General features: G+C 47.3%; 2 protein-coding genes, 1 long non-coding RNA gene and 3 pseudogenes across 3 annotated transcripts; 3 read left to right on the forward strand and 3 right to left on the reverse strand.

The window, feature by feature from the left end:
- Positions 1–169,896: 169,896 nt before the first annotated feature.
- Positions 169,897–973,243, reverse strand: LOC143973417 (uncharacterized). Its single transcript, XM_077474404.1, has 8 exons — positions 973,115–973,243; positions 939,295–939,621; positions 930,332–930,658; positions 918,520–918,846; positions 887,637–887,963; positions 563,640–563,969; positions 174,067–174,393; positions 169,897–170,237 (listed from the first exon to the last, which is right to left on the reverse strand). The coding sequence occupies exons 1-8, from the start codon at positions 973,188–973,190 to the stop codon at positions 169,897–169,899; spliced, it is 2,382 nt and encodes a 793-aa protein (XP_077330530.1). The 5' UTR covers positions 973,191–973,243.
- On the reverse strand, positions 206,869–206,987 carry LOC143973420 (5S ribosomal RNA; annotated as a pseudogene).
- On the forward strand, positions 395,235–410,630 carry LOC143973419 (uncharacterized). The gene is made up of 3 exons (XR_013272028.1): positions 395,235–395,503; positions 408,490–408,753; positions 410,247–410,630. It is a non-coding gene; the product is annotated as an uncharacterized LOC143973419 (long non-coding RNA).
- On the forward strand, positions 697,222–763,661 carry LOC143973416 (uncharacterized). Its single transcript, XM_077474403.1, has 5 exons — positions 697,222–697,374; positions 697,967–698,067; positions 701,159–701,304; positions 759,133–759,459; positions 763,321–763,661. The coding sequence occupies exons 1-5, from the start codon at positions 697,222–697,224 to the stop codon at positions 763,659–763,661; spliced, it is 1,068 nt and encodes a 355-aa protein (XP_077330529.1).
- LOC143973421 (5S ribosomal RNA) lies at positions 725,307–725,425 on the forward strand (annotated as a pseudogene).
- Positions 960,068–960,186, reverse strand: LOC143973422 (5S ribosomal RNA; annotated as a pseudogene).
- Positions 973,244–1,028,305: the final 55,062 nt, after the last annotated feature.

Here is a 1,028,305-nt window from a genome sequence, read left to right on the forward strand (position 1 = left end):
TACCTCACCGCTGCAAGGTAAGCAGCGAAAGACAGGGCAACTAGATGGCAGGAAATGATCAAGGGGATGGCTGCACAGCAAGCTCCTGGAGATACCACAGACTCCTCCAATTTCCTCGTAAGTAATAAATGGCAGGCAAGCTCAAAGGGATAAGTCAGAAAGATCCACCATGGTGTAGTATTTCAAACACACACTTTTATTTAAAAAAACGTATCTACTCACAGGAGAAGTGGAACAGTACACAGTAAAAACATTAGACCGGCGAGTGCCTTGCTCGGGTGTAAACGTCACTTCCGGTTTCCTACGCGTTACGTCATCAAAAGACTTCAACTGGGATGTTTCTAAGGTGACCGGAAGTGGCTTTTGAGAGTACTGGGCGGGTAAGTTCCACCCTCTATTTGCATACTTTCGCTGCATACAGAGAGTATCATGGGCGAGAGCGGACCAATCAGGACGAGCGGGTGTGGTGGGGGAACATCGCCGCTTGATAAAAAAGGGCTGCGTCAATCATAGTATTCCGCGTCACTTTCGCCAATTTCATAACAGAGACTTAAAAAAAATTGAGGTTTTTGCGATTGAGGCCATCCCGAAGGGGACCCCAACGGATAACGAAAGGTTTTCCCTCCTTTGCCAGAGGGAAACCTTTTGGATATACCTGATGGGTTCCCTTTCACCGGGTGGCCTCAACGAAGAAATCGATGTTCTTAATATAACCAATTGAGATCTGTCATTCAGTCACAATGCGATCAATCTGAGCCGATTTCAATTTTAACCTAATGGATTACTTTTCTTACTAGTAATATGGGATTTCTAGTTAGATGGTTGTTATTGAGATTTATATCAATCTATCATGGTATCATCTTGTTTCAAATCTTCTCTTTATTATTTTTTTATAATAATCATAAAACATACAAGTCCATTTACAACACCATCATACAACATCATACATAAAACACAAACATTTTACTCCTCATTTAATATCACCCCAAAAAAATAAATAAATAAAATGACCCCCCTTTTCTCCTTCCCTCCCCCCCTCCTCTCCCTCCCCCCCCTTTCTTTAAATTGTAAATATTCTACCATTCCATTTGAGGACCGAAACTCTTCCCATTTTTTCCACACCATTGGTATCTGGCTTTTTACATAACCTTCTTCTCTTATTTGTTTTTCCATGAAACACATCTCATTCATTTCGCATATCCATTCTGATATTGTTGGACTAGTTGTTTCTTTCCATTTACGTGCTATTATTGTTCTAGCTGCTGTTGTCATATATTGAATTATCCAATTTTTCATGCTATCCAATGTATCTGTTGTAAGGGAAAATAATGCTACCTTTACATCTGGAGTTAATTCTTTTCCAGTCACTTTTTGGTAAATTTTTATCCAAAAGTTTCTCACTTTCTTACATCCATACCAAATATGTTCCAATGTTCCTTTTTCTATCCCACACCTCCAGCATTTCTCTGTATTTCCTTTATTAACTATTTTTAATGCCACTGGACTCCAATACCATCTCAGTGTAACTTTATAATTTCTTTCTTGATGTTTTAACGCCGTTGAGGTTTTATGTATTATTCCTAAAAAAAAATTCCAATCTTTCTCTGTAATTATCTCTCCCAATTCTTCTTCCCATTTTCCGATTCCTATTAAATCTCTAATGTCCCCCGTGGGTAGCAGCAATTCATATATTTTAGATAGCTTATTCTTATGGTTTTGCTCCTTCAATATTATCTGTTCAAACGTAGTTAATGGTCTATTTATTGAATTTTTATTTATCTCAATACATTTTTCTAGTTTATAATGTTGTAACCAGTATTTTTTAACTTCCAATCCCAAGTCAAGTAAACTTGGCATATTTCCATCCACCAGGATCTGTACTAGTCTTATATTCTCCATCTTGTTCCATTTTAGATAACTTAAACCTTCCAAAGCTGGCTTAAATTCTGGGTTGGACATCAATGGGGTCAAAGGTCCAGTCCTGGAGGATAGCTTACCTTTTTTCAGCATCACGTCCCAAATTTTTAAAGTAGCTCTCTCGAAAATTGGCAATTCCTTTTTCTTTATTCTTAATTCAGGTTTTATCCAAGGTAAAAATTTAAGCTGTTCTCCCGTAATTGCCTCTTCCAACGTTACCCATTGTTTATTTTTCTTATCATGTTGCCAATTTATAATTCTAACCAGTGATGCTGCTTGCATATATTTTACAAAATCAGGAAATGCCAACCCTCCATTTTCTTTTGTTCTGGTTAGTGTTTTTCTTTTTATTTGGCAGTTTTTTTTTTTGCCCATACTAAACTACTTATAGCTTTCCTTAGATCTATCATTATCTTCCTGGATGGAACAATAGGTAACGTTTGGAATACGTATAGTATCTTTGGCAGTATCTCCATTTTTACTATATTTACCTACCTAACCATGAATATGTTATTTTTTCGTATTTTTGCATTTGTTTTATTGTTTTGCGTATAATCGTATTATGATTTAATTTTTGTAACTGCTTCAAATCCTTCGGAATCATAACTCCCAAATACTTGATTGCCTCTTTCTGCCATCTAAACGGAAAATCTTTTTGCAAGAGTATCTGCATTTCTTCTTTTATTGTAATATTCATCATTTCTGATTTATCATAGTTTACCTTAAAATTACTTAATTCCCCGAATCGATCTAATTCTTTTATTATATTAGGAATTGTTATAATTGGGTTTGTTATATACAATAATAAATTGTCCGCATATACTGCCAATTTATATTCCTTATCCTTAATTTTGATCCCTTGTATATCTTTATTTTTCCTAATTGCGTTAATTAAGTGTTCCATCACTATTATATATAGGGGATAGGGGGCAACCTTGGCGGGTCCCATTTGATACCTTTATGTATTCTGAAAGTATTCCGTTTATTCTTACCTTGGCTCTTGAATTGGCATATAATGCCATAATCCTACGTAACATTTTTGGGCCCAATCCTAACTGTATTAGTGCCTCCTCTAAGAACCGCCATCCCACCCTATCAAAAGCTTTCTCAGCGTCTATAGTTAAGAGACAGGCCGGGATGGCGGCCCTCTGGGTATATTCCAACAACATACAGATCTTTATTATATTATCCCTAGTTTCTCGCCCCTTTGTAAAACCCGTTTGGTCCAGTTTTATATGTTCCGGCAAAACAGGGGTTAATCTATTAGAAATAATTTTTGAATATAATCTAATATCTATATTTGTTAGTGAAATAGGGCGGAAGTTTTTGCTTAATGTATGGTCTTTTTCTGGTTTTGGGATAAGTATAATGTGGGCTTCCGTACTCTGTGGTGCGAAAGTCTGCGTTTTCGTTATGGAATTATATGATTTTTTTAAGTATAGGTATGATTAGATCTTGGAACCGTTTATAAAACCTTGCTGTATATCCGTCTGGTCCTGGGCTCTTCCCCAGGGCCAGTTCGGCAATTGCCTGTTGAATCTCCTCTGTTGTAATTTCTTCTTCCATTTCCTCAATTATTTCTCTAGGGAATCTGGGTAACGCTGTTTCATTAACATATTTTCTAGTTTTTTCCGCCCTTTCCTCTTTTTTATTTTCCTGTTGTAATTCTATATTATATCATTTATTATAGTATTTTTGGAATGTTTTTACAATTTCGGTTGGATCATATATTATTTCCCCGTTTGCTTTTAAAATCTTTACTATAGATGTCGTGGATTGTTGTCTTCTCAGTGTTCTTGCAAGTAGTTTCCCCGTTTTATTTCCATAATAGTACCATTGTGTTCTATTCTTGTCCCTTATACGAAGGGACTCCTCATCAAGCACGGCCTGCAGCTCAATTCTTTTGTCTTTTAAAAGAATGTATCATCTGACTTCAAGCTCTGTTTATGTTTTCCTTCCAATATCCCAATTTCCAACAACAATTGAGCTTTTTTTGTTCTTTTTCCCTTTTTACCCTACATCCGTGCTTGATGAGCAGTCCCCTCAATACGCATTTTAATGTTTCCCATTGCATAGGAGATGAGGTGTTATCTTTATCATGAATTAGCTGGAATTCCTTTATCGCTCGCTGTATATCCTCCTCGCACTTTTTATCTTTAAGTAAATTATCGTTCAGACTCCACATCCCTCTTGTTTTTTTATATTCCATTATTTTTAATTCCAGATATATTGGTGCATGATCTGACCATAAAAATCCTTCTATATCTGTTGTTGGAGTCATCAATAATCCCGATTGATTCAGGAAAAAGTAGTCTATTCTATGATAAGAATCATGAATATTTGAATAATATGTGTAGTTCTTCTCCTTTTGATGTTGTACTCTCCATATATCAATCAGTTGATATTCATCTAGTAATTCCTTAAATTCTTTTAGTTGTTTATTTCTCCTCTGAGGGTGGGTATTAGTAGTGTCTATTTTCATATCCATTATAAAGTTCAGATCTCCGCCAATTATTATTGTTCCTTCTGCACTATCCATTGCATTCCTTAGAATTTTTATCCCTGTCTCAATTTGTTCATAGTTTGGTAAGTAGATATTAATGATTGTAAACATCCTACCAAATACTTTAACCTTTACAGCTAAAGATCCGTCATCTTTCCCTTTATACTCCTGAGCTATTTGATATAACGTATCTCTATGGAACGCTATTGATACCCCTCTTGACTTAGAATATGGGAATGTATCGTGAATCCAATTAGCGTAGTTCTTATTAGTTAATTTCGGAATGTGCTCTGAACGAAAATGTGTTTCCTGGAAAAGGACTATATTTACCTTTTGTTTATGGAAGAAGTTTAAAATTTGACTTCTTTTTGAGGGAGAGTTAAGGCCTCTTGCGTTGAAAGAACAGATTTTTAACCCCTCCATGTTAGACTTCCAGGAGGGGATGAATTATTCCTTAATCTACGGGGATCTCACAAGGTAACAGAAGAAGAGGGAAGAGAAGAAAAAAAAAAAAACCCAAAGAACTACAAATTTAATTAATCCTTCCTAACACAATTCTTACCTAATATTTCATATCCCCAATCTTACCCCCCTTATTCCTAGTTTTCCTCTCACCCCCCCAAAAAAATAAAAAATAAATAAATACTTGTTACTTACACTCGATCCTAACACCTTAAACTAATCAACTCACCACCCACTCCACTCTTTCCTTCACTTACACTACCCTATATCTAATGACTTCAAAAAGTCTAACTTAACCAGTAAGGTCCCTATTAAGAGGAAGGAAGTCGGAACCGCTGGTCTAGATTGGCTATCTGTCAGTTTTTCCAATGCCGCCTATCTTTTCATGTCTACGTCTACTATTATGGCTTCTAGTGCTGAAAGCTCGTCCCTTATTTCATATCGTTAGGCTTCTTCATTTTTTCCCTTTTTATCCATGACCCCAAAAAAAAAAAGGGGGAGCCACAGTCATAATCGGGAAGAGGAGGGCATAAGGATGGGTCATGGGGAGAGAGGGAAAGGGAAGAGAAAAAAAAACAAAACAAAAAAAAAACCCACAAACCTAACCCCCCCTCCCCAAAAAACACTTAATCGCTTAATCCCTTATTTATTTATTTTTCCCCTTTCCCCCACTTCCCTTCACCATACTCATGTGAAGAAAAGAAAAGAAAAAAAAGAAAACAAACAATTTATTACATTTATTTATTAATAGTGTTGTATCTAATTTTACTTGTTATTTAAATCTATCCCCCCTCCCCTCATTAATCGCATAATTGTGAAGAAGAAAGAAAGAAGAAGAGAAAGAGAGAGAGAGAGAAAAAAAAAAAAACCCTCCCCCATATCCTCCTTCGGACATTTATTCTTTCTTTTTTTTTATTTTGTATTGTGCTCACATATAAAAAAAAAAAAAAAAAAACGAAAAAAAAAACCAAAACACCCCACCCACTTTGAGACCTCCTACGGTCACTTATTTCATTTAGCTACTATGCTCGTGTATGGAAAAAAAAGAAAAAAAAAAGAGAAAAAACCCCCATTCTCCCTTATTCACTCATTTGTATTTTACTGTGCTTGTATACCTAATTTCGTGACATAAAAAAAAATAAAAAATACATATATATATATATATATAAACTTTTCTCCTTCCCTTCCTCCCTCCCCCTCCCCTTTTCTCTTCTCTTTCCTTCCCTCCTCTCCTCCTCCCTCCCCTCCCTCCTCCCGTTTCATTCCCCTTTTCACTTTGTGTGTAATTCCGTGAGAGAAAAAAAAAAAAAAGAAAAAAGGATCCCATCTTAAATCCCAATCAATCCCCCCATCCCCATCCCCCCCTTCTCCTCACTCCTCCTGTCCAATTCCTCAAGTCCTTATATTCTTGTTGCTGGTTTTCTGTATAGTTTTAGCCAGTCTGGTAATTCTACTAGCGGGAGACCAAGAATTTTTACAAATTCCGGTAGATCTTCTAGGTTCCTATAGGCTGCTATCGAACCTTCATAGTGAACCTGCAATTGGAATGGATATTTCCATCTATATTGCAAGTTCCTTTTTCTAAGTTGTTCCAACAGGGGTTTTAATGCTCTTCTTCTGTCCAAGGTATGCTTGGAAATATCCTGAAAAAATATCAATTGTTTTCCTTCGTATTCTATATTTTTTTTTTGTCTTGCCGCCATCATTATTTTATCTTTTATTTGTGCATAGTGCATCCTACAGATAACATCTCTAGCCTCACCAGGCTCTGTCCTTCTTGCTCCAGCTATTCTATGGACCCGATTGATCAGCAGATCGTCTAAGGACAAGTCCCCACCCACACTTTGGAAGACCCCTTGTATCACCGAAATCAAGTCCTTTGAGCTCACATTTTCACTCAGACCTCTAATTCTCATATTGTTTCTTCTGCTTCTGTTTTCCTGTTCATCTATAGCAGTTCTAGCTTGTATTAAATCTTTTTCCTGTTCTCTCTTTTAATTGAAACACTTCTTGCTCCATATTAGACACTCTTGCATCCAGTTTCCCTATTATTTCCTGTGTTTTTTGAGTGGATACTTTAATCTCATGGATTTCGGTTTTATGGGAATCCTCCAGTCTGTGTATGTATTGATCCATATCCGACCTGGTAGGGAGGGAGCGGATATATGTTCTTATGTCCCAACTTTCATTATCTCCCTCCCTTTGTTCTGTTGATAACCCTGTTATCTCAATCGGTGAGCTATTCCTGGGTTGACTTGTAGTTTCCTCTCCTAATATCCCCAAAGATGTTGATGTTGATGTTTCTGCCATTTCTATTAATTCCTGCGATATTTGTAATGTATGTGATGTATGCGATGTTTGTGATACTTGTTGGGGGGATTGAGATTGATCCTGTACCTCTATCTGTGGGTACATTTGCTGAAAAAATTCCTTGATATCCTTTGTTTGGGTAGCTTGTGGCCCCTGTAGAACCTTTGTTTCCACCTTCTTTTTTATCCCTTTTATTTTTTTGGCTTTGGGATGTCTTATTACCCCTCTTTGGTGCCATAACTTTAGCTTTCCTGGGATTTTCAGCCTTTTTCTAAGAACCGTTAATGTCCCTTTAAGGAGATTGCTGTACTTTTCAGCAATAGCTTTGCATTAGCCTTTGATAGTCTTTCAGAAAGCCAGTATACCTCAATAGCATTTAAATACCATCCTTATATATGTATACATAATAAAACAGTCCATGACATTCCATAATTATATTAATCAAAGCCTTTTTCTTTTGTTTGTTTAAATTTTAAATTCATTAATTAAATCGCCATAACTTAAATCATTAATTTCTTAACATCGAACCAGCAGTCCTAAATTATGTTTGCTTTAGCTTTTAGTTTTTTAAATTTGAGTACAGTTCCTCTCTTCCCTTTCTTTCTATGTCTCTTCCAGGACCTTTTCTCTTTTTTCTTACTTCACTTAACCACTTCAGCTCCGGACCAATAAACACCAGAGGTCTTTTTCCAATTTCGCACTGCGCTGCTTTAACTGGTAATTGCGCAGTCATGCAATATTGCACCCAAACGAAATTTGCGTCCTTTTCTTCCCACAAATAGAGCTTTCTTTTGATGGTATTTGATTGCCTCTGCGATTTTTTTTTTTTGCGATATAAATGGAAAAAGAGCGAAAATTTAGAAAAAAAAAGATATTTTCTTCTTTTTGTTATAAGAAATAATAGAAAAGAAAAGAATAAAACGGAAAATTGTATACTCACCTTTCCGTAATTTTCCTTTCCTGACGCATCCCATGGCAGCACACACAATGGGTTGTGACTCCGCCTCCACAACCTGATAGGACTGGTTAGCTATAAGATTTGAAGAGGAGTCCACCGTTGCATTCTCAGTAACTATCACCTTAGAGGGGTGGGATCCTGTGTGCTGCCATGGGATGCGTCAGGAAAGGAAAATTACGGAAAGGTGAGTATACAATTTTCCGTTTTCCTGACGCATCATGGCAGCACACACAATGGGAAATAACTCGCTAAATGGGAGGGTGCCTTTCAGAAGTTTTTATTTACTCAAGTACAAGGTATGGATGAATTTGATTGAATAATTGATCTCCCGAACTCAACCGTAGTTAGTTGAGTCGGGTCTATTCTGTAGTGCGACATGAATGTGGTTTTTGACGCCCAAGTTGCTGCCTTGCATATAGTCTCTGATGATACTCTACAGTACGCTGCCCATGAGGCCATCGCCCTCGTTGAATGCGCTTTCAGGTTTTCCGGTATTGAAAGATGTTGAACTAGATATGCTTTCTTGATAATTTTAATTAACCATGAAGCTATTGTCCTTGAAGAAGCCGCTTGACCTTTTTTGGCGCCATGCGGAATGACCAGGAGGTTTTCTGACTCTCTAAATGGAGCGGTGACTTCCAGATAGGTAGAGATTGCAGACTTCACGTCCAGAGGATGCGGATTTCCGTCTGTGTTGAGAAAAACAGGAAGATTGATCTCCGGATTGAAGTGGAAGCTAGATGCTACCTTCGGCACGAACCGGTCCGAAGGTTTGAGTGCGACCCTGTCTGGGTAAAAAAACTAGGTGTGGTTCTTTGATTAACGGAGCTTGCAGCTCGGAGACCCTCTTGGCCGGTGTGATTGCAACTAGAAATGATAGTTTTAGTGTCAAGTCCCATAGGGATATTGATCCCGCCAGTGTGAAAGGTTCTTTTATTAAAGCTTCCAGAACGATCGATAGATCCCAGGTCGGTAAAGTTGGTTTTCTGGGAGGCCTTATTTTTAGGCATTCCTTCTGAAACTGAATGATGAGGGGATTTAAAGCCTATTTGATTCCTGTCATTGCAGGTATGGCAGAGACGTGAACTTTTAAGGTGCTTGGCCTTAATCCTTTCTCTAGGCCTAGTTGTAGGAATTCTAACATCTGAGAGACTGATGGAGAAGGAAGGGTTCCAGGACTGCTGTTGGGCTATTGCGGAAAAATTCTCCCCAAATCTTATTGTATATGTTGTTTGTCGATTTCTTCCTTGCTTGTTGTAAGGTAGATACTACTCTTAATGAACAACCCTGTTCTCGCAACCTTTCCCTTTCAGTTTCCAAGCTGTCAGGTGTAATCGCTCTGGTGACGGGTGTAGGAATTGCCCTCGCGAGAGCAGGTCTGGGAACAGCGGAAGTGGGAGAGGCTCCTCTGTGTTCAATTGCAGGATGGTCGGAAACCACGGTTTTCTGGACTCGAAGGGCAACACTGCTATTACTGTGGAAGACAAACTCCTCAGTCTGGCCAGAAATCTGGCTAAACCGGGGCACCGGAGGGAATATGTAACCTAGGCGAAATACCCAATGATGGTGAAGACAGTCGATTTCCGTTGCTGGATAGGCTGTCCTTGCTAAGAAGCGAGTGCATTTGCGGTTCGCTGCCAGATCTATATCGGGAACGCCCCATTTGCGTGTCAGAAGAGTAAAGGCCTTGTGACTGAAAGACCACTCGTTGTTTGATATAAACATTCGACTTAGGTCGTCCGCGAGTTGGTTGTGAATCGCGGGTACATATACTGTCCTCAAAACCGTCAGGTGAACTTGAGCCCATTCGATTATAGGTCGAACTTCCCGCATTAGGACTTTGCTTCTGGTGCCCCCTTGCCTGTGGACATAATTCACAGCCGCTGTATTGTCCATACGTAGTAGGACACTCTTCCCTGAAAGAAGGGGACTGAAAGTTAGGAGTGCTTGCCATGCGGCTCTGAGCTCCAGAACGTTTGAGACTATCCCTTGTGGACAGAAGGGCCAGCGGCCCTGTGCTCCCCGGTCTAGATGATACGCTCCCCACCCAAGATGACTGGCGTCTGACGTTACTATTTCTGGGAGTGGGTGAACGATAGGACGACGGCGTGCTAAATTGCTGGTTTGAGTCCACCATCGTACTGATTCCTTGACTGCCCTGATGATCGATATTTGTTGTGACATTGATACCCCATTCCATTGTTTTAGGAACGAATTCTGGAGTATCCTCGAATTCCATTGGGACCACTGAACCATTAGAAAGGTTAATGACATTGAGCCCAGAACGCTTAAGCACTTTCTTGCAGACAGGTAGTCTGCTGACAGTAGCCTTTTTACTTTGCGGATGAGTGGATAAAGTTTTCCCTGGGGAAGTCCTACTGTGTTGGATCTGGTGTCTAATTCGGCTCCTACGAAGACCATTTTCTGTACTGGGACCAGGCTGCCCTTCCTCCAATTCACTATCCACCCGAATTGCTGGAGTGTGGAAATCAGGATTGAACGATGTTGTAGAAGTGTTTCTCGACTGTCTGCTAGAAGAAGAATATCGTCGAGATAGTGTAGGACCCTTAGTCCCCTCTCTCTCAATAGTGCTATGACTGGAAGTAAAACCTTTGTGAAGGTCCTGGGTGCCGTCGATATCCCGAATGGGAGGCTTTGAATTGAAAGTGTTGCTTGTCTATCGCGAAGCGCAGGTATTTTTGAAAGGTTTGATGCACTGGAATGTGTAGATAAGCGTCAGACAAATCGACTGAGAGCATCCAGTCTTGCTCTCCTACTGTTAGTAATATTGATTGGAGACTCTCCATCCTGAATGATTCGACTAGAAGCATTTGGTTCAACCTTTTCAAGTCCAACACAGGCCTCAGGTCTCCTGTTTTAAGAAAAAAGGGGGGAGTAAAGACCTTCTCCTCTCTGCTCCTGTGGAACTTCTATGATTGCCTGTTTTTGGAGCAACTGCATGATGTATTTGACTAAAAGCTTCCTTTTCCGACGCGAAAAAAGGTAGTTTGGTAGGCCTGTAGTGTTTTTTTTTTTTTGGTGGTTTTTGCTTGAACTTCCACCTGTGACCTTGCTGAATGGTGGATATCGTCCAGGGATCTTTTATTCTGTCTATCCATACTTGGGCAAATAACCTCAGCCTCGCACCTACTATTGCGGGCTGGGCATGCATGGCATCAAAAAGATTTTTGTTGGTCTCCCGGAATGGTTGTCTTTGATTTTTGGACTCTCACAAAAGAGAGTTGTGTGTTTCGCCAATACCGTTTGAATTCTTTCCCGGGTCTATAAGATCTTACGTCCCGGTACCTTTCGGGCAAGTGTCGTCTGAAGGACGGAGTTATCTGTTGTTTGGGTCTTCTGTCCGACGGTTTTAGACCCGATTTTCCTCCCGTGACGTTTGATATTACGGGATCTAATTTTAAACCGAAAAGGTTAGTGCCATCGTAAGGGATCTTACACCAGCTGGATTTGGAAGTTGCATCAGCAACCCAAGGTTTCAGGCAGAGCGCCCTCCTGGAAGTTACTGAGGCTAGCATCGCTCTTGCTGAAGATCGTATAACGTCCACCACCGCCTCTGCTACAAAATCGCCCGCTAGGCTGAGTTCCTGCAGCGCTGAAATAATCTTGTCTTCTATTGGTAGGGTTACATGGCGTGCTAAACGCATCAGTAAGGAGTTTACCACAGGAGCGGAGATAAGAGGGTTCACTGCTGGCTCTTTTAGGGGATAGAGCTTTGCTAATCTGTTATTCAAACCGGATTTTTTTATTTATTTTTTTTGGCCTTTGCCATTCATCTTTTATGAGCTCCTCTAGCTCTTCAATAAAGGGAAGGACCTCCGGGTCCTTTTTCAGATTAGGGAAATATTTTCCCAACTTAGGGGGGGTGTCTTTCTCTTCTTCCCAACCGATCGCCTCCTTAACTGTTTTCGCAATGGGTTTATCCATGCAAAATCGAAAATTGTAGGGGCCAAGGGTTCCTCTTCCTCCGAGGAGTCGTCTGGATCCTGAGGGGTGTGTGAAGTTGAGGCTGAGTTAGATGATCTGATTGGATCGTATGCTGTCACCTGCAAAATCGTTTTTTTTTTTTTAACCGAGTCTCTTATGATATTGGAAGCTTCTCTTGCGTCAGCTTCTTTGTCTCGAGTTGCTTCCTCCAGACAGATTTGGCAAACAAGCTTACTAGGTAATGCTTGCGCTCCACAGACCCAGCAGGTATTAACCGCAGGACGGGTATGGTGCTATGACTGGAAGTAAAACCTTGACCGACTACGCCGACGGTGCGAGTGTCTTGAGGGGAAACGTTCCTTTCGTTTAGAATAGGATGACCCCGATGACCTGCCAGAGCTACCAAAATGAAAGGTATTAATGGCAGTGCTCTCTTTTTCTCCTCTTCACTACTTACCAATCCATACGTCCCCTTACCTTGTAGTTCTTGGATGGTCTACTAAGGCAGCGGTCTCCATAGGGAAGGATAGAGTACACCTTCAGTGTAAAAAGCTCATGCAGAGTATAGGCAGAAGGTGCTGACACAGAAATTAATGGTACGCAACATAAAGATGATAGAAAAACACTTACCAGAGATCAAGGAGGACTTGTCTTGCAAGGTAGCAGGCTGTGTGCAGAGACCAGGATGACAGGTGGTGTAGAAACACAAGCAGCACATCAAAAATGAAAAAAGGCAGTTTTTAAATAGACCGCCGTCGCCGGAGGAGTGACGTCACCGCTGCGCATGCGCACTGGCCGCCCGCGCCGCCCCGCGCCATCTTGGATGCTGGCAAATGCAGAGGGCAGGGGGAAATGTCACTTCCTGAGCGCCGAGCGTCCAAACACGGCCGCCATGTTGGAAAGGGTATACCGCTGTGGAACTACAGGGCTCAGCATGCCCAGAGAAAGTAAAGAAGGAAAAGAAAAGGGAAAAAAGAGAAAAACGAAAATGAGACAAAGGATAAAGGTATGCCTGGGGAAGTAAGAGGGAGAGCAGTAGCTAGAACAAAATAGGTAGAGGGAGACCGCTGCATAACATTAAAAACCTCTTTAAGGTTTTTTTTTTTTTTTTTTTTTTTTTTTGCTTACTTGATTTTTTGCCCCTGAGACCACCAGAGTGGGGCCCCCTGCGTTATAGCTCATTTAGAGACCGTACGGACAGGAGCTTCCAGGTAGGAGAGGCTGAACCTAGCTGGGGTAGTGCGGTAAGGGGCTCCATTGCTAACTGATCGAATAGATGATGTCCCATTCAGGTGAGGAAAAAAAGGAGAATGCAACGGTGGACTCCTCTTCAAATCTTATAGCTAACCAGTCCTATCAGGTTGTGGAGGCGGAGTCACAACCCATTGTGTGTGCTGCCATGATGCGTCAGGAAACTAAATTTTAGTCATACATTGAGGGCAAAATTTATTCAGCCACATGTCTTTAGTAAAAAAAAATGTCAATAAGCGTATATTTTTTGGTTTGCGCAAAAGTTATAGCGTCTACAAACTAGAGTACATTTTCTGGAATTTACACAGCTTTTAATTTATGACTGCCTATCTCATTTCTTGAGGTGCTAAAATGGCAGGGCAGTACAAACCCCCCCAAATGACCCCATTTTGGAAAGTAGACACCCCAAGGAAATTGCTGATGGGTATGTTGAGCCCATTGAATATTTATTTTTTTTGTCCTAAGGGATTGAATAATGACAAAAAAAATTAAAAATAAAATGTTTTACAAAAAGTTGTCACTAAATGATATATTGCTCACACATGCCATGGTTATATGTGGAATTGCACCCCAAAATATATTCCGCTACTTCTCCCGAGTATGGGGATACCACATGTGTGGGACTTTTTGGGAGTCTAGTCGCACACGGCACCCCGAAAACCAATCACCACCTTCAGGATTTCTAAGGGTGCAAATTTTTGATTTAACTCCTCACTACCTATCACAGTTTCGAAGGCCATAAAATGCCAAAATAGCACAAAACCCCCCAAAATGACCCCATTTTGGAAAGAAGACACCCCAAGCTATTTACTGAGAGGCATGTTGAGTCCATGGAATATTTTATATTTTGCCACAAGTTGCGGGAATATTACAAACTTTTTTTTTTTTTGCACAAAGTTGTCACTAAATGATATATTGCTCACACATGCTATGGGCATATGTGAAATGACACCCCAAAATACATTCTGCTGCTTCTCCTGAGTACGTGGATACCACATGTGTGGGACTTTTTGGGAGCCTAGCTGCGTACGGGACCCCGAAATCCAAGCACCGCCTTCAGGATTTCTAAGGGCATACATTTTTTATTTTACTCCTCACTACCTATCACTACCTATCACAGTTTTGAAGGCCATAAAATGCCAAGATGGCACAAAACCCCCCCAAATGACCCCATTTTGGAAAGAAGACACCCCAAGCTATTTGCTGAGGGCCATGTTGAGACCATTGAATATTTTTTTTTTGTCCCAAGGGATTGAATAATGACAAAAAAAAAAAAAAAATTTTACAAAAAGTTGTCACTAAATGATATATTGCTCACACATGCCATGGTTATATGTGGAATTGCACCCCAAAATATATTCCGCTACTTCTCCCGAGTATGGGGATACCACATGTGTGGGACTTTTTGGGAGTCTAGTCGCGCACGGCACCCCGAAAACCAATCACCACCTTCAGGATTTCTAAGGGTGCAAATTTTTGATTTAACTCTTCACTACCTATCACAGTTTCGAAGGCCATAAAATGCCAAAATAGCACAAAACCCCCCAAAATGACCCCATTTTGGAAAGTAGACACCCCAAGCTATTTACTGAGAGGCATGTTGCGTCCATGGAATATTTTATATTTTGCCAAAAGTTGCGGGAATATTACAAACTTTTTTTTTTTTGCACAAAGTTGTCACTAAATGATATATTGCTCACACATGCTAGGGGCATAAGTCAAATTACACCCCAAAATAAATTCTGCTGCTTCTCCCGAGTACGGGGATACCACATGTGGGGGACTTTTTGGGAGCCTAGCCACGTACGGGACCCCGAAAACCAAGCACTGCCTTCCGGATTTAAATATAAAATGCTACCAAAAAACCTGTTAGCGATGGCAGGGATCAGGCCTGACTCTGCGATCGCTGCAGTTATGTGTTTAGTGTTTTGTAAGTGACAGTGATCGATCGATACTGCACTTGGGTGGGCTGGGCAGAGGGGCAAAACACAGGTGCTAGCAGGTATCTGGGCTGATCCCGCTAACAATGCGTTTTTTGGAACCCTGAACTGCTGGGGACGCTAGTATAGATCTGATCAGATCAGATATTGATCTGTTCAGATTCTATACCACTACGGGAGGTGTATGCTTTGCGCGTGGGTGTTAGCGGTACTGGCACTAACCTAGCGCTGCCTGGGGTGACGCAGACCCTGACCCTAAAACCTAATTGATATCACCCGCCGGGTGATCAGGGGGTTAAACCTTTATTGGGTAATAAATGGTGGGTGCCCTGATGCTATAAAAAGCAAACTAACCAGAGTCACCCGTAACACTTATACGGTGATCAGTGGTGAAAGGGTTAACTAGGGGCAATCAGGGGGTTCAAATTTTTATTAGGTAGTATATGGGGGTCCCTGGCGCTATATAAAAACCTGACGGGGAACCTAAATAACTAACTGGCTAACCAGCGTCACCAGTGACACTTATATTGTGATCGCTGGTGAAAGGGTTAACTAGGGGCAATCAGGCGGTTAAAACCATTATTGGGTAGTATATCAGGGTACCTAGCGCTATAAAAACCTGGCGGTGAACCTAAAAAAATAACTAGCTACCTAGCGACAGTAGCGACACTGATGCAGCGATCAGAAAAATGATCGCTTAGTGACACTGGCAAAAGGGGGTGAAAGGGTTAACTAGGGGCAATCAGGATGTTAAAACCATTATTGGGTAGTATATCGGGGTACCTAGCGATATAAAAACCTGGCGGTGAACCTAAAAAAATAACTAGCTACCTAGCGACTGTAGCGACACTAATGCAGCGATCAGAAAAATTATCGCTTAGTGACACTGGCAAAAGGGGGTGAAAGGGTTAACTCTAGGGGCAATCAGGGGGTTAAATCTTTATTGGGGGGTGATAGGGGGCTACCCTGGACCTAACACTAACTGCCCTGACAGTTTTTACTTTTACAACTGACACTGAATGCATTGATCAGTAAAGAAATGATCAATGCAATCAGTGACACTGTGACTGGGGGGGGGGGAGGGGGGGCGGGGGCGATCGGGGGGGGGGTTTGTGTACCTGTGTGTACCTACATGTCAGTGTAGTGTTGGTGCACACTTACTATTAGTCTTCTCCTCGTAGTCCGGTCAAAAAGACCGCCCCGAGGAGAATGACATCACTTCCTCCTTCCTGTGTAAACAATACACAGTGGGAGGAAGTTCGTCATTGGCCAGGGGCGATCCAGAGGGGGTGGCCGAAAACCAACGGCCATCCCCTCATCACGGATCGCTGCTGGAGGGAAACGGACCGCCGTATCCAACGGGAGGGGGTCCGATCGGACCCCCCACCCGCTGGAAGGCAGGCACGTAGATCTACGTGATTGTGCCTGCCTGTGCCATTCTGATCACGTATAATGGCAATACGGCGGTCCTTAAGTGGTTAATATGTATACAATCCTTTAACCTTTTACCTCGGAAATTTTTATTATTTTTTTTTTCTTTTATACACACAGTCCTTAATTAAATTTACTTCTTATTCATTATTATTGTTAAATGTTACGAGCATCTCTGGTTCTTCACTGCAGCTTTCTCCTATTCTTTTCCTTGCTTCTGCTGTCACTCAGACACAAAAAGGTCCTCTGGGTCTCTAGTCAGCCTTGGGGTTCCCCGAGACACCCCAAGGTTTCCAGCTCTCTTTCTCTTGGCAGGGCTCTCCGTAGCTCTCCGTAGCTCCCCCCGAGATTTTTCCTGATCTCCGCCTGGATCCTCCGAGACCGCCGCCGTGTGGACGGTCAAACAGCTGATGGCACAGTGGCAGCATTTGATGGGCACAGCGGTGACATTTGGTGGCACAGTGGTGGCGTTTGATGGTACAGTGGCTGCAATTGATGGGCACATTTGTGCCTACCTCGCCCGGTACATCCCCAATCCTTGGGTGGAAATGGCACAAGCATTCACCAAACTTTCTCAACTAATTAAGCTAAAACTAATAAAACTACACCCCTACCTGAATGTTTTTGCCCCCTTATTTTGGTATACCGACCATCAGACTAGACCAGATCACTTTTCAGAGGCATTTGACAGCCGGTAGAGAGGCAATATGTTGCCTACTGACCACCTGTTTTAACCCCTTAAATGCATCATCACTATGGTGCAACTTCATGCGATGCACACAGTTGCAGGGGGGTTGCAGTGCAGCCCCATTCACCTAGAGATGTACTTCAAGGGGGTCCTGACTGGAAAAAGATTGTGAAACACCGACACAGAGGAACCCGTCTCTCCATTTTCCTCCTGCAGCCGCCGAATGCCTGTGAGTGGGAGAGGAGGAGAAGCGGCCACCCACTTGGGACCGGCCCCGGTGTTCTGCCATTGCGCTCAGAGAAAAGAGCCCTGTCCGGAGGTCGGGGGTGGGGGGCCCTCCATGGTTTCTTGCATCGGGCCCTGAAGGTTCTAGTTACGCCACTGAAGTCTGTTATGGCCAATTATACTCCATAAGCAATGTGTGGATCCCGGTTATTTTAGTAAGAGTGTTAGGGGGATGGGAGTATTAAGGACATAACAGTATAATAGAGGGGCCATTTGGCCAACAGGGGTCAAGACACAACATACTATGAGATGAATACTTCCATATGTAGTCTGGTAATGGGCAGCTTCTCTCCTCCCCTCTGTCCTGCTGTCCCCAGCTCCTACTCCATGTAGCCCCTCCCTCTGCCCGCCCACACACTCACAGCTCCTCCCTCTGCCCACCCACACACTCACAGCTCCTCCCTCTGCCCACCCACACACTCACAGCTCCTCCCTCTGCCCACCCACACACTCACAGCTCCTTCCTCTGCCCACCCACACACTCACAGCTCCTCCCTCTGCCCACCCACACACTCACAGCTCCTCCCTCTGCCCACCCACACACTCACAGCTCCTTCCTCTGCCCACCCACACACTCACAGCTCCTCCCTTTGCCCGCCCACACACTCACAGCTCCTCCCTCTGCCCAGCCACACACTCACAGCTCCTCCCTCTGCCCACCCACACACTCACAGCTCCTCCCTCTGCCCACCCACACACTCACAGCTCCTTCCTCTACCCACACACTCACAGCTCCTCCCTCTGCCCACCCACACACTCACAGCTCCTCCCTCTGCCCACCCACACACTCACAGCTCCTCCCTCTGCCCACCCACACACTCACAGCTCCTCCCTCTGCCCACCCACACACTCACAGCTCCTCCCTCTGCCCACCCACACACTCCCAGCTCCTTCCTCTGCCCACCCACACACTCACAGCTTCTCCCTCTGCCCACCCACACACTCACAGCTCCTCCCTCTGCCCACCCACACACTCACAGCTCCTCCCTCTGCCCAGCCACACACTCACAGCTCCTCCCTCTGCCCACCCACAAACTCACAGCTCCTCCCTCTGCCCACCCACACACTCACAGCTCCTCCCTCTGCCGACCCACACACTCACAGCTCCTTCCTCTGCCCACCCACACACTCACAGCTCCTCCCTTTGCCCACCCACACACTCACAGCTCCTCCCTCTGCCCAGCCACACACTCACAGCTCCTCCCTCTGCCCACCCACACACTCACAGCTCCTCCCTCTGCCCACCCACACACTCACAGCTCCTCCCTCTGCCCACCCACACACTCACAGCTCCTTCCTCTGCCCACCCACACACTTACAGCTCCTCCCTTTGCCCACCCACACACTCACAGCTCTTCCCTCTGCCCAGCCACACACTCACAGCTCCTCCCTCTGCCCACGCACACACTCACAGCTCCTCCCTCTGCCCACCCACACACTCACAGCTCCTTCCTCTGCCCACCCACACACTCACAGCTCCTTTCTCTGCCCACCCACACACTCACAGCTCCTCCCTCTGCCCACCCACACACTCACAGCTCCTCCCTCTGCCCGCCCACACACTCACAGCTCCTTCCTCTGTCCACCCACACACTCACAGCTCCTTCCTCTGTCCACCCACACACTCACAGCTCCTTCCTCTGCCCAGCCACACACTCACAGCTCCTCCCTCTGCCCACCCACACACTCACAGCTCCTCCCTCTGCCCACCCACACACTCACAGCTCCTCCCTCTGCCCACCCACACACTCACAGCTCCTCCCTCTGCCCACCCACACACTCACAGCTCCTCCCTCTGCCCACCCACACACTCACAGCTCCTCCCTCTGCCCACCTACACACTCACAGCTTCTCCCTCTGCCCACCCACACACTCACAGCTCCTCCCTCTGCCCACCCACACACCCACAGCTCCTCTCTCTGCCCACCCACACACTCACAGCTCCTTCCTCTGCCCACCCACACACTCACAGCTCCTCCCTTTGCCCACCCACACACTCACAGCTCCTCCCTCTGCCCAGCCACACACTCACAGCTCCTCCCTCTGCCCACCCACAAACTCACAGCTCCTCCCTCTGCCCACCCACACACTCACAGCTCCTCCCTCTGCCGACCCACACACTCACAGCTCCTTCCTCTTCCCACCCACACACTCACAGCTCCTCCCTTTGCCCACCCACACACTCACAGCTCCTCCCTCTGCCCAGCCACACACTCACAGCTCCTCCCTCTGCCCACCCACACACTCACAGCTCCTCCCTCTGCCCACCCACACACTCACAGCTCCTCCCTCTGCCCACCCACACACTCACAGCTCCTTCCTCTGCCCACCCACACACTTACAGCTCCTCCCTTTGCCCACCCACACACTCACAGCTCTTCCCTCTGCCCAGCCACACACTCACAGCTCCTCCCTCTTCCCACCCACACACTCACAGCTCCTCCCTCTGCCCACCCACACACTCACAGCTCCTTCCTCTGCCCACCCACACACTCACAGCTCCTTTCTCTGCCCACCCACACACTCACAGCTCCTTCCTCTGTCCACCCACACACTCACAGCTCCTTCCTCTGTCCACCCACACACTCACAGCTCCTTCCTCTGTCCACACACTCACAGCTCCTCCCTCTGCCCACCCACACACTCACAGCTCCTCCCTCTGCCCACCCACACACTCACAGCTCCTCCCTCTGCCCACCCACACACTCACAGCTCCTTCCTCTGCCCACCCACACACTCACAGCTCCTTCCTCTGCCCACCCACACACTCACAGCTCCTCCCTCTGCCCAGCCACACACTCACAGCTCCTCCCTCTGCCCACCCACACACTCACAGCTCCTCCCTCTGCCCACACACCCACAGGTCTGTCCACTAGATCAGTCTGTGAACAGTGAACAGTCTGGGCAGGGCTCCAGTAGCCGGGACTAGAAGCAGAGCATCGGGAAATGCGGTCAGGAGGTTCTGTATCCCTCCACAGAGAGAAACAAGTCCCTTGTAATTAGGGCTGTTTCCATCCAGACAGTTACATTATTATTATTATTATTATTATTATTCAGGATTTATATAGCGCCAACAGTTTGCGCAGCGCTTTACAATATGAGGGCAGACAGTACACTTACAATACAAATCAATACAGGAGGGATCAGAGGGCCCGGCTCGTTAGAGCTTACAATCTAGAAACATATATGTATAGATATGTGACATTCTAATACATGTTATGGATCCTAAATTCTGATTAAGATTTTATGGGGGTGTTATAAGTATTTTTGAGGATGCCCTGGTGGCTGGACTGTCTGGGTGAATCCCGGACAGGTGGCAACCCTAGCTGGGGTGACATTTGGTAAGGGATACCTCGTGATTCCAGTCCTGATCAGGTGAGGAAAAAAAGGAGAATGCTGTGAGCCGGGTCTGTCTTTGATTTATAGTTAACCAGACCTATCAGGTTGTGGGGGCGGAGTCACAACCCATATGTATGATGTCATAATGCACCAGGAAAGTACATTTTATATACAACTCTATAGATCAGACCAAAATGAGGAGGAAAGAGGGACAGAGGGACATTGCTCCAAATCAGGGACAGTCCCTCAAAATCCGGAACGGTTGGGAGCGATGATAGAAGAGAAAAAAAATCCTCCAATCCCATCTACACAATCCTATACCTACAGAGGATCCAGAGGAAGGCCAAATAAAGGACGCTCCAATTTACTCCAGCAGGGGAAATGGGGGGAGGAATATTGTCTATTCATTGATGATTTATTGGTAGAATAATGGAGAGTATAGGGGTGTCAGAGGAGATTCCTCAATGATCTGAGATGGGAAGAAAACAGAGGAATCCCAGGAAGACCCGGAGGACTCTGATAGATGGAATCTGAATATTTCTGGGATCCTCATAGAGGGATATATGTTATATGAGGGGGGAGGGGAGTACACTGTGACCTGACTGGGATCTGTATTCTGTCTGTGCAGGAAATGTCCAGGAAATATTCACCCGGCCGGGATCTGACCTTCTCATCCCCATCAGAATCCATCTCACCCTCAACCGTCCAGATACAGGGGAATGTGACTGGATTATCTGGTACTATGAGAAATTTCCTGGAGACTGGGAGGAAATAGCTCATCACAGGAATTGTGATCCATATGATTTCAGATATTTCCCCAATACAAGGATATCAGAGAATGGAAGTCTGATCATATCCAATGTGACTCCGGAGAATGACGGGAGATACAATGTGGATATATACACCTCTACAGGATTACAGATAGATAATTACACCGTCCATGTAGAAGGTAAGTCCAGAAGATTGTAGAGCGCTGTGTATGGGGGTCACATGACTGAAGAGAATGGGTGTCATATTAGTGGGGGGATTTAGTGTTGGGGGAGGGGTGCACACAGACACAATCTATCTCCTCCAGTCTCATACTTGCCAACATTGTAAAAAAAAAATCGGGACACTTTTTTGGCAGTGGGCGGAGTTGTGGTATAATTAGGGGGCGGGGCATGCGTTTATAGGTGTGGCATAGGAAAAGGTAAAAATGCGTCACGCAGCGAAAAATGGGCATGGTTTACGTAAAATAGTGGGCATGGCTTACATGGGGCGTGGCTCAAAGGGGTGTTGTTAGAGTCTGAGATGAATGCGGGATGGATAGAGGGAAAGGAGGGGGGAGAGGGAAAGGGGGGACAGCAGCCCCCCGATCCCACACCACAATAGCAATATGTGTTTTTCAGAGTTTGACAATTAGCAGATAAAGATACTCCAAACACCTGGTGTTGGCGCTTCAATCATCCCGGCGCCATGATTGTTATGGTGTCAGGATGATTGAAGCGCATTATTTCTATTATTATATTGTAATATGAAATGAAATCATTCAACTCACCATAATGCCGAATCAGTGGTAGCCATGCGCGCGTCACTAGCCACGTCGCCTGCCACCAGATGCCATCAGGTGTCCCAAGCGGAGTCTGTCCTTACATCAGGTGCCCCATCAGAGGTACCTTCCTCACATCTGTGTCCATCAGTGGAGCACCTCCTTACATCTGGTGCCCCTCTGACATCCACAGACCGCCCCCCCCACATCCACAGACCACCCCCCCCACATCCTGCACAGACCTGCCCACACATACTCCACAGACCGGCCCCCACATCTCCAGACTGGCCCCCGACATACCACTGGCCCCCAACATCCACAGACTGGCCCCGACATACAACTGGCCCCCGACATCCACAGACTGGCCCCCGACATCCACAGACTGGCTCCCGACATCCACAGACTGGCCCCCGACATCCACAAACTGGCCCCCGACATCCACAGACTGGCCCCCGACATACCACTGGCCCCCACATTCACAGACTGGCCCCCCACATTCACAGACTGGCCCCCAACATCCTCAGACTGGCCCCCACATTGGCAGACTGGCCCCCGACATCCACATACCATGACTGTCACTGGCCCTCGACATCCGACTGGCCCCCGCCCCGACATCCACATTGACAGACTGGCCCCCGACATGCCGCCATTGCCACGCGCAGACATTTAACTGTGGCGCCGCCCACCGCCCTTTACACTGACACAAACACACACTAGCAGCGGGGGTGGGCGGCACCACAGGTGTAGACCAACTTCTGGTCTTCTTAAAAATGGCGGACAGCGAAGACATTGTCTCCGCCGGCCGCCGACCTCTAGCGGCCGGCGGCAAAAAAACGGGAAATTCAATTTCCCGGGACAAACCGAATTCCGCGGGACATTTCCCGGGACAAAATTAATTTGGGACAAATGTCCTAATTAGGGATGAGCTTCGTGTTCGAGTCGAACATACGTTCATCTCGAACATCGGCTGTTCGCCCGTTCGGCGAATTCCGAACGTTATGGGCCGTTCGCGCCAAATTCGTGTGGCGCTCACGGCCCACAATGCACTGCGTCATCGCAGTGCATTGCTGGCTCATGATTGGCCAAGCATGCACTGTGACCCCGCATGCTTGGCCAATCACAGCGCCAGCAGCGAGGAGAGCCATGATTGGCCACAGGCAGGATGCCTGTGGCCAATCATAGCTCAGGCTGTTTAGTACACACCCCACACTATATAAGTCCGCCAGCGCGGCGGCCTTGTGTAGTGTGTTGGCGTCTGAAGCAGTTAGTGGGTGTTCTGTGTACCTTCAACACAGTACACACCGATCGTTATCGGACGATTTTCGATCTTGCTGTTGTGTAGTGGTTGTTGTCTGCGTTCCCTGACCACAGTGTACACCGCTATATTCACCTCACCTATATAGCTAGTGATCTATCTTTAATAATAGAGCTTGCAGTCAGTAGTGTTAGGAGATAGTGCGTGCTGTCTGCGTGCTCTGTACCCAGTACATACCGCTATATCCACCTACATAGCTGTTCTCTATTTGAGCCCAATTGCCATCTGCAGGAGTTATTGGAAGTTGTGTGTGCCTCCAGCACAGCACAGTATACATCTGTATATACCCCTTTATCTCTGGTGTTCTATAATAAAGGCATCTGCAGGAGTTAGTGGGTGTTGTGTGCCTCCAGCACAATATACACTACCCAACTGCTGTTTTACCCAACTCCCTTCAGGCCATTACCATGTCTGGAAGGCCAGCAAGGAGAGGGAGACAGGCGCGAGCTGATAAAAGAGGGCAAGCAGGCTCTGTGTCTAGAGACAACAGTGCTGGTCGTGGACGCGGTGCATTGTCATCAGCATGTGGCCATGGGACACTCTTGTCCTTCTTTTCGGCAGCTGGACATGTTTAACCGCAACATGCCAACGACTTGGTAGAGTGGATGACCAAGCCCTCTTCATCCTCCTCATCCTCTCTCACCCAGTCTCAGGGTACTAGCAAAGCAGCTGCCAATGCATCGTCTTCCCTCCTCTCAATGTCATCATCAGTGACTCCTTCCCTAGACCCACCACATCCTCCTGAACTCTTTGAGCACAGTGTTGGGTACATGCTCCAGGAGGATGCCCTGTGTTTTGTGGGCTCTGATGATGACACTCAGCTAGAGGAAGGCAGTAGCGTGAGCGCTGAGAGAGAGGATGCTCAAGAAGGACAGCAATCTGGCAGTCATACTGCCAGGTTTGCTACAGCGATAAAGAGGGAAGGGATGATGAGGGCACTGACTCCACGTGGGTGCCTGGTAGGAGAGAGGAGGAGGAGGAGGAGGAGGCACATGTCCAACGAGGCAGGATGCCCTCCGGGGGCCAGCTTAGGGGCAGCACACCGACTGAATCACACCGCAGAGCTCCGCCTGTGCAGGGCGCTGCCTCTGCGCGTTATTCGAAAAGTTCTTTGGTGTGGGTCTTTTTTGAGACGAGTGCATCAGATCGCACCGCTGCTATTTGCAACATATGTCTCAAGCGTATCTCGCGTGGCCAAAACATCATCCGCTTGGGCACCACATGCTTGACCAGACATATGTTGACCTGCCATGCAGCTCATTTGCAAGCGTACCTCAAAGACCCACACCAAAGAACAAAGCGGACCTCTCCTTGCTCCTCATCAGCTAGCATCTCCAACCCCACTAGACCTTCAGTCCTCTCTGAAACCTGCTCTGAGAGGAATGAAGGTGTAGAATTAGGTGTGTCACAGCCAAGTGCTTCCGGGAACTCTGCTAGCGGTACACCCACGTCCGATTATAGCAGGCAAATATCCCTGCCCCAGCTGCTGGACCGGCGAAAGAAGTTCACTCCCAGCCATCCACATGCCCAGCGGTTGAATGCTAGCTTGGCTAAATTGCTAGCACTTCAACTGCTGCCTTTTCAGTTGATAGACTCGGCCCCCTTCCGTGAGTTTGTACAATGTGCGGTTCCTCAGTGGCAGGTCCCCAAATGCCACTTTTTCTCACGGAAGGCGATTCCGGCTCTCTACCCGCATGTGGAAGGCAATGTCCTTGCCTCGCTGGACAGGGCGGTCAGCGGTAAGGTGCATATTACCGCTGACTCATGGTCCAGCAGGCGTGGACAGAGACGTTACCTGTCTTTCACGGCCCATTGGGTCACTCTTCTGGCTGCTGGGAAGGATGCAGGACAAGGTGCAGTAGTGTTGGAGGTTGTTCCGCCACCACGCCTCCTAAATGCTACTATTGGTTGTAACACACCTCTCTCCTCCACCCCCTCCTCTTCTTCTTCCTCCATGGCCTCTTCCAGTGCTCTGTCCTCAGAACCAGCGGTGCTCCGTAGGCGTTCCAGGGGCTACGCAAGTACGCAGGCAAAACGATGCCATGCCGTGCTTGCGCTGGTGTGTTTGGGGGACAGGAGCCACACTGGGGTGGATGTTTTGTCACCTCTGCAGGGGCAGGCCAAGAGGTGGTTGACGCCACGCCAGCTTAAGCCAGGATTGGTGGTTTGCGACAATGGCACCAACCTCCTCTCCGCCCTCCGACAGGGACAACTGACCCATGTGCCCTGTGTAGCTCACGACCTTAACCTGGTGGTGCAGCGGTTCTTGGGCAGGTACCCCGGCCTACAGGATGTACTGAAGCAGGCCAGGAAAGTCTGTGTGCATTTCCGCCGATCATTTAATGCCTGTGCTCGGCTGGCTGAGCTCCAAAAGGAGTTGAACCTGCCCAAGAACCGCCTTATATGTGACATGCCCACCAGGTGGAACTCAACGTTGGCCATGCTGCAGTGGCTGCACACGCAGCAGAGGGCCATCAATGAGTACCTGTGCGACTACGGCACCAGGACAGGGTCAGGGGAGCTCGCCAGTGGGGCATGATCAGGGATGCATGCACTGTCCTGTCACCGTTTGAGGAGGCCACAAGGATGGTGAGCAGTGACAGTGCATGCATCAGTGACACTGTACCTCTTGTCCACCTCTTGGAGCATACGCTGCGTGGAATAATGGACAGGGCACTTGAGGCAGAACAGAGGCAGGAAGAGGAGGACTTCCTTGCCTCTCAAGGCCCCCTTTGTCCAGACAGTGTTCCTGCTGTGCCACCCATCACACAGAAAGAGGATGAGGAGGAGGAAGAGGAGGAGGAGGATGATTGTGTCAGCATGGAGGTGGAGGATGGCACTCAGCATCAGCAGCAGCAGCAGCAGCAGCAGCAGTCTTGTAGGGATGATTTACAGTCCCAAGAAACACGTGGACTTGTACGTGGCTGGGAGGAGGTAGCTGCGGATCATGTTGTCCTTAGTGACCCAGAGGACTCCGGACCGAATGCCTCAGCTAACCTACGCTGCATGGCCTCCCTGATCCTGCAAAGCCTGCGGAAGGATCCTCGTATTCTTTGGATCAAGGAGAGGGACCATTACTGGCTGGCCACTCTCCTTGATCCACCATACAAGGGTAAGGTTGCCGACCTTATCTTGCCATCGCAGAGGGAGCAGAGGATGAGACATCTCCGGGAGGCCTTGCAGAAAGCTCTGTGCAATGCGTTCCCAGAGACTGGGAGGTTACAAACTCCTGGTCCTGGACAACGTGTTGCTGAGGCATTGGTCAGAAGGAGTGGTGGAGAAGGTGGCCATCTGACTGATGCTTTCAGACAATTTTTTAGTCCGCAGCCCCAAGGTATGATCGGTTCCAGCAACCATCGCCAGCGTCTGATTTACATGGTGCAGGAATACCTAGGGGCAAGGTCAGACTTGGACACCTTTCCCACCGAAAATCCTCTGGCTTACTGGGTCTTGAGGATGGATCACTGGCCAGAGCTTGCACAGTATGCAATTGAGCTACTGGCCTGTCCTGCATCCAGCGTTCTTTCGGAACGCACCTTCAGTGCTGCTGGTGGCTTTGTTACCGATCACAGGGTGCGCCTGTCCACCGAATCAGTTGATCGACTGACCTTCATCAAGATGAATCAGTCTTGGATCACCCACAGCTACCAAGCACCTGAAGCTGATGTAACCGAATAATTTTTTTTGAAATACCACATCCCTTCAAGACTGCCTATGCTGATGCTGAGTGACTGTCCTGTTATGTTGAATGTCTATCCTCTTCCTCCTCCGCTGATATGTTGGAAGAACATTTCTGGTTCTGGGTGATGCCATTAGCCCAATTTTTCTGCCCCTGTTTAACAGGGGAGTTTAAGTACAATTTTTGATGCAATGCTTTGCAGAAGGGCTAATTCCTGCAATACAACTAGAGTATATGGGAGAGGTTGCAGTGTGGTGGCACCAGTGCCTAAGGCCCAATTTTTCTGCCCCTGTTTAACAGGGACATGTAATTACATTTCTTGATATAATATTTCACAGGAGGGCCTGTTCCTGTGCCCACCCAGAGTAACTGTGAGGACTTATAGTGTTGTGGCACCAGCACCACAACCACCAAAGGTCAATTTTTCTACCACTGTTCAACAATGGCATGTAATTACAATTCTTGATATAATCGTTCACAGCAGGGCGCTCCAGCGCCCACCAAGAGTCACTTTGAGGGCTTACAATGTTGTGGCAAAACCAACACTTTGTTCCGCCATTTCTGCAGAGCATATAGGGCAGGCCCCTACTTTCAAACATCCAACTTACAAACATCTCCTACTTGCAAACGGAAGGAGACAACAGCAAGTGAGATGAAAAAAGATGGACGACAAAACAAATTATACAGGGGTGATAACCCTTCCCTATGTTTTCCAAAAAGCTTAAAAATAGTTTTTTTGACTGGAGCTACACTTTAAAAATGTACCAGTTGAAAATTACAAACAGATTCAACTTAACACAACAAACCTACACAGTCCCTGTCTTGTTTGCACCACCTGTATACTGCTGTTCTGAGTATATAGGGCCTGGGGGCCACACGCATTTTCTTTTTTTAATATGGGTACGGGGTTCCCCTTAATATACGTACAAGAACCAAATAGGCTGGTAATGGGCAGGGAGGGCTACCCATGCCATTTTTCTGAATGATTTTCAACCATATTGCAGGAACCAGATATTACATTAAAACCACAAGCAGTTTTAAATGGTGTTATTTCCGTTTAATGTCATTTTGTGCAGGGACTGTTCTAAACACGGGAAACACGTGGCACTTCACAGGCATACTACAGACACCCCCCAGGCACCATATTTAATGGAATATTTCACTTTTTTTCACTTTAATCGTCATTAAAATCAGTGCTCCCGCCAAAACGGCCATTTTTTTGCATTGACCCATGTCCCCTGGGGCAGGAGCCAGGTCCCCAAACCCTTTTTAGGACAGTATCTTGCATATCAGCCGTTAAAATTAGCACTTTTAATTTCGAACGTTCGAGTCCCATAGACTTCAATGGGGTTCTAACGTTCGTACGAATTTGGGGTCCGTTCGAAAGTTCTGGTGTGAACCGAACCGGGGGGTGTTCGGCTCATCCCTAGTCCTAATCCCGGGAATGTCCCGCGAAATTTGGGACAGTTGGCAACTATGCAGTCTCCAGGAAGATGTCTGCACACCTGATTATAGGTAAGGATGGGGGAGGGGCATGCTGTGTATATATTGGATCTGATCAATGGAAATGATTGTCTCTCTCAGTTCCGCTCCTCCATGTCTCATGTCTCCGGAATGGCAGCGCTGAGATCTCCTGCAGGGTGGAGGAGGGGACTAAGTCAAATATCCGTCTATCTGTGATTGGAGGATCCCAGCGGAATTATTCCAATAACATTACAGCCATTGTGGGGTCCCCGGGGCCCTGGAACATCACCTGTACTGTGTAGAATGGGGTCAGCCAATCAGAGGAGAGCAGAGGTGGGGGGTCACCTATCCAGGGGAGAAGGGATTGGGGGATGGGCACAGAACATTTAAACAGAGCAGATGGGAGGGGCAGAAAACAAATAAGCTCCGCCCACTGACTGAATAGAGAATATGAAATGTATACAGAAATGATAGATTTACATTACAGGTTTTATTTTTTAGTCCTGATCATAATAAAATAAAAACACAATATTTCCCCTTCACGGTGTTTGTTCTCAGAGGACAGGAAATGATTTCCAATCATAGATGGCGGATAATATTCCTGTCTATATAATCCGCAGTCTAGAGCGGGTAACCACTTGCTTACCGGGCACTAAACCCCTCCTGCCCAGACCAATTTTCATCTTTCATTGCTGACGCACTTTGAATGACAATTACGGAGTCATATAACACTGCACCCAAATGACATTTTTATCAGTTTTTCCCCACAAATAGAGATTTCTTTTGGTGGTATTTAATCACCGCTGGGTTTTTCTTTTTTGCTAAACAAGCAAAAAAGATGGAAAATTTTGAAAAAAAAATCATGTTTAATAGTTTCTTATAAAACTTTGCAAACAGGAAATATTTCTGCTTCATTGATATGCGCTGATGAGGCGGCACTGATGGACACTGATAAGATTGCACTGATTGTGGGCACTGTGTTATAGGATCTGAAGAACACACACATTTGGGGTAGCTTCAGGTGTACACTGTGCAGGAGGCACAATACACCGACTGTAACTGCACTAGGTTCAATCACAAGAAAAGAAGACGCTGTCCCTGCATATCCTTCTCTCTATGAACGCTGCAGCACACTACACAAGGCCATCGTGCAGGTGGCATTATATAGTGTGGGGGGTGTACTTAACCCCCTGAGCTATAATTGGCCACAGACATCCTGCCTGTGGCCAATTATGGCTCTGCTCGCTACCGGCGCTGTGATTGGCCAAGCATGTGGGTCACAGTGCATGCTTGGCTAATCATCAGCCAGCAATGCACTGTGATGGCGCAGTGCCTTGTGGGCCGTGAGAACCACACGAATATAGTGCGAATGGCCCATAAAGTTCTGGCTTCACCAAACAGCCGGTGTTCGAGTTGAACGCATTTATTCAACTCAAATACCAAGCTCATCCCTAGTCTTCATCAAGATCTCTGCGAGTCTCAGCAGGAGCCAATCAGTGGGTCCGACAGAAGTGGTGAGTCTATAGCAAGAGCCCCACAAGTCCCCACAAGTCTATAGCACGGGTCTTGTAATGTGGATTCCCTACAATTGTACAACAAACTTGTGAAGTCCGGCAAGTCTGGCAATAGCTTGTCAAGTCATCTTCAAACTTGCAGCTGATTGGCTATCTGGGCCCCTTCCTACACCTTGTGATAGGGGGCGCCCCTCTTTCTTATCTCAGAAGGTTGTTGGGTTTCCATTTTCTGATGTGACTGTTGTGTCTTCTCTTCTTATGATAATGATAATTGTATGAGAGGTCAGGACCCCACATATAGGATACAGGATTGTCTGCATGCCAGTTTGAAATTCAAGCCATCCAAGGGCAGACTGATTGTACTGAAGTTGGTCCATCGGCTGACTTCAGAACAACCAGCCCGTCGTGTTCTTTTCTTGTACAATCACTGCCGGTGGCTATAGCCTCCAGCACTGATCATTGTATTCTGATGGCGGGGAAACCTTCCACTCTCAGAACACAATGACTCCACAAGAGGGATTCTTCCCATCAACACTGACTGTGCTGATGGGGAATCAAGCGATTTTCTTTCCTTCAATCTGTGGAAGAAGAACCGAAAATTGAAAATGTATGTCTAGCCTTAGACCAAATAATACAAAATATCCAGAGAAGACATTTATTGTCCTCCACATGTCCATTGTCCTTGTCCATGTATGGATGGACGCCCACCATCATCTACTGGAAGGTCAGGGATTATCTTACCTGACTGCATTATATATGTAATACATTCTCTATTTATCATCTCTTCATAAAGTCCATCCAGTTCCACCAATAAAAGAGAAGAAATCCTCCAATCCCATCTACACAATCCTATACCTACAGAGGATCCAGAGGAAGGCCAAATAAAGGACGCTCCAATTTACTCCAGCAGGGGAAATGGGGGGAGGAATGTTTGTCTATTCATTGATGATTTATTGGTAGAATAATGGAGAGTATAGGGGTGTCAGAGGAGATTCCTCAATGATCTGAGATGGGAAGAAAACAGAGGAATCCCAGGAAGACCCGGAGGACTCTGATAGATGGGATCTGAATATTTCTGGGATCCTCATAGAGGGATATATGTTATATGAGGGGGGAGGGGAGTACACTGTGACCTGACTGCGATCTGTATTCTGTCTGTACAGGAAAAGTCCAGGAAATATTCACCCGGCCGGGATCTGACCTTATCATCCCCATCAGAATCCATCTCACCCTCTACCATCCAGATCCAGATATATGGGAATGTGACGAGATTGGCTGGATATATGAGGAATCTCCTGAATACTGGAAAATAATAGCTCTACACAAGTATTGTAATCCATCTGATCTCAGATATTTCCCCAATACAAGGATATCAGAGAATGGAAGTCTGATCATATCCAATGTGACTCCGGAGAATGACGGGATGTACCGTGTGTATATATACAACTCTACCATTCACCGTTTACAGAGAGATGATTACTTCATCCATGTAGAAGGTAAGTCCATCCAACCCCCCACCCCCAGTCCTAGCAGTGTCCTCCCCGCTCCGTGTCTTTATATACAACGTCCATGTAGAAGGTAACTCCACCCAACCCCCACCCCCAGTCCTAGCAGTGTCCTCCCCGCTCCGTGTCTTTATATACACCGTCCATGTAGAAGGTAAGTCCACCACCCAACCCCCACCCCCAGTCCTAGCAGTGTCCTCCCCGCTCCGTGTCTTTATATACAACGTCCATGTAGAAGGTAACTCCACCCAACCCCCACCCCCAGTCCTAGCAGTGTCCTCCCCGCTCCGTGTCTTTATATACACCGTCCATGTAGAAGGTAAGTCCACCCAACCCCCACCCCCAGTCCTAGCAGTGTCCTCCCCGCTCCGTGTCTTTATATACACCGTCCATGTAGAAGGTAAGTCCACCCAACCCCCACCCCCAGTCCTAGCAGTGTCCCCCCCGCTCCGTGTCTTTATATACACCATCCATGTAGAAGGTAAGTCCATCCAACCCCCACCCCCAGTCCTAGCAGTGTCCTCCCCGCTTTCCGTGTCTTTATATACAACGTCCATGTAGAAGGTAACTCCACCCAACCCCCACCCCCAGTCCTAGCAGTGTCCCCCCGCTCCGTGTCTTTATATACACCGTCCATGTAGAAGGGAAGTTCAGTTTATTGGGATGGAGCTGATTCTTCAACAGGGTGGAGCTTCTTCCAACAGCAGCCAATCAGTTTTCACATCTCAGGAAAAAAGGAGTTGAGAATTCTGATTGGTCGCTGTGGGCAGCCCCTCCCCCGTGCTCATTTTCCTCTCTCACTATGAGGATTCCATGATCTGGATGGTGGGAATTCTGCTGATGGGTGACAATGGTGGATCTCCAGCTGGAAACACAGATGGGGTGTGAAGATCTCATCCTTCACCTGAGCGGGGAAATCTTCACCCCTCCCCCCTGCACAGATGTTGGGGGATTCCCAGCATGGGGGGGCATTTACATCTCCGGAGACTCTTCATCCCAGAAGACTCCACCAAGAACCACTGGGTGGAGGTCTCCTTTAGAGGGAACTCCTCACATCCTGTTTTGTATCATCCACTTTGTATTACAATGTACAGAATATCTCTCACACAGCAGTAGCCATGTACAATGTTCTTAGAGCCGATCATCCAGATGAGATTGTACAGCGCTGTGTATGGGGGTCACATGACTGAAGAAAATGGGTGTGATGTTAGTGGGGGGATTTAGTGTTGGGGGAGGGGTGCACACAGACACAATCTATCTCCTCCAGTCTCCAGGAAGATGTCTGCACACCTGATTATAGGTAAGGATGGGGGAGGGGCATGCTGTGTATATATTGGACCTGATCAATGGAAATGATTGTCTCTCTCAGTTCCAGTATCGGTTCCGCTCCTCCATGTCTCATGTCCCCGGAATGGCAGCGCTGAGATCTTCTGCAGGGTGGAGGAGGGGACTAAGCCGAATATCAGTCTATCTGTGATTGGAGGATCCCAGGAGAGATATTCCACATCTGCCAATAACATTACAGCCATTGTGGGGTCCCCGGGGCCCTGGAACATCACCTGTACTGTGGAGAATGAGGTCAGCCAATCAGAGGAGAGCAGAGTCGGGGTCACCTGTCCAGGGGAGGAGAGATCGGGGGATGGGCACAGAGCAGGTGGGAGGGGCCAGAAGCAGATAAACACAGAGCTCCGCCTACTAACTGAATAGAGAATATGAAATATATACAGTAATTATAGATTGATCTTACATGTTTTATTTTTAGTCCTGACCATAATAAAAATACATTATAACATTATTTACAATCATAGCGGCACATAAAATTCCTCTCCCTACAGTCCAAAGTTTTACATTTTTGTATGAATTTCCATTCCCATTCCAGTCTTTTGGAATGATTAGGGATCAGCTTCAGGTTCGGGTCAAACATGAGACTCCCCCAAATCCAGTCTATGGGATGTTCAGTGAAGGACAGGAGAACAAAGTGGGCAGATTTCTCCACTTCTCCCCCCAATCCTCCGCCCGGCATTTAGCGGTGATATCACTAATGTCAGTAAATGACAGATCCCTGCCGGCTCCATTCTGTGTGTAACAATCCAGCGAGGACTCCGAGTGACATCACTGACACAATGAGATCATCACCCCTACATGGTCTATGACATCACTGACACAAGGAGGTCATCACCCCTACATGGTCTATGACATCACTGACAAAATGAGGTCATGACCCCTACATGGTCTATGACATCACTGATACAATGAGGTCATCACCCCTACATGGTCTATGACATCACTGAGACAATGAGGTCATCACCCCTACATGGTCTATGACATCACTGACACAATGAGGTCATCACCCCTACATGGTCTATGACATCACTGACACAAGGAGGTCATGACCCCTACATGGTCTATGACATCACTGACACAATGAGGTCATCACCCCTACATGGTCTATGACATCACTGACACAATGAGGTCATCACCTCCACATGGTCTATGACATCACTGACACAATGAGGTCATGACCCCTTAATGGTCTATGACATCACTGACACAATGAGGTCATCACCCCTACATGGTCTATGACATCACTGACACAAGGAGGTCATGACCCCTACATGGTCTATGACATCACTGACACAATGAGGTCATCACCCCAACATGGTCTATGACATCACTGACACAAGGAGGTCATCACCCCTACATGATCTATGACATCACTGACACAGTGAGGTCATCACCCCTACATGGTCTATGACATCACTGACACAATGTGGTCATCACCCCTACATGGTCTATGACATCACTGAGACAATGTGGTCATGACCCCTACATGGTCTATGACATCACTGATACAATGAGGTCATCACCCCTACATGGTCTATGACATCACTGACACATTGAGGTCATGACCCCTACATGGTCTATGACATCACTGATACAATGAGGTCATCACCCCTACATGGTCTATGACATCACTGACACAAGGAGGTCATGACCCCTACATGGTCTATGACATCACTGACACAATGAGGGCATGACCCCTACATATCACTGACACAATGAGGTCATCACCCCTACATGGTCTATGACATCACTGAGACAATGAGGTCATCACCCCTACATGGTCTATGACATCACTGACACAAGGAGGTCATGACCCCTACATGGTCTATGACATCACTGACACAAGGAGGTCATGACCCCTACATGGTCTATGACATCACTGACACAAGGAGGTCATGACCCCTACATGGTCTATGACATCACTGACACAATGAGGTCATGACCCCTACATGGTCTATGACATCACTGACACAATGAGGTCATCACCCCCACATGGTCTATGACATCACTGACACAAGGAGGTCATGACCCTGTTTAGTCAATAACATCACCCATCACATTTCAGCAATGTCAGGCAGCTGTCCTTTACACACAGGAGTTTTCTGGGGGAAGCATTGTCATTGTGGATGTGGGGGCTCATCGGAATCTAAAATTCTTCTTTAACCCCTTCATGACGATCGTATGCAAATTTCTGTTCATGACTTGAAGGGGTTATACCGGGGGGGATATGCAGCTGCAGGCATCACTCCGGTACCGTTTTTTAGAGCCTTCGGTTGGCTCTTTAGTGATAACAACCGATGCGGCTAAAAGCCTCTTGGCTGTTTTTCTAAAGGAGTGGGAGGGGACCACCTTCCACCGCTCTTCCTAGACCTCCAATCCCACCGGGAGCCCCGAGACACCAGCTGGCACATGCGCCGCCCCGGCTAAGACCAGAGCAAAGCCGGATTTGGCTCTGATTGGGTCTCCGATGTAAAATCCCGGAAGTGACGTCACTTCCAGTTTATTTGCCTGCCAATGGCACCGATTTAAAAAACATTACTGTATTCAGAATCGCCAATTTTGGAATCATTTAGACCCCGGATCCTTCCATAAAGAGGACCCGTCACCCCCTATTACTGTCACATGGGATGTTTACATTTATTATAGACCCCGGATCCTTCCATAAAGAGGACCCGTCACCCCCTATTACTGTCACATGGGATGTTTACATTCATTATAGACCCCGGATCTCTCCATAAAGAGGACCCGTCACCTCCTATTACTGTCACATGGGATGTTTACATTCATTATAGACCCCGGATCTCTCCATAAAGAGGACCCGTCACCCCCTATTACTGTCACATGGGATGTTTACATTCATTATAGACCCCGGATCTCTCCATAAAGAGGACCCGTCACCTCCTATTACTGTCACATGGGATGTTTACATTCATTATAGACCCCGAGTCTCTCCATAAAGAGGACCCGTCACCTCCTATTACTGTCACATGGGATGGTTACATTCATTATAGACCCCGTATCTCTCCATAAAGAGGACCCGTCACCCCCTATTACTGTCACATGGGATGTTTACATTCATTATAGACCCCGGATCTCTCCATAAAGAGGACCCGTCACCTCCTATTACTGTCACATGGGATGTTTACATTCATTATAGACCCCGAGTCTCTCCATAAAGAGGACCCGTCACCCCCTAATACTGTCACATGGGATGTTTACATTCATTATAGACCCCGGATCTCTCCATAAAGAGGACCCGTCACCCTCTATTACTGTCACATGGGATGTTAACATTCATTATAGACCCCGGATCCCTCCATAAAGAGGACCCGTCACCCCCTATTACTGTCACATGGGATGTTTACATTCATTATAGACCCCGGATCTCTCCATAAAGAGGACCCGTCACCCTCTATTACTGTCACATGGGATGTTTACATTCATTATAGACCCCGGATCTCTCCATAAAGAGGACCCGTCACCCTCTATTACTGTCACATGGGATGTTAACATTCATTATAGACCCCGCATCTCTCCATAAAGAGGACCCGTCACCCCCTATTACTGTCACATGGGATGTTTACATTCATTATAGACCCCGGATCTCTCCATAAAGAGGACCCGTCACCCTCTATTACTGTCACATGGGATGTTTACATTCATTATAGACCCCGGATCTCTCCATAAAGAGGACCCGTCACCTCCTATTACTGTCACATGGGATGTTAACATTCATTATAGACCCCGGATCCCTCCATAAAGAGGACCCGTCACCCCTATTACTGTCACATGGGATGTTTACATTCATTATAGACCCCGGATCTCTCCATAAAGAGGACCCGTCACCTCCTATTACTGTCACATGGGATGTTTACATTCATTATAGACCCGGATCCTTCCATAAAGAGGACCCGTCACCCCCTATTACTGTCACATGGGATGTTTACATTCATTATAGACCCCGGATCTCTCCATAAAGAGGACCCGTCACCTCCTATTACTGTCACATGGGATGTTTACATTCATTATAGACCCCGGATCTCTCCATCAAGAGGATCAGTCACCTCCTATTACTGTCACATGGGATGTTTACATTCATTATAGACCCCGAGTCTCTCCATAAAGAGGACCCGTCACCTCCTATTACTGTCACATGGGATGGTTACATTCATTATAGACCCCGGATCTCTCCATAAGGAGGACCCGTCACCTCCTATTACTGTCATATGGGATGTTTACATTCATTATAGACCCCGGATCTCTCCATAAAGAGGACCCGTCACCTCCTATTACTGTCACATGGGATGTTTACATTCATTATATACTCCGGATCCTTCCATAAAGAGGACCCGTCACCCCCTATTACTGTCACATGGGATGTTTACATTCATTATATACTCCGGATCCTTCCATAAAGAGGACCCGTCACCCCCTATTACTGTCACATGGGATGTTTACATTCATTATATACTCCGGATCCTTCCATAAAGAGGACCCGTCACCCCCTATTACTGTCACATGGGATGTTTACATTCATTATATACTCCGGATCCTTCCATAAAGAGGACCCGTCACCCCCTATTACTGTCACATGGGATGTTTACATTCATTATATACTCCGGATCCTTCCATAAAGAGGACCCGTCACCCCCTATTACTGTCACATGGGATGTTTACATTCATTATAGACCCCGGATCCCTTCATAAAGAGGACCCATCACCCCCTATTACTGTCACATGGGATGTTTACATTCATTATAGACCCCGGATCCCTCCATAAAGAGGACCCGTCACCCCCTATTACTGTCACACGGGATGTTTACATTCATTATAGACCCCAGATCCTTCCATAAAGAGGACCCGTCACCCCCTATTACTGTCACATGGGATGTTTACATTCATTATATACTCCGCATCTCTCCATAAAGAGGACCCGTCACCTCCTATTACTGTCACATGGAATGTTTACATTCATTATAGACCCCGGATCTCTCCATAAAGAGGACCCGTCACCCCCTATTACTGTCACATGGGATGTTTACATTCATTATAGACCCCGGATCTCTCCATAAAGAGGACCCGTCACCTCCTATTACTGTCACATGGGATGTTTACATTCATTATAGACCCCAGATCCCTCCATAAAGAGGACCCGTCACCTCCTATTACTGTCACATGGGATGTTTACATTCATTATATACTCCGGATCCTTCCATAAAGAGGACCCGTCACCCCCTATTACTGTCACATGGGATGTTTACATTCATTATATACTCCGGATCTCTCCATAAAGAGGACCCGTCACCTCCTATTACTGTCACATGGGATGTTTACATTCATTATAGACCCCGGATCTCTCCATAAAGAGGACCCGTCACCTCCTATTACTGTCACATGGGATGTTTACATTCATTATAGACCCCGGATCCCTCCATAAAGAGGACCCGTCACCCCCTATTAGTGTCACATGAGATGTTTACATTCATTATAGACCCCGGATCTCTCCATAAAGAGGACCCGTCACCTCCTATTACTGTCACATGTGATGTTTACATTCATTATAGACCCCGGATCCCTCCATAAAGAGGACCCGTCACCTCCTATTACTGTCACATGGGATGTTTACATTCATTATATACTCCGGATCCTTCCATAAAGAGGACCCGTCACCCCTATTACTGTCACATGGGATGTTTACATTCATTATAGACACCGGATCCCTCCATAAAGAGGACCCGTCACCTCCTATTACTGTCACATGGGATGTTTACATTCATTATAGACCCCGGATCCCTCCATAAAGAGGACCCGTCACCTCCTATTACTGTCACATGGGATGTTTACATTCATTATATACTCCGGATCCTTCCATAAAGAGGACCCGTCACCCCTATTACTGTCACATGGGATGTTTACATTCATTATAGACCCCGGATCTCTCCATAAAGAGGACCCGTCACCCCCTATTACTGTAACATGGGATGTTTACATATATTATAGACCCCGGATCTCTCCATAAAGAGGACCCGTCACCCCCTATTACTGTCACATGGGATGTTTACATTCATTATAGACCCCGGATCTCTCCATAAAGAGGACCCGTCACCTCCTATTACTGTCACATGGGATGTTTACATTCATTATAGACCCCGGATCTCTCCATAAAGAGGACCCGTCACCTCCTATTACTGTCACATGAGATGTTTACATTCATTATAGACCCCGGATCCCTCCATAAAGAGGACCCGTCACCTCCTAATACTGTCACATGGGATGTTTACATTCATTATAGACCCCGGATCTCTCCATAAAGAGGACCCGTCACCTCCTTTTACTGTCACTTGGGATGTTTACATTCATTATAGACCCCGGATCCCTCCATAAAGAGGACCCGTCACCTTCTATTACTGTCACATGGGATGTTTACATTCATTATAGACCCCGGATCCCTCCATAAAGAGGACCCGTCACCTTCTATTACTGTCACATGGGATGTTTACATTCATTATAAACCCCGGATCCCTCCATAAAGAGGACCCGCCACCTCCTATTACTGTCACATGGGATGTTTACATTCATTATAGACCCTGGATCTCTCCATAAAGAGGACCCGTCACCTCCTATTACTGTCACATGGGATGTTTTCTTTCATTATAGACCCCGGATCTCTCCATAAAGAGGACCCGTCACCTCCTATTACTGTCACATGGAATGTTTACATTCATTATAGACCCCGGATCCCTCCATAAAGAGGACCCGTCACCTCCTATTACTGTCACATGGGATGTTTACATTCATTATAGACCCCGGATCTCTCCATAAAGAGGACCCGTCACCTCCTATTACTGTCACATGGGATGTTTACATTCATTATAGACCCCGGATCTCTCCATAAAGAGGACCCGTCACCTCCTATTACTGTCACATGGGATGTTTACAATCATTATAGACCCCGGATCTCTCCATAAAGAGGACCCGTCACCTCCTTTTACTGTCACTTGGGATGTTTACATTCTTTATAGACCCCGGATCCCTCCATAAAGAGGACCCGTCACCCCTATTACTGTCACATGGGATGTTTACATTCATTATAGACCCCGGATCTCTCCATAAAGAGGACCCGTCACCCCCTATTACTGTCACATGGGATGTTTACATTCATTATAGACCCCGGATCCCTCCATAAAGAGGACCTGTCACCCCCTATTACTGTCACACGGGATGTTTACATTCATTATAGACCCCGGATCCCTCCATAAAGAGGACCCGTCACCTTCTATTACTGTCACATGGGATGTTTACATTCATTATAGACCCCGGATCCCTCCATAAAGAGGACCCGTCACCTTCTATTACTGTCACATGGGATGTTTACATTCATTATAGACCCCGGATCTCTCCATAAAGAGGACCCGTCACCTCCTATTACTGTCACATGGAATGTTTACATTCATTATAGACCCCGGATCTCTCCATAAAGAGGACCCGTCACCTCCTATTACTGTCACATGGGATGTTTACATTCATTATAGACCCCAGATCCCTCCATAAAGAGGACCCGTCACCTCCTATTACTGTCACATGGGATGTTTACATTCATTATATACTCCGGATCCTTCCATAAAGAGGACCCGTCACCCCCTATTACTGTCACATGGGATGTTTACATTCATTATATACTCCGGATCTCTCCATAAAGAGGACACGTCACCTCCTATTACTGTCACATGTGATGTTTACATTCATTATAGACCCCGGATCCCTCCATAAAGAGGACCCGTCACCTCCTATTACTGTCACATGGGATGTTTACATTCATTATATACTCCGGATCCTTCCATAAAGAGGACCCGTCACCCCTATTACTGTCACATGGGATGTTTACATTCATTATAGACCCCGGATCCCTCCATAAAGAGGACCCGTCACCTCCTATTACTGTCACATGGGATGTTTACATTCATTATAGACCCCGGATCCCTCCATAAAGAGGACCCGCCACCTCCTATTCCTGTCACATGGGATGTTTACATTCATTATATACTCCGGATCCTTCCATAAAGAGGACCCGTCACCCCTATTACTGTCACATGGGATGTTTACATTCATTATAGACCCCGGATCCCTCCATAAAGAGGACCCGTCACCTCCTATTACTGTCACATGGGATGTTTACATTCATTATAGACCCCGGATCCTTCCATAAAGAGGACCCGTCACCCCCTATTACTGTCACATGGGATGTTTACATTCATTATAGACCCCGGATCCCTCCATAAAGAGGACCCGTCACCCCCTATTACTGTCACATGGGATGTTTACATTCATTATAGACCCCGGATCCCTCCATAAAGAGGACCTGTCACCCCCTATTACTGTCACACGGGATGTTTACATTCATTATAGACCCCAGATCCTTCCATAAAGAGGACCCGTCACCCCCTATTACTGTCACATGGGATGTTTACATTCATTATATACTCCGCATCTCTCCATAAAGAGGACCCGTCACCTCCTATTACTGTCACATGGAATGTTTACATTCATTATAGACCCCGGATCTCTCCATAAAGAGGACCCGTCACCTCCTATTACTGTCACATGGGATGTTTACATTCATTATAGACCCCAGATCCCTCCATAAAGAGGACCCGTCACCTCCTATTACTGTCACATGGGATGTTTACATTCATTATATACTCCGGATCCTTCCATAAAGAGGACCCGTCACCCCCTATTACTGTCACATGGGATGTTTACATTCATTATATACTCCGGATCTCTCCATAAAGAGGACCCGTCACCTCCTATTACTGTCACATGTGATGTTTACATTCATTATAGACCCCGGATCCCTCCATAAAGAGGACCCGTCACCTCCTATTACTGTCACATGGGATGTTTACATTCATTATATACTCCGGATCCTTCCATAAAGAGGACCCGTCACCCCTATTACTGTCACATGGGATGTTTACATTCATTATAGACCCCGGATCCCTCCATAAAGAGGACCCGTCACCTCCTATTACTGTCACATGGGATGTTTACATTCATTATAGACCCCGGATCCCTCCATAAAGAGGACCCGTCACCTCCTATTCCTGTCACATGGGATGTTTACATTCATTATATACTCCGGATCCTTCCATAAAGAGGACCCGTCACCCCTATTACTGTCACATGGGATGTTTACATTCATTATAGACCCCGGATCTCTCCATAAAGAGGACCCGTCACCCCCTATTACTGTCACATGGGATGTTTACATTCATTATAGACCCCGGATCTCTCCATAAAGAGGACCCGTCACCCCCTATTACTGTCACATGGGATGTTTACATTCATTATAGACCCCGGATCTCTCCATAAAGAGGACCCGTCACCTCCTATTACTGTCACATGGGATGTTTACATTCATTATAGACCCCGGATCTCTCCATAAAGAGGACCCGTCACCTCCTATTACTGTCACATGAGATGTTTACATTCATTATAGACCCCGGATCCCTCCATAAAGAGGACCTGTCACCTCCTAATACTGTCACATGGGATGTTTACATTCATTATAGACCCCGGATCTCTCCATAAAGAGGACCCGTCACCTCCTTTTACTGTCACTTGGGATGTTTACATTCATTATAGACCCCGGATCCCTCCATAAAGAGGACCCGTCACCTTCTATTACTGTCACATGGAATGTTTACATTCATTATAGACCCCGGATCCCTCCATAAAGAGGACCCGTCACCTCCTATTACTGTCACATGGGATGTTTACATTCATTATAGACCCCGGATCTCTCCATAAAGAGGACCCGTCACCTCCTATTACTGTCACATGGGATGTTTACATTCATTATAGACCCCGGATCTCTCCATAAAGAGGACCCGTCACCTCCTATTACTGTCACATGGGATGTTTACATTCATTATAGACCCCGGATCTCTCCATAAAGAGGACCCGTCACCTCCTATTACTGTCACTTGGGATGTTTACATTCATTATAGACCCCGGATCTCTCCATAAAGAGGACCCGTCACCTCCTTTTACTGTCACTTGGGATGTTTACATTCATTATAGACCCCGGATCCCTCCATAAAGAGGACCCGTCACCTTCTATTACTGTCACATGGGATGTTTACATTCATTATAGACCCCAGATCCCTCCATAAAGAGGACCCGTCACCTCCTATTACTGTCACATGGGATGTTTACATTCATTATAGACCCCGGATCTCTCCATAAAGAGGACCCGTCACCTCCTATTACTGTCACATGGGATGTTTACATTCATTATAGACCCCGGATCTCTCCATAAAGAGGACCCGTCACCTCCTATTACTGTCACATGGGATGTTTACATTCATTATAGACCCCGGATCTCTCCATAAAGAGGACCCGTCACCTCCTTTTACTGTCACATGGGATGTTTACATTCATTATATACTCCGGATCCTTCCATAAAGAGGACCCGTCACCCCTATTACTGTCACATGGGATGTTTACATTCATTATATACTCCGGATCCTTCCATAAAGAGGACCCGTCACCCCTATTACTATCACATGGGATGTTTACATTCATTATATACTCCGGATCCTTCCATAAAGAGGACCCGTCACCCCTATTACTGTCACATGGGATGTTTACATTCATTATATACTCCGGATCCTTCCATAAAGAGGACCCGTCACCCCCTATTACTGTCACATGGGATGTTTACATTCATTATAGACCCCGGATCTCTCCATAAAGAGGATCTGTCACCACCTATTACTGTCACATGGGATGTTTACATTCATTATAGACCCCGGATCTCTCCATAAAGAGGACCCGTCACCTCCTATTACTGTCACATGGGATGTTTACATTCATCATAGACCCCGGATCTCTCCATAAAGAGGACCCGTCACCTCCTATTACTGTCACATGGGATGTTTACATTCATTATATACTCCGGATCCTTCCATAAAGAGAACCCGTCACCCCCTATTACTGTCACATGGGATGTTTACATTCATTATATACTCCGGATCCTTCCATAAAGAGGACCCGTCACCCCCTATTACTGTCACATGGGATGTTTACATTCATTATAGACCCCGGATCCCTTCATAAAGAGGACCCGTCACCCCCTATTACTGTCACATGGGATGTTTACATTCATTATATACTCCGGATCCTTCCATAAAGAGGACCCGTCACCTCCTATTACTGTCACATGGGATGTTTACATTCATTATAGACCCCGGATCCTTCCATAAAGAGGACCCGTCACCCCCTATTACTGTCACATGGGATGTTTACATTCATTATAGACCCCGGATCCCTCCATAAAGAGGACCCGTCACCCCCTATTACTGTCACATGGGATGTTTACATTCATTATAGACCCCGGATCCCTCCATAAAGAGGACCCGTCACACCCTATTACTGTCACACGGGATGTTTACATTCATTATAGACCCCGGATCCTTCCATAAATAGGACCCGTCACCCCCTATTACTGTCACATGGGATGTTTACATTCATTATAGACCCCGGATCCCTCCATAAAGAGGACCCGTCACCTCCTATTACTGTCACATGGGATGTTTACATTCATTATATACTCCGGATCTCTCCATAAAGAGGACCCGTCACCTCCTATTACTGTCACATGGAATGTTTACATTCATTATAGACCCCGGATCTCTCCATAAAGAGGACCCGTCACCTCCTATTACTGTCACATGGGATGTTTACATTCATTATAGACCCCGGATCTCTCCATAAAGAGGACCCGTCACCTCCTATTACTGTCACATGGGATGTTTACATTCATTATAGACACCGGATCCCTCCATAAAGAGGACCCGTCACCTCCTATTACCGTCACATGGGATGTTTACATTCATTATATACTCCGGGTCCTTCCATAAAGAGGACCCGTCACCCCTATTACTGTCACATGGGATGTTTACATTCATTATAGACCCCGGATCCCTCCATAAAGAGGACCCGTCACCTCCTATTACTGTCACATGGGATGTTTACATTCATTATAGACCCCGGATCCCTCCATAAAGAGGACCCGTCACCTCCTATTACTGTCACATGGGATGTTTACATTCATTATATACTCCGGATCCCTCCATAAAGAGGACCCGTCACCCCCTATTACTGTCACATGGGATGTTTACATTCATTATATACTCCGGATCCTTTCATAAAGAGGACCCGTCACCCCTATTACTGTCACATGGGATGTTTACATTCATTATAGACCCCGGATCTCTCCATAAAGAGGACCCGTCACCCCCTATTACTGTCACATGGGATGTTTACATTCATTATAGACCCCGGATCTCTCCATAAAGAGGACCCGTCACCTCCTATTACTGTCACATGGGATGTTTACATTCATTATAGACCCCGGATCTCTCCATAAAGAGGACCCGTCACCTCCTATTACTGTCACATGGGATGTTTACATTCATTATAGACCCTGGATCTCTCCATAAAGAGGACCCGTCACCTCCTATTACTGTCACATGGGATGTTTACATTCATTATAGACCCCGGATCCCTCCATAAAGAGGACCCGTCACCCCTATTACTGTCACATGGGATGTTTACATTCATTATAGACCCCGGATCTCTCCATAAAGAGGACCCGTCACCTCCTATTACTGTCACATGGGATGTTTACATTCATTATAGACCCCGGATCCCTCCATAAAGAGGACCCGTCACCTCCTATTACTGTCACATGGGATGTTTACATTCATTATAGACCCCGGATCTCTCCATAAAGAGGACCCGTCACCTCCTTTTACTGTCACTTGGGATGTTTACATTCATTATAGACCACGGATCCCTCCATAAAGAGGACCCGTCACCTCCTATTACTGTCACATGGGATGTTTACATTCATTATAGACCCCGGATCTCTCCATAAAGAGGACCCGTCACCTCCTTTTACTGTCACTTGGGATGTTTACATTCATTGTAGACCACGGATCCCTCCATAAAGAGGACCCGTCACCTCCTATTACTGTCACACGGGATGTTTACATTCATTATAGACCCCGGATCTCTCCATAAAGAGGACCCGTCACCTCCTATTACTGTCACATGGGATGTTTACATTCATTATAGACCCCGGATCCCTTCATAAAGAGGACCCGTCACCCCCTATTACTGTCACACGGGATGTTTACATTCATTATAGACCCCAGATCCTTACATAAAGAGGACCCGTCACCCCCTATTACTGTCACACGGGATGTTTATATTCATTATAGACCCCGGATCCCTCCATAAAGAGGATCCGTCACCTCCTATTACTGTCACATGGGATGTTTACATTCATTATAGACCCCGGATCTCTCCATAAAGAGGACCCGTCACCCCCTATTACTGTCACATGGGATGTTTACATTCATTATATTGATTTTATCTCTCTACGACATTATCTAGTACTTCTCCTATCCAGGTTTTCCCATCACACTTCTCACACTTTCACCGTATCTGTTATCTGCATCATACTTTTGCAGGCATACTACAGCCTACACACGAGTACTCATTATTTTTAGTTCACACTTACATCCCTTCCAAACCTTTTTTGCACATCACTCCCACACCATATTTTTCATTACCACTACAATTCTGTAGATTTATGACATTTGCCCCACAAAATTACAACCTTCCCTTAGCTTACTAATATTTCCTCATTATTCCTCTTCACACCCAGGCATTTCTTCACTATAGCCGCTGCTGCCCAAACATGCCGCCCCAGCTCCCGGGGGGGTGAGTTGTGCCTCCGACTCGCCATGGGCCAGTTGCCGTTTGCTGCATTTGCTTCCGGGGATGGTAGATATGCTTGTTTAATTTCCTTTGAAAGCACTTTTTGTATTGTGTCTATTCCCCTCTATACAGAGTGTGGTTTATTATACCTATACATTTTACAGGAAACTGTCGCATCTGCTCCTGATGAGTGGAGGTGCATCCACGAAACGCGTCGAGCTACATTGGATGCTACAGTGATATCTATTACGCCCTGACGTTAATACCTACATCAATTCAGTATATTTATGCTTATATCATGCCATTATAGACATAGGTACCGGACATGTCGCCCTGAGGCACTTTTAGGCTATGCTGTTGCTCTACACACTATTTACTGTTTATATATGTTCCTTGATTTGATGTGTTTTTACATACACCTTGATGTTCTCCTAAACATATATTGTGCCAATAATTGTACATGTATGTATGTATATATATGAATTTACTCTGTATTATACATTATTATGGATCCAATTAAATTACTATTTTTTACCTTGACCTCCACACACCAGCCGCCTCATTTAAAGTCCCAACTCCCTTTCTATTTTTACATTCATTATAGACCCCGGATCTCTCCATAAAGAGGACCCGTCACCCCCTATTACTGTCACATGGGATGTTTACATTCATTATAGACCCCGGATCTCTCCATAAAGAGGACCCGTCACCCCCTATTACTGTCACACGGGATGTTTACATTCATTATAGACCCCGGATCTCTCCATAAAGAGGACCCGTCACCTCCTATTACTGTCACATGGGATGTTCACATTCAATATAGACCCCGGATCCCTCCATAAAGAGGACCCGTCACCTTCTATTACTGTCACATGGGATGTTTACATTCATTATAGACCCCGGATCCCTCCATAAAGAGGACCCGTCACCTCCTATTACTGTCACATGGGATGTTTACATTCATTATAGACCCCGGATCTCTCCATAAAGAGGACCCGTCACCTCCTATTACTGTCACATGGGATGTTTACATTCATTATAGACCCCGGATCTCTCCATAAAGAGGACCCGTCACCTCCTATTACTGTCACATGGGATGTTTACATTCATTATAGACCCCGGATCCCTCCATAAAGAGGACCCGTCACCTCCTATTACTGTCACATGGGATGTTTACATTCATTATAGACCCCGGATCTCTCCATAAAGAGGACCCGTCACCTCCTATTACTGTCACATGGGATGTTTACATTCATTATAGACCCCGGATCTCTCCATAAAGAGGACCCGTCACCTCCTATTACTGTCACATGGGATGTTTACATTCATTATAGACCCCGGATCTCTCCATAAAGAGGACCCGTCACCTCCTATTACTGTCACATGGGATGTTTACATTCATTATAGACCCCGGATCTCTCCATAAAGAGGACCCGTCACCTCCTATTACTGTCACATGGGATGTTTACATTCATTATAGACCCCGGATCTCCCCATAAAGAGGACCCGTCACCCCCTATTACTGTCACATGGGATGTTCACATTCATTATAGCCCCCGGATCACTCCATAAAGAGGACCCGTCACCTCCTATTACTGTCACATGGGATGTTTACATTCATTATAGACCCCGGATCTCTCCATAAAGAGGACCCGTCACCCCCTATTACTGTCACATGGGATGTTTACATTCATTATAAACCCCGGATCTCTCCATAAAGAGGACCCGTCACCTCCTATTACTGTCATATGGGATGTTTACATTCATTATAGACCCCGGATCTCTCCATAAAGAGGACCCGTCACCCCCTATTACTGTCACATGGGATGTTTACATTCATTATAGACCCCGGATCTCTCCATAAAGAGGACCCGTCACCTCCTATTACTGTCACATGGGATGTTTACATTCATTATAGACCCCGGATCTCTCCATAAAGAGGACCCGTCACCTCCTATTACTGTCACATGGGATGTTTACATTCATTATAGACCCCGGATCTCTCCATAAAGAGGACCCGTCACCTCCTATTACTGTCACATGGGATGTTTACATTCATTATAGACCCCGGATCTCTCCATAAAGAGGACCCGTCACCCCCTATTACTGTCACATGGGATGTTCACATTCATTATAGACCCCGGATCACTCCATAAAGAGGACCCGTCACCTCCTATTACTGTCACATGGGATGTTTACATTCATTATAGACCCCGGATCCTTCCATAAAGAGGACCCGTCACCTCCTATTACTGTCACATGGGATGTTTACATTCATTATAGACCCCGGATCCTTCCATAAAGAGGACCCGTCACCTCCTATTACTGTCACATGGAATGTTTACATTCATTATAGACCCCGGATCTCTCGATAAAGAGGACCCGTCACCTCCTATTACTGTCACATGGGATGTTTACATTCATTATAGACCCCGGATCTCTCCATAAAGAGGACCCGTCACCTCCTATTACTGTCACATGGGATGTTTACATTCATTATAGACCCCGGATCTCTCCATAAAGAGGACCCGTCACCCCCTATTACTGTCACATGGGATGTTCACATTCAATATAGACCCCGGATCACTCCATAAAGAGGACCCGTCACCTCCTATTACTGTCACATGGGATGTTTACATTCATTATAGACCCCGGATCCTTCCATAAAGAGGACCCGTCACCTCCTATTACTGTCACACGGGATGTTTACATTCATTATAGACCCCGGATCTCTCCATAAAGAGGACCCGTTACCCCCTATTACTGTCACACGAGATGTTTACATTCATTATAGACCCCGGATCTCTCCATAAAGAGGACCCGTCACCCCCTATTACTGTCACATGGGATGTTTACATTCATTATAGACCCCGGATCTCTCCATAATGAGGACCCGTCACCCCCTATTACTGTCACATGGGATGTTTACATTCATTATAGACCCCGGATCTCTCCATAAAGAGGACCCGTCACCCCCTATTACTGTCACATGGGATGTTTACATTCATTATAGACCCCGGATCCCTCCATAAAGAGGACCCGTCACCTATTATTACTGTCACATGAGATGTTTACATTCATTATAGACCCCGGATCTCTCCATAAAGAGGACCCGTCACCTCCTATTACTGTCACATGGAATGTTTACAATTATTATAGACCCCGGATCTCTCCATAAAGAGGACCCGTCACCTCCTATTACTGTCACATGGGATGTTTACATTCATTATAGACCCCGGATCTCTCCATAAAGAGGACCCGTCACCTCCTATTACTGTCACATGGCATGTTTACATTCATTATAGACCCCGGATCTCTCCATAAAGAGGACCCGTCACCTCCTATTACTGTCACATGGGATGTTTACATTCATTATAGACCCCGGATCCCTCCATAAAGAGGACCCGTCACCTCCTATTACTGTCACATGGGATGTTTACATTCATTATAGACCCCAGATCTCTCCATAAAGAGGACCCGTCACCTATTATTACTGTCACATGAGATGTTTACATTCATTATAGACCCCGGATCTCTCCATAAAGAGGACCCGTCACCTCCTATTACTGTCACATGGGATGTTTACATTCATTATAGACCCCGGATCCCTCCATAAAGAGGACCCGTCACCTCCTATTACTGTCACATGGGATGTTTACATTCATTATAGACCCCGGATCTCTCCATAAAGAGGACCCGTCACCTCCTATTACTGTCACATGGGATGTTTACATTCATTATAGACCCCGGATCTCTCCATAAAGAGGACCCGTCACCCCCTATTACTGTCACATGGGATGTTTACATTCATTATAGACCCCGGATCTCTCCATAAAGAGGACCCGTCACCCCCTATTACTGTCACATGGGATGTTCACATTCATTATAGACCCCGGATCACTCCATAAAGAGGACCCGTCACCTCCTATTACTGTCACATGGGATGTTTACATTCATTATAGACCCCAGATCTCTCCATAAAGAGGACCCGTCACCCCCTATTACTGTCACATGGGATGTTTACATTCATTATAGACCCCGGATCCCTCCATAAAGAGGACCCGTCACCTATTATTACTGTCACATGAGATGTTTACATTCATTATAGACCCCGGATCTCTCCATAAAGAGGACCCGTCACCTCCTATTACTGTCACATGGAATGTTTACATTCATTATAGACCCCGGATCTCTCCATAAAGAGGACCCGTCACCTCCTATTACTGTCACATGGGATGTTTACATTCATTATAGACCCCGGATCTCTCCATAAAGAGGACCCGTCACCTCCTATTACTGTCACATGGAATGTTTACATTCATTATAGACCCCGGATCTCTCCATAAAGAGGACCCGTCACCTCCTATTACTGTCACATGGGATGTTTACATTCATTATAGACCCCGGATCCCTCCATAAAGAGGACCCGTCACCTCCTATTACTGTCACATGGGATGTTTACATTCATTATAGACCCCAGATCTCTCCATAAAGAGGACCCGTCACCTATTATTACTGTCACATGAGATGTTTACATTCATTATAGACCCCGGATCTCTCCATAAAGAGGACCCGTCACCTCCTATTACTGTCACATGGGATGTTTACATTCATTATAGACCCCGGATCCCTCCATAAAGAGGACCCGTCACCTCCTATTACTGTCACATGGGATGTTTACATTCATTATAGACCCCGGATCTCTCCATAAAGAGGACCCGTCACCTCCTATTACTGTCACATGGGATGTTTACATTCATTATAGACCCCGTATCTCTCCATAAAGAGGACCCGTCACCCCCTATTACTGTCACATGGGATGTTTACATTCATTATAGACCCCGGATCTCTCCATAAAGAGGACCCGTCACCCCCTATTACTGTCACATGGGATGTTCACATTCATTATAGACCCCGGATCACTCCATAAAGAGGACCCGTCACCTCCTATTACTGTCACATGGGATGTTTACATTCATTATAGACCCCGAATCCTTCCATAAAGAGGACCCGTCACCTCCTATTACTGTCAAACGGGATGTTTACATTCATTATAGACCCCGGATCTCTCCATAAAGAGGACCCGTCACCCCCTATTACTGCCACATGGGATGTTTACATTCATTATAGACCCCGGATCTCTCCATAAAGAGGACCCGTCACCTCCTATTACTGTCACATGGGATGTTTACATTCATTATAGACCCCGGATCTCTCCATAAAGAGGACCCGTCACCTCCTATTACTTTCACATGGGATGTTTACATTCATTATAGACCCCGGATCTCTCCATAAAGAGAACCCGTCACCCCCTATTACTGTCACATGCGATGTTTACATTCATTATAGACCCCGGATCCTTCCATAAAGAGGACCCGTCATCCCCTATTACTATCACATGGGATGTTTACATTCATTATAGACCCCGGATCCCTCCATAAAGAGGACCCGTCACCTCCTATTACTGTCACATAGGATGTTTACATTCATTATAGACCCCGGATCCCTCCATAAAGTGGACCCGTCACCTCCTATTACTGTCACATGGGATGTTTACATTCATTATAGACCCCGGATCCTTCCATAAAGAGGACCCGTCACCTCCTATTACTGTCACATGGGATGTTTACATTAATTATAGACCCCGGATCTCTCCATAAAGAGGACCCGTCACCCCCTATTACTATCACATGGGATGTTTACATTCATTATAGACCCCGGATCTCTCCATAAAGAGGACCCGTCACCCCCTATTACTGTCACACGGGATGTTTACATTCATTATATACTCCGGATCCTTCCATAAAGAGGACCCGTCACCTCCTATTACTGTCACATGGGATGTTTACATTCATTATAGACCCCGGATCCTTCCATAAAGAGGACCCGTCACCTCCTATTACTGTCACATGGGATGTTTACATTAATTATAGACCCCGGATCTCTCCATAAAGAGGACCCGTCACCCCCTATTACTATCACATGGGATGTTTACATTCATTATAGACCCCGGATCTCTCCATAAAGAGGACCCGTCACCCCCTATTACTGTCACACGGGATGTTTACATTCATTATATACTCCGGATCCTTCCATAAAGAGGACCCGTCACCTCCTATTACTGTCACATGGGATGTTTACATTCATTATAGACCCCGGATCTCTCCATAAAGAGGACCCGTCACCTCCTATTACTGTCACATGGGATGTTTACATTCATTATAGACCCCGGATCTCTCCATAAAGAGAACCCGTCACCCCCTATTACTGTCACATGCGATGTTAACATTCATTATAGACCCCGGATCCTTCCATAAAGAGGACCCGTCACCCCCTATTACTATCACATGGGATGTTTACATTCATTATAGACCCCGGATCCTTCCATAAAGAGGACCTGTCACCTCCTATTACTGTCACATGGGATGTTTACATTCATTATAGACCCCGGATCTCTCCATAAAGAGGACCCGTCACCCCCTATTACTATCACATGGGATGTTTACATTCATTATAGACCCCGGATCTCTCCATAAAGAGGACCCGTCAACGTCTATTACTGTCACATGGGATGTTTACATTCATTATAGACCCCGGATCTCTCCATAAAGAGGACCCGTCACCCCCTATTACTGTCACATGGGATGTTTGCATTCATTATAGACCCCGGATCTCTCCATAAAGAGGACCCGTCACCCCCTATTACTGTCACATGGGATGTTTACATTCATTATAGAACCCGGATCTCTCCATAAAAAGGACCCGTCACCTCCTATTACTGTCACATGGGATGTTTACATTCATTATAGACCCCGGATCTCTCCATAAAGAGGACCCGTCACCCCCTATTACTGTCACATGGGATGTTTACATTCATTATAGACCCCGGATCTCTCCATAAAGAGGACCTGTCACCTCCTATTACTGTCACACGGGATGTTTACATTCATTATAGACCCCGGATCTCTCCATAAAGAGGACCCGTCACCCCCTATTACTGTCACACGGGATATTTACATTCATTATAGACCCCGGATCTCTCCATAAAGAGGACCCTTCACTCCCTATTATTGTCACATGGGATGTTTACATTCATTATAGACCCGGGATCCTTCCATAAAGAGGACCCGTCACCCCCTATTACTGTCACATGGGATGTTTACATTCATTATAGACCCCGGATCCCTTCATAAAGAGGACCCGTCACCTCCTATTACTGTCACATGAGATGTTTACATTCATTATAGACCCCGGATCTCTCCATAAAGAGGACCCGTCACCTCCTTTTACTTTCACTTGGGATGTTTACATTCATTATAGACCCCGGATCTCTCCATAAAGAGGACCCTTCACCCCCTATTATTGTCACATGGGATGTTTACATTCATTATAGACCCCGGATTTCTCCATAAAGAGGACCTGTCACCCCCTATTACTGTCACATGGGATGTTTACATTCATTATAGACCCCAGATCCTTACATAAAGAGGACCCGTCACCCCCTATTACTGTCACACGGGATGTTTATATTCATTATAGACCCCGGATCTCTCCATAAAGAGGACCCGTCACCTCCTATTACTGTCACATGGGATGTTTACATTCATTATAGACCCCGGATCTCTCCATAAAGAGGACCCTTCACCCCCTATTATTGTCACATGGGATGTTTACATTCATTATAGACCCCGGATCCCTTCATAAAGAGGACCCGTCACCTCCTATTACTGTCACATGAGATGTTTACATTCATTATAGACCCCGGATCTCTCCATAAAGAGGACCCGTCACCCCCTATTACTGTCACATGGGATGTTTACATTCATTATAGACCCCGGATCCCTTCATAAAGAGGACCCGTCACCTCCTATTACTGTCACATGGGATGTTTACATTCATTATAGACCCCGTATCTCTCCATAAAGAGGACCCGTCACCCCCTATTACTGTCACATGGGATGTTTACATTCATTATAGACCCCGGATCTCTCCATAAAGAGGACCCGTCACCCCCTATTACTGTCACATGGGATGTTCACATTCATTATAGACCCCGGATCACTCCATAAAGAGGACCCGTCACCTCCTATTACTGTCACATGGGATGTTTACATTCATTATAGACCCCGAATCCTTCCATAAAGAGGACCCGTCACCTCCTATTACTGTCAAACGGGATGTTTACATTCATTATAGACCCCGGATCTCTCCATAAAGAGGACCCGTCACCCCCTATTACTGTCACATGGGATGTTCACATTCATTATAGACCCCGGATCACTCCATAAAGAGGACCCGTCACCTCCTATTACTGTCACATGGGATGTTTACATTCATTATAGACCCCAGATCTCTCCATAAAGAGGACCCGTCACCCCCTATTACTGTCACATGGGATGTTTACATTCATTATAGACCCCGGATCCCTCCATAAAGAGGACCCGTCACCTATTATTACTGTCACATGAGATGTTTACATTCATTATAGACCCCGGATCTCTCCATAAAGAGGACCCGTCACCTCCTATTACTGTCACATGGAATGTTTACATTCATTATAGACCCCGGATCTCTCCATAAAGAGGACCCGTCACCTCCTATTACTGTCACATGGGATGTTTACATTCATTATAGACCCCGGATCTCTCCATAAAGAGGACCCGTCACCTCCTATTACTGTCACATGGAATGTTTACATTCATTATAGACCCCGGATCTCTCCATAAAGAGGACCCGTCACCTCCTATTACTGTCACATGGGATGTTTACATTCATTATAGACCCCGGATCCCTCCATAAAGAGGACCCGTCACCTCCTATTACTGTCACATGGGATGTTTACATTCATTATAGACCCCAGATCTCTCCATAAAGAGGACCCGTCACCTATTATTACTGTCACATGAGATGTTTACATTCATTATAGACCCCGGATCTCTCCATAAAGAGGACCCGTCACCTCCTATTACTGTCACATGGGATGTTTACATTCATTATAGACCCCGGATCCCTCCATAAAGAGGACCCGTCACCTCCTATTACTGTCACATGGGATGTTTACATTCATTATAGACCCCGGATCTCTCCATAAAGAGGACCCGTCACCTCCTATTACTGTCACATGGGATGTTTACATTCATTATAGACCCCGTATCTCTCCATAAAGAGGACCCGTCACCCCCTATTACTGTCACATGGGATGTTTACATTCATTATAGACCCCGGATCTCTCCATAAAGAGGACCCGTCACCCCCTATTACTGTCACATGGGATGTTCACATTCATTATAGACCCCGGATCACTCCATAAAGAGGACCCGTCACCTCCTATTACTGTCACATGGGATGTTTACATTCATTATAGACCCCGAATCCTTCCATAAAGAGGACCCGTCACCTCCTATTACTGTCAAACGGGATGTTTACATTCATTATAGACCCCGGATCTCTCCATAAAGAGGACCCGTCACCCCCTATTACTGCCACATGGGATGTTTACATTCATTATAGACCCCGGATCTCTCCATAAAGAGGACCCGTCACCTCCTATTACTGTCACATGGGATGTTTACATTCATTATAGACCCCGGATCTCTCCATAAAGAGGACCCGTCACCTCCTATTACTTTCACATGGGATGTTTACATTCATTATAGACCCCGGATCTCTCCATAAAGAGAACCCGTCACCCCCTATTACTGTCACATGCGATGTTTACATTCATTATAGACCCCGGATCCTTCCATAAAGAGGACCCGTCATCCCCTATTACTATCACATGGGATGTTTACATTCATTATAGACCCCGGATCCCTCCATAAAGAGGACCCGTCACCTCCTATTACTGTCACATAGGATGTTTACATTCATTATAGACCCCGGATCCCTCCATAAAGTGGACCCGTCACCTCCTATTACTGTCACATGGGATGTTTACATTCATTATAGACCCCGGATCTCTCCATAAAGAGAACCCGTCACCCCCTATTACTGTCACATGCGATGTTTACATTCATTATAGACCCCGGATCCTTCCATAAAGAGGACCCGTCACCTCCTATTACTGTCACATGGGATGTTTACATTAATTATAGACCCCGGATCTCTCCATAAAGAGGACCCGTCACCCCCTATTACTATCACATGGGATGTTTACATTCATTATAGACCCCGGATCTCTCCATAAAGAGGACCCGTCACCCCCTATTACTGTCACACGGGATGTTTACATTCATTATATACTCCGGATCCTTCCATAAAGAGGACCCGTCACCTCCTATTACTGTCACATGGGATGTTTACATTCATTATAGACCCCGGATCTCTCCATAAAGAGGACCCGTCACCTCCTATTACTGTCACATGGGATGTTTACATTCATTATAGACCCCGGATCTCTCCATAAAGAGAACCCGTCACCCCCTATTACTGTCACATGCGATGTTAACATTCATTATAGACCCCGGATCCTTCCATAAAGAGGACCCGTCACCCCCTATTACTATCACATGGGATGTTTACATTCATTATAGACCCCGGATCCTTCCATAAAGAGGACCTGTCACCTCCTATTACTGTCACATGGGATGTTTACATTCATTATAGACCCCGGATCTCTCCATAAAGAGGACCCGTCACCCCCTATTACTATCACATGGGATGTTTACATTCATTATAGACCCCGGATCTCTCCATAAAGAGGACCCGTCAACGTCTATTACTGTCACATGGGATGTTTACATTCATTATAGACCCCGGATCTCTCCATAAAGAGGACCCGTCACCCCCTATTACTGTCACATGAGATGTTTGCATTCATTATAGACCCCGGATCTCTCCATAAAGAGGACCCGTCACCCCCTATTACTGTCACATGGGATGTTTACATTCATTATAGAACCCGGATCTCTCCATAAAAAGGACCCGTCACCTCCTATTACTGTCACATGGGATGTTTACATTCATTATAGACCCCGGATCTCTCCATAAAGAGGACCCGTCACCCCCTATTACTGTCACATGGGATGTTTACATTCATTATAGACCCCGGATCTCTCCATAAAGAGGACCTGTCACCTCCTATTACTGTCACACGGGATGTTTACATTCATTATAGACCCCGGATCTCTCCATAAAGAGGACCCGTCACCCCCTATTACTGTCACACGGGATATTTACATTCATTATAGACCCCGGATCTCTCCATAAAGAGGACCCTTCACTCCCTATTATTGTCACATGGGATGTTTACATTCATTATAGACCCGGGATCCTTCCATAAAGAGGACCCGTCACCCCCTATTACTGTCACATGGGATGTTTACATTCATTATAGACCCCGGATCCCTTCATAAAGAGGACCCGTCACCTCCTATTACTGTCACATGAGATGTTTACATTCATTATAGACCCCGGATCTCTCCATAAAGAGGACCCGTCACCTCCTTTTACTTTCACTTGGGATGTTTACATTCATTATAGACCCCGGATCTCTCCATAAAGAGGACCCTTCACCCCCTATTATTGTCACATGGGATGTTTACATTCATTATAGACCCCGGATTTCTCCATAAAGAGGACCTGTCACCCCCTATTACTGTCACATGGGATGTTTACATTCATTATAGACCCCAGATCCTTACATAAAGAGGACCCGTCACCCCCTATTACTGTCACACGGGATGTTTATATTCATTATAGACCCCGGATCTCTCCATAAAGAGGACCCGTCACCTCCTATTACTGTCACATGGGATGTTTACATTCATTATAGACCCCGGATCTCTCCATAAAGAGGACCCTTCACCCCCTATTATTGTCACATGGGATGTTTACATTCATTATAGACCCCGGATCCCTTCATAAAGAGGACCCGTCACCTCCTATTACTGTCACATGAGATGTTTACATTCATTATAGACCCCGGATCTCTCCATAAAGAGGACCCGTCACCCCCTATTACTGTCACATGGGATGTTTACATTCATTATAGACCCCGGATCCCTTCATAAAGAGGACCCGTCACCTCCTATTACTGTCACATGGGATGTTTACATTCATTATAGACCCCGGATCCCTTCATAAAGAGGACCCGTCACCTCCTATTACTGTCACATGGGATGTTTACATTCATTATAGACCCCGGATCTCTCCAAAAAGAGGACCCGTCACCCCCTATTACTGTCACATGGGATGTTTACATTCATTATAGACCCCGGATCCCTTCATAAAGAGGACCCGTCACCTCCTATTACTGTCACATGGGATGTTTACATTCATTATAGACCCCGGATCTCTCCATAAAGAGGACCCGTCACCCCCTATTACTGTCACATGAGATGTTTACATTCATTATAGACCCCGGATCTCTCCATAAAGAGGACCCATCACCTCCTTTTACTGTCACTTGGGATGTTTACATTCATTATAGACCCCGGATCTCTCCATAAAGAGGACCCGTCACCTCCTATTACTGTCACATGGGATGTTTACATTCATTATAGACCCCAGATCCCTTCATAAAGAGGACCCGTCACCTCCTATTACTGTCACATGGGATGTTTACATTCATTATAGACCCCGGATCTCTCCATAAAGAGGACCCGTCACCCCCTATTACTGTCACATGGGATGTTTACATTCATTATAGACCCCAGATCCTTACATAAAGAGGACCCGTCACCCCCTATTACTGTCACACGGGATGTTTATATTCATTATAGACCCCGGATCTCTCCATAAAGAGGACCCGTCCCCTCCTATTACTGTCACATGGGATGTTTACATTCATTATAGACCCCGGATCCCTTCATAAAGAGGACCCGTCACCTCCTATTACTGTCACATGGGATGTTTACATTCATTATAGACCCCGGATCTCTCCATAAAGAGGACCCGTCACCCCCTATTACTGTCACATGGGATGTTTACATTCATTATAGACCCCGGATCTCTCCATAAAGAGGACCCGTCACCTCCTTTTACTGTCACTTGGGATGTTTACATTCATTATAGACCCCGGATCTCTCCATAAAGAGGACCCGTCACCCCCTATTACTGTCACATGGGATGTTTACATTCATTATAGACCCCAGATCTCTCCATAAAGAGGACCCGTCACCCCCTATTACTGTCACATGGGATGTTTACATTCATTATAGACCCGGGATCCCTTCATAAAGAGGACCCGTCACCCCCTATTACTGTCACATGGGATGTTTACATTCATTATAGACCCCGGATCTCTCCATAAAGAGGACCCGTCACCCCCTATTACTGTCACATGGGATGTTTACATTTATTATAGACCCCGGATCTCTCCATAAAGAGGACCCGTCACCTCCTATTACTGTCACATGCGATGTTTACATTCATTATAGACCCCGGATCTCTCCATAAAGAGGACCCGTCACCTCCTATTACTGTCACATGGGATGTTTACATTCATTATAGACCCCGGATCTCTCCATAAAGAGGACACATCACCCTGGCTAAATTTACCTATCACTACCTATGAAGCCCTATCTAGCACCCATCTAAATAGGTTGGGCGCTACATATACAATCCTATTCTCACAGTTGATCCAGAAGAAGGCAATAAAGCGTGATCCAATTTGCTCCAACAGTGAAAAAAAATCCTTCCTGATCCCCCGAGAGGCAATTGGATATTCCCTGGTTCAACTTTACCTATAAATATTAGTATCCGGCTATGTTTTATAAATGCAGGTGAGCTTACACTTCACTCTCTCTCTAGCCACAGGAATTGCAATTTACTGGGAAGTATCACTGACACTATACAGCTAATACTATACATATAGTATTGTACATAGCACTGTATATATGGCTGTATACCTGGAGTAGAACAATACATTGCCAACTCTCTCTCCCTGCAATACTGTCAGTTGCCCCCCACACTGACCCCCCATACACTGAGGAAGGGCTGCTGGGACATTTTACTTTTATAGTATGTGGGCTGCAAGTTTATCTACAACCATCACTATAGAATGTCTTGCGCTTCACCAGAGGTCAAGTCAGATGATTGCAATGTATTATGGGATATTCAGAGGAGTATTTCATGATGAACTTCCGAAACGTTTGGATTTTGTCTGAACACCCAAAATTCCGTCCACACCTAAGTTCCTGCTCAGCTTATCCTTAGTGGGGACATCGCCCACACTATACCAGAGGATGGCGCTCTCAGGAGAGGGAAACCTTGTAACTGGAGATGGAAGAGCTCTGTTCTGATTGGGTGATTAGAATGTAGGGTGCTGAGCACACAACACCTGGTAATTATTTCCATTTCAGGACCATTAATCATCCCAGTATGAGGTCAGCAGATTTCATAAAGCAGCCGTGATCTCCATCCCTTCCCCCTCATAGGGGGTTCATATACTTTTGGAAATGTTTATAGATGTGATGGCTGGTGACTCTGTCACATGGTCATGTCCTCACCCGGCCCGCTGTCATTGTCTGACCATAATCTGACCTCCTTCTATTCTCCATGTGTATGGAATGATTTAGGAGCAGCTACATCTTCATCAAGAGAAGAAGAATCTCCACATTGTAATTAGTGTGACTTCCCTGATACAGGTCCTACTGAATGATCTGACTGTGTCTGATATTTTATATTGGGGTTCTGTATATCTCTTTCATGGTGTCCCCATATTTTATCTCCATTTCCCAGAAATTCGGTCAGGTTGGGGTCACTTCCTGTCATCCGGTGCGGTCTTTGTCCTCTACACTGGGCTCCTCATCTTTATGGTCAATGACCTGAGGAAGATGAAGAATGAGAAGAATGAGAAGAGTCGGAGTGAGAGGAGGACGAGGAGAAGAGATCCGATGGAGGTGGAGATGGAAATGGAACCAACTTACTATAATGAAGGAACATAAAGATGTAACCAGATTCATCCTGGAAGTTGTATGAGGTCACAAACACATCTACAGAAAGGAGCACCTTGCAGTACATGGTCATATCTGTGTCTCCTGATGGCCTTGTGTATTGACCACCAATAATAGTTGGAGTGTAATTAGTTATAAAGTGATATAGATGTATACACCTGAAATGTCTTTAGTCTGTGAGATTGTAGATGTAGTGTGTTAGAGTGTGTGTAAGTAATAGCCGTGACAGAATCAACCAATCACAACGTGTGTCAGATCAGCTCAGCTCAGGGAAAATTGTCTTCAAATTAAATTTCCATAAAAATTGTTGCCATGAATTGTAAGATGTATTGTTCCATCTGATTGTACATGATATGGGGGGAGGGGATACATCACAACATCTTAAGGGGTGATGATGATGATGAGCCCAGAAGTGGGGTGTCAGCAGTTTCAATATGATAAAGCTGCTATAAGAGGAATCTCCGACTCTCAAGACGCTAATTAGAGGAAACTCAAATCCCGACCATAACTGAACCAGAAGAGCAATTTGGGTCATTTTGATTGGTTGAAGGAAAATATAAAAAGTTGTGTCAGTCTTTCCTCAGAATCGCTCACCGAGCCTTTAGAAATGACATTCTACCAGCTGATGACACCTAGAGAAGGTCATCGACTATCCAACCAGCCCTAGATGACATCAAGATGTAGCTAGTACCCGACATTAGCTGACCTGACCATCCAAATCACAAGGCCCCTTGAAGCTTGGAGTCATTTATCATTCCTTAGCCCTCATTCACATTGACCGCGGCTCTGAAATCATGTGACTTCACCTGAAATCGCACCATTTCAAAGCTGCATTTCAATGTGACTTGGGGTGAGACTCGGAAGACATCCGTCCAACTTCATGCAGAGATGTCTATGCAAGTCACCCCCAAAATCACCAAAAGTAGTGGAGGAATCACTTTTCTTTAAAGCGATGCAGCGCCACAAAGTCGGCATCGCACTGATCTGAACAGTGCGATTACCGGCGACATGACAAGTCGCTCCAATGTGACCGATGGATTAAGGACTAAGATTTGTTCATCTGTTATACTACTCTGACATTAAAGGAGTTGTAAAGGAAGAAGGTTTTTTATCTTAATACATTCTATACATTAGGATAAAAAACCTTCTGTGTGTAGTAGCCCCCCACCCCCTGTACCCCCTAATTACCTACCTGAGCCCCTTCTCTCTCCAGCCATGTCCACGATCCCTTCAGCCATTATGGATACCCCCGCAGCTATCAATCAATGTCAGTCAGCCAATCAGGGGAGAGAGAGGGCGGGGCCAGGTCGGGGCTCCGTGTCTGAATGGATACACAGAGCTCTGACCCGGCTTGGGTGCCCCCATAGAAAGCTGCTGGCTGAGGGGCTCTCAAAGGAGGGAGGGGCCAGGAGCAGCAGAAGAGGGACCCGAGAAGAGGAGGATCCGGGTTGCTTTGTGCAAAACATCCTCACAGAGGAGGGAAGTATAACATGTTTGTTATTAAAAACAAACAAAAGTGAGAGTTTACAATGACTTTAAGTTATGCTTGGATCCGAGGACATGAAATTTGGATATTTCAGTTGGGGGTGATCTCAGTGCCCATCGACTGGCCTGCGGGTCTGGGGACCTACACCTCCTTTGTCTCCCCTCTTCCTCCTTTTTGTTTAGGGGTGTGGAATTGGACACAAGTGGCGATTATCCACTTCTCCTCCTCTGGGGGTGTGAGAAGGATTATCTTTTCCCTGGGTACTCTCCGTATTACTTTGTACTGATCACAGAGCTACCCCTGAGGAAGGAGCCAAATGCCTGTGAAACGCGTCAGTTCTATGTGATTTGGACTAGGCTCTATTATGTACAAATAAGTATAAGTATACTGTACACTTACATATTTTTGTCATGTAATTTCTTATGTGAAAAAGTTTTTAATTCCACTTTTATATGATTACATTTATATTATTTGTAGACTAATATACTTTTTGTGCCATTAAGGTCCCATTATATGGGGGACCTGTTTTTCGCTATATATATAGATTTAAACATTGAGGTTATTTTATTTAAGGTTCACTTAGTCCACCTAGAGCTCTCTACCAGGAGGCAGTGATGACCCTATTGTGCACCCGGACAGTGGGTACCTTAATCCCTTCAGCCCCGGAAGATTTTACCCCCTTCCTGACCAGAGAACTTTTTGAGATTCGGCACTGCGTCGATTTAACTGACAATTGCATGGTCGTGCGGCTCTGCACCCAAAAACAATGATGTCCTTTTTTCCCACAAATAGAGCTTTCTTTTGGTGGTATTTAATCACCTCTGCGTTTTTTATTTTTTCACTATAAACAAAAAAAGCAACAATTTTGAAAAAAATGCATTATTTTTTACTTTTTGTTATAATAAATATCTTCAAAAAACATATAATTTTTTTTTCCCTCAGTTTAGGCCGATACGTATTCTTCAACATATTTTTGTTAAAAAAAATATCGCAATAAGCATATATTGATTGGTTTTCGCGAAAGTTATAGCGTTTACAAAATATGGGATAGTTTTATGGCATTTGTATTATTATTTTTTTTAATAGTAATGGTGGCGAAATGCGATTTTTATTGATACTGCAACATTATGGCGGACGCGTCAGTCAATTTTGACACATTTTTTGGACCACTGGCATTAATACAGCGATTAGTGCTATAAAATTGCATTGATTACTGTAAAAATGTCATTGGCAGTGAAGGGGTTAACCACTAGGGGGCAGTGAAGGGGTTAAGTGTGTCCTAGTGTGTGTTCTAACTGAAGGGGGTAGGGGACTGTGCAGGGGAGATGACAGATTGTCTGTATGAACAGAGGATTTGTCTTTTCCCCCCCTCAGAGAACCGGAAACTGTGTGTTTATACACTCAGATCCCGGTTCTCCGTGTGTCCCGAGAGATCGCGGTAGCCTGGCGGAGATTGTGACTGCCGGGCACTCACATCGGCACTGTGGGCGAGCAGGGGGTGTGCACGTGTGCCTGCAGCGGCGTGCTAGTGCCCCCTAGTGGCCGTCTATGGTATCGATGTATCATGATGCCGAGGTGCGGTGGCTCCTCAGCATGCGGTTAAAGTATCACAATGAATAAAGGTGGACTTTTAGGCCTCGGTCACACCATTCTGCATGCGTTGTACAAGGGCCACAACACTGGTATCACATGCAGATTTTTTCCACATTGGCGTGAATAGGGCACATAACTGACACGCGTGAAAATTGATGTGAAATTGATGTTGGTTTTCCCTTCAGTTCCCATCCGTTTTCATGCATGTACGGTGTGAACGAGCCCTTAAGGAAGCAGATCAAGACATGAATAAGGTAATCAATTCATTTTGTATTAGTGTTATAATAAATATGCTTAGAAACAGATAGATGACATCATCATTTTACATTGAGGCGTCTCGGTATTCGTCACCGGCCCCCAACCCCCACCCATCCACCTTCAATATATGTGAAGCACTTAGGGTGATTGGTGATAAAAGGGGCTCAGAAGTGCCATCACCGTGTATTACTATTCTGCTGGACAGGTGATGGGTTGGGGATTCCTGGTGATGTTTCCTGAACTCTGAATGGGGCTTCTTCAGGAGGAGGAGTGAGACTGATGTACTGGGTGTGGAGTCTGTACTGGAGCCTCTCACTAACATGACATTCCCGGGACCAGGAATAATTGTATTGAGGAATTCTTCTTACTCCTTGGATTTTGCTATTACTTCTTTCTAGTTTTGGGTGACGGCTCCAAAATCCAATGGTTGGTCTCTTGTATTTCCTCCTGGGAGGGACCTTTGTCTGTAAATGTTGTCTTTAGTCCTCCATGTTGGGGGACATCGTCTTCTTTCTGGGGACACTTTTTACTGCAATTCTGACTTTTTGGGATAATATTTTCCATTGTGGAAGGTGAGAAATATTATATTGTAGATTGGAGGGACAACCTGTTTCTTCAAATTGTTTCTTTGTAATAATCCCCCCAACAAAGTGAAGATCTTCAATCTATAGAAGAGATATTCTCTCTCTTCTTCTAGAAATAAAGGCTTGTACTGGATTTCCCCCAATTCTAAACCTTCTTCATTCACTTTAAAGATCATCAAATCTTATTTCTCAATCTCACTGGAAAAAAACATTTTTCAATGTAAAATGCAGAGAAGCTGTGAGAATTCTACAATCCGAGGGGAATGGAGGAGAGAAGTGATATTGTTCCTGAAGATGGGAAAGACCAGCAGGGAGATGAAGCGTTTGTAGAGTTATTAGTGGGAAATGATAGAAAATACAAGCACCTTGAAAAAGTATTCATACCTCTTGAAATTTCCCACATTTTGTCATGTTTCAACCAAAATCATAAATTTATTTTATTGGGATTTTATGTGATGGACCAACACAAAGTGTCACATAATTGTGAGGTGGAAGGAAAATTATACAAATAAATGTGAAAAGTATGGGGTGGCATTTGTATGGCGCCCCCTGGAGTCAATACAATGTGTCAGGCCGCGTACACACGGGCGGACTGTTCGCCCAACTTTGTCCGCTGAACAGTGTTTGGGCGGACAGTCCGCCCGTGTGTGGGCTTTCAGCGGACAGTTTCAGCGGACAGTTGGACGGACAAAGTCTTTCGGAAATTCCGAAAAACTGTCCGCTGAAACTGTGTTTGAGCGAACAGTCCGCCCGTGTGTAGGCTACTTTCGAAATGAGCAAACTGTTCCCGCTCGGAAAGTCCGCCCATTTCGAGCGCGTGTACAGGTAGGCGGGGCCCGCGAAGGAGACGTCGCGGGCTCCGCCGCCTGGAATGGGCTTAAAGGGGAACCCCAACGCCGAAAAAAATCGGCGTGGGGGTTCCCCCAAAGTCCACACCAGACCCTTGTCCGAGCACGCTACCCGGCCGGCCAGGAAAGGGGGGCGAGCGAGCGCGCCCCCCCTCCTGAGCCGTACCAGGCCGCGTGCCCTCAACATGGGGGGGTGCCTTGGGGAAGGGGGGGCCGCGCGGCCCCCCCACCCCAAAGCACCTTGTCCCCATGTTGATGAGGACAAGGGCCTCTTCCCGACAACCCTGGCCGTTGGTTGTCGGGGTCTGCGGGCGGGGGGCTTATCGGAATCCGGGAGCCCCCTTTAAGAAGGGGGCCCCCGGATACCGGCCCCCCACCCTATGTGAATGAGTAAGGGGTACAATGTACCCCTACCCATTCACCTGTGAAATAAAGTACTAAAAAAAAACACAACACAGGGAAAAAATATTTTATTGCACAGCTCCGGGGGTCTTCCGTCTTCGGGGGTCTTCTCGCCGGACTCCTCCGCTATCTGTGTGTAGCTCTTTTGCTAGCGGAGGAGTCCGGCTTTCTTCCTCCCCGCCGCCGGCCTCTTCTCCCGACTTCGGGGGTCTTGTCCCCCTCTTCGGTTCTTCTGCCGGGCCACCGCGCCTTCTTGTAGCTCTTTTGCAGGCGGTGGCCCGGTCTTCTGTCGCCGCTGTCGCTGTCGCCGCCTTCCGTTCTTGTTCTTCTTCTTGTTCTTCTTGTTCTTCTCCAGGAGATGTTGACACGTCGCTCTCTCCGGCCGGAATGCCAGAGCCGCGCTGTGCGGTCACTTATATAGTGACAATGGGGCGGGGTCACATGGTATATGTCACATGGGTTGGTCACATGGGTTGATGTCACATGGGGACTATGACATCGTAAGGGGGCGGGGTCACCATGTGACCAACCCATGTGACATATACCATGTGACACCGCCCCATTGTCACTATATAAGTGGCAGCGGAGCGTGTCCCTGGCATTCCGGCCGGAGAGCTCGTCGAGTCAACATCTCCAGGAGAAGAAGAAGAAGAACAAGAAGAAGAACAAGAACGGAAGGCGGCGGCGGCGGCGACGACAGCGGCGACAGAAGACCGGGCCACCGCCTGTAAAAGAGCTACAAGAAGGCGCGGTGGCCCGGCAGAAGAACCGAAGGTGGCGACAGAAGAACGGAAGGCAGCGGCGACAGAAGACCGGGCCACCGCCTGCAAAAGAGCTACAAGAAGGCGCGGTGGCCCGGCAGAAGAACCGAAGAGGGGGACAAGACCCCCGAAGTCGGGAGAAGAGGCCGGCGGCGGGGAGGAAGAAAGCCGGACTCCTCTGCTAGCAAAAGAGCTACACACAGATAGCGGAGGAGTCCGGCGAGAAGACCCCCGAAGACGGAAGACCCCCGGAGCTGTGCAATAAAATATTTTTTCCCTGTGTTGTGTTTTTTTTTGTACTTTATTTCACAGGTGAATGGGTAGGGGTACATTGTACCCCATACTCATTCACATAGGGTGGGGGGCAGGTATCCGGGGGCCCCCTTCTTAAAGGGGGCTCCCGGATTCCGATAAGCCCCCCGCCCGCAGACCCCGACAACCAACGGCCAGGGTTGTCAGGAAGAGGCCCTTGTCCTCATCAACATGGGGACAAGGTGCTTTGGGGTGGGGGGGCCGCGCGGCCCCCCCTTCCCCAAGGCACCCCCCATGTTGAGGGCACGCGGCCTGGTACGGCTCAGGAGGGGGGGCGCGCTCGCTCGCCCCCCTTTCCTGGCCGGCCGGGTAGCGTGCTCGGACAAGGGTCTGGTGTGGACTTTGGGGGAAACCCCACGCCGATTTTTTTCGGCGTTGGGGTTCCCCTTTAAGCCCATTCCAGGCGGCGGAGCCCGCGACGTCTCCTTCGCGGTCCCCGCCTACCTGTACACGCGCTCGAAATGGGCGGATTTGCCTCCGCCTTACGTGGGCGAGTCCGTTCATTTCAAAAGTTGAGCGGACTGTTTGGCAAACAGTTCGCTGAAACAGTCCGCTCGTGTGTGGGCAAGTCCGCTCATGCAAATTTTGAGCGGACTGTTTGCCGAAACTGTTTGCCGAACAAGGTTGGGCGAACAGTCCGCGCGTGTGTACGCGGCCTCAGGGGGACTTTAGTAGCTGCAATTTATGAGGAAAAGTCCAGCCAGGATTTATCAAGAGCTAAAATTGAAAGTTCATAACAGTGGGCAGAAATGGAATCCATAAGCCGCAATGTCAGAGGGAGAGAGCAGGCGTGATTTATGAGGAAGAACATTACAGTCTATTATTTCACACACAATTCTCATCAGTTTTATACAAAGAAAAGTCCATCCACGTTTCATCCAGAATTTCTAATCACAGCGTATTATTTCACAAAGTCCCTGGAAATATTCTTCATTAGACAATTCCTTATTCAGAAATTAAGATGTATCCAAATCTCCGAATTTAACCACATGCTGACCGCCGCACGCCGATTTACGTTGGCAGAATGACACGGGCAGGCAAAGGGTGTACCCCTACGTCCCTTTGAAATTCCTGACTAGCAGGCATGTGTGTGCCCGTCGTGTTCCATGGGAGCGTGCCCACGGGTCCCGCAACCTGTATGTTCACCAGCGTTTGCAGTGAAAAGAGGCAGAACGAGGGGGGGTGCCTATGTAGACAAGGAATTCCCCTGTTTTGCCTAGTAACGTGACAGAGATCCTACTGCTCCCTGTCTCCCAGTGATCTCTGTCATGGTGTAGTGAGCCCATCCCCTCTACAGTTATAACACATTCAGGGGAACACACTTAACCCCTTGATCTCCCCCTAGCATTTAACCCCTTCCCTGCCACTGACATTTATACAGTAATCAGTGGCTATTTTTAGCACCGATTGCTGTATAAATGACAATGGTCCCAAAATAGTGTAAAAAGTGGCCCATGTGTCCACCGCAATGTTACAGTCATGAAAAAAAAAGTACAGATCACCGCCATTACTAGTAAATAATAATAATAATAATAATAATGCAATAAATCTATTCCCTGTTTTGTAGACACTAAAACTTTTGTGCAAACCAATCAATATACACTTATTGTGATTTTTTTTTACCAAAAATATGTAGAAGAATACGTATCGCCCTAAACTGAGGAAGACATTTTTATACATTTTCGGTGGATATTTATTATATCAAAAAGTAAAAACAATATTGCTTTATTTTTTAAATAAAAACCGCAGAGGCGATCAAATACCACCAAAAGAAATCTCTATTTGTGAGAAAAAAATGGATGTCAATTTTGCTTGGGTGCAACGTCGCACGAGCGTGCAATTGTCAGTTAAAACGACGCAGTGCCAAATTGCAAAAAAATGCTCTGGTCAGGACGGGGGTAAATCCTTTCCGAGGCTGAAATGGTTAAATAGTAATGAATTTAAACAAAAATAACCACATTTAAACTAAACTAGATTCGGACGAAATTCTAATTGAATTTGAGAATTTATTTTACATTTAATTCAACAACACAAATAGAACACTATTGAATAGAAAAGAATAGAATAGAATAGAGAAAAATAGAACAGAATAGAATAAAACAAAACAGAATAGAAAATAAAAGAATAGTTTAAAATATAATAGAAAATAAAGGAATAGAATATAATAGAATAGAATAAAACATAGAGTAAAACAGAACAGAATAAAGTAATAATAGAGTATAAAATAAAATAATAGAATGAAATATAATAGAGAATAAAGGAATAGAAGAACAGAATAGAAAATAAAAGAACAGAATAAAATAGAATAGACAATAAAGGAGAAAGAAAATGAGGGGATATAATACAAAATAATACAATAAAATAGAAATAAAATAGAAAGATTATAACTGTCTTCCGAAATTTGAATGGAATACATTTGAATTAAAAGAATAGAATTGGAAATAGGAGAGTAGCATAGAAAAGAAAAAAAATAATAAAATAGAATATAATAAAAAAGAAATCATAAAACCATCTTCTGAAATTTGAATTTAGAATAGAATAGATGAAAATACAATAGAACAGAATAGAATGAATATAATCATCTTCTGAAATGTGAATTTCTAATAACATCGATTAGAATAGAATAGAATAAAATAGAAAATAAAACCATCTTTAGAAATTCTAATTTTGAATAGAATACATTTGAATGCTAACTGTGAATTAAATGCTGATATCAAATTTTCTGAATTTGGTCCAATTTAATTTAATTTGACTAAATTTGGAAAATTTTAATCAAATTTGAAAAGGAAAAAATTCATTCCTGACAATGAACTAAACAAAATTTAACGAAACAAAATTCTTTGAATAAGGGATAGAAAGGTAACAAATGTATTTGTTCTGCACATGTGTATTGCTGATAAAGAAGAGATATAATGTACACATCCAGTGACAGGAATATACAGCCACAATGTAAGAGATATATGTGGGGGGAGGGGCGGTACTATCCATAAAGAGTTCTGTAGATAGGATGGAATGTCCATCAGAGGAAATAGAAGTCTGAAGAATGGATGTCATGTACTATAATCCATCCAGAGTCACACTGTCCTCCCCCTGCAGCGCCATCATCAGGATCTGGGAGGAATCCCGCTGACACAGAAAGCACAGGGTACAAGAGGGTGTTTGTGGTGTAAAAATGTAACTCCCAATAAAACAATCTCCACTTAACACTCACAATCTACCAATATCGTGGTTCGGAAGAATTAGCATTATTTAAATGTCTATTGTTCCAAAATTTTTATATTTATTTAGAACACTTCCAATTCATATTCCTGCTTACTTTCTCAGACTAATTCAACAAAAAGTAACAAAAAGTAACACAATTTACTTGGGGAAAAATAAAACCTAGGTTGTATAAGAAAACACAAATTCTCCCTAAATCCATGGGTGGTCTGGGATTCCCAGACTTTACTGCATATTATAAAGCAGCTCAATTATCACAATTAACAAATTATCATTCGACCACAGAGATTCCTATGTGGGTATTCATTGAAGCTCTAAGGCCCCATGCACACGAGACGCAGATGCAAATTCTGCTGGACACATGTTATTAAAAGCTGAAACCTGCATTTAGAAACGTCTGTTTTGCCACGATTTTTACCGCAATTTAGCGGTGTTTTACCGCATTTGCTTCTAGAAGCATTTAGTTAAGCTAACATCATAGACCCTCCTCAGCTCATAAAACTGTATTATTAACTATTTCAGCCATTTTGTGAGACCAGCAGCAGCTGTGAGAGCAGCAGTGCACTTGTATTTAGCGTGTCACTTGCCACATCACCTGCCACAAGTTATGAATTGTCCACTTACCACGTCACTTGCCACGTCACTTGCCACGTCACTTGCCACGTCACCTACCACGTCACTTTCCACAAGTTGTGGATTGTCCACTTGCCACATCACTTGCCACATCACCTGCCACGTCACCTGCCACAAAATGTGGATTGTCCACTTGCCACATCACTTGCCATGTCACCTGCCAGGTCACCTGCCACATCACCTGCCACAAGTTGTGGATTGTCCAGTTGCCACGTCACTTGCCACGTCACCTGCCACGTCACCTGCCACGTCACCTGCCACAAGTTGTGCAAAGTCCACCTGCCACTTCACTTGCCACATCACCTGCCACAAGTTGTGGATTCTCCACCTGCCACTTCACCTGCCACAAGTTGTGGATTGTCCACTTGCAACGTCATCTGCCACACGTTGTGTATTCATCTGACACAAGTTGTGGATTGTCCACTTGCCACTTCACCTGCCACAAAATGTGGATTGTCCACTTGCAACGTCATCTGTCACACGTTGTGTATTGTCTACTTGCTACGTCACTTGCCACGTCACCTGCCACGTGACTTGCCACATCATCTGCCACAAGTTGTGGATTGTCCACTTGCCACATCACCTGCCACTAGTTGTGGATTGTCCACCTGCCACTTCACCTGCCACAAGTTGTGGATTGTGCACCTGCCACTTCACCTGCCACAAGTTGTGGATTGTCCACTTGCCACATCATCTGCCACAAGTTGTGGATTGTCCACTTGCCAAATCACCTGCCACAAGTTGTGGATTGTCCACCTGCCACTTCACCTGCCACAAGTTGTGGATTGTCCACTTGCAACGTCATCTGCCACACGTTGTGTATTGTCTACTTGCTACGTCACTTGCCACTCCACCTGCCACTTCACCTGCCACAAGTTGTGGATTGTCCACTTGCCACATCATCTGACACAAGTTGTGGATTGTCCACTTGCCACATCACCTGCCACTAGTTGTGGATTGTCCACCTGTCACTTCACCTGCCACAAGTTGTGGATTGTGCACCTGCCACTTCACCGGCCACAAGTTGTGGATTGTCCACTTGCCACATCATCTGCCACAAGTTGTGGATTGTCCACTTGCCACATCACCTGCCACAAGTTGTGGATTGTCCACCTGCCACTTCACCTGCCACAAGTTGTGGATTGTCCACTTGCAACGTCATCTGCCACACGTTGTGTATTGTCTACTTGCTACGTCACTTGCCACGTCACCTGCCACGTCACTTGCCACAAGTTGTGGAATGTCCACTTGCCACGTCACCTGCCACAAGTTGTGGATTGTCCACTTGCCAAATCACCTGCCACAAGTTGTGGATTGTCCACCTGCCACTTCACCTGCCACAAGTTGTGGATTGTCCACTTGCCACATCATCTGCCACAAGTTGTGGATTGTCCACTTGCCACATCACCTGCCACTAGTTGTGGATTGTCCACCTGCCACTTCACCTGCCACAAGTTATGGATTGTCCACTTGCCACGTCATCTGCCACAAGTTGTGGATTGTCTACTTGCAATGTCACTTGCCACGTCACCTGCCACGTCACTTGCCACAAGTTGTGGAATGTCCACTTGCCACGTCACCTGCCACAAGTTGTGGATTGTCCACTTGCCACATCACCTGCCACAAGTTGTGGATTGTGCACCTGACACTTCACCTGCCACAAGTTGTGGATTGTCCACTTGCCACATCATCTGCCACAAGTTGTGGATTGTCCACTTGCCACATCACCTGCCACAAGTTGTGGATTGTCCACCTGCCACTTCACCTGCCACAAGTTGTGGATTGTCCACTTGCAACGTCATCTGCCACACGTTGTGTATTGTCTACTTGCTACGTCACTTGCCACGTCACCTGCCACGTCACTTGCCACAAGTTGTGGAATGTCCACTTGCCACGTCACCTGCCACAAGTTGTGGATTGTCCACTTGCCAAATCACCTGCCACAAGTTGTGGATTGTCCACCTGCCACTTCACCTGCCACAAGTTGTGGATTGTCCACTTGCCACATCATCTGCCATAAGTTGTGGATTGTCCACTTGCCACATCACCTGCCACTAGTTGTGGATTGTCCACCTGCCACTTCACCTGCCACAAGTTATGGATTGTCCACTTGCCACGTCATCTGCCACAAGTTGTGGATTGTCCACATGCCACGTCACCTGCCAGGTCACTTGTCACGTCACCTGCCATGTCACCTGCCACAAGTTGCGGATTGTCCACATGCCACGTCACCTGCCAGGTCACTTGTCACGTCACCTGCCACGTCACCTGCCACAAGTTGTGGATTGTCCCCTTGCCACGTCACTTGTCACGTCACCTGCCAGGTCACTTGTTACGTCACCTGAGACAAGTTGTGGAATGTCCACCTGCGACTTCACTTGCCACGTCACCCGCCACAAGTTGTGGATTTTCCACTTGCCACGTCACTTGCCACTTCACCTGTCACATCACTTGCCACAAGTTGTGGATTGTCCACTTGCCACGTCACCTCCCACATCACTTGCCACAAGTTGTGGATTGTCAACTTGCCACATCACTTGCCACATCACCTGCCACGTCGCCTGCCACAAGTTGTGGATTGTCCACTTGCCACGTCACCTGCCACAAGTTGTGGATTGTCCACCTGCCACTTCACTTGCCACATCACCTGCCACAAGTTGTGGATTGTCCACCTGCCACTTCACCTGCTACAAGTTGTGGATTGTCCACTTGCCATGTCACCTGCCACAAGTTGTGGATTGTCCACTTGCCACATCACTTGCCATGTCACCTGCCACGTCATCTGCCACATGTTGTGGATTGTCCACTTGCCACATCACCTGCCAGGTCACTTGCCACATCACCTACCATGTCACCTGCCATAAGTTGTGGAATGTCCACCTGCCACTTCACTTGCCACAAGTTGTGGATTGTACACTTGCCACGTCACCTGCCACATCACCTGCCACGTCACCTGCCACGTCACCTGCCACAAGTTGTGGATTGACCACTTGCCATGTCACTTGCCACATAACCTGCCATGTCACCTGCCACGTCACTTGCCACATCACCTGCAACAAGTTTTGGATTGTCCACCTGCCACTTCACCTGCCACAAGTTGTGGATTGTCCACTTGCCATGTCACCTGCCACAAGTTGTGGATTGTCCACTTGCCACGTCACTTGCCATGTCACCTGCCACGTCATCTGCCACAAGTTGTGGATTGTCCACTTGCCACGTCACCTGTCACAAGTTGTGGATTGTCTACTTGCTACGTCACTTGCCACGTTACCTGCCACAAGTTGTGGATTGTCCATTGCCACGTCACCTGCCACAAGTTGTGGATTGTCCACTTGCCATGTCACCTGCCACAAGTTGTGGATTGTCTACTTGCTACGTCACTTGCCACGTCACCTGCCATGTCACTTGCCACAAGTTGTGGATTGTCCACTTGCCATGTCAACTGCCACAAGTTGTGGATTGTCCACTTGCCACGTCACCTGCCAGGTCACTTGCCATATCACCTGCCACGTCACCTGCCACAAGTTGTGGATTGTCCACTTGCCACGTCACCTGCCAGGTCACTTGCCATGTCACCTGCCACGTCACCTGCCACAAGTTGTGGATTGTCCACTTGCCACGTCACTTGCCAGGTCACCTGCCACGTCACCTGCCACGTCACCTGCCACAAGTTGTGCAAAGTCCACCTGCCACTTCACTTGCCACATCACCTGCCACAAGTTGTGGATTGTCCACCTGCCACAAGTTGTGGATTGTCCACTTGCCATGTCATCTGCCACACGTTGTGTATTGTCTACTTCTACGTCACTTGCCACGTCACCTGCCACGTCACTTGCCACAAGTTGTGGAATGTCCACTTGCCACATCACCTGCCGCAAGTTGTGGATTGTCCACTTGCCACATCAACTGCCACAAGTTGTGGATTGTCCACCTGCCACTTCACCTGCCACAAGTTGTGGATTGTCCACTTGCTACGTCATCTGCCACAAGTTGTGGATTGTCTACTTGTAACGTCACTTGCCACGTCACCTGCCATGTCACTTGCCACAAGTTGTGGATTGTTCACTTGCCACGTCACTTGCCATGTCACCTGCCATGTCACCTGCCACAAGTTGTGGATTGTCCCCTTACCACGTCACTTGTCACGTCACCTGCCAGGTCACTTTTCACGTCACCTGCCACAAGTTGTGGAAAGTCCACCTGCCACTTCACTTGCCACATCACCTGCCACAAGTTGTGGATTTTTCACTTGCCACGTCACTTGCCACTTCACCTGTCACATCACTTGCCGCAAGTTGTGGATTGTCCACTTGCCACGTCACCTGCCACATCACTTGCCACAAGTTGTGGATTGTCCACTTTCCACATCACTTACCACATCACCTGCCATGTTACCGGCCACAAGTTGTGGATTGTCCACTTGCCACATCACTTGCCACGTCACCTGCCACGTCACCTGCCATGTCACCTGCCACGAGTTGAGGATTGTCCACTTGCCACGTCACTTGCCACTTCACCTGCCATGTCACATGCCACCAGTTGTGGATTGTCCACTTGCCACATCACCTGCCATGTCACCTGCCACAAGTTGTGGATTGCCCACTTGCCACGTCACGTGCCACAAGTTGTGGATTGTCTACTTGCCATGTCACATGCCATGTCACCTGCCACGTCACCTGCCACGTCACCTGAAACAAGTTGTGCAAAGTCCATCTGCCACTTCACTTGCCACATCACCTGCCACAAGTTGTGGATTGTCCACCTGCCACTTCACCTGCCACAAGTTGTGGATTGTAAACTTGCAACGTCATCTGTCACACGTTGTGTATTGTCTACTTACTACGTCACTTGCCACGTCACCTGCCACGTCACTTGCCACAAGTTGTGGAATGTCCACTTGCCACGTCACCTGCCACAAGTTGTGGATTGTCCACTTGCCAAATCACCTGCCACAAGTTGTGGATTGTCCACCTGCCACTTCACCTGCCACAAGTTGTGGATTGTCCACTTGCCACATCATCTGCCACAAGTTGTGGATTGTCCACTTGCCACATCACCTGCCACTAGTTGTGGATTTTCCACCTGCCACTTCACCTGCCACAAGTTGTGGATTGTGCACCTGCCACTTCACCTGCCACAAGTTGTGGATTGTCCACTTGCCACATCATCTGCCACAAGTTGTGGATTGTCCACTTGCCACATCACCTGCCACAAGTTGTGGATTGTCCACCTGCCACTTCACCTGCCACAAGTTGTGGATTGTCCACTTGCAACGTCATCTGCCACACGTTGTGTATTGTCTAATTGCTACGTCACTTGCCACTCCACCTGCCACTTCACCTGCCACAAGTTGTGGATTGTCCACTTGCCACATCATCTGACACAAGTTGTGGATTGTCCACTTGCCACTTCACCTGCCACAAGTTGTGGATTGTCCACTTGCAACGTCATCTGTCACACGTTGTGTATTGTCTACTTGCTACGTCACTTGCCACGTCACCTGCCACGTCACTTGCCACAAGTTGTGGAATGTCCACTTGCCACGTCACCTGCCACAAGTTGTGGATTGTCCACTTGCCAAATCACCTACCAAAAGTTGTGGATTGTCCACCTGCCACTTCACCTGCCACAAGTTGTGGATTGTCCACTTGCCACATCATCTGCCACAAGTTGTGGATTGTCCACTTGCCACATCACCTGCCACTAGTTGTGGATTGTCCACCTGCCACTTCACCTGCCACAAGTTGTGGATTGTGCACCTGCCACTTCACCTGCCACAAGTTGTGGATTGTCCACTTGCCACATCATCTGCCACAAGTTGTGGATTGTCCACTTGCCACATCACCTGCCACAAGTTGTGGATTGTCCACCTGCCACTTCACCTGCCACAAGTTGTGGATTTTCCACTTGCAACGTCATCTGCCACACGTTGTGTATTGTCTACTTGCTACGTCACTTGCCACTCCACCTGCCACTTCACCTGCCACAAGTTGTGGATTGTCCACTTGCCACATCATCTGCCACAAGTTGTGGATTGTCCACTTGCCACATCACCTGCCACTAGTTGTGGATTGTCCACCTGCCACTTCACCTGCCACAAGTTGTGGATTGTGCACCTGCCACTTCACCTGCCACAAGTTGTGGATTGTCCACTTGCCACATCATCTGCCACAAGTTGTGGATTGTCCACTTGCCACATCACCTGCCACAAGTTGTGGATTGTCCACCTGCCACTTCACCTGCCACAAGTTGTGGATTGTCCACTTGCAACGTCATCTGCCACACGTTGTGTATTGTCTACTTGCTACGTCACTTGCCACATCACCTGCCACGTCACTTGCCACAAGTTGTGGAATGTCCACTTGCCACGTCACCTGCCACAAGTTGTGGATTGTCCACTTGCCACATCACCTGCCACAAGTTGTGGATTGTCCACCTGCCACTTCACCTGCCACAAGTTGTGGATTGTCCACTTGCCACATCATCTGCCACAAGTTGTGGATTGTCCACTCGCCACATCACCTGCCACAAGTTGTGGATTGTCCACCTGCCACTTCACCTGCCACAAGTTATGGATTGTCCACTTGCCACGTCATCTGCCACAAGTTGTGGATTGTCTACTTGCAACGTCACTTGCCACGTCACCTGCCACATCACTTGCCACAAGTTGTGGATTGTTCACTTGCCACGTCACTTGCCATGTCACCTGCCATGTCACCTGCCACAAGTTGTGGATTGTCCACTTGCCGCGTCACCTGCCAGGTCACTTGTCACGTCACCTGCCATGTCACCTGCCACAAGTTGTGAATTATCCCCTTGCCACGTCACTTGTCACGTCACCTGCCAGGTCACTTGTCACGTCACCTGCCACAAGTTGTGGATTGTCCACTTGCCATGTCACCTGCCAGGTCACCTGCCACATCACCTGCCACAAGTTGTGGATTGTCCACTTGCCACGTCACTTGCCACGTCACCTGCCACGTCACCTGCCACGTCACCTGAAACAAGTTGTGCAAAGTCCATCTGCCACTTCACTTGCCACATCACCTGCCACAAGTTGTGGATTGTCCACCTGCCACTTCACCTGCCACAAGTTGTGGATTGTCCACTTGCAACGTCATCTGTCACACGTTGTGTATTGTCTACTTAATACGTCACTTGCCACGTCACCTGCCACGTCACTTGCCACAAGTTGTGGAATGTCCACTTGCCACGTCACCTGCCACAAGTTGTGGATTGTCCACTTGCCAAATCACCTGCCACAAGTTGTGGATTGTCCACCTGCCACTTCACCTGCCACAAGTTGTGGATTGTCCACTTGCCACATCACCTGCCACTAGTTGTGGATTGTCCACCTGCCACTTCACCTGCCACAAGTTGTGGATTGTGCACCTGCCACTTCACCTGCCACAAGTTGTGGATTGTCCACTTGCCACATCATCTGCCACAAGTTGTGGATTGTCCACTTGCCACATCACCTGCCACAAGTTGTGGATTGTCCACCTGCCACTTCACCTGCCACAAGTTGTGGATTGTCCACTTGCAACGTCATCTGCCACACGTTGTGTATTGTCTACTTGCTACGTCACTTGCCACTCCACCTGCCACTTCACCTGCCACAAGTTGTGGATTGTCCACTTGCCACATCATCTGACACAAGTTGTGGATTGTCCACTTGCCACATCACCTGCCACTAGTTGTGGATTGTCCACCTGTCACTTCACCTGCCACAAGTTGTGGATTGTGCACCTGCCACTTCACCTGCCACAAGTTGTGGATTGTCCACTTGCCACATCATCTGCCACAAGTTGTGGATTGTCCACTTGCCACATCACCTGCCACAAGTTGTGGATTGTCCACCTGCCACTTCACCTGCCACAAGTTGTGGATTGTCCACTTGCAACGTCATCTGCCACACGTTGTGTATTGTCTACTTGCTACGTCACTTGCCACGTCACCTGCCACGTCACTTGCCACAAGTTGTGGAATGTCCACTTGCCACGTCACCTGCCACAAGTTGTGGATTGTCCACTTGCCAAATCACCTGCCACAAGTTGTGGATTGTCCACCTGCCACTTCACCTGCCACAAGTTGTGGATTGTCCACTTGCCACATCATCTGCCACAAGTTGTGGATTGTCCACTTGCCACATCACCTGCCACTAGTTGTGGATTGTCCACCTGCCACTTCACCTGCCACAAGTTGTGGATTGTCCACTTGCCACGTCATCTGCCACAAGTTGTGGATTGTCTACTTGCAACGTCACTTGCCACGTCACCTGCCACGTCACTTGCCACAAGTTGTGGAATGTCCACTTGCCACGTCACCTGCCACAAGTTGTGGATTGTCCACTTGCCACATCACCTGCCACAAGTTGTGGATTGTGCACCTGACACTTCACCTGCCACAAGTTGTGGATTGTCCACTTGCCACATCACCTGCCACAAGTTGTGGATTGTCCACCTGCCACTTCACCTGCCACAAGTTGTGGATTGTCCACTTGCAACGTCATCTGCCACACGTTGTGTATTGTCTACTTGCTACGTCACTTGCCACTCCACCTGCCACTTCACCTGCCACAAGTTGTGGATTGTCCACTTGCCACATCATCTGACACAAGTTGTGGATTGTCCACTTGCCACATCACCTGCCACTAGTTGTGGATTGTCCACCTGTCACTTCACCTGCCACAAGTTGTGGATTGTGCACCTGCCACTTCACCTGCCACAAGTTGTGGATTGTCCACTTGCCACATCATCTGCCACAAGTTGTGGATTGTCCACCTGCCACTTCACCTGCCACAAGTTATGGATTGTCCACTTGCCACGTCATCTGCCACAAGTTGTGGATTGTCTACTTGCAACGTCACTTGCCACGTCACCTGCCACGTCACTTGCCACAAGTTGTGGATTGTTCACTTGCCACGTCACTTGCCATGTCACCTGCCATGTCACCTGCCACAAGTTTTGGATTGTCCACTTGCCGCGTCACCTGCCAGGTCACTTGTCACGTCACCTGCCATGTCACCTGCCACAAGTTGTGAATTATCCCCTTGCCACGTCACTTGTCACGTCACCTGCCAGGTCACTTGTCACGTCACCTGCCACAAGTTGTGGATTGTCCACTTGCCATGTCACCTGCCAGGTCACCTGCCACATCACCTGCCACAAGTTGTGGATTGTCCACTTGCCACGTCACTTGCCACGTCACCTGCCACGTCACCTGCCACGTCACCTGAAACAAGTTGTGCAAAGTCCATCTGCCACTTCACTTGCCACATCACCTGCCACAAGTTGTGGATTGTCCACCTGCCACTTCACCTGCCACAAGTTGTGGATTGTCCACTTGCAACGTCATCTGTCACACGTTGTGTATTGTCTACTTAATACGTCACTTGCCACGTCACCTGCCACGTCACTTGCCACAAGTTGTGGAATGTCCACTTGCCACGTCACCTGCCACAAGTTGTGGATTGTCCACTTGCCAAATCACCTGCCACAAGTTGTGGATTGTCCACCTGCCACTTCACCTGCCACAAGTTGTGGATTGTCCACTTGCCACATCACCTGCCACTAGTTGTGGATTGTCCACCTGCCACTTCACCTGCCACAAGTTGTGGATTGTGCACCTGCCACTTCACCTGCCACAAGTTGTGGATTGTCCACTTGCCACATCACCTGCCACAAGTTGTGGATTGTCCACCTGCCACTTCACCTGCCACAAGTTGTGGATTGTCCACTTGCAACGTCATCTGCCACACGTTGTGTATTGTCTAATTGCTACGTCACTTGCCACTCCACCTGCCACTTCACCTGCCACAAGTTGTGGATTGTCCACTTGCCACATCATCTGACACAAGTTGTGGATTGTCCACTTGCCACTTCACCTGCCACAAGTTGTGGATTGTCCACTTGCAACGTCATCTGTCACACCTTGTGTATTGTCTACTTGCTACGTCACTTGCCACGTCACCTGCCACGTCACTTGCCACAAGTTGTGGAATGTCCACTTGCCACGTCACCTGCCACAAGTTGTGGATTGTCCACTTGCCAAATCACCTACCAAAAGTTGTGGATTGTCCACCTGCCACTTCACCTGCCACAAGTTGTGGATTGTCCACTTGCCACATCATCTGCCACAAGTTGTGGATTGTCCACTTGCCACATCACCTGCCACTAGTTGTGGATTGTCCACCTGCCACTTCACCTGCCACAAGTTGTGGATTGTGCACCTGCCACTTCACCTGCCACAAGTTGTGGATTGTCCACTTGCCACATCATCTGCCACAAGTTGTGGATTGTCCACTTGCCACATCACCTGCCACAAGTTGTGGATTGTCCACCTGCCACTTCACCTGCCACAAGTTGTGGATTTTCCACTTGCAACGTCATCTGCCACACGTTGTGTATTGTCTACTTGCTACGTCACTTGCCACTCCACCTGCCACTTCACCTGCCACAAGTTGTGGATTGTCCACTTGCCACATCATCTGCCACAAGTTGTGGATTGTCCACTTGCCACATCACCTGCCACTAGTTGTGGATTGTCCACCTGCCACTTCACCTGCCACAAGTTGTGGATTGTGCACCTGCCACTTCACCTGCCACAAGTTGTGGATTGTCCACTTGCCACATCATCTGCCACAAGTTGTGGATTGTCCACTTGCCACATCACCTGCCACAAGTTGTGGATTGTCCACCTGCCACTTCACCTGCCACAAGTTGTGGATTGTCCACTTGCAACGTCATCTGCCACACGTTGTGTATTGTCTACTTGCTACGTCACTTGCCACATCACCTGCCACGTCACTTGCCACAAGTTGTGGAATGTCCACTTGCCACGTCACCTGCCACAAGTTGTGGATTGTCCACTTGCCACATCACCTGCCACAAGTTGTGGATTGTCCACCTGCCACTTCACCTGCCACAAGTTGTGGATTGTCCACTTGCCACATCATCTGCCACAAGTTGTGGATTGTCCACTCGCCACATCACCTGCCACAAGTTGTGGATTGTCCACCTGCCACTTCACCTGCCACAAGTTATGGATTGTCCACTTGCCACGTCATCTGCCACAAGTTGTGGATTGTCTACTTGCAACGTCACTTGCCACGTCACCTGCCACATCACTTGCCACAAGTTGTGGATTGTTCACTTGCCACGTCACTTGCCATGTCACCTGCCATGTCACCTGCCACAAGTTGTGGATTGTCCACTTGCCGCGTCACCTGCCAGGTCACTTGTCACGTCACCTGCCATGTCACCTGCCACAAGTTGTGAATTATCCCCTTGCCACGTCACTTGTCACGTCACCTGCCAGGTCACTTGTCACGTCACCTGCCACAAGTTGTGGATTGTCCACTTGCCATGTCACCTGCCAGGTCACCTGCCACATCACCTGCCACAAGTTGTGGATTGTCCACTTGCCACGTCACTTGCCACGTCACCTGCCACGTCACCTGCCACGTCACCTGAAACAAGTTGTGCAAAGTCCATCTGCCACTTCACTTGCCACATCACCTGCCACAAGTTGTGGATTGTCCACCTGCCACTTCACCTGCCACAAGTTGTGGATTGTCCACTTGCAACGTCATCTGTCACACGTTGTGTATTGTCTACTTAATACGTCACTTGCCACGTCACCTGCCACGTCACTTGCCACAAGTTGTGGAATGTCCACTTGCCACGTCACCTGCCACAAGTTGTGGATTGTCCACTTGCCAAATCACCTGCCACAAGTTGTGGATTGTCCACCTGCCACTTCACCTGCCACAAGTTGTGGATTGTCCACTTGCCACATCACCTGCCACTAGTTGTGGATTGTCCACCTGCCACTTCACCTGCCACAAGTTGTGGATTGTGCACCTGCCACTTCACCTGCCACAAGTTGTGGATTGTCCACTTGCCACATCATCTGCCACAAGTTGTGGATTGTCCACTTGCCACATCACCTGCCACAAGTTGTGGATTGTCCACCTGCCACTTCACCTGCCACAAGTTGTGGATTGTCCACTTGCAACGTCATCTGCCACACGTTGTGTATTGTCTACTTGCTACGTCACTTGCCACTCCACCTGCCACTTCACCTGCCACAAGTTGTGGATTGTCCACTTGCCACATCATCTGACACAAGTTGTGGATTGTCCACTTGCCACATCACCTGCCACTAGTTGTGGATTGTCCACCTGTCACTTCACCTGCCACAAGTTGTGGATTGTGCACCTGCCACTTCACCTGCCACAAGTTGTGGATTGTCCACTTGCCACATCATCTGCCACAAGTTGTGGATTGTCCACTTGCCACATCACCTGCCACAAGTTGTGGATTGTCCACCTGCCACTTCACCTGCCACAAGTTGTGGATTGTCCACTTGCAACGTCATCTGCCACACGTTGTGTATTGTCTACTTGCTACGTCACTTGCCACGTCACCTGCCACGTCACTTGCCACAAGTTGTGGAATGTCCACTTGCCACGTCACCTGCCACAAGTTGTGGATTGTCCACTTGCCAAATCACCTGCCACAAGTTGTGGATTGTCCACCTGCCACTTCACCTGCCACAAGTTGTGGATTGTCCACTTGCCACATCATCTGCCACAAGTTGTGGATTGTCCACTTGCCACATCACCTGCCACTAGTTGTGGATTGTCCACCTGCCACTTCACCTGCCACAAGTTGTGGATTGTCCACTTGCCACGTCATCTGCCACAAGTTGTGGATTGTCTACTTGCAACGTCACTTGCCACGTCACCTGCCACGTCACTTGCCACAAGTTGTGGAATGTCCACTTGCCACGTCACCTGCCACAAGTTGTGGATTGTCCACTTGCCACATCACCTGCCACAAGTTGTGGATTGTGCACCTGACACTTCACCTGCCACAAGTTGTGGATTGTCCACTTGCCACATCACCTGCCACAAGTTGTGGATTGTCCACCTGCCACTTCACCTGCCACAAGTTGTGGATTGTCCACTTGCAACGTCATCTGCCACACGTTGTGTATTGTCTACTTGCTACGTCACTTGCCACTCCACCTGCCACTTCACCTGCCACAAGTTGTGGATTGTCCACTTGCCACATCATCTGACACAAGTTGTGGATTGTCCACTTGCCACATCACCTGCCACTAGTTGTGGATTGTCCACCTGTCACTTCACCTGCCACAAGTTGTGGATTGTGCACCTGCCACTTCACCTGCCACAAGTTGTGGATTGTCCACTTGCCACATCATCTGCCACAAGTTGTGGATTGTCCACCTGCCACTTCACCTGCCACAAGTTATGGATTGTCCACTTGCCACGTCATCTGCCACAAGTTGTGGATTGTCTACTTGCAACGTCACTTGCCACGTCACCTGCCACGTCACTTGCCACAAGTTGTGGATTGTTCACTTGCCACGTCACTTGCCATGTCACCTGCCATGTCACCTGCCACAAGTTTTGGATTGTCCACTTGCCGCGTCACCTGCCAGGTCACTTGTCACGTCACCTGCCATGTCACCTGCCACAAGTTGTGAATTATCCCCTTGCCACGTCACTTGTCACGTCACCTGCCAGGTCACTTGTCACGTCACCTGCCACAAGTTGTGGATTGTCCACTTGCCATGTCACCTGCCAGGTCACCTGCCACATCACCTGCCACAAGTTGTGGATTGTCCACTTGCCACGTCACTTGCCACGTCACCTGCCACGTCACCTGCCACGTCACCTGAAACAAGTTGTGCAAAGTCCATCTGCCACTTCACTTGCCACATCACCTGCCACAAGTTGTGGATTGTCCACCTGCCACTTCACCTGCCACAAGTTGTGGATTGTCCACTTGCAACGTCATCTGTCACACGTTGTGTATTGTCTACTTAATACGTCACTTGCCACGTCACCTGCCACGTCACTTGCCACAAGTTGTGGAATGTCCACTTGCCACGTCACCTGCCACAAGTTGTGGATTGTCCACTTGCCAAATCACCTGCCACAAGTTGTGGATTGTCCACCTGCCACTTCACCTGCCACAAGTTGTGGATTGTCCACTTGCCACATCACCTGCCACTAGTTGTGGATTGTCCACCTGCCACTTCACCTGCCACAAGTTGTGGATTGTGCACCTGCCACTTCACCTGCCACAAGTTGTGGATTGTCCACTTGCCACATCATCTGCCACAAGTTGTGGATTGTCCACTTGCCACATCACCTGCCACAAGTTGTGGATTGTCCACCTGCCACTTCACCTGCCACAAGTTGTGGATTGTCCACTTGCAACGTCATCTGCCACACGTTGTGTATTGTCTACTTGCTACGTCACTTGCCACTCCACCTGCCACTTCACCTGCCACAAGTTGTGGATTGTCCACTTGCCACATCATCTGACACAAGTTGTGGATTGTCCACTTGCCACATCACCTGCCACTAGTTGTGGATTGTCCACCTGTCACTTCACCTGCCACAAGTTGTGGATTGTGCACCTGCCACTTCACCTGCCACAAGTTGTGGATTGTCCACTTGCCACATCATCTGCCACAAGTTGTGGATTGTCCACTTGCCACATCACCTGCCACAAGTTGTGGATTGTCCACCTGCCACTTCACCTGCCACAAGTTGTGGATTGTCCACTTGCAACGTCATCTGCCACACGTTGTGTATTGTCTACTTGCTACGTCACTTGCCACGTCACCTGCCACGTCACTTGCCACAAGTTGTGGAATGTCCACTTGCCACGTCACCTGCCACAAGTTGTGGATTGTCCACTTGCCAAATCACCTGCCACAAGTTGTGGATTGTCCACCTGCCACTTCACCTGCCACAAGTTGTGGATTGTCCACTTGCCACATCATCTGCCACAAGTTGTGGATTGTCCACTTGCCACATCACCTGCCACTAGTTGTGGATTGTCCACCTGCCACTTCACCTGCCACAAGTTGTGGATTGTCCACTTGCCACGTCATCTGCCACAAGTTGTGGATTGTCTACTTGCAACGTCACTTGCCACGTCACCTGCCACGTCACTTGCCACAAGTTGTGGAATGTCCACTTGCCACGTCACCTGCCACAAGTTGTGGATTGTCCACTTGCCACATCACCTGCCACAAGTTGTGGATTGTGCACCTGACACTTCACCTGCCACAAGTTGTGGATTGTCCACTTGCCACATCACCTGCCACAAGTTGTGGATTGTCCACCTGCCACTTCACCTGCCACAAGTTGTGGATTGTCCACTTGCAACGTCATCTGCCACACGTTGTGTATTGTCTACTTGCTACGTCACTTGCCACGTCACCTGCCACGTCACTTGCCACAAGTTGTGGAATGTCCACTTGCCACGTCACCTGCCACAAGTTGTGGATTGTCCACTTGCCAAATCACCTGCCACAAGTTGTGGATTGTCCACCTGCCACTTCACCTGCCACAAGTTGTGGATTGTCCACTTGCCACATCATCTGCCATAAGTTGTGGATTGTCTACTTGCAACGTCACTTGCCACGTCACCTGCCACGTCACTTGCCACAAGTTGTGGAATGTCCACTTGCCACGTCACCTGCCACAAGTTGTGGATTGTCCACTTGCCACATCACCTGCCACAAGTTGTGGATTGTGCACCTGACACTTCACCTGCCACAAGTTGTGGATTGTCCACTTGCCACATCACCTGCCACAAGTTGTGGATTGTCCACCTGCCACTTCACCTGCCACAAGTTGTGGATTGTCCACTTGCAACGTCATCTGCCACACGTTGTGTATTGTCTACTTGCTACGTCACTTGCCACGTCACCTGCCACGTCACTTGCCACAAGTTGTGGAATGTCCACTTGCCACGTCACCTGCCACAAGTTGTGGATTGTCCACTTGCCAAATCACCTGCCACAAGTTGTGGATTGTCCACCTGCCACTTCACCTGCCACAAGTTGTGGATTGTCCACTTGCCACATCATCTGCCATAAGTTGTGGATTGTCCACTTGCCACATCACCTGCCACTAGTTGTGGATTGTCCACCTGCCACTTCACCTGCCACAAGTTATGGATTGTCCACTTGCCACGTCATCTGCCACAAGTTGTGGATTGTCCACATGCCACGTCACCTGCCAGGTCACTTGTCACGTCACCTGCCATGTCACCTGCCACAAGTTGTGGATTGTCCACATGCCACGTCACCTGCCAGGTCACTTGTCACGTCACCTGCCACGTCACCTGCCACAAGTTGTGGATTGTCCCCTTGCCACGTCACTTGTCACGTCACCTGCCAGGTCACTTGTTACGTCACCTGCCACAAGTTGTGGAATGTCCACCTGCGACTTCACTTGCCACGTCACCCGCCACAAGTTGTGGATTTTCCACTTGCCACGTCACTTGCCACTTCACCTGTCACATCACTTGCCACAAGTTGTGGATTGTCCACTTGCCACGTCACCTCCCACATCACTTGCCACAAGTTGTGGATTGTCAACTTGCCACATCACTTGCCACATCACCTGCCACGTCGCCTGCCACAAGTTGTGGATTGTCCACTTGCCACGTCACCTGCCACAAGTTGTGGATTGTCCACCTGCCACTTCACTTGCCACATCACCTGCCACAAGTTGTGGATTGTCCACCTGCCACTTCACCTGCTACAAGTTGTGGATTGTCCACTTGCCATGTCACCTGCCACAAGTTGTGGATTGTCCACTTGCCACATCACTTGCCATGTCACCTGCCACGTCATCTGCCACATGTTGTGGATTGTCCACTTGCCACATCACCTGCCAGGTCACTTGCCACATCACCTACCATGTCACCTGCCATAAGTTGTGGAATGTCCACCTGCCACTTCACTTGCCACAAGTTGTGGATTGTACACTTGCCACGTCACCTGCCACATCACCTGCCACGTCACCTGCCACGTCACCTGCCACAAGTTGTGGATTGACCACTTGCCATGTCACTTGCCACATAACCTGCCATGTCACCTGCCACGTCACTTGCCACATCACCTGCAACAAGTTTTGGATTGTCCACCTGCCACTTCACCTGCCACAAGTTGTGGATTGTCCACTTGCCATGTCACCTGCCACAAGTTGTGGATTGTCCACTTGCCACGTCACTTGCCATGTCACCTGCCACGTCATCTGCCACAAGTTGTGGATTGTCCACTTGCCACGTCACTTGCCACATCACCTGCCACGTCACCTGCCACGTCACTTGCCACAAGTTGTGAATTGTCCACTTGCCACGTCACTTGCCATTTAACCTTTCACGTCACTTGCCACAAGTTGTGGATAGTCCACTTGCCACATCACCTGCCACATTGCCTGCCACAAGTTGTGGATTGTCCACTTGACACATCACTTGCCACGTCACCTGCCACTTCACCTGCCATGTCACCTGACACAAGTTTTGGTTTGTGCATTTGCCACGTCACTTTCCACTTCACCTACCGTGTTACATGCCAAAAATTGTGGATTGTCCACTTGCCATGTCACCTGCCATAAGTTGTGGATTGTCCACGTGCCACATCACCTGCCACGTCACCTGCCACAAGTTGTGGATTGTCCACTTGCCATGTCAATTGCCACGTCACCTGCCACGTCACCTGCCACAAGTTGTGGATTGTCCACCTGCCACTTCACTTGCCACATCACTTGTCACAAGTTGTGGATTGTCCACTTGCCACGTCACTTGCCACAATTTGTTGATTGTCCACTTGCCACATCACTTGCCATGTCACCTGCCACGTCATCAGCCACAAGTTGTGGATTGTACACTTGCCACGTCACCTGGTACATCACCTGCCACGTCACCTGCCACAAGTTGTGGATTTTCCACTTGCCACGTCACTTGCCACATCACCTGCCACGTCACCAGCCACGTCACCTGCCACAAGTTGTGTATTGTCCACTTGCCACGTCACTTGCCACTTCACCTGCAGTGTCACATGTCAAAAATTGTGGATTGTCCACTTGCCATGTCACCTGCCACAAGTTGTTGATTGTACACTTGCCACGTCAACTGCCACGTCACTTGCCACATCACCTGCCGTGTCACCTGCCACGTCACATGCAACAAGTTGTGGATTGTCCACTTGCCACATCACTTGCCACGTCACCTGCCATGTCACCTGCCACGTCACCTTCCACAAGTTGTGGATTGTCCACTTGCCACGTCACTTGCCACTTCACCTGCCGTGTTACATGCCAAAAATTGTGGATTGTCCACTTTCCATGTCACCTGCCACAAGTTGTGGATTGTACACTTGCCACGTCAACTGCCACATCACCTGCCACGTCACCTGCCACAAGTTGTGGATTGTCCACTTGCCACGTCACTTGCCACATCACCTGCCACATCACCTGCCACGTCACCTGCCACAAGTTGTGGATTGTCCACTTGCCACGTCACTTGCCACTCCATCTGCCGTGTCACATGCCAAAAATTGTGGATTGTCCACTTGCCATGTCACCTGCCACAAGTTGTGGATTGTCCACTTGCCACATCACCTGCCACATCACCTGCCACAAGTTGTGGATTGTCCACTTGCCACGTCACCTGCCACGTCACCAGCCACAAGTTGTGGATTGTTCATTTGCCACGTCAGTGCCACTTCACCTGCCGTGTCACATGCCACAAATTGTGGATTATCCACTTGCCATGTCACCTGCCACAAGTTGTGGATTGTCCACTTGCCACGTCACCTGCCAGGTCACTTGCCAGGTAACCTGCCACGTCACCTGCCACAAGTTGTGGATTGTCCACTTGCCTCGTCACCTGCCAGGTCACTTGCCACGTCACCTGCCATGTCACATGGCACAAGTTGTGGAATGTCCACCTGCCACTTCAACTGCCACGTCACTTGCCACAAGTTGTGGATTGTCCACTTGCAACGTCACTTGCCACATTACCTGCCACTTCACTTGCCACAAGTTGTGGATTGTCCACTTGCCACGACACTTGCCACATCACCTGCCACGTGATCTGCCACAAGTTGTGGATTGTCCACTTGCCACATCACTTGCCACATCACCTGCCACAAGTTGTGGATTGTCCACTTGCCACGTCACCTGCCACATCACCTGCCACAAGTTGAGGATTGTCCACCTGCCACTTCACTTGACACAAGTTGTGAATTAACCACTTGCCACGCCACCAGACACAAGTTGTGGATTGTCCACTTGCCACGTCACCTGTCACAAGTTGTGGATTGTCTACTTGCTACGTCACTTGCCACGTTACCTGCCATGTCACTTGCCACAAGTTGTGGATTGTCCATTGCCACGTCACCTGCCACAAGTTGTGGATTGTCCACTTGCCATGTCACCTGCCACAAGTTGTGGATTGTCTACTTGCTACGTCACTTGCCACGTCACCTGCCATGTCACTTGCCACAAGTTGTGGATTGTCCACTTGCCATGTCAACTGCCACAAGTTGTGGATTGTCCACTTGCCACGTCACCTGCCAGGTCACTTGCCATGTCACCTGCCACGTCACCTGCCACAAGTTGTGGATTGTCCACTTGCCACGTCACTTGCCAGGTCACCTGCCACGTCACCTGCCACGTCACCTGCCACAAGTTGTGCAAAGTCCACCTGCCACTTCACTTGCCACATCACCTGCCACAAGTTGTGGATTGTCCACCTGCCACAAGTTGTGGATTGTCCACTTGCCATGTCATCTGCCACACGTTGTGTATTGTCTACTTCTACGTCACTTGCCACATCACCTGCCACGTCACTTGCCACAAGTTGTGGAATGTCCACTTGCCACATCACCTGCCGCAAGTTGTGGATTGTCCACTTGCCACATCAACTGCCACAAGTTGTGGATTGTCCACCTGCCACTTCACCTGCCACAAGTTGTGGATTGTCCACTTGCTACGTCATCTGCCACAAGTTGTGGATTGTCTACTTGTAACGTCACTTGCCACGTCACCTGCCATGTCACTTGCCACAAGTTGTGGATTGTTCACTTGCCACGTCACTTGCCATGTCACCTGCCATGTCACCTGCCACAAGTTGTGGATTGTCCCCTTACCACGTCACTTGTCACGTCACCTGCCAGGTCACTTTTCACGTCACCTGCCACAAGTTGTGGAAAGTCCACCTGCCACTTCACTTGCCACATCACCTGCCACAAGTTGTGGATTTTTCACTTGCCACGTCACTTGCCACTTCACCTGTCACATCACTTGCCGCAAGTTGTGGATTGTCCACTTGCCACGTCACCTGCCACATCACTTGCCACAAGTTGTGGATTGTCCACTTTCCACATCACTTACCACATCACCTGCCACGTTACCGGCCACAAGTTGTGGATTGTCCACTTGCCACATCACTTGCCACGTCACCTGCCACATCACCTGCCATGTCACCTGCCACGAGTTGAGGATTGTCCACTTGCCACGTCACTTGCCACTTCACCTGCCATGTCACATGCCACCAGTTGTGGATTGTCCACTTGCCACATCACCTGCCATGTCACCTGCCACAAGTTGTGGATTGCCCACTTGCCACGTCACCTGCCACAAGTTGTGGATTGTCTACTTGCCATGTCACATGCCATGTCACCTGCCACGTCACCTGCCACAAGTTGTGGATTGTCCACTTGCCACTTCACTTGCCACGTCACCTGCCAGGTCACTTGCCACATCACCTGCCACAAGTTGTGTTTTGCCCACTTGCCACGTCACCTGCCACAAGTTGTGGATTGTCTACTTGCTACGTCACTTGCCACGTCACCTGCCAGGTCACTTGCCACGTCACCTGCCACGTCACCTGCCACAAGTTGTGGATTGTCCATTTGCCACGTCACTTGCCACTTCACCTGTCACATCACTTGCCACAAGTTGTGAATTGTCCACTTGCCACGTCACTTGCCATGTCACCTGCCACGTCACCTGCCACAAGTTGTGGATTGTCCACTTGCCAGGTCACTTGCCACATCACCTGCCACGTCACCTGCCACAAGTTGTGGATTGTCCTTTTGCCACGTCACTTGCCACGTCACCTGCCAGGTCACCTGCCACGTCACCTGACACATCACCTGCCTCAAGTTGTGGAATTTCCACCTTCCACTTCACTTGCCACGTCACCTACCACAAGTTGTGCATTGTCCACTTGCCACGTCACTTGCCACATCACCTTCCATGTCACCTGCCACAAGTTGTGGATTGTCCACTTGCCACGTCATTTGCCACGTCACCTGTCATGTCACTTGCTACAAGTTGTGGATTGTCCACTTGCCACGTCACTTGCCACTTCACCTGTCATGTCACATGACACAAGTTGTGGATTGTCCACTTGCCATGTCACTTGCCATGTCACCTGCCACGTCACCTGCCACAAGTTGTGGATTGTCCACTTGCCACATTACCTGCCACGTCACCTGCCACAAGTTGCGGATTGTCCACCTGCCACGTCACTTGCCACATCACCTGTCACAAGTTCTGGATTGTCCACTTGACACGTCACTTGCCACGTCACCTGCCACGTCACCTGCCACAAGTTGTGGATTGTTCATTTGCCACGTCAGTGCCACTTCACCTGCCGTGTCACATGCCACAAATTGTTTATTATCCACTTGCCATGTCACCTGCCACAAGTTGTGGATTGTCCACTTGCCACGTCACCTGCCAGGTCACTTGCCACGTAACCTGCCACGTCACCTGCCACAAGTTGTGGATTGTCCACTTGCCTCGTCACCTGCCAGGTCACTTGCCACGTCACCTGCCATGTCACATGGCACAAGTTGTGGATTGTCCACTTGCAACGTCACTTGCCACATTACCTGCCACGTCACTTGCCACAAGTTGTGGATTGTCCACTTGCCACGACACTTGCCACATCACCTGCCACATGACCTGCCACAAGTTGTGGATTGTCCACTTGCCACATCACTTGCCACGTCACCTGCAACAAGTTGTGGATTGTCTACTTGCTACGTCACTTGCCACGTCACCTGCCATGTCACTTGCCACAAGTTGTGGATTGTCCACTTGCCATGTCAACTGCCACAAGTTGTGGATTGTCCACTTGCCACGTCACCTGCCAGGTCACTTGCCATGTCACCTGCCACGTCACCTGCCACAAGTTGTGGATTGTCCACTTGCCACGTCACTTGCCAGGTCACCTGCCACGTCACCTGCCACGTCACCTGCCACGTCACCTGCCACAAGTTGTGCAAAGTCCACCTGCCACTTCACTTGCCACATCACCTTCCACAAGTTGTGGATTGTCCACCTGCCACAAGTTGTGGATTGTCCACTTGCCATGTCATCTGCCACACGTTGTGTATTGTCTACTTGCTACGTCACTTGCCACGTCACCTGCCACGTCACTTGCCACAAGTTGTGGAATGTCCACTTGCCACATCACCTGCCGCAAGTTGTGGATTGTCCACTTGCCACATCAACTGCCACAAGTTGTGGATTGTCCACCTGCCACTTCACCTGCCACAAGTTGTGGATTGTCCACTTGCCACGTCATCTGCCACAAGTTGTGGATTGTCTACTTGTAACGTCACTTGCCACGTCACCTGCCATGTCACTTGCCACAAGTTGTGGATTGTTCACTTGCCACGTCACTTGCCATGTCACCTGCCATGTCACCTGCCACAAGTTGTGGATTGTCCCCTTGCCACGTCACTTGTCACGTCACCTGCCAGGTCACTTTTCACGTCACCTGCCACAAGTTGTGGAAAGTCCACCTGCCACTTCACTTGCCACATCACCTGCCACAAGTTGTGGATTTTCCACTTGCCACGTCACTTGCCACTTCTTCTGTCACATCACTTGCTTGCAAGTTGTGGATTGTCCACTTGCTACGTCACCTGCCACATCACTTGCCACAAGTTGTGGATTGTCCACTTTCCACATCACTTACCACATCACCTGCCACGTCACCTGCCACAAGTTGTGGATTGTCCACTTGCCACATCACTTGCCACGTCACCTGCCATGTCACCTGCCACGAGTTGAGGATTGTCCACTTGCCACATCACCTGCCATGTCACCTGCCACAAGTTGTGGATTGCCCACTTGCCACGTCACCTGCCACAAGTTGTGGATTGTCTACTTGCCATGTCACATGCCATGTCACCTGCCACGTCACCAGCCACAAGTTGTGGATTGTCCACTTGCCACTTCACTTGCCACGTCACCTGCCAGGTCACTTGCCACATCACCTGCCACAAGTTGTGTTTTGCCCACTTGCCACGTCACCTGCCACAAGTTGTGGATTGTCCACTTGCCACATCACCTGCCACAAGTTGTGGATTGTCTACTTGCTACGTCACTTGCCACATCACCTGCCACGTCACTTGCCACGTCACCTGCCACGTCACCTGCCACAAGTTGTGGATTGTCCATTTGCCACGTCACTTGCCACTTCACCTGTCACGTCACTTGCCACAAGTTGTGAATTGTTCACTTGCCACGTCACTTGCCATGTCACCTGCCACGTCACCTGCCACAAGTTGTGGATTGTCCACTTGCCAGGTCACTTGCCACATCACCTGCCACGTCACCTGCCACAAGTTGTGGATTGTCCTTTTGCCACGTCACTTGCCACGTCACCTGCCAGGTCACCTGCCACGTCACCTGACACATCACCTGCCACAAGTTGTGGAATTTCCACCTTCCAATTCACTTGCCACGTCACCTACCACAAGTTGTGCATTGTCCACTTGCCATGTCACTTGCCACATCACCTTCCATGTCACCTGCCACAAGTTGTGGATTGTCCACTTGCCACGTCACTTGGCACTTCACATGTCGTGTCACATGACACAAGTTGTGGATTGTCCACTTGCCATGTCTCCTGCCACATCACCTGCCACAAGTTGTGGATTGTCCACTTGCCACGTCAATTTCCAGGTCACCTGCCACAAGTTGTGGATTGCCCACTTGCCACGTCACTTGCCACGTCACCTGCCATGTCACCTGCCACGTCACCTGCCACATGTAGTGGATTGTCCACTTGCCATGTCAGTTGCCACTTCACCTGTCAGTCACTTACCACAAGTTGTGGATTGTTTACTTTCCACGTCGCTTGCCAGATCACTTGCCACGTCACCTGCCACAAGTTGTGGATTGTCCACTTGCCACGTCACTTGCCACTTCACCTGTCATGTCACATGCCACAAGTTGTGGATTGTCCACTTGCCATGTCACCTGCCACAAGTTGTGTATTGTCCACTTGCCACATCACCTGCCACATCACCTGCCACAAGTTGTGGATTGTCCACTTACCACGTCATTTGCCATGTCTCCTGCCAAGTCACCCGCCACAAGTTGTGGATTGTCCACTTGCCACGTCAATTGTCACGTCACCTGCCACAAGTTGTGGGTTGCCCACTTGTCACATCACCTGCCACGTCACCTGCCACATCACCTGCCACGTCACCTGCCACAAGTTGTTGGATTTCCACTTGCCACGTCACCTGCCAGGTCACTTGCCATGTCACCTACCACGTCACCTGCCACAAGTTGTGGATTGTCCACCTGCCACTTCACTTGCCACATCACCTGCCACAACTTGTGGATTGTCCACCTGCCACTTCACCTGCCACAAGTTGTGGATTGTCCACTTGCCATGTCTCCTGCCACAAGTTGTGGATTGTCCACTTGCCACGTCACTTGCCACGTCACCTACCACGTCACTTGCCACAAGTTGTGGATTGTCCACTTGCCACGTCACCTGCCATGTCACCTGCCACAAGTTGTGGATTGTCCACTTGCCACGTCACCTGCCAGGTCACTTGCCACGTCACCTGCCACAAGTTGTGGATTGTCCACTTGCCATGTAACTTGCCACTTCACCTGTCACGTCACTTGCCAAAAGTTGTGAATTGTCCACTTGCCACATCACTTGCCATGTCACCTGCCACGTCACCTGCCACAAGTTGTGGATTGTCCACTTGCCACGTCACCTGCCAGGTCACTTGCCAACTCACCTGCCAAAAGTTGTGGATTGTCCACTTGCCAAGTCACTTGCCACATCACCTGCCACAAGTTGTGGATTGTCCTTTTGCCACATCACTTGCCACGTCACCTGCCAGGTCACCTGCCATGTCACCTGCCACATCACCTGCCACAAGTTGTGGAATGTCCACCTTCCACTTCACTTGCCACGTCACCTACCACAAGTTGTGCATTGTCCACTTGCCACGTCACTTGCCACATCACCTTCCATGTCACCTGCCACAAGTTGTGGATTGTCCACTTGCCACGTCACTTGCCACGTCACCTGTCATGTCACTAGCCACAAGTTGTGGATTGTCCACTTGCCACGTCACTTTCCACTTCACCTGTCACGTCACAATCCACAAGTTGTGGATTGTCCACTTGCCACGTCACTTGCCACATCACCTGCCACGTCACCTGCCTTAAGTTGTGTATAGTCCACTTGCTACGTCACTTGCCACATCACTTGCCACGTCACCTGCCAGGTCACTTGCCACGTCACCTGCCACGTCACCTGCCACAAGTTGTGGTTTGTCCACCTGCCACTTCACTTGCCACATCACCTGCCACAAGTTGTGGATTGTCCACTTGCCATGTCACCTGCCACAACTTGTGGATTGTCCACTTGCCACGTCACCTGCCACAAGTTGTGGATTGTCTACTTGCTATGCCACTTGCCACGTCACCTGCCATGTCACTTGCCACAAGTTGTGGATTGTCCACTTGCCATGTCACCTGCCACAACTTGTGGATTGTCCACTTGCCACATCACCTGCCACAAGTTGTGGATTGTATACTTGCTATGCCACTTGCCACGTCACTTGCCACATCACTTGCCACAAGTTGTGGATTGTCCACCTGCCACATCACCTGGCAGGTCACTTCCCACCTCACCTGCCACAAGTTGTGGATTGTTCACTTGCCATGTCACTTGCCACTTAACCTGTCAAGTCACCTGCCACAAGTTGTGGATTGTCCCCTTGCCACGCCACTTGTCACGTCACCTGCCAGGTCACTTTTCATGTCACCTGCCACAAGTTGTGGAAAGTCCACCTGCCACTTCACTTGCCACATCACCTGCCACAAGTTGTGGATTTTCCACTTGCCACGTCACTTGCCACTTCACCTGTCACATCACTTGCTTGCAAGTTGTGGATTGTCCACTTGCCACGTCACCTGCCACATCACTTGCCACAAGTTGTGGATTGTCCACTTTCCACATCACTTACCACATCACCTGCCACGTCACCTGCCACAAGTTGTGGATTGTCCACTTGCCACATCACTTGCCACGTCACCTGCCACGTCACCTGCCATGTCACCTGCCATGAGTTGAGGATTGTCCACTTGCCACGTCACTTGCCACTTCACCTGCCATGTCACCTGCCACCAGTTGTGGATTGTCCACTTGCCACATCACCTGCCATGTCACCTGCCACAAGTTGTGGATTGCCCACTTGCCACGTCACCTGCCACAAGTTGTGGATTGTCTACTTGCCATGTCACATGCCATGTCACCTGCCACGTCACCAGCCACAAGTTGTGGATTGTCCACTTGCCACTTCACTTGCCACGTCACCTGCCAGGTCACTTGCCACATCACCTGCCACAAGTTGTGTTTTGCCCACTTGCCACGTCACCTGCCACAAGTTGTGGATTGTCCACTTGCCACATCACCTGCCACAAGTTGTGGATTGTCTACTTGCCATGTCACATGCCATGTCACCTGCCACGTCACCAGCCACAAGTTGTGGATTGTCCACTTGCCACTTCACTTGCCACGTCACCTGCCAGGTCACTTGCCACATCACCTGCCACAAGTTGTGTTTTGCCCACTTGCCACGTCACCTGCCACAAGTTGTGGATTGTCCACTTGCCACATCACCTGCCACAAGTTGTGGATTGTCTACTTGCTACGTCACTTGCCACATCACCTGCCACGTCACTTGCCACATCACTTGCCACGTCACCTGCCACGTCACCTGCCATGTCACCTGCCATGAGTTGAGGATTGTCCACTTGCCACGTCACTTGCCACTTCACCTGCCATGTCACCTGCCACCAGTTGTGGATTGTCCACTTGCCACATCACCTGCCATGTCACCTGCCACAAGTTGTGGATTGCCCACTTGCCACGTCACCTGCCACAAGTTGTGGATTGTCTACTTGCCATGTCACATGCCATGTCACCTGCCACGTCACCAGCCACAAGTTGTGGATTGTCCACTTGCCACTTCACTTGCCACGTCACCTGCCAGGTCACTTGCCACATCACCTGCCACAAGTTGTGTTTTGCCCACTTGCCACGTCACCTGCCACAAGTTGTGGATTGTCCACTTGCCACATCACCTGCCACAAGTTGTGGATTGTCTACTTGCTACGTCACTTGCCACTTCACCTGTCACGTCACTTGCCACAAGTTGTGAATTGTCCACTTGCCACGTCACTTGCGATGTCACCTGCCACGTCACCTGCCACAAGTTGTGGATTGTCCACTTGCCAGGTCACTTGCCACATCACCTGCCACGTCACCTGCCACAAGTTGTGGATTGTCCTTTTGCCACGTCACTTGCCACGTCACCTGCCAGGTCACCTGCCACATCACCTGACACATCACCTGCCACAAGTTGTGGAATTTCCACCTTCCACTTCACTTGCCACGTCACCTACCACAAGTTGTGCATTGTCCACTTGCCACGTCACTTGCCACATCACCTTCCATGTCACCTGCCACAAGTTGTGGATTGTCCACTTGCCACGTCATTTGCCACGTCACCTGTCATGTCACTTGCCACAAGTTGTGGATTGTCCACTTGCCACGTCACTTGCCACTTCACCTGTCATGTCACATGACACAAGTTGTGGATTGTCCACTTGCCATGTCACCTGCCACATCACCTGCCACAAGTTGTGGATTGTCCACTTGCCACGTCAATTTCCAGGTCACCTGCCACAAGTTGTGGATTGCCCACTTGCCACGTCACTTTCCACGTCACCTGCCGCGTCACCTGCCACGTCACCTGCCACATGTAGTGGATTGTCCACTTGCCATGTCAGTTGCCACTTCACCTGTCATGTCACATGCCACAAGTTGTGGATTGTCCACTTGCCATGTCACCTGCCACAAGTTGTGTATTGTCCACTTGCCACATCACCTGCCACATCACCTGCCACATCACCTGCCACAAGTTGTGGATTGTCCACTTACCACGTCATTTGCCATGTCTCCTGCCACGTCACCCGCCACAAGTTGTGGATTGTCCACTTGCCACGTCAATTGTCACATCACCTGCCACAAGTTGTGGGTTGCCCACTTGTCACGTCACCTGCCACGTCACCTGCCACATCACCTGCCACCTCACCTGCCACAAGTTGTTGGATTTCCACTTGCCACGTCACCTGCCAGGTCACTTGCCATGTCACCTACCACGTCACCTGCCACAAGTTGTGGATTGTCCACCTGCCACTTCACTTGCCACATCACCTGCCACAACTTGTGGATTGTCCACCTGCCACTTCACCTGCCACAAGTTGTGGATTGTCCACTTGCCACGTCTCCTGCCACAAGTTGTGGATTGTCCACTTGCCACGTCACTTGCCACGTCACCTACCACGTCACTTGCCACAAGTTGTGGATTGTCCACTTGCCACGTCACCTGCCATGTCACCTGCCACAAGTTGTGGATTGTCCACTTGCCACGTCACCTGCCAGGTCACTTGCCACGTCACCTGCCACAAGTTGTGGATTGTCCACTTGCCATGTAACTTGCCACTTCACCTGTCACGTCACTTGCCAAAAGTTGTGAATTGTCCACTTGCCACATCACTTGCCATGTCACCTGCCACGTCACCTGCCACAAGTTGTGGATTGCCCACTTGCCACGTCACCTGCCAGGTCACTTGCCAACTCACCTGCCAAAAGTTGTGGATTGTCCACTTGCCAAGTCACTTGCCACATCACCTGCCACAAGTTGTGGATTGTCCTTTTGCCACATCACTTGCCACGTCACCTGCCAGGTCACCTGCCATGTCACCTGCCACATCATCTGCCACAAGTTGTGGAATGTCCACCTTCCACTTTACTTGCCACGTCACCTACCACAAGTTGTGCATTGTCCACTTGCCACGTCACTTGCCACATCACCTTCCATGTCACCTGCCACAAGTTGTGGATTGTCCACTTGCCACGTCACTTGCCACGTCACCTGTCATGTCACTAGGCACAAGTTGTGGATTGTCCACTTGCCACGTCACTTGCCACTTCACCTGTCACGTCACATGACACAAGTTGTGGATTGTCCACTTGCCACGTCACTTGTCACGTTACCTGCCACGTCACAATCCACAAGTTGTGGATTGTCCACTTGCCACGTCACTTGCCACATCACCTGCCACGTCACCTGCCAGGTCACTTGCCACGTCACCTGCCACGTCACCTGCCACAAGTTGTGGTTTGTCCACCTGCCACTTCACTTGCCACATCACCTGCCACAAGTTGGGGATTGTCCACTTGCCATGTCACCTGCCACAAGTTGTGGATTGTCCACTTGCCACGTCACCTGCCACAAGTTGTGGATTGTCTACTTGCTATGCCACTTGCCACATCACCTGCCATGTCACTTGCCACAAGTTGTGGATTGTCCACTTGCCATGTCACCTGCCACAACTTGTGGATTGTCCACTTGCCACGTCACCTGCCACAAGTTGTGGGTTGTATACTTGCTATGCCACTTGCCACGTCACTTGCCACATCACTTGCCACAAGTTGTGGATTGTCCACCTGCCACATCACCTGGCAGGTCACTTCCCACCTCACCTGCCACAAGTTGTGGATTGTTCACTTGCCATGTCACTTGCCACTTCACCTGTCAAGTCACTTGCCACAAGTTGTGAATTGTCCATTTGCCACGTCACTTGCCACATTACCTGCCATATCACTTGCCACAAGTTGTGGATTGTCCACTTACCATGTCAATTGCCACATCACCTGCCACGTCAACTGCCACAAGTTGTGGATTGTCCACTTGCCACATCACTTGCCACGTCACCTGCCACAAGTTGTGGATTGTCCATTTGCCACGTCACTTGCCACTTCACCTGCCATGTCACATGCCACATCACCTGCCACAAGTTGTGGATTGTCCACTTGCCATATCACCTGCCAGGTCACTCGCCACGTCACCTGCCACGTCACCTGCCACAAGTTGTGGATTGTCCACTTGCCATGTCACTTGCCACGTCACCTGCCAGGTCACTTGCCATGTCACCTGCCACGTCACCTGCCACAAGTTGTGGATTGTAAACTTGCCACGCCACCTGCCACATCAACTGCCACAAGTTGTGGATTGTCCACTTGCCACGTCACTTGCCACTTCACCTGCCATGTCACATGCCACAAGTTGTGGATTGTCCACTTGCCATGTCACCTGCCACAAGTTGTGTATTGTTCACTTGCCACATCACCTGCCACGTCACCTGCCACAAGTTGTGGATTGTCCACTTACCACATCATTTGCCATGTCTCCTGCCATGTCACCTGCCACAAGTTGTGGGTTGCCCACTTGACACATCACTTGCCACGTCACCCTCCACATCACCTGCCACGTCACCTGCCACAAGTTGTTGATTGTCCACTTGCCACGTCACCTGCCAGGTCACTTGACACGTCACCTGCTACGTCACCTGCCACAAGTTGTGGATTGTCCACCTGCCACTTCACTTGCCACATCACCTGCCACAAGTTGTGGATTGTCCACCTGCCACTTCACCTGCCACAAGTTGTGGATTGTCCACTTGCCACGTCTCCTGCCACAAGTTGTGGATTGTCTACTTGCTACGTCACTTGCCACGTCACTTGCCACAAGTTGTGAATTGTCCACTTGCCACGTCACCTGCCACAAGTTGTGGATTATCCACTTGCCACGTCACCTGCCACAAGTTGTGGATTGTCTTCATGCTACGTCACTTGCCACGTCACCTGCAATGTCACTTGCCACAAGTTGTGGATTGTCCACTTGCCACGTCCCTTGCCATGTCACCTGCCACGTCACCTTCCACAAGTTGTGGATTGTCCACTTGCCACGTCACCTGCCAGGTCACTTTCCACCTCACCTGCCACAAGTTGGGGATTGTCCACTTGCCAGGTCACTTGCCACATCACCTGCCACAAGTTGTGGATTGTCCACTTGCCACGTCACCTGCCACGTCACTTGCCACGTCACCTGCCAGGTCACCTGCCACGTCACCTGCCACATCACCTGCCACAAGTTGTGGAATGTCCACCTTCCACTTCACTTGCCACGTCACCTGCCACAAGTTGTGCATTGTCCACTTGCTACGTCACTTGCCACATCACCTTCCATGTCACCTGCCACAAGTTGTGGATTGTCCACTTGCCACGTCACTTGCCAAGTCACCTGTCATGTCACTTGCCACAAGTTGTGGATTGTCCACTTACCACGTCACTTGCCACTTCACCTGTCACGTCACTTGACACCAGTTCTGGATTGTCCACTTGCCACGTCACTTATCACGTTACCTGCCACGTCACAATCCACAAGTTGTGGATTGTCCACTTGCCACGTCACTTGCCACATCACCTGCCACGTCACCTGTCACAACACCTGCCACGTCACCTGCCACGTCACCTGCCACAAGTTGTGGATTGTCCACTTGCCATGTCACCTGCCACAAGTTGTGGATTGTCCACTTGCCACATCAATTGCCACGTCAATTGCCACGTCACCTGCCACAAGTTTTGGATTGGCCACTTTCCACGTCACTTGCCACGTCACCTGCCACGTCACCTGCCACGTCACCTGCCACAAGTTGTGTATAGTCCACTTGCTACGTCACTTGCCACATCACTTGCCACGTCACCTGCCAGGTCACTTGCCACGTCACCTGCCACGTCACCTGCCACAAGTTGTGGTTTGTCCACCTGCCACTTCACTTGCCACATCACCTGCCACAAGTTGTGGATTGTCCACTTGCAATGTCACCTGCCACAACTTGTGGATTGTCCACTTGCCACGTCACCTGCCACAAGTTGTGGATTGTCTACTTGCTATGCCACTTGCCACGTCACCTGCCATGTCACTTGCCACAAGTTGTGGATTGTCCACTTGCCATGTCACCTGCCACAACTTGTGGATTGTCCACTTGCCACGTCACCTGCCACAAGTTGTGGATTGTATACTTGCTATGCCACTTGCCACGTCACTTGCCACATCACTTGCCACAAGTTGTGGATTGTCCACATGCCACATCACCTGGCAGGTCACTTCCCACCTCACCTGCCATAAGTTGTGGATTGTCCACTTGCCATGTAACTTGCCACTTCACCTGTCACGTCACTTGCCAAAAGTTGTGAATTGTCCACTTGCCACATCACTTGCCATGTCACCTGCCACGTCACCTGCCACAAGTTGTGGATTGCCCACTTGCCACGTCACCTGCCAGGTCACTTGCCAACTCACCTGCCAAAAGTTGTGGATTGTCCACTTGCCAAGTCACTTGCCACATCACCTGCCACAAGTTGTGGATTGTCCTTTTGCCACATCACTTGCCACGTCACCTGCCAGGTCACCTGCCATGTCACCTGCCACATCATCTGCCACAAGTTGTGGAATGTCCACCTTCCACTTCACTTGCCACATCACCTACCACAAGTTGTGCATTGTCCACTTGCCACGTCACTTGCCACATCACCTTCCATGTCACCTGCCACAAGTTGTGGATTGTCCACTTGCCACGTCACTTGCCACGTCACCTGTCATGTCACTAGGCACAAGTTGTGGATTGTCCACTTGCCACGTCACTTGCCACTTCACCTGTCACGTCACATGACACAAGTTGTGGATTGTCCACTTGCCACGTCACTTGTCACGTTACCTGCCACGTCACAATCCACAAGTTGTGGATTGTCCACTTGCCACGTCACTTGCCACATCACCTGCCATGTCACCTGCCACAAGTTGTGTATAGTCCACTTGCTACGTCAATTGCCACATCACTTGCCACGTCACCTGCCAGGTCACTTGCCACGTCACCTGCCACGTCACCTGCCACAAGTTGTGGTTTGTCCACCTGCCACTTCACTTGCCACATCACCTGCCACAAGTTGGGGATTGTCCACTTGCCATGTCACCTGCCACAAGTTGTGGATTGTCCACTTGCCACGTCACCTGCCACAAGTTGTGGATTGTCTACTTGCTATGCCACTTGCCACATCACCTGCCATGTCACTTGCCACAAGTTGTGGATTGTCCACTTGCCATGTCACCTGCCACAACTTGTGGATTGTCCACTTGCCACGTCACCTGCCACAAGTTGTGGGTTGTATACTTGCTATGCCACTTGCCACGTCACTTGCCACATCACTTGCCACAAGTTGTGGATTGTCCACCTGCCACATAACCTGGCAGGTCACTTCCCACCTCACCTGCCACAAGTTGTGGATTGTTCACTTGCCATGTCACTTGCCACTTCACCTGTCAAGTCACTTGCCACAAGTTGTGAATTGTCCATTTGCCACGTCACTTGCCACATTACCTGCCATATCACTTGCCACAAGTTGTGGATTGTCCACTTACCATGTCACTTGCCACATCACCTGCCACGTCAACTGCCACAAGTTGTGGATTGTCCACTTGCCACATCACTTGCCACGTCACCTGCCACAAGTTGTGGATTGTCCATTTGCCACGTCACTTGCCACTTCACCTGCCATGTCACATGCCACATCACCTGCCACAAGTTGTGGATTGTCCACTTGCCATATCACCTGCCAGGTCACTCGCCACGTCACCTGCCACGTCACCTGCCACAAGTTGTGGATTGTCCACTTGCCATGTCACTTGCCACGTCACCTGCCAGGTCACTTGCCATGTCACCTGCCACGTCACCTGCCACAAGTTGTGGATTGTAAACTTGCCACGCCACCTGCCACATCAACTGCCACAAGTTGTGGATTGTCCACTTGCCACGTCACTTGCCACTTCACCTGCCATGTCACATGCCACAAGTTGTGGATTGTCCACTTGCCATGTCCCCTGCCACAAGTTGTGTATTGTTCACTTGCCACATCACCTGCCACGTCACCTGCCACAAGTTGTGGATTGTCCACTTACCACATCATTTGCCATGTCTCCTGCCATGTCACCTGCCACAAGTTGTGGGTTGCCCACTTGACACATCACTTGCCACGTCACCCTCCACATCACCTGCCACGTCACCTGCCACAAGTTGTTGATTGTCCACTTGCCACGTCACCTGCCAGGTCACTTGACACGTCACCTGCTACGTCACCTGCCACAAGTTGTGGATTGTCCACCTGCCACTTCACTTGCCACATCACCTGCCACAAGTTGTGGATTGTCCACCTGCCACTTCACCTGCCACAAGTTGTGGATTGTCCACTTGCCACGTCTCCTGCCACAAGTTGTGGATTGTCTACTTGCTACGTCACTTGCCACGTCACTTGCCACAAGTTGTGAATTGTCCACTTGCCACGTCACCTGCCACAAGTTGTGGATTATCCACTTGCCACGTCACCTGCCACAAGTTGTGGATTGTCTTCATGCTACGTCACTTGCCACGTCACCTGCAATGTCACTTGCCACAAGTTGTGGATTGTCCACTTGCCACGTCCCTTGCCATGTCACCTGCCACGTCACCTTCCACAAGTTGTGGATTGTCCACTTGCCACGTCACCTGCCAGGTCACTTTCCACCTCACCTGCCACAAGTTGGGGATTGTCCACTTGCCAGGTCACTTGCCACATCACCTGCCACAAGTTGTGGATTGTCCACTTGCCACGTCACCTGCCACGTCACTTGCCATGTCACCTGCCAGGTCACCTGCCACGTCACCTGCCACATCACCTGCCACAAGTTGTGGAATGTCCACCTTCCACTTCACTTGCCACGTCACCTGCCACAAGTTGTGCATTGTCCACTTGCTACGTCACTTGCCACATCACCTTCCATGTCACCTGCCACAAGTTGTGGATTGTCCACTTGCCACGTCACTTGCCAAGTCACCTGTCATGTCACTTGCCACAAGTTGTGGATTGTCCACTTACCACGTCACTTGCCACTTCACCTGTCACGTCACTTGACACCAGTTCTGGATTGTCCACTTGCCACGTCACTTGTCACGTTACCTGCCACGTCACAATCCACAAGTTGTGGATTGTCCACTTGCCACGTCACTTGCCACATCACCTGCCACGTCACCTGTCACAACACCTGCCACGTCACCTGCCACGTCACCTGCCACAAGTTGTGGATTGTCCACTTGCCATGTCACCTGCCACAAGTTGTGGATTGTCCACTTGCCACATCAATTGCCACGTCAATTGCCACGTCACCTGCCACAAGTTTTGGATTGGCCACTTTCCACGTCACTTGCCACGTCACCTGCCACGTCACCTGCCACGTCACCTGCCACAAGTTGTGTATAGTCCACTTGCTACGTCACTTGCCACATCACTTGCCACGTCACCTGCCAGGTCACTTGCCACGTCACCTGCCACGTCACCTGCCACAAGTTGTGGTTTGTCCACCTGCCACTTCACTTGCCACATCACCTGCCACAAGTTGTGGATTGTCCACTTGCAATGTCACCTGCCACAACTTGTGGATTGTCCACTTGCCACGTCACCTGCCACAAGTTGTGGATTGTCTACTTGCTATGCCACTTGCCACGTCACCTGCCATGTCACTTGCCACAAGTTGTGGATTGTCCACTTGCCATGTCACCTGCCACAACTTGTGGATTGTCCACTTGCCACGTCACCTGCCACAAGTTGTGGATTGTATACTTGCTATGCCACTTGCCACGTCACTTGCCACATCACTTGCCACAAGTTGTGGATTGTCCACCTGCCACATCACCTGGCAGGTCACTTCCCACCTCACCTGCCACAAGTTGTGGATTGTTCACTTGCCATGTCACTTGCCACTTCACCTGTCAAGTCACTTGCCACAAGTTGTGAATTGTCCATTTGCCACTTCACTTGCCACATTGCCTGCCATATCACTTGCCACAAGTTGTGGATTGTCCACTTACCATGTCACTTGCCACATCACCTGCCACGTCAACTGCCACAAGTTGTGGATTGTCCACTTGCCACATCACTTGCCACGTCACCTGCCATGTCACATGCCACATCACCTGCCACAAGTTGTGGATTGTCCACTTGCCATATCACCTGCCAGGTCACTCGCCACGTCACCTGCCACGTCACCTGCCACAAGTTGTGGATTGTCCACTTGCCATGTCACTTGCCACGTCACCTGCCAGGTCACTTGCCATGTCACCTGCCACGTCACCTGCCACAAGTTGTGGATTGTCCACTTGCCACGTCACCTGCCACAAGTTGTGGATTGTAAACTTGCCACGCCACCTGCCACATCACCTGCCACAAGTTGTGGATTGTCCACTTGCCACGTCACTTGCCACGTCACCTGCCATGTCACCTGCCACGTCACCTTCCACAAGTTGTGGATTGTCCACTTGCCATGTCACTTGCCACTTCACCTGTCACGTCACTTACCACAAGTTGTGGATTGTCCACTTTCCACGTCACTTGACAGATTACCTGCCATGTCACCTTCCACAAGTTGTGGATTGTCCACTTGCCATGTCACTTGCCACATCACCTGCCACGTCACCTTCCACAAGTTGTGGATTGTCCACTTGCCACGTCACTTGCCACGTCACCTGCCATGTCACCTGCCACATCACCTGCCACAAGTTGTGGATTGTCCACTTGCCACGTCACTTGCCACTTCACCTGCCATGTCACATGCCACAAGTTGTGGATTGTCCACTTGCCATGTCACCTGCCCCAAGTTGTGTATTGTTCACTTGCCACATCACCTGCCACGTCACCTGCCACAAGTTGTGGATTGTCCACTTACCACATCATTTGCCATGTCTCCTGCCATGTCACCTGCCACAAATTGTGGATTGTCCACTTGCCACGTCAATTGCCATGTCACCTGCCACAAGTTGTGGGCTGCCCACTTGACACATCACTTGCCACGTCACCCTCCACATCACCTGCCACGTCACCTGCCACAAGTTGTTGATTGTCCACTTGCCACATCACCTGCCAGGTCACTTGACACGTCACCTGCTACGTCACCTGCCACAAGTTGTGGATTGTCCACCTGCCACTTCACTTGCCACATCACCTGCCACAAGTTGTGGATTGTCCACCTGCCACTTCACCTGCCACAAGTTGTGGATTGTCCACTTGCCACGTCTCCTGCCATAAGTTGTTGATTGTCTACTTCTTACGTCACTTGCCACAAGTTGTGAATTGTCCACTTGCCACGTCACCTGCCACAAGTTGTGGATTATCCACTTGCCACGTCACCTGCCACAAGTTGTGGAATGTCTTCATGCTACGTCACTTGCCACGTCACCTGCAATGTCACTTGCCACAAGTTGTGGATTGTCCACTTGCCACGTCACTTGCCATGTCACCTGCCACGTCACCTTCCACAAGTTGTGGATTGTCCACTTGCCACGTCACCTGGCAGGTCACTTGCCACCTCACCTGCCACAAGTTGGGGATTGTCCACTTGCCAGGTCACTTGCCACGTCACCTGCCACAAGTTGTGGATTGTCCACTTGCCACGTCACCTGCCACGTCACTTGCCACGTCACCTGCCAGGTCACCTGCCACGTCACCTGCCACATCACCTGCCACAAGTTGTGGAATGTCCACCTTCCACTTCACTTGCCACGTCACCTGCCACAAGTTGTGCATTGTCCACTTGCCACGTCACTTGCCACATCACCTTCCATGTCACCTGCCACAAGTTGTGGATTGTCCACTTGCCACGTCACTTGCCAAGTCACCTGTCATGTCACTTGCCACAAGTTGTGGATTGTCCACTTACCACGTCACTTGCCATTTCACCTGTCACGTCACTTGACACCAGTTCTGGATTGTCCACTTGCCACGTCACTTGTCACGTTACCTGCCACGTCACAATCCACAAGTTGTGGATTGTCCACTTGCCACGTCACTTGCCACATCACCTGCCACGTCACCTGTCACAACACCTGCCACGTCACCTGCCACAACACCTGCCATGTCACCTCCCAGGTCACCTGCTACAAGTTGTGGATTGTCCACTTGCAACGTCACCTGCCAGGTCACTTGCCACCTCACCTGCCACATGTTGTGGATTGTCCACTTGCCATGTCACTTGCCACTTCACCTGTCACGTCACTTGCCACAAGTTGTGAATTGTCCACTTGCCACGTCACTTGCCACATTGGACAATCCACAACTTGTGGCAAGTGACGTGGTAAGTGGACAATCCACAACTTGTGGCAAGTGACGTGGCAGGTACTTACCATGTCACTTGTCACATCACCTGCCACGTCAACTGCCACAAGTTGTGGATTGTCCACCTGCCATGTCACTTGCCACGTCACCTGCCACGTCACCTGCCACGTCACCTGCCACGTCACCTGCCACAAGTTGTGGATTGTCCATTTGCCACGTCACTTGCCACTTCACCTGCCATGTCACATGCCACATCACCTGCCACAAGTTGTGGATTGTCCACTTGCCATATCACCTGCCAGGTCACTTGCCACGTCACCTGCCACGTCACCTGCCAAAAGTTGTGGATTGTCCACCTGCCACGTCACTTTCCACATCACCTGCCAGGTCACTTGCCACCTCACCTGCCACAAGTTGTGGAATGTCCACCTGCCACTTCACTTGCCACGTCACCTGCCACAAGTTGTGGATTGTCCACTTGCCACGTCACCTGCCACGTCACCTGCAACGTCACCTCCCACAAGTTGTGGATTGTCCACTTGCCATGTCACTTGCCACTTCACCTGTCACGTCACTTACCACAAGTTGTGGATTGTCCACTTGCCACGTCACTTGCCACGTCACTTGCCACGTCACCTGCCATGTCACCTGCCATGTCACCTGCCACGTCACCTGCCACGTCACCTTCCACAAGTTGTGGATTGTCCACTTGCCATGTCACTTGCCACTTCACCTGCCATGTCACATGCCACAAGTTGTGGATTGTCCACTTGCCATGTCACCTGCCACAAGTTGTGTGTTGTCCACTTGCCACATCACCTGCCACGTCACCTGCCACAAGTTGTGGATTGTCCACTTACCACGTCATTTGCCATGTCTCCTGCCATGTCACCTGCCACAAGTTGTGGATTGTCCACTTGCCACGTCAATTGCCACATCACCTGCCACAAGTTGTGGGTTGCCCACTTGCCACGTCACTTGCCATGCCACCTGCCACGTCACCTGCCACAAGTTGTGGATTGTCCATTTGCCATATCACCTGCCAGGTCACTTGCCACGTCACCTGCCAGGTCACTTGCCATGTCACCTGCCACGTCACCTGCCACAAGTTGTGGATTGTAAACTTGCCACGCCACCTGCCACATCAACTGCCACAAGTTGTGGATTGTCCACTTGCCACGTCACTTGCCACTTCACCTGCCATGTCACATGCCACAAGTTGTGGATTGTCCACTTGCCATGTCACCTGCCACAAGTTGTGTATTGTTCACTTGCCACATCACCTGCCACGTCACCTGCCACAAGTTGTGGATTGTCCACTTACCACATCATTTGCCATGTCTCCTGCCATGTCACCTGCCACAAGTTGTGGGTTGCCCACTTGACACATCACTTGCCACGTCACCCTCCACATCACCTGCCACGTCACCTGCCACAAGTTGTTGATTGTCCACTTGCCACGTCACCTGCCAGGTCACTTGACACGTCACCTGCTACGTCACCTGCCACAAGTTGTGGATTGTCCACCTGCCACTTCACTTGCCACATCACCTGCCACAAGTTGTGGATTGTCCACCTGCCACTTCACCTGCCACAAGTTGTGGATTGTCCACTTGCCACGTCTCCTGCCACAAGTTGTGGATTGTCTACTTGCTACGTCACTTGCCACGTCACTTGCCACAAGTTGTGAATTGTCCACTTGCCACGTCACCTGCCACAAGTTGTGGATTATCCACTTGCCACGTCACCTGCCACAAGTTGTGGATTGTCTTCATGCTACGTCACTTGCCACGTCACCTGCAATGTCACTTGCCACAAGTTGTGGATTGTCCACTTGCCACGTCCCTTGCCATGTCACCTGCCACGTCACCTTCCACAAGTTGTGGATTGTCCACTTGCCACGTCACCTGCCAGGTCACTTTCCACCTCACCTGCCACAAGTTGGGGATTGTCCACTTGCCAGGTCACTTGCCACATCACCTGCCACAAGTTGTGGATTGTCCACTTGCCACGTCACCTGCCACGTCACTTGCCACGTCACCTGCCAGGTCACCTGCCACGTCACCTGCCACATCACCTGCCACAAGTTGTGGAATGTCCACCTTCCACTTCACTTGCCACGTCACCTGCCACAAGTTGTGCATTGTCCACTTGCTACGTCACTTGCCACATCACCTTCCATGTCACCTGCCACAAGTTGTGGATTGTCCACTTGCCACGTCACTTGCCAAGTCACCTGTCATGTCACTTGCCACAAGTTGTGGATTGTCCACTTACCACGTCACTTGCCACTTCACCTGTCACGTCACTTGACACCAGTTCTGGATTGTCCACTTGCCACGTCACTTGTCACGTTACCTGCCACGTCACAATCCACAAGTTGTGGATTGTCCACTTGCCACGTCACTTGCCACATCACCTGCCACGTCACCTGTCACAACACCTGCCACGTCACCTGCCACGTCACCTGCCACAAGTTGTGGATTGTCCACTTGCCATGTCACCTGCCACAAGTTGTGGATTGTCCACTTGCCACATCAATTGCCACGTCAATTGCCACGTCACCTGCCACAAGTTTTGGATTGGCCACTTTCCACGTCACTTGCCACGTCACCTGCCACGTCACCTGCCACGTCACCTGCCACAAGTTGTGTATAGTCCACTTGCTACGTCACTTGCCACATCACTTGCCACGTCACCTGCCAGGTCACTTGCCACGTCACCTGCCACGTCACCTGCCACAAGTTGTGGTTTGTCCACCTGCCACTTCACTTGCCACATCACCTGCCACAAGTTGTGGATTGTCCACTTGCAATGTCACCTGCCACAACTTGTGGATTGTCCACTTGCCACGTCACCTGCCACAAGTTGTGGATTGTCTACTTGCTATGCCACTTGCCACGTCACCTGCCATGTCACTTGCCACAAGTTGTGGATTGTCCACTTGCCATGTCACCTGCCACAACTTGTGGATTGTCCACTTGCCACGTCACCTGCCACAAGTTGTGGATTGTATACTTGCTATGCCACTTGCCACGTCACTTGCCACATCACTTGCCACAAGTTGTGGATTGTCCACCTGCCACATCACCTGGCAGGTCACTTCCCACCTCACCTGCCACAAGTTGTGGATTGTTCACTTGCCATGTCACTTGCCACTTCACCTGTCAAGTCACTTGCCACAAGTTGTGAATTGTCCATTTGCCACTTCACTTGCCACATTGCCTGCCATATCACTTGCCACAAGTTGTGGATTGTCCACTTACCATGTCACTTGCCACATCACCTGCCACGTCAACTGCCACAAGTTGTGGATTGTCCACTTGCCACATCACTTGCCACGTCACCTGCCATGTCACATGCCACATCACCTGCCACAAGTTGTGGATTGTCCACTTGCCATATCACCTGCCAGGTCACTCGCCACGTCACCTGCCACGTCACCTGCCACAAGTTGTGGATTGTCCACTTGCCATGTCACTTGCCACGTCACCTGCCAGGTCACTTGCCATGTCACCTGCCACGTCACCTGCCACAAGTTGTGGATTGTCCACTTGCCACGTCACCTGCCACAAGTTGTGGATTGTAAACTTGCCACGCCACCTGCCACATCACCTGCCACAAGTTGTGGATTGTTCACTTGCCATGTCACTTGCCACTTCACCTGTCAAGTCACTTGCCACAAGTTGTGAATTGTCCATTTGCCACTTCACTTGCCACATTGCCTGCCATATCACTTGCCACAAGTTGTGGATTGTCCACTTACCATGTCACTTGCCACATCACCTGCCACGTCAACTGCCACAAGTTGTGGATTGTCCACTTGCCACATCACTTGCCACGTCACCTGCCATGTCACATGCCACATCACCTGCCACAAGTTGTGGATTGTCCACTTGCCACGTCACTTGCCACTTCACCTGCCATGTCACATGCCACAAGTTGTGGATTGTCCACTTGCCATGTCACCTGCCCCAAGTTGTGTATTGTTCACTTGCCACATCACCTGCCACGTCACCTGCCACAAGTTGTGGATTGTCCACTTACCACATCATTTGCCATGTCTCCTGCCATGTCACCTGCCACAAATTGTGGATTGTCCACTTGCCACGTCAATTGCCATGTCACCTGCCACAAGTTGTGGGCTGCCCACTTGACACATCACTTGCCACGTCACCCTCCACATCACCTGCCACGTCACCTGCCACAAGTTGTTGATTGTCCACTTGCCACATCACCTGCCAGGTCACTTGACACGTCACCTGCTACGTCACCTGCCACAAGTTGTGGATTGTCCACCTGCCACTTCACTTGCCACATCACCTGCCACAAGTTGTGGATTGTCCACCTGCCACTTCACCTGCCACAAGTTGTGGATTGTCCACTTGCCACGTCTCCTGCCATAAGTTGTTGATTGTCTACTTCCTACGTCACTTGCCACAAGTTGTGAATTGTCCACTTGCCACGTCACCTGCCACAAGTTGTGGATTATCCACTTGCCACGTCACCTGCCACAAGTTGTGGAATGTCTTCATGCTACGTCACTTGCCACGTCACCTGCAATGTCACTTGCCACAAGTTGTGGATTGTCCACTTGCCACGTCACTTGCCATGTCACCTGCCACGTCACCTTCCACAAGTTGTGGATTGTCCACTTGCCACGTCACCTGGCAGGTCACTTGCCACCTCACCTGCCACAAGTTGGGGATTGTCCACTTGCCAGGTCACTTGCCACGTCACCTGCCACAAGTTGTGGATTGTCCACTTGCCACGTCACCTGCCACGTCACTTGCCACGTCACCTGCCAGGTCACCTGCCACGTCACCTGCCACATCACCTGCCACAAGTTGTGGAATGTCCACCTTCCACTTCACTTGCCACGTCACCTGCCACAAGTTGTGCATTGTCCACTTGCCACGTCACTTGCCACATCACCTTCCATGTCACCTGCCACAAGTTGTGGATTGTCCACTTGCCACGTCACTTGCCAAGTCACCTGTCATGTCACTTGCCACAAGTTGTGGATTGTCCACTTACCACGTCACTTGCCATTTCACCTGTCACGTCACTTGACACCAGTTCTGGATTGTCCACTTGCCACGTCACTTGTCACGTTACCTGCCACGTCACAATCCACAAGTTGTGGATTGTCCACTTGCCACGTCACTTGCCACATCACCTGCCACGTCACCTGTCACAACACCTGCCACGTCACCTGCCACAACACCTGCCATGTCACCTCCCAGGTCACCTGCTACAAGTTGTGGATTGTCCACTTGCAACGTCACCTGCCAGGTCACTTGCCACCTCACCTGCCACATGTTGTGGATTGTCCACTTGCCATGTCACTTGCCACTTCACCTGTCACGTCACTTGCCACAAGTTGTGAATTGTCCACTTGCCACGTCACTTGCCACATTGGACAATCCACAACTTGTGGCAAGTGACGTGGTAAGTGGACAATCCACAACTTGTGGCAAGTGACGTGGCAGGTACTTACCATGTCACTTGTCACATCACCTGCCACGTCAACTGCCACAAGTTGTGGATTGTCCACCTGCCATGTCACTTGCCACGTCACCTGCCACGTCACCTGCCACGTCACCTGCCACAAGTTGTGGATTGTCCATTTGCCACGTCACTTGCCACTTCACCTGCCATGTCACATGCCACATCACCTGCCACAAGTTGTGGATTGTCCACTTGCCATATCACCTGCCAGGTCACTTGCCACGTCACCTGCCACGTCACCTGCCAAAAGTTGTGGATTGTCCACCTGCCACGTCACTTTCCACATCACCTGCCAGGTCACTTGCCACCTCACCTGCCACAAGTTGTGGAATGTCCACCTGCCACTTCACTTGCCACGTCACCTGCCACAAGTTGTGGATTGTCCACTTGCCACGTCACCTGCCACGTCACCTGCAACGTCACCTCCCACAAGTTGTGGATTGTCCACTTGCCATGTCACTTGCCACTTCACCTGTCACGTCACTTACCACAAGTTGTGGATTGTCCACTTGCCACGTCACTTGCCACGTCACTTGCCACGTCACCTGCCATGTCACCTGCCATGTCACCTGCCACGTCACCTGCCACGTCACCTTCCACAAGTTGTGGATTGTCCACTTGCCATGTCACTTGCCACTTCACCTGCCATGTCACATGCCACAAGTTGTGGATTGTCCACTTGCCATGTCACCTGCCACAAGTTGTGTGTTGTCCACTTGCCACATCACCTGCCACGTCACCTGCCACAAGTTGTGGATTGTCCACTTACCACGTCATTTGCCATGTCTCCTGCCATGTCACCTGCCACAAGTTGTGGATTGTCCACTTGCCACGTCAATTGCCACATCACCTGCCACAAGTTGTGGGTTGCCCACTTGCCACGTCACTTGCCATGCCACCTGCCACGTCACCTGCCACAAGTTGTGGATTGTCCATTTGCCATATCACCTGCCAGGTCACTTGCCACGTCACCTGCCAGGTCACTTGCCATGTCACCTGCCACGTCACCTGCCACAAGTTGTGGATTGTAAACTTGCCACGCCACCTGCCACATCAACTGCCACAAGTTGTGGATTGTCCACTTGCCACGTCACTTGCCACTTCACCTGCCATGTCACATGCCACAAGTTGTGGATTGTCCACTTGCCATGTCACCTGCCACAAGTTGTGTATTGTTCACTTGCCACATCACCTGCCACGTCACCTGCCACAAGTTGTGGATTGTCCACTTACCACATCATTTGCCATGTCTCCTGCCATGTCACCTGCCACAAGTTGTGGGTTGCCCACTTGACACATCACTTGCCACGTCACCCTCCACATCACCTGCCACGTCACCTGCCACAAGTTGTTGATTGTCCACTTGCCACGTCACCTGCCAGGTCACTTGACACGTCACCTGCTACGTCACCTGCCACAAGTTGTGGATTGTCCACCTGCCACTTCACTTGCCACATCACCTGCCACAAGTTGTGGATTGTCCACCTGCCACTTCACCTGCCACAAGTTGTGGATTGTCCACTTGCCACGTCTCCTGCCACAAGTTGTGGATTGTCTACTTGCTACGTCACTTGCCACGTCACTTGCCACAAGTTGTGAATTGTCCACTTGCCACGTCACCTGCCACAAGTTGTGGATTATCCACTTGCCACGTCACCTGCCACAAGTTGTGGATTGTCTTCATGCTACGTCACTTGCCACGTCACCTGCAATGTCACTTGCCACAAGTTGTGGATTGTCCACTTGCCACGTCCCTTGCCATGTCACCTGCCACGTCACCTTCCACAAGTTGTGGATTGTCCACTTGCCACGTCACCTGCCAGGTCACTTTCCACCTCACCTGCCACAAGTTGGGGATTGTCCACTTGCCAGGTCACTTGCCACATCACCTGCCACAAGTTGTGGATTGTCCACTTGCCACGTCACCTGCCACGTCACTTGCCACGTCACCTGCCAGGTCACCTGCCACGTCACCTGCCACATCACCTGCCACAAGTTGTGGAATGTCCACCTTCCACTTCACTTGCCACGTCACCTGTCACAAGTTGTGCATTGTCCACTTGCTACGTCACTTGCCACATCACCTTCCATGTCACCTGCCACAAGTTGTGGATTGTCCACTTGCCACGTCACTTGCCAAGTCACCTGTCATGTCACTTGCCACAAGTTGTGGATTGTCCACTTACCACGTCACTTGCCACTTCACCTGTCACGTCACTTGACACCAGTTCTGGATTGTCCACTTGCCACGTCACTTGTCACGTTACCTGCCACGTCACAATCCACAAGTTGTGGATTGTCCACTTGCCACGTCACTTGCCACATCACCTGCCACGTCACCTGTCACAACACCTGCCACGTCACCTGCCACGTCACCTGCCACAAGTTGTGGATTGTCCACTTGCCATGTCACCTGCCACAAGTTGTGGATTGTCCACTTGCCACATCAATTGCCACGTCAATTGCCACGTCACCTGCCACAAGTTTTGGATTGGCCACTTTCCACGTCACTTGCCACGTCACCTGCCACGTCACCTGCCACGTCACCTGCCACAAGTTGTGTATAGTCCACTTGCTACGTCACTTGCCACATCACTTGCCACGTCACCTGCCAGGTCACTTGCCACGTCACCTGCCACGTCACCTGCCACAAGTTGTGGTTTGTCCACCTGCCACTTCACTTGCCACATCACCTGCCACAAGTTGTGGATTGTCCACTTGCAATGTCACCTGCCACAACTTGTGGATTGTCCACTTGCCACGTCACCTGCCACAAGTTGTGGATTGTCTACTTGCTATGCCACTTGCCACGTCACCTGCCATGTCACTTGCCACAAGTTGTGGATTGTCCACTTGCCATGTCACCTGCCACAACTTGTGGATTGTCCACTTGCCACGTCACCTGCCACAAGTTGTGGATTGTATACTTGCTATGCCACTTGCCACGTCACTTGCCACATCACTTGCCACAAGTTGTGGATTGTCCACCTGCCACATCACCTGGCAGGTCACTTCCCACCTCACCTGCCACAAGTTGTGGATTGTTCACTTGCCATGTCACTTGCCACTTCACCTGTCAAGTCACTTGCCACAAGTTGTGAATTGTCCATTTGCCACTTCACTTGCCACATTGCCTGCCATATCACTTGCCACAAGTTGTGGATTGTCCACTTACCATGTCACTTGCCACATCACCTGCCACGTCAACTGCCACAAGTTGTGGATTGTCCACTTGCCACATCACTTGCCACGTCACCTGCCATGTCACATGCCACATCACCTGCCACAAGTTGTGGATTGTCCACTTGCCATATCACCTGCCAGGTCACTCGCCACGTCACCTGCCACGTCACCTGCCACAAGTTGTGGATTGTCCACTTGCCATGTCACTTGCCACGTCACCTGCCAGGTCACTTGCCATGTCACCTGCCACGTCACCTGCCACAAGTTGTGGATTGTCCACTTGCCACGTCACCTGCCACAAGTTGTGGATTGTAAACTTGCCACGCCACCTGCCACATCACCTGCCACAAGTTGTGGATTGTTCACTTGCCATGTCACTTGCCACTTCACCTGTCAAGTCACTTGCCACAAGTTGTGAATTGTCCATTTGCCACTTCACTTGCCACATTGCCTGCCATATCACTTGCCACAAGTTGTGGATTGTCCACTTACCATGTCACTTGCCACATCACCTGCCACGTCAACTGCCACAAGTTGTGGATTGTCCACTTGCCACATCACTTGCCACGTCACCTGCCATGTCACATGCCACATCACCTGCCACAAGTTGTGGATTGTCCACTTGCCATATCACCTGCCAGGTCACTCGCCACGTCACCTGCCACGTCACCTGCCACAAGTTGTGGATTGTCCACTTGCCATGTCACTTGCCACGTCACCTGCCAGGTCACTTGCCATGTCACCTGCCACGTCACCTGCCACAAGTTGTGGATTGTCCACTTGCCACGTCACCTGCCACAAGTTGTGGATTGTAAACTTGCCACGCCACCTGCCACATCACCTGCCACAAGTTGTGGATTGTCCACTTGCCACGTCACTTGCCACGTCACCTGCCATGTCACCTGCCACGTCACCTTCCACAAGTTGTGGATTGTCCACTTGCCATGTCACTTGCCACTTCACCTGTCACGTCACTTACCACAAGTTGTGGATTGTCCACTTTCCACGTCACTTGACAGATTACCTGCCATGTCACCTTCCACAAGTTGTGGATTGTCCACTTGCCATGTCACTTGCCACATCACCTGCCACGTCACCTTCCACAAGTTGTGGATTGTCCACTTGCCACGTCACTTGCCACGTCACCTGCCATGTCACCTGCCACATCACCTGCCACAAGTTGTGGATTGTCCACTTGCCACGTCACTTGCCACTTCACCTGCCATGTCACATGCCACAAGTTGTGGATTGTCCACTTGCCATGTCACCTGCCCCAAGTTGTGTATTGTTCACTTGCCACATCACCTGCCACGTCACCTGCCACAAGTTGTGGATTGTCCACTTACCACATCATTTGCCATGTCTCCTGCCATGTCACCTGCCACAAGTTGTGGATTGTCCACTTGCCACGTCAATTGCCATGTCACCTGCCACAAGTTGTGGGCTGCCCACTTGACACATCACTTGCCACGTCACCCTCCACATCATCTGCCACGTCACCTGCCACAAGTTGTTGATTGTCCACTTGCCACGTCACCTGCCAGGTCACTTGACACGTCACCTGCTACGTCACCTGCCACAAGTTGTGGATTGTCCACCTGCCACTTCACTTGCCACATCACCTGCCACAAGTTGTGGATTGTCCACCTGCCACTTCACCTGCCACAAGTTGTGGATTGTCCACTTGCCACGTCTCCTGCCATAAGTTGTTGATTGTCTACTTCCTACGTCACTTGCCACAAGTTGTGAATTGTCCACTTGCCACGTCACCTGCCACAAGTTGTGGATTATCCACTTGCCACGTCACCTGCCACAAGTTGTGGAATGTCTTCATGCTACGTCACTTGCCACGTCACCTGCAATGTCACTTGCCACAAGTTGTGGATTGTCCACTTGCCACGTCACTTGCCATGTCACCTGCCACGTCACCTTCCACAAGTTTTGGATTGTCCACTTGCCACGTCACCTGGCAGGTCACTTGCCACCTCACCTGCCACAAGTTGGGGATTGTCCACTTGCCAGGTCACTTGCCACGTCACCTGCCACAAGTTGTGGATTGTCCACTTGCCACGTCACCTGCCACGTCACTTGCCACGTCACCTGCCAGGTCACCTGCCACGTCACCTGCCACATCACCTGCCACAAGTTGTGGAATGTCCACCTTCCACTTCACTTGCCACGTCACCTGCCACAAGTTGTGCATTGTCCACTTGCCACGTCACTTGCCACATCACCTTCCATGTCACCTGCCACAAGTTGTGGATTGTCCACTTGCCACGTCACTTGCCAAGTCACCTGTCATGTCACTTGCCACAAGTTGTGGATTGTCCACTTACCACGTCACTTGCCATTTCACCTGTCACGTCACTTGACACCAGTTCTGGATTGTCCACTTGCCACGTCACTTGTCACGTTACCTGCCACGTCACAATCCACAAGTTGTGGATTGTCCACTTGCCACGTCACTTGCCACATCACCTGCCACGTCACCTGTCACAACACCTGCCACGTCACCTGCCACAACACCTGCCATGTCACCTCCCAGGTCACCTGCTACAAGTTGTGGATTGTCCACTTGCAACGTCACCTGCCAGGTCACTTGCCACCTCACCTGCCACATGTTGTGGATTGTCCACTTGCCATGTCACTTGCCACTTCACCTGTCACGTCACTTGCCACAAGTTGTGAATTGTCCACTTGCCACGTCACTTGCCACATTGGACAATCCACAACTTGTGGCAAGTGACGTGGTAAGTGGACAATCCACAACTTGTGGCAAGTGACGTGGCAGGTACTTACCATGTCACTTGTCACATCACCTGCCACGTCAACTGCCACAAGTTGTGGATTGTCCACCTGCCATGTCACTTGCCACGTCACCTGCCACGTCACCTGCCACGTCACCTGCCACGTCACCTGCCACAAGTTGTGGATTGTCCATTTGCCACGTCACTTGCCACTTCACCTGCCATGTCACATGCCACATCACCTGCCACAAGTTGTGGATTGTCCACTTGCCATATCACCTGCCAGGTCACTTGCCACGTCACCTGCCACGTCACCTGCCAAAAGTTGTGGATTGTCCACCTGCCACGTCACTTTCCACATCACCTGCCAGGTCACTTGCCACCTCACCTGCCACAAGTTGTGGAATGTCCACCTGCCACTTCACTTGCCACGTCACCTGCCACAAGTTGTGGATTGTCCACTTGCCACGTCACCTGCCACGTCACCTGCAACGTCACCTCCCACAAGTTGTGGATTGTCCACTTGCCATGTCACTTGCCACTTCACCTGTCACGTCACTTACCACAAGTTGTGGATTGTCCACTTGCCACGTCACTTGCCACGTCACTTGCCACGTCACCTGCCATGTCACCTGCCATGTCACCTGCCACGTCACCTGCCACGTCACCTTCCACAAGTTGTGGATTGTCCACTTGCCATGTCACTTGCCACTTCACCTGCCATGTCACATGCCACAAGTTGTGGATTGTCCACTTGCCATGTCACCTGCCACAAGTTGTGTGTTGTCCACTTGCCACATCACCTGCCACGTCACCTGCCACAAGTTGTGGATTGTCCACTTACCACGTCATTTGCCATGTCTCCTGCCATGTCACCTGCCACAAGTTGTGGATTGTCCACTTGCCACGTCAATTGCCACATCACCTGCCACAAGTTGTGGGTTGCCCACTTGCCACGTCACTTGCCATGCCACCTGCCACGTCACCTGCCACAAGTTGTGGATTGTCCATTTGCCATATCACCTGCCAGGTCACTTGCCACGTCACCTGCCACGTCACCTGCCACAAGTTGTGGATTGTCCACCTGCCACGTCACTTTCCACGTCACCTGCCAGGTCACTTGCCACGTCACCTGCCACGTCACCTGCCACAAGTTGTGGAATGTCCACCTGCCACTTCACTTGCCACGTCACCTGCCACATGTTGTGGATTGTACACTTGCCACGTCACCTGCCACATCACCTGCCACGTCACCTGCCACTAGTTGTGGATTGTCCACTTGCCATGTCACTTGCCACGTCACCTGCCACGTCACCTGCCACGTCACCTGCCACAAGTTGTGGATTGTCCACTTGCCATGTCACTTGCCACTTCACCTGTCACGTCACCTACCACAAGTTGTGGATTGTCCACTTTCCACGTCACTTGCCAGATCACCTGCCATGTCACCTGCTACAGGTTGTGGATTTTCCACTTGCCACGTCACTTGCCACATCACCTGCCATGTCACCTGCCACGTCACCTGCCACGTCACCTGCCATAAGTTGTGGATTGTCCACTTGCCACGTCACTTGGCACTTCACCTGCCATGTCACACGCCACAAGTTGTGGATTGTCCACTTGCCATGTCACCTGCCACAAGTTGTGTATTGTCCACTTGCCACATCACATGCCACATCACCTGCCACAAGTTGTGGATTGTCCACTTACCACGTCATTTGCCATGTCTCCTGCCACGTCACTTGCCACAAGTTGTGGATTGTCCACTTGCCACGTCACTTGCCACGTCACCTGCCACGTCACCTGCCACAAGTTGTTGATTGTCCACTTGCCACGTCACTTGCCACGTCACTTGCCACGTCACCTGCCAGGTCACTTGCCACGTCACCTGCCACGTTACCTGGCACGTCACCTGCCACAAGTTGTGGATTGTCCACCTGCCACTTCACTTGCCACATCACCTGCCACAAGTTGTGGATTGTCCACTTGCCACGTCTCCTGCCACAAGTTGTGGATTGTCTACTTGCTACGTCACTTGCCACATCACCTGCCACATCACTTGCCACAAGTTGTGGATTGTCCACTTGCCACGTCACCTGCCACAAGTTATGGATTGTCCACTTGCCACGTCACCTGCCACAAGTTGTGGATTGTCTACTTGCTACATCACTTGCCACGTCTCTTGCCATGTCACTTGCCACGTCACCTGCCACAGATTGTGGATTGTCCACTTGTCACGTCACCTGCCACAAGTTGTGGATTGTCTACTTGCTACGTCACTTGCCATGTCACCTGCCACTTCACTTTCCACAAGTTGTGGATTGTCCACTTGCCACGTCACCTGGTACGTCACCTGCCACATCACCTGCCACAAGTTGTGGATTGTCCACTTGCCATGTCACCTGCCACAAGTTGTGGATTGTCCACTTACCACGTCATTTGCCATGTCTCCTGCCACGTCACCTGCCACAAGTTGTGGATTGTCCACTTGCCACGTCAATATCCACGTCACCTGCCACAAGTTGTGGGTTACCCACTTGCCACGTCACTTGCCATGTCACCTGCCACGTCACCTGCCACAAGTTGTGGATTGTCCATTTGCCACGTCACTTACCACTTCACCTGCCATGTCACATGCCACATCACCTGCCACGTCACCTGCCACAAGTTGTGGATTGTCCACTTGCCATATCACCTGCCACGTCACCTGCCACAAGTTGTGGATTGTCCACCTGCCACGTCACTTTCCACGTCACCTGCCAGGTCACTTGCCACGTCACCTGCCACAAGTTGTGGAATGTCCACCTGCCACAAGTTGTGGAATGTCCACCTGCCACTTCACTTGCCACGTCACCTGCCACAAGTTGTGGTTTGTACACTTGCCACGTCACCTGCCACATCACCTGCCATGTCACCTGCCACAAGTTGTGGATTGTCCACTTGCCGTGTCACTTGCCACGTCACCTGCCACGTCACTTGCCATGGCACCTGCCACAAGTTGTGGATTGTCCACTTGCCATGTCACTTGCCACTTCACCTGTCATGTCACTTACCACAAGTTGTGGATTGTCCACTTTCCACGTCACTTGCCAGATCACCTGCAACGTCACCTGCTACAAGTTGTGGATTGTCCACTTGCCACGTCACTTGCCACATCACCTGCCATGTCACCTGCCACGTCACCTGCCACGTCACCTGCCACAAGTTGTGGATTGTCCACTTGCCACGTCACTTGCCACTTTACCTGCCATGTCACATGCCACAAGTTGTGGATTGTCCACTTGCCATGTCACCTGCCACAAGTTGTGTATTGTCCTCTTGCCACATCACCTGCCACGTCACCTGCCACAAGTTGTGGATTGTCCACTTACCACGTCATTTGCCATGTCTCCTGCCACGTCACCTGCCACAAGTTGTGGATTGTCCACTTGCCACGTCACTTGCCACGTCACCTGCCGCGTCACTTGCCACGTCACCTGCCACAAGTTGTTGATTGTCCACTTACCACGTCACTTGCCACGTCACCTGCCAGGTCACTTGCCACATCACCTGCCACGTCACCTGCCACAAGTTGTGGATTGTCCACCTGCCACTTCACTTGCCACGTCACCTGCCACAAGTTGTGGATTGTCCACCTGCCACTTCACTTGCCACATCACCTGCCACAAGTTGTGGATTGTCCACTTGCCACATCTCCTGCCAAAAGTTGTGGATTGTCTACTTGCTACGTCACTTGCCACGTCACCTGCCACATCACTTGCCACAAGTTGTGGATTGTCAACTTGCCACGTCACCTGCCACAAGTTATGGATTGTCCACTTGCCACGTCACCTGCCACAAGTTGTGGATTGTCCACTTGCCACGTCACCTGCCACAAGTTGTGGATTGTCTACTTGCTACGTCACTTGCCATGTCACCTGCCACTTCACTTTCCACAAGTTGTGGATTGTCCACTTGCCACGTCACCTGCCACGTCACCTGCCACGTCACCTGCCACGTCACCTGCCACAAGTTTTGGATCGTCCACTTGCCACGTCACCTGCCATGTTACTTGCCACATCACCTGCCACGTCACCTGCCACAAGTTGTGGATTGTCCACTTGCCACGTCACTTGCCACGTCACCTGGCAGGTCACTTGCCACGTCACCTGTCACACGTTGTGGAATGTCCACCTGCCACTTCACTTGCCATGTCACCTGCCACAAGTTGTGGATTGTCCACTTGCCACGTCACTTGCCACATCACCTGCCACATTACCTGCCACAAGTTGTGGATTGTCCACTTGCCACGTCACCTGCCACGTCACCTGCCACAAGTTGTGGGTTGCCCACTTGCCATGTCACTTGCCACGTCACCTGCCACATCACCTGCCACGTCACCTGCCACAAGTTGTTGATTGTCCATTTGCCACGTCACTTGCCATGTCATCTGCCAGGTCACTTGCCACGTCACCTGCCACGTCACCTGCCACAAGTTGTGCATTGTCCACCTGCCACTTCACTTGCCACATCACCTGCCACAAGTTGTGGATTGTCCACCTGCTACTTCACCTGCCACAAGTTGTGGATTGTCCACTTGCCACGTCTCCTGCCACAAGTTGTGGATTGTCTACTTGCTACGTCACTTGCCACGTCACCTGCCACGTCACTTGCCACAAGTTGTGGATTGTCCACTTGCCACGTCACCTGCCACAAGTTGTGGATTGTCCACTTGCCACGTCACCTGCCACAAGTTGTGGATTGTCTACTTGGTACGTCACTTGCCATGTCACCTGCCACTTCACTTTCCACAAATTGTGGATTGTCCACTTGCCACGTCACTTGCCACTTCACCTGTCACGTTACTTGCCAAAAGTTGTGGATTGTCCACTTGCCACGTCACTTGCCACCTGCCTTGTCACTTGCCACAAGTTGTGGATTGTCCACTTGCAATTGCAATTGTATAAAATATTTTTTAAGGGTTTTTCATCATTTGCAATCATTTTTGAGCTTTTTAATGTAAAAAAGTTCACCTTTAAAAACGCTTATAAACTAAAATGTTTTGCCACGTTTTGTGACTGAAACGTGGAAACTTTTGCGTCTGAACCCATTTTTTTGCTTCTGGAAAAACGAGGTTAAATGCAACTGCATAAAAACGGCAAAAAACGAGACTGTGTGCATGGACACATAGGATAACATTGAATGAGTTCCGGGGCAGTTGAAAAAAGTGTCCAACTGCCTCTGAACACGCGTTTAACAACGTCTCGTGTGCATGAAGCTCTAAACTGTGATCCTTTTCCGATAAACAATTTATTATGATTACAACCTACAGATCATAAAATTATAGATAATCTAATCTCTAAACATTCTTTATCTATCTGGAATAGACATAGAATCTCACATGGTTTATAATCTTCACATAACCCATTACTTTCCTTTCACAAAAATCCGGCCTTTTACCCAGCTTGGACATTTCCTAAACCTTTTAAAGCTTGGTTCAAGGCTGGTATTACTTGCCTATATCATTTACCTTCAACCTCCTCAATAAGACCTTTCCCTGAACTCTGCGAGTTATATAAACTTCCTCAATCTGAAATATTCAGATATCTTCAAATCAAACATTTTTATACTCTCCTGCTCAACTCGTGTGAAAACCCTCACACTATTTCTCAATTTGAAAGATTCTGTCTCAAAGAAGCACATGCTAAAGGTCGTATTTCATCTATCTATGCACAATTGGTTTCTAAATCTAATACTATTGTACCTACATATGTTGTGGGGAAGAGATCTAGATCGTACGATTGACTCTAAAACTTGGGCTCACATATAGTCTAATACCAAATCTTCCTCTACAAATATATTGGCGTTAGAGACATCATATAAAGTCCTCCCCGATGGTATTTGGTTTCTGTGAGAATAGCCAAATTCACAACGGACAATGCCGGCCTCTGTTTTCGCGGCTGTCAGGAACTTGGTACATTTATGTACATTTGGTGGCGATGCCCAATTGTACAAAAATTTTGGAAAAAAGCCTTTGCAATAATTTCAAAATGATTTAATTGCTTAATTCTACCAGACCCAATGTTAGCTCTTCTCAATAATAAGATAAAAAAGACAATCAGCGCTCACATGTACCCAAAAAACAAATCATTTCTGCAAGCTGAACACCTAAAGGAGCAATACACAAAACACCTCACAACCAGATTAGAAGATACAAATGGTGCAGCGCAAATGAAAGTCCACCAAACATTGATGACATATCACTGTGTGACCGCCGAGAGAAGGGGAAGACACCACGTAGTGAGATAGATCTTCTTTTTTGTGTGACCGCTCCTTCCACCAGTAGAAATAAACTCTTACCAGCTGGGATGGACCTCTGAATTCTCAGATGGTCAAACATGCAGATTCATACTCATAGTATGCAGGAGCCTCACTGGTTGGTTTCCTACGTGTGGACAGAGAGAACTTCAAATCCCATTCGTCATCGGTCAGATGTAGCCGGCTTCCAAAATATGCCCAACGCTTTCACTCCAGGTGTATATGGGCCAATATATGTAGCCAGGAAAAAAATCCGAGGGAACCGCAGCCCAAAATAAATGTGCAAAAGGGATAAAAAACGATCTAAGTGTAGCTTAAAAAGGATTGTTTTATTTAATATTCACAATTACAGAAAATAAAAAAAATAAAAATATGATAATAAAAATAGTAGCCAAAAATTCCACTGTAATAGTCCACAGTTCAGTAAAGTAACTTATACTGATATTTCTGTGTCAGTACTCATAGCCACCACAAGATGTCAGTGTGGCAGCTTATATGATGCCAAAGAGCAGAGTGCACAGCGGAGAAAAAAACACAGTTCACGTGTATTGGATAATGACACCGTCCTAGTGCAAATACACCAAGCCACCACAAGATGGCAGTGTGGCAGCTTATATAATGTAAAAAGCAGAGCACACAGTGGAGAATGAAATATCAAACACATTCCTAAAGGAAGTCAAGTGTCGGTCTCTGCAGTTATTGGGCCATCAACCTCGGGAACCCCTAGACAAGAATGACGAGCTACGAGGTGAAGAAGGTAAACGGTAAGCCCAAAATAACAAGCCGCTCCTTTGGAGGTCAGTGCTACACGTGGGGGCTCACAGTCCGGGATTTTCCGTTACCTCTCACAATGGAGAAGAATTGTACATGTGAATTTATGGAATAGAGGGTGGAAAGTTTTTTTTGGACTGCGCCATTTTGAGAAAGACAAAAGACATTCACTGTTGGTGTGTAAGAGTGGGAGGAGCCCTGGAGAAAAGCCCACAAAATTGCATAACCAGAGGAACCAGCGGGAGGAGTCTTGCCTGTTTCGTCTTCCTACACGAGGCACGGCGTGAGTGTGTCGTAGGAAGATAGTGAAGCCAGTTGTGTTTTCTACGCGGAGAGGAAAAGTGTCTGGAAACAAAATGTCTCGTGTTCCGGGTGCATCATCTGTACCAGGACCCAGGATGCCTTCAGTGAGAGGTCCCACCAGTATGCAGATACCCGGTACTGTGTTGGCCGACACGGGGATCCGCCTGCTGCCACAGGGGTGGTTTGTCCTCTACACCGCCGGGGACATTGAGGCCCTTGACATGCTATGTGGAGGATGGGAGAGTTTGATCCCAAGCCCTCGGCCATTTGCCCGGTGTCGGAGATGTGGGGAGTACATTTTTTTAACATTAGTTTTTTATTGAAGAAAACAATTTCCATGACATATTTATGTTGTACATAGAGTCCTTTACATGTTATCAGTATACAGCAATGATATAATTATAGATCTGATTCTCATTGAGGTGATAATGTAGAACAGAACTAATGGCGGGTCTCAGAAGTGAACATTTATCATCTTTTAGGTTCCTTCTCATTCGTGTGAAGCTCTTCCAGCTCAAGATGCCCCATTGGGAACACTCTGCATCTCAGAGCTGGAGTTGCCCCTGTATTGTGCCCTCTGGTGGCCCAGATCACTAACTAACAGCTAATAAAGCAACAAAACATGAATGAAGGATGTAGTGAAGAATTACCAAATACAGTTATGTACACCAGTTATATACGGCCGTCCATATACTCCAGTTCCCGACAAATTCCTTACATTTCAAGGGGTTAATTTCTAGTTTCCTTTCAAGGTTGTGATGTCTTTGGACTCTCTTTGTCATGTCAGGTATATTTATGTATGTGGTGTTTTTCCATGAGCCCAGCACTAGGGATCTAGCGGTTAGGAGTATGGGGGTGACTACCTGTCACATATTATGTGGGAGTTTTTCTATTCCTATGTGTAGTATTGGGTGGTGTAAGCAGGGGTCAAGTCCTGGGGAAAAAAGTGTGGGAACTCCCACCCAAGATCCCCTCCCCCACTAAAAAAAAAATGATATAAATGCACAAACGCTTCAAAAGTTGTATTTATAAGGTATGGGAGACCTTTTTATTTATACTTTACTTTTATTTTATAAAGCCTGGGTTATGTGTACGTAACAAACTACTGATAACGTGATAATTAGTAGCGTGACAAAAAGAAGATGATTACTCAAGTCTGACCAGAAGGTCAGTCTCAAGTTTCTATACAAGCATCAATTGTCTGTTTCAACTTGTGATACCAACCGCATGGTGAGGTAATGCTGGTTGAGAATGGTTTTGCTGAACTCTTGACATATTTGGGGTCAGTCAGCAGACACTGATGTGCAAAGCGTAACGAGCTAACTAACCTTTGGTCTATATTTATTAACAAGGACTATTGTTTGAGGAAGTATAATGCTGACGTATGTTTATGTGTAATGACTTCTACGGGGCAGGGTCTTTTTCTTGTAATGCATAAAAGGCTATGTGTAAGTTAATAAACCTCGCAGTCATTATTCACGTACAATCGAGTATGTGTGGTGTCTGTCCACCGGTGATCGGGACCTCCGCTCTTCCATCCTAGCCTAGGCTACCAGGGGTTACTTACAGAAGACGAGCAACCTAACAGTTTTGGTACCAGAAGTGGGGTGCGTCTTGCGACAGGTAAGTCACTTTACTCTTTTTACCTGATTGGTGAATGGTGTAAACACTTACTCTGTCCGGGCGGCTGCTACGAACTTAGTTTAAATTTAAAAGAAGTAACTGTGCCTTCGCGGCGGACTAGGCTGGTCCCTCGGAAGGTTAAAAGGGCTCGCAAGGAATTTATAGGTTTAGGGGAGTCCGACTAGGTTGGTCTGACTTAAAACTATTGGTGATAGTATTTTTAACACGGGAAGTAGTAGATTACGCCCGTGACAAAGGGATTGGTGGAGTGGACGCCCATTTGAAAAAATTTTTTTTTTAAAAAGTGCACTATAAATTGATAAATGTATTGCAATACGGTTATTTCATGTCTTAAAGTATATTAAGAATATGTCTGTTTCTCTCTAGGTACGTGTGTAAGTATATAGAGTATAAGTTTTAATATAGAGTATAAGGAAAATAATTGTTGTTGTTTAAATGAGTGCAGAGTATGAGGAGCCCTCTTGTAGTGACATAGCATCCGCCTGCCCCCATTGCACGTTAGGTCTACTCTTCCTAAGAATAGATGACAAGTGGATTTTACTGACCACCAGACCAGGGGGGTTCTCTTGCAGACTTGGTGTAAGAGGGGTATATCCCGCCACCAGGAAAAGATTTACCCTTCATCATATATTCTTCATAGTTTTATATAAGTCCATCTGCCCAAAAAAAAAGATCAGGGATCCTACTCCCAGACCAGAGACCGGATTGTTGGACAAACCGGGTGTTATCACCTGTGTCCTGCCACTAGACACACACTGCCCAGACTACTAGATGGGGAATTCTGCAGCAACCCAAGCCATGGCCACCCCATCACCCTATGAATTTGTCAGTAATATGATCCCTGGCCCCCAGGTAGAATCATTTTGGACACAAGTCCGGGAAAGGTGTCACCAATTGGGAATACATGACCCAGGGCCATATGGTCCTTGTACTGAGGAAGACTGGCAAGAAGTCAGTAAAATTTGTCAGGTACATAAGCATTCTTATCCTCCCTGAAAAGGGGCTGACCCACAATACATGAAGGATTGTTTCTGTGCATGGAACAAATGCCTTGGAAAATATAGGCAATTGTGGAGAGCAAGGACATTGGAAATCCCAGTGCCCTTATAGGACTGGACAGATTAGAGCAAGAGGCAGAGGCAGGGGATTTAACCCCCAGACCCGCCCACAGTATCCCCGTTATCTGCCATACCAGAACCCTCGTCAACCACTACCCCAATATCCTACACAGCCACAAATAATGCACCGAGGGAAACTCTGTTGGTATTAATGGGACACCTGTCACCCATCCCATCACTCCACCACTGACTGTAGCCACTCCAGAAGGACGGAAATTATGTACCCAAACTTTTGCCGTCTTGTCCTCATGCCCTGTGCCCCTTATGGGACGGGACCTCTTGGCATAACTGTGTATTACCATTAAGTTTAATAGAGAAGGTTCCCTTACAGCTAGTTCACCATTATGTGACTTACATGGCCCTAAGCGACATGCACACAGAGGCTTCTTTATGCTACTCCCCGCCTCTCTCGAAACACATGCCATCTGGGCAGAAAATAAGGGGAGCGTGGGTTTCATCAACTGTACACCTTACTCCCCACAGATGCGCCCTGATGCAGAGACACAATATCACAAACAATACCCCTTGCCCCCCGAAAAAACCCAAGGCATTTCCCCCCAGATCAATGATTACATATCTAAAGGTATCCTAAAACCAATTATTAGCCCCTGGAACACACCCATTTACCCTGTAAAGAAGACCAGTGGCGAGTGGAGATTAGTCCAAGACCTCAGAGCAGTAAACAAACAAGTGGTTCCACTCCCGCCCTTAGTGTCAGATATCACATTTATTTTCTCACGCATACCGGCAGGCTCCCTCTGTTATACGGTAATTGATCTAGCGAATGCTTTCTTTAGCGTTCCTATTGCTGAGGAGGCGCAACCAATCTACGCCTTCTCCTGGGCCGGGGGCCAACTAACCTGGACGCGTTTACCGCAAGGGTATGTAGACAGCCCAGCCGCCTTCTCAATGGTGCTCAATGAGACTGTCAAGTCTTGGACATCTGAGCGAGGGTCGGTACTGATACAGTGTGTGGATGACTTGCTCCTGTGCAGTCGAACTGCTGAAGATTGTGCGGTCGATTCAACATCACTGTTGGGACACTTAGCCCGAGCTGGACACCTCGCCTCCAGGAAGAAGGTGCAATGGTGCCAGTCCCAGGTTGAATACTTAGGTTGTATCCTTAGAGAAGGAACAAGGCTGGTGTCACCTAAACGTGCCGCAGCCCTACAAGCTCTCAGTCCGCCAAAAGACAAGGCCGCCCTACTCTCATTTTTGGGTGCAATTGTATATTGCCGCCAATGGATCCCTGACTGTTCTCACTATGATAGCATCCTACGAGAGGCTACTGGGTCAAACGCCCCCAAATTGATAGATTGGACAGAAGACAGACTGAAAGCTTTTAAAGCTTTACTATACAGCCTGTCAAGTGCCCCCGCCCTAGGGTTGGTGAACTACGGTAAACCTTTTCAACTTTACTGTGTAGTTTCAGGAAGCTCTTTTGCCGCCGTGCTAACACAACAACATGGATCAGGGTATCGCCCTGTCTCATATCTATCAAAAAAACTCCCCATCCAAGTACAGGGACTGCCATCCTGTCTCCAAAATCTTGCTGCCTGTGCAATGGCTGTACAAGATGCAAACAAATTAGTGCTAGGTCACCCATTGACTCTCTATACCACTCATTCAGTCACGCATCTTATTCAGAACATGAATACCCAACATATGACCTCGCAAAGACTTAGTGGTTATGAGATAACACTGATGAACACTGATAACCTCACACTCAAATATGTGCCTGCCAGCAACCCCGCTGTGCGCCTTTTGCATTCCATGTTGCGTTTACCACATGACCCAGACATTATACATGACTGTTCGGAAAAGGTTGCTGCTATTACCAGTCCCAGACCGGATCTCACTGACACCCCTATCTCAGGTGCAGAGGATGTTTTCGTTGACGGTAGCTGCTCACGTCCCTCTGACTCCACCTTTTTAACCGGTTATGCAGTTGTTCAACTACCAGACATCGTACTGGAGGCAAAATCATTACCTCCTTCTTCAGCCCAGGTAGCAGAGTTAGAAGCCCTCACTAGGGCCTGCATTCTATTCACCGGTAAAGAGGTGAACGTCTACACAGACAGTAGATATGCTTTTGGAGTGGTGCATGATTTTGGTGTGATATGGGCCAATAGAGGTTTTAAAACAGCAGACAACAAAATAATTGCCAACTCCACACAGATTAGTGCTCTCCTCCAAGCCATTCTTCTTCCAAAAAAGGTAGCCATAATTAAAGTAAAGGCACACTCCTCTGACAGCAGTCGTGTTTCAAAAGGGAATGCTCTTGCTGACAGAGAAGCTAAAAGAGCTGCTGCCTTTTCCCCTAACCCACCTGCCCCCACAACAATGTTTTTCAAGGAACACTTCGCAGCACCTAACTTTAAAACTGTCATAGCACAGATGCAATCAATGGCCACAGAAGATGATGTCCATTTTTGGACACAGGAAGGATTGACCAAAGACCCTGAAGGTCTTTGGTCAAAAGAGGGGAAGATCCTGGGCATACCCGAAACAAACTGTGTACTTATACTCTCATATCTCCATGGTCCAGGACATATAGGGGCTGCCCCTTTGATCAATATATATATGAAATCCTTTTGTACAAATAATCTGAACAAACAGGTCAAGCTCCTGACTAGGAGTTGTCTAACCTGTGCCCAAAACAATGTCCAGGGGAAGAGACATGGTTTGCATGGTCACCTACCCCCACCCTTGGGCCCCCTGACGGATTTGCAAATAGATTTCACTCACATGCCCAAGCAGAAAGGCAATCTGAAATGCCTCTGCGTTATCGTGGATAAATGGTCAGGATGGGTTGAGGCGATCCCCTGTACAGGTGAGACAGCCAACATAGCAGCAAAGTGTTTGCTCAATCACTGGATTTGTAGGTTCGGCATACCTACATCCATTTGGTCAGACAGAGGACCCGCATTCAGTTCCTCTGTGACCCAGACTGTAGCCAAACTTTTGGGGTTGCAATGGAAATTGCACATCCCCTATCACCCACAAAGTGCAGGAGTAGTGGAAAGAATGAATAGGAATATCAAAGATAAACTAAAAAAGGCCACAGGAGGCACGTTGAAAGGATGGCTTGACCATCTGCCTGCTGTATTGTTCCAAATTAGGACCACACCACATGCAAGAACAAAATTATCACCCTTTGAGGTCCTCATGGGAATCCCCGCAAACATAGAATTACCCCCATTAGACCAAGACACTGATATTGACATTTATTCCCAACAGGAAATGTACGTGAAAAACCTGGTAAGTATGCTTCATGAAATGAACGAACAAGTTTCTGTCACCTTTTTCCCTCTTCCCACAGAACCAACGCATCCCTTCATCCCTGGGGATAAAGTGCTGATCAAACAATTAGCACAAAGAAAGAGTATCGGACCGGCTTTCTCAGGACCATGGAAGGTGGAAAAGGTATCCAGGACCGCAGTGTTAACAGACCTAGGAAACACCTGGATCCACGCCAGCCGTCTTAAGAAGTGTCCCCAGCTTCCCTCGACTCCAGAGCCCCTGGCAGTGACAGAGAGCAGCAACTCCCAAGAACAAGATCTACAAGAAGTTCAGAGAGGCATAGAACAAATTTCCCTGGAAGATCCCACACCCCCTCAAAAGGACAAAACAGAGCCAACAACTGCCGGGATGAGAAACGAAGAAGAAGAACAGAACTCTTAGATAACAAATAATCAGAACTTTAAAAAACAAAGATGCTTTCTCCATCAGTGTCAGGGAAGGCCTTGTGCCTCTTATGCTGTATTACCCTAGTAGTGTTCCTACCAACCTGGTTGATAGCTAATTGTATATACCACCCAGAAGATTTGGGACCATTAAAAGGGATTTGTGGGACTCCCTCCCCCAAGAGAAATAACACACCCGCTGTTAGACACAAAAGAAGTGAACCTCCCCAAGAGTTCACTGATAAAATGTTGTTATTAAAATTTAAATACAGTTATGCCCAAAAATCAGGTTTTGATAAATGCTGGATATGTAGTAAGCTTCACCCTAGTACTGCTAGGATTCCTTTGATGGCCATACCTTTAAATTTCACCCTTCTCCTTAAAGGCACACCCCCAATAGTTCTTACCGATGTTACAAGAAAAGCTTCTAACAAAACCCTCACTTTTCAGATCATAGGTAGAAGCCATTATCCAGATTGGTGTTTTAGGTTGGGAAATACTACCAAGGGAGCCAAAATTTGTAAGCAATCAAAGCTTAATATTTCAATGACAGCATTAAACGAGACCTTTTATAGAACTCAAGACACCACCTTAAACACCACATTATACCAATTCTTAAATACCAGCACCACTTCCCCTATGGCTCAACTCTTATCAACTCTTACATTTTCTGGCTATTCTGACAAATTGTATAAAGTGTTCCTCAAGCGCCCCATAGCCTTGGGGAATAATACTTATATCTGTTGTGGGAAGCTTTGTCACCCTTGGATCCCCACAAAACCCCAGGGATGGTGTTATCTCGCAGCACTAGCCCCCATTATGGGTGTGTTGGGGGATAAAGAAGGGAGTCACCTTCTTGAAGCCAGTGTTCATCCCAGATATCCCCTTAAACATCGTAATAAGAGAAAGATATTCCTAGAAAAAGATATGGCATGGGCCTGGTTCCCATCCTGGACAGGATGGGGAATAGATTTAATGAAGAGACTGAATAATTATACTGGAATTATTGATGAGATCTTGGAAAAGAATTCCGACGATATCACTAAATTAAACATAGAAACTAGGGCAATAAGGAAACAGCTAGAACTACATGAACTGGCCATAGAAAGTATGAGTGCAGCACTCACAGGGCTTTGTGAAATTACGGAAGACTATGAGTGTTGTACCTGGATTCATAATACTAGCATTGAAATACCTGATTACTATAATATAATTGCACAACACAGAAAAGAAGTAAATAAACTCCAAGACGAGGCTAGGAATATTGCAATAACATGGGACCCTCTAGCCAATTTTAGTCTTGGAAATATAACCTCTTGGTTAAAAAACACAGCCATGACTATTGTGATCATATTGTTTTTTATTTTATTTTTATATGCTTGCTATAGAATTGTAGGATGTCTTTGTTCTGCTAAGGGGACTGTATCAAATCAGGAGACCCTAAAGTTAACCGCCATTCCCAATAGTTCAAATATTTGGTATGAGAATCAGGAACATGAACCTTGATTAGGTTTTGACCATTCTGTATAGTACAGAATGGCCAAAGGGAGGATTATAAGGTATGGGAGACCTTTTTATTTATACTTTACTTTTATTTTATAAAGCCTGGGTTATGTGTACGTAACAAACTACTGATAACGTGATAATTAGTAGCGTGACAAAAAGAAGATGATTACTCAAGTCTGACCAGAAGGTCAGTCTCAAGTTTCTATACAAGCATCAATTGTCTGTTTCAACTTGTGATACCAACCGCATGGTGAGGTAATGCTGGTTGAGAATGGTTTTGCTGAACTCTTGACATATTTGGGGTCAGTCAGCAGACACTGATGTGCAAAGCGTAACGAGCTAACTAACCTTTGGTCTATATTTATTAACAAGGACTATTGTTTGAGGAAGTATAATGCTGACGTATGTTTATGTGTAATGACTTCTACGGGGCAGGGTCTTTTTCTTGTAATGCATAAAAGGCTATGTGTAAGTTAATAAACCTCGCAGTCATTATTCACGTACAATCGAGTATGTGTGGTGTCTGTCCACCGGTGATCGGGACCTCCGCTCTTCCATCCTAGCCTAGGCTACCAGGGGTTACTTACAGAAGACGAGCAACCTAACAGTATTTTTCATCCAATTTCCGTATTGTGTGTATGAAGCTTAACTGTTAGTACATAAAAAAAAAATCCTTAATAAACATAAATACGGTAATTCTCTGAATAATCAGCATTCATTCATTGTGCTTCCATGTAATGTGACCATCATGTTCTGATCTTTATTGGGGATGTTATTTTGTATATAGAGTGTTTATGTGGTGAGGTTACACTTTTCATTGAACAGAGTTTGGATAACACAGGGTTAAACGGAAAGGTCATAAATGAACTGCACATTATCTGGACAGAATGCTTGGGGAGATAGTGATGTGTTCCTGCTTAGGAGATGTATGTTAGCTTGGGGGGGGGCTGCAAACTCTGCAGGGGCTCCAACACACACTCGCCTTCTATTCCATCCCTTCACATATTTCCACATAAACTTCCCTCCTGGCATTAAACTTTGCCAGGTATTGTGCTCAGCTTACCACCCCAAACTGATGTTCCTCCCTCAGATCACCTCCCTGTATGTCCTGTGAGCAGAATAGCTCATCTACCCGTCAGCTAGACCTAGACCTGATCTACCCGTCAGCTAGACCTAGACCTGATCTATCCGTCAGCTAGACCTAGACCTGATCTACCCGTCAGCTAGACCTAGACCTGATCTACCCGTCAGCTAGACCTAGACCTGATCTACCCGTCAGCTAGACCTAGACCTGATCTACCCGTCAGCGAGCAGTGATTGACAGGTTGATCGAAGCGGAAGCTGTCATGGGGCCCCTTACTGGCAATGCCTGAATGGTCAGGTGTGCGGTACTTACTATTGCGAGCTGTGTCGGCACCTGTCACACAGCTCACATACTTCAAAGTCTTGCAGGACGCGGCTCCTAATGGGAACTGAGTTCCTGTTGTAGAAAAAGTACAGGAACTCCGTTCCCATGTGTTCCCGCAAGACTAGAGATCTGATTACAACCCTATATACTGTACACCTATACCAGTCCTTAAAAGGACTTTTGTGGACCTAATAGTAATAGCTAGTGATTACAGACTGACTGTCCCTGCTCCACACAGTGTCCTGTCCTTACACTGACTAAAGACAGAATGTAAAATGGCCGCCAGATCAGGTCTATTTATAAGGTAGGGGGAATGTCCATGTACTGAAATGTCTCAATTGGCTGTCCTGTACCCCATGATGGATGTGTCATGGGTCAAAGTTCTTTACAATGTAAACGAATATGTCCGCCGTGAACAGCGCCAAAAGACCGCCGGTTTGGCGAATTGCGAACGAGCAAAGTTCGCCGAAAACCGTCCGCCAGGCGAAGTGAAAGGCCATCTATATTTAGGAGGGTATTCAGGCAGTCTTGCGGGTGTGGAGGTGCCATCAAGGTTGAGGTTTCACCCTTTCAGGCTGTGGCAGTGTTTGTTTATTGGTCGGTGGCGCTAGCAGTAATAGAGGTGGTAAAGTGGGTGGGGGGCTCATCAGTAGATGCCCCTCCGGTGTGTACATCAAAGTATTGATGAATACGGGTGTTGTCGCACTGCGGGAAAGGTGGTTGTCTCCGAGCAGTACAGCTGGAGGCCTATGAGGTTATGGTAAAAGCCCCGCAGTGCCCCCTGGTGTATATATATATATATATATATATATATATATATATATATTTATATATACGGTAAAAGGAGTTAGCTCCATCACTGACCAATCAGGTGAAACGTGTTGTTTCTATGTTTTTAATATGTTATTTTATTAAAAGTTAATTTGGAGTTTATTTCAGTTGGTGTAATAAAGGCTGTTGTGGCCATTTTACTCCATAAGAATGGTGTGGTCTCTTATTAAGGGTAAAGGGGTAGGGAGTAGAAGGGGCTGTAGCAGCAGAGAGTGGCTATCTGGGCTACACTGCTCATGACTTTTTGCGGGGGGGTGGAGACCCCTAAGGTTAATGGATATATACTTGATATTCATTGAAGCTTGTCAGTGTTGTTGTGCGGCGCTCACTGCGATCCTTTGACCTCCTTTGGAGTGGTGGTTTTTCTTGCGTGTTGTATTGCTCTGTAGAGCGTCTTTTCTGCGGGTTTATGTTGGTCTTCTTCTTCTTCTGGCGTTTCCTTCAAACAGAGTGCTCAAAAAAAAGTTATAACCATATCAGTCCAAACTTATATCTAAGTAGAGTTTATTAAGAATGGGATCTAACAAGCGATCGATGAGCAGACGTAGCTGCTGGGATGTATTCGGGGGAGGGGAAGACAAGGAATGAAATGTTCCTTGTGCCCAATGAGAGAGGAGATGATGGTTTAGTTGTGCGTCATTCGTGGGGTTCACCGGATTATTTTTTGTGCTCTTTTTGCGTGAATCCACTTGCCGCTCTTCCTGGATGTGTCTGGGGGTTAGCATTGGTGCTATATCCGACGCGTTTTGCGGTTCTAAGATACCCCATTGGCATAAGATTTCTATTCCCTCATACAAGGTGGTTAGGAGGACTGTGGCACCGTTGTGTGTGACTGACAATTTTGCCGGGTATTTCCATTTGTGTGGTATGTTATGGTTCCTTGGTAATGGTTGCCAAGTTGCGGCGCTGCTGCAGAGCGTGTCTGGAGAAGTCTGGTAGTAGAATTACTTCTCCGTATTGCGGGGGGTTTGCTGTCATTCCTGCGGGAGGATAAGAGGATTTGTTCCTTAGCATGGTAGTAATGCATACGCAGGAGAACATCTCTGGGGGGGGTTTTCCGGGAGGAATGATGGTTTAGGAACTCTGTGAATTCTGTCCACCATCATGTCTTGTGCCGACATGCCCGGGACTAAGGCTGAGAAGAGTGTTTGGGCGTATTGTAGTAACTGGGTGGCTGGAATATTTCCGGGTATTCCTCTCATTTTTATGTTTTGTCTTCTGGACTGGTCTTCTAAGTCTGCCACCTTGTTTTTCAACCACAGAATTTCCTCATTGTGTGATGTATGGGCATCCACTAGCGTGTTGTATGATATGGAGTAGTCCCCCAATATGTCGCTCCATGTGATCTACCCTGTCCCCCAGAGCTTGCACTTCTTTCTGGCATCCCCTTATGCCTGCTGTCAGGTCAGTGTGGAGGGATGCCTTTAAGGACAGCAACATGTCTTTCAGGACAGTGTCTGACACCGGTTTGTCAGAGGTAGGGTAAGCTGCTAGGGGGTCCTGTACATGGCGTTGTGCTCCTGTGTTGTTGTCTGTGGGTCCACTTACCTCCATGTCCTGCTCTATATGTGCCTCCTCCTGTGTGCTTATCCTCATCCTCTGCTTGGCTGGGCTGTTGGTGGATGGAGTGTTTGTGCCCGATGAGGAGCCACTCCGCTGTGCCTCTGCTGTGTTTTGTCTTCCATTGCTGTGTCCGCTGCGGTGTGCTTCCTGGCTCCCCGTCATCTCTGCGTGCGCACTGCCGCCATCTTGGTATAGGCCGCGCGGCTGGAAGAAGCTGGGAAGCTTCTGCGGTTGCTGCTGCCCTTTTTTGTTTTTGGGCATCTTTCAGCTGCACGGGGGTTTGCCTGTGACTCGGAGGTATTTCTGTCTCTTGGGCTGCCGGCTTTCCCCTGTGTTGTCGTTCTCTCAGCGGAGCTCAGGATCAGGTGTCCATTCCGGAGCTCGGTCGCCACGCCCCGGGAGTACATTTTTAAGGTGGGGCAGCCTACCGAATTGCCTCGGGCCTACCATATGAACTGGGCCACAGGTTTGGCCACCAAGGAGTCTATTGTTTATGCTCTGGCTGCGAAGGAAGGAAAATCATGAGAAGTGGTATGCAGAGGATGTCTGGAACTACCTTAAACTTCCAAAGCCACTTCATAAGAAGGCATTCTGTCCGGAGATGTATGAACGCTTTCTGGGGTGTCTACAGCACTGGAGCCATGGCCGGCATATCTACACAGATAAAGTTCTCATTTGCAGGCCAGACAAAGACAGTGCAGTGTACTTTATAACAACCGTGGATGAGAATAGAAAAGACTTGACATTGCCTGATCCACGATTCTACTGGTGAACTGTTTCTTGAACTGAGTTTTTAATGCAAGAAGAGACTTTCTTCCTTTTTCTGCATTTTTCTTGAAAGTACAAGGACTGTGGGTAGATAGACAGGTTAGTTACTGGAGAGCTGCGTGTCAAGACTACCACATGGGTCGCAGGACTTGCTTTCAGGGAAAGGACTTGCAGTTACCCTGTCCCTGGAATTACTATGTCTATGTCTCCTGTCTATTACTATGTCCCTGGCATTCTCCTGTTGCTCCTCAGCAAGCGTATTCAACATAGCGCTTCTCCCTGCATGTGGGGCCATTGGTAATTATGCCGCATCATGTGTGTGGTGGGCCGGTGTCATTCAGAGGAGCCGGTCCGGTCCTGTGCACTTGATCCCCTTGTCATTAGACAAGGACGTGGCTCCTACTCGCGTGTTGGTGGCCCCCTGACGTCTGACATCATCACACAGTGCCTGCTCCCCGCGGTTCTCTTCTCCATTTACATTGCTGCTAAAAACAAAATACACTTCATCATTTTATATATACATATTGTATACCCATTTTCCCTTTTTAAATATTTTTATTACTATCAGGATTGGCTCCCCTTGTGCGATCCTCGTGAGCAGCCACTGGTGTCAGTGTGGGTATACCCTACATGTGGTTTTCATCGCCCACCTTCTCACCGCATGGGAAAACGTCTACTCTCACATCCAATCTGTACTGTGGGAACAATGCGGTGCGGCACACCCAAGAGACAAACCTTGATGTATATTCTTGGTGACAGAGCTATACATCGTGAGTATTACAAATCTGCTGTTATACTGGATGATTTACCTGTATTGATACTAACTGTAGACTGTAGACGCCCTCAGATGAAGTCGGAAGTGGTGAAACACGTCAGGACGTAATACACACCGGAAGTGACGTGTGCGGTCCACATTCCGTGTTCCGGCCAACCAAGGCACCAGGAAGTTAACCGATGGCTATAGAGCGGACGTCCGCTGTTTCTTGGGTACACCGAACAAGGAAAAGGTATAGTACACAATGATATTTTGAGCGATTATTTTTTATCTTTCTGGTACGCATATTTTTACTGTACGGGGGGTTTATAATAAAAAGGCTGAAGCAATATTACGCTATGTTGGCACATTTTGTTCTTTTTATATGAGAAACATTCGATCCCCCTTATCAACTAAAGAGACATCTAGCGGCCAAGGAGGAATTGGTTTTGATAGTGTGAAGGCTCTAATTATTTAGAGATTTGGTGAGTGTATCCCCAAAAGGGGCTCTTGTTTTGGAGCACAAGAGGTGGATCGTGAGGTGGAAGCTGTTTTGTATCCCTCCTTTTTTCACATATAGAACTGTATTCAATCACCACCATTTCATGGGCACTTGATAAAGGCTTTTCTGAACAGAAGTGCACGTTTATGCGCTGCTATATATAAATGAGTGGACTCTTGTTTCCAGGACTTGAACTATTTATATATTCTATGATTATATATATATATATATATATATGCACATACTGATATGTCACTATTACATCCTTAGAAAATTATATTTTGCTCTGACCTTTCCCTGAAGAAGGAATTATGATCTATTCTGAAACATGTCGGGAATGTCTTGTGAACTCTCCCTTGATTTGGTCTCCTATCATATGAGGCCAACCGTGTGTTCCAGATCATGAGCTATACAATATTGGTATCTCCATAAGTGTGTGTATATATATATATATATAATATGTATATGTTTGTGGATGTGTATATATGTGTATATATGAATTTATGTGTGTTTGCATATCTCCCTTTACAAACATCTAGCATATGTCAGATATACACATTTTTAACTATACCAATCATTATGGTTATCCTTCACCCTACCTCTAATCATATTCTCTATTTTCATTTCATTCAGATTCTTAAGTCATTTTTCAGGTAATAAGTTTCCAATTAGTTTATAATTTATAATAATCTCTATATATGAAATACCAATATGCACTATTCACTTCTTATTTATATATTATATTTTATTTATCTTTTATTAATTTGTACTCTATAATAGTTTCACCATATATTTCACTTGTTTTTAATCAATTGTATCCCAATACAACCTATCTTTAAGTTTTATTACGTTTTAATCAGTAAACAAACACACAAAATACCCTCTATGACACACTAGGTGTTAAAAAGCCAAAAAAAAACAAGAAAAATCATAATTAAGAAAACTAAAAAGTCATCCAATACAAAAAAAATATTAAAAACAAGATATTGATAAAAGAATCAACATGTGTGTGTCTATATGTGTATATGTATGTGTACAGATATATGCATGTATATAGAAAGAACCAAGGAATGAATTATAGAAGAACCCTAGTACTATTTTCTACCTATCCAATTTTATTAAAATGTATGATTTATTAATATATATATATATATATATGTATAGATAGATAGATAGATAGATAGATAGATAGATAGATAGATAGATAGATATAGATATGTTAAAATTATCTTTTATTTTTAATTTAATAGTACTGCTAAGAAAAGGGAAGAAAAAATGATATGTAATTATATCTTAGACATATTGTATGTATGCTGTTGTTGAATGTATTCTAGTTGTCATACTATCCCCCATATGTTTTTTAGTTGAAGTTTGATCAATTTTGATTACGGGGTTAAAAAACCCAGGCCAATTAATTTCAGCTACAAAAGGACTCTCTGAATAACAGCAGGGTGACCTGAGGAAGGAGGCCGCGGCCTCCGAAACACGTTATCCTGACAACTACCAGTTGGCTTCACCAAAGCTCTCCCTGGGACAAGTGTCAGAGGCGCCCCACAGCCCTCTCCTGACCGGCCGTCTCTTCAGTCGGTGAGCGGCTCACTCGTGGCCCGTCGGCAGCTGCTTGATGAGCCGGTGTCTGTGGAGCCAGCCCATCCATCCAGCGGTCTTTTCATCCACTCTGAAGCACGGATGTGTCCCTCACCTCAGATGGCTTTACCCAAACTCCTCATTGGGACTAAAGAGCTAACCTGCCAGATCAATCCCAGTTGAAAACCATAAAATCGTGGATTCCGCAGTTGGAAAAGTGAACATCATCAGCACTCCTGAAAATGGTGGTCAGGATCTCCAGCAGAGAAATCACCATAAACAAACATATCCCCTGCAAATGGACTCTTCATATCTATACAGCATGTAGAGCTTACTGGATGCTCATCAAGGCCAACCCAGGCTATGGATCCCGACACATTTTCTTCCTGTAGGGACTTCCTTGATTGAGGCCACACCCCCTGCGAGGAAGTCCCTATGAAGAGGAAACACATCAGGGATCCACATGCTTTATAGATATGAAAAACCCATTTTCAGGGGCCATGTTTGAGTCCTCTTGATGTACCTGCTGGAGATCCTGACCATCATTTCCAGGCACACTGTTTGGGACAATGGTCACAAAAATGGGTCAAAATTGTCCTACGTGTCCGCCATAATGTCGCAGTATCGATAAAAATCGCAGATCACCGCCATTTACTAGTAAAATAAAAAAATAATAATACAAAAGCCATAAATCTATTCCCTATTTTGTAGACGCTATAACTTTTGTGCAAACCAATCGATATACGCTTATTGCGTATTTTTTTTTTTTTTACCAAAAATATGTAGAAGAATACGTATCGGCCTAAACTGAGGAAAAAAAGTTTTTTTTATATTTTTTGGGGGATATTTTTTACAGCAAAAAGAAAAAAAAAAATTATTTTTTTTCAAAATTGTTGCTTTTTTTTGTTTATAGCGCAAAAAATAAAAAACGCAGAGGTGATCAAATACCACCAAAAGAAAGCTCTATTTGTGGGGAAAAAAGGACATCAATTTTCTTTGGGAGCCACGTCGCACGACCGCGCAATTGTCAGTTAAAGCGAAGCAGTGCCGAATCACAAAAAGTGCTCTGGCCAGGAAGGAGGTAAAATCTTCCAGGGCTGAAGTGGTTAAGGTACCCACTGTCCGGGGGCACAATAGGGTCATCACTGCCTCCTGGTAGAGATCTCTAGGTGGACTAAGTGGACCTTAAATAAAATAACCTCAATGTTTAAATCTATATATATAGCAAAAAAAGGATCCCTCATATAATGGGACCTTAACAGCTCAAAAAGTATATTAGTCTACAAATAATATAAATGTAATCACATAAAAGTGGAATTAAAAACTTTTTCACATTAGAAATTACATGAGAAAAATATGCCAGTGTACAGTATACTTATACTTATTTGTACATAAAAGAGCCTAGTCCAAATCACATAGGACTGACGCGTTTCACAGGCATTTGGCTCCTTCCTCAGGGGGAACTCTGTGATCAGTACAAAGTAATACGGAGAGTACCCAGGGAAAAGATAATCCTTCTCACACCCCCAGAGGAGGAGAAGTGGATAATCGCCACTTGTGTCCAATTCCATACCCCTAAACAAAAAGGAGGAAGAGGGGAGACAAAGGAGGTGCAGGTCCCCAGACCCGCAGGCCAGTCGATGGGCACTGAGATCACCCCCAACTGAAATATCCAAATTTCATGTCCCCGGATCCAAGCATAACTTAAAGTCATTGTAAACTCTCACTTTTGTTTGTTTTTTAATAACAAACATGTTATACTTCCCTCCTCTGTGCAGGTTGTTTTGCACAGAGCAGCCCGGATCCTCCTCTTCTCGGGTCCCTCTTCTGCTGCTCCTGGCCCCTCCCTCCTTTGAGTGCCCCTCAGCCAGCAGCTTTCTATGGGGGCACCCAAGCCGGGTCAGAGCTCCGTGTATCCATTCAGACACGGAGCTTCGACCTGGCCCTGCCTCCTCTCTCCCGTGATTGGCTGACTGACTTTGATTGACAGCTGCGGGGGTGTCCAGGGTGGCTGAGGGGATTGTGGACATGGCTGGAGAGAGAAGGGGTTCAGGTAGGTAAATAGGGGTACAGGGGGTGGGGAGGCTACTACACAGAGAAGGTTTTTTATCCCAATGTATAGAATGTATTAAGATAAAAAACCTTCTTCCTTTACAACTCCTTTAATGTCAGAGTAGTATAACAGATGAACAAATCTTAGTCCTTAATCCATCGGTCACATTGGAGCGACTTGTCATGTCGCCGGTAATTCAGATCAGTGCGATGCCGACTTTGTGGCGCTGCATCGCTTTAAAGAAAAGTGATTCCTCCACTACTTTTGGTGATTTTGGGGGTGACTTGCATAGACATCTCTGCATGAAGTTGGACGGATGTCTTCCGAGTCTCACCCCAAGTCACATTGAAATGCAGCTTTGAAATGGTGCGATTTCAGGTGAAGTCACATGATTTCAGAGCCGCGGTCAATGTGAATGAGGGCTAAGGAATGATAAATGACTCCAAGCTTCAAGGGGCCTTGTGATTTGGATGGTCAGGTCAGCTAATGTCGGGTACTAGCTACATCTTGATGTCATCTAGGGCTGGTTGGATAGTCGATGACCTTCTCTAGGTGTCATCAGCTGGTAGAATGTCATTTCTAAAGGCTCGGTGAGCGATTCTGAGGAAAGACTGACACAACTTTTTATATTTTCCTTCAACCAATCAAAATGACCCAAATTGCTCTTCTGGTTCAGTTATGGTCGGGATTTGAGTTTCCTCTAATTAGCGTCTTGAGAGTCTGAGATTCCTCTTATAGCAGCTTTATCATATTGTAACTGCTGACACCCCACTTCTGGGCTCATCATCATCACCCCTTAAGATGTTGTGATGTATCCCCTCCCCCCATATCATGTACAATCAGATGGAACAATACATGTTACAATTCATGGCAACAATTTTTATGGAAATTTCATTTGAAGACAATTTTCCCTGAGCTGAGCTGATCTGACACACGTTGTGATTGGTTGATTCCGTCACGGCTATTACTTACACACACTCTAACACACTACATCTACAATCTCACAGACTAAAGACATTTCAGGTGTATACATCTATATCACTTTATAACTAATTACACTCCAACTATTATTGGTGGTCAATACACAAGGCCATCAGGAGACACAGATATGACCATGTACTGCAAGGTGCTCCTTTCTGTAGATGTGTTTGTGACCTCATACAACTTCCAGGATGAATCTGGTTACATCTTTATGTTCCTTCATTATAGTAAGTTGGTTCCATTTCCATCTCCACCTCCATCGGATCTCTTCTCCTCGTCCTCCTCTCACTCCGACTCTTCTCATTCTTCTCATTCTTCATCTTCCTCAGGTCATTGACCATAAAGATGAGGAGCCCAGTGTAGAGGACAAAGACCGCACCGGATGACAGGAAGTGACCCCAACCTGACCGAATTTCTGGGAAATGGAGATAAAATATGGGGACACCATGAAAGAGATATACAGAACCCCAATATAAAATATCAGACACAGTCAGATCATTCAGTAGGACCTGTATCAGGGAAGTCACACTAATTACAATGTGGAGATTCTTCTTCTCTTGATGAAGATGTAGCTGCTCCTAAATCATTCCATACACATGGAGAATAGAAGGAGGTCAGATTATGGTCAGACAATGACAGCGGGCCGGGTGAGGACATGACCATGTGACAGAGTCACCAGCCATCACATCTATAAACATTTCCAAAAGTATATGAACCCCCTATGAGGGGGAAGGGATGGAGATCACGGCTGCTTTATGAAATCTGCTGACCTCATACTGGGATGATTATTGGTCCTGAAATGGAAATAATTACCAGGTGTTGTGTGCTCAGCACCCTACATTCTAATCACCCAATCAGAACAGAGCTCTTCCATCTCCAGTTACAAGGTTTCCCTCTCCTGAGTGCGCCATCCTCTGGTATAGTGTGGGTGATGTCCTCACTAAGGATAAGCTGAGCAGGAACTTAGGTGTGGACGGAATTTTGGATGCTCAGACAAAATCTAAACTTTTGGGATGTTCATCATGAAATACCCCTCTGAATATCCCATAATACATTGCAATCATCTGACTTGACCTCTGGTGAAGCGCAAGACATTCTATAGTGATGGTTGTAGATAAACTTGCAGCCCACATACTATAAAAGTAAACTGTCCCAGCAGCCCTTCCTCAGTGTATGGGGGGTCAGTGTGGGGGGCAGCTGACAGTATTGCAGGGAGAGAGAGTTGGCAATGTATTGTTCTACTCCAGGTATACAGCCATATATACAGTGCTATGTACAACACTATATCAAGTGCTGTATAGTGTCAGTGATACTTCCCAGTAAATTGTAATTCCTGTGGCTAGAGAGAGTGAAGTGTAAGCTCACCTGCATTTATAAAACATAGCCGGATACTAATACTTATAGGTAAAGTTGAGGCAGGGAATATCCAATTGCCTCTCAGGGGATCAGGAAGGATTTTTTTCCACTGTTGGAGCAAATTGGATCACGCTTTATTGCCTTTTTTGCCTTCCTCTGGATCCACTGAGAATAGGATTGTATATATATTTTGTGGCAGAGCGTTGCCCTGCCGGGGTCTAGAAGGAGGATGTGACCCACAATTATCAACCAGATGGGTTGAGGGGCTCCAGGGAGTTTGTAACGTGAAGAGGAAACTGGCCTTTCAGTTTCCTCCTTTCTTAAGCCTCATACACACGACTGGACTTTGTACAAACTTTCCCGTGGATTTTTGGTTACATTACATTTATTGAAGGTACAGCATTTAGCAACTCACATGGTTGATGATTAAAAGCGGCACATCTAAGTATGGAGACATCCGGGGTAAAGCTGTCCACATAGACCATCCCCCGCACCGCCATCAACGTTATCCTTTCCACGCTGTGCTTCATGAGAGCTTCAAGCATCACTTTCAGATCGCTCTACTGCAGGGGAGTCTTCCCGGTCACTATTGCAGACTGACATCGGTGAGAGCCGGCGGTGTGGGGGATGGTCTATGTGGACAGCTTTACCCCGGATGTCTCCATACTTAGATGTGCCTCTTTTAATCATCAACCATGTGAGTTGCTAAATGCTGCACCTTCAATAAATGTAACCATATTGCTACACTTAGAGGCGCCTCTCTCCTCTTTTATACTCTGTAGAAGGGATGAGCCCGATATTCGAGTCAAACTAAGTGCAACTCGAACATCGGGTGTTCACCAGTTCACCTAATAGCGAACAAATTGGGGTGGTCGCGGCAAATTCGATAGCTACAGAACACCCTTTAAAAGTCTATGGGAGAAATCTAAAGTGTTCATTGTAAAGGCTAATATGCAAGTTATTGTCCTAAAAAGTGTTTGGGGACCCGGCTCCTGCCCCAGGGGACATGGATCAATGCAAAAAAAGATTGAAAAATGTCAGTTTTTTCGGGAGCAGTGATTTTAATAATGCTTAAGTGAAACAATAATAATGAAATATTCCATTAAATTTCGTACCTGGGGGTGTCTATAGTATGCCTGTAAAGGGGGGCATGTTTCCCGTGTTTAGAACTGTCTGACAGCAAAATTACATTTATAAAGGAAAAAAAAGTAATTTAAAACTACTTGCGGCTACAATGAATTGTCGGTCTACAATACACATAAAAGTCATTGATAAAAACAGCATGGGGATTTCTCCACAGGGGAACCCCGAACCAAAATGTAAAAAAACATTTTAAAAAATGGCATGGGGTCCCCTCAAAAATCAATACCAGACCCTTATCCGAGCACGCAACTTGGCAGGCTGCAGGAAAAGAGGGGGGATGAGAGAGTGTGCCCCCTCCTTGAGCATACCAGGCCACATGCCCTCAACATTGGGAGGGTGCTTTGAGGTAGCCCCTCAAAGCACCTTGTCCCCAAGTTGATGCGCAGAAGGGCCTCATCCCCAGAACCCTTGCCCGGTGGATGTGGGGGTCTGTGGGCGGTGGGCTTATCGGAATCTGGAAGCCCACTTTAACAAGGGGACACCCAGGTCCAGCCCCTGCTGTGTGAATTGGTAATGGGGTACAAATGTACCCCTACCATTTCACAAAAAAGTGACAAAAAAGTTAAAAAATACCTTTATTAATTTCTTTGTGCTTCTTCTTTCATCTTCTTTCTTCTGGTTTTCCTTCAGTGTTGTTCTTCTTCTCCATTTTCTTCTTCATCTTCTTCTTCCTCCACTCTTCTCCTCCCGAGACGGGGCTGGTATGGATTTTGAGGGGGACCCCATGCCATTTTTTTTTTAAATTTTGACGCAGGGTTCCCCTTTATATCCATACCAGACCTGAAGAGCCTGGTATGGAATTTAGGGGGACCCCCACACATTTTTTTACATTTTGGTTTGGGGTTCCCCTGTAGGGAATCCCCATGCTGTTTTTATCAATGAACTTTTATGTGTATTGTTGGACCGACAATTCATTATACCTGCGAGTAGTTTTAAATGACTTTTATTTCCTTTTAGAAATGTAATTTTGCTGTCAGACTGTTCTAAACAAGGGAAACATGCGCCCCTTTAAAGGCATACATGTCCCCTGGGGCAGGACCCGGGTCCCCAAACACTTTTTAGAACAATAACTTGCATATAAGCCTTTAAAATTAGAACTTTTGATTATTCAGGTTCGTGTCCCATAGATTTAACAGTGTTCACGTGTTCAAACACATTTTTTGCCTATTCGCATGTTCTGCCGCAAACTGAATCGGGGGGGGGGGGGGTGTTCGGCTCATCTCTAATAAAGAGCCAACCGACGGCTCTAAAAAAATGGTACCGGAGTGATGTCTGCAGCTGATAACCCCTTCAAGCCATGAACGCAAATTTGCATACTGTAGTCATGAAGGGGTTAAAGAAGACTTTTAGATTCAGATGAGCCCCCCACATCCGCAATGACAATGCTTCCCCCCGAAAACTCCTGTGTGTAAAGGAAAGCTGCCTGACATTACTGAAATGTGATGGGTGATGTTATTGACTAAACACTAAATCCCCCCACTAACACGACACCCATTTTCTTCAGTCATGTGACCCCCATACACAGCGCTGTACAATCTCATCTGGATGATCAGCTCTAAGAACATTGTACATGGCTACTGCTGTGTGAGAGATATTCTGTACATTGTAATACAAAGTGGATGATACAAAACAGGATGTGAGGAGTTCCCTCTAAAGGAGACCTCCGCCCAGTGGTTCTTGGTGGAATCTTGTGGGATGAAGAGTCTCCGGAGATGTAAATGTCCCCCATGCTGGGAATCCCCCAACATCTGTGCAGGGGGGAGGGGTGAAGATTTCCCCGCTCAGGTGAAGGAGGAGATCTTCACATCCCGTCTGTGTTTCCAGCTGGAGATCCACCATTGTCACCCATCAGCAGAATTCCCACCATCCAGATCATGGAGTCCTCATAGTGAGGGAGGAAAATGAGCACAGGGGGAGGGGCTGCCCACAGCGACCAATCAGAATTCTCAAGTCCTTTTTTCCTGAGATGTGAAAACCGATTGGCTGCTGTTGGCAGAAACTCCACCCTGCTGAAGAATCAGCTCCATCCTAATAAACTGAACTTCCCTTCTACATGGAGGGTGTATATAAAGACACGGAGCGGGGAGGACACTGCTAGGACTGGGGGTGGGGGTTGGATGGACTTACCTTCTACATGGACGGTGTATATAAAGACACGGAGCGGGGAGGACACTGCTAGGACTGGGGGTGGGGGTTGGATGGACTTCCCTTCTACATGGACGGTGTATATAAGGACACGGAGCGGGGAGGACACTGCTAGGACTGGGGGTGGGGGTTGGATGGACTTACCTTCTACATGGAGGGTGTATATAAAGACACGGAGTGGGGAGGACACTGCTAGGACTGGGGGTGGGGGTTGGATGGACTTCCCTTCTACATGGACGGTGTATATAAGGACACTTAGCGGGGAGGACACTGCTAGGACTGGGGGTGGGGGTTGGATGGACTTACCTTCTACATGGAGGGTGTATATAAAGACACGGAGCGGGGAGGACACTGCTAGGACTGGGGGTGGGGGTTGGATGGACTTACCTTCTACATGGACGGTGTATATAAAGACACGGAGCGGGGAGGACACTGCTAGGACTGGGGGTGGGGGTTGGATGGACTTACCTTCTACATGGACGGTGTATATAAAGACACGGAGCGGGGAGGACACTGCTAGGACTGGGGGTGGGGGTTGGATGGACTTACCTTCTACATGGACGGTGTATATAAAGACACGGAGCGGGGAGGACACTGCTAGGACTGGGGGTGGGGGTTGGGTGGACTTACCTTCTACATGGACAGTGTATATAAAGACACGGAGCGGGGAGGACACTGCTAGGACTGGGGGTGGGGGTTGGGTGGACTTCCCTTCTACATGGACGGTGTATATAAAGACACGGAGTGGGGAGGACACTGCTAGGACTGGGGGTGGGGGTTGGGTGGACTTACCTTCTACATGGACGGTGTATATAAAGACACGGAGCGGGGAGGACACTGCTAGGACTGGGGGTGGGGGTTGGATGGACTTACCTTCTACATGGAGGGTGTATATAAAGACACGGAGTGGGGAGGACACTGCTAGGACTGGGGGTGGGGGTTGGATGGACTTACCTTCTACATGGACGATGTATATAAAGACACGGAGCGGGGAGGACACTGCTAGGACTGGGGGTGGGGGTTGGATGGACTTGCCTTCTACATGGACGGTGTATATAAAGACACGGAGCGGGGAGGACACTGCTAGGACTGGGGGTGGGGGTTGGATGGACTTACCTTCTACATGGACGGTGTATATAAAGACACGGAGCGGGGAGGACACTGCTAGGACTGGGGGTGGGGGTTGGGTGGACTTCCCTTCTACATGGACGGTGTATATAAAGACACGGAGTGGGGAGGACACTGCTAGGACTGGGGGTGGGGGTTGGATGGACTTACCTTCTACATGGACGGTGTATATAAAGACACGGAGCGGGGAGGACACTGCTAGGACTGGGGGTGGGGGTTGGGTGGAGTTACCTTCTACATGGACGGTGTATATAAAGACACGGAGCGGGGAGGACACTGCTAGGACTGGGGGTGGGGGTTGGGTGGAGTTACCTTCTACATGGACGGTGTATATAAAGACACGGAGTGGGGAGGACACTGCTAGGACTGGGGGTGGGGGTTGGGTGGAGTTACCTTCTACATGGACGGTGTATATAAAGACACGGAGCGCGGAGGACACTGCTAGGACTGGGGGTGGGGGTTGGATGGACTTACCTTCTACATGGACGGTGTATATAAAGACACGGAGCGGGGAGGACACTGCTAGGACTGGGGGTGGGGGTTGGGTGGACTTACCTTCTACATGGACAGTGTATATAAAGACACGGAGCGGGGAGGACACTGCTAGGACTGGGGGTGGGGGTTGGGTGGACTTACCTTCTACATGGAGGGTGTATATAAAGACACGGAGTGGGGAGGACACTGCTAGGACTGGGGGTGGGGGTTGGATGGACTTACCTTCTACATGGATGAAGTAATCATCTCTCTGTATAAGTCGTCCTGTAGAGTTGTATATATACACATTGTATCTCCCGTCATTCTCCGGAGTCACATTGGATATGATCAGACTTCCATTCTCTGATATCCTTGTATTGGGGAAATATCTGAGATCAGACAGATCACAACTCCAGTGATAAGCTATTCTCTTCCAGTCTCCAGGAAATTTCTCATAGTACCAGATAATCTCATCACATTCCCATCTATCTGTATGGTTGAGGGTGAGATGACGTCTGATGGGGATGAGAAGGTCAGATCCCGGCCGGGTGAATATTTGCTGGACTTTTCCTGTACAGACAGAATACAGATCCCAGTCAGGTCACAGTGTACTCCCCTCCCCCCTCATATAACATATATCCCTCTATGAGGATCCCAGAAATATTCAGATTCCATCTATCAGAGTCCTCCGGGTCTTCCTGGGATTCCTCTGTTTTCTTCCCATCTCAGATCATTGAGGAATCTCCTCTGACACCCCTATACTCTCCATTATTCTACCAATAAATCATCAATGAATAGACAATCATTCCTCCCCCCATTTCCCCTGCTGGAGTAAATTGGAGCGTCCTTTATTTGGCCTTCCTCTGGATCCTCTGTAGGTATAGGATTGTGTAGATGGGATTGGAGGATTTCTTCTCTTTTATTGGTGGAACTGGATGGACTTTATGAAGAGATGATAAATAGAGAATGTATTACATATATAATGCAGTCAGGTAAGATAATCCCTGACCTTCCAGTAGATGATGGTGGGCGTCCATCCATACATGGACAAGGACAATGGACATGTGGAGGACAATAAATGTCTTCTCTGGATATTTTGTATTATTTGGTCTAAGGCTAGACATACATTTTACATTTTCGGTTCTTCTTCCACAGATTGAAGGAAAGAAAATCGCTTGATTCCCCATCAGCACAGTCAGTGTTGATGGGAAGAATCCCTCTTGTGGAGTCATTGTGTTCTGAGAGTGGAAGGTTTCCCCGCCATCAGAATACAATGATCAGTGCTGGAGGCTATAGCCACCGGCAGTGATTGTACAAAAAAAGAACACGACGGGCTGGTTGTTCTGAAGTCATCCGATGGACCAACTTCAGTACAATCAGTCTGCCCTTGGATGGCTTGAATTTCAAACTGGCATGCAGACAATCCTGTATCCTATATGTGGGGTCCTGACCTCTCATACAATTATCATTATCATAAGAAGAGAAGACACAACAGTCACATCAGAAAATGGAAACCCAACAACCTTCTGAGATAAGAAAGAGGGGCGCCCCCTATCACAAGGTGTAGGAAGGGGCCCACATAGCCAATCAGCTGCAAGTTTGAAGATGACTTGACAAGCTATTGCCAGACTTGCCGGACTTCACAAGTTTGTTGTACAATTGTAGGGAATCCACATTACAAGAGCCGTGCTATAGACTTGTGGGGACTTGTGGGGCTCTTGATGAAGACTAGGGATGAGTTGGGTGTTCGAGTTGAATACCGGCTGTTCGGCGAAGCCAGAACTTTGTGGGCCGTTTGCACTATATTCATATGGCGCTCATGGCCCACAATGCACGGCGCCATCGCAGTGCATTGCTGGCTGACGATTGGCCAAGCATGCACTGTGACCCACATGCTTGGCCAATCACAGCGCCGGTAGCGAGGAGAGCCATAATAGGCGACAGGCAGGATGCCGGTGGCCAATTATAGCTCAGGGGGTTAAGTACACGCCCCACACTATATAAGGCCGCCTGCACGATGGCCTTGTGTAATGTGCTGCAGCGTTCATAGAGAGAAGGATAGGCAGGGACAGGGTCTTCTTTTCTTGTGATTGAACCTAGTGCAGTTACAGTCGGTGTATTGTGCCTCCTGCACAGTGTACACCTGAAGCTACCCCAATTACTCGTGTTCTTCAGATCCTATACCACAGTGCCCACCAGTGCCACCTGTCAGTGCCCACAATCAGTGCTTGGACAGTGCTGCTACACATCAGTGTCACCTATCAGTGCCCACCAGTGCCGCCTCATCAGCGCATATCAATGAAGCAGAAAAATTACCTGTTTGCAAAATTTTATAAGAAACTATTAACCACTTTCAGACCGGACCATTTTGCTGGTCAAAGACCAGACCACTTTTTGCGATTCGGCACCACGTCGCTTTAACTGACAATTGCGCGGTCGTGCGACGTGGCTCCCAAACAAAATTGATGTCCTTTTTTCCCCACAAATAGAGCTTTCTTTTGGTGGTATTTGATCAGCTCTGCGGTTTTTATTTTTTGCGCTATAAATAAAAATAGAGCCACAATTTTGAAAAAAACGCATTGTTTTTTACTTTTTGTTATAATAAATATCCCCCAAAAATACATTAAAAAAAAATGTTTTCCCTCAGTTTAGGCCGATACGTATTCTTCTACATATTTTTGATAAAAAAAATCACAATAATTGATTGGTTTGCGCAAAAGTTATAGCTTTTACAAAATAGGGGATAGTTTTATGGCATTTTTATTAATATTTTTTTTTACTAGTAATGGCGGCGATCAGCGATTTTTATTGTGACTGCGACATTATGGCGGACACATCGGACATTTTTGAAACATTTTTGGGACCATTGTCATTTATACAGCAATCAGTGCTATATAAATGCAGTGATTCCTGTGTAAATGACACTGGCAGTGAAGGGATTAACCAGCGGGTGGCAGTGTAGGGGTTAAGTGTTCCTAGGGGCGTGTTACTAACTGTGGGGGGCTGGGCTTTAATTTAGTGAACACTGATCTCTGCTCCAATCACATGGAGCAGAGATCAGCGTCACTGGTTGCTAGGTAGAACGGGGAAATGCTGTTTACAACGGCATTTCTCCGTTCAGCTGCCCCGTGAGACGATCGTGGGTATGCCTGCGGCGATTGAATCCACGGGACCCGCGACCGGACCCACGGGGTTCCTGACCGACACGCAAGCGCGCTGCCGCCGGCGTGCTCACGATGGCAGGGCAGCAATTTTAAAGGGACGTACAGGTACGCCCATTTGCCTGCCTGTGCCATTCTGCTGACATACATAGGCGTGCGCTGGTCAGGAACTGGTTAAGCATGATTTTTTTTCAAAATTTTCCATTTTTTTGTTTGTTTAGGAAAAAAATTAAAAAAATAATAAATACCACCAAAAGAAATCTCTATTTGTGGGGAAAAATGATAAAATTGTCATTTGGGTACAGTGTTGTATGACTGTGTAATTGTCATTCAAAGTACATCAGCGATGAAAGATGAAATTCGGTCTGGACAGGAGGGGTTTAGTGCCCGGTAAGGAAGTGGTTACCCGCTCTAGACTGCGGATTATATAGACAGGAATATTATCCGCCATCTATGATTGGAAATCATTTCCTGTCCTCTGAGAACAAACACCGTGAAGAGGAAATATTGTGTTTTTATTTTATTATGATCAGGACTAAAAAATAAAACCTGTAATGTAAATCTATCATTTCTGTATATATTTCATATTCTCTATTCAGGCAGTGGGCGGAGCTTATTTGTTTTCTGCCCCTCCCACCTTCTCTGTTTAAATGTCTCTGTGCTCATCCCCGATCTCTCCCCCCCTGGATAGGTGACCCCCCGGCTCTGCTCTCCTCTGATTGGCTGACCCAATTCTCCACAGTACAGTTGATGTTCCAGGGCCCCGGGGACCCCACAATGGCTGTAATGTTATTGGAATAATTCCGCTGGGATCCTCCAATCACAGATAGACTGATATTTGGCTTAGTCCCCTCCTCCACCCTGCAGGAGATCTCAGCGCTGCCATTCCGGGGACATGAGACATGGAGGAGCGGAACCGATACTGGAACTGAGAGAGACAATCATTTCCATTGATCAGGTCCAATATATACACAGCATGCCCCTCCCCCATCCTTACCTATAATCAGGTGTGCAGACATCTTCCTGGAGACTGGAGGAGATAGATTGTGTCTGTGTGCACCCCTCCCCCAACACTAAATCCCCCCACTAACATGACACCCATTTTCTTCAGTCATGTGACCCCCATACACAGCGCTGTACAATCTTCTGGACTTACCTTCTACATGGATGAAGTAATCATCTCTCAGTATACGGTGTCCTGTAGAGTTCTGTATATACACACGGTATATCCCGTCATTCTCCGGAGTCACATTGGATATGATCAGACTTCCATTCTCTGATATCCTTGTATTGGGGAAATATCTGAGATCAGACGGATCACAATTCCAGTGATGAGCTATTTTCTCCCAGACTCCAGGAGATTTCTCATAGTACCAGGAAATCTCGTCACATCTCCCTGTATCTGTACGGTTGAGGGTGAGATGACGTCTGATGGGGATGAGAAGGTCAGATCCCGGTCGGGTGAATATTTCCTCTGGGACTTTTCCTGTACAGACAGAATACAGATCCCAGTCAGGTCACAGTGTACTCCCCTCCCCCCTCATATAACATATATCCCTCTATGAGGATCCCAGAAATATTCAGATTCCATCTATCAGAGTCCTCCGGGTCTTCCTGGGATTCCTCTGTTTTCTTATTTTTTTTTTTCCATAAAAGAGTTTTATTGAAAAAATAGTATGCAAATATACAAGTAACAAACAGATGAACTGACAATGCGTGTACATTGCAAACAATGATAAGTTTAGTTAACAGCGTATCTTGGTAAATCAGTAATAAAACTTGTTTCCACCTAGTGTTGTTAAACCTATCAACACAATGCATTTGACATATGCGTCTGTCTTAAAGTATGATGCATAAAATCCGCATTACAACAATCAGGTTAGTAGACTTTGGACGGAAAAAATGGTGTCATCTGTCTCAATAGGTGGATTATGTAGAGCGGTTGATATTCATCTGGGATCGGGTGGTCAAAAGCAGAAAGAGGTCAGTCGTCAGTGTTGGAAAAAAGAAAATGAAAACAAGGAAAGAGAAAAAAGGGGAGAGGTGGGGGGAGGGTGATCAGAGGGATTGTGACTAGGGAGAATGTTGGGAATGGGCAGGGGTGATTCCAAAGAGAGGGGGGGGGACGGTTGACCAAGAGTGTCGCCCCCACAGTCCCCACCATCCTTCCAGTTAGAGAGGAGCTCTCAATGTGGGGGACCCCGTCCAGCGGGGATCCCTCTTAGATCTTTGTGGGAGGCGGGGTAAGAATAGTATGCAGCTCGAGGTGAACCCTCTAAAGGGGGAGCGCTGGTGAGGATATGTTGAGATCGCTATTGGGGCCGTTCGAACGATTTGAGTTCATGATGGAGGCATATCTATCCGAAGTACAAAAGTGATTCCAACAAGCCCATGTCTGTGAATATTTGGAAGGGGAATCTCGGGCAATGTGTATCATTTCCTCCAGCTCGGCTATTCTCCCCACTCCTACTAGCCATTCAGATGTCGTTGGAGAGTGTGGGGTGCCCCAATGAGTGGAAATACATAATTTGGCAGCATTAATCATATGGACCCCAACAGATTTCCTGTAAGATTGGATTGATGTAGAAGAGTGGTGCAGAATCATCCGAGCTGGGGAGAATTCAATAGGATATGTGGTTACTTGAGCGGTTATATCGCGTACCTGTGACCAAAAATTCTGAAGCCGTGGGCATGACCACCATATGTGTAGGAGTGTGCCCCTGTCTGTCGAGCATCGCCAGCATTTGTCTGATGTGTCCGGATTGAATTTGTGGAGAAGCTCAGGGGTGCGGTACCATCTTGAGAGCGTTTTGTAGTTATTTTCTTGAATTGTGACGTTAAGTGAGCCTTTGTGTGCTAACGTAAAGATTTTTTCCCAGTCCGCTTCTGATAGATCTAGTTGTAAATCTTTTTCCCATGACCTGCAAGATTTCCAATCTTTAGGCGAAACTGATGTGAAGAGCATAGAATGTGTGGTGGAGATCATGTGTTGCTGCGTCGAGGTCTGGGAACATAGGCTTTCAAATGGGGTCAAGGCTCGCGCCAGGCGCGAATCTAGATTAATAGTGGTGAGAAAGTGACGGATTTGCAAGTAGGACCAATAGGGGAATGGGGGGCTGTCTGGAAGACGTGGGAGTGCGTTTTGTTCTAGGAGTTTGCCTCCACTGAAAAAGTGTCTTGCTAAGACTAACTTGTGCGGCCATATAGAGGCTAAAAAATTCCTCGACATTCCTGGAGAGAAGGCAGGATTAAGGCGTACAGGTGTAAGGGGGCCCGGAATGGATGAGATCTGGGGATCCTTACATACCTCTCTAAAACATCCTAAAGTTGCTCCTATAAGTGGGTGTTCTTTCAAGGTTTTAGGGACATGAGAAAAGGGTATCCACGGCACGGACTTGAGAGGCAAGTCCGAAAATGACTCTTCTAACGATACCCAATCCTTACAGCTTTCGTGTAGTGACCAATCCGCTATCCTGCCCAGGTGACATGCTCGGGAGTAATTCAGGATATCTGGGAGGCCGATTCCTCCTTTGGTTTTGGGCTTGGATAGTTGTGAAAAACGTATTCTTGTTTTTTTTTGTTTCCATAAAAACTTTAAGGAAAGCCGTTTTACCGTCAGAAAGAAAGCTTTTGGGACTTTAATGGGTAGTGCTTGTAAGAGATATAAAATACGAGGCAGGATGTTCATCTTAAGAATGGCCGCTCTGCCAAACCAAGAAAAATTAGGTTTTTCCCATCTATGCAAGTCTGCGGATATAGATTGGATCAGCGGGACAAAGTTTTTAAGATATAAGTCAGCTAAGCGTGGGGTCAGTTGAGTGCCGAGATAAGTGATAGAGTCTTTTTTCCATATGAAGGGGAAATTCTCACTATATTGGGTTACTATCTCTTCGGGCAGGGAGATATTGAGGGCATGAGATTTAGAGAAGTTAATCTTTAAATTAGATATATGGCGAAATAACTCAAAGTCTTTAAGCAAATTGGGGATCGACGTTAAAGGTTCGGTCAGGAAGAGTAAAATATCATCGGCAAAGGCCGCAAGTTTATATGTGCGGCCTGCAACTGGGATCCCTTTTATATTATCATTGGTGCGGAGGCATTGGAGGAAGGGTTCTAAGGTCAAAATGAAAAGGAGTGGGGAGAGGGGACATCCCTGTCTCGTTCCGTTATGGATGGGAAAGGCGTCCGACAGGTGGCCGTTGACCCGGACCCTCGCCGTCGGCGCGGTATATAAGGCCATAATGAAGTCATACATACGATTCCGAAGACCCAGGTGGCGTAATACCGCCCCTAGATAGTCCCAGGCCAACCTGTCAAACGCCTTTTCCGCATCCAGAGACAGAAAGAAGCCCTGCCGATGTTGGGTAGTCAGTAAGTGGTGTAGGTTAATGGCTTTGATGGTGTTGTCCCTGGCCTCTCTGCCAGGGACGAACCCCACTTGATCTTTTGAAATAATAGAGGGTATGAAGGGAAGTAAACGGTTTGCTAGCATTTTGGCGAATAATTTGAGATCTACGTTCAGTAGAGAAATCGGTCTATAGTTGGCGGTTGATGTGGTATCCTTGTTTGCCTTCGGTATCACTGTAATATGCGCTTCTAGTAGTCTGTGGAAAGGTGTGGAGGTAGGGGAAAGGGAGTTAAATGCCTTAAGGAAGGGGGATATTAAAAGGTCCATAAAGGTTTTATAGTATGACGCTGAAAATCCGTCGGGACCTGGGCTCTTACCCGGCTTTAGTTGCTTTATTGCCTTCTTAAGTTCGTCTACCGATAAGGGGTTGTCTAATTCGCTTGCCTCCTCTCCAGGAATGGGTTTGAGGTTGTACTTAGTGAGAAAGTCCGAGATAAGCGATTGTCGTTTCGATTGACCTAGGGGGGTTGTAGACTGTAATGGTAGGTTGTAAAGCTCTGAGAAGTACTTCTCAAACTGTTTGGCTATATCAACTGTGGTCGAGTATGAGTTACCCCTGGCATCTTTTATGATATGTACGTTGGTACAGGCTTTCTGTGTTTGGATTGCTCTTGCCAAGAATTTCCCACATTTGTTGCCCTGTTCATAGAAAAGCTTTTGGGATAGAGTAAATTTTCGGTGCGTTCGACGATTAAGGATATCTAGGAGTGATTTCCTAGTTTGTGTGAGTTCCAAGTAGGTGTTCTGGGCATGTGAGAGTTTGTGAATTCTCTCCAATTTCCCTATTTTGTCAATCAGTTCCGAGATCAGGGCTTGTTGCTCTTTTTTCCGGATGGCTTTAAGGTGTATGAATCTGCCTCGAAGGACACATTTATGCGCTTCCCAGATATTAATGGGTGTCGTCTCCGGGTTATCATTGTTCTGGAAGTATTCGTTTAGGCTCGCGCGGATGCTAGAAATATCGCTTTCTGTGGTGAGGAGCGAAGGGTCTAGTCTCCATATTTTAGTGGAAGGGTTGTGTTCTGGGAATGTTAGGGAGAGGGTGATAGGATGGTGATCTGAGATGAGCAGTGGTTCTATTGTGGCTGAAGTTAGGAGGGGGAGGTCTTTCTGTGAGAGGAACAGGTAGTCAATTCTAGAATACCTGTTATGGGGTATAGAAAAGAAGGTATAGTCCTTCTCGGTTGGGTGCAAGGTCCTCCATGTGTCATGTACAAGAAGGTCCTGTAGTTGGGTTTTGATTTGCTTTAGCGCCCTATATGGTAGTGTCGTGGACCCTGTCGATGAGTCAAGAAGGGGTTGTAGGGGCACATTAAAATCGCCTCCCAGAATTAAGATTCCCGATTGGAAACTAGCTAGAGCAGATGCGATAGCTCGGATAAAACTAACCTGGGCCGAGTTAGGGCTGTAGATGTTTGCCAGGGTGACTGTTCGGTTATACAAGGTTCCTTTTAGGAAGATGAAACGTCCTTCTGGGTCTATACGGGTGTCAATTGTGTTCCAGTGAGTATTTTTTGAGAGCAAGATGGAGACTCCTTTCATTTTAGCTAAACTGTTGGAAGCGTGAAAGGCCGTTGGGTATAAGCGATTTGAAAGTTTCGGAATGTGCTTCGTGCAAAAGTGGGTCTCTTGCAGGAAAATGACGTCAGCTTTTAGTTTGGCCATCCTATCCAGAATTTGACTACGCTTTTCCGGGATATTGAGGCCCTTTACATTTTGTGAGACTACTTTAAGTTTACATTGGTTAGAACTATGCTGAGCTGTGTCCATGATGTGTGGGTTCATTCTCAACATTGGGAAAATAATTCAGAGGTTCACCTCCCAAGGGAGTAGGTCTTGATATAGAGTGTCTGTATGAAAATTAAAATTAAAATTGAAATTAAAAGAATAATTAAAGTCTGGCCCTCTGATTACTCCTCAATCTGAAATGACGTCAAGGTGGGGGCCGTGAGGGCGAGACTCAAGGCCAGGGGGGGGGGGGGTGGTGAATAAGGGGAATAGGGGTGTTACTCGAGGGCAGGGAAGGGAGGAGGGGAAAGGAATGTCAAGTGTTATGGGGTTAGGTTGTGTAGGAGAAGGGGAACCGGGGGTATATATAGTCCAGCTACCTTACCCTGTTAGAGCTAGCTCTGTCCGGTATTGGTCAACGGGGTTAGGTACTATCCCGTTGTGTGGGGAAGTGAAAGGCGATCGGGTGTCAGTCAAGGATGTGTCCAGTCCATAGGAGGTCAAAAAGAATCATTTAGGGTTATGAAGCAAGTGGCTAAACATAGAGGGGAAAGAAAAGCAAAATTAGGTCCAAATATACAAAAATTGTGAAACCACATTTATAAATCAGATAACAACCATGACTAGGATATATAGAACTGTATGCATAAACATAAAAACAGGAGAACATTGAAAGTAAGGCCTCTATGAAGGAGCAGGTGGATCTTGCGGAATTAAAAACAGCATTTCCGCTTGAGGGATATGGAGGTTGCTCAACTTCAGTAAGCTAAAGAGACATTATGATCTTAGATGATCCGCTAGCAGAGTTGGCATGTTCCCCCTTGGTACGGGGGGGATTACATTTCAGCTCGTAGAGGGATAACATTATGTTAAGCAGCGTGCATCTAACCATCAACCCTGGCCCTTGTCGGTGAACATGGTAGCTGGGAGTGTCCCTGGACATAATGTGAGAGGGTCTGGATTGTCTGATAATCCCCACCGTTTTTTTTTGTTAGGGTTAGCTGGGGGGAAATCAGACACGTATTCCTCAGAGATTAGTCTCGTCCCGTCCCAATGTTTATGGTGGGATTAGGGTGGCCTTTCTAGTCTGAAGATGGGAATAATCCCTGGCTGACTAGATATAATGTATGAGACGTGGCCCTGGCCACTAAGTAATGAATGCGGCCATGGCAACCCTGCTGGACTGTGGATTTGGGGAGTCACCCCGTTGTGAGGTGGGAAGTAGGGCGATGGAAGGCTCTGCATTAGCTTACTGGGAAGATCTCTGCCATAACATGCAGGTCTTTTTGGAAGTCTACAGCAGTATAAAAAGGGGAACCCATTCCTGGGAAAAAAAAAGGGTAAAGAGTTATGCATGCAACATATGAACATAAAAACACAGGCATATAGATGAGACGTTGTGTTCCCCCAGTATCTGAGTTAGATCCCCCCCTATTTCCTTTAACAAATCTTGCGCTGCAGGGTCGGAAAAGACCGTTTGGCATTGAGAACCTAGGGGGAGATGAGAGGAAGAAGAGCACAGCAAATAACAGTAGAAAAGGTATGATATTCATAATAGCTTATCTGTCGGGGTGAGGTAGGAACATCACGGTGCTAAGTTGGGCAAGGCGCGGTTTAGAACGCCTATGTATAGGTGAGAGCCGTAGACCAACGGTCTTTGAAGTAGCCGGAGATCTTAAAGGAAAAGTCTATTTCTCTCGTCGGGGTGGGTTGTAGAGATGAGTATGGGTGGCCATGTTCTGTCCTACACACCCCATTATGGGAATGCTGCAGGATGGGGACTTGTCTGCGAGAAAATCTCTAACAGTCTGAAGAAAGAGGAAAACCAGGGCATGTCCAAAAGAGACCATGGTTCTGGGCCAAGGCGATGGAAAGAGCGGGTGAGTGTTTCAATCGGGATCTTTAGGGCCTATCCGGCCGTGCCCTTCTGTGGGCTGGTGATGCTGTGGGGCTCTGGCGGTCTTGATCCCTCTGGTCTCTCTGAGCCGGTGGTCTGGGTGACGTCGACCTACGTCTCCGAATGTTGAACTCATCCCTCACCGGTATGGCATCCATGGAGCTGGTTCTCTGAAGGTGAGGGGAACGATAGGATTTGTACCACTCTGGAAGCTCTACAAGCGGGATTTGTAGTGTGCTGCAAAAACTCCTGAGGTCCTCCGGGACCCTCAGGTTGGCCGTGCGACCATCTGAGGAGGCAGATAGGCAAAAGGGGAACCTCCAACGGTACTGAATTCCCTTCTGGCGTAGGACATCCAGGAGCGGACGGAGATCCCTTCTGTGTTGGAGTGTTATAGGGGACAGGTCCTGGAATATTTTGATCTCTGCCCCGTGGTAGTTCAAGTTGCGGCGGTCTCTGGCCCTTCTGAGTATGTCCTCTTTCAGCCTGAAACTCACCAAGTAGCAGATTACGTCTCTGGGGGGGTCAGTTTCTCTGCCCCTGGGTTTGAGCGCCCTGTGAAGTCGTTCCCATTCAATGGGGGCTTCATATGGACCTAGTAGATCAATGGGGGCTTCATATGGACCTAGTAGATCATTAAAGATTTGGACAGTCACTTGTGCTAGGTGGGCCTGATCTACGGATTCAGGAATGCCTCTTACCCTCAGGTTATGGCGTCGTCCGCGATTGTCCAAATCTTCCAAGTGTCTGCTTAGATCTCTGAGTTGGCCGTGGTGAGCATGAGACATCTGTTGCATGTGGTGAATGGCGGTGTCATGGCGTGCTGTCTCTTCCTCCAGATCGCCTATTCTTACATGCATAGACTGTATATCCCTCCGGAGGTCGGATATGGCTGCTGTGAGGGATCCTTTGATGTCCTCTGCCATTGCTCTGAGGTCTTGTACGTTCAGTGGACGTGCAGCAACAGGACTTTCTGGATGCTGCGTATCCCTCCTGCTGTGTGGGCTAGGGCTGGGGGAGCGATGCTCCGTGTAGGCCTGAGGTGAGGCCGCGGCCTCGCGTGAGCGGGCCCGGAATATCTCCGGGATATTTCTTTCGAGCGGCGGGTCCGTCCCTCTCGGGGATCGGGACCTGGATTACGGCGATTTCCCCTTCTGCTTCACCATGGTTTCGGGTGAGTATTGCTCCGCTGGGCTTACTGCAGGACCTCCGATGGACGGAGCGGTAGAATCAGGCAGCCATCTCCCGTCCGCGCCAAGCCACGCCCCCCTCTGTTTTCTTCCCATCTCAGATCATTGAGGAATCTCCTCTGACACCCCTATACTCTCCATTATTCTACCAATAAATCATCAATGAATAGACAATCATTCCTCCCCCCATTTCCCCTGCTGGAGTAAATTGGAGCGTCCTTTATTTGGCCTTCCTCTGGATCCTCTGTAGGTATAGGATTGTGTAGATGGGATTGGAGGATTTCTTCTCTTTTATTGGTGGAACTGGATGGACTTTATGAAGAGATGATAAATAGAGAATGTATTACATATATAATGCAGTCAGGTAAGATAATCCCTGACCTTCCAGTAGATGATGGTGGGCGTCCATCCATACATGGACAAGGACAATGGACATGTGGAGGACAATGAATGTCTTCTCTGGATATTTTGGATTATTTGGTCTAAGGCTAGACATACATTTTACATTTTCGGTTCTTCTTCCACAGATTGAAGGAAAGAAAATCGCTTGATTCCCCATCAGCACAGTCAGTGTTGATGGGAAGAATCCCTCTTGTGGAGTCATTGTGTTCTGAGAGTGGAAGGTTTCCCCGCCATCAGAATACAATGATCAGTGCTGGAGGCTATAGCCACCGGCAGTGATTGTACAAGAAAAGAACACGACGGGCTGGTTGTTCTGAAGTCATCCGATGGACCAACTTCAGTACAATCAGTCTGCCCTTGGATGGCTTGAATTTCAAACTGGCATGCAGACAATCCTGTATCCTATATGTGGGGTCCTGACCTCTCATACAATTATCATTATCATAAGAAGAGAAGACACAACAGTCACATCAGAAAATGGAAACCCAACAACCTTCTGAGATAAGAAAGAGGGGCGCCCCCTATCACAAGGTGTAGGAAGGGGCCCAGATAGCCAATCAGCTGCAAGTTTGAAGATGACTTGACAAGCTATTGCCAGACTTGCCGGACTTCACAAGTTTGTTGTACAATTGTAGGGAATCCACATTACAAGACCCGTGCTATAGACTTGTGGGGACTTGTGGGGCTCTTGATGAAGACTAGGGAGGAGTTGGGTGTTCGAGTTGAACACCGGCTGTTTGGCAAAGCCAGAACTTTGTGGGCAGTTCGCACTATATTCGTGTGGCGCTCACGGCCCACAAGGCACTGTGCCATCGCAGTGCATTGCTGGCTGACGATTGGCCAAGCATGCACTGTGACCCGCATGCTTGGCCAATCACAGCGTCAGTAGCGAGGAGAGCCATAATAGGCCACAGGCAGGATGCCAGTGGCCAATTATAGCTCAGGGGGTTAAGTACACGCCCCACACTATATAAGGCCGCCTGCACGATGGCCTTGTGTAGTGTGCTGCAGCATTCATAGAGAGAAGGATAGGCAGGGACAGTGTCTTCTTTTCTTGTGATTGAACCTAGTGCAGTTACAGTCGGTGTATTGTGCCTCCTGCACAGTGTACACCTGAAGCTACTCCAATTGCTCGTGTTCTTCAGATCCTATACCACAGTGCCACCAGTGCCACCTGTCAGTGCCCACAATCAGTGCCTGGACAGTGCTGCTGCACATCAGTGCCACCTATCAGTGTCCATCAGTGCCCATCGGTGCCACTCATCTGTGCTCCCCATCAGTGCCATCTTATCAGTGCCCACCAGTGCCGCCTCATCAGAGCATATCAATGAAGCAGAAAAATTACCCGTTTGCAAATTTTATAAGAAACTGTTAACCACTTTCAGACCGGACCATTTTGCTGGTCAAAGACCAGACCACTTTTTGCGATTCGGCACCACGTCGCTATAACTGACAATTGCGCGGTCGTGCGACGTGGCTCCCAAACAAAATTGACGTCCTTTTTTCCCCACAAATAGAGCTTTCTTTTGGTGGTATTTGATCACCCCTGCGGTTTTTATTTTTTGCGCTATAAATAAAAATAGAGCCACAATTTTGAAAAAAAACGCATTATTTTTTACTTTTTGTTATAATAAATATCCCCCAAAAATACATAAAAAATTTTTTTTTCCCTCAGTTTAGGCCGATACGTATTCTTCTACATATTTTTGATAAAAAAAAATCACAATAAGTGATTATTGATTGGTTTGCGCAAAAGTTATAGCGTTTACAAAATAAGGGATAGTTTTATGGCATTTTTATTAATATTTTTTTTTTTTACTAGTAATGGCGGCGATCAGCGATTTTTATTGTGACTGCGACATTGTGGCGGACACATCGGACATTTTTGAAACATTTTTGGGACCATTGTCATTTATACAGCAATCAGTGCTATACAAATGCAGTGATTCCTGTGTAAATGACACTGGCAGTGAAGGGGTTAACCAGTGGGTGGCAGTGTAGGGGTAAAGTGTTCCTAGGGGTGGTTGCTAGGCAGAACGGGGAAATGCTGTTTACAACGGTATTTCTCCGTTCAGCAGCCCCGTGAGACGATCGCGGGTATACCTGTGGCGATCGAGTCCACGGGACCCACGACCGGGCTCACGGGGGTCCCGCCCGGCATGCAAGCGCGCCGGCGTGCTCATGATGGCAGGGCAGCAAATTTAAAGGGACGTACAGGTACGCCCATTTGCCTGCCTGTGCCATTCTGCTGACGTACATCGGCGTGCGCTGGTCAGGAACTGGTTAAGCATGATTTTTTTTCCAAATTTTCCCTTTTTTTTGTTTGTTTAGCAAAAAAATTAAAAAATAATAAATATCACCAAAAGAAATCTCTATTTGTGGGGAAAAATGATAAAATTGTCATTTGGGTACAGTGTTGTATGACCGCGTAATTGTCATTCAAAGTGCGTCAGCGATAAAAGATGAAAATCAGTCTGGGCAGGAGGGGGTTTAGTGCCCGGTAAGGAAGTGGTTACCCGCTCTAGACTGCGGATTATATAGACAGGAATATTATCCGCCATCTATGATTGGAAATCATTTCCTGTCCTCTGAGAACAAACACCGTGAAGGGGAAATATTGTGTTTTTATTTTATTATGATCAGGACTAAAAAATAAAACCTGTAATGTAAATCTATCATTTCTGTATATATTTCATATTCTCTATTCAGTCAGTGGGCGGGGCTTATTTGTTTTCTGCCCCTCCCACCTGCACTCTTTACATGTCTCTGTGCCCATCCCCCGATCTCTCCTCCCCTGGACAGGTGACCCCCCACCTCTGCTCTCCTCTGATTGGCTGAACCCATTCTTCACAGTACAGGTGATGTTCCAGGGCCCCGGGGACCCCACAATGGATGTAATGTTATTGGAATAATTCCTCTGGGATCCTCCAATCACAGATAGACTGATATTCGGCTTAGTCCCCTCCTCCACCCTGCAGGAGATCTCAGCGCTGCCATTCCGGGGACATGAGACATGGAGGAGCGGAACCGATACTGGAACTGAGAGAGACAATCATTTCCATTGATCAGGTCCAATATATACACAGCATGCCCCTCCCCCACCCTTACCTATAATCAGGTGTGCAGACATCTTCCTGGAGACTGGAGGAGATAGATTGTGTCTGTGTGCACCCCTCCCCCAACACTAAATCCCCCCACTAACATCACACCCATTTTCTTCAGTCATGTGACCCCCATACACAGCGCTGTACAATCTCATCTGGACTTACCTTCTACATGGACGGTGTAATCATCTCTCTGTATAAGTTGTCTTGTAGAGTTATATATATACACACGGTATCTCCCGTCATTCTCCGGAGTCACATTGGATATGATCAGACTTCCATTCTCTGATATCCTTGTATTGGGGAAATATCTGAGATCAGACGGATCACAATTCCTGTGTTGAGCTATTTTCTTCCAGTCTCCAGGAGATTTCTCATAGTACCAGATAATCCGGTCACATCTCTGTCTATCTGTATGGTTGAGGGTGAGATGGATTCTGATGGGGATGAGAAGGTCAGATCCCGGCCGGGTGAATATTTCCTGGACTTTTCCTGTACAGACAGAATACAGATCCCAGTCAGGTCACAGTGTACTCCCCTCCCCCTCATATAACATATATCCCTCTATGAGGATCCCAGAAATATTCAGATTCCATCTATCAGAGTCCTCCGGGTCTTCCTGGGATTCCTCTGTTTTCTTCCCATCTCAGATCATTGAGGAATCTCCTCTGACACCCCTATACTCTCCATTATTCTACCAATAAATCATCAATGAATAGACAATCATTCCTCCCCCCATTTCCCCTGCTGGAGTAAATTGGAGCGTCCTTTATTTGGCCTTCCTCTGGATCCTCTGTAGGTATAGGATTGTGTAGATGGGATTGGAGGATTTCTTCTCTTTTATTGGTGGAACTGGATGGACTTTATGAAGAGATGATAAATAGAGAATGTATTACATATATAATGCAGTCAGGTAAGATAATCCCTGACCTTCCAGTAGATGATGGTGGGCGTCCATCCATACATGGACAAGGACAATGGACATGTGGAGGACAATAAATGTCTTCTCTGGATATTTTGTATTATTTGGTCTAAGGCTAGACATACATTTTACATTTTCGGTTCTTCTTCCACAGATTGAAGGAAAGAAAATCGCTTGATTCCCCATCAGCACAGTCAGTGTTGATGGGAAGAATCCCTCTTGTGGAGTCCTTGTGTTCTGAGAGTGGAAGGTTTCCCCGCCATCAGAATACAATGATCAGTGCTGGAGGTTATAGACACCGGCAGTGATTGTACAAAAAAAAGAACACGACGGGCTGGTTGTTCTGAAGTCCTCCGATGGGCCAACTTCAGTACAATCAGTCTGCCCTTGGATGGCTTGAATTTCAAACTGTCATGCAGACAATCCTGTATCCTATATGTGGGGTCCTGACCTCTCATACAATTATCATTATCATAAGAAGAGAAGACACAACAGTCACATCAGAAAATGGAAACCCAACAACCTTCTGAGATAAGAAAGAGGGGCGCCCCCTATCACAAGGTGTAGGAAGGGGCCCAGATAGCCAATCAGCTGCAAGTTTGAAGATGACTTGACAAGCTATTGCCAGACTTGCCGGACTTCACAAGTTTGTTGTACAATTGTAGGGAATCCACATTACAAGAGCCGTGCTATAGACTTGTGGGGACTTGTGGGGCTCTTGATGAAGACTTGGGATGAGTTGGGTGTTCGAGTTGAACACCGGCTGTTTGGCGAAGCCAGAACTTTGTGGGCTGTTGGCACTATATTCGTGTGGCGCTCGCGGCCCACAAGGCACTGCGCCATCACAGTGCATTGCTGGCTGATGATTGGCCAAGCATGCACTGTGATCCACATGCTTGGCCAATCACAGCGCCGGTACTGAGCAGAGCCATAATTGGCCACATGCAGGATGTCTGTGGTTAATTATAGCTCAGGGCATTAAGTACACACCCCACACTATATAAGGCCGCCTGCACGATGGCCTTGTGTAGTGTGCTGCAGCGTTCATAGAGAGAAGGATAGGCAGGGACAGCGTCTTCTTTTCTTGTGATTGAACCTAGTGCAGTTACAGTCGGTGTATTGTGCCTCCTGCACAGTGTACACCTCAAGCTACCACAATTGCTCGTGTTCTTCAGATCCTATACCACAATGCCCACAGTGCCACCTGTCAGTGCCCACAGTGCCGCCTGGACAGTGCTGCTGCACATCAGTGCCACCTATCAGTGTCCATCAGGGCCCATCGGTGCCACTCATCTATGCCCCCATTATGCCCATCAGTGCCATCTTATCAGTGCCCAGCAGTGCCGCCTCATCAGCGCATATCAATGAAGCAGAAAAATTACCTGTTTGCAAAATTTTATAAGAAACTATTAACCACTTCAGCCCCGGACCATTTTGCTTGTCAAAGACCAGACCACTTTTTGCGATTCGGCACTGCGTCGTTTTAACTGACAATTGCGCAGTCGTGCGACGTGGCTCCCAAACAAAATTGATGTTCTTTTTTCCCCACAAATAGAGCTTTCTTTTGGTGGTATTTGATCACCTCTGCGGTTTTCATTTTTTGCGCTATAAACAAAAATAGAGCAACAATTTTGAAAAAAAAGCATTATTTTTTACTTTTTGTTATAATAAATATCCCCCAAAAATATATAAAAAAACATTTTTCCACTCAGTTTAGGCCGATACGTATTCTTCTACATATTTTTGGTAAAAAAAAAATCGCAATAAGCGATTATTGATTGGTTTGCGCAAAATTTATAGCGTTTACAAAATAGGGGATAGTTTTATGGCATTTTTATTATTTTTTTTTTTTACTAGTAATGGCGGCGATCAGCGATTTTTATTGTGACTGCGACATTATGGTGGACACATCGGACATTTTTGACACATTTTTGGGACCATTGTCATTTATACAGCAATCAGTGCTATATAAATGCAGTGATTCCTGTGTAAATGACACTGGCAGTGAAGGGGTTAACCAGTGGGTGGCAGTGTAGGGGTTAAGTGTTCCTAGGGGCGTGTTACTAACTGTGTCTGTGGGGGGCTGGGCTTTAATTTAGTGAACACTGATCTCTGCTCCAATCACATGGAGCAGAGATCAACGTCACTGGTTGCTAGGCAGAACGGGGAGATGCTGTTTACAACGGCATCTCTCCGTTCAGCCGCCCCGTGAGATGATCACGGGTATGCCCGTGGCGATTGAGTCCACGGGACCCGCGACCGGACTCATGGGGGTCCCGACCGGCACGCAAGCGCGCTGCCGGCGGCGTGCTCACGATGGCAGGGCAGCAATTTTAAAGGGACGTACAGATAAGCCCATTTGCCTGCCCATGCCATTGTGCCGATGTACATCGGTGTGCGCTGGTCAGTAACCGGTTAAGCATGATTTTTTTTCCAAATTTTTAATTTTTTTTGTTTGTTTAGGAAAAAATTCAAAAATAATAAATATCACCAAAAGAAATCTCTATTTGTGGGGAAAAATGATAAAAATGTAATTTGGGTACAGTGTTGTATGACCGTGTAATTGTCATTCAAAGTGTGTCAGCATTGAAACATGAAATCGGTCTGGGCAGGAGGGGGTTTAGTGCCCGGTGGGCAAGTGGTTACCCGCTCTAGACTGCGTATTATATAGACAGGAATATTATCCGCCATCTATGATTGGAAATCATTTCCTGTCCTCTGAGAACAAACACCGTGAAGGGGAAATATTGTGTTTTTATTTTATTATGATCAGGACTAAAAAATAAAACCTGTAATGTAAATCTATCATTTCTGTATATATTTCATATTCTCTATTCAGTCAGTGGGCGGAGCTTATTTGTTTTCTGCCCCTCCCACCTGCTCTGTTTACATGTCTCTGTGCCCATCCCCCGATCTCTCCCCCCCTGGACAGGTGACCCCCCATCTCTGCTCTCCTCTGATTGGCTGACCCCATTCTTCACAGTACAGGTGATGTTCCAGGGCCCCGGGGACCCCACAATGGCTGTAATGTTATTGGAATAATTCCGCTGGGATCCTCCAATCACAGATAGACTGATATTCGGCTTAGTCCCCTCCTCCACCCTGCAGGAGATCTCAGCGCTGCCATTCCGGGGACATGAGACATGGAGGAGCGGAACCGATACTGGAACTGAGAGAGACAATCATTTCCATTGATCAGGTCCAATATATACACAGCATGCCCCTCCCCCATCCTTACCTATAATCAGGTGTGCAGACATCTTCCTGGAGACTGGAGGAGATAGATTGTGTCTGTGTGCACCCCTCCCCCAACACTAAATCCCCCCACTAACATGACACCCATTGTCTTCAGTCATGTGACCCCCATACACAGCGCTCTACAATCTCATCTGGACTTACCTTCTACATGGACGGTGTAATCATCTCTCTGTATATGGTGTCCTGTAGAGTTCTCTATATACACATGGTATATCCCGTCATTCTCCGGAGTCACATTGGATATGATCAGACTTCCATTCTCTGATATCCTTGTATTGGGGAAATATCTGACATCAGACGGATTACAATTCCTGTGTTCAGCTATTCCCTCCCAGTCTCCATGAGATTTCTCATAGTACCAGTAAATCCGGTCACATCTTCCTGTATCTGTATGGTTGAGGGTGAGATGGATTCTGATGGGGATGAGAAGGTCAGATCCCGGCCGGGTGAATATTTCCTGGACTTTTCCTGCACAGACAGAATACAGATCCCAGTCAGGTCACAGTGTACTCCCCTCCCCCTCATATAACATATATCCCTCTATGAGGATCCCAGAAATATTCAGATTCCATCTATCAGAGTCCTCCGGGTCTTCCTGGGATTCCTCTGTTTTCTTCCCATCTCAGATCATTGAGGAATCTCCTCTGACACCCCTATACTCTCCATTATTCTACCAATAAATCATCAATGAATAGACAATCATTCCTCCCCCCCATTTCCCCTGCTGGAGTAAATTGGAGCGTCCTTTATTTGGCCTTCCTCTGGATCCTCTGTAGGTATAGGATTGTGTAGATGGGATTGGAGGATTTCTCTCTCTTTTATCATCGCTCCCAACTGTCCCGGATTTTGAGGGACTGTCCCTGATTTGGAGCAATGTCCCTCTGTCCCTCTTTCCTCTTCATTTTGGTCTGATCTATAGAGTTGTATATAAAATGTACTTTCCTGGTGCATCATGACATCATACATATGGGTTGTGACTCCGCCCCCACAACCTGATAGGTCTGGTTAACTATAAATCAAAGATAGACCCGGCTCACAGCATTCTCCTTTTTATTCTCACCTGATCAGGACTGGAATCGCGAGGTATCCCTTACCAAATGTCACTCCAGCCGGATTCAGCCTCTCCTGGGTGGAAGTCCTTCCTCTACAGCAGGGATCCTCAAACTACGGCCCTCCAGCTGTTGCGGAACTATACATCCCATGAGGCATTGTAAAACTCTGACATTCACAGATGTGACTAGGCATGATCGGAATTGTAGTTCTGGAACAACTGGAGGGCCGTAGTTTGAAGACCCCTGCTCTACAGTCTCTAAACGAGCCTATATGTTTGGAGCCCCATTCTGGTGGTGCAGTCTTCTCAAAGAAACCTTTAAACAAGCTTTGACACAAGTCACAGAGTTTCTTTTTGCTTTCCATGTGCTTTTTACCTCTTTTCTCTGTGTTAGGGGCATTTGCCATTCCCAAGATGGCCGTAGCAGTGAAAGTACACTGTGATCACGAGAGGCGGGAAGTAATGAGGCCTCTGTGTTTCCTGGCTAGAGCTTGTCCAGGATGGTGATCTGAGCATGCTCAGCACTGATATCATCACTAATGGCAAATGTGAGTTCTAAATGGTTTTATGGCATTTTGGGCAACAAATCCGCTGAAGCCCACACACGAGCGGACTGTCCGCCCAAACACTGTTCAGCGGACTAAGTTGGGCGAACAGTCCGCCCGTGTGTACGCGGCCTTAGTGTGATGCTGTTTTTCATTTCAGTCGGCTGCTTTGCTCTGTTTCTATGGGAAACGCTGTCCAGTCAGACCACCCATTGCTTGTAAGGTATAGGGATTAGGTAAGGGAGCTGACATGTTCCCTTGGCGTGTCTTCCGGGTATCGTGGCTCCGGCGCTGTGAGTGGCCAGACCCGTGATGTTGTCACTCCCGCACATGCACGCGGGAGATTTCTTTCCGGCAGGGTCTGGCGTCTGCCGGGCTTTCAGCCGAAAATCCCCTGTGCACATGCGCCGCTGCAGTCAGAGGCTCATTGCCAGGGGAATATCTCCTAAACCATACAAGTTTAGGAGATATTTTTTTACCTACAGATAAGCCTTATTATAGGCTTTCCTGTAGGTAAAAGTAAAAAAAAAACTCCTTACAACCGCTTTAAAGGGGCCACAAGGTTTGAAGATTGCCCAAGAGAAACTTTTTTGCAAGGGCAGTTAATCACTTGCCATCCGGCTCACGCCAAAATACATTGGCAAAATGGCACGGCTGGTTATATTAACATACCTGTACGTTCCTCTTTAAGATGTGGCATTGTGGGCGCATGCTGCGAGCTCCGTGAGTGTGACCGCGGGTGCTGCGGACTCGATGCCCGTGGGGGGTCGCACGATCGTCTCACAGAGGGGAAGAACGGGGGAAATGCTGATGTAAACAAGCGTCTCCCCATTCTGCCTAGTGACAGGACACTGATCACAGATCCCTATAATCAGGAGCGGTGATCAGTGTCATGTCACACATAGCCCCTCCCCCCCACAAATATAACACATCCCTCAGACACACTTAACCCCTTCACTGCCCCCTACTGGTTAACCCCTTCCCTGCCAGTGTAATTTTTACAGTAATCAATGCATTTTTAGAGCACTGATCGCTGCATAAATGACAATGGTCCCAAAATGATGTAAAAAATGTCCGATGTGTCTGCCATAATGTCGCAGTCATGATAAAAATCGCTGATCACCGCCATTACTTGTAAAAAAAAATAATAAAAATGCCATAAAACTATCCCCTGATTTGTAGACGTTATAACTTTTGTGCAAACCAAATATGTAGAAGAATACATATCGACCTAACCTGAGAAAAAAAATTATATATTTTTGGGGATATTATAGCAAAGTAAAAAATGTGTTTTTTCCAAAATTATCCCTCTATTTTTGTTCATAGCGTAAAAAATTCAAACCACAGAGGTGATCAAATGCCACCAAAAGAAAGCTCTATTTGTGGTAAAAATGGATGTCAATTTTGTTTGGGAGCCACGTTGCACGACCGCGCAATTGTCAGTTAAAGTGACGCAGCGCCAAATCGCAAAAAGTGCTCTGGTCTTTGGCCAGCCAAATGGTCCGGGGCTGAAGTGGTTAAGGTCGTGGGATGTTAATCTTATGAGGAATAGTCATAAATGTTCTTGAACTGAGTCGTGTTCAAAGCACTTTTGTCATTCACTCCTTTTAGAAAGAGGAACAAGATTTGTACGGTGAGGCCCGAAATGGAAAAGAGAGAAAAGAAAAAGTAGTGCAGGGTCGGGCATGACCATGTGTTTAGGGGAGACAATGCATGGGTTAATATGAAGAGATAAGAGGGGAGGGGACAGTGAGTAAAGTCCAAGGGGGAGTGGTAATATATAAGCAGGAGGCGGGGCTAGGCTGTGGAACAGAAAGTTGTGGAGAAAGAAAGGAGTAGGCAGTTTTTTGCACTGCTCCTCCAACATGGCTGAGATGTCACTCGGATAAAGGTCTTTATGGATGACCAGGTGAGCGGATGGAGGCTGGGAGGTGAGGGGTGCTGTGCATGCAGAGTTTGCGGCCTCTGGCACTCTGTTTTCACCAGGGCCCTCATCCGGGGCCATGCACCAGACGAGGAGCCCTCTGGGGGGAACAATCCTTTCCCCCAGCAAAGAATAGCCAGCCGTCTGCATGAGCAGGGTCTGGGCGGACTCCACGCCGCCAGCCCAGCTCGGTGGGCGGGGCCACGGGCCGTTATGGTGCCGCTTCCCCGCCCGTGATTTGCAGGACTACTACCTCCTCTGCCTGCATCGCTGTGCGGGGAGGAAGGCTCAGCGAGGGAGACTTATTAGTATGGCCGTCAGGCTGCTTGTATATAAAAAAAAAGTTTTAAGGGGGCAGGGCTCCGCGGGTGGGCGTGGCCTATACGGGCGGCGCAAGATGGCACAAGATGGCGGTGGAAGGACGAGGTTGACCTTCCAGGTCACAGTATGTGAGGGCATTTGTGGAACTGTGGCAGGAGGCGGAGTTTTGGGGGTGAGACAGGCACTACAACGGAGGGACTCCATGGCCCCCAGGACCTCTTTGCCTGGGGGGCTGATGACACCACTGGTCCTGGTCTAGGACCACAGGTCGGAAGGCGAGCTGACAGTATGCGAGGAGGAGGAGCCACAGGAATGCGAGCCAGCGATGGAGGCAAGCAAGGCGGCTGTTGGGGTTCCAGTCAGCCCAGTAAGTCAAATAATGTCTAAAGGTTTTTCGTTTAAGTTGCATTGCAGGATTTGTTGGGGGGTTGGAAAGGGGGGTGCAATGTCGGTGGCAGTTGCTCCTCCGGGAACAGAGGTGGTGGATGCTGGCCCACAAGTGGTGGGCGGTGCGCCTGCCAGTTTGGGGACAGTGGTGCAGCTGTGGGGTCGTCAGGTAATGGTAGGATGGAGATGGTAAGAATTGCAGATGCAAAAAAAAAAAAAAAAATGTGAGATGTATGGGTGCCTTGGGAACACAATTAAATAGGAGTCCGGGATACGATTTGAAAAGGTAAGTGGGTGGAGATCTTCTCATTATGGCCCCCTTTAAAAAAAAAAAGGGGGTGGGGGGAAATTTACATTTTAAGTGTATAGGGTCATGCAGGAAGATTAAGGGAAAAAGGATGAAGGTAAGAGGAGGTACCGATTGATTTTGCGGAAGGCGGTCGCCATTATGCGATTGTCATGGGGGGGAAAGAACCCGAACATGGTTCGGCCTTGTTCTGTTATATGCAGGCCATTAGTAGGTGCACATGTTAAAAAGAGGGATCTGATTGGCTACAGGATGATGAGCAGTTTAGACCGCGCAGGTCGGTATGGCCGTCTCTTAATGGGGATCAAAGGATAGCGGCCTCTGGATGCGGTTTCTGTAGTAGTAGAGGCCCACAAAGCAGTTCCTTCAGTGGGGATATACCCCCCTCTGGACGGTCGGCCGAAAAAGGAAGGGGGGTGGGTTGTCAGTGCAATGTGAGCTCCTGTCAGTTCGGTGGTTTTTGACGTTAAACACAAGTGTTAAAAGGGTGGGGGGACCCATCCATTGTATTGTGGCTTCATGTGAGGACAATGTACAGGCGAGCCTAGTCACACAAGGGATGACTTTTGGAAGGGGGTGAAAAGGTTGCAGCCTTTCATAAGTAGATACGGAAATGGTGAGGCTGCTTGCCTCCGGGGTTTTTTAATGGGGTCTACAGCGGGGGTGGTGCCTGAGAAGGAACCAACAAGTTTTGCCTCGTTTCCCCACTTATCTGTCAAAAAAAAAAAAAAAATAGAAAAAATAAATAAACCTTAAAAAAAAAAGTTCTGTCATAATCCGATGCGGTGCACTGTGTCCGATACTTCACATACACAGCTATAAGGTGGGTTAGGTGGGACAGAAAAGGGGCGCCTATGGCAAATTAGGAATCCGTGTACCACTTGCTTCCAGTTTATTCGGAGAGCTTTAGCTGCTGGATAGATGCTGGCAAGGGGAGTTTTTTCCTTGGAACGATGCCGGCCCAGGGGTTGCTGAATTTAGTGGGCTATGGTTAGATGTTTAGTTTCTTACCGGAGTGGGGGGGGTAGAGACGTGTTGGTCCCTGATTCAATCATACATGGCTTGGACGTTTGTGTGTTGGGCTGCCTTCCTCCGATGTGTGTGCGATTATACTTTATACATTGCAGCACATTGCAGGTAGGTTCATTAGTGCCATTGGCTGCAAAACACAAAGGGGCCGACGAGGGATATTGTACTATTTTGTTCTGGCATTGTGATTGTTTCAGGGGTTACGGAGGGTCATCTGCCAGTGACCAAGTTGGAGGTACTATAGAAGGGGGTGTGTGAGGCCCAGGGACGCGTGAGGTACAATTGAGGACTTTGCATTCGTTGCTGGGTAAGTTCAATTTCGCCTGCCGGTTTTATTCCGATGAGTGGGTTTTGGCCGATGGCTGCCGTCTGCTACATTGGGGGTTTCAGGCCCTGGCTAATTTAAACAGTGGAATGCGGAACATAGGGAGGGTTAGAAGGTTTGGTACGAGTTCTTGGCCGCATATAACGGACGATAGGTGGATCCCAGGTCGATGGGAAAAGAGGTCACGAACATGGCGGGGTAAACAGGTTTGTGGGAAATTTCTCTTTCAAGGGCAATAGAGTGAGAAAATTTGGCCCCAATTGTGTTGGGTGGAAGTGGGGTGTTCATTTGTAAATGTGTGCTATTGGAATTTTTCCAGTGGTTCCGGCTATGGAGCTGGGGTAAGGGTCATGCAGAAACCTGACATGGAGTTGAATTGTGATTAGGTGGGTGTGGTTTACGTGGTCAACCACATGTCTGCGTTGTCACAACTGGTCATACGGCGGCTACGCCATTTCGTGTTGCGTTAGGTGCAGTTGAACATTTTCGATATGCTATTCATCTTGCAGGCTTCGGAAACATGGGGGGCTTACTCCTTGCATCTATTTTCAGTGGGATATGTTCAGAGAGTTAGCCGGACACAGAGGGGGAGGGGGAGGAGTTCCCTACTCGGCTGGATATGGGAGATGGCATTGGAGTCACCACGGGAGGTAACAGGGCGGTCAGCCAGTGAGTCCACATGGGCGGCTTATGTGAAGGTATGAAAAGAAGGGTGGATTGTTCGGTGCAGGAGTCTGAGGTCAAACATGGCTGTGTGGGGGGTAAGGCTGTTGGTGGTACTGTGGTTCCAGGAACTTGGTAAACGTATCTGGTATCTGCCATCGAGCAGAAACTGGTGGGTTTCTTGACTTTTGTTTAACCTGCTGTGCAGGGTGGATGTCAGAGAATCACCAGACTTCAACGTCGGCACTTCCCCGTGCGCCTGCGGGGAAGAGCTGCACAACGACGCATGCATATGCGTCGTACGATACAATGTCGTACACGCATGTGCAAACCTATGCACACAGCTATGGGCCTTACCTGATTGGCCTGACAGTCCTATAAAAGGCATCAATGTGCTCTGTGTATTTTCTGGTTTGTCTCCTCAGCTCACCTGTGTTTCCTGGTTCCTGTTTCCTGTTCCTGTTGACCACTTCCTGTTGTGACCCGGCTTGTTTGAAGGCTACTCTGATTCTCTCCTGATCTGACCCCTGGCTTGTTTAAACGGACTTTCTGCACTTAGCCTTGCTGGCTTACGGACTGATACCTGTGCTTGACCCTCGGCCTGCCTCTGGAATATCCTTTATCTCACGGACTGTACCTGTGTTTGACCATCGGCCTGTCTCCGGAATATCCTCTGTCTCACGGACTGTACCTGTGTTTGACCCTCGGCCTTCACTCCAGGTGTTGGAACCCCTGGCAGGCATTTACTTCTACCAGTTCCAAGATCTTCTGCACGGGCATCTCTTCCTTCAGAAGACCTGCTGCATACAAGTCACCTGCTGGCAACCCGTGCCTCTTCGTGCCCTGTACCCACTGTTCCAACCTCAGGGGTACTGTGCACCCAGCTGCAAGGGAAGCCGCTCTCAGCACTTCGGCTTTGGTGAGTACCTGACAGTACAAACCAGCCAATGTCAGAAGCCGACAGAGCTGGCTCACCTCTTGAGGTTCTCTGCCAGCAGGTTGCAGCCCTCACTCAGGCAGTGCAGCGACTCCAGGATGGCTACTTTCAGATTGAAGGCCGGCTACAGCACCTGGCGATCTCTCCCAATCCATCGGATCCTTCGCCTTCTACAGCCAGCAGCTCTTCCGCTTCGCAGATTCAAGGCAGTGCTACACCTGCAGTAGTCATGAACTTTCCGGAACCCAGGGTCCCTACTCCTGAGCGTTTTTCAGGCAACCGCAAGAAGTTTAGGGCGTTCAAAAACGCATGCCTCCTGTACCTGGCCCTGCAGCCCCGGACTTTCCACTCTGAATCAGTGAAGGTGGGTTTCATCATCTCCCTGCTTTCCGATGAACCACAGTCCTGGGCCCATAACCTCCTGGAGCAGAAGAGCTCCCTTCTCGATTCCGTAGAGTCCTTTTTTGTAGCCATGTCACAATTGTATGATGACCCTCAACGCACCGCTACAGCCGAAGCCATCCTGCACTCCCTAACCCAGGGAAAAAGACCGGTAGAGGACTATATCGTAGAGTTTCGCAAATGCTCTGGGGACACTGACTGGAACGAGGCTGCCCTTAAATATCAATTTCGCCTAGGCCTCTCTGAGACCCTAAAGGACGAACTGGCCCGGGTAGATACCCCTGCATCTTTAGAAGACTTAGTCCAGTTGGCTACCAAGCTTGACCGACGTTTACGGGAGCGTCGCTCTGAGCGCCTTCAATCATCTAAACCCATGTGGATGCTACCCCGGGTACCCCCCTTGCCTATACCTGCTCCAGTCCCTTCCTCCTCTGCTGACAGTGAACCCATGCAGCTGGGCCTAGTCCGGGCTCCACTCACCCCTGATGAGAGACTCCGTCGGCGTCAAGCCAATCTTTGTCTGTACTGTGGTGAATCGGGCCATTTCCTGCGCAGCTGTCCTGTTAGGCCCAGTAAGTGCCGACCTCATGCTGCGAAGAATCCTCAAATTTCAGGTTTCACCCAATCTCATCTTGTCCTCCCGATTTCATTACAGGTGGCGGAAGAGGAGGTTCGGCTGGGAGCCATCATTGACTCAGGAGCCTGCAGTTGTTTCATGGACTTAACTTTAGCTCGGAAACTGCACATTCCTCTCTGCACTAAGAAACAACATCTACAAATCCACCTGGCTGACGGCTCCCTACCCTGCTCTGGTCCCGTGACCCAAGAAACGGTACCAATCTTAACATCCACTGATTCCGGCCATCGCGAATTTCTTCGCTTCGACATTATCCATTCTCCGATGTTTCCGATCATCCTCGGGTTTCCTTGGTTACAAGCCCACGACCCACTGATTAAATGGAATAAGAAGGAAGTACGCTTTTCTTCTCCCTACTGTTCACAGCACTGTCTCCTGCCAACCTCCCACAAGTCTACCTCTTGCTTGACAATACAGACTAGTCCTGACAATCTCCTGCATGTCCCCTCAGCTTATCATGACTTTTTGGACATTTTTGACAAAAAGAAAGCTGATACTCTGCCGCCCCATCGGCCCTATGACTGCCCGATTGATCTGCTACCCGGTTCCGAAATACCATTCGGGCGGATCTTCCCATTATCGGAAACCGAATTGGAAGCTCTGCGTTCTTACATTGATGAAAACCTAGAAAAAGGATTTATCCGACCATCCTCTTCTCCAGCTGGCGCAGGCATCTTTTTCGTTGAGAAAAAGGATGGTTCACTCAGGCCCTGTGTGGACTACAGGGAACTTAATAAAATTACTATTAAGAATCGGTATCCACTTCCCCTCATCCCTGAACTCTTCCAACGCCTAAGAACTGCTAAGGTATTCACTAAACTAGACCTGCGGGGAGCATATAATTTAGTCCGAATCCGCGATGGAGATGAGTGGAAAACGGCTTTCAGGTCTAGATTCGGACACTTTGAATACCTAGTGATGCCCTTCGGGCTCTGCAATGCCCCGGCCACATTCCAACACCTCGTCAACGATATTTTCCGTGAGTATCTAGACAACTTTGTAATTGTGTATCTTGACGATATTTTGATTTTCTCCAACACACTAGAAACACACCGAACACACGTCAGGAAGATCCTCCTCATCCTCAGAGAGCATGGGCTCTACCTAAAAGGAGAGAAATGTGAGTTTGAAAAAGACACTATCCAATTCCTCGGGTTCATCATCACCACAGGGGGCATATCAATGGACCCACAAAAGGTCAAAGCTATCCAAGAATGGCCAGCACCCACAGACAAGAGATCTGTTCAGCGATTTGTTGGCTTCGCCAACTTTTATCGCAGGTTTATTCAGGGATTCTCCACGATCATTTCCCCTATTACTCAACTAACCCGTCAGCAAGTTAAATTCCAGTGGTCTCAGCAAGCTCAGGAAGCTTTTGATGAACTAAAGAGACTTTTCACATCAGCACCTATCCTCCGGCATCCCGACCCAAGTCTTTCTTATGTATTGGAGGTAGACGCCTCCGAATCCACAGCAGGGGCGATTCTTTCCCAAAGGAGTGGCCCGAAGGCTCTCCTTCACCCAGTTGCCTTCGCCTCCCGGAAACTCAGTCCTCCAGAGAGGAATTACGATGTCGGGGACCGAGAACTTCTCGCTATAAAATTCGCCCTGGAAGAGTGGAGGTATCTATTGGAGGGTGCGTCTCAACCCATCATGATCTTCACAGACCACAGGAACCTGGAGTACCTTAGAGCTGCCAAACGCCTCAGACCTCGACAAGCACGCTGGGTCCTCTTTTTCTCCAGGTTTAATTTCCACATCACCTACCACCCCGGTTCCAAAAATGGAAAAGCGGACGCACTCTCCCGAATGTTTCCAGAAGCAGAAGAGCCACCTGAACCTGCAACTATTCTGTCTCCACACAACTTCCTCCAAATCATTCAGCCAGACCTAGAATCAGCCATTAAACAAGCCACCGGTCAAATTTCCGAAACTACAGCATCCTCCCTAGAAAAGAAAGAGGGTTTACTATGGGCACACAACAAGATATTCATTCCTCCCTCTGTAAGGCTCCGGATTTTGCAGACCTTTCACGATCATAAGATGGCAGGACATTTTGGGGTCCAGAAGACTGCTGATCTGATCTATCGTTCTTTCTGGTGGCCAGGTTGGAGGAAGGATTGCAGGAACTATGTCCAGTCTTGTATTACCTGCCAACGAAATAAGGGTGCTAACACCAAAGCATGGGGACTTTTGAGATCCTTACCTGTTCCCGAACGTCCCTGGAGAGAGATCTCTATGGATTTTATTGTGGATCTGCCACCTTCAGACAAGTTTACCACGATCCTAGTAGTAGTAGATCGCCTCTCGAAGATGGCGCACTTCCTACCCATGTGTGGCACTCCCTCTGCTGCGGCTACAGCAAATATTTTCATCAAGGAAGTTGTGAGGCTACACGGTGTCCCCTCCAATATCGTGTCTGATAGAGGAATTCAATTCACCTCCAAATTTTGGAAGAATCTCTGCAAGGCACTGGAGATCAAGACCTCTCTATCTTCCGCATACCATCCGCAAAGCAATGGGCAAACAGAAAGGACGAATCAAACGTTAGAGCAATACCTCCGCTGCTTTTGCTCCTGCTCCCAAGACGATTGGTCTTCTCTCCTGCCCTGCGCGGAATTTGCTTATAATAACTCTGTACATTCCGCTACCAACCAAACTCCATTTTGGGCGAACTATGGCTACCACCCTTCTTTCTTGCCAGATTCCGTCCCTGAAGTCTCCGCTCCTGCAGTCCAAGAACGGGTAAAGTCAATTCAGGACAATTTCCTTCAGATTCAGGAGGCCATGAAGAAGGCTCAAAGAGACTATGAGGTGTACTATAATAGAGGAAGAAGGAGTTGCCCAAGTTTCAAGATCGGGGATAAGGTTTGGTTATCTTCTGCCAACCTGAGATTGCCATACCCGTCTCGGAAGCTCGGTCCCAAGTTCATTGGCCCCTTTGAAATCAAAAGGGTAGTAAACCCAGTAGCTTTTGAACTGGCGCTACCTAGTTCATACAAAATTCACCCGGTGTTCCATGCATCCCTATTAAAACCAGTGATTCTAAGCTCCTTCACCGGAAGACAAGTGGCACCACCTCCACCCGTCAAAGTCGAAGGTGAGGAAGAATTCGAGGTGGAAGCCATAATGGACTGTCGAAGAAGGGGAAGACAGACCCAATACCTCGTAAAATGGAAAGGGTATCCCCCTGAAGACAGTTCTTGGGAACCCTCCAGTAACATCCACGCTCCTCGCCTGATACGGGATTTTTACCGGAGACACCCCAAGCAACCAACCAGATTGGGCATCCGGAGGCTGCCCCTTGGGGGGGGGCACTGTCAGAGAATCACCAGACTTCAACGTCGGCACTTCCCCGTGCGCCTGCGGGGAAGAGCTGCACAACGACGCATGCATATGCGTCGTACGATACAATGTCGTACACGCATGTGCAAACCTATGCACACAGCTATGGGCCTTACCTGATTGGCCTGACATTCCTATAAAAGGCATCAATGTGCTCTGTGTATTTGCTGGTTTGTCTCCTCAGCTCACCTGTGTTTCCTGGTTCCTGTTTCCTGTTCCTGTTGACCACTTCCTGTTGTGACCCGGCTTGTTTGAAGACTACTCTGATTCTCTCCTGATCTGACCCCTGGCTTGTTTAAACGGACTTTCTGCACTTAGCCTTGCTGGCTTACGGACTGATACCTGTGCTTGACCCTCGGCCTGCCTCTGGAATATCCTTTATCTCACGGACTGTACCTGTGTTTGACCATCGGCCTGTCTCCGGAATATCCTCTGTCTCACGGACTGTACCTGTGTTTGACCCTCGGCCTTCACTCCAGGTGTTGGAACCCCTGGCAGGCATTTACTTCTACCAGTTCCAAGATCTTCTGGACGGGCATCTCTTCCTTCAGAAGACCTGCTGCATACAAGTCACCTGCTGGCAACCCGTGCCTCTTCGTGCCCTGTACCCACTGTTCCAACCTCAGGGGTACTGTGCACCCAGCTGCAAGGGAAGCCGCTCTCAGCACTTCGGCTTTGGTGAGTACCTGACAGTACAAACCAGCCAATGTCAGAAGCCGACAGAGCTGGCTCACCTCTTGAGGTTCTCTGCCAGCAGGTTGCAGCCCTCACTCAGGCAGTGCAGCGACTCCAGGATGGCTACTTTCAGATTGAAGGCCGGCTACAGCACCTGGCGATCTCTCCCAATCCATCGGATCCTTCGCCTTCTACAGCCAGCAGCTCTTCCGCTTCGCAGATTCAAGGCAGTGCTACACCTGCAGTAGTCATGAACTTTCCGGAACCCAGGGTCCCTACTCCTGAGCGTTTTTCAGGCAACCGCAAGAAGTTTAGGGCGTTCAAAAACGCATGCCTCCTGTACCTGGCCCTGCAGCCCCGGACTTTCCACTCTGAATCAGTGAAGGTGGGTTTCATCATCTCCCTGCTTTCCGATGAACCACAGTCCTGGGCCCATAACCTCCTGGAGCAGAAGAGCTCCCTTCTCGATTCCGTAGAGTCCTTTTTTGTAGCCATGTCACAATTGTATGATGACCCTCAACGCACCGCTACAGCCGAAGCCATCCTGCACTCCCTAACCCAGGGAAAAAGACCGGTAGAGGACTATATCGTAGAGTTTCGCAAATGCTCTGGGGACACTGACTGGAACGAGGCTGCCCTTAAATATCAATTTCGCCTAGGCCTCTCTGAGACCCTAAAGGACGAACTGGCCCGGGTAGATACCCCTGCATCTTTAGAAGACTTAGTCCAGTTGGCTACCAAGCTTGACCGACGTTTACGGGAGCGTCGCTCTGAGCGCCTTCAATCATCTAAACCCATGTGGATGCTACCCCGGGTACCCCCCTTGCCTATACCTGCTCCAGTCCCTTCCTCCTCTGCTGACAGTGAACCCATGCAGCTGGGCCTAGTCCGGGCTCCACTCACCCCTGATGAGAGACTCCGTCGGCGTCAAGCCAATCTTTGTCTGTACTGTGGTGAATCGGGCCATTTCCTGCGCAGCTGTCCTGTAAGGCCCAGTAAGTGCCGACCTCATGCTGCGAAGAATCCTCAAATTTCAGGTTTCACCCAATCTCATCTTGTCCTCCCGATTTCATTACAGGTGGCGGAAGAGGAGGTTCGGCTGGGAGCCATCATTGACTCAGGAGCCTGCAGTTGTTTCATGGACTTAACTTTAGCTCGGAAACTGCACATTCCTCTCTGCACTAAGAAACAACATCTACAAATCCACCTGGCTGACGGCTCCCTACCCTGCTCTGGTCCCGTGACCCAAGAAACGGTACCAATCTTAACATCCACTGATTCCGGCCATCGCGAATTTCTTCGCTTCGACATTATCCATTCTCCGATGTTTCCGATCATCCTCGGGTTTCCTTGGTTACAAGCCCACGACCCACTGATTAAATGGAATAAGAAGGAAGTACGCTTTTCTTCTCCCTACTGTTCACAGCACTGTCTCCTGCCAACCTCCCACAAGTCTACCTCTTGCTTGACAATACAGACTAGTCCTGACAATCTCCTGCATGTCCCCTCAGCTTATCATGACTTTTTGGACATTTTTGACAAAAAGAAAGCTGATACTCTGCCGCCCCATCGGCCCTATGACTGCCCGATTGATCTGCTACCCGGTTCCGAAATACCATTCGGGCGGATCTTCCCATTATCGGAAACCGAATTGGAAGCTCTGCGTTCTTACATTGATGAAAACCTAGAAAAAGGATTTATCCGACCATCCTCTTCTCCAGCTGGCGCAGGCATCTTTTTCGTTGAGAAAAAGGATGGTTCACTCAGGCCCTGTGTGGACTACAGGGAACTTAATAAAATTACTATTAAGAATCGGTATCCACTTCCCCTCATCCCTGAACTCTTCCAACGCCTAAGAACTGCTAAGGTATTCACTAAACTAGACCTGCGGGGAGCATATAATTTAGTCCGAATCCGCGATGGAGATGAGTGGAAAACGGCTTTCAGGTCTAGATTCGGACACTTTGAATACCTAGTGATGCCCTTCGGGCTCTGCAATGCCCCGGCCACATTCCAACACCTCGTCAACGATATTTTCCGTGAGTATCTAGACAACTTTGTAATTGTGTATCTTGACGATATTTTGATTTTCTCCAACACACTAGAAACACACCGAACACACGTCAGGAAGATCCTCCTCATCCTCAGAGAGCATGGGCTCTACCTAAAAGGAGAGAAATGTGAGTTTGAAAAAGACACTATCCAATTCCTCGGGTTCATCATCACCACAGGGGGAATATCAATGGACCCACAAAAGGTCAAAGCTATCCAAGAATGGCCAGCACCCACAGACAAGAGATCTGTTCAGCGATTTGTTGGCTTCGCCAACTTTTATCGCAGGTTTATTCAGGGATTCTCCACGATCATTTCCCCTATTACTCAACTAACCCGTCAGCAAGTTAAATTCCAGTGGTCTCAGCAAGCTCAGGAAGCTTTTGATGAACTAAAGAGACTTTTCACATCAGCACCTATCCTCCGGCATCCCGACCCAAGTCTTTCTTATGTATTGGAGGTAGACGCCTCCGAATCCACAGCAGGGGCGATTCTTTCCCAAAGGAGTGGCCCGAAGGCTCTCCTTCACCCAGTTGCCTTCGCCTCCCGGAAACTCAGTCCTCCAGAGAGGAATTACGATGTCGGGGACCGAGAACTTCTCGCTATAAAATTCGCCCTGGAAGAGTGGAGGTATCTATTGGAGGGTGCGTCTCAACCCATCATGATCTTCACAGACCACAGGAACCTGGAGTACCTTAGAGCTGCCAAACGCCTCAGACCTCGACAAGCACGCTGGGTCCTCTTTTTCTCCAGGTTTAATTTCCACATCACCTACCACCCCGGTTCCAAAAATGGAAAAGCGGACGCACTCTCCCGAATGTTTCCAGAAGCAGAAGAGCCACCTGAACCTGCAACTATTCTGTCTCCACACAACTTCCTCCAAATCATTCAGCCAGACCTAGAATCAGCCATTAAACAAGCCACCGGTCAAATTTCCGAAACTACAGCATCCTCCCTAGAAAAGAAAGAGGGTTTACTATGGGCACACAACAAGATATTCATTCCTCCCTCTGTAAGGCTCCGGATTTTGCAGACCTTTCACGATCATAAGATGGCAGGACATTTTGGGGTCCAGAAGACTGCTGATCTGATCTATCGTTCTTTCTGGTGGCCAGGTTGGAGGAAGGATTGCAGGAACTATGTCCAGTCTTGTATTACCTGCCAACGAAATAAGGGTGCTAACACCAAAGCATGGGGACTTTTGAGATCCTTACCTGTTCCCGAACGTCCCTGGAGAGAGATCTCTATGGATTTTATTGTGGATCTGCCACCTTCAGACAAGTTTACCACGATCCTAGTAGTAGTAGATCGCCTCTCGAAGATGGCGCACTTCCTACCCATGTGTGGCACTCCCTCTGCTGCGGCTACAGCAAATATTTTCATCAAGGAAGTTGTGAGGCTACACGGTGTCCCCTCCAATATCGTGTCTGATAGAGGAATTCAATTCACCTCCAAATTTTGGAAGAATCTCTGCAAGGCACTGGAGATCAAGACCTCTCTATCTTCCGCATACCATCCGCAAAGCAATGGGCAAACAGAAAGGACGAATCAAACGTTAGAGCAATACCTCCGCTGCTTTTGCTCCTGCTCCCAAGACGATTGGTCTTCTCTCCTGCCCTGCGCGGAATTTGCTTATAATAACTCTGTACATTCCGCTACCAACCAAACTCCATTTTGGGCGAACTATGGCTACCACCCTTCTTTCTTGCCAGATTCCGTCCCTGAAGTCTCCGCTCCTGCAGTCCAAGAACGGGTAAAGTCAATTCAGGACAATTTCCTTCAGATTCAGGAGGCCATGAAGAAGGCTCAAAGAGACTATGAGGTGTACTATAATAGAGGAAGAAGGAGTTGCCCAAGTTTCAAGATCGGGGATAAGGTTTGGTTATCTTCTGCCAACCTGAGATTGCCATACCCGTCTCGGAAGCTCGGTCCCAAGTTCATTGGCCCCTTTGAAATCAAAAGGGTAGTAAACCCAGTAGCTTTTGAACTGGCGCTACCTAGTTCATACAAAATTCACCCGGTGTTCCATGCATCCCTATTAAAACCAGTGATTCTAAGCTCCTTCACCGGAAGACAAGTGGCACCACCTCCACCCGTCAAAGTCGAAGGTGAGGAAGAATTCGAGGTGGAAGCCATAATGGACTGTCGAAGAAGGGGAAGACAGACCCAATACCTCGTAAAATGGAAAGGGTATCCCCCTGAAGACAGTTCTTGGGAACCCTCCAGTAACATCCACGCTCCTCGCCTGATACGGGATTTTTACCGGAGACACCCCAAGCAACCAACCAGATTGGGCATCCGGAGGCTGCCCCTTGGGGGGGGGCACTGTCAGAGAATCACCAGACTTCAACGTCGGCACTTCCCCGTGCGCCTGCGGGGAAGAGCTGCACAACGACGCATGCATATGCGTCGTACGATACAATGTCGTACACGCATGTGCAAACCTATGCACACAGCTATGGGCCTTACCTGATTGGCCTGACATTCCTATAAAAGGCATCAATGTGCTCTGTGTATTTGCTGGTTTGTCTCCTCAGCTCACCTGTGTTTCCTGGTTCCTGTTTCCTGTTCCTGTTGACCACTTCCTGTTGTGACCTGGCTTGTTTGAAGACTACTCTGATTCTCTCCTGATCTGACCCCTGGCTTGTTTAAACGGACTTTCTGCACTTAGCCTTGCTGGCTTACGGAATGATACCTGTGCTTGACCCTCGGCCTGCCTCTGGAATATCCTTTATCTCACGGACTGTACCTGTGTTTGACCATCGGCCTGTCTCCGGAATATCCTCTGTCTCACGGACTGTACCTGTGTTTGACCCTCGGCCTTCACTCCAGGTGTTGGAACCCCTGGCAGGCATTTACTTCTACCAGTTCCAAGATCTTCTGGACGGGCATCTCTTCCTTCAGAAGACCTGCTGCATACAAGTCACCTGCTGGCAACCCGTGCCTCTTCGTGCCCTGTACCCACTGTTCCAACCTCAGGGGTACTGTGCACCCAGCTGCAAGGGAAGCCGCTCTCAGCACTTCGGCTTTGGTGAGTACCTGACAGTGGATTGAAAAAAGGAGTTTGGGTTGGACAATAAAAAAAAATGAATATAAAAATGATCTAAGGGTTAGAGGGGTGAAGGCGCTGCTGTTTGTGTTACCAGGATTCAGGGTAATAAAAATAAAATAAATAAATAATATTAAAAAAAAAAGGGATAAAAGGGTTAGGGAGTTTCTAGGGTTTGGAACAGATGGCATGGGGGGCAGTTCATGTGGCACAAGGCTGGGAAGTATTGGTCGAGGTTCCAGTTTGGATGGGTGTTCTGAAAATGCCACTGGGACGCAAGGTTGGATGGTGCAGAATACACTTCACACTCCCGCATCGGGGCGGCTGTAGAAGCTGCCAGATGTGGGTTGAATGAGGCGGTGGTAAGGAGGAATGGTAGGTGGGAAGCAAAGCGATTACGCACTTACCTATGCCTTCATGTGGTGGTGGAATAAATAATAATAAAAAAAAAAAACATGAGTGGGGGAGTAGTCTGTACTTACAAGCTGTGTTGTTTGTGGTATGGGGTACATTGGTTTATTTTAAAGTTGGTGCTGCCTTTGTTTGGCGTTTTTTTTCGTCCAGATGGAGGACTTGTCTGGATTTTCTTTGTTATCTGTATGTTTGTTGGGGGGCCAGGAGAGCAGATGCGAGATCGGTTGGCAGACAGTTGGGTAGTTAGAGGAGGGAGGCATGTGTTCACTGGCTAGGTGTATGGGGGTTGAAGTGCAGCAAGGTGATATGGGAAGTGGAACATTCGGCATGGCGGGATAAACCACCGGCCTTTGAGTTATGCATGCAAGGGGTAATGCTTTTGGGTTTGAATGATCAGGGAGCTGATCTCGGACGTTAAGTCAGATATTTTATGACTTCGTACGGTTGTCTAACACTCAGGTGGTGGGGAGGTTGTGGCTCAGAATGGGGGGGCTTGGGGATCAGGCAAGTAGAGGTGGAAACTAATGTGGGCCTGTAATTGGGGGTGTTAGAATACACCTCTAGGTAGTGGGGATTGTTTTCTGGGCTCTGAGGCTGCAAGATGGGATCCAGCGGGCCCTGGGGGTGTGGGGGAGCCCTTAAGGGTAAGGTGTCATTCTTGCGGGCTGTGGCGGTGTTTTGTTGGTCTTTGACGGTGGCAGTAAACATATGTGATGGAAAGGGGTGGGGGGCTCATCGGTAGTATGTGCCCCTCCGGTGTATTCCAGCGAAACGTTAGGTGGAATACTATAATGGTTGCACTGCGGGAAGGGGGTTGTCTCTGAGCCGATTATCTGCTGGAGGCCTATCGTGTGGAAAAAGGTCCCGCAGTGTATTGGTGGAACATGTGTTGGAGTTCCAGGCGGCCGTCAAAGACCAGCAGACTGGAGTTGAACAAGTTGTTACGGAGGTGATATTTTGGTATATATTTGATATTGGAGTTATTTATATGGTGTAAATAATAAATAGGCTGCTATGGCCATTTATACTCCAAAATGAAGGTGTGGTCTCATCATTTTAGAAGGGTAAGAAATGGGGATGTTGGAGTACAAGTGGTATAGCAGTAAGAGGCAAGTTGGGTACCTCTGAACTACACTGGTCAAGGTGAACCCGGCTCGCCACAGTAACATTTGGAAAATTCATGGTGCATACTTGCGCTCCTGATGATTACAACATTTTTCTCACACCCTCCCATATGGCGAGTTAGTTCCCATGTGTATGCTGCCATGATGCACCAGGAAAGTGGAAAATTGTATACTCACCTTTCCGTAATTTACAGATGCCCACCCAATGGGTGAGAGTTACAGAGAATGCTGTGAGGCGGGTCTGTCTTTGATTTATAGTTAACCAGTCCTATCAGGTTGTGGGGGCGGAGTCACAACCCATATGTATGCTTCCATGAAGATGCACCAGGAAAGAAAGATTATGGAATGGCGAGTATACAATTTTCCATTATTTATCTTTCAAGTGTTTCCCAGTGCTAAACCTTCCAAATCTTAAATTGCTGCATTTGTAAATTTAAATAGTCAATATAAAGGAATAGTAGTGGTAAAAAAGCCCTTGTGAGTTTAACTAAATATTTTTAGGGGTCAATTCTTCTTCAACCACTTTAGCCCTGGAAGGATTTGCCCCCCTTAATGACAGGCCATTTTTTGCGATTCGGCACAACGTCGCTTTAACTGACAATTGCGCGGTCGTGCGACGTTGTACACAAACAAAATGAATGTCCCTTTTTTCCCACAAAATAGGATTTGTATAACCGCTTACCTGTAAAATCCTTTTCTTTTGAAGTACATCATGGGACACAGAGCCATAGTAATTACTATGTGGGTTATAGTCCACCTTCAGGTGCTGGACACTGGCACATCCTAAACAGAATGTTGCCTCCCTATATAACCCCTCCCATACTGGGAGTACCTCAGTTTTTGTAGCAAAGCAATACACATATATACCAGAAAGAAGGGCGGGACCTCTGTCCCGTGATGTACTTCACAAGAACAGGATTTTACAGGTATTTTCTTTATCCTACATCATGGAACACAGAGCCATAGTAATTACTGTGTGGGATGTCCCTGAGCAATGCAAACTGAGGGGAGGGAGACACAAAAGAATTAGGGCAACATGAGACTAGAGGAGTTATACCGCTGCCTGCAGCACACTACGCCCAAAGACGATATCCTCATGCCTTTTTACATCCACCTGATAGAATCTGGTAAATGTCTGGATTGAAGACCAATTTGCGGCCTAGCAGATTTGAGCCATGGAGGCTCGATGATGCACTGCCCACGGGGCACTATCAACCCTAGAGGAGTGCGTTTTGATTTGAGAGGGTGGAACCACCTTTTGAAACCATAAGCTTGAATGATTACTTGTTGAATCCATTTTATAAATAGTAGATTTCGATGCTGCCTGTCCTCTTTTAAGACCTTCAGACAACACGAACAAAACATCAGTTTTTTTAATCTGTGTAGTCGCCTTTAAGTAGACTTTGACTGCTCTCACCACATCAAGAAAATTTAGTGGTTCTTCCATAGAACAAGGTTCTGGAAAAAAAAGGTAGAACAATATCCTGGTTTAGATAAAAAAACCTGATACTACCTTTGGTAAAAAGTTAGGATGAGGACACAATACCACCTTATCCTCGAAAACAATAATAATATGGCTCTTTACAAGAAAGAGCAGACAATTCTGATACCCTTCTTGCAGCAGATATGGTTACCAGAAAAAAATAAAAATAGTTTCCTTGTCAAAAATGTCCAATCGGCCCAAAAGGGCTATTTTGTAATGCCGACAAAACTAAATTCAAGTTTGAAAGGTTCAGGGGTGACCTAACCAGAGATTAAGCCGTGTTACCCCCTAAATAAAGTTACGAACCAAAGAATGCGAAGCAAGTGGTCGTTGAAATAATACAGATAAGGCCGAGGCCTGTCCTTAGAAAGCACTCAAGGCCAGCTTTATTTCTCACCCCATCTGTAGAAAGTCAAGGATTCTATCTTTGACCTATTTCCTGGGGTGCCATCCCTGGTTTTACACCAGGAGATGTATGCTTCCCAGACTCCATAATATATAATTATGGAGGCCGTCTCCCTTGCATTAACCAAGGTAGAAACCACTGAATCTGACAGCCCATGCTTCTTCAGAGTGTGGGTCTCAATAGCCAAACCATTAAATTTAGTGTTTACAAAGTAGGTTGGAATATCCAACCTTGTGAGAGAAGGTCTGGCCATGCAGGTAGGGTCCATGTGTGCCCTACTGCCATCTTTACAATATCTGCATACCAAGATTTCCTGGTCCCCACTGGGCCACAAGAATCCCGACTTCCCTTCCTGCTTGATCCTGCGAAGAAGTCATGGACGCAGGCAGAATAGGAGGGAATGCATAAATCAGTGACAATGGATTCCACGGAAATAGTAAGGCCTCCTTTGTTCTTGATACAAAGTTGTCAATTTCTTTGTTGAACCTGGACTCAAACAGATCTACGTCTGGAATCCCCTATCTTTGATATATTGACAGGAAGATATTGGGTTGAAGGAACCATTCTCCCGGGAACAACTACTGGCGACTCAAGTAGTTCTCCTGCCAATTTTTTATTCCTAGAATGAAGACTGCCGATAGGCAAAGTACATTGTTTTCTGTACAAGATAGGATATGATTCACCTTTCTCTGGGCCGCACAACTTCTTGTGCCCCCTTGGTGATTAATATAGGCCATTGTGGCATTGGGCAGGACAATTCCGTAAACTGAACGTTCAAGCCTTCAGGACCAAGTACTCTGCCTGAATTTTTAGAATGTTAATGGGCAAGGCCCTTTCTGATCTGGGCCACTTCTCTTGGACAGTTGCCTCTTCCGGGACTGCTCCCCAACCCAAAAAATGTTCTTACCATTTCCCAGGTAACTGAAGCAAGGATTTTTCCTTTTGCAGATTTTTGGTTATCAATAGAGATGAGCCGAACACCCCCCGGTTCGGTTTGCAGCAGAACATGCGAACAGCCAAAAAATTTGTTCGAACATCGCTAAAGTCTATAGGACACAAACATGAATAATCAAAAGTTCTAATTTTCCTTTGGGGTGACCCCGCCCCACTTTAACACCACAGGGAAAGCCATAGGGAAGTCCCCATGCATCAGAGGGGGGTGGGGTCACTGGGTGGCCCCTCCCTCAGTTATATAAGAGCTGTCACAAGAACAGAAGTATCACACAGAGGGAGCCTCCCATTGAGGCAGATTGTCCGGAGAACAAAGCGAGGGGAGAAAAAGCCAGAGGAAGATGCCGGAGGAAGCTTGAGAAGAACGGAGGAAGAAGCAGAGGAAGATAGAGGAAGAAGCAGGGAAAGAACAAGATGGAGGAAGAAGATGGAAGAAGCGGGGAAAGAAGAAGAAATTAATAAAGGACTTGTCAAAAACCGGCTATTGTCTTTTTAACATTTGACACTTTTTTGTGAAATGGTAGGGGTACATTTTTACCCCATTTCCATTTCACACAACAGGGCTGGGATCTGTGGGTGCCCTTGTTAAAGGAGGCTTCCAGATTCCCATAAATCCCCCACCCGCATACCCCCACAACCACTGGGAAAGGGTTGTGGGGATGAGGCCCTTGTCTCCATAAACATGGGGACACAGTGCTTTGAGGGGCTACTCCAAAGCACCCTCCCAATGTTGAGGGCATGTGGCCTGGTACAGTACAGGAGGGGGGGGCGCTCTTTCGACCCCCCTTTTCCTGTGGCCTACCAGGTTGCGTGCTCAGATAAGGGTTTGGTATGGATTTTTAGAGGGAACCCTATGCCATTTTTTTCTTAAATTGGTGCAGGGTTCCCCTTAATATCCATACCAGACCCGAAGGGCCTGGTATGGAATTTGGGGGGACCCCCACGCAATTTTTTATTTTTTAAATTTTGGTTCGGGGTTCCCCTTAATATTCATACCAGACCTGGCAATGGACTGTGGGGGAATCCCATGCCGTTTTTTTTTCAATTACTTTTATGTGTATTGCAGACCGAAAATTCATTATAGCCACGAGTACTTTTAAATTACTTTTTTTCCTTTAGAAATGTAATTTTGCTCTCTAACGGTTCTAAACATGGGAAACATGCGCCCCTTTACAGGCATACTATACACACCCCCCAGGTATGAAATTTAAAGGAAAATTTCACTTTTATTGTTTCACTTAAAGGGGTTGTAAAGGTTTGTTTTTCATTTTCTTAATAGGTTCCTTTAAGCTAGTGCATTGTTGGTTCACTTACCTTTCCCTTAGTTTTCCCTTCTAAATGTTTTTTTTTTTCTTTGTTTTCTTTGTCTGAATTTCTCACTTCCTGTTCTTCCTCAGTAAGCTGTTCAGTAAGCTGTTCTGGCTGACCAGACACCGCTCGGATGATGGTGTCAAGTTTACTGAGGAGAAACCGGAAGTGATAAATTCAAAGAAAAAAACATTTAGAAGGGAAATTGAAGGAAAAGGTAAGTGACCCAACAATGCACTAGCTTAAAGGAACCTATTTAGAAAATAAAAATAAAACAAAGCTTTACAACCCCTTTAAGCATTATTAAAATCACTGCTCCCAAAAAAAAACTTCAGTTTTTAAACCTTTTTTTGTATTTTTTTTTTTTTTCAAATTAGTTTTTATTAGAGATTTTCACAAACAAAGAAAATAGACATTTATATACATCATGTATATGAAAGGAGTTACAATAGTGTAGTAGCATATGCATCTTCATAAATGTTAAGTCATGTATAGAAAAGGAACGTATTGATGTAGCCACACAGTATTCACCTAAGCACCTAGAACCTAGGTTATTATGATAAAATTTATAACTGAACCCCTTTAACATACGCAAGATTTCTTACGGCATGAAAGTATAGATAGTACAGATTGGGATTGTAAGGTGCCAAGAACGGAGGGGAAAGGAGAACCAAAAGAAGGGCAGAGATATCAAGAAGGGGAGAAGGCGATAGGGTGGTAATCAAAAGAACGGGGAGAGGGGAAGGCATGGTAAGGGCAAGGGGGGGGGGGGGGGGGGTTGAGATGGACCTGAGGTTTTCAAGATATTAGGAGTGTAGAAGCAAGTTAGTGATATTTAACTTTCCATATTTTCCAGACTTCCACACGCTTCATACCATTACTTAGCCTAGAAAGTAGTGAGGTTTCATATATACAATTGGTTTTCACAACAGTAATTACATCAGAGAGGTTAGGAACTAGATCTGTTTTCCATTTCTGAGTTATGAGTGATCTGGCGGCTAGTAAGACATGTGTCACCACTGTTCTATATTGAGGGGGATATTTCTCAATACCCAAATTCAGTATAGCTAGCCCTGGGTCAGGCTGGGAAATAATTCCCGTAAGGGAGGTAATCATTCTGAATACACTGTTCCAGAAACTGGTCAAATGTCTACACGACCAAAAAATATGTTTGAGTGAGCCCACTTCTCCACAGCCCCTCCAGCACAAATTGGAATTCCCTCTGGAAAATTTAGATAGTCTATATGGGGTAAGGTACCATCTCAAGGATATTTTTTGGGACAATTCCCAATGGTTAACACAGCGAGATGCTCTGTAGATTGAGTTGAGAGCTTGGTACCATTGTTTTGATGTGTATACCTTTCCCAAGCCTCCTTCCCATTTTAAATATGGGGAGGATTTAGTAAATACATTTTTGTGCCGGAAGAGGCCGTAGAAAAATGAAACTCCTTTTGCTAGCTTAAGTTTGTTCGTGTAGAGCCTCCAAACAGCCTCCTGTAGGTAAATTCGGGTTGTGGGTAGGGAACGTAGAAAATGGGATACCTGACCATATTTAAACAGTTCACCCACTTCTAAACCGTATTCATTTTGGAGTGTTTTGAAGTCTTTGACATGTTTGTCATGCAACAGGTCCGAGAGAAGGGTAATACCTTTGAGTTTCCAGGTCTGAAGAACTAGACCAGGGATAGCCTTGGTGATTAGGTCGATAGGTATGGGGACATCAACCCTTCCTCCTTCCGAATGGCCGATCCGTCCGAGGGCCCTCCATCCCCAAAGAGAGGCTTGAATCATCAGCGGTAGTTGTCTCAAGTTAAAGGGCCTCAGACGGTCAAGTCAAAACAAGGAAGGAAGGTCGTCCGTCGGGGACATAGACTGTTCGATGTCTCTCCAAGGGACAAAAGCTTGTTTGTCGAACCAAGTGTTGAGTTGGGAGAGCACAGCTGCCATAAAATAATCTTGTAGTTCCACATAACCCATGCCCCCTACCTTTGTGTGTTTCACTAATAGACCCTTAGCGCATCTAGGCTTCTTATTTTGCCAAATATATCCATTTAGGAGAGAGTTAAGTAGCCTAAGATACATGGGTTTAATAGGTATGGGTAGCGTACGAAATACATAAAGAATCTGTGGAAGTAATAACATTTTAAAAGAGGCCAAGCGGCCCGACCACGTTAGTTCAGTTTTGGAGATGCGTTTGGTCTCGGAGTTTAGTTTTTGGAGTAGTAAGGAGTAAGTTAGCATCAGCTAGTTTATTAGGGTCTGCTGTGATCTGTAGGCCCAAATTCGTTATGCTGTCTTTTTTCCAAGAGTACGGGAAGGACTTTTGCAAGTTAAGTATTAGTTGCACTGGGATATCAAGAGGAAGGATAAGAGATTTAGTATTATTAACTTTATAATAGGAGGCATTACTAAATTGTTCCAGAATGTGGTGGGCGTGTGATAAAGTGTTGGGTATGTAAGAAACAAGATTATATCGTCCGCGAATAGATTTATTTTGTGCTGTTTGCCTCTGAAAGTAAAACCATGGATGTTTGGGTGAGATCAAATTTTTTCAGCTAGGGGTTCTATCAGTAAGTTGAATATGGAGGGGGACAGTGGGCATCCCTGCCGCGTACCATTCGTGATAGTAAAAGATTGGGATAGGATGCTAGAAGTATATACTTTTGCAGAAGGGGTAGAGTAAAGGGCTAAGATTGCAGATATGATAGGGCCTTGAAATCCGAATTTGCAGAGAACACAGTTCATATATCCCCAATGTATCCTGTCAAACGCCTTCTCCGCATCAAAAGAGAGGAGCAGAGAAGGCGTCCGACAGGTCCTCGCATGGCACACAACATCAATCACCCGCCTAGTTGCGTCGGAAGCTTGTCTTCCCACTGTAAATTCTGTTTGGTCAGGGCTTATAAGGGTTGGTAAAATGGGCAGCAGTCTCTGGGCCAGAATTTTAGCATAAACCTTTACATCTGTATTGAGAAGCGATATTGGACGGAAATTGGCTGGGATATCTGGGGGTTTCCCTGGTTTAGGAATGGTGACAACATATGCACCTAACATCTCCGGAGGGAAGGAGGAGGTAGTGGCCGCTTGTGAGTAGATTTCTTGTAGCGTCGGGGTTAAGATGTCACTAAATTTTGAATAATATTCGCCAGGAAGGCCATCAGGGCCTGGAGATTTGCCCGACGGTAATGTTCTAATAGCTTTTTGAATTTCCGTCTGAGAAATAGGGGCATTTAATGTGGAAAGTTGCTCCATAGAAAGTCTGGGAAGTGAGACACTGTCCAAAAAGGCAGCAATGTCCGCCTCTTTTGGTTGAGAGGTATTGGGGTCTGCTTTGATATTATATAGCGAGTAGACATGTGCATTCGTTTTCTTCCGAATGCATTTTCGTCCGAATTTCAGCTATTTTCGTTTTCGTTTTGACAAACGATAACGAAAGCACAAAATCCGAAAAACGAAAGATCCGACATAAATAAATGCTTTATTTTCATTTTCATTGTTATAACAGTTCGATATAGAATAGGAGATTCGACATGACTCTGACAATAACAATCTGTCTATAGAACCTGTGGTCGAATGTGCCTAACCTTACCTCTATTAGTCCAAGATTATATAGAGAAAATATTCCACAGAGAAAAAAGATTTGACAGAGAGAAAAGATTCTGCAAGTTACTGTCCTAAAAAGTGTTTGGGGACCCGGGTCCTGCCCCAGGGGACATGTATCAATGCAAAAAAAAGTTTTAAAAACTGCCGTTTTTTCGGGAGCAGTGATTTTAATAATGATTAAAGTGAAACAATAAAAGTGTAATATTCCTTTAAATTTCGTACCTGGGGGGTGTCTATAGTATGCCTGTGAAGGGGCGCATGTTTCCCGTGCTTAGAACTGTCCCTGCACAAAGTGTCATTTATGCAGGAAAAAAAGTCCTTTAAAATCACTCGCAGCTATTATGAATTGTCGGCTCCGTAATACAGAGAACACTCATTGAAAGTCATTGATAAAAAAAAAAAAAAGCGTGGGGGTACCCCAAATTCAATTACCAGGCCCTTCAGGTCTGGTATGGATATTAAGGGGAACCCTGCCTCAAATTTAAGAAAAAAATCGACGTGGGGTTCCCCCTAAATATCCATAACCAGACCCTTCAGGTCTGGTATGGATATTAAGGGGAACCCCGCGTCAAATTTTAAAAAAATTGACGTGGGGTTCCCCCTAAAAATCCATACCAGACCCTTTATCCGAGCACGCAACCTGGCAGGCCGCAGGAAAAGAGGGGGGGGACGAGAGAGCGGCCCCCCTCCCTCCTGAACCGTACCAGGCCACATGCCCTCAACATTGGGAGGATGCTTTTGGGGTCTGTGACCCCTCAAAGCACCTTGTCCCCATGTTGATGAGGACAAGGGCCTCATCCCCACAACCCTGGCCGGTGGTTGTGGAGGTCTGCGGGCGGGGGGCTTATCAGAATCTTGAAGCCCCCTTTAACAAGGGGACCCCCAGATCCCAGCCTCCCCCCTGTTTGAAATGGTAAGGGGGTACAAAAGTACCCCTACCATTTCACAAAGAAAGTGTAAAAAATGGTTAAATAAAACAAACACACTTTTGAAAAATTCCTTTATTAAAAATAAAAAAATTAAAAAAAGATTCCAGCGGCGGTAATCCACTCTTGCTATCCAGCGACGGACGGTCATCTCTCCAGCGATGGCTCATCTCATCCAGCGCAGCGATCCATCCTTCTTCTGTCTCCGTGGAGGAGACACTGCAAGGATTCCGGCGGCTGACGTTTCTTATATACGGAGGGCGGGGCCACCCGTCACCCGACCCCGCCCCCCTCTGACGCAAGGGGAAACCCGGGGTTCCCCATGACTTATGGGTGACCCCGCCCCCCTCTGATGTAACGGAAACCTGTCTGTGTTACATCAGAGGGGTACGGGGTCACCCATACGTCACAGGGAACCCCGGGTTTCCCCTTGCAGCAGAGGGGGGCGGGGTCAGGTGACGGGTGGCCCCGCCCTCCGTATATAAGAAACGTCAGCCGCCGGAATCCTTGCAGTGTCTCCTCCACGGAGACAGAAGAAGGATGGATCGCTGCGCTGGATGAGATGAGTCCTCGCTGGAGAGATGACCGTCCGTCGCTGGATAGCAAGAGTGGATTACCGCCGCTGGAATCTTTTTTTAATTTTTTTATTTTTAATAAAGGAATTTTTCAAAAGTGTGTTTGTTTTATTTAACCATTTTTTACACTTTCTTTGTGAAATGGTAGGGGTACATTTGTACCCCCTTACCGTTTCAAACAGGGGGGGGCCGGGATCTGGGGGTCCCCTTGTTAAAGGGGGCTTCCAGATTCTGATAAGCCCCCCACCCGCAGACCTCCACAACCACCGGCCAGGGTTGTGGGGATGAGGCCCTTGTCCTCATCAACATGGGGACAAGGTGCTTTGAGGGGTCACAGACCCCCAAAGCATCCTCCCAATGTTGAGGGCATGTGGCCTGGTACGGTTCAGGAGGGAGGGGGGCCGCTCTCTCGTCCCCCCCTCTTTTCCTGCGGCCTGCCAGGTTGCGTGCTCGGATAAAGGGTCTGGTATGGATTTTTAGGGGGAACCCCACGTCAATTTTTTTTAAATTTGACGCGGGGTTCCCCTTAATATCCATACCAGACCTGAAGGGTCTGGTTATGGATATTTAGGGGGAACCCCACGTCAAATTTTTTCTTAAATTTGAGGCAGGGTTCCCCTTAATATCCATACCAGACCTGAAGGGCCTGGTAATTGAATTTGGGGGACCCCCACGCTTTTTTTTTAATTTATTTATTTATTTTTTTATCAATGACTTTCAATGAGTGTTCTCTGTATTACGGAGCCGACAATTCATAATAGCTGCGAGTGATTTTGAAGGACTTTTTTTCCTGCATAAATGACACTTTGTGCAGGGACAGTTCTAAGCACGGGAAACATGCGCCCCTTCACAGGCATACTATAGATCCCCCCCCCCCCCCCTCCCTACGAAATTTAAAGGAATATTACACTTTTATTGTTTCACTTTAATCATTATTAAAATCACTGCTCCCGAAAAAACGGCCGTTTTAAAACTTTTTTTTTTTAATTGATACATGTCCCCTGGGGCAGGACCCGGGTCCCCAAACACTTTTTAGGACAGTAACTTGCAAATTAGCCTTTAAAATTAGCACTTTAGATTTTGAATGTTGGAGTCCCATAGACTTTAATAGGGTTCTAAAGTATGCTATATACTAGCTCCGTCCAATCTTCTTTATACATTAGACAGACACCATAAGCCTTCAAAGACAGATTCGACCGTAATTCATGTGGATTTTCGGACGAATGCAATTTTTGAATGAAAAACAAAATAAATAAAAACTAATTTCGGGAGTAACTAAATAAATTAAGTTTTCAGACGAAAACGAAATTCCGAAACGAAATATTTTACTCTGCACATGTCTAATAGCGAGGAGTAGTATCTGGCAAAAGAATCAGCAATATCCTTAGGGTTGTATACTTTACTTCTATCCGAGGGATTAATTAAATATGGAATAGTGGTTCTAGCCTTTTGTTCTCTCAAGCGTTGGGCTAAAGATTTACCTGCTCTGTTTCCCGCCGAATAATGAGTCAATTTTAGATAATGGACGAGTCTATTGTGGTCTTCTAGAAGCAGAAGTCTGAGCTCAGAACGAAGAGCATCCAGTCTGTGAGCCGTCGTAGGGCAGGGATTTATCTTATTCTGATTATCTAATGAGTCAATATCAGTTAGGAGTCGGTCTATCCTGAGGGATCTCTGTTTTTTAAGTCTTGCATTGGCTTGCAGCAAGATACCCCTTATAAAAGCTTTATGTGCACACCAAAGAGTCATTGGGTCGGTAACCGAGCCAATGTTGGTCACAAAAAACTCTTTAAGGCTCCTAGTGACCTCTAACATTTGTTCTTGTGAACTAAATACACCAACACTCGCCCTCCAGATTCCAGAAACATTATGAGTGTTCCCCTCCGCCACTACTGCCGAAACGGGGGCATGATCCGACCAAGAGATACCATGAATGGCGGAGGAGGACACTGCCTGCAACAAGAGTCTATCTACCAGGATCATATCAATTCTTGAATACGTATTATGTCTAGAGGAATGAAATGAATAATCCCTTTCAGTAGAATGCTGACACCTCCAGACGTCATATAGTCCTTCTTCTTGGAGCAAGCGTTGGAGAGATGGAAGAGGTCTGCGGGAACTAGTGGTTGTGTCTATTTGGAAATCCACTGTTATGTTATAGTCTCCACACATTACTAGGGCTCCTTGTCGCACTTCTTTGATTTTTGTGAGCAGTCTCTTGAGAGACCTGAGCTGGTGGGAGTTAGGAGCGTAAAGGTTTACAATGGTGTAGATCTTGTTGTTAAGCGAACCCACCAATATTATATATCTACCCTCAGGGTCCGTTAGTGTGAGAATATCAATTGAATCTCTAATAGCGATCACAACACCTTTACGCTTTTGTGAGGCGGATGAAAAAAAAAGATGAGGAAAATTCTTGTTGCGGAAGGGCGGAGGGTCGTTAGCTAAGAAGTGCGATTCCTGTAAGCAGAGTACATCTGCCCGCAGTTTCTGAGCTTCCTTCCATACAGATGCCCTCTTAGCCAGGTGGTTTAAGCCATGCACATTAAAGGAAATTAACTTAAACATTGAAAGTCCAGGAGTGTATTGAGTAAGTTAGTCCGCATACCTTTCCGATCCATAGAATAGCTTTGCAGAAGCATGGACGTCCAGGTCAATCTGATTCCACACCTCCGACCGACACAGCTAAAGTGCCACAAAGTCCATCTCATGAGGAAAGAGGGAAGGATCCAGGGATGGGGGAAATCAGAGGAAGAAAAAGAAAAAAAAAAAGTATAAATAAAAAAGAGGTTAGAGATCCAGAGCGTAGGCATAAGCCACATAGGTAAAAAGAAACAATTCAACTTGGAATCTGTAGGCAGTGAACCTGCCTGTCAAATAACGGGGGGGGAACAACAACGTTCACTTATATCCGCTGGTACCGAGAGCAACATTATTGAGAATAGCGGATGTTAAACAAAGAGTCCGGATAGCTCAATAATTGCTATTCAAACTCTTCTTCTTGCGAGACACCACTTGCCAGTTGTCCGGTGATGAGATCTTTGACAGAGGTTCTGGAGTGATGTCATTCTGCGAGGGAAGAATGTTCCATTGTTTGAGTAGCTCTAGACCATCTTCCAAGTTAGCAATTACTGTCGTATGGCCCTCCCTGGAAATGCTAAGCTTACACGGAAAGCCCCATCTGTAAACAATGGCATGGTTGCGAAGCGCCTTGGTGATGGGGAGCAAGGCTTTCCTCCTCTGCATGGTGTGTTGCGACAAGTCTGCGAAAACTTGAAGGTTAGCGTAGCGTTCCGGGGGTTGTTTGTTGGATCTGAAGGCGAAAGTGAATTTCTCCTTGACCTGGAAGAAGTGTACTCTCATCAATACGTCCCTCGGAATGTTATCCGGGAGGTGCGATGGCTTTGGGAGGCGATGGATTCTATCAATCGCCAGTTCTGAGGCAGGCAGGTCCGGCAAAAAGGCGCCCAACAGCTCTTGGGCATATTGGAGTAGTTGCGCTGGTAGTATTAACTCCGGGACTCCCCTCAATTTAATGTTGTTGCGTCGGGACCTATCTTCCAAATCTGCGACTTTTGCCTGTAACCACGCCACCTCCTCTGTCTGGTCGTTCTGGGCATCCACTACTGAATTAATGGTAGCTGCAAATTCGCCCATTTTGTTTTCCACATGGTCGATCCGTGCACCTACTGCATTGATATCTGATTTAAACCCTCGCATGTAGTGTGCTACGCAGGGAGATCAGCATATCTTTTAGTGTAGTGTCGGACACTGGCTGATTAGAGGTGGGGAATGTATCTATGGTGTCCGAAATTTCCCTGGTGTCCTCCAACTGATCCCCCTCTCCACTAACCTGTTCCGTGCCAGGGTTGTCCATCATCCGCTGCTTGGATTTCGCTGGACTGAGGGAGAGCGGGGTAGACATTCCTGGGGACCCACGTGGCGATCAATGATCTGGGCTTGGAGCTTCCGAGCCGGAGCTGCTGGAGGCTGAAGGCGAGGCGCCATCGGCGCCATCTTGGAGAAGGCCTTGAGGGTTCCGCGGGAAGAATTGCGGTAACTTCTTCAGTTGTGGTAGGTTCTTGCGCTTACGAGTCATCTCAACTGGATAAAGAGGAGATATGCCGTCGATGGATGCCAGTTTGGGATCGTAGGAGCACTCCGGAGTGTGAGTATTGCTCTCGGTGTAGAGGAGCTACCTTCTCACGCGTCCATACAGCAGCACGGTAGCCACGCCCCCCAAAACTTTTTTTGTATTGATACATGTCCCCTGGGGCAGGACCCGGGTCCCCTAATACTTTTTATGACAATACCTTGCATATTAACCTTTAAAATTAGCACTTTTGATTTCTCCCATAGACTTTTAAAGGCTGTTTGCCGCGATCACAAATTGTTCGCTATTTGGCGAATGGTGAACAGCCAATAATTGAGCCGAACTCATGTTCAACCCAAACATAAAGCTCATTCCTAGTTATCAACCATAAACTGAGGCTCCAGTGCACCCAGCCTACAGCACCTGGTATTTCCAGGTGGTCTCCCATCCAGGCACTAACCAGGCCTGACCCTGCTTAGCCTCCAAGATCTGACAAGATTGGGCACTTTCAGGGTGATGTGGCCGTAGGCTTGGGAATCCCACACATTGGGAATCTAGAGCTTGAACCCTTTGTTGCAAGCCGATAGGATTCTGTTTTGCAGCAGTCTTAAATGAAACTGAGCATAAAGAACGGCCTCGAATGAAGCCCCCCATCTTTCCCAAAAACCTCACGAAAAGCTGAATAGAAGAATTCACCTTGCTTCGACCACCTGAATCAGTTCCTTTAATGCGCTGATCTTTGTCTGGGGCAAGAATACCCTTTTCTGGGTGTATCTATGATCAGACCCAAGTATTTTAGCCTTCTTCATGCTTTATAAAAAATATTTCTTCTAGGTTGAGAATCCGACCTAGATATTTCAGGTACAGTAGTTTAATGTGGTGGCCATACTTTGGTCTAAGTGGGCTATTGACTGGTCTATGAAGAACAGATCGTCTAGTTAAACCATAATTGTTAAAGAGGAGGGCCGGTTTAAAAAAAAATGTAAAAGTCAGCAGCTGCAAACACTGTAGCTGCTGACTTTTAATAAGCAGACTTACCTGTTCAGGGCGCCCGTGATGTAGGCCGCCCGAGGCTGACCCTTCCCTCGGTCTCGGGTCCTGGCGCCGCCATTTTGGCTAAAGGAAACAGGCAGTGGAGCCTTGCGGCTTCACTGCCCATTTCCTACTGCGCATGCGCGAGTCACGCAGCGCTTTGTGAATGGGGCGCGCTGTGTTCTGGAACACACAGTTCCCAGAACACAGCGTGACCCATTACCCAGAAGACCCCACACGGAGGAAAGAAGACCAGAAGATCTCCGCAGAGGTGGAAGAGGCAGATTAGGATGATGTGCCTAGCAATAGGCATTTCTGGTAAGTTAAAATAAAATCATTTTTTTTTCTGATTTTTTTCTAATTTTAAATGGATTTTTTTTCAGGGTGGCCCTCCACTTTAAACCTTGAGCCCTTAATCTGGCTAGCAGAGGGGTCAGACCTCTGTAAACACTCAAGGTACAGTAGCTAGACCGAAAAGCAGAGCTACACCCTGAAAATGAAGGTTTTCCACCTTGAAAAGTAGATATTACTAGTGAGAGAGGAAATAGGCATATGGAGGTATGTCTCTTTGATGACGATTGACACCAGAAGTTCTCCTCCTTGTAGGATGGAGATAACTGATTGGATTGACTCCAGGCAAAAAAGAGTGGTTATATTCAGGAATTGAATTTTGATTTTTGAAAGAGGTTTGGACCAAATCCCAACTTCTGCTCTTACATGGGGATCACCATGATCACTTTTTGCCAAAAGATGGTCCAATGCTTGAGAAAGACTTCTTTTTCTCTGGATCCTTAGGAACTTTTGATTTGAGAAAACGAGGAGATGGGAACTCTTGGAACTTCAGTTTGTACCTTGGCGCTATTGAGGAAGTCCCATATGTCTTGACACTCTTCCTGCCAGATCCTTGAGAACTGCAGAAGAATTCCCAGATTGAGTGAGTGGGGCGCCTCCTCATAAGGGGGCTTCAGCATCTTGTAGGTTTCCTCCCCAATATCTCTTTTGTCCCTGGGGTTAAAGGGGTTGTAAAGGTAAAACAATTTTCACCTTAATGCATTCTATGCATTAAGGTGAAAAAACATCTGACAGTGCTGGCCCCCCCAGCCCCCCTTTTTTACTTACCTGACCCCTCGAAAGTCCTGCACTCGCCTCCAAAATCCTCTTCGCCACTCAGCCTAGCCGTAGTGGATGGATTTAAAGCAGCGCAGCCACTGGCTTGCGCTGCTGTCAATCACATCCAATGAGGTGGCGTGTCGGGGGGCGGGCCCGAATGATACAGTGAGCGGCTATGGCTGCCGGCTGTATCACAGAAGCATGCCCACAAGTGCTTCTCACCATGCGAGGGCGCTCGCATGAACGTGAGAAGTACTTGTGGGGGGAATCAGGGACAGCCGTCGAGGGACCCCAGAAAACCAGGTTTGGGGCCACTCTGTGAAAAACGAGCTGCACAGTGGAGGTGTATAACATGTTTGTTATTTTAAAAAGAAATTCTCTTTACAACCCCTTTAACCCTAAGATTACCTTTTGAACCTGACGGTGGAAGCCGTCGTGATTGCCTGGAGGCTGATGACCCTGGCACAGAAGAAGGAGCTTTAAATACAAAAACACATTTACTCCTTTTCTTAAATGGCAAAAGGGGTACAATTTCCACTAGAATTTCTTTGGATGTATTATCCAAAACATCCCCAAATACCTTTTTCACCGCAAAAGGAAGACTTTTGTCATGATGCTTAGAAAAGGGCGCAAGGCCTGAAGCATAGAATCTCTCAAAGCAACTATTGCAAACATAAAGCTGCCAGATCCTGGGCCTGCTGAGCAGGATAACCTTGAACACCTGCTTAAACTGGTCTCTGAACGATTAAGCAATTACTGTCAGGCTGAGACACTCAATCTGTCAGAGAAAAGTGTTTTTTTTAATCTTTTAATAGGAATTACAAATTTTTATCTGTTGGATCTCTAAGTATTTGAGTATTGTCTGCCAGAAAAGTCAAATTCTTATTCACAGAGGATATAGCAGCGTTACAGTGGTTGTAAACCCTTACAACACACTTTGACCTACAGGTAAGCCTAGATTAAGGCTTACCTGTAGGTCCAAGAAATATCTCCTAGACCTACACGTTTAGGAGATATTTGCCGAAAGACAGGCACCGTTATCTACGGTGCATGCGGCACCGTCAACAACGAAGATGCCGTGCGTGTCGGCTCCCGTGCGCATGCGCGGGAGTGACGTCATCGCGGCTTCGCCGAATGACAGCGGCGGAGCAGCGAGACCCCACCGAGAAGATGGATGTGCCGGACTACAGGGGACAGTGTTGACATTGCTGGCTCCTGTGTCAGGTAAGTGACACATAATGAACTACTATGTGATGCATAGTAGTCCATTATGCTTTGCCTTTGCAGGGAATGAAAGAGGAAGTAAACTCATCAGGGTTGCTGGTATACCCTACTTAGTGAATTTCCTCCACCATAGGATAAAGTGTGAAAACTTTTTAGGAGGGAAAATAATGTTTATCTGGGTGATCCTCTCAGATACAAAAAATCTTTTCCAGCAATGAATGGACAGGAAAGGCATGTGCAGCTTGAGGAGGCTTTAGCGAACCCAAACACTCAGTTAAGGGTACATAAATGTGGAGCAGACCATTCAGCAAGAAATTGAAAAGAGATTGAAACAGCGGACTCTCCCGCATTTGACATCTCAGAAGAGGAGTCATCAGCCTCACCATGGTCCCCTGAGGAAATTCATCTTCTCCCGCCCCTAGTTCCTGTTTGAGGGCCTTGGGCAATGGAAGAGAACCTGTCGCATTTTGACCCATACTGGGATGCGATTAAAGTCACTAAACTTTTTTTTTTAAACCTATCATGGCTGAGGAAAAAATATATTTTTAGTAAAATAAACAGGGGCTGCAGTGTTGAAAACAGGTGCAAACATTTCATGGCCCCGATGCTCACTCTGACCAGCCACCATCTCTCGGGGAGGATGCCATTTGTAGACATGAGTAAGCTTTCCAGAGCTTGAGGGAGACCCCTTTTATCTCTTTTTTGGGAGTGTTTCAACCCCCCTTCTGACCTTAGCCCGATGCTCAAAGCAGAGGTACTACCAGAAGAAATCACATCCACCACTTGAGCAAATAGTCCAGGCACTGCCGCTGCTATTAATGCTCAGCCTGATGCAAATAGTAAATGTGTCAAATAGGAAATGCCTGTGTCACCAAAACCTCTTTGATGCTCCTCTTTGCTCTTATGTCTCTCTGACAATTTTGCAGCCATCACAAATGGAGTGTTTTTTTTAATCGCACACTACCGCGTTAGAGGATGCCAATGCCATAATAAGCCTTGCCCCCACCTCACATTGCTCCCCTCTCTCTTTCAAAAAAAGAGTTTTCCCGCGCAAGCACAGGCCTCCGATCCACCGGGATCGGCTTGTGAGGGAGGGATGGCGTGGAGAAGACCTAAGAGCGTCCACCGAGTAGGGGCAGTGAAAGAAAAACGGCATTGCCGATCGTTTTCAGTTCTCCCTTATATTCAGCCTCATGAAGAGGGGAAGAGTTCAGCCGAGGTGGGAGTGTCTGGAGGAAGCAAAACCCCCAAAATTACTGGAGATCTGCCTGCTAGCCGGAGGAAAAAAAGTCTGTTGCTTCTGTGACACAGTGTGACTGAGTAAAGCATGAGAAGGTATGTGCTCCATACAGCTCCAGTGGTGACACTTAGGCATGACAGCATTTACTTTAAAGGAGACCTTTCATAAGAAAATTTAAAAATTCCTTAGAAAAACTCCACTTACCTTTCCTGCCGCAGGGATTTCTGTGTTAAAACCAACAATCTTCACCCTTCACAGTGGGTTCCGTTAACAAACCTTCAGGAGTCATGGACCCTCGGGGAACCCACATTCCTGGACCTGTAATAGCATCCCACCAGTAATACTTTATGGCCTTAATACCAAAAGTGCTGAATCCCGGAATCCAGCTCTCTCAAAAGAGAAGCGTTTAGAGGCAAAACCTTGTTTCTTCCGGCACAAGGCACGGGTACTATTCAATTCGGCCTAAAAGATACTTTGAATGGATCCGGCTGCATAGCTAGCCCCAGCAAGGATTGCTCCAGAAGGGCTCAGCACAGCACATCTTTAATTGTGGCCAACACCTTAGACACTGGCGAAAAAAACGGAGGACTCCCAGTAGTGGGAGGAGTTATATAGGGAGGCAACTTCTTGTTTAGGGTGTGCAAGTGTCCTGCATCTGAAGGTGGACTATAACCCACATAGTAACTACTATGGCTCTGTGTCCCGTGATGTACGATTAAAGAAATAGAGCTTTCTTTTGGTGGTATTTGATCACCTCTGTGTTTTTTTTTTTTTATCACTATTAATAAAAAAAAGACGGAAAATTAAGAAAAAAAGTATATATTTTACTTTTTGCTATAATAAATAACCCCCAAAAAAGTATTAAAAAACAAATTTCTTCCTCAGTTTAAGCTGATATGTATTCTTCTACATATTTTTGGTAAAGAAATTGCAATAAGCGTATATTGTTTAATTAGTGCAAAAGTTATAGCGTCTACAAAATAGGGGACAGATTTATGGCATTTTTATTACTAGTTTTTTTTCCAAGTAATGGCGGTGATCAGCGATTTGTAGCGGGACTGTGACATTGCAGCAGACACATCGGACACTTTTGACACTTATTTGAGACCATTGACATTTATACAGCGATCAGAGCTAAATAGCCACTAATTACTGTATAAATGTCACTGGCAGGAAAGGGGTTAACACTAGGGGGCGATCAAGGGGTTAAATGTGTTCCCTAGTGAGTGTTTCTAACTGTGGGGGGGGGGCTGCCTGGAGGAGGAGAACGATCTCTGTTCCTAATTACTAGGGACAGCAGATCTGTCTCGTCTCTCCTGACAGAACAGAGATCTGTCTGTTTACAGGCAGTCTCTTCACAGCAGCAATTGCGGGTGCCTGGTGCACATCGTGGTGGCCGGCCACATTCATCTGCTCCGTTATCGTGCCGCGCATCCCCTAGAGCTCTTAAAGTGGCTGACGTACCATGACGGCCATTCGCACAGGGGAGTCAACCTGCTGCAGTATAACTGTGCTGGCTGGTCCTTAAGCGGTTAAAGGGGCGTGACGGGGGGTGTGTCCAATGTCTTTATACTTCTGTTAGTAGGTTTCCCTCATTCCCATCTCAAAAAGTTGGGAGGTGTGATTTATTGGTTGAACTGGATGGACTTGTGTCTTTTTTGAACCAGACTGACTGTGTAATATGTAACTTACAAATACATACCGGACCCCCATCAGACCCAGTGAGGGAGTTTGTGAATAATAATAATAATAATAAGAAGAAGAAGAAGAAGAAGAATAAGTGTCCCAAAGCGTTGGAGTTCTCACATCAGATTAGGCAGGGAGATTAGGGGTTCCATTAGGTGGAAGAGCACATCATCGGCATACACCGAAAGCTTGTGCTCCGTATGACCCACCGTCAATCCTTTGATGTCTGTGTTAAACCAAACAGTGCATAGGAATGGTTCCAACACCAGGCAAACAAAATAGGCGAGAGAGGGCACCCCTGTCTCATGCCGTTTCTGATCCAGAATCTCGGGGAGAGGAAGCCATTAATCTTGACCTGAGCTCTCGGGTCTGAGTACAGGGCCAAACAGTGCATATGAATGGTTCCAACACCAGGCAAACAAAATAGGCGAGAGAGGGCCTATTTTGAGGCGAGAGAGCTAGCATGTGTGTATCGATGGACAGGATCAGGTAGTGGGGGGTCAGGAGAGGTACGTGCCCAATGGACGAGGTGAATTGCCCTAATGGAGTTGTCCCTAGCCTCTCGGCCCGTAATGAACCCTGTCTGGTCTGGGTGAACAATGAGCCGGATTAGGTGTTTTAATCTGGTTGCAAGGATCTTGGCTAGAATTTGCCCAAAGTGTGGCGGTAAAGAGCTGAAAAACCACGTGGTTTGGTGAATGTTGGCTGAAAATGTTGTGCCGTGTGTATGCAGAACAAGTTCACGGCCTTCAATGCCCTTCGGACCAAAATCCACAGTAAAGTCAGCTGGAAGTCCGATCGTGTGTACGAGGCTTTAGACTTCTGGCAGAATTCAGCTGTCCCAACTTATCAAAGTGTCTTTGTGTAAATATGTCAGCGTCATCTCTCCTAGTGTGTGTGTCTGTGTGTGTGTGTCTGTGTGTGTGTGTGTGTGTGTGTGTGTGTGTTCCTCCATCTGTCACTTTATACAGTATATTAAAATATGAACGTCATCACCTCACACAAACTTAGAACCTTGTATGGCACACATTCATTTCTGCTAACTTCAGTAATATGTTATTCAAAAGTAGATACCAATGCCGCGTACACACGATCAAACAATCCGGTGAAAAAGTCCGCCCGTGTATAGGCTCCGGCTGACTTTTTTTTATTTACCCAAAAGTCCGGCGGACTAAGATTGGAGTTTTGCACACCAATCTGTCCGCCGGACTTGCATTTCGGCGGACAGTACGGCCGTGTGTGTGCCAGTCCGCCGTACTTTTGAAATGAACAGACTTTTCCCACCCGGAGAAAAGTCCGCTCATTTTGAGCGCGGCTCCAGGTAGCCGGGACCAGCGAAGGAAGCGTCACTGGCCCCGTCACCTGGTATGGACTTAAAGGGGAATCCCTACGCTGAAAAAACGGCGTGGGGGTCCCCCCCCCAGGTCCATATCAGACCCTTATCTGAGCACGCTACCCGGCCGGACAGGAAAGGGGGTGAGGACGAGTGAGCGCCCCCCCCTCCTGAGCCGTACCAGGCCACGTGCCCTCAACATGGGGGGTGCCTTGGGGAAGGGGGGCAGCGTGCCCCCCCACTCCAAAGCATCGTGTCCCCATGTTGATGAGGACAAGGGCCTCTTCCCAACAACCCTGGCCGTTGGTTGTCGGGGTCTGCGGGCGGGGGGCTTATTGGAATTCGTGAGCCCCCTTTAATAAGGGGGCCCCCGGATCCCTGCTCCCACCCTATGTGAATGAGTATGGGGTACAATGTACTCCTACCCATTCACCTGTGAAAAAAATGTAAAAAAAAACACAACACACAAGGGTTAAAACAGTTTATTGCACAGCTCCGGGGGTCTTCTTCCGTCTTCGGGGGCTTCTCGCCGGACTCCTCCGCTATCTTCTGCTAGCTCTTTTACTAGCAGAGGAGCCCGGCTTTCTTCTTCGCTGCCGCCCTCTTCTTCCGACTTAGGGGGTCTTGTCCCCCTCTTCGGGGGTCTTGTCCCCCTCTTCAGTTCTTCTTGCCAGGCCACCGCTCCTTCTTCTAGCTCTTTTGCAAGTGGTGGCCCGGTCTTCTGTCGCCGTCTTCTGTTCTTCTCTTCTGGAGATGTTGCCTCATCGCTGTCTCCGGGCTCAATATGACAGGACACGCTGCGTGCAGCGACTTATAAAGGGACATCACCGGATGATGACCCCGCCCATTATGATGTCACAGTCCCGGAGGATGCACGCCACGTGTCCTGTCATATTGAGCCCGGAGACAGCGATGAGGGAACATCTTCAGAAGAGAAGAAGAGAACAGAAGACGGCGACAGCGGCAACAGAAGACAGGGCCACCGCTTGTAAAAGAGCTAGAAGAAGGCACGGTGGCCCGGCAAGAAGAACCGAAGAGGGGGACAAGACCCCCGAAGTCGGAAGAAGAGGGCGGCAGCTAAGAAGAAAGCCGGGCTCCTCCGCTAGTAAAAGAGCTAGCAGAAGATATCGGAGGAGTCCGGTGAGAAGACCCCCCAAAGACGGAAGAAGACCCCCTGTCATATTTCTACTGGGGCTGCTTATTATGAGGGGCTCCCACCATTCCTGTGCTGTGCTGACATCCTCCTGGGGCTGTACCTCTGCTGTGCATATTATGAGGGGCTCCCACCATCCCTGTGCTGTGCTGACTTCCTCCTGGGGCTGCTTATTATGAGGGGCTCCCACCATCCCTGTGCTATGCTGACATCCTCCTGGGGCTGCTTATTATGAGGGACTCCCACCATCCCTGTGCTATGCTTATTATGAGGGGCTCCCACCATCCCTGTGCTGTGCTGACTTACTCCTGGGGCTGCTTATTATGAGGGGCTCCCACCATCCCTGTGCTATGCTGACATCCTCCTGGGGCTGCTTATTATGAGGGACTCCCCCCATCCCTGTGCTATGCTCATTATGAGGGGCTCCCACCATCCCTGTGCTGTGCTGACTTACTCCTGGGGCTGCTTATTATGAGGGGCTCCCACCATCCCTGTGCTATGCTGACATCCTCCTGGGGCTGCTTATTATGAGGGGCTCCCACCATTCCTGTGCTATGCTCCTTATGAGGGGCTCCCACCATCCCTGTGCTGTGCTGACTTACTCCTGGGGCTGCTTATTATGAGGGGCTCCCACCATCCCTGTGCTATGCTGACATCCTCCTGGGGCTGCTTATTATGAGGGGCTCCCACCATCCCTGTGCTATGCTCATTATGAGGGGCTCCCACCATCCCTGTGCTATGCTGACATCCTCCTGGGGCTGCTTATTATGAGGGGCTCCCACCATCCCTGTGCTATGCTCATTATGAGGGGCTCCCACCATCCCTGTGCTATACTCATTATGAGGGGCTCCCACCATCCCTGTGCTATGCTGACTTCCTCCTGGGGCTGCTTACGGTGCAGGTGTTAGTGCTGTATATCACGGTGCTGATGTCAGTGCTCTCTGTCACGGTGCTGCTGTCAGTGCTGTATATCACGGTGCTGGTGTGAGTGCTTTATGTCACGCTGCTGATGTCAGTGCTCTCTGTCATGGTGCTGCTGTCAGTGCTGTATATCACGGTGCTGGTGTGAGTGCTTTATGTCACGCTGCTGATGTCAGTGCTCTCTATCATGGTGCTGCTGTCAGTGCTGTATATCACGGTGCTGGTGTGAGTGCTTTATGTCACGCTGCTGATGTCAGTGCTCTCTATCATGGTGCTGCTGTCAGTGCTGTATATCACGGTGCTGGTGTGAGTGCTTTATGTCACGCTGCTGATGTCAGTGCTCTCTATCACGGTGCTGGTGTCAGATGACTCTATCACGGTGCAGGTGTCATTGCTGTATGTCACGCTGCTGGTGATCATCTCCTGCACCCTCTTCTTTGCCTACCCTGACCTTCCCTCTCCTCCATTGCCTTCATGCGCTCCACAGTCCTGAATTGTCACAACAATTTCCCATATAAAAAAAGAATGCTTGTAGTTGTCGATCCCAAATTCACCTCATACATGTGTTATGTCATTGGCCATGTGGTGGGACTATGTTTGCACAGCTATTAATTATTTTGTGGCTGTAAATTTGACCTGTAGGTTTGCGAAGTTCGCCTCCCATTGAAGTCAATGGGGCCCGCCACGAACGTTCCGGTTCGTGAACTATCGGCCGCGTTCGCGGTCCGTGTTCGTGATACGTCCCGTCGGAAGTTCGTCCATCACTAGTAGTGTGTTCTGGCGTGCTGATAGAGAGATAGACAGTGTCATTTCATTTGAGTTAGATAGAGCAGGCAGGAGTTGAATCAGTTAGCTGCAGTCAGTTTATTATGTGTGTATATATATATATATATATATATATGCATCCTAGGTGTTGTGTGTGTGTGTGTATGTATATGTATATATATATATATATATATATCTCCCAATTGCTGGTGTTCTTCTGATCCTATACCACAGTCAGGCAGCTGCAGTAATTACAGCTGGGTTACTGTATACTCTGCATAGTGTGCACTTAAAGCTACCCCAATGGCTGGTGTTCTGATCCTATACCGCAGGCAGGCAGCTGCAGTATGTATAGTTGGTGTACTGTGTACTCTGCACAGTGTGCACATAAAGCTACCTGAAGACAATTTCTGGTGTTCTCATACTAATACTACAGGTAGGCAGTTGATTCTGCTAGCTGTAGTATATCAGTATATGCGTCCCAGATTTGTGCAGCTATATCTCCCTGCAGGCCATTAGTTTGTTTGGAAGGCCAGCAAGGAGAGGCAGACAGTCACAAGCCAATAAAAGAGGGCAAGCAGGCTCTGTGTCTAGAGGCAACAGTGCTGGTCGTGGACACAGTGCATCCTCATTAGCACGTGGCCATGGGACACACTTGTCCTTTTTTTCAGCAGCTGGCTGTGTTGAGCCGCATCAAGCAGAAGACTTGGTAAAGTGGATGACCAAGCCCTCATCCTCCTTATCCTCTCTCATCCAGGTTCAGGGTACTTTGTCTGGCAAAGCAGCTGCCAATGCGGCCTCTTCCCTCGGCTCAATGGCATCAGTCACTCCTTCCCTAGCCCCACCATGTCCCCCGAACTGTTTGACCACAGTGTTAGCTACATGCTCAAGGAGGATGCCCAGCTTTTTAAAGGCTCTGATGATGGTACCCAGCTAGAGGAAGGCAGTAACGTGAACCCAGAGAGAGGGGGTGCCCAAGAAGGACCGCAATCTGGCAGTCATGTTCCCCCAGCTGCAGCATACTGCCAGGTTTGCTCTAGTGATGAGGAGGGGGGATGATGAGGTCACTGACTCCATGTAGGGGCCCAATAGGAGAGAGGAGGAGGCACATCTCCAACGAGGCAGGATGCCCTCCAGGGTCCGGCTTAAGGGCAGCACACCGACTGAATCACACCGCAGAGCTCTGAATGTGCAGGGCACTGCCTCTGCGCTTTATTCCAAAAGTTCTTTGGTGTGGACCTTTTTTGAGACCAGTGCATCAGATCGCACCGCTGCCATTAGCAACATATGTCTCAAGCGTATCTCACGTGGCTAAAACATCAGCCGCTTGGCACCACATGCTTGATCAGACATATGTCGACCTGCCATTCAGTTCATTGGCCAAGCGTACCTCAAAGACCCACACCAAAGAACAAAGCGGACCTCTCCTTGCTCCTCATCAGCTGGGATCTCCAACCCCACTATACCTTCGGTCCTCTCTGAAACCTGCACTGAGAGGAATGAAGGTGTAGAATTAGGTGTGTCACAGCAAAGTACTTGCGGCAATCTGCTATCTGTACACCAACGTTTGATTGTACCAGGCAAATGTCCCTGCCCCAGCTGCTGCACCATCGAAAGAAGTTCACTCCCAGCCATCCACATGCCAAGCAGTTGAATGCTAGCTTGGCTAAATTGCTAGAACTTCAACTGCTGCCTTTTAAGTTGGTAGACTCGGCCCCCTTCCATGAGTTCATGGAATATGTGGTTCCTCAGTGGCAGGTTCCCAGACGCCACTTTTTCTCAGGGAAGGCGATTCCGTCTCTCTACTGGCATGTGGAAGTCAATGTCTTGGCCTAGCTGGACAGGGCGGTCAGCGGTAAGGTGCATATTACCGCTGACTCATGGTCCAGCAGGCATGGACAGGGACGTTACCCATCTTTCACAGCGCATTGGGTGACTCTTCTGGCAGCTGGGAAGGATGCATGACAAGGTACAGTAGTGTTGGAGGTTGTTCCACCACCACGCCTCCAAAATGCTACTACTGGTGATTCTGACACGCCTCTCTCCTCCACCCCCTCCTCTTCTTCTTTCTCCATGGCCTCTTCCTGTGCTTTGTCCTCGGGAACCAGTGGTGCTCTGTAGGTGTTCAAGGGGTTATGCAAGTACACAGGAAAAAAGATGCCATGTGGTGCTTGCACTGGTGTGCTTGGGGGACAGGAGCCACACTGGGGCAGAGATTCTGTCAGCTCTGCAGGGGGTGGTTGATGTCACACCAGCTTAAGCCAGGAATGGTGGTTTGCGACAATGGCACCAACCTCCTCTCGGCCCTCCGACAGGGACAACTGACCCATGTGCCCTGTGTGGCTCAGGTCCTTAACTTGGTGGTGCAGCAGTTCATGGGCAAGTATCCGGGCTAACAGGATGTCCTGAGGCAGGCCAGGAAAGTCTGTGTGCATTTCCGCCAGTCATATAATGCCGGTGCTTGGCTGGCTGACCTCCAAAAGGAATTGAACCTGCCCAAGAACCGCCTAATCTGTGACAAGCCCACAAGGTGAAACTCAACATTGGCCATGCTGCAGCGGCTGCACACGCAGCAGAGGGTCATCAATGAGTACCTGTGTGACTACGGCACCAGGACAGGGTCAGGGGAGCTTGTTTTTTTCCCCACGCCAGTGGGCCATGATCAGGGATGCATGCACTGTCCTGTCACCATTTGAGGAGGGCACAAGAATGGTGAGAAGTGACAGTGCATGCATCAGTGACACTGTACCTCTTGTCCACCTGTTGGAGCACACGCTGCGTGGAATAATGGACAGGGCACTTGAGGCAGAACAGAGGCAGGAAGAGGAGGACTTCCTTACCTCTCAAGGCCCCCTTTATCCAGACAGTGTTCCTGCTGTCCCACCCATCACACAGGAAGAGCACGCGGAGGAGGAGGATTGTGTCAGCATGGAGGTGGAGCCTGGCACTCAGCATCAGCAGCAGTCTTTTAGGGATCATTTACAGTCTCAAGAAACCCGTGGACTTGTACGTGGCTGAGAGGAGGTGACTGAGGATCATGTCATCCTTAGTGACCCAGAGGACTCCAGACCGAATGCTAACCTACGCTGCAAAGCCTGCGGAAGGATCCTCATATTCATCGGATTAAGGAAAGGGATCATTACTGGCTGGCAACCCTCCTTGATGGACATTGCAAAGGTAAGGTTGCGGACCTTATCTTGCCATCGCAGAGGGAGCAGAGGATGAGACTTGTTCGGGGGGCCTTGCAGAAAGGTCTGTGCAATGCGTTCCCAGAGACTGGGAGGTTACAAATTCCTGGTCCTGGACAACGTGTTGCTGAGGCTTCGGTCAGTCACAGAAGGAACGGTGGAGAAGGTGGCCATCTAACCGATGCGTTCAGACAATTTTTTAGGCCCCAAGCCCCAAGGTATGATTGGTTCCAGCAACCATCACCAGCGTCTGATTTACATCGTGCAGGAATACCTAGGGGCAAGGTCAGACTTGGACTCCTTTCCCACTGAAAATCCTCTGGGTTACTGGATCTTGAGGATGGATTACTGGCCAGAGCTTGCACAGTATGCAATTGAGCTACTGGCCTGTCCTGCATCCAGCGTTCTTTTGGAACGCACATTCAGTGATGCTGGAGGCTTTGTAACCGATCACAGGGTGCCCCTCTCCACCGACTCGGTTGATTGAGTGACCTTCATAAAAATGAATCAGTCTTGGATTACCACCAGCTACCAAGCACCTGATGATGATACAACCGAATATTTTATTTGAAATGTTAGATCCTTTCAAGACTGCCTATGCTGATGCTGAGTGACTATCCTGTTATGCTGAGTGACTATCCTCTTCCTCATCAACGATCATGCTGATAGCTTGGAAGAACATTTTTGCTTCTGGGCGCTGCCACCAGTGGCTAAGGCCCAATTTTTCAGCCCCTGTAATCCAATACTTTGCAGCAGGGCTCATTCCTGCTCTCCAACTAGAGTTTCTGTGAGGTGTTGCAGTGTTGTGCCACCAGTGCCTAAGGCCAAATTTTTCAGCCTCTGTTCAACAGGGGCATGTAATTACAATTCTTAATATAATATTTCACAGCAGGGCCCATTCTAGCACCCACCGAGAGTAACTGTGAAGACTTAGTTTTATGGCACCACTACCAAAGACCCAATTTTTCTACCACTGTTCAACAATGGCATGTAATTACAATTCTTGATATAATAGTTCACAGCAGGGTGCTCCATCGCCCACCAAGAGTCACTTTGAGGGCTTACAGTGTTGTGGCAACACCAACACCTTATTCCCAGATTTCTGCAGAGCATATAGGGCAGGCCCCTACTTTCAAACATCCAACTTAAAAACGTCTCCTACTTGCAAACAGAAAGAGTCAACAGGAAGTGAGATGAAATCTTACAGTGTTCTGGTACCACCAACACCTAAGGTCCAATTTTATGCACAGTATATAGAGAAGGCATATAGTAAATATACTGCTGTTCAGATTATATAGTGCCTGGGGGCCCCCCACACCATTTAAGAAAAATGGGTGCAGGGTTCCCCTTAATATCCATACCAGACCCAAAGCGGCTGGTAATGGACTGGGGGGAACCTATCAATTTTTTTTAATGATTTTCATCTATATTGCCGGGACCCGACAAAACATTATATCCGTAAGTAGTTTTAAATTACTTTTCCCCCCTTTAGAAATGTCATTTTTCTGCGGGACTGTTCTAAACACGGGAAAAATGTGCTACTTTATAGGCATACTATAGACACCCCCCAGGCACCATATTTAAAGTAAAAAGAAAAAAAAATGACGCTATTTCACCTAAAAACAGCAAACTGCAACTTAAAAGTGATATACACACCAACAGAATTAATAAAAAAAATAAAGCTGTTCTAATAGAGAAGGATCAAATGTACTAACAAATAAAAACTAAATAACAGTATTGATTAATATATGAAAAATGTGGAAAGAAACCCTTTCCATAGAGGTTCTGAGAGGTTAAGTGCTATCACACCCCATAACCATTTTAAGTTAAACCATCAAATTGTGTTTACAAATAAATGTAACCAAATCCCTAAATTGGTAAAATACAAAGCAAATAATAAAAAGTCTCTTTGTGTGTGTCCAAGAGACATGAATGCAGCAACACCCTGTGAAAAATCTTCCAGAAGCAACACCCTGTGACTCGGCCACCATACAGAATGAAGGCTTACCAGCTTCTCAGAAAATAATAGCTTGTCACCCTGCCTGGGTAATTACGATCCTCCCACCGCAGCGAATGGCTAGCAACTCTGGCGTTCCTGGGGCTCCAACCCGGATCCTTCGGTACTCTCAAAGTACCAAAAACAGCTCCCTCACCCCATGTTGGAGACTTGTTCAATGGACCCCTGTTTACACAGTCAGGTCAGTTAAGCCTCCCACACTGGGAGTAGTGTGTGCTGATTGTCTCTGTGGAGATCCTGAGTCGTTTAGATCACACAACTTCAAGAAAGCCAGCTTTACCTTCCAACTCAACAGGGGGCAGTGTTGCACCGTATCATGTAAAATCAATAAAGAATATATAGTGCTCTCTGCTTATAGGTATGCATTTATTAAGAAGGTAAAAAGCTACACTTACATACAAGGCACTAAAATCCTAGCGTCTGGATGAAGAGCATGCGGTCAAACACTTGGTGACCAGTGATAAAATGAAATGAATGAGAGGTGTCTGCAGCCGACATGGTGTGGATTCCCCTGCACGTGTATCGTTCCAGTGGGCGGGACTTCATCAGCAGTGATATTTAAAGGAATATTACATTTTTATTGTTTCACGTTAAGCATTATTAAAATCACTGCGCCCGAAAAAACGGGCATTTTAAAAACTTTTTTTCATTGATTCATGTCCCCTGGGGCAGTTGCCATCCCCTCTCGTTCGTTCCTGGCCAATGAGAAGCTTCCCCCGCCTGTGTAGTGTAAACATAGTCAGGGAGGAAGTGATGTCACTCTCCTCGGGGCGTTCTTTTTGACCGGACTGCGAGGAGACCACAGATAGTAAGTGCACCAACACTACACTGACATGTAGGTACACATAGGCACACAAATCACCCCCCGATCGTCCCCCCATCCCAGTAACAGTCACTGATTGCAGTGATCATTTATTTACTGATCACTGCATTTAGTGTCAGTTGTGACAGTAAAAACTGTCAGGGCAGTTAGTGTTAGATCCAGGGTAGCCCCCTACCCCCCTAATAAATGTTTAACCCCCTGATTGCCCCTAGAGTTAACCCTTTCACCCCCTTTTGCCAGTGTCACTAAGCAATCGTTTTTCTAATCGCTGCATTAGTGTCACTGGTGCCGCTAGGTAGCTAGTTATTTTTTTAGGTTCACCGCCAGGTTTTTATAGCGCTAGGTACCCCCATATACTACCCAATAAAGGTTTTAACCCCCTGATTGCCCCTTGAGTTAACCCTTTCACCAGCGATCACCGTATAAGTGTCACTGGTGATGCTGGATAGCCAGTTAGTTATTTAGGTTCCCCGTCAGGTTTTTATATAGCGTCCAGGACCCCCATATACTACCTAATAAAGGTTTTAACCCCCTGATTGCCCCTAGTTAACCCTTTAACCCCCTTTTGCCAGTGTCACTACGTGATTGCTTTTCTGATCGCTGCATTAGTGTCACTGGTGCCGCTAGGTAGCTAGTTATTTTTTTATGTTCACCGCCAGGTTTTTATAGCGCTAGGTACCCCCATATACTACCTAATAAAGATTTTAACCCCCTGATTGCCCCTAGTTAACCCTTTCACCAGCGATCACCGTATAAGTGTCACTGGTGACACTGGTTAGCCAGTTAGTTATTTAGGTTCCCCGTCAGGTTTTTATATAGCGCCACGGACCCCCATATACTACCTAATAGAAATTTGAACACCCTGATTGCCCCTAGTTAACCCTTTCACCAGTGATCACCGTAAAAGTGTTACGGGTGACTCTGGTTAGTTTGATTTTTATAGAATCAGGGCACCCACCATTTATTACCCAATAAAGGTTTAACCCCCTGATCACCTGGCGGGTGATATCAATTAGGTTTTAGGGTCAGGGTGTGCGTCGCCCCAGGCAGCGCTAGGTTAGTGCCAGTACCGCTAACACCCACGCGTAAAGCATACACCTCCCGTAGTGGTATAGAATCTGAACAGATCAATATCTGATCTGATCAGATCTATACTAGCGTCCCCAGCAGTTTAGGGTTTCAAAAAAACGCATTGTTAGCGGGATCAGCCCAGATACCTGCTAGCACCTGCGTTTTGCCCCTCCGCCCAGCCCACCCAAGTGCAGTATCGATCGATCACTGTCACTTACAAAACACTAAACACATAACTGCAGCGATCGCAGAGTCAGGCCGGATCCCTGCCATCGCTAACAGTTTTTTTGGTAGCGTTTTATATTTAAATCCTGAAGGCAGTGCTTGGTTTTCGGGGTCCCGTACGTGGCTAGGCTCCCAAAAAGTCCCCCACATGTGGTATCCCCGTACTCGGGAAAAGCAGCAGAATTTATTTTGGGGTGTAATTTCACTTATTCCCATAGTATGTGTGAGCAATATATCATTTAGTGACAACTTTGTGCAAAAAAAAAAAGTTTGCAATATTCCCGCAACTTGTGGCAAAATATTAAATAATTAATGGACTCAACATGCCTCTCAGTAAATAGCTTGGGGTGTCTACTTTCCAAAATGGGGTCATTTGGGGGGGGGTGTGATATTTTGGCATTTTATGGCCTTCGAAACTGTGATAGGTAGTGAGGAGTGAAATCAAAAATTTGCACCCTAAAGCCCCGTACACACGAGAGGACTTATGTCCGACAGACTTCCGAAGGAGTTCTGCCGGAGTTCTGCTGGAGTTCCGACAGAGTTCTGATGGACTTTTCGGCTGAGCGGACTTGGCCACACACAATCACACTAAACTCCGACGGATTTGAACGTGATGACGTACGACTGGATTCGAATAAGGAAGTTCATAGCCAGTAGCCAATAGCTGCCCTAGCGTCGGTTTTAGTCCGTCGGAATAGCATACACACGAGCGAATTTTTCGAAGGGACTGGGTCCGGCGGAGTTCCGTCGGAAAAATTTGAAGCATGTTCCATATTCTAAAGTCCGTCAGACTTTGGTGAATCAAAAGTCCGTTGCAGCCCACACACGATCGAATAGTCTGACGGACTCAGTCCATCGGACTTTGGATGTTGAAACGTCCTCTCGTGTGTACGGGGCTTTAGAAATCCTGAAGGCAGTGATTGGTTTTCGGGGTGCCGTACGCGGCTAGACTCCCAAAAAGTCCCACATATGTGGTATCCCCGTACTCAGGAGAAGCAGCAGAATATATTTTGGGGTGCAATTCCACATATAACTATGGCATGTGTGAGCAATATATCATTTAGTGACAACTTTTTGTAAACTTTTTTTTTTTTGTGTCATTATTCAATCACTTGGGACAAAAAAAAAAATATTCAATGGGCTCAACCTGCCCCTCAGCAATTTCCTTGGGGTGTCTACTTTCCAAAATGGGGTCATTTGGGGGGGGGGGGGGGTTGTACTGCCCTGCCATTTTAGCACCTCAAGAAATGAGATAGGCAGTCATAAATTAAAAGCTGTGTAAATTCCAGAAAATGTCCTCTAGTTTGTAGACGCTATAACTTTTGCGCAAACCAATAAATATACGCTTATTGACATTTTTTTTACTAAAGACATGTGGCTGAATACATTTTGGCCTAAATGTATGACTAAAATTGAGTTTATTTGATTTTTCTTATAGCAAAATGTAGAAAATATATTTTTCTTCAAAATTTTCAGTCTTTTTCCTTTTATATGAGCCCTCAGGAGTCATGAAGAGGAGTCATGATAGCCGTGAGGGATTCGGTGAACTTTGAACTTAAAGACTCTTTTATTGATCCGGATGGTAGGTTCATCATATTGGTTTGTACCATAAACAGGATTCCCATTACCTTTGCCTATATATATGCTCCTAACTCGCACCAACTAAAGTTTCTAAAGAAAGTTATTAAACAAATGGAGCAGGTGCAAGTTGGAAGCATATTGATTTGTGGGGACTTCAACATGATTTTAGATAGAGATTTGGATACCTCCTCTAGAGTCAGGAATCATTTCCCTAAATTCTGAGAACTCCTGCTCAAGGAAAGCTTATATGACGCCTGCCGTTGCCTAAATGCAAGCGAGAGATCATACACGTACTAATCCCCTAGATTTAATTCCTACTGCAGACTAGATATGTTTATTACTGATAAGGACTTGCTCCACAGGATTACACATTCATCTATCTTAGATATTACATGGCCAGACCATGCCCCGGTCTTGATTCACATTGAAGGATGCAGAACTCACACTCCATCCCGTATATGGAGGAACAACGAGACTATATTGCAAGACCCAAAATTTCAAATAGAAATCTCCCAACAACTTGAGGAATACTTTAATTTCAATGACCCTGAGTGCACCAGTCCTTTCACTAATTGGAATGCCCATAAAGCTTTTATAAGAGGAGCTCTAATAAAACTTAATTCCAAAATCCAGAAAGCCCGCTCTACCAAATTAAATAACCTACTAACTGAACTCCGTTCTTTAGAACAACGTAACCAGTCAAACCCATCCGTTGACCTCGCCACCCATTTATTTCAAGTAAGATATAAAATTAGAGAATGGTATAGCGTAAAACATGACCACGCTATGAAAAGGCTCCGACTTAATTATTATGGAAACAACAACAGAGCAGGTAAATTCCTGGCCAATCGTTTAAAAGATAAACGTTCTAAAACATCAATCCCACATCTGTTCCACCCCAAAACAACAGCTAAAGTAGAAAACCCCCAGGAAATTGCAGACGCATTCGCAGACTACTATGCATCCCTTTATAACCTACATACGGACCCCAACACAATTAGGCCAACAAAGGAAAACATAGAGTCTTTCTTAGCTAAAGTCCATCTACCCTCGTTATCGAACGCCCAACTTCAGGAATTAAGAGCCCCATTTACATCAACCGAGTTAGAGAAAGCTATCCAATCCCTACCTTTAGGGAAATCCCCAGGCCCAGATGGGCTTTCTAACGTGTATTACAAAAATTTCAGTGATATAATATCCCCTCACCTTCTCTCTATCTTTAACGTAGCTAGGACAACCGGATCCTTCCCAGCAGAAATGCTTAAGGCCTATGTTGTCACTCTGCCCAAGCCAGGGAAATCTCCAGACACACCAGCCAACTTCCGTCCCATATCTCTCCTCAATGGAGATATCAAACTGTACGCTAAAGTGATAGCAAACAGAATTTATGATATTATACCAGACTTAGTGTACCCGGACCAAACTGGATTCATGAAAGGGAGGCAGGCATCAGATGCCACACGGCGCTTACTAAATATCATTCACCAAGCTGGGACTCATGGAACGCCTTCTCTGCTTCTCTCAATAGATGCAGAGAAGGCATTTGACAGGGTCCAGTGGGAATACATGGAAGCGGCGCTAAGGAAGTTTGGCTTTCAAAATGAGGCCCTGTCGGCTATCCTGGCACTTTATTCCAATCCTTCTGCTTAGGTATTTACCGTGGGGCTTTTATCCAAAACCTTTACCATATCAAATGGCACCCGCCAGGGGTGTCCTCTGTCACCTTTAATATTTAATCTGATGATAGAACCCCTGGCGGAGGCCATTAGATCCCATCCACACATTTCAGGACTCAAAGTCCAACGAAAGGAACGCATAGCCAATTTGTTCGCTAATGATATCATTCTTTTCCTATCGAATCCAGTTGTGTCTCTACCATTTACACATGAAATTTTAGAAGCATTTGGACAGATTTCTTACTATAAAGTAAATTTTACTAAATCCCTAATATTAGATCTAGGGCTGAACCACCATGTGAGCTCATATCTTAAACGAACATTCCCATATTTATGGGCCTCCAAACAGATTCCCTACCTCGGCATACAGTTGACAACGAACCTGTCCCATATTGCAGATGTCAACATAAAAACTCTTCTACAAGACATAAAAAAACCCTTTCCAAAATCTCAACAACCAAATTATCGTGGGCAGGGAGAATAGCATCCTATAAAATGTTGATCCAAAAATTTTATACATATTCAGAACCCTCCCTATACCATATAAAGCCTCACATTTTCAGAATTGACTAAACTCCTCAAGCAATACATCTGGAAGGGTAAAAGAGTCAGATGCCCAATTAATAAACTTATAATGCATAGAAAAGCGGGAAGCATGGGCCTTCCTGACATCAAAGACTATTATTGGGCAGCCATACTGGCACAAGCTAAACTTTGGTTTCTTCCAAATCCTGAACCACTATGGGTAAACACTGAAACGTCTATAGCAAAAACCCAACATATGAGTCTACTTCTCATGGCAGACACTTGGAAATCTAGATCCTTAAAGAGGGATTCCACCTGCAAAAAAAATATTAAAAGGCAGCAGCTATAAATACTACAGCTGCTGACTTTTTATAAATGGACACTCACCTGTCCCGGGTTCCAGCGATGCCGAGGCCGATCGATCGCTCGGCCCTCGGCTGCTGCCGCCACCATTCCAGGTGAGGGAATCAGGAAGTGAAACGAATCGGCTTCACTTCCCGGTTCCCTACTGCGCATGCACGAGCCGCGCCGCGCAATAGGAAATCTCCGCGCTGTCACTGGGACCCGTGTGTGTCCCAGCAGACAGCGCGGCAAGGCAGGAAGTGGCGTAGACTCCCGTGGGAGTCTATGCCCGGAAGTGGGTGAAAATACCTGTCTTTGACAGGTATCTCCACCCCTTCCCCCCTGAAAGGTGTCAATTGTGACACCGGAGGGGGGGATCCGATCAGCGGAGGTTCCACTTTAGGGTGGAATCCCGCTTTAACATGCTTCTCCCCAACGATTACAGCGACTATCGTAGCATGGAGACACTTACGACAGCAACAATTGCTGGGAAATCTCCGCACTACAGTTAGAATCCCGATTCAAACTTCGGAAATACTGCTCCCGTATAGTACAGTTACCAAATGGAAGAAGAATGGAATAGAATGGGTAGACGACTTATACATTCATGAAACCCTAAGATCGTTCGACTCCTTAAAATCCAGCTATAATATACCCCAAACTAGCAAATTTCTATACAATCAGGTGTCATCCTTTCTACTGAAATCTCCCCCACCGAATATTGAAATAAACAGCCTCATATGTCAATACTATATGTCCCCCAACACCAAGAGTAAAGGCATCTCACTTTTATACAACACTTTGCAATACAAACAACTGTTGGTGAAATCCTCCTCTATGCTCACACGGGAGAAGGATTTAAACCAGACCTACGATGTCAATCAATGGAGCAATGCCTTCAGATATAACTACAAAGCCACCCATTGCATTAACCACAGGGAGCTCACTCAGAAGATACTTCATAAATGGTATAGAACTCCTCATCAATTGGCAAGAATGTTCTCTACACACTCTTCGCTTTGTTGGAGAGATTGCGGTAGCGTAGGCACTATACTGCATATATTCTGGCATTGCAAAAACATTTCTAGCTTTTGCAGGAAGTTGTTTAGTATACTCACAGAAATCACAGGAGTGTTACAGTCCCCAAACCCAGCTCTAGCAGTTCTCCACCTCGGTATTGACAATTATCCGCCCCAATTCCGTACAGTAGTGATCCATATCCTGATTACGGCTAAATTAGTTATTGCCCAACACTGGAAAGCATATTGTCCCCAAACCCATATGAAGTTCTAGTCCAGGTGAACCTGAATTTTCAATATGAAAGATTGTTGGCTCTTAGGAAATCTTGTGGCAAAAAATTGGACTCACAATGGAAATGTTGGACAGAATGGTATAAGAAATAATCTCTACTTCCATTGATAATGGGAATCCTTGAACAGATCCTCGAACAGACCCTCAAACTATGTCATGTATAGATACTTATTCTTTGTACAGATGCTAGTCCTTTTATATATCGCCACCCATTTTGGACTTTATTTTGATAAAAACCTGATTGCTGCGACTGACGTTATCCAGTGATACTCTGGATGGCCCTTCCGACACAGCGTGATCCCAGTTGGGGTGCGGAGGGAGCCAGACAGAGGTCACCGTACTATATGGTTGTACTAATTATTTAAGAGTACTGGTCGGACTTTCAATTCAAGAGATTGAGTTAGTAGTAATAAGATATGTATATGAAACCAGTGGAAGAAAACTGGTTTTATAACTATAAGAGCATTTTCGATATATATCATCTAATTGTAGTTCATCACCACTTGTATTTGTTTCATTTTGTTTGTACCAAATGAAAATTTCAATAAAAATTATTTAAAAGAATGTGATTTTTCATGTTCCTGTCCCATAGACTTTAATGGTGTTCGCATGTTCGAAAAAATCTTTTGCTTGTTCACATGTTCTGCTGCGAACCGAACCGAGGGGGTTGTTTGGCTCATCTCTACTAACTGTCTAGTAGCACTGAACAGAGCCCTATTCTATCTCTCTCCATGCCAATATCACACTGAAAATTACCACTATGGGGAGAATATTTTTTGGGTGTGGAGCGGGACTAAGAGTAATGAGCTATGATTGGATAAAGTCATCATTACTTTCTACAATTGTGGCTCTGACAGTGCTCTGTGCCCTGATTGGGCAAAGCTTTCATTGCTTAAGCCAATCAGGGCTTCCAATGCACTGTGCGGAGGTGCAGTGCATTGTGATCATTCTGCGGACCGAACAAATGGTCAAACACCTCAATAATTTGGGTGCTTGAACGGGCGAACAGCCAGTGTTCACCCAACACTAAATGTTAGTTTTCATGGAAGGAGTGTGACTGGAGATACAAAGTACACATTTTATTCCACTTTATAACGACACATTACATCCCTGCCACAAAGCATGGCCAACTTATTTACAGATGAGATAAATAATAAATTTTACAATTTTATGCATTTTTGTATTCAATATTTTTTTAAACTGGCATATAAAAGAATTTCTAAAAAGTTTAAACATTAATGTTAAAACAATATAATATTCTTACATACCTGTGCCTGGACAAAGAAGAGCCCACAGAAGGATGACACGCAGGGGGCACAGGAGGAAGACACACAGGGGGCACATCGCTGCAGTCGGGGTATCTGGTCTGTGTGAAATAATGAAATAATGAGAATTTATAAATTTACAGAAAACTCAAACAGGAAGAAGATTATATTTTGTAAAACTCTTGTTTCCTTTTTTTCAAGAATAAAATCTGGTGCCTCAGACCAACCACATCCAAAATTTCATTTGTAGTGGATTTCAAAGTGATAAACCAGCAGAAAGTGTTTTATATCTTGGGGACTTTCTTGGTAAGATATCTTTGCCGAGTTCCTGGCTACTCACAATTCAATACTCAATTTTTTCCTCTTGTAATGAACGGTCTTCTCACTTCAGATCCCACAGTGGGTCCATCTGTTTCTCCGGCTCCCCCAATCACATACAGGTGGATATCCTCCATGGGTGATCAGTTGGCGCAGAGTGAGTAAAGTACTTGGAACCTTTCCCTGTGGCTCCTGTTCACACTGCCAATTTATTCACCCGAGTAGGCATTTGCGACTACCCAATGACCGCATGTTTATCCCCAAACATTTTGGCAATTGTCAAACGTCAGAGGTAGTCTATTTGTTGCAGTGTGAATGTGGTTGCTACTATGTGGAAAAGACTATTCACAAATTCTGGAAGTGTATATCTATTGCCGCATACAAAGTATGAGACAAAGTGACCCTGAATATATGTTTATGCTGGCTGCTACCCTGAGTGTCATTCTTGGCCGTGGATCGAGTCCAACCCAGTCCACGGGGTGGGGACTTCAACAAGTCCCTCCTCCGGCATGAACTGTGGTAGATCTCTGATCTGAATTCCACTTTGCCCCAGGACTCAATGAGGCCTTTAGCTTCAAGACATTTCTTCAAGGTTTCATCTCTGGAGGTTTTGAAAAGGACCTCTGATCTTCACAAGTAGGACTTCTCACTGTGGTCTCCATATCTGGGATGTATATACGTTTATTATTATATCTCAACACCAGAGTAAATTTAGGGTATGCAGCCACTAAAATCCTCTTTGTGGCCCCCATATCCTTCAATATACAGAAAAAAACACCTTGGGGGGAGAAAGAAATGTCACAAAATATGCATAAAACATATATAGAATAAAGGTCGTGGATAATCAGATATGGAGTTCATAAAGTCCAATTGAGTGCTATGGCAACAATAGTGGCAGCTCCCTTTAGAGTGAAGTAATTCTCTTGAAGACGAATGGAAAGACAACACAGTGCACCAGACTAAGTGTAGCAGAAATATCAAAAAGGGCTTTATTAAGAACATCAGCCAATGTCAGGAAAATGGCCGAAGAAGGACTGGCAATTCCACCCAAGACAATCATGGCCACCATGGTGCACAGTGTGACTGATGTGGGCAGTACTTCTGGGTCTATTTAACCACTTGCCATCCTCTGCATGCCAATATGTCCCCTTTAATTTGCGGGCTAGTGGGCGTGTGCCAGGTGTTCTGCGATCGTGCCATGGAGAGGCAGATCGAGGAGATGCCTATGTAAACATCCCCCCTACAATTAGAATCACTCCCTAGGGCACACTTAACCCCTTGATCGCCCCCTAGTGTTTAACCCCTTCCCTGCCAGTGTCATTTACACAGTAATCAGTGCGTTTTTATAGCACTGATCGCTGTATAAATGTGAATGGTCCCAAAATAGTGTCAAAAGGGTCCGATGTGTCGGCCGCAATGTCGCAGTCACAATAAAAAAAAAAAAAAACAGATCACCTCCATTACTAGTAAAAGAATAATAATAAAAATGCCATAAATCTTTTACCTATTTTGTAGACACTATAACTTTTGTGCAAACCAATCAATATACCGTATATACTGGAGTATAAGCCAAATTTTTCAGCATGCCCTCCCTCGGCTTATACTCGAGTCTGTGTCCAGGCGCACGAGGCTGCAGATGATCTCCCGGCGCTGTGATGTAAGTCTAGTCAGCGGCTTTGCAGTGTAACAAAGCCCCTCCTCCTCCTCGATAGGCGGATCACTGACTCACTGCTGGGAAACTGAGTCAGTGTTCCATCATGGGCGAGGAGGAGGCAGGGCTTTGTTATACTACACGGCCTCCGACTAGACTGCATATCACAGCGCCGGTGTAGCAGTAAAAACGATATGGAGATCATAAGGCTGCAGATGGGCACAGTGGTACAGGAGGCACAGATCAGATAGGGAGATTGGCACAGTGAGGCACACAGATGGACAAAATACCACCAAAAGAAAGCTCTATTTGTGGGTAAAAAAAGTAAATACATTTTGTTTGGGTGCAGCATCACACGACCGCTCAATTGTCAGTCAAAACAACACTATGTCGTAATGGAAAAAGCACTCTGGTCAGAAAGGGGATAAATCCTTCCGGGGATGAAGTGGTTAAGCCTGCTGTTGGAGCCACCCCTTGCTGGATTAATCGTCAGCTCCCCAATGTTTCCCGTGACCCTGTGTCTCTGTGATTCTGTTCCCTGTTACCGACCTGACTGACGGCATTTCTGGACTGATCTCTTGTGTATTATAATTGGCTTGTCTTCAGTTCTTGCTACTGACATATTCTGCCTGGTACCCCACACTCAGCGGCTCTGTGGGTCATCCCAGCAACTACCAGTGCACTCCAAGTGACTGGCTCATCAACAACACCTGGCAAATCATGCACCTTTGGGCACTACTCCCTCTGTATCACTCCCAGGGGAGCACTACACTTAGCCGCAAAGGGGCACCCTCTCAACAATCGACCTCTTCCTTGGAACCTGACAGTATAATCCAGCCATATGTCTGGGGTCAATGGAGGCACGTCCCTTTTGGAGGCTCTGTGCCAACAAGTTTCCACCCTAACACAAGCAGTGCAACAATTACAGGAGGGCTGCTTTCAGTTGGAAGGTTGTCTGCAGCACCTGTCAGCGCCACTTGTCAGTGCCACCTGCTCTGTTGGATCAAGGCTTGCCCTCTGCCAGAGCTGTGTGAGCAGCTTCTTCTCTGAAATGCACCACCTCTACCCATACAGTAGTGGTCCCACCCCCGAGCCTCGGGTGTCAATCCCTGAGTGCTTTACTGGGGACCAAAAGAAGTTCCGCTCCTTTAAAAATACCTGTTTACTGTATCTGGCCCTGCAACTGCACACCTTCTCCATCAAGTCCATCAAGGTGGGTTTCATGATGTCGCTGTTGGTCGTTGAACACTAGGCTTGGGCCCACGGCCTGTGGGAGCAAAAGAGCCCTGTCATCAATTCCCTGGATGCATTCTTTGAGGCTAGAGCTCAACTGTATGATGGTCCACAGCGTGTGGCCACCGCTGAATCCAGCCTGCAACAAAGGCGGCAGCCGGTGGAACATTATACAGTGGACTTCTGCAAAGTGGTCAGCTGACAGACTGGAATGAGCATTGAGGTACCAGTACCATCAGGGCCTGTCTGAGCCACTCAAGGATGAGCTAGTGAGAGTAGAGACTCTCGCCACCTTGGAAGGTCTTATTCAAGTTACCGTCCAGCTTGACAGGTGCTTGCGGGAGCGATGGTCTGAAAGCGCTCAGGCTTTCAGAACCACCTGGATGCTACCAAAGGTCGCTCCTCCCCAGCAGCAGTGCCCAAATCCACAGCTCCTGCAGAGTTGGAGCCTATGCAGATTGGCCTGGTCCAGTCATCTCTGTCTGCTGAGTAGAAGCTCAGGCAAAGACAAGCTAATCTAATGTTAGAGCATCGGCCACTTCATCCCCAATTGCCCTATCCGTCCCAGTAAGCCATCTCCACACATCCCTGTTCTCTCCCAAGTTGCTGCAACCTCACCTACTCACCTGGTTATCTCTGTTTCCCTGCGGGTGGTGGAAGAGGTTGATTTGGGGGCATGCAGTTGTTTCCTGGACCACACACTGGAAACAAAATACAACACCCCCCTTCTTAAGGAAAAGCACCTGACTGTCCACGTGGCTGACGGCTCCGAGCCCCATTTTGGACCGGTCACCCAAGCCACTAGTCCTCTCCTAGTGTCCACTGAGTCTGGCCAGCACGAGTTCCTCAGATTTGATATTTTAAATGTACCCATGTTCCTGGTTATCCTGGGTATCCCATTGGCTGCAGGTACACAAGCCTCACATCAACTGGTCCAGCAGGGAGATCTGCTACTCCTCTCCATACTGCCAGCAGCATTGTCTTCACCCCAAACATCAGGACCCCGTCTGATTTCAGCCCAACGCCCACCAGGAGGTGCCTACAGTCTACCAGGAGTTCCTGGACATCATTGACCCCAAGAGGGCAGATGCTCTTCCCCTGCAATGGCCATACAACTGCCCCATTGAACTTTTGCCAGGCTCTGAGATACCCTTTGGTTGAATATTCCCCCTCTTGAAAAAGGAGGTTGAGACCCTGCAGCTGTATCTGGACGACAACCTAAAGAAGGGGTTCATCCATCCTTCTTCCTCTCCTGTGGAGGCTGGCTTATGCTTTGTGGGAAAAAAAAGGACCAGTCCCTAAGACTCTACATAGACTACATGGAGTGCAAAAAATTACAATTAAGAATTGCTACCAGCTCCCTCTCATCTCAGAACTTTTCCAGAGATTCCGTAACGCCTGGGTCTTCACCAAACTGGACCTATGCGGTGCCTACAACCTGATCTGCATCTGAGAGGGTGATGAGTGGAAAACAGCATTCCGAACTCGGTTCGGACACTTCGAATACCTGGTCATGCCCTTTAGTCTCTGCAACATACCTGCTACTTTCCAACACCTGGTGAATTACATTTTCCGGGAGTTACTGGACCATTTTCTTATCGTTTACCTAGATGACATCCTTATCTTTTTGGTTACTTTGGATTTCCATAGGTCTTATGTAAAAAAGGTGCTAGCCACCCTGAGGAGACACAGACTGTTCACAAAAGTCGAAAAGTGCGATTTTGAGAAAGAATCCATCCAGTTTTTTAGGTCTCATTATTTCTACCAAAGGGATCACTATGGACCCCCAAAAAAGGTCAAAACCATTGTGGACTGGCCAGCACCAATGGATAAAAATGGTGTGCAGAGGTTCATTGTCATCGCCAACTTCTATAGGAAGTTTATAAAGGACTTTTCCACCGTTATTTCACCAATTACCCAAGCAACCGGAAAGCATGTATGCTTCCAATGGTCCTTTGAGGCTCAGGTCGCCTTCGACACCCTGAAGTCCCGGTTCACTTCTGCTTCGATCCTTCAGCACCCTGACCCTGCACTACTGTATATTCTGGAAGTTTATGCCTCAGAAATAGTTACAGGAGCCATTTTGTCACAGCGCCAGGGGCCCAAGGCACTTCTCCATCCCATAGCTTTCTCCTCCCGCAAGATGAGCCAACCAGAAAAGAATTATAATGTGGGGAATCAAGAGCTTCTCGCTATAAAAACAGCCCTGGAAGAATGGAGGTACTGTACCTCCTAGAGGGAGCCAGTCATCCTAATATGATCTATACGGATCATAAAAATATAGAACCCCTCCGGTCTGCCAAATGGTTGAGACCTCACCAGGCTCTTTGGGGTGTTCGGGGGCAAATTCGAAAAGCCACGGAACACCCTGTAAAAGTCTATGGGAGAAATCTAAAGTGCTAATTTTAAAAGCTTATATGAAAGTTATGGTCCTAAAAAGTGTTTGGGGACCCGGGTCCTGCCCCAGGGGACATGGATCAATGCAAAAAAAAGTTTTTTAAAAAAAAGGGTTATTAATAATAATAGTAGATATGTGCGATTTTCAGGTTGTAGATATGTGCGATTTATAGGTTGTAGATATGTGCAATTTACAGGTTGTAGATATGTGCAATTTACAGGTTGTAGATATGTGCGATTTTCATGTTGTAGATATGTGCAATTTACAGAATACGATTTACAGAATGCAGATATGTGCAATTAACAAGTTGTAGATATGTGCAATTCACAGGTTGTAGATATGTGCAATTTACAGAATGTGATTTACAGAATGCAGATATGTGCTATTTACAGGTTGTAGATGTGTGCGATTTACAGAATGCAGATATGTGCTATTTACATGTTGCAGAATGCAGATATGTGCTATTTACATGTTGCAGAATGCAGATATGGGCAATTTACAGGTTGCAGAATGCAGATATGTGCAATTTACAGGTTGTAGATATGTGCAATTTGCATGTTGTAGATATGTGCGATTTACAGGTTGTAGATATGTGCAATTTATAGGTTGTAGATATGTGCAATTTACATGTTGTAGATATGTGCAATTTACAGAATGCAGATGTGTGATTTACAGAATGCAGATATGTGCGATTTACAGAATGTGATTTACAGAATGCAGATATGTGCAATTTACAGAATGCAGATATGTGCGAATTCCAGAATGCAGAATGCAGATATGGGCAATTTACAGGTTGCAGATATGTGCGATTTACAGAATGCAGATATGTGATTTACAGAATGCAGATGTGTGATTTACAGAATACAGATATGTGCAATTTACAGAATGCAGCTATGTGATTTACAGAATGCAGATGTGTGATTTACAGAATGCAGATATGTGTGATTTACAGAATACAGATATGTGAGATTTACATGTTGCAGAATGCAGATATGTGCGATTTGCAGGTTGTAGATATGTGCTATTTACAGGTTGCAGATATGTGCGATTTACAGAATGCAGATATGTGTGATTTACAGAATGCAGATATGTGTCATTTACAGGTTGCAGAATGCAGATATGTGTCATTTACAGGTTGCAGAATGCAAATATGTGTGATTTACAGGTTGCAGAAAAGGTGCCTGATGTGGTTGTACACAAGATAGGCATAATTCATCTGCTTTAGTAGAGCCCTGTGTATAATGTGCAGCCTGGTATATGATGTGCAGAGCCCCATGTATAATGTGCAGCCTTGTATATGATGTTTATTTGATAAGGGGTGTGGCTTGTGAGACGTGGGAGGGGCCAAATCTGAGGGTCGTGGTCTTGCGCCCCCCATCCTAAAACTTCACCAGCCGCCACTGCCCAACACCCTCTCCAACACTTAGCTTCAGAGTTAGGGAAGATTTTGGACAGCTTAAATGGAACAAGATAGCTTCAGTTTGTCTTTTTTAGAAAGTTTTCCCAATGATTGACACACCTGGAAGCCTTAAAGGTAGCTCTCCTAGCTTGTTGACATTCTATACTGCTGAACGAAATTCCTATATCCTATATAGTTTTTTCCGGAGCAGTGATTTTAATAATGCTTAAAGTGAAACAATAAAAGTGTAATATTCCTTTAAATTTCGTACCTGGTGGGTGTCTATAGTACGCCTGTGAAGGGGCGCATGTTTCTCATGTTTAGAACTGTCCCTGCGCAAAGTGTAATTTCTGCAGAAAAAAAGTAATTTAAAAGAACTCACGGCTATAATGAATTTTCGGCTCCCGTAATACAGAGAACACTCATTGAAAGTCATTGATAAAATAAAAAGCGTGGGGTTCCCCCAAATTTAATTACCAGGCCCTTCAGGTCTGGTACGGATATAAAGGGGAACCCTGCATCAAATTAAAAAAAAAAATGAAGTGGGGTTCCCTCTTAAAATCCATACCAGACCCTTTATCTGAGCACGCAACCTGGCAGGCTGCAGGAAAAGAGGTGGTTGGTTGTGGGGGTCTGCGGGCCAGAGGCTTATTAGAATCTGGAAGCCCCCTATAACAAGGGGACCCCCAGATCCCAGCCCCCCTATTTTAAATGGTAAGGGGGTACAAAAGTACCCCTACCATTTCACAAAGAAAGTGCAAAAGAATGTTAAAAAAGACAGACACTTGAAAAATTCCTTTATTAAAAATAAAAAAAATAAAAAAAAGATTCCAGCGGTGGTAGTCCATTCTTGCTATCCAGCGATGGATGATCATCTCCCCAGGGTCTAGCAATGGCTGATCTGATCCAGTGACGGGTGAGCTCTCCATCCAGCGCAGTCCATCTGTCCTTCCTCTGCCTCCACTGGCGGAGACACTGCGGGGATCCCGGCAGCCTGACATTTCTTATATGAGGAGGGCGGGGCCACCCGTCACTTGACCCCGCCCCCTCTGATGCAAGTGGGGAAGCCTGGCATCCCCAATGACGTGTGGGTGACCCCGCCCCCCTCTGATGTAACAGAAATCTGCTTTACATCAGAGGGGGGCGTAGTCATCCTCACGTCATTGGGGAAGCCAGGCTTTCTCCCTGCGTCAGACGGGGCGGGGTCAGGTGACGGGTGGCCCCGCCCTCCTCATATAAGAAATGTCAGGCTGCCGGGATCCCCGCAGTGTCTCTGCCAGTGGAGACAGAGGATGGATGGACTGCGCTGTGCTGGACTGGAGGGAGAGATCACCCGTTGCTGGATCACATCAGCCATTGCTGGACCACCGCTGCAATCTTTTTTTTTTAATAAAGGACTTTTTCAAAAGTGCGTTTGTCTTTTTAAACATTCTTTTACACTTTCTTTGTGAAATGGTAGGAGTACTTTTGTATGCCCTTACCATTTCATACGGGGGGGGGGCGGGATCTGAGGGTCCTCTTGTTAAAGGGGGCTTCCATATTCTGATAAGCTCCCTTTCCACAGACTCCCACAACCACTGGCCAGGGTTGTGGAGATGAGGCCCTTGTCCTCATCAACATGGGAACATGGTGCTTTGGGGGGCATGTTGAGGGCAATGTTGAGGGCATGTGGCCTGGTACGGTTCTGGTATGGATTTTTAGGGGGAACCCCACGTCATTTTTTTTATTTAACGCGGGGTTCCCCTTAATATCCATACCAGACCTGAAGGGCCTGGTAATTGAATTTGGGGGAACCCCACGCTTTTTTTTTTATCCATGACTTTCAATGAGTGTTCTCTGTATTACGGGAGCCGACAATTCATTATAGCTGATTGTAGTGATTTGAAATGACTTTTTTTCCTGCAGAAATGACACTTTGTGCAGGGACAGTTCTAAGCACGGGAAACATGCGCCCCTTCACAGGCATACTATAGACACCCCCCAGGTATGAAATTAAAAGGAATATTACACTTTTATTGTTTCACTTTAAGCATTATTAAAATCACTGCGCCCGAAAAAACGTCTGTTTTTAAAACTTTTTTTGCATTGATCCATGTCCCCTGGGGCAGGACCCAGGTCCCCAAACACTATTTAGGACAATAACTTGCATATTAGCCTTTAAAATTAGCATTTTAGATTTTGAACGTTCGAGTCCCCTAGACTTTAATAGGGTTCTAAAGTTCACACGAAGGATCTGGTGCGAACCGAACCCGGGGGGGTGTTTGGCTCATCCTTAGTGGTCATACGTCGGGTTTGTTGTATTAATCTCTTTAATTGATGTAATCCCGCAAGAGAGCCAAGGTTTGTTATTTTGCTTATGGTGGATCAGGGGCGTACCAAGGGGTTGGCGAGGCCGACGTCCGCAAGGGGCGCAGACGGACAGGCTGAGGGGGGGGGGGGGGGCAAATTGAAATCCTGCACTGCACCGTGTTGTGTGTCACTTCTGTGAATTTAACTGCTGTGTCCCCTGCGAATGCGTTCCAGCCGCCATGTTGCACCCTGTGATTGGGCAAATGTGGTGGCCACTGGTCATGTGCTGTGCTGTGGGGCTGGCCAGTCCTTGAACATGGGAAACGCATGCGCAAAGGCTGCTCTGCCTCCGGGAGTCCCGGGTGGTGCTTCTGTAAGCCAAGCCACCACCGTCTCCTCCACTCTTCCTCCTGAGTTCTGACTGTGCCGGATCTGGAAGTGGGACTTCATCTGGGACTGGGATTGGGAAATCATTCCCTGTCGGCAGTGTGACAGGTGAGTGTGTGTGAGCCTCTGAGGGAGGCAGTTTGGTGGGTTGATGCTGGCTGCATTCATGGCAATATGGCTGGGTGATGCATTCATGGCAATGGAGTGGGTGCTGCATTCATGGCAATATGGTGGGTGCTGCATTCATGGCAATATGGTGCTTCATTCATGGCAATACGGTGCTGGGTACTGCATTCATGGGAACATGGTGCTGGGTACTGCATTAATGGCAATACGATGAGTGCTGCATTCATGGCAATATGGTGGGTGCTGCATTCATGGCAATACTGTGGGTGCTGCATTCATGGCATTATGGTGGGTGCTGCATTCATGGCAATACAATGGGTGCTGCATTCATGACAATATGGTGGGTGCTGCATTCATGGCAATATGGTGCTGCATTCATGGCAATACGGGGCTGGGTGCTGCATTCATTGGAACATGGTGCTAGGTGCTGCATCCATGGCAATATGGTGGATGCTGCATTCATGGCAATACGGTGCTGGGTGCTGCATTCATGGCAATACGGTGTTGGGTGCTGCATTCATGGCAATATGGTGGGTGATGCATTCATGGCAATATGGTGGGTGCTGCATTTATGGCAATGGAGTGGGTGCAGCATTTATGGCAATGGAGTGGGTGCTGCATTCATGGCAACGCGGTGCTGGGTGCTACATTCATGCAGCACCCACTGTTTTGCAATGAATGCAGCACCAACTGTTTTTCCATGAATGCAGCACCCACTCCATTGCCATGAATGCAGCACCCACCATATTGCCATGAATGCAGCACCCACTCCATTGTCATGACTGCTGCATTCATGGCAATGGAGTGGGTGCTGCATTCATAGCAATACAGTGGGTGCTGCATTCATGGCAATATGGTGCTGGGTGCTGCAATCATGGCAATGGAGTGGGTGCTGCATTCATGGCAATGGAGTGGGTGCTGCATTCATGGCAATACGGTGGGTGCTGCATTCATGGCAATACATTGGGATATATACAAACAATTAAAAATTAAAGGAAATTGATGTATAAAAACAAACAGCTGAGATTCAAAGCCCCCATACACACGGTTGGACATTCCAACGGAAAATGTCTGATCGGACCGTGTTGTTGAATAATCCGACTGTGTGTGGGCTCCATCGGACTTTACCATCGGAACGTTCGACCAACAAAATTTCCTGTCGCATCATGGCAGCATAGACTCTGGGTTGTGACTCCGCCTCCACAACCTGATAGGACCACATAACTATAAGATGACGATACGGCCCCCGCCCCAGCATTCTGTTATTTTTCCTCACCTGTTGGGACGGCACGGATCAGCACCCCCTTACCACTTCACCCCAGCCAGGTTCTAGCCTCTCCTGGGTGGAAGTCCTTGCCGGTACAGCCTCTAAACGAAGATAAATGGAAGGAACCCCACTCCGGTGATCTCAGGGGTATGTTACAATCTCTCTCTGTGTCTTTGGATAAAAGCCTTAAACAGGCTTAAACTGCTTCAGTTATCTTTAACGATCTTCAGTTGAGTCTTAAATAGACTCTGGTGTAACTTCCTATTTACCATGATAAGCCTTAGACAGGCTTTACAGCATGCTATTAAGCACTCTGGCATATAAGCCTTAAACAGGCTTAGCCAAAATGCAGTGGTCTCCATGACCAGTGCATATAATGCCGCGTACACCATCAAATTGTCCGGCGTACTTAGTCCACAGAAACGCATTTCACCGGACAATTCGATGGTGTGTGGGCTTCAGTGGACTTTCTCAGCGGAAAGTCCGGCGGACTTAGAAAGTATTTTTGCAGTCCAATCTTTCCGCCGTACTTGGGTTTCAGCAGACAATACGTTCGTCAGTATGCTAGTCTGACGGACTAAGAATGACGCATGCTCAGAAGCAAGTACGAAAAGGAAGCTATTGGCTACTGGCCATTGAACTTCCTTTTTCTAGTCCCGTCGTACGTGCTGAACGTCATCGCGCTAGCAAACACCGGACTTTCTGTGTGTCCGTGTGTGGCCAAGTCCGTTCGGACTATCCGCCGGATTGTTTGCTGGACAATTCGATCATGTGTACGCGGCATAAGAGATACACCTCCTTTCACAACTGACTACTTCCACTTCATTACACCCCCAACTTATTTTCCCCATCCTCTTACCTATAAGAATGAGACCACACTTTCTTTGGGGTATAACTGGTCACAGCAGCCTTTTATTTACAAAATATATAATCATGTATCAACTTTAACCATAAATAACAAAACTCAAAATATCAGTTTTTCCCGGTGGTCTTGTACGGCACTTCCCCAAATAAATGTTCCACTTTTACACTACGGGCACGCTACCGTACTAGGCCTCCGCCCATGATAACTTCATCCCACAGACAACTCACTACCCGCAGTGTCCACCTTCCCATCCTCAGCTAACCCGTGTTAGCTGTAACCAAGGGAGCCCATGTCACTAATGAGTCCCCCACACTTCCATCTCCTGGGTCAGTTACCACCATACAAGACCACCGCCACCCCCACCTCACCGAAAGCTGCCATAATGAATCCACAAGTGCACCTACGAGGCAACAATTAGTACAAGACAAACACAAACAACACAAACAACACAAAGGGAGGGTGGGTGGGAAACTTCCTCTCCCCCACTGGAATAATGCCCGGGAACCCCCCCCCCCCTCTTCCTCACTGCATTCAACTCCTCCCCTCCTCTTCTTTACCTAGCCACCCCCCTTTCTACTCCACACAACTCACTACTATTTTAACCCTTGCTGTATCCTTCTCCCACTGTCATGTTGGCCCTTTTGGTATGCTCCTCTTTGCTCCTCTCACTTCCCCGGCCTCTCTTTTGTTCCCTGTGTACCTGTTTTTGCTGCTTTTTCCCCATCTGTGTTTGGGCGTTCTGCTGGGCGTTGAAGTCCTCCTAGGGACGCCGGCACGTGTTCTGAGTCTGTCTATCCTGTGCTGCCCTGGATGGAGAGATCACCCGTCGCTGGATCAGATCAGCCATCGCTGGACCCCAGAGAGATGATTATCTGTTGATGGATAGCAAGAGTGGATTACCACCGCTGGAATTTTTTTTTTTTTTTTTTTTTTTAAATAAAGGACTTTTTCAAAAGTGTCTTTGTCTTTTTTAACATTCTTTTACACTTTCTTTGTGAAATGGTAGGGGTACTTTTGAATGCCCTTACCATTTAAAACAGGGGGGCGGGATCTGGGGGTCCCCTTGTTAAAGGGGCTTCCATATTCTGATAAGCCTCCTGCCCGCAGACCCCCACAACCACCGGCCAGGGTTGAGGGGATGAGGCCCTTGTCCTCATCAACATGGGAACATGGTGCTTTGGGGAGGACCCCAAAGCATCCTCCCAATATTGAGGGCATGTGGCCTGGTACGGTTCTGGTATGGATTTTTAGGGGGAACCCCACGTCATTTTTTTTTAAATTTGACGCTGGTTTTTATCGATGACTTTCAATCAGTATTCTCTGTATTACGGGAGCTGACAATTCGTTATAGCCACGAGTGATTTTAAAGGACTTTTTTCCTGCAGAAATGACACTTTGTGCAGGGACAGTTCTAAGCACGGGAAACATGCGCCTCTTCACAGGCGTACTATAGACACCCACCAGGTATGAAATTTAAAGGAATATTACACTTTTATTGTTTCATTTTAAGCATTATTAAAATCACTGCTCCCGAAAAAATGGCAGTTTTTAAAACTTTTTTTGCATTGATACATGTCCCCTGGGGCAGGATCCGGGTCCCCAAACACTTTTTAGAACAATAACTTGCATATTAGCCTTTAAAATTAGCACTTTAGATTTTCAACGTCGAGTCCCATAGACTTTAATAGGGTTCTAAAGTTCACACAAAGTTTTGGTCTGTTCGCAGGATCTGGTGCAAACCGAACCCAGGGGGGGGGGGGGTGTTTGGCTCATCCTTAGTGGTTATATGTCGGGATTGTTGTATTAATGTCTTTAATTGATGTTATCCCACAAGAGAACCAAGGTTGAATTTTTATAGAGGGAATTAAAAATTCTAATACCGGGATCGGGAGCAGTAATATGGAGCTGCATGTTTTTGTTATTTTGCTTATGGTGGATCAGGGGCGTACCAAGGGGTTGACGAGGCCGACGCCCGCAGGGGTGCAGCCGCACAGGCTGAGGGGGGCGAAAATTGAAATCTCGCACCGTGTTGTGTGTCACTTCTGTGAATTTAATTGCTGTGTTCCGTGCGAATGCGTTCCAGCCGCCATGTTGCACCCTGTGATTGGGCAAATGTGGTGGCCACTGGTCATGTGCTGTGCTGCAGGGCTGGCCAGTCCTTGAACATGGGCAACACATGCACAAAGGCACCACCCGGGTGGTGCTTCTGTAAGCCAAGCCACCGCCATCTCCTCCACTCTTCCTCCTGAGTTCTGACTGTGCCGGATCTGAAAGTGGGACTTCATCTGGGACTGGGATTGGGAAATCATTCCCTGTCGGCAGTGTGACAGGTGAGTGTGTGTAAGACTCTGAGGGAGGCAATACGGTGGGTTGATGCTGGCTGCATTCATGGCAATACGGTGCTGGGTGCTGCATTCATGGCAATACGGTGCTGGGTGCTGCATTCATGGCAATATGGTGGGGGCTGCATTCATGGCAATATGGTGCTGGGTACCAAAAAATCTATTTAAAGCAAAAACACTGAGCTAACCTAATGTTGAAAAGCTGCTAACAGTAAAAATTCCTATTTTAGGTATAAAGTGTACAGTTTATAAAAAGTGTAGCGCTAAATATATTACGAGAGAATATATATATAACATCCCCATGTGCAACCACGTAAATTTTGTGCTATCCATAGTGGATACTTTATATCGATAAACGCAAAAAGCATATCAATGAAACATTTGCCAAATAGAATTGTGCTTATGTATCAAACAAGAAATAATCAATAATGAGCAAAAAAAACATAAAGTCTCTTTGTTTAGAAGGAAGTGTTCAAGTCCCACATGTTTAGTTAAATTTCAAATAGACCATCCAATCTTAAAGGATTCACATGCGAACACCCAAGTGCCAGTCCCACCACCTCTGTGGATGTGGGCTTACCAGATGTATCTGACCGAAAAGAATATATATTCCAAGGATCATACACGCTTGTACAATATCCGCAGGAATCCAAACTCGCAGGTGCTGGAATGCCAAAAAACATCAAAGCAGTCCTTTCCCCAACACAGCCGATAACATTAGGTTTTCTCCCATCACATAGAGGTCCAACTCAAAATGATGGACACATAAAATGGAAAGACTGGGCCATATAGCGTAATTCCATTAAAAAACAAAATTTATTAAAAGATAATAACAAACTCATATTTATGAGGTTTATCAAGCGCTTTCAAATAAAAATTGGTGGCAGTAGAGGCCTCCGACGCGTTTTGTCCTCATAGACATCGTCTGGGGTGCCCATCCACTGCAGCCAGACTCATTTTTATAACCACAAGAGCCCATTTAGCAAGATTCACTCACCCTGTGTCACCGCGTGTCACTTCCGGTTTCTAGGGGCCGAAATGGCCACCGCGGCGTGCGTTCCATGCCTCTATTTCAGTATCCCACCTCTATACTGATGTCATAAATCCTTTTGTAAATGCGTAATATATATATATATATATATATAGATATATATAGAAATCCAGATTCTAAAGTATACATATCCAATTCTTTAATTTCCTTGACCGTCTATCCGTAAATCTGTCTCCGCTGTGCGTTGGAACGCACGCTTATCGATTACGGAAGTGACGCATGGGTAGTCGCCATCGAGACACCAAGTCTCATATGGAAGTGAGGCCATAAAAACAACCCACGTCACTCCAGGAAGGTCCATGGAGGACACAATGACCCCCCTAATAGTGACAGGATATCGGCCACGTCACATCCGAACGGACGTAGCAGGCCCCATATTCATAAACCAATCCATAGGCCCTAAGTCTACACATTAGAATGATAAATATACTCAACCATTGCTATTCTGCTCTTTTTCTAAGACATTAAATATTAATCATTATCACATGAATGACTAAATACCGCAAATATGCTATGAGGGGGTTATATTACGCGTTGGTGCAGGAAGTGGATTGAGTCTTGCTGTAGGGCTTACTAATATAGAACAACATATTCATGTATTCCAAATACACATAAAAAACTTCTGGAAAAAATATAAAAGAATATTTTTATTAAAAAAATAAATGAAAAAATTAGAAATTATATCTCGTATCAGCCCATCTCTCCATCTTATTTTAAGCTTCATTAATGAAGGCATTAATGTCCCACTCTACGTTCAAACAGGGAGTGGGATCGGAGGGTATAGATCCAGTAAGTTTCTAATTGTGACACCCCTCTGGTCATAGCCCCCCTCCACGGGGGTACATATTTATCAATCGCTAAAAATTGTGTTCCCTTTGGATCACTATTGTGGCATTCTTTATGGTGTCTAGGGACACTATGTTTAGAGTCTTTGCCTTTAATCAAAGATATGTGTTCCTCTACTCTCACTGAAAATGTCCTTGTTGTCCTTCCGACATATTGCTTGCCACAGGGGCAGGTAATTAAATACACAACATATCTAGTACTGCACGTACAAAACGTTTTGATAGTGTGTCTCTTGTTAGTAACTAATGACATAAACTCAACCGTTTTTTCCCTCCCTGATATATTATGTTGACATACAATGCATTTCTTGCAGAGAAAGAAACCGATTAAATTATGAAAAAATGATGGGCGAATTTATAATATTTTGTGCAAGACGACTTTGTAAGGAGGGTGCTCCTCTAAAAGGTAATTTGGACCTAAGAATAAGATCCCTCCTCAAAACTCCCAGTGTCGGGGGCGTGGCGACCGCCGACCGTGATGGCTGCACTTGTATAGAGCTCCGCTCGGCTGCAGGGGAATTATCAGCTTATCGCCCGCCTGGTTGCAGCTAAGAACGCCGACGCCGCGCACAGCAATACCGCCAACATACAGAGCCCCCGGGGTATGAAGAAAAAGCTCCGAACACGGGAAAAGATGCTTAAATTACCAGACTTTTTTCCGGCCGTCTCCCGCGGACTACAGGAAAATGGCGCCGAGAGACCAGCCCACAGTCGTAGTCCAGGTGCTCTAGTGCCAGCTCCAGCAGCGAAAGAACAGAGAACGGGCCGAGAGAGGAACACTGCTATTATACCTGACATGCCTACCACACAAGATAGCGGTTCCTCTTCTCCCTGCAACTCGCCCACCACAAGGAGCCCTGCAAAATCCAAACCGAGGCTGGATCCGGAGATATCCACACACAGCAACAGGTTCTCGGCCCTGGATATGGAGGTGAGTGGGGCACATGACAGTGACCCGGGCGCACACTGTCCAGCAGACCCGATCGCCATGTTCCCGACCACCGGTCAAGCGATCTCAGATACAGTGTAGAGCAGAGATTACAGAGCTTGGGGATAGAGTGCATCAAGTTGAAACGAGAATGGGGGACGTTACTATATCCTTTAACGCACTCGTGGACTCCCACGTATCCCAGCAAGACTCTATCTCCAAAATACAAGTGAAACTGGCAGACCTCGAAGATCGTTCCCGCAGGAACAATTTGAAACTACGGGGTATACCTGAAACCGTGGCAGCACAACAGCTCCAGTCATATGTTATGGATCTATTCCATGCAGCAGCACCATCGTTATCTCCATTAGATCTCAAAATAGATAGGATCCATAGAGTACCTAAACCAGCCTTTCTACCACAGGAAGTTCCAAGAGATGTGCTACTCAGAGTTAATTTTTTTCAAACTAAAGAGATTCTCTTGGACGTTTTTCGCAAAGCAGAGAACCTACCAGAGTCAGCTGCGAATCTACAAGTGCTCCCGGATCTCTCGCAGTACACTTTGCAGCTGCGGCGAAACATGGCGACTATCACCAAAGCACTGCGAAACCACAAGATAGTTTACAAGTGGAAGTACCCGGCTAAACGAATTGTCTCGCACCAAGGCTCCACTCACCTAGTCAGCTCATTAGAAGAAGGGCTACAACTTCTCCGACAATGGCAAATCATAATTTCGGACACGAACACGGATCCACCTCCATTACACAAATCCCCTCTGGGCAAGATACAGCCGGAGTGGCAACCCAGACAGCAAAGACGTTCCAGCTCAAGACGCACCTGAAATTCAAGGAACAAGTTCCTACCTGCAAAGTTTAGTAGAATTCCCTGAAAGCCTTTGGTACAGTCTACCGTACCGTAGCACCCTCCAGTTGGGCAGTAATACTGCTTGGTCCATTTGGACTTTGTTCGTCTGTTTGTCCTTTTGATGGTTTTTCCTTTTTTCTTCCTTTTATTTTTTGTTTTCATTGGATGTTTTCACTCGACAGTTGAACACACATTCCTACTACTCTATATGTCTCCAGCTAAAGGTATTGTCAATTCAATCTTTTCAACCATGCAACTTCCTAACCCATGCTCCGGGCAGTCAGCCGGGATATTGACTGTCTTGAGAGTGCATTTACACTTCACCATTGATCCTTATATAACAGAATACAAACTTCCTGACTTTACCATCATTATAACTCAAATCTTTCCACCACAACCAACACAGTGCCACGCCTTCCACAGAAGTACTAGCCATCGACCACCACCCTATTCCATTGAGCAAAATGAACGTTAAGATTATGTCGATCAATGCGAGGGGCCTTAACCACCCGGCCAAAAGAAGATCCCTTTGGAAGGAAGCTATCCAGCATAAAGTGGATATCTTAGCAGTCCAAGAGACTCACTTTCACAGCTCAGCCACACCCCGATGCTCCCATCCAAACTTCCCGCATGTTTTCTTATCATCGACCTCAGCCAAGAAGAGGGGGGTTATGCTGGCTATAAGAGATACTGTGTCATTCGAACTGAAAGACTCCTTTATTGACCCGGAAGGTCGCTTTATTATACTGGTTTGTACCGTAGATAAGCTGCTTATGACTTTAACGTGTGTGTATGCTCCCAACTCGCATCAGTTACAATTCGTTAAGCGGGTTACCAAACAAATGTCAAAGATGCGAGCGGGGAACATACTAATGTGTGGGGATTTCAATATGATTATTAATGATGACTTAGATACCTCTTCTCGAGCCAAACAACGGGGCCCGAATTTCCGAGAATTTATTATAAAAGAGGAGTTATATGACGCTTGGCGTTGTTTACACGCTAATGATAAATCATTCACGTACTACTCCCCTAGGCACAATTCATACTCTAGATTAGACATGTTTCTAGTAGATAAGATACTGCTGCAGAAGAGAATTTCGCACTCTACTATACACGATATCACGTGGTCAGACCACGCTCCTGTAGTCATCCAGATAGAGGGTGGGAAACACTGTGCTACGGCACGTATATGGCGATGCAACGATTATTTAATCCAAGACCCTAAATTTCAAAAAGAGATAGCCCAACAGCTAAAAGAGTTTTTTCACTTTAATACTCCCAATGACACAAACCCATTTACTAATTGGAATGCCCACAAAGCATATATCCGAGGTATCCTTATTAAACTAAATGCAGCAGTATACAAAGCACGTTTGGCCAAAGTCACTGAACTCACAGCTACAATTCGCAAACTAGAGAAGGAAAATCAAAATACGCCTACTGAAGTTATAGCCTCGAAACTAGCCAATACACGCTTACAACTTAGAGAACTACTCAGTACACAACACGAACAATGTATGAATAAGCTTAAATTACGCTATTACGCTAACAATAACAAAGCAGGTAAATTTTTAGCGAATAGACTTAAACAACGTAGGTCCAAAACAGTAATTTCCCACTTGCACTACCCTGACTCTTCCAAAAAAGTAGAAAACCCACAAGAAATTGCAAATGCCTTTGCAGACTATTTCTCGTCACTATACAATTTGAAAGACGATCCCAAAACCACCCAACCATGTAAAACAGACATAGATGGCTTTCTATCCAAATTGAAATTACCCTCGCTTTCGGAGTCCCAACTCCAAACTTTAAACGACCCTTTCTACATCGCAGAGTTAGAAAAAGCTATAAAGTCCCTTCCCCTCAGCAAAGCCCCCGGGCCGGATGGTCTATCCAATGGATACTACAAAGCCTTTAGTCATATTCTAATTCCAAACCTTTTACCACTATTTAATGAGGCCCGGAAAAAAGGCACCTTTCCACCAGAGATGCTCAAAGCATATGTGATCACTCTACCGAAACCAGGCAAAACCCCAGATGTTCCGGCAAACTTTCATCCCATATCTCTTTTAAATGGCGACATAAAACTCTATGCCAAAATGATAGCTAACAGAATATATGATCTCATACCAGACCTTGTACAACCAGACCAAACGGGCTTCACCAAAGGACGCCATGCGTCAGATGCTACCAGACGCCTCCTAAACATCATTCACCACGCTGAAACTCGGAAAACGCCTTCTCTGCTTCTGTCAGTAGACGCAGAGAAGGCGTTTGATAGAGTTCACTGGGGATATATGGAGGCAGTATTACAGAAATTTGGATTCCATGGGGAGTCATTATCAGCTATTTTGGCCCTATACTCGAACCCAGCAGCACAAGTTTATACGTCAGGCCTACTATCAAAAGAATTTAAAATCACAAATGGAACCCGCCAGGGATGCCCATTATCGCCATTTATCTTCAACCTGATGATGGAACCCCTAGCCGAGACCATTCAAACTCACCCCCATATTGCAGGCTTTAAATTTCACCAGACGACTCACGTAATTAATCTTTTTGCAGACAACGTGATACTCCTTCTCACTAACCCTACTGTTTCATTGCAATTCACGCATGAAGTTCTTAATCAATTCGGGAACCTGTCATACTATAAAGTCAATTTCAATAAGTCCCTAATCCTAGACCTGGGCGTTCACCACGTTACTAGAGAACATCTGAAAAAACTTTCCCATATATATGGGCAGAGGAATATATCCCCTATCTGGGCATTCAACTAACGCCCAAAATATCACAGATAGCTGAATTAAATATCAAACTCCTGCTTTTAGACATTCGGAAATCACTAGACACTATGACCAAAACGGAACTATCCTGGGCAGGCAGAATTGCATCATATAAAATGGTTATTCTCCCTAAAATTCTGTATATCTTCAGAACCCTTCCCATCCCATTTACGGCGTCTCACTTCCGAGAATTAAATAAATCTCTCAAAGTGTTTATATGGCACGGGAAGAGGGCTCGTTGTTCCCACAAAATTCTTATACGACATAGAACAGGAGGTGGAATGGGTCTCCCGGATATAAAGGATTATTATTGGGCATCTATCCTAGCCCAAACCAAACACTGGTTTCAAGCATCTCCTTCCCCACTATGGGTAAATATTGAAGCATCTACTAATAATGTATACCCTCTAAGCTTACTACTATGCGCAGACTCCTGGAAACCGTTGTCGCTAAGCTCTATGTCCCCGACCACTAAGGCCACGCTGCTTGCGTGGAGACACCTTTTAGCCCAACCAAATAATGACAATACAACTGCCACCATCAACATTCCCTTGCAAACACTAGGGACATTACTCCCATATAGCCATATCGTCAAATGGACAGATCTAGGAATAGACAGAGTAGACGATCTTCTAGACAGAGGCATTCCTTTATTATTTCAGACCTTACAAAACAAATACAAACTACCTGCTTCACATTTCATGCTATACAAACAAATTTCTTCATTCTTAGTTAAAAACCCCATGCCAGAAATCAAAATAAACACACAAGCATGGCACTTTTTTACGAACAATCAGGATAAGTGTAGAGGTATATCTCTTATTTACAACCTACTTCGATCTAAACAAGAATTCATAAAGTCCCCAAATATATTATCCTGGGAGAAAGACCTAGGTACAACATTTGACACAAGCCACTGGCGTACAGCACTGAGATACAATTTTAAGGCCACGAGCTGCATTAATCACTGGGAATTAACCCAAAAAATGTTAACAAAATGGTACAGGACCCCCTTTCAACTAGCTAGGATGTTCCCTACACACTCCATATTATGTTGGAGGAATTGTGATACACCTGGAACAATCCTACATATTTTTTGGCAATGTAAGAACTTAACCAGCTACTGGAGGAAAATTTTTACCATCCTCGCAGATGTCACGGGGATACTACAAACACCAAACCCAGCACTGGCACTCCTTCATATAGGCATACATGAATACCCCTCCCAATATAGATCAGTGGTCACTCATATCTTAACCACTGCAAAACTTATCATAGCTAGACACTGGAAAAATATCCTCTCCCCGAACCCCTCAGAAGTAGTGGCACAAGTGAATCTTAATTATCATTACGAAAGACTATTGTCGATCAGAAACAATTCTTGCACAACTTTTGACAAAAACTGAAATTGTTGGAAAGACTGGTACGGTCGTTGAAACATAACCCTGTTTCCCCTCCCCCATCTTCCCCTACCCTACCCTCTTGACCTCTTATGCATATCTCTTCTACAACAATACTCCTAAAATGTAGAATCTGATAACTGGTTAGGAAACTAGACATTATTGCATTAGCACTATTAGTTGATACACGATAGCTGTATATCCCCTACCCATGTCTACCCTCTTCTGGGGCAGTGTGAGCCTAATTGGGCGCCAGAAGGGGCTAGATAGGGACCCAAGACGAGGTGACCAGCTGGAGTGGACACTGTTAATATTCATTGTTCATAATGGTAAATGTTAGCTCACATTAACGGTGTTAATCTCATTCATGTTTTATACTGTAGATTGATGACAATGTTACAATGTAAAATTTTTTATGACTTTATCTGATACTACCTGATGTATCTGTTATTCTTCAATAAAAATTATATTTAAAAAAAAAAAAAAAAAAACTCCCAGTGTCTATTAACAATGTTTTTAATTTGTTTACGTTGAATTGAAAATGATGTTAACATGGCCCATTTGGAACTGTCATCGGAGACTCGCTGTGGTTTAATTGCTACGAGACTCTCCCTACTTGTGTTAATTACTCTTTGTAATTCCCCGTCCAAAACTGAAATATCATAACCGTGATCTCGCGTATAGGCCGCTACATAGATTTTTATTTATAGCCTCTCATTAGGAAAACACCATTGTATCTTAAAGATACAGGCGCCACAATTAGAAGACTTGAGAGCATTGAACTTCAGGACCATTACATTATTGCCACAGCTGATGTGACGTCCTTACACACATGTATACCACATGGAAGAGGCATAGAGGCAGTTCGCTATTTTCTTAATCGCGAACAATCTCTTGCATCATTTCAATGCGAATACCTTGTGGAACTTCTAGAATTTTCCACAGAGCATAGTTATTTTTGGTTCAATGAATGTTATTACCTTCAACAACGGGGTGTGGCGATGGGGGCTAAATTTGCCCCCAGTCTTGCAAACCTCTTTATGGCCAAGTGGGAGGAGGATGTCATCTATGCCCAGCAGAACTCGTTAGTGATAGATAGACGTCATCCTCCTCCTCTGGAATGGCACCTCACAGTCTTTGAAGAAATTTTTTGTTTTTTTAAATCTCAATGATAGGGGGATAGTGCTATCATATGAAATGAGCACCTCAAAAATCAACTTTCTCGATTTAGAGATAGGAATAGTTAATAAGAGATTTGAATTTAAAACATACTTTAAGCCCACAGACCGTAATGGTTTTATTTCTGTTAACAGTTATCACCACAAGTTGTGGTTAAGTTCAGTTCCATGCAGTCAGTTCCTGAGGCTTCGGAGGAAATGCACAGATGTAAATACATTCATTGCACAATCCGAAGTCTTGAAACAGAGATTTCTTGATAAAGGTTATGATATTTCAGTTTTGGACGGGGAATTACAAAGACTAATTAACACAAGTAGGGAGAGTCTCGTAGCGATTAAACCACAGCGAGAGTCCGACGACAGTTTCAAATGGGCCATGTTAACATCATTTTCAATTCAACATAAACAAATTAAAAACATTGTTAATAGACACTGGGAGGTTTTGAGGAGGGATCCTATTCTTTTCTTTCAAAAGTTTGTATTTGTTACAGAGTAAAGTCCATACAGTAAACAATGACAACTTATCGTCTCATTTGTACATAAAAAACATGGAAAACATGTAATAAAGTACAGGCAATAAGTATAAACAGGTGAGATCAGTCTGTGGACTGTATGGCAGCTGTGTTGCTAAACAATCATATATGTCTGGTAAGGACTGGCTTGACTAATGGGGGGTGATGAAAAACGGGTCGCCGCCTAGATCCCCCGACACCCCAAATGGGATCACACTGTGTCGGGGTAGGCTGGCGCCCCCAAATTATATAAAAAAAAAGATAGATAAAAGAAAAGTGTCTGTCTCATACCAGAGCACATCTGTTCTGCCAGCTTATCAGCCCATGAGATATTCATCGGCTCATCTGCTGGGTGGAAAATACAAAAGCAAGTCACAGAGGACTCTTCATGCTGACCATCAAGCATTGCCTAAGAGACGTTTACAGATAATTATATTCCTTTCCGGACTAACCTTAATGTAGAGAATAGATAAAGTGAGGAAAAGTGAAAACAAAAGGCGAGAAAAGGAAAAAAAGAAAAGGGGGGACAGAGAGGGGGGGGGGGGAAGGGGAGAGCGTCACTACTCGCATACGGTTCAATAAGAGGAGTTCACACATATGAAACGTTGGATAGGCCCATTAATCGGGCCTAGGGCTCCCAAGGTGGCTATAAATCTATCAGAGGAGTCCTCCAGCAGACTGGCCAGTCTCTCCTGAGACATTATCCAGGAGATCTTTCTCTTGGCTATTGTAAAAGAAACCCCTGGTTCCTTCCAGTTCCTGGCTATGGAAATTTTGGCTCCCAGAAGTAGAAATTGGGCCAATCTGCTGGAGGGTTTAGAAAGATGAGGGATGGGTTCATTAAGAAGAGCCACCATGGGGGACCTGGGAATAGTGGAACTAACCAGCCTTTCAATCAGATTAAAAACCTTCTTCCAGAAGGGGCGAATTCTTGGACATTCCCACCAGATATGAGACATTGTCCCTATAAGCAGGCAGCCCCTGAAGCAGAGGGGGCTAGTTGTTGGGAACATGGATGCGATTCTGGCTGGCGTGTAATACCATCTGGTTAGTACTTTTGTCCCTGCTTCCATAAGGTTGGTGTTGAGCAGACCTCGGAAGGATTTAGAACTCATTGAGTGCCATTTGTCCAATGGCCATTGAAAAGTAAAGTCAGTTTCTCAAGCAACCATATAGGGCGCCTTTGTTTTGGGAGTGGTGAATGATGTGTATACCAAGGAGATCCCCCCTTTTTGGTCCATGGCTTGACCGCACCATAGTTCATATTCTGTAAACGTCGGGGGGGTTTGAGTCCCCGTTGCAAAGGGAGTGTAGGAAATGTTGAATCTGATGAAACCCGAAATATCTCTGTTAGAGATGAGCTTCGTGTTCGAGTCGAACATATGTTCATCTCGAACATTGGCTGTTCGCCCGTTTGAATTCCGAACGTTATGGGCTGTTCGCGCCAAATTCGTCTGGTGCTCACGGCCCACAATGCACTACGATGGTGCAGTGCATTGCTGGCTCATGATTGGCCAAGCATGCACTGTGGCCAATCACAGCGCCGGCAGCGAGGAGAGCCCTGGTTGGCCACAGGCAGGATGCCTGTGGCCAATCGTAGCTCAGGCTGTGTAGTACACGCCCCACACTATATAAGGCCGCCAGCGCGGCGGCCTTGTGTAGTGTGTTGGTGTCTGAAGCAGTTAGTGGGTGTTCTGTGTACCTTCAACACAGTATACACCGATCGTTATCGGCCGATTTTTCATTCTTGCTCTTCTGTAGTGGTTGTTGTCTGCGTGCCCTGACCGCAGTATACACCGCTATATTCACCTATTATAGCTAGCGATATATCTATCTTTTATAACAGAGCTTGCAGTCAGTGTTAGGAGATTGTGCGTGCTGTCTGCGTGCTCTGAACCCAGTACACACCGCTATATCCACCTATATAGCAAACTATCTTGCTCGTTTTAAATAGAGCTTGCAGTCAGCGGTAGGAGCTTGTGTGTGCTGTCTGCATGCTCTGAACCCAGTATACACCGCTATATCCACCTACATAGCTCTTCTCTATTTGAGCCATCTGCCATCTGCAGGAGTTATTGGAAGTTGTGTGTGCCTCCAGCACAATATACACTACCCAATTGCTGTTTTTCCCAACTCCCTTCAGGCCATTACCATGTCTGGAAGGCCAGCAAGGAGAGGCAGACAGGCGCGAGCCGATAAAAGAGGGCAAGCAGGCTCTGTGTCTAGAGACAACAGTGCTGGTTGTGGACGTGGTGCATCGTCATCATCAGCACGTGGCCATGGGACATGCTTGTCCTTCTTTTCGGCAGCTGGACATGTTGAGTCGCAACATGCCAACGACTTGGTAGAGTGGATGACCAATCCCTCTTCATCCTCTTCATCCTCTCTCACCCAGTCTCAGGGTACTAGCAAAGCAGCTGCCAACACATTGGCTTCCCTCCTCTCAATGTCATCATCAGTGACTCCTTCCCTAGACCCACCACGTCCTCCTGAGGAGTCTCCTGAACTCTTTGAGCACAGTGTTGGGTACATGCTCCAGGAGGATGCCCAGTGTTTTGTAGGCTCTGATAATGATACTCAGCTAGAGGAAGGCATTAGCGTGATTGCAGAGAGAGGGGATGCTCAAGAAGGACAGCAATCTGGCAGTCATGTTCCACAAGCTGCAGCATACTGCCAGGTTTGCTCCAGCAATGAAGAGGGAGGGGATGATGAGGGCACTGACTCCACGTGGGTGCCTGGTAGGAGAGAGGAGGAGGAGGAGGAGGAGGCACATGTCCAACGAGGCAGGATGCCCTCCGGGGGCCAGCTTAGGGGCAGCACACCGACTGAATCACACCGCAGAGCTCCGCCTGTGCAGGGCATTGCCTCTGCCCGTTATTCTAAAAGTTCTTTGGTGTGGGCCTTTTTCGAGACGAGTGCATCAGATCGCACCGCTGCTATTTTCAACATAGGTCTCAAGCGTATCTCGCGTGGCAAAAATATCAGCTGCTTGGGCACCACATGCTTGACCAGACATATGTTGACCTGCCATGCAGCTCATTGGCAAGCGCACCTCAAAGACCCACACCAAAGAACAAAGCGGACCTCTCCTTGCTCCTCATCAGCTGGCATCTCCAACCCCACTAGACCTTCAGTCCTCTCTGAAACCTGCTCTGAGAGGAATGAAGGTGTAGAATTAGGTGTGTCACAGCCAAGTGCTTCCGGGCACTCTCCTAGCAGTACACCCACGTCCGATTATAGCAGGCAAATGTCCTTGCCCCAGCTGCTGGACCGGCGAAAGAAGTTCACTCCCAGCCATCCACATGCCCAGCGGTTGAATGCTAGCTTGGCTAAGTTGCTAGCACTTCAACTGATGCCTTTTCAGTTGGTAGACTCGGCCACCTTCCGTGAGTTTGTACAATGTGCGGTTCCTCAGTGGCAGGTCCCCAAAAGCCACTTTTTCTCACGGAAGGCGATTCTGGCTCTCTACCGGCATGTGGAAGGCAATGTCCTTGCCTTGCTGGACAGGGCGGTCAGCGGTAAGGTGCATATTACCGCTGACTCATGGTCCAGCAGGCATGGACAGGGACGTTACCTGTCTTTCACGGCCCATTGGGTCACTCTTCTGGCAGCTGGGAAGGATGCAGGACAAGGAGCAGTAGTGTTGGAGGTTGTTCCGCCACCACACCTCCAAAATGCTACTATTGGTTGTGACACACCTCTCTCCTCCACCCCCTCCTCTTCTTCTTCCTCCATGGCCTCTTCCAGTGCTCTGTCCTCAGAACCAGCGGTGCTCCGTAGGCGTTCAAGGGGCTACGCAAGTATGCAGGCAAAACGATGCCATGCCGTGCTTGCGCTGGTTTGTTTGGGGGACAGGAGCCACACTGGGGCGGATGTTTTGTCGGCTCTGCAGGGGCAGGCTGAGCGGTGGTTGACGCTACGCCAGCTTAAGCCAGGAATGGTGGTTTGCGACAATGGCACCAACCTCCTCTCCACCCTCCGACAGGGACAACATGTGCCCTGTGTAGCTCACGTCCTTAACCTGGTGGTGCAGCGGTTCTTGGGCAGGTACCCGGGCTTACAGGATGTCCTTAAGCAGGCCAGGAAAGTCTCTGTGCATTTCCGCTGATCATTTAATGCCTATGCTCGGCTGGCTGAGCTCCAAAAGGAGTTGAACTTGCCCAAGAACCACCTTATATGTGACATGCCCACCAGGTGGAACTCAACGTTGGCCATGCTGCAGTGGCTGCACACACAGCAGAGGGCCATCAATGAGTACCTGTGCGACTACGGCACCAGGACAGGGTCAGGGGAGCTCGGTTTTTTCTCACCACGCCAGTGGGGCATGATCAGGGATGCATGCACTGTCCTGTCACCATTTGAGGAGGCCACAAGGATGGTGAGCAGTGACAGTGCATGCATCAGTGACACTGTACCTCTTGTCCACCTCTTGGAGCATACGCTGCGTGGAATAATGGACAGGGCACTTGAGGCAGAACAGAGGCAGGAAGAGGAGGACTTCCTTGCCTCTCAAGGCCCCCTTTATCCAGACAGTGTTCCTGCTGTGCCACCCATTACACAGGAAGAGGATGAGGAGGAGTAAGAGGAGGAGGAGGATGATTGTGTCAGCATGGAGTTGGAGGCTGGCACTCAGCAGCAGCAGCAGTCTTGTAGGGATGATTTACAGTCCCAAGAAACCCGTGGACTTGTACGTGGCTGGGAGGAGGTAGCTGCGAATCATGTTGTAGACATGGGCGCCATTAATAAATTTGTTTTGTTCCGTTCTGTTCCGGTTCGTGTTAGAATTAATTCGTACTTCGTATTTTGTGTCCGCAATTCAATTTCAATTCGTACGAAATACGAATTGTCGTTAGGTTCGTTAACTTGTACGAACGTTCTTTACGATGAATTTAAAGGAAAAAATATATACCTCAATATGACAATATGTCCAAATTTTGTTACTACGGAAACAACACGTGACTTGGTTGACCAATCAGAGGTTTTCTTATGCTGCTGAGGTCTACAGGGCAGGCCCTATCATGTGACTTCCCTTTGTGGGTTAGTTAGTGTAGTGGAGCAGATCACACGATTATTTGTCTGTGCATCTGAGCGAATATCTTTGCAATCCTTAGTTTTTCATTGTTCATTTTAGTTTATATCAGTTATAGTTTGCAAGTGTATCATCTCTTAGCGTTTAGTTTCTGGTTTTATTTGTTTTTTGGTTGGTTTTGAGAGATCTTTTTTTTTCATTTCTTGTTTCATTTACTTAATATTTTGTTATTTTCTGTTTGTATAATATTTTTTTGTACATTTGGTGATTTTGGTGTTAGTTTGCTGCAATCAAAATCATATTTTTTTGTCTACATTTTTCTAACTTTTAAAGGAAAAATGAGCAGCAAACAAGGCCAAAAAAGCAGTAAGAGTGCTGCTGGGAGAGGGAGAGCTATGAGCTGGAGTGGTGCTGGGAGAGGGAGAGCTAAGAGCTGGAGTTCTGCTGGGAGAGGGAGAGCTATGAGCTGTACATGAGCAGCAGGTGGGACGTTCTGTCTCTGCGCCCTCTGAGTTCAGCTCACCTCCCATAAAGCTGAGGCGACTGGGAGTGAAGACTGCTGGTGGTAAAGAGCCTGGCAAACAGCAGACATTTGCATGTCGCCAGCTGTTCCAGGATTTACCTCCTAGAACCAGCAGCACAATTCATAGCAAAAGTGGCGCTACCACCTCTGCCACTGCTGCTGGTAACATGCTGCCCATTGGTACCTTTTATGGAAGAGGGCAGGCCAAAGGGGTTCCCAGTGCACATACCGTATATACTCGAGTATAAGCCGAGATTTTCAGCCTCTTTTTTGAGGCTGAAAGTGCCCCCCTCGGCTTATACTCGAGTCATCGCTGTCTGCCTGCTCGATCAGCGTGTCGAGCAGACAGACAGCGGACATTCTACCATTCAAACGCCGCGCCTCCGCCTCCGCCTTCGCCTGTGATAGGCGGAACACTGAATTTCCCAGCAGCCTGTGTTCCGCCTATCACGGACATCGTCTCATCCTCGTACTACGGACGAGGATGAGACGATGTCCGTGATAGGCGGAACACAGGCTGCTGGGAAATTCAGTGTTCCGCCTATCACAGGCGAAGGCGGAGGCGGAGGCGCGGCGTTTGAATGGTAGAATGTCCGCCGAGGCGCCGACGAAGAGCGGCGATCCTGGCAAGGCACGGGACGGAGGCAAGGCAAGGCACGGCACGGGACGGGACGGAGGCAAGGCACGACACGGGACGGAGGCAAGGCACGGCACGGGACAGAGGCAAGGAGGCAAGGCACGGCACGGGACAGAGGCAAGGAGGCAAGGCACGGGACGGAGGCAAGGAGGCAAGGCACGGGACACAGGCTCGGGACACAGGTAGGCTGGACACACACACACACACACACACACACACACATGGACACACACACACAGGGATGGATGGATACACACACACACAGGGATGGATGGATGGATGGATGGAGACACACACACACAGGGATGGATGGATGGAGACACACACACACAGGGATGGATGGATGGATGGAGACACACACACACAGGGATGGATGGATGGATGGACACACACACACACAGGGATGGATGGATGGATGGACACACACACACACAGGGATGGATGGATGGATGGACACACACACACACAGGGATGGATGGACGGACACACAGGGATGGACGGACACACAGGGATGGACGGACACACACACAGGGATGGACGGACACACAGGGATGGACGGACACACAGGGATGGACGGACACACAGGGATGGACGGACACACACACAGGGATGGACAGGCATGTCTCACCCTCGGCTTATACACGAGTCAATAAGTTTGCCAGTTTTTTTGGGGGTAAATTGGGGGCCTCGGCTTATATTCGGGTCGGCCTATACTCGAGTATATACGGTACATTTGTGCAGCCAAAGCTGGAGATCCTGGCCATGCAGCAGGAAACATGTCAGGCTCATGATGCTGTCACCACCACCATTGCTGCCAGTGCCATAACCATCAGCACTACAGGGAGCTTGGCAGTGGTCATCAAGGAGACAGAGTTTACTGCTTCTAATGATCACTGTTCCCTTGGCAATGTGAAAGAGGTGGAAGCAGTCTTTCCTGACATTGTTGTAGACAAATTTAATTTCCACCCCTCTACCCATGTTGGCACCACCTACAGCCCAGAAAGTATCTCCCCTCAGTCCCCGCTACTTTTTTCTCCTGAAAAGACCCCTGCCCAAGTGCTTTCTAAGCCTCCAGCATCAGAATGGGCCAATGCAACCATTAGACCTCAATCCATCACAGCACCCAATATACCTGGGATGTTCAGGTCTCTTCCTCCTGCTCCTGCCGAATCTCAGAAAGAGAGTGTGACCACTGCAGTGGAAGGGATTCCATCAGGCAGTGTCTGAGGTGGTGGCTGCCGTTCCAGCATTTGGCAGCATTTTAAAAGAATTGGTGTCGGTCAGAAGGCCAAATGCAATCACTGTGGCAGAGAGGTCAGCCGGGGCGAGACATAGGGCATCTCAGTAACAGTGGCATGAACCAGCACATGCGTGTGCACCACCATGCAGTGCTGTTAGGGGAGAAAAGTATCATGCCACTCCTCCAAACACCAAAAGGGAACCAATAGTGGCACCGCCACAGCCACCATGAGTGCCAGCACCACCAGCCAGTATAAGGCAGAAAAAAATGCTGTTACCATCCCGCATCCAATCCATACCAGCCAGGCCACCCTGGAAGAGTTTGGTGGCTTTCAGAGTAAGGGTATGTCTCGGGCGCAGGTGCATAAAATAACACGCCTGATTGGCCAGCTCATTGCAGTTGGAGGAGCACCTTTCAACATGGTGGAAGGTGAGCCCTTCAAGCAGTTGATGCAGGCTGTTGCACCACAGTACCGTGTGCCATCACGTAAGACCTTCAGCCAAACTGTGGTGCCAGCCTTATACAGGTCTTGTGTCGGGGTGTTCAAGGAGGAGATTGGAAGGGCAGGTGGACAGGCAGTGCACTTGACCACTGACCTGTGGAGTGGATGGTAGTGCCCAGCGTGCCTTCCTGTCCCTGACGGCACATTGGTGGCAGGCCAAGGTGTCCCATGACATAGTTCAAACATCTGGATCCTCGTCAGTAGTTGACAAACATGGGTGCCATTCCTTCCTCCTGCATGCTGAGGTGCTTGTTGAAAAGCACACAGCACAAAACATCCTACAAGCCCTGCAGAAAATGTTGTTGCAGTGGTTTGGACAGGCAGACAGCAACTACCAGATTGGCTATGTTGTCACTGATGGAGGCAGCAACATGGTCAAGGCTGTAAGGGATTGCAGCTTTGTGGGTGTGCGCTGCTCAGCCCACCTTCTCCACCAGGTGGTAACTGACAGTTTTCTGTTGGTGGAGACCATTTCTGGCAGTGGTGGAAGGTTGTCCAAAGTGGTGGACTCTTGTCGGAAGATGGCTGGCCACTTCCATCGGAGTGTGAGGGACAGCCACCTCCTCAGGGTGGAACAGAGGAAGGCAGGCCTTCCAGAACACTGCCTAAAACAGGATGTGGGGACTAGGTGGAATTCAACCCTAGCAATGCTGGAACGCATCCTTGAGCAGCAGAAGGCTCTCCATGCCATGGCCTGTGATCATAACATTGGCATAGAGAGACCTTTAGGCAGGGAGGACTGGGCAATAATTGGACAGATTGTGGCAGTCCTCAAACCTTTCCTCTCTGTCACAGAACACCTAAGCCGTGAGGATGCCAGCATTGGTCATGTGCTCCCACTCTTCAACCACCTTCAGAGCAAATTGGAGTGGTTCAAGTCGGCTGAGGAACCTTTGCCTGGTGGTGGCCCTCAACCTGATGTGTTGGCAGCCAGCATCAGTTCTGGGCAAGAGGCGGTCAACTCCTGCGTGCGCCTGCCTAACTCTACTAAACACATTTCTGATGGAGTTAGGCAGGCGCACGCAGGAGTTGACCGCCTCTTGCCCAGAACTGATGCTGGCTGCCATGTGTGACCCTCGTATCAAGGGCAAAATGGCTGTGCAGTGTAGTGCTCTGACAACATGGCGGGACAGACTAATTGACAGGGTGCGTCAGAGGGAAAGGCAGATGGTAAGTCTGGGAGAAGAGGAAGAAGAAGATATTGAAGACCCCCTCTCCCATGCATCATCTACATCTAGTGAAGTGAGCAGAGCTCCTGCCAGCGGAGCATCTTCTGTCTTGGCTGAGGCACTTGACACCCTAATGGGAACCTCCAGCATAGTGCACCCCAAGAAACCCATATCAGCAAAGGAGGTTGTCATGTCCTATTTGTCAGCCCCACCAGTGTACCCCACCACAGATCCAATGTTTTTTCGGCAGGGGAAGAGCGAGGAGTGGCCTGCCCTCGCAGATATTGCCAAGAAGCTACTGTCCTGCCCTCCGACAAGTGTCCAGAGTGAGCGGGTGTTTTCTGTGACGGGAAACATCCTGTCACCCCAAAGATCCCAGTTGTCCCCCCAGCTAATGGAGCAGTTAGCATTTTTGAAAATCAATTTGCCAAAGCTGGGGTACCCCTCCCTCTCTCTGAACATTCCTTGAACTGACTGTCTGCAGCAGAGATGGCCATTTGGTCTTAGTAGTTGGTCCCTGTCCCTCCTCCACACAATCCCTCCTCTCGCTTCTCATCTACCCCTATTTGCTTGTGACATCATCTGGGATGGACGAGAAGAGAGGAGGTGCCACCAGGGAGGAGCGGAGAGAGAACTTATTACACACGCTTCCTGCGCTACTCTGCATGCTGGCTGGTAAACGCTGTGCCCTGATGTTCCCCAATGTGTCCCAATGTGCTCCAATATGCCCTGATGTTCCCCAATGTGCCCTGATGTTCCCCAATGTGTCCCAATGTGTTCCAATATGCCCCAATGTGCCCTGATGTGCCCTGATGTGCTCCAATATGCCCTGATGTGCCCCAATGCGCTCCAATATGCCCTGATGTGCCCCAATGTGCTCCAATATGCCCTGATGTGCCCCAATGTGCCCTGATGTTCCCCAATGTGTCCCAATGTGCTCCAATATGCCCTGATGTGCCCTGATGTGCCCCAATGTGCTCCAATATGCCCTGATGTGCTCCAATGTGCCCTAATGTGCTCCAATGTGCCCTGATGTGCCCCCACCATTCTTCTCATTTACACATATGACTGCTAGAACAGATAAAAAGACATTTAGGGAAATTGATCAAACTTGGAGCAAACAGAATCTGGAGCAGTTGCCCATGGCAACCAATCAGCTTCTCTTCAGTTTGTTCCGTTAAGATTTGAAAATACAAGAGAGAAGCGGATTGTCTGCCATGCATCACTGGTCCAGTTTTCGCCTGATCACCCCACACTGTTTGGGGTCACCGGGGATGTGCGGAGAGCACATGCTTGGTAACACCAAACAATTTCCAGTGACCCCGTACATCCCCGCTGACCCCGTAGAGTGCGGGGGATAAAAACTGGAACAGCTGTGCATGGCAGCCATGTGCTCATTATGAGGGGCTTCCACCATCCCTGTGCTGTGCTGACTTCCTCCTGGGGCTGTACCCCTGCTGTGCTCAGTATGTCAGCAGAGGAATGGTGGAAACCCCTCATAATGAGCACAGCAGAGGTACAGCCCCAGGAGGAAGTCAGCATAGCACAAGGATGGTGGGAGCTCCTCATAATAAGCAAAATGACTGAGTCGTCAATGCGACAACAACTGATCCGAAATTCGTAAACAAAAGTTCGTATTGCGTACAAAATTTGGATGAATGGCAATTTGTATTTTGGATCCTTCCGAACGTACGAATTTAGGGAAATTCGTACGAATTTGCGATTCGTACGAAACTAATCGCACATGTCTATCATGTTGTCCTCAGTGACCCAGAGGACTCCGGACCGAATGCCTCAGCTAACCTACGCTGCATGGCCTCCCTGATCCTGCAAAGCCTGCGGAAGGATCCTCGTATTCTTCGGATCAAGGAGAGGGACCATTACTGGCTGGCCACTCTCCTTGATCCACGGTACAAGGGTAAGGTTGTCGACCTTGTCTTGCCATCGCAGAGGGAGCAGAGGATGAGACATCTCCGGGAGGCCTTGCGGAAAGGTCTGTGCAACACGTTCCCAGAGACTGGGAGGTTACAAACTCCTGGTCCTGGACAACGTGTTGCTGAGGCTTTAGTCAGAAGGAGCGGTGGAGAAGGTGGCCGTCTGACTGATGCTTTTAGACAATTTTTTAGTCCGCAGCCCCAAGGTATGATCAGTTCCAGCAACCATCGCCAGGGTCTGATTTACATGGTGCAGGAATACCTAGGGGCAAGGTCAGACTTAAACACCTTTCCCACCGAAAATCCTCTGGCTTACTGGGTCTTGAGGATGGATCACTGGCCAGAGCTTGCACAGTATGCAATTGAGCTACTGGCCTGTCCTGCATCCAGCGTTCTTTCGGAACGCACCTTCAGTGCTGCTGATGGCTTTGTTACCGATCACAGGGTGCGCCTGTCCACCGAATCAGTTGATCGACTGACCTTCATAAAGATGAATCAGTCTTGGATCACCCACAGCTACCAAGCACCTGATGCTGATGTAACCGAATATTTTTTTTTTTTTAATATTACATCCCTTCAAGACTGCCTATGCTGATGCTGAGTGACTGTCCTGTTATGTTGATTGTCTATCCTCTTCCTCCTCCGCTGATATTTTGGAAGAACATTTTTGATTCTGGGTGATGCCATCAGCCCAATTTTTCTGCCCCTGTTTAACAGGGGCGTTTAATTACAATTTTTGATGCAATGCTTTGCAGCAGGGCTAATTCCTGCAATAAAACTAGAGTATATGGGAGAGGTTGCAGTGTCGTGGCACCAGCACCAGTGCCTAAGGCCCAATTTTTCTGCCCCTGTTTAACAGGGACATGTAATTACAATTATTGATATAATATTTCACAGGAGGGCCCCTTCCTGTGCCCACCCAGAGTAACTGTGAGGACTTATAGTGTTGTGGCACCAGCACTAGTGATGGCCGAAGGGTTCGCCCGGCGGTCGTTTCCCGGGCGAATTTCGGTCGTTCGCGGTCCGCACTTTCGATCGCCTTTTCCCGTCGTTCGCCCCGGCGGACTTACGTGTTTAATGTGTAAAAGAACTTTGACCTATGATGACACGTCTGTCATGGGGTACAGGCCAGCCAATTGAGACATGACAGCACATGGACACTTGGACATTCCCCCTAACCTATAAATACACCCGATCCGGTGGCCATTTTACATTCTTTCTTCTGTCACTATAGGGAAAGGTTCCTGTGTGGAGTAGGGATAGATAAATCGCTAGCTATTTGGTACACAAAAGTTCTTTTCAGGACTGGTATAGGTGTTAGGTGTATATAGGTTTGCTGTGCTACTGATTGTTGCAGCAGCCTGAGTGTCTTTTGTCAGTTTAGAGAAAGGGAAAGGACGGTGTGTGCTACAGGGACAGCCAGATTAGTCTTTCATCATCATCATCATCATCATCATCATCATTAGCAGTTACTATCAGGTCCACAAAAGAGCTGTTCCAGTAACCACTAATCGTTCCAGTCTACTCTTTTTTGCCACTTTGTATAGGGACAGGAAGGAAGCAGTGTTGTCAGGCAGTGAGGGTCAGATTAAAGACTTGCTGTTACTATTAGTTCCACAAAGGTTCTTTTCAGGACTGGTATCAGTGGTACGGTAATAGGCTTGTACACGTATAATATTCTTTCTTCCAAATATAGAAAGGATATTATACTTGACTGCTGCCCTTCTGCTGCAGTCTGCTAAACATTCACAACTCACTTGTTCCACAAAGCTCTTTATCAGGACTGGTAACTTGGTCTGTGTAGGGTGCTACAGTACATAGGGTTTAGTGCGCCAGTGCGGTACAGTCTGCTGTTCTGTAAGGACCGCTATCGGTCCACAATAGATAGGGTTGAGGTGCACCACTGCTGACTGCTGCCCTATACTGTAGCAGTCCTTCATTGGTATAGGGACTGACGTACAGTCTGCTAATCACTAACACACAACCTGCTTGGTCCACAAAAGTTCTTATAAGGACTGGTAACTTGGTCTAGGGTGCTACAGTACATAGGGTTCAGTGCGCCAGTGCGGTACAGTCTGCTGTTCTGTAAGGACCGCTATCGGTCCACAATAGATAGGGTTGAGGTGCACCACTGCTGACTGCTGCCCTATACTGCAGCAGTCCTTCATTGGTATAGGGACTGACGTACAGTCTGCTAATCACTAACACACAACCTGCTTGGTCCACAAAAGTTCTTATAAGGACTGGTAACTTGGTCTAGGGTGCTACAGTACATAGGGTTGAGTGCGCCAGTGTGGTACAGTCTGCTCTTCTGTAAGGACCGCTATCGGTCCACAATAGATAGGGTTGAGGTGCACCACTGCTGACTGCTGCCCTATACTGCAGCAGTCCTTCATTGGTATAGGGACTGACGTACAGTCTGCTAATCACTAACACACAACCTGCTTGGTCCACAAAAGTTCTTATAAGCACTGGTAACTTGGTCTAGGGTGCTACAGTACATAGGGTTGAGTGCGCCAGTGCGGTACAGTCTGCTGTTCTGTAAGGACCGCTATCGGTCCACAATAGATAGGGTTGAGGTGCACCACTGCTGACTGCTGCCCTATACTGCAGCAGTCCTTCATTGGTATAGGGACTGACGTACAGTCTGCTAATCACTAACACACAACCTGCTTGGTCCACAAAAGTTCTTATAAGGACTGGTAACTTGGTCTAGGGTGCTACAGTACATAGGGTTAGTGCGCCAGTGCGGTACAGTCTGCTGTTCTGTAAGGACCACTATCAGTCCACAATAGATAGGGTTGAGGTGCACCACTGCTGACTGCTGCCCTATACTGCAGCAGTCCTTCATTGGTATAGGGACTGACGTACAGTCTGCTAATCACTAACACACAACCTGCTTGGTCCACAAAAGTTCTTATAAGAACTGGTAACTTGGTCTAGGGTGCTACAGTACATAGGGTTGAGTGCGGTACAGTCTGCTATTCTATAAGGACTGTTATCGGTCCACAATACATAGGGTTGAGGTGCACCACTGCTGACTGCTGCCCTATACTGCAGCAGTCCTTCAGCGGTATAGGGACTGACATACAGTCTGCTAATCAGTCACACACAACCTACTTGGTCCACAAAGGTCCTTATAAGGACTGGTAACTTGGTGAAGGGTGCTACAGTACATAGGGTTGAGTGAGGCACAGTCTGCTGTTCTGTAAGGACTGGTATCGGTCCACAATAGATAGGGTTGAGGTGCACCACTGCTGACCGCTGCCCTATACTGCAGCAGTCCTTCATCGGTATAGGGACTAAGAGTTTTGTCACAGGGTCATTTAAAAAATGACAGGCAGAGGAAGAGGCAGGCCCTTCCGCAGGGGTGGTAGGGGTAGGGCAGGAGCAACAGGCTTGAGCCAAAGTGGGAAGTTGCAGAAGGTGCGTTCAATTCATTTAAAGGACGCACCAGACTTGGTTGAGTGGCTCACTCAGCCTTACTCTTCTGCACCCTCCTCATCCTCTTGATCTGCACCCTCTTCTTCACTCTCTGCTATGTGCACCCCCAAAGACACTACCACCAACAACACCACCACCACCACCACCACCACATACCTTCCGCTTGAGTCACTGGAATTATTTTCCGATCCATATCAAGAGGACATTTCTGATGCACAGCCACTCTTGGTATTGAACCAGGAAGAGGAGGCAGCAACAACCGCTACTCAGCAGTCTGACGACAGTACCCAGATCAGCCCAAGGAGGAGGTTGGTCCCCGGTGTTGCTGCCTACTCCGAGATCTCTACTTATAGCGGTGGGGAAGGTGACGTTGATGATGACGTGTCTAGTGATGTCACGTGGGTGCCCACAAGAGAGGAAGAGGAGGGGAGTTCAGAGGGAGATATGGACCAGCAGATAGGGAGGAGAAGCAGGACTAACTTACATTGCACAGGAGGGACAAAGCAGACTGCAAATGTATCAGGAGCGAGTCATCGACCATGTACGGTCATATCTGGCGCTCCCAGGACACCGGTACATGGCTCCGCAGTGTGGGCTTTTTTTAACGTGTTCGCTGCTGACAATAGCGTTGCCATCTGCAATCTTTGCAGTCAACGCATTAGTCGCGGTAAGCCCAACACTCACCTAGGGACGACCGCCTTAAGAAGGCACATGAGCAGCCATCACCGAGCCCAGTGGGAGCAACGGAACACTCAAAGCCACACTGCAGGCTCTCACCCTCCAGCCTCGTCTTCTCCTTCTCCTCTCTCCTCACAATTGTCCTCCACTCCACCTTCCATCACGCCAAGCTCACGTTTTTCTGCAAAAAGGCAGGCTTCCGTGGGCCTAATGTTCGAGCGTAAAAAAATGATGACGCCGGATAACCCTCTTGCCCAATGGTTGACGGCTGGCTTGTCAGAACTCATAGCCCGCCAACTACTGCCATATAAACTGGTGGACTCGGAGGCCTTTCGCAAATTTGTGGCCATTGGAACACCACAATGGAAGGTCCCAGGAAGGAAGTATTTCTCGGAGAAGGGCATCCCAGAGCTATATGGCCATGTTCAGCGGCAAGTGAATGTATCTCTGGCACACAGTGTCGGTGCCAAGATACATCTGACCACAGACACGTGGTCTAGCAAACACGGGCATTGAAGGTATATCAGTTTTACTGCCCACTGGTGAACCTTCTGACGGCCGTCAAGCATGTAACCCGTGGCACCCGCGTAGATTTGGTTTTACCGCCACGGATTGCATGCAGGCCTGACTCTTCTTCTCCTCCTCCACCTACTCCATCCTCCTCCCTCTCCTCCTCAGCTGGCTCCTCCTTTTCCGCTGCTAGCGTCTCTTCCGCTGCACCGCCCAAGCTCCCCAGAACCTATTCCACATGCCAGGTGAGACGTTGCCATGCCGTGCTGCGTCTGTTGTGCCTGGAAGCCAAGAGCCACACTGGCCCGGCACTCCTTTCAGCTTTGCGTTCACAGGCAGATCAGTGGCTAACACCGCTCAATTTGACAGTTGGTAAAGTGGTGTGTGACAACGGTGCCAATCTGCTTAGCGCATTGAAACAGGGCAAAATCACGCACGTGCCATGCATGGCACACGTCTTAAACTTGGTCGTGCAGCGATTCCTTGTCAAATACCCTGGGGTCCAGGACATCTTGCGGCAGGCAAGGAAAATCTCGGCCCATTTCAGAAGATCTTACACGGCCATGGCTCGCCTTGCTGACATTCAGCGGCGACACCATCTGCCGGTCAGACGTCTTATTTGCGATTGCCCGACGCGATGGAACTCAACCTTCTATATGCTTGATAGGCTGCTCCAGCAGAAACGTGCAGTTAACGTCTGCCTGTATGAACTCTGCGAAAGAAACGGTTCTGGGAGCTGGGTTTTTTTTCACTTGCCAGTGGCTGCTCATGCGCGATGCATGCAGACTTCTGCGACCATTTGAGGGGATCACCAAACTGGTCAGTCGCAGCCATGGTGCCATCAGTGACATGGTACCTTATGCCTTCTTTCTGGAGCGTGCATTGCGTCGTGTCATTGATCAGGCTGTGGAGGAGCAGGAGCGGGAAGATGAGGAAGTCGCAATGCTGGATGAATTCCCAGGGGGGGCTACTCTATCTGAGACAAGTCAACAACAGGAGTCTGAAGAGGAGTCAGAGGAGGATGGTGCCGGGGCGGATGAGGAGGAGCAAGAAGAGCATGCTTTAAACCTTTCTGGGATCCCTGTTGTGCGTGGATGGGGAGAGGAGAATGAAGAGGACGACATTATCCTGGATGATGAGCAGGAGCCAGGCCACCACACCGCTTCCACTTTAGTGCAAATGGGGGCCTTCATGCTCCAGTGTTTTAATAGGGACCCCCGTATAAAAAGCATAAGGGTCAAGGACCAGTACTGGGTGGCAACGTACTTAGACCCCCGGTACAAACACAAAATGGCGGAAATGTTACCGCCGTCGCAGAGGGCTGTCAGAATGCAGCACTTCCAGGCCTTGCTTCGAGAAATGCTGCATTCTGCTTTTGCGTGCGCTGGCAGAGGAGCAATTCCCACTCCCAGAGAAGGAGTTGCGGGTACCAATCCAACAGCGCCTGCAAGAAGAGGCCGGTTTGAAGATGTGTTGGTGACTTCGGATATGAGGTCATTCTTTCAGCCGACCCATCGACAGGTGTCATCCGGATCCAGCATCAGGGAACGCCTAGACCGTCAGGTGTCCGACTACATTGGGTTAACGGCCGATGTGGACACTCTGAGGAGTGATGAACCCCTGGACTACTGGGTGGGCAGGCTTGACCTCTGGCCAGAGCTTGCCCAATTTGCAATCGAACTGTTGGCTTGCCCCTCATCCAGTGTCCTGTCCGAAAGGACGTTCAGCACAGCAGGGGGGATCGTGACCGATAAGCGTACTCGCCTAGCTCACGACAGTGTTAACTACCTCACATTTCTAAAAATGAATGAGGCATGGATCTCGGAGGAATTCAACACATGTGACCAGTAGACCATGTATATGTCTATAAACTATTTTTTTTAATCAAGCACAGAGACCTTCTTTCTTCATTTGGCTCACTTCCTTGTCCCAAAAAAGCACACCGTACTATATGCCCCTACCCTCCTCTTTGAAGAGGTTGAGCGGTGTCATATTTCTACTGGGGCTGCTTATGAGGGGATCACACCATCCCTGTGCTGTGCTGACTTCCTCCTGGGGGTTCTTATTATGAGGGGATCACACCATCCCTGTGCTGTGCTGACTTCCTCCTGGGGTTTCTTATTATGAGGGGCTCCCACCATCCCTGTGCTGTGCTGACTTCCTCCTGGGGCTGCTTACGGTGCTGCTGTCAGTGCTGTCAGTGCTGCATATCACGGTGCTGGTGTGAGTGCTTAATGTCACGCTTCTGATGTCAGTGCTCTCTGTCACGGTGCTGCTGTCAGTGCTGTATATCACGGTGCTGATGTCAGTGCTGTATGTCACGCTTCTGATGTCAGTGCTGTATGTCACGGTGCTGCTGTCAGTGCTGTATGTCACGCTTCTGATGTCAGTGCTCTCTATCGGTGTTGCTGTCCATGCTGTATGTCACGGTACTGGTGTCAATGCTTTATGTCACGCTGCTGATGTCAGTGCCCTCTATCACGGTGCTGTTGTCAGATGCCTCCATCACGGTGCATGTGTCATTGCTGTATGTCACGCTGCTGGTGATCATCTCCTGCACCCTCTTCTCTGCCTACCCTGGTCCCTGACCTTCCCTCTCCTCCATTGCCTTCATGCGCTCCACAGTCCTGAATTGTCAGAACAATTTCCCATATAAAAAAAGAATGCTTGTAGTTATCGATCCCAAATTCACTCCATACATGTGTTATGTCATTGGCCATGTGGTGGCACTGTGTTTGCCCATCTAATAATTATCCTGTTGCAGCAAATTCGCCCTAAAGGTTTAAAACGTTCGCCTCCCATTGAAGTCAATGGAGCCCGCCGCGAACGTTCGGTTTTCGCGAACGTTCAGCCCCGTTCGCGGTCCGCGTTCGCGAAACGTCCCGTCAGAAGTTCGTCCATCACTAACCAGCACCACAACCACCAAAGGTCAATTTTTCTACCACTGTTCAACAATGGCATGTAATTGGACCTTTAGACTACACTGGTCATGATAGTCCTTAGGCCGATTCCAAGCTTACTACCTAAGGTTGCCATATGATTTCATATGAACTGGGAGGTCATTCTACCAGCCTTTCCGGCAGATACAGCTGATGATGAGTGGAGTAGGTTAGACCTGGGCTCTGCGGTTTCAGCCTACCTGAAATGATCTAAAAGCAGATCAGCTGTAGTTTTTTCCCAATGGGGCCTATAAGGGTATGCAGGAAACATCCAGAGTTTTTTCTTCCAGATTTGTCAAAGACCATGCATATAGCATACAAAACTCTGTGCCTTCCTCCTCCTTCAGAGATCAAAGCACATTCGATGAAGGGTATGGCAGCATCCTGGGAAGCATACGCAAAGGTCGCCCCTGAGTTAGTTTGCAGAGCAGCAAACTGGAGCGTGCCCAACGCCTTTTATTAGGCATTACAGGCTTAATTGGCTTGCCCACCTGAGGAGACATTTGGCTCTATGGTTATTATGGCGGCTGTCGCCCATTAAAAATTTAAGTAGCATTGAGGGTTTGGCTTATTTTTTGTCTTCCCTCCCTTCTTAAAAAGCTGCTACATCCCATAGTAGGCGGACATGGGGAGGTCCAGGAATAAGGAAAATTGTTGCCCATACTGTGCCCACCATGCAGCCTGTGTACCACCATGCAGCCTGTGTCCCATGTGCATCCTGTGTCCCATGTGCATCCTGTGTCCCATGTGCATCCTGTGTCCCATGTGCAGCCTGTGTCCCATGTGCAGCCTGTGCCTACCATGCAGCCTGTGCCTACCATGCTGCCTGTTCCTACCATGCAGCCTGTGCCCCATGTGATGCCTGTGTCCACCATGCAGCCTGTGCCCAGCATGTAGCCTGTGCACACCATGCAGCCTGTGTGCCATGTGCAGCCGGTGTCCCATGTGCAGCCTATTCCCACCATGCAGCCTGTGTCCACCATGCTGCCTGTGCCCACCATGCAGTCTGTGTCCCATGTGCAGTCTGTGTCCCATGTGCAGTCTGTGTCCCATGTGCAGCCAGTGTCCCATGTGCAGCCTATTCCCACCATGCAGCCTGTGCCCACCATTCAGCCTGTGTCACATGTGCAGTCTGTGTCCCATGTGCAGCCAGGGTCCCATGTGCAGCCTATTGCCACCATGCAGCCTGTGTCCACCATGCAGCCTGTGCCCACCATGCAGCCTGTGCCCACCATGCAGCCTGTGCCCACCATGCAGCCTGTGTCCCATGTGCAGTCTCTGTCCCATGTGCAGCTGGTGTCCCATGTGCAGCCGGTGTCCCATGTGCAGACTATACCCACCATGCAGCCTGTGTCCACCATGCAGCCTGTGCCCACCATGCAGCCTGTGCCCACCATGCAGCCTGTATCCCATGTACAGTCTGTGTCCCATGTGCAGTCTGTGTCCCATGTGCAGCCAGTGTCCCATGTGCAGCCTATTCCCACCATGCAGCATGTGCCCACCATTCAGCCTGTGTCCCATGTGCAGTCTGTGTCCCATGTGCAGCCATTGTCCCATGTGCAGCCATTGTCCCATGTGCAGCCTATTCCCACCATGCAGCCTGTGCCATATGCAGCCTGTGCCCACCATGCAGCCTGTGTCCCATATGCAGGCTGTGTCCCATATGCAGGCTGTGTCCCATGTGCAGCCCGTGTCCAATGTTCAGCCAGTGTCCCATGTGCAGCCTATTCCCACCATGCAGCCTGTGTCCACCATGCCGCCTGTGCCCACCATGCAGCCTGTGCCATATGCAGCCTGTGCCCACCATGCAGCCTGTGTCCCATGTGCAGTCTGTGTCCCATATGAAGTCTGTGTCCCATGTGCAGCCGGTGTCCCATGTTCAGCCAGTGTCCCATGTGCAGCCTATTCCCACCATGCAGCCTGTGCCCACCATGCAGCCTGTGCCCACCATGCAACCTGTGTGCCATATGCAGCCTGTGTGCCATATGCAGCCTGTGCCCACCATGCAGTCTGTGTCCCATGTGCAGTCTGTGTCCCATGTGCAGTCTGTGTCCCATGCAGCATGTGCCAACCATGCAGCCTGTCTCCCATGTGCAGCCAGTGTCCCATGTGCAGCCTATTCCCACCATGCAGCCTGTGTCCACCATGTAGCCTGTGCCCACCATGCAGCCTGTGCCCACCATGCAACCTGTGTGCCATATGCAGCCTTTGCCCACCATGCAGTCTGTGTCCCATGTGCAGTCTGTGTCCCATGCAGCATGTGCCAACCATGCATCCTGTGTCCCATGTGCAGCCTGTGTCCCATGTGCAGCCTGTGTCCCATGTGCAGCCTGTGTCCCATGTGCAGCCTACCTGTGGAGGGGAAGAGAGGAGAGCCGCCACTGGATGATCTGAGCAGGAAACATCACAGCTTTCATTTCAATAGCCACGTGTTCCCCCTCCGCGCGCCGTCACATAAGCCCCTCCCCTTGTCCGGAGAACTTTGATACATGTCACTCGTCCTAGGATTGGACACGCAATCTGTCTATCAAAGTCCTGGAAAAAGAAGAGGGATTTATGTGATGGCACACGGTGGGGGAACACACAGCTATTGAAACAAAAGCTATGATGTTCCTTGCGCTGATCATCCACTGGCGGCTCTCCTCTCTTCCCCTCTGTGATTGGCAGTGCTCACCCCCCCGGGTCCCAGGCAGCCCTTCTCGCCAGACCTCAAAATACACTCGCAAAATGTGAGCGTGCGAGTGGAATTTTTGAGGGCTGTATATGTGTGTGTGTATATATATATATATATATATATATATATATATATATATATATATATATATTATGTAACCTGGGGGACAGGTAGCAGGTACAAAGCTCCCTGGGATGAACAGTTTCTCAGGCGAAGATACCAAATCCAGTGATGAAGTGACAATTCAAACAGTGCTGTGTTTATTTGTGTTATATACAAGTCCATACACAGGTGCTGTACAGTGTTCCAGAAAGCAAATAAAGGACAAACAATAGCAAAACCCAAATCCTAGCCGTGTCTCGGCTCTAACTATACCATATGCAGCCCTCACTATCGGGATGAACAAGCCTAACGCTTGTCAGTCTCTACAAAAACTGCTTAACAGCTTTTACCGACCTTACTCTCTTCACAGACCGACTTTGTATGTTCCAGGCAGAGAGAAAGGCTGTCTGCTCAGGTGAGCTTAAATTAGCCTGGAGAAGAGGACCAAGACCCCAACTGGATCATGGATCAGAGATTTCTGAATGTGAGAGGAGCCTGGGAGACGTATGAACCCCGAACAGGACTTTTCCTGGCTCTCTCTGGGAATATATATATATATAATTTCATTTCTAGATGTGATATGCCTGCTTCAACTCCTCAGAAACTGCAACCTGCCCAATAATGTTTGGATTCTGTGGTGCAAATGTGTACATTTCTTCCATCTTCAGTCTCTGAAAAAAAATTGTATTTCCGGGTGCAATCTGCTTTCTCCTTCAGATATTGCAGCCTATTCAATCAATGTTCCAAAGTCATACTGCAAATCTCTACATTTTTTTTCTCTTTTCAATTTAATGTAAAATAAACAAACTCAACAATTTTTTTTCAAGTTGCTATCTGTCCACTCACTTTAAAACTGCAGCCGGTCTTAAAAGGCTTAATAGTTGTGGTTCAAATGTGTGAATTTTTACATTTTCAGAAAAAAAGGAACTGTTTTTAGATACAATCTTATTGCTCTCTGCCGCGGAAATTGCAGCCTATCCTAAAAGGTTTAGTATCTATGTTGCAAATGTGTTTTTTTTTATCTTCAGTCTCAAGACTAGACAATTATTTTTAACTTCCAGATGCAATATGCTTCCTTTCTAAAAAAAAAAAACAGTAAACAAATATCTGTGGTACAAATGTGTGATTTTTTTTATGCTTGCAATTTCATACAATAAAATGCAATTTTTTCATTCCCATGAATGTGTCTCAATCACTCTCAGTTCAATCACTCTGAAATTGTGACCAGATAATTTGTTCATAATAATATATATATAAAAAAAAAAGGTCTTAACTCAAACTTTACATGTGATGGTATTCTGGTTTCCATTTAAAAAAAAAAACAAAAAAAAAAAACTGAAAAAATACAAACTGAAACCAAATTCATATCTGCAATATGTTCTTAAACAAAATGTTTTGCTAAATTGGAAGGTTTATCCTATTTCTGATTCTTCTAGACATCCTACCGACATTTTATATTCCACATGCTTTACACATCATAAGATAAACAATATTTCTTGTTTTACATATTCTATACTGTACAGCCAAATTTCCAATTTTTTGTCCTGAGGCATTAACCAATTGCCTACTGGGCACTTACACCCCCCTACTGCCCAGACCAATTTTCAGCTTTCGGCGCTCTCACATTTTGAATGACAATTACTCAGTCATGCAACACTGTACCCAAATGAATTTTTTGTCCCTTTTTCCCACAAATAGAGCTTTCTTTTGGTGGTATTTGATCACCTCTGGGGTTTTTATTTTTTGTGCTATAAATGAAAAAAGACCGAAAATTTTGAAAAAACAAACAAATTTTTCTTTGTTTCTGTGATAAGATGATGCAAATTATTAATTTTTCTTCATACATTTTGGCCACAATTTGTACTGCTACATATCTTTGGTAAAAATAACCCAAATTAGTGGATATTATTTGGTCTTTGTGAAAGTTAGAGAATCTACAAGCTGTGGTGCGAATCATACAAAATTGATCACATCTGATGTACTGGCGGCCGATCTCATTTCTTGTGACCCAAACAAGCCAGGAAAGTACAAATACCCCCCAAATGACCCATTTTTTGAAAGTAGACATTCCAAGGTATTTAGTAAGAGGCATGGTGAGGTTTTTGATGTTGTAATTTTTTTCCCAAAATTCTTTTCAAAATGAAGATTTTTTATTTTTTTTCATTTTTTTTCCACAAAATTGTCAGTGTAATAGTTTATTTCTCTCACATGGCATGAGTATACCACAAATGACACCCCAAAATAAATTCTGCTACTCCTCCTGAGTATTACAATACCACATGTGTGGGACTTTTTCACAGCCTGGCCACTCAGAGGCCCAACATGCAGGGAGCGCCGTCACATGTTCGAGGAGCTCTGGTTTCAGTTCCAACTCAGGTCAAGAGGTCCCTTTGGTGGTGGAGAAAGGGGGAAATTTGCCATAAGGTCTAGAGTGTGTTTTACCAGTATCCAGGGTGGTTACAACCGATGCGAGCGGCTCAGGCTGGGGTGCGCACCTAGACTCCTGTTTGGTACAAGGTACCTGGGAGAGGAGGGACTCAAAGAGGTCCTCGAATTGGAGGGAGATCTGGCACTCAGGGCCTTTCAGAGGGAACTCCGGGGACATCATGTGAGAGTCCGGACGGACAACTCCTCGGTAGTGGCTTACATCAACAGGCAGGGGGGCACCAGGAGCGGATCCTTATGGGCCCTAGCAAAAGTCATCCTCAGGTGGGCCGAAGCAAATGTCCTGTCCCTTTCGGCGATACATTTGAAGGGGGAGCAGAATCAGGTAGCAGATTTCCTCAGCAGGAGAACACAGAGAATGCAACTGGGTTATCAAGCAAGAGGTTTTCGAAATGGTCACCCAAAGGTGGGGGATTCCTTCGACAGACCTCTTTGCCTGGAGGGAAAATGCAAAGGTAGCCATCTTCTTTTCCATAAACAGGGGGGATGGGGCGTTGGGGGTGGATGCACTAGCACAAAGTTGGAGATTCTCCAGATACTCTGCTTCCTCCCCCCCCCGTTCTGATCCCTGCAGTGTTAAGGAAGTTTCAGGCAGAGAACACTACTCTTATTCTAATCACGCCACACTGACCCAGGAGGCCGTGGTTCTCCATTCTGAAGGGCCCGTCTGTGGAACCCCCTGGATTCTCCCAGTCCAGGAGGATCTTCTTTCTCAGGTTCCATTCTGCTGTCCTCAGGTGGAACCTTGCAGCTTGGCTACTGAGGAGGAATTGCTGAGGGGCAAAGGGTTCTCAGATCATTTAGTAGCCACTCTTCTAAGTTGCAGGAAAAAGGAAGCGCAGACCATTTACTTGAAGGTATGGAGGCGGTTCAGTAGCTGGTGCTCAGAGAACTCCTTTGATGTGCACAGCTCGGTAGCCGTTCTAGAATTCCTGCAGGCAGGGGCAGATAAAGGTTTAGCCCTTGGAACCTTGAAGGGTCACATATCCGCTTTAAGCGTATTTCTGGAAAGGCATCTAGCGACAGACCCTTGGATAGTGAGGTTGTTTAGAGCTTTAAGTAGGCAGAGACCCGTTACAAATTCCCCCTTCCCAGTTTGGGATCTTTCATTAGTTTTACAGGTTCTCACAGGAGAACCTTTTGAGCCATTGGAATCTTGCTCGTTAAGATTGATTACTCTCAAAACGGTGTTTTTGGTGGCGATCACTACGGCAAGGAGAGTGAGTGAACTCAAAGCCCTTTCTATTAGGGCACCTTTTTTTCAGGTTTTTCCGGACCGTTTGATTTTTAAGACGGATCCGGCCTTTTTACCTAAGGTAGCCTCTAGTTTTAATAGTGTCCAGGAGATTGTGCTGCCTACTTTCTGTTCAAATCCGGTGAGAGAACAGGAACACATTTTTCATAGATTGGATGTTAGAAGATGTGTCTTTCATTATTTAGATTGCACAAGTCAGTTCAGGAAGTCTGATTCACTTTTTGTGTTATTTTCAGGGGCCAGGAAGGGTCCCAGAGCTTCTAAATGTACAATAGCCAGATGGTTAAGGTCAGCCATTGCGCAGGCTTACGTGACAGGGGTTAGAACCCCCAGTTGGGATCAGGGCACACTCAACCAGGGCAGTGGCAACTTCTCAGGCAGAGTGGGCTGGTGCTTCTCCTGAACAGATCTGTAGAGCTGCAATGTGGTCCAGTTTTTCTACGTTTGTGAAGCACTATAGATTGGATCTTCTGTCAGCCAAGGACCAAGCCTTTGATCGTAAAGTGCTGCAAGCAGTAGTCCCACCCTAAGTAAGGTGCTCGCTTATCCTCTCTACAGTGGCTGTTCTGAAAGACGGACTTGGGAAAAATGGAGTTACTTACCGGTAACATCCTTTTCCTGGAGTCTTTCAGGACAGCACCGGTTCCCACCCAGGTTTTTGGATATCTTTGGGAACTCATCACATGAGGCCGTCAGGTAAGATTAAAAGTTGGTTTGTTTAAAATGTTCTTGTGTCTCTCCAGTTGGCCGGAGGTACTCTGGAAGAACTGAGGGGACGGAGGGAGGATGAGACTTAAATTGTGAAATTGAAGGTGGTGTTTCCTAAGAGGGGAGGAGCCAGGGTCTCTCTACGGTGGCTGTCCTGAAAGACTCCCGGAAATGGATGTTACCGGTAAGTAACTCAGTTTTTTGCTAGAAAATTACTTAGAACCCCCAAACAGTATATACATTTTTTTAGCAGAGAACCATGATAATAAAATGGCAATCATTGCAATATTTTATGTCCCACTGTATTGGCTCAGCGGTCTTTCAAATGCAATTATTTAGGAAAAAATACGCTTTCATGAAATAAAAAAAAAACTTTCATGAAATAAAAAAAAACTATATGGTAAAGTTAGCCCGATTTTTTTTAATGATAAAGATGATGTTACACCGAGTAAACAGATACCCAACATGTCATGCTCTGAAATTGCGCACATTCGTGGAATTGTCGAAAAACGATGGTACCTAAAAATCTCCATTGGCGGTGCTTTTAAAAAAAAAAAAAACATTTACCAGGTTAGAGTTACAGAGGAGGTCTAGTGCCAGAATTATTGCACTCGCTCTGACGATCACGGTAATACCTCACATGTGTGATCTGAACACCATTTACATATGCAGGCACGACTTACGCATGTGTTTTCTTTGCTGCGTGAGCTCGCGGGGACGGGGGGGGGGGGGGGGGGGCGCTTTAAAAATAACTTTTTTTCTTATTATTTTTTTTTTTACATTGTCATATATGTCATAATATTGTGATGATTTTCTTTGCTGTCAGAAGGAATGTAAACATCCCTTGTGACAGTAGGATCTTTAATTTCCAGCTGGCCAGAGCCAAAAGAGTGGTGGAGAACACTTTTGGAATACTGGCCAGCCGGTTCCGCCTTTTTTTAATGCCTATCTACATGGCTGAATATAAACTCAATCACATAGTGCTTGCCTGCTGTGTTCTGCACAATTTCTTGAAAAGACATTCAGCAAACTATGTGGTCTCAGTTGGCCCAGATGCAGACTTGCCAGAAAATGAGAATCTCATGCCCCTTAAAGCTGCTCGTCCTGGCTTGCCCCCCCCCCAAAGTGCCCGTGAGGTCCGAACCCAATACATGGAGTACTTTGTGGGTAGGGGGGCCATTGATATTCCAGACAATGTCTGAGAGGCATTTTTGTAATAAATTTTTCTTTGAAACTACAATAATCTTTGTTTTCATTTACTGCTTGGCTTGGTTTTAGGTGTCTCCTAGGTACATTTTAGATTTTTGTTGTTGTGCCTTTTTCTACAACAATGCAAACCCAAGTTCTGAGTGAGATGAGGTGACAGTCTCTTCTTCAGATAATCTTATTATGTTGTGGGTCTGCTACACACACACCTTGTTTTTGTTAACTAATGTAAGTAGTGCATTACTGACCAAAATCTTGCTAATTTTCCACACCATGGCAGAAATATGTGGGGTCAGGAATTGGGGAAATTTACACATCACTGTGGGTGTTATTTACTAAAGGCACATCCACTATGTACTACAAGTGCACTGCAAAAGTACACCTGAAACTGCACTTGGAGTGCAAAGTGGAGTTGCCTTTAGTAAATAACACCCATTGTCACCGAAAATAACAATTTTACTCCAAATACTGCTTTTGCGCATTGAAAAAGGAAGCCACGCATTTTTGATAATTTAACTTTTTAATCAAAGCACATTCACATGTGCATTTAGAAAAGGGTTTTACAACAAGCCAACATATTGGGTGTATTAAAAACATTATTTAAGGTAATTTTTTTGTAACTTGGTGTTTTTGTGTAAACAGGCACGTATCAAAGCGTAACATACAGAACACAGGAACTTACAAAGTTCAACTTTGAAAAGTGAAGACAATATCAGACATGAGTATGTACAAACTGTGCTGATATTGCCTTCATCACATGGGGTGTCACCCCTGGAAAAGCCAAATTTGGAAGATGCACACAGTGTGTCAACATGTGCTATCTCCCATCATGGGGGATCAATGTACATGTTTTGGGGCCGCAACCCCTTCATCTCAGACACTTTCCACAAAACACGTACTTTGATCCCCCATGGTGGGAGATAGGGCATGTTGACACACTGTGTGCATCTTCCAAATTTGTTTTTTCCAGGGGTGACACCCCATGTGATGAAGGCAATATCAGCCCAGTTTGGCGGTGCTTTAAAAAACAGTGACAGAATTATTGCACTCGCTCTGACGATCACGGTAATACCTCACATGTGTGATTTGAACACCATTTACATATGTGGGTGCGACTTCCGTATGTGTTTTCTTTGTTGCGTGAGCTCGCGGGGACGGGGGGGGGGGGTGCTTTAAAAATAACTTTTTTTCTTCTTCTTTTTTTTTTTACATTGTCACTTAAAAAAATAAATAATGTGATGATTTTCTTTGCTGTCACAAGCAATGTAAACATCCCTTGTGACAGTAGTAAGTGGTGACAGGTAATCTTTATGGAGAAATCGGGGGTCTAAAAGACTCCAAATCCCTCCTTTTAACTTTAAAGTATTCAGATGACCGAAAACGGTGATTCTGAATACTATCGTTTTTTTTTTAAACTGCGCCATTGGCAGCCGAGTAAACTGGAAGTGACGTTGTGACGTTGCTCCCGTGTTTACAGAAAGAAGACTTTTCCGGCTTCCTTCCAGTCCTCCTCTAGCTGGCGGAGGTGCCGGATCGTGTCTCAGGTCTCCTGGTGGGGGGGGAGGCCCGGGAAGAGCGGCGGAAGGCGACGAGAGTGGGGGTCGTTCCCTCTCGCTCCTCCGGGATAAACCCTTGTACACACGGTCGGAGATTCCGACAACCAAATTTCCGGTTGCCAAGAACGCAGTGACGTAAGCCACGTACGGCGGCACTAGAAAAAGGAAGTTCAGCACCACGTCTGGCACCCTTTGAGCTCCTTCTGCTGATCTCGTGTTTATCGCGTGTTAGTAGAAGTTTGTTGAGAGACGATTCGCGCTTTTCAGATTTGTGCTTCAGTTCGGTACTGCGCTTCAGTTTCTGCTTGTCTTTGCGTATCTGATAATCAGTGCGTGTAGTCAGTATTTGTTTCTCATTGTGGACTATATCTTGGTATAGAACGCTTTGATTTGCATTGCTTATTGTCTGCTTGCTTCTGCTATTCAGGTCGTTCTTTCAGGCCTTGCTGTTTATCGGTGCTTTCTGTTGTCCGTTCTGACCAGCCGACTGTTTTCAAACCATGTTTCGTGTACGTACTCGTTGTAGAGTTTGTGCTGTGCGGGGGCTTCGTGTTGGGGTTCTTACTTTGACACAAGCCCGGTCAATGAACAGGGAGGGGAGGCGTTTGTGGGCCAAGAATTGGTTGCGCCAGCGTGACCAGTTCTCGCACATGCCTTTGCTCCGTGATATCCGGGAGAATAATCCTGATGATTTCAGGAATTATCTCCGGATGACGGACCCCGTTTTTCACTGTCTGCTGGCTTTGCTGTCCCCTTATATCACCAGGCAGGATACCTGCATGCGGCAAGCCATCACTCCGGAGCAGAGGCTCATCGCCACATTGCGCTACTTGGTGACAGGGAGAAGCCTTCAGGACCTCAAGTTCTCCACAGGCATCTCCCCCCAGGCTCTGGGGATCATTATTCCAGAGACCTGTTCTGCCATCATTCAGGTCCTGCAGAAGGACTATATTAACCCCTTCCCGCCGAGCGTACGCAGATCTGCATACTCGGCTTCCGGGGGGTATACCGGGAGGATGCCCACACCTGCAGGCATCATCCCGGTACCGTTTTCTTCAGCAGGCGATTGGCTTTCCAGCCATAACAACCGATGCGGCTAAAAGCCGTTCAGCTGTTATGGCGGAGGAGCGGGAGGGGACGTCCCCCCCTCCCGCCGCCTCCCGCCGCTGTTACCGGTGCTCCCGTTCGATCGGGAGCACCGATTCAAGTTGCGCTGCCTCCGGCCGCTGGGGAGGCACTGGAACGAAGCCGTAAGTGGCTTAGTTCCAGTCTCCTCATAGTCATGATGTCACTTCCCGTTTACTCGGCTGCCAATGGCGCCGGTTTTAAAAAAATATCCGGTATTCAGAATCACCTTTTTCGGCGATCTGAATACATTGAAGTGTAAAGGAGGGGTGGAGGTCTTTTAGACCCCCGATCCCTCCATAAAGAGTACCTGTCACCACCTATTACTGTCACAAGGGATGTTTACATTCCTTGTGACAGCAATAAAAGTGATAAAAAATTTTTAAAACAATTTAGTCATTTTAAAATAAATAAAATAAATAATAAAAAAAAAATTTAAAGTGCCCGCCATCCCCGTGAGCTCGCAAAGCAAAGAAAACGCATACGGAAGTCACGCCCGCGTATGTAAACGGTGTTCAAATCACACATGTGAGGTATCGCCACGATCGTCAGAGCGAGAGCAATAATTCTAGCACTAGACCTCCTCTGTAACGCTAACTGGTAACCGTAAAAATTTTTTAAAGTATGGCCTATTGAGATTTTTAGGTACCGTACTTTGTCGCCAATCCACAAGTGCGTGAGATTATAAAGTGTGACATGTTTGGTATCTATTTACTCGGCATAACATTATCTTTCACATAATGCAAAAAATTTGGGCTAATTTTACTGTTTTGTTTTTTTTTTATTCATGAAAGTGTCCCTTTTCCCAAAAAGTTGCGTTTAAAACACCGCTGCGCAAATACCGTGTGACATAAAATATTGCAACAATCGCCGTTTTATTCTCTAGAGTTTCTGATAAAAAAATATATATAATGTTTGGGGGTTCCAAGTAATTTTCTAGCTAAAAATATGGATTTTAACTTGTAAACACCAAATGCCAAAAATAGGCTTAGTCATGAAAGGGTTAAGGTAAGTTTTCTCCTTTAACATCACATTCTATGTATTAAATGATTGCTAATGTATTGGATTTCTTTCCTCCTTCCCTAATTACCATGATTGCAATATGCTCTAATTGATATGCTGTGCCCCTTTGTCCTCATGCATGCTGGAAGCTTTTCAAGTTCCTTTTTTGTCCTTCATTTATATTTGCCTTCACTAACTTCCCCACCATGCTCTTCTGGGCCCATAAAACTATAGTCTAGTCACTTAGCAATGTCTTTTGTCAGCTTCATAGTATTGCTTTCCCCCTAAACACCCCATAAAATGTCTACAAATGTTATGTGTGTGCTTCAATTCATGCAGAGTGACATTTTTTTTTTGGTTGGGCCAAACTCCTTAGGAACCCCCCTCCCCCCAACTGCTAGGTCAGCTGATAGCAATCCTCTATCTGCTGATTTTACCAAACCCAACACACACTCTACCTACCTTTTTGATGGTCACATTTATGGACGAGTTCACCAAAGCATGTAGTGCAAGGGCCTGCCTCAATACTTTCAAATGCTATATTTTTTATTTTTTTACCCTATTATTATCTTAATAGGTAATAGCAGAATGTCAAAATGTGCTTCCATTTTGTTTTAGTTTTGATATTATGACACTTCTTACCTGTCCGGTGGGCTGCCAATATTGTAATTAAGGAGGGGCTTCCCAAAGTATCACACATTATTTAGGCATTCAGCTCTCAATCAAGTGGAGAGGGTTACCTGTCCAAAACACCCCCCCTCTCATTTTTTGCAAGGGCCCATCAGATGGGGGGATGGGGAGTGATGACTCTGATAAGGGGACCTTATACTTTAGGCTTTAAATACTCATTTCCCAAAATGTTATACTGATCTTGGCCAAAAATGTTGTTGTCTAATCTGCTTGCAAAATTACTAATTTTTTGTCTTGTTTCACTCCACAGTTTCCTTCAACGCCACAGGAAAGGCAGACTGTGGCCTCCCACTTTGCCAGTCATTGGGACTTACCCAATTGTGGAAGTGCAATTGATGGGAAACACATTCGCATCATCCCACCCCTCAACTTGGGGTCGTACTATTATAATTACAAGGGGTTTAATAGTATCGTGATGTTGGCGGTGGTGTCAGCGACCTATAACTTCATGTATGTGGACGTGGGGCAAAATGGCCGTATGTCGGATGGTGGAGTGTTCTCACAGACGGAATTCTACTGGCGTCTCCTGTTCGTCTTTGTTGCGAATGAGGCGTTTGCCCTGGCAAACCACCTGATGCAGCCTTTCCCAATGAGGACCCTCACCCCGGACCAGAGGATCTTTAATTTCTGGCTGGCCAGAGCCAGAAGAGGGGTGGAGAACACTTTTGGAATACTGGTCAGCCGGTTCCGCCTTTTTTTAATGCCTATCTACATGGCTGAATATAAACTCAATCACATAGTGCTTGCCTGCACAATTTCTTGAAAAGACATTCAGCAAACTATGTGGTCTCAGTTGGCCCAGATGCAGAAAATGAGAACCTCACGTCCCTTGAACCTGCTCATCCTGGCTTGCCCCCCCAAAGCGCCCGGGAGGTCCGAACCCAATACATGGAGTACTTTGTGGGTAGGAGGGCCATTGATATTCCAGACAATGTCTGAGAGGCATTTTTGTAATACATTATTCTTTGAAACTACAATAATCTTTGTTTTCATTTACTGTTTGGCTTGGTTTTAGGTGTCTCCTAGGTAAATTTTAGATTTTTGTTGTTGTGCCTTTTTCTACAACAGTGCAAACCCAAGTTCTGAGTGAGATTAGGGGACAGTCTCTTCTTCAGATAATCTTATTATGTTGTGGGTCTGCTACACACACACACCTTGTTTCTGTTAACTAATGTATGTAGTGCATTACTGACCAAAATCTTGCTAATTTTCCACACCATGGCAGAAATATGTGGGGTCAGGAAAATGGCATGATTGGGGAAATGTACACATCACTGTGGGTGTTATTTACTAAAGGCACATCCACTATGCACTACAAGTGCACTGCAAAAGTGCACCTGAAACTGCACTTGGAGTGCAAAGTGGGGTTGCCTTTAGTAAATAACACCCATTCTCACCGAAAACAACAATTTTACTCCAAATACTGCTTTTGCGCATTGAAAAAGGAAGCCACGCATTTTTGATAATTTAACTTTTTAATCAAAGCACATTCACATGTGCATTTAGAAAAGGGTTTTACAACAAAGAAACATATTGGGTGTATCAAAAACATTATTTAAGGTAATTTTTTTGTAACTTGGTGATTTTGTGTAAACAGGCATGTATCAAAGCGTAACATACAGAACACAGGAACTTACAAAGTTCAACTTTGAAAAGTGAAGACAATATCAGACATGAGTATGTACAAACTGTGCTGATATTGCCTTCATCACATGGGGTGTTACCCCTGGAAAAGCTAAATTTGGAAGATGCACACAGTGTGTCAACATGTGCTATCTCCCATCATGGGGGATCAATGTACATGTTTTGGGGCTGCAACCCCTTCATCTCAGACACTTTCCAAAAAACACGTACATTGATCCCCCATGGTGGGAGATAGGGCATGTTGACACACTGTGTGCATCTTCCAAATTTGGCTTTTTGTAAAATACAAAATTAGTTGTTTCAAAACACAAAAATAAAACCCTAGCTAATTTGGGGTGTTTCAGACTCTCCCCAAAACATCAATGATGTTTTTCATTTTATTTTGAACATCATTGATGTTTTGCTGTATATTTTCTAAATCCCGATTGCACCCCATTATCTCCCTAATCAGGATCTGGGCACTTTCACTGGTAAAATGGGATTCTTCTTCCACATCACCTACAAAAAAAGCAAAAAAACACACCATGTATTATAAATATGACGACATACATTGATTAGCTTACTGGAAGCTGTGGTCTCCGACACTCACCTGTTGTGGTGACAATTTGTCCAACTTCAACGATCTCTCCTTCCTCCTCCTCCTGCTCCTCTGCTTCTGGTGTTGGAATTTCCCCTTCTTTTTGAGGTGTGGGGTCCCTGGTGTCCTCAGACTTTCCGAGTCTTCTCTCCCCTATGAGAATGTAAAAAAGCAATACTTAGCACACAGAGGGCAGAAATAGGAATATGAAACATTGCTTGGAAGTGTGGTCCAATTGTGTTTTTTGGTCGAGTTCAAAGGTGAGAACATTATTGTGGACACTTTGTTAAGCTGGAATACTTACCTGCAGTGTGAAGAAATGTAGTGAAGTGTAATTTGTGAAAACATTGTGTTGGGAGTGGGCTAACGAACAATGTTTCTAACGAACGATTGAACCCATGAACATGAACGTGGCCATTTTAAACTGTACAACATGAAATCAAAGCACATGGAGCAGTATGCAAGCAAGAATAACAATATGAACACACCACAACTACTTACTTTTTTGAAGAACACGCTTGATCCTTCTGTACTGATTGTGCTCCCTCAGTTTCAGGTTTGACCAGCGTTTTCTCAGTTGATCCTTGGATCGTCGTACCCCAAAATTCTTTCTTTCTGAAGACTCTTCACAACTTTAGTCATGATCTTGGCCTTTCTGATATTTGGGTTTGGGTAAGGTCCATACTTCCCATCATAATCGATCCTGTTCAATATGTCCACCATCTCCAACATCTCTCCAAAAGACATATTTGAGGCCTTAAATCTTCTCCTCCAGGATCGGGACATTTCAGGTTTTCGGGCTTTCCTCGCCCTCCTCCTCGTTAGTGGAACTCTGATTGCGCACCTGTGTTGTCTCCGCCATGTGCTCTCCCCACTGCGCCAAAAGAGAAGGGGCGGGGAATAGTCTAGAAAGAACGTCAGGGGCGGGCGGAGTTTCACGCATGCGCATTGTATATAAAATGCAACGCGCGTGTCGCGTACATGCGATCTGTCCACAGAGTGAGGAGCTGACGCGACGATCGTGCAAACAAAGGTAAAATTTTGAACTTGGTACATCACTAGACTACACTGCTTCTATCTCGGCCTATGTTGGGACAAGATTAGGAGGGTTTATCATGGCATTATTAGTATTTTAGGGTTTGTCTTGTGTTGTGTCTTGCAGACAAGATGGATCCCTTCCAAAACACCAATTTTATGGGGCTATTCCTTGAACTGTACAGGGAGATGCCCTGCCTGTGGCAGATGAACAGCCCATTTTATCATGACCGAAGAAAGAGGAAGGCAGCGCTGGAGAAACTTCTTGCTTTGGTGCGGATCATGGTCCCCACGGCAGACATGACCTATGTGATTTTTAAAATTGGTGCCATGAAGAGTACATAGCTCAGGGAGAGAAAGAAGCACCTGGAGTCCCTGAGATCAGGAGATCCAGATGTCATTTATTACCCCAGGATGGTGTACTTTGAGAGGCTGCATTTTCTGGTAGACCAGGGGGTACCCAGGCCACCACTCTCCAGTCTTCCTTCAAGGCTTCCTTCACCCCCAGCTGAGGCTTCCAATGTCCAACCTGGGCTTTCCAGGCAGCAACATGTGGTGAGGCCCAGCTTGAGACAGGTATAGCATTGTTGAACATATTTCTTGTCGTACATTTAATGATGTTAAACAGATGTTATTATTGATCAGTAAGTTGTGATTTAACAAAGTGGTTTACATCTCAATAGACAGTAGTGACCAAAAATGATTGGAAAAATGCTGGGCTCAGAATGATAGTCTGTTCTATTTGGTAACATTCAATTTGCAACAGTCATGAGCTCAAAATGGTGAGATTGATGAGCAAAAAACTAAAACTATGTCCCATTTTCATACACAGGAAGACCTCAGCCGGGGGGAGGCTGTGGCAAGTGGCAGCGAGGAGGTCGACCATTGCCCTCCTCCTCCTCCTGCCACAACTACAGGAGCCCAGCCACAGCCTGGAAGGATGCCTGGTGGGAAGTGCCTAAGGAAGACGAGAGAGTGATGGCCTGGGTTCAGTCTGGTCTGACAGAAGATGCAGCCTCTTGAAGAACCAAATCCTGGGGACATAGATGGCATCTGCTCTTCATGATCTCTGACTTCTGGACCAGACTTCTCTCCCTGAGATATGTACTCCTCAGGCCACCAATTTAGCATTTTCGAATTAGTTCATGTCTGCCCTGGGGGCCAAAGGCTTCGCCAAATTGACAAGTTTCTCCAGCGCTGCCTTCCTCTTTTTAGTTGTTTGACACCTAAATAACGTTTTTTTTTGTTTGAAGAAATACTTGCGTATGTGTTTTACTTCAAAAAGGACAGTTTATTTGTGAGCAGGCATGTACATTTCAAAAATACAAAGTGAAATGAATAACAAGGGGCACCAACACTAAACAACCTCCTGTAGATTAAAAAAGAAAAACAAAATACAAAAAAGATAATAATGGTGTTGTGGTAAGTTGAAACCCAAAGCACACCCCAAAAAATGCAAAGATGAGCAAACTGACAAAAAAGGAGATGTTGATGAAAAAACCAACCACAAAATTCCGACGATTTAAAATATTGTATTGCTGAAATTAGTAAAAAAACTCATGAAATATGTTCGGGAGAAGTGTGTGTGACTATGAGCATCAAAAGAAGTTCATTCTTGCAGCATTGTAAAGAACAAGAGAATGCGCTTTATGAAAGAATTTTTAACATTGCAGCATGACGAATGTGCTATATTGATTACGAGCGGTAGTTCTACCTGAGCGAGCGCTTCCGTGTCCAAATTTGATTGTGAGCATGCGTGGCACCTTATTCGTCGGAGTAGGCTACACATGATCAGACTATGTCCGATCGGAGCATATTGTCGGAAAATTTTACCGGCAAGTTGGAAAAGTTGGTCCGATGCAGACCACACACAGTCGGAATATCCGACAAAATGATCCGATCGGAAACATTCCATCGGAATCTCTGATCGTGTGTACAAGGGCTAACACATGAATATGCTTTGATGTAAACCATTCCATTGTAGCTCTGGCTGGATGTTTCGGGTCGTTGTCCTGCTGGAAGGTGAACCTCCGCCCCGGTCTCAAGTCTTTTGCAGATTCTAACTGATTTTCTTCTAACATTGTCCTGTATTTGTCTCCATCTATCTTCCCATCAACTCTGACCAGCTTCCCTGTCCCTGCTGAAAAAAAACATGCCCACTACATGATGCTGCCACCACCATGTTTCACAGTGTGTTCAGGGGGATGGGCAGTGTTAGTTTTCCACCACACATAACGTTTTGCTTGATAAAAGTACCCCAGATGTAATCTTATACTTTTGCATTACGAACCTTTACCGCACACCTCCCCTCTTACCCCAACTAAAATGACCAAAAACCATGACACAAATGTTGGAGGAAATTTGGGCGTATCGGCCTCTTTATTAAACAATAACAAATATAACAAACATTCCTTAACCAGTTCCGGACCGGCGCACGTTGGTGTACGTCAGCAGAATGGCACAGCTGGGCTTTAAATTTGCCACCGTGCCATCCTGTGTGGGCCTGCCGGGACCTCCGAGAGTCGGGTCGCGGGCCCCATGGACTCGATCGCCGCGGGGATACCCATTATCACCTCACGGAGAGGAAGACACTGCCTAGTGACAGTGTCACTGATCTCTGATCCCTGTGATTGGAGCAGAGATCAGTGATGTGTTACACATAGCCACGCCCCCCACACAGTTATAAACACTCCTTAGGGTACACTTAACCCCTACACTGCCCCTAGTGGTTAACCTCTTCACTGCCAGTGTCATTTACACAGGAATCACTGCATTTGTATAGCATTGATCGCTGTATAAATGACAATGGTCCCAAAAATGTATCAAAAATGTCAGCACCTTTCCGGTACCAGTCCTTCCACCTCAGCATCACCTCCTCTTCCTACTCAGCCTGCTACCCAGCCTGCAGTGGTGATGCTCCCTCCTGAACCGAGAGTACCTGCTCCAGAAAGGTTCTCGGGAGACCGATCCAAGTTCCGGGCCTTTCGTAATGCCTGTCAGCTATACTTCGCCCTCCAACCCAGGACTTTTTCCCTTGAAGCTACCAAGGTGGGGTTTGTGATATCGCTACTACAGGGAGAACCCCAGACGTGGGCCCACCGTCTCCTGGAGGGTGACAGTGCTATTACCCATTCCCTCTCTTCATTCTCCGAGGCTATGGCACAGCTTTATGAAGATCCTCAGCGAACTGCCACAGCTGAATTCACTCTGTCTGCGCTCCAGCAGGGCCGCCGCGCGGCCGAGGACTATGTTACTGACTTTCGGCGCTGGAGCGCAGACACCCAATGGAATGACTCTGCTCTAAGATATCAGTTCCGCATGGGCCTCTCTGAGGGACTGAAAGATGAACTGGCCCGTGTCGGTATCCCGGACTCTTTGGAGGAGTTGATCACCTTGGCAATACAAACTGACCGTCGACTTCGGGAACAGCGGGCCGAGCGCTCAACTCAGCCCTATCGCTCGAATTGGATGACTGCAAGGGTTCCTATTCCCACCTTCTGACCTCAGCCTGCTCCTCAAGGGGACTCTGCCAGTCCTGCTCCTGACACTTCTGAGCCAATGCATCTGGGATTGATGCGTCCCACCTTGTCTCCAGAGGAACGTGCCCGTCATCGCCAGTTGAACTTGTGTCTTTACTGCGAGGGGTTCGGACATTATGTTAACACTAGGCTTGTGCAATTCGTTTCGTAACGAATCGAAATTCGGCCGAATTTTGCATATTTCGGACATTCGGATGCATCCGAATGTCCGAATAAAAAAATAACAAATTACAATGAATACGAAAGAAATATAACGAATGAATTTGAATGAATTCGACATGATTCGAAATTATTTCAACCGCATTCGAAATTATTTCAACTGTATTCAAAATTATTTCAACTGCATTCGACATTATTTCAACCACATTATTTTCGAATGCGGTTGAAATAATGTTGAATCATGTTGAAATAATTTCGAATGCATTCAAAATTATTTCAACTGCATTCGACATTATTTCAACTGCATTTGAAATTATTTCAACATGATTCAACATTATTTCAACCGCATTCGAAAATATTTTGTGACCCAACTTTAGGGCCATGTATCTCGGGGTAATTTGGTGCTAGATACTTCAAATTTGGATATGTTGTAGTGCTAGTATTATTGTGTTTGCATACCAAATTTGGGGTTAGCTATAAGTGACCCCGAGATATGTGGCCCCAAAATCGGGTCGCAAAATGTTATTAGTTATTAGAGCAGAAAATGACATTTTGCGACCCGAATTTGGGGCCACATATCTCGGGGTCACTTATAGCTAGAAACCCCAAATTAGGTATGCAAACACAATATTACTAACACTACAACATAACTAAACAAAAAAATTGGAGTTTCTAGCACCAAGTGACCCCAAGATACATGGCCCTAAAGTCGGGTCACAAAATATTTTCGAATGTGGTTGAAATAATGTCGAATCATGTTGAAATCATTTCGAATCTGGTAGAAATATTCTCGAATTTGGTTGAAATATTTTCAAATGTGGCCGATTTTTCGAATTCGGTAGAAAACGAAACGAAATCCGAAAACGAATTTAAGGAAGTTAACGAATATAACTAAACAAAATTAATGAATTAACGAATTAAAACGAAACGAAACTAAACAAATTTTTTCCTTTTGCACATGTCTAGTTAACACTGCCTTTCCTCTGTGTCTCCTGTTCCTGTTTCCCTGCCAGCTAGCACAACCCACCTTGCTCTCCCTCTCTCATTGCAGTTCCAGGGAAGGATGGTCTCTACCAGCATCATCGTTGATTCTGGGGCTTGCAGTTGTTTTGTCAATGCCACCTTTGCCAGTCTGCAAGCCTTGCCCCTTCAGAAGAAAACCCACAGACTGTCTGTGTTCTTGGCTGATGGGTCCCGCATCAAGTCGGGACAAGTAACTCAAGAGACGTTACCTCTGATGGCTTGTACCCCTTCTCAGCACAAGGAGCTCCTAACTCTTGATGTGATTTCTTCCCCTCCATTTCCTGTGATCCTGGGCATCCCCTGGCTTCAGGCCCATAATTCCTGCATCAACTGGGCCACAGGGGAGATCAAGTTCCAGTCCAGCTACTGCCAAGAGCACTGTCTTCGTGTGAACTCTGTTGTGCCCCCTACCCTTCTTTGCCTTGATTCTGATCAGGACTTATGCCAGCTGGTTCCTGAACCATACCATGAATTTTTAGACATTTTCAGCAAGCGAGGAGCAGACACACTTCCACCTCACCGCCCCTATGACTGCCCCATTGAACTTCTTCCAGGAGCTGAGATCCCGTTTGGGCTTATCTTTCCCCTGTCTGAAAAGGAGCAGGAGTCTTTAAAGGTTTATATTACGGACAATTTGGAGAAGGGGTTCATTCGTCATTCCACCTCCCCAGCAGGCACTGGAATATTTTTTGTGACCAAGAAAGACCAGTCGCTCCGGCCCTGCGTGGACTATTGTGAGCTTAACAAGATCACGGTCAAGAACCGTTACCCTCTTCCTCTGATGCTAGAGCTCTTTCAGAAACTAAGATCAGCCACGATTTTCTCTAAGTTGGACTTAAGGGGGGCTTACAACCAGGTTCGCATTGGGGCTAGAGACGAGTGGAAGACAGCATTCAGGACTCGTTTCGGGCATTACGAATACCTGGTCATGCCCTTTGGAATTTGTAATGCTCCTGCCACCTTCCAGCATCTCATTAATGACGTGTTTAAAGACTTCCTGGACATTTTTGTGATCGTCTACTTGGACAACATTTAGATTTTTTCAGGGTCCCTCGAACGTCATCGGGTCACGTGGGCAGGGTGTTACTTCAGCTCCGTCAGCATGGACTGTATGCTAAGGCTGAGAAGTGTAGCTTTGAGCAACGGAACATCCAATTCCTCGGGCTTGAGATCTCCCCGGCTGGCATCAAGATGGATCCTCAGAAGGTTTCCGCTGTTCTGGACTGGCCGGCACCTACGGATAAAAAGGGGGTACAACGTTTTGCGGGCTCTGCAAATTTTTACAAGTTTTACAATTTTTACAAGTCAGGCTCATCACCAGGTACCTAACAAAACCAATCAATAAACGCTTATTGCGATTTTTTTTTTTAACCAAAAATACGTAGAAGAATACGTATCGGTCTAAACTGAGGAAAAATAATATACATTTTTGGGGGATATTTATTATAGCAAAATGTAAAAAATAATGTTTTGTTTTTTTTTGAATGTCGCTCCTTTTTTGTTTATAGCACAAAAAATAAAATCCGCCGAGGTGATCAAATACCACCAAAAGAAAGCTCTATTTGTGGGAAAAAAAGGACGTCAATTTTGTTTGGGAGCCACGTTGCACGACCGCGCAGTTGTCAGTTAAAGCGACGCAGCGCCGAATCTCAAAAGGGGCTCTGGTCTTTGGCCAGCACAATGGTCCGGGGCTGAAGTGGTTAATAAAGGAAAATAAAATAACACAATAACCATTAAATGAAGGTTGTTGATCCCTGGTAGCACCAAATAAAAAATGATCACTTTGTATCTGCGTACTACTACCACGGTCCACAGCCGCATCACACTGGCTCGGGACGAACCCCATTCTGCAGATGGCATCATTGCAATTACCAGTTAATCCACCATAACTGCCATTTCACCAGGGACTCCATACCTTAGATGGGTCCCTAATAAAATCATCACAGCAGGTTATTTTAAAATGCCTCCAAAGACCCCAACCGCCACAGCGCAAAGTGTGAAGCCCTCACACCTTTGTGCCCTGCCCAAAAAAGCAATGCCCTCTGAATCCTGTCTTGTAATCCCAGAGACCACAGATCCATGCCCATCGCATTATGATGCACCCCATCGCTGTCTAGATACTGCCACGTATCCACCGCCAGCTTCCCAATGCCTAATCACAAAACCCCCGTTGTGCGCTACGAACCTGCCAACTTCCTTATTGATGTTAACCTTGCCTTGTTCAATTTTTCCAACAGACCTGGTAAGACGTGCGGCCTGCAATGTCTGACCAAACTACCACTGTGTGAGGAAAATCCAACTGCAGCCGCAGAACAGCAAACTTGATATCCCGAATGAGATGTCGGATGGAACGAACACCCATTGCCAACAGCGTGCAAGACCAGAATGTCCAGGAACCTTGACCTTGTAGGACTTAGGCCCAGTGACCTAATGTCTTTTACCCCCTGACCACATACAACCCTCCAAAACCTGCTTCACAAAAGACCCAGCTAGGCTTTGGAGTAAATGGCCATCCAACTTTATTTTATTAACAAATATAAAATTTAATAAATAACATAATTTAACATTAACATCAACTTTCAACTTTTTTAAGCTGGTTCCTGGGTGGGGGGCCCACTGGTCACTGCTACCACATATTTTAACTTCAACCTTATGCCTCTAGTCGGAATCCCCTGACTCGGAGGCGTTACCAAAACTAGCAGTGACCTACCCCTTTTAACCCTTTCAGGTACCCCCTGTAACCTGGAAGTAACATAAACCACTCCCATCACATGGATAGGTACAGCATGTTTTAAACATGTACCTTTCCGATCTCCTCTCCCAGCAACCCAAAGAGCTACCACAGCCCACAAGGGGTAAACCCTTACCCTTGTGAGCACCTCCACACCCTCAGGCCCCCCTGGGTCCCCTCTTGCAATTCCAGGGCCCACAAATCCATACTGACCTCATTCAAGTGCACCCCATCACTCCACAAGTACCTCCACGTGTTCAACTCTAATTCCCTGTGTCGAACCACCAAACCCCCGTTCCTAATAAAGAACCTGCTCACTTCTTTGTTTACTTTTATTCTAGCCCTGTCAACTTTTTTGTCTAACCAAGCCCACCTCCAGGACATCTTGCCTATCATATCCGACCAGATGACCACCATTTGAGGATAAGCAGCTTTTATCCTCAAATGGTCACACTTTATGTCCCTAATCAAGTCGCGTATGGATCTAGCTCCCATGTCATTCCCCCAACATGTAACACCAAAACATTCGGAGGGCGGTCTAGTCTGGAGAATCCAAAAACTTCCCCCAGCACCCTATTCCACCACACGCCCGGTACCCAGGTCCAACGGACCAGGGCCTCCTGCCGGGGTATCCTCAATTGTCTGCCATTCAGCCGAATGTCAGCCCTCTTACACATACGAGTGGCCAAGTATCCACACCAAGCCGACTTCCCAACCTGTAAAAAAATAAAAATAACAGCAGGAACCTATACATTAGGGAAAAAAACATAAGTGTACCATAACCTCCCCCGTGCAATCGCCTGCAGCGGCCAAACATTTGCGGAACACCGCAATAAACTGGAATTTTGAGAGGGACCCCATCCCCATGTATAAGGAAAGAACCCCCATGTCTCCAAAAAGGCCGTCACCGCTTGTACCGGGCAGAGACCAAACCGTGAAATCCTCCCAACCTCTATCTGTGCCCCTCGTCCCCTTTGATCCATCTTGGATCATCTGATCCAGATTCCTGAGAGAATCCTGGCCACATTCCACATCTCTCGCCAGAAGCCCTCCAGCAACTCCCTTGGAAGGGCTTGCCAGCTCGGTAACTCTCAATGCACCAAAGAAAGCAATTGCAAAAGCTGCCCAGAATAAAATTTGTTCATAGACCGAGCTACAAACCTGCTCGACCACTGAACCCAAAGTTTGTAGCATGTCAAATGATACCGGGCGCCACCCATCCCTCTTTCTATGAGCCTTCCTATAGCCCTTCACCACCTGATTTACCAAGAAATCCTTGGTATAGTCCCTGTGCCCCTGCCACTTAAACAGGAACGCAAGACCCGCTAACTTACGGTCAATCGATGCTGGCGACAAGCCCGCATCCAAACCCAGGCCAACAAAATAGAGCACCGCATGAGCCATACCTGGATCCTCCGGGGATACCCTGATGCTCGCTAAGCAGTCCAACCATTCCCTTCATACCTTAGAATAGGTGTTCCAGGTGGCCTTACTCACTGATGCTCTGATCCATTTGGATGCAGTCCCAAAGCTACACTCCACAACCAATCGGGACAAGGCACCCCGTACTGTTCTGCCATTGGTGCCAGTTCCCGGAACCTGTCCCACTGGAAACAAGACAGGGTGTCAGCCAGAGTATTGTCAACCCTGGCAAATGCACAGCGCATATGAATGCATTAACCTGCAAGCAGAGCAGCACTAAACGCCTCAACAGCCTAATCACCGGCCCTGAATCCGCTGTCAACCTGTTGACCAACTGCACTACACCAAGATTGTCGCAATTGAAGCGGACTTTAAAATTGCAAAAGGATTCCCCCCAAATTTCCAGAGCAACCACTATAGGGAACAACTCCAACAAAACGAAATTCTTTAACACCCCCACTTCCTGCCACTCCGCCGGCCATTTTGCCGCGCACCACTGAAATTGAAATTGCTAATGGGGCCAGACATCCAGAGAGCTTGTCCATTGAACAACTCCAGGAACTCCTGCCACACCTGCAAGTCCTCCCTATGCTCCCTGCTCAGGGTCACAAAATGCGTGGGAGAACTGTCCCCTGCAGACACTCCCCCCGCTGGCCGACCAATGACCTCCTTATACTTGCTTTGAACACTTATCATGCTACCCTGTGCTTATTATTTTCTTTTTTGCTGTGGGCTGTACTAAACAGCTGAAAAGAGCTGAAATGTGCGCTTAATGGGCGGGAAGTGGTTAAATGAACAGTGATTTATTGATGCTTAAAGTGAAACAATAAAAAATGCAAAAATTACATAATAAACCATAAAAAATGAGAAATACATTTTTTTTTTTTCTATGTAGTGTGTGTGTGTGTGTGGGGGGGGGGGTCCCCTTAGTCTACATGTAAAGTGGTGCATCTGAACTATGTATAGAAGCTGCTGCAGCAAAAATGACATTTGCAAAGCCCAAAAGAAGACATTTTCCCTGCAAGCTTTCTTTATTTATAAACAACGGCTTGGGGAGCCGGTCTGTATGATGAGGCCACAATGTAGTGCACTTGGAACAAGATTAGAGATACATTCTGGTGTACTTTGGGTAGAAGTAACAGGTGCATAGAAATTGGGTATTAGATATTGGTGGTGCCTTCACACCGTAACCCTATAGAGCCGGGGTAGGCAACCTTAAAGAGATCTACCTGAACCACACGGAAGAAGTCAGAGATCTCCGGGCACACTGTCACCTCCTCACAGCTGATTTAAACCTCTTGGTCTTGGTTTTGTTATCCTGACTGGGTGTCTTATGACATTCAGCAGGATAACATGCCAGTGTGCGCCCACCAGGTGGCATGAAGCATGGTGATCAGTGGTGCCGTGTGTCACTCTGACACACCGCATCTCTGATCCTGGTATGGACCAGGGTTGCCAACCTCCCGCAACATTTTTTACTGACAAAACATAGAAAGTTTACTGACGAAGCACTTTTTTTACTGTCAGCCTGAGAAATGACAAAACTCCTACTGAAAACTAACACAGAGAATATTTGAACAGTATAAACATGATATGGAAACACTGACTATACCGATAACAAAGTCATTTGCTTGAGTTACACTTAAAAAGTCAACACAGCATGAAATGATCAGCCCCTGATATTTACTGGTTTTACAAACTGTCAGTAAATTTACTGGCGATTGGCAACCCTGATAAGGAGCCTCTGACAGAGGCTCCTTCCCATGTGATCAGCTGTGACCAATTACAGAGTGAACCAGGAAGTGCCGGTAAATGTCTTTCACGCTGACAGGGAGAGCCAATCGGAAACTCTCCTTGTCGGGGGGGTCTGTGCTGATCATCAGGACATTGATTATCAGCACAGCCCCCATCAGATGTGCCACCACAATACCAATCAGTGCCCATCAGCAGCCAGTCAGTGCTCCATCAAAAACACCTGTCAGTATCTCATCAATGGTGCTGCCCATCAGTGCCGTCTATCAGTGGCCATCAATTCTACATAGCAGTGCCTCCTCATCAGTGCCCATCAGTGAAGGAGAAAACAAAATTTTATAACAGAAAAAGAAGAAAAACTTTTTTTTTACATTTTGGTCTTTTTTAGTTTGTTTAGTAAAAAATAAAAACCTGCAGAGGTGATCAAATACCATCAAGAGAAATCTCTATTTGTGGGAAGAAAATTGTGACGGAACCGATCCCACACTCCGATTGAGTGCTTCCGTCTATATACCACTTCCTAAGTCCTGGAACACAAGTTCAATGGATCTGGCTTTAGGAACCCCCAAGAGACTAGATGACACCAGTCTTAGGAGGACATCAGAAATTACCTTTATTTGAGATCTCACACAAAATATATACAGTGGGGTGACTAAAACCTAACCTAATTAGCATGAGCTAATTATCTAAATCAACACTCAGACTAGTTGACTGGATAGGATAAGACTTTTCGGCTCCTAGCTCACTAACAATTCAATTGCAGGTTAATTAGCACAAACAACAAAACAACAATAGGTGAAATAATCTTTAGAATCTGTGTCAAGCCAGACTAGACTCATTTACATTATACAAGACAGTCAGATGGCTGGAGGTGATGATATTAGCATCTAAGAGTTTGTGTCCCAATAGTGCGATTTAGTCTATTGCTAACATGGCATTTACATATCCAAAGTCTGTGTGTCTTGGGGGCGGGGGGGGCCGGACCTGAATCCCAGTAACACCACCTCAGGGGTCCCCAGGCATACAGCTCACAAAGAGCACCATTCCCCCAAATGTGAGGGCTCATAATCACAAGGCAAGAGGCTCGCATTCAGTCCCCTCTAAGAGCCTCAGTCCCAGCTAGGTCTGTCACAAAAATGATAAAAATGTGATATGTGTACAGGTCTGTCACATTTCTCCCCTTTCGGCAGGAGACTAACAGGAGGAGACCCCATACGGGTTTACTCTGAAGTTAGTCAGGGTTTCCAGTCCTCTAATGCTGGCAGCCACACAGTACCCCAAATAAAGTGTCCCAAACAGAGTATTCCTCACCCAGCCAACCTCTGCCTCTCTCAGAGAACATGCCGGATGCTGGGGAGAGGTGTGGACTGGTCCTTCCCCCTGGAGTCCCTTTAGCCGCAGGAGAGAAGACAGGGTGGTTGGGCTCAGTCCGTCATGCTGTTGGGCATCTGGGCCTACTGCCCAGAATCCCTGGGGTATACAAGTGGAGACTGAAGTCCCATCCACCTTTACAGGAAATCTGTCCTCTGTTTGTTGTGGGCAGAGGCCAGCAGCGCTTTCTTCCATTGCCAGCAGTTCAGCTGGGCGTAGGAGCTTCCCTACATCATCTGCTCCAGCTAACTGTTGGGGAGGGAGCCTGAGTGCCCCAGCTCCCTGGAACTCCGCAGTTGTTGGTGGTGCTGGGCAGAGGTTCTTAGCACTCTGCCCAGTTGCCAGCACTTCTGCTGGTGTTCTGTTAGTGGAGACCACAAGCCCATCCCCCGACACCAGATCAAGCTGCAGTTGTGAGGTGGCGACTGCATTCTCTCCTTGGATCCTGATCTGCAGCTCATGATAGACTGCCACCTCCTCACCCTCGGCCTCCAGAATTGCTGCAGGTGTGGGGCAGAGGTCTTGGACCCTCTGTCAGGTTGCCAGCACTTCTGCTGGGGGTTTGCTAGGTGGTTCCTCCTCTACAGAAACGTCTATTAAATCCCCAGTCTCTGGAATTGCTAAAAGTGTGGGACAGAGGTCTTGGACCCTCTGTTCAGTTACCAGATCCTCAGCTGGAGAAGTTTGTTGTAACTCCATAGATGCTGCTGGCAGAAAATCACATGTCCCTGTCAGTGTTGTGGGAGAAAGGCTGACTGCCTCTTCTCTCAAGAAGGCCGAAGCCACTGTTGGTGCTGGGCAGAAGTTATCAGAACTCTGCCCTGTTGTCAGAACTTCAGGTTTGGAGACAACAATCTCCGGAGTTTCCACTGCCGATTCTCTGGCAGGCTGCTGAACGTGTTCTAGCAGTTTCCTGTATGCCCTTTCCAGATGCTGTTCCTTCCTTAACAAATGGTCCAGATCAGATTTAAGCTCTGAGACCCCTGCAAGAGTGAGCATAGCCTCTCTATATTCTCACAGGTCCTCAGGGGTAGGTTCCCCTTCATCGCCAAACACAAAACAATCCGTAAGGCTCTCCAACAGCAATCCAGGGCCTCCAAAGTCATATCCCTCTGGAGAGCATTCTGCTGTCTCCCCTAAATATCCCTGCTCTGCGTGCCGTTGCAGAGCCCGATAATGATTGTCCAGCTCTATCTCCTGCTGGACCAGCCTGTCCAACTCAGTCACCCATTGCTCCTGGGGCCGCTCTCCCAGGAATGCCATCTGCAATGCCCGTTGGTCACTGGCCCATTGCTCTTGGGTTGGAAAGCACTTGCCCTGTTTTATACCAGCAATCTGGAGGGCTCCAATCCAGAGCTCCACTCGAATCCGCTGCCTGAGCTCCAAGTATTCATCCACAGACAAAGTCCTGGTGTATGCTGAAAGGACAATCCGCAGCAGCCCCGGGAACTCTGATGCCAGGTCCATATTTCCACTGGGGTGACTTAAGTCTGCAATCCTGATCTTGGATCCCAGTGGAGGTTTGGATGTCCCAGACTGCAGGAAGCAACCCAGTGCTTACCACCAATGTGACGGAACCAATCCCACACTCTGATTGAGTGCTTCCATCTATATACTGCTTCCTAAGTCCTGGAACACAAGTCCAATGGATCTGGCTATAGGAAACCCCAAGAACTAGATGACACCAGGACATCAGGAATGACCTTTATTTGAGATCCCACACAAAATATATACAGCAGGGTGACTAAAACCTAACCTAATTAGCATGAGCTAATTATCTAAATCAATGCTCAGATTAGTTGACTGAGGGATAAGACTTTTCGGCTCATAGTTCACTAACAATTCAATTGCAGTTTAATTAGCACAAATAACAAAACAACAATAGGTGAAATACTCTTTAGAATCTGTGTCAAGCCAGACTAGACTCATTTACATTATACAAGACAGTCAGATGGCTGGAGGTGATGATATTAGCATCTAAGAGTTTGTGTCCCAATAGTGTAATTTAGTCTATTGCTAACATGGCATTTACATATCCAGAGTCTGTGTGTCTTGGGGGGGCACAGACCTGAATCGCAGTAACACCACCTCAGGGGTCCCCAGGCATACAGCTCACAAAGAGCACCGTTCCCTCAAATGCCAGAGCCCATAATCACAAGGCAAGAGGCTCACATTCAGTCCCCTCCAAGACCCTCGGTCCCAGCTAGGTCTGTCACAAAAATGATAAAAATGTGATATGTGTACAGTGTTGTATGACCGCGCAATTGTCATTCAAAATGTGACAGCGCTGAAAGCTGAAAATTGTGCTGGGCAGGAAGGGGCAAAAGTGCCCCCGGTATTGAAGTGGTTAAAAATGATGTTTATTAACTTTTTTCCCATTGATACATCCCCCTCCCCCAAGACACCACCCGGACCACCATAACCAATGTATTCCCAATAACTTGAATATAAGCCTTCAAATTGGACACTTTTCTTTTTTCTCAGTTCGGGTCCCATAGACTTCAATGGGGTTCATTGTTTGGCTCCAAAACTGTTGTGACTTTCTAAAGTTCTGCCGCAAACTGAACTGGGGGGGTGTTGGGCCCATCTTTACTGGGGATATACTAAGCACCACAGACTGGGAATGGGATTACAATGGAACATAACAAATAGCATGCAAATTATAAATCTGCTGCCCCTGGAAGCAATCGCCATATGAAATACATAAACCAGCAGGAATGGTGGGAGACCTGAAAACTCAGCACAGAGATCTCACCAATATAAGAAGATAGAAGAAGTCAGAGGATGTAACACTTCTACATCCACCCAACACTGAGATATTCATTACACCAAGTGTGACCCCCTATAAATTATAAATAATTCATGTGTGAGATGGAGAGGAAACACAAGTCTGCCGGGCAGAATCTTCTTCCTCTTTTATTATTTTACATACGTTGTATTTATTTATTTTGATTCTCACTCATTCCACACAGACCAGAGACCCCGACTGCAGTGATGTGTCCGCTCCGTGTCCTCCTCCCATGTCCCCTCCGTGTCCTCCTCCCGTGTCCCCTCCGTGTCCTCCTCTTGTGGGCTCTTCTCTGTCCAGGCACAGGTATGTAAGAACATTATACAGTATTATCATTTTTTTATTGTTTTAATATTTAAACTTTTTTTATTTTCTTTGTTTTTTCTTTTATATGCTAATTTTTAAATACTACATAAAAAATGCACAAAGTTGTAAAAAACCTCCTTTATCTGATGTGTAAATAGCTTGTCCATGCTTTGTATCAGGAATGTAATGTGTCATTATAAAGCAGACATATTATAGAATAAAATGTGTACTTTGTATCTCCAGTCACATTCCTTCCATGAATGGTGAGATGTGAGGTGATTCAACGCTATGGTCAGATATTTATAGTGATAAGTAGGGATGACCCCCCCGGTTCAGTTTGCTTCAGAACAGGCAAAAGATTTGGATGAACACCAATAAAGTCTATGGGACGCGAACGTGAAAAATCAAAAGTGCTCATTTTAATCGTTTATATTCAAGTTATTGCCAAAAAAGTGTTTGAGGACCCGGGTCCTGTCCCAGGGGACATGTATCAATGCAAAAAAAGTTTTAAAAATGCCTGATTTTCTGGAGTAGTGACTTTAATAATGCTTAAAGTGAAACAATAAAAATGAAATATTCCATTAAATATTGTGCATGAGGGTCCCCTTAGTATGACTGTATGACTGAAGTAGCGCATCTTTCCCTTGTTTAGAACAATACCACAGCAAAATGACATTTCTAAAGAAAAAATAAATTTAAAACTGCTCCTGGCTGTAATGAGTTGCATGGCTTCCCCCAGTCCGTTACCCGAACCACAATGTAAAAAAATGGCATAGGGGTGCCCCAAAATCCACACCAGGCCTCCAGATCTGGTATGGATATTAAGGGGAACCCTGTGCCAATTTTTTTTAAAAAAATGGTGTAGAGGTCCCCCCCAAAATCCACAGCAGACCCTTATCAGAGAACACAACCTGGCAGGCCACTGGGAAAGAGGGTGGGGGGATACCCCCTCCTAAACTGTACCAGGCCACATTCCCTCAACATGGGGAGGGTGCCCTCAAAACATCTTGTCCCCATCTGGATGGAGACAAGGGCCTCATCTCCACAATCCTTGTCGATGGTTGTGGGGGTCTGAAGGTGGGGGGCTTATCAGAATCTGGAAGCCCCCTTTAACAAGGAGACCCCACAGATCTCGGTCCCCCTATATAAATTGGTAATGGGTACATTGTACCCCTACCATTTCACAAAAAAGTGTCAAAAATAGTAGAACTGACAGGAGACACTTTGGCACAAGTCCTTTATTAACCACTTGACCACTGGGCACTTAAACACCCTTAATAACCAGACCAATTTTCAGCTTTCAGTGCTCTCACATTTTGAATGACAATTACTCAGTCATGCAACACTGTACCCATATGACATTTTCTTTTGGTGGTATTTAATCACCGCTGGGTTTTTTTTATTTTTTGTGCTATAAAAGAAAAAAGACCAAAAATTCTGTAAAAAAAGTGAATTTTTCTTAGTTTCTGTTATAAAATATAGCAGATTAGTAATTTTTCTTCATAAATTTTGGCCAAAATTTATACTACTACATATCTTGGGTAAAAATAAGTACAAATTGGTTGATATTATTTGGTCTTTGTGAAAGTTATAGAGTCCACAAGCTATGGTGCCAATATCTGAAAATTGATCACACCTGAAGTACTGACGGCCTATTTCAATTCTTGAGACCCTAACATGCCAGAAAAGTACAAATACCCCCCAAATTACCCTTTTTTGGAAATAAGACATTCCAAGGTATTTAGTAAGAGGCATGGTGAGTTTTTTGAAGTTGTCATTTTTTCCTACAATTCTTTGAAAGTCAAGATTTTTTTCCTTTTTTTCACAAAATTGTCATATTATGAGTTTAATTCTCACACACAGCATATGCATACCACAAATTACACCCCAAAACATATTCTGCTATTACTCCCGAGTACGGCGATACCACATGTGTGAGGCTTTTACATAGCGTGGCCACATACAGAGGCCCAACATGCATGGAGCACCATCAGGCGTTCTGGAGCACCCAGGACAATTCTGACATTTCTCTCCTACATGTAAAAATCATCATTTATTTGCTAGAAAATTACATAGAATCCCAAAATATTATATATGTTTTTTTTAGCAAAGACCCTGGAGAATACAATGGTGGTCGTTGCAACTTTATATCACACATGGTATTTGCGCAGAAATTTTTCGAACGCGTTTAAAAAAAAAAAACAGTTTTGTGCTAAAAACAAAACAAAGCAGTAAAGTTAGCCCAATGTTTTTGCATAATGTGAAAGATGAAGTTACGCCGAGTAAATAGATACCTAACATGTCACCCTTCAAAATTGCAAACGCTCGTGGAATGGCGCCAAACGTCGCTACTTAAAAATCCCCATAGGCGACACTTTACATTTTTTTACTGGTTACATGTTTTGAGTTAAAGAGTAGGTCTAGGGCCAAAATTATTGTTCTCGCTCTAACGCTTGCAGCGATACCTCACATGTGTGGTTTGAACACCGTTTTCATATTTGGGTGGGACTTATGTATGCGTTCACTTCTGCATGCGAGCACATGGGGCCAGGAGAGCTTTAATTTTTTTTCTTTTTTATTGTTCATTTTACTTTATTTATTTTAGTTTGACATTTTTCCCCAAAAATATTTTTTTTGATCACTTTTATTCCTATTATAAGGAATGTAAACATCCCTTGTAATAGTAAAAGGCATGACAGGTCCTCTTTAAAGTGAGATATGGGGTCAATAACACCCCACATCTCACCTCTAGGCTGGGAAGCCTGAAATAAAAAAGATGGCAGGGTATTGCAGAGTATTGGCGGGGTATTGCAGAGTATAGGTGGGAATTGCAGAGTATTGGCGGGGTATTGGCAGGGTATGGCAGAGTATTGGCAGGGTATTGCAGTGTATTGGCAGGGTATGGCAGAGTATTGCAGAGTATTGTCAGGGTAAGGCAGAGTATTGTCAGGGTATTGCAGAATATTGGCAGGGTATTCCAAAGTATTGTCAGGTATTGCAGAGTATTGGCAGGGTATTGCAGAGTATTGGCTGGGTATTGCAGAGTATTGGCAGAGTATTGGGTATTGCAGAGTATTGGCAGGGTATTGGCAGGGTATGGCAGAGTATTGGCAGGCTATTAGGTATTGCAGAGTATTGGCAGAGTATTGCAGAGTATTGGCAGGCTATTGGGTATTTCAGAGTATTGGCAGGGTATTACAGAGTATTGGCAGGGTATTGGGTATTGCAGAGTATTGGCAGGATATTGCAGAGTATTGGCAGGATATGACAGAGTATTGCAGAGTATTGGCAGGGTATGGCAGAGTTTTGCAGAGTATTGGCAGGGTATTGGGTATTGCAGAGTATTGGCGGGTATTGCAGAGTATTGGCAGGGTATAGGGTATTGCAGAGTTTTGGCAGGGTATTGCAGAGTATGGCAGAGTATTGGGTATTGCAGAATATTGGCAGGGTATGACAGAGTATTGCAGAGTATTGGCAGGGTATGGAATGGTATGGCAGAGTATTGGCAGGGTATTGCAGTGTATTGGCAGGGTATGGCAGAGTATTGGCAGGGTATTGGGTATTGCAGAGTATTGGCAGGGTATTGCAGAGTATTGGCTGGGTATTGCAGAGTATTGGCAGGGTATTGGGTATTGCAGAGTATTGGCAGGCTATTGCAGAGTATTGGCAGGGTATTGGGTATTGCAGAGTATTGGCAGGGTATTGCAGAGTATTGGCTGGCTATTGGGTATTTCAGAGTATTGGCAGGATATGACAGAGTATTGCAGAGTACTGCAGAGTATTGGAAGGGTATGGTAGAGTTTTGCAGAGTATTGGCTGGGTATTGCAGAGTATTGGCAGAGTATTGGGTATTGCAGAGTATTGGCAGGGTATTGGCAGGGTATGGCAGAGTATTGGCAGGCTATTAGGTATTGCAGAGTATTGGCAGAGTATTGCAGAGTATTGGCAGGCTATTGGGTATTTCAGAGTATTGGCAGGGTATTACAGAGTATTGGCAGGGTATTGGGTATTGCAGAGTATTGGCAGGATATTGCAGAGTATTGGCAGGATATGACAGAGTATTGCAGAGTATTGCAGAGTATTGGCAGGGTATGGCAGAGTTTTGCAGAGTATTGGCAGGGTATTGGGTATTGCAGAGTATTGGCGGGTATTGCAGAGTATTGGCAGGGTATAGGGTATTGCAGAGTTTTGGCAGGGTATTGCAGAGTATTGGCGGGGTAATGGGTATTGCAGAGTATTGGCAAGGTATTGTCAGGATATGGCAGAGTATTGGGTATTGCAGAATATTGGCAGGGTATGACAGAGTATTGCAGAGTATTGGCAGGGTATGGAATGGTATGGCAGAGTATTGGCAGGGTATTGCAGTGTATTGGCAGGGTATGGCAGAGTATTGGCAGGGTATTGGGTATTGCAGAGTATTGGCAGGGTATTGCAGAGTATTGGCTGGGTATTGCAGAGTATTGGCAGGGTATTGGGTATTGCAGAGTATTGGCAGGCTATTGCAGAGTATTGGCAGGGTATTGGGTATTGCAGAGTATTGGCAGGGTATTGCAGAGTATTGGCTGGCTATTGGGTATTTCAGAGTATTGGCAGGATATGACAGAGTATTGCAGAGTACTGCAGAGTATTGGAAGGGTATGGTAGAGTTTTGCAGAGTATTGGCAGGGTATTGGGTATTGCAGAGTATTGGCGGGTATTGCAGAGTATTGGCAGGGTATTGGGTATTGCAGAGAATTGGCAGGGTATTGCAGAGTATTGGCAGGATATGACAAAGTATTGCAGAGTATTGCAGAGTATTGTCAGGGTATGGCAGAGTTTTGAAGAGTATTGGCAGGGTATTGGGTATTGCAGAGTATTGGCAGGGTATTGCAGAGTATTGGCAGGCTATTGGGTATTTCAGAGTACTGTCAGGGTATTACAGAGTATTGGCAGGGTATTGGGTATTGCAGAGTATTGGCAGGCTATTGCAGAGTATTGGCAGGATATGACAGAGTATTGCAGAGTATTGCAGAGTATTGGCAGGGTATGGCACAGTTTTGCAGAGTATTGGCAGGGTATTGGGTATTGCAGAGTATTGGCGGGTATTGCAGAGTATTGGCAGGGTATTGAGTATTGCAGAGTATTGGCAGGGTATTGCAGAGTATTGGCGGGGTAATGGGTATTGCAGAGTATTGGCAGGATATTGTCAGGATATGGCAGAGTATTGGGTATTGCAGAGTATTGGCAGGGTATGACAGAGTATTGCAGAGTATTGGCAGGGTATGGAATGGTATGGCAGAGTATTGGCAGGGTATTGCACTGTATTGGCAGGGTATGGCAGAGTATTGGCAGAGTATTGGGTATTGCAGAGTATTGGCAGGGAATTGCAGAGTATTGTCAGGGTATTGCAGAGCATTGGCTGGGTATTGCAGAGTATTGGCAGGGTATTGGGTATTGCAGAGTATTGGCAGGCTATTGCAGAGTATTGTCAGGGTATTGGGTATTGCAGAGTATTGGCAGGGTATTGCAGAGTATTGGCAGGCTAATGGGTATTGCAGAGTATTGGCAGAGTATTGCAGAGTATTGGCAGGCTATTGGGTATTTAAGAGTATTGGCAGGATATGACTGCAGAGTATTGGCAGGGTATTGCAGAGTATTGGCAGGGTATTGCAGAGTATTGGCTGTGTATTGCAGAGTATTGGCAGGATATTGGGTATTGCAGAGTATTGGCGGGTATTGCAGAGTATTGGCAAGGTATTGGCAGGGTATGGCAGAGTATTGGGTATTGCAGAGTATTGGCAGACATTTGGGTATTGCAGAGTATTGTCAGAGTATTGCAGAGTATTGGCAGGCTATTGGGTATTTCAGAGTATTGGCAGGGTATTACAGAGTATTGGCAGGGTATTGGGTATTGCAGAGTATTGGCAGGCTATTGCAGTGTATTGGCAGGATATGACAGAGTATTGCACAGTATTGCAGAGTATTCGCAGGGTATGGCAGAGTTTTGCAGAGTATTGGCACGGTATTGGGTGTTGCAGAGTATTGGCGGGTATTGCAGAGTATTGGCGGGGTAATGGGTATTGCAGAGTATTGGCAGGGTATTGGCAGGATATGGCAGAGTATTGGCCGGGTATTGCAGAGTATTGGCAAGGTATTGGGTATTGCAGAGTATTGGCAGGGTATGACAGAGTATTGCAGAGTATTGGCAGGGTATGGAATGGTATGGCAGAGTATTGTCAGGGTATTGCAGTGTATTGGCAGGGTATGGCAGAGTATTGGCAGGGTATTGGGAATTGCAGAGTATTGGCAGGGTATTGCAGAGTATTGGCAGGGTATTGCAGAGTATTGGCAGGCTATTGGGTATTGCAGAGTATTGGCAGGGTATTGGCAGGGTACGGCAAAGTATTGGCAGGGTATTGGGTATTGCAGAGTATTGGCAGAGTATTGCAGAGTATTGGCAGGCTATTTGGGTATTTCAGAGTATTGGCAGGGTATTACAGAGTATTGGCAGGGTGTTGGGTATTGCAGATTATTGGCAGGCTGTTGCAGAGTATTGGCAGGATATGACAGAGTATTGCAGAGTATTGCAGAGTATTGGCAGGGTATGGCAGAGTTTTGGCAGGGTATTGCAGTGTATTGGCAGGGTATGGAAGAGTATTGCAGAGTATTGTCAGGGTAAGGCAGAGTATTGTCAGGGTATTGCAGAGTATTGGCAGGGTATTGCAGAGTATTGGCTGGGTATTGCAGAGTATTGGCAGAGTATTGGGTAATGCAGAGTATTTGCAGGGTATTGCAGAGTATTGGCGGGGTAATGGGTATTGCAGAGTATTGGCAGGGTATTGTCAGGATATGGCAGAGTATTGGGTATTGCAGAGTATTGGCAGGGTATGACAGAGTATTGCAGAGTATTGGCAGGGTATGGAATGGTATGGCAGAGTATTGGCTGGGTATTGCAGTGTATTGGCAGAGTATGGCAGAGTATTGGCAGGGTATTGGGTATTGCAGAGTATTGGCAGGGTATTGCAGAGTATTGGCAGGGTATTGCAGAGTATTGGCTGGGTATTGCAGAGTATTGGCAGGGTATTGGGTATTGCAGAGTATTGGCAGGCTATTGCAGAGTATTGGCAGGGTATTGGGTATTGCAGAGTATTGGCAGGATATGACAGAGTATTGCAGAGTACTGCAGAGTATTGGCAGGGTATGGTAGAGTTTTGCAGAGTATTGGCACGGTATTGGGTGTTGCAGAGTATTGGCGGGTATTGCAGAGTATTGGCGGGGTAATGGGTATTGCAGAGTATTGGCAGGGTATTGGCAGGATATGGCAGAGTATTGGCCGGGTATTGCAGAGTATTGGCAAGGTATTGGGTATTGCAGAGTATTGGCAGGGTATGACAGAGTATTGCAGAGTATTGGCAGGGTATGGAATGGTATGGCAGAGTATTGTCAGGGTATTGCAGTGTATTGGCAGGGTATGGCAGAGTATTGGCAGGGTATTGGGAATTGCAGAGTATTGGCAGGGTATTGCAGAGTATTGGCAGGGTATTGCAGAGTATTGGCAGGCTATTGCAGAGTATTGGCAGGGTATTGGCAGGGTACGGCAAAGTATTGGCAGGGTATTGGGTATTGCAGAGTATTGGCAGAGTATTGCAGAGTATTGGCAGGCTATTTGGGTATTTCAGAGTATTGGCAGGGTATTACAGAGTATTGGCAGGGTGTTGGGTATTGCAGATTATTGGCAGGCTGTTGCAGAGTATTGGCAGGATATGACAGAGTATTGCAGAGTATTGCAGAGTATTGGCAGGGTATGGCAGAGTTTTGGCAGGGTATTGCAGTGTATTGGCAGGGTATGGAAGAGTATTGCAGAGTATTGTCAGGGTAAGGCAGAGTATTGTCAGGGTATTGCAGAGTATTGGCAGGGTATTGCAGAGTATTGGCTGGGTATTGCAGAGTATTGGCAGAGTATTGGGTAATGCAGAGTATTTGCAGGGTATTGCAGAGTATTGGCGGGGTAATGGGTATTGCAGAGTATTGGCAGGGTATTGTCAGGATATGGCAGAGTATTGGGTATTGCAGAGTATTGGCAGGGTATGACAGAGTATTGCAGAGTATTGGCAGGGTATGGAATGGTATGGCAGAGTATTGGCTGGGTATTGCAGTGTATTGGCAGAGTATGGCAGAGTATTGGCAGGGTATTGGGTATTGCAGAGTATTGGCAGGGTATTGCAGAGTATTGGCAGGGTATTGCAGAGTATTGGCTGGGTATTGCAGAGTATTGGCAGGGTATTGGGTATTGCAGAGTATTGGCAGGCTATTGCAGAGTATTGGCAGGGTATTGGGTATTGCAGAGTATTGGCAGGATATGACAGAGTATTGCAGAGTACTGCAGAGTATTGGCAGGGTATGGTAGAGTTTTGCAGAGTATTGGCAGGGTATTGGGTATTGCAGAATATTGGCGGGTATTGCAGAGTTTTGGCAGGGTATTGGGTATTGCAGAGTATTGGCAGGGTATTGCAGAGTATTGGCAGGCTAATGGGTACTGCAGAGCATTGGCAGAGTATTGCAGAGTATTGGCTGGCTATTGGGTATTTCAGAGTATTGGCAGGATATGACAGAGTATTGTAGAGTACTGCAGAGTATTGGCAGGGTATGGCAGAGTATTGCAGAGAATTGTCAGGGTAAGGCAGAGTATTGTCAGGGTATTGCAGAGTATTGGCAGGGTATTGCAAATTATTGTCAGGTATTGCAGAGTATTGGCAGGGTATTGCAGTGTATTGGCTGGGTATTGCAGAGTATTGGCAGAGTATTGGCAGGGTATTGGCAGGGTATGGCAGAGTATTGGCAGGCTATTGGGTATTGCAGAGTATTGGCAGAGTATTGCAGAGTATTGGCAGGCTATTGGGTATTTCAGAGTATTAGCAGGGTATTACAGAGTATTGGCAGGGTATTGGGTATTGCAGAGTATTGACAGGATATTGCAGAGTATTGGCAGGATATGACAAAGTATTGCAGAGTATTGCAGAGTATTGGCAGGGTATGGCAGAGTTTTGCAGAGTATTGGCAGGGTATTGGGTATTGCAGAGTATTGGCGGGTATTGCAGAGTATTGGCAGGGTATTGGGTATTGCAGAGTATTGGCAGGGTATTGCAGAGTATAGTCAGGGTATTGCAGAGTATTGGCTGGGTATTGCAGAGTATTGGCAGGGTATTGGGTATTGCAGAGTATTGGCAGGCTATTGCAGAGTATTGGCAGGGTATTGGGTATTGCAGAGTATTGGCAGGGTATTGCAGAGTATTGGCAGGCTAATGGGTATTGCAGAGTATTGGCAGAGTATTGCAGAGTATTGGCAGGCTAATGGGTATTGCAGAGTATTGGCAGAGTATTGCAGAGTATTGGCTGGCTATTGGGTATTTCAGAGTATTGGCAGGGTATTACAGAGTATTGGCAGGGTATTGGGTATTGCAGAGTATTGGCAGGATATTGCAGAGTATTGGCAGGATATCACAGAGTATTGGCAGGGTATTGGGTATTGCAGAGTATTGACAGGGTATTGCAGAGTATTGGCAGGCTAATGGTATTGCAGAGTATTGGCAGAGTATTGCAGAGTATTGGCTGGCTATTGGGTATTTCAGAGTATTGGCAGGATATGGCAGAGTATTGCAGAGTACTGCAGAGTATTGGAAGGGTATGGTAGAGTTTTGCAAAGTATTGGCAGGGTATGGGGTATTGCAGAGTATTGGCGGGTATTGCAGAGTATTGGCAGGGTATTGGGTATTGCAGAGAATTGGCAGGCTAATGGGTATTGCAGAGTATTGGCTGGCTATTGGGTATTTCAGAGTATTGGCAGGATATGACAGAGTATTGCAGAGTACTGCAGAGTATTGGCAGGGTATGGTAGAGTTTTGCAGAGTATTGGCAGGGTATTGGGTATTGCAGAGTTTTGGCAGGGTATTGGGTATTGCAGAGTATTGGCAGGGTATTGCAGAGTATTGGCAGGCTAATGGGTATTGCAGAGTATTGGCAGAGTATTGCAGAGTATTGGCTGGCTATTGGGTATTTCAGAGTATTGGCAGGATATGACAGAGTATTGTAGAGTACTGCAGAGTATTGGCAGGGTATGGCAGAGTATTGCAGAGTATTGTCAGGGTAAGGCAGAGTATTGTCAGGGTATTGCAGAGTATTGGCAGGGTATTGCAAAGTATTGTCAGGTATTGCAGAGTATTGGCAGGGTATTGCAGAGTATTGGCTGGGTATTGCAGAGTATTGGCAGAGTATTGGGTATTGAAGAGTATTGGCAGGGTATTGGCAGGGTATGGCAGAGTATTGGCAGGCTATTGGGTATTGCAGAGTATTGGCAGAGTATTGCAGAGTATTGGCAAGCTATTGGGTATTTCAGAGTATTAGCAGGGTATTACAGAGTATTGGCAGGGTATTGGGTATTGCAGAGTATTGACAGGATATTGCAGAGTATTGGCAGGATATGACAGAGTATTGCAGAGTATTGCAGAGTATTGGCAGGGTATGGCAGAGTTTTGCAGAGTATTGGCAGGGTATTGGGTATTGCAGAGTATTGGCGGGTATTGCAGAATATTGGCAGGGTATTGGGTATTGCAGAGTATTGGCAGGGTATTGCAGAGTATTGGCAGGGTATTGCAGAGTATTGCCTGTTTATTGCAGAGTATTGGCAGGGTATTGGGTATTGCAGAGTATTGGCAGGCTATTGCAGAGTATTGGCAGGGTATTGGGTATTGCAGAGTATTGGCAGGGTATTGCAGAGTATTGGCATGCTAATGGGTATTGCAGAGTATTGGCAGGCTAATGGGTATTGCAGAGTATTGGCAGAGTATTGCAGAGTATTGGCTGGCTATTGGGTATTTCAGAGTATTGGCAGGATAATGGTTATTGCAGAGTATTGGCAGAGTATTGCAGAGTATTGGCTGGCTATTGGGTATTTCAGAGTATTGGCAGGATATGACAGAGTATTGTAGAGTACTGCAGAGTATTGGCAGGGTATGGCAGAGTATTGCAGAGTATTGTCAGGGTAAGGCAGAGTATTGTCAGGGTATTGCAGAGTATTGGCAGGGTATTGCAAAGTATTGTCAGGTATTGCAGAGTATTGGCAGGGTATTGCAGAGTATTGGCTGGGTATTGCAGAGTATTGGCAGAGTATTGGGTATTGAAGAGTATTGGCAGGGTATTGGCAGGGTATGGCAGAGTATTGGCAGGCTATTGGGTATTGCAGAGTATTGGCAGAGTATTGCAGAGTATTGGCAAGCTATTGGGTATTTCAGAGTATTAGCAGGGTATTACAGAGTATTGGCAGGGTATTGGGTATTGCAGAGTATTGACAGGATATTGCAGAGTATTGGCAGGATATGACAGAGTATTGCAGAGTATTGCAGAGTATTGGCAGGATATGGCAGAGTTTTGCAGAGTATTGGCAGGGTATTGGGTATTGCAGAGTATTGGCGGGTATTGCAGAATATTGGCAGGGTATTGGGTATTGCAGAGTATTGGCAGGGTATTGCAGAGTATTGGCAGGGTATTGCAGAGTATTGCCTGTTTATTGCAGAGTATTGGCAGGGTATTGGGTATTGCAGAGTATTGGCAGGCTATTGCAGAGTATTGGCAGGGTATTGGGTATTGCAGAGTATTGGCGGGTATTGCAGAGTATTGGCAGGGTATTGGGTATTGCAGAGTATTGGCAGGGTATTGCAGAGTATAGTCAGGGTATTGCAGAGTATTGGCTGGGTATTGCAGAGTATTGGCAGGGTATTGGGTATTGCAGAGTATTGGCAGGCTATTGCAGAGTATTGGCAGGGTATTGGGTATTGCAGAGTATTGGCAGGGTATTGCAGAGTATTGGCAGGCTAATGGGTATTGCAGAGTATTGGCAGAGTATTGCAGAGTATTGGCAGGCTAATGGGTATTGCAGAGTATTGGCAGAGTATTGCAGAGTATTGGCTGGCTATTGGGTATTTCAGAGTATTGGCAGGGTATTACAGAGTATTGGCAGGGTATTGGGTATTGCAGAGTATTGGCAGGATATTGCAGAGTATTGGCAGGATATCACAGAGTATTGGCAGGGTATTGGGTATTGCAGAGTATTGACAGGGTATTGCAGAGTATTGGCAGGCTAATGGTATTGCAGAGTATTGGCAGAGTATTGCAGAGTATTGGCTGGCTATTGGGTATTTCAGAGTATTGGCAGGATATGGCAGAGTATTGCAGAGTACTGCAGAGTATTGGAAGGGTATGGTAGAGTTTTGCAAAGTATTGGCAGGGTATGGGGTATTGCAGAGTATTGGCGGGTATTGCAGAGTATTGGCAGGGTATTGGGTATTGCAGAGAATTGGCAGGCTAATGGGTATTGCAGAGTATTGGCTGGCTATTGGGTATTTCAGAGTATTGGCAGGATATGACAGAGTATTGCAGAGTACTGCAGAGTATTGGCAGGGTATGGTAGAGTTTTGCAGAGTATTGGCAGGGTATTGGGTATTGCAGAGTTTTGGCAGGGTATTGGGTATTGCAGAGTATTGGCAGGGTATTGCAGAGTATTGGCAGGCTAATGGGTATTGCAGAGTATTGGCAGAGTATTGCAGAGTATTGGCTGGCTATTGGGTATTTCAGAGTATTGGCAGGATATGACAGAGTATTGTAGAGTACTGCAGAGTATTGGCAGGGTATGGCAGAGTATTGCAGAGTATTGTCAGGGTAAGGCAGAGTATTGTCAGGGTATTGCAGAGTATTGGCAGGGTATTGCAAAGTATTGTCAGGTATTGCAGAGTATTGGCAGGGTATTGCAGAGTATTGGCTGGGTATTGCAGAGTATTGGCAGAGTATTGGGTATTGAAGAGTATTGGCAGGGTATTGGCAGGGTATGGCAGAGTATTGGCAGGCTATTGGGTATTGCAGAGTATTGGCAGAGTATTGCAGAGTATTGGCAAGCTATTGGGTATTTCAGAGTATTAGCAGGGTATTACAGAGTATTGGCAGGGTATTGGGTATTGCAGAGTATTGACAGGATATTGCAGAGTATTGGCAGGATATGACAGAGTATTGCAGAGTATTGCAGAGTATTGGCAGGGTATGGCAGAGTTTTGCAGAGTATTGGCAGGGTATTGGGTATTGCAGAGTATTGGCGGGTATTGCAGAATATTGGCAGGGTATTGGGTATTGCAGAGTATTGGCAGGGTATTGCAGAGTATTGGCAGGGTATTGCAGAGTATTGCCTGTTTATTGCAGAGTATTGGCAGGGTATTGGGTATTGCAGAGTATTGGCAGGCTATTGCAGAGTATTGGCAGGGTATTGGGTATTGCAGAGTATTGGCAGGGTATTGCAGAGTATTGGCATGCTAATGGGTATTGCAGAGTATTGGCAGGCTAATGGGTATTGCAGAGTATTGGCAGAGTATTGCAGAGTATTGGCTGGCTATTGGGTATTTCAGAGTATTGGCAGGATAATGGTTATTGCAGAGTATTGGCAGAGTATTGCAGAGTATTGGCTGGCTATTGGGTATTTCAGAGTATTGGCAGGATATGACAGAGTATTGTAGAGTACTGCAGAGTATTGGCAGGGTATGGCAGAGTATTGCAGAGTATTGTCAGGGTAAGGCAGAGTATTGTCAGGGTATTGCAGAGTATTGGCAGGGTATTGCAAAGTATTGTCAGGTATTGCAGAGTATTGGCAGGGTATTGCAGAGTATTGGCTGGGTATTGCAGAGTATTGGCAGAGTATTGGGTATTGAAGAGTATTGGCAGGGTATTGGCAGGGTATGGCAGAGTATTGGCAGGCTATTGGGTATTGCAGAGTATTGGCAGAGTATTGCAGAGTATTGGCAAGCTATTGGGTATTTCAGAGTATTAGCAGGGTATTACAGAGTATTGGCAGGGTATTGGGTATTGCAGAGTATTGACAGGATATTGCAGAGTATTGGCAGGATATGACAGAGTATTGCAGAGTATTGCAGAGTATTGGCAGGATATGGCAGAGTTTTGCAGAGTATTGGCAGGGTATTGGGTATTGCAGAGTATTGGCGGGTATTGCAGAATATTGGCAGGGTATTGGGTATTGCAGAGTATTGGCAGGGTATTGCAGAGTATTGGCAGGGTATTGCAGAGTATTGCCTGTTTATTGCAGAGTATTGGCAGGGTATTGGGTATTGCAGAGTATTGGCAGGCTATTGCAGAGTATTGGCAGGGTATTGGGTATTGCAGAGTATTGGCAGGGTATTGCAGAGTATTGGCATGCTAATGGGTATTGCAGAGTATTGGCAGGCTAATGGGTATTGCAGAGTATTGGCAGAGTATTGCAGAGTATTGGCTGGCTATTGGGTATTTCAGAGTATTGGCAGGATATGACAGAGTATTGCAGAGTACTGCAGAGTATTGGCAGGGTATGGTAGAGTTTTGCAGAGTATTGGCAGGGTATTGGGTATTGCAGAGTATTGGCGAGTAGTGCAGAGTATTGGCAGGATATGACAAAGTATTGCAGAGTATTGCAGAGTGTTGGCAGGGTATTGGCAGGGTATGGCAGAGTATTGGCAGGCTATTGGGTATTGCAGAGTATTGGCAGAGTATGGCAGAGTATTGGCAGGGTATGGTAGAGTTTTGCAGAGTATTGGCAGGGTATTGGGTATTGCAGAGTATTGGCAGGGTATTGCAGAGTATTGGCAGGATATGACAAAGTATTGCAGAGTATTGCAGAGTATTGGCAGGGTATTGGCAGGGTATGGCAGAGTATTGGCAGGCTATTGGGTATTGCAGAGTATTGGCAGAGTATGGCAGAGTATTGGCAGGCTAATGGGTATTGCAGAGTATTGGCAGAGTATTGCAGAGTATTGGCTGGCTATTGGGTATTTCAGAGTATTGGCAGGATATGACAGAGTATTGCAGAGTACTGCAGAGTATTGGCAGGGTATGGTAGAGTTTTGCAAAATATTGGCAGGCTATTGGGTATTTCAGAGCATTGGCAGGGTATTACAGAGTATTGGCAGGGTATTGGGTATTGCAGAGTATTGACAGGATATTGCAGAGTATTGGCAGGATATCACAGAGTATTGGCAGGGTATTGGGTATTGCAGAGTATTGGCAGGGTATTGCAGAATATTGGCAGGCTAATGGGTATTGCAGAGTATTGGCAGAGTATTGCAGAGTATTGGCTGGCTATTGGGTATTTCAGAGTATTGGCAGGGTATGGTAGAGTTTTGCAAAGTATTGGCAGGGTATGGGGTATTGCAGAGTATTGGCGGGTATTGCAGAGTATTGGCAGGGTATTGGGTATTGCAGAGTATTGGCAGGGTATTGCAGAGTATTGGCAGGATATGACAGAGTATTGCAGAGTATTTCAGAGTATTGGCAGGGTATGGCAGAGTTTTGCAGAGTATTGGCGGGTTTTGCAGAGCATTGGCAGGGTATTTAGTATTGCAGAGTATTGGCAGGGTATTACAGAGTATTGGCAGGCTATTGGGTATTGCAGAGTATTGGCAGAGAATTTCAGAGTATTGGCAGGCTATCGGGTATTTCAGAGTATTGTCAGGGTATTACAGAGTATTGGCAGGGTATTGGGTATTGCAGAGTATTGGCAGGCTATTGCAGAGTATTGGCAGGATATGACAGAGTATTGCAGAGTATTGCAGATTATTGGCAGGGTATGGCAGAGTTTTGCAGAGTATTGGCATGGTATTGGGTATTGCAGAGTATTGGCGGGGTATTGGGTATTGCAGAGTATTTGCAGGGTATTGCAGAGTATTGGCGGGGTAATGGGTATTGCAGAGTATTGTCAGGGTATTGTCAGGATATGGCAGAGTATTGGGTATTGCAGAGTATTGGCAGGGTATGACAGAGTATTGCAGAGTATTGGCAGGGTATGGAATGGTATGGCAGAGTATTGGCTGGGTATTGCAGTGTATTGGCAGGGTATGGCAGAGTATTGGCAGGGTATTGGGTATTGCAGAGTATTGGCGGGTATTGCAGAATATTGGCAGGGTATTGGGTATTGCAGAGTATTGGCAGGGTATTGCAGAGTATTGGCAGGGTATTGCAGAGTATTGCCTGTTTATTGCAGAGTATTGGCAGGGTATTGGGTATTGCAGAGTATTGGCAGGCTATTGCAGAGTATTGGCAGGGTATTGGGTATTGCAGAGTATTGGCAGGGTATTGCAGAGTATTGGCATGCTAATGGGTATTGCAGAGTATTGGCAGAGTATTGCAGAGTATTGGCTGGCTATTGGGTATTTCAGAGTATTGGCAGGATAATGGTTATTGCAGAGTATTGGCAGAGTATTGCAGAGTATTGGCTGGCTATTGGGTATTTCAGAGTATTGGCAGGATTTGACAGAGTATTGCAGAGTACTGCAGAGTATTGGCAGGGTATGGTAGAGTTTTGCAGAGTATTGGCAGGGTATTGGGTATTGCAGAGTATTGGCGGGTAGTGCAGAGTATTGGCAGGGTATTGGGTATTGCAGAGTATTGGCAGGGTATTGCAGAGTATTGGCAGGATATGACAAAATATTGCAGAGTATTGCAGAGTATTGGCAGGGTATTGGCAGGGTATGGCAGAGTATTGGCAGGCTATTGGGTATTGCAGAGTATTGGCAGAGTATGGCAGAGTATTGGCAGGCTAATGGGTATTGCAGAGTATTGGCAGAGTATTGCAGAGTATTGTCTGGCTATTGGGTATTTCAGAGTATTGGCAGGATATGACAGAGTATTGCAGAGTACTGCAGAGTATTGGCAGGGTATGGTAGAGTTTTGCAGAATATTGGCAGGCTATTGGGTATTTCAGAGCATTGGCAGGGTATTACAGAGTATTGGCAGGGTAATGGGTATTGCAGAGTATTGGCAGGATATTGCAGAGTATTGGCAGGATATCACAGAGTATTGGCAGGGTATTGGGTATTGCAGAGTATTGGCAGGGTATTGCAGAATATTGGCAGGCTAATGGGTATTGCAGAGTATTGGCAGAGTATTGCAGAGTATTGGCTGGCTATTGGGTATTTCAGAGTATTGGCAGGGTATGGTAGAGTTTTGCAAAGTATTGGCAGGGTATGGGGTATTGCAGAGTATTGGCGGGTATTACAGAGTATTGGCAGGGTATTGGGTATTGCAGAGTATTGGCAGGGTATTGCAGAGTATTGGCAGGATATGACAGAGTATTGCAGAGTATTTCAGAGTATTGGCAGGGTATGGCAGAGTTTTGCAGAGTATTGGCGGGTTTTGCAGAGTATTGGCAGGGTATTTAGTATTGCAGAGTATTGGCAGGGTATTGCAGAGTATTGGCAGGCTATTGGGTATTGCAGAGTATTGGCAGAGAATTTCAGAGTATTGGCAGGCTATTGGGTATTTCAGAGTATTGTCAGGGTATTACAGAGTATTGGCAGGGTATTGGGTATTGCAGAGTATTGGCAGGCTATTGCAGAGTATTGGCAGGATATGACAGAGTATTGCAGAGTATTGCAGATTATTGGCAGGGTATGGCAGAGTTTTGCAGAGTATTGGCAGGGTATTGGGTATTGCAGAGTATTGGCGGGTATTGCAGAGTATTGGCAGGGTATTGGGTATTGCAGAGTATTTGCAGGGTATTGCAGAGTATTGGCGGGGTAATGGGTATTGCAGAGTATTTTCAGGGTATTGTCAGGATATGGCAGAGTATTGGGTATTGCAGAGTATTGGCAGGGTATGACAGAGTATTGCAGAGTATTGGCAGGGTATGGAATGGTATGGCAGAGTATTGGCTGGGTATTGCAGTGTATTGGCAGGGTATGGCAGAGTATTGGCAGGGTATTGGGTATTGCAGAGTATTGGCAGGGTATTGCAGAGTATTGGCTGGGTATTGCAGAGTATTGGCAGGGTATTGGGTATTGCAGAGTATTGGCAGCTTATTGCAGAGTATTGGCAGGGTATTGGGTATTGCAGAGTACTGGCAGGGTATTGCAGAGTATTGGCAGGCTAATGGGTATTGCAGAGTATTGGCTGGCTATTGGGTATTTCAGAGTATTGGCAGGATATGACAGAGTATTGCAGAGTACTGCAGAGTATTGGCAGGGTATGGTAGAGTTTTGCAGAGTATTGGCAGGGTATTGCTTATTGCAGAGTATTGGCAGGTATTGCAGAGTTTTGGCAGGGTATTGGGTATTGCAGAGTATTGGCAGGGTATTGTAGAGTATTGGCAGGCTAATGGATATTGCAGAGTATTGGCAGAGTATTGCAGAGTATTGGCTGGCTATGGGGTATTTCAGAGTATTGGCAGGATATGACAGAGTATTGTAGAGTACTGCAGAGTATTGGCAGGGTATGGTAGAGTTTTGCATAGTTTTGGCAGGGTATTGGGTATTGCAGAGTATTGGCAATGTATTGGGTATTGCAGGGTATTGGCAGGGTATTGCAGATTATTGGCAGGTATTGCAGAGTATTGGCATGCTAATGGGTATTGCAGAGTATTGGCAGGCTAATGGGTATTGCAGAGTATTGGCAGAGTATTGCAGAGTATTGGCTGGCTATTGGGTATTTCAGAGTATTGGCAGGGTATTGGGTATTGCAGATTATTGGCAGGCTATTGCAGAGTATTGGCAGGATATGACAGAGTATTGCAGAGGATTGCTGAGTATTCAGAGGGTATGGCAGAGTTTTGCAGAGTATTGGCAGGGTATTGGGTATTGCAGAGTATTGGCAGGTATTGCAGAGTATTGGCAGGGTATTGCAGAGTATTGGCTGGGTATTGCAGAGTATTGGCAGGATATTGGGTATTGCAGAGTATTGGCGGGTATTGCAGAGTATTGGCAGGGTATTGCAGAGTATTGACAGACTATTGGGTATTGCAGAGTATTGGAAGGGTATTGGCAGGGTATGGCAGAGTATTGCAGAGTATTGGCAGGCAATTGGGTATTGCAGAGTATTGCAGAGTATTGGCAGTCTATTGTGTATTTCAGAGTATTGGCAGGGTATTACAGAGTATTTGCAGGGTATTGGGTATTGCAGAGTATTGGCGGGCTATTGCAGAGTATTGGCAGGCTATTGGGTATTTCAGAGTATTGGCAGGATATGACAGAGTATTGCACAGTATTGCAGAGTATTCGCAGGGTATGGCAGAGTTTTGCAGAGTATTGGCAGGGTATTGGGTGTTGCAGAATATTGGCAGGTATTGCAGAGTATTGGCGGGGTAATGGGTATTGCAGAGTATTGGCAGGGTATTGGCAGGATATAGCAGAGTATTGGCCGGGTATTGCAGAGTATTGGCAAGGTATTGGGTATTGCAGAGTATTGGCAGGGTATGACAGAGTATTGCAGAGTATTGGCAGGGTATGGAATGGTATGGCAGAGTATTGGCAGGGTATTGCAGTGTATTGGCAGGGTATGGCAGAGTATTGGCAGGGTATTGGGTATTGCAGAGTATTGGCAGGGTATTGCAGAGTATTGGCAGGCTATTGGGTATTTCAGAGTATTGGCAGGGTATTGGGTATTGCAGATTATTGGCAGGCTATTGCAGAGTATTGGCAGGATATGACAGAGTATTGCAGAGTATTGCAGAGTATTGGCAGGGTATGGCAGAGTTTTGCAGAGTATTGGCAGGGTATTGGGTATTGCAGAGTATTGGCGGGTATTGCAGAGTATTGGCAGGGTATTGGGTATTGCAGAGTATTGGCAGGGTATTGCAGAGCATTGGCAGGCTATTGGGTATTGCAGAGTATTGGCAGGGTATTGCAGAATATTGGCAGGCTATTGGGTATTTCAGAGTATTGGCAGGGTATTACAAAGTATTGGCAGGGTATTGTAGAGAATTGGCAGGGTATTGCAGAGTATTGGATGGGTATTTCAGAGTATTGGCAGGATATTGGGTATTGCAGAGTATTGGCGGTTATTGGAGAGTATTGGCAGGGTATTGCAGAGTATTGGCAGAGTATTGGGTATTGCAGAGTATTGGCAGGGTATTGGCAGGGTATGGCAGAGTATTGGCAGGGTATTGCAGAGTATTAGCAGGCTATTGGGTATTGCAGAGTATTGGCAGAGTATTGCAGAGTATTGGCCGGCTATTGGGTATTTCAGAGTATTGGCAGGGTATTACAGAGTATTGGCAGGGTATTGAGTATTGCAGAGTATTGGCAGGCTATTGCAGAGTATTGGCAGGATATGACAGAGTATTGCACAGTATTGCAGAGTATTCGCAGGGTATGGCAGAGTTTTGCAGAGTATTGGCAGGGTATTGGGTGTTGCAGAGTATTGGCGGGTATTGCAGAGTATTGGCGGGGTAATGGGTATTGCAGAGTATTGGCAGGGTATTGGCAGGATATGGCAGAGTATTGGCCGGGTATTGCAGAGTTTTGGCAGGGTATTGGGTATTGCAGAGTATTGGCAGGGTATGACAGAGTATTGCAGAGTATTGGCAGGTAATTGAATGGTATGGCAGAGTATTGGCAGGGTATTGCAGAGTATTGGCAGGCAATTGGGTATTGCAGAGTATTTGCAGGCAATTGGGTATTGCAGAGTATTGGCAGAGTATTGCAGAGTATTGGCAGGCTATTGGGTATTTCAGAGTATTGGCAGGGTATTACAGAGTATTGGCAGGGTATTGGGTATTGCAGAGTATTGGCAGGCTATTGCAGAGTATTGGCAGGATATGACAGAGTATTGCAGAGGATTGCTGAGTATTCAGAGGGTATGGCAGAGTTTTGCAGAGTATTGGCAGGGTATTGGGTATTGCAGAGTATTGGCGGGTATTGCAGAGTATTGGCAGGGTATTGGGTGTTGCAGAGTATTGACAAGTTATTGCAGAGTATTGGCAGGGTATTGGCAGGATATGGCAGAGAATTGGCCGGGTATGGCAGAGTATTGGCAGGGTTTTGGGTATTGCAGAGTATTGGCAGGGTATGGAATGGTATGGCAGAGTATTTGCAGGGTATTGCAGTGTATTGGCAGGGTATGGCAGAGTATTGGCAGGGTTTTGGGTATTGCAGAGTATTGGCAGGGTATTGCAGAGTATTGGCAGACTATTGGGTATTGCAGAGTATTGGCAGGGTATTGCAGAGTATTGACAGGGTATTGCAGAGTATTGGCAGGCTATTGGGTATTGCAGAGTATTGGCAGGGTATTGCAGAGTATTGGCAGGCTATTGGGTATTGCAGAGTATTGGCAGGGTATTGGCAGGGTACGGCAGAGTATTGACAGGGTATTTCAGAGTATTGGCAGGCTACTGGGTATTGCAGAGTATTGACAGAGTATTGGAGAGTATTGGCAGGCTATTGGGTATTTCAGAGTATTGGCAGGGTATTACAGAGTATTGGCAGGGTATTGGGTATTTCCGAGTATTGGCAGGCTATTGCAGCGTATTGGCAGGATATGACAGAATATTGCAGAGTATTGCAGAGTATTGGGAGGGTTTGGCAGAGTTTTGCAGAGTATTGGCAGGGTATTGGGTATTGCAGAGTATTGGCGGGTATTGCAGAGTATTGGCAGGGTATTGGGTATTGCAGAGTATTGGCAGGGTATTGGGTATTGCAGAGTATTGGCAGGGTATTGCAGAGTATTGGCAGGCTATTGGGTATTGCGGAGTATTGGCAGGGTATTGGCAGGATATGGCAGAGCATTGGCAGGGTATTGCAGAGTATTGGCAGGATATTGGGTATTGCAGAGTATTAGCAGAGTATTGCAGAGTATTGGCAGGCTATGGGGTATTTCAGAGTATTGGCAGGGTATTACAGAGTATTTGCAGGGTATTGGGTATTGCAGAGTATTGGCAAGCCTATTGCAGAGTATTGGCAGAATATGACAGGGTATTGCAGAGTATTGCAGAGTATTGGCAGGGTATGGCAGAGTGTTGCAGAGTATTGGCTGGGTATTGGGTATTGCAGAGTATTGGTGGGTATTGCAGAGTATTGGCAGGGTATTGGGTATTGCAGTGTATTGGCAGGGTATTGCAGAGTATTGGCAGGCTATTGGGTATTTCAGAGTATTGGCAGGGTATTGGGTATTGCAGTGTATTGGCAGGGTATTGCAGAGTATTGGCAGGCTATTGGGTATTTCAGAGTATTGGCAGGATATGACAGAGTATTGCATAGTACTGCAGAGTACTGGCAGGGTATGGCATAGTTTTGCAGAGTATTGGCAGGGTATTGGGTATTGCAGAGTATTAGCAGGGTATTGGGTATTGCAGAGTATTGGCAGGGTATTTCAAAGTATTGGAAGGGTATTGGGTATTACAGAGTATTGGCGGGTTATGGAAGGGTATGGCAAAGTATTGGCAGGGTATTGCAGTGTATTGACAGAGTATGGCAGAGTATTACAGAGTATTGGCAGGGTATGGCAGAGTATTGGTAGGATATTGGGTATTGCAGAGTATTGGCAGGGTATTGCAGAGTATTGGCAGGTATTGCAGAGTATTGGCAGGGTATTGCAGAGTATTGGCTGGGTATTGCAGAGTATTGGCAGGATATTGGGTATTGCAGAGTATTGGCGGGTATTGCAGAGTATTGGCAGGGTATTGCAGAGTATTGGCAGAGTATTGGGTATTGCAGAGTATTGGCAGGGTATTGCCAGGGTATGGCAGAGTATTGGCAGGGTATTGCAGAGTATTGGCAGGCAATTGAGTATTGCAGAGTATTGGCAGAGTGTTGCAGAGTATTGGCAGGCTATTGGGTATTACAGAGTATTGGCAGGCTATTGCAGAGTATTGGCATGATATGACAGAGTATTGCAGAGTATTGCAGAGTATTGGCAGGCTATTGGGTACTGCAGAGTATTGGCAGGGTATTGGCAGGATATGGCAGAGTATTGGCAGGGTATTGCAGAGTATTAGCAGGCTATTGGGTATTGCAGAGTATTGGCAGAGTATTGCAGAGTATTGGCAGGCTATTGGTTATTTCAGAGTATTGGCAGGGTATTACAGAGTATTGGCAGGGTATTGGGTATTTCAGAGTATTGGCAGTCTATTGCAGAGTATTGGCAGAATATGACAGAGTATTGCAGAGTATTGGCAGGGTATTGGGTATTGCAGTGTATTGGCAGAGTATTGCAGAGTATTGGCAGGCTATTGGGTATTTAAGAGTATTGGCAGGATATGACAGAGTATTGCATAGTACTGCAGAGTATTGGAAGGGTATGGCAGAGTTTTGCAGGGTATTGGCAGGGTATTGGGTATTGCAGAGTATTGGCAGGGTATTGGGTATTGCAGAGTATTGGCAGGGTATTTCAGAGTATTGGAAGGGTATTGGGTATTACAGAGTATTGGCGGGGTATGAAAGGGTATGGCAAAGTATTGGCTGGGTATTGCAGTGTATTGACAGGGTATGGCAGAGTATTACAGAGTATTGGCAGGGTATGGCAGAGTATTGGTAGGATATTGGGTATTGCATAGTATTGGCAGGGTATTGCAGAGTATTGGCAGGGTATTGCAGAGTATTGGCTGGGTATTGCAGAGTATTGGCGGGTATTGCAGAGTATTGGCAGGGTATTGCAGAGTATTGGCAGAGTATTGGGTATTGCAGAGTATTGGCAGGGTATTGGGTATTGCAGAGTATTGGCGGGTATTGCACTGTATTGGCAGGGTATTGGGTATTACAGAGTATTGGCAGGGTATGGCAGAGTATTGGCGGGGTAATGGGTATTGCAGAGTATTGGCAGGGTATTGACAAGATATGGCAGAGTATTGGCCACGTATTGCAGAGTATTGGCAGGGTATTGGGCATTGCAGAGTATTGGCAGGGTATGATAGAGTATTGCAGAGTATTGCAGAGTATTGGCAGAGTATGGAAGAGTATTTCAGAGTATTGGCAGGGTATTGGCAGGATATGGCAGTGTATTGGCCGGGTATTGCAGAGTATTGGCAGGGTATTGGGTATTGCAGAGTATCGGTAGGGTATTTCAAAGTATTGGCAGGGTATTGGGTATTGTAGAGTATTGGCAGGGTATTGCAGAGTATTGGCAGGGTATGACAGAGTATTGCAGAGTATTGCAGAGTATTGGCATTGTATGGAAGAGTATTTCAGAGTATTGGCAGGGTATGGCAGTGGATTGGCAAGGTATTGGGTATTGCAGAGTATTGGCAGAGTATTGCAGAGTGTTGGGGGTATTGCAGAGTATTGGCTGGGTATTGCAGAATATTGGCTGGGTATTGCAGAGTATTGACAGGGTATTGGGTATTGCGGAGTATTGGCGGGTATTGCAGAGTATTGGCAGGGTATTGGGTATTGCAGTGTATTGACAAGGTATTGCATAGTATTGGCAAGGTATTGGGTATTGCAGAGTATTGGCAGGGTATTGCAGAGTATTGGCAGGGTATGGCAGAGTATCGCAGAGTATTGGCAGGGTATTGCAGAGTATTTGCGGGTATTGCAGAGTATTGGCAGGGTATTGCAGAGTAATGGCTGGATATTGCAGATTATTGGCAGGGTATTGCAGAGTATTGGCGGGTATTGCACTGTATTGGCAGGGTATTGGGTATTACAGAGTATTGGCAGGGTATGGCAGAGTATTGGCGGGGTAATGGGTATTGCAGAGTATTGGCAGGGTATTGGCAGGATATGGCAGAGTATTGGCCACGTATTGCAGAGTATTGGCAGGGTATTGGGCATTGCAGAGTATTGGCAGGGTATGATAGAGTATTGCAGAGTATTGCAGAGTATTGGCAGAGTATGGAAGAGTATTTCAGAGTATTGGCAGGATATGGCAGTGTATTGGCCGGGTATTGCCGAGTATTGGCAGGGTATTGGGTATTGCAGAGTATCGGTAGGGTATTTCAAAGTATTGGCAGGGTATTGGGTATTGTAGAGTATTGGCAGGGTATTGCAGAGTATTGGCCGGGTATGACAGAGTATTGCAGAGTATTGCAGAGTATTGGCATTGTATGGAAGAGTATTTCAGAGTATTGGCAGGGTATGGCAGTGGATTGGCAAGGTATTGGGTATTGCAGAGTATTGGCAGAGTATTGCAGAGTGTTGGGGGTATTGCAGAGTATTGGCTGGGTATTGCAGAATATTGGCTGGGTATTGCAGAGTATTGGCAGGGTATTGGGTATTGCAGTGTATTGACAAGGTATTGCATAGTATTGGCAAGGTATTGGGTATTGCAGAGTATTGGCAGGGTATTGCAGCGTATTGGCAGGGTATGGCAGAGTATTGCAGCGTATTTGCGGGTATTGCAGAGTATTGGCAGGGTATTGCAGAGTATTGGCTGGATATTGCAGATTATTGGCAGGGTATTGCAGAGTATTGGCTGGAAATTGCAGAGTATTGGCAGGGTATTGGGTATTGCAGAGTATTGGCGGGTATTGCAGAGTATTGGCAGGGCATTTGGTATTGCAGAGTATTGGCAAGGTATTGCAGAGTATTGGCAGGGTATGACAGAGTATTACAGAGTATTGGCAGGGTATGGAAGAGTATTTCAGAGTATTGTCAGGGTATTGGCAGGATATGGCAGAGTATTGGCCGGGTATTGCAGACTATTGGCAGGGTATTGAGTATTGCAGAGTATTGGCAGGGTATTGGCAGGATATGGCAGAGTATTGGCCGGGTATTGCAGACTATTGGCAGGGTATTGAGTATTGCAGTGTATTGGCAGGGTATTGCAGAGTATTGGCAGGGCATTGGGTATTGCAGAGTATTGGCAGGTATTGCACTGTATTGGCAGGGTATTGGGTATTACAGAGTATTGGCGGGTATTGCAGTGTATTGGCGGGGTAATGGGTATTGCAGAGTATTGGTAGGGTATTGGCATGATATGGCAGAGTATTGGCCGCGTATTGCAGAGTATTGGCAGGGTTTTGGGCATTGCAGCGTATGGGCAGGGCATGACAGAGTATTGCAGAGTATTACAGAGTATTGGCAGGGTATGGAAGAGTATTTCAGAGTATTGGCAGGGTATTGGCAGGCTATGGCAGAGTATTGGCCGGGTATTGCAGACTATTGGCAGGGTATTGAGTATTGCAGAGTATTGGCAGGGTATTGCAGAGTATTGGCAGGGTATTGGCAGGATATGGCAGAGTATTGGCCGGCTATTGCAGACTATTGGCAGGGTATTGAGTATTGCAGAGTATTGGCAGGGTATTTCAGAGTATTGGCAGGGTATTGTCAGGGGAAAGAAGAGTATTGCAGAGTATTGGCAGGGTATGGCAGAGTATTGCAGAGTATTGGGAGGGTATGGCAGAGTATTGGCAGGGTATTGGGTATTACAAAGTATTGGCAGGTTATTGCAGAGTATTGGCAGGGTATTGCAGAGTATTGACAGGGTATTGGGTATTGCAGGGTATTGGCAGGGTATTGCAGAGTATTGGCGGGTATTGCAGAGAATGGGCAGTTTATTGCAGAGTATTGGATAGGTATTGCAGAGTATTGGCAGGGTATTGGGTATTGAAGAGTATTGGCAGGGTATGGCAGAGTATAGGCAGGGTATTGGATATTGCAGAGTATCGGCAGGGTATTGCAAAGTACTGGCAGTGTATTGGGTATTGTAGAGTATTGGCAGGGTATTGCACAGTATTGGCAGGGTATTGGCTATTGTAAGGTATTGGCATTGTATTGCAGAGTATTGGAAGGGTATGACAGAGTATTGCAGAGTATTGTAGAGTATTGCAGAGTATTGCCAGGGTATTGCAGAGGATTGGCTGGGTATTGCTGAGTGTTGGCTGGGTATTGTGGAGTATTGACAGGGTATTGCAGAGTATTGGCAGGGTATTGCAGAGAATTGGCTGGGTATTGCAGAGTATGGGCAGGATATTGGGTATTGCAGAGTATTGGCAGGTATTGCAGAGTATTGGCAGGGTATTTCAGAGTATTAGCAGGGTATTGGCAGGGTATTTCAGAGTATTGGCAGAGTATTGGGCAATGCAGAGTATTGGCAGGGTATGGCAGAGTATTGCAGAGTATTGGCATGGTATGGCAGAGTAATGCAGAGTATTGACAGGGTATGGCAGAATATTGTCAGGGTATTGGGCATTGCAGAGTATTGGCAGGGTATTGCAGTGTATTGGCTGGGTATTGCAGAGTATTGGCGGGGATTGCAGAGTATTGGCAGGGTAGAGGGTATTGCAGAGTATTGGCAGAGTATTGCAGAGTATTGGCAGGCTATTGGGTATTGCAGAGTATTGGCAGGGTATTGCAGTGTATTGGCAGAGTATAACAGGGTATTGCAGAGTATTGGCAGGGTATTGGGTATTTCAAAGTATTGGCAGGGTATTGCAGAATATTGGCGGTTATTGCAGAGTATTGGTGGGTATTGTAGAGTATTGGCAAGGTATTGAGTATTGAAGAGAATTGGCAGGTATTGCAGAGTATTGGCTGGGTATTGTAGAGTATTGGCCAGGATTACAGAGTATTGGCAGGGTATTGGGTATTGCAGAGTATTGGCAGGGTATTAGGCATTGCAGAGTATTGGCAGGGTATGGCAGAGTACTGGCAGGGTATGGCAGAGTAATGGCAGCATATGGCAGAATATTGGCAGGGTATTGGGTATTTCAGAGTATTGGCAGGGTATTGGGTATTGCAGAGTATTGGCAGGGTATTTCAGAGTATTGGCAGGGTATTGGGTAATGCAGAATAGTGGCAGGGTATGGCAGAGTATTGCAGAGTATTGGCAGGGTATTGTTGGGGTATAGCAGAGTAATAGCAGGGTATTGCAGAGTATTGGCAGGGTATTGGGTATTGCAGTGTATTGGCAGGGTATTGCAGAGTATTGGCAGGCTATTGGGTATTTCAGAGTATTGGCAGGATATGACAGAGTATTGCATAGTACTGCAGAGTATTGGCAGGGTATGGCAGAGTTTTGCAGAGTATTGGAAGGGTATTGGGTATTGCAGAGTATTGGCAGGGTATTGGGTATTGCAGAGTATTGGCAGGGTATTTCAGAGTATTGGAAGGGTATTGGGTATTACAGAGTATTGGCGGGGTATGGAAGGGTATGGTAAAGTATTGGCAGGGTATTGCAGTGTATTGACAGGGTATGGCAGAGTATTACAGAGTATTGGCAGGGTATGGCAGAGTATTGGTAGATTATTGGGTATTGCAGAGTATTGGCAGGGTATTGCAGAGTATTGGCAGGGTATGGCAGAGTATTGCAGAGTATTGGCAGGGTATTGCAGAGTATTGGCAGGGTATTGGGTATTGCAGAGTATTGGCAGGGTATTGCAGAGTATTGGCAGGGTATTGCAGAGTATTGGCTGGGTATTGCAGAGTATTTGCAGGATATTGGGTATTGCAGAGTATAGGCGGGTATTGCAGAGTATTGGCAGGGTATTGCAGAGTATTGGAAGAGTATTGGGTATTGCAGAGTATTGGCAGGGTATTTCAGGGTATGGCAGAGTATTGGCAGGGTATTGCAGAGTATTGGCAGGCAATTGGGTATTGCAGAGTATTGGCAGAGTATTGCAGAGTATTGGCAGGATATGACAGAGTATTGCAGAGTATTGCAGAGTATTGGCAGGGTATGGCAGAGTTTTGCAGAGTATTAGCAGGGTATTGGGTATTGCAGAGTATTGGCAGAGTATTGCAGAGTATTGGCAGGATATGACAGAGTATTGCAGAGTATTGCAGAGTATTGGCAGTGTATGGCAGAGTTTTGCAGAGTATTAGCAGGGTATTGGGTATTGCAGAGTATTGGCAGGTATTGCACTGTATTGGCAGGGTATTGGGTATTACAGAGTATTGGCAGGGTATGGCAGAGTATTGGCGGGGTAATGGGTATTGCAGAGTATTGGCAGGGTATTGGCAGGATATGGCAGAGTATTGGCCGCGTATTGCAGAGTATTGGCAGGGTATTGGGCATTGCAGAGTATTGGCAGGGTATGACAGAGTATTGCAGAGTATTGCAGAGTATTGGCAGGGTATGGAAGAGTATTTCAGAGTATTGGCAGGGTATTAACAGGATATGGCAGTGCATTGGCCGGGTATTGCAGAGTATTGGCAGGGTATAGGGTATTGCAGAGTATCGGTAGGGTATTGCAAAGTATTGGCAGGGTATTGGGTATTGTAGAGTATTGGCAGGGTATTGCAGAGTATTGGCAGGGTATGACAGAGTATTGCAGAGTATTGGCAAGGTATGACAGAGTATTGGTGGGGTATTGGGTATTGCAGAGTATTGGAAGGGTATTGCAGAGTAGTGGCGGGTATTTCAGAGTATTGGCACAGTATTGCTGAGTATTGGCAGGGTATTGCAGAGTATTGGGTATTGCAGAGTATTGGCAGGGTATGGCAGAGTATTGGCAGGTTATGGCAGAGTATTGGCAGGGTATTGCAGAGTATTGACTGGGTATTGGCAGGGGAATGAAGAGTATTGCAGAGTATTGGCAGGGTATGGCAGAGTATTGCAGAATATTGGAAGGGTATTGGCAGGGAAAAGAAGAGTATTGCAGAGTATTGGCAGGGTATGGCAGAGTATTGCAGAGTATTGGCAGGGTATGGCAGAGTATTGCAGAGTATTGGAAGGGTATGGCAGAGGATTAGCAGGGTATTGGGTATTACAAAGTATTGGCAGGGTATTGCAGAGTATTGGCTGGGTATTGCAGTGTATTGGCAGGGTATTGGGTATTGCAGAGTATTGGCAGGATATGGCTGAGTATTGGCAGGGTAATGCAGAGTATTGGCAGGGTATTGGGTATTGCGGAGTATTGGCGGGTATTGCAGAGTATTGGCAGGGTATTGGGTATTGCAGTGTATTGACAAGGTATTGCATAGTATTGGCAGGGTATTGGGTATTGCAGAGTATTGGCAGGGTATTGCAGAGTATTGGCGGGTATTGCAGATTATTGGAAGGGTATTGGGTATTGCAGAGTATTGGCAGGATATTTCAGGGTATGGCAGAGTATTGGCAGGGTATTGCAGAGTATTAGCAGGCAATTGGGTATTGCAGAGTATTGGCAGAGTATTGCAGAGTATTGGCAGGATATGACAGAGTATTGCAGAGTATTGCAGAGTATTGGCAGGGTATGGCAGAGTTTTGCAGAGTATTAGCAGGGTATTGGGTATTGCAGAGTATTGGCAGGTATTGCACTGTATTGGCAGGGTATTGGGTATTGCAGAGTATTGGCAGGGTATGGCAGAGTATTGGCGGGGTAATGGGTATTTCAGAGTATTGGCAGGGTATTGGCAGGATATGGCAGAGTATTGGCCGTGTATTGCAGAGTATTGGCAGGGTATTGGGCATTGCAGAGTATTGGCAGGGTATGACAGAGTATTGCAGAGTATTGCAGAGTATTGGCAGGGTATGGAAGAGTATTTCAGAGTATTGGCAGGGTATTAACAGGATATGGCAGTGTATTGGCCGGTTATTGCAGAGTATTGGCAGGGTATAGGGTATTGCAGAGTATCGGTAGGGTATTGCAAAGTATTGGCAGGGTATTGGGTATTGTAGAGTATTGGCAGGGTATTGCAGAGTATTGGCAGGGTATTGGCAGGGTATTGCATAGTATGGGCAGGGTTTTTGGTATTGCAGAGTATTTTCAGGGTATTGCAGAGTATTGGCAGGGTATGGCAGAGTATTGCAGAGTATTGGCAGGGTATTGCAGAGTATTGGCAGGGTATGACAGAGTATTGCAGAGTATTGGCAAGGTATGGCAGAGTATTGCAGAGTATTGGCAGGGTATGGCAGAGTATTGGTGGGGTATTGGGTATTGCAGAGTATTGGAAGGGTATTGCAGAGTAGTGGCGGGTATTTCAGAGTATTGGCACAGTATTGCAGAGTATTGGCAGGGTATTGCAGAGTATTGGGTATTGCAGAGTATTGGCAGGGTATGGCAGAGTATTGGCAGGTTATGGCAGAGTATTGGCAGGGTATTGCAGAGTATTGACTGGGTATTGGCAGGGGAATGAAGAGTATTGCAGAGTATTGGCAGGGTATTGCAGAGTATTGCAGAGTATTGGCAGGGTATGGCAGAGTATTGCAGAGTATTGGAAGGGTATTGGCAGGGAAAAGAAGAGTATTGCAGAGTATTGGCAGGGTATGGCAGAGTATTGCAGAGTATTGGAAGGGTATGGCAGAGGATTAGCAGGGTATTGGGTATTACAAAGTATTGGCAGGTTATTGCAGAGTATTGGCAGGGTATTGCAGGGTATTGACAGGGTATTGTGTATTGCAGAGTATTGGCAGGGTATTGCAGAGTATTGGCTGGGTATTGCAGTGTATTGGCAGGGTATTGGGTATTGCAGAGTATTGGCAGGATATGGCTGAGTATTGGCAGGGTAATGCAGAGTATTGGCAGGGTATTGGGTATTGCGGAGTATTGGCGGGTATTGCAGAGTATTGGCAGGGTATTGGGTATTGCAGTGTATTGACAAGGTATTGCATAGTATTGGCAGGGTATTGGGTATTGCAGAGTATTGGCAGGGTATTGCAGAGTATTGGCGGGTATTGCAGATTATTGGCAGGGTATTGCAGAGTATTGGCTGAATATTGCAGATTATTGGCAGGGTATTGCAGAGTATTGGCTGGAAATTGCAGAGTATTGGCAGGGTATTGGGTATTGCAGAGTATTGGCGGGTATTGCAGAGTATTGGCAGGGCATTGGGTATTGCAGAGTATTGGCAAGGTATTGCAGAGTATTGGCAGGGTATGGCAGAGTACTGCAGTGTATTGGCGGGGTAATGGGTATTGCAGAGTATTGGCAGGGTATTGGCATGATATTGCAGAGTATTGGCCGCGTATTGCAGAGTATTTGCAGGGTATTGGGCATTGCAGCGTATTGGCAGGGTATGGCAGAGTATTGCAGAGTATTGGCAGGGTATGGAAGAGTATTTCAGAGTATTGGCAGGGTATTGGCAGGATATGGCAGAGTATTGGCCGGGTATTGCAGACTATTGGCAGGGTATTGGGTATTGCAGAGTATTGGCAGGGTATTGCAGAGTATTGGCAGGGTATTGGGTATTACAGAGTATTGGCAGGGTATTGCAGAGTATTGGCAGGGTATGACAGAATTTTGCAGAGTATTGCAGAGTATTGGCAGTGTATGGAAGAGTATTTCAGAGTATTGGCAGGGTATAGCAGTGTATTGGCAAGGTATTGGGTATTGCAGAGTATTGGCAGGGTATTGCAGAACGTTGGGTGGTATTGCAGAGTATTGGCGGGTATTGCAGAGTATTGGCAGAGTATTGCAGAGTATTGGCTGGGTATTGCAGAGTATTGGCAGGGTATTGCAGAGTATTGACAGGGTATTGGGTATTGCGGAGTATTGGTGGGTATTGCAGCGTATTGGCAGGGTATTGGGTATTGCAGAGTATTGGCAAGGTATTGCAGAGTATTGGGTATTGCAGAGTATTGGCAGGGTATGGCAGAGTATTGGCAGGGTTATGGCAGAGTATTGTCAAGGTATTGCAGAGTATTGGCTGGGTATTGGCAGGGGAAAGAAGAGTATTGCAGTGTATTGGCAGGGTATGGCAGAGTATTGCAGAGTATTGGCAGGGTATGGCAGAGTATTGCAGAGTATTGGCAGGGTATTGGGTATTGCAGAGTATTGGCTGGGTATTGCAGAGTATTGGCAGGCTATTGCAGAGTATTGGCAGGGTATTGGGTATTGCAGAGTATTGGCAGGTTATTGGAGAGTATTGGCGGGTATTGCAGAGAATGGGCAGTTTATTGCAGAGTATTGGATAGGTATTGCAGAGTATTGGCGAGTATTGAAGAGTATTGGCAGGGTATTGGGTATTGAAGAGTATTGGCAGGGTATGGCAGAGTATTGGCAGGGTATTGGGTATTGCAGAGTATCGGCAGGGTATTGCAAAGTACTGGCAGTGTATTGGGTATTGTAGAGTATTGGCAGGGTATTGCACAGTATTGGCAGGGTATTGGCTATTGTAAGGCATTGGCATTGTATTTCAGAGTATTGGCAGGGTATGACAGAGTATTGCAGAGTATTGCAGAGTATTGGCAGGGTATGGAAGAGTATTTCAGAGTATTGGCAGGGTATTAACAGGATATGGCAGTGTATTGGCCGGTTATTGCAGAGTATTGGCAGGGTATAGGGTATTGCAGAGTATCGGTAGGGTATTGCAAAGTATTGGCAGGGTATTGGGTATTGTAGAGTATTGGCAGGGTATTGCAGAGTATTGGCAGGGTATTGGCAGGGTATTGCATAGTATGGGCAGGGTTTTTGGTATTGCAGAGTATTTTCAGGGTATTGCAGAGTATTGGCAGGGTATGGCAGAGTATTGCAGAGTATTGGCAGGGTATTGCAGAGTATTGGCAGGGTATGACAGAGTATTGCAGAGTATTGGCAAGGTATGGCAGAGTATTGCAGAGTATTGGCAGGGTATGGCAGAGTATTGGTGGGGTATTGGGTATTGCAGAGTATTGGAAGGGTATTGCAGAGTAGTGGCGGGTATTTCAGAGTATTGGCACAGTATTGCAGAGTATTGGCAGGGTATTGCAGAGTATTGGGTATTGCAGAGTATTGGCAGGGTATGGCAGAGTATTGGCAGGTTATGGCAGAGTATTGGCAGGGTATTGCAGAGTATTGACTGGGTATTGGCAGGGGAATGAAGAGTATTGCAGAGTATTGGCAGGGTATTGCAGAGTATTGCAGAGTATTGGCAGGGTATGGCAGAGTATTGCAGAGTATTGGAAGGGTATTGGCAGGGAAAAGAAGAGTATTGCAGAGTATTGGCAGGGTATGGCAGAGTATTGCAGAGTATTGGAAGGGTATGGCAGAGGATTAGCAGGGTATTGGGTATTACAAAGTATTGGCAGGTTATTGCAGAGTATTGGCAGGGTATTGCAGGGTATTGACAGGGTATTGTGTATTGCAGAGTATTGGCAGGGTATTGCAGAGTATTGGCTGGGTATTGCAGTGTATTGGCAGGGTATTGGGTATTGCAGAGTATTGGCAGGATATGGCTGAGTATTGGCAGGGTAATGCAGAGTATTGGCAGGGTATTGGGTATTGCGGAGTATTGGCGGGTATTGCAGAGTATTGGCAGGGTATTGGGTATTGCAGTGTATTGACAAGGTATTGCATAGTATTGGCAGGGTATTGGGTATTGCAGAGTATTGGCAGGGTATTGCAGAGTATTGGCGGGTATTGCAGATTATTGGCAGGGTATTGCAGAGTATTGGCTGAATATTGCAGATTATTGGCAGGGTATTGCAGAGTATTGGCTGGAAATTGCAGAGTATTGGCAGGGTATTGGGTATTGCAGAGTATTGGCGGGTATTGCAGAGTATTGGCAGGGCATTGGGTATTGCAGAGTATTGGCAAGGTATTGCAGAGTATTGGCAGGGTATGGCAGAGTACTGCAGTGTATTGGCGGGGTAATGGGTATTGCAGAGTATTGGCAGGGTATTGGCATGATATTGCAGAGTATTGGCCGCGTATTGCAGAGTATTTGCAGGGTATTGGGCATTGCAGCGTATTGGCAGGGTATGGCAGAGTATTGCAGAGTATTGGCAGGGTATGGAAGAGTATTTCAGAGTATTGGCAGGGTATTGGCAGGATATGGCAGAGTATTGGCCGGGTATTGCAGACTATTGGCAGGGTATTGGGTATTGCAGAGTATTGGCAGGGTATTGCAGAGTATTGGCAGGGTATTGGGTATTACAGAGTATTGGCAGGGTATTGCAGAGTATTGGCAGGGTATGACAGAATTTTGCAGAGTATTGCAGAGTATTGGCAGTGTATGGAAGAGTATTTCAGAGTATTGGCAGGGTATAGCAGTGTATTGGCAAGGTATTGGGTATTGCAGAGTATTGGCAGGGTATTGCAGAACGTTGGGTGGTATTGCAGAGTATTGGCGGGTATTGCAGAGTATTGGCAGAGTATTGCAGAGTATTGGCTGGGTATTGCAGAGTATTGGCAGGGTATTGCAGAGTATTGACAGGGTATTGGGTATTGCGGAGTATTGGTGGGTATTGCAGCGTATTGGCAGGGTATTGGGTATTGCAGAGTATTGGCAAGGTATTGCAGAGTATTGGGTATTGCAGAGTATTGGCAGGGTATGGCAGAGTATTGGCAGGGTTATGGCAGAGTATTGTCAAGGTATTGCAGAGTATTGGCTGGGTATTGGCAGGGGAAAGAAGAGTATTGCAGTGTATTGGCAGGGTATGGCAGAGTATTGCAGAGTATTGGCAGGGTATGGCAGAGTATTGCAGAGTATTGGCAGGGTATTGGGTATTGCAGAGTATTGGCTGGGTATTGCAGAGTATTGGCAGGCTATTGCAGAGTATTGGCAGGGTATTGGGTATTGCAGAGTATTGGCAGGTTATTGGAGAGTATTGGCGGGTATTGCAGAGAATGGGCAGTTTATTGCAGAGTATTGGATAGGTATTGCAGAGTATTGGCGAGTATTGAAGAGTATTGGCAGGGTATTGGGTATTGAAGAGTATTGGCAGGGTATGGCAGAGTATTGGCAGGGTATTGGGTATTGCAGAGTATCGGCAGGGTATTGCAAAGTACTGGCAGTGTATTGGGTATTGTAGAGTATTGGCAGGGTATTGCACAGTATTGGCAGGGTATTGGCTATTGTAAGGCATTGGCATTGTATTTCAGAGTATTGGAAGGGTATGACAGAGTATTGCAGAGTATTGTAGAGTATTGCAGAGTATTGCCAGGGTATTGCAGAGGATTGGCTGGGTATTGCTGAGTGTTAGCTGGGTATTGCAGAGTATTGGCAGGGTATTGCAGAGTATTGGCGGGTATTGCAGAGTATTTGCAGAGTATTGCAGAGTATTGGCAGGGGATTGCAGAGAATTGGCTGGGTATTGCAGAGTATGGGTAGAATATTGGGTATTGCAGAGTATTGGCAGGTATTGCAGAGTATTGGCAGGGTATTTCAGAGTATTAGCAGGTTATTGGCAGGGTATTTCAGAGTATTGGCAGGGATTGCAGAGTATTGGCAGGGTAGAGGGTATTGCAGAGTATTGGCAGGGTATGGCAGAGTATTGCAGAGTATTGGCAGGGTATTGCAGTGTATTGGCAGAGTATAACAGGGTATTGCAGAGTATTGGCAGGGTATGGCAGAGTATTGGCAGGGTATTGGGTATTTCAGAGTATTGGCAGGGTATTGCAGAATATTGGCGGTTATTGCAGAGTATTGGTGGGTATTGTAGAGTATTGGCAAGGTATTGAGTATTGAAGAGAATTGGCAGGTATTGCAGAGTATTGGCTGGGTATTGCAGAGTATTGGTCGGGATTACAGAGTATTGGCAGGGTATTGGGTATTGCAGAGTATTGGCAGGGTATTGGGCATTGCAGAGTATTGGCAGGGTATTTCAGAGTATTGGCAGGGTATTGGGTAATGCAGAATAGTGGCAGGGTATGGCAGAGTATTGCAGAGTATTGGCAGGTTATTGGTGGGGTATAGTAGAGTAATAGCAGGGTATTGTAGAGTATTGGCAGGGTATGACAGATTATTGCAGAGTTTTGGCAGGGTATGGCAGAGAAATGCAGAGTATTGACAGGGTATGGCAGAATATTGTCAGAGTATTGGGCATTGCAGAGTATTGGCAGTGTATTGCAGAGTATTGGCAGGGTATTACAGAGTATTGGCTGGGTATTGCAGAGTATTGGCGGGGATTGCAGAGTATTGGCAGGGTATTGTAGAGTATTGGCTGGGTATTGCAGAGTATTGGCGGGGATTGCAGAGTATTGGCAGGGTATTGGGTATTGCAGAGTATTGGCAGGGTATTGCAGAGTATTGCAGAGTATTGGCACGGTATTGCAGAGTATTGGCAGGGTATGACAGGGTATTGCAGAGTATTGGCAGGGTATTGCAGGGTATGGCAGAGTATTGGCAGGTTATTGGGTATTGCAGAGTATTGGCAGGGTATCGCAAAGTATTGGCAGGGTATTGGGTATTGTAGAGTATTGGCAGGGTATTGCAGAGTATTGGCAGGGTATTGGCAGAGTATTGCCAGGGTATTGCAGAGGATTGGCTGGGTATTGCTGAGTATTGGCTGGGTATTGCTGAGTATCGGCAGGGTATTGCAGAGTATTGGCAGGGTATGGCAGAGTATTGCAGAGAATTGGAAGGGTATTGGCAAGGAAAAAAAGAGTATTGCAGAGTATTGGCAGGGTATGGCAGAGTATTGCAGAGGATTGGCAGGGTATTGGGTATTACAAAGTATTGGCAGGTTATTGGAGAGTATTGGCAGGGTATTGCAGAGTATTGACAGGGTATTGGGTATTGCAGAGTATTGGCAGGGTATTGCAGAGTATTGGCTGGGTATTGCAGAGTATTGGCAGGGTATTGGGAATTGCAGAGTATTGGCAGAATATGGCTGAGTATTGGCAGGGTATTGCAGAGTATTGGCAGGGTATTGGGTATTGCAGAGTAATGGCAGGGTACTGCAGAGTATTGGCAGGGTATTGGGTATTGCAGAGTATTGGCAGTGTATTGCAGAGTATTGGCAGGGTATTGGGTATTGCAGAGTATTGGCAGGGTTTTGCAGAGTATTGGCAGGGTTTTGCAGAGTATTGGCAGGGTATTGCAGAGTATTTTCAGGATATTGGGTATTGCAGAGTATTGACGGGTATTGGCGGGTATTGGCGGATATTGGCGTTTATTGCAGAGTATTGGCTGGGTATTTCAAAGTATTGGCAGGGTATTGGGTATTGCAGAGTATTGGCGGGTATTGCAGAGTATTGGCAGGGTATTGCAGAGTATTGGCATGGTGTTGGGTATTGCAGAGTATTGGCAGGGTATTGCAGAGTATTGGCAGGGTATTGGGTATTGCAGAGTATTGGCAGGGTATTGCAGATTATTGACAGGGCATGGCAGAGTATGGCAGAGTTTTGGCAGGGTATGACAGAGTATTGGCAGGGTATTGCAGAGCATTGGCAGGGTTTGACAGAGTGTTGCAGAGTATTGGCAGGGTATGGCAGAGTATTGGCAGGGTATTGGGTATTGCAGAGTATTGGCAGGGTATTGCAGAGTATTGGCGGGTATTGCAGAGAATGAGCAGTTTATTGCAGAGTATTGGTTGGGTATTGCAGAGTATTGGCGAGTATTGAAGAGTATTGGCAGGGTATTGGATATTGTAGGGTATTGGCATTGTATTGCAGAGTATTGGAAGGGTATGACAGAGTATTGCAGAGTATTGTAGAGTATTGCCAGGGTATTGCAGAGGATTGGCTGGGTATTGCTGAGTTTTGGCTGGGTATTTCTGAGTATTGACAGGGTATTGCAGAGTATTGGTGGGTATTGCAGAGTATTGGCAGGTATTGCAGAGTATTGGCAGGGTATTTCAGAGTATTAGCAGGGTATTGGCAGAGTATTTCAGAGTATTGGCAGGGTATTGGGCAATGCAGAGTATTGGCAGGGTATGGCAGAGTATTGCAGAGTATTGGCAGGGTATGGCAGAGTAATGCAGAGTATTGACAGGGTATGGCAGAATATTGTCAGGGTATTGGCATTGCATAGTATTGGCAGGGTATTGCAGAGTATTGACTGGGTATTGCAGAGTTTTGGCGGGATTGCAGAGTATTGGCAGGGTAGAGGGTATTACAGAGTTTTGGCAGGGTATGGCACAGTATTGCAGAGTATTGGCAGGGTATTGCAGTGTATTGGCAGAGTATAACAGGGTATTGCAGAGTATTGGCAGGGTATGGCAGAGTATTGGCAGGGTATTGGGTATTTCAGAGTATTGGCAGGGTATTGCAGAATATTGGCGGTTATTGCAGAGTATTGGTGAGTATTTGCAAGGTATTGAGTATTGAAGAGTATTGGCAGGTATTGCAGAGTATTGGCTGGGTATTGCAGAGTATTGGCCGTGATGGCAGGGTATTGGGTATTGCAGAGTATTGACAGGGAATTGGGCATTGCAGAGTATTGGCAGGGTATGTCAGAGTACTGGCAGGGTATGGCAGAGTATTGGCAGGGTATGGCAGAGTATTGGCAGGGTATTGGGTATTTCAGAGTATTGGCAGGGTATTGGGTATTGCAGAGTATTGGCAGGGTATTTCAGAGTATTGACAGGGTATTGGGTAATGCAGAATAGTGGCAGGGTATGGCAGAGTATTGCAGAGTATTGGCAGGGTATTGGCGGGGTATAGCAGAGTATTGGCAGGGTATTGCAGAGTATTGGCAGGGTATGACAGATTATTGCAGAGTTTTGGCAGGGTATGGCAGAGTAATGCAGAGTATTGACAGGGTATGACAGAATATTGTCAGAGTACTGGGCATTGCAGAGTATTGGCAGTATATTGCAGAGTATTGGCAGGGTATTGCAGAGTACTGGTTGGGTATTGCAGAGTATTGGCGGGGATTGCAGAGTATTGGCAGGGTATTGAGTATTGCAGAGTATTGGCAGGGTATTGCAGAGTATTGGCAGGGTATGGCAGAGCATTGCAGAGTATTGGCACGGTATTGCAGAGTATTGGCAGGGTATGACAGGGTATTGCAGAGTATTGGCAGGGTATGGCAGGGTATGGCAGAGTATTGGCAGGTTATTGGGTATTGCAGAGTATTGGCAGGGTATCACAAAGTATTGGGAGGGTATTGGGTATTGTAGAATATTGGCAGGGTATTGCAGAGTATTGGCAGGGTATGACAGAGTATTCCAGTGTATTGGCAGAGTATTGCAGTGTATTGGCAGAGTATTGCCAGGGTATTGCAGAGGATTGGCTGGGTATTGCTGAGTATTGGCTGGGTATTGCTGAGTATCGGCAGGGTATTGCAGAGTATTGGCGGGTATTGCAGAGTATTTGCAGAGTATTGCAGAGTATTGGCAGGATATTGTAGAGTATTGGCTGGGTATTGCAGAGTATTGGCTGGGTATTACAGAGTATTGGCAGGATATTGGGAATTGCAGAGTATTGGCAGGTATTGCAGAGTTTTAGCAGGGTATTGGGTATTGCAGAGTATTGGCAGGGAATTTCAGAGTATTGGCTGGGTATTGGGTAATGCAGAGTATTGGCAGGGTATGGCAGAGTAATGCAGAGTTTTGACAGGGTATGCCAGAATATTGGCAGGGTATTGGGCATTGCAGAGTATTGGCAGGGTATTGCAGAGTATTGGCTGGGTATTGCAGAGTATTGGTGGGGATTGAAGAGTATTGGCAGGGTATTGGGTAATGCATAGTATTGGCAGGTTATTGCAGATTATTGGCAGGGTATGGAAAAGTATTGCAGAGTATTGGCAGGGTATTGCAGAGTATTGGCAGGGTATGGTAGAGTATTGGCAGGGTATTGGGTGTTTCAGAGTATTGGCAGGGTATGGCAGAGTATTGGCAGGGTATTGGGTATTTCAGAGAATTGGCAGGGTATTGCAGAATATTGGTGGGTATTGTAGAGTATTGGCAAGGTATTGAGTATTGCAGAGTATTGGCGGTATTGCAGAGTATTGCCTCGGTATTGCAGAGTATTGGCTGGGATTGCAGAGTATTGGCAGGGTATTGGGTATTTAAGAGTATTGGCAGGGTATTGGGTATTGCAGATTATTGGCAGGGTATTTCAGAGTATTGGCAGGGTATTGGGTAATGCAGAGTATTGGCAGGGTATGGCAGAGTATTGCAGAGTATTGGCAGGGTATTAGCGGGGTATAGCAGAGTATTGGCAGGGTATTGCAGAGTATTGGCAGGGTATGACAGATTATTGCAGAGTATTGGCAGGGTATGGCAGAGTAATGCAGAGTATTGACAGGGTATGGCAGAATATTGTCAGGTTATTGGGCATTGCAGAGTATTGGCAGTGTATTGCAGAGTATTGGTAGGGTATTGCAGAGTATTGGCTGGGTATTGCAGAGTATTGGTAGGGTATGGCAGAGTATTGCAGAGTATTGGCACGGTATTGCAGAGTATTGACAGGCTTTTGCAGAGTATTGGCAGGTTATGGCAGAGTATTGGCAGGGTATCGCAAAGAATTGACAGGGTATTGGGTATTGTAGAGTATTGGCAGGGTATTGCAGAGTATTGGCAGGGTATGACAGAGTATTGCAGAGTATTGTAGAGTTTTGCAGAGTATTGGCAGGGTATGGTAGAGTATTGGCAGGGTGTTGGTTATTTCAGAGTATTGGCAGGGTATGGCAGAGTATTGGAAGGGTATTGGGTATTTCAGAGTATTGGCAGGGTATTGCAGAATATTGGCGGGTAATGCAGAGTATTGGCGGGGATTTTAGAGTATTGGCAGGATATTGAGTATTGCAGAGTATTGGCGGGTATTTCAGAGTATTGGCTGGGTATTGCAGAGTATTGGCCGGAATTGCAGAGTATTGGCAGGGTATTGGGTATTTCATAGTATTGGCATGGTATTGCAGAGCATTGGCAGAGTATTTCAGAGTATTGGCAGGGTATTGGCAGGGTATTGGCGGGGTATAGCAGAGTATTGGCAGGGTATTGCAGAGTATTGGCGGGTATTGCAGAGTATTGGCAGGGTATTGGGTATTTAAGAGTATTGGCAGGGTATTGGGTATTGCAGATTATTGGCAGGGTATTTCAGAGTATTGGCAGGGTATTGGGTAATGCAGAGTATTGGCAGGGTATGGCAGAGTATTGCAGAGTATTGGCAGGGTATTGGCGGGGTATAGCAGAGTATTGGCAGGGTATTGCAGAGTATTGGCAGGGTATGACAGATTATTGCAGAGTATTGGCAGGGTATGGCAGAGTAATGCAGAGTATTGACAGGGTATGGCAGAATATTGTCAGGTTATTGGGCATTGCAGAGTATTGGCAGTGTATTGCAGAGTATTGGTAGGGTATTGCAGAGTATTGGCTGGGTATTGCAGAGTATTGGTAGGGTATGGCAGAGTATTGCAGAGTATTGGCACGGTATTGCAGAGTATTGACAGGCTTTTGCAGAGTATTGGCAGGTTATGGCAGAGTATTGGCAGGGTATCGCAAAGAATTGACAGGGTATTGGGTATTGTAGAGTATTGGCAGGGTATTGCAGAGTATTGGCAGGGTATGACAGAGTATTGCAGAGTATTGTAGAGTTTTGCAGAGTATTGGCAGGGTATGGTAGAGTATTGGCAGGGTGTTGGTTATTTCAGAGTATTGGCAGGGTATGGCAGAGTATTGGAAGGGTATTGGGTATTTCAGAGTATTGGCAGGGTATTGCAGAATATTGGCGGGTAATGCAGAGTATTGGCGGGGATTTTAGAGTATTGGCAGGATATTGAGTATTGCAGAGTATTGGCGGGTATTTCAGAGTATTGGCTGGGTATTGCAGAGTATTGGCCGGAATTGCAGAGTATTGGCAGGGTATTGGGTATTTCATAGTATTGGCATGGTATTGCAGAGCATTGGCAGAGTATTTCAGAGTATTGGCAGGGTATTGGCAGGGTATTGGCGGGGTATAGCAGAGTATTGGCAGGGTATTGCAGAGTATTGGCGGGTATTGCAGAGTATTGGCAGGGTATGACAGAGTATTGGAGAGTATTGGCAGGGTATGGCAGAGTAATGCAGAGTATTGACAGGGTATGGCAGAATATTGTCAGGGTATTGGACATTGCAGAGTATTGGCAGGGTATTGCAGAGTATTGGCAGGATATTGCAGAGTATTGGCTGGGTATTGCAGAGTATTGGCGGGGATTGCAATATATTGGCAGGGTATTGGGTATTGCAGAGTATTGGCAGGGTATTGCAGAGTATTGGCGGGTATTGCAGAGTATTGGCAGGGTATGACAGAGTATTGCAGAGTATTGGCAGGGTATTGCAGAGTGTTGGCAGGGTATTGGGTATTGCAGAGTATTTACAGAGTTTTGCAGAGTATTGGCAGGGTATTGGGTATTTCAGAGTATTGGCAGGGTATTGCATAGTATGGTCGGGGTTTTGGGTATTGCAGAGTATTGGCAGGGTATTGCAGAGTATTGGCAGGGTATAGCAGAGTATTGCAAAGTATTGGCAGGGTATTGTTGGGGTATTGCAGAGTATTGGCAGGGTATTGCAGAGTATTGGCAGGGTATGACAGAGTATTGCAGAGTATTGGCAAGGTATGGCAGAGTATTGCAGAGTATTGGCAGGGTATGGCAGAGTATTGGTGGGGTATTGGGTATTGCAGAGTATTGGAAGGGTATTGCAGAGTAGTGGCGGGTATTGCAGAGTATTGGCAGAGTATTGCAGAGTATTGGCAGGGTATGGCAGAGTATTGGCAGGTTATGGCAGATAATTGGCAGGGTATTGCAGAGTATTGACTGGGTATTGGCAGGGGAAAGAAGAGTATTGCAGAGTATTGGCAGGGTATGGCAGAGTATTGCAGAGTGTTGGCAGGGTATGACAGAGTATTGCAGAGTATTGGAAGGGTATTGGCAGGGAAAAGAAGAAAATTGCAGAGTATTGGCAGGGTATGGCAGAGTATTGCAGAGTATTGGCAGGGTATGGCAGAGTATTGCAGAGTATTGGCAGGGTATGGCAGAGGATTAGCAGGGTATTGGGTATTACAAAGTATTGGCAGGTTATTGCAGAGTATTGGCAGGGTATTGCAGAGTATTGGCTGGGTATTGCAGTGTATTGGCAGGGTATTGGGTATTGCAGAGTATTGGCAGGATATGGCTGAGTATTGGCAGGGTATTGCAGAGTATTGGCAGGGTATTGGGTATTGCAGAGTATTGGCAGGGTACTGCAGAGTATTGGCAGGGTATTGGGTATTGCAGAGTATTGGCAGTGTATTGCAGAGTATTGGCAGGGTATTGGGTATTGCAGAGTATTGGCAGGGTTTTGCAGACTATTGGCAGGGTATTGGTGGGTATTGCAGAGTATTGGCTATGTATTGCAGAGTATTTTCAGGGTATTGGGTATTGCAGAGTATTGACGGGTATTGGCGGGTATTGGCGGGTATTGCAGAGTATTGGCTGGGTATTTCAAAGTATTGGCAGGGTATTGGGTATTATAGAGTATTGGCGGGTATTGCAGAGTATTGGCAGGGTATTGCAGAGTAATGGCATGCTATTGGGTATTGCAGAGTATTGGCAGGGTATTGCAGAGTATTGGCAGGGTATTGGGTATTGCAGAGTATTGGCAGGGTATATCAGATTATTGGCAGGGCATGGCAGAGTATGGCAGAGTATTGGCAGGGTATGACAGAGTATTGGCAGGGTATTGCAGAGTATTGGCAGGGTTTGACAGAGTATTGGCAGGGTATGGCAGAGTATTGGCAGGGTATTGGGTATTGCAGAGTATTGGGGGGTATTGCAGAGAATGGGCAGGGTATTGCAGAGTATTGGATGGGTATTGCAGAGTATTGGCGTGTATTGCAGAGTATTGGCAGGGTATTGGGTATTGAAGAGTATTGACAGGGCATGGCAGAGTATTGGCAGGGTATTGGGTATTGCAGAATATCGGCAGGGTATTGCAAAGTACTGGCAGTGTATTGGGTATTGTAGAGTATTGGCAGGGTATTGCACAGTATTGGCAGGGTATTGGATATTGTAGGGTATTGGCAGGGAATTGCAGAGTATTGGAAGGGTATGACAGAGTATTGCAGAGTATTGGCAGAGTATTGCCAGTGTATTGCAGAGGATTGGCTGGGTATTGCTGAGTATTGGCGGGTATTGCAGAGTATTGGCAGGGTATGACAGAGTATTGGAGAGTATTGGCAGGGTATGGCAGAGTAATGCAGAGTATTGACAGGGTATGGCAGAATATTGTCAGGGTATTGGGCATTGCAGAGTATTGGCAGGGTATTGCAGAGTATTGGCAGGATATTGCAGAGTATTGGCAGGATATTGCAGAGTATTGGCTGGGTATTGCAGAGTATTGGCGGGGATTGCAATATATTGGCAGGGTATTGGGTATTGCAGAGTATTGGCAGGGTATTGCAGAGTATTGGCAGGGTATGGCAGAGTATTGCAGAGTATTGGCAGTGTATTGCAGAGTATTGGCAGGGTATGAGAGGGTATAGCAGAGTATTGGCAGGGTATTGCAGAATATTGGTGGGTATTGCAGAGTATTGGTGAGTATTGTAGAGAATTGCCAGAGTATTGAGTATTGCAGAGTATTGGCAGGTATTGCAGAGTATTGGCTGGGTATTGCAGAGTATTGGCAGGGTATTGGGTATTGCAGAGTATTGGCAGGGTATTGGGTATTGCAGTGTATTTACAGAGTTTTGCAGAGTATTTGCAGGGTATTGGGTATTTCAGAGTATTGGCAGGGTATTGCATAGTATGGGCAGGGTTTTGGGAATTGCAGAGTATTGGCAGGGTATTGCAGAGTATTGGCAGGGTATAGCAGAGTATTGCAGAGTATTGGCAGGGTATTGTTGGGGTATTGCAGAGTATTGGCAGGGTATTGCAGAGTATTGGCAGGGTATGACAGAGTATTGCAGAGTATTGGCAAGGTATGGCAGAGTATTGGCAGGGTAGGGCTGAGTAGTGGTGGGGTATTGGGTATTGCAGAGTATTGGAAGGGTATTGCAGAGTAGTGGCGGGTATTGCAGAGTATTGGCAGAGTATTGCAGAGTATTGGCAGGGTATGGCAGAGTATTGGAAGGTTATGGCAGAGAATTGGCAGGGTATTGCAGAGTATTGACTGGGAAATGGCAGGGGAAAGAAGAGTATTGCAGAGTATTGGCAGGGTATGCCAGAGTATTGCAGAGTATTGACAGGGTATGGCAGAGTATTGCAGAGTACTGGAAGGGTATTGGCAGGGAAAAGAAGAAAATTGCAGAGTATTGGCAGGGTATGGCAGAGTATTGCAGAGTATTGGCAGGGTATGGCAGAGTATTGCAGAGTATTGGCAGGGTATGGCAGAGGATTAGCAGGGTATTGGGTATTACAAAGTATTGGCAGGTTATTGCAGAGTATTGGCAGGGTATTGCAGGGTATTGACAGGGTATTGTGTATTGCAGAGTATTGGCAGGGTATTGCAGAGTATTGGCAGGGTATTGCAGAGTATTGGCTGGGTATTGCAGTGTATTGGCAGGGTATTGAGTATTGCAGAGTATTGGCAGGATATGGCTGAGTATTGGCAGGGTATTGCAGAGTATTGGCAGGGTATTGGGTATTGCAGAGTATTGGCAGGGTACTGCAGAGTATTGGCAGGGTATTGGGTATTGCAGAGTATTGGCAGTGTATTGCAGAGTATTGGCAGGGTATTGGGTATTGCAGAGAATTGGCAGGGTTATGCAGACTATTGTCAGGGTATTGGTGGGTATTGCAGAGTATTGGCTATGTATTGCAGAGTATTTTCAGGGTATTGGGTATTGCAGAGTATTGACGGGTATTGGCGGGTATTGGCGGGTATTGGCGGGTATTGCAGAGTATTGGCTGGGTATTTCAAAGTATTGGCAGGGTATTGGGTATTATAGAGTATTGGCGGGTATTGCAGAGTATTGGCAGGGTATTGCAGAGTATTGGCATGGTATTGGGTATTGCAGAGTATTGGCAGGGTATTGCAGAGTATTGGCAGGGTATTGGGTATTGCAGAGTATTGGCAGGGTATAGCAGATTATTGACAGGGCATGGCAGAGTATGGCAGAGTATTGGCAGGGTATGATAGAGTATTGGCAGGGTATTGCAGAGTATTGGCAGGGTTTGACAGAGTATTGCAGAGTATTGGCAGGGTATGGCAGAGTATTGGCAGGGTATTGGGTATTGCAGATTATTGGCGGGTATTGCAGAGAATGGGCAGGGTATTGCAGAGTATTGGATGGGTATTGCAGAGTATTGGCGTGTATTGCAGAGTATTGGCAGGGTATTGGGTATTGAAGAGTATTGACAGGGTATGGCAGAGTATTGGCAGGGTATTGGGTATTGCAGAGTATCGGCAGGGTATTGCAAAGTACTGGCAGTGTATTGGGTATTGTAGAGAATTGGCAGGGTATTGCACAGTATTGGCAGGGTATTGGATATTGTAGGGTATTGGCAGGGAATTGCAGAGTATTGGAAGGGTGTGACAGAGTATTGCAGAGTATTGCCAGAGTATTGCCAGTGTATTGCAGAGGATTGGCTGGGTATTGCTGAGTGTTGGCTGGGTATTGCGGAGTATTGTCAGGGTATTGCAGAGTATTGGCAGGGTATGACAGATTATTGCAGAGTATTGGCAGGGTATGTCAGAGTAATGCAGAGTATTGACAGGGTATGGCAGAATAATGTCAGGGTATTGGGCATTGCAGAGTATTGGCAGTGTATTGCAGAGTATTGTCAGGGTATTGCAGAGTATTGGCTGGGTATTGCAGAGTATTGGCGGGCATTGCAGAGTATTGGCAGGGTATTGGGTATTGCAGAGTTTTGGCAGGGTATGGCAGAGTATTGCAGAGTGTTGGCACAGTATTGCAGAGTATTGGCAGGGTATGACAGGGTATTGCAGAGTATTGGCAGGGTATTGGGTATTGCAGAGTATTGGCAGGGTATCGCAAAGTATTGGCAGGGTATTGGGTATTGTAGAGTATTGGCAGGGTATTGCAGAGTATTGGCAGGGTATGACAGAGTATTGCAGAGTACTGTAGAGTATTGCAGAGTATTGGCAGAGTATTGCCAGTGTATTGTAAAGGATTGGCTGGGTATTGCTGAGTATCGGCAGGGTATTGCAGAGTATTTTAGAGTATTGCAGAGTATTGGCAGAGTATTGCCAGGGTATTGCTGAGTATTGGCTGGGTATTGCTGAGTATCGGCAGGGTATTGCAGAGTATTGGCGGGTATTGCAGAGTATTTGCAGAGTATTGCAGAGTATTGGCAGGGTATTGCAGAGTATTGGCTGGGTATTACAGAGTATTGGCAGGATATTGGGTATTGCAGAGTATTGGCAGGTATTGCAGAGTATTGGCAGGGTATTGGTTATTGCAGAGTATTGGCAGGGTATTTCAGAGTATTGGCCGGGTATTGGGTAATGCAGAGTATTGGCAGGGTATGGCAGAGTTTTGCAAAGTATTGGCAAGGTATGACAGAGTAATGCAGAGTATTGACAGGGTATGGCAGAATATTGTCAGGTTATTGGGCACTTCAGAGTATTGGCAGGGTATTGCAGAGTATTGGCAGAGTATTTCAGAGTATTGACAGGGTATTGGGTAATGCAGAGTATTGGCAGGGTATGGCAGAGTATTGGCATGGTATTGGGTATTGCAGAGTATTGGCAGGGTATTGCAGAGTATTGGCAGGGTATTGGGTATTGCAGAGTATTGGCAGGGTATTGCAGATTATTGACAGGGCATGGCAGAGTATGGCAGAGTATTGGCAGGGTATGATAGAGTATTGGCAGGGTATTGCAGAGTATTGGCAGGGTTTGACAGAGTATTGCAGAGTATTGGCAGGGTATGGCAGAGTATTGGCAGGGTATTGGGTATTGCAGATTATTGGCGGGTATTGCAGAGAATGGGCAGGGTATTGCAGAGTATTGGCAGGGTTTGACAGAGTATTGGCAGGGTATGGCAGAGTATTGGCAGGGTATTGGGTATTGAAGAGTATTGACAGGGTATGGCAGAGTATTGGCAGGGTATTGGGTATTGCAGAGTATCGGCAGGGTATTGCAAAGTACTGGCAGTGTATTGGGTATTGTAGAGAATTGGCAGGGTATTGCACAGTATTGGCAGGGTATTGGATATTGTAGGGTATTGGCAGGGAATTGCAGAGTATTGGAAGGGTATGACAGAGTATTGCAGAGTATTGCCAGAGTATTGCCAGTGTATTGCAGAGGATTGGCTGGGTATTGCTGAGTGTTGGCTGGGTATTGCGGAGTATTGGCAGGGTATTGCAGAGTATTGGCGGGTATTGCAGAGTATTTGCAGATTATTGCAGAGTATTGGCAGGGTATTGCAGAGAATTGGCTGGGTATTGCAGAGTATTGGCAGGATATTGGGTATTGCAGAGTATTGGCAGAGTATTTTAGAGTATTGGCAGGGTATTGGCAGGGTATTTCAGAGTATTGGCAGGGTATTGGGTAATGCAGAGTATTGGCAGGGTATGGCAGAGTAATGCAGAGTATTGACAGGGTATGGCAGAATATTGTCAGGGTATTGGGCATTGCAGAGTATTGGCAGGGTATTGCAGAGTATTGGCGGGGATTGCAGAGTATTGGCAGGGTAGAGGGTATTGCAGAGTATTGGCAGGGTATGGCAGAGTATTGCAGAGTATTGGCAGGGTATTGCAGGGTATTGGCAGGGTATTTGGTATTGCAGAGTATTGGCAGGGTATGGCAGAGTATTGGCAGGGTATGGCAGGGTATCGGCGGGGTATAGCAGAGTATTGTCAGGGTATTGCAGAGTATTGGCAGGGTATGACAGATTATTGCAGAGTATTGGCAGGGTATGTGAGAGTAATGCAGAGTATTGACAGGGTATGGCAGAATAATGTCAGGGTATTGGGCATTGCAGAGTATTGGCAGTGTATTGCAGAGTATTGTCAGGGTATTGCAGAGTATTGGCTGGGTATTGCAGAGTATTGGCGGGGATTGCAGAGTATTGGCAGGGTATTGGGTATTGCAGAGTTTTGGCAGGGTATGGCAGAGTATTGCAGAGTGTTGGCACGGTATTGCAGAGTATTGGCAGGGTATGACAGGGTATTGCAGAGTATTGGCAGGGTATGGCAGAGTATTGGCAGGTTATTGGGTATTGCAGAGTATTGGCAGGGTATCGCAAAGTATTGGCAGGGTATTGGGTATTGTAGAGTATTGGCAGGGTATTGCAGAGTATTGGCAGGGTATGACAGAGTATTGCAGAGTACTGTAGAGTATTGCAGAGTATTGGCAGAGTATTGCCGGGTATTGTAATGGATTGGCTGGGTATTGCTGAGTATCGGCAGGGTATTGCAGAGTATTTTAGAGTATTGCAGAGTATTGGCAGAGTATTGCCAGGGTATTGCTGAGTATTGGCTGGGTATTGCTGAGTATCGGCAGGGTATTGCAGAGTATTGGCGGGTATTGCAGAGTATTTGCAGAGTATTGCAGAGTATTGGCAGGGTATTGCAGAGTATTGGCAGGATATTGGGTATTGCAGAGTATTGGCAGGTATTGCAGAGTATTGGCAGGGTATTGGTTATTGCAGAGTATTGGCAGGGTATTTCAGAGTATTGGCCGGGTATTGGGTAATGCAGAGTATTGGCAGGGTATGGCAGAGTATTGCAGAGTATTTGCAGGGTATGACAGAGTAATGCAGAGTATTGACAGGGTATGGCAGAATATTGTCAGGGTATTGGGCACTGCAGAGTATTGGCAGGGTATTGCAGAGTATTGGCAGAGTATTTCAGAGTATTGACAGGGTATTGGGTAATGCAGAGTATTGGCAGGGTATGGCAGAGTATTGCAGAGTATTGGCAGGGTATTGGCGGGGTATAGCAGAGTATTGGCAGGGTATTGCAGAGTTTTGGCAGGGTATGGCAGAGTAATGCAGAGTATTGACAGGGTATGGCAGAATATTGTCAGGGTATTGGGCATTGCAGAGTATTGGCAGGGTATTGCAGAGTATTGGCAGGATATTGCAGAGTATTGGCTGGGTATTGCAGAGTATTGGCGGGGATTGCAAAGTATTGGCAGGGTATTGGGTATTGCAGAGTATTGGCAGGGTATTGCAGAGTATTGGCAGGGTATGGCAGAGTATTGCAGAGTATTGGCAGGGTATTTCAGAGTATTGGCAGGGTATGACAGGGTATTGCAGAGTATTGGCAGGGTATGGCAGAGTATTGGCAGGGTATTGGGTATTTCAGTGTATTGGCAGGGTATTGCAGAATATTGGTGGGTATTGCAGAGTATTGGTGGGTATTGTAGAGTATTGGCAGGGTATTGAGTATTGCAGAGTATTGGCGGGTATTGCAGAGTATTGGCTGGTTATTGCAGAGTATTGGCCGGAATTGCAGAGTATTGGCAGGGTATTGGGTATTGCAGAGTATTGGCAGGGTATTGCACAGTGTTGGCAGGGTATTGGGTATTGCAGAGTATTGGCAGAGTATTGCAGAGTATTGGCAGGGTATGACAGAGTATTGCAGAGTATTGTATAGTATTGCAGAGTATTGCCAGGGTATTGCAGAGGATTGGCTGGGTATTGCTGAGTATCGGCAGGGTATTGCAAAGTATTGTAGAGTATTGCAGAGTATTGGCAGAGTATTGCCAGGGTATTGCTGAGTATTGGCTGGGTATTGCTGAGTATCGGCAGGGTATTGCAGAGTATTGGCGGGTATTGCAGAGTATTTGCAGAGTATTGCAGAGTATTGGCAGGATATTGCAGAGTATTGGCTGGGTATTACAGAGTATTGGCAGGATATTGGGTATTGCAGAGTATTGGCAGGTATTGCAGAGTATTGGCAGGTTATTGGTTATTGCAGAGTATTGGCAGGGTATTTCAGAGTATTGGCCGGGTATTGGGTAATGCAGAGTATTGGCAGGGTATGGCAGAGTATTGCAGAGTATTGGCAGGGTATGGCAGAGTATTGCAGAGTATTGGCATGGTATTGCAGAGTATTGGCAGGGTATGACAGGGTATTGCAGAGTATTGGCAGGGCATGGCAGAGTATTGGCAGGGTATTGGGTATTTCAGAGTATTGGCAGGGTATTGCAGAATATTGGCGGGTAATGCAGAGTATTGGCGGGGATTGTAGAGTATTGACGGGGATTGCAGAGTATTGGCAGGGCATTGCAGAGTATTGGCAGGTTATTGCAGAGTATTGACAGGGTATGGCAGAGTATTGCAGAGTATTGGCAGGGTATTGCAGAGTATTGACAGGGTATGGCAGAGTATTGCAGAGTTTTGGCAGGGTATTGCAGAGTATTGGCAGGGTATGGCAGAGTATTGGCAGGGTATTGGGTATTTCAGAGAATTGGCAGGGTATTGCAGAATATTGGTGGGTATTGTAGAGTATTGGCAAGGTATTGAGTATTGCAGAGTATTGGCGGTATTGCAGAGTATTGCCTCGGTATTGCAGAGTATTGGCTGGGATTGCAGAGTATTGGCAGGGTATTGGGTATTTAAGAGTATTGGCAGGGTATTGGGTATTGCAGATTATTGGCAGGGTATTTCAGAGTATTGGCAGGGTATTGGGTAATGCAGAGTATTGGCAGGGTATGGCAGAGTATTGCAGAGTATTGGCAGGGTATTGGCGGGGTATAGCAGAGTATTGGCAGGGTATTGCAGAGTATTGGCAGGGTATGACAGATTATTGCAGAGTATTGGCAGGGTATGGCAGAGTAATGCAGAGTATTGACAGGGTATGGCAGAATATTGTCAGGTTATTGGGCATTGCAGAGTATTGGCAGTGTATTGCAGAGTATTGGTAGGGTATTGCAGAGTATTGGCTGGGTATTGCAGAGTATTGGTAGGGTATGGCAGAGTATTGCAGAGTATTGGCACGGTATTGCAGAGTATTGACAGGCTTTTGCAGAGTATTGGCAGGTTATGGCAGAGTATTGGCAGGGTATCGCAAAGAATTGACAGGGTATTGGGTATTGTAGAGTATTGGCAGGGTATTGCAGAGTATTGGCAGGGTATGACAGAGTATTGCAGAGTATTGTAGAGTTTTGCAGAGTATTGGCAGGGTATGGTAGAGTATTGGCAGGGTGTTGGTTATTTCAGAGTATTGGCAGGGTATGGCAGAGTATTGGAAGGGTATTGGGTATTTCAGAGTATTGGCAGGGTATTGCAGAATATTGGCGGGTAATGCAGAGTATTGGCGGGGATTTTAGAGTATTGGCAGGATATTGAGTATTGCAGAGTATTGGCGGGTATTTCAGAGTATTGGCTGGGTATTGCAGAGTATTGGCCGGAATTGCAGAGTATTGGCAGGGTATTGGGTATTTCATAGTATTGGCATGGTATTGCAGAGCATTGGCAGAGTATTTCAGAGTATTGGCAGGGTATTGGCAGGGTATTGGCGGGGTATAGCAGAGTATTGGCAGGGTATTGCAGAGTATTGGCGGGTATTGCAGAGTATTGGCAGGGTATGACAGAGTATTGGAGAGTATTGGCAGGGTATGGCAGAGTAATGCAGAGTATTGACAGGGTATGGCAGAATATTGTCAGGGTATTGGACATTGCAGAGTATTGGCAGGGTATTGCAGAGTATTGGCAGGATATTGCAGAGTATTGGCTGGGTATTGCAGAGTATTGGCGGGGATTGCAATATATTGGCAGGGTATTGGGTATTGCAGAGTATTGGCAGGGTATTGCAGAGTATTGGCGGGTATTGCAGAGTATTGGCAGGGTATGACAGAGTATTGCAGAGTATTGGCAGGGTATTGCAGAGTGTTGGCAGGGTATTGGGTATTGCAGAGTATTTACAGAGTTTTGCAGAGTATTGGCAGGGTATTGGGTATTTCAGAGTATTGGCAGGGTATTGCATAGTATGGTCGGGGTTTTGGGTATTGCAGAGTATTGGCAGGGTATTGCAGAGTATTGGCAGGGTATAGCAGAGTATTGCAAAGTATTGGCAGGGTATTGTTGGGGTATTGCAGAGTATTGGCAGGGTATTGCAGAGTATTGGCAGGGTATGACAGAGTATTGCAGAGTATTGGCAAGGTATGGCAGAGTATTGCAGAGTATTGGCAGGGTATGGCAGAGTATTGGTGGGGTATTGGGTATTGCAGAGTATTGGAAGGGTATTGCAGAGTAGTGGCGGGTATTGCAGAGTATTGGCAGAGTATTGCAGAGTATTGGCAGGGTATGGCAGAGTATTGGCAGGTTATGGCAGATAATTGGCAGGGTATTGCAGAGTATTGACTGGGTATTGGCAGGGGAAAGAAGAGTATTGCAGAGTATTGGCAGGGTATGGCAGAGTATTGCAGAGTGTTGGCAGGGTATGACAGAGTATTGCAGAGTATTGGAAGGGTATTGGCAGGGAAAAGAAGAAAATTGCAGAGTATTGGCAGGGTATGGCAGAGTATTGCAGAGTATTGGCAGGGTATGGCAGAGTATTGCAGAGTATTGGCAGGGTATGGCAGAGGATTAGCAGGGTATTGGGTATTACAAAGTATTGGCAGGTTATTGCAGAGTATTGGCAGGGTATTGCAGAGTATTGGCTGGGTATTGCAGTGTATTGGCAGGGTATTGGGTATTGCAGAGTATTGGCAGGATATGGCTGAGTATTGGCAGGGTATTGCAGAGTATTGGCAGGGTATTGGGTATTGCAGAGTATTGGCAGGGTACTGCAGAGTATTGGCAGGGTATTGGGTATTGCAGAGTATTGGCAGTGTATTGCAGAGTATTGGCAGGGTATTGGGTATTGCAGAGTATTGGCAGGGTTTTGCAGACTATTGGCAGGGTATTGGTGGGTATTGCAGAGTATTGGCTATGTATTGCAGAGTATTTTCAGGGTATTGGGTATTGCAGAGTATTGACGGGTATTGGCGGGTATTGGCGGGTATTGCAGAGTATTGGCTGGGTATTTCAAAGTATTGGCAGGGTATTGGGTATTATAGAGTATTGGCGGGTATTGCAGAGTATTGGCAGGGTATTGCAGAGTAATGGCATGCTATTGGGTATTGCAGAGTATTGGCAGGGTATTGCAGAGTATTGGCAGGGTATTGGGTATTGCAGAGTATTGGCAGGGTATATCAGATTATTGGCAGGGCATGGCAGAGTATGGCAGAGTATTGGCAGGGTATGACAGAGTATTGGCAGGGTATTGCAGAGTATTGGCAGGGTTTGACAGAGTATTGGCAGGGTATGGCAGAGTATTGGCAGGGTATTGGGTATTGCAGAGTATTGGGGGGTATTGCAGAGAATGGGCAGGGTATTGCAGAGTATTGGATGGGTATTGCAGAGTATTGGCGTGTATTGCAGAGTATTGGCAGGGTATTGGGTATTGAAGAGTATTGACAGGGCATGGCAGAGTATTGGCAGGGTATTGGGTATTGCAGAATATCGGCAGGGTATTGCAAAGTACTGGCAGTGTATTGGGTATTGTAGAGTATTGGCAGGGTATTGCACAGTATTGGCAGGGTATTGGATATTGTAGGGTATTGGCAGGGAATTGCAGAGTATTGGAAGGGTATGACAGAGTATTGCAGAGTATTGGCAGAGTATTGCCAGTGTATTGCAGAGGATTGGCTGGGTATTGCTGAGTATTGGCGGGTATTGCAGAGTATTGGCAGGGTATGACAGAGTATTGGAGAGTATTGGCAGGGTATGGCAGAGTAATGCAGAGTATTGACAGGGTATGGCAGAATATTGTCAGGGTATTGGGCATTGCAGAGTATTGGCAGGGTATTGCAGAGTATTGGCAGGATATTGCAGAGTATTGGCAGGATATTGCAGAGTATTGGCTGGGTATTGCAGAGTATTGGCGGGGATTGCAATATATTGGCAGGGTATTGGGTATTGCAGAGTATTGGCAGGGTATTGCAGAGTATTGGCAGGGTATGGCAGAGTATTGCAGAGTATTGGCAGTGTATTGCAGAGTATTGGCAGGGTATGAGAGGGTATAGCAGAGTATTGGCAGGGTATTGCAGAATATTGGTGGGTATTGCAGAGTATTGGTGAGTATTGTAGAGAATTGCCAGAGTATTGAGTATTGCAGAGTATTGGCAGGTATTGCAGAGTATTGGCTGGGTATTGCAGAGTATTGGCAGGGTATTGGGTATTGCAGAGTATTGGCAGGGTATTGGGTATTGCAGTGTATTTACAGAGTTTTGCAGAGTATTTGCAGGGTATTGGGTATTTCAGAGTATTGGCAGGGTATTGCATAGTATGGGCAGGGTTTTGGGAATTGCAGAGTATTGGCAGGGTATTGCAGAGTATTGGCAGGGTATAGCAGAGTATTGCAGAGTATTGGCAGGGTATTGTTGGGGTATTGCAGAGTATTGGCAGGGTATTGCAGAGTATTGGCAGGGTATGACAGAGTATTGCAGAGTATTGGCAAGGTATGGCAGAGTATTGGCAGGGTAGGGCTGAGTAGTGGTGGGGTATTGGGTATTGCAGAGTATTGGAAGGGTATTGCAGAGTAGTGGCGGGTATTGCAGAGTATTGGCAGAGTATTGCAGAGTATTGGCAGGGTATGGCAGAGTATTGGAAGGTTATGGCAGAGAATTGGCAGGGTATTGCAGAGTATTGACTGGGAAATGGCAGGGGAAAGAAGAGTATTGCAGAGTATTGGCAGGGTATGCCAGAGTATTGCAGAGTATTGACAGGGTATGGCAGAGTATTGCAGAGTACTGGAAGGGTATTGGCAGGGAAAAGAAGAAAATTGCAGAGTATTGGCAGGGTATGGCAGAGTATTGCAGAGTATTGGCAGGGTATGGCAGAGTATTGCAGAGTATTGGCAGGGTATGGCAGAGGATTAGCAGGGTATTGGGTATTACAAAGTATTGGCAGGTTATTGCAGAGTATTGGCAGGGTATTGCAGGGTATTGACAGGGTATTGTGTATTGCAGAGTATTGGCAGGGTATTGCAGAGTATTGGCAGGGTATTGCAGAGTATTGGCTGGGTATTGCAGTGTATTGGCAGGGTATTGAGTATTGCAGAGTATTGGCAGGATATGGCTGAGTATTGGCAGGGTATTGCAGAGTATTGGCAGGGTATTGGGTATTGCAGAGTATTGGCAGGGTACTGCAGAGTATTGGCAGGGTATTGGGTATTGCAGAGTATTGGCAGTGTATTGCAGAGTATTGGCAGGGTATTGGGTATTGCAGAGAATTGGCAGGGTTATGCAGACTATTGTCAGGGTATTGGTGGGTATTGCAGAGTATTGGCTATGTATTGCAGAGTATTTTCAGGGTATTGGGTATTGCAGAGTATTGACGGGTATTGGCGGGTATTGGCGGGTATTGGCGGGTATTGCAGAGTATTGGCTGGGTATTTCAAAGTATTGGCAGGGTATTGGGTATTATAGAGTATTGGCGGGTATTGCAGAGTATTGGCAGGGTATTGCAGAGTATTGGCATGGTATTGGGTATTGCAGAGTATTGGCAGGGTATTGCAGAGTATTGGCAGGGTATTGGGTATTGCAGAGTATTGGCAGGGTATAGCAGATTATTGACAGGGCATGGCAGAGTATGGCAGAGTATTGGCAGGGTATGATAGAGTATTGGCAGGGTATTGCAGAGTATTGGCAGGGTTTGACAGAGTATTGCAGAGTATTGGCAGGGTATGGCAGAGTATTGGCAGGGTATTGGGTATTGCAGATTATTGGCGGGTATTGCAGAGAATGGGCAGGGTATTGCAGAGTATTGGATGGGTATTGCAGAGTATTGGCGTGTATTGCAGAGTATTGGCAGGGTATTGGGTATTGAAGAGTATTGACAGGGTATGGCAGAGTATTGGCAGGGTATTGGGTATTGCAGAGTATCGGCAGGGTATTGCAAAGTACTGGCAGTGTATTGGGTATTGTAGAGAATTGGCAGGGTATTGCACAGTATTGGCAGGGTATTGGATATTGTAGGGTATTGGCAGGGAATTGCAGAGTATTGGAAGGGTGTGACAGAGTATTGCAGAGTATTGCCAGAGTATTGCCAGTGTATTGCAGAGGATTGGCTGGGTATTGCTGAGTGTTGGCTGGGTATTGCGGAGTATTGTCAGGGTATTGCAGAGTATTGGCAGGGTATGACAGATTATTGCAGAGTATTGGCAGGGTATGTCAGAGTAATGCAGAGTATTGACAGGGTATGGCAGAATAATGTCAGGGTATTGGGCATTGCAGAGTATTGGCAGTGTATTGCAGAGTATTGTCAGGGTATTGCAGAGTATTGGCTGGGTATTGCAGAGTATTGGCGGGCATTGCAGAGTATTGGCAGGGTATTGGGTATTGCAGAGTTTTGGCAGGGTATGGCAGAGTATTGCAGAGTGTTGGCACAGTATTGCAGAGTATTGGCAGGGTATGACAGGGTATTGCAGAGTATTGGCAGGGTATTGGGTATTGCAGAGTATTGGCAGGGTATCGCAAAGTATTGGCAGGGTATTGGGTATTGTAGAGTATTGGCAGGGTATTGCAGAGTATTGGCAGGGTATGACAGAGTATTGCAGAGTACTGTAGAGTATTGCAGAGTATTGGCAGAGTATTGCCAGTGTATTGTAAAGGATTGGCTGGGTATTGCTGAGTATCGGCAGGGTATTGCAGAGTATTTTAGAGTATTGCAGAGTATTGGCAGAGTATTGCCAGGGTATTGCTGAGTATTGGCTGGGTATTGCTGAGTATCGGCAGGGTATTGCAGAGTATTGGCGGGTATTGCAGAGTATTTGCAGAGTATTGCAGAGTATTGGCAGGGTATTGCAGAGTATTGGCTGGGTATTACAGAGTATTGGCAGGATATTGGGTATTGCAGAGTATTGGCAGGTATTGCAGAGTATTGGCAGGGTATTGGTTATTGCAGAGTATTGGCAGGGTATTTCAGAGTATTGGCCGGGTATTGGGTAATGCAGAGTATTGGCAGGGTATGGCAGAGTTTTGCAAAGTATTGGCAAGGTATGACAGAGTAATGCAGAGTATTGACAGGGTATGGCAGAATATTGTCAGGTTATTGGGCACTTCAGAGTATTGGCAGGGTATTGCAGAGTATTGGCAGAGTATTTCAGAGTATTGACAGGGTATTGGGTAATGCAGAGTATTGGCAGGGTATGGCAGAGTATTGGCATGGTATTGGGTATTGCAGAGTATTGGCAGGGTATTGCAGAGTATTGGCAGGGTATTGGGTATTGCAGAGTATTGGCAGGGTATTGCAGATTATTGACAGGGCATGGCAGAGTATGGCAGAGTATTGGCAGGGTATGATAGAGTATTGGCAGGGTATTGCAGAGTATTGGCAGGGTTTGACAGAGTATTGCAGAGTATTGGCAGGGTATGGCAGAGTATTGGCAGGGTATTGGGTATTGCAGATTATTGGCGGGTATTGCAGAGAATGGGCAGGGTATTGCAGAGTATTGGCAGGGTTTGACAGAGTATTGGCAGGGTATGGCAGAGTATTGGCAGGGTATTGGGTATTGAAGAGTATTGACAGGGTATGGCAGAGTATTGGCAGGGTATTGGGTATTGCAGAGTATCGGCAGGGTATTGCAAAGTACTGGCAGTGTATTGGGTATTGTAGAGAATTGGCAGGGTATTGCACAGTATTGGCAGGGTATTGGATATTGTAGGGTATTGGCAGGGAATTGCAGAGTATTGGAAGGGTATGACAGAGTATTGCAGAGTATTGCCAGAGTATTGCCAGTGTATTGCAGAGGATTGGCTGGGTATTGCTGAGTGTTGGCTGGGTATTGCGGAGTATTGGCAGGGTATTGCAGAGTATTGGCGGGTATTGCAGAGTATTTGCAGATTATTGCAGAGTATTGGCAGGGTATTGCAGAGAATTGGCTGGGTATTGCAGAGTATTGGCAGGATATTGGGTATTGCAGAGTATTGGCAGAGTATTTTAGAGTATTGGCAGGGTATTGGCAGGGTATTTCAGAGTATTGGCAGGGTATTGGGTAATGCAGAGTATTGGCAGGGTATGGCAGAGTAATGCAGAGTATTGACAGGGTATGGCAGAATATTGTCAGGGTATTGGGCATTGCAGAGTATTGGCAGGGTATTGCAGAGTATTGGCGGGGATTGCAGAGTATTGGCAGGGTAGAGGGTATTGCAGAGTATTGGCAGGGTATGGCAGAGTATTGCAGAGTATTGGCAGGGTATTGCAGGGTATTGGCAGGGTATTTGGTATTGCAGAGTATTGGCAGGGTATGGCAGAGTATTGGCAGGGTATGGCAGGGTATCGGCGGGGTATAGCAGAGTATTGTCAGGGTATTGCAGAGTATTGGCAGGGTATGACAGATTATTGCAGAGTATTGGCAGGGTATGTGAGAGTAATGCAGAGTATTGACAGGGTATGGCAGAATAATGTCAGGGTATTGGGCATTGCAGAGTATTGGCAGTGTATTGCAGAGTATTGTCAGGGTATTGCAGAGTATTGGCTGGGTATTGCAGAGTATTGGCGGGGATTGCAGAGTATTGGCAGGGTATTGGGTATTGCAGAGTTTTGGCAGGGTATGGCAGAGTATTGCAGAGTGTTGGCACGGTATTGCAGAGTATTGGCAGGGTATGACAGGGTATTGCAGAGTATTGGCAGGGTATGGCAGAGTATTGGCAGGTTATTGGGTATTGCAGAGTATTGGCAGGGTATCGCAAAGTATTGGCAGGGTATTGGGTATTGTAGAGTATTGGCAGGGTATTGCAGAGTATTGGCAGGGTATGACAGAGTATTGCAGAGTACTGTAGAGTATTGCAGAGTATTGGCAGAGTATTGCCGGGTATTGTAATGGATTGGCTGGGTATTGCTGAGTATCGGCAGGGTATTGCAGAGTATTTTAGAGTATTGCAGAGTATTGGCAGAGTATTGCCAGGGTATTGCTGAGTATTGGCTGGGTATTGCTGAGTATCGGCAGGGTATTGCAGAGTATTGGCGGGTATTGCAGAGTATTTGCAGAGTATTGCAGAGTATTGGCAGGGTATTGCAGAGTATTGGCAGGATATTGGGTATTGCAGAGTATTGGCAGGTATTGCAGAGTATTGGCAGGGTATTGGTTATTGCAGAGTATTGGCAGGGTATTTCAGAGTATTGGCCGGGTATTGGGTAATGCAGAGTATTGGCAGGGTATGGCAGAGTATTGCAGAGTATTTGCAGGGTATGACAGAGTAATGCAGAGTATTGACAGGGTATGGCAGAATATTGTCAGGGTATTGGGCACTGCAGAGTATTGGCAGGGTATTGCAGAGTATTGGCAGAGTATTTCAGAGTATTGACAGGGTATTGGGTAATGCAGAGTATTGGCAGGGTATGGCAGAGTATTGCAGAGTATTGGCAGGGTATTGGCGGGGTATAGCAGAGTATTGGCAGGGTATTGCAGAGTTTTGGCAGGGTATGGCAGAGTAATGCAGAGTATTGACAGGGTATGGCAGAATATTGTCAGGGTATTGGGCATTGCAGAGTATTGGCAGGGTATTGCAGAGTATTGGCAGGATATTGCAGAGTATTGGCTGGGTATTGCAGAGTATTGGCGGGGATTGCAAAGTATTGGCAGGGTATTGGGTATTGCAGAGTATTGGCAGGGTATTGCAGAGTATTGGCAGGGTATGGCAGAGTATTGCAGAGTATTGGCAGGGTATTTCAGAGTATTGGCAGGGTATGACAGGGTATTGCAGAGTATTGGCAGGGTATGGCAGAGTATTGGCAGGGTATTGGGTATTTCAGTGTATTGGCAGGGTATTGCAGAATATTGGTGGGTATTGCAGAGTATTGGTGGGTATTGTAGAGTATTGGCAGGGTATTGAGTATTGCAGAGTATTGGCGGGTATTGCAGAGTATTGGCTGGTTATTGCAGAGTATTGGCCGGAATTGCAGAGTATTGGCAGGGTATTGGGTATTGCAGAGTATTGGCAGGGTATTGCACAGTGTTGGCAGGGTATTGGGTATTGCAGAGTATTGGCAGAGTATTGCAGAGTATTGGCAGGGTATGACAGAGTATTGCAGAGTATTGTATAGTATTGCAGAGTATTGCCAGGGTATTGCAGAGGATTGGCTGGGTATTGCTGAGTATCGGCAGGGTATTGCAAAGTATTGTAGAGTATTGCAGAGTATTGGCAGAGTATTGCCAGGGTATTGCTGAGTATTGGCTGGGTATTGCTGAGTATCGGCAGGGTATTGCAGAGTATTGGCGGGTATTGCAGAGTATTTGCAGAGTATTGCAGAGTATTGGCAGGATATTGCAGAGTATTGGCTGGGTATTACAGAGTATTGGCAGGATATTGGGTATTGCAGAGTATTGGCAGGTATTGCAGAGTATTGGCAGGTTATTGGTTATTGCAGAGTATTGGCAGGGTATTTCAGAGTATTGGCCGGGTATTGGGTAATGCAGAGTATTGGCAGGGTATGGCAGAGTATTGCAGAGTATTGGCAGGGTATGGCAGAGTATTGCAGAGTATTGGCATGGTATTGCAGAGTATTGGCAGGGTATGACAGGGTATTGCAGAGTATTGGCAGGGCATGGCAGAGTATTGGCAGGGTATTGGGTATTTCAGAGTATTGGCAGGGTATTGCAGAATATTGGCGGGTAATGCAGAGTATTGGCGGGGATTGTAGAGTATTGACGGGGATTGCAGAGTATTGGCAGGGCATTGCAGAGTATTGGCAGGTTATTGCAGAGTATTGACAGGGTATGGCAGAGTATTGCAGAGTATTGGCAGGGTATTGCAGAGTATTGACAGGGTATGGCAGAGTATTGCAGAGTTTTGGCAGGGTATTGCAGAGTATTGGCAGGGTATGACAGGGTATTGCAGAGTATTGGCAGGGCATGGCAGAGTATTGGCAGGGTATTGGGTATTTCAGAGTATTGGCAGGGTATTGCAGAATATTGGCGGGTAATGCAGAGTATTGGCGGGTATTGCAGAGTATTGGCAGGGTATTGGGTATTGCAGAGTATTGGCAGGTTATTTCAGAGTATTGGCAGGGTATGGCAGAGTATTGCAGAGTATTGACAGGGTATTGCAGAGTATTGGCAGGGTATGACAGGGTATTGCAGAGTATTGGCAGGGTATTTCAGAGTATTGGCAGGGTATTGCAGAATATTGGCGGGTAATGCAGAGTATTGGCGGGGATTGTAGAGTATTGGCAGGATATTGAGTATTGCAGAGTATTGGCGGGTATTGCAGAGTATTGGCAGGGTATTGGGTATTTCATAGTATTGGCATGGTATTGCATAGTATTGGCAGAGTATTTCAGAGTATTGGCAGGGTATTGGGTAATGCAGAGTATCGGCAGGGTATGGCAGAGTATTGCAGAGTATTGGCAGGGTATTGGCGGGGTATAGCAGAGTATTGGCAGGGTATTGCAGAGTATTGGCAGGGTATGGCAGAGTAATGCAGAGTATTGACAGAGTATGGCAGAATATTGTCAGGGTATTGGGCATTGCAGAGTATTGGCAGGGTATTGCAGAGTATTGGCAGGATATTGCAGAGTATTGGCTGGGTATTGCAGAGTATTGGCGGGGATTGCAAAGTATTGGCAGGGTATTGGGTATTGCAGAGTATTGGCAGGGTATGGCAGAGTATTGCAGAGTATTGGCAGGGTATTGCAGAGTATTGGCAGGGTATGACAGGGTATTGCAGAGTTTTGGCAGGGTATGGCAGAGTATTGGCAGGGTATTGGGTATTTCAGTGTATTGGCAGGGTATTGCAGAATATTGGTGGGTATTGCAGAGTATTGGCTGGTTATTGCAGAGTATTACCCGGGATTGCAGAGTATTGGCAGGGTATTGGGTATTGCAGAGTATTGGCAGGGTATTGGGTATTTCAGAGTATTGGCAGGGTATTGGGTATTGCAGAGTATTGGCAGGGTATGGCAGAGTATTGGCAGGGTATTGGGTATTGCAGAGTATTGGCGGGTATTGCAGAGTATTGGCAGGTATTGCAGAGTATTGGCGGGTATTACAGAGTATTGGCAGGGTATTGGGTATTGCAGAGTATTGGCAGGGATTTAAGGGGTTAAATTTCGGTGAGCAGTGATGTGGGCACTGCAGATGCAGCCCACAGCGCTGCTGACACCGATCTTATCCCCCTTCGCTGTACCAATCGGTACAGAGAGGGAGGATCCGGCGTCATAACATGGCGCCGGTTTGTTTACAAGTAGGGATGAGCCGAACACCCCCCAGTTCGGTTCGCATCAGAACTGACCCCAAATTCGTATGAACTTTAGAACCCCATTGAAGTCTATGGGACTCGAACGGTCAAAATAAAAAAATGCTAATTTTAATGGCTAATTTGCAAGATTCTGTCCTAAAAAGGGTTTGGGCACCCGGCTCCTGCCCCAGGGGACAATGTTTTTAAAAATGCCAGTTTTGGCGGGAGCACTGATTTTAATGACGATTAAAGTGAAAAAAAAGTGAAATATCACTTTAAATATGGTGCCTGGGGGGTGTCTGTAGTATGCCTGTGAAGTGCCACGTGTTTCCCGTGTTTAGAACAGTCCCTGCACAAAATGACATTAAACGGAAATAACATCATTTAAAACTGCTTGCGGTTTTAATGTTATATCTGGTTCCTGCAATATGGTTGAAAATCATTGAGAAAAATGGCATGGGTAGCCCTCCCTGCCCATTACCAGCCTATTTGGGTCTTGTACGCATATTAAGGGGAACCCGTACCCATATTAAAAAAAGGAAATGCGTGTGGCCCCCAGGCCCTATATACTCAGAACAGCAGTATACAGGCGGTGCAAACAAGACAGGGACTGTGTAGGTTTGTTGTGTTAAGTTGAATCTGTTTGTAATTTTCAACTGGTACATTTTTAAAGTGTAGCTCCAGTCAAAAAAACTATTTTTAAGCTTTTTGGAAAACATAGGGAAGGGTTATCACCCCTGTATAATTTGTTTTGTCGTCCATCTTTTTTCATCTCACTTGCTGTTGTCTCCTTCCATTTGCAAGTAGGAGATGTTTGTAAGTTGGATGTTTGAAAGTAGGGGCCTGGCCTATATGCTCTGCAGAAATGGCGGAACAAGGTGTTGGTTTTGCCACAACATTGTAAGCCCTCAAAGTGACTCTTGGTGGGCGCTGGAGCACCCTGCTGTGAATGATTACATCAAGAATTGTAATTACATGCCATTGTTGAACAGTGGTAGAAAAATTGACCTTTGGTGGTTGTGGTGCTGGTGGCACAACACTATAAGTCCTCACAGTTACTCTGGGTGAGCACAGGAACGGGCCCTGCTGTGAACTATTATATCATGAATTGTAATTACATGTCCCAGTTAAACAGGGGCAGAAAAATTGGGCCTTAGGCACTGGTGCTGGTGCCACGACACTGCAACCTCTCCCATATACTCTAGTTGTAGTGCAGGAATGAGCCCTGCTGCAAAGCATTGCATCAAAAATTGTAATTAAACGCCCCTGTTAACCACTTACAAACCGGACCATTTTGCTAGTCAAAGACCAGAGCACTTTTTGTGATTCGGCACTGCGTCATTTTAACTCACCATTACGCGGTCGTGCGATGTGGCTCCCAAACAAAATTGACGTTCTTTTTTTCCCACAAATAGAGCTTTCTTTTGGTGGTATTTGATCACCTCTGCGGTTTTTATTTTTTGCACTATAAACAAAATAGCGCAACAATTTTGAAAAAAACGCATTATTTTTTACTTTTTGTTATAATAAATATCCCCCAAAAATATATAAAAAAACATTTTTTTCCCTCAGTTTAGGCCGATACGTATTCTTCTACATATTTTTGGCAAAAAAATCGCAATAAGCGATTATTGATTGGTTTGCGCAAAAGTTATAGCGTTTACAAAATAGGGATAGTTTTATGGCATTTTTATTAATCATTTTTTATTATTTTTTTTACTAGTAATGGCGGCGATCAGCGATTTTTATTGTGACTGCGACATTGTGGCGGACACATTGGACATTTTTGACACATTTTTGGGACCATTGTCATTTATACAACAATCAGTGCTATATAAATGCAGTGATTCCTGTGTAAATGACACTGGCAGTGAAGGGGTTAACCAGTGGGTGGCAGTGTAGGGGTAAAGTGTTCCTAGGGGTGTGTTACTAACTGTGGGGGGGTTGGGCTTTCATTTAGTGAACACTGATCTCTGCTTCAATCACATGGAGCAGAGATCAGCGTCACTAGTTGCTAGGCAGAATGGAGAAATACTGTGTAATTTCCTCCATTCAGCCGTCCCGTGAGACGATCGCGGGTATGCCCGCGGCGATCGAGTCCGCGGGACCCGCGACCGGACTCATGGGGGTCCCGAACGGTACGCGAGCACGCCGCCGACGGCGCGCTCACGATGGCAGGGTGGCATTGAAGATTGGACGTACCTATACGCCAATATGCCTGCCCGTGCCATTCTGCCGGCGTACATCGGCATGTGCTGGTCAGGAACCGGTTAAACAGGGGCAGGAAAATTGGGCTGCTAGCACTGGTGCTGGTGCCATGACACTGCAACCTCTCCCATATACTCTAGTTGTGGTGCAGGAATGAGCCCTGCTGCAAAGCATTGCATCAAAAATTGTAATTAAACGCCCCTGTTAAACAGGGGCAGAAAAATTGGGCTGGTGGCATCACCCAGAACCAAAAATGTTCTTCCAACATATCAGTGGAGGAGGAAGAGGATAGACAATCAACATAACAGGACAGTCACTCAGCATCAGCATAGGCAGTCTTGAAGGGATGTGATATTTAAAAAAAAAATTGGTTACATCAGCTTCAGGTGCTTGGTAGCTGTGGGTGATCCAAGACTGATTCATCTTGATGAAGGTCAGTCGATCAACTGAGTCGGTGGACAGGCACACCCTGTGATCGGTAACAAAGCCACCAGCAGCACTGAAGGTACGTTCCGAAAGAACGCTGGATGCAGGACAGGTCAGTAGCTCAATTGCATACTGTGCAAGCTCTGGCCAGTGATCCATCCTCAAGATCCAGTAAGCCAGAGGATTTTCGGTGGGAAAGGTGTCCAAGTCTCACCTTGACCCTAGGTATTCCTGCGCCGTGTAAATCAGACGCTGGCGATGGTTGCCTTGAGGCTGCGGACTAAAAACTTGTCTGAACGCATCGGTCAGATGGCCACCTTCTCCACTGCTCCTTCTGACCGATGCCTCAGCAACACGTTGTCCAGGACCAGGAGTTTGTAACCTCCCAGTCTCTGGGAACGCGTTGCACGGACCTTTCTGCAAGGCCTCCCGGAGATGTCTCATCCTCTGCTCCCTCTGCGATGGCAAGATAAGGTCGGCAACCTTACCCTTGTACCGTGGATCAAGGAGAGTGGCCAGCCAGTAATGGTCCCTCTCCTTGATCCGAAGAATACGAGGATCCTTCCGCAGGCTTTGCAGGATCAGGGAGGCCATGCAGCATAGGTTAGCTGAGGCATTCGGTCCAGAGTCCTCTGGGTCACTAAGGACAACATGATCCGCAGCTACCTCCTCCCAGCCACGTAAAAGTCCATGGGTTTCTTGGGACTGTAAATCATCCCTACAAGACTGCTGCTGCTGCTGCTGCTGCTGCTGCTGCTGCTGAGTGCTGGCCTCCACCTCCATGCTGACACAATCATCCTCCTCCTCTTCCTGTGTGATGGGTGGGACAGCAGGAACACTGTCTGGATAAAGGGGGCCTTGAGAGGCAAGGAAGTCCTCCTCTTCCTGCCTCTGTTCTGCCTCAAGTGCCCTGTCCATTATTTCACACAGTGTATGCTCCAAGAGGTGGACAAGAGGTACAGTGTCACTGATGCATGCACTGTCACTGCTCACCATCCTTGTGGCCTCCTCAAACGGTGACAGGACAGTGCATGCATCCCTGATCATGCCCCACTGGTGAGGTGAGAAAAAACCAAGCTCCCGTGACCCTGTCCTGGTGCCGTAGTCGCACAGGTACTCATTGATGGCCCTCTGCTGCGTGTGCAGCCACTTCAGCATGGCCAACGTTGAGTTCCACCTGGTGGGCATGTCACATATAAGGCGGTTCTTGAGCAGGTTCAACTCCTTTTGGAGCTCAGCCAGCCGAGCACAGGCATTAAATGATCAGCGAAAATTCCCACAAAGTTTCCTGGCCTGCTTCAGGACATCCTGTAAGCCCGGGTACCTGCCCAAGAACCGCTGCACCACCAGGTTAAGGAAGTGAGCCACACAGGGCACATGGGTCAGTTGTCCCTGTCGGAGGGCGGAGAAGAGGTTGGTGCCATTGTCACAAACCACCATTCCTGGCTTAAGCTGGTGTGGTGTCAACCACCTCTCGGCCTGTCCCTGCAGAGCTGACAAAATATCTGCCCCAGTGTGGCTCCTGTCCCCCAAACAAACCAGCGCAAGCACGCCATGGCATTGTTTTGCCTGCGTATTTGCGTAGCCCCTGGAACGCCTACGGAGCACCACTGGTTCTGAGGACAGAGCACTGGAAGAGGCCATGGAGGAAGAAGAGGAGGGGGTGGAGGAGAGAGGTGTGTTACAACCAGTAATAGCATTTTGGAGGCATGGTGGCGGAACAACCTCCAACACTACTGCACCTTGTCCTGCATCCTTCCCAGCTGCCATAAGAGTGACCCAATGGGCCGTGAAAGACAGGTAACGTCCCTGTCCATGCCTGCTGGACCATGAGTCAGCATTAATATGCACCTTACTGCAGCGAAGCAAGGAAATTGCCTTCCACATGCCGGTAGAGAGCCGGAATCGCCTTCTGTGAGAAAAAGTGGCGTTTGGGGACCTGCCACTGAGGAACTTCACATTGTACAAACTCACGGAAGGGGGCCGAGTCTGCCAACTGAAAAGGCAGCATTTGAAGTGCTAGCAATTTAGCCAAGCTAGCATTCAACCGCTGGGCATGTGGATGGCTGAGAGTGAACTTCTTTCTACGGTCCAGCAGCTGGGGCAGGGAAATTTGCCTGCTATAATCGGACATGGGTGTACTGCTAGCAGAGAGCCCGGAAGCATTTGGCTGTGACACACCTAATTCTACACCTTCATTCCTCTCAGAGCAGGTTTCAGAGAGGACTGAAGGTCTAGTGGGGTTGGAGATCCCAGCTGATGAGGAGCAAGGAGAGGTCCGCTTTGTTCTTTGGTGTGGGTCTTTGAGGTACGCTTGCCAAGGAGCTGCATGGCAGGTCAACATATGTCTGGTTAAGCATGTGGTGCTCAAGCGGCTGATGTTTTGGCCACGCGAGATACGCTTGAGACATATGTTGCAAATAGCAGCGATGCGATCTGATGCACTCGTCTCAAAAAAGGCCCACACCAAAGAACTTTTAGAATAACGCACAGAGGCAGCGCCCTGCACAGGCAGAGCTCTGTGGTGTGATTCAGTCGGTGTGCTGCCCCTAAGCTGGCCCCCGGAGGGCATCCTGCCTCGTTGGACATGTGCCTCCTCCTCCTCCTCTCTCCTACCAGGCACCCACGTGGAGTCAGTGCCCTCATCATCCCCTCTCTCTTCATCGCTGGAGCAAACCTGGCAGTATGCTGCAGCTTGTGACTGTCAGATTGCTGTCCTTCTTCAGAATCCCCTCTCTCTGTGCTCACGCTACTGCCTTCCTTTAGCTGAGTATCATCATCAGAGCCTACAAAACACTGAGCATTCTCCTGGAGCATGTTCCCAACACTGTGCTCAAAGAGTTCAGGGGACTCCTGAGACGAGGGAAGACGATGCGTTGGCAGCTACTTTGCTAGTACCCTGAGCCTGGGTGAGAGAGGATGAGGAGGTTGAAGAGGGCTTGGTCATCCACTCTACACGTCCAGCTGCCAAAAAGAAGGACAAGAGTGTCCCATGTCCACGTGCTGATGATGACGATGCACCGCGTCCACGACCAACACTGTTGTCTCTAGACACGGAGCCTGCTTGCCCTCTTTTATCGGCTCATGCCTGTCTGCCTCTCCTTGTTGGCCTTCCAGACATGGTAATGGCCTGAAGGAAGATGGGAAAACCAGCAATTGGGTAGTGTATATTGTGCTGGAGGCACACAACACCCACTAACTCCTGCAGATGGCATATAGGTGGATATAATAGTGTATTGTGCGGTCAGGGCACGCAGACAACAGGCACAATCTCCTACAACTGACTGCAAGCTCTATTACAAAAGAGAAATATAGCTAGCTATATAGGTGGATATAATGGTGTATACTGCGGTCAGGGCACGCAGACAACACCCACTACAGAAGAGCAAGAACGCAAAATTGGTCGATAACGATCGGTGTGTACTGTGTTGAAGGTACACAGAGAACACCCACTAACTCCTACAGACGCCAACACACTACACAAGGCCGCCGCGCTGGCGGCCTTATTTAGTATGGGGCGTGTACTACACAGCCTGAGCTATGATTGGCCATAGGCATCCTACCTGTGGCCAATCATGGCTCTCCTCACTGCTGGCGCTGTGATTGGCCAAGCATGCGGGGTCACAGTGCATGCTTGGCTAATCATGAGCCAGCAATGCACTGCAATGGCGCAGTGCATTGTGGGCCGTGAGCGCCACACGAATCTGGCGCAAACGGCCCATAACGTTCGGAATTCGCTGAACATGCGAACAGCCGATGTTCGAGACAAACGTATGTTTGACTCGAACACGAAGCTCATCCCTAATTACAAGTGATTGCTCTGTCATTTGACAGAGTGATCATGCGGTAAAGGGCCGCGATGAGCGGTCATTTACCGTGATCCGTGATGCACAAGTCCCGGCGGTCACGGATACTCTCGAGTGCGCGCCCCAGGGGGTGTGCGAGAGCGGAATTCTAGGAGGATGTTAATTAACGGCCTCTCAGAGTTAAACAACTGTCCTGTAGCTGTTAATCGGCTTTGGACTGGTTGTTAAGTGGTTAAAAAATAGTTCCGTAATGTAAATCCATCTCACGCTGCCCGACAGACTGAAAAAAAGAGCAACAGCTCCGCCTCCATGGGATTCTCCTGCTGGGTGACACAAAAGATTGAAAGCAGGTTCTTAATTTTTCGGTCGGAAAAAGTTCGGATGGGAAATTCCGATAGTCTTTAGCAATTCTGACAGCAAACTTCCTACGCATGCTTGGAAATAATTTGATGCACGCTCGGAAGCATTGAACTTAATTTTCTCGGCTCGTCGTAGTGTTGGACGTCACCGCGTTCTTGACGGTGGAAAGTTCAGCGAACTTTTGTGTGATGTGTGTATGCAAGCCAAGCTGGAGCGGAATTCCGTGGGAAAAACCATCCGAGATTTTTCAGGCGGAAAATGTGCTCCTGTGTACGGGGCATTAGGGGCTGGTGGTGTTTGTGGGGTGATTGGTCCATGGGGTCCAAAGTTCCTGTAGTTTAGGTACTGAAAGATGTGCTTTTGTATACACATGTTCCAGGTGGAAGTGCTGATTGGGCGTGGAGGGTAGTTGTTGACTGGAAGGAGGGAAGTTGCCGTTCCAGTTAAGTGCTATCAAGAGCCTCGCTGCAATGAAAATATGTGTGAGGATGAAATGGTAGGGACAGGACCTTGTGTCCCAATAACGCTTGTTGAGGGGGAAGTGTTTGCGGGTTCCAGTCATTTTCCCAATGAGGGATTCTACCTTATTCCAATAAGGGATGATTATTGGACAAGCATAGCAGATGTGGGGGGTAGATCCGTCTCTCTACATCCTCTCCAGCAGGCGGTATTACTGGGAGGAAGAGAATCGGGAAGGTCTGCGGTGTCTGATACTAGTGGTGTCTGATACTAGTGGTGTCTGATACTAGTGGTGTCTGATACTAGTGGTGTCCGATACTAGTGGTGTCCGATACTAGTGGTGTCCGATACTAGTGGTGTCCGATACTAGTGGTGTATGATACTAGCGGTGTCTGATACTAGAGGTGTCTGATACTAGAGGTGTCTAATACTAGCGGTGTCTGATACTAGCGGTGTCTGATACTAGCGGTGTCTGATACTAGCGGTGTCTGATACTAGCGGTGTCTGATATTAGCGGTGTCTGATATTAGCGGTGTCTGATACTAGTGGTGTCTGATATTAGCGGTGTCTGATACTAGTGGTGTCTGATACTAGTGGTGTCTGATACTAGCGGTGTCTGATACTAGCGGTGTCTGATACTAGTGGTGTCTGATACTAGTGGTGTGTGATACTAGTGGTGTCTGATACTAGCGGTGTCTGATACTAGCGGTGTCTGATACTAGTGGTGTCTGATAGACATGTGCATTCGTTTTCGTCCGAATGCATTTTCGTCCGAATTTCAGCTATTTTCGTTTTCGTTTTGACAAACGATAACGAAAGCACAAAATCCGAAAAACGAAAGATCCGACATAAATAAATGCTTTATTTTCGTTTTCGTTGTTACAACAGTTCGATATAGAATAGGAGATTCGACATGACTCTGACAACGTGTTTATAGAACCTATGGTCGAATGTGCCTAACCTTACCTCTATTAGTCCAAGATTATATAGAGAAAATATTCGACAGAGAAAAGATTTGACGGAGAGAAAAGATTCTGCAAGTTACTGTCCTAAAAAGTGTTTGGGGACCCGGGTCCTGCCCCAGGGGACATGTATCAATGCAAAAAAAAGTTTTAAAAACGGCCGTTTTTTCGGGAGCAGTGATTTTAATAATGATTAAAGTGAAACAATAAAAGTGTAATATTCCTTTAAATTTCGTAGGGGGGGGGTTGTCTATAGTATGCCTGTGAAGGGGCGCATGTTTCTGGGGCTTAGAACTGTCGCTGCACAAAGTGTCATTTATGCAGGAAAAAAAGTCCTTTAAAATCACTCGCAGCTATTATGAATTGTCGGCTCCCGTAATACAGAGAACACTCATTGAAAGTCATTGATAAAAAAATAAATAAATAAATAAATAAAAAAAAAAGCGTGCGGGTCCCCCAAATTGAATTACCAGGCCCTTCAGGTCTGGTATGGATATTAAGGGGAACCCTGCCTCAAATTTAAGAAAAAATTTGATGTGGGGTTCCCCCTAAATATCCATAACCAGACCCTTCAGGTCTGGTATGGATATTAAGGGGAACCCCGCGTCAAATTTAAAAAAAAATTGACGTGGGGTTCCCCCTAAAAATCCATACCAGACCCTTTATCCGAGCACGCAACCTGGCAGGCCGCAGGAAAAGAGGGGGGGACGAGAGAGCGGCCCCCCCTCCCTCCTGAACCGTACCAGGCCACATGCCCTCAACATTGGGAGGATGCTTTGGGGGTCCGTGACCCCTCAAAGCACCTTGTCCCCATGTTGATGAGGAGAAGGGCCTCATCTCCACAACCCTGGCCGGTGGTTGTGGAGGTCTGCGGGCGGGGGGCTTATCAGAATCTGGAAGCCCCCTTTAACAGGGGGACCCCCAGATCCCGGCCCCCCCCCCTGTTTGAAATGGTAAGGGGGTACAAAAGTACCCCTACCATTTCACAAAGAAAGTGTAAAAAAATGGTTAAATAAAACAAAGACACTTTTGAAAAATTCCTTTATTAAAAATAAAAAAATAAAAAAAAAAGATTCCAGCGGCGGTAATCCACTCTTGCTATCCAGCGACGGACGATCATCTCTCCCGCGATGTCATGTCATCCAGCGCAGTGAATCCTTCGTTCTTCTGTCTCCGCAGAGGAGACAATGCAGGGATTCCGGCTGGTTGACGTTTCTTAAATACGGAGGGCGGGGCCACCCGTCACCTGACCCCGCCCCCCTCTGACGCAAGGGGAAACCCGGGGTTCCCCGTGACGTATGGGTGACCCCGCCCCCCTCTGATGTAACGGAAACCTGCCTGTGTTACATCAGAGGGGTGCGGGTCACCTATACGTCACAGGGAACCCCGGGTTTCCCCTTGCGTCAGAGGGGGGCGGGGTCAGGTGACGGGTGGCCCCGCCCTCCGTATTTAAGAAACGTCAGCCAGCCGGAATCCCTGCATTGTCTCCTCTGCGGAGACAGAAGAACGAAGGATTCGCTGCGCTGGATGACATGACATCGCGGGAGAGATGATCGTCCGTCGCTGGATAGCAAGAGTGGATTACCGCCGCTGGAATCTTTTTTTTTTATTTTTTTATTTTTAATAAAGGAATTTTTCAAAAGTGTCTTTGTTTTATTTAACCATTTTTTTACACTTTCTTTGTGAAATGGTAGGGGTACTTTTGTACCCCCTTACCATTTCAAACAGGGGGGGGGCCGGGATCTGGGGGTCCCCTTGTTAAAGGGGGCTTCCAGATTCTGATAAGCCCCCCGCCCGCAGACCTCCACAACCACCGGCCAGGGTTGTGGAGATGAGGCCCTTCTCCTCATCAACATGGGGACAAGGTGCTTTGAGGGGTCACGGACCCCCAAAGCATCCTCCCAATGTTGAGGGCATGTGGCCTGGTATGGTTCAGGAGGGAGGGGGGGCCGCTCTCTCGTCCCCCCCTCTTTTCCTGCGGCCTGCCAGGTTGCGTGCTCGGATAAAGGGTCTGGTATGGATTTTTAGGGGGAACCCCACGTCAATTTTTTTTTAAATTTGACGCGGGGTTCCCCTTAATATCCATACCAGACCTGAAGGGTCTGGTTATGGATATTTAGGGGGAACCCCACGTCAAATTTTTTCTTAAATTTGAGGCAGGGTTCCCCTTAATATCCATACCAGACCTGAAGGGCCTGGTAATTCAATTTGGGGGACCTGCACGCTTTTTTTTTTATTTATTTATTTATTTATTTTTTTATCAATGACTTTCAATGAGTGTTCTCTGTATTACGGGAGCCGACAATTCATAATAGCTGCGAGTGATTTTAAAGGACTTTTTTTCCTGCATAAATGACACTTTGTGCAGCGACAGTTCTAAGCCCCAGAAACATGCGCCCCTTCACAGGCATACTATAGACAACCCCCCCTACGAAATTTAAAGGAATATTACACTTTTATTGTTTCACTTTAATCATTATTAAAATCACTGCTCCCGAAAAAACGGCCGTTTTTAAAACTTTTTTTTGCATTGATACATGTCCCCTGGGGCAGGACCCGGGTCCCCAAACACTTTTTAGGACAGTAACTTGCAAATTAGCCTTTAAAATTAGCACTTTAGATTTTGAACGTTGGAGTCCCATAGACTTTAATAGGGTTCTAAAGTATGCTATATAGTTAGCTCCGTCGAATCTTCTTTATACATTCGACAGACACCATAAGCCTTCCAAGACAGATTCGACCGTAATTCATGTGGATTTTCGGACGAATGCAATTTTTGAACGAAAAACGAAATAAATAAAAACGAATTTCGGGAGTAACTAAATAAATTAAGCTTTCGGACGAAAACGAAATTCCGAAACGAAATATTTTACTCTGCACATGTCTAGTGTCTGATACTAGCGGTGTCTGATACTAGCGGTGTCTGATACTAGCGGTGTCTGATACTAGTGGTGTCTGATACTAGCGGTGTCTGATACTAGCGGTGTCTGATACTAGTGGTGTGTGATACTAGTGGTATGTGATACTAGTGGTGTGTGATACTAGTGGTGTGTGATACTAGTGGTGTGTGATACTAGTGGTGTCTGATACTAGTGGTGTGTGATACTAGTGGTGTGTGATACTAGTGGTGTCTGATACTAGTGGTGTGTGATACTAGTGGTGTGTGATACTAGTGGTGTCTGATACTAGTGGTGTGCGATACTAGTGGTGTGTGATACTAGTGGTGTGTGATACTAGTGGTGTCCGATACTAGTGGTGTGTGATACTAGTGGTGTGTGATACTAGTGGTGTGTGATACTAGTGGTGTGTGATACTAGTGGTGTCTGATACTAGTGGTGTCTGATACTAGTGGTGTGTGATACTAGTGGTGTCCGATACTAGTGGTGTCCGATACTAGTGGTGTCCGATACTAGTGGTGTGTGATACTAGTGGTGTCTGATACTAGTGGTGTCTGATACTAGTGGTGTGTGATACTAGTGGTGTCCGATACTAGTGGTGTGTGATACTAGTGGTGTGTGATACTAGTGGTGTCCGATACTAGTGGTGTGTGATACTAGTGGTGTCTGATACTAGTGGTGTCTGATACTAGTGGTGTGTGATACTAGTGGTGTCCGATACTAGTGGTGTGTGATACTAGTGGTGTCTGATACTAGTGGTGTCTGATACTAGCGGTGTCTGATACTAGTGGTGTCTGATACTAGTGGTGTATGATACTAGTGGTGTCTGATACTAGTGGTGTCGGACCTTCTGTGTGTTTCCCAGTGAGGCATCCAGAGGATGTGAGTGGAGCTTTCGCAGAGTAGCGCCATGTTGAAACATCTGCTGAGAAGTTGAGGATTTTCCCCCTTTGAGGGAAGTTTAGTTGGTTTTCTGCAGCTTGTAAATGTGTGAAATCCCTTTATCTTGGTACGAGTATTAAACAAGGTAATTGTTTGTAGGGCGCGGCGTATCCAGAGGAATTTGTAGAAGTAGAGAAATAAAAAAGCTGCGCTAAACCATAATTATATCACAAGGTTAAAAAGTTAAAGCCTGCCGTGCATATGCTTCACAATTAGTGTGATAATATCATACAGGCCTATTTCACCCTATCCCATGGGTAATATAGGAAATTAATCTCCCCCTCTCTCCCTCCCTCTCTCTGCCCCTCCCCCTCTCCCCCCTCTCTCCCTCCCTCTCTCTGCCCCTCCCCCTCTCCCTTCCCCCTCCCCCCCCTCTCTCTTTGCTGGGATCCCCCACTCTCCTTCCTCTGTGGATGTGGAATGATTCAGTGACACCCCCTCCCCATTCTCCCAAGGCACAGAGGTAAATCCTAGAGGGGTTGTCATCTTGCTGGGCCCAGATGTTGTATTGGCTGCCTATGTCTGATGGGTGAGGAGGGCGCCCTGGAAGTGGTGCTGATCACCTGTGTGCTCCATCCACACAAAGCCTAGAGCCGCCTCTGCCCTGTACCACCCCAACCTGCCCTGTACCACCCCAAACCTACCCTGTACCACCCCAAACCTGCCCTGTACCACCCCAACCTGCCCTGTACCAACCCAACCTGCCGTGTGCCACCACAAACCTGCCCTATACCACCCCCAACCGGCCATGTACCACCTCCAACCTGCCCTGTACTACCCCAACCTGCCCTGTACCACCCCCAACTGGCCATGTACCCCCCAACTTGCTCTGTACCACCCCAAACCTGCCCTGTGACACCACAAACCTGCCCTGTACCACCTCCAACCTGCCCTGTACCACCCTCAACCTGCCTTGTACCACCCCCAATGTTTCCTATATCACCCCCAACCTGCCCTGTACCACCCCAAACCTGCCCTGTACCACCCCAACCTGCCTTGTACCACCCCAAACATGCCCTGTACCAACCCAAACCTGCCCTATACCACCCCAACCTGCCCTGTACCACCCCAACCTGCCGTGTGCCACCACAAACCTGCCCTATACCACCTCCAACCTGCCCTGTACCACCCTCAACCTGCCCTGTACCACCCCAACCTTTCCTGTATCACCCCAAACTGCCCTATACAACCCCAACCTGCTCTGTACCACCCCAAACTGCTCTGAACCACCCCGAACCTGCCCTGTACCATCCTAAACTGCCCTGTACCACCCCCAACCTGCCCATTTCCACCCTCAACCTGCCCTGTACCACCCCAAACTGCCCTGTACCACCCTCAATCTGCCCTGTAGCACCCTAAACTGCCCTGTAGCACCCCAATCTGCCTTGTACCACCCCACACCTGCCCTGTACCACCCCCAACCTGTCCTGCACCACCCCAACCTGCCCTGTACCACCCCAAACTGCCCTGTACCACCCCAACCTACCCTGTACCACCCCAAACCTGCCCTGTACACCCCAATGTGCCTTGTACCACCCAAAACTGCCCTGTACCACCCCCAACCTGCCCTGTACCACCCCAACCTGCCCTGTACCACCCCCAACCGGCCATGTACCCCCCAACTTGCCCTGTACCACCCCAAACCTGCCCTGTGACACCCCCCAACCTGCCCTGTGCCACCACAAACCTGCCCTGTACCACCTCCAACCTGCCCTGTACCACCCTCAACCTGCCTTGTACCACCCCCAATGTTTCCTGTATCACCCCCAAACTGCCCTGTGGCACCCCACACTTCCCTGTACCACCCCCAACTGCCCTGTACCACCCCCAACCTGCCCTGTACCACCCTCAACCTGCCCTGTACCACCCCAAACTGCCCTGTACCACCCCCAACCTGCCCTGTACCACCCCAATCCTGCCTTGTACCACCTCAACCTGCCTTGTACCACCCCAAACCTGCCCTGTACCACCCCAACCTGCCCTGTACCACCCCCAACCTGCCCTGTACCACCCCGAACTGCCCATTACCACCCAATTTGCCCTGTACCACCCTCAACCTGCCCTGTACCACCCCAAACTGCCCTGTATCACCCTCAACCTGGCCTGTACCACCCCAAACTGCCATGTAGCCTCCCAAACCTGCCCTGTACCATCCCAATTGGCCTTGTACCACCCCAAACCTGCCCTGTACCACTCAAAATGCCCTGTACCACCCCCAAGCTGCCCTGTGCCACCCCAGCCTGCCCTGTACCACCCTCAATCTGCCCTGTACCACCCCAAACTGCCCTGTAGCACCACAAACCTGCCCTGTACCACCCCAATCTGCCTTGTACCACCCCAAGCCTGCCCTTTACTACCCTCATCTTGCCCTGTACCACCTTAACCTGCCCTGTACCACCCCAACCCTAACCTGTACCACCCCAAACTGCCCTGTACTACCCCAACCTGCCCTGTACCACCCCAGACCTGCCCTGTACCCCCCAACTTGCCCTGTACCACTCCAAACCTGCCCTGTACCACCCCCAATCTGCCCTGTATCACCCCAACCTGCTCTGTACCACCCCAAACTGCCTTGTACCACCCCAACATGTCCTGTACCACCCCAAACCTGCCCTGTACCACCCCAAACTGCCCTGTACCACCCCTAACCTGCCCTGTACCACCCCAAACTGCTCTGTACCACCCTCAACCTGCCCTGTACCACCCCAAACTGCCCTGTACCACCCTCAACCTGCCCTGTACCACCCCAAACTGCCATGTAGCACCCCAAACCTGCCCTGTACCATCCCAACTGACCTTGTACCACCCCAAACCTGCCCTGTACCACTCAAACTGCCCTGTACCACCCCCAAGCTGCTCTGTGCCACTCCAGCCTGCCCTGTACCACCCTTAACCTGCCCTGTACCACCCCAAACTGCCCTGTAGCACCCCAAACCTGCCCTGTACCACCCCAATCTGCCTTGTACCACCCCAAGCCTGCCCTGTACTACCCCCAACTTGCCCTGTACCACCCTAACCTGCCCTGTACCACCCCAACCCTACACTGTACCACAACAAACTGCCCTGTACTACCCCAACCTGCCCTGTACCACCCCAAACATGCCCTGTACCCCCAAACTTGCCCTGTACCACCCCAACCCTGCCCTGTACCACCCCCAATCTGCCCTGTATCACCCCAACCTGCTCTGTACCACCCCAAACTGCCTTGTACCAACCCAACCTGTCCTGTACCACCCTCAACCTGCCCTGTACCACCCCAAACCTGCCCTGTACCACCCCAATCTGCTCTGTACCACCCCAACCTGCCCTGTACCACTCTCAACCTGCCCTGCACCACCCCAAACCTTTCCTGTACCACCCCAACCTGCCCTGTACCTCCCCAACCTGCGCTATACCACCCCAAACCTGTCCTCTACCATCCAATCTGCCTTGTACCAAGCCAAACCTGCCCTGTACCACCCCCAAACTGTCCTGTACCAGCCCAACCTGCCAATATACCAATCCAATCTACCCCATACCACCCCAACTTGCCACTATACTATTCTATACTACCCTAACCTGTCACTATACCACCCTATTCTATCATTTACAGGGGCTGGTTTTGGGTGCGCCCCGTGACTGTGCGCTGCCTGCAGGGTGCTGGCAGCCTAGGCAGGAGGGGTATGACACCATGTTTTACCGCATCAGGTGACACGAACCCTAGTGACGCTACTGGTGATGAGATCTCTGACCATACTTGGGTGCCTGAGAGAAGAGAGGAGGAAACTGAGGAGGAGAACGCACAACTCTAACAATGCAGGATGTCTTCCAGGGGTCAGGTTATGGGCAGCCTCCCTATGGCATCACACCACCAAGCTCCACAGATGCAGGGCATGATTGACTCCCCGCTGACTTGCAAAAGTTCCTTGGTGTGGGCTTTTTTCAACACATGTGCAGCAGATCGCACCATTGCTGTTTGCAAACTTTGTCTGAAGCAGATCAAGTGTGGCCAGAACAGCAGCCGCTTGGGCAACACATGCTTGACCAGACTTATGTCAACCTGCCATGCAGTTCATTGGCAGCAGTACCTGAAAGACCCACATCATAGAAAAAGGTAGACTTCTCCTTGCTCCTCATATGGGATCTCAGCCACCCTACTATACCTCCAGTCCACTCAACAACCTGCACCAAGAGGAATGAAGGTATAGCAATAGGTTCCACAAATACTTGCAGCCAATCTGCTAGCAGTACACCACCAGTAGGGATAAGCTTCTTGTTCGAGTCGAACATTGCCTGTTCGCCTGTTCAGCGAACAGTGAACAATTTGTGGTGTTCGCGGCAAATTCGAAAAGCCGTGTAACACCTTGTACAAGTCTATGGGAGAAATATAAAGTGCTAATTTTAAAGGCTGATATGCAAGTTATTGTCCTAAAAAGTGTTTGGGGACCCGGGTCCAGTGGCGTTGCTAGGTGGGTGCAGGGGGTACGGGCCGCACCTGGGTGACACCCACCAGAGGAGTGACACCCGTGGGTAGTGCCACCGCTAATACAGCCCGCTGCCCTTTCCAATGCCGTGGCTGTGTCCCTCAGTGGAGTGGAACAAAACCGCCTCCTCCTCCTCTCTGTTTACATCCACAGAGGAGGAGGAGCTGAGCTCGAGTGACACACACTGCCGTGTGTGTATGATTGTCTGCTGTTCTGAGGTATGTAAGGGGGTGTCTGCATTGGGGGGATCTTCACTGGGGGGGTGTCTGTACTGGGAGGTCTGCACTGGGGGTGTCTGCATGGGGGTTTGCACGGGCAGGGGTGTCTGTACTGGGGGGTGTCTGTACTTCTGGGGGTCTGTACTGGGGGGGTGTTTACTGCTGGGGAGTCTGCACTGAGGGGGGTCTGTAACTGAGGGGGGTCTGCAATGAGGGGGGTGTCTGTACTGTTGGGGGGTCTACACTGGGGGTATGCACTAAGAGGGGTCTGTAACTGAGGAGGGTCTGCACTGAGGGGGTGTCTGTACTGTTGGGGGGGTCTACACGGGGGTCTGCACTGGGAGGATGTCTGTACTGTTGGGGGATCTGCACTGGGGAGTCTACACTGAGGCGAGGGTGTCTGCACTGAGGGGGGACTGCACCGAGAGGGGTGTCTGTACTTTTTGAGGGTCTGCACTGAGGGGGGGTGTCTGTAATGCTAGAGGGGTCTGCACTGAGGTGGGGGTGTCTGTACTGATGGAGGGGTCTTCACTGAAGGGGTGTCTGTACTGAGGGGATGTTTATACTGAGGGAGGGGGTCTGTATTGATGGAGGGTGGTCTGTATTGAGGGAGGGGGATCTATACTGCGGGAGGAGGGTCTGTAGTTAGTGGAGGGGGTCTGCACTGAGGGGGAACTATAGTTGGTGGGGGGGACACCATTTTTTTCCCCACCGGGTGACACCAACCCTAGTGGTGCCACTGCCCGGGTCCTGCCCCAGGGGACATGTATCAATGCAAAAAAAAGTTTTAAAAACTGCCGTTTTTTCGGGAGCAGTGATTTTTTTTTTTTTTGATAAAATGTTTTTTATTATTCAGATTAACTTCGAATGACAGGGAGCAGTGATTTTAATAATGCTTAAAGTGAAACAATAAAAGTGTAATATTCCTTTAAATTTCGTACCTGGGGGGTATCTATAGTATGCCTGTGAAGTATGCCAGGGCGTGGCCAGATACGTACACCTTCAGCACAAACGGCGTGTCAGCCGAGTGGATATTCCGAACGCTTTTAATACAATACTCGTTTTTTTCGTACTAAATGTGAGTATTTTTAAGGTTGTTTCAATAAAACTGAGTTTCAAACATACTACACCATGGGCAGTCCTCTTTTCTATCACATGTAAACGAGGTACAACATCCCCACGGAAGAACGAAGGATCTCCCCAGCAGCATAGCAGAGACAGCCCAAGAAGCGACACAGTGGCTTATACTGTGGAGGCTGATCCACCCCGGACGGGGTCATATCTCTGGTGAGAGCAAAATCCATAAACGTTCACTGCAAACGTTCACTGCGAACGAATATCGATGTCACTTTCTTTACTTACTTTTTCCACCACCAAATATTCATTTCATGTTTAAATATCAACTATAAACTTTATTCAATTGGACTTTCATATTAGACTTGTCACCGCAAGATTTTTTAGATTTTTTACTTTTTACTTTCTGGACTAAAATATTTTTAATCTTTTATATCTTCATTTTTCATTTCCTCACTGGTTTTAATTTTCTATTTTTGAATTTTCTTAATTTTTTTGGCATGTTTTGATATTTGACACAGTGTGTTTACACCCACCACCCCACCAGTATTCACGTTTATATAGGTTTGATTGTTCCCCTTGTGTCCATTCATTTAGTTGTGCTACAATCACAGTCACAAGTAACTCTAAGTAGCCTTCACTACTAAGTATTGATCGATTCATGATAGTTTTACTATTATTTATCTAAATATTTATTTATTCACCTTTACCTAATTTGAGTGAACCGTACAGTTTCATTGCATTTATTAATCAGCAGGCTGGAAAATTTACATTCACTTTGCATTTACTAACTAATAAGGACATACCACTAGCACTTTATTATTATTTATTGATTTTACTATAGATTTTACTATAAGGTTTCTTGCTGTTTTTCAAAAAAATTTTAAAATATTAGCCAGCAAGCTGGAAAATTTGTACAATTTTATTTTTATTCATATTATATTTTCTAGTGAGTTTTATAAGGTATAGCGCCACATCTATTTTTCTTCTTTTCCCTATTTTACGGTTCCATCCATCTGGATGGAAACATAATAGAGGCTGCTCTTACCTTACATTACACTACAGACTCTCTGTATAACTGATTCCATAGCGCACCCTATCCTTCTGCTTAAATGCCTGTGAAGAGGCCCATGTTTTCCGTGCTTAGAACTGTCCCTGCACAAAATGTCATTTCTGCAGGAAAAAAAGTCATTTAAAATCACTTGCGGTTATAATGAATTGTCGGCTCCCGTAATACAGAGAACAGTCATTGAAAGTCATTGATTAAAAAAAGCGTGGGGTTCCACATCAAATTTAAAAAAAAATTACGTGGGGTTCATCTAAATATCCATACCAGACCCTTTATCTGAGCACACAACCTGACAGGCCGCAGGAAAAGAGGGGGGAACAAGAGACCCCTCCTGAACCGTACCAGGCCACATGCCCTCAACATTGGGAGGATGCTTTGGGGGTCTGTGACCCCTAAAAGTACCATGTCCCCATGTTGATGAGGACAAGGGCCTCATCCCCACAACCCTGGCCGGTGGTTGTGGGGGTCTGAGAGCGGGGGGCTTATCAGAATCTGGAAGCCCCCTTTAATACACACCCCAGGAACAAAATTCAAAGGAATATTACACTTTTATTGTTTCACTTTAATCATTATTAAAATCACTGCTCCCGAAAAAACATCAATTTTTAAAACTTTTTTTGCATTGATCCATGTCCCCTGGGGCAGGACCCGGGTCCCCAAACACTTTTTTGGACAGTAACTTGCATATAAGCCTTTAAAATTAGCACTTTATATTTTGAACGTTCGAGTCCCATAGACTTTAATAGGGTTCTAAAGTTCACAGGAAGTTTAGGTCTGTTCGCAGGTTCTGGTGTGAAGCGAATCGGGGGGGGGGGGGTGTTCGGATCATCCTTATTGAGCATAGTGACGAGCAGAGGTTCTGCAGTTTGCTGAGTAGGGCTTCATAGTTTAGTTGATGTTGCTGGTAGGAGTTGTTTTTTATGTTTCTAAGTAGGAAAAGGTGGAGGATGGGGCCCGAGGAAAAGGTGACGCGTGTGAGAGACAGTTTTTGTGGGATGGTCTAATCCTGTTCCAATCATGGAGGCCTTAGTGCAGTTGACTTTATAAAGAAATATATGCTGGGCTGCTGGAAGGATTTTTGACACCCTAGGCAAAACCTAATTTTGCCGCCCCCTTGGCTCCACCCTTGACTCCACCTCCTTTGTCCTGCCCATATATACCCTACATTTTTAATGAAGCGCCCGTCAAATGCAGCCCCACCAGCGCCCATCAAACGTTTCCATTCATTTGGAAGTCAGGACAGACACAGTCCTCTGCCACCGCTGTGCCTCTGACACATGGCTGCCTGCTGATGTTTGCTGAAGAGAGTAGGAACACCAGTGTCTGGGCGCCCTAGGCAGTAGTGCGCCCTAGGCAGCTGCCTAGTTTGCCTAGTGGTAGCACCGGCCCTGGATATATGACAGAATAGCATTAGGAGGTCATATAGTGCTGTGAGGATTTGGAGGGGATTTGTCATGGCTACAATAATATCGACTGCATACAGTCCAGACTTTAGCTGTGGGGGAGAAATATAATACTAGGAGGGCTGGATATATATTCCCAGAGAATCCACATTTTCGGAGCACTGCTCTGAGGTAGGACCAATGTACTCTGTCAAACACCTTCTCTGTGTCCAGTGATAGGAGCAGAGAAGGTGTTTTATGGTGTTCTGCCCACTGTATGAGATTTATGATTCTTCTGGTGCCATTAGAGGCTTGCTGGCATGGAGAAAAGCCTACCTGATCTTTGTGTACTAGCTTGGGAATAAACGAGAATATGGGTGTGGCTAGAATTTTTGGATACATTTTGAGATCCAAATTCAGGAGGGGAATGGGCCATAGTTGGCAGGGTCATCATGAGGTTTAGCAGGCTTTGGTATGGGGAGGATAAGGGCCTCAAATCCTTAGGGATGGCACCAGTGCACATTATGAGATTAAAAGAGTTGGTTAGCTGGGGTGCCAGGAGGTGTGCCTATGTTATAATATTCATTATAATATCCATCTGGTCCGGGGCCTTGTGGAGCGGCAGTGAGTGTATTGCTTTTAAGACTTCAGCCTCAGAGAACAGCTATTTGGTCTGGGGTGAGGGGGGTAAATGTAAGGAATTGTGATATTTGCACGGGGTCAGGGTCAGGATCTGTGGGGGAGACTCTAAGGTTCTATAAGGAGGATCCATAGGAGTGACTAAAGCAGATCGCTATGTCTTTAGGGTTGTCAACTTTAGGGCCAGACTGCTGGTTGGAAGCCAAACAGTGGAGACCTTGAGTGCAGAGTGAACAAGTCTTGCTTTTTGACTCATCCACCCCCTCCCTCACCTCCTGATATCCCCCCCATGACAGTGTGCGTCCACAAGGCTGGGCCATTTATTTATAGATTTCTTAGAAAAATATTTGCATATTTTTTTACCTGCAAAAAATGGGCATTTTATTATTTTTTTTCCAAAAGTTGAACTTAACCTTTAATAATCCTTCCCATATATACATAAACCTAAAAATAATTAACAAATTATTCTATATATATATTGTATATATTCGTAAAATTACATACACTCAGATATGTACATATATATATATATATATATATATATATATATATATATATATATATACACACACACATACTGTAAAGAAACACTAAGCTACTATATATATATATATATATATATATATATATATATATATATATATATATATATATATATATATATATACTAATGTAGCGCACTACTCCCTTGGGAGCTGCAAAGTTGTTTGTTTTCCCACTGGCCATCCCAGACATTCGGGGCTACCCTTACCTCTGACACTTCGGGTTCCATGCTTACATGACCAGGGTAGTTAAAGGGGTTGTAAAGGTAATGTTTTTATTTTCTACATAGGTTCCTTTAAGCTAATGCATTGTTGGTTCACTTACCTTTTCCTTTGATTTCCCTTCTAAATGTTTTTTTGCTTTGTCTGAATATCTCACTTCCTGTTTCTCCTCAGTAAACTTCTCACCATCATCCGAGCTGGTGGTTAGTCAGCCAGAACAGCTTACTGAACAGCTTACTGAGGAAGAACAGGAAGTGAGAAATTCAGACAAAGAAAACAAAGAAAAAAAAACATTTAGAAGGGAAATCGAAGGAAAAGATAAGTGAACCAACAATGCACTAGCTTAAAGGAACCTATGTAGAAAATAAAAAATTTACCTTTACAACCCCTTTTAAGATGTACACTTCCCTTTTTCATGACTGCCGCCATTCAGTATACTCCAACCTTACCCCGCTTTAATCTTACTTCTAAACAACGAGACCACACTTTTGTTGGAATATAACTGGCCACAGCAGCCTTTTATTCTCAAATATAAAAAATATATAACGATTTAACCATAACAAACTCAAAAATATCAGTTATTTCCCCCGGTGGTCTTTGACGGCACTTCCCCAAATAACTCTGTTCTACCTGTGGGCCTTCTACCGTATTAGTATAAAATCAGTCCGGAGACAACTCATTACTAGTGATGGACGAACTTCCGACGGGACGTTTCGCGAATGCGGCCGATAGTTTGCGAACCGGAACGTTCGCGGCGGGCCCCATTGACTTCAATGGGAGGCGAACTTTGCAAACCTACAGGTCAAATTTGCAGCCACAAAATAATTAATAGCTGTGCAAACATAGTCCCACCACATGGCCAATGACATAACACATGTATGAGGTGAATCTGGGATCGACAACTACAAGCATTCTTTTTTTATATGGGAAATTGTTGTGACAATTCAGGACTGTGGAGCGCATGAAGGCAATGGAGGAGACGGAAGGTCAGGGACCAGGGTAGGCAAAGAAGAGGGTGTAGGAGATGATCACCAGCAGCGTGACATACAGCAATGACACCTGCACCGTGATAGAGTCATCTGACACCAGCACCGTGATATACAGCACTGACAGCAGCACCGTGATAGAGAGCACTGACATCAGCAGCGTGACATAAAGCACTCACACCAGCACCGTGATATACAGCACTGACAGCAGCACCATAATAGAGAGCACTGAGATCAGCACCGTGACATAAAGCACTCACACCAGCACCGTGATATACAGCACTGACAGCAGCACCATGACAGTGAGCACTGACATCAGCACCGTGATATACAGCACTGACACCTGCACCGTAAGCAGCCCCAAGAGGAAGTCAGCATAGCACAGGGATGGTGGGAGCCCCTCATAATGAGCATAGCACAGGGATGGTGGGAGCCCCTCATAATATGCTCAGCAGAGGTACAGCCCCAGGGGGAAGAAAGCACAGCACAGGGATGGTGGGAGCCCCTCATAATAAGCAGCCCCAGGAGTAAGTCAGCACAGCACAGGGATGGTGGGAGCCCCTCATAATGAGCATAGCACAGGGATGGTGGGAGCACCTTAAAATATGCACAGCAGAGGAACAGCCCCAGGAGGAAGTCAGCACAGCACAGGGATGGTGGGAGCCCCTCATAATGAGCATAGCACAGGGATGGTGGGAGCACCTCAAAATATGCACAGCAGAGGTACAGCCCCAGGAGGAAGTCAGCACAGCACAGGGATGGTGGGAGCCCCTCATAATATGCACAGCAGAGGTACAGCCCCAGGAGGATGTCAGCACAGCACAGGGATGGTGGGAGCCCCTCATAATAAGCAGCCCCAGGAGGATGTCAGCATAGCACAGGGATGGTGTGAGCCCCTCATAATAAGCAGCCCCAGGAGGATGTCAGCATAGCACAGGGATGGTGTGAGCCCCTCATAATAAGCAGCCCCAGTAGAAATATGACCCACCCCTGTATACTACCCCTGCGGAAGGGCCTGCCTCTTCCTCTGCCTGTCATTTTTTAAATGACCCTGTGACAAAACTGTCAGTCCCTATACCGATGAAGGACTGCTGCAGTATAGGGCAGTGGTCAGCAGTAGTGCACCTCAACCCTATGTATTGTGGACCGATACCAGTCCTTATAGAATAGCAGACTGTACCTCACTCAACTCTATGTACTGTAACACCCTAGACCAAGTTACCAGTCCTTATAAGGACTTTTGTGGACCAAGTAGGTTGTGTGTGAGTGATTAGCAGACTGTACGTCAGTCCCTATACCAATGAAGGACTGCTGCAGTATAGTGCAGCGGTCAGCAGTAGTGCACCTCAACCCTATCTATTGTGGACCGATAGCGGTCCTTACAGAACAGCAGACTGTACCGCACTCAACCCTATGTACTATAGCACCCTAGACAGACCAAGTTACCAGTCCTGATAAAGCGCTTTGTGGAATAAGTGAGTTGTGAATAATGAGCAGACTGCAGCAGAAGGGCAGCAGTCAAGTATAATATTCTTTCTATATTTGGAAGAAAGAATATTATACGTGTACAAGCCTATTACCATACCACTGATACCAGTCCTGAAAAGAACCTTTGTGGAACTAATAGTAACAGCTACTGTTTAAACTGACCCTCACTGCCTGACACACTGCTTCCTGCCTGTCCCTATATAAACTGGCAAAACAGAGGCTGCTGGAACAATAACTGGTTACTGGAATAGCACTTTTGTGGACCTGATAGTAACAGCTAATGATGATGATGACTAATCTGGCTGTCCCTACAGCAGCACACAGCGTCCTGTCCCTTTCTCTAAACTGACAAAAGACACTCAGGCTGCTGCAACAATCAGTAGCACAGCAAACCTATATACACCTAACACCTATACCAGTCCTGAAAAGAACTTTTGTGTACAAAATAGCTAGTGATTTATCTCTCCCTATTCCACACAGCAACCTCTCCCTATAGTGACAGAAGAAAGAATGTAAAATGGCCGCCGGATCGGGTGTATTTATAAGTTAGGGGGAATGTCCAAGTGTCCATGTGCTGTAATGTCTCAATTGGCTGTCCTGTACCCCATGATGGATGTGTCATCAGGTCAAAGTTCTTTTACACAGTAAAAACACGGAAGTCCGCCGGGCGAACGGCGCCAATAGTCCGCCGAACGGGCGGACCGCGAACAGCCGAAATTCGCAGCGAAACGACCGCCAGGCGAACTGTTCGGCCATCACTAGCGGTGGAGGAGTGGTAAACACACCGCTCCTTCACCGCTCCAAAGAAGCTGCTGGCAGGACTTTTCTCTGACATCCTGCCAGCGCACCGCTCCGGTGTGAAAGCCCTCGGGGGATCACACTACAGACAATGGTGCAGCTTTTTTTTGGGCGGATTGCAGGCGCTATTTCTAACGCTATAGTGCCTGCAAAACACCCTGGTGTGAAAGGGGTCTACAGGTCAGAAGTTCCAAAGTACCTGAGCTATACTTCATCCTTATACCCTTTATTCCCAACTGAGAGACTGGGTTTTGTTCAACTGTTTTATGCAAATAAAAACCCTAAAAAGGAAGTCAGGTGTCGGTCTCTGTAGTTGCTGGGCCATCAACCTCGGCAACCACTAGACAAGAATGACAAGTTACGAGCTGGAGGAGGTAATCGGTAAGCCTTCAGGGGTCAGTGCTACATATACATACACACACACACACACATTGAGATACATACATGCACTCAGATACACACAAACAGGCATACATACATTAGACAACATACTATGAAATGAATACTTCCATATGTATTCTGGTAATGGGCAGCTTTTCTCCTCCCCTCTCTGTCCTGCTGTCCCCGCCTCACACTCCCTGCAGCTCCTCCCTCTGCCCACCCACACACTCACAGCTCCTTCCTCTGCCCACCCACACACTCACAGCTCCTCTCTTTGCCCACCCACACACTCACAGCTCCTTCCTCTGCCCACCCACACACACACAACTCCTTTCTCTGCCCACCCACACACTCACAGCTCCTCCCTCTGCCCGCCCACACACTCACAGCTCCTTCCTCTACCAGCCCACACACTCACAGCTCCTCCCTCTGCCCCCCACACACTCACAGCTCCTCCCCCTGTCCACCCACACACTCACAGCTCCTCCCTCTGCCCACCCACACACTCACAGCTCCTCCCCCTGTCCACCCACACACTCACAGCTCCTTCCTCTGCCCGCCCACACTCACAGCTCTCTCCACTAGATCAGTCTGTGAACAGTGAACAGTCTGGGCAGGGCCCCAGTAGCCGGGACTAGAAACAGAGCATCGGGAAATGTGGTCAGGAGGTTCTGTATCCCTCCACAGAGAGAAAAAAGTCCCTTGTAATTAGGACTGTTTCCATCTAGACAGTTACATATATGTGAAGATATGTGACATTCTAATACATGTTATGGATCCTAAATTATGATTAAGATTTTATGGGGGTGTTATAAGTATTTTTGAGGATGCCCTGGTGGCTGCTGACAGGTAGTCAGAAACCCGGGCAAAGGATGTAAAAACCGGAATGTCCGGGTGAATCCCAGACAGGTGGCAACCCTAGCTGGGGCGACATTTGGTAAGGGATACCTCATGATTCCAGTCCTGATCAGGTGAGAATAAAAAGGAGAATGCTGTGAGGCGGGTCTGTCTTTGATTTATAGTTAACCAGACCTATCAGGTTGTGGGGGCGGAGTCACAACCCATATGTATGTTGTCATGATGCACCAGGAAAGTACATTTTATATACAACTCTATAGATCAGACCAAAATGAGGAGGGAAGAGGGACAGAGGGACATTGCTCCAAATCCGGGTTAATCCCCCGAATTGCGGGACAGTTGGGATCGACGAGAAAAGAGAAAAAAAATCCTCCAATCCCATCTACACAATCCTATACCTACAGAGGATCCAGAGGAAGGCCAAATAAAGGACGCTCCAATTTACTCCAGCAGGGGAAATGGGGGGAGGAATGATTGTCTATTCATTGATGATTTATTGGTAGAATAATGGAGAGTATAGGGGTGTCAGAGGAGATTCCTCAATGATCTGAGATGGGAAGAAAACAGAGGAATCCCAGGAAGACCCGGAGGACTCTGATAGATGGAATCTGAATATTTCTGGGATCCTCATAGAGGGATATATGTTATATGAGGGGGAGGGGAGTACACTGTGATCTGACTGGGATTTGTATTCTGTCTGTACAGGAAAAGTCCCGGAGGAAATATTCACCCGGCCGGGATCTGACCTTCTCCTCCCCATCAGACGTCATCTCACCCTCAACCCTACAGATAGACGGGGATGTGACTGGATTATCTGGTACTATGAGAAATCTCCTGGAGACTGGGAGGAAATAGCTCAACACTGGAATTGTGATCCGTCTGATCTCAGATATTTCCCCAATACAAGGATATCAGAGAATGGAAGTCTGATCATATCCAATGTGACTCCGGAGAATGATGGGAGATACAATGTGGATATATACAACTCTGCAGGACTCCCCATACAGGAAGATGATTACACCGTCCATGTAGAAGGTAAATCCAGATGAGATTGTACAGCGCTGTGTATGGGGGTCACATGACTGAAGAAAATGGGTGTCATGTTAGTGGGGGATTTAGTGTTGGGGGAGGGGTGCACACAGACACAATCTATCTCCTCCAGTCTCCAGGAAGATGTCTGCACACCTGATTATAGGTAAGGATGGGGGAGGGGCATGCTGTGTATATATTGGACTGATCAATGGAAATGATTGTCTCTCTCAGTTCCAGTATCGGTTCCGCTCCTCCATGTCTCATGTCTCCGGAATGGCAGCGCTGAGATCTCCTGCAGGGTGGAGGAGGGGACTAAGCCGAATATCCGTCTATCTGTGATTGGAGGATCCCAGGAGAGATATTCCACATTCGCCAATAACATTACAGCCATTGTGGGGTCCCCGGGGCCCTGGAACATCACCTGTACTGTGGAGAATGGGGTCAGCCGGTCGGAGGAGAGCAGAGCCGGGGTCACCTGTCCAGGTGAGGAGAGATCGGGGGATGGGCACAGAGCAGGTGGGAGGGGCCGGAAGCAGATAAACACAGAGCTCCGCCTACTGACTGAATAGAGAATATGAAATATATACAGTAATTATAGATTGATCTTACATGTTTTATTTTTAGTCCTGACCATAATAAAAATACATTATAACATTATTTACAATCATAGCGGCACATAAAATTCCTCTCCCTACAGTCCAAAGTTTTACATTTTTGTATGAATTTCCATTCCCATTCCAGTCTTTTGGAATGATTAGGGATCAGCTTCAGGTTCGGGTCAAACATGAGACTCCCCCAAATCCAGTCTATGGGATGTTCAGTGAAGGACAGGAGAACAAAGTGGGCAGATTTCTCCACTTCTCCCCCCAATCCTCCGCCCGGCATTTAGCGGTGATATCACTAATGTCAGTAAATGACAGATCCCTGCCGGCTTCATTCTGTGTGTAACAATCCACCGAGGACTCCGAGTGACATCACTGACATGATGAGGTCATCACCCCTACATGGTCTATGACATCACTGACACAAGGAGGTCATGACTCCTACATGGTCTATGACATCACTGACACAATGAGGTCATCACCCCTACATGGTCTATGACATCGCTGACACAATGAGGTCATCACCCCTACATGGTCTATGACATCACTGACACAAGGAGGTCATGACCCCTACATGGTCTATGACATCACTGACACAATGAGGTCATGACCCCTACATGGTCTATGACATCACTGACACAATGAGGTCATGACCCCTACATGGTCTATGACATCACTGACACAATGAGGTCATCACCCCTATGTGGTCTATGACATCACTGACACAATGAGGTCATGATCGCTATATGGTCCATGACATCACCCAGGTTCCCTGATGCCGTTGTTTACATTTAGCACCACACTAGAATAATAAATGGGAAGGAGACAAAGCAGTCTCTATTGTTCTCACGGTTTTACAGGTACCCCATCCCTTCATGTATGACACTGAAATATAATGAATTCCTAACAAAATGCAAACTAATGGCACTTTCAAGGCACCACACCACAGATTACAATTCACATTTTTTTTTACTACAAACATATTAAAAATTTTTAAAGACAAAAAATATCCTTGACACATAAATATAAATGATATAGACACGTGCACTGCTGAAAAATTATTATTATTATTTTTTTTTTTAACGGGTCATTTTGTTATGAACGCAGTTCATAAATTGGAAAATTCATAAATTTGAAAATCTGAAAATAAGAAAGAAAATCCAAAAATTTGAAAGAATAACTAACTAATAATAACTAACTATTAAATTCTAGGTATTGGAATTTCCTTTCACATTTAGCAGTGAACATAACGAATACGAATTTATCGGATTATCCGAAATAACGAATGCCGTATCTAAATAAATGGAACAGAACAAATTAATAATAAATAATAACAATAATAATAAAAAATTCTAATTATTAGTATTATTAATCCATTACATTCCATTCGTTTAGATATGACATTCATTATTTTGAATAATTTTGTATTCGTTACGTTCACTAACAGCCACATTTGATAGGAAATTCCAATACCTATAATTTATTAGTTAGTAATAGTTAAGTTATTATTAGTTATTATTTCATATTTTCTAATTTTCAAATTTACGAATATTTGTAATAATTTGTGTAGCACTGACCCCCAAAGGAGCTGCTGGTTTTATTGGGCTTACCGTTACCTTCTTGACCTCATGTGTGTCTAGGGGTTTCCCGAGGTAGATGGCGCAAAGAATAGTAGAAACTGACACTGGATCCTCTTTTTCAGGATATTTATTTGAAAAGACAAGTACCGTATATACTCGAGTATAGGCCGACCCGAATATAAGCCGAGGCCCCCAATTTACCCCCAAAAAACTGGAAAAAATTATTGACTCGTGTATAAGCCGAGGGTGAGACATGCCTGTCCATCCCTGTGTGTCCGTCCATCCCTGTGGGTCCATCCATCCCTGTGTGTGTCCATGCATCCGTGTGTGTGTGTGTGTGTGTGTGTGTCCATGCATCCGTGTGTGTGTGTGTGTGTGTGTCCATGCATCCGTGTGTGTGTGTGTGTGTGTGTGTGTCCATGCATCCGTGTGTGTGTGTGTCCATCCATCCCTGTGTGTGTGTGTGTGTGTGTGTGTGCATGCATCTGTGTGTGTGTGTGTGTGTGTCCGTGCAGCCTACCTGTGTCCAGCCTGCCTGTGTCCGTCCAGCCTGCGTCCGTCCAGCCTGCGTCCCGTCCAGCCTGCGTCCCGTCCAGCCTGCGTCCCGTCCCGGCCCGTCCCGGCCCGTCCCGAGCCGAGCCTCCGTCCTTCAGCTCTTCGTCGGCGGCCCTTCTAGGATTCAAAAGCCGCGCCTCCGTCGGTGATAGGCGGAACACTCAATTTCCCACTGACTGCTGGGAAATTGAGTGTTCCGCCTATCGGATGTCCGTGATAGGCGGAACACTCAATTTCCCAGCAGTCAGTGGTCCGCCTATCATGGACGTCCGCTCATCCTCATACTACGGACGAGGATGAGAGGATGTCCGTGATAGGCGGAACACAGACTGCTGGGAAATTCAGTGTTCCGCCTATCACCGACGGAGGCGCGGCCTTTGAATCCTAGAATGGCCGCTGTCTGTCTGCTCGACACGCTGATCGGGCAGACAGACAGCGATGACTCGAGTATAAGCCGAGGGGGGCACTTTCAGCCTCAAAAAAGAGGCTGAAAATCTCGGCTTATACTCGAGTATATACGGTAACAGCTTCTCAATGAAGGGTAGAGGGTTAGGAAGGGAGTTCAGGTACTTTTTGAAATTGCAAAGAATAGGAAGTCTTTCACAATAGAAATCCAGAGAATTGTTTCACAACTGGATTGTCACAGCCACCGGATAGATCTCCTCTCACCAGGCCTAGCAGCCAATAGTGTTTAAGTAAAGCAAAAGTATCTGCCACAGACTTGAATGTAACTGAGGGACGTAGGTAAATTTAGAGAACTATCATACGGTACCAGTATCTTGCAGCCGGTCCGGCAATACCGTTTGAGTGTAGATCCACTTAGTGTCCTTCAACTGAGCCTCCAGGCTCCTTCTGAGAAGCCAGCCTTATGCATGGCCTTCTCCCAAAGAGTCCTCCCCTGGGTGCTTCTCCAGTTGCTGGGCCTCTCCACAGATGAGACGGCACCGGACCACCTTTGAATACTCACCAGGTCAGTGATTCTTGTAGTCAGAGGACCAGTATGACACCCAGGTAACTGGTACTTTAAGAAGGAGAGGGTCACCTTGGCAGCCTCCATATTCCTATAGGACCATTGTGATAAGTCTCACTTTCCATGTCATTACTCTGACCAATCATATCCTGGAATTCTGTTCCTCCAGTCCCCCTCTCTGACATGGCTGTGACCTCCTCCTGTCTCCCGGATGGGAGCGCAGAGGCCGAATGTTCGGTGAAAGGATCAGATCCACGTTATTCCTGGAGTTTGGATGGAAGATCCGTCTCCTCACACCGCCGGGTAACTCTTCCTCCTCCAGTCTCCGAAACCCTCCACTGTGATGTCACCAATCAGATCAATAATCTAAGAAGATCCATCAACATCTCCTGTTCAGGTGAGTGGGAGACCGAGACCTCTCTGGAGTTTATATATCATCCTAACACTGACACAATACCGGCTCATTCACACCAGCAGACCAGATTATAACACCGCCAATGGTGTGTGATGGGAACAAAACCGGGCATTGCTCTGATTACAACACATTGTACTCTTTCATTTTCTTGTTACTTGACTGGTGTAGTGCTGAGATGTTCGGTGCCCAGCTATATAACCAAAACAAAACCACCCCATTAAAATAATAATTTAACCTATTAAATTTACTTAAACACATGACACCTTCTGGATTAAATGACAAACAAAGACCCCTTTATTAAATCCCAACCAGAACTGTATCAAAAATAACTTTTATTAACTTATATATATATACAAATGTAGCGCTGGTATTTTTAATAGCAGTGCTATTATTTTTGTAAATTTAAGTTTGTCTGAAGCTGCAGTTTGCAAAAATAAACAGATAGGGATATCAAAAACACTTAGTGGTAAAAGTGGATATCCCGGGGTAAATCTTGATAAAGGGTGCCAGCGTCCATAATGAATGTATACAAGACGTAAAGATATAGGGGACTTATGGACTTTACAGGCACCAGTAGAAAACAAAATAATTCATTAATAAATTTTATTTATACAAATGACATACAAAAATGCATTAAAAACCAGGAATAGAAAAGTACATTTGTCAATGTGACCACTTTCAGCAAAAGATGTAATAAGTGAATATCATATAATACAACCACTTGGCTCAATACCCATCAGTATTATATTACAGACTGTTGGTGATATGCTGATGTGGGTCACATGCCCGACATGTTTCGTGTCGGATCGGCGCTTCTTCTGGGGCTCAGTAGATTTGATTCGTAAAAGCAGAGAAAAACATAACATGAATTAAAAAGAACACACAAAAATATATGGGTTGTAAACTGGTAATGTCAATTTGAGTATTGCCAGGGAGAAAGCTCGAGCGTGCACCATATAGATAGTCAGACATGAGCCCAGTGGGGACACACAACCATATAGTGTCAAGATATAGATGAAGATGAAATTACCCTTTAAATTGAAGGATCGCGGCCAATTATATAGAATGTACAGATCTCGAAGCAGATTAATGAATATAACCGCCAACAGCTGGAAAAAATATATACTGTAAGTATGGAAAGGATTTTATATATATAAATATATGTCAACCTATGTAGTCTATTTCCTTTTTAGAATAATAAGCCAGTATCAATACTATCAAATACGGTAGGGAGGTTCACCAGAATATAGTTTTCCATTGCAATAGATAGGGTAAAAGGTAAAATGAAGCGCATAAGAGGGATAATATATATCAAAATCTATATATGCACAGCTCCACGGAGAAACACAAAGGAAAGGCAGACAAATATGTCCATGTTAGAGAATCCAAGCTGAATTAGCCCAGCTATATAACCATAACAAAACCACCCCATTAAAATAATAACTTAAAGAGGAAGTTATCCCTGATGGGTTTACTTCCTCTTTGTCTCCCTGCAAAGGTAAAGCATAATGTGCTACTATGCATGCCGCTAACGGCGATAGTGCGCCTGCACATCACTGTCTACTGCGCATGCGCCGTAGATAGCTGTCACTGTCTTTTAGTAAATATCTCCTAAACCGTATAGGTTTAGGAGATATTTCTTGGACCTACAGGTAAGCCTTAATCTAGGCTCACCTGTAGGTAAAAGTGGTTTGTAAGGGTTTACAACCACTTTATCTTACTAAATCTAATTAAACACATGACACCTTCTGGATTAAATGGCCAACAAAGACCCCTTTATTAAATCCCAACCAGAACTGTATCAAAAATAACTTTTATTTATATATATATATATATATATATATATATATATATATATATATATATATATATCAAATATTTCAAACAACATACCTCCTTCTTGAACCTTCAGCTTGATGACCGATAGTCCAATTACCAATTAGGGAAAGGTACCCATCCCGAGATAGGTCCCAACCCATACCACACCAGAAACGTAATTTATTTAGTTACTCCCGAAATTCGTTTTTATTTATTTTGTTTTTCGTTCAAAAATTGCATTCGTCCGAAAATCCACATGAATTACGGTCGAATCTGTCTTTGAAGGCTTATGGTGTCTGTCGAATGTATAAAGAAGATTGGACGGAGCTAGTATATAGCATACTTTAGAACCCCTGTTAAAGTCTATGGGACTCCAACATTAAAAATCTAAAGTGCTAATTTTAAAGACTAATTTGCAAGTTACTGTCCTAAAAAGTGTTTGGGGACCCGGGTCCTGCCCCAGGGGACATGTATCAATGCAAAAAAAAGTTTTAAAAACGGCCGTTTTTTCAGGAGCAGTGATTTTAATAATGATTAAAGTGAAACAATAAAAGTGTAATATTCCTTTAAATTTCGTAGTGGGGGGTTGTCTATAGTATGCCTGTGAAGGGGCGCATGTTTCCCGTGCTTAGAACTGTCCCTGCACAAAGTGTCATTTATGCAGGAAAAAAAGTCCTTTAAAATCACTCGCAGCTATTATGAATTGTCGGCTCCGTAATACAGAGAACACTCATTGAAGGTCATTGATAAAAAAAATAAATAAATAAATAAATAAAAAAAGCGTGGGGGTCCCCCAAATTCAATTACCAGGCCCTTCAGGTCTGGTATGGATATTAAGGGGAACCCCGCGTCAAATTAAAAAAAAAAATTGACGTGGGGGTCCCCCTAAAAATCCTTACCAGACCCTTTATCCGAGCACGCAACCTGGCAGGCTGCAGGAAAAGAGGGGGGGATGAGAGAGCGGCCCCCCCTCCCTCCTGAACCGTACCAGGCCACATGCCCTCAACATTGGGAGGATGCTTTGGGGGTCTGTGACCCCTCAAAGCACCTTGTTCCCATGTTGATGAGGACAAGGGCCTCATCCCCACAACCGTGGCCGGTGGTTGTGGAGGTCTGCGGGCGGGGGGCTTATCAGAATCTGGAAGCCCCCTTTAACAGGGGGACCCCCAGATCCCACCCCCCCCCCCGTTTGAAATGGTAAGGGGGTACAAAAGTACCTCTACCATTTCACAAAGAAAGTGTAAAAAATAGTTAAATAAAACAAACACACTTTTGAAAAATTCCTTTATTAAAAATAAAAAAAATAAAAAAAAGATTCCAGCGGCGGTAATCCACTCTTGCTATCCAGTGACGGACGGTCATCTCTCCAGCAATGGCTCATCTCATCCAGCGCAGCGAATACATCCTTCTTCTGTCTCCGCAGAGGAGACACTGCAGGGATTGCGGCAGCCTGACATTTCTTATATACGGAGGGCGGGGCCACCCGTCACCTGACCCCGCCCCCCTCTGACGCAAGGGGAAACCCGGGGTTCCCTGTGACGTATGGGTGACCCCACCCCCCTCTGATGTAACGGAAACCTGCCTGTGTTACATCAGAGGGGTGCGGGGTCACCCATACGTCACAGGGAACCCTGGGTTTCCCATTGCGTCAGAGGGGGGCGGGGTCAGGTGACAGGTGGCCCCGCCCTCCGTATATAAGAAACGTCAGGCCGCCGGAATCCTTGCAGTGTCTCCTCTGCGGAGACTGAAGAAGGATGTATTCGCTGCGCTGGATGAGATGAGCCATCGCTGGAGAGATGACCGTCCGTCTCTGGATAGCAAGAGTGGATTACCGCCGCTGGAATATTTCTTTTATTTTTTTTATTTTTAATAAAGGAATTTTTCAAAAGTGTGTTTGTTTTATTTAACTATTTTTTACACTTTCTTTGTGAAATGGTAGGGGTACTTTTGTACCCCCTTACCATTTCAAACGGGGGGGGCGGGATCTGGGGGTCCCCTTGTTAAAGGGGGCTTCCAGATTCTGATAAGCCCCCCGCCCGCAGACCTCCACAACCACCGGCCATGGTTGTGGGGATGAGGCCCTTGTCCTCATCAACATGGTGCTTTGAGGGGTCACAGACCCCCAAAGCATCCTCCCAATGTTGAGGGCATGTGGCCTGGTACAGTTCAGGAGGGAGGGGGGCCGCTCTCTCGTCCCCCCCTCTTTTCCTGCGGCCTGCCAGGTTGCGTGCTCGGATAAAGGGTCTGGTATGGATTTTTAGGGGGAACCCCACGTCAAAATTTTTCTTAAATTTGAGGCAGGGTTCCCCTTAATATCCATACCAGACCTGAAGGGCCTGGTAATTGAATTTGGGGGACCCCCACGCTTTATTTATTTATTTATTTATTTTTTAATCAATGACTTTCAATGAGTGTTCTCTGTATTACGGAGCCGACAATTCATAATAGCTGCGAGTGATTTTAAAGGACTTTTTTTTCCTGCATAAATGACACTTTGTGCAGGGACAGTTCTAAGCACCAGAAACATGCGCCCCTTCACAGGCATACTATAGACACCCCCCCCCCCCTACGAAATTTAAAGGAATATTACACTTTTATTGTTTCACTTTAATCATTATTAAAATCACTGCTCCCAAAAAAACGGCCGTTTTTAAAACTTTTTTTGCATTGATCCATGTCCCCTGGGGCAGGACCCGGGTCCCCAAACACTTTTTAGGACATTAACTTGCAGAATCTTTTCTCTCTGTCGAATATTTTCTCTATATAATCTTGGACTAATAGAGGTAAGGTTAGGCACATTCGACCACAGGTTCTATAGACAGATTGTTATTGTCAGAGTCATGTTGAATCTCCTATTCTATATCGAACTGTTGTAACAATGAAAACGAAAATAAAGCATTTATTTATGTCGGATCTTTCGTTTTTCGGATTTTGTGCTTTCGTTATCGTTTGTCAAAACGAAAACGAAAAATTGCTGAAATTCGGACGAAAACGAATGCATATGTCTAATATCTACCACCACCATTCTGACCTTCAGGAACCAGAGACCCCTGCCACAGATGCCCACCAGTGATCCCTTACACATGGGTGACCCGCCACAGTCGCAAAGCTTGCTGGAGACCTTCCTGGAGCCCCAGGAACCACATATCTATTCCCACCTCTGACAGGTGAACCCCATCTCCCCTCAAATAAATGCCATTGTTCCCCTCTAATTCCAGATGCCAGGCCACCATCCCTCCGTTCCTGACCACAAACTTCGCCACAGCCTTGTTGACCTTTATCCTTGTTTTATTGATGCGGCCCCCTGCCATGTTGCCTTCCTGATGATATCCGACCAAACTATGGCCATATCAGGAAAGGCCAATCAGAGTCGAAGGATATACAACTTGACGTCACTAATCTGCTCCCTTGAAGTCCGAAGGCAAAGGTCGTTGCCCCCCAACATGTAATAATAACACATCCGGTGGCCTGTCCATGTGAGCGTACCATTGTATTTCCAGGATAACTATGGACCATAGCATACCCGGAATGACAATCCACCTCACCCTGGCCTCTTCCCTGGAGAAACCCAACTGACGGCCCTCTGGTCTGACCAATGCACTCCTTTCCCCCCAATGTACATAGGAATGGCCCAGGATCCACATCAGACAGGTAGGGGCTGAAAAGAAAGAAAAACACAGAAACATAGACCCAGAGGACAATCACCATCACACACCCGTCATGCAAGTACCCAGAAAAGAAAGCCCTTGGCACACAAAACATACACATGACAAACACCATATAGGACTTGTGACGGATCCGATCCCACACTCCGATTGAGTGCTTCCGTCAGTACATCCCGCTTCCTCCAATCTGACTATCAGAGAGATATATTATCATAGCTGCACTGTATACAAGTCTAGCTGAAAATAGCTTGTAGAATCTTGAATGCCTTTATTGGACAGAACCCAGTGCCTTTTATACACATTTTACACAAGGGGTAGATAACAAGGTAGGGCTGCTCATGGATACTCCCCCCTCCCCTATAGCAACAACTTAAAAAACAATTACACAATTAACATGTTAATTAAGCCAGCACTTAAGACAGCCTAGGTGACCAGATAGTCCGTATCCGGAGGTCAGTGTGATTAGCTCTTTTAAGGATTGTGTATTGTTCAAAATTAACATTCAAGAGAACAGTCTCGCAAAAATGTAACAAAAGAAAGATTAATATATCAATACCAAAAAAAACAGGGTGAATTTGGACAGAAAAGGGTCCTTGCAGCCAGTGTCCGTGACAGGACTCCCCCTACCCTTTCTCCCCCTACTGGAGGTGGGGCGGACATACATACAACCTGAAACGATGAGACTCCCATCGCCCAATCTGCTGTAGTATTTTATCACTCAAACCCCAGCATGAGGCCTCCGTTGCCGCCCCAATTCTGAAAGAATGGGACGCATATTCACCAACTAATAACCCCCATTTCCAAGCACTTCTTGAAGATCACCACAAACTGATATTGTGACAACGATAAACCAGTTTCATGAATCAACAAAGGACCACTACCAGGAGGCCGTAAAACTGACCACTCCCTTATAACCTTGACCGGGCATACTGCCAGGCCAGGCACACTCCCCAAAATTACCTTGATCCCTTTTCCCAACTGATCCGTCTTGGACTTGCGTACCAGCATACATTGCATACATGCAGTTGCGGGGTGGGCAATGCCTCCAACACCTATGATTTGTTGTCAGCTTTGATAGCTTCCAGGCAGGATAGCTTGAGTGGTTTTGGACTTGCATCACCCCTACCTAGGGAGGAACCCTGAACACTGGCAACCAACCCTTCACCACTGACCACACCACAGAACAAGTCCTAATATAAAATACAGTTTTGATGCAGAGGGACAGAGATAAAAAACCTAGAGACCCAACATTCAGTAGAAGAGGTCATACAAGTATATAATGTGAGGAGGACACCAGAATGAGCTGCTTCATAATCTCACAATTTATAATTGTGAGACCTTCTATTTTTCCCCCAATAAATCTACCAGAACATTTGTAGATGAAGCCCAATTCCAGCTAAGACTTTTTATAAACTATTATAACAGAGATAAGAAGAGTTAGAACTTCTGGCAGTTTTTTATTGCTGTCTTGCTCCATATTGGGAGGATTTCTATTCACTTCCTGTGTGGTCACCATGATAGGAAATGAGGGGAAATCTCCCCAATGGATAATAAGGAGGACACCAACAAAGGAGAATTTTATTATGAAGATATATTTTTACAGTATTGCCAAAACCAATATTGATCAAGGTAAAGACAAACATACTACAAGTATACTATACTCTCCTATAAAGTTCAGTGGTGGGGATAGGGAGCCAGTGGCAGGAACTATAAGGGTCGCTGCAGTCGCACTTGTGACTGGGTCCTGTTGTTCGGCCCCTGTGCATCTCTTCCTGCACCCCTGGCTGTCTTTTTAACATGCGGAGGGAGCGACGAGCAGGAGGAATAGCTGATGTAATTAAATAATTAGTTCTGGAGGTTTAACAGTTTCTGGTATGCCCTTAAATGTGATATTATTCCTCGTGGAGCGATCCTCTAAATCAGCCACTATCACTTGGAGGAATCTGATTTCTTCGGTGTAATGGTCATAGGCATCCGCCATTTTGTTATAAACTGAGGTATGTTCTGTCACCACTTTTTCCAGATCGGTCGTGCATTCCTCTACCCGATCATTTCTTTTTTGTAAGGTACTGTATATACTCGAGTATAGGCCGACCCGAATATAAGCCGAGGCCCCCAATTTACCCCCAAAAAAACTGGCAAACTTATTGACTCGTGTATAAGCCGAGGGTGAGACATGCCTGTCCATCCCTGTGTGTGTGTCCGTCCATCCCTGTGTGTCCGTCCATCCCTGTGTGTCCGTCCATCCCTGTGTGTCCGTCCATCCATCCCTGTGTGTGTGTGTGTCCATCCATCCATCCATCCCTGTGTGTGTGTGTCTCCATCCATCCATCCATCCATCCCTGTGTGTGTGTGTCTCCATCCATCCATCCCTGTGTGTGTGTGTCTCCATCCATCCATCCATCCCTGTGTGTGTGTGTATCCATCCATGTGTGTGTGTGTGTGTGTGTGTGTGTGTGTGTGTGTGTGTGTGTGTGTCCAGCCTACCTGTGTCCCGAGCCTTTGTCCCGAGCCTTCGTCCGGTGCCTTGCCTCCTTGCCTCCGTCCCGTGCCGTGCCTTGCCTCCATCCCGTGTCGTGCCTTGCCTTGCCTCCGTCCCGTCCCGTCCCGTCCCGTGCCGTGCCTTGCCTTGCCTTGCCTCCGTCCCGTGCCCTCTTCGTCGGCGCCTCGGCGGCCATTGTAAAATTCAAAAGCCGCGCCTCCGCCTTCGCCTGTGATAGGCGGAACACTGAATTTCCCAGCAGCCTGTGTTCCGCCTATCACGGACATCGTATCATCCTCGTCCGTAGTACGAGGATGATACGATGTCCGTGATAGGCGGAACACAGGCTGCTGGGAAATTCAGTGTTCCGCCTATCACAGGCGAAGGCGGAGCCGGAGGCGCGGCTTTTGAATTATAGAATGGCCGCTGTCTGTCTGCTCGACACGCTGATCGAGCGGGCAGACAGCGATGACTCGAGTATAAGCCGAGGGGGGCACTTTCAGCCTCAAAAAAGAGGCTGAAAATCTCGGCTTATACTCGAGTATATACGGTAGATATAGAGGAGAGCAGTTCATTATGAAAGTCTCTTTGCAGAGAAAGCAGAATGAGCTTTAGTGTGTGATCAGACGCTGGCTGGTCACTGGCAGGGAGGACTGCTAGGCAGTCTGAGGGATTTCCTCAGGGTTTGTGCGTGTCTGGACATCCCAGTGCTGCTTCTTAAGCAGTGGTTCCTTAGCAGGGGAAAGTGCTGGGGACAGTGCAGCCCGCTTACCTCTATCTGAAGGTGATTGCTGGGGAGAGGTAGGCTCTGATGTGAGATTTTCCATGGGCTCCGAGTTGTCTGCAGGTCCCTGCATGATGCCTGTGTCCTAGGAGGGATCACAAGGTGCCGCACCGGCGCCATCTTTGGATGATTGCATGGCCAGCTGTGGGAAATATTCGGTGAGGTGGTGCAGCTTGTGGAGGCTGAGGTATTTCCTCTTGGACATACCATCCATTCGCTGAGGATGAGGGCTCCCCTCCGGTGCATCAGGGAGAGGGAGCTGCTGCTGGTAAGTCCTGGGAGCAGCTATTTCTCCCAGGGCTGAGCAGAGCTGGGTGGTTAAGCCGCCATCTTGCTCCATGGCTGGCCACGCCCCCCAGGAAGGAGTCAATTTTTTTTGGCTGATGGTCTCCTTTAGAGATCAACCAAAGCCTAGGAATCCCGATCACATAATTGGCCCCTTTAGTATCTTGCAATAAAATTTTCTGCAGCAAAGATATTTCAGGAATTTTGTGACTTTTTATGACTGTAATGGATTGGGGTGGACGGGGTATTACAGGGGAAATCATATTTCATTATAGTGCAATGTTACAGATCTCCCCATCTCTGTGTCTCTTAGTTCCGGTATCAGATCCAGTCCTGGATGTGAGGTGTCTCCAGAATGACAGCGCTGAGATCTCCTGCTGGGTGGAGAACGGGACTGACCCCTCCATCTACCTGACTGTGAGTGGAGGATTGGGGATATATGATGTCACCAGCTCAGAGCGGACAGTCCGTGTCACTGTGCCTCCTGTGTCACCACCCGATTTCTGGAATATCAGATGTTCAGCAAAGAACAACATAAGTGAGAGTTCCACCAATCAGACACAAGACCCTTGTCCAGGTGAGTGACGTGTGACCTTTCCCTTCCCTTTAGAAAGGCCCGGAGTGAAAAGAAAGAATGCACTAGACGTAGGGCCTGCATGACAGGGGTTAAAAGGGGCTTGTTAGGACCTAGTTAAGGGCACAGGATAGGTCAGTAGTTGTAGGGGGCAGGCTTGGAGCGGGGAGGAGAATAAGTTATATTTTTACAGGAAGGGGAGGGCTTTGGTTAGCAAAAGAAAGTGAAGGAGCAACTTCTCAACTTCCCGCATCCTTAATCATGTGGTTTATATTTTTACATTCTTAGCTGTGCTTCATATAAAGTCCCAACTTTTCTTTTAGATATTGTATATACATTAGGGATGGAGGTAGAGGAACGTATCCATTCATTGTCTCATACAAAGTCCCAAATCCCCCTTTCCCCCCTTTTTTGACGACATGATTCAGGGATGGAAGCACATTAGCTAAGGTAGCATACAGTCTATTAATTGTATTAACTATATTGAGGTTTCACTATTGCAGGGAGACTTTTGCTGGACATTTTGGATTTTTTGCTATTAGTTTGTGTTTCGTTTTGTGGACTCCTGGGTTTTGCATCCTCGGGAGCTGCGATGTTTGATATGACCCCTCCCTCTGCCTCCCCCCTTGGTTGGGGTGGTGGGCGGTGCCACCCACACATCAACGCCAGGCCCGTGCTCCGAGTGCATGGCATTACATGATGCCGGGCGTCCACGTGCGGCGTTGTCATGGTGCCACGCACTGTTGTGCTTGTTTGTCTATCAGGTTTTGACATGAGGGAGGACTTTGAGCGCCAACTGTTGAGTGACACTGTGCGCCCGGGTGGTGGCTCCGCCTTCCTTCCCTCTGTTTCATAACGCAGCGTGGCATTGGCGGCATACTGTGGTTATCCTTGGCCATTGGGACTGCATGCTGGTGGAGCACACACCTCACTTTGATTTTGAGATACACACACACACCGGCTCCCATGATCTCCTTTCGAGATCTAAGGTAAATATACATTCTTATTTTTTCATTCATTTTTTATTTCTCCTGACATTCGTTTGGGCTGTCACACTATAGCCCTCACTTGGCTTGGGCAGGTTCTGCCCAAGAACGGCCCTTTTTTTGCACTTAACACAATCACACTTTTACATTTCATTTTTATTTATTTTTTTACTTTTTATTATTTCTTACAGTACATCTTATGGTACTTGTACACATACAGCATCATTTATTCTCTTATCTTATTACCAACTGTGAATCACAACGTCACTATCGCTCCACATGCTGCATCCCCGGCCTTGATGTGGCCGTGTTTATGTTGCCTCAGCTCCCGTGGGAGGTATGACTTCCCCATGGCGTCCGCAACCTCTAATACTATTACCTTATTACTAGCCTGTATTCTCTGGTAAGAGTGTTATACGTTATGTATACACTTGTACTTTTGCTTTTGTTTTCCTCGGTGTCCAGTGATTGTTCACCCTGTTAACCTTTTATATTATTTTATTATTATAGATGATTATGTATGCGAGTGCTCCTGATGAATGGGACTCCCCCACGAAACGCGTAGAGCCCTAGCCTTATGCTACATGTATTAATCACGTGATCTTGAGATGCCGCAATAAGTGATATCAACTTATTTTTTTGCTAATGTTTATCAATTGATTATTATTGCTATGGTTGTGTTTATGAATCAGCATAATCGCTTTACCGTGCTACCAGGTTTTTACTATTTATAGACTGGTTTTGAATTATGTTATTAACCTAATCATGCTGTTCATGAACTAGTATAAACTAGTATAATTGTACTATCATGTATCAATATTCTTTTACTTATAGATTGGTTATCAATTGTGTTATTATCATGTATAACAAATTATTAAAGATTTTTGAATTTTATTATTTTATTTATTATTGATTTTTTTTTATTTAATGTATATGCTTTTTGGCATCCTTAATTATGTGGATTCTATTTTTACATTCTTAGCTGTGCTTCATATAAAGTCCCAACGTTTCTTTTAGATATTGTATTAGCAAAAGTATGTGGCCATAGGACACACCCCCTTAAAGGAGAATTATACAAAAAATGATTAGTTAAATCCACAAGTGCTTTTTTTTACTACTACTATTCCTTTATATTGGCTTTTGGAATTTACAAATGCAACAATTCAGAATTTGGATGAAAGGTTTAGCTCTGGGAAACACGTTTTTAAATAATACATTTTATATACCATTATACAGATTAGACCAAAATGAGGGACAAATGAGGGGGACAGAGGGACACTCCCTCCAAATCAGAGACAGTTGGGAGCTATGTATACTTCATTCATTTCTGCTTTTCTTTTTTCTACTTTTCTAATCTTCCCATAATGTGATTTCCTGGACCTCCCCATGTCAACCTACTATGGGTCAGCTCTGCCCCCTCTGACCCCTCCAGGACCACCTTTTTCCTAGCCCATAAAGGGCGGCTGTCTGCCCACACCAGTGTTCTTTTTTCATCCTCGCTCCAGACACCTTTTAAAGTTTATTTATTTATTTTTATTTTGTATTTATTTATTTATTTATTTTTTCACCACCCATCCTGTTCGGGTTCAGCCTCTCCCGTATCAGAAGACCCCCCCATAGAGGCAGTAAATCTCCTGAGGAGTGTGGGTTCCCTTGGTGCTGGGATAAAAAGGTGCAGTATAAATGACTGTGTATTACTGGCAAAGGTAACTGGCAGTATAAATGACTGTATATACCTTCGTTGATTTGGCTCGCTGGGTCTTGTAGTTCACCACCTCCACATGTATTCCTTTCAGGAAGCTCAGTTGAGCAGGTGAGGTCAGAGGTGGCTTCCTCTTGGATTACCTAGCAAACACCAGAATTCTCACTGCTGATTAGGGATGAGCTTGATGTTCGAGTCGAACATACGTTCAACTCAAACATCGGCTGTTCGCACGTTCGGCGAATACCGAACGTTATGGGCCGTTCGCGCCATCGCAGTGCATTGCTGGCTCATGATTGGCCAAGCATGCACCGTGACCCGCAATGCTTGGCCAATCACAGCGCCGACAGCAAGGAGAGCCATGATTGGCCACAGGCAGGATGCCTGTGGCCAATCATAGCTCAGGCTGTGTAGTACACGCCCCATACTATATAATATTGTGTAGTGTGTTGGCATCTGTAGGAGTTAGTGGGTGTTCTCGGTGTACCTTCAACACAGCATACACCTTTCGTTATCGGCCGATTTAGCGTTCTTGCTCTTCTGTAATTGAGCTTTTAGCAATCTGCAGGAGTTTGTAGGTGTTGTCTGCATGCCCTGACCACAGTATACACCATTATATCCACCTATATAGCTAGCTATATTGCTCTTCTGTAATAGAGCTTTCAGTCAGCTGTAGGAGATTGTGGATGTTGTCTGTGTGCCCTGACCGCAGTATACACCATTATCCACCTATATAGCTCTTCTCTATTGAGCCATCTGCCATCTGCAGGAGTTAGTTGGTGTTGTGTGCCTCCAGCACAGCACAGTATACACCGGTATCTACCCTTTAATTCCTGTTCTATAATAAAGGCATCTGCAGGAGTTAGTGGGTGTTGTATGTGCCTCCAGCATAATATACACTACCCAATTGCTGGTTTTTCCATCTCCCTTCAGGCCATTACCATGTCTGGAAGGCCAACAAGGAGAGGCAGACAGGCACGAGCCGATAAAAGAGGGCAAGCAGGCTCTGTGTCTAGAGACAACAGTGCTGGTTGTGGACGCGGTGCATCGTCATCAGCACGTGGCCATGGGACATGCTTCTCCTTATTTTTGGCAGCTGGATGTGTTGAGCTGCATCATGCCGAAGACTTGGTAGAATGGATGACCAAGCCCTCTTCATCCTCCTCATCCTCTCTCATCCAGGCTCAGGGTACTAGCAAAGCAGCTGCCAACGCATCGTCTTCACTCATCTCAATGTCATCATCAGTGACTCCTTCCCTAGACCCACCACGTCCTCCTGTGGAGTCCCCTGAACTCTTTGAGCACAATGTTGGGTACATGCTCCAGGAGGATGCCCAGTGTTTTGTAGGCTCTGATGATGATACTTAGCTAGAGGAAGGCAGTAGCGTTAGCGCAGAGAGAGGGGATGCTTAAGAAGGACAGCAATCTGGCAGTCATATTCCACAAGTTGCAGCATACTGCCAGGTTTGCTCCAGCGATGAAGAGGGAGGGGATGATGAGGGCACTGGCTCCACGTGGGTGCCTGGTAGGAGGGAGGAGGAGGAATATGTCCAACAAGGCAGGATGCCCTCTGGGGGCCAGTTAGGGGCAGCACACCGACTGAATCACACCGCAGAGCTCCACCTGTGCAGGGCACTGCCTCTGCGCGTTATTCTAAAAGTTCTTTGGTGTGGGCCTTTTTTGAGACGAGTGCATCAGATCGCACCGCTGCTATTTGCAACATATGTCTCAAGCGTATCTCGAGTGGCCAAAACATCAGCCGCTTGGGCACCACATGCTTGACCAGACATATGTTGACCTGCCATGCAGCTCGTTGGCAAGCGTACCTCAAAGACCCACACCAAAGAACAAAGCGGACCTCTCCTTGCTCCTCATCAGCTGGGATCTCCAACCTCACTAGACCTTTAGTCCTCTCTGAAACCTGCTCTGAGAGGAATGAAGGTGTAGAATTAGGTGTGTCACAGCCAAGTGTTTGCGGGCACTCTGCTAGCAGTACACCCACATCCGATTATAGCAGGCAAATTTCCCTGCCCCAGCTGCTGGACCGTTGAAAGAAGTTCACTCCCAGCCATCCACATGCCCAGCGGTTGAATGCTAGCTTGGCTAAATTGCTAGCACTTCAACTGCTGCCTTTTCAGTTGGTAGACTCGGCCCCCTTCCATGAGTTTGTGCAATGTGCGGTTCCTCAGTAGCAGGTCCCCAAATGCCACTTTTTCTCATGGAAGGCGATTCTGGCTCTCTACCGGCATGTGGAAGGCAATGTCCTTGCTTCACTGGACAGGGCGGTCAGCGGTAAGGTGCAGGACAAGGTGCAGTAGTGTTGGAGGTTGTTCCACCACCATGCGTCCAAAATGCTACTACTGGTTGTGACACACCTCTCTCCTCCACACCCTCCTCTTCTTCTTCCTCCATGGCCTCTTCCAGTGCTCTGTCCTCAGAACCAGCAGTGCTCTGTAGGCGTTCAAGGGGCTACGCAAGTACGCAGGCAAAACAATGCCATGCTGTGCTTGCGCTGGTTTGTTTGGGGGACAGGAGCCACACTGGGGGAGATATTTTGTCAGCTCTGCAGGGGCAGGCCGAGAGGGGGTTGACACCACACCAGCTTAAGCCAGGAATGGTGGTTTGTGACAATGGCACCAACCTCCTCTCCGCCCTCTGACAGGGACAACTGACCCATGTGCCCTGTGTGGCTCACATCCTTAACCTAGTGGTGCAGCAGTTCTTGGGCAGGTACCCAGGCTTACAGGATGTCCTGAAGCAGCCCAGGAAAGTCTATGTGCATTTCTGCTGATTTAATGCCTGTGCTTGGCTGGCTGAGCTCCAAAAGGAGTTGAACCTGCCCAAGAACCACCTTATATGTGACATGCACACCAGATGGAACTCAACGTTGGCCATGCTGCAGCGGCTGCACACGCAGCAGAGGGCCATCAATGAGTACCTGTGTGACTACGGCACCAGGACAGGGTCAGGGGAGATCAGTTTTTTTCTCACCACGCCAGTGGAACATGATCAGGGATGCATGCTCTGTCCTGTCACCGTTTGAGGAGGCCACAAGGATGGTGAGCAGTGACAGTGCATGCATCAGTGACACTGCACCTCTTGTCCACCTGTTGGAGCATACGCTGCATGGAATAATGGACAGGGCACTTGAGGCAGAACAGAGGCAGGAAGAGGAGGACTTCCTTGCCTCTCAAGGCCCCCTTTATCCAGACAGTGTTCCTGCTGTCCCACCCATCACACATGAAGAGGACGAGGAGGAGGAGGAGGATGATTGTGTCAGCATGGAGGTGGAGGCTGGCACTCAGCATCAGCAGCAGTCTTGTAGGGATGATTTACAGTCCCAAGAAACCCGTGGACTTGTATGTGGCTGGGAGGAGGTATCTGCTGATCATGTTGCCCTTAGTGACCCAGAGGACTCCGGACCAAATGCCTCAGCTAACCTACGCTGCATGGTCTCCCTGATCCTGCAAAGCCTGCAGAAGGATCCTCGTATTCTTCGGCTCAAGGAGAGGGACCATTCCTTACTGGCCACTCTCCTTGATCCACGGTACAAGGGTAAGGTTGCCGACCTTATCTTGCCGTCACAGAGGGAGCAGAGGATGAGACATCTCTGGGAGGCCTTGCAGAAAGGTCTGTGCAACGCGTTCCCAGAGACTGGGAGGTTACAAACTCCTGGTCCTGGACAACGTGTTGCTGAGGTATCGGTCAGAAGGAGCGGTGGAGAAGGTGGCCGTCTGACCGATGCGTTCAGACACGTTTTTAGTCCGCAGCCCCAAGGTATGATTGGTTCCAGCAACCATCGCCAGCGTCTGATTTACATGGTGCAGGAATACCTAGGGGCAAGGTCAGACTTGGACACCTTTCCCACCGAAAATCCTCTGGCTTACTGGGTCTTGAGGATGGATCACTGGCCAGAGCTTGCACAGTATGCAATTGAGCTACTGGCCTGGCCTGTATCCAGCGTTATTTCGGAACGCACCTTCATAGCTGCTGGTGGCTTTGTTACCGATCACAGGGTGCACCTGACCACCGACTCGTTGATCGACTGACCTTCATAAAGATGAATCAGTCTTGGATCACCCACAGCTACTAAGCACCTGAAGCTGATGTAACCAAATATTTTTTTTTTTAAATATCACATCCCTTCAAGACTGCCTATGCTGATGCTGAGTGACTGTCCTGTTATGTTGATTGTCTATCCTCTTCCTCCTCTGCTGATATGTTGGAAGAACATTTTTGGTTCTGGGTGATGCAACCAGCCCAATTTTTAAGCCCCTGTTTAACAGGGGCGTTTAATTACAATTTTGATGCAATGCTCAGGGCTCATTCCTGCACTACAACTAGAGTATATGGGAGAGGTTGCAGTGTCGTGGCACCAGCACCAGTGCCTAAGGCCCAATTTTTCAGCCCCTGTTTAACAGGGGCATGTAATTACAATTCTTGATATAATATTTGTTATATTCTTAATATCTAAAATTTCAATTGGCTTTATTATACTTTATTTAGAATATGAATTCTCCATAATTGTGTGTATGATAACTTTGGATTAATATCTCCAGATGATGACATGCTGAAACTGAAAAAGTAAACATTTAAAACTTGTCAGGATTTTGATGGAAATTGTAAATCTTATATATGCGTTTAAAGACATATTCCTATGTAACTGATATTTTGTTTAAAGTCTAAAGCCACACGAGCGGACTTTTCGACATCCAAACTCCGACGGACCGAGTCCGTCAGACTATCCGATCGTGTGTGGGCTGCAACGGACTTTAGCTTCGCCAAAGTCTGACGGACTTTAGAAATGAAGCATGCTTCAAATTTTCCCGACGGAACTCCGCCAGACCCGGTCCCCTTCGAAAAATTCGCTCGTGTGTGTGCTACTCCGACGGACTAAAACCGACGCTAGGGCAGCTATTGGCTACTGTCTATGAACTTCCTACGTCGAATCCAGTCGTACGTCATCACGTTCGACTCCGTCGGAGTTTGGTGTGATGGTGTGTGGTCAAGTCCGTTCGGTCGAAAAGTCCGCCAGAACTCCGTCGGAACTCCGGCGGAACTCCGGCGGAACTCCTTTGGAGGTCTGTCAGACTTAATCCCTCTCGTGTGTACGGGGCATAAGATTTTCCTCCCCCCCACTTCCTGTCATTAGAATGGTCAGTCTGTGTTTTTCTACATGATACCAGATGTTGAAATAGCTATGGAAACCACTCCTTTGCCCACACCCTTGTGAGGGAGTGTTAATTAGAAGGAGGGTTTATTCTTTTGGCGCAAATTTAGAAGCTTTGAGTTCATATAAGCAAAATCTAGTTGGAAGACGGTCCTTCTGCTCCTACACTCAGCTATGAATACATCCATCTATTTCAGCACACAGACTTTCTTCAGCATACAAAGGGTTATTCCGCCATTTCTAAAAGCTAGAACAATAGAACACATGGTCTAACTTGAAGAACTCTTTTTATATCTTTTGAAACGAATGAACAATACTAGAATTTTATCATTGTACCATTTTTGTAAGTATTATTTTTCTTCTTTAGTGTGTACAATAAAACACACATTTTGATTTATGCTGACTCAGAACTAATTAGAGAGCACATCCTCTGTTTTACAGAGAGAAGGGCCCAGTGTGAGCTAAACGCCCACAAAGAGGTTCCTAATCAGCATTCCAGTCTCAAAAGGAGTAAAAAGGCTAGACATGACAAGTCACAGAATTGCATGCAGCTGGAAAGACGCCTTTTGTCACAGCATTCCAGATCTCCCTCGCCCTTACCTCACTTTAGTCGCTCGGACCTGAGCCAGGAGAGGTCAAGACATCAGAAAGCTCTAGAAAGAGGAAATCTGGGGGCAGACAGAGAAGATCCTGTTCTTCAGATAGGTCTTCATCAGAGGAAAGCGGTGTGCATCTTGCTTTAAGGAGGCGGCTCATGACAATGCTGTGAATGCACGCCAGGTTAAATCCTACATTAAGCATGCAGTCAAGGAAGGGTTGAGCAGTGTTTCAAGGAATCCTGCTCATCCTGCTGTATCTTCAGCATTTGCAGATTCAGATCATGTGTTTTCAGTGCGTTTTAACTTTGACGTCGATAGCGATTCAGATCCATCTGAGGCTGAGATGGTCTCGGAATCGCATACGTTTGATTTTTGCACTGGTCCCCCTTGGTGGAGGCCTCAAAGAAACAGCAGAGATACTACCCGTATTTTAAAAAATCTTTACCTTCCTTCCCATTCATTTCTGAAATTAAAGTGACTGGGCGGGGCCTGAGAAGCTCAATGTGCATAATAGAGTATCAAAGCTGTAACCCTTGGGAAACTATGCCAAAGGTGGATGCTTCATTACCTAGATTCTCCTGCCACATTCCGCTTCTGCTGGAGGATTCGGTCTCCTTTAGGGATCCTATGGATCGTAGAATAAACGCAGAACTAAATAGGTTGTATAGTTTGGCCGAGGCAGGCTGGTGGGTAGTGCTCACTTCTGTGGCAGCAGCACTTGGGTTGGATTCGCACCTGTGCGTTTTTTGTGCTTTTTGCGGTTTTGCGCTACCGTTCATTTACCATGGTCTCCTATGGGGCATGTTTGGTGGTGCGGATCTGCAGAATGCAGGAAGAGTGCATGAGTCTGAGTCCAGCCTTAGGCTGTGGGTAGCGGAGCTGGTGGATGGATGTTCAGATGAAAGTCTGGGAAGTGGCAGTTCTTCTCTTTTGCAGTTTTCAGGACTGATGTAGAGTTTGTGGCTGAAGTGGCTGTTGACCAGATCAGGGAGCCGGTTCAAAAGATGACAGCGATTGATGAGGCGATTCAGTTCGTGTTGTGAGCTATACAAATTATTCATTCATTCATTCATTCACAGCAAAGATAATGGCTCATTCCATCACAGCCGCAGAGCCTTATGGTTGAAGCATTGGTCAACCGACAAGGCTTCCAAACACAGTCTATGTTCGATTCCATTCTACGGGAAGATACTCTTCAGGAAGACTTAGAATCAGCAATTCAGCCGGTTTCTGACGGCAGATCTAGCCTAATCCTGCAGAAGAGAAAAAGACAACAGCAGCCCTTTCGGTTTAACAAGAGATCCAAAGTAGGGTCCAGCGAGGCCAGTACTTACAGTTTTTCATGGAAGGGAGCTGGTTAAACCTTCCAGAAACCTTCCAAACCCAGGGCCAACAAAGCTGCTAAGGCTTCAAATAAGTCGTTCTGAAGGTGTCTCCACTTAACCCTCTCAAGTAGGAGCAAGACTAGCCTAATTCGGGGGGGGTTTGGTTAGTCAAATTACAGGATTCCTGGATTGAATTATTGTCTCGAGTTCAGAACAAGGCCCCATCAGACCTTGTTCATGGAAACTGGGCTTCCTACAGATGTTTGAGAGAAAATATATGGGGAGCTGTTGGCAGCAAGGGCCATCCTTCCGGTTCCAAGGCACAAATTGGGTCAAAGAGTATGTTCCCCACTGTTTTTGGGCCCAAAGGCTTCAGGGGGATTCTGAACAGTTTTTTGGCTTCAAAGTCCTGAATTCTTTCATGAAGGTTCCACCATTCAAAATGGAGTCAGTGGAAACGATCATTTCCGTTGTGGACTTAGGAGACTGGATGGTTTCCATCGATTTGGTGGATGCGCATCTTCTTGTTTCCATAGATGCATCTCAGCATCGCTTTCTCATGTTTTCAGTGGAAGGCTCTCATTTTCACTTTTAATGTCTCCCATTCAGTCTCTGCACGGCTCTGAGAATTGTTGTCAAAGCTTCTGTCTGCTATCGTCGCGACTTTCAAGGTCAAGGGAGTGCAAATATTCCATTATCTAGTCAACATGCTACTTCTGGGTCCGTCAAATGAGCTCCTTCTACTTCATGTGAATTTCACCTGCAAACACTAGCTTGTTTTGCTTGGTTGTTCAACTATCGGAAGAGCCAGATGCATCCAACCCAAATGTTGGAGTATTTAGGAGTACAATTCAACACGGATCAGGATGGTGTTTCTCTTCCTCAGAGGTCCAGGAGATCCAGTCTTAGACAAAAGCAGTGATAGCAAGGTCTTCGATGATGGTGAAGGAATGCATGCAGTATCTGGGGGTTCTATCGGCCACAGTTCCAGTAGTCCAATGGGCCAGGTGGCGCAGAAGGAGGTTTCAATGCAACTTTCTTCTTCAGTGGGATCGTCACTCCTTCTACCAGAAGTTCTATCTGCCAATTCAGATAATCTGAAGAAAAAGACGAAAATATTGCGCTAACCCAAAAAATAAGTGTATAAACCAGCAGCTACATACGAATATAACCAAATTCTTAAATAAACCTAACACAATATAATGTAGCGCTAAAGTATACTGTATATATATATATATATATATATATATATATATCTTTATATGCATACATAAACTTATGGTTTCCGATAAGAGTACCCACCTTGGTTGCCTTTATTTAGAATCCACTGCATTAGAATGTCTTCAAGATCACCTTACAGCCTCCACATTTTGTGTATTATCACATCATCCTATGTCCTATAAGGATTCAAAAGACTTTTTCTATTCACTTAATATTTGGACTTTATTTTTTTCTTTATTTGTCACATATGTTTCTCACAGCATACTTTAGTGCTACATTATATTGTGTTAAATTCAGATAATCTGGTCCCTGGTTTGGAGGTCAGTAGCTTGCAATCTTTCCCGCAGAGTTCCGTTGAAGGCCTCAGAACCAATAGTGGTGACGATCAATGCCAGTCTGGCAGGCTGCGGGTACACTGCCTGGGACAGCAGGTTTAAGGCCAATGGAACTTTTGTGAATTTCCTAGGATTGGATGCTGTCAGACGCTCTCTCTCTTAGCGCTCCAACCTATGTTGCAAGGTTGAGCTGTCTAGATTCTTGGGCAACAATTACGGTGACTTATGTGTCTCAAGTGGGCACAAGCAGTCGCCCTCTCCTTCAGGTGACATGTCAATCTTCCTATGCGCAGAGAAGGATCTCGGCTCTTACAGCATCTTATCTCCCAGGGCCTGGGAATGGTTTTAGCAGATGAGTGGAGGCTTTGAGGATCCCAACGAATGGGGCCTGAATCGATAGATCTTATGGCATTGGAGGAGAATTGTCAACTGCCTTGCTTCTTCTCCTGTACCTGGCATCCACAGGCGTTGGGTCAGGGTGTTCTGTCCAGGTCTTGGAACTTCCCCTTGGTTTATGTGTTCCTGCTGCTTTCATTGGCTCTCAAAATCCTGCTGAAGATTTAGCGGGAAGGATCACAGCAATAGTAGTCTTACCTTACTGGCTCAGGGAGCCGTGGTTTCCTCTGGCTTGGAGGATAAAGTTGGGCTCGCCAATCCCACTGCCTCCTTGTCAAAATCTCCTTCTGCGGAGTGGGGCCTGACACCCGAACTGCAGGAGGATGAAGTTAATAACTTGAAAATGAGAGGGAGGCTTGTACTAGATATTCTCTACATCCGTTGGTGATCTGATTTTTAGGGGCAGCCATAGAAATCAGACCTCCATTTAAATCGTTTTTTCAAAAAGAGGACTTCACACTAGTTTTGGGAACATCGCTGGTTTCTCCATTTGATCAACCTTTCTCTTGTTTATTATTTCTTTTAACAGTTTTTTTTTTTTTTACTAGCTGTTGCCTCGGCCAGAAGGGTCTCTGAGTTGTGCGCCTTCTCATCTAAAGAATAATATTGTTTGGTGCTCCCAGACAAGGGAGGCCCGAAATGGCTGGACTGGAAGGAAAGTAAAGAAGGGCCGGGCATGACAGTGCTGGATAAGGCAGCAGAGGTAAGGGTTAAAGTTTAGAAGGAATAGTAGGGGAGAGAGAGAGCAGAGGGGGAGGAGCTGGATGAGAGTGTGGAGTGGGCGGAGCAAAGGTGTCGTATGGGGAAGGAGACAGAGAGAGGAGGCAGTTTTACTCACTGCTCCTCTATCATGGCGTAAATTGAGGCTTTGCTGGCGGGATTGCAGCGGACGGCGTAGAAGCACGGACCGGATTGGCTGCAGAGGCGACTGGGGGAGATGGCGGAGACGACTGGCGCAGACCCAGGGACTGGTGAGCGGACCCCACGCGCGCGGAGGTCGCGGCCTCCGGCGCGATTTTCGCCAGGGCCTGCTGCTCGGTCACCTCATGTGCTGAGGAGCCCAGGAGAGGACCGATCGATCCCCCCAGCGAAACAGACACAGCGGGACACTACAGGCCCGGGGCGGTCCACACGCCGCTGGCCTGTGTCTGGGGGAGGGGCAGAAGAAGCATGAGGTCTGGGCTCCAGCCCAGTGAGAGATAGGAGGGAGAATGGAACTGCAGCAGCAGGGCCCAGCTATGCAGGAGGGATGGCTGAGCTGGATGGATCCATGAGGGGGAAGATTTCCAGTGGCAGGCCTGGAGCAACACACCCTGTGCAGGGCCGGGGATCGCCTGCAGGCTCAACTAGCAAAGCTGGAGGGGGCGCCCAGATATCCGCATCCCCGGGGGCTGGCAGGGCTGGTGTTCACCGCCAGTCTGCCAGGGACTTCTCGGCCGGAGGGATGGCGGCACCGTTGCGGACAGTGGCATTGACCCCCGGGGTCTCTTCCCCGGGGGGCTTACGCCCCCGCCTACTTGGGATCAGGAGACCAGGTCTGAAGGGGAGATCTCGGACGAGGAAGAACCACAGGAACCAGCAAGGGATGTCACCGGTCCGGCTGTGGGGAGAGCTCCTGGACAACCTGGTGAGTCACATGATTCAATGTCTCTGACTACTGCCTTGCAGGGTTTGTTGGGAGTGGTTCAGGCGGGTGCAGGGGGGTCAGTAGCATCCATCAGGCAGGAAAATGGGGGGACTGAGGTTTGGGGGACAGGGAACAAGCCCCCTGTCATGGCGGAACCTGCCCACCAGATGCAGGACCTGTTGGAAGGACTGAGGGCTTTGGTGGGGAAGTTTGAGAAAGGGCTGGGGCAGCCGAGTACGGTGACCCCGTGGGTGGCTCCTGCAGTAGGGGTGCAGGGGGGGTAGCCGGGGATGCGGGGAGTGTGGTGTCAGTGGCTCCTTCCACACAGAGTTTGGCCGGGGAGGGGGTGACTAAGGCGTTGGTGGCGGACAAGGGGTCTAAGGAGGCGACTGCGTGGTCCGACATTGTGCGGCTGGCTGACGCCGCGCGTGTGAGGTCTACGTGTGTTTTGAGGGTCCGCTGGGGGCTCATTTTGAAGCCGGAGGTGTGGGAGAAAATTGCAAAGGGGGAGTATGTGGAGATTTTCTCGCTGCTCCCTTTGGAGAAGTTTAATTTGGATAGGGTCAAGCCCGACGATTCCAAGAAGGAAGATGAGGAAAAGCGCACTTTTTCTAATTGGCTGCAGGCGTTTGCCATTTTGGCGAGCGTCATCGGGGAGAAGAACTCCGAGCACTTCTCGGCGTTGTTCTGTTATATGGATGCGATCGGGGAGGCCCATAGGGTGTATGAGGGGGTGGCGTGGCTCAGGTACAATGAGCAGTTCAGGCAGCGCAAGGCGGTGCGGCCTGAATTGCGCTGGGACCCCAAGGACATCAGCCTCTAGATGAGGCTTATGTCCTTGGTGTGGGCCCCGCCTCAGTTTCTTCAGGGGGGGCGGGAGTGCGCCAGCCTCAGGACTGTCGGCCAGAAAGAAATGGGGGTGGGCTGGCAGTACAGTGAAGGCGTCTGCAAATTTGAGGGCACGTGTAAGTTCAAGCATGAGTGCTCCGGCTGCGGGGGAGCACACATGTTGTCCAGATGTTTCCGGAAAGGGAAGGGGGCCAGAGATCCTGCTCAGAAAAGGGAGGACGCCGGTGATACTGGCAAGGATGCTTCCTTTTCTAAGTAGGTATCCGGAGCCGGGAGCGGCTTGGTTGCTGGCGGTGGGGTTTCGGGTGGCTTTAGGTTTCCCTGCTCGCTGACGGCAGTGCCGCCGGTGGTGGAGAACTTGAAGTCGGCTTTGCAGCATCCGGGGGTGGTGGATGAAAAATTGGGTAAAGAAGTGGCCCTGGGGCGGATGGGGGGGCCGTTCAGGGATAGGCCTTGGCCTGACCTGGTCGTTTTCCCATTGGGGGTGTTTCCCAAGAAGGAGGTGGCCAAATTTCGCTTGATCCATCACCTGTCTTTTCCAAAAGGGGGCTCGGTCAACGATTTCATTGAGCCTGAGGTGTGCATGGTATCGTATACATCGTTTGATGCGGCAGTTCGGTGGGTGCAGCGATATGGAAGGGGGGCACTGATGGCTAAAGCCGATATCGAATCGGCTTTTCGGTTGCTCCCGGTTCATCCCGACAGCTTTCAGCTGTTGGGGTGCCACTGGCGTGGTCAATTGTATGTGGATAAGTGTCTGCCTATGGGTTGCTCGATTTGGTGCGCATATTTTGAGACATTTAGCTCCTTTTTGGAGTGGGTGGTGAGGGATGTTTCGGGCTTGGAGTCGGTTATCCATTACTTGGATGACTTCCTCTGCGTGGGCCCGCCTGCCTCCGCTGTGTGTGCGATTCTGCTGTCTACGTTGCAGCACATCGCAGGCAGGTTTGGGGTCCCCTTGGCGGCAGAAAAAAACGGAGGGTCCGACGTCGGAACTCAGTTTCCTCGGGATAGTGATTGATTCCGGGGCGGTTGGAATGCCGGTTGCCGAGGAACAAGTTGGAAGAATTGCAGCAGGGGATCAGGGACATCCAGGGGCGGAGTAAGGTCCAGTTGCAGACTCTCCAGTCACTCCTGGGTAAGCTGAACTTCGCTTTCAGGATCATTCCCATGGGGAGGATTTTCTGCCGACGGCTGTCGGCAGCTACAGCTGGGGTTACGGCCCGACGCATTTTGTGCGGCTGCGCCGGGACCATAGGGAGGACTTACGGGTGTGGCGTGAGTTTTTGTCCTCCTACAATGGTAGGGCCATGTGGATGGCTGGCCCGGTCAGCAACTTTGACGTGGACCTGGTTATGGATGCGGCTGGTTCGACAGGGTATGGCACATTTTTCAAGGGCACGTGGAGCGCAGAGCCTTGGCCACAGTCCTGGGTGGCAGCGGGTTTACTGGGAAATTTGGGGGGGACGAGTGTAGGAAATTGAAGTTGTGCATTAATTGCGACAATATGGGAGTAGTACTGGTTGTGAACCGCATGTCAGCTTCTTCACCTCCTGTCATACGGCTGATGCGGCAGTTGGTTTTTTTCGGTGTTTGCAGTTAAATGTTTTTGTTTATGCTGTGCATATGCCGGGCGTGGACAACGCGCTGGCTGACTCCCTGTCTCATTTTCTTTTTTTTATCCAGAAAAAACTTTATTCAGTAATGCACACATACAGTCCAAATAATCACAGTCAGTACAAAACAATGCAGTACAGTGCAAAGTAGTCCGAGGTACAGTACATGAGAACATTCAAGTCTCCCCCACCCCTCCAATCTATAACCCAATAATGTTAGTAATCTTTACATACACCAAAACATTAATCCACAGCCATGCAAATAGAAATATATTTATATTGCAGCGCTTAACGCACTCCTGGTCCGAGCAGTCGGTCCATGACTAAATCATCCGGGGAAAGACCCAGAGTATCCAGCCACGGCCCCCATAGTTTTTCAAATTTATCAGGGCAACCTCTGTGCTGATATACAATTTTTTCCATTCTCAGCGTATTACCAACAGTGGTGGTCCACTCCCGGACCGATGGAGGTGAGTCCGATTTCCAGTGGAGCATTATCAACTTACGAGCCGCAAAGAGCGCCCTGGTCAGGGCCTCTCTAGTATGGGATTCCCACTCCAACTCATCCAGCAAGTTCAAAATGCAACACCGAGGATCCCAGGGGACTGACACCCGAAACACTATGCTCAGGGTACCAGTCACCCCTCTCCAATAAAGATGAAGTTTGGGACATCGCCACAGCATGTGTATTAAGTCTCCGTGATCCCTTTCACATCTGGTACACACAGGTGTCGGTGTAAGACCCATAGAGTGTAGCCTATGGGGAGTATAGTAAATTCTTAGTATGGTGTACAGTTGTGTAAGTCATATGGCCACTCAGTCAGTGTAGAGCATACGGCCACCGATTGCAACACATCCTCCCACTGCTCGTCCTCCAGGGGCGCCACATCTAATTCCCATTCCCTTTTAACAGTCAGGGGGTGCTTCAACAAAAATCTGCTTAAAAGTGTAGCGTAACTCTGCGAGATAAATCCTTTTGAGTTTTCGGCTGATTTAAGCTGGGAAACAAGAGGCAGTCCCTCCAGCTGCCAATCCGAAACCTTTGATTGGGCTAGAAAGGCATGCCTAAGTTGCATATAATAAAAGTACATATGTGCCGGGAGTTGATATCTTGCTCTCAGGGCATCAAAGGGTAATAGTTTACCATTGCTGACTATCTGTGTAAGATAAAACACCCCCCTCCTCTGCTACCTCTCCTTGTGATGTAGCTTTGCTAATTCAGGGTACGACTGATTAGCCCATATAGGGCTATATTCACTAATTCCCGTTGCTCCCTGCAAATATTTGGTTTTGTTCCATACTTTCTGTATTAAATTATATGTGGGGAAACTTTTTTGGGGGGGCTTTACCGAAGGCCAGGGCTTCCAGGGCGGTCGGAACAGATCTCCCACCCACTGTGTGCAACATAATACCCTCAGAAGCACTGGGGACTCTGCCATTGGGGTCTCCCTCAGGGACCATAGTGCCTATCAAATGTTGTAGTTGAGAGGCTAAATAGTATAGCCAGGGGTTCGGCAGTGCAAGGCCACCGTCCCCCTTCGGGCGTTGGAGATGCTCTAATTTAATCCTAGGGCCTTTCCATATTAGCTCTCAGAATATTGAGTTTACTATCCTAAAGGTCTTCAATGGGATCACCACTGGAGAGTTGTGCAACATGTATAACAGTTGGGGCATAAGAATCATTTTAATAAGATTCACCTTGCCTGCAGCCGACATACACAGCATATTCCAAGTCTTAGTCCTGGAGCGGAACCTGGTCAGCAGCGGTGCAATGTTTAATGCAATATAGTCTCTGATCCGTGGCGTCACCTTTATCCCCAGATATTTGAACGTGAGGGCGATAGGGATCTCTCCCACCCGCCCCCCCTGTTGTAGTTGTGGTTCATCTATTGGCATAAGTGCTGATTTGGACCAATTTATCTTAAGACCAGAGAACTCCCCAAAACGGGTCACTGTGTCTAACGTGTTATTCAGAGACTGTGTCGTGTCCCCCAGTAAAATCATTGTATCATCTGCATAAAGCATCACCTTTTCCTGTCTATCCCCATAGCAGAAACCTGTGATGCCTCTGTGCTCCCTGATCCTAATGGCCAGTGGTTCTATTGCCAGGGCAAACAGCAGGGGGGACAATGGGCACCCCTGCCGAGTGCCCCGACCAAGACAAAATGGCAAGTACAGCCTACCGGCCTCCCTAATGCCTGCGCTCGGGTAGTAATAAAGCAGCCGTACCCATGAGATATACCCAACACTAAAGCCAAAACGCCTCAGTATCTCCCAAAGATATGGCCACTCCACACTATCAAATGCTTTCATAGCATCAAGGGACAGGAGAGCTCTCCTGCCCACATTATCAGCCACTGATTGTATATTAAGGAATAATCTACGGAGATTCACTGCCGTGGATTTATTCAGTATAAACCCTGCCTGGTCTGCGTGTATCACCGAGGTGATTACTTTGTTTAAACGGAGCACTAGCACCTTGGCCAATATTTTAATATCAGATTGTAGCAAGGAGATTGGCCTGTAAGAGGCCGGGTCCACCGGGTCCTTATCAGGTTTCAAAATTAAAACAATATTTGCCTCAGACATAGAGGGGGCAGAGTCTCCACCACCTTGGCAGCATTGAACACGTTCAGCAGTTTAGGGAGCAATACCTCCGAAAAGTGTTTGTAGATTTTAATAGGGATCCCATCCCCCCGGGGCCTTACAATTGGGGAACCCCGCCACTGCAGTCTGTAACTCCTCAAGGGTGAGTGGGGCGTCCAATGTCGCACACTGGGACCCCGAAATTTGTGGGAATGGTATTTCATCTAAGTAGGCATTCAGCTCCTCAGAACCATACTGCGAGGATGGGCAGTATAAGTCCTCATAATATGCAACTAGTGTCTGTATCACCCCATCAGGGGAGTGAGCCAATTTCCCCTCCTTCATTCGTATACTTCCAATAACTGGAAATCTCTGCTCAGAGTTAGCTATCCTGGCCAAGAGACGACCCGTAATCTCCCCTTCCTCAAAAAAAGCTGTCCTCGAAATAAATCTCTTTTTTTCCACAGAGGAGGCCAACAGGCGGTCATACGCTGATTGAGCCAACTGCCAGGCCCCCTTTGTGAACTCTGTTGGGTCCTGAATATACCGTGCCTCCAGGGAATGTACCTGTGCCTCAAGTGCCTCCCTGAGAGACTCCAACCGCCTCTTAACCTTTGTAACCTCCTTACTAAGTAGCTGTCTCAGAAATGTCTTGAACTCTTCCCATTCAGTAAGTATTGATAATGCATCAGGTTGCTGAGTGAAAATATCTCGGATGCTCCCCTCCATCACCTCGGGTGTTGTAAATAGCTGAAGCCAAAAGGCATTAAATTTCCAGGGCGCCCTAGAAAGTGAGGATGGTTGAGTGACTAGTAAATTGACTACTAAGTACGAGTGGTCCGAAACACATCTAGGTTTATAAGTAACATCCAGGACTGAAGGGAGCATGGTTGAGTTCCCCACCACCAAGTCTATCCTGGACAAAGACCCGTGATTTTTTGAGAAACAGGAGAATTGCTTACTAAAGGGATTACGCTGCCTCCATATGTCCCCCTGTCTTGTTTTCAGTGGGACAAGTTCAGGGAGCTGGCTCCGGGCACGGAGGTGGAGGGGGTCCCTTGCCCAGAGTGCATTTGGAGGCTGCCATTGGCATCGCCGCAGGATGGATCCGGCAGTCGGTGAGTACGGCAACGTTGTCAGCTTACTCGAGGGCTTGGTCGGAGTGGTCTGGATTGGCATGTGAAGCAAGGGTAAGTGATCAGGGACCCGATAGGCGTTTGCTGGTGCTCTACATCGTGGCCAGGAATATTGAGCGGAGGATGTCGGTGTCCGCCATTGAACGGAAGCTGGTGGGTCTCACGTTCTTATTTAAGTTGATGCGTGAGGAGGATTGGACTAAAGACTTTTGGGTAAAGCAGGCATTGAAGGGGTACCGTAAGCGGCACATGCAGAGGGATGTCAGGAGGCCGGTCACGTTTGCGAATCTTCAGGCGATGTGTGCCCGGCTGGGGGATATCTGTGCATCGGGCTATGAGGCGTGGCTGTTCATGGCCGTGTTTTCCCTGGCCTTCTATGGGGCAATCCAGTTTGGAGAATTGGTGAGCCCTACCAGGAAGGTGGCTGGGGGATTGTTGGATGGGGAGGTACACTTGGAAGGGGATCGGGTCAGGCTCTGGCTGCGCAGGTCTAAGACGGACCAGCGGGGTAAGGGAGCATTGGTGTCCCTGTATGCGCTCCCAGGATCCAGGGTGTGCCCGGTGGTGGCGGTTCGGGAGTTCAGGAGCGTGAGGCAGGGAGGGGAGGGGCCCTTCCTGCGGCATGAGGATGGGTCCTTTATGTCCAGGTACCAGTTCATGTCGGTGTTTAGGCGTTGTTTACGGGAGGTGGGTTTAGATTGTAAGGCGTATGCGCCACACTCCTTCCGTATTAGGGCAGACATGGAAGCTGCCCGATGCGAGTTGGACGAGGCGGTGGTACATAGGATTGGCAGATGGGAATCTCGCCGATTTCATACTTATGTGAGGACGCAACTGGCAGTCAACTAGGAAAAGCATTTCAACTGTGATTTAAAAAAAAAAGGAGAGTGGAAATTAACGGGAGGTTCCGTGGAGGGCTGTGCATCTTACAGGGGAGCAGGCTGTGGTTTGCGGTCTGTTGGAATTATGTTTTGGTTTATCTTTTGAGATGGAGGTTCGGCTCGCCTAGTCTGGATCGTAGGGCACTCCTACGTGTGTTGGGGGGCCAGGACAGGAGACCAAAGACCTGATGGCAGGCAGCTTGGTATTTCTAGGCAGGAAGCTTGTTTAAGGTGGTTGGGGGTCCCGGGGATGAAGTGGGAGAGAGTTTTGGGGGAGGTGGTGAAGTATGCGGGTAGAGACGGGCCCCCGGATGTCCTAGTGGTGCATGCGGGCGGGAACGATCTGGCAGTCCGGAAGGTCCGGGACCTGATTGCGGACATTAAGTCCGATTTCGAGAGACTGCGGGTCCTTTTCCCAGGTACCATATTGGTCTGGTCTGACATTGTGGCCAGGACGGTATGGAGGTGGGCTAGGTCCATCGCTAGTATTAACAAGACCCGTATTAGGGTCAATAAAGTGGTGGGGAGGTTTGTGGTGCGGAATGGTGGGATCGTTATTAGGCACCGGGAGCTCGAGTGTAACGTGGGGATGTATCTTAAGAAGGATGGGGTGCACCTCTCAGACGTAGGCATTGATCTATGATCCTTGGGGTTGCAGGAAGGCATTCAGAAGGCCTTGAGGGTGTGGGATTGCCCTAAAGGTTGAGGGAGGTCATCCTTTCGGGCTGTGGCAGGGTTTGTCTGGTGGTCTTTAACGGTGGGTGGTAAATCAGAGGTCATCTGAAAGGGGTGGGGGGCCCATTGCTAGTATGGGTCCCTCCGGTGTATTCCAGAACTTTGGATGGAATACGGTTATGGTTATAACTGTCGGAAGTTGTCTCCGAGCGGTCACAGCTGGAGGCCTGGTTAAGTTAAAATGGGTACACAGTGAGTTGGTTGTTTGGTAAAATTATGGGTCACCGTCAGAGATCACCAGACTGGACAGGTTGTTATATGCTATTTGTTTGTTATGCCGGATGGTTGTATATGGTTATATTTATGGTTATTTATATACAGTGGTGTGAAAAAGTGTTTGCCCCTTCCTCATTTCCTGTTCCTTTGCATGTTTGTCACACTTAAGTGTTTCGGAACATCAAACCAATTTAAACAATAGTCAAGGACAACACAAGTAAACACAAAATGCAATTTGTAAATGAAGGTGTTTATTATTAAAGGTGAAAAAAAATCCAAACCATCATGGCCCTGTGTGAAAAAGTGATTGCCCCCTAAACCTAATAACTGGTTGGGCCACCCTTAGCAGCAACAACTGCAACCAAGCGTTTGCGATAACGTGCAATGAGGCTTTTACAGCATCCTGGAGGAATTTTGGCCCACTCATCTTTGCAGAATTGTCCTAATTCAGTTACATTAGAGGGTTTTCGAGCATGAACGGCCTTTTTAAGGTCATACCACAACATCTCAATAGGATTCAGGTCAGGACTTTGGCTAGGCCACTCCAAAGTCTTCATTTTGTTTTTCTTCAGCCATTCGGTGGTGGACTTGCTGGTGTGTTTAGGATCATTGTCCTGCTGCAGAACCCAAGTTCGTTTCAGCTTGAGTACACGAACAGATGGTCGGACATTCTCCTTCAGGATCTCTTGGTAGACAGCAGAATTCATAGTTCCTTTTATCACGGCAAGTCTTCCAGGTCCTGAAGCAGCAAAACAGCCCCAGACCATCACACTACCACCACCATATTTTACTGTTGGTATAATGTTCTTTTTATGAAATGCAGTGTTCCTTCTACGCCAGATATACTTGGACACACACCTTCCAAAGAGTTCCACTTTTGTCTCATCGGTCCACAGAATGTTGTCCCAAAAGTCTTGGGGATCATCAAGATGTGTTGTGGAGAAATTGAGACGAGCTTTGATGTTCTTTTTGCTCAGCAGTGGTTTTCTCCTTGGAACTCTGCCATGCAGGCCATTTTTGCCCAGTCTTTTCCTGATGGTGGAGGCATGAACGCTGACCTTAACTGAGGCAAGTGAGGCCTTCAGTTCCTTGGACGTTGTTGTGGGGTCTTTTGTGACCTCTTGGATGAGTCGTCGCTGCGCTCTTGGGGTAATTTTGGGCGGCTGGCCACTCCTGGGAAGGTTCACCACTGTTCCATGTCTTCGCCATTTGTGGATAATGGCTCTCACTGTGGTTCGCTGGATTCCCAAAGCTTTGGAAATGGCTTTATAACCCTTTCCAGACTGATAGATCTCAATTACTTTCTTTCTCAATTGTTCCTGAATTTCTTTGGGTCTCGGCATGATGTGTAGCTTTTAAGGATCTTCTGGTGGACCTTACTGTGTCAAGCAGTTCCTATTTAAGTGATGCCTTGATTGTGAACAGGTGTGGCAATAATCAGGCCTGGGTGTGGCTAGAGAAATTGAACTCAGGTGTGGACAACCACAGTTATAGTATGTTTTAACAAGGGGGGCAATCACTTTTTCACACAGGGCCATGATGGTTTGGATTTTTTTTCACCTTTAATAATAAACACCTTCATTTACAAATTGCATTTTGTGTTTACTTGTGTTGTCCTTGACTATTGTTTAAATTGGTTTGATGTTCCGAAACACTTAAGTGTGACAAACATGCAAAGGAACAGGAAATGAGGAAGGGGGCAAACACTTTTTCACACCACTGTATATTGAATTGGAGTGTTTGAGTTATATTAATAAAGGCTGTTATGGCCATTTCACTCCAAATCAAGGTGTGGTCTCATCTTTCAACGTGAAGTGGGAAAAGGGGGAAGGGGTTGGAGTATAATGGATAACAGGGTGAGTGGGAAGGACCTTTAGACTACACTGGTCATGATAGTCATTAGGCCGATTCCAAGCTTACTACCTAAGGTTGCCATATGATTTCATATGAACTGGGAGGTCATTCTCCCAGCCTTTCCGGCGGATACAGCTGATGATGAGTGGAGTAGGTTAGACCTGGGCTCTGCGGTTTCAGCCTACCTGAAATGGTCTAAAAGCAGATCAGCTGTAGTTTTTTTCCCAATGGGGCCTATAAGGGTATGCAGGAAACATCCAGAGTTTTTTCTTCCAGATTTGTCAAAGACCATGCATATTGCATACAAAACTCTGTGCCTTCCTCCTCCTTCAGAGATCAAAGCACATTCGATGAAGGGTATGGCAGCATCCTGGGAAGCATACGCAAAGGTCACCCCTGAGGTAGTTTGCAGAGCAGCAAACAGGAGCGTGCCCAATGCCTTTTATTAGGCATTACAGGCTTAATTGGCTTGCCCACCTCAGGAGACATTTGGCTCTATGGTTATTATGGCGGCTGTCGCCCATTAAAAATTTAAGTAGCATTGAGGGTTTGGCTTATTTTTTGTCTTCCCTCCCTTTTTAAAAAGCTGCTACATCCTATAGTAGGCAGACATGGGGAGGTCCAGGAATAAGGAAAATTGTTGCCCATACTGTGCCCACCATGCAGCCTGTGCTCACCATGCAGCCTGTGCTCACCATGCAGCCTGTGTACCACCATGCAGCCTGTGTCCCATGTGCCACCTGTGTTCCATGTGCAGCCTGTGTCCCATGTGATGCCTGTGTCCCATGTGCAGCCTGTGTCCACTATGCAGCCTGTGCCCAGCATGCAGCCTGTGTGCCATATGCAGCCTGTGCACACCATGCAGCCTGTGTCCCATGTGCAGCCGGTGTCCCATGTGCAGCCGGTGTCCCATGTGCAGCCTATTCCCACCATGCAGCCTGTGTCCACCATGCAGCCTGTGCCCACCATGCAGCCTGTGCCCACCATGCAGCCTGTGTCCCATGTGCAGTCTGTGACCCATGTGCAGTCTGTGTCCCATGTGCAGCCAGTGTCCCATGTGCAGCCTATTCCCACCATGCAGCCTGTGCCCACCATTCAGCCTGTGTCCCATGTGCAGTCTGTGTCCCATGTGCAGCCAGTGTCCCATGTGCAGCCTATTCCCACCATGCAGCCTGTGTCCACCATGCAGCCTGTGCCCACCATGCAGCCTGTGCCATATGCAGCCTGTGCCCACCATGCAGCCTGTGTCCCATGTGCAGTCTGTGTCCCATGTGCAGCCAGTGTCCCATGTGCAGCCTATTCCCACCATGCAGCCTGTGTCCACCATGCAGCCTGTGCCCACCATGCAGTCTGTGCCATATGCAGCCTGTGCCCACCATGCAGCCTGTGTCCCATGTGCAGTCTGTGTCCCATGTGCAGTCTGTGTCCCATGTGCAGCCAGTGTCCCATGTGCAGCCCATTCCCACCATGCAGTCTGTGTCCACCATGCAGCCTGTGCCCACCATGCAACCTGTGTGCCATATGCAGCCTGTGAGCCCGTGTCCACCATGCAGCATGTGTCCCATGTGCAGTATGTGTCCCATGTGCAGTCTGTGTCCCATGTGCAGCCAGTGTCCCATGTGCAGCCTATTCCCATGCAGCCTGTGCCCACCATGCAGCCTGTGTCCCATGTGCAGTCTGTGTCCCATGTGCAGTCTGTGTCCCATGCAGCATGTGCCAACCATGCAGCCTGTGTCCCATGTGCAGCCTGTGTTCCATGTGCAGCCTGTGTGCCATATGCAGCCTACCTGTGGAGGGGAAGAGAGGAGAGCCGCCACTGGATGATCCGAGCAGGAAACATCACAGCTTTCATTTCAATAGCCGCGTGTTCCCCCTCCGCGCGCCGTCACATAAGCCCCTCCCCTTGTCCGGAGAACTTTGATACATGTCACTCATCCTAGGATTGGACGCACAATCTGTCTATCAAAGTCCTGGAAAAAGAAGAGGGACTTATGTGATGGCACACGGTGGGGGAACACACAGCTATTGAAACAAAATCTATGATGTTCCTTGCGCTGATCATCCACTGGCGGCTCTCCTCTCTTCCCCTCTGTGATTAACAGTGCTCACCCCCCCCCCCCCGGGTCCCAGGCAGCCCTTCTCGCCAGACCTCAAAATACACTCGCAAAATGTGAGCGTGCGAGTGGAATTTTTGAGGGCTGTATATGTACATGTGTGTATATATATATATATATATATATATATATATATATATATATAAAATGTAACCTGGGGGACAGGTAGCAGGTACAAAGCTCCCTGGGATGAGCAGTTTCTCAGGCACAGATACCAAATCCAGTGATAAAGTGACAAACAGTGCTGTGTGTATTTGTGTTATATACAAGTCCAAATACAGGTGTTGTACAGTGTTCCAGAAAGCAAATAAAGGACAAACAATAGCAAAACCCAAATCCTAGCCGTGTCTCGGCTCTAACTATACCATATGCAGCCCTCACTTTCGGGATGAACAAGCCTAAGCCCACGTACACACGGTCGGAGATTTTGGCAACCAAATCCGTCGGATTTTGCCCGTCGGATTTTGTCCGTCGGATTGTGTCCGAAACTGTTGCATACACACGGTCGGGCCAAGTTGGTGAAAAATCCGATCTTTCAGAATGTGATGACGTAATTTCGTTACGACGGGACTACGTTCAGGCTAGTAGCCAATAGCTTTGATGTAGGAATTTGATCTGAGCATGCGTGGCACTTCGTCCGATCGGAATTCTCTACACATGATCGGAGTATGTCCGACCGGCCCAGTTGGTCAGGAAATATTTCCAACATGTTGGAAAATTGGGTCCGACGGAGATTCGGACGGAATTAGTCCAATGCAGACCACACACAGTCGGATTATCTGACGACACTGTCCGATAGGACACATTCCGATGGATTCTCCGACCGTGTGTACGCGGCATAACGCTTGTCAGTCTCTACAAAAACTGCTTAACAGCTTTTACCGACCTTTACTCTCTTCACAGACTGACTTTGTGTGTATGTCCCAGGCAGAGAGAAAGGCTGTCTGCTCAGGTGAGCTTAACCGGTTCCCGACCAGCGCACGATGATGTACGTCGACAGAATGGCACGGGCAGGCATATTGGCGTACATGTACGTCCAATATTCAATGCCACCCTGCCATCGGGAGCACGCCGGCGGCGGCGCGCTCCCGCACTGGTCGGGACCCCCGTGAGTCCGGTCGCGGGACCCGCGGACTCGATCACCGCGGGCATCCTCGCGATCGTCTCGCGGGACGGCTGAATGGAGGAAATGCTGTGTAAACAGCATTTCTCCATTCTGCCTAGCAACTAGTGACGCTGATTTCTGCTCCATGTGATTGGAGCAGAGATCAGTGTTCACTAAATGAAAGCCCAACCCCCCCACAGTTAGTAACACACCCCTAGGAACACTTAACCCCTACACTGCCACCCACTGGTTAACCCCTTCACTGCCAGTGTCATTTACACAGGAATCACTGCATTTATATAGCAGTGATTACTGTATAAATGACAATGGTCCCAAAAATGTGTCAAAAATGTCCGATGGGTCCCCCACAATGTCGCAGTCACAATAAAAATCGCTGATCGCCGCCATTACTAGTAAAAAAATAAATAATAAAAAATTATTAATAAAAATGCTATAAAACTATCCCTATTTTGTAAACGCTATAACTTTTGCGCAAACCAATCAATAATTGCTTATTGCGATTTTTTTTACCAAAAATATGTAGAAGAATACGTATCGGCCTAAACTGAGGGAAAAAAATGTTTTTTTTATATATTTTTGGTGGATATTTATTATAACAAAAAGTAAAAAATAATGCGTTTTTTTCAAAATTGTCGCTCTAGTTTTGTTTATAGCGCAAAAAATAAAAACCGCAGGGGTGATCAAATACCACCAAAAGAAAGCTCTATTTGTGGGAAAAAAAGGACGTCAATTTTGTTTGGGAGCCACGTCGCACGACCGTGCAATTGTCAGTTAAAGCGACGCAGTGCCGAATCGCAAAAAGTGGTCTGGTCTTTGACCAGCACAATGGTCTGGTCTGAAAGTGGTTAAATTAGCCTGGGGAAGAGGACCAAGACCCCAACTGGATCATGGATCACAGATTTCTAAATGTGTACGAGAGGAGCCTGGGAGACGTATAAACCCTGAACAGGACTTTTCCTGGCTCTCTCTGGGACAATATATATATATAAATATATATATATATATATATATATATATATATATATATATATATAAAATTTAATTTCTAGATGTGATATGCCTGCTTCAACTCCTCAGAAACTGCAACCTGTCCAAGAATGTTTGGATTCTGTGGTGCAAATGTGTACATTTCTTCCATCTTCAGTCTCTGAAAAAAATGTTCTATTTCCGGGTGCAATCTGCTTTCTCCTTCAGATATTGCAGCCTATTCAATCAATGTTCCAAAGTCATACTGCAAATCTCTACATTTTTTTCTCTTTTCAACTTAATATAAAATAAACAAACTCAACATTTTTTTTTTCAAGTTGCTATCTGTCCACTCACTTTAAAACTGCAGCCTGTCTTAAAAGGCTTAATAGTTGTGGTTCAAATGTGTGAATTTTTACATTTTCAGAAAAAAAAGGAACTGTTTTTAGATACAATCTTATTGCTCTCTGCCTCGGAAATTGCAGCCTATCCTAAAAGGTTTAGTATCTATGTTGCAAATGTGTTTTTTTTTTCTTCAGTCAATTATTTTTAACTTCCAGATGCAATATGACTGTGCAAGTGCTCAGAAATTGCTTCCTTTCTAAAAAAAAAAAAAAAAACTGTTGAATAAATATCTGTGGTACAAATGTGTGATTTTTTTATGCTTCCAATTTCATACAATAAAATGCAATTTTTTTCATTCCCATGAATGTGTCTCAATCACTCTCAGTTCAATCACTCTGAAATTGTGACCAGATAATTTGTTCATAATAATATATATAAAAAAGGTCTTAATTCAAAGTTTACATGTGATGGTATTCTGGTTTCCATTTGAAAAAAAAACAAAAAAACTGAAAAAAATACAAACTGAAACCAAATTAATATCTGCAATATGTTCTTAAACAAAATGTTTTGATAAATTGGAAGGTTTATCCTATTTCTGATTCTTCTAGACGTCCTACCGACATTTTATATTCCACATGCTTTACACATCATAAGATAAACAATATTTCTTGTTTTACATATTCTATACCGTAGAGCCAAATTTCCAATTTTTTGTCCTGAGGCATTAACCACTTGCTTACTGGGCACTTACACCCCCCTACTGCCCAGACCAATTTTCAGCTTTCGGCGCTCTCCCACTTTGAATTACAATTACTCAGTCATGAAACACTGTACCCAAATGAATTTTTTGCCCCTTTTTCCCACAAATAGAGCTTTCTTTTGGTGGTATTTAATTACCTCTGGGGTTTTTATTTTTGTGCTATAAATACAAAAAGACCGAAAATTTTGAAAAAAAACACATTTTTCTTTGTTTCTGTGATAAGATGATGCAAATTATAAATTTTTCTTCATATATTTTGGCCACAATTTATATTGCTACATATCTTTGGTAAAAATAACCCAAATTAGTGGATATTATTTGGTCTTTGTGAAAGTTAGAGAATCTACAAGCTGTGGTGCAAATCATACAAAATTGATCACATCTGATGTACTGGTGGCCGATCTCATTTCTTGCGACCCGAACATGCCAGGAAAGTACAAATACCCCCCAAATGACCTTTTTTGAAAGTAGACATTCCAAGGTATTTAGTAAGAGGCATGGTGAGGTTTTTGATGTTGTCATTTTTTTCCCAAAATTCTTTTCAAAATGAAGATTTTTTTTTTTCCCACAAAATTGTCAGTGTAATAGTTTATTTATCTCACATGGCATGTGTATACCACAAATGACACCCCAAAATAAATTCTGCTACTCCTCCTGAGTATTACAATACCACATGTGTGGGACTTTTTCACAGCCTGGCCACTCAGAGAGGCCCAACATGCAGGGAGCGCCGTCACGTGTTCGAGGAGCATAAATTACACATCTAACTTGTTGACTACCTATTACACTTTTGAAGGACCTGGAGCACCAGGACAATGACATGTGGCACTGATGACAGATGGCACTGATACGTTGCACTGATGACAGATGGCACTGATACGTGGCACTGATGACAGATGCCACAGATACGTGGCATTGATGACACGTGATACTGATAACAGATGGCACGTGACACTGACAGGTGGCACTGATGACAAATGGCACTGATATGTGGCGCTGATGACAAATGGCACTGATATGGCACTGATGACAGATGGCATTAATATGTGGCACTGATGACACGTGGCACTGATGACAGATGGCACTGATACGTGGCACTGATGACAGATGGCACTTATACATGGCACTGGGGACAGATGGCACTAGGGACAAATGGCAATGACAACAGGTGGCACTGAGGACAGATGGTACTAACAGGTTGCACTTGGGACAGGTGGCACTGGGGGGCAGATGGCACCTTATTTTACTTTTTTTTTAACTTACGGCCGCTGCAGCCGTTCATCTCTCCCCTCTCACATGCTGTCTGACATCTTCATTGGATCCGCATCTTCCGGTTCCAGACGCGATTCATGAAAGGGGACCAAGCATTCGGGTGGTGCAGCCTCTCTCTCTAAGCTGTACAGGCAGCTGTCGGAGGCACATTCGTACCACTCTTCCTTAACAGGAAAATGTCCGAAGCAGAGGCTTCAAGAGCTCCTGGAGACAACAGCACCAGCCACTCAAAGGTAAGTGGAACCCTGGGGAGGTGTTCCCTTACTCTGTAACCAGTAGCTCCACTGGTGTTATCCCCCCTTGGTGGTCGGGGGGAAGGGGAGTGTGTCTGGGATCCTGGTGGTGGTTGGTCCTGGGGGGGCACTCCCGGTGGTCCTCTAAGTAGCGCTGGTGTTTTTTTAAACTTATGCTGCCATCTCTTTTATTTCTGTATTTCAGAGAGCCACAAGCAAGTCCCCCCATGGTTCTAGGAAGAAGTGTCCTTCATGTAGAGCCTCTATGGGGGATTCCTGGACCAAGGCACTTTGTAAGGAGTATATTGAGGGGTTGGTTAAGGAGCAGGCAGCAGAACAGGGTGCAGACCTGGCGGCATCTGTGAAGGAACTCTCTAGTACTTTCCAGTCCTTCAAAACGCTCTTTTTTAGTTTCCAGTGGCCTCAGCCCCAGAGCATTCCTCCACCAGCGCAGCAGAGGGTACCACCTAGCCCAGTGGATGTTCCTCCTGCAAGTGGGGAGAATCCACGGGGTTCCAGAGAGGAAGCTGAGGAAGAAGTTGACAGTGCCGCCTCAGACTCCCAAGAGGAATCTGATGGTGAGAGATTGGATGGGGAATCCAAAAGAACCTCACGGTATAAACTTTCCCTGGAAGAAGTGGATGAGCTCTTGGGAGCTATTCATACCACATTAGGTATACAAGAGGAAAGGAAGGCATTGTCACTCCACGATCAGATGTACAAGGGCCTGGGGAAACAGAAAAAGCGGGTGTTCCCGGTTCATGATGTCTTGATCGATGCCATCAAGAAGGAATGTCAGGTTTCTGAAAGAAAACCTTTCTTTTCTGGTGCGTTGAAACAAAGGTTTCCTTTTGCGGAAGAATATGGAGTATTGGCTTAACCAGATTAAGGCACACATTGAAGCAGGGACGGCGAAGGAGACTATTCTATCCTCCTTTCCCATGCTGCTTAAGGGGGTAGCATACATTGCGAATGCTTTGGCTGAATCGGTGCGAATGTCTGCAAGGTCTACGGCCCAGACCAACTCATCCAGGAGGGCCTTATGGCTGAAGACATGGCAGTGGGACAGTGTGTCCAAAAAAAAAAGCTCTGTGGGATCCCTTTTACAGGGGACTTGCTGTTTGGGCCAGGTCTTGAAGGAGTGCTAGATCGCACGGCTGATAAGAAAAAGGCCTTTCCCGTTAAGAGGAAGTATGGGGAGCAGTCAAAAAGAAAGACTCGTCCTCAGAAAAAGTTTGAAGCCCCTAGAACTGATCGGCAGAAGAAAAGTTGGGGGCTGAAGGGCAATGGGCGTGGGGGAGCGATTTTTCGCCCTCCTGAACAGCCCAAAAAGTCTCAATGACAGGGTCACGGTGGGAGGAAGGTTGGGGGCCTTCCTCCCACAGTAGGAGATGATCACCTCCAATCAGTTTGTGTTGGAGATCATCAGAATAGGTTACCGATTGGAGTTTTTAGAGCCCCCCCCCCTTTGAGACTCCTTGTCACCGAGCTGCCAAAGTGTGCAGAAAAATTGTCTGCCCTTCTTTCCTCTCTTCAGGAGTTAGAGGAACAGGAGGTGGTAGTACGGGTCCCAGCAGGAGAGACAGGCAAAGGCTTCTATTCTCACATTTTTGTGGTTCGCAAGCCTTAGGGAAAGTTCAGGCTCATCCTGAACCTGAAGCCTCTGATTATCTCAGTCACCTACAGGAGGTTTCGGATGGATTCAGTTTACTCGGTGAAGGCACTTCTTCCACCAAACTGTTTCATGGCATCGATAGATTTAAAAGATGCATACCTGCATGTTCACATCGCAGAGAGCCACCAGCGTTTCCTCAGGTTGGCAGTGAAAACCTCAGTAGGGGTGCTACACCTCCAGTTCAAAGCACTTCCCTTTGGGCTATCCTCTTCCCTCATATCTTCACCAAAGTGATGGCAGAAGTTCTGGCATTCCTGCGTCTCAGGAGAATCTTGGAGATCGCGTATCTCAACGATCTTCTCCTGTTTGCCCATTCCCTGGCGCAGTTGCCTGGGCCGGAGAAGGGGTGAGCCTGGGGTGGCTTCTGAACCTGGAGAAGTCCAACTTAATTCCATCCCAAAGGGTCACTTTCCTGGGGTATGTGTTGGACTCAACAGAACAAAAGGTCTTCCTTCCCTTAGAGAAAATCCAAAAGGTAGAAAAAGCATTGTTGTTTCTCCAGGCCAGCCGTCAGATCTCAGTGAGGAAGGTCATGTCAGTCTTGGGCTTGCTAACATCCACGCTCCCAGCAGTTCAGTGGGCGGGGTTACATTTCCGTCCTCGGCAACTATTCATCTTGAGGGTTTGGGACCACAGCCAGGGGTCTTTGGACTCTCTGGTTTCAGTTCCAACTCAGGTCAAGAGGTCCCTTTGGTGGTGGAGAAAGGGGGAAAATTTGTCATAAGGTCTAGAGTGAGTTTTACCAGTATCCAGGGTGGTTACAACCGATGCGAGCGGCTCAGGCTGGGGTGCGCACCTAGACTTCCGTTTGGTACAAGGTACCTGGGAGAGGAGGGAGTCAAAGAGATCCTCAAATTGGAGGGAGCTGAGAGCAGTAGATCTGGCACTCAGGGCCTTTCAGAAGGAACTCCGGGGACATCATGTGAGAGTCCGGTCGGACAACTCCTCGGTAGTGGCTTACATCAACAGGCAGGGGGGCACCAGGAGCGGATCCTTATGGGCCCTAGCAAAAGCCATCCTCAGGTGGGCGGAAGCAAATGTCCTATCCCTTTCGGCGATACATTTGAAGGGGGAGCAAAATCAGGTAGCAGATTTCCTCAGCAGGAGAACACTGAGAGAATGCAACTGGGTTCTCAAGAAGGAGGTTTTCAAAATGGTCACCCAAAGGTGGGGGATTCCTTCGATAGACCTCTTTTCCTCGAGGGAAAATGCAAAGGTAGCCATCTTCTTTAACATTAACAGGGGGGATGGGGCGTTGGGGGTGGATTCACTAGAACAGAGTTGGAGATTCTCCAGATGCTATGCTTTCCCCCCCGTTCTGATCCCTGCAGTGTTAAGGAAGTTTCAGGCGGAGAACACTACTCTTATTCTAATCACACCACACTGACCCAGGAGGCCGTGGTTCTCCATTCTGAAGGGCCCGTCTGTGGAACCCCCTGGATTCTCCCAGTCCAGGAGGATCTTCTTTCTCAGGGTCCAATCTGTTGTCCTCAGGTGGAGCGGTGGAACCTTGCAGCTTGGCTACTGAGGAGGAATTGCTGAGGGGCAAAGGGTTCTCAGATCATTTAGTAGCCACTCTTCTAAGTTGCAGGAAAAAGGAAGCGCAGACCATTTACTTGAAGGTATGGAGGCGGTTCAGTAGCTGGTGCTCAGAAAACTCCTTTGATGTGCACAGCTCAGTAGCCGTTCTAGAGTTCCTGCAGGCTGGGACAGATAAAGGTTTAGCCCTTGGAACCTTGAAGGGTCACATATCCGCTTTAAGCGTATTTCTGGAAAGGCATCTAGGGACAGACCCTTAGATAGTGAGGTTCTTTAGAGATTTAAGTAGGCAGAGACCCGTTACAAATTCCTCCTTCCCAGTTTGGGATCTTTCATTCGTTTTACAGGTTCTCACAGGAGAACCTTTTGAGCCATTGGAATCTTGCTCGTTAAGATTGATTACTCTCAAAACTGTGTTTTTGGTGGCGATCACTACGGCAAGGAGACTGAGTGAACTCAAAGCCCTTTCTATTAGGGCACCTTTTTTTCAGGTTTTTCCAGACCGTTTGATTTTTAAGATGGATCCGGCCTTTTTACCTAAGGTAGCCTCTAGTTTTCATATAGTCCAGGAGATTGTGCTGCCTACTTTCTGTTCAAATCCGGTGAGAGAACAGGAAAACATTTTTCATAGATTGGATGTTAGAAGATGTGTCCTTCATTATTTAGATTGCACATGTCAGTTCAGGAAGTCTGATTCCCAGAGCCTCTAAATTTAAAATAGCCAGATGGTTAAGATCAGCCATTGGGCAGGCTTACGTGACAGGGGGGTTAGAACCCCCAGTTGGGATCAGGGCAAACTCAACCAGGGCAGTGGCAACTTCTCAGGCAGAGTGGGCTGGTGCTTCTCCTGAACATATCTGTAGAGCTGCAACGTGGTCCAGTTTTTCTACGTTCGTGAAGCACTATAGATTGGATCTTCTGTCAGCCAAAGACCAAGTCTTTGATCATAAAGTGCTGCAAGCAGTAGTCCCACCCTAAGGTAAGGTGCTCGCTTATCCTCTCTACGGTGGCTGTTCTGAAAGACGGATTTGGGAAAAAATTGAGTTACTTACCGGTAACATCCTTTTCCGGGAGTCTTTCAGGACAGCACCGGTTCCCACCCAGGTTTTTGGATATCTTTGGGAACTCATCGCATGAGACCGTCAGGTAAGATTAAAAGTTGGTTTGTTTGACGTGTTCTTGTGTCTCTCCAGTTGGCAGGAGGTACTCTGGAAGAACTGAGGGGACGGAGGGAGGATGAGACTTAAATTGTGAAATTGAAGGTGGTGTTTCCTAAGAGGGGAGGAGCCACGGTCTCTCTCTACGGTGGCTGTCCTGAAAGACTCCCGGAAAAGGATGTTACTGGTAAGTAACTCAGTTTTTTGCTGGAAAATTACTTAGAACCCCCAAACAGTATATACATTTTTTTAGCAGAGACTCTAGAGAATAAAATGGTGATAATTACAATATTTTATGTCCCACTGTATTTGCGCAGCGGTCTTTCAAATGCAATTATTTATGAAAAAATACGCTTTCATTAAATTAAAAAAAAAACGATATGGTAAAGTTAGCCCGATTTTTTTTTTTAATGATAAAGATGACGTTACACCGAGTAAACAGATACCCAACATGTCATTCTCTGAAATTGTGCACATTCGTGGAATGGCGAAAAACGATGGTACCTAAAAATCTCCATTGGCGGTGCTTTAAAAAAAAAATACCAGTTACAGAGGAGGTCTAGTGACAGAATTATTGCACTCGCTCTGACGATCACGGTAATAACTCACATGTGTGATTTGAACACCATTTACATATGCGGGCGCAACTTCCGTATGCGTTTTCTTTGCTGCGTGAGCTCGCGGGGATGGGGGGGGGGGGCGCTTTAAAAATAACTTTTTTCTTATTATTTTTTTTTTACATTGTCACTTAAAAAAATAAATAATGTGATGATTTTCTTTGCTGTCACAAGGAATGTAAACATCCCTTGTGACAGTAGTAAGTGGTGACAGGTAATCTTTATGGAGGGATCGGGGGTCTAAAAGACTTCAAATCCCTCCTTTTAACTTTAAAGTATTCAGATGACCGAAAATGGTGATTATGAATACTGTCGTTTTATTTTATTTTTTTAAACTGCGCCATTGGCAGCCGAGTAAACTGGAAGTGACGTTATGACGTTGCTCCCGTGTTTACAGAAAGAAGACTTTTCCGGCTTCCTTCCAGTCCTCCTCTAGCTGGCGGAGGTGCCGGATCGTGTGTCTGGTCTCCCGGTGGGGGGGAGGCCCGGGAAGAGCGGCGGAAGGCGACAAGAGTGGGGGTCGTTCCCTCTCGCTCCTCCGGGATAAACCCTTGTACACACGGTCGGAGATTCCGACAACCAAATCCGTCGGATAAATTCCGATGGATTAATTCCGGAAGTGGTCCGGAAGTGATGTTGCATACACACGGTCGGACTAAGTTGTCGGAAATTTCCGGTTGCCAAGAACGCGGTGACATAAGCCACGTACGGCGGCACTAGAAAAAGGAAGTTCAGCACCCCCAAGGGTCTGGGGATTATTATTCCAGAGACCTGTTCTGCCATTATTCAGGTCCTGCAAAAGGACTATATTAACCCCTTCCCGCCGAGCGTACGCAGATCTGCGTACTCGGCTTCCGGGGGGTATACCGGGAGGATGCCCACACCTGCAGGCATCATCCCGGTACCGTTTTCTTCAGCAGGCGATTGGATTTCCAGCCATAACAACCGATGCGGCTAAAAGCGCCCCCCCTCCCGCTGCCTCCCGCCGCTGTTACCGGTGCTCCAGTTCGATCGGGAGCACTGATTCAAGTTGCGCTGCCTCCGGCCGCTGGGGAGGAACTGGAACGAAGCCGTAAGCGGCTTCGTTCCAGTCTCCTCATAGTAAACACGGAAGCGACGTCATGACGTCATTTCCAGTTAACTTGGCTGCCAATGACGCCGGTTTTAAAAAGATATCCGGTATTCAGAATCGCCTTTTTCGGTGATCTGAATACATTGAAGTGTAAAGGAGGGGTGGGGGGTCTTTTAGACCCCCAATCCCTCCATAAAGAGTACCTGTCACCACCTATTACTGTCACAAGGGATGTTTACATTCCTTGTGACAGCAATAAAAGTGATCAAATTTTTTTTTAAACAATTTAGTCATTTTAAAATAAATAAAATAAATAAAAAAAGAATAATTGTTTTTTTTAAAGCGCCCGCCGTCCCCGCGAGCTCGCTAAGCAAAGAAAACGCATATGGAAGTCGCGCCCGCGTATGTAAACGGTGTTCAGATCACACATGTGAGGTATCGCCACGATCGTCAGAGCAAGAGCAATAATTCTAGCACTAGACCTCTTCTATAACGCTAACCTGGTAACCGTAAATTTTTTTTAAAGCAACGCCTATTGAGATTTTTAGGTACCGTACTTTGTCGTCAATCCAAAAGTGCGTGCGATTATAAAGTGTGACATGTTTGGTATCTATTTACTCGGCATAACATTATCTTTCACATTATGCAAAAAAATTGGGCTAATTTTACTGTTTTGTTTTTTTTAAATTCATGAAAGTGTCCCTTTTCCCAAAAAGTTGCGTTTAAAACACCGCTGCGCAAATACCGTGTGACATAAAATATTTCAACAATCGCCGTTTTATTCTCTAGAGTCTCTGGTAAAAAAAATATATATATATAATGTTTTGGGGTTCCAAGTAATTTTCTAGCAAAAAATATGGATTTTAACTTGTAAACACCAAATGCCAAAAATAGGCTTAGTCATGAAAGGGTTAAGGTAAGTTTTCTCCTTTAACATCACATTCTATGTATTAAATGATTGCTAATGTATTGGATTTCTTTCCTCCTTCCCTAATTACCATGATTGCAATATGCTCTAATTGATATGCTGTGCCCCTTTGTCCTCATGCATGCTGGAAGCTTTTCAAGTTCCTTTTTTGTCCTTCATTTATATTTGCCTTCACAAACTTCCCCACCATGCTCTTCTGGGCCCATAAACCTATAGTCTAGTCACTTAGCAATGTCTTTTGTCATCTCCATAGTATTGCTTTCCCCTAAACACCCCCTAAAATGTCTACAAATCTTATGTGTGTGCTTCAATTCATGCAGAGTGACATTTTTTTTTTTTTGGTTGGGCCAAACTCCTTAGGAACCCCCCTCCCCCCAACTGCTAGGTCAGCTGATAGAAATCCTCTATCTGCTGACTTTACCAAACCCAATACACACTCTACCTACCTTTTTGATGGTCACATTTATGGACAAATTCACCAAAGCATGTAGTGCAAGGGCCTGCCTCAATACTTTCAAATGCTATATTTTTTATTTTTTTACCCTATTATTATCTTAATAGGTAATAGCAGAATGTCAAAATGTGCTTCCATTTTATTAGGAAAAATTAATTCTATTAAAATGACCCTCATGCCTAGACTCTTATACTTATTTCGTTCCTTACCCATTCCTATCATCAGAAAGCATCTGAAGTTATTCCAGAGTAAGCTGCTTAAGTTCGTATGGGGCAAGAAGGGGTACAGGATACCCCAGAGTATCTTATTTCATCACAGGAAGAAAGGAGGACTCGGTCTTCCCAACCTCCATTACTACTTTATTGCTGCCAGACTATCACAGATTTCGATTATTTATTCCAAGTTTGAAAAGCCGGATTGGGTTGGGATCGAGAGACAAGCTGCCCCACGTCACAATCTAGACTTTTTAATGTGGTCCTCTCCTAAAGAAAGACCCCCGATACTAGCACCCACTCTATCACACTCTCTAGCCCTCTGGGATAAGACTCGCAACTTGGGCTCCATCTCATCTCCGACCACACCGTTAGCGCATCTGTTTAATAACCCAGCTTTCCCCCCAGGTCAAAATATATCAGCTTTTAAATGGTGGTTGAATAAAGGGCTGTACCGGATCGGGCATTTCTTCTCCAGGTCGGGACCTCTCCCTCTGAAACACTACATTAAGAATCTAGAATTACCAATGTCGGAGAGGTTCAGATTCCATCAAATTTCCCACTTCCTACATTCTATCTGGTTGGAAAAACCTTTTCCTCCTAGTTTCACAGAGTATGAGACATGGTGTGGTCAGGGCTCGGAGCAGAGGGGAGGTATCTCTTGCATATACTCTTCACTGACGCAGCCCAAATCTAAGACTTCAGTCATGATCAAATGGGAAGAGGATCTCCAGTTTAATTGGGACCTGGGGCCATGGCACACGGCGATCTCGTTGGCCTACAAAGGAATACTAAACATGTCTTTAGCAGAAGCTAGTCTAAAAATTATTCTACACTGGTACTACACCCCAGCTAGGCTGGCCGGCATGTACCCCTCTGCTGATCCGCTGTGCTTCAGGGGTTGTCACCTCAGGGGCACTCTGGCCCACGTGTGGTGGGAGTGTCCCAGGTTACAATCCTTTTGGAGAAGAATTTTCAAAATTATTGACGGGATCGCTGGGTGCCGGGCCCCCCGGTCCCCTACCATTGCTCTTCTTAATGCTCCAATTATCGAGACCCCCAGGCATTCTATGAAACTGATAAGATTTATTCTAATAGGAGCCAAGCTCACCATTGCAAAAGCTTGGAAACAGCCCTCAGTTTCGGTCAAGGCTGCTCAAAGAAAAATCTCCTGGATCATGGCTCAAGAGAAAATGGCTAGCATTATATCTGACACACGCGCTAAATTTGACATTGTTTGGGAACCATGGGCTATGCTCATGGGCATCTCCTTAACCCACGCTCCAACGGAGCTATGATCACCCGTTCTTGTTTCTAGAGCATCGGAACTTAGGTAGTTAGCACAGACCTTTGGTTTAACTATGGACCATTCTACTTGATCCCCCACTCCTTCCTCTTTACCCCTCTTTACCCCTTCATCTTCCTTCTTTACCTCTCTTTATTGTTATGTTTGGCTCGGATGGCCGACGGCTGACCTCAAAATTTTTCACATGTCTTTATAGTGATGCCAGATATGATCCGTTTTGTGTGTTCAGGGGTGGGGGGATTGGTCCCCCATTTACGGGGGCCCTCTGGCTAGGTCCCTCACTTGGCACAGCATGATCCCGCGAGGGGTGCCGAGTGGCCCAGGGACCGCTAGGGTTCTTCCCTTACCCCGGGTCCAGGAATCTGCAGGAGATATCTCTGGATTTTGTTCTTCCCTGGACAGTGCTCTCCCTTTTTAGAGTACTGGTATAGGTTAGGTTTCTGGACCTCAATAACACTATGTTGGTTGGATCAGACTCTAATAGGCATAGATTTTCTTTGTTCAAATGTATGATTATGCATGGTTCTAATGCTCTGTTAAGTCATCTGTTGGCCATGTGGGCCTATTTCTTGTTTCCTATGCTGTATTCAAAAATAAAATATTTTGAAAGTAAAAATGTGCTTCCATTTTGTTTTAGTTTTGGTATTATGACACTTCTTACCTGTCCGGTGGGCTGCCAATAGTGTAATTAAGGAGGGGCTTCCCAAAGTATCACACATTATTCAGGCATTCAGCTCTCAATCAAGTGGAGAGGGTTACCTGTCCAAAACACCCCCCCCCTCTCATTTTTTGCAAGGGCCCATCAGATGGGGGGATGGGGAGTGATGACTCTGATAAGGGGACCTTATACTTTAGGCTTTAAATACTAATTTCCCAAAATGTTATACTGATCTTGGCCAAAAATGTTGTTGTCTAATCTGCTTGCAAAATTACAAATTTTTTGTCTTGTTTCACTCCACAGTTTCCTTCAACGCCACAGGAAAGGCAGACTGTGGCCTCCCACTTTGCCAGTCATTGGGACTTACCCAATTGTGGAAGTGCAATTGATGGGAAACACGTTCACATCGTCCCACCCCTCAACTTGGGGTCGTACTATTATAATTACAAGGGGTTTAATAGTATCGTGATGTTGGCGGTGGTGTCAGCGACCTATAACTTCATGTATGTGGACGTGGGGCAAAATGGCCGTATGTCGGATGGTGGAGTGTTCTCACAGACGGAATTCTACTGGTGTCTCCAGAGTGGCAGTCTGGGCTTGCCACCCCCAGAGGAGAATCAGGAAGGACTCCTGTTCGTCTTTGTTGCGGATGAGGCGTTTGCCCTGGCAAACCACCTGATGCAGCCTTTCCCGATGAGGACCCTCACCCCGGACCAGAGGATCTTTAATTTCCGGCTGGCCAAAGCCAGAAGAGTGGTGGAGAACACTTTTGGAATACTGGTCAGCCGGTTCCGCCTTTTTTTAATGCCTATCTACATGGCTGAATATAAACTCAATCACATAGTTCTTGCCTGCTGTGTTCTGCACAATTTCTTGAAAAGACATTCAGCAAACTATGTGGTCTCAGTTGGCCCAGATGCAGACTTGCCAGAAAATGAGAACCTCACGTCCCTTGAACCTGCTCATCCTGGCTTGCCCCCCCAAAGCGCCCGGGAGGTCCGAACCCAATACATGGAGTACTTTGTAGGTAGGGGGCCATTGACATTCCAGACAATGTCTGAGAGGCATTTTTGTAATAAATTTTTCTTTGAAACTCCAATAATCTTTGTTTTCATTTACTGTTTGGCTTGGTTTTAGGTGTCTCCTAGGTAAATTTTAGATTTTTGTTGTTGTGCCTTTTTCTACAACAGTGCAAACCCAAGTTCTGAGTGAGATGAGGTGACAGTGTCTTCTTCAGATAATCTTATTATGTTGTGTGTCTGCTACACACACACCTTGTTTTTGTTAACTAATGTATGTAGTGCATTACTGACCAAAATCTTGCTAATTTTCTGCACCATGGCAGAAATATGTGGGGTCAGGAAAATGGCATGATTGGGGAAATGTACACATCACTGTGGGTGTTATTTACTAAAGGCTCATCCACTATGCACTACAAGAGCACTGCAAAAGTGTACCTGAAACTGCACTTGGAGTGCAAAGTGGAGTTGCCTTTAGTAAATAACACCCATTCTCACCGAAAACAACAATTTTACTCCAAATACTGCTTTTGCGCATTGAAAAAGGAAGCCACGCATTTTTGATAATTTAACTTTTTAATCAAAGCACATTCACATGTGCATTTAGAAAAGGGTTTTACAACAAACAAACATATTGGGTGTATTAAAAACATTATTTAAGGTATTTTTTTGTAACTTGGCGTTTTTGTGTAAACAGGCAAAGTGTAACATACAGAACACAGGAACTTACAAAGTTCAACTTTGAAAAGTGAAGACAATATCGGACATGAGTATGTACAAACTGTGCTGATATTGCCTTCATCACATGGGGTGTCACCCCTGGAAAAGCCAAATTTGGAAGATGCACACAGTGTGTCAACATGTGCTATCTCCCATCATGGGGGATCAATGTACATGTTTTGGGGGCTGCAACCCCTTCATCTCAGCCACTTTCCACAAAACACGTACATTGATCCCCCATGGTGGGAGATAGGGCATGTTGACACACTGTGTGCATCTTCCAAATTTGGCTTTTTGTAAAATACTAAATTTGTTGTTTCAAAACACAAAAATAAAACCCTAGCTAGTTTAGGGTGTTTCACACTCTCCCCAAAACATCAATGATGTTCTTCATTTTATTTTGAACATCATTGATGTTTTGCTGTATATTTTCTAAATCCCGATTGCACCCCATTATCTCCCCAATCAGGATCTGGGCACTTTCACTGGTAAAATGTGATTCTTCTTCCACATCACCTACAAAAAAAAAAACACACCATGTATTATAAATATGACAACATACATTGATTAGCTTACTGGAAGCTGTGGTCTCCGACACTGACCTGTTGTGGTGACAATTTGTCCAACTTCAACGATCTCTCCTTCCTCCTCCTCCTGCTCCTCTGCTTCTGGTGTTGGAATTTCGCCTTCTTTGGGAGGTGTGGGGTCCCTGGTGTCCTCAGACTTCCCGAGTCTTCTATCCCCTATGAGAATGTAAAAAAGGAATACTTGGCACACAGAGAGCATAAATAGGAATATGAAATGTTGCTTGGAAGTGTGGTACAATTGTGTTTTTTTGCCGAGTTCAAAGGTGAGAACATTATTGTGGACACTTTGTTAAGCTGGAATACTTACCTGCAGTGTGAAGAAATGTAGTGAAGTGTAATTTGTGAAAACATTGTGTTGGGAGTGGGCTAACGAACAATGTTTCTAACGATTGATTGAACCCATGAACATGAACATGGCCATTTTAAACTGTACAACATGAAATCAAAGCACATGGAGCAGTATGCAAGCAAGAATAATCATATGAACACACAACTACTTACTTTTTAGAAGAACTCGCTTGATCCTTCTGTACTGATCATACTCCCTCAGTTTCAGGTCTGACCAGCGTTTTCTCAGTTGATACTTGGATCGGCGTACCCCAAAATTCTTATGAAGTCTCTTCACAACTTTAGTCATGATCTTGGCCTTTCTGATATTTGCATTTGGGTAAGGTCCATGCTTCCCATCATAGTTGGCCCTCTTCAATATGTCCACCATCTCCAACATCTCTCCAAAAGACATATTTGAGGCCTTAAATCTTCTCCTCCAGGATCGGGACGCTTCAGGCTCCGGCCTTTCCTCGCTCTCCTCCTTGTCAGTGGAACTCTGATTGCGCACCTGTGTTGTCTCCGCCATGTGCTTTCCCCACTGCGCCGAAAGAGAAGGGGCGGGGAATAGTCTAGAAAGAACGTCAGGGGCGGGCAGAGTTTCACGCATGCGCACTGTATATAAAACACAACACGCGTGTCTCGTACATACGATCTGTCAACAGAGTGAGGAGCTGACGCGACGATCGTACAAACGAAGGTAAAATTTTGAACTTGGTACATCACTAGACTGGACTTCTTCTATCTAGGCCTATGTTGGGACAAGATTAGGAGGGTTTATCATGGCATTATTAGTATTTTAGGGTTTGTCTTGTGTTGTGTCTTGCAGACAAGATGGATCCCTTCCAAAACGCCAATTTTATGGGGCTATTCCTTGAACTGTTCAGGGAGCTGCCCTGCCTGTGGCAGATGAACAGCCCATTTTATCATGACCGAAGAAAGAGGAAGGCAGCGCTGGAGAAACGTCTTGCACCTCATGGTCCCCATGGCAGACATGACCTATGTGAATTTTAAAATTGGTGCCATGAAGAGTACATATCTCAGGGAGAGAAAGAAGCACCTGGAGTCCCTGAGATCAGGAGATCCAGATGCCATTTATTACCCCAGGATGGTGTACTTCGAGAGGCTGCATTTTCTGGTAGACCAGGGGGTACCCAGGCCACCACTCTCCAGTCTTCCTTCAAGGCTTCCTTCACCCCCAGCTGAGGCTTCCGATGTCCAACCTGGGCCTTCCAGGCAGTAACATGTGGAGGGGCCCAGCTTGAGACAGGTATTGCAATGTTGAACATATTTCTTGTCGTACATTTAATGATGTTAACTAGATGTTATTATTGATCAGTAAGTTGTCATTTAACAAAGTGGTTTACATCTCAATAGACAGTAGTGACCAAAAATGATTGGAACAAGAATGAAAAATGTTGGGCTCAGAATGATAGTCTGTTCTATTTGGTAACATTCAATTTGCAACAGTCATGAGCTCAAAATGGTGAGATTGATGAGCAAAAAACTAAAACAATTTCCCATTTTCATACACAGGAAGACCTCAGCCGGGGGGAGGCTGTGGCAAGTGGCAGCCAGGAGGTCGACCAACGCCCTCCTCCTCCTCCTCTTGCCACAACTACAGGAGCTCAGCCACAGCCTGGAAGGATGCCTGGTGGGAAGTGCCTAAGGAAGACGAGAGAGTGATGGCCTGGGTGTCAGGAAGATCCTCCTCACGGACGTCCGAGCGGCGAAAGTCACAGAAGATCTTTTGTCCAGTTTCAGGAGCGTTACCGCGATCAGCGGCGCGTGCGCGGCCGTTTGACGCAAATTGGCGCCAATAGCGCTATTTAAACTGGAGCCATGCTTCAGTGCTTTGCTGCCTGATCAACAGCGTTCCTGTGCTTCCTGGTGATCCGTATCTGAACCTGAACCTGTACCTGTACCTGTATCCTGATCCGTATCGAACCCGGCTTGTTCCCGACTCTGCTGTTTGCTGCCTGCCTCCCCGACTTTTGCTTTGTACCCGACTACTCTTCTGGATTCCGTTTCTGTACCTGATCTGCCCGCCTGTGCTTGACCTGGACTGTTACACCATCCGTCAACTGTAAGTTGCTTGCTGTTGTACTACAGGACACCTCCCAGTCCTCCGCAATATTTGGCTGTACTCCTTCTGCGTTTGTAGCCTTCTACCTCTGGCTGCAGACTACTGGACTCTTCCACTTCCGCTTATCCATTGCACCTGCATCCGTTGTTGGACTACAATACCCCTCCGTTGTTTGTCACTTCCTGCAATCACTTGTATGCCGTTGCTGGACTACAGGAACCCTTCTGCTGTCTGCTGAACCTTATCTCACCTTTGCCTGCATTCTGACACCGGACTACAATACACCTCCTCCTTCAACGGTCTTCTGCCTCTACCACCTGCTATCCAGTCAGGCACTTGTGCCCCTCTGTGCTCCTGAGCCCCTGTCACCACTACCAGGGTCTCTCGAGTCAGAGGTCTACGAGAGGCCACTCCCTGCACTCCGGGCTCTGCTTAAAGGTACGTGACACTGGGTTCAGTCTGGTCTGACAGAAGATGCAGCCTCTTGAAGAACCACATCCTGGGGACATAGATGGCATCTGCTCTTCCTGATCTCTCGGACTTCTGGACCAGACTTCTCTCCCTGAGATATGTACTCTTCAGGCCACCAATTTAGCATTTTTGAATTAGTTCATGTCTGCCCTGGGGGCCAAAGGCTTCACCAAATTGACAAGTTTCTCCAGCGCTGCCTTCCTCTTTTTAGTTGTTTGACACCTAAATTAAGTTTTTTTTGTTTGAAGAAATACTTGCGTATGTGTTTTTCTTCAAAAAGGACAGTTTATTTGTGAGTAGGCATGTACATTTCAAAAATACAAAGTGAAATGAATAACAAAGGGCACCAACACTAAACAACCTCCTGTAGATTAAAAAAGAAAAAAAAAATACAAAAAAGATAATAATGGTGTTGTGGTAAGTTGAAACCCAAAACACACCCCAAAAAATGCAAAGATGAGCAAACTGACAAAAAAGGAGATGTTGATGAAAAAAACAACCACAAAATTCCAAAAATAAATAAAAAATTGTGTAGATGTGACGATTTAAAATATTGTATTGCTGAAATGAGTAAAAAGACTCAAGAAATACCTTCGGGAGAAGTGTGTGTGACTATGAGCATCAAAAGAAGTTCATTCTTGCAGCATTGTAAAGAACAAGAGAATGCGCTTCATGAAAGAATTTTTAACATTGCAGCGTGACGAATGTGCTATATTGATTACGAGCGGTAGTTCTACCTGAGCGAGTGCTTCCGTGTCCGAATTTGATTGTGAGCATGCGTGGCACTTTGTCCGCCGGAGTAGGCTACACATGATCAGACTATGTCCGATCGGAGCATATTGTCTGAAAATTTTACCGGTAAGTTGGAAAAGTTGGTCCGATGCAGACCACACACAGTCGGAATATCTGACAAAACGGTCCAATCGGAAACATTCCATCGGAATCTCTGACCGTGTGTACAAGAGCTAACACATGAATATGCTTTGATCTAAACCATTCCATTGTAGCTCTGGCTGGATGTTTCGGGTCGTTGTCCTGCTGGAAGGTGAACCTCCGCCCCGGTCTCAAGTCTTCTGCAGATTCTAACAGGTTTTCTTCTAAGATTGTCCTGTATTTGTCTCCATCCATCTTTCCATCAACTCTGACCAGCTTCCCTGTCCCTGCTGAAAAAAACCATCCCCACCACATGATGCTGCCACCACCATGTCTCACGGTGTGTTCAGGGGATGGGCAGTGTTAGTTTTCCACCACACATAACGTTTTGCTTGATAAAAGTACCCCAGATGTAATCTTATACTTTTTCATTACGAACCTTTACCGCACACCTCCCCTCTTACCCCAACTAAAACGACCAAAAACCATGACACAAATGTTGGAGGAAATTTGGGCGTATCGGCCTCTTTATTAAACAAAAACAAATATAACAAACATTCCTTAACTGGTTCCCGACCGGCGCACGCCGATGTACGTCAGCAGAATGGCACAGCTGGGCTTTAAATTTGCCGCCGTGCCATCCTGTGTGGGCCTGCCGGGACCTCCGAGAGTCGGGTCGCGGGTCCCATGGACTCAATCGCCGTGGGGATACCCATGATCACCTCACGGAGAGGAAGACACTGCCTAGTGACAGTGTCACTGATCTCTGCTCCCTGTGATCGGAGCAGAGATCAGTGTTGTGTCACACATAGCCACACCCCCCCACACAGTTATAAACACTCCTTAGGGCACACTTAACCCCTACACTGCCCCTAGTGGTTAACCTCTTCACTGCCAGTGTCATTTACACAGGAATCAGTGCATTTGTATAGCATTGATCGCTGTATAAATGACAATGGTCCCAAAAATGTGTCAAAAATGTCTGAATTGTCTGCCATAATGTCGCAGTCATGATAAAAATTGTTGATCGCCGCCATTACTAGTAAAAAAAATATTAATAATAAAAATGCCATAAAACTATCCCCTATTTTGTAGATGCTATAACTTTTGTGCAAACCTGTCAGGGTTTCTCCCGCTTGGAACAGGCGGGTGCGCGGGTGCGTGTGCGCATTAGCGCTGTTTGGCGCCAGTGGCCCTATTTAAAGGAGGTTGCTTTTTGTCTGCAGCTCTGTAACCGAACTACCTGCTATCTGCCTGCTGTTGTGATATCTGACCCGGCTTCCGTCTGACCTCGCTGACCTCTCTTGCTCTGACCGCGGCCTGCCTGACCTTGCTTTGGACTGTACCTCTGTTGCCGAACCTCTGCCTGCCTGCACTTCTCTTCTGCTGCTGTCTTACCTGTCTGCTTATCCGTTGTGACCCGGCCCGCCTGACTATTCTTCTGCTGACCAAGTGTGCTGCACCCGGTCCTTGCTGATCACTGCCTACCTGTCTACCATCTTCTCTGCAGTTCCAGCATCCAGAAGCAAACAGCCGCTGCTTCCAGTCAGACACTCCTACCCCACTGCACTCACGGGGCCACTGTCTCCATTCCAGTGGTCCCTGAACCAGAGCTGTAAGAGAAGTCTTCTTCCATCAAGTCGGGCTCATCACCAGGTACCTAACAAAACCAATCAATAAACGCTTTTATTTTATTTACCAAAAATACATAGAAGAATACGTATCGGTCTAAACTGAGGAAAAAAAAATATACATTTTTGGGGGATATTTATTATAGCAAAATGTAAAAAATAATGTGTTTTTTTTTTTAAATGTCGCTCTTTTTTTGTTTATAGCACAAAAAATAAAAACCGCCGAGGTGATCAAATACCACCAAAAGAAAGCTGTATTTGTGGGGAAAAAAGGACGTCAATTTTGTTTGGGAGCCACGTCGCACGACCGCGCAATTGTCAGTTAAAGCGTCGCAGTGCCAAATCTCAAAAGGGGCTCTGGTCTTGGGCCAGCACAATGGTCCGGAGCTGAAGTGGTTAATAAAGGAAAACAAAATAACACAATAACCATTAAATGAAGGTTGTTGATCCCTGGAGGCACCAGATATAAAATGATCACTTCGTATCTGCGTACTACTACCACGGTCCACAGCCACATCACACCGGCTCGGGGGCGAACCACATTCTGCAGATGCCATCATTGTAATTACCAGTTAATCCACCATAACTGGCATTTCACCAGGGACTCCATACCTTAGATGGCTCCCTAATAAAATCATCACAGCAGGTTATTTTAAAATGTCTCCAAAGACCCCAACCGCTACAGCGCAAAGTGTGAAGCCCTCACACCTTTGTGCCCTGCCCAAAAAAGCAATGCCCTCTGAATCCTGTCTTGTAATCCCAGAGACCACAGATCCATGCCCACCTCATTATGATGCACCCCATCGCTGTCTAGATACTGCCACGTATCCACCGCCAGCTTCCCAATGCCTAATCACAAAACCCCCGTTGTGCGCTACGAACCTGCCAACTTCCTTATTGATGTTAACCCTTGCCTTGTTCAATTCTTCCAACAGACCTGGCAAGACGTGTGGCCTGCAATGTCTGACCAAAGTACCACTGTGTGAAGAAAATCCAACTGCAGCCGCAGAACAGCAAACTTGATATCCCGAATGAGGTGTCGGATGGAACGAACACCCATTGCCAACAGCGTGCAAGACCAGAATGTCCAGGAACCTTGACCTTGTAGGACTTAGGCCCAGTGACCTAATGTCTTTTACCCCCTGACCACATACAACCCTCCAAAACCTGCTTCACAAAAGACCCAGCTAGGCTTTGGAGTAAATGGCCATCAGGCTTTATTTTATTAACAAATATAAAATTTAATAAATAACATCATTTAACATTAACATCAACTTTCAACTTTTTTAAGCTGGTTCCTGAGTGGGGGGGAACACCCACCCACTGGTCACTGCTACCACATATTTTAACTTCAACCTTATGCCTCCAGTCGGAATCCCCTGACTCGGAGGCGTTACCAAAACTAGCAGTGACCTACCCCTTTTAACCCTTTCAGGTACCCCATGTAACCTGGAGTAACATAAACCACTCCCATCACATGGATGGGTACAGCATGTTTTAACCACTTGCCGACCGCCTCACGCCGATGTACGTCCTATTTTTGAAGAGGGATATCTCGGTAACGGCAACAGCTGCTGCCACAACCGAGATATCCATCTCTTCAGGCGGCGGTCGGCTGTTCGATAACAGTGGTCTCCGCGGTGGATTTGCCGCGAGATCACCGCTATCGGCGGCGGGAGAGGTGCCACCCCCCTCCCGCCGCCCTCCCGCACCTTCCGCCGCTTACCGGAGCCGTCGGTAGCGGCGGAGGCGATCGGGTTATTTCATCTGCTGGGCATAGAGACAAGTGAGGCTAAGATGGCCCCCACTCGTCTCTATACCATAGGAGGGCAGAAGCGACGTCAAAACGTCACTTCCACCCATACCTCTTAAAGGTATATTTTTTTTAAATGTCAGATTTTCTTTTTTTTTTTTTTGCATTTTAGCCCAAATATGAGATCTGAGGACTTTTTGACCCCAGATCTCATATTTAAGAGGACCTGTCATGCTTTTTTCTATTACAAGGGATGTTTACATTCCTTGTAATAGGAATAAAAGTGATCAATTTTTTTTTTTTTTTTTTAAACAGTGTAAAAATAAATAAGAAAAAGGTGGTCAAACCACACATATGAGGTATCGCCGCGATCGGTAGAGCGAGAGCAATAATTCTAGCCATAGACCTCCTCTGTAACGCAAAAAATGCAACCTGTAGAATTTTCTAAATGTCGCTTATGGAGATTTTTGAGGCTAAAAGTTTGACGCCATTCCACGAGCGGGCGCAATTTTGAAGCGTGACATGTTGGGTATCAATTTACTCGGCGTACCATTATCTTTCACAGTATAAAAAAAAATTGGGCTAATTTAACTGTTGTTTTATTTTTTTATTCAAAAAAGTGAATTTTTTCCAAAAAAAGTGCGCTTGTAAGACCGCTGCGCAAATACGGTGTGAAAAAAAGTATTTCAATGACCGCCATTTTATTCTCTAGGGTGTTAGAAAAAAACCAATATAAAATGTTTGGGGGTTCTAAGTAATTTTCTAGCAAAAAAAACTGTTTTAAACATGTAAACACCAAGTCTGAAAAAGAGGCCTGGTCCTTAAGTGGTAAAACATGTACCTCTCCGATCTCCTCTCCCAGCAACCCAAAGAGCTACCACAGCCCACAAGGGGTAAACCCTTACCCTTGCGAGCACCTCCACACCCTCAGGCTCCTCTGGATCCCCTCTTGCAATACCAGGGCCCACAGATCTGTACCGACCTCATTCAAGTGCACCCCATCACTCCTCAAGTACCTCCACGTGTTCACCTCTAATTCCCTGTGTCGAACCGCCAAACCCCCGTTCCTAATAAAGAACCTGTTCACTTCTTTGTTTACTTTTATTCTAGCCCTGTCAACTTTTTTGTCTCACCAAGCCCACCTCCAGGACATCTTGCCTATCATATCCACCCAGATGACCATCATTTGAGGATAAGCAGCTTTTATCCTCAAATGGTCACACTTTATGTCCCTAATCAAGTCCCGCATGGATCTAGCTCCCATGTCATTCCCCCCACCGTATAACACCAAAACATTGGGAGGGCGGTCTAGTCTGGAGAATCTAAAAACTTCCCCAAGCACCCTATTCCACCGCATGCCCAGTACCCCAGTCCACCGGACCAGAGCCTCCTGCCGGGGTATCCTCAATTGTCTGCCATTCAGCCGAACGTCAGCCCTCTTACACATATGAGTGGCGAAGTATCCACACCAAGCCGACTTCCCGACCTGTAAAAAAAAAAAAAAATTAACAGCAGGAACATATACATTAGGGAAATAACATAAGTGTTCCAACACAGTGTACCATAACCTCCCCTGTGCAATCCCTTACATGTGTGGGCGAACATACAACTTAAACCTGTCCAAATCCCACCTACCTTTGCGACTAACCCCCTCCTGACTCATTCCTGCCTTTGACACGTCCATTGCAGCCCCAATTTGGAAGGAGGTAAAACTCTTGTGGTTGAAGCCTGCAGCGGCCAAACATTTGCGGAACACCGCAATAAACTGGAATTTTGAGACGGACACCCATCCCCATGTATAAAGAAAGAACCCCCACGGGTATCTCTCCAAAAAGTCTGTCACCGCTTGTACTGGGCAGAGACCAAACCGTGAAATCCTCCCAACCTCTATCTGTGCCCCTTGTCCCCTTTGATCCATCTTGGATCATCTGATCCAGAATACTGAGAGAATCCTGGCCACATTCCACATCCCTCACCAGAAGCCCTCCAGCAACTCCCTTGGATGGGCTTACCAGCTCGCTAACTCTCAACGCACCAAAGAAAGCAATTGCAAAAGCCACCCGGAATAAAATTTGTTCATAGACCGAGCTACAAACCTGCCCGACCACTGAACTCAAAGTTTGTAGCATGTCAAATGATACCGGGCACCTCCCATCCCTCTTTCTATGAGCCTTCCTATAGCCCTTCACCTCCTGCTTTACCAAGAAATCCTTGGTATAGTCCCTGTGCCCCTGCCACTTAAACAGGAACGCAAGACCCGCCAACTTACGGTCAATCGAAGCTGGCGACAAGCCCGCATCCAAACCCAGGCCAACAAAATAGAGCACTGCATGAGCTATACCTGGATCCTCCGGGGATACCCCGATGCTCGCTAAGCAGTCTGACCATTCCCTTCATACCTTAGAATAAGCGTTCCAGGTGGCCTTACTCACTGATGCTCTGATCCATTTGGCTGCAGTCCCAAAGCTACACTCCACAACCAATCGGGACAAGGCACCCCGTACTGTTCTGCCACTGGTGCCAGTTCCCGGAACCTGTCCCACTGGAAACAAGACAGGGTGTCAGCCAGTGTATTGTCAACCCCGGCAAATGCACAGCGTATATGAATGCATTAACCTGCAAGCAGCGCAGTACTAAAAAGAGGCTCACATTCAGTCCTCTCCAAGAGCCTCGATCCCAGCTAGGTCTGTCACAAAAATGATAAACATGTGATATGTGTACAGTGTTGTATGACCGCGTAATTGTCATTCAAAGTGTGACAGCGCTGAAAGCTGAAAATTGTGCTGGGCAGGAAGGGGCCCCCCGGTATTGAAGTGGTTAAAAATGATGTTTATTAACTTTTTTCCCATTGATACATCCCCCTCCCCCAGGGCACCACCCGGACCACCATAACCAATATATTCCCAATAACTTGAATATAAGCCTTCAAATTGGACACTTTTCTTTTACTCAGTTCGGGTCCCATAGACTTCAATGGGGTTCATTGTTTGGCTCCAAAACTTTTGTGACTCTCTAAAGTTCTGCCACAAACTGAACTGGGGGGTGTTGGGCCCATCTTTACTGGGGATACACTGAGCACCACAGACTGGGAATGGGGTTACAATGGAACATAACAAATAGCATGCAAATTATAAATTTGCTACCCCTGGAAGCAATCGTCATATGAAATACATAAACCAGCAGGAATGGTGGGAGACCTGAAAACTCAGCACAGAGATCTCACCAATATAAGAAGATAGAAGAAGTCAGAGGATGTAACACTTCTACATCCACCCAACACTGAGATATTCATTACACCAAGTGTGACCCCCTATAAATTATAAATAATTCATGTGTGAAATGGAGAGGAAACACAAGTCTGCCGGGCAGAATCTTCTTCCTCTTTTATTATTTTACATACATTGTATTTATTTATTTTAATTCTCATTCTTTCCACACAGACCAGAGACCCCGACTGCAGCGATGTGTGCGCTCCGTGTCCTCCTCCCATGTCCCCTCCGTGTCCTCCTCCCGTGTCCCCTCCGTGTCCTCCTCCTGTGGGCTCTTCTCTGCCCAGGCACAGGTATGTAAGAACATTATACAGTATTATCATTTTTTATTGTTTTAATATTTTATTATTTTTTATTTTCTTAGTTTTTTTCTTTTATATGCTAATTTTAAAATACTACATAAAAATATGCAGTTATAAAAAACCTCCTTTATCTGATGTGTAAATAGCTTGTCCATGCTTTGTATCAGGAATGTAATGTGTCATTATAAAGCGGACATATTATAGAATAAAATGTGTACTTTGTATCTCCAGTCACATTCCTTCCATGAATGGTGAGATGTGAGGTGATTCCACGCTATGGTCAGATATTTATAGTGATAGGTAGGGATGACCCCCCCGGTTCGGTTTGCATCAGAATAGGCAAAACATTTGGGCGAACACCGATAAAGTCTATGGGACGCGAATGTGAAAAATCTAAAGTGCTAATTTTAAAGGCTTATATACAAGTTATTGCCAAAAAAGTGTTTGGGGACCTGGGTCCTGTCCCAGGGGACATGGATCAATGCAAAAAAGTTTTAAAAACGCCCGATTTTCAGGAGCAGTGATTTTAATAATGCTTAAAGTGAAACAATAAAAATGAAATATTCCATTAAATATTGTGGCTGGGGGTCCCCTTAGTATGACTGTAAAGTAGCGCATCTTTCCCATGTTTAGAACAATACCACAGCAAAATGACATTTCTAAAGAAAAAAGTAATTAAAAACTGCTCGCGGCTGTAATGAGTTGCATGGCTTCCCCCAGTCCATTACTCGAACCAAAATGTAAAAAAATAAATGGCGTAGGGGTCCCCCAAAATCCATACCAGGCCCTTCAGGTCTGGTATGGATATTAAGGGGAACCCTGTGCCAATTTAAAAATAAATGGTGTAGAGGATCCCCCAATATCCACAGCAGACCCTTATCCGAGCACACAACCTGGCAGGCCACTGGGAAAGAGGGTGGGGGATACCCCCCTCCTAAACTGTACTAGGCCACATGCCCTCAACATGGGGAGGGTGCCCTCAAAACATCTTGTCCCCATCTGGATGGAGACAAGGGCCTCATCCCCACAATCCTTGCCCGATGGTTGTGGGGGTCTGCAGGCGGGGGGCTTATCAGAATCTGGAAGCCCCCTTTAACAAGGGGACCCCACAGATCCCGGTCCCCCTATATAAATTGGTAATGGGTACATTGTACCCCTACCATTTCACAAAAAAAGTGTCAAAAATAGTAGAACTGACAGGAGACACTTTGGAACGCGTCCTTTATTAACCACTTGACCACTGGGCACTTAAACACCCTTAATAACCAGACCAATTTTCAGCTTTCGGTGCTCTCACATTTTGAATGACAATTACTCAGTCATGCAACACTGGACCTATATGAAATGTTTTGTCCTTTTTTCACACAAATAGAGCTTTCTTTTGGTGGTATTTAATCACCGCTGTTTATTTTTTATTTTTTGTGCTATGAAAGAAAAAAGACCCAAAATTCTGTAGAAAAAAAAAATGAATTTTTCTTTGTTTCTGTTATAAAATTTAGCAGATTAGTAATTTTTTCTTCATAAATTTTGGCCAAAATGTATACTACTACATATCTTTGGTAAAAATAAGTACAAATTGGTGGATATTATTTGGTCTTTGTGAAAGTTATAGAGTCCACAAGCTGTGGTGCCAATATCTGAAAATTGATCACACCTGAAGGACTGACGGCCTATCTTATTTATTGAGACCCTAACAAGCCAGAAAAGTACAAATACCCCCCAAATGACCCCTTTTTGGAAAGAAGACATTCCAAGGTATTTAGTAAGAGGCATGATGAGGTTTTTGAAGTTGTCATTTTTTCCTACAATTCTTTACAAAATCAAGATTTTTTTTTCCTTTTTCTTTTTCACAAAATTGTCATATTATCAGTTTATTTCTCACACACAGCATATGCATACCACAAATTACACCCCAAAACACATTCTGCTATTACTCCCGAGTACGGCGATACCACATGTGTGAGACTTTTACACAGCGTGGCCACATACAGAGGCCCAAAATGCAGGGAGCGCCATCAGGTGTTCTGGAGCACCCAGGACAATTCTGACATTTCTCTCCTACATGTAAAAATCATCATTTATTTGCTAGAAAATTACATCGAATCCCAAAACATTATATATGTTTTTGTAGCAAACACCCTGGAGAATACAATGGTGGTCGTTGCAACTTTTTATCTCGCACGGTATTTGCGCAGAAATTTTTCGAATGCTTTTAAAAAAAAAAAAAACAGTTTTGTGCTAAAAAAAAAACAAAAAAACAGTAAAGTTAGTCCAATGTTTTTGCATAATGTGAAAGATGAAGTTATGCTGAGTAAATAGATACCTAACATGTCACCCTTCAAAATTGCACACGCTCGTGGAATGGCACCAAACGTCGCTACTTAAAAATCCGCACAGGCGACTCTTTACATTTTTTTACTGGTTACATGTTTTGAGTTACAGAGGAGGTCTAGGGCTAGAATTATTGCTCTCACTCTAACATTCGCAGCGATACCTCACATGTGGTTTGAACACTGTTTTCATATGTGGGTAGGACTTACGTATGCGTTCGCTTCTGCATGCGAGCTCATGGGGAAAGGGGCGCTTTAATTTTATTATTTTAGTTTTTATTGTTAATTTTACTTTATTTATTTTAGTTTGACATTTTTTTCCCCAAAAATATTTTTTTTATCACTTTTATTCCTATTACAAGGAATGTAAACATCCCTTGTAATAGGAATATGGCATGACAGGTCCTCTTTACAGTGAGATATGGAGGGTCAATAAGACCCCACATCTCACCTCTAGGCTGGGAAGCCTGAAATAAAAATAAAAAAATGGCAGGGTATGGCAGAGTATTGGCAGGGTATTGAAGAGTATTGGCAGGGTATTGGCAGGGTATTGCAGAGTATTGGCAGGGTATTGGATATTGCAGAGTATTGGCAGGGAATTGGCAGGGTATTGCAGAGTTTTGGCAGGGTATTGGATATTGCAGTGTATTGGCAGGGTATTGGGTATTGCAGAGTATTGGCAGGGTATTGGCAGGGTATTGGGTATTGCAGGGTATTGGCAGGGTATTGGATATTGCAGAGTATTGGCAGGGTATTGGATATTGCAGAGTATTGGCAGGGAATTGAGGGGTTAAATTTCGGTGAGCAGCAATGTGGGAACTGCTGATGCAGCCCACAGCGCTGCTGACACCGATCTCTTCCCCCTCCGTACTGATCGGTACAGAGAGGGGAGGGAGGAACCGGTGTCATATGACGCCAGTTTTTTTACAAGTGATTGCTCTGTCATTTGACGGAGCGATCACGTGGTAAACGGCCGCGATCACGGATGCTCTCGAGTGCGTCAGAGTGGAATTCTGGGAGGATGTTAATTAACGGCCTCTCAGAGTTAAACAACTGTCCTGTAGCCGTTAATCGTCTATGGGCTGGTTGTTAAGTGGTTAAAAAATACAAATAAAAAAAAAGTTCTGCGATGTAAATCCATCTCACGCTGCCCGACAGACTGAAAAAAAAAGCAACAGCTCCGCCTCCATGTTATTCTCCTGCTGAGTGACGCAAAAGATTGAAAGCAGGTTCTCAATTTTTCGGTTGGAAAAAGTTCCGATGGGAAATTCCAATAGTATTTAGCAATTCTGACAGCAAACTTCCTACGCATGCTTGGAAATAATTTGACGCACGCTCGGAAGCATTGAACTTAATTTTCTCGGCTCGTCGTAGTGTTGGACGTCACCGCGTTCTTGGAGGTGTATGCAAGCCAAGCTGGAGTGGAATTCCGTGGGAAAAACCATCCAAGATTTTTCAGGCGGAAAATGCACTCCTGTGTACGGGGCATTAGGGGCTGGTGGTGTTTGTGGGGTGATTGGTCCATGGGGCCCAAAGTTCCTGTAGTTTAGGTACTGAAAGATGCGCTTTTGTATACACATGTCCAGATGGAAGTGCTGATTGGGCGTGGAGGGTAGTTGTTGACTGGAAGGAGGGAGGTTGCTGCTCCAGTAAAAATGCTATCAAGAGCCTCGCTGCAATGAAAATATGTGTGAGGATGAAATGGTAGGGACAGGGCCTTGTGTCCCAATAACGCTTGTTGAGGGGGAAGCGTTTGCAGGTTCCAGTCATTTTCCCAATGAGGGATTTTACCTTATTCCAATAAGGGATGATTATTGGACAAGCATAGCAGATGTGGGGGGTAGATCCGTCTCTCTACATCCTCTCCAGCAGGCGGTATTACTGGGAGGAGGAGAATCGGGAAGGTTTGTGGTGTCTGATACTAGTGGTGTCGGACTTTCTGTGTGTTTCCCAGTGAGGCATCCAGAGGATGTGAGTGGAGATTTCGCAGAGTAGCGCCATGTTGAAACATCTGCTGAGAAGTTGAGGATTTTCCCCCCTTTGGTCATTGAGGGAAGTTTAGTTGGTTTTGTGCAGCTTGTAAATGTGTGAAATCCCTTTATCTTGGTACGAGTTTTTAAAAAAACAAGGTGATTGTTTGTAGGGCGCGGCGTATCCAGAGGAATTTGTAGAAGTCCCTGTTGGGGATTTGATATTGTGAGTGGCGGTCCTGAAATATGTGCAGAACTCCTTTATTGTATAAGTCCTTGATGCAGGAAATTCCCGCTGCTGACCATGCTGAGGTGGTTGGGTCGGCCCAAACAAGTTCCAGGGAGGAGAGAGGGAAGAACTTCAAAACTCGGGGTGACGGCCCTTTGGCAAGTTGGCAGCATGAGTTGCAGATTTTGGTCGTGGCATTTACTGTGTTAGGAAAGGAATGAAGCGGATTGTAGTGCAGCCAGAGAGCGGTGAGAAGGGATTACGGATGAGCTTGATGTTGGAGTCGAATGTAAGTTCATCTCCGAACAGCGAACATTATGGGGCGTTCGTGGCAAACTCAAAAGCCGCTGAACCCCCGATAATGCACCGCTAGATCACAGTGCATTGCTGATCACAGCGCCCTCTGCTAAGAGAGCTATCATTGGCCAAAGACAGGGTGCTCAGGGGGATTAAGTCCATTAAGCCACGCCCCCATGTAAGCCACACCCACTATTTTACGTAAACCACGCCCATATTTTGCAGCATTTTTTCTGTGCCACACCTATAACCGCATGCCCCGCCACCTAATTATAACACAGCTCCGCCTAATGACAAAAAAGTGTCCCGAATTTTTTTTTTTACAATGTTGGCAACTATGGGAGGAGTGACGGGGACAGGTGAATATGGAGGAATTTCATATTCCTCCTGCAGCTGCTGAATGGCCGCTTCTTCTGCGGGCGTTCATTGGCTGCAGAAAGAATATGGAAAGATCAATTCCTCCATATGCAGCTGTCCACGCCGCTCCTCCTATCCAGGCACACAGGAGGGCAGCACGGCCGGGCACTCACTTTCTCTCTGGGTGGTCGGCCAGGCTGCAGCGGGCGCTGGGAAGGGATCTATCCACCGGAGCTCCTCCTATCCAACTTCTTTTACTGCCCCCGGGCCCCCTGGTTCCTCCCAGTTCTCCCTGCATACCCCTTCTGCTCCCTGGCTCCCCCCAGTGCTCTTTGGTCCCCCATGCTCCCTGGCTCCCCCACTGTGCTGTCCAGTCCCACGTCCCCCCTGTGCTCCTCTACAGTGCCCCCCCCCCCACAGTGCTCTCTGGTCCTCCCTGTGCTCCCTGGCCCCCCACTGTGCTGTCCAGTCCCCCCCTATGCTCTCCCCCCACTGTGCTGTCCAGTCTACTGCTCCCCCTGTGCTCCTCTACAGTACTCTCCCCTACAGTGCTCTCTGGTCCTCTCTGTGCTCCCTGGCTCCCCCCATGCCCCCCCCCCCCCCACTGTGCTGTCCAGTTGCCCCCCCACTATTCTCCACCTCCCCCCAGTGCTCTGTGCTCCCTGGCTTCCCTCACACTTATATTCCCCCCACAGTGCTCTCTGGTCCTCCCTGTCTCCCCCCATACTCTCCCCATTGCTCTCCAACCCCTCGTGCTCCCTGGCTCCCCCTAACAGTTCTCTCCAGCCCCCCAGAGCTCTCTGCTCCCCGGTGCTCCCTAACCCCTCCCAGTTTTATCTGCACCCCAGTACTGTCCAGTTTCCTCCTGTGCTTCCAACTTCCCCCATGCTCTCCAGCTTCCCCACAGTGCTTTCCGGCCCCCACATTTCTCCCTGGCTCCCCCCCACTATGCTATCCACCACCCCTAGTTCTTTCCAATTCCTCCCACCCCCTGGGCTCCCTGGCTCCTCCCATGCTCTTCACCACACTGTGCTATCCAGCTCCCCCGGTGCTTTCTACCCCCCACCCTCCCTATGCTCCTCTGCCCCTCCACCAGTACTCTCTGGCCCCTAAGCTCTCCATCACCCCCCTGTGATCTCTGCCCCCACCAGGCTCTCCACTATCACCAGTGCATCCCCCTAGTGCTCTCTGCTCCCCCAGTCCTTCCCGCCCCCTGCTCTCCACTCCCCCAGTTCTCTCCGCCCCCAGTGCTCTTGCCCCCATACTCTCAGCCACCCCTCTGCTGCTCTCAGCATCACTCCATGCTCTCCGCCCCCCTGTTCTCCTTTCTGGCCCCCTCACCCCGGGCAGCTCTGCTAGGTTCCCCCATCTTTTCCCTCCAGCTGCTGTGGGGGTCTCTCAGGCTGGGGAGTGGGGAAGGGACCGCTCAGTCTATTTTTTGTCCCGGTCCGGGCCTGGCGGGTAAGTTGAGCAGCGAGGCTTGCAAGGATCAATAGTCCTGGAGGGAGAAGAGCTCTAAAGACCCCCCAGGACTGGAGGACAGGCTGACTGGGGCTGGTAATTGAGGACGGGTGGAAGGTAAAGGTGACCAGGGACCACCCCATCTCACAGCAAACAGATCCCCTGGAAGGAGCAGGACACTGTCCCCACCCGTCATGAACATCCTGCTGGCATGGAAGGTACCGTACCAAGCATCAGACACACCTTCCCACAGCGGGGCACTGCAGACAGGGACATGGGGCACAGTAGTTGCTGCAGACTGGGACATGGGGCACAGGAGGGGCTGCAGACTGGGACATTGGGCACAGGAGGGGCTGCAGACAGGGACATGGGGCACAAGAGGGGCTGCAGACTGGGACATGGGGCACAGGAGGAGCTGCAGACAGGGACATGGGGCACAGGAGGAGCTGCAGGCAGGGACAGATCACCTCTCCCTCCCTTTTTCTCCCCCTCCCTCTCTCTCTCCCTCCCTTTCCCTCTCACCTTCACTCTCCCCCTTTCCCTCTCTCTCCCCCCTCTCTACCCCCTCCTCCCTCTCTCCCTCCCTTTTATCCTCCCTCTCCCTCCTTCCCTCCCCTCCCTCTCTCTCTCTCCCTCCCTTTCCCTCCCTCTTTCCCTCCCCCTCTCTCCCTCTTTCATGCCTGATTTAAGAAGTCACGGATGTCGATCGCAAGGCAAGATATTTCTTGGACCTACAGGTAAGCCTTAATCTAGGCTTACCTGTAGGTCAAAGTGTGTTGTAAGGGTTTACAACCACTTTAAAATGGGATCAGAGGGTTGGAAAGGAAGTTCAGGTACTCTTATGCCACACACACACGATCATGTCGCATACACCCGACCGGACTATCCAGCAGATTTAGTCCAGTGGACAAACCGCCGGACTTTGCAGAGGAGGACCTGCCCACACACGACCAGACTTTTCCGGCATACTAGTTCCGGAAAACAAACCGCTGGACCATGGCGGGAGTCTGACGGACATTTGAAATGAACGGACTTGCCCACACACGGAGGAAAGTCTGTTAATTTTGAACGCGGCTCCAGGTAGACGGGATTAGCAAAGGAAGTCAATGTTGCCACCACCATCGGCGAGATTGACACCTCCCTGGCCCTGTCACCTGGTATGAACTTAAAGGGGAAGCCCTATGATGAAAAATTGGTGTGGAGGTCCCCCAAAGCCCATATCAGACCCTTATCCGAGCACGCAGCTCAGCCGGTCAGGAAAGGGGGTAGGGATGAACAAGCGCCCCTCCTCCTGAGCCATACCAGGCTGCGTGCCCTCAACATGAGGGGTGCTTTAGGGAAGGGGGGCCCTGCGGCACCCCACCCCAAAGCACCTTGTCCCCATGTTGATGAGGACAAGGGCCTCTTCCTGACAACCCTGGCCATTGGTTGTCGGGGTCTGCGGGCGGGGGGCTTATCGGAATCTGGGAGCCCCCTTTAATAAGGGGGCCCCCAGATACCAGCCCCCCACCCTATGTGAATGAGTATTGTGGTACCATGTACCTCTAATCATTCACCTGGTGAAAAAAAGTGTAAAGAAAAAAACACAACACATGTTTTTAAACTAATTTATTGCACAGCTCCGGTGGTCTTCCATCTTGGGGGGTCTTCTCGCTGGACTCCTCCTCTATCTTCTGCTTGCTCTTTTACTAGCGGTGGAGCCCGACTTTCTTCATCGTCATCGCCACTGCCATCCGGTGGTCTTCTTCTGACTTTGGGGGTCTTGTCACCCTCTTCAGGGGTCTTGTCCCCCTCTTCAGTTCTTCTTGCCGGGCCTCTGCTTTCTTCTTACAGCTCTTTTACTAGTGGTGGCCCAGTCTTCTTTCGCCGCCACCGCCTTCTCTTCTTCTTCTTCCTTGAGATGTTGACTCAACAATCTCTCTGGTCGCAATGACAGGGACGTGTTGTACGGCGACTTATATAGGGACAATGGGTGGTGTCACCGGGTGATGTCACATGGTGACCCTACCCCCTTATCATGTGACAGTCCCAGCATCCTACCAACCCGTACATGGCCTTCTACTAAAGAGTCCTGCCCTGGATAGTCACTGAGTCTCAAACTGGAGACGGCACCCAAACACCTCAGAAACCTCCTTTAGTTTCCTTGCCTCGGGCTAGCCAGCCCCAAGACAACATGATCAGGTGGATCCACACCCCAGGCCATAGCCTTCCTAGGGACTGGTCAGGAGGACCAGGACCATGAAGTCAGTACATCATTCTGGACCGGAACCCCGAACCACGTGACGTCCACATCTTAAATACCTTCTCCCAGAAAGCACAGCAAGAGCGCCACTCCAACTGGGTGGGCTCCGAGAGAGAGCAACTCAAGCACCTAACCAGACCATAGTTCCATGCCTGCCAGAAGAGAGCAGTGCCCCCTGTGGCCAGGCTGAACATCTCATAGCCCAGTCAGACTGATGTTGAAGTCCATATTTGGACAATTGTACCCAAAGCAAACTGCAGTTCAGGTGTAACTTTAACTTTGAAAAACATATAGAGCGTGCTCTTCAGGAGCCGGTGATACATATATTTCATTTTTGCTATAATAAATATCTCCCAAAAATATATATATATAAAAAACATTTTTTCCCTCAGTTTAGGTTGGTACGTATTTTTCTACAGGTTTTTGGTAAAAAAAAAAAAAAATAAACAAAATTGCAATAAGTATTTATTGATTGGTTTGCGCAAAAGTTATAGTGCCTAAAAAATAGGGGATAGATTTATGTCTTTTTTATTAATAATTATTTTTTTTTTTTACTATTAATGGCGGCGATCAGCGATTTTTATCATGAGTGCAACATTATGGAGGACACGTCGGACATTTTTGACACCATTTTGGGACCATTGCCATTTATACAGCGATCAGTGCTATAAAAATGCATTGATTACTGTAAAAATTGCAGTGGCAGGGAAGGGGTTAACCAGTAGGGGCACTGAAGGGGTTAAGTGTGTCTGAGGGATGTGTTATAACTGTAGGGGGGAGGGGCTATGTGTGACATGACACTGATCACGGCTCCCAATCACAGGGTATTGTGGTCAGTGTCCTGTCACTAGGCAGAATGGGAAGACGCTTGTTTACATCAGCATTTCCCCGTTCTTCCTCTCCGTGAGACTTTTGCATGATTACCGGCGGATAGGGATGAGCCGAACACCCCCCTGTTCGGTTCGCACCAGAACCTGCGAACAGACCTAAACTTCGTGTGAACTTTAGAACCCTATTAAAGTCTATGGGACTCGAACGTTCACAATCTAAAGTGCTCATTTTAAAGGGTAATATGCAAGTTACTGTCCTAAAAAGTGTTTGGGGACCCGGGTCCTGCCCCAGGGGACATGGATCAATGCAAAAAAAAAGTTTTAAAAAACGGCCGTTTTTTCAGGAGCAGTGATTTTATTAATGATTAAAGTGAAACAATAAAAGTGTAATATTCCTTTATATTTAGTAGCTGGGGGGTGTCTATAGTATGCCTGTGAAGGGGCGCATGTTTCCCGTGCTTAGAACTGTCCCTGCACAAAGTGTCATTTGTGCAGGAAAAAAAGTCTTTTAAATCACTTGCGGCTAAATTGTCGGTTCCCGTAATACAGAGAACACTCAATGAGTGTTCTCTGTATTAGCCACAATTCATTCATTCATTGATAAAAAAAAAAAAAAGCGTGGGGGTTCCCCTAAATTCAATTACCAGGCCCTTCAGGTCTGACATGGATATTAAGGGGAACCCCGTGTCAAATTTAAAAAAAAAATTGACATGGGGGTCCCCCTAAATATCCATAACCAGACCCTTCAGGTCTGATATGGATATTAAGGGCAACCCCTCATCAAATTTTAAAAAATTTTTACGTGGGGGTCCCCCTAAAAATCCATATCAGACCCTTTATCCGAGCACGCAACCTGGCAGGCCGCAGGAAAAGAGGGACTGAACTGTACCAGTCCACATGCCCTCAACATTGGGAGGATGCTTTGGGGGTCTGTGACCCCTCAAAGCACTTTGTCCCCATGTTGATGAGGACAAGGGCCTCATCCTCACAACCCTGGCCGTTGGTTGTGAGGGTCTGCGGGCGGGGGGCTTATCAGAATCTGGAAGCCCCCTACGAAATTTAGAGGAATATTACACTTTTATTGTTTCACTTTAATCATTATTAAAATCACTGCTCCTGAAAAAACGGCAGTTTTTAAAACTTTTTTTTGCATTGATCCATGTCCCCTGGGGCAGGACCCGGGTCCCCAAACACTTTTTAGGACAGTAACCTGCATATTACTAGTGATGGACGAACTTCCGACGGGACGTTTCGCGAACGCGAAACGCGAACGGACCCAAACGTTCGCGAAACCGAACGTTCGCCGCGGGCCCCATTGACTTCAATGGGAGGCGAACTTTGCAAACCTTCATGTCGAATTTGCGGCCACGTGGTAATTATTAGGAGGTAAAACGTAGTCCCACCATCTGGACAATGACATAATACATGTATGAGGTGAATTTGGGATCGATAACTACAAGCATTTTTTTTTTATTTGGGAAATTGTTCTGACAATTCAGGACTATGGAGCTAATGAAGGCAATGGAGGAGAGGGAAGGTCAGGGACCAGGGTAGGCAAAGAAGAGGGTGCAGGAGATGATCACCAGCAGCGTGACATACCGGAATGACACATGCACCGTGATAGAGGCATCTGACAGCAGCACCGTAATACAGAGCACTGACAGCAGCACCGTGACATACAGCGTTGACAGCAGCACCGTGACATACAGCCCTGACAGCAGCACCGTGACATACAGCGCTGACAGCAGCACCGTGACATACAGCGCTGACAGCAGCACCGTGACATACAGCGCTGACAGCAGCACCGTGACATACAGCCCTGACAGCAGCACCGTGACATACAGCGCTGACAGCAGCACCGTGACATACAGCGCTGACAGCAGCACCGTGACATACAGCGTTGACAGCAGCACCGTGACATACAGCGTTGACAGCAGCACCGTGACATACAGCCCTGACAGCAGCACCGTGACATACAGCCCTGACAGCAGCACCGTGACACTATAAGTAGAGATCTCGGAGTAGGCAGCAACACCGGGGACCAACCTCCTCCTTGGGCTGATCTGGGTACTGTCGTCAGACTGCTGAGTGGCGGTTGTTGCTACCTCCTCTTCCTGATCCAATACCAAGAGTGGCTGCGCATCAGAAATGTCCTCTTGATATGGATCGGAAAATAATTCCAGTGACTCAAGCGGAAGGTATGTGGTGGTGGTGGTGGTGGTGGTGTTGTTGGTGGTAGTGTCTTTGGGGGTGCACATAGCAGAGAGTGAAGAAGAGGGTGCAGATCGAGAGGATGAGGAGGGTGCAGAAGAGTAAGGCTGAGTGAGCCACTCAACCAAGTCTGGTGCGTCCTTTAAAGTAATTGAACGCACCTTCTGCAACTTCCCACTTTGGCTCAAGGCTGGTGCTCCTGCCCTACCCCTACCACCCCTGCGGAAGGGCCTGCCTCTTCCTCTGCTTGTCATTTTTTAAATCACCCTGTGACAAAACTCTTAGTCCCTATACCGTTGAAGGACTGCTGCAGTATAGGGCAGCAGTCAGCAGTAGTGCACGTCAACCCTATCTATTGTGGACCGATAGCGGTCCTTACAGAACAGCAGACTGTACCGCACTCAAGCCTATGTACCGTAGCACCCTACACCAAGTTACCAGTCCTTATAAGAACTTTTGTGGACCAAGCAGGTTGTGTATTAGTGTTTAGCAGACTGTACGTCAGTCCCTATACCGCTGAAGGACTGCTGCAGTATAGGACAGCGGTCAGCAGTGGTGCACGTCAACCCTATCTATTGTGGACCTATAGCGGTCCTTACAGAACAGCAGACTGTACCGCACTCAAGCCTATGTACCGTAGCACCCTATACCAAGTTACCAGTCCTTATAAGAACTTTTGTGGAACAAGTGAGTTGTGAATGTTTAGCAGACTGCAGCAGAAGGGCAGCAGTCAAGTATAATATTCTTTCTATATTTGGAAGAAAGAATATTATACGTGTACAAGCCTATTACCGTACCACTGATACCAGTCCTGAAAAGAACCTTTGTGGAACTAATAGTAACAGCAAGTCTTTAAAATTACCCTCACTGCCTGACACACTGCTTCCTTCCTGTCCCCATACAAATTGGCAAAAAAGAGTAGACTGGAACGATTAGTGGTTACTGGAACAGCTCTTTTGTGGACCTGATAGTAACAGCTAATGATGATGATGATGATGATGATGAAAGACTAATCTGGCTGTCCCTGTAGCACACACCGTCCTTTCCCTTTCTCTACACTGACAAAAGACACTCAGGCTGCTGCAAGAATCAGCAGCACAGCAAACCTATATACACCTAACACCTATACCAGTCCTGAAAAGAACTTTTGTGTACCAAATAGCTAGTGGTTTATCTCTCCCTACTCCACACAGGAACCTTTCCCTATAGTGACAGAAGAAAGAATGTAAAATGGCCGCCGGATCGGGTGTATTTATAGGTTAGGGGGAATGTCCAAGTGTCCATGTGCTGTCATGTCTCAATTGGCTGTCCTGTATCACATGATAAACGTGTCACCAAAGGTTAAAGTTCTTGTATACATTAAACACGTAAGTCCGCCGCGGCGAACGCCGGAAAAAGGCGTTCGAACGTGCGGACCGCGAATGTCGGAAATTCGCCGCGAAACGACCGCCGGGCGAAACGTTCGTCCATCACTACATATTACCCTTTAAAATTAGCACTTTAGATTTCTCCCATAGACTTGTACAGGGTGTTCCGGCTTTTCGAATTTGCCGCGAACACCCCAAATTGTTCACTGTTCGCTGAACAGGCAATGTTCGAGTAGAACATGAGTTCGACTCGAACTCGAAGCTCATCCCTACCGGCGGACATCAAGTCCGCAGGACCTGTGGTCACACTCACGGAGCTTGCGGGACATGCCCACAATGCCGTAAAGGTACAGGTAATATGCCCAGCTGTGCCATTTTGCCGATCGGCATGTGATTAACTGCCCTTGCAAAAGAGTCTCTATTGGGAAATCTTCAAAGCTTGTGGCCCCTTTCTTCCCATGGCAAGCTTTCTAATTTGGACACCACCTACTGGCTCTGGTTGGAAGTGCTAGGTGATTTTTGCACTGTAGCTTGTCAAGCAATGACTTCCCACCACGAATGCAGCAACCATTTGGGCCGGTATCCTGTGGTGTTTGTAAACGGGGAGCAAACATAATGAGGGGGGAGATGATGAGCTTAATCAACATTGCCTGGATGTCTGTTCTTAGATGGGGAATTGTCTTGACCGTCAGAAGGCTCCCTCCATCTTGTAGTCCTTACAGGACTATAGATATTGGCTCTCTTTTCCTCAATCTTCACTACTTACCTAATCCCTATACCTTTAAAGCAATGGGTGGTCTGACTGGACAGCGTTTCCCATAGAAACAGAGCAAAGCAGCCGACTGAAATGAAAAACAGCATCACACTAAGGCCGCGTACACACGGGCGGACTGTTCGCCCAACTTTGTTCATCAAACAATCCGACAAACAGTCCACTCAAAATTTGAATGAACGGACTTGACCACACACGATGAACTAACAGTCCGCTGAAAACGAGCGTGATGACGTGTACAGCACGTACGACGGGACTAGAAAAACGACGTCCTATACACTGCAATGCAACCTTCGGCCGTGTAAACCCTTTCTGAGTATGCGCGATACTTAGTCCGTCCAACATGCCTACACACGAGCGGACTGTCCGCTGAAACCAAGTTTGGACGGACAAAACCAAGTTTCAGCGGACTGTCTTACGGGAATTCCGAAAAACTTTGTTCGTCAGACTGTCCGCTGAAACTGTCCGCTGAAGCCCACACACGATCGGACTGTCCGCTGAAACACTGTTCAGCGGACTAAGTTGGGCGAACAGTCCGCCCGTGTGTACGCGGCCTAAGTCTACACTATTGCGACCTGAAAGTCACATGATTTTTCCACAAATTTGATGCGACTTGAAGCAATGCCTGTGTATTCTTGAGGTCTATGGACGCAGATATGAACGGTACTCATTGGAAATCATGGGGTACGGCTTGTCATGTGACTTTGCAGTGAAAAGGGGATAGGAAGAGCCCAGGTGAATGCCATAAAGAGCACAATGATCCTAGAGCAACACTGAGAAGGAGATAGAAAAAACACAGGTGAAAGCCATAAAGAGGGAAAACATACCTGTAAACAATGACCACATAAGCATCCAGCATGCATGAGTAGAGAGCTCCACCATTTGTTGCCCGAAATGCCATAAAACCATTTAGAACTCACATTTGCCATTAGTGGTGATATCAGTGCTGAGCATGCTCAGATCACCATCCTGGACAAGCTCTAGCCAGGAAACACCGAGGCCTCACCACTTCCCGCCTCTCGTGCTCACAGTGCACTTTCACTGCTACGGCCATCTTGGGAATGGCAAACGCCCCTAACACAGAGAAAGGAGGTAAAAAGCACATGGAAAGCAAAAAGAAACTCTGTGACTTACGTCAAAGCTTGTTTAAAGCTTTCTTTGAGAAGCCTGCACCACCAGAATGGGGCTCCAACCATATAGGCTCATTTAGAGACTGTAGAGGAAGGACTTCCACCCAGGAGAGGCTGAACCTGGCTGGGGCTAGGGTTGCCACCTTACCCGAACACTTTACTGGCGCATTTTTTTTTTTAGTATACACTATAGACAATAGGATTTTTAGACATTGGAGTGGGAGTGGACAGGGGGGCAGTGAGATGGACAATGCTTCTAAAAAAAATTTCAATGAATACTTTGAAAACGGTAGGGATGAGCTTCGTGTTCGAGTCAAACGTACGTTCGACTCGAACATTGGCTGTTCGGCCGTTCGGCGAATTCCGAACGTTTGGACCGTTCGCGTCAAAATTCGAGTGACGCGCGCGCGGACCACAATGCACTGCGGTGGCGCAGTGCATTGCTGCCCCATGATTGGCCAAGCATGCACTGTGACCCCGCATGCTTGGCCAATCGTAGCGCCGGCAGCGAGGAGAGCCATGATTGGCCACAGGCATCCTGCCTGTGGCCAATCATAGCTCAGGCTGTGTAGTGCACGCCCCACACTATATAAGGCCGCCTTTGAGGCGGCTTCGTGTAGTGTGTTACTTAGCATCTGAAGCAGTGGGTGTTCTGTGTACCTTCAACACAGTACACACCAATCGTTTTTGGCTGATTTCCTATCTTGCTGCTGTGTAGTGGTTGTTGTCTGTGCCCTGACCGCAGTATACACCACTATATTCACCTCACCTATATAGCTAGTGATCTAGCTTTAACCACTTAACAACTGCCCATTGCCGATTAACAGCTTCAGGGCGGTTGTTTAACTCTGAGAGGCCGTTAATTAACGGCCTCCCAGAATTCTGCTCTCGCGTGCCCCGAGGTGTGCGCACTCGAGAGCATCCGTGACCGCCGGGTCGCATCACGGATCACGGTAAACGGCCGCTCATAGCGGCCGTTTACCACGTGATTGCTCCGTCAAATGACGGAGTGATCACTTGGAAACAAACCGGCGTCATGTTATGACGCCTGTTCCTCCCTCCCCTCTCTGTACCGATCGGTACAGCGGAGGGGAAAGAGATCGGTGTCAGCAGCGATGTGGGCTGCATCTGCAGTGCCCACATCGCTGCTCACCGAATTTAACCCCTCAATTCCCTGCCAATACTCTGCAATACCAGTGCATACTCTGCAGTACCCTGCCATTACTCTGCAGTACCCCGCCATTACTCTGCAGTGCAGTACCCTGCCATTACTCTGCAGTACCCGCCATTACTCTGCAGTACCCCCAATACTCTGCAGTACCCTGCCATTACTCTGCAGTGCAGTACCCTGCCATTACTCTGCAGTACCCCCAATACTCTGCAGTACCCTGCCATTACTCTGTAGTACCCCCCAATACTCTGCAGTACCCCGCTATTACTCTGTAGTACCCCGCCAATACTCTGTAATACCCTGCCATAAATTGCCATACCCAGCCATACTCAGAGATACCCAGCCATACTCGGTGATACCTCGGTGATACCCTGAAATACCCAGCCATAGACGCCCTCCACCCCTCACCGCCCTCCGGTGCTTCTACCAACTCGCCAGTACGATCAAAGCCAGAATCTTTTTTTTATTTTTTATTTCAGGCTTCCCAGCCTAGAGGTGAGATGTGGAGTCATATTGACCCCCCAGATTTCACTGTAAAGAGGACCTGTCACCCCATATTCCTATTACAAGGGATGTTTACATTTCTTGTAATAGGAATAAAAGTGATCAAAAATATATTTTTGGGGAAAAAAATGTCAAACTAACATAAATAAAGTAAAATGAACAATAAAAAAATAAAATTAAAATTAAAGCGCCCATGTCCCCATGTGCTCGCATGTGCCACACATGTGAGGTATCGCCGAGAATGTTAGAGCGAGAGCAATAATTCTAGTCCTAGACCTCCTCTGCAACTCAAAACATGAAACCAGTAAAAAAAAAATTAAAGCGTAGCCTATGGGGATTGACGTTTGGCGCCATTCCACGGGCGTGTGCAATTTTGAAGAGTGACATGTTTGATATCTATTTACTCAGCATAACTTCATCTTTCACTTTATGCAAACATTGGGCTAACAAGTGGTTAATAATAGAGCTTGCAGTCAGTAGTGTTAGGAGATAGTGCGTGCGTCTGCGTGCTCTGTACCCAGTACATACCGCTATAATATAGGGCAGGCCCCTACTTTCAAACATCCAACTTACAAACATCTCCTACTTGCAAACGCAAGGAGACAGCAGCAAGTGAGATGAAAAAAGATGGACGACAAAACAAATTATACAGGGGTGATAACCCTTCCCTATGTTTTCCAAAAAGCTTAAAGATATTTTGACTGGAGCTACACTTTAAAAATGTACCAGTTGAAAATTACAAACAGATTCAACTTAACACAACAAACCTACACAGTCCCTGTCTTGTTTGCACCGCCTGTATACTGCTGTTCTGAGTATATAGGGCCTGGGGGCCACACGCATTTCCTTTTTTTAATATGGGTACGGGGTTCCCCTTAATATGTGTACAAGACCCAAATAGGCTGGTAATGGGCAGGGAGGGCTACCCATGCCATTTTTCTGAATGATTTTCAACCATATTGCAGGAACCAGATATAACATTAAAACCGCAAGCAGTTTTAAATGGTGTTATTTCCGTTTAATGTCATTTTGTGCAGGGACTGTTCTAAACACGGGAAACACGTGGCACTTCACAGGCATACTACAGACACCCCCCAGGCACCATATTTAAAGGAATATTTCACTTTTTTTTTCACTTTAATCGTCATTAAAATCAGTGCTCCCGCCAAAACGGCCATTTTTAAAACATTTTTTTGCAGTGACCCATGTCCCCTGAGGCAGGAGGCAGGTCCCCAAACCCTTTTTAGGACAGTATCTTGCATATTAGCCGTTAAAATTAGCACTTTCCAATTCGAACGTTCGAGTCCCATAGACTTCAATGGGGTTCTAACGTGCGTACCGAACGCTGGGGTCGTTCGCAAGTTCTGGTGCGAACCGAACCGGGGGGTGTTCGGCTCATCCCTAGAAAACGGTCTGTTTAAATGTTCAGTTAAATCAGCCCAGGAGTGGAGTATTGTGTACCTTATTGGTTGGTGGTCATTGTAGATGGCCTGGGTATAATACAGGGGTGTTGCTAGAACTATACAAGACCTGGGACATCTTTGGACACCCAAACTTAAGCAGTAATGTGGCATGCACAGCGCGTCCCGGTGAACACTGGGTGCTGCCCAATTACAGAGAACAGTGAATGGAGTGTGGGGGGTTAATAAATCAAACCTTTGTGAACTCATAAAATAGGCTTTGTTTGCTTTGCCACAAGAAATAGTCTCACAGATATGCCAACCCATCAGCACTATCATTGAAAAAAATGAAACGCTACAATTACATGAGATTTTATGTGCACTGAATATAAACAAACAGCAAACTCTTTGAGCCGACCTTAAATAAGACCCTCATTAAAATAGTCAGGGGCTGATTAGCAACCAGCAAATGTGGAGACAAGGATCACTTTGGTCAGAAGTATGTGATGTACAATAGTGTGAATAGTGCAGGAGTCTGTTAAGCTGGCCGTACACAGTTACTTTTCATTCAGCCAAAGGGCTGAACAAAAAAAAAATAACTTGATCCAAACAAATGAAGTACTGTAGATGGAGGAATCTCCCTATTGGATTCTGACAGCAGCACTAGACTCTGTCAAGAAAATGCTAATCAGCATCTGTAGCTCCCCCACATCCTACATCCTAATACAAGCCCCCAAAATTCATCCTCCTAGCAAAATACTTACCACCCCTCAAATCCCCCTCCTAGCACAAGCCCTTCCCCTACAAATGCCACCTCCCCAGCACAAATACTCCAAATCCTTCCTCTAAGCCCAAATTCCTCCTCCTAGCACAAATCCTTCCCCCACCAAATTCCAATCTTCCAGCACAGCCCTCTTCCCCTACCAAATTCCAATCTCCCAGCACAGCCCTCTTCCCCTACCAAATTCCAATCTCCCAGCACAGCCCTCTTCCCCTACCAAATTCCAATCTCCCAGCACAGCCCTCTTCCCCTACCAAATTCCAATCTCCCAGCACAGCCCTCTTCCCCCACCAAATTCCAATCTCCCAGCACAGCCCTCTTCCCCCACCAAATTCCAATCTCCCAGCACAGCCCTCTTCCCCTACCAAATTCCAATCTCCCAGCACAGCCCCCTTCCCCTACCAAATTCCAATCTCCCAGCACAGCCCTCTTCCCCTACCAAATTCCAATCTCCCAGCACAGCCCTCTTCCCCTACCAAATTCCAATCTCCCAGCACAGCCCTCTTCCCCTACCAAATTCCAATCTCCCAGCACAGCCCTCTTCCCCTACCAAATTCCAATCTCCCAGCACAGCCCTCTTCCCCTACCAAATTCCAATCTCCCAGCACAGCCCTCTTCCCCTACCAAATTCCAATCTCCCAGCACAGCCCTCTTCCCCTACCAAATTCCAATCTCCCAGCACAGCCCTCTTCCCCTACCAAATTCCAATCTCCCAGCACAGCCCTCTTCCCCTACCAAATTCCAATCTCCCAGCACAGCCCTCTTCTCTACCAAATTCCAATCTCCCAGCACAGCCCTCTTCTCCTACCAAATTCCAATCTCCCAGCACAGCCCTCTTCTCCTACCAAATTCCAATCTCCCAGCACAGCCCTCTTCTCCTACCAAATTCCAATCTCCCAGCACAGCCCTCTTCCCCTACCAAATTCCAATCTCCCAGCACAGCCCTCTTCCCCTACCAAATTCCAATCTCCCAGCACAGCCCTCTTCCCCTACCAAATTCCAATCTCCCAGCACAGCCCTCTTCCCCTACCAAATTCCAATCTCCCAGCACAGCCCTCTTCCCCTACCAAATTCCAATCTCCCAGCACAGCCCTCTTCCCCTACCAAATTCCAATCTCCCAGCACAGCCCTCTTCCCCTACCAAATTCCAATCTCCCAGCACAGCCCTCTTCCCCTACCAAATTCCAATCTCCCAGCACAGCCCTCTTCCCCTACCAAATTCCAATCTCCCAGCACAGCCCTCTTCCCCTACCAAATTCCAATCTCCCAGCACAGCCCTCTTCCCCTACCAAATTCCAATCTCCCAGCACAGCCCTCTTCCCCTACCAAATTCCAATCTCCCAGCACAGCCCTCTTCTCTAGTGATGGACGAACTTCCGACGGGACGTTTCGCGAACGCGAAATGCGAACGGACCCAAACGTTCGCGAAACCGAACGTTCGCCGCGGGCCCCATTGACTTCAATGGGAGGCGAACTTTGCAAACCTTCATGTCGAATTTGCGGCCACGTGGTAATTATTAGGGGGTAAAACGTAGTCCCACCATCTGGACAATGACATAATACATGTATGAGGTGAATTTGGGATCGATAACTACAAGCATTTTTATTTTATTTGGGAAATTGTTCTAACAATTCAGGACTATGGAGCTAATGAAGGCAATGGAGGAGAGGGAAGGTCAGGGACCAGGGTAGGCAAAGAAGAGGGTGCAGGAGATGATCACCAGCAGCGTGACATACCGGAATGACACATGCACCGTGATAGAGGCATCTGACAGCAGCACCGTAATACAGAGCACTGACAGCAGCACCGTGACATACAGCGCTGACAGCAGCACCGTGACATACAGCGCTGACAGCAGCACCGTGACATACAGCGCTGACAGCAGCACCGTGACATACAGCGCTGACAGCAGCACCGTGACATACAGCGCTGACAGCAGCACCGTGACATACAGCGCTGACAGCAGCACCGTGACATACAGCGCTGACAGCAGCACCGTGACATACAGCGCTGACAGCAGCACCGTGACATACAGCGCTGACAGCAGCACCGTGACATACAGCGCTGACAGCAGCACCGTGACATACAGCGCTGACAGCAGCACCGTGACATACAGCACTGACAGCAGCACCGTAAGCAGCCCCAGGAGGAAGTCAGCACAGCACAGGGATGGTGTGATCCCCTCATAATAAGAACCCCCAGGAGGAAGTCAGCACAGCACAGGGATAGTGTGATCCCTTCATAATAAGAACCCCCAGGAGGAAGTCAGCACAGCACAGGGATATCATAAGCAGCCCCAGTAGAAATATGACACCGCTCAACCTCTTCAAAGAGGAGGGTAGGGGCATATAGTACGGTGTGCTTTTTTGGGTCAAGGAAGTGAGCCAAATGAATTAAGAAGGTCTGTGTGCTTGATTAAAAAAATAGTTTATAGACATATACATGGTCTACTGGTCACATGTGTTGAATTCCTCCGAGATCCATGCCTCATTCATTTTTAGAAATGTGAGGTAGTTAACACTGTGGTGAGCTAGGCGAGTACGCTTATCGGTCACAATCCCCCCTGCTGCGCTGAACGTCCTTTCGGACAGGACACTGGATGAGGGGCAAGCCAACAGTTCGATTGCAAATTGGGCAAGCTCTGGCCAGAGGTCAAGCCTGCCCACCCAGTAGTCTAGGGGTTCATCACTCCTCAGAGCGTCCACATCGGCCGTTAACCCAATGTAGTCGGACACCTGACGGTCTAGGCGTTCCCTGATGCTGGATCCGGATGACACCTGTCGATGGGTCGGCTGAAAGAATGACCTCATATCCGAAGTCACCAACACATCTTCAAACCGGCCTCTTCTTGCAGGCGCTGTTGGATTGGTACCCGCAAATCCTTCTCTGGGAGTGGGAATTGCTCCTCTGCCAGCGCACGCAAAAGCAGAATGCAGCATTTCTCGAAGCAAGGCCTGGAAGTGCTGCATTCTGACAGCCCTCTGCGACGGCGGTAACATTTCCGCCATTTTGTGTTTGTACCGGGGGTCTAAGTACGTTGCCACCCAGTACTGGTCCTTGACCCTCATGCTTTTTATACGGGGGTCCCTATTAAAACACTGGAGCATGAAGGCCCCCATTTGCACTAAAGTGGAAGCGGTGTGGTGGCCTGGCTCCTGCTCATCATCCAGGATAATGTCGTCCTCTTCATTCTCCTCTCCCCATCCTCGCACAACAGGGATCCCAGAAAGGTTTAAAGCATGCTCTTCTTGCTCCTGCTCATCCGCCCCGGCACCATCCTCCTCTGACTCCTCATCAGACTCCTGTTGTTGACTTGTCTCAGATAGAGTAGCCCCCCCTGGGAATTCATCCAGCATTGCGACTTCCTCATCTTCCCGCTCCTGCTCCTCCACAGCCTGATCAATGACACGACGCAATGCACGCTCCATAAAGAAGACATAAGGTACCATGTCACTGATGGCGCCATGGCTGCGACTGACCAGTTTGGTGATCTCCTCAAATGGCCGCAGAAGTCTGCATGTGTCGCGCATGAGCAGCCACTGGCGCGGTGAAAAAAAACCCAGCTCCCCAGAACCGTTTCTTTCGCAGAGTTCATACAGGTAGACGTTAACTGCACGTTTCTGCTGGAGCAGCCTATCAAGCATATAGAAGGTTGAGTTCCATCGCGTCGGGCAATCGCAAATAAGACGTCTGACCGGCAGATGGTGTCGCCGCTGAATGTCAGCAAGGCGAGCCATGGCCGTGTAAGATCTTCTGAAATGGGCCGAGATTTTCCTTGCCTGCCGCAAGATGTCCTGGACCCCAGGGTATTTGACAAGGAATCGCTGCACGACCAAGTTTAAGACGTGTGCCATGCACGGCACGTGCGTGATTTTGCCCTGTTTCAATGCGCTAAGCAGATTGGCACCGTTGTCACACACCACTTTACCAACTGTCAAATTGAGCGGTGTTAGCCACTCATCTGCCTGTGAACGCAAAGCTGAAAGGAGTGCCGGGCCAGTGTGGCTCTTTGCTTCCAGGCACAACAGACGCAGCACGGCATGGCAACGTCTCACCTGGCATGTGGAATAGGTTCTGGGGAGCTTGGGCGGTGCAGTGGAAGAGACGCTAGCAGCGGAAAAGGAGGAGGCAGCTGAGGAGGAGAGGGAGGAGGATGGAGTAGGAGGAGGAGAAGAAGAGTCAGGCCTGCATGCAATCCGTGGCGGTAAAACCAAATCTACACGGGTGCCACGGGTTACATGCTTGACGGCCGTCAGAAGGTTCACCCAGTGGGCAGTAAAACTGATATACCTTCCCTGCCCGTGTTTGCTAGACCACGTGTCTGTGGTCAGATGTATCTTGGCACCGACACTGTGTGCCAGAGATACATTCACTTGCCGCTGAACATGGCCATATAGCTCTGGGATGCCCTTCTCTGAGAAATACTTCCTTCCTGGGACCTTCCATTGTGGTGTTCCAATGGCCACAAATTTGCGAAAGGCCTCCGAGTCCACCAGTTTATATGGCAGTAGTTGGCGGGCTATGAGTTCTGACAAGCCAGCCGCCAACCGTTGGGCAAGAGGGTTATCCGGCATCATCATTTTTTTACGCTCAAACATTAGGCCCACGGAAGCCTGCCTTTTTGCAGAAAAATGTGAGCTTGGCGTGATGGAAGGTGGAGTGGAGGACAATTGTGAGGAGAGAGGAGAAGGAGAAGTAGAAGACGAGGCTGGACGGTGAGAGCCTGCAGTGTGGCTTTGTGTGTTCCGTTGCTCCCACTGGGCTCGGTGATGGCTGCTCATGTGCCTTCTTAAGGCGGTCGTCCCTAGGTGAGTATTGGGCTTACCGCGACTAACGCGTTGACTGCAAAGATTGCAGATGGCAACGCTATTGTCAGCAGCGGACACGTTAAAAAAAGCCCACACTGCGGAGCCATGTGCCGGTGTCCTGGGAGCGCCAGATGTGACCGTACATGGTCGATGACTCGCTCCTGATACATTTGCAGTCTGCTTTGTCCCTGCTGTGCAATGTAAGTCATTGCTGCTTCTCCTCCCTATCTGCTGGTCCATATCTCCCTCTGAACTCCCCTCCTCTTCCTCTCTTGTGGGCACCCACGTGACATCACTAGACACGTCATCATCAACGTCACCTTCCCCACCGCTATAAGTAGAGATCTCGGAGTAGGCAGCAACACCGGGGACCAACCTCCTCCTTGGGCTGATCTGGGTACTGGCGTCAGACTGCTGAGTAGCGCTTGTTGCTACCTCCTCTTCCTGATCCAATACCAAGAGTGGCTGCGCATCAGAAATGTCCTCTTGATATGGATCGGAAAATAATTCCAGTGACTCAAGCGGAAGGTATGTGGTGGTGGTGGTGGTGGTCGTGTTGTTGGTGGTAGTGTCTTTGGGGGTGCACATAGCAGAGAGTGAAGAAGAGGGTGCAGATCGAGAGGATGAGGAGGGTGCAGAAGAGTAAGGCTGAGCGAGCCACTCAACCAAGTCTGGTGCATCCTTTAAAGTAATTGAACGCACCTTCTGCAACTTCCCACTTTGGCTCAAGCCTGTTGCTCCTGCCCTACCCCTACCACCCCTGCGGAAGGGCCTGCCTCTTCCTCTGCCTGTCATTTTTTAAATGACCCTGTGACAAAACTCTTAGTCCCTATACCGATGAAGGACTGCTGCAGTATAGGGCAGCGGTCAGCAGTGGTGCACGTCAACCCTATCTATTGTGGACCGATAGCGGTCCTTACAGAACAGCAGACTGTACCGCACTCAAGCCTATGTACCGTAGCACCCTATACCAAGTTACCAGTCCTTATAAGAACTTTTGTGGACCAAGCAGGTTGTGTATTAGTGTTTAGCAGACTGTACGTCAGTCCCTATACCGCTGAAGGACTGCTGCAGTATAGGGCAGCGGTCAGCAGTGGTGCACGTCAACCCTATCTATTGTGGACCGATAGCGGTCCTTACAGAACAGCAGACTGTACCGCACTCAAGCCTATGTACCGTAGCACCCTATACCAAGTTACCAGTCCTTATAAGAACTTTTGTGGAACAAGCAGGTTGTGTGTTAGTGATTAGCAGACTGTACGTCAGTCCCTATACCGCTGAAGGACTGCTGCAGTATAGGTGAGCGGTCAGCAGTGGTGCACGTCAACCCTATCTATTGTGGACCTATAGCGGTCCTTACAGAACAGCAGACTGTACCGCACTCAAGCCTATGTACCGTAGCACCCTATACCAAGTTACCAGTCCTTATAAGAACTTTTGTGGAACAAGCAGGTTGTGTGTTAGTGATTAGCAGACTGTACGTCAGTCCCTATACCGCTGAAGGACTGCTGCAGTATAGGTGAGCGGTCAGCAGTGGTGCACGTCAACCCTATCTATTGTGGACCGATAGCGGTCCTTACAGAACAGCAGACTGTACCGCACTCAAGCCTATGTACCGTAGCACCCTATACCAAGTTACCAGTCCTTATAAGAACTTTTGTGGACCAAGCAGGTTGTGTATTAGTGTTTAGCAGACTGTACGTCAGTCCCTATACCGCTGAAGGACTGCTGCAGTATAGGGCAGCGGTCAGCAGTGGTGCACGTCAACCCTATCTATTGTGGACCGATAGCGGTCCTTACAGAACAGCAGACTGTACCGCACTCAAGCCTATGTACCGTAGCACCCTATACCAAGTTACCAGTCCTTATAAGAACTTTTGTGGAACAAGCAGGTTGTGTGTTAGTGATTAGCAGACTGTACGTTAGTCCCTATACCGCTGAAGGACTGCTGCAGTATAGGTGAGCGGTCAGCAGTGGTGCACGTCAACCCTATCTATTGTGGACCTATAGCGGTCCTTACAGAACAGCAGACTGTACCGCACTCAAGCCTATGTACCGTAGCACCCTATACCAAGTTACCAGTCCTTATAAGAACTTTTGTGGACCAAGCAGGTTGTGTATTAGTGTTTAGCAGACTGTACGTCAGTCCCTATACCGCTGAAGGACTGCTGCAGTATAGGGCAGCGGTCAGCAGTGGTGCACGTCAACCCTATCTATTGTGGACCGATAGCGGTCCTTACAGAACAGCAGACTGTACCGCACTCAAGCCTATGTACCGTAGCACCCTATACCAAGTTACCAGTCCTTATAAGAACTTTTGTGGAACAAGCAGGTTGTGTGTTAGTGATTAGCAGACTGTACGTCAGTCCCTATACCGCTGAAGGACTGCTGCAGTATAGGTGAGCAGTCAGCAGTGGTGCACGTCAACCCTATCTATTGTGGACCGATAGCGGTCCTTACAGAACAGCAGACTGTACCGCACTCAAGCCTATGTACCGTAGCACCCTATACCAAGTTACCAGTCCTTATAAGAACTTTTGTGGACCAAGCAGGTTGTGTATTAGTGTTTAGCAGACTGTACGTCAGTCCCTATACCGCTGAAGGACTGCTGCAGTATAGGGCAGCGGTCAGCAGTGGTGCACGTCAACCCTATCTATTGTGGACCGATAGCGGTCCTTACAGAACAGCAGACTGTACCGCACTCAAGCCTATGTACCGTAGCACCCTATACCAAGTTACCAGTCCTTATAAGAACTTTTGTGGAACAAGCAGGTTGTGTGTTAGTGATTAGCAGACTGTACGTCAGTCCCTATACCGCTGAAGGACTGCTGCAGTATAGGTGAGCGGTCAGCAGTGGTGCACGTCAACCCTATCTATTGTGGACCTATAGCGGTCCTTACAGAACAGCAGACTGTACCGCACTCAAGCCTATGTACCGTAGCACCCTATACCAAGTTACCAGTCCTTATAAGAACTTTTGTGGACCAAGCAGGTTGTGTATTAGTGTTTAGCAGACTGTACGTCAGTCCCTATACCGCTGAAGGACTGCTGCAGTATAGGGCAGCGGTCAGCAGTGGTGCACGTCAACCCTATCTATTGTGGACCGATAGCGGTCCTTACAGAACAGCAGACTGTACCGCACTCAAGCCTATGTACCGTAGCACCCTATACCAAGTTACCAGTCCTTATAAGAACTTTTGTGGAACAAGCAGGTTGTGTGTTAGTGATTAGCAGACTGTACGTCAGTCCCTATACCGCTGAAGGACTGCTGCAGTATAGGGCAGCGGTCAGCAGTGGTGCACGTCAACCCTATCTATTGTGGACCGATAGCGGTCCTTACAGAACAGCAGACTGTACCGCACTCAAGCCTATGTACCGTAGCACCCTATACCAAGTTACCAGTCCTTATAAGAACTTTTGTGGAACAAGCAGGTTGTGTGTTAGTGATTAGCAGACTGTACGTCAGTCCCTATACCGCTGAAGGACTGCTGCAGTATAGGTGAGCGGTCAGCAGTGGTGCACGTCAACCCTATCTATTGTGGACCTATAGCGGTCCTTACAGAACAGCAGACTGTACCGCACTCAAGCCTATGTACCGTAGCACCCTATACCAAGTTACCAGTCCTTATAAGAACTTTTGTGGACCAAGCAGGTTGTGTATTAGTGTTTAGCAGACTGTACGTCAGTCCCTATACCGCTGAAGGACTGCTGCAGTATAGGGCAGCGGTCAGCAGTGGTGCACGTCAACCCTATCTATTGTGGACCGATAGCGGTCCTTACAGAACAGCAGACTGTACCGCACTCAAGCCTATGTACCGTAGCACCCTATACCAAGTTACCAGTCCTTATAAGAACTTTTGTGGAACAAGCAGGTTGTGTGTTAGTGATTAGCAGACTGTACGTCAGTCCCTATACCGCTGAAGGACTGCTGCAGTATAGGGCAGCGGTCAGCAGTGGTGCACGTCAACCCTATCTATTGTGGACCGATAGCGGTCCTTACAGAACAGCAGACTGTACCGCACTCAAGCCTATGTACCGTAGCACCCTATACCAAGTTACCAGTCCTTATAAGAACTTTTGTGGACCAAGCAGGTTGTGTATTAGTGTTTAGCAGACTGTACGTCAGTCCCTATACCGCTGAAGGACTGCTGCAGTATAGGGCAGCGGTCAGCAGTGGTGCACGTCAACCCTATCTATTGTGGACCGATAGCGGTCCTTACAGAACAGCAGACTGTACCGCACTCAAGCCTATGTACCGTAGCACCCTATACCAAGTTACCAGTCCTTATAAGAACTTTTGTGGAACAAGCAGGTTGTGTGTTAGTGATTAGCAGACTGTACGTCAGTCCCTATACCGCTGAAGGACTGCTGCAGTATAGGTGAGCGGTCAGCAGTGGTGCACGTCAACCCTATCTATTGTGGACCGATAGCGGTCCTTACAGAACAGCAGACTGTACCGCACTCAAGCCTATGTACCGTAGCACCCTATACCAAGTTACCAGTCCTTATAAGAACTTTTGTGGAACAAGTGAGTTGTGAATGTTTAGCAGACTGCAGCAGAAGGGCAGCAGTCAAGTATAATATCCTTTCTATATTTGGAAGAAAGAATATTATACATGTACAAGCCTATTACTGTACCACTGATACCAGTCCTGAAAAGAACCTTTGTGGAACTAATAATAACAGCAAGTCTTTAAAATTACCCTCACTGCCTGACAACACTGCTTCCTTCCTGTCCCTATACAAATTGGCAAAAAAAGAGAACGATTAGTGGTTACTGGAACAGCTCTTTTGTGGACCTTGATAGTAACAGCTAATGATGATGATGATGATGATGATGATGAAAGACTAATCTGGCTGTCCCTGTAGCATACACCGTCCTTTCCCTTTCTCTAAACTAACAAAAGACACTCAGGCTGCTGCAAGAATCAGCAGCACAGCAAACCTATATACACCTAACACCTATACCAGTCCTGAAAAGAACTTTTGTGTACCAAATAGCTAGTGGTTTATCTCTCCCTACTCCACACAGGAACCTGTCCCTATCGTAACAGAAGAAAGAATGTAAAATGGCCACCGGATCGGGTGTATTTATAGGTTAGGGGGAATGTACAAGTGTCCATGTGCTGTCATGTCTCAATTGGCTGTCCTGTATCACATGATAAACGTGTCACCAAAGGTTAAAGTTCTTGTATACATTAAACACGTAAGTCCGCCGCGGCGAACGACGGAAAAAGGCGTTCGAACGTGCGGACCGCGAATGTCGGAAATTCGCCGCGAAACGACCGCCGGGCGAACCGTTCGGCCATCACTATCCATCACTACTAATAACTGTTAGGGCAGTTAGGGTTAGCCCCCTTTAGTTCTAAGGTACCCCCCTAACCCCCCCAATAAAGGTTTAACCCCGTGATCACCCCCCGTCGCCAGTGTCACTAAGGCTGGGTTCACATTGCAGCGGTTTATGAGAACGGATGTGATTCGCACCGCACTGCAGTGCAAATCACATCCGATCTCTGTGCGATTCGAGTTCAGCCATTCGCCGCACCCGCCGCAAATTCGCACGGGACCCTTTTTTTGGCCCGCAGCAGAATCGGATCGCATGGGTGTTCACACCATGCGATCCGAGTTTGCAGATCGCACTGCGATATGCGAACTGATCTGGGGGTGTCAGTAACATTTCACTGACACTCCCAGCAGTCCGCATAGGGCAGTGTGAACTGCCGCCGGGAGGCATGCGATGCGGGAACCCGCCGCGCATTCGTGGCGTTCCCGCATCGCTCCAGTGTGAACCCAGCCTAATAAGCGATCGTTTTTCTGATCACTGTATTAGTGTCACAGGTGACGCTAGTTAGGCAGGTAGGTATTTAGGTTCGCTGCAGCTTTTTATAGCGCCAGGGACCCCCATATACTACCGCATAAAGCCCCCTAATTGCCCCCTAGTTAACCCTTTCACCAGTGATCACCATATAACTGTTACAGGTGACGCTGGTTGGTTAGTTATTTTTTTATAGTTTCAGGGCACCCGCCATTTATTACCTAGTCTCACTAGTGTACCCCTAAATTTAGGGGTGTCTACTTTCCAAAATGGGGTCATTTGGGGGGGGTTTGTGCCATCTTGGCATTTTATGGCCTTCAAAACTGTAACGCCCTTAGAAAGCCTGAAGGCGGTGCTTGGTTTTCGGGGCCCCGTACGCGGCTAGGCTCCCAAAAAGTCCCACATATGTGGTATCCCCATACTCAGGAGAAGCAGCAGAATTTATTTTGGGGTGTCATTTCACATACGCCCATAGCATGTGTGAGCAATATATCATTTAGTGACAACTTTGTGTAAAAAAAAAAAAAAAAAAATTTTTTTTGTCATTATTCAATCGCTTGAGGCAAAAAAATAAAATATTCAATGGGCTCAACATGCCACTTATCAATTTCCTTAGGGGGTCTACTTTCCAAAATGGGGTCATTTGGGGGGGTTTTGTACTGCCCTGCCATTTTAGCACCTCAAGAAATGAGATAGGCAGTCGTAAACTAAAAGCTGCGTAAATTCCAGAAAACGTACCTTAGTTTGTAGATGTGACAACTTTTGCGCAAACCAATAAATATACAATTATTGACTTTTTTTTTACCAAAGACATGTGGCTGAATACATTTTGGCCTAAATGTATGACTAAAATTGAGTTTATTGGATTTTTCTAATAACAAAAAGTAGAAAATATCATTTTTTTTCAAAATTTGCGGTCTTTTTACGTTTATATCGCAAAAAATAAAAATCGCAGAGGCAATCAAATACCATCAAAAGAAAGCTCTATTTGTGGGAAGAAAAGGACGCAAATTTTGTTTGGGTACAACATTGCATGACCGCGCAATTAATAGTTAAAGCAGCGCAGTGCCAAAGTGTAAAAAGACCTCTGGTCATTTACCAGCAAAATGGTCCGGTCTGAAAGTGGTTAAGGACCAGGCCTCTTTTTCAGACTTGGTGTTTACATGTTTAAAACAGTTTTTTTTGCTAGAAAATTACTTAGAACCCCCAAACATTTTATATTGTTTTTTTTCTAACACCCTAGAGAATAAAATGGCGGTCATTGAAATACTTTTTTTCACACCGTATTTGCGCAGCGGTCTTACAAGCGCACTTTTTTTGGAAAAAATTCACTTTTTTGAATAAAAAAATAAAACAACAGTTAAATTAGCCCAATTTTTTTTTATACTGTGAAAGATAATGTTGCGCCGAGTAAATTGATACCCAACATGTCACGCTTCAAAATTGCGCCCGCTCGTGGAATGGCGTCAAACTTTTAGCCTCAAAAATCTCCATAAGCGACATTTAAAAAATTCTACAGGTTGCATTTTTTGCGTTACAGAGGAGGTCTAGGGCTAGAATTATTGCTCTCGCTCTACCGATCGCGTCGATACCTCACATGTGTGGTTTGACCACCGTTTTCTTATTTATTTTTACACTGTTTAAAAAAAAAAAAAAAAAATTGATCACTTTTATTCCTATTACAAGGAATGTAAACATCCCTTGTAATAGAAAAAAGCATGACAGGTCCTCTTAAATATGAGATCTGGGGTCAAAAAGTCCTCAGATCTCATATTTGGGCTAAAATGCAAAAAAAAAAAAAAGAAAATCTGACATTTAAATAAAATATACCTTTAAGAGGTATGGGTGGAAGTGACGTTTTGACATCGCTTCTGCCCTCCTATGGTATAAAGACGAGTGGGGGCCATCTTAGCCTCACTTGTCTCTATGCCCAGCAGATGAAATAACCCGATCGCCTCCGCCGCTACCGACGGCTCCGGTAAGCGGCGGAAGGTGCGGGAGGGCGGCGGGGGTGGCACCTCTCCCGCCGCCGATAGCGGTGATCTCGCGGCAAATCCACCGCGGAGACCACTGTTATCGAACAGCCGACCGCCGCCTGAAGAGATGGATATCTCGGTTGTGGCAGCAGCTGTTGCCGTTACCGAGATATCCCTCTTCAAAAATAGGACGTACATCGGCGTGAGGCGGTCGGCAAGTGGTTAAAACATGCTGTACCCATCCATGTGATGGGAGTGGTTTATGTTACTCCAGGTTACATGGGGTACCTGAAAGGGTTAAAAGGGGTAGGTCACTGCTAGTTTTGGTAACGCCTCCGAGTCAGGGGATTCCGACTGGAGGCATAAGGTTGAAGTTAAAATATGTGGTAGCAGTGACCAGTGGGTGGGTGTTCCCCCCCACTCAGGAACCAGCTTAAAAAAGTTGAAAGTTGATGTTAATGTTAAATGATGTTATTTATTACATTTTATATTTGTTAATAAAATAAAGCCTGATGGCCATTTACTCCAAAGCCTAGTCGGGTCTTTTGTGAAGCAGGTTTTGGAGGGTTGTATGTGGTCAGGGGGTAAAAGACATTAGGTCACTGGGCCTAAGTCCTACAAGGTCAAGGTTCCTGGACATTCTGGTCTTGCACGCTGTTGGCAATGGGTGTTCGTTCCATCCGACATCTCATTCGGGATATCAAGTTTGCTGTTCTGCGGCTGCAGTTGGATTTTCTTCACACAGTGGTAGTTTGGTCAGACATTGCAGGCCACACGTCTTGCCAGGTCTGTTGGAAGAATTGAACAAGGCAAGGGTTAACATCAATAAGAAAGTTGGCAGGTTCGTAGCGCACAACGGGGGTTTTGTGATTAGGCATTGGGAAGCTGGCAGGGGGTACGTGGCGGTATCTACACAGCGATGGGGTGCATCATAATGAGGTGGGCATGGATCTGTGGTCTCTGGGATTACAAGACAGGATTCAGAGGGCATTGCTTTTTTGGGCAGGGCAAAAAGGTGTGAGGGCTTCACACTTTGCGCTGTAGCGGTTGGGGTCTTTGGAGACATTTTAAAATAACCTGCTGTGATGATTTTATTAGGGACCCATCTAAGGTATGGAGTCCCTGGTGAAATGCCAGTTATGGTGGATTAACTGGTAATTACAATGATGGCATCTGCAGAATGTGGTTCGCCCCCGAGCCGGTGTGATGTGGCTGTGGACCGTGGTAGTAGTACGCAGATACGAAGTGATCATTTTATATCTGGTGCCTCCAGGGATCAACAACCTTCATTTAATGGTTATTGTGTTATTTTGTTTTCCTTTATTAACCACTTCAGCTCCGGACCATTGTGCTGGCCCAAGACCAGAGCCCCTTTTGAGATTTGGCACTGCGACGCTTTAACTGACAATTGCGCGGTCGTGCGACGTGGCTCCCAAACAAAATTGACGTCCTTTTTTCCCCACAAATACAGCTTTCTTTTGGTGGTATTTGATCACCTCGGCGGTTTTTATTTTTTGTGCTATAAACAAAAAAAGAGCGACATTTAAAAAAAAAAAAACACATTATTTTTTACATTTTGCTATAATAAATATCCCCCAAAAATGTATATTTTTTTTTCCTCAGTTTAGACCGATACGTATTCTTCTATGTATTTTTGGTAAATAAAATAAAAGCGTTTATTGATTGGTTTTGTTAGGTACCTGGTGATGAGCCCGACTTGATGGAAGAAGACTTCTCTTACGGCTCTGGTTCAGGGACCACTGGAATGGAGACAGTGGCCCCGTGAGTGCAGCGGGGTAGGATTGTCTGACTGGAAGCAGCGGCTGGTTACTTCTGGATGCTGGAACTGCAGAGAAGATGGTAGACAGGCAGGCAGTGATCAGCAAGGACCGGGTGCAGCACACTTGGTCAGCAGAAGAGTAGTCAGGCGGGCCGGGTCACAACGGATAAGCAGACAGGTAAGACAGCAGCAGAAGAGAAGTGCAGGCAGGCAGAGGTTCGGCAACAGAGGTACAGTCCAAAGCAAGGTCAGGCAGGCCGCGGTCAGAGCAAGAGAGGTCAGCGAGGTCAGACGGAAGCCGGGTCAGATATCACAACAGCAGGCAGATAGCAGGTAGTTCGGTTACAGAGCTGCAGATATAAAGCAACCTCCTTTAAATAGGGCCACTGGCGCCAAACAGCGCTAATGCGCACACGCACCCGCGCACCCGCCTGTTCCGTGTGGGAGAAACCCTGACAGGTTTGCACAAAAGTTATAGCATCTACAAAATAGGGGATAGTTTTATGGCATTTTTATTATTAATATTTTTTTTACTAGTAATGGCGGCGATCAACAATTTTTATCATGACTGTGACATTATGGCAGACAATTCAGACATTTTTGACACATTTTTGGGACCATTGTCATTTATACAGCGATCAATGCTATACAAATGCACTGATTCCTGTGTAAATGACACTGGCAGTGAAGAGGTTAACCACTAGGGGCAGTGTAGGGGTTAAGTGTGCCCTAAGGAGTGTTTATAACTGTGTGGGGGGGTGTGGCTATGTGTGACACAACACTGATCTCTGCTCCAATCACAGGGAGCAGAGATCAGTGACACTGTCACTAGGCAGTGTCTTCCTCTCCGTGAGGTGATCATGGGTATCCCCACGGCGATTGAGTCCATGGGACCCGCGACCCGACTCTCGGAGGTCCCGGCAGGCCCACACAGGATGGCACGGCGGCAAATTTAAAGCCCAGCTGTGCCATTCTGCTGACGTACATCGGCGTGCGCCGGTCGGGAACCAGTTAAGGAATGTTTGTTATATTTGTTATTGTTTAATAAAGAGGCCGATACGCCCAAATTTCCTCCAACATTTGTGTCATGGTTTTTGGTCGTTTTAGTTGGGGTAAGAGGGGAGGTGTGCGGTAAAGGTTCGTAATGAAAAAGTATAAGATTACATCTGGGGTACTTTTATCAAGCAAAACGTTATGTGTGGTGGAAAACTAACACTGCCCATCCCCTGAACACACCGTGAGACATGGTGGTGGCAGCATCATGTGGTGGGGATGGTTTTTTTCAGCAGGGACAGGGAAGCTGGTCAGAGTTGATGGAAAGATGGATGGAGACAAATACAGGACAATCTTAGAAGAAAACCTGTTAGAATCTGCAGAAGACTTGAGACCGGGGCGGAGGTTCACCTTCCAGCAGGACAACGACCCGAAACATCCAGCCAGAGCTACAATGGAATGGTTTAGATCAAAGCATATTCATGTGTTAGCTCTTGTACACACGGTCAGAGATTCCGATGGAATGTTTCCGATTGGACCGTTTTGTCAGATATTCCGACTGTGTGTGGTCTGCATCGGACCAACTTTTCCAACTTACCGGTAAAATTTTCAGACAATATGCTCCGATCGGACATAGTCTGATCATGTGTAGCCTACTCCGGCGGACAAAGTGCCACGCATGCTCACAATCAAATTCGGACACGGAAGCACTCGCTCAGGTAAAACTACCGCTCGTAATCAATATAGCACATTCGTCACGCTGCAATGTTAAAAATTCTTTCATGAAGCGCATTCTCTTGTTCTTTACAATGCTGCAAGAATGAACTTCTTTTGATGCTCATAGTCACACACACTTCTCCCGAAGGTATTTCTTGAGTCTTTTTACTCATTTCAGCAATACAATATTTTAAATCGTCACATCTACACAATTTTTTATTTATTTTTGGAATTTTGTGGTTGTTTTTTTCATCAACATCTCCTTTTTTGTCAGTTTGCTCATCTTTGCATTTTTTGGGGTGTGTTTTGGGTTTCAACTTACCACAACACCATTATTATCTTTTTTGTATTTTTTTTTTCTTTTTTAATCTACAGGAGGTTGTTTAGTGTTGGTGCCCTTTGTTATTCATTTCACTTTGTATTTTTGAAATGTACATGCCTACTCACAAATAAACTGTCCTTTTTGAAGAAAAACACATACGCAAGTATTTCTTCAAACAAAAAAAACTTAATTTAGGTGTCAAACAACTAAAAAGAGGAAGGCAGCGCTGGAGAAACTTGTCAATTTGGTGAAGCCTTTGGCCCCCAGGGCAGACATGAACTAATTCAAAAATGCTAAATTGGTGGCCTGAAGAGTACATATCTCAGGGAGAGAAGTCTGGTCCAGAAGTCCGAGAGATCAGGAAGAGCAGATGCCATCTATGTCCCCAGGATGTGGTTCTTCAAGAGGCTGCATCTTCTGTCAGACCAGACTGAACCCAGTGTCACGTACCTTTAAGCAGAGCCCGGAGTGCAGGGAGTGGCCTCTCGTAGACCTCTGACTCGAGAGACCCTGGTAGTGGTGACAGGGGCTCAGGAGCACAGAGGGGCACAAGTGCCTGACTGGATAGCAGGTGGTAGAGGCAGAAGACCGTTGAAGGAGGAGGTGTATTGTAGTCCGGTGTCAGAATGCAGGCAAAGGTGAGATAAGGTTCAGCAGACAGCAGAAGGGTTCCTGTAGTCCAGCAACGGCATACAAGTGATTGCAGGAAGTGACAAACAACGGAGGGGTATTGTAGTCCAACAACGGATGCAGGTGCAATGGATAAGCGGAAGTGGAAGAGTCCAGTAGTCTGCAGCCAGAGGTAGAAGGCTACAAACGCAGAAGGAGTACAGCCAAATATTGCGGAGGACTGGGAGGTGTCCTGTAGTACAACAGCAAGCAACTTACAGTTGACGGATGGTGTAACAGTCCAGGTCAAGCACAGGCGGGCAGATCAGGTACAGAAACGGAATCCAGAAGAGTAGTCGGGTACAAAGCAAAAGTCGGGGAGGCAGGCAGCAAACAGCAGAGTCGGGAACAAGCCGGGTTCGATACGGATCAGGATACAGGTACAGGTACAGGTTCAGGTTCAGATACGGATCACCAGGAAGCACAGGAACGCTGTTGATCAGGCAGCAAAGCACTGAAGCATGGCTCCAGTTTAAATAGCGCTATTGGCGCCAATTTGCGTCAAACGGCCGCGCACGCGCCGCTGATCGCGGTAACGCTCCTGAAACTGGACAAAAGATCTTCTGTGACTTTCGCCGCTCGGACGTCCGTGAGGAGGATCTTCCTGACACCCAGGCCATCACTCTCTCGTCTTCCTTAGGCACTTCCCACCAGGCATCCTTCCAGGCTGTGGCTGAGCTCCTGTAGTTGTGGCAAGAGGAGGAGGAGGAGGGCGTTGGTCGACCTCCTGGCTGCCACTTGCCACAGCCTCCCCCCGGCTGAGGTCTTCCTGTGTATGAAAATGGGAAATTGTTTTAGTTTTTTGCTCATCAATCTCACCATTTTGAGCTCATGACTGTTGCAAATTGAATGTTACCAAATAGAACAGACTATCATTCTGAGCCCAACATTTTTCATTCTTGTTCCAATCATTTTTGGTCACTACTGTCTATTGAGATGTAAACCACTTTGTTAAATGACAACTTACTGATCAATAATAACATCTAGTTAACATCATTAAATGTACGACAAGAAATATGTTCAACATTGCAATACCTGTCTCAAGCTGGGCCCCTCCACATGTTACTGCCTGGAAGGCCCAGGTTGGACATCGGAAGCCTCAGCTGGGGGTGAAGGAAGCCTTGAAGGAAGACTGGAGAGTGGTGGCCTGGGTACCCCCTGGTCTACCAGAAAATGCAGCCTCTCGAAGTACACCATCCTGGGGTAATAAATGGCATCTGGATCTCCTGATCTCAGGGACTCCAGGTGCTTCTTTCTCTCCCTGAGATATGTACTCTTCATGGCACCAATTTTAAAATTCACATAGGTCATGTCTGCCATGGGGACCATGAGGTGCAAGACGTTTCTCCAGCGCTGCCTTCCTCTTTCTTCGGTCATGATAAAATGGGCTGTTCATCTGCCACAGGCAGGGCAGCTCCCTGAACAGTTCAAGGAATAGCCCCATAAAATTGGCGTTTTGGAAGGGATCCATCTTGTCTGCAAGACACAACACAAGACAAACCCTAAAATACTAATAATGCCATGATAAACCCTCCTAATCTTGTCCCAACATAGGCCTAGATAGAAGAAGTCCAGTCTAGTGATGTACCAAGTTCAAAATTTTACCTTCGTTTGTACGATCGTCGCGTCAGCTCCTCACTCTGTTGACAGATCGTATGTACGAGACACGCGTGTTGTGTTTTATATACAGTGCGCATGCGTGAAACTCTGCCCGCCCCTGACGTTCTTTCTAGACTATTCCCCGCCCCTTCTCTTTCGGCGCAGTGGGGAAAGCACATGGCGGAGACAACACAGGTGCGCAATCAGAGTTCCACTGACAAGGAGGAGAGCGAGGAAAGGCCGGAGCCTGAAGCGTCCCGATCCTGGAGGAGAAGATTTAAGGCCTCAAATATGTCTTTTGGAGAGATGTTGGAGATGGTGGACATATTGAAGAGGGCCAACTATGATGGGAAGCATGGACCTTACCCAAATGCAAATATCAGAAAGGCCAAGATCATGACTAAAGTTGTGAAGAGACTTCATAAGAATTTTGGGGTACGCCGATCCAAGTATCAACTGAGAAAACGCTGGTCAGACCTGAAACTGAGGGAGTATGATCAGTACAGAAGGATCAAGCAAGTTCTTCTAAAAAGTAAGTAGTTGTGTGTTCATATGATTATTCTTGCTTGCATACTGCTCCATGTGCTTTGATTTCATGTTGTACAGTTTAAAATGGCCATGTTCATGTTCATGGGTTCAATCAATCGTTAGAAACATTGTTCGTTAGCCCACTCCCAACACAATGTTTTCACAAATTACACTTCACTACATTTCTTCACACTGCAGGTAAGTATTCCAGCTTAACAAAGTGTCCACAATAATGTTCTCACCTTTGAACTCGGCAAAAAAACACAATTGTACCACACTTCCAAGCAACATTTCATATTCCTATTTATGCTCTCTGTGTGCCAAGTATTCCTTTTTTACATTCTCATAGGGGATAGAAGACTCGGGAAGTCTGAGGACACCAGGGACCCCACACCTCCCAAAGAAGGCGAAATTCCAACACCAGAAGCAGAGGAGCAGGAGGAGGAGGAAGGAGAGATCGTTGAAGTTGGACAAATTGTCACCACAACAGGTCAGTGTCGGAGACCACAGCTTCCAGTAAGCTAATCAATGTATGTTGTCATATTTATAATACATGGTGTGTTTTTTTTTTTGTAGGTGATGTGGAAGAAGAATCACATTTTACCAGTGAAAGTGCCCAGATCCTGATTGGGGAGATAATGGGGTGCAATCGGGATTTAGAAAATATACAGCAAAACATCAATGATGTTCAAAATAAAATGAAGAACATCATTGATGTTTTGGGGAGAGTGTGAAACACCCTAAACTAGCTAGGGTTTTATTTTTGTGTTTTGAAACAACAAATTTAGTATTTTACAAAAAGCCAAATTTGGAAGATGCACACAGTGTGTCAACATGCCCTATCTCCCACCATGGGGGATCAATGTACGTGTTTTGTGGAAAGTGGCTGAGATGAAGGGGTTGCAGCCCCCAAAACATGTACATTGATCCCCCATGATGGGAGATAGCACATGTTCTTTTTTTTTTTTTTTTTTTTTTTTTTTTTTTTTTTTCTTTTTTTGCCACATCAGCGAATCTTTACCTGAGACTATGAATCAACTTAACGTTCATTGTTGTCTCTTAGAATTAATCTTCACATCATTGTGGCTGTTTTCTTGTTGCTTACTTGTATAATTAAATGTAAAAACATTTATCCAACTTTTATTTCATATTTCTTAAAACAATTCTTATATCTTACTCCCAATATTTCACTGAAATTATATTAAAGTTATACTACCCCCCCCCCCCTCCCCTTTCCCCTTGTCAGTAGTGTCCCTGCTCCTGATATTCTGGTCTTTATGGTCTTAGTTGTGCGGAGAAACTCCAATCCCACTTAAATTGTTTCCAACCTCTCCATTTTTTTAGAAATATTACCCTTTCCTCTTCTTCTCTCAAACACAGGCTTTCCATATTATATATTTCTTCTACCGCATCTACCCACTCCCATGTTGTTGGGCACTCTACCTCTCGCCATTTTTTAGGGATCAGTTTTTTCGCAGCGTTTAATAGATGCGGGATGATTGTGTCTTGGTATTGTTTAACCCCAACCTCCGTGCCGTGAAAGAGTACTACCCAGGGGTCTGATTTCAATGCTGTTTGAGTTATTTCCTTAATCATTTGAAGGATCTTTTCCCAGTATAGTTTAATTTTAGCGCACTCCCACCAAATGTGTGTCATGGTACCTGTTTTCCCACAGCCCCGCCAGCACTCGGCGGTCCCGCCTAGCTGGAATTTAGATACCTTATCCGGGGTGTTATACCATCGGGAGATAAGTTTGTAGTTCATCTCAGCTGTTTTATTGTCCCTTGCCGAGCGGTGTGTCATTTTCAAAATTTTATTTATTGTTTCTTTACCTTTTTGTGATCCCAATTCCCTTTCCCATTTATTTATATATGGCGGCGTATCTTTCCAGCTGGTCCGCATCAATAGCCCATATAGCTTTGATATTATACCCTTTGTACTATCAGCCGTACAAAGTTGTTCCACCCCTGTCAAATCCTTTTCAGACCTAATCGGCTGGGGAAGTTTTTCTATGAAACGGGTCAGCTGGAGATATCGCCACCTATCCCTTCTCATAAATCCCATGTGCACTAACTCTTCATGTGAAAGAAGTTTCCCTTTTTTAATTATATCTTTTATTTGTGACCCCTCTAATCTTATCCAGTTCCCTCCTATCACCCCTCTACCCGGTGGGAAATATTCGTTATCTTTTAAGGTTATCAGTGGCGAATTATAGTGTCCATTTAATCTTTTATATTCCTTATCCCATATCTTCAGTGCAGTCTGTGTTAACTTATTTGTGTCTATATCTAGTACCCTGTATTTTGGGGGATTCCATATTATCTTATTTAATTGTGCTTTACTGTATGTATATTCTAAATTAACCCATCTTTTTTCCTCTTTTTTTTTCCCTTTTACCCATTCTACAATTCTTGATAAGACCACCGCCTGATAATAATATTGTAAATCAGGGACCGCTAATCCTCCCCTCCCTTTTTCTTGTTTTAATACTCCATAGGAGATCCTAGGTTTTTTGTTATTCCATATAAATTTGCTCATTATTGCTTTTAATTTTTGGAAATAGCTGGATGGGATTTCAACTGGCAACATCTGGAATTTATATACAATTTTTGGAAGAATAAACATTTTATACACGTTTATTCGACCTATCCACGAGATCGATCTATTACTTGCTCTTCTGAGTTCAGTTTTTATTTCATTCAATAAAGGGATATAATTTAGACGGTATATCTTATCCAGAGTGTTTGCCAATTTTACCCCCAGGTATTTCAGCTCTTTTGTCCATTTAAATTTACTTTGTTCTTGGATTAGTTGTACTTCCGTCGCACCTACATTTATATTAAGGATTTCAGATTTTGTTTGGTTAATTTTGAAGTTTGATAATTTCCCGTACTCATCCAGGGCCTTTGTTATCTTGGGCAGAGAATCTACTGGGTTACTTATATAAAACAACACGTCGTCTGCATATGCTGCGAGTTTATGTTCCTCTTGCTCAGCCTTAATTCCGCTTATTTCCGGGTTGTTTCTGATTGTCGCGAGTAGGGGTTCCAACGAAAGCACAAAAAGAAGAGGTGATAGTGGGCATCCCTGTCTGGTCCCATTTTCCATCTCAAAGGAAGAGGAGGGCAACCCGTTGATGTTTACAGTCGCTGTCGGGTGGTCATACATCGTTTTAATCCATCTGGCCATCCTAGGGCCTATGCCCATTTTGTCCATTGTCTGGAACATGAATCCCCAATCGACTCTATCAAAGGCCTTTTGGGCATCTATTGATAATAGTAGCGCCGGGGGTTCCGTCTTCTTCCTTTGAGATAGAATCAATAAAGTTCTCACTCCATTGTCCTTTCCCTCTCTCCCGGGGATAAACCCAGTCTGATCTGGATGTACTAGTATATTCATTACTTTTTTCATTCTATTTGCTAACACCTTAGCAAATAGTTTAGTATCCTCATTAAGGAGTGATATTGGTCTGTAACTTGCGCACTTGGTCTCGTCTTTTCCTTCTTTCCGTATGATCGTTATTGAGGCAGATAGCGCCTCTTTACTCATGGCGTACTCTGTCCCAATCCCGTTCATATATTTACAGAGTTTCGGTACTAGTATATTCTTAAACCTCTTGTAGTGACTAATTGTCAGACCGTCTGGTCCCGGGCTTTTCCCAGGAGCTGATTCCGCTAATACCTCGTTTATTTCTGCTTCCGTTATGGGGTTTTCTAAGTATTCTTTATCAATTTCACTGATCCTGGGGAGTCTCGCCTTATTTAAATATTTAACAGTTTCTTTTAGTTTACCTTCTTTATCTATCAAGTTGTTTTTTACCGCATATAATTTCCCGTAGTATGTTTTGAATGATTCGGCTATTTCTTTTGAAGCGTATACCATGTCCCCGGTTTCTGTTTGAATTTTCTCTATGTAGTTCGTAGCTTTTTTCTTTTGGAGCGTCCTGGCTAGATATTTAGTAGGTTTGTTTTCTTCTTGATACCTCACTTTATTGAGTTGATTAAAAAATTTTTTAGTTTCTTGTTCCATTAACCCACGTAGTTCTTCTCTCCTGGACGTTAATTTTTGATATAGCTTTTTATCTGTAAGCCCCCTTTTATGTTGTTGTTCAATTTTGAGGATTTCCTCTCTGAGTTTATTACCCCTCTCTATACGTTCTTTTTTTTTCTGCGAGCCTCGTGCAATCAAGATCCCCCGAATATACGCCTTATGGGCATCCCACAGGACCTGCCCAGAGATTCCTTCGGTCTCATTCATCAGAAAGTACTTCTCTAATTCCTTACTCACTACTTCCCCCCCCTCCTTATCAAGAATCAACGTGTCATTTAGTCGCCACCTAGAGAAACATTTACTTTGTCCGGGAATCTGCATTTTCATTTTTAAAGGCGCGTGATCTGACTGTGTTGTTATTTCTATACTTGTTTCTAGTACCATCTCTAGGGCTCTGTGTTCCACAAGAATATAATCAATCCTTGAGTACGACCCGTGTACTGGGGAGAAAAATGTGTAGTCCCTTATTTTGGGGTGTTGTGCCCTCCATACATCAACTAGTTGGTTTTTATTCAAGTTTTGAATTAACCTTTTTAATTGAGTGCTATTCCCTCCCAGTACCCGGGACGTACTGTCAAGTATGGGGTCTAGACAGAGATTCAGATCTCCCATTATAACTACATGGCCACTTTTAAATTCTTGTATTTTGGCCAGTATTCCCCTCAAGAAATTTATAGGGTTTTTATTTGGAGAGTAAATGTTAGCCAGTGTATACCTAATATTTCCTAATTTTCCTTTCAAAAATAGATATCTTCCTTCTGGGTCTGCTACTCTTCCTTCTACAGTGAATCGAATATCCTTACCGAATCCTATTGCTACTCCTCTTGCCCTTTTTGAGATCGTATCCCCATAGTACCATTTCGGGTGGTCTTTAGAGTAAAGCCTACTCCTTGACGTATGTGTTATATGTGTCTCCTGGAGAAAGATCACATCTGCCTCTAGTTGTTTTAATTCTACCAGGATTTTATGCCTCTTTTTTGCTGTGTTGAGCCCCCTAACATTATAAGATAGGAAGTTTAATTCCAGTTTCCTTTTATCCATATTCTCTGTCCTGACCATGTTTTCGTTTTTCTTTTCCTTCCCTCCTTTTTTCCCTCAGGGTTTCACTACTGACATCTTCTTCTCCTTCCTCCCTCCCCTTCCCCCTCTCCCCCATACCCCCCTCTCCCGCCCATCTCCCCATCCCCCTCCCCCCCCCCTGTTTTGGCCATCCTGCGGCCCTCGACTTATCAATTGGCCTCAAATCTCTGGCCATTTCTAAGTCTTAGTGCTCCGAGGTGGGGTTCGCCAGTTGCCTCCTTTCCCTCCCTACTTTGGTATATCTCCTCATAGGGATGGGAATGGGACTGCCCCACCCAACCGGTCCGACCACATACATCCCCCTACCTCTCCACCCCTCCCCCCCCCCCCCCCGTCTCCCCCATGATCCCAGTCTCTTCCACTTCTAATTTATCATTTAAGTTGGGTGGCATTTTAAGGTGATTCCTCTGACTCGTCTGTCCAGCCGGGTAAACTTGGAGTTGGAATCTCCAGTTTTTCACAAAATTCTCTTAACTCTTCAGGGAAACTTAATTTAGCTGTTATTCCATCTTTAAATGCCAACAGGCAAGCCGGGAAGCCCCATCTGTATCTAATGTTTCGTACTCTCATCTGTTCCAAGAGAGGTTTCAGGAGACGTCTTCTGGCTAGGGTCTCAAATGCTAGGTCCGGGAAGATTTGTATTTCTGTTTCCGCATACTTTAATGGGGGGTTTCCCCTTAATTTCCTCCAGATCTCCTCTTTATCTTCATAGTGTTCAAACCTTACGATAATATCGCGGAATCTTCCCCTTCCTGTTTCTTCCGATCCTATCCTCCCAACCCGATGCACCCTCTCTAACAAAGGGAGTACCCCCTCTGCATTGTCTAGTATGGGGCGAAATATATCTTTCAGAACCTCCCTTAAATCTTCTTTCTTGTTCTCTGGGACATTTCTTATTCTCAGATTTAGTCTTCTATTTCTATTTTCTTGGTCTTCGAGTCGGTAGAGAATTCTTCTCTGGTTCTGAGAAATTGATTTAACTTGCGTCTGTACTTTCTTTAACTTCTGTTCTTGATTCTCAGTTCTTTCTTCTACAGCTTCAACTCTCGCTAGCATATGACCAAGGTCACTTCTTAGGAGACTAATATCTGATCTTATAGAGTTCTCCAGTTTTTGGAGCATCTCCCTCATGAACCCTTTTGTTATTCCCAGGTCTTCCATCCTCTGATCCTCATTTTTACTTAGTTCTAATTCGCTTTCCGTTGTCAGTTCGTCTCTAGACTGATCCGGGGTCTCCCCTGCTGTTTTTTCCACTCCCCTTTTTCCTCCATGGTTTGTGGGTATCTTTTCCTTCCCTCCTCCTCTTGGGCTAGCTCCTTGGGTCATATATTGTTTTATGGTGCTTTCCGTGTTGGGATTTTTTGGGGTTTTAAGGCCCCCCTTAGTATTTTGCTTTGAGGCTCTGCTCATTTTGGTTTTTTTTGCTTCCCGTGGTCGTCGCCCCAGTTTGCTGGTCTTCTCACGTTCTCCTTCTATGGCTGGTGCTTTTTCTTCTGAGAATTCCCTCCAATCAGCCCCTTACAGTATCTACCAGGGTAGGATCCCTTGGTTATGGCTGAGCGGTTTTCCGCCCTAAGTTTGTCAGTCTGCTATAAGTGTTTCTCCCCCTTCTTTATGGTCGATCAAGGGCAGGTACTTTCAGTCCAAGCATTTATTCTTATTATCTCCTCTCTTTCTTCCTCCCTCCCTCCAACACAGGGAAAGGGGGTCCGGGAGAAAGAGGGAGAAGCAAGGGGTAACAAAAAAAAAAAAAAAGAGAAGACAGAAAGTAGAGCGAAAAAACCAGTGGCACCACAGTTAGCTTTATCTATTGAGCAATGACGTCTTCCGTCCCTATATCTTTAATAGACACCTGTAAGTCGCATGTCATAATTTCGTTATGCGTTAAATATGGGGTTTCTCCCCTTATTGTGCCTCTCCTGATATTTTACCTCTATATTAGCTGGTCATCGAATTCTATAGGGACGTGCGTACTATGTAAGGTTATGTTTACTCTTGAGAATTCTGCTGGGCTCCCAGGAAAGTATGCAGCTGCAAAATGGGATCGCTTTCCATGCGTGTACTGTCCTTCATGCAGTTTCCTACATGCTATGAATATATTACTCCACCGAGTTACATCACTGCTCATGCGTTTAGAAAATATGCGATTTTTGAGTAGCTAAGCAGGAGTGCCGTGGGGTTCTTTTCCAGGGGGTTACCTTATATTAACCATCTATCATTACATTTAAGGATCCGGATTGATTTTCTGAAAGCAGGCAGCTAAGGAGTTATTCGTTCATTCCATCTTGAGTGTCTTATGCACACAGTGTGTCAACATGCCCTATCTCCCACCATGGGGGATCAAAGTACGTGTTTTGTGGAAAGCGGCTGAGATGAAGGGGTTGCAGCCCCAAAACATGTACATTGATCCCCCATGATGGGAGATAGCACATGTTGACACACTGTGTGCATCTTCCAAATTTGGCTTTTCCAGGGGTGACACCCCATGTGATGAAGGCAATATCAGCACAGTTTGTACATACTCATGTCCGATATTGTCTTCACTTTTCAAAGTTGAACTTTGTAAGTTCCTGTGTTCTGTATGTTACACTTTGCCTGTTTACACAAAAACGCCAAGTTACAAAAAAATACCTTAAATAATGTTTTTAATACACCCAATATGTTTGTTTGTTGTAAAACCCTTTTCTAAATGCACATGTGAATGTGCTTTGATTAAAAAGTTAAATTATCAAAAATGCGTGGCTTCCTTTTTCAATGCGCAAAAGCAGTATTTGGAGTAAAATTGTTGTTTTCGGTGAGAATGGGTGTTATTTACTAAAGGCAACTCCACTTTGCACTCCAAGTGCAGTTTCAGGTACACTTTTGCAGTGCTCTTGTAGTGCATAGTGGATGAGCCTTTAGTAAATAACACCCACAGTGATGTGTACATTTCCCCAATCATGCCATTTTCCTGACCCCACATATTTCTGCCATGGTGCGGAAAATTAGCAAGATTTTGGTCAGTAATGCACTACATACATTAGTTAACAAAAACAAGGTGTGTGTGTAGCAGACACACAACATAATAAGATTATCTGAAGAAGACACTGTCACCTCATCTCACTCAGAACTTGGGTTTGCACTGTTGTAGAAAAAGGCACAACAACAAAAATCTAAAATTTACCTAGGAGACACCTAAAACCAAGCCAAACAGTAAATGAAAACAAAGATTATTGGAGTTTCAAAGAAAAATTTATTACAAAAATGCCTCTCAGACATTGTCTGGAATGTCAATGGCCCCCTACCTACAAAGTACTCCATGTATTGGGTTCGGACCTCCCGGGCGCTTTGGGGGGGCAAGCCAGGATGAGCAGGTTCAAGGGACGTGAGGTTCTCATTTTCTGGCAAGTCTGCATCTGGGCCAACTGAGACCACATAGTTTGCTGAATGTCTTTTCAAGAAATTGTGCAGAACACAGCAGGCAAGAACTATGTGATTGAGTTTATATTCAGCCATGTAGATAGGCATTAAAAAAAGGCGGAACCGGCTGACCAGTATTCCAAAAGTGTTCTCCACCACTCTTCTGGCTTTGGCCAGCCGGAAATTAAAGATCCTCTGGTCCGGGGTGAGGGTCCTCATCGGGAAAGGCTGCATCAGGTGGTTTGCCAGGGCAAACGCCTCATCCGCAACAAAGACGAACAGGAGTCCTTCCTGATTCTCCTCTGGGGGTGGCAAGCCCAGACTGCCACTCTGGAGACACCAGTAGAATTCCGTCTGTGAGAACACTCCACCATCCGACATACGGCCATTTTGCCCCACGTCCACATACATGAAGTTATAGGTCGCTGACACCACCGCCAACATCACGATACTATTAAACCCCTTGTAATTATAATAGTACGACCCCAAGTTGAGGGGTGGGACGATGTGAACGTGTTTCCCATCAATTGCACTTCCACAATTGGGTAAGTCCCAATGACTGGCAAAGTGGGAGGCCACAGTCTGCCTTTCCTGTGGCGTTGAAGGAAACTGTGGAGTGAAACAAGACAAAAAATTTGTAATTTTGCAAGCAGATTAGACAACAACATTTTTGGCCAAGATCAGTATAACATTTTGGGAAATTAGTATTTAAAGCCTAAAGTATAAGGTCCCCTTATCAGAGTCATCACTCCCCATCCCCCCATCTGATGGGCCCTTGCAAAAAATGAGAGGGGGGGGGTGTTTTGGACAGGTAACCCTCTCCACTTGATTGAGAGCTGAATGCCTGAATAATGTGTGATACTTTGGGAAGCCCCTCCTTAATTACACTATTGGCAGCCCACCGGACAGGTAAGAAGTGTCATAATACCAAAACTAAAACAAAATGGAAGCACATTTTTACTTTCAAAATATTTTATTTTTGAATACAGCATAGGAAACAAGAAATAGGCCCACATGGCCAACAGATGACTTAACAGAGCATTAGAACCATGCATAATCATACATTTGAACAAAGAAAATCTATGCCTATTAGAGTCTGATCCAACCAACATAGTGTTATTGAGGTCCAGAAACCTAACCTATACCAGTACTCTAAAAAGGGAGAGCACTGTCCAGGGAAGAACAAAATCCAGAGATATCTCCTGCAGATTCCTGGACCCGGGGTAAGGGAAGAACCCTAGCGGTCCCTGGGCCACTCGGCACCCCTCGCGGGATCATGCTGTGCCAAGTGAGGGACCTAGCCAGAGGGCCCCCGTAAATGGGGGACCAATCCCCCCACCCCTGAACACACAAAACGGATCATATCTGGCATCACTATAAAGACATGTGAAAAATTTTGAGGTCAGCCGTCGGCCATCCGAGCCAAACATAACAATAAAGAGAGGTAAAGAAGGAAGATGAAGGGGTAAAGAGGGGTAAAGAGGAAGGAGTGGGGGATCAAGTAGAATGGTCCATAGTTAAACCAAAGGTCTGTGCTAACTACCTAAGTTCCGATGCTCTAGAAACAAGAACGGGTGATCATAGCTCCGTTGGAGCGTGGGTTAAGGAGATGCCCATGAGCATAGCCCATGGTTCCCAAACAATGTCAAATTTAGCGCGTGTGTCAGATATAATGCTAGCCATTTTCTCTTGAGCCATGATCCAGGAGATTTTTCTTTGAGCAGCCTTGACCGAAACTGAGGGCTGTTTCCAAGCTTTTGCAATGGTGAGCTTGGCTCCTATTAGAATAAATCTTATCAGTTTCATAGAATGCCTGGGGGTCTCGATAATTGGAGCATTAAGAAGAGCAATGGTAGGGGACCGGGGGGCCCGGCACCCAGCGATCCCGTCAATAATTTTGAAAATTCTTCTCCAAAAGGATTGTAACCTGGGACACTCCCACCACACGTGGGCCAGAGTGCCCCTGAGGTGACAACCCCTGAAGCACAGCGGATCAGCAGAGGGGTACATGCCGGCCAGCCTAGCTGGGGTGTAGTACCAGTGTAGAATAATTTTTAGACTAGCTTCTGCTAAAGACATGTTTAGTATTCCTTTGTAGGCCAACGAGATCGCCGTGTGCCATGGCCCCAGGTCCCAATTAAACTGGAGATCCTCTTCCCATTTGATCATGACTGAAGTCTTAGATTTGGGCTGCGTCAGTGAAGAGTATATGCAAGAGATACCTCCCCTCTGCTCCGAGCCCTGACCACACCATGTCTCATACTCTGTGAAACTAGGAGGAAAAGGTTTTTCCAACCAGATAGAATGTAGGAAGTGGGAAATTTGATGGAATCTGAACCTCTCCGACATTGGTAATTCTAGATTCTTAATGTAGTGTTTCAGAGGGAGAGGTCCCGACCTGGAGAAGAAATGCCCGATCCGGTACAGCCCTTTATTCAACCACCATTTAAAAGCTGATATATTTTGACCTGGGGGGAAAGCTGGGTTATTAAACAGATGCGCTAACGGTGTGGTCGGAGATGAGATGGAGCCCAAGTTGCGAGTCTTATCCCAGAGGGCTAGAGAGTGTGATAGAGTGGGTGCTAGTATCGGGGGTCTTTCTTTAGGAGAGGACCACATTAAAAAGTCTAGATTGTGACGTGGGGCAGCTTGTCTCTCGATCCCAACCCAATCCGGCTTTTCAAACTTGGAATAAATAATCGAAATCTGTGATAGTCTGGCAGCAATAAAGTAGTAATGGAGGTTGGGAAGACCGAGTCCTCCTTTCTTCCTGTGATGAAATAAGATACTCTGGGGTATCCTGTACCCCTTCTTGCCCCATACGAACTTAAGCAGCTTACTCTGGAATAACTTCAGATGCTTTCTGATGATAGGAATGGGTAAGGAACGAAATAAGTATAAGAGTCTAGGCATGAGGGTCATTTTAATAGAATTAATTTTTCCTAATAAAATGGAAGCACATTTTGACATTCTGCTATTACCTATTAAGATAATAATAGGGTAAAAAAATAAAAAATATAGCATTTGAAAGTATTGAGGCAGGCCCTTGCACTACATGCTTTGGTGAATTTGTCCATAAATGTGACCATCAAAAAGGTAGGTAGAGTGTGTATTGGGTTTGGTAAAGTCAGCAGATAGAGGATTTCTATCAGCTGACCTAGCAGTTGGGGGGAGGGGGGTTCCTAAGGAGTTTGGCCCAACCAAAAAAAAAAAAATGTCACTCTGCATGAATTGAAGCACACACATAAGATTTGTAGACATTTTAGGGGGTGTTTAGGGGAAAGCAATACTATGGAGATGACAAAAGACATTGCTAAGTGACTAGACTATAGGTTTATGGGCCCAGAAGAGCATGGTGGGGAAGTTTGTGAAGGCAAATATAAATGAAGGACAAAAAAGGAACTTGAAAAGCTTCCAGCATGCATGAGGACAAAGGGGCACAGCATATCAATTAGAGCATATTGCAATCATGGTAATTAGGGAAGGAGGAAAGAAATCCAATACATTAGCAATCATTTAATACATAGAATGTGATGTTAAAGGAGAAAACTTACCTTAACCCTTTCATGACTAAGCCTATTTTTGGCATTTGGTGTTTACAAGTTAAAATCCATATTTTTTGCTAGAAAATTACTTGGAACCCCAAAACATTATATATATATATTTTTTTACCAGAGACTCTAGAGAATAAAACGGCGATTGTTGAAATATTTTATGTCACACGGTATTTGCGCAGCGGTGTTTTAAACGCAACTTTTTGGGAAAAGGGACACTTTCATGAATTTAAAAAAAACAAAACAGTAAAATTAGCCCAATTTTTTTGCATAATGTGAAAGATAATGTTATGCCGAGTAAATAGATACCAAACATGTCACACTTTATAATCGCACGCACTTTTGGATTGACGACAAAGTACGGTACCTAAAAATCTCAATAGGCGTTGCTTTAAAAAAAATTTACGGTTACCAGGTTAGCGTTATAGAAGAGGTCTAGTGCTAGAATTATTGCTCTTGCTCTGACGATCGTGGCGATACCTCACATGTGGGATCTGAACACCGTTTACATACGCGGGCGCGACTTCCATATGCGTTTTCTTTGCTTAGCGAGCTCGCGGGGACGGCGGGCGCTTTAAAAAAAACAATTATTCTTTTTTTATTTATTTTATTTATTTTAAAATGACTAAATTGTTTAAAAAAAAATGTGATCACTTTTATTGCTGTCACAAGGAATGTAAACATCCCTTGTGACAGTAATAGGTGGTGACAGGTACTCTTTATGGAGGGATTGGGGGTCTAAAAGACCCCCCACCCCTCCTTTACACTTCAATGTATTCAGATCACCGAAAAAGGCGATTCTGAATACCGGATATCTTTTTAAAACCGGCGTCATTGGCAGCCAAGTTAACTGGAAATGACGTCATGACGTCGCTTCCGTGTTTACTATGAGGAGACTGGAACGAAGCCGCTTACGGCTTCGTTCCAGTTCCTCCCCAGCGGCCGGAGGCAGCGCAACTTGAATCAGTGCTCCCGATCGAACTGGAGCACCGGTAACAGCGGCGGGAGGCAGCGGGAGGGGGGGCGCTTTTAGCCGCATCGGTTGTTATGGCTGGAAATCCAATCGCCTGCTGAAGAAAACGGTACCGGGATGATGCCTGCAGGTGTGGGCATCCTCCCGGTATACCCCCCGGAAGCCGAGTACGCAGATCTGTGTACGCTCGGCGGGAAGGGGTTAATATAGTCCTTTTGCAGGACCTGAATAATGGCAGAACAGGTCTCTGGAATAATAATCCCCAGACCCTTGGGGGTGCTGAACTTCCTTTTTCTAGTGCCGCCGTACGTGGCTTATGTCACCGCATTCTTGGCAACCGGAAATTTCCGACAACTTAGTCCGACCGTGTGTATGCAACATCACTTCTGGACCACTTCCGGAATTAATCCATCGGAATTTATCCGACGGATTTGGTTGTCGGAATCTCCGACCGTGTGTACAAGGGTTTATCCCGGAGGAGCGAGAGGGAACGACCCCCACTCTTGTCGCCTTCCGCCGCTCTTCCCGGGCCTCCCCCCCACCGGGAGACCAGACACACGATCCGGCACCTCCGCCAGCTAGAGGAGGACTGGAAGGAAGCCGGAAAAGTCTTCTTTCTGTAAACACGGGAGCAACGTCACAACGTCACTTCCAGTTTACTCGGCTGCCAATGGCGCAGTTTAAAAAAATAAAATAAAACGACAGTATTCATAATCACCATTTTCGGTCATCTGAATACTTTAAAGTTAAAAGGAGGGATTTGAAGTCTTTTAGACCCCCGATCCCTCCATAAAGATTACCTGTCACCACTTACTACTGTCACAAGGGATGTTTACATTCCTTGTGACAGCAAAGAAAATCATCACATTATTTATTTTTTTAAGTGACAATGTAAAAAAAAAATAAGAAGAAAAAAGTTATTTTTAAAGCGCCCCCCCCCCGTCCCCGCGAGCTCACGCAGCAAAGAAAACGCATACGGAAGTTGCGCCCGCATATGTAAATGGTGTTCAAATCACACATGTGAGTTATTACCGTGATCGTCAGAGCGAGTGCAATAATTCTGTCACTAGACCTCCTCTGTAACTGGTATTTTTTTTTTTAAAGCACCGCCAATGGAGATTTTTAGGTACCATCGTTTTTCGCCATTCCACGAATGTGCACAATTTCAGAGAATGACATGTTGGGTATCTGTTTACTCGGTGTAACGTCATCTTTATCATTAAAAAAAAAAATCGGGCTAACTTTACCATATCGTTTTTTTATTTATTTAATGAAAGCGTATTTTTTCATAAATAATTGCATTTGAAAGACCGCTGCGCAAATACAGTGGGACATAAAATATTGTAATTATCACCATTTTATTCTCTAGAGTCTCTGCTAAAAAAATGTATATACTGTTTGGGGGTTCTAAGTAATTTTCCAGCAAAAAACTGAGTTACTTACCAGTAACATCCTTTTCCGGGAGTCTTTCAGGACAGCCACCGTAGAGAGAGACCGTGGCTCCTCCCCTCTTAGGAAACACCACCTTCAATTTCACAATTTAAGTCTCATCCTCCCTCCGTCCCCTCAGTTCTTCCAGAGTACCTCCTGCCAACTGGAGAGACACAAGAACACGTCAAACAAACCAACTTTTAATCTTACCTGGCGGTCTCATGCGATGAGTTCCCAAAGATATCCAAAAACCTGGGTGGGAACCGGTGCTGTCCTGAAAGACTCCCGGAAAAGGATGTTACCGGTAAGTAACTCAATTTTTTCCCAAATCCGTCTTTCAGAACAGCCACCGTAGAGAGGATAAGCGAGCACCTTACCTTAGGGTGGGACTACTGCTTGCAGCACTTTATGATCAAAGACTTGGTCTTTGGCTGACAGAAGATCCAATCTATAGTGCTTCACGAACGTAGAAAAACTGGACCACGTTGCAGCTCTACAGATATGTTCAGGAGAAGCACCAGCCCACTCTGCCTGAGAAGTTGCCACTGCCCTGGTTGAGTTTGCCCTGATCCCAACTGGGGGTTCTAACCCCCCTGTCACGTAAGCCTGCCCAATGGCTGATCTTAACCATCTGGCTATTTTAAATTTAGAGGCTCTGGGAATCAGACTTCCTGAACTGACATGTGCAATCTAAATAATGAAGGACACATCTTCTAACATCCAATCTATGAAAAATGTTTTCCTGTTCTCTCACCGGATTTGAACAGAAAGTAGGCAGCACAATCTCCTGGACTATATGAAAACTAGAGGCTACCTTAGGTAAAAAGGCCGGATCCATCTTAAAAATCAAACGGTCTGGAAAAACCTGAAAAAAAGGTGCCCTAATAGAAAGGGCTTTGAGTTCACTCAGTCTCCTTGCCGTAGTGATCGCCACCAAAAACACAGTTTTGCGAGTAATCAATCTTAACGAGCAAGATTCCAATGGCTCAAAAGGTTCTCCTGTGAGAACCTGTAAAACGAATGAAAGATCCCAAACTGGGAAGGAGGAATTTGTAACGGGTCTCTGCCTACTTAAGGCTCTAAAGAACCTCACTATCTAAGGGTCTGTCCCTAGATGCCTTTCCAGAAATACGCTTAAAGCGGATATGTGACCCTTCAAGGTTCCAAGGGCTAAACCTTTATCTGTCCCAGCCTGCAGGAACTCTAGAACGGCTACTGAGCTGTGCACATCAAAGGAGTTTTCTGAGCACCAGCTACTGAACCGCCTCCATACCTTCAAGTAAATGGTCTGCGCTTCCTTTTTCCTGCAACTTAGAAGAGTGGCTACTAAATGATCTGAGAACCCTTTGCCCCTCAGCAATTCCTCCTCAGTAGCCAAGCTGCAAGGTTCCACCGCTCCACCTGAGGACAACAGATTGGACCCTGAGAAAGAAGATCCTCCTGGACTGGGAGAATCCAGGGGGTTCCACAGACGGGCCCTTCAGAATGGAGAACCACGGCCTCCTGGGTCAGTGTGGTGTGATTAGAATAAGAGTAGTGTTCTCCGCCTGAAACTTCCTTAACACTGCAGGGATCAGAACGGGGGGGAAAGCATAGCATCTGGAGAATCTCCAACTCTGTGCTAGTGAATCCACCCCCAACGCCCCATCCCCCCTGTTAATGTTAAAGAAGATGGCTACCTTTGCATTTTCCCTCAAGGAAAAGAGGTCTATCGAAGGAATCCCCCACCTTTGGGTGACCATTTTGAAAACCTCCTTCTTGAGAACCCAGTTGCATTCTCTCAGTGTTCTCCTGCTGAGGAAATCTGCTACCTGATTTTGCTCCCCCTTCAAATGTATCGCCGAAAGGGATAGGACATTTGCTTCCGCCCACCTGAGGATGGCTTTTGCTAGGGCCCATAAGGATCCGCTCCTGGTGCCCCCCTGCCTGTTGATGTAAGCCACTACCGAGGAGTTGTCCGACCGGACTCTCACATGATGTCCCCGGAGTTCCTTCTGAAAGGCCCTGAGTGCCAGATCTACTGCTCTCAGCTCCCTCCAATTTGAGGATCTCTTTGACTCCCTCCTCTCCCAGGTACCTTGTACCAAACGGGAGTCTAGGTGCGCACCCCAGCCTGAGCCGCTCGCATCGGTTGTAACCACCCTGGATACTGGTAAAACTCACTCTAGACCTTATGACAAATTTTCCCCCTTTCTCCACCACCAAAGGGACCTCTTGACCTGAGTTGGAACTGAAACCAGAGAGTCCAAAGACCCCTGGCTGTGGTCCCAAACCCTCAAGATGAATAGTTGCCGAGGACGGAAATGTAACCCCGCCCACTGAACTGCTGGGAGCGTGGATGTTAGCAAGCCCAAGACTGACATGACCTTCCTCACTGAGATCTGACGGCTGGCCTGGAGAAACAACAATGCTTTTTCTACCTTTTGGATTTTCTCTAAGGGAAGGAAGACCTTTTGTTCTGTTGAGTCCAACACATACCCCAGGAAAGTGACCCTTTGGGATGGAATTAAGTTGGACTTCTCCAGGTTCAGAAGCCACCCCAGGCTCACCCCTTCTCCGGCCCAGGCAACTGCGCCAGGGAATGGGCAAACAGGAGAAGATCGTTGAGATACGCGATCTCCAAGATTCTCCTGAGACGCAGGAATGCCAGAACTTCTGCCATCACTTTGGTGAAGATATGAGGGAAGAGGATAGCCCAAAGGGAAGTGCTTTGAACTGGAGGTGTAGCACCCCTACTGAGGTTTTCACTGCCAACCTGAGGAAACGCTGGTGGCTCTCTGCGATGTGAACATGCAGGTATGCATCTTTTAAATCTATCGATGCCATGAAACAGTTTGGTGGAAGAAGTGCCTTCACCGAGTAAACTGAATCCATCCGAAACCTCCTGTAGGTGACTGAGATAATCAGAGGCTTCAGGTTCAGGATGAGCCTGAACTTTCCCGAAGGCTTGCGAACCACAAAAATGTGAGAATAGAAGCCTTTGCCTGTCTCTCCTGCTGGGACCCGTACTACCACCTCCTGTTCCTCTAACTCCTGAAGAGAGGAAAGAAGGGCAGACAATTTTTCTGCACACTTTGGCAGCTCGGTGACAAGGAGTCTCAAAGGGGGGGGCTCTAAAAACTCCAATCGGTAACCTATTCTGATGATCTCCAACACAAACTGATTCGAGGTGATCATCTCCTACTGTGGGAGGAAGGCCCCCAACCTTCCTCCCACCGTGACCCTGTCATTGAGACTTTTTGGGCTGTTCAGGAGGGCGAAAAATCGCTCCCCCATGCCCATTGCCCTTCAGCCCCCAACTTTTCTTCTGCCGATCAGTTCTAGGGGCTTCAAACTTTTTCTGAGGACGAGTCTTTCTTTTTGACTGCTCCCCATACTTCCTCTTAAAGGGAAAGGCCTTTTTCTTATCAGCCGTGCGATCTAGCACTCCTTCAAGACCTGGCCCAAACAGCAAGTCCCCTGTAAAAGGGATCCCACAGAGCTTTTTTTTTTGGACACACTGTCCCACTGCCATGTCTTCAGCCATAAGGCCCTCCTGGATGAGTTGGTCTGGGCCGTAGACCTTGCAGACATTCGCACCGATTCAGCCAAAGCATTCGCAATGTATGCTACCCCCTTAAGCAGCATGGGAAAGGAGGATAGAATAGTCTCCTTCGCCGTCCCTGCTTCAATGTGTGCCTTAATCTGGTTAAGCCAATACTCCATATTCTTCCGCAAAAGGAAACCTTTGTTTCAACGCACCAGAAAAGAAAGGTTTTCTTTCAGAAACCTGACATTCCTTCTTGATGGCATCGATCAAGACATCATGAACCGGGAACACCCGCTTTTTCTGTTTCCCCAGGCCCTTGTACATCTGATCGTGGAGTGACAATGCCTTCCTTTCCTCTTGTATACCTAATGTGGTATGAATAGCTCCCAAGAGCTCATCCACTTCTTCCAGGGAAAGTTTATACCGTGAGGTTCTTTTGGATTCCCCATCCAATCTCTCACCATCAGATTCCTCTTGGGAGTCTGAGGCGGCACTGTCAACTTCTTCCTCAGCTTCCTCTCTGGAACCCCGTGGATTCTCCCCACTTGCAGGAGGAACATCCACTGGGCTAGGTGGTACCCTCTGCTGCGCTGGTGGAGGAATGCTCTGGGGCTGAGGCCACTGGAAACTAAAAAAGAGCGTTTTGAAGGACTGGAAAGTACTAGAGAGTTCCTTCACAGATGCCGCCAGGTCTGCACCCTGTTCTGCTGCCTGCTCCTTAACCAACCCCTCAATATACTCCTTACAAAGTGCCTTGGTCCAGGAATCCCCCATAGAGGCTCTACATGAAGGACACTTCTTCCTAGAACCATGGGGGGACTTGCTTGTGGCTCTCTGAAATACAGAAATAAAAGAGATGGCAGCATAAGTTTAAAAAAACACCAGCGCTACTTAGAGGACCACCGGGAGTGCCCCCCCAGGACCAACCACCACCAGGATCCCAGACACACTCCCCTTCCCCCCGACCACCAAGGGGGGATAACACCAGTGGAGCTACTGGTTACAGAGTAAGGGAACACCTCCCCAGGGTTCCACTTACCTTTGAGTGGCTGGTGCTGTTGTCTCCAGGAGCTCTTGAAGCCTCTGCTTCGGACATTTTCCTGTTAAGGAAGAGTGGTACGAATGTGCCTCCGACAGCTGCCTGTACAGCTTAGAGAGAGAGGCTGCACCACCCGAATGCTTGGTCCCCTTTCATGAATCGCGTCTGGAACCGGAAGATGCGGATCCAATGAAGATGTCAGACAGCGTGTGAGAGGGGAGAGATGAACGGCTGCAGCGGCCGTAAGTTAAAAAAAAAGTAAAATAAGGTGCCATCTGCCCCCCAGTGCCACCTGTCCCAAGTGCAACCTGTTAGTACCATCTGTCCTCAGTGCCACCTGTTGTCATTGCCATTTGTCCCTAGTGCCATCTGTCCCCAGTGCCATGTATAAGTGCCATCTGTCATCAGTGCCACGTATCAGTGCCATCTGTCATCAGTGCCACATCAGTGCCACGTGTCATCAGTGCCACATATTAATGCCATCTGTCATCAGTGCCATATCAGTGCCATTTGTCATCAGCGCCACATATCAGTGCCATTTGTCATCAGTGCCACCTGTCAGTGTCACGTGCCATCTGTTATCAGTATCACGTGTCATCAATGCCACGTATCTGTGGCATCTGTCATCAGTGCCACGTATCAGTGCCATCTGTCATCAGTGCAACGTATCAGTGCCATCTGTCATCAGTGCCACATGTCATTGTCCTGGTGCTCCAGGTCCTTCAAAAGTGTAATAGGTAGTCAACAAGTTAGATGTGTAATTTATGCTCCTCGAACACGTGACGGCGCTCCCTGCATGTTGGGCCTCTCTGAGTGGCCAGGCTGTGAAAAAGTCCCACACATGTGGTATTGTAATACTCAGGAGGAGTAGCAGAATTTATTTTGGGGTGTCATTTGTGGTATACACATGCCATGTGAGATAAATAAACTATTACACTGACAATTTTGTGGGAAAAAAAAAAATCTTCATTTTGAAAAGAATTTTGGGAAAAAAATGACAACATCAAAAACCTCACCATGCCTCTTACTAAATACCTTGGAATGTCTACTTTCAAAAAAGGTCATTTGGGGGGTATTTGTACTTTCCTGGCATGTTCGGGTCGCAAGAAATGAGATCGGCCACCAGTACATCAGATGTGATCAATTTTGTATGATTTGCACCACAGCTTGTAGATTCTCTAACTTTCACAAAGACCAAATAATATCCACTAATCTGGGTTATTTTTACCAAAGATATGTAGCAATATAAATTGTGGCCAAAATATATGAAGAAAAATTTATAATTTGCATCATCTTATCACAGAAACAAAGAAAAATGTGTTTTTTTTTCAAAATTTTCGGTCTTTTTGTATTTATAGCACAAAAATAAAAACCCCAGAGGTAATTAAATACCACCAAAAGAAAGCTCTATTTGTGGGAAAAAGGGGCAAAAAATTCATTTGGGTACAGTGTTTCATGACTGAGTAATTGTAATTCAAAGTGGGAGAGCGCCGAAAGCTGAAAATTGGTCTGGGCAGTAGGGGGGTGTAAGTGCCCAGTAAGCAAGTGGTTAATGCCTCAGGACAAAAAATTGGAAATTTGGCTCTACGGTATAGAATATGTAAAACAAGAAATATTGTTTATCTTATGATGTGTAAAGCATGTGGAATATAAAATGTCGGTAGGACGTCTAGAAGAATCAGAAATAGGATAAACCTTCCAATTTATCAAAACATTTTGTTTAAGAACATATTGCAGATATTAATTTGGTTTCAGTTTGTATTTTTTTCAGTTTTTTTGTTTTTTTTTTCAAATGGAAACCAGAATACCATCACATGTAAACTTTGAATTAAGACCTTTTTTATATATATTATTATGAACAAATTATCTGGTCACAATTTCAGAGTGATTGAACTGAGAGTGATTGAGACACATTCATGGGAATGAAAAAAATTGCATTTTATTGTATGAAATTGGAAGCATAAAAAAATCACACATTTGTACCACAGATATTTATTCAACAGTTTTTTTTTTTTTTTTTAGAAAGGAAGCAATTTCTGAGCACTTGCACAGTCATATTGCATCTGGAAGTTAAAAATAATTGACTGAAGAAAAAAAAAACACATTTGCAACATAGATACTAAACCTTTTAGGATAGGCTGCAATTTCCGAGGCAGAGAGCAATAAGATTGTATCTAGTGATGGACGAACTTCCGACGGGACGTTTCGCGAACGCGAAATGCGAACGGACCCAAACGTTCGTGAAACCGAACGTTCGCCGCGGGCCCCATTGACTTCAATGGGAGGCGAACTTTGCAAACCTTCATGTCGAATTTGCGGCCACGTGGTAATTATTAGGGGGTAAAACGTAGTCCCACCATCTGGACAATGACATAATACATGTATGAGGTGAATTTGGGATCGATAACTACAAGCATTTTTATTTTATTTGGGAAATTGTTCTAACAATTCAGGACTATGGAGCTAATGAAGGCAATGGAGGAGAGGGAAGGTCAGGGACCAGGGTAGGCAAAGAAGAGGGTGCAGGAGATGATCACCAGCAGCGTGACATACCGGAATGACACATGCACCGTGATAGAGGCATCTGACAGCAGCACCGTAATACAGAGCACTGACAGCAGCACCGTGACATACAGCGCTGACAGCAGCACCGTGACATACAGCGCTGACAGCAGCACCGTGACATACAGCGCTGACAGCAGCACCGTGACATACAGCGCTGACAGCAGCACCGTGACATACAGCGCTGACAGCAGCACCGTGACATACAGCGCTGACAGCAGCACCGTGACATACAGCGCTGACAGCAGCACCGTGACATACAGCGCTGACAGCAGCACCGTGACATACAGCGCTGACAGCAGCACCGTGACATACAGCGCTGACAGCAGCACCGTGACATACAGCGCTGACAGCAGCACCGTGACATACAGCGCTGACAGCAGCACCGTGACATACAGCACTGACAGCAGCACCGTAAGCAGCCCCAGGAGGAAGTCAGCACAGCACAGGGATGGTGTGATCCCCTCATAATAAGAACCCCCAGGAGGAAGTCAGCACAGCACAGGGATAGTGTGATCCCTTCATAATAAGAACCCCCAGGAGGAAGTCAGCACAGCACAGGGATATCATAAGCAGCCCCAGTAGAAATATGACACCGCTCAACCTCTTCAAAGAGGAGGGTAGGGGCATATAGTACGGTGTGCTTTTTTGGGTCAAGGAAGTGAGCCAAATGAATTAAGAAGGTCTGTGTGCTTGATTAAAAAAATAGTTTATAGACATATACATGGTCTACTGGTCACATGTGTTGAATTCCTCCGAGATCCATGCCTCATTCATTTTTAGAAATGTGAGGTAGTTAACACTGTGGTGAGCTAGGCGAGTACGCTTATCGGTCACAATCCCCCCTGCTGCGCTGAACGTCCTTTCGGACAGGACACTGGATGAGGGGCAAGCCAACAGTTCGATTGCAAATTGGGCAAGCTCTGGCCAGAGGTCAAGCCTGCCCACCCAGTAGTCTAGGGGTTCATCACTCCTCAGAGCGTCCACATCGGCCGTTAACCCAATGTAGTCGGACACCTGACGGTCTAGGCGTTCCCTGATGCTGGATCCGGATGACACCTGTCGATGGGTCGGCTGAAAGAATGACCTCATATCCGAAGTCACCAACACATCTTCAAACCGGCCTCTTCTTGCAGGCGCTGTTGGATTGGTACCCGCAAATCCTTCTCTGGGAGTGGGAATTGCTCCTCTGCCAGCGCACGCAAAAGCAGAATGCAGCATTTCTCGAAGCAAGGCCTGGAAGTGCTGCATTCTGACAGCCCTCTGCGACGGCGGTAACATTTCCGCCATTTTGTGTTTGTACCGGGGGTCTAAGTACGTTGCCACCCAGTACTGGTCCTTGACCCTCATGCTTTTTATACGGGGGTCCCTATTAAAACACTGGAGCATGAAGGCCCCCATTTGCACTAAAGTGGAAGCGGTGTGGTGGCCTGGCTCCTGCTCATCATCCAGGATAATGTCGTCCTCTTCATTCTCCTCTCCCCATCCTCGCACAACAGGGATCCCAGAAAGGTTTAAAGCATGCTCTTCTTGCTCCTGCTCATCCGCCCCGGCACCATCCTCCTCTGACTCCTCATCAGACTCCTGTTGTTGACTTGTCTCAGATAGAGTAGCCCCCCCTGGGAATTCATCCAGCATTGCGACTTCCTCATCTTCCCGCTCCTGCTCCTCCACAGCCTGATCAATGACACGACGCAATGCACGCTCCAGAAAGAAGGCATAAGGTACCATGTCACTGATGGCGCCATGGCTGCGACTGACCAGTTTGGTGATCTCCTCAAATGGCCGCAGAAGTCTGCATGTGTCGCGCATGAGCAGCCACTGGCGCGGTGAAAAAAAACCCAGCTCCCCAGAACCGTTTCTTTCGCAGAGTTCATACAGGTAGACGTTAACTGCACGTTTCTGCTGGAGCAGCCTATCAAGCATATAGAAGGTTGAGTTCCATCGCGTCGGGCAATCGCAAATAAGACGTCTGACCGGCAGATGGTGTCGCCGCTGAATGTCAGCAAGGCGAGCCATGGCCGTGTAAGATCTTCTGAAATGGGCCGAGATTTTCCTTGCCTGCCGCAAGATGTCCTGGACCCCAGGGTATTTGACAAGGAATCGCTGCACGACCAAGTTTAAGACGTGTGCCATGCACGGCACGTGCGTGATTTTGCCCTGTTTCAATGCGCTAAGCAGATTGGCACCGTTGTCACACACCACTTTACCAACTGTCAAATTGAGCGGTGTTAGCCACTCATCTGCCTGTGAACGCAAAGCTGAAAGGAGTGCCGGGCCAGTGTGGCTCTTTGCTTCCAGGCACAACAGACGCAGCACGGCATGGCAACGTCTCACCTGGCATGTGGAATAGGTTCTGGGGAGCTTGGGCGGTGCAGTGGAAGAGACGCTAGCAGCGGAAAAGGAGGAGGCAGCTGAGGAGGAGAGGGAGGAGGATGGAGTAGGAGGAGGAGAAGAAGAGTCAGGCCTGCATGCAATCCGTGGCGGTAAAACCAAATCTACACGGGTGCCACGGGTTACATGCTTGACGGCCGTCAGAAGGTTCACCCAGTGGGCAGTAAAACTGATATACCTTCCCTGCCCGTGTTTGCTAGACCACGTGTCTGTGGTCAGATGTATCTTGGCACCGACACTGTGTGCCAGAGATACATTCACTTGCCGCTGAACATGGCCATATAGCTCTGGGATGCCCTTCTCTGAGAAATACTTCCTTCCTGGGACCTTCCATTGTGGTGTTCCAATGGCCACAAATTTGCGAAAGGCCTCCGAGTCCACCAGTTTATATGGCAGTAGTTGGCGGGCTATGAGTTCTGACAAGCCAGCCGCCAACCGTTGGGCAAGAGGGTTATCCGGCATCATCATTTTTTTACGCTCAAACATTAGGCCCACGGAAGCCTGCCTTTTTGCAGAAAAATGTGAGCTTGGCGTGATGGAAGGTGGAGTGGAGGACAATTGTGAGGAGAGAGGAGAAGGAGAAGTAGAAGACGAGGCTGGACGGTGAGAGCCTGCAGTGTGGCTTTGTGTGTTCCGTTGCTCCCACTGGGCTCGGTGATGGCTGCTCATGTGCCTTCTTAAGGCGGTCGTCCCTAGGTGAGTATTGGGCTTACCGCGACTAACGCGTTGACTGCAAAGATTGCAGATGGCAACGCTATTGTCAGCAGCGGACACGTTAAAAAAAGCCCACACTGCGGAGCCATGTGCCGGTGTCCTGGGAGCGCCAGATGTGACCGTACATGGTCGATGACTCGCTCCTGATACATTTGCAGTCTGCTTTGTCCCTGCTGTGCAATGTAAGTCATTGCTGCTTCTCCTCCCTATCTGCTGGTCCATATCTCCCTCTGAACTCCCCTCCTCTTCCTCTCTTGTGGGCACCCACGTGACATCACTAGACACGTCATCATCAACGTCACCTTCCCCACCGCTATAAGTAGAGATCTCGGAGTAGGCAGCAACACCGGGGACCAACCTCCTCCTTGGGCTGATCTGGGTACTGGCGTCAGACTGCTGAGTAGCGCTTGTTGCTACCTCCTCTTCCTGATCCAATACCAAGAGTGGCTGCGCATCAGAAATGTCCTCTTGATATGGATCGGAAAATAATTCCAGTGACTCAAGCGGAAGGTATGTGGTGGTGGTGGTGGTGGTCGTGTTGTTGGTGGTAGTGTCTTTGGGGGTGCACATAGCAGAGAGTGAAGAAGAGGGTGCAGATCGAGAGGATGAGGAGGGTGCAGAAGAGTAAGGCTGAGCGAGCCACTCAACCAAGTCTGGTGCATCCTTTAAAGTAATTGAACGCACCTTCTGCAACTTCCCACTTTGGCTCAAGCCTGTTGCTCCTGCCCTACCCCTACCACCCCTGCGGAAGGGCCTGCCTCTTCCTCTGCATGTCATTTTTTAAATGACCCTGTGACAAAACTCTTAGTCCCTATACCGCTGAAGGACTGCTGCAGTATAGGTGAGCGGTCAGCAGTGGTGCACGTCAACCCTATCTATTGTGGACCTATAGCGGTCCTTACAGAACAGCAGACTGTACCGCACTCAAGCCTATGTACCGTAGCACCCTATACCAAGTTACCAGTCCTTATAAGAACTTTTGTGGACCAAGCAGGTTGTGTATTAGTGTTTAGCAGACTGTACGTCAGTCCCTATACCGCTGAAGGACTGCTGCAGTATAGGGCAGCGGTCAGCAGTGGTGCACGTCAACCCTATCTATTGTGGACCGATAGCGGTCCTTACAGAACAGCAGACTGTACCGCACTCAAGCCTATGTACCGTAGCACCCTATACCAAGTTACCAGTCCTTATAAGAACTTTTGTGGAACAAGCAGGTTGTGTGTTAGTGATTAGCAGACTGTACGTCAGTCCCTATACCGCTGAAGGACTGCTGCAGTATAGGGCAGCGGTCAGCAGTGGTGCACGTCAACCCTATCTATTGTGGACCGATAGCGGTCCTTACAGAACAGCAGACTGTACCGCACTCAAGCCTATGTACCGTAGCACCCTATACCAAGTTACCAGTCCTTATAAGAACTTTTGTGGAACAAGCAGGTTGTGTGTTAGTGATTAGCAGACTGTACGTCAGTCCCTATACCGCTGAAGGACTGCTGCAGTATAGGTGAGCGGTCAGCAGTGGTGCACGTCAACCCTATCTATTGTGGACCGATAGCGGTCCTTACAGAACAGCAGACTGTACCGCACTCAAGCCTATGTACCGTAGCACCCTATACCAAGTTACCAGTCCTTATAAGAACTTTTGTGGACCAAGCAGGTTGTGTATTAGTGTTTAGCAGACTGTACGTCAGTCCCTATACCGCTGAAGGACTGCTGCAGTATAGGGCAGCGGTCAGCAGTGGTGCACGTCAACCCTATCTATTGTGGACCGATAGCGGTCCTTACAGAACAGCAGACTGTACCGCACTCAAGCCTATGTACCGTAGCACCCTATACCAAGTTACCAGTCCTTATAAGAACTTTTGTGGACCAAGCAGGTTGTGTATTAGTGTTTAGCAGACTGTACGTCAGTCCCTATACCGCTGAAGGACTGCTGCAGTATAGGGCAGCGGTCAGCAGTGGTGCACGTCAACCCTATCTATTGTGGACCGATAGCGGTCCTTACAGAACAGCAGACTGTACCGCACTCAAGCCTATGTACCGTAGCACCCTATACCAAGTTACCAGTCCTTATAAGAACTTTTGTGGAACAAGCAGGTTGTGTGTTAGTGATTAGCAGACTGTACGTCAGTCCCTATACCGCTGAAGGACTGCTGCAGTATAGGGCAGCGGTCAGCAGTGGTGCACGTCAACCCTATCTATTGTGGACCGATAGCGGTCCTTACAGAACAGCAGACTGTACCGCACTCAAGCCTATGTACCGTAGCACCCTATACCAAGTTACCAGTCCTTATAAGAACTTTTGTGGAACAAGTGAGTTGTGAATGTTTAGCAGACTGCAGCAGAAGGGCAGCAGTCAAGTATAATATCCTTTCTATATTTGGAAGAAAGAATATTATACATGTACAAGCCTATTACTGTACCACTGATACCAGTCCTGAAAAGAACCTTTGTGGAACTAATAATAACAGCAAGTCTTTAAAATTACCCTCACTGCCTGACAACACTGCTTCCTTCCTGTCCCTATACAAATTGGCAAAAAAAGAGAACGATTAGTGGTTACTGGAACAGCTCTTTTGTGGACCTTGATAGTAACAGCTAATGATGATGATGATGATGATGATGATGAAAGACTAATCTGGCTGTCCCTGTAGCATACACCGTCCTTTCCCTTTCTCTAAACTAACAAAAGACACTCAGGCTGCTGCAAGAATCAGCAGCACAGCAAACCTATCAACACCTAACACCTATACCAGTCCTGAAAAGAACTTTTGTGTACCAAATAGCTAGTGGTTTATCTCTCCCTACTCCACACAGGAACCTGTCCCTATCGTAACAGAAGAAAGAATGTAAAATGGCCACCGGATCGGGTGTATTTATAGGTTAGGGGGAATGTACAAGTGTCCATGTGCTGTCATGTCTCAATTGGCTGTCCTGTATCACATGATAAACGTGTCACCAAAGGTTAAAGTTCTTGTATACATTAAACACGTAAGTCCGCCGCGGCGAACGACGGAAAAAGGCGTTCGAACGTGCGGACCGCGAATGTCGGAAATTCGCCGCGAAACGACCGCCGGGCGAACCGTTCGGCCATCACTAATTGTATCTAAAAACAGTTCCTTTTTTTCAGAAAATGTAAAAATTCACACATTTGAACCACAACTATTAAGCCTTTTAAGACCGGCTGCAGTTTTAAAGTGAGTGGACATATAGCAACTTGAAAAAAAATTGTTGAGTTTGTTTATTTTATATTAAGTTGAAAAGAGAAAAAAAATGTAGAGATTTGCAGTATGACTTTGGAGCATTGATTGAATAGGCTGCAATATCTGAAGGAGAAAGCAGATTGCACCCGGAAATAGAACATTTTTTTCAGAGACTGAAGATGGAAGAAATGTACACATTTGCACCACAGAATCCAAACATTCTTGGACAGGTTGCAGTTTCTGAGGAGTTGAAGCAGGCATATCACATCTAGAAATTAAATTTTATATATATATATATATATATATATATATATATATATATATATTTATATATATATATTGTCCCAGAGAGAGCCAGGAAAAGTCCTGTTCAGGGTTTATACGTCTCCCAGGCTCCTCTCGTACACATTTAGAAATCTGTGATCCATGATCCAGTTGGGGTCTTGGTCCTCTTCCCCAGGCTAATTTAACCACTTTCAGACCAGACCATTGTGCTGGTCAAAGACCAGACCACTTTTTGCGATTCGGCACTGCGTCGCTTTAACTGACAATTGCACGGTCGTGCGACGTGGCTCCCAAACAAAATTGACGTCCTTTTTTTCCCACAAATAGAGCTTTCTTTTGGTGGTATTTGATCACCCCTGCGGTTTTTATTTTTTGCGCTATAAACAAAACTAGAGCGACAATTTTGAAAAAAACGCATTATTTTTTACTTTTTGTTATAATAAATATCCACCAAAAATATATAAAAAAACATTTTTTTCCCTCAGTTTAGGCCGATACGTATTCTTCTACATATTTTTGGTAAAAAAAATCGCAATAAGCAATTATTGATTGGTTTGCGCAAAAGTTATAGCGTTTACAAAATAGGGATAGTTTTATAGCATTTTTATTAATAATTTTTTATTATTTATTTTTTTACTAGTAATGGCGGCGATCAGCGATTTTTATTGTGACTGCGACATTGTGGGGGACCCATCGGACATTTTTGACACATTTTTGGGACCATTGTCATTTATACAGTAATCACTGCTATATAAATGCAGTGATTCCTGTGTAAATGACACTGGCAGTGAAGGGGTTAACCAGTGGGTGGCAGTGTAGGGGTTAAGTGTTCCTAGGGGTGTGTTACTAACTGTGGGGGGGTTGGGCTTTCATTTAGTGAACACTGATCTCTGCTCCAATCACATGGAGCAGAAATCAGCGTCACTAGTTGCTAGGCAGAATGGAGAAATGCTGTTTACACAGCATTTCCTCCATTCAGCCGTCCCGCGAGACGATCGCGAGGATGCCCGCGGTGATCGAGTCCGCGGGTCCCGCGACCGGACTCACGGGGGTCCCGACCAGTGCGGGAGCGCGCCGCCGCCGGCGTGCTCCCGATGGCAGGGTGGCATTGAATATTGGACGTACATGTACGCCAATATGCCTGCCCGTGCCATTCTGTCGACGTACATCATCGTGCGCTGGTCGGGAACCGGTTAAGCTCACCTGAGCAGACAGCCTTTCTCTCTGCCTGGGACATACACACAAAGTCAGTCTGTGAAGAGAGTAAAGGTCGGTAAAAGCTGTTAAGCAGTTTTTGTAGAGACTGACAAGCGTTATGCCGCGTACACACGGTCGGAGAATCCATCAGAATGTGTCCTATCGGACAGTGTCGTCAGATAATCCGACTGTGTGTGGTCTGCATTGGACTGATTCCGTCCGAATCTCCGTCGGACCCAATTTTCCAACATGTTGGAAATATTTCCCGACCAACTGGGCCGGTCGGACATACTCCGATCATGTGTAGAGAATTCCGATCGGACGAAGTGCCACGCATGCTCAGATCAAATTCCTACATCAAAGCTATTGGCTACTAGCCTGAACGTAGTCCCGTCGTAACGAAATTACGTCATCACATTCTGAAAGATCGGATTTTTCACCAACTTGGCCCGACCGTGTGTATGCAACAGTTTCGGACACAATCCGACGGACAAAATTCGACGGGCAAAATCCGACGGATTTGGTTGCCAAAATCTCCGACCGTGTGTACGTGGGCTTAGGCTTGTTCATCCCGAAAGTGAGGGCTGCATATGGTATAGTTAGAGCCGAGACACGGCTAGGATTTGGGTTTTGCTATTGTTTGTCCTTTATTTGCTTTCTGGAACACTGTACAACACCTGTATTTGGACTTGTATATAACACAAATACACACAGCACTGTTTGTCACTTTATCACTGGATTTGGTATCTGTGCCTGAGAAACTGCTCATCCCAGGGAGCTTTGTACCTGCTACCTGTCCCCCAGGTTACATTTTATATATATATATATATATATATATATATATATATATATATATATATATATATATATACACACATGTACATATACAGCCCTCAAAAATTCCACTCGCACGCTCACATTTTGCGAGTGTATTTTGAGGTCTGGCGAGAAGGGCTGCCTGGGACCCGGGGGGGGGGGGGGGTGAGCACTGTTAATCACAGAGGGGAAGAGAGGAGAGCCGCCAGTGGATGATCAGCGCAAGGAACATCATAGATTTTGTTTCAATAGCTGTGTGTTCCCCCACCGTGTGCCATCACATAAGTCCCTCTTCTTTTTCCAGGACTTTGATAGACAGATTGTGCGTCCAATCCTAGGATGAGTGACATGTATCAAAGTTCTCCGGACAAGGGGAGGGGCTTATGTGACGGCGCGCGGAGGGGGAACGCGCGGCTATTGAAATGAAAGCTGTGATGTTTCCTGCTCGGATCATCCAGTGGCGGCTCTCCTCTCTTCCCCTCCACAGGTAGGCTGCATATGGCACACAGGCTGCACATGGAACACAGGCTGCACATGGGACACAGGCTGCATGGTTGGCACATGCTGCATGGGACACAGACTGCACATGGGACACAGGCTGCATGGTGGGCACAGGCTGCATGGTGGGCACAGGCTGCATGGTGGACACAGGCTGCATGGTGGGAATAGGCTGCACATGGGACACTGGCTGCACATGGGACACAGACTGCACATGGGACACATACTGCACATGGGACACATGCTGCATGGTGGACACGGGCTCACAGGCTGCATATGGCACACAGGTTGCATAGTGGGCACAGGCTGCATGGTGGACACAGACTGCATGGTGGGAATGGGCTGCACATGGGACACTGGCTGCACATGGGACACAGACTGCACATGGGACACAGACTGCACATGGGACACAGGCTGCATGGTGGGCACAGGCTGCATATGGCACAGACTGCATGGTGGGCACAGGCTGCATGGTGGACACAGGCTGCATGGTGGGAATAGGCTGCACATGGGACACTGGCTGCACATGGGACACAGACTGCACATGGGACACAGGCTGCATGGTGGGCACAGGCTGCATATGGCACAGGCTGAATGTTGGGCACAGGCTGCATGGTGGACACAGGCTGCATGGTGGGAATAGGCTGCACATGGGACACTGGCTGCACATGGGACACAGACTGCACATGGGACACAGGCTGAATGGTGGGCACAGGCTGCATGGTGGGAATAGGCTGCACATGGGACACTGGCTGCACATGGGACACAGACTGCACATGGGTCACAGACTGCACATGGGACACAGGCTGCATGGTGGGCACAGGCTGCATGGTGGGCACAGGCTGCATGGTGGACACAGGCTGCATGGTGGGAATAGGCTGCACATGGGACACCAGCTGCACATGGGACACCGGCTGCACATGGGACACAGGCTGCATGGTGTGCACAGGCTGCATATGGCACACAGGCTGCATGCTGGGCACAGGCTGCATAGTGGACACAGGCTGCACATGGGACACAGGCATCACATGGGACACAGGCTGCACATGGAACACAGGTGGCACATGGGACACAGGCTGCATGGTGGTACACAGGCTGCATGGTGAGCACAGGCTGCATGGTGGGCACAGTATGGGCAACAATTTTCCTTATTCCTGGACCTCCCCATGTCTGCCTACTATAGGATGTAGCAGCTTTTTAAAAAGGGAGGGAAGACAAAAAATAAGCCAAACCCTCAATGCTACTTAAATTTTTAATGGGCGACAGCCGCCATAATAACCATAGAGCCAAATGTCTCCTGAGGTGGGCAAGCCAATTAAGCCTGTAATGCCTAATAAAAGGCATTGGGCACGCTCCTGTTTGCTGCTCTGCAAACTACCTCAGGGGTGACCTTTGCGTATGCTTCCCAGGATGCTGCCATACCCTTCATCGAATGTGCTTTGATCTCTGAAGGAGGAGGAAGGCACAGAGTTTTGTATGCAATATGCATGGTCTTTGACAAATCTGGAAGAAAAAACTCTGGATGTTTCCTGCATACCCTTATAGGCCCCATTGGGAAAAAAACTACAGCTGATCTGCTTTTAGACCATTTCAGGTAGGCTGAAACCGCAGAGCCCAGGTCTAACCTACTCCACTCATCATCAGCTGTATCCGCCGGAAAGGCTGGGAGAATGACCTCCCAGTTCATATGAAATCATATGGCAACCTTAGGTAGTAAGCTTGGAATCGGCCTAATGACTATCATGACCAGTGTAGTCTAAAGGTCCTTCCCACTCACCCTGTTATCCATTATACTCCAACCCCTTCCCCCTTTTCCCACTTCACGTTGAAAGATGAGACCACACCTTGATTTGGAGTGAAATGGCCATAACAGCCTTTATTAATATAACTCAAACACTCCAATTCAATATACAGTGGTGTGAAAAAGTGTTTGCCCCCTTCCTCATTTCCTGTTCCTTTGCATGTTTGTCACACTTAAGTGTTTCGGAACATCAAACCAATTTAAACAATAGTCAAGGACAACACAAGTAAACACAAAATGCAATTTGTAAATGAAGGTGTTTATTATTAAAGGTGAAAAAAAATCCAAACCATCATGGCCCTGTGTGAAAAAGTGATTGCCCCCCTTGTTAAAACATACTATAACTGTGGTTGTCCACACCTGAGTTCAATTTCTCTAGCCACACCCAGGCCTGATTATTGCCACACCTGTTCACAATCAAGGCATCACTTAAATAGGAACTGCTTGACACAGTAAGGTCCACCAGAAGATCCTTAAAAGCTACACATCATGCCGAGACCCAAAGAAATTCAGGAACAATTGAGAAAGAAAGTAATTGAGATCTATCAGTCTGGAAAGGGTTATAAAGCCATTTCCAAAGCTTTGGGAATCCAGCGAACCACAGTGAGAGCCATTATCCACAAATGGCGAAGACATGGAACAGTGGTGAACCTTCCCAGGAGTGGCCAGCCGCCCAAAATTACCCCAAGAGCGCAGCGACGACTCATCCAAGAGGTCACAAAAGACCCCACAACAACGTCCAAGGAACTGAAGGCCTCACTTGCCTCAGTTAAGGTCAGCGTTCATGCCTCCACCATCAGGAAAAGACTGGGCAAAAATGGCCTGCATGGCAGAGTTCCAAGGAGAAAACCACTGCTGAGCAAAAAGAACATCAAAGCTCGTCTCAATTTCTCCACAACACATCTTGATGATCCCCAAGACTTTTGGGACAACATTCTGTGGACCGATGAGACAAAAGTGGAACTCTTTGGAAGGTGTGTGTCCAAGTATATCTGGCGTAGAAGGAACACTGCATTTCATAAAAAGAACATTATACCAACAGTAAAATATGGTGGTGGTAGTGTGATGGTCTGGGGCTGTTTTGCTGCTTCAGGACCTGGAAGACTTGCCGTGATAAAAGGAACTATGAATTCTGCTGTCTACCAAGAGATCCTGAAGGAGAATGTCCGACCATCTGTTCGTGTACTCAAGCTGAAACCAACTTGGGTTCTGCAGCAGGACAATGATCCTAAACACACCAGCAAGTCCACCACCGAATGGCTGAAGAAAAACAAAATGAAGACTTTGGAGTGGCCTAGCCAAAGTCCTGACCTGAATCCTATTGAGATGTTGTGGTATGACCTTAAAAAGGCCGTTCATGCTCGAAAACCCTCTAATGTAACTGAATTAGGACAATTCTGCAAAGATGAGTGGGCCAAAATTCCTCCAGGATGCTGTAAAAGCCTCATTGCACGTTATCGCAAACGCTTGGTTGCAGTTGTTGCTGCTAAGGGTGGCCCAACCAGTTATTAGGTTTAGGGGGCAATCACTTTTTCACACAGGGCCATGATGGTTTGGATTTTTTTTCACCTTTAATAATAAACACCTTCATTTACAAATTGCATTTTGTGTTTACTTGTGTTGTCCTTGACTATTGTTTAAATTGGTTTGATGTTCCGAAACACTTAAGTGTGACAAACATGCAAAGGAACAGGAAATGAGGAAGGGGCAAACACTTTTTCACACCACTGTATATAAATAACCATAAATATAACCATATACAACCATCCGGCATAACAAACAAATAGCATATAACAACCTGTCCAGTCTGGTGATCTCTGACGGTGACCCATAATTTTACCAAACAACCAACTCACTGTGTACCCATTTTAACTTAACCAGGCCTCCAGCTGTGACCGCTCGGAGACAACTTCCGACAGTTATAACCATAACCGTATTCCATCCAAAGTTCTGGAATACACCGGAGGGACCCATACTAGCAATGGGCCCCCCACCCCTTTCAGATGACCTCTGATTTACCACCCACCGTTAAAGACCACCAGACAAACCCTGCCACAGCCCGAAAGGATGACCTCCCTCAACCTTTAGGGCAATCCCACACCCTCAAGGCCTTCTGAATGCCTTCCTGCAACCCCAAGGATCATAGATCAATGCCTACGTCTGAGAGGTGCACCCCATCCTTCTTAAGATACATCCCCACGTTACACTCGAGCTCCCGGTGCCTAATAACGATCCCACCATTCCGCACCACAAACCTCCCCACCACTTTATTGACCCTAATACGGGTCTTGTTAATACTAGCGATGGACCTAGCCCACCTCCATACCGTCCTGGCCACAATGTCAGACCAGACCAATATGGTACCTGGGAAAAGGACCCGCAGTCTCTCGAAATCGGACTTAATGTCCGCAATCAGGTCCCGGACCTTCCGGACTGCCAGATCGTTCCCGCCCGCATGCACCACTAGGACATCCGGGGGCCCGTCTCTACCCGCATACTTCACCACCTCCCCCAAAACTCTCTCCCACTTCATCCCCGGGACCCCCAACCACCTTAAACAAGCTTCCTGCCTAGAAATACCAAGCTGCCTGCCATCAGGTCTTTGGTCTCCTGTCCTGGCCCCCCAACACACGTAGGAGTGCCCTACGATCCAGACTAGGCGAGCCGAACCTCCATCTCAAAAGATAAACCAAAACATAATTCCAACAGACCGCAAACCACAGCCTGCTCCCCTGTAAGATGCACAGCCCTCCACGGAACCTCCCGTTAATTTCCACTCTCCTTTTTTTTTTAAATCACAGTTGAAATGCTTTTCCTAGTTGACTGCCAGTTGCGTCCTCACACTCGTCCCCCCCAAATTTCCCAGTAAACCCGCTGCCACCCAGGACTGTGGCCAAGGCTCTGCGCTCCACGTGCCCTTGAAAAATGTGCCATACCCTGTCGAACCAGCCGCATCCATAACCAGGTCCACGTCAAAGTTGCTGACCGGGCCAGCCATCCACATGGCCCTACCATTGTAGGAGGACAAAAACTCACGCCACACCCGTAAGTCCTCCCTATGGTCCCGGCGCAGCCGCACAAAATGCGTCGGGCCGTAACCCCAGCTGTAGCTGCCGACAGCCGTCGGCAGAAAATCCTCCCCATGGGAATGATCCTGAAAGCGAAGTTCAGCTTACCCAGGAGTGACTGTAAAGTCTGCAACTGGACCTTACTCTGCCCCTGGATGTCCCTGATCCCCTGCTGCAATTCTTCCAACTTGTTCCTCGGCAACCGGCATTCCAACCGCCCCGGAATCAATCACTATCCCGAGGAAACTGAGTTCCGACGTCGGACCCTCCGTTTTTTTCTGCCGCCAAGGGGACCCCAAACCTGCCTGCGATGTGCTGCAACGTAGACAGCAGAATCGCACACACAGCGGAGGCAGGCGGGCCCACGCAGAGGAAGTCATCCAAGTAATGGATAACCGACTCCAAGCCCGAAACATCCCTCACCACCCACTCCAAAAAGGAGCTAAATGTCTCAAAATATGCGCACCAAATCGAGCAACCCATAGGCAGACACTTATCCACATACAATTGACCACGCCAGTGGCACCCCAACAGCTGAAAGCTGTCGGGATGAACCGGGAGCAACCGAAAAGCCGATTCGATATCGGCTTTAGCCATCAGTGCCCCCCTTCCATATCGCTGCACCCACCGAACTGCCGCATCAAACGATGTATACGATACCATGCACACCTCAGGCTCAATGAAATCGTTGACCGAGCCCCCTTTTGGAAAAGACAGGTGATGGATCAAGCGAAATTTGGCCACCTCCTTCTTGGGAAACACCCCCAACGGGAAAACGACCAGGTCAGGCCAAGGCCTATCCCTGAACGGCCCCCCCATCCGCCCCAGGGCCACTTCTTTACCCAATTTTTCATCCACCACCCCCGGATGCTGCAAAGCCGACTTCAAGTTCTCCACCACCGGCGGCACTGCCGTCAGCGAGCAGGGAAACCTAAAGCCACCCGAAACCCCACCGCCAGCAACCAAGCCGCTCCCGGCTCCGGATACCTACTTAGAAAAGGAAGCATCCTTGCCAGTATCACCGGCGTCCTCCCTTTTCTGAGCAGGATCTCTGGCCCCCTTCCCTTTCCGGAAACATCTGGACAACATGTGTGCTCCCCCGCAGCCGGAGCACTCATGCTTGAACTTACACGTGCCCTCAAATTTGCAGACGCCTTCACTGTACTGCCAGCCCACCCCCATTTCTTTCTGGCCGACAGTCCTGAGGCTGGCGCACTCCCGCCCCCCCTGAAGAAACTGAGGCGGGGCCCACACCAAGGACATAAGCCTCATCTAGAGGCTGATGTCCTTGGGGTCCCAGCGCAATTCAGGCCGCACCGCCTTGCGCTGCCTGAACTGCTCATCGTACCTGAGCCACGCCACCCCCTCATACACCCTATGGGCCTCCCCGATCGCATCCATATAACAGAACAACGCCGAGAAGTGCTCGGAGTTCTTCTCCCCGATGACGCTCGCCAAAATGGCAAACGCCTGCAGCCAATTAGAAAAAGTGCGCTTTTCCTCATCTTCCTTCTTGGAATCGTCGGGCTTGACCCTATCCAAATTAAACTTCTCCAAAGGGAGCAGCGAGAAAATCTCCACATACTCCCCCTTTGCAATTTTCTCCCACACCTCCGGCTTCAAATGAGCCCCCAGCGGACCCTCAAAACACACGTAGACCTCACACGCGCGGCGTCAGCCAGCCGCACGATGTCGGACCACGCAGTCGCCTCCTTAGACCCCTTGTCCGCCACCAACGCCTTAGTCACCCCCTCCCCGGCCAAACTCTGTGTGGAAGGAGCCACTGACACCACACTCCCCGCATCCCCGGCTACCCCCCCTGCACCCCTACTGCAGGAGCCACCCACGGGGTCACCGTACTCGGCTGCCCCAGCCCTTTCTCAAACTTCCCCACCAAAGCCCTCAGTCCTTCCAACAGGTCCTGCATCTGGTGGGCAGGTTCCGCCATGACAGGGGGCTTGTTCCCTGTCCCCCAAACCTCAGTCCCCCCATTTTCCTGCCTGATGGATGCTACTGACCCCCCTGCACCCGCCTGAACCACTCCCAACAAACCCTGCAAGGCAGTAGTCAGAGACATTGAATCATGTGACTCACCAGGTTGTCCAGGAGCTCTCCCCACAGCCGGACCGGTGACATCCCTTGCTGGTTCCTGTGGTTCTTCCTCGTCCGAGATCTCCCCTTCAGACCTGGTCTCCTGATCCCAAGTAGGCGGGGGCGTAAGCCCCCCGGGGAAGAGACCCCGGGGGTCAATGCCACTGTCCGCAACGGTGCCGCCATCCCTCCGGCCGAGAAGTCCCTGGCAGACTGGCGGTGAACACCAGCCCTGCCAGCCCCCGGGGATGCGGATATCTGGGCGCCCCCTCCAGCTTTGCTAGTTGAGCCTGCAGGCGATCCCCGGCCCTGCACAGGGTGTGTTGCTCCAGGCCTGCCACTGGAAATCTTCCCCCTCATGGATCCATCCAGCTCAGCCATCCCTCCTGCATAGCTGGGCCCTGCTGCTGCAGTTCCATTCTCCCTCCTATCTCTCACTGGGCTGGAGCCCAGACCTCATGCTTCTTCTGCCCCTCCCCCAGACACAGGCCAGCGGCGTGTGGACCGCCCCGGGCCTGTAGTGTCCCGCTGTGTCTGTTTCGCTGGGGGGATCGATCGGTCCTCTCCTGGGCTCCTCAGCACATGAGGTGACCGAGCAGCAGGCCCTGGCGAAAATCGCGCCGGAGGCCGCGACCTCCGCGCGCGTGGGGTCCGCTCACCAGTCCCTGGGTCTGCGCCAGTCGTCTCCGCCATCTCCCCCAGTCGCCTCTGCAGCCAATCCGGTCCGTGCTTCTACGCCGTCCGCTGCAATCCCGCCAGCAAAGCCTCAATTTACGCCATGATAGAGGAGCAGTGAGTAAAACTGCCTCCTCTCTCTGTCTCCTTCCCCATACGACACCTTTGCTCCGCCCACTCCACACTCTCATCCAGCTCCTCCCCCTCTGCTCTCTCTCTCCCCTACTATTCCTTCTAAACTTTAACCCTTACCTCTGCTGCCTTATCCAGCACTGTCATGCCCGGCCCTTCTTTACTTTCCTTCCAGTCCAGCCATTTCGGGCCTCCCTTGTCTGGGAGCACCAAACAATATTATTCTTTAGATGAGAAGGCGCACAACTCAGAGACCCTTCTGGCCGAGGCAACAGCTAGTAAAAAAAAAAAAAACTGTTAAAAGAAATAATAAACAAGAGAAAGCTTGATCAAATGGAGAAACCAGCGATGTTCCCAAAACTAGTGTGAAGTCCTCTTTTTGAAAAAACGATTTAAATGGAGGTCTGATTTCTATGGCTGCCCCTAAAAATCAGATCACCAACGGATGTAGAGAATATCTAGTACAAGCCTCCCTCTCATTTTCAAGTTATTAACTTCATCCTCCTGCAGTTCGGGTGTCAGGCCCCACTCCGCAGAAGGAGATTTTGACAAGGAGGCAGTGGGATTGGCGAGCCCAACTTTATCCTCCAAGCCAGAGGAAACCACGGCTCCCTGAGCCAGTAAGGTAAGACTACTATTGCTGTGATCCTTCCCGCTAAATCTTCAGCAGGATTTTGAGAGCCAATGAAAGCAGCAGGAACACATAAACCAAGGGGAAGTTCCAAGACCTGGACAGAACACCCTGACCCAACGCCTGTGGATGCCAGGTACAGGAGAAGAAGCAAGGCAGTTGACAATTCTCCTCCAATGCCATAAGATCTATCGATTCAGGCCCCATTCGTTGGGATCCTCAAAGCCTCCACTCATCTGCTAAAACCATTCCCAGGCCCTGGGAGATAAGATGCTGTAAGAGCCGAGATTCTTCTCTGCGCATAGGAAGATTGACATGTCACCTGAAGGAGAGGGCGACTGCTTGTGCCCACTTGAGACACATAAGTCACCGTAATTGTTGCCCAAGAATCTAGACAGCTCAACCTTGCAACATAGGTTGGAGCGCTAAGAGAGAGAGCGTCTGACAGCATCCAATCCTAGGAAATTCACAAAAGTTCCATTGGCCTTAAACCTGCTGTCCCAGGCAGTGTACCCGCAGCCTGCCAGACTGGCATTGATCGTCACCACTATTGGTTCTGAGGCCTTCAACGGAACTCTGCGGGAAAGATTGCAAGCTACTGACCACCAAACCAGGGACCAGATTATCTGAATTTAACACAATATAATGTAGCACTAAAGTATGCTGTGAGAAACATATGTGACAAATAAAGAAAAAAATAAAGTCCAAATATTAAGTGAATAGAAAAAGTCTTTTGAATCCTTATAGGACATAGGATGATGTGATAATACACAAAATGTGGAGGCTGTAAGGTGATCTTGAAGACATTCTAATGCAGTGGATTCTAAATAAAGGCAACCAAGGTGGGTACTCTTATCGGAAACCATAAGTTTATGTATGCATATAAAGATATATATATATATATATATATATATATATATATACAGTATACTTTAGCGCTACATTATATTGTGTTAGGTTTATTTAAGAATTTGGTTATATTCGTATGTAGCTGCTGGTTTATACACTTATTTTTTGGGTTAGCGCAATATTTTCGTCTTTTTCTTCAGATTATCTGAATTGGCAGATAGAACTTCTGGTAGAAGGAGTGACGATCCCACTGAAGAAGAAAGTTGCATTGAAACCTCCTTCTGCGCCACCTGGCCCATTGGACTACTGGAACTGTGGCCGATAGAACCCCCAGATACTGCATGCATTCCTTCACCATCATCGAAGACCTTGCTATCACTGCTTTTGTCTAAGACTGGATCTCCTGGACCTCTGAGGAAGAGAAACACCATCCTGATCCGTGTTGAATTGTACTCCTAAATACTCCAACATTTGGGTTGGATGCATCTGGCTCTTCCGATAGTTGAACAACCAAGCAAAACAAGCTAGTGTTTGCAGGTGAAATTCACATGAAGTAGAAGGAGCTCATTTGACGGACCCAGAAGTAGCATGTTGACTAGATAATGGAATATTTGCACTCCCTTGACCTTGAAAGTCGCGACGATAGCAGACAGAAGCTTTGACAACAATTCTCAGAGCCGTGCAGAGACTGAATGGGAGACATTAAAAGTGAAAATGAGAGCCTTCCACTGAAAACATGAGAAAGCGATGCTGAGATGCATCTATGGAAACAAGAAGATGCGCATCCACCAAATCGATGGAAACCATCCAGTCTCCTAAGTCCACAACGGAAATGATCGTTTCCACTGACTCCATTTTGAATGGTGGAACCTTCATGAAAGAATTCAGGACTTTGAAGCCAAAAAACTGTTCAGAATCCCCCTGAAGCCTTTGGGCCCAAAAACAGTGGGGAACATACTCTTTGACCCAATTTGTGCCTTGGAACCGGAAGGATGGCCCTTGCTGCCAACAGCTCCCCATATATTTTCTCTCAAACATCTGTAGGAAGCCCAGTTTCCATGAACAAGGTCTGATGGGGCCTTGTTCTGAACTCGAGACAATAATTCAATCCAGGAATCCTGTAATTTGACTAACCAAACCCCCCCCGAATTAGGCTAGTCTTGCTCCTACTTGAGAGGGTTAAGTGGAGACACCTTCAGAACGACTTATTTGAAGCCTTAGCAGCTTTGTTGGCCCTGGGTTTGGAAGGTTTCTGGAAGGTTTAACCAGCTCCCTTCCATGAAAAACTGTAAGTACTGGCCTCGCTGGACCCTACTTTGGATCTCTTGTTAAACCGAAAGGGCTGCTGTTGTCTTTTTCTCTTCTGCAGGATTAGGCTAGATCTGCCGTCAGAAACCGGCTGAATTGCTGATTCTAAGTCTTCCTGAAGAGTATCTTCCCGTAGAATGGAATCGAACATAGACTGTGTTTGGAAGCCTTGTCGGTTGACCAATGCTTCAACCATAAGGCTCTGCGGCTGTGATGGAATGAGCCATTATCTTTGCTGTGAATGAATGAATGAATGAATAATTTGTATAGCTCACAACACGAACTGAATCGCCTCATCAATCGCTGTCATCTTTTGAACCGGCTCCCTGATCTGGTCAACAGCCACTTCAGCCACAAACTCTACATCAGTCCTGAAAACTGCAAAAGAGAAGAACTGCCACTTCCCAGACTTTCATCTGAACATCCATCCACCAGCTCCGCTACCCACAGCCTAAGGCTGGACTCAGACTCATGCACTCATCCTGCATTCTGCAGATCCGCACCACCAAACATGCCCCATAGGAGACCATGGTAAATGAACGGTAGCGCAAAACCGCAAAAAGCACAAAAAACGCACAGGTGCGAATCCAACCCAAGTGCTGCTGCCACAGAAGTGAGCACTACCCACCAGCCTGCCTCGGCCAAACTATACAACCTATTTAGTTCTGCGTTTATTCTACGATCCATAGGATCCCTAAAGGAGACCGAATCCTCCAGCAGAAGCGGAATGTGGCAGGAGAATCTAGGTAATGAAGCATCCACCTTTGGCATAGTTTCCCAAGGGTTACAGCTTTGATACTCTATTATGCACATTGAGCTTCTCAGGCCCCGCCCAGTCACTTTAATTTCAGAAATGAATGGGAAGGAAGGTAAAGATTTTTTAAAATACGGGTAGTATCTCTGCTGTTTCTTTGAGGCCTCCACCAAGGGGGACCAGTGCAAAAATCAAACGTATGCGATTCCGAGACCATCTCAGCCTCAGATGGATCTGAATCGCTATCGACGTCAAAGTTAAAACGCACTGAAAACACATGATCTGAATCTGCAAATGCTGAAGATACAGCAGGATGAGCAGGATTCCTTGAAACACTGCTCAACCCTTCCTTGACTGCATGCTTAATGTAGGATTTAACCTGGCGTGCATTCACAGCATTGTCATGAGCCGCCTCCTTAAAGCAAGATGCACACCGCTTTCCTCTGATGAAGACCTATCTGAAGAACAGGATCTTCTCTGTCTGCCCCCAGATTTCCTCTTTCTAGAGCTTTCTGATGTCTTGACCTCTCCTGGCTCAGGTCCGAGCGACTAAAGTGAGGTAAGGGCGAGGGAGATCTGGAATGCTGTGACAAAAGGCGTCTTTCCAGCTGCATGCAATTCTGTGACTTGTCATGTCTAGCCTTTTTACTCCTTTTGAGACTGGAATGCTGATTAGGAACCTCTTTGTGGGCGTTTAGCTCACACTGGGCCCTTCTCTCTGTAAAACAGAGGATGTGCTCTCTAATTAGTTCTGAGTCAGCATAAATCAAAATGTGTGTTTTATTGTACACACTAAAGAAGAAAAATAATACTTACAAAAATGGTACAATGATAAAATTCTAGTATTGTTCATTCGTTTCAAAAGATATAAAAAGAGTTCTTCAAGTTAGACCATGTGTTCTATTGTTCTAGCTTTTAGAAATGGCGGAATAACCCTTTGTATGCTGAAGAAAGTCTGTGTGCTGAAATAGATGGATGTATTCATAGCTGAGTGTAGGAGCAGAAGGACCGTCTTCCAACTAGATTTTGCTTATATGAACTCAAAGCTTCTAAATTTGCGCCAAAAGAATAAACCCTCCTTCTAATTAACACTCCCTCACAAGGGTGTGGGCAAAGGAGTGGTTTCCATAGCTATTTCAACATCTGGTATCATGTAGAAAAACACAGACTGACCATTCTAATGACAGGAAGTGGGGGGGAGGAAAATCTTATGCCCCGTACACACGAGAGGGATTAAGTCTGACAGACCTCCAAAGGAGTTCCGCCGGAGTTCCGCCGGAGTTCCGACGGAGTTCTGGCGGACTTTTCGACCGAACGGACTTGACCACACACCATCACACCAAACTCCGACGGAGTCGAACGTGATGACATACGACTGGATTCGACGTAGGAAGTTCATAGACAGTAGCCAATAGCTGCCCTAGCGTCGGTTTTAGTCCGTCGGAGTAGCACACACACGAGCGAATTTTTCGAAGGGGACCGGGTCTGGCGGAGTTCCGTCGGGAAAATTTGAAGCATGCTCCATTTCTAAAGTCCGTCAGACTTTGGCGAAGCTAAAGTCCGTTGCAGCCCACACACGATCGGATAGTCTGACGGACTCGGTCCGTCGGAGTTTGGATGTCGAAAAGTCCGCTCGTGTGTACGGGGCTTTAGACTTTAAACAAAATATCAGTTACATAGGAATATGTCTTTAAACGCATATATAAGATTTACAATTTCCATCAAAATCCTGACAAGTTTTAAATGTTTACTTTTTCAGTTTCAGCATGTCATCATCTGGAGATATTAATCCAAAGTTATCATACACACAATTATGGAGAATTCATATTCTAAATAAAGTATAATAAAGCCAATTGAAATTTTAGATATTAAGAATATAACAAATATTATATCAAGAATTGTAATTACATGCCCCTGTTAAACAGGGGCTGAAAAATTGGGCCTTAGGCACTGGTGCTGGTGCCACGACACTGCAACCTCTCCCATATACTCTAGTTGTAGTGCAGGAATGAGCCCTGAGCATTGCATCAAAATTGTAATTAAACGCCCCTGTTAAACAGGGGCTTAAAAATTGGGCTGGTTGCATCACCCAGAACCAAAAATGTTCTTCCAACATATCAGCAGAGGAGGAAGAGGATAGACAATCAACATAACAGGACAGTCACTCAGCATCAGCATAGGCAGTCTTGAAGGGATGTGATATTTAAAAAAAAAAAATATTTGGTTACATCAGCTTCAGGTGCTTAGTAGCTGTGGGTGATCCAAGACTGATTCATCTTTATGAAGGTCAGTCGATCAACGAGTCGGTGGTCAGGTGCACCCTGTGATCGGTAACAAAGCCACCAGCAGCTATGAAGGTGCGTTCCGAAATAACGCTGGATACAGGCCAGGCCAGTAGCTCAATTGCATACTGTGCAAGCTCTGGCCAGTGATCCATCCTCAAGACCCAGTAAGCCAGAGGATTTTCGGTGGGAAAGGTGTCCAAGTCTGACCTTGCCCCTAGGTATTCCTGCACCATGTAAATCAGACGCTGGCGATGGTTGCTGGAACCAATCATACCTTGGGGCTGCGGACTAAAAACGTGTCTGAACGCATCGGTCAGACGGCCACCTTCTCCACCGCTCCTTCTGACCGATACCTCAGCAACACGTTGTCCAGGACCAGGAGTTTGTAACCTCCCAGTCTCTGGGAACGCGTTGCACAGACCTTTCTGCAAGGCCTCCCAGAGATGTCTCATCCTCTGCTCCCTCTGTGACGGCAAGATAAGGTCGGCAACCTTACCCTTGTACCGTGGATCAAGGAGAGTGGCCAGTAAGGAATGGTCCCTCTCCTTGAGCCGAAGAATACGAGGATCCTTCTGCAGGCTTTGCAGGATCAGGGAGACCATGCAGCGTAGGTTAGCTGAGGCATTTGGTCCGGAGTCCTCTGGGTCACTAAGGGCAACATGATCAGCAGATACCTCCTCCCAGCCACATACAAGTCCACGGGTTTCTTGGGACTGTAAATCATCCCTACAAGACTGCTGCTGATGCTGAGTGCCAGCCTCCACCTCCATGCTGACACAATCATCCTCCTCCTCCTCCTCGTCCTCTTCATGTGTGATGGGTGGGACAGCAGGAACACTGTCTGGATAAAGGGGGCCTTGAGAGGCAAGGAAGTCCTCCTCTTCCTGCCTCTGTTCTGCCTCAAGTGCCCTGTCCATTATTCCATGCAGCGTATGCTCCAACAGGTGGACAAGAGGTGCAGTGTCACTGATGCATGCACTGTCACTGCTCACCATCCTTGTGGCCTCCTCAAACGGTGACAGGACAGAGCATGCATCCCTGATCATGTTCCACTGGCGTGGTGAGAAAAAAACTGATCTCCCCTGACCCTGTCCTGGTGCCGTAGTCACACAGGTACTCATTGATGGCCCTCTGCTGCGTGTGCAGCCGCTGCAGCATGGCCAACGTTGAGTTCCATCTGGTGTGCATGTCACATATAAGGTGGTTCTTGGGCAGGTTCAACTCCTTTTGGAGCTCAGCCAGCCAAGCACAGGCATTAAATCAGCAGAAATGCACATAGACTTTCCTGGGCTGCTTCAGGACATCCTGTAAGCCTGGGTACCTGCCCAAGAACTGCTGCACCACTAGGTTAAGGATGTGAGCCACACAGGGCACATGGGTCAGTTGTCCCTGTCAGAGGGCGGAGAGGAGGTTGGTGCCATTGTCACAAACCACCATTCCTGGCTTAAGCTGGTGTGGTGTCAACCCCCTCTCGGCCTGCCCCTGCAGAGCTGACAAAATATCTCCCCCAGTGTGGCTCCTGTCCCCCAAACAAACCAGCGCAAGCACAGCATGGCATTGTTTTGCCTGCGTACTTGCGTAGCCCCTTGAACGCCTACAGAGCACTGCTGGTTCTGAGGACAGAGCACTGGAAGAGGCCATGGAGGAAGAAGAAGAGGAGGGTGTGGAGGAGAGAGGTGTGTCACAACCAGTAGTAGCATTTTGGACGCATGGTGGTGGAACAACCTCCAACACTACTGCACCTTGTCCTGCACCTTACCGCTGACCGCCCTGTCCAGTGAAGCAAGGACATTGCCTTCCACATGCCGGTAGAGAGCCAGAATCGCCTTCCATGAGAAAAAGTGGCATTTGGGGACCTGCTACTGAGGAACCGCACATTGCACAAACTCATGGAAGGGGGCCGAGTCTACCAACTGAAAAGGCAGCAGTTGAAGTGCTAGCAATTTAGCCAAGCTAGCATTCAACCGCTGGGCATGTGGATGGCTGGGAGTGAACTTCTTTCAACGGTCCAGCAGCTGGGGCAGGGAAATTTGCCTGCTATAATCGGATGTGGGTGTACTGCTAGCAGAGTGCCCGCAAACACTTGGCTGTGACACACCTAATTCTACACCTTCATTCCTCTCAGAGCAGGTTTCAGAGAGGACTAAAGGTCTAGTGAGGTTGGAGATCCCAGCTGATGAGGAGCAAGGAGAGGTCCGCTTTGTTCTTTGGTGTGGGTCTTTGAGGTACGCTTGCCAACGAGCTGCATGGCAGGTCAACATATGTCTGGTCAAGCATGTGGTGCCCAAGCGGCTGATGTTTTGGCCACTCGAGATACGCTTGAGACATATGTTGCAAATAGCAGCGGTGCGATCTGATGCACTCGTCTCAAAAAAGGCCCACACCAAAGAACTTTTAGAATAACGCGCAGAGGCAGTGCCCTGCACAGGTGGAGCTCTGCGGTGTGATTCAGTCGGTGTGCTGCCCCTAACTGGCCCCCAGAGGGCATCCTGCCTTGTTGGACATATTCCTCCTCCTCCCTCCTACCAGGCACCCACGTGGAGCCAGTGCCCTCATCATCCCCTCCCTCTTCATCGCTGGAGCAAACCTGGCAGTATGCTGCAACTTGTGGAATATGACTGCCAGATTGCTGTCCTTCTTAAGCATCCCCTCTCTCTGCGCTAACGCTACTGCCTTCCTCTAGCTAAGTATCATCATCAGAGCCTACAAAACACTGGGCATCCTCCTGGAGCATGTACCCAACATTGTGCTCAAAGAGTTCAGGGGACTCCACAGGAGGACGTGGTGGGTCTAGGGAAGGAGTCACTGATGATGACATTGAGATGAGTGAAGACGATGCGTTGGCAGCTGCTTTGCTAGTACCCTGAGCCTGGATGAGAGAGGATGAGGAGGATGAAGAGGGCTTGGTCATCCATTCTACCAAGTCTTCGGCATGATGCAGCTCAACACATCCAGCTGCCAAAAATAAGGACAAGCATGTCCCATGGCCACGTGCTGATGACGATGCACCGCGTCCACAACCAGCACTGTTGTCTCTAGACACAGAGCCTGCTTGCCCTCTTTTATCGGCTCGTGCCTGTCTGCCTCTCCTTGTTGGCCTTCCAGACATGGTAATGGCCTGAAGGGAGATGGAAAAACCAGCAATTGGGTAGTGTATATTATGCTGGAGGCACATACAACACCCACTAACTCCTGCAGATGCCTTTATTATAGAACAGGAATTAAAGGGTAGATACCGGTGTATACTGTGCTGTGCTGGAGGCACACAACACCAACTAACTCCTGCAGATGGCAGATGGCTCAATAGAGAAGAGCTATATAGGTGGATAATGGTGTATACTGCGGTCAGGGCACACAGACAACATCCACAATCTCCTACAGCTGACTGAAAGCTCTATTACAGAAGAGCAATATAGCTAGCTATATAGGTGGATATAATGGTGTATACTGTGGTCAGGGCATGCAGACAACACCTACAAACTCCTGCAGATTGCTAAAAGCTCAATTACAGAAGAGCAAGAACGCTAAATCGGCCGATAACGAAAGGTGTATGCTGTGTTGAAGGTACACCGAGAACACCCACTAACTCCTACAGATGCCAACACACTACACAATATTATATAGTATGGGGCGTGTACTACACAGCCTGAGCTATGATTGGCCACAGGCATCCTGCCTGTGGCCAATCATGGCTCTCCTTGCTGTCGGCGCTGTGATTGGCCAAGCATTGCGGGTCACTGTGCATGCTTGGCCAATCATGAGCCAGCAATGCACTGCGATGGCGCGAACGGCCCATAACGTTCGGTATTCGCCGAACGTGCGAACAGCCGATGTTTGAGTTGAACGTATGTTCGACTCGAACATCAAGCTCATCCCTAATCAGCAGTGAGAATTCTGGTGTTTGCTAGGTAATCCAAGAGGAAGCCACCTCTGACCTCACCTGCTCAACTGAGCTTCCTGAAAGGAATACATGTGGAGGTGGTGAACTACAAGACCCAGCGAGCCAAATCAACGAAGGTATATACAGTCATTTATACTGCCAGTTACCTTTGCCAGTAATACACAGTCATTTATACTGCACCTTTTTATCCCAGCACCAAGGGAACCCACACTCCTCAGGAGATTTACTGCCTCTATGGGGGGGTCTTCTGATACGGGAGAGGCTGAACCCGAACAGGATGGGTGGTGAAAAAATAAATAAATAAATAAATACAAAATAAAAATACATAAATAAACTTTAAAAGGTGTCTGGAGCGAGGATGAAAAAAGAACACTGGTGTGGGCAGACAGCCGCCCTTTATGGGCTAGGAAAAAGGTGGTCCTGGAGGGGTCAGAGGGGGCAGAGCTGACCCATAGTAGGTTGACATGGGGAGGTCCAGGAAATCACATTATGGGAAGATTAGAAAAGTAGAAAAAAGAAAAGCAGAAATGAATGAAGTATACATAGCTCCCAACTGTCTCTGATTTGGAGGGAGTGTCCCTCTGTCCCCCTCATTTGTCCCTCATTTTGGTCTAATCTGTATAATGGTATATAAAATGTATTATTTAAAAACGTGTTTCCCAGAGCTAAACCTTTCATCCAAATTCTGAATTGTTGCATTTGTAAATTCCAAAAGCCAATATAAAGGAATAGTAGTAGTAAAAAAAAGCACTTGTGGATTTAACTAATCATTTTTTGTATAATTCTCCTTTAAGGCGGTGTGTCCTATGGCCACATACTTTTGCTAATACAATATCTAAAAGAAACGTTGGGACTTTATATGAAGCACAGCTAAGAATGTAAAAATAGAATCCACATAATTAAGGATGCCAAAAAGCATATACATTAAATAAAAAAAAATCAATAATAAATAAAATAATAAAATTCAAAAATCTTTAATAATTTGTTATACATGATAATAACACAATTGATAACCAATCTATAAGTAAAAGAATATTGATACATGATAGTACAATTATACTAGTTTATACTAGTTCATGAACAGCATGATTAGGTTAATAACATAATTCAAAACCAGTCTATAAATAGTAAAAACCTGGTAGCACGGTAAAGCGATTATGCTGATTCATAAACACAACCATAGCAATAATAATCAATTGATAAACATTAGCAAAAAAATAAGTTGATATCACTTATTGCGGCATCTCAAGATCACGTGATTAATACATGTAGCATAAGGCTAGGGCTCTACGCGTTTCGTGGGGGAGTCCCATTCATCAGGAGCACTCGCATACATAATCATCTATAATAATAAAATAATATAAAAGGTTAACAGGGTGAACAATCACTGGACACAGAGGAAAACAAAAGCAAAAGTACAAGTGTATACATAACGTATAACACTCTTACCAGAGAATACAGGCTAGTAATAAGGTAATAGTATTAGAGGTTGCGGACGCCATGGGGAAGTCATACCTCCCACGGGAGCTGAGGCAACATAAACACGGCCACATCAAGGCCGGGGATGCAGCATGTGGAGCGATAGTGACGTTGTGATTCACAGTTGGTAATAAGATAAGAGAATAAATGATGCTGTATGTGTACAAGTACCATAAGATGTACTGTAAGAAATAATAAAAAGTAAAAAAATAAATAAAAATGAAATGTAAAAGTGTGATTGTGTTAAGTGCAAAAAAAGGGCCGTTCTTGGGCAGAACCTGCCCAAGCCAAGTGAGGGCTATAGTGTGACAGCCCAAACGAATGTGAGGAGAAATAAAAAATGAATGAAAAAATAAGAATGTATATTTACCTTAGATCTCGAAAGGAGATCATGGGAGCCGGTGTGTGTGTGTATCTCAAAATCAAAGTGAGGTGTGTGCTCCACCAGCATGCAGTCCCAATGGCCAAGGATAACCACAGTATGCCGCCAATGCCACGCTGCGTTATGAAACAGAGGGAAGGAAGGCGGAGCCACCACCCGGGCGCACAGTGTCACTCAACAGTTGGCGCTCAAAGTCCTCCCTCATGTCAAAACCTGATAGACAAACAAGCACAACAGTGCGTGGCACCATGACAACGCCGCACGTGGACGCCCGGCATCATGTAATGCCATGCACTCGGAGCACGGGCCTGGCGTTGATGTGTGGGTGGCACCGCCCACCACCCCAACCAAGGGGGGAGGCAGAGGGAGGGGTCATACCAAACATCGCAGCTCCCGAGGATGCAAAACCCAGGAGTCCACAAAACGAAACACAAACTAATAGCAAAAAATCCAAAATGTCCAGCAAAAGTCTCCCTGCAATAGTGAAACCTCAATATAGTTAATACAATTAATAGACTGTATGCTACCTTAGCTAATGTGCTTCCATCCCTGAATCATGTCGTCAAAAAAGGGGGGAAAGGGGGATTTGGGACTTTGTATGAGACAATGAATGGATACGTTCCTCTACCTCCATCCCTAATGTATATACAATATCTAAAAGAAAAGTTGGGACTTTATATGAAGCACAGCTAAGAATGTAAAAATATAAACCACATGATTAAGGATGCGGGAAGTTGAGAAGTTGCTCCTTCACTTTCTTTTGCTAACCAAAGCCCTCCCCTTCCTGTAAAAATATAACTTATTCTCCTCCCCGCTCCAAGCCTGCCCCCTACAACTACTGACCTATCCTGTGCCCTTAACTAGGTCCTAACAAGCCCCTTTTAACCCCTGTCATGCAGGCCCTACGTCTAGTGCATTCTTTCTTTTCACTCCGGGCCTTTCTAAAGGGAAGGGAAAGGTCACACGTCACTCACCTGGACAAGGGTCTTGTGTCTGATTGGTGGAACTCTCACTTATGTTGTTCTTTGCTGAACATCTGATATTCCAGAAATCGGGTGGTGACACAGGAGGCACAGTGACACGGACTGTCCGCTCTGAGCTGGTGACATCATATATCCCCAATCCTCCACTCACAGTCAGGTAGATGGAGGGGTCAGTCCCGTTCTCCACCCAGCAGGAGATCTCAGCGCTGTCATTCTGGAGACACCTCACATCCAGGACTGGATCTGATACCGGAACTAAGAGACACAGAGATGGGGAGATCTGTAACATTGCACTATAATGAAATATGATTTCCCCTGTAATACCCCGTCCACCCCAATCCATTACAGTCATAAAAAGTCACAAAATTCCTGAAATATCTTTGCTGCAGAAAATTTTATTGCAAGATACTAAAGGGGCCAATTATGTGATCGGGATTCCTAGGCTTTGGTTGATCTCTAAAGGAGACCATCAGCCAAAAAAAATTGACTCCTTCCTGGGGGGCGTGGCCAGCCATGGAGCAAGATGGCGGCTTAACCACCCAGCTCTGCTCAGCCCTGGGAGAAATAGCTGCTCCCAGGACTTACCAGCAGCAGCTCCCTCTCCCTGATGCACCGGAGGGGAGCCCTCATCCTCAGCGAATGGATGGTATGTCCAAGAGGAAATACCTCAGCCTCCACAAGCTGCACCACCTCACCGAATATTTCCCACAGCTGGCCATGCAATCATCCAAAGATGGCGCCGGTGCGGCACCTTGTGATCCCTCCTAGGACACAGGCATCATGCAGGGACCTGCAGACAACTCGGAGCCCATGGAAAATCTCACATCAGAGCCTACCTCTCCCCAGCAATCACCTTCAGATAGAGGTAAGCGGGCTGCACTGTCCCCAGCACTTTCCCCTGCTAAGGAACCACTGCTTAAGAAGCAGCACTGGGATGTCCAGACACGCACAAACCCTGAGGAAATCCCTCAGACTGCCTAGCAGTCCTCCCTGCCAGTGACCAGCCAGCGTCTGATCACACACTAAAGCTCATTCTGCTTTCTCTGCAAAGAGACTTTCATAATGAACTGCTCTCCTCTATATCTACCGTATATACTCGAGTATAAGCCGAGATTTTCAGCCTCTTTTTTGAGGCTGAAAGTGCCCCCCTCGGCTTATACTCGAGTCATCGCTGTCTGCCCGCTCGATCAGCGTGTCGAGCAGACAGACAGCGGCCATTCTATAATTCAAAAGCCGCGCCTCCAGCTCCGCCTTCGCCTGTGATAGGCGGAACACTGAATTTCCCAGCAGCCTGTGTTCCGCCTATCACGGACATCGTATCATCCTCGTACTACGGACGAGGATGATACGATGTCCGTGATAGGCGGAACACAGGCTGCTGGGAAATTCAGTGTTCCGCCTATCACAGGCGAAGGCGGAGGCGCGGCTTTTGAATTTTACAATGGCCGCCGAGGCGCCGACGAAGAGGGCACGGGACGGAGGCAAGGCAAGGCAAGGCACGGCACGGGACGGGACGGGACGGGACGGAGGCAAGGCAAGGCACGACACGGGACGGAGGCAAGGCACGGCACGGGACGGAGGCAAGGAGGCAAGGCACGGGACGGAGGCTCGGGACAAAGGCTCGGGACACAGGTAGGCTGGACACACACACACACACACACACACACACACACACACACACACACACACACATGGATGGATACACACACACACAGGGATGGATGGATGGATGGAGACACACACACACAGGGATGGATGGATGGAGACACACACACACAGGGATGGATGGATGGATGGATGGAGACACACACACACAGGGATGGATGGATGGATGGACACACACACACACAGGGATGGATGGACGGACACACAGGGATGGACGGACACACAGGGATGGACGGACACACAGGGATGGACGGACACACACACAGGGATGGACAGGCATGTCTCACCCTCGGCTTATACACGAGTCAATAAGTTTGCCAGTTTTTTTGGGGGTAAATTGGGGGCCTCGGCTTATATTCGGGTCGGCCTATACTCGAGTATATACGGTACCTTACAAAAATGAAATGATCGGGTAGAGGAATGCACGACCGATCTGGAAAAAGTGGTGACAGAACATACCTCAGTTTATAACAAAATGGCGGATGCCTATGACCATTACACCGAAGAAATCAGATTCCTCCAAGTGATAGTGGCTGATTTAGAGGATCGCTCCACGAGGAATAATATCACATTTAAGGGCATACCAGAAACTGTTAAACCTCCAGAACTAATTATTTAATTACATCAGCTATTCTTCCTGCTCGTCGCTCCCTCCGCATGTTAAACAGACAGCCAGGGGTGCAGGAAGAGATGCACAGGGGCCGAACAACAGGACCCAGTCACAAGTGCGACTGCAGCGACCCTTATAGTTCCTGCCACTGGCTCCCTATCCCCACCACTGAACTTTATAGGAGAGTATAGTATACTTGTAGTATGTTTGTCTTTACCTTGATCAATATTGGTTTTGGCAATACTGTAAAAATATATCTTCATAATAAAATTCTCCTTTGTTGGTGTCCTCCTTATTATCCATTGGGGAGATTTCCCCTCATTTCCTATCATGGTGACCACACAGGAAGTGAATAGAAATCCTCCCAATATGGAGCAAGACAGCAATAAAAAACTGCCAGAAGTTCTAACTCTTCTTATCTCTGTTATAATAGTTTATAAAAAGTCTTAGCTGGAATTGGGCTTCATCTACAAATGTTCTGGTAGATTTATTGGGGGAAAAATAGAAGGTCTCACAATTATAAATTGTGAGATTATGAAGCAGCTCATTCTGGTGTCCTCCTCACATTATATACTTGTATGACCTCTTCTACTGAATGTTGGGTCTCTAGGTTTTTTATCTCTGTCCCTCTGCATCAAAACTGTATTTTATATTAGGACTTGTTCTGTGGTGTGGTCAGTGGTGAAGGGTTGGTTGCCAGTGTTCAGGGTTCCTCCCTAGGTAGGGGTGATGCAAGTCCAAAACCACTCAAGCTATCCTGCCTGGAAGCTATCAAAGCTGACAACAAATCATAGGTGTTGGAGGCATTGCCCACCCCGCAACTGCATGTATGCAATGTATGCTGGTACGCAAGTCCAAGACGGATCAGTTGGGAAAAGGGATCAAGGTAATTTTGGGGAGTGTGCCTGGCCTGGCAGTATGCCCGGTCAAGGTTATACGGGAGTGGTCAGTTTTACGGCCTCCTGGTAGTGGTCCTTTGTTGATTCATGAAACTGGTTTATCGTTGTCACAATATCAGTTTGTGGTGATCTTCAAGAAGTGCTTGGAAATGGGGGTTATTAGTTGGTGAATATGCGTCCCATTCTTTCAGAATTGGGGCGGCAACGGAGGCCTCATGCTGGGGTTTGAGTGATAAAATACTACAGCAGATTGGGCGATGGGAGTCTCATCGTTTCAGGTTGTATGTATGTCCGCCCCACCTCCTGTAGGGGGAGAAAGGGTAGGGGGAGTCCTGTCACGGACACTGGCTGCAAGGACCCTTTTCTGTCCAAATTCACCCTGTTTTTTTTGGTATTGATATATTAATCTTTCTTTTGTTACATTTTTGCGAGACTGTTCTCTTGAATGTTAATTTTGAACAATACACAATCCTTAAAAGAGCTAATCACACTGACCTCCGGATACGGACTATCTGGTCACCTAGGCTGCCTTAAGTGCTGGCTTAATTAACATGTTAATTGTGTAATTGTTTTTTAAGTTGTTGCTATAGGGGAGGGGGGAGTATCCATGAGCAGCCCTACCTCGTTATCTACCCCTTGTGTAAAATGTGTATAAAAGGCACTGGGTTCTGTCCAATAAAGGCATTCAAGATTCTACAAGCTATTTTCAGCTAGACTTGTATACAGTGCAGCTATGATAATATATCTCTCTGATAGTCAGATTGGAGGAAGCGGGATGTACTGACGGAAGCACTCAATCGGAGTGTGGGATCGGATCCGTCACAAGTCCTATATGGTGTTTGTCATGTGTATGTTTTGTGTGCCAAGGGCTTTCTTTTCTGGGTACTTGCATGACGGGTATGTGATGGTGATTGTCCTCTGGGTCTATGTTTCTGTGTTTTTCTTTCTTTTCAGCCCCTACCTGTCTGATGTGGATCCTGGGCCATTCCTATGTACATTGGGGGGAAAGGAGTGCATTGGTCAGACCAGAGGGCCGTCAGTTGGGTTTCTCCAGGGAAGAGGCCAGGGTGAGGTGGATTGTCATTCCGGGTATGCTATGGTCCATAGTTATCCTGGAAATACAATGGTACGCTCACATGGACAGGCCACCGGATGTGTTATTATTACATGTTGGGGGGCAACGACCTTTGCCTTCGGACTTCAAGGGAGCAGATTAGTGACGTCAAGTTGTATATCCTTCGACTCTGATTGGCCTTTCCTGATACGGCCATAGTTTGGTCGGATATCATCAGGAAGGCAACATGGCAGGGGGCCCTGTCAGTGGGCCGCATCAATAAAACAAGGATAAAGGTCAACAAGGCTGTGGCGAAGTTTGTGGTCAGGAACGGAGGGATGGTGGCCTGGCATCTGGAATTAGAGGGGAACAATGGCATTTATTTGAGGGGAGATGGGGTTCACCTGTCAGAGGTGGGAATAGATATGTGGTTCCTGGGGCTCCAGGAAGGTCTCCAGCAAGCTTTGCGACTGTGGCGGGTCACCCATGTGTAAGGGATCACTGGTGGGCATCTGTGGCAGGGGTCTCTGGTTCCTGAAGGTCAGAATGGTGGTGGTAGATATTAGACATATGCATTCGTTTTCGTCCGAATTTCAGCAATTTTCGTTTTCGTTTTGACAAACGATAACGAAAGCACAAAATCCGAAAAACGAAAGATCCGACATAAATAAATGCTTTATTTTCGTTTTCATTGTTACAACAGTTCGATATAGAATAGGAGATTCAACATGACTCTGACAATAACAATCTGTCTATAGAACCTGTGGTCGAATGTGCCTAACCTTACCTCTATTAGTCCAAGATTATATAGAGAAAATATTCGACAGAGAGAAAAGATTCTGCAAGTTAATGTCCTAAAAAGTGTTTGGGGACCCGGGTCCTGCCCCAGGGGACATGGATCAATGCAAAAAAAGTTTTAAAAACGGCCGTTTTTTTGGGAGCAGTGATTTTAATAATGATTAAAGTGAAACAATAAAAGTGTAATATTCCTTTAAATTTCGTAGGGGGGGGGTGTCTATAGTATGCCTGTGAAGGGGCGCATGTTTCTGGTGCTTAGAACTGTCCCTGCACAAAGTGTCATTTATGCAGGAAAAAAAAGTCCTTTAAAATCACTCGCAGCTATTATGAATTGTCGGCTCCGTAATACAGAGAACACTCATTGAAAGTCACTGATTAAAAAATAAATAAATAAATAAATAAAGCGTGGGGGTCCCCCAAATTCAATTACCAGGCCCTTCAGGTCTGGTATGGATATTAAGGGGAACCCTGCCTCAAATTTAAGAAAAATTTTGACGTGGGGTTCCCCCTAAAAATCCATACCAGACCCTTTATCCGAGCACGCAACCTGGCAGGCCGCAGGAAAAGAGGGGGGGACGAGAGAGCGGCCCCCCTCCCTCCTGAACCGTACCAGGCCACATGCCCTCAACATTGGGAGGATGCTTTGGGGGTCTGTGACCCCTCAAAGCACCATGTTGATGAGGACAAGGGCCTCATCCCCACAACCATGGCCGGTGGTTGTGGAGGTCTGCGGGCGGGGGGCTTATCAGAATCTGGAAGCCCCCTTTAACAAGGGGACCCCCAGATCCCGCCCCCCCCCCCGTTTGAAATGGTAAGGGGGTACAAAAGTACCCCTACCATTTCACAAAGAAAGTGTAAAAAATAGTTAAATAAAACAAACACACTTTTGAAAAATTCCTTTATTAAAAATAAAAAAAATAAAAGAAATATTCCAGCGGCGGTAATCCACTCTTGCTATCCAGAGACGGACGGTCATCTCTCCAGCGATGGCTCATCTCATCCAGCGCAGCGAATACATCCTTCTTCAGTCTCCGCAGAGGAGACACTGCAAGGATTCCGGCGGCCTGACGTTTCTTATATACGGAGGGCGGGGCCACCTGTCACCTGACCCCGCCCCCCTCTGACGCAATGGGAAACCCAGGGTTCCCTGTGACGTATGGGTGACCCCGCACCCCTCTGATGTAACACAGGCAGGTTTCCGTTACATCAGAGGGGGGTGGGGTCACCCATACGTCACAGGGAACCCCGGGTTTCCCCTTGCGTCAGAGGGGGGCGGGGTCAGGTGACGGGTGGCCCCGCCCTCCGTATATAAGAAATGTCAGGCTGCCGCAATCCCTGCAGTGTCTCCTCTGCGGAGACAGAAGAAGGATGTATTCGCTGCGCTGGATGAGATGAGCCATTGCTGGAGAGATGACCGTCCGTCACTGGATAGCAAGAGTGGATTACCGCCGCTGGAATCTTTTTTTTATTTTTTTTATTTTTAATAAAGGAATTTTTCAAAAGTGTGTTTGTTTTATTTAACTATTTTTTACACTTTCTTTGTGAAATGGTAGAGGTACTTTTGTACCCCCTTACCATTTCAAACGGGGGGGGGGGTGGGATCTGGGGGTCCCCTTGTTAAAGGGGGCTTCCAGATTCTGATAAGCCCCCCGCCCACAGACCTCCACAACCACCGGCCATGGTTGTGGGGATGAGGCCCTTGTCCTCATCAACATGGGAACAAGGTGCTTTGAGGGGTCACAGACCCCCAAAGCATCCTCCCAATGTTGAGGGCATGTGGCCTAGTACGGTTCAGGAGGGAGGGGGGGCCGCTCTCTCATCCCCCCCTCTTTTCCTGCAGCCTGCCAGGTTGCGTGCTCGGATAAAGGGTCTGGTAAGGATTTTTAGGGGGACCCCCACGTCAATTTTTTTTTTAATTTGACGCGGGGTTCCCCTTAATATCCATACCAGACCTGAAGGGCCTGGTAATTGAATTTGGGGGACCCCCACGCTTTTTTTATTTATTTATTTATTTATTTTTTTTATCAATGACCTTCAATGAGTGTTCTCTGTATTACGGAGCCGACAATTCATAATAGCTGCGAGTGATTTTAAAGGACTTTTTTTCCTGCATAAATGACACTTTGTGCAGGGACAGTTCTAAGCACCAGAAACATGCGCCCCTTCACAGGCATACTATAGACAACCCCCCACTACGAAATTTAAAGGAATATTACACTTTTATTGTTTCACTTTAATCATTATTAAAATCACTGCTCCTGAAAAAACGGCTGTTTTTAAAACTTTTTTTTGCATTGATACATGTCCCCTGGGGCAGGACCCGGGTCCCCAAACACTTTTTAGGACAGTAACTTGCAAATTAGTCTTTAAAATTAGCACTTTAGATTTTTAATGTTGGAGTCCCATAGACTTTAACAGGGGTTCTAAAGTATGCTATATACTAGCTCCGTCCAATCTTCTTTATACATTCGACAGACACCATAAGCCTTCAAAGACAGATTCGACCGTAATTCATGTGGATTTTCGGACGAATGCAATTTTTGAACGAAAAACAAAATAAATAAAAAATAATTTCGGGAGTAACTAAATAAATTACGTTTCTGGTGTGGTATGGGTTGGGACCTATCTCGGGATGGGTACCTTTCCCTAATTGGTAATTGGACTATCGGTCATCAAGCTGAAGGTTCAAGAAGGAGGTATGTTGTTTGAAATATTTGATATATATATATATATATATATATATATATATATATATATATATATATATATATATATATATATATATATATATATATATATATATATATATATATATATATATATATATATAATAAAAGTTATTTTTGATACAGTTCTGGTTGGGATTTAATAAAGGGGTCTTTGTTGGCCATTTAATCCAGAAGGTGTCATGTGTTTAATTAGATTTAGTAAGATAAAGTGGTTGTAAACCCTTACAAACCACTTTTACCTACAGGTGAGCCTAGATTAAGGCTTACCTGTAGGTCCAAGAAATATCTCCTAAACCTATACGGTTTAGGAGATATTTACTAAAAGACAGTGACAGCTATCTACGGCGCATGTGCAGTAGACAGTGATGTGCAGGCGCACTATCGCCGTTAGCGGCATGCATAGTAGCACATTATGCTTTACCTTTGCAGGGAGACAAAGAGGAAGTAAACCCATCAGGGATAACTTCCTCTTTAAGTTATTATTTTAATGGGGTGGTTTTGTTATGGTTATATAGCTGGGCTAATTCAGCTTGGATTCTCTAACATGGACATATTTGTCTGCCTTTCCTTTGTGTTTCTCCGTGGAGCTGTGCATATATAGATTTTGATATATATTATCCCTCTTATGCGCTTCATTTTACCTTTTACCCTATCTATTGCAATGGAAAACTATATTCTGGTGAACCTCCCTACCGTATTTGATAGTATTGATACTGGCTTATTATTCTAAAAAGGAAATAGACTACATAGGTTGACATATATTTATATATATAAAATCCTTTCCATACTTACAGTATATATTTTTTCCAGCTGTTGGCGGTTATATTCATTAATCTGCTTCGAGATCTGTACATTCTATATAATTGGCCGCGATCCTTCAATTTAAAGGGTAATTTCCTCTTCATCTATATCTTGACACTATATGGTTGTGTGTCCCCACTGGGCTCATGTCTGACTATCTATATGGTGCACGCTCGAGCTTTCTCCCTGGCAATACTCAAATTGACATTACCAGTTTACAACCCATATATTTTTGTGTGTTCTTTTTAATTCATGTTATGTTTTTCTCTGCTTTTACGAATCAAATCTACTGAGCCCCAGAAGAAGCGCCGATCCGACACGAAACATGTCGGGCATGTGACCCACAACAGCATATCACCAACAGTCTGTAATATAATACTGATGGGTATTGAGCCAAGTGGTTGTATTATATGATATTCACTTATTACATCTTTTGCTGAAAGTGGTCACATTGACAAATGTACTTTTCTATTCCTGGTTTTTAATGCATTTTTGTATGTCATTTGTATAAATAAAATTTATTAATGAATTATTTTGTTTTCTACTGGTGCCTGTAAAGTCCATAAGTCCCCTATATCTTTACGTCTAGTATACATTCATTATGGACGCTGGCACCCTTTATCAAGATTTACCCCGGGATATCCACTTTTACCACTAAGTGTTTTTGATATCCCTATCTGTTTATTTTTTGCAAACTGCAGCTTCAGACAAACTTAAATTTACAAAAATAATAGCACTGCTATTAAAAATACCAGCGCTACATTTGTATATATATATATAAGTTAATAAAAGTTATTTTTGATACAGTTCTGGTTGGGATTTAATAAAGGGGTCTTTGTTTGTCATTTAATCCAGAAGGTGTCATGTGTTTAAGTAAATTTAATAGGTTAAATTATTATTTTAATGGGGTGGTTTTGTTTTGGTTATATAGCTGGGCACCGAACATCTCAGCACTACACCAGTCAAGTAACAAGAAAATGAAAGAGTACAATGTGTTGTAATCAGAGCAATGCCCGGTTTTGTTCCCATCACACACCATTGGCGGTGTTATAATCTGGTCTGCTGGTGTGAATGAGCCGGTATTGTGTCAGTGTTAGGATGATATATAAACTCCAGAGAGGTCTCGGTCTCCCACTCACCTGGACAGGAGATGTTGATGGATCTTCTTAGATTATTGATCTGATTGGTGACATCACAGTGGAGGGTTTCGGAGACTGGAGGAGGAAGAGTTACCCGGCGGTGTGAGGAGACGGATCTTCCATCCAAACTCCAGGAATAACGTGGATCTGATCCTTTCACCGAACATTCGGCCTCTGCGCTCCCATCCGGGAGACAGGAGGAGGTCACAGCCATGTCAGAGAGGGGGACTGGAGGAACAGAATTCCAGGATATGATTGGTCAGAGTAATGACATGGAAAGTGAGACTTATCACAATGGTCCTATAGGAATATGGAGGCTGCCAAGGTGACCCTCTCCTTCTTAAAGTACCAGTTACCTGGGTGTCATACTGGTCCTCTGACTACAAGAATCACTGACCTGGTGAGTATTCAAAGGTGGTCCGGTGCCGTCTCATCTGTGGAGAGGCCCAGCAACTGGAGAAGCACCCAGGGGAGGACTCTTTGGGAGAAGGCCATGCATAAGGCTGGCTTCTCAGAAGGAGCCTGGAGGCTCAGTTGAAGGACACTAAGTGGATCTACACTCATACGGTATTGCCGGACCGGCTGCAAGATACTGGTACCGTATGATAGTTCTCTAAATTTACCTACGTCCCTCAGTTACATTCAAGTCTGTGGCAGATACTTTTGCTTTACTTAAACACTATTGGCTGCTAGGCCTGGTGAGAGGAGATCTATCCGGTGGCTGTGACAATCCAGTTGTGAAACAATTCTCTGGATTTCTATTGTGAAAGACTTCCTATTCTTTGCAATTTCAAAAAGTACCTGAACTCCCTTCCTAACCCTCCACCCTTCATTGAGAAGCTGTTACTTGTCTTTTCAAATAAATATCCTGAAAAAGAGGATCCAGTGTCAGCTTCTACTATTCTTTGCGCCATCTACCTCGGGAAACCCCTAGACACACATGAGGTCAAGAAGGTAACGGTAAGCCCAATAAAACCAGCAGCTCCTTTGGGGGTCAGTGCTACACAAATTTTTACAAATATTCGTAAATTTGAAAATTAGAAAATATGAAACAATAACTAATAATAACTTAACTATTACTAACTAATAAATTATAGGTATTGGAATTTCCTATCAAATGTGGCTGTTAGTGAACGTAACGAATACAAAATTATTCAAAATAATGAATGTCATATCTAAACGAATGGAATGTAATGGATTAATAATACTAATAATTAGAATTTTTTATTATTATTGTTATTATTTATTATTAATTTGTTCTGTTCCATTTATTTAGATACGGCATTCGTTATTTCGGATAATCCGATAAATTCGTATTCGTTATGTTCACTGCTAAATGTGAAAGGAAATTCCAATACCTAGAATTTAATAGTTAGTTATTATTAGTTAGTTATTCTTTCAAATTTTTGGATTTTCTTTCTTATTTTCAGATTTTCAAATTTATGAATTTTCCAATTTATGAACTGCGTTCATAACAAAATGACCCGTTAAAAAAAAAATAATAATAATAATTTTTCAGCAGTGCACGTGTCTATATCATTTATATTTATGTGTCAAGGATATTTTTTGTCTTTAAAATTTTTTAATATGTTTGTAGTAAAAAAAAATGTGAATTGTAATCTGTGGTGTGGTGCCTTGAAAGTGCCATTAGTTTGCATTTTGTTAGGAATTCATTATATTTCAGTGTCATACATGAAGGGATGGGGTACCTGTAAAACCGTGAGAACAATAGAGACTGCTTTGTCTCCTTCCCATTTATTATTCTAGTGTGGTGCTAAATGTAAACAACGGCATCAGGGAACCTGGGTGATGTCATGGACCATATAGCGATCATGACCTCATTGTGTCAGTGATGTCATAGACCACATAGGGGTGATGACCTCATTGTGTCAGTGATGTCATAGACCATGTAGGGGTCATGACCTCATTGTGTCAGTGATGTCATAGACCATGTAGGGGTCATGACCTCATTGTGTCAGTGATGTCATAGACCATGTAGGGGTCATGACCTCCTTGTGTCAGTGATGTCATAGACCATGTAGGGGTGATGACCTCATTGTGTCAGTGATGTCATAGACCATGTAGGGGTGATGACCTCATTGTGTCAGTGATGTCATAGACCATGTAGGAGTCATGACCTCCTTGTGTCAGTGATGTCATAGACCATGTAGGGGTGATGACCTCATCATGTCAGTGATGTCACTCGGAGTCCTCGGTGGATTGTTACACACAGAATGAAGCCGGCAGGGATCTGTCATTTACTGACATTAGTGATATCACCGCTAAATGCCGGGCGGAGGATTGGGGGGAGAAGTGGAGAAATCTGCCCACTTTGTTCTCCTGTCCTTCACTGAACATCCCATAGACTGGATTTGGGGGAGTCTCATGTTTGACCCGAACCTGAAGCTGATCCCTAATCATTCCAAAAGACTGGAATGGGAATGGAAATTCATACAAAAATGTAAAACTTTGGACTGTAGGGAGAGGAATTTTATGTGCCGCTATGATTGTAAATAATGTTATAATGTATTTTTATTATGGTCAGGACTAAAAATAAAACATGTAAGATCAATCTATAATTACTGTATATATTTCATATTCTCTATTCAGTCAGTAGGCGGAGCTCTGTGTTTATCTGCTTCCGGCCCCTCCCACCTGCTCTGTGCCCATCCCCCGATCTCTCCTCACCTGGACAGGTGACCCCGGCTCTGCTCTCCTCCGACCGGCTGACCCCATTCTCCACAGTACAGGTGATGTTCCAGGGCCCCGGGGACCCCACAATGGCTGTAATGTTATTGGCGAATGTGGAATATCTCTCCTGGGATCCTCCAATCACAGATAGACGGATATTCGGCTTAGTCCCCTCCTCCACCCTGCAGGAGATCTCAGCGCTGCCATTCCGGAGACATGAGACATGGAGGAGCGGAACCGATACTGGAACTGAGAGAGACAATCATTTCCATTGATCAGTCCAATATATACACAGCATGCCCCTCCCCCATCCTTACCTATAATCAGGTGTGCAGACATCTTCCTGGAGACTGGAGGAGATAGATTGTGTCTGTGTGCACCCCTCCCCCAACACTAAATCCCCCACTAACATGACACCCATTTTCTTCAGTCATGTGACCCCCATACACAGCGCTGTACAATCTCATCTGGATTTACCTTCTACATGGACGGTGTAATCATCTTCCTGTATGGGGAGTCCTGCAGAGTTGTATATATCCACATTGTATCTCCCATCATTCTCCGGAGTCACATTGGATATGATCAGACTTCCATTCTCTGATATCCTTGTATTGGGGAAATATCTGAGATCAGACGGATCACAATTCCAGTGTTGAGCTATTTCCTCCCAGTCTCCAGGAGATTTCTCATAGTACCAGATAATCCAGTCACATCCCCGTCTATCTGTAGGGTTGAGGGTGAGATGACGTCTGATGGGGAGGAGAAGGTCAGATCCCGGCCGGGTGAATATTTCCTCCGGGACTTTTCCTGTACAGACAGAATACAAATCCCAGTCAGATCACAGTGTACTCCCCTCCCCCTCATATAACATATATCCCTCTATGAGGATCCCAGAAATATTCAGATTCCATCTATCAGAGTCCTCCGGGTCTTCCTGGGATTCCTCTGTTTTCTTCCCATCTCAGATCATTGAGGAATCTCCTCTGACACCCCTATACTCTCCATTATTCTACCAATAAATCATCAATGAATAGACAATCATTCCTCCCCCCATTTCCCCTGCTGGAGTAAATTGGAGCGTCCTTTATTTGGCCTTCCTCTGGATCCTCTGTAGGTATAGGATTGTGTAGATGGGATTGGAGGATTTTTTTTCTCTTTTCTCGTCGATCCCAACTGTCCCGCAATTCGGGGGATTAACCCGGATTTGGAGCAATGTCCCTCTGTCCCTCTTTCCTCCTCATTTTGGTCTGATCTATAGAGCTGTATATAAAATGTACTTTCCTGGTGCATCATGACAACATACATATGGGTTGTGACTCCGCCCCCACAACCTGATAGGTCTGGTTAACTATAAATCAAAGACAGACCCGCCTCACAGCATTCTCCTTTTTATTCTCACCTGATCAGGACTGGAATCATGAGGTATCCCTTACCAAATGTCGCCCCAGCTAGGGTTGCCACCTGTCTGGGATTCACCCAGACATTCCGGTTTTTACATCCTTTGCCCGGGTTTCTGACTACCTGTCACCCAGACAGCAGCCACCAGGGCATCCTCAAAAATACTTATAACACCCCCATAAAATCTTAATCATAATTTAGGATCCATAACATGTATTAGAATGTCACATATCTTCACATATATGTAACTGTCTGGATGGAAACAGTCCTAATTACAAGGGACTTTTTTCTCTCTGTGGAGGGATACAGAACCTCCTGACCACATTTCCCGATGCTCTGTTTCTAGTCCCGGCTACTGGGGCCCTGCCCAGACTGTTCACTGTTCACAGACTGATCTAGTGGAGAGAGCTGTGAGTGTGGGCGGGCAGAGGAAGGAGCTGTGAGTGTGTGGGTGGACAGGGGGAGGAGCTGTGAGTGTGTGGGTGGACAGGGGGAGGAGCTGTGAGTGTGTGGGTGGGCAGAGGGAGGAGCTGTGAGTGTGTGGGTGGACAGGGGGAGGAGCTGTGAGTGTGTGGGGGGCAGAGGGAGGAGCTGTGAGTGTGTGGGCTGGTAGAGGAAGGAGCTGTGAGTGTGTGGGCGGGCAGAGGGAGGAGCTGTGAGTGTGTGGGTGGGCAGAGAAAGGAGTTGTGTGTGTGTGGGTGGGCAGAGGAAGGAGCTGTGAGTGTGTGGGTGGGCAAAGAGAGGAGCTGTGAGTGTGTGGGTGGGCAGAGGAAGGAGCTGTGAGTGTGTGGGTGGGCAAAGAGAGGAGCTGTGAGTGTGTGGGTGGGCAGAGGGAGGAGCTGTGAGTGTGTGGGCGGGCAGAGGAAGGAGCTGTGAGTGTGTGGGTGGGCAGAGGGAGGAGCTGCAGGGAGTGTGAGGCGGGGACAGCAGGACAGAGAGGGGAGGAGAAAAGCTGCCCATTATCAGAATACATATGGAAGTATTCATTTCATAGTATGTTGTCTAATGTATGTATGCCTGTTTGTGTGTATCTGAGTGCATGTATGTATCTCAATGTGTGTGTGTATGTATATGTAGCACTGACCCCTGAAGGCTTACCGATTACCTCCTCCAGCTCGTAACTTGTCATTCTTGTCTAGTGGTTGCCGAGGTTGATGGCCCAGCAACTACAGAGACCGACACTTGACTTCCTTTTTAGGGTTTTTATTTGCATAAAACAGTTGAACAAAACCCAGTCTCTCAGTTGGGAATAAAGGGTATAAGGATGAAGTATAGCTCAGGTACTTTGGAACTTCTGACCTGTAGACCCCTTTCACACCAGGGTGTTTTGCAGGCACTATAGCGTTAGAAATAGCGCCTGCAATCCGCCCAAAAAAAAGCTGCACCATTGTCTGTAGTGTGATCCCCCGAGGGCTTTCACACCGGAGCGGTGCGCTGGCAGGATGTCAGAGAAAAGTCCTGCCAGCAGCTTCTTTGGAGCGGTGAAGGAGCGGTGTGTTTACCACTCCTCCACCGCTAGTGATGGCCGAACAGTTCGCCTGGTGGTCGTTTCGCTGCGAATTTCGGCTGTTCGCGGTCCGCCCATTCGGCGGACTATTGGCGCCGTTCGCCCGGCGGACTTCCGTGTTTTTACTGTGTAAAAGAACTTTGACCTGATGACACATCCATCATGGGGTACAGGACAGCCAATTGAGACATTACAGCACATGGACACTTGGACATTCCCCCTAACTTATAAATACACCCGATCCGGCGGCCATTTTACATTCTTTCTTCTGTCATTATAGGGAGAGGTTGCTGTGTGGAGCAGGGAGAGATGGCAGTGACCCAAATCGCTAGCTATTTTGTACACAAAAGTTCTTTTCAGGACTGGTATAGGTGTTAGGTGTATATAGGTTTGCTGTGCTACTGATTGTTGCAGCAGCCTGAGTGTCTTTTGTCAGTTTAGAGAAAGGGACAGGACGCTGTGTGCTGCTGTAGGGACAGCCAGATTAGTCATCATCATCATTAGCTGTTACTATCAGGTCCACAAAAGTGCTATTCCAGTAACCAGTTATTGTTCCAGCAGCCTCTGTTTTGCCAGTTTATATAGGGACAGGCAGGAAGCAGTGTGTCAGGCAGTGAGGGTCAGTTTAAACAGTAGCTGTTACTATTAGTTCCGCAAAGGTTCTTTTCAGGACTGGTATCAGTGGTATGGTAATAGGCTTGTACACGTATAATATTCTTTCTTCCAAATATAGAAAGAATATTATACTTGACTGCTGCCCTTCTGCTGCAGTCTGCTCATTATTCACAACTCACTTGTTCCACAAAGCGCTTTATCAGGACTGGTAACTTGGTCTGTCTAGGGTGCTATAGTACATAGGGTTGAGTGCGGTACAGTCTGCTGTTCTGTAAGGACCGCTATCGGTCCACAATAGATAGGGTTGAGGTGCACTACTGCTGACCGCTGCCCTATACTGCAGCAGTCCTTCATTGGTATAGGGACTGACGTACAGTCTGCTAATCACTCACACACAACCTACTTGGTCCACAAAAGTCCTTATAAGGACTGGTAACTTGGTCTAGGGTGTTACAGTACATAGAGTTGAGTGAGGTACAGTCTGCTATTCTATAAGGACTGGTATCGGTCCACAATACATAGGGTTGAGGTGCACTACTGCTGACCACTGCCCTATACTGCAGCAGTCCTTCATCGGTATAGGGACTGACAGTTTTGTCACAGGGTCATTTAAAAAATGACAGGCAGAGGAAGAGGCAGGCCCTTCCGCAGGGGTAGTATACAGGGGTGGGTCATATTTCTACTGGGGCTGCTTATTATGAGGGGCTCACACCATCCCTGTGCTATGCTGACATCCTCCTGGGGCTGCTTATTATGAGGGGCTCACACCATCCCTGTGCTATGCTGACATCCTCCTGGGGCTGCTTATTATGAGGGGCTCCCACCATCCCTGTGCTGTGCTGACATCCTCCTGGGGCTGTACCTCTGCTGTGCATATTATGAGGGGCTCCCACCATCCCTGTGCTGTGCTGACTTCCTCCTGGGGCTGTACCTCTGCTGTGCATATTTTGAGGTGCTCCCACCATCCCTGTGCTATGCTCATTATGAGGGGCTCCCACCATCCCTGTGCTGTGCTGACTTCCTCCTGGGGCTGTTCCTCTGCTGTGCATATTTTAAGGTGCTCCCACCATCCCTGTGCTATGCTCATTATGAGGGGCTCCCACCATCCCTGTGCTGTGCTGACTTACTCCTGGGGCTGCTTATTATGAGGGGCTCCCACCATCCCTGTGCTGTGCTTTCTTCCCCCTGGGGCTGTACCTCTGCTGAGCATATTATGAGGAGCTCCCACCATCCCTGTGCTATGCTCATTATGAGGGGCTCCCACCATCCCTGTGCTATGCTGACTTCCTCTTGGGGCTGCTTACGGTGCAGGTGTCAGTGCTGTATATCACGGTGCTGATGTCAGTGCTCACTGTCATGGTGCTGCTGTCAGTGCTGTATATCACGGTGCTGGTGTGAGTGCTTTATGTCACGGTGCTGATCTCAGTGCTCTCTATTATGGTGCTGCTGTCAGTGCTGTATATCACGGTGCTGGTGTGAGTGCTTTATGTCACGCTGCTGATGTCAGTGCTCTCTATCACGGTGCTGCTGTCAGTGCTGTATATCACGGTGCTGGTGTCAGATGACTCTATCACGGTGCAGGTGTCATTGCTGTATGTCACGCTGCTGGTGATCATCTCCTACACCCTCTTCTTTGCCTACCCTGGTCCCTGACCTTCCCTCTCCTCCATTGCCTTCATGCGCTCCACAGTCCTGAATTGTCACAACAATTTCCCATATAAAAAAAGAATGCTTGTAGTTGTCGATCCCAGATTCACCTCATACATGTGTTATGTCATTGACCATGTGGTGGGACTATGTTTGCACAGCTATTAATTATTTTGTGGCTGCAAATTTGACCTGTAGGTTTGCAAAGTTCGCCTCCCATTGAAGTCAATGGGGCCCGCCGCGAACATTCCGGTTCGCAAACTATCGGCCGCATTCGCGAAACGTCCCGTCGGAAGTTCGTCCATCACTAGTAATGAGTTGTCTCCGGGCTGATTTTATACTAATACGGTAGAAGGCCCACAGGTAGAACAGAGTTATTTGGGGAAGTGCCGTCAAAGACCACCGGGGGAAATAACTGATATTTTTGAGTTTGTTATGGTTAAATCGTTATATATTTTTTATATTTGAGAATAAAAGGCTGCTGTGGCCAGTTATATTCCAACAAAAGTGTGGTCTCGTTGTTTAGAAGTAAGATTAAAGCGGGGTAAGGTTGGAGTATACTGAATGGCGGCAGTCATGAAAAAGGGAAGTGTACATCTTAAAAGGGGTTGTAAAGGTAAATTTTTTATTTTCTACATAGGTTCCTTTAAGCTAGTGCATTGTTGGTTCACTTATCTTTTCCTTCGATTTCCCTTCTAAATGTTTTTTTTTCTTTGTTTTCTTTGTCTGAATTTCTCACTTCCTGTTCTTCCTCAGTAAGCTGTTCAGTAAGCTGTTCTGGCTGACTAACCACCAGCTCGGATGATGGTGAGAAGTTTACTGAGGAGAAACAGGAAGTGAGATATTCAGACAAAGCAAAAAAACATTTAGAAGGGAAATCAAAGGAAAAGGTAAGTGAACCAACAATGCACTAGCTTAAAGGAACCTATGTAGAAAATAAAAACATTACCTTTACAACCCCTTTAACTACCCTGGTCATGTAAGCATGGAACCCGAAGTGTCAGAGGTAAGGGTAGCCCCGAATGTCTGGGATGGCCAGTGGGAAAACAAACAACTTTGCAGCTCCCAAGGGAGTAGTGCGCTACATTAGTATATATATATATATATATATATATATATATATATATATATATATATATATATATATATATATATATATATATATATATAGTAGCTTAGTGTTTCTTTACAGTATGTGTGTGTGTATATATATATATATATATATATATATATATATATATATATATATATATATATGTACATATCTGAGTGTATGTAATTTTACGAATATATACAATATATATATAGAATAATTTGTTAATTATTTTTAGGTTTATGTATATATGGGAAGGATTATTAAAGGTTAAGTTCAACTTTTGGAAAAAAATAATAAAATGCCCATTTTTTGCAGGTAAAAAAATATGCAAATATTTTTCTAAGAAATCTATAAATAAATGGCCCAGCCTTGTGGACGCACACTGTCATGGGGGGGATATCAGGAGGTGAGGGAGGGGGTGGATGAGTCAAAAAGCAAGACTTGTTCACTCTGCACTCAAGGTCTCCACTGTTTGGCTTCCAACCAGCAGTCTGGCCCTAAAGTTGACAACCCTAAAGACATAGCGATCTGCTTTAGTCACTCCTATGGATCCTCCTTATAGAACCTTAGAGTCTCCCCCACAGATCCTGACCCTGACCCCGTGCAAATATCACAATTCCTTACATTTACCCCCCTCACCCCAGACCAAATAGCTGTTCTCTGAGGCTGAAGTCTTAAAAGCAATACACTCACTGCCGCTCCACAAGGCCCCGGACCAGATGGATATTATAATGAATATTATAACATAGGCACACCTCCTGGCACCCCAGCTAACCAACTCTTTTAATCTCATAATGTGCACTGGTGCCATCCCTAAGGATTTGAGGCCCTTATCCTCCCCATACCAAAGCCTGCTAAACCTCATGATGACCCTGCCAACTATGGCCCATTCCCCTCCTGAATTTGGATCTCAAAATGTATCCAAAAATTCTAGCCACACCCATATTCTCGTTTATTCCCAAGCTAGTACACAAAGATCAGGTAGGCTTTTCTCCATGCCAGCAAGCCTCTAATGGCACCAGAAGAATTATAAATCTCATACAGTGGGCAGAACACCATAAAACACCTTCTCTGCTCCTATCACTGGACACAGAGAAGGTGTTTGACAGAGTACATTGGTCCTACCTCAGAGCAGTGCTCCGAAAATGTGGATTCTCTGGGAATATATATCCAGCCCTCCTAGTATTATACTCCTCCCCCACAGCTAAAGTCTGGACTGTATGCAGTCGATATTATTGTAGCCATGACAAATCCCCTCCAAATCCTCACAGCACTATATGACCTCCTAATGCTATTCTGTCATATATCCAGGGCCGGTGCTACCACTAGGCAAACTAGGCAGCTGCCTAGGGCGCACTACTGCCTAGGGCGCCCAGACACTGGTGTTCCTACTCTCTTCAGCAAACATCAGCAGGCAGCCATGTGTCAGAGGCACAGCGGTGGCAGAGGACTGTGTCTGTCCTGACTTCCAAATGAATGGAAGCGTTTGATGGGCGCTGGTGGGGCTGCATTTGACGGGCGCTTCATTAAAAATGTAGGGTATATATGGGCAGGACAAAGGAGGTGGAGTCAAGGGTGGAGCCAAGGGGGCGGCAAAATTAGGTTTTGCCTAGGGTGTCAAAAATCCTTCCAGCAGCCCAGCATATATTTCTTTATAAAGTCAACTGCACTAAGGCCTCCATGATTGGAACAGGATTAGACCATCCCACAAAAACTGTCTCTCACACGCGTCACCTTTTCCTCGGGCCCCATCCTCCACCTTTTCCTACTTAGGAACATAAAAAACAACTCCTACCAGCAACATCAACTAAACTATGAAGCCCTACTCAGCAAACTGCAGAACCTCTGCTCATCACTATGCTCAATAAGGATGATCCGAACACCCCCCCCGATTCGCTTCACACCAGAACCTGCGAACAGACCTAAACTTCCTGTGAACTTTAGAACCCTATTAAAGTCTATGGGACTCGAACGTTCAAAATATAAAGTGCTAATTTTAAAGGCTTATATGCAAGTTACTGTCCAAAAAAGTGTTTGGGGACCCGGGTCCTGCCCCAGGGGACATGGATCAATGCAAAAAAAGTTTTAAAAATTGACGTTTTTTCGGGAGCAGTGATTTTAATAATGATTAAAGTGAAACAATAAAAGTGTAATATTCCTTTGAATTTTGTTCCTGGGGTGTGTATTAAAGGGGGCTTCCAGATTCTGATAAGCCCCCTGCTCTCAGACCCCCACAACCACCGGCCAGGGTTGTGGGGATGAGGCCCTTGTCCTCATCAACATGGGGACATGGTACTTTTAGGGGTCACAGACCCCCAAAGCATCCTCCCAATGTTGAGGGCATGTGGCCTGGTACGGTTCAGGAGGGGTCTCTTGTTCCCCCATCTTTTCCTGCGGCCTGTCAGGTTGTGTGCTCAGATAAAGGGTCTGGTATGGATATTTAGAGGAACCCCACGTAATTTTTTTTTAAATTTGATGTGGAACCCCACGCTTTTTTTAATCAATGACTTTCAATGACTGTTCTCTGTATTACGGGAGCCGACAATTCATTATAACCGCAAGTGATTTTAAATGACTTTTTTTCCTGCAGAAATGACATTTTGTGCAGGGACAGTTCTAAGCACGGAAAACATGGGCCTCTTCACAGGCATACTATAGATACCCCCCAGGTACGAAATTTAAAGGAATATTACACTTTTATTGTTTCACTTTAAGCATTATTAAAATCACTGCTCCCTGTCATTCGAAGTTAATCTGAATAATAAAAAACATTTTATCAAAAAAAAAAAAATCACTGCTCCCGAAAAAACTGCAGTTTTTAAAACTTTTTTTTGCATTGATACATGTCCCCTGGGGCAGGACCCGGGCAGTGGCACCACTAGGGTTGGTGTCACCCGGTGGGGAAAAAAATGGTGTCCCCCCCACCAACTATAGTTCCCCCTCAGTGCAGACCCCCTCCACTAACTACAGACCCTCCTCCCGCAGTATAGATCCCCCTCCCTCAATACAGACCACCCTCCATCAATACAGACCCCCTCCCTCAGTATAAACATCCCCTCAGTACAGACACCCCTTCAGTGAAGACCCCTCCATCAGTACAGACACCCCCACCTCAGTGCAGACCCCTCTAGCATTACAGACACCCCCCCTCAGTGCAGACCCCCAAAAAGTACAGACACCCCTCTCGGTGCAGTCCCCCCTCAGTGCAGACACCCTCGCCTCAGTGTAGACTCCCCAGTGCAGATCCCCCAACAGTACAGACATCCTCCCAGTGCAGACCCCCGTGTAGACCCCCCCAACAGTACAGACACCCCCTCAGTGCAGACCCTCCTCAGTTACAGACCCCTCTTAGTGCATACCCCCAGTGTAGACCCCCCAACAGTACAGACACCCCCCTCATTGCAGACCCCCCTCAGTTACAGACCCCCCTCAGTGCAGACTCCCCAGCAGTAAACACCCCCCCAGTACAGACCCCCAGAAGTACAGACACCCCCCAGTACAGACACCCCTGCCCGTGCAGACCCCCATGCAGACACCCCCAGTGCAGACCTCCCAGTACAGACACCCCCCCAGTGAAGATCCCCCCAATGCAGACACCCCCTTACATACCTCAGAACAGCAGACAATCATACACACACGGCAGTGTGTGTCACTCGAGCTCAGCTCCTCCTCCTCTGTGGATGTAAACAGAGAGGAGGAGGAGGCGGTTTTGTTCCACTCCACTGAGGGACACAGCCACGGCATTGGAAAGGGCAGCGGGCTGTATTAGCGGTGGCACTACCCACGGGTGTCACTCCTCTGGTGGGTGTCACCCAGGTGCGGCCCGTACCCCCTGCACCCACCTAGCAACGCCACTGGACCCGGGTCCCCAAACACTTTTTAGGACAATAACTTGCATATCAGCCTTTAAAATTAGCACTTTATATTTCTCCCATAGACTTGTACAAGGTGTTACACGGCTTTTCGAATTTGCCGCGAACACCACAAATTGTTCACTGTTCGCTGAACAGGCGAACAGGCAATGTTCGACTCGAACAAGAAGCTTATCCCTACTGGTGGTGTACTGCTAGCAGATTGGCTGCAAGTATTTGTGGAACCTATTGCTATACCTTCATTCCTCTTGGTGCAGGTTGTTGAGTGGACTGGAGGTATAGTAGGGTGGCTGAGATCCCATATGAGGAGCAAGGAGAAGTCTACCTTTTTCTATGATGTGGGTCTTTCAGGTACTGCTGCCAATGAACTGCATGGCAGGTTGACATAAGTCTGGTCAAGCATGTGTTGCCCAAGCGGCTGCTGTTCTGGCCACACTTGATCTGCTTCAGACAAAGTTTGCAAACAGCAATGGTGCGATCTGCTGCACATGTGTTGAAAAAAGCCCACACCAAGGAACTTTTGCAAGTCAGCGGGGAGTCAATCATGCCCTGCATCTGTGGAGCTTGGTGGTGTGATGCCATAGGGAGGCTGCCCATAACCTGACCCCTGGAAGACATCCTGCATTGTTAGAGTTGTGCGTTCTCCTCCTCAGTTTCCTCCTCTCTTCTCTCAGGCACCCAAGTATGGTCAGAGATCTCATCACCAGTAGCGTCACTAGGGTTCGTGTCACCTGATGCGGTAAAACATGGTGTCATACCCCTCCTGCCTAGGCTGCCAGCACCCTGCAGGCAGCGCACAGTCACGGGGCGCACCCAAAACCAGCCCCTGTAAATGATAGAATAGGGTGGTATAGTGACAGGTTAGGGTAGTATAGAATAGTATAGTGGCAAGTTGGGGTGGTATGGGGTAGATTGGATTGGTATATTGGCAGGTTGGGCTGGTACAGGACAGTTTGGGGGTGGTACAGGGCAGGTTTGGCTTGGTACAAGGCAGATTGGATGGTAGAGGACAGGTTTGGGGTGGTATAGCGCAGGTTGGGGAGGTACAGGGCAGGTTGGGGTGGTACAGGAAAGGTTTGGGGTGGTGCAGGGCAGGTTGAGAGTGGTACAGGGCAGGTTGGGGTGGTACAGAGCAGATTGGGGTGGTACAGGGCAGGTTTGGGGTGGTACAGGGCAGGTTGAGGGTGGTACAGGACAGGTTGGGTTGGTACAAGGCAGTTTGGGGTGGTACAGAGCAGGTTGGGGTGATACAGGGCAGATTGGGGGTGGTACAGGGCAGGGTTGGGGTGGTACAGGGCAAGTTTGGGGGTACAGGGCATGTTTGGGGTGGTACAGGGCAGGTTGGGGTAGTACAGGGCAGTTTGTTGTGGTACAGTGTAGGGTTGGGGTGGTACAGGGCAGGTTAGGGTGGTACAGGGCAAGTTGGGGGTAGTACAGGGCAGGCTTGGGGTGGTACAAGGCAGATTGGGGTGGTACAGGGCAGGTTTGGGGTGCTACAGGGCAGTTTGGGGTGGTACAGGGCAGGTTAAGGGTGGTACAGGGCAGGCTGGAGTGGCACAGGGCAGCTTGGGGGTGGTACAGGGCAGTTTGAGTGGTACAGGGCAGGTTTGGGGTGGTACAAGGTCAGTTGGGATGGTACAGGGCAGGTTTGGGGTGCTACATGGCAGTTTGGGGTGGTACAGGGCAGGTTGAGGGTGGTACAGGGCAGTTTGGGGTGGTACAGGGCAGGTTGAGGGTGGTACAGAGCAGTTTGGGGTGGTACAGGGCAGGTTAGGGGTGGTACAGGGCAGTTTGGGGTGGTACAGGGCAGGTTTGGGGTGGTACAGGACATGTTGGGGTGGTACAAGGCAGTTTGGGGTGGTACAGAGCAGGTTGGGGTGATACAGGGCAGATTGGGGGTGGTACAGGGCAGGTTTGGAGTGGTACAGGGCAAGTTGGGGGGTACAGGGAAGGTTGGGGGTGGTACAGGGCAGGTTGGGGTGGTACAGGGCAGGTTTGGGGTGGTACAAGGCAGGTTGAGGTGGTACAAGGCAGGATTGGGGTGGTACAGGACAGGTTGGGGGTGGTACAGGGCAGTTTGGGGTGGTACAGGGCAGGTTGAGGGTGGTACAGGGCAGGTTGGGGGTGGTACAGGGCAGTTGGGGGTGGTACAGGGAAGTGTGGGGTGCCACAGGGCAGTTTGGGGGTGATACAGGAAACATTGGGGGTGGTACAAGGCAGGTTGAGGGTGGTACAGGGCAGGTTGGAGGTGGTACAGGGCAGGTTTGTGGTGGCACAGGGCAGGTTGGGGGGTGTCACAGGGCAGGTTTGGGGTGGTACAGGGCAAGTTGGGGGGTACATGGCCGGTTGGGGGTGGTACAGGGCAGGTTGGGGTGGTACAGGGCAGGTTGGGGTGGTACAGGGCAGTTTGGGGTGGTACAAGGCACATTGGGGTGTACAGGGCAGGTTTGGGGTGGTACAGGGTAGGTTGGGGTGGTACAGGGCAGTTTGGGGTGGTACAGGGCAGGTTGGGGTGGTGCAGGACAGGTTGGGGGTGGTACAGGGCAGGTGTGGGGTGGTACAAGGCAGATTGGGGTGCTACAGGGCAGTTTAGGGTGCTACAGGGCAGATTGAGGGTGGTACAGGGCAGTTTGGGGTGGTACAGGGCAGGTTGAGGGTGGAAATGGGCAGGTTGGGGGTGGTACAGGGCAGTTTAGGATGGTACAGGGCAGGTTCGGGGTGGTTCAGAGCAGTTTGGGGTGGTACAGAGCAGGTTGGGGTTGTATAGGGCAGTTTGGGGTGATACAGGAAAGGTTGGGGTGGTACAGGGCAGGTTGAGGGTGGTACAGGGCAGGTTGGGGTGGTATAGGGCAGGTTTGGGTTGGTACAGGGCATGTTTGGGGTGGTACAAGGCAGGTTGGGGTGGTACAGGGCAGGTTTGGGGTGGTACAGGGCAGGTTGGGGGTGATATAGGAAACATTGGGGGTGGTACAAGGCAGGTTGAGGGTGGTACAGGGCAGGTTGGAGGTGGTACAGGGCAGGTTTGTGGTGTCACAGGGCAGGTTTGGGGTGGTACAGAGCAAGTTGGGGGGTACATGGCCAGTTGGGGGTGGTACAGGGCAGGTTGGGGTAGTACAGGGCAGGTTGGAGGTGGTACATGGCCGGTTGGGGGTGGTATAGGGCAGGTTTGTGGTGGCACACGGCAGGTTGGGTTGGTACAGGGCAGGTTGGGGTGGTACAGGGCAGGTTTGGGGTGGTACAGGGTAGGTTTGGGGTGGTACAGGGCAGGTTGGGGTGGTACAGGGCAGAGGCGGCTCTAGGCTTTGTGTGGATGGAGCACACAGGTGATCAGCACCACTTCCAGGGCGCCCTCCTCACCCATCAGACATAGGCAGCCAATACAACATCTGGGCCCAGCAAGATGACAACCCCTCTAGGATTTACCTCTGTGCCTTGGGAGAATGGGGAGGGGGTGTCACTGAATCATTCCACATCCACAGAGGAAGGAGAGTGGGGGATCCCAGCAAAGAGAGAGGGGGGGGAGGGGGAAGGGAGAGGGGGAGGGGCAGAGAGAGGGAGGGAGAGAGGGGGGAGAGGGGGAGGGGCAGAGAGAGGGAGGGAGAGAGGGGGAGATTAATTTCCTATATTACCCATGGGATAGGGTGAAATAGGCCTGTATGATATTATCACACTAATTGTGAAGCATATGCACGGCAGGCTTTAACTTTTTAACCTTGTGATATAATTATGGTTTAGCGCAGCTTTTTTATTTCTCTACTTCTACAAATTCCTCTGGATACGCCGCGCCCTACAAACAATTACCTTGTTTAATACTCGTACCAAGATAAAGGGATTTCATACATTTACAAGCTGCACAAAACCAACTAAACTTCCCTCAAAGGGGGAAAATCCTCAACTTCTCAGCAGATGTTTCAACATGGCGCTACTCTGCGAAAGCTCCACTCACATCCTCTGGATGCCTCACTGGGAAACACACAGAAGGTCCGACACCACTAGTATCAGACACCACTAGTATCATACACCACTAGTATCAGACACCACTAGTATCAGACACCGCTAGTATCAGACACCACTAGTATCAGACACCACTAGTATCACACACCACTAGTATCGGACACCACTAGTATCACACACCACTAGTATCACACACCACTAGTATCGGACACCACTAGTATCACACACCACTAGTATCAGACACCACTAGTATCAGACACCACTAGTATCAGACACCACTAGTATCAGACACCACTAATATCAGACACCGCTAATATCAGACACTGCTAATATCAGACACCGCTAATATCAGACACCGCTAGTATCAGACACCGCTAGTATCAGACACCGCTAGTATCAGACACCGCTAGTATTAGACACCTCTAGTATCAGACACCTCTAGTATCAGACACCGCTAGTATCATACACCACTAGTATCGGACACCACTAGTATCGGACACCACTAGTATCGGACACCACTAGTATCGGACACCACTAGTATCGGACACCACTAGTATCGGACACCACTAGTATCAGACACCACTAGTATCAGACACCACTAGTATCAGACACCACTAGTATCAGACACCACAGACCTTCCCGATTCTCTTCCTCCCAGTAATACCGCCTGCTGGAGAGGATGTAGAGAGACGGATCTACCCCCCACATCTGCTATGCTTGTCCAATAATCATCCCTTATTGGAATAAGGTAGAATCCCTCATTGGGAAAATGACTGGAACCCGCAAACACTTCCCCCTCAACAAGCGTTATTGGGACACAAGGTCCTGTCCCTACCATTTCATCCTCACACATATTTTCATTGCAGCGAGGCTCTTGATAGCACTTAACTGGAACGGCAACTTCCCTCCTTCCAGTCAACAACTACCCTCCACGCCCAATCAGCACTTCCACCTGGAACATGTGTATACAAAAGCACATCTTTCAGTACCTAAACTACAGGAACTTTGGGCCCCATGGACCAATCACCCCACAAACACCACCAGCCCCTAATGCCCCCTACACAGGAGCACATTTTCCGCCTGAAAAATCTCGGATGGTTTTTCCCACGGAATTCCGCTCCAGCTTGGCTTGCATACACACATCACACAAAAGTTCGCTGAACTTTCCACCGTCAAGAACGCGGTGACGTCCAACACTACGACGAGCCGAGAAAATTAAGTTCAATGCTTCCGAGCGTGCGTCAAATTATTTCCAAGCATGCGTAGGAAGTTTGCTGTCAGAATTGCTAAAGACTATCGGAATTTCCCATCCGAACTTTTTCCGACCGAAAAATTGAGAACCTGCTTTCAATCTTTTGTGTCACCCAGCAGGAGAATCCCATGGAGGCGGAGCTGTTGCTCTTTTTTTCAGTCTGTCGGGCAGCGTGAGATGGATTTACATTACGGAACTATTTTTTAACCACTTAACAACCAGTCCAAAGCCGATTAACAGCTACAGGACAGTTGTTTAACTCTGAGAGGCCGTTAATTAACATCCTCCTAGAATTCCGCTCTCGCACACCCCCTGGGGCGCGCACTCGAGAGTATCCGTGACCGCCGGGACTTGTGCATCACGGATCACGGTAAATGACCGCTCATCGCGGCCCTTTACCGCATGATCACTCTGTCAAATGACAGAGCAATCACTTGTAATTAGGGATGAGCTTCGTGTTCGAGTCAAACATACGTTTGTCTCGAACATCGGCTGTTCGCATGTTCAGCGAATTCCGAACGTTATGGGCCGTTTGCGCCAGATTCGTGTGGCGCTCACGGCCCACAATGCACTGCGCCATTGCAGTGCATTGCTGGCTCATGATTAGCCAAGCATGCACTGTGACCCCGCATGCTTGGCCAATCACAGCGCCAGCAGTGAGGAGAGCCATGATTGGCCACAGGTAGGATGCCTATGGCCAATCATAGCTCAGGCTGTGTAGTACATGCCCCATACTAAATAAGACCGCCAGCGCGGCGGCCTTGTGTAGTGTGTTGGCGTCTGTAGGAGTTAGTGGGTGTTCTCTGTGTACCTTCAACACAGTACACACCGATCGTTATCGGCCAATTTTGCGTTCTTGCTCTTCTGTAGTGGGTGTTGTCTGCGTGCCCTGACCGCAGTATACACCATTATATCCACCTATATAGCTAGCTATATTTCTCTTTTGTAATAGAGCTTGCAGTCAGTTGTAGGAGATTGTGCGTGCTGTCTGCGTGCCCTGACCGCACGATACACTATTATATCCACCTATATGCCATCTGCAGGAGTTAGTGGGTGTTGTGTGCCTCCAGCACAATATACACTACCCAATTGCTGGTTTTCCCATCTTCCTTCAGGCCATTACCATGTCTGGAAGGCCAACAAGGAGAGGCAGACAGGCATGAGCCGATAAAAGAGGGCAAGCAGGCTCCGTGTATAGAGACAACAGTGTTGGTCGTGGACGCGGTGCATCGTCATCATCAGCACGTGGACATGGGACACTCTTGTCCTTCTTTTTGGCAGCTGGACGTGTAGAGTGGATGACCAAGCCCTCTTCAACCTCCTCATCCTCTCTCACCCAGGCTCAGGGTACTAGCAAAGTAGCTGCCAACGCATCGTCTTCCCTCGTCTCAGGAGTCCCCTGAACTCTTTGAGCACAGTGTTGGGAACATGCTCCAGGAGAATGCTCAGTGTTTTGTAGGCTCTGATGATGATACTCAGCTAAAGGAAGGCAGTAGCGTGAGCACAGAGAGAGGGGATGCTGAAGAAGGACAGCAATCTGACAGTCACAAGCTGCAGCATACTGCCAGGTTTGCTCCAGCGATGAAGAGAGAGGGGATGATGAGGGCACTGACTCCACGTGGGTGCCTGGTAGGAGAGAGGAGGAGGAGGAGGCACATGTCCAACGAGGCAGGATGCCCTCCGGGGGCCAGCTTAGGGGCAGCACACCGACTGAATCACACCACAGAGCTCTGCCTGTGCAGGGCGCTGCCTCTGTGCGTTATTCTAAAAGTTCTTTGGTGTGGGCCTTTTTTGAGACGAGTGCATCAGATCGCATCGCTGCTATTTGCAACATATGTCTCAAGCGTATCTCGCGTGGCCAAAACATCAGCCGCTTGAGCACCACATGCTTAACCAGACATATGTTGACCTGCCATGCAGCTCCTTGGCAAGCGTACCTCAAAGACCCACACCAAAGAACAAAGCGGACCTCTCCTTGCTCCTCATCAGCTGGGATCTCCAACCCCACTAGACCTTCAGTCCTCTCTGAAACCTGCTCTGAGAGGAATGAAGGTGTAGAATTAGGTGTGTCACAGCCAAATGCTTCCGGGCTCTCTGCTAGCAGTACACCCATGTCCGATTATAGCAGGCAAATTTCCCTGCCCCAGCTGCTGGACCGTAGAAAGAAGTTCACTCTCAGCCATCCACATGCCCAGCGGTTGAATGCTAGCTTGGCTAAATTGCTAGCACTTCAAATGCTGCCTTTTCAGTTGGCAGACTCGGCCCCCTTCCGTGAGTTTGTACAATGTGAAGTTCCTCAGTGGCAGGTCCCCAAACGCCACTTTTTCTCACAGAAGGCGATTCCGGCTCTCTACCGGCATGTGGAAGGCAATTTCCTTGCTTCGCTGCAGTAAGGTGCATATTAATGCTGACTCATGGTCCAGCAGGCATGGACAGGGACGTTACCTGTCTTTCACGGCCCATTGGGTCACTCTTATGGCAGCTGGGAAGGATGCAGGACAAGGTGCAGTAGTGTTGGAGGTTGTTCCGCCACCATGCCTCCAAAATGCTATTACTGGTTGTAACACACCTCTCTCCTCCACCCCCTCCTCTTCTTCCTCCATGGCCTCTTCCAGTGCTCTGTCCTCAGAACCAGTGGTGCTCCGTAGGCGTTCCAGGGGCTACGCAAATACGCAGGCAAAACAATGCCATGGCGTGCTTGCGCTGGTTTGTTTGGGGGACAGGAGCCACACTGGGGCAGATATTTTGTCAGCTCTGCAGGGACAGGCCGAGAGGTGGTTGACACCACACCAGCTTAAGCCAGGAATGGTGGTTTGTGACAATGGCACCAACCTCTTCTCCGCCCTCCGACAGGGACAACTGACCCATGTGCCCTGTGTGGCTCACTTCCTTAACCTTTTGGTGCAGCGGTTCTTGGGCAGGTACCCGGGCTTACAGGATGTCCTGAAGCAGGCCAGGAAACTTTGTGTGCATTTTCGCTGATCATTTAATGCCTGTGCTCGGCTGGCTGAGCTCCAAAAGGAGTTGAACCTGCTCAAGAACCGCCTTATATGTGACATGCCCACCAGGTGGAACTCAACGTTGGCCATGCTGAAGTGGCTGCACACGCAGCAGAGGGCCATCAATGAGTACCTGTGCGACTACGGCACCAGGACAGGGTCACGGGAGCTTGGTTTTTTCTCACCTCACCAGTGGGGCATGATCAGGGATGCATGCACTGTCCTGTCACCGTTTGAGGAGGCCACAAGGATGGTGAGCAGTGACAGTGCATGCATCAGTGACACTGTACCTCTTGTCCACCTCTTGGAGCATACACTGTGTGAAATAATGGACAGGGCACTTGAGGCAGAACAGAGGCAGGAAGAGGAGGACTTCCTTGCCTCTCAAGGCCCCCTTTATCCAGACAGTGTTCCTGCTGTCCCACCCATCACACAGGAAGAGGAGGAGGATGATTGTGTCAGCATGGAGGTGGAGGCCAGCACTCAGCATCAGCAGCAGCAGCAGCAGCAGCAGCAGCAGTCTTGTAGGGATGATTTACAGTCCCAAGAAACCCATGGACTTTTACGTGGCTGGGAGGAGGTAGCTGCGGATCATGTTGTCCTTAGTGACCCAGAGGACTCTGGACCGAATGCCTCAGCTAACCTATGCTGCATGGCCTCCCTGATCCTGCAAAGCCTGCGGAAGGATCCTCGTATTCTTCGGATCAAGGAGAGGGACCATTACTGGCTGGCCACTCTCCTTGATCCACGGTACAAGGGTAAGGTTGCCGACCTTATCTTGCCATCGCAGAGGGAGCAGAGGATGAGACATCTCCGGGAGGCCTTGCAGAAAGGTCCGTGCAACGCGTTCCCAGAGACTGGGAGGTTATCAAACTCCTGGTCCTGGACAACGTGTTGCTGAGGCATCGGTCAGAAGGAGCAGTGGAGAAGGTGGCCATCTGACCGATGCGTTCAGACAAGTTTTTAGTCCGCAGCCCCAAGGCAACCATCGCCAGCGTCTGATTTACATGGCGCAGGAATACCTAGGGTCAAGGTGAGACTTGGACACCTTTCCCACCGAAAATCCTCTGGCTTACTGGATCTTGAGGATGGATCACTGGCCAGAGCTTGCACAGTATGCAATTGAGCTACTGACCTGTCCTGCATCCAGCGTTCTTTCGGAACGTACCTTCAGTGCTGCTGGTGGCTTTGTTACCGATCACAGGGTGTGCCTGTCCACCGACTCAGTTGATCGACTGACCTTCATCAAGATGAATCAGTCTTGGATCACCCACAGCTACCAAGCACCTGAAGCTGATGTAACCAATTTTTTTTTTAAATATCACATCCCTTCAAGACTGCCTATGCTGATGCTGAGTGACTGTCCTGTTATGTTGATTGTCTATCCTCTTCCTCCTCCACTGATATGTTGGAAGAACATTTTTGGTTCTGGGTGATGCCACCAGCCCAATTTTTCTGCCCCTGTTTAACAGGGGCATTTAATTACAATTTTTGATGCAATGCTTTGCAGCAGGGCTCATTCCTGCACCACAACTAGAGTATATGGGAGAGGTTGCAGTGTCATGGCACCAGCACCAGTGCTAGCAGCCCAATTTTCCTGCCCCTGTTTAACCGGTTCCTGACCAGCACATGCCGATGTACGCCGGCAGAATGGCACGGGCAGGCATATTGGCGTATAGGTACGTCCAATCTTCAATGCCACCCTGCCATCGTGAGCGCGCCGTCGGCGGCATGCTCGCGTACCGTTCGGGACCCCCATGAGTCCGGTCGCGGGTCCCGCGGACTCGATCGCCGCGGGCATACCCGCGATCGTCTCATGGGACATCTGAATGGAGGAAATTACACAGTATTTCTCCATTCTGCCTAGCAACTAGTGACGCTGATCTCTGCTCCATGTGATTGAAGCAGAGATCAGTGTTCACTAAATGAAAGCCCAACCCCCCCACAGTTAGTAACACACCCCTAGGAACACTTTACCCCTACACTGCCACCCACTGGTTAACCCCTTCACTGCCAGTGTCATTTACACAGGAATCACTGCATTTATATAGCACTGATTGTTGTATAAATGACAATGGTCCCAAAAATGTGTCAAAAATGTCCAATGTGTCCGCCACAATGTCGCAGTCACAATAAAAATCGCTGATCGCCGCCATTACTAGTAAAAAAAATAATAAAAAATGATTAATAAAAATGCCATAAAACTATCCCTATTTTGTAAACGCTATAACTTTTGCGCAAACCAATCAATAATCGCTTATTGCGATTTTTTTGCCAAAAATATGTGGAAGAATACGTATCGGCCTAAACTGAGGGAAAAAAATGTTTTTTTATATATTTTTGGGGGATATTTATTAGAACAAAAAGTAAAAAATAATGCGTTTTTTTCAAAATTGTTGCGCTATTTTGTTTATAGTGCAAAAAATAAAAACCGCAGAGGTGATCAAATACCACCAAAAGAAAGCTCTATTTGTGGGAAAAAAAGGACGTCAATTTTGTTTGGGAGCCACATCGCACGACCGCGTAATGGTGAGTTAAAATGACGCAGTGCCGAATCACAAAAAGTGCTCTGGTCTTTGACTAGCAAAATGGTCCGGTTTGTAAGTGGTTAACAGGGGCGTTTAATTACAATTTTTGATGCAATGCTTTGCAGCAGGGCTCATTCCTGCACTACAACTAGAGTATATGGGAGAGGTTGCAGTGTCGTGGCACCAGCACCAGTGCCTAAGGCCCAATTTTTCTGCCCCTGTTTAACTGGGACATGTAATTACAATTCATGATATAATAGTTCACAGCAGGGCCCGTTCCTGTGCTCACCCAGAGTAACTGTGAGGACTTATAGTGTTGTGCCACCAGCACCACAACCACCAAAGGTCAATTTTTCTACCACTGTTCAACAATGGCATGTAATTACAATTCTTGATGTAATCGTTCACAGCAGGGCGCTCCAGCGCCCACCAAGAGTCACTTTGAGGGCTTACAATGTTGTGGCAAAACCAACACCTTGTTCCGCCATTTCTGCAGAGCATATAGGCCAGGCCCCTACTTTCAAACATCCAACTTACAAACATCTCCTACTTGCAAATGGAAGGAGACAACAGCAAGTGAGATGAAAAAAGATGGACGACAAAACAAATTATACAGGGGTGATAACCCTTCCCTATGTTTTCCAAAAAGCTTAAAAATAGTTTTTTTGACTGGAGCTACACTTTAAAAATGTACCAGTTGAAAATTACAAACAGATTCAACTTAACACAACAAACCCACACAGTCCCTATCTTGTTTGCACCGCCTGTATACTGCTGTTCTGAGTATATAGGGCCTGGGGGCCACACACATTTCCTTTTTTTAATATGGGTACGGGGTTCCCCTTAATATGCGTACAAGACCCAAATAGGCTGGTAATGGGCAGGGAGGGCTACCCATGCCATGTTTCTCAATGATTTTCATCCATATTGCAGGAACCAGATATAACATTAAAACCGCAAGCAGTTTTAAATGATGTTATTTCCGTTTAATGTCATTTTGTGCAGGGACTGTTCTAAACACGGGAAACACGTGGCACTTCACAGGCATACTACAGACACCCCCCAGGCACCATATTTAAAGTGATATTTCACTTTTTTTTCACTTTAATCGTCATTAAAATCAGTGCTCCCGCCAAAACTGGCATTTTTAAAAACATTGTCCCCTGGGGCAGGAGCCGGGTGCCCAAACCCTTTTTAGGACAGAATCTTGCAAATTAGCCATTAAAATTAGCATTTTTTTATTTTGACCGTTCGAGTCCCATAGACTTCAATGGGGTTCTAAAGTTCATACGAATTTGGGGTCAGTTCTGATGCGAACCGAACTGGGGGGTGTTCGGCTCATCCCTACTTGTAAACAAACCGGCGCCATGTTATGACGCCGGATCCTCCCTCTCTGTACCGATTGGTACAGCGAAGGGGGATAAGATCGGTGTTAGCAGCGCTGTGGGCTGCATCTGCAGTGCCCACATCACTGCTCACCGAAATTTAACCCCTTAAATCCCTGCCAATACTCTGCAATACCCAATACCCTGCCAATACTCTGTAATACCCGCCAATACTCTGCAATACCTGCCAATACTCTGCAATACCCGCCAATACTCTGCAATACCCAATACCCTGCCAATACTCTGCCATACCCTGCCAATACTCTGCAATACCCAATACCCTGCCAATACTCTGAAATACCCAATACCCTGCCAATACTCTGCAATACCCAATACCCTGCCAATACTCTGCAATCCCGGGTAATACTCTGCAATAACCAGCCAATACTCTGCAATACCCACCAATATTCTGCAATACCCTGCCAATACACTGAAATACCCAATACCCTGCCAATACTCTGCCATACCCTGCCAAAACTCTGCAATACCCTGTCATACCCTGCCAATACTCTGCAATACCCTGCCAATACTCTGCAATACTCTGCCATACCCTGCCAATACTCTGCAATACCCAATACCCTGCCAATACTTTGCAATCCCCGCCAATACTCTGCAATACCCAGCCAATACTCTGCAATATCCTGCCAATACTCTGCAATACCCTGCCAATACTCTGCAATGCCCAATACCCTGACAATATTCTGCCATACTCTGTCAATACTCTGCATTACTCTGCCATACCCTGCCAATACTCTGCAATACCCTGCCAATACTCTGCTATACCCCGCAAATACCCTGCCAATACTCTGCAATACTCTGCCATACCCTGCCGATACTCTGCATTACCCAATACCCTGCCAATACTCTGAAATACTCTGCCAATACTATGCAATACCCAATACCATGCCAATACTATGAAATACCCAATACCCTGCCAATACTCTGCAATACCCGCCAATACTCTGCAATACTCAATATCCTGCCAATACTCTACAATCCCCGCCAATACTCTGCATTACCCGCCAATATTCTGCAATACCCTGCCAATACTCTGAAATACCCTGCCAATACTCTGCAATACCCTGTCATACCCTGCCAATACTCTGCAATACCCTGTCAATACTCTGCAATACTCTGCCATAACCTGCCAATACTCTGCAATACCCAATACCCTGCCAATACTCTGCAATACCCGCCAATACTCTGCATTACCCGCCAATATTCTGCAATACCCTGCCAATACTCTGAAATACCCAATAGCCTGCCAATACTCTGCCATGCCCTGCCAATACTCTGCAATACCCTGTCATACCCTGCCAATACTCTGCAATACCCTGCCAAAACTCTGCAATACTCTGCCATACCCTGTCAATACTCTGCAATACCCTGCCAATACTCTGCAATACTCTGCCATACCCTGTCAATACTCTGCAATAACCTGCCAATACTCTGCAATGCCCTGCCAATACTCTGCAATCCCCGTCAATACTCTACAATCCCCGCCAATACTCTGCATTACCCGCCAATATTCTGCAATACCCTGCCAATACTCTGAAATACCCAATACCCTGCCAATACTCTGCCATGCCCTGCCAATACTCTGCAATACCCTGTCATACCCTGCCAATACTCTGCAATACCATGCCAATACTCTGCAATACTCTGCCATACCCTGCCAATACTCTGCAATACTCTGTCATACCCTGCCAATACTCTGCATTACCCAATACCCGGCCAATACTCTGAAATACCCTGCCAATACTCTGCAATAACCAATACCCTGCCAATACTCTGTAATACCCAGCCAATACTCTGCAATATCCTGCCAATACTCTGCAATACTCTGCAAATACTCTGCAATACCCGCCAATACTCTGCAATACCCTGCCGATACTCAGCAATACCCAGCCAATACTCAGCAATACCCTGGCAATACTCTGCCAATACTCTGCAATACTCTACAATACTTTGCAATACCCTGCCGATACTCAGCAATACCCAGCCAATCCTCTGCAATACCCTGGCAATACTCTGCAATACTATACAATACTCTGCAATACTCTGTCATACCCTGCCAATACTCTGCAATACTCTGCCAATACTCTGCAATACCCAATACCCTGCCAACACTGTGCAATACCCTGCCAATACTCTGCAATACCCAATACCCTGCCAATACTCTGCAATTCCGGCCAATACTCTGCAATAACCAGCCAATACTCTGCAATACCCGCCAATACTCTGCAATACTCAATACCCTGCCAATACTCTACAATACCCACCAATACTCTGCAATACCCACCAATATTCTGCAATACCCTGCCAATACACTGAAATACCCAATACCCTGCCAATACTCTGCCATACCCTGCCAATACTCTGCAATACCCTGTCATACCCTGCCAATACTCTGAAATACCCTGCCAATACTCTGCAATACTCTGCCATACCCTGCCAATACTCTGCAATACCCTGCCAATACTCTGCAATACCCAATACCCTGCCAATACTTTGCAATCCCCGCCAATACTCTGCAATACCCAGCAAATACTCTGCAATATCCTGCCAATACTCTGCAATACCCTGCCAATACTCTGCAATGCCCAATACCCTGACAATATTCTGCCATACCCTGTCAATACTCTGCATTACTCTGCCATACCCTGCCAAAACTCTGCAATACCCTGCCAATACTCTGCTATACCCCGCCAATACCCTGCCAATACTCTGCAATACTCTGCCATACCCTGCCAATACTCTGCATTACCCAATACCCTGTCAATACTCTGAAATACTCTGCCAATACTCTGCAATACCCTGCCAACACTCTGCAGTGCCCAATACCCTGACAATATTCTGCCATACCCTGTCAAAACTCTGCATTACTCTGCCATACCCTGCCAATACTCTGCAATACTCTGCCATACCCTGCCAATACTCTGCATTACCCAATACCCAGCCAATACTCTGAAATTCCCTGCCAATACTCTGCAATAACCAATATCCTGCCAATACTCTGCAATACCTGCCAATACTCTGCAATACCCAATATCCTGCCAATACTCTGCAATACCCAGCCAATACTCTACAATATCCTGCCAATACTCTGCAATACTCTGCAATACTCTGCAAATACTCTGCAATACCCGCCAATACTCTGCAATACCCTGCCGATACTCAGCAATACCCAGCCAATACTCAGCAATACCCAGCCAATCCTCTGCAATACCCTGGCAATACTCTGCCAATACACTGCAATACTCTGCCAATACACTGGAATACTCTGTCATACCCTGCCAATACTCTGCAATACCCTGCCAATATTCTACAATACCCAATACCCTCCCAATACTTTGTGATACCCTGCCAATACTCTGCAATACCCAATAACCTGCCAATACTCTGCCATACCCTGCCATACCCTGCCAATACTCTGCAATACCCTGTCATACCCTGCCAATACTCTGCAATACCGTGCCAATACTCTGCAATGCTCTGCCATACCCTGCCAATACTCTGCAATACCCAATACCCTGCCAATACTCTGCAATCCCCGCCAATACTCTGCAATACCCAACCAGTACTCTGCAATACCCTGCCAATACTCTGCAATATACTGCCAATACTCTGCAATGCCCAGTACTCTGACAATATTCTGTCATACCCTGTCAATACTCTGCATTACTCTGCCATACCCTGCCAAAACTCTGCAATAATCTGTCATACCCTGCCAATACTCTGCAATACCCTGCCAATACTCTGCTATACCCCGCCAATACCCTGCCAATACTCTGCAATACTCTGCCATACCCTGCCACTATTCTGCATTACCCAATACCCTGTCAATACTCTGAAATACCCTGCCAATACTCTGCAATACCCAATACCCTGCCAATACTCTGAAATACCCAATACCCTGCCAATACTCTGCCATACCCTGCCAATACTCTGCCATACCCTGCCAGTACTCTGACATACCCTGCCAATACTCTGCAATGCCCAATTCCCTGTCAATACTCTGCAATACCCAATACCCTGCCATCACGGCCAATACTCTGCAATACCCAGCCAATACTCTGCAATACCTGCCAATACTCTTCAATACTCAATACCTTGCAAATACTCACCAATACTCTGCAATAACCGCCAATATTCTGCAATACCCTGCCAATACTCTGAAATACCCAATACCCTGCCAATACTCTGCCATACCCTGCCAATACTCTGCAATACCCTGTTATACTCTGCCAATACACTGCAATACCCTGCCAATACTCTGCAATACTGTGCCATACCCTGCCAAAACTCTGTAATACCCTCTACCCTGCCAATACTCTGCAATCCCGCCAAAACTCTGCAATACCCAGCCAATACTCTGCAATACCCTGCCAATACTATGCAATGCCAATACCCTGACAATATTCTGCCATACCCTGTCAATACTCTGCATTACTCTGCCATACCCTGCCAATACTCTGCAATACTCTGCCATACCCTGCCAATACTCTGCATTGCCCAATACCCTGCCAATACTCTGAAATACCCTGCCAATACCCTGCTAATACTCTGAAATACCCTGCCAATACTCTGCAATACCTGCCAATACTCTGCAATACCCGCCAATACTCAGCAATACCCAGCCAAAACTCAGCAATACCCAGCCAATCCTCTGCAATACCCTGGCAATACTCTGCAATACTCTACAATACTCTGCAATACTCTGTCATACCCTTCCAATACTCAACAATACAATGCCAATACCCTACAATATCCAATACCCTGCCAATACTCTTCAATACTCGCCAATACTCTGCAATACCCAACCAATACTCTGCAATAAACTGCCCATTCTCTGCAATACCCGCCAATACTCTGCAATACCCTGCCAATACTCTGCAATACCCAATACCCTGCCAATACTCTGCCATACCCTGCCAATACTCTGCAACACTCTGTCAAACCCTGCCAATGCTCTGCAATACCCTGCCAATACTCTGTCATACCCTGCCAAAACTCTGCCATACTCTGCCATGCCCTGTCAATAATCTGCAATACCCTGCCAATACTCTGCAATACCCAATACCCTGCCAATACTCTGCAATACCCTGCCAATACTCTGCAATACCCAACACCATGCCAATACTCTGCAATACCCTGCCAATACTCTGCAATACCCGCCAATACTCTGCAATACCCAATACCCTGCCAATACTTTGAAATACCCAGCCAATACTCTGCAATAAACGCCAATATCCGCCAATACCCGCCAATACCCGCCAATACCCGCCAATACCCGTCAATACTCTGCAATACCCAATATCCTGAAAATACTCTGCAATACCGCCAATACCCTGCCAATACTCTGCAAAACCCTGCCAATACTCTGCAAAACCCTGCCAATACTCTGCAATACCCAATACCCTGCCAATACTCTGCAATACACTGCCAATACTCTGCAATACCCAATACCCTGCCAATACTCTGCAGTACCCTGCCATTACTCTGCAATACCCAATACCCTGCCAATACTCTGCAATACCCTGCCAATACTCAGCCATATCCTGCCAATACTCTGCAATTCCCAATACCCTGCCAATACTCTGCAATACCCAGCCAATACTCTGCAATACCCTGCCAATACTCTGCAATACTCAATACCCTGTCAATACTCTGCAATACCCTGCCAATACTCTCCAATAACCTGCCAATACTTTGTAATACCCAATACCCTGCCAATCCTCTGCAATACTCTGCCATACCCTGCCAATACTCTGCAATACTCTTCTTTTCCCTGCCAATACCCTTCCAATTCTCTGCAATACTCTGCCATACCCTGCCAATACTCTGCAATACCCTGCCGATACTCAGCAATACCCAGCCAATACTCAGCAATACCCAGCCAATCCTCTGCAATACCCTGGCAATACTCTGCCAATACCCTGCCAATACTCTGCAATACCCTGCCAATACTCTACAATACCCAATACCCTGCCAATACTTTGCGATACCCTGCCAATACTCTGCAATACCCAATAACCTGCCAATACTCTGCCATACCCTGCAATACCCTGCCAATACTCTGCAATACCCTGTCATACCCTGCCAATACTCTGCAATACCGTGCCAATACTCTGCAATACTCTGCAATACCCTGCCAATACTCTGCAATACCCAATACCCTGCCAATACTCTGCAATCCCCGCCAATACTCTGCAATACCCAGCCAATACTCTGCAATACCCTGCCAATACTCTGCAATCCCCGCCAATACTCTGCAATACCCAGCCAATACTCTGTAATACCCTGCCAATACTCTGCAATACACTGCCAATACACTGCAATGCCCAATACTCTTACAATATTCTGCCATACCCTGTCAATACTCTGCATTTCTCTGCCATACCCTGCCAAAACTCTGCAATAATCTGTCATACCCTGCCAATACTCTACAATACCCTGCTATTACTCTACTATACCCCACCAATACCCTGCAAATACTCTGCAATACTCTGCCATACCCTGCCACTATTCTGCATTACCCAATACCCTGCCAATACTCTGAAATACCCTGCCAATACTCTGCAATGCCCAATACCCTGCCAATACTCTGCAATACCCAATACCCTGCCAATACTCTGTAATCCCGACCAATACTCTGCAATACCCAGCCAATACTCTGCAATACCTGCCAATACTCTTCAATACTCAATACCTTGCCAATACTCTACAATACCCACCAATACTCTGCAATAACCGCCAATATTCTGCAATACCCTGCCAATACTCTGAAATACCCAATACCCTGCCAATACTCTGCCATACCCTGCCAATACTCTGCAATACCCTGTTATACTCTGCCAATACACTGCAATACCCTGCCAATACTCTGCAATACTCTGCCATACCCTGCCAATACTCTGCAATACCCTCTACCCTGCCAATACTCTGCAATCCCTGCCAATACTCTGAAATACCCTGCCAATAACCTGCTAATACTCTGAAATACCCTGCCAATACTCTGCAATACCTGCCAATACTCTGCAATACCCAATATTCTACCCATACTCTGCAATACCCAGCCAATTCTCTGCAATACCCTGCCAATACTCTGAAATACTCTGCAAATACTCTGCAATACCCGCCAATACTCTGCAATACCCTGCCAATACTCCGCAATACCCAGCCAACACTCAGCAATACCCAGCCAATCCTCTGCAATACCCTGGCAATACTCTGCAATACTCTACAATACTCTGCAATACTCTGTCATACCCTTCCAATACTCTGAAATACAATGCCAATGCCTTACAATAGCCAATACCCTGCCAATACTGTGCAATACCCTGCCAATACTCTACAATACCCAATACACTGCCAGTACTTTGCAATACCCTGCCGATACTCTGCAATACCCAATACCCTGCCAATACTCTGCCATACCCTGCCAATACTCTTCAATACCCAATACCCTGCCAATACTCTTCAATACTCGCCAATACTCTGCAATACCTATCCAATACTCTGCAATAAACTGCCCATTCTCTGCAATACCCGCCACTACTCTCCAATAACCTGCCAATACTCTGCAATACCCAATACCCTGTCAATCCTCTGCCATACCCTGCCAATACTCTGCAATACTCTGCCTTACCCTGCCAATACTCTGCAATACTCTTCTTTCCCCTGCCAATACCCAGCCAATACTCTGCAATACCTTGACAATACTCTGCCATAACCCTGCCAATACTCTGGCATACCCTGCCAATACTCTGCAATACCCAATACTCTGCAATACCTTGCCAATACTCTGCAATACCCAATACCCTGCCAATACGCTGCAATACCCACCAATACTCCGCAATACCCAATACCCTGTCAATACTCTGCAATACCCAGCCAATACTCTGCAATACCCAGCCAATACTCTGCAATACTCTGCCAATACTCTGCAATACCCAGCCAATACTCTGCAATACCCAGCCAATACTCTGCAATACTCTGCCAATACTCTGCAATACCCGCCAATACTCTGCAATACCACCCAACGTTCTGCAATACCCTGCCAATACTCTGCAATACCCAATACCTTGCCAATACACTGCTATACCCTGCCAATACTCTGAAATACTCTTCCATACACTGCCAATACTCTGCAATACTCTGCAAAATTCTGTCATACCCTGCCAATACTCTGCAATACCCTGCCAATACTCTGTAATACCCAATACCCTGCCAATACTCTGCAATACCCTGCCAATACTCTGCAATACCCAATACCCTGCCAATAGTCTGCAATACCCGGCCAATACTCTGCCATATCCTGCCAATACCCTGCCAATACTCTGCCATACCCTGCCAATACTCTTCAATACCCAATACCCTGCCAATACTCTTCAATACTCGCCAATACTCTGCAATACCTATCCAATACTCTGCAATAAACTGCCCATTCTCTGCAATACCCGCCACTACTCTCCAATAACCTGCCAATACTCTGCAATACCCAATACCCTGTCAATCCTCTGCCATACCCTGCCAATACTCTGCAATACTCTGCCTTACCCTGCCAATACTCTGCAATACTCTTCTTTCCCCTGCCAATACCCAGCCAATACTCTGCAATACCTTGACAATACTCTGCCATAACCCTGCCAATACTCTGCCATACCCTGCCAATACTCTGCAATACCCAATACTCTGCAATACCTTGCCAATACTCTGCAATACCCAATACCCTGCCAATACGCTGCAATACCCACCAATACTCCGCAATACCCAATACCCTGTCAATACTCTGCAATACCCAGCCAATACTCTGCAATACCCAGCCAATACTCTGCAATACTCTGCCAATACTCTGCAATACCCGCCAATACTCTGCAATACCACCCAACGTTCTGCAATACCCTGCCAATACTCTGCAATACCCAATACCTTGCCAATACACTGCTATACCCTGCCAATACTCTGAAATACTCTTCCATACACTGCCAATACTCTGCAATACTCTGCAAAATTCTGTCATACCCTGCCAATACTCTGCAATACCCTGCCAATACTCTGTAATACCCAATACCCTGCCAATACTCTGCAATACCCTGCCAATACTCTGCAATACCCAATACCCTGCCAATAGTCTGCAATACCCGGCCAATACTCTGCCATATCCTGCCAATACCCTGCCAATACTCTGAAATACTCTTCCATACCCTGCCAATACTCTGCAATACTCTGCCATACCCTGCCAATACGCTGCAATGCCCAATACCCTGCAAATACTCTGCAATACGCGGCCAATACACTGCCATATCATGCCAATACCCTGCCAATACTCTGCAATACCCATTACCCCGCCAATACACTGCAGTACTCTGCCATACCCTGCCAATACTCTGCAATACCTTGCCAATACTCTGCAATACCCAATGCCCTGCCAATACTCTGCAATACCCGCCAATACTCTGCAATACCCAATACCCTGCCAATACTCTGCAATTTCCAGCCAATACTCTGCAATACCCTGCCAATAATCTGCAATATTCAGCCAATACTCTGCAATACCCTGCCAATAATCTGCAATACCCGCCAATACTCTGCAATACCCTGCCAATACTCTGCAATACCCAATACCCTGCCAATACTATGCAATACCTTGTCAATACACTGCAATACCCAATACCCTGCCAATACTCTGCAATACCCGCCAATACTCCACAATACCCAATACCCTGCCAATACTCTGCATTACCCTGCCAATACTCAGCCATATCCTGCCAATACTCTGCAATACCCAATACCCTGCCAATACACTGCAATACCCAGCCAATACTCTGCAATACCCTGCCAATACTCTGCAATACACAATACCCTGTCAATACCCTGCAATACCCTGCCAATACTCTGCAATAACCTGCCAATACTTTGTAATACCCAATACCCTGCTAATCCTCTGCCATACCCTTCCAATACTCTGCAATACTCTGCCATACCCTGCCAATACTCTGCAATACTCTTCTTTTCCCTGCCAATACCCTTCCAATACTCTGCAATACTCTGCCATACCCTGCCAATACTCTGCAATACTCTGCAATACCCTGCCAATACTCTGCAATACTCTTCATTCCCCTGCCAATACCCTGCCAATACTCTGCCATAACCTGCCAATACTCTGCCATACCCTGCCAATACTCTGCAATACCCAATACTCTGCAATACCCTGCCAATACTCTGCAATACCCATTACCCCGCCAATACTCTGCCATACCCTGCCAATACTCTGTAATACCCAATACCCTGCCAATACAGTGCAATACCTGCCAATACTCTGCAATACCCAATACCCTGCTAATACTCTGCAAAACTCTGCCATACACTGCCAATACTCTGCAATACTCTGTCATATCCTGCCAATACTCTGCAATACTCTGCCAATACTCTGCAATACCCAATACCCTGCTAATACTCTGCAAAACTCTGCCATACCCTGCCAATACTCTGCAATACTCTGCAATACTCTGCCAATACTCTGCAATACCCAATTGCCTGCCAATACTCTGCAATACCCTGCCAATACTCTGCCATACCCTGAAATACCCTGCCAATACTCTGCAATACCCAATACTCTTCCAATACTCTGCAATACCCTGCCAATACTCTGCAATACCCGCCTATACTCTGCAATACCCAATATCCTGCCAATACTCTGCAATACCCAGCCAATACTCTGCAATACCCTGCCAATACTCTGCAATACCCTGCCAATACTCTGCAATACCCAATACCCTGCCAATACTCTGCAATACCCTGCCAATACTCTGCAATACTCTGCCATACCCTGCCAATACTCTGCAATACCCTGCCAATACTCTGCAATACCCAATAATCTACCAATACTCTGCCATACCCTGCCAATACTCTGTAATACTCTGCCATACCCTGTCAATACACTGCAATACCCTGCCAATACTTTGCCATACCCTTCCATACCCCGCCAATGCTCTGTAATACCCAATACCCTTCCAATACTCTGAAATACCCTGCCAATACTCTGCAATACCCAATACCCTGCCAATACTCTGCAATACCCAATACCCTGCCAATACTCTGCAAAACTCTGCCATACCCTGCCAATACTCTGCAGTACTATGCAATACTCTGTCATATCCTGCCAATACTCTGAAATACCCAATAGCCTGCCAATACTCTGCAATACCCTGCCAATACACTGCAATACCCAATACCCTGCCAATACTCGGCAATACCCTGCTATTACTCTGCTATACCCCAACAATACCCTGCCAATACTCTGCAATACTCTGCCATACCCTGCCACTATTCTGCATTACCCAATACCCTGCCAATACTCTGAAATACCCTGCCAATACTCTGCAATACCCAATACCCTGCCAATACTCTGAAATACCCAATACCCTGCCAATATTCTGCCATACGCTGCCATTACTCTGCCATACCCTGTCAGTACTCTGCCATACCCTGCCAATACTCTGCAATGCCTAATACCCTGCCAATACTCTGCAATACCCAATACCCTGCCAATACTCTGTAATCCTGGCCAATACTCTACAATACCCAGCCAATACTCTGCAATACCTGCCAATTCTCTTCAATACTCAATACCTTGCCAATACTCTACAATACCCACCAATACTCTGCAATAACCGCCAATATTCTGCAATACCCTGCCAATACTTTGAAATACCCAATACCCTGCCAATACTCTGCAATACCCTGTTATACTCTGCCAATACACTGCAATACCCTGCCAATACTCTGCAATACCCAATAGCCTGCCAATACTCTGCAATACTCTGCCAATACTCTGCAATACCCTCTACCCTGCCAATACTCTGCAATCCCCGCCAATACTCTGCAATACCCAGCCAATACACTGCAATACCCTGCCAATACTCTGCAATGCCCAATACCCTGACAATATTCTGCCATACCCTGTCAATACTCTGCATTACTCTGCCATACCATGCCAATACTCTGCAATACTCTGCCATACCCTGCCAATACTCTGCATTGCCCAATACTCTGACAATACTCTTAAATACCCTGCCAATACCCTGCTAATACTCTGAAATACCCTGCCAATACTCTGCAATACCTGCCAATACTCTGCAATACCCAATATCCTGCCCATACTCTGCAATACCCAGCCAATTCTCTGCAATACCCTGCCAATACTCTGCAATACCCTGTCAATACTCCACAATACCCAGCCAACACTCAGCAATACCCAGCCAATCCTCTGCAATACCCTGGCAATACTCTGCAATACTCTACAATACTCTGCAATACTCTGTCATACCCTTCCAATACTCTGCAATACAATGCCAATACCTTACAATAGCCAATACCCTGCCAATACTGTGCAATACCCTGCCAATACTCTACAATACCCAATACACTGCCAGTACTTTGCAATACCCTGCCGATACTCTGCAATATCCAATACCCTGCCTATACTCTGCCATACCCTGCCAATACTCTTCAATACCCAATACCCTGCCAATACTCTGCAATACCTATCCAATACTCTGCAATAAACTGCCCATTCTCTGCAATACCCGCCAATACTCTGCAATACCCTGCCAATACCCTGCAATACCCAATACCCTGTCAATACTCTGCAATACCCTGCCAATACTCTGCAATAACCTGCCAATACTTTGTAATACCCAATACCCTGCCAATACTCTGCCATACCCTCCCAATACTCTGCAATACTCTGCCATACCCTGCCAATACTCTGCAATACTCTTCTTTCCCCTGACAATACCCTGCCAATACTCTGAAATACCCTGCCAATACTCTGCAATACTCAATACCCTGCCAATAGTCTGCAATAGCCGGCCAATACTCTGCCATATCCTGCCAATACCCTGCCAATACTCGGCAAAACCCTGCCAATACTCTGCAATACTCAATACCCTGCCAATAGTCTGCAATACCCGGCCAATACTCTGCCATAGCCTGCCAATACCCTGCCAATACTCTGAAATACTCTTCCATACCCTGCCAATACTCTGTAATACTCTGCAATACTCTGTCATGCCCTGCCCATACGCTGCAATGCCCAAAACCCTGCCAATACTCTGCAATACGCGGCCAATACTCTGCCATATCATGCCAATACCCTGCCAATACTCTGCAATACCCATTACCCCGCCAATACACTGCAATACTCTGCCATACCCTGCCAATACTCTGCAATACCTTGCCAATACTCTGCAATACCCAATGCCCTGCCAATACTCTGCAATACCCTGCCAATACACTGCAATACTCAATACCCTGCCAATAGTCTGCAATACCCGGCCAATACTCTGCCATATCCTGCCAATACCCTGCCAATACTCTGCAATACTCAATACCCTGCCAATAGTCTGCAATACCCGGCCAATACTCTGCCATATCCTGCCAATACCCTGCCAATACTCTGAAATACTGTTCCATACCCTGCCAATACTCTGTAATACTCTGCCATACCCTGCCAATACTCTGCAATACCTTGCCAATACTCTGCAATACCAAATGCCCTGCCAATACTCTGCAATACCCGCCAATACTCTGCAATACCCAATACCCTGCCAATACTCTGCAATTTCCAGCCAATACTCTGCAATACCCTGCCAATAATCTGCAATATCCAGCCAATACTCTGCAATACCCTGCCAATACTCTGCAATACCCGCAAATACTCTGCAATACTCTGCCATACCCTGCCAATACGCTGCAATACCCTGCCAATACTCTGCAATACCCAATACCTTGCCAATACTATGCAATACCTTGTCAATACACTGCAATACCCAATACCCTGCCAATACTCTGCAATACCCAGCCAATATTCTGCAATACCCAGCCAATACTCTGCAATACCCCCAACACTCTGCAATACTCTGCCAATACTCTGCAATACCCAATACCTTGCCAATCCACTGCCATACCCTGCCAATACTCTGAAATACTCTTCCATACAATGCCAATACTCTGCAATACTCTGCAATACTCTGTCATACCCTGCCAATACTCTGCAATACCCTGCCAATACTCTACAATACCCAATACCCTGCCAATACTTTGAAATACCCTACCGATACTCTGCAATACCCAATACCCTGCCAATACTCTGCAATACCCGGCCAATACACTGCCATATCCTGCCAATACCCTGCCAATACTCTGAAATACTCTTCCATACTCTGCCAATACTCTGCAATACTCTGCAATACTCTATCATACCCTGCCAATACTCTGCAATGCCCAATACCCTGCCAATACTCTGCAATACGTGGCCAATACTCTGCCATATCCTGTCAATACCCTGCCAATACTCTGCAATACCCATTACCCCGCCAATACTCTGCCATACCCTGCCAATACTCTGTAATACCCAATACCCTGCCAATACAGTGCAATACCCGCCAATACTCTGCAATACCCAATACCCTGCCAATACTCTGCAATACCCAATACTCTGCCAATACTCTGCAATACCCTGCCAATACTCTGCAATACCCGCCAATACTCTGCAATACCCAGCCAATACTCTGCAATACCCTGCCAATACTCTGCAATACCTGCCAATACTCTGCAATACCTGCCAATACTCTGCAATACCCTGCCAATACTATGCAATACCCAATATCCTACCAATACTCTGCCATACCCTGCCAATACTCTGTAATACTCTGCCATACCCTGTCAATACACTGCAATACCCTGCCAATACTTTGCCATACCCTTTCATACCCCGCCAATACTCTGTAATACCCAATACCCTTCCAATACTCTGAAATACCCTGCCAATACTCTGCAATACCCAATACCCTGCCAATACTCTGCAATACCCAATACCCTGCCAATACCCTGCAAAACTCTGCCATACCCTTCCAATACTCTGCAGTACTATGCAATACTCTGTCATATCCTGCCAATACTCTTAAATACCCAATAGCCTGCCAATACTCTGCAATACTCTGCCAATACACTGCAATACCCAATACCCTGCCAATACTCTGCAATACTCTGTCATATTCTGCCAATACTCTGCAATAGACTGCCAATACTCTGAAATACCCAATACCCTGCCAATACTCTGTAATACCCTGCCAATACTCTGAAATACCCAATAGCCTGCCAATACTCTGCAATACTCTGCCAATACTCTGGAATACCCAATAGCCTGCTAATACTCTGCAATACCCTGCCAATACTCTGCCATATCCTGCCAATACCCTGCCAATACTCTGCAGTACCCAATAGCCTGCCAATACTCTGCAATACTCTGCAATACTCTGTCATATCATGCCAATACTCTGCAATAGCCTGCCAATACTCTGTAATACCCAATAGCCTGCCAATACTCTGCAACACTCTGCCAATACTCTGCAATACTCAATTGCCTGCCAATACTCTGCAATACCCTGCCAATACTCTGCCATACCCTGGCAATACCCTGCCAATACTCTGCAATACCCAATACTCTGCCAATACTCTGCAATACCCAGCCAATACTCTGCAATACCCTGCCAATACTCTGCAATACCTGCCAATACTCTGCAATACCCTGCCAATACTCTGCAATACCCAATATCCTACCAATACTCTGCCATACCCTGCCAATACTCTGTAATACTCTGCCATACTCTGTCAATACACTGCAATACCCTGCCAATACTTTGCCATACCCTTCCATAACCCGCCAATACTCTGTAATACCCAATACCCTTCCAATACTTTGAAATACCCTGCCAATACTCTGCAATACCCAATACCCTGCTAATACTCTGCAATACCCAATACCCTGCCAATACTCTGCAAAACTATGCCATACCCTGCCAGTACTCTGCAGTACTATGCAATACTCTGTCATATCCTGCCAATACTCTGAAATACCCAATAGCCTGCCAATACTCTGCAATACCCTGCCAATACACTGCAATACCCAATACCCTGCCAATACTCTGAAATACCCAATAGCCTGCCAATACTCTGCAATACCCTGCCAATACACTGCAATACCCAATACCCTGCCAATACTCTGCAATACCCACCAATACTCTGCAATACCCAATACCCAGCCAATACTCTGCAACACTCTGCCATACCCTGCCAATACTCTGCAATACTCTGCAATACCCTGTCATATTCTGCCAATACTCTGCAATAGGCTTGCCAATACTCTGCAATACCCAATACCCTGCAAATACTCTGTAATACCCTGCCAATACTCTGAAATACCCCATAGCCTGCCAATACTCTGCAATACTCTGCTAATACTCTGCAATACCCAATACCCTGCCAATACTCTGCAATACCCAATACTCTGCCAATACTCTGCAATACCCTGCCAATACTCTGCAATACCCGCCAATACTCTGCAATACCCAGCCAATACTCTGCAATACCCTGCCAATACTCTGCAATACCTGCCAATACTCTGCAATACCCTGCCAATACTATGCAATACCCAATATCCTACCAATACTCTGCCATACCCTGCCAATACTCTGTAATACTCTGCCATACCCTGTCAATACACTGCAATACCCTGCCAATACTTTGCCATACCCTTTCATACCCCGCCAATACTCTGTAATACCCAATACCCTTCCAATACTCTGAAATACCCTGCCAATACTCTGCAATACCCAATACCCTGCCAATACTCTGCAATACCCAATACCCTGCCAATACCCTGCAAAACTCTGCCATACCCTTCCAATACTCTGCAGTACTATCCAATACTCTGTCATATCCTGCCAATACTCTTAAATACCCAATACCCTGCCAATACTCTGCAATACTCTGTCATATTCTGCCAATACTCTGCAATAGACTGCCAATACTCTGAAATACCCAATACCCTGCCAATACTCTGTAATACCCTGCCAATACTCTGAAATACCCAATAGCCTGCCAATACTCTGCAATACTCTGCCAATACTCTGGAATACCCAATAGCCTGCTAATACTCTGCAATACCCTGCCAATACTCTGCCATATCCTGCCAATACCCTGCCAATACTCTGCAGTACCCAATAGCCTGCCAATACTCTGCAATACTCTGCAATACTCTGTCATATCATGCCAATACTCTGCAATAGCCTGCCAATACTCTGTAATACCCAATAGCCTGCCAATACTCTGCAACACTCTGCCAATACTCTGCAATACTCAATTGCCTGCCAATACTCTGCAATACCCTGCCAATACTCTGCCATACCCTGGCAATACCCTGCCAATACTCTGCAATACCCAATACTCTGCCAATACTCTGCAATACCCTGCCAATACTCTGCAATACCCGCCAATACTCTGCAATACCCAATATCCTGCCAATACTCTGCAATACCCAGCCAATACTCTGCAATACCCTGCCAATACTCTGCAATACCTGCCAATACTCTGCAATACCCTGCCAATACTCTGCAATACCCAATATCCTACCAATACTCTGCCATACCCTGCCAATACTCTGTAATACTCTGCCATACTCTGTCAATACACTGCAATACCCTGCCAATACTTTGCCATACCCTTCCATAACCCGCCAATACTCTGTAATACCCAATACCCTTCCAATACTTTGAAATACCCTGCCAATACTCTGCAATACCCAATACCCTGCTAATACTCTGCAATACCCAATACCCTGCCAATACTCTGCAAAACTATGCCATACCCTGCCAGTACTCTGCAGTACTATGCAATACTCAGTCACATCCTGCCAATACTCTGAAATACCCAATAGCCTGCCAATACTCTGCAATACCCTGCCAATACACTGCAATACCCAATACCCTGCCAATACTCTGAAATACCCAATAGCCTGCCAATACTCTGCAATACCCTGCCAATACACTGCAATACCCAATACCCTGCCAATACTCTGCAATACCCACCAATACTCTGCAATACCCAATACCCAGCCAATACTCTGCAACACTCTGCCATACCCTGCCAATACTCTGCAATACTCTGCAATACCCTGTCATATTCTGCCAATACTCTGCAATAGGCTTGCCAATACTCTGCAATACCCAATACCCTGCAAATACTCTGTAATACCCTGCCAATACTCTGAAATACCCCATAGCCTGCCAATACTCTGCAATACTCTGCTAATACTCTGCAATACCCAATATCCTGCCAATACTCTGCAATACCCTGCCAATGCTCTGCCATATCCTGCCAATACCCTGCCAATACTCCGCAATACCCAATAGCCTGCCAATACTCTGCAATACCCTGCCAATACTCTGCAATACCCAATACCCTGCCAATACTCTGCAATACCCAATACCCTGCCAATACTCTGCAATACCCGCCAATACTCTGCAATACCCAATACCCTGCCAATACTCTGCAAAACTCTGCCAAACCCTCCCAATACTCTGCAATACTCTGCAATATTCTGTCATATCCTGCCAATACGCTGCAATAGCCTGCCAATACTCGGAAATACCCAATACCCTGCCAATACTCTGTAATACCCTGCCAATACTCTGAAATACCCAATAGCCTGCCAATACTCTCCAATACTCTGTCAATACTCTGCAATACCCAGTAGCCTGCCAATACTCTGAAATACCCTGTCAATACTCTGCCGTACCCTGCCAATACCCTGCCAATACTCTGCAATACCCAATAGCCTGCCAATACTCTGCAATACCCTGCCAATACTCTGCAATACCCAATAGCCTGCCAATACTCTGCAATACCCTGTCAATACTCTGCAATACCCTGCCAATACTCTGCAATACCCAATAGTCTGCCAATACTCTGCAATACCCTGCCAATACTCTGCAATTCCCAAAACCCTGCCAATACTCTGCCATACCATGCCAATACACTGCAATACCCTGCAAATACTCTGCCATACCATTCCATACCCTGCCAATACTCTGCAATACCCAAAACCCTGCCAATACTCTGCCATACCCGGCCAATTCTCTGCAATACCCAATACCCTGCCAATACTCTGCAAAACTCTGCCATACCCTCTGAATACTCAGCAATCCTCTGCAATACTCTGTCATATCCTGCCAATACTCTGCAATAGCCTGCCAATACTCTGCAATACCCAATACCCTGCCAATACTCTGTAATACCCTGCCAATACTCTGAAATACCCAATAGCCTGCCAATACTCTGCAATACTCTGCCAATACTCTGCAATACCCAATTGCCTGCCAATACTCTGCAATACCCAATTGCCTGCCAATACTCTGTAATACCCTGCCAATACTCTGAAATACCCAATAGCCTGCCAATACTCTGCAATACCCTGCCAATACTCTGCAATACCCAATAGCCTGCCAATACTCTGCAATACCCTGCCAATACTCTGCAATACCCAATACCCTGCCAATACTCTGCAATACCCGCCAATACTCTGCAATACCCAATACCCTGCCAATACTCTGCAAAACTCTGCCATACCCTGCGAATACTCTGCAATACTCTGCAATACTCTGTCATATCCTGCCAATACTCTGCAATAGCCTGCCAATAATCTGCAATACCCAATACCCTGCCAATATTCTGTAATACCCTGCCAATACTCTGAAATACCCAATAGCCTGCCATTACTCTGCAATACTCTGCCAATACTCTGCAATACCCAATAGCCTGCCAATACTGTGCCATACCCTGCCAATACACTGCAATACCCTGCCAATACTCTGCCATACCATTCCATTACCTGCCAATACTCTGCAATACTCTGTCATACCCTGCCAATACTCTGCAATACCCAATACCCTGCCAAAACTCTGCAATACCCGGCCAATACTCTGCCATATCCTGCCAATACCCTGCCAATACTCTGCAATACCCATTACCCCGCCAATACTCTGCAATACCCGCCAATACTCTGCAACACCCAATACCCTGCCAATACTCTGCAAAACTCTGCCATACCCTGCGAATACTCTGCAATACTGTGCAATACTCTGTCATATCCTGCCAATACTCTGCAATAGCCTGCCAATACTCTGCAATACTCAATACCCTGCCAATACTCTGTAATACCCTGCCAATACTCTGAAATACCCAATAGCCGGCCAATACTCTGCAATACTCTGCCAATACTCTGCAATACCCAATAGCCTGCTAATACTCTGCAATACCCTGCCAATACTCTGCCATACCCTGCCAATACTCTGCAATACCCAATACTCTGCCAATACTCTGCAATACCCTGCCAATACTCTCCAATAACCGCCAATACTCTGCAATACCCAATATCCTGCCAATACTCTGAAATACCCATCCAATACTCTGCAATACCCTGCCAATTCTCTACAATACCCTGCCAATACTTTGTAATACCCTGCCAATACTCTGAAATACCCAATAGCCTGCCAATATTCTGCAATACCCTGCCAATACTCTGCAATACCCAATAGCCTGCCAATGCTCTGCAATACCCTGCCAATACTCTGCAATACCCAATACCCTGCCAATACTCTGCAATACCCGCCAATACTCTGCAATACCCAATACCCTGCCAATACTCTGCAAAACTCTGCCATACCCTGCCAATACTCTGCAATACTCTGCAATACTCTGTCATATCCTGCCAATACTCTGCAATAGCCTGCCAATAATCTGCAATACCCAATACCCTGCCAATACTCTGAAATACCCAATAGCCTGCCAATACTCTGCAATACTCTGTCAATACTCTGCAATACCCAATACCCTGCCAATACTTTGCCGTACCCTGGCAATACCCTGCCAATACTCTGCAATACCCAATAGCCTGCCAATACTCTGCAATACCCTGCCAATACTCTGCAATACCCTGCCAATACTCTGCAATACCCAATACCCTGCCAATACTCTGCCATACCCTGCCAATACACTGCAATACCCTGCCAATACTCTGCCATACCATTCCATACCCTGCCAATACTCTGCAATACTCTGTCATACCCTGCCAATACTCTGCAATACCCAATACCTTGCCAATACTCTGCAATACCCGGCCAATACTCTGCTATATCCTGCCAATACCCTGCCAATACTCTGCAATACCCATTACCCCGCCAATACTCTGCAATACCTGCCAATATTCTGCAACACCCAATACCCTGCCAATACTCTGCAAAACTCTGCCATACCCTGCGAATACTCTGCAATACTGTGCAATACTCTGTCATATCCTGCCAATACTCTGAAATACCCAATAGCCTGCCAATACTCTGCAATACCCACCAATACTCTGCAATACCCAATACCCAGCCAATACTCTGCAACACTCTGCCATACCCTGCCAATACTCTGCAATACTCTGCAATACCCTGTCATATTCTGCCAATACTCTGCAATAGGCTTGCCAATACTCTGCAATACCCAATACCCTGCAAATACTCTGTAATACCCTGCCAATACTCTGAAATACCCCATAGCCTGCCAATACTCTGCAATACTCTGCTAATACTCTGCAATACCCAATATCCTGCCAATACTCTGCAATACCCTGCCAATGCTCTGCCATATCCTGCCAATACCCTGCCAATACTCCGCAATACCCAATAGCCTGCCAATACTCTGCAATACCCTGCCAATACTCTGCAATACCCAATACCCTGCCAATACTCTGCAATACCCAATACCCTGCCAATACTCTGCAATACCCGCCAATACTCTGCAATACCCAATACCCTGCCAATACTCTGCAAAACTCTGCCAAACCCTCCCAATACTCTGCAATACTCTGCAATATTCTGTCATATCCTGCCAATACGCTGCAATAGCCTGCCAATACTCGGAAATACCCAATACCCTGCCAATACTCTGTAATACCCTGCCAATACTCTGAAATACCCAATAGCCTGCCAATACTCTCCAATACTCTGTCAATACTCTGCAATACCCAGTAGCCTGCCAATACTCTGAAATACCCTGTCAATACTCTGCCGTACCCTGCCAATACCCTGCCAATACTCTGCAATACTCAATAGCCTGCCAATACTCTGCAATACCCTGCCAATACTCTGAAATACCCAATAGCCTGCCAATACTCTGCAATACCCTGGCAATACTCTGCAATACCCTGCCAATACTCTGCAATACCCAATAGTCTGCCAATACTCTGCAATACCCTGCCAATACTCTGCAATTCCCAAAACCCTGCCAATACTCTGCCATACCCTGCCAATACACTGCAATACCCTGCAAATACTCTGCCATACCATTCCATACCCTGCCAATACTCTGCAATACCCAAAACCCTGCCAATACTCTGCCATACCCGGCCAATTCTCTGCAATACCCAATACCCTGCCAATACTCTGCAAAACTCTGCCATACCCTCTGAATACTCAGCAATCCTCTGCAATACTCTGTCATATCCTGCCAATACTCTGCAATAGCCTGCCAATACTCTGCAATACCCAATACCCTGCCAATACTCTGTAATACCCTGCCAATACTCTGAAATACCCAATAGCCTGCCAATACTCTGCAATACTCTGCCAATACTCTGCAATACCCAATTGCCTGCCAATACTCTGCAATACCCAATTGCCTGCCAATACTCTGTAATACCCTGCCAATACTCTGAAATACCCAATAGCCTGCCAATACTCTGCAATACCCTGCCAATACTCTGCAATACCCAATAGCCTGCCAATACTCTGCAATACCCTGCCAATACTCTGCAATACCCAATACCCTGCCAATACTCTGCAATACCCGCCAATACTCTGCAATACCCAATACCCTGCCAATACTCTGCAAAACTCTGCCATACCCTGCGAATACTCTGCAATACTCTGCAATACTCTGTCATATCCTGCCAATACTCTGCAATAGCCTGCCAATAATCTGCAATACCCAATACCCTGCCAATATTCTGTAATACCCTGCCAATACTCTGAAATACCCAATAGCCTGCCATTACTCTGCAATACTCTGCCAATACTCTGCAATACCCAATAGCCTGCCAATACTCTGCCATACCCTGCCAATACACTGCAATACCCTGCCAATACTCTGCCATACCATTCCATTACCTGCCAATACTCTGCAATACTCTGTCATACCCTGCCAATACTCTGCAATACCCAATACCCTGCCAAAACTCTGCAATACCCGGCCAATACTCTGCCATATCCTGCCAATACCCTGCCAATACTCTGCAATAGCCATTACCCCGCCAATACTCTGCAATACCCGCCAATACTCTGCAACACCCAATACCCTGCCAATACTCTGCAAAACTCTGCCATACCCTGCGAATACTCTGCAATACTGTGCAATACTCTGTCATATCCTGCCAATACTCTGCAATAGCCTGCCAATACTCTGCAATACTCAATACCCTGCCAATACTCTGTAATACCCTGCCAATACTCTGAAATACCCAATAGCCGGCCAATACTCTGCAATACTCTGCCAATACTCTGCAATACCCAATAGCCTGCTAATACTCTGCAATACCCTGCCAATACTCTGCCATACCCTGCCAATACCCTGCCAATACTCTGCAATACCCAATACTCTGCCAATACTCTGCAATACCCTGCCAATACTCTCCAATAACCGCCAATACTCTGCAATACCCAATATCCTGCCAATACTCTGAAATACCCATCCAATACTCTGCAATACCCTGCCAATTCTCTACAATACCCTGCCAATACTTTGTAATACCCTGCCAATACTCTGAAATACCCAATAGCCTGCCAATATTCTGCAATACCCTGCCAATACTCTGCAATACCCAATAGCCTGCCAATGCTCTGCAATACCCTGCCAATACTCTGCAATACCCAATACCCTGCCAATACTCTGCAATACCCGCCAATACTCTGCAATACCCAATACCCTGCCAATACTCTGCAAAACTCTGCCATACCCTGCCAATACTCTGCAATACTCTGCAATACTCTGTCATATCCTGCCAATACTCTGCAATAGCCTGCCAATAATCTGCAATACCCAATACCCTGCCAATACTCTGAAATACCCAATAGCCTGCCAATACTCTGCAATACTCTGTCAATACTCTGCAATACCCAATACCCTGCCAATACTTTGCCGTACCCTGGCAATACCCTGCCAATACTCTGCAATAACCAATAGCCTGCCAATACTCTGCAATACCCTGCCAATACTCTGCAATACCCTGCCAATACTCTGCAATACCCAATACCCTGCCAATACTCTGCCATACCCTGCCAATACACTGCAATACCCTGCCAATACTCTGCCATACCATTCCATACCCTGCCAATACTCTGCAATACTCTGTCATACCCTGCCAATACTCTGCAATACCCAATACCTTGCCAATACTCTGCAATACCCGGCCAATACTCTGCTATATCCTGCCAATACCCTGCCAATACTCTGCAATACCCATTACCCCGCCAATACTCTGCAATACCTGCCAATATTCTGCAACACCCAATACCCTGCCAATACTCTGCAAAACTCTGCCATACCCTGCGAATACTCTGCAATACTGTGCAATACTCTGTCATATCCTGCCAATACTCTGAAATACCCAATAGCCTGCCAATACTCTGCAATAGCCCGCCAATACTCTGCAATACCCAATACCCTGCAAATACTCTGTAATACCCTGCCAATACTCTGAAATACACAATAGACTGCCAATACTCTGCAATACTCTGCAATACCCAATTGCCTGCCAATACTCTGCAATACTCTGCCATACCCTGCCAATACCCTTCCAATACTCTGCAATACCCAATAGTCTGTCAATACTCTGCAATACCCTGTCAATACTCTGCAATGCCCGCCAATACTCTGCAATACCCAATATCCTGCCAATACTCTGCAATACCCAGCCAATACTCTGCAATACCCTGCCAATACTCTGCAATATCTGCCAATACTCTGCAATACTCTGCCAATACCCTGCAATACCCAATACATTGCCAATACTCTGCAATACCCAATACCCTGCCAAAACTATGCAAAACTCTACCATACCCTGCCAATACTCTGCAGTACTCTACAATACTCTGTCATATCCTGCCAATACTCTGAAATACCCCATAGCCAGCCAATACTCTGCAATACTCTGCCAATACTCTGCAATATCCATTAGCCTGCCAATACTCTACAATACCCTGCCAATACTCTGCAATACCCAATACCCTGCCAAAACTCTGCAATACCTGCCAATACTCTGCAATACCCAATACCCTGCCAATACTCTGCAAAACTCTACCATACCCTGCCAATACTCTGCAGTACTCTGCAATACTCTGTCATATCCTGCCAATACTCTGAAATACCCAATAGCCAGCCAATACTCTGCAATACCCATTAGCCTGCCAATACTCTGCAATACCCTGCCAGTACTCTGCAATACCCAATACCCTGCCAATACTCTGCAATAAGCTGCCAATACTCTGCAATACCCAATACCCTGCCAATACTCTGCAATACCCAGCCAATACTCTGCAATACCCTGCCAATACTCTGCAATACCCAATACCCTGCCAAAACTCTGCCATACCCTGCCAATACACTGCAATACCCAGCCAATACTCTGCCATACCATTCCATACCCTGCCAATACTCTGCAATACTCTGTCATACCCTGCCAATACTCTGCAATACCCAATACTCTGCCATATCCTGACAATACCCTGACAATACTCTGCAATACCCATTACCCCGCCAATACTCTGCAATACCCTGCAAATACTCTGCAATACCCAATACCCTGCCAATACTCTGCAATACCCGCCAATACTCTGCAATACCCAATACCCTGCCAATACTCTGCAAAACTCTGCCATACCCTGCCAATAATCTGCAATACTCTGCAATACTCTGTCATATCCTGCCAATACTCTGCAATAGCCTGCCAATACTCTGCAATACCCAATACCCTGCCAATACTCTGTAATACCCTGACAATACTCTGAAATACCCAATAGCCTGCCAATACTCTGAAATTCTCTGCCAATACTCTGCAATACCCAATAGCCTGCCAATACTCTGCAATACCCTGCCAATACTCTGCAATACTAAATACCCTGCCAATACTCTGCAAAACCCGCCAATACTCTGCAAAACTCTGCCATACCCTGCCAATACTCTGAAATACTCTGCAATACTCTGTCATATCCTGCCAATACTCTGCAATACCCTGCCAATACTCTGCAATACCCAATACCCTGCCAATACTCTGCAATACCCGCCAATACTCTGCAATACCCCATACCCTGCCAATACTTTGCAAAACTCTACCTTACCCTGCCAATACTCTGAAATACCCAATAGCCAGCCAATACTCTGCAATACTCTGCCAATACTCTGCAATACCCATTAGCCTGCCAATATTCTGCAATACCCTGCCAATACTCTGCAATACCCAATACCCTGCCAATACTCTGTGATATCCTGCCAATACTCTGCAATATCCTGCCAATATTCTGCAATACCCATTACCCTGCCAATACTCTGTAATACCCTGCCAATGCTCTGAAATACCCAATAGCCTGCCAATATTCTGCAAAACTCTACCATACCCTGCCAATACTCTGCAGTACTCTGCAATACTCTGTCATATCCTGCCAATACTCTGAAATACCCAATAGCCAGCCAATACTCTGCAATACTCTGCCAATACTCTGCAATACCCATTAGCCTGCCAATACTCTGCCATACTCTGCCAATACTCTGCAATACCCAATAGCCTGCCAATACTCTGCCATACCCTGCCAATACCCTGCCAATACTCTGCAATACTCTGCAATACTTTGTCATATCCTGCCAATACTCTGCAATACCCTGCCAATACTCTGCAATACCCAATACCCTGCCAATACTCTGCAATACCCGCCAATACTCTGCAATACCCCATACCCTGCCAATACTTTGCAAAACTCTACCATACCCTGCCAATACTCTGAAATACCCAATAGCCAGCCAATACTCTGCAATACTCTGCCAATACTCTGCAATACCCATTAGCCTGCCAATATTCTGCAATACCCTGCCAATACTCTGCAATACCCAATACCCTGCCAATACTCTGTGATATCCTGCCAATACTCTGCAATACCCTGCCAATACTCTGCAATACCCATTACCCTGCCAATACTCTCTAATACCCTGCCAATGCTCTGAAATACCCAATAGCCTGCCAATATTCTGCAAAACTCTACCATACCCTGCCAATACTCTGCAGTACTCTGCAATACTCTGTCATATCCTGCCAATACTCTGAAATACCCAATAGCCAGACAATACTCTGCAATACTCTGCCAATACTCTGCAATACCCATTAGCCTGCCAATACTCTGCCATACTCTGCCAATACTCTGCAATACCCAATAGCCTGCCAATACTCTGCCATACCCTGCCAATACCCTGCCAATACTCTGCAATACTCTGCAATATTTTTTCATATCCTGCCAATACTCTGCAATACCCTGCCAATACTCTGCAATACCCAATACCCTGCCAATACTCTGCACTACCCGCCAATACTCTGCAATACCCAATACCCTGCCAATACTCTGCAAAACTCTACCATACCCTGCCAATACTCTGCAGTACTCTGCAATACTCTGTCAAATCCTGCCAATACTCTGAAATACCCAATAGCCAGCCAATACTCTGCAATACTCTGCCAATACTCTGCAATAACCATTATCCTGCCAATACTCTGAAATACCCAATAGCCAGCCAATACTCTGCAATACTCTGCCAATACTCTGCAATACCCATTAGCCTGCCAATACTCTGCAATACCCATTAGCATGCCAATACTCTGCAATACCCTGCCAATACTCTGCAATACCCAATACCCTGCCAATACTCTGCAATAGCCTGCCAATACTCTGCAATACCCAATACCCTGCCAATACTCTGCAATAAACAGGCAATACTCTGCAATACCCTGCCAATACTCTGCAATACCCTGCCAATACTCTGCAATACCCAATACCCTGCCAATATTCTGCAATACCCGCCAATACTCTGCAATACCCAATACCCTGCCAATACTCTGCCATACCCTGCCAATACACTGCAATACCCAGCCAATACTCTGCCATACCATTCCATACCCTGCCAATACTCTGCAATACTCTGTCATACCCTGCCAATACTCTGCAATACCCAATACTCTGCCATATCCTGACAATACCCTGACAATACTCTGCAATACCCATTACCCCGCCAATACTCTGCAATACCCTGCAAATACTCTGCAATACCCAATACCCTGCCAATACTCTGCAATACCCGCCAATACACTGCAATACCCAATACCCTGCCAATACTCTGCAAAACTCTGCCATACCCTGCCAATAATCTGCAATACTCTGCAATACTCTGTCATATCCTGCCAATACTCTGCAATAGCCTGCCAATACCCTGCAATACCCAATACCCTGCCAATACTCTGTAATACCCTGACAATACTCTGAAATACCCAATAGCCTGCCAATACTCTGAAATTCTCTGCCAATACTCTGCAATACCCAATAGCCTGCCAATACTCTGTAATACCCTGCCAATACTCTGCAATACTAAATACCCTGCCAATACTCTGCAAAACCTGCCAATACTCTGCAAAACTCTGCCATACCCTGCCAATACTCTGAAATACTCTGCAATACTCTGTCATATCCTGCCAATACTCTGCAATACCCTGCCAATACTCTGCAATACCCAATACCCTGCCAATACTCTGCAATACCCGCCAATACTCTGCAATACCCCATACCCTGCCAATACTTTGCAAAACTCTACCATACCCTGCCAATACTCTGAAATACCCAATAGCCAGCCAATACTCTGCAATAATCTGCCAATACTCTGCAATACCCATTAGCCTGCCAATATTCTGCAATACCCTGCCAATACTCTGCAATACCCAATATCCTGCCAATACTCTGTGATATCCTGCCAATACTCTGCAATATCCTGCCAATACTCTGAAATACCCAATACCCTGCCAATATTCTGTAATACCCTGCCAATGCTCTGAAATACCCAATAGCCTGCCAATACTCTGCAAAACTCTACCATACCCTGCCAATACTCTGCAGTACTCTGCAATACTCTGTCATATCCTGCCAATACTCTGAAATACCCAATAGCCAGCCAATACTCTGCAATACTCTGCCAATACTCTGCAATACCCATTAGCCTGCCAATACTCTGCCATACTCTGCCAATACTCTGCAATACCCAATAGCCTGCCAATACTCTGCCATACCCTGCCAATACCCTGCCAATACTCTGCAATACTCTGCAATACTTTGTCATATCCTGCCAATACTCTGCAATACCCTGCCAATACTCTGCAATACCCAATACCCTGCCAATACTCTGCAAAACTCTACCATACCCTGCCAATACTCTGCCATACTCTGCCAATACTCTGCAATACCCAATAGCCTGCCAATACTCTGCCATACCCTGCCAATACCCTGCCAACACTCTGCAATACTCTGCAATACTTTGTCATATCCTGCCAATACTCTGCACTACCCGCCAATACTCTGCAATACCCAATACCCTGCCAATACTCTGCAAAACTCTACCATACCCTGCCAATACTCTGCAGTACTCTGCAATACTCTGTCATATCCTGTCAATACTCTGAAATACCCAATAGCCAGCCAATACTCTGCAATACTCTGCCAATACTCTGCAATAACCATTATCCTGCCAATACTCTGAAATACCCAATAGCCAGCCAATACTCTGCAATACTCTGCCAATACTCTGCAATACCCATTAGCCTGCCAATACTCTGCAATACCCATTAGCATGCCAATACTCTGCAATACCCTGCCAATACTCTGCAATACCCAATACCCTGCCAATACTCTGCAATAGCCTGCCAATACTCTGCAATACCCAATACCCTGCCAATACTCTGCAATAAACAGGCAATACTCTGCAATACCCTGCCAATACTCTGCAATACCCTGCCAATACTCTGCAATACCCAATACCCTGCCAATATTCTGCAATACCCGCCAATACTCTGCAATACCCAATACCCTGCCAATACTCTGCAAAACTCTGCCATACCCTGCCAATACTCTGCAATACTCTGCAATACTCTGTCATATCCTGCCAATACTCTGCAATATCCTGTCAATACTCTGCAATACCCAATACCCTGCCAATACTCTGTAATACCCTGCTAATACTCTGAAATACCCAATAGCTTGCCAATACTCTGCAATACTCTGCCAATACTCTGCAATACCCAATAGCCTGCCAATACTCTGCCATACCCTGCCAATACCCTGCCAATACTCTTCAATACCCAATACTCTGCCAATACTCTGCAATACCCAGCCAATACTCTGCAATACCCTGCCAATACTCTGCAATACCTGACAATACTTTGCAATACCCTGCCAATACTCTGCAATACCCTGACAATACTCTGCCTTACCCTGACAATACTCTGCAATACTCTGCCATACCCTGCCAATACTCTGCAGTACTCTACAATACTCTGTCATATCCTGCCAATACTCTGAAATACCCAATAGCCAGCCAATACTCTGCAATACTCTGCCAATACTCTGCAATACCCATTAGCCTGCCAATACTCTGCAATACCCTGCCAATACTCTGCAATACCCAATACCCTGCCAATACTCTGCAAAACTCTACCATACCCTGCCAATACTCTGCCATACTCTGCCAATACTCTGCAATACCCAATAGCCTGCCAATACTCTGCCATACCCTGCCAATACCCTGCCAACACTCTGCAATACTCTGCAATACTTTGTCATATCCTGCCAATACTCTGCACTACCCGCCAATACTCTGCAATACCCAATACCCTGCCAATACTCTGCAAAACTCTACCATACCCTGCCAATACTCTGCAGTACTCTGCAATACTCTGTCATATCCTGTCAATACTCTGAAATACCCAATAGCCAGCCAATACTCTGCAATACTCTGCCAATACTCTGCAATAACCATTATCCTGCCAATACTCTGAAATACCCAATAGCCAGCCAATACTCTGCAATACTCTGCCAATACTCTGCAATACCCATTAGCCTGCCAATACTCTGCAATACCCATTAGCATGCCAATACTCTGCAATACCCTGCCAATACTCTGCAATACCCAATACCCTGCCAATACTCTGCAATAGCCTGCCAATACTCTGCAATACCCAATACCCTGCCAATACTCTGCAATAAACAGGCAATACTCTGCAATACCCTGCCAATACTCTGCAATACCCTGCCAATACTCTGCAATACCCAATACCCTGCCAATATTCTGCAATACCCGCCAATACTCTGCAATACCCAATACCCTGCCAATACTCTGCAAAACTCTGCCATACCCTGCCAATACTCTGCAATACTCTGCAATACTCTGTCATATCCTGCCAATACTCTGCAATATCCTGTCAATACTCTGCAATACCCAATACCCTGCCAATACTCTGTAATACCCTGCTAATACTCTGAAATACCCAATAGCTTGCCAATACTCTGCAATACTCTGCCAATACTCTGCAATACCCAATAGCCTGCCAATACTCTGCCATACCCTGCCAATACCCTGCCAATACTCTTCAATACCCAATACTCTGCCAATACTCTGCAATACCCAGCCAATACTCTGCAATACCCTGCCAATACTCTGCAATACCTGACAATACTTTGCAATACCCTGCCAATACTCTGCAATACCCTGACAATACTCTGCCTTACCCTGACAATACTCTGCAATACTCTGCCATACCCTGCCAATACTCTGCAGTACTCTACAATACTCTGTCATATCCTGCCAATACTCTGAAATACCCAATAGCCAGCCAATACTCTGCAATACTCTGCCAATACTCTGCAATACCCATTAGCCTGCCAATACTCTGCAATACCCTGCCAATACTCTGCAATACCCAATACCCTGCCAATACTCTGCAAAACTCTACCATACCCTGCCAATACTCTGCCATACTCTGCCAATACTCTGCAATACCCAATAGCCTGCCAATACTCTGCCATACCCTGCCAATACCCTGCCAACACTCTGCAATACTCTGCAATACTTTGTCATATCCTGCCAATACTCTGCACTACCCGCCAATACTCTGCAATACCCAATACCCTGCCAATACTCTGCAAAACTCTACCATACCCTGCCAATACTCTGCAGTACTCTGCAATACTCTGTCATATCCTGTCAATACTCTGAAATACCCAATAGCCAGCCAATACTCTGCAATACTCTGCCAATACTCTGCAATAACCATTATCCTGCCAATACTCTGAAATACCCAATAGCCAGCCAATACTCTGCAATACTCTGCCAATACTCTGCAATACCCATTAGCCTGCCAATACTCTGCAATACCCATTAGCATGCCAATACTCTGCAATACCCTGCCAATACTCTGCAATACCCAATACCCTGCCAATACTCTGCAATAGCCTGCCAATACTCTGCAATACCCAATACCCTGCCAATACTCTGCAATAAACAGGCAATACTCTGCAATACCCTGCCAATACTCTGCAATACCCTGCCAATACTCTGCAATACCCAATACCCTGCCAATATTCTGCAATACCCGCCAATACTCTGCAATACCCAATACCCTGCCAATACTCTGCAAAACTCTGCCATACCCTGCCAATACTCTGCAATACTCTGCAATACTCTGTCATATCCTGCCAATACTCTGCAATATCCTGTCAATACTCTGCAATACCCAATACCCTGCCAATACTCTGTAATACCCTGCTAATACTCTGAAATACCCAATAGCTTGCCAATACTCTGCAATACTCTGCCAATACTCTGCAATACCCAATAGCCTGCCAATACTCTGCCATACCCTGCCAATACCCTGCCAATACTCTTCAATACCCAATACTCTGCCAATACTCTGCAATACCCAGCCAATACTCTGCAATACCCTGCCAATACTCTGCAATACCTGACAATACTTTGCAATACCCTGCCAATACTCTGCAATACCCTGACAATACTCTGCCTTACCCTGACAATACTCTGCAATACTCTGCCATACCCTGCCAATACTCTGCAGTACTCTACAATACTCTGTCATATCCTGCCAATACTCTGAAATACCCAATAGCCAGCCAATACTCTGCAATACTCTGCCAATACTCTGCAATACCCATTAGCCTGCCAATACTCTGCAATACCCTGCCAATACTCTGCAATACCAAATACCCTGCCAAAACTCTGCAATACCCAATACCCTGCCAATACTCTGCAAAACTCTACCATACCCTGCCAATACTCTGCAGTACTCTGCAATACTCTGTCATATCCTGCCAATACTCTGAAATACCCAATAGCCAGCCAATACTCTGCAATACCCATTAGCCTGCCAATTCTCTGCAATACCCAATACCCTGCCAATACTCTGCAATACCCGCCAATACTCTGCAATACCCCATACCCTGCCAATACTTTGCAAAACTCTACCATACCCTTCCAATACTCTGCAGTACTCTGCAATACTCTGCCATATCCTGCCAATACTCTGAAATACCCAATAGCCAGCCAATACTCTGCAATACTCTGCCAATACTCTGCAATACCATTAGCCTGCCAATACTCTGCAATACCCTGTCAATACTCTGCAATACCCAATACCCTGCCAATACTCTGTGATATCCTGCCAATACTCTGCAATATCCTGCCAATACTCTGCAATACCCAATACCCTGCCAATACTCTGTAATACCCTGCCAATGCTCTGAAATACCCAATAGCCTGCCAATACTCTGCAAAACTCTACCATACCCTGCCAATACTCTGCAGTACTCTGCAATACTCTGTCATATCCTGCCAATACTCTGAAATACCCAATAGCCAGCCAATACTCTGCAATACTCTGCCAATACTCTGCAATACCCATTAGCCTGCCAATACTCTGCAATACTCTGCCAATACTCTGCAATACCCAATAGCCTGCCAATACTCTGCCATACCCTGCCAATACCCTGCCAATACTCTGCAATACTCTGCAATACTTTGTCATATCCTGCCAATACTCTGCAATACCCTGCCAATACTTTGCAATACCCAATACCCTGCCAATACTCTGCAATACCCGCCAAAACTCTGCAATACCCAATACCCTGCCAATACTCTGCAAAACTCTACCATACCCTGCCAATACTTTGCAGTACTCTGCAATACTCTGTCATATCCTGCCAATACTCTGAAATACCCAATAGCCAGCCAATACTCTGCAATACTCTGCCAATACTCTGCAATACCCATTAGCCTGCCAATACTCTGCAATACTCTGCCAATACTCTGCAATACCCATTAGCCTGCCAATACTCTTCAATACCCTGCCAATACTCTGCAATACCCAATACCCTGCCAATACTCTGCAATAGCCTGCCAATACTCTGCAATACCCAATACCCTGCCAATACTCTGCAATACCCAGCCAATACTCTGCAATACCCTGACTATACTCTGCAATACCCTGCCAATACTCTGCAATACCCAATACCCTGCCAATACTCTGCAATACCCGCCAATACTCTGCAATACCCAATACCCTGCCAATACTCTGCAAAACTCTGCCATACCCTGCCAATACTCTGCAATACTCTGCAATACTTTGTCATATCCTGCCAATACTCTGCAATATCCTGTCAATACTCTGCAATACCCAATACCCTGCCAATACTCTGTAATACCCTGCTAATACTCTGAAATACCCAATAGCCTGCCAATACTCTGCAATACTCTGCCAATACTCTGCAATACCCAATAGCCTGCCAATACTCTGCCATACCCTGCCAATACCCTGCCAATACTCTGCCAATACTCTGCAATACCCAGCCAATACACTGCAATACCCTGCCAATACTCTGCAATACCTGACAATAATTTGCAATACCCTGCCAATACTCTGCAATACCCTGACAATACTCTGCCTTACCCTGACAATACTCTGCAATACTCTGCCATACCCTGCCAATACTCTGCAGTACTCTACAATACTCTGTCATATCCTGCCAATACTCTGAAATACCCAATAGCCAGCCAATACTCTGCAATACTCTGCCAATACTCTGCAGTACCCATTAGCCTGCCAATACTCTGCAATACCCTGCCAATACTCTGCAATACCCAATACCCTGCCAAAACTCTGCAATACCCGCCAATATTCTGCAATACCCAATACCCTGCCAATACTCTGCAAAACTCTACCATACCCTGCCAATACTCTGCAGTACTCTGCAATACTCTGTCATATCCTGCCAATACTCTGCAATACCCAATACCCTGCCAATACTCTGCAATAGCCTGCCAATACTCTGCAATACCCAATACCCTGCCAATACTCTGCAATACCCAGCCAATACTCTGCAATACCCTGCCAATACTCTGCAATACCCTGCCAATACTCTGCAATACCCAATACCCTGCCAATACTCTGCCATACTCTGCCAATACACTGCAATACCCAGCCAATACTCTGCCATACCATTCCATACCCTGCCAATACTCTGCAATACTCTGTCATACCCTGCCAATACTCTGCAATACCCAATACTCTGCCATATCCTGACAATACCCTGCCAATACTCTGCAATACCCATTACCCCGCCAATACTCTGCAATACCCTGCAAATACTCTGCATTACCCAATACTCTGCCAATACTCTGCAATACCCAGCCAATACTCTGCAATACCCTGCCAATACTCTGCAATACCTGACAATACTTTGCAATACCCTGCCAATACTCTGCAATACCCTGACAATACTCTGCCTTACCCTGACAATACTCTGCAATACTCTTCCATACCCTGCCAATACACTGCAATACCCTGCCAAAACTCTGCCATACCCTGCCAATACTCTGCAATACTCTGCAATACTCTGTCATATCCTGCCAATACTCTGCAACAGCCTGCCAATAATCTGCAATACCCAACACCCTGCCAATACTCTGTAATACCCTGCCAATACTCTGAAATACCCAAATAGCCTGCCAATACTCTGCAATACCCAGCCAATACTCTGCAATACCCTGCCAATACTGTGCAATACTCTGCCAATACTCTGCAATACCCAATACCCTGCCAATACTTTGCCGTACCCTGCCAATACCCTGCCAATACTCTGCAATACCCAATAGCCTGCCAATACTCTGCAATACCCTGCCAATACTCTGCAATACCCTGCCAATACTCTGCAATTCCCAATACCCTGCCAATACTCTGCCATACCCTGACAATACACTGCAATACCCTGACAATACTCTGCCATACCATTCCATACCCTGCCAATACTCTGCAATACTCTGTCATACCCTGCCAATACTCTGCAATACCCAATACCTTGCCAATACTCTGCAATACCCGGCCAATACTCTGCCATATCCTGCCAATACCCTGCCAATACTCTGCAATACCCATTACCCCGCCAATACTCTGCAATACCCGCCAATACTCTGCAACACCCAATACCGTGCCAATACTCTGCAAAACTCTGCCATACCCTGCGAATACTCTGCAATACTGTGCAATACTCTGTCATATCCTGCCAATACACTGCAATAGCCTGCCAATACTCTGCAATACCCAATACCCTGCCAATACTCTGCAATACCCTGCCAATACTCTGAAATACCCAATAGCCTGCCAATACTCTGCAATACTCTGACAATACTCTGCAATACCCAAATGTCTGCCAATACTCTGCAATACCCAATACTCTGCCATACCCTGCCAATACCCTGCCAATACTCTGCAATACCCGCCAATACTCTGCAATACCCAATATCCTGCCAATACTCTGCAATACACAGCCAATACTCTGCAATACCCTGCCAATACTCTGCAATACCCTGCCAATACTCTGCAGTCATATCCTGCCAATACTCTTAAATACCCAATAGCCTGCCAATACTCTGCAATACTCTGCCAATACTCTGCAATACCCATTAGCCTGCCAATACTCTGCAATACCCTGCCAATACTCTGCAATACCCAATACCCTGACAATACTCTGCAATAGCCTGCCAATACTCTGCAATACCCAATACCCTGCCAATACTCTGCAATACCCAGCCAATGCTCTGCAATACCCTGACAATACTCTGCAATACCCTGCCAATACTCTGCAATACCCAATACCCTGCCAATACTCTGCCATACCCTGCCAATACAGTGCAATACCCTGCCAATACTCTGCCATACCATTCCATACCCTGCCAATACTCTGCAATACTCTGTCATACCCTGCCAATACTCTGCAATACCCAATACTCTGTCATATCCTGACAATATCCTGCCAATACTCTGCAATACCCATTACCCCGCCAATACTCTGCAATACCCTGCCAATACTCTGCAATACTCAATACCCTGCCAATACTCTGCAATACCCGCCAATACTCTGCAATACCCAATACCCTGCCAATACTCTGCAAAACTGTGCCATACCCTGCCAATACTCTGCAATACTCTGCAATACTCTGTCATATCCTGCCAATACTCTGCAATAGCCTGCCAATACTCTGCAATACCCAATACCCTGCCAATACTCTGTAATACCCTGACAATACTCTGAAATACCCAATAGCCTGCCAATACTCTGCAATACCCTGCCAATACTCTGCAATACCCAATACCCTGCCAATACTCTTAAAAACTCTGCCATACCCTGACAATACTCTGCAATACTCTGCAATACTTTGTCATATCCTGCCAATACTCTGCAATACCCTGCCAATTCTCTGCAATACCCAATACCCTGCCAATACTCTGCAATACCCGCCAATACTCTGCAATACCCAATACCCTGCCAATACTCTGCAAAACTCTACCATACCCTTCCAATACTCTGCAGTACTCTGCAATACTCTGTCATATCCTGCCAATACTCTGAAATACCCAATCGCCAGCCAATACTCTGCAATGCCCTGCCAATACTCTGCAATACCCAATACCCTGCCAATACTCTGCAATAGCCTGCCAATACTCTGCAATACCCAATACCCTGCCAATACTCTGCAATACCCAGCCAATACTCTGCAATACCCTGCCAATACTCTGCAATACCCAATACCCTGCCAATACTCTGCCATACCCTGCCAATACACTGCAATACCCTGCCAATACTCTGCCATACCATTCCATACCTTGCCAATACTCTGCAATACTCTGTCATACCCTGCCAATATTCTGCAATACCCAATACTCTGCCATATCCTGACAATACCCTGCCAATACTCTGCAATACCCATTACCCTGCCAATACTCTGCAATACCCTGCCAAAACTCTGCAATACCCTATACCCTGCCAATACTCTGCAATACCCGCCAATACTCTGCAATACCCAATACCCTGCCAATACTCTGCAAAACTCTGCCATACCCTGCCAATACTCTGCAATACTCTGCAATACTCTGTCATATCCTGCCAATACTCTGCAATATCCTGCCAATACTCTGCAATACCCAATACCCTGCCAATACTCTGTAATACCCTGCCAATACTCTGAAATACCCAATAGCCTGCCAATACTCTGCAATACTCTGCCAATACTCTGCAATACCTAATAGCCTGCCAATACTCTGCCATACCCTGCCAATACCCTGCCAATACTCTGCAATACCCAATACTCTGCCAATACTCTGCAATACCCAGCCAATACTCTGCAATACCCTGCCAATACTCTGCAATACCTGACAATACTTTGGAATACCCTGCCAATATTCTGCAATACCCTGACAATACTCTGCCTTACCCTGACAATACTCTGCAATACTCTGCCATACCCTGCCAATACACTGCAATACCCTGCCAATACTCTGCCATACCCTGCCAATACCCCGCCAATACTCTGCAATTCCCACCTCTACTCTGCAATACCCCGCCAATACTCTGCAATACCCTGCCATCTTTTTTATTTCAGGCTTCTCAGCCTAGAGGTGAGATGTGGGGTCTTATTGACCCCATATCTCACTTTAAAGAGGACCTGTCATGCCTTTTACTATTACAAGGGATGTTTACATTCCTTATAATAGGAATAAAAGTGATCAAAAAAAATATTTTTGGGGAAAAATGTCAAACTAAAATAAATAAAGTAAAATGAACAATAAAAAAGAAAAAAAATTAAAGCTCTCCTGGCCCCATGTGCTCGCATGCAGAAGTGAACGCATACATAAGTCCCACCCAAATATGAAAACGGTGTTCAAACCACACATGTGAGGTATCGCTGCAAGCGTTAGAGCGAGAACAATAATTTTGGCCCTAGACCTACTCTTTAACTCAAAACATGTAACCAGTAAAAAAATGTAAAGTGTCGCCTATGGGGATTTTTAAGTAGCGACGTTTGGCGCCATTCCACGAGCGTTTGCAATTTTGAAGGGTGACATGTTAGGTATCTATTTACTCGGCGTAACTTCATCTTTCACATTGTGCAAAAACATTGGGCTAACTTTACTGCTTTGTTTTGTTTTTAGCACAAAACTGTTTGTTTTTTTTAAACGCGTTCGAAAAATTTCTGCGCAAATACCATGTGTGATATAAAGTTGCAACGACCACCATTGTATTCTCCAGGGTCTTTGCTAAAAAAAACATATATAATATTTTGGGATTCTATGTAATTTTCTAGCAAATAAATGATGATTTTTACATGTAGGAGAGAAATGTCAGAATTGTCCTGGGTGCTCCAGAACGCCTGATGGTGCTCCATGCATGTTGGGCCTCTGTATGTGGCCACGCTATGTAAAAGCCTCACACATGTGGTATCGCCGTACTCGGGAGTAATAGCAGAATATGTTTTGGGGTGTAATTTGTGGTATGCATATGCTGTGTGTGAGAATTAAACTCATAATATGACAATTTTGTGAAAAAAAGGAAAAAAATCTTGACTTTCAAAGAATTGTAGGAAAAAATGACAACTTCAAAAAACTCACCATGCCTCTTACTAAATACCTTGGAATGTCTTATTTCCAAAAAAGGGTCATTTGGGGGGTATTTGTACTTTTCTGGCATGTTAGGGTCTCAAGAATTGAAATAGGCCATCAGTACTTCAGGTGTGATCAATTTTCAGATATTGGCACCATAGCTTGTGGACTCTATAACTTTCACAAAGACCAAATAATATCAACCAATTTGTACTTATTTTTACCCAAGATATGTAGTAGTATAAATTTTGGCCAAAATTTATGAAGAAAAATTACTAATCTGCTATATTTTATAACAGAAACTAAGAAAAATTCACTTTTTTTACAGAATTTTTGGTCTTTTTTCTTTTATAGCACAAAAAATAAAAAAAACCCAGCGGTGATTAAATACCACCAAAAGAAAATGTCATATGGGTACAGTGTTGCATGACTGAGTAATTGTCATTCAAAATGTGAGAGCACTGAAAGCTGAAAATTGGTCTGGTTATTAAGGGTGTTTAAGTGCCCAGTGGTCAAGTGGTTAATAAAGGACTTGTCCCAAAGTGTCTCCTGTCAGTTCTACTATTTTTGACACTTTTTTGTGAAATGGTAGGGGTACAATGTACCCATTACCAATTTATATAGGGGGACCGAGATCTGTGGGGTCTCCTTGTTAAAGGGGGCTTCCAGATTCTGATAAGCCCCCCACCTTCAGACCCCCACAACCATCGACAAGGATTGTGGAGATGAGGCCCTTGTCTCCATCCAGATGGGGACAAGATGTTTTGAGGGCACCCTCCCCATGTTGAGGGAATGTGGCCTGGTACAGTTTAGGAGGGGGTATCCCCCCACCCTCTTTCCCAGTGGCCTGCCAGGTTGTGTGCTCTGATAAGGGTCTGCTGTGGATTTTGGGGGGGACCCCTACACCATTTTTTTAAAAAAAATTGGCACAGGGTTCCCCTTAATATCCATACCAGATCTGGAGGCCTGGTGTGGATTTTGGGGCACCCCTATGCCATTTTTTTACATTGTGGTTCGGGTAACGGACTGGGGGAAGCCATGCAACTCATTACAGCCAGGAGCAGTTTTAAATTTATTTTTTCTTTAGAAATGTCATTTTGCTGTGGTATTGTTCTAAACAAGGGAAAGATGCGCTACTTCAGTCATACAGTCATACTAAGGGGACCCTCATGCACAATATTTAATGGAATATTTCATTTTTATTGTTTCACTTTAAGCATTATTAAAGTCACTACTCCAGAAAATCAGGCATTTTTAAAACTTTTTTTGCATTGATACATGTCCCCTGGGACAGGACCCGGGTCCTCAAACACTTTTTTGGCAATAACTTGAATATAAACGATTAAAATGAGCACTTTTGATTTTTCACGTTCGCGTCCCATAGACTTTATTGGTGTTCATCCAAATCTTTTGCCTGTTCTGAAGCAAACTGAACCGGGGGGGTCATCCCTACTTATCACTATAAATATCTGACCATAGCGTTGAATCACCTCACATCTCACCATTCATGGAAGGAATGTGACTGGAGATACAAAGTACACATTTTATTCTATAATATGTCCGCTTTATAATGACACATTACATTCCTGATACAAAGTATGGACAAGCTATTTACACATCAGATAAAGGAGGTTTTTTACAACTTTGTGCATTTTTTATGTAGTATTTAAAAATTAGCATATAAAAGAAAAAACAAAGAAAATAAAAAAAGTTTAAATATTAAAACAATAAAAAAATGATAATACTGTATAATGTTCTTACATACCTGTGCCTGGACAGAGAAGAGCCCACAGGAGGAGGACACGGAGGGGACACGGGAGGAGGACACAGAGGGGACATGGGAGGAGGACACGGAGCGCACACATCGCTGCAGTCGGGGTCTCTGGTCTGTGTGGAATGAATGAGAATCAAAATAAATAAATACAACGTATGTAAAATAATAAAAGAGGAAGAAGATTCTGCCCGGCAGACTTGTGTTTCCTCTCCATTTCACACATGAATTATTTATAATTTATAGGGGGTCACACTTGGTGTAATGAATATCTCAGTGTTGGGTGGATGTAGAAGTGTTACATCCTCTGACTTCTTCTATCTTCTTATATTGGTGAGATCTCTGTGCTGAGTTTTCAGGTCTCCCACCATTCCTGCTGGTTTATGTATTTCATATGACGATTGCTTCCAGGGGCAGCAGATTTATAATTTGCATGCTATTTGTTATGTTCCATTGTAATCCCATTCCCAGTCTGTGGTGCTTAGTATATCCCCAGTAAAGATGGGCCCAACACCCCCCCAGTTCAGTTTGCGGCAGAACTTTAGAAAGTCACAACAGTTTTGGAGCCAAACAATGAACCCCATTGAAGTCTATGGGACCCGAACTGAGAAAAAAGAAAAGTGTCCAATTTGAAGGCTTATATTCAAGTTATTGGGAATACATTGGTTATGGTGGTCCGGGTGGTGTCTTGGGGGAGGGGGATGTATCAATGGGAAAAAAGTTAATAAACATCATTTTTAACCACTTCAATACCGGGGGCACTTTTGCCCCTTCCTGCCCAGCACAATTTTCAGCTTTCAGCGCTGTCACATTTTGAATGACAATTGCGCGGTCATACAACACTGTACACATATCACATTTTTATCATTTTTGTGACAGACCTAGCTGGGACCGAGGGTCTTGGAGGGGACTGAATGTGAGCCTCTTGCCTTGTGATTATGGGCTCTGGCATTTGAGGGAACGGTGCTCTTTGTGAGCTGTATGCCTGGGGACCCCTGAGGTGGTGTTACTGCGATTCAGGTCTGTGCCCCCCCAAGACACACAGACTCTGGATATGTAAATGCCATGTTAGCAATAGACTAAATCACACTATTGGGACACAAACTCTTAGATGCTAATATCATCACCTCCAGCCATCTGACTGTCTTGTATAATGTAAATGAGTCTAGTCTGGCTTGACACAGATTCTAAAGAGTATTTCACCTATTGTTGTTTTGTTATTTGTGCTAATTAAACTGCAATTGAATTGTTAGTGAGCTAGGAGCCGAAAAGTCTTATCCCTCAGTCAACTAATCTGAGCATTGATTTAGATAATTAGCTCATGCTAATTAGGTTAGGTTTTAGTCACCCTGCTGTATATATTTTGTGTGGGATCTCAAATAAAGGTCATTCCTGATGTCCTGGTGTCATCTAGTTCTTGGGGTTTCCTATAGCCAGATCCATTGGACTTGTGTTCCAGGACTTAGGAAGCAGTATATAGATGGAAGCACTCAATCAGAGTGTGGGATTGGTTCCGTCACATTGGTGGTAAGCAGTGGGTTGCTTCCTGCAGTCTGGGACATCCAAACCTCCACTGGGATCCAAGATCAGGATTGCAGACTTAAGTCACCCCAGTGGAAATATGGACCTGGCATCAGAGTTCCCGGGGCTGCTGCGGATTGTCCTTTCAGCATACACCAGGACTTTGTCTGTGGATGAATACTTGGAGCTCAGGCAGCGGATTCGAGTGGAGCTCTGGATTGGAGCCCTCCAGATTGCTGGTATAAAACAGGGCAAGTGCTTTCCAACCCAAGAGCAATGGGCCAGTGACCAACGGGCATTGCAGATGGCATTCCTGGGAGAGCGGCCCCAGGAGCAATGGGTGACTGAGTTGGACAGGCTGGTCCAGCAGGAGATAGAGCTGGACAATCATTATCGGGCTCTGCAACGGCACGCAGAGCAGGGATATTTAGGGGAGACAGCAGAATGCTCTCCAGAGGGATATGACTTTGGAGGCCCTGGATTGCTGTTGGAGAGCCTTACAGATTGTTTTGTGTTTGGCGATGAAGGGGAACCTACCCCTGAGGACCTGTGAGAATATAGAGAGGCTATGCTCACTCTTGCAGGGGTCTCAGAGCTTAAATCTGATCTGGACCATTTGTTAAGGAAGGAACAGCATCTGGAAAGGGCATACAGGAAACTGCTAGAACACGTTCAGCAGCCTGCCAGAGAATCGGCAGTGGAAACTCCGGAGATTGTTGTCTCCAAACCTGAAGTTCTGACAACAGGGCAGAGTTCTGATAACTTCTGCCCAGCACCAACAGTGGCTTCGGCCTTCTTGAGAGAAGAGGCAGTCAGCCTTTCTCCCACAACACTGACAGGGACATGTGATTTTCTGCCAGCAGCATCTATGGAGTTACAACAAACTTCTCCAGCTGAGGATCTGGTAACTGAACAGAGGGTCCAAGACCTCTGTCCCACACTTTTAGCAATTCCAGAGACTGGGGATTTAATAGACGTTTCTGTAGAGGAGGAACCACCTAGCAAACCCCCAGCAGAAGTGCTGGCAACCTGACAGAGGGTCCAAGACCTCTGCCCCACACCTGCAGCAATTCTGGAGGCCGAGGGTGAGGAGGTGGCAGTCTATCATGAGCTGCAGATCAGGATCCAAGGAGAGAATGCAGTCGCCACCTCACAACTGCAGCTTGATCTGGTGTCGGGGGATGGGCTTGTGGTCTCCACTAACAGAACACCAGCAGAAGTGCTAGCAACCGGGCAGAGTGCTAAGAACCTCTGCCCAGCACCACCAACAACTGCGGAGTTCCAGGGAGCTGGGGCACTCAGGCTCCCTCCCCAACAGTTAGCTGGAGCAGATGATGTAGGGAAGCTCCTACGCCCAGCTGAACTGCTGGCAATGGAAGAAAGCGCTGCTGGCCTCTGCCCACAACAAACAGAGGACAGATTTCCTGTAAAGGTGGATGGGACTTCAGTCTCCACTTGTATACCCCAGGGATTCTGGGCAGTAGGCCCAGATGCCCAACAGCATGACGGACTGAGCCCAACCACCCTGTCTTCTCTCCTGCGGCTAAAGGGACTCCAGGGGGAAGGACCAGTCCACACCTCTCCCCAGCATCCGGCATGTTCTCTGAGAGAGGCAGAGGTTGGCTGGGTGAGGAATACTCTGTTTGGGACACTTTATTTGGGGTACTGTGTGGCTGCCAGCATTAGAGGACTGGAAACCCTGACTAACTTCAGAGTAAACCCGTGGGGTCTCCTCCTGTTAGTCTCCTGCCGAAAGGGGAGAAATGTGACAGACCTGTACACATATCACATTTTTATCATTTTTGTGACAGACCTAGCTGGGACTGAGGCTCTTAGAGGGGACTGAATGCGAGCCTCTTGCCTTGTGATTATGAGCCCTCACATTTGGGGGAATGGTGCTCTTTGTGAGCTGTATGCCTGGGGACCCCTGAGGTGGTGTTACTGGGATTCAGGTCCGGCCCCCCCCCGCCCCCAAGACACACAGACTTTGGATATGTAAATGCCATGTTAGCAATAGACTAAATCGCACTATTGGGACACAAACTCTTAGATGCTAATATCATCACCTCCAGCCATCTGACTGTCTTGTATAATGTAAATGAGTCTAGTCTGGCTTGACACAGATTCTAAAGATTATTTCACCTATTGTTGTTTTGTTGTTTGTGCTAATTAACCTGCAATTGAATTGTTAGTGAGCTAGGAGCCGAAAAGTCTTATCCTATCCAGTCAACTAGTCTGAGTGTTGATTTAGATAATTAGCTCATGCTAATTAGGTTAGGTTTTAGTCACCCCACTGTATATATTTTGTGTGAGATCTCAAATAAAGGTAATTTCTGATGTCCTCCTAAGACTGGTGTCATCTAGTCTCTTGGGGGTTCCTAAAGCCAGATCCATTGAACTTGTGTTCCAGGACTTAGGAAGTGGTATATAGACGGAAGCACTCAATCGGAGTGTGGGATCGGTTCCGTCACAATTTTCTTCCCACAAATAGAGATTTCTCTTGATGGTATTTGATCACCTCTGCAGGTTTTTATTTTTTGCTCAACAAAATAAAAAAGACCAAAATGTAAAAAAAAAGTTTTTCTTCTTTTTCTGTTATAAAATTTTGTTTTCTCCTTCACTGATGGGCACTGATGAGGAGGCACTGCTATGTAGAATTGATGGCCACTGATAGACGGCACTGATGGGCAGCACCATTGATGAGGTACTGACAGGTGTTCTTGATGGAGCACTGACTGGCTGCTGATGGGCACTGATTGGTATTGTGGTGGCACATCTGATGGGGGCTGTGCTGATAATCAATGTCCTGATGATCAGCACAGACCCCCCCGACAAGGAGAGTTTCCGATTGGCTCTCCCTGTCAGCGTGAAAGACATTTACCGGCACTTCCTGGTTCACTCTGTAATTGGTCACAGCTGATCACATGGGAAGGAGCCTCTGTCAGAGGCTCCTTATCAGGGTTGCCAATCGCCAGTAAATTTACTGACAGTTTGTAAAACCAGTAAATATCAGGGGCTTATCATTTCATGCTGTGTTGACTTTTTAAGTGTAACTCAAGCAAATGACTTTGTTATCGGTATAGTCAGTGTTTCCATATCATGTTTATACTGTTCAAATATTCTCTGTGTTAGTTTTCAGTAGGAGTTTTGTCATTTCTCAGGCTGACAGTAAAAAAAGTGCTTCGTCAGTAAACTTTCTATGTTTTGTCAGTAAAAAATGTTGCGGGAGGTTGGCAACCCTGGTCCATACCAGGATCAGAGATGCGGTGTGTCAGAGTGACACACGGCACCACTGATCACCATGCTTCATGCCACCTGGTGGGCGCACACTGGCATGTTATCCTGCTGAATGTCATAAGACACCCAGTCAGGATAACGAAACCAAGACCAAGAGGTTTAAATCAGGTGTGAGGAGGTGACAGTGTGCCCGGAGATCTCTGACTTCTTCCGTGTGGTTCAGGTAGATCTCTTTAAGGTTGCCTACCCCGGCTCTATAGGGTTACGGTGTGAAGGCACCACCAATATCTAATACCCAATTTCTATGCACCTGTTACTTCTATCCAAAGTACACCAGAATGTATCTCTAATCTTGTTCCAAGTGCACTACATTGTGGCCTCATCATACAGACCGGCTCCCCAAGCCGTTGTTTATAAATAAAGAAAGCTTGCAGGGAAAATGTCTTCTTTTGGGCTTTGCAAATGTCATTTTTGCTGCAGCAGCTTCTATACATAGTTCAGATGCACCACTTTACATGTAGACTAAGGGGACCCCCCCCCCACACACACACACACTACATAGAAAAAAAAAAATGTATTTCTCATTTTTTATGGTTTATTATGTAATTTTTGCATTTTTTATTGTTTCACTTTAAGCATCAATAAATCACTGTTCATTTAACCACTTCCCGCCCATTAAGCGCACATTTCAGCTCTTTTCAGCTGTTTAGTACAGTCCACAGCAAAAAAGAAAATAATAAGCACAGGGTAGCATGATAAGTGTTCAAAGCAAGTATAAGGAGGTCATTGGTCGGCCAGCGGGGGGAGTGTCTGCAGGGGACAGTTCTCCCACGCATTTTGTGACCCTGAGCAGGGAGCATAGGGAGGACTTGCAGGTGTGGCAGGAGTTCCTGGAGTTGTTCAATGGACAAGCTCTCTGGATGTCTGGCCCCATTAGCAATTTCAATTTCAGTGGTGCGCGGCAAAATGGCCGGCGGAGTGGCAGGAAGTGGGGGTGTTAAAGAATTTAGTTTTGTTGGAGTTGTTCCCTATAGTGGTTGCTCTGGAAATTTGGGGGGAATCCTTTTGCAATTTTAAAGTCCGCTTCAATTGCGACAATCTTGGTGTAGTGCAGTTGGTCAACAGGTTGACAGCGGATTCAGGGCCGGTGATTAGGCTGTTGAGGCGTTTAGTGCTGCTCTGCTTGCAGGTTAATGCATTCATATGCGCTGTGCATTTGCCAGGGTTGACAATACTCTGGCTGACACCCTGTCTTGTTTCCAGTGGGACAGGTTCCGGGAACTGGCACCAATGGCAGAACAGTACGGGGTGCCTTGTCCCGATTGGTTGTGGAGTGTAGCTTTGGGACTGCAGCCAAATGGATCAGAGCATCAGTGAGTAAGGCCACCTGGAACACCTATTCTAAGGTATGAAGGGAATGGTTGGACTGCTTAGCGAGCATCAGGGTATCCCCGGAGGATCCAGGTATGGCTCATGCGGTGCTCTATTTTGTTGGCCTGGGTTTGGATGCGGGCTTGTCGCCAGCATCGATTGACCGTAAGTTAGCGGGTCTTGCGTTCCTGTTTAAGTGGCAGGGGCACAGGGACTATACCAAGGATTTCTTGGTAAATCAGGTGGTGAAGGGCTATAGGAAGGCTCATAGAAAGAGGGATGGGTGGCGCCCGGTATCATTTGACATGCTACAAACTTTGGGTTCAGTGGTCGAGCAGGTTTGTAGCTCGGTCTATGAACAAATTTTATTCCGGGCAGCTTTTGCAATTGCTTTCTTTGGTGCATTGAGAGTTACCGAGCTGGCAAGCCCCTCCAAGGGAGTTGCTGGAGGGCTTCTGGCGAGAGATGTGGAATGTGGCCAGGATTCTCTCAGGAATCTGGATCAGATGATCCAAGATGGATCAAAGGGGACGAGGGGCACAGATAGAGGTTGGGAGGATTTCACGGTTTGGTCTCTGCCCGGTACAAGCGGTGACGGCCTTTTTGGAGACATGGGGGTTCTTTCCTTATACATGGGGATGGGGTCCCTCTCAAAATTCCAGTTTATTGCGGTGTTCCGCAAATGTTTGGCCGCTGCAGGCGATTGCACGGGGGAGGTTATGGTACACTTATGTTTTTTTCCCTAATGTATAGGTTCCTGCTGTTATTTTTATTTTTTTACAGGTTGGGAAGTCGGCTTGGTGTGGATACTTGGCCACTCGTATGTGTAAGAGGGCTGACATTTGGCTGAATGGCAGACAATTGAGGATACCCCGGCAGGAGGCCCTGGTCCGTTGGACCTGGGTACCGGGCGTGTGGTGGAATAGGGTGCTGGGGGAAGTTTTTGGATTCTCCAGACTAGACCGCCCTCCGAATGTTTTGGTGTTACATGTTGGGGGAATGACATGGGAGCTAGATCCATACGCGACTTGATTAGGGACATAAAGTGTGACCATTTGAGGATAAAAGCTGCTTATCCTCAAATGGTGGTCATCTGGTCGGATATGATAGGCAAGATGTCCTGGAGGTGGGCTTGGTTAGACAAAAAAGTTAACAGGGCTAGAATAAAAGTAAACAAAGAAGTGAGCAGGTTCTTTATTAGGAACGGGGGTTTGGTGGTTCGACACAGGGAATTAGAGTTGAACACGTGGAGGTACTTGTGGAGTGATGGGGTGCACTTGAATGAGGTCAGTATGGATTTGTGGGCCCTGGAATTGCAAGAGGGGACCCAGAGGGGCCTGAGGGTGTGGAGGTGCTCACAAGGGTAAGGGTTTACCCCTTGTGGGCTGTGGTAGCTCTTTGGGTTGCTGGGAGAGGAGATCGGAAAGGTACATGTTTAAAACATGCTGTACCTATCCATGTGATGGGAGTGGTTTATGTTACTTCCAGGTTACAGGGGGTACCTGAAAGGGTTAAAAGGGGTAGGTCACTGCTAGTTTTGGTAACGCCTCCGAGTCAGGGGATTCCGACTAGAGGCATAAGGTTGAAGTTAAAATATGTGGTAGCAGTGACCAGTGGGCCCCCCACCCAGGAACCAGCTTAAAAAAGTTGAAAGTTGATGTTAATGTTAAATTATGTTATTTATTAAATTTTATATTTGTTAATAAAATAAAGTTGGATGGCCATTTACTCCAAAGCCTAGCTGGGTCTTTTGTGAAGCAGGTTTTGGAGGGTTGTATGTGGTCAGGGGGTAAAAGACATTAGGTCACTGGGCCTAAGTCCTACAAGGTCAAGGTTCCTGGACATTCTGGTCTTGCACGCTGTTGGCAATGGGTGTTCGTTCCATCCGACATCTCATTCGGGATATCAAGTTTGCTGTTCTGCGGCTGCAGTTGGATTTTCTTCACACAGTGGTACTTTGGTCAGACATTGCAGGCCGCACGTCTTACCAGGTCTGTTGGAAAAATTGAACAAGGCAAGGTTAACATCAATAAGGAAGTTGGCAGGTTCGTAGCGCACAACGGGGGTTTTGTGATTAGGCATTGGGAAGCTGGCGGTGGATACGTGGCAGTATCTAGACAGTGATGGGGTGCATCATAATGCGATGGGCATGGATCTGTGGTCTCTGGGATTACAAGACAGGATTTAGAGGGCATTGCTTTTTTGGGCAGGGCACAAAGGTGTGAGGGCTTCACACTTTGCGCTGTGGCGGTTGGGGTCTTTGGAGGCATTTTAAAATAACCTGCTGTGATGATTTTATTAGGGACCCATCTAAGGTATGGAGTCCCTGGTGAAATGGCAGTTATGGTGGATTAACTGGTAATTGCAATGATGCCATCTGCAGAATGGGGTTCGTCCCGAGCCAGTGTGATGCGGCTGTGGACCGTGGTAGTAGTACGCAGATACAAAGTGATCATTTTTTATTTGGTGCCCCCAGGGATCAACAACCTTCATTTAATGGTTATTGTGTTATTTTATTTTCCTTTATTAACCACTTCAGCCCCGGACCATTGTGCTGGCCAAAGACCAGAGCCCCTTTTGAGATTCGGCGCTGCGTCGCTTTAACTGACAACTGCGCGGTCGTGCAACATGGCTCCCAAACAAAATTGACGTCCTTTTTTTCCCACAAATAGAGCTTTCTTTTGGTGGTATTTGATCACCTCGGCGGATTTTATTTTTTGTGCTATAAACAAAAAAGGAGCGACATTCAAAAAAAAAAAAACATTATTTTTTACATTTTGCTATAATAAATATCCCCCAAAAATTTATATTATTTTTCCTCAGTTTAGACCGATACGTATTCTTCTACGTATTTTTGGTTAAAAAAAAAAATCGCAATAAGCGTTTATTGATTGGTTTTGTTAGGTACCTGGTGATGAGCCTGACTTGTAAAAATTGTAAAACTTGTAAAAATTTGCAGAGCCCGCAAAACGTTGTACCCCCTTTTTATCCGTAGGTGCCGGCCAGTCCAGAACAGCGGAAACCTTCTGAGGATCCATCTTGATGCCAGCCGGGGAGATCTCAAGCCCGAGGAATTGGATGTTCCGTTGCTCAAAGCTACACTTCTCAGCCTTAGCATACAGTCCATGCTGACGGAGCTGAAGTAACACCCTGCCCACGTGACCCGATGACGTTCGAGGGACCCTGAAAAAATCTAAATGTTGTCCAAGTAGACGATCACAAAAATGTCCAGGAAGTCTTTAAACACGTCATTAATGAGATGCTGGAAGGTGGCAGGAGCATTACAAATTCCAAAGGGCATGACCAGGTATTCGTAATGCCCGAAACGAGTCCTGAATGCTGTCTTCCACTCGTCTCTAGCCCCAATGCGAACCAGGTTGTAAGCCCCCCTTAAGTCCAACTTAGAGAAAATCGTGGCTAATCTTAGTTTCTGAAAGAGCTCTAGCATCAGAGGAAGAGGGTAACGGTTCTTGACCGTGATCTTGTTAAGCTCACAATAGTCCACGCAGGGCCGGAGCGACTGGTCTTTCTTGGTCACAAAAAATATTCCAGTGCCTGCTGGGGAGGTGGAATGACGAATGAACCCCTTCTCCAAATTGTCCGTAATATAAACCTTTAAAGACTCCTGCTCCTTTTCAGACAGGGGAAAGATAAGCCCAAACGGGATCTCAGCTCCTGGAAGAAGTTCAATGGGGCAGTCATAGGGGCGGTGAGGTGGAAGTGTGTCTGCTCCTCGCTTGCTGAAAATGTCTAAAAATTCATGGTATGGTTCAGGCACCAGCTGGCATAAGTCCTGATCAGAATCAAGGCAAAGAAGGGTAGGGGGCACAACAGAGTTCACACGAAGACAGTGCTCTTGGCAGTAGCTGGACTGGAACTTGATCTCCCCTGTGGCCCAGTTGATGCAGGAATTATGGGCCTGAAGCCAGGGGATGCCCAGGATCACAGGAAATGGAGGGGAAGAAATCACATCAAGAGTTAGGAGCTCCTTGTGCTGAGAAGGGGTACAAGCCATCAGAGGTAACGTCTCTTGAGTTACTTGTCCCGACTTGATGCGGGACCCATCAGCCAAGAACACAGACAGTCTGTGGGTTTTCTTCTGAAGGGGCAAGGCTTGCAGACTGGCAAAGGTGGCATCGACAAAACAACTGCAAGCCCCAGAATCAATGATGATGCTGGTAGAGACCATCCTTCCCTGGAACTGCAATGAGAGAGGGAGAGCAAGGTGGGTTGTGCTAGCTGGCAGGGAAACAGGAACAGGAGACACAGAGGAAAGGCAGTGTTAACTAGACATGTGCAAAAGGAAAAAATTTGTTTAGTTTCGTTTCGTTTTAATTCGTTAATTCATTAATTTTGTTTAGTTATATTCGTTAACTTCCTTAAATTCGTTTTCGGATTTCGTTTCGTTTTCTACCGAATTCGAAAAATCGGCCACATTTGAAAATATTTCAACCAAATTCGAGAATATTTCTACCAGATTCGAAATGATTTCAACATGATTCGACATTATTTCAACCACATTCGAAAATATTTTGTGACCCGACTTTAGGGCCATGTATCTTGGGGTCACTTGGTGCTAGAAACTCCAATTTTTTTGTTTAGTTATGTTGTAGTGTTAGTAATATTGTGTTTGCATACCTAATTTGGGGTTTCTAGCTATAAGTGACCCCGAGATATGTGGCCCCAAATTCGGGTCGCAAAATGTCATTTTCTGCTCTAATAACTAATAACATTTTGCGACCCGATTTTGGGGCCACATATCTCGGGGTCACTTATAGCTAACCCCAAATTTGGTATGCAAACACAATAATACTAGCACTACAACATATCCAAATTTGAAGTATCTAGCACCAAATGACCCCGAGATACATGGCCCTAAAGTTGGGTCACAAAATATTTTCGAATGCGGTTGAAATAATGTTGAATCATGTTGAAATAATTTCAAATGCAGTTGAAATAATGTCGAATGCAGTTGAAATAATTTTGAATGCATTCGAAATTATTTCAACATGATTCAACATTATTTCAACCGCATTCGAAAATAATGTGGTTGAAATAATGTCGAATGCAGTTGAAATAATTTTGAATACAGTTGAAATAATTTTGAATACAGTTGAAATAATTTCGAATGCGGTTGAAATAATTTCGAATCATGTCGAATTCATTCAAATTCATTCGTTATATTTCTTTCGTATTCATTGTAATTTGTTATTTTTTTATTCGGACATTCGGATGCATCCGAAAGTCCGAAATATGCAAAATTCGGCCGAATTTCGATTCGTTACGAAACGAATTGCACAAGCCTAGTGTTAACATAATGTCCGAACCCCTCGCAGTAAAGACACAAGTTCAACTGGCGATGACGGGCACGTTCCTCTGGAGACAAGGTGGGACGCATCAATCCGAGATGCATTGGCTCAGAAGTGTCAGGAGCAGGACTGGCAGAGTCCCCTTGAGGAGCAGGCTGAGGTCAGAAGGTGGGAATAGGAACCCTTGCAGTCATCCAATTCGAGCGATAGGGCTGAGTTGAGCGCTCGGCCCGCTGTTCCCGAAGTCGACGGTCAGTTTGTATTGCCAAGGTGATCAACTCCTCCAAAGAGTCCGGGATACCGACACGGGCCAGTTCATCTTTCAGTCCCTCAGAGAGGCCCATGCGGAACTGATATCTTAGAGCAGAGTCATTCCATTGGGTGTCTGCGCTCCAGCGCCGAAAGTCAGTAACATAGTCCTCGGCCGCGCGGCGGCCCTGCTGGAGCGCAGACAGAGTGAATTCGGCTGTGGCAGTTCGCTGAGGATCTTCATAAAGCTGTGCCATAGCCTCGGAGAATGAAGAGAGGGAATGGGTAATAGCACTGTCACCCTCCAGGAGACGGTGGGCCCACGTCTGGGGTTCTCCCTGTAGTAGCGATATCACAAACCCCACCTTGGTAGCTTCAAGGGAAAAAGTCCTGGGTTGGAGGGCGAAGTATAGCTGACAGGCATTACGAAAGGCCTGGAACTTGGATCGGTCTCCCGAGAACCTTTCTGGAGCAGGTACTCTCGGTTCAGGAGGGAGCATCACCACTGCAGGCTGGGTAGCAGGCTGAGTAGGAAGAGGAGGTGATGCTGAGGTGGAAGGACTGGTACCGGAAAGGTGCTGACATTTTTGATAAATTTTTGGGACCATTGTCATTTATACAGCGATCAATGCTATACAAATGCAGTGATTCCTGTGTAAATGACACTGGCAGTGAAGAGGTTAACCACTAGGGGCAGTGTAGGGGTTAAGTGTACCCTAAGGAGTGTTTATAACTGTGTGGGGGGCGTGGCTATGTGTAACACATCACTGATCTCTGCTCCAATCACAGGGATCAGAGATCAGTGACACTGTCACTAGGCAGTGTCTTCCTCTCCGTGAGGTGATAATGGGTATCCCCGCGGCGATCGAGTCCATGGGGCCCGCGACCCGACTCTCGGAGGTCCCGGCAGGCCCACACAGGATGGCACGGTGGCAAATTTAAAGCCCAGCTGTGCCATTCTGCTGACGTACACCAACGTGCGCCGGTCCGGAACTGGTTAAGGAATGTTTGTTATATTTGTTATTGTTTAATAAAGAGGCCGATACGCCCAAATTTCCTCCAACATTTGTGTCATGGTTTTTGGTCATTTTAGTTGGGGTAAGAGGGGAGGTGTGCGGTAAAGTTTCGTAATGCAAAAGTATAAGATTACATCTGGGGTACTTTTATCAAGCAAAACGTTATGTGTGGTGGAAAACTAACACTGCCCATCCCCCTGAACACACTGTGAAACATGGTGGTGGCAGCATCATGTAGTGGGCATGTTTTTTTTCAGCAGGGACAGGGAAGCTGGTCAGAGTTGATGGGAAGATGGATGGAGACAAATACAGGACAATGTTAGAAGAAAATCAGTTAGAATCTGCAAAAGACTTGAGACCGGGGCGGAGGTTCACCTTCCAGCAGGACAACGACCCGAAACATCCAGCCAGAGCTACAATGGAATGGTTTACATCAAAGCATATTCATGTGTTAGCCCTTGTACACACGATCAGAGATTCCGATGGAATGTTTCCGATCGGATCATTTTGTCGGATATTCCGACTGTGTGTGGTCTGCATCGGACCAACTTTTCCAACTTGCCGGTAAAATTTTCCGACAATATGCTCCGATCGGACATAGTCTGATCATGTGTAGCCTACTCCGACGAATAAGGTGCCACGCATGCTCACAATCAAATTTGGACACGGAAGCGCTCGCTCAGGTAGAACTACCGCTCGTAATCAATATAGCACATTCGTCATGCTGCAATGTTAAAAATTCTTTCATAAAGCGCATTCTCTTGTTCTTTACAATGCTGCAAGAATGAACTTCTTTTGATGCTCATAGTCACACACACTTCTCCCGAACATATTTCATGAGTTTTTTTACTAATTTCAGCAATACAATATTTTAAATCGTCGGAATTTTGTGGTTGGTTTTTTCATCAACATCTCCTTTTTTGTCAGTTTGCTCATCTTTGCATTTTTTGGGGTGTGCTTTGGGTTTCAACTTACCACAACACCATTATTATCTTTTTTGTATTTTGTTTTTCTTTTTTAATCTACAGGAGGTTGTTTAGTGTTGGTGCCCCTTGTTATTCATTTCACTTTGTATTTTTGAAATGTACATGCCTGCTCACAAATAAACTGTCCTTTTTGAAGTAAAACACATACGCAAGTATTTCTTCAAACAAAAAAAAACGTTATTTAGGTGTCAAACAACTAAAAAGAGGAAGGCAGCGCTGGAGAAACTTGTCAATTTGGCGAAGCCTTTGGCCCCCAGGGCAGACATGAACTAATTTGAAAATGCTAAATTGGTGGCCTGAGGAGTACATATCTCAGGGAGAGAAGTCTGGTCCAGAAGTCAGAGATCATGAAGAGCAGATGCCATCTATGTCCCCAGGATTTGGTTCTTCAAGAGGCTGCATCTTCTGTCAGACCAGACTGAACCCAGGCCATCACTCTCTCGTCTTCCTTAGGCACTTCCCACCAGGCATCCTTCCAGGCTGTGGCTGGGCTCCTGTAGTTGTGGCAGGAGGAGGAGGAGGGCAATGGTCGACCTCCTCGCTGCCACTTGCCACAGCCTCCCCCCGGCTGAGGTCTTCCTGTGTATGAAAATGGGACATAGTTTTAGTTTTTTGCTCATCAATCTCACCATTTTGAGCTCATGACTGTTGCAAATTGAATGTTACCAAATAGAACAGACTATCATTCTGAGCCCAGCATTTTTCATTCTTGTTCCAATCATTTTTGGTCACTACTGTCTATTGAGATGTAAACCACTTTGTTAAATCACAACTTACTGATCAATAATAACATCTGTTTAACATCATTAAATGTACGACAAGAAATATGTTCAACAATGCTATACCTGTCTCAAGCTGGGCCTCACCACATGTTGCTGCCTGGAAAGCCCAGGTTGGACATTGGAAGCCTCAGCTGGGGGTGAAGGAAGCCTTGAAGGAAGACTGGAGAGTGGTGGCCTGGGTACCCCCTGGTCTACCAGAAAATGCAGCTTCTCAAAGTACACCATCCTGGGGTAATATATGACATCTGGATCTCCTGATCTCAGGGACTCCAGGTGCTTCTTTCTCTCCCTGAGCTATGTACTCTTCATGGCACCAATTTTAAAAATCACATAGGTCATGTCTGCCGTGGGGACCATGATCCGCACCAAAGCAAGAAGTTTCTCCAGCGCTGCCTTCCTCTTTCTTCGGTCATGATAAAATGGGCTGTTCATCTGCCACAGGCAGGGCATCTCCCTGTACAGTTCAAGGAATAGCCCCATAAAATTGGTGTTTTGGAAGGGATCCATCTTGTCTGCAAGACACAACACAAGACAAACCCTAAAATACTAATAATGCCATGATAAACCCTCCTAATCTTGTCCCAACATAGGCCTAGATAGAAGCAGTGTAGTCTAGTGATGTACCAAGTTCAAAATGTTACCTTTGTTTGCACGATCGTCGCGTCAGCTCCTCACTCTGTGGACAGATCGCATGTACGCGACACGCGCGTTGCATTTTATATACAATGCGCATGCGTGAAACTCCGCCCGCCCCTGACGTTCTTTCTAGACTATTCCCCGCCCCTTCTCTTTTGGCGCAGTGGGGAGAGCACATGGCGGAGACAACACAGGTGCGCAATCAGAGTTCCACTAACGAGGAGGAGGGCGAGGAAAGCCCGAAAACCTGAAATGTCCCGATCCTGAAGGAGAAGATTTAAGGCCTCAAATATGTCTTTTGGAGAGATGTTGGAGATGGTGGACATATTGAACAGGATCGATTATGATGGGAAGTATGGACCTTACCCAAACCCAAATATCAGAAAGGCCAAGATCATGACTAAAGTTGTGAAGAGTCTTCAGAAAGAAAGAATTTTGGGGTACGACGATCCAAGGATCAACTGAGAAAACGCTGGTCAAACCTGAAACTGAGGGAGCACAATCAGTACAGAAGGATCAAGCGTGTTCTTCAAAAAAGTAAGTAGTTGTGGTGTGTTCATATTGTTATTCTTGCTTGCATACTGCTCCATGTGCTTTGATTTCATGTTGTACAGTTTAAAATGGCCACGTTCATGTTCATGGGTTCAATCGTTCGTTAGAAACATTGTTCGTTAGCCCACTCCCAACACAATGTTTTCACAAATTATACTTCACTACATTTCTTCACACTGCAGGTAAGTATTCCAGCTTAACAAAGTGTCCACAATAATGTTCTCACCTTTGAACTCGACCAAAAAACACAATTGGACCACACTTCCAAGCAATGTTTCATATTCCTATTTCTGCCCTCTGTGTGCTAAATATTGCTTTTTTACATTCTCATAGGGGAGAGAAGACTCGGAAAGTCTGAGGACACCAGGGACCCCACACCTCAAAAAGAAGGGGAAATTCCAACACCAGAAGCAGAGGAGCAGGAGGAGGAGGAAGGAGAGATCGTTGAAGTTGGACAAATTGTCACCACAACAGGTGAGTGTCGGAGACCACAGCTTCCAGTAAGCTAATCAATGTATGTCGTCATATTTATAATACATGGTGTGTTTTTTTGCTTTTTTTGTAGGTGATGTGGAAGAAGAATCCCATTTTACCAGTGAAAGTGCCCAGATCCTGATTGGGGAGATAATGGGGTGCAATCGGGATTTAGAAAATATACAGCAAAACATCAATGATGTTCAAAATAAAATGAAAAACATCATTGATGTTTTGGGGAGAGTCTGAAACACCCCAAATTAGCTAGGGTTTTATTTTTGTGTTTTGAAACAACTAATTTTGTATTTTACAAAAAGCCAAATTTGGAAGATGCACACAGTGTGTCAACATGCCCTATCTCCCACCATGGGGGATCAAAGTACGTGTTTTGTGGAAAGCGGCTGAGATGAAGGGGTTGCAGCCCCAAAACATGTACATTGATCCCCCATGATGGGAGATAGCACATGTTGACACACTGTGTGCATCTTCCAAATTTAGCTTTTCCAGGGGTAACACCCCATGTGATGAAGGCAATATCAGCACAGTTTGTACATACTCATGTCTGATATTGTCTTCACTTTTCAAAGTTGAACTTTGTAAGTTCCTGTGTTCTGTATGTTACGCTTTGATACATGCCTGTTTACACAAAATCACCAAGTTACAAAAAAATTACCTTAAATAATGTTTTTGATACACCCAATATGTTTCTTTGTTGTAAAACCCTTTTCTAAATGCACATGTGAATGTGCTTTGATTAAAAAGTTAAATTATCAAAAATGCGTGGCTTCCTTTTTCAATGCGCAAAAGCAGTATTTGGAGTAAAATTGTTGTTTTCGGTGAGAATGGGTGTTATTTACTAAAGGCAACCCCACTTTGCACTCCAAGTGCAGTTTCAGGTGCACTTTTGCAGTGCACTTGTAGTGCATAGTGGATGTGCCTTTAGTAAATAACACCCACAGTGATGTGTACATTTCCCCAATCATGCCATTTTCCTGACCCCACATATTTCTGCCATGGTGTGGAAAATTAGCAAGATTTTGGTCAGTAATGCACTACATACATTAGTTAACAGAAACAAGGTGTGTGTGTAGCAGACCCACAACATAATAAGATTATCTGAAGAAGAGACTGTCACCTCATCTCACTCAGAACTTGGGTTTGCACTGTTGTAGAAAAAGGCACAACAACAAAAATCTAAAATTTACCTAGGAGACACCTAAAACCAAGCCAAACAGTAAATGAAAACAAAGATTATTGTAGTTTCAAAGAATAATGTATTACAAAAATGCCTCTCAGACATTGTCTGGAATATCAATGGCCCTCCTACCCACAAAGTACTCCATGTATTGGGTTCGGACCTCCCGGGCGCTTTGGGGGGGCAAGCCAGGATGAGCAGGTTCAAGGGACGTGAGGTTCTCATTTTCTGCATCTGGGCCAACTGAGACCACATAGTTTGCTGAATGTCTTTTCAATAAATTGTGCAGGCAAGCACTATGTGATTGAGTTTATATTCAGCCATGTAGATAGGCATTAAAAAAAGGCGGAACCGGCTGACCAGTATTCCAAAAGTGTTCTCCACCCCTCTTCTGGCTCTGGCCAGCCAGAAATTAAAGATCCTCTGGTCCGGGGTGAGGGTCCTCATTGGGAAAGGCTGCATCAGGTGGTTTGCCAGGGCAAACGCCTCATTCGCAACAAAGACGAACAGGAGACGCCAGTAGAATTCCGTCTGTGAGAACACTCCACCATCCGACATACGGCCATTTTGCCCCATGTCCACATACATGAAGTTATAGGTTGCTGACACCACCGCCAACATCACGATACTATTAAACCCCTTGTAATTATAATAGTACGACCCCAAGTTGAGGGGTGGGATGATGCGAATGTGTTTCCCATCAATTGCACTTCCACAATTGGGTAAGTCCCAATGACTGGCAAAGTGGGAGGCCACAGTCTGCCTTTCCTGTGGCGTTGAAGGAAACTGTGGAGTGAAACAAGACAAAAAATTAGTAATTTTGCAAGCAGATTAGACAACAACATTTTTGGCCAAGATCAGTATAACATTTTGGGAAATTAGTATTTAAAGCCTAAAGTATAAGGTCCCCTTATCAGAGTCATCACTCCCCATCCCCCCATCTGATGGGCCCTTGCAAAAAATGAGAGGGGGGGTGTTTTGGACAGGTAACCCTCTCCACTTGATTGAGAGCTGAATGCCTAAATAATGTGTGATACTTTGGGAAGCCCCTCCTTAATTACAATATTGGCAGCCCACCGGACAGGTAAGAAGTGTCATAATATCAAAACTAAAACAAAATGGAAGCACATTTTGACATTCTGCTATTACCTATTAAGATAATAATAGGGTAAAAAAATAAAAAATATAGCATTTGAAAGTATTGAGGCAGGCCCTTGCACTACATGCTTTGGTGAACTCGTCCATAAATGTGACCATCAAAAAGGTAGGTAGAGTGTGTGTTGGGTTTGGTAAAATCAGCAGATAGAGGATTTCTATCAGCTGACCTAGCAGTTGGGGGGAGGGGGGTTCCTAAGGAGTTTGGCCCAACCAAAAAAAAAATGTCACTCTGCATGAATTGAAGCACACACATAACATTTGTAGACATTTTATGGGGTGTTTAGGGGGAAAGCAATACTATGAAGCTGACAAAAGACATTGCTAAGTGACTAGACTATAGTTTTATGGGCCCAGAAGAGCATGGTGGGGAAGTTAGTGAAGGCAAATATAAATGAAGGACAAAAAAGGAACTTGAAAAGCTTCCAGCATGCATGAGGACAAAGGGGCACAGCATATCAATTAGAGCATATTGCAATCATGGTAATTAGGGAAGGAGGAAAGAAATCCAATACATTAGCAATCATTTAATACATAGAATGTGATGTTAAAGGAGAAAACTTACCTTAACCCTTTCATGACTAAGCCTATTTTTGGCATTTGGTGTTTACAAGTTAAAATCCATATTTTTAGCTAGAAAATTACTTGGAACCCCCAAACATTATATATATTTTTTTATCAGAAACTCTAGAGAATAAAACGGCGATTGTTGCAATATTTTATGTCACACGGTATTTGCGCAGCGGTGTTTTAAACGCAACTTTTTGGGAAAAGGGACACTTTCATGAATAAAAAAAAAACAAAACAGTAAAATTAGCCCAAATTTTTTGCATTATGTGAAAGATAATGTTATGCCGAGTAAATAGATACCAAACATGTCACACTTTATAATCTCACGCACTTGTGGATTGGCGACAAAGTACGGTACCTAAAAATCTCAATAGGCCATACTTTAAAAAATTTTTACGGTTACCAGTTAGCGTTACAGAGGAGGTCTAGTGCTAGAATTATTGCTCTCGCTCTGACGATCGTGGCGATACCTCACATGTGTGATTTGAACACCGTTTACATACGCGGGCGTGACTTCCGTATGCGTTTTCTTTGCTTTGCGAGCTCACGGGGATGGCGGGCACTTTAAATTTTTTTTTTATTATTTATTTTATTTATTTTAAAATGACTAAATTGTTTTAAAAAATTTTTATCACTTTTATTGCTGTCACAAGGAATGTAAACATCCCTTGTGACAGTAATAGGTGGTGACAGGTACTCTTTATGGAGGGATCGGGGGTCTAAAAGACCTCCACCCCTCCTTTACACTTCAATGTATTCAGATCGCCGAAAAAGGTGATTCTGAATACCGGATATTTTTTTAAAACCGGCGCCATTGGCAGCCGAGTAAACGGGAAGTGACATCATGACTATGAGGAGACTGGAACTAAGCCACTTACGGCTTCGTTCCAGTGCCTCCCCAGCGGCCGGAGGCAGCGCAACTTGAATCGGTGCTCCCGATCGAACGGGAGCACCGGTAACAGCGGCGGGAGGCGGCGGGAGGGGGGGACGTCCCCTCCCGCTCCTCCGCCATAACAGCTGAACGGCTTTTAGCCGCATCGGTTGTTATGGCTGGAAAGCCAATCGCCTGCTGAAGAAAACGGTACCGGGATGATGCCTGCAGGTGTGGGCATCCTCCCGGTATACCCCCCGGAAGCCGAGTATGCAGATCTGCGTACGCTCGGCGGGAAGGGGTTAATATAGTCCTTCTGCAGGACCTGAATGATGGCAGAACAGGTCTCTGGAATAATGATCCCCAGAGCCTGGGGGGAGATGCCTGTGGAGAACTTGAGGTCCTGAAGGCTTCTCCCTGTCACCAAGTAGCGCAATGTGGCGATGAGCCTCTGCTCCGGAGTGATGGCTTGCCGCATGCAGGTATCCTGCCTGGTGATATAAGGGGACAGCAAAGCCAGCAGACAGTGAAAAACGGGGTCCGTCATCCGGAGATAATTCCTGAAATCATCAGGATTATTCTCCCGGATATCACGGAGCAAAGGCATGTGCGAGAACTGGTCACGCTGGCGCAACCAATTCTTGGCCCACAAACGCCTCCCCTCCCTGTTCATTGACCGGGCTTGTGTCAAAGTAAGAACCCCAACACGAAGCCCCCGCACAGCACAAACTCTACAACGAGTACGTACACGAAACATGGTTTGAAAACAGTCGGCTGGTCAGAACGGACAACAGAAAGCACCGATAAACAGCAAGGCCTGAAAGAACGACCTGAATAGCAGAAGCAAGCAGACAATAAGCAATGCAAATCAAAGCGTTCTATACCAAGATATAGTCCACAATGAGAAACAAATACTGACTACACGCACTGATTATCAGATACGCAAAGACAAGCAGAAACTGAAGCGCAGTACCGAACTGAAGCACAAATCTGAAAAGCGCGAATCGTCTCTCAACAAACTTCTACTAACACGCGATAAACACGAGATCAGCAGAAGGAGCTCAAAGGGTGCCAGACGTGGTGCTGAACTTCCTTTTTCTAGTGCCGCCGTACGTGGCTTACGTCACTGCGTTCTTGGCAACCGGAAATTTGGTTGTCGGAATCTCCGACCGTGTGTACAAGGGTTTATCCCGGAGGAGCGAGAGGGAACGACCCCCACTCTCGTCGCCTTCCGCCGCTCTTCCCGGGCCTCCCCCCCACCAGGAGACCTGAGACACGATCCGGCACCTCCGCCAGCTAGAGGAGGACTGGAAGGAAGCCGGAAAAGTCTTCTTTCTGTAAACACGGGAGCAACGTCACAACGTCACTTCCAGTTTACTCGGCTGCCAATGGCGCAGTTTAAAAAAAAAAAAAAAACGATAGTATTCAGAATCACCGTTTTCGGTCATCTGAATACTTTAAAGTTAAAAGGAGGGATTTGGAGTCTTTTAGACCCCCGATTTCTCCATAAAGATTACCTGTCACCACTTACTACTGTCACAAGGGATGTTTACATTGCTTGTGACAGCAAAGAAAATCATCACATTATTTATTTTTTTAAGTGACAATGTAAAAAAAAAAAGAAGAAGAAAAAAAGTTATTTTTAAAGCACCCCCCCCCCCGTCCCCGCGAGCTCACGCAACAAAGAAAACACATACGGAAGTCGCACCCACATATGTAAATGGTGTTCAAATCACACATGTGAGGTATTACCGTGATCGTCAGAGCGAGTGCAATAATTCTGTCACTGTTTTTTAAAGCACCGCCAAACTGGGCTGATATTGCCTTCATCACATGGGGTGTCACCCCTGGAAAAAACAAATTTGGAAGATGCACACAGTGTGTCAACATGCCCTATCTCCCACCATGGGGGATCAAAGTACGTGTTTTGTGGAAAGTGTCTGAGATGAAGGGGTTGCGGCCCCAAAACATGTACATTGATCCCCCATGATGGGAGATAGCACATGTTGACACACTGTGTGCATCTTCCAAATTTGGCTTTTCCAGGGGTGACACCCCATGTGATGAAGGCAATATCAGCACAGTTTGTACATACTCATGTCTGATATTGTCTTCACTTTTCAAAGTTGAACTTTGTAAGTTCCTGTGTTCTGTATGTTACGCTTTGATACGTGCCTGTTTACACAAAAACACCAAGTTACAAAAAAATTACCTTAAATAATGTTTTTAATACACCCAATATGTTGGCTTGTTGTAAAACCCTTTTCTAAATGCACATGTGAATGTGCTTTGATTAAAAAGTTAAATTATCAAAAATGCGTGGCTTCCTTTTTCAATGCGCAAAAGCAGTATTTGGAGTAAAATTGTTATTTTCGGTGACAATGGGTGTTATTTACTAAAGGCAACTCCACTTTGCACTCCAAGTGCAGTTTCAGGTGTACTTTTGCAGTGCACTTGTAGTACATAGTGGATGTGCCTTTAGTAAATAACACCCACAGTGATGTGTAAATTTCCCCAATTCCTGACCCCACATATTTCTGCCATGGTGTGGAAAATTAGCAAGATTTTGGTCAGTAATGCACTACTTACATTAGTTAACAAAAACAAGGTGTGTGTGTAGCAGACCCACAACATAATAAGATTATCTGAAGAAGAGACTGTCACCTCATCTCACTCAGAACTTGGGTTTGCACTGTTGTAGAAAAAGGCACAACAACAAAAATCTAAAATGTACCTAGGAGACACCTAAAACCAAGCCAAGCAGTAAATGAAAACAAAGATTATTGTAGTTTCAAAGAAAAATTTATTACAAAAATGCCTCTCAGACATTGTCTGGAATATCAATGGCCCCCCTACCCACAAAGTACTCCATGTATTGGGTTCGGACCTCACGGGCACTTTGGGGGGGGGGCAAGCCAGGACGAGCAGCTTTAAGGGGCATGAGATTCTCATTTTCTGGCAAGTCTGCATCTGGGCCAACTGAGACCACATAGTTTGCTGAATGTCTTTTCAAGAAATTGTGCAGAACACAGCAGGCAAGCACTATGTGATTGAGTTTATATTCAGCCATGTAGATAGGCATTAAAAAAAGGCGGAACCGGCTGGCCAGTATTCCAAAAGTGTTCTCCACCACTCTTTTGGCTCTGGCCAGCTGGAAATTAAAGATCCTACTGTCACAAGGGATGTTTACATTCCTTCTGACAGCAAAGAAAATCATCACAATATTATGACATATATGACAATGTAAAAAAAAAATAATAAGAAAAAAAGTTATTTTTAAAGCGCCCCCCCCCCCCCCCCCCGTCCCCGCGAGCTCACGCAGCAAAGAAAACACATGCGTAAGTCGTGCCTGCATATGTAAATGGTGTTCAGATCACACATGTGAGGTATTACCGTGATCGTCAGAGCGAGTGCAATAATTCTGGCACTAGACCTCCTCTGTAACTCTAACCTGGTAAATGTTTTTTTTTTTTTTAAAAGCACCGCCAATGGAGATTTTTAGGTACCATCGTTTTTCGACAATTCCACGAATGTGCGCAATTTCAGAGCATGACATGTTGGGTATCTGTTTACTCGGTGTAACATCATCTTTATCATTAAAAAAAATCGGGCTAACTTTACCATATAGTTTTTTTTTATTTCATGAAAGTTTTTTTTTTATTTCATGAAAGCGTATTTTTTCCTAAATAATTGCATTTGAAAGACCGCTGAGCCAATACAGTGGGACATAAAATATTGCAATGATTGCCATTTTATTATCATGGTTCTCTGCTAAAAAAATGTATATACTGTTTGGGGGTTCTAAGTAATTTTCTAGCAAAAAACTGAGTTACTTACCGGTAACATCCATTTCCGGGAGTCTTTCAGGACAGCCACCGTAGAGAGACCCTGGCTCCTCCCCTCTTAGGAAACACCACCTTCAATTTCACAATTTAAGTCTCATCCTCCCTCCGTCCCCTCAGTTCTTCCAGAGTACCTCCGGCCAACTGGAGAGACACAAGAACATTTTAAACAAACCAACTTTTAATCTTACCTGACGGCCTCATGTGATGAGTTCCCAAAGATATCCAAAAACCTGGGTGGGAACCGGTGCTGTCCTGAAAGACTCCAGGAAAAGGATGTTACCGGTAAGTAACTCCATTTTTCCCAAGTCCGTCTTTCAGAACAGCCACTGTAGAGAGGATAAGCGAGCACCTTACTTAGGGTGGGACTACTGCTTGCAGCACTTTACGATCAAAGGCTTGGTCCTTGGCTGACAGAAGATCCAATCTATAGTGCTTCACAAACGTAGAAAAACTGGACCACATTGCAGCTCTACAGATCTGTTCAGGAGAAGCACCAGCCCACTCTGCCTGAGAAGTTGCCACTGCCCTGGTTGAGTGTGCCCTGATCCCAACTGGGGGTTCTAACCCCTGTCACGTAAGCCTGCGCAATGGCTGACCTTAACCATCTGGCTATTGTACATTTAGAAGCTCTGGGACCCTTCCTGGCCCCTGAAAATAACACAAAAAGTGAATCAGACTTCCTGAACTGACTTGTGCAATCTAAATAATGAAAGACACATCTTCTAACATCCAATCTATGAAAAATGTGTTCCTGTTCTCTCACCGGATTTGAACAGAAAGTAGGCAGCACAATCTCCTGGACACTATTAAAACTAGAGGCTACCTTAGGTAAAAAGGCCGGATCCGTCTTAAAAATCAAACGGTCCGGAAAAACCTGAAAAAAAGGTGCCCTAATAGAAAGGGCTTTGAGTTCACTCACTCTCCTTGCCGTAGTGATCGCCACCAAAAACACCGTTTTGAGAGTAATCAATCTTAACGAGCAAGATTCCAATGGCTCAAAAGGTTCTCCTGTGAGAACCTGTAAAACTAATGAAAGATCCCAAACTGGGAAGGGGGAATTTGTAACGGGTCTCTGCCTACTTAAAGCTCTAAACAACCTCACTATCCAAGGGTCTGTCGCTAGATGCCTTTCCAGAAATACGCTTAAAGCGGATATGTGACCCTTCAAGGTTCCAAGGGCTAAACCTTTATCTGCCCCTGCCTGCAGGAATTCTAGAACGGCTACCGAGCTGTGCACATCAAAGGAGTTCTCTGAGCACCAGCTACTGAACCGCCTCCATACCTTCAAGTAAATGGTCTGCGCTTCCTTTTTCCTGCAACTTAGAAGAGTGGCTACTAAATGATCTGAGAACCCTTTGCCCCTCAGCAATTCCTCCTCAGTAGCCAAGCTGCAAGGTTCCACCTGAGGACAGCAGAATGGAACCTGAGAAAGAAGATCCTCCTGGACTGGGAGAATCCAGGGGGTTCCACAGACGGGCCCTTCAGAATGGAGAACCACGGCCTCCTGGGTCAGTGTGGCGTGATTAGAATAAGAGTAGTGTTCTCTGCCTGAAACTTCCTTAACACTGCAGGGATCAGAACGGGGGGGGGGAGGAAGCAGAGTATCTGGAGAATCTCCAACTTTGTGCTAGTGCATCCACCCCCAACGCCCCATCCCCCCTGTTTATGGAAAAGAAGATGGCTACCTTTGCATTTTCCCTCCAGGCAAAGAGGTCTGTCGAAGGAATCCCCCACCTTTGGGTGACCATTTCGAAAACCTCTTGCTTGATAACCCAGTTGCATTCTCTGTGTTCTCCTGCTGAGGAAATCTGCTACCTGATTCTGCTCCCCCTTCAAATGTATCGCCGAAAGGGACAGGACATTTGCTTCGGCCCACCTGAGGATGACTTTTGCTAGGGCCCATAAGGATCCGCTCCTGGTGCCCCCCTGCCTGTTGATGTAAGCCACTACCGAGGAGTTGTCCGTCCGGACTCTCACATGATGTCCCCGGAGTTCCCTCTGAAAGGCCCTGAGTGCCAGATCTCCCTCCAATTCGAGGACCTCTTTGAGTCCCTCCTCTCCCAGGTACCTTGTACCAAACAGGAGTCTAGGTGCGCACCCCAGCCTGAGCCGCTCGCATCGGTTGTAACCACCCTGGATACTGGTAAAACACACTCTAGACCTTATGGCAAATTTCCCCCTTTCTCCACCACCAAAGGGACCTCTTGACCTGAGTTGGAACTGAAACCAGAGCTCCTCGAACACGTGACGGCGCTCCCTGCATGTTGGGCCTCTGAGTGGCCAGGCTGTGAAAAAGTCCCACACATGTGGTATTGTAATACTCAGGAGGAGTAGCAGAATTTATTTTGGGGTGTCATTTGTGGTATACTCATGCCATGTGAGAGAAATAAACTATTACACTGACAATTTTGTGGAAAAAAAATGAAAAAAAATAAAAAATCTTCATTTTGAAAAGAATTTTGGGAAAAAAATTACAACATCAAAAACCTCACCATGCCTCTTACTAAATACCTTGGAATGTCTACTTTCAAAAAATGGGTCATTTGGGGGGTATTTGTACTTTCCTGGCTTGTTTGGGTCACAAGAAATGAGATCGGCCACCAGTACATCAGATGTGATCAATTTTGTATGATTCGCACCACAGCTTGTAGATTCTCTAACTTTCACAAAGACCAAATAATATCCACTAATTTGGGTTATTTTTACCAAAGATATGTAGCAGTACAAATTGTGGCCAAAATGTATGAAGAAAAATTAATAATTTGCATCATCTTATCACAGAAACAAAGAAAAATTTGTTTGTTTTTTCAAAATTTTCGGTCTTTTTTCATTTATAGCACAAAAAATAAAAACCCCAGAGGTGATCAAATACCACCAAAAGAAAGCTCTATTTGTGGGAAAAAGGGACAAAAAATTCATTTGGGTACAGTGTTGCATGACTGAGTAATTGTCATTCAAAATGTGAGAGCGCCGAAAGCTGAAAATTGGTCTGGGCAGTAGGGGGGTGTAAGTGCCCAGTAGGCAATTGGTTAATGCCTCAGGACAAAAAATTGGAAATTTGGCTGTACAGTATAGAATATGTAAAACAAGAAATATTGTTTATCTTATGATGTGTAAAGCATGTGGAATATAAAATGTCGGTAGGATGTCTAGAAGAATCAGAAATAGGATAAACCTTCCAATTTAGCAAAACATTTTGTTTAAGAACATATTGCAGATATGAATTTGGTTTCAGTTTGTATTTTTTCAGTTTTTTTTTTTTGTTTTTTTTTTAAATGGAAACCAGAATACCATCACATGTAAAGTTTGAGTTAAGACCTTTTTTTTTATATATATATTATTATGAACAAATTATCTGGTCACAATTTCAGAGTGATTGAACTGAGAGTGATTGAGACACATTCATGGGAATGAAAAAATTGCATTTTATTGTATGAAATTGCAAGCATAAAAAAAATCACACATTTGTACCACAGATATTTGTTTACTGTTTTTTTTTTTTAGAAAGGAAGCATATTGCATCTGGAAGTTAAAAATAATTGTCTAGTCTTGAGACTGAAGATAAAAAAAAACACATTTGCAACATAGATACTAAACCTTTTAGGATAGGCTGCAATTTCCGCGGCAGAGAGCAATAAGATTGTATCTAAAAACAGTTCCTTTTTTTCTGAAAATGTAAAAATTCACACATTTGAACCACAACTATTAAGCCTTTTAAGACAGGCTGCAGTTTTAAAGTGAGTGGACAGATAGCAACTTGAAAAAAAATTGTTGAGTTTGTTTATTTTACATTAAATTGAAAAGAGAAAAAAAATGTAGAGATTTGCAGTATGACTTTGGAACATTGATTGAATAGGCTGCAATATCTGAAGGAGAAAGCAGATTGCACCCGGAAATACAATTTTTTTTCAGAGACTGAAGATGGAAGAAATGTACACATTTGCACCACAGAATCCAAACATTATTGGGCAGGTTGCAGTTTCTGAGGAGTTGAAGCAGGCATATCACATCTAGAAATGAAATTATATATATATATATTCCCAGAGAGAGCCAGGAAAAGTCCTGTTCGGGGTTCATACGTCTCCCAGGCTCCTCTCACATTCAGAAATCTCTGATCCATGATCCAGTTGGGGTCTTGGTCCTCTTCTCCAGGCTAATTTAAGCTCACCTGAGCAGACAGCCTTTCTCTCTGCCTGGAACATACAAAGTCGGTCTGTGAAGAGAGTAAGGTCGGTAAAAGCTGTTAAGCAGTTTTTGTAGAGACTGACAAGCGTTAGGCTTGTTCATCCCGATAGTGAGGGCTGCATATGGTATAGTTAGAGCCGAGACACGGCTAGGATTTGGGTTTTGCTATTGTTTGTCCTTTATTTGCTTTCTGGAACACTGTACAGCACCTGTGTATGGACTTGTATATAACACAAATAAACACAGCACTGTTTGAATTGTCACTTCATCACTGGATTTGGTATCTTCGCCTGAGAAACTGTTCATCCCAGGGAGCTTTGTACCTGCTACCTGTCCCCCAGGTTACATAATATATATATATATATATATATATATATATATATATATATATATATATATATATATATATATATATATATATATATATATATACACACACACATATACAGCCCTCAAAAATTCCACTCGCACGCTCACATTTTGCGAGTGTATTTTGAGGTCTGGCGAGAAGGGCTGCCTGGGACCCGGGGGGGTGAGCACTGCCAATCACAGAGGGGAAGAGAGGAGAGCCGCCAGTGGATGATCAGCGCAAGGAACATCATAGCTTTTGTTTCAATAGCTGTGTGTTCCCCCACCGTGTGCCATCACATAAATCCCTCTTCTTTTTCCAGGACTTTGATAGACAGATTGCGTGTCCAATCCTAGGACGAGTGACATGTATCAAAGTTCTCCGGACAAGGGCAGGGGCTTATGTGACGGCGCGCGGAGGGGGAACACGTGGCTATTGAAATGAAAGCTGTGATGTTTCCTGCTCAGATCATCCAGTGGCGGCTCTCCTCTCTTCCCCTCCACAGGTAGGCTGCACATGGGACACAGGCTGCACATGGGACACAGGCTGCACATGGGACACAGGCTGCACATGGGACACAGGATGCATGGTTGGCACATGCTGCATGGGACACAGACTGCACATGGGACACAGACTGCATGGTGGGCAAAGGCTGCATATGGCACACAGGTTGCATGGTGGGCACAGGCTGCATGGTGGGCACAGGCTACATGGTGGACACAGGCTGCATGGTGGGAATAGGCTGCACATGGGACACTGGCTGCACATGGGAGACAGGCTGCATGGTTGGCACATGCTGCATGGGACACAGACTGCACATGGGACACAGACTGCACATGGGACACAGACTGCATGGTGGGCACAGGCTGCATATGGCACACAGGCTGCATATGGCACACAGGTTGCATGGTGGGCACAGGCTGCATGGTGGGCACAGGCTGCATGGTGGGAATAGGCTGCACATGGGACACTGGCTGAACATGGGACACCGGCTGCACATGGGACACAGACTTCATATGGGACACAGACTGCACATGGGACACAGGCTGCATGGTGGGCACAGGCTGCATATGGCACAGGCTGCATGGTGGGCACAGGCGGCATGGTGGACACAGGCTGCATGGTGGGAATAGGCTGCACATGGGACACTGGCTGAACATTGGACACGGGCTGCACATGGGACACAGCCTGCATATGGGACACAGCCTGCATATGGGACACAGGCTGCATGGTGGGCACAGGCTGCATATGGCACAGGCTGCATGGTGGGAATAGGCTGCACATGGGACAATGGCTGCACATGGGACAATGGCTGCACATGGGACACAGACTGCACATGGGACACAGGCTGAATGGTGGGCACATGCTGCATGGTGGGAATAGGCTGCACATGGGACACTGGCTGCACATGGGACACAGACTGCACATGGGACACAGACTGTACATGGGATACAGGCTGCATGGTGGGCACAGGCTGCATGGTGGGCACAGGCTGCATGGTGGACACAGGCTGCATGGTGGGTATAGTCTGCACATGGGACACCGGCTGCACATGGGACACCAGCTGCACATGGGACAGAGACTGCACATGGGACACAGGCTGCATGGTGGGCACAGGCTGCATGGTGGGCACAGGCTGCATGGTGGGCACAGGCTGCATGGTGGACACAGGCTGCATGGTGGCAATAGGCTGCACATGGGACCCTGGCTGCACATGGGACACAGACTGCACATGTGACACAGGCTGAATGGTGGGCACAGGCTGCATGGTGGGAATAGGCTGCACATGGGACACTGGCTGCACATGGGACACAGACTGCACATGGGACACAGACTGCACATGGGACACAGACTGCATGGTGGGCACAGGCAGCATGGTGGACACAGGCTGCATGGTGGGAATAGGCTGCACATGGGACACCGGCTGCACATGGCACACAGGCTGCATGGTGTGCACAGGCTACATGCTGGGCACAGGCTGCATGGTGGACACAGGCTGCACATGGGACACAGGCATCACATGGGGCACAGGCTGCATGGTAGGAACAGGCAGCATGGTAGGCACAGGCTGCATGGTAGGCACAGGCTGCACATGGGACACAGGCTGCACATGGGACACAGGATGCACATGGGACACAGGATGCACATGGGACACAGGCTGCATGGTGGTACACAGGCTGCATGGTGGGCACAGTATGGGCAACAATTTTCCTTATTCCTGGACCTCCCCATGTCCGCCTACTATGGGATGTAGCAGCTTTTTAAGAAGGGAGGGAAGACAAAAAATAAGCCAAACCCTCAATGCTACTTAAATTTTTAATGGGCGACAGCCGCCATAATAACCATAGAGCCAAATGTCTCCTCAGGTGGGCAAGCCAATTAAGCCTGTAATGCCTAATAAAAGGCGTTGGGCACGCTCCAGTTTGCTGCTCTGCAAACTAACTCAGGGGCGACCTTTGCGTATGCTTCCCAGGATGCTGCCATACCCTTCATCGAATGTGCTTTGATCTCTGAAGGAGGAGGAAGGCACAGAGTTTTGTATGCTATATGCATGGTCTTTGACAAATCTGGAAGAAAAAACTCTGGATGTTTCCTGCATACCCTTATAGGCCCCATTGGGAAAAAACTACAGCTGATCTGCTTTTAGATCATTTCAGGTAGGCTGAAACCGCAGAGCCCAGGTCTAACCTACTCCACTCATCATCAGCTGTATCTGCCGGAAAGGCTGGTAGAATGACCTCCCAGTTCATATGAAATCATATGGCAACCTTAGGTAGTAAGCTTGGAATCGGCCTAAGGACTATCATGACCAGTGTAGTCTAAAGGTCCAATTACATGCCATTGTTGAACAGTGGTAGAAAAATTGACCTTTGGTGGTTGTGGTGCTGGTTAGTGATGGACGAACTTCCGACGGGACGTTTCGCGAACGCGGACCGCGAACGGGGCTGAACGTTCGCGAAAACCGAACGTTCGCGGCGGGCTCCATTGACTTCAATGGGAGGCGAACGTTTTAAACCTTTAGGGCGAATTTGCTGCAACAGGATAATTATTAGATGGGCAAACACAGTGCCACCACATGGCCAATGACATAACACATGTATGGAGTGAATTTGGGATCGATAACTACAAGCATTCTTTTTTTATATGGGAAATTGTTCTGACAATTCAGGACTGTGGAGCGCATGAAGGCAATGGAGGAGAGGGAAGGTCAGGGACCAGGGTAGGCAGAGAAGAGGGTGCAGGAGATGATCACCAGCAGCGTGACATACAGCAATGACACATGCACCGTGATGGAGGCATCTGACAACAGCACCGTGATAGAGGGCACTGACATCAGCAGCGTGACATAAAGCATTGACACCAGTACCGTGACATACAGCATGGACAGCAACACCGTGATAGAGAGCACTGACATCAGAAGCGTGACATACAGCACTGACATCAGCACCGTGATATACAGCACTGACAGCAGCACCGTGACATACAGCACTGACATCAGAAGCGTGACATACAGCACTGACATCAGCACCGTGATATACAGCACTGACAGCAGCACCGTGACAGAGAGCACTGACATCAGAAGCGTGACATTAAGCACTCACACCAGCACCGTGATATGCAGCACTGACAGCAGCACCGTAAGCAGCCCCAGGAGGAAGTCAGCACAGCACAGGGATGGTGGGAGCCCCTCATAATAAGAACCCCCAGGAGGAAGTCAGCACAGCACAGGGATGGTGTGATCCCCTCATAATAAGAACCCCCAGGAGGAAGTCAGCACAGCACAGGGATGGTGTGATCCCCTCATAAGCAGCCCCAGTAGAAATATGACACCGCTCAACCTCTTCAAAGAGGAGGGTAGGGGCATATAGTACGGTGTGCTTTTTTGGGACAAGGAAGTGAGCCAAATGAAGAAAGAAGGTCTCTGTGCTTGATTAAAAAAAATAGTTTATAGACATATACATGGTCTACTGGTCACATGTGTTGAATTCCTCCGAGATCCATGCCTCATTCATTTTTAGAAATGTGAGGTAGTTAACACTGTCGTGAGCTAGGCGAGTACGCTTATCGGTCACGATCCCCCCTGCTGTGCTGAACGTCCTTTCGGACAGGACACTGGATGAGGGGCAAGCCAACAGTTCGATTGCAAATTGGGCAAGCTCTGGCCAGAGGTCAAGCCTGCCCACCCAGTAGTCCAGGGGTTCATCACTCCTCAGAGTGTCCACATCGGCCGTTAACCCAATGTAGTCGGACACCTGACGGTCTAGGCGTTCCCTGATGCTGGATCCGGATGACACCTGTCGATGGGTCGGCTGAAAGAATGACCTCATATCCGAAGTCACCAACACATCTTCAAACCGGCCTCTTCTTGCAGGCGCTGTTGGATTGGTACCCGCAACTCCTTCTCTGGGAGTGGGAATTGCTCCTCTGCCAGCGCACGCAAAAGCAGAATGCAGCATTTCTCGAAGCAAGGCCTGGAAGTGCTGCATTCTGACAGCCCTCTGCGACGGCGGTAACATTTCCGCCATTTTGTGTTTGTACCGGGGGTCTAAGTACGTTGCCACCCAGTACTGGTCCTTGACCCTTATGCTTTTTATACGGGGGTCCCTATTAAAACACTGGAGCATGAAGGCCCCCATTTGCACTAAAGTGGAAGCGGTGTGGTGGCCTGGCTCCTGCTCATCATCCAGGATAATGTCGTCCTCTTCATTCTCCTCTCCCCATCCACGCACAACAGGGATCCCAGAAAGGTTTAAAGCATGCTCTTCTTGCTCCTCCTCATCCGCCCCGGCACCATCCTCCTCTGACTCCTCTTCAGACTCCTGTTGTTGACTTGTCTCAGATAGAGTAGCCCCCCCTGGGAATTCATCCAGCATTGCGACTTCCTCATCTTCCCGCTCCTGCTCCTCCACAGCCTGATCAATGACACGACGCAATGCACGCTCCAGAAAGAAGGCATAAGGTACCATGTCACTGATGGCACCATGGCTGCGACTGACCAGTTTGGTGATCCCCTCAAATGGTCGCAGAAGTCTGCATGCGTCGCGCATGAGCAGCCACTGGCAAGTGAAAAAAAACCCAGCTCCCAGAACCGTTTCTTTCGCAGAGTTCATACAGGCAGACGTTAACTGCACGTTTCTGCTGGAGCAGCCTATCAAGCATATAGAAGGTTGAGTTCCATCGCGTCGGGCAATCGCAAATAAGACGTCTGACCGGCAGATGGTGTCGCCGCTGAATGTCAGCAAGGCGAGCCATGGCCGTGTAAGATCTTCTGAAATGGGCCGAGATTTTCCTTGCCTGCCGCAAGATGTCCTGGACCCCAGGGTATTTGACAAGGAATCGCTGCACGACCAAGTTTAAGACGTGTGCCATGCATGGCACGTGCGTGATTTTGCCCTGTTTCAATGCGCTAAGCAGATTGGCACCGTTGTCACACACCACTTTACCAACTGTCAAATTGAGCGGTGTTAGCCACTGATCTGCCTGTGAACGCAAAGCTGAAAGGAGTGCCGGGCCAGTGTGGCTCTTGGCTTCCAGGCACAACAGACGCAGCACGGCATGGCAACGTCTCACCTGGCATGTGGAATAGGTTCTGGGGAGCTTGGGCGGTGCAGCGGAAGAGACGCTAGCAGCGGAAAAGGAGGAGCCAGCTGAGGAGGAGAGGGAGGAGGATGGAGTAGGTGGAGGAGGAGAAGAAGAGTCAGGCCTGCATGCAATCCGTGGCGGTAAAACCAAATCTACGCGGGTGCCACGGGTTACATGCTTGACGGCCGTCAGAAGGTTCACCAGTGGGCAGTAAAACTGATATACCTTCAATGCCCGTGTTTGCTAGACCACGTGTCTGTGGTCAGATGTATCTTGGCACCGACACTGTGTGCCAGAGATACATTCACTTGCCGCTGAACATGGCCATATAGCTCTGGGATGCCCTTCTCCGAGAAATACTTCCTTCCTGGGACCTTCCATTGTGGTGTTCCAATGGCCACAAATTTGCGAAAGGCCTCCGAGTCCACCAGTTTATATGGCAGTAGTTGGCGGGCTATGAGTTCTGACAAGCCAGCCGTCAACCATTGGGCAAGAGGGTTATCCGGCGTCATCATTTTTTTACGCTCGAACATTAGGCCCACGGAAGCCTGCCTTTTTGCAGAAAAACGTGAGCTTGGCGTGATGGAAGGTGGAGTGGAGGACAATTGTGAGGAGAGAGGAGAAGGAGAAGACGAGGCTGGAGGGTGAGAGCCTGGAGTGTGGCTTTGAGTGTTCCGTTGCTCCCACTGGGCTCGGTGATGGCTGCTCATGTGCCTTCTTAAGGCGGTCGTCCCTAGGTGAGTGTTGGGCTTACCGCGACTAATGCGTTGACTGCAAAGATTGCAGATGGCAACGCTATTGTCAGCAGCGAACACGTTAAAAAAAGCCCACACTGCGGAGCCATGTACCGGTGTCCTGGGAGCGCCAGATATGACCGTACATGGTCGATGACTCGCTCCTGATACATTTGCAGTCTGCTTTGTCCCTCCTGTGCAATGTAAGTTAGTCCTGCTTCTCCTCCCTATCTGCTGGTCCATATCTCCCTCTGAACTCCCCTCCTCTTCCTCTCTTGTGGGCACCCACGTGACATCACTAGACACGTCATCATCAACGTCACCTTCCCCACCGCTATAAGTAGAGATCTCGGAGTAGGCAGCAACACCGGGGACCAACCTCCTCCTTGGGCTGATCTGGGTACTGTCGTCAGACTGCTGAGTAGCGGTTGTTGCTGCCTCCTCTTCCTGGTTCAATACCAAGAGTGGCTGTGCATCAGAAATGTCCTCTTGATATGGATCGGAAAATAATTCCAGTGACTCAAGCGGAAGGTATGTGGTGGTGGTGGTGGTGGTGGTGTTGTTGGTGGTAGTGTCTTTGGGGGTGCACATAGCAGAGAGTGAAGAAGAGGGTGCAGATCAAGAGGATGAGGAGGGTGCAGAAGAGTAAGGCTGAGTGAGCCACTCAACCAAGTCTGGTGCGTCCTTTAAATGAATTGAACGCACCTTCTGCAACTTCCCACTTTGGCTCAAGCCTGTTGCTCCTGCCCTACCCCTACCACCCCTGCGGAAGGGCCTGCCTCTTCCTCTGCCTGTCATTTTTTAAATGACCCTGTGACAAAACTCTTAGTCCCTATACCGATGAAGGACTGCTGCAGTATAGGGCAGCGGTCAGCAGTGGTGCACCTCAACCCTATCTATTGTGGACCGATACCAGTCCTTACAGAACAGCAGACTGTGCCTCACTCAACCCTATGTACTGTAGCACCCTTCACCAAGTTACCAGTCCTTATAAGGACCTTTGTGGACCAAGTAGGTTGTGTGTGACTGATTAGCAGACTGTACGTCAGTCCCTATACCGCTGAAGGACTGCTGCAGTATAGGGCAGCAGTCAGCAGTGGTGCACCTCAACCCTATGTATTGTGGACCGATAACAGTCCTTATAGAATAGCAGACTGTACCGCACTCAACCCTATGTACTGTAGCACCCTAGACCAAGTTACCAGTTCTTATAAGAACTTTTGTGGACCAAGCAGGTTGTGTGTTAGTGATTAGCAGACTGTACGTCAGTCCCTATACCAATGAAGGACTGCTGCAGTATAGGGCAGCAGTCAGCAGTGGTGCACCTCAACCCTATCTATTGTGGACTGATAGTGGTCCTTACAGAACAGCAGACTGTACCGCACTGGCGCACTAACCCTATGTACTGTAGCACCCTAGACCAAGTTACCAGTCCTTATAAGAACTTTTGTGGACCAAGCAGGTTGTGTGTTAGTGATTAGCAGACTGTACGTCAGTCCCTATACCAATGAAGGACTGCTGCAGTATAGGGCAGCAGTCAGCAGTGGTGCACCTCAACCCTATCTATTGTGGACCGATAGCGGTCCTTACAGAACAGCAGACTGTACCGCACTGGCGCACTCAACCCTATGTACTGTAGCACCCTAGACCAAGTTACCAGTGCTTATAAGAACTTTTGTGGACCAAGCAGGTTGTGTGTTAGTGATTAGCAGACTGTACGTCAGTCCCTATACCAATGAAGGACTGCTGCAGTATAGGGCAGCAGTCAGCAGTGGTGCACCTCAACCCTATCTATTGTGGACCGATAGCGGTCCTTACAGAACAGCAGACTGTACCGCACTGGCGCACTGAACCCTATGTACTGTAGCACCCTAGACCAAGTTACCAGTCCTTATAAGATCTTTTGTGGACCAAGCAGGTTGTGTGTTAGTGATTAGCAGACTGTACGTCAGTCCCTATACCAATGAAGGACTGCTGCAGTATAGGGCAGCAGTCAGCAGTGGTGCACCTCAACCCTATCTATTGTGGACCGATAGCGGTCCTTACAGAACAGCAGACTGTACCGCACTGGCGCACTAAACCCTATGTACTGTAGCACCCTACACAGACCAAGTTACCAGTCCTGATAAAGAGCTTTGTGGAACAAGTGAGTTGTGAATGTTTAGCAGACTGCAGCAGAAGGGCAGCAGTCAAGTATAATATCCTTTCTATATTTGGAAGAAAGAATATTATACGTGTACAAGCCTATTATCGTACCACTGATACCAGTCCTGAAAAGAACCTTTGTGGAACTAATAGTAACAGCAAGTCTTTAATCTGACCCTCACTGCCTGACAACACTGCTTCCTTCCTGTCCCTATACAAAGTGGCAAAAAAGAGTAGACTGGAACGATTAGTGGTTACTGGAACAGCTCTTTTGTGGACCTGATAGTAACTGCTAATGATGATGATGATGATGATGATGAAAGACTAATCTGGCTGTCCCTGTAGCACACACCGTCCTTTCCCTTTCTCTAAACTGACAAAAGACACTCAGGCTGCTGCAACAATCAGTAGCACAGCAAACCTATATACACCTAACACCTATACCAGTCCTGAAAAGAACTTTTGTGTACCAAATAGCTAGCGATTTATCTATCCCTACTCCACACAGGAACCTTTCCCTATAGTGACAGAAGAAAGAATGTAAAATGGCCACCGGATCGGGTGTATTTATAGGTTAGGGGGAATGTCCAAGTGTCCATGTGCTGTCATGTCTCAATTGGCTGGCCTGTACCCCATGACAGACGTGTCATCATAGGTCAAAGTTCTTTTACACATTAAACACGTAAGTCCGCCGGGGCGAACGACGGGAAAAGGCGATCGAAAGTGCGGACCGCGAACGACCGAAATTCGCCCGGGAAACGACCGCCGGGCGAACCTTTCGGCCATCACTAGTGCTGGTGCCACAACACTATAAGTCCTCACAGTTACTCTGGGTGGGCACAGGAAGGGGCCCTCCTGTGAAATATTATATCAATAATTGTAATTACATGTCCCTGTTAAACAGGGGCAGAAAAATTGGGCCTTAGGCACTGGTGCTGGTGCCACGACACTGCAACCTCTCCCATATACTCTAGTTTTATTGCAGGAATTAGCCCTGCTGCAAAGCATTGCATCAAAAATTGTAATTAAACGCCCCTGTTAAACAGGGGCAGAAAAATTGGGCTGATGGCATCACCCAGAATCAAAAATGTTCTTCCAAAATATCAGCGGAGGAGGAAGAGGATAGACAATCAACATAACAGGACAGTCACTCAGCATCAGCATAGGCAGTCTTGAAGGGATGTAATATTAAAAAAAAAAAAATATTCGGTTACATCAGCATCAGGTGCTTGGTAGCTGTGGGTGATCCAAGACTGATTCATCTTTATGAAGGTCAGTCGATCAACTGATTCGGTGGACAGGCGCACCCTGTGATCGGTAACAAAGCCATCAGCAGCACTGAAGGTGCGTTCCGAAAGAACGCTGGATGCAGGACAGGCCAGTAGCTCAATTGCATACTGTGCAAGCTCTGGCCAGTGATCCATCCTCAAGACCCAGTAAGCCAGAGGATTTTCGGTGGGAAAGGTGTTTAAGTCTGACCTTGCCCCTAGGTATTCCTGCACCATGTAAATCAGACCCTGGCGATGGTTGCTGGAACTGATCATACCTTGGGGCTGCGGACTAAAAAATTGTCTAAAAGCATCAGTCAGACGGCCACCTTCTCCACCGCTCCTTCTGACTAAAGCCTCAGCAACACGTTGTCCAGGACCAGGAGTTTGTAACCTCCCAGTCTCTGGGAACGTGTTGCACAGACCTTTCCGCAAGGCCTCCCGGAGATGTCTCATCCTCTGCTCCCTCTGCGATGGCAAGACAAGGTCGACAACCTTACCCTTGTACCGTGGATCAAGGAGAGTGGCCAGCCAGTAATGGTCCCTCTCCTTGATCCGAAGAATACGAGGATCCTTCCGCAGGCTTTGCAGGATCAGGGAGGCCATGCAGCGTAGGTTAGCTGAGGCATTCGGTCCGGAGTCCTCTGGGTCACTGAGGACAACATGATAGACATGTGCGATTAGTTTCGTACGAATCGCAAATTCGTACGAATTTCCCTAAATTCGTACGTTCGGAAGGATCCAAAATACAAATTGCCATTCGTCCAAATTTTGTACGCAATACGAACTTTTGTTTACGAATTTCGGATCAGTTGTTGTCGCATTGACGACTCAGTCATTTTGCTTATTATGAGGAGCTCCCACCATCCTTGTGCTATGCTGACTTCCTCCTGGGGCTGTACCTCTGCTGTGCTCATTATGAGGGGTTTCCACCATTCCTCTGCTGACATACTGAGCACAGCAGGGGTACAGCCCCAGGAGGAAGTCAGCACAGCACAGGGATGGTGGAAGCCCCTCATAATGAGCACATGGCTGCCATGCACAGCTGTTCCAGTTTTTATCCCCCGCACTCTACGGGGTCAGCGGGGATGTACGGGGTCACTGGAAATTGTTTGGTGTTACCAAGCATGTGCTCTCCGCACATCCCCGGTGACCCCAAACAGTGTGGGGTGATCAGGCGAAAACTGGACCAGTGATGCATGGCAGACAATCCGCTTCTCTCTTGTATTTTCAAATCTTAACGGAACAAACTGAAGAGAAGCTGATTGGTTGCCATGGGCAACTGCTCCAGATTCTGTTTGCTCCAAGTTTGATCAATTTCCCTAAATGTCTTTTTATCTGTTCTAGCAGTCATATGTGTAAATGAGAAGAATGGTGGGGGCACATCAGGGCACATTGGAGCACATCAGGGCACATTGGAGCACATCAGGGCATATTGGAGCACATTGGGGCACATCAGGGCACATCAGGGCATATTGGAGCACATTGGGACACATTGGGGAACATCAGGGCACATTGGGGCACATCAGGGCATATTGGAGCACATTGGGGCACATCAGGGCATATTGGAGCGCATTGGGGCACATCAGGGCATATTGGAGCACATCAGGGCACATCAGGGCACATTGGGGCATATTGGAACACATTGGGACACATTGGGGAACATCAGGGCACATTGGGGAACATCAGGGCATATTGGAGCACATTGGGACACATTGGGGAACATCAGGGCACAGCGTTTACCAGCCAGCATGCAGAGTAGCGCAGGAAGCGTGTGTAATAAGTTCTCTCTCCGCTCCTCCCTGGTGGCACCTCCTCTCTTCTCGTCCATCCCAGATGATGTCACAAGCAAATAGGGGTAGATGAGAAGCGAGAGGAGGGATTGTGTGGAGGAGGGACAGGGACCAACTACTAAGACCAAATGGCCATCTCTGCTGCAGACAGTCAGTTCAAGGAATGTTCAGAGAGAGGGAGGGGTACCCCAGCTTTGGCAAATTGATTTTCAAAAATGCTAACTGCTCCATTAGCTGGGGGGACAACTGGGATCTTTGGGGTGACAGGATGTTTCCCGTCACAGAAAACACCCGCTCACTCTGGACACTTGTCGGAGGGCAGGACAGTAGCTCCTTGGCAATATCTGCGAGGGCAGGCCACTCCTCGCTCTTCCCCTGCCGAAAAAACATTGGATCTGTGGTGGGGTACACTGGTGGGGCTGACAAATAGGACATGACAACCTCCTTTGCTGATATGGGTTTCTTGGGGTGCACTATGCTGGAGGTTCCCATTAGGGTGTCAAGTGCCTCAGCCAAGACAGAAGATGCTCCGCTGGCAGGAGCTCTGCTCACTTCACTAGATGTAGATGATGCATGGGAGAGGGGGTCTTCAATATCTTCTTCTTCCTCTTCTCCCAGACTTACCATCTGCCTTTCCCTCTGACGCACCCTGTCAATTAGTCTGTCCCGCCATGTTGTCAGAGCACTACACTGCACAGCCATTTTGCCCTTGATACGAGGGTCACACATGGCAGCCAGCATCAGTTCTGGGCAAGAGGCGGTCAACTCCTGCGTGCGCCTGCCTAACTCCATCAGAAATGTGTTTAGTAGAGCCAACACATCAGGTTGAGGGCCACCACCAGGCAAAGGTTCCTCAGCCGACTTGAACCACTCCAATTTGCTCTGAAGGTGGTTGAAGAGTGGGAGCACATGACCAATGCTGGCATCCTCACGGCTTAGGTGTTCTGTGACAGAGAGGAAAGGTTTGAGGACTGCCACAATCTGTCCAATTATTGCCCAGTCCTCCCTGCCTAAAGGTCTCTCTATGCCAATGTTATGATCACAGGCCATGGCATGGAGAGCCTTCTGCTGCTCAAGGATGCGTTCCAGCATTGCTAGGGTTGAATTCCACCTAGTCCCCACATCCTGTTTTAGGCAGTGTTCTGGAAGGCCTGCCTTCCTCTGTTCCACCCTGAGGAGGTGGCTGTCCCTCACACTCCGATGGAAGTGGCCAGCCATCTTCCGACAAGAGTCCACCACTTTGGACAACCTTCCACCACTGCCAGAAATGGTCTCCACCAACAGAAAACTGTCAGTTACCACCTGGTGGAGAAGGTGGGCTGAGCAGCGCACACCCACAAAGCTGCAATCCCTTACAGCCTTGACCATGTTGCTGCCTCCATCAGTGACAACATAGCCAATCTGGTAGTTGCTGTCTGCCTGTCCAAACCACTGCAACAACATTTTCTGCAGGGCTTGTAGGATGTTTTGTGCTGTGTGCTTTTCAACAAGCACCTCAGCATGCAGGAGGAAGGAATGGCACCCATGTTTGTCAACTACTGACGAGGATCCAGATGTTTGAACTATGTCATGGGACACCTTGACCTGCCACCAATGTGCCGTCAGGGACAGGAAGGCACGCTGGGCACTACCATCCACTCCACAGGTCAGTGGTCAAGTGCACTGCCTGTCCACCTGCCCTTCCAATCTCCTCCTTGAACACCCCGACACAAGACCTGTATAAGGCTGGCACCACAGTTTGGCTGAAGGTCTTACGTGATGGCACACGGTACTGTGGTGCAACAGCCTGCATCAACTGCTTGAAGGGCTCACCTTCCACCATGTTGAAAGGTGCTCCTCCAACTGCAATGAGCTGGCCAATCAGGCGTGTTATTTTATGCACCTGCGCCCGAGACATACCCTTACTCTGAAAGCCACCAAACTCTTCCAGGGTGGCCTGGCTGGTATGGATTGGATGCGGGATGGTAACAGCATTTTTTTCTGCCTTATACTGGCTGGTGGTGCTGGCACTCATGGTGGCTGTGGCGGTGCCACTATTGGTTCCCTTTTGGTGTTTGGAGGAGTGGCATGATACTTTTCTCCCCTAACAGCACTGCATGGTGGTGCACACGCATGTGCTGGTTCATGCCACTGTTACTGAGATGCCCTATGTCTCGCCCCGGCTGACCTCTCTGCCACAGTGATTGCATTTGGCCTTCTGACCGACACCAATTCTTTTAAAATGCTGCCAAATGCTGGAACGGCAGCCACCACCTCAGACACTGCCTGATGGAATCCCTTCCACTGCAGTGGTCACACTCTCTTTCTGAGATTCGGCAGGAGCAGGAGGAAGAGACCTGAACATCCCAGGTATATTGGGTGCTGTGATGGATTGAGGTCTAATGGTTGCATTGGCCCATTCTGATGCTGGAGGCTTAGAAAGCACTTGGGCAGGGGTCTTTTCAGGAGAAAAAAGTAGCGGGGACTGAGGGGAGATACTTTCTGGGCTGTAGGTGGTGCCAACATGGGTAGAGGGGTGGAAATTAAATTTGTCTACAACAATGTCAGGAAAGACTGCTTCCACCTCTTTCACATTGCCAAGGGAACAGTGATCATTAGAAGCAGTAAACTCTGTCTCCTTGATGACCACTGCCAAGCTCCCTGTAGTGCTGATGGTTATGGCACTGGCAGCAATGGTGGTGGTGACAGCATCATGAGCCTGACATGTTTCCTGCTGCATGGCCAGGATCTCCAGCTTTGGCTGCACAAATGTATGTGCACTGGGAACCCCTTTGGCCTGCCCTCTTCCATAAAAGGTACCAATGGGCAGCATGTTACCAGCAGCAGTGGCAGAGGTGGTAGCGCCACTTTTGCTATGAATTGTGCTGCTGGTTCTAGGAGGTAAATCCTGGAACAGCTGGCGACATGCAAATGTCTGCTGTTTGCCAGGCTCTTTACCACCAGCAGTCTTCACTCCCAGTCGCCTCAGCTTTATGGGAGGTGAGCTGAACTCAGAGGGCGCAGAGACAGAACGTCCCACCTGCTGCTCATGTACAGCTCATAGCTCTCCCTCTCCCAGCAGAACTCCAGCTCTTAGCTCTCCCTCTCCCAGCACCACTCCAGCTCACAGAAAACTGTCAGTTACCACCTGGTGGAGAAGGTGGGCTGAGCAGCGCACACCCACAAAGCTGCAATCCCTTACAGCCTTGACCATGTTGCTGCCTCCATCAGTGACAACATAGCCAATCTGGTAGTTGCTGTCTGCCTGTCCAAACCACTGCAACAACATTTTCTGCAGGGCTTGTAGGATGTTTTGTGCTGTGTGCTTTTCAACAAGCACCTCAGCATGCAGGAGGAAGGAATGGCACCCATGTTTGTCAACTACTGACGAGGATCCAGATGTTTGAACTATGTCATGGGACACCTTGGCCTGCCACCAATGTGCCGTCAGGGACAGGAAGGCACGCTGGGCACTACCATCCACTCCACAGGTCAGTGGTCAAGTGCACTGCCTGTCCACCTGCCCTTCCAATCTCCTCCTTGAACACCCCGACACAAGACCTGTATAAGGCTGGCACCACAGTTTGGCTGAAGGTCTTACGTGATGGCACACGGTACTGTGGTGCAACAGCCTGCATCAACTGCTTGAAGGGCTCACCTTCCACCATGTTGAAAGGTGCTCCTCCAACTGCAATGAGCTGGCCAATCAGGCGTGTTATTTTATGCACCTGCGCCCGAGACATACCCTTACTCTGAAAGCCACCAAACTCTTCCAGGGTGGCCTGGCTGGTATGGATTGGATGCGGGATGGTAACAGCATTTTTTTCTGCCTTATACTGGCTGGTGGTGCTGGCACTCATGGTGGCTGTGGCGGTGCCACTATTGGTTCCCTTTTGGTGTTTGGAGGAGTGGCATGATACTTTTCTCCCCTAACAGCACTGCATGGTGGTGCACACGCATGTGCTGGTTCATGCCACTGTTACTGAGATGCCCTATGTCTCGCCCCGGCTGACCTCTCTGCCACAGTGATTGCATTTGGCCTTCTGACCGACACCAATTCTTTTAAAATGCTGCCAAATGCTGGAACGGCAGCCACCACCTCAGACACTGCCTGATGGAATCCCTTCCACTGCAGTGGTCACACTCTCTTTCTGAGATTTGGCAGGAGCAGGAGGAAGAGACCTGAACATCCCAGGTATATTGGGTGCTGTGATGGATTGAGGTCTAATGGTTGCATTGGCCCATTCTGATGCTGGAGGCTTAGAAAGCACTTGGGCAGGGGTCTTTTCAGGAGAAAAAAGTAGCGGGGACTGAGGGGAGATACTTTCTGGGCTGTAGGTGGTGCCAACATGGGTAGAGGGGTGGAAATTAAATTTGTCTACAACAATGTCAGGAAAGACTGCTTCCACCTCTTTCACATTGCCAAGGGAACAGTGATCATTAGAAGCAGTAAACTCTGTCTCCTTGATGACCACTGCCAAGCTCCCTGTAGTGCTGATGGTTATGGCACTGGCAGCAATGGTGGTGGTGACAGCATCATGAGCCTGACATGTTTCCTGCTGCATGGCCAGGATCTCCAGCTTTGGCTGCACAAATGTATGTGCACTGGGAACCCCTTTGGCCTGCCCTCTTCCATAAAAGGTACCAATGGGCAGCATGTTACCAGCAGCAGTGGCAGAGGTGGTAGCGCCACTTTTGCTATGAATTGTGCTGCTGGTTCTAGGAGGTAAATCCTGGAACAGCTGGCGACATGCAAATGTCTGCTGTTTGCCAGGCTCTTTACCACCAGCAGTCTTCACTCCCAGTCGCCTCAGCTTTATGGGAGGTGAGCTGAACTCAGAGGGCGCAGAGACAGAACGTCCCACCTGCTGCTCATGTACAGCTCATAGCTCTCCCTCTCCCAGCAGAACTCCAGCTCTTAGCTCTCCCTCTCCCAGCACCACTCCAGCTCATAGCTCTCCCTCTCCCAGCAGCACTCTTACTGCTTTTTTGGCCTTGTTTGCTGCTCATTTTTCCTTTAAAAGTTAGAAAAATGTAGACAAAAAAATATGATTTTGATTGCAGCAAACTAACACCAAAATCACCAAATGTACAAAAAAATATTATACAAACAGAAAATAACAAAATATTAAGTAAATGAAACAAGAAATGAAAAAAAAAGATCTCTCAAAACCAACCAAAAAACAAATAAAACCAGAAACTAAACGCTAAGAGATGATACACTTGCAAACTATAACTGATATAAACTAAAATGAACAATGAAAAACTAAGGATTGCAAAGATATTCGCTCAGATGCACAGACAAATAATCGTGTGATCTGCTCCACTACACTAACTAACCCACAAAGGGAAGTCACATGATAGGGCCTGCCCTGTAGACCTCAGCAGCATAAGAAAACCTCTGATTGGTCAACCAAGTCACGTGTTGTTTCCGTAGTAACAAAATTTGGACATATTGTCATATTGAGGTATATATTTTTTCCTTTAAATTCATCGTAAAGAACGTTCGTACAAGTTAACGAACCTAACGACAATTCGTATTTCGTACGAATTGAAATTGAATTGCGGACACAAAATACGAAGTACGAATTAATTCTAACACGAACCGGAACAGAACGGAACAAAACAAATTTATTAATGGCGCCCATGTCTACAACATGATTCGCAGCTACCTCCTCCCAGCCACGTACAAGTCCACGGGTTTCTTGGGACTGTAAATCATCCCTACAAGACTGCTGCTGCTGCTGAGTGCCAGCCTCCAACTCCATGCTGACACAATCATCCTCCTCCTCCTCTTACTCCTCCTCATCCTCTTCCTGTGTAATGGGTGGCACAGCAGGAACACTGTCTGGATAAAGGGGGCCTTGAGAGGCAAGGAAGTCCTCCTCTTCCTGCCTCTGTTCTGCCTCAAGTGCCCTGTCCATTATTCCACGCAGCGTATGCTCCAAGAGGTGGACAAGAGGTACAGTGTCACTGATGCATGCACTGTCACTGCTCACCATCCTTGTGGCCTCCTCAAATGGTGACAGGACAGTGCATGCATCCCTGATCATGCCCCACTGGCGTGGTGAGAAAAAACCGAGCTCCCCTGACCCTGTCCTGGTGCCGTAGTCGCACAGGTACTCATTGATGGCCCTCTGCTGTGTGTGCAGCCACTGCAGCATGGCCAACGTTGAGTTCCACCTGGTGGGCATGTCACATATAAGGTGGTTCTTGGGCAAGTTCAACTCCTTTTGGAGCTCAGCCAGCCGAGCATAGGCATTAAATGATCAGCGGAAATGCACAGAGACTTTCCTGGCCTGCTTAAGGACATCCTGTAAGCCCGGGTACCTGCCCAAGAACCGCTGCACCACCAGGTTAAGGACGTGAGCTACACAGGGCACATGTTGTCCCTGTCGGAGGGTGGAGAGGAGGTTGGTGCCATTGTCGCAAACCACCATTCCTGGCTTAAGCTGGCGTAGCGTCAACCACCGCTCAGCCTGCCCCTGCAGAGCCGACAAAACATCCGCCCCAGTGTGGCTCCTGTCCCCCAAACAAACCAGCGCAAGCACGGCATGGCATCGTTTTGCCTGCATACTTGCGTAGCCCCTTGAACGCCTACGGAGCACCGCTGGTTCTGAGGACAGAGCACTGGAAGAGGCCATGGAGGAAGAAGAAGAGGAGGGGGTGGAGGAGAGAGGTGTGTCACAACCAATAGTAGCATTTTGGAGGTGTGGTGGCGGAACAACCTCCAACACTACTGCTCCTTGTCCTGCATCCTTCCCAGCTGCCAGAAGAGTGACCCAATGGGCCGTGAAAGACAGGTAACGTCCCTGTCCATGCCTGCTGGACCATGAGTCAGCGGTAATATGCACCTTACCGCTGACCGCCCTGTCCAGCAAGGCAAGGACATTGCCTTCCACATGCCGGTAGAGAGCCAGAATCGCCTTCCGTGAGAAAAAGTGGCGTTTGGGGACCTGCCACTGAGGAACCGCACATTGTACAAACTCACGGAAGGTGGCCGAGTCTACCAACTGAAAAGGCATCAGTTGAAGTGCTAGCAACTTAGCCAAGCTAGCATTCAACCGCTGGGCATGTGGATGGCTGGGAGTGAACTTCTTTCGCCGGTCCAGCAGCTGGGGCAAGGACATTTGCCTGCTATAATCGGACGTGGGTGTACTGCTAGGAGAGTGCCCGGAAGCACTTGGCTGTGACACACCTAATTCTACACCTTCATTCCTCTCAGAGCAGGTTTCAGAGAGGACTGAAGGTCTAGTGGGGTTGGAGATGCCAGCTGATGAGGAGCAAGGAGAGGTCCGCTTTGTTCTTTGGTGTGGGTCTTTGAGGTGCGCTTGCCAATGAGCTGCATGGCAGGTCAACATATGTCTGGTCAAGCATGTGGTGCCCAAGCAGCTGATATTTTTGCCACGCGAGATACGCTTGAGACCTATGTTGAAAATAGCAGCGGTGCGATCTGATGCACTCGTCTCGAAAAAGGCCCACACCAAAGAACTTTTAGAATAACGGGCAGAGGCAATGCCCTGCACAGGCGGAGCTCTGCGGTGTGATTCAGTCGGTGTGCTGCCCCTAAGCTGGCCCCCGGAGGGCATCCTGCCTCGTTGGACATGTGCCTCCTCCTCCTCCTCCTCCTCCTCTCTCCTACCAGGCACCCACGTGGAGTCAGTGCCCTCATCATCCCCTCCCTCTTCATTGCTGGAGCAAACCTGGCAGTATGCTGCAGCTTGTGGAACATGACTGCCAGATTGCTGTCCTTCTTGAGCATCCCCTCTCTCTGCAATCACGCTAATGCCTTCCTCTAGCTGAGTATCATTATCAGAGCCTACAAAACACTGGGCATCCTCCTGGAGCATGTACCCAACACTGTGCTCAAAGAGTTCAGGAGACTCCTCAGGAGGACGTGGTGGGTCTAGGGAAGGAGTCACTGATGATGACATTGAGAGGAGGGAAGCCAATGTGTTGGCAGCTGCTTTGCTAGTACCCTGAGACTGGGTGAGAGAGGATGAAGAGGATGAAGAGGGATTGGTCATCCACTCTACCAAGTCGTTGGCATGTTGCGACTCAACATGTCCAGCTGCCGAAAAGAAGGACAAGCGTGTCCCATGGCCACGTGCTGATGATGACGATGCACCACGTCCACAACCAGCACTGTTGTCTCTAGACACAGAGCCTGCTTGCCCTCTTTTATCGGCTCGCGCCTGTCTGCCTCTCCTTGCTGGCCTTCCAGACATGGTAATGGCCTGAAGGGAGTTGGGAAAAACAGCAATTGGGTAGTGTATATTGTGCTGGAGGCACACACAACTTCCAATAACTCCTGCAGATGGCAGATGGCTCAAATAGAGAAGAGCTATGTAGGTGGATATAGCGGTGTATACTGGGTTCAGAGCATGCAGACAGCACACACAAGCTCCTACCGCTGACTGCAAGCTCTATTTAAAACGAGCAAGATAGTTTGCTATATAGGTGGATATAGCGGTGTGTACTGGGTTCAGAGCACGCAGACAGCACGCACAATCTCCTAACACTGACTGCAAGCTCTGTTATAAAAGATAGATATATCGCTAGCTATAATAGGTGAATATAGCGGTGTATACTGCGGTCAGGGCACGCAGACAACAACCACTACAGAAGAGCAAGAATGAAAAATCGGCTGATAACGATCGGTGTATACTGTGTTGAAGGTACACAGAACACCCACTAACTGCTTCAGACACCAACACACTACACAAGGCCGCCGCGCTGGCGGCCTTATATAGTGTGGGGCGTGTACTACACAGCCTGAGCTACGATTGGCCACAGGCATCCTGCCTGTGGCCAACCAGGGCTCTCCTCGCTGCCGGCGCTGTGATTGGCCACAGTGCATGCTTGGCCAATCATGAGCCAGCAATGCACTGCACCATCGTAGTGCATTGTGGGCCGTGAGCACCAGACGAATTTGGCGCGAACAGCCCATAACGTTCGGAATTCAAACGGGCGAACAGCCAATGTTCGAGATGAACATATGTTCGACTCGAACACGAAGCTCATCTCTAACAGAGATATTTCGGGTTTCATCAGATTCAACATTTCCTACACTCCCTTTGCAACGGGGACTCAAACCCCCCCGACGTTTACAGAATATGAACTATGGTGCGGTCAAGCCATGGACCAAAAAGGGGGGATCTCCTTGGTATACACATCATTCACCACTCCCAAAACAAAGGCGCCCTATATGGTTGCTTGAGAAACTGACTTTACTTTTCAATGGCCATTGGACAAATGGCACTCAATGAGTTCTAAATCCTTCCGAGGTCTGCTCAACACCAACCTTATGGAAGCAGGGACAAAAGTACTAACCAGATGGTATTACACGCCAGCCAGAATCGCATCCATGTTCCCAACAACTAGCCCCCTCTGCTTCAGGGGCTGCCTGCTTATAGGGACAATGTCTCATATCTGGTGGGAATGTCCAAGAATTCGCCCCTTCTGGAAGAAGGTTTTTAATCTGATTGAAAGGCTGGTTAGTTCCACTATTCCCAGGTCCCCCATGGTGGCTCTTCTTAATGAACCCATCCCTCATCTTTCTAAACCCTCCAGCAGATTGGCCCAATTTCTACTTCTGGGAGCCAAAATTTCCATAGCCAGGAACTGGAAGGAACCAGGGGTTTCTTTTACAATAGCCAAGAGAAAGATCTCCTGGATAATGTCTCAGGAGAGACTGGCCAGTCTGCTGGAGGACTCCTCTGATAGATTTATAGCCACCTTGGGAGCCCTAGGCCCGATTAATGGGCCTATCCAACGTTTCATATGTGTGAACTCCTCTTATTGAACCGTATGCGAGTAGTGACGCTCTCCCCTTCCTCCCCCCCCTCTCTGTCCCCCCTTTTCTTTTTTTCCTTTTCTCGCCTTTTGTTTTCACTTTTCCTCACTTTATCTATTCTCTACATTAAGGTTAGTCCGGAAAGGAATATAATTATCTGTAAACGTCTCTTAGGCAATGCTTGATGGTCAGCATGAAGAGTCCTCTGTGACTTGCTTTTGTATTTTCCACCCAGCAGATGAGCCGATGAATATCTCATGGGCTGATAAGCTGGCAGAACAGATGTGCTCTGGTATGAGACAGACACTTTTCTTTTATCTATCTTTTTTTTTATATAATTTGGGGGCGCCAGCCTACCCCGACACAGTGTGATCCCATTTGGGGTGTCGGGGGATCTAGGCGGCGACCCGTTTTTCATCACCCCCCATTAGTCAAGCCAGTCCTTACCAGACATATATGATTGTTTAGCAACACAGCTGCCATACAGTCCACAGACTGATCTCACCTGTTTATACTTATTGCCTGTACTTTATTACATGTTTTCCATGTTTTTTATGTACAAATGAGACGATAAGTTGTCATTGTTTACTGTATGGACTTTACTCTGTAACAAATACAAACTTTTGAAAGAAAAGAATAGGATCCCTCCTCAAAACCTCCCAGTGTCTATTAACAATGTTTTTAATTTGTTTATGTTGAATTGAAAATGATGTTAACATGGCCCATTTGAAACTGTCGTCGGACTCTCGCTGTGGTTTAATCGCTACGAGACTCTCCCTACTTGTGTTAATTAGTCTTTGTAATTCCCCGTCCAAAACTGAAATATCATAACCTTTATCAAGAAATCTCTGTTTCAAGACTTCGGATTGTGCAATGAATGTATTTACATCTGTGCATTTCCTCCGAAGCCTCAGGAACTGACTGCATGGAACTGAACTTAACCACAACTTGTGGTGATAACTGTTAACAGAAATAAAACCATTACGGTCTGTGGGCTTAAAGTATGTTTTAAATTCAAATCTCTTATTAACTATTCCTATCTCTAAATCGAGAAAGTTGATTTTTGAGGTGCTCATTTCATATGATAGCACTATCCCCCTATCATTGAGATTTAAAAAAACAAAAAATTTCTTCAAAGACTGTGAGGTGCCATTCCAGAGGAGGAGGATGACGTCTATCTATCACTAACGAGTTCTGCTGGGCATAGATGACATCCTCCTCCCACTTGGCCATAAAGAGGTTTGCAAGACTGGGGGCAAATTTAGCCCCCATCGCCACACCCCGTTGTTGAAGGTAATAACATTCATTGAACCAAAAATAACTAGGCTCTGTGGCAAATTCTAGAAGTTCCACAAGGTATTCGCATTGAAATGATGCAAGAGATTGTTCGCGATTAAGAAAATAGCGAACTGCCTCTATGCCTCTTCCATGTGGTATACATGTGTGTAAGGACGTCACATCAGCTGTGGCAATAATGTAATGGTCCTGAAGTTCAATGCTCTCAAGTCTTCTAATTGTGGCGCCTGTATCTTTAAGATACAATGGTGTTTTCCTAATGAGAGGCTATAAATAAAAATCTATGTAGCGGCCTATACGCGAGATCACGGTTATGATATTTCAGTTTTGGACGGGGAATTACAAAGAGTAATTAACACAAGTAGGGAGAGTCTCGTAGCAATTAAACCACAGCGAGTCTCCGATGACAGTTCCAAATGGGCCATGTTAACATCATTTTCAATTCAACGTAAACAAATTAAAAACATTGTTAATAGACACTGGGAGTTTTTTTTTTTTTTTTTTTAAATATAATTTTTATTGAAGAATAACAGATACATCAGGTAGTATCAGATAAAGTCATAAAAAATTTTACATTGTAACATTGTCATCAATCTACAGTATAAAACATGAATGAGATTAACACCGTTAATGTGAGCTAACATTTACCATTATGAACAATGAATATTAACAGTGTCCACTCCAGCTGGTCACCTCGTCTTGGGTCCCTATCTAGCCCCTTCTGGCGCCCAATTAGGCTCACACTGCCCCAGAAGAGGGTAGACATGGGTAGGGGATATACAGCTATCGTGTATCAACTAATAGTGCTAATGCAATAATGTCTAGTTTCCTAACCAGTTATCAGATTCTACATTTTAGGAGTATTGTTGTAGAAGAGATATGCATAAGAGGTCAAGAGGGTAGGGTAGGGGAAGATGGGGGAGGGGAAACAGGGTTATGTTTCAACGACCGTACCAGTCTTTCCAACAATTCCAGTTTTTGTCAAAAGTTGTGCAAGAATTGTTTCTGATCGACAATAGTCTTTCGTAATGATAATTAAGATTCACTTGTGCCACTACTTCTGAGGGGTTCGGGGAGAGGATATTTTTCCAGTGTCTAGCTATGATAAGTTTTGCAGTGGTTAAGATATGAGTGACCACTGATCTATATTGGGAGGGGTATTCATGTATGCCTATATGAAGGAGTGCCAGTGCTGGGTTTGGTGTTTGTAGTATCCCCGTGACATCTGCGAGGATGGTAAAAATTTTCCTCCAGTAGCTGGTTAAGTTCTTACATTGCCAAAAAATATGTAGGATTGTTCCAGGTGTATCACAATTCCTCCAACATAATATGGAGTGTGTAGGGAACATCCTAGCTAGTTGAAAGGGGGTCCTGTACCATTTTGTTAACATTTTTTGGGTTAATTCCCAGTGATTAATGCAGCTCGTGGCCTTAAAATTGTATCTCAGTGCTGTACGCCAGTGGCTTGTGTCAAATGTTGTACCTAGGTCTTTCTCCCAGGATAATATATTTGGGGACTTTATGAATTCTTGTTTAGATCGAAGTAGGTTGTAAATAAGAGATATACCTCTACACTTATCCTGATTGTTCGTAAAAAAGTGCCATGCTTGTGTGTTTATTTTGATTTCTGGCATGGGGTTTTTAACTAAGAATGAAGAAATTTGTTTGTATAGCATGAAATGTGAAGCAGGTAGTTTGTATTTGTTTTGTAAGGTCTGAAATAATAAAGGAATGCCTCTGTCTAGAAGATCGTCTACTCTGTCTATTCCTAGATCTGTCCATTTGACGATATGGCTATATGGGAGTAATGTCCCTAGTGTTTGCAAGGGAATGTTGATGGTGGCAGTTGTATTGTCATTATTTGGTTGGGCTAAAAGGTGTCTCCACGCAAGCAGCGTGGCCTTAGTGGTCGGGGACATAGAGCTTAGCGACAACGGTTTCCAGGAGTCTGCGCATAGTAGTAAGCTTAGAGGGTATACATTATTAGTAGATGCTTCAATATTTGCCCATAGTGGAGAAGGAGATGCTTGAAACCAGTGTTTGGTTTGGGCTAGGATAGATGCCCAATAATAATCCTTTATATCCGGGAGACCCATTCCACCTCCTGTTCTATGTCGTATAAGAATTTCGTGGGAACAACGAGCCCTCTTCCCGTGCCATATAAACACTTTGAGAGATTTATTTAATTCTCGGAAGTGAGACGCCGTAAATGGGATGGGAAGGGTTCTGAAGATATACAGAATTTTAGGGAGAATAACCATTTTATATGATGCAATTCTGCCTGCCCAGGATAGTTCCGTTTTGGTCATAGTGTCTAGTGATTTCCGAATGTCTAAAAGCAGGAGTTTGATATTTAATTCAGCTATCTGTGATATTTTGGGCGTTAGTTGAATGCCCAGATAGGGGATATATTCCTCTGCCCATATATATGGGAAAGTTTTTTCAGATGTTCTCTAGTAACGTGGTGAACGCCCAGGTCTAGGATTAGGGACTTATTGAAATTGACTTTATAGTATGACAGGTTCCCGAATTGATTAAGAACTTCATGCGTGAATTGCAATGAAACAGTAGGGTTAGTGAGAAGGAGTATCACGTTGTCTGCAAAAAGATTAATTACGTGAGTCGTCTGGTGAAATTTAAAGCCTGCAATATGGGGGTGAGTTTGAATGGTCTCGGCTAGGGGTTCCATCATCAGGTTGAAGATAAATGGCGATAATGGGCATCCCTGGCGGGTTCCATTTGTGATTTTAAATTCTTTTGATAGTAGGCCTGACGTATAAACTTGTGCTGCTGGGTTCGAGTATAGGGCCAAAATAGCTGATAATGACTCCCCATGGAATCCAAATTTCTGTAATACTGCCTCCATATATCCCCAGTGAACTCTATCAAACGCCTTCTCTGCGTCTACTGACAGAAGCAGAGAAGGCGTTTTCCGAGTTTCAGCGTGGTGAATGATGTTTAGGAGGCGTCTGGTAGCATCTGACGCATGGCGTCCTTTGGTGAAGCCCGTTTGGTCTGGTTGTACAAGGTCTGGTATGAGATCATATATTCTGTTAGCTATCATTTTGGCATAGAGTTTTATGTCGCCATTTAAAAGAGATATGGGATGAAAGTTTGCCGGAACATCTGGGGTTTTGCCTGGTTTCGGTAGAGTGATCACATATGCTTTGAGCATCTCTGGTGGAAAGGTGCCTTTTTTCCGGGCCTCATTAAATAGTGGTAAAAGGTTTGGAATTAGAATATGACTAAAGGCTTTGTAGTATCCATTGGATAGACCATCCGGCCCGGGGGCTTTGCTGAGGGGAAGGGACTTTATAGCTTTTTCTAACTCTGCGATGTAGAAAGGGTCGTTTAAAGTTTGGAGTTGGGACTCCGAAAGCGAGGGTAATTTCAATTTGGATAGAAAGCCATCTATGTCTGTTTTACATGGTTGGGTGGTTTTGGGATCGTCTTTCAAATTGTATAGTGACGAGAAATAGTCTGCAAAGGCATTTGCAATTTCTTGTGGGTTTTCTACTTTTTTGGAAGAGTCAGGGTAGTGCAAGTGGGAAATTACTGTTTTGGACCTACGTTGTTTAAGTCTATTCGCTAAAAATTTACCTGCTTTGTTATTGTTAGCGTAATAGCGTAATTTAAGCTTATTCATACATTGTTCGTGTTGTGTACTGAGTAGTTCTCTAAGTTGTAAGCGTGTATTGGCTAGTTTCGAGGCTATAACTTCAGTAGGCGTATTTTGATTTTCCTTCTCTAGTTTGCGAATTGTAGCTGTGAGTTCAGTGACTTTGGCCAAACGTGCTTTGTATACTGCTGCATTTAGTTTAATAAGGATATCTCGGATATATGCTTTGTGGGCATTCCAATTAGTAAATGGGTTTGTGTCATTGGGAGTATTAAAGTGAAAAAACTCTTTTAGCTGTTGGGCTATCTCTTTTTGAAATTTAGGGTCTTGGATTAAATAATCGTTGCATCGCCATATACGTGCCGTAGCACAGTGTTTCCCACCCTCTATCTGGATGACTACAGGAGCGTGGTCTGACCACGTGATATCGTGTATAGTAGAGTGCGAAATTCTCTTCTGCAGCAGTATCTTATCTACTAGAAACATGTCTAATCTAGAGTATGAATTGTGCCTAGGGGAGTAGTACGTGAATGATTTATCATTAGCGTGTAAACAACGCCAAGCGTCATATAACTCCTCTTTTATAATAAATTCTCGGAAATTCGGGCCCCGTTGTTTGGCTCGAGAAGAGGTATCTAAGTCATCATTAATAATCATATTGAAATCCCCACACATTAGTATGTTCCCCGCTCGCATCTTTGACATTTGTTTGGTAACCCGCTTAACGAATTGTAACTGATGCGAGTTGGGAGCATACACACACCTTAAAGTCATAAGCAGCTTATCTACGGTACAAACCAGTATAATAAAGCGACCTTCCGGGTCAATAAAGGAGTCTTTCAGTTCGAATGACACAGTATCTCTTATAGCCAGCATAACCCCCCTCTTCTTGGCTGAGGTCGATGATAAGAAAACATGCGGGAAGTTTGGATGGGAGCATCGGGGTGTGGCTGAGCTGTGAAAGTGAGTCTCTTGGACTGCTAAGATATCCACTTTATGCTGGATAGCTTCCTTCCAAAGGGATCTTCTTTTGGCCGGGTGGTTAAGGCCCCTCGCATTGATCGACATAATCTTAACGTTCATTTTGCTCAATGGAATAGGGTGGTGTTCGATGGCTAGTACTTCTGTGGAAGGCGTGGCACTGTGTTGGTTGTGGTGGAAAGATTTGAGTTATAATGATGGTAAAGTCAGGAAGTTTGTATTCTGTTATATAAGGATCAATGGTGAAGTGTAAATGCACTCTCAAGACAGTCAATATCCCGGCTGACTGCCCGGAGCATGGGTTAGGAAGTTGCATGGTTGAAAAGATTGAATTGACAATACCTTTAGCTGGAGACATATAGAGTAGTAGGAATGTGTGTTCAACTGTCGAGTGAAAACATCCAATGAAAACAAAAAATAAAAGGAAGAAAAAAGGAAAAACCATCAAAAGGACAAACAGACGAACAAAGTCCAAATGGACCAAGCAGTATTACTGCCCAACTGGAGGGTGCTACGGTACGGTAGACTGTACCAAAGGCTTTCAGGGAATTCTACTAAACTTTGCAGGTAGGAACTTGTTCCTTGAATTTCAGGTGCGTCTTGAGCTGGAACGTCTTTGCTGTCTGGGTTGCCACTCCGGCTGTATCTTGCCCAGAGGGGATTTGTGTAATGGAGGTGGATCCGTGTTCGTGTCCGAAATTATGATTTGCCATTGTCGGAGAAGTTGTAGCCCTTCTTCTAATGAGCTGACTAGGTGAGTGGAGCCTTGGTGCGAGACAATTCGTTTAGCCGGGTACTTCCACTTGTAAACTATCTTGTGGTTTCGCAGTGCTTTGGTGATAGTCGCCATGTTTCGCCGCAGCTGCAAAGTGTACTGCGAGAGATCCGGTAGCACTTGTAGATTCGCAGCTGACTCTGGTAGGTTCTCTGCTTTGCGAAAAACGTCCAAGAGAATCTCTTTAGTTTGAAAAAAATTAACTCTGAGTAGCACATCTCTTGGAACTTCCTGTGGTAGAAAGGCTGGTTTAGGTACTCTATGGATCCTATCTATTTTGAGATCTAATGGAGATAACGATGGTGCTGCTGCATGGAATAGATCCATAACATATGACTGAAGCTGTTGTGCTGCCACGGTTTCAGGTATACCCCGTAGTTTCAAATTGTTCCTGCGGGAACGATCTTCGAGGTCTGCCAGTTTCACTTGTATTTTGGAGATAGAGTCTTGCTGGGATACGTGGGAGTCCACGAGTGCGTTAAAGGATATAGTAACGTCCCCCATTCTCGTTTCAACTTGATGCACTCTATCCCCAAGCTCTGTAATCTCTGCTCTACACTGTATCTGAGATCGCTTGACCGGTGGTCGGGAACATGGCGATCGGGTCTGCTGGACAGTGTGCGCCCGGGTCACTGTCATGTGCCCCACTCACCTCCATATCCAGGGCCGAGAACCTGTTGCTGTGTGTGGATATCTCCGGATCCAGCCTCGGTTTGGATTTTGCAGGGCTCCTTGTGGTGGGCGAGTTGCAGGGAGAAGAGGAACCGCTATCTTGTGTGGTAGGCATGTCAGGTATAATAGCAGTGTTCCTCTCTCGGCCCGTTCTCTGTTCTTTCGCTGCTGGAGCTGGCACTAGAGCACCTGGACTACGACTGTGGGCTGGTCTCTCGGCGCCATTTTCCTGTAGTCCGCGGGAGACGGCCGGAAAAAAGTCTGGTAATTTAAGCATCTTTTCCCGTGTTCGGAGCTTTTTCTTCATACCCCGGGGGCTCTGTATGTTGGCGGTATTGCTGTGCGCGGCGTCGGCGTTCTTAGCTGCAACCAGGCGGGCGATAAGCTGATAATTCCCCTGCAGCCGAGCGGAGCTCTATACAAGTGCGGCCATCACGGTCGGCGGTCGCCACGCCCCCGACACTGGGAGTTTTGAGGAGGGATCTTATTCTTAGGTCCAAATTACCTTTTAGAGGAGCACCCTCCTTACAAAGTCGTCTTGCACAAAATATTATAAATTCGCCCATCATTTTTTCATAATTTAATCGGTTTCTTTCTCTGCAAGAAATGCATTGTATGTCAACATAATATATCAGGGAGGGAAAAAACGGTTGAGTTTATGTCATTAGTTACTAACAAGAGACACACTATCAAAACGTTTTGTACGTGCAGTACTAGATATGTTGTGTATTTAATTACCTGCCCCTGTGGCAAGCAATATGTCGGAAGGACAACAAGGACATTTTCAGTGAGAGTAGAGGAACACATATCTTTGATTAAAGGCAAAGACTCTAAACATAGTGTCCCTAGACACCATAAAGAATGCCACAATAGTGATCCAAAGGGAACACAATTTTTAGCGATTGATAAATATGTACCCCCGTGGAGGGGGGCTATGACCAGAGGGGTGTCACAATTAGAAACTTACTGGATCTATACCCTCAGATCCCACTCCCTGTTTGAACGTAGAGTGGGACATTAATGCCTTCATTAATGAAGCTTAAAATAAGATGGAGAGATGGGCTGATACGAGATATAATTTCTAATTTTTTCATTTATTTTTTTAATAAAAATATTCTTTTATATTTTTTCCAGAAGTTTTTTATGTGTATTTGGAATACATGAATATGTTGTTCTATATTAGTAAGCCCTACAGCAAGACTCAATCCACTTCCTGCACCAACGCGTAATATAACCCCCTCATAGCATATTTGCGGTATTTAGTCATTCATGTGATAATGATTAATATTTAATGTCTTAGAAAAAGAGCAGAATAGCAATGGTTGAGTATATTTATCATTCTAATGTGTAGACTTAGGGCCTATGGATTGGTTTATGAATATGGGGCCTGCTACGTCCGTTCGGATGTGACGTGGCCGATATCCTGTCACTATTAGGGGGGTCATTGTGTCCTCCATGGACCTTCCTGGAGTGACGTGGGTTGTTTTTATGGCCTCACTTCCATATGAGACTTGGTGTCTCGATGGCGACTACCCATGCGTCACTTCCGTAATCGATAAGCGTGCGTTCCAACGCACAGCGGAGACAGATTTACGGATAGACGGTCAAGGAAATTAAAGAATTGGATATGTATACTTTAGAATCTGGATTTCTATATATATCTATATATATATATATATATATATATATATATATATATATATTACGCATTTACAAAAGGATTTATGACATCAGTATAGAGGTGGGATACTGAAATAGAGGCATGGAACGCACGCCGCGGTGGCCATTTCGGCCCCTAGAAACCGGAAGTGACACGCGGTGACACAGGGTGAGTGAATCTTGCTAAATGGGCTCTTGTGGTTATAAAAATGAGTCTGGCTGCAGTGGATGGGCACCCCAGACGATGTCTATGAGGACAAAACGCGTCGGAGGCCTCTACTGCCACCAATTTTTATTTGAAAGCGCTTGATAAACCTCATAAATATGAGTTTGTTATTATCTTTTAATAAATTTTGTTTTTTAATGGAATTACGCTATATGGCCCAGTCTTTCCATTTTATGTGTCCATCATTTTGAGTTGGACCTCTATGTGATGGGAGAAAACCTAATGTTATCGGCTGTGTTGGGGAAAGGACTGCTTTGATGTTTTTTGGCATTCCAGCACCTGCGAGTTTGGATTCCTGCGGATATTGTACAAGCGTGTATGATCCTTGGAATATATATTCTTTTCGGTCAGATACATCTGGTAAGCCCACATCCACAGAGGTGGTGGGACTGGCACTTGGGTGTTCGCATGTGAATCCTTTAAGATTGGATGGTCTATTTGAAATTTAACTAAACATGTGGGACTTGAACACTTCCTTCTAAACAAAGAGACTTTATGTTTTTTTTGCTCATTATTGATTATTTCTTGTTTGATACATAAGCACAATTCTATTTGGCAAATGTTTCATTGATATGCTTTTTGCGTTTATCGATATAAAGTATCCACTATGGATAGCACAAAATTTACGTGGTTGCACATGGGGATGTTATATATATATTCTCTCGTAATATATTTAGCGCTACACTTTTTATAAACTGTACACTTTATACCTAAAATAGGAATTTTTACTGTTAGCAGCTTTTCAACATTAGGTTAGCTCAGTGTTTTTGCTTTAAATAGATTTTTTGGTACCCAGCACCATATTGCCATGAATGCAGCCCCCACCATATTGCCATGAATGCAGCACCCAGCACCGTATTGCCATGAATGCAGCACCCAGCACCGTATTGCCATGAATGCAGCCAGCATCAACCCACCGTATTGCCTCCCTCAGAGTCTTACACACACTCACCTGTCACACTGCCGACAGGGAATGATTTCCCAATCCCAGTCCCAGATGAAGTCCCACTTTCAGATCCGGCACAGTCAGAACTCAGGAGGAAGAGTGGAGGAGATGGCGGTGGCTTGGCTTACAGAAGCACCACCCGGGTGGTGCCTTTGTGCATGTGTTGCCCATGTTCAAGGACTGGCCAGCCCTGCAGCACAGCACATGACCAGTGGCCACCACATTTGCCCAATCACAGGGTGCAACATGGCGGCTGGAACGCATTCGCAGGGGACACAGCAATTAAATTCACAGAAGTGACACACAACACGGTGCGAGATTTCAATTTTCGCCCCCCTCAGCCTGTGCGGCTGCACCCCTGCGGGCGTCGGCCTCGTCAACCCCTTGGTACGCCCCTGATCCACCATAAGCAAAATAACAAAAACATGCAGCTCCATATTACTGCTCCCGATCCCGGTATTAGAATTTTTAATTCCCTCTATAAAAATTCAACCTTGGTTCTCTTGTGGGATAACATCAATTAAAGACATTAATACAACAATCCCGACGTATAACCACTAAGGATGAGCCAAACACCCCCCCCCCCCCCCCCCCCTGGGTTCGGTTTGCACCAGATCCTGCGAACAGACCAAAACTTTGTGTGAACTTTAGAACCCTATTAAAGTCTATGGGACTCGACGTTGAAAATCTAAAGTGCTAATTTTAAAGGCTAATATGCAAGTTATTGTTCTAAAAAGTGTTTGGGGACCCGGATCCTGCCCCAGGGGACATGTATCAATGCAAAAAAAGTTTTAAAAACTGCCATTTTTTCGGGAGCAGTGATTTTAATAATGCTTAAAATGAAACAATAAAAGTGTAATATTCCTTTAAATTTCATACCTGGTGGGTGTCTATAGTACGCCTGTGAAGAGGCGCATGTTTCCCGTGCTTAGAACTGTCCCTGCACAAAGTGTCATTTCTGCAGGAAAAAAGTCCTTTAAAATCACTCGTGGCTATAACGAATTGTCAGCTCCCGTAATACAGAGAATACTGATTGAAAGTCATCGATAAAAACCAGCGTCAAATTTTAAAAAAAATGACGTGGGGTTCCCCCTAAAAATCCATACCAGAACCGTACCAGGCCACATGCCCTCAATATTGGGAGGATGCTTTGGGGTCCTCCCCAAAGCACCATGTTCCCATGTTGATGAGGACAAGGGCCTCATCCCCTCAACCCTGGCCGGTGGTTGTGGGGGTCTGCGGGCAGGAGGCTTATCAGAATATGGAAGCCCCTTTAACAAGGGGACCCCCAGATCCCACCCCCCTGTTTTAAATGGTAAGGGCATTCAAAAGTACCCCTACCATTTCACAAAGAAAGTGTAAAAGAATGTTAAAAAAGACAAAGACACTTTTGAAAAAGTCCTTTATTTAAAAAAAAAAAAAAAAAAAAAAATTCCAGCGGTGGTAATCCACTCTTGCTATCCATCAACAGATAATCATCTCTCTGGGGTCCAGCGATGGCTGATCTGATCCAGCGACGGGTGATCTCTCCATCCAGGGCAGCACAGGATAGACAGACTCAGAACACGTGCCGGCGTCCCTAGGAGGACTTCAACGCCCAGCAGAACGCCCAAACACAGATGGGGAAAAAGCAGCAAAAACAGGTACACAGGGAACAAAAGAGAGGCCGGGGAAGTGAGAGGAGCAAAGAGGAGCATACCAAAAGGGCCAACATGACAGTGGGAGAAGGATACAGCAAGGGTTAAAATAGTAGTGAGTTGTGTGGAGTAGAAAGGGGGGTGGCTAGGTAAAGAAGAGGAGGGGAGGAGTTGAATGCAGTGAGGAAGAGGGGGGGGGGGGTTCCCGGGCATTATTCCAGTGGGGGAGAGGAAGTTTCCCACCCACCCTCCCTTTGTGTTGTTTGTGTTGTTTGTGTTTGTCTTGTACTAATTGTTGCCTCGTAGGTGCACTTGTGGATTCATTATGGCAGCTTTCGGTGAGGTGGGGGTGGCGGTGGTCTTGTATGGTGGTAACTGACCCAGGAGATGGAAGTGTGGGGGACTCATTAGTGACATGGGCTCCCTTGGTTACAGCTAACACGGGTTAGCTGAGGATGGGAAGGTGGACACTGCGGGTAGTGAGTTGTCTGCGGGATGAAGTTATCATGGGCGGAGGCCTAGTACGGTAGCGTGCCCGTAGTGTAAAAGTGGAACATTTATTTGGGGAAGTGCCGTACAAGACCACCGGGAAAAACTGATATTTTGAGTTTTGTTATTTATGGTTAAAGTTGATACATGATTATATATTTTGTAAATAAAAGGCTGCTGTGACCAGTTATACCCCAAAGAAAGTGTGGTCTCATTCTTATAGGTAAGAGGATGGGGAAAATAAGTTGGGGGTGTAATGAAGTGGAAGTAGTCAGTTGTGAAAGGAGGTGTATCTCTTATGCCGCGTACACATGATCGAATTGTCCAGCAAACAATCCGGCGGATAGTCCGAACGGACTTGGCCACACACGGACACACAGAAAGTCCGGTGTTTGCTAGCGCGATGACGTTCAGCACGTACGACGGGACTAGAAAAAGGAAGTTCAATGGCCAGTAGCCAATAGCTTCCTTTTCGTACTTGCTTCTGAGCATGCGTCATTCTTAGTCCGTCAGACTAGCATACTGACGAACGTATTGTCTGCTGAAACCCAAGTACGGCGGAAAGATTGGACTGCAAAAATACTTTCTAAGTCCGCCGGACTTTCCGCTGAGAAAGTCCACTGAAGCCCACACACGATCGAATTGTCCGGTGAAATGCGTTTCTGTGGACTAAGTACGCCGGACAATTTGATGGTGTACGCGGCATTATATGCACTGGTCATGGAGACCACTGCATTTTGGCTAAGCCTGTTTAAGGCTTATATGCCAGAGTGCTTAATAGCATGCTGTAAAGCCTGTCTAAGGCTTATCATGGTAAATAGGAAGTTACACCAGAGTCTATTTAAGACTCAACTGAAGATCGTTAAAGATAACTGAAGCAGTTTAAGCCTGTTTAAGGCTTTTATCCAAAGACACAGAGAGAGATTGTAACATACCCCTGAGATCACCGGAGTGGGGTTCCTTCCATTTATCTTCGTTTAGAGGCTGTACCGGCAAGGACTTCCACCCAGGAGAGGCTAGAACCTGGCTGGGGTGAAGTGGTAAGGGGGTGCTGATCCGTGCCGTCCCAACAGGTGAGGAAAAATAACAGAATGCTGGGGCGGGGGCCGTATCGTCATCTTATAGTTATGTGGTCCTATCAGGTTGTGGAGGCGGAGTCACAACCCAGAGTCTATGCTGCCATGATGCGACAGGAAATTTTGTTGGTCGAACGTTCCGATGGTAAAGTCCGATGGAGCCCACACACAGTCGGATTATTCAACAACACGGTCCGATCAGACATTTTCCGTTGGAATGTCCAACCGTGTGTATGGGGGCTTTGAATCTCAGCTGTTTGTTTTTATACATCAATTTCCTTTAATTTTTAATTGTTTGTATATATCCCAATGTATTGCCATGAATGCAGCACCCACCGTATTGCCATGAATGCAGCACCCACTCCATTGCCATGAATGCAGCACCCACTCCATTGCCATGATTGCAGCACCCAGCACCATATTGCCATGAATGCAGCACCCACTGTATTGCTATGAATGCAGCACCCACTCCATTGCCATGAATGCAGCAGTCATGACAATGGAGTGGGTGCTGCATTCATGGCAATATGGTGGGTGCTGCATTCATGGCAATGGAGTGGGTGCTGCATTCATGGAAAAACAGTTGGTGCTGCATTCATTGCAAAACAGTGGGTGCTGCATGAATGTAGCACCCAGCACCGCGTTGCCATGAATGCAGCACCCACTCCATTGCCATAAATGCTGCACCCACTCCATTGCCATAAATGCAGCACCCACCATATTGCCATGAATGCATCACCCACCATATTGCCATGAATGCAGCACCCAACACCGTATTGCCATGAATGCAGCACCCAGCACCGTATTGCCATGAATGCAGCATCCACCATATTGCCATGGATGCAGCACCTAGCACCATGTTCCAATGAATGCAGCACCCAGCCCCGTATTGCCATGAATGCAGCACCATATTGCCATGAATGCAGCACCCACCATATTGTCATGAATGCAGCACCCATTGTATTGCCATGAATGCAGCACCCACCATAATGCCATGAATGCAGCACCCACAGTATTGCCATGAATGCAGCACCCACCATATTGCCATGAATGCAGCACTCATCGTATTGCCATTAATGCAGTACCCAGCACCATGTTCCCATGAATGCAGTACCCAGCACCGTATTGCCATGAATGAAGCACCATATTGCCATGAATGCAGCACCCACCATATTGCCATGAATGCAGCACCCACTCCATTGCCATGAATGCATCACCCAGCCATATTGCCATGAATGCAGCCAGCATCAACCCACCAAACTGCCTCCCTCAGAGGCTCACACACACTCACCTGTCACACTGCCGACAGGGAATGATTTCCCAATCCCAGTCCCAGATGAAGTCCCACTTCCAGATCCGGCACAGTCAGAACTCAGGAGGAAGAGTGGAGGAGACGGCGGTGGCTTGGCTTACAGAAGCACCACCCGGGACTCCTGGAGGCAGAGCAGCCTTTGCGCATGCGTTTCCCATGTTCAAGGACTGGCCAGCCCCACAGCACAGCACATGACCAGTGGCCACCACATTTGCCCAATCACAGGGTGCAACATGGCGGCTGGAACGCATTCGCAGGGGACACAGCAGTTAAATTCACAGAAGTGACACACAACACGGTGCAGTGCAGGATTTCAATTTGCCCCCCCCCCCCCTCAGCCTGTCCGTCTGCGCCCCTTGCGGACGTCGGCCTCGCCAACCCCTTGGTACGCCCCTGATCCACCATAAGCAAAATAACAAACCTTGGCTCTCTTGCGGGATTACATCAATTAAAGAGATTAATACAACAAACCCGACGTATGACCACTAAGGATGAGCCAAACACCCCCCCGGGTTCGGTTCGCACCAGATCCTTCGTGTGAACTTTAGAACCCTATTAAAGTCTAGGGGACTCGAACGTTCAAAATCTAAAATGCTAATTTTAAAGGCTAATATGCAAGTTATTGTCCTAAATAGTGTTTGGGGACCTGGGTCCTGCCCCAGGGGACATGGATCAATGCAAAAAAAGTTTTAAAAACAGACGTTTTTTCGGGCGCAGTGATTTTAGTAATGCTTAAAGTGAAACAATAAAAGTGTAATATTCCTTTTAATTTCATACCTGGGGGGTGTCTATAGTATGCCTGTGAAGGGGCGCATGTTTCCCGTGCTTAGAACTGTCCCTGCACAAAGTGTCATTTCTGCAGGAAAAAAAGTCATTTCAAATCACTACAATCAGCTATAATGAATTGTCGGCTCCCGTAATACAGAGAACACTCATTGAAAGTCATGGATAAAAAAAAAAGCGTGGGGTTCCCCCAAATTCAATTACCAGGCCCTTCAGGTCTGGTATGGATATTAAGGGGAACCCCGCGTTAAATAAAAAAAATGACGTGGGGTTCCCCCTAAAAATCCATACCAGAACCGTACCAGGCCACATGCCCTCAACATTGCCCTCAACATGCCCCCCAAAGCACCATGTTCCCATGTTGATGAGGACAAGGGCCTCATCTCCACAACCCTGGCCAGTGGTTGTGGGAGTCTGTGGAAAGGGAGCTTATCAGAATATGGAAGCCCCCTTTAACAAGAGGACCCTCAGATCCCGCCCCCCCCCCGTATGAAATGGTAAGGGCATACAAAAGTACTCCTACCATTTCACAAAGAAAGTGTAAAAGAATGTTTAAAAAGACAAACGCACTTTTGAAAAAGTCCTTTATTAAAAAAAAAAGATTGCAGCGGTGGTCCAGCAATGGCTGATGTGATCCAGCAACGGGTGATCTCTCCCTCCAGTCCAGCACAGCGCAGTCCATCCATCCTCTGTCTCCACTGGCAGAGACACTGCGGGGATCCCGGCAGCCTGACATTTCTTATATGAGGAGGGCGGGGCCACCCGTCACCTGACCCCGCCCCGTCTGACGCAGGGAGAAAGCCTGGCTTCCCCAATGACGTGAGGATGACTACGCCCCCCTCTGATGTAAAGCAGATTTCTGTTACATCAGAGGGGGGCGGGGTCACCCACACGTCATTGGGGATGCCAGGCTTCCCCACTTGCATCAGAGGGGGCGGGGTCAAGTGACGGGTGGCCCTGCCCTCCTCATATAAGAAATGTCAGGCTGCCGGGATCCCCGCAGTGTCTCCGCCAGTGGAGGCAGAGGAAGGACAGATGGACTGCGCTGGATGGAGAGCTCACCCGTCACTGGATCAGATCAGCCATTGCTAGACCCTGGGGAGATGATCATCCATCGCTGGATAGCAAGAATGGACTACCACCGCTGGAATCTTTTTTTTATTTTTTTTATTTTTAATAAAGGAATTTTTCAAGTGTCTGTCTTTTTTAACATTCTTTTGCACTTTCTTTGTGAAATGGTAGGGGTACTTTTGTACCCCCTTACCATTTAAAATAGGGGGGCTGGGATCTGGGGGTCCCCTTGTTATAGGGGGCTTCCAGATTCTAATAAGCCTCTGGCCCGCAGACCCCCACAACCAACCACCTCTTTTCCTGCAGCCTGCCAGGTTGCGTGCTCAGATAAAGGGTCTGGTATGGATTTTAAGAGGGAACCCCACTTCATTTTTTTTTTTAATTTGATGCAGGGTTCCCCTTTATATCCGTACCAGACCTGAAGGGCCTGGTAATTAAATTTGGGGGAACCCCACGCTTTTTATTTTATCAATGACTTTCAATGAGTGTTCTCTGTATTACGGGAGCCGAAAATTCATTATAGCCGTGAGTTCTTTTAAATTACTTTTTTTCTGCAGAAATTACACTTTGCGCAGGGACAGTTCTAAACATGAGAAACATGCGCCCCTTCACAGGCGTACTATAGACACCCACCAGGTACGAAATTTAAAGGAATATTACACTTTTATTGTTTCACTTTAAGCATTATTAAAATCACTGCTCCGGAAAAAACTATATAGGATATAGGAATTTCGTTCAGCAGTATAGAATGTCAACAAGCTAGGAGAGCTACCTTTAAGGCTTCCAGGTGTGTCAATCATTGGGATAACTTTCTAAAAAAGACAAACTGAAGCTATCTTGTTCCATTTAAGCTGTCCAAAATCTTCCCTAACTCTGAAGCTAAGTGTTGGAGAGGGTGTTGGGCAGTGGCGGCTGGTGAAGTTTTAGGATGGGGGGCGCAAGACCACGACCCTCAGATTTGGCCCCTCCCACGTCTCACAAGCCACACCCCTTATCAAATAAACATCATATACAAGGCTGCACATTATACATGGGGCTCTGCACATCATATACCAGGCTGCACATTATACACAGGGCTCTACTAAAGCAGATGAATTATGCCTATCTTGTGTACAACCACATCAGGCACCTTTTCTGCAACCTGTAAATCACACATATTTGCATTCTGCAACCTGTAAATGACACATATCTGCATTCTGCAACCTGTAAATGACACATATCTGCATTCTGTAAATCACACATATCTGCATTCTGTAAATCGCACATATCTGCAACCTGTAAATAGCACATATCTACAACCTGCAAATCGCACATATCTGCATTCTGCAACATGTAAATCTCACATATCTGTATTCTGTAAATCACACATATCTGCATTCTGTAAATCACACATCTGCATTCTGTAAATCACATAGCTGCATTCTGTAAATTGCACATATCTGTATTCTGTAAATCACACATCTGCATTCTGTAAATCACATATCTGCATTCTGTAAATCGCACATATCTGCAACCTGTAAATTGCCCATATCTGCATTCTGCATTCTGGAATTCGCACATATCTGCATTCTGTAAATTGCACATATCTGCATTCTGTAAATCACATTCTGTAAATCGCACATATCTGCATTCTGTAAATCACGCATCTGCATTCTGTAAATTGCACATATCTACAACATGTAAATTGCACATATCTACAACCTATAAATTGCACATATCTACAACCTGTAAATCGCACATATCTACAACATGCAAATTGCACATATCTACAACCTGTAAATTGCACATATCTGCATTCTGCAACCTGTAAATTGCCCATATCTGCATTCTGCAACATGTAAATAGCACATATCTGCATTCTGCAACATGTAAATAGCACATATCTGCATTCTGTAAATCGCACACATCTACAACCTGTAAATAGCACATATCTGCATTCTGTAAATCACATTCTGTAAATTGCACATATCTACAACCTGTGAATTGCACATATCTACAACTTGTTAATTGCACATATCTGCATTCTGTAAATCGTATTCTGTAAATTGCACATATCTACAACATGAAAATCGCACATATCTACAACCTGTAAATTGCACATATCTACAACCTGTAAATTGCACATATCTACAACCTATAAATCGCACATATCTACAACCTGAAAATCGCACATATCTACTATTATTATTAATAACCCTTTTTTTTAAAAAACTTTTTTTTGCATTGATCCATGTCCCCTGGGGCAGGACCCGGGTCCCCAAACACTTTTTAGGACCATAACTTTCATATAAGCTTTTAAAATTAGCACTTTAGATTTCTCCCATAGACTTTTACAGGGTGTTCCGTGGCTTTTCGAATTTGCCCCCGAACACCCCAAAGAGCCTGGTGAGGTCTCAACCATTTGGCAGACCGGAGGGGTTCTATATTTTTATGATCCGTATAGATCATATTAGGATGACTGGCTCCCTCTAGGAGGTACAGTACCTCCATTCTTCCAGGGCTGTTTTTATAGCGAGAAGCTCTTGATTCCCCACATTATAATTCTTTTCTGGTTGGCTCATCTTGCGGGAGGAGAAAGCTATGGGATGGAGAAGTGCCTTGGGCCCCTGGCGCTGTGACAAAATGGCTCCTGTAACTATTTCTGAGGCATAAACTTCCAGAATATACAGTAGTGCAGGGTCAGGGTGCTGAAGGATCGAAGCAGAAGTGAACCGGGACTTCAGGGTGTCGAAGGCGACCTGAGCCTCAAAGGACCATTGGAAGCATACATGCTTTCCGGTTGCTTGGGTAATTGGTGAAATAACGGTGGAAAAGTCCTTTATAAACTTCCTATAGAAGTTGGCGATGACAATGAACCTCTGCACACCATTTTTATCCATTGGTGCTGGCCAGTCCACAATGGTTTTGACCTTTTTTGGGGGTCCATAGTGATCCCTTTGGTAGAAATAATGAGACCTAAAAAACTGGATGGATTATTTCTCAAAATCGCACTTTTCGACTTTTGTGAACAGTCTGTGTCTCCTCAGGGTGGCTAGCACCTTTTTTACATAAGACCTATGGAAATCCAAAGTAACCAAAAAGATAAGGATGTCATCTAGGTAAACGATAAGAAAATGGTCCAGTAACTCCCGGAAAATGTAATTCACCAGGTGTTGGAAAGTAGCAGGTATGTTGCAGAGACTAAAGGGCATGACCAGGTATTCGAAGTGTCCGAACCGAGTTCGGAATGCTGTTTTCCACTCATCACCCTCTCAGATGCAGATCAGGTTGTAGGCACCGCATAGGTCCAGTTTGGTGAAGACCCAGGCGTTACGGAATCTCTGGAAAAGTTCTGAGATGAGAGGGAGCTGGTAGCAATTCTTAATTGTAATTTTTTGCACTCCATGTAGTCTATGTAGAGTCTTAGGGACTGGTCCTTTTTTTTCCCACAAAGCATAAGCCAGCCTCCACAGGAGAGGAAGAAGGATGGATGAACCCCTTCTTTAGGTTGTCGTCCAGATACAGCTGCAGGGTCTCAACCTCCTTTTTCAAGAGGGGGAATATTCAACCAAAGGGTATCTCAGAGCCTGGCAAAAGTTCAATGGGGCAGTTGTATGGCCATTGCAGGGGAAGAGCATCTGCCCTCTTGGGGTCAATGATGTCCAGGAACTCCTGGTAGACTGTAGGCACCTCCTGGTGGGCGTTGGGCTGAAATCAGACGGGGTCCTGATGTTTGGGGTGAAGACAATGCTGCTGGCAGTATGGAGAGGAGTAGCAGATCTCCCTGCTGGACCAGTTGATGTGAGGCTTGTGTACCTGCAGCCAATGGGATACCCAGGATAACCAGGAACATGGGTACATTTAAAATATCAAATCTGAGGAACTCGTGCTGGCCAGACTCAGTGGACACTAGGAGAGGACTAGTGGCTTGGGTGACCGGTCCAAAATGGGGCTCGGAGCCGTCAGCCACGTGGACAGTCAGGTGCTTTTCCTTAAGAAGGGGGGTGTTGTATTTTGTTTCCAGTGTGTGGTCCAGGAAACAACTGCATGCCCCCAAATCAACCTCTTCCACCACCCGCAGGGAAACAGAGATAACCAGGTGAGTAGGTGAGGTTGCAGCAACTTGGGAGAGAACAGGGATGTGTGGAGATGGCTTACTGGGACGGATAGGGCAATTGGGGATGAAGTGGCCGATGCTCTAACATTAGATTAGCTTGTCTTTGCCTGAGCTTCTACTCAGCAGACAGAGATGACTGGACCAGGCCAATCTGCATAGGCTCCAACTCTGCAGGAGCTGTGGATTTGGGCACTGCTGCTGGGGAGGAGCGACCTTTGGTAGCATCCAGGTGGTTCTGAAAGCCTGAGCGCTTTCAGACCATCGCTCCCGCAAGCACCTGTCAAGCTGGACGGTAACTTGAATAAGACCTTCCAAGGTGGCGAGAGTCTCTACTCTCACTAGCTCATCCTTGAGTGGCTCAGACAGGCCCTGATGGTACTGGTACCTCAATGCTCATTCCAGTCTGTCAGCTGACCACTTTGCAGAAGTCCACTGTATAATGTTCCACCGGCTGCCGCCTTTGTTGCAGGCTGGATTCAGCGGTGGCCACACGCTGTGGACCATCATACAGTTGAGCTCTAGCCTCAAAGAATGCATCCAGGGAATTGATGACAGGGCTCTTTTGCTCCCACAGGCCGTGGGCCCAAGCCTAGTGTTCAACGACCAACAGCGACATCATGAAACCCACCTTGATGGACTTGATGGAGAAGGTGTGCAGTTGCAGGGCCAGATACAGTAAACAGGTATTTTTAAAGGAGCGGAACTTCTTTTGGTCCCCAGTAAAGCACTCAGGGATTGACACCCGAGGCTCGGGGGTGGGACCACTACTGTATGGGTAGAGGTGGTGCATTTCAGAGAAGAAGCTGCTCACACAGCTCTGGCAGAGGGCAAGCCTTGATCCAACAGAGCAGGTGGCACTGACAAGTGGCGCTGACAGGTGCTGCAGACAACCTACCAACTGAAAGCAGCCCTCCTGTAATTGTTGCACTGCTTGTGTTAGGGTGGAAACTTGTTGGCACAGAGCCTCCAAAAGGGACGTGCCTCCATTGACCCCAGACATATGGCTGGATTATACTGTCAGGTTCCAAGGAAGAGGTCGATTGTTGAGAGGGTGCCCCTTTGCGGCTAAGTGTAGTGCTCCCCTGGGAGTGATACAGAGGGAGTAGTGCCCAAAGGTGCATGATTTGCCAGGTGTTGTTGATGAGCCAGTCACTTGGAGTGCACTGGTAGTTGCTGGGATGACCCACAGAGCCGCTGAGTGTGGGGTACCAGGCAGAATATGTCAGTAGCAAGAACTGAAGACAAGCCAATTATAATACACAAGAGATCAGTCCAGAAATGCCGTCAGTCAGGTCGGTAACAGGGAACAGAATCACAGAGACACAGGGTCACGGGAAACATTGGGGAGCTGACGATTAATCCAGCAAGGGGTGGCTCCAACAGCAGGCTTAACCACTTCATCCCCGGAAGGATTTATCCCCTTTCTGACCAGAGTGCTTTTTCCATTACGACATAGTGTTGTTTTGACTGACAATTGAGCGGTCGTGTGATGCTGCACCCAAACAAAATGTATTTACTTTTTTTACCCACAAATAGAGCTTTCTTTTGGTGGTATTTTGTCCATCTGTGTGCCTCACTGTGCCAATCTCCCTATCTGATCTGTGCCTCCTGTACCACTGTGCCCATCTGCAGCCTTATGATCTCCATATCGTTTTTACTGCTACACCGGCGCTGTGATATGCAGTCTAGTCGGAGGCCGTGTAGTATAACAAAGCCCTGCCTCCTCCTCGCCCATGATGGAACACTGACTCAGTTTCCCAGCAGTGAGTCAGTGATCCGCCTATCGAGGAGGAGGAGGGGCTTTGTTACACTGCAAAGCCGCTGACTAGACTTACATCACAGCGCCGGGAGATCATCTGCAGCCTCGTGCGCCTGGACACAGACTCGAGTATAAGCCGAGGGAGGGCATGCTGAAAAATTTGGCTTATACTCCAGTATATACGGTATATTGATTGGTTTGCACAAAAGTTATAGTGTCTACAAAATAGGTAAAAGATTTATGGCATTTTTATTATTATTCTTTTACTAGTAATGGAGGTGATCTGTTTTTTTTTTTTTTTATTGTGACTGCGACATTGCGGCCGACACATCGGAACCTTTTGACACTATTTTGGGACCATTCACATTTATACAGCGATCAGTGCTATAAAAACGCACTGATTACTGTGTAAATGACACTGGCAGGGAAGGGGTTAAACACTAGGGGGCGATCAAGGGGTTAAGTGTGCCCTAGGGAGTGATTCTAATTGTAGGGGGGATGTTTACATAGGCATCTCCTCGATCTGCCTCTCCATGGCACGATCGCAGAACACCTGCAGACATTGAGCCCGCAATGTGCGGTCACGCAGTATACTGCGTGCGCCCCGCCGGTGGCACACGCCCACTAGCCCGCAAATTAAAGGGGACATATTGGCATGCAGCGGATGGCAAGTGGTTAAATAGACCCAGAAGTACTGCCCACATCAGTCACACTGTGCACCATGGTGGCCATGATTGTCTTGGGTGGAATTGCCAGTCCTTCTTCGGCCATTTTCCTGACATTGGCTGATGTTCTTAATAAAGCCCTTTTTGATATTTCTGCTACACTTAGTCTGGTGCACTGTGTTGTCTTTCCATTCGTCTTCAAGAGAATTACTTCACTCTAAAGGGAGCTGCCACTATTGTTGCCATAGCACTCAATTGGACTTTATGAACTCCATATCTGATTATCCACGACCTTTATTCTATATATGTTTTATGCATATTTTGTGACATTTCTTTCTCCCCCCAAGGTGTTTTTTTCTGTATATTGAAGGATATGGGGGCCACAAAGAGGATTTTAGTGGCTGCATACCCTAAATTTACTCTGGTGTTGAGATATAATAATAAACGTATATACATCCCAGATATGGAGACCACAGTGAGAAGTCCTACTTGTGAAGATCAGAGGTCCTTTTCAAAACCTCCAGAGATGAAACCTTGAAGAAATGTCTTGAAGCTAAAGGCCTCATTGAGTCCTGGGGCAAAGTGGAATTCAGATCAGAGATCTACCACAGTTCATGCCGGAGGAGGGACTTGTTGAAGTCCCCACCCCGTGGACTGGGTTGGACTCGATCCACGGCCAAGAATGACACTCGGGGTAGCAGCCAGCATAAACATATATTCAGGGTCACTTTGTCTCATACTTTGTATGCGGCAATAGATATACACTTCCAGAATTTGTGAATAGTCTTTTCCACATAGTAGCAACCACATTCACACTGCAACAAATAGACTACCTCTGACGTTTGACAATTGCCAAAATGTTTGGGGATAAACATGCGGTCATTGGGTAGTCGCAAATGCCTACTCGGGTGAATAAATTGGCAGTGTGAACAGGAGCCACAGGGAAAGGTTCCAAGTACTTTACTCACTCTGCGCCAACTGATCACCCATGGAGGATATCCACCTGTATGTGATTGGGGGAGCCGGAGAAACAGATGGACCCACTGTGGGATCTGAAGTGAGAAGACCACTCATTACAAGAGGAAAAAATTGAGTATTGAATTGTGAGTAGCCAGGAACTCGGCACAGATATCTTACCAAGAAAGTCCCCAAGATATAAAACACTTTCTGCTGGTTTATCACTTTGAAATCCACTACAAATGAAATTTTGGATGTGGTTGGTCTGAGGCACCAGATTTTATTCTTGAAAAAAAGGAAACAAGAGTTTTACAAAATATAATCTTCTTCCTGTTTGAGTTTTCTGTAAATTTATAAATTCTCATTATTTCATTATTTCACACAGACCAGATACCCCGACTGCAGCAATGTGCCCCCTGCGTGTCTTCCTCCTGTGCCCCCTGCGTGTCATCCTCCTGTGCCCCCTGCGTGTCTTCCTCCTGTGCCCCCTGCGTGTCATCCTTCTGTGGGCTCTTCTTTGTCCAGGCACAGGTATGTAAGAATATTATATTGTTTTAACATTAATGTTTAAACTTTTTAGAAATTCTTTTATATGCCAGTTTAAAAAAATATTGAATACAAAAATGCATAAAATTGTAAAATTAATTATTTATCTCATCTGTAAATAAGTTGGCCATGCTTTGTGGCAGGGATGTAATGTGTCGTTATAAAGTGGAATAAAATGTGTACTTTGTATCTCCAGTCACACTCCTTCCATGAAAACTAACATTTAGTGTTGGGTGAACACTGGCTGTTCGCCCGTTCAAGCACCCAAATTATTGAGGTGTTTGACCATTTGTTCAGTCCGCAGAATGATCACAATGCACTGCACCTCCGCACAGTGCATTGGAAGCCCTGATTGGCTTAAGCAATGAAAGCTTTGCCCAATCAGGGCACAGAGCACTGTCAGAGCCACAATTGTAGAAAGTAATGATGACTTTATCCAATCATAGCTCATTACTCTTAGTCCCGCTCCACACCCAAAAAATATTCTCCCCATAGTGGTAATTTTCAGTGTGATATTGGCATGGAGAGAGATAGAATAGGGCTCTGTTCAGTGCTACTAGACAGTTAGTAGAGATGAGCCAAACACCCCCCTCGGTTCGGTTCGCAGCAGAACATGTGAACAAGCAAAAGATTTTTTCGAACATGCGAACACCATTAAAGTCTATGGGACAGGAACATGAAAAATCACATTCTTTTAAATAATTTTTATTGAAATTTTCATTCGGTACAAACAAAATGAAACAAATACAAGTGGTGATGAACTACAATTAGATGATATATATCGAAAATGCTCTTATAGTTATAAAACCAGTTTTCTTCCACTGGTTTCATATACATATCTTATTACTACTAACTCAATCTCTTGAATTGAAAGTCCGACCAGTACTCTTAAATAATTAGTACAACCATATAGTACGGTGACCTCTGTCTGGCTCCCTCCGCACCCCAACTGGGATCACGCTGTGTCGGAAGGGCCATCCAGAGTATCACTGGATAACGTCAGTCGCAGCAATCAGGTTTTTATCAAAATAAAGTCCAAAATGGGTGGCGATATATAAAAGGACTAGCATCTGTACAAAGAATAAGTATCTATACATGACATAGTTTGAGGGTCTGTTCGAGGATCTGTTCAAGGATTCCCATTATCAATGGAAGTAGAGATTATTTCTTATACCATTCTGTCCAACATTTCCATTGTGAGTCCAATTTTTTGCCACAAGATTTCCTAAGAGCCAACAATCTTTCATATTGAAAATTCAGGTTCACCTGGACTAGAACTTCATATGGGTTTGGGGACAATATGCTTTCCAGTGTTGGGCAATAACTAATTTAGCCGTAATCAGGATATGGATCACTACTGTACGGAATTGGGGCGGATAATTGTCAATACCGAGGTGGAGAACTGCTAGAGCTGGGTTTGGGGACTGTAACACTCCTGTGATTTCTGTGAGTATACTAAACAACTTCCTGCAAAAGCTAGAAATGTTTTTACAATGCCAGAATATATGCAGTATAGTGCCTACGCTACCGCAATCTCTCCAACAAAGCGAAGAGTGTGTAGAGAACATTCTTGCCAATTGATGAGGAGTTCTATACCATTTATGAAGTATCTTCTGAGTGAGCTCCCTGTGGTTAATGCAATGGGTGGCTTTGTAGTTATATCTGAAGGCATTGCTCCATTGATTGACATCGTAGGTCTGGTTTAAATCCTTCTCCCGTGTGAGCATAGAGGAGGATTTCACCAACAGTTGTTTGTATTGCAAAGTGTTGTATAAAAGTGAGATGCCTTTACTCTTGGTGTTGGGGGACATATAGTATTGACATATGAGGCTGTTTATTTCAATATTCGGTGGGGGAGATTTCAGTAGAAAGGATGACACCTGATTGTATAGAAATTTGCTAGTTTGGGGTATATTATAGCTGGATTTTAAGGAGTCGAACGATCTTAGGGTTTCATGAATGTATAAGTCGTCTACCCATTCTATTCCATTCTTCTTCCATTTGGTAACCGTACTATACGGGAGCAGTATTTCCGAAGTTTGAATCGGGATTCTAACTGTAGTGCGGAGATTTCCCAGCAATTGTTGCTGTCGTAAGTGTCTCCATGCTACGATAGTCGCTGTAATCGTTGGGGAGAAGCATGTTAAAGCGGGATTCCACCCTAAAGTGGAACCTCCGCTGATCGGATCCCCCCCTCCGGTGTCACAATTGACACCTTTCAGGGGGGAAGGGGTGGAGATACCTGTCAAAGACAGGTATTTTCACCCACTTCCGGGCATAGACTCCCACGGGAGTCTACGCCACTTCCTGCCTTGCCGCGCTGTCTGCTGGGACACACACGGGTCCCAGTGACAGCGCGGAGATTTCCTATTGCGCGGCGCGGCTCGTGCATGCGCAGTAGGGAACCGAGAAGTGAAGCCGATTCGTTTCACTTCCTGATTCCCTCACCTGGAATGGTGGCGGCAGCAGCCGAGGGCTGAGCGATCGATCGGCCTCGGCATCGCTGGAACCCGGGACAGGTGAGTGTCCATTTATAAAAAGTCAGCAGCTGTAGTATTTATAGCTGCTGCCTTTTAATATTTTTTTTGCAGGTGGAATCCCTCTTTAAGGATCTAGATTTCCAAGTGTCTGCCATGAGAAGTAGACTCATATGTTGGGTTTTTGCTATAGACGTTTCAGTGTTTACCCATAGTGGTTCAGGATTTGGAAGAAACCAAAGTTTAGCTTGTGCCAGTATGGCTGCCCAATAATAGTCTTTGATGTCAGGAAGGCCCATGCTTCCCGCTTTTCTATGCATTATAAGTTTATTAATTGGGCATCTGACTCTTTTACCCTTCCAGATGTATTGCTTGAGGAGTTTAGTCAATTCTGAAAATGTGAGGCTTTATATGGTATAGGGAGGGTTCTGAATATGTATAAAATTTTTGGATCAACATTTTATAGGATGCTATTCTCCCTGCCCACGATAATTCGGTTGTTGAGATTTTGGAAAGGGTTTTTTTATGTCTTGTAGAAGAGTTTTTATGTTGACATCTGCAATATGGGACAGGTTCGTTGTCAACTGTATGCCGAGGTAGGGAATCTGTTTGGAGGCCCATAAATATGGGAATGTTCGTTTAAGATATGAGCTCACATGGTGGTTCAGCCCTAGATCTAATATTAGGGATTTAGTAAAATTTACTTTATAGTAAGAAATCTGTCCAAATGCTTCTAAAATTTCATGTGTAAATGGTAGAGACACAACTGGATTCGATAGGAAAAGAATGATATCATTAGCGAACAAATTGACTATGCGTTCCTTTCGTTGGACTTTGAGTCCTGAAATGTGTGGATGGGATCTAATGGCCTCCGCCAGGGGTTCTATCATCAGATTAAATATTAAAGGTGACAGAGGACACCCCTGGCGGGTGCCATTTGATATGGTAAAGGTTTTGGATAAAAGCCCCACGGTAAATACCTAAGCAGAAGGATTGGAATAAAGTGCCAGGATAGCCGACAGGGCCTCATTTTGAAAGCCAAACTTCCTTAGCGCCGCTTCCATGTATTCCCACTGGACCCTGTCAAACGCCTTCTCTGCATCTATTGAGAGAAGCAGAGAAGGCGTTCCATGAGTCCCAGCTTGGTGAATGATATTTAGTAAGCGCCGTGTGGCATCTGATGCCTGCCTCCCTTTCATGAATCCAGTTTGGTCCGGGTTCACTAAGTCTGGTATAATATCATAAATTCTGTTTGCTATCACTTTAGCGTACAGTTTGATATCTCCATTGAGGAGAGATATGGGACGGAAGTTGGCTGGTGTGTCTGGAGATTTCCCTGGCTTGGGCAGAGTGACAACATAGGCCTTAAGCATTTCTGCTGGGAAGGATCCGGTTGTCCTAGCTACGTTAAAGATAGAGAGAAGGTGAGGGGATATTATATCACTGAAATTTTTGTAATACACGTTAGAAAGCCCATCTGGGCCTGGGGATTTCCCTAAAGGTAGGGATTGGATAGCTTTCTCTAACTCGGTTGATGTAAATGGGGCTCTTAATTCCTGAAGTTGGGCGTTCGATAACGAGGGTAGATGGACTTTAGCTAAGAAAGACTCTATGTTTTCCTTTGTTGGCCTAATTGTGTTGGGGTCCGTATGTAGGTTATAAAGGGATGCATAGTAGTCTGCGAATGCGTCTGCAATTTCCTGGGGGTTTTCTACTTTAGCTGTTGTTTTGGGGTGGAACAGATGTGGGATTGATGTTTTAGAACGTTTATCTTTTAAACGATTGGCCAGGAATTTACCTGCTCTGTTGTTGTTTCCATAATAATTAAGTCGGAGCCTTTTCATAGCGTGGTCATGTTTTACGCTATACCATTCTCTAATTTTATATCTTACTTGAAATAAATGGGTGGCGAGGTCAACGGATGGGTTTGACTGGTTACGTTGTTCTAAAGAACGGAGTTCAGTTAGTAGGTTATTTAATTTGGTAGAGCGGGCTTTCTGGATTTTGGAATTAAGTTTTATTAGAGCTCCTCTTATAAAAGCTTTATGGGCATTCCAATTAGTGAAAGGACTGGTGCACTCAGGGTCATTGAAATTAAAGTATTCCTCAAGTTGTTGGGAGATTTCTATTTGAAATTTTGGGTCTTGCAATATAGTCTCGTTGTTCCTCCATATACGGGATGGAGTGTGAGTTCTGCATCCTTCAATGTGAATCAAGACCGGGGCATGGTCTGGCCATGTAATATCTAAGATAGATGAATGTGTAATCCTGTGGAGCAAGTCCTTATCAGTAATAAACATATCTAGTCTGCAGTAGGAATTAAATCTAGGGGATTAGTACGTGTATGATCTCTCGCTTGCATTTAGGCAACGGCAGGCGTCATATAAGCTTTCCTTGAGCAGGAGTTCTCAGAATTTAGGGAAATGATTCCTGACTCTAGAGGAGGTATCCAAATCTCTATCTAAAATCATGTTGAAGTCCCCACAAATCAATATGCTTCCAACTTGTACCTGCTCCATTTGTTTAATAACTTTCTTTAGAAACTTTAGTTGGTGCGAGTTAGGAGCATATATATAGGCAAAGGTAATGGGAATCCTGTTTATGGTACAAACCAATATGATGAACCTACCATCCGGATCAATAAAAGAGTCTTTAAGTTCAAAGTTCACCGAATCCCTCACGGCTATCATGACTCCTCTTCATGACTCCTGAGGGCTCATATAAAAGGAAAAAGACTGAAAATTTTGAAGAAAAATATATTTTCTACTTTTTGCTATAAGAAAAATCGAATAAACTCAATTTTAGTCATACATTTAGGCCAAAATGTATTCAGCCACATGTCTTTAGTAAAAAAAATGTCAATAAGCGTATATTTATTGGTTTGCGCAAAAGTTATAGCGTCTACAAACTAGAGGACATTTTCTGGAATTTACACAGCTTTTAATTTATGACTGCCTATCTCATTTCTTGAGGTGCTAAAATGGCAGGGCAGTACAACCCCCCCCCCCCAAATGACCCCATTTTGGAAAGTAGACACCCCAAGGAAATTGCTGAGGGGCAGGTTGAGCCCATTGAATATTTTTTTTTTTGTCCCAAGTGATTGAATAATGACACAAAAAAAAAAGTTTACAAAAAGTTGTCACTAAATGATATATTGCTCACACATGCCATAGTTATATGTGGAATTGCACCCCAAAATATATTCTGCTGCTTCTCCTGAGTACGGGGATACCACATATGTGGGACTTTTTGGGAGTCTAGCCGCGTACGGCACCCCGAAAACCAATCACTGCCTTCAGGATTTCTAAAGCCCCGTACACACGAGAGGACGTTTCAACATCCAAAGTCCGATGGACTGAGTCCGTCAGACTATTCGATCGTGTGTGGGCTGCAACGGACTTTTGATTCACCAAAGTCTGACGGACTTTAGAATATGGAACATGCTTCAAATTTTTCCGACGGAACTCCGCCGGACCCAGTCCCTTCGAAAAATTCGCTCGTGTGTATGCTATTCCGACGGACTAAAACCGACGCTAGGGCAGCTATTGGCTACTGGCTATGAACTTCCTTATTCGAATCCAGTCGTACGTCATCACGTTCAAATCCGTCGGAGTTTAGTGTGATTGTGTGTGGCCAAGTCCGTTCAGCCGAAAAGTCCGTCAGAACTCTGTCGGAACTCCAGCAGAACTCCGGCAGAACTCCTTCGGAAGTCTGTCGGACATAAGTCCTCTCGTGTGTACGGGGCTTTAGGGTGCAAATTTTTGATTTCACTCCTCACTACCTATCACAGTTTCGAAGGCCATAAAATGCCAAAATATCACACCCCCCCCCAAATGACCCCATTTTGGAAAGTAGACACCCCAAGCTATTTACTGAGAGGCATGTTGAGTCCATTAATTATTTAATATTTTGCCACAAGTTGCGGGAATATTGCAAACTTTTTTTTTTGCACAAAGTTGTCACTAAATGATATATTGCTCACACATACTATGGGAATAAGTGAAATTACACCCCAAAATAAATTCTGCTGCTTTTCCCGAGTACGGGGATACCACATGTGGGGGACTTTTTGGGAGCCTAGCCACGTACGGGACCCCGAAAACCAAGCACTGCCTTCAGGATTTAAATATAAAACGCTACCAAAAAAACTGTTAGCGATGGCAGGGATCCGGCCTGACTCTGCGATCGCTGCAGTTATGTGTTTAGTGTTTTGTAAGTGACAGTGATCGATCGATACTGCACTTGGGTGGGCTGGGCGGAGGGGCAAAACGCAGGTGCTAGCAGGTATCTGGGCTGATCCCGCTAACAATGCGTTTTTTTGAAACCCTAAACTGCTGGGGACGCTAGTATAGATCTGATCAGATCAGATATTGATCTGTTCAGATTCTATACCACTACGGGAGGTGTATGCTTTACGCGTGGGTGTTAGCGGTACTGGCACTAACCTAGCGCTGCCTGGGGCGACGCACACCCTGACCCTAAAACCTAATTGATATCACCCGCCAGGTGATCAGGGGGTTAAACCTTTATTGGGTAATAAATGGTGGGTGCCCTGATTCTATAAAAATCAAACTAACCAGAGTCACCCGTAACACTTTTACGGTGATCACTGGTGAAAGGGTTAACTAGGGGCAATCAGGGTGTTCAAATTTCTATTAGGTAGTATATGGGGGTCCGTGGCGCTATATAAAAACCTGACGGGGAACCTAAATAACTAACTGGCTAACCAGTGTCACCAGTGACACTTATACGGTGATCGCTGGTGAAAGGGTTAACTAGGGGCAATCAGGGGGTTAAAATCTTTATTAGGTAGTATATGGGGGTACCTAGCGCTATAAAAACCTGGCGGTGAACATAAAAAAATAACTAGCTACCTAGCGGCACCAGTGACACTAATGCAGCGATCAGAAAAGCAATCACGTAGTGACACTGGCAAAAGGGGGTTAAAGGGTTAACTAGGGGCAATCAGGGGGTTAAAACCTTTATTAGGTAGTATATGGGGGTCCTGGACGCTATATAAAAACCTGACGGGGAACCTAAATAACTAACTGGCTATCCAGCATCACCAGTGACACTTATACGGTGATCGCTGGTGAAAGGGTTAACTCAAGGGGCAATCAGGGGGTTAAAACCTTTATTGGGTAGTATATGGGGGTACCTAGCGCTATAAAAACCTGGCGGTGAACCTAAAAAAATAACTAGCTACCTAGCGGCACCAGTGACACTAATGCAGCGATTAGAAAAACGATTGCTTAGTGACACTGGCAAAAGGGGGTGAAAGGGTTAACTCTAGGGGCAATCAGGGGGTTAAACATTTATTAGGGGGGTAGGGGGCTACCCTGGATCTAACACTAACTGCCCTGACAGTTTTTACTGTCACAACTGACACTAAATGCAGTGATCAGTAAATAAATGATCACTGCAATCAGTGACTGTTACTGGGATGGGGGGACGATCGGGGGGTGATTTGTGTGCCTATGTGTACCTACATGTCAGTGTAGTGTTGGTGCACTTACTATCTGTGGTCTCCTCGCAGTCCGGTCAAAAAGAACGCCCCGAGGAGAGTGACATCACTTCCTCCCTGACTATGTTTACACTACACAGGCGGGGGAAGCTTCTCATTGGCCAGGAACAAACGAGAGGGGATGGCAACTGCCCCAGGGGACATGAATCAATGAAAAAAAGTTTTTAAAATGCCCGTTTTTTCGGGCGCAGTGATTTTAATAATGCTTAACGTGAAACAATAAAAATGTAATATTCCTTTAAATATCACTGCTGATGAAGTCCCGCCCACTGGAACGATACACGTGCAGGGGAATCCACACCATGTCGGCTGCAGACACCTCTCATTCATTTCATTTTATCACTGGTCACCAAGCGTTTGACCGCATGCTCTTCATCCAGGCACTAGGATTTTAGTGCCTTGTATGTAAGTGTAGCTTTTTACCTTCTTAATAAATGCATACCTATAAGCAGAGAGCACTATATATTCTTTATTGATTTTACATGATACGGTGCAACACTGCCCCCTGTTGAGTTGGAAGGTAAAGCTGGCTTTCTTGAAGTTGTGTGATCTAAACGACTCAGGATCTCCACAGAGACAATCAGCACACACTACTCCCAGTGTGGGAAGCTTAACTGACCTGACTGTGTAAACAGGGGTCCATTGAACAAGTCTCCAACATGGGGTGAGGGAGCTGTTTTTGGTACTTTGAGAGTACCGAAGGATCCGGGTTGGAGCCCCAGGAACGCCAGAGTTGCTAGCCATTCGCTGCGGTGGGAGGATCGTAATTACCCAGGCAGGGTGACAAGCTATTATTTTCTGAGAAGCTGGTAAGCCTTCATTCTGTATGGTGGCCGAGTCACAGGGTGTTGCTTCTGGAAGATTTTTCACAGGGTGTTGCTGTGTTCATGTCTCCTGGACACACACAAAGAGACTTTTTATTATTTGCTTTGTATTTTACCAATTTAGGGATTTGGTTACATTTATTTGTAAACACAATTTGATGGTTTAACTTAAAATGGTTATGGGGTGTGATAGCACTTAACCTCTCAGAACCTCTATGGAAAGGGTTTCTTTCCACATTTTTCATATATTAATCAATACTGTTATTTAGTTTTTATTTGTTAGTACATTTGATCCTTCTCTATTAGAACAGCTTTATTTTTTTTATTAATTCTGTTGGTGTGTATATCACTTTTAAGTTGCAGTTTGCTGTTTTTAGGTGAAATAGCGTCATTTTTTTTCTTTTTACTTTAAATATGGTGCCTGGGGGGTGTCTATAGTATGCCTATAAAGTAGCACATTTTTCCCGTGTTTAGAACAGTCCCGCAGAAAAATGACATTTCTAAAGGGGGGAAAAGTAATTTAAAACTACTTACGGATATAATGTTTTGTCGGGTCCCGGCAATATAGATGAAAATCATTAAAAAAAATTGATAGGTTCCCCCCAGTCCATTACCAGCCGCTTTGGGTCTGGTATGGATATTAAGGGGAACCCTGCACCCATTTTTCTTAAATGGTGTGGGGGGCCCCCAGGCACTATATAATCTGAACAGCAGTATATTTACTATATGCCTTCTCTATATACTGTGCATAAAATTGGACCTTAGGTGTTGGTGGTACCAGAACACTGTAAGATTTCATCTCACTTCCTGTTGACTCTTTCTGTTTGCAAGTAGGAGACGTTTTTAAGTTGGATGTTTGAAAGTAGGGGCCTGCCCTATATGCTCTGCAGAAATCTGGGAATAAGGTGTTGGTGTTGCCACAACACTGTAAGCCCTCAAAGTGACTCTTGGTGGGCGATGGAGCACCCTGCTGTGAACTATTATATCAAGAATTGTAATTACATGCCATTGTTGAACAGTGGTAGAAAAATTGGGTCTTTGGTAGTGGTGCCATAAAACTAAGTCTTCACAGTTACTCTCGGTGGGTGCTAGAATGGGCCCTGCTGTGAAATATTATATTAAGAATTGTAATTACATGCCCCTGTTGAACAGAGGCTGAAAAATTTGGCCTTAGGCACTGGTGGCACAACACTGCAACACCTCACAGAAACTCTAGTTGGAGAGCAGGAATGAGCCCTGCTGCAAAGTATTGGATTACAGGGGCTGAAAAATTGGGCCTTAGCCACTGGTGGCAGCGCCCAGAAGCAAAAATGTTCTTCCAAGCTATCAGCATGATCGTTGATGAGGAAGAGGATAGTCACTCAGCATAACAGGATAGTCACTCAGCATCAGCATAGGCAGTCTTGAAAGGATCTAACATTTCAAATAAAATATTCGGTTGTATCATCATCAGGTGCTTGGTAGCTGGTGGTAATCCAAGACTGATTCATTTTTATGAAGGTCACTCAATCAACCGAGTCGGTGGAGAGGGGCACCCTGTGATCGGTTACAAAGCCTCCAGCATCACTGAATGTGCGTTCCAAAAGGACGCTGGATGCAGGACAGGCCAGTAGCTCAATTGCATACTGTGCAAGCTCTGGCCAGTAATCCATCCTCAAGACCCAGTAACCCAGAGGATTTTCAGTGGGAAAGGAGTCCAAGTCTGACCTTGCCCCTAGGTATTCCTGCACGATGTAAATCAGACGCTGGTGATGGTTGCTGGAACCGATCATACCTTGGGGCTTGGGGCCTAAAAAATTGTCTGAACGCATCGGTTAGATGGCCACCTTCTCCACCGCTCCTTCTGTGACTGACCGAAGCCTCAGCAACACGTTGTCCAGGACCAGGAATTTGTAACCTCCCAGTCTCTGGGAACGCATTGCACAGACCTTTCTGCAAGGCCCCCCGAACAAGTCTCATCCTCTGCTCCCTCTGCGATGGCAAGATAAGGTCCGCAACCTTACCTTTGCAATGTCCATCAAGGAGGGTTGCCAGCCAGTAATGATCCCTTTCCTTAATCCGATGAATATGAGGATCCTTCCGCAGGCTTTGCAGCGTAGGTTAGCATTCGGTCTGGAGTCCTCTGGGTCACTAAGGATGACATGATCCTCAGTCACCTCCTCTCAGCCACGTACAAGTCCACGGGTTTCTTGAGACTGTAAATGATCCCTAAAAGACTGCTGCTGATGCTGAGTGCCAGGCTCCACCTCCATGCTGACACAATCCTCCTCCTCCGCGTGCTCTTCCTGTGTGATGGGTGGGACAGCAGGAACACTGTCTGGATAAAGGGGGCCTTGAGAGGTAAGGAAGTCCTCCTCTTCCTGCCTCTGTTCTGCCTCAAGTGCCCTGTCCATTATTCCACGCAGCGTGTGCTCCAACAGGTGGACAAGAGGTACAGTGTCACTGATGCATGCACTGTCACTTCTCACCATTCTTGTGCCCTCCTCAAATGGTGACAGGACAGTGCATGCATCCCTGATCATGGCCCACTGGCGTGGGGAAAAAAACAAGCTCCCCTGACCCTGTCCTGGTGCCGTAGTCACACAGGTACTCATTGATGACCCTCTGCTGCGTGTGCAGCCGCTGCAGCATGGCCAATGTTGAGTTTCACCTTGTGGGCTTGTCACAGATTAGGCGGTTCTTGGGCAGGTTCAACTCCTTTTGGAGGTCAGCCAGCCAAGCACCGGCATTATATGACTGGCGGAAATGCACACAGACTTTCCTGGCCTGCCTCAGGACATCCTGTTAGCCCGGATACTTGCCCATGAACTGCTGCACCACCAAGTTAAGGACCTGAGCCACACAGGGCACATGGGTCAGTTGTCCCTGTCGGAGGGCCGAGAGGAGGTTGGTGCCATTGTCGCAAACCACCATTCCTGGCTTAAGCTGGTGTGACATCAACCACCCCCTGCAGAGCTGACAGAATCTCTGCCCCAGTGTGGCTCCTGTCCCCCAAGCACACCAGTGCAAGCACCACATGGCATCTTTTTTCCTGTGTACTTGCATAACCCCTTGAACACCTACAGAGCACCACTGGTTCCCGAGGACAAAGCACAGGAAGAGGCCATGGAGAAAGAAGAAGAGGAGGGGGTGGAGGAGAGAGGTGTGTCAGAATCACCAGTAGTAGCATTTTGGAGGCGTGGTGGTGGAACAACCTCCAACACTACTGTACCTTGTCATGCATCCTTCCCAGCTGCCAGAAGAGTCACCCAATGCGCTGTGAAAGATGGGTAACGTCCCTGTCCATGCCTGCTGGACCATGAGTCAGCGGTAATATGCACCTTACCGCTGACCGCCCTGTCCAGCTAGGCCAAGACATTGACTTCCACATGCCAGTAGAGAGACGGAATCGCCTTCCCTGAGAAAAAGTGGCGTCTGGGAACCTGCCACTGAGGAACCACATATTCCACGAACTCATGGAAGGGGGCCGAGTCTACCAACTTAAAAGGCAGCAGTTGAAGTTCTAGCAATTTAGCCAAGCTAGCATTCAACTGCTTGGCATGTGGATGGCTGGGAGTGAACTTCTTTCGATGGTGCAGCAGCTGGGGCAGGGACATTTGCCTGGTACAATCAAACGTTGGTGTACAGATAGCAGATTGCCGCAAGTACTTTGCTGTGACACACCTAATTCTACACCTTCATTCCACTCAGTGCAGGTTTCAGAGAGGACCGAAGGTATAGTGGGGTTGGAGATCCCAGCTGATGAGGAGCAAGGAGAGGTCCGCTTTGTTCTTTGGTGTGGGTCTTTGAGGTACGCTTGGCCAATGAACTGAATGGCAGGTCGACATATGTCTGATCAAGCATGTGGTGCCAAGCGGCTGATGTTTTGGCCACGTGAGATACGCTTGAGACATATGTTGCTAATGGCAGCGGTGCGATCTGATGCACCGGTCTCAAAAAAGGTCCACACCAAAGAACTTTTGGAATAAAGCGCAGAGGCAGTGCCCTGCACATTCAGAGCTCTGCAGTGTGATTCAGTCGGTGTGCTGCCCTTAAGCTGGACCCTGGAGGGCATCCTGCCTCGTTGGAGATGTGCCTCCTCCTCTCTCCTATTGGGCCCCTACATGGAGTCAGTGACCTCATCATCCCCCCTCCTCATCACTAGAGCAAACCTGGCAGTATGCTGCAGCTGGGGGAACATGACTGCCAGATTGCGGTCCTTCTTGGGCACCCCCTCTCTCTGGGTTCACGTTACTGCCTTCCTCTAGCTGGGTACCATCATCAGAGCCTTTAAAAAGCTGGGCATCCTCCTTGAGCATGTAGCTAACACTGTGGTCAAACAGTTCGGGGGACATGGTGGGGCTAGGGAAGGAGTGACTGATGCCATTGAGCCGAGGGAAGAGGCCGCATTGGCAGCTGCTTTGCCAGACAAAGTACCCTGAACCTGGATGAGAGAGGATAAGGAGGATGAGGGCTTGGTCATCCACTTTACCAAGTCTTCTGCTTGATGCGGCTCAACACAGCCAGCTGCTGAAAAAAAGGACAAGTGTGTCCCATGGCCACGTGCTAATGAGGATGCACTGTGTCCACGACCAGCACTGTTGCCTCTAGACACAGAGCCTGCTTGCCCTCTTTTATTGGCTTGTGACTGTCTGCCTCTCCTTGCTGGCCTTCCAAACAAACTAATGGCCTGCAGGGAGATATAGCTGCACAAATCTGGGACGCATATACTGATATACTACAGCTAGCAGAATCAACTGCCTACCTGTAGTATTAGTATGAGAACACCAGAAATTGTCTTCAGGTAGCTTTATGTGCACACTGTGCAGAGTACACAGTACACCAACTATACATACTGCAGCTGCCTGCCTGCGGTATAGGATCAGAACACCAGCCATTGGGGTAGCTTTAAGTGCACACTATGCAGAGTATACAGTAACCCAGCTGTAATTACTGCAGCTGCCTGACTGTGGTATAGGATCAGAAGAACACCAGCAATTGGGAGATATATATATATATATATATATATATATATATATATATATATACATATACATACACACACACACACACACACACAACACCTAGGATGCATATATATATATATATATATATACACACATAATAAACTGACTGCAGCTAACTGATTCAACTCCTGCCTGCTCTATCTAACTCAAATGAAATGACACTGTCTATCTCTCTATCAGCACGCCAGAACACACTACTAGTGATGGACGAACTTCCGACGGGACGTATCACGAACGCGGACCGCGAACGCGGCCGATAGTTCACGAACCGGAACGTTCGTGGCGGGTCCCATTGACTTCAATGGGAGGCGAACTTCGCAAACCTACAGGTCAAATTTACAGCCACAAAATAATTAATAGCTGTGCAAACATAGTCCCACCACATGGCCAATGACATAACACATGTATGAGGTGAATTTGGGATCGACAACTACAAGCATTCTTTTTTTATATGGGAAATTGTTGTGACAATTCAGGACTGTGGAGCGCATGAAGGCAATGGAGGAGAGGGAAGGTCAGGGTAGGCAAAGAAGAGGGTGCAGGAGATGATCACCAGCAGCGTGACATACAGCAATGACACCTGCACCGTGATAGAGTCATCTGACACCAGCACCGTGATAGAGAGCACTGACATCAGCAGCGTGACATAAAGCACTCACACCAGCACCGTGATATACAGCACTGACAGCAGCACCATGATAGAGAGCACTGACATCAGCAGCGTGACATAAAGCACTCACACCAGCACCGTGATATACAGCACTGACAGCAGCACCATGATAGAGAGCACTGACATCAGCAGCGTGACATAAAGCACTCACACCAGCACCGTGATATACAGCACTGACAGCAGCACCATGACAGAGAGCACTGACATCAGCAGCGTGACATAAAGCACTCACACCAGCACCGTGATATACAGCACTGACAGCAGCACCGTGACAGAGAGCACTGACATCAGCACCGTGATATACAGCACTAACACCTGCACCGTAAGCAGCCCCAGGAGGAAGTCAGCATAGCACAGGGATGGTGGGAGCCCCTCATAATGAGTATAGCACAGGGATGGTGGGAGCCCCTCATAATGAGTATAGCACAGGGATGGTGGGAGCCCCTCATAATGAGCATAGCACAGGGATGGTGGGAGCCCCTCATAATAAGCAGCCCCAGGAGGATGTCAGCATAGCACAGGGATGGTGGGAGCCCCTCATAATGAGCATAGCACAGGGATGGTGGGAGCCCCTCATAATAAGCAGCCCCAGGAGGATGTCAGCATAGCACAGGGATGGTGGGAGCCCCTCATAATAAGCAGCCCCAGGAGTAAGTCAGCACAGCACAGGGATGGTGGGAGCCCCTCATAAGGAGCATAGCACAGGGATGGTGGGAGCCCCTCATAATAAGCAGCCCCAGGAGGATGTCAGCATAGCACAGGGATGGTGGGAGCCCCTCATAATAAGCAGCCCCAGGAGTAAGTCAGCACAGCACAGGGATGGTGGGAGCCCCTCATAATGAGCATAGCACAGGGATGGGGGGAGTCCCTCATAATAAGCAGCCCCAGGAGGATGTCAGCATAGCACAGGGATGGTGGGAGCCCCTCATAATAAGCAGCCCCAGGAGTAAGTCAGCACAGCACAGGGATGGTGGGAGCCCCTCATAATAAGCATAGCACAGGGATGGTGGGAGTCCCTCATAATAAGCAGCCCCAGGAGGATGTCAGCATAGCACAGGGATGGTGGGAGACCCTCATAATAAGCAGCCCCAGGAGGAAGTCAGCACAGCACAGGGATGGTGGGAGCCCCTCATAATATGCACAGCAGAGGTACAGCCCCAGGAGGATGTCAGCACAGCACAGGAATGGTGGGAGCCCCTCATAATAAGCAGCCCCAGTAGAAATATGACAGGGGGTCTTCTTCCGTCTTCGGGGGTCTTCTCACCGGACTCCTCCGATATCTTCTGCTAGCTCTTTTACTAGCGGAGGAGCCCGGCTTTCTTCTTAGCTGCCGCCCTCTTCTTCCGACTTCGGGGGTCTTGTCCCCCTCTTCGGTTCTTCTTGCTGGGCCACCGCGCCTTCTTCTAGCTCTTTTACAAGCGGTGGCCCTGTCTTCTGTTGCCGCTGTCGCCGTCTTCTGTTCTCTTCTTCTCTTCTGAAGATGTTCCCTCATCGCTGTCTCCGGGCTCAATATGACAGGACACGTGGCGTGCATCCTCCGGGACTGTGACATCATAATGGGCGGGGTCATCATCCGGTGATGTCCCTTTATAAGTCGCTGCACGCAGCGTGTCCTGTCATATTGAGCCCGGAGACAGCGATGAGGCAACATCTCCAGAAGAGAAGAACAGAAGACGGCGACAGAAGACCGGGCCACCACTTGCAAAAGAGCTAGAAGAAGGAGCGGTGGCCTGGCAAGAAGAACTGAAGAGGGGGACAAGACCCCCGAAGAGGGGGACAAGACCCCCTAAGTCGGAAGAAGAGGGCGGCAGCGAAGAAGAAAGCCGGGCTCCTCTGCTAGTAAAAGAGCTAGCAGAAGATAGCGGAGGAGTCCGGCGAGAAGCCCCCGAAGACGGAAGAAGACCCCCGGAGCTGTGCAATAAACTGTTTTAACCCTTGTGTGTTGTGTTTTTTTTTACATTTTTTTCACAGGTGAATGGGTAGGAGTACATTGTACCCCATACTCATTCACATAGGGTGGGAGCAGGGATCCGGGGGCCCCCTTATTAAAGGGGGCTCACGAATTCCAATAAGCCCCCCGCCCGCAGACCCCGACAACCAACGGCCAGGGTTGTTGGGAAGAGGCCCTTGTCCTCATCAACATGGGGACACGATGCTTTGGAGTGGGGGGGCACGCTGCCCCCCTTCCCCAAGGCACCCCCCATGTTGAGGGCACGTGGCCTGGTACGGCTCAGGAGGGGGGGGCGCTCACTCGTCCTCACCCCCTTTCCTGTCCGGCCGGGTAGCGTGCTCAGATAAGGGTCTAATATGGACCTGGGGGGGGACCCCCACGCCGTTTTTTCAGCGTAGGGATTCCCCTTTAAGTCCATACCAGGTGACGGGGCCAGTGACGCTTCCTTCGCTGGTCCCGGCTACCTGGAGCCGCGCTCAAAATGAGCGGACTTTTCTCCGGGTGGGAAAAGTCTGTTCATTTCAAAAGTACGGCGGACTGGCACACACACGGCCGTACTGTCCGCCGAAATGCAAGTCCGGCGGACAGATTGGTGTGCAAAACTCCAATCTTAGTCCGCCGGACTTTTGGGTAAATAAAAAAAAGTCAGCCGGAGCCTATACACGGGCGGACTTTTTCACCGGATTGTTTGATCGTGTGTACGCGGCATTGGTATCTACTTTTGAATAACATATTACTGAAGTTAGCAGAAATGAATGTGTGCCATACAAGGTTCTAAGTTTGTGTGAGGTGATGACGTTCATATTTTAATATACTGTATAAAGTGACAGATGGAGGAACACACACACACACACAGACACACACACACACAGACACACACACTAGGAGAGATGACGCTGACATATTTACACAAAGACACTTTGATAAGTTGGGACAGCTGAATTCTGCCAGAAGTCTAAAGCCTCGTACACACGATCGGACTTCCAGCTGACTTTACTGTGGATTTTGGTCCGAAGGGCATTGAAGGCCGTGAACTTGTTCTGCATACACACGGCACAACATTTTCAGCCAACATTCACCAAACCACGTGGTTTTTCAGCTCTTTACCGCCACACTTTGGGCAAATTCTAGCCAAGATCCTTGCAACCAGATTAAAACACCTAATCTGGCTCATTGTTCACCCAGACCAGACAGGGTTCATTACGGGCCGAGAGGCTAGGGACAACTCCATTAGGGCAATTCACCTCGTCCATTGGGCACGTACCTCTCCTGACCCCCCACTACCTGATCCTGTCCATCGATACACACATGCTAGCTCTCTCGCCTCAAAATAGGCCCTCTCTCGCCTATTTTGTTTGCCTGGTGTTGGAACCATTCATATGCACTGTTTGGCCCTGTACTCAGACCCGAGAGCTCAGGTCAAGATTAATGGCTTCCTCTCCCCGAGATTCTGGATCAGAAACGGCATGAGACAGGGGTGCCCTCTCTCGCCTATTTTGTTTGCCTGGTGTTGGAACCATTCCTATGCACTGTTTGGTTTAACACAGACATCAAAGGATTGACGGTGGGTCATACGGAGCACAAGCTTTCGGTGTATGCCGATGATGTGCTCTTCCACCTAATGGAACCCCTAATCTCCCTGCCTAATCTGATGTGAGAACTCCAACGCTTTGGGACACTTCTTCTTCTTCTTCTTCTTCTTCTTATTATTATTATTATTATTCACAAACTCCCTCACTGGGTCTGATGGGGGTCCGGTATGTATTTGTAAGTTACATATTACACAGTCAGTCTGGTTCAAAAAAGACACAAGTCCATCCAGTTCAACCAATAAATCACACCTCCCAACTTTTTGAGATGGGAATGAGGGAAACCTACTAACAGAAGTATAAAGACATTGGACACACCCCCCGTCACGCCCCTTTAACCGCTTAAGGACCAGCCAGCACAGTTATACTGCAGCAGGTTGACTCCCCTGTGCGAATGGCCGTCATGGTACGTCGGCCACTTTAAGAGCTCTAGGGGATGCGCGGCACGATAACGGAGCAGATGAATGTGGCCGGCCACCACGATGTGCACCAGGCACCCGCAATTGCTCCTGTGAAGAGACTGCCTGTAAACAGACAGATCTCTGTTCTGTCAGGAGAGACGAGACAGATCTGCTGTCCCTAGTAATTAGGAACAGAGATCGTTCTCCTCCTCCAGGCAGCCCCCCCCCCACAGTTAGAAACACTCACTAGGGAACACATTTAACCCCTTGATCGCCCCCTAGTGTTAACCCCTTTCCTGCCAGTGACATTTATACAGTAATTAGTGGCTATTTAGCTCTGATCGCTGTATAAATGTCAATGGTCTCAAATAAGTGTCAAAAGTGTCCGATGTGTCTGCTGCAATGTCACAGTCCCGCTACAAATCGCTGATCACCGCCATTACTTGGAAAAAAAACTAGTAATAAAAATGCCATAAATCTGTCCCCTATTTTGTAGACGCTATAACTTTTGCACTAATTAAACAATATACGCTTATTGCAATTTCTTTACCAAAAATATGTAGAAGAATACATATCAGCTTAAACTGAGGAAGAAATTTGTTTTTTAATACTTTTTTGGGGGTTATTTATTATAGCAAAAAGTAAAATATATACTTTTTTTCTTAATTTTCCGTCTTTTTTTTATTAATAGTGATAAAAAAAAAAAAACACAGAGGTGATCAAATACCACCAAAAGAAAGCTCTTTTCTTTAATCGTACATCACGGGACACAGAGCCATAGTAGTTACTATGTGGGTTATAGTCCACCTTCAGATGCAGGACACTTGCACACCCTAAACAAGAAGTTGCCTCCCTATATAACTCCTCCCACTACTGGGAGTCCTCCGTTTTTTTTGCCAGTGTCTAAGGTGTTGGCCACAATTAAAGATGTGCTGTGCTGAGCCCTTCTGGAGCAATCCTTGCTGGGGCTAGCTATGCAGCCGGATCCATTCAAAGTATCTTTTAGGCCGAATTGAATAGTACCCGTGCCTTGTGCCGGAAGAAACAAGGTTTTGCCTCTAAACGCTTCTCTTTTGAGAGAGCTGGATTCCGGGATTCAGCACTTTTGGTATTAAGGCCATAAAGTATTACTGGTGGGATGCTATTACAGGTCCAGGAATGTGGGTTCCCCGAGGGTCCATGACTCCTGAAGGTTTGTTAACGGAACCCACTGTGAAGGGTGAAGATTGTTGGTTTTAACACAGAAATCCCTGCGGCAGGAAAGGTAAGTGGAGTTTTTCTAAGGAATTTTTAAATTTTCTTATGAAAGGTCTCCTTTAAAGTAAATGCTGTCATGCCTAAGTGTCACCACTGGAGCTGTATGGAGCACGTACCTTCTCATGCTTTACTCAGTCACACTGTGTCACAGAAGCAACAGACTTTTTTTCCTCCGGCTAGCAGGCAGATCTCCAGTAATTTTGGGGGTTTTGCTTCCTCCAGACACTCCCACCTCGGCTGAACTCTTCCCCTCTTCATGAGGCTGAATATAAGGGAGAACTGAAAACGATCGGCAATGACGTTTTTCTTTCACTGCCCCTACTCGGTGGACGCTCTTAGGTCTTCTCCACGCCATCCCTCCCTCACAAGCCGATCCCAGTGGATCGGAGGCCTGTGCTTGCGCGGGAAAACTCTTTTTTTGAAAGAGAGAGGGGAGCAATGTGAGGTGGGGGCAAGGCTTATTATGGCATTGGCATCCTCTAACGCGGTAGTGTGCGATTAAAAAAAACACTCCATTTGTGATGGCTGCAAAATTGTCAGAGAGACATAAGAGCAAAGAGGAGCATCAAAGAGGTTTTGGTGACACAGGCATTTCCTATTTGACACATTTACTATTTGCATCAGGCTGAGCATTAATAGCAGCGGCAGTGCCTGGACTATTTGCTCAAGTGGTGGATGTGATTTCTTCTGGTAGTACCTCTGCTTTGAGCATCGGGCTAAGGTCAGAAGGGGGGTTGAAACACTCCCAAAAAAGAGATAAAAGGGGTCTCCCTCAAGCTCTGGAAAGCTTACTCATGTCTACAAATGGCATCCTCCCCCAGGTATGGTGGCTGGTCAGAGTGAGCATCGGGGCCATGAAATGTTTGCACCTGTTTTCAACACTGCAGCCCCTGTTTATTTTACTAAAAATATATTTTTTCCTCAGCCATGATAGGTTTAAAAAAAAAAGTTTAGTGACTTTAATCGCATCCCAGTATGGGTCAAAATGCGACAGGTTCTCTTCCATTGCCCAAGGCCCTCAAACAGGAACTAGGGGCGGGAGAAGATGAATTTCCTCAGGGGACCATGGTGAGGCTGATGACTCCTCTTCTGAGATGTCAAATGCGGGAGAGTCCGCTGTTTCAATCTCTTTTCAATTTCTTGCTGAATGGTCTGCTCCACATTTATGTACCCTTAACTGAGTGTTTGGGTTCGCTAAAGCCTCCTCAAGCTGCGCATGCCTTTCCTGTCCATTCATTGCTGGAAAAGATTTTTTGTATCTGAGAGGATCACCCAGATAAACATTATTTTCCCTCCTAAAAAGTTTTCACACTTTATCCTATGGTGGAGGAAATTCACTAAGTAGGGTATACCAGCAACCCTGATGAGTTTACTTCCTCTTTCATTCCCTGCAAAGGCAAAGCATAATGGACTACTATGCATCACATAGTAGTTAATTATGTGTCACTTACCTGACACAGGAGCCAGCAATGTCAACACTGTCCCCTGTAGTCCGGCACATCCATCTTCTCGGTGGGGTCTCGCTGCTCCGCCGCTGTCATTCGGCGAAGCCGCGATGACGTCACTCCCGCGCATGCGCACGGGAGAAGACACGCACGGCATCTTCGTTGTTGACGGTGCCGCATGCACCGTAGATAACGGTGCCTGTCTTTCGGCAAATATCTCCTAAACGTGTAGGTCTAGGAGATATTTCTTGGACCTACAGGTAAGCCTTAATCTAGGCTTACCTGTAGGTCAAAGTGTGTTGTAAGGGTTTACAACCACTGTAACGCTGCTATATCCTCTGTGAATAAGAATTTGACTTTTCTGGCAGACAATACTCAAATACTTAGAGATCCAACAGATAAAAATTTGTAATTCCTATTAAAAGATTAAAAAAAACACTTTTCTCTGACAGATTGAGTGTCTCAGCCTGACAGTAATTGCTTAATCGTTCAGAGACCAGTTTAAGCAGGTGTTCAAGGTTATCCTGCTCAGCAGGCCCAGGATCTGGCAGCTTTATGTTTGCAATAGTTGCTTTGAGAGATTCTATGCTTCAGGCCTTGCGCCCTTTTCTAAGCATCATGACAAAAGTCTTCCTTTTGCGGTGAAAAAGGTATTTGGGGATGTTTTGGATAATACATCCAAAGAAATTCTAGTGGAAATTGTACCCCTTTTGCCATTTAAGAAAAGGAGTAAATGTGTTTTTGTATTTAAAGCTCCTTCTTCTGTGCCAGGGTCATCAGCCTCCAGGCAATCACGACGGCTTCCACCGTCAGGTTCAAAAGGTAATCTTAGGGTTAAAGGGGTTGTAAAGAGAATTTCTTTTTAAAATAACAAACATGTTATACACCTCCACTGTGCAGCTCGTTTTTCACAGAGTGGCCCCAAACCTGGTTTTCTGGGGTCCCTCGACGGCTGTCCCTGATTCCCCCCACAAGTACTTCTCACGTTCATGCGAGCGCCCTCGCATGGTGAGAAGCACTTGTGGGCATGCTTCTGTGATACAGCCGGCAGCCATAGCCGCTCACTGTATCATTCGGGCCCGCCCCCCGACACGCCACCTCATTGGATGTGATTGACAGCAGCGCAAGCCAGTGGCTGCGCTGCTTTAAATCCATCCACTACGGCTAGGCTGAGTGGCGAAGAGGATTTTGGAGGCGAGTGCGGGACTTTCGAGGGGTCAGGTAAGTAAAAAAGGGGGGCTGGGGGGGCTAGCACTGTCAGATGTTTTTTCACCTTAATGCATAGAATGCATTAAGGTGAAAATTGTTTTACCTTTACAACCCCTTTAACCCCAGGGACAAAAGAGATATTGGGGAGGAAACCTACAAGATGCTGAAGCCCCCTTATGAGGAGGCGCCCCACTCGCTCAATCTGGGAATTCTTCTGCAGTTCTCAAGGATCTGGCAGGAAGAGTGTCAAGACATATGGGACTTCCTCAATAGCGCCAAGGTACAAACTGAAGTTCCAAGAGTTCCCATCTCCTCGTTTTCTCAAATCAAAAGTTCCTAAGGATCCAGAGAAAAAGAAGTCTTTCTCAAGCATTGGACCATCTTTTGGCAAAAAGTGATCATGGTGATCCCCATGTAAGAGCAGAAGTTGGGATTTGGTCCAAACCTCTTTCAAAAATCAAAATTCAATTCCTGAATATAACCACTCTTTTTTGCCTGGAGTCAATCCAATCAGTAATCTCCATCCTACAAGGAGGAGAACTTCTGGTGTCAATCGTCATCAAAGAGACATACCTTCATATGCCTATTTCCTCTCTCACTAGTAATATCTACTTTTCAAGGTGGAAAACCTTCATTTTCAGGGTGTAGCTCTGCTTTTCGGTCTAGCTACTGTACCTTGAGTGTTTACAGAGGTCTGACCCCTCTGCTAGCCAGATTAAGGGCTCAAGGTTTAAAGTGGAGGGCCACCCTGAAAAAAAATCCATTTAAAATTAGAAAAAAATCAGAAAAAAAAAATGATTTTTTTTTAACTTACCAGAAATGCCTATTGCTAGGCACATCATCCTAATCTGCCTCTTCCACCTCTGCGGAGATCTTCTGGTCTTCTTTCCTCCGTGTGGGGTCTTCTGGGTAATGGGTCACGCTGTGTTCTGGGAACTGTGTGTTCCAGAACACAGCGCGCCCCATTCACAAAGCGCTGCGTGACTCGCGCATGCGCAGTAGGAAATGGGCAGTGAAGCCGCAAGGCTCCACTGCCTGTTTCCTTTAGCCAAAATGGCGGCGCCAGGACCCGAGACCGAGGGAAGGGTCGGCCTCGGGCGGCCTACATCACGGGCGCCCTGAACAGGTAAGTCTGCTTATTAAAAGTCAGCAGCTACAGTGTTTGCAGCTGCTGACTTTTACATTTTTTTTTAAACCGGCCCTCCTCTTTAACAATTATGGTTTAACTAGACGATCTGTTCTTCATAGACCAGTCAATAGCCCACTTAGACCAAAGTATGGCCACCACATTAAACTACTGTACCTGAAATATCTAGGTCGGATTCTCAACCTAGAAGAAATATTTTTTATAAAGCATGAAGAAGGCTAAAATACTTGGGTCTGATCATAGATATACCCAGAAAAGGGTATTCTTGCCCCAGACAAAGATCAGCGCATTAAAGGAACTGATTCAGGTGGTCGAAGCAAGGTGAATTCTTCTATTCAGCTTTTCGTGAGGTTTTTGGGAAAGATGGGGGGCTTCATTCGAGGCCGTTCTTTATGCTCAGTTTCATTTAAGACTGCTGCAAAACAGAATCCTATCGGCTTGCAACAAAGGGTTCAAGCTCTAGATTCCCAATGTGTGGGATTCCCAAGCCTACGGTCACATCACCCTGAAAGTGCCCAATCTTGTCAGATCTTGGAGGCTAAGCAGGGTCAGGCCTGGTTAGTGCCTGGATGGGAGACCACCTGGAAATACCAGGTGCTGTAGGCTGGGTGCACTGGAGCCTCAGTTTATGGTTGATAACTAGGAATGAGCTTTATGTTTGGGTTGAACATGAGTTCGGCTCAATTATTGGCTGTTCACCATTCGCCAAATAGCGAACAATTTGTGATCGCGGCAAACAGCCTTTAAAAGTCTATGGGAGAAATCAAAAGTGCTAATTTTAAAGGTTAATATGCAAGGTATTGTCATAAAAAGTATTAGGGGACCCGGGTCCTGCCCCAGGGGACATGTATCAATACAAAAAAAGTTTTGGGGGGCGTGGCTACCGTGCTGCTGTATGGACGCGTGAGAAGGTAGCTCCTCTACACCGAGAGCAATACTCACACTCCGGAGTGCTCCTACGATCCCAAACTGGCATCCATCGACGGCATATCTCCTCTTTATCCAGTTGAGATGACTCGTAAGCGCAAGAACCTACCACAACTGAAGAAGTTAACGCAATTCTTCCCGCGGAACCCTCGAGGCCTTCTCCAAGATGGCGCCGATGGCGCCTCGCCTTCAGCCTCCAGCAGCTCCGGCTCGGAAGCTCCAAGCCCAGATCATTGATCGCCACGTGGGTCCCCAGGAATGTCTACCCCGCTCTCCCTCAGTCCAGCGAAATCCAAGCAGCGGATGATGGACAACCCTGGCACGGAACAGGTTAGTGGAGAGGGGGATCAGTTGGAGGACACCAGGGAAATTTCGGACACCATAGATACATTCCCCACCTCTAATCAGCCAGTGTCCGACACTACACTAAAAGATATGCTGATCTCCCTGCGTAGCACACTACATGCGAGGGTTTAAATCAGATATCAATGCAGTAGGTGCACGGATCGACCATGTGGAAAACAAAATGGGCGAATTTGCAGCTACCATTAATTCAGTAGTGGATGCCCAGAACGACCAGACAGAGGAGGTGGCGTGGTTACAGGCAAAAGTCGCAGATTTGGAAGATAGGTCCCGACGCAACAACATTAAATTGAGGGGAGTCCCGGAGTTAATACTACCAGCGCAACTACTCCAATATGCCCAAGAGCTGTTGGGCGCCTTTTTGCCGGACCTGCCTGCCTCAGAACTGGCGATTGATAGAATCCATCGCCTCCCAAAGCCATCGCACCTCCCGGATAACATTCCGAGGGACGTATTGATGAGAGTACACTTCTTCCAGGTCAAGGAGAAATTCACTTTCGCCTTCAGATCCAACAAACAACCCCCGGAACGCTACGCTAACCTTCAAGTTTTCGCAGACTTGTCGCAACACACCATGCAGAGGAGGAAAGCCTTGCTCCCCATCACCAAGGCGCTTCGCAACCATGCCATTGTTTACAGATGGGGCTTTCCGTGTAAGCTTAGCATTTCCAGGGAGGGCCATACGACAGTAATTGCTAACTTGGAAGATGGTCTAGAGCTACTCAAACAATGGAACATTCTTCCCTCGCAGAATGACATCACTCCAGAACCTCTGTCAAAGATCTCATCACCGGACAACTGGCAAGTGGTGTCTCGCAAGAAGAAGAGTTTGAATAGCAATTATTGAGCTATCCGGACTCTTTGTTTAACATCCGCTATTCTCAATAATGTTGCTCTCGGTACCAGCGGATATAAGTGAACGTTGTTGTTCCCCCCCCTGTTATTTGACAGGCAGGTTCACTGCCTACAGATTCCAAGTTGAATTGTTTCTTTTTACCTATGTGGCTTATGCCTACGCTCTGGATCTCTAACCACTTTTTTATTTATACTTTTTTTTTTTCTTTTTCTTCCTCTGATTTCCCCCATCCCTGGATCCTTCCCTCTTTCCTCATGAGATGGACTTTGTGGCACTTTAGCTGTGTCGGTCGGAGGTGTGGAATCAGATTGACCTGGACGTCCATGCTTCTGCAAAGCTATTCTATGGATCGGAAAGGTATGCGGACTAACTTACTCAATACACTCCTGGACTTTCAATGTTTAAGTTAATTTCCTTTAATGTGCATGGCTTAAACCACCTGGCTAAGAGGGCATCTGTATGGAAGGAAGCTCAGAAACTGCGGGCAGATGTACTCTGCTTACAGGAATCGCACTTCTTAGCTAACGACCCTCCGCCCTTCCGCAACAAGAATTTTCCTCATCTTTTTTTTTCATCCGCCTCACAAAAGCGTAAAGGTGTTGTGATCGCTATTAGAGATTCAATTGATATTCTCACACTAACGGACCCTGAGGGTAGATATATAATATTGGTGGGTTCGCTTAACAACAAGATCTACACCATTGTAAACCTTTACGCTCCTAACTCCCACCAGCTCAGGTCTCTCAAGAGACTGCTCACAAAAATCAAAGAAGTGCGACAAGGAGCCCGAGTAATGTGTGGAGACTATAACATAACAGTGGATTTCCAAATAGACACAACCACTAGTTCCCGCAGACCTCTTCCATCTCTCCAACGCTTGCTCCAAGAAGAAGGACTATATGACGTCTGGAGGTGTCAGCATTCTACTGAAAGGGATTATTCATTTCATTCCTCTAGACATAATACGTATTCAAGAATTGATATGATCCTGGTAGATAGACTCTTGTTGCAGGCAGTGTCCTCCTCCGCCATTCATGGTATCTCTTGGTCGGATCATGCCCCCGTTTCGGCAGTAGTGGCGGAGGGGAACACTCATAATGTTTCTGGAATCTGGAGGGCGAGTGTTGGTGTATTTAGTTCACAAGAACAAATGTTAGAGGTCACTAGGAGCCTTAAAGAGTTTTTTGTGACCAACATTGGCTCGGTTACCGACCCAATGACTCTTTGGTGTGCACATAAAGCTTTTATAAGGGGTATCTTGCTGCAAGCCAATGCAAGACTTAAAAAACAGAGATCCCTCAGGATAGACCGACTCCTAACTGATATTGACTCATTAGATAATCAGAATAAGATAAATCCCTGCCCTACGACGGCTCACAGACTGGATGCTCTTCGTTCTGAGCTCAGACTTCTGCTTCTAGAAGACCACAATAGACTCGTCCATTATCTAAAATTGACTCATTATTCGGTGGGAAACAGAGCAGGTAAATCTTTAGCCCAACGCTTGAGAGAACAAAAGGCTAGAACCACTATTCCATATTTAATTAATCCCTCGGATAGAAGTAAAGTATACAACCCTAAGGATATTGCTGATTCTTTTGCCAGATACTACTCCTCGCTATTAGACATGTGCAGAGTAAAATATTTCGTTTCGGAATTTCGTTTTCGTCTGAAAACTTAATTTATTTAGTTACTCCCGAAATTAGTTTTTATTTATTTTGTTTTTCGTTCAAAAATTGCATTCGTCCGAAAATCCACATGAATTACGGTCGAATCTGTCTTTGAAGGCTTATGGTGTCTGTCTAATGTATAAAGAAGATTCCACGGAGCTAGTATATAGCATACTTTAGAACCCTATTAAAGTCTATGGGACTCCAACATTCAAAATCTAAAGTGCTAATTTTAAAGGCTAATTTGCAAGTTACTGTCCTAAAAAGTGTTTGGGGACCCGGGTCCTGCCCCAGGGGACATGTATCAATTAAAAAAAAAAAGTTTTAAAACGGCCGTTTTTTCGGGAGCAGTGATTTTAATAATGATTAAAGTGAAACAATAAAAGTGTAATATTCCTTTAAATTTCGTAGGGGGGGGGGGGTATCTATAGTATGCCTGTGAAGGGGCGCATGTTTCCCGTGCTTAGAACTGTCCCTGCACAAAGTGTCATTTATGCAGGAAAAAAAGTCCTTCAAAATCACTCGCAGCTATTATGAATTGTCGGCTCCGTAATACAGAGAACACTCATTGAAAGTCATTGATAAAAAAATAAATAAATAAATTAAAAAAAAAGCGTGGGGGTCCCCCAAATTCAATTACCAGGCCCTTCAGGTCTGGTATGGATATTAAGGGGAACCCTGCCTCAAATTTAAGAAAAAATTTGACGTGGGGTTCCCCCTAAATATCCATAACCAGACCCTTCAGGTCTGGTATGGATATTAAGGGGAACCCCGCGTCAAATTTAAAAAAAATTGACGTGGGGTTCCCCCTAAAAATCCATACCAGACCCTTTATCCGAGCACGCAACCTGGCAGGCCGCAGGAAAAGAGGGGGGACGAGAGAGCGGCCCCCCTCCCTCCTGAACCGTACCAGGCCACATGCCCTCAACATTGGGAGGATGCTTTGGGGGTCTGTGACCCCTCAAAGCACCTTGTCCCCATGTTGATGAGGACAAGGGCCTCATCCCCACAACCCTGGCCGGTGGTTGTGGAGGTCTGCGGGTGGGGGGCTTATCAGAATCTGGAAGCCCCCTTTAACAAGGGGACCCCCATATCCCGGCCCCCCCCTGTTTGAAATGGTAAGGGGGTACAAATGTACCCCTACCATTTCACAAAGAAAGTGTAAAAAATGGTTAAATAAAACAAACACACTTTTGAAAAATTCCTTTATTAAAAATAAAAAAATTAAAAAAAGATTCCAGCGGCGGTAATCCACTCTTGCTATCCAGCGACGGACGGTCATCTCTCCAGCGATGGCTCATCTCATCCAGCGCAGCGATCCATCCTTCTTCTGTCTCCGTGGAGGAGACACTGCAAGGATTCCGGCGGCTGACGTTTCTTATATACGGAGGGCGGGGCCACCCGTCACCTGACCCCGCCCCCCTCTGCTGCAAGGGGAAACCCGGGGTTCCCTGTGACGTATGGGTGACCCCATACCCCTCTGATGTAACACAGACAGGTTTCCGTTACATCAGAGGGGGCGGGGTCACCCATAAGTCATGGGGAACCCCGGGTTTCCCCTTGCGTCAGAGGGGGGCGGGGTCGGGTGACGGGTGGCCCCGCCCTCCGTATATAAGAAACGTCAGCCGCCGGAATCCTTGCAGTGTCTCCTCCACGGAGACAGAAGAAGGATGGATCGCTGCGCTGGATGAGATGAGCCATCGCTGGAGAGATGACCGTCCGTCGCTGGATAGCAAGAGTGGATTACCGCCGCTGGAATCTTTTTTTAATTTTTTTATTTTTAATAAAGGAATTTTTCAAAAGTGTGTTTGTTTTATTTAACCATTTTTTACACTTTCTTTGTGAAATGGTAGGGGTACTTTTGTACCCCCTTACCATTTCAAACAGGGGGGAGGCTGGGATCTGGGGGTCCCCTTGTTAAAGGGGGCTTCCAGATTCTGATAAGCCCCCCGCCCGCAGACCTCCACAACCACCGGCCAGGGTTGTGGGGATGAGGCCCTTGTCCTCATCAACATGGGGACAAGGTGCTTTGAGGGGTCACAGACCCCAAAAGCATCCTCCCAATGTTGAGGGCATGTGGCCTGGTACGGTTCAGGAGGGAGGGGGGCCGCTCTCTCGTCCCCCCCTCTTTTCCTGCGGCCTGCCAGGTTGCGTGCTCGGATAAAGGGTCTGGTATGGATTTTTAGGGGGAACCCCACGTCAATTTTTTTTAAATTTGACGCGGGGTTCCCCTTAATATCCATACCAGACCTGGAGGGTCTGGTTATGGATATTTAGGGGGAACCCCACGTCGATTTTTTTCTTAAATTTGAGGCAGGGTTCCCCTTAATATCCATACCAGACCTGAAGGGCCTGGTAATTGAATTTGGGGGACCCCCACGCTTTTTTTTTTTTTTATTTATTTTTTTTTTTATCAATGACTTTCAATGAGTGTTCTCTGTATTACGGAGCCGACAATTCATAATAGCTGCGAGTGATTTTAAAGGACTTTTTTTCCTGCATAAATGACACTTTGTGCAGGGACAGTTCTAAGCACGGGAAACATGCGCCCCTTCACAGGCATACTATAGACACCCCCCAGGTACGAAATTTAAAGGAATATTACACTTTTATTGTTTCACTTTAATCATTATTAAAATCACTGCTCCCGAAAAAACGGCCGTTTTTAAAACTTTTTTTTGCATTGATACATGTCCCCTGGGGCAGGACCCGGGTCCCCAAACACTTTTTAGGACAGTAACTTGCAGAATCTTTTCTCTCTGTCAAATCTTTTTTCTCTGTGGAATATTTTCTCTATATAATCTTGGACTAATAGAGGTAAGGTTAGGCACATTCGACCACAGGTTCTATAGACAGATTGTTATTGTCAGAGTCATGTCGAATCTCCTATTCTATATCGAACTGTTATAACAATGAAAATGAAAATAAAGCATTTATTTATGTCGGATCTTTCGTTTTTCGGATTTTGTGCTTTCGTTATCGTTTGTCAAAACGAAAACGAAAATAGCTGAAATTCGGACGAAAATGCATTCGGAAGAAAACGAATGCACATGTCTACTCGCTATATAATATCAAAGCAGACCCCAATACCTCTCAACCAAAAGAGGCGGACATTGCTGCCTTTTTGGACAGTGTCTCACTTCCCAGACTTTCTATGGAGCAACTTTCCACATTAAATGCCCCTATTTCTCAGACGGAAATTCAAAAAGCTATTAGAACATTACCGTCGGGCAAATCTCCAGGCCCTGATGGCCTTCCTGGCGAATATTATTCAAAATTTAGTGACATCTTAACCCCGACGCTACAAGAAATCTACTCACAAGCGGCCACTACCTCCTCCTTCCCTCCGGAGATGTTAGGTGCATATGTTGTCACCATTCCTAAACCAGGGAAACCCCCAGATATCCCAGCCAATTTCCGTCCAATATCGCTTCTCAATACAGATGTAAAGGTTTATGCTAAAATTCTGGCCCAGAGACTGCTGCCCATTTTACCAACCCTTATAAGCCCTGACCAAACAGAATTTACAGTGGGAAGACAAGCTTCCGACGCAACTAGGCGGGTGATTGATGTTGTGTGCCATGCGAGGACCTGTCGGACGCCTTCTCTGCTCCTCTCTTTTGATGCGGAGAAGGCGTTTGACAGGATACATTGGGGATATATGAACTGTGTTCTCTGCAAATTCGGATTTCAAGGCCCTATCATATCTGCAATCTTAGCCCTTTACTCTACCCCTTCTGCAAAAGTATATACTTCTAGCATCCTATCCCAATCTTTTACTATCACGAATGGTACGCGGCAGGGATGCCCACTGTCCCCCTCCATATTCAACTTACTGATAGAACCCCTAGCTGAAAAAATTCGATCTCACCCAAACATCCATGGTTTTACTTTCAGAGGCAAACAGCACAAAATAAATCTATTCGCGGACGATATAATCTTGTTTCTTACATACCCAACACTTTATCACACGCCCACCACATTCTGGAACAATTTAGTAATGTCTCCTATTATAAAGTTAATAATACTAAATCTCTTATCCTTCCTCTTGATATCCCAGTGCAACTAATACTTAACTTGCAAAAGTCCTTCCCGTACTCTTGGAAAAAAGACAGCATAACGAATTTGGGCCTACAGATCACAGCAGACCCTAATAAACTAGCTGATGCTAACTTACTCCTTACTACTCCAAAAACTAAACTCCGAGACCAAACGCATCTCCAAAACTGAACTAACGTGGTCGGGCCGCTTGGCCTCTTTTAAAATGTTATTACTTCCACAGATTCTTTATGTATTTCGTACGCTACCCATACCTATTAAACCCATGTATCTTAGGCTACTTAACTCTCTCCTAAATGGATATATTTGGCAAAATAAGAAGCCTAGATGCGCTAAGGGTCTATTAGTGAAACACACAAAGGTAGGGGGCATGGGTTATGTGGAACTACAAGATTATTTTATGGCAGCTGTGCTCTCCCAACTCAACACTTGGTTCGACAAACAAGCTTTTGTCCCTTGGAGAGACATCGAACAGTCTATGTCCCCGACGGACGACCTTCCTTCCTTGTTTTGACTTGACCGTCTGAGGCCCTTTAACTTGAGACAACTACCGCTGATGATTCAAGCCTCTCTTTGGGGATGGAGGGCCCTCGGACGGATCGGCCATTCGGAAGGAGGAAGGGTTGATGTCCCCATACCTATCGACCTAATCACCAAGGCTATCCCTGGACTAGTTCTTCAGACCTGGAAACTCAAAGGTATTACCCTTCTCTCGGACCTGTTGCATGACAAACATGTCAAAGACTTCAAAACACTCCAAAATGAATACGGTTTAGAAGTGGGTGAACTGTTTAAATATGGTCAGGTATCCCATTTTCTACGTTCCCTACCCACAACCCGAATTTACCTACAGGAGGCTGTTTGGAGGTTCTACACGAACAAACTTAAGCTAGCAAAAGGAGTTTCATTTTTCTACGGCCTCTTCCGGCACAAAAATGTATTTACTAAATCCTCCCCATATTTAAAATGGGAAGGAGGCTTGGGAAAGGTATACACATCAAAACAATGGTACCAAGCTCTCAACTCAATCTACAGAGCATCTCGCTGTGTTAACCATTGGGAATTGTCCCAAAAAATATCCTTGAGATGGTACCTTACCCCATATAGACTATCTAAATTTTCCAGAGGGAATTCCAATTTGTGCTGGAGGGGCTGTGGAGAAGTGGGCTCACTCAAACATATTTTTTGGTCGTGTAGACATTTGACCAGTTTCTGGAACAGTGTATTCAGAATGATTACCTCCCTTACGGGAATTATTTCCCAGCCTGACCCAGGGCTAGCTATACTGAATTTGGGTATTGAGAAATATCCCCCTCAATATAGAACAGTGGTGACACATGTCTTACTAGCCGCCAGATCACTCATAACTCAGAAATGGAAAACAGATCTAGTTCCTAACCTCTCTGATGTAATTACTGTTGTGAAAACCAATTGTATATATGAAACCTCACTACTTTCTAGGCTAAGTAATGGTATGAAGCGTGTGGAAGTCTGGAAAATATGGAAAGTTAAATATCACTAACTTGCTTCTACACTCCTAATATCTTGAAAACCTCAGGTCCATCTCAACCCCCCCCCCCCCCCCCTTGCCCTTACCATGCCTTCCCCTCTCCCCGTTCTTTTGATTACCACCCTATCTATCGCCTTCTCCCCTTCTTGATATCTCTGCCCTTCTTTTGGTTCTCCTTTCCCTTCCGTTCTTGGCTCCTTACAATCCCAATCTGTACTATCTATACTTTCATGCCGTAAGAAATCTTGCGTATGTTAAAGGGGTTCAGTTATAAATTTTATCATAATAACCTAGGTTCTAGGTGCTTAGGTGAATACTGTGTGGCTACATCAATACGTTCCTTTTCTATACATGACTTAACATTTATGAAGATGCATATGCTACTACACTATTGTAACTCCTTTCATATACATGATGTATATAAATGTCTATTTTCTTTGTTTGTGAAAATCTCTAATAAAAACTAATTTGAAAAAAAAAAAAAAAAAATACAAAAAAAGGTTTAAAAACTGAAGTTTTTTTTTGGGAGCAGTGATTTTAATAATGCTTAAAGGGGTTGTAAAGCTTTGTTTTATTTTTATTTTCTAAATAGGTTCCTTTAAGCTAGTGCATTGTTGGGTCACTTACCTTTTCCTTCAATTTCCCTTCTAAATGTTTTTTTCTTTGAATTTATCACTTCCGGTTTCTCCTCAGTAAACTTGACACCATCATCCGAGCGGTGTCTGGTCAGCCAGAACAGCTTACTGAACAGCTTACTGAGGAAGAACAGGAAGTGAGAAATTCAGACAAAGAAAACAAAGAAAAAAAAAAACATTTAGAAGGGAAAACTAAGGGAAAGGTAAGTGAACCAACAATGCACTAGCTTAAAGGAACCTATTAAGAAAATAAAAAACAAACCTTTACAACCCCTTTAAGTGAAACAATAAAAGTGAAATTTTCCTTTAAATTTCATACCTGGGGGGTGTGTATAGTATGCCTGTAAAGGGGCGCATGTTTCCCATGTTTAGAACCGTTAGAGAGCAAAATTACATTTCTAAAGGAAAAAAAATGGAAAATTGTATACTCACCTTTCCGTAATTTTCCTTTCCTGACGCATCTTCATGGCAGCACACACTGGGTTGTGACTCCGCCCCCACAACCTGACAGGATTGGATTAACTATAAATTTGAAGGGGAGACACCCTGCTGCATTCTCTGTAAATATCATCACAAAAGAAACAGGGAGGGCAACTGTGTGCTGCCATGAAGATGCGTCAGGAAAGGAAAATTACGGAAAGGTGAGTATACAATTTTCCATTTTCCTGACGCCTTCATGGCAGCACACACTGGGAAATAACTCGCCAGTTGGGTGGGTGCAAGTAAAATAATATTTATTCCTTATAATGCTGAAGAATTGGCTCTAATGACGGATCTGCCGAAGTCGGCCATGGATAAATGAGCAGAATCCACCTTGTAGTGGGAAATAAAGGTATTCCTGGAGGACCACGTTGCTGCCCTGCATATTGTCTCTGGTGAGACCCTGCAATACGCTTCCCAAGAGGTAGCCACTGCCCTAGTTGAATGAGCCCTGATATCTTCAAGAATCGCTGTATGCTGGGTGGAGTAAGTTTTAATAGTTCTGACTAACCAGGATGCAATAGTGCATGAGGAGGTGGCTTGCCCACGCCTGGTTCCATGGGGAATGATCAAAAGAGAGTTAGTTTTCCTAAAAGAGGTGGTAGCAGTTAAGTAGTTCATGATGGTTGTTTTGACATCTAGTGGGTGAGGATTACCCTGATCGTCTGTGAAGGATGGAAGGATGGAAGGATGATGGTTGTAATGGAAGGAAGTTGCCACTTTGGGTATGAAGTGTTCGGAAGGTCTGAGGACTACTTTGTCAGGAAAGAGAACTAACTTAATGCTTGGATCTCTGACACTCTCCTAGCTGATGTAATCACAATGAGAAAAGACAGTTTTAAAGTCAAGTCCCATAAAGAGATAGTTTCAAATGGAACAAACGGAGGAGAAGCAAAAGCATGGAGAACTATTGAAAGATCCCATGATGGAAAGACTGGCCTCCTGGGGGGTTTAATGTTTAATGCTCTGTAAATTGGATTACCAATGGGTGGAATGCCCACTTAGTATCTGTTTTAGCTGACAGAGCTGATACCTGAACCTTTAGGGTACTTAAGCTTAGACCATTGTTGAACCCCGACTGGAGGAATTCCAGGACCTGAGAGGGTTCCAGAGAAAGGGAATTCCATCCTTTCTGTTGTGCCATAAAGCAGAATCTTCCCCAAACCTTTGAATAGATGGTATTGGTAGTGGCTTTCCCTGGCTTGCATCAGGGTTGACTTCATGAGAACAGCCTTGCGCTCTTAGTCTAGCCCTCTCAATCTCCAGGCCATCAGGTGCAATTTCTCTGATGCAGGATGTAAAAATTGACCTTGAGACAGAAGATCCGCAGTTATTGGGAGAGGAACTGGGAGGTTGAAGGCTGAGCTGTAAGAGTGTCGTGAACCACGGCCTCCTCGGCCACAGTGGAATAATCGTAAATACCGTCACCGAGGATCTCCGAAGCCTGGATAGGAACCTCACAATTAACAGAGTTGGAGGGAATATATACCCCAACTTGAAGTTCCATGGGTGAACTAGACAGTCCACTCCCTCCACCGATGGGAATGAACCTCTTGACAGGAATCTGTGGCACTTGGTATTCGTCGGAGTGGCTGCTAAATCTACTTCCGGCATTCCCCAGATTTCCGTAAGGAGGGAGAAAGTCCGAGGGTTCAACCACCACTCGTTGTTGGATAGCGTTTCTCGACTCAGGCAGTCGGGTAGTATGTTCTGTGCCACTGGGACATACACTGCTTTTAAACTTGTTAGATGTATCCGAGCCCATTCCAAGAAGGGCCAAACTTCTTCCATCAAGGTGGCACTCCTGGTACCCCTTTGCTTCTGAACATAAGACACTGCTACTTGGTTGTCCATTCGAATGAGCACATTCTTGTCCGTCAGAAATGGTGCGAATGCCCTTAAGGCATGAACGGCTTCCCTGAGCTCTAAAATGTTAGAGACCAAACCTTGAGCCTGAATATGCCACTGGCCCTTGGCTGCCTGGTCTTGATAGTGGGCCCCCCAACCGCTCTGGCAGGCATCCGAAGTGACTACTTCCGGGTCTGGAGGGACTATCGGTTTGTATTTCTTGAGATTGCTCGGGCTCGTCCACCACCATATCGATTGCTTCACCGATCTGGAGATGAAGATGGTCTGACACATTGAGACTCCATCCCACTGCCTGAGGAATGAGTTCTGTAAGGTTCTCATGTGTCACTGTGCCCATCGCACCATGGGTATGGTTGCGGACATGGACCCTAGTACACTCAGACAGGCTCTGTGATTCCTTGATAGCAGCTTCTGCATTTTCTGTATCAGAGGCCGGATCTTCTCTTGTGGGAGCTGTATCTTGTTTGTTTTGGTGTTCAGATCTGCCCCTAAAAATATCATATTTTGTGTGGGTCGCAGACAGCTCTTTTCCCAATTGATTATCCACCCACTTCTGGAGGGTTGTAAGGAGGATCTCTCAGTGATGAATCAACATCTCTTGATCCTTTGCTAAAAGTAGGATGTCATCCAGATAATGGTGGACACGTAATCCCTTTTCTCTGAGGAAATCCACCAACGGTAACAATACTTTTGTAAATGTCCTGGGTGCCGAAGAGATGCCGAATGGGAGGCACTGGAATTGGAAGTGATGTTGGTTTATGGCTAACCGAAGAAACTTTTGAAAGGCCGGATGAATTGGTATATGCAGATAAGCGTCCGATAAATCTATTGAAAGCATCCAATCGCCCAGATTTATTGCTAGAAGTATGGATTGAAGGTTTTCCATTTTGAAAGCCTCCACTTTGATATCCTTGTTGAGCATCTTGAGGTCTAATACAGGACGCAAATCCCCTGTCTTTTAGCAGAAACAAGGAAGAGTAGAACCCTCTTCCCTTTTGGCATGATGGGACCTCCAGGATCGCTCCCTTTTGTTTCAATTCTGCTACGTACTTTACTAGCAGAATCCTTTGGGGTACTGAGGATGGTACTCTGGTTGCCTGGAAATGATTTGGTGGGAGTCTGTTTTTGAATTTCCACCTGTGTCCGAATTTGATTGTGGACAATGTCCATAAATCCTTTATATGGTCTGACCAGATCTTGGTGAAGTTCCTTCTGTTCCCCTTCCGGGTGGCCTTAGGTTTCTGTATCCTTAGAAAAGAAGGTTTTGTGTTTTTCCAGTCCCTTCTAAATTCCCTACCAGGAGAGTAGGGCCTGGACTCTCTATATTTGTCCGGAAGATTACATCTGTGAACAGGTCCCTTCTGCGTCTTGGGTACCTGTCGGAGGGGATCAGGCCTGACTTCCCTCCTGTTACCTTGGATATGGCAGAGTCTAACTTGGCACCGAACAGATTTGCGCCATCATATGGAATTCTGCACCAATTTATTTTTGATGCTGTATCGGCCATCCACGGTTTGAGCCATAGCGCTCTTCTCGCTGTTACGGAGGCCAGCATAGCCCTGGCTGAAGATCTTATAATATCTACTGATGCCTCTGCTAGCTTGACTTCTTGCAGAGAGGAAATAATCTTTCCCATTTCAATGCCATCCTGTAGGTCTTTTTCTATTTTAGATGCCCATCCTGAGATGGCTGTGGCTACTGCTGCTGTGGTAATTGCTGGTCTACAGGCTCCCCCAGCTATGGAATATGCCTTCTTCAATTCTAGGTCCATCTTTCGGTCGAGCACATCCCGAAAGGAACCAGCAACTTCGATTGGTAGTGTGACGTGGCGGGTGAGGTGCATTAATGAGGAATCGATGATGGGAGCATTAATTAAAGGCTTCACTTTTGACTCTTTTAAAGGGTACATCTGTTTGTAAGACTAGATCTTTTGTCAGACCTCTCCCACTCGTCTTTAATGAGATCCTCCAGCTCCTCTATAAATGGGAAGGATAACGGATCTCTTTTTAGGTTTGGAAAATATTTCCGTATTTTCTGAGGTTCCGCCGCATCCTCTTGCCAGCCGAATGCTTCTTTAACGCCCTTTGCAAAGGGTTCCACCAGGGAAAAATCAAAGCCCACTGACATCTCCTGACCCTCATCTTCAGAGGAAGATTGTGATGCCTGAGTGAGATGGGGGTCTGCTGAAGATGTACTGGGAGCAGCTCTATCTAATGCTGGTGTTGTTGTTTCCAGTATGGACTCCCGCACTGATTTTCTTATGAGGTCTGTAGCAATTCTTGCGTCTGCGACAGGCAAGTTATCTGGCAGTGCCGGAGCGCCGCATACCCAGCAAGCGTTTGCTGCAGGTTGGGTGTGGCGGCTTTGACATTGTGAGGAAGGAGATGTCCTGCGACTTGATCGACTGTGGCATGAGTAGCTATGTTGTGAGTGGCTGTGTCTTCAGTGCCATGAAGGAGATCTTGAGTGGCTCCTGCGGGACATCCTGCTAGACGTATGGCTAGACCTTCTCCCATGGCTGGAACTTGCGCCTCTTGATCTAGACGAGCTGCCAAAAAAATGCAGCATTTAACGTCTGGCACTCTTTTTTTCTCCCCTTCAATACTTACCTTGCCCGGTAAAGCCTCTTACCTAACTTGCTGATGGTGGTCTGCGTGGGCAGTGGACTCCATAGAAAAAAAAAAAAGGGGTGAAGGACAGTCTGAGATATAGAGAGAAATAATGTGTACACATATACATATACACACATATATACACACACATATATACACATACAATTCACTTATAAATATAAATATATATATTATTTATTAACAAAGTTTATCTGCAAGAAACAATATAATAACAATAATAATATATATAGGAGTCCCACAGGGACTTACCTGGAGACTGCAGAGTGATCTACATGCAGAGGCAGGAACCTTCCTTCAGTTTTGCAGATTGCACAGCAGAATCACAGAGAAATACAGCTCTGTATTTAAAAATAGCGCCATGGCGGCTAATTGACGCTCTGCGCATGCACAGAAGCATCCCGAGTGTTCCGGCGCCATTTTGGATAAGGGAACACACATTAAAAACATAGGGGGTAAAAAACACTAGCACTGCACGTGCTCAGAGTGGCCGAATGGCGCCATCTAGGCTGGAATTACAGCATAGAGAAAACACCAGGAATTACACCATAGAGAAAACCTGAAAGAGAAACAAACGGCGGCCATGACAGGGGACTACAAAAGACAGCAATCCCAAAGGTAGAGAAAAAAAGGGAATATAAACCACCACTTACTATAGGAATAAAAGATGGATATTATTTAAATAAGAGGAATCAATAGGCAAAAGAAGAAGGGGAGTCCACTGCAAAGCAAAAAAGCTTCTTTAAAGCTTTGGTAATGCCAGAAATCCAGTAGCCCCTTGAGACCACCAGAGCGGGGGTTCCCTCCATAGAAGCTCCTTTAGAGACTGTACAGGAGGGACTTCCAAACAGGAGAGGCTTGAACCTGCTGGGGCGAATGCGGTAGAGGCTTATTCATCTGTAACAGGAAAACTCCGTCCGTCCAACCTGTCAGGTGAGGATAAAAAAGAGAATGCAGCAGGGTGTCTCCCCTTCAAATTTATAGTTAATCCAATCCTGTCAGGTTGTGGGGGCGGAGTCACAACCCAGTGTGTGCTGCCATGAAGGCGTCAGGAAAGTAATTTAAAAGTACTCGTGGCTATAATGAATTTTCGGTCTGCAATACACATAAAAGTAATTGAAAAAAAAACGGCATGGGATTCCCCCACAGTCCATTGCCAGGTCTGGTATGAATATTAAGGGGAACCCCGAACCAAAATTTAAAAAATAAAAAATTGCGTGGGGGTCCCCCCAAATTCCATACCAGGCCCTTCGGGTCTGGTATGGATATTAAGGGGAACCCTGCACCAATTTAAGAAAAAAATGGCATAGGGTTCCCTCTAAAAATCCATACCAAACCCTTATCTGAGCACGCAACCTGGTAGGCCACAGGAAAAGGGGGGTCGAAAGAGCGCCCCCCCCTCCTGTACTGTACCAGGCCACATGCCCTCAACATTGGGAGGGTGCTTTGGAGTAGCCCCTCAAAGCACTGTGTCCCCATGTTTATGGAGACAAGGGCCTCATCCCCACAACCCTTTCCCAGTGGTTGTGGGGGTATGCGGGTGGGGGATTTATGGGAATGTGGAAGCCTCCTTTAACAAGGGCACCCACAGATCCCAGCCCTGTTGTGTGAAATGGAAATGGGGTAAAAATGTACCCCTACCATTTCACAAAAAAGTGTCAAATGTTAAAAAGACAATAGCCGGTTTTTGACAAGTCCTTTATTAATTTCTTCTTCTTTCCCCGCTTCTTCCATCTTCTTCCTCCATCTTGTTCTTTCCCTGCTTCTTCCTCTATCTTCCTCTGCTTCTTCCTCCGTTCTTCTCAAGCTTCCTCCGGCATCTTCCTCTGGCTTTTTCTCCCCTCGCTTTGTTCTCCGGACAATCTGCCTCAATGGGAGGCTCCCTCTGTGTGATACTTCTGTTCTTGTGACAGCTCTTATATAACTGAGGGAGGGGCCACCCAGTGACCCCACCCCCCTCTGATGCATGGGGACTTCCCTATGGCTTTCCCTGTGGTGTTAAAGTGGGGCGGGGTCACCCCAAAGGAAAATTAGAACTTTTGATTATTCATGTTTGTGTCCTATAGACTTTAGCGATGTTCGAACAAATTTTTTGGCTGTTCGCATGTTCTGCTGCAAACCGAACCGGGGGGTGTTCGGCTCATCTCTATTGATAACCAAAAATCTGCAAAAGGAAAAATCCTTGCTTCAGTTACCTGGGAAATGGTAAGAACATTTTTTGGGTTGGGGAGCAGTCCCGGAAGAGGCAACTGTCCAAGAGAAGTGGCCCAGATCAGAAAGGGCCTTGCCCATTAACATTCTAAAAATTCAGGCAGAGTACTTGGTCCTGAAGGCTTGAACGTTCAGTTTACGGAATTGTCCTGCCCAATGCCACAATGGCCTATATTAATCACCAAGGGGGCACAAGAAGTTGTGCGGCCCAGAGAAAGGTGAATCATATCCTATCTTGTACAGAAAACAATGTACTTTGCCTATCGGCAGTCTTCATTCTAGGAATAAAAAATTGGCAGGAGAACTACTTGAGTCGCCAGCAGTTGTTCCCGGGAGAATGGTTCCTTCAACCCAATATCTTCCTGTCAATATATCAAAGATAGGGGATTCCAGACGTAGATCTGTTTGAGTCCAGGTTCAACAAAGAAATTGACAACTTTGTATCAAGAACAAAGGAGGCCTTACTATTTCCGTGGAATCCATTGTCACTGATTTATGCATTCCCTCCTATTCTGCCTGCGTCCATGACTTCTTCGCAGGATCAAGCAGGAAGGGAAGTCGGGATTCTTGTGGCCCAGTGGGGACCAGGAAATCTTGGTATGCAGATATTGTAAAGATGGCAGTAGGGCACACATGGACCCTACCTGCATGGCCAGACCTTCTCTCACAAGGTTGGATATTCCAACCTACTTTGTAAACACTAAATTTAATGGTTTGGCTATTGAGACCCACACTCTGAAGAAGCATGGGCTGTCAGATTCAGTGGTTTCTACCTTGGTTAATGCAAGGGAGACGGCCTCCATAATTATATATTATGGAGTCTGGGAAGCATACATCTCCTGGTGTAAAACCAGGGATGGCACCCCAGGAAATAGGTCAAAGATAGAATCCTTGACTTTCTACAGATGGGGTGAGAAATAAAGCTGGCCTTGAGTGCTTTCTAAGGACAGGCCTCGGCCTTATCTGTATTATTTCAACGACCACTTGCTTCGCATTCTTTGGTTCGTAACTTTATTTAGGGGGTAACACGGCTTAATCTCTGGTTAGGTCACCCCTGAACCTTTCAAACTTGAATTTAGTTTTGTCGGCATTACAAAATAGCCCTTTTGGGCCGATTGGACATTTTTGACAAGGAAACTATTTTTATTTTTTTCTGGTAACCATATCTGCTGCAAGAAGGGTATCAGAATTGTCTGCTCTTTCTTGTAAAGAGCCATATTATTATTGTTTTCGAGGATAAGGTGGTATTGTGTCCTCATCCTAACTTTTTACCAAAGGTAGTATCAGGTTTTTTTATCTAAACCAGGATATTGTTCTACCTTTTTTTTCCAGAACCTTGTTCTATGGAAGAACCACTAAATTTTCTTGATGTGGTGAGAGCAGTCAAAGTCTACTTAAAGGCGACTACACAGATTAAAAAAACTGATGTTTTGTTCGTGTTGTCTGAAGGTCTTAAAAGAGGACAGGCAGCATCGAAATCTACTATTTATAAAATGGATTCAACAAGTAATCATTCAAGCTTATGGTTTCAAAAGGTGGGTTCCACCCTCTCAAATCAAAACGCACTCCTCTAGGGTTGATAGTGCCCCGTGGGCAGTGCATCATCGAGCCTCCATGGCTCAAATCTGCTAGGCCGCAAATTGGTCTTCAATCCAGACATTTACCAGATTCTATCAGGTGGATGTAAAAAGGCATGAGGATATCGTCTTTGGGCGTAGTGTGCTGCAGGCAGCGGTATAACTCCTCTAGTCTCATGTTGCCCTAATTCTTTTGTGTCTCCCTCCCCTCAGTTTGCATTGCTCAGGGACATCCCACACAGTAATTACTATGGCTCTGTGTTCCATGATGTAGGATAAAGAAAATACCTGTAAAATCCTGTTCTTGTGAAGTACATCACGGGACAGAGGTCCCGCCCTTCTTTCTGGTATATATGTGTATTGCTTTGCTACAAAAACTGAGGTACTCCCAGTATGGGAGGGGTTATATAGGGAGGCAACATTCTGTTTAGGATGTGCCAGTGTCCAGCACCTGAAGGTGGACTATAACCCACATAGTAATTACTATGGCTCTGTGTCCCATGATGTACTTCAAAAGAAAAGGATTTTACAGGTAAGCGGTTATACAAATCCTATTTTGTGGGAAAAAAGGGACATTCATTTTGTTTGTGTACAACGTCGCACGACCGCGCAATTGTCAGTTAAAGCGACGTTGTGCCGAATCGCAAAAAATGGCCTGTCATTAAGGGGGGCAAATCCTTCCAGGGCTAAAGTGGTTGAAGAAGAATTGACCCCTAAAAATATTTAGTTAAACTCACAAGGGCTTTTTTACCACTACTATTCCTTTATATTGACTATTTAAATTTACAAATGCAGCAATTTAAGATTTGGAAGGTTTAGCACTGGGAAACACTTGAAAGATAAATAATGGAAAATTGTATACTCACCATTCCATAATCTTTCTTTTCTGGTGCATCTTCATGGCAGCATACATATGGGTTGTGACTCCGCCCCCACAACCTGATAGGACTGGTTAACTATAAATCAAAGACAGACCCGCCTCACAGCATTCTCTGTAACTCTCACCCATTGGGTGGGCATCTGTAAATTACGGAAAGGTGAGTATCAAATTTTCCACTTTCCTGGTGCATCATGGCAGCACACACATGGGAACTAACTCGCCATATGGGAGGGTGTGAGAAAAATGTTGTAATCATCAGGAGCGCAAGTATGCACCATGAATTTTCCAAATGTTACTGTGGCGAGCCGGGTTCACCTTGACCAGTGTAGTTCAGAGGTACCCAACTTGCCTCTTACTGCTATACCACTTGTACTCCAACATCCCCATTTCTTACCCTTCTAAAATGATGAGACCACACCTTCATTTTGGAGTATAAATGGCCATAGCAGCCTATTTATTATTTACACCATATAAATAACTCCAATATCAAATATATACCAAAATATCACCTCCGTAACAACTTGTTCAACTCCAGTCTGCTGGTCTTTGACGGCCGCCTGGAACTCCAACACATGTTCCACCAATACACTGCGGGACCTTTTTCCACACGATAGGCCTCCAGCAGATAATCGGCTCAGAGACAACCCCCTTCCCGCAGTGCAACCATTATAGTATTCCACCTAACGTTTCGCTGGAATACACCGGAGGGGCACATACTACCGATGAGCCCCCCACCCCTTTCCATCACATATGTTTACTGCCACCGTCAAAGACCAACAAAACACCGCCACAGCCCGCAAGAATGACACCTTACCCTTAAGGGCTCCCCCACACCCCCAGGGCCCGCTGGATCCCATCTTGCAGCCTCAGAGCCCAGAAAACAATCCCCACTACCTAGAGGTGTATTCTAACACCCCCAATTACAGGCCCACATTAGTTTCCACCTCTACTTGCCTGATCCCCAAGCCCCCCCATTCTGAGCCACAACCTCCCCACCACCTGAGTGTTAGACAACCGTACGAAGTCATAAAATATCTGACTTAACGCCCGAGATCAGCTCCCTGATCATTCAAACCCAAAAGCATTACCCCTTGCATGCATAACTCAAAGGCCGGTGGTTTATCCCGCCATGCCGAATGTTCCACTTCCCATATCACCTTGCTGCACTTCAACCCCCATACACCTAGCCAGTGAACACATGCCTCCCTCCTCTAACTACCCAACTGTCTGCCAACCGATCTCGCATCTGCTCTCCTGGCCCCCCAACAAACATACAGATAACAAAGAAAATCCAGACAAGTCCTCCATCTGGACGAAAAAAACGCCAAACAAAGGCAGCACCAACTTTAAAATAAACCAATGTACCCCATACCACAAACAACACAGCTTGTAAGTACAGACTACTCCCCCACTCATGTTTTTTTTTTTTATTATTATTTATTCCACCACCACATGAAGGCATAGGTAAGTGCGTAATCGCTTTGCTTCCCACCTACCATTCCTCCTTACCACCGCCTCATTCAACCCACATCTGGCAGCTTCTACAGCCGCCCCGATGCGGGAGTGTGAAGTGTATTCTGCACCATCCAACCTTGCGTCCCAGTGGCATTTTCAGAACACCCATCCAAACTGGAACCTCGACCAATACTTCCCAGCCTTGTGCCACATGAACTGCCCCCCATGCCATCTGTTCCAAACCCTAGAAACTCCCTAACCCTTTTATCCCTTTTTTTTTTAATATTATTTATTTATTTTATTTTTATTACCCTGAATCCTGGTAACACAAACAGCAGCGCCTTCACCCCTCTAACCCTTAGATCATTTTTTTATTCATTTTTTTTTATTGTCCAACCCAAACTCCTTTTTTCAATCCACTGTCAGGTACTCACCAAAGCCGAAGTGCTGAGAGCGGCTTCCCTTGCAGCTGGGTGCACAGTACCCCTGAGGTTGGAACAGTGGGTACAGGGCACGAAGAGGCACGGGTTGCCAGCAGGTGACTTGTATGCAGCAGGTCTTCTGAAGGAAGAGATGCCCGTGCAGAAGATCTTGGAACTGGTAGAAGTAAATGCCTGCCAGGGGTTCCAACACCTGGAGTGAAGGCCGAGGGTCAAACACAGGTACAGTCCGTGAGACAGAGGATATTCCGGAGACAGCCCGATGGTCAAACACAGGTACAGTCCGTGAGATAAAGGATATTCCAGAGGCAGGCCGAGGGTCAAGCACAGGTATCAGTCCGTAAGCCAGCAAGGCTAAGTGCAGAAAGTCCGTTTAAACAAGCCAGGGGTCAGATCAGGAGAGAATCAGAGTAGTCTTCAAACAAGCCGGGTCACAACAGGAAGTGGTCAACAGGAACAGGAAACAGGAACCAGGAAACACAGGTGAGCTGAGGAGACAAACCAGCAAATACACAGAGCACATTGATGCCTTTTATAGGAATGTCAGGCCAATCAGGTAAGGCCCATAGCTGTGTGCATAGGTTTGCACATGCGTGTACGACATTGTATCGTACGACGCATATGCATGCGTCGTTGTGCAGCTCTTCCCCGCAGGCGCACGGGGAAGTGCCGACGTTGAAGTCTGGTGATTCTCTGACAGTGCCCCCCCCCAAGGGGCAGCCTCCGGATGCCCAATCTGGTTGGTTGCTTGGGGTGTCTCCGGTAAAAATCCCGTATCAGGCGAGGAGCGTGGATGTTACTGGAGGGTTCCCAAGAACTGTCTTCAGGGGGATACCCTTTCCATTTTACGAGGTATTGGGTCTGTCTTCCCCTTCTTCGACAGTCCATTATGGCTTCCACCTCGAATTCTTCCTCACCTTCGACTTTGACGGGTGGAGGTGGTGCCACTTGTCTTCCGGTGAAGGAGCTTGGAATCACTGGTTTTAATAGGGATGCATGGAACACCGGGTGAATTTTGTATGAACTAGGTAGCGCCAGTTCAAAAGCTACTGGGTTTACTACCCTTTTGATTTCAAAGGGGCCAATGAACTTGGGACCGAGCTTCCGAGACGGGTATGGCAATCTCAGGTTGGCAGAAGATAACCAAACATTATCCCCGATCTTGAAACTTGGGCAACTCCTTCTTCCTCTATTATAGTACACCTCATAGTCTCTTTGAGCCTTCTTCATGGCCTCCTGAATCTGAAGGAAATTGTCCTGAATTGACTTTACCCGTTCTTGGACTGCAGGAGCGGAGACTTCAGGGACGGAATCTGGCAAGAAAGAAGGGTGGTAGCCATAGTTCGCCCAAAATGGAGTTTGGTTGGTAGCGGAATGTACAGAGTTATTATAAGCAAATTCCGCGCAGGGCAGGAGAGAAGACCAATCGTCTTGGGAGCAGGAGCAAAAGCAGCGGAGGTATTGCTCTAACGTTTGATTCGTCCTTTCTGTTTGCCCATTGCTTTGCGGATGGTATGCGGAAGATAGAGAGGTCTTGATCTCCAGTGCCTTGCAGAGATTCTTCCAAAATTTGGAGGTGAATTGAATTCCTCTATCAGACACGATATTGGAGGGGACACCATGTAGCCTCACAACTTCCTTGATGAAAATATTTGCTGTAGCCGCAGCAGAGGGAGTGCCACACATGGGTAGGAAGTGCGCCATCTTCGAGAGGCGATCTACTACTACTAGGATCGTGGTAAACTTGTCTGAAGGTGGCAGATCCACAATAAAATCCATAGAGATCTCTCTCCAGGGACGTTCGGGAACAGGTAAGGATCTCAAAAGTCCCCATGCTTTGGTGTTAGCACCCTTATTTCGTTGGCAGGTAATACAAGACTGGACATAGTTCCTGCAATCCTTCCTCCAACCTGGCCACCAGAAAGAACGATAGATCAGATCAGCAGTCTTCTGGACCCCAAAATGTCCTGCCATCTTATGATCGTGAAAGGTCTGCAAAATCCGGAGCCTTACAGAGGGAGGAATGAATATCTTGTTGTGTGCCCAAAGTAAACCCTCTTTCTTTTCTAGGGAGGATGCTGTAGTTTCGGAAATTTGACCGGTGGCTTGTTTAATGGCTGATTCTAGGTCTGGCTGAATGATTTGGAGGAAGTTGTGTGGAGACAGAATAGTTGCAGGTTCAGGTGGCTCTTCTGCTTCTGGAAACATTCGGGAGAGAGTGCGTCCGCTTTTCCATTTTTGGAACCGGGGTGGTAGGTGATGTGGAAATTAAACCTGGAGAAAAAGAGGACCCAGCGTGCTTGTCGAGGTCTGAGGCGTTTGGCAGCTCTAAGGTACTCCAGGTTCCTGTGGTCTGTGAAGATCATGATGGGTTGAGACGCACCCTCCAATAGATACCTCCACTCTTCCAGGGCGAATTTTATAGCGAGAAGTTCTCGGTCCCCGACATCGTAATTCCTCTCTGGAGGACTGAGTTTCCGGGAGGCGAAGGCAACTGGGTGAAGGAGAGCCTTCGGGCCACTCCTTTGGGAAAGAATCGCCCCTGCTGTGGATTCGGAGGCGTCTACCTCCAATACATAAGAAAGACTTGGGTCGGGATGCCGGAGGATAGGTGCTGATGTGAAAAGTCTCTTTAGTTCATCAAAAGCTTCCTGAGCTTGCTGAGACCACTGGAATTTAACTTGCTGACGGGTTAGTTGAGTAATAGGGGAAATGATCGTGGAGAATCCCTGAATAAACCTGCGATAAAAGTTGGTGAAGCCAACAAATCGCTGAACAGATCTCTTGTCTGTGGGTGCTGGCCATTCTTGGATAGCTTTGACCTTTTGTGGGTCCATTGATATTCCCCCTGTGGTGATGATGAACCCGAGGAATTGGATAGTGTCTTTTTCAAACTCACATTTCTCTCCTTTTAGGTAGAGCCCATGCTCTCTGAGGATGAGGAGGATCTTCCTGACGTGTGTTCGGTGTGTTTCTAGTGTGTTGGAGAAAATCAAAATATCGTCAAGATACACAATTACAAAGTTGTCTAGATACTCACGGAAAATATCGTTGACGAGGTGTTGGAATGTGGCCGGGGCATTGCAGAGCCCGAAGGGCATCACTAGGTATTCAAAGTGTCCGAATCTAGACCTGAAAGCCGTTTTCCACTCATCTCCATCGCGGATTCGGACTAAATTATATGCTCCCCGCAGGTCTAGTTTAGTGAATACCTTAGCAGTTCTTAGGCGTTGGAAGAGTTCAGGGATGAGGGGAAGTGGATACCGATTCTTAATAGTAATTTTATTAAGTTCCCTGTAGTCCACACAAGGCCTGAGTGAACCATCCTTTTTCTCAACGAAAAAGATGCCTGCGCCAGCTGGAGAAGAGGATGGTCGGATAAATCCTTTTTCTAGGTTTTCATCAATGTAAGAACGCAGAGCTTCCAATTCGGTTTCCGATAATGGGAAGATCCGCCCGAATGGTATTTCGGAACCGGGTAGCAGATCAATCGGGCAGTCATAGGGCCGATGGGGCGGCAGAGTATCAGCTTTCTTTTTGTCAAAAATGTCCAAAAAGTCATGATAAGCTGAGGGGACATGCAGGAGATTGTCAGGACTAGTCTGTATTGTCAAGCAAGAGGTAGACTTGTGGGAGGTTGGCAGGAGACAGTGCTGTGAACAGTAGGGAGAAGAAAAGCGTACTTCCTTCTTATTCCATTTAATCAGTGGGTCGTGGGCTTGTAACCAAGGAAACCCGAGGATGATCGGAAACATCGGAGAATGGATAATGTCGAAGCGAAGAAATTTGCGATGGCCGGAATCAGTGGATGTTAAGATTGGTACCGTTTCTTGGGTCACGGGACCAGAGCAGGGTAGGGAGCCGTCAGCCAGGTGGATTTGTAGATGTTGTTTCTTAGTGCAGAGAGGAATGTGCAGTTTCCGAGCTAAAGTTAAGTCCATGAAACAACTGCAGGCTCCTGAGTCAATGATGGCTCCCAGCCGAACCTCCTCTTCCGCCACCTGTAATGAAATCGGGAGGACAAGATGAGATTGGGTGAAACCTGAAATTTGAGGATTCTTCGCAGCATGAGGTCGGCACTTACTGGGCCTTACAGGACAGCTGCGCAGGAAATGGCCCGATTCACCACAGTACAGACAAAGATTGGCTTGACGCCGACGGAGTCTCTCATCAGGGGTGAGTGGAGCCCGGACTAGGCCCAGCTGCATGGGTTCACTGTCAGCAGAGGAGGAAGGGACTGGAGCAGGTATAGGCAAGGGGGGTACCCGGGGTAGCATCCACATGGGTTTAGATGATTGAAGGCGCTCAGAGCGACGCTCCCGTAAACGTCGGTCAAGCTTGGTAGCCAACTGGACTAAGTCTTCTAAAGATGCAGGGGTATCTACCCGGGCCAGTTCGTCCTTTAGGGTCTCAGAGAGGCCTAGGCGAAATTGATATTTAAGGGCAGCCTCGTTCCAGTCAGTGTCCCCAGAGCATTTGCGAAACTCTACGATATAGTCCTCTACCGGTCTTTTTCCCTGGGTTAGGGAGTGCAGGATGGCTTCGGCTGTAGCAGTGCGTTGAGGGTCATCATACAATTGTGACATGGCTACAAAAAAGGACTCTACGGAATCGAGAAGGGAGCTCTTCTGCTCCAGGAGGTTATGGGCCCAGGACTGTGGTTCATCGGAAAGCAGGGAGATGATGAAACCCACCTTCACTGATTCAGAGTGGAAAGTCCGGGGCTGCAGGGCCAGGTACAGGAGGCATGCGTTTTTGAACGCCCTAAACTTCTTGCGGTTGCCTGAAAAACGCTCAGGAGTAGGGACCCTGGGTTCCGGAAAGTTCATGACTACTGCAGGTGTAGCACTGCCTTGAATCTGCGAAGCGGAAGAGCTGCTGGCTGTAGAAGGCGAAGGATCCGATGGATTGGGAGAGATCGCCAGGTGCTGTAGCCGGCCTTCAATCTGAAAGTAGCCATCCTGGAGTCGCTGCACTGCCTGAGTGAGGGCTGCAACCTGCTGGCAGAGAACCTCAAGAGGTGAGCCAGCTCTGTCGGCTTCTGACATTGGCTGGTTTGTACTGTCAGGTACTCACCAAAGCCGAAGTGCTGAGAGCGGCTTCCCTTGCAGCTGGGTGCACAGTACCCCTGAGGTTGGAACAGTGGGTACAGGGCACGAAGAGGCACGGGTTGCCAGCAGGTGACTTGTATGCAGCAGGTCTTCTGAAGGAAGAGATGCCCGTGCAGAAGATCTTGGAACTGGTAGAAGTAAATGCCTGCCAGGGGTTCCAACACCTGGAGTGAAGGCCGAGGGTCAAACACAGGTACAGTCCGTGAGACAGAGGATATTCCGGAGACAGGCCGATGGTCAAACACAGGTACAGTCCGTGAGATAAAGGATATTCCAGAGGCAGGCCGAGGGTCAAGCACAGGTATCAGTCCGTAAGCCAGCAAGGCTAAGTGCAGAAAGTCCGTTTAAACAAGCCAGGGGTCAGATCAGGAGAGAATCAGAGTAGCCTTCAAACAAGCCGGGTCACAACAGGAAGTGGTCAACAGGAACAGGAAACAGGAACCAGGAAACACAGGTGAGCTGAGGAGACAAACCAGAAAATACACAGAGCACATTGATGCCTTTTATAGGACTGTCAGGCCAATCAGGTAAGGCCCATAGCTGTGTGCATAGGTTTGCACATGCGTGTACGACATTGTATCGTACGACGCATATGCATGCGTCGTTGTGCAGCTCTTCTCCGCAGGCGCACGGGGAAGTGCCGACGTTGAAGTCTGGTGATTCTCTGACATCCACCCTGCACAGCAGGTTAAACAAAAGTCAAGAAACCCACCAGTTTCTGCTCGATGGCAGATACCAGATACGTTTACCAAGTTCCTGGAACCACAGTACCACCAACAGCCTTACCCCCCACACAGCCATGTTTGACCTCAGACTCCTGCACCGAACAATCCACCCTTCTTTTCATACCTTCACATAAGCCGCCCATGTGGACTCACTGGCTGACCGCCCTGTTACCTCCCGTGGTGACTCCAATGCCATCTCCCATATCCAGCCGAGTAGGGAACTCCTCCCCCTCCCCCTCTGTGTCCGGCTAACTCTCTGAACATATCCCACTGAAAATAGATGCAAGGAGTAAGCCCCCCATGTTTCCGAAGCCTGCAAGATGAATAGCATATCGAAAATGTTCAACTGCACCTAACGCAACACGAAATGGCGTAGCCGCCGTATGACCAGTTGTGACAACGCAGACATGTGGTTGACCACGTAAACCACACCCACCTAATCACAATTCAACTCCATGTCAGGTTTCTGCATGACCCTTACCCCAGCTCCATAGCCGGAACCACTGGAAAAATTCCAATAGCACACATTTACAAATGAACACCCCACTTCCACCCAACACAATTGGGGCCAAATTTTCTCACTCTATTGCCCTTGAAAGAGAAATTTCCCACAAACCTGTTTACCCCGCCATGTTCGTGACCTCTTTTCCCATCGACCTGGGATCCACCTATCATCCGTTATATGCGGCCAAGAACTCGTACCAAACCTTCTAACCCTCCCTATGTTCCGCATTCCACTGTTTAAATTAGCCAGGGCCTGAAACCCCCAATGTAGCAGACGGCAGCCATCGGCCAAAACCCACTCATCGGAATAAAACCGGCAGGCGAAATTGAACTTACCCAGCAACGAATGCAAAGTCCTCAATTGTACCTCACGCGTCCCTGGGCCTCACACACCCCCTTCTATAGTACCTCCAACTTGGTCACTGGCAGATGACCCTCCGTAACCCCTGAAACAATCACAATGCCAGAACAAAATAGTACAATATCCCTCGTCGGCCCCTTTGTGTTTTGCAGCCAATGGCACTAATGAACCTACCTGCAATGTGCTGCAATGTATAAAGTATAATCGCACACACATCGGAGGAAGGCAGCCCAACACACAAACGTCCAAGCCATGTATGATTGAATCAGGGACCAACACGTCTCTACCCCCCCCACTCCGGTAAGAAACTAAACATCTAACCATAGCCCACTAAATTCAGCAACCCCTGGGCCGGCATGGTTCCAAGGAAAAAACTCCCCTTGCCAGCATCTATCCAGCAGCTAAAGCTCTCCGAATAAACTGGAAGCAAGTGGTACACGGATTCCTAATTTGCCATAGGCGCCCCTTTTCTGTCCCACCTAACCCACCTTATAGCCGTGTATGTGAAGTATCGGACACAGTGCACCGCATCGGATTATGACAGAACTTTTTTTTTTAAGGTTTATTTATTTTTTCTATTTTTTTTTTTTTTTTGACAGATAAGTGGGGAAACGAGGCAAAACTTGTTGGTTCCTTCTCAGGCACCACCCCCGCTGTAGACCCCATTAAAAAACCCCGGAGGCAAGCAGCCTCACCATTTCCGTATCTACTTATGAAAGGCTGCAACCTTTTCACCCCCTTCCAAAAGTCATCCCTTGTGTGACTAGGCTCACCTGTACATTGTCCTCACATGAAGCCACAATACAATGGATGGGTCCCCCCACCCTTTTAACACTTGTGTTTAACGTCAAAAACCACCGAACTGACAGGAGCTCACATTGCACTGACAACCCACCCCCCTTCCTTTTTCGGCCGACCGTCCAGAGGGGGGTATATCCCCACTGAAGGAACTGCTTTGTGGGCCTCTACTACTACAGAAACCGCATCCAGAGGCCGCTATCCTTTGATCCCCATTAAGAGACGGCCATACCGACCTGCGCGGTCTAAACTGCTCATCATCCTGTAGCCAATCAGATCCCTCTTTTTAACATGTGCACCTACTAATGGCCTGCATATAACAGAACAAGGCCGAACCATGTTCGGGTTCTTTCCCCCCCATGACAATCGCATAATGGCGACCGCCTTCCGCAAAATCAATCGGTACCTCCTCTTACCTTCATCCTTTTTCCCTTAATCTTCCTGCATGACCCTATACACTTAAAATGTAAATTTCCCCCCACCCCCTTTTTTTTTTTAAAGGGGGCCATAATGAGAAGATCTCCACCCACTTACCTTTTCAAATCGTATCCCGGACTCCTATTTAATTGTGTTCCCAGGGCACCCATACATCTCACTTTTTTTTTTTTTTTTTTGCATCTGCAATTCTTACCATCTCCATCCTACCATTACCTGACGACCCCACAGCTGCACCACTGTCCCCAAACTGGCAGGCGCACCGCCCACCACTTGTGGGCCAGCATCCACCACCTCTGTTCCCGGAGGAGCAACTGCCACCGACATTGCACCCCCCTTTCCAACCCCCCAACAAATCCTGCAATGTAACTTAAACGAAAAACCTTTAGACATTATTTGACTTACTGGGCTGACTGGAACCCCAACAGCCGCCTTGCTTGCCTCCATCGCTGGCTCGCATTCCTGTGGCTCCTCCTCCTCGCATACTGTCAGCTCGCCTTCCGACCTGTGGTCCTAGACCAGGACCAGTGGTGTCATCAGCCCCCCAGGCAAAGAGGTCCTGGGGGCCATGGAGTCCCTCCGTTGTAGTGCCTGTCTCACCCCCAAAACTCCGCCTCCTGCCACAGTTCCACAAATGCCCTCACATACTGTGACCTGGAAGGTCAACCTCGTCCTTCCACCGCCATCTTGTGCCATCTTGCGCCGCCCGTATAGGCCACGCCCACCCGCGGAGCCCTGCCCCCTTAAAACTTTTTTTTTATATACAAGCAGCCTGACGGCCATACTAATAAGTCTCCCTCGCTGAGCCTTCCTCCCCGCACAGCGATGCAGGCAGAGGAGGTAGTAGTCCTGCAAATCACGGGCGGGGAAGCGGCACCATAACGGCCCGTGGCCCCACCCACCGAGCTGGGCTGGCGGCGTGGAGTCCGCCCAGACCCTGCTCATGCAGACGGCTGGCTATTCTTTGCTGGGGGAAAGGATTGTTCCCCCCAGAGGGCTCCTCGTCTGGTGCATGGCCCCGGATGAGGGCCCTGGTGAAAACAGAGTGCCAGAGGCCGCAAACTCTGCATGCACAGCACCCCTCACCTCCCAGCCTCCATCCGCTCACCTGGTCATCCATAAAGACCTTTATCCGAGTGACATCTCAGCCATGTTGGAGGAGCAGTGCAAAAAACTGCCTACTCCTTTCTTTCTCCACAACTTTCTGTTCCACAGCCTAGCCCCGCCTCCTGCTTATATATTACCACTCCCCCTTGGACTTTACTCACTGTCCCCTCCCCTCTTATCTCTTCATATTAACCCATGCATTGTCTCCCCTAAACACATGGTCATGCCCGACCCTGCACTACTTTTTCTTTTCTCTCTTTTCCATTTCGGGCCTCACTGTACAAATCTTGTTCCTCTTTCTAAAAGGAGTGAATGACAAAAGTGCTTTGAACACGACTCAGTTCAAGAACATTTATGACTATTCCTCATAAGATTAACATCCCACGACCTTAACCACTTCAGCCCCGGACCATTTGGCTGGCCAAAGACCAGAGCACTTTTTGCGATTTGGCGCTGCGTCACTTTAACTGACAATTGCGCGGTCGTGCAACGTGGCTCCCAAACAAAATTGACATCCATTTTTACCACAAATAGAGCTTTCTTTTGGTGGCATTTGATCACCTCTGTGGTTTGAATTTTTTACGCTATAAACAAAAATAGAGGGATAATTTTGGAAAAAACACATTTTTTACTTTGCTATAATATCCCCAAAAATATATAATTTTTTTTCTCAGGTTAGGTCGATATGTATTCTTCTACATATTTGGTTTGCACAAAAGTTATAACGTCTACAAATCAGGGGATAGTTTTATGGCATTTTTATTATTTTTTTTTACAAGTAATGGCGGTGATCAGCGATTTTTATCATGACTGCGACATTATGGCAGACACATCGGACATTTTTTACATCATTTTGGGACCATTGTCATTTATGCAGCGATCAGTGCTCTAAAAATGCATTGATTACTGTAAAAATTACACTGGCAGGGAAGGGGTTAACCAGTAGGGGGCAGTGAAGGGGTTAAGTGTGTCTGAGGGATGTGTTATATTTGTGGGGGGGAGGGGCTATGTGTGACATGACACTGATCACCGCTCCTGATTATAGGGATCTGTGATCAGTGTCCTGTCACTAGGCAGAATGGGGAGACGCTTGTTTACATCAGCATTTCCCCCGTTCTTCCCCTCTGTGAGACGATCGTGCGACCCCCCACGGGCATCGAGTCCGCAGCACCCGCGGTCACACTCACGGAGCTCGCAGCATGCGCCCACAATGCCACATCTTAAAGAGGAACGTACAGGTATGTTAATATAACCAGCCGTGCCATTTTGCCAATGTATTTTGGCGTGAGCCGGATGGCAAGTGATTAACTGCCCTTGCAAAAAAGTTTCTCTTGGGCAATCTTCAAACCTTGTGGCCCCTTTAAAGCGGTTGTAAGGAGTTTTTTTTTTACTTTTACCTACAGGAAAGCCTATAATAAGGCTTATCTGTAGGTAAAAAAATATCTCCTAAACTTGTATGGTTTAGGAGATATTCCCCTGGCAATGAGCCTCTGACTGCAGCGGCGCATGTACACGGGGGATTTTCGGCTGAAAGCCCGGCAGACGCCGGACCCTGCCAGAAAGAAATCTCCCGCGTGCATGTGCGGGAGTGACAACATCACGGGTCTGGCCACTCACAGCGCCGGAGCCACGATACCCGGAAGACACGCCAAGGGAACATGTCAGCTCCCTTACCTAATCCCTATACCTTACAAGCAATGGGTGGTCTGACTGGACAGCGTTTCCCATAGAAACAGAGCAAAGCAGCCGACTGAAATGAAAAACAGCATCACACTAAGGCCGCGTACACACGGGCGGACTGTTCGCCCAACTTAGTCCGCTGAACAGTGTTTGGGCGGACAGTCCGCTCGTGTGTGGGCTTCAGCGGACTGTTTCAGCGGACAGTCTGACGAACAAAGTTTTTCGGAATTTCCGTAAGACAGTCCGTCCAAACTTGGTTTCAGCGGACAGTCCGCTCGTGTGTAGGCTTGTTCGACAAACTAAGTTTCGCGCATGCTCAGAAAGGATTTACACGGCGAAGGTTGCATTGCAGTGTATAGGACGTCGAATTTCTCGTCCCGTCATACGTGCTGTACACGTCATCGCGCACGCTTTCAGCGGACTGTTCGTTCATCGTGTGTGGTCAAGTCCGTTCATGCAAATTTTGAGCGGACTGTTTGTCGGATTGTTTGACGAACTAAGTTGGGCGAACAGTCCGCCCGTGTGTACGCAGCCTTAGTCTCCACTATTGCCACCTGAAAGTCACATGATTTTGCCGCAAATTTGATGCGTCTTGAAGCAATGCCTGTGTATTCTTGAGGTCTATGGACACAGATATGAACGGTACTCATTGGAAATCATGGGGTACGGCTTGTCATGTGACTTTGCAGTGAAAAGGGGATAGGAAGAGCCCAGGTGAATGCCATAAAGAGCACAATGATCCTAGAGCAACACTGAGAAGGAGATAGAAAAAACACAGGTGAAAGCCATAAAGAGGGAAAACATACCTGTAAACAATGACCACATAAGCATCCAGCATGCATGAGAAGAGAGCTCCACCATTTGTTGCCCAAAATGCCATAAAACCATTTAGAACTCACATTTGCCATTAGTGATGATATCAGTGCTGAGCATGCTCAGATCACCATCCTGGACAAGCTCTAGCCAGGAAACACAGAGGCCTCATTACTTCCCGCCTCTCGTGATCACAGTGTACTTTCACTGCTACGGCCATCTTGGGAATGGCAAATGCCCCTAACACAGAGAAAGGAGGTAAAAAGCACATGGAAAGCAAAAAGAAACTCTGTGACTTGTGTCAAAGCTTGTTTAAAGGTTTCTTTGAGAAGACTGCACCACCAGAATGGGGCTCCAAACATATAGGCTCGTTTAGAGACTGTAGAGCAGGGGTCTTCAAACTACGGCCCTCCAGTTGTTCCAGAACTACAATTCCGATCATGCCTAGTCACATCTGTGAATGTCAGAGTTTTACAATGCCTCATGGGATGTATAGTTCCGCAACAGCTGGAGGGCCGTAGTTTGAGGATCCCTGCTGTAGAGGAAGGACTTCCACCCAGGAGAGGCTGAACCCGGCTGGAGTGACATTTGGTAAGGGATACCTCGCGATTCCAGTCCTGATCAGGTGAGAATAAAAAGGAGAATGCTGTGAGCCGGGTCTATCTTTGATTTATAGTTAACCAGACCTATCAGGTTGTGGGGGCGGAGTCACAACCCATATGTATGATGTCATGATGCACCAGGAAAGTACATTTTATATACAACTCTATAGATCAGACCAAAATGAAGAGGAAAGAGGGACAGAGGGACATTGCTCCAAATCAGGGACAGTCCCTCAAAATCCGGGACAGTTGGGAGCGATGATAAAAGAGAGAGAAATCCTCCAATCCCATCTACACAATCCTATACCTACAGAGGATCCAGAGGAAGGCCAAATAAAGGACGCTCCAATTTACTCCAGCAGGGGAAATGGGGGGGAGGAATGATTGTCTATTCATTGATGATTTATTGGTAGAATAATGGAGAGTATAGGGGTGTCAGAGGAGATTCCTCAATGATCTGAGATGGGAAGAAAACAGAGGAATCCCAGGAAGACCCGGAGGACTCTGATAGATGGAATCTGAATATTTCTGGGATCCTCATAGAGGGATATATGTTATATGAGGGGGAGGGGAGTACACTGTGACCTGACTGGGATCTGTATTCTGTCTGTGCAGGAAAAGTCCAGGAAATATTCACCCGGCCGGGATCTGACCTTCTCATCCCCATCAGAATCCATCTCACCCTCAACCATACAGATACAGGAAGATGTGACCGGATTTACTGGTACTATGAGAAATCTCATGGAGACTGGGAGGGAATAGCTGAACACAGGAATTGTAATCCGTCTGATGTCAGATATTTCCCCAATACAAGGATATCAGAGAATGGAAGTCTGATCATATCCAATGTGACTCCGGAGAATGACGGGATATACCATGTGTATATAGAGAACTCTACAGGACACCATATACAGAGAGATGATTACACCGTCCATGTAGAAGGTAAGTCCAGATGAGATTGTAGAGCGCTGTGTATGGGGGTCACATGACTGAAGACAATGGGTGTCATGTTAGTGGGGGGATTTAGTGTTGGGGGAGGGGTGCACACAGACACAATCTATCTCCTCCAGTCTCCAGGAAGATGTCTGCACACCTGATTATAGGTAAGGATGGGGGAGGGGCATGCTGTGTATATATTGGACCTGATCAATGGAAATGATTGTCTCTCTCAGTTCCAGTATCGGTTCCGCTCCTCCATGTCTCATGTCCCCGGAATGGCAGCGCTGAGATCTCCTGCAGGGTGGAGGAGGGGACTAAGCCGAATATCAGTCTATCTGTGATTGGAGGATCCCAGCGGAATTATTCCAATAACATTACAGCCATTGTGGGGTCCCCGGGGCCCTGGAACATCACCTGTACTGTGAAGAATGGGGTCAGCCAATCAGAGGAGAGCAGAGATGGGGGGTCACCTGTCCAGGGGGGGAGAGATCGGGGGATGGGCACAGAGACATGTAAACAGAGCAGGTGGGAGGGGCAGAAAACAAATAAGCTCCGCCCACTGACTGAATAGAGAATATGAAATATATACAGAAATGATAGATTTACATTACAGGTTTTATTTTTTAGTCCTGATCATAATAAAATAAAAACACAATATTTCCCCTTCACGGTGTTTGTTCTCAGAGGACAGGAAATGATTTCCAATCATAGATGGCGGATAATATTCCTGTCTATATAATACGCAGTCTAGAGCGGGTAACCACTTGCCCACCGGGCACTAAACCCCCTCCTGCCCAGACCGATTTCATGTTTCAATGCTGACACACTTTGAATGACAATTACACGGTCATACAACACTGTACCCAAATTACATTTTTATCATTTTTCCCCACAAATAGAGATTTCTTTTGGTGATATTTATTATTTTTGAATTTTTTCCTAAACAAACAAAAAAAATTAAAAATTTGGAAAAAAAATCATGCTTAACCGGTTACTGACCAGCGCACACCGATGTACATCGGCACAATGGCATGGGCAGGCAAATGGGCTTATCTGTACGTCCCTTTAAAATTGCTGCCCTGCCATCGTGAGCACGCCGCCGGCAGCGCGCTTGCGTGCCGGTCGGGACCCCCGTGAGTCCGGTCGCGGGTCCCGTGGACTCAATCGCCACGGGCATACCCGTGATCATCTCACGGGGCGGCTGAACGGAGAGATGCCGTTGTAAACAGCATCTCCCCGTTCTGCCTAGCAACCAGTGACGTTGATCTCTGCTCCATGTGATTGGAGCAGAGATCAGTGTTCACTAAATTAAAGCCCAGCCCCCCACAGACACAGTTAGTAACACGCCCCTAGGAACACTTAACCCCTACACTGCCACCCACTGGTTAACCCCTTCACTGCCAGTGTCATTTACACAGGAATCACTGCATTTATATAGCACTGATTGCTGTATAAATGACAATGGTCCCAAAAATGTGTCAAAAATGTCCGATGTGTCCACCATAATGTCGCAGTCACAATAAAAATCGCTGATCGCCGCCATTACTAGTAAAAAAAAAAAATAATAAAAATGCCATAAAACTATCCCCTATTTTGTAAACGCTATAAATTTTGCGCAAACCAATCAATAATCGCTTATTGCGATTTTTTTTTTACCAAAAATATGTAGAAGAATACGTATCGGAATAAACTGAGTGGAAAAATGTTTTTTTATATATTTTTGGGGGATATTTATTATAACAAAAAGTAAAAAATAATGCTTTTTTTTCAAAATTGTTGCTCTATTTTTGTTTATAGCGCAAAAAATGAAAACCGCAGAGGTGATCAAATACCACCAAAAGAAAGCTCTATTTGTGGGGAAAAAAGAACATCAATTTTGTTTGGGAGCCACGTCGCACGACTGCGCAATTGTCAGTTAAAACGACGCAGTGCCGAATCGCAAAAAGTGGTCTGGTCTTTGACAAGCAAAATGGTCCGGGGCTGAAGTGGTTAATAGTTTCTTATAAAATTTTGCAAACAGGTAATTTTTCTGCTTCATTGATATGCGCTGATGAGGCGGCACTGCTGGGCACTGATAAGATGGCACTGATGGGCATAATGGGGGCATAGATGAGTGGCACCGATGGGCCCTGATGGACACTGATAGGTGGCACTGATGTGCAGCAGCACTGTCCAGGCGGCACTGTGGGCACTGACAGGTGGCACTGTGGGCATTGTGGTATAGGATCTGAAGAACACGAGCAATTGTGGTAGCTTGAGGTGTACACTGTGCAGGAGGCACAATACACCGACTGTAACTGCACTAGGTTCAATCACAAGAAAAGAAGACGCTGTCCCTGCCTATCCTTCTCTCTATGAACGCTGCAGCACACTACACAAGGCCATCGTGCAGGCGGCCTTATATAGTGTGGGGTGTGTACTTAATGCCCTGAGCTATAATTAACCACAGACATCCTGCATGTGGCCAATTATGGCTCTGCTCAGTACCGGCGCTGTGATTGGCCAAGCATGTGGATCACAGTGCATGCTTGGCCAATCATCAGCCAGCAATGCACTGTGATGGCGCAGTGCCTTGTGGGCCGCGAGCGCCACACGAATATAGTGCCAACAGCCCACAAAGTTCTGGCTTCGCCAAACAGCCGGTGTTCAACTCGAACACCCAACTCATCCCTAGTCTTCATCAAGAGCCCCACAAGTCCCCACAAGTCTATAGCAAGAGCCCCACAAGTCCCCACAAGTCTATAGCACGGCTCTTGTAATGTGGATTCCCTACAATTGTACAACAAACTTGTGAAGTCCGGCAAGTCTGGCAATAGCTTGTCAAGTCATCTTCAAACTTGCAGCTGATTGGCTATCTGGGCCCCTTCCTACACCTTGTGATAGGGGGCGCCCCTCTTTCTTATCTCAGAAGGTTGTTGGGTTTCCATTTTCTGATGTGACTGTTGTGTCTTCTCTTCTTATGATAATGATAATTGTATGAGAGGTCAGGACCCCACATATAGGATACAGGATTGTCTGCATGACAGTTTGAAATTCAAGCCATCCAAGGGCAGACTGATTGTACTGAAGTTGGTCCATCGGAGGACTTCAGAACAACCAGCCCGTCGTGTTCTTTTTTTTGTACAATCACTGCCGGTGTCTATAACCTCCAGCACTGATCATTGTATTCTGATGGCGGGGAAACCTTCCACTCTCAGAACACAAGGACTCCACAAGAGGGATTCTTCCCATCAACACTGACTGTGCTGATGGGGAATCAAGCGATTTTCTTTCCTTCAATCTGTGGAAGAAGAACCGAAAATTGAAAATGTATGTCTAGCCTTAGACCAAATAATACAAAATATCCAGAGAAGACATTTATTGTCCTCCACATGTCCATTGTCCTTGTCCATGTATGGATGGACGCCCACCATCATCTACTGGAAGGTCAGGGATTATCTTACCTGACTGCATTATATATGTAATACATTCTCTATTTATCATCTCTTCATAAAGTCCATCCAGTTCCACCAATAAAAGAGAAGAAATCCTCCAATCCCATCTACACAATCCTATACCTACAGAGGATCCAGAGGAAGGCCAAATAAAGGACGCTCCAATTTACTCCAGCAGGGGAAATGGGGGGAGGAATGATTGTCTATTCATTGATGATTTATTGGTAGAATAATGGAGAGTATAGGGGTGTCAGAGGAGATTCCTCAATGATCTGAGATGGGAAGAAAACAGAGGAATCCCAGGAAGACCCGGAGGACTCTGATAGATGGAATCTGAATATTTCTGGGATCCTCATAGAGGGATATATGTTATATGAGGGGGAGGGGAGTACACTGTGACCTGACTGGGATCTGTATTCTGTCTGTACAGGAAAAGTCCAGGAAATATTCACCCGGCCGGGATCTGACCTTCTCATCCCCATCAGAATCCATCTCACCCTCAACCATACAGATAGACAGAGATGTGACCGGATTATCTGGTACTATGAGAAATCTCCTGGAGACTGGAAGAAAATAGCTCAACACAGGAATTGTGATCCGTCTGATCTCAGATATTTCCCCAATACAAGAATATCAGAGAATGGAAGTCTGATCATATCCAATGTGACTCCGGAGAATGACGGGATATACCGTGTGTATATATATAACTCTACAAGACAACTTATACAGAGAGATGATTACACCGTCCATGTAGAAGGTAAGTCCAGATGAGATTGTACAGCGCTGTGTATGGGGGTCACATGACTGAAGAAAATGGGTGTGATGTTAGTGGGGGATTTAGTGTTGGGGGAGGGGTGCACACAGACACAATCTATCTCCTCCAGTCTCCAGGAAGATGTCTGCACACCTGATTATAGGTAAGGATGGGGGAGGGGCATGCTGTGTATATATTGGACCTGATCAATGGAAATGATTGTCTCTCTCAGTTCCAGTATCGGTTCCGCTCCTCCATGTCTCATGTCCCCGGAATGGCAGCGCTGAGATCTCCTGCAGGGTGGAGGAGGGGACTAAGCCGAATATCAGTCTATCTGTGATTGGAGGATCCCAGAGGAATTATTCCAATAACATTACATCCATTGTGGGGTCCCCGGGGCCCTGGAACATCACCTGTACTGTGAAGAATGGGTTCAGCCAATCAGAGGAGAGCAGAGGTGGGGGGTCACCTGTCCAGGGGAGGAGAGATCGGGGGATGGGCACAGAGACATGTAAAGAGTGCAGGTGGGAGGGGCAGAAAACAAATAAGCCCCGCCCACTGACTGAATAGAGAATATGAAATATATACAGAAATGATAGATTTACATTACAGGTTTTATTTTTTAGTCCTGATCATAATAAAATAAAAACACAATATTTCCCCTTCACGGTGTTTGTTCTCAGAGGACAGGAAATGATTTCCAATCATAGATGGCGGATAATATTCCTGTCTATATAATCCGCAGTCTAGAGCGGGTAACCACTTCCTTACCGGGCACTAAACCCCCTCCTGCCCAGACTGATTTTCATCTTTTATCGCTGACGCACTTTGAATGACAATTACGCGGTCATACAACACTGTACCCAAATGACAATTTTATCATTTTTCCCCACAAATAGAGATTTCTTTTGGTGATATTTATTATTTTTTAATTTTTTTGCTAAACAAACAAAAAAAAGGGAAAATTTGGAAAAAAAATCATGCTTAACCAGTTCCTGACCAGCGCACGCCGATGTACGTCAGCAGAATGGCACAGGCAGGCAAATGGGCGTACCTGTACGTCCCTTTAAATTTGCTGCCCTGCCATCATGAGCACGCCAGCGCGCTTGCATGCCGGGCGGGACCCCCGTGAGCCCGGTCGTGGGTCCCGTGGACTCGATCGCCACAGGTATACCCGCGATCGTCTCACGGGGCTGCTGAACGGAGAAATACCGTTGTAAACAGCATTTCCCCGTTCTGCCTAGCAACCACCCCTAGGAACACTTTACCCCTACACTGCCACCCACTGGTTAACCCCTTCACTGCCAGTGTCATTTACACAGGAATCACTGCATTTGTATAGCACTGATTGCTGTATAAATGACAATGGTCCCAAAAATGTTTCAAAAATGTCCGATGTGTCCGCCACAATGTCGCAGTCACAATAAAAATCGCTGATCGCCGCCATTACTAGTAAAAAAAAAAAATATTAATAAAAATGCCATAAAACTATCCCTTATTTTGTAAACGCTATAACTTTTGCGCAAACCAATCAATAATCACTTATTGTGATTTTTTTTTATCAAAAATATGTAGAAGAATACGTATCGGCCTAAACTGAGGGAAAAAAAATTTTTTTATGTATTTTTGGGGGATATTTATTATAACAAAAAGTAAAAAATAATGCGTTTTTTTTCAAAATTGTGGCTCTATTTTTATTTATAGCGCAAAAAATAAAAACCGCAGGGGTGATCAAATACCACCAAAAGAAAGCTCTATTTGTGGGGAAAAAAGGACGTCAATTTTGTTTGGGAGCCACGTCGCACGACCGCGCAATTGTCAGTTATAGCGACGTGGTGCCGAATCGCAAAAAGTGGTCTGGTCTTTGACCAGCAAAATGGTCCGGTCTGAAAGTGGTTAACAGTTTCTTATAAAATTTGCAAACGGGTAATTTTTCTGCTTCATTGATATGCTCTGATGAGGCGGCACTGGTGGGCACTGATAAGATGGCACTGATGGGGAGCACAGATGAGTGGCACCGATGGGCACTGATGGACACTGATAGGTGGCACTGATGTGCAGCAGCACTGTCCAGGCACTGATTGTGGGCACTGACAGGTGGCACTGGTGGCACTGTGGTATAGGATCTGAAGAACACGAGCAATTGGAGTAGCTTCAGGTGTACACTGTGCAGGAGGCACAATACACCGACTGTAACTGCACTAGGTTCAATCACAAGAAAAGAAGACACTGTCCCTGCCTATCCTTCTCTCTATGAATGCTGCAGCACACTACACAAGGCCATCGTGCAGGCGGCCTTATATAGTGTGGGGCGTGTACTTAACCCCCTGAGCTATAATTGGCCACTGGCATCCTGCCTGTGGCCTATTATGGCTCTCCTCGCTACTGACGCTGTGATTGGCCAAGCATGCGGGTCACAGTGCATGCTTGGCCAATCGTCAGCCAGCAATGCACTGCGATGGCACAGTGCCTTGTGGGCCGTGAGCGCCACACGAATATAGTGCGAACTGCCCACAAAGTTCTGGCTTTGCCAAACAGCCGGTGTTCAACTCGAACACCCAACTCCTCCCTAGTCTTCATCAAGAGCCCCACAAGTCCCCACAAGTCTATAGCACGGCTCTTGTAATGTGGATTCCCTACAATTGTACAACAAACTTGTGAAGTCCGGCAAGTCTGGCAATAGCTTGTCAAGTCATCTTCAAACTTGCAGCTGATTGGCTATCTGGGCCCCTTCCTACACCTTGTGATAGGGGGCGCCCCTCTTTCTTATCTCAGAAGGTTGTTGGGTTTCCATTTTCTGATGTGACTGTTGTGTCTTCTCTTCTTATGATAATGATAATTGTATGAGAGGTCAGGACCCCACATATAGGATACAGGATTGTCTGCATGCCAGTTTGAAATTCAAGCCATCCAAGGGCAGACTGATTGTACTGAAGTTGGTCCATCGGATGACTTCAGAACAACCAGCCCGTCGTGTTCTTTTCTTGTACAATCACTGCCGGTGGCTATAGCCTCCAGCACTGATCATTGTATTCTGATGGCGGGGAAACCTTCCACTCTCAGAACACAATGACTCCACAAGAGGGATTCTTCCCATCAACACTGACTGTGCTGATGGGGAATCAAGCGATTTTCTTTCCTTCAATCTGTGGAAGAAGAACCGAAAATGTAAAATGTATGTCTAGCCTTAGACCAAATAATCCAAAATATCCAGAGAAGACATTTATTGTCCTCCACATGTCCATTGTCCTTGTCCATGTATGGATGGACGCCCACCATCATCTACTGGAAGGTCAGGGATTATCTTACCTGACTGCATTATATATGTAATACATTCTCTATTTATCATCTCTTCATAAAGTCCATCCAGTTCCACCAATAAAAGAGAAGAAATCCTCCAATCCCATCTACACAATCCTATACCTACAGAGGATCCAGAGGAAGGCCAAATAAAGGACGCTCCAATTTACTCCAGCAGGGGAAATGGGGGGAGGAATGATTGTCTATTCATTGATGATTTATTGGTAGAATAATGGAGAGTATAGGGGTGTCAGAGGAGATTCCTCAATGATCTGAGATGGGAAGAAAACAGAGGGGGGCGTGGCTTGGCGCGGACGGGAGATGGCTGCCTGATTCTACCGCTCCGTCCATCGGAGGTCCTGCAGTAAGCCCAGCGGAGCAATACTCACCCGAAACCATGGTGAAGCAGAAGGGGAAATCGCCGTAATCCAGGTCCCGATCCCCGAGAGGGACGGACCCGCCGCTCGAAAGAAATATCCCGGAGATATTCCGGGCCCGCTCACGCGAGGCCGCGGCCTCACCTCAGGCCTACACGGAGCATCGCTCCCCCAGCCCTAGCCCACACAGCAGGAGGGATACGCAGCATCCAGAAAGTCCTGTTGCTGCACGTCCACTGAACGTACAAGACCTCAGAGCAATGGCAGAGGACATCAAAGGATCCCTCACAGCAGCCATATCCGACCTCCGGAGGGATATACAGTCTATGCATGTAAGAATAGGCGATCTGGAGGAAGAGACAGCACGCCATGACACCGCCATTCACCACATGCAACAGATGTCTCATGCTCACCACGGCCAACTCAGAGATCTAAGCAGACACTTGGAAGATTTGGACAATCGCGGACGACGCCATAACCTGAGGGTAAGAGGCATTCCTGAATCCGTAGATCAGGCCCACCTAGCACAAGTGACTGTCCAAATCTTTAATGATCTACTAGGTCCATATGAAGCCCCCATTGATCTACTAGGTCCATATGAAGCCCCCATTGAATGGGAACGACTTCACAGGGCGCTCAAACCCAGGGGCAGAGAAACTGACCCCCCCAGAGACGTAATCTGCTACTTGGTGAGTTTCAGGCTGAAAGAGGACATACTCAGAAGGGCCAGAGACCGCCGCAACTTGAACTACCACGGGGCAGAGATCAAAATATTCCAGGACCTGTCCCCTATAACACTCCAACACAGAAGGGATCTCCGTCCGCTCCTGGATGTCCTACGCCAGAAGGGAATTCAGTACCGTTGGAGGTTCCCCTTTTGCCTATCTGCCTCCTCAGATGGTCGCACGGCCAACCTGAGGGTCCCGGAGGACCTCAGGAGTTTTTGCAGCACACTACAAATCCCGCTTGTAGAGCTTCCAGAGTGGTACAAATCCTATCGTTCCCCTCACCTTCAGAGAACCAGCTCCATGGATGCCATACCGGTGAGGGATGAGTTCAACATTCGGAGACGTAGGTCGACGTCACCCAGACCACCGGCTCAGAGAGACCAGAGGGATCAAGACCGCCAGAGCCCCACAGCATCACCAGCCCACAGAAGGGCACGGCCGGATAGGCCCTAAAGATCCCGATTGAAACACTCACCCGCTCTTTCCATCGCCTTGGCCCAGAACCATGGTCTCTTTTGGACATGCCCTGGTTTTCCTCTTTCTTCAGACTGTTAGAGATTTTCTCGCAGACAAGTCCCCATCCTGCAGCATTCCCATAATGGGGTGTGTAGGACAGAACATGGCCACCCATACTCATCTCTACAACCCACCCCGACGAGAGAAATAGACTTTTCCTTTAAGATCTCCGGCTACTTCAAAGACCGTTGGTCTACGGCTCTCACCTATACATAGGCGTTCTAAACCGCGCCTTGCCCAACTTAGCACCGTGATGTTCCTACCTCACCCCGACAGATAAGCTATTATGAATATCATACCTTTTCTACTGTTATTTGCTGTGCTCTTCTTCCTCTCATCTCCCCCTAGGTTCTCAATGCCAAACGGTCTTTTCCGACCCTGCAGCGCAAGATTTGTTAAAGGAAATAGGGGGGGATCTAACTCAGATACTGGGGGAACACAACGTCTCATCTATATGCCTGTGTTTTTATGTTCATATGTTGCATGCATAACTCTTTACCCTTTTTTTTTCCCAGGAATGGGTTCCCCTTTTTATACTGCTGTAGACTTCCAAAAAGACCTGCATGTTATGGCAGAGATCTTCCCAGTAAGCTAATGCAGAGCCTTCCATCGCCCTACTTCCCACCTCACAACGGGGTGACTCCCCAAATCCACAGTCCAGCAGGGTTGCCATGGCCGCATTCATTACTTAGTGGCCAGGGCCACGTCTCATACATTATATCTAGTCAGCCAGGGATTATTCCCATCTTCAGACTAGAAAGGCCACCCTAATCCCACCATAAACATTGGGACGGGACGAGACTAATCTCTGAGGAATACGTGTCTGATTTCCCCCCAGCTAACCCTAACAAAAAAAAACGGTGGGGATTATCAGACAATCCAGACCCTCTCACATTATGTCCAGGGACACTCCCAGCTACCATGTTCACCGACAAGGGCCAGGGTTGATGGTTAGATGCACGCTGCTTAACATAATGTTATCCCTCTACGAGCTGAAATGTAATCCCCCCCGTACCAAGGGGGAACATGCCAACTCTGCTAGCGGATCATCTAAGATCATAATGTCTCTTTAGCTTACTGAAGTTGAGCAACCTCCATATCCCTCAAGCGGAAATGCTGTTTTTAATTCCGCAAGATCCACCTGCTCCTTCATAGAGGCCTTACTTTCAATGTTCTCCTGTTTTTATGTTTATGCATACGGTTCTATATATCCTAGTCATGGTTGTTATCTGATTTATAAATGTGGTTTCACAATTTTTGTATATTTGGACCTAATTTTGCTTTTCTTTCCCCTCTATGTTTAGCCACTTGCTTCATAACCCTAAATGATTCTTTTTGACCTCCTATGGACTGGACACATCCTTGACTGACACCCGATCGCCTTTCACTTCCCCACACAACGGGATAGTACCTAACCCCGTTGACCAATACCGGACAGAGCTAGCTCTAACAGGGTAAGGTAGCTGGACTATATATACCCCCGGTTCCCCTTCTCCTACACAACCTAACCCCATAACACTTGACATTCCTTTCCCCTCCTCCCTTCCCTGCCCTCGAGTAACACCCCTATTCCCCTTATTCACCACCCCCCCCCCCCCTCTGGCCTTGAGTCTCGCCCTCACGGCCCCCACCTTGACGTCATTTCAGATTGAGGAGTAATCAGAGGGCCAGACTTTAATTATTCTTTTAATTTCAATTTTAATTTTAATTTTCATACAGACACTCTATATCAAGACCTACTCCCTTGGGAGGTGAACCTCTGAATTATTTTCCCAATGTTGAGAATGAACCCACACATCATGGACACAGCTCAGCATAGTTCTAACCAATGTAAACTTAAAGTAGTCTCACAAAATGTAAAGGGCCTCAATATCCCGGAAAAGCGTAGTCAAATTCTGGATAGGATGGCCAAACTAAAAGCTGACGTCATTTTCCTGCAAGAGACCCACTTTTGCACGAAGCACATTCCGAAACTTTCAAATCGCTTATACCCAACGGCCTTTCACGCTTCCAACAGTTTAGCTAAAATGAAAGGAGTCTCCATCTTGCTCTCAAAAAATACTCACTGGAACACAATTGACACCCGTATAGACCCAGAAGGACGTTTCATCTTCCTAAAAGGAACCTTGTATAACCGAACAGTCACCCTGGCAAACATCTACAGCCCTAACTCGGCCCAGGTTAGTTTTATCCGAGCTATCGCATCTGCTCTAGCTAGTTTCCAATCGGGAATCTTAATTCTGGGAGGCGATTTTAATGTGCCCCTACAACCCCTTCTTGACTCATCGACAGGGTCCACGACACTACCATATAGGGCGCTAAAGCAAATCAAAACCCAACTACAGGACCTTCTTGTACATGACACATGGAGGACCTTGCACCCAACCGAGAAGGACTATACCTTCTTTTCTATACCCCATAACAGGTATTCTAGAATTGACTACCTGTTCCTCTCACAGAAAGACCTCCCCCTCCTAACTTCAGCCACAATAGAACCACTGCTCATCTCAGATCACCATCCTATCACCCTCTCCCTAACATTCCCAGAACACAACCCTTCCACTAAAATATGGAGACTAGACCCTTCGCTCCTCACCACAGAAAGCGATATTTCTAGCATCCGCGCGAGCCTAAACGAATACTTCCAGAACAATGATAACCCGGAGACGACACCCATTAATATCTGGGAAGCGCATAAATGTGTCCTTCGAGGCAGATTCATACACCTTAAAGCCATCCGGAAAAAAGAGCAACAAGCCCTGATCTCGGAACTGATTGACAAAATAGGGAAATTGGAGAGAATTCACAAACTCTCACATGCCCAGAACACCTACTTGGAACTCACACAAACTAGGAAATCACTCCTAGATATCCTTAATCGTCGAACGCACCGAAAATTTACTCTATCCCAAAAGCTTTTCTATGAACAGGGCAACAAATGTGGGAAATTCTTGGCAAGAGCAATCCAAACACAGAAAGCCTGTACCAACGTACATATCATAAAAGATGCCAGGGGTAACTCATACTCGACCACAGTTGATATAGCCAAACAGTTTGAGAAGTACTTCTCAGAGCTTTACAACCTACCATTACAGTCTACAACCCCCCTAGGTCAATCGAAACGACAATCGCTTATCTCGGACTTTCTCACTAAGTACAACCTCAAACCCATTCCTGGAGAGGAGGCAAGCGAATTAGACAACCCCTTATCGGTAGACGAACTTAAGAAGGCAATAAAGCAACTAAAGCCGGGTAAGAGCCCAGGTCCCGACGGATTTTCAGCGTCATACTATAAAACCTTTATGGACCTTTTAATATCCCCCTTCCTTAAGGCATTTAACTCCCTTTCCCCTACCTCCACACCTTTCCACAGACTACTAGAAGCGCATATTACAGTGATACCGAAGGCAAACAAGGATACCACATCAACCGCCAACTATAGACCGATTTCTCTACTGAACGTAGATCTCAAATTATTCGCCAAAATGCTAGCAAACCGTTTACTTCCCTTCATACCCTCTATTATTTCAAAAGATCAAGTGGGGTTCGTCCCTGGCAGAGAGGCCAGGGACAACACCATCAAAGCCATTAACCTACACCACTTACTGACTACCCAACATCGGCAGGGCTTCTTTCTGTCTCTGGATGCGGAAAAGGCGTTTGACAGGTTGGCCTGGGACTATCTAGGGGCGGTATTACGCCACCTGGGTCTTCGGAATCGTATGTATGACTTCATTATGGCCTTATATACCGCGCCGACGGCGAGGGTCCGGGTCAACGGCCACCTGTCGGACGCCTTTCCCATCCATAACGGAACGAGACAGGGATGTCCCCTCTCCCCACTCCTTTTCATTTTGACCTTAGAACCCTTCCTCCAATGCCTCCGCACCAATGATAATATAAAAGGGATCCCAGTTGCAGGCCGCACATATAAACTTGCGGCCTTTGCCGATGATATTTTACTCTTCCTGACCGAACCTTTAACGTCGATCCCCAATTTGCTTAAAGACTTTGAGTTATTTCGCCATATATCTAATTTAAAGATTAACTTCTCTAAATCTCATGCCCTCAATATCTCCCTGCCCGAAGAGATAGTAACCCAATATAGTGAGAATTTCCCCTTCATATGGAAAAAAGACTCTATCACTTATCTCGGCACTCAACTGACCCCACGCTTAGCTGACTTATATCTTAAAAACTTTGTCCCGCTGATCCAATCTATATCCGCAGACTTGCATAGATGGGAAAAACCTAATTTTTCTTGGTTTGGCAGAGCGGCCATTCTTAAGATGAACATCCTGCCTCGTATTTTATATCTCTTACAAGCACTACCCATTAAAGTCCCAAAAGCTTTCTTTCTGACGGTAAAACGGCTTTCCTTAAAGTTTTTATGGAAACAAAAAAAAACAAGAATAAGTTTTTCACAACTATCCAAGCCCAAAACCAAAGGAGGAATCGGCCTCCCAGATATCCTGAATTACTCCCGAGCATGTCACCTGGGCAGGATAGCGGATTGGTCACTACACGAAAGCTGTAAGGATTGGGTATCGTTAGAAGAGTCATTTTCGGACTTGCCTCTCAAGTCCGTGCCGTGGATACCCTTTTCTCATGTCCCTAAAACCTTGAAAGAACACCCACTTATAGGAGCAACTTTAGGATGTTTTAGAGAGGTATGTAAGGATCCCCAGATCTCATCCATTCCGGGCCCCCTTACACCTGTACGCCTTAATCCTGCCTTCTCTCCAGGAATGTCGAGGAATTTTTTAGCCTCTATATGGCCGCACGAGTTAGTCTTAGCAAGACACTTTTTCAGTGGAGGCAAACTCCTAGAACAAAACGCACTCCCACGTCTTCCAGACAGCCCCCCATTCCCCTATTGGTCCTACTTGCAAATCCGTCACTTTCTCACCACTATTAATCTAGATTCGCGCCTGGCGCGAGCCTTGACCCCATTTGAAAGCCTATGTTCCCAGACCTCGACGCAGCAACACATGATCTCCACCACACATTCTATGCTCTTCACATCAGTTTCGCCTAAAGATTGGAAATCTTGCAGGTCATGGGAAAAAGATTTACAACTAGATCTATCAGAAGCGGACTGGGAAAAAATCTTTACGTTAGCACACAAAGGCTCACTTAACGTCACAATTCAAGAAAATAACTACAAAACGCTCTCAAGATGGTACCGCACCCCTGAGCTTCTCCACAAATTCAATCCGGACACATCAGACAAATGCTGGCGATGCTCGACAGACAGGGGCACACTCCTACACATATGGTGGTCATGCCCACGGCTTCAGAATTTTTGGTCACAGGTACGCGATATAACCGCTCAAGTAACCACATATCCTATTGAATTCTCCCCAGCTCGGATGATTCTGCACCACTCTTCTACATCAATCCAATCTTACAGGAAATCTGTTGGGGTCCATATGATTAATGCTGCCAAATTATGTATTTCCACTCATTGGGGCACCCCACACTCTCCAACGACATCTGAATGGCTAGTAAGAGTGGGGAGAATAGCCGAGCTGGAGGAAATGATACACATTGCCCGAGATTCCCCTTCCAAATATTCACAGACATGGGCTTGTTGGAATCACTTTTGTACTTCGGATAGATATGCCTCCATCATGAACTCAAATCGTTCGAACGGCCCCAATAGCGATCTCAACATATCCTCACCAGCGCTCCCCCTTTAGAGGGTTCACCTCGAGCTGCATACTATTCTTACCCCGCCTCCCACAAAGATCTAAGAGGGATCCCCGCTGGACGGGGTCCCCCACATTGAGAGCTCCTCTCTAACTGGAAGGATGGTGGGGACTGTGGGGGCGACACTCTTGGTCAACCGTCCCCCCCCCTCTCTTTGGAATCACCCCTGCCCATTCCCAACATTCTCCCTAGTCACAATCCCTCTGATCACCCTCCCCCCACCTCTCCCCTTTTTTCTCTTTCCTTGTTTTCATTTTCTTTTTTCCAACACTGACGACTGACCTCTTTCTGCTTTTGACCACCCGATCCCAGATGAATATCAACCGCTCTACATAATCCACCTATTGAGACAGATGACACCATTTTTTCCGTCCAAAGTCTACTAACCTGATTGTTGTAATGCGGATTTTATGCATCACACTTTAAGACAGACGCATATGTCAAATGCATTGTGTTGATAGGTTTAACAACACTAGGTGGAAACAAGTTTTATTACTGATTTACCAAGATACGCTGTTAACTAAACTTGTCATTGTTTGCAATGTACACGCATTGTCAGTTCATCTGTTTGTTACTTGTATATTTGCATACTATTTTTTCAATAAAACTCTTTTATGGAAAAAAAAAAAAAAGAAAACAGAGGAATCCCAGGAAGACCCGGAGGACTCTGATAGATGGAATCTGAATATTTCTGGGATCCTCATAGAGGGATATATGTTATATGAGGGGGGAGGGGAGTACACTGTGACCTGACTGGGATCTGTATTCTGTCTGTACAGGAAAAGTCCCAGAGGAAATATTCACCCGACCGGGATCTGACCTTCTCATCCCCATCAGACGTCATCTCACCCTCAACCGTACAGATACAGGGAGATGTGACGAGATTTCCTGGTACTATGAGAAATCTCCTGGAGACTGGGAGAAAATAGCTCATCACTGGAATTGTGATCCGTCTGATCTCAGATATTTCCCCAATACAAGGATATCAGAGAATGGAAGTCTGATCATATCCAATGTGACTCCGGAGAATGACGGGATATACCGTGTGTATATACAGAACTCTACAGGACACCGTATACTGAGAGATGATTACTTCATCCATGTAGAAGGTAAGTCCAGAAGATTGTACAGCGCTGTGTATGGGGGTCACATGACTGAAGAAAATGGGTGTCATGTTAGTGGGGGGATTTAGTGTTGGGGGAGGGGTGCACACAGACACAATCTATCTCCTCCAGTCTCCAGGAAGATGTCTGCACACCTGATTATAGGTAAGGATGGGGGAGGGGCATGCTGTGTATATATTGGACCTGATCAATGGAAATGATTGTCTCTCTCAGTTCCAGTATCGGTTCCGCTCCTCCATGTCTCATGTCCCCGGAATGGCAGCGCTGAGATCTCCTGCAGGGTGGAGGAGGGGACTAAGCCAAATATCAGTCTATCTGTGATTGGAGGATCCCAGCGGAATTATTCCAATAACATTACAGCCATTGTGGGGTCCCCGGGGCCCTGGAACATCAACTGTACTGTGGAGAATTGGGTCAGCCAATCAGAGGAGAGCAGAGCCGGGGGGTCACCTATCCAGGGGGGGAGAGATCGGGGATGAGCACAGAGACATTTAAACAGAGAAGGTGGGAGGGGCAGAAAACAAATAAGCTCCGCCCACTGCCTGAATAGAGAATATGAAATATATACAGAAATGATAGATTTACATTACAGGTTTTATTTTTTAGTCCTGATCATAATAAAATAAAAACACAATATTTCCCCTTCACGGTGTTTGTTCTCAGAGGACAGGAAATGATTTCCAATCATAGATGGCGGATAATATTCCTGTCTATATAATCCGCAGTCTAGAGCGGGTAACCACTTCCTTACCGGGCACTAAACCCCTCCTGCCCAGACCGATTTTCATCTTTCATCGCTGATGTACTTTGAATGACAATTACACAGTCATACAACACTGTACCCAAATGACAATTTTATCATTTTTCCCCACAAATAGAGATTTCTTTTGGTGGTATTTATTATTTTTTTAATTTTTTTCCTAAACAAACAAAAAAATGGAAAATTTTGAAAAAAAATCATGCTTAACCAGTTCCTGACCAGCGCACGCCTATGTATGTCAGCAGAATGGCACAGGCAGGCAAATGGGCGTACCTGTACGTCCCTTTAAAATTGCTGCCCTGCCATCGTGAGCACGCCGGCGGCAGCGCGCTTGCGTGTCGGTCAGGAACCCCGTGGGTCCGGTCGCGGGTCCCGTGGATTCAATCGCCGCAGGCATACCCACGATCGTCTCACGGGGCAGCTGAACGGAGAAATGCCGTTGTAAACAGCATTTCCCCGTTCTACCTAGCAACCAGTGACGCTGATCTCTGCTCCATGTGATTGGAGCAGAGATCAGTGTTCACTAAATTAAAGCCCAGCCCCCCACAGTTAGTAACACGCCCCTAGGAACACTTAACCCCTACACTGCCACCCGCTGGTTAATCCCTTCACTGCCAGTGTCATTTACACAGGAATCACTGCATTTATATAGCACTGATTGCTGTATAAATGACAATGGTCCCAAAAATGTTTCAAAAATGTCCGATGTGTCCGCCATAATGTCGCAGTCACAATAAAAATCGCTGATCGCCGCCATTACTAGTAAAAAAAAATATTAATAAAAATGCCATAAAACTATCCCCTATTTTGTAAAAGCTATAACTTTTGCGCAAACCAATCAATTATTGTGATTTTTTTTATCAAAAATATGTAGAAGAATACGTATCGGCCTAAACTGAGGGAAAACATTTTTTTTTAATGTATTTTTGGGGGATATTTATTATAACAAAAAGTAAAAAACAATGCGTTTTTTTCAAAATTGTGGCTCTATTTTTATTTATAGCGCAAAAAATAAAAACCGCAGAGCTGATCAAATACCACCAAAAGAAAGCTCTATTTGTGGGGAAAAAAGGACATCAATTTTGTTTGGGAGCCACGTCGCACGACCGCGCAATTGTCAGTTAAAGCGACGTGGTGCCGAATCGCAAAAAGTGGTCTGGTCTTTGACCAGCAAAATGGTCCGGTCTGAAAGTGGTTAATAGTTTCTTATAAAATTTTGCAAACAGGTAATTTTTCTGCTTCATTGATATGCGCTGATGAGGCGGCACTGGTGGGCACTGATAGGTGACACTGATGTGTAGCAGCACTGCCCAAGCACTGATTGTGGGCACTGACAGGTGGCACTGTGGGCACTGTGGTATAGGATCTGAAGAACACGAGTAATTGGGGTAGCTTCAGGTGTACACTGTGCAGGAGGCACAATACACCGACTGTAACTGCACTAGGTTCAATCACAAGAAAAGAAGACCCTGTCCCTGCCTATCCTTCTCTCTATGAACGCTGCAGCACATTACACAAGGCCATCGTGCAGGCGGCCTTATATAGTGTGGGGCGTGTACTTAACCCCCTGAGCTATAATTGGCCACCGGCATCCTGCCTGTCGCCTATTATGGCTCTCCTCGCTACCGGCGCTGTGATTGGCCAAGCATGCGGGTCACAGTGCATGCTTGGCCAATCGTCAGCCAGCAATGCACTGCGATGGCGCCGTGCATTGTGGGCCATGAGCGCCATATGAATATAGTGCAAACGGCCCACAAAGTTCTGGCTTCGCCGAACAGCCGGTATTCAACTCGAACACCCAACTCATCCCTAGTCTTCATCAAGAGCCCCACAAGTCCCCACAAGTCTATAGCACGGCTCTTGTAATGTGGATTCCCTACAATTGTACAACAAACTTGTGAAGTCCGGCAAGTCTGGCAATAGCTTGTCAAGTCATCTTCAAACTTGCAGCTGATTGGCTATCTGGGCCCCTTCCTACACCTTGTGATAGGGGGCGCCCCTCTTTCTTATCTCAGAAGGTTGTTGGGTTTCCATTTTCTGATGTGACTGTTGTGTCTTCTCTTCTTATGATAATGATAATTGTATGAGAGGTCAGGACCCCACATATAGGATACAGGATTGTCTGCATGCCAGTTTGAAATTCAAGCCATCCAAGGGCAGACTGATTGTACTGAAGTTGGTCCATCGGATGACTTCAGAACAACCAGCCCGTCGTGTTCTTTTTTTGTACAATCACTGCCGGTGGCTATAGCCTCCAGCACTGATCATTGTATTCTGATGGCGGGGAAACCTTCCACTCTCAGAACACAATGACTCCACAAGAGGGATTCTTCCCATCAACACTGACTGTGCTGATGGGGAATCAAGCGATTTTCTTTCCTTCAATCTGTGGAAGAAGAACCGAAAATGTAAAATGTATGTCTAGCCTTAGACCAAATAATACAAAATATCCAGAGAAGACATTTATTGTCCTCCACATGTCCATTGTCCTTGTCCATGTATGGATGGACGACCACCATCATCTACTGGAAGGTCAGGGATTATCTTACCTGACTGCATTATATATGTAATACATTCTCTATTTATCATCTCTTCATAAAGTCCATCCAGTTCCACCAATAAAAGAGAAGAAATCCTCCAATCCCATCTACACAATCCTATACCTACAGAGGATCCAGAGGAAGGCCAAATAAAGGACGCTCCAATTTACTCCAGCAGGGGAAATGGGGGGAGGAATGATTGTCTATTCATTGATGATTTATTGGTAGAATAATGGAGAGTATAGGGGTGTCAGAGGAGATTCCTCAATGATCTGAGATGGGAAGAAAACAGAGGAATCCCAGGAAGACCCGGAGGACTCTGATAGATGGAATCTGAATATTTCTGGGATCCTCATAGAGGGATATATGTTATATGAGGGGGGAGGGGAGTACACTGTGACCTGACTGGGATCTGTATTCTGTCTGTACAGGAAAAGTCCAGCAAATATTCACCCGGCCGGGATCTGACCTTCTCATCCCCATCAGACGTCATCTCACCCTCAACCATACAGATAGATGGGAATGTGATGAGATTATCTGGTACTATGAGAAATTTCCTGGAGACTGGAAGAGAATAGCTTATCACTGGAGTTGTGATCCGTCTGATCTCAGATATTTCCCCAATACAAGGATATCAGAGAATGGAAGTCTGATCATATCCAATGTGACTCCGGAGAATGACGGGAGATACAATGTGTATATAGAGAACTCTACAGGACGACTTATACAGAGAGATGATTACTTCATCCATGTAGAAGGTAAGTCCACCCAACCCCCACCCCCAGTCCTAGCAGTGTCCTCCCCGCTCCGTGTCTTTATATACACCGTCCATGTAGAAGGTAAGTCCATCCAACCCCCACCCCCAGTCCTAGCAGTGTCCTCCCCACTCCGTGTCTTTATATACACCCTCCATGTAGAAGGTAAGTCCACCCAACCCCCACCCCCAGTCCTAGCAGTGTCCTCCCCGCTCCGTGTCTTTATATACACCGTCCATGTAGAAGGTAAGTCCATCCAACCCCCACCCCCAGTCCTAGCAGTGTCCTCCCCGCTCCGTGTCTTTATCTACACCATCCATGTAGAAGGTAAGTCCACCCAACCCCCACCCCCAGTCCTAGCAGTGTCCTCCCCGCTCCGTGTCTTTATATACACCGTCCATGTAGAAGGCAAGTCCATCCAACCCCCACCCCCAGTCCTAGCAGTGTCCTCCGCGCTCCGTGTCTTTATATACACCGTCCATGTAGAAGGTAACTCCACCCAACCCCCACCCCCAGTCCTAGCAGTGTCCTCCCCACTCCGTGTCTTTATATACACCGTCCATGTAGAAGGTAACTCCACCCAACCCCCACCCCCAGTCCTAGCAGTGTCCTCCCCGCTCCGTGTCTTTATATACACCGTCCATGTAGAAGGTAACTCCACCCAACCCCCACCCCCAGTCCTAGCAGTGTCCTCCCCGCTCCGTGTCTTTATATACACCGTCCATGTAGAAGGTAAGTCCATCCAACCCCCACCCCCAGTCCTAGCAGTGTCCTCCCCACTCCGTGTCTTTATATACACCGTCCATGTAGAAGGTAAGTCCACCCAACCCCCACCCCCAGTCCTAGCAGTGTCCTCCCCACTCCGTGTCTTTATATACACCGTCCATGTAGAAGGGAAGTCCACCCAACCCCCACCCCCAGTCCTAGCAGTGTCCTCCCCGCTCCGTGTCTTTATATACACCGTCCATGTAGAAGGTAAGTCCATCCAACCCCCACCCCCAGTCCTAGCAGTGTCCTCCCCGCTCCGTGTCTTTATATACACCGTCCATGTAGAAGGCAAGTCCATCCAACCCCCACCCCCAGTCCTAGCAGTGTCCTCCCCGCTCCGTGTCTTTATATACATCGTCCATGTAGAAGGTAAGTCCATCCAACCCCCACCCCCAGTCCTAGCAGTGTCCTCCCCACTCCGTGTCTTTATATACACCCTCCATGTAGAAGGTAAGTCCATCCAACCCCCACCCCCAGTCCTAGCAGTGTCCTCCCCGCTCCGTGTCTTTATATACACCGTCCATGTAGAAGGTAAGTCCACCCAACCCCCACCCCCAGTCCTAGCAGTGTCCTCCCCACTCCGTGTCTTTATATACACCGTCCATGTAGAAGGGAAGTCCACCCAACCCCCACCCCCAGTCCTAGCAGTGTCCTCCCCGCTCCGTGTCTTTATATACACTGTCCATGTAGAAGGTAAGTCCACCCAACCCCCACCCCCAGTCCTAGCAGTGTCCTCCCCGCTCCGTGTCTTTATATACACCGTCCATGTAGAAGGTAAGTCCATCCAACCCCCACCCCCAGTCCTAGCAGTGTCCTCCCCGCTCCGTGTCTTTATATACACCGTCCATGTAGAAGGTAAGTCCATCCAACCCCCACCCGCAGTCCTAGCAGTGTCCTCCCCGCTCCGTGTCTTTATATACACCGTCCATGTAGAAGGTAAGTCCATCCAACCCCCACCCCCAGTCCTAGCAGTGTCCTCCCCGCTCCGTGTCTTTATATACACCCTCCATGTAGAAGGTAAGTCCATCCAACCCCCACCCCCAGTCCTAGCAGTGTCCTCCCCGCTAAGTGTCCTTATATACACCGTCCATGTAGAAGGGAAGTCCATCCAACCCCCACCCCCAGTCCTAGCAGTGTCCTCCCCACTCCGTGTCTTTATATACACCCTCCATGTAGAAGGTAAGTCCATCCAACCCCCACCCCCAGTCCTAGCAGTGTCCTCCCCGCTCCGTGTCCTTATATACACCGTCCATGTAGAAGGGAAGTCCATCCAACCCCCACCCCCAGTCCTAGCAGTGTCCTCCCCGCTCCGTGTCTTTATATACACCGTCCATGTAGAAGGTAAGTCCATCCAACCCCCACCCCCAGTCCTAGCAGTGTCCTCCCCGCTCCGTGTCTTTATATACACCCTCCATGTAGAAGGGAAGTTCAGTTTATTAGGATGGAGCTGATTCTTCAGCAGGGTGGAGTTTCTGCCAACAGCAGCCAATCGGTTTTCACATCTCAGGAAAAAAGGACTTGAGAATTCTGATTGGTCGCTGTGGGCAGCCTCTCCCCCTGTGCTCATTTTCCTCCCTCACTATGAGGACTCCATGATCTGGATGGTGGGAATTCTGCTGATGGGTGACAATGGTGGATCTCCAGCTGGAAACACAGACGGGATGTGAAGATCTCCTCCTTCACCTGAGCGGGGAAATCTTCACCCCTCCCCCCTGCACAGATGTTGGGGGATTCCCAGCATGGGGGACATTTACATCTCCGGAGACTCTTCATCCCACAAGATTCCACCAAGAACCACTGGGCGGAGGTCTCCTTTAGAGGGAACTCCTCACATCCTGTTTTGTATCATCCACTTTGTATTACAATGTACAGAATATCTCTCACACAGCAGTAGCCATGTACAATGTTCTTAGAGCTGATCATCCAGATGAGATTGTACAGCGCTGTGTATGGGGGTCACATGACTGAAGAAAATGGGTGTCGTGTTAGTGGGGGGATTTAGTGTTTAGTCAATAACATCACCCATCACATTTCAGTAATGTCAGGCAGCTTTCCTTTACACACAGGAGTTTTTGGGGGGCAGCATTGTCATTGCGGATGTGGGGGCTCATCTGAATCTAAAAGTCTTCTTTAACCCCTTCATGACTACAGTATGCAAATTTGCGTTCATGGCTTGAAGGGGTTATCAGCTGCAGACATCACTCCGGTACCATTTTTTTAGAGCCGTCGGTTGGCTCTTTATTAGAGATGAGCCGAACACCCCCCCCCCCCCGATTCAGTTTGCGGCAGAACATGCGAATAGGCAAAAAATGTGTTTGAACACGTGAACACTGTTAAATCTATGGGACACGAACCTGAATAATCAAAAGTTCTAATTTTAAAGGCTTATATGCAAGTTATTGTTCTAAAAAGTGTTTGGGGACCCGGGTCCTGCCCCAGGGGACATGTATGCCTTTAAAGGGTGCATGTTTCCCTTGTTTAGAACAGTCTGACAGCAAAATTACATTTCTAAAAGGAAATAAAAGTCATTTAAAACTACTCGCAGGTATAATGAATTGTCGGTCCAACAATACACATAAAAGTTCATTGATAAAAACAGCATGGGGATTCCCTACAGGGGAACCCCAAACCAAAATGTAAAAAAATGTGTGGGGGTCCCCCTAAATTCCATACCAGACTCTTCAGGTCTGGTATGGATATAAAGGGGAACCCTGCGTCAAAATTAAAAAAAAAAATGGCATGGGGTCCCCCTCAAAATCCATACCAGCCCCGTCTCGGGAGGAGAAGAGTGGAGGAAGAAGAAGATGAAGAAGAAAATGGAGAAGAAGAACAACACTGAAGGAAAACCAGAAGAAAGAAGATGAAAGAAGAAGCACAAAGAAGAAGAAATTAATAAAGGTATTTTTTAACTTTTTTGTCACTTTTTTGTGAAATGGTAGGGGTACATTTGTACCCCATTACCAATTCACACAGCAGGGGCTGGACCTGGGTGTCCCCTTGTTAAAGTGGGCTTCCAGATTCCGATAAGCCCACCGCCCACAGACCCCCACATCCACCGGGCAAGGGTTCTGGGGATGAGGCCCTTCTGCGCATCAACTTGGGGACAAGGTGCTTTGAGGGGCTACCTCAAAGCACCCTCCCAATGTTGAGGGCATGTGGCCTGGTATGCTCAAGGAGGGGGCACACTCTCTCATCCCCCCTCTTTTCCTGCAGCCTGCCAAGTTGCGTGCTCGGATAAGGGTCTGGTATTGATTTTTGAGGGGACCCCATGCCATTTTTTAAAATGTTTTTTTACATTTTGGTTCGGGGTTCCCCTGTGGAGAAATCCCCATGCTGTTTTTATCAATGACTTTTATGTGTATTGTAGACCGACAATTCATTGTAGCCGCAAGTAGTTTTAAATTACTTTTTTTTCCTTTATAAATGTAATTTTGCTGTCAGACAGTTCTAAACACGGGAAACATGCCCCCCTTTACAGGCATACTATAGACACCCCCAGGTACGAAATTTAATGGAATATTTCATTATTATTGTTTCACTTAAGCATTATTAAAATCACTGCTCCCGAAAAAACTGACATTTTTCAATCTTTTTTTGCATTGATCCATGTCCCCTGGGGCAGGAGCCGGGTCCCCAAACACTTTTTAGGACAATAACTTGCATATTAGCCTTTACAATGAACACTTTAGATTTCTCCCATAGACTTTTAAAGGGTGTTCTGTAGCTATCGAATTTGCCGCGACCACCCCAATTTGTTCGCTATTAGGTGAACTGGTGAACACCCGATGTTCGAGTTGCACTTAGTTTGACTCGAATATCGGGCTCATCCCTTCTACAGAGTATAAAAGAGGAGAGAGGCGCCTCTAAGTGTAGCAATATGGTTACATTTATTGAAGGTGCAGCATTTAGCAACTCACATGGTTGATGATTAAAAGAGGCACATCTAAGTATGGAGACATCCGGGGTAAAGCTGTCCACATAGACCATCCCCCACACCGCCGGCTCTCACCGATGTCAGTCTGCAATAGTGACCGGGAAGACTCCCCTGCAGTAGAGCGATCTGAAAGTGATGCTTGAAGCTCTCATGAAGCACAGCGTGGAAAGGATAACGTTGATGGCGGTGCGGGGGATGGTCTATGTGGACAGCTTTACCCCGGATGTCTCCATACTTAGATGTGCCGCTTTTAATCATCAACCATGTGAGTTGCTAAATGCTGTACCTTCAATAAATGTAATGTAACCAAAAATCCACGGGAAAGTTTGTACAAAGTCCGATCGTGTGTATGAGGCTTAAGAAAGGAGGAAACTGAAAGGCCAGTTTCCTCTTCACGTTACAAACTCCCTGGAGCCCCTCAACCCATCTGGTTGATAATTGTGGGTCACATCCTCCTTCTAGACCCCGGCAGGGCAACGCTCTGCCACAAAATATATATACAATCCTATTCTCAGTGGATCCAGAGGAAGGCAAAAAAGGCAATAAAGCGTGATCCAATTTGCTCCAACAGTGGAAAAAAATCCTTCCTGATCCCCTGAGAGGCAATTGGATATTCCCTGCCTCAACTTTACCTATAAATATTAGTATCCGGCTATGTTTTATAAATGCAGGTGAGCTTACACTTCACTCTCTCTAGCCACAGGAATTACAATTTACTGGGAAGTATCACTGACACTATACAGCACTTGATATAGTGTTGTACATAGCACTGTATATATGGCTGTATACCTGGAGTAGAACAATACATTGCCAACTCTCTCTCCCTGCAATACTGTCAGCTGCCCCCCACACTGACCCCCCATACACTGAGGAAGGGCTGCTGGGACAGTTTACTTTTATAGTATGTGGGCTGCAAGTTTATCTACAACCATCACTATAGAATGTCTTGCGCTTCACCAGAGGTCAAGTCAGATGATTGCAATGTATTATGGGATATTCAGAGGGGTATTTCATGATGAACATCCCAAAAGTTTAGATTTTGTCTGAGCATCCAAAATTCCGTCCACACCTAAGTTCCTGCTCAGCTTATCCTTAGTGAGGACATCACCCACACTATACCAGAGGATGGCGCACTCAGGAGAGGGAAACCTTGTAACTGGAGATGGAAGAGCTCTGTTCTGATTGGGTGATTAGAATGTAGGGTGCTGAGCACACAACACCTGGTAATTATTTCCATTTCAGGACCAATAATCATCCCAGTATGAGGTCAGCAGATTTCATAAAGCAGCCGTGATCTCCATCCCTTCCCCCTCATAGGGGGTTCATATACTTTTGGAAATGTTTATAGATGTGATGGCTGGTGACTCTGTCACATGGTCATGTCCTCACCCGGCCCGCTGTCATTGTCTGACCATAATCTGACCTCCTTCTATTCTCCATGTGTATGGAATGATTTAGGAGCAGCTACATCTTCATCAAGAGAAGAAGAATCTCCACATTGTAATTAGTGTGACTTCCCTGATACAGGTCCTACTGAATGATCTGACTGTGTCTGATATTTTATATTGGGGTTCTGTATATCTCTTTCATGGTGTCCCCATATTTTATCTCCATTTCCCAGAAATTCGGTCAGGTTGGGGTCACTTCCTGTCATCCGGTGCGGTCTTTGTCCTCTACACTGGGCTCCTCATCTTTATGGTCAATGACCTGAGGAAGATGAAGAATGAGAAGAATGAGAAGAGTCGGAGTGAGAGGAGGACGAGGAGAAGAGATCCGATGGAGGTGGAGATGGAAATGGAACCAACTTACTATAATGAAGGAACATAAAGATGTAACCAGATTCATCCTGGAAGTTGTATGAGGTCACAAACACATCTACAGAAAGGAGCACCTTGCAGTACATGGTCATATCTGTGTCTCCTGATGGCCTTGTGTATTGACCACCAATAATAGTTGGAGTGTAATTAGTTATAAAGTGATATAGATGTATACACCTGAAATGTCTTTAGTCTGTGAGATTGTAGATGTAGTGTGTTAGAGTGTGTGTAAGTAATAGCCGTGACGGAATCAACCAATCACAACGTGTGTCAGATCAGCTCAGCTCAGGGAAAATTGTCTTCAAATGAAATTTCCATAAAAATTGTTGCCATGAATTGTAACATGTATTGTTCCATCTGATTGTACATGATATGGGGGGAGGGGATACATCACAACATCTTAAGGGGTGATGATGATGAGCCCAGAAGTGGGGTGTCAGCAGTTACAATATGATAAAGCTGCTATAAGAGGAATCTCAGACTCTCAAGACGCTAATTAGAGGAAACTCAAATCCCGACCATAACTGAACCAGAAGAGCAATTTGGGTCATTTTGATTGGTTGAAGGAAAATATAAAAAGTTGTGTCAGTCTTTCCTCAGAATCGCTCACCGAGCCTTTAGAAATGACATTCTACCAGCTGATGACACCTAGAGAAGGTCATCGACTATCCAACCAGCCCTAGATGACATCAAGATGTAGCTAGTACCCGACATTAGCTGACCTGACCATCCAAATCACAAGGCCCCTTGAAGCTTGGAGTCATTTATCATTCCTTAGCCCTCATTCACATTGACCGCGGCTCTGAAATCATGTGACTTCACCTGAAATCGCACCATTTCAAAGCTGCATTTCAATGTGACTTGGGGTGAGACTCGGAAGACATCCGTCCAACTTCATGCAGAGATGTCTATGCAAGTCACCCCCAAAATCACCAAAAGTAGTGGAGGAATCACTTTTCTTTAAAGCGATGCAGCGCCACAAAGTCGGCATCGCACTGATCTGAACAGTGCGATTACCGGCGACATGACAAGTCGCTCCAATGTGACCGATGGATTAAGGACTAAGATTTGTTCATCTGTTATACTACTCTGACATTAAAGGAGTTGTAAAGGAAGAAGGTTTTTTATCTTAATACATTCTATACATTGGGATAAAAAACCTTCTCTGTGTAGTAGCCTCCCCACCCCCTGTACCCCTATTTACCTACCTGAACCCCTTCTCTCTCCAGCCATGTCCACAATCCCCTCAGCCACCCTGGACACCCCCGCAGCTGTCAATCAAAGTCAGTCAGCCAATCACGGGAGAGAGGAGGCAGGGCCAGGTCGAAGCTCCGTGTCTGAATGGATACACGGAGTTCTGACCCGGCTTGGGTGCCCCCATAGAAAGCTGCTGGCTGAGGGGCACTCAAAGGAGGGAGGGGCCAGGAGCAGCAGAAGAGGGACCCGAGAAGAGGAGGATCCGGGCTGCTCTGTGCAAAACAACCTGCACAGAGGAGGGAAGTATAACATGTTTGTTATTAAAAAACAAACAAAAGTGAGCGTTTACAATGACTTTAAGTTATGCTTGGATCCGGGGACATGAAATTTTGATATTTCAGTTGGGGGTGATCTCAGTGCCCATCGACTGGCCTGCGGGTCTGGGGACCTGCACCTCCTTTGTCTCCCCTCTTCCTCCTTTTTGTTTAGGGGTGTGGAATTGGACACAAGTGGCGATTATCCACTTCTCCTCCTCTGGGGGTGTGAGAAGGATTATCTTTTCCCTGGGTACTCTCCGTATTACTTTGTACTGATCACAGAGTTCCCCCTGAGGAAGGAGCCAAATGCCTGTGAAACGCGTCAGTCCTATGTGATTTGGACTAGGCTCTTTTATGTACAAATAAGTATAAGTATACTGTACACTGGCATATTTTTCTCATGTAATTTCTAATGTGAAAAAGTTTTTAATTCCACTTTTATGTGATTACATTTATATTATTTGTAGACTAATATACTTTTTGAGCTGTTAAGGTCCCATTATATGGGGGATCCTTTTTTTGCTATATATATAGATTTAAACATTGAGGTTATTTTATTTAAGGTCCACTTAGTCCACCTAGAGATCTCTACCAGGAGGCAGTGATGACCCTATTGTGCCCCCGGACAGTGGGTACCTTAACCACTTCAGCCCTGGAAGATTTTACCTCCTTCCTGGCCAGAGCACTTTTTGTGATTCGGCACTGCTTCGCTTTAACTGACAATTGCGCGGTCGTGCGACGTGGCTCCCAAAGAAAATTGATGTCCTTTTTTCCCCACAAATAGAGCTTTCTTTTGGTGGTATTTGATCACCTCTGCGTTTTTTATTTTTTGCGCTATAAACAAAAAAAAGCAACAATTTTGAAAAAAAATAATTTTTTTTTTCTTTTTGCTGTAAAAAATATCCCCCAAAAAATATAAAAAAAACTTTTTTTCCTCAGTTTAGGCCGATACGTATTCTTCTACATATTTTTGGTAAAAAAAAAAAAAATACGCAATAAGCGTATATCGATTGGTTTGCACAAAAGTTATAGCGTCTACAAAATAGGGAATAGATTTATGGCTTTTGTATTATTATTTTTTTATTTTACTAGTAAATGGCGGTGATCTGCGATTTTTATCGATACTGCGACATTATGGCGGACACGTAGGACAATTTTGACCCATTTTTGTGACCATTGTCCCAAACAGTGTGCCTGGAAATGATGGTCAGGATCTCCAGCAGGTACATCAAGAGGACTCAAACATGGCCCCTGAAAATGGGTTTTTCATATCTATAAAGCATGTGGATCCCTGATGTGTTTCCTCTTCATAGGGACTTCCTCGCAGGGGGTGTGGCCTCAATCAAGGAAGTCCCTACAGGAAGAAAATGTGTCGGGATCCATAGCCTGGGTTGGCCTTGATGAGCATCCAGTAAGCTCTACATGCTGTATAGATATGAAGAGTCCATTTGCAGGGGATATGTTTGTTTATGGTGATTTCTCTGCTGGAGATCCTGACCACCATTTTCAGGAGTGCTGATGATGTTCACTTTTCCGACTGCGGAATCCACGATTTTATGGTTTTCAACTGGGATTGATCTGGCAGGTTAGCTCTTTAGTCCCAATGAGGAGTTTGGGTAAAGCCATCTGAGGTGAGGGACACATCCGTGCTTCAGAGTGGATGAAAAGACCGCTGGATGGATGGGCTGGCTCCACAGACACCGGCTCATCAAGCAGCTGCCGACGGGCCACGAGTGAGCCGCTCACCGACTGAAGAGACGGCCGGTCAGGAGAGGGCTGTGGGGCGCCTCTGACACTTGTCCCAGGGAGAGCTTTGGTGAAGCCAACTGGTAGTTGTCAGGATAACGTGTTTCGGAGGCCGCGGCCTCCTTCCTCAGGTCACCCTGCTGTTATTCAGAGAGTCCTTTTGTAGCTGAAATTAATTGGCCTGGGTTTTTTAACCCCGTAATCAAAATTGATCAAACTTCAACTAAAAAACATATGGGGGATAGTATGACAACTAGAATACATTCAACAACAGCATACATACAATATGTCTAAGATATAATTACATATCATTTTTTCTTCCCTTTTCTTAGCAGTACTATTAAATTAAAAATAAAAGATAATTTTAACATATCTATATCTATCTATCTATCTATCTATCTATCTATCTATCTATCTATCTATACATATATATATATATATATATATATTAATAAATCATACATTTTAATAAAATTGGATAGGTAGAAAATAGTACTAGGGTTCTTTTATAATTCATTCCTTGGTTCTTTCTATATACATGCATATATCTGTACACATACATATACACATATAGACACACACATGTTGATTCTTTTATCAATATCTTGTTTTTAATATTTTTTTTGTATTGGATGACTTTTTAGTTTTCTTAATTATGATTTTTCTTGTTTTTTTTTGGCTTTTTAACACCTAGTGTGTCATAGAGGGTATTTTGTGTGTTTGTTTACTGATTAAAACGTAATAAAACTTAAAGATAGGTTGTATTGGGATACAATTGATTAAAAACAAGTGAAATATATGGTGAAACTATTATAGAGTACAAATTAATAAAAGATAAATAAAATATAATATATAAATAAGAAGTGAATAGTGCATATTGGTATTTCATATATAGAGATTATTATAAATTATAAACTAATTGGAAACTTATTACCTGAAAAATGACTTAAGAATCTGAATGAAATGAAAATAGAGAATATGATTAGAGGTAGGGTGAAGGATAACCATAATGATTGGTATAGTTAAAAATGTGTATATCTGACATATGCTAGATGTTTGTAAAGGGAGATATGCAAACACACATAAATTCATATATACACATATATACACATCCACAAACATATACATATTATATATATATATATACACACACTTATGGAGATACCAATATTGTATAGCTCATGATCTGGAACACACGGTTGGCCTCATATGATAGGAGACCAAATCAAGGGAGAGTTCACAAGACATTCCCGACATGTTTCAGAATAGATCATAATTCCTTCTTCAGGGAAAGGTCAGAGCAAAATATAATTTTCTAAGGATGTAATAGTGACATATCAGTATGTGCATATATATATATATATATATATAATCATAGAATATATAAATAGTTCAAGTCCTGGAAACAAGAGTCCACTCATTTATATATAGCAGCGCATAAACGTGCACTTCTGTTCAGAAAAGCCTTTATCAAGTGCCCATGAAATGGTGGTGATTGAATACAGTTCTATATGTGAAAAAAGGAGGGATACAGAACAGCTTCCACCTCACGATCCACCTCTTGTGCTCCAAAACAAGAGCCCCTTTTGGGGATACACTCACCAAATCTCTAAATAATTAGAGCCTTCACACTATCAAAACCAATTCCTCCTTGGCCGCTAGATGTCTCTTTAGTTGATAAGGGGGATCGAATGTTTCTCATATAAAAAGAACAAAATGTGCCAACATAGCGTAATATTGCTTCAGCCTTTTTATTATAAACCCCCCGTACAGTAAAAATATGCGTACCAGAAAGATAAAAAATAATCGCTCAAAATATCATTGTGTACTATACCTTTTCCTTGTTCGGTGTACCCAAGAAACAGCGGACGTCCGCTCTATAGCCATCGGTTAACTTCCTGGTGCCTTGGTTGGCCGGAACACGGAATGTGGACCGCACACGTCACTTCCGGTGTGTATTACGTCCTGACGTGTTTCACCACTTCCGACTTCATCTGAGGGCGTCTACAGTCTACAGTTAGTATCAATACAGGTAAATCATCCAGTATAACAGCAGATTTGTAATACTCACGATGTATAGCTCTGTCACCAAGAATATACATCAAGGTTTGTCTCTTGGGTGTGCCGCACCGCATTGTTCCCACAGTACAGATTGGATGTGAGAGTAGACGTTTTCCCATGCGGTGAGAAGGTGGGCGATGAAAACCACATGTAGGGTATACCCACACTGACACCAGTGGCTGCTCACGAGGATCGCACAAGGGGAGCCAATCCTGATAGTAATAAAAATATTTAAAAAGGGAAAATGGGTATACAATATGTATATATAAAATGATGAAGTGTATTTTGTTTTTAGCAGCAATGTAAATGGAGAAGAGAACCGCGGGGAGCAGGCACTGTGTGATGATGTCAGACGTCAGGGGGCCACCAACACGCGAGTAGGAGCCACGTCCTTGTCTAATGACAAGGGGATCAAGTGCACAGGACCGGACCGGCTCCTCTGAATGACACCGGCCCACCACACACATGATGCGGCATAATTACCAATGGCCCCACATGCAGGGAGAAGCGCTATGTTGAATACGCTTGCTGAGGAGCAACAGGAGAATGCCAGGGACATAGTAATAGACAGGAGACATAGACATAGTAATTCCAGGGACAGGGTAACTGCAAGTCCTTTCCCTGAAAGCAAGTCCTGCGACCCATGTGGTAGTCTTGACACGCAGCTCTCCAGTAACTAACCTGTCTATCTACCCACAGTCCTTGTACTTTCAAGAAAAATGCAGAAAAAGGAAGAAAGTCTCTTCTTGCATTAAAAACTCAGTTCAAGAAACAGTTCACCAGTAGAATCGTGGATCAGGCAATGTCAAGTCTTTTCTATTCTCATCCACGGTTGTTATAAAGTACACTGCACTGTCTTTGTCTGGCCTGCAAATGAGAACTTTATCTGTGTAGATATGCCGGCCATGGCTCCAGTGCTGTAGACACCCCAGAAAGCGTTCATACATCTCCGGACAGAATGCCTTCTTATGAAGTGGCTTTGGAAGTTTAAGGTAGTTCCAGACATCCTCTGCATACCACTTCTCATGATTTTCCTTCCTTCGCAGCCAGAGCATAAACAATAGACTCCTTGGTGGCCAAACCTGTGGCCCAGTTCATATGGTAGGCCCGAGGCAATTCGGTAGGCTGCCCCACCTTAAAAATGTACTCCCGGGGCGTGGCGACCGAGCTCCGGAATGGACACCTGATCCTGAGCTCCGCTGAGAGAACGACAACACAGGGGAAAGCCGGCAGCCCAAGAGACAGAAATACCTCCGAGTCACAGGCAAACCCCCGTGCAGCTGAAAGATGCCCAAAAACAAAAAAGGGCAGCAGCAACCGCAGAAGCTTCCCAGCTTCTTCCAGCCGCGCGGCCTATACCAAGATGGCGGCAGTGCGCACGCAGAGATGACGGGGAGCCAGGAAGCACACCGCAGCGGACACAGCAATGGAAGACAAAACACAGCAGAGGCACAGCGGAGTGGCTCCTCATCGGGCACAAACACTCCATCCACCAACAGCCCAGCCAAGCAGAGGATGAGGATAAGCACACAGGAGGAGGCACATATAGAGCAGGACATGGAGGTAAGTGGACCCACAGACAACAACACAGGAGCACAACGCCATGTACAGGACCCCCTAGCAGCTTACCCTACCTCTGACAAACCGGTGTCAGACACTGTCCTGAAAGACATGTTGCTGTCCTTAAAGGCATCCCTCCACACTGACCTGACAGCAGGCATAAGGGGATGCCAGAAAGAAGTGCAAGCTCTGGGGGACAGGGTAGATCACATGGAGCGACATATTGGGGGACTACTCCATATCATACAACACGCTAGTGGATGCCCATACATCACACAATGAGGAAATTCTGTGGTTGAAAAACAAGGTGGCAGACTTAGAAGACCAGTCCAGAAGACAAAACATAAAAATGAGAGGAATACCCGGAAATATTCCAGCCACCCAGTTACTACAATACGCCCAAACACTCTTCTCAGCCTTAGTCCCGGGCATGTCGGCACAAGACATGATGGTGGACAGAATTCACAGAGTTCCTAAACCATCATTCCTCCCGGAAAACCCCCCCCAGAGATGTTCTCCTGCGTATGCATTACTACCATGCTAAGGAACAAATCCTCTTATCCTCCCGCAGGAATGACAGCAAACCCCCCGCAATACGGAGAAGTAATTCTACTACCAGACTTCTCCAGACACGCTCTGCAGCAGCGCCGCAACTTGGCAACCATTACCAAGGAACCATAACATACCACACAAATGGAAATACCCGGCAAAATTGTCAGTCACACACAACAGTGCCACAGTCCTCCTAACCACCTTGTATGAGGGAATAGAAATCTTATGCCAATGGGGTATCTTAGAACCGCAAAACGCGTCGGATATAGCACCAATGCTAACCCCCAGACACATCCAGGAAGAGCGGCAAGTGGATTCACGCAAAAAGAGCACAAAAAATAATCCGGTGAACCCCACGAATGACGCACAACTAAACCATCATCTCCTCTCTCATTGGGCACAAGGAACATTTCATTCCTTGTCTTCCCCTCCCCCGAATACATCCCAGCAGCTACGTCTGCTCATCGATCGCTTGTTAGATCCCATTCTTAATAAACTCTACTTAGATATAAGTTTGGACTGATATGGTTATAACTTTTTTTTGAGCACTCTGTTTGAAGGAAACGCCAGAAGAAGAAGAAGACCAACATAAACCCGCAGAAAAGACGCTCTACAGAGCAATACAACACGCAAGAAAAACCACCACTCCAAAGGAGGTCAAAGGATCGCAGTGAGCGCCGCACAACAACACTGACAAGCTTCAATGAATATCAAGTATATATCCATTAACCTTAGGGGTCTCCACCCCCCCGCAAAAAGTCATGAGCAGTGTAGCCCAGATAGCCACTCTCTGCTGCTACAGCCCCTTCTACTCCCTACCCCTTTACCCTTAATAAGAGACCACACCATTCTTATGGAGTAAAATGGCCACAACAGCCTTTATTACACCAACTGAAATAAACTCCAAATTAACTTTTAATAAAATAACATATTAAAAACATAGAAACAACACGTTTCACCTGATTGGTCAGTGATGGAGCTAACTCCTTTTACCGTATATATAAATATATATATATATATATATATATATATATATATATACACCAGGGGGCACTGCGGGGCTTTTACCATAACCTCATAGGCCTCCAGCTGTACTGCTCGGAGACAACCACCTTTCCCGCAGTGCGACAACACCCGTATTCATCAATACTTTGATGTACACACCGGAGGGGCATCTACTGATGAGCCCCCCACCCACTTTACCACCTCTATTACTGCTAGCGCCACCGACCAATAAACAAACACTGCCACAGCCTGAAAGGGTGAAACCTCAACCTTGATGGCACCTCCACACCCGCAAGACTGCCTGAATACCCTCCTAAATATAGATGGCCTTTCACTTCGCCTGGCGGACGGTTTTCGGCGAACTTTGCTCGTTCGCAATTCGCCAAACCGGCGGTCTTTTGGCGCTGTTCACGGCGGACATATTCGTTTACATTGTAAAGAACTTTGACCCATGACACATCCATCATGGGGTACAGGACAGCCAATTGAGACATTTCAGTACATGGACATTCCCCCTACCTTATAAATAGACCTGATCTGGCGGCCATTTTACATTCTGTCTTTAGTCAGTGTAAGGACAGGACACTGTGTGGAGCAGGGACAGTCAGTCTGTAATCACTAGCTATTACTATTAGGTCCACAAAAGTCCTTTTAAGGACTGGTATAGGTGTACAGTATATAGGGTTGTAATCAGATCTCTAGTCTTGCGGGAACACATGGGAACGGAGTTCCTGTACTTTTTCTACAACAGGAACTCAGTTCCCATTAGGAGCCGCGTCCTGCAAGACTTTGAAGTATGTGAGCTGTGTGACAGGTGCCGACACAGCTCGCAATAGTAAGTACCGCACACCTGACCATTCAGGCATTGCCAGTAAGGGGCCCCATGACAGCTTCCGCTTCGATCAACCTGTCAATCACTGCTCGCTGACGGGTAGATCAGGTCTAGGTCTAGCTGACGGGTAGATCAGGTCTAGGTCTAGCTGACGGGTAGATCAGGTCTAGGTCTAGCTGACGGGTAGATCAGGTCTAGGTCTAGCTGACGGATAGATCAGGTCTAGGTCTAGCTGACGGGTAGATCAGGTCTAGGTCTAGCTGACGGGTAGATGAGCTATTCTGCTCACAGGACATACAGGGAGGTGATCTGAGGGAGGAACATCAGTTTGGGGTGGTAAGCTGAGCACAATACCTGGCAAAGTTTAATGCCAGGAGGGAAGTTTATGTGGAAATATGTGAAGGGATGGAATAGAAGGCGAGTGTGTGTTGGAGCCCCTGCAGAGTTTGCAGCCCCCCCCCAAGCTAACATACATCTCCTAAGCAGGAACACATCACTATCTCCCCAAGCATTCTGTCCAGATAATGTGCAGTTCATTTATGACCTTTCCGTTTAACCCTGTGTTATCCAAACTCTGTTCAATGAAAAGTGTAACCTCACCACATAAACACTCTATATACAAAATAACATCCCCAATAAAGATCAGAACATGATGGTCACATTACATGGAAGCACAATGAATGAATGCTGATTATTCAGAGAATTACCGTATTTATGTTTATTAAGGATTTTTTTTTTATGTACTAACAGTTAAGCTTCATACACACAATACGGAAATTGGATGAAAAATACTGTTAGGTTGCTCGTCTTCTGTAAGTAACCCCTGGTAGCCTAGGCTAGGATGGAAGAGCGGAGGTCCCGATCACCGGTGGACAGACACCACACATACTCGATTGTACGTGAATAATGACTGCGAGGTTTATTAACTTACACATAGCCTTTTATGCATTACAAGAAAAAGACCCTGCCCCGTAGAAGTCATTACACATAAACATACGTCAGCATTATACTTCCTCAAACAATAGTCCTTGTTAATAAATATAGACCAAAGGTTAGTTAGCTCGTTACGCTTTGCACATCAGTGTCTGCTGACTGACCCCAAATATGTCAAGAGTTCAGCAAAACCATTCTCAACCAGCATTACCTCACCATGCGGTTGGTATCACAAGTTGAAACAGACAATTGATGCTTGTATAGAAACTTGAGACTGACCTTCTGGTCAGACTTGAGTAATCATCTTCTTTTTGTCACGCTACTAATTATCACGTTATCAGTAGTTTGTTACGTACACATAACCCAGGCTTTATAAAATAAAAGTAAAGTATAAATAAAAAGGTCTCCCATACCTTATAATCCTCCCTTTGGCCATTCTGTACTATACAGAATGGTCAAAACCTAATCAAGGTTCATGTTCCTGATTCTCATACCAAATATTTGAACTATTGGGAATGGCGGTTAACTTTAGGGTCTCCTGATTTGATACAGTCCCCTTAGCAGAACAAAGACATCCTACAATTCTATAGCAAGCATATAAAAATAAAATAAAAAACAATATGATCACAATAGTCATGGCTGTGTTTTTTAACCAAGAGGTTATATTTCCAAGACTAAAATTGGCTAGAGGGTCCCATGTTATTGCAATATTCCTAGCCTCGTCTTGGAGTTTATTTACTTCTTTTCTGTGTTGTGCAATTATATTATAGTAATCAGGTATTTCAATGCTAGTATTATGAATCCAGGTACAACACTCATAGTCTTCCGTAATTTCACAAAGCCCTGTGAGTGCTGCACTCATACTTTCTATGGCCAGTTCATGTAGTTCTAGCTGTTTCCTTATTGCCCTAGTTTCTATGTTTAATTTAGTGATATCGTCGGAATTCTTTTCCAAGATCTCATCAATAATTCCAGTATAATTATTCAGTCTCTTCATTAAATCTATTCCCCATCCTGTCCAGGATGGGAACCAGGCCCATGCCATATCTTTTTCTAGGAATATCTTTCTCTTATTACGATGTTTAAGGGGATATCTGGGATGAACACTGGCTTCAAGAAGGTGACTCCCTTCTTTATCCCCCAACACACCCATAATGGGGGCTAGTGCTGCGAGATAACACCATCCCTGGGGTTTTGTGGGGATCCAAGGGTGACAAAGCTTCCCACAACAGATATAAGTATTATTCCCCAAGGCTATGGGGCGCTTGAGGAACACTTTATACAATTTGTCAGAATAGCCAGAAAATGTAAGAGTTGATAAGAGTTGAGCCATAGGGGAAGTGGTGCTGGTATTTAAGAATTGGTATAATGTGGTGTTTAAGGTGGTGTCTTGAGTTCTATAAAAGGTCTCGTTTAATGCTGTCATTGAAATATTAAGCTTTGATTGCTTACAAATTTTGGCTCCCTTGGTAGTATTTCCCAACCTAAAACACCAATCTGGATAATGGCTTCTACCTATGATCTGAAAAGTGAGGGTTTTGTTAGAAGCTTTTCTTGTAACATCGGTAAGAACTATTGGGGGTGTGCCTTTAAGGAGAAGGGTGAAATTTAAAGGTATGGCCATCAAAGGAATCCTAGCAGTACTAGGGTGAAGCTTACTACATATCCAGCATTTATCAAAACCTGATTTTTGGGCATAACTGTATTTAAATTTTAATAACAACATTTTATCAGTGAACTCTTGGGGAGGTTCACTTCTTTTGTGTCTAACAGCGGGTGTGTTATTTCTCTTGGGGGAGGGAGTCCCACAAATCCCTTTTAATGGTCCCAAATCTTCTGGGTGGTATATACAATTAGCTATCAACCAGGTTGGTAGGAACACTACTAGGGTAATACAGCATAAGAGGCACAAGGCCTTCCCTGACACTGATGGAGAAAGCATCTTTGTTTTTTAAAGTTCTGATTATTTGTTATCTAAGAGTTCTGTTCTTCTTCTTCGTTTCTCATCCCGGCAGTTGTTGGCTCTGTTTTGTCCTTTTGAGGGGGTGTGGGATCTTCCAGGGAAATTTGTTCTATGCCTCTCTGAACTTCTTGTAGATCTTGTTCTTGGGAGTTGCTGCTCTCTGTCACTGCCAGGGGCTCTGGAGTCGAGGGAAGCTGGGGACACTTCTTAAGACGGCTGGCGTGGATCCAGGTGTTTCCTAGGTCTGTTAACACTGCGGTCCTGGATACCTTTTCCACCTTCCATGGTCCTGAGAAAGCCGGTCCGATACTCTTTCTTTGTGCTAATTGTTTGATCAGCACTTTATCCCCAGGGATGAAGGGATGCGTTGGTTCTGTGGGAAGAGGGAAAAAGGTGACAGAAACTTGTTCGTTCATTTCATGAAGCATACTTACCAGGTTTTTCACGTACATTTCCTGTTGGGAATAAATGTCAATATCAGTGTCTTGGTCTAATGGGGGTAATTCTATGTTTGCGGGGATTCCCATGAGGACCTCAAAGGGTGATAATTTTGTTCTTGCATGTGGTGTGGTCCTAATTTGGAACAATACAGCAGGCAGATGGTCAAGCCATCCTTTCAACGTGCCTCCTGTGGCCTTTTTTAGTTTATCTTTGATATTCCTATTCATTCTTTCCACTACTCCTGCACTTTGTGGGTGATAGGGGATGTGCAATTTCCATTGCAACCCCAAAAGTTTGGCTACAGTCTGGGTCACAGAGGAACTGAATGCGGGTCCTCTGTCTGACCAAATGGATGTAGGTATGCCGAACCTACAAATCCAGTGATTGAGCAAACACTTTGCTGCTATGTTGGCTGTCTCACCTGTACAGGGGATCGCCTCAACCCATCCTGACCATTTATCCACGATAACGCAGAGGCATTTCAGATTGCCTTTCTGCTTGGGCATGTGAGTGAAATCTATTTGCAAATCCGTCAGGGGGCCCAAGGGTGGGGGTAGGTGACCATGCAAACCATGTCTCTTCCCCTGGACATTGTTTTGGGCACAGGTTAGACAACTCCTAGTCAGGAGCTTGACCTGTTTGTTCAGATTATTTGTACAAAAGGATTTCATATATATATTGATCAAAGGGGCAGCCCCTATATGTCCTGGACCATGGAGATATGAGAGTATAAGTACACAGTTTGTTTCGGGTATGCCCAGGATCTTCCCCTCTTTTGACCAAAGACCTTCAGGGTCTTTGGTCAATCCTTCCTGTGTCCAAAAATGGACATCATCTTCTGTGGCCATTGATTGCATCTGTGCTATGACAGTTTTAAAGTTAGGTGCTGCGAAGTGTTCCTTGAAAAACATTGTTGTGGGGGCAGGTGGGTTAGGGGAAAAGGCAGCAGCTCTTTTAGCTTCTCTGTCAGCAAGAGCATTCCCTTTTGAAACACGACTGCTGTCAGAGGAGTGTGCCTTTACTTTAATTATGGCTACCTTTTTTGGAAGAAGAATGGCTTGGAGGAGAGCACTAATCTGTGTGGAGTTGGCAATTATTTTGTTGTCTGCTGTTTTAAAACCTCTATTGGCCCATATCACACCAAAATCATGCACCACTCCAAAAGCATATCTACTGTCTGTGTAGACGTTCACCTCTTTACCGGTGAATAGAATGCAGGCCCTAGTGAGGGCTTCTAACTCTGCTACCTGGGCTGAAGAAGGAGGTAATGATTTTGCCTCCAGTACGATGTCTGGTAGTTGAACAACTGCATAACCGGTTAAAAAGGTGGAGTCAGAGGGACGTGAGCAGCTACCGTCAACGAAAACATCCTCTGCACCTGAGATAGGGGTGTCAGTGAGATCCGGTCTGGGACTGGTAATAGCAGCAACCTTTTCCGAACAGTCATGTATAATGTCTGGGTCATGTGGTAAACGCAACATGGAATGCAAAAGGCGCACAGCGGGGTTGCTGGCAGGCACATATTTGAGTGTGAGGTTATCAGTGTTCATCAGTGTTATCTCATAACCACTAAGTCTTTGCGAGGTCATATGTTGGGTATTCATGTTCTGAATAAGATGCGTGACTGAATGAGTGGTATAGAGAGTCAATGGGTGACCTAGCACTAATTTGTTTGCATCTTGTACAGCCATTGCACAGGCAGCAAGATTTTGGAGACAGGATGGCAGTCCCTGTACTTGGATGGGGAGTTTTTTTGATAGATATGAGACAGGGCGATACCCTGATCCATGTTGTTGTGTTAGCACGGCGGCAAAAGAGCTTCCTGAAACTACACAGTAAAGTTGAAAAGGTTTACCGTAGTTCACCAACCCTAGGGCGGGGGCACTTGACAGGCTGTATAGTAAAGCTTTAAAAGCTTTCAGTCTGTCTTCTGTCCAATCTATCAATTTGGGGGCGTTTGACCCAGTAGCCTCTTGTAGGATGCTATCATAGTGAGAACAGTCAGGGATCCATTGGCGGCAATATACAATTGCACCCAAAAATGAGAGTAGGGCGGCCTTGTCTTTTGGCGGACTGAGAGCTTGTAGGGCTGCGGCACGTTTAGGTGACACCAGCCTTGTTCCTTCTCTAAGGATACAACCTAAGTATTCAACCTGGGACTGGCACCATTGCACCTTCTTCCTGGAGGCGAGGTGTCCAGCTCGGGCTAGGTGTCCCAACAGTGATGTTGAATCGACCGCACAATCTTCAGCAGTTCGACTGCACAGGAGCAAGTCGTCCACACACTGTATCAGTACCGACCCTCGCTCAGATGTCCAAGACTTGACAGTCTCATTGAGCACCATTGAGAAGGCGGCTGGGCTGTCTACATACCCTTGCGGTAAACGCGTCCAGGTTAGTTGGCCCCCGGCCCAGGAGAAGGCGTAGATTGGTTGCGCCTCCTCAGCAATAGGAACGCTAAAGAAAGCATTCGCTAGATCAATTACCGTATAACAGAGGGAGCCTGCCGGTATGCGTGAGAAAATAAATGTGATATCTGACACTAAGGGCGGGAGTGGAACCACTTGTTTGTTTACTGCTCTGAGGTCTTGGACTAATCTCCACTCGCCACTGGTCTTCTTTACAGGGTAAATGGGTGTGTTCCAGGGGCTAATAATTGGTTTTAGGATACCTTTAGATATGTAATCATTGATCTGGGGGGAAATGCCTTGGGTTTTTTCGGGGGGCAAGGGGTATTGTTTGTGATATTGTGTCTCTGCATCAGGGCGCATCTGTGGGGAGTAAGGTGTACAGTTGATGAAACCCACGCTCCCCTTATTTTCTGCCCAGATGGCATGTGTTTCGAGAGAGGCGGGGAGTAGCATAAAGAAGCCTCTGTGTGCATGTCGCTTAGGGCCATGTAAGTCACATAATGGTGAACTAGCTGTAAGGGAACCTTCTCTATTAAACTTAATGGTAATACACAGTTATGCCAAGAGGTCCCGTCCCATAAGGGGCACAGGGCATGAGGACAAGACGGCAAAAGTTTGGGTACATAATTTCCGTCCTTCTGGAGTGGCTACAGTCAGTGGTGGAGTGATGGGATGGGTGACAGGTGTCCCATTAATACCAACAGAGTTTCCCTCGGTGCATTATTTGTGGCTGTGTAGGATATTGGGGTAGTGGTTGACGAGGGTTCTGGTATGGCAGATAACGGGGATACTGTGGGCGGGTCTGGGGGTTAAATCCCCTGCCTCTGCCTCTTGCTCTAATCTGTCCAGTCCTATAAGGGCACTGGGATTTCCAATGTCCTTGCTCTCCACAATTGCCTATATTTTCCAAGGCATTTGTTCCATGCACAGAAACAATCCTTCATGTATTGTGGGTCAGCCCCTTTTCAGGGAGGATAAGAATGCTTATGTACCTGACAAATTTTACTGACTTCTTGCCAGTCTTCCTCAGTACAAGGACCATATGGCCCTGGGTCATGTATTCCCAATTGGTGACACCTTTCCCGGACTTGTGTCCAAAATGATTCTACCTGGGGGCCAGGGATCATATTACTGACAAATTCATAGGGTGATGGGGTGGCCATGGCTTGGGTTGCTGCAGAATTCCCCATCTAGTAGTCTGGGCAGTGTGTGTCTAGTGGCAGGACACAGGTGATAACACCCGGTTTGTCCAACAATCCGGTCTCTGGTCTGGGAGTAGGATCCCTGATCTTTTTTTTTGGGCAGATGGACTTATATAAAACTATGAAGAATATATGATGAAGGGTAAATCTTTTCCTGGTGGCGGGATATACCCCTCTTACACCAAGTCTGCAAGAGAACCCCCCTGGTCTGGTGGTCAGTAAAATCCACTTGTCATCTATTCTTAGGAAGAGTAGACCTAACGTGCAATGGGGGCAGGCGGATGCTATGTCACTACAAGAGGGCTCCTCATACTCTGCACTCATTTAAACAACAACAATTATTTTCCTTATACTCTATATTAAAACTTATACTCTATATACTTACACACGTACCTAGAGAGAAACAGACATATTCTTAATATACTTTAAGACATGAAATAACCGTATTGCAATACATTTATCAATTTATAGTGCACTTTTTAAAAAAAAAATTTTTTCAAATGGGCGTCCACTCCACCAATCCCTTTGTCACGGGCGTAATCTACTACTTCCCGTGTTAAAAATACTATCACCAATAGTTTTAAGTCAGACCAACCTAGTCGGACTCCCCTAAACCTATAAATTCCTTGCGAGCCCTTTTAACCTTCCGAGGGACCAGCCTAGTCCGCCGCGAAGGCACAGTTACTTCTTTTAAATTTAAACTAAGTTCGTAGCAGCCGCCCGGACAGAGTAAGTGTTTACACCATTCACCAATCAGGTAAAAAGAGTAAAGTGACTTACCTGTCGCAAGACGCACCCCACTTCTGGTACCAAAACTGTTAGGTTGCTCGTCTTCTGTAAGTAACCCCTGGTAGCCTAGGCTAGGATGGAAGAGCGGAGGTCCCGATCACCGGTGGACAGACACCACACATACTCGATTGTACGTGAATAATGACTGCGAGGTTTATTAACTTACACATAGCCTTTTATGCATTACAAGAAAAAGACCCTGCCCCGTAGAAGTCATTACACATAAACATACGTCAGCATTATACTTCCTCAAACAATAGTCCTTGTTAATAAATATAGACCAAAGGTTAGTTAGCTCGTTACGCTTTGCACATCAGTGTCTGCTGACTGACCCCAAATATGTCAAGAGTTCAGCAAAACCATTCTCAACCAGCATTACCTCACCATGCGGTTGGTATCACAAGTTGAAACAGACAATTGATGCTTGTATAGAAACTTGAGACTGACCTTCTGGTCAGACTTGAGTAATCATCTTCTTTTTGTCACGCTACTAATTATCACGTTATCAGTAGTTTGTTACGTACACATAACCCAGGCTTTATAAAATAAAAGTAAAGTATAAATAAAAAGGTCTCCCATACCTTATAAATACAACTTTTGAAGCGTTTGTGCATTTATATCATTTTTTTTTTAGTGGGGGAGGGGATCTTGGGTGGGAGTTCCCACACTTTTTTCCCCAGGACTTGACCCCTGCTTACACCACCCAATACTACACATAGGAATAGAAAAACTCCCACATAATATGTGACAGGTAGTCACCCCCATACTCCTAACCGCTAGATCCCTAGTGCTGGGCTCATGGAAAAACACCACATACATAAATATACCTGACATGACAAAGAGAGTCCAAAGACATCACAACCTTGAAAGGAAACTAGAAATTAACCCCTTGAAATGTAAGGAATTTGTCGGGAACTGGAGTATATGGACGGCCGTATATAACTGGTGTACATAACTGTATTTGGTAATTCTTCACTACATCCTTCATTCATGTTTTGTTGCTTTATTAGCTGTTAGTTAGTGATCTGGGCCACCAGAGGGCACAATACAGGGGCAACTCCAGCTCTGAGATGCAGAGTGTTCCCAATGGGGCATCTTGAGCTGGAAGAGCTTCACACGAATGAGAAGGAACCTAAAAGATGATAAATGTTCACTTCTGAGACCCGCCATTAGTTCTGTTCTACATTATCACCTCAATGAGAATCAGATCTATAATTATATCATTGCTGTATACTGATAACATGTAAAGGACTCTATGTACAACATAAATATGTCATGGAAATTGTTTTCTTCAATAAAAAACTAATGTTAAAAAAATGTACTCCCCACATCTCCGACACCGGGCAAATGGCCGAGGGCTTGGGATCAAACTCTCCCATCCTCCACATAGCATGTCAAGGGCCTCAATGTCCCCGGCGGTGTAGAGGACAAACCACCCCTGTGGCAGCAGGCGGATCCCCGTGTCGGCCAACACAGTACCGGGTATCTGCATACTGGTGGGACCTCTCACTGAAGGCATCCTGGGTCCTGGTACAGATGATGCACCCGGAACACGAGACATTTTGTTTCCAGACACTTTTCCTCTCCGCGTAGAAAACACAACTGGCTTCACTATCTTCCTACGACACACTCACGCCGTGCCTCATGTAGGAAGACGAAACAGGCAAGACTCCTCCCGCTGGTTCCTCTGGTTATGCAATTTTGTGGGCTTTTCTCCAGGGCTCCTCCCACTCTTACACACCAACAGTGAATGTCTTTTGTCTTTCTCAAAATGGCGCAGTCCAAAAAAAACTTTCCACCCTCTATTCCATAAATTCACATGTACAATTCTTCTCCATTGTGAGAGGTAACGGAAAATCCCGGACTGTGAGCCCCCACGTGTAGCACTGACCTCCAAAGGAGCGGCTTGTTATTTTGGGCTTACCGTTTACCTTCTTCACCTCGTAGCTCGTCATTCTTGTCTAGGGGTTCCCGAGGTTGATGGCCCAATAACTGCAGAGACCGACACTTGACTTCCTTTAGGAATGTGTTTGATATTTCATTCTCCACTGTGTGCTCTGCTTTTTACATTATATAAGCTGCCACACTGCCATCTTGTGGTGGCTTGGTGTATTTGCACTAGGACGGTGTCATTATCCAATACACGTGAACTGTGTTTTTTTCTCCGCTGTGCACTCTGCTCTTTGGCATCATATAAGCTGCCACACTGACATCTTGTGGTGGCTATGAGTACTGACACAGAAATATCAGTATAAGTTACTTTACTGAACTGTGGACTATTACAGTGGAATTTTTGGCTACTATTTTTATTATCATATTTTTATTTTTTTTATTTTCTGTAATTGTGAATATTAAATAAAACAATCCTTTTTAAGCTACACTTAGATCGTTTTTTATCCCTTTTGCACATTTATTTTGGGCTGCGGTTCCCTCGGATTTTTTTCCTGGCTACATATATTGGCCCATATACACCTGGAGTGAAAGCGTTGGGCATATATTGGAAGCCGGCTACATCTGACCGATGACGAATGGGATTTGAAGTTCTCTCTGTCCACACGTAGGAAACCAACCAGTGAGGCTCCTGCATACTATGAGTATGAATCTGCATGTTTGACCATCTGAGAATTCAGAGGTCCATCCCAGCTGGTAAGAGTTTATTTCTACTGGTGGAAGGAGCGGTCACACAAAAAAGAAGATCTATCTCACCACGTGGTGTCTTCCCCTTCTCTCGGCGGTCACACAGTGATATGTGATCAATGTTTGGTGGACTTTCATTTGCGCTGCACCATTTGTATCTTCTAATCTGGTTGTGAGGTGTTTTGTGTATTGCTCCTTTAGGTGTTCAGCTTGCAGAAATGATTTGTTTTTTGGGTACATGTGAGCGCTGATTGTCTTTTTTATCTTATTATTGAGAAGAGCTAACATTGGGTCTGGTAGAATTAAGCAATTAAATCATTTTGAAATTATTGCAAAGGCTTTTTTCCAAAAATTTTGTACAATTGGGCATCGCCACCAAATGTACATAAATGTACCAAGTTCCTGACAGCCGCGAAAACAGAGGCCGGCATTGTCCGTTGTGAATTTGGCTATTCTCACAGAAACCAAATACCATCGGGGAGGACTTTATATGATGTCTCTAACGCCAATATATTTGTAGAGGAAGATTTGGTATTAGACTATATGTGAGCCCAAGTTTTAGAGTCAATCGTACGATCTAGATCTCTTCCCCACAACATATGTAGGTACAATAGTATTAGATTTAGAAACCAATTGTGCATAGATAGATGAAATACGACCTTTAGCATGTGCTTCTTTGAGACAGAATCTTTCAAATTGAGAAATAGTGTGAGGGTTTTCACACGAGTTGAGCAGGAGAGTATAAAAATGTTTGATTTGAAGATATCTGAATATTTCAGATTGAGGAAGTTTATATAACTCGCAGAGTTCAGGGAAAGGTCTTATTGAGGAGGTTGAAGGTAAATGATATAGGCAAGTAATACCAGCCTTGAACCAAGCTTTAAAAGGTTTAGGAAATGTCCAAGCTGGGTAAAAGGCCGGATTTTTGTGAAAGGAAAGTAATGGGTTATGTGAAGATTATAAACCATGTGAGATTCTATGTCTATTCCAGATAGATAAAGAATGTTTAGAGATTAGATTATCTATAATTTTATGATCTGTAGGTTGTAATCATAATAAATTGTTTATCGGAAAAGGATCACAGTTTAGAGCTTCATGCACACGAGACGTTGTTAAACGCGTGTTCAGAGGCAGTTGGACACTTTTTTCAACTGCCCCGGAACTCATTCAATGTTATCCTATGTGTCCATGCACACAGTCTCGTTTTTTGCCGTTTTTATGCAGTTGCATTTAACCTCGTTTTTCCAGAAGCAAAAAAATGGGTTCAGACGCAAAAGTTTCCACGTTTCAGTCACAAAACGTGGCAAAACATTTTAGTTTATAAGCGTTTTTAAAGGTGAACTTTTTTACATTAAAAAGCTCAAAAATGATTGCAAATGATGAAAAACCCTTAAAAAATATTTTATACAATTGCAATTGCAAGTGGACAATCCACAACTTGTGGCAAGTGACAAGGCAGGTGGCAAGTGACGTGGCAAGTGGACAATCCACAACTTTTGGCAAGTAACGTGACAGGTGAAGTGGCAAGTGACGTGGCAAGTGGACAATCCACAACTTGTGGAAAGTGAAGTGGCAGGTGACATGGCAAGTGACGTACCAAGTAGACAATCCACAACTTGTGGCAGGTGACGTGGCAAGTGGACAATCCACAACTTGTGGCAGGTGACGTGGCAAGTGGACAATCCACAACTTGTGGCAAGTGACGTGGCAGGTGACGTGGCAAGTGACGTAGCAAGTAGACAATCCACAACTTGTGGCAGGAGACGTGGCAAGTGGACAATCCACAACTTGTGGCAGGTGAAGTAGCAGGTGGACAATCCACAACTTGTGGCAGGTGATGTGGCAAGTGAAGTGGCAGGTGGACAATGCACAACTTGTGGCAGGTGACGTGGCAGGTGACGTGGCAAGTGACCTGGCAGATGACATGGCAAGTGACGTGGCAAATGGACAATCAACAACTTGTGGCAGGTGACGTGGCAGGTGATGTGGCAGGTGACGTGGCAAGTGACATGGCAAGTGGGCAACCCACAACTTGTGGCAGGTGACGTGGCAGGTGACGTGGCAAGTGGACAATCCACAACTTGTGGCAGGTAATGTGGCAGGTGATGTGGCAAGTGACGTGGCAAGTGGACAATCCACAACTTGTGGCAGGTGACATGGCAAGTGAAGTGGCAGGTGGACATTCCACAACGTGTGACAGGTGACGTGGCAAGTGACCTGCCAGGTGACGTGGCAAGTGACGTGGCAAGTGGACAATCCACAACTTGTGGCAGGTGACGTGGCAGGTGATGTGGCAAGTAACATGGCAGGTGACGTGGCAAGTGGACGATCCAAAACTTGTGGCAGGTGACGTGGCAGGTGACGTGGCAGGTGACGTGGCAGGTGACGTGGCAAGTGGACAATCCACAACTTGTGGAAAGTGAAGTGGCAGGTGACATGGCAAGTGACGTAGCAAGTAGACAATCCACAACTTGTGGCAGGTGACGTGGCAAGTGGACAATCCACAACTTGTGGCAGGTGACGTGGCAAGTGGACAATCCATAACTTGTGGCAGGTGACGTGGCAAGTTGACAATCCACAACTTGTGGCAAGTGATGTGGCAGGTGACGTGGCAAGTGACGTAGCAAGTAGACAATCCACAACTTTTGGCAGGAGATGTGGCAAGTGGACAATCCACAACTTGTGGCAGGTGATGTGGCAAGTGAAGTGGCAGGTGGACAATCCACAACTTGTGGCAGGTGACGTGGCAAGTGAAGTGGCAGGTGGACAATCCACAACTTGTGGCAGGTGACGTGGCAGGTGATGTGGCAAGTGACCTGGCAGGTGACGTGGCAAGTGACGTGGTAAGTGGACAATCAACAACTTGTGGCAGGTGACGTGGCAAGTGACGCGGCAGGTGACGTGGCAAGTGACGTGGCAAGTGGACAATCCACAACTTGTGGCAGGTGACGTGGCAGGAGACATGGCAAATGACGTGGTAAGTGGACAATCCACAACTTGTGGCAGGTGACGTGGCAGGTGATGTGGCAAGAGGACAATACACAACTTGTGGCAGGTGACATGGCAAGTGGACAATCCACAACTTGTGGCATGTGACATGGCAGGTAAAGTGGCAAGTGACGTGGCAAGTGGACAATCCACAACTTGTGGCAGGTGACGTGGCAGGTGACGTGGCAGGTGACATGGCAGGTGATGTGGCAAGTGACGTGGCAAGTGGACAATCCACAACTTGTAGCAGGTGACGTTGCAGGTGATCTGGCAAGTGACGTGGAAAGTGGACAATCCACAACTTGTGGTAAGTGACATGACAGGTGAAGTGGCAAGTGACATGGCAAGTGGACAATCCACAACTTGTGGCAGGTGCCATGGCAAGTGACGTGGCAGGTGACGTGGCAAGTGACACGGCAAGTGGACAATCCACAACTTGTGGCAGGTGACATGGCAGGTGATGTGGCAGGTGACGTGGCAAGTGTACAAACCACAACTTGTGGCAGGTGACGTGGCAAGTGAAGTGGCAGGTGGACATTCCACAACTTGTGGCAGGTGGACATTCCACAACTTGTGGCAGGTGACGTGGCAAGTGACCTGGCAGGTGACGTGGAAAGTGACGTGGCAGGTGGACAATCCACAACTTGTGGCAGGTGACGTGGCAGGTGATATGGCAAGTGGACAATCCACAACTTGTGGCAGGTGACGTGGCAGGTGATGTGGCATGTGACATGGCAGGTGAAGTGGTAAGTGACGTGGCAAATGGACAATCCACAACTTGTGGCAGGTGACGTGGCAGGTGACATGGCAAGTGACGTGGCAAGTGGGTAACCCACAACTTGTGGCAGGTGACGTGGATATTGACGTGGCAAGTGGACAATCCACAACTTGTGGCAGGTGACGTGGCAGGAGACATGGCAAATGACGTGGTAAGTGGACAATCCACAACTTGTGGCAGGTGACATGGCAAGTGGACAATCCACAACTTGTGGCAGGTGATGTGGCAGGTGACGTACCAGGTGACGTGGCAAGTGGACAATCCACAACTTGTGGAAAGTGAAGTGGCAGGTGACATGGCAAGTGACGTAGCAAGTAGACAATCCACAACTTGTGGCAGGTGACGTGACAAGTGGACAATCCACAATCTGTGGCAGGTGACGTGGCAAGTGACATGGCAAGAGACGTGGCAAGTGATGTAGCAAGTAGACAATCCACAACTTGTGGCAGGTGACGTGGCAAGTGGACAATCCATAACTTGTGGCAGGTGACGTGGCAAGTGGACAATCCACAACTTGTGGCAAGTGATGTGGCAGGTGATGTGGCAAGTGACGTAGCAAGTAGACAATCCACAACTTGTGGCAGGAGACGTGGCAAGTGGACAATCCACAACTTGTGGCAGGTGATGTGGCAAGTGAAGTGGCAGGTGGACAATCCACAACTTGTGGCAGGTGACGTGCCAGGTGACGTGGCAGGTGACGTGGCAAGTGACCTGGCAGGTGACGTGGCAAGTGACGTGGCAAGTGACGTGGCAAGTGGACAATCAACAACTTGTGGCAGGTGACGTGGCAGGTGACGTGGCAAGTGACGTGGCAAGTGGACAATCCACAACTTGTGGCAAGTGACGTGGCAGGAGACATGGCAAATGACGTGGTAAGTGGACAATCCACAACTTGTGGCAGGTGATGTGGCATGTGATGTGGCAAGTGGACAATACACAACTTGTGGCAGGTGACATGGCAAGTGGACAATCCACAACTTGTGGCGTGTGACATGGCAGGTGAAGTGCCAAGTGACGTGGCAAGTGGACAATCCACAACTTATGGCAGGTGACGTGGCAGGTGACGTGGCAGGTGACATGGCAGGTGATGTGGCAAGTGACGTGGCAAGTGGAAAATCCACAACCTGTAGCAGGTGACATGGCAGGTGATCTGGCAAGTGACGTGGAAAGTGGACAATCCACAACTTGTGGTAGGTGACGTGACAGGTGAAGTGGCAAGTGACATGGCAAGTGGACAATCCACAACTTGTGGCAGGTGACGTGGCAGGTGACGTGGCAGGTGACGTGGCAAGTGACATGGCAAGTGGACAATCCACAACTAGTGGCAGGTGACGTGGCAGGTGATGTGGCAGGTGACGTGGCAAGTGTACAATCCACAACATGTGGCAGGTGACGTGGCAAGTGAAGTGGCAGGTGGACATTTTCTACAACTTGTGGCAGGTGACGTGGCAGGTGACGTGGCAAGTGACCTGGCAGGTGACGTGGAAAGTGACGTGGCAGGTGGACAATCCACAACTTGTGGCAGGTGACGTGGCAGGTGACGTGGCAAGTGACCTGGCAGGTGATATGGCAAATGGACAATCCACAACTTGTGGCAGGTGACGTGGCAGGTGGCATGGCAAGTGACGTGGCAAGTGGGCAACCCACAACTTGTGGCAGGTGATGTGGCAATTGACGTGGCAAGTGGACAATCCACAACTTGTGGCAGGTGACATGGCAGGAGACATGGCAAATGACGTGGTAAGTGGACAATCCACAACTTGTGGCAGGTGACGTGGCAGGTGATGTGGCAAGTGGACAACACACAACTTGTGGCAGGTGACATGGCAAGTGGACAATCCACAACTTGTGGCATGTGACATGGCAGGTGAAGTGGCAAGTGACATGGCAAGTGGACAATCCACAACTTGTGGAAGGTGACGTGGCAGGTGACGTGGCAGGTGACATGGCAGGTGACATGGCAGGTGACGTGGCAAGTGACGTGGCAAGTGACGTGGCAAGTGGACAATCCACAACTTGTGGTAAGTGACGTGACAGGTGAAGTGGCAAGTGACATGGCAAGTGGACAATCCACAACTTGTGGGAGGTGACGTTGCAGGTGACGTGGCAGGTGACGTGGCAAGTGGACAATCCACAACTTGTGGCAGGTGACATGGCAAGTGAAGTGGCAGGTGGACATTCCACAACTTGTGGCAGGTGAGGTGGCAAGTGACCTGGCAGGTGATGTGGAAAGTGACGTGGCAGGTGGACAATCCACAACTTTTGGCAGGTGACGTGGCAGGTGACGTGGCAAGTGACCTGGCAGGTGATATGGCAAGTGGACAATCCACAACTTGTGGCAGGTGATGTGGCATGTGACATGGCAGGTGAAGTGGCAAGTGACGTGGCAAATGGACAATCCACAACTTGTGGCAGGTGACGTGGCAGGTGACGTGGCAGGTGACGTGGCAGGTGACGTGGCAAGTGACATGGCAGGTGGACAATCCACAACTTGTGGCAGTTGACGTGGCAGGTGATGTGACAAGTGACATGGTAAGTACCTGCCACGTCACTTGCCACAAGTTGTGGATTGTCCACTTACCACGTCACTTGCCACAAGTTGTGGATTGTCCAATGTGGCAAGTGACGTGGCAAGTGGACAATTCACAACTTGTGGCAAGTGACGTGACAGGTGAAGTGGCAAGTGACATGGCAAGTGGACAATCCACAACATGTGGCAGGTGAGGTGGCAAGTGACCTGGCAGGTGACGTTGCAAGTGGACAATCCACAACTTGTAGCAGGTGACCTGGGAGGTGACATGGCAGGTGTTGTGGCAGGTGACGTGGCAGGTGTTGTGACAGGTGACGTGGCAGGTGATGTGGCAAGTGACGTGGCAAGTGGACAATCCACAACTTGTGGATTGTGACGTGGCAGGTAACGTGACAAGTGACGTGGCAAGTGGACAATCCAGAACTGGTGTCAAGTGACGTGACAGGTGAAATGGCAAGTGACGTGGTAAGTGGACAATCCACAACTTGTGGCAAGTGACATGACAGGTGACTTGGCAAGTGACGTGGCAAGTGGACAATCCACAACTTGTGGCAGGTGACATGGAAGGTGATGTGGCAAGTGACGTGGCAAGTGGACAATGCACAACTTGTGGCAGGTGACGTGGCAAGTGAAGTGGAAGGTGGACATTCCACAACTTGTGGCAGGTGATGTGGCAGGTGACGTGGCAGGTGACCTGGCAGGTGACGTGGCAAGTGACGTGGCAGGTGACGTGGCAAGTGGACAATCCACAACTTGTGGCAGGTGACGTGGCAAGTGACCTGGCAAGTGGACAATCCCCAACTTGTGGCAGGTGAGGTGGCAAGTGACCTGCCAGGTGACGTGGCAAGTGGACAATCCAAAACTTGTGGAAGGTGACGTGGCAGGTGACATGGCAAGTGACGTGGCAAGTGGACAATCCACAACTTGTGGCAAGTGACATTGCAGGTGACGTGGCAAGTGACGTAGCATGAAGACATTCCACAACTTGTGGCAGGTGACGTGGCAAGTGGATAATCCACAACTTGTGGCAGGTGACGTGGCAAGTGGACAATTCACAACTTGTGGCAAGTGACGTAGGAAGTAGACAATCAACAACTTATGGCAGGAGACGTGGCAAGTGGACAATCCACAACTTGTGGCAGGTGAAGTGGCAGGTGGACAATCCACAACTTGTGGCAGGTGATGTGGCAAGTGAAGTGGCAGGTGGACAATCCACAACTTGTGGCAGGTGACGTAGCAGGTGACGTGTCAAGTGACCTGGCAGGTGACGTGGCAAGTGGACAATCAACAACTTGTGGCAGGTGACGTGGCAGGTGATGTGGAGGGTGACGTGGCAAGTGATGTGTCAAGTGGGCAGCCCACAACTTGTGGCAGGTGACATGGCAATTGACGTGGCAAGTGGACAATCCACAACTTGTGGCAGGTGACATGGCAGGAGACATGGCAAATGATGTGGTAAGTGGACAATCCACAACTTGTGGCAGGTGACGTGGCAGGTGATGTGGCAAGTGAACAATACACAACTTGGGGCAGGTGACATGGCAAGTGGACAATCCACAACTTGTGGCATGTGACATGGCAGGTGAAGTGGCAAGTGACGTGGCAAGTGGACAATCCACAACTTGTGGCAGGTGATGTGGCAGGTGACATGGCAGGTGACGTGGCAAGTGACGTGGCAAGTGGACAATCCACAACTTGTGGAAGGTGACGTGGCAGGTGATGTGGCAAGTGACATGGCAAGTGGACAATCCACAACTTGTGGAAGGTGACATGGCAGGTAATCTGTCAAGTGACGTGGAAAGTGGACAATCCACAACTTGTGGTAAGTGACGTGACAGGTGAAGTGGCAAGTGACATGGCAAGTGGACAATCCACAACTTGTGGAAGGTGACGTGGCAGGTGACATGGCAGGTGACGTGGCAAGTGACGTGGCAAGTGGACAATCCACAACTTGTGGCAGGTGATGTGGCAGGTGGCGTGGCAAGTTTACAATCCACAACTTGTGGCAGGTGACGTGGCAAGTGGACAATCCACAACTTGTGGCAGGTGACGTGGCAGGTGACATGGCAAGTGACCTGGCAGGTGACGTGGCAAGTGACATGGCAAGTGGACAATCCACAACTTGTGGCAGGTGACGTGGCAGGTGACGTGGCGAGTGACCTGGCAGGTGATATGGCAAGTGGACAATCCACAACTTGTGGCAGGTGATGTGGCATGTGACATGGCAGGTGACGTGGCAAGTGATGTGGCAAGTGGACAATCCACAACTTGTGGCAGTTGACGTGGCAGGTGATGTGGCAAGTGACATGGTAAGTGGACAATCCACAACTTGTGGCAAGTGATATGGCAGGCAATGTGGCAAGTGAAGTGGCAAATGGACAATTCACAACTTGTGGCAAGTGACTTGACAGGTGAAGTGGCAAGTGACATGGCAAGTGAACAATCCACAACTTGTGGCAGGTGAGGTGGGAAGTGACCTGCCAGGTGATGTGGCAGGTGGACAATCCACAACTTGTGGCAAGTGATGTGGCAAGTGACGTGGCAAGTGGCATAGCAAGTATACAATCCACAACTTGTGGCAGGTGACGTGGCAAGTGGACAATCCACAAGTTGTGGCAGGTGACATGGCAAGTGGACAATCCACAACTTGTGGCAAGTGACATGGCAGGTGACGTGGCAAGTGGCATAGCAAGTAGACAATCCACAACTTGTGGCAGGTGACGTGGCAAGTGGACAATCCACAAGTTGTGGCAGGTGACATTGCAAGTGGACAATCCACAACTTGTGGCAGGTGATGTGGCAAGTGAAGTGGCAGGTGGACAAACCACAACTTGTGGCAGGTGACGTGGCAGGTGACGTGGCAAGTGACCTGGCAGGTGACGTGGCAAGTGATGTGGCAAGTGACGTAGCAAGTGGACTATACACAACTTGTGGCAGGTGACGTGGCAGGTGACGTGGCAGGTGACGTGGCAAGTGACGTGGAAAGTGGCCAATCCAAAACTTGTGGCAGGTGACGTGGCAATTGACGTGGCAATTGATGTGGCAAGTGGACAATCCACAACTTGTGGCAGGTGACATGGCAAGTGGACAATCCACAACTTGTGGCAGGTGACGTGGCAGGTGACGTGGCAGGTGTTGTGACAGGTGACGTGGCAGGTGATGTGGCAAGTGACGTGGCAAGTGGACAATCCACAACTTGTGGATTGTGACGTGGCAGGTAACGTGACAAGTGACGTGGCAAGTGGACAATCCAGAACTGGTGTCAAGTGACGTGACAGGTGAAGTGGCAAGTGACGTGGTAAGTGGACAATCCACAACTTGTGGCAAGTGACATGACAGGTGACTTGGCAAGTGACGTGGCAAGTGGACAATCCACAACTTGTGGCAGGTGACATGGAAGGTGATGTGGCAAGTGACGTAGCAAGTGGACAATGCACAACTTGTGGCAGGTGACGTGGCAAGTGAAGTGGAAGGTGGACATTCCACAACTTGTGGCAGGTGATGTGGCAGGTGACGTGGCAGGTGACCTGGCAGGTGACGTGGCAAGTGACGTGGCAGGTGACGTGGCAAGTGGACAATCCACAACTTGTGGCAGGTGATGTGGCAAGTGACCTGGCAAGTGGACAATCCCCAACTTGTGGCAGGTGAGGTGGAAAGTGACCTGGCAGGTGACGTGGCAAGTGGACAATCCACAACTTGTGGAAGGTGACGTGGCAGGTGACATGGCAAGGGACGTGGCAAGTGGACAATCCACAACTTGTGGCAAGTGACATTGCAGGTGACGTGGCAAGTGACGTAGCATGAAGACAATCCACAACTTGTGGCAGGTGACGTGGCAAGTGGATAATCCACAACTTGTGGCAGGTGACGTGGCAAGTGGACAATTCACAACTTGTGGCAAGTGACGTGGCAAGTGACGTAGCAAGTAGACAATCCACAACTTGTGGCAGGAGACGTGGCAAGTGGACAATCCACAACTTGTGGCAGGTGAAGTGGCAGGTGACATGGCAAGGGACGTGGCAAGTGGACAATCCACAACTTGTGGCAAGTGACATTGCAGGTGACGTGGCAAGTGACGTAGCATGAAGACAATCCACAACTTGTGGCAGGTGACGTGGCAAGTGGATAATCCACAACTTGTGGCAGTGACCTGGCAAGTGGACAATCCCCAACTTGTGGCAGGTGAGGTGGAAAGTGACCTGGCAGGTGACGTGGCAAGTGGACAATCCACAACTTGTGGAAGGTGACGTGGCAGGTGACATGGCAAGGGACGTGGCAAGTGGACAATCCACAACTTGTGGCAAGTGACATTGCAGGTGACGTGGCAAGTGACGTAGCATGAAGACAATCCACAACTTGTGGCAGGTGACGTGGCAAGTGGATAATCCACAACTTGTGGCAGGTGACGTGGCAAGTGGACAATTCACAACTTGTGGCAAGTGACGTGGCAAGTGACGTAGCAAGTAGACAATCCACAACTTGTGGCAGGAGACGTGGCAAGTGGACAATCCACAACTTGTGGCAGGTGATGTGGCAAGTGAAGTGGCAGGTGGACAATCCACAACTTGTGGCAGGTGACGTAGCAGGTGACGTGGCAAGTGACGTAGCATGAAGACAATCCACAACTTGTGGCAGGTGACGTGGCAAGTGGATAATCCACAACTTGTGGCAGGTGACGTGGCAAGTGGACAATTCACAACTTGTGGCAAGTGACGTGGCAAGTGACGTAGCAAGTAGACAATCCACAACTTGTGGCAGGAGACGTGGCAAGTGGACAATCCACAACTTGTGGCAGGTGAAGTGGCAGGTGGACAATCCACAACTTGTGGCAGGTGATGTGGCAAGTGAAGTGGCAGGTGGACAATCCACAACTTGTGGCAGGTGACGTAGCAGGTGACGTGTCAAGTGACCTGGCAGGTGACGTGGCAAGTGGACAATCAACAACTTGTGGCAGGTGACGTGGCAGGTGATGTGGAGGGTGACGTGGCAAGTGATGTGTCAAGTGGGCAACCCACAACTTGTGGCAGGTGACATGGCAGGAGACATGGCAAATGATGTGGTAAGTGGACAATCCACAACTTGTGGCAGGTGACGTGGCAGGTGATGTGGCAAGTGAACAATACACAACTTGTGGCAGGTGACATGGCAAGTGGACAATCCACAACTTGTGGCATGTGACATGGCAGGTGAAGTGGCAAGTGACGTGGCAAGTGGACAATCCACAACTTGTGGCAGTTGATGTGGCAGGTGGCGTGGCAAGTTTACAATCCACAACTTGTGGCAGGTGACGTGGCAGGTGACATGGCAAGTGACCTGGCAGGTGACGTGGCAAGTGACCTGGCAGGTGATATGGCAAATGGACAATCCACAACTTGTGGCAGGTGACGTGGCAGGTGGCATGGCAAGTGACGTGGCAAGTGGGCAACCCACAACTTGTGGCAGGTGATGTGGCAATTGACGTGGCAAGTGGACAATCCACAACTTGTGGCAGGTGACATGGCAGGAGACATGGCAAATGACGTGGTAAGTGGACAATCCACAACTTGTGGCAGGTGACGTGGCAGGTGATGTGGCAAGTGGACAACACACAACTTGTGGCAGGTGACATGGCAAGTGGACAATCCACAACTTGTGGCATGTGACATGGCAGGTGAAGTGGCAAGTGACATGGCAAGTGGACAATCCACAACTTGTGGAAGGTGACGTGGCAGGTGACGTGGCAGGTGACATGGCAGGTGACATGGCAGGTGACGTGGCAAGTGACGTGGCAAGTGACGTGGCAAGTGGACAATCCACAACTTGTGGAAGGTGACGTGGCAGGTGACGTGGCAGGTGACATGGCAGGTGACATGGCAGGTGACGTGGCAAGTGACGTGGCAAGTGACGTGGCAAGTGGACAATCCACAACTTGTGGCAAGTGACATGACAGGTGACTTGGCAAGTGACGTGGCAAGTGGACAATCCACAACTTGTGGCAGGTGACATGGAAGGTGATGTGGCAAGTGACGTAGCAAGTGGACAATGCACAACTTGTGGCAGGTGACGTGGCAAGTGAAGTGGAAGGTGGACATTCCACAACTTGTGGCAGGTGATGTGGCAGGTGACGTGGCAGGTGACCTGGCAGGTGACGTGGCAAGTGACGTGGCAGGTGACGTGGCAAGTGGACAATCCACAACTTGTGGCAGGTGATGTGGCAAGTGACCTGGCAAGTGGACAATCCCCAACTTGTGGCAGGTGAGGTGGAAAGTGACCTGGCAGGTGACGTGGCAAGTGGACAATCCACAACTTGTGGAAGGTGACGTGGCAGGTGACATGGCAAGGGACGTGGCAAGTGGACAATCCACAACTTGTGGCAAGTGACATTGCAGGTGACGTGGCAAGTGACGTAGCATGAAGACAATCCACAACTTGTGGCAGGTGACGTGGCAAGTGGATAATCCACAACTTGTGGCAGGTGACGTGGCAAGTGGACAATTCACAACTTGTGGCAAGTGACGTGGCAAGTGACGTAGCAAGTAGACAATCCACAACTTGTGGCAGGAGACGTGGCAAGTGGACAATCCACAACTTGTGGCAGGTGAAGTGGCAGGTGACATGGCAAGGGACGTGGCAAGTGGACAATCCACAACTTGTGGCAAGTGACATTGCAGGTGACGTGGCAAGTGACGTAGCATGAAGACAATCCACAACTTGTGGCAGGTGACGTGGCAAGTGGATAATCCACAACTTGTGGCAGTGACCTGGCAAGTGGACAATCCCCAACTTGTGGCAGGTGAGGTGGAAAGTGACCTGGCAGGTGACGTGGCAAGTGGACAATCCACAACTTGTGGAAGGTGACGTGGCAGGTGACATGGCAAGGGACGTGGCAAGTGGACAATCCACAACTTGTGGCAAGTGACATTGCAGGTGACGTGGCAAGTGACGTAGCATGAAGACAATCCACAACTTGTGGCAGGTGACGTGGCAAGTGGATAATCCACAACTTGTGGCAGGTGACGTGGCAAGTGGACAATTCACAACTTGTGGCAAGTGACGTGGCAAGTGACGTAGCAAGTAGACAATCCACAACTTGTGGCAGGAGACGTGGCAAGTGGACAATCCACAACTTGTGGCAGGTGATGTGGCAAGTGAAGTGGCAGGTGGACAATCCACAACTTGTGGCAGGTGACGTAGCAGGTGACGTGGCAAGTGACGTAGCATGAAGACAATCCACAACTTGTGGCAGGTGACGTGGCAAGTGGATAATCCACAACTTGTGGCAGGTGACGTGGCAAGTGGACAATTCACAACTTGTGGCAAGTGACGTGGCAAGTGACGTAGCAAGTAGACAATCCACAACTTGTGGCAGGAGACGTGGCAAGTGGACAATCCACAACTTGTGGCAGGTGAAGTGGCAGGTGGACAATCCACAACTTGTGGCAGGTGATGTGGCAAGTGAAGTGGCAGGTGGACAATCCACAACTTGTGGCAGGTGACGTAGCAGGTGACGTGTCAAGTGACCTGGCAGGTGACGTGGCAAGTGGACAATCAACAACTTGTGGCAGGTGACGTGGCAGGTGATGTGGAGGGTGACGTGGCAAGTGATGTGTCAAGTGGGCAACCCACAACTTGTGGCAGGTGACATGGCAGGAGACATGGCAAATGATGTGGTAAGTGGACAATCCACAACTTGTGGCAGGTGACGTGGCAGGTGATGTGGCAAGTGAACAATACACAACTTGTGGCAGGTGACATGGCAAGTGGACAATCCACAACTTGTGGCATGTGACATGGCAGGTGAAGTGGCAAGTGACGTGGCAAGTGGACAATCCACAACTTGTGGCAGTTGATGTGGCAGGTGGCGTGGCAAGTTTACAATCCACAACTTGTGGCAGGTGACGTGGCAGGTGACATGGCAAGTGACCTGGCAGGTGACGTGGCAAGTGACCTGGCAGGTGATATGGCAAATGGACAATCCACAACTTGTGGCAGGTGACGTGGCAGGTGGCATGGCAAGTGACGTGGCAAGTGGGCAACCCACAACTTGTGGCAGGTGATGTGGCAATTGACGTGGCAAGTGGACAATCCACAACTTGTGGCAGGTGACATGGCAGGAGACATGGCAAATGACGTGGTAAGTGGACAATCCACAACTTGTGGCAGGTGACGTGGCAGGTGATGTGGCAAGTGGACAACACACAACTTGTGGCAGGTGACATGGCAAGTGGACAATCCACAACTTGTGGCATGTGACATGGCAGGTGAAGTGGCAAGTGACATGGCAAGTGGACAATCCACAACTTGTGGAAGGTGACGTGGCAGGTGACGTGGCAGGTGACATGGCAGGTGACATGGCAGGTGACGTGGCAAGTGACGTGGCAAGTGACGTGGCAAGTGGACAATCCACAACTTGTGGTAAGTGACGTGACAGGTGAAGTGGCAAGTGACATGGCAAGTGGACAATCCACAACTTGTGGGAGGTGACGTTGCAGGTGACGTGGCAGGTGACGTGGCAAGTGGACAATCCACAACTTGTGGCAGGTGACGTGGCAAGTGAAGTGGCAGGTGGACATTCCACAACTTGTGGCAGGTGAGGTGGCAAGTGACCTGGCAGGTGATGTGGAAAGTGACGTGGCAGGTGGACAATCCACAACTTTTGGCAGGTGACGTGGCAGGTGACGTGGCAAGTGACCTGGCAGGTGATATGGCAAGTGGACAATCCACAACTTGTGGCAGGTGATGTGGCATGTGACATGGCAGGTGAAGTGGCAAGTGACGTGGCAAATGGACAATCCACAACTTGTGGCAGGTGACGTGGCAGGTGACGTGGCAGGTGACGTGGCAGGTGACGTGGCAAGTGACATGGCAGGTGGACAATCCACAACTTGTGGCAGTTGACGTGGCAGGTGATGTGACATGTGACATGGTAAGTACCTGCCACGTCACTTGCCACAAGTTGTGGATTGTCCACTTACCACGTCACTTGCCACAAGTTGTGGATTGTCCAATGTGGCAAGTGACGTGGCAAGTGGACAATTCACAACTTGTGGCAAGTGACGTGACAGGTGAAGTGGCAAGTGACATGGCAAGTGGACAATCCACAACATGTGGCAGGTGAGGTGGCAAGTGACCTGGCAGGTGACGTTGCAAGTGGACAATCCACAACTTGTAGCAGGTGACCTGGGAGGTGACATGGCAGGTGTTGTGGCAGGTGACGTGGCAGGTGTTGTGACAGGTGACGTGGCAGGTGATGTGGCAAGTGACGTGGCAAGTGGACAATCCACAACTTGTGGATTGTGACGTGGCAGGTAACGTGACAAGTGACGTGGCAAGTGGACAATCCAGAACTGGTGTCAAGTGACGTGACAGGTGAAATGGCAAGTGACGTGGTAAGTGGACAATCCACAACTTGTGGCAAGTGACATGACAGGTGACTTGGCAAGTGACGTGGCAAGTGGACAATCCACAACTTGTGGCAGGTGACATGGAAGGTGATGTGGCAAGTGACGTGGCAAGTGGACAATGCACAACTTGTGGCAGGTGACGTGGCAAGTGAAGTGGAAGGTGGACATTCCACAACTTGTGGCAGGTGATGTGGCAGGTGACGTGGCAGGTGACCTGGCAGGTGACGTGGCAAGTGACGTGGCAGGTGACGTGGCAAGTGGACAATCCACAACTTGTGGCAGGTGACGTGGCAAGTGACCTGGCAAGTGGACAATCCCCAACTTGTGGCAGGTGAGGTGGCAAGTGACCTGCCAGGTGACGTGGCAAGTGGACAATCCACAACTTGTGGAAGGTGACGTGGCAGGTGACATGGCAAGTGACGTGGCAAGTGGACAATCCACAACTTGTGGCAAGTGACATTGCAGGTGACGTGGCAAGTGACGTAGCATGAAGACATTCCACAACTTGTGGCAGGTGACGTGGCAAGTGGATAATCCACAACTTGTGGCAGGTGACGTGGCAAGTGGACAATTCACAACTTGTGGCAAGTGACGTAGGAAGTAGACAATCAACAACTTATGGCAGGAGACGTGGCAAGTGGACAATCCACAACTTGTGGCAGGTGAAGTGGCAGGTGGACAATCCACAACTTGTGGCAGGTGATGTGGCAAGTGAAGTGGCAGGTGGACAATCCACAACTTGTGGCAGGTGACGTAGCAGGTGACGTGTCAAGTGACCTGGCAGGTGACGTGGCAAGTGGACAATCAACAACTTGTGGCAGGTGACGTGGCAGGTGATGTGGAGGGTGACGTGGCAAGTGATGTGTCAAGTGGGCAGCCCACAACTTGTGGCAGGTGACATGGCAATTGACGTGGCAAGTGGACAATCCACAACTTGTGGCAGGTGACATGGCAGGAGACATGGCAAATGATGTGGTAAGTGGACAATCCACAACTTGTGGCAGGTGACGTGGCAGGTGATGTGGCAAGTGAACAATACACAACTTGGGGCAGGTGACATGGTAAGTGGACAATCCACAACTTGTGGCATGTGACATGGCAGGTGAAGTGGCAAGTGACGTGGCAAGTGGACAATCCACAACTTGTGGCAGGTGATGTGGCAGGTGACATGGCAGGTGACGTGGCAAGTGACGTGGCAAGTGGACAATCCACAACTTGTGGAAGGTGACGTGGCAGGTGATGTGGCAAGTGACATGGCAAGTGGACAATCCACAACTTGTGGAAGGTGACATGGCAGGTAATCTGTCAAGTGACGTGGAAAGTGGACAATCCACAACTTGTGGTAAGTGACGTGACAGGTGAAGTGGCAAGTGACATGGCAAGTGGACAATCCACAACTTGTGGAAGGTGACGTGGCAGGTGACATGGCAGGTGACGTGGCAAGTGACGTGGCAAGTGGACAATCCACAACTTGTGGCAGGTGATGTGGCAGGTGGCGTGGCAAGTTTACAATCCACAACTTGTGGCAGGTGACGTGGCAAGTGGACAATCCACAACTTGTGGCAGGTGACGTGGCAGGTGACATGGCAAGTGACCTGGCAGGTGACGTGGCAAGTGACATGGCAAGTGGACAATCCACAACTTGTGGCAGGTGACGTGGCAGGTGACGTGGCGAGTGACCTGGCAGGTGATATGGCAAGTGGACAATCCACAACTTGTGGCAGGTGATGTGGCATGTGACATGGCAGGTGACGTGGCAAGTGATGTGGCAAGTGGACAATCCACAACTTGTGGCAGTTGACGTGGCAGGTGATGTGGCAAGTGACATGGTAAGTGGACAATCCACAACTTGTGGCAAGTGATATGGCAGGCAATGTGGCAAGTGAAGTGGCAAATGGACAATTCACAACTTGTGGCAAGTGACTTGACAGGTGAAGTGGCAAGTGACATGGCAAGTGAACAATCCACAACTTGTGGCAGGTGAGGTGGGAAGTGACCTGCCAGGTGATGTGGCAGGTGGACAATCCACAACTTGTGGCAAGTGATGTGGCAAGTGACGTGGCAAGTGGCATAGCAAGTATACAATCCACAACTTGTGGCAGGTGACGTGGCAAGTGGACAATCCACAAGTTGTGGCAGGTGACATGGCAAGTGGACAATCCACAACTTGTGGCAAGTGACATGGCAGGTGATGTGGCAAGTGGCATAGCAAGTAGACAATCCACAACTTGTGGCAGGTGACGTGGCAAGTGGACAATCCACAAGTTGTGGCAGGTGACATTGCAAGTGGACAATCCACAACTTGTGGCAGGTGATGTGGCAAGTGAAGTGGCAGGTGGACAAACCACAACTTGTGGCAGGTGACGTGGCAGGTGACGTGGCAAGTGACCTGGCAGGTGACGTGGCAAGTGATGTGGCAAGTGACGTAGCAAGTGGACTATACACAACTTGTGGCAGGTGACGTGGCAGGTGACGTGGCAGGTGACGTGGCAGGTGACGTGGCAAGTGACGTGGAAAGTGGCCAATCCAAAACTTGTGGCAGGTGACGTGGCAATTGACGTGGCAATTGATGTGGCAAGTGGACAATCCACAACTTGTGGCAGGTGACATGGCAAGTGGACAATCCACAACTTGTGGCAGGTGACGTGGCAGGTGACGTGGCAGGTGTTGTGACAGGTGACGTGGCAGGTGATGTGGCAAGTGACGTGGCAAGTGGACAATCCACAACTTGTGGATTGTGACGTGGCAGGTAACGTGACAAGTGACGTGGCAAGTGGACAATCCAGAACTGGTGTCAAGTGACGTGACAGGTGAAGTGGCAAGTGACGTGGTAAGTGGACAATCCACAACTTGTGGCAAGTGACATGACAGGTGACTTGGCAAGTGACGTGGCAAGTGGACAATCCACAACTTGTGGCAGGTGACATGGAAGGTGATGTGGCAAGTGACGTAGCAAGTGGACAATGCACAACTTGTGGCAGGTGACGTGGCAAGTGAAGTGGAAGGTGGACATTCCACAACTTGTGGCAGGTGATGTGGCAGGTGACGTGGCAGGTGACCTGGCAGGTGACGTGGCAAGTGACGTGGCAGGTGACGTGGCAAGTGGACAATCCACAACTTGTGGCAGGTGATGTGGCAAGTGACCTGGCAAGTGGACAATCCCCAACTTGTGGCAGGTGAGGTGGAAAGTGACCTGGCAGGTGACGTGGCAAGTGGACAATCCACAACTTGTGGAAGGTGACGTGGCAGGTGACATGGCAAGGGACGTGGCAAGTGGACAATCCACAACTTGTGGCAAGTGACATTGCAGGTGACGTGGCAAGTGACGTAGCATGAAGACAATCCACAACTTGTGGCAGGTGACGTGGCAAGTGGATAATCCACAACTTGTGGCAGGTGACGTGGCAAGTGGACAATTCACAACTTGTGGCAAGTGACGTGGCAAGTGACGTAGCAAGTAGACAATCCACAACTTGTGGCAGGAGACGTGGCAAGTGGACAATCCACAACTTGTGGCAGGTGAAGTGGCAGGTGGACAATCCACAACTTGTGGCAGGTGATGTGGCAAGTGAAGTGGCAGGTGGACAATCCACAACTTGTGGCAGGTGACGTAGCAGGTGACGTGTCAAGTGACCTGGCAGGTGACGTGGCAAGTGGACAATCAACAACTTGTGGCAGGTGACGTGGCAGGTGATGTGGAGGGTGACGTGGCAAGTGATGTGTCAAGTGGGCAACCCACAACTTGTGGCAGGTGACATGGCAGGAGACATGGCAAATGATGTGGTAAGTGGACAATCCACAACTTGTGGCAGGTGACGTGGCAGGTGATGTGGCAAGTGAACAATACACAACTTGTGGCAGGTGACATGGCAAGTGGACAATCCACAACTTGTGGCATGTGACATGGCAGGTGAAGTGGCAAGTGACGTGGCAAGTGGACAATCCACAACTTGTGGCAGTTGATGTGGCAGGTGGCGTGGCAAGTTTACAATCCACAACTTGTGGCAGGTGACGTGGCAGGTGACATGGCAAGTGACCTGGCAGGTGACGTGGCAAGTGACATGGCAAGTGGACAATCCACAACTTGTGGCAGGTGACGTGGCAGGTGACGTGGCGAGTGACCTGGCAGGTGATATGGCAAGTGGACAATCCACAACTTGTGGCAGGTGATGTGGCATGTGACATGGCAGGTGAAGTGGCAAGTGACGTGGCAAATGGACAATCCACAACTTGTGGCAGGTGACGTGGCAAGTGATGTGGCAAGTGGACAATCCACAACTTGTGGCAGTTGACGTGGCAGGTGATGTGGCAAGTGACATGGTAAGTGGACAATCCACAACTTGTGGCAAGTGATATGGCAGGTAATGTGGCAAGTGACGTGGCAAATGGACAATTCACAACTTGTGGCAAGTGACTTGACAGGTGAAGTGGCAAGTGACATGGCAAGTGAACAATCCACAACTTGTGGCAGGTGAGGTGGGAAGTGACCTGCCAGGTTATGTGGCAGGTGGACAATCCACAACTTGTGGCAAGTGATGTGGCAAGTGACGTGGCAAGTGGCATAGCAAGTATACAACCCACAACTTGTGGCAGGTGACGTGGCAAGTGGACAATCCACAAGTTGTGGCAGGTGACATGGCAAGTGGACAATCCACAACTTGTGGCAAGTGACATGGCAGGTGATGTGGCAAGTGGCATAGCAAGTAGACAATCCACAACTTGTGGCAGGTGACGTGGCAAGTGGACAATCCACAACTTGTGGCAGGTGACATGGCAAGTGGACAATCCCCAACTTGTGGCAGGTGATGTGGCAAGTGAAGTGGCAGGTGGACAAACCACAACTTGTGGCAGGTGACGTGGCAGGTGACGTGGCAAGTGACCTGGCAGGTGACGTGGCAAGTGATGTGGCAATTGACGTAGCAAGTGGACTATACACAACTTGTGGCAGGTGACATGGCAGGTGATGTGGCAAGTGACGTGGCAAGTGGACAATCCACAACTTGTGGATTGTGACGTGGCAGGTAACGTGACAAGTGACGTGGCAAGTGGACAATCCACAACTTGTGTCATGTGACGTGACAGGTGAAGTGGCAAGTGACGTGGCAAGTGGACAATCCACAACTTGTGGCTAGTGACATGACAGGTGACGTGGCAAGTGACGTGGCAAGTGGACAATCCACAACTTGTGGCAGGTGACATGGAAGGTGATGTGGCAAGTGACGTGGCAAGTGGACAATGCACAACTTGTGGTAGGTGACGTGGCAAGTGAAGTGGAAGGTGGACATTCCACAACTTGTGGCAGATGATGTGGCAGGTGACATGGCAGGTGACCTGGCAGGTGACGTGGCAAGTGATGTGGCAAAAGGACAATCCACAACTTGTGGCAGGTGATGTGGCAAGTGACTTGGCAAGTGGACAATCCACAACTTTTGGCAGGTGAGTTGGCAAGTGACCTGGCAGGTGACGTGGCAAGTGGGCAATCCACAACTTGTGGCAGGTGACGTGGCAGGTGACATGGCAAGTGATGTGGCAAGTGGACAATTCACAACTTTTGGCAAGTGACGTGACAGGTGAAGTGGCAAGTTACATGGCAAGTGGACAATCCACAACTTATGGCAGGTGAGGTGGGAAGTGACCTGCCAGGTGATGTGGCATGTGGACAATCCACAACTTGTGGCAAGTGATGTGGCAAGTGACGTGGCAAGTGGCATAGCAAGTATACAATCCACAACTTGTGGCAGGTGACGTGGCAAGTGGACAATCCACAAGTTGTGGCAGGTGACATGGCAAGTGGACAATCCACAACTTGTGGCAAGTGACATGGCAGGTGACGTGGCAAGTGGCATAGCAAGTAGACAATCCACAACTTGTGGCAGGTGACGTGGCAAGTGGACAATCCACAAGTTGTGGCAGGTGACATTGCAAGTGGACAATCCACAACTTGTGGCAGGTGATGTGGCAAGTGAAGTGGCAGGTGGACAAACCACAACTTGTGGCAGGTGACGTGGCAGGTGACGTGGCAAGTGACCTGGCAGGTGACGTGGCAAGTGATGTGGCAAGTGACGTAGCAAGTGGACTATACACAACTTGTGGCAGGTGACGTGGCAGGTGACGTGGCAGGTGACGTGGCAAGTGACGTGGAAAGTGGCCAATCCAAAACTTGTGGCAGGTGACGTGGCAATTGACGTGGCAATTTATGTGGCAAGTGGACAATCCACAACTTGTGGCAGGTGACATGGCAAGTGGACAATCCACAACTTGTGGCAGGTGACGTGGCAGGTGACGTGGCAGGTGTTGTGACAGGTGACGTGGCAGGTGATGTGGCAAGTGACGTGGCAAGTGGACAATCCACAACTTGTGGATTGTGACGTGGCAGGTAACGTGACAAGTGACGTGGCAAGTGGACAATCCAGAACTGGTGTCAAGTGACGTGACAGGTGAAGTGGCAAGTGACGTGGTAAGTGGACAATCCACAACTTGTGGCAAGTGACATGACAGGTGACTTGGCAAGTGACGTGGCAAGTGGACAATCCACAACTTGTGGCAGGTGACATGGAAGGTGATGTGGCAAGTGACGTAGCAAGTGGACAATGCACAACTTGTGGCAGGTGACGTGGCAAGTGAAGTGGAAGGTGGACATTCCACAACTTGTGGCAGGTGATGTGGCAGGTGACGTGGCAGGTGACCTGGCAGGTGACGTGGCAAGTGACGTGGCAGGTGACGTGGCAAGTGGACAATCCACAACTTGTGGCAGGTGATGTGGCAAGTGACCTGGCAAGTGGACAATCCCCAACTTGTGGCAGGTGAGGTGGAAAGTGACCTGGCAGGTGACGTGGCAAGTGGACAATCCACAACTTGTGGAAGGTGACGTGGCAGGTGACATGGCAAGGGACGTGGCAAGTGGACAATCCACAACTTGTGGCAAGTGACATTGCAGGTGACGTGGCAAGTGACGTAGCATGAAGACAATCCACAACTTGTGGCAGGTGACGTGGCAAGTGGATAATCCACAACTTGTGGCAGGTGACGTGGCAAGTGGACAATTCACAACTTGTGGCAAGTGACGTGGCAAGTGACGTAGCAAGTAGACAATCCACAACTTGTGGCAGGAGACGTGGCAAGTGGACAATCCACAACTTGTGGCAGGTGAAGTGGCAGGTGGACAATCCACAACTTGTGGCAGGTGATGTGGCAAGTGAAGTGGCAGGTGGACAATCCACAACTTGTGGCAGGTGACGTAGCAGGTGACGTGTCAAGTGACCTGGCAGGTGACGTGGCAAGTGGACAATCAACAACTTGTGGCAGGTGACGTGGTAGGTGATGTGGAGGGTGACGTGGCAAGTGATGTGTCAAGTGGGCAACCCACAACTTGTGGCAGGTGACATGGCAGGAGACATGGCAAATGATGTGGTAAGTGGACAATCCACAACTTGTGGCAGGTGACGTGGCAGGTGATGTGGCAAGTGAACAATACACAACTTGTGGCAGGTGACATGGCAAGTGGACAATCCACAACTTGTGGCATGTGACATGGCAGGTGAAGTGGCAAGTGACGTGGCAAGTGGACAATCCACAACTTGTGGCAGTTGATGTGGCAGGTGGCGTGGCAAGTTTACAATCCACAACTTGTGGCAGGTGACGTGGCAGGTGACATGGCAAGTGACCTGGCAGGTGACGTGGCAAGTGACATGGCAAGTGGACAATCCACAACTTGTGGCAGGTGACGTGGCAGGTGACGTGGCGAGTGACCTGGCAGGTGATATGGCAAGTGGACAATCCACAACTTGTGGCAGGTGATGTGGCATGTGACATGGCAGGTGAAGTGGCAAGTGACGTGGCAAATGGACAATCCACAACTTGTGGCAGGTGACGTGGCAAGTGATGTGGCAAGTGGACAATCCACAACTTGTGGCAGTTGACGTGGCAGGTGATGTGGCAATTGACATGGTAAGTGGACAATCCACAACTTGTGGCAAGTGATATGGCAGGTAATGTGGCAAGTGACGTGGCAAATGGACAATTCACAACTTGTGGCAAGTGACTTGACAGGTGAAGTGGCAAGTGACATGGCAAGTGAACAATCCACAACTTGTGGCAGGTGAGGTGGGACGTGACCTGCCAGGTGATGTGGCAGGTGGACAATCCACAACTTGTGGCAAGTGATGTGGCAAGTGACGTGGCAAGTGGCATAGCAAGTATACAACCCACAACTTGTGGCAGGTGACGTGGCAAGTGGACAATCCACAAGTTGTGGCAGGTGACATGGCAAGTGGACAATCCACAACTTGTGGCAAGTGACATGGCAGGTGATGTGGCAAGTGGCATAGCAAGTAGACAATCCACAACTTGTGGCAGGTGACGTGGCAAGTGGACAATCCACAACTTGTGGCAGGTGACATGGCAAGTGGACAATCCCCAACTTGTGGCAGGTGATGTGGCAAGTGAAGTGGCAGGTGGACAAACCACAACTTGTGGCAGGTGACGTGGCAGGTGACGTGGCAAGTGACCTGGCAGGTGACGTGGCAAGTGATGTGGCAATTGACGTAGCAAGTGGACTATACACAACTTGTGGCAGGTGACATGGCAGGTGATGTGGCAAGTGACGTGGCAAGTGGACAATCCACAACTTGTGGATTGTGACGTGGCAGGTAACGTGACAAGTGACGTGGCAAGTGGACAATCCACAACTTGTGTCATGTGACGTGACAGGTGAAGTGGCAAGTGACGTGGCAAGTGGACAATCCACAACTTGTGCCTAGTGACATGACAGGTGACGTGGCAAGTGACGTGGCAAGTGGACAATCCACAACTTGTGGCAGGTGACATGGAAGGTGATGTGGCAAGTGACGTGGCAAGTGGACAATGCACAACTTGTGGTAGGTGACGTGGCAAGTGAAGTGGAAGGTGGACATTCCACAACTTGTGGCAGATGATGTGGCAGGTGACATGGCAGGTGACCTGGCAGGTGACGTGGCAAGTGATGTGGCAAAAGGACAATCCACAACTTGTGGCAGGTGATGTGGCAAGTGACTTGGCAAGTGGACAATCCACAACTTTTGGCAGGTGAGTTGGCAAGTGACCTGGCAGGTGACGTGGCAAGTGGGCAATCCACAACTTGTGGCAGGTGACGTGGCAGGTGACATGGCAAGTGATGTGGCAAGTGGACAATTCACAACTTTTGGCAAGTGACGTGACAGGTGAAGTGGCAAGTTACATGGCAAGTGGACAATCCACAACTTGTGGCAGGTGACGTGGCAAGTGACCTGGCAGGTGACGTGGCAAGTGGACAATCCACAACTTGTGGCAGGTGACATGGCAGGTGACGTGGCAAGTGGACAATCCACAACTTGTGGCAAGTGACGTGGTAGGTGACGTGGCAAGTGACGTGGCAAGTGGACAATCCACAACTTGTGGCAGGAGACGTGGCAAGTGGACAATCCACAACTTGTGGCAGGTGAAGTGGCAGGTGGACAATCCACAAGTTGTGGCAGGTGATGTGGCAAGTGAAGTGGCAGGTGGACAATCCACAACTTGTGGCAGGTGACGTGGTAGGTGACATGGCAAGTGACCTGGCAGGTGACGTGGCAAGTGGAAATCCAACAACTTGTGGCAGGTGACGTGGCAGGTGATGTGGCAGGTGACGTGGCAGGTGACGTGACAAGTGGGCAACCCACAACTTGTGGCAGGTGATGTGACAATTGACGTGGCAAGTGGACAATCCACAACTTGTGGCGGGTGACGTGGCAGGAGACATGGCAAATGACGTGGTAAGTGGACAATCCACAACTTGTGGCAGGTGATGTGGCAGGTGATGTGGCAAGTGGACAATACACAACTTGTGGCAGGTGACATGGCAAGTGGACAATCCACAACTTGTGGCATGTGACATGACAGGTGAAGTGGCAACTGACATGGCAAGTGGACAATCCACTACATGTGGCAGGTGACGTGGCAGGTGACGCGGCAGGTGACGTGGAAAGTGACGTGGCAAGTGGGCAATCCACAACTTGTGGCAGGTGACCTGGAAATTGACGTGGCAAGTGGACAATCCACAACTTGTGGCAGGTGATGTGGCAGGTGACATGGCAAGTGGACAATCCACAACTTGTGTCATGTGACATGACAGGTGAAGTGGCAAGTGACGTGGCAAGTGGACAATCCACAACTTGTGGCAAGTGACATGACAGGTGACGTGGCAAATGACGTGGCAAGTGGACAATCCACAACTTGTGGCAGGTGACATGGAAGGTGATGTGGCAAGTGACGTGGCAAGTGGACAATGCACAACTTGTGGTAGGTGACGTGGCAAGTGAAGTGGAAGGTGGAAATTCCACAACTTGTGGCAGGTGATGTGTCAGGTGATGTGGCAGGTGACCTGGCAGGTGACGTGGCAAGTGACGTGGCAAAAGGACAATCCACAACTTGTGGCAGGTGACGTGGCAGGTGATGTGGCAAGTGACCTGGCAAGTGGACAATCCACAACTTGTGGCAGGTGACGTGGCAGGTGACATCGCAAGTGACGTGGCAAGTGGACAATTCACAACTTGTGGCAAGTGACGTGACAGGTGAAGTGGCAAGTGACGTGGCAAATGGACAATCCACAACTTGTGGCAGGTGACGTGGCAGGTGACGTGGCAAGTGACGTGGCAGGTGATGTGGCAAGTGACGTAGCAAGTAGACAATCCACAACTTGTGGCAGGTGATGTGGCAAGTGGACAATCCACAACTTGTGGCAGGTGACGTGGCAAGTGGGCAAAACACAACTTGTGGCAGGTGATGTGGCAAGTGACCTGGCAGGTGACGTGGCAAGTGAAGTGGCAAGTGGACAATCCACAACTTGTGGCTGGTGACGTGGCAGGTGACATGGCATGTGACATGGCAAGTAGACAATCCACAACTTGTGGCAGGTGACGTGGCAAGTGGGCAATCCACAACTTGTGGCAGGTGACATGGCAGGTGATGTGGCAAGTGGACAATCCACAACTGGTGGCAGGTGACATGGCAGGTGAAGTGGCAAGTGACGTGGCAAGTGGACAATCCTCAACTCATGGCAGGTGACATGGCAGGTGACGTGGCAGGTGACGTGGCAAGTGATGTGGCAAGTGGACAATCCACAACTTGTGGCAGGTGACGTGGCAGGTGATGTGGTAAGTGATGTGGAAAGTGGACAATCCACAACTTGTGGCAAGTGATGTGGCAGGTGACGTGGCAAGTGGACAATCCACAACTTGCAAGCAAGTGATGTGACAGGTGAAGTGGCAAGTGACGTGGCAAGTGGAAAATCCACAACTTGTGGCAGGTGATGTGGCAAGTGAAGTGGCAGGTGGACTTTCCACAACTTGTGGCAGGTGACATGAAAAGTGACCTGGCAGGTGACGTGACAAGTGGCGTGGCAAGGGGACAATCCACAACTTGTGGCAGGTGACTTGACAGGTGAAGTGGCAAGTGACATGGCAAGTGAACAATCCACAACTTGTGGCAGGTGAGGTGGGAAGTGACCTGCCAGGTGATGTGGCAGGTGGACAATCCACAACTTGTGGCAAGTGATGTGGCAAGTGACGTGGCAAGTGGCATAGCAAGTATACAATCCACAACTTGTGGCAGGTGATGTGGCAAGTGGACAATCCACAAGTTGTGGCAGGTGACATGGCAAGTGGACAATCCACAACTTGTGGCAAGTGACATGGCAGGTGACGTGGCAAGTGGCATAGCAAGTAGACAATCCACAACTTGTGGCAGGTGACGTGGCAAGTGGACAATCCACAAGTTGTGGCAGGTGACATGGCAAGTGGACAATCCACAACTTGTGGCAGGTGATGTGGCAAGTGAAGTGGCAGGTGGACAAACCACAACTTGTGGCAGGTGACGTGGCAGGTGACGTGGCAAGTGACCTGGCAGGTGACGTGGCAAGTGATGTGGCAAGTGACGCAGCAAGTGGACTATACACAACTTAAGGCAGGTGACGTGGCAGGTGATGTGGCAAGTGACGTGGCAAGTGGACAATCCACAACTTGTGGATTGTGACGTGACAGGTGAAGTGGAAAGTGACGTGGCAAGTGGACAATCCACAACTTGTGGCTAGTGACATGACAGGTGACGTGGCAAGTGACGTGGCAAGTGGACAATCCACAACTTGTGGCAGGTGACATGGAAGGTGATGTGGCAAGTGACGTGGCAAGTGGACAATGCACAACTTGTGGTAGGTGACGTGGCAAGTGAAGTGGAAGGTGGACATTCCACAACTTGTGGCAGGTGATGTGGCAGGTGACATGGCAGGTGACCTGGCAGGTGACGTGGCAAGTGATGTGGCAAAAGGACAATCCACAACTTGTGGCAGGTGATGTGGCAAGTGACTTGGCAAGTGGACAATCCACAACTTTTGGCAGGTGAGTTGGCAAGTGACCTGGCAGGTGACGTGGCAAGTGGACAATCCACAACTTGTGGCAGGTGACGTGGCAGGTGACATGGCAAGTGATGTGGCAAGTGGACAATTCACAACTTTTGGCAAGTGACGTGACAGGTGAAGTGGCAAGTTACATGGCAAGTGGACAATCCACAACTTGTGGCAGGTGACGTGGCAAGTGACCTGGCAGGTGACGTGGCAAGTGGACAATCCACAACTTGTGGCAGGTGACATGGCAGGTGACGTGGCAAGTGGACAATCCACAACTTGTGGCAAGTGACGTGGTAGGTGACGTGGCAAGTGACGTGGCAAGTGGACAATCCACAACTTGTGGCAGGAGACATGGCAAGTGGACAATCCACAACTTGTGGCAGGTGAAGTGGCAGGTGGACAATCCACAAGTTGTGGCAGGTGATGTGGCAAGTGAAGTGGCAGGTGGACAATCCACAACTTGTGGCAGGTGACGTGGTAGGTGACATGGCAAGTGACCTGGCAGGTGACGTGGCAAGTGGAAATCCAACAACTTGTGGCAGGTGACGTGGCAGGTGATGTGGCAGGTGACGTGGCAGGTGATGTGACAAGTGGGCAACCCACAACTTGTGGCAGGTGACGTGACAATTGACGTGGCAAGTGGACAATCCACAACTTGTGGCGGGTGACTTGGCAGGAGACATGGCAAATGACGTGGTAAGTGGACAATCCACAACTTGTGGCAGGTGATGTGGCAGGTGATGTGGCAAGTGGACAATACACAACTTGTGGCAGGTGACATGGCAAGTGGACAATCCACAACTTGTGGCATGTGACATGACAGGTGAAGTGGCAAGTGACGTGGCAAGTGGACAATCCACAACTTGTGGCAGGTGACGTGGCAAGTGATCTGGCAAGCGACGTGGAAAGTAAACAATCCACAACTTGTGGTAAGTGACTGACAGGTGAAGTGGCAACTGACATGGCAAGTGGACAATCCACTACATGTGGCAGGTGACGTGGCAGGTGACATGGCAGGTGACGTGGCAAGTGACGTGGCAAGTGGGCAATCCACAACTTGTGGCAGGTGACCTGGAAATTGACGTGGCAAGTGGACAATCCACAACTTGTGGCAGGTGATGTGGCAGGAGACATGGCAAGTGGACAATCCACAACTTGTGTCATGTGACACGACATGTGAAGTGCCAAGTGACGTGGCAAGTGGACAATCCACAACTTGTGGCAGGTGACATGGAAGGTGATGTGGCAAGTGACATGGCAAGTGGACAATGCACAACTTGTGGTAGGTGACGTGGCAAGTGAAGTGGAAGGTGGAAATTCCACAACTTGTGGCAGGTGATGTGTCAGGTGACGTGGCAGGTGACCTGGCAGGTGACGTGGCAAGTGACGTGGCAAAAGGACAATCCACAACTTGTGGCAGGTGACGTGGCAGGTGATGTGGCAAGTGACCTGGCAAGTGGACAATCCACAACTTGTGGCAGGTGACGTGGCAGGTGACATGGCAAGTGACGTGGCAAGTGAACAATTCACAACTTGTGGCAAGTGACGTGACAGGTGAAGTGGCAAGTGACGTGGCAAATGGACAATCCACAACTTGTGGCAGGTGACGTGGCAGGTGACGTGGCAAGTGACGTGGCAGGTGATGTGGCAAGTGACGTAGCAAGTAGACAATCCACAACTTGTGGCAGGTGATGTGGCAAGTGGACAATCCACAACTTGTGGCAGGTGACGTGGCAAGTGGGCAAAACACAACTTGTGGCAGGTGATGTGGCAAGTGACCTGGCAGGTGACGTGGCAAGTGAAGTGGCAAGTGGACAATCCACAACTTGTGGCTGGTGACGTGGCAGGTGACATGGCATGTGACATGGCAAGTAGACAATCCACAACTTGTGGCAGGTGACGTGGCAAGTGGGCAATCCACAACTTGTGGCAGGTGACATGGCAGGTGATGTGGCAAGTGGACAATCCTCAACTCGTGGCAGGTGACATGGCAGGTGACGTGGCAAGTGATGTGGCAAGTGGACAATCCACAACTTGTGGCAGGTGACGTGGCAGGTGATGTGGTAAGTGATGTGGAAAGTGGACAATCCACAACTTGTGGCAAGTGATGTGGCAGGTGACGTAGCAAGTGGACAATCCACAACTTGCAAGCAAGTGATGTGACAGAAGAAGTGGCAAGTGACGTGGCAAGTGGAAAATCCACAACTTGTGGCAGGTGATGTGGCAAGTGAAGTGGCAGGTGGACTTTCCACAACTTGTGGCAGGTGACGTGAAAAGTGACCTGGCAGGTGACGTGACAAGTGACGTGGCAAGGGGACAATCCACAACTTGTGGCAGGTGACATGGCAGGTGACATGGCAAGTGACGTGGCAAGTGAACAATCCACAACTTGTGGCAAGTGACATGGCAGGTGACGTGGCAAGTGACGTTACAAGTAGACAATCCACAACTTGTGGCAGATGACGTGGCAAGTGGACAATCCACAACTTGTGGCAGGTGAAGTGGCAGGTGGACAATCCACAACTTGTGGCAGTTGATGTGGCAAGTGGACAATCCACAACTTGCGGCAGGTGATGTGGCAAGTGGACATTCCACAACTTGTGGCAAGTGACGTGGCAGGTGACGTGGCAAGTGACGTAGCAAGTAGACAATACACAACGTGTGGCAGATGACATGGCAAGTGGACAATCCACAACTTGTGGCAGGTGGACAATCCACAACTTGTGGAAGGTGATGTGGCAAGTGAAGTGGCAGGTGGACTTTGCACAACTTGTGGCAGGTGACGTGGCAGGTGACGTGGCAGGTGATGTGGCAGGTGACCTGGCAAGTGACGTGGCAAGTGGACAATCCACAACTTGTGGCAGGTGACGTGGCAGGTGACATGGCAAGTGACCTGGCAGGTGACGTGGCAAGTGGACAATCCACAACTTGTGGCAGTTGACATGGCAAGTGGACAATCCACAACTTGTGGCAAGTGACATGGCAGGTGACGTGGCAAGTGACGTAGCAAGTAGACAATCCACAACTTGTTGCAGGTGACGTGGCAAGTGATGTGGCAAGTGGACAATCCACAACTTGTGGCAGGTCATGTGGCAGGTGATGTGGCAAGTGTCGTGGCAAGTGGACAATCCACAACTTGTGGCAAGTGACGTGGCAGGTAATGTGGCAAGTGACGTTGCAAGTGGACAATCCACAACTTGTGCCATGTGACGTGGCAGGTGACGTGGCAAGTGACCTGGCAGGTGACGAGGCAAGTGGACAATCCACAACTTGTGGCAGGTGACGTGGCAGGTTACGTGGCAAGTGACCTGGCAGGTGACGTGGCAAGTGGACAATCCACAACTTGTGGCAGGTGACATGGCAAGTGGATAATAAACAATTTGTGGCATGTGACACGGCAGGTGAAGTGGCACTGACGTGGCAAATGAACAATCCACAACTTGTGGCAGGTGACGTGGCAGGTGACGTGGCAAGTGACGTGTCAAGTGGACAATCCAGAACTTGTGACAGGTGATGTGGCAAGTGACGTGGCAGGTGGACAATCCGCAACTTGTGGCAGGTGACGTGGCAGGTAATGTGGCAAGTGGACAATCCACAACTTGTGGCAGGTGACGTGGCAGGTGACATGGCAAGTGACATGGCAAGTGGACAATCCACAACTTGTGTCATGTGACATGACAGGTGAAGTGGCAAGTGACGTGGCAAGTGGACAATCCACAACTTGTAGCAAGTGACATGACAGGTGACGTGGCAAATGACGTGGCAAGTGGACAATCCACAACTTGTGGCAGGTGACATGGAAGGTGATGTGGCAAGTGACGTGGCAAGTGGACAATGCCCAACTTGTGGTAGGTGACGTGGCAAGTGAAGTGGAAGGTGGAAATTCCACAACTTGAGGCAGGTGATGTGTCAGGTGACGTGGCAGGTGACCTGGCAGGTGACGTGGCAAGTGACGTGGCAAAAGGACAATCCACAACTTGTGGCAGGTGACGTGGCAGGTGATGTGGCAAGTGACCTGGCAAGTGGACAATCCACAACTTGTGGCAGGTGACGTGGCAGGTGACATGGCAAGTGACGTGGCAAGTGGACAATTCACAACTTGTGGCAAGTGATGTGACAGGTGAAGTGGCAAGTGACGTGGCAAATGGACAATCCACAACTTGTGGCAGGTGACGTGGCAGGTGACGTGGCAAGTGACCTGGCAGGTGACGTGGCAAGTGACGTAGCAAGTAGACAATCCACAACTTGTGGCAGGTGACGTGGCAAGTGGGCAAAACACAACTTGTGGCAGGTGATGTGGCAAGTGACCTGGCAGGTGACGTGGCAAGTGAAGTGGCAAGTGGACAATCCACAACTTGTGGCAGGTGACGTGGCAGGTGACATGGCATGTGACATGGCAAGTAGACAATCCACAACTTGTGGCAGGTGACGTGGCAAGTGGGCAATCCACAACTTGTGGCAGGTGACATGGCAGGTGATGTGGCAAGTGGACAATCCACAACTGGTGGCATGTGACATGGCAGGTGAAGTGGCAAGTGACGTGGCAAGTGGACAATCCTCAACTCGTGGCAGGTGACATGGCAGGTGATGTGGCAGGTGACGTGGCAAGTGATGTGGCAAGTGGACAATCCACAACTTGTGGCCGGTAACGTGGCAGGTGATGTGGTAAGTGATGTGGAAAGTGGACAATCCACAACTTGTGGCAAGTGATGTGGCAGGTGACGTGGCAAGTGGACAATCCACAACTTGCGGCAAGTGATGTGACAGGTGAAGTGGCAAGTGACGTGGCAAGTGAAAAATCCACAACTTGTGGCAGGTGATGTGGCAAGTGAAGTGGCAGGTGGACTTTCCACAACTTGTGGCAGGTGACGTGAAAAGTGACCTGGCAGGTGACGTGACAAGTGACGTGGTAAGGGGACAATCCACAACTTGTGGCAGGTGACATGGCAGGTGACATGGCAAGTGACGTGGCAAGTGAACAATCCACAACTTGTGGCAAGTGACATGGCAGGTGACGTGGCAAGTGACGTTACAAGTAGACAATCCACAACTTGTGGCAGATGACGTAGCAAGTGGACAATCCACAACTTGTGGCAGGTGAAGTGGCAGGTGGACAATCCACAACTTGTGGCAGTTGATGTGGCAAGTGGACAATCCACAACTTGCGGCAGGTGATGTGGCAAGTGGACATTCCACAACTTGTGGCAAGTGACGTGGCAGGTGATGTGGCAAGTGACGTAGAAGTAGACAATACACAACGTGTGGCAGATGACATGGCAAGTGGACAATCCACAACTTGTGGCAGGTGGACAATCCACAACTTGTGACAGGTGATGTGGCAAGTGAAGTGGCAGGTGGACTTTGCACAACTTGTGGCAGGTGACGTGGCAGGTGACGTGGCAGGTGACCTGGCAAGTGACGTGGCAAGTGGACAATCCACAACTTGTGGCAGGTGACGTGGCAGGTGACATGGCAAGTGACCTGGCAGGTGACGTGGCAAGTGGACAATCCACAACTTGTGGCAGTTGACATGGCAAGTGGACAATCCACAACTTGTGGCAAGTGACATGGCAGGTGACGTGGCAAGTGACGTAGCAAGTAGACAATCCACAACTTGTGGCAGGTGACATGGCAAGTGGACAATCCACAACTTGTGGCAGGTGACGTGGCAATGGACAATCCACAACTTGTGGCAAGTGACATGGCAGGTAACGTGGCAAGTGACGTAGCAAGTAGACAATCCACAACTTGTGACAGGTGACGTGGCAAGTGGACAATCCACAACTTGTGTCTGGTGGCGTGGCAAGTGGTTAATTCACAACTTGTGTCAAGTGAAGTGGCAGGTGGACAATCCTCAACTTGTGGCAGGTGATGTGGCAGGTGACGTGGCAAGTGGACAATCCACAACTTGTGGCAGGTGATGTGGCAAGTGATGTGGCAAGTGGACAATCCACAACTTGTGGCAGGTCACGTGGCAGGTGATGTGGCAAGTGTCGTGGCAAGTGGACAATCCACAACTTGTGGCAAGTGAAGTGGCAGGTAATGTGGCAAGTGACGTTGCAAGTGGACAATCCACAACTTGTGGCAAGTGACGTGGCAGTTGAAGTGGCAGGTGGACATTCCACAACTTGTGCCATGTGACATGGCAGGTGACGTGGCAAGTGACCTGGCAGGTGACGAGGCAAGTGGACAATCCACAACTTGTGGCAGGTGACATGGCAAGTGGATAATCCACAATTTGTGGCATGTGACACGGCAGGTGAAGTGGCACTGACGTGGCAAATGAACAATCCACAACTTGTGGCTGGTGACGTGGCAGGTGACGTGGCAAGTGGACAATCCACAACTTGTGGCAGGTGATGTGGCAGGTGATGTGGCAAGTGGACAATCCACAACTTGTGGCAGGTGACATGGCAAGTGGACAATCCACAATTTTTGGCATGTGACACGGCAGATGGAGTGGCAAGTGACGTGGCAAGTGGACAATCCACAACTTGTGGCAGGTGACGTGGCAGGTGATGTGGCAGGTGATGTGGCAAGTGACGTGGCAAGTGGACAATCCACAACTTGTGGCAGGTGACGTGGCAGGTGATGTGGCAGTTGACGTGGCAAGTGTACAATCCACAACTTGTGGCAGGTGACATGGAAAGTGGACAATCCACAATTTTTGGCATGTAACACGGCAGGTGAAGTGGCAAGTGACGTGGCAAGTGGACAATCCACAACTTGTGGAAGGTGACGTGGCAGGTGACATGGCAGGTGACGTGGCAAGTGATGTGGCAAGTGGACAATCCACAACTTGTTGCATGTGACGTGGCAGGTGACACGGCAGGTGATGTGGCAAGTGACGTGGCAGTTGACGTGGCAAGTGTACAATCAACAACTTGTGGCAGGTGACATGGCAAGTGGACAATCCACAATTTTTGACATGTGACACTGCAGGTGAAGTGGCAAGTGACGTGGCAAGTGGACAATACACAACTTGTGGCAGGTGACGTGGCTGGTGACGTGGCAGGTGATGTGGCAAGTGACGTGGCAAGTAGAAAATCCACAACTTGTGGCAGGTGACGTGGCAGGTGATGTACCAGGTGACGTGGCAAGTGTACAATCCACAACTTGTGGCTGATGACGTGGCAGGTGACATGGCAAGTGATGTGGCAAGTGGACAATCAACAAATTGTGGCAAGTGACGTGGCAAGTGGACAATCCACAACTTGTGACAAGTGATGTGGCAAGTGAAGTGGCAGGTGGACAATCCACAACTTGTGGCAGGTGACGTGGCAGGTGACGTGGCAATTGACATGGCAAGTGGACAATCCACAACTTGTGGCAGGTGATGTGGCACGTGGACAATCCACAACTTATGGCAGGTGACATGGCAAGTGGACAATCCACAATTTTTGGCATGTAACACGGTAGGTGAAGTGGAAAGTGACGTGGCAAATGCACAAACCAAAACTTGTGTCAGGTGACATGGCAGGTGAAGTGGCAGGTGACGTGGCAAGTGATGTGTCAAGTGGACAATCCACAACTTGTGGCAGGCAATGTGGCAGGTGATGTGGCAAGTGGACTATCCACAACTTGTGGCAAGTGACGTGAAAGGTTAAATGGCAAGTGACATGGCAAGTGGACAATTCACAACTTGTGGCAAGTGACGTGGCAGGTGACGTGGCAGGTGATGTGGCAAGTGACGTGGCAAGTGGACAATCCACAACTTGTGGCAGATGACGTGGCAGGTGACATGGCAAGTGACGTGGCAAGTGGACAATCCACAACTTGTGGCAGGTGACATGGCAAGTGGACAATCCACAACTTGTGGCAGGTGAAGTGGCAGGTGGACAATCCAAAACTTGTTGCAGGTGATGTGGCAAGTGACGTGGCAGGTGACATGGCAGGTTATGTGGCAAGTGACATGGCAAGTGGTCAATCCACAACTTGTGGCAGGTGACGTGGCAGGTGACGTGGCAGGTGATGTGGCAGGTGACGTGGCAAGTGTACAATCCACAACTTGTGGCAAGTGAAGTGGCAGGTGGACATTCCACAACTTATGGCAGGTGACATGGTAGGTGATGTGGCAAATGACCTGGCAGGTGATGTGGCAAGTGGACAATCCACAACATGTGGCAGATGACGTGGCAGGTGACATGGCAAGTGATGTGGCAAGTGGACAATCCACAACTTGTGGCAGGTGACATGGCAAGTGGACAATCCACAACTTGTAGCAGGTGAAGTGGCAGGTGGACAATCCACAACTTGTGGCAGGTGATGTGGCAAGTGAAGTGGCAGGTGGACAATCCACAACTTGTGGCAGGTGACGTGGCAAGTGGACAATCCACAACTTGTGGCAGGCGACGTGGCAGGTGATGTGGCAAGTGATGTGGCAAGTTGACAATCCACAACTTGTGGCAAGTGATGTGGGAGGTGACGTGGCAAGTGGACAATCCACAACTTGTGGCAAGTGATGTGACAGGTGAAGTGGCAAGTGACGTGGCAAGTGGAAAATCCACAACTTGTGGCGGGTGACGTGGCAAGTGAAGTCGCAGGTGGACATTCCACAACTTGTGGCAGGTGACGTAACAAGTGACCTGGCAGGTGACGTGACAAGTGACGTGGCAAGGGGACAATCCACAACTTGTGGCAGGTGACGTGGCAGGTGACGTGACAAGTGACCTGGCAGGTGACGTGGCATGTGGACAATCCACAACTTGTGGCAGATGACGTGGCAAGTGGACAATCCATAACTTGTGGCAGGTGAAGTGGCAGGTGGACAATCCACAACTAGTGGCAGGTGATGTGGCAAGTGGACAATCCACAACTTATGGCAGATGATGTGGCAAGTGGACAATCCACAACTTGTGGCAGGTGAAGTGGCAGGTGGACAATCCACAACTTGTGGCAGGTGATTTGGCAAGTGGACAATCCACAACTTGTGGCAGGTGACGTGGCAAGTGGACATTCCACAACTTGTGGCAAGTGACGTGGCAGGTGACGTGGCAAGTGACGTAGCAAGTAGACAATACACAACGTGTGGCAGATGACGTTGCAAGTGGACAATCCACAACTTGTGGCAGGTGAAGTGGCAGGTGGACAATCCACAACTTGTGGCAGGTGACATGGCAGGTGACGTGACAAGTGACCTGGCAGGTGACGTGGCATGTGGACAATCCACAACTTGTGGCAGATGACGTGGCAAGTGGACAATCCATAACTTGTGGCAGGTGAAGTGGCAGGTGGACAATCCACAACTAGTGGCAGGTGATGTGGCAAGTGGACAATCCCCAACTTATGGCAGATGATGTGGCAAGTGGACAATCCACAACTTGTGGCAGGTGAAGTGGCAGGTGGACAATCCACAACTTGTGGCAGGTGATTTGGCAAGTGGACAATCCACAACTTGTGGCAGGTGACGTGGCAAGTGGACATTCCACAACTTGTGGCAAGTGACGTGGCAGGTGACGTGGCAAGTGACGTAGCAAGTAGACAATACACAACGTGTGGCAGATGACGTTGCAAGTGGACAATCCACAACTTGTGGCAGGTGAAGTGGCAGGTGGACAATCCACAACTTGTGGCAGGTGATGTGGCAAGTGGACAATCCACAACTTGTGGCAGGTGAAGTGGCAGGTGGACAATCCACAACTTGTGGCAGGTGATGTGGCAAGTGGACAATCCACAACTTGTGGCAGGTGAAGTGTCAGGTGCACAATCCACAACTTGTGGCAGGTGATGTGGCAAGTGGACAATCCACAACTTGTGGCAGGTGACGTGGCAAGTGGACATTCCACAACTTGTGGCAAGTGACGTGGCAGGTGACGTGGCAAGTGACGTTGCAAGTAGACAATCCACAACTTGTGGCAGATGACGTGGCAAGTGGACAATCCACAACTTGTGGCAGGTGAAGTGGCAGGTGGACAATCCACAACTAGTGGCAGGTGATGTGGCAAGTGGACAATCCACAACTTGTGGCAGATGATGTGGCAAGTGGACAATCCACAACTTGTGGCAGGTGAAGTGGCAGGTGGACAATCCACAACTTGTGGCAGGTGATTTGGCAAGTGGACAATCCACAACTTGTGGCAGGTGACGTGGCAAGTGGACATTCCACAACTTGTGGCAAGTGACGTGGCAGGTGACGTGGCAAGTGACGTAGCAAGTAGACAATACACAACGTGTGGCAGATGACGTTGCAAGTGGACAATCCACAACTTGTGGCAGGTGAAGTGGCAGGTGGACAATCCACAACTTGTGGCAGGTGATGTGGCAAGTGGACAATCCACAACTTGTGGCAGATGATGTGGCAAGTGGACAATCCACAACTTGTGGCAGGTGAAGTGGCAAGTGGACAATCCACAACTTGTGGCAGGTGAAGTGGCAGGTGCACAATCCACAACTTGTGGCAGGTGAAGTGACAGGTGGACAATCCACAACTAGTGGCAGGTGATGTGGCAAGTGGACAATCCACAACTTGTGTCAGATGATGTGGCAAGTGGACAATCCACAACTTGTGGCAGGTGAAGTGGCAGGTGGAGTGGCAAGTGACGTAGCAAGTAGACAATACACAACGTGTGGCAGATGACGTTGCAAGTGGACAATCCACAACTTGTGGCAGGTGAAGTGGCAGGTGGACAATCCACAACTTGTGGCAGGTGATGTGGCAAGTGGACAATCCACAACTTGTGGCAGATGATGTGGCAAGTGGACAATCCACAACTTGTGGCAGGTGAAGTGGCAGGTGCACAATCCACAACTTGTGGCAGGTGAAGTGGCAGGTGGACAATCCACAACTAGTGGCAGGTGATGTGGCAAGTGGACAATCCACAACTTGTGGCAGGTGAAGTGGCAGGTGGACAATCCACAACTTGTGGCAGGTGATTTGGCAAGTGGACAATCCACAACTTGTGGCAGGTGACGTGGCAAGTGGACATTCCACAACTTGTGGCAAGTGACGTGGCAGGTGACGTGGCAAGTGACGTATTAAGTAGACAATACACAACGTGTGACAGATGACGTTGCAAGTGGACAATCCACAACTTGTGGCAGGTGAAGTGGCAGGTGGACAATCCACAACTTGTGGCAGGTGATGTGGCAAGTGAAGTGGCAGATGGACTTTGCACAACTTGTTTCAGGTGACGTGGCAGGTGACGTGGCAGGTGACGTGGCAAGTGACGTGGCAAGTGGACAATCCACAACTTGTGGCAGGTGATGTGGCAGGTGACCTGGCAGGTGACATGGCAAGTGGACAATCCACAACTTGTGGCAGGTGACGTGACAAGTGACCTGGCAGGTGACGTGACAAGTGACGTGGCAAGGGGATAATTCACAACTTGTGGCAGGTGACATGGCAGGTGACGTGACAAGTGACCTGGCAGGTGACGCGGCAAGTGGACAATCCAAAACTTGTGGCAGGTGACATGGCAGGTGACATGGCAAGTGACGTGGCAAGTGAACAATCCACAACTTGTGGCAAGTGACGTGGCAGGTGACGTGGCAAGTGACGTTGCAAGTAGACAATCCACAACTTGTGGCAGATGACGTGGCAAGTGGACAATCCATAACTTGTGGCAGGTGAAGTGGCAGGTGGACAATCCACAACTTGTGGCAGATGATGTGGCAAGTGGACAATCCACAACTTGTGGCAGGTGAAGTGGCAGGTGCACAATCCACAACTTGTGGCAGGTGAAGTGACAGGTGGACAATCCACAACTAGTGGCAGGTGATGTGGCAAGTGGACAATCCACAACTTGTGGCAGGTGAAGTGGCAGGTGGACAATCCACAACTTGTGGCAGGTGATTTGGCAAGTGGACAATCCACAACTTGTGGCAGGTGACGTGGCAAGTGGAGTGGCAAGTGACGTAGCAAGTAGACAATACACAACGTGTGGCAGATGACGTTGCAAGTGGACAATCCACAACTTGTGGCAGGTGAAGTGGCAGGTGGACAATCCACAACTTGTGGCAGGTGATGTGGCAAGTGGACAATCCACAACTTGTGGCAGATGATGTGGCAAGTGGACAATCCACAACTTGTGGCAGGTGAAGTGGCAGGTGCACAATCCACAACTTGTGGCAGGTGAAGTGGCAGGTGGACAATCCACAACTAGTGGCAGGTGATGTGGCAAGTGGACAATCCACAACTTGTGGCAGGTGAAGTGGCAGGTGGACAATCCACAACTTGTGGCAGGTGATTTGGCAAGTGGACAATCCACAACTTGTGGCAGGTGACGTGGCAAGTGGACATTCCACAACTTGTGGCAAGTGACGTGGCAGGTGACGTGGCAAGTGACGTATTAAGTAGACAATACACAACGTGTGACAGATGACGTTGCAAGTGGACAATCCACAACTTGTGGCAGGTGAAGTGGCAGGTGGACAATCCACAACTTGTGGCAGGTGATGTGGCAAGTGAAGTGGCAGATGGACTTTGCACAACTTGTTTCAGGTGACGTGGCAGGTGACGTGGCAGGTGACGTGGCAAGTGACGTGGCAAGTGGACAATCCACAACTTGTGGCAGGTGATGTGGCAGGTGACCTGGCAGGTGACATGGCAAGTGGACAATCCACAACTTGTGGCAGGTGACGTGACAAGTGACCTGGCAGGTGACGTGACAAGTGACGTGGCAAGGGGATAATTCACAACTTGTGGCAGGTGACATGGCAGGTGACGTGACAAGTGACCTGGCAGGTGACGCGGCAAGTGGACAATCCACAACTTGTGGCAGGTGACATGGCAGGTGACATGGCAAGTGACGTGGCAAGTGAACAATCCACAACTTGTGGCAAGTGACGTGGCAGGTGACGTGGCAAGTGACGTTGCAAGTAGACAATCCACAACTTGTGGCAGATGACGTGGCAAGTGGACAATCCATAACTTGTGGCAGGTGAAGTGGCAGGTGGACAATCCACAACTTGTGGCAGGTGATGTGGCAAGTGGACAATCCACAACTTGTGGCAGATGATGTGGCAAGTGGACAATCCACAACTTGTGGCAGGTGAAGTGGCAGGTGGACAATCCACAACTTGTGGCAGGTGATGTGGCAAGTGGACAATCCACAACTTGTGGCAGGTGACGTGGCAAGTGGACATTCCACAACTTGTGGCAAGTGACGTGGCAGGTGATGTGGCAAGTGACGTAGCAAGTAGACAATACACAACGTGTGGCAGATGACGTTGCAAGTGGACAATCCACAACTTGTGGCAGGTGAAGTGGCAGGTGGACAATCCACAACTTGTGGCAGGTGATGTGGCAAGTGGACAATCCACAACTTGTGGCAGATGATGTGGCAAGTGGACAATCCACAACTTGTGGCAGGTGAAGTGGCAGGTGCACAATCCACAACTTGTGGCAGGTGAAGTGGCAGGTGGACAATCCACAACTAGTGGCAGGTGATGTGGCAAGTGGACAATCCACAACTTGTGGCAGATGATGTGGCAAGTGGACAATCCACAACTTGTGGCAGGTGAAGTGGCAGGTGGAGTGGCAAGTGACGTAGCAAGTAGACAATACACAACGTGTGGCAGATGACGTTGCAAGTGGAAAATCCACAACTTGTGGCAGGTGAAGTGGCAGGTGGACAATCCACAACTTGTGGCAGGTGATGTGGCAAGTGGACAATCCACAACTTGTGGCAGATGATGTGGCAAGTGGACAATCCACAACTTGTGGCAGGTGAAGTGGCAGGTGCACAATCCACAACTTGTGGCAGGTGAAGTGGCAGGTGGACAATCCACAACTAGTGGCAGGTGATGTGGCAAGTGGATAATCCACAACTTGTGGCAGATGATGTGGCAAGTGGACAATCCACAACTTGTGGCAGGTGAAGTGGCAGGTGGACAATCCACAACTTGTGGCAGGTGATTTGGCAAGTGGACAATCCACAACTTGTGGCAGGTGACGTGGCAAGTGGACATTCCACAACTTGTGGCAAGTGACGTGGCAGGTGACGTGGCAAGTGACGTAGCAAGTAGACAATACACAACGTGTGACAGATGACGTTGCAAGTGGACAATCCACAACTTGTGGCAGGTGAAGTGGCAAGTGGACAATCCACAACTTGTGTCAGATGATGTGGCAAGTGGACAATCCACAACTTGTGGCAGGTGAAGTGGCAGGTGGAGTGGCAAGTGACGTAGCAATTAGACAATACACAACGTGTGGCAGATGACGTTGCAAGTGGACAATCCACAACTTGTGGCAGGTGAAGTGGCAGGTGGACAATCCACAACTTGTGGCAGGTGATGTGGCAAGTGGACAATCCACAACTTGTGGCAGATGATGTGGCAAGTGGACAATCCACAACTTGTGGCAGGTGAAGTGGCAGGTGCACAATCCACAACTTGTGGCAGGTGAAGTGGCAGGTGGAAAATCCACAACTAGTGGCAGGTGATGTGGCAAGTGGACAATCCACAACTTGTGGCAGATGATGTGGCAAGTGGACAATCCACAACTTGTGGCAGGTGAAGTGGCAGGTGGACAATCCACAACTTGTGGCAGGTGATTTGGCAAGTGGACAATCCACAACTTGTGGCAGGTGACGTGGCAAGTGGACATTCCACAACTTGTGGCAAGTGACGTGGCAGGTGACGTGGCAAGTGACGTAGCAAGTAGACAATACACAACGTGTGACAGATGACGTTGCAAGTTTACAATCCACAACTTGTGGCAGGTGAAGTGGCAGGTGGACAATCCACAACTTGTGGCAGGTGATGTGGCAAGTGAAGTGGCAGATGGACTTTGCACAACTTGTTTCAGGTGACGTGGCAGGTGACGTGGCAGGTGACATGGCATGTGACATGGCAAGTAGACAATCCACAACTTGTGGCACGTGACGTGGCAAGTGGGCAATCCACAACTTGTGGCAGGTGACATGGCAGGTGATGTGGCAAGTGGACAATCCACAACTGGTGGCATGTGACATGGCAGGTGAAGTGGCAAGTGACGTGGCAAGTGGACAATCCTCAACTCGTGGCAGGTGACATGGCAGGTGACGTGGCAGGTGACGTGGCAAGTGATGTGGCAAGTGGACAATCCACAACTTGTGGCCGGTAACATGGCAGGTGATGTGGTAAGTGATGTGGAAAGTGGACAATCCACAACTTGTGGCAAGTAATGTGGCAGGTGACGTGGCAAGTGGACAATCCACAACTTGCGGCAAGTGATGTGACAGGTGAAGTGGCAAGTGACGTGGCAAGTGAAAAATCCACAACTTGTGGCAGGTGATGTGGCAAGTGAAGTGGCAGGTGGACTTTCCACAACTTGTGGCAGGTGACGTGAAAAGTGACCTGGCAGGTGACGTGACAAGTGACGTGGTAAGGGGACAATCCACAACTTGTGGCAGGTGACATGGCAGGTGACATGGCAAGTGACGTGGCAAGTGAACAATCCACAACTTGTGGCAAGTGACATGGCAGGTGACGTGGCAAGTGACGTTACAAGTAGACAATCCACAACTTGTGGCAGATGACGTAGCAAGTGGACAATCCACAACTTGTGGCAGGTGAAGTGGCAGGTGGACAATCCACAACTTGTGGCAGTTGATGTGGCAAGTGGACAATCCACAACTTGCGGCAGGTGATGTGGCAAGTGGACATTCCACAACTTGTGGCAAGTGACGTGGCAGGTGACGTGGCAAGTGACGTAGAAGTAGACAATACACAACGTGTGGCAGATGACATGGCAAGTGGACAATCCACAACTTGTGGCAGGTGGACAATCCACAACTTGTGGCAGGTGATGTGGCAAGTGAAGTGGCAGGTGGACTTTGCACAACTTGTGGCAGGTGACGTGGCAGGTGACGTGGCAGGTGACCTGGCAAGTGACGTGGCAAGTGGACAATCCACAACTTGTGGCAGGTGACGTGGCAGGTGACATGGCAAGTGACCTGGCAGGTGACGTGGCAAGTGGACAATCCACAACTTGTGGCAGGTGACGTGGCAGGTGATATGGCAAGTGACCTGGCAGGTGACGTGGCAAGTGGACAATCCACAACTTGTGGCAGTTGACATGGCAAGTGGACAATCCACAACTTGTGGCAAGTGACATGGCAGGTGACGTGGCAAGTGACGTAGCAAGTAGACAATCCACAACTTGTGGCAGGTGACATGGCAAGTGGACAATCCACAACTTGTGGCAGGTGACGTGGCAATGGACAATCCACAACTTGTGGCAGGTAACGTGGCAAGTGACGTAGCAAGTAGACAATCCACAACTTGTGACAGGTGACGTGGCAAGTGGACAATCCACAACTTGTGGCAGATGACGTGGCAGGTGACATGGCAAGTGACGTGGCAAGTGGACAATCCACAACTTGTGGCAGGTGACATGGCAAGTGGACAATCCACAACTTGTGGCAGGTGAAGTGGCAGGTGGACAATCCAAAACTTGTTGCAGGTGATGTGGCAAGTGACGTGGCAGGTGACATGGCAGGTTATGTGGCAAGTGACATGGCAAGTGGTCAATCCACAACTTGTGGCAGGTGACGTGGCAGGTGACGTGGCAGGTGATGTGGCAGGTGACGTGGCAAGTGTACAATCCACAACTTGTGGCAAGTGAAGTGGCAGGTGGACATTCCACAACTTATGGCAGGTGACATGGTAGGTGATGTGGCAAGTGACCTGGCAGGTGATGTGGCAAGTGGACAATCCACAACATGTGGCAGATGACGTGGCAGGTGACATGGCAAGTGATGTGGCAAGTGGACAATCCACAACTTGTGGCAGGTGACATGGCAAGTGGACAATCCACAACTTGTAGCAGGTGAAGTGGCAGGTGGACAATCCACAACTTGTGGCAGGTGATGTGGCAAGTGAAGTGGCAGGTGGACAATCCACAACTTGTGGCAGGTGACGTGGCAAGTGGACAATCCACAACTTGTGGCAGGCGACGTGGCAGGTGATGTGGCAAGTGATGTGGCAAGTTGACAATCCACAACTTGTGGCAAGTGATGTGGGAGGTGACGTGGCAAGTGGACAATCCACAACTTGTGGCAAGTGATGTGACAGGTGAAGTGGCAAGTGACGTGGCAAGTGGAAAATCCACAACTTGTGGCGGGTGACGTGGCAAGTGAAGTCGCATGTGGACATTCCACAACTTGTCTCAGGTGACGTAACAAGTGACCTGGCAGGTGACGTGACAAGTGACGTGGCAAGGGGACAATCCACAACTTGTGGCAGGTGACGTGGCAGGTGACGTGACAAGTGACCTGGCAGGTGACGTGGCATGTGGACAATCCGCAACTTGTGGCAGGTGACATGGCAGGTGACGTGACAAGTGACCTGGCAGGTGACGTGGCATGTGGACAATCCACAACTTGTGGCAGATGACGTGGCAAGTGGACAATCCATAACTTGTGGCAGGTGAAGTGGCAGGTGGACAATCCACAACTAGTGGCAGGTGATGTGGCAAGTGGACAATCCACAACTTATGGCAGATGATGTGGCAAGTGGACAATCCACAACTTGTGGCAGGTGAAGTGGCAGGTGGACAATCCACAACTTGTGGCAGGTGATTTGGCAAGTGGACAATCCACAACTTGTGGCAGGTGACGTGGCAAGTGGACATTCCACAACTTGTGGCAAGTGACGTGGCAGGTGACGTGGCAAGTGACGTAGCAAGTAGACAATACACAACGTGTGGCAGATGACGTTGCAAGTGGACAATCCACAACTTGTGGCAGGTGAAGTGGCAGGTGGACAATCCACAACTTGTGGCAGGTGATGTGGCAAGTGGACAATCCACAACTTGTGGCAGATGATGTGGCAAGTGGACAATCCACAACTTGTGGCAGGTGAAGTGTCAGGTGCACAATCCACAACTTGTGGCAGGTGATGTGGCAAGTGGACAATCCACAACTTGTGGCAGGTGACGTGGCAAGTGGACATTCCACAACTTGTGGCAAGTGACGTGGCAGGTGACGTGGCAAGTGACATTGCAAGTAGACAATCCACAACTTGTGGCAGATGACGTGGCAAGTGGACAATCCATAACTTGTGGCAGGTGAAGTGGCAGGTGGACAATCCACAACTAGTGGCAGGTGATGTGGCAAGTGGACAATCCACAACTTGTGGCAGATGATGTGGCAAGTGGACAATCCACAACTTGTGGCAGGTGAAGTGGCAGGTGGACAATCCACAACTTGTGGCAGGTGATTTGGCAAGTGGACAATCCACAACTTGTGGCAGGTGACGTGGCAAGTGGACATTCCACAACTTGTGGCAAGTGACGTGGCAGGTGACGTGGCAAGTGACGTAGCAAGTAGACAATACACAACGTGTGGCAGATGACGTTGCAAGTGGACAATCCACAACTTGTGGCAGGTGAAGTGGCAGGTGGACAATCCACAACTTGTGGCAGGTGATGTGGCAAGTGGACAATCCACAACTTGTGGCAGATGATGTGGCAAGTGGACAATCCACAACTTGTGGCCGGTGAAGTGGCAGGTGCACAATCCACAACTTGTGGCAGGTGAAGTGACAGGTGGACAATCCACAACTAGTGGCAGGTGATGTGGCAAGTGGACAATCCACAACTTGTGTCAGATGATGTGGCAAGTGGACAATCCACAACTTGTGGCAGGTGAAGTGGCAGGTGGAGTGGCAAGTGACGTAGCAAGTAGACAATACACAACGTGTGGCAGATGACGTTGCAAGTGGACAATCCACAACTTGTGGCAGGTGAAGTGGCAGGTGGACAATCCACAACTTGTGGCAGGTGATTTGGCAAGTGGACAATCCACAACTTGTGGCAGATGATGTGGCAAGTGGACAATCCACAACTTGTGGCAGGTGAAGTGGCAGGTGCACAATCCACAACTTGTGGCAGGTGAAGTGGCAGGTGGACAATCCACAACTAGTGGCAGGTGATGTGGCAAGTGGACAATCCACAACTTGTGGCAGATGATGTGGCAAGTGGACAATCCACAACTTGTGGCAGGTGAAGTGGCAGGTGGACAATCCACAACTTGTGGCAGGTGATTTGGCAAGTGGACAATCCACAACTTGTGGCAGGTGACGTGGCAAGTGGACATTCCACAACTTGTGGCAAGTGACGTGGCAGGTGACGTGGCAAGTGACGTATTAAGTAGACAATACACAACGTGTGACAGATGACGTTGCAAGTGGACAATCCACAACTTGTGGCAGGTGAAGTGGCAGGTGGACAATCCACAACTTGTGGCAGGTGATGTGGCAAGTGAAGTGGCAGATGGACTTTGCACAACTTGTTTCAGGTGACGTGGCAGGTGACGTGGCAGGTGACGTGGCAAGTGACGTGGCAAGTGGACAATCCACAACTTGTGGCAGGTGATGTGGCAGGTGACCTGGCAGGTGACATGGCAAGTGGACAATCCACAACTTGTGGCAGGTGACGTGACAAGTGACCTGGCAGGTGACGTGACAAGTGACGTGGCAAGGGGATAATTCACAACTTGTGGCAGGTGACATGGCAGGTGACGTGACAAGTGACCTGGCAGGTGACGCGGCAAGTGGACAATCCACAACTTGTGGCAGGTGACATGGCAGGTGACATGGCAAGTGACGTGGCAAGTGAACAATCCACAACTTGTGGCAAGTGACGTGGCAGGTGACGTGGCAAGTGACGTTGCAAGTAGACAATCCACAACTTGTGGCAGATGACGTGGCAAGTGGACAATCCATAACTTGTGGCAGGTGAAGTGGCAGGTGGACAATCCACAACTTGTGGCAGGTGATGTGGCAAGTGGACAATCCACAACTTGTGGCAGATGATGTGGCAAGTGGACAATCCACAACTTGTGGCAGGTGAAGTGGCAGGTGGACAATCCACAACTTGTGGCAGGTGATGTGGCAAGTGGACAATCCACAACTTGTGGCAGGTGACGTGGCAAGTGGACATTCCACAACTTGTGGCAAGTGACGTGGCAGGTGATGTGGCAAGTGACGTAGCAAGTAGACAATACACAACGTGTGGCAGATGACGTTGCAAGTGGACAATCCACAACTTGTGGCAGGTGAAGTGGCAGGTGGACAATCCACAACTTGTGGCAGGTGATGTGGCAAGTGGACAATCCACAACTTGTGGCAGATGATGTGGCAAGTGGACAATCCACAACTTGTGGCAGGTGAAGTGGCAGGTGCACAATCCACAACTTGTGGCAGGTGAAGTGGCAGGTGGACAATCCACAACTAGTGGCAGGTGATGTGGCAAGTGGACAATCCACAACTTGTGGCAGATGATGTGGCAAGTGGACAATCCACAACTTGTGGCAGGTGAAGTGGCAGGTGGAGTGGCAAGTGACGTAGCAAGTAGACAATACACAACGTGTGGCAGATGACGTTGCAAGTGGAAAATCCACAACTTGTGGCAGGTGAAGTGGCAGGTGGACAATCCACAACTTGTGGCAGGTGATGTGGCAAGTGGACAATCCACAACTTGTGGCAGATGATGTGGCAAGTGGACAATCCACAACTTGTGGCAGGTGAAGTGGCAGGTGCACAATCCACAACTTGTGGCAGGTGAATTGGCAGGTGGACAATCCACAACTAGTGGCAGGTGATGTGGCAAGTGGACAATCCACAACTTGTGGCAGATGATGTGGCAAGTGGACAATCCACAACTTGTGGCAGGTGACGTGGCAAGTGGACATTCCACAACTTGTGGCAAGTGACGTGGCAGGTGACGTGGCAAGTGACGTAGCAAGTAGACAATACACAACGTGTGGCAGATGACGTTGCAAGTGGACAATCCACAACTTGTGGCAGGTGAAGTGGCAGGTGGACAATCCACAACTAGTGGCAGGTGATGTGGCAAGTGGACAATCCACAACTTATGGCAGATGATGTGGCAAGTGGACAATCCACAACTTGTGGCAGGTGAAGTGGCAGGTGGACAATCCACAACTTGTGGCAGGTGATTTGGCAAGTGGACAATCCACAACTTGTGGCAGGTGACGTGGCAAGTGGACATTCCACAACTTGTGGCAAGTGACGTGGCAGGTGACGTGGCAAGTGACGTAGCAAGTAGACAATACACAACGTGTGACAGATGACGTTGCAAGTGGACAATCCACAACTTGTGGCAGGTGAAGTGGCAAGTGGACAATCCACAACTTGTGTCAGATGATGTGGCAAGTGGACAATCCACAACTTGTGGCAGGTGAAGTGGCAGGTGGAGTGGCAAGTGACGTAGCAAGTAGACAATACACAACGTGTGGCAGATGACGTTGCAAGTGGACAATCCACAACTTGTGGCAGGTGAAGTGGCAGGTGGACAATCCACAACTTGTGGCAGGTGATGTGGCAAGTGGACAATCCACAACTTGTGGCAGATGATGTGGCAAGTGGACAATCCACAACTTGTGGCAGGTGAAGTGGCAGGTGCACAATCCACAACTTGTGGCAGGTGAAGTGGCAGGTGGACAATCCACAACTAGTGGCAGGTGATGTGGCAAGTGGACAATCCACAACTTGTGGCAGATGATGTGGCAAGTGGACAATCCACAACTTGTGGCAGGTGAAGTGGCAGGTGGACAATCCACAACTTGTGGCAGGTGATTTGGCAAGTGGACAATCCACAACTTGTGGCAGGTGACGTGGCAAGTGGACATTCCACAACTTGTGGCAAGTGACGTGGCAGGTGACGTGGCAAGTGACGTAGCAAGTAGACAATACACAACGTGTGACAGATGACGTTGCAAGTTTACAATCCACAACTTGTGGCAGGTGAAGTGGCAGGTGGACAATCCACAACTTGTGGCAGGTGATGTGGCAAGTGAAGTGGCAGATGGACTTTGCACAACTTGTTTCAGGTGACGTGGCAGGTGACGTGGCAGGTGACGTGGCAAGTGACGTGGCAAGTGGACAATCCACAACTTGTGGCAGGTGATGTGGCAGGTGACCTGGCAGGTGACATGGCAAGTGGACAATCCACAACTTGTGGCAGGTGACGTGACAAGTGACCTGGCAGGTGACGTGACAAGTGACGTGGCAAGGGGATAATTCACAACTTGTGGCAGGTGACATGGCAGGTGACGTGACAAGTGACCTGGCAGGTGACGCGGCAAGTGGACAATCCACAACTTGTGGCAGGTGACATGGCAGGTGACATGGCAAGTGATGTGGCAAGTGAACAATCCACAACTTGTGGCAAGTGACGTGGCAGGTGACGTGGCAAGTGACGTTGCAAGTAGACAATCCACAACTTGTGGCAGATGGCGTGGCAAGTGGACAATCCATAACTTGTGGCAGGTGAAGTGGCAGGTGGACAATCCACAACTTGTGGCAGGTGATGTGGCAAGTGGACAATCCACAACTTGTGGCAGATGATGTGGCAAGTGGACAATCCACAACTTGTGGCAGGTGAAGTGGCAGGTGGACAATCCACAACTTGTGGCAGGTGATGTGGCAAGTGGACAATCCACAACTTGTGGCAGGTGACGTGGCAAGTGGACATTCCACAACTTGTGGCAAGTGACGTGGCAGGTGATGTGGCAAGTGACGTAGCAAGTAGACAATACACAACGTGTGGCAGATGACGTTGCAAGTGGACAATCCACAACTTGTGGCAGGTGAAGTGGCAGGTGGACAATCCACAACTTGTGGCAGGTGATGTGGCAAGTGAAGTGGCAGATGGACTTTGCACAACTTGTTTCAGGTGACGTGGCAGGTGACGTGGCAGGTGACATGGCATGTGACATGGCAAGTAGACAATCCACAACTTGTGGCACGTGACGTGGCAAGTGGGCAATCCACAACTTGTGGCAGGTGACATGGCAGGTGATGTGGCAAGTGGACAATCCACAACTGGTGGCATGTGACATGGCAGGTGAAGTGGCAAGTGACGTGGCAAGTGGACAATCCTCAACTCGTGGCAGGTGACATGGCAGGTGACGTGGCAGGTGACGTGGCAAGTGATGTGGCAAGTGGACAATCCACAACTTGTGGCCGGTAACATGGCAGGTGATGTGGTAAGTGATGTGGAAAGTGGACAATCCACAACTTGTGGCAAGTGATGTGGCAGGTGACGTGGCAAGTGGACAATCCACAACTTGCGGCAAGTGATGTGACAGGTGAAGTGGCAAGTGACGTGGCAAGTGAAAAATCCACAACTTGTGGCAGGTGATGTGGCAAGTGAAGTGGCAGGTGGACTTTCCACAACTTGTGGCAGGTGACGTGAAAAGTGACCTGGCAGGTGACGTGACAAGTGACGTGGTAAGGGGACAATCCACAACTTGTGGCAGGTGACATGGCAGGTGACATGGCAAGTGACGTGGCAAGTGAACAATCCACAACTTGTGGCAAGTGACATGGCAGGTGACGTGGCAAGTGACGTTACAAGTAGACAATCCACAACTTGTGGCAGATGACGTAGCAAGTGGACAATCCACAACTTGTGGCAGGTGAAGTGGCAGGTGGACAATCCACAACTTGTGGCAGTTGATGTGGCAAGTGGACAATCCACAACTTGCGGCAGGTGATGTGGCAAGTGGACATTCCACAACTTGTGGCAAGTGACGTGGCAGGTGACGTGGCAAGTGACGTAGAAGTAGACAATACACAACGTGTGGCAGATGACATGGCAAGTGGACAATCCACAACTTGTGGCAGGTGGACAATCCACAACTTGTGGCAGGTGATGTGGCAAGTGAAGTGGCAGGTGGACTTTGCACAACTTGTGGCAGGTGACGTGGCAGGTGACGTGGCAGGTGACCTGGCAAGTGACGTGGCAAGTGGACAATCCACAACTTGTGGCAGGTGACGTGGCAGGTGACATGGCAAGTGACCTGGCAGGTGACGTGGCAAGTGGACAATCCACAACTTGTGGCAGGTGACGTGGCAGGTGATATGGCAAGTGACCTGGCAGGTGACGTGGCAAGTGGACAATCCACAACTTGTGGCAGTTGACATGGCAAGTGGACAATCCACAACTTGTGGCAAGTGACATGGCAGGTGACGTGGCAAGTGACGTAGCAAGTAGACAATCCACAACTTGTGGCAGGTGACATGGCAAGTGGACAATCCACAACTTGTGGCAGGTGACGTGGCAATGGACAATCCACAACTTGTGGCAGGTAACGTGGCAAGTGACGTAGCAAGTAGACAATCCACAACTTGTGACAGGTGACGTGGCAAGTGGACAATCCACAACTTGTGGCAGATGACGTGGCAGGTGACATGGCAAGTGACGTGGCAAGTGGACAATCCACAACTTGTGGCAGGTGACATGGCAAGTGGACAATCCACAACTTGTGGCAGGTGACATGGCAAGTGGACAATCCACAACTTGTGGCAGGTGAAGTGGCAGGTGGACAATCCAAAACTTGTTGCAGGTGATGTGGCAAGTGACGTGGCAGGTGACATGGCAGGTTATGTGGCAAGTGACATGGCAAGTGGTCAATCCACAACTTGTGGCAGGTGACGTGGCAGGTGACGTGGCAGGTGATGTGGCAGGTGACGTGGCAAGTGTACAATCCACAACTTGTGGCAAGTGAAGTGGCAGGTGGACATTCCACAACTTATGGCAGGTGACATGGTAGGTGATGTGGCAAGTGACCTGGCAGGTGATGTGGCAAGTGGACAATCCACAACATGTGGCAGATGACGTGGCAGGTGACATGGCAAGTGATGTGGCAAGTGGACAATCCACAACTTGTGGCAGGTGACATGGCAAGTGGACAATCCACAACTTGTAGCAGGTGAAGTGGCAGGTGGACAATCCACAACTTGTGGCAGGTGATGTGGCAAGTGAAGTGGCAGGTGGACAATCCACAACTTGTGGCAGGTGACGTGGCAAGTGGACAATCCACAACTTGTGGCAGGCGACGTGGCAGGTGATGTGGCAAGTGATGTGGCAAGTTGACAATCCACAACTTGTGGCAAGTGATGTGGGAGGTGACGTGGCAAGTGGACAATCCACAACTTGTGGCAAGTGATGTGACAGGTGAAGTGGCAAGTGACGTGGCAAGTGGAAAATCCACAACTTGTGGCGGGTGACGTGGCAAGTGAAGTCACAGGTGGACATTCCACAACTTGTCTCAGGTGACGTAACAAGTGACCTGGCAGGTGACGTGACAAGTGACGTGGCAAGGGGACAATCCACAACTTGTGGCAGGTGACGTGGCAGGTGACGTGACAAGTGACCTGGCAGGTGACGTGGCATGTGGACAATCCGCAACTTGTGGCAGGTGACATGGCAGGTGACGTGACAAGTGACCTGGCAGGTGACGTGGCATGTGGACAATCCACAACTTGTGGCAGATGACGTGGCAAGTGGACAATCCATAACTTGTGGCAGGTGAAGTGGCAGGTGGACAATCCACAACTAGTGGCAGGTGATGTGGCAAGTGGACAATCCACAACTTATGGCAGATGATGTGGCAAGTGGACAATCCACAACTTGTGGCAGGTGAAGTGGCAGGTGGACAATCCACAACTTGTGGCAGGTGATTTGGCAAGTGGACAATCCACAACTTGTGGCAGGTGACGTGGCAAGTGGACATTCCACAACTTGTGGCAAGTGACGTGGCAGGTGACGTGGCAAGTGACGTAGCAAGTAGACAATACACAACGTGTGGCAGATGACGTTGCAAGTGGACAATCCACAACTTGTGGCAGGTGAAGTGGCAGGTGGACAATCCACAACTTGTGGCAGGTGATGTGGCAAGTGGACAATCCACAACTTGTGGCAGATGATGTGGCAAGTGGACAATCCACAACTTGTGGCAGGTGAAGTGTCAGGTGCACAATCCACAACTTGTGGCAGGTGATGTGGCAAGTGGACAATCCACAACTTGTGGCAGGTGACGTGGCAAGTGGACATTCCACAACTTGTGGCAAGTGACGTGGCAGGTGACGTGGCAAGTGACATTGCAAATAGACAATCCACAACTTGTGGCAGATGACGTGGCAAGTGGACAATCCATAACTTGTGGCAGGTGAAGTGGCAGGTGGACAATCCACAACTAGTGGCAGGTGATGTGGCAAGTGGACAATCCACAACTTGTGGCAGATGATGTGGCAAGTGGACAATCCACAACTTGTGGCAGGTGAAGTGGCAGGTGGACAATCCACAACTTGTGGCAGGTGATTTGGCAAGTGGACAATCCACAACTTGTGGCAGGTGACGTGGCAAGTGGACATTCCACAACTTGTGGCAAGTGACGTGGCAGGTGACGTGGCAAGTGACGTAGCAAGTAGACAATACACAACGTGTGGCAGATGACGTTGCAAGTGGACAATCCACAACTTGTGGCAGGTGAAGTGGCAGGTGGACAATCCACAACTTGTGGCAGGTGATGTGGCAAGTGGACAATCCACAACTTGTGGCAGATGATGTGGCAAGTGGACAATCCACAACTTGTGGCCGGTGAAGTGGCAGGTGCACAATCCACAACTTGTGGCAGGTGAAGTGACAGGTGGACAATCCACAACTAGTGGCAGGTGATGTGGCAAGTGGACAATCCACAACTTGTGTCAGATGATGTGGCAAGTGGACAATCCACAACTTGTGGCAGGTGAAGTGGCAGGTGGAGTGGCAAGTGACGTAGCAAGTAGACAATACACAACGTGTGGCAGATGACGTTGCAAGTGGACAATCCACAACTTGTGGCAGGTGAAGTGGCAGGTGGACAATCCACAACTTGTGGCAGGTGATTTGGCAAGTGGACAATCCACAACTTGTGGCAGATGATGTGGCAAGTGGACAATCCACAACTTGTGGCAGGTGAAGTGGCAGGTGCACAATCCACAACTTGTGGCAGGTGAAGTGGCAGGTGGACAATCCACAACTAGTGGCAGGTGATGTGGCAAGTGGACAATCCACAACTTGTGGCAGGTGAAGTGGCAGGTGGACAATCCACAACTTGTGGCAGGTGATTTGGCAAGTGGACAATCCACAACTTGTGGCAGGTGACGTGGCAAGTGGACATTCCACAACTTGTGGCAAGTGACGTGGCAGGTGACGTGGCAAGTGACGTATTAAGTAGACAATACACAACGTGTGACAGATGACGTTGCAAGTGGACAATCCACAACTTGTGGCAGGTGATGTGGCAAGTGGACAATCCACAACTTGTGGCAGATGATGTGGCAAGTGGACAATCCACAACTTGTGGCAGGTGAAGTGGCAGGTGGACAATCCACAACTTGTGGCAGGTGATTTGGCAAGTGGACAATCCACAACTTGTGGCAGGTGACGTGGCAAGTGGACATTCCACAACTTGTGGCAAGTGACGTGGCAGGTGACGTGGCAAGTGACGTAGCAAGTAGACAATACACAACGTGTGACAGATGACGTTGCAAGTGGACAATCCACAACTTGTGGCAGGTGAAGTGGCAAGTGGACAATCCACAACTTGTGTCAGATGATGTGGCAAGTGGACAATCCACAACTTGTGGCAGGTGAAGTGGCAGGGGGAGTGGCAAGTGACGTAGCAAGTAGACAATACACAACGTGTGGCAGATGACGTTGCAAGTGGACAATCCACAACTTGTGGCAGGTGAAGTGGCAGGTGGACAATCCACAACTTGTGGCAGGTGATGTGGCAAGTGGACAATCCACAACTTGTGGCAGATGATGTGGCAAGTGGACAATCCACAACTTGTGGCAGGTGAAGTGGCAGGTGCACAATCCACAACTTGTGGCAGGTGAAGTGGCAGGTGGACAATCCACAACTAGTGGCAGGTGATGTGGCAAGTGGACAATCCACAACTTGTGGCAGATGATGTGGCAAGTGGACAATCCACAACTTGTGGCAGGTGAAGTGGCAGGTGGACAATCCACAACTTGTGGCAGGTGATTTGGCAAGTGGACAATCCACAACTTGTGGCAGGTGACGTGGCAAGTGGACATTCCACAACTTGTGGCAAGTGACGTGGCAGGTGACGTGGCAAGTGACGTAGCAAGTAGACAATACACAGCGTGTGACAGATGACGTTGCAAGTTTACAATCCACAACTTGTGGCAGGTGAAGTGGCAGGTGGACAATCCACAACTTGTGGCAGGTGATGTGGCAAGTGAAGTGGCAGATGGACTTTGCACAACTTGTTTCAGGTGACGTGGCAGGTGACGTGGCAGGTGACGTGGCAAGTGACGTGGCAAGTGGACAATCCACAACTTGTGGCAGGTGATGTGGCAGGTGACCTGGCAGGTGACATGGCAAGTGGACAATCCACAACTTGTGGCAGGTGACGTGACAAGTGACCTGGCAGGTGACGTGACAAGTGACGTGGCAAGGGGATAATTCACAACTTGTGGCAGGTGACATGGCAGGTGACGTGACAAGTGACCTGGCAGGTGACGCGGCAAGTGGACAATCCACAACTTGTGGCAGGTGACATGGCAGGTGACATGGCAAGTGACGTGGCAAGTGAACAATCCACAACTTGTGGCAAGTGACGTGGCAGGTGACGTGGCAAGTGACGTTGCAAGTAGACAATCCACTACTTGTGGCAGATGACGTGGCAAGTGGACAATCCATAACTTGTGGCAGGTGAAGTGGCAGGTGGACAATCCACAACTTGTGGCAGGTGATGTGGCAAGTGGACAATCCACAACTTGTGGCAGATGATGTGGCAAGTGGACAATCCACAACTTGTGGCAGGTGAAGTGGCAGGTGGACAATCCACAACTTGTGGCAGGTGATGTGGCAAGTGGACAATCCACAACTTGTGGCAGGTGACGTGGCAAGTGGACATTCCACAACTTGTGGCAAGTGACGTGGCAGGTGATGTGGCAAGTGACGTAGCAAGTAGACAATACACAACGTGTGGCAGATGACGTTGCAAGTGGACAATCCACAACTTGTGGCAGGTGAAGTGGCAGGTGGACAATCCACAACTTGTGGCAGGTGATGTGGCAAGTGGACAATCCACAACTTGTGGCAGATGATGTGGCAAGTGGACAATCCACAACTTGTGGCAGGTGAAGTGGCAGGTGCACAATCCACAACTTGTGGCAGGTGAAGTGGCAGGTGGACAATCCACAACTAGTGGCAGGTGATGTGGCAAGTGGACAATCCACAACTTGTGGCAGATGATGTGGCAAGTGGACAATCCACAACTTGTGGCAGGTGAAGTGGCAGGTGGACAATCCACAACTTGTGGCAGGTGATTTGGCAAGTGGACAATCCACAACTTGTGGCAGGTGACGTGGCAAGTGGACATTCCACAACTTGTGGCAAGTGACGTGGCAGGTGACGTGGCAAGTGACGTAGCAAGTAGACAATACACAACGTGTGACAGATGACGTTGCAAGTTTACAATCCACAACTTGTGGCAGGTGAAGTGGCAGGTGGACAATCCACAACTTGTGGCAGGTGATGTGGCAAGTGAAGTGGCAGATGGACTTTGCACAACTTGTTTCAGGTGACGTGGCAGGTGACGTGGCAGGTGACGTGGCAAGTGACGTGGCAAGTGGACAATCCACAACTTGTGGCAGGTGATGTGGCAGGTGACCTGGCAGGTGACATGGCAAGTGGACAATCCACAACTTGTGGCAGGTGACGTGACAAGTGACCTGGCAGGTGACGTGACAAGTGACGTGGCAAGGGGATAATTCACAACTTGTGGCAGGTGACATGGCAGGTGACGTGACAAGTGACCTGGCAGGTGACGCGGCAAGTGGACAATCCACAACTTGTGGCAGGTGACATGGCAGGTGACATGGCAAGTGATGTGGCAAGTGAACAATCCACAACTTGTGGCAAGTGACGTGGCAGGTGACGTGGCAAGTGACGTTGCAAGTAGACAATCCACAACTTGTGGCAGATGGCGTGGCAAGTGGACAATCCATAACTTGTGGCAGGTGAAGTGGCAGGTGGACAATCCACAACTTGTGGCAGGTGATGTGGCAAGTGGACAATCCACAACTTGTGGCAGATGATGTGGCAAGTGGACAATCCACAACTTGTGGCAGGTGAAGTGGCAGGTGGACAATCCACAACTTGTGGCAGGTGATGTGGCAAGTGGACAATCCACAACTTGTGGCAGGTGACGTGGCAAGTGGACATTCCACAACTTGTGGCAAGTGACGTGGCAGGTGATGTGGCAAGTGACGTAGCAAGTAGACAATACACAACGTGTGGCAGATGACGTTGCAAGTGGACAATCCACAACTTGTGGCAGGTGAAGTGGCAGGTGGACAATCCACAACTTGTGGCAGGTGATGTGGCAAGTGGACAATCCACAACTTGTGGCAGATGATGTGGCAAGTGGACAATCCACAACTTGTGGCAGGTGAAGTGGCAGGTGCACAATCCACAACTTGTGGCAGGTGAAGTGGCAGGTGGACAATCCACAACTAGTGGCAGGTGATGTGGCAAGTGGACAATCCACAACTTGTGGCAGATGATGTGGCAAGTGGACAATCCACAACTTGTGGCAGGTGAAGTGGCAGGTGGAGTGGCAAGTGACGTAGCAAGTAGACAATACACAACGTGTGGCAGATGACGTTGCAAGTGGAAAATCCACAACTTGTGGCAGGTGAAGTGGCAGGTGGACAATCCACAACTTGTGGCAGGTGATGTGGCAAGTGGACAATCCACAACTTGTGGCAGATGATGTGGCAAGTGGACAATCCACAACTTGTGGCAGGTGAAGTGGCAGGTGCACAATCCACAACTTGTGGTAGGTGAAGTGGCAGGTGGACAATCCACAACTAGTGGCAGGTGATGTGGCAAGTGGACAATCCACAACTTGTGGCAGATGATGTGGCAAGTGGACAATCCACAACTTGTGGCAGGTGAAGTGGCAGGTGGACAATCCACAACTTGTGGCAGGTGATTTGGCAAGTGGACAATCCACAACTTGTGGCAGGTGACGTGGCAAGTGGACATTCCACAACTTGTGGCAAGTGACGTGGCAGGTGACGTAGCAAGTAGACAATACACAACGTGTGACAGATGACGTTGCAAGTGGACAATCCACAACTTGTGGCAGGTGAAGTGGCAGGTGGACAATCCACAACTTGTGGCAGGTGATGTGGCAAGTGAAGTGGCAGATGGACTTTGCACAACTTGTTTCAGGTGACGTGGCAGGTGACGTGGCAGGTGACGTGGCAAGTGACGTGGCAAGTGGACAATCCACAACTTGTGGCAGGTGATGTGGCAGGTGACCTGGCAGGTGACATGGCAAGTGGACAATCCACAACTTGTGGCAGGTGACGTGACAAGTGACCTGGCAGGTGACGTGACAAGTGACGTGGCAAGGGGACAATTCACAACTTGTGGCAGGTGACATGGCAGGTGACGTGACAAGTGACCTGGCAGGTGACGCGGCAAGTGGACAATCCACAACTTGTGGCAGGTGACATGGCAGGTGACATGGCAAGTGACGTGGCAAGTGAACAATCCACAACTTGTGGCAAATGACGTGGCAGGTGACGTGGCAAGTGACGTTGCAAGTAGACAATCCACAACTTGTGGCAGATGACGTGGCAAGTGGACAATCCATAACTTGTGGCAGGTGAAGTGGCAGGTGGACAATCCACAACTTGTGGCAGGTGATGTGGCAAGTGGACAATCCACAACTTGTGGCAGATGATGTGGCAAGTGGACAATCCACAACTTGTGGCAGGTGAAGTGGCAGGTGGACAATCCACAACTTGTGGCAGGTGATGTGGCAAGTGGACAATCCACAACTTGTGGCAGGTGACGTGGCAAGTGGACATTCCACAACTTGTGGCAAGTGACGTGGCAGGTGATGTGGCAAGTGACGTAGCAAGTAGACAATACACAACGTGTGGCAGATGACGTTGCAAGTGGACAATCCACAACTTGTGGCAGGTGAAGTGGCAGGTGGAGAATCCACAACTTGTGGCAGGTGATGTGGCAAGTGAAGTGGCAGGTGGACTTTGCACAACTTGTGGCAGGTGACGTGGCAGGTGACGTGGCAGGTGACGTGGCAGGTGACGTGGCAGGTGACGTGGCAAGTGACGTGGCAACTGGACAATCCACAACTTGTGGCAGGTGACCTGGCAGGTGACATGGCAAGTGATGTGGCAAGTGGACAATCCACATTTTGTGGCAGGTGACGTGGCAGGTGATGTGGCAAGTGATGTGGCAAGTGGACAATCCACAACTTGTGGAAAGTGACGTGGTAGGTGACGTGGCAAGTGACGTGGCAAGTGACGTGGTAAGTGGACAATTCATAACTTGTGGCAGGTGATGTGGCAAGTGACACGCTAAATACAAGTGCACTGCTGCTCTCACAGCTGCTGCTGGTCTCACAAAATGGCTGAAATAGTTAATAATACAGTTTTATGAGCTGAGGAGGGTCTATGATGTTAGCTTAACTAAATGCTTCTAGAAGCAAATGCGGTAAAACACCGCTAAATTGCGGTAAAAATCGTGGCAAAACAGACGTTTCTAAATGCAGGTTTCAGCTTTTAATAACATGTGTCCAGCAGAATTTGCATCTGTGTCTCGTGTGCATGGGGCCTTAGCGCTTCAGTGAATACCCACATAGGAATCTCTGTGGTCGAATGATAATTTGTTAATTGTGATAATTGAGCTGCTTTATAATATGCAGTAAAGTCTGGGAATCCCAGACCACCCATGGATTTAGGGAGAATTCGTATTTTCTTATACAACCTAGGTTTTATTTTTCCCCAAGTGAATTGTGTTACTTTTTGTTGAATTAGTCTGAGAAAGTAAGCAGGAATATGAATTGGAAGTGTTCTAAATAAATATAAAAATTTTGGAACAATAGACATTTAAATAATGCTAATTCTTCCGAACCCCGATATTGGTAGATTGTGAGTGTTAAGTGGAGATTGTTTTATTGGGAGTTACATTTTTACACCACAAACACCCGCTTGTACCCTGTGCTTTCTGTGTCAGCGGGATTCCTCCCAGATCCTGATGATGGCGCTGCAGGGGGAGGACAGTGTGACTCTGGATGGATTATAGTACATGACATCCATTCTTCAGACTTCTATTTCCTCTGATGGACATTCCATCCTATCTACAGAACTCTTTATGGATAGTACCGCCCCTCCCCCCACATATATCTCTTACATTGTGGCTGTATATTCCCGTCACTGGATGTGTACATTATATCTCTTCTTTATCAGCAATACACATGTGCGGAACAAACACATTTGTTACCTTTCTATCCCTTATTCAAAGAATTTTGTTTCGTTAAATTTTGTTTAGTTCATTGTCAGGAATGAATTTTTTCCTTTTCAAATTTGATTAAAATTTTCCAAATTTAGTCAAATTAAATTAAATTGGACCAAATTCAGAAAATTTGATATCAGCATTTAATTCACAGTTAGCATTCAAATGTATTCTATTCAAAATTAGAATTTCTAAAGATGGTTTTATTTTCTATTTTATTCTATTCTATTCTAATCGATGTTATTAGAAATTCACATTTCAGAAGATGATTATATTCATTCTATTCTGTTCTATTGTATTTTCATCTATTCTATTCTAAATTCAAATTTCAGAAGATGGTTTTATGATTTCTTTTTTATTATATTCTATTTTATTATTTTTTTTCTTTTCTATGCTACTCTCCTATTTCCAATTCTATTCTTTTAATTCAAATGTATTCCATTCAAATTTCGGAAGACAGTTATAATCTTTCTATTTTATTTCTATTTTATTGTATTATTTTGTATTATATCCCCTCATTTTCTTTCTCCTTTATTGTCTATTCTATTTTATTCTGTTCTTTTATTTTCTATTCTGTTCTTCTATTCCTTTATTCTCTATTATATTTCATTCTATTATTTTATTTTATACTCTATTATTACTTTATTCTGTTCTGTTTTACTCTATGTTTTATTCTATTCTATTATATTCTATTCCTTTATTTTCTATTATATTTTAATCTATTCTTTTATTTTCTATTCTGTTTTGTTTTATTCTATTCTGTTCTATTTTTCTCTATTCTATTCTATTCTTTTCTATTCAATAGTGTTCTATTTGTGTTGTTGAATTAAATGTAAAATAAATTCTCAAATTCAATTAGAATTTCGTCCGAATCTAGTTTAGTTTAAATGTGGTTATTTTTGTTTAAATTCATTACTATTTAACCATTTCAGCCTCGGAAAGGATTTACCCCCGTCCTGACCAGAGCATTTTTTTGCAATTTGGCACTGCGTCGTTTTAACTGACAATTGCACGCTCGTGCGACGTTGCACCCAAGCAAAATTGACATCCATTTTTTTCTCACAAATAGAGATTTCTTTTGGTGGTATTTGATCGCCTCTGCGGTTTTTATTTAAAAAATAAAGCAATATTGTTTTTACTTTTTGATATAATAAATATCCACCGAAAATGTATAAAAATGTCTTCCTCAGTTTAGGGCGATACGTATTCTTCTACATATTTTTGGTAAAAAAAAATCACAATAAGTGTATATTGATTGGTTTGCACAAAAGTTTTAGTGTCTACAAAACAGGGAATAGATTTATTGCATTATTATTATTATTATTATTATTTACTAGTAATGGCGGTGATCTGTACTTTTTTTTTCATGACTGTAACATTGCGGTGGACACATGGGCCACTTTTTACACTATTTTGGGACCATTGTCATTTATACAGCAATCGGTGCTAAAAATAGCCACTGATTACTGTATAAATGTCAGTGGCAGGGAAGGGGTTAAATGCTAGGGGGAGATCAAGGGGTTAAGTGTGTTCCCCTGAATGTGTTATAACTGTAGGTGGGATGGGCTCACTACACCATGACAGAGATCACTGGGAGACAGGGAGCAGTAGGATCTCTGTCACGTTACTAGGCAAAACAGGGGAATTCCTTGTCTACATAGGCACCCCCCCTCGTTCTGCCTCTTTTCACTGCAAACGCTGGTGAACATACAGGTTGCGGGTTCCGTGGGCACGCTCCCATGGAACACGACGGGCACACACATGCCTGCTAGTCAGGAATTTCAAAGGGACGTAGGGGTACACCCTTTGCCTGCCCGTGTCATTCTGCCAACGTAAATCGGCGTGCGGCGGTCAGCATGTGGTTAAATTCGGAGATTTGGATACATCTTAATTTCTGAATAAGGAATTGTCTAATGAAGAATATTTCCAGGGACTTTGTGAAATAATACGCTGTGATTAGAAATTCTGGATGAAACGTGGATGGACTTTTCTTTGTATAAAACTGATGAGAATTGTGTGTGAAATAATAGACTGTAATGTTCTTCCTCATAAATCACGCCTGCTCTCTCCCTCCGACATTGCGGCTTATGGATTCCATTTCTGCCCACTGTTATGAACTTTCAATTTTAGCTCTTGATAAATCCTGGCTGGACTTTTCCTCATAAATTGCAGCTACTAAAGTCCCCCTGAGGCCGCGTACACACGCGCGGACTGTTCGCCCAACCTTGTTCGGCAAACAGTTTCGGCAAACAGTCCGCTCAAAATTTGCATGAGCGGACTTGCCCACACACGAGCGGACTGTTTCAGCGAACTGTTTGCCAAACAGTCCGCTCAACTTTTGAAATGAACGGACTCGCCCACGTAAGGCGGAGGCAAATCCGCCCATTTCGAGCGCGTGTACAGGTAGGCGGGGCCCGCGAAGGAGACGTCGCGGGCTCCGCCGCCTGGAATGGGCTTAAAGGGGAACCCCAACGCTGAAAAAAATCGGCGTGGGGGTTCCCCCAAAGTCCACACCAGACCCTTGTCCGAGCACGCTACCCGGCCGGCCAGGAAAGGGGGGCGAGCGAGCGCACCCCCCCCTCCTGAGCCGTACCAGGCTGCATGCCCTCAACATGGGGGGTGCCTTGGGGAAGGGGGGGCCGCGCGGCCCCCCACCCCAAAGCACCTTGTCCCCATGTTGATGAGGACAAGGGCCTCTTCCCGACAACCCTGGCCGTTGGTTGTCGGGGTCTGCGGGCGGGGGGCTTATCGGAATCCGGGAGCCCCCTTTAAGAAGGGGGCCCCCGGATACCTGCCCCCCACCCTATGTGAATGAGTATGGGGTACAATGTACCCCTACCCATTCACCTGTGAAATAAAGTACAAAAAAAACACAACACAGGGAAAAAATATTTTATTGCACAGCTCCGGGGGTCTTCCGTCTTCGGGGGTCTTCTCGCCGGACTCCTCCGCTATCTGTGTGTAGCTCTTTTGCTAGCGGAGGAGTCCGGCTTTCTTCCTCCCCGCCGCCGGCCTCTTCTCCCGACTTCGGGGGTCTTGTCCCCCTCTTCGGTTCTTCTGCCGGGCCACCGCGCCTTCTTGTAGCTCTTTTGCAGGCGGTGGCCCGGTCTTCTTTCGGCGTTGGGGTTCCCCTTTAAGCCCATTCCAGGCGGCGGAGCCCGCGACGTCTCCTTCGCGGGCCCCGCCTACCTGTACACGCGCTCGAAATGGGCGGACTTTCCGAGCGGGAACAGTTTGCTCATTTCGAAAGTAGCCTACACACGGGCGGACTGTTCGCTCAAACACAGTTTCAGCGGACAGTTTTTCGGAATTTCCGAAAGACTTTGTCCGTCCAACTGTCCGCTGAAACTGTCCGCTGAAAGCCCACACACGGGCGGACTGTCCGCCCAAACACTGTTCAGCGGACAAGGTTGGGCGAACAGTCCGCCCGTGTGTACGCGGCCTGACACATTGTATTGACTCCAGGGGGCGCCATACAAATGCCACCCCATACTTTTCACATTTATTTGTATAATTTTCCTTCCACCTCACAATTATGTGACACTTTGTGTTGGTCCATCACATAAAATCCCAATAAAATAAATTTATGATTTTGGTTGAAACATGACAAAATGTGGGAAATTTCAAGGGGTATGAATACTTTTTCAAGGCACTTGTATTTTGTATCATTTCCCACTAATAACTCTACAAACGCTTCATCTCCCTGCTGGTCTTTCCCATCTTCAGGAACAATATCACTTCTCTCCTCCATTCCCCTCGGATTGTAGAATTCTCACAGCTTCTCTGCATTTTACATTGAAAAATGTTTTTTTCCAGTAAGATTGAGAAATAAGATTTGATGATCTTTAAAGTGAATGAAGAAGGTTTAGAATTGGGGGAAATCCAGTACAAGCCTTTATTTCTAGAAGAAGAGAGAGAATATCTCTTCTATAGATTGAAGATCTTCACTTTGTTGGGGGGATTATTACAAAGAAACAATTTGAAGAAACAGGTTGTCCCTCCAATCTACAATATAATATTTCTCACCTTCCACAATGGAAAATAATATCCCAAAAAGTCAGAATTGCAGTAAAAAGTGTCCCCAGAAAGAAGACGATGTCCCCCAACATGAAGGACTAAAGACAACATTTACAGACAAAGGTCCCTCCCAGGAGGAAATAGAAGAGACCAACCATTGGATTTTGGAGCCGTCACCCAAAACTAGAAAGAAGTAATAGCAAAATCCAAGGAGTAAGAAGAATTCCTCAATACAATTATTCCTGGTCCCGGGAATGTCATGTTAGTGAGAGGCTCCAGTACAGACTCCACACCCAGTACATCAGTCTCACTCCTCCTCCTGAAGAAGCCACATTCAGAGTTCAGGAAACATCACCAGGAATCCCCAACCCATCACCTGTCCAGCAGAATAGTAATACACGGTGATGGCACTTCTGAGCCCCTTTTATCACCAATCACCCTAAGTGCTTCACATATATTGAAGGTGGATGGGTGGGGGTTGGGGGCCGATGACAAATACCGAGACGCCTCAATGTAAAATGATGATGTCATCTATCTGTTTCTAAGCATATTTATTATAACACTAATATAAAATGAATTGATTACCTTATTCATGTCTTGATCTGCTTCCTTAAGGGCTCGTTCACACCATACATGTATGAAAACGGATGGGAACTGAAGGGAAAACCGACATCAATTTCACATCAATTTTCACGCGTGTCAGTTATGTGCCCTATTCACACCAATGTGGAAAAAATCTACATGTGATACCAGTGTTGTGGCCCTTGTACAACGCATGCAGAATGGTGTGACCGAGGCCTAAAAGTCCACCTTTATTCATTGTGATACTTTAACCGCATGCTGAGGAGCCACCGCACATCGGCATCATGATACATCGATACCATTGACGGCCACTAGGGGGCACTAGCACGCCGCTGCAGGCACACGTGCACACCCCCTGCTCGCCCACAGTGCCGATGTGAGTGCCCGGCAGTCACAATCTCCGCCAGGCTACCGCGATCTCTCGGGACACACGGAGAACCGGGATCTGAGTGTATAAACACACAGTTTCCGGTTCTCTGAGGGGAGAAAAGATAGATCCTCTGTTCATACAGACGATCTGTCATCTCCCCTGCAAAGTCCCCTACCCCCTTCAGTTAGAACACACACTAGGACACACTTAACCCCTTCACTGCCCCCTAGTGGTTAACCCCTTCACTGCCAATGACATTTTTACAGTAATCAATGCAATTTTATAGCACTAATCGCTGTATTAATGCCAGTGGTCCAAAAAATGTGTCAAAATTGACTGACGCGTCCGCCATAATGTTGCAGTATCAATAAAAATCGCATTTCGCCACCATTACTATTAAAAAAAATAATAATACAAATGCCATAAAACTATCCCATATTTTGTAAACGCTATAACTTTCGCGAAAACCAATCAATATATGCTTATTGCGATATTTTTTTTAACAAAAATATGTTGAAGAATACGTATCGGCCTAAACTGAGGGAAAAAAAATTATATGTTTTTTGGAGATATTTATTATAACAAAAAGTAAAAAATAATGCATTTTTTTCAAAATTGTTGCTTTTTTTGTTTATAGTGAAAAAATAAAAAACGCAGAGGTGATTAAATACCACCAAAAGAAAGCTCTATTTGTGGGAAAAAAGGACATCATTGTTTTTGGGTGCAGAGCCGCACGACCATGCAATTGTCAGTTAAAGCGACGCAGTGCCGAATCTCAAAAAGTTCTCTGGTCAGGAAGGGGGTAAAATCTTCCGGGGCTGAAGGGGTTAAGGTACCCACCGTCCGGGGGCACAATAGGGTCATCACTGCCTCCTGGTAGAGAGCTCTAGGTGGACTAAGTGAACCTTAAATAAAATAACCTCAATGTTTAAATCTATATATATAGCGAAAAACAGGTCCCCCATATAATGGGACCTTAATGGCACAAAAAGTATATTAGTCTACAAATAATATAAATGTAATCATATAAAAGTGGAATTAAAAACTTTTTCACATAAGAAATTACATGAGAAAAATATGCCAGTGTACAGTATACTTATACTTATTTGTACATAATAGAGCCTAGTCCAAATCACATAGAACTGACGCGTTTCACAGGCATTTGGCTCCTTCCTCAGGGGTAGCTCTGTGATCAGTACAAAGTAATACGGAGAGTACCCAGGGAAAAGATAATCCTTCTCACACCCCCAGAGGAGGAGAAGTGGATAATCGCCACTTGTGTCCAATTCCACACCCCTAAACAAAAAGGAGGAAGAGGGGAGACAAAGGAGGTGTAGGTCCCCAGACCCGCAGGCCAGTCGATGGGCACTGAGATCACCCCTAACTGAAATATCCAAATTTCATGTCCTCGGATCCAAGCATAACTTAAAGTCATTGTAAACTCTCACTTTTGTTTGTTTTTAATAACAAACATGTTATACTTCCCTCCTCTGTGAGGATGTTTTGCACAAAGCAACCCGGATCCTCCTCTTCTCGGGTTCCTCTTCTGCTGCTCCTGGCCCCTTCCTCCTTTGAGAGCCCCTCAGCCAGCAGCTTTCTATGGGGGCACCCAAGCCGGGTCAGAGCTCTGTGTATCCATTCAGACACGGAGCCCCGACCTGGCCCCGCCCTCTCTCTCCCCTGATTGGCTGACTGACATTGATTGATAGCTGCGGGGGTATCCATAATGGCTGAAGGGATCGTGGACATGGCTGGAGAGAGAAGGGGCTCAGGTAGGTAATTAGGGGGTACAGGGGGTGGGGGGCTACTACACACAGAAGGTTTTTTATCCTAATGTATAGAATGTATTAAGATAAAAAACCTTCTTCCTTTACAACTCCTTTAATGTCAGAGTAGTATAACAGATGAACAAATCTTAGTCCTTAATCCATCGGTCACATTGGAGCGACTTGTCATGTCGCCGGTAATCGCTCTGTTCAGATCAGTGCGATGCCGACTTTGTGGCGCTGCATCGCTTTAAAGAAAAGTGATTCCTCCACTACTTTTGGTGATTTGGGGGTGACTTGCATAGACATCTCTGCATGAAGTTGGACGGATGTCTTCCGAGTCTCACCCCAAGTCACATTGAAATGCAGCTTTGAAATGGTGCGATTTCAGGTGAAGTCACATGATTTCAGAGCCGCGGTCAATGTGAATGAGGGCTAAGGAATGATAAATGACTCCAAGCTTCAAGGGGCCTTGTGATTTGGATGGTCAGATCAGCTAATGTCGGGTACTAGCTACATCTTGATGTCATCTAGGGCTGGTTGGATAGTCGATGACCTTCTCTAGGTGTCATCAGCTGGTAGAATGTCATTTCTAAAGGCTCGGTGAGCGATTCTGAGGAAAGACTGACACAACTTTTTATATTTTCCTTCAACCAATCAAAATGACCCAAATTGCTCTTCTGGTTCAGTTATGGTCGGGATTTGAGTTTCCTCTAATTAGCGTCTTGAGAGTCGGAGATTCCTCTTATAGCAGCTTTATCATATTGAAACTGCTGACACCCCACTTCTGGGCTCATCATCATCATCACCCCTTAAGATGTTGTGATGTATCCCCTCCCCCCATATCATGTACAATCAGATGGAACAATACATCTTACAATTCATGGCAACAATTTTTATGGAAATTTCATTTGAAGACAATTTTCCCTGAGCTGAGCTGATCTGACACACGTTGTGATTGGTTGATTCCGTCACGGCTATTACTTACACACACTCTAACACACTACATCTACAATCTCACAGACTAAAGACATTTCAGGTGTATACATCTATATCACTTTATAACTAATTACACTCCAACTATTATTGGTGGTCAATACACAAGGCCATCAGGAGACACAGATATGACCATGTACTGCAAGGTGCTCCTTTCTGTAGATGTGTTTGTGACCTCATACAACTTCCAGGATGAATCTGGTTACATCTTTATGTTCCTTCATTATAGTAAGTTGGTTCCATTTCCATCTCCACCTCCATCGGATCTCTTCTCCTCGTCCTCCTCTCACTCCGACTCTTCTCATTCTTCTCATTCTTCATCTTCCTCAGGTCATTGACCATAAAGATGAGGAGCCCAGTGTAGAGGACAAAGACCGCACCGGATGACAGGAAGTGACCCCAACCTGACCGAATTTCTGGGAAATGGAGATAAAATATGGGGACACCATGAAAGAGATATACAGAACCCCAATATAAAATATCAGACACAGTCAGATCATTCAGTAGGACCTGTATCAGGGAAGTCACACTAATTACAATGTGGAGATTCTTCTTCTCTTGATGAAGATGTAGCTGCTCCTAAATCATTCCATACACATGGAGAATAGAAGGAGGTCAGATTATGGTCAGACAATGACAGCGGGCCGGGTGACGACATGACCATGTGACAGAGTCACCAGCCATCACATCTATAAACATTTCCAAAAGTATATGAACCCCCTATGAGGGGGAAGGGATGGAGATCACGGCTGCTTTATGAAATCTGCTGACCTCATACTGGGATGATTAATGGTCCTGAAATGGAAATAATTACCAGGTGTTGTGTGCTCAGCACCCTACATTCTAAGCACCCAATCAGAACAGAGCTCTTCCATCTCCAGTTACAAGGTTTCCCTCTCCTGAGGGCGCCATCCTCTGGTATAGTGTGGGTGATGTCCTCACTAAGGATAAGCTGAGCAGGAACTTAGGTGTGGACGGAATTTTGGGTGTTCAGACAAAACCCAAACTTTTGGGATGTTCATCATGAAATACTCCTCTGAATATCCCATAATACATTGCAATCATCTGTCTTGACCTCTGGTGAAGCGCAAGACATTCTATAGTGATGGTTGTAGACAAACTTGCAGTCCACATACTATAAAAGTAAACTGTCCCAGCAGCCCTTCCTCAGTGTATGGGGGGTCAGTGTGGGGGGCAGCTGACAGTATTGCAGGGAGAGAGAGTTGGCAATGTATTGTTCTACTCCAGGTATACAGCTATATATACAGTGCTATGTACAACACTATATCAAGTGCTGTATAGTGTCAGTGATACTTCCCAGTAAATTGCAATTCCTGTGGCTAGAGAGAGTGAAGTGTAAGCTCACCTGCATTTATAAAACATAGCCGGATACTAATATTTATAGGTAAAGTTGAGGCAGGGAATATCCAATTGCCTCTCGGGGGATAAGGAAGGATTTTTTTTCCCACCGTTGGAGCAAATTGGATCACGCTTTATTGCCTTTTTTTCCTTCCTCTGGATCCACTGAGAATAGGATTGTATATATATTTTGTGGCAGAGCGTTGCCCTGCCAGGGTCTAGAAGGAGGTTGTGACCCAGAATTCTCAACCAGACGGGTTGAGGGTCTCCAGGGAGCTTGTAGCGTGAAGAGGAAACTGGCCTTTCAGTTTCCTCCTTTCTTAAGCCACACACACACGATCGGACTTTGTACAAACTTTCCCGTGGATTTTTGTACAAAGGGCGTTGGCTGTGATCTTGTATTGCATACACACAGCAGGACTTTTTCATCCAACTTTCACCAAATCATGTGGTTTTTCTACTCTTTACCGCCACCTTTGGTCAACTTCTGTATTGTTGTCTGATCTTTTGCATTGGTTCTGAGCATGCGTGTTTGTACTTTGTACAAAAGTCCTATGGTTTTCTCTACACACGATTTGACTTTGCTCCATTGGACTTTTGTTACCGGAAAGTTTGTTCGTTCGCACAGCCAACAAAAGTCAGATGAAAACCGAAAAAGTTTCTCCAATGGAGCATACACACGGTCAGATGTTGCCTTAAAACAGCTAATTTGCATGTTTGTTGTCAAAAAGTCAGATCGTGTGTATGAGCCTATGGAGAGGTCCACCTTGGGACCTGGAGCCCGGGGATTTCCGAGAGATCGGGGTTAGATGAAGTCCTCAGTCCTGGGTCCTGATTTGGAGAACAGCCAGCATACTGATTGGTCAGGTGTGTGCTGGGCTTTTAGTAGTAACCTGACCATAGTTCTGGGCTCCACCCCGCGGATAGGAAGTCTGAGTACCAGGAGTCAGGAGGGCTCTACGGGGAGCCAGTGCAGCAAGAGGCTGCTAGCTGTGTGCACCAAGGTGGTTGGTTGGTGAGACAGTCCTGTACGGGACAGACAAGGGGCTGGAGTGTAAGGCCAGAGCTGCAGTGCTGCAAGTGAGAGACAACTAGAAGGAATGTCATTTTTTGTTGATGGAAAAAGGAATGCTGAAAACCCCTGTGAGGGAAACCTGAGTATAAAAGAGAAGAGAGGCGCCTCTAAGTGTAGCAATATGGTTACATTTATTGAAGGTACAGCATTTAGCAACTCACATGGTTGATGATTAAAAGAGGCACATCTAAGTATGCCGGCATCTGGGGTAAAGCTGTCCACTTAGACATGTATCAATCCAAAAAAAAGTTTTAAAAGAGCCATTTTTTTCGGGAGCAGTGATTTTAATAATGCTTAAAGTGAAACGATAAAAGTGTAATATTCCTTTAAATTTCGTACCTGGGGGGTGTCTATAGTATGCCTGTAAAGGGAAGCATTTTTCTTTCTTAGAACAGTCTGACAGCAAAATGACATTTCTAAAGGAAAAAAAGTAATTTAAATCTACTTACGGCTATAATGAATTGTCGGTCTCGGCAATACAGATAAAATAAATCATTGAAAAAAACAGCAGTCCATTACCAGGCCCTTCAGGTCTGGTATGGATATTAAGGAGAACCCTGCGCCATTTTTTTTTAAAATCCATATCAGACCTTTATCTGAGCATGCAAAAGAGGGGGGGATGAGATAGTGCCCCCCCCCTCCTGAACTGTATCAGGCTACATGGCCTCAACATTGGGAGGATGTCCCCATGTTGATGGGGACAAGGGCCTCATCCCCACAACCCTTGCCCGGGGGTTGTGAGAATCTGTGGGCAGTGAGCTTATCGTAATCTGGAAGCCCCCTTTAATAAAGGGGACCCCCAGATCCCGCCCCCATCTAAATTGGTAAAGGGGTACATTTTACGACTACCATTTCACAAAAAAAGTGTCAAAAATGGTTAAAAAAAAAAACAGTAGACAGCTTGGGACAAGTCCTTTATTTAAAAAAAAAAGAAAAAAAATTCCAGCAATTTACATCCATTCTCTGGCGGAGGATACGGAACCCCCCTGCTAACACGATCTGCCTCCATGGGTGGTTCTCGTTGCCTCAGAAAGGGCGGGGTCACCCACGCATGTCACAAGGGCATGTGGCCTGGTACGATTCGGGAAGGGGGCCTCTCTCTTGTCCTCCCTCTTTTCCTGCAGCCTGCCAGGTTGCATGCTCAGATAAGGGTCTGGTATGGATATTGAGGGGGACCCCTACGCCATTTAAAAAAAAAAGAATTGGCGCAGGATTCCCCTTGATATCCATACCAGACCTGAAGGGCATGGTATGGAATTTGGGGGGCCCCTCACGCAATTATTTTTTAAAATTTTGGTTCGGGGTTCCCCTTAATATTCATACCAGACCAAAGGGGCCGGGTAATGGACTGGGGGGAACCTGTGCCGTTTTTCTTCAATTACTTTTATGTGTATTGCCGTGAACCCAACAATTCATTAAAGCCGCAAGTAGATTTAAATGACTTTTTTCCTTTAGAAATTTCATTTTTAGGGATGAACTTCATGTTCGAGTCAAACTCAACATTGACTGTTCGGCCGTTCACCGAATTTCAAACATTATGGGCCGTTTGCGCCAAAATTGAGTGGCGCGTCACAGTGCATTGCTGGCTGATGATTGGCCAAGCATGCACTATGACTCTTTGGCCAATCACAGTGTCATCAGCACAGAGAGCCATAATTGGCCAAAGGAAGGATGCCTTTGGCCAATCATGGCTCAGGGGAGTAGGTACACACCCCACACTATATAAGACCGCCTGCGTGTCGACCTTGTGTAGTGTGTTGCGGAATGTGACAGAGATAGAGAGAGAGTCAGAGTGTCATTTCATTTCAGTTAGACAGGGCAGGCAGTTTAGCTAGATCTCACTTCAGAGTGTTCCTGTTATTCTCGCTGCAGTTTATTAAGTCAGTGTACTGTATACTGGGCTCAGTGTGCAGCTAAAGCTGACTGCAGACCATCCCTGTTCTCTGCCTAATAATATTGGCTGGCAGTAGATTGAGCTAAGCTGCAGTTTATTAAGTCAGTGTACTGTATACTGGGCACAATTCCTTGTGTACCTATTCCAATACATCAAAGACAGTATGTCTGGAAGGCCAACAAGGAGAGGCAGACACACACAAGCCAATAAAAGAGGGTAAGCAGACTCTGTGTCTAGAGGCAACAGTGCTGGTTGTGGACACGGTGCATCCTCATCAGTACGTGGTCATGGGACACGCTTGTCCGTTTTTTCATCAGCTGCCCGTGTTGAGGCGCAACATGCCGAAGAGTTGGTAGAGTGGATGACCAAGCCGTCCTCATTCTCCTCATCCTCTCTCGCCCAGGCTCAGGGTACTTTGTCTGGCATCAGTGACTCCTTCCCTAGCCCCAGCATGTCCTCCTGAGGAGTCCCCAGAACTGTTTGAGCACAGTGTTGGGTACATGCTCCAGGAGGATGCCCAGCATTTTGAAGGCTCTGATGATGGTACCCAGCTAAAGGAAGGCGGTAACGTGAGCCCAGAGAGAGGGGGTGCCCAAGAAGGACAGCAACCTGGCAGTCATGTTCCCCCAGCTGCAGTATACTGCCAGGTTTGCTCCAGTGATAAGGAGGGAGAGGATGATGAGGTCACTGACTCTACATGGGTGCCTGATAGGAGAGAGGAGGAGGAGGCACATCTCCAACGAGTCAGGATACCCTCCAGGGGCCAGCTTAAGGGCAGCCAACCGACTGCATCACACCGCAGAGCTCTGCATGTGCAGGGCGCTGCTGTCTCTGTGCGTTATTCTAAAAATTCTTTGGTGTGGGCCTTTTTTGAGATGTGTGCAGTAGATTGCACTGTTGCTGTTTGCAACATATGTCTGAAGCGTATCTCACGTGGCCAAAACAGCAGCCGCTTGGGCACCATATGCTTGACCAGACATATGTCGACCTGCCGTGCAGTGCGTTGGCAATCGTACCTCAAAGACCCACACCAAAGAACAAAGCGGACCTTTCCTTGCTCCTCATCAACTGGGATCTCCAACCCCACTAGACCTTCAGTCCTCTCTGAAACCTGCACTGAGAGGAATGAAGGTGTAGAATTAGGTGTGTCACTGCCAAGTACTTGCGGGCAATCTGCTATTGGTACACCAACGTACGATTGTACCAGGCAAATGTCCCTGCCCCACCTGCTGCACCGCCGAAAGAAGTTCGCTCCCAGCCATCCACATGCCCAGAGGTTGAATGCTAGCTTGGCTAAATTGCTAGCACTTCAATTGCTGCCTTATCAGTTGGTAGACTCTGCCCCTTCCGTGAGTTTGTGGAATGTGCGGTTCCTCAGTGGCAGGGTCCCAAATGCATTCCAGCTCTCTACCGGCATGTGGAAGGCAATGTCTTGGCCTCGCTGGACAGGGTGGTCAGCAGTAAGGTACATATTGCCTCTGACTCATGGTCCAGCAGGCATGGACAGGGATGTTACCTATCTTTCATGGCGCATTGGGTGCTGGTAGCTGGGAAGGATGCAGGACAGGGTGCAGTAGTGTTGGAGGTTGCTCCACCACCAAGCCTCCAAAATGCTACTAGTGGTGATTCTGACACACCTCCACCCCTCCTTTTCATCTTCCTCCATGGCTTCTTCCTGTACCGATTTGTCCTCGGAACCAGCGGTGCTCTGTAGGCCTTCAAGGGGCTACGCAAGAACACTGGCAAAAAGATGCCATGTGTTGCTTGCGCTGGTGTGCTTGGGGGACAGGAGCCCCCCTGGGGCAAGGATTCTGTCAGCTCTGCAGGGGCAGGCTCAGAGGTGGTTGACACCACGTGAGCTTAAGCCAGGAATGGTGGTTTGCAACAATGGCACCAACCTCCACTGACAGGGACAACTTACCCATGTTCCCTGTTTGGCTCACATCCTTAACTTGGTGGTGCAGCGGAACTTGGGCAGGTACCCGGGCTTACAGGATATCCTGAGGCAGGCCAGGAAAGTCTGTGTGCATTTCCGCTGGTTATATAATGCCAGTGCTCGGCTGGCTGACCTCCAAAAGGAATTTAACCTGCCCGAGAACCGCCTAACCTGTGACATGCTCACCAGGTGGAACTCAACGTTGGCCATGCTGCAGTGGCCGCACAGGCAGCAGAGTGCCATCAATGAGTACCTGTGCGACTACGGCACCAGGACAGGGTCAGGGGAGCTCGTTTTTTTCTCACCACGCCAGTGGGGCATGATCAGAGATGCATGCACTGTCCTGTCACCATTTGAGGAGGCCACAAGGATGGTGAGCAGTGACAGTGCATGCATCAGTGACACTGTCCCTCTTGTCCACCTGTTGGAGCATACACTGCGTGGAATAATGGACAGGGCACTTGAGGCAGAACAGAGGGAGGAAGAGGAGGACTTCCTTACCTCTCAAGGTCCAGACAGTGTTCCTGCTGGCCCGCCAATCACACAGGAAGAGGATGAGGAGGAGGAGGATTTTGTCAGCATGGAGGTGGAGCCTAGCACTCAGCATTAGCAGCAGTCTTCCATGGATCATTTACAGTCCCAAGAAACCCGTGGACTTGTACATGGCTGAGAGGAAATGGCTGTGGATCATGTTGTCCTTGGTGACCCAGAGGACTCTGGACCGAATGCCTCAGCTAACCTACACTGCATGGCCTCCCTGATCCTGCAAAGCCCACAGAAGGATCCTTGTATTTGTCTTATCAAGGAGAGGGATCATTACTGGCTGGCAACCTTCCATGATCCACGTTACAAGGGTAAGTTTGCAGACCTTATCTTGATGTCGCAGAGGGAGCAGAGGATGAAACATCTTCGGGAGGCCTTGCAGAAAGGTTTGTGCAACGTGTTTCCTGAGCCTGGGAGGTTACAAACTCCTGGTCCTGGACAAAGTGTTGCTGAGGCATCGATCAGAAGGAGCGGTGGAGAAGGTGGCCATCTGACCGATGCTTTCAGACAATTTTTTATTCCGCAGCCCCAAGGTATGATCGGTTCCGGCAACCATCGCCAGCGTCTGATTTACATGGTGCAGGAATACCTAGGGGCAAGGTCAGACTTGGACACCTTTCCCACCGAAAATCCTCTGGCTTACTGGGTCTTGAGGATCACTGGCCAGAGCTTGCACAGTATGCAATTGAGCTACTGGCCTGTCCTGCATCCAGAGTTCTTTCGGAACGCACCTTCAGTGCTGCTGGAGGCTTTGTAACCAATCACAGGGTGCGCCTGTCCACCCACTCGGTTGATCGGCTGACCTGTCATTTTGTGCAGGGACAGTTCCAAACACGGGTAACACGCGCCCCTTTACAGGCATACTATAGATACCCCCCAGGCACCATATTTAAATTAAAATTTCACTTTTATTGTTTCACTTTAAGCATTATTAAAATCACTGCTCCCGAAAAAACTGGCGTTTTTAAAACTTTTTTTGCATTGATACATGTCCTGAAAATAATGTTATAATGTTTTTTTATTATGGTCAGGACTAAAAATAAAACATGTAAGATCAATCTATAATTACTGTATATATTTCATATTCTCTATTCAGTCAGTAGGCGGAGCTCTGTGTTTATCTGCTTCTGGCCCCTCCCACCTGCTCTGTGCCCATCCCCCGATCTCTCCTCACCTGGACAGGTGACCCCGGATCTGCTCTCCTCCGACCGGCTGAAATCATTCTCCACAGTACAGGTGATGTTCCAGGGCCCCGGGGACTCCACAATGGCTGTAACGTTATTGGCGGATGTGGAATATCTCTCCTGGGATCCTCCAATCACAGATAGACTTATATTCGGCTTAGTCCCCGCCTCCACCTTGCAGGAGATCTCAGCACTGCCATTCCAGAGACATGAGACATGGAGGAGTGGAACCGATACTGGAACTGAGAGAGACAATCATTTCCATTGATCAGGTCCAATATATACACAGCATGCCCCTCCCCCATCCTTACCTATAATCAGGTGTGCAGACATCTTCCTGGAGGAGATAGATTGTGTCTGTGTGCACCCCACCCCAACACTAAATCCCAGGGGCGGACTGACTATTCGGGCATTTGGACGCCGACTGAAGCCAGTAGGGGGCCGTGAGAAGCTCCTAAGAGATGCTCGTCGGATCTTTCTAGGGGTATGCTGCTGGCAGTGCTGCGGCGGAGCCGTTCTGCTGCTGTGGGGGGAGTCCAAGACACAGCATCTCCCCCCTGCATCTCTGGCTTTCAGTGCAGTGGTGGGAGTGGAAGGCGGAGATTGGCAGCTCTATGGTGCTGGCGGCATCTCCCTGGGGCTTGTAGTTCTCTTCCCGATTCTGTACAGTAGAGAGGGGAGGGGCCTCTGACCCGGGCAGCTACAAGTTTCACTCTTCAGTGTACAAGTGAGTCGCTCTTCTTGTACACTGTTGCCGACTTCTGCTCGGGTCAGAGGCCCCTCCCCTCTCCAATGTACAGAATCGGTAACAGAACTACAAGCCCCAGGGAGATCCCGCAGTCCACAGGCACCATAGAGCTGCCGATCGCCACCTCCCCCTGTGCTGGGGGTTAGAGGTGCACAGCCAGGTACAAGGGAATCTCTGAGGGGGTGTTTGAATTCTGGGGACCCTGATGTATGGGGGGCTCTCTGGGGACCCAGATCTATGGGGGGCTCTCTGGGACCCCGATGTATGGGGGGGGGCTTTCTGGGATCCTGATTTATGCCAGGCTCTCTGGGGACTCTTTTGTATGGGGGGAAGGTCTCTGGGGACTTTGATGTATGGGGGGAGGCTCTGTGGATCATGATGTAAAGGGAGTTCTCTAGGGACCCTGATGTAAGGGGGAGCTCTCTAGGGACCCTGATGTAAGGGGGAGCTCTCTGGGGACCCTGATGTAAGGGGGGTTGGGGCTCTCTGGGGATCCTGAAATAAGGAGGGGGCTCTTTGGGGACCCTGATGTAAGGGGGTCTCTCTGGGAACCCTGATGTAACAAGGTCTCTCTAGGGACCCTGATGTAAGGGGGGTCGGGGGCTCTCTGGGGACCCTGATGTAAGGGGGGCTCTCTGGGGACCCTGATGTAAGGGGGGGCCCTCTGGGGACCCTGATGTAAGGGGGGGGCCCTCTGGGGACCCTGAAATAAAGAGGGGGCTCTCTGGGGACCCTAATGTAAGGGGGCTCTCTGGGAACCCTGATGTAAGGGGGTCTCTCTGGGAATCCTGATGTAAGGGGGGCTCTCTGGGAACCCTGATGTAAGGGGGGCTCTCTGGGAACCCTGATGTAAGGGGGGGCTCTCTGGGAACCCTGATGTAAGGGGGGGCTCTCTGGGAAACCCTGATGTAAGGTGGTCGGGGGCTCTCTGGGGACCCTGAAGTAAGGAGGGGGCTCTCTGGGGACCCTGATTTAAGGGGGGCTCTCTGGGGACCCTGAAGTAAGAAGGGGGCTCTCTGGGGACCTTGATGTAAGAGGAGGCTCCCTGGGAACCCTGATGTAAGGGGGGCCCCTTTGGGGACCCTGATGTATGGGGGGCTCTCTGGGGACCCAGATCTATGGGGGGCTCTCTGGGGACCCTGATGTATGGGGGGGCTTTCTGGGGATCCTGATGTATGCCACGCTCTCTGGGGACTCTTTTGTATGAGGGGAGGGTCTCTGGGGACCCTGATGTAAGGGGGTCGGGGGCTCTCTGGGGACCCTGAAGTAAGGAGGGGGCTCTCTGGGGACCCTGATGTAAGAGGAGGCTCTCTGGGGACCCTGATGTAAGAGGAGGCTCTCTGGGGACCCTGATGTAAGGAGGGGGCTCCCTGGGAACCCTGATGTAAGGGGGGCCCCTTTGGGGACCCTGATGTATGGGGGGCTCTCTGGGGACCCAGATCTATGGGGGGCTCTCTGGGGACCCTGATGTATGGGGGGGCTTTCTGGGGATCCTGATGTATGCCACGCTCTCTGGGGACTCTTTTGTATGAGGGGAGGGTCTCTGGGGACCCTGATGTAAGGGGGTCGGGGGCTCTCTGGGGACCCTGAAGTAAGGAGGGGGCTCTCTGGGGACCCTGATGTAAGAGGAGGCTCTCTGGGGACCCTGATGTAAGAGGAGGCTCTCTGGGGACCCTGATGTAAGGAGAGGGCTCTCCGAGGACCCTGATGTAAGAGGACGCTCTCTGGGGACTTGTTTACATCGGCAGACCACCGTTCTGCCTCTGTTGGAAATGATCGTCGGGGCCCGGCAGACCCGCTGATTAGCTCTCAGTGTGTCCAATCACAGTGGCAGGGGGGTAAACAGCACGCAGATCTGCAGGTGCAGAATCAAGGGGTCTCTGATGTATGGGGGGCTCTCTGGGGACCCTGATGTTTGAGGGGCTCTCTGGGGACCCTGATGCATGAGGGGATTTTTGGGGACCCTGATGTATGGGGGGCTCTCTGGAGACCTTGATGTAAGGGGAAGCTCTCTGGGGACCGTGATGTAAGGGGGGCTCTCTGGGATCCTGATGTAAGGGGGGCTCTCTGTGGACCCTGATGTATGGGGGGGCTCTCTGTGGACCATGATTTATGGGGGTCTCTCTAGGGACCCTGATGTATGGGGGGCTCTCTAGGGACCCTGATGTATGGGGGGCTCTCTGAGGACCCTGATGTATGGGGGGCTCTCTGGGGACACTGAAGTATAGGGGGCTCTCTGGGGACTCTGATGTATGGGGGAGCTCTGGGGAACCTGATGTATGGGGGGCCCTCTGGGGAACCTGATGTATGGGGGGCCCTCTGGGGACCCTGATGTATGGGGGAGCTCTCTTGGGACCCAGATCTATGGGGGGCTCTCTGGGAACCCTGATGTATGGGGGGCTCTCTAGGACCCTGATGTATGGTGGGGGGCTTTCTGGGGACCCTTATGTATGGGGGGGGCTTTCTGGGGACCCTGATTTATGCCAGGCTCTCTGGGGATCCTGATGTTTGGGGGCCTCCCTGGGGACCCTGATGTATGGGGAGAGGCTCTCTGGGGACCCTGATGTATGGGTGGAGGCTCTATCGATCATGATGTAAGGGGGGCTCTCTGGGGACCATTATGTAAGGGGGGCTCTCTCTGGGAACCCTGATGTAAGGGGGGCTCTCTGGGAACCCTGATGTAAGGGGGGCTCTCTGGGGACCCTGATGTAAGGGGGGCTCTATGGGGACCCTGATGTAAGGGGGGGCTCTCTGGGGACCCTGATGTAAGGGGGGGCTCTCTGGGGACCCTGAAGTAACCAGGGGGCTCTCTGGGGACCCTGAAGTAAGCAGGGGGCTCTCTGGGGACCCTGATGTAAGGAGGGGGCTCTCTGGGGACCCTGATGTAAGGAGGGGGCTCTCTGGGGACCCTGATGTAAGGAGGGGGCTCTCTGGGACCCTGATGTAAGGAGGGGGCTCTTTGGGGACCCTGATGTAGGCAGGGGGATCTCTGGGTACCCTGATGTAAGGAGGGGGCTCTCTGTGGACCCTGATGTAAGGAGGGGGCTCTCTGGGGACCCTGATGTAAGAAGGGGCTCTCTGGGGACTTGTTTACATTGGCAGACCACCGTTCTGCCGATGTTGTAAACAGCATGCAGACCCGCAAGTGCAGAATCAAGTCCCTGTAGGTGATTCTGCTCACAGGAGACGCAGCCCCGCAGTAAATGTATGCGGTTAATGTGAGTTTATTTTTCTTTATTTTCTTAACTCTTTAAATGTTTATTTTGAACATACAGTAGAGAAATTCTGTGACCAATGCATGTAATGTACAATATCTATGTGGGGCTTTGTGAGGGTGTGGCTTGTGTGTGTGTGGGTGGGGACAAAGGGAGCCCCATGATCCCCTATTGCCCGGGGGCCCCATGAGTTGTCAGTCCACCCCTGCTAAATCCTTCCACTAACATGACACCCATTTTCATCATGTGACCCCCATACACAGCGCTGTACAATCTCATCTGGATGATCGGCTCTAAGAACATTGTACATGGCTACTGCTGTGTGAGAGATATTCTGTACATTGTAATACAAAGTGGATGATACAAAACAGGATGTGAGGAGTTCCCTCTAAAGGAGACCTCCGCCCAGTGGTTCTTGGTGGAGTCTTCTGGGATGAAGAGTCTCCGGAGATGTAAATGCCCCCCCATGCTGGGAATCCCCCAACATCTGTGCAGGGGGGAGGGGTGAAGATTTCCCCGCTCAGGTGAAGGATGAGATCTTCACACCCCGTCTGTGTTTCCAGCTGGAGATCCACCATTGTCACCCATCAGCAGAATTCCCACCATCCAGATCATGGAGTCCTCATAGTGAGAGAGGAAAATGAGCACAGGGGGAGGGGCTGCCCACAGCGACCAATCAGAATTCTCAAGTCCTTTTTTCCTGAGATGTGAATCCTGATTGGCTGCTGTTGGCAGAAGCTCCACCCTGTTGAAGAATCAGCTCCATCCCAGTAAACTGACCAATGACTTACATCGGAGAGGTGGCTCCAGCCAGGTCAGAGGTCAGCCTGAGGGTCGGAGCCCCAACTGGGGTTACTGAAATCCCCTCCGAGGTCTCCAGATTGCTGCATTGTCAGTGTGTGTATTGGGGATCTGTCACCCCACCATCAATGGTCACATCTACCACATGGGGACCCCGAGCAGAAGGCACAGCACAGTTCAGATCACAGCAACTTCAGGAGGGCTGAGCACTGCAGATGTGACTCTACAGGGAATGGTGAGGATGGCGCAGTAATCAGAGGACATTGTACATACGTCTCTCCCAGATCTTCTACTATATAATGTATGGATATAAAGACACAGAGCGGGGAGGACACTGCTAGGACTGGGGGTGGGGGTTGGATGGACTTACCTTCTACATGGATGAAGTAATCATCTCTCTGTATAAGTCGTCCTGTAGCGTTCTCTATATACACACGGTATATCCCGTCATTCTCCGGAGTCACATTGGATATGATCAGACTTCCATTCTCTGATATCCTTGTATTGGGGAAATATCTGAGATCAGACAGATAACAATACCAGTGTTGAGCTATTGTATTCCAGTATCCAGGAGATTTCTCATAGTACCAGATAATCTCGTTACATTCCCATCTATCTGTAGGGTTGAGGGTGAGATGACGTCTGATGGGGATGAGAAGGTCAGATCCCGGCCGGGTGAATATTTCCTGGACTTTTCCTGTACAGACAGAATACAGATCCCAGTCAGGTCACAGTGTACTCCCCTCCCCCCTCATATAACATATATCCCTCTATGAGGATCCCAGAAATATTCAGATTCCATCTATCAGAGTCCTCCGGGTCTTCCTGGGATTCCTCTGTTTTCTTCCCATCTCAGATCATTGAGGAATCTCCTCTGACACCCCTATACTCTCCATTATTCTACCAATAAATCATCAATGAATAGACAATCATTCCTCCCCCCATTTCCCCTGCTGGAGTAAATTGGAGCGTCCTTTATTTGGCCTTCCTCTGGATCCTCTGTAGGTATAGGATTGTGTAGATGGGATTGGAGGATTTCTTCTCTTTTATTGGTGGAACTGGATGGACTTTATGAAGAGATGATAAATAGAGAATGTATTACATATATAATGCAGTCAGGTAAGATAATCCCTGACCTTCCAGTAGATGATGGTGGGCGTCCATCCATACATGGACAAGGACAATGGACATGTGGAGGACAATAAATGTCTTCTCTGGATATTTTGTATTATTTGGTCTAAGGCTAGACATACATTTTCAATTTCCGGTTCTTCTTCCACAGATTGAAGGAAAGAAAATCGCTTGATTCCCCATCAGCACAGTCAGTGTTGATGGGAAGAATCCCTCTTGTGGAGTCATTGTGTTCTGAGAGTGGAAGGTTTCCCCGCCATCAGAATACAATGATCAGTGCTGGAGGCTATAGCCACCGGCAGTGATTGTACAAAAAAAGAACACAACGGGCTGGTTGTTCTGAAGTCATCCGATGGACCAACTTCAGTACAATCAGTCTGCCCTTGGATGGCTTGAATTTAAAACTGGCATGCAGACAATCCTGTATCCTATATGTGGGGTCCTGACCTCTGATCGGGGAAATGGAATCGCCATTTATTTATCAAACATTTAGTTATTATTATCAAAACATGTATTCTGATAAAAAATGTTTAGTTATAGGATGTATGTAAGCGGTTCTTGTGTTTGTGGTCAAATGCCATTCACACCTCCATCTGTGAGAAGACATTTCCCAGAGAACTCTGGAAGTGACGTATAGGTGCCAAATGACCGTCTGTTTATTAATGTAAATAACCAATAAATTGATTAGGCCTACAAAGAGGCTCACAAAGGTACCCCTCCCCCTTCAGAATTGTATAAATGTTTTTAGGCTCCCGGCCTCAGAGAGCAATTACTTCATCATGTGTACTGTATACGCTTGCTCCCCTGTCTATGGCTAAAACTATAGGCTTGAATATTAAATACATCTTTTTGAATGTGGTTCAGCAGCCAACATGTTATTGGAATCCCCTAAGTTCTGGGATTTCCATATCAATTGGTCCTTCGAATGCCGGAAAAGATACTCTACAGACACCGCCGAGACACGGAACAGGACAACCCAAGCTGGGAATTCACTTCTGCTGGTGAAGGTAAGAGAACTCTCTGCTTACTGTGACTTCCCCTTGTGCTGTGCTGATTTTTGTAAGTCCATGTCACATAGAATTATTCTTTCCAAGAACCTTGACTGTTGAATTTTGTTATTTTTATGTTTCTTTTTTACTTTCCATACTATCTGTACTTATTACTGTCCTTGCAAGTGTGTGTTCTGTGTGAATGACTTGCCCTATTTCAGGTGCAATGTGTGCTTAGATAGGATTTTTGCATTTCCTGCGTCTGGGTGACCGGCCAGGTCAAGAATCGGGTCTTCAGACTCAAGAGATCATTCATAGGCTGTGGCTGATAAGGTACTGTGTGTGGTGAGGTCCTGGTTTATTGCTGAGGGTGATGGCCTGCTTAAAAAACAGCACCGCTTGAAACCGTAGTACCAGTTTTGAATGAAATTCTATTTTCCGGTTCTCGTCTGCGTAGTTCTCCATAAAACTACACCATGAGCAGATGCACTATCTCTCCTATTCTTCCTATTGTCCACCTCCGCAATTGTCCGATTTTGCAGACGGAGGAAAATCCTATTTTTCTATCCGTCTGCAGAGCGGATCGAATGAACATGGACAGACGGTCCGTGCTCATCCGATCCCCATAGAGGAGAGCGGAGAACTGACAGGGCGGTCCCTGCACAGTGTGCTGGGACCGCCCTGTCCGCCGCCGGCTCACCGGGGACAACTAAGCGATGCCTGCTGAGCGAGTGGATCATCAGGGGGCGGATCATTACTGATCTGTCCCGTGTGAAAGGGGCCTAAGGGCAACAGAACTGTCAGATTCTATACTCCACAACTTCCTCCTATTGAGATTGTTTTGGTTACTGTACTGCACAATTTGTTGGAATATGTGATGCTGTGTGTGTCCTGCATGAGTGGCTTGTTTAAAGGACAGCTTTTTACATTCTTGAACTGTTTTAATCTGTCTGTGTGACCCCAATCCGGTTGTGTAACTGAACCCCTATTCAGTTGTATGCCGGTCATATGTGATGCCACGTATTTTGCATATAAGCTGACTGTTTTGCGTTTTTACATCTTAAATCCAGAGTTTCCTTTTCTTTTTTTTTTCTTTTTTTAGCAGCTTCTGTGACTGTTCTGTGTGCTTATCAGTCTGTGTGGCTGATTAGTACAGTGTATAGTCTGGTACCAGATATACAGTTCCTGATTAGGGATGAGCCGAACATCCCCCGGTTCGGTTCGCACCAGAACTTTCGAACGGACCGCAAATTCGTACGAATGTTAGAACCACATTGAAGTCTATGGGACTCGAACGTTCAAAATAAAAAGTGCTAATTTGAATGGCTAATATGCAAGATACTGTCCTAAAAAGGGTTTGGGAACCTGGCTCCTGCCCCAGGGGACATGGGTCAATGCCTAAAATGTTTTTAAAAATGGCAGTTTTGGCAGGAGCACTGATTTTAATGGCGATTAAAGTGAAAAAAAAAGTGAAATATTCCTTTCAATATCGTGCCTGGGGGGGTGTCTGTAGTATGCCTGTGAAGTGCCACGTGTTTCCCGTGTTTAGAACAGTCCCTGCACAAAATGACATTTAACTGAAAAAAAGTCATTTCAAACTGCTTGCGTTTTTACTGTAATATCTTGTTCCGGCAATATGGATGAATTTCATTGAGAAAAATGGCATGGGTAGCCCCCCTGCCCATTACCAGCCCCTTTGGGTCTTGTACGGATATTAAGGGGATCCCCGTACCCATATTAAAAAAAGGAAATGCGTGTGGCCCCCAGGCCCTATATACTCAGAACAGCAGTATACAGGCGGTGCAAACAAGACAGGGACTGTGTAGGTTTGTTGTGTTAAGTAGAATCTGTTTGTAATTTTGAACTGCTACATTTTTTAAGTGTAGCTCCACTCAAAAAATCTATTTTTAAGCTTTTTGGAAAACATAGGGAAGGGTTATCACCCCTGTATAATTTGTTTTGCCGTCCGTCTTTTTTCATCTCACTTCCTGTTGTCTCCTTCCGTTTGCAAGTAGGAGACGTTTGTAAGTTGGATGTTTGAAAGTAGGGGCCTGCCCTATATGCTCTGCAGAAATGGCGGAACAAGGTGTTGGTTTTGCCACAACATTGTAAGCCCTCAAAGTGACTCTTGGTGGGCGCTGGAGCGCTCTGCTGTGAACGATTATATCAAGAATTGTAATTACATGCCATTGTTGAACAGTGGTAGAAAAATTGACCTTTGGTGCTTGTGGTGCTGGTGCCACAACACTATAAGTCCTCACAGTTACTCTGGGTGGGCACAGGAACGGGCCCTGCTGTGAAATATTATATCAAGAATTGTAATTACATGTCCCTGTTAAACAGGGGCTGAAAAATTGGGCCTTAGCCACTGGTGCTGGTGCCACAACACTGCAACCTCTCCCATATACTCTAGTTGTGGTGCAGGAATGAGCCCTGCTGCAAAGCATTGCATCAAAAATTGTAATTAAACTTCCCTGTTAAACAGGGACTGAAAAATTGGGCTGGTGGCATCACCCAGAACCAAAAATGTCCTTCCAACATATCAGCGGAGGAGGAAGAGGATAGACAATCAACATAACAGGACAGTCACTCAGCATCAGCATAGGCAGTCTTGAAGGGATGTGATATTTCAAAAAAAAATATTCGGTTACATCAGCTTCAGGTGCTTGGTAGCTGTGGGTGATCCAAGACTGATTCATCTTGATGAAGGTCAGTCGATCAACTGAGTCAGTGGACAGGCGCACCCTGTGATCGGTAACAAAGCCACCAGCAGCACTGAAGGTGCGTTCCGAAAGAACGCTGGATGCAGGACAGGCCAGTAGCTCAATTGCATACTGTGCAAGCTCTGGCCAGTGATCCATCCTCAAGACCCAGTAAGCCAGAGGATTTTCGGAGGGAAAGGTGTCCAAGTCTGACCTTGCCCCTAGGTATTCCTGCACCATGTAAATCAGACGCTGGCGATGGTTGCTGGAACCGATCATACCTTAGGGCTGCGGACTAAATAATTATCTGAACGCATCGGTCAGACAGCCACCTTCTCCACCGCTCCTTCTGACCGATGCCTCAGCAACACGCTGTCCAGGACCAGGAGTTTGTAACCTCCCAGTCTCTGGGAACGCGTTGCACAGACCTTTCTGCAAGGCCTCCCAGAGATGTGAAGTTTGGGGATACTAGCTCCGCGGGATTAAATGCATAAAACGTTATAAGGTGAAACCAAAATATATTTATTTATATTCAAATCAAAAATAAAGCTTTTCTTCAGCATATAAAAAACGTAAATTAAAGTCCGCTTATCTTCAGCACAAATAATATGAAAAGAAATGCACCTACAGTTCTGTAGACAGGTCTTCACCAAAAAGTTTCTTTAGAGTCCTTGCAGAGATCTTTTTGCAGCCTCCAAAACAGCAAAACAGCAAATACAACAACACAGCCAGACAGCTCCTCAGACAGGTGTTCATCTCCTTCTCCTCCTCCTCACCACCACCTCTCTACTGCTTCCTGTCTTATAGGCTGTCTGTCTTCCTGGAGGCCGTTAACCCCCTGTTGGCCAAATCCCTGTGGTCAGGGAGGGAGGCTCTTTTCCACCCAAATGTCACTTCAGAGCCTCCCAAATTCCGGGTCCCAACTATCTCTCTTAAAATATAGAGATGACTGCAAGTCAGTCTTCTCCCGAAAATATCCCCGGAATTTGTCACCCATTTTTGGGTGACCCCCTGAGGCCTACCATGATTCCCTTAAAAGGGACCACATCCCAAATATAGGCGCCACATAGCACCCGTCCAGGACCCAACCTTGGCATCCTGTACATATCCCCCCCTCTGCCTCAATGCGGAGGTGTTGGAGGCACCATTTGACACCATACAGTGGACCCGGGAGAGGGCATCGGCATTCTGATGTAGTCTCCCGGGTCTGTGCTCCACCACAAAATCGAACTCCTGGAGAGACAGGAACCACCTCGTTACTCTGGCATTCGTGTGTTTATTTTGTCTCATCCAGGTCAGTGGGGCGTGGTCGGATACCAGGCGAAACCTTCTGCCTAGGAGGAAATACCGCAAGGAGTCCAAGGCCCACTTAATGGCAAGACACTCCCGCTCTACCACCACATAGTTTTTCTCCGCTGCCGTCAGCTTTCTACTCAGGAAAATGACGGGATGCTCTTCCCCGTTGATTACCTGCGACAGGACTGCTCCTAAGCCCTCATTTGAAGCATCTGTCTGTACAACAAAATCCTTATTAAAGTCTGGGGCAGCAAGCACCGGATCCTGGCACAATGCCGTCTTAAGCTTCTGAAAAGCTTTTTCGGCATCATTATTCCATTTTATCATCGCCGACTTTCTGCCTTTGGTCAGGTCAGTCAAGGGTGCAGCAATGGTGGCAAAGTTGGGGATAAACCTCCGGTAGTAGCCAACTATGCCCAAAAACGCTCTGACCTGCTTCTTGGTTAGGGGACGGGGCCAGTCCTGTATGGCTTTCACTTTACTCATTTGGGGCTTTACCAGCCCTCTACCCACAAGGTACCCTAGGTACTTGGCTTCCTCCACCCCAACTGCACATTTTTCTGGATTTATGGTGAATCCTGCTCTTCTCAGGGAGTCTACGACTGCCTGAACTCGGGGAAGATGTGACTCCCAATCAGGGCTGAAGATGACGATGTCATCCAAATAAACCGAAGCGTACCGATGATGTGGATGCAAAATTTTGTCCATGGCCCTTTGGAACGTAGCGGGGCAGAGTGCAAACCAAACGGCATTTGTTTGTCCTGGAAGTGGCCTTCCGGGTTAGAGAAGGCCATTTTCTCCCTAGCTTCCTTGGTTAGGGGAATCTGCCAGTACCCTTTTGTGAGGTCCAGCGTGGTAATATACCTGCCAGGCCCCAACCTCTCAATTAGCTCATCTACCCGTGGCATGAGATAAGCATCAAACGTGGAGATTTCATTCAGTTTTCTAAAATCATTGCAGAAGCGAAGAGTGCCGTTGGGTTTGGGTACCAACATGATTGGACTCGACCACTCGCTCTGCGATTCCTCAATGACATTAAGCTGAACCATTCTTTTCACCTCTTCAGACACTGCCACTCTATGAGCTTCTAGAATACGGTAAGGCTTTAACCGCACTTTTACCTTGGGGTCAGTTACAATGCCATGCTCGATGATATTGGTGAGTCCTGGCAACCCTGAAAACATGTCCCTATTTCTTTGAAGAAACTCCTTTGCTTGCTGGGTTTGGGGTCTAGTTAAAGGTAGCAGCCACCTGCACCAGGTCGATCCCTGCATGGTCTCCTGACTGTACCGCTACCACTGCAGATACCTGGTCTCTGTCTCTCCAGGGTTTCAACAAATTCACGTGGTAGATCTGGTATGGTTTCCTTTTCCCTGGCTGGTGTACCTTGTAGTTTACCTCCCCCACTTTTTCCACTATCTCAAACGGACCTTGCCACTTGGCCAAGAACTTGCTCTCCACTGTGGGTATTAGGACAGCCACCCGGTCTCCTACTTGAAACTGTCTGACTTTCGCAGACCGGTTATATACCCTTCTTTGGGCTTCCTGAGCTCTCTGCATGTGCTCCCTCACCAGCGGCATCACCTTAGCCACCCTCTCTCGCATTTGAGAGATATGCTCTACTATGGTTTTGTGTGGTGAGGACTCACTTTCCCATGTTTCCTTTACCAGATCCAGCAACCCCGAGGCCGTCGCCCATACACTAGTTCAAATGGGGAGAAGCCCGTGGATGCTTGTGGAACCTCCTGGATGGCAAACAAAAGGGCGGGGAGTAACATATCCCAATCCTTCCCGTCCTTCTGGACGACTCTTTTTAGCATGGTCTTTAAAGTTTTAATAAACCTCTCCACTAGGCCATCAGTCTGCGGGTGATAGACGGACGTCCGCAACTGCTTAATTTGAAACAGTTTGCACAGGTCCACCATCACCTTTGACATAAAAGGGGTGCCCTGGTCCGTTAATATCTCTTTGGGAAAACCAGTTCGCGAAAACATTTGAAATAGTTCCCGGGCAATGGCTTTAGAGGAAGTTTTCCTCAAAGGAACTGCTTCTGGGTACCAGGTTGCATAGTCTAGGATGACTAATATATACTGGTGCCCTCTTGCCAATTTTACCAGGGGTCCCACAAGATCCATGGCGATCCGCTCGAATGAAACCTCAATAATTGGCAAGGATACCAGAGGGCTTCTATAGTGGGGCACTGGGGCAGTTAACTGGCAAACGGGACAAGATGCACAATATCTTTTAACCTCAACTTTCACCCCTGGCCAGTAAAACCAGTCAGTTATCCTGGCCTCTGTTTTCTCTGCCCCCAAGTGTCCTCCCAGTGCGTCATTGTGGGCTAGATCGAGTAGCATCCGCCTATACGGTTGGGGAACCAGCAACTGCTCTATAGTTTCCCCACGGCTTTCAGCCACTCCATAAAGCAAGTCCCCCTTTAAGGCAAAATGAGGAAACCTCTGATCTGCTCCTGGCATTTGTGAGACCCCATCCACAACAGAAACCTGCTCTCGGGCATTGACCAAGGTAGGATCCCACAGCTGGGCGGTGCCAAACGCACCCCTGGGTACATCTAGATCTGGGTGTACTGGCCTTGAGGATGTTTCCTCTTCACTTTCCTCAACCGGGGACTGCAATGGGGAGAGCTCCTCGTCATCCTCCCCCAGCATAACCTGTAACGGGAAGACTCCCCCCCCCCTCAGAATTTAACTCGGTTTTGCAATCTGAAACAGCCACATCCTTCAACTTAATATTCTCTACAGTATCATTATCAATAATGGGTATCTTTGTATCAGGGGGTGGGTTGTGGGGGGTTTCAGGCCCAGGTCCTTCAGACTCTCCTGGCTGTCCTGGCATCCCCATCTGTACCTGGCTCCACAGTTCGAAATATAGTGGACAGTCCCGCCCCACTATAATGTCATGTATTAGACTTCTCACTACCCCGACCTCTTGGGTCACTGAGGTATGGCCATAGGACACAGTCACCGAAACCATGGGGTATTCCTTGGTGTCCCCATGGATGCACACTACCCGTAGGGTTTTCCTTACAGGGCCAAGTCTCCCAATCACCCTGGCATGTACCAATGTTACCATGCTACCAGAGTCCAGTAGCGCCCTGGCAGGAAGGTGGTTCATCCACACTTCACACTCAAACTGTCCTGCAATTGGATCCAGGTGAGTGGTGCAGACTTTTTGCACGTAGAAGGAGCTTCTCCAACCACTCCCGCAGTCCATAGGCTCCTCCTGAATTGGGCATTGCGCCCGGGTATGTCCCCAGGACCGACATTGCCAACACTGTAGGTCTCCTGTTCTTGGGACAGGAACCACCCTTCGAGGTTCTGTAGCAGATGATGCGGTTTTGCGGATCCCAGCATCTGCCAGGGCTTCTCTCCTAGGCGCTATGGCTGGTCTGGTTGCCCTTGGTGTGGGTTCCCTACGCCTGGCAGGCCCAAGTAGGTCCTCCACCACGGTGTATCTTTCAACCAACTTCACCAGCTGGTCAGCGGTTGCGGGGTCTCCATGGCTTACCCAGCACTGTAGGTCATCTGGCAGGGACCGCAGGTACCAGTCCATCACTATTAGTTCCACCATCTGTGGGCCTGACAGTTTTTCTGGCTGCAGCCATTTTTTAACCAGCTGAACCAGTTCATAGATTTGCGACCTGGGTGGTCGGTCAGGTTTGTACCGCCAGCGATGCACCCTCTGAGTCCGGACAGCTGTGGTCACTCCTAGGCAGGCCAGGATCTCTGCCTTCAGACGCTCATAGTCGCTGATATGTTGTGCTTGGAGGTCAAAATAGGCCTTTTGCGGGTCACCGGTGAGGAAAGGGGAGATAATGCCGGCCCATTGGTCACGGGGCCACCCCTCTCTCTCCGCTATCCTCTCAAAGGTGGTGAGAAAGGCCTCCACATCATCGCTGGACGTTAATTTTTGTAAAAAATGGCTGACCCTCACAGACACCTGGTTGCCAGCGGCAACAGCCACTTGTTCACGTCCCTGAGCCAGCCGCTGTACTGCCTCTTGCAAGGCAGCCAGCTGTGCTTGAGTGGACTCCTGCTGAGCAGTAAACTGGGCGGCTAGCAGCCGTGTGCTTTCCTGTTGTGCAGCTATGGCTTGTGCCAGGGCCTGCTGCTGCTGAGCCATCGCTTCCTCATGGCGACGGTTTGCGTCTGCTGAAGCTTGCTGCTGGGTCACGGTGGCTTGTACCAAAGCCCTGATGACCTCCTCCATGTCTTTGCCTGTTGCTTGCAGCGTCTGGGCTGGCTTCACCCAAGATATGCAATTTGTACACAGTCTCTTTTAAATGTCAGTTTTTAAAAGTTTTTTGCGGCTGCAAATGCACTTTTGCCAGCATCCAAGACACCAGTTGTGAAGTTTGGGGATACTAGCTCCGCGGGATTAAGTGCATAAACCATTATACGGTGAAACCAAAATATATTTATTTATAATCAAATCAAAAATAAAGCTTTTCTTCAGCATATAAAAAACGTAAATTAAAGCCTGCTTATCTTCAGCACAAATAATACGAAAAGAAAAGCACCTACAGTTCTGTAGACAGGTCTTCACCAAAAAGTTTCTTTAGAGTCCTTGCAGAGATCTTTTTGCAGCCTCCAAAACAGCAAAACAGCAAATACAACAACACAGCCAGACAGCTCCTCAGACAGGTGTTCATCTCCTTCTCCTCCTCCTCACCACCACCTCTCTACTACTTCCTGTCCTATAGGCTGTCTGTCTTCCTGGAGGCCGTTAACCCCCTGTGGTCAGGGAGGGAGGCTCTTTCCCACCCAAATGTCACTTCAGAGCCTCCCAAATTCCGGGTCCCAACTATCTCTCTTAAAATATAGAGAGGACCGCGAGTCAGTCTTCTCCCGAAACTATCCCCGGAATTTGTCACCCATTTTTGGGTGACCCCCTGAGGCCTACCATGATTCCCTTAAAGGGACCACATCCCGAATATAGGTGCCACATAGCACCCGTCCAGGACCCAACCTTGGCGTCCTGTACACCTTGTACCGTGGATCAAGGAGAATGGCCAGCCAGTAATGGTCCCTCTCCTTGATCCAAAGAATACGAGGATCCTTCCACAGGCTTTGATCAGCTAGGCCATGCAGCGTAGGTTAGCTGAGGCATTCGGTCCGGAATCCTCTGGGTCACTAAGGACAACATGATCCGCAGGTACCTCCTCCAAGCCACGTACAAGTCCACAGGTTTCTTGGGACTGTAAATCATCCCTACAAGACTGCTGCTGCTGCTACTACTAATGCTGAGTGCCAGCCTCCACCTCCATGCTGACACAATCATCCTCCTCCTCCTCCTCCTCCTCTTCCTGTGTGATGGGTGGGACAGCAGGAACAGTGTCTGGATAAAGGGGGCCTTGAGAGGCAAGGAAGTCCTCCTCTTCCTGCCTCTGTTCTGCCTCAAGTGCCCTGTCCATTATTCCACGCAGCGCATGCTCCAACAGGTGGGCAAGAGGTACATTGTCACTGATGCATGCACTGTCACTGCTCACCATCCTTGTGGCCTCCTCAAATGGTGACAGGACAGTGCATGCATCCCTGATCATGCCTCACTGGCATGGTGAGAAAAAACCGAGCTCCCCTGACCCTGTCCTAGTGCCGTTGTCGCACAAGTACTCATTGATGGCCCTCTGCTGCGTGTGCAGCTGCTGCAGCATGGCCAATGTTGAATTCCACTTGGTGGGCATGTCACATATAAGGTGGTTCTTGGGCAGGTTCAACTCCTTTTGGAGCTCAGCCAGCCAAGCACAGGCATTAAATGATCGACGGAAATGCACACAGACTTTCCTGGCCTGCTTCAGGACATAGTGTAAGCCCGAGTACCTTCCCAAGAACTGCTGCACCACCAGGTTAAGGACGTGAGCCACACAGGGCACATGGGTCAGTTGTCCCTGTCGGAGGGCGGAGAGGAGGTTGGTGCCATTGTCGCAACCCACCATTCCTGGCTTAAGCTGGCATGGCGTCAACCACCTCTCGGCCTGCCCCTGCAGAGTTGACAAAATATCTGCCCCAGTGTGGCTCCTATCCCTCAAAAAAACCAGCGCAAGCACGGCATGGCATTGTTTTGTCTGCGTACGTGCATATCCCCTTGAATGCCTATGGAGCACCGCTGTTTATGAGGACAGAGCACTGGAAGAGGCCATGGAGGAAGAAGAAGAGGAGGGGGTGGAGGAGAGAGGGGTGTCACAACCAGTAGTAGCATTTTGGAGGCGTGGTGGCGGAACAACCTCCAACACTACTGCACCTTGTCCTGCATCTTTCCCAGCTGCCAGAAGAGTGATCCAATGGGCCGTGAAAGGCAGGTAACATCCCTGTCCATGCCTGCTGGACCATGAGTCAGCGGTAATATGCACCTTACCGCTGACTGCCCTGTCCAGCGAGGCAAGGACATTGCCTTCCACATGCCGGTAGAGAGCCGTAATCGCCTTCCGTGAGGCATTTGGGGACCTGCCACTGAGGAACTGCACATTGTACAAACTCACGGAAGGGGGCCGAGTCTACCAACTGAAAAGGCAGCAGTTGAAGTGCTAGCAATTTAGCCAAGCTAGCATTCAACCGCTGGGCATGTGGATGGCTGGGAGTAAACTTCTTTCAACGGCCCAGCAGCTGGGGCAGGGAAATTTTCCTGCTATAATCGGACGCCGGTGTACTGCTAGCAGAGTGCCCAGAAGCACTTGGCTGTGACACACCTAATTCTACACCTTCATTCCTCTCAGAGCAGGTTTCAGAGAGGACTGAAGGTCTAGTGGGGATGGAGATCCCAGCTGATGAGGAGCAAGGAGAGGTCCGCTTTGTTCTTTGGTGTGGGTCTTTGAGGTACGCTTGCCAATGAGCTGCATGGCAGGTCAACATATTTTTTTATTATTTTGGCCACGCGAGATATGCTTGAGACATATGTTGCAAATAGCAGCGGTGCGATCTGATGCCCTCGTCTCAAAAAAGGCCCACACCAAAGAACTTTTAGAATAACGCGCAGAGGCAGCGCCCTGCATAGGCGGAGCTCTCCAGTGTGATTCACTTGGTGTGCTGCCCCTAAGCTGGCCCTCGGAGGGCATCCTGCCTCGTTGGACATGTGCCTCCTCCTCTTCCTCCTCCTCCTCTCTCCTACCAGGCACCCACGTGGAGTCAGTGCCCTCATCATCCCCTCCCTCTTCATCGCTGGAGCAAACCTGGCAGTATGCTGCAGCTTGTGGAACATGACTGCCAGATTGCTTTCCTTCTTCAGCATCCCCTCTCTCTGCGCTCACCCTACTGCCTTCCTCTAGCTGAGTGTCATCATCAGAGCCTACAAAACACTGGGCATCCTCCTGGAGCATGTACCCAACACTGGTACACACTCAAAGCGTTCAGGGGACTCCTCAGGAGGATGTGGTGGGTCTAGGGAAGGAGTCACTGATGATGACATTGAGATGAGGGAAGACAATGCATTGGAAGCTACTTTGCTAGTACCCTGAGCCTGGGTGAGAGAGGATGAGGAGGATGAAGAAGGCTTGGTCATCCACTCTACCAAGTCTTCGGCATGATGCGGCTCAACGCGTCCAGCTGCTGAAAAGAAGGACAAGCGTGTCCCATGGCCACGTGCTGATGATGACGATGCACCGCGTCCATGACCAGCACTGTCGTCTTTAGACACAGAGCCTGCTTGCCCTCTTTTATTGGCTCACGCCTGTCTGCCTCTCCTTGTTGGCCTTCCAGACATGGTAATGGCCTGAAGGGATTTGGGAAAACCAGCAATTGGGTAGTGTATATTGTGCTGGAGGCACACAACACCCACTAACTCCTGAAGATGGCTCAATTAGAGAACAGCTATATAGGTGGATATAACGGTGTATACTGCGGCCAGGGTACGCAGACAACAGGCACAATCTCCTACAACTGACTGCAAGCTCTATTACAAAAGAGCAATATAGCTAGCTATATAGGTGGATATAACGGTGTATAGTGCGGTCAGGGTACGCAGACAACAGGCACAATCTCCTACAACTGACTGCAAGCTCTATTACAAAAGAGCAATATAGCTAGCTATATAGGTGGATATAATGGTGTATACTGCGGTCAGGGCATGCAGACAACACCCACTACAGAAGAGCAAGAACGCAAAATCAGCCGATAATGAACGGTGTATACTGTGTTGAAGGTACACAGAGAACACCCACTAATTCCTACAGAGGCCAACACACTACACAAGGCTGCCGCGCTGGTGGCCTTATATGGTGTGGGGCGTGTACTACACAGCCTGAGCTATGATTGGCCACAGGCATCCTGCCTGTGGCCAATCATGGCTCTCCTCGCTGCCGGCGCTGTGATTGGCCAAGCATGCGGGGTCACAGTGCATGCTTGGCCAATCATGAGCCAGCAATGCACTGCGATGGCGTAGTGCATTGTGGGCCGTGAGCGCCACACGAATTTGGCACGAACGGCCCATAACGTTCGAGATTCGCTGAACGTGGGAACAGCCGATGTTCGAGTCGAATGTATGTTCGACTCGAACACAAAGCTCATCCCTATAGGTGGATATAACGATGTATTCTGCGGTCAGGGCACTCAGACAACACCCACAATCTCCTACAACTGACTGAAAGCTCTATTACAGAAGAGCAATATAGCTAGCTATAAAGGTGGATATAATGGTGTATACTGCGCAGATACGCACACAGATAACACCCACAACCTCCTGCAGATTGCTAAAAGCTAAATTACAGAAGAGCAAGAACGCAAAATCAGCTGGTAACAAACGGTGTATACTGTGTTGAAGGTACACAGAGAACACCCACTAACTCCTACAGACGCAAACACACTACACAAGGCCACCGCGCTGGCGGCCTTATATAGTGTGGGGCGTGTACTACACAGCCTGAGCTATGATTGGCCACAGGCATCCTGCCTGTGGCCAGTCATGGCTCTCCTCGCTGCCGGCGCTGTGATTGGCCAAGCATGCAGGGTCACAGTGCATGCTTAGCCAATCATGAGCCAGCAATGCACTGCAATGGCGCATTGTGGGCCTTGAGCGCCACACGAATTTGGCGCAAACGGCCCATAATGTTCGGTATTCGCCGAACGTGTGAACAGCCGATGTGCGTGTCGAACATCAAGCTCATCCCTATTAGTTGTATTAACATGCCCAAAGTGCTGTATCAGCAAAACAGTTGATCCAAACCACAACTTTACCTACATGGAGTTTGCGTGTTCTCCCTGTGCCTGCACGGGTTTCCTCCGGGTACTCCAGTGTCTTCCCACGCTCCGGGGAAATGCTGGTAGGTTAATTGGATCCTGTCTAAATTGTCCCTAGTGTATGTATGAATGTGAGTTGAGGACCTTGAGGTTAGGGACTGATAAATGTGAAATAATAGTAACACAGTATGAATATGGGGGGCATGATGATTTGCTTTGATGTTTGTGATGTATGTTTTGACTTTTGTTTTTGTTTGTTGTATGTTTTCTGCCTTAAAATCATGAACAATTTGATCTATATAATTTGGGTAAATAGTGAATTAAAATTGTTCAAAAATAATGTGCAAATGTTAATTTAAATACTTGCTAGGTGGCTAATAATGTGGTCATTGAAGCTACACCCAATACACTTAATAAAATTGATAAAAATAATTAAAATTGCATGGCTTGTGTGTGTGTGAACAGCTGTATTGTCATGCAAATTGAGTGAGCTGAGTGAACTGTAAAAAAAAAGAGAGAAAAGGTAAAATACCTCCTAATAATGTATATTTACATGTTTGTGTAAACGGTAATCTTTGTTTCCATAGAAGAAACAGTTTTTGAAGACGTTTTCCAATATGCTCAGTATGGTGAAGTATAACTGTCTTGCAAGACATAGGGGAACTTATAAAAAAAAAATCGTTTTTTTTAGCTGCTCATTTTTACCCATGGTGAATAAAAGTTTTTTTTTATAGTAATGGTATACCACACATAAAATCCACGTGGTAACATTTAGTTTGACGTCAAACAATTTTTGATATTAGAAAAAGTGCACTGGTAAAATATCTAAGAAAGAAAATGTTAAATATCTCTAATGTTTGTTTTATTTTTAGGAGGAAAATAAAATGTGTTTTGTTACTAAAATTTGGATGCTTATTCCTCAGATTAGTTCTATGCCCTGAGTTGATTCATTTAACCACTTACAGACCGGACCATTTTGCTGGTCAAAGACCAGACCACTTTTTGCGATTCGGCACCGCGTCGCTTTAACTGACAATTTCGTGGTCGTGCGACGTGGCTCCCAAACAAAATTGACGTCCTTTTTTTCCCACAAATAGAGCTTTCTTTTGGTGGTATTTGATCACCCCTGCGGTTTTTATTTTTTGCGCTATAAACAAAAATAGAGCGATAATTTTGAAAAAAAGCATTATTTTTTACTTTTTGTTATAATAAATATCCCCCAAAAATATATAAAAAACATTTTTTCCCTCAGTTTAGGCCGATACGTATTCTTCTACATATTTTTGGTAAAAAAAATCGCAATAAGCGATTATTGATTGGTTTGCACAAAAGTTATAGCGTTTACAAAATAGGGGATAGTCTTATAGCATTTTTATTAATAATTTTTTATTATTTTTTTTTACTAGTAATGGCGGTGATCAGTGATTTTTATTGTGACTGCGACATTGTGGGGGACCCATCGGACATTTTTGACACATTTTTGGGACCATTGTCATTTATACAGCAATCACTGCTATATAAATGCAGTGATTCCTGTGTAAATGACACTGGCAGTGAAGGGGTTAACCAGTGGGTGGCAGTGTAGGGGTTAAGTGTTCCTAGGGGTATGTTACTAACTGTGTGGGGGTTGGGCTTTCGTTTAGTGAACACTGATCTCTGCTCCAATCACATGGAGCAGAGATCAGCATCACTAGTTGCTAGGCAGAATGGAGAAATGTTGTTTACACGGCATTTCCTCCATTCAGCCGTCCCGTGAGACGATCGCGGGTATGCCCGCGGCGATCAAGTCCGCGGGTCCCACGAACGGACTCACAGGGGTCCCAGCCAGCGCGGGAGTGCGCCAAGCAAGTCTGCCTTTGTGTCTCCGAGTGTATTGTAAGCTAGTTTCCTGTCCTTTGACACCATCCATCCTGTGTGACTGTTTGCATGGCTACTCATTTCTAGCCATCTTATGTGTCTTTGTGTATCTGTCCCCAATGTCTGTGTGTCCAGGCACACACCTGTCAGCTGGAATTTTACTCCCTACTGTTTAGTGACCCCAGAACCTCAGCGCTGCAAGGGGTTCTCATTTGTCCATTGGCCCTTAGTTCTAGGTATCTGCCTGCATGGGTGGGTAAGAGGGCCACAACCGGGGAACTGTCTGCAGCACAACCCATCTCTACCATCAAGAGGTCTGGAGAAGACAAGGCAGTTCCTTAGACTCTGCGCCTCGGCCCTTTCAAGGGTCCTCACCATTGCTGCATGCGCGGACATGCTGCGTCCTCCCCAAATAGTCCCATTAGGGATCCTTCCTGCCTTACAATCCTTGTACATCATCTGTATCTTGTGTACCTGACTTCCTGTGATCCCTGAACCCCAATACTGCACTATAGTTCTGTCATTCCTGTAAATCCCGTATTCTGTGTTCCTGGAGGATGGCGGATCCAAGCCATACGTGATCGCCCCTCCCCCTCTGAGGAGCCCATTGTTCATGATAAATCTTTCATTGAATTAGGAGAGTCTAGACAGTTTAGTTTGAATGACAGTTGAATAATGTTTTATACTGAATGATAATGGTTTCTCCTCGTATTAAGACGTTTTATTTGTTTTTGTTTTTTCTAGATTGTATTGCCTCTAGAACGTAGATTTACTTCAGCAGTAAAAAACTCAACGTCTTTATGGGCATTTCTGTTAATGGTGGAATGTTGGACTAACAATCTGAGTGACGCCATCTTCACAAATCTCCTCCCTGATTTTGTGGCGTTATGACATCTGCCACAAGCGGCATTGATGGAGAAGAGGCTTTCAAAAGCTTAGATGTCTGAAGAACCTTGATACTTATCATGTCAGCTGTCTAAAAAGAAAATCAAAACTCAAAAAGATCTGCACACCTAGCGGAAGTTTCTTGTCATGTGGACTGCGATAGTCCTGAAGAAAAGAAGATTATGTATGAACATTGTATGCGTTCTTAAGGTGTTGCAGTGGAGTCTTATAGACTAGCTGTCAAAGTTACAGCGGAGGAATCAACTAAAGACTTGGCGTTCATTGCTAGATCAACGTGTCATTTATTTTAGACATTTTTTGTATTTTTCATATTGTTGTTTAGCCTTGAAAAAGCAAAATGAGATTTTTCTGCAGAAGTAAATTGGGTACATAAATTAGGAGGAATGTGACCTAGAAAAATAGATAGTCCAACTAAGATTAGACAGTTAGAGAGATGTTGGAGCGATTGATAGGAATTGGAATTGTATCGGCTTTTCTTTACAATGTCATTTGTGTTTTGTATGTTATGAGACTTGGTTTTCTCCATCTTCCCCGTTATCATGACAATTAATAGTCACATCTCGTTGGCCTCACACAGCTTTACCTGTCACCAGAAGAATCTCTACACGGAATAGTCGGGAACCCAACTGTCACACCCAGCGTATCAACTGTTTGTTATCGTGTCTTATCTGCTGTTTTGTTAGTTATCCCTCTTGTGGAGTCATTGTGTTCTGAGAGTGGAAGGTTTCCCCGCCATCAGAATACAATGATCAGTGCTGGAGGCTATAGCCACCGGCAGTGATTGTACAAAAAAGAACACGACGGGCTGGTTGTTCTGAAGTCATCCGATGGACCAACTTCAGTACAATCAGTCTGCCCTTGGATGGCTTGAATTTCAAACTGGCATGCAGACAATCCTGTATCCTATATGTGGGGTCCTGACCTCTGATCGGGGAAATGGAATCGCCATTTATTTATCAAACATTTCATTATTATTATCAAAACATGTATTCTGATAAAAATGTTTAGTTATAGGATGTATGTAAGCGGTTCTTGTGTTTGTGGTCAAATATCATTCACACCTCCATCTGTGAGAAGACATTTCCCAGAACTCTGGAAGTGACGTATAGGTGCCAAATGATCCACCTGTTTATCAATGTAAATAACCAATAAATTGATTAGGCCTACAAAGAGGCTCACAAAGGTGTCCCTCCCCCTTTAGAATTGTATAAATGTTTTTAGGCTCCCAGCCTCAGAGAGCAATTACTTCATCATGTGTACTGTATACGCTTGCTCCCCTGTCTATGGATAAAACTATAGGCTTGAATATTAAATACATCTTTTTGAATGTGGTTCAGCAGCCAACATGTTATTGGATTCCACTAAGTTCTGGGATTTCCTTATCACCTCTCATACAATTATCATTATCATAAGAAGAGAAGACACAACAGTCACATCAGAAAATGGAAACCCAACAACCTTCTGAGATAAGAAAGAGGGGCGCCCCCTATCACAAGGTGTAGGAAGGGGCCCAGATAGCCAATCAGCTCCAAGTTTGAAGATGACTTGACAAGCTATTGCCAGACTTGCCGGACTTCACAAGTTTGTTGTACAATTGTAGGGAATCCACATTACAAGAGCCGTGCTATAGACTTGTGGGGACTTGTGGGGCTCTTGCTGAGGAATAGGGATGAGTTGGGTGTTCAAGTTGAACGCATGTTCGTCTTGAACACTGGCTGCTCGCCCGTTCGGCGAAGTCAGAACTTTGTGGGCCATTCACACCGTATTCATGTGGCTCTTACAGCCCACAATGCACTGTGCCATAGCAGTGCATTGCTGGCTGATGATTGGCCAAGCATGCACTGTGACCCGCATGCTTGGCCAATCACAGCACCAGTAGTGAGGAGAGTCATAATTGGCCACAGGCAATTATAGCTCAGGGGGTTAAGTACACGCCCCACACTATATAAGGCCGCCTGCACGATGGCCTTGTGTAGTGTTCTGCAGTGTTCATAGAGAGAAGGATAGGCAGGGACAGTGTCTTCTTTTCTTGTGATTGAACCTAGTGCAGTTACAGTCGGTGTATTGTGCCTCCTGCACAGTGTACACCTGAAGCTACCCCAATTGCTTGTGTTCTTCAGATCCTATACCACAGTGCCCACAGTGCCGCCTGTCAGTGCCCACAGTGCCGCCTGTCAGTGCCCACAATCAGTGCCTGGACAGTGCTGCTGCACATCAGTGCCATCTTATCAGTGCCCACCAGTGCCGCCTCACCAGCGCATATCAATGAAGCAGAAAAATTACCTGTTTGTAAAATTTTATAACCAACTATTAAACATGTTTTTTTTTTCAAAATTTTCTTGTTTGTTTAGCAAAAAATAAACTCCCAGCGGTGATTAAATACCACCAAAAGAAATCTCTATTTGTGGGGAAAAAATTATAAAAATGTAATTTGGGTACAGTGTTGTATGACCGCGTAATTGTCATTCAAAGTGCATCAGCGATGAAAGATGAAAATTGGTCTGGGCAGGAGGGGGTTTAGTGCCCGGTGGGCAAGTGGTTACCCGCTCTAGACTGCGGATTATATAGACTGGAATATTATCCGCCATCTATGATTGGAAATCATTTCCTGTCCTCTGAGAACAAACACCGTGAAGGGGAAATATTGTGTTTTTATTTTATTATGATCAGGACTAAAAAATAAAACCTGTAATGTAAATCTATCATTTCTGTATATATTTCATATTCTCTATTCAGTCAGTGGGCGGGGCTTATTTGTTTTCTGCCCCTCCCACCTGCTCTGCTTATATGTCTCTGTGCCCATCCCCCGATCTCTCCTCCCCTGGATAGGTGACACCCCGCCTCTGCTCTCCTCTGATTGGCTGACCCCATTCTTCACAGTACAGATGATGTTCCAGGGCCCCGGTGACCCCACAATGGCTGTAATGTTATTGGAATAATTCCGCTGGGAACCTCCAATCACAGATAGACTGATATTCGGCTTAGTCCCCTCCTCCACCCTGCAGGAGATCTCAGCACTGCCATTCCGGGCACATGACCATAATGGGGGTGGTAGTGACGCAGCCCCAAATCCACAATGGCTCAAAAGTGATATGGTCCAGAAATATTTGGACAGAATAAAGGTAGATAAAGCACCTGGACCTGATGGCATCCACCCACGGATCCTAAAAGAATTGAGCTCCGTAATTTCAAAGCCATTGTATCTAATTTTTAAGGACTCATTAATGACAGGAATAGTACCACTGGATTGGCACAGGGCCAATGTGGTGCCAATATTTAAAAGGGAACAAAGTATTTACCAAGTAATTATAGACCTGTTAGTTTAACTTCTATAGTTGGGAAGATACTGGAGGGATTAATAAAGGACCACATAGACGAGTTCTTGCAGGGAAAAAATATTTTGAGCAACAGACAGCATGGATTCATGAAAGACAGAAGTTGTCAGATGAACCTGATTTCTTTTTATGAGGTGGTAAGTAAAACTTTGAACAGAGGGAGGGGCGTGGTCTGGCCGCTGCTGAGGATGGCCGCCTGAAGAGTCTGCTCCGCTCCTCCACAGCCTAGTTCAGCGACATAGGCAGCCTGCTGCATTCGCAAATCCTCCGGAACGGAGGGCACAGCTGCGGGTCATACAGCGGAGTATGTCCCGCAAGAAATCTAAGCTCAAAGGACCCCGTAGGCTTCTAGACTTCTACATGAAGCCTCCAAGGCCTAGAAGCCAAGATGGCGCCGACCGCGCTGACCGCGCCGAGTGCAGGAGACCTGGGACCCCGCCGCTCGTACAGGCGAACGAATCACCCGACGGCCCTGCGCTGCTGGAAGATATGGATCAGCTAGACAACCACAGCATGTCGCCGGGGGATAGAGGTAAGAGGCTTGCTGACTTCCCTGCTCCCTCTCCTGACAAACAGCCTCCCTCTAAGAAGCAACACAGCGCTGGGACTTGTAGTTCCTCTCTAGCGCAACCCCAGGCACAGTCACAGTCACTTGCTGAGTTTCCTTCCACTGATAATCCAGCCTCAGAACACAGCATGAAAGCGATGCTAATGTCTCTTCAAGCTGAATTGCACAGAGAGCTTAAAATATCTGTTAATCAAATCCAGGATACAGTTAATGTGTTAGAACGCCGTACTGAGCACATTGAACAACACCTGTCTGAAGCCACCATTGCGCATAATATGATGGTTGACTTACAGGATGAGCAGGCCGCAGCGATTTCCCAAATGCGATTAAAAATCGCAGACCTCGAAGATCGCTCACGCAGGAATAATATCAAGATAAGGGGAGTGTCCGAATCCTTAGCAACTCCAGATATAATTCCATACCTGCACCAGTTATTTCGCAAACTTGTTCCATCTCTGACGACACAAGATTTACTGATAGATCGGGCGCACAGGCTGCACAAGCCACAACACCTCCCATCCTCAGTGCCCAGAGACATTTTAGCGAGAGTGCACTTCTTTCATGCTAAGGAAGATATTATGCGTGCTGCGAGAGCCTTGCGCACCCTGCCTGAGCCCTTTTCCAAAGTACAACTGTTTAACGACATCTCGGCAACTACGGCTCAAGCTCGCAGAGCGTTCGCCCCAGTTACATCCATCCTGACCGAACAAAAAGTGGCCTACAAATGGGGTCACCCCACCAAGCTCCTGGTGTCATACAGGAACCAACAAGTTGCCATCCTGTCACCAAAGGAAGGCCTTAAGCAACTACATAACTGGGGTATGACCCCCCAAGCACCGCCGCCTAATACACCTGGTACGAGACCATCGTCAAGAATGGCTACACCTTGGGACTCTCACGCTCTCACTTAGATTGATCTGGCCGGAGCCCTTGCGGTAATAAGTATGTTCAGTAGTTACGATTATATGTTGCTGCCTATGTTTAACGTTTAATGTGTTATACCATTTATATACAGTGTTGCTGTGGGGGAGGGGAAGCGGTTATGATACCCCTTCCACACTCCTCATTTTCTTTTGATGTGCTATGCACATCCACTGGTTTGATTTACCTGTTTCAACAATTGGCCTGGTAGTTACCAATACACTACCTTACAACTGGTCTTTTTTTAGATTTCTCCTATTTGTTTTGTTGCTCCTGTTATTACTCTAGCGTTTTCTTTTATTTTTATTTTTACCTTCCTTTTTTATTTTTTTTGTGTCCGCATAGTACGCTATAGGGGCTTAGTCGGGACGCTCAGTCTCTCTTGTGGACTGCCTGACTTGGTCATCCCTCTTAGCAACTACGAAGTATTTGAGCTAACCTACTCTAACCATCGCATATTGCTCTAGTTTCCTCCTGTCATCACTCATCCCTACAGTGAGGATAGTATCTCTCGGTACTGTAGTAAGATTCATAGCAGGCCTACTATTCGGGGGACATGTCGATCACAATAGTCTCACTAAACGCTAAGGGCCTTAACAGCCCCTTTAAAAGATCCCTGTTGTGGCGAGAGGCATTAGCCCAAAAGGCAGATATCTTATGCGTCCAGGAAACGCATTTCTCTGAGCTTAACTCCCCAAAATGCTCTCACAGGCTATTCTCCCATTACTTCCATGCCCGCTCAGACAAGAAAACGAAGGGTGTGATGATTGCTGTACGTTCATCCATATCATTCTCCCTCAAACACATCGAACAAGATACAGCGGGTAGATACTTAATCCTATCAGCCGTTTGTAACAACCAACCCCTGGTCTTGGTCAATCTTTATGCCCCCAATACGGGCCAAAAAGAATTCTATAGATCCATACTGAGCAAAATTCAGCCATACCCCAAGGAACACCTAGTGATATGTGGTGACTTTAATGATGTTCTTGACAATCAGCTGGACACTTCTAATACGAAGCGTAGACACTCCACAGCCATTTCTAGTGTAGCTCTACAGGAGGACCTCCACGATCCTTGGAGGTGCCTCCATGGTACCGAGAGGGACTATTCCTTTTATTCGCATGCCCAACGATCTTACTCTCGGATCGATCTATTCTTAGTCTCGAAAACGGCACTTCAGAAAATTAATCGCGCTACGGTGGGCCTCATAACCTGGTCCGACCACGCCCCAGTATCAATTACTATCGCCACCTCTCCACCGGTGGCCAGACATACACTTTGGCGTTTGAATTCCGCACTCATTAGTACGCCGGAGACTCGAGAGCTGATTCGATCCGAGATATTGCAATTTTTTGACTCTAATTATGATTCTGTTTCTAGTCCCACTACCCTTTGGAATGCTCACAAGGCGGTAATCCGCGGAGTATGCCTCAAGCTGGGTGCACAGGAGAAGAAAAGGAGGTTGGCAACGATTGAATCCTTTCTACAGAAAATTCGTGGTCTTGAAATTTCGAATAAAAACGCCCCTTCCCCCCAAATTACCAAAGAACTTAGTACCCTAAGAAATGACCTTAGCTCATTTCTTCACAGAAATTTTGAATTTTACTTAAGCAGGATGAGACTTACGTGGTATTCCCAAGGTGATAGGGCGGGGAAACACCTGGCACAGCAATATAAAAAAAGAGCCGCACAACATAGGATCCCCTTTCTTTTAAACCAGAAAGGTCAGAAAGTTAGCAACCCCAAAGAGTTAGCCGAGGAATTTAGTCTCTTCTACTCAAAGCTATACAATCTCTCCAGTTCCCCTTCAGAGCCACGTCCCGAGGAAGGGAATATATCTGGGTTCCTAGATCCGCTGCAGCTTCCCTCACTCTCCCCAGAACAAGTAGAACTTCTCTCCCGGCCTTTTACCCATCAAGAAATATCTGACGCAATAAAGGGTCTCCCCCTTCACAAAGCTCCTGGGCCTGATGGGTACACTAATAGCTACTATAAAACATATGTAGACCAATTGTTACCTCACCTATGTGCCACACTTAATGACTTCTTAGCAACTGGGAAGATACCCTCAGAATCCCTTGAGGCGACTATCACCACTATTCATAAAGTAGGCAAACCTTCTCATGACCCCGTAAATTATCGGCCCATATCTTTGTTAAATACTGACACCAAACTTTATTCAAAACTTCTAGCTGCTAGGCTGGCGAGTTATATCTCTACCCTGATCCACCCGGATCAGGTGGGTTTTATCCCCTTGAGACAGACCTCAGATGGAACCCGTAGAATAATTGACATGCTTCACTGGGCAGAGCATCATCAAATGCCTTCTCTGCTGATATCATTAGACGCAGAGAAGGCATTTGATAGGGTCAACTGGCTCTATTTGAAAATGGTCCTTCAAAAATTCGGCATCACGGGCAAATTTCTCCAAGCCATACTAGGACTATATTCCACCCCTAGTGCCAGGGTCCTGAATTCGGGTCTACTTTCGTCTCCCTTTATGATTACAAATGGGACACGTCAGGGGTGCCCTCTTTCACCTTTAATATTTGCATTAATGATAGAACCGCTAGCGCAAGCTATTAGATCACACCCGGACATCAAAGGTTTGGAAATCAACCAATGTAGCCACAAAATCAGTTTATATGCAGATGACGTAATCATCTGGCTCACTGACCCAGTTCATTCTCTCCCCCCGCTTTGTGATCTTTTACAAACTTTTAGCCAAGTCTCTTTGTATAAGCTGAACCATTCCAAATCGGCGATGCTAGGCATATCCCTCCCCACCCATCTTAAAACAAGTATATCGTCCATTTCTCCTTTCTCCTGGGCACCCAACTCCTCTGTCTCTTATCTGGGCATCCGATTGACTTCCCCAGCATCCTTGTTGCTACGTACCAATATGGCTATTCTGACCCAGAAAATTCAGGAGACTGCCACCTCACTCCTCTCAATTAAAGCCTCCTGGGCAGGAAGAATTGCATTGGCTAAAATGCTTTTGTTACCTCACATTCTTTATATGTTTAGAACTTTGCCTTTACCTATTTTGAAACCTGATATAGCTGGACTACAAAGAATTGTTAACAAGTTTATATGGGCGGCCCACAAATCACGTATTAGGTCCTCGTTGTTGTGCATCCCGACTAAATGTGCTGGGATGGGAGTTCCGGACCTCAAGGCTTACTACAAAGCCACTGTTTTAGACCAAACCAGGAAACTTTGGGATCCAACCTCCTCTCTGCCATGGACTTCAATTGAAACCGCTGATATGGTGTCGCCTCCATCACACCTACTCGCAGCCATCTGGATGGGTTTACACCCCACACACTCTCTATTACCAACAGTCAAAGCCCTCACAAACAACTGGAAAGCAATTGTACAATCTGCGGGCGGACTACATATACAAGCTTTATATCGGCTACCACTCGCCTCCATTTCACTTATGTCTCAGGACTTATCGCTTTTTAGCTGGGCCTCAAAAGGCATTAAAACCCTCGGAGACTTATTTCAAAATGGTCATCTTAAGTCCTTCGCTCAACTTTCTAAAATCTTTAACATTCCTAGTAAAGACTTCTACATCTACCTTCGGATCCGTCATGCTCTTTCCTCTGTACATATGTCGAGCTGCTCTTTGACTAAAGACATAATACAAGCATTTACCTCAACGATCAACAACTTTAGGGGTATTTCATACTTCTATGGTCTTTTGACAAAGCCTAGCCCGGAACGAGCCACTCCAGCGATTGTCTCATGGGAGCGAATTCTACACATACAAGTCTCCCCAGCGACCTGGTACCGGGCAATCCGTTTTCCAGCTATAGTATCCAGAAATGTGTCACACTGGGAGACTGTGATGAAAATCCTTTACAAGTGGTATTACACTCCGTCTAAATTAGTAAGGTTTTTTCCGTCCATGTCTGGAAAGTGTTGGCGAGAGTGTAATCAAAACGGACATATTTACCATATTTGGTGGGAATGCCCGCTCATAACTACCTTCTGGGCCGGAATTTCCTCCTTCATCCAGAGCATAACGAATGTCACTTGCAGACTGACACCGCAGACGGCTCTCTTTGGTCTTGATCTTGCATCCTGGCCTTCAAAATTTCATACCATAATCACTCACATCCTAATAGCGGCTAGACTCGCTATTTCCCGTCGTTGGAAACAATCTTGCTCGCCCTCTGTCCCAGATGTAATCATAATATTAAACAACCATATGTTGATGGAATTCATGTTTGCGAAAGCACATATGAAATTGAGTAAATTCTATGCATCTTGGCAGCACTGGATACAAGATCCCAGAGCTCAATTGCACCATTGATTGTAACAGTCTTTCGTGTGCCCATATGCCACTGTCCTCAGACGGATAGATGGGGGGATAGTCCATCTGACCCCCATAGGTCCTGGACCCGAGCCCTCTGCGGTGTGCCTGCCTACAGTATTTAAGTATTTCTCGTCTTCTACCCTCTTTAACGCCATAATCACCCTTTTCTCAGCTAATCCTCCACCTTTCTCGAACTTTCTTTAGATGCTCTGAGGGGGAGAGATATGAGGCAGTCTCTCCCCGCCAGTTATTCCCTTCTTGCTAAGGTATCATGATCTTACGCCTGTCACCTCTCTGCCCCACTCTTCTCGCTTCTCTCTCCACAATTTGCTGTGTAGCATTACCCTTTTGTCATGTTAAGTGTATTGGCTTTGATATGGCATTATTTACCTTGATTTTTTTTATGTTATCTGTGCTGTACCTGCAGTTTTTGGTTCAATAAAATTTTTGAAACCTTAAAAAAAAAAAAAAAAAAAAAAAAAAAAACTTTGAACAGAGGGGTGGCGGTGGACGTGGTATACTTGGACAGAGGGGTGGTGGTGGATGTGGTATACTTGGATAGAGGGGGGGCTGTGGATGTGGTATACTTGGACAGAGGGGGGGCTGTGGATGTGGTATACTTGGACAGAGGGGTGGCGGTGGACGTAGTATACTTGGACAGAGGGGTGGCTGTGGACGTGGTGTACTTGGACAGAGGGGTGGTGGTGGATGTGGTATACTTGGACAGAGGGGGGGCTGTGGATGTGGTATACTTGGACAGAGGGGTGGCGGTGGACGTAGTATACTTGGACAGAGGGATGGTGGTGGATGTGGTATACTTGGACAGAGGGGTGGCGGTGGATGTGGTATACTTGGACAGAGCGGTGGCGGTGGATGTGGTATACTTGGACAGAGGGGTGGCAGTGGATGTGGTATACTTGGACAGAGGGATGGTGGTGGATGTGGTATACTTGGACAGAGGGGTGGCGGTGGATGTGGTATACTTGGACAGAGGGGTGGGGGTGGACGTGGTATACTTGGACAGAGGGGTGGCGGTGGACGTGGTATACTTGGACAGAGGGGTGGCAGTGGACGTGGTATACTTGGATTTTGCAAAAGCGTTGGATACAGATCCGCACACACGGCTCATGTGTAAGGTAAAGTCTACAGGTTTGGAAATATCAGATTGTAAATGGATAGAAAACTGGCTAAAAGACAGAATTCAGAGAGTCGTGGTTAATGATTCTTACTCTGAATGGTCTGAGGTTATCAGTGGTGTACCCCAATGTTCAGTGCTGGGACTCTTACTTTTTAATATCTTTATAAATGATATTGGGTCTGGGATCAAAAGTAACATTTCCGTCTTTGCAGATGACACCGAGCTATGCAGTGGAATAACGTCCTTACAGGATGTCTCCAATTTACAAGCCGACCTCAATGTTCTGTCTAATTGGGCGACTATGTGGCAGATGAGGTTTAATGTTGAGAAATGTAAAGTTATGCACTTGGGGGCTACGAATATGCATCATACATGCTAGGGGGAGTACAACTGGTGGATCCATAGGGGAGAAGGATCTGGGGGAGTCCATAGTGGAGAAGGATCTGGGGGGATCCATAGTGGAGAAGGATCTGGGGGGATCCATAGTGGAGAAGGATCTGGGGGGATCCATAGTGGAGAAGGATCTGGGGGGATCCATAGTGGAGAAGGATCTGGGGGGATCCATAGTGGAGAAGGATCTGGGGGGATCCATAGTGGAGAAGGATCTGGGGGGATCCATGGTGTAGAAGGATCTGGGGGGATCCATAGTGGAGAAGGATCTGGGGGTTTTGGTAGATCATAAGCTCAATAATAGCATGCAATGCCAAGCTGCGGTTTCCAAAGCGAGCAAAGTCCTTTCCAGTATTAAGAGAGGTATGGACTCCAGAGAGAGAGATATCATTTTGCCCCTGTTCAAATCATTAGTAAGAACTCACCTGGAATATGCCGTTCAGTTTTGGGCTCCAGTTCTCAAAAAGGATATCGGGGAACTGGAGAAAGTGCAGAGAAGGGCAACCAAACTGATAAGAGGCATGGAGGAGCTCAGCTATGAGGAAAGATTAGAGGAACTGAATTTATTCTCTTGATAAGAGGAGATTAAGGGAGGATTTGATCAACATGTACAAATATATAAGGGCTCCATATAGTGAACTTGGTGTTGAGTTATTCACTTTACAGTCAACATTGAGGACAAGGGGGCGCTCTTTACATCTAGAGGAAAAGAGATTTCATCTCCAAATATGGAAAGGTTTCTTCACAGTAAGAGCTGTGAAAATGTGGAATAGACTCCCAGCAGAGGTGGATCTGGCCGGCTCAGTGGATTGCTTTAAGAAAGGCCTGGATTATTTCCTAAGTGTACAGAATATAACTGGGTACATTTATAGGTAAAGGTGATCCAGGGAAAATCTGATTGCCTCTCGGGGGATCAGGAAGGAATTTTTTCCCCTGCTTTAGCAAATTGGATCATGGCTCTGCTGGGGTTTTTTGCCTTCCTCTGGATCAACCGTGGGTATAGAATTGGATATATTGTCTGGTATGATATTTATTATAGATTTTTTTTTTGGTTGAACTGGATGGACTTGTGTCTTTTTTCAACCTGACTAACTATGTAACTATGAGACATGGAGAAGCGGAACTGATACTGGAACTGAGAGAGACAATCATTTCCATTGATCAGGTCCAATATATACACAGCATGCCCCTCCCCCATCCTTACCTATAATCAGGTGTGCAGACATCTTCCTGGAGACTGGAGGAGATAGATTGTGTCTGTGTGCACCCCTCCCCCAACACTAAATCCCCCACTAACATGACACCCATTGTCTTCAGTCATGTGACCCCCATACACAGCACTGTACAATCTCATCTGGATGATCGGCTCTAAGAACATTGTACATGGCTACTGCTGTGTGAGAGATATTCTGTACATTGTAATACAAAGTGGATGATACAAAACAGGATGTGAGGAGTTCCCTCTAAAGGAGACCTCCGCCCAGTGGTTCTTGGTGGAGTCTTCTGGGATGAAGAGTCTCCGGAGATGTAAATCCCCCCCATGCTGGGAATCCCCCAACATCTGTGCAGGGGGGAGGGGTGAAGATTTCCCCGCTCAGGTGAAGGATGAGATCTTCACACCCGTCTGTGTTTCCAGCTTGAGATCCACCATTGTCACCCATCAGCAGAATTCCCACCATCCAGATCATGGAGTCCTCATAGTGAGAGAGGAAAATGAGCACGGGGGAGGGGCTGCCCACAGCGACCAATCAGAATTCTCAAGTCCTTTTTTCCTGAGATGTGAAAACCGATTGGCTGCTGTTGGCAGAAGCTCCACCCTGTTGAAGAATCAGCTCCATCCCAATAAACTGAACTTCCCTTCTACATGGATGGTGTATATAAAGACACGGAGCGGGGAGGACACTGCTAGGACTGGGGGTGGGGGTTGGATGGACTTACCTTCTACATGGACGGTGTATATAAAGACACGGAGAGGGGAGGACACTGCTAGGACTGGGGGTGGGGGTTGGATGGACTTACCTTCTACATGGACGGTGTATATAAAGACACGGAGCGGGGAGGACACTGCTAGGACTGGGGGTGGGGGTTGGGTGGACTTACCTTCTACATGGACGGTGTATATAAAGACACGGAGCGGGGAGGACACTGCTAGGACTGGGGGTGGGGGTTGGATGGACTTACCTTCTACATGGACGGTGTATATAAAGACACGGAGCGGGGAGGACACTGCTAGGACTGGGGGTGGGGGTTGGGTGGACTTACCTTCTACATGGACGGTGTATATAAAGACACGGAGCGGGGAGGACACTGCTAGGACTGGGGGTGGGGGTTGGATGGACTTACCTTCTACATGGACGGTGTATATAAAGACACGGAGCGGGGAGGACACTGCTAGGACTGGGGGTGGGGGTTGGGTGGACTTACCTTCTACATGGAGGGTGTATATAAAGACACGGAGCGGGGAGGACACTGCTAGGACTGGGGGTGGGGGTTGGGTGGACTTACCTTCTACATGGATGAAGTAATCATCTCTCTGTATAAGGTGTCCTGTAGAGTTGTATATATACACACGGTATATCCCGTCATTCTCCGGAGTCACATTGGATATGATCAGACTTCCATTCTCTGATATCCTTGTATTGGGGAAATATCTGAAATCAGACGGATCACAATACCAGTGTTGAGCTATTCTCTTCCAGACTCCAGGAGATTCCTCATAGTACCAGGTAATCCGGTCACATCTCCCTGTATCTGGATGGTTGAGGGTGAGATGACGTGTGATGGGGATGAGAAGGTCAGATCCCGGCCGGGTGAATATTTCCTGGACTTTTCCTGCACAGACAGAATACAGATCCCAGTCAGGTCACAGTGTACTCCCCTCCCCCTCATATAACATATATCCCTCTATGAGGATCCCAGAAATATTCAGATTCCATCTATCAGAGTCCTCCGGGTCTTCCTGGGATTCCTCTGTTTTCTTCCCATCTCAGATCATTGAGGAATCTCCTCTGACACCCCTATACTCTCCATTATTCTACCAATAAATCATCAATGAATAGACAATCATTCCTCCCCCCATTTCCCCTGCTAGAGTAAATTGGAGCGTCCTTTATTTGGCCTTCCTCTGGATCCTCTGTAGGTATAGGATTGTGTAGATGGGATTGGAGGATTTCTTCTCTTTTATTGGTGGAACTGGATGGACTTTATGAAGAGATGATAAATAGAGAATGTATTACATATATAATGCAGTCAGGTAAGATAATCCCTGACCTTCCAGTAGATGATGGTGGGCGTCCATCCATACATGGACAAGGACAATGGACATGTGGAGGACAATAAATGTCTTCTCTGGATATTTTGTATTATTTGGTCTAAGGCTAGACATACATTTTCAATTTTCGGTTCTTCTTCCACAGATTGAAGGAAAGAAAATCGCTTGATTCCCCATCAGCACAGTCAGTGTTGATGGGAAGAATCCCTCTTGTGGAGTCATTGTGTTCTGAGAGTGGAAGGTTTCCCCGCCATCAGAATACAATGATCAGTGCTGGAGGCTATAGACACCGGCAGTGATTGTACAAAAAAAGAACACGACGGGCTGGTTGTTCTGAAGTCATCCGATGGACCAACTTCAGTACAATCAGTCTGCCCTTGGATGGCTTGAATTTCAAACTGGCATGCAGACAATCCTGTATCCTATATGTGGGGTCCTGACCTCTCATACAGTGGCGGAACTACCACCATAGCAACCCGTGCGGTTGCTACGGGGCCCCCAGCTGAGGAGGGCCCGGTGAGCGGGCGGCAGGTGAGCCGCAGAGCTCCCTGTCCGCTCGGTGCTCGTACAGTCACACTGACTGTACGAGCGGACACAGCCAGGTGACTCGGCGGCGGCGGGGGTTGTTGGGGAAGCTGCGGGGAGGCTTAGTGGGTGGCCAATCAGCGGGTGGCGGGGCAGAGAGATGACATCATCTCTCACCGCCCGGCGCCCGCCCTGCAAACTGCCAGCTCCGCTCTCACTCACTGTGCAGGCAGCAGAGAGATTACATCATCTCTCTGCTGCCTAACTCAGACTGGCAAACAGAGTGACCTTAGCAGGAAAGTGACAATCCCCAATGTGTGACAGGTGACATGGCAAATGGACAATCCGCAATGTGTGACAGGTGACATGGCAAATGGACAATCCGCAATGGATGGCAGGTGACATGGCAAGTGGACAATCCGCAATGTGTGGCAGGTGACGTGCCAAGTGGACAATCTGCAATGTGTAGCAGGTGACGTGGCAAGGGGACAATCTGAAACTTGTGGCAGGTGACGTGGCAAATGGACAATCCGAAATGGGTGGCAGGTGACGTGGCAAGTGAACAATCCGCAATGTGTGGCAGGTCACGCGGCAAGTGGACAAACCGCAATGGGTGGCAGGTGACGTGGCAAATGGACAATCCGCAGTGGGTGGCAGGTAACGTGGCAAATGGACAAACCGCAATGGGTGTCAGGTGACGTGGCAAATGGACAATCCGCAATGGGTGGCAGGTGACGTGGCAAATGGACAATCCACAATGTGTGGCAGGTGACGTGGCAAGTGGACAATCCGCAATGTGTGGCAGGTGACGTGGCAAGTGGACAATCTGAAACTTGTGGCAGGTAACGTGGTAAATGGACAATCCGCAATAGGTGGCAGGTGACGTGGCAAGGGAACAATCCGCAATGTGTGGCAGGTGATGTGGCAAGTGAACAATCCGCAATGTGTGGCAGGTCATGTGGCAAGTGGACAAACCGCAATGGGTGGCAGGTGACGTGGCAAATGGACAATCCGCAGTGGGTGGCAGGTAACGTGGCAAATGGACAAACCGCAATGGGTGTCAGGTGACGTGGCAAATGGACAATCCGCAATGGGTGGCAGGTGACGTGGCAAATGGACAATCCACAATGTGTGGCAGGTGACGTGGCAAGTGGACAATCCGCAATGTGTGGCAGGTGACGTGGCAAGTGGACAATCTGAAACTTGTGGCAGGTAACGTGGTAAATGGACAATCCGCAATAGGTGGCAGGTGACGTGGCAAGGGAACAATCCGCAATGTGTGGCAGGTGATGTGGCAAGTGAACAATCCGCAATGTGTGGCAGGTCATGTGGCAAGTGGACAAACCGCAATGGGTGGCAGGTGACGTGGCAAATGGACAATCCGCAGTGGGTGGCAGGTAACGTGGCAAATGGACAAACCGCAATGGGTGGCAGGTGACGTGGCAAATGGACAATCTGCAATGGGTGGCAGGTGATGTGGCAAATGGACAATCCGCAATGGGTGGCAGGTGACGTGGCAAATGAACAATCCACAATGTATGGCAGGTGACGTGGCAAGTGGACAATCCACAATGAGTGGCAGGTGACATGGCAAGTGGACAATTTGTAATGTGTGGCAAGTGACAATCTGCAACTTGTGGCAAGTGGACAATCTGAAATAAGTGGCAGGTGATGTGGCAAGTGGACAATCCACAATGGGTGGCAGGTCACGTGGCAAGTGGACAATTCGCAATGTGTGGCAGGTGGCGTGGCAAGTGGACAATCCCCAATGTGTGACAGGTGACGTGGAAAGTGGACGATTTGCAATGTGTGGCAGGTCACGTGGCAAGTGGACAATGCACAATGGGTGACAGGTGACGTGACAAGTGGACAATCCGCAATGGGTGGCAGGTGGACAATCCGCAACTTGTGACAAGTGACAATCTGCATCTGGTGGCAGGTGACACACTCGAGGCTCCCACTGATTCTGCATTATGGTGAGTTGAACTATTTAATTTTCTATAACAATGTAATAATAGAAATAATGTGTTTCAATCATCCTGACACCATAACACAAATGGTGCCGTGATAATTGAAGCGCCAACATCAGCCATTGCCCCAATAAATTGCCCCCCCATAAAAGTATTTTCTATCAGTGCCCCTCCCGAGACTAGAATCTGGATCCGCCCCTGGGTGGGGGGGGCCCATACAACATTTTGCTATGGGGCCCTGTGATTTCTAGTTACGCCCCTGCTCTCATACAATTATCATTATCATAAGAAGAGAAGACACAACAGTCACATCAGAAAATGGAAACCCAACAACCTTCTGAGATAAGAAAGAGGGGCGCCCCCTATCACAAGGTGTAGGAAGGGGCCCAGATAGCCAATCAGCTGCAAGTTTGAAGATGACTTGACAAGCTATTGCCAGACTTGCCGGACTTCACAAGTTTGTTGTACAATTGTAGGGAATCCACATTACAAGAGCCGTGCTATAGACTTGTGGGGACTTGTGGGGCTCTTGATGAAGACTAGGGATGAGTTGAGTGTTCGAGTTGAACACCGGCTGTTCGGAGAAGCCAGAACTTTGTGGGCAGTTTGCACCATATTCGTGTAATGCTCATGGCCCACAATGCACTACGATATCACAGTGCATTGCTGGCTGACCATTGGCCAATCACAGCGCCAGTAGCGAGGAGAGCCATAATTGGCCAGAGGCAGGATGCCTGTGACCAATTATAGCTCAGGGGGTTAAGTACACGCCCCGCACTATATAAGGCCACCTGCACGATGGTCTTGTGTAGTGTGCTGCATCATTCATAGAGAGAAGGATAGGCAGGGACAGCGTCTTCTTTTCTTGTTGGTGTATTGTGCCCCCTGCACAGTGTACACTTGAAGCTACCCCAATTGCTTGTGTTCTTCAGATCCTATACCACAGTGCCCACAATCAGTGACTGGACATGACTAGTGTAGTCTGAATGTTCCCCTTATACTATTCCTTATCTATTAGAAACGAGACCACACCATAGGTTGGAGTAAACTGGCCACAACAGCCTTTATTAAACATAACTCAAAATTACTCCCATAACTTGTAAATATGAAAATATATAAATATATAAATATATATAAATATATAAATATAAATATAAATAACTTTATTAACATTAAACCACATTTTAATTAACATTAACTGCCCATTCTGGTGATCTCTGACGGTGACCACACTTAAACCAATACCCAATCACTGCGGTACACCTGACCAACTTCCCAAAGGCCTCCACCTGTGACCGGTCGGAGACAACTTCCGCCAGTGAACATAACCGTATTCCCTCCAACGTTCAGGAATACCCAGAGGGGCCGATCGTTAGATGAGCCCCCCACACCCTCAGATCCCTTCTGAGTACCTGTCTACCGTCAGAAACCACCAGAAAACACACCGCCAACACGAAAAACTTTCAGCTGCCGTGACAACCGATGAAACCTGAAAAAGAAGAAAAAGACCAGCAACAAAACACCACAAAACAAACACATAACAATAGGGCGGGAGGGTGGGAAAAACTGCCTCCTCTGTGTCACACTGGGCTCCGAATGATTCCTTACAGCCACACCTCTCCCTTTTATGTGACCCCTCCCCTACACTGAACTTGTTTCCTGCAAACCTTTTCCTGAACTCCACCCATAAAGCTTAACCCTCTGTGTCCCTCATCCACACTGTCATGTCCAGCACTCCTTATATCATTGCATTCTTAATCCGTGCTTCTCTTGACTAGTGTAGTCTGAATGTTCCCCTTATACTATTCCTTATCTATTAGAAACGAGACCACACCATAGGTTGGAGTAAACTGGCCACAACAGCCTTTATTAAACATAACTCAAAATTACTCCCATAACTTGTAAATATGAAAATATATAAATATATAAATATATATAAATATATAAATATAAATATAAATAACTTTATTAACATTAAACCACATTTTAATTAACATTAACTGCCCATTCTGGTGATCTCTGACGGTGACCACACTTAAACCAATACCCAATCACTGCGGTACACCTGACCAACTTCCCAAAGGCCTCCACCTGTGACCGGTCGGAGACAACTTCCGCCAGTGAACATAACCGTATTCCCTCCAACGTTCAGGAATACCCAGAGGGGCCGATCGTTAGATGAGCCCCCCACACCCTCAGATCCCTTCTGAGTACCTGTCTACCGTCAGAAACCACCAGAAAACACACCGCCACAGCCCGAAAGGGTGACCCCCTCAACCTTGAGGGCCGCCCCACACCCGAAGAGCTTTCTGTATGCCCTCCTGTAAGCCAAAGGACCAGAGGTCAATCCCCACATCCGATAGATGAACGCCATCCCGCCTAAGATAAAGCCCTACATTCACCTCCAATTCCCTGTGTCTTACCACAATGCCCCCGTTCTGCACTACAAACCGCCCAACAACCTTATTAACCCTAATCCTAGTTTTCTCGAGGCTGGCTAAAGACCTGGCCCCACGCCACACCGTTCTGGCCACAATGTCCGACCACACCAAAATGGTGCCCGGGAACAGGACTCGCATGCGCAACACATCAGCCTTGATATCCGCCAAAATGTCCTTCACTTTCCGAACTCCCAGGTCATTGCCCCCCGCATGAACAACCAGCACATCCGGGGGCCTATCCCTCAAAGCGAAGCGCTCCACCTCCCTCATGACACGCTCCCACCTCATGCCCGGGAAACCCAACCACATCACCCTCGCTACCTCCCTGGGGATACCCAATTGCCTGCCTGCTGGTAGAGAATCACCTCTCCTGGCCCCCCAGCAGACGTACGAATGCCCCAGGATCCAAACGAGGCGTTGAGAACCTCCATCTGGAATGAAAACAAGAGAAATAACACAACAACCAAAGGAATGTTACAGCACAGTCCTCCCCCCCATACATCCCACAGCAAACAACCCCCAGCCGCACCCTCCTTACCCCAGTAGCAACTGCGGCCGGACATAGGACCGGAACCTCCGGGACTCCCATCTACCAATCCGGCGCACCACCGCCTCCTCCAGCCCACATCGAGCCGCTTCCGTGGCCGCCCCAATCCGAAAAGAGTGGGACGCGTAGTCCCGCTCATCCAAACCCACCGCCCTCAGGCATTGCCGAAAGACCGACACAAATTGAAAACGGGATAGAAAAGAACCCCCCTCGTGCACCAAAAAGGGGCCCGCCCCCACAGGCCGTACCGCCCGGAAAGCCCGTACCGCCGCCACCGGGCACACTACCGAGCCCGGCAGGGCGAGCAGCGTAATCGCCACTCCCCTGCCCCGTTGATCAGTCTTAGACCTACGCAACCGTATACTCACCCGATCCGCAACCACCTGCACATCCTGATCCAACAGACCCCCAGCCACCCGTTTTGAGCGACACACCAACTCCCCAATCCTAAAAGCCCCATAAAACGCCAACGAAAACGCTGCCGTAAACAGAACGGTCTCGTAAGCAGACGAGCAAACGTCCACCAGCCGAGAACAAATTGCCACCAAATTGTCAAATGACACCGGCCGGCGCGCATCCCTACCCTTCCAATCCCTCCTGTACCCTTTTAACGTTTGCCTCACCCAAAAATCCTTCGTCCCGTCCGGCTCCCCCCACAGTTTGAACAAAAAGGCCAACCCCGCCAGCTTCCGCTCAATAGACGCGGGAGACAGGCCCGTCTCAATGTTCCGGGCCACCCAGTACAATACCACCCAGCGCCGGTCGGAGCCCCGACCAGCCACTCCAACCTCCCGCAGGAACGCCCACCATTCCGCCCACACTCTAGAATAAGCGGACCATGTAGCCTCACTCAACGACCTTTTTAACCAACCTGCGGCGATTCCAAGGGAAGTTCCCACATCCACCCGGGGCATGGCGCCCCCGACTCCTCCGCTCCCGGCGCCAGCTGCCGGAACTTGTCCCACTGAAAACGAGAGAGCGAGTCAGCCAAAGAATTCTCCACCCCAGGTATGTGCACAGCATAAACGTAAACATTGAGCCGCAAACAGCGAAAGACCAGGTGTCGCAGCAGCCGGATGACCGGGGGGGAGGAAGCAGTCATCCGATTGAGGACCTGGACCACCCCCATGTTATCGCAATTGATGCGCAACTTCAAATTACGAAACTCCGCCCCCCACAGCTCCAATGCCACCACTATCGGGAACAATTCTAGCAAAACCAAATTGCCCAACAACCCCGCAACCTCCCATGAGCGTGGCCAAGGTTCCGCACTCCACCGACCCCGGAAAAATGCCCCATAACCCGCTGAGCCAGCCGCGTCAGTAACCAACTCCACATCGAAGTTGCTCACTGGCCCCGACATCCACATAGCCCGCCCATTATATGACTCCAAAAATTCATGCCAAGCCCGCAGGTCCTCCCGGTGTTCCCTTCGCAAACGCACAAAGTGGGTAGGGGCGGTTACCCCGGCAGTGGCCCCCGACAGCCGTCGGCAGAACACACGGCCCATAGGGATGATCCGGCAAGCGAAATTCAGCTTGCCCAACAGGGACTGCAGGGCCCGAAGCTGAACCTTCGGCCGGCCCTGCATGCCTGCCAACTCCGCCTGCAGATCCCGTAATTTATTCTCTGGCAAGCGACACTCCATTGCCATAGAATCAATCACGATTCCCAAAAAACTCAATTCCGTCACCGGGCCTTCCGTCTTATCCCCTGCCAACGGCACCCCGAACCTGCCCGCAATGTGCTGCAACGTGGACAGAAGAATCGCACACACATTGGAGGCAGGCGGGCCCACGCACAGAAAGTCATCCAAATAGTGGATGACCGACTCCAGGCCCGAAACATCTCTCACCACCCATTCCAAAAATGAACTAAAAGCTTCAAAATAGGCGCATGAAATGGAACAACCCATGGGCAGGCACAAGTCCACATAAAACTTGCCCCGCCAATGGCATCCCAACAGCCGGAAGCTGTCCGGGTGGACCGGCAGAAGGCGAAACGCCGATTCCACATCCGCCTTGGCCATGAGAGCCCCACGACCATACCGCCTGACCCACCGTACCGCCGCGTCAAAAGAAGTGTAGGAAACCGTACACGCCTCCGGGTCAATGAAATCATTGACCGACCCCCCTTTCGGAAAAGACAGGTGATGAATCAAGCGAAACTTCCCCGGCTCCTTCTTAGGAACTACACCCAACGGGGAGACCACCAGGTCCCCCCACGGCTGCACTTCGAAAGGACCACCCATCCGGCCCAGCGCCACCTCTTTACCCAATTTGTCATCCACAACCCCCGGGTGATCTAAAGCCGATCGCAAATTCCTGGCCAACGGCGGCACCCCTCCCAAAGAACAGGGAATCCTAAAACCGTCCCGAAAACCCAGAATTAACCCACGCGCCGCCGCACCATCCGGATACCTATTTAGGAAAGGAAGCATCCTTCCCAGGTTCACCGGCGTCATCCCTTTTGTGACCGGCGGCACTGGCACGCTGACCTTTTTTGAAACAGCGAGACAGGGGGTGGGTGCCGCCGCACCCGGAGCACTCATGCTTGAAGCGGCACGCGCCTCCGAATTTACAAGCCCCTTCATTAAAGGGCCAGCACACCCCCCACTTCTTTCCGGCCGGCAGTCCCGAGGAAGACGCACTCCCGGCCCCCCCCTGAAGAAACGGAGTGGGGGCCCGCGGAGCAGACATAAGCCTCATCCAGAGGCTTATGTCCTTGTGATCCCACCGCAGGTCAGCCCGCACTGCCTTACGCTGACGAAACTGCTCATCATAGCGCAGCCAAGCCAGCCCTCCATACACTCGGTGAGCCTCCCCAATCGCGTCCAGGTAACAAAATAACGCCGAGCAATGCTCGGGGTTCTTTTCCCCTATCACGCTAGCCAATATAGCGAACGCCTGAAGCCAATTTGCAAATGTGCGCGGGATCAGCCGATACCTACGTTTTTCCTCGTCGTCCTTCTTGGAACTGTCCGGCTTAACCCTGTCCAAATTAAATTTCTCGAGGGGGAGCAAGGAGAAAATCTCCACATACTCGCCCTTGCCGATCTTGTCCCGCACCTCCTGCTTCAAATGCGCCCCCAATGGGCCTTCGAAACAAACATAGACTTCGCACCGGGCAGCATCCGCGATCCTAACCAGGTCAGACCGCGCCCCCGGGTCCGCGGGCACCGGGGGGACCCCCGAGCCCACAGCCCCCGCATCCGTGCTCCCCGACACCGCGGCAGGCGGTGCATCCCGCGCAGGAATGACCTCCGCCCCCCCGGCCCCCCCCACAGTACCCAGCCAGGGGGCCACCTGAGGCGACCCGGAGCCCCCAGCAAACTTACCAACCAGGGCCTGCAGCCCCCCCAACAGCTCCTGCAACTGACCTGACGGCCCCCCCCGGGGCCACAGGCCCCGCCCCCTGCGCTGAACCTGCCGCAACCCCCCCCAATACGTCCCGGGATCCCGTGGGCACCGCACCCCCCTGCGCCACCCCCATCAGATCCCGCAAGGCATCCGCCAGCAATGTAGACTCCCGCAACTTACCCGGGCCCCCAGGGGCCTCGGCGACCGGTACCGGTCCGGGTGTAGAAAAGGACCCCTCCTCCTCCTGGGACAGCTCGCTCTCCGAACCGACCTCTCCAACGCGCACCGGGGACGCGGCAATCCCCCTGTGCTCCGCGCGGTCCATCCGGTCCCTGCGATCCGGGACTGCAGGCAATGTCCTCCTCCCCCCGCCGCCCCCGGCATGCCGGCGTCTAAAACCAGCCCTGCCAGGCACCTTGGCAGCCTTCTGCGACCCACCCTCCCCCCCCTCCGGCATGCGACCCCCCCGGAGCGCCCCCCTCCCCCCCACCGCGCGGATGCTGGCCCCAGACCCAGCCTGCCGCAGATCCCCCGCCACGTGCACCCCCCCCCCTTGGCCTGCCGACCCAGAGCCATCCACACTCCCCCCCACCTCCACCGGGCCCCGTGCGGTCCCGGCGCCATTTCCATGCGGCCGTGAAGCCCCGCCCCCCTCCGTTCGGCGGCGTAACGACCGCCCGGACCGGGGGGAGCCGATAACCTGCCGTTTTGCCGGGGGGACCGATCGGTCCACCCCCGGGCTCCGGGAGTCACGAGGCGGCCGAGGAGTAGGCCCAGGAGAAAAACGCGCCGGAGGCCGAGACCTCCGCGCGCGCAGTGGAACCTCACCTGTCCCGCCGCCGTCCACATCGCCGTCCGTCAGGTCACCCACACGTTCCCGCAGCCAGTCCACACCGTGCACCTCCGCCGCCCGTCGCAGCCGCGCGAAGAGTCCCTCGAGGTCCGCCATAGCAGAGGAGCAGCGAAAAAACTGCCTCCTCTGTGTCACACTGGGCTCCGAATGATTCCTTACAGCCACACCTCTCCCTTTTATGTGACCCCTCCCCTACACTGAACTTGTTTCCTGCAAACCTTTTCCTGAACTCCACCCATAAAGCTTAACCCTCTGTGTCCCTCATCCACACTGTCATGTCCAGCACTCCTTATATCATTGCATTCTTAATCCGTGCTTCTCTGTGCTGCTGCACATCAGTGCCACCTATCAGTGTCCATCAGTGCCCACCTGTGCCACCCATCTGTGCCCCCCATCAGTGCCCATCAGTGCCGCCTCATCAGCGCATATCAATGAAGCAGAAAAATGACCTGTTTGCAAAATTTTATAAGAAACTATTAAATGTCATTTGGGTACAGTGTTGTATGACTGTGTAGTTGTCATTCAAAGTGCATCAGCGCTGAAAGATGAAAATTGGTCTGGGCAGGAGGGGGTTTAGTGCCCGGTGGGCAAGTGGTTACCCGCTCTAGACTGCGGATTATATAGACAGGAATATTATCCGCCATCTATGATTGGAAATCATTTCCTGTCCTCTGAGAACAAACACCGTGAAGGGGAAATATTGTGTTTTTATTTTATTATGATCAGGACTAAAAAATAAAACCTGTAATGTAAATCTATCATTTCTGTATATATTTCATATTCTCTATTCAGGCAGTGGGCGGAGCTTATTTCTTTTCTGCCCCTCCCACCTGCTCTGTTTAAATGTCTCTGTGCCCATCCCCCGATCTCTCCTCCCCTGGACAGGTGACCCCCGTCTCTGCTCTCCTCTGATTGGCTGACCCCATTCTTCACAGTACAGGTGATGTTCCAGGGCCCCGGTGAACCCACAATGGCTGTAATGTGATTGGAATAATTCCCCTGGGATCCTCCAATCACAGATAGACTGATATTCGGCTTAGTCCCCTCCTCCACCCTGCAGGAGATCTCAGCGCTGCCATTCCGGGGACATGAGACATGGAGGAGCGGAACCGATACTGGAACTGAGAGAGACAATCATTTCCATTGATCAGGTCCAATATATACACAGCATGCCCCTCCCCCATCCTTACCTATAATCAGGTGTGCAGACATCTTCCTGGAGACTGGAGGAGATAGATTGTGTCTGTGTGCACCCCTCCCCCAACACTAAATCCCCCCACTAACATCACACCCATTTTCTTCAGTCATGTGACCCCCATACACAGCGCTGTACAATCTCATCTGGACTTACCTTCTACACGGACGGTGTAATAATCTCTCTGTATATGGTGTCCTGTAGAGTTCTCTATATACACATGGTATCTCCCGTCATTCTCCGGAGTCACATTGGATATGATCAGACTTCCATTCTCTGATATCCTTGTATTGGGGAAATATCTGAGATCAGACGGATTACAATTCTTGTGTTCAGCTATTTCCTCCCAGTCTCCAGGAGATTCCTCATAGTACCAGATAATCCGGTCACATCTCCATCTATCTGGATGGTTGAGGGTGAGATGACGTCTGATGGGGATGAGAAGGTCAGATCCCGGCCGGGTGAATATTTCCTGGACTTTTCCTGTACAGACAGAATACAGATCCCAGTCAGGTCACAGTGTACTCCCCTCCCCCTCATATAACATATATCCCTCTATGAGGATCCCAGAAATATTCAGATTCCATCTATCAGAGTCCTCCGGGTCTTCCTGGGATTCCTCTGTTTTCTTCCCATCTCAGATCATTGAGGAATCTCCTCTGACACCCCTATACTCTCCATTATTCTACCAATAAATCATCAATGAATAGACAATCATTCCTCCCCCCATTTCCCCTGCTGGAGTAAATTGGAGCGTCCTTTATTTGGCCTTCCTCTGGATCCTCTGTAGGTATAGGATTGTGTAGATGGGATTGGAGGATTTCTTCTCTTTTATTGGTGGAACTGGATGGACTTTATGAAGAGATGATAAATAGAGAATGTATTACATATATAATGCAGTCAGGTAAGATAATCCCTGACCTTCCAGTAGATGATGGTGGGCGTCCATCCATACATGGACAAGGACAATGGACATGTGGAGGACAATAAATGTCTTCTCTGGATATTTTGTATTATTTGGTCTAAGGCTAGACATACATTTTCAATTTTCGGTTCTTCTTCCACAGATTGAAGGAAAGAAAATCGCTTGATTCCCCATCAGCACAGTCAGGGAAGCCCGGAGCGTAGGACACGCAGGGGGATTTAGAGCAGGGCTGGGCATGACGAGGTGCCCAGTCACGCCCAGGGGGAGGAGTTCTGGAAGGAACGCGGGTGGGGGAGCGGCCATATTTAAAAGGGGGCGGGGCTGGGGGAAAGCCAGTCGGAGGTCAACGTGCGAGGAGGCAGTTTTTCACACACCGCTCCTCGCTGCATCTTCACCATGGCAGACGTCGCGGGACTCCTTGAACAGTTGCGGGCGGCGGCGGAGAGGAGGGGGCCCGGCTTGGCTCCAAGCCCAGGTCGCGGCGGCGCTGGCTGGGGGCGGCGAGGTCGGGCATAGCCAGCGGGAGGCCGCGCGCTGCCGGGTGTCCAGGCCGCCGCTCCGTTATTCTCCGGGGGGCGGGGGGCCCGCGAGGTTGGCGGGGAGCCCGGGAAGTGATGTGTCTGCCCCGCCGGCGAAGAGGGGCTTCTATTCGCCCACCGGAGGACTGAAGAGGCCTGCTCGGCGGCCTGCAGGTTCGGGGGGCAGGGCCACGGGCCAAGATGGCGCCGATTCACCACCGCATGGCGGTCGGCCTGGGCGGGATGATCCCCCTGCAGCTCTGCACGGGCTGAGGGGGAGGGTTGGGGGGAAGCATAAGGAGAAGAGCTCCGGAGGTGGAAAGGCACGGGGGGGTGGTGGACAGCGGTGGCCAGCATGGGGGGGTTGTGGCCAGGGTTTCAGCGCTGACGGGGGGGTGCAGGCCTGGGTAGGTGGCAAGCACATGGGGCTGCAGGCCCGGGGGGAGCTTTGGGGGGACCACCGCTGGATTCGGGCTCCCCCGCAGCCCTGGATTCGGCAACTCCGGCCGCAGCTGGTTCTGCGGGCCAGGTCTCGGGAATCGCGGCAGGGAGGTGGACGCCTCCGGGCAGTAGCCGACAGGGATCACGGATGCAGAGCGGTGCCGTGGACGGCCCTTCTGCGCAGCAGCCCAGGAGCAAAGGGACCCCTGCAAGAAGTGGTGCTTTGTCCGTGTGCCGCGGAACCGAGGGTGGCCGCACGGCATCCAGGTCTCCATCGCCTGGGGGGCTGCAGTCGGCAAGCGGTCTAGAAGAGGATGGTCGTTCCGAAGGAGAGCTGTCGGAGGACGGTGATGTGTCCGGACAGTCGGTTCCTGCGCAGGCGGTCTGCGCAACGGCTGTGGGGACGGCTCCCAGTCAGCCCGGTAAGTCGAGTGACAACTCCGTTTTTACTAATGCATTGCAATGTTTGTTGGGGGTGGTCTCGGGGGGTGGGGGCCAAGCGGTCTCCCCGGCTGCGCAGGTGGCTGCCGCGTGCCAACCGCAGGTTGGGACGGGGACGGGGGCCATGGGATCTGGGGGTCAGTTGCAGGAGCTACTGGAGGGTTTGAGGGAGTTGGTGGGTCGCTTTGATGGGGGTACGGGGCAGTCCGTGGGGGTGGTTCCTGGGGGTGGGCCGGTTTTGGGATTGGGGGTGACTCCCTCGAGGGGGGCAGAGGTTTCGTCCCACCCGGGTGCGGCGGCTGCTCCCCCGGGGGCGCCGGCGGTGGCGGACGCAGGGGCTGGTTTCAAGGGGTCCGCGGAGCCATCCGTTAGGTCGGACATTGTGCGGATAGCGGACGCGGCCAAATGTGAGATGTATGTGTGCTTCGAGGGGCCCTTGGGCGCACATTTAAAACAGGAGGTCAGGGATAAAATTGTCAAAGGGGAATAGGTGGAGATATTTTCACTATTGCCCCTTGAGAAGTTTAACTTGGATCGGGTGAAGCCGGACGATTCCAAGAAGGAAGACGAAGAGAAGAGGCGTTATAGATTGATTCCGGGAACGTTTGCCAACTGGTTGCAAGCATTCGTGATCATGGCCAGCGTCATAGGAGAAAAGAACCCCGAGCATTGCTCGGCGTTGTTTTGTTATATGGACGCTATTGGGGAGGCTTACAGGGTCTATGGGGGTACTGCTTGGTTGAGGTACGACGAGCAGTTCCGCCAGCGTCAGGCAGTCTGACCCACGCTGCGCTGGGACCATAAGGACATTAGCCTCTGGATGAGGCTCATGGCTGCTGCGCGGACGCCTTCGCAGTTATTTCCAGGGGGGCCAGGGGTAGCCACTCCTTGGGATCGCCGGCCGGAAAAAAGTGGGGAGTGTGCTGGCAATTTAATGAAGGCACGTGCAAATTCGGGGGAACATGCAAGTTTAAGCATGAATGCTCTGGGTGTGGGGGAGCCCACACTTTCGCCCGCTGTTTTAAGAAGGGGAGACGTCCCGGAGAGCCTGCTCACAAGAGGGACGACTCCGGTGATGTGGGAAAGGATGCAACCTTTCCTAAATAGATACCCGGACCGGGATGTGGCGGGGTTGCTGGGGGCGGGCTTCCGCCACGGTTTTAGGATTCCTTGTGGGTTGTCAGTGGTCCCTTTGCAGGCCGGGAACTTGCGGTCGGCATTACAACACCCTGGGGTGGTGTCGGAAAAATTGGCTAAAGAGGTGGCGTTGGGGCGCGTAGCGGGGCCGTTCACGAGCAAGCCCATTGGGGATTTGGTGGTGTCACCATTGGGGGTGGTCCCCAAAAAGGAACCCAACAAGTTTCGGCTGATCCACCATCTGTCCTTTCCGAAGGGGGGGTCGGTGAATGATTTAATTGACCCAGAGGCGTGCGCGGTGTCCTACACGTCGTTTGATGCTGCGGTGCGTTGGGTACGGCGTTACGGGAAGGGGGCGTTGATGGCGAAGTCGGATGTGGAGGCGGCGTTTCGGTTGCTGCCAGTGCACCCCGAGAGTTTTCGATTGTTGGGATGTTGCTGGCAGGACCGGTTCTATGTCGACAAGTGCCTGCCCATGGGTTGCTCCATTTCCTGCGCAATGTTTGAGGCGTTTAGTTCATTCTTGGAGTGGGTGGTACGGGACGTGTCAGGTGTGGAGTCGCTCATACATTACTTGGACGATTTCTTGTGTGTGGGCCCTCCCTCTTCGAATGTGTGTGCGATTTTGCTTTCTACGTTGCAGAACATGGCGGAGAGGTTCGGCATGCCATTGGCTGCCGAAAAGACGGAGGGTCCTAGGACTGAACTGAGCTTCCTTGGCATCGTGATCAGTTCCATGGCTATGGAATGCCGGTTGCCTGAGGCTAAGTTGGTGGACTTACGCAGGGTCATCAGGGAAATTCAAGGTCTACGAAAGGTTTGGTTACGCTCGTTGCAATCGTTGTTGGGCAAGCTTAATTTTACTTGCCGGATTATTCCCATGGGGAGGGTTTTGTGTAGACGGATGTCTGTGGCGACGGCGGGGGTCGCTTCTCCAACTCACTTCATTCGCCGCACCAAGGAACACAGGGAAGATCTGAAGGTGTGGTATCGGTTCTTGGTTGAGTACAATGGCAGGGCAATGTGGATGTTGGGCCCGGTGAGCAATTTCGACGTGGCATTGGTCACTGATGCAGCGGGGTCCACGGGGTACGGGGCCTTTTTCCAGGGACGGTGGAGTGCGGAACCCTGGCCACGCTCCTGGGTCGCAGCGGGCCTTGTGCGGAATCTGGTACTGCTGGAACTGTTTCCGGTAGTGCTGACTTTGGAATTGTGGGGGGAGTCATGTCGGAACCTTAAGCTTAGGCTGAACTATGACAATATGGGGGTGGTGCAGGTCATCAATAGTATGTCGGTGTCTTGACAACCTGTCATTCGGCTGATGCGACAGTTGGTGTTGCGTTGCATGCAATTGAACGTGTTTCTTTACGCTGTACACATCCCGGGGGTGGATAACACTTTGGCTGACGCTTTGTCTCACTTTCAGTGGGACAAGTTCAGGGCCTTGGCTCCGGAGGCGGACGAAGAGGGCAGGGATTGCCCGGGCTGGATGTGGGAGCTGGTATTGGAACCGCCGCAGGATGGATCCGGAGGTCGGTGAGTGGCGTGACGTGGGGGGCCTATACGAGAGTGTGGCAGGAATGGTCGGCTCTGGTGCAGGAGGCGGGAGTGGAGCAGGATGGGCCGGCCGTGCAGCTGTTGGTCCTGTATTTTGTGTCCAGAAATATGGAAGAAGGGCGCTCGGTGTCGTCTATCGAGAAAAAGCTGGCGGGTTTGGCGTCTTGGTTCAAATTGGGCGGACAGGTGGATTGGACGAAGGGTTTTTGGGTGCGGCAGGTGCTCAGGGGTTACCGGAAGGCTCACCGGTGACCGGATACGCGTAGGCCTATTACTTTTGCTAATTTGCTGGCCTTGTTGCAACAGTTGGGTTCGGTGTGTTCCTCCTCTTATGAGGTGTCGCTGTTTTCGGCGGCCTTTTCTTTAGCGTTTTTCGGGGCGTTTCAAGTAGGGGAACTGGTTAACCTGTCTAGGGCTGTGGCGGGGGGGTGTTGGTGGAGGATGTACTCCTCGGGGTGGATAGGTTGTCGGTGGTGCTGCGTAAATCGAAAACTGATCAATGGGGAAAAGGGGTTCGGGTGTGTTTGTTTGCGTTGCTTGGGTGTGCAGCGTGCCCGGTGGAGGTGGTGGGGTGTTTTCTCCGTAGGAGAGTGGTTGGTGGAGGGCCGTTGCTGGAGCACGAAGATGGGTCTTGTTTGTCTAAATTTCAATTCGTGGCGGTATTGAGAAAATGTCTTGGTAATCTGGGGATGGACGGTTCGGCATACGCCTCGCACCCCTTCCGGATCGGGGCCGCCACGGAGGCAGCCAGGTGCGTGTTGGACGAGGCGGCAGTGCGTAGGTTGGGGAGATGGGAATTGAGGCGATTCCGCAGTTACGTTAGGCCAGGTTTGGTTTGGGAATGAATTTTCTGTACAGGAACTAAAAATATAAACAATAAAAAAAAAAAAGGGTTTGTGATGAGGGTGGGGGGTGTTGCTTGCTGTGTTCCTCTGGGGTTGTCCATTATTTTGTTTTGGTCTTTTTCGTTTCAGATGGAGGTTACCCACGCCTTGTCTGGATCGTGGGACATTCTTATGTTTCCTGGGGAGCCAGGAGAGGGGATGCCAGACCTGAGGGGAGGCAGTTGGGGATATCTCGGATGGAGGCTCAGATCAGGTGGCTGGGTAGGCCTGGGATGATGTGGGGGGGGTTGTCCCGGAGGTTAAAAAATATGTGCGGTTCGGCGGGCCACCAGATGTGTTGGTGATACAACCGGGGGGTAATGATTTGGGGGTGCGGACAGTCAGGGATCTGATCGCGGACTTAAAGTCGGCATTTCCGAACACATTGTTGGTGTGGTCCGATATGGTGGCTAGGACTGTGTGGCGCATGGCTAGGTCCATAGACAGGCTCAATAAGGCCAGGATTCGGGTTAACAAGGTGGTTTGGAGGTTTTTGGTCCGGGAGGGGGATTTGGTGGTACGTCACAGGGAGCTGGAGCAGAATGTCAGCCTTTACCTACGGAGGGACGGAGTGCACCTTACCGATGTGGGACTTGATCTGTGGTCCCTGGGATTGCAGGGGGGGATACAGCAGGCCCTGCGGGTGTGGAGGGGCCCTCTAGGTTGAGGTGTCATCCTATAAGGCTGTGGCAGTGTTTTGTTTGTTGGTCAGTGATGGGAGCGGTAACGGAGGTGACAAAATGGGGGTGGGGGGCTCATCGGTAGTATGGCCCCTCCGGTGTATTCATCAAATGGTTGGTGAATACCAGTGGTTGCACTGCGGGAAAAGGGGGTGTCTCCGAGCGCGACAGCTGGAGGCCTATGATGGTTGATAAAGGTCCCGCAGTGTACTGGTGTGGTTTAGAGGGATATATATATATATATATATATATATATTCGGTGAAAGAGGAGATAGCTACGTCACTGACCAATAAACGGGGGTTGAAACATGTTGTTTCTCATGATTGTTATTACTTTGTTTTATAAAGTTATTTTGGAGTTTTATGTTATCTGGTTAATAAAAGGCTGTTATGGCCATTTATACTCCATAAGAACGATGTGGTCTCTTATTTTAAAGAAGGTAAAAGGGGGTATGATGGGTCTGTAACAGTTAGAAGGAAGTTATCTGGGTTACACTAGTCAAGTGTTGATGGGAAGAATCCCTCTTGTGGAGTCATTGTGTTCTGAGAGTGGAAGGTTTCCCCGCCATCAGAATACAATGATCACTGCTGGAGGCTATAGCCACCGGCAGTGATTGTACAAAAAAAGAACACGACGGGCTGGTTGTTCTGAAGTCATCCGATGGACCAACTTCAGTACAATCAGTCTGCCCTTGGATGGCTTGAATTTCAAACTGGCATACAGACAATCCTGTATCCTATATGTGGGGTCCTGACCTCTCATACAATTATCATTATCATAAGAATAGAAAATGGAAACCCAACAACCTTCTGAGATAAGAAAGAGGGGCGTCCCCTATCACAAGGTGTGGGAAGGGGCCCAGATAGCCAATCAGCTGCAAGTTTGAAGATGACTTGACAAGCTATTGCCAGACTTGCCGGACTTCACAAGTTTGTTGTACAATTGTAGGGAATCCACATTACAAGAGCCGTGCTATAGACTTGTGGGGACTTGTGGGGCTCTTGATGAAGAGTAGGGAGGAGTTGGGCGTTCGACTTGAACAACGGCTGTTTGCCTGTTTGGCGAAGCCAGAACTTTGTGGGCCGTTCGCACCATATTCGTGTGGCACTCACGGCCCACAATGCACTACGCCATCGCAGTGCATTGCTGGCTGATGATTGGCCAAGTGTGCACTGTGATTCGCATGACTGGCCAATCACAGCGCCAGTAGCGAGGAGAGCCATAATTGGCCACAAGCAGGATGCCTGTGGCCAATTATAGCTCAGGGGGTTAAGTACACACCCCACACTATATAAAGCCGCCTGCACGATGGCCTTGTGTAGTGTGCTGCAGCATTCATAGAGAGAAGGATAGGCAGGGACAGCGTCTTCTTTTCTTGTGATTGAACCTAGTGCAGTTACAGTCGGTGTATTGTGCCTCCTGCACAGTGTACACCTGAACCTACCCCAATTGCTCGTGTTCTTCAGATCCTATACCACAGTGCCCATCAGTGCCACCTGTCAGTGCCCACAGTGCCACCTATCAGTGTCCATCAATGCCTATCTGTGCCCCCCATCAGGGCCTATCAGTGCCATCTTATCAGTGCCCACCAGTGCTGCCTCATCAGCGCATTTCAATGAAGCAGAAAAATTACCTGTTTGTAAAATTTTATAAGAAACTATTAAATATAATTTGGGTACAGTGTTGTCTGACTGTGTAATTGTCATTCAAAGTGTGTCAGCGATGAAAGATGAAAATTGGTCTGGGCAGGAGGGGGTTTAGTGCCCGGTAAGCAAGTGGTTATCCGCTCTAGACTGCGGATTATATAGACAGGAATATTATCCGCCATCTATGATTGGAAATCATTTCCTGTCCTCTGAGAACAAACACCGTGAAGGGGAAATATTGTGTTTTTATTTTATTATAATCAGGACTAAAAAATAAAACCTGTAATGTAAATCTATCATTTCTGTATATATTTCATATTCTCTATTCAGTCAGTGGGCGGAGCTTATTTGTTTTCTGCCCCTCCCATCTGCTCTGTTTAAATGTTTCTATACCCATCCCCCGATCTCTCCTCCCCTGGACAGGTGACCCCCGTCTCTGCTCTCCTCTGATTGGCTGACCCCATTCTTCACAGTACAGGTGATGTTCCAGGGCCCCGGTGACCCCACAATGGCTGTAATGTTATTGAAATAATTCCTCTGGGATCCTCCAATCACAGATAGACTGATATTCGGCTTAGTCCCCTCCTCCACCCTGCAGGAGATCTCAGCGCTGCCATTCCGGAGACATGAGACATGGAGGAGCGGAACCGATACTGGAACTGAGAGAGACAATCATTTCCATTGATCAGGTCCAATATATACACAGCATGCCCCTCCCCCATCCTTACCTATAATCAGGTGTGCAGACATCTTCCTGGAGACTGGAGGAGATAGATTGTGTCTGTGTGCACCCCTCCCCCAACACTAAATCCCCCCACTAACATCACACCCATTGTCTTCAGTCATGTGACCCCCATACACAGCGCTCTACAATCTCATCTGGACTTACCTTCTACATGGACGGTGTAATAATCTCCCTGTATAAGGGGTCCTGTAGAGTTCTCTATATACACATTGTATATCCCGTCATTCTCCAGAGTCACATTGGATATGATCAGACTTCCATTCTCTGATAATCTTGTATTGGGGAAATATCTGAGATCATATGGATTACAATTCCTGTGTTCAGCTATTTCCTCCCAGTCTCCAGGAAATTTTTTATATCTCCAGATAATCCGGTCACATCTCTGTCTATCTGTATGGTTGAGGATAGGATGGATTCTGATGGGGAGGAGAAGGTCAGATCCCGGCCGGGTGAATATTTCCTGGACTTTTCCTGTACAGACAGAATACAGATCCCAGTCAGGTCACAGTGTACTCCCCTCCCCCTCATATAACATATATCCCTCTATGAGGATGCCAGAAATATTCAGATTCCATCTATCAGAGTCCTCCGGGTCTTCCTGGGATTCCTCTGTTTTCTTCCCATCTCTGATCATTGAGGAATCTCCTCTGACACCCCTATACTCTCCATTATTCTACCAATAAATCATCAATGAATAGACAATCATTCCTCCCCCCATTTCCCCTGCTGGAGTAAATTGGAGCGTCCTTTATTTGGCCTTCCTCTGGATCCTCTGTAGGTATAGGATTGTGTAGATGGGATTGGAGGATTTCTTCTCTTCTTTTTATCAACTGTCCCACATTTTGAGGGACTGTCCCTGATTTGGAGCAATGCCCCTCTGTCCCTCTTTCCTCCTCATTTTGGTCTGATCTGTAGAGTTGTATATAAAATGTACTTTCCTGGTGCATTATGACATCATACATATGGGTTGTGACTCCGCCCCCACAACCTGATAAGTCTGGTTAACTATAAATCAAAGACAGACCCGGCTCACAGCATTCTCCTTTTTATTCTCACCTGATCAGGACTGGAATCACGAGGTATCCCTTCCCAAATGTCGCTCCAGCCGGGTTCAGCCTCTCCTGGGTAGAAGTCCTTCCTCTACAGTCTCTAAATGAGCCTATATGGTTGGAGCCCCATTCTGGTGGTGCAGGCTTCTCAAAGATAGCTTTAACTAGTCATATGACGGCCTCCCGTTTAAACAGGGAATGCACGCGATCGTGCGCGCGCATCCCTGTTTCTTCGGTGGTGGCGTGTCACGGGACACCGCTCGCCACCGAAGGGGGTGAACAGCCATTCGTTATGGCTGTTTACCACGTGATCGGCCGTGATGGAGTCACGGCCGATCACAGATGGTAACACTCCGAACGTGCACGGCGCACTCCGAACGTGCCCAGGAACACTGCTCGTCACCGACGCTGGTAAACAGCTGGTAAACAGCCATTGTTTACCCACGTGATCGGCTGTGATCCTTTCACAGCCGATCACTCAAATGTAAACAAACCGCGGTAACGGGATGTTACCGGGTTCTCCTCCTCACACACCGATCATGTGTGAGGAGGAGATTGTGGTAACATCTCGTTACCGCATACAGTGTACACCAAACATACTGATTGCCCCCCCCAAATAAAGAGGACCTGTCACCACCCCTCATAGTACCTGTCAATCACAGTCCATCAGAGTACCTGTCACAGCCCATCAGAGTATTTGAGTACCTGTCACAGCCCATCAGAGTACCCGAGTACCTTTCCCGGCCCATCAGAGTACCCGAGTACCTTTCCCGGCCCATCAGAGTACCCGAGTACCTGTCCCGGCCCATCAGATTACCCGAGTACCTGTCCCGGCCCATCAGAGTACCCGAGTACCTGTCACGGCACATCAGGGTACCCGAGTACCTGTCACGGCACATCAGGGTATTCGAGTACCTGTCACGGCACATCAGGGTACCCGAGTACCTGTCAAAGTCCATTAGAGTACCCGAATACCTGTCACAGTCCATTAGAGTACCGAGTACCTGTCACAGTCCATCAGGGTACCCGAGTACCTGTCACAGTCCGCTCGTGTGTGGGGCTTCAGCGGACAGTTTCAGAGGACAGTTTGACGAACAAAGTTTTTCGGAAATCCCGAAAAACTGTCCGCTGAAACTTGGTCTGAGCGGACAGTCCGCCCATGTGTAGGCCAGTCCGCTGTACTTTCGAAATGAGCGAACTGTTCCCGCCCGGAGGAAAGTCTGCTCATTTCGAGCGCGTCTCCAGGTAGGCGGGGCCCGCAAAGGAGACGTCGCGGGCCCCGCCGCCTGGCATGGACTTAAAGGGGAACCCCAACGCCGAAAAAAAACGGCGTGGGGGTTCCCCCAAAGTCCACAACAGACCCTTGTCCGAGCACGCTACCCGGCCGGCCAGGAAAGGGGGGCGAGCGAGCGTGGCCCCCCCACCTCCTGAGCCGTACCAGGCCGCGTGCCCTCAACATGGGGGATGCCTTGGGGAAGGGGGGGCCGCGCGGCCCCCCCACCCCAAAGCACCTTGTCCCCATGTTGATGAGGACAAGGGCCTCTTCCCGACAACCCTGGCCGTTGGTTGTCGGGGTCTGCGGGTGGGGGGCTTATCGGAATCCGGGAGCCCCCTTTAATAAGGGGGCCCCCGGATACCGGCCCCCCACCCTATGTGAATGAGTATGGGGTACAATGTACCCCTACCCATTCACCTGTAAAATAAAAGTACCCAAAAAAAACCACAACACACGAGATAAAATATTTTATTGCACAGCTCCGGGGGTCTTCCGTCTTCGGGGGTCTTGTCCCCCTCTTCGGTTCTTCTTCTTCTGACATGGGTTGATGTCACATGGGGACTATGACATCGTAAGGGGGCGGGGTCACCATGTGACCAACCCATGTGACATATACCATGTGACACCGCCCCATTGTCACTATATAAGTGGCCGCGCAGCGCGGCTCTGGCATTCCGGCCGGAGAGAGCGACGTGTCAACATCTCCTGGAGAAGAAGAAGAAGAAGAAGAAGAAGAACGGAAGGCGACCGGAAGGCGACAGCGACAGCGGCGACAGAAGACCGGGCCACCGCCTCTAAAAGAGCTATAAGAAGGCGCGGTGGCCCGGCAGAAGAACGGAAGGCGGCGACAGAAGACCGGGCCACCGCCTGTAAAAGAGCTATAAGAAGGTGCGGTGGCCCGGCAGAAGAACGGAAGGCGGCGACAGAAGACCGGGCCACCGCCTGTAAAAGAGCTATAAGAAGGCGCGGTGGCCCGGCAGAAGAACCGAAGAGGTGGACAAGACCCCCGAAGATGGAAGACCCCCGGAGCTGTGCAATAAAATATTTTATCTCGTGTGTTGTGTTTTTTTTTGGGTACTTTTATTTTACAGGTGAATGGGTAGGGGTACATTGTACCCCATACTCATTCACATAGGGTGGGGGTCTGGTATCCGGGGGCCCCCTTATTAAAGGGGGCTCCCAGATTCCGATAAGCCCCCCGCCCGCAGACCCCGACAACCAACGGCCAGGGTTGTCGGGAAGAGGCCCTTGTCCTCATCAACATGGAGACAAGGTGCTTTGGGGTGGGGGGGCCGCGCGGCCCCCCATTCCCCAAGGCACCCCCCATATTGAGGGCACGCGGCCTGGTACGGCTCAGGAGGGGGGGCCGCGCTCGCTCGCCCCCCTTTCCTGGCCGGCCGGGTAGCGTGCTCGGACAATGGTCTGTTGTGGACTTTGGGGGGACCCCCACGCCGATTTTTTTCGGCATTGGGGTTCCCCTTTAAGTCCATTCCAGGCGGCGGAGCCCGCGACGTCTCCGTCGCGGGCCCCGCCTACCTTGACACGCGCTCGAAATGAGCGAACTGTTCCCTCGTGTGTGGGCGAGTCCGTTCATTTCAAAAGTTGCGCGGACTTAGTACGATGAACTAAGTCCGCTCAAAAAAAGTGCCGTGTGTGGGCAAGTTCGTTCATTCAAAAGTTTGAGCGGACTGTTTGACGAACTTAGTTTCGGCAGACAGTCCGCCCGTGTGTACGCCGCCTCACAGTTCATCTGAGTACCCGAGTACCTGTCACAGTTCATCTGAGTACCCAAGTACCTGTCACAGTTCATCTGAGTACCCGAGTACCTGTCACAGTCCATATGAGTACCTGTCACCGCCCTTCAGAGTACCCAAATACCAGTCACCAAACCATCAGAGTACTTGTCACCAGGCCATCAGAGTACCTGAGTACTTGTCACCAGGCCATCAGAGTACCTGAGTACCTGTCACCAGGCCATCAGAGTACCCGAGTACTTGTCACCAGGCCATCAGAGTACCCGAGTACCTGTCACCAGGCCATCAGAGTACCCGAGTACCTGTCACCAGGCCATCAGAGTACCTGAGTACTTGTCACCAGGCCATCAGAGTACCTGAGTACTTGTCACCAGGCCATCAGAGTACCTGAGTACTTGTCACCAGGCCATCAGAGTACCCGAGTACCTGTCACCAGGCCATCAGAGTACCCGAGTACCTGTCACCAGCCCATCAGAGTACCTGAGTACTTGTCACCAGGCCATCAGAGTACCAGAGTACCTGTCACCAGGCCATCAGAATACCTGAGTACTTGTCACCAGGCCATCAGAGTACCAGAGTACCTGTCACCAGGCCATCAGAGTACCAGAGTACCTGTCACCAGGCCATCAGAGTACCTGAGTACTTGTCACCAGGCCATCAGAGTACCCCAGTACCTGTCACCAGGCCATCAGAGTACCTGAGTACCTGTCACCAGGCCATCAGAGTACCCGAGTACCTGTCACCAGGCCATCAGAGTACCTGAGTACCTATCACCAGGCCATCAGAGTACCCGAGTACCTATCTCCAGCCCATCAGAGTACCCGAGTACCTATTTGCAGCCCATGTCTTATAGAATATACGTTGGGGTGTTTGCTTTCCAAAATGGGGGCATTTTGTGGGTAATTTCACTGTCCTGGTGGTCCAGGACCTTCAAAAGTGTGATGGGTAGGAATGAAATGAGATGTGTCATTTATGCTCCTAGAACGCCTGAACGTACTACTTCAATGTTCGGCCTCTCTATGTGGCCAGGCTGTGTAAAAGTCTCACACATGTGATATCGCCGTACTCGGGAAGAGTAGCAGAATGTATTTTGGGGTGTAATTTTTGCTATATACATGATATGTGTTAGAAATATCTTATAAATTGACAATTTTGTGTAAAAAAAAAATGCGTTTTAATTTTTTTCCACATATTCCAAAAACTTCTGGAAAAAAATTAACCATTCAAAAGACTCATTATGCCTCACAGATTATACGTTGGGGTGTTTGCTTTCCAAAATTGGGTCATTTTATGGGAAATTCCATTGTCCTGGTACTCCAGGGACTTCAAAAGTGTAACAGGTGGTTGAGAAATTAGATGCGTCATTTTTGCTCGTAGAACGTCTGAAGGTACTACATCAATGTTGGGCCTCTGTATGTGGCCAGGCTGTGTAAAAGTCTCACACATGTGGTATCGTCGTACTCGGGAAGAGTAGCGGAATGTATTTTGGGGTGTAATTTGTGGTATGCATATGCTGTGTGTGAGAAATAACCTGATAATATGACAATTTAGTAAAAAAAAATAAAAAAAAATAAAAAATCCTCATTTTGCAAAGAATTGTGGGAAAAAATGACAACTTAAAAAAACTCACCATGCTACTTACTTAATACCTTGGAATGTCTACTTTGTAAAAAGGGGTCATTTGGGGGGTATTTGTACTTTCCTGACTTGTTAGTGTCTCAAGAAATGAGATACACCTGATGTACTGAAGGCCTGATCAGAAGTGATCAATTTTCAGTGATTGGCACCATAGATTGTAGACTCTATAACTTTCACAAAGACCAAATAATATATACTAATGTGGGTTATTTTTACCAAAGATATGTAGCAGTATAAATTTTGGCCAAAAATTATGAAGGAAAATTACTAATTAGCAAAAATTTATGACAGAAACTAAGAAAAAGGCATTTTTTTTCACAAAATTTTATTTTATTTATAGCACAAAAAATAAAAAACCTACTAGTGATTAAATACCACTAAAAGAAAGCTCTATTTGTGTGGAAAAAAGGACGCAAGTTTCATATGGATACAGTGTTGCATGACTGAGTAATTGTCATTCAAACTGTGAGAGCGCTGAAAGCTGAAAATTGGTCTGGTCAGGAAGGGGGTGTAACTGCACTGTATTGAGGTGGTTAAACAAGCTTTGACACAAGTCACAGAGTTTCTTTTTGCTTTCCATGTGCTTTTTACCTCTTTTCTCTGTGTTAGGGGCGTTTGCCATTCCCAAGATGGCCGTAGCAGTGAAAGTACACTGTGAGCACGAGAGGCGGGAAGTGATGAGGCCTCTGTGTTTCCTGGCTAGAGCTTGTCCAGGATGGTGATCTGAGCATGCTCAGCACTGGTATCATCACTAATGGCAAATGTGAGTTCTAAATGGTTTTATGGCATTTCGGGCAACAAATGGTGGAGCTCTCTACTCATGCATGCTGGATGCTTATGTGGTCATTGTTTACAGGTATGTTTTCCCTCTTTATGGCTTTCACCTGTGTTTTTTCTATCTCCTTCTCAGTGTTGCTCTAGGATCATTGTGCTCTTTATGGAATTCACCTGGGCTCTTCCTATCCCCTTTTCACTGCAAAGTCACATGACAAGCCGTACGCCATGATTTCCAATGAGTACCGTTCATATCTGTGTCCATAGACCTCAAGAATACACAGGCATTGCTTCAAGACGCATCAAATTTGCAGCAAAATCATGCGACTTTCAGGTGGCAATAGTGGAGACTAAGGCGGCGTACACACGGGCGGACTGTCTGCCCAACTTAGTCCGCCGAAACACATTTGAGCGGACAGTCCGCTCGTGTGTGGGCTTCAGCGGACTTTTTCAGCGGACTGTCTGACGAACAAAGTCTTGCGGAATTTCCGTAAGACTGTCCGTTCAAACTTGGTTTGAGCGGACAGTCCGCCCGTGTGTGTGCCAGTCCGCTGTACTTTCAAAATGAGCGGACTTTTCCCGCCCGGAGAAAAGTCTGCTCATTTCGAGCGGGTATCCAGGTAGGCGGGGCCCACGACGGAGACGTCACGGGCCCCGCCGCCTGGTATGGACTTAAAGGGGAACCCCAACGCCGAAAAAAATCGGCGTGGGGGTCCCCCCAAGTCCAGAACAGACCCTTGTCCGAGCACGCTACCCTGCCGGCCAGGAAAGGGGGCGAGCGAGCGCCCCCCTCCTGAGCCGTACCAGGCCGCGTGCCCTCAACATGGGGGGTGCCTTGGGGAAGGGGGGGCCGCGCGGCCCCCCCACCCCAAAGCACCTTGTCCCCATGTTGATGAGGACAAGGGCCTCTTCCCGACAACAGTGGCCGTTGGTTGTCGGGGTCTGCGGGCGGGGGGCTTATCGGAAACCGGGAGCCCCCTTTAATAAGGGGGCCCCCGGATACCGGCCCCCCACCCTATGTGAATGAGTATGGGGTACAATGTACCCCTACCCATTCACCTGTGAAAAAAAGTACAAAAAAAACACAACACAGGGTTAAAATATTTTATTGCACAGCTCCGGGGGTCTTCCGTCTTCGGGGGTCTTCTCGCCGGACTCCTCCGCTATCTTCTTGTAGCTCTTTTGCTAGCGGAGGAGTCTGGCTTTCTTCCTCCCCGCCGCCGGCCTCTTCTCCCAACTTCGGGGGTCTTGTCCCCCTCTTCGGTTCTTCTGCCGGGCCACCGCGCCTTCTTATAGCTCTTTTAGAGGCGGTGGCCCGGTCTTCTGTCGCCGCTGTCGCTGTCGTCGTCGCCGCCGCCTTCCCTTCTTGTTGTTGTTGTTGTTGTTCTTCTTCTTCTCCAGGAGATGTTGCCTCGACGATCTCTCCGGCCGGAATGCCAGAGCCGCACTGCGCGGCCACTTATATAGTGACAATGGGGCGGTGTCACATGGTATATGTCACATGGGTTGGTCACATGGGTTGATGTCACATGGGGACTATGACATCGTAAGGGGGCGGGGTCACCATGTGACCAACCCATGTGACATATACCATGTGACACCGCCCCATTGTCACTATATAAGTGGGCGCGCAGCGCGGCTCTGGCATTGCGGCCGGAGAGATCATCGAGGCAACATCAACTGGGGAAGAAGAAGAAGAAGAAGAAGAAGAAGAAGAACGGAAGGCGGCGGCGGCGACAGCGACAGAAGACCGGGCCACCGCCTCTAAAAGAGCTATAAGAAGGCGTGGTGGCCCGGCAGAAGAACCGAAGAGGGGGACAAGACCCCTGAAGTCGGGAGAAGAGGCCGGCGGCGGGGAGGAAGAAAGCCGGACTCCTCCGCTAGCAAAAGAGCTACAAGAAGATAGCGGAGGAGTCCGGCGAGAAGACCCCCGAAGACGGAAGACCCCCGGAGCTGTGCAATAAAATATTTTAACCCTGTGTTGTGTTTTTTTTTGTACTTTTTTTCACAGGTGAATGGGTAGGGGTACATTGTACCCCATACTCATTCACATAGGGTGGGGGGCCGGTATCCGGGGGCCCCCTTATTAAAGGGGGCTGCCGGATTCCGATAAGCCCCCCGCCCACAGACCCCGACAACTAACGGCCAGGGTTGTTGGGAAGAGACCCTTGTCCTCATCAACATGGGGACAAGGTGCTTTGGGGTGGGGGGGCCTTGGGGCCCCCCCTTCCCCAAGGCACCCCCCATGTTGAGGGCACGCGGCCTGGTACGGCTCAGAATGGGGGGGGCGCTCGCTCGCCCCCTTTCCTGGCCGGCTGGGTAGCGTGCTCAGACAAGGGTCTGTTGTGGACTTGGGGGGACCCCCACGCTGATTTTTTTCGGCGTTGGGGGTTCCCCTTTAAGTCCATACCAGGCGGCGGGGCCAGCGACGTCTCCTTCGCGGGCCCCGCCAACCTGGAGACGCGCTCGAAATGAGCGGACTTTCCTCCGCGTGTGTGGGCGAGTCCGTTTATTTCAAAAGTTGAGCGGATTGTTTGGCGGACTTAGTCCGCTGTAATTAGTCCGCTCAAAAAGTGCCGTGTGTGGGCAAGGCCGTTCATTCAAAAGTTTGGACGGACTGTCTGTCGGATTGTCTGACGAACTTAGTTGGGCAGACAATCCGCCCGTGTGTACGCGGCCTTTAGTGTGATGCTGTTTTTCATTTCAGTCTGCTGCTTTGCTCTGTTTCTATGGGGAACGCTGTCCAGTCAGACCACCCATTGCTTGTAAGGTATAGGGATTAGGTAAGTAGTGAAGATTGAGGAAAAGAGAGCCAATATCTATAGTCCTGTAAGGACTACAAGATGGAGGGAGCCTTCTGACGGTCAAGACAAGTCCCCATCTAAGAACAGACATCCAGGCAATGTTGATTAAGCTCATCCTCTCACCCCTCATTATGTTTGCTCCCCGTTTACCAACCCCACAGGATACCGGCCCAAATGGTTGCTGCATTCGTGGTGGGAAGTCATTGCTTGACAAGCTACAGTGCAAAAATCGCCTAGCACTTCCAACCAGAGCCAGTAGGTGGCATCCAAATTGGAAAGCTTGCCATGGGAAGAAAGCGTTAAAGTGGTAGTAAAATCGGTGGATTTTTTTTCAGACCTGCAAGGGGAAAGGCATAATGAGCTAGTATGCACCGCATACTAGCTCATTATGAAATACTTACCTTAGAACGAGGCCCCGACATCTCCGAAGATCCACACCAAGGGAGCCGACATGTTTCCTTGGTGTTTCTTCTGGGTATCGCGGCTCCGGCGCTGTGAGTGGCCAGAGCCGTGATGTTGTCACTCCCATGCATGCACGCGGGAGATTTCTTTCCGGCAGGGTCCGGCGTCTGCTGGGATTTCAGCCGAAAATCCCCTGTGTACATGCGCCGCTGCAGTCAGCTCATTGCGAGGGGAATATCTCCTAAACCATAGAGGTTTAGGAGATTTTTTTTACCTACAGATAAGCCTTATTATAGACTTTCCTGTAGGCAAAAGTAAAAAAAAAACACACACAAGGTTTAAAGATTGCCCAATAGAGACTTTTTTTGCAAGGGCAGTTAATCACTTGCCGACCGGCTCACGCCGATGTACATTGGCAAAATGGCACAGCTGGGCATATTAACATACCTGTACGTTGCACATTAAGATGTGGCATTGTGGGCGCGTGCCGCAAGATCTGTGAGTGTGACCGCGGGTGCCGCAGACTCTATGCCCGATCGTCACACGGAAGGGAAGAGGGGGGGAAATGCTGATATAAACAAGCATCTCCCCATTCTGCCTAGTGACAGGACACTGATCACAACACCCTGTAATCAGGAGCGGTGATCAGTGTCATGTCACGCATAGCCCCTCCCCCCACAGATATAACACATCCCTCAGACACACTTAACCCCTTCCCTGTCAGTGTCATTTTTACAGTAATCAATGCATTTTTAGAACACTGATCGCTGCATAAATGACAATGGTCCCAAAATGACGTAAAAAATGTCTGATGTGTCCGCCATAATGTCGCAGTCATGATAAAAATCGCTGATCACCGCCATTACTTGTAAAAAAAATTAAATAATAAAAATGCCATAAAACTATCCCCTATTTTGTAGATGCTATAACTTTTGCGCAAACCAAACACTTATTGCTATTTTTTTTTTTTTTTTTTACCAAAAATATGTAGAGGAATATGTTTTGGCCTAAACTGAGAAAAAAAAATATATATATTTTTTGGGGATATTTATTATAGCAAAAAGTAAAAAATGTGTTTTTTCCAAAATTGTCGCTCTATTTTTGTTTATAGCGTAAAAAATTCAAACCACAGAGGTGATCAAATGCCACCAAAAGAAAGCTCTATTTGTGGGAAAAAAAGGACACAAGTTTTGTTTGGGAGTCACGTCGCACGACCGCGCAATTGTCAGTTAAAGTGACGCAGCGCTGAATCGCAAAAAGTGCTCTGGTGGTCTTTGGCCAGCCAAATGGTCCGGGGCTGAAGTGGTTAAGGTCATGGGATGTTAAGCTTATGAGGAATAGTAATGAATGTTCTTGAACTGAGTCGTATTCAAAGCTCTTCTGTCATTCACTCCTTTTATAAAGAGGAACAAGATTTGTACTGTGCCTAGACCGCAGTGGAGGGGTAAAATTCTGAGGCTGTCAGTGGAGCTTCCTGTATCAATAATTGCAAATATACTGTAGCTCCGGGCTCCTGAAGAGCACACGCTATGTTTTTGTAAATTTCCTTTTTCCTAAGACCATAGTTGGGTTTTAGGATTAATTTCAGTAAATTATGGTCTCGGCATAAGTTTAGCTGGACTGTATCATGTTCTGCCTGGTCATAGGTGTAGGTATCACCTCTGACAGGCATTGGAATGCAGTGTGGTTGGACGCATTGGGTACCAATCTCTCTCTCTTGGAGCCAATCAGTGGGTGTATTGTCTCGCTGTGTATTCTTAAGGTGCTGAAGTCACGTGGTTCTAGGTTCCGGTCCAGAAGCATGTTCTGACTCCCTGGTCCTGGTCCTTCTGACCAGCCCCCAGAGGCCCTCATGGCCTGGGGTGCGGATCCATCTTTTTCCGAGTCTCGGGGCTGGCTAGCCCGAGTCACAGTAATTGGAAGGAGGGTTCCAAGGTGGTCCGGTGCCGTCTCGGGTTTGGAGAGGCCCAGCAACTGGAAACGCAACCAGGGGCGGACTCTTCAGAAGAGGGCCACACACGAGGTTGGCTGCTCGGTAAGAGCCTGGATGCTAAGCTGAAAGGACACCAAGTGAATCCACATTCTTATGGTATCGCCGGACCGGCTGCAAGATATTGGTACTGTAAGAGAGTTCCTAACTTCATCCTTCAGTTACAACTAAGTTCCTGTGAGAGACTTTCTGTTCTATTCTAAAGTTCTACAACCAAGTCTTTGGCAGATGCTTTGCTAAACTTCAATCACCTGTCGGCTAAGTCCACTAAAGGGGATTTATCCGATAGTTGAAATATCCAGTTGCGAATGGCTATTCCCTGGATTATCTAGAGAGAGACATGTCAAGTGTCAGAAATTCCAAGAGTACCTGAGCTTTACTACCCATCCCCTCTATTCCCTACGTTTAGGCTTAGGAGGCTCTAGTGTCTCGCTCTCTCTCCTACTCTTAAGCATTGACTCACCACTGCCGCTTCCAGTGATGAAGGATTTGCTCTCTCTTGGACAGTTTTCACATCCAGCTCCAAAAGACAGAGGCTCTCTAATTAGGCAAGTTAGGAGATTGCCAAAGGCCTCGTGCTCCCAGGGACCTTGCAGCGGCCACTTAATTTGCCTAAGTTGTGTGTGGAAATGGTCGGTGTCCCTGAATTGTCTTTAACGCGGATGAAAAGCCTGCAGTGTCCGCAACTACTTTTCCCAGCCGTGAGCGGGTGGGTGGACTGACCACTTGAGAACTGCTCGAGGTCCCCAGGTCAATAGGTGGCTGTATGTATTTCCCTCCCTGGCTCCTCCCCCTTCTGCCACACTCTGTGAATCCCCTGCATGCACCGGCTATGCAGCTTCCTTCTCTACTCTCCAGAATGGATTGACCTGTAATGGAGGACTTGCCAGAGCTGCCGTGTCATCGAGGAGCCAGTCTGCCATAGCCTTAAGGTACTAACCGACACTGACAGGCTGACAACATCCCGTGATGTCACCTCCTGACCGAGGGGACCCCAAAAATTCAAGGCTGCCAGTTGCCCGTGACCTATCTGGTATATGATGCCACCTACTGACCCCCTGTCATAATCATAATCCTCCTTATCATCCCCCTGTTCCTGGCATCCCACTACCCTCCTATCATCATACTTCCTACCAACTTACCCTGTCATCCTTTCTATCCTCACCATAATCCCCCTATGCCTGGCATCCTACTACCCCACCACCATGTCATATTCATCCCCCCTGCAACCCACTGCCAGCTTCCTATCACCCCACCCACATCATCTTCATCCCCCTGCCAGCTTTATACCACCCCTGTCACCCCCTGCATCTCACTGCCAGCTTCCTACCACCCCACCCCTGTCACTCCCCTGCATCCCACTTCCAGGTTCCTACCACCCCACGCCACCCCATCACCCTCTGCACCCCACTGCCAGCTTCCTACCACCCCACTCCCATCATCTTCATCCCCACTACAAGCTTCCTACCACCTCACCCCGTTATCTTCATCCCCCTGCCAGCTTCCTACCACCCCACCCCATCATCTTCATCCCCCCTGAACCCCACTGCCAGCTTCCTGCCACCCAACCCCTGTCACCCCCCTGCATCCCACTGCCAGGTTCCTACCATCCCACTCCCATCATCTTCATCCCCCCTGCACCCCACTGCCAGCTTCCTACCACCCCACCCCTGCCACCTTCACCCCCTCTGCCAACTTCCTACCACTACTCTGTCATCTTCATCTCCCCTGTACCCTACTGTTCACATCCTACCACTTCATCCATTGTGATCAGCAACCCCATCAGTGTTAATATTGAGCAGTAACTTCTAACAACCAATCGGTGAGCAGTACTGATGTGCACTAACCTATAAAAACCAATCAGTGAGCTTGGGGCAATCAGTGAGTGTGAACCAGACTTTTATGTGTACATTATTAAAGTTTTTTTTTTTTTTTAAGATAAGTCTATGTGCATGTTTGTTTTATTGGATGTTGGGGTGGAGAGTGAAATTGTTAGGGGTCTATCGCTTGAGTTTTCCCATCATGGGAGTTAGTAGGGCCTCATGTCTAAGGCCTCACAAAGTCTAGAGCTGCCTCTGGCAAGAGACTACTTTTGATGGCATAGAAATTGAGAGGCGGAAGCTACCAAGTCAAGCGTGCTCGGTGCAGGTAGTGCCTACCTTGTGTCAACCCAGAGAGGTCTTCATGAAGAAGACTTACCAAAGAATATGGGAAAATGATGCAGATCTCAGACCTAAGCAAGCCAATATTCTACAGTTCTTTCAACTGGAGCTGAACAGGGGCCTAGGTTCAAATATTCAGCCTTGTCTACACTTGCAAAGGTTTAAGGAGTCCTGAACCCTTTAGTGATGCAATTCTTAAAAAGGCTTGCTTGATGTTATAGACCTCCCAGGAAACCATTGTTCCCTATGTGGAAGGTGCTTATGATAGAGAGGATGAACCATCGCTCCAAAGTAATCCTCGAGGACTGAATGATGAGCCCCAGGTGCTGACAATTACATACACTGTGCAAACAAGCAGGACAAAACTCGGGATAGCCGCACACTGGAAAAAGACTTGAAATCTCAGCTATGAGTAAGCACTGATTGTGGTGTGAAACGCGTCAGTTTTTTGTATACCCTGTTATTCATTTTGCTGTGGATTTTTTGATTTTGTTTTGATGTGACCCCCGTTGTTTCAATTAAAGATGGGATTTCAAGTCTTTTTCCAGTGTGCGGCTATCCAGAGTTTTGTCCTGCTTCTTTGCTCAGTGGAAGGTGCTTATGGTTTTCATTTCTATCAAGGCCTTTTTTCTATTCTTGGCTACACTCTGCAAACCCTAAGGACCGTATTTCTGGTTGCTACAAACTCTGAAAAATGGGTGTCAGAACTGCAGGCTTTGTACTCGAGGAGCCTCACTTAACATTCTACTTTTTATCAATGGGGTATTTTTCTCCTTCCAATTTAACCAGGAAGTCAATTTGCCGTCTTTCTTGGTTGAGTGAGAGAACCACATTCCCCGGATGTTGAGCTAACGCTGGTGACCTGCTTGGCAGCTACCTTTTCATTCAGGAAAGCTGAAATATGTACTTGGTTCCAGCAAAGTGATTGTAAACCCAATACAACCACTTTATCCTACAGGTAAGTCTAGATTAAGGCTTACCTGTAGGTGTAAGAAATATCTTCTAAACCTAAAATGTTTAGGAGATATTTGCAGAAGTATTGCCACCCATGTCTATGCATGAAACCGGGCGCAAGCGCACTGAGCGTGCCATTTCTAACAGCGATCATGCCATTAGTGTTGGCATCAGCGTGGGAGTGACATCATCGCAGCTCTGTTCAGTCACAGCGCCAGAGCCGCGATACCGGAAGTCACTCCCGGATAGATGTCGGCATCAGAGGAGGCGAACGAGGGCCAATGTGGGGGCTTCGATCTCAGGTAAGTAATTCATAATGAGTTAGTATGCTATATGTACTAGCTCATTATGCCTTTTGTCTTGCAGGGTGTATTTTTTTTTTTTTTTCAGAGGCTTTACTTCCTCTTTAAGGCAGGGTCAGTCAGCATCAACACGTTCAGTCACCTCCCAGATTGTTAAGACAATTAAAAGATCCTACTCTTCAAGGCCTTCCTGTTTTGGAGGTCTTAAGAGCACATTTAACTAGGGCAGTGCCAGCTCTGTGGACAGCTCAGTGCTGAGTGTCTCCTGAGGTTATTTGCAAATCAGCAATACGGTCCTCGCAGGACACCTTCATTACACTTTGATAGGTGAACCCGGCTCGCCACAGTAAAATTTGGAAAATTCATGGTGCATACTTGCACTACTGATGATTACAACATTTTTCTCGCACCCTCCCGTATGACGAGTTAGTTCCCATGTGTATGCTGCCATGATGCACCAGGAAAGTGGAAAATTGTATACTCACCTTTCCGTAATTTACAGATGCCCACCCAATTGGTGAGAGTTACAGAGAATGCTGTGAGGCGGGCCTGTCTTTGATTTATAGTTAACCAGTCCTATCAGGTTGTGGGGGCGGAGTCACAACCCATATGTATGCTGCCATGAAGATGCACCAATAAAGGAAGATTATGGAATGGGGAGTATACAATTTTTCATTATTTATCTTTCAAAAAGTGTTTCCCAGTGCTAAACCTTTCATCCAAATCCTAAATCGCTTTAACTGACAATTGCGTGGTTGTGCGACGTTGTGGGGACACAGAGCCATAGTAATTACTATGTGGGTTATAGTCCACCTTCAGGTGCTGGACACTGGCACATCCTAAACAGGAAGTTGCCTCCCTATATAACCCCTCCCATACTGGGAGGACCTCAGTTTTTGTATCAAAGCATACACATATATACCAGAAAGAGGGGCGGGGCCTCTGTCCCGTGATGTACTTCACAAGAACAGGATTTTACAGGTATTTTCTTTATCCTACATCACGGGACACAGAGCCATAGTAATTACTGTGTGGGATGTCCCTGAGCAATGCCAACTGAGGGGAGGGAGACACAAGAGAATTAGGGCAACATGAGACTAGATGAGTTATACTGCTGCCTGCAGCACACTACGCCCAAAGGCGATAGCCTCATGACTTTTAACATCCACCTGAAAGAATCTGGTAAATGTCTGGATTGAAGACCAATTTGCGGCCTAGCAGATTTGAGCCATGGAGGCTCGATGATGCACTGCCCACGGAGAACTAATGTGACGGACTGGGGTTTATATGGTCACAAAACAGACACCCCAAACCAAAGTACATATTCATTTTTTTTAATTTTAGTTCTAAGTATGTCCCTTCTATTCTATTAATAACCAGTAGATGGCAGAGAAGGTACACAAACAGAGTCTATATAAGGCCACACACCATGTGACTGGAAATTAAACTACTTCCAGCCATAAAGTCAGTGGTCATATCTCTATGCTGTTTGTGTGATTCTTTGCAGGTATGTACTCTAAATTGTTCCTAATCTGTATTAACCTGTGATAGAAAGATTCCTAAACATCTTGAGCAGATGCAGAAAAAGTCTCAGCAGATTTTATGCTATAGTTTTGCTGTAATTAGAAGTTTAGAACAGCATGTGTCAGAAACAAGTGAAAAGTGCATAAGAACATGAAAATACTGCATTAGTCAGAACAAATGTCTATGATAAACACTAAACCTTTCTAAATAGGTATATTTAAACATGATTTATTGGAAATTGCATAGATTTATAGAAGCACATGTTTTCTGTTATTTAATATAGAAAAAAACCTATTGTATGTAAAGCTTATGTATTGCATCATACAGACATGCAATGTGCACCATCTAGTGGTTAAAAAAGAGTACCACCATGATAATATTTGTATTAAAGCAATGCATTGATAGTATGATTATTGCACACTTAAAATGTACCAGAGCGATAAAGATAATTATCTATAACACTGAATAACAGGGATATATATGTTATTAAATTTAGTAATGTTCATTGTTGTAACTATGTGTTAAAATACTTTAGTTAAAATCGGTATTATATATATTGTTAATGGTTATAAACATGTGACTATAAAAATGTAAAATATGTATTGTTATGTAAAAATTAAACTACTTCCAGCCATAAAGTCAGTGGTCATATCTCATGCTGTTCGTGTGATTCTTTGCAGTCCACGCCAAGCTGATCACCTTATCTCATCGCGTCTACAATCATCGGCTCTCTTCATTCACATTTTGAGGCCGGTAACACTAACAACCCTAGAGGAGTGCGTTTTGATTTGAGAGGGTGGAATCCACCTCTTGAAACCATAAGCTGGAATGATTACTTGTTGAATCCATTTTATAAATAGTAGATTTCGATGCTGCCTGTCCTCTTTTAGGACCTTCAGGCAACACGAACAAAACATCAGTTTTTTTAATCTTTAAGTAGACTTTGACTGCTCTCACCACATCAAGAAAATGTAGTGATTCTTCCATAGAACAAGGTTCTGGAAAAAAAAGGTAGAACAATATCCTGGTTTAGCTAAAAAAAAACTGATACTACCTTTGGTAAAAAGTTAGGATGAGGACACAATACCACCTTATCCTTGAAAACAATAATAAATTGGCTCTTTACAAGAAAGAGCAGACAATTCTGATACCCTTCTTGCATCAGATATGGTTACCAGAAAAAAATAGTTTCCTTGTCAAAAAGGACCAAGGGAAAAAGTCCAATCGGCCCAAAAGGGCTATTTTGTAATGCCGACAAAACTAAATTCAAGTTTGAAAGGTTCAGGGGTGACCTAACCAGAGATTAAGCCGTGTTACCCCTAAATAAAGTTACGAACCAAAGTGGTCGATGAAATAATACAGATAAGGCTGAGACCTGTCCTTAGAAAGTACTCAAGGCCAGCTTTATTTCTCACCCCATCTGTAGAAAGTCAAGGATTCTATCTTTGACCTATTTCCTGGGGTGCCATCCCTGGTTTTACACCAGGAGATGTATGCTTCCCAGACTCCATAATATATAATTATGGAGGCCGTCTCCCTTGCATTAACCAAGGTAGAAACCACTGAACCTGACAGCCCATGCTTCTTCAGAGTGTGGGTCTCAATAGCCAAACCATTAAATTTAGCGTTTATAAAGTAGGATGGAACACCTGACCTTGTGAGAGAAGGTCTGGCCGTGCAGATAGGGTCCATGTGTCCCCTACTGCCATCTTTACGATCTCTGCATACCAAGATTTCCTGGTCCACAAGAATCCCGACTTCCCTTCCTGCTTGATCCTGCGAAGAAGTCATGGACGCAGGCAGAATAGGAGGGAATGCATAAATCAGTGACAATGGATTCCACAAAAATAGTAAGGCCTCCTTTGTTCTTGATACAAAGTTGTTGATTTCTTTGTTGAACCTGGATTCAAACAGATCTACGTCTGGGATCCCCTATCTTTCATATATTGACAGGAAGATATTGGGTTGAAGGAACCATTCTCCCGGGAACAACTGCTGGCGACTCAAGTAGTTCTCCTGCCAATTTTTTATTCCTAGAATGAAGACTGCCGATAGGCAAAGTACATTGTTTTCTGCCCAAGATAGGATATGATTCACCTTTCTCTTGGCCGCACAGCTTCTTGTGCCCCCTTGGTGATTAATATAGGCCATTGTTGTGGCATTGGGCAGGACAATTCCGTAAACTGAACGTTCAAGCCTTCAGGACCAAGTACTCTGCCTGGATTTCTAGAATGTTAATGGGCAAGGCCCTTTCTGATATGGGCCACTTCTCTTGGACAGTTGCCTCTTCCAGGACTGCTCCCCAACCCAAAAAAGGTTGGCATATGTTCTTACCATTTCCCAGGTAACTGAAGGAAGGATTTTTCCTTTTGCAGATTTTTGGTTATCAATAGAGATGAGCCGAACACCCCCCGGTTCAGTTTGCAGCAGAACATGCGAACAGCGAAAAAATTTGTTTGAACACCGCTAAAGTCTATGGGACACAAACATGAATTATCAAAAGTTCTAATTTTCCTTTGCGGTGACCCCGCCCCCCTCTAACACCACAGGGAAAGCCATAGGGAAATCCCCATGCATCAGAGGGGGTGGGGTCACTGGGTGGCCCCGCCCTCAGTTATATAAGAGCTGTCACAAGAACAGAAGCGTCACACAGAGGGAGCCTCCCATTGAGGAGGATTGTCCAGAGAACAAAGCGAGGGGAGAAAAACCCAGAGGAAGATGCTGGAGGAAGCTTGAGAAGACCGGAGGAAGAAGCAGAGGAAGATAGAGGAAGAAGCAGGGAAAGAACAAGATGGAGGAAGAAGATGGAAGAAGCGGGGAAAGAAGAAGAAATTAATAAAGGACTTGTCAAAAACCAGCTATTGTCTTTTTAACATTTGTCACTTTTTTTGTGAAATGGTAGGGGTACATTTTTACCCCATTTCCATTTCATACAACAGGGCTGGGATCTGGGGGTGCCCTTGTTAAAGGAGGCTTCCAGATTGCGATAAACCCCCCGCCCGCATACACCCACAACCACTGGGAAAGGGTTGTGGGGATGAGGCCCTTGTCTCCATAAACATGGGGACACAGTGCTTTGAGGGGCTACCCCAAAGCACCCTCCCAATGTTGAGGGCATGTGGCCTGGTATGGTACAGGAGTGGGGGGGGCGCTCTTTCAACCCCCCTTTTCCTGTGGCCTACCAGGTTGCGTGCTCAGATAAGGGTTTGGTATGGATTTTGAGAGGGAACCCTACGCCATTTTTTTTCTTAAATTGGTTCAGGGTTCCCCTTAATATCCATACCAGACCCGAAGGGCCTGGTATGGAATTTGGGGGGATCCCCACGGAATTTTGGTTCGGAGTTCCCCTTAATATTCATACCAAACCCAAAGGGCTTGGAAATGGACTGTGGGGGAATCCCATGCCGTTTTTTTTTTCAATGACTTTTATGTGTATTGCAGACCGAAAATTCATTATAGCCACGAGTACTTTTAAATTACTTTTTTTCCTTTAGAAATGTAATTTTGCTCTCTAACTGTTCTAAACATGGGAAACATGTGCCCCTTTACAGGCATACTATACACACCCCCCAGATATGAAATTTAAAGGAAAATTTCACTTTTATTGTTTCACTTAAAGGGGTTGTAAAGGTTTGTTTTTTATTTTCTTAATAGGTTCCTTTAAGCTAGTGCATTGTTGGTTCACTTACCTTTCCCTTAGTTTTCCCTTCTAAATGTTTTTTTTCTTTGTTTTATTTGTCTGAATTTCTCACTTCCTGTTCCTCCTCAGTAAGCTGTTCAGTAAGCTGTTCTGGCTGACCAGACACCGCTCAGGTGATGGTGTAAAGTTTACTGAGGAGAAACAGGAAGTGAGAAATTCAGACAAAATAAAAAAACATTTAGAAGGGAAATTGAAGGAAAGGGTAAGTGACCCAACAATGCACTAGCTTAAAGGAACATATTTAGAAAAACAAAAAAAAACAAAGCTTTACAACCCCTTTAAGCATTATTAAAATCACTGCTCCCAAAAAAAAACTTCAGTTTTTAAAACTTTTTTTGTATTGATACATGTCCCCTGGGGCAGGACACTGGTCCCAAATACTTTTTTATAAAAATAACTTGCATATTAACCTTTAAAATTAGCACTTTTGATTTCTCCCATAGACTTTTAAAGAGTGTTTGCCGCGATCACAAATTGTTCACTATTTGGCGAATGGCGAACAGCCAATAATTGAGCCGAACTCATGTTCAACCCAAACATAAAGCTTATTCCTAGTTATCAACCATAAACTGAGGCTCCAGCGCACCCAGCCTACAGCACCTGGTATTTCCAGGTGGTCTCCCATCCAGGCACTAACCAGGCCTGACCCTGCTTAGCCTCCAAGATCCGACAAGATTGGGCGCTTTCAGGGTGATGTGGCCGTAGGGAATCCCACACATTGGGAATCTAGAGCTTGAACCCTTTGTTCCAAGCCGATAGGATACTGTTTTGCAGCAGTCTTAAATGAAACTGAGCATAAAGAACGGCCTCGAATGAAGGCTCCCATCTTTCCCAACAACCTCATGAAAAGATGAATAGAAGAATTCATCTTGCTTCGACCACCTGAATCAGTTCCTTTACTGTGCCGATCTTTGTCTGGGGCAAGAATACCCTTTTCTGGGTGTATCTATGATCAGACCCAAGTATTTTAGCCTTCTTCATGGTTTATAAAAAATATTTCTTCTAGGTTGAGAATCCAACCTAGATATTTCAGGTACAGTAGTTTAATGTAGTGGCCATACTTTGATCTAAGCGGGCTATTGACTGGTCTATGAAGAACAGATCGTCTAGTTAAACCATAATTGTTAAAGAGGAGGGCCGGTTTAAAAAAAAAAGTAAAAGTCAGCAGCTGCAAACACTGTAGCTGCTGACTTTTAATAAGCAGATTTACCTGTCCAGGGTGCCCGCGATGTCGGCCGCCCGAGGCTGACCCTTCCCTCTGTCTCGGGTCCCGGCGCCACCATTTCGGCTAAGGGAAACAGGCAGTGGAGCCTTGCGGCTTCACTGCCCGTTTCCTACTGCGCATGCGCGAGTTGCGCAGCGCTTTGTGAATGGAGCGCACTGTGTTCTGGAACACACAGTTCCCAGAACACAGCGCGACCCATTACCCAGAAGACCCCACACGGAGGAAAGAAGACCAGAAGATCTCCGCAGAGGAGGAAGAGGCAGATTAGGATGATGTGCCTAGCAATAGGCATTTCTGGTAAGTTAAAAAAAAAATCTTTTTTTTTTCTGATTTTTTTTTCTAATTTTTAATGTATTTTTTTTTTCAGGGTGGCCCTCCACTTTAAACCTTGAACCCTTAATCTGGCTAGCAGAGGGGTCAGAACCTCTGTAAACACTCAAGGTACAGTAGCTAGACCGAAAAGCAGAGCTACACCCTGAAAATGAAGGTTTTCCACCTTGAAAAGTAGATATTACTAGTGAGAGAGGAAATACGCATATGGAGGTATGCCTCTTTGATGACGATTGACACCAGAAGTTCTCCTTGTAGGATGGAGATAACTGATTGGATTGACTCCATGCAAAAAAGAGTGGTTATATTCAGGAATTGAATTTAGATTTTTGAAAGAGGTTTGGACCAAATCCCAACTTCTGCTCTTACATGGGGATCACCATGATCACTTTTTGCCAAAAGATGGTCCAATGCTTGAGAGAGACTTCTTTTTCTCTGGATCCTTAGGAACATTTGATTTGAGAAAACGAGGAGATGGGAACTCTTGGAACTTCAGTTTGTACCTTGGCGCTATTGAGGAAGTCCCATATGTCTTGACACTCTTCCTGCCAGATCTTGTAGGTTTCCTCCCCCATTACCTCTCTTGTCCCTGGGGTTAAAGGGGTTGTAAAGGTAAAACAATTTTCACTTTAATGCATTCTATGCATTAAGGTGAAAAAACATCTGACAGTGCTGGCCCCCTCAGCCCCTCTGTTTTACTTACTCGACCCTTCAAAAGTCCCGCACTCGCCTCCAAAATCCTCTTCGCCACTCAGCCTGGCCGTAGTGGATGGATTGAAAGCAGCGCAGCCATTGGCTTGCGCTGCTGTCAATCACATCCAATGAGGTGGCGTGCCAGGGGGCGGGCCCGAATGATACAGTGAGCGGCTATAGCCACCGGCTGTATCACAGGAGCGTGCCCACAAGTGCTTCTCACCATGCGAGGGAGCTCACATGAACGTGAGAAGTACTTGTGGGGGGAATCAGGGACAGCCATCGAGGGACCCAAGAAGTCCAGGTTTGGGGCCACTCTGTGAAAAACAAGCTGCACAGTGGAGGTAAGTATAACATGTTTGTTATTTAAAAAAAAAATTCTCTTTACAACCCCTTTAACCCTAAGGATTACCTTTTGAACCTGACGGTGGAAGCCGTCGTGATTGCCTGGAGGCTGATGACACTGGCACAGAAGAAGGAGCTTTAAATACGAAAACACATTTACTCCTTTTCTTAAATGGCAAAAGGGGTACAATTTCCACTAGAATTTCTTTGGATGTATTATCCAAAACATCCCTAAATACCTTTTTCACCGCAAAAGGAAGACTTTTGTCATGGTGCTTAGCAAAGGGCGCAAGGCCTGAAGGATAGAATCTCTCAAAGCAACTATTGCAAACATAAAGCTACCAGATCCTGGGCCTGCTGAGCAGGATAACCTTGAACACCTGCTTAAACTGGTCTCTGAACGGTTAAGCAATTATTGTCAGTGCAGGCTGAGACACTCAATCTGTCAGAGAAAAGTGTTTTTTTTTTTTCTCTTTTAATAGGAATTACAACTTTTTATCTGTTGGATCTCTAAGTATTTGAGTATTGTCTGCCAGACAAGTCAAACTCTTATTCACAGAGGATATAGCAGCGTTAAAGTGGTTGTAAACCCTTACAACACACTTTGACCTACAGGTAAGCCGTTTAGGAGATATTTGCCGAAAGACAGGCACCGTTGTCAGCGGCACGCAGGCGCACTGAGCGCGGCACTGTCAACAACGAAGATGCCGTGCATGTCGGCTCCCATGCGCATGCACGGGAGTGACGTCATCGCGGCTTCGCCGAATGACAGCGGCGGAGCAGCGAGACCCCACGAGAAGATGGATGCGCCGGACTACAGGGGACAGCGTTGACATCGCTGGCTCCTGTGTCAGGTAAGTGACACATAATGGACTACTATGAGATGCATAGTAGTCCATTATGCTTTGCCTTTGCAGGGAATGAAAGAGGAAGTAAACTCAGGGTTGCTGGTATACCCTACTTAGTGAATTTCCTCCACCATAGGATAAAGTGTGAAAACTTTTTAGGAGGGAAAATAATGTTTATCTGGGTGATCCTCTCAGATACAAAAAATCTTTTCCAGCAATGAATGGACAGGAAAGGCGTGCGCAGCTTGAGGAGGCTTTAGTGAACCCAAACACTCAGTTAAGGGTACATAAATGTGGAGCGGACCATTTAGCAAGAAATTGAAAAGAGATTGAAACAGCTGAGACTCTCCCACATTTGACATCTCAGAAGAGGAGTCATCAGCCTCACCATGGTCCCCTGAGGAAATTCATCTTCTCCCGCCCCTAGTAGCTCAGTTTGAGGGCCTTGGGCAATGGAAGAGAACCTGTCGCATTTTGACCCATACTGGGATGCGATTAAAGTCACTAAACTTTTTTTTTTAAACCAATCATGGCTGAGGAAAAAATATATTTTTAGTAAAATAAACAGGGGCTGCAGTGTTGAAAACAGGTGCAAACATTTGATGGCCCCGATGCTCACTCTGACCAGCCACCATCTCTCGGGGAGGATGCCATTTGTAGACATGAGTAAGCTTTCCAGAGCTTGAAGGAGACCCCTTTTAGCTCTTTTTTGGGAGTGTTTCAACCCCCCTTCTGACCTTAGCCCGATGCACAAAGCAGAGGTACTACCAGAAGAAATCACATCCACCACTTGAGCAAATATTCCAGCCACTGCCGCTGCTATTAATGCTCAGCCTGATGCAAATAGTAAATGTGTCAAATAGGAAATGCCTGTGTCCCCAAAACCTCTTTCATGCTCCTCTTTGCTCTTGTGTCTCTCTGACAATTTTGCAGCCATCACAAATGGAGTGCTTTTTTTAATCACACACAGTACCGCGTTAGAGGATGCCAATGCCATAATAAGCCCCACCCCCACCTCGCATCGCTCCGCCCTCTCTCTCTAAAAAAAAGTTTTCCTGTGCAAGCACAGGCCTCCGATCTGCCAGGATTGACTTGTGAGGGAGGGATGGCGTGGAGGAGACCTAAGAACCTCCACCGAGTAGGGGCAGTGAAAGAAAAACGGCATTGCCGATCATTTTCAGTTCTCCCTTATATGCAGCCTCATGAAGAGGGGAAGAGTTCAGCCTAGGTGGGGGTGTCAGGAGGAAGCAAAACCCCCAAAATTACCGGTTATCTGCCGGAGCAAAGCATGAGAAGGTACGTGCTCCATACAGCCCCCAGTGGTGACACTTAGGCATGATAACATTTACTTTAAAGGAGACCTTTCATAAGAAAATTAAAAAAAAATTCCTTAGAAAATCTCCACTTACCTTTCCTGCCGCAGGGATTTCTGTGGTAGAACCAACAGACCCAATCTTCACCCTTCACAGTGGGTTTCGTTAACAAACATTCAGGAGTCATGGACCCTCGGGGAACCCACATTCCTGGACCTGTAATAGCATCCCGCCAGTAATACTTTATGGCCTTAATACCAAAAGTACTGAATCCCGGAATCCAGCTCTCTCAAAAGAGGAGTGTTTACAGGTAAAACCTTGTTTCTTCCGACATGAGGCACGGGTACTATTCAATTTGGCCTAAAAGATATTATGAATGGATCCGGCTGCATAGCTAGCCCCAGCAAGGATTGCTCCAGAGGAGCTCAGCACAGCACATCTTTTTTTCTCGTGGCCAACACCTTAGACACTGGCGAAAAAACGGAGGACTCCCAGTAGTGGGAGGAGTTATATAGGGAGGCAACTTCCTGTTTAGGGTGTGCAAGTGTCCAGCATCTGAAGGTGGACTATAACTTACATAGTAACTACTATGGCTCTGTGTCCCATGATGCACGATTAAAGAAATAGAGCTTTCTTTTGGTGGTATTTGATCACCTCTGTGTTTTTTTTTTTTTTATCACCATTAATAAAAAAGACCAACAATGAAGAAAAAATGTACGTAAACCGAGAGCCTCCAACACCGCGCGTAAGTATGTCCAGTCCACTCGATCGAAGGCCTTCTCTGCATCGGCGGACAGGATCAGGTAGTGGGGGGGGTCAGGAGAGGTACGTGCCCAATGGACGAGGTGAATTGCCCTAATGGAGTTGTCCCTAGCCTCTCGGCCCGTAATGAACCCTGTCTGGTCTGGGTGAACAATGAGCGGGATTAGGTGTTTTAATCTGGTCACAAGGATCTTGGCTAGAATTTGCCCAAAGTGTGACGTAAAGAGCCGAAAAACCACGTGGTTTGGTGAATGTTGGCTGAAAATGTTGTGCCGTGTGTATGCAGAACAAGTTCACGCCCTTCAATGCCCTTCGGACCAAAATCCACGGTAAAGTCAGCTGGAAGTCCGATCGTGTGTACGAGGCTTTAGACTTCTGGCAGAATTCAGCTGTCCCAACTTATCAAAGTGTCTTTGTGTAAATATGTCAGTGTCATCTCTCCGTGTGTGTGTGTGTGTGTGTTCCTCCATATTTCAATCTGGAAGCCTTCACTTTATATGTTAACATAGGAACGTCATCACCTCACACAAACTTAGAACCTTGTATGGCACACATTCATTTCTGCTAACTTCAGTAATATGTTATCCAAAAGAAGATACTAACTCAGAGAGTCGTATGGAGTTTGATTGACAAGCCCACATGTAACACTCTATACTACTGATCATGTAATGTCATATAACCAAACATCTACTATATAAACACATATTACCAACTTTAACTACATTAAATAACTATATACTAATACTTATTAATGTGACTGAGACTACACTAAACTAACTTAACAGCATATAAACAAATATATATATATATATACCTCTAACTACTTAAATACTGATCTATTCTTGTCTTCTCATGACATTATTTACTAGGGATGAGCTGTTTGACCATTCGTCGAATTGCGAATGTTATGGGATGTACGCGCCAAATTAGAGTGGCACGTCACGACCCATAATTCATTGCAGCATCGCAGTGCATTGCTGCCCGATGATTGGCCAAGCATGCACTATGACCCGCATGCTTGGCCAATCACAGCGCTGTATGCACAGTGAGCCGCAATTGACCAAAGACAGAGTAGTTGTGGCCAAATATGGCTCAGGGGGTTTATTACATGCCCCACACTATATAAGGCTGCCTGGAAGTCGGCCTTGTGTAGTGTGTTCTGGCGTGCTGATAGAGAGATAGACAGTGTCATTTCATTTAAGTTAGAGCAGGCAGGAGGTGAGTCAGTTAGCTGCAGTCAGTGTATTGTGTATATATATATATATGCATCCTAGGTGTTGTGTGTGTGTGTGCAAATATATATATATATCTACCCCAATTGCTGGTGTTCTTCTGATCCTATACCACAGTCAGGCAGCTGCAGTAATTACAGTTGGGTTACTGTGTACTCTGCACAGTGTGCACTTAAAGCTACCCCAATGGCTGGTGTTCTTCTGATCCTATACCGCAGGCAGGCAACTGCAGTATTTATAGTTGATGTACTCTGCACAGTGTGCACATAAAGCTACCTGAAGACAATTTCTGGTGTTCTCCTACTAATAATACTACAGGTAGGCAATTTATTCTGCTAGCTGCAGTATAATCAGTATATGCATCCCAGATTTGTGTAGCTACATCTCCCTGCAGGCCATTAGTACTGTATGTCTAGAAGGCCAACAAGGAGAGGCAGACAGTCACAAGCCAATAAAAGAGGGCAAGCAGACTCTGTGTCTAGAGGCAACAGTGCTGGTCATGGACACAGTGCATCCTCATCAGCACGTGGCCATGGGACAAGCTTGTCCTTTTTTCGGCAGCTGGCCATGTTGAGCCGCAACATGCAGAAGACTTAGTAGAGTGGATGACCAAGCTGTCCTCTTCCTCCTTATCCTCTCTCACCCAGGCTCAGGGTACTTTGTCTGGCAAAGCAGCTGCCAATGCAGCCTCTTCCCTTGGCTCAATGGCATCAGTCACTCCTTCCCTAGCACCACCATGTCCTCTAGAGGAGTCCCCCGAACTGTTTGACCACAGTGTTGAGTACATGCTCCAGGAGGACGCCCAGAGTTTTAAAGGCTCTGATGATGGTACCCAGCTAGAGGAAGGCAGTAACGTGATCCCAGAGAGAGGGGGTGCCCAAGAAGGACAGCAATCTGGCAGTCATGTTCCCCTAGCTGCAGCATACTGCCAGGTTTGCTCCAGTGATGAGGAGGGAGGAGATGATGAGGTCACTGACTCCACGTGGGGGCCTGATAGTAGAGAGGATGAGGAGGCACATCTCCAATGAGGCAGGATGCCCTCTAGGGGGCCAGTTTAAGGGCAGTACACCGACTGCATCACACCGCAGAGCTCCACATGTGCAGGGCGCTGCCTGTGTGTGTTATTCCAAAAGTTCTTTGGTGTGGGCCTTTTTTGAGACGAGATCATCAGATCGTACCGCTGCTATTTGCAACATGTGTCTCAAATTCATCTCGTATGGCCAAAACATCAGCCGCCTGGGCTTCACATGCTTAACCAGACATATGTCGAACTGCCTAAAAGACCCACACCAAAGAACAAAGCGGACCTCTCCTTGCTCCTCATCAGCTCGGATCTCCAACCCCACTAGACCTTCAGTCCTCTCTGAAACCTGCATTGAGAGGAATGAAGGTATAGAATTAGGTGTGTCACAGCCAAGTACTTGCGGGCAAACACTGACGTCCGATTGTACCAGGCAAATTTCCCTGCCCCAGCTGCTACACCATCAAAAGAAGTTCACTCCCAGCCATCCACATGCCCAGGGGTTGAATGCTAGCTTGGCTAAATTGCTAGCACTTCAACTGCTGCCTTTTCAGTTGGTAGACTCTGCCCCCTTCTGTGAGTTTGTGGAATGTGCGGTTCCTCAGTGGCAGGTTCCCAAACGCCACTTTGAAAAATAGACCCTGTAAAAAATCTTCCAGAAGCAACACCCTGCGACTCGGCCACCATACAGAATGAAGGCTTACCAGCTTCTCAGAAAATAATAGCTTGTCACCCAGCCTGGGTAATTACGATCCTCCCACCGCAGCGAATAGCTAGCAAGCCTGGCGTTCCTGGGGCTCCAACCCGGATCCTTCGGTACTCTCAAAGTACCAAAAACAGCTACCTCGCCTGATGTTGGAGACTTGTTCAATGGACCCCTGTTTACACAGTCAGGTCAGTTAATCCTTCCCACACTGGGAGTAGTGTATGCTGATTGTCTCTGTGGAGATCCTGAGTCGTTTAGATCACACAACTTCAAGAAAGCCAGCTTTACCTTCCAACTCAACAGGGGGCAGTGTTGCACCGTATCATGTAAAATCAATAAAGAATATATAGTGCTCTCTGCTTATAGGTATACATTTATTAAGAAGTTAAAAAGATACACTTACATACGAGGCACTAAAATCCTAGCGCCTGGATGAACAGCATGCGGTCAAACGCTTGGTGACCAGTGATAAAATGAAATGAATGAGAGGTGTCTGCAGCCGACATGGTGTGGATTCCCCTGCACGTGTATCGTTCCAGTGGGCAGGACTTCATCAGCAGTGATATTTAAAGGAATATTACCCACTTTCAGACCGGACCATTTTGCTGGTAAATGACCAGAGGTCTTTTTACACTTTGGCACTGCGCTGCTTTAACTGGTAATTGCGCGGTCATGCAATGTTGTACCCAAACAAAATTTGCGTCCTTTTCTTCCCACAAATAGAGCTTTCTTTTGATGGTATTTGATTGCCTCTGCGATTTTTATTTTTTGCGATATAAACGTAAAAAGACCGCAAATTTTGAAAAAAAATGATATTTTCTACTTTTTGTTATTAGAAAAATCCAATAAACTCAATTTTAGTCATACATTTAGGACAAAATGTATTCAGCCACATGTCTTTGGTAAAAAAAAAGTCAATAATTGTATATTTATTGGTTTGCGCAAAAGTTGTCACATCTACAAACTAAGGTACGTTTTCTGGAATTTACGCAGCTTTTAGTTTACGACTGCCTATCTCATTTCTTGAGGTGCTAAAATGACAGGGCAGTACAAAACCCCCCCAAATGACCCCATTTTGGAAAGTAGACCCCCTAAGGAAATTGATAAGAGGCATGTTGAGCCCATTGAATATTTTATTTTTTTGCCTCAAGCGATTGAATAATGACAAAAAAAAAATTTTTTTTTTTTTTTTACACAAAGTTGTCACTAAATGATATATTGCTCACACATGCTATGGGCGTATGTGAAATGACACCCCAAAATAAATTCTGCTGCTTCTCCTGAGTACGGGGATACCACATATGTGGGACTTTTTGGGAGCCTAGCCGCGTACAGGGCCCCGAAAACCAAGCACCGCCTTCAGGCTTTCTAAGGGCGTCAATTTTTGATTTCACGCCTCACTACCTATTACAGTTTTGAAGGCCATAAAATGCCAAGATGGCACAAAACCCCCACAAATGACCCCATTTTAGAAAGTAGACACCCCAAGCTATTTGCTGAGAGGCATGTTGAGTCCATGGAATATTTTATATTTTGCCACAAGTTGCGGGAAAATTACAAACTTTTTTTTTTTTTTTTTTTTTTTTCACAAAGTTGTCACTAAATGATATATTGCTCATGCATGCCATGGGCATATGTGAAATGACACCCCAAAATAAATTCTGCTGCTTCTCCTGAGTACGGGGATACCACATATGTGGGACTTTTTGGGAGCCTAGCCGCGTACGGGGCCCCGAAAACCAAGCACCGCCTTCAGGCTTTCTAAGGGCGTAATTTTTTGAGTTCACTTCTCACTACCTATTACAGTTTTGAAGGCCATAAAATGCCAAGATGGCACAAAACCCCCACAAATGACCCCATTTTAGAAAGTAGACACCCCAAGCTATTTGCTGAGAGGCATGTTGAGTCCATGGAATATTTTATATTTTGCCACAAGTTGCGGGAAAATTACAAACTTTTTTTTTTTTTCACAAAGTTGTCACTAAATGATATATTGCTCACGCATGCCATGGGCATATGTGAAATGACACCCCAAAATAAATTCTGCTGCTTCTCCTGAGTACGGGGATACCACATATGTGGGACTTTTTGGGAGCCTAGCCGCGTACGGGGCCCCAAAAACCAAGCACCGCCTTCAGGCTTTCTAAGGGCGTTACAGTTTTGAAGGCCATAAAATGCCAAGATGGCACAAACCCCCCCCCCCCAAATGACCCCATTTTAGAAAGTAGACACCCCTAAATTTAGGGGTACACTAGTGAGACTAGGTAATAAATGGCGGGTGCCCTGAAACTATAAAAAAATAACTAACCAACCAGCGTCACCTGTAACAGTTATATGGTGATCACTGGTGAAAGGGTTAACTAGGGGGCAATCAGGGGGCTTTATGCGGTAGTATATGGGGGTCCCTGGCGCTATAAAAAGCTGCGGCGAACCTAAATACCTACCTGCCTAACTAGCGTCACCTGTGACACTAATACAGCGATCAGAAAAACGATCGCTTATTAGGCTGGGTTCACACTGGAGCGATGCGGGAACGCCACGAATGCGCGGCGGGTTCCCGCATCGCATGCCTCCCGGCGGCAGTTCACACTGCCCTATGCGAACTGCTGGGAGTGTCAGTGAAATGTTAATGACACCCCCAGATCAGTTCGCATATCGCAGTGCGATCTGCAAACTTGGATCGCATGGTGTGAACACCCATGCGATCCGATTCTGCTGCGGACCAAAAAAAGGGTCCCGTGCGAGTTTGCGGCGGGTGCGACACGAATTCAGCCATACTATCTGTATAGCTGAACTCGAATCGCACAGAGATCGGATGTGATTTGCACTGCAGTGCGGTGCGAATCACATCCGTTCTCATAAACCGCTGCAATGTGAACCCAGCCTTAGTGACACTGGCGACGGGGGGTGATCACGGGGTTAAACCTTTATTGGGGGGGTTAGGGGGGTACCTTAGAACTAAAGGGGGCTAACCCTAACTGCCCTAACAGTTATTAGTCACAAATGACACCTGCCGGGTGATCAGGGGGTTAAACCTTTATTAGGTAATAAATGGCGGGTGCCCTGAAACTATAAAAAAATAACTAACCAACCAGCGTCACCTGTAACAGTTATATGGTGATCACTGGTGAAAGGGTTAACTAGGGGGCAATCAGGGGGCTTTATGCGGTAGTATATGGGGGTCCCTAGCGCTATAAAAAGCTGCGGCGAACCTAAATACCTACCTGCCTAACTAGCGTCACCTGTGACACTAATACGGCGATCAGAAAAATGATCGCTTATTAGGCTGGGTTCACACTGGAGCGATGCGGAAACGCCGCGAATCCGCGGCGGGTTCCCGCATCGCATGCCTCCCGGCGGCAGTTCACACTGCCCTATGCGAACTGCTGGGAGTGTCAGTGAAATGTTACTGACACCCCCAGATCAGTTCGCATATCGCAGTGCGATCTGCAAACTCGGATCGCATGGTGTGAACACCCATGCGATCCGATTCTGCTGCGGGCCAAAAAAAGGGTCCCGTGCGAATTTGCGGCGGGTGCGGCGGGTGTGGCGGGTGCGGCGGGTGCGGCGAATGGCTGAACTCGAATCGCACAGAGATCGGATGTGATTTGCACTGCAGTGCGGTGCGAATCACATTCGTTCTCATAAACCGCTGCAATGTGAACCCAGCCTTAGTGACACTGGCGACGGGGGGTGATCACGGGGTTAAACCTTTATTGGGGGGGTTAGGGGGGTACATTAGAACTAAAGGGGGCTAACCCTAACTGCCCTAACAGTTATTACAGTCACAAATGACACCAATGCAAAAAAAAAAAAAAAAAAAAAAAAAATGACATTGGTGTCACTGTGACTGGGGGGCAGGGGTAATTGGGGGGGTGATCGGGGGGTAAAGGGGGGGTGTGAGTGTGCCTGGCATGTTCTACTGTGTGTGGGATGTGTTGGTGCAACTCACTGATCCGCTCTCCTCCGTGTCGGAACGAAAAATACCGACACGGAGGAGAGAATACATCACTTCCTCTCCTGTGTTTACATTACAGGAGAGGAAGTGATGTCACCGGGGATTTCCATTCGTCGGGAGCGATCGCGAGGGGGTGGCCATGAATGAATGGCCGTCCCCTCGTCCGGGATCGCTCCCGAACGAAAACCGACCGCCGCAGGCACCGGGCGGGGGCCCGATCGGGCCCCCGACCCGCGGGAGGCAAAGGACGTACATATATGTGCTTATGCCTGCCCGTGCCATTCTGATGACGTACATCGGCGTGAGGCGGTCGGCAAGTGGTTACATTTTTATTGTTTCACTTTAATCATTATTAAAATCACTGCTCCCGAAAAAACGGGCATTTTAAAACTTTTGTTTTGCATTGATACATGTTCCCTGGGGCAGGACCCGGGGCCCCAAACACTTTTTATGGCAATAACTTGCTCATAAGCCTTAAAAATTAGCACTTAGAAAGTGATTTTTCATGTTCCTGTCCCATAGACTTTAATGGTGTTCGCAAAAATGTTTGAAAAAATCTTTTGCTTGTTCACATGTTCTGCTGCGAACCGAACCGAGGGGGGTGTTCGGCTCATCTCTACTAACTGTCTAGTAGCACTGAACAGAGCCCTATTCTATCTCTCTCCATGCCAATATCACACTGAAAATGACCACTATGGGGAGAATATTTTTTGTGTGTGGAGCGGGACTAAGAGCAATGAGCTATGATTGGATAGAGTCATCATTACTTTCTGCAATCGTGGCTCTGACAGTGCTCTGTGCCCTGATTGGGCAAAGCTTTCATTGCTTAAGCCAATCAGGGCTTCCAATGTACTGTGCGGAGGTGCAGTGCATTGTGGTCATTCTGCGGACCCAACAAATGGTCGAACGCCCCAATAATTTGGGTGCTCGAACGGGCGAACAGCCAGTGTTCACCCAACACTAAATGTTAGTTTTCATGGAAGGAGTGTGACTGGAGATACAAAGTACACATTTTATTCCACTTTATAACGACACATTACATCCCTGACACAAAGCATGGCCAACTTATTTACTGATGAGATAAATAATTATTTTTACAATTTTATGCATTTTTCTATTCAATAATTTTTAAAACTGGCATACAAAAGAATATAAAAAAAGTTTAAACATTAATGTTAAAACAATATAATGTTCTTACATACCTGTGCCTGCACAGAGAAGAGTCCACAAGAGGATGACACGGAGAGGGCACAGGAGGATGACACGCAGGGGGCACATCGCTGCAGTCGGGGTATCTGGTCTGTGTGAAATAATGAGAAGTTATATATTTACAGAAAACTCGAACAGGAAGAAGATTATATTTAGCAAAACTCTTGTTTCCTTTTTTTCAAGAATAAAACCGGGTGCGTCAGACCAACCACATCCAACATTTCATTTGTAGTGGATTTCAAAGTGATAAACCAACAGAAAGTGTTTTATATCTCGGGGACTTTCTTGGTAAGATATCTGTGCCGAGTTCCTGGCTACTCACAATTCAATACTCAATTTTTTCCTCTTGTAACTTCAGATCCCACAGTGGGTCCATCTGTTTCTCCGGCTCCCCCAATCACATACAGGTGGATATCCTCCATGGGTGACCAGTTGGCGCAGAGTGAGTAAAGTACTTGGAACCTTTCCCTGTGGCTCCTGTTCACACTGCCAAATTATTGACCCGAGTATGCATTTGTGACTACTCAATGACTGCATGTTTATCCCTAAACATTTTGCCAATTGTCAAACGTCAGGGGTAGTCTATTTGTTGTATATCTATCACCACATACAAAGTATGAGACAAAGTGACCCTGAATATATGTCCATGCTGGCTGCTACCCCGAGTGTCCTTCTTGGCCCTGGATCGAGTCCACTCCAGTCCATGTTGTGGGGACTTCAACAAGTCCCTCCTCCGGCATGAACTGTGTTGGATCTCTGATCTGAATTCCACTTTGCCCCAGGGCCTCAATGAGGCCTTTAACTTCAAGCCATTTCTTCAGGGTTTCATCTCTGGAGGTTTTGAAAAGGACCTCTGATCTTCACACGTAGGACTTCTCACTGTGGTCTCCATATCTGGGATGTATATACGTTTTTAATTATATCTCAACACCAGAGTAAATGTAGGGTACACAGACATTAAAATCCTCTTTGTGGCCCCCATATCCTTCTATATACAGACAAAAGGAGGATAGAGCAAAGGTTGGTACAGAAGACAAACCTTGGGGGGAGAAAGAAATGTCATAAAATATGCATAAAATATATATAGAACAAAAGTCCTGGATAATCAGATATGGAGTTCATGAAGTCCAATTGAGTGCTATGGTAACACTAGTGGCAGCTCCATTTAAAGTGAAACAATTCTCTGGAAGACAAATGGAAAGACAACACAGTGCACCAGACTAAGTGTAGCAGAAATATCACAAGGGGCTTTATTAAGAACATCAGCCAATGTCAGGGCAATGGCCAACAAAGGACTGGCAATTCCACCCAAGACAATCATGGCCACCATGGTGTATAGTGTGTGTGCTGCCTTTACAGGATAATGTAGTTATAATTACTTATATAGAATGTGTAGTTTACCACTGCCATCTAGTGGCCAAAGTCTCTGTAGCAGTTTTATCTCTAGTTAAGTTAATTTCTCAGACAGGAAGTGACCTTTGGTTCAGGAAGCTCTTCTTCCATTTTAGATTGTCATTCTACATGGAGGCAGCATGTCTGTTTCTCTCCCAAGGGGCTTGAGACATCATCACCTGTAAGTGCCTTTCTGTTGTGTCATCTGTCATTTATCCTAGACTAGTTCTTCTATGTGTACTGATATCTTGTCATTGTATTGTATTGCAGTTTCACAAATAAAAAAAGAAGTAAAATAAAGTTGGATTACTTCGGTAGACAAATCAAGCATTGGGCTTCCGTTTACTGGAGTCTCTGACAAGTGTTTAGCTGTCCGTTTAGAACGGCGCACATAGTCAGTGTTTTGAGAGCGGAACAGTGAAAAGGTGAAGCACAAGAAGCCTGGAGATATTAGTCTCTGCACAGACAGGATGAGTCTAAGATCAGGAAGACAGTATAAGGCTGAAGATCAGCTACCCGGGACACATCAAGGCAGGGAGAGCATGCCAAGTGTCCAGCAAGACCATACACGCTCGCACTCGTCTAAATCAACAAGGTCCAGTCAGATTTCATCAGCAAGTGCCCTTTTAGTCAGAGCTCGGGTCAAAGCAGAGGCAGCTCATGTTCAGCTAGAATTTGCCACGACAGAGGCTGCCATTATGAAAGAAAGATCAGGACAGGAAGCAAAGTTGCATATACTTCAGCGTCAGTGTGCAGCCGCCCCTGAAGCAGCAGAGGCCGCACCTTATGCTGATATTGAGCGGTCTGGAACTGGGTCTATCCACAAAGGCCCAGATGTGCCAGAGAAACCCTGTTCCTTCGAAGAACATACAATGCAGTATGTCCAAGAACTTTTAAACAGGAATGCAACAAAACAGTTTCCCAATCCAGAGTCAGCTGAATTTAAACCAGAACCAGCAGAACCCCTGAGTGTACGAAAACAAACCCACAAAGTCAGCAGTGCCCAAACAATTAAAGATAAACCATTAGAGACATATAGGAACAGGCCAAGTGAATCCTCACTACAGCAACCCAAACACCAGTGCACACAAGATGTCCCTAAATATCTTATCCGTAAAGAAATGGTTAATTCAGGCTTTCTCAATTTCGATGACAGCCCCGAGAATTACTGGGCATGGAAGTCTTCTTTTCTGAATGCAGTCAAAGACTTAGGCCGCGTACACACGGGCGGATTGTCTGGCCAACTAAGTTCGTCAGACAATCCGACAGACAGTCCGTCATACTTTGGAATGAACGGACTTGCCCACACACGGCACTTTTTGAGCGGACTAATACGGCGGACTAAGTCCGCCATACTATCCGCCCTACTTTTGAAATGAACGGACTCGCCCACACACGCGGAGGAAAGTCCGCTCATTTCGAGCGCGTCTCCAGGTAGGCGGGGCCCGCGAAGGAGATGTCGCTGACCCCGCCGCCTGGTATGGACTTAAAGGGGAACCCCAACGCCGAAAAAAATCGGTGTGGGGGTCCCCCCAAGTCCACAACAGACCCTTGTCCGAGCACGCTACCCAGCCGGCCAGGAAAGGGGGGCGAGCGAGCGCCCCCCCCTCCTGAGCCGTACCAGGCCGCGTGCCCTCAACATGGGGGGGTGCCTTGGGGAAGGGGGGGCCGCGCGGCCCCCCCACCCCAAAGCACCTTGTCCCCATGTTGATGAGGACAAGGGCCTCTTCCCGACAACCCTGGCCGTTGGTTGTCGGGGTCTGCGGGCGGGGGGCTTATCGGAATCCGGGAGCCCCCTTTAATAAGGGGGCCCCCGGATACCGGCCCCCCACCCTATGTGAATGAGTATGGGGTACAATGTACCCCTACCCATTCACCTGTAAAATAAAAGTACCAAAAAAAAACACAACACACGAGATAAAATATTTTATTGCACAGCTCCGGGGGTCTTCCGTCTTCGTGGGTCTTCTCGCCGGACTCCTCCGCTATCTTCTTGTAGCTCTTTTGCTAGCGGAGGAGTCCGGCTTTCTTCCTCGCCGCCGGCCTCTTCTCCCGACTTCGGGGCTCTTGTCCCCGTCTTCGGTTCTTCTGCCGGGCCACCGCACCTTCTTATAGCTCTTTTACAGGCGGTGGCCCGGTCTTCTGTCGCCGCCGCCTTCCGTTCTTCTTCTTCTTCTCCAGGAGATGTTGACGCGACGATCTCTCCGGCCACAATGCCAGGGATGCACTGCGCGGCCACTTATATAGGAACAATGGGGCGGTGTCACATGGCTTTATGTCATATGGGTTGGTCACATGGTGACCCCGCCCCCTTACGATGTCATAGTCCCCATGTGACATCAACCCATGTGACCAACCCATGTGACATAAAGCCATGTGACACCGCCCCATTGTCCCTATATAAGTGGCCGCGGAGCGCGGCCCTGGCATTGTGGCCGGAGAGAGCGTCGTGTCAACATCTCCTGGAGAAGAAGAAGAAGAACGGGCAGGGGCGGCGACAGAAGACCGGGCCACCGCCTGTAAAAGAGCTATAAGAAGGCGCGGTGGCCCGGCAGAAGAACCGAAGATGGGGACAAGACCCCCAAAGTCGGGAGAAGAGGCCAGCGGCGAGGAAGAAAGCCAGACTCCTCCGCTAGCAAAAGAGCTACAAGAAGATAGCGGAGGAGTCCGGCGAGAAGACCCCTGAAGACGGAAGACCCCCGGAGCTGTGCAATAAAATATTTTTTCTCGTGTGTTGTGTTTTTTTTTTGGTACTTTTATTTTACAGGTGAATGGGTAGGGGTACATTGTACCCCATACTCATTCACATAGGGTGGGGGGCCGGTATCCGGGGGCCCCCTTATTAAAGGGGGCTCCCGGATTCCGATAAGCCCCCCGCCCGCAGACCCTGACAACCAACGGCCAGGGTTGTCGGGAAGAGGCCCTTGTCCTCATCAACATGGGGACAAGGTGCTTTGGGGTGGGGGGGGCCGCGCGGCCCCCCCCTTCCCCAAGGCACCCCCCATGTTGAGGGCACGCGGCCTGGTACGGCTCAGGAGGGGGGGCGCTCGCTCGCCCCCCTTTCCTGGCCGGCCGGGTAGCGTGCTCGGACAAGGGTCTGTTGTGGACTTGGGGAGAACCCCCACACCGATTTTTTTCGGCGTTGGGGTTCCCCTTTAAGTCCATACCAGGCGGCGGGGCCAGCGACGTCTCCTTCGCGGGCCCCGCCTACCTGAATACCCGCTCGAAATGAGCGGACTTTTCTCCGGGCGGGAAAAGTCCGCTCATTTCGAAAGTGGCCTACACACGGGCGGACTGTCCGCTCAAACCAAGTTTCAGCGGACAGTTTTTCAGAATTTCCGAAAAACTTTGTTCGTCAAACTGTCCGCTGAAACTGTCCGCTGAAGCCCCACACACGAGCAGACTGTCCGCTGAAACACTCTTCAGCGGACAAAGTTGAGCGAACAGTCCGCCCGTGTGTACGCGGCCTAAGCCGCGTACGGCGGGACTAGAAAAGGGAAGTTCAGCGCCACGTCTGGCACCCTTTGGGCTCCTTTTACTGATCTCATGTTTATCGCGTGTTAGTAGAAGTTTGGTAAGAAACGATTCGCACTTTTCAGATTTGTGCTTCAGATCATTACTGCTCTTAAGTTTGTGCTTGTTGGTGCGTATCTGATTATCAGTGCGTGTAGCCAGTTCGCATTTGTTGGACATTGTGGACTGTATCTTGCTATATAGTACGCTTTGATTTACAGTGTTTATTGTCCGGTCATTTCTGGTTTTTAGTTCGTTCTTTCAGGCATTGCTGTTTATCGCTGCTTTCTGTTATCCATTCTGACCAGCCAACCTGTTTAAACCATGTTTCTAAGTCTTCAGGACCTGAAGTTCTCGACAGGCATCTCCCCCCAGGCTCTGGGAATCATTATTCCAGAGACCTGTTCTGCCATCATTCAGGTCCTGCAGAAGGACTATATTAAGGTAAGTTTTCTCCTTTAACATCACATTCTATGTATTAAATGTTTGCTAATCTATTGGATTTCTTTCCTCATTCACTAATTACCATGATTGCAATATGCTGTAATTGATATGCTGTGCCCCTTTGTCCTCCTGCATGCTGGAAGCTTTTCAAGTTCCTTTTTTGTCCTTCATGCATATTTACCTTCACTACCTTCCCCAGCATGCTCTTCTGGGCCCATAAACATATAGCCTAGTCACTTAGCAATGTATTTTGTCAGCTCCATAGTATTGCTTTCCCCTAAACACCCCCTAAAATGAGTACAAATGTTATGTGTGTGCTTAAATTCATGCAGAGTGCCAGAGTTTTTTTTGGTGGGCCAAACTTATTAGGACCCCCAACTGCTAGGTCAGCAGATGGCAATCCTCTATCTGCTGACTTTGCCAAACCCAATACACACTATACCTACCTTTTTCTGGTCAGATTTATGGATGAATTCACCAAAGCATGTAGTGCGAGGGCCTGCCTCAATATTTTCAAATGCTACAGTTTAACGTTTTTTTTTTCTCCTATTATTATCTTGATAGGTAATAGCAGAATGTCAAAATGTGCTTCCATGTGTTCCTTTTTTTGCATTATGACACTTCTTACCTGTCCAGTGGGCTGCCAATAGTGTAAGTAAGGAGGGGCTGGCCAAAGTATCACACATTATTTCTGCATTCAGCTCTGAATGAAGTAGAGAGGGTTACCTGTCCAAAACACCCCCCCCCCCTTAATTTTTTGCAATGGGCCATCAGATGGGGGGGTGAGGAATCCTATAAGGGGACCTTATACTTTAGGCTTTAAATACTCATTTACAAAAATGTTATACTGATCTTGGCCAAAAATGTTTGTGTCTAATCTGCTTGCAATGTTCATGTGCAAATCGACAATTTTTTTTCTTGTTTGACTCCACAGTTTCCTTCAACGCCACAGGAATGGCAGACTGTGGCCTCCCACTTTGCCAGCCGTTGGGACTTTCCCAATTGTGGAGGTGCAATTGATGGGAAACACGTCCGCATCGTCCCACCCCCCAACTCAGGGTCCTACTATAATAATTACAAGGGGTATAATAGTATCGTGATGTTGGCGGTGGTGTCAGCGACGTATGACTTCCTGTATGTGGACGTGGGGAAAAATGGCGTATGCCAGATGGTGGAGTGTTCACACAGACGGAGTTCTACTGGCGTCTCTAGAGTCACAGTCTGGGATTGCCACCTCCAGAGGAGAATGTCGAAGGACTCCACTTCGTTTTCGTCACGGATGAGGCGTTTGCGCTGGCAAATCATCTGATGATGCCTTTCCTGATGAGGACCCTCACCCCGGATCAGAGGATCTTTAATTTGCGGCTGGCCAGAGCCAGAAGAGTAGTGGAGAACACTTTCGGGATAATGGCCAGCCGGTTCTGCTTATTTTTGACTCCAATCCACATGGCGGAATCTAAACAAAATCATATTGTGCTTTAGTGCTGTGTTCTGCACAATTTTTTTTAAAAACACTCAGGAAACTATGTGGCCTCAGTTGGGCCTGATGCAGACTTGCCAGAAAATGTCAACCTCACGGCCCTTGAAGCTGCTTGTCCTGGCTTGCCCCCCCAAAGCGCCCGTGAGGTCAGATCAAGATATACGGAGTACTTTGTGGGTAGGAGGGCCATTGATATGCCAGACAATGTCTGAGAGGCATTTTTTTAATACATTTTTCTTTGAAACTCCAATAATCTTTGTTTTCATTTACTGCTTGGCTTTGTTTTAGGTGTCTCATAAGTTTTATTTGGGGTTTTTTGGGCCTTTTTCTACAACAATGCAAACCCAATTTCAGAGCAAGATGAGATGACAGTCTCTTCTTCAGATAATCTTATTATGTTGTGGGGCTGCTACACACACACACCTTGTTTTTGTTGATAATGTATGTAGTGCATTACTGACAAAAATATTGCTCATATATGTGGAGTCATGAAAATGGCATGATTGGGGAAATTTAAACATCACTGTGGTTGTTATTTACTAAAGGCAAATCCACTATGCACTACAAGTGCACTGCAAAGGTGCACCTGGAACTGCACTTGGAGTGCAAAGTGAATTTAACACCCATTGCCACAGAAAACAACAACTTTACTACAAATACATCTTTTGCGCATTGAAAAAGGAAGCCACACATTGTTGATAAGTTTTTACTCAAAGAACATTCACATGTGCGTTAAGAAAAGGGTTTTTACAACAAACCAACATTTTTGGTGTATATAAAACATTTATTTTTGGTAACATTTTTCTAACTTGGTGTTTTTGTGTAAACAGGCATGTATCAAAGCATAACATACAGAACAAAGGATCTTACAAAGTTCAACTTTGAAAAGTGAAGACAATAAGTGTATGAGTATGTACAAACTGTGCTGAGCCAAATTTGGAAGATGCACACAAATTGTGAATCAAAAAGTGGCCAGTTTCCTCCTGTTCCCATGCCTAATGTCAGCATGTGCTATCTCCCATCATGGGGTATCAACGCATGTGTTTTGGGGGTGCAACCCCTTCATCTCAGCCACTTTAGTAGCAATGAAGGGGTTGCACCCACAAAACACGTACATTGATCCCCCATGATGGGAGATAGTACATGTTGACACACTGTGTGCATCTTCCAAATTTGGCTTTTCTAAAAATATAAAAGTGTTTTGGAAAAATGAAAATGGATGCTAGCTAGTTTTGGGTGTTTCAGATTCTCCCTAAAACTTCAATGATGTTCTTCATTTTTTGCAGAACATCATTGATGTTTTTCTTGATATTATCTAAATCGCAATTGCACCCTATTATCTCTTCAATGAGGATCTGGGCACTTTCACTGGTAAAATGTGATTCTTCTTCTACAACATCCACATCACCTAAAAATAAACCAAAAAAAAAACACTGTGTATTATAAATATGCAGGCATACATTGATTAGCTTACCTGAAACTATGGTCTCCGCAACTCACCTGTTGTGGTGCCAATTTCGATAATCTCTCCTTCCTCCTCCTCCTCTGCTTCTGGTTTTGATATTTCCCCTTCTTTGGGAGGTGTGGGGTCCCTGGTGTCCTCAGACGTCCTGAGTCTTCTCTCCCCTATGAGAATGTAAAAAAGGAATACTTAGCACACTGATATTTGAGAGCAGAAATAGGAATATGAAACATTGCTTGGAAGTGTCGTACAATTGTGTTTTTTGCCAGAGTTCAAAGCTGAAAACATTATTTGTGACACTTTCTAAAGCTGGAATACTTACCAGTTGTGTAAACAAATGTAGTCAAGTGCAACTTGCCAAAACAATGTCTTTGGAGTGGGCTAACGAACAATGTTTATTATGAATGATTGAACTCATGAACATGAAAATGGCCATTTTAAACTGTACAACATTAAATCAAAGCACATGGAGCAGTATAAAAGCAATAATAATAATATGAACACACAACAACTACTTACTTTTTTGAAGAACTCGCTTGATCCTTCTGTACTGATTATGCTCCCTCAGTTTCAGGTCTGACCAGGGTTTTCTTAGTTGATCCTTGGATCGTCGTACCCCAAAATTCTTCTGAAGACTCTTCACAACTTTAGTCATGATCTTGGCTTTTCTGACATTTGGGTTTGGGTAAGGTCCATACTTCCCATCATAGTCGTTCCTCTTCAATATGTCCACCATCTCCAACATCTCTCCAAAAGACATATTTGAGGCCTTAAATCTCCTCCTCCGGGATAGTGACATTTCTGGCTCTGGGCTTTCCTCGTCCTCCTCCTTGTTAGTGGAATTATTATCATGCCCCTGCTGTGTCTCTGCTATGTGCTCTCCCCACTGCACTGAAAGAGAAGGGGCGGGGAATAGACTAGAAAGAACGTCAGGGGCGGGCGGAGTTTCACGCATGAACACTGTATATAAAATGCAACACGCGTGTGTTGTACGTACGATCTGTGAGCAGAGGGAAAAACTGACGCGCGGAACATTCAAACGAAGGTTCCGTTTTAACTTGGTACATCGCTAGCCTATACTGCTTCTAGATTGAGGCCTGTATTGAGACAAGATTAGGAGAGTTTAGCCTGACGTTAGGGTTTGTCTTGTGTTGTGTCTTGCAGATAATAATATGGATGGGTTTAATGACCACAGCTTTCTCCCCCTGTTCATCAACAAGTACAGGGAGCTGCCCTGTCTGTGGCAAGCTACGCATCCACACTACAGCAACCAATCAAAGAGGCAGGCAGCGATGGAGAAACTGCTAGAGTTTGTGAAGCCGGTGGTCCCCAGGGCAGACATCACCTATTTAAAAACTAAAATTGGTGGTCTGAGGAATACATATCTGAGGGCGCACAAGAAGGTGCTGGAGTCCATGAAAACTGGAGAAGCAACAAATGAAGTTTATGTCCCCAGGCTGTGGTATTATGAGAGGATACATTTTCTGTCAGACCAGGCTGAGGTCAGGGAATCCCTCTCTACCCTTCCTTCCACACGTCCTTCTAGGCTTCATTCCACCCCTGCTGAGGCTTCCAACGCCCAACCTGGGCCTTCCAGTCATGAAGGTGTGGAGGAACCCAGCTTGAGTTAGGTATAGTATTGTTGTATATATTTTTGGAGTAAAAATGAATGATGTAAACTTGATTTATGCTCACTTATTGCTGATTTTAGAAAGTGTTTCACATATCAATAAACAGTAGTGGCCAAAATATTTGGGCCAAGAATGAAAAATGTTGGGCTCAGAATGATAGTCTTTTCTATTTGTTAACATTTAATTTGCAACAGTCAAGAGCTGAAAATTGTGTGTTTGATGAACCAAAAACTAAAACTATGTCCCTTTTTCATACACAGGAAGACCTCAGCCAGGAGGTGGCTGTGGAACGTGGCAGCCAGGAGGAGGCAGGGGTAAGTGGCAGCCAAGAGGTGGGCAGGCCTAGGAGCCTGACTCATTCCCAAGTTGACCCTCTGCCTTCCACCCAAAAGGGCCAGAAAAGGGGGGGAATGTGGAGGAGTCAGCTAATTGGGGAGGCTTCTGCGGCGCTCAAAGCCACCCCCATATATCAAGAGTAGAGATGGCCTTACGGTTCGCTGAAAATTTTGGTCAATCCAGCGGACTTCTGGCGCTTCTGACATATGTGCTTACATTGTGAAGAACTTTGACCTATGACACATCCATCATGGGGTACAGGACAGCCAATTGAGACATTTCAGCACATGGACAATTGGACATTCCCCCTAACTTATAAATAGACCTGATCTGGCGGCCATTTTACATTTTGTCTTTTGTCAGTGTAGGGAAAGGACACTGTGTGGAGCAGTCAGTTTAATTACTAGTTATTACCATTAGGTCCACAAAAGTCCTTTTAAGGACTGGTATAGGTATACAGTATATAGGGTTGTAATGCACTTAGAATATACTTTCTTTCAAGTATACAAAGTGCTGCTGACTGCTGTGCTGCTGAGTGCACTGCGACGGATTCTGCAGATGTCTTTTGTCAGTGTAGGGAAAGGATGCTGTGTGGAGCAGGGACAGTCAGTTTAATCACTAGCTATTACTATTAGGTCCACAAAGGTCCTTTTGAGGACTGGTATAGGTGTACTGTATATAGGGTTGTACACATATAATATACTTTCTTTCAAATATACAAAGTATATTATGGTGCACTGCTGACTGCTGTGCTGCTGAGTGCTGACCGATTCTGCAGCTGTCGTTTCTCAGTGTAGGGAGGGACAGTTTGCTTTTTGGAGCAGGGACGGTCTGCAATTCACTAGCTACTAGCTAGCTACTATTAGGTCCACAAAGGTCCTTTTAAGGACTGGTATAGGTGTACTATTTGGTGTGCAGTATATAGAGGTTTAATACACATGTAAAATACTTGCAAATATAGAAAGCATAGTATAGTGCATTTCCACTGTGCAGCATTGTGACTGCTGAGCGGTTCTGCAGCGATACTACAAAGAGTGACAAATGCAATAAAAAAAAAGTATTACAACTGGTGTGATAGACCAGTGGCCCCCCAAAACGACCAATTGAAGCGGGGTGTTATATCCCTTCTTCCTTCTCTGGGCTGGCCGCTCAGCTGTCAGCTAATTGCCAGCTCTCTTCTCTTTCCACAGTTACCAGCTGTTCCCGATGATGCTCGTCTGACCTGCCTATTTAAAGTGTTCCAGCTCACTTTTTCCTTTGCCTTCGCAGTGGTCACATCACAAGGAACCATCTCCTGCTGTTTGTTTCAAGACTGGCTTGCTGACATCCCCCCTGGCTTCTTATCCTGCTTGCAGTTGCTCTCCTTGGATCCCTGACTTCTGGCCTGTCTGATTAACCGATCTGGTTAATGAACTTTGGCTATGCTTGACTACGCTTTTTTTCTATTTACCTTTTTATTTTTATTAATAAACAAGTGTGATTGGATTGTACTTCTGTCTCAGACTGTTTCATGGTTTCTGACACTTCCACATACATATTACACTTCTCTAGAGACTTTTGTCACAGGGTCATTTAAAAAATGACAGGCAGAGGAAGAGGCAGGCCCTTCCGCGGGGGTGGTAGAGGTAGGGCAGGAGCAACAGGCTTGAGCCAAAGTGGCAAATTGCAGAAGGTGCGTGCAATTACGTCAAAGGATGCACCAGACTTGGTTGAGTGGTTCACTCAATCTTACTCTTCTGCACCCTCCTCATCCTCTTGATCTACACCCTCTTCTTCACTCTCTGCTGTGTGCACCCCCAAAGACACTTCCACCACCACCATATACCCTCCGCTTGAGTCACAGAAATTTTTTTCCGATCCATCACAAGACATTGCAGATGTGCAGCCATTCTTGGCATTGGATCAGGAAGAGGAGGTAGCAACAACAGCTACTCAGCAGTCTGACAACAGTAACCAGATCAGCTCAAGGAGGAGGTTGGTCTCCGGTGTTGCTGCCTACTCCGAGATCTCTAATTATAGTGGTGGGGAAGGTGACATCGATGATGTGTCTAGTGATGCCACGTGGGTGCCCACAATAGAGGAAGAGCAGGGGAGTTCAGAGGGAAATATGGAATAGCAGATAGGGAAGAGAAGCAGGAGGATCTTACATTGCACAGGAGGGACAAACCAGACTGCTAATGTATCAGGAGCGAGGCATCAGCCATGTACAGTCACATCTGGCGCTCCCAGGATGCCGGCACAGGGCTCCGCTGTTGACAATAGTGTTGTCAGATGCAATCTTTGCAGTCAACGCATACGTCGCGGTAAGCCCAACACTCACCTAGGGACGACCGCCTTAAGAAGGCACATGAGCTGCCATCACTGAGCCCAGTGGGAGCAATGGAACCCACAAAGCCACACTCTCAGCTCCCACCATCCAGCCTCATCTTCTACTTCTCCTTCTCCTCTTTCCTCACAATTGTCCTCCACTCCACCTTCCATCATGCCATCCAAATGTATTTCTGGAAAAAGGTAGGCTTCAGTGGACCAAATGTTTGAGTGTAAAAAAATGATGATGCTGGATAACCCTCGTGCCCAGCGGTTGACGTCTGGCTTGTCAGAACTGATAGCCCGCTAACTACTGCCATATAAACTGGTGGACTCGGAGGCCTTTCGAAAATTTGTGGCCAATGGAACACAATGGAAGGTCCCAGGAAGGAAGTATTTTTCACAGAAGGGCATCCCAGAGCTATATGGCCATGTTCAACGGCAAGTGAATGTATCTCTGACACACAGTGTCGTGCCAGATACATCTGGCCACAGACACATGGCCTAGCAAACGCGGGCAGGGAAGGTATATAACTTTTACTGCCCACTGGATGAACCTTCTGACGGCCGTCAAGCATGTAACCCGTGGCACCCGTGTAGATTTGGATTTACCGCCACAGATTGCATACAGGCCCAGCTATTCTTCTCCTACTACATCCCCCACTCTCCTCCTCAGCTGAGTCCTCCTTTTCCGCTGCTAGCATCTCTTCCGCTGCGCCGCCCAAGATCCCCAGAACCTATTTGACATGCCAGGTTGAGACGCTGCCATGCTTTGCTGCGTCTGCTGTGCCTGGAAGCCAATAGCCACACTGGCCCGGCACACCTTTCAGCTTTGCGTTCACAGGCAGATCAGTGGCTAACACTGCTCAATTTGACAGTTAGTAAAGTGGTGTGTGACAACGGTGCCAATCTGCTTAGCGCATTGAAACAGGGCAAAATTAAGCACGTGCCATGCATGGCACACGTCCTAAACTTGGTCATGCAGCAATTTGTTGTCAAATACCCTGGGCTCCAGGACATCTTGCGGTAGGCAAGGAAAATCTCGGCCCATTTCAGAAGATCTTACACGGCCATGGCTCGCCTTGCTGACATTCAGCAGTGACACAATATGCCGGTCAGGCGTCTTATTTGTGATTGCCCGATGCGATGGAACTCAACCTTCTATATGCTTGATAGGCTGCTCCAGCAGAAACGTGCAGTTAACGACTACCTGTACGAACTCTGCGGCAGAACAGGTTCTGGGGAGCTTGTTTTTTTTTCACTGCGCCAGTGGCTGCTCATGCGTGACGCATGCAAACTTCTGCGGCCATTTGAGGAGACCACCAAACTAGTCAGTCACAGCCATGGCACCATCAGTGACATGGTACCTTATGCTTTCTTTATGGAGCATGCATTGCATCGTGTCATTGATCAAGGTGTGGAGGAGCAGGAGCGGGAAAATGAGGAAGTCGCAATGCTGGATGAATTCCCAGGGGGGGCTACTCTATCTGAGACAAGTCAACAACAGGAGTCTGAAGAGGAGTCAGAGGAGGATGGTGCCGGGACGGATGAGGAGGAGCAAGAAGAGCATGCTTTAAACCTTTCTGGGATCCCTGTTGCTGTGCAAGGATGGGGAGAGGAGGACGACATTATCCTGGATGATGAGCAGGAGCCAGGCCACCACATCGCTTCCAGTTTAGTGCAAATGGGGGCCTTCATGCTCCAGTGTTTTAACAGGGACACCCGTATAAAAAGCATAAAGGTCAAGGACCACTACTGGGTGGCAACGTACTTAGAACTCCGGTACAAACACAAAATGGCGGAAACGTTACCACCATCACAGAATGGAGCACGTACAGGCCTTGCTTCGAGAAATGCTGCATTCTGCTTTTGCGTGCTTTGGCAGAGGAGGAATTCCCACTCCCAGAGAAAGTTGCGGGTACCAATCCAACAGCGCCTGCAAGAAGAGGCGTTTTGTTTTTTTTGTTTTTTACAAACGGTTTTTATTATGGACAAGGTCAAAGTACAAAAAGTCGACAGTAGTAAGAGTTGTACAAGTAAAAGATACAAATTGATAATCCATTATGACTTAGGTAATGACAGACCAAATGACAGAATGTACACAGTGGACTTGAAGTCAATAAAAAATCAACAGAGAGGGATCTGTAGATGTGCTTGAGTAAGATAACAATGGTAGAAATTACATCAATAATGAACTTTCCCATAGAGTCCATTTATTTTGGTAAATATGCATAGTGTCATATAACGTGTGGTGTATTCTTTCTGACAGCTTTATATTTGCCATACGGTTGAGAACCTGAGGCCATGGAACGTTAGATGAGCGCCAATTAGAGGCAATGGTCCAGTGGATAGAGCTGAATAATGTATGTATTAGTCTGGAACTTGCTAATGGAATGTCTTGTATAGGGAAGAATAAAAGGCACAATTGGGGGGTTAGTGGGATCTTTCTACCTGAAATACGCTCAGTCATCAGCTCAGCATTGTGCCAAACGTTATTAAGAAGGGGGCAGTCCCGGAATATGTGTAGCAATGTCCCATGTATGGGGCAGCCTCTGAAACAGAGTGGGGATGTTAAAGGGTAGAAAGAGTTGAGTTTGGAAGGGGTAAGATACCATCTATAGAGCAGTTTAGTGACAGATTCCCTGATGGTGGTAGTTTTGGTAGATTTGTGTAGGTTTTCAAATATGATATTCCATTGTTCGGGGGAGAATGAAATGTTTAGGTCTGATTCCCATTGGAGCATGGGGTGCGATTTTTCAGGCATATTGAATTAATTTAGATTTCTATAGATTTTGGAGATTAATCCTTTATCTCGTGGGGAGGAAATACAAATCTGCTCAAATAGTGAGGGGGGAGTGCGTAGAGTCCGGGAGTAGTATTTTTGGTAGAATTGTTTTATCTTCCAATACGTTTCTTGTTCTGTAGGAGACAGGTTGCATTTTATTTTAAATTCAGAGAAGGAGTAAAATGTATTGTTATGAATAAATGCTTTTAAATTTGGTAGATTGTGTTGTTTCCATATAGTTAGTGAGTATTGGTGATTATCTAAGGAAGCAAAGTGAGAGTCTCCTAGAAAGGAAGCTAGGGGAGGGATGTCAGAGGACATGTTGAATTTGGTATTATGTCTGTTCCACAGTTGTAATGTATGTGTAACAATATTATTCAATGGTCTTATTTTTTGTGGTGAGATAGACTTGGACCAGAGTAGTCCTTGTAGATGGTATGGGAGGGCTGATTGTTCTTTTAACAGGAGCCAGGGGATTTGGGAGGAATAAGCATACCATTGTGCAATTTGGATAAATCTGGCTGACAGATTGTATAACCATACATTTGGGATATTCAGACCTCCCTTTAATTGGGGCCTAAACATTAAGGAGTAACTGAATCTTGTTTTTTTTTGTTTTGCCAAATGAATTTGTTGATTTCTCTTTGGAAGGAATCTAATGTGTTTTTGGGCACTGGAAGGGGAAGGGCTCTAAAAAAAGAATAAAAGTTTAGGTAATATAACCATTTTTATAGCCACTATTCTACCAGAGAATGATATTTGATATGATGACCATGTTTTCATTAAATTTTTGATATTGTTAAATATTGGAGGGTAATTAGCGTGAAATAGGGATATTAATGGGAAGGGCAGAACATTTAGACAAATTTACACTTAGACCAGTCAGGTCATGAAAGATGTCCAGAGTTTTGGTCAGATTCGGTAAGGAAATGAAGGGATCTGTTAGAAATAGAAGGATGTCATCAGCATAGAGGCTTTGTTTAAATTCCCTGGACCCTTTAGTGTATCCTTTAATATCTGTGATATTTCTAATCCCGCAGGCAAGGGGCTCTATTGCAAGGGCAAAGAGGAACGGGGAAAGTGGGCATCCTTGTCTAGTGCCCTTGCTCAGAGGGAAAAAGTCAGAATTGGAGCCGGGTAGTTTGATGCGTGTTTGTGGGTTATGTATAGAGCTTTAAAGTCATGAAGAAATTCTCTGTTTATGCCGTATCTAGGGAGTAATATATCTAAATATGACCAGCTAATGCTGTCAGAGGCTTTATGGATATCAAGACTGAGTAGAAGTGTAAGAGTAGAATATTGGTTAGAGTCTTGAATGATTTTGTGGTCAATCTTATGTTATCCGTTATCTGTCTGTTCGGGAAAAATCCTGTTTGGTCTGGGTTAATTAGTGGGGGGATAACTTCAGCAAGTCTGTCGGCTAACATACGGCCAATTATTTTAAGATTATTGTCTATAACTGAAATGGGGCGATAGTTTTGAGGAATGGAATGATCTTTGTTTGGTTTCAGAGGAAGGCACATGTTAGCTAAGAGCATTTCTGATGGGAATTGATTTCCTTGTAGGATGTGATTATATAGTTTTGTTAGGTGTGGGGTTAATGTGGAGGCAAATTTTTTATAGTACGCTGAGGAATATCCATCATGGCCTGGAGCAGTAGAGGTTTTTAATGAGCTTATGATTCTATTAACTTCTAAATCTGTGCAGGGAGCGTTGAGCATCTCTATTTGATGACTAGATAAAGTGGGCAGAGTAATATCATTGAGCCAGTTCAGGGAAGATTGTTTAGATATGGATGGAGGAGTGGAGAGAAGCTTTTTATAGAAGTCTAAAAATATGTTCATAACTTCTTTAGGATGGGATACTAAGTTGCCTAATGGGTTACGTAGTTTATAGGTGTGAGGAGGTTTTGTAGTTTGATTTAATTTCCTGGCAAACATAGTCGAATAGGAGTTGCTATTAAGCAGAAATCTCGCTTTAGACCATCTAAGGTCTTTTTCAGTGTCTGATGTAAGTAATAAGTCTAAGGCAGTGCGTTTTTCTTGGATTTGATTGAAGAGATCCCTAGAAAGGTTTTGGTTGTTCTGATGATACAAGAGGTCTAGATCTTTGGTAAGAGATCTTATATCAGCGAGTTTAGTTTTGTTTTTGGTTGAGGCGATTTTTATCAAGTGGCCTCTCATGACTGCCTTATGTGCCATCCATAAGGTTGTGGGTAGCATGTCTGGGGCTATGTTAAGTGGAAAGTATTGCTCAAGGCGTGAAAGGATTTCTTGTGTAATTGATGGGCCAGTCAGGAGGGAGTTGTTTATTCGCCATTTGTGAGTTGTGGTTGTAAGGCCTATATGTGAGGTGTTGAAGGAAACTATATGGTGGTCTGACTAAGGACAAGGGTGGATCTCTGCTTTTGAAGAGTTGGCTAATAAGATTGGGGTACAGAAAATATAATCTAGCCCTGCATAACTGTCATGTGGGTGAGAATGAAATGTGTAGGCTTTGATGCCTACATTGTGGGCTCTCCATGTCTCTACTAGCTGGTGTGTGTGTAATGCACGATTTAGTGATTTGGGGAATGCTTTAGAGGATGGAACTACTCTACTTCTATCCAGAGCTGAGTGTGCAGCTAGGTTGAAATCGCCCCCTACTATTAGATGTGTGGAATGAAATCTAAGTTTTCAAAGAATTTAGGAAAAAAAGCTTGTTTGTGTGTCATTAGGGGCGTACACTGAGGCTATGGTGATTGAGCTTCCTTTTATTAAACCTTTCAAAATCAAATATCGGCTGTCGGGGTCTTTAAAAACACTTTGGGTTTCAAAAACAACTGAATTCTTTACAAAGATTGCTACTCCTCTAGATTTAGTATTGTACGTTGTGCAATAGAATTGGCTATAACTTTTGACAAAAAAATTGGGATGTTTATCTGTTGCAAAATGGGCTTCCTGCAGCAGGATAATGTCATCCTCTAATCTCTTATAGTGACGGAACGCCTTCTTCCTCTTTTGAGGAACCGCACATTGCACAAACTCATGGAAGGGGGCCGAGTCTACCAACTGAAAAGGTAGCAGTTGAAGTGCTAGAAATTTAGCCAAGCTAACATTCAACCGCTGGGCATGTGGATGGCTGGGAGTGAACTTCTTTAGACGGTCCAGCAGCTGGGCCAGGGAAATTTGCCTGCTTTAATCGGACGTGGATGTACTGCTAGCAGAGTGCCCGCAAGCACTTGGCTGTGACACACCTAATTCTACACCTTCATTCCTCTCAGTGCAGGTTTCAGAGAGGACTGAAGGTCTAGTGGGGTTGGAGATCCCAGCTTATGAGGAGCAAGGAGAGGTCCGCTTTGTTCTTTGGTGTGGGTCTTTGAGGTAAGCTTGCCAACCAGCTGCATGGCAGGTCAACATATGTCTGGTCAAGCATGTGGTGCCCAAGCGGCTGATGTTTTGGCCACGCGAGATACGCTTGAGACATATGTTGCAAATAGCAGCGGTGCGATCTGATGCACTCGTCTCAAAAAAGGCCCACGCCAAAGAACTTTTAGAATAACATGCAGAGGCAGCACCCTGCACAGGCAGAGCTCTGCGGTGGGATTCAGTCGGTGTGCTGCCCCTAAGCTGGCCCCTGGAGGGCATCCTGCCTTGTTGATGTGCCTCCTCCTCTCTCCTACCAGGCACCCATGTGGAGTCAGTGCCCTCATCATCCCCTACCACTTCATCACTGGAGCAAACCTGGCAGTATGCTGCAGCTTGTGGAACATGACTGCCAGATTGCTGTCCTTCTTGAGCATCCCCTCTCTCCGTGCTCATGCTATTGCCTTCCTCCAACTGAGTATCATCTTTAGAGCCTACAAAACACTGGGCATCCTCCTGGAGCATGTAACCAACATTGTGCTCAAACAGTTCGGGGGACTCCTCAGGAGGACGTGGTGGGTCTAGGGAAGGAGTCACTGATGATGGCATTGAGACGAGGGAAGAGGATGCGTTGCCAGCTGCTTTGCTAGTACCCTGAGCCTGGGTGAGAGAGGATGAGGAGGATGAAGAGGGCTTGGTCATCCACTCTACTAAGTCTTCGGCATGATGCGGCTCAACATGTCCAGCTGCCGAAAAAAAGGACAAGCGTGTCCCATGGCCACGTGCTGATGACGATGCGCCGTGTCCATGACCAGCACTGTTGTCTCTAGACACAGAGCCTGCTTGCCCTCTTTTATCGGCTCGCGCCTGTCTGCCTCTCCTTGTTGGCCTTCCAGACATGGTAATGGCCTTCAGGGAGTTGGGAAAACCAGCAATTCGGTAGTGTATATTGTGCTGGAGGCACAAAACACCCACTAACTCCTGCAGATGCCTTTATTATAGAACGACAGCAATAATGGGTAGCTATAGGTGTATACTGCGCTGGAGGCACACAACACAAACTCATTTTCTAGCAAACAAATTATGATTTTTACGTGTAGGAGAGGAGTGCCAGAATAGGCCCGGTATTGATGTGGGTAAAGCAATTCCATGGTGTCCTCAGTTCCTCTTCACATCAAGCCCTCCTTTGAATTAGAGTGTCCCTTTACAGTGCAGTCCCCTTTACATTACAGTGCAAAGGTATTGCTATTGCATGGTGGTGCCAACCCACTACAGATGGCCTGTGCGGTGGATGCGAGTGAAATGATAAAGGCAGCATTAAGGGGGAGGTTGGTTGAGTTCCTGCACCTATTCTCTGAGATTATATATATATATATATATATATATATATATATATATATACACTCACACAGTATATAGACGACTTGACAGCAACGGTTATCTCTTGTACTGTTAGGTAGCCACTTCTAGAGTTATAAGGGAAGTGTGTGGTTTCTTATGAAATACACTGACTCTTTGCACAAGTGGCACATGGAGGAATGGGGAAATGGTGGTGGGACCACTGAGTGAGTAAAGTGACCATATTTTTAAAATTAAATCCGGGGACATACTTTTTCTTTTACTAGTAATGGCAGCAATCAGCGACTCATAGTGGGACTGTGATATTGCGGTGGACAAATCAGACACTAATGCCGCGTACACACGACCGGTTTTCCTGTCGGAATAAACTCCGAAGGTTTTTCCGTCTGAGAGTTCCAACTGAACAATCACACCAAAGTCCGACCGTCTAGAACGTGGTGACGTACAGCACGTATGGCGGGACTAGAAAAGGAAGTTCAATAGCCAGTAGCCAATAGCTTCCGTCTCGTACTTGCTTCAGAGCATGCGTCGAAACAGCACAAAGACGAGTGGTTTTCCCGATAGGAATTAGTTTCATCGGAAATATTTAGAACATGTTCTATTTCTAGGTCCATCAGAATTTTCGGAAAAAAAATCAGATGAGGCCCCACACACGATCGGAATATCCGATGAAAAGATTCCATCTGACTTTCTGTCTGACATTCCGCTCATGTGTACGCGGCATTAGTGACACTTTTGACACTTTGTGGGAACCAGTGACACTAATACAGTGATCAGTGCTAAAAATATGTACTGTCACTGTACTAATGACACTGGCTGGGAAGGGGATAACATCTAGAGCAATCAATGGGTTAAATGTGTGCCTAACAAGTGTTTTCTCACTGTGGGGGAGGTGCTTTTTTCTAAGTGAAGACGTAGATCCCTGTACTTGCTTTGCAGGAACACAGGATCAATGTCTTCCACACTGACAAAATGGTGAACTGCCTTGTTTACGCCTTGTGGATCCACTGATTGGCTCTGATACCCAGAAATGCATCATGTATATAAGTGATCATGCGCAGCGCGACCTCCCTGTAGCAGTAAATCTGCTATAAGGCGATCGGCAACTGGTTAAGATCATCAGCTTTATGATAACTCACAGGCAGGGGGCGCTCTATCATGGCTCTGGCTGGCTCTGTCACAGTGTGTCACATAACATGGCTGCTGGGGGCTGATTTTGTTAATTTATGACCAATAAGTGGTGCTGCCTGTGAGTTCTGATACCATCCATTATGCCAGAGAGACAGACACAGTGCCATGTCGTCTATTCACAGACACCCCCAAAGCACTTGAGTTGAAGCCTTGAAGGCACTGGCAGCCCCCCGATTGGATCCCCTCCCCCTCTATTCCTGCTGCTGGACATCATCAGCTGAGCTCAGCTGCCTCTCTCTGCCTGTCGCCTCTGCCGGCCTCACAGCCTCTCTCTGCCCATCGCCAGCCTCACAGCCTCTCTCTGCCCATCGCCACCACCGGCCTCACAGCCTCTCTCTGCCCGTCACCTCCGCCGGCCTCACAACCTCTCTCTGCCTGTCACCTCCACCAGCCTCACAGCCTCTCTCTGCCTGTCTCCTCTGCCAGCCTCACAGCCTCTCTCTGCCCATCACTTCCGCCAGCCTCACAGCCTCTCTCTGCCCGTCGCCTCCGCCGGCCTCACAGCCTCTCTCTGCTTGTCCCCTCCGCCAGCCACACAGCCTCTCTCTGCCCATCACTTCCGACAGCCTCTCTCTGCCTGTCGCCTCCACCGGCCTCACAGCCTCTCTCTGCCTGTCCCCTCCCCCAGCCTCACAGCCTCTCTCTGCCCATCACTTCCGCCAGCCTCACAGCCTCTCTCTGCCCGTCGCCTCCGCCGGCCTCAAAGCCTCTCTCTGCCTGTCCCCTCCGCCAGCCACACAGCCACTCTCTGCCCATCACTTCCGCCAGCCTCACAGCCTCTCTCTGCCGTCGCCTCCGCCGGCCTCACAGCCTCTCTCTGCCCGTCGCCTCCGCCGGCCTTGCAGCCTCTCAGATCTCACTCTCTGGACCCCGCCTACTACTGGGTGGGGAGCGGAGGAAAATGACTGCCGGGGAAGGAGATAAGCAGGCAGGCGGCTGGCCGGGATTTGAGCCAAGGCAGAAGAGGATGTGAGAGGAGCTGAATGGGCATGTGCCGGGAACTGAAGAAATAGTCCATCGGCTCCGACCAGCACATCATCATCAGAAAGGGACACAGATAACGGAAAAAATACATCCCCTAGTACAGCTAGGAGGAGCGGAGGAGGGGGGTGTAGTTCAGATCGTGTTTTTATTCTGCACTGACTGTCTTTGAAAATTACCCCAGCTCCTGTTGAAGTCAAATCCGGGGACAAAATCAGGGACAGACTTGGTCTGGGTCCTCAATCCGGGGACTGTCCCCTGAATCTGGGGACATCTGGTCACCTTAGTCTATGAGGATCCCAGAAATATTCAGATTCCATCTATCAGAGTCCTCCGGGTCTTCCTGGGATTCCTCTGTTTTCTTCCCATCTCAGATCATTGAGGAATCTCCTCTGACACCCCTATACTCTCCATTATTCTACAAATAAATCATCAATGAATAGACAAACATTCCTCCCCCATTTCCCCTGCTGGAGTAAATTGGAGCGTCCTTTATTTGGCCTTCTTCTGGATCCTCTGTAGGTATAGGATTGTGTAGATGGGATTGGAGGATTTCTTCTCTTTTATCGTCGCTCCCAACTGTCCTGGATTTTGAGGGACTGTCCCTGATTTGGAGCAATGTCCCTCTTTCCTCCTCATTTTGGTCTGATCTATAGAGTTGTATATAAAATTTACTTTCCTGGTGCATCATGACATCATACATATGGGTTGTGACTCCGCCCCCACAACCTCATAGGTCCAGTTAATTATAAATCAAAGACAGACCCGGCTCACAGCATTCTCCTTTTTATTCTCACCTGATCAGGACTGGAATCATGAGGTATCCCTTCCCAAATGTCGCCCCAGCTAGGGTTGCCACCTGTCTGGAATTCACCCGGACAGTCTGGTTTTTACATCCTCTGCTTGTGTTTCTGACTGCCTGTCACACAGACACCAGCCACCAGGGCATCCTCAGAAATTCTTATAACACCCCCATAAAACCTTAATCAGAATTTAGGATCCATAACGTATTAGAATGTCACATATCTTTACATATATGTAACTGTCTGGATGGAAACAGCCCTAATTACAAGGGACTTGTTTCTCTCTGTGGAGGGATACAGAACCTCCTGACCGCATTTCCCGATGCTCTGCTTCTAGTCCTGGCTACTGGAGCCCTGCCCAGACTGTTCACTGTTCACAGACTGATCTAGTGGAGAGAGCTGTGGGTGTGTGGGGGGCAGAGGGAGGAGCTGTGAGTGTGTGGGTGGGCAGAGGGAGGAGCTGTGAGTGTGTGGGTGGGCAGAGGGAGGAGCTGTGAGTGTGTGGGCGGGCAGAAGTAGGAGCTGTTAGTGTGTGGGCGGGCCGGGGATGGATCTGTGAGTGTGTGGGTGGGCAGAAGGAGGAGCTGTGAGTGTGTGCGTGGGCAGATGAAGGAGCTTTGAGTGTGTGGTCAGGCAGAGGAAGGAGCTGTGAGTGTGTGGGTGGGCAGAGGGAGGAGCTGTGAGTGTGTGGGTGGGCAGAGGGAGGAGCTGTGAGTGTGTGGGCGGGCAGAAGTAGGAGCTGTGAGGGTGGGCAGAGGAAGATACTGTGAGTGTGTGGGCAGGCAGAGGAAGGAGCTGTGTGTGTGTGCAGGCAGGCAGAGGGAGGAGCTGTAAGTGTGTGGGTGGGCAGAGGAAGGAGCTGTGAGTGTGTGGGCGGGCAGAGAAAGGAGCTGTGTGTGTGTAGGCGGGCAGAAGGAGGAGTTGTGAGTGTGTGGGCGGGCAGAGGAAGGAGCTATGAGTGTTTGGGTGGGCAGAGGAAGGAGCTGTGAGTGTGTGGGTGAGCAGAAGGAGGAGCTGTGAGTGTGTGGGAGGGCAGAGGAAGAGGCTGTGAGTGTGTGGGCAGGCAGAGGGAGGAGCTGTGAGTGTGTGGACGGGCAAAGGAAGGAGCTGTGAGTGTGTAGGCGGGCAGAAGGAGGAGCTATGAGTGTTTGGGTGGGCAGAGGAAGTAGCTGTGAGTGTGTGGGTGGGCAGAAGGAGGAGCTATGAGTGTTTGGGTGGGCAGAGGAGGGAGCTGTGAGTGTGTGGGTGGGCAGAAGAGGAGCTATGAGTGTTTGGGTGGGCAGAGGAAGGAGCTGTGAGTGTGTGGGTGGGCAGAAGGAGGAGCTGTGAGTGTGTGGGAGGGCAGAGGAAGAGGCTGTGTGTGTGTGGGCGGGCAGAAGGAGGAGCTGCCAAACACGGGCAGGGAAGGTATATAACTTTTACTGCCCACTGGATGAACCTTCTGACGGCCGTTAAGCATGTAACCCGTGGCACCCGTGTAGATTTGGATTTTTCCGCCACGGATTGTATGCAGGCCTGGTTCTTCTTCTCCTCCTCCTACTCCATCCTCCTCCCTCTCCTCCTCGGCTGACTCCTCCTTTTCCGCTGCTAGCATCTCTTCTGCTGCGCCGACCAAGATCCCCAGAACCTATTCGACATGCCAGGTGAGACATTACCATGCTGTGCTGCGTCTGTTGTGCCTGGAAGCCAAGAGCCACACTGGACCGGCACTCCTTTCAGCTTTGTGTTCACAGGCAGATCATTGGCTAACAATGCTAAATTTGACAGTTGGTAAAGTGGTGTGTGACAACGGTGCCAATATGCTTAGCGCATTGAAACAGGGTAAAATTACGCATGGCACACGTCTTAAACTTGGTCATGCAGCAATTTGTTGTCATATACCCTGGGGTCCAGGACATCTTGCGGCAGGCAAGGAACATCTCGGCCGATTTCAGAAGATCTTACACGGCCATGGTTCGCCTTGCTGACATTCAGCGGTGACACAATCTGCCGGTCAGACGTCTTATTTGCGATTGCCCGACGCAATGGAACTCAACCTTCTATATGCTTGATAGGCTGCTCCAGCAGAAATGTGCAGTTAAAGTCTACCTGTACGAATTCTGCGGCAGAACAGGTTCTGGGGAGCTTGTTTTTTTTTCACCGCACCAGTGGCTGCTCATGCGCGACACATGCAGACTTCTGCGGCCATTTGATGAGATCACCAAACTGGTCAGTCGCAGCCATGGCGCCATCAGTGACATGGTGCCTTATGCCTTCTTTATGGAGCGTGCATTGCGTCGTGTCATTGATCAAGCCATGGAGGAGCAGGAAGATGAGGAAGTCGCAATGCTGAATGAATTCCCGAGGGGGCTACTCTATCTGAGACAAGTCAACAAAAGGAGTCTGAAGAGGAGTCAGAGGAGGATGGTGCCAGGGCAGATGAGGAGGAGCAAGAAGAGCATGCTTTAAACCTTTCTGGGATCCCTGTTGTTGTGCGTGGATGGGGAGAAGAGAACGAGGAGGACGACATTATCTTGGATGATGAGCAGGAGCCAGGCCACCACACCGCTTCCAGTTTAGTGCAAATGGGGGCCTTCATGCTCCAGTGTTTTAACAGGGACACCCGTATAAAAAGCATAAAGGTCAAGGACCAGTACTGGGTGGCAACGTACTTAGACCCCCGGTACAAACACAAAATGGCAGAAACGTTACCACCATCACAGAGGGCTGTCAGAATGGAGCACGAACAGGCCTTGCTTTGAGAAATACTATATTCTGCTTTTGCGTACGCTGGCAGAAGAGCAATTCCCACTGCCAGAGAATGAGTTGCGAGTACCAATCCAAAAGCGCCTGCAAGAAGACGGCGTTTTTTTTTTTTGTTTACAAACGGTTTTTATTATGGACAAGGTCAAAGTACAAAAAGTCAACAGTAGTAAGAGTTGTACAAGTAAAAGATACAAATTGATAATCCATTATGACTTAGGTAATGACAGATAAAATGACAATGTACACAGTGGACTTGAAGTCAATAAAAAATCAACAGAGAGGGATCTGTAGATGTGCTTGAGTAAGATAACAATGGTGGAAATTACATCAATAATGAACTTTCCCATAGAGCCCATTTATTTTGGTAAATATGCATAGTGTCATATAACGTGTGGTGTATTCTTTCTGACAGCTTTATATTTGCCATACGGTTGAGAACCTGAGGCCATGGAACATTAGATGAGCGCCAATTAGAGGCAATGGTCCAGTGGATAGAGCTGAATAATGTATGTATTAGTCTGGAACTTGCTAATGGAATGTCTTGTATAGGGAAGAATAAAAGGCACAATTGGGGGGTTAGTGGGATCTTTCTACCTGAAATACGCTCAGTCATCAGCTCAGCATTGTGCCAAACGTTATTAAGAAGGGGGCAGTCCCGGAATATGTGTAGCAATGTCCCATGTGTGGGGCAGCCTCTGAAACAGAGTGGGGATGTTAAAGGGTAGAAAGAGTTGAGTTTGGAAGGGGTAAGATACCATCTACATAGCAGTTTAGTGGCAGATTCCCTGATGGTGGTAGTTTTGGTAGATTTGTGTAGGTTTTCAAATATGATATCCCATTGTTCGGGGGAGAATGAAATGTTTAGGTCTGATTCCCATTGGAGCATGGGGTGTGATTTTTCAGGCATATTGAATTCATTTAGATTTTTATAGATTTTGGAGATTAATCCTTTATCTCGTGGGGAGGAAATACAAATCTGCTCAAATAGTGAGGGGGGAGTGCGTAGAGTCCGGGAGTAGTATTTTTGGTAGAATTGTTTTATCTTCCAATACGTTTCTTGTTCTGTAGGAGACAGGTTGTATTTTATTTATAGTTCAGAGAAGGAGTAAACTGTATTGTTATGAGTAAATGCTTTTAAATTTGTTAGATTGTGTTGTTTCCATATAGTTAGTGAGTATTGGTGATTATCTAAGGAAGCAAAGTGAGGGTCTCCTAGAAAGGAAGCTAGGGGAGGGATGTCAGAGGACATGTTGAATTTGGTATTATGTCTGTTCCACAGTTGTAATGTATGTGTAACAATATTATTCAATGGTCTTATTTTTTGTGGCGAGATAGACTTGGACCAGAGTAGTCCTTGTAGGTGGTATGGGAGGACTGATTGTTCTTCGAACAGGAGCCAGGGGATTTGGGAGGAATAAGCATACCATTGTGCAATTTGGATAAATCTGGCTGACAGATAGTAGAACCATACATTTGGGATATTCAGACCTCCCTTTAATTGGGGCCTAAACATTAAGGAGTAACTGAATCTTGTTTTTTTTTGTTTTGCCAAATTAATTTGTTGATTTCTCTTTGGAAGGAATCTAATGTGTTTTTGGGCACTGGAAGGGGAAGGGCTCTAAAAAAGAATAAAAGTTTAGGTAATATAACCATTTTTTATAGACACTATTCTACCAGAGAATGATATTTGATATGATGACCATGTTTTCATTAAACTTTTGATATTGTTAAATATTGGAGGGTAATTAGCGTGGAATAGTGTTTTGTAAGAAGGTGTAATATGGATTCCTAGGTATTTAAATGAGTCTGAGCACCAGTTGAATGGAAATTTGTCTTTAAGTGTTGTGATCATGGTTGGTGGGATATTAATGGGAAGGGCAGAACATTTAGACAAATTTACACTTGGGCCAGGCAGGTCATGAAAGATGTCCAGAGTTTTGGTCAGATTCGGTAAGGAAATTAAGGGATCTGTTAGAAATAGAAGGATGTCATCAGCATAGAGGCTTAGTTTAAATTCCCTGGACCCTTTAGTGTATCCTTTAATATCTGTGTTATTTCTAATAATGCAGGCAAGGGGCTCTATTGCAAGGGCAAAGAGGAACGGGGGAAAGTGGGCATCCTTGTCTAGTGCCCTTGCTCAGAGGGAAAAAGTCAGAATTGGAGCCGGGGAGTTTGATGCGTGTTTGTGGGTTATGATATAGAGCTTTAAAGCCATGAAGAAATTTTCTGTTTATGCCGATTCTAGGGAGTAATATATCTAAATACAGTGGTGTGAAAAAGTGTTTGCCCCCTTCCTCATTTCCTGTTCCTTTGCATGTTTGTCACACTTAAGTGTTTCGGAACATCAAACCAATTTAAACAATAGTCAAGGACAACACAAGTAAACACAAAATGCAATTTGTAAATGAAGGTGTTTATTATTAAAGGTGAAAAAAATCCAAACCATCATGACCCTGTGTGAAAAAGTGATTGCCCCCCTTGTTAAAACATACTATAACTGTGGTTGTCCACACCTGAGTTCAATTTCTCTAGCCACACCCAGGCCTGATTATTGCCACACCTGTTCACAATCAAGGCATCACTTAAATAGGAGCTGCTTGACACAGTAAGGTCCACCAGAAGATCCTTAAAAGCTACACATCATGCCGAGACCCAAAGAAATTCAGGAACAATTGAGAAAGAAAGTAATTGAGATCTATCAGTCTGGAAAGGGTTATAAAGCCATTTCCAAAGCTTTGGGAATCCAGCGAACCACAGTGAGAGCCATTATCCACAAATGGCGAAGACATGGAACAGTGGTGAACCTTCCCAGGAGTGGCCGGCCGCCCAAAATTACCCCAAGAGTGCAGCGATGACTCATCCAAGAGGTCACAAAAGACCCCACAACAACGTCCAAGGAACTGCAGGCCTCACTTGCCTCAGTTAAGGTCAGCGTTCATGCCTCCACCATCAGGAAAAGACTGGGCAAAAATGGCCTGCATGGCAGAGTTCCAAGGAGAAAACCACTGCTGAGCAAAAAGAACATCAAAGCTCGTCTCAATTTCTCCACAACACATCTTGATGATCCCCAAGACTTTTGGGACAACCTTCTGTGGACCGATGAGACAAAAGTGGAACTCTTTGGAAGGTGTGTGTCCAAGTATATCTGGCGTAGAAGGAACACTGCATTTCATAAAAAGAACATTATACCAACAGTAAAATATGGTGGTGGTAGTGTGATGGTCTGGGGCTGTTTTGCTGCTTCAGGACCTGGAAGACTTGCCGTGATAAAAAGAACTATGAATTCTGCTGTCTACCAAGAGATCCTGAAGGAGAATGTCCGACCATCTGTTCGTGTACTCAAGCTGAAACCAACTTGGGTTCTGCAGCAGGACAATGATCCTAAACACACCAGCAAGTCCACCACCGAATGGCTGAAGAAAAACAAAATGAAGACTTTGGAGTGGCCTAGCCAAAGTCCTGACCTGAATCCTATTGAGATGTTGTGGTATGACCTTAAAAAGGCCGTTCATGCTCGAAAACCCTCTAATGTAACTGAATTAGGACAATTCTGCAAAGATGAGTGGGCCAAAATTCCTCCAGAACGCTGTAAAAGCCTCATTGCACGTTATCGCAAACGCTTGGTTGCAGTTGTTGCTGCTAAGGGTGGCCCAACCAGTTATTAGGTTTAGGGGGCAATCACTTTTTCACACAGGGCCATGATGGTTTGGATTTTTTTTTCACCTTTAATAATAAACACCTTCATTTACAAATTGCATTTTGTGTTTACTTGTGTTGTCCTTGACTATTGTTTAAATTGGTTTGATGTTCCGAAACACTTAAGTGTGACAAACATGCAAAGGAACAGGAAATGAGGAAGGGGGCAAACACTTTTTCACACCACTGTATGACCAGCTAACGCTGTCAAAGGCTTTATGGATATCAAGACTGTGTAGAAGTGTAAGAGTAAGAATATTGGTTAGAGTCTTGAATGATGTTTGTGGTCAATCTTATGTTATCTGTTATCTGTCTGTTCGGGAAAAATCCTGTTTGGTCTGGGTTAATTAGTGGGGGATAACTGCAGCAAGTCTATCGGCTAACATACGGCCAAATATTTTAAGATCATTGTCTATAACTGAAATGGGGCGATAGTTCTGTGGGATAGAATGATCTTTGTTTGGTTTGGGAGGAAGGGACATGTTAGCTAAGAGCATTTCTGATGGGAATTAATTTCCTTGTAGGATGTGATTATATAGTTTTGTTAGGTGTGGGGTTAATGTGGAGACAGTAGAGGTTTTTAATGTGCTTATGATTCTATTAACTTCTAAATCTGTGCAGGGAGCGTTGAGCATCTCTATTTGATGACTAGATAAAGTGGGCAGAGTAATATCATTGAGCCAGTTCAGGGAAGATTGTTTAGGTATGGATGGAGGAGTGGAGAGAAGCTTTTTATAGCGAACCTAAGTCCATCAAACGTGATGACGTAGTGTGCATCACGGAGGGAGGAGCCTGAGGGAGCTGGCCCTGGACACGAGCCTCCTGGATCTCCCCATCGTAGCACTGCACCTGCAGCACGGTAGGTGAGGGGGAGTGTCACATACCTGGTGGTTGAGCCCACGGATGCTGGGAGCGGCTACTCGTATTCCTCCGGCTCAGGAACTCCTGGTAGAGGAGACAGAGGTTCAAGAGCGCGGAAGGGGCACAAGTGCCAAGCAGGACACAGGTGTCAAGCTCTGGGTACTGGAGAGGAGCAGATGCAGCAGGAACAGCGACCAGCAGGAGTTGAGAGCAGCGGAAGTTTGAGAAGAGCCACATGGAAGACCGGGATCCGGAAAGACTCTGGTAGTTGCAACTCGTACGCCACGCTGTTGAGCTTCCTCTTAACCGGAAAAGGACCAATAAACTTTGGACCCAGTTTCCTGGAGGGACATGCCAGTTTTAGATTCAGGGTTGACAGCCAAACTTGATCCCCAGGCTCCAGGCTAAGTTCCCCTCTCCTCTTTCTATCAAAGATCCGTTTATAATACTCCTGAGTTCTGGACATTGTTTCCTGAAGAAGCTTGTTGTTGTTGCTGAAGAAGGTCAAAGTTTCCTGAGCTGCAGGTACCGAACATTCCGGAACATTATTTGTTAGAAACAGGGGGTGAAATACGTAATTCGCAAAGAAAGGGGTTTGCTTGGTGGCAGAGTGGACAGAATTGTTGTAGGCAAACTCAGCGAGAGGTAAGAGGGAGACCCAATCATCTTGAGAGAAAGATGAGAAACAACGTAAGTACGGTACTGTTCCAGAGTTTGATTTGTTCTTTCCGTCTGGCCAATAGTCTGCGGATGATAAGCAGAGGAAAAGGAAAGGTTGATCTCCAGGGAACCACATAACGCCCTCCAGAACCTTGAAGTAAACTGTACCCCCCGATCAGAGACAATGTCCACAGGAATCCTCCCATGAAGCTTCACAATTTCTCTAACAAATACCTTAGCAGTCTCAGCAGCGGAGGGGGTACCTTTCATGGGAAGGAAGTGCGCCATCTTTGAGAGCCTGTCCACAACTACGAAGATGGTAGAATGGTCTTCAGAAAGAGGCAGTTCAACAATAAAATCCATGGAAATCATCCTCCATGGTCTTCCAGGGACAGGCAGAGGTTTCAGCAGACCCCAGACCTTGGATCTGCTGCCCTTGTTCCTCGAGCAGACCGTGCAGGATTCCACATAGTTCTTGCAGTCCTTCGCCAGTTGTGGCCACCAAAAGGTCCACTGAAGGAGTTCAAGTGATTTGAGCACCCCAAAATGACCGGCCAACTTATGGTCATAGCAGGCACTGAGAACAGATACCCGTACCCCCTGGGGTACAAAGATCTTGTCCAGATGCCACAAAAGATTGTCTCTTGCCTGCAGAGTGACACCAGAAGGACATGGAGTGAGGCCCGTTTGATTTGATCCAGCAGGTTTTCCTGAAGTAAAAGGAAATTCCCGGAAGATAGGATGGTATCCGGGGGAGAAGAGGCCTCAGATCCGCAAAACATCCTCGAGAGGGCATCCGGCTTGGTATTCTTTGACCCAGGTCTGTAGGTTATGTGAAAAGAAAATCGAGTAAAAAAGAGTGCCCACCTGGCCTGACGTGGTTTTAGCCTCTTAGCGACCTTCAGATACTCGAGATTCTTGCGATCAGTAAAAATGAGGATGGGGTGTGCTGCTCCCTCCAGAAGGTACCTCCATTCCTCCAGTGCCGATTTGATGGCCAACAGTTCCCGATCTCCCACATCATAATTCCTTTCAGCTTCCGAAAGCTTACGGGAGAAGAACGCCACCGGATGCAGAAGGGCCTTGGAACCTTGCCTCTGTGAAAGAACAGCCCCAACCGCAATTTCAGAAGCGTCGACCTCTAAGATGTAAGGCAGAGCTGGATCAGGGTGCTTCAGGATTGATGCCGAGGTGAACAGCTTCTTGAGGGCCACAAAAGCTTCCTGGGCTTCGGAAGTCCAGTGGAAACGACAGCCCTGAGCTTCGTGATGGGGGAGATGATGGTAGAGAACCCCCTGATGATTTTCTGGTAAAAGTTGGCGAAGCCCACGAAACGCTGAACGCCCTTGTTATCGGAGGGAGCAGACCAGTCCAGAATGGCGGAAACCTTCTGTGGGTCCATTTGAATGCCTTCCACAGAGATGATCAAGCCCAGAAACTGAATACTCTGCTGCTCAAACACACATTTCTCTGGTTTCGCGTACAGACCATGACAACGTAGTCTGGTTAACACCTTTTTGACATGCTCACGGTGCTCGGACAGAGAAAGGGAAAAGATCAAGATGTCATCAAGGTAAATTATAACAAACAGGTCAAGATAGTCCCTGAAGATGTCATTCACAAAGTGCTGAAATGTAGCAGGTGCATTGCATAGTCCAAAGGGCATGACCAGGTACTCGAAATGCCCGAACCGGATGCGAACCAAGTTATAGGCCCCGCGAAGATCCATCTTAGTAAATACCGCCGCCGTCCCTAGTCTCTGGAACAGTTCGAGTACCAGAGGTAGAGGGTACCGGTTCTTGATAGTTATTTTATTCAGTTCCCGATAATCAACACAGGGGCGCAGCGAGTGGTCTTTCTTCTCCACAAAAAAGATTCCGGCTCCCACAGGGGAGGTAGAAGGTCGGATAAATCCCCTTTCCAAGTTCTCATCAATATATGTCTTCAAGGTGCCCAACTCCAGCTCAGTTAGAGGAAAGATCCTTCCGAAGGGAATTTCGGCTCCAGGAAGGAGCTTGATCGGACAATCGTAAGACCTATGTGGCGGGAGAGCTTCGGCACCTTTCTTGTTTAAAACGTCCAAGAACTCGTGACAGGCCTCAGGGACAGATTGGTGAATCTCCTTGTGAGCTTCCAGGCACAACAAAGAAGGGGAAATATCGGTAGACTTAATTAAGCAATGCTGGTTACAATAGGAAGAGGAGAAGTTAATTTTCCCGGTGCGCCAGTCCACCTGAGGGTTATGGGCCTTCAGCCAGGGCATGCCAAGGATGATTGGGAATAAGGGAGAATCAATAATGTCCAGGCATAAAAGTTCTTGATGATTCTCAGAGATGGTGGTCAACAGGGGTCTTGTTTCCTGTGTAACTGGCCCGGACTTAAGAACAGATCCGTCGGCCAAGTGTACTGAGAGTCCCTTCGCCCGAGGTCGCAGGGGAACGTGATTTTTGATGGCAAAGGTCAAGTCCATGAAGCCACTGCAAGCTCCAGAATCAATAATTGCGGTGGCCCCAAGACTGTGGTTCCCCCAGTAACAGGGAAATGACGAACCCCACCTTAGTGGATTCAAGTGAAAAAGTCTGAGGTTGCAGGGCAAAGAATAAACTGCAGGCATTACGGAACGCCCTGAATTTGCTTCGATCCCCTGATAACCTCTCAGGCGTGGGGACCCTTGGTTCGGGTGGCATCATTACCACGGACGGAGTGGGAGCTGGACCTGATGAAGGAGGTGAAGATGCTGACAGAGCCTGAACTTGACCCTCCAGACGGTTGTACCCTTCTTGTAGGTTCTTCACAGCCTGTGTGAGACCAGCAAGATGGCGGCAGAGTTCATCCATCGGGGAGGCTCCCGATGTGGGCTTGGACATGGCTGTCCGGTACTGTCACGTACCTGGTGGTTGAGCCCACGGATGCTGGGAGCGGCTACTCCTATTCCTCCGGCTCAGGAACTCCTGGTAGAGGAGACAGAGGTTCAAGAGCGCGGAAGGGGCACAAGTGCCAAGCAGGACACAGGTGTCAAGCTCTGGGTACTGGAGAGGAGCAGATGCAGCAGGAACAGTGACCAGCAGGAGGTGAGAGCAGCGGAAGATGCACACGCTGAAGCAGCGGGGAAGGTGTTCTGTAGTATGGCTTCTCACAGCAGACCCGTAAGCAGGTAAGGCAGGATACTGGAAGACTGGCACCGTAGAGGGACAGCAGACTGGACAAAGTCGTGGACAAGCTGGGTCAGGAACAGGCAGGCAGATAGGTACCGAATCAGCAGGCAGAAGAATCGTCAGACAAGCCGGGTCGTGGGCAGGCAGCAAACAAGTAGTGGTCAGGGTAAGCCGGGTCACAGGAGTAATAAGTAACAAGCAGGAGCAAAGGGATCACGACAGAAACGCTGTAGACTGGACAGCAAGGAGGCAAGGCAACAGGTCCCTTTAAGTAACCCCTTTGGCGCCAAGAGCCATCACGGCGCGCACCCGCGCGCTCCCGCGTGCATGCTACTGCGCGCCCGCGCACCCGCGTGCGCTCAACAACACCAGCGCGCACCCGCATGCGCCCATCTGCATCAACGCGCACCCGCGTGCGCCCATCAGCGTTAACGCGCACCCGCGTGCGCCCATCAGGACATCTGCGCACCCGCATGCGCCCGCCTACGTTAGCGCGCACCCGCGTGCGCCCACCTGCGTTAGTGCGCACCCGCGTGCGCTGACAGACACTCACAACAGGGGGTTTGCAGCCCGAACCTTCAGGAGCAGTCGGATGACTGGGCTGACCTTCTTGACAGGGAGTGAGAGCCCCTAGATGACAGGATCTCCTTTCCCGATGGTCAGCTTGGTGGAGGTAAGCAGTGTGAGAGACAAGGGAGAAGAGTGAACACAGATCCACAGAGAGACCTCCGCTCCCCCTCCCCTGGCTATTTCTCTGCACCAAGAGGACTCTAGAGCAAAACTTACAAACATGAGTACGATGGGCGAGAAACCTGCTGGCTGAGACCTGACAGAGACCGGTAATCATAGGAAACTGTCAGTGATTTAAGTTTATCTCGCCTGGGAATGTCTGCTTTTTTTGGAATCATGTATTTAAACAGTAAGGCCGCGTACACACGGGCGGACTGTTCGCCCAACTTTGTCCGCTGAACAATGTTTCAGCGGACAGTCCGCTCGTGTGTGGGCTTCAGCGGACAGTTTCAGCGGACAGTCTGACGAACAAAGTTTTTCGGAATTCCCGTTAGACAGTCCGCTGAAACTTGGTTTGAGCGGACAGTCCGCTCGTGTGTAGGCTTGTTCGTCAAACTAAGTCTCGCGCATGCTCAGAAAGAATTTACACGGCGAAGGTTGCATTGCAGTGTATAGGACGTCGTTTTTCTAGTCCCGTCGTACGTGCCGTTCATGTCATCGCGCACGGTTTCAGCGGACTGTTCGTAGACAGCACCGCGCAGGCGCACTGAGCGCGGCATTCTCAATGACGGAGCTGCCGCGCGTGTCGGCTCCCATGCGCATGTGCGGGAGTGACATCATCGCGGCTTCGCCGAATGACAGCGGCGGAGCAGCGATACCCCACCAAGAAGATGGATGCGGCGGACTACAGGGGACAGCGGTGACTTCGCTGGCTCCTGTGTCAGGTAAGTGACACATAATGGACTACTATGCGATGCGATGCATAGTAGTCCATTATGCTTTGCCTTTGCAGGGAATGAAAGAAGAAGTAAACTCATCAGGGTTTACTTCCTCTTTAACCACTTTCAGACCGGACCAATTTGCTGGTCAAAGACCAGACCACTTTTTGCGATTCGGCACTGCGTCGCTTTAACTGACAATTGCGCGGTCGTGGGACGTGGCTCCCAAACAAAATTGACGTCCTTTTTTTCCCACAAATAGAGCTTTATTTTGGTGGTATTTGATCACCTCTGCGGTTTTTATTTTTTGCGCTATAAACAAAAATAGAGCGACAATTTTGAAAAAAACGCATTATTTTTTACTTTTTGTTATAATAATTATCCCCCAAAAAATATATAAAAAAACATTTTTTTCCCTCAATTTAGGCCGATACGTATTCTTCTACATATTTTTGGTAAAAAAAATCGCAATAAGCGATTATTGATTGGTTTGCGCAAAAGTTATAGCGTTTACAAAATAGGGATAGTTTTATAGCATTTTTATTAATAATTTTTTTTTTTTTTTTTTTACTAGTAATGGCAGCGATCTGCGATTTTTATTGTGACTGTGGCATTGTCGGGGACTCATCGGACATTTTTGACACATTTTTGGGACCATTGTCATTTATACAGTAATCACTGCTATATAAATGCAGTGATTCCTGTGTAAATGACACTGGCAGTGAAAGGGTTAACTGGTGGGTGGCAGTGTAGGGGTTAAGTGTTCCTAGGGGTGTGTTACTAACTGTGGGGGGGTTGGGCTTTCATTTAGTGTACACTGATCTCTGCTCCAATCACATGGAGCAGAGATCAGCGTCACTAGTTGCTAGGCAGAATGGAAAAATGTTGTTTACACAGCATTTCCTCCATTCGGCCGCTCCGTGAGACGATCGCGGGGATGCCTGTGGCGATCGAGTCCGCGGGTCCCGCGACCGGACTCACGGGGGTCCCGACCAGCGCGGGAGCGCGCCGCCGCCGGCGCGCTCCCGATGGCAGGGCGGCATCGAATATTGGACGTACCTGTACGCCAATATGCCTGCCCGTGCCATTCTGTCGACGTATATCGTCGTGCGCTGGTCGGGAAGTGGTTAATCATCCTTGATCAGTGCAAGTGGTGGGAGAACAGGAGAGGAGTGAATTTGGAGGACTGTGGGGGATCCGAGCTTCCCCCTCCCCCTCTTGCTGCCTTTCACTGTACAAGGAGGGCTCTGGAATAAAACCTATAAAACCCACAAGTGTGAGAAAACTGCAGGCTGAGCACTGACAGAGGACGGTAATTATATTAATGACCTGTGATTAAAGTACATCCCCCTGGAAGTGCCTGGAAATATTTGAAACTATATAGGTACTCGAATAATCATTAAAAATAAAAATAACACTTGAGAAGAGTATTCGGAATGCAATAAAAAGGAGCTACTTTATTAATCTTGGATTGCGGAGCACAGACTGCCTTACATTGAAAAGACTACTGACCCTACCCCACCAGATTAGGAAGTGGGGACAAGATCAGAACCTCTATATGGTACTTCTTTATCTCTGGTTTTCTTCTTTTTTTTTTTGCCCGTGCTGATAGTCTGCTTATACCCTCCTAGTTACTAGAGTTGCTGTGAACTTAAAGAACTACATAAGACTGTAAGAAGCAGCAAAACATAAGACTGTATGCGACTCATAAACATATGGAGGGGAAGCAAGAGCAGCATGAGTGAGGGGTAAGGTGAGTGAGGGAAGTGAGAGTAAGGCCGCGTACACACGGGCGGACTGTCTGTCCAACTTAGTCCGCTGAAATGTGTTTCAGTGGACAGTCCGCTCGTGTGTGGGCTTCAGCGGACTTTTTCAGCGGACAGTCTGGCGGACTAAGTCTTTCGGAATTTCCGTAATATTGTCCGTCCAACTTTGGTTTCAGCGGACAGTCCGCTCGTGAGTAGGCTAGTTCGACGGACTAAGTATGGCGCATGCTCAGAAAGGATTTACACGGCGAAAGGTTGCATTGCTGTGTATTGGACTTCCGATTTCTAGTCCTGTCGTACGTGCTGTACACGTCATCGCGCAAGCTTTCAACGGACTGTCTGCTCATCGTGTGTGGTCAAGTCCGTTCATTCGAAAGTAGGAAGGACTGTCTGTCGGATTGTCTGACGGACTTAGTTGGCCAGACAGTCCGCCCGTGTGTACGTGGCTTTAGGCATATTATCGGAGGAAAAGAGAAAAAGAGTTGGTGACGGCCAACTTATCAATACGGTTCCCCTATACTGTCCTCTGCCCTTTCTCTCTTCTCTTCCTCCCTCTTTTTCTCATTTTTTTCCTGCCCCCCTCCCCCTCCCGGGTATTAATACCGGGCTCTCTGGGCTTGACACATACCCGTCAAAGGCAATAACGGCCCCCCCTCCCTCCTCAGGAATCGCCACGCAGAGATACCAAAAGCCAGGGGCGGACTGACCATTGGGCTACTCGGGCACTGCCCGAGGGCCCCATGCCACTAGGGGGCCCCATTAGGGTTGCCAGCCTCAGTAAAACCCAAGATTATAGTTGCCCCACCTCTCCAGTACCTTCTCAGCCAATAGAAAAATGTCTGTGTGTACTGTGTGTGTGATATTATACTGTGTGTGTGTTTGTGTATACTATGTGGCCCCATAATCTCTGATTGCCTGGGGGCCCCATAATCTCCTATTGCCCGGGGGCCCCATGAGTTGTCAGTCCGCCCCTGCCAAAAGCATCTGAGATCGATTAATAAGGGTGAAGGGAAGGATCATATCACAGAAAGACATATACTATAGGAGCTAAATAGGGAGTAAAGGACCAAAGCGAGGTGGAAGCAAAACCCCAAAGGCAGCAACAAGTACGATACAAATGTATATGACCCAGGGTGACACTCCTCAAACCAGCGGCCTGGGGAAGCAGCAAAGGGAGAGATCGGATAAGAAAAAGGGGTCAGACAAGAAGATAAGGGAAACACCGGATCAGTCAGTGGAAGATATTTTAACAGAAAGTGAAGTGGACTCTAGCAGGGCAGAGGACTTCAAACGTCTCGGCTGCAATTTTAACTAAAGGGGATATTCAAGAAATGTTTACAGGTCTAGAGAAAATGATTAAATGTGAGATGAATCTGTTGCGAACAGACCTGGGACACCTGCTGACTAGAGTGGAAGCAGCAGAGGATAGAGCGGAGAAATATGCTAAAGAGCTATCCAGGTTAAGGGAGCAACTGAAAATAGCTCAACAAAATCAAAGAAATATCCTGTATAGATTAGAAGATCAGAAAATCGAGACAGAAGGTCTAATCTGAGAATACGTGCAGTCTATGAAGAAAAGAGAGAAGACCTGAAGGAAATTATAAAAAATATTTTCAATCCCCTGTTAGAGAGAGAACCAAGAGATTTTCCTAGGATTGAAAGAGTCCACCTGGTAGGAAAGATGACTTATATAGGAGGAGCCAGACCGAGAGATATTATCGTTCGGTTTAGATTTTTTGAAGAAAAAGCAGAAATATGGGCCAAATTGAGAGGAAAACCCCCATTACAGTATTGGGGAACAGACATCCAGATATTTGCAGACCTGGCGTCTGAAACTCTGACAAGAAGAAGACTGTTGAAACCCCTTTTGATTAAGATGCAAGAACAAAATATAAAGTATATGTGGGGGTTTCCAGCATGCTTGATCGGAATAAAGGAGGGGAGATCGGCTAGATTGAGATTCCCGGAGGACCTACCGGACTTCTGTGATAAATTAGACATTAGGCCCCCTGATCTACCGGGTTGGAGAGAAGAGGAGGTGGAAACTTAAGAAATAGACTAGGATATTAGAGCAATCCAGAGTAATTAAATTAAGGGTGGGGTGGGGGGGGGGGGCGGGCGGGGGTGTGATGTGGTGATGCGGTGCTGCGGGGGGAAGGGAGGGGGGTTGGTGCAGGAGGCCGGTTGACCCCTACCTTCGTTTTTGGGGGGGGACATCCCGGGCTCCACCTTAGGCTAAGGGACTATGGGAGACCATGGGCCCAGGGGCCCATTTGGGGCTAGGGGTGTGGGGGAGGGGGGAGGAGGAGAGGGATAGAAATATTGGGGCTAGGGAGGGGATGGGGGAGGGGGAGGGGTTGGGTCAAGGGAGGGGAAGAGAAATGTCTGTAGAAAAAACTCCCGGTATAAATAAAAAATAAATAAAAAAGAGGTCTGGTTAGAAAGCTCAGACAATAAAAACAATGGCTATTAATTTTTTATCATATAATGTGAAGGGGTTGAATAGTTCAAATAAGAGATTAAAAACTGTAAAAGAACTAAAACAATACGAGGCGGAGGTAATATTTTTATAAGAAACACATATCACCCACCATTCAAAGATTAGACTCTACTCCAAAGAATACCCGAGTTGGTTCTATGGAGATACAATAACAAATAGAGGGAGGGGAGTAGCAATTGGATTCGCAAAGAACATCGCTTTGCCCTAGAGGATAGAAAGACAGACCCGGAGGGAAGATATCTCTTTCTAAAGGGAAAATTGGGAAATATAAGATGTACATTTAGCTAACATATACTCACCGAATAAGAACCCAATAAAATACCTAATGGGAATTCTAGCTAAACTACAGAAATTTAGGGAAGGCCAGGTAATTGTGATGGGGGATATAAATTTTTGTTTACCAGCCTATTTGGTTCTTGTACGCATATTAAGGGGAACCCCGTACCCATATTAAAAAAAGGGAATGCGTGTGGCCCCCAGGCCCTATATACTCAGAACAGCAGTATACAGGCGGTGCAAACAAGACAGGGACTGTGTAGGTTTGTTGTGTTAATTTGAATCTGTTTGTAATTTTCAACTGGTACATTTTTAAAGTGTAGCTCCAGTCAAAAAAAAAATTTTTAAGCTTTTTGGAAAACATAGGGAAGGGTTATCAACCCTGTATAATTTGTTTTGTCGTCCATCTTTTTTCATCTCACTTGCTGTTGTCTCCTTCCGTTTGCAAGTAGGAGACGTTTGTAAGTTGGATGTTTGAAAGTAGGGGCCTGCCCTATATGCTCTGCAGAAATGGCAGAACAAGGTGTTGGTTTTACCACAACATTGTAAGCCCTCAAAGTGACTCTTGGTGGGCGCTGGAGCGCCCTGCTGTGAACGATTATATCAAGAATTGTAATTACATGCCATTGTTGAACAGTGGTAGAAAAATTGACCTTTGGTGGTGGTGGTGCTGGTGCCACAACACTATAAGTCCTCACAGTTACTTTGGGTGGGCACAGGAACGGGCCCCCCTGTGAAATATTATATCAAGAATTGTAATTACATGTCCCTGTTAAACAGGGGCAGAAAAATTGGGCCTTAGGTGCTGGTGCCACGACACTGCAACCTCTCCCATATACTCTAGTTTTATTGCAGGAATTAGCCCTGCTGCAAAGCATTGCATCAAAAATTGTAATTAAACGCCCCTGTTAAACAGGGGCAGAAAAATTGGGCTTTAGGCACTGGTGCTGGTGCCACCACACTGCAACCTCTGCCATATACTCTAGTTTTATTGCAGGAATTAGCCCTGCTGCAAAGCATTGCATCAAAAATTGTAATTAAATGCCGCTGTTAAACAGGGGCAGAAAAATTGGGCCTTAGGCACTGGTGCTGGTGCCACGACACTGCAACCTCTCCCATATACTCTAGTTTTATTGCAGGAATTAGCCCTGCTGCAAAGCATTGCATCAAAAATTGTAATTAAACGCCCCTGTTAAACAGGGGCAGAAAAATTGGGCTTTAGGCACTGGTGCTGGTGCCACCACACTGCAACCTCTGCCATATACTCTAGTTTTATTGCAGGAATTAGCCCTGCTGCAAAGCATTGCATCAAAAATTGTAATTAAATGCCGCTGTTAAACAGGGGCAGAAAAATTGGGCCTTAGGCACTGGTGCTGGTGCCACCACACTGCAACCTCTCCCATATACTCTTGTTTTATTGCAGGAATTAGCCCCGCTGCAAAGCATTGCATCAAAAATTGTACTTAAACGCCCCTGTTAAACAGGGGCAGAAAAATTGGGCTGATGGCATCATCCAGAAACAGAAATGTTCTTCCAACATATCAGCGGAGGAGGAAGAGGATAGACAATCAACATAACAGGACAGTCACTCAGCATCAGCATAGGCCGTCTTGAAGGGATGTGATATTTCAAAAAAAATTATTCGGTTACATCAGCTTCAGGTGCTTGGTAGCTGTGGGTGATCCAAGACTGATTCATCTTGATGAAGGTCAGTCGATCAACTGATTCGGTAGACAGGCGCACCCTGTAATCGGTAACAAAGCCACCAGCAGCACTGAAGGTGCGTTCCGAAAGAACGCTGGATGCAGGACAGGCCTGTAGCTCAATTGCATACTGTGCAAGCTCTGGCCAGTGATCCATCCTCAAGACCCAGTAAGCCAGAGGATTTTCGGTGGGAAAGGTGTCCAAGTCTGACCTTGCCCCTAGGTATTCCTGCACCATGTAAATCAGACGCTGGCGATGGTTGCTGGAACCGATCATACCTTGGGTCTGTGGACTAAAAAATTGTCTGAAAGCATCAGTCAGACGGCCACCTTCTCCACCGCTCCTTCTGACCGATGCCTCAGCAACACGTTGTCCAGGACCAGGAGTTTGTAACCTCCCAGTCTCTGGGAACGCGTTGCACAGACCTTTCTGCAAGGCCTCCCGGAGATGTCTCATCCTCTGCTCCCTCTGCGATGGCAAGATAAGGTCGGCAACCTTACCCTTGTACCGTGGATCAAGGAGAGTGGCCAGCCAGTAATGGTCCCTCTCCTTGATCCAAAGAATACGAGGATCCTTCCCCAGGCTTTGCAGGATCAGGGAGGCCATGCAGCGTAGGTTAGCTGAGGCATTCGGTCCGGAGTCCTCTGGGTCACTAAGGACAACTTGATCCGCAGCTACCTCCTCCCAGCCACGTACAAGTCCACGTGTTTCTTGGGACTGTAAATCATCCCTACAAGACTGCTGCTGAGTGCCAGCCTCCACCTCCATGCTGACACAATCATCCTCCTCCTCTTCTTCCTCCTCCTCATCCTCTTCCTGTGTGATGGGTGGCACAGCAGGAACACTGTCTGGATAAAGGGGGCCTTGAGAGGCAAGGAAGTCCTCCTCTTCCTGCCTCTGTTCTGCCTCAAGTGCCCTGTCCATTATTCCACGCAGCGTATGCTCCAAGAGGTGGACAAGAGGTACAGTGTCACTGATGCATGCACTGTCACAGCTCACCATCCTTGTGGCCTCCTCAAACGGTGACAGGACAGTGCATGCATCCCTGATCATGCCCCACTGGCGTGGTGAGAAAAAACCAAGCTCCCCTGACCCTGTCCTGGTGCCGTAGTCGCACAGGTACTCATTGATGGCCCTCTGCTGTGTGTGCAGCCGCTGCAGCATGGCCAACGTTGAGTTCCACCTGGTGGGCATGTCACATATAAGGCAGTTCTTGGGCAGGTTCAACTCCTTTTGGAGCTCAGCCAGCCGAGCACAGGCATTAAATGATCGGCGGAAATGCACACATACTTTCCTGGCCTGCTTCAGGACATCCTGTAAGCCGGGGTACCTGCCCAAGAACCGCTGCACCACCAGGTTAAGGACGTGAGCTACACAGGGCACATGGGTCAGTTGTCCCTGTCGGAGGGCGGAGAGGAGGTTGGTGCCATTGTCGCAAACCACCATTCCTGGCTTAAGCTGGCGTGGCGTCAACCACCTCTCGACCTGCCCCTGCAGAGCTGACAAAACATCCGCCCCAGTGTGGCTCCTGTCCCCCAAACAAACCAGCGCAAGCACGGCATGGCATCGTTTGGCCTGCGTACTTGCGTAGCCCCTGGAACACCTACGGAGCACCACTGGTTCTAAGGACAGAGCACTGGAAGAGGCCATGAAGGAAGAAGAAGAGGAGGGGGTGGAGGAGAGAGGTGTGTCACAACCAATAGTAGCATTTTGGAGGCGTGGTGGCAGAACAACCTCCAACACTACTGCACCTTGTCCTGCATCCTTCCCAGCTGCCAGAAGAGTGACCCAATGGGCCGTGAAAGACAGGTAACGTCCCTGTCCATGCCTGCTGGACCATGAGTCAGCGGTAATATGCACCTTACCGCTGACCGCTCTGTCCAGCGAGGCAAGGACATTGCCTTCCACATGCCGGTAAAGAGCCGGAATCGCCTTCCGTGAGAAAAAGTGGCGTTTGGGGACCTGCCACTAAGGAACCGCACATTGTACAAACTCACGGAAGGGGGCCGAGTCTACCAACTGAAAAGGCAGCAGTTGGAAGTGCTAGGAATTTAGCCAAGCTAGCATTCAACCGCTGGGCATGTGGATGGCTGGGAGTGAACTTCTTTCGCCGGTCCAGCAGCTGGGGCAGGGACATTTGCCTGCTATAATCGGACGTGGGTGTACCGCTAGCAGAGTACCCGGAAGCACTTGGCTGTGACACACCTAATTCTACACCTTCATTCCTCTCAGAGCAGGTTTCAGAGAGGACTGAAGGTCTAGTGGGGTTGGAGATGCCAGCTGATGAGGAGCAAGGAGAGGGCCGCTTTGTTCTTTGGTGTGGGTCTTTGAGGTACGCTTGCCATGGCAGGTCAACATATGTCTGGTCAAGCATGTGGTGCCCAAGCGGCTGATGTTTTGGCCACGCGAGATACGCTTGAGACATATGTTGCAAATAGCAGCGGTGCGATCTGATGCACTCGTCTCAAAAAAGGCCCACACCAAAGAACTCTTAGAATAACGCGCAGAGGCAGCGCCCTGCACAGGCGGAGCTCTGCGGTGTGATTCAGTCAGTGTGCTGCCCCTAAGCTGGCCCCCGGAGGGCATCCTGCCTCGTTGGACATGTGCCTCCTCCTCCTCCTCTCTCCTACCAGGCACCCACATGGAGTCAGTGCCCTCATCATCCCCTCCCTCTTCATCGCTGTAGCAAACCTGGCAGTATGCTGCAGCTTGTGGAACATGACTGCCAGATTGCTGTCCTCCTTGAGCATCCCCTCTCTCTGCATTCACGCTACTGCCTTCCTCTAGCTGAGTGTCATCATCAGAGGCTACAAAACACTGGGCATCCTCCTGGAGCATGTACCCAACACTGTGCTCAAAGAGTTCAGGAGACTCCTCAGGAGGACGTGGTGGGTCTAGGGATGGAGTCACTGATGATGACATTGAGAGGAGGGAAGATGATGCGTTGGCAGCTGCTTTGCTAGTACCCTGAGACTGGGTGAGAGAGGATGAGGAGGATGAAGAGGGCTTGGTCATCCACTCTACCAAGTCGTTGGCATGTTGCGGCTCAACATGTCCAGCTGCCGAAAAGAAGGACAAGCGTGTCCCATGGCCACGTGCTGATGACAATGCACCGCGTCCACGACCAGCACTGTTGTCTCTAGACACAGAGCCTGCTTGCCCTCTTTTATTGGTTTGCGCCTGTCTGCCTCTCCTTGCTGGCCTTCCAGACATGGTAATGGCCTGAAGGGAGTTGGGTAAAAAAGCAGTTGGGTAGTGTATATTGTGCTAGAGGCACACAACACCCACTAACTCCTGCACATGCCTTTATTATAGAACACCAGAGATAAAGGGGTATATACAGATGTATACTGTGCTGTGCTGGAGGCACACACAACTTCCAATAACTCCTGCAGATGGCAAGTGGGCTCAAATAGAGAAGAGCTATGTAGGTGGATTATAGCGGTATGTACTGGGTACAGAGCACGCAGACAGCACGCACTATCTCCTAACACTACTGACTGCAAGCTCTATAATAAAAGATAGATCACTAGCTATATAGGTGAGGTGAATATAGTGGTGTATACTGCGGTCAGGGCACAGACAATAACCACTACACAACAGCAAGATCGAAAATCGGCCGAAAACAATCGGTGTGTACTGTGTTGAAGGTACACAGAACACCCACTGCTTCAGACGCCAACACACTACACAAGGCCGCCGCGCTGGCGGCCTTATATAGTGTGGGGCGTGCACTACACAGCCTGAGCTATGATTGGCCACAGGCATCCTGCTGGCTCTCCTCGCTGCTGGCGCTGCGATTGCCCAAGCATACGGGGTCACAGTGCATGCTTGGCCAATCATGAGCCAGCAATGCACTGCGCCATCGCAGTGCATTGTGGGCCGTGAGCGCCACATGAATTTGGCGCGAACGGACCAAAACGTTCGGACTTCGCCGAACGGGCGAACAGCCGATGTTTGACTCGAACGTATGTTCAACTCGAACACGAAGCTCATCCCTAGCTGGAGAGCAGGGAGGGCAGCAAGAACAGGGGAGGAGAGAACTGTTGGGGGGGGCAGGAGAGTGTGGTGGTGGAGGAGACCACTTGGGGGGGACGGAGAGTGTGGTGGTGGAGGAGACCACTTGGGGGGGCAGGAGAGTGTGGTGGTGGAGGAGAGCACTGGGGGCAGGGCAGGAGAGTGTGGTGGTGGTGGAGGAGAGCACTGGGGGGGCAGGGCAGGAGAGTGTGGTGGCGGTGGAGGAGAGCACTGGGGGGAGGCAGGAGAGTGTGGTGGTGGAAGAGAGCACTGCAACCCCCCCTCGATTCCCCCCTTGATCCTCCTATCCAGGCACTGTGGCACACAGGGTTGTACAGGCGGCATCTACTCCTCTGGATCACAACGCTGGCTGGCTCTGTGTTCAGCGGCCGCTCTGTAACACGGCCCCGCCCCGCTCATGTGATAGGCGGAACGTTGATTCACTCTACTATCACACGAGCTGGTCTTGGGGGGACTGTGTTACAGAGCGGCCGTCGAAAACAGCCAGCGTTGTAATCCAGAGGAGAGAGCACAGGTTGCAGCTGCCTGCGAAAAATGCAGCATGGCGGTGGCTGCAACACGTTGGGGATTCCAGGGGGGGGGACTTGACCCCCCTTGCCCCCTGTTGCAGACGCCCATGGGAAGGTGGGTTCTGGTGTATTTTAGGTGCAGGAAGGAGGGTTCTGGTGTGCGTGTGTACAGGAAGGAGGGTTCTGGTGTATTTTAGGTACAGGAAGGAGGGTTCTGGTGTATGTTAGGTACAGGAAGGAGGGTTCTGGCGTGTGTTGTGTACAGGAAGGTGGGTTCTGGTGTACGTTGTGTACAGGAAGGAGGGTTCTGATGTGAGTTGTGTACAGGAAGGTGGGTTCTGGTGTATGTTAGGTACAGGAAGGAGGGTTCTGGTGTGCGTTGTGTACAGGAAGGAGGGTTCTGGTGTGCGTTGCGTACAGGAAGGAGGGTTCTGGTGTGCGTTGTGTACAGGAAGGTGGGTTCTGGTGTGCGTTGTGTACAGGAAGGTGGGTTCTGGTGTATTTTAGGTACAGGAAGGAGGGTTCTGGTGTATGTTAGGTACAGGAAGGTGGGTTCTGGCGTGTGTTGTGTACAGGAATGTGGGTTCTGGTGTGAGTTGTGTGCAGGAAGGAGGGTTCTATCGTGCGTTGTGTACAGGAACGAGGGTTCTGGTGTATGTTGTGTACAGGAAGGAGGGTTCTGGTGTATGTTGTGTACAGGAAGGAGGGTTCTGGTGTATGTTGTGTACAGGAAGGAGGGTTCTGGTGTGCGTTGTGTATAGGATGGTGGGTTCTGGTGTATGTTGTGTACAGGAAGGAGGGTTCTGGTGTATGTTGTGTACAGGAAGGTGGTTTCTGGTGTGCGTTGTGTACAGGAAGGAGGGTTCTGGTGTGCGTTGTGTATAGGATGGTGGGTTCTGGTGTGTGTTGTGTACAGGAAGGTGGGTTCTGGTGTATGTTGTGTACAGGAAGGAGGGTTCATGGCATGCGTTGTGTATAGGATGGTGGGTTCTGGTGTGTGTTGTGTACAGGAAGGTGGGTTCTGGTGTATGTTGTGTACAGGAAGGGGGGTTCATGGCGTGCGTTGTATACATGCAGAATCACTGTGACTCTTAACCCCTTTCTCCTGATGCACGCTGGGGTAGGGGCTGTACCAGGAAGTCAGTCACAGTGTGTGGGACTGGAAGCGGCGGCATTATACTTAGAGGGAGATCTGTTGTATATGACTCCTCCATGTAAGAATGTACATCGCTTTTTGAGTGAGTAATAAACCTTCCCTGGATAAGAAGTGCCTCCAGCCTGTGTGTAACTCACTGATCAGATACTGGCAGCATTGCTAGCAACACCCTGAGAGGCCCTGTGTCCAAGGGACATAACAGTGGCGGGGAGGATTGTGGATTTTAGCACACGTGGCTTTCATAGGGTTTATTCAAGCATTTGATCCTGCTGCTGAATCATGGAGCTCCTGGGCGGAGAGGCCGGAGCAGTAGATGGAAGCAAATAGTGTGGCTGTAGAAAAGAAAGTTGCCGTTTTGCTCACAGCATTGGGTCAGGCTACATATGGCCCTCTCAGAGACTTCATTTCTCCAGACAAGCCGGCCTCTAAGCCCTTTCCTGAGTTTATTAAGGCCGCGTACACACGGGCGGACTGTTCGCCCAACCTTGTCCGCTGAACAGTGTTTGGGCGGACAGTCCGCCCGTGTGTGGGCTTTCAGCGGACAGTTTCAGCGGACAGTTGGACGGACAAAGTCTTTCGGAAATTCAGAAAAACTGTCCGCTGAAACTGTGTTTGAGCGAACAGTCCGCCCGTGTGTAGGCTACTTTCGAAATGAGCAAACTGTTCCCGTTCGGAAAGTCCGTCCATTTCGAGCGCGTGTACAGGTAGGCGGGGCCCGCGAAGGAGACGTCGCGGGCTCCGCCGCCTGGAATGGGCTTAAAGGGGAACCCCAACGCCGAAAAAAATCGGCGTGGGGGTTCCCCCAAAGTCCACACCAGATCCTTGTCCGAGCACGCTACCCGGCCGGCCAGGAAAGGGGGGCGAGCGAGCGCGCCCCCCCTCCTGAGCCGTACCAGGCCGCGTGCCCTCAACATGGGGGGTGCCTTGGGGAAGGGGGGGCCGCGCGGCCCCCCCCACCCCAAAGCACCTTGTCCCCATGTTGATGAGGACAAGGGCCTCTTCCCGACAACCCTGGCCGTTGGTTGTTGGGGTCTGCGGGCGGGGGGCTTATCGGAATCCGGGAGCCCCCTTTAATAAGGGGGCCCCCGGATACCGGCCCCCCACCCTATGTGAATGAGTATGGGGTACAATGTACCCCTACCCATTCACCTGTGAAATAAAGTACAAAAAAAAAACACAACACAGGGAAAAAATATTTTATTGCACAGCTCCGGGGGTCTTCCGTCTTCGGGGGTCTTGTCCCCCTCTTCGGTTCTTCTGCCGGGCCACCGCGCCTTCTTATAGCTCTTTTACAGGCGGTGGCCCGGTCTTCTGTCGCCGTCTTCCGTTCTTCTGCCGCCGCCTTCGGTTCTTCTGCCGGGCCACCGCGCCTTCTTATAGCTCTTTTTGAGGCGGTGGCCCGGTCTTCTGTCGCCGCTGTCGCCGCCGCCGCCTTCCGTTCTTGTTCTTCTTCTTGTTCTTATTCTTCTTCTCCTGGAGATGTTGACTCGACGAGCTCTCCGGCCGGAATGCCAGGGACGCGCTCCGCTGCCACTTATATAGTGACAATGGGGCGGTGTCACATGGTATATGTCACATGGGTTGATGTCACATGGGGACTATGACATCGTAAGGGGGCGGGGTCACCATGTGACCAACCCATGTGACATATACCATGTAATTGTCACTATATAAGTGACCGCACAGCGCGGCTCTGGCATTCCGGCCGGAGAGAGCGACGTGTCAACATCTCCTGGAGAAGAAGAAGAAGAACAAGAAGAAGAACAAGAACGGAAGGCGGCGGCGACAGAAGACCGGGCCACCGCCTGTAAAAGAGCTACAAGAAGGCGCGGTGGCCCGGCAGAAGAACCAAAGGCGGCGACAGAAGAACCGAAGAGGGGGACAAGACCCCCGAAGTCGGGAGAAGAGGCCGGCGGCGGGGAGGAAGAAAGCCGGACTCCTCCGCTAGCAAAAGAGCTACACGAAGATAGCGGAGGAGTCCGGCGAGAAGACCCCCGAAGACGGAAGACCCCCGGAGCTGTGCAATAAAATATTTTTTCCCTGTGTTGTGTTTTTTTTTGTACTTTATTTCACAGGTGAATGGGTAGGGGTACATTGTACCCCATACTCATTCACATAGGGTGGGGGGCCGGTATCCGGGGGCCCCCTTATTAAAGGGGGCTCCCGGATTCCGATAAGCCCCCCGCCCGCAGACCCCGACAACCAACGGCCAGGGTTGTCGGGAAGAGGCCCTTGTCCTCATCAACATGGGGACAAGGTGCTTTGGGGTGGGGGGGGCGCGCGGCCCCCCCTTCCCCAAGGCACCCCCCATGTTGAGGGCACGCGGCCTGGTACGGCTCAGGAGGGGGGGCGCGCTCGCTCGCCCCCCTTTCCTGGCCGGCCGGGTAGCGTGCTCGGACAAGGGTCTGGTGTGGACTTTGGGGGAACCCCCACGCCGATTTTTTTCGGCGTTGGGGTTCCCCTTTAAGCCCATTCCAGGCGGCGGAGCCCGCGACGTCTCCGTCGCGGGCCCCGCCTACCTGTACACGCGCTCGAAATGGGCGGATTTGCCTCCACCTTACGTGGGCGAGTCCGTTCATTTCAAAAGTTGAGCGAACTGTTTGGCAAACAGTTCGCTGAAACAGTCCGCTCGTGTGTGGGCAAGTCCGCTCATGCAAATTTTGAGCAGACTGTTTGCCGAAACTGTTGGACGGACAAAGTTGGGCGAACAGTCCGCCCGTGTGTACGCGGCCTCAGAGTCTACATGAGCACTACAACCCAAAGCCATTAGAAATCGCAGAGCGGTTTATATTCTACAGTAGGAGGCGGCATGCTGGGGAGGATATAAAGACTTATATTATACACACACCTCTCCTCATCCCCCAAAGCTCCCCCATCCTCCACATGATTACCTTGTAAAATAACTTTTCTGTACCCTCCTTTTCAGCTTCTGAACTCCCCGACCAGATCGGAGATAAGGGTGGTTGTGCAGAGTAGGGAGGTGGGAGAGCTGCTCTTCCCCCATTACAACTACTACAGAAACTGAAAGTAGAAAAAAACTGCCTTGGTCCTTTTCCCAGCCAGCAATATAGGAATGCCTCTTCCCCTATATACTGGTTGCTTGACAAAGGGGGCGGGAATGAGTGGAAGTCAGGGGCTTCACAGTGGATATCCTGCAGGATCGCCCATCCTTGGCTGAGCTGGATGTTATGATATTAGCAACAGAATACTAACAGACTGGCCCCTCGGGATGCTGGGGCCCCTTACAGGAGTACTGCCTGTACCTCCCTTATGGCGGCCCTGGGGGTGACACAGAGGAGGAGGGAGACACAGAGGAGGGGGGCTGATACAGAGGAGGGGGGTGACACAGAGGAGGGGAGGTGACAGTGAGGAGAGGGAGCTGACATTGAGAAGGGGGTGACACAGAGAAGGGGTGACACAGAGGAGGGGTGACACAGAGGAAGGGGAGCTGACACAGAGGAGGGGGGTGACACAGAGGAGGGGGAGCTGTCACAGAGGAGGGGGAGCTGTCACAGAGGAGGGGGAGCTGTCACAGAGGAGGGGGGTGACACAGAGGAGGGGGGCTGTCACAGAGGAGAGGGTGACATAGAGGAGGGGGAGCTGTCACAGGGGAGCTGTCACAGAGGAGGGGGGTGACACAGAGAAGGGCGAGCTGTCACAGAGGAGAGGGGTGACACAGAGGAGGGGGAGCTGTCACAGAGAAAGGAGTGACACAGAGGAGGGGGAACTGACACAGAGGAGGGGGGTGACACAAAGGAGGGGGAGCTGTCACAGAGAAGGGGGGTGACACAGAGGAGGGGGAGCTGTCACAGAGGAGGGGGTGACACAGAGGAGGGGGAGCTGCCACAGGGGAGGGGGTGGCAATGCAGATGCATTTTCCAGATTGCCAATTGAAGACCACCTACCTAGAGACATACGCATAGTTTAAGTACACAGGCCACGGCCCTGCATGTCCACCTCCCTAATTGCCAGACATACAGCCACAGATCCCTTCCTGTCACAGATATTCTCGTATGTTCAGGCTGGATGGTCAGAGAAAGTCCCAGGTGAATTTCCTCTGGACTTACCAGAAAATGTGAGCTTGTGACTAAAGCTGGTTGCCTACAGTGGGGCAATAGAGTGATTAAACCTCAGTATTTGCAACCAACCATGCTAATACTGCATGAGGGCCATATTGGCGTGGTACGCATGAAGCAGCGAGCCCAGAGCTATGTTTGGTGGCCACAAATGGATAAAGCAATTGAAGATTATGTGGCTCAAAGTCCTGGGTGCTGTCAGCTCAGCGACCCCAAAAGAAAGGAACCCTGCTACCTTGGCCATGGCCGACAGACCCATGGTCAAAACTCCATCTTGATTTTGCTGGCCTAATCCAGGGTAAAATGTATTTGATCGTGGAAGATCCACATCTGGAGGTATTTCAAATGCCTTCTACTACCTCAGCTGCTACCATTCTAGTCTTAAGGAAGCTCTTTGCTCAGTATGGTTTGCCAACAGCCATAGTCTCAGACAATGGAACTCAATTTACATCGCATGAGTTTCAATCCTTCCTCAGTGGCTTGAGCATCCAACACTACAAAACAGCTCCCTATCACCCAGCCTCGAATGGGCTGGCAGAACGGTTTGTTCAGTCCTTTAAATTCGTACCTGGGGGGTGTCTATAGTATGCCTGTAAAGGGGCGCATGTTTCCCGTGCTTAGAGTCCCTGCGTTACATCAGAGGGGGCGGGGTCACCCATACATCATTGGGGAACCCCATGGCTTCCCTCACCAGCATCAGAGGGGGCGGGGTCAGGTGGCAGGTGGCCCCACCCTCCTAATATAAGAAACATCAGTGCTGGGATCTCCGCAGTGTCTCCTCAGTGGAGACAGAAGATGGATGTATGGACAGCACTGGACTGAGAGATCCCCCGGCGCTGGATCAGATCAGCCATCGCTGGACCCCGGAGAGATGATCATCCGTCACTGGATAGCAAGAGTGGATTACCACCGCTGGAATCTTTTTTTTATTTTTAATAAAGGAATTTTTTTAAAGTGTGTTTGTCTTATTTTACTATTTTTTACACTTTCTTTGTGAAATGGTAGGGGTACTTTTGTACCCCTTACCATCTCAAACAGGGGGAGCCGGGATCTGGGTTTCCCCTTGTTAAAGGGGGCTTCCAGATTCTGATAAGCCCCCCCGCCCGCAGACCCCCACAATCACCGTTTAGGGTTGTGGGGATGAGGCCTTTGTCCCCATCAACATGGGGACATGGTGCTTTGAGGGGTCACAGACCTCCAAAGCATCCTCCCAATGTTGAGGGCATGTGGCCTGGTACGGTTCAGGAGGGGGGCCGCTCTCTCATCCCCCCTCTTTTCCTGCAGCCTGCCAGGTTGCATGCTCAGATAAAGGGTCTGGTATGGATTTTTAGGGGTACCCCCATGTCAATTGTTTATAAAAATTTGATGCGGGTTCCCCTTAATATCCATACCAGACCTGAAGGGCCTGGTAATTGAATTTAGGGGAACCCCACGCTTTTTTTTTTTATCTTTTTATCAATGAATGAATTGTCGGCTCTGTAATACAGAGAACATTCATTGAGTGTTCTCTATTACGGAGCCGACAATTCAAGGTGATTTTAAAGGACTCTTTTCCTTGCGAAATGACAATTTATGCAGGGACAGTTCTAAGCACGGGAAACATGCGCCCCTTCACAGGCATACTATAGACACCCCCCAGCTACGAAATTTAAAGGAATATTACACTTTTATTGTTTCACTTTAATCATTATTAAAATCACTGCTCCTGAAAAATTTGCCGTTTTTAAAACTGTTTTTTGCATTGATACATGTCCCCTGGGGCAGGACCCGGGTCCCCAAACACTTTTTAGGACAATAACTTGCATATTAGCCTTTAAAATTAGCACTTTAGATTTTGAAAGTTTGAGTCCCATAGACTTTAATAGGGTTCTAAAGTTCACACAAAGTTTAGGTCTGTTCGCAGGTTCTGGTAGGTGTTCGGCTCATCCTTAGTCACCATTTAGAATCACAATATCTGGACTCTTATCATTATGAACTTTATACTTTGTATTCTCCTTTTCTTTAAGCATGGCACCTTTTGTGTTTAAATCATTCCAAGCCTGGGCTATCCGAGTGAATCCCAGACAGGTGGCAACCCTAGAGCCAGCTGTAGCCTGCATGGGGGAACTCTCAGAGCACAACACCATGCAGATTTCAGACTGCATGGAGGGTCCACTATGCCAACCATTTGTGACAGTCCCCTTCATGACAAACATAAGATGGGGGAAGTGGTTTTACTGTCTATTTCCTGTAGTACCACAAGCAACGTTCACCACACTCACTCCAGGATATGAACAGGTTTCTAGACTAAGACAAAGTTCTGTTCTAGTTGGAAGAATGAGTTTTAGGAAATGTAATACCTGCCGGCTGTAATGTGTCTGTCAGTGAGATTCAGGGGCCGTGTGATCTCTAAGCGGCTCCAGGTGTTTGTGTTGCTGGAGAGGAAACACAAGCGCCAATCTGAGTGTAGCATGTATGGTCATTTAATACAGTAAAAGAACTGCTACTCACAAAGATAAAAACATCAAGAGCATTGAGCACTGAGCGGGACGTCAGGATGGCCACTGCATTATAGACACTCAGAACGAGTCTGATCCCGACGCTTCCTGGAGCCATGGAACGCACAGGGGACCAGTGATGACGTCACTTCCTGGACATGATGCAAGGGAAAGGTGACGCGTTTCTGGAGCATGCGCTCCTTCTTCAGGCCAGAATGCTCAATGCTCTTGATATTTTTATCTTTGTGAGTACCAGTTCTTTTACCGTATTCAATTACCATACGTGCCACACTCAGACCGGCCCGACTGCTTCATCTCCAGTTGTTCCCAAGCTGCTTCTTGCTTCCCACTGAGCTGCCTTCCCAATATAATCCATGTATGGCCATTATGGACTACCACATTAAATGAATGCTATTCCTTTTGTGGCACCGACCCCCGAAGGAGCTGCTGGTTTTATTTGGGCTTACCATTACCTCACTTGTTTGCTTCTCCATCTTGGGGTTTCCGTGGCAGATGGCCCAAAGAATGTGGAAACTGACACTGAATCCTCTTTTGGGGTATTTATTTAGAACAAAGCAAAGTCTCTCAATAAGGGTAGAGGGTTAGGAGTGAGTTCAGGCACTTAGATTGCAAGATGGAAGTCCTTAGAGAAAATCCAGAGAATAAAAGCTTTTTCACAACTGGATTTAACAAGCCCCGGATAGACCTCTCTAACTAGGCCTAGCAGCCGGTGGGATGCTTGACAAAGTCTCTGCCACAGACTTGTAAGGTACACTTGAGTGTTACTGAGGGATGTGGATAAATTTAAAGAATTGATGTACGGTACCAGTATCTCTCAGTTGATCCGGCAATACCGTATGAGTGTTGATCCAGGTTTCGTCCTTCAAATAAGCCTCCAGGCTCCTCCAGAGAAGCCAGCCTTGTGCACGGCCTTCTCCTGAAAGAGTCCTCCCCTGGGGTTCTTAAGTTGTTGGGCCTCTCCCTTCAGATGAGATGGCACTGGACCACTCTTGGATCAGTAGGCCCGAAATCCAGTCGGGCCTGTCCCTGCAGTTGCGTCGTCTCGGGCCAGGCTGGCCCAGAGACTCA

Source organism: Lithobates pipiens, unplaced genomic scaffold (genome assembly GCF_037356315.1).
Source record: "Lithobates pipiens isolate NorthernLeopardFrog02 unplaced genomic scaffold, aLitPip1_a1.2 Scaffold_81, whole genome shotgun sequence".
In the NCBI taxonomy this organism is placed as follows: Eukaryota; Metazoa; Chordata; class Amphibia; order Anura; family Ranidae; genus Lithobates; species Lithobates pipiens.

What these genes read in the sequence shown, in the direction of transcription:
- LOC143973416 (XM_077474403.1), top strand. Translation starts at nt 697,222, where the DNA reads ATGGGGCTCGGAGCCGTCAGCCACGTGGACAGTCAGGTGCTTTTCCTT. An exon ending in CAGTTGCAGGGCCAGATACA is followed by an intron (nt 698,068 to 701,158) that starts GTAAACAGGTAT and finishes TATTTCACACAG; the next exon opens with ACCAGATACCCCGACTGCAG. An exon ending in TCTTCTTTGTCCAGGCACAG is followed by an intron (nt 701,305 to 759,132) that starts GTATGTAAGAAT and finishes CTGTCTGTGCAG; the next exon opens with GAAAAGTCCAGGAAATATTC.
- LOC143973417 (XM_077474404.1), bottom strand. Translation starts at nt 973,190, where the DNA reads ATGTGCCCCCTGCGTGTCATCCTCCTGTGCCCTCTCCGTGTCATCCTC. An exon ending in TTACACCGTCCGTGTAGAAG is followed by an intron (nt 918,847 to 930,331) that starts GTAAGTCCAGAT and finishes CTGTCTGTGCAG; the next exon opens with GAAAAGTCCAGGAAATATTC. An exon ending in TTACACCGTCCATGTAGAAG is followed by an intron (nt 170,238 to 174,066) that starts GTAAGTCCAGAT and finishes CTGTCTGTACAG; the next exon opens with GAAAAGTCCAGGAAATATTC.